Source organism: Bacillus rossius, chromosome 10 (assembly GCF_032445375.1).
Source record: "Bacillus rossius redtenbacheri isolate Brsri chromosome 10, Brsri_v3, whole genome shotgun sequence".
Taxonomy (NCBI): domain Eukaryota; kingdom Metazoa; phylum Arthropoda; class Insecta; order Phasmatodea; family Bacillidae; genus Bacillus; species Bacillus rossius.
In genome coordinates, this window is record NC_086337.1 from 2816250 (window position 1) to 3969682 (window position 1153433).

General features: G+C 40.7%; 7 protein-coding genes across 14 annotated transcripts in view; 5 read left to right on the forward strand and 2 right to left on the reverse strand.

The window, feature by feature from the left end:
• The first annotated feature begins 47347 nt into the window (after nucleotides 1-47347).
• LOC134535718 (uncharacterized) lies at nucleotides 47348-79915 on the forward strand. Its single transcript, XM_063374926.1, has 4 exons — nucleotides 47348-47655; nucleotides 64484-64668; nucleotides 70132-70313; nucleotides 78402-79915. The coding sequence occupies exons 2-4, from the start codon at nucleotides 64495-64497 to the stop codon at nucleotides 79423-79425; spliced, it is 1380 nt and encodes a 459-aa protein (XP_063230996.1). The 5' UTR covers nucleotides 47348-47655; nucleotides 64484-64494; the 3' UTR covers nucleotides 79426-79915.
• Nucleotides 79916-91517: 11602 nt separating this feature from the next.
• On the reverse strand, nucleotides 91518-93883 carry LOC134535719 (pseudouridylate synthase 7 homolog). The gene has a single exon (XM_063374927.1). It carries the CDS (start codon nucleotides 93806-93808, stop codon nucleotides 91922-91924), a length of 1887 nt encoding a protein of 628 aa, XP_063230997.1. The 5' UTR covers nucleotides 93809-93883; the 3' UTR covers nucleotides 91518-91921.
• An 86559-nt stretch (nucleotides 93884-180442) lies between these two features.
• Nucleotides 180443-182254, forward strand: LOC134535684 (uncharacterized). The gene has a single exon (XM_063374880.1). It carries the CDS (start codon nucleotides 180443-180445, stop codon nucleotides 182252-182254), a length of 1812 nt encoding a protein of 603 aa, XP_063230950.1.
• A 64-nt stretch (nucleotides 182255-182318) lies between these two features.
• Nucleotides 182319-197303, forward strand: LOC134535685 (uncharacterized). The gene is made up of 3 exons (XM_063374881.1): nucleotides 182319-183150; nucleotides 188431-188546; nucleotides 197160-197303. The coding sequence occupies exons 1-3, from the start codon at nucleotides 182319-182321 to the stop codon at nucleotides 197301-197303; spliced, it is 1092 nt and encodes a 363-aa protein (XP_063230951.1).
• A 1-nt stretch (nucleotide 197304) lies between these two features.
• Nucleotides 197305-788416, forward strand: LOC134535720 (T-box transcription factor TBX10-like). Its single transcript, XM_063374928.1, has 8 exons — nucleotides 197305-197397; nucleotides 342934-343141; nucleotides 404247-404363; nucleotides 472192-472348; nucleotides 541458-541610; nucleotides 562198-562265; nucleotides 683670-683818; nucleotides 786745-788416. The coding sequence occupies exons 1-8, from the start codon at nucleotides 197343-197345 to the stop codon at nucleotides 787047-787049; spliced, it is 1212 nt and encodes a 403-aa protein (XP_063230998.1). The 5' UTR covers nucleotides 197305-197342; the 3' UTR covers nucleotides 787050-788416.
• Nucleotides 788417-909915: 121499 nt separating this feature from the next.
• Nucleotides 909916-985757, reverse strand: LOC134535721 (zinc finger protein 316-like). Of its 5 annotated transcripts, none has more exons than XM_063374930.1 (4): nucleotides 985612-985757; nucleotides 969161-969265; nucleotides 924645-924785; nucleotides 909916-915268 (listed from the first exon to the last, which is right to left on the reverse strand). In XM_063374930.1, exons 1-4 carry the CDS (start codon nucleotides 985741-985743, stop codon nucleotides 914324-914326), a joined length of 1323 nt encoding a protein of 440 aa, XP_063231000.1. In that variant the 5' UTR covers nucleotides 985744-985757; the 3' UTR covers nucleotides 909916-914323. The 5 variants fall into 5 exon arrangements, with proteins under 5 accessions (XP_063231000.1, XP_063230999.1, XP_063231001.1 ...); XM_063374929.1 differs by having other exon boundaries at nucleotides 924627-924785; XM_063374931.1 differs by lacking the exon at nucleotides 969161-969265 and having other exon boundaries at nucleotides 924627-924785.
• Nucleotides 985758-1044082: 58325 nt separating this feature from the next.
• The window catches only part of LOC134535723 (breast carcinoma-amplified sequence 3 homolog), a 213312-nt gene continuing 103961 nt past the window's right edge, over nucleotides 1044083-1153433 (forward strand). Inside the window, exons 1-11 of one of the 4 annotated variants that reach the window (XM_063374937.1) lie at nucleotides 1044083-1044126; nucleotides 1046469-1046598; nucleotides 1046679-1046840; nucleotides 1053776-1053985; nucleotides 1055508-1055942; nucleotides 1061289-1061498; nucleotides 1070395-1070974; nucleotides 1081341-1081620; nucleotides 1085390-1085532; nucleotides 1107610-1107756; nucleotides 1139429-1143265. In XM_063374937.1, the coding sequence (XP_063231007.1) occupies nucleotides 1046476-1046598; nucleotides 1046679-1046840; nucleotides 1053776-1053985; nucleotides 1055508-1055942; nucleotides 1061289-1061498; nucleotides 1070395-1070974; nucleotides 1081341-1081620; nucleotides 1085390-1085532; nucleotides 1107610-1107756; nucleotides 1139429-1140513 (3375 nt within the window). In that variant the 5' untranslated portion in view covers nucleotides 1044083-1044126; nucleotides 1046469-1046475 and the 3' untranslated portion in view covers nucleotides 1140514-1143265. The other 3 variants (XM_063374936.1, XM_063374934.1, XM_063374938.1) reach the window with 3 other exon arrangements.

Genomic DNA, 1153433 nt, shown 5'->3' on the forward strand with positions numbered 1-1153433 from the left:
AGACGTGGCTTTGTACATTTGGTTTTGCCAATAATGTGATAAAGGCGTTCCGCTGTCGGGTGTAACAGTACAAGCGTTCGTGCTCAAACTCAACGAAGAATTAAAAGGTGACCCTGCTTTTACTGCCAGTGTGGGATGGTTATCTCGTTGGAAAGATCGACACGGTTTTTGTGAACTTAGTGTAAGTGGTGAAATGTTGTCAGGTGACAATATTGCAAATGAAGACTTTAAAGTAACATTTGGAAAGTTTGTAAAAGATGAAAACTTCGAGCCTTGCCAAGTCTTTAACGCTGACGAAACAGGATTATAATACAAAATGCTTCCAAAAAAACCATTAGAATTAAAATTGGATTCTGTAGCCAAAGGTCATAAGGTAAAAAAAGAAATAGTAACTTTGCTTCCTTGTAGTAATGCTTCTGGCAACTTGAAAATTCCACTTTTTGCTATAGGCAAATCGGCTAAGCCTAGGGCCCTTATCAATCTTAATAGAAATGCTCTTCCAGCCCAGTACACTTCACAAAAATTGGCATGGATGGACGGAAAAATTTTTAAAGCTTGGTTTTTTGAAACATTTGTTCCTAAAACAAAAAATGTTTTTGAGGGACAAAAACCGCCCAGAAAAAGCTGTGTTGTTAATTGATAATGCTTAATGCACCATGCTCACCGAGTGAAGAAGAATTGCGAGATGGTGAAATTTTTGTAAAATTTCTGCCACCAAACGTGACTGCTTTGATACAACCTATGGATCAAGGTGTGATTGAAGCAATAAAATAGCTATATAGGAAAAAATTGATCATGTCTTTTTTAGAGCAACAAGAAGTCTACCCATCAGCTAAAAAAGTAATAATGAAGACTCATTTATTTGGCTGCAGAAGCTTGGGAAGAAATTAAGCCGTCAACTCTTCAAAAAAGCTGGAAAAACTTGTGGCCAAGCATTTCACAGGAAAAATAGTGACAAGACGAAACTCAACCAACTTCAACTAGCTTTGATTTTGTACATGTTTTTCAACAGTTGGAGGGTTGTGCCAACATAGAGGAGAATGACATATCAGAATGGATTAACAGTGACAGCGGTATTGGTCATCAAATGTTAAGTGAAGATGAAATCCTGGAGGCATGTATTGCAAACACAGCAACTGAAATAGACAGTTCGGAAGATGACGATGGAGGTACGGAGGAATCAGCTGGCCCAACTCATGGCGAAGCAACTACATGCTGGAGGGGTTGCTGAGTTACTCTGAGAAGCAAAGCGACACATCGTCTGCTGAGCTACTGACCTTGAGGCGCCTACGAGATCGCACGGCAAAATGACGGCAATCTTCATTAAAACAAAATAATATTACAGACTTTTTTTGAGTAAATTGTAATTGTTTTTAACCTTTAATTGTTTTATACTTTTTAATTACATGTAGGTATGTACAAGACATATTATTGTTTTATATATAAGTTACATACGTATGTACATAGTTTCTTAAGTACTTTATAATAAAACACAGTTGATTTTTAAGCAAAACTTGTTTTTGATACATTTTATAGTTGATTATGTTAATCCGGACTTTCGGTGATCCGGACAGGGTCCAGTCCGGACAAGTCCGGATTAGCGAGACTCTACTGTATGTATTTTTTTATATTATGGAATGTTGTAAAAAGTTTATTCATGCATGAAATTATTCAGTAATACTTAATATTCTTGGTCATCAAAATTAACTGGATTTCACATCATATAAACTATGGACACTAGCATTAGCACTAGCTAATGATGTTGGAATACGATACCAAGCATAAATATGTTGGTAATTTTCTAGAAGGCTGCTCTTCAATAAAAATTAAAAAATTCCCAAAAAAATTATTATGATTGTTCAGAAAAACACAGGTCAGTATTTTAAAACACTAACATAATCAAACCAACTGTTTATGTACACATATTTGCAGGAATTTCTTGCTTTTTACTATGTGGCTACGTGATGGGCAGAGAAGTTCAAAAACAAACTTTTTCATGTGCTACACATACACTCTTCTTTCACTTGTGTAACCTAAATATCCCCTTAAAATAGCTTTGGTAGACTGGTGGATCTTTTAGTTTCAAAGGCAAACTAATAACCCAATTGATTACGTCTAAATATAAGTGCCTCTATGTTACTTTAACATCAGTCGATAAAACTTGGATTCCACAAACAGGTTAAAAAGTAATTTAAATTATATATACAAATTGACAAATATATTATAATTATAACATTCAATGAATTGGTTGACAAATATATTAAAATTTTATTATTTAACGAATGGGTTGGTGTGTGTGTATATATTGTTACGAACGTAAGCAGGGCTGCGGCGCGCAGGTACAGAGCTAGCTGGGCTGACATCACATGCCGCTGTAACATGAGATGAACCGTGTGCACCTGGGTCGCCGTTTCCCCCTCCCTCCAGCCCTCCGCTCTCCGCGCGGCGCTGTTAGCTTGACATCCGAAACCCGACAGCTGCGGAGTTACGCGAGCCGCCGAAACGTGTTTCGAGAGATTTCTGCCGTCGTGTAGGTGCGGAATGACGCGACTGGCCCCAGCCGCGCTCGTGAATTCTAGAAGTGGCGCCTGTGATATATAAGACAAGGATGCCGGTTTCAGAGTCAGTTCAGTGGATTCAGGAGTTTTCCCGCGGCGGATTTTCCGGGCGATAGAGCTGCGAAGTCCCTGGTCGAAGGTTCCAGGGCGGAGAATTCAGTTCCGGGCGATAGTGTCGCGGACGCGGTGGAGTGCGGCGACGGAGTCCCGCGGCGGAGGACCACGAGGGGTGTTGCAGCGGGAGTTGCGCCAGAGGTGCGGCCAAGCAAGGTGTGCGGTGTGTAAGAACCGAGTGACTGAGGAAGCAACATTTTTAAGTGTAATTGATTACATAGGTAGGTCTGCAAAATTTTTTTTAAACATTTTTTTGTTAAATGATTAATATTTGTTTTAATAGTTTTAAAAGTAATAGAAAAAGGTTTTCATATGATATATACCACGTCACATTTATCAGATTTAGATGATAAAGTATTTGAATAAGAAAAGAACAAAACAAAAATTTAATAAAATGAATGAGAATCATTTTAGAATATTTTATAAAGTATTATTGAGTCTATAGCTATTAAAATTCAACATTAAAGTATACATGAAGAAAACAATAATAAAGTTTACTTTTGAAGAAAGAAAAAAGCTGCGCTTTGTTGGTTTTCGTTTATGATTTTTTATTTCATCTCTGCGTATCATACAGAAATAGTCCGCCATCATATTAACGTCCCAACGGCCTTGATATCTTCTTTCCATCTGTTTTATGTCCTGATGAAACCGTTCACCTTGTTCTTTACTGTAGTCGCCTAGATTTTTTGGGAAACAATGTGAGACTTCAAAAAATGAATTTTCAGACTCATATTACAGCTTAAATTTTTATAGGCATTTAACATTTCCTGGACAATATTTTTGTACGCAGGATCTTTTGTGTTGCCTAGAAACTTGGATACAACATTTTTAAAGTCATGCCAGGCATTTGGTTCCAAGGTTGTCATCACTTTTTCAAATTCTGTATCCCTAATCGGTTTCCTGATATCAGGTCCCGTAAATATTCCCTCTTTCAACTTCGCATCAGATAAGCTAGGGAAACATGAACAAAGATACTTGAAAGAATTTCCATTTTGCAGTAATGCCTTTACGAACTGTTTGATCAAACCAAGTTTGATGTGAAGTGGTGGAAGCAATATTTTTTCGGGATCCATCAAGCTCTGATTGATGACATTTTTTACTCCAAATTTCAATTCCATTCTAATTTTCAAATCAGATTTTTTCCAATGTAAATTTCTTGTTCTACTGTCCCATTCATAAATATAACAGGGGAATTTTGTGTAGCCTTGCTGTTGACCAAGAAGCATGCATATAATTTTTAAGTCACCGCAAACTAACCATTTGTGTTCGGTGTATTTTATTTTCTCCATAACATTTTTCAAGTTTTCGTAAGTTTCTTTAAGATAAACTGAATGAGCTACAGGTATCGATGCAAATTTATTGCCGATATGCAAAAGGACAGCCTTTAAGCTTCTTTTTGAAGAATCTATAAAGAGTCGCCATTCTTGTTTATTGCATTCAATATTGTATTTTTGTATTAAACCGCCAATATCACAGCAAAATACTAAATTATCCTCTTTCTTATAATACTCCACAAATTCTTGTTATATGCTTCGGTACCAGTAAAATGTAGTTGCAGCATCTAATAAATTGTTTTCTTTTAGTCGAGAACCGAGAAGTTTTGCAGCGTCCTTAGGTATAATCCAAGATCCTGTACCAAATCATTCAGTTCTTGCTTTTTTAAAGGTCGAGGGTCATTTGTAGGGTGAAAAATTTCACCACTTGTTCTGAGTTTTGTGATAAAGGTGTTTCAAAGCTGTTAGTGTTAGTAGGAACTGGTATGGGTAACTCGGGTCCATTTGGAACTGGCTTTGTTACAGACGAAACATCAGGATACACAATTTTGGCGCAGTTTTTAGAATTATATCCTGTTACATTGGTCAAACAAAAATAACAATCATCTGTATGATTTTTTTGTTCCCGCCACAACATAGCAATACCGAATGACATTGATTTTGATTTACCGTAAGTCCACTGTCTTAACACTTCAACACATAGCCGGCATACTGTATGCGGAACCCACTGTTTCTCTTGGTAACATAACCTCATTCCGAAGTAAACATAAGCATTTTTTACAAAGTCTGTTATTTTTAATCTTTGATTAACTATTGTTTATTGTCCGCAAATAAAGCAAAATACATTTGGATTGTTTTTGCAACTCCGAGGAGCCATAGTTACAGATTTAATAAAACAATCTTTTATTACAATTTTTTTTTTTTTTGCAGTTTAAACCACTATGATTAGTCATAGTGTGAGAGTTGGCAATCCTGAGGACAAGTGAGTGAGAGAGGAAGTAGTGTGGAGGATGTGTTTGGAAGCATGGTAGAGAGTTGAGAGTAGAACTGAAGATGTTTGAATTGTAAACGTAGTTAATAAAGATTTTGGTGCTAAATGGGATATTATTATTTATAATATTAACAGGTTATGGGCCCAGATACGTAAATGTATTAGGTGAATACTGTTGTGTTGAGGAACCTAGCGCGTGCTCAAATTTATCAAAATGGCAGATAAGGTTGAGACGAGCAACATTCAGAAGTTGACGGGAATAATTTATCACAGTGGAAATTCCAAATCCTGTGTGCTAATAAGGCAAAAGGATTGTTTGATGTTGTGAATGGGATGTCTAAAAGGCCGGCAGATGAAGAAAAGCAGGAAACTTGGTTAAGAAGAGATGCAAATGCTATGTTTGTATTGACTTCTGCAATGGAGTTCAAGCAAATAGCTATCATTGAAAATTGCTCTACATAATTTGGAAATTATGGAAAAACTTAACTCTGTTTACCAACAAAAGTCAGTGTTTAGTAAAATGGCATTACTGGAGAAATTTCACCGTCTCAGGTTGGAGCCAGATGATTCTATAATTATGTACTTATATTTCTAAGGTAGAAACGTTAGCGAAGAAAATCAGAGAGGCTGGTGAGAGTATGTCAGAGACTGCCATTGTGACGAAAATATTAAGTACACTTCCGGAAAAATATAGAAATTTTCGTCAAGCCTGGCTGTCTACAGATGAAAGCAAACAAAACATACATAACCTTACCAGCAGGCTTCTTGATGAAGAAGCTAGCCTGACGGTATCAGACGAGAGGAGTTCGGAATCGGCTCTAGCAGTGGCAAGATTCAAGAATAGGAGAAGCATCACCTGTTATAACTATAGAGAACCTTCTCAATACAAGAACAAGTTTCATAATGCCAATAGATACAATGACAAGAGTGCCTTCTTTACAGTGGTGAATGAAGAAGAGGCCTGCATAGTGGATGAGAAAATTTACTGGATCATGGACAGTGGGGCTTCGTGTCACATGACATTTATTAGAGACATTTTGGAAAATTTGGTAGATGTAAATGATACTGTAAGCCTGGGAAACAGTGCAACGCTTGAAGTGAAAGGGATGGGAGATGTCAGGATTGAAAAATGGGTGAACAATGCTTGGATCAATGCAGTGGCGTAGCGTGCCATCTCGGCGCCTGGGGCGGGAGACCCATTTTCCCGCCCCCATTCTATAGGTGCTTAATTAAAATTAAATTTCACATGCAATGAGGTACCTTTTATTGAAGTTAAAATAGGATGAGCGGTTTTACAAGCGGATTCTACGGGCCTTATGAGCAGCGAAGTCAGAAATAACTTTGTCAAAATCAATATTAGCAGCCAATTCTTGTTCAATCGACAATATAGCCAATTTTGATAGTCTAGCGGAGCTCATAGTAGATCTGAAGTAATTTTTTATTAGCTTCAACTTCGAAAAACGTCTCTCACAACTTGCAACACAAATCGCCAAAGTCAAATATATACGAATCAAGATGACTATATTTGGAACCGAAATTCCGAGATTCAGTTTTTGAATGAACTGGAGGAGCTCCAGTGGTCCTTTACCACTTATATCTTCCTCTGATTCAGAACAAGCAACAACAACAAACTGCTGAAGACGCTTCCGCTCCATCTCAAACTCGTCCTTGTCGATGTCTTCTAATACATGGGAAAGATCACACTCGAACTTGCTGTCCAAAAGTTTCGCTGGCATCAAAAATCCGAACTTGTCCGATATTTCTTGAATTTGCTGGAATCGAGTCGTCATTTCTTGAATGATCTTGTCGAATGATGCGATAATCTCTCGACGGATTTCCTGTTCGTGAGACAAAGCTGCATCTTCAGAAGATTCATCGCCATGCATGCGTTTTTTCCCTGCGAATTCTTCTCGTTTTGAGTTTGATTCCGAGTTTTTCGCAGAGAGTCTTAGCAAAGTCAATTGCTTCTTGCACGAAACGGTCTCTACTTTCCACTAAGAGGGTTTTCAAAGCGCAGAGTTTCTGAGCACACTTATCCACACTAAGTCCTCGTTGCTGCAGGTAAATCAATATACTTCAGGTAGCACTGCAGCCCAAAAGCCAAGAAAAGTTAAGAAGTTAAATGACTGCATGGCTGTCAGGAGAATACTGGCTCCCGATCTTGTTTCGAAAGTTTGAGATGAATCTGTTAATTGTTCCAGTACCTCAAGAATTACCTCAAACTTATTTTTAAGCATCTTGACAGCTACATGTCTAGTGCTCCAGCGCGTTTCAGTGACTCGTTTTACTGCTTGACCTGTGACGGCAACCAAAGCGTTCCATCGAACAGTTGATGCGGAAAATAAGGCAAAAAGCTTCTCCAGAGTTCCAAAAAACGTCACGGAATCCACTGATTCAGAAGCAGCGTGTACCCCAGCCAAGTTTAGTGAGTGGTTTGTGCATGCAACGAATATAGCTTTCGGATTCAGTGCTTTAATCCGGGCTTGAACTCCATTGTGGATCCCTGACATTGTGGCAGCATTGTCATAAGCCTGTCCTCTCAGATTCTGTATGTCCAGTCCGTCTGATGTTATCTTCGCGATTATATCGTTACTGAGATCTTCTGCATTTTTTTCCATTTGGTTCGAAGAAGTCAATGAAAGATTCTACCATGGCGACTTTTTCTCCTTCGATACGTACGTATCGCAGAACTTGGCTCATTTGGTCATTGTGGGAGATGTCTGGTGTACTGTCGAAGATTACGCAATAATATTTAGCTTCTTGAATACGACGGATGATAGTGGATCGAACTTGCTGTCCCAGTAAGTTTATAAATTCATTCTGGGTTTCTGGAGATAGATACGAAACTGAGACTCTTGCTCCCAGCTTTATCTTTGTCAGGTGTTCCATTAGAAGAGGGTCGTATTTAGCTAGGAGGTGCACTAACTCCAGAAAGTTCCCGCGATTGCCACTATCATCTCCTTGAATGTCTTTTCGATGTCTTCTGAAGGCCAGATTCTGTTTGGCTAAGAACTGGATAATATTCAGCAACCTGTACAGTACATCCCTCCACTTTTTCTCCTCACTTTCGAAAACTTCTTGTTGTTTCTGATCGATGGTTGCTTTACAGTTCAGGCGAACTTCCAACTCCTTCCATTTCAAGAAGCTCTGTTCATGGCCCAGGCTATTTTCATGGTCTCCTATTATTGGATTTAGCTTCCACCATTTGTTGAATCCTTCTTCAGATGCGAAGTTAGAGCCGGAATTGCCAAACAGCTTGCAAGAAAAACAATACAAGGATTGCTTCAAAGGCGAGTACACCATCCATGTTCGGAGAACATTTTCGCCGTTAAATAATGGTTTGTAGAATCACTCTTTGGTTAGTTTTCGGGTACCGCCTTTCGTTGAAGTCCCTGAGCGAACAACATCGGCCAATTTGGAATCGATGTGCTGCACTGAGTCAGATCCGCGACGTACTAGAAGCATTCTTACTTCGTCGGTCATAGGAGAAAGCCAGCAACCTAGATCGTCGAGATTCACATCTTTGATTTCGGCAGGAGCAGAAGGCACGATTTCAATTATGTCTTCTTTGGCAACATTCACTTTTTCTGCAGGCTTATGACAAGATGCTTGAGGTACTTTCGATGAGTCGACTTCGTCTTGACCCTGCTCTGTGGTGGGACCAGAACTACTTCCAACTGCGACGGCAGGTACGTCTTCTTCTTGTACCTGTAAAATAAGTTATGTATTCCCATGAATATTGGCCGGAGGACACGTTTGAATTTCAAATAAGTATTTTATCTATCACAAAACAAAAGTGGTTTTGGTGACGGCGCGGTTTGCCGGGCTTATAGGAAAATTTACAAACAAAATTGATTTTGTATGGCAGCTACCTTTTTTAGAGTTTCCCGGTAAAAACTGACTGAGTAAGCCATGTTATAGATGTTATTAAAAGATAAAATGACGAGAAATTTGAGAAAAATCGTTGGCGCCATTTTTGAGCTAAATGAAAAATTATGTTTTCTTTGTATGACAGGTACCATAAATAATCAAGTTATCCAAAAACAAAAAACAAAAATATTCCTAGACTACTACTAGATTTACAAAACATCCCCTATTGAAGTTTTCAATTCAAGTAGCAGGACAAAATTCAGTCGTAAACTTAAAAAGATGTACTTTAACTCAATGTAATTTATGTTAATATACTCAATACTTTTTGAACAATAATCAATGTTCAAACAGCTATTAGAGCAATTTTAAGTGTATTATAAAATAAGATTTAATGAACGAGTGTGACTCCGTACTCGCAGACAAACCTAGGTGAATAGGTTTTGCGAGACTAATGTAAGAAATATTGTAACTTTTGTAAATAAATAAATAAATAATAATAATAATAAATAACTGGAGTAATTCTAGGCCATGCATGATTCTAGATGGAGGAATCATATACCTACTTACACTGGAATCACTTCCGCTGCTGCAGGATGCCACCGAAGACGTTAACGTGGCTTTCGAACCAGAACTGGAACTAAAATATTTCAGTAATGCACCTTGAGACTTCTTCGCAACTGCTTCTTTCTTAACCTTTTTTTTTGCGGAATTCCGCACCGCTTTCTTTGACTCTTTTCATTTTCAAAAACTAGTTCAAAGATTGGGTAAAGTTCTAAATGTTTAGTTTTAGAAGATTCAACAGTATTTAAAAGATCGAAACACAATCAAAATGACTCTCTCACTGTTCGCAACTTTATTAGTATTTTTTAAGCCTGCTATTAGTTTGGGTTTTAATATTTTTTTGGGTTTACCTGCGCTCGCGGTACGGGACAATATAGGAGTTTTACTGTGTCCCGGTTTGCGGAAGTTGTTTGGTTTGCCCTGTGTTAAGGTCAAACTTTACAGTACAATGCGTAGTACTAAATTCAATGAGTGCGAAAGAGAGGCATCGACACGGGCCTACGCGTGAAACAAAAGATCTTGTATGAGTAATGAACATAATAAGGAGTGCCGCTCAACTCGGCTCGCGCGCGCCGGGCGGCGCGGCGTGATGCGATGTTGCCGTTCGTATGAAAACAAACAAACGTTATAAAGAGCTCTGGCAGTGATTTCACAGTTTTTCTTTTAAATAAATATTAAAAAATAGTTGGTGTGCAAAATTTTAGATAAAAATGGAACATTATAGTGTGTCTGACACATGTAATGAATGAATCATAGATCAGATCTCAACCCGCTTCACCGGCGACCCGCCCCCGCGGGCTGCCGCCCGGGGCGGGCCGCCCCCTCCGCCCCACCCACGCTACGCCACTGGATCAATGGTACTATTACCAATGTACTGTATGTTCCAGAATTACGAAAAAACCTACTGTCAGAAGGGGTCATCACAAGTAAAGGTATGAGAATAGAAAAATCAGGCATGCATGTTCAAGTTTATAATCATAGTGAACTTTTAGGTGTTGGTGTAAGAGGAGAGAATAACCTCTATAAAATGAAATTTAAGACCTTGAAGCCAGTTAATAGGGAAATTAATGTCACTCAAAATGAGTTTCAACTTTGGCATGAACGGCTCTGACACATTAATGTTAAGTACTTGAGTGAAGTTCCTAAGGTTGTTGATGATGTGAGTTAAGGGCAAGCAGGATTTTGTTTGTGAAGGATGTATATATGGCAAGCAGCACAAACTGCCCTTCTCTCGAAACATGGTTAGGTCCTCACAGCCAGGGGAAGTGATTCACTGTGATTTATGTGGACCAATGCCTGTACCCTCAGTTCGTGGTTTCAAGTACTTTGCAATATTTAAGGATGACCATTCAGGCTTTGAGTTTGTAAGATTCTTAAGGCATAAAAATGATGTGCTATTCCAATTAAAGCAAGTGATTAGAATATGTGACACCAAGTTTGGACATAGTGTGCAGCGATTGAGAGTGGATAACGGTACAGAGTTCATCAACACTGAGTTTCAAGAGTATCTCTTAGAAAAGGGAATTGTGCTTGAAAGAACTGCCCTGTATACTCCTGAACAAAATGGCAGGATCGAAAGAGAGAACAGAACTGTAATGGAAAGTGCAAGATCTATGATGCACTTCAGGAATGTGGCTCAGTACCTATGGGCCGAGGCAGTAAACACAGCTGTTTATCTCCTGAATCGAACACCAACCTCGGGCTCCTCTGAAACACCATATGAGAAATGGACAGGGAAAAGGCCCTCACTAAAACATGCTCGAATTTTTGTAAGTGAGGCATACGTATTGGTACTATCACAATGTAGGGATAAATTGGCAGCAAAAAGCAAGAAAATGATCTTTGTTGGATATGATGGAGAATCAACCAATTACAGACTTTATGATCCTGTGACAAAAAAGATAACAGTGTCAAGAAATGTCATATGTGAAGAAAAATGTAGTGCTGGTAAGATTACAGTTGAGAGTGAGGACATGGCCACTAAACAAAAAATATCTCCAGAAATTGATGAACTACGATCTGAAGATGAGGATCCATTTATTGGCTTTGAAATACCTGCGGGAAACAAGGATGGGAATGAACAAGAGACCATAGATAGTGAACTGGTGACGGACATAAGATCTAAACAACAAACTCAAGTACCTAAGAAACTTATGGACTATGAACTCCATCAGATAGAAGCACTAACTGTTGGGCAATACCCCTCATCTTCAAACACCAAGACTTTTGAAGAAGCAAAGGAAAATGGGTGGGAGAAGGCAATAAAGGAAGAAATTGAAGCTCTAAATGAAAATAAAACTTGGGAACTTGTTCCTGTGCCAGAGGGGATGAATATTATAGACAGCAAGTGGGTCTTCACTGAGAAGACTGTAGATGGAAAAGTGGAGAAGAAAGCGCGATTAGTTGCCAGAGGATGTTTTCAAGAGGCTACTGAAGATCTTTATGCTCCTGTTGCTCGAATGTCCACCATACGAGTTCTATTGGCAGTTGCTGTGGAAAAGGACCTGATTATTAAACAATTGGATGTGAAGTCAGCATTCCTCAATGGGACATTGAAAGAACCAGTGTATATGCATGTTCCCAAAGGTGTTAGTAGTTTCGGTGTTTCAGGTGTATTAGTCAAAGGAAGAGCATGTAGTTGTATGTAAATTATCTAAGGCTTTGTATGGTTTGAGGGAAGCACCCAAATGCTGGAATGCAACATTAAATGATGCACTCTCATCTCTGGGGTTCAAACGTTCAAGTGTTGACTCATGTCTCTATTTGAGTGAGAGTGCATACTTACTGATCTATGTTGATGATATATTGATTGTGTATAAGGATGAAGAGGTTCTGTTTAACATTGTCTCAAAATTGAAGAGTAGGTTTAAGTTGAAGGAATTTCATGATAATAATCACATTGTTTTCTTGGGTATCCAGATTGACAGGATTAAAGGGGTTTTTGTCTTAAGCCAGGGCAGTCTGATTGAGAAAGTGCTTGACAGGTTTAATATGAAGGATTGTAAGCCATGTTCAGTTTCCATGGAGCCTAAGTTGAATCTTAGTCCATCAAGTGTAAGTCAGGTGTGTGAGGCCCCATGTAAAGAACTGTTAGGGTGCTTGATGTATATTATGTTGGGCACTAGACCAGATATTAGCTTTGCTGTTGTGTACTTTTCAAGGTTTCAAAACACATTTGATTATACTATTTGGAAGCACTTGAAAAACATACTGAGATACTTGTCTGGTACACGACATTTTGGGCTGGTATTCTTGAAGTCAGATGAGGTTAATGGTCAGATCAGTGCATATGTTGATTCAGATTATGGTAATGACATCTCTGATCGTAAAAGTGTTACTAAGTATACCGTTTTCTTCCACAAGTGCATAGTGTGGAGGTCAAAGAAGCAAGCTATTGTAAGTACAAGCAGTAGTGAGGCTGAGTATGTAGCAACACATGAGTGTAGTAAGGAGTGCAAGTACATTTTTCAGTTACTCCACGAAATAGTGACTGAAAGGTGTACCCCTGTTGTCTTATTTGATGATAGTCAATCTGCCATAAAGATGGCAAGTACATGTAAGACCAGAAGAAGTAGGCACATAGACATCAGGTACCATTTTATACGTGAGGAAGTTCAGAATGGTAACGTGAAGTTAATGTATGTAAAATCAGATGAACAGGTGGCAGATGTGTTGACAAAAAGTCTAATGAAACAGAAGTTTGTGAAATTCAGAAAAGAGCTAGGTGTCGTAGATGTGCAGGATTGGGAGAGGGTGTGAGAGTTGGCAATCCTGAGGACAGGTGAGTGAGAGAGGAAGTAGTGTGGAGGATGTGTTTGGAAGCATGGTAGAGAGTTGAGAGTAGAACTGAAGATGTTTTAATTGTAAACGTAGTAAATAAAGAGTTTGGTGCTAAATGGGATATCATTATTTTGACGTCGTTCCAAGTGCTCCCTTCGCTCGCACAGGTCGTTATGTTCCCTCGTCGCCTCACTAGGGGGGGGGGGGGGGGTATTTCGCGGCTTGAGGAGTCCTGCTGCGCTTGGGACGTTTTTGCGGGAAGCTGGCTCCGGGTGACGCGCAGCGATGCGGAATGCAGGCAGTCGAGCTTCAGACCTGGACCAGGCAAGTCGTGTGTCGCGCCTCGCAAGTGAACAGTTCCACCGGGAACTGAGCAGCTCCGCCCGCATCAGGCCACCACCTCTACCGATCCAGCTCCCTGCCAGCCACGTGGCGACGTCACGACCCCGAGGATCTCCGCTCTACCTGTGAACTGGCCCACAGGGTCTAAACTTAGGCTAGTTGGCGCCCTCAGCAACGGCAACATCATAGCAGGGACCGGTAGGGCGACAATTTATAATATTAACACATAGACTACATAAAACTTTTTTTTGATACTTTTTCTCACAAGGGAAAGGCAGGTTAGTATCAATTGCCGTCGGCCGGGGTCTCGGGTTCGAGTTCCGCGGCGAGTCTAAGTGGCTGGTGGTGCTTTATGGTGTGTTTTTCCGGGAGGGCGCCAGGTTAGCTCGTACGTCTAACCAATGGGGTGGGTCGATTGGCCCCAGCGTGATTCCCTAGACTTGGTGGCTGTATCTTAAGGATGGTATTAACTGCTAGTAGACAATGGTGACACTCCCTTTTCAGCATAATGTGGCTGGTGCCTAACTACAGATGTAATACACACACTGGAACTGAAAACGTGTGGTACACGTATTTATTAACGGACATATTTGGGTACACGATATTACACGACACTACTCTTGATTAATTATGATTGTCTCTCCCTAAGGCAGTCCATTAGAGGGGGGAGTTTGCTGGTAGTCCTGGAGTCTGCCAGATCTGTAAAGTGGCTGACCTTAAGGCGGCCCTGTGGCCCGTGGCCTTAAGGCAGGAATTACAACGGCCAGGTTAAGCCCTGCACCATAAAAGCCGACCCGGCGCCGCGTTGGGAATTGTCATTACAAAGGATTTGGTTATTGACTATATTTACCAGAGTGAGGAATCGGTGAGTTACTAAATTGAAGGTTCCTCACAGAACGAACGCACGAACACATCCAACCCGGGTCGCGAGCTGATCTGGACTGCCGGAGCAGGCTGTCGCGGGAGGGGGGGGGGGAACAGTTCCGCCGCGCGCCAAACCACGAGTTAAGAAAATAAATTACCGTTATTCGGTTTTTAATTGAAAACTTACTTGTTAATTGTACATGACCCTTGTTTGAATATTAATGCTGACATTAAATGTATTATGAAATATTGATTAGAGCTTTAGTTTAAGAAATTGAACAAATATTATTTAAAAAGATGAGTCAACTTAAAGACTACTGACTAGTTGGTAAAAACCACTGGTTATGTTTATGTTTTTGGGTTTGTTCTGGATATTGCTTCAGCACCTTGTTTCTTTCTTAAATTAAGGCTCTAGGCCACGATGAGAATTAAGCGTGTTCATTAAACACTGTGCCCGGAAGGGGCTAACACTCGTTCTCTACGACGCTCATTTCTTATCACGTGTTAATTAAAGGGTATGGCTTGATGAGCTTACTTTATGGATTATTATCGGTTGTTTGCATCAGGTGTAGTTCCATGACAAAATTTATACACTGGGAGTACTTGCGTATATACTCCGCATTTGACCCGGAGTTTGCGAGGGGTGCGTTCCACCAGCGGGAGCCAATACTGGTGGGACGAGGCCGGGCTTAATGGCCACCGGTCGGTACAGCCTTGCCCGCGATTAGGCTCCGTGGTGTGGTTGCACCCCTAGAATGCTGTCGATTCTGCGTCCAGGCACGGGTGGTGGCTGCGGATTATAGGGCCGGCGCTCTGGACCCGGTGCTGTGGTGACATGTTGGCCAGGGGCGCCGCCACACTGGAAGCGCTCTTGGTGGTCTTAGGTGATAAATCCCGCTTGTAATTGGTCGGTCTTCCTCTGTCGTTATTCCGGAGCCTTGGTTGACGCAGTGGGCTCTGTGGTCCTCCCGAAGTCGTAACCGGGCAGATATCCTGGGAGTTGTCTGTCGCTCACGGGTTTCGACGTCCCTAGTTTTGGTGGTTCGGGTGGTCTCTTGTCGTTCGTGTGGCGTCGGTGTTGTTGTCGTGGTCGATTGTCTGTTCCCCATTGGTGGTGTGTGTTGGGTGTTCATGTCGTGGCTGACAGGTGATCCATGCGAGTAGGGTTGTCTACTGCGTTCGGGGATACCTGGGGTCTCGTCCGTCTCGTCGTCAGGTTCCTCCATGATGGGCGTCATGCCATCTGGCTGGGGTCCCGTTTCCTCGTGAGACACGTCGATGATGCGCGGTCCGGGTTTGTAGAGTTGCATCCTCTGTTCGACGGTGCCCGATATCTCATCGGCCTCGTCATCAGGCTCTACTACGATGGCTTTCGTGTTGTCTGATTGGTTTTTCGTTTCGTCTTGAGAGACGTCGGTGATAGTTGGCTGTGGAGGGTCATTCATCTTGGTTGGTGGGATGTCGTGGCTTTGTGGTGTTCATCCTGTCGTGGGCATCTCGGTGACTCTTGGTCGCTGGTGTCCTCTTCTTTACTCTGAGGTCGGTTATCGTGGTTGGTTTAGGCTCCTCCATGACCAGGTGGTTATGGTCGGGTGTCTCGTCGTGGTCAGGGTCCTCTGGTAGTTGATCCCCGGGTATTGTGGCAAGGCGCAGGTCATCGCGGTGTATTTTCTTGACCTGCCAACCTCCAAGTCGGACCAGGTAAGAGGTTCGACCCAGGCGCCGTTGCACTCTATATGGGCCGCTCCAGCGCGGTGTTAGCCCTGCGCAGTAGTTCCAGGGCACCATGGACAGGGGATGGACACGAGCGTACATCTTGTCTCCTTGGACCGAGGGTGCTTCCTGCATGGTCGTGGGGGTGATTCCCTGGGTGTAGACCATCTGTTGTCATCGTGCGTCCTCGTGCATTGTGATCCTGTGTTGGTCGCATTCTCTCGCCCCTTCCCCGTTGTGTGCAGCTCCATACGTGGCCCATTAGCCTGGGAGGGGCAAGTTGCTCCCCTGCACCATCTCGGCGAGTGCGGCCGATCGCTGCATTCATGCGATGGCGGGTGCAAAACAGAGCATAGGCAATATGTTGTTCCCATTGTGTGTGGTCGTCGCCCAGTCTAAGTCGAAGCTGTAACTTCAGGTCCTGATTCCTGCGCTCGGTGGGGTTGGCTCTAGGGTGGTAAGCTGGGGTGGTGTGGTGGTGTATCATCATCTGAGTGCACCAGTTCTTTCACTGCTGCCGATAAACTGGCTGCTGTTGTGGTGTGTTGTGTCAAGGCCGATTGTGGGTAGCCCAACTGGGGCAGGAATTCTCGGGACATGGTAAGTGTGAACATTTGTAGTTACTTTCCCTGTTATTTTTAATTCATGTTTTTTTTCCCCCCAAATTTGTGTATGTGAATGTGAAAACGCAATTTTAAACCACTACTTAACAGTTGACATTTTCAGGTATAGATACTTTTCATGTTACCCTATTTTATTTGATCAGTTATCGTTTGCTCTTATGAACATGCTCACGCTGTGATTACTAATTCTTCAGACTCCTGACGTCATGAATCATTTCACGAACGAATCAGACCGGGCGCGTGGCCGGTTCTCTCATCTCGTTCTCTCCGCGTTTTCGTTCTTCCGAATCTTTCAAGGTACCGGCTCTCAAAGAGCCGGTTGGTTCTCTCGTTCTCTCCGCATTTTCGTTCTACCGAATCTTTCAAGGTACCGGCTCTCAAAGAGCCGGTTCTTTACATCGCGAACGAATCGCAAGATTTCGTTCTCTCAAAGATTCGTTCTTTTTGAACGAATCGTTAACGAACGACCCATCACTATTCTGTATCAGACGGTCCCAGGAGGCAACAAAGCTCCGCGTACGCAGACCGTGCGACCGGAAGGAGAATCTGATACATTATTTATCACGCCTGGTAATTCTCTACCTCTGTTACTCTCATGCCCGCCTGATACAGCCAGTATCAATCAGTTCAACATTCACTGCAGTTCGTCCTGGCCGTGTATCACCATGTACATTGTTGCGGGCTGTCATGCTTTGTAGTTAGTATATTTATAGTGAAATAAGGAATGGATAAGTGCACGAAAAAGACTTCATTTGTGTGGAATTTTTTCACGGAAAATAATGAGTTTGCTAATTGTAATTTGTGTAAACAAAAACTGAGTTATAAATCATCGACTAATCTGAAGAAACATTTGAAAAAACATTGATATAGTATGCTTACTAATGTACCTATCTGTTTTTTTATTTTTTATTTTTGATAAAATCGTGAATTTTTAATGTATAAAAACACTAGTTACTAATTGTTTTCGAAAAAAGAAAGTCCATATGTTGATTACATCTGTTATTAGTGTCAACTGAGAATTTATTTGCATTTTCATAGCTGTTAGGTGCACAAATATAAATATTATATCTTGTATTAATGTACTTTTTAATATTAAAATTTCATTAGTTTTATTATTGAACGAGACGGTGCACGCACTGCGCACTGAGCGTACTTTGAAGTAGGACAATAAACAAAACGACTTGTAACCAGGGCTGCCACTCTGATATTCATGAAAAACCTAGATAACCTACAAAAAAACCCAGACACATGGGTAAAAAACTCAGATGCGTCTAAAATGCTATCGTTGAAAATGTTTGCGTACTAATTCAAAAATATAAACATAACTGGTTATAATATAAAACAATTAATTACCTTACAAGACTGAAAACGGTTAAATACAACCAATACAAGAAAATTACACTGCAGCAAAATGGCTGTATAAGTAATTCTTGGACCAGTACATATCATAAAAAAACCTACAAATATATACATGACAAAACAAACACCATCACTGCATCCTTTAAACCGGTAATTGTTTTTATAAAACTGCATCATGTTTGTTAGTCTTTATTCAGAGTCTGATTCTACAAGATTGGTTTGAAGGTTAATTGTTGCATTGGTTTTGTGTTCTGCAAGCCTCTTTGAAGAATGTGTCTAATTTAATATTCGACTTAGCTTCTTGAAAACTAGTTTTGTGTTTATATGTATTTTTGTGTGTGAAACACATAGACTTGTTTGCATTTATCAAACAGATATTGCAACAGATACAGTAGCTACTACCTTTATTATTGTTTTAGGTATAAAAATAATTAAAATTATAAAAAACCTAGAATTGTTGGAATTCATTATTTAAAAACCCAGAAACCCAAACACCATTGGAAAAACCCAGATCTGGGTGGAAAAACCCATGAGTGGCAGCCCTGCTTGTAACAATATCGCTTTGCGCCTCTCCTTCAAGGCTTCAACGCCTTCCCCTGCGCTTCCTCCCCTACATTCTTTCCCTTCTTTATCCCTTATTCGTCGTTCCTGCTCCCTCCCCTTTCACAAGCTCCGCCCAAGTGACCATCATCTGCGATCGGGTACTGTATTCATTGGCCGTGGTGTTGTTCCAGCTGAATTCTGAACTGATACTAAAGTCTCTGATACTTTTCAAGTGTACTCGTTTGCCGTTCCTGATACAGGCGCGTATCAGTGCCAAAGTATCAGGTTGATACGTTTCGACCCACCTCTAATCAGACGGTCCCAGGAGGCAACAAAGTTCCGCGTATGCAGACCGTGCGACCGGAAGGAGAATCTGATACATTATTTATCACGCCTGGTAATTCTCTTCCTCTGATACTCTCATGCCCGCCTGATACAACCAGTATCAATCAGTTCAACATTCACTGCAGTTCGTCCTGGCCGTATATCACCATGTTGCGGGCTGTCATGCTTTATAGTTAGTATCTTTATAGTGAAATAAGGAATGGATAAGTGCACGAAAAAGACTTCATTTGTGTGGAATTATTTCACGGAAAATAATGAGTTTGCTAATTGTAATTTGTGTAAACAAAAACTGAGTTATAAATCATCGACTAATCTGAAGAAACATTTGAAAAAACATTGATATAGTATGCTCACTAATGTACCTATCTGTTTTTTTATTTTTTATTTTTGATAAAATCGTGAATTTTTAATGTATAAAAACACTAGTTACTAATTGTTTTCGAAAAAAGAAAGTCCATATGTTGATTACATCTGTTATTAGTGTCAACTGAGAATTTATTTGCATTTTCATAGCTGTTAGGTGCACAAATATAAATATTATATCTTGTATTAATGTACTTTTTAATATTAAAATTTCATTAGTTTTATTATTGAACGAGACGGTGCACGCACTGCGCACTGAGCGTACTTTGAAGTAGGACAATAAACAAAACGACTTGTAACCAGGGCTGCCACTCTGATATTCATGAAAAACCTAGATAACCTACAAAAAAAACCAGACACATGGGTAAAAAACTCAGATGCGTCTAAAATGCTATCGTTGAAAATGTTTGCGTACTAATTCAAAAATATAAACATAACTGGTTATAATATAAAACAATTAATTACCTTACAAGACTGAAAACGGTTAAATACAACCAATACAAGAAAATTACACTGCAGCAAAATGGCTGTATAAGTAATTCTTGGACCAGTACATATCATAAAAAAACCTACAAATATATACATGACAAAACAAACACCATCACTGCATCCTTTAAACCGGTAATTGTTTTTATAAAACTGCATCATGTTTGTTAGTCTTTATTCAGAGTCTGATTCTACAAGATTGGTTTGAAGGTTAATTGTTGCATTGGTTTTGTGTTCTGCAAGCCTCTTTGAAGAATGTGTCTAATTTAATATTCGACTTAGCTTCTTGAAAACTAGTTTTGTGTTTATATGTATTTTTGTGTGTGAAACACATAGACTTGTTTGCATTTATCAAACAGATATTGCAACAGATACAGTAGCTACTACCTTTATTATTGTTTTAGGTATAAAAATAATTAAAATTATAAAAAACCTAGAATTGTTGGAATTCATTATTTAAAACCCCAGAAACCCAAACACCATTGGAAAAACCCAGATCTGGGTGGAAAAACCCATGAGTGGCAGCCCTGCTTGTAACAATATCGCTTTGCGCCTCTCCTTCAAGGCTTCAACGCCTTCCCCTGCGCTTCCTCCCCTACATTCTTTCCCTTCTTTATCCCTTATTCGTCGTTCCTGCTCCCTCCCCTTTCACAAGCTCCGCCCAAGTGACCATCATCTGCGATCGGGTACTGCGCTCATTGGCCGTGGTGTTGTTCCAGGTGAATTCTGAACTGATACTAAAGTCTCTGATACTTTTCAAGTGTACTCGTTTGCCGTTCCTGATACAGGCGCGTATCAGTGCCAAAGTATCAGGTTGATACTTTTCGACCCACCTCTAGATGCAACATCGCTCTTAAAAACATCGATATCACGAACATCGATGTTCAAACGAAAAAGCATCGATGTCAAAAAACATCGTTCTGACAACAGATACATCGATGTTTTAACCGATGTTTTTAAATATCAGGATAAGCATGCCAAAATGATTTAAATAATAGTATGTAGCCAAAAACCATATGTACTATAGATTCCTGACCACAATATCCATAACCTATTTACAGTCGTGTCTCATGCAGAACAAAAACATGTATTAAAAGCAAATTCTGCTACCAAAAACTTAAAAATCCGCATGAACTACTTGACCAGCTCTCAGTAAACTTCAAAGAGTTATGGAAAAATTTAAATGACTACAACTTCACAACATTACCAGAAGTAAAGGTAAAATTTAAAAGGGCATGTCCGTAATTTAAATGTATGTAAAGCTGGCGGTCTGTTCGGGGTTTATGTGTGTCAGTGAGGCGGGATGATAAGCGCGACGCTAGCTGGTGTTTCTAGCTCGGTGTCTCCTCTGGACTGGCGCGCAGTCTTCTCGTCGTCACAGGACAACTGTGAGATCTGAGCGGTGACCGTAACATTATATGGCCGAGAAATGAAGATAAAGGTCTACTGCACTGCTCTTAAGTGGTTTCAAGATTCTGTATCGGTTGTTTTATGCCTAAAAATTACTCCGAAAACACGCCTTTTAGGGCCGGTTTCACCAAGCAGGTTTAATTTTGTTGCAAAATGAGATTTACAAAACTAGATGAAGAATAATCGTAAGTTTAATTCCGACGTGTGTTTCACCATCGTTACATAAGTTTAAATTAATCGAGATTTCCAAAACTCGATTTATAAATGCCTTCCACATAAAAACCCCCATTACCTAGCGAATATACCCTAATATCTGTCGGAGATACCCGAATATGTATTTTTTTTCCCTCTTGTAGATGCAGCTTTTGGTCGAGCGTAATTTATGGTGGCCGCATCAACTTAAAAAAAACTTGTTTTTATTTTTTTGAAAAATTAGTAATACCGTGGAAATTGTCATATCGCATATAAACATGATTGGCAATGGTGCAGTTTCAGCTGCAATTAAAGAAAAGCGACAAAGAAGTCGAAATCTTTCGCCACATGAGAAGACAGTTTTATTAGATCAGGTAACGGAACACTTCTCTGTGATTGAAAATCGTCGTACAGATGCTGTCACACAAAGCATAAGGCGATAGAATGGGAGATTATTGCAGCCGAATTCAATTCGATTTGCAATCAATACCACCGAATGCCAGACCAGCTGAAATCGACGAACTACGTTGGTGAAACCGGCCCTTAGTCATTTTCACTCTACTAAAACCACAGTTAAAAAACTTAATCCGAATTCAAAAGTACCTTTCGACATTCAGCGAACACTTAAATGCTTTTTATAAACAGACCCCACTTGGATATCTTGAGTAGTTTTCAAATCACGTTGGTTTTTCCTGAAGTTCTGCGCACCGTGTGTGTGCCCGTGCAGACTGCAGCCTTAAGACACACTTACTTAAAATAAAATTACCCTTGTTTTTTTATGTTTTTAGTTATCATTTCATGAATATATTGTAAATAGTACAGATCATGAGAGATCTATTTATCCAAAAACCATTGCGATACGACATTTAGTTTTCAAGAACCTGTTTATTTTTTAATTTTTGATACTTATAAAACTTACATTAAGTATAATAAAAAGTAGGTAAATACTAAACCATTTTGGTTGGTATCCTTATCATATTTTCCCCGTATTTTAAGATGTCCAAAATCATTTTAAAAATAACTATTTTTTTACACAATTTATTTTTAATTGAAAAAAAAATAGGGAAAAAGCATGAAGTGTATGTGCAGGTTTAAAATGTAACATTAATTTTCTCGATAGAGCTAGCGAGACCGTATCGGTACCAATCAATAGCTTGTATGTACAACAAGCTATGAAATTGTCCATATAGTCTCGCTGCTTTTTCCCTATATTTTTCAAATATTTAAAGAAAATTCTTATGTAAACAAATTTTTTTAACAGTATTTTTTTTTCCAAATGATTTTACAAATCTTAAAAGTACTGGAAAAAAAATATACTGAATTCAACCAAATAGTTCAGTATTTACAACATTTATGATACCTACCTACTTAAAAATGTAGGTTTTTATAGTAAGTATAGACAGTTAAAAAAAAAAGTATCTTAAAAATTAAATGTCGTATCGTAATGTTTTTTATATATTCAATCAATATTCATGAAATGATAGCCAAAATATTATAAAAAACTAGTGCAATTTTAATGATGAACGATGTCGATGTTTTTGGACTTTTTCGTCGATGCATCGGCGATGTATCGCTCTTCAAAACATCGATGCTAACATCGATGTTTCATGAACGATACATCGATGTTTTCAAAACATCGATGTATCGTTTGCATCCCTAACCACACCTCCCTCTAGATCTCCTCCCCTGGAGCGGCCCTTGGGTGCTCGCTCTAGGAACCCCACTTCCCCCCCCCCCCCTTGGAGCGGCCTTCGGGTGCTCGCTCTAAGGCACCAACTATCGTCCCTTCCTCGCACTGTACCTGACCCAACAAAATAGCAGGTTATTGCTAATATCTGTGAGTCAAGGAGCAGCTGCCAGCCTACCAGTGGGCCTTTCACCACTCCATCACCCGACGCTGTTGCTGGGACACGTCAAAGAGTTGATTTTAACTGTATTGGGGGAAACAGTAACTCTAGGTAAACTCGCTTGGCATCCACTTAAAATTTGCGAAAGACATTAGTCATACTTACTCTTAACTTAATAAAATACTCTCTACTTTAATGTATCTAGATTCTACACCCCATACAGGATGTCTAGAGAGAGATAATTGAATGGAGATATATAAAAATAAATCAACACTAATTCAAACCAACTTACATTTATTATCACATTTCAAAGGTTCAAAACCAGTATCTAGCAACATGTATTCGTTACAGGTAATGAGAAAAATTACAATTAAAATTCACAACAACAATTATCTTTCAGTAAAGACTCTTTAAAAAATGACTGAACGACCAAACAAGGGAGAGAGTGAGAGAGAGCTTCACCAAACTCTACCGTAATCCCCTTTTTGATGCATTAACTTAAGAATGTCTAATAACATAATTTATTATTACAACTAAGAAACGATAGTTTGGTACTCATGCTTCTATAGAAGCCGAACATTTCCTAATCTAACACATTAAATATTTAATTATGGCCTCTCCTGTTTATGAATATTGAATGAACTCTACGTGTTCTATCCTGAAATCTACTGACTTGTGGCCACAGGGGACATAGCATCCCCCTGAGTGAGCCTAAACTGACTACATTATGATCTAAGCTACTCGTTACCACTGATGTGAGGCATAATCTCTGCCGGAGTGAGCATTAACCTCTCTATAACTTGCGCTTAGTTCTCCGCGCACTGCCGCTCCTACCAGCACAATCCATGGTTATTGAAAACAAATGTACAAACAACTAACCAGTACAGCTGAGCAGGCTACCCCCTCCACCCAGACGTGCTGCCACACCACGCGGCCTGTTGCGACAGCGCACCGTGCCAGCCTTGTGCCCCAGTTACTTGGTTACGCCGCTTGCGCTGGCGAGTGAACAGAGCAGTCAGCCCAGAGTCCCAACAGTAAAGCCCCCAAAATTGATTTCAAAAATCCTGTAAATTTTCGAACCCCAAGAATAATATATTTATATAATTAAATATTAAATTTTGTTATAATTATTTTGTTCCAATCAGAGTTGTTTTAGCTGAAGTCTCTAAATCTTAATCTAATTATTTCTTCATATTTGACTTTTTGAGGTGTTGATCTGTTGGGTTTCTTGTCCAATCTAGATTTGGTCATTTCCCTCTAATAAATCCCTGTTGCAGCCTGTTAGACTGATCACCTTTCAGAGCATGGAAAACCCGATCCTACGTTAAGCTAATAAATGTATATTTTGGACCAACGTTTTTGCTTTGCTTTTTGAGAAAGCATTAAATTTTCATTTGATCTTCACAAGTTCCCAAAGATTCGGTCTAAGTCCCAATGCCTTTCTCTGTTATTTTTTTTTACATCTGGAAAGACCTTTGTACACGAGTACCATACCCAGATTTTTCACATACAGGGGTGTACATTTACCATATTTTACCGAGTTCTCAAGGACAAAGTTCCTTTCCTCCTTAGTGCTTTTTGGCCTCCCTCATTGTGCCCACGTTGCGAATCTACACAGGGTCCAACATCTGAGATAAACTTAATTTTACTTTCTCTTAATTATCTATAATACAGATTTTTTTTTTAAATTTAACCTTTTTAAAATTAATTATTTTTCTTGACCTGACACTATGCTCCGCATTTCAGTGGGGGAGTATGTGTCGCTAATAAATTACTTTTAAGGCACTACATATACCTTTGAATTAATGACAACTTAATGATGTTCCAGTAATGTGATCCCACATTTGTGTTTTAAATTTTTTTTAGTGGATTTCAGTATTTTTTAGGGTTTTTATCTACTACAGTGTTCTTTAGGCCCTAAAACTTCTCTTAGTTCCCTGCAACACATTCATTTCCTATAACACATGTGGTCAACCTTCCCTTCAGCAAGCCCATGCCAGTTATCGTCTGCTGCGCACAACCGTAGGGCCTGGTTGCACTGCCGTATCATCACGCGCCTTAGTCTACAATGCACTGCGTCTTTTGTACGTAGCATGCTCTGGTTCTTCCCAGCGTGTGTACAACACAGCACTGATAATTACACTGGGAAATGCCAAGGCAACCTCACTCCCATGCCGGATAGCATTCCTAACTACCCTCTCCCCTACTTACCAGTACTCGACAGCACCGCAGGACGGCCCACTCCTAGCCTCCACGAACTACTTCTTACTAAATCTGGCTTCCCCTCCCTTCTGGTCCTTATATCGCTAGAATGTACGATCCACCCTTAGACGCACTTTTGCCTTCCGTCGGAAAAATACAATTAAGCCACCACCTAGATAACGGGCTCTCGACCATCATTGTGTCTAGACGCGAGCTCCTTATTTCGACCGGATAATTTTTTGGTCAGAGTGTTAAGTGCTGACCTCTGCACTAGCATGCACTCGTTTCCCAAAGACTTTCTCCACATTAGTTAGTTTTCTGCTGTGATCTTTCACTCTTTTTTTCCATCTCATGCATGTGCCATGCATCTGGAGTATGGATTCTCCAGCACTCCAGCTCCTCCTCGTGATGTTCTTAGGACATTGTTTGTACCCACATAATTGTTTAATGGAATTTTAAGGTGTCCTATGGCCCCCATTTTTTTTGTAAGTATCTACCTTGCATTGCTTTTATTCCATCGAAATTTTAATGTTAATTAAACAGCATTATTTTGTGCAGTGGGTCCCAGTTTCCCCATAGTTCGACTCCATCTCCGGTCTATTGGCTTCCGATGATTTCCTGACCTTCCCATCATTGTTGCTGAGGATGGGTCTCCGTCACACAGTTTCCAGAACATCTACCCTGCTACTGGTTTGAAGTGACACATCTAAATTTCATTGTTAAAATTAACTGCACTGAATAATTCTGATCTGATATCTCTTTCAAAGTCGACAATCTAATCACGAAATTTCTTAAAATAAACAAATTATGTACAAGGTACTATTTTATATTTCACTGTCATTTTGGATAATGTTGTCTGATCCATATTTTTGGAAATATATATAAACAAAACTATATGTACAAGGTACTATTTTATATTTCACTGTCATTTTGGATAATGTTGTCTGATCCATGTTTTTGGAAATATATATAAACAAAACTAAAGAATGAGGAATTTCAATGTGAAAGAATAGTAAAGTATAGTTCATAAAACTTAAAGTCGAGTTTGTTATTATTTTTCCAGCTTTTATTCCTTGTCATTATAAACAGATCGATTCACTTAAATAAAATACATTTGTAACTTGTCCCTCAACCTCTGCCTTAGAACTCGGCATGCATCCAAGATACTTTTAACCCATTATCAATAACATATGTTATGTCACTTGGGCAAATGAGTGGGCTTAGCACAGACAAAGGAGACCAACGCCAGTATAAAATGAAAAAAAAAATGTATGGCCATAACCTTCAGTATGTTTCACCATAGATCCTGCAATGGTGGAAGACGGAGTCTGAATGTTGTAGAAGTATTAAGGAATGAGGAAAAAGGATATGTCAAGCACCAGCTGGTAGAGATGAGTTTTATGTGGCTGCATTTCCAGTGTTTGTGGATATGAAGCATATTGAGTCGACCACCAATACCCTCTCTGGTCGCACAGATCGCTATGCCTCGTCGATGCCCCACCAGGGCATGTGAAACGGACACACCAGTGCTTACAGTGTAATGTAGTATGACTAATGGTCCGCACCACCAACGGGTCGATAGCTGCCCACGCAGCTTTCGACTTCAATGTATGTATCACACCACCGGGTATGACAGTATTCTTTCTCCTGAATGTAATTGCTAATTGGGTTAAGAGACATGTAATAGTGTTTTTATAATGCTTTGAGAACAATTTAAGCATGTAATGTTTATTTACTGTGCAAACATGTGTAACTCTTGGCCTGATTCGTTTCCCACACTTTGTACACTTCGCACGCGAATGTGACTCCGGGTGACACGCGCCTCCCAGGGGATACAAGAGTCATTGTTCATCAGGCACCGAGGCCAGACACGTTCGCACACTGTGGAGCCTTCACTAATCTACCAACACTGATCAACAGCAATAGAGTAAGTTTCCAAATCCATTTGTATCTGCCTTGTGTCTGGCCTCCCTCAACTTGACTAGACACCGCCAGTCACTTAACTAATTATACTTCGCACCTTTGGGACACATTTTGTGATTTACGTAATTTTTCTTGTTTTATAGTGGGCCATGCATGTGGACCCACCATCATGTAATGGATTAGCTGCGAGGCTCTTTCTTGTTTCGTCCACACGGGACTGCCTCCGGGCTTCACGTGTCACCAGACTGTTCAATGCTTTATTAACTTTGCAGTGAGCTGCATAGCATCTCTGTGAGTCACGGGTCTACGGGGCCCTCTGCCCAGCTTAGTATGAGGAGATGGACTTTCCCTCATTTCCATCAACATCGCATAATCGTGAGCATTCTTTGTGTTTCATATTTAAATTGTTAGTAACTGTACCATGTTTGTATATACCGCACCTGTCGCGTTACTTAGTGAAATTAATTCCCGGCATCGTCCACCACAACTCAGAACTTAACATGTTAATTGTTAGTAACTTCGGTGTATTTTATGTACTTTGCCTGATGCATGACCGATATCGTCTATCATGTCTTAGTATTCCCTATGTTAGAATTGTTATCGGCAATAAAGATATTTTGTGTCGTAGGTATAGTTGTAGCTACCGAGTTGGTAGCACTGCTTTAGTTTAAAGAGTTAGGAAATGGAGGAAAAGGTGTGTGGGAGAAATGACTGTTATTATGTGAATAAAAGGATATGGTTAACAGCATCACGACGTGTCGCTTTTTTTGGTGAAAGACTTACAATAGGTTATGGGCCCAGGATGCTTATAACAGTCATGAGTGATCTTCGCACAAGCGATGTTTAAATTGTGTAGGCCGGCAACGTGTTTCTCTGCAGAGTGGTAATGGCGGCATGGGAAGCTTCTGTGGAGTAGCGGTACCGGGGTGTGGTACGCATTCAGTCGCTTTCGTCGTCAACAATTTATCGTCGGTGCTTGTTGACTCCGGAAAAATGTAGCAGCTAGGGATGAATACCGTGGGAGCAATTAAGTTGGAGGGGCAGAAGAACTGGAACGTGTGGAATTTCCAGGTGTCGGTGTTGTTGCGGGGAATGAATCTTTTTTCAGTTGTGGATGGAACAGACATTAAACCGGAAAAAGATCAAGGTGAGTGGCAAAAAAGAGATGCAAAAGCTCAGAGTATTTTTGTAATGCGTTTGAGTGAGACTGCAATGATGCACATACTTACTTGCACCACTGCAAGCGAGATGTGGAGGAAGCTTCTTAGTGTGTATGAGCAGCAGTCGAGTACAAGTGTACACTTACTGCAACAACTTTTTTTTTTCAGTTTCAGCACGAGCAGGGTTCTGACATGTCTACATATTTGTCAAAAATACAAGAATTGTGTCACTTGCTTAAACAGGCAGGAAAAGAAGTGTCGGAACAGTTCACGATTACAAAATTATTAATGTCACTGCCAGAAAGATTTGATCACTTTGTGACAGCATGGGAATCTGTAGAAACTAGTAAACAAAAACTTGATGACCTGGTGGCACGACTACTAGTGGAAGAAGAGAGGTTGTCTGAAAGCAAGGATGAGGATGTGGCTATGGTGGCAGGATCATATAAAGGGTGCCGTCGTCCGGGGTCTCGGGCTCGAGTCCCGGTGTGGCTCCTAGTGGGAAAAGGCGGTTCTTGATCTGTGTTGTCCGGGTGGGCGCCAGAGTAGCTCGTTTCTAGTCGTGAATTTGGGGTCGTGGATGTATGTGCCCCTGCGTGGCCCACTAGGGCCGGCGGCGGTGTTGCGTGAGATGATTTTAAATAAGAGACGTGGAGTTGAGGTGGTGGTGTCGTACCTTTTATTCATAGGAACGAGTCGTACACAATACAACACTCTACACAGGTCCCCGGGGGGGGGGGGGGGTTTACTCGTTATTCCGTGGCGCCGTATTGTTTGTGTTCCGCGTTACGTGGCCTCGGACGCTGTTACGTCTCAGACGTCTCACTGGGTACGCAGGTAACGTAATTTCGTAACACAAAGGCGGGACACAAAATACACTGAATTAAGGGGGCGCGCACAGGTTACGTGGCACTCGTTACTCGGGTAACGTAAGTTAGCAATACAAAGTACGGGACACAAAAATACACTGAATTAAGGGGGTGCGCACAAGTTACGTGGCACTCGTTACTCGGGTAACGTAAGTTAGCAATACAAAATACGGGATACAAAAATACACTGGATTAAGGGGGCGCGCACAAGTTACGTGGCACTCGTTACTCGGGTAACGTAAGTTAGCAATACAAAATACGGGATACAAAAAATACACTGAATTAAGGGGGCGGGCGATTGGAGACGGCCAATCCCGTATGCAAATGTCTCGGCGCGGGTGTTGTGCCCACTGTGGTGAAACACGCACCGCAATTAAGTTTGTCCAAGTTCCCTTGCGGGTTTGCGGTCAGCGCCGTGCGCGTGACCTTAAATAAAGTTCTGTAAGTTGCGGGAGGCGGCCCGTGCCGTGTACTGAAGAGCAGCCCCGCTGACCAAGTGTGGTGTGGGGTGTCTTTAAATTGATGCGGCCGGATTAGGTCCTGGACCGAAAAAGGGACCGGGTACTCACGGAGAGGTTAAGTAATAAAAGGGGTTCTGTTAATTAGTGACTATATTTACCGGACGTTACTTTCGATGTAGACAAAGGATGTTGCCTCTCCGTGGGACGTAGGTCCGCCCCGGTCCGTGAGCTGCGCTGAACTGCCGAACTGGCATGGCGTCCGAGGGAGGCTCGGCCTCTCTCGCGCCAGGCGTGACCTTATTACGCTAGACTCCAAACGGGTGTGTCTGGAAGAGATTTTATTGTCGCTAAAATCCTAATTTAATGTTTCAGGAGGAATGGGTACGGTTCTTCTCTTGTCTACTCAGGTTTCCGCGGTTTTGCCTCTAATTGCTGTTCGGCTCGCCTGACTCGGGTGGACCATGGCCAGGGGTGTGTTCCGTTAGCGGGAGCGTATACTGGCGGGTGCAGGTCGGGCTCTGGGGTGGTCGTCGGCCAGACGACGTCAAGGGAACACAGTCAAGAAGACAGGGGGATTAAAGTGTTTCAAGTGTGGATTCCTGGGACGTGTGGCAAACCAATGCAGAGAGGAAAAAGACTTACGAAAGTGTTTTGAATGTGGCAAGAAAGGACATCTGAAGTTTCAGTGCAAGCAAAGGTATAGACCTAAACATGAAAATGCCTTTGTTATGTCAAAAAGTGTATTGCATAGTGTAAGTGATTTGGAGGACCATAAAAGATCCACCTCTTGGATCATGGACAGTGGTGCAAGTGAACATATGACATTTGAACGTGGCCTCCTCATGAACTTTACACCAGTATCGAATAAATCTGTTCTCGTTGATGATGGACGTAGTCTTCAGGTGCAAGGTATCGGACAAGTAAATGTGAAAGTTGTCGACGTTAGGGCTGTTCCCGTGGTTCGGAGTTGCTGCCCAGCTGCTCCGGTAGAGAGGGTACATGCCATGTGGCAAGGTAACTACCCTAACTCGGGTGAAATAAAAGAGTTTATGACGTTCAGTTGTGTTTACTTCACACGTCACACACTGTACATGGGCTGTCACGGCTCCCATCTGTGACAGTCCATCAGGGCGAGGCCCGGCTCCACGCACTTTGAGCACAACACGACACTACCAGTGACCTGACTGGCGGTGACACGACAGTGACGTGACTGGCGGTGACACGACAGTGACGCGACTGGCGGTGACACGACAGTGATGCGACTGGCGGTGACACGACAGTGACGTGACTGGCAGTGGCGTGAATGACGGTGACATGATTGGCAGTGACGCGAATGACGATGACACGAAAGACTGTGACGTAACTGCCGACGCGAACGACGGTGATGTGCTTGACGGTGACGTGACTGACGGTGACGTGACTGACAGTGACGCAAATGATGATGAAACGAAAGACTGTGACGTAACTGCCGACGCGAACGATGGTGACATGACTGATGGTGACGTGAATGACGTTGACACGAAAGACTGTGATGTAACTGCCGACGCGAACGATGGTGACGTGACTGATGGTGATGTTACTGACAACGCGAATGACGGTGACGTGACAACGGTGACACGACTGACAGTGTCCGTTCGACTCTCACTCACAACTTCGTGACCGCACTCTCTCATCCCACTCCGGCAACTAACTCGATCCTTGCTCCGCGACGTCTCAGCAGCCTCCCCCCTTGCCGCGCGCACATGAATCCCCCCTCTTCCCTTCGTGTGCGAGTGCGTGGAGCTAACATGGTCACAGGCGGGGAGGCATGACTCAGTCACCCGGGAAACACATCTACAAGTACACAACACAAATAGATATTTACACACTCACATAATTACATAAATAGAACCCTCATGAAAGGCACATTACTGTTATGGTGGTGCCTCTGCACAGGCGCCGGTGCATACGCAAGCCTGAAGCAGCAACGGGCAATAATGGCCTCAGCGAGCTGGAGGAGCACTTGGGACGACGTCAAAGTCTACAATGGACAGAATTATGTGCAAAGTACCTTGAACCATGTATTGTGGGTCCCTGAGCTGAAAATGAACCTATTCTCAGTATCAAGTGCAATTGAAAAGGGTCATTCTGTTAAAATGGCTGGCGATCATTGCTATGTATATAAAGACCGCCAGATTCGTGCAGTGGCAAATGAGGGAAATTTGTATATTCTGGACGTAATCATGGAACAAGACTGCTTAGTGGCGGTACGCTCGTTGAGAGAGTGGCATGAAAGCTTATGTCATCAGAACCTGGACTATGTGAAAAGTTTCTTGAATCAAAAAAATATTAAGTACTCAGACAACAGTGAGTCATGTGAAGCATGTCTGGAGGGAAAAATGAATAAATTACTATTTGGTGAAAGAAAACAACATACTGATGCTCCATTGCAATTGGTAAATGCTGATGTGTGTGAACCAATGGAGGTAGCGTCTGTGGGAGGGTCTCGATACTTTCTGCTACTGAAAGATGACTTATCAAATTACCGACAAGTGTACTTTCTCAAGAGTAAATCTGAGGTGTCTCAGCAGCTGAAATACTACATAAATTTTTCTGAAAAAGCTACAGGTCTGCCTGTGAAAGTGCTTAGAAGTGATAATGGGGGAGAATTTGTGAATCAGGAAGTGAAAGTGCTGCTTGAGGACCATGGAATACAACACCAGACAACAATATTTTATACACCAGAACAAAATGGAAGAGCAGAACGGGACATTCGCACCTTATTGGAAGCTGCTAGGTCAATGCTCAGTGGGAAAGGGCTTAACAAACAGCTATAGGCAGAGACAGTAAATACAGGTGTGTATGTGTTAAATAGGACCTCAAAGGCTCGAGAAAATAATAAGACACCATATCAAGTCTGGGAAAGGAAAAATGTTGATTTGACAAAACTAATATACCGAAAGAAAAGAGACTGAAGTGGGACCCAAAAGGAGAGAAAGGTGTTTTTGTTGGTTACAAAGATTCCAAAGGGTATCGAATTTACTTCAAAAACCAGAAGAAAGTTGAAATAAAAAGGGACGTGGTGTTTGTGAGACTAAAGTGACATGAAACAAGGACTGAATCTGAAGTAGAAGAGATTGAAATGATTGGCCTAGACCTGACTCAAGAAGATGAATAAATAAAATCAAATTCCAGTACTGATGAGGAAGAAGTACAAAGTGAAGGAATGTCTTCTCCCTTTAAAGGGTTTGAGGATGTAGTGACTGAAGAAGACCAATGAAAGGGGAGACCAATTGAAGTGTCAAGCAGAGAAACCTCCAAAAATAAGCCACCTAAAACCGCAAGTGGATGGAGTGTAAGAAAGCCAGCGTGGTGCTCAGAGTACGATCTAGGACTCGTAGCAACTGATGCGGTACCGAAGAGTTACAAAGAGACAATGAATAGGGAGGACTCACAATGTTGGGCGGAGGCAATTAAGGCCGAGCTTCAGCAGTTGCATGAAAACAACACTTGGACGGCCTTACCACAGGTGCCAGAAGGAAAAGAAGTAGTTAGTTCAAAATGGGTGTTCACAAAAAAGGGGACTGAAACTGGGGAAACTAAATACAAGGAAAGACTAGTGGCAAGAGGTTTCGAGCAAGAATGTGAAGTGTATAACTTGTTTGCTCCTGTGGCAAAACTTAAAACTTTCAGATTGTTTATGAGTGTGGCCACCAAACTGAACTTAACAGTAAAACAAATTGATGTATGCAGTGCTTTCCTTAACAGTGAAATTGATGAGGATCTCTATTTGAAATTACCAGAGGGTGTAAATTCAGAGTATCCTGTTGGTAAACTAAATAAGTCTATTTATGGCCTTAAAAATGCTCCCAAAATAGTGTAAATCTAAATTTGATAAAATAATGTCATCACTGGGTTTTGTACGTTCCGACAAAGATGCCTGTGTTTATTTTAAATGTAAAGGCAACACCAAAATGTTTTTGTTGGTGTATGTTGATGATATTCTATATTTTGTAAATTGTAAAAATGAGCTCAGTTATCTTAGAGATGCACTATGTTACACTATTAAAATGAAAGAGCTGGGTTGTGTAAAAAGGTTTCTAGGTATTAATGTCGAGCAGGATTTAGCTAGTAATCGTACAACCGTAAGTCAGAAACAGTATCTATAGAACTTACTTAAGTTGTATGGTATGTCAGAATGCAAACCTTTGTCCTTGCCCATCGACAGAAACTTCAAGTATGAGTTATTGAAAAAGGAATGCTCAGAAAATGAGGAAATAGACTTAAAGTGTAGAAAAATAGTTGGATCCTTAATGTATGCTGCAATGGGATCACGACCTGATTTGTGTGCTGTTGTTACAATCTTAAGTAGATATCAAACTGTGCAAGCACTTGACGTCGACCCAAGTGTCTCCTCGGCTCCTTCAGGCCGTTATGCCTCGTCAACATCCTCCCTTGTTTCCCCTGTGAAGTGCGACGGCCAGGGACGCACCCGCATGCGCCCTAGCATGCCAGTGAGGTTTTCTCGGTGTAATTGTAATTCTGTGTGTATATATTTTCAAACGATCACGGGTCTTAAAAAAGTATGTAAATAACTTAATTTATTTATTAATTCTTGTGTAAATTCGCTGTTTGATTAATGTCTCGTTTAAGCTGTATAAATAATTTTGTAACTTTTCTGAAGGGTTTCGCCGTGTTAATATGTAGCCACAACCTGGCGCGCCGCGGGACGGGACCTCTCCCACGCCGGCCGATTTCCCCTCCCCGCGGCCCGCGGGCGGGCGGGGAGAGTCAGTCGTGTCCTGGTCTCGAGCGGAGACAGACGTGTACGCCGCTCCGTGAGGCGCGTACCTTGCGCTCGTGGCTAGTCGTTCGTTCAGTTCACAGACTGCCGCGGCAGCTGAGCTGCCTCCGCGAACCATCAACGTGCTTGATTTACGAGTTTTTCGGGAGACGTGTCCAGCTGAGAGTTTCTGGAGCGTGAACGTGTTATTACAGGTTTCTGAACCTTCGCCGCCTTAAGGGACATTACGTAACGGGCCGCGTACGTACAGCGCTTCGTCACCGTGTCATCTCTAACGGGGTCAGTTTTGCATTGAGAACTTTTCGATTCGTGTTGAAACGTATTCGCGAACAGTACGGTCTTCTGGGAGTCCGGGTCGCCCTGGGTAGGGCGCTTGTTCCGCGATGGTTCCACCAGGCTGCGGCAGGCTTTTAGACGTTAATAAAAATAGGCTCGTGAAATCGTCAATGCCGTGTTCTCCTTGCGACAGCCTACCAACATTCCTCTCCACCTCACTCTCCCTCCAGGTCCCGTATTTCCCGGTCCCGGCCACGTCGGCCTGGACCCACACCTCTCCGACGAGAGCAGTACGGGCATAACAGGACAATTACATGAACGGGAAATCAGGGGCCTAAAGCCGAGGGACGTCATTTGGCGCCCAACTAGTGTGGCCATATGCATACGCAAACACATGCAAACACACGCAAGCGCACGCAAGCGCACAGGTGCAGGACAGGACGGAAGCAGGTGCAGCCGCGCGGCGTGGGAGTGACGCGAACTCAAGCCGTCGCGCCGGCACGCCGGCGGGAGATAACGCGGCGTGAGAGCGACGCGAACTCGAGACGTCGGCGCGAGATTACGCGATGTGGGAGCGATGGAAACCCAAGACGTCGGCGAGAGTTATCAAGGCGCGGGAACGTCGCGAAACGGAGACGTTCGGCGTAAGATAACGTGACGTGGGAGCGGTGTGAACCGGAGACGGCGGGCGACGCGACAAGGATTGCTGGCGCTACAGATAATGCGTCGTGGGAGCGCCACGAACCTGAGATCGCGACGCAGCAGGGATCTTCGGTGCAAGATAACGCCGCGAGAGGAAGACACGGACTGAATTACCGATCAGCGAGACACTCCCGATAAGCATGGACGATTTCCAGGAAGCGTACGAGACATGGGCGGAAGCGGACTTTCCAGAGCCCGGCGAGTGCTGCGAGCACTTCGCAGATTACGAGTGCGGATTTTGCTTTGAATATCGGGCGTATGGTAGGACAATGTGCGGTGCGGAGTCATGCCCCGGCGGGACATCTGATGGGCGGATCTGCGGGACGTGCGGGAATCTGTGGCACAGGGAGTGTTCACAACTGGTCGCGCGAGAAGAGGAATGGATGTCCGGCTTTACGTGTGACCAGTGCCGACCGAACCTGTGTGTGGGTGTTGCCGCAAGTGTCTCGACCACGGAGATCGAGTGGTCACACTGGGCGGACGCCGACGCGCTGCAGGAGTCGGCGATACTCCCGATGCCACTGCAACCGACGCCGCCGCCGACACTGCCTCCGACGCCGCCGCCGACACTGCCTCCGATGCCGCCGCCGATGCTGCCCCCGACACCGCCCCCGACACCGCCTCCAACACAGCCCCCGCCCTATGGGGTGGAGACGCCGAGCAGGACATCACAGCAGACGGAGGAAGCCGCACCCGTCCAGCCCCTGTGGTACGACTGACATGCGACGTCCGGGTGGATACGGCAGGCCGACTCAGACACGCCGCCCCTGACGCCGCCGCCCCCAACTATCGTAGGGGCTCACGAGGGGCCTACGCGGTGCGAACCGGCCGTGCTGCCACAGCTGCTCAGCACGCACATCAAGGGTGTGCGACAACTGCACGATACCAAGGGCGTGCCACGACCGCCGCCACGCGGGCCACCTTGGACGCGACGCCACCGCCTGCTGTCGCGTGCGCCGCGAAAGGTGCCACGCCCCTTCGGTCTGAAACGCGGGCCACCTTGGACGCGACGCCGCCGCCTGCTGCCGCGCGCGCCGCGAAAGGTGCCATGCCCCTTCCACCTGTCATGAGGGCCACCTTGGACACGGCGCCGCCGCCGCCTGCTGCCGCGCGCGCCGCGAAAGGTACCACGCCCCTTCCATCTGTCACGAGGGCGCCGGACTCAGCAGGTCAGTGCTCCAGTGCCACGGCCCGGTGTATCATGTCCATTTGAGTAAATGAGAGGCGTTGACGGACATAACGACCTCGTTGGAGGGGGGGCATTTGACGTCGACCCAAGTGTCTCCTCGGCTCCTTCAGGCCGTTATGCCTCGTCAACGTCCTCCCTTGTTTCCCCTGTGAAGTGCGACGGCCAGGGACGCACCCGCGTGCGCCCTAGCATGCCAGTGAGGTTTTCTCTGTGTAATTGTAATTCTGTGTGTATATATTTTCAAACGATCATGGGTCTTAAAAAATTATGTAAATAACTTAATTTATTTATTAATTCTTGTGTAAATTTGCAGTTTGATTAATGTCTCGTTTAAGCTGTATAAATAATTTTGTAACTTTTCTGAAGGGTTTCGCCATGTTAATATGTAGCCACAGCCTGGCGCGCCGCGGGACGGGACCTCTCCCATGCCGGCCGATTTCCCCTCCCCTCCCCGCGGCCCGCGGGCGGGCGGGGAGAGTCAGTCGTGTCCTGGTCTCGAGCGGAGACAGACGTGTACACTGCTCCGCGAGGCGCGTACCTTGCGCTCGTGGCTAGTCGTTCGTTCAGTTCACAGACTGCCGCGGCAGCTGAGCTGCCTCCGCGAACCATCAACGTGCTTGATTTACGAGTTTTTCGGGAGACGTGTCCAGCTGAGAGTTTCTGGAGCGCGAACGTGTTATTACAGGTTTCTGAACCTTCGCCGCCTTAAGGGACATTACGTAACGGGCCGCGTACGTACAGCGCTTCGTCACCGTGTCATCTCTAACGGGGTCAGTTTTGCATTGAGAACTTTTCGATTCGTGTTGAAACGTATTCGCGAACAGTACGGTCTTCTGGGAGTCCGGGTCGCCCTGGGTAGGGCGCTTGTTCCGCGACGGTTCCGCCAGGCTGCGGCAGGCTTTAAGACGTTAATAAAAATAGTCTCGTGAAATCGTCAATGCCGTGTTCTCCTTGCGACAGCCTACCAACATTCTTCTCCACCTCACTCTCCCTCCAGGTCCCGCATTTTCCGGTCCCGGCCACGTCGGCCTGGACCCACACCTCTCCGACGAGACTAGTACGGGCATAACAGGACAATTACATGAACGGGAAATCAGGGGCCTAAAGCCGAGGGACGTCACACTTTACTTTACAAACTTCTGCAAAATGTTCTTAGATATATCAAGGGTACGTTAAATATGTGTTTAAATTACTATTGGAACAGGAACGATGATGTAGTAGGCTATGTGGACAGTGACTGGGGAGGTAGTGATGACTGTAAGTCTACAACTGATTGTTGCTTTAAGGTTTTGGCTGTACTATTATCTGGTTTTCAAAAAACGACATTCAGTGGCTCTGTCATCCACTGAAGCAGAATTTGTTGCTCTTAGTCAAGCGGCCAGTGAGGCTTGTTGGTTGAAAGACTTGTTGCATGATTTTAAAATAGAAGTTGCCCCATCACTCTGTTAGAAGATAATCAGTCTACTATAAAGCTCGCACATATGGCCACTGACAACTCTAGAGTCAAACATCTAAAGATTAAGAAGTGTTTTGTAAAAGAGAAACTGTTTGAAAACATCATTAGGTTGGACTAGGTTAATACCAGTGACCAACTAGGTGATATTTTTACTAAGCCTCTTGGTGGTGTACTGTTTGACAAATTTAGGAAAAGATTGTTTGTTTCTTAAAAATATTTTATCGAGGCGAGGTGTTATCGGCAATAAATATATTTTGTGTCGTAGGTATAGTTTTAGCTACCGAGTTGGTAGCACTGCTTTAGTTTAGAGAGTTAGGAAATGGAAGAAAAGATGTGTGGGAGAAATGACTGTTTTTATGTGAATAAAAGGATATGGTTAACAGCATTACGGCATGTCGTTTATTTATTTATTTATTTATTTTTTGTGAAAGACTGACAACAAGAATTAAGTGATATTTGCAGGGTTTGTTAAACTACACCAGCAGCATGGCCCAGTGAACTGTGTTCGCTCTAGAGACTTGTAACCTTCACACGATCCGAATTGCCGCGAGAGAGCGGAATCGCTGTGCATATAGACAAGACTACGACTCCCAAAGTGTACCAGGCTAGGCCAATGACAGGACTTTTTAAAGGATTATGTTACCAGTAAACACAGCATCTTAACTTCTGGAAGTTTGATTACATAAATTGAGGCATCCTGGACGACCATAACAATCCATGCAGCGTCACCACCGATGCGCCACTGTCTCCGGCCACATAGCTGACACTGACCCAGTAGCGGATCCAGAGGGGGGGCTAAGGGGCTCAAGCCCCCTCCAAAAGCATCTGGGTCCACTATTGTTTTAGTGTTTGCCTTAATAAAGCGTAGCCTCAGCTGGGTCAAGCCCCTCCCAAACCAAAATCCTGGATCCGCCACTGCACTGACCCCTCAGGACCTCCGTGCCCCACACCATAATCCCCCAGGGAGGCAGTAGGACCTGCGTCAATGTATTTGCAGGTGAGGTGAGTGTTGGTTCAGCTTGCCCGGTGCCAGCTCTGTATGGACTGTTCGGCCCATGTGTTCCATTGGAGATCACCTTTACACCGAGAAAAGTGGTGATGGATGACGAAAAGCACAACTAGCTGGTTCACATTTTTTTGGGCTTGTAAACATGCCCAAATACTTACGAGACACCAAACTCTTCCTTTATGATAATGGCTAGAAAGAGAAGAAATGTTAGTACAATATTTGCAGTTCAGTCATTGGAATTTTTGGTTTATTGTAGCAGGGTGCACACTCAGAAGTGTTCTTGAAAAGCATTCCAATAATAATACTGCAGAATTTTATACAAACATGGGAAACAATTCAATCTGGAAGACAGAAGTTGATACACAGATGTGGTCAATAAGTGATAAGGGTAATTTCTGGAGTTGGCTGGTACCTAATATAACTGCCTGGCTATGTGCCACATGGCATCAGCCTTGCAAGTATGTGGTGGGGATTATATCATCCTTGTAGAAATTTATGAGAATAAAGTTTCAAATAAGAAATTCAATGGCTGAAACTAAATAATCGGTAATAGCACAAATTTGATGGAGCTTGGTGGGACAGCAGTCACTGCCTTTGAAAATGTCCGAATATGGACTGAAGCTGTTGTTCCAAGTATACCTCTTTCGCACACATAACTGAAAGTGATGTTACACACAAATACCGAATTAAAAAAAAAATTGGTTGTCTGTAAAGTCGGTTTACGAACGATAGTTTAACGTGACAATGTCATAACAAAACATTGATGAAATAATTGCATACTTTTATGAATAAATTTGAATCATTTTTATTTTAATAATAATAGAATAAATACTTTGACGCCACCGTCAGTGCTCCCTCTGAGAGCACAGGCCGTTATGTGTCCTCAACACCTGATAAGTGCCGCGCCCCGAACGCGCCCGTACGTGCAACGTAGTGCAGTGCCCCGAACGGCGTGACGTCAGTCACGGCCTCCTACGTGTGCCAAGCGCCCGGCCGGGTGTGGCACTGCGCAAGGGTATTGTTTATTCATGCATTGGATAATATAAACAGAAACTAATAAATCTAAAACCATCAATAATCAATGTTAATGCAATAATCATTTTATAAAGGGTTATAATTCACAAAACTGGCCGAAGTCATCTTCCCGCGCTCCGCAGTTTTCCCGCGGAATTTCCCCCCTCCCTGGCCCCGGCGGCCAGGGAGGTTAGGCAGTCGCCATCCAGCACTCGGCCGGGGCTGGCAGCCCACGCACGGGGAGCCTTCAACTTTCGCGCCAACATTCTGTAACTGCAATAGGTAATTATAGCCCAATCGTTTTTATATCAGCTCCCCGGTCGGCCCAAATCGGCCGTTAGCGATCACGCCCGGTCTATTAATAAAGTGTGTAGTCCATCCATGGACCTTTTATTTCCTACGTAATTAATTAGGTGGCCCCTAGTGGCACCTGCGCCTCACGCTTTAACGTCCCACCTCGGGACATAGTTCATTGCCCACGCAGGGCAGCACTGCGCCAAACGCGACCACAAACAGTCGGACGAGTCATCAACTGGGACATGCCACGGCCACGTGTGTGATATCGTTCAAGATTCCACCGTGTCCGTACCCAGCTTAACGTGGCCCTCGCCACCACGCGGACTAGCCACCTGTGCATCCTCCTGTGCGGGACTTATCACAGTGATTTAGTGCGATGTGTTTTCATAAGTAAATTCGCGGGACCTACCGCCCTTATAGTGTAACGTGTTTTCATAAGTAAATTCGCGGGACCTACCGCCCTTATAGTGTAACGTGTTTTCATAAGTAAATTCGCGGGACCTACCGCCCTTATAGTGTAATGTGTTTTCATAAGTAATTGGCGGGACCTATCACTCACGCACTTCGCGTTACGTCCACGGACATTCGCATAAGCCAGAACAGGTTCATCGTGCGCGGAGCTTAGGTCGACGATGAGGCGGCCAGTTACGTGATCGTGTGACGTGTAGATTGTGCTACGCAATAAAACAACTACAAGTATGTGCGTGTTTCATTAATCAGGCGTCCTGGGAGGCCATAACAGCCCGGGGGGCCCTTTGTCGCCGCGTCCCTGCCTGCAGCCACGAGGCCAGGAACCCCACCCTTGAGATCCAAAAATAATCAAACAGTTAAAATCCACGTAGAATCAGACCAGGCAACGGGGACGGCGTCAACTTGACATTATACTAGTAATCAGATTTTTTAAATGCAAGAATAATTAACCTTTATTGCCGAAATTGTTGTTGTAATAAGCAATGAAAACCACATTAACTTTTCACTTCACTTTATAAACAGTCATCGAAACAGTTCACGTGTAGATGACTTGTAATTAATTTAAAAAACTGGCATTAGCTATAAAGTTTAAATATAATTATAAACAAGTTTTCATATAAATAAATTATAATCAAATATCTATCATCAATTATATGAATCGCCATAATTTTTTAGTCAATTGTAACATAAACTATTAGTTACTGCACTCGCCGGCAGATACTACTTTTTTTAATAATAAAATAATAAATTACTGAAATTATACTAGTAATCTGATTTTTAAAATGCAAGAATAATTAACCTTTATTGCCGAAATTGTTGTTGTAATAAGCAATGAAAAACACAGATTAAATTTCGTCGAGAATATTTTAAGTTTTTAGGTCTTCCAGTGCTCAAAATGATATGCAATTGTGGCCCCCGGGCACGAGATTTTATTTATAATGCATTAATAATAACGCTCCTCGCGATAAACAAAGGAAAATATGTATTAACGAGTGCCTGGTTCCCGCGACAGCTGATAGAGAGCACGATTCTTTCGGTTCGCGTCTATCACCATAGAAAGCAGCACCATAGGGGAATAAAATTATCTCATTTTTATAATACGAATTTATTACAAATACGCATCCCAAATACACCAAACTTATTTATAATGTGTTCCAATATTTTTTAAAAAAATTGTGCAAATGATCCCAGGTGTAATTTGAATTATTATGTGTAAATGTAAAACACCATTGTTCGTTAAAAACGTATTTGAAAATTCAACATTACTTTAAAATAACCGTACCGATTGTGCTGAAAATCGGTGGATGATCGTCAAATTATATAATATTAATAATTGAAATGACAAAAACATGATTGTAAAGTCAAATCGATTGTTGTTCCAATCGAGTGGAAGAGAGATATGGCGCATGCGTACAATGAGCATACTGGACACATCTGTAGTAGGACAATGTGCTGATGCCATCCCCGTTGCCTGTCCTGAAATTATTATAGTTAAATTACGTTAACTAGAATTTGGTCTCGAGGGCGAGGTTCTTTGCCTCGTGGCTGCAGGCAGGGACGTGTCTACAGAGGGCCCCCCGGGTTGTTCTGGCCACCCAGGACGCCGTACTATTGAAAAACACACGTAAACATAACTGGTTTTATTGCTGCGCCACACGTTACAATACTTCACCTGGTACAGTACATCTTCACGTGACTGGCCGTATCATCGTCTACCTTCTCATCTCCGCTCACACGGCCCTAGATTGGCGGTACTGGTTAGCGTCTGGCGGTATTCCGGGAGACTACCACATCGAGGGGCGCAGGCTATTCTGAGGGCGATGGCGACGACGATTAAGGCACGCGGCGAAGTTAGTGATTAGGACGTGTTAGTCCGGACGGTGCGTTCCGATGAGAGTTCACTAGTTACTGATTGAGAAATTACACAAAACACTAAAATTGACACTTACACATGGTTGATGGTGAACACTAATACTAACATTGAAATATAACATTAAAGTTTACTACAAGAATGTCCCGGAGCTCGGGATGATACTAGTCCCTCCGTGCAGGGAAATTACGTGACAAATGAGGGCTCGTCCTCGTGGTGGCGTGGGGCCATGTTAAGCTGGGTACGGGCGCGGTGGTACCTGATGTGGTAACTCACCCGCGACCGTGGCATGTCCCAAGATATGATGCATTATAAAGTCTAGTTTCGCGTTAGGCGTAATGCCGCCCCGCGTGGGCAATGTTCAAGTTCTCCGGATGGAGTGATAATGGCGTGAAGCACAGGCACCTCGGTGGGATGCCCTAAAACACTAAGATTTATGTAGCACACGAAAACGACTCGTAGTCGAGTCACACATTTTATTGACGGATCGTACGACACATCATACGGCCGAGGTAGGGACGACCGTGGAGCTGATGAAAGTAGATTTAGAAATATTACCTATTGAAGCTACATATGATTCTGGCGCGAAAAGTTGGATGCTCCACGTGCGCGGGGCTGCCGGACCTGGTGAGTGCTGGAAGGCTACTCACGATTCTCCCTGGCAACTCGGCCAGGGATGGGAGGAAAATCCGCGGGAAGCTACGGAGCGCGGGAAGATGATGCCGGCCAGTTTTGTGAACGAAAAGAGTTTACAACTTCATTAATTAATTATTAAGAAATATTTGACATATTAAAAGTTTTAGTTCGTGTTTGTTATTTAAATTGCATATGCACTGAATTCCCTTTTGCGCATTTCCACCCCCGGCAGGGCCCTTCGTATACACAGCCGGCCGTGACTTACGTCACGCCGTTCGAGGCACTGCTCCCCCCTGCACTATGCTACATGTGCGGGTGTTTTCATAGCACTGGCACTGATTCGGGTGTTGAGGACACATAACGGCCTGTGCGCTCAGAGGGAGCACCGACGGCGGCGTCAGTGCATTATGGGACACTTTTACGTGTGTGCAGCCGGTGTTCATCGATTTATTAGACATTGTCACGTCAAAAATTACCAGTTTGTATTTATGTGACTTCATAAAAAACATGAAACAGTTAGTACACACTGCTTCATCTATCTTTCCTTTTAAGTTATTGCTTGTGCACTGGAATATAAACACTAATTACTCTCTGCAGTGGTGTTGCCATTTTTGCTATCTGGCATGCTCCAATATTCCAGTGTACCGTGGACAAGTATCTAATCCTGACGTCGACCCAAGTGTCTCCCCTGCTCATAAAGACCATTATGCTGCGCCAACTACTGTTCCACCGCTGCCCGTGCAGTGTGACACTGTAATTTGAATATTAAGAACGTACGTTTATATTTAATTATGGGTCATGTATTATTTTTCTGTAATTTTTGTAATTATTATTATATGTTTTTCTAAATATTATGTGATATTTATGTTAACTGTTGCACCGGGCGATAAAGCCGAGGCCAACACCCGGAATCTCTCCGAGCGCTGCACGTGTCGCGGAGTGGGGGGAGGACGGGGGGAGAGACGCGACGCACGGCAGGAGAGGAGAGGCAGTCGGAGTCTGGCGGCCGGACGGGACAGACATGTCAAGGGACGAGTGTCGCAAGGCAACGACGTAGTTGGCATCTGGCGACGGGACGAGGCGGTCGCACGGTGAGACGCAGAGCCAAGAACACCGACGGGTGAGATCGTGTCAAGGGGAATTGAGGCTTCACGACCACGCGGGTTATGCGGCTTTTCATTTTTGTAAATAGTTCAATTGTATATAATGGTTTTTCTTGTCTCCGTGCAAATAGACATTGCACGTATCGGCGGACACGGGCGTACCACAACGAGACGTGCTCCACGTTTCCGGCGCTGGCATTCAAACTGACTTTGTTTTTTTCGCTATTATTCAGAAGGGGCATAAAAAGTTCTTCAAACATACATATCGCGAGACCACGGGGGCAGCCCGCACTTGGCGCCTGCCAACCGAAACACGTGCAACAGAGCTTCACTCCGCGGGGAGAACGGGTGTTGTGCCTCGAGCCGCCTATGTAAAGGGACTTTGTGAAAGGCTAAGTAAATCGTTGCATCCAAACTGACGAACTTTCATTGTAGTACGGATAGTGATAATTTTCCCCCTGCCACAAGGCCTGAACCCTACCCGAGAATAGGACATAACCAGCTTCATCACGGGGTGTGATATCCGTGACTACGACACTCCCATCCGAGATTTAATACTGCCTTTGGTAGAGAACGAGGAAATTGTTGTTATGTGAAGTGGGAACTTTCGATGTGGCGAAAGACTTTTGTGTAACAGACCTACACAAAAGGGCCTCAACCTTCATGTGAAAGTAACCATAAATGCCTGAAGTGATGTTTAATTAAGGAAGCCTGACCCTGAGGTGCCAGGGATGCCACTAATGAAAATATAAGCACTTATGTGTTGACAAATTTGAAGTGATCTTCAATGGAATCTCGTCGTTGCCTCTGAACTAAACTTAAAATATAATAACATAACACTAACCAGAGTACAAACAAAACTTTACTCGAACACTCATACTGTTTAGAGCTCCTATGCGACACACTAATCTTATCATCTTGCTGATCTCTCTAAGGCTTTTGATTGTGTAGATCATAAGTTGTTAATTACAAAATTAGAATCATATGGGGTAAGAGGAGTACCACTTAAAATATTTCAATCATATTTACATAACCGTTATCAAGTTACAGCACTTACTCATAGAAATAACAATGGAAGATTAATAGAATACATTTCGCAAAAAAATCCAGTAACCATTGGTGTACCTCAAGGCTCAATATTGGGGCCAATATTATTTATACTATTTATCAATGACCTTCCACAAACAGTAAGATTACTTAAAGGTGAAGCAACTATGTTTGCTGATGATACAAGTGTAATAATATCAGGAACTGAAAAAACAGATTTTATAAACATAACAAATACAGTGATAAGTGAACTCAATAAATGGTTCCAAAAAAATAAACTTGTCCTCAACATTTCTAAATCCACTATAATGAAATTTTCACGGTCAAAACATTTAATTCTGGAAGACGAAATTAAGCCTATTGGAAACAGAAAATTGGAAATTAAAAATGAAATAAAATTTCTTGGTTTAGTAATTGATAAGAATCTATCCTGGAATGTGCACATAAACACTATTTCTAAAAAATTAAGCACTATGTGTTATGCTATGCAAACCATTAAAAATATTTGTTCGACTCAAGCTGTCCGAGCTCTATATTTCTCAAACGTTCAATCTATCCTTGAGTATGGTATTATTTTTTGGGGAAACTCAAGTAAAGCAATTAAATTATTTCGCCTTCAAAAAAAAAATACTAAGAATAATAAAAGGTAAAAATAAAAAGTACCATTGCAAACCTCTCTTCAAGGAGCTAAACTTTCTTACACTCCCCTCCTTGTACATATATCATACCATATTGTTTGTAACTCAACATATAAATTTTAAACAAAATAGTGATATACATGAATATAATACCAGGGGTCAAAATAAGTTACAGATAGTAGGGCATAGAACCAATATATTTGCACAAGGCCCGTACTATTGTGGCATAAAATTAATTAACAAACTTCCAAGACAGATGATAAATACTAGAAATGATAAGAAATTTAAAAAGGAATTAAAAGAGTATTTAACTAATGAAGCGTTCTACTCTGTTAAAGAGTTTTTAGATGGGTGATTCATATTTTTTGAAAAGTGATTATATTAAATGCTCTGCAAATATAGTTATTGTATCTGTTTTGTATATTAAATGCCCTGTAAACATTGACTATTTATGACTTGTATCTGTCTTGTCTTGTCTTGTATCTATCTATATATGTATATAAGTCCCACTTTTGTTTTTATTTTTTAATATATGTTATATAATTTAATGTATCAAAACTGTATATTAATTGCTACTGTATATGATTTGCTGGTAGCACCATGACAAAATATCCGCTGTACTGAATTTGAGTTCTGTATGTGAGTGTCCTATGTGTTTTGTATTAACAACTCCCCTTCAGGCTGCCTGGAGAAATGGAGGCTTATAAATAAATAAATCATGCTGCCAACTTTGCTAACATGCATAAAATGTACAAGTGTGCTGAAATCCATACGACTAACTTTGGGCAACGATGCAACATAAACAAAGCAAAGGCACTATTAAATTTTAAATTACAAAACATTCCATACTCAATATCTACGAAACGCAAATTTAATACAACATTAAGACTGGGTAGTGCCATAGCAACTGCATGCTTCTCTTTACGAATCATTTCAATTCAGCGCTGTATTCATTTAAATGTTGGCTTTTTGGATTCTGAGCTCAAAAGAATCAAAGGGTAAAGTCCACGCGAACGCAATCTTAAATAAAAAAATCCCGTCAGTTGCCTCTACTGCTAGGATTAGAAGAAGGAACGTGGTCAACGTAAAAAATAATAAAAAAAAAAAAACAGTTCAGCTGATTGGTTTGCCATACTTTGGTGTTTGTTTATAAAATTTGACTTCTGCTGTTACATTTTGAAGGTTCAGCATTATGTATGGCTTCATGTCAGGCGAAAAGAATCGAGGATTGGAGTAACATTTTGTGTAGCAAAGTCGTTGAATGATGTGAAAGTTTTGATGCAGTTCTACATAAGAAATTAGCCAAGTGGATTTGTAAGTAAACTTTTACTGTGTTGTTACAAGATTCAGTGGTTAACAAAACTTAGTTTCATAGTACGGAATTAAGGCGTCTGTTAGATGTTAAGTTAAATATTTAAAACAGAAAATTCTAGAATCATGCAGTAATAAGTATTAATCAGGCCCCACAGCAAGTCATGGAATGCCATTTGCATATAATAAAATCAAAGACTTAAAGACCACAAATGCCACAACCAGCCAATCAGCGGTGATGAGCCACTACAAGGATCACAACAACTTACGGTAAAAGTTCCGTATCGCATATCCAAGTCTCTCCCTTGATCCTAATGGCATGATCCTGAATACATTAATTGTTTGGTACATGATGCTTGCTGTTTTAAAGAACATGAATTTAACAAAAATTGTGATTTAACAATAAATTATAATCATATTAAAAGATCAACTAAAAATCTGAAGGGATTATTTTTAAATCTAAACATTGTTTGTATTGCAATATTTTTATGTCCAGGATCTTTCAACGTACTATATTAAGACTGGTTTCTGAGAAATTACTGTATGCAGGTTACATTAGATACCTAGCCTTTGCAGTGAAGCGGCCATCATGTTGTACTTTAATGTGTGTTGCTGATACTGTGGTTTTCCATACTTAAGAACATGTATGTTTTTGATTTAAATATTGTGAGACAATGGAACGTAAATAATAATTAAAAAGAAAATTACTTGATTCGTTACTAATGCGTCCAAACACAAGCGTCAAACCTTGACAGGTATTTCTTTTAGCAGTGACCTTGTTATGTGCTATAGTACCTACGTAATCAGTCACTCAACCCGACCATTTTAAGTTTTTATGAAAATTACAGGAATCATTCTCCATAATTATACAAATAAGAAAATATTTTCAAAACTTTTTTATCTCATAGCATTTTTGTGTAATTAATGTTCAAAGTTTTGAAAAAATAAATATTTTGTGGCTCACCTATACATTTTCAATCTCAAATATCTCAAGTTGAATAAGACGTAGAGAGCTGTTAGACCCCTCAGTTTAAAGCAAACTTACAAGGTTTAATTTGATATGCTACTTGTCTATGTTCGGTGAAAACAGTTCTTTTTTAATATCAAAATAAAAATCTTTTTGAAGAAATCTTTGAGATAGTGTTTTTTAAATTTTTTTAGAAAATCTTATTTTTTCTGAGATACTATGTAAAATGAATCCTGAAGATTTTAGAGTGTGATCTCAGTTCAATCAGCAGTTACAGTAAACCTCAGAGGTTATGTTCAAGTAACACTGGATTGTAATTCTTGATTTGGTGTTTCTACATGTAAATAAGAGTAGGTTCTGTGTTGTGAATCCACTTAGGTATATAGATTATCAAAAATGTAAAAGAAGGAAAGATAACCCTTAATGTTTTACCTTTTAAATTAAAAAGCTTTTTTAGTAAGGATTTTTAAATATAGGCTATTTATTAAAAAATAATACTTTATTTTTTGTTTAATTTAATAAATAATTTCTTATTGGCCATGTTGGTTTCATCATGTCTTAATCAATACACTCTTCGTGTAGCTGTTGTAGGATCAACTGTTGCCAACACCTCCCTTGTATGAACAGTTAATGTATCTGGAAACTGGGGGTGTTTGAATGAAGAAGGGCCATGTGTCGCTAGCACGACCTTGCCACCACTTCTCTGAGTATCTGCGTGTAACATGCCAACAATGCCATTCAACTGTGTCCTCAGACTCAGACTACACTCGATTCTTCTGAGAGTGGTTTCTAACCAGGATCCTAGTTTCAACTTGTGGAATGTAACAGTGAAACTTTTGAGTGCCTCTTATTGTTTTTTCCTGTTTCAAGTCTGCTCTTCACGATTCTTTCTTCTGTCTCATGCTGTTCGTTAGTAGCATGCACAAACTTCATGTTTACTATGTTGCCATTGGCCCAGTCATACAGTTGTTCATTCGCAAACTGGCCAATGCAGCTAATCTTTCTTTACGGTTCCTCCAACACCGTCACACACATTTTTTCCATGTTACAATGCAAAGAAGTTTCATTCAGCCTTCATGCCAAAATATTTCTCACAATTACGTAGATTTAGAAAGTTTGATTTATTTTTGTACTGCGATGCTGCTCCATCTGAAAAATAAATTATCTTTTCTATTTTATTGAAAATTTTACATTTAAGAAAATCAATCATGAGCCTTTGAAATAAATGGACAACTGTATAATCCACCATACAGTCAGAAATAATAACTAAAGTCTTGTTTACCTCAGCGACATACCTAGTACATGACAAATGGATGAGTTGTTCCAGTGGAAGCCCTGGCAGCATCTTGTAGTACAGATTACTTAATAATTTTCTGCAAAATTGCAAAGAACAATTCATTGGTTTTAAGGAAGGGTTTCTTTCAAATGTCGTAAGTAGGAAGACTGTTGAAATGCATTGAAAGAGTGCCTTCAAAGTTTTGGCAAACTCTGGAAAAAATAATCTAAAAACTCTTCTGTGGATTTTGTAACAGTTTGCGGGACACATTTGCTATCAATGTGCATCCACAGTTTGAAAGTAACATTCTCTAAACTATTTAACTAAAAAGCTTATTTGAACTTGGTCTTCAAAACATCACTTTCTGGACAAGCAACACAATCTGAGGAATAACACATTTAGCAGTTGGGGATTTGAAAATTATATTGTTTGTTACATCTTTGTATGTTTTAATCAGGAGTGTGCCGTTTGCCAATTCAGGTAGTTTGCACTGGGTCATCATTTACACACACGGTGAACCCCGGAAGAACACAATGCTTTGGGCGAAGCTCACAACAGTTTGTGAATCAAAATTTTTGGTCAGGGAAATGCTGCTTAGATAGCACATAGTACACATAATTAAGAACTTCTGAACATGTATAAATTTTATTTTACGTTGACAGAAACGGAGTCTTTTTTACCAGGCATCTGCCGATGACATTACAGCTTTTACAGCCAGTAGCTTTTTTGCTTTTCTTGCTATAAAGTTTGAGACTCCAAATTCCACTTAAAATTTTTTTTAGAGTTTAATTTTTTTGGAAGTGTTGTTAAAATCTTCATTTTAACACTTTGACGTCGTCCAGGGTTACGCCCATCTAGGGATGGGTAAATGTCCAAAATTTTATCTATCGGAAATTTTCCTGGAAATTTTCGTGGAAACTTTCCAAAAACCGAAAAACATAGGAAATTTTAGGAAACTTTGATGTTGGTTTATAAATAACCATTTCAGAGAATTAGACATGTGACTGTCTCTACTGTATGAAATTTTCATATTGTAAAATACAATATTCATAGTTGCAGTATTAAGAGGACATTAAAATATCTTTCGTTAGCGATGTAGAATTTACTGTGGGTGCTGTTCTAAATTAATTTCAACATTAAGTCATATTGGGTCTTAGAAACCAATGAAATCATCATTGTCCTCATAACTGAAATCACGGGTTTTCTTCCTCTTCTGTTTCATTGTTAGAACAAGATGCACTGTCTTCTTTTAAAACACACTGTGGTAGTTTTTTCTTCTGCTGTACTTTCTCACATTTGTCTTCCACAATGACAGTAATAGAATCTTTCCTTTCCAATTTTTCAATGTCCTCCAGGATGTGGTGACACAATTTCCAGTTGTGGGCAATGAATGATATTTTACCTGCTCTTTCAGTGGTCAAGCGGTTTCTTAGTTTTGTTTGTGTACTGAAAGACCTCTCTGTAGCAGCAGAGGTTACTGGCATACCTAAGATTCTGTTTGCTACTTTTGACAGCTGTGTATGACCACACAGACCTTTCCACCAAGTACAGGGTTCAATTTTACCTTTTTCAAGCGCCATCCAAAGAAATTCTTTGGCCCACATACCTTCTCTACTTCGGTACTGAGCTAACTCTGTTAAAACTATACCTTCTTCAATGTGTTCCATATCGGTTGAAATTTTGCATATATACTCAACAGCACTCAACTGTTCATCAGGTTTAAGTGTATGGCCTTGTGAAGAGGCAGCCAGATGGATAGGTTTCAAAGCAAAATCTTTCCTGGTTTCCATTTTCATTAGTACAATTTTCTCGTCGCTCTTTGAAAGTGGGGATTCTGGAAGTGACACTTTTAAAGCATCTTCAATTTCAGCTAAAGCTCCATGTGTGTTATGAATATTGAGTTTATCTGATTCTAACCTTGAAATCCAGGAAACAACTGGCCGTAACAGGTTAGTCAATTTTTCAATTCTTACCCAAAACACATCATCATCCAAAATGTTGGTTTTAATGTCTTTTGAAATTGCATTACCAACTTTTTCGCTTACTGCTAAGGTCTGTAAACTTACTCTGTTATTCATCATACTGTCTAAGCAATGTAAGAAACTTCCCCAACGGGTTACAACAGGCAAGTGAAGGGTAGTTTTGTTACCTTTTGTCTCATTAATTTCAGAAAGTACTGAAGTTAAAATATGAGACTGTTTGATTGTTTTAATGATGTCAACTACTCTTTTGAAACAATTAGAAACTGACTCACACTTCACAATATCATTGCATAAAAGATGTAGTGTATGTGCTATACATCCAATGGACACAATATGTGGAAATTCATTTTCTACCAGTTCACCTGCTTTCTTCATGTTGGGAGCATTATCACCAATAACCACTAAGAACTTTCTTGGATCATATTTCATCAAAATTGTTTTCATTTCACCAGCGATGTATTCTCCAGTATGACGGTTGTCTTTGGTATTAATAGAGTCTACAAACACTGGCTGTGGTGTGTTGATGAAATTCAAAATGCTTTCATTCCTGAAAATAAATAAAATTGAATTAGTGTTAAAATTATTGTAATTCAAAAGCAGTTAATATTAAGGCAATATATTCCTCCTTAACACATTCACATTATTACAGTATGTCTGTTGTAATGTTCCCAGTTTTAGGCAGATTGTGTCAATATATAGCCACTATAAATAAGTGTTTTGCAGTTGACTGTCAAGACAAGCTAAAAAAAAAGCAGTAATCTTACTACAAATGTGTTAATTACTTTAAATACATCATTGATGGTGTATTGGCGTGCGGTGTAACTGCCAAAAACCTCAAACTTTACTCTAGACAGACAGCCATACAACCTGCATGAACAATAACAGCACGCTTTTCCTGCAAACTCACACCATTTTTTTTCGTTACCAAATACAATGTTAGATTTAAAAGAGTTTTGTGTTATTTGTGTAATAATTTTTTAATTATGTTATTTATAATATCATTAACCTCTCTATATTTTCATTTTCTTTAACATAATTTTTGTCCCTAATTCAATTTTTGCAAGAGGTTTTTTTTTTTACTATAAAACAGTTTTATTGTGAGGTTTGGTTATTTGTGGCATGGTTTGATACACTACTGCAACACCTTCTTATAAAATTCATAACATGCTACAATAATGTACTTTGTGTGTGGCATGGCACACTGATTTGGACATATTGTAAGAAGACTTATAAAAGTGAATATCTTATGTAACCAAAATTTTAAAATTCTCAATTTTGAATCTTTACTGCCTTAGACAAAAACAGAAAGTGCAGATTTATATAAACAAGTTGGTGCCTTTTATAAAACAAAGTTAAATGTGTTAATAGTTGGTTAAAAAATTGATTAAAGACTGAAAGTGACTATTAGCTTTGTAATATACACAGATTTCTCTGATTAAGTAGACATTGAGTCAAGGAAAATATGTTAATTCTCAAGATCATGGTTACATGAATTTTTCTTTAGATATGTTTTTTGGTTCTGTGAATTCTGCCTTACCTCAGATTGCTCCAGCCATCGCACTGCAGAGCAAGGTTTCTTGCATCAGCTATTATTCCTTTAATTCTATTTTGAGTTTTTGCAAACTCTGAATCAAGAAGGGTTGTTGAAACTGAATTATTGTTGGCAGACTGTACGCGGGGCGAATTAACTTAAAGAATTCTTGCCACAGTGGATGCTCAACCATTGATAAAGGTGCTTCACTAACATAGCTTTAGCCAGCAACTCATTGGCTTTGTCCTGCAAAACAAAAGATTCCATTACTTGAATTAGTTGTACTATTTAAAAAAATTTAAGGTTTATATGGAAGACATGTTACAGTTTCCTTTTCTTTTAAAGGAATTTTTCAGTCACTTATATACCTATCACTGATTTAATTTTTAATTTATATTTACAAAACATGTTATACCTAACTGGTTCACAAGCTAAAACAAACATAAAATACTAATTTTTTAAAATTAGTTCTGCATTACTAATGATGCATCTTAAACATATCAAGTTAAGATTATGTTAAAACATTAGTAAATTAAGCATAACGACTAGGCACAAGACAAGCCTGTATTAAAGTGACACTTACCTTAGCTGTTGGAGTCATATGGTCGAGAAAAGAAAACATTGTTGAATTTACTCTGTGTGAGTTAGACCATATTGGCCTAGTTGTATTAGTACTGGCACTAGTTCCTGCACATTCTGAAGCACTTGAGACTTCAAGTTGTAAAGATGATGGTGAATTTTGTGTTTCACTGTAAATCTGAGCCATATTTTCACTTAAGTTTACTGATGAACTTGGACCAGCAGTATTGCACACTTCAGGACATGTAGTTCCATTTGAAAGTTCTTTTTCTTGTTTTTCACTTCCCAGAAACTTGGATTTGATAGTCAATGGACATTTTGGACACTTTTTAATGTGCCTTACCATTCTTGTACTGTTTCTGAAGTATGACACATCACAAAATACACAGAACACTTTGATTTTTCCTTGAACTGATTTTTCGGAAAAATAACTCCAAATATCACCTTTAATCTTGCCCATTTTTCAATAACCAGATAACACTTATAAAATTCAGCCTCAAAACCAGCTATACTAGCACAATGCATCTCGTGTAGCAAGCACAACAGGACTGACTGTCTAGCAGTAATATGTACAAAATGGGTTAAATTGGGAGAAGACTAGAAGTGTGAGAACAGAAACAATATACCATATATGGCAAATGCTCAAAGCACTTTATCTTATCTTCCTGGAAGAAGAGTGGAAACATGAGAACTAGTGTGTGATTTGAAATTGATATAAAGTTTGAAGTACCCAAAAGTGAAATTCAATCCCACATTTGTCTCGCATAAAATTACAAGGTAAACACACAAGAAAATTTTAACAGAAATTTTACCAGCATGGTTTTCCATAATAAAAGCATTCAGGGAGAATATTATACTCTTTACTGATATGGTCGATATGGATAAATTAATATGCTAACTAAGCTCTTATTAAATCTGCAATGATTGCATAACAAATGTAAGAATATTGAATTACAGCTAAAAAAAATTCAATGTTTCCCAATGTTTCCACTTTTTTTCAAAGTTTCCATGAGGTCTGTAAATTTTCCATTTTTGAAAGTTTTCGGCAGGAAATTTCCGACTGGAAACTTTCCACTACCCATCACTACGCCCATCTGAGCCCGATGTACCACCACCTCCCTCCCCTCCTGTTAATCTTCCCGGCTGACGCGTTTTAAATAGCGCGCCGCCGCAAGAGGGCGCTGTAGAATCAGTGCTTCGCTCCCCAAGATATAATAATACTGTGCAATCTTTTGTTTTGTTCCCCAAGTGCCATATGTTTTTATATTAAAATTTATTGTAATTTTTATGCATTTCAATCACTAACCACGTCCGCGGCACGACGGGAGACAGGGTAACTGTTCAGGGCGCTTGGCGCCAAACACCCCCTCCCCCTCTTCACCACGCTACCTCTGCGGCCATTGCTCGCGCAGTCGCTTCCCGTCGCCAGCTGAAGAGAGACGCTCCGTTCCGGCTCTCCGAGGAAGGCGTTTTCATAGAGACATTGTGTTTGCGTGCTTCGAGTGTTGTTTGTCGGCGTGTGGGGCGCCCTGAGATCCCACTGCGTGGTTAAGGTAATTGCGAAAGGGGGAAACGAGTCACGCCTCCACACGGGCTACGTCACGCCTGAGACAGAGTCTTCTCGCCGGGTCCGTGCCCCCTAGACACGGTGGCGCCCACTAAAAGTACGTTATAAATACTACAGAATCCCCCGACCTTGTCAATTTCTGTCTATAGTAGCATTGAACTCTCTTTTAATTGTTCAATTATTTCAATGTCATAATCTTTTACAGAGTCAAGGCTACCATACGGTGGCGCCCAAGTTCACGACATTTGACGATTCACACCCTCTGGATTTACAACTCAGAACCTACTCTTATTTAAGTACATGTAGAAACACCAAATCAAGAATTACAATCCAGTATTACTTGAACATAACCTCTGAGGTTTTACTAAAACTCCTGATCTCAGAGATCACACTCTAAAATGTTCAGGATTCATTTTACATAATATCTCAGAAAACATACGATTTTCTCAAAATTTTTAAAAAACACTATCTCAAAAATTTCTTCAAAAAGATTTTTTGTTTATATTAAAAAAAAATTGTTTTTGAGATTGAAAATGTATAGACAAGCCACAAAATGATTTTTAAAATCTTTGGAAAGTAATAACACAATAATGCAATAAGATAAAAAAAATTTGAAAAAATTTTCTTGTTTGTATACTTTCTCAGGAACGCCTTTATATTAAAAAAAGTGTATTTAAAATTATATTATTTTATTATGGAAAAACAGCGATGTAAGAATATTACTTTTTTGTTTTCAATGGCTGTCACAGATTATTAAAAAAAATTATTAAACAGTTACACAACGATAAAATTTGTAATAGGTGGGGGCCTATTAGGGATTGAAGGAAGACCAGAGCCTGGCTAGGACTGCAGATTACGTGATTGGAGCAGTTGGGTAATCAAGGTGAAAGGTTTCAGGTACACAGACATTTTATTCAAATTCAATATTAATTCAAAATTAATATAACGTCAACATTTCTGACAACGTTGAATACAAAAAGCATGAACAACTTCAATATTAATTCATAATTACTATTACGTTAATATTCAGATACAGTTACGTTTAACCAATGCAAAGTTAAATACAAAAAGCAAGAACAAATTCAATATTAATACACAATAAATATTACGTTAACATTTCTGACAAAACGAGTTAGTTGACAATTATAATCTGCATGGGTAAGCCGGCTACACAGTGAACGATCCAATCAATGATCGTCAAAAAGGGACATAATTTCCTTGTCCGAAGTTATATTACAAAAAAAGTTACATTTACAAAACTACTGCAACGTGCAGGTACACGAAAGAAAGAAGTTACATTATTCTTTAAAAAGCATTAACAAACAAATACGTGCGACGACGTCTCAGGGGGAGACAGTTACAAACAGAAAAACGCAAGTTAAGTTAAATTAAATTTAAAGCAGAAATCCAAACAATTTTTGATGGTGGCAGCCGAAAAGGAATTTAGACAGAACAAATTTGAACATAACTGATTCTACATTAGGGTGAGGGCCACCGCCTCACTGACGACTCGATTCAACTTACATTTCTCCCCTGAGGTCGCACACGCACGAAGACTAAGTCGAAGCTCTCGGACTACATGCTAGTGAAATTAACAACTGGTCAGCTACTGCTGACAACCAAGCCTCACAAAGGCTACCAGTAGAAGAAGGCCCTCATCATGTCTGCAGCAGATTTTATAAACTCGTGCCGCAGCGTGCGCATGCGCATATTGAAAGGGTGGAGGAACGAGTACAAATTGAACAAACACTAGGAGGGGGGGGAAAGGAGGGAGAAGGATGAGGGGAGCGGAGTGCCGGAGGCCCGCGATGACGCGCGCATTTCAAATCTCTACAACTCCCCTGCCCTTAAACCACGGTACCCGCCGCCCTTTTCCATCTTCTCCATCTTCATAATGTTACTGTAATGTAATAATAATGTTTATTTTCATGACGAACACAATTTCAACTGTCAGTCTAAGTCTAAACATACAAAGTTTACACGCCGTATATAATGGCCAAAGATTCTTGAAGGATTACATAGGTCTAGTACAACGACCAAAGGGAGCATCTTCAGCACTGAAGACTTTTCTTGATCTTGAGGGACGTCCCAGGAAAGTTAATTTTTTTGTTACAATTTGTAGCAAGCTCGTACGTTGACAGACAGACCCAATTCCGTACGTAACCGAAGCAGGCGTCCCCGCAACAGCTGACGCCGATGGCGCCTGGCAGGGTCGACTCTTCACCTCGCTCCCCTGTCGAGCGGGTTGCATGCTGACAGGGGACGAGGGCTTCCAGGTGCCATTGCCATCGTACAGGCTCGCATGCGGCATGCATCACGGCTCCAGGCAGGCGGGACAAGTCTCACACCAACACGCCGGCACACCAGCACGGCAGAGCAGCCGGCCACTCGCTCACCGAGGAACAGCATCCATCAACCGCGGCGACTTCAGTAGGCGCCTCAGGGCGAGCCAGGGAAGAGCCGCACAGCAGCATGCTGATGCGGAACTCCGAATGACGGAGACGCATGGACGCATCCACGGACTCATACAGCGAAAGAGGCGGGCGGCCTCGTAGACGCAGCGCATAGCGGGCGGGCACCAGTGACCATGACAGAGCGGGCAGGCGGAGGAGCCTCAGGTCCGAAGCTGCGCAGATCCTCTTGGGGGCACGGCATCCGCAACGAGGAAGGAGGGGGGAGGAACGATAACCAAACCAAACTGAAAAAAAAAGAAACACAAAACCAGACGCGCACGCCAAAACAACAACAAACCCTCTACTTATGTATTAAATTTTTTAATCTGCCAGACATGGGCCTTTCTAAATTTTTTAGATCCAGAAGTACTATGCATCAAGACAGTATTCTCACTAAGGAACCTGTCTATGATAAACGGTCCCACATAAGGTGGGATTAATTTAACATTAATCTTTTCAGCTGAATTAGGTAGCACAAAATTCTTTACAAGGACCAACTGTCCAACAGAAAAGCCATGGGGCTTCCGGGAAGTGTTATATGAACTAGCCACTGCTGGACGAGCCTTCGTGAGATTGCAAGCCACACTATCCAGCACGGCCTCCAGTGACTCGTCATCCGAGGCAGCCTCCAGGGGCGGCAGTCCCCACTGGTTAAGGAGGGGGTGGGTAAGCTCCCTACCTAGAAACGGAATTGAAGGAGGGAATCGAGTAGCGGAATGCACAGCTGAATTAAGGCCTACGTTGATAAAATCAAGATCGCTGTCCCATAGCGACTGATCATCCCTGTAGAAAGCAGTGAGAATGCTCTTAAGCACTTTATTGACTCGCTCTGATTGGTTCCCCTGGGGACAGTAAGGACTACTGTAAATAGGCTTAATGGCCCATTGAAAACACATGTCTTTGAACAGTACAGAGCGGAAGTAACGTGCGTTATCACACGTGATCATGGCCGGAGCACCAAAAAATTTCCATACCTGATCTCGTAAGGCTTTAACAATACTGTTTGCTTTCATGTTCTTTAAGGGGATGAGCAACACAAATTTCGAAAAAATGTCCAGAATAACCAAAATACAATTGTTACCTTTTTTAGAACGTGTTAGGGGACCAAAAATGTCAATGTGAAGCACATGCCAGGGGGCAACTGGAGCATCAGCACAATACAAGCCGACTTTGGCACACTGCGGCGGTTTCGAGACTTGACAATCTCGACAAGTTCGCACATGTTTTTGAACATCAGCTCACAATTCAGGCCAAGCTAAATGTGCACTAATTCGACGGAACGTTTTGTCGATGCCCAAATGTGCACCCAATAAAGAATCGTGAAAATACTTTAGAACCATAGGGCGTAGGGATGCAGGAACAACAGCCTTCCTTTGTCTACCAGATGTCCCGGTATAGTAAACAACACCCTGTTCCTCAACATATGGCACGGCTTTACCGGCACTCAAATCCTTCCTGATTTGAACACACAAAGGATCCTCCTGTTGACACTGACGAATGCTAAGGAATGATTCCGGAAATATTTTGCAAACAGCTGCACAAATCGGCTGTGTTTCATCCGTGGACGAAACACGAGTCGCAAATTCATCGGGCGAAAACATTCGCGAAAGCGCATCTGCCACAACGTTGTCACTACCCTTAATATGATGCAGCTAGAATTTGAAGCGGGACAGTCTTAACACCCAGCGCCCTAGTTTACCGAGCTGATTCGGATGGTTAAACAGCCAACTGAGCGCTTGATTGTCCGTAAAAAGATCGAACTCGTGACAATCGAGATATGACGTGAATTTCTCGATGCCAAACAAACATGCTAAGACTTCCTTTTCATAGGTACCCAGACGTCGTTCCCCGTCGGTAAGTGTTCTACTGGCATAGGCGATAGGGCGCAACCTATGGTTTTCAATATGCCCCAATACAGCACCTACCGCGATGCTTGATACATCTACCTGGAGGGCGAACCTGCATTGAAAATCAGGTAGAAACAAGACAGGGGGAGAAGAGATTAAGGCCTTAAGACTGTCAAAGGCCTTCCGTTGAGCGTCGCCCCACTCAAAAACAACATTCTTTTTACGTAAATTATTAAGCGGGCCACATACTGCTGCGTAATCGGGGATGAAACGAGAATAATATCCCGTCATGCCGAGAAATCTCTGAACTCCTCTGACATTCCTAGGAGGAGGAAAGTTTACGATGGGGGAAACTTTATCGGGATCCATTATGAGTTTGCCTTGCGAAATAATGTAACCTAAAAATTTTACGTAATCTTTTCCCAGATGAATTTTGTCGGGATTAACTGTCAAGTTAGCGGCTCTGAGACGATCAAACACTTGACACAAATGTTGCTTGTGTTGTTCCAGGTTATCACTGTAGACGAAAATATCGTCGATGTAATTGAAGACTGATTTAAATTTTAAGTCCCTTAGAATGTGATCTAGCACTCGGCTCATAGCCTGGCTACCAAAAGACACACCCATAGGCACACGATTAAATTGAAATTGCCCCCACGGGGTAGAAAATGCAGTATATTTACGACAATCAGGATGCAACAAACATTGGTGAAAGCTAGCATTTAAATCAATGACGGAAAATATTGCGGCGTTCCCTAAATGTTGAAGGGCGCTCTCTACGGTCGGCAACTCGTAGCTGTCCTCCTTAATTTTGTCATTCAGTTCCTTGTAATTGTGTACCAGCCGGAATTCCCCCGCTTCCTTTTTAGGGACTAAAAAGGAAGGCGAACAGAAATCGGAAACAGACGGAGCAATAACTCCTGCTTCTAGGAGTCTATCGATAATGTTTTTCAACTTTTGCAATTTGGTCGGAGAAATTTTATGTCCTTTAGCCCTAACAGGAGTCGTGTCCTTTAAATAAAATTTATAGGGCATGACGTCACACATGCCTATCCGGTTGTTAATTACGTCAGAATACCTGTTCATGACGTCAGCAATGACCGCGTCCCTACTAATGACGTCAGACTTGTTGGCGCACGACATGACGATAGGAGCGGAGTCCTGATGAATAAGTTTAATTTTACGTGTAAGATGAAAACCAAAAACCAGTTCCTGGTTAGCGACGTCTAACAAACATCGCGTCTTTCCCAGAAAATCTAAACCTAGAATAAGCGGGTGACATAACCCGGGAACAACATTAAAGTGCCAGTTCCAAGAGAAACCCGCGATCTTAATGTGCATTTCAACTTCTATGTCTGACGTAACAATTACGCCGTTGGCTACACAAATTTTCACGTCAGAGCCGGTACAAACACGGCTTATTAAATACGGATGTTTGATGCAACATGCATCGAACAATTCGGAACTAATCAAGGAACGGGTAGCACCGGAATCAATTAAGGCTGGAATATTATTTCCAAACAGACGAACGTGTACAAAATTATTGTACGAGTAATGAGCGGCTTTCCTCAAGCGACGACCATGGCGACCACTCGCACGCCCGGTCAAGGCCCGTTTCCCGGACATTGATTTCTGTAATGCCCAGTGCGCTTACAACGAAAGCATTTTCGCTGCTCACGGCTCACAGCGGGCTGCGTGCACTCAGACACCGTGTGGCCGTAAGTACAGCAGTTGGCACACCTGGGATGGTTGGAGGACGGGCCGGGCGCATTAGCCGACTCATGACGTCTGCCGGCGGCAACACTCGCCCCGACAGAGGGATCACTTGCACTAGCCGCACACTCAATGGGCCGCGATGCGCGCACCGCGCGAGCGGGTACGGTGTTGACTTGAGACGTAAACTGAACATTAGGAGAATTGAATTTAGGAGAATTGAATTTAGAATTAGAATTAGAAACAGGAACAAAACTTCCTGGCGAGGCCTTTGAGTGAAAATCCTCGTGGTATTTTTTGACAGCCAACAATCTATTTTCCACTTCTGCGCTCCACTTACGGAGAGTACTCAGATTGGAGGGAGGGCTAAGCATGGCGCTATGCTGTAAGACCAGCGGAGACACGTTGCTAACATTAGTTTGCGTTAATTCCGCCTCAGGGAGGTTCAACTCCAGTACCTCAGCATAGGCCGCAACAGAATTAATGAATTGCAACAGGGGCTCCTCAGGCCTTTGAAACCTGAATACAAGTTCACGTTTACACGTTTCTAGCACACGAGGCGGACAGGCAAACTGTAGCACAGACGTCTTGAACTGTGCGAAGGTCTGATTCTGATTCATGACGTCAGTGAGCAGTGGCAAAAATGCTGGCCCACACAGGCTCAGGAGAGCTTTCAAAAACTCCGCCTCACTGACCAACTTTAAACCAGCTAAACGTGCGGTTCGCAACTATCAAGACGTGGGAGAAGTTTCAAATTAGAAAAAAATATCTTTTCATTAAACCTGGAATTATTCTGAACTGGATTAGCGGGGGTGGGGACTTGCCGAGACGGTACCTCGTCTGATGACTCCCAGGCGCCGCGCACGTGCCTGACGAGCAATCCACGAAGGGTCGCCACATTTACGTCCTCTTTGAAAGGAACGGCTTCCTCCGTCAAAACCTGGATGAGGTCGTCTCTCCGCTAACGGTAAATCCACCCGGTTGCCGGAGTCCCCATAGTGCATAAAAAAAAAGAACAGAAACAAGTTAGTACACACAGTCCTGCAGCAGAGTTGCGCAGTTGTAATAGGTGGGGGCCTATTAGGGATTGAAGGAAGACCAGAGCCTGGCTAGGACTGCAGATTACGTGATTGGAGCAGTTGGGTAATCAAGGTGAAAGGTTTCAGGTACACAGACATTTTATTCAAATTCAATATTGATTCCAAATTAATATAACGTCAACATTTCTGACAATGTTGAATACAAAAAGCATGAACAACTTCAATATTAATTCATAATTAATATTACATTAATATTCAGATACAGTTACGTTTAACCAATGCAAAGTTAAATACAAAAAGCAAGAACAAATTCAATATTAATACACAATAAATATTACGTTAACATTTCTGACAAAACGAGTTAGTTGACAATTATAATGTGCATGGGTAAGCCGGCTACACAGTGAACGATCCAATCAATGATCGTCAAAAAGGGACATAATTTCCTTGTCCGAAGTTATATTACAAAAAAAGTTACATTTACAAAACTACTGCAACGTGCAGGTACACGAAAGAAAGAAGTTACATTATTCTTTAAAAAGCATTAACAAACAAATACGTGCGACGACGTCTCAGGGGGAGACAGTTACAAACAGAAAAACGCAAGTTAAGTTAAATTAAATTTAAAGCAGAAATCCAAACAATTTTTGATGGTGGCGGCCGAAAAGGAATTTAGACAGAACAAATTTGAACATAACTGATTCTACATTAGGGTGAGGGCCACCGCCTCACTGACGACTGGAACCAACTTACATTTCTCCCCTGAGGTCGCACACGCACGAAGACTAAGTCGAAGCTCTCGGACTACATGCTAGTGAAATTAACAACTGGTCAGCTACTGCTGACAACCAAGCCTCACAAAGGCTACCAGTAGAAGAAGACCCTCAACATGTCTGCAGCAGATTTTATAAACTCGCGCCGCAGCGTGCGCATGCGCATATTGAAAGGGTGGGGGAAACGAGTACAAATTGAACAAACACTAGGAGGGGGGGAAAAGGAGGGAGAAGGATGAGGGGAGCGGAGTGCCGGAGGCCCGCGATGACGCCCGCATTTCAAATCGCTACATATTATACACAAGAAAAGGACTTGTTAGAAAGATGAGTCAAGCAAAAGACTCAAATTTTTCATTGATCATGAAACCTAAAATAAACTACTTACCATTCCATCTCTATAACTAAACCTCAAATACTCAAAAACATAATCACAAAGGATAGCATAGTAAATTTAAAATTTGAGAACTAAACTTGTTAATACAGGTAGAATGCAAGTGCCAAGTAGGTGTGTCTACCATTGTCCAACTCTCTATCAAACTCAAAAAGTATTCATTTAAAAGGCAACACTTGCCTACTCAAAAACCAGGCATTTAAGTTCAATACTATTCTTGACCTTAAAAGAAAACTGTGTCACAAATGTTCAGCTGCAGAATAATTACAGAAATTGCACACTGCGAAGAATAGCGTGTGGAAAGTGGTAACGTTACTGTCGTTCATGCTTTTTGTCGATCGCTAACGGCCTCCGTCAAGACGCTGCACGCATCTTCCTGAAGTGGGTACTCGCTCTGGTAGCAGCCGCCTACTTACAGATGCACTGGAGCATCCTTCGCTGGGTGACTCGCCTCTTGTGCAGGTCACGACGCCTTCTGTAGCAATCACAGACCCGTCCACCTCTTTTCGCTGCTTGCTGAGAAGTTGCGTTGCTTCAGCGAGCAGGACTGCTTGCTTGGGGAATGATGACTTGTCTAGCAAGCGACCACTCGCCCTCACTGTTGCTGCATTGCAGGTTTCCATATTTTTGACCACCGGAGTTGGTGGATAGTATTTGTAAGATGTAGTGTAATCTGTTTCCAGTGAACCCCGCGTGTGTGTGTGTGTGGCAGATCGGCGCAGGATGCACGGGGCGAAGCGCGTGGTGATGTTCTGCCTGCTCACGGCCGTGCTGCCCACCCTGCTGCTGGTGCTGCCACTCTACCTGCGCCACAGCGTGTTTGCCGACGTCACGTTCGCCGTGGCCGAGTCGGACGTCGTGGAGGTGGTGGACGGCATGTCCTCCGTGTTCTGCCAGGTGACTGCGTGCTCCGCATGCTCCACACGCTCCACAGCGGTAGCCGCTTCCGTCTCGCATGAGCATTAGTGAGGCATTTTGTAATTCAGGATGTTAGTAAAAATGTCTTTAATTAATAATGGTTTATTTGGTGTTAGTTGACAAGGTTTCCATTCGTTTCAACATAATTTTCAGTATCTAATTGCACTTGGATTTCAGTTGGTTTCATGAATGTTTTTATTGTAATACGTACGTTTGGTTGCCGGGGGGAATGTGCACGGTAGGCGCCGGTTAGCGTCACTCGGGACAGTGTGCGCCGGCCGGAGACGTGGCCGTGCGGGAGCCCTCGCGCCTCCGCACGGTGGTCGCTGAGACACCGGGGCCAGGGCGCAGCAGGCCCCGACGCTGCCCGCGGCCAGGGTGTCGCACAACTACACTACCATTAGGTCGCTTTGTAGTTACCTGATAACATCCCGTCCTCTTAAAAACCATGTGTTAATCCAACTGGAATTATTAGGTATTAACATACTTTAATTATTTAAACACTAGTTATTAAAATTCCAATGTGAATCTCTTGTGTGAGGGAAGTTGAGAGCTTGCCCGCGTAGGGCGCTGCTTCGTCCTTGCGTACTGATACCTGCAAACATAAACACTTTGGGGTTTATAAAAAAAAAGAACAAAGATGACAATTATATTTAAATCACACTAGATTAGGGGTCCGTAGTACAGACTCCAGTTGTGCCTGGGGGCGGATATCACACGTGCATGGTGGGAGGTAGAGGGAGCTGGTGGGGGGAGAGGGGGCGAGGGAGGGCGTAGCCGCGCTCGACATCAGCTTAGCAAACATTATTAATTATCTGGCATTTTATGAAACTGCAGTAACAAGGAAACATCTGCAGGTGTGCATGCGGCCGTAATATGTTATAAATCGGTAGCGGAACATTTGGCAGAATTATTTCTGTAGCCAATCAGACGTAGTAGCAAAAGAGCCTGTTAAAGAAAATCTGGGAAATTTCTATGTTATTTGACTAATTTAGTGATTGGCTGAGAGAGCTGTGTAGTGGTGTCGTGATTGGCTGCATGACCGCCTCTCCACCACTAGGGTGCTCGCCAGTCATGTTGGTAGGCCGTGTTGCTCTGCGACAAAGTGCAGTCGGTCCGAGCCAGGCTGTCTTGTTTGAAAACTATTTTTATCGCAGGTGTTGGCATTACGCTCAGACTGACTTTGTAGTTTCACTTGTAGAAATCGTTCTCCCGTATCCTAGAGCCTGGTCACACACAGTTTAAAATTAACTGTCAGTTTTCATTACAGATTATCTTCAAAATTGTTATTTTTTTCTGTTTTTTGATGTAATTGGACAGTGATTATTTTTGTCGGTTGATGAAATTATTGTTTGTGTTTCTGTAAAGATTTGTTCCTACTGTATATTGGTATGTATTTTGGCAAGTATTTTTAATCTATACTAATAATAAAACGTTGAGGTGAAAAGTCTGTACATTGAATAAAATTATGGAAATAAAGAAAAAAAACACTATTGGAAATGGCTATTGATATTATTTAGATCTGAAAAATATATTTTTTAAAATTTTTGCCTGTTTGTCTCCTTTTTTTTTTTTTGCTCATGGCTTTTTCGACATCAATCGAAAACCACTTGATTTTGATGAAACTTTTATATTAGTAAGGTCTTTGACAAACTTAAAAACTAGGCTATATATAATTTTAGAATTCTACCAATAATGGGATGAAAAAGGGGTAGCTATGGTTTTAAAATTGTTTATAACTCGAAAGCTAATAAACACAAGAAAATATAGTGGGGGTATATTAATAAACATACCAAACCTACCAAACCCTTTTCAAATTGTGCAAAATTCAACCCCTTAGGGCTGTAAAAGGAAAAAGTATGGATTTGAAAATTTTTCCAAAGTTGTATGAAACATACATGTAGAGTTACATATTCAATTTTTTTTGTTAGTAGTTATGGGGGGGGGGGGGGGGTTAGGAGGCTGTAAGTTATGATTTAATTAATAAAAACAAATTATAATACTAATAATTTTTGCTATTTTACTAAGGATGTAAAGTGTGTAAGTTTTGTATTAAACAAATAATATATGTGTCCAAATCTATTAGTCTGAACTAATAATGAACAACATGCATACAGAGTTACGAATTGTGTGTTTTTTTTTCCATATTACGAAATTGTACCTAAAGGGGGTGAAAAGGAAAAGTTTTGTTTTATCATTAAAAATCTGATCCAAGCAATTCAAGTGAGTGTTAAGAAACTCAATAAAAATAACATACATATACAGTGTGAACTCTTTATAACGTCACTCGATTTAACGACAAACTCCTTAAAACTTCGAAATTGCTTGACTTTGTTTGGTTTACCTTGTTTTCTATACAATAATACACTCTATATAGCATCACACTCACTCTATTTAACGACAACAATACAACATTATAAATCATTAAGCAGTACTTTCTAAGTTGCCGAAGTTGATCAGAACTGCAGCTGTGTAAATTTTGTCTTTTGTTTTTGTATGATGAACTTGCAAATGTTTACCTCGGTCACTAGACTTTTGTCAAGTTGTTACATGTTATCATTGTCGCAGTTGCTTACAGACTTTCGAACTGTAAACATGGTGAGTCAACGAAAATCTTTGTGTATTGACGAAAAAGTTTTATTAATACGCTCAATAGAGGCGGGAGAAAAGATCAGTGATGTTGGAAGATGCTTTGGATTCAGTCTCTCTACCGTGTCTACAATATGGAAAAACAAAAAAAAAATAACAGACTATACGCAATAAGTGTTGTTATTTGTATGAATATTAATGTTCGTGTGTAAAATGTATACTATATTAGTAAATACATATTATAGAATAGTACAATTATATCTTTTATTTCTTTCCATTTAACGACCACTCTCTAAAACGCCGAATAATGCTCAGTCCGTTAAGTGTTACATAGAGTTTTCAATGTATAATGAATTACCTTGCATATTTTAATATTTTCTCAAGATCCAACTACAAAGAGGTGAACAGGGAATAAGCAGTGATGTGGTGGGGTGAGGCGTCCCCGTGTTGTAAGGGGCGCGGGCCCGGCAGACACGTCGCCCGTGTGGGAGCGTGCCTCCACTACCTGCACTCCGTGTCGGACACGCTCTGCGCGCTAGTGAGGTGTACGAACACAGAGAAACACAAGCATTGCGGTACGTGCCACTGCGCCACATGCCTCTCGTGCAACGCCTAACGACACGACTGGTTTACTTATTGTCCAGACCCACTCGGTGTTTGGGCACAAGCTTCGTGTTGGTGACCGAACTCTGACTCACATGTTACTATTTAGCTCTGAGGATGAAAGAAACTATTTGAATTGTTGAAGAAGCCGGGATAACGAATATCAGAATATCAGTTCCCATACCAAGAAGAAGTCCTGGGAGTGCGGAAGCGTCTTACCTCGGGTGGCGATGCGAAGTGATTGGGGGAGCGGTGGCCACCGGACAGCGTGTCTGATGCCACGTTGAAAAGACAGTTGTGCCATTAACGTAATACAATCTAAACAGAATTACACTCCTAAAATTAACAATAGTTATTCCTGCTTCAATTTACATATTTATATTACATCTCATAAATAATTAAATACTGAGATGGCCTTCTGGAAGTTCATGACCATTGGTGCAGAGTTGTAACTTGTACATGCGGAATGTTTCCAGGATCCAGAATTAACAAGTACATTTGGGGATAAAGGAAGAAGGATTTACAATATGACTTAATATTTAATAAGTGAATGATTCACTGACTCTACTGCGCGCTGTGGTATTTATGGCGTGCTATTTGAAACGTCACACGCACGGCACTAGCGGGGCGTTCGAAGTGTTGTAAGGGGGGGGGGGGGGGGAATATCGGGATCTGTGGGGCAAAGGCCCGGACAATGTCAGTAAGTTTTTATAGTAAAAAATAATTTCTCCAAGAAAAATCAAGGCAGATGTTACCTTAATTATAAGTATAATTTAATATTGGTGGTGGTGTCTAGCCTGTAGGTGACAGTAACCATGTGAGAATTTGCAGGATTACACGGTTTCTGGCCCTTTGGAAGTGAGCTAGTGAGGCAAGTGACTGCTGATAAGGTCGCTGTGATCATGTGAGACTGCAGGATGTCACAGTGACTGGTGGTGTTGTCTGACCTCAAAGGGCCAATTTCACAACGAACCATTTAGATTTTCAAATGACCTTAAGAACCTATAAGTGAAGTTTAATAATGAATTGTAGTTCACTAACTAATTACCTGAGTTTGAGTTGAACATCCACAGTTTTACTTTAAATGCCCAATTTTGGGCATTTTACTTCTTATCTGAAGTAAAACAGTCAGCAAAATGGCCACACAATTGATATTTGAAAATGAAAACAATACATATAAATACCTCTAATTTTTAAGTAAGAAAATTGATATCAGTATGATTGAATTGATAAAGATTTTTGTGCAAATTTTAAATGAATGAAGAATGTGCTAAAGGAAAGTAGGTACTCTTCTCGCATAACTTATGTTTCCTTCAAACAAATTTCTCATATATTATTTTTACTATAAAATATTTTCTCACATGCTTTTATGTAATTGTATGTGACTAATTTCCAATAATTTATTATTTTTACAATGACCCTTTCTAAATATTCCACAAAGATTAATAATAACGGTTTGGACATTTTTCATAGTGTATTTCATAATATCTTAACATTTTTTAAATTACTGTGAATAAAGAACCTCATATTTAATTAAAAAACTGATTTTATAATTACATTTACAATAAGCAAAAAATCTATTAATTAATTTAAATTATAGAATTTTAGTTCACATATTACTCCATAAATTGCATCTAAATTTTCCAATGACTTTCAAACATATCACAGAGACATTTTAATAATTTTCTTAAGCAAGGATTGGGAATTCGTCCAGCACAAATAACCTAACCTAAAAATCACTATGTTTAATTAAAAATAAATATAGTTGCAATTTTCAGAACAAAATAATGAAGCCTTGGAATTTTTTTACTTTGGGAAATTAATCAAAAAAAATACCCTGTTATTGAGGTACTAGAATGTTTTTTCTAACATTCCTCATTTCGATAGTTAAAAATTATAACTTAATAAATTTAGAATATGTGTTAAAATTTAGTTTTTAAAAATATAAATATTTGCAAACAATATAATGAATGTTTTAAGAAATTTTTTTTTTGGTTTTGGTTTTTTGAGCTACATTTGTCTACCTGCACAACTATATTTTGATCCAGAATGAACAAAGTTAATAGCTACCACCTTGTTAATTTGTTTCAAACGAACATTAGTACAGTTTTAGGGAGGTGTACAGTGGCATACGAGAAGTGTGTGGTGAAATGAAAACAGTTAGCCAAGTTGAACCTAGGCGTGGTGTAGTGGGCTCCAAGTCACAGTGAACGTGTGACCTGGAGAGAGATGTGCCTGTGTTGTCGGCAGGCCCAGTCGCTGAGGATGAACTCGTCGTTCCACGCGTTCCAGCTGAGCAGCATGCCCGAGCGCAGTGACCGGCGCAAGCACGTCCACTTGAAGAAGAGCATGATCCTGCCCGACGACACGCTCGAGTACTGGGGCTTCTTCCTGCCGCGCGGCTCCTCCGTCGTGCTGTCGGCCTGCTCCAGGTCCGTGCCCCCTCCCCTCCCCTCTCGCACCCTCGTGTCGCGGCGGCAAGGTTTGGATGATGTCGCATGATGTTGATGCAGAGCGCTTTGTGTGGGTATTTTTTCCCTATAAAATGATGTATTTTAAAGTATAAATATAATATTTATTCAGAAATTACAGCGAACTCATTTAAAAAACGAAAAAACGAAGCTGTCTGAAGTCTAAATTTTCTTTTAAAAACTTTTTAAACGTTATAACCTTCATCTGTTCATCTGCGTCACTTACGAAAATGTGGCCAGCGCTCGTTGCAATCATTACTGTTTGGTTATGTTGCTTCCCGTATAGAGCGCGCACATGTAGTCAAAATTCGATATCTCGCCGATTGCATGCAACGTGCGCTCTCTACCCGGTACTGGTACCGAGTTAATTACATTTGACGGCCCGCGCACTCTCGTGGTGTTTACTACGGTAGTTACGCGTTCGTTCGGCTTGTATTTGGATTACAGATTTTGTTTTACTATTTAAATTTGAAGAAAGGTTTTTGTTGCATGACTTATTACATTAAATTGTTTGATGTGCTCTTTTATACTTCACTTTGTAAATAAACGTACTTTCCATGAATGGGTTTTGTTTTTATGAATACTTTATCTAAAAAAAAAATTTTTTTTTCCGCTTAATCGTTGCACCCCTACTTCTCAAACTTGATTTTAGAACAAAATGTGCGACGATTATGCGAGAAAACACGGTACTCTCTAACATGGTTATACAATCTGGTCTTGCATTTGTTTGAGCATACTGCCTACTTTGTTGCACTGGTTTTCTTTTGGAAAGTACACTTTGCTGGAGTGGCTCAGCAATAGGTGGACTGCTGATATCTGAAACTGACTGGATCTGAGTGAAGGCCGTACAGCACTTCAACTAACTTCAGTCCTGTCTCACGGCTATTGAACTCTCTGTCTCTCTCTAAATATTACGTAGTTGGAAAACTGTTGTATCTACTTACCTTCAAACAAAGAACCACTGCCAAAAATAATTACGTGAATTGCAATTACGAATAAAAATGTTAAAACACATAAAATGTAACTACACATAAACAAACCGGTTAAAAATAACATCTCGGGGCTTATTCACCACAGAGCAAGCAAATTGTCAGAATAACTTAACTGCCTGAATACCTCTCAAAAGAATAAACAATTGTTATTTACATAATGATAGAAAACCTAACCAAGTATTACTTCTGATTATAAAAAACATTTTAAATCTTTAATAAAGTCATTAACATAGTGGGAAGGGCAGTAACCTGGGTTACTACTGAGTATAATCTTTCAGACACGTATTCAGTATCTGTTTAGTCGCCACCACGTAGCCATTGCTGGTGGTACAGAGTGTGTAGAGGACATATCAATATTGACAGCTCACTGATTGCATTCAGCTGAGTAAACTATATTTCATAGTCTGCATTTTCGTGGTTAGTGTGTACAATAGTTATCAGTACGCTACCTTAGTTCTGCCTCTCATTTGGGTCACGGGTTTGGTTATCAGTTTTATTTTAAGTTGACAATATATATTTTTTCTCGTAATATTTATTTTCAATGTGAATGGGGTCAACTAAAATTGAGATTTAACGCAAAATTATACATTTGATGTGTAAATTCTCATTTGGAAAATTTTTAAACACTTTAATATTTTTTTACTTTTTATTCAACTTCATTATACAAGTCCCTGAAAAGTGTAACCCTTGTATTTGTTGATCAACAAACTGTTCTCTCCAGTTTTGTAAATGACACAATTATGGTAATCATATTCAAAACTTTGTAATATGTACTGTGTTTACTCGCATAATCGTCGCACATTTTATACTAAAATCCCGTTTGAAAAGTAGGGGTGCAACATTTATGAGGAAAAAAAATTTTTTGTTAGGTAAAGTTATTCATAAAAACAAAACCCATTCATGGAAAGTACGTTTATTTAAAAGTGGAGTATACAAGAGCATGCTGAACAATTTTAATTAATAAGTCTTGCAACTAAAACCTTTCTTCAACTTTAAATAGAAAAACCAAAACTGTGACGCCAGCATGAGTCAGAACGAATAACTATCGTCGTAGTACACACTTAACACAAAAGAGTGCGGGCCATCAAATGTAGTTAACTCAGCACTCGACAGAGAGCGCGCATTGCATGCAATCGGCTAGATATCAATATTCGACTGTGTGTGCGTGCTCTATACGGGAAGCAACTTAACCAAACATGAATGAAGCTAAGCTGGCGCTGGTTACATTATTATAAGCAGTACACCGCGGCGACACAGACGTACAGATTAAGGTTATGACGTTTAAAAACATTTTTAAAAGAAAATTTACACATCAGACAACTTCGTATTTTTGTTATTTAAATAAGTAAGCGGTATTGTCTGAATAAATATTAGATTTCTACTTTAAAATACATCGTTTTATATGGAAAAGATACCTACACAAAGTGCTCTGCATCTAATAGCGGGACCAAAAACATAATTTGACGTTGATGCGAGAAGTTTTTTTATCCCAATTTTGACGGCCTAAAATATGGGTGCGATAATTATGTGAGTGCGACGATTATGCGATAAAAGAGGGTATTTGTTGATAAACAAACTGTTCTCTCCTGTTTTGTAAATGACACAATTGTGGTAATCATATTCAAAACTTTGTAATATGTATTGAAAATCTGGGAAAATAATTAATTGTGTACATAATTCATCATCATCAACTGTTTCGAGCCAGTGGCCGGGTCAGTCAAGTAAACTGCCTCCATCGTCCTCTGTCCTTCCACCGTTCCTCATACTTCACTTTACTGCAGTCTTCTCCTCTCTCCTGCACTGCTTTAACTGTCTGCTCTTCCCACCTCCTCCTTGATCTTCCTTGGGGCCTTCTTCCTGTGTACTTCAACACCGTCGTTTTCCTAGGCAGCCTCTCTCTTCCTGTTCTCTGGGCGTGGCCACACCCTCTCATTCACGCCCTGTACTCCTGCTCTTTCCTGCACTATCTCACTCCTGATGCTGCCAACATGCTCCTCAGACTTCATTCCTACTGCTGTGATCCTCCCAGCCCACAATTGACATTGGCCGCAAAGTAGGAATTGTACAACACTCGTTTACACTTTAATGGCACCTCCCTCTTCCATGCCAAATCTCTCACACTCTGTAGAATGGATCTCCTTCTTGCACTCGCCTTACTGTTTCCTCCCTCCAATAAACTTCCTAGATGCTTGAAGGTTTCTACCTGTTTCAACTCAACATCAGTGCATCTGTTAACTTCATTTTTGTTCCTCATCATGACCATTACTTCACTCTTTTTAGTGCTGAATTGCATACCACATTTCTTTACTTCCTCACTCCATGCCTTTAACTGCCCTTGCACTGCATCTTCCTTTTCTCCCCAAAGCAACAAATCATCAGCAAATAGCATGGCCTTCATCTTTCCTTCTCCAATCTTATCTTCCACTTCCTTCATTATTCTTTTCATCACTATAATATATAACAATGGAGACAGTGCACTACCCTGCTGTACTCCGTTGGCTTGTTTTCATCCCTCTTCCAGTTCTCACACTGCTACTGTTTCCCTCATACGTACTCTTCACTCTACGTAACTCTTTCTTTATCCCAGCTTCTTCCGTAGCCTGCCAAACGCACTGTCGTTTCACACTGTTGTATGCCTTCTCCACTTCTCTGTTTTTTCCCAAATTTATATCTTCTTTCCATCAGCTGTCGTATGGCAATAATCAGATCCATGTCTTACCGTCCTCTAAACCCACGCTGCTCCTCATGCCATTTGCTTGCCATGCCCTTCCTTAACTTCTTGTCCAAGATCTTCTCTTACACCTTTACACAGGGGCACAGCAAAGTGATCCCCCTATAGTTACTGTCTCCCTTCTTAAACACAGGCACTGTTACCCCTTTCCTCCAGTCCTCTGGTATGCATTTTGCTTTCCAAGTACCCCTCATCACTCCATACAGCCAGAGAGTTCCTGCTCTCGTCATTTCTGCAGTCAGCTCATCTGTCCCTGGAGCTTTTCAGTGCTTCCTCTGCATCTTCCCGGGTGAGATCCTCATCATACAACTCTGAAAATACTTCCTTCTGCCTTCTCATTTCCCCTGGGTTCAGCAGCTCTTCTTCCTTCTTCATTTATCATTTTTAATGTCTGATCCTTTTCTTTCCTCCTACTCCGAGCTTGATTGTATAATAGTTTCTTACTTTCTTCCATACCCTTTTCTAATATCTCTGTCAATTTTTGCATCCATTTCTTTCTTTCCTTTTGAACCATCTTCTGAAGGCTTTGTTCTACTCCTTCACTGCTTCTCTTGCTCTCTCACTCCACCATGTTTATTGCTCGTTCTTCCACACACCTCCTCTGTAGCTCCAACCGGGCATTTCTTAAATCCCTCCCACTCTTCTCAACACCTTGCATCTCTTCTCTGGGCAGATTTCTGTCCCTCCTCTTCATTCTTTAGTCAGTCTCCACACCCTTATTCTCTTGTTGGGTTACTTCCTTCCTGCATGTCCAGTTCTTTAAGTCTGCTACTAACAACCTGTGGCCCCCCCCCCCTCCCCCAAGGGGCTAAACTTTGTATCACTTTAATATTTTTAGTTTGCTTTTTCATATATTTTCTCAGCAGGAAGTAGTCTATAACGGATTGATGTTCACCGTCCCAGCTGTACCTCGTTACCGTGTGTGTGTCTCATTTACCTGTACCAGCTGTACCTCGTTACCTTGTGTGTCTCATTTACCCGTACCAGCTGTACCTCGTTACCTTGTGTGTCTCATTTACCTGTACCAGCTGTACCTCGTTACCTTGTGTGTCTCATTTACCCGTACCAGCTGTACCTCGTTACCTTGTGTGTCTCATTTACCCGTACCAGCTGTACCTCGTTACCGTGTGTGTCTCATTTACCTGTACCAGCTGTACTTCGTTACCTTGTGTGTCTCATTTACCTGTACCAGCTGTACCCAACCTTCATTCCGCTTCTTGCGCATAGTTCCAGCAACTTCTTACCTTCATTGTTTTTACCCACCCTTTGCTTCCTAACACTTCCTCAAAACCTTTTCTGTCTTTGCCAACTTGTGCATTATTATCTGCCATTCTCTGCCCAATCTTCCTCAAACTTCTCATCCTCCTCAGCTACGCAATTTCTTTCCTTTGTCATACGTAGTAATATTATATTGAAATTTAGAAAGAAAACAAGTAGCATAGTAATTTGGATTGGATGGCTTGACATTAAATGATTTGGCATGTTCAGTCACATGACATTATTTTCTCTGTTCAGCGTTGATGTTGGTGCAGATACTAACTACCCTTGGGTTGTGTCATTGTGTACTGTTAGTAACCAACTCCATTATCACTACACAGCTACATGTATAGATCCATGAGGGATGTATGAGTATTCCCACCTGTGAACAAACCCATATTGTTCTCGTAAGCTCATGCAATTCTGAAGTCTAAAAAACTGTTTGTTTTGCCATTTTTTTTCTCTCCATAGATTGTAACTTTGAACCAGGACTTGCCTTGCATTACCAGGAATGTTTAGCTGTGTAAAAGAAAGATAATATTATGAGTAGGAAAAAAGGTTAGAAAAAGATTGTTCAATTAATTAAATACAATTTTTTATTACTAATATTTACACTATTAATTAAATTCCAGCACTTAAAATGTCAGTCCACAAATTAATAACTTCTTTATTCAGTTCACGTTCACGCTCCCCACTGGAGCTGGGCTCAACAGTAGCTCTCCGTACGCTTGTATCTGATCTCACGCCTCTACACCGCTGTCCCAACACACTGCCTCACTACTCACTCGTCCGTCGCACACAGCACAGTCCCCGCACAGGAAGCCTGACGCTTGTCGTCCAGTTATTACTCCCTCTCTTCGATTCACTGCACCAGAGGCAGGTGTCGCTGCTTTTATACCCCTCCGCCCCCTTCGGGAATGGTCGCACACCCCTTTGACGTGTGGCATCATCAGGGTCGACTTGATACCGGAAGCTTCAAGAACAAAGGCTTCCTAGTTATGCCACTCCACGCAGCGGCCTCCGGGAACCTGCGGAACCCTCCAGATACACGCCAAGATCTGTGACAAACACCACAGTATGGGGTACCAGGCCGGGCAGCTAATCCGAGAAGGTATGGCCTTGCGTCAGTAGTTGGCGCCCCACCCGGGAGCCCATGTACACATGACTGGTAATAGGCCCACTGGCTCGCATGATGGCAGTGCTCCTAGCATGCGTGTAACAATAACTGAAGTAAAGTCTTACATCAGCTATGATGAACACTATAATTATATAACCGTCACTTATATACATAATAAAATAAAATTTATATAATAGACGTTCTAAAACTGAAAAAAAAAAATTATTCCACATTAGTGGATGAACTTTAATAACATTTGAGACAATGGAAAACCATAAAAAAAAACACCCATGCTCATTCTTAATTTGAACAAAATGTAAAGTTTTGTACTAATAAAGTTGCCGTTGGTGCTGCTTTGTGAAATGTGTGTGAGTGTTGACACAGGACTGCGTGTGGTGTGTGTGAGTGTTGACAGAGGACTGCGTGTGGTGTGTGTGAGTGTTGACAGAGGACTGAGTGTGGTGTGTGTGAGTGTTGACAGAGGACTGTGTGGTGTGTGTGAGTGTTGACAGAGGACTGTGTGTGGTGTGTGTGAGTGTTGACAGAGGACTGTGTGTGGTGTGTGTGAGTGTTGACAGAGGACTGTGTGTGGTGTGTGTGAGTGTTGACAGAGGACTGTGTGTGGTGTGTGTGAGTGTTGACAGAGGACTGTGTGTGGTGTGTGTGAGTGTTGACAGAGGACTGCGTGTGGTGTGTGTGAGTGTTGACAGAGGACTGTGTGTGGTGTGTGTGAGTGTTGACAGAGGACTGTGTGTGGTGTGTGTGAGTGTTGACAGAGGACTGTGTGTGGTGTGTGTGAGTGTTGACAGAGGACTGTGTGTGGTGTGTGTGAGTGTTGACAGAGGACTGCGTGTGGTGTGTGTGAGTGTTGACAGAGGACTGCGTGTGGTGTGTGTGAGTGTTGACAGAGGACTGTGTGTGGTGTGTGTGAGTGTTGACAGAGGACTGCGTGTGGTGTGTGTGAGTGTTGACAGAGGACTGTGTGTGGTGTGTGTGAGTGTTGACAGAGGACTGTGTGTGGTGTGTGTGAGTGTTGACAGAGGACTGCGTGTGGTGTGTGTGAGTGTTGACAGAGGACTGCGTGTGGTGTGTGTGAGTGTTGACAGAGGACTGCGTGTGGTGTGTGTGAGTGTTGACAGAGGACTGTGTGTGGTGTGTGTGAGTGTTGACAGAGGACTGTGTGTGGTGTGTGTGAGTGTTGACAGAGGACTGTGTGTGGTGTGTGTGAGTGTTGACAGAGGACTGCATGTGGTGTGTGTGAGTGTTGACAGAGGACTGTGTGTGGTGTGTGTGAGTGTTGACAGAGGACTGTGTGTGGTGTGTGTGAGTGTTGACAGAGGACTGTGTGTGGTGTGTGTGAGTGTTGACAGAGGACTGCGTGTGGTGTGTGTGAGTGTTGACAGAGGACTGCGTGTGGTGTGTGTGAGTGTTGACAGAGGACTGTGTGTGGTGTGTGTGAGTGTTGACAGAGGACTGTGTGTGGTGTGTGTGAGTGTTGACAGAGGACTGCGTGTGGTGTGTGTGAGTGTTGACAGAGGACTGTGTGTGGTGTGTGTGAGTGTTGACAGAGGACTGCATGTGGTGTGTGTGAGTGTTGACAGAGGACTGTGTGTGGTGTGTGTGAGTGTTGACAGAGGACTGTGTGTGGTGTGTGTGAGTGTTGACAGAGGACTGTGTGTGGTGTGTGTGAGTGTTGACAGAGGACTGTGTGTGGTGTGTGTGAGTGTTGACAGAGGACTGTGTGTGGTGTGTGTGAGTGTTGACAGAGGACTGCGTGTGGTGTGTGTGAGTGTTGACAGAGGACTGCGTGTGGTGTGTGTGAGTGTTGACAGAGGACTGCGTGTGGTGTGTGTGAGTGTTGACAGAGGACTGCGTGTGGTGTGTGTGAGTGTTGACAGAGGACTGTGTGTGGTGTGTGTGAGTGTTGACAGAGGACTGTGTGGTGTGCGCAGGTACCCGGGCTCGCGCATCCTGGTGGTGAAGGGCGAGAAGAACCTGCAGACGTGTGGCCTGATGGACCACAGCGAGACGCAGGGCCCCATCCACCTGGCGGCCGACCCCGGCCAGGTGCGCATCACGCTGGAGACGCCGGCGGAGGTGATCCCTGACATCCCCGAGGACGACCGGGACCTCCCGGGGCTGGAGCAGCTGGCCGACCGCCACCTCGCGAGGCACCGTCTCCTGGGGAACCAGTCCGGGGCCGGCGCCAGGCACCGGCACGCAAAGAGGAGGGAGGGTAGTGGCCTGCTCAAGCATTCCAGGTCCGGTGTCCACCGTCCCAAAAACTCTTCCAGAGCTGAACTGAAGAAGTCTCTTGAGAAAATACTCAACACAGATTATGGGGAGAAACTGGAGCACCAGAAGAGGAAGAACTCGAGAAACAGACGTAATGTGAATCCGGGGCGTGTTCTGGATGCAGGCATCGGTCACGGGGGAAACGCGGGCTTGGCAGGCGTCGCGAGCGTCGCGAACGTCACCCACGTACCCCCGGAGCAGATGGAAGAGAGTGCCGCGTCGAGTTTCGAGAACGACCTGTTCGCGTGCTACGACGGCCAGATCCTCCTGGCGAACCCCTTCCCCTCGTCCAGCAACTGCACGGGGCAGCACGCGCTCGCCAGCCACCAGCGCACCATGAAGACTATCCACGACGTTCTCTCCGACGGCTACTACTACTACATCTTCTACAGCGATAACGACTTCGTGCAGAACGACATACATGCCACTTTCGACATACACAAACCCACCTACCAGTACGCCAACTTTACCAAAGGCTGCGTTAATCAAACAGAATGTGCTTTTCCCATTTCCTTCATGTCCAGCGAGATTGTCATTGTGGAGGTGCCGACACGCGATGGTATCGAACACGAGGAAGATGACATCACTCTACTGATTTCAAGCTGCGAGCCTCGAATGTCCGTGTATGTGATATTTCCGATTGCAGTTCTCTTCTTGATTCTTGGCTGTGCTTTCTTGTGAAACCTAGTGTTGTAGCTGAAGTTAATGAAGTTAAATTGCTGAAAGTTTTTGAACTGTGAACTGCAGCAGAAAACACAAGCAAATGTTGTTTGCACAAGCAAGGACAGAACCTTGGGAAAGGCCATAGCTAGCGTTACAAAATCATGTTTGTATCATATGGTGACTGCGTGTCCATGGTTTCTCAATGATATGCGAGAACTCCTATAATGGGAGACGTGAGGCCTCATCGAGGTTATACGCATGGGTCGTTACTTCTGTCTAGTGTCTTCCTCCTGGGACTAACAGTGTGCACATCACGCTGCTCTGGGACTTGGTGTGGCGTAGCATATCTGACACTGTGTTCACAACCCTTACTGCCAGAAGAGTAAGGTGACTGAATAAACTAAAATCATTGTTTTGTATGATATGTTGTGAATAGTGGTCAGTTTATAATATTTGTCTGGTTGTACAGCTACATTCTTTACATTAAGTAAAAATGGCCTGGGAAAAATTGTGGAAACTATTTTTTCTTTTATCTTTACTCCCTAATATTTTAATGTTAATTTTTTTTACTTTATTCAGCTGATTTAACTATAACCTGAAGTTGTTCACAAATTGACCAATTCAGTACAAATTAAATTCATGTGGTTGAGTGGTATAAGTATAAATATTGTATTTTTAACCACTTTTATTTCAAAATTTTCATAGTTTGGAACAATTTAATATCCCCACTATATCAGCAGAGCAAGAGAACATTTAGTGCTGGAGGTGTGGTGAGGTAGTCTGACCGCTCTGCCAGCAGAGTTTCACTAGGCAGATACTGGCAGTGTCTAGGGTGGAACTGACGGCTACGTAGCTGAGGTACAGTTGGCTACGTAGCTGAGGAACTTTAAGCTACGTAGCTGAGGAACAGTTGACTACATAGCTGAGGAACAGTTGTCTACATAGCTGAGGAACAGTTGTCTACGTAGCTGAGGAACTTTTGGCTACGTAGCTGAGGAACAATTGGCTACGTAGCTGAGGAACAGTTGGCTACGTAGCTGAGGAACAGTTGTCTACGTAGCTGAGGAACAGTTGGCTATGTAGCTAAGGTACAGTTGGCTATGTAGCTGAGGTACAGTTGGCTACGTATCTGAGGAACTGTTGGATACGTAGCTGAGGTACAGTTGTCTACGTACCTGAGGAACAGTTGGCTACTTAGCTGAGGAACAGTTGGCTACTTAGCTGAGGAACAGTTGGCTACGTAGCTGAGGAACAGTTGGCTACGTAGCTGAGGTACAGTTGTCTACATAGCTGAGGTACAGTTGTCTACGTAGCTGAGGATCAGTTGTCTACGTAGCTGAGGAACAGTTGGCTACGTAGCTGAGGAACAGTTGGCTACGTAGCTGAGGAACAGTTGTCTACGTAGCTGAGGAACAGTTGGCTACATAGCTGATGAACAGTTGGCTACGTAGCTGAGGATCAGTTGTCTACGTAGCTGAGGAACAGTTGGCTACGTAGCTGAGGATCATTTGGCTACTTATCTTAGGAACAGTTGGCTACTTACCTGAGGAACAGTTGGCTACTTAGCTGAGGAACAGTTGGCTACGTAGCTGATGAACAGTTGGCTACGTAGCTGAGGAACAGTTGGCTACTTAGCTGAGGAACAGTTGGCTACATAGCTGATGAACAGTTGGCTACGTAGCTGAGGAACAGTTGGCTACGTAGCTGAGGAACAGTTGGCTACGTATCTGAGGAACTGTTGGATACGTAGCTGAGGAACAGTTGGCTACGTAGCTGAGGTACAGTTGGCTACGTATCTGAGGAACAGTTGTCTATGTAGCTGATGAACAGTTGGCTACGTAGCTGAGGAACAGTTGGCTACTTAGCTGAGGAACAGTTGGCTACGTAGCTGAGGAACTTTTGGATACGTAGCTGAGGAACTTTTGGATACGTAGCTGAGGAACAGTTGGCTACGTAGCTGAGGAACAGTTGGCTACGTAGCTGAGGAACAGTTGGCTACGTAGCTGAGGAACAGTTGGCTACGTAGCTGAGGATCAGTTGGCTACGTAGCTGAGGATCAGTTGTCTACGTAGCTGAGGAACAGTTGGCTACGTAGCTGAGGAACAGTTGGCTACTTAGCTGAGGAACAGTTGGCTACTTAGCTGAGGAACAGTTGGCTACTTAGCTGAGGAACAGTTGGCTACTTAGCTGAGGAACAGTTGGCTACTTAGCTGAGGAACAGTTGGCTACTTAGCTGAGGAACAGTTGGCTACTTAGCTGATGAACAGTTGGCTACGTAGCTGAGGAACAGTTGGCTACGTAGCTGAGGAACTGTTGGATACGTAGCTGAGGTACAGTTGGCTATGTAGCTGAGGAACAGTTGGCTACGTAGCTGAGGAACAGTTGGCTACGTAGCTGAGGAACAGTTGGCTACGTAGCTGAGGAACAGTTGGCTACGTAGCTGAGGAACAGTTGGCTACGTAGCTGAGGATCAGTTGTCTACGTAGCTGAGGAACAGTTGGATACGTAGCTGAAGATCAGTTGTCTACGTAGCTGAAGATCAGTTGTCTACGTAGCTGAAGATCAGTTGTCTACGTAGCTGAGGATCATTTGGCTACGTAGCTGAGGATCATTTGGCTACGTAGCTGAGGATCAGTTGTCTACGTAGCTGAGGTACAGTTGGCTACGTAGCTGAGGATCAGTTGTCTACGTAGCTGAGGAACAGTTGGCTACGTAGCTGAGGATCAGTTGGCTACGTAGTTGAGGAACAGTTGGCTACTTAGCTGAGGGGCAGTTGGCTACGTAGCTGAGGAACTGTTGGCTACGTAGCTGAGGATCAGTTGGCTACGTAGCTGAGGTACAGTTGGCTACGTAGCTGAGGATCAGTTGGCTACGTAGTTGAGGAACAGTTGGCTACTTAGCTGAGGGGCAGTTGGCTACGTAGCTGAGGAACTGTTGGCTACGTAGCTGAGGATCAGTTGGCTATGTAGCTGAGGTACAGTTGGCTACGTAGCTGAGGATCAGTTGGCTACGTAGTTGAGGAACAGTTGGCTACTTAGCTGAGGGGCAGTTGGCAGCACTCTCTTTGTTCATCATCAGGGCTACAACCACAATATTTGAAACTTATCAGTCTTGAGATAGTCTTTTATTTTTGAAGTTATTTTATATAACTTGAATATTTTACCAATTACTATCAATTTTTTTTTTATGTATGTATAGACCTGGTGGAAAAAAAAAAAAACATTTATTTTATGATAGTCCAAAAGACAAACTACATTTTATATGTACATCAATGTAGAAGGTTATTTCTGGTGTGAACCTACACATATAGGCAATAAAAATAAATTTTTAAAGTGATTTTTAGTCTTGGTTGTAGCAGTGATCTGTCTGCATTTTTTTTAAATGAACAGCAAAATTTTTTTTAGTTTGCTTTATTTACTCTTTCTTCATATGTCATTGCATGCTGTTTAGGCCCTCATCTTTTTTGTCATCATGCATAGAACCTCTCTCTCTTTCCCTACCCCATCTGCAGCCAGTTTACTACTTCTATGTGATTCTCGAGGATGGCTGTACTTCTTCACTGATGACATTCCTGATAGCAGCAGCGACATTTCATCAGTTCATGGGCCACTTGCCTACATACACAGTTTTATCTCTCCTTGTTAAATCAATGATTCAACAAAAGTTTATGAATGCAAGCAAGACTGGTTTCTCCCCTTGCTCGCTACACTTGTACAGTAAATAACTAAACATGACTTTAGTAGTGGCTTCCACCCGCTGGGGTTGCTTTGTCTCGCGGGGATGAGGCATAGTCCAAGTAGCTCGACTGAGACGGCATCTTGAGTGCCCCAGAGCTCTAAGTTTCAAAACAGATCTTTATCCAGAGAACCTCAATATTATTGGATATTTTTATGCTATTTTAAGTGGCGAGGCGTGAGGTTTACATGAGGGGAAGCAACAACTCCGTTCACCCCTAAACATGACTCGGGTGGGGGGGGGTGGTGGTCTGGGGGCCCTCCCCCAGGAAAATATGGATTTCAAGGTACAAAAGGGTGCTATTTAAGTAGTTTTCTTAACTGAACATTGACTATTCCACAGGTAGAAAAATTGCAATTTTTTTTTTAATTATAAATTATTTTTTAAAAATAATAAATTTTGACTTACATTATTCTGATAATAAAATACCTACTCTACATTACTTATTACTAAGTGGGAGTGTAGTATCATCGATATCTGGTACAAAATATATAAACAGACAACACATGGCAAAGTAAGTACTTAAAATAAAGAGAAGAACCTCATAATAATGTACTAGAATAGTAAAAATTAAATCTTGGTATTTATCGTACCAACACAAAAGAAATTATCTTCATACGTGATCAGAAACTCTGTTAACTAGTAGGTGTACCAAGAAACTGGCACGTCAATCATTCCTGAAACGCCACCTCGCCACCTGCCGTGCCGAACTGTAGCGGATCATGTTTGCTTCAGTTCGGCAAGAAAGCGCTACCTTCGTAGCTTCTACCACGTGTTTTTGCAGCCAATCCCCTCCTCGAACCTTTGTACCATGCCACCCCCCCTTCCGAAAGGAAACTACTGCGGCAGCCTTCCTGCTGAAAGCGGTCCTACCAGCGCTTCTAAACCTAGCAACGCTTCTAAAACAGCATGTTTTGTGTGTCGACGAGTTCTTTTCTAATAGCGCACAGCGCACAGTAATTGGTTCCAAGAAGATAGTGTAAAACATACATACACCTAACTGCACGAGCCAAAGTAAAATACTATACTGAATAAAATATTTATTTAAAAAATACAATGTCTGGAAACTGCCTGGGCAAGCACTGCTTGCCTTGCTTGCCCTGAGACACCACTGGCTATTTTAAGACTGAAGAAGTGAGAGTGTGAACACAACTATATGGATTCAACTGATGGTACATGACTGATAAACTTTAGCTACACACACAGAGTATAAGTCCTCTATTAACAGACAGGTTATGTTCCCGGAAATTACCCGCAAAGCAAAATGTTAGTTATATAAATCACATTTCCCCATTAGGAACAATTACAATTTCCCAATAAGGAGCAATTGGGCTATGTTCGTAGATCTTCCAACTATGCTTAACATGAGATGTAAAAACTTTACGGCCGATTTGTGACTTGCCAAGGGGCGTGATAGGCTGACGTGCTGCAAAACAGCCAAAAAAATAGAAACCTGTCAGCTCGGATACAGCAAGCTTGAAGGTTGTAAACAGATTAGTCATCTTGCATGATGCTGTGATGTACATTGTGAGTATATTTTTTGCATTTTCAACTAATCAATGTGGGCATTAGATGGAAAATTTCTTATAACTTCCATGGTGCGCTGTGATTATTTCATAAGTATTTAGTAGTATTATGTTCGTAAATGTTTGTTAAAAGCAAGTGGAACACAAGGATATGCGCAGACAAATTAGACATTTTTAATCACTTTTTTTAAACCATTATTTCCAGAAAAAATTTAAAAACTTCAGGAAAGATGTGTTTGAATCTACAGGGTCAGATTATTAAATGTTACTCTTGAAGAAAGTGTTTGATATTTGGCATGGGAATTCTGCAGTTTAAAGAGGAACTTCTGTCAACCATTAGTGCCTTCTTGACAAAAAAATCAGGTCAGAAGAGTCAGTAGTTGCACAAAGGCTTGTTTGGGAAGGGATAAAAAATGCAAGAGGCATAAATATAAATTAAAGGAACGGAGAGTATGATACACTATACTCAGAATCCTCGGTCAAGATACCATGAAGCTCGGGAAAATGTAAGAAAATGAAAATGAAATCTTAAGTAAAGGAAAAAGACCAGCAGAAATGGTTCAGCCATTGTAAGTAAATAAACAAAAAAAAAATTGAAGAGGATCAAAAGGAAGCCCAACTATTAGACGATGAAATCTCTTCAATTGCCAAGCAAATAGCTTTAAAATGTTGCGAATGATGATTTTGTTTACCTACTTATCACAAGTTTTTATTTGTATTGTTTGGTCATGTGAATAGACTTACCAGAATTTTGAAATGTTAGAAATACTATGTTGCACAAACATTTTATATCTTTAACCATGTCATCTTCGCTATTTGAAACTTGCGATGAAACAGCTTTACTATTAATTCTTTGAAATTTGCAAGTACTTTTTAAATTTAATCTTTTTATTATCATGTGTTTGCTCAATTGTGGGCTTACATGTATGAGTATTAAAAATTCATTTTTTAGTACCTTTTTAACAGTTAGTTTATTTATTTGTTCTATTTGAATTATAATTGCATATAGTTAAACCACTAATTACCAAAAGCACTTAAGCTAACTAATACTAAGATATGAACTTTCTGAAAGGACATCTCTTACCCAAATGATCAAATAGTCCTGCAAATATGATGGATAAAAATTGCTGTTAACAAGTAAATTACAATATGCAACTGTCTGGAAAATTTTCCATATAGACTGGAATACATGGAAAGGTCAGGGAACTTCACATTAACAAATGTGTAGCAAGCCTGATGACCGTCTGCAGCAGCACGGACATGCGTCCTAGAAGAATACCTTCAGCCCCGTCACGGCACCGTCACGGCACCGGTGTGTGCACTGGCCTGTAGCGGCTACTGCATGCGCAATGTGTTGTGTTATCGTTGGCAGACAAAATAAAAATCCTTGAACAAGTGGATAAAGGAAATACTAGCAAGCAGTTAGCTGAGTTTGGCGTTGGAACATCAACAATTTCGGACATTAAATAAAAAAAACAAGTCTTCCAATTTTAAACCTTGAGAATGAAGATGGTAGTTCATCTAGAAAAGTGATGAAACCAGCAGAAAACAAAGTTCTAGAAGAGGTCATATTTGATATTTGAGTGGTTTTTGCAGCAACGAGCATTGGGCATACTCTTTCAGGGCAGATTATTTGTAAAAAAGCAAAACTTTTAGCCGGGAAAATAGACATCTTATCTTAATTTAAAGCGAGTAATGGGTGTCTACGGAAGTTTAAGCCAAGACATGGTATTCGAGAGTTAAATTGAAGCGGCGAGAAACTTTCAGCAGAACCTAAACCAGGATAAAAATTCATTGAAAGATTAAAAAATGAAGCAGGGTTATGACCCAGGGTTTGTGTATAATGCAAATGAGACTGGCCTTATTTGGAAGGCTTTGCCTGTATTAACACCAGCTTCTAAAAGGAAAAGCGCCTGGCCGTAAGGTTAGCAAAGACCATGTTACTGTGATGAATTGTGCCAACTCTACTGGAAATTACAAAATTCTTCTCCGGTTGAGGCAAATCAAAAGGCCCCCGGGCTTTGAAAAATATAAAATTACTTCCCATATTTTACAAAAATCAACCAAAAGCCTGGATAACTGCTGCTTTGTTAACTGAATGGTATGATTCAATTTTCATACCCGAAGTAAAATATATATCATAAGTCTATAGGTAAAGAAGGCAGTAAGTAAGGTTACGTTGATTCAGGATAATGCACCCACCCACCCCACAGAAAGCCTTCTTGACAGAGAAAACTGACGTCTTAAAACCCTTTTCCTGCCGCCAAACATTACCAGTTTGCTGCAGCCAATGGACCAAGCGGTTATTGAAACTATGAAGACTACTATTGAGGAAGCTTTTGATAGAAGATGAAAATGAAGGCATTGTGGCGTATTACCAAAGAATTGATTTAAAAGATTGTTCTTGTATGGTGGTGGGAGCATGAAATTTGGTAAAAAAACGCACGTTAAAAAGAGCTTGGACTAAGCTGAAGGCATTTCAACTGAGGAGAAAGAAGATAATAACAAATGGGAAACTGAAGATAAAGAAAGAGAAGTAGAAGAGCATGAGGATGACATGTCGCTTGAGAACATGAGACATTCTCTTAACAATTCCTGGTTGCTCCGAATGCAGTGCAGAAGACATAGGTGATTGGCTTGCTTGAGGTTAGACCCTGATGAGCTAATTCAAAGAGTAACTCAGATTGGAAGAAACTGATGACCATCTACTAGTGAGGCGGATATGGGACTTGGCCGCACGGAAACGATTTAAGACTTCTATACAGCTGACTCTTAAACAAAATTTTTAAGGAATCATAAGTATGTACTGTACTTTAGGAAATGTGAACATTTTTTTTTGTTATAAAAATAAATACAATACATAAATGATTACTTTACATATTCTGTACAATTAGGGTATTTTGCATTTCTGAAAAGATTAGTTCCTATTTTACAGTATCCAATTATCTGGATATTTGGATTAGGTGCAGTCCCAATTAATCTCAATAATTGGAGTTCTACTGTAATAAGATTTCACTGAATGCAAATACTGTAAGAAGGGTATTTATTTTGGCTAAACACACAGTGAACACACAGTGCCTGCACAGTGAAGGACTACAAGACTGTTTGGTCTTGAACGACATGTACATCACCGCCGGGCAGTTGGGTGAATGACTTGTACAGATTACAAAGTCATAACGGGCAGGGGGAAGGGCTGAGTTGGCCGAAGTTTATTTTGCCACAGGATTCGTAAATATTAGCGCTGCGTCTTTTTTTTTTTACAGGCACGCGAGAAAAGATAATGCAGACACTCTTTTCAAACAGTTGTCTTCCTTCAATAACCATTAGGCATTCATGCAAGAATAATTCAGCATGTAAGCTGTGCAGCGCTTGAATACGAGTGTAAATACAAGCTATACAAGCTATTCAAGACGTACCAACCCCCTGAATTCGTAAGTTGCGATGTCAAAATATTCGCAGTAACGAGATTGGCATCTGTTAACCAGGTTCAAGGCAACAAAATATGATTTTCATTATTGTGTCCATTAATCAAAAACTTACTGTACACATGTATGTACAGTAAGGTCACAAACATAGGGTGTGGGTTCAACACAACAAAATATGTTGAAAACATATGTAGGTAAAACTTATGGTTTATTGTGTTCCCAAGGCTGGAATAGGTTTTTGAATTTGGGTCCCAAACACAATTTTAGTGAAAAAAAAATAGAGAAAATATTTAAGCTGGAACATTGAGCATATGGATTATGTTTTACTGAAACACATTCTACAATTGTCAGGAATGTTGTCATTGTCGCAAAATACTGTTGCAGTTGCATGACAAGACAAGGTCAATAATTCCCTGTCACATCTGTACAGCCCCAGTCTTACACAAATGTAACTTGCTATAGTGTTGCAGTGGTTGGTTTTAATGTTTTGTACCTACTATCTTGGTTTGAAAATTAAATTATAGTCTCAGTACAAGTCTTACAATATGCTTGGTTCTAAACCTATGACATTATTTATGGGTCTTAAATGCATTTTTGCTTTAGTTTTTATGAATAAAATAAGTTTTAACTGGATCTTTCGGGTATTTTATTTAGGTTTTAGAATTACTTGTAAAATGGTTAATTTAATAAGCTCAAGCAATATAAAACAATATTATTTAATACACACTTGAACTGGAAAATAATTAAGGTGGAAAACAGTGTTACCCCATTTAACGTACTGACATTTAAAGGTTTGCCTTTTTGCAAACAGTCTCGGCTACGCTGTATTCCTACGTATCTGTGGAGAACCACAGGATCATGTAGCTAGTATCAAGTAAACAGTAGGACGAATATAACAATCAGGGCAATCTCTTGTGTAAAACAGCCTTAGCACAAATTAATAACTATATATAGATTACATGTAATATTTACAATAATTTTAAACCATCCTTAACCCAAAGATATTTTTCACATGTGGCTACCCTAAATTAACCTATAATTAAAATCATTATTACTGAAAAACAACTAGTTCAAATAAAACGTGCTTTTACACAATGATAAGAAAAAAAAGGAACTGAATAAAATAAAACGACCTTTCTTATGGTATGAAGGTACCATGACCTAACCACTCATTAAAACTGTTAACTACTTGGAGAATTATAATGCCCTCTTAGAAAATGATTTAAAAACATGTTAGGAAATGGAAAAAATCATTATGAATTTCTGATAATTTTTTTTTCATAAAGTGCCGTTCCTTCAGAATTATATCCTAACCTATAAAATCAAGTCTAAAAGTAAAATACACAACATCTACGGTATTCATTTGCCAGTTTCTTCTGTAATGTATTTGAAATAAATTTTCTGTTACTTTTGTGAAATAATTTCCTTAACTTCCTTTCAGTTGGATTGAAACGTCTCGCCACCACAAAGCTGGTACCATCACATTCTGTATGGCGCAGTTTCGTGTTATGACCACTTGGACAGTTCTCATAACATGAGCAGGCTTATGGAATAAGATTCCGGCAAGAGCTCTGAATAACTCCACAGGACGTTGTTACAAGGTCAGTTTGTAGTATAGCAACTTCTGCGGAAAAAAAAACCCAACAATCTTCAAAATATATACTTTTTTAAGTTTTATTTGTTCTGTGGTAGTTATTTTGAGAAAGGACACCAAGTTGTTACATCAAAATTAGGTGAATAACATTTATAGGTAACTGATGGATGTCGCAGATTTTTAGAACGAAAAGCAAAAGAAAATTGAAAAACACGGTTTTCACAACCTATAGTCCATAAATTTGCTTCGAAGGGATGATATTGTAATTCCTACTAGTTTGTGAAAAAAATTAAAATTTTATATCTTACATTACAATACCTGTGTTCTTACGCTGAAGCTACCATTCATTGTTTACCTGCGATAGATAGGAATATATGTTTTCCATATACTATTGATGTTCCTGAAAGGAAGGCTTATTCCTACTGGTTTGTGAAACAATAGAGTTTACAGCTTACATTACAATACCAGCGTATTCACGAATCACCAATATTTATTGTTTACTAGTGTGGGTTTTTAAAATTTCTTTTTGAGAACTTAAGTCAATGTAGGTGTTGTAATAATGAAATTAATTTAAATAACAACTGTATTGCAATCGTAAGGAATTTTTAATGCTTATATTTCATGTTTGTTGTTTAATTAGAATAAGTATGAAATTGTATTACGAAATGTTTATTTTTTAAATAACATTTAAAGTACGTACTGTTTTGAGTCACGTAGTAACGAATGAGTCTAATGGGAGACAAATATTTTAATTGAATTAAGTCGTTAATTTTCTGTGAGGAATATGTGCTGTGCACTGAAGTAGCTGACACATTGATTGTATTTTGCAGTCTTTCCAGGGAATTCTTTGATTACAGCCGTCGTATAACGGCTGGTGTTTCACGTATCGCAGTTTATCGCATGATCCTGTGGTACATGATGCTTGCTCTTTTAGTTCAGTACGTCAAAAGATCTTGCACATAAAAGAAATTCCGAAATAATAAAGAATTATGATTGTAGGTTAAAAAAATAATCCTTTTTATTTGACTTACGATCATAATTCATTATTAAATGACAATTTTTTTTAATGTACATAATCTTCCGACGTACTGAACCTAAACAGAAGCATCAGGATCCTGCTGAACAAAGAGATACACGATCATGGGTGAACAATGCCTGGTGGCGGCAGTGCGAAAACACAGGAATTGTAATCTTTAAACTCTAATTTGTCATGAAACGGTAGGAATTAAGAAACTATCCCTTCAAGGTAAATTTAGGGACGTGTGTAGTTTGTGAAAACCATGTTTTCCGATTTTTTTTCTTTCCATTTTAAAAAGCCGCGACATCCGAAATTACACATTTAAGTATGAAGTGTTGTATTAACATCAGTAAATACTTACCAAAATTTAAACTATGTGTAGGTATCTGTTCCGTTACTTCGTATGTCAATGTGATAATTTATTAATAGTGAAATTATTTTGTTTGTAACCTAACTAGTGTTTTGACAATTGCAACTATAGTCAGGTTAGTTTAGGTGGTCTGTGCAGTAACTTGGCCCCATCCTGATGGCATTGCAGACGCTGTTTCCACGAGCGAGAACTCTGCCTTTACTTCACACTGGCTGCAACCTGATCCTTAGGAAAATAATGCCCATTCACGTAGGTATTAACTTTTCCAAATAATTTAAATGTAATAAATTTTGTCTCCTGTCTCAAAATAACCACCACAAAAGTAAGTAGAACTTAAAAAAAAAAATTGATTTTGCAAATCCAAAACAGATACACATAAAAACACACAGTTAACATCATGGTTGTAATGATATACTCGCAGGAATACACACACACACATATATATAGGTATATATATAATGAATGCAATCACCTATAATCATATTTCTCAGAATACAATAAGAGATGCTCTTATCAGGGTATGTCTTAGTGTTGAAAGATGCCATTTGTGAAATTTTATTTTACTTTTTTACAAAAAGCCGCTACTCTAGAAATTGACCTGTTCCTAAGAACAGGCCTTACAAGTTGACTCGGGTAATCACAGAAAATTATCACTCGGAAGTAAAATATGCAGGAGGCAATTTTACATCAAAATATCCATGTAACATTACTAATGAGTCATCATAAAATATACCCTTAGAATTTATACAAGTTATCAACCTTAGACTTAAAAATTTGAACAAATAAAAAAACACACTTTACTTAGGTAATTTACAAGGTTACATATTCACAATCAATGGAAGTACATCACTCAGAATTGCTTGACTTAACTTTCTTTGCGAGCGACTGTTCAGAGTCACACTCTCTCTTGTCCTTCACTCTCGTGGCGTCACCATCAACACTCTCCTCCCGTGCGTCCCCTGCCCCCCGCCCTGCGTGCCGCGGAGACGTGTCCTGCCTCATGGCCTGCCTCAGCGCCATGGTCGCGTAGCACGACGACGGCAGCGCGAACTCCACGATGACCGCCGTGTGCTTGCCGTGCGCGGCGTCGCCGGGTGCTTCTGCCAGACGCAACTGCTCCAGGTCCGAGAGGATCAATGTGTCGTCTGGAGAGGAGTAGCGCAAAGTCTTCCACGACAGGTTTTCCGGATGTTTCACCAGGTGCCTGTAAGTGCCGGCGAGAGAATACGATTTTGCTTTTTGCCTCATGGTGGCAGATGTCAACCCATCTGCCTTCAAGAGTTCCTCGTACCACCGGGCGACCTCGTTTTCCGGGTACTTCACGCTGTACCCTGGTAGTGGAAGCACCACGTCGCTCATGCTAGCGTCTTTCACCGAGTCTTGCGTCAGCACGGAGACACGCAGTCCGTTCACTTCCGAGCATTCTTGCTCCACTTGCCCGGCTGGCTCACCGTCCGGTGCATCTGCACCGAGCTCCTGCTCCGAGTCCGCACATGTTCCATCTCCACGGTCCGCCAACACCAGGTCTCCCACTACTGGCTTCAAACCAAATTCTTTGATGCGCCGAGATACTATCTTATTCCAAACTAAACTCTGGTAGGAGTGTAGATAAAGCAACCTCAAGTTGCGTGGAATGAAGTTTAATGCACCCATTTTATCAGAACCATTTTTCATTAGACCTTGCAGCAGTTTTCCTTCTGGGGTGTTCTGCCCCTTTCCCAACTTCTCATACGCTGCTTCTGCATTTCTCGTCGCCTGCCAAGTTTTCCTTGCAGCTTTAACATCGAATCGAGTTTCATTCTCTCTCGGAGTTAATATTAAGTCGATGGCGTTGGCCCAATCTCCCAAAAGAAGAGCTCTGCCAATGAAATAAGTAGGAACCTCAAGTGTACTGCCAAAACGCTGCATCCCGTAGTAATTAATAAATCCATCTTGTTTCAATGAGTTTAAAGCCAATTCTAAGTCGTCTGCTGAACAGGAAACATTGCGAATAGCTATTCTGAAGTGGTTGCCTTTCAGATCACCTAGCCTCAGAGCTGACGTTCTAAATACGTAATTCCCCAGACTAATGCCATTCAAATATTTATTGATAGATGCCAGCCTGGCTGGCTCCACCTTTCTTACGCATAACATCTGTGATGTCTTAGCACGTCTGTCTTTCGTCCCAGCATAGGAAATGTTATTCGGTTTCATCTTCAGTTTGAAAGCAATTAAATTAACAACTTCCATTGTGTCTTTATTTTCTTTGTACATTACAAAATGGACAAAGTCACCTTTCCGCCGCGCGGGCCACACAGATCTCTTGTCGCTGTTGGGCTTGTTTGCTTTAGAAACAATCATAGTTTTCTTGCCCTCTTTCTCCTTAGTGTTACTCACTAGTTTAGACGGAAACTTTTTACGTATCATGTCGTGTATCTCTCTTCTTTCGTCTTTCGATTTATCAGTAACATCAATTGTTACGTCTGTGCCACCATGCATAGCAAGTTCAACAAGCTGCAATAAAACTTCTGGAGTAACAGCATCAATTTTGTACCCCACATCTGATGAATCCAGTATTTCATCTGGAATTGATTCGTCAGTTAACTTTATTATAGAGCCATCTAACCCAACTTCATTTACGTGGAAATCTGAAAAACGATGCTTAATTATACCTGAAAAACCTTTGTTGCAACCAATATACTGAGTAATTCCAACATCCGCTTCTAAAAGACATTTCTTGGGAGCATATGACATATTAATAACAGCAATGCTGTGAAAAAAAAAAACCTCAAAACAATAATAAACACACCATAAAAAAAATTCCTTGTCAAAGATTCCATGAAATAATTCAATACCAAACACTAGAAATCGCGCAAAGCACTATGCCTAGCGCTAATAGTGAGAGTTATTTAGTAACTACGTTTGATGACTTGTTACACTAGTGAATTTGAGTGTATATCGAGAAAATTATAGTACAATTAAATGGATTTTTATTTTTAACGCCTTGTTGACCAGTGAATTTATTTTTGAGTGCATAGTGACGTCGACCCAAGTGTCTCCCCGGCTCCTTCAGGCCGTTATGCCTCGCCAGCACCATCTCTTGCGTGTGTAGTGCGACGCAAGTGAAGGTGATGTGCAACGTTTTGTTTCCATACAGGATTCGACATATTATTTTATTGTAAAAATATTTTTGTTTTATGTTTTTTGTATATATTTTGCTCATTTTTTATTATAATTAATTTTGTATTGAAGGGTTATGTATTTGTGTAAGTTTTAATTGTTCACCGGGCGCCAAGGCCGTGGCTTCCGCCTGTGACTAATCAGCGTGTTCCGCGGGCTCACGGGGAGGGGAGAGACGCGGGCGCTCGGGCACGCCAGGTGAGTGGGAGGCAGTCGTGGACCCGGCACGAGAGACAACGGATGTGTTGGTGACGTCGCTCCGGGACGGTGAGGCTGAACGGGCGCGGTATTTGCAGGATCTCTAGACTTTTCTATGCTGAAGCGATTTCAGCTTTGCAGTCGAGTCTGTTACTTTGTCATTCAGTCGCGCGCTCTCATCTTGTCATTTTTGCTCAGGTGTGTTCTTCTCTTAATTTTCGCAAGTCGTGGTTTAATTTTGCAAACTGGACATTCGCCGTCGTGTTCTGTGCTTTTACATTTCTTCCCGGTCATTGTGGTGTACAGTCGGACAGACATCCTATTGTGCGCGGGTCTTAGAGAATTCTTTCCCTTACAGTGTGAGTAATACTCATCACGGGCGGGACGTCCCATATTTTCATTACCATATTAGTGCGCGGAACCGGGTTTCTCCCAATAAAGAAATTGTCACAGGCGGAAACGCAGCAGTCCCATGTAAAGTGTTCTTCTTCTTGAGGATAAAGAACCAGGAAACTTTATTCAAGTTGTTCTCATTTCAATTCTGGAGACTAAGTCCCTCGGCCACGCGGCCCGGACCTCCCTCTACCGAATCCTGAGTAGCCGGCAAGATGGAAGCATGTCAGGGACTAGTCGACCAGCCTACGACATAGTAAAGAAGCATTTATTATTTTGGTCTGTTTTGAACCTGCCTGTGTTCTTGTAGTGTATGTCACAATAAAAACCTGCAATAAAGTACCTTGGGATATCTTAAAATTTACAGAATGTACGGTAAAAGCTGACAAAAAATACGTAGAATGTGTGGCTCTTATAATTAACGAGTGCAAAAGTATGTACAATCGTTTTATTGGCCCATGAAAGTATGTGTTTGAAACCATTTTTCATTCAGTAATATTAACCTGTAAAATTATCAAACCTCAAAAAAATAATGAAGGCTATATATATTTTTACATAATCAATAGGCAAAACATAAACACCTCAAGGATAAATTGCCATCACCCGGCCTCTGTAGAAGGCCCAGGAAGTACCTGATGGGCGCTACAGACGTCGTGGTGCTGCTGTTGTCCAGGAGGGGGGGGGGGGGGCGCCAGGCTAGTGAGACACTAGGCCGTTGATGATGGGTTGCGGGTACTCTGTCCCCATGTGCTCCACCAGGTACGCCATTGGGAATCTACCCTGAAACTCCTTACTTGGCTATGAGGCAGCTCGGCCATGTGGAGGACGGAATGGTGCGGAATAACCGTAGACGACACAGTTTATATTAAATTGGCTTTTAATCCATGGACTTTTCCGTCTGGTATGCATGGGTACACTGTACTCCCTACACATACACTACGCGGTGGCAGAACTGCTACAAAAGCTGGGATAGTGCGCTATGTGGCGTCTGAGCCGTTGTATTATTTCACTAACACATGCTGATTACAAACCAAACACGACACTAACATAACACTGTGAAATTGCCGCGGCAGTCTCGCGGGGACGTGATAACTAGTTCGCTGGAGGCGGCCAGTGCCGAAAGTTAATTGTCTTAGGAGGGCTCAATGAGCGTGGTCCTAAATGCGATGCTACACTTACGTGAGGTTGTAGCCGGCAGGCATATGCGCAGCGATCTTAACGAAAACGAGTTGGTTGGAGTCAGCCAGTGCTGTAAATTGTGTGGTCCGCGACGCGGTGCGGAATCACCAAGGAAACGGTCGAGATAAGCCCGGGTCCGCGAAATACATGCCGAGTCTACATAAGCAGCAGTGAATTAAAAAGGTTTGGTTATTAAATCAAGTACAGAGTAAATGATCGGTGGAACAAAATTGAAGGCTGTTCACGGACACACGTCTTGACCTGGCGCGGAGTGGTTGGAGACTGCCGAACATGGCCGCCTTGCAAGGGAGGGAAACTTTCACCTCCTTTGTGAGTCGGCGCCAAAAACTTATATCAACTTAATTTGCTCTATTATAAGCTAAAAACACATTCCAGGTGTTCAATTAAAAGGTAGCACCTGGTAATTGGGTGCTTAAGGCTTGACGTCCCTCGGCCTGCGGTCCCTAAGTCTCTGTTGCGAATTGTCCTGAGACTCACCCTGATTTGCCCGCGTAGCTCCAGTCGGAGAGAAAGTGGAGTTCAGGCCAACGTGGCCGGGACCGTGAAACATGGGACCAGGAGGGAAATTTGTACAGGTAGAAGGAAATGTAGAAGTTTGCAAGGAGAAGATGTTGCTGTCCGTTTTCACGAGCTCCTTTATTCCGTTGAAAGCCCTATCGCAGACTGGCCGACGCGTTGCGGGACGAATGTCCTCCCTCGCCGCGACCCGGACTCTCGGAAATATACTGGAAACAACTGGAACACGACTCGATGTGACTGCGGAGGCAGTCCCGTGACGAAACGTATAGTTATGAAAGTTCAGACGTGCACAGCGTGCGTCTCGAGTGGAGCGAATTGCGAAGTGAAGAAGACGCGATCTTTTTAACGAGATTTATCACTGGAAATCCTGTCACAGCCTGGACGACCACGTCGGGAGACGGACGTTTCGTCCACGCTGCGACCCGGACTCCGTAGCGTGCTACTTCTCGCGGAGCGGAGCGAAGCAGGTCTGCTCCGTGCGGCAGCCTGATAGCAACTGACAACTCCGCCGCCAGCCCGCGCGGGCTGCGGAGGAGGGGAAGGGGAAACGGGCCGGCGTGGGAGGCTTGTGGTTCTACATGATAACATAGGCACTGAAAAATATATACAAAAATATTTAAATGCAAATTATTTAAGAAATTACGAAACATTATAAATTACTTTTAAAAGACGTAAACACAAGTTAAGAAAATTACAAAGTATTATAAAAATGTATTTTACAACAGGAAATACACTGACATGATAATTACAAGATAAAAGGAATTATTTACAAAACACGTATTCGTTTAAGGACGTTCCAGGGCGCACGCGGGTGCGTCCCTGATCGTAACCACCACACTACACTTCACTTAATGCAAGAGAGGACGCTGACGAGGCATAACGGCCTGAAGGAGCCGGGGAGACACTTGGGTCGACGTCACGCTTAACAACTGTTTTATAGTATTTAATTATTTGAATTGTGGCATCAAGTTGGCGACTGTAAATTTACTAAGTTATTGTCTCACTGTGAACTGTTTTAGTTGGATTTCTCCTAATCTGACTTAATCATTGTAATGGGCACTTTAATTAAGGCCAGTGGCCGCGGTGACTGGTAATGAGGTTCTTGTCTACTCCGTGCATGCGGTGCTCGCCCGGAGTAGCTACGACACACTTGTTTAATGCCTGTGAATTAATAATTGTGTCCTAATGTCTCTTTCCTTAATTGTTTTATGGGGTCGAGCCCCCGGGGTTTCATGCCCTGAAGTTTATTTGAGTCTAGTGGAGTCACGCCCGAGGCGCTTGCCTGACTCATTCCCGCTATGCTAGGGGTGCGCTCCAAAAATGGGATATGGTACTAGCAGTGTGGAGCACAGGCATCAAAATAACTGTTCATGACAAATATTAGGTATGTCTTGACGCTGACCGTCGGTGCTCCTGGTCACACAGGCCATTATGCCTCAGCCAGTGCGTGTGCGACGAACACGCCCGTGCGTATGGTTTAGTGAAATGAAGTGTGTTGGACGGCCCACACCACTGATGTGTTGATAGCCGCTCGCACGACTATCAACTTCAAAACCTGTTATCACTCGTCTGGGTATGGATGTATTCTTCTGTCTGAATGTAATGTTCACTTTGTGTAAAAGACATATGATAATGATTTTATATTCTGTAATTACAATTTAATAATGTAAGTTATGTTCATTGTGCGAACATGTCTAACTCTTGACCTGATTCATTTCGCGCCCTTTGTGCACTTCACATTCGAAAGTGACCCTGGGTGGTGCACGCCTCCTAGGAAACACAGCAGTCGCCCTCCGACCTGCGCACCACAGAGCCTTCACCTCCCCACCATAAGATCAACAGCATATTGTAAGTCTTTTCTAAAAAGTTTCATTTGCTCTGTTGCCAGCCTACTTCTAGTCGGCCAGACATCGCCAATCACTTCACTTATCACACTTGGATCATCCAGAACATGTTCTTGATTCATGTAATTTTATCCATTTCAAACAGCGCACTGGTGTTTCTCTATGGTGTCGATCGCGCCATGGAATCGGTGCATATTAGTAAGTTTACCTTGTGATTTGTATGTAATTAGCATTACCAGCCCACCAGGCATGTTTCTTCTTTTTTTAGTGCTTTATATGTTAATCTCTAGTAAACTTTACTGTATTTGTATTTAACCACCCATTGTGTGACTTGCGAACTTAACATCCAGCAACATCTTCCACGTCTCAGTGCGTCACATGTTAATCATTAGTAAACTTTTGTGTATTTGTTGGTTCCATGCATGTCGTGTGACTTCGTGGATTCAATATCCTGTAACATACACCATGTCTTAGCAATTCCGACATCAGAAATCATTTCTCTTCACAGTGATTTTTCGAACTACATTGGCAGTGTGGCCTTGTGAAGTGTGCTCGCCCTAGTTTGGGGACTTCACCTCTGGGAGTTTAATTCGGTAAATTAAGGCCCAGTCGCCAATGTGCCACTGCCTCCAGCCAGTTGGCCGATGCTGAACCATGATGACCCTTGTGCTCCACTCCACAACCACCCAGGAAGACAGTGGGACTGCATCAGTCTAAGAAGCTATGTGTATTACATAAAGTTTGGTCATCTGTTCCACACATACAAGATTTAACACTAATATTTCTCCGATATTATATAATTTTCTTATAGTCACAAAGAATTTTTTTCAGAAAATGTTGAAAACTTTGCAATGTAACTCACCTAATTATTTTGTTCATCTTGAAGAATCATTTGTATAGTTAAATAAAATATATAATTTTTACATTGACATATTGCACTGGGCAGAAAGCAAAACCCAGGTTCCAGTATTGTCTACTGCTGTCGGAAGGCATACCTTTGATGTCATGGATAGGCACCACCAGTTTGGTGTTTTTAAAGATAATAATATAAGTATACAATTGGAAATATGGATGGGACTATTAATTCAAGTGTAATTTACTTGTTTCTTTACAGTCATTACAAATACAGACCAGCAGCATTTCACATTTAAAATAGTATTCAGGTTGATGCCAATTTTTCTTCCGTGGTGCGAAAGGGGCATCCTCGGATTCCTTGCATCATATCTGCGCGACCCACCTGTGAGGTCAAACACATTCAGATGGAGTTCCCAATCATTACTTGTTTTAACAGGGAGTGTGAAAACTTGGCGGATGTCTCCCCGTAGTGTTGCTCGTAGGTATTGTTGCCTCTCTCGGGAAGAGCAACCTATCACAAGGTGGTGAGCGTAGACCATTCGGCCCATGTGGCTTACCACAAGATGTCACCCGCACTTGAGGACAATTGGTATGCATACGAGCCTGAACTAGTTGGCCCTCATGTCCTGCACCCTGGACCTGCCCCTCTCTAGACTAGGAATGCTCTCATGTGGACAATCAGTGGGACGGAATAACTAGAGGGAAAGTAGTACTCACATGCCTGGTAAAGATTATGACCTGTTTTATTACAGTACACAAATTCACTCAGAAACACAAACCTCCACACTCCTCAATATAACAGTAATTTAAATATGTTACAAGGCACTTGCACTTCCAAAATGTTGTGGCGGCATACATCCATGCCGAAGATTACATGTTAAAGACACACCAGAGTCGGCCAGTCCTGTAGGATGTTACCAGCTCGCATGCCTGACGAAGCGAGGTGGTTAACTGAGGAGGGGGTTAGGTCCCCGCTCAAAAAACACATGGCAAAATCCACATGAAGCCCCAAATAAAACAAAAGTAAATGTTTAAAGAAATATTTGGATGACTGGAGTTATATATCGGTTCAAACAAGTAATTGTTGGGGGACTCCATTATGCCTCAGCCAGTGCATGTGCGACGAACACGCCCGTGTGTATGGTTTAGTGAAGGCTCCCAAGTGCATAATTATTCTGTGAATAATCTTTGATTAGTTATGCAAGACAAACAATGATGACATTGTGATTAACAATTACAATTAAAGAAGTATAAAATAAAGTTTTAGTTCTATGTATAGTGGATGGATACACGTAGGCCAATGGTGGATGCACACATGAAAATGTGATAGCCATGCGGGCGGCCATCAACCCATAGACTTTGGGGTCGTTCTCCTCGCTGCACTTCCTACAACTGCTGTGATGTTCATGTCATGCACATGCTAAGGCAGGCATTGATGTAGCATAACAGCCTGTGCGACAGAGGAGCCACAATGGTTGGCTTCACAGTTGTGGATAGGAATTATACTGTTAAACTTAACATCAAATCTTTTTTTAAAATCTTATGTTATCAATTCTATTGAATAACAATAGATTTTCAGAGCTGATCATACACAAGAAACTCTTAGAATAAACCATAACTTCCTTAGAATGCTTATTTAAATTGAAAAATGGTGAATAGAGTTATAATTTATTTGTTTATAATTTATAAGTTATAATTTATTTAAATGATTAGTGAAATAATGTATTGAGGCACTGTGAAAATGGAAGATATTAAGTAAATGATAGGCATGCAATTTCAGATTGTTGATTATTCAAGTGTAAATTCTGTTGCTTGCATAAAAATACCCTATTATGATAGTATCTTGACTTAGATGACATAATTTTACAGTCAGTACACACACTAGTGGCCATCACAACCCACAGGACTCCACCACTACAACTCTTCTTTTGTAAGGTCCATTATGACACATTGTGCACGTGGCTATCAGTCTGTGTGGCAGAATTGTTTACAAACAATGGGGTACACATTGCTGCACCATCATGCAACCTGCCCATGCAGGTAATCCACATGCCAACCAGAACATAGCCTACATGATACGATGTTATCCGAATAAGTTGGATGGGAGGGGGAAGAAAAATGTGGTGTGATGTACTTCTAGGAGGGAGGAGATGGGGAAGTTTGATAGGCGCCATAGGGACGAGTAAGTTGGCAGTTGGAGGGTGAATGATGCCTGGTGATATGGGAATGAGGATTATGTGTGGCTCGGCACTTGATATGTTGTCATAGAGCGACGGGAAAGAAGTGGCGAGGAGTGATCACGAATATGACTATTAGGAAAGAAGATACAGGAAGTGAAACAGGTAGGTATGAGGTAGGAGGTGGCATACCATCGTAACATGACATATTACATTAGTAGCCTACAGGGGGGTAGCTTCACATGTACTGGCCGGCATACCCAAGCTGTTCAGCACTGCACACACGGTTCTCATGCCACATGTCTCCTCTTTTCCCTTAGAACACCGTGGTTCTCGTCCCACACCGGGTACCAAATGATGTGGGCCTGTCGCCGACGGAGTTTTGGAGATGTGGCAGATGTTGCTCGGTCACTTTGCTGATGATGGGATGGTTGTTTGCCTAGCACCAGTACAGTCTGAGGCAGGAGTGACTGTCTGGCCAAGTGAGGCTGATCGAAGAACTCTGCGTCGGCATACTTACAGAACTACTTGGGCCACATGTTGCAGGCCCGTGGACATGCGCCTCCGACAGCCAGCTCCATCACTCTAGTACTAAGAAATTAACAAAGTTCTTGCTTCCTGCTACATGACTAAAATAATACTGTAAAAAAATACTGGAAGTTAGATTTTAAATGTTAGAAAGACGAAAAAACAAAGAGAAATAAGATGGCCGAGCCCCTCATGTCCGCATCTGGATTTGGCAGTGGCTTGGATAGGACTGCATGCCAGGATACCGGGATGCCACTGCCTTGCGCACAGAGCAGAAGTGAAAAAACAAACAAGCTTAATTATAAAAACTCTAGTGGCCAGTCTGTTAAAATATTTGTAAATGCAAGGCTAGTGGCCAGTCTGTTTAAATATTTGTAAATGCAAGGCTGCCATTGACTGCAGCAGAATGGACAGGGTGATCTCCTGTGTTGTGGTGCACTGCAGTGCTCATGCTTTAATTAACACCAAAGAGGTACGATATCAAGCATGTAAAAGGAAGCAAAAATTCAGTATTGAATGCATTATCTAGTATGTATTATCCACAGAAGTTTAGAAAGGACAGTGAAATAAAAGTATGTGGAGAAGATGCCGAATAAAATGAAGTAGATGGGGAAGAACCAAGGGGGGGGGGGGGAAGAGAAGACAGAGAATGAAGGGATGGAAAATTGTGATGTTTTAGAGAGTTCCCAGAAGGGTTCGTAAGTATAAAAGAATAGTAGGAAAAAAATGATGAAATATTGTTATTTGAGCACCTAGGAGATTCCGGAAAAGAAGAGTATGAAATTGTAAAATGAGTGTTGCAGATAACTAAGGATATTATAAAACTTGTGCATCTTCCAAATATTTTGGAAGGGATGCTTTTAAAATAGCTTCATGATTATATTGTTGGGGCACATGGTGGGATAAATAAAACCTTATTAAAGTTTCTGAGGATTTTTTTGGCCTAATTCAAAAAAAGGATGTCGAAAGATATGTCAAAGAGAGTGAGTGACATCAGTAAACGAAGCGACCTCGAAATAGTACAATTGGTTTGTATTTGGTTAAAAAAAACTTCAAGACAACAGGAACAAGTATTCATTGATGTGTTTTGGTGGATGGATTTAGAAAAAATCTTTTGAATTTAATGCCCATGAGAATAATGAAAAGTATGCAGGTAATAAAAGCTTTAGTAGGTAAAGATTGGGTTTTATTTGGGGGCCCCGAGAAAATGGTTTCAGATATTGCTAGTTATTTTTTAAGTAATAGTCCACCTCCATTCTGCCCAGACCTGGTCATCTACCGCTGCTTGACATCCCGGTGCTGGTAGAGTGCGAGAGTGTGCCTACACATCGACGCGACACCTGTGGCCTGACTGCCCCTTACAGGCTTGCCTTCTGCCTGACAGGGATGCCCAGCTTTGCTGCCACGTCCCAGACGCTTGTGTGACTGCTCCACAATATCCTGGTTCAGAAGAGCTTGCCCCCTGCGAGCCTGGTGCCCAGGGAGTAACCACGACCCCTGGAGTGTGAATTTTCGTCTTCCCATTGGCTTGGGTTGGTGTCTGGACGATGGGTGTTTGTCATCTAAGAAATGTTCCGGCAGTCCTACCTCTGTTCCTGTATGCCGGCCAATTCACTGCTGTAACGAAGAAAGCATCTGCCACTCAGGAACTTTTCGTTTTATATATTCTCTTCTTTGGCACTGAAGATATTTCTCTGAATTTATATATTTTTATTCTGTATTGTCTGTTTAGTTTTTTCCTGTGCTTTATTGGTGTTCTATGATAACTTTTCGTCCAAAGATAAGGACAGAAAAGGATGAGGACATTTGAAGTGGATATTTCCGACCTAGAAGGTATCGGGCGCATGCTGGCCTCCCTCACCTTCCTAACCCTCCTTCCCTTCTGTCTTTGACATCAGGGCAAGAGGTGTGCAGGCGCGGGCCCTTCAGCCAGAAGCGAGGAAGGCAATCCTTCCTACCTGCCCACGCCTTGCCATCAACGTTCCAACCCGTCGCTCTTGCTGGATAGCTGCGAGGGACAAAAATGTCGAACACCATGCAGTTAGGCATTGAAATGCCCAGTTGTACAAAGTGCCCCTTGCTGCATGGGAGAGCAGGTCACCAGCTATCAGCTGGACAACGTGACCCCACCAGGGGGTAACAGCATGAGGCGCGAGGTGGTCTGAGAGGAAGCGAACTTCTGCGGTCAGCTAGGGAAGATAGCCACATGTCACGAGTGCGGAATGATTAAACACCACACATGCACTGACAGACCATAATTTCTACATTTTTACAATGGAATTTTAATGTGCAATGACTATAGCGACAGTTGATGCCACCCGAACATGAGAAATCAAGGCCAGTATGCCATGCCACAGATGGGCCAGTCTCGCTACTGGAATTTGCCAGACAAACCTATGAGTGCCTGCGAATGTTCATTTGGGTGTGCTGTGACTGTTTAGTACAGAACTATGTGCCGGCAGATCAGTTCACCGAGCACGTGAGCAGGCGCGTAGGAAGCAAATATTTAATTGGGGGGGGGGGGGGGGCAAAGGAGAGTATCATTATAAGTGGTGGATTTAACAAAGGGAGTGTCCGGGGGCTCTCCCCCAGTAGAAAATAATTGTATTCTAAGGAGCAAAATGGTGCTATTTAAGCATCTTTCGTACATAAAAATAGAATGTACTACTAGCAGAAATTTTAACTTTTTTATAACAAATTTACTTAAGGCTTGGCATCGCAAAACAGTGTTCACTTTTCAGTTTTGGCCTCGTAGAATTCATTTTAAAGGCAAATTGTTGAATTTTCCTACTGCACAGAGTACATAAATTCACCTTCAAATTTAGTCCCCAGATATCATCAAGTTATTTAGAGCTGTAGAAAAGGCAAAGATTAAAATTAAAGATGGAAAAAAGCTTTTCGCAATAACACTCATATCATTTTATTCAGGAAAGTCGAAATTTTATTTTGGTATTAAAAATTAAAAAAGTCAGTATTTTTTTTTTTTTTTTTTACTGTCAGACTCCCCTTAAGAATAAGTTTAAAATGCGAACCCCAAAGAATAGGCGAGTAAAGATGCTTAAATATAACTGCAAATTTGCTTGATAAATTCTTGTTCAATGATTTGTAGATTCAAAGAATTTTTTTTATTACTCGATGGAATAATCACGAGCGACGAGTGGAAAAAAATAATGTACCGACATACTAAACTTTAATGTTAAATAGGTATATTACATACGGTTTTCGGGATCATGTAAAAATTCGTCTCGGTCTAAACTGCTGAAAAGTAATAATACCTGAGTAATCCTGAGTAAGGAATCCAACTCTTCTTTAGGATATTTGTCTTCACAGGCATTACAGCCTAATGTGCACTGCTTTTTAAGCGGTGGTTGTGATGAACTGCAAGGCTGTGCAGAACGGTTGTTTAAGAAAAAGTTGATGCTTTTCTGAGTCATTGTACGCCGCAAAAATTAAAATACTGTTATAAAATTTCTCCTTACACCCTAAATGTTTTTCATCACTGCCATTCCGCACTACTCACTCACGATACTACAGATAAATAAGTTTATTTTAAACTGTTCTGTAGTACGGCCCACAAAGTTTCTTGGACTTAAAATCAAGACGTACAGCTGTTGAATGATGACTGATGTGGAAAGCTCTCTGCATGTCAGGTCGTTACCGTTAGATAGAAACGAGGCGGGGTGAATGCAAGGGTCTGAAGGTCAGGAAGACAAGGGTGGACAAAAACGGAGCGTAAGCTACTGCAACGAGCGGAAACATTTACTGGTCTTATATCCCACAATAATATTTCCGCTATCAGCACTGTGAAACGTGAATATTTAGAAGGAAACAAGAACAGTTGCTGTATTTATTGTGACTGTACACTTATCGAAAAGTCTTAATTTATTTTAAGAATAAAGTAGCGCACAGACAAGAAAATCCCACAAAACCACTTATCATTGCAATGAAGACAATGCCTCTTGTTCATCTGATGCAATGGCCGGGCAAAACCATCACTTTGCCCGGCCATGAAATGTTATGGCCGGGCAGTCGCCTGGGTCGCCCCCCCCCCCCTCCGGTTCCTACGCGCCTGCACGTGAGTGTACAGTTGCACAGTGCCGCATGGACCTGGTGGGCAGAGACGGGCGAGTATTACGCCATCTGGGATGAGTTTGCGATGAGACTGGAGGCGCGCTTCGATGGGCTGCTTGTACATGTATCTGGCCAGCATGAACTGTTTTGTCAAGCACTGGACAAGGGGGAGATTGTAGAGGCATTCATCCTCCAGAAGATTATACTACACCATCGCCTAGCGATGGGCAGAGAAGTGTGCGACAGCCTGCTAGTCATAATAAAACTGATAGTGCTCGAGATGCGACCGTTCCTCCTAGGCACGATAAAAGATGGAATAAGGGAGATCATCGCGATCGCAAGCGAGGTAGAACAGGACCTCTGGGAAGCCAGATCGGCGCAAACATCGTCTACCACATGACACATAGATGTGCCCAGTGCACTACCCAGACCGGAGGACACAATGGCAGCTGTACATCACCGCAGACAGCGACCCCATCAGCAAACCTGCAGCCCGGGAAGGAAGGCATCCAGCTGGCTACTGAGGGGAGTTTCGTGCTCACGACTGGGCACATTAACCATCATGATGAGTCTAGTCAGACCACCACCCTGGTGATACGGGGCCTTATCCTGTGTCTACCCTGGCGCATCCAGGAGGATGCAACCATCGAGGTTCGAGAGGGAAAGAATCATGTGGGCCATCAGGGCAGAGGACAATGTATGTCCTAGGTCAAGGGTCTACCCCATAACCCACACACACCATCATGTTGGCCGAGCTTCGGAATGATGGCAGCATGATTCAATGATGTCTTAGCTCAGCAGCTGTGGGTGTTTGCAGTAATGGAAATTCTGCATAGCACCACAGTGACCGAACACACCATTTCCACTCGACCACACGAATGCAAATTTGTAAAACCAGTAGGCTTTGGACCCATGGAAAGAGATGCCATACAGACTCAGATCGCAGAGATGCTGTGGGACAGTGTCATCGTGCCAAGCGAGTCACGGCACAACTTCTTAGAAGTAATTACGAAAAAGTATGAGTTGCTTAGATTTTATGTAAACTATAAACCGATCAATGCAGTCACAATTCCCGCACATCCACCACTCATTAACATCACCGATGCTCTGGCAGGGCTGGGTGACACCCACTACTGGCAAGTGCCCATCAGCCCCGAGGACAGGCCAATCACTGCTTTCACCAAACCCGATGGCCACAGATTCCAGTTCTGTGCTATGCTATTCGGAGTGATGGATTCCCCCGCGACCTTCCAGGCCATCACGATGGTCCATATATTAGATGGGTTTTAGGCAAGTTTGCCATGACCTACTTGGAATACGTGATAATCTGATCACGTACATGAAAGAACCATGTGCAATATCTCGCCATGGTCATCGAGGGGCTGGCCAGACACGAATTGACTTGTGCCCCCCACAAATGTCATACCGGTGGGGTGGAGCTGAAATTCCTGGGGAACATGGTCAGCATGGATGGATGCCGACTGCTTCTCGGCTTGACCTAATTGAGTCCATGTGCACTCCGCAGACACGAAAGTAGCTGGAGTGGATGCTAGGGCTACTGAATTGGCTACGGAACTTTATTCCAAATTTTGCCGATGTAGAGGCGCCCATGTTAGACTTGCTAGTCCCTAAATTTAAATTCAAATGGACAAGCGAGGCAGACGACACACTCCAGGAAGTGAAATGCCTGTTCAGAAAGTGCCACATACTAGTTCAGCTGAAACCCAAGGATCCCATCTACTTGCTGGTTACAGGCTTGTTCCTATATCAGCTAGGGTAAGGGGCATGTTGTGTCATAGTGTATGCTAGTGCAAAGTTGGAACCTGCCGAACGCATATATCATGTCAATAAACAGGAGTGCTTGGCAGCAGTGTGGGCACTTGGAGGTCCTGGCACCACCTTGGAGACAGGACATTCACCTTGTGAACTGACAGTGCCTTAAGTAGCTGGACTACATGCAATGGTGCAAGCCTCAGTTTACAAGATGGGCTCTCACACAACAAAACTTCCCTTTACACATAGAACATGTCTCTGGGCATAACATTCAACCAGGTCATGTCAAATACCAGGCATACAAGCCAAACTTCTCCAAACCACAAGCCTACTGTGCAGATATATTCAACATGCTTTATGCTTACAAAAATAACTCTTTGAAATGCATACGATAAAAGATTTGTACTGCCAGACTCACATTATGAGCTAAACCTAATGTACTTGATGATTACTACAAAATGTGTTGCAAGCATTTACTTCAAATATCTTCAAAAAAGAGAAAAAAAATGTGTGCATGTACTTAGGTATGCGCTGAGAAGTTTTACTTCTTTGGCATCATTAAAAAATAGTTTTTAATTGCATGCAAAAATAGTGCGTGGAGTCCCTCGGCGCGGAAGAACTGAAACTTCGTAATGTGGAAATGAAAATAGGAAGAGGTAGAAATTGATTTTTAGTGAAATCATATTGTATCAAATCAAACTAAAAAAATAAATCATGAAATCATTCAACGATAAAAGCTGTTTATTTAACTAAGCGGACGGGTTCGCCCCAAGGAGAAAATTGCGCGGCGAGACCTCGTGGACATAGAGAAATGACACACACTTACTATTTATGTGTCTATGAAACATGATATTTCTCTGCAATTTAAATTGTAATATACAAAAAGTGTATTGAAAATTGAAACAAATATGGCGACAGTACAAACTGTCAGGATCTTTATTTTTTTCATACTCTCTACTTAGTTCCTTACACTCGCTCTCTCTCTTTCTATGCCCCCTCCCCAGGAGCGTTAAATGTTTAACGCAACCTTGTTGGAAGTTGCATTAGAAGTATAACTTCAATTATCGTTACACCCCAATTGTATTCAAATGAAAGAGTTTTTATAGTGACCAAACTCAACATGACTAGTAGTATATAATAGTATGTCCTGGCACAGGGTTCAGGGTGTGGAGCTGGAGCCGGGTCAATGACCGATTGATCTGATGTCATGGCTGCCATTTTGGACTCAAATATTCCTTAAAATTTCTCAAAAATTACTCAAAATGACTTAAACATTACCGTTTTGAGGAAACATTTCTCGTTTTCTTCCTTAAAAATTCAAAAATTAGGATTTCGAAAAACCTCAAAAGTCTTTTTCCATAGAAAGAACACAAAATCCTAAAAGAGGCTTAAGCATCCATGTCTACAGCCTCTGATAAGCCTTTGACATCAACTAGGATTATGACCTCACCATTGCAATTTCCGTTACGGCCGCCATTTTGAAAATATTTGTTTATTATCAGATTTGATGAAATTTTTTTAAAAATTTATAAAAAAATTCAATTAATAAAATTTAACTTTCTAAAAAAAAACATACTTTTTCGACATGGAGCTCGGAGTCCTCGGTTCGAACCCTGTGAGGGCGAGAAAAAAAATAGTGACCAATTCATCCCTCATGATGGCTGCAGGCAGACTGACCCCACCAAGTTTTTACAAAGTATATACTTTGTCACCTAGTATGACGTCATGTCTGCCATCTGAAAATCGGTAGTTTTTATGTTAGAAAATCGGGAAAATTTTTAAAAATCATTAAAAAATTAATCAATAAAATTAAATAATAAAAACTTAATAAAATATTACTTAAAAACCACTGATGCACTTATCGTTATGGTCGTCATCTTGGATTTTATAAATGTTACATGTTTCGTTATGCACGCCATCTTGGTTGCAGTGGCGAGGCGTGAGGTTTACATGAGGGAAAGCAACAACTCCGTTAACCCCAAAACACGTTGGAGGGGGGGGGGGGGGGTCCGGCCCCGGGAAAATATGGATTTCATGGTACAAAAGGGCGCTATTTAAGTAGTTTTCTGAACTGAACATTGACTATTCCACAGGTAGAAAAATTGACATTTTTTTAAAATTATAAACTATTTTTGAAAAATAATAATGTTTGGCATTCATTATTCTGATAATAAAATACCTACTCTACATTATTTATATACTAAGTGGGAGTGTAGTATCATCGATATCTGGTACAAAATATATAAACAGACAACACATGGCAAAGTAAGTACCTACTTAAAATAAAGAGAAGAAGCTCATAAAAATGTACTAGAATAGTAAAAATTAAATGTTGGTATTTTTTGTACCAACACAAAAGAAACTATCTTCATACGTGATCAGAAACTCTGTTAACTGGTACGTGGTTATTCACAGTCACTCCAGCGAGATTGCAACTCTCGAGCTGGGATCCCGTATCCGCCACCCGCGGGACGCGGTCGGTAGCAGTTGGCACTGCTAGGCCGCCTCCCGTACGCCCACAAATACCCCACGCACTGCCAGCCTTTGGTTACCCAATAGGGCGCAGGGAACTCCCAGCCAACAGCCCGCGAGAGAGATGCGCGCGCCCCGAGAGACGACCGCCGACTGAAACGCGACCTCGCCACCTGCCCTGCCGAACTGTAGCGGACATAGCCGAAGCAGTCGGCGGAAGAATTCCACCATCTGCTTCGGCCATGTTCGCTTGAGGTAGGCAAGAAAGCGATACCTTCGTAGCTTCTACCACGTGTTTTTACAGCCAATCCCCTCCTCGAACCTTTGTACCATGCCACCCCCCTTCCGAAAGGAAACTACTGCGGCAGCCTTCCTGCTGAAAGCGGTCCTACCAGCGCTTATAAACCTAGCAACGCTTCTAAAACAGCATGTTTTGTGTGTCAACAAGTTCTTTTCTTATAGCGCACAGTGCACAGTACTGGGTCCCAAGAAGATAGTGTAAAAAATACATACACCTAACGGCACGAGCCAAAGTAAAATACTATTCTGAATAAAATATTTATTTAAAAAATTAAATGTCTGGAAACTGCCTGGGCAAGCACTGCTTGCCTTGCTTGCCCTGACGAGACGCCACTGCTTGGTTGAGTACGATGTCATCGTTAAACTTTACGTTTCGACCGCCATATTGGATCCTATTAATGTTGCATGTTTCGTTATGCTACCATTTTGAAAATCCGTAATTTCAATGCTAGAAATTCCGAAAAAATTCCAAAAACTATTTAAAAAATTGCCTACTTCAAATGTTTAGTTACTTAATTGTTTTCTGTCCTCGGTTCGATTTCCGGCGAGAGTAAATCAGTAATTTATTAATAAATTAAAAAAATCCTCAATAAAAAGTTATAAAAAAGTCTTACACCACACTCGACATTTTGAATTGTCACCACTGTATCAATTATCGTTACTACACCATCTTGAAAAGCTTTATTTATTACCCAATTTTAATAAAAAAAGTTCAAAATTCATCAAAAATTAACTTATCAGAATACAGATTGATTAGATCGATTCCCGTCCTTGGTTCGAAACCGGTAAGAGCCAAAAAATAAAAAAACAACAGACCCTTCTTCCATGGAAGCCACCAACAGACTGACCTGTCTCCACCAGTACCAAAGTATATATCATTAACTGGTATGGCGTCATGCCCACCATATTGTTTTCGTCTGCTGGAACCCACCATCTTGTTTTCAGCTACTGAGGCACCTGCTTTTTAAATTTGGACACCATCTTGAAATTGTGTAATTATTTAGCTAGAAATTCTGGGAAAAATCCAAAGTTCATCAAATAAATAGGCAATAAATATACTGATTGATTCGATCGATTCCCGTTCTTGGTTCGATCCCTGGACGATGCAAAACATCTTAATTATATGTAAAAATCTCAATTTCAATAAATAATTATCAAAGTCCTAAAAGAAGCATAGTTTCCAAATCAGCCATCATCCTATAAGCCATTACGACCACTATCTGGGATATTTGTATTTATTGACCTAGAAATTCGGGAAAGATTCTAAAATTCACCGAAAAAATCACACATAACTTACATATTAAATCGATACTTGGTTCTATCTATGGACGAAGCTAAAAATAAATTTAATTTAAATAACAGAAAAGTGTCAGATTCTAGAAATAAAACACCGCAAGTTCTTTTACAAAAATAATATTTATTATATAATTTCTATTCTACTACAGGATCACTTGCGAAAGCCAGCAATCTTATAAACATTTCGCCCTGCATAGGCGCGAAATGACTAATTCTTAGCTCCAATCGGTTTATACTAGACAGAGACAAACCAGAACCTTTGCTGACATAGTCCTCCTCTTCTTGACAGAGTTTCTGGATACCGTGTTTAACAGTTTGCTTCACATCGTCAGAACTGTAAATTACGGCAGCCGATGTCTTGAATGCACATTTATTCACTTTGTCATCGAACGGATATGGCTTTCCATATATACAGTAGTAGTATAGGAATGGGCATCCGGGGACAGGCTTCAGGCTGTGGTGTCTGTGGTGTTTTCCGCCATATTGGATTGTGACGTCACGGCGGTCATCTTGGATGAGCGTAACGGGACACAGCGTAACGGGACAAGTAGGACCTTGACCTTTGACCCTCAAAATTCGCCAAAATTGGGCAAAATTTGCCCAAAATTCCTCAAAATTCGCCAAAATTTACATTTCTGTGAAAAACAAATTCCGCCAAAAAATCTCAAAAAATTCCACAATTCAAAAATTCCCGTTTTCGAGAGAAAAATTCCCGTTTCGAGGGAAAATTTCCCGTTTTTAGTCCTTAAAAATCCCAGCGGCTAGAAATGTCCATATGTAGGCTTAAGCATCCATGTCTACAGCCTACGATAAGCCTCTGACGTCATCATGGATTATGACGTCACCGTTGCATTTTCCGTTACGGTCGCCATCTTTAACTTTTTTATTTATTATCCGATTTTAATGAAAATTTTTTTAAAAATTATAAAAAAATTCATTTAATAAAATTTTAATAAAATACTTATAAAAAATATACTTTTACGACACGTAGTTCGGAGTCCTCGGTTCGAACCCGGTGAGGGCAAACAAATAAAAATGGCGACCGATCCTTTTCCCTAGGTGGGTGCTAGCAGACTGACTCCCACCACTTTTTTTCAAAGCATATATATCGTCACCTAGTATGACGTCATGTCCGCCATCTTGTCTTCGATGCTGGAAGCCATCATCATTGTATCGTCGGCGAGAGTGCGCTGACGTCATGTTAGTTTCGTTCTTATCCGCTAGAGTACAGTAATAATTTATTACTATGACACCCGCCATCTTGAAATTCGGCAGCCATCTTGAAAATCCGTAATTATTTAGCTAGAAATTCGGGAAAAGTTCCAAAATTCATTAAATAAATCACTCATTAATTTACATATTGATTCGATCGATTCCTGTCCTCGGTTCGATACCCGATCGATGCAAATAATCTTAATTTTTATGTAAAAATACCTAAAAAATGACAGGTTCGAAAATATAAACACTGCAAGTTCTTTTACAAACATAATATTTATTACATAATTTCTATTTTACTACAGGATCACCTGCGAAGGTTAGCAATCTTACAAACATTTAGGTCCGCATAGGCGTGAAATGACTAATTCTTAGCTCCAATCGGTTTATACAATACAGAGTCCAACCAGATCCTTTACAGACATAGTCCTCCTCTTCTTGACAGAGTTTCTGGATACCTTGTTTAACAGTTTGCTTGACATCGTTAGAACTGTAAATTACCGCAGCCGATGTCTTGAATGCACACTTCTTCACTTTGTCATCGAACGGATAAGGCTTTCCATATATACAGTCCAACCACAAGTTATATTTCAAAGGTCCGTTTGTTGCTACGTCATCAGTAAGCTGATTGATTATGTCCTGTCTGATATCATCAAGAAAATTACAAATGTCCTTTGACTCACTTAACGTACTTGGATAATAGTAGTCTTTCAATGTTCCACGAAATGCAGACTGCGCCAAGTAGAAGCCATTATCGTTCACTTGTAATGCTCCGATCACAGTCTTATGTTTATTTTCATGTTCAGATGCCACAGCAATCGGTTGCTGCACATCAGTTTTTTTACTTGTACGCTCACGAGTCACCAATCTAAACTCAGGAGTCGTAATTGCTGCAGGTAGTTCAGCAGTAGGCGCACGGACTTCACCTTTACAGTTTATCGAATGTCGGCGCAAATTATCAATTCGAGTAAACCATTTATGACACTCGTCACAGCGAAACTTCATGCGAGAAGGATTCTTCGTACATTTACTCCTCTCATGTCTCCGTACATCATGTGCAAATGCAAACGTCATGTCGCAGTAGCCACAAGGATGCCTAGTTGAAGACAAACCCGAACCAGATGTCGCTGTTACTGCAACTGAATCATTTCCAGGCATACTCTTATGCACATCAATGCATCGTTGTTGTATAGAAACCTTTACTTTCTGCCGCACTGCAGGTCCTTTACATGTCTCCAAGTGATGCTTCAAATTAGCATTTCTTGTAAATTGCTTGCGACACTTAATACAACCAAACATTTTACGATAAGGGTTCTTGGCACATTCTCTCTTCTCGTGTCGACGAGCATTGCTGATGTTTGAGAAAATCTTGTCACAGTAACGACATCGATGTTCGTTAGTTGTTGACGATTCCCCATCCATTAAAGTCTCCATCGAGGGCGAAACAGCGTTCGTCGAGGTTTCCTGTACAGTCAGCACTACCGGCATTAAAGTCTCTTCTGCTGGTGGTATCACATCTGTTGAAATCTCCTCCAATGTTGACGTCATCGTTGCCAACGGGATCTGCTCCTTCTCCGTCGTAGCTGTCGTCAAGGTTCCCGTAGACGATGGTACAACCTCCGAGTTCAACGTTAAAGTCGGTAAAGATGCCATCGAGTTCGCAAGAACAGGTAATTACGCGATTTATGCACCAGATTAAACAAACTAGGTGATCCTTACACCACCGACGTCAGTAACAAAACTGAGCGTCCTGCTGTCTAGGACTCGCTTATATACATGCACCGTATGGAATAATACGCTAGTCAAATCAAGAACAATTTATTATAATACTAGAGTCAAAACAACATTAAAATTAGAAGCTCCATCAACAAAAAGGAAGCACATTCTGGAAGCACCGACAACGAAAAGGCAGCACATTTGGAAGCACCGACAACGAAAAGGCAGCACATTTGGAAGCACCGACAACGAAAAGGCAGCACATTTGGAAGCACCGACAACGAAAAGGCAACACATTTGGAAGCACCGACAACGAAAAGGCAACACATTTGGAAGCACCGACAACGAAAAGGCAGCACATTTGGAAGCACCGACAACGAAAAGGCAGCACATTTGGAAGCACCGACAACGAAAAGGCAGCACATTTGGAAGCACCGACAACGAAAAGGCAGCACATTTGGAAGCACCGACAACGAAAAGGCAGCACATTTGGAAGCACCGACAACGAAAAGGCAGCACATTTGGAAGCACCGACAACGAAAAGGCAGCACATTTGGAAGAACCGACAACGAAATGGCAGCACACTTGGAAGCACCATCGAATAAGGAATCACACTTGGAAGCTCCATCGAATAAGGAAGCACACTTGGAAGCTCCATCAACAAAAAAAAGGCAAAAAAAAGGAAGCACAAGTTGCGAGATCTAAGTCTTAGTTAGAAATCAGAATACAAGAAATAAAAACATTAAATTTTTATAATTTAAATTATTTATTTTATTTATTTACATTATACAAATGCAAGTAAAACAAGCCATTATTGTATGTAGCCAGCTTTCCTCAGTTCCTTGAGTATGAAGGATATTTCTTTGATGCACGAATAGTTTCCTGCACAAAGCGAACCATGTAGAAGTCTTAGCCGGTCAACCAATATGTTTGGATCTTTCCATGATGTGTAATCATTCTCTTCTACCACCATCTTCCTTGCACGTTTATAATAAATATTATGATCTCTGGAGTCTTCCGTTTTACCACCAACCGCAGGATAACTTTCATTTTTGAGACAGTGATCATCACAAGCTTGATCAGATTTATTTAATATATCACGTCGTTTCCATCGTTTCGGTCTCAGGACACCGCCACAATCTTCGATCTTGGCAGCTTTAGGTGCTTCATCATAGTCTATGTCTTTGTCAACAGCCTCAGAGTCACTGTAACAATCACCGTAGAAGGAATCGTCTTCACCCAATTTACCGTAATAATTCGATGTTGATGATGTTGAAGTGTCTTCATCGTCTTCGTGCTTTCTTTTTAGGAGTCCATCATTTTTACATAGTAGGAAAGATCTACTTGAATTCGGCTGGAATATATTCTCACTTTTCACGTTAAGGATTCTTCCATTGTCTTCATTCTTCCGTAAATCATCAACCTCCTTCAATTTAAGTTCTTTGTCGAGATCGGAAGAGCCAAGAAAATTATTGTCGTAATACAGATCACTCTTCCTTAGGCTAGTAGATTCATCGTTGTCCTCTAGCTTGTACGCAGGCTTGGCGCTACAAGTTCTGCCATGTCTTTTTAGGCTCTCTCTCCGCGTAAACGACTTGCTACATCGAACACAACTTATCATATTGCGCAGTGGATTTTTAACACAGTCATTCTTCTCGTGTTGTCTTTTATTCTTTCTCAAGATAAACTCTTTACTGCAAAACTTACACCTATGTTCTTTCGATACAGCGTCAGATCCCAAATCGGAATTCATATTAGTTACTGAGACTAATGCCAGATACCAATTGAGTGTTTTAAATTAGATCCAATACTTAAATAGAAATTTTTTCATATTTCATCAGCGAGAATTAATATACCTCATGCAAAAGTACTTTATGCATGTAGTTCGGCTTTTCAATAACAGATGTCGCCACATGTTGCTTGCAGGTAAATAATATTTAGTTCTTTTATGCGGGATGCGGGATGCTCACTAACGATCGCAAAAGAAGGATGGCTTCGCTAGACTCCAAGGAAAAGGAAGTTCGTCTTGCATGTTGGTGCTCCACAGATGTCTCATGGCGTAATATTAATTTGACTGAGTAATGATATTTATTAATTCCACCTGATAAAAATATTGCAAGTTTTGATTTAGTAGCAGAAATTATCGAATTAAATGTAACTCCAAATAAAATAACATGTCTCATTAGACAAAAAAAAATCCATGCAGAGAACGGTTTCTCAGAATAGTCAGAAACACTTGAAGAAACCACAGGAATGATTGCAAGAACACGGGAAAAACCATAAAAATATTGACAAGAATAATCAGGAGCACACGGAGAAAACCATCATAATATTGGCAAGAATGATCAGGAGCACATGGAGAAAACCATCATAATATTGACCAGATTAATCAGAAGTACTCGGAGAAAACCACCACATGTTTTCTTTGATTTCATAAAATTACAGGAAAAAAAATTTAAAAATAAAAATAAATTAATTAAAAAAATAATAAAAAAAATGCATAAATTTCTGGCTTGTACAATAACTATCTTTGCTCAACAATGATAAGTTTACAAGCTAGCAGAAACTGTTTATGCATTTTTTTAATTTTTTTTTTTAATTAATTTATTTTTATTTTTAAATTTTTTTTTCCTGTAATTTTATGAAATCAAAGAAAACATGTGGTGGTTTTCTGCGAGTACTTCTGATTAATCTGGTCAATATTATGATGGTTTTCTCCATGTGCTCCTGATCATTCTTGCCAATATTATGATGGTTTTCTCCGTGTGCTCCTGATTATTCTTGTCAATATTTTTATGGTTTTTCCCGTGTTCTTGCAATCATTCCTGTGGTTTCTTCAAGTGTTTCTGAATATTCTGAGAAACCGTTCTCTGCATGGATTTTTTTTTGTCTAATGAGACATGTTATTTTATTTGGAGTTACATTTAATTCGATAATTTCTGCTACTAAATCAAAACTTGCAATATTTTTATCAGGTGGAATTAATAAATATCATTACTCAGTCAAATTAATATTACGCCATGAGACATCTGTGGAGCACCAACATGCAAGACGAACTTCCTTTTCCTTGGAGTCTAGCGAAGCCATCCTTCTTTTGCGATCGTTAGTGAGCATCCCGCATCCCGCATAAAAGAACTAAATATTATTTACCTGCAAGCAACATGTGGCGACATCTGTTATTGAAAAGCCGAACTACATGCATAAAGTACTTTTGCATGAGGTATATTAATTCTCGCTGATGAAATATGAAAAAAATTCTATTTAAGTATTGGATCTAATTTAAAACACTCAATTGGTATCTGGCATTAGTCTCAGTAACTAATATGAATTCCGATTTGGGATCTGACGCTGTATCGAAAGAACATAGGTGTAAGTTTTGCAGTAAAGAGTTTATCTTGAGAAAGAATAAAAGACAACACGAGAAGAATGACTGTGTTAAAAATCCACTGCGCAATATGATAAGTTGTGTTCGATGTAGCAAGTCGTTTACGCGGAGAGAGAGCCTAAAAAGACATGGCAGAACTTGTAGCGCCAAGCCTGCGTACAAGCTAGAGGACAACGATGAATCTACTAGCCTAAGGAAGAGTGATCTGTATTACGACAATAATTTTCTTGGCTCTTCCGATCTCGACAAAGAACTTAAATTGAAGGAGGTTGATGATTTACGGAAGAATGAAGACAATGGAAGAATCCTTAACGTGAAAAGTGAGAATATATTCCAGCCGAATTCAAGTAGATCTTTCCTACTATGTAAAAATGATGGACTCCTAAAAAGAAAGCACGAAGACGATGAAGACACTTCAACATCATCAACATCGAATTATTACGGTAAATTGGGTGAAGACGATTCCTTCTACGGTGATTGTTACAGTGACTCTGAGGCTGTTGACAAAGACATAGACTATGATGAAGCACCTAAAGCTGCCAAGATCGAAGATTGTGGCGGTGTCCTGAGACCGAAACGATGGAAACGACGTGATATATTAAATAAATCTGATCAAGCTTGTGATGATCACCGTCTCAAAAATGAAAGTTATCCTGCGGTTGGTGGTAAAACGGAAGACTCCAGAGATCATAATATTTATTATAAACGTGCAAGGAAGATGGTGGTAGAAGAGAATGATTACACATCATGGAAAGATCCAAACATATTGGTTGACTGGCTAAGACTTCTACATGGTTCGCTTTGTGCAGGAAACTATTCGTGCATCAAAGAAATATCCTTCATACTCAAGGAACTGAGGAAAGCCGGCTACATACAATAATGGCTTGTTTTACTTGCATTTGTATAATGTAAAGAAATAAAATAAATAATTTAAATTATAAAAATTTAATGTTTTTATTTCTTGTATTCTGATTTCTAACTAAGACTTAGATCTCGCAACTTGTGCTTCCTTTTTTTTTGTTGATGGAGCTTCCAAGTGTGCTTTCTTATTCGATGGAGCTTCCAAGTGTGATTCCTTATTCGATGGTGCTTCCAAAATGTGCTTCATTATTCAATTGTGCTTCCAAGTGTGCTGCCTTTTCGTTGTCGGTGCTTCCAAATGTGCTGCCTTTTCGTTGTCGGTGCTTCCAAATGTGCTGCCTTTTCGTTGTCGGTGCTTCCAAATGTGCTGCCTTTTCGTTGTCGGTGCTTCCAAATGTGCTGCCTTTTCGTTGTCGGTGCTTCCAAATGTGCTGCCTTTTCGTTGTCGGTGCTTCCAAATGTGCTGCCTTTTCGTTGTCGGTGCTTCCAAATGTGCTGCCTTTTCGTTGTCGGTGCTTCCAAATGTGTTGCCTTTTCGTTGTCGGTGCTTCCAAATGTGTTGCCTTTTCGTTGTCGGTGCTTCCAAATGTGCTGCCTTTTCGTTGTCGGTGCTTCCAAATGTGCTGCCTTTTCTTTGTCGGTGCTTCCAAATGTGCTGCCTTTTCGTTGTCGGTGCTTCCAAATGTGCTGCCTTTTCGTTGTCGGTGCTTCCAGAATGTGCTTCCTTTTTGTTGATGGAGCTTCTAATTTTAATGTTGTTTTGACTCTAGTATTATAATAAATTGTTCTTGATTTGACTAGCGTATTATTCCATACGGTGCATGTATATAAGCGAGTCCTAGACAGCAGGACGCTCAGTTTTGTTACTGACGTCGGCGGTGTAAGGATCACCTAGTTTGTTTAATCTGGTGCATAAATCGCGTAATTACCTGTTCTTGCGAACTCGATGGCATCTTTACCGACTTTAACGTTGAACTCGGAGGTTGTACCATCGTCTACGGGAACCTTGACGACAGCTACGACGGAGAAGGAGCAGATCCCGTTGGCAACGATGACGTCAACATTGGAGGAGATTTCAACAGATGTGATACCACCAGCAGAAGAGACTTTAATGCCGGTAGTGCTGACTGTACAGGAAACCTCGACGAACGCTGTTTCGCCCTCGATGGAGACTTTAATGGATGGGGAATCGTCAACAACTAACGAACATCGATGTCGTTACTGTGACAAGATTTTCTCAAACATCAGCAATGCTCGTCGACACGAGAAGAGAGAATGTGCCAAGAACCCTTATCGTAAAATGTTTGGTTGTATTAAGTGTCGCAAGCAATTTACAAGAAATGCTAATTTGAAGCATCACTTGGAGACATGTAAAGGACCTGCAGTGCGGCAGAAAGTAAAGGTTTCTATACAACAACGATGCATTGATGTGCATAAGAGTATGCCTGGAAATGATTCAGTTGCAGTAACAGCGACATCTGGTTCGGGTTTGTCTTCAACTAGGCATCCTTGTGGCTACTGCGACATGACGTTTGCATTTGCACATGATGTACGGAGACATGAGAGGAGTAAATGTACGAAGAATCCTTCTCGCATGAAGTTTCGCTGTGACGAGTGTCATAAATGGTTTACTCGAATTGATAATTTGCGCCGACATTCGATAAACTGTAAAGGTGAAGTCCGTGCGCCTACTGCTGAACTACCTGCAGCAATTACGACTCCTGAGTTTAGATTGGTGACTCGTGAGCGTACAAGTAAAAAAACTGATGTGCAGCAACCGATTGCTGTGGCATCTGAACATGAAAATAAACATAAGACTGTGATCGGAGCATTACAAGTGAACGATAATGGCTTCTACTTGGCGCAGTCTGCATTTCGTGGAACATTGAAAGACTACTATTATCCAAGTACGTTAAGTGAGTCAAAGGACATTTGTAATTTTCTTGATGATATCAGACAGGACATAATCAATCAGCTTACTGATGACGTAGCAACAAACGGACCTTTGAAATATAACTTGTGGTTGGACTGTATATATGGAAAGCCTTATCCGTTCGATGACAAAGTGAAGAAGTGTGCATTCAAGACATCGGCTGCGGTAATTTACAGTTCTAACGATGTCAAGCAAACTGTTAAACAAGGTATCCAGAAACTCTGTCAAGAAGAGGAGGACTATGTCTGTAAAGGATCTGGTTGGACTCTGTATTGTATAAACCGATTGGAGCTAAGAATTAGTCATTTCACGCCTATGCGGACCTAAATGTTTGTAAGATTGCTAACCTTCGCAGGTGATCCTGTAGTAAAATAGAAATTATGTAATAAATATTATGTTTGTAAAAGAACTTGCAGTGTTTATATTTTCGAACCTGTCATTTTTTAGGTATTTTTACATAAAAATTAAGATTATTTGCATCGATCGGGTATCGAACCGAGGACAGGAATCGATCGAATCAATATGTAAATTAATGAGTGATTTATTTAATGAATTTTGGAACTTTTCCCGAATTTCTAGCTAAATAATTACGGATTTTCAAGATGGCGGCCGAATTTCAAGATGGCGGGTGTCATAGTAATAAATTATTACTGTACTCTAGCGGATAAGAACGAAACTAACATGACGTCAGCGCACTCTCGCCGACGATACAATGATGATGGCTTCCAGCATCGAAGACAAGATGGCGGACATGACGTCATACTAGGTGACGATATATATGCTTTGAAAAAAAGTGGTGGGAGTCAGTCTGCTAGCACCCACCTAGGGGGAAGGATCGGTCGCCATTTTTATTTGTTTGCCCTCACCGGGTTCGAACCGAGGACTCCGAACTACGTGTCGTAAAAGTATATTTTTTATAAGTATTTTATTAAAATTTTATTAAATGAATTTTTTTATAATTTTTTAAAAATTTTTCATTAAAATCGGATAATAAATAAAAAAGTTAAAGATGGCGACCGTAACGGAAAATGCAACGGTGACGTCATAATCCATGATGACGTCAGAGGCTTATCGTAGGCTGTAGACATGGATGCTTAAGCCTACATATGGACATTTCTAGCCGCTGGGATTTTTAAGGACTAAAAACGGGAAATTTTCCCTCGAAACGGGAATTTTTCTCTCGAAAACGGGAATTTTTGAATTGTGGAATTTTTTGAGATTTTTTGGCGGAATTTGTTTTTCACAGAAATGGAAATTTTGGCGAATTTTGAGGAATTTTGGGCAAATTTTGCCCAATTTTGGCGAATTTTGAGGGTCAAAGGTCAAGGTCCTACTTGTTCCGTTACGCTGTGTCCCGTTACGCTCGTCCAAGATGACCGCCGTGACATCACAATCCAATATGGCGGAAAACACCACAGACACCACAGCCTGAAGCCTGTCCCCGGATGCCCATTCCTATACTACTTACAGTCCAACCACAAGCTATATTTTAAATGTCCGTTTGTTGCTACATCATCAGTAAGCTGATTGATTATGTTCTGTCTGATATCGTCAAGAAAATTACAAATGTCTTTCGACTCACTAAGCATATTTAGATAATAGTAGTACTTCAATGTTCCACGAAATGCAGACTGCGCCAAGTAGAAGCCATTATCATTCACCTGTAGAACACCGATCTCAGTCTTAGGTTTAGTTCCATGTCCAGATGCCATAGCAATCGGTTGCTGCGCATGTGTTTTTTTGCTTGTACACTTTAGAGTCTCCAATCTAAAGCGAGGAGTCGAAATTTCTGCAGGTAGTTCAGCAGTAGGCGCACGGACTTCACCTTTACAGTTTTTCGCATGTCGTCGCAAATTATCAATTTGAGTAAACCATTCATGGCACTCATCACATCGAAACTTAATGCGAGAAGGATACTTCGTACATTTACTTCTCTCAATTCTCCGTACATCATGAGCAAATGCGAACGACATATCACAGTAGCTGCAAGGATACCGTGGTGATGAAGACGAGCCTTTCAGACCAGATCCAGATACTAACGTTGCCGCAGTTGCACCAATTCCAGGGATACTCTTATGAACATCAATGCATCGTTGTTGTATAGAAACCTTTACTTTCTGCCGAACAGCAGGACCTTTGCATGTCTTTATGTGCGTTCTCCTATTATCTTGTCTTGCAAATTGCTTGTGACATTTCTCACAGCCAAACATTTTGCGATAAAGGTTGACTTGTCCCGGCAATAGCGTCCAGTGCTGGAGTGGCTTGAAGTGGGGTGAAAACCCTTCTGGGGTGTGAGGTCCTCAGTCGTCACTGTCGAACAGCTCCTGTAGGCAGGCAGTCTGCCAGACAGAGCAGGGCTGCGGCCTTCCCTCTTGCTGGGCGACAAGGAAGAGGAGGGAGGGAATGGCCCTAGAGTGTAATCCTCGAAATGCCGCTCCAGGAGGAGGGTCCTAGAGCGTAATCCTCGAAAGGCCGCTCCAGGGGAAGAGGGATGCTAGAGCGTAATCCCAAAGGCCGCTCCAGCGAAGTATTCCAGAGCGTTATCCCGAAGGTCGCTCCGGAGGAAAGAGAGAGAGAAAGAATGAGAGGGGAGAAGGGGAGAGCAGAAAATAATACACCCAATTCTAGATTCCTGCTGTACTTCCCCAGATTTCTCTGGGGTAAGGATCTCTGACTGGTACAGTACAAGCCAAGCTTATGTACAAGTCGGTTACATTATCATTACAGTCAATATTTACAGATTTAGCCTTTGCAGCATATTCTATAAGATGTCACTGACTGTACTGATCATATGCTAATTTATAACTCTCGGGATGCTCCCAACACGAGCGGAAGCCCACTCCTTCCCTGAGTAATGACACAATGAATCCCACTTATCTACATTCTGCAGCAGGCGCCATATATTGGCGCCGGGTGCATCACCATCTTACAGGATAACTAGCTTAGGCATAGAGATTAGGTAAAAAATAACCTGCGGTGTCGGGGCAGCCATGTTTGTTTCAGGGATGAGCATGTAGCACTCGCACAAGGGGGCCGAGGCCAAATGCAGGACACGACAAGGTTCTAAGCACATTCCCTCTTCTCGTGTCTTCGAGCATTGCTGTGGTTTGAGAAAATGTTGTCACAGTAACAGCACCGATGTTCGTTAGTTGTTGACGAATCCCCACCCCTTGAAGTCTCCATCGATGGCGGAGCAGCATTCGCCGAGTTTTCCTGTGCAGCCAGCACTACTGGCATTAAAGTCTCTTCTGCTGGTGGTACCGCGACGGTTGAAGTCTCCTCCAATGTTGACGTCGTCGTTGCCAACGGGATCTGCTCCTTCTTCGTCGTCGCTGACATCAGGGTTCCCGTAGTCGATGGTACAACCTCCATGGAGTTCGACGTGAAAGACGGTAAAGATGCCATTGAGTTTACAAGAACAGGTAATTACGAGACTTATGCACCAATAGAAACAAACTAAGTGATCCTTACACCGTCGATGTCAGTAAAAATCTGAGCGACCTGCTGTCTAGCACTCGCTTATATACATGCAACCGATGGAATTATATGCTAGTCAAAACAATAACCATTTACTATAATACACAAGTCAAAACAACCAATTAAAAAAGAAGCACATTTGATCGAAAAAATTAGATGCAGAGTGATACGTTCTGGTCTCATTAATTCGCTCCAAGATTCCAAAGCTCCAACAACTCCAAATGCTCCTAAAGCTTCAATGCTCCATCAGCATGATGTTATAAGATTACAAGACTTCTTGGTTATGTAGCTACAAGTCTACGATGCTCCAAATGCTCCCAAGCTCCATAGCTCCAAATCTTCAAAAGCTCCAACAGCTCCAAAGGCTATAATGCTCCAATGCTACAAATGCTAAAATGCTATAAATGCTCCAACAGCTCCAAACGATCAAACAGTTCCAACCGCTCCAAATGCTCAAAAGCTCCATCAGCTCCAAATGCTACAAAAGCTTCAATGCTCGAACAGCTCGAACAGCTCCAAATGCTTCAAATGCTCCAAAAGCTTCAATGCTCCAACAGCTCCAAATGCTCCAAAGCTCCAAAGCTCCAACAGCTCCAAAGCTCCAAATTTGAATAAGCTACAAATGCACCAACTGTCTACAGCTCCAACAATCAATGATGTCAAAAGTATTTGACTCCAAATAGTCTTAGGCCTTGCGCTATTTGACTACAAGACCAAGAGGCTACGAAGTTACGATACTACAGAACTGTATGTATACATGAGTACTTGACTTCGAAGCTACACATCTACAAGGCTCCAATTGCCGCATCTGTCTTCGACGGAATTATGTCTTTTGCTCCAACTGCTCCAACAGCATATGTTATAAGACTACAAGGCTACTTGGTTACGTAGCTTCAAGTCTACGAGGCTCCAAGGCATCTTGACTACGTGACTACGAGCCATGAGGTTACGAGACTATGCAATTGCGAGTCTACAAGGTTACATGTTCGCGAGGCTATATGTCTACGAAGCTTCCAGAACACAAGGTTACGAGACTGTGAGGCTACACAGTACTACATAGCTAACAGGACACGAGGCTACTTGGCTCTAACTGACTACAATAGCACCATTCAGTGGTGAGAGTTAATTTATCTCATGCAAAATAACATATTCAAAGTAGTGTCGATTATTGTTAACAGATTAAACCGAATGTTGCTTACCGGTAAATATTATTTAGTTCTTTTATGTGGGACTCGGGACGCTCACTAACGATCGCAGAAGAAGGATGGCTTCGCTAGACACCAAGGAGAAGGAAGTTCGTCTTGCATGTTAGTGCTTCACAGATGTCTCATGGTATAATATTGGACTTAGTAATGGTTGTTTATTTTTTTAATTCCACCTGGTAAAAAGGTGCAAGTGCTGATTTACTAGCAGAAATTCACGAATTAAATGTAGCTCCAAATAAAATGTCATGACTTATTAGATAAAAAATCCTTCATGCAAAGAGCGGTTTCTCAGAATAGACAGAATCACTTGAAACCACAGTAATTGCAGGCTTGCGGGGAGGGGGGTTCCTCCCAACCGCAGCGTGGCACCTCGGCGCTTGTGTACAAAGATCTTGACCAAAACTCTAGCATTCCAAAGGTGATACAAAGAAAGTAGTTCTCCTTCAGATAGGATATCTGCAGGGCTAGTGTGGTGACAAGCAAGCAAAAACAACGCACTCTCAATAACGTTTTATTAAGAACAAGAATCCAGAAATAACAATCATGGGGAGAGAGGGCACGGCCCCAAACCCAAGTAAGGCACAAACCCGAAAACAACATTCCACTAACATGCCAATACTTAATATATTCATACAAATTAAAGCCTTAACCAGATTACTATAATTCATAGCCCATAACGCACGTGTAAACAGATGAATCACAAGTATCATGCCAGTTATTCGATAAAGCAAAATTGCCCGATTAAATTTAATGGCACAAGATACCATGAGTCAAACAGGGCTTTTCCAGACACGTACCCCTGAGAGCATTTTTAATGTCATTAAATTCATACCCATTTACATCGACCTCGGTTATCACTCGCCACATGGCCGAGATCCATTAGTCTATGGGTAAGGTGTGGCTGCCCCGAACACCGCCGAAAGTTCATACAACTTGTTTCAAAGGGTGGAGCGAGACAAGTCAAAACTATGGCAGGTTAAACTTGATTACATTTAAGTTTGACAATACTCCTTGAACATGAGCGAGTACATTCACACAAATATAGAACTTGCGAAGACAAAGCACATGACAAAAGCTATAAAAATACTGATCTGAAACCATCATGAAACAAGCAAGATTCACAAGAAAAACTTAAAGTTCGCCCGCGCAAGGGCATAAATAAGCACACGAAAATAAATTGAACATCTCTATATTAGCTAAGTTAATTAGTACAAGTTAATTTAATTCTCTCTATGAATACATTACATCCACACATTAAACCTAACCTAGAAGCATGATAAATACGATGCCTCGCTTCTCGTTCGGTCATGAATCACTAACCTGGCAATAAACCCAGCTACAAAGAAAAAACATTATAGGTCAAAATGGGCGAATAAAAACGGAGGGTCAAGGCACTGGAAAAGCAGACACTGGCATGGTTGGCGGAAACAAGATTAAAATCATTAACCATTAAAATCGTAGAATGCTAAAATGAATTTTGAGGGGAAAGGCCGAGAGGAAAATTCATCACAAAGGCCAGCAAGAAACGCTACGATACAGACGTGTTCAACTGACACACCTCCTACACTCCTTCGCAATCAGTTGTTATCAGTTGCCAACCCTACCTTTGTCCTGCCTCCGAACAAACACTCACGACCAAACCAGACAGAGAAGTGCCGTCAACCCCGCCGGACAGCTACAGCACTACACTGGAGGGGAGGCAAGAACGGGAAAGAGGGGAGGAGCAAGGAGGGGTGGAACAAAGGGGGGGTAAAGGAGGGGAAGGCCATCCAGCACGAACAGCGCTAGCTGTTCGCTGCAACCCCCGCCCCTTAACCACCGCACCGCGACCCCGCCAGAGAGAGAGGACGGATGATCAGCTTCTTGAGAAGATGCTCCCGCAGAAGGCCGCAGTCGAAGATCCAGAAGCAGCCGAAGACCTTTCATGTAGCCGGTAACACACGTGGCAGAACGAGCACGAAGGAAGCAATGTTCACTGCATAAGACGATCGGGGGAGGGTGATTGATATCCCTGATGGCAGCAACAGACGATACAGCCCGACGGCTTACGCCTCAAGAGACACGAAGAGAAGGTCGATGATCACCCTCCGCGAGCTGACTCAGCACCCAACATGGGGCGAGCCCGGCTCCAGCAGAGGGAGGGAGATCGGGTAGTCTCTCACGAGGCCCAATGCAGCAAGGCCCGACGAAGACTCGTCAGAGTAACGAATACAGGAGGTAGAGACTCGACCAGGGCAGGCCTTCCCTGGGAATCCCGGCGACCAAATCCGCCAATGGAGCGGCCATGCCTGACACAGGCGAAGAAGCAGTCTCTCTCGGGGGGCGCGGTGGTGTGGAGGTGGGGACACGACGAGGGCGGCGACGGAGACGGTGCAGCCCAGGCGGCTCTTGACGAGATGGCGTTCCAGGTGATGAGCGAGATCCGAGCACGGCCCAGGAGGGAACAAGCAGGAGCGAAGGTGCAACCGCGGGGAAGGAAGAACCCAGGCACAGCACATGAGACTAAGTCTCCTCGAACATACAAACAGCACTCCTAAAGAAAAAAAGACACCTGAGCTCAGGAATAGGAAAAACACCTAACAGATTACATTACAGGTCACCATTCTAACTTTAACATTATGGTAACCCTCCTAAACCTAAATCCAAAGGTCAACAGAACACACATTACAAAATTAACCGACATATTTCTTCAGTTGTGTGACGTGAGCCTTACGAAATTTAGCCTAAGCATCACATCCACGCAACAACATCGTATTGGCACCTAACAGTTTCACAATTTCGAAGGGACCCACAAATGGGGGTAATAATTTAACATTAATAGCATCCTTCAAGGAAGGTAAAATGAAAGACCTACAAAGCACCTTATCATGCAAGTTGAAATGATGTTCTTTCCTGGAGGCATCATAAGTGTCATGCACACTGTTGCGAGCTTTTGTTAAGTTGGTGGAGACGCTTTTCAAAATCTTATCCAACTCCGCTTCCTTAAATTTACTTTCCAGCGGAGGCAGTCCCCACTGGTTTAGGATAGTATGGGAAATTTCCCTTTCCAGAAACGGAACTGACGGAGGGAACCCAGTGGAGGAGTGGAAGGCAGAATTTAAACCTACATTAATGAATTCCAGGTCCTTGTCCCACAACGAATGATCATGATGGTAAAAGGCCGTTAATATCCCCTTGATGACCTTGTTCACCCTTTCGGATTGGTTTCCCTGCGGAAAGTACGGAGTGCTGTAAATGGGCTTAATGGCCCACTCAAAGCACATGTTCTTGTATGCGGAAGAACGAAAATAGGGGGCATTATCTGAAACTATGAATGCAGGCGGACCACAAATCTTCCACACCTGCTCTCCAAGAACCTTAACGATGGAGGACGCCTTCATATTCCGAAGGGGAATGAGGAAAAAGAAATTTAGTAAAGATTTCCAAAACGACCAACAGACAAACATTTCCCCGACGAGAACGTGTAAGGGGCCCGAAAATTTTGATGTGAACCACGTGCCAGGGGGCTACCAGGGCATCAGCACAATACAATCCCACCTTAGAGTTATGTGGAGGTTTAGAAATTTGGCACAGATGACAAGACCTCACGAATGTACACACTTCATCCTTGAGGGTGGGCCAGAAAAAGCGACTAGCAATCTTACGATATGTTTTGTCAATGCCCAAGTGTCCCCCAACCAGGGAGGAATGAAAGTACGACAGGAGCATGGATCTTAAGGCTGCAGGCACCACGACTTTCCAAGCACGACCAGACGTACCGACAAAGACCAACAGGCCCCGATCCACCAAAAAGGGGACGGGCTTACGACCTTTAAGATCCTTGATTATTTGGATGCAATACAATAGGGATCCACGGACTGGGCTTGCTGAATGTTTACATATGATTCGGGAAAAACCTTACATACTGCTCAAAATTCCTCGACCTGAGGAACAGCCAGGTCAGTGATCTCATACTCCTCGGGATTGAACATGCGGGAGAGAGTGTCTGCCACTACATTCTCTGAGCCCTTAACATGGTGGATAACAAATTTAAACCTGGACAGACGCAGTATCCAACGGCCAAGTTTGCCCAACTGGTGTGGATGATTGCACAACCAAGAAAGGGCCCGATTGTCCGTGAACAAATCGAACTCTTGAGTATCAAGGTAGCTCTCAAATTTCTCCATACCAAACAAACATGCCAGGGCCTCCTTTTAGTACACCCCCAGACGTCGTTCAGACTCCAGAAGGGTGCGGCTCGCAAAAGCGATGGGTCTTAATCTTCCATTTTCGAAATGGCCCAGAATGGCTCCCAGGGCGATGGAGGATGCGTCAACCTGAAGGGCAAAACGCTGCTCAAAATTCGGCAGAATAAGGACAGGAGGGCCAGCCATTCTACATTTCAATGTCAAAAAGGCCTCCTCTTGCTCCGGACCCCAAACAAACGGAGTGTTCTTCTTCCGTAATTTATTTAACGGGAGACTGACAGCTGCGAAATCAGGTACAAACCGAGCAAAGTACCCCATCATGCCTAGGAATTTCTGAACTCCCTTTAGATTTTTAGGCCTAGGGAAATTAACGATGGGCTCGATTTTCTCCGGGTCCATGATGAGACTACCCTCCGCGATGACAAACCCAAAAAACTTTACAAATGATTGGGCCAAGGAAATTTTATCTGGATTGGCCGTAAGGCCAGCTGACCACAAACGGAGAAACACTTCTCTCAGATGTGACAAATGCTCTTGAAAGGAATCACTATAAACAATGATGTCATCGATGAAGTTGAAAACAAATTTAAATTTCAAATCCGATAGAACATAATCCAGGACTCTACTGAGCGCTTGGCTCCCGAAATTTACACCCATAGGGATGCGGTTGAACTGGTAATGACCGAAAGGAGTGGAAAAGGCAGTATACTTTCTACACGCAGGATCCAGAAGGCACGGATGAAAACTATGGTTTAGATCGATAACTGAAATTTTTTTGGCTCTGCCCAAATGCTGCAAGGCGCTTTCCACCGTGGGTAACGGCCACACGTCCTCCACTATTTTGTCATTCAGGGGCTTAAAATTATGGACAAGGCGCCAACTGTTGCCATCCTTCTTCCGGACTAAGAAGGTAGGAGTACTGTAGGGCGAGGATGAAGGAGTGATGACTTTCTCCTCCAGCAATCTCTGAACAATATCTCGCAGGGCTTGGAGCTTAGGAGGTGAGACCTTTTGATATTTGCTGGAAACAGGGATTTCATCCTTCACACGAAACCGGTAGGGCCGGACCTCACATTTACCTAGTTTACGCGTTACCATGTCCGGAAATTGGTCGATGAGTTCCTGAATCGCTCTATCCCTCTCCCTATCTATGGCCACTCCCACGCATCCCAGAACGATAGGACCTGAGGACTCGAACTGTAGAGGAATTTTAACCTCAGGGGCGAAAGAAAAACACAAGTCTCTGGTGTGACAGTTTAAGATGCCTTGGGCATGACTCAAAAAGTCCAACCCTATAATGAGTCCCGGTGTCAGTCCTGGCACCACTACAAACCGCCAATTCCATGAAAAACGTTTTATTTTGAAATGAAGAATTACAGATCTGGAGGCTCGGACGATCTGACCATTGGCCACACCGAACGCGATCTGGGGCCCGTCAACCACACGGCGTGCCAAACCCGGGAGAGAATCCAGTAATGAATCCAGGAAATCCTCGCTGATGACTGAGCGGGATGCTCCAGTGTCCAGCAAGGCAGGGTGAAAGGCATGACCAAATTGGACAGGAACACGAAACAAGCCCATTCGCTGAGAGGATTTTCGAATAGTCCAACAGAAGCGACCCCTTTTACGCCCTGTCAGCGGTCGTTTCCCGGACACTCAGCACGCATGTGCCCCGGGCGACGGCATCGGAAGCACGTACGGTCACTGGGCTCCAGACGCGGCTGCGGGCATGCCCCCGATAGGTGTCCATAGGCAGTGCAGTTGGCGCACCTGCCTCCCTGCGTCGCTCCTCCGGCTAGTGATCGGGGATTTGCGAATCTCTCGCTCGAGCCCTGTCCATAAAAAGGAATCCCCACATCCCCTTCTCTGCGACCTGGACCTGAGGCCGAAGTAACCCGCAGGGGTGCTTCCTGCCCACGTTCCCAAGCCTCGCTCCATTGTTCATCACAGGGACGAGACGAGCCCATGCCAGCCCGACCCGGAGACTGAGACCCAACCCCCCGCGAGGACCGGGACCCAAGAGCCCCGATTTCCCGAGAGGTAGACTGGATCCCGACCCCCCCCCATCCGGCCGAACAAGAAAGACCCCCTCGCGCGGAGGAGTTCTGGGCTGACTCTGACCGTTCCTAGGCACCTGAGGAAACTCAGCTAGATACCTCTCATGAGCGATCCTGCGACTCTCCACCTCACCCCCCCAAACCCTTAGCCCCTCGAAGGAGGTGGGTGGGGTCAGCATGGCACAATGCTGGAGCAAAACAGGGGAAACGTTGCCCAAAATCAGCTGAACGAACTCGCTCTCGGGCAGTCCAAGGTCCATGGCCTCGGCGTAAGAGGTCACCGAGGTAACGAACTGAGTCACAAACTCCTCTGGTCGTTGAAACCGCAGGACCAAGTCCCTCTTACAAGAATCAAAAACCCGGGGCGGACAGACTGCTGAGACCAACGTCTTTATGAATCTGGGGAAGTCTAAGCCCTGCAAGACGGCCTCGGTGATCAGAGAAACGAAGGTACCAGTGGCCTTGGTAAGCAATGCCTTCATGAAGGCCTCCTGAGACACCATATTGAGTTTATTTAGCCTGTCAACCTCGATAACAAAGTCCAAAACAGATTTTGGATCACTTCCAACCAAAACAGGAAGGGTTTTTAATGATGAAAAAAAAAGTTTCTCATTAAAACTGGATGACATGGTTGGACTCACTACCGGTGGTGACTGCCGCAGCAGGTCTCCCGCGGACGGAACAGCCGAGTCCTGAAGAAACTGGACTAGGCAGGACCGCATTGACGCCACCGTCTCCCCCTCTGCCACCAGAAGGTCATTCTCCTCCAAGTATTGGGCCAGCTCCTTGCGGTGTAGCTGGTATACCCAGGATACTCCACCGGGTGTCGCCATAGCATGTAACAAAAGCTCACCACACTGTAAGCTCTGCACTAGCAGAGTAGCGCAGAATTTGCAGGCTTGCGGGGAGGGGGGTTCCTCCCAACCGCAGCATGGCACCTCGGCGCTTGTGTACAAAGATCCTGACCAAAACTCTAGCATTCCAAAGGTGATACAAGGAAAGTAGTTCTCCTTCAGATAGGATATCTGCAGGGCTAGTGTGGTGACAAGCAAGCAAAAACAACGCACTCTCAATAATGTTTTATTAAGAACAAGAATCCAGAAATAACAATCATGGGGAGAGAGGGCACGGCCCCAAACCCAAGTAAGGCACAAACCCGAAAACAACATTCCACTAACATGCCAATACTTAATATATTCATACAAATTAAAGCCTTAACCAGATTACTATAATTCATAGCCCATAACGCACATGTAAATAGATAAATCACAAGTATCATACCGGTTATTCGATAAAGCAAAATTGCCCGATTAAATTTAATGGCATAAGATACCATGAGTCAAACAGGGCTTTTCCAGACACGTACCCCTGAGAGCATTTTTAATGTCATTAAATTCATACCCATTTACATCGACCTCGGTTATCACTCGCCACATGGCCGAGATCCATTAGTCTATGGGTAAGGTGTGGCTGCCCCGAACACCGCCGAAAGTTCATACAACTTGTTTCAAAGGGTGGAGCGAGACAAGTCAAAACTATGGCAGATTAAACTTGATTACATTTAAGTTTGACAATACTCCTTAAACATGAGCGAGTACATTCACGCAAATATAGAACTTGCGAAGACAAAGCATATGAAAAAAGCTATAAAAATACTGATCTGAAACCATCATGAAACAAGCAAGATTCACAAGAAAAACTTAAAGTTCGCCTGCGCAAGGGCATAAATAAGCACACGAAAATAAATGGAACATCTCTATATTAGCCAAGTTAATTAGTACAAGTTAATTTAATTCTCTCTATGAATACATTACATCCACACATTAAACCTAACCTAGAAGCACGATAAATACGATGCCTCGCTTCGCGTTCGGTCGTGAATCACTAACCTGGCAATAAACCCAGCTACAAAGAAAATTAATTATAGGTCAAAATGGGCGAACAAAAACGGAAGGAACAAGGCACTGAAAAAGCAGACACTGGCATGGTTAGCGGAAACAAGATTAAAATTATTAACCATTATATCGTAGAATGCCAAAATGAGTTTTGAGGGGAAAGGCCGAGAGGGAATTTCATCACAAAGGCCAGCAAGAAACGCTACGATACAGACGTGTTTAACTGACACACCTCCTACACTCCATCGCAATCAGTTGTTATCAGTTGCCAACCCTACCTTTGTCCTGCCTCCGAACAAACACTCACGACCAAACCAGACAGAGAAGTGCCGTCAACCCCGCTGGACAGCTACAGCACTACTATGGAGGGGAGGCAAGAACGGGAAAGAGGGGAGAAGCAAGGAGGGGCGGAACAAAGGGGGGGGGGGGGTAAAGGAGGGGAAGGCCATCCAGCACGAACAGCGCTAGCTGTCCATATTACACAGCCACAATGAGTGCTAACTGGCAGCACGACGGGGAAACGGCATAAGCCGCCCCCAAAATACCAGAACTGACCAATGCAATGCGGACTAAAAGTCCAAGTGCCCCACCCCTTGCATAGTAACACTTCTACCACGCCCCACTCTTCTTCCAGGACCATCCTTCTATTCCTGTAAGGGAGCGTTCAAGTATTACGTAATGCAATTTTTTGATATTTTTGACCCCCCCTCCACCCCATGTAACGCGCCGTAACTTTTTTCTGTACCCTCCCTCCCCCCTAGTAAAAGTTACTTAACCCCAAGTGACCATTTTTACCTAAAAGTCACAATTATGTGGCGTAACGTACCGGAATAAGTCACTAAAGTACCTTTGTTATTGTTTTAATCGTGTTAATGTTATTTATTAACCTTTGAAATGTCTTGTTTTTAAAAGCAAGAGCTTTCTAATGTTTTTTTTTGTCCTAATAAATTATTACTACTCAATCATACATTTAATTACGTCGTTTTCCTGACTTGGCTCTGTCCTTACTCACTTTTTGCTTTATCCGCCATTGTTCTTCTCATTCATTCTCCTATTTTAGCGTTTTAATAATAAAGCTATTAAAATCAAATAACAAATTTTATTTCTAATAATTATTTTTACCTTTGGCAATGCAATTACAAACATAAAACTAACTGAAATAAAATATATTTGTCAAAATATAATAGTATTTAAGAATACGATCGAACGAAAACGAAAAACATTTAAAATAAAATTAGCCATAATTAAAATAGGTAGATTGTAAAAAAAAAACAATTAAATTTGAGTTTTACTTATCCTCTGTCCATGGGTTTGCCAGCCACTCATATTCTTTCATTACTGGCATCCGGAGAGCAGACGAAGAGGGTTCCGGAATTGTTAACCCGCTTGCAACAACTTCGTCTTCGTCCAGCCAATCGGCATCCTCAGACGATGTTTCACAGCGACGCACAATGCAGAGAAGCTCATTTGCCCTTCTTGCAGCAAGTCGCTGTGGCCGTACTCGACTTTCACGAAGGTCTTGGGCAGTCTTGCCATGCATGTAACGATTGTGCATTTGCACACTCTTGTGGGATGTAAAATAAATCCCACAGGTTGAACATACTCGGTTCTTTAGGTCGGATTGTACTGATGGGCCAAATAAATCGTAAGGCATCTGCTTAAACCCTTCTAGAGAAGGCGACAGTTCAACAGACAACCTCACAAGAAGTGGCGAAAACTTGCATGATCCTTTGTCTATGTGACTAGGTACCACGAGCTTGTTTGCTGTTTGAAGGATTGGGCAGGGTGGCGGCAGGAAAGTTTCTGGAAAGACAGATTTTAATGCACTCCTCAAGCGGGAACAGCAGGATTCATCCGCGCATTTAATAACTTGCGAGAAATATTGCGATTCACAACCAGAGCGCTATACCACGCCATATTAGGTTCTGCTGGATCCTGCAAGCTATCTTCAGGGTTTCTATATTCCGCCGAAACATCGTAGTTGTCAATTTTCATACAGTCGGTCGAGTGCTTGGAGCACATAAACTAAAAGGGTTGCCATCTTGGGAGAACAAAATACGAACAATTCAATCGGGAATCCCCTGTAAAAAATAAACGAAAAGGGTTGCCAATTTGGGAGATTTTAATTCACTAGTTTTTTTATTAACCTTTCAGATCAATCGTTATTCGTACCACAACATTACTGTTGTGATGAGAGAAAATGTCACACATAGAAAACAGTGTATTTTGAATATCAATACCTTTATAATTTCTAATATGGCGATTGGAGTCTACGTTGACAACCGAAGTATAACGAAGCCATCCGAATAGCGGTATTTTTTGTTTTAACTACTTTACTGAATTGACGAGAAAAACTATCACAGCTGTTGATATATATATATATATATATATATATATATATATATATAGGCTTTACGTTTGGAGTTAAAAAAACATTATTCACTAATCCTGTAAAGCAACAAGCAGAAGCAATTTTGTGAAGATAAAAAAAAATTAAGTTATCATTACATTTGAAATTTTGAGAAATTTTTTTTTAAAAAATGCGTGAAAGAATCTGTCTCTACGCGACCGTTCTGAAGGGGTTAAAAAAAAAAAAAAAAAAAGACGTAACGCGTAGGTCAAACCCCCCTCCCTCCCCTGTAACGCATCGTAACGTTTTACGAGACCCCCCCCCCCCCACAAATTCGTTACGTAATACTTGAACGCTCCCTAATCCACCTGCTTGTAATAACGCATGACCTCTGCATCCCGCATGCATGTGCCCAGGGTTTTCCCTCTGTCTATGGAGGTTTTACCTGGGCCCAACTTAGGGCCTATCTAGTTTTAGTCTAGATTTGAGAGTGAGGGGAGTTAGTCATGGCGAAAACGTCTGCCATGGCTGGCCAATCCCCTCCTAGCACATGATGCACGTGACCTTCTCTGCATGGTTAAAAACCCGCATGTTTAGAGCGTATAGGGCTTGCCCTGAGATGCACTTAGTCTTCCCTACCTAGACCCCTCCCTTACACAAATAGTTTTAACTTAGGTTAGGAAAAAAAAACGCTAGCTGTCCGCTGCAGAATAATCAGGAGCAAACGTATTGACAAGAATAATCTGGAGCACACGGAGAAAACCATTACACTTTTCTTTGTTATCATAATATAACAGAAAAAATATTTAATAAAAAGTAATTAATAAAAAATTTTAAATGAAATTTTTTTACAAAAAACAAACAGATTCTGCTAGCTTGAGAACTTCTCATTGTTAAGGAAAGATAGAGATCTAGTACAAGCCAGAATTTTATGTTTTTTTTTTGTAATGTGTGATGGTGTGATGGTTTTCTCGGTCTGAAAATAAAGGTACAGTTGCTGATTTTACTGCCTTTTCGGTGGAATATATTTCAAGTGGTGTTTACATTAGTTTGAGACAAATAAAAATAAATATTGTTTATTCAAACAAGATTTTTATTTTCAAAACAACTCAATTGCCATTTTTCCCTTTTATTTGAAGATACTTTCACTCTTGCGAAATCATCAGCAGCAGGGATAATGTGTATTTTGCAGAATTACTATGGCCGAAATACTGTTACCGACATTTGCACTTAATAACCGGCCATTGGCAGGATTTTCGGTGTTGGCAGAACTTTGAAATGGGAGGCCAATACCGCTCTAGTAGGCTATATAAACAATTTTTTTTTTTAAATTTTACCACTGCACTGAAAAAAAAAACTTTTTGTAAAATTAAATTTACTGAAGTTCAGTAAATCTACATTTTTTAAGTGTAATTTTTAAAAGCAAGTAGGCCCTGCCTTTTGTGGAATTTTCCACAAATACTTTATACAACCAAATAATGCTACGGGCTTCGGTAAAAATACGCAAATGAATAGTATATATAAGTTCCTCCAAGACCAGGCTCCGGGCTGTGGATTGTGCATTGTCGACGCCATCTTGGATTGTGACGTCATGGTGGCCATCTTGTATCCGCCATCTTGGATTCAGCAATTAATTTTTACCAACATTTTGTTTGTTAAAACTTTTTACTTCTGGCATACTGTAAATCCGTAATTATTATTATAAAAATTTGGAAAAAAATTAAAAATTTATAAAAAAAATTAAATAATCAAATATTAGTAAACTATTATTTAAATATTTCACTACGTCATGGAGCTCAGAATCTTCGTTTCGAACCAGGGGAGCTCATTCGATTAAAAATTGCAGCTGATTCTTCGTCCATGGAAGCCACTGACAGACTGACCTCCCACGACTTGTGCTACGGTGCATATAGTGTGACGTCACGTCCGTAATCTTGTTTTCGTCTGCTGGAGGCTGCCATTTATTTTTAGCCTGCTGGAGTAGGTACAATACCACCATGCTAGTTTAATTCTTATCTTCTAGAGTGCAGTAATATTTTTCCAGGCTGTCCACCATCTTGAAATTTGGCCGCCATTTTGGAAATCCATAGTTATTTAGCTATAAATTCGGAAAATTTTCCATAATTCATAAAAAAATCTGCAATTAGTGTACTGACTGATTTGATCGATTCCTGTCCTTTGTTCAATAATTGATCGATGCAAAAAAATAATTCTATTTAAAAAATAATAATTTCAATAAATATGGGGCAAAGTCATAAAATAAGCTTAAATTCCTCTACTACCAGCCACCAGTAAGCCGATGATGGCATATTGGTCGCCATATTGGAAATCCATAATATTTGGCTTATAAATTCGGAAAACATTAAAAAATAAACAAAAAATTGTCTATTAATGTAAGATTTACTCGATAAATTTCTCACCTTGTTTTGATTCTCGACCAGTTATAAGAGTAACTAAAGCTTAAAATAAATTTTAAATTCTATTTCTCATTATCTTTCATGGAGTTTATTAATCATTCACTTTACGAAAAACAACTTTATATAAGATACCTTTCTGACGAAATAAATACACTGTCGCTGTGCCTACCATTGAAGTCTAATTTTTTGATACTTGGAATAGGCGTATAGACTAAGCATGTCCGAACCGAGAGGTAATTTCGATGATACTCGAAAGACCTTTTTAAACAGGCAATGTCCAATGTGAGGTGTTTTGATCAGACATCACCGAACAATGAGACTAATAATGTCCTGAGTACAGACTTAACGATTCACAATAAAAAAAAGGCACACTTATAAGCACAATTAAAAAAAGAAGCACAATTGGAAGCACAATTAATGAAAAGATGTACAATCAACGAAAATGAAGCACAATCAACGAAATAAGCACAATTGGAAGTACAATCAATGAAAAGATGAAAAAAAAAAAAACAACGAAAAGGAAGAAGAGTAAAAAAAGAAAGCATATTGGGAAGCACAATCAATACAAGGAAGCTGTATTATGAGATCTCAGTCGTAGCTAGAAACAATAAATTTTTGAAATCTTAATAATTGATTTATTTTAAATATTATACACATGCAAGTTAAACAAGTGAATAATTTATGTAGCCAGCCTCCATCAGTTCTTTAAGTATGGAGGCTAATTCGTCGATATGCGAGTAGTTTCCTCTTTTAACCGAAGCCACAAACCGTCTCAGGCTTTCAAACAAAATGTAAGAATCTTCCCATGACATATCATCAATTTATTCTGCTACCGTAATCTTCCTGGAATGTCGGGTATTAATATTCTTAGATCACTAAGTCCCGGTGTTAAACGTAAGCTTGATCAGTATAATTTATTTTTTCACGCGGTTTCCAACATTTTGGTCTCGGGGCTTCATCACAGCTTTCAATCTTGCTAGCTTTATGTGCTTCATTATAATAATTGGTTATGTCGCCAGCCTCAGAGTCACTGTCGCCATCATCGTAGAAGTCATCGTCTTCACCCGGATTACTGTAAGAAATCGAAATCGTTGATGTCGAAGCTTCTTCATCGCCTTGATGCTTCATTTTTAGGAGTCCATCATTTTTAAAAGTACGGAGGATCTACCTGATTTTGGCTTGAATGTATTCTCACTTTTCATGTTGAGGATTCTTTCATTGCCTTCAGTCTTCAATAAATCATCAACGTCCTTCAATTTATGTTCTTTGTTGAGATCAGAAGAGACGTAAGTAAATATAATCTCTCCCAAGAATATTAAAATTATTGACATAATGCAGAACACTCTTCTATAGAAAAGTAGCTCCATCGTTGACCTCTAGCTTGTTCGCAGGCAAGTTCTATCATGTCTTTTTAAGCTCTCTCTTCGCGTAAACGACTTTTTACCAGTGGCGAGGCGTGAGGTTTACATGAGGGGAAGCAACAACTCCGTTCACATCAAAACATGATAAGGGGGGGGGGGAAGGGGACCCTCCCCCGGGAAAATATGGATTTCAAGGTACAAAATGGTGCTATTTAAGTAGTTTTCTTAACTGAACATTGACTATTCCACAAGTAGAAAAATTGACATTTTTTTTAAATAAATTATTTTTAAAAAATAATGTTTGACTTACATTATTATGATAGTAAAATACCTACTCCACATTACTTATATACTAAGTGGGAGTGTAGTATCATCGATATCTGGTACAAAATATATAAACAGACAACACATGGCAAAGTAAGTAGGGTAAAGTAAGGTTATTTTGCAGCACAGGAAATTTCGCAGCATTTTTTCACTAGGCCATTGCTAACTTCCCTTCCGTGCTAGAAGCTTGTCTTTCCCCCGACAGTTAGCATAGACTGTCCGCTGAGGAGCACACACCTGCTCGCTTCTTTCTAAACGGTAGTTCGCTCCACAGAAATCGTGAAAACGTACGGCGGCGTTTCATATTGTGATGGAAGACCATTTTATACATCTTTTAATAATATATTTTTTGTAATTACATGCATGTAAGTAACAATGACTATAATACATACAGTTATAAGTGCCAAAAACGTAGTTTTTTAACTTTTCATTTCCGAATTTTTTTTCCTTATTCTGTTGACGCTATGGCGTTAGCAATCAAGCCTTGTTTCTTAGCAATCTGAGCCAAATTTTGAAGTAATGGTAGAATGTGCGGAAACAACTATTATTTCCACTTTAATGAGCTATTTATGTTTGTTTAATTATTACATTTGCATGTAAGGAGGTCTTCTTTTTAATTTATTTTTACAGTTATTACGTTTAGGACTATTGCCAAATTACCTACCCATATTTGAAGTACCATGCGAACTTACCTGTCTATATTTACACAATTTTCATTTGCTTTGTTTTATGTAACCTGATTGATTGTAAGTAATATAGAACATATCATACACAGTTTTATGGTTTTACATTACCCATGTTCATTTACGAATTTAATAAAATACGATTCCTTTTTAGGTGCAGTTCTTTGTGTGATGTAGCCCTATGTGAAGTGGAGCGAAAAATGTATTCAATAAAGTCTAGTGATAAAAATTTGGCACACTACAGAAACTATGACATTTCTGAGTTTCTCAGTGCTGCAAAAAAAGTGAAACATGAAAACACAACTATCTACAAGGCTACTAAGATGTCTGGTGTACCATATAATACACTGAAAAAGTTCATTAAAGATAATGAAGACTTAGATCATCCTCGAGTGCTTAAACTGGGTAGGCTGTACGCACTACCTGCAGACATTGAACAGCGTGTGTTTTACTTCATTATTGGAATGCAAGAACTTTGATTTGGACTCACCGTGACACAAGTAAGAAAGCTCGCGTACGACCTCGCCGAGTCTGTGCATCGTCAACACTTGTTAAATCCTGCTAAAAAAATTGCCAGCAAAAGGTGGGGGTCAATATTCAAGGAACGTTATAATTTTTGCTTAAGGGTTCCTGAAAATCTGTCTGCATATCGTGCTTCAATGTCAAACCCTGTAATTATTGATGACTATTTCAGTAAGTTAGATGCCCTTTTGTGTAAATTAGAAATTAAAGATCAGCCTTCAAGAATCTGGAATGTGGATGAGACTGGACTTGATTATGTGGTCAAACCAAATAAGGTTGTCTGTCAAGTAGGGAAGAAATATGTTTACAAGAGAACTTATGGGGAACGAGGTCAGATCCATACACTAGTCGGCTGCGCTTGTCCTGATGGGATTTTTATTCCACCTATGATTATATTTAAGGGGGTGAGGTGGAATGATAGCTTGAAAAACAGACTTTCCCCAAAGGGTTGGATAAACTCAGAACAGTTTCTTGAGTGGTTCCGTTTTTTTATTAGTTCTATTTCTGATGCAAGACCAAATGTTCTGTTGATGGATTCCGACTGCTCATATCGGACCAGAGGTAATACAAGTGCTAAAGACAACCAAGTTTATCTTATGACATTTTCTCCTCACACGAGTCATTTGCTACAGCCGCTTGATGTGGGTGTTTACAAGCCTTTGAAGAGCAAATTGTCAAAAGAGCTCCATGAATTCATGCTAATGCATCCCAATGACAAGCCAGATCGTTCTAACTTTCATGAGATTCTAGGCCCAGCATTTGTTGAAAGTTTTTCTCCTTCAAATATTGTAAATTCTTTCAGGAAATCTAGAGCATGTCCTTTTAATGCTGACGCTGTTGCAGGTGAGGCTTTAGCTCCGAGTAGACTGACAGATAATTTCCTCACACACGCGCCTTCAGTGGGAAATTCTACTAATTGTCCACATAAGGAAATGGCTACAGATAGTCCAACAAAGTCACAAAGCAGTAGACGTTATGATTACCAAAGTAGGCCTAGGACTATTTCAGAGGAAGAAGAAATTAATCTATTACTGAAAGTGCCACATTTTCCAAAAATGAATAGGTCAGCAGAAGAAAGTCAATCTAAAAAAAGAAAAGAAAGACTGTAGCGAAACACCTTATCAAAGATAAGTCGGCTAAATGTCTCAACCCACCTGAGCCTCAGCCCGGATGTTTTGGACTTCAGAGTCGACCTAGCCATAATATCGAGAAGACACATCAGTTGATCACAGATGATTGGGAGTGTGGTGAGTGTTCTCAGTTCTTTTCAATGGACGTTTCGAAGAAGACTGGCGCAAAATGGATTCAGTGTTCTTTCTGCAGAGTACCATACCATGAAAATTGTCAGAAATGTCCTAACGACGACGTAGTCTACATGTGCGACATTTGTGGTGGAAAATATGACTTCGACGATTCTGATTAAACATCAGCATGTTCAAGTAATTTCAGTATGTGTGAACAATTTTATTGTTGCTAAATTACCTTACCTGTGTTGCGAAATTACCTCCCTTATTGCAAACTTACCTTCTGCACAAGTGTTGACTTTTTTCTTAATAATTAAAGAAATTGGGGTATTAAAGCCGTAATTTTGTTATATGAGGTTTATTATATATGTTTGTTGTATGAACAAGTGTTTTTGTATTTTTTCAAATTTATATTACAATTATAATTCATAATTTATTAGAATTACTGTAAAATTACCTTACTTTACCCTACTTAAAATAAAGAGAAGAACCTCATAAAAATGTACTAGAATAGTAAAAATTAAATCTTGGTATTTTTCGTACCAACACAAAAGAAATTATCTTCATACATGATCAGAAACTCTGTTAACTGGTACGTGTACCAAGAAACTGGCACGTCAATCATTCCTGAAATGCCACGATTTTTTTTCCTAGCCTAAGTTAATTCTAAGTGTGTAGGGGAGGGTCCAGGTTAGGGGAGGACCTAAGTGTGTCTCAGGCCGAAGCCTATACACTCTACCATGCGGGTTTTTAACCATGCAGGACAAGGGCGCGTGCAATCGTGTGCTTATTGGGGTTTACTGGCCAGCCATGGCTGCAATTGGCGCCATGACTGACGCCCCATTGGTCGCCTAGCTTAAAAGCTAGCTAATGTGACTCAGGTAAAACCTGCATAGACACAGGGAAAACCCTGGGCCGGGTCATGCGGGGATCAAATAAACATGCATTAAGCAAGCAGGTAACTACTGGACAAGAGGGAAGAAGGGTCCAGGTAAGAAGAGTTGGAGGGGCTGAAAAATCAACCATGCTGGAGTTGGGTGATTGGGCCTTGCGGCCCGCATTTAAATGTTGGGTACTCCTGGGTTATTATTAACCAGGGGCGCATGCGCCCCCAGGGGCGGGCGACTTCACTCGTCAGCCCAGCACAGCTGCCCAGGCAGCCACAGTTAAACCAGATGTGGGCAGACGAGCCAGTAAACCGGCTCAAACTGCGGGCGTACGGGGCGAAAGGCAGCCTGACATTGTGCCATCTTCATCTTCATTCTTCCAGTCAACAGCCAACAACCTTTCAAGCCAGGGTGGAGGTAAGACGTTCAGGCCAATTAAGTATCTTGCGAGTCGGACCCTCTTGTCCTCCAAAATCCCGGGTCGGTTGAAGGTCGCGCCGCCCAGGCTACCACTGGCTCCAACTTAAAGGCGCCGCCATCTCTTCCTTCAGAGTTACGATGCTGTTCACTTCCGTTGCGCGCGCGGCAGTCCACAGCTCCGCAAGTTCCAGCCCGCAGTTCGTCTACACTTCGCTACTATGGCACATCGAGCTCCCCTGCGGTGCCTTCGCCGACGAAGCTGCTTCCTGCCACGCGCCGAGCTGCATTCAGGCTACCTTTCTCCCCGACAGCCGTGATAACGACTCCACAGGCCGGCCATTGGTCCGCGGACTGCTATTGGTTATTCACAGCCACCCCAGCGAGATTGCAACTCTCGAGCTGGGATCCCGTATCCACCACCCGCGGGACGCGGTCGGTAGCAGTTGGTATTGCTAGGCCGCCTGCCGTACGCCCACAAACCCCCCACGCACTGCCAGCCAACAGCCCGCGGGAGAGATGCGCGCGCCCCGAGAGACGACCGCCGACTGAAACGCGACCTCGCCACCTGCCCTGCCGAATTGTAGCGGACATAGCCGAAGCAGTCGGCGGATGAATTCCACCATCTGCTTCGGCCATGTTCGCTTCAGTTCGGCAAGAAAGCGCTACCTTCGTAGCTTCTACCACGTGTTTTTACAGCCAATCCCCTCCCTGAACCTTTGTATCATGCCACCCCCCTTCCGAAAGGAAACTACTGCGGCAGCCTTCCTGCTGAAAGCGATCCTACCAGCGCTTCTAAACCTAGCAACGCTTCTAAAACAGCATGTTTTTGTGTCAACGAGTTCTTTTCTTATAGCGCACAGTGCACAGTAGAGTAAGATGGGGCAAAGCTCCGCACTTAAGGTTTAAATTGATATTCTGACTGTCCAAATAGCAGGAGGATGTTTTTCTCTTCATGTCCGGAATACACACACATTAATGCAATTCAGTTATATTCACAACTGTAGGAAAACAAGTTCATTATTTTATAAGTTACAAGTATCGATAGATGTGCAAATCCGGATCTTTGCCCCACTAGTGGGGCAAAGATCCGAATTGAGTGGGTCAAATACCCGCACCTTTCAACATCTAAACACACAGCGATCAACACTTATTATCTACAGGAAAACATTTTATTTATTATAATATGCTTATTGTAAAATATCACCACATTGGAAGTTGTAAACAGGAAATTACAAAATCACACAAAGAGCTCAAAAATCTAAATAGACAAAATAATTAATAAATTTTAAAATATTGCTTAAATATTTATAAAACATGGTTCAAATTTAAAAATTTAAAATAAAAAATTTAAAAATAAAATTCTAACTTTCTTAAAATATGTGTTTAAATAGAAAATTAAAAATATTCTAGCTCTACAAATTTGAAATTAAATAAACCAATGAAAAGTTAAAGAAACCCAATGGCAATAGACTAACGATAGTAGACATAGTAGAAAGTAGATAACTTCAACTTACACAATGTATGCAAAATATCATTTTTTTTAATTTATGCCTTGGCGTAAAATAAAATAAAAAATTGAACAGATGCAGTAACAGCATTGACATAGTGAAGGGACAAATACAACATTTATCTAGTAGTTTATAGACAGGTTCAATTCTGGAGCTTCATTGACACAAATCACACACAAAGTTAAGTGTGTCATATGCACTACAGTTTTCGTGCCACCATGCCTCACATGAAGTACACTGGATCCAGTCCTCGTTAGGTGGGTCTTCATACAATGCATCACAGCCTGGGCACTGAATTTTGTCTGACTGAATGGCTGATTTTACTTGTTTAACACCTTCTTTCTTCACTCCAAATCGTGTTTTCCTACGCTCGTCTTTATCAGCCATTTTTTTCTCCTTTTCTTTCAGATCTTCAAGTAATTTATTCTTGTATGGCGAACTGGATATTATTTCAGAATGTTTGCTTCTGCTCAGACCTCTTTGGCATTGGAAGGATTTCTTTTGGTGAAACTGGAGTTCTAGCTTTAGCGCCTGAGCAACTTGGCTTGTTTATGTCTAAGACTATTGATGGTTCACATGTGTAGGGAGGATTCACAGGATTAGGATCATCCACATTAGGAACTGACCTACGAATATCTTGAGTTGTTTGACACGTTGACTGTTCTGAGTCAACTTCTTTGTCCACTTGAGAAGATTCTGCTCTGTTATCTCCACGTTCTTCACTACAACGTTCACTATTTTGTGCGAAATCAGTGACACTAGAAGGAAGAAAGTCTTTGTCCGTGAGTACATCAGAATTGATAGGCCAGATCCCACATGCTCTAAAAGCATTTCCTGCTTTCTCTAATGTTGCACACCTTTCATAAGCTTTACCAAACAATTCACAAAACTGGTAGGGAGTTATGTTTCTTCCAGGATGTGTCACTAACCATTTGTTGCATTCATCAGCATAGAAAGCTTTCAGTGGTCTGAAAAAGCTTCTGTCAAGTGGTTGCATTTTGTGGCAACTGTGGGGTGGAAGTGTCAGCAAATGTATGCAATGACAATTTATATTGCCAAAACATTTTCCTCCAAGTGCCTAAACCCACAGCAAAATATTGAGCATTAGAGAGACTGAGACTTCAAATTAAAACATTACTTTAAACAATTTAATTTATGTTTAGTTAGACAAACACGGGCGAGGGGCAAATATCCGCATGAAACACGTAGTGCGGATCTTTACCCCGTCATTAGTTGCGGATGCTTGCCCCAGAGCGCAGTCTGGCCTGTGCGCGACTCCTGCTGCTACCTGTGTTTAACAATCTCTACTACTACCAATGCACAGTAACCATAAAGAAGCACACTTTCTTACTGTGGTTTCATAAATCCTTCCCGATCGTTGTTCTCGGCGACACACATTGTTTTGTATTGCTGCAAAATTACATCAGATTATAGTAAATTAGTTCTTACCTCATTATGTTCGCTAGGTGTTATACACTGGCACGACACACATGGCAATAAACGACCACAATGGCGACACTTTTCTTGACTGGGTAAATGTTGCCAAGAATTTTCATTAATACAAAATATTCCAAGATAGGACCTTTGCCCCACGCGGATTTTTGCCCCATCTTACTCTACTGGGTCCCAAGAAGATAGTGTAAAAAATACATACACCTAACGGCACGAGCCAAAGTAAAATACTATACTGAATAAAATATTTATTTAAAAAATTAAATGTCTGGAAACTGCCTGGGCAAGCACTGCTTGCCTTGCTTGCCCTGACGAGACGCCACTGCTTTTTACAACGACTGAAACTTATAATTGTGCGTCACAGTCATTCTTCTCGGGTTGTCTACCATTCTTTCTCAAGATATATTCCTTCCTGCAAAAATTTACACCTGTGTCCTTTTGATACAGCTGAAAACATTGAACAGGGATATTACCTAGTTACTGAGAATAATAGCAGATGTTTACTGAGAGTTTCAAATAATTGGAACCATTACATGAATACACACACATACTTATATTTTTTAATATTTCGTCAACGAGAGTTAATTTTTCTCATGCAAGAAACTTGTTGCAAATACCTAGTTCCTATTCCCACCAGCGTGTTGTTTTGAGGTAAATAATATATTTTTTTAATCCGGATGCAGGATGTTCACTCACGGTCGCAAGAGAAGGAAGACTTCGCAGTACATCAAGAGAAGGAAGTTTGTCTTGCATGTTAGTGCTTCTCAGCTGTCACAAAGCATAGGTATTATTAGACTCAGTAATAGTAGTATATAATAGTATTTCCTAGATCTGGGTTCTGGGTGTGGAGCCGAGAGCCGGCTCCGCCATCTTGGATTTGTGACGTCACGGCGGCAAAAATTCCTTAAAATTCCTCAAAAATGACTCAAAATGACTAAAAATTTCCCGTTTTAAGAAAAAAATTCCCGTTTTCGAGGGAAAAATTCCCGTTTCGAGGGAAAATTTCCCGTTTTAGTCCTTAAAAATCCTAGCGGCTAGAAATGTCCTGATAGAGGCTTAATCATCCTTAACTCAAGCCACAGTTAAGCCTCTATCAGGATGTGACCTTGACCTCTGACCTTGACCCCGACGGCCATCTTGGATCCACAATCTTGGATGACATCATTTCGTTTTCTCGAACATTCCGGCATTGTGTTATCCGCCATTTTTAATTATGACGTCACCGTTGCAATTTCCGTTACGGCCGCCATCTTTAAATTTATTATCCGATTTTAATGAAAAAAATTAAAAATTTATAAAAAAATTTAAATAAAATTTTTTTAATAAATTATTAATAAAAATCATACATTTACGACACGGAGCTCGGAGTCCTCGGTTCGAAACCGACGAGTGCAAAAAAAAAATAAAAATGACGACCGATCCTTCCCCCGCGGTGGCTGCAGGCATACACACTCCCTCCACTTTTTTTTTCAAAGCATATATATCGTCAGGTAGTATGACGTCATGTCCGCCATCTTGTCCTCGTCTGCTGGAAGCCATCATCAGTGTATCGTCGGCGAGAGTGCGCTGACGCCATGTTAGTTTAATTCTTATCCGCTAGAGTGCAGTAATCATTTATTATTGCTGTGACACCCAACATATTGTCATTTGGCCGCCATCTTGAAAATCCATAATTATTTAGCTAGAAATTAGGGAAAAATTCCAAAATTCATTAAATAAATTTGTAATCTATATACTGATCGATTAGGTCGACTAAGGTCCTTGGTACGATCTAGGACGATGCAAAAAAAATTAAATATAACATCAATTTAACATAATAGTAACAGGTTCGAGGAATTAAACACCACAAGTTCTTTTACAAACATAATATTTATTACATAATTTCTATTCTACTACATGATCATTTGCGAAAGCCAGAAATCTTATAATCATTTAGTTCCGCAGCGGTGTGAAATGACTAATTCATAGCTCCAATCGGTTTATACTAGACAGAGTCCAGCCAGAACCTTTACAGACATATTCCACCTCTTCTTGACAGAGTTTCTGGATACCGTTTTTAACAGTTTGCTTCACATCGTTAGAACTGTAAATTACTGCAGCCGATGTCTTGAATGCACACTTCTTCACTTTGTCATCGAACGGATATGGCTTTCCATATATACAGTCCAACCACAAGTTATATTTCAAAGGTCCGTTTGTTGCTACATCATCAGTAAGCTGATTGATTATGTACTCTCTGATATCATCAAGAAAATTACAAATGTCTTTCGACTCACCTAACGTATTTAAATAATAATAGTAGTCCTTCAATGTTCCACGAAATGCAGACTGCGCCAAGTAGAAGCCATTATCGTTCACTTGTAATGCGCTGAACACAATCTTAGGTTTATTTTCCTGTTCAGACGTCATACCAATCGGTTGCTGCACATCGGTTTTCTTGCTTGTACGCTCACGAGCCTTCAACCTAAACCGAGGAGTCGAAATTTCTGCAGGTAGTTCAGCAGTAGGCACACGGACTTCACCTTTACAGTTTTTTGCATGTCTTCGCAAATTATCAATTCGAGTAAACCATTCATGACACTCATCACATCGAAACTTCATGCGAGATGGATTCTTCGTGCATTTGCTCCGCTCATGTCTTCGTGCATCATGAGCAAATGCGAACGACGTATCACAGTAGCTGCAAGGATACCGTGGTAATGAAGACGAACCTTTCAGACCCGATCCAGATACTGACGTTGCCGCAGTTGCACCATCTCCAGGCATACTCTTATGAACATCAATGCATCGTTGTTGCGCCGAAACCTTTACTTTCTGCCGAACAGCAGGACCTTTGCATGCCTTCATGTGCGTTTTCATATTATCTTTTCTGGCAAACTGCTTATGACATTTCTCACAAACAAACATTTTACGATATAGGTTCTTGGCACATTCTCTATTCTCATGTCGTCGAGCATTGCTGTTGTTTGAGAAAATCTTGTCGCAGTAACAGCACCGATGTTCGTTAGTTGTTGTCGATTCAGCATCCATTGAAGTCTCCATTGATGGCGAACCAGCGTTCGCCGAGTTTCCCTGTGCAGCCAGCACTAGCGGCATTAAAGTCTCTTCTGCTGGCGGTACCACGTCTGTTGAAGTCTCCTCCAGTGTTGACATCGACGTTGCCAACAGGATCTGCTCCACCATCGTCGACGCTGACGTCATGGTTCCAGCAGTCGATGGTACAACCTCCATCGAGTTCGTCGTTAAAGTCGGTAAAGATGCCATCGAGTAGGCAAGAACAGGTAATTACGTGATTAATGCACCAGAAGAAACAAACTAGGTGATCCTTACACCGACGACGTCAGTAACAAACTAAGAATCCTGTTGTCTAGAGCTCGCTTATATATACATGCACCGTATGGAACAATACGCTAGTCAAATCAAGAACCATTTACAATAATACTAGAGTCAAAACAACATTAAAAATAGAAGGACCATCAACGAAAAGGCAGCACATTTGGAAGCACCGACAACGAAAAGGCAGCACATTTGGAAGCACCGGCAACGAAAAGGCAGCACATTTGGAAGCACCGACAACGAAAAGGCAGCACATTTGGAAGCACCGGCAACGAAAAGGCAGCACATTTGGAAGCACCGACAACGAAATGGCAGCACATTTGGAAGCACCGACTACGAAAAGGCAGCACATTTGGAAGCACCGTCATCGAAAAGGCAGCACATTTGGAAACACCGACAACATAAAGGCAGCACATTTGGAAGCACCGACAACGTAAAGGCAGCACATTTGGAAGCACCGACTACGAAAAGGCAGCACATTTGGAAGCACCGACAACGTAAAGGCAGCACATTTGGAAGCACCGACAACGTAAAGGCAGCACATTTGGAAGCACCGACAACGAAAAGGCAGCACATTTGGAAGCACCGACAACGAAAAGGCAGCACATTTGGAAGCACCGACAACGAAAAGGCAGCACATTTGGAAGCACCGACAACGAAAAGGCAGCACATTTGGAAGCACCGACAACGAAAAGGCAGCACATTTGGAAGCACCGACAACGTAAAGGCAGCACATTTGGAAGCACCGACTACGAAAAGGCAGCACATTTGGAAGCACCGTCATCGAAAAGGCAGCACATTTGGAAGCACCGACAACGTAAAGGCAGCACATTTGGAAGCACCGACAACGTAAAGGCAGCACATTTGGAAGCACCGACAACGAAAAGGCAGCACATTTGGAAGCACCGACAACGAAAAGGCAGCACATTTGGAAGCACCGACAACGAAATGGCAGCACATTTGGAAGCACCGACTACGAAAAGGCAGCACATTTGGAAGCACCGTCATCGAAAAGGCAGCACATTTGGAAACACCGACAACGTAAAGGCAGCACATTTGGAAGCACCGACAACGTAAAGGCAGCACATTTGGAAGCACCGACTACGAAAAGGCAGCACATTTGGAAGCACCGACAACGTAAAGGCAGCACATTTCGAAGCACCGACAACGTAAAGGCAGCACATTTGGAAGCACCGACAACGAAAAGGCAGCACATTTGGAAGCACCGACAACGAAAAGGCAGCACATTTGGAAGCACCGACAACGAAAAGGCAGCACATTTGGAAGCACCGACAACGAAAAGGCAGCACATTTGGAAGCACCGACAACGAAAAGGCAGCACATTTGGAAGCACCGACAACGAAAAGGCAGCACATTTGGAAGCACCGACAACGAAAAGGCAGCACATTTGGAAGCACCGACAACGAAAAGGCAGCACATTTGGAAGCACCGACAACGAAAAGGCAGCACATTTGGAAGCACCGACTACGAAAAGGCAGCACATTTGGAAGCACCGACTACGAAAAGGCAGCACATTTGGAAGCACCGTCATCGAAAAGGCAGCACATTTGGAAGCACCGACAACGTAAAGGCAGCACATTTGGAAGCACCGACAACGTAAAGGCAGCAAATTTGGAAGCACCGACAACGAAAAGGCAGCACATTTGGAAGCACCGCCAACGAAAAGGCAGCACATTTTGGATACATCATCGAATAAGGAAGCACATTTGGAAGCTCCATCAACTAAAAAAGGCAAAAAGGAAGCACAAGTTACGAGATCTAAGTCTTAGTAAGAAATCATAATACAAGAAATAAAAACATTACATTCTTATAATTTAAATTATTTATTTTATTGCTTTACATTATACAAATGCAAGTAAAACAAGTCAATATTGTATGTAGCCAGCATTCCTCAGTTCCTTGAGTATGAAGGATATTTCTTTGATGCACGAATAGTTTCCTGCACAAAGCGAACCATGTAGAAGTCTTAGCCGGTCAACCAATATGTTTGGATCTTTCCATGATGTGTAATCATTCTCTTCTACCACCATCTTCCTTGCACCTTTTTAATAAATATTATGATCTCTGGTGTCTTCCGTTTTACCACCAACCTCAGGGTAACTTTCATGTTTGAGACGGTGATCATCACAAGCTTGATCAGATTTATTTAATATATCAAGGTCGTTTCCATCGTTTCGGTCTCAGGACACCGCCACATTCTTCGATCTTGGCAGCTTTAGGTGCTTCATCATAGTCTATGTCTTTGTCAACAGCCTCAGAGTCACTGTAACAATCACCGTAGAAGGAATCGTCTTTACCCAATTTACCGTAATAATTCGATGTTGATGATGTTGAAGCGTCTTCATCGTCTTCATGCTTCCTTTTTAGGAGTCCATCATTTTTACAAAGTAGGAAAGATCTACTTGAATTCGGCTGGAATATATTCTCACTTTTCACGTTAAGGATTCTTCCATTGTCTTCATTCTTCCGTAAATCATCAACCTTCTTTAATTTAAGTTCTTTGTCGAGATCGGAAGAGCCAAGAAAATTATTGTCGTAATGCAGATCACTCTTCCTTAGGCTATTAGATTCATCGTTGTCCTCTAGCTTGTACGCAGGCTTGGCGCTACAAGTTCTGCCATGTCTTTTTAGGCTCTCTCTCCGCGTAAACGACTTGCTACATCGAACACAACTTATCATATTGCGCAGTGGATTTTTAACACCGTCATTCTTCTCGTGTTGTCTTTTATTCTTTCTCAAGATAAACTCTTTACTGCAAAACTTACACCTATGTTCTTTCGATACAGCGTCAGATCCCAAATCGGAATTCATATTAGTTACTGAGACTAATGTCAGATACCAATTGAGTGTTTTAAATTAGATTCAATACTTAAATAGAAATTTTTTCATATTTCATCAGCGAGAATTAATATATCTAATGCAAAAGTACTTTATGCATGTAGTTCTGCTTTTCAACAACAGATGTCGCCACATGTTGCTTGCAGGTAAATAATATTTAGTTATTTTATGCGGGATGCGGGATGCTCACTAACGATCGCAAAAGAAGGATGGCTTCGTTAGACTCCAAGGAAAAGGAAGTTCGTCTTGCATGTTGGTGCTCCACAGATGTCTCATGGCGTAATATTAATTTGACTGAGTAATGAATGATATTTGTTAATTCCACCTGATAAAAATATTGCAAGTTTTGATTTAGTAGCAGAAATTATTGAATTAAATGTAACTCCAAATAAAATGACATGTCTCATTAGAACAAAAAAAAATCCATGCAGAGGGCGGTTTCTCAGTATAGTCAGAAACACTTGAAGAAACCACAGGAATGATTGCAAGAACACGGGAAAAACCATCATAATATTGTCAAGAATAATCAGGAGCACACTGAGAAAACCACTATAATATTAACAATAATAATCGGAAGCACACGGAGAAAACCATCATAATATTGACCAGATTAATCGGAAGCACACAGAGAAAACCATCACATGTTTTCTTTGATATCATAAATTTACAAGAAAAATTATTTAAAAATAAAAATAAATTAATAAAAAATAAAAAAAAATAAAAAAATGCTTAAACAGTTTCTGCTAGCTTGTAAACTTATCATTGTTGAGCAAAGATAGAGTTCTTGTACAAACCAGAAATTTATGCATTTTTTTATTTTTTTAAATTTTTTATTAATATGAATTCCGATTTGGGATCTGACGCTGTATCGAAAGAACATAGGTGTAAGTTTTGCAGTAAAGAGTTTATCTTGAGAAAGAATAAAAGACAACACGAGAAGAATGACGGTGTTAAAAATCCACTGCGCAATATGATAAGTTGTGTTCGATGTAGCAAGTCGTTTACGCGGAGAGAGAGCCTAAAAAGACATGGCAGAACTTGTAGCGCCAAGCCTGCGTACAAGCTAGAGGACAACGATGAATCTAATAGCCTAAGGAAGAGTGATCTGCATTACGACAATAATTTTCTTGGCTCTTCCGATCTTGACAAAGAACTTAAATTAAAGAAGGTTGATGATTTACGGAAGAATGAAGACAATGGAAGAATCCTTAACGTGAAAAGTGAGAATATATTCCAGCCGAATTCAAGTAGATCTTTCCTACTTTGTAAAAATGATGGACTCCTAAAAAGGAAACATGAAGACGATGAAGACGCTTCAACATCATCAACATCGAATTATTACGGTAAATTGGGTAAAGACGATTCCTTCTACGGTGATTGTTACAGTGACTCTGAGGCTGTTGACAAAGACATAGACTATGATGAAGCACCTAAAGCTGCCAAGATCGAAGAATGTGGCGGTGTCCTGAGACCGAAACGATGGAAACGACCTTGATATATTAAATAAATCTGATCAAGCTTGTGATGATCACCGTCTCAAACATGAAAGTTACCCTGAGGTTGGTGGTAAAACGGAAGACACCAGAGATCATAATATTTATTATAAAGGTGCAAGGAAGATGGTGGTAGAAGAGAATGATTACACATCATGGAAAGATCCAAACATATTGGTTGACCGGCTAAGACTTCTACATGGTTCGCTTTGTGCAGGAAACTATTCGTGCATCAAAGAAATATCCTTCATACTCAAGGAACTGAGGAATGCTGGCTACATACAATATTGACTTGTTTTACTTGCATTTGTATAATGTAAAGCAATAAAATAAATAATTTAAATTATAAGAATGTAATGTTTTTATTTCTTGTATTATGATTTCTTACTAAGACTTAGATCTCGTAACTTGTGCTTCCTTTTTGCCTTTTTTAGTTGATGGAGCTTCCAAATGTGCTTCCTTATTCGATGATGTATCCAAAATGTGCTGCCTTTTCGTTGGCGGTGCTTCCAAATGTGCTGCCTTTTCGTTGTCGGTGCTTCCAAATGTGCTGCCTTTTCGTAGTCGGTGCTTCCAAATGTGCTGCCTTTTCGTTGTCGGTGCTTCCAAATGTGCTGCCTTTTCGTTGTCGGTGCTTCCAAATGTGCTGCCTTTTCGTTGTCGGTGCTTCCAAATGTGCTGCCTTTTCGTAGTCGGTGCTTCCAAATGTGCTGCCTTTTCGTTGTCGGTGCTTCCAAATGTGCTGCCTTTACGTTGTCGGTGCTTCCAAATGTGCTGCCTTTACGTTGTCGGTGCTTCCAAATGTGCTGCCTTTTCGATGACGGTGCTTCCAAATGTGCTGCCTTTTCGTAGTCGGTGCTTCCAAATGTGCTGCCTTTACGTTGTCGGTGCTTCCAAATATGCTGCCTTTACGTTGTCGGTGCTTCCAAATGTGCTGCCTTTTCGTTGTCGGTGCTTCCAAATATGCTGCCTTTACGTTGTCGGTGCTTCCAAATGTGCTGCCTTTTCGTTGTCGGTGCTTCCAAATGTGCTGCCTTTTCGTTGTCGGTGCTTCCAAATGTGCTGCCTTTTCGTTGTCGGTGCTTCCAAATGTGCTGCCTTTTCGTTGTCGGTGCTTCCAAATGTGCTGCCTTTTCGTTGTCGGTGCTTCCAAATGTGCTGCCTTTACGTTGTCGGTGCTTCCAAATGTGCTGCCTTTACGTTGTCGGTGCTTCCAAATGTGCTGCCTTTTCGTAGTCGGTGCTTCCAAATGTGCTGCCTTTACGTTGTCGGTGCTTCTAAATGTGCTGCCTTTACGTTGTCGGTGTTTCCAAATGTGCTGCCTTTTCGATGACGGTGCTTCCAAATGTGCTGCCTTTTCGTAGTCGGTGCTTCCAAAGGTGCTGCCATTTCGTTGTAGGTGCTTCCAAATGTGCTGCCTTTTCGTTGCCGGTGCTTCCAAATGTGCTGCCTTTTCGTTGTCGGTGCTTCCAAATGTGCTGCCTTTTCGTTGATGGTCCTTCTATTTTTAATGTTGTTTTGACTCTAGTATTATTGTAAATGGTTCTTGATTTGACTAGCGTATTGTTCCATACGGTGCATGTATATATAAGCGAGCTCTAGACAACAGGATTCTTAGTTTGTTACTGACGTCGTCGGTGTAAGGATCACCTAGTTTGTTTCTTCTGGTGCATTAATCACGTAATTACCTGTTCTTGCCTACTCGATGGCATCTTTACCGACTTTAACGACGAACTCGATGGAGGTTGTACCATCGACTGCTGGAACCATGACGTCAGCGTCGACGATGGTGGAGCAGATCCTGTTGGCAACGTCGATGTCAACACTGGAGGAGACTTCAACAGACGTGGTACCGCCAGCAGAAGAGACTTTAATGCCGCTAGTGCTGGCTGCACAGGGAAACTAGGCGAACGCTGGTTCGCCATCAATGGAGACTTCAATGGATGCTGAATCGACAACAACTAACGAACATCGGTGCTGTTACTGCGACAAGATTTTCTCAAACAACAGCAATGCTCGACGACATGAGAATAGAGAATGTGCCAAGAACCTATATCGTAAAATGTTTGTTTGTGAGAAATGTCATAAGCAGTTTGCCAGAAAAGATAATATGAAAACGCACATGAAGGCATGCAAAGGTCCTGCTGTTCGGCAGAAAGTAAAGGTTTCGGCGCAACAACGATGCATTGATGTTCATAAGAGTATGCCTGGAGATGGTGCAACTGCGGCAACGTCAGTATCTGGATCGGGTCTGAAAGGTTCGTCTTCATTACCACGGTATCCTTGCAGCTACTGTGATACGTCGTTCGCATTTGCTCATGATGCACGAAGACATGAGCGGAGCAAATGCACGAAGAATCCATCTCGCATGAAGTTTCGATGTGATGAGTGTCATGAATGGTTTACTCGAATTGATAATTTGCGAAGACATGCAAAAAACTGTAAAGGTGAAGTCCGTGTGCCTACTGCTGAACTACCTGCAGAAATTTCGACTCCTCGGTTTAGGTTGAAGGCTCGTGAGCGTACAAGCAAGAAAACCGATGTGCAGCAACCGATTGGTATGACGTCTGAACAGGAAAATAAACCTAAGATTGTGTTCAGCGCATTACAAGTGAACGATAATGGCTTCTACTTGGCGCAGTCTGCATTTCGTGGAACATTGAAGGACTACTATTATTATTTAAATACGTTAGGTGAGTCGAAAGACATTTGTAATTTTCTTGATGATATCAGAGAGTACATAATCAATCAGCTTACTGATGATGTAGCAACAAACGGACCTTTGAAATATAACTTGTGGTTGGACTGTATATATGGAAAGCCATATCCGTTCGATGACAAAGTGAAGAAGTGTGCATTCAAGACATCGGCTGCAGTAATTTACAGTTCTAACGATGTGAAGCAAACTGTTAAAAACGGTATCCAGAAACTCTGTCAAGAAGAGGTGGAATATGTCTGTAAAGGTTCTGGCTGGACTCTGTCTAGTATAAACCGATTGGAGCTATGAATTAGTCATTTCACACCGCTGCGGAACTAAATGATTATAAGATTTCTGGCTTTCGCAAATGATCATGTAGTAGAATAGAAATTATGTAATAAATATTATGTTTGTAAAAGAACTTGTGGTGTTTAATTCCTCGAACCTGTTACTATTATGTTAAATTGATGTTATATTTAATTTTTTTTGCATCGTCCTAGATCGTACCAAGGACCTTAGTCGACCTAATCGATCAGTATATAGATTACAAATTTATTTAATGAATTTTGGAATTTTTCCCTAATTTCTAGCTAAGTAATTATGGATTTTCAAGATGGCGGCCAAATGACAATATGTTGGGTGTCACAGCAATAATAAATGATTACTGCACTCTAGCGGATAAGAATTAAACTAACATGGCGTCAGCGCACTCTCGCCGACGATACACTGATGATGGCTTCCAGCAGACGAGGACAAGATGGCGGACATGACGTCATACTACCTGACGATATATATGCTTTGAAAAAAAAAGTGGAGGGAGTCAGTATGCCTGCAGCCACCGCGGGGGAAGGATCGGTCGTCATTTTTATTTTTTTTTGCACTCGTCGGGTTCGAACCGAGGACTCCGAGCTCCGTGTCGTAAATGTATGATTTTTATTAATAATTTATTAAAAAAATTTTATTTAAATTTTTTTATAAATTTTAAATTTTTTTCATTAAAATCGGATAATAAATTTAAAGATGGCGGCCGTAACGGAAATTGCAACGGTGACGTCATAATTAAAAATGGCGGATAACACAATGCCGGAATGTTCGAGAAAACGAAATGATGTCATCCAAGATTGTGGATCCAAGATGGCCGTCGGGGTCAAGGTCAGAGGTCAAGGTCACATCCTGATAGAGGCTTAACTGAGGCTTGAGTTAAGGATGATTAAGCCTCTATCAGGACATTTCTAGCCGCTGGGATTTTTAAGGACTAAAACGGGAAATTTTCCCTCGAAACGGGAATTTTTCCCTCGAAAACGGGAATTTTTTTCTTAAAACGGGAAATTTTTAGTCATTTTGAGTCATTTTTGAGGAATTTTAAGGAATTTTTGCCGCCGTGACGTCACAAATCCAAGATGGCGGAGCCGGCTCTCGGCTCCACACCCAGAACCCAGATCTAGGAAATACTATTATATACTACTAGTAATGTTTTTTTTGTTAGAATTCCATCTGATTTAAATATCGTAAGTGCTGATTTATGAAAAGGAATACAGCAATTTATAAGAAACTGAAAATTTCACATGGCTAATTAATTATTATTTTTGTCATGCAGAAATTGATTTCTCATAAATAACCAGATGTCGCAACAGGAATAATGAGCATAGGAGAAAACAAACGCATGTATTTCTTAATATCAGCAAATCATAGAAAAGTATTTGAATATCTAAAGAAATATTAAAAAAAATTACAAAATAAGAAAAAATAATAACGAAAATAATAAGAATAAAACAAAAATAAAATAACTTACAAAAAAAATTCTTTATTGTACTATACTTAACTCTATCCTTGCTCAACAAAGGAGAAGTTTACAAGCAGAGAAAAGCTGTTTTGTAGGCCTAAGTTTTTATTTTTATTATTATCAACATAAAGTTGCTGTTCCAATATGCGGTTCGATGGACAGTTTATCGTCAACGGAGAAGAACCTGATGGCATTGATGACAACCACTAAGAACTCCATGGAAAGTGTATCATAGCATATATATATATATATATATACCTAATGTACGACCACTGAAGGTACATCGGCGTCTTCCCAGCATCAATGCCGTTACTGTGACAAGATATTCTCGAACAGTAGATAATGCTCGTCGACACGAGAAGAGAGAATGCACTAATAATCTTTCTAGCAAAACCTTAGCTGTAAAAAGTGTCGCAAGCAATAAATTCGGTTTTCTGCAGTTTTTTTTTTTTTTTTTTTTTTTTTTTTTACTTATTTGGCAATTTCAGGTTCTCAGATAGATCGTATGCCAAGGTTAACAGTTCTTTTTTATTTACTGGTAAGATACCACTGTCCAAATGTTTTAGATGTTCAATGAGATCACTTTATGAACTTTACCTAAGTAAATGTGATTTGAAATCGACACGTTGAAGGTGAGACATTAACAGAATTAATTTATTTTATTGCACAGATGCGCTCCCTAAAATGCTTTTAGTTACAGAAAAATGCTTTAGCTGCTTCACAAATACAAAAAAGTCCCGCCAAATGACCATCAAAGATTTTTTAAATTTAATCTTCATCCCATATTCCTTTTTTGACTGCAGCCATAGAGTCCAAATATCTCTAAAAACAATCAATACATATAGTGGGGTTTTCTGCCCGGTTCTGGAAACAAGACCACTATCCGGTGGGGCCACGGCTTTGTTTACAAAACATTGACAACGACTAAAACCTGATCGAAATGATCTCAATGTAAACACCGCATTTTAATCTCTGAACATGTGGAATCTTAAGTAAAATTAAATAAACACACAAAGAAGGTTGAAAAATGGTTCAAAGATTAACTGGTGTTGCTTGAAAAACACGTAGGCCTACTCCACACTATCGAATTACAGTACAGGAAGGGAAACGATCAAGTAGCGCGATCTAAACTTTTGCTTTGTGAAACTACCTACCTGCAATCTTCAAATGCTGCTACCTAGCGGAGAAACTTGTAACCCTCTACTGTCCGGTACTGGACCCTGTCAAGTAAACAGAAGGAAGGAGAATTAAGTAATCAAAGTAAACATTGAAGTAGCATCAATACAGTTTACTAAGCCTACCTATATCCATTATTAAAACATTATAATATTATGTATTTTTTGCATAACAGGCCTATATGCGCCACACGGCCATAATTCCACACGTCATAGAAACAACAAGAGTTACGCATGGTCAGTTCCCTGAGAGATTAGTTTATTATGTAATATGTATTCCAGATGGATGCTGCCATGTAGGGGGAACCACATATAACTTGGTTGTGACAGCACCCCCCATGTAGGCATAGTCATTAGTCTATTGGTTCAAGCAGTATACCTACAGAAATATAAATTAATAATTGAATTTATGCGCGAATGCATTTACTCGTGAATATTCCAGGAGTCTATAAGTTTTCTATTTCGTACAAAATTTGAAATTGTAGGTATTATAACACCATATATATATATATATATATATATATATATATATATATATATAATATGTTAAACAGCAGCGAAATAAATAAAGCAGGCTCTATTTAATAATTGAAATTCGATTAATTTAAAATACTCTTATTTCATTACAAATGGGTTCTTTTGATGCTTTTTCATGTAATTTTACTTCATTTTATTTATTCAATTACATTTGGGTACAATCATTTCATTTGTATTGTATCAAGTGATTTTGTTTGTTATACTTATTAGGGTTAAGGTTAGTGATGTCATCACAAACATGGAAGATGAATATCACTGGTAAACTATATCGTACAGTAATGATGGCCACTACTGTGCGACTGCAGGGCTAGTGTCGCTAGGAGAGGTGTCGGTTAGAGCGTTGTTGCGCGCTGCTGCTGCACTCTGGGCGGAGCCGGCCGGCTATTGGCCGAGGGGCGGGGCCTCGCGCGGCACGCTGGTTGGCTACCAGTCGCTGGGGAGGCGGTGCCTCTGGCGGCAGTGACCAGTCACAGCCTCGCTGTGCCACGCCCACTAGCTCCAGCTGTAAGCTTGCCAGACTTGAGCTGTCGCAGTTCATTCATAGCTGTGTGCTGCGTGGGTTCAGCACGTGAACAAATAACAGATAGTGGAGATTTAAGTGTCAAACAAACAATAATGTAAATAAATTATTTATACAAAATAAAGTCGAAGAAAAATTATTTCAACTTGATCTTGCCTACCAGGCAACATTGCTCAGTTATTAAAGTTTAATTTTGTTATTTTTTAAAATTAAAATTTTGATCTAACACAATTGGTAGTTTACCTATAAAATCTCATAATTTTTGTTAAATGCGTTTATGATAGGCTTTAAATTGATAAGCAGTTGAGTGACTCAATTGTGCCTCATGTTTTCCTGGATATTGTGTCTTTGTACTGTTGAAGCTCTTTCGAGTTAGTTTTTTTTTGTCATGCATGCAAACACAGAATATTTTGCGTTTAAACATTTAGGCTCAAACAAACTCACAATTTAATACATTAAAACCCAAATTTTTACATACCTGCTGTGTGTTGGGATTCCCATGTCACAAAGAATCAGTAGGAGGTTTGAACAATTTGAATTCACAGCTGTGTGACGTATTTCTCTCATTCGTGGCCTTCAAATGGCGATATTTTTAAGTGGCCGAAATTATTCCACTAAAGCTTCGACATTTGGCTCAGTTTTCCACGTGTTGCTGTTAGTGTTCCGTGATGTCATATCTCAATATGTGTCTTTCTCATCTGCATGATTGAATAATGTTCCTTGGAAATTATAAGTATTGGAAATAAGTATGATAAATTTACGCTAGTTAATATTTTTAAAAGACATAGAACTATCAATGCAAGCCAATAGTTTAACAATGCCTAGTTTTAACTGATTTGCTGCAAATCTCATTAGGAGTGTTTGTGCAATAGGCCTATGATAAAGAAACGTTTTTATTGTTGGTTGGAAAAATTGCTCGTTTAACTACAAACTAACAAATTAATAACACTAAGTACTTCAGCAGCAATGTGGGCATGGCTTGATGCTTTCGTAAATCGTATTGTTGCCAATATTTTAGTGGAGCATGTTAGTCTACAGATAACAACAAAATCCAGTGATGTGTTTTTGTAGGTTACCTGCTGAATGTTAAAGTGAGTAGCTCGTTTTAGAGTTGTAATTTTAGTGTTTTATTTTACCTCTGAAAAAATTAACCATAGGCCTATGCGTTTTAATTAGGTACACATACAACCAGAAAATTGTAAAACAATACAAAAAATAGCCATTAAATTGATAATAACTTGTCAGAAGAAAACAGACCCTATCGTGTTTAGTTGTCTGTAGGTAATACAAGAATATCGTATTCGCGTTTCGTGGTACCACTGCAGGCAATAAAAGTTTTTCTAATTAGACCTGAATTAGGGATTAATTTTTTTAAAAGTTTCATGTGTAGAGATAAACCAATTACAGCCTGGTTATGGACTAGGACACACAGTGGACCTACCCAGCATATTACAAAATAAAACTATTTAGACCTAAGTAGATTTTCTTTCAATACAAAAAAATTAACAATGAGACATATTTTACATCCAGAACCATGAAAGAAAACTAATTAGCATCCAAATGTGTGTTCCAATTTACGCTCTAGAAGATGAATATTAATCCAAATGTGTTTCTTAGACAACGAATGTAGGCAATGGAAAATGAAATGAATTTTAATAAATAAGTATTTTAAAATAAATATTTTACCTACCATCGATAAAACCAAGGATGGTAATTGATTGAATGAATTAATGTATCAATAAATAATTCTTAAATATTTTCCATATTTTTAGGTGGAATTTTAAAGATTTTAAGTTGGCGACCAAGTTGTTTGACGAAATGGCGGACACTATGGTTGTTTAAGTATTTGTTCGCTCTGGCAGGAAGGGAACAAGGCAATATCGCGTTGATGCACTCTAGCGGAGGAACAGTTATAGCTGCAGTGATGTCATAATTGCGGGGAAAATACATATAGGTAGACCCTACCTTGGTATATTAATAGTGAGGAACAGTCGCCTGGTAAAAGTAGCGGATGAAGAATGTATTTAAAAAAAAGAAGACATGGCGTAATGGGGTTTGAAACGAAGACTACTAACTTGATGCCGTGGCCTAATGTTGATTAATGTTGAATAATTAAATAAAGAACCTTATTGAATTGAAATCAACTGGTTAGTACCTAGGCCTACTGGGGACTCTGACCTATGTCTTATAAAATTGTTTTAGCCTATATATTTTTATAGTTTTTGACGTGACGTCTAATAAATCGATGAACGCCGGCTGCACGCACGAAAAAGTGTCCCATTACGCACATTGTTCCGTTACGCTGTGTCCCGTTACGCTCATTGTACGCTTGCGCCGCATCTATCTCTCTTCCACTCGATTGGCCTATGCGTCCTTTAAGAAGAAAGACAGCGGCAGCACACAACTTACATCTACACGTGAACTGTTTCGTCGACTGTTTATAAAGTGAAGTGAAAAGTTAATGTGGTTTTCATTGCTTATTACAATATTAATTTCGACAATAAAGGTTAATTATTCTTGCATTTTAAAAATATGATTACTAGTATAATTTCAAGTACCTACCTACTTATTTATTCTTTTATTATTAAAATAAAATGATTCAATTTTATTCATAAAAGTATGCAATCATATCATCAATGTTTTGTTATGACGTCACGTTAAACTATCGTCCGTAAACAGACTTCACAGACAACCAATTTTTGATGTGCATCTCAGCTCTCGTGATGGAACGGAAGTGGCAAGGAAAGGAAACGTGTCACCACGGTGCTGCCATCTGTGCGGGTGAGACAGCAATAACGTGAACATGGCGGACCATGGTTCTTTCGTAAGCTATAAGTCTACCTATAGGTAAGTATAGTGTTTATGAGCATCGTAGAATTTACAACGCACATAGGTATTCAAAAATAAAACTTTGTAATAGTACAATACCCTAACATTTAATACTTTACGTGATAATTTATAGCCATAAAAATAAATAATGACAACTTAAATAAATATGTTAGAAAACTGACTTTCCAATTTGGATAATCCTTAGTTTACATTAAAATGTGGAGATAGCTCAAAGTGCATGATACCAAACAGACACAACAAATTGTAAGCATAGGTACAAATATTCGAGGCCATTAAAAATAAAATAATTAGTTCTACATAATGAGATATTTGCTGTTGAATCTTAAAGTTTAAGGTTTTCTTGTAGGACGTATTTAAAGGCTGATTTTTAGTCTTAAAGCAAAAACAAACTACATATACCTACCTACTTAGTGTTAAAATATGTGTTTTTAAATGTGTCAGGTTATTTTTAAAAAAAAGTTCCATAAAAGTAGCCTATATCTTCTAAAGTGTGTAACTTAGTACCTACACCCTCATTTATATTTGTTTTTTGAGAAATCAATAGTAGGGTAGAGTTGGGCAAAGTAGCCAAGCTAAGGTTCGCTGAATTTTGAAAAGACTCACAACCAATGTAAAGTCATCAAATTTAGTGCTTATTATACTTCAACTATTCTAGTATACTTATAATATAATTTTTCAATCACCGTAGAAATAAGTTAAGTAGCCTACCAGAAAAAATCCATTTTACAAAACTTACTCAAATGGCCACTTTGCACGGCATGGTCAGACAAAGTGGCCACTTAACTTAAAAGTTCAAAATAAGGCATAAAAATGGTTTACGGTTAGAAAATAATGTTAAGACTCGTATGTGCATCTTTTTTTTTTTTTTTTTTTTAACAAATGGAAAAAGCATGTTTTGTCTCTGGTGTTGTGCCGTTCGTTCGCGAGGTCTTATGTGGGCTGTGGTGTATGTTTCTTATGTTTCGGTTGCTTAATAACTTATTTTGATTATGTATGTATTTTATGGTTATTGGTATTTATTTGTGTTGTCATTTCTCGGGTCATGCCATTTGGTGTGTTGACTTGATAGTGTGGTAGTTTTATAATATTGTTCTCGTATATAGATTTTTTTTTTTTAAATTCTGGTTTTGGTTTATTGTGATTTACTTATGGGTTGTGTTTAGCCTAGTGGTATAATATTTTTAGGGTGGATATAGAGGTTTCCGTCCTTACCTGTCTGCGTTATTTATTTCCTCAATGTGTAACTGGCTTAGTATTTTTATTACCTTTTTTGCTTTTGCTGTCGATGGTTTTGCTTGTTTATTTTATTACGTCTTATGGTTATTTTCTCGCGGTTCCGCGTTTGTTTTATTTTTCCTATTTACGTATAGCGATTTTTACTCTTTGCATCATGCTGTCTCAATAAGCCAGTATTATTTCATGGGAGTTTTCGCTGCTGAGGTATTATTATCTGTGATTGGCGATTTTATCTGCATTCCGCTGTATTGTGTTCGTGTGTGTCTGCTATATCATTTTGATTGTTTTTGTTTAGTTTTAATTGTTTTTTTTTTTTTGTATTTACACTTATTTATGTTATTTCCTGTCACATGCATTCGGCGGTTCATGTATTACTGGGCTGTACGTTTTTAATTGTGTTCCACGCTTAGGCGTGTTCCGTGGCTCTACTGCAAAGTAGTATAGAAGAATGTAACGTGCCAGGGTCGAAAAACAACTTTCCCCTTCTCGCTATCGTCGCACGAGGACTTTGTCAACAGTTTCAGGAGTGGCTACACAGCGTGCAGACGTGCGCTCCCGCTTTGTAATATATTTTATAAATTTACTTATCATTAAACACTGTCGGTTGTGCGGGTTGCACTCTACACAGCTTACATAGCGTTCCTATTTTTAATGTATATTTTCGTCTGCGTTTTTATTTTTAATTACACGTCGCCAGGTTGGACTGGGTGCATTCCGGTGAGTTTTTCTTTTATGTATGCTTATTTGCTACGTGTCGCAGAGTGCTATTTGGATGGCTCGTACATTTTTATTTTAACTATGCCTATATGGTTTATGACTGGCGTTCGTGCCGCAGCTGAGCGGGTCGGTGTTCTTGTTTTGTTTTTTCCTGGGTCTTCGCCCACTCCGTGCGGTTTTTATTTTAAATATGTTTATTACTTAACGCTATGGCGCACGAGCGATCGTTCAACACTCTTTCCTACATGGGCGTTTGTTCAACATTTATTTAAATTTATTTGTAACACGTCGCCGGGGTGGGCAGTGTATTCCGGTGAGTTTTTTTTTATGTATGCTTATTGGTACATGTCGCTTCACACTATTTGATTTATTTCTGGCATTCGTGCAGCATATACATTTTATTTTTTTTATTACTTAACACTACGTGTTAACTATAGGGGTTTAATGTTTTTACTTTTAGCGCTTCGCACAAGTGCTACACCATAGGGTCCTAACTATGCTTATTCATGCTATCGCTATGGCATATTTTATCTCTCTCTGGTCCAGTACTATTAAACAGTGATCTACATTTTTTAAGTATGCTTATTTTTTTCTGTCTTTACAATATTATAAATTTTAACTATGCTTATACCACTAAAGAATATTCTTGAGTGGGCTTCTGTTCCCTACACAGTGTATTGGTAACATTTAAAGATATTATTATGCTTATAATATGATGTGGGAATTATAATTGCTCATTTAAAGCGTGACGCTCCAGCGGACAACATCTCGCTCTCTCTCTGCGCTGGAATTTTGAGGTTATGTTGCTCTCAGGTAAAGTCATAGCTAGTATGGCAGTGTTTGTTTTTAAGCATACTGGTGGTGGGAGTGGGGTAGACATAGCTAGTATGGCGCCTTATTGAGGTTATGTTGCTCCGGGTATTTGTATTTAGTCATAGCTAGTATGGCGGTGTTTGTTTTTTAAGCATACTGGTGGTGGTGGGGGAGTAGACATAGCTAGTATGGTGCCTTTTTTAAGTTATGTTGCTCCCAGGTATTTAGTCATAGCTAGTATGGCGGCATTATTTAAGCATAGCGGCAAATGCGTTTGTACAACGCTTATTTTACTCGACGTAAAGAAATAGTCTTTGTCCTAACTATGCTTAATACATAACTATGCTTAAAACATTTTTAACTATGCTTAATACATTTTTTTTCTGTCTTTACAATATTATAAATTTTAACTATGCTTGTACCACTAAAGCATTTCCACACACAGTGTTGGTAAAATTTTTATGTTTAAATATTTAAAGATAATATTATGCTTATAATATGATGTGGGGATTATAATTACGCATTGTGTGAGTGACGTTCCAGCGGACAACATATCGCTCTCTGTGCGCGGTTTTATGAGGTTATGTTGCTCTCAGGTAAAGTCATAGCTAGTATGGCGGGGCTTTTAAGCATAGCGGTTGGAAAATTTAAAATATGGCGGTGTTTGTTTTAAACATGGCAGTAATTTATTTCTTTTTTTGGAAATTTAAATATGGCGTTATTTTATTTATTTTCGAAATTTAAATATGGCGGTTCGAATTTAAGCATAGCGGTAAATGTATTAGGCATACTTGAGGGTGGGTGTTTTAAGCATACTAGGAGTGGGGGTTTAAGCATAGCGGCAAATGATTTAGGCATAGCTAGTATGGTGGGGGTTTCTTTTAGGCATACTTGTGGGTGGGTGTTTTAAGCATACAACATGGTGGTTTAAGCATTTTGGAAATTAAACATGGCGGTTATTTCTTTTCGAAATTTAAAAACATGGCAGCGATTGTGGAGTGGTGGGGATTTATAGACATATTATTTAAGCATAATTTTCTTTTTCGAAATTTAAACATGGTGGTTGTGGAGTGGTGGGGTTTATTGACATATTATTTAAGCATATTTTTTCGAAATTAAACATGGCGGTTGGAAATTAGCATCTTTTAAGCATTGCTTCTTTTAAGCATATATTCCTTATTTAATTCCCCATCCTTCAACTGGTCCCATGGTCTAGTAGTTAAGGTGTCTGCCTTGTAGCCTCGACGTTGCTGCGTCCCATGGATCGAATCCCCACACCGCCCAGGATTTTTTGTATACAATTCCCGCCTTCGGAGCGACGGTAGCGCGCTCCGGTAACTAAAGGCTGAACTAAGATGGCGGCCTCCAGCAGATGGAAAAAAGATGGTGGCCTCCAGTGGCGGCGACAGTGGCGCGCCCTAGTAACCAATGTCAACAACATTGGCGGCCCCCAGGGGGGTTTTGTGATCAGTGTTTACATAACAGTGTTTGCGTAATGTTGACATCTTTCCAAGGCATCAACATTGCGTGAGCAATGTTTACATTTCAATGTTTACATTGGTCACAAAAACCCCTTGCACCTCCTACTCACGGCAACCTTGCATTTAATAGTTTTAATTTTTGGTAAGTCATGTTAGCTCGTCACAGTAGGCTTATATTTTGTGCCTTGGTTAAGCGGTAGGTCAAGCTAGATTATAACGACATCCTGGCACTTAATGCATTGGGATTGTATGATGTGCCAACTCACCATGGCTGCCTGTCATTTAGTGCCTTGGTTATTTGTTAGGACATGCTAGCATGCCATGGCAGCCTTGAATTTAGTGCCTATTTTACCAGTAGGTGATTCTAGCTCTCCACGGCAGCCTGTCATTTAATGTATTTTTTAATGGTAGGACATGCTAGCTCGTCAAGGCAGCTTTAAATTTAATGCCTTGGTTTACTGGTAGGTCTTGTAGGCTCGCCACAGAAAACTGGTATTTTGTGCCTAAATTTACAAGTAGGTCAAGCTAGCTCACTTCGGCCGCCTTACATTTAATGACTTGGTTTATTGGTATGACATGTTTGCTGGCCACTGCAGCCTGGCATTTAGTGCCTTGGTTTATCGATAGGCGTATCTATTATGCAACATCACCCTTGCATTTGTGCGTTGGCTTACCGGTAGCTCACCGCGACAGGTGGCATTTATGCCTTGTTTTATTGGTAGGACATGCTAGCTCACCACTTCAGCTTTGCATTTAGAACCTTGGTTTACTGGTAGGTCATGCTAGATTTTTTATTCTGCTAATTTTTGTTAGACATAATCGCAAACTCACTACCCATCAGCTAGGAGCAGAAGAATCGTGAGTCAGCGAGTTGGCAGGCTGACATACTCCTCGTTGGATGTTGAGTTAGCCACGCCTTCCCAAGATCCGGGGGTGGGGTTGCAAAACAATAAATATAATATGAAATGTAAATACAACATTTTATCTTTATTTCCATTTTATATATATTATATAAATGCTGTTAACACATATTTATGCATATATTTAAAAATTATCCTTGCTGTTTTTATGAAAATGTTTCAAACTTAATTTTTTAAGTAACTTCTCTAACTGAAAGATAATAGCTAATTCAATAATTTGTCAGACTATGATAGTTTTCTGAACGATCTAACTATTGAACTGGACTAAACCAATATGGTCTTAGGTTGACTATCTGCCTCGAGAATTTTACACAATTACAGAATTATTTTATGATGCTTAGCTAAGGGAGTATAAATAAAGATTCTTGGATTTGAGGACCTCTGGACCTGTCCTTCGTTGATGCAGAATATCTGGAAAGAAGCTAGGAAAGTGTTTACCATTACGACATAAGTAAGAAGCTGTAGTCCGAACACTGTTGTTTTGCATTGGGTTGCCTGCAAATTCCTAAAATTTGATTGGTCTCACCCAGTGGCGGATCTAGGATTTTGGTTTGGGAGGGGCTTGACCCAGCTGAGGCTAGGTTTTATCAAGGCAAACACTAAAACAATAGTGGACCCAGATGCTTTTGGAGGGGGCTTGAGCCCCTTAGCCCCCCCCTCTGGATCCGCTACTGGTCTCACCAATGATGACTTCAGGAAACATCTCCGAGCAGTTGGTAATATTGAGAGCTCCGGATACTGCGTGTGGGTGTGGTGGTGCCCAGGTCCACCATCTTAGATTGTTATTTCACAGTGGCCAATTGGATGACTTGACCCCGACTGCCATCTTGGACCTACCATTTAGTTTACCATTTGAATTTCGCCATATTGGTTTCTAGAATAATTCACCATTTTGAATTCTAGAATTTTCCACTAACACCCTACTCTAAAATGTTGAAATTTTTGTTATGGACACCATCTTGAAAATCCGTAATTTTTCTCCAATTTCAATGGAAAATTTATAAAAAATTATCAATAAAAATATAATTTATAAACATTGAATATAGTGATCTTCTGACATTTTTATAATTGCCCTCCATCTTGAAAATCTTTATTTTCAATGCTAGAAACTCGTGAAAATTTTGAAATAAAAAAAAAATACTTAAGTAAATTTTGATGGTAAAGTTTATAAAAAGGCATGTGGTTCGAACCCGGCGAGGTGCATCGATTAAAAATGGTGACGGATACTTTCTCCGACTGACCTCCCACCACTAATAGCTACCAAGATAGATATTACATCAGCCAGTATAACATTATGGTAGCCATCATGTTTTCGTCTGCTGGAGGTTTCTGCTGACATACCTATTGTTTTCGTTTGCTAGAGGATGCTACCACCATGCTAGTTAAATTTTTACGAGCTAAAGAGCAATAGCCATTTACTACTGTGGCATCTGCCCTCCTGACATTTGGCTGCCATCTTTAAAATCTGTAATTGTTAACCTAGAAATTAAGGAAAAATTCCAAAAAACAACAAAAAATAGATTGTTAAAATAATGATTGATTCGATCACTTCAGTTCGATCATTAACTGATGCAAAAAAAATATTTAATTAAAATTACCATAAAAAGTGAAAAGGTTCGAGAAATAAAATACAACAAAATAAAAATAAAAATATACATTACATAATTTATACATGTACAAATATAAAACAAATTACTAGCATTTCTCGATGTCTGTTTGTATATTTACAACATTAATGGACTACCAAATAGTTAGTTCGTCGGTATATGGCACCACACAGTTTGCACAGTGAAGGACGTAACGATGTGTTCAGCGGACAGTACCAGTCATCTGGACATATAGAATGCTGTGCTAGCATAAAGGTTCTGCAACAGTATTTACAAACTGGTTCTTCTTCCTTCTGCTTAACTGACCCAGCGCAAATTTCATAACGTCCATTTAAGTTATCTTGGCAAAAAATTGTTTATTACATTTTTTACACTGAAAGAGTGTTATTTGCAGTATATTATCTGGACATCTGCTTCTTTCATGTTTGCGAGCATTTGATGGTTTAGAGAATAACGTACCTTGTATTTGCACTGCGTGATGAAAGTCCATCGTTCATTGAAGTCTCCGAGGTAGCTGGAGAAACTGGTCAATGGAACAACACAAGTGACCGATGATGTTGGGATCTGTAGAGCGGTCGGCATCGCTGCCATCGAGGTCTCTGCTGCCATCAGGGTCCCCGATGTGGACGGTGCACTGTCCATCCAGGTCATAAGTTATCAAGAATAGCAGACTTATGCCCCAGACTAGTCAAACAAGATGATCCACACTGCACTGTGGTCAGAGATGGACTGGGGGTCCTTTCATCTGGCCCTCACTTATATATCAATGACTGCTGGTATAATACATGAGACAAAATAATGACTATTTTATAAATTATTTTTAATAGGTTAAAATGCAGGTATCTTAAAACACTAGAAATATAAACACACAATGTTCAAATCATACAATTTTATTTTTAAAAAATTCACAAATACATATTGGGTTAAGTCATTAAGCATTTTCGTAAGGAAAGTTTTTAACACTGCACGGACTGGCTCGTCGAATCAGGTTCCAGCTGGTTCACTGGTCTCGGGGAACACAGGTTTCCAGCTGGTCATCTTCTTCGGCTTCGACTGCTTCCATGTGACATGGACGACGATGTCTGTGACTATGGCTTCACCCAGGCTTTGTCTCGGTGCTTGTTCAGACAAGTTCAATGACTGAACTATTACTAGATGCACATCAGTTGGATGTCTCTGTAGATGCATTGCAGGTTGCAACAGGTTGAAAAACATCCAAGTTTGGTGTTGCACGTGCAGATGAAGCGACTACTTCTTCGATGCTGGCTGGAAGGATCGTGTGTGGTCTCACGTGACAGACGACACAGTTTTCAGGTTCACAGAAATCATCTAGTAGCTGCTGAGTCGGTTCGTAGGACACAAGAAAGTGCGAAAACCGCCAGTGCTGAGCGCATCCATCACAAGGTTCTGTATATGTGTGCAGATACCCAGCATCCCAGTAGCTGTACTCGACATTGCTAAAGCTAGGTCTTACGCTCATTTACACTTTGCCATGATGAAACGAAAACATCTTCTTGAAGGTCGGATGACAACTGAAGGTACGAACCGTTGCACACCTTTTATACATGCAGGCTCTACTCACACTGCGGGTGCCATTTCCTCATTAGCTGCGAGTTTGTACAGGCACACACTTGTTCAAACTTGTCGTGTGGCTGCACACTAAGCTTGCACAGGGAAGGGCAGCTGTAGTTCGTCTGCAGGTCTACAATTTCCATCTCAAAATTTGCTCAGCCATTTCTTCCGCTCATGTCTGGCGACATAAATAATGCCCGAGAATTCTGCAGTAGCAAGTCATCTACAGTGTTTTTTACTTGGTGGAAGGAAATTTTAACTTTGTTGACTCCAGGCCTAGTTAATATTTGCATAGCCATTCATTCGAGCATTTAATTTTTTCATTCAGTAATTTTAGAAGCCGGAAGGTACGGCTTCGAGTCCTGCCATCATCCTCGTAGGTGATGGCAATTTGTTTGAGCACGAATCTATTTTGGCTCTGGAAACCTTGTAGGTTCTAGTACATCTTGACGGTAGCAATGCTCGGCCATAACTTAATTAATCTCGCAAAATATATAGTTATTTATTACAGAATTTTTACAAGTTTGTTGCAGCAACTGCATGATGCCAGTCGATTGTGAAGTATCAGACAAAAACCATAAGTGTTTGGTGGAATATTTCCGCTAGCCGATATGTCGATTCAACAGTCGATAATGTCTGAATTTATTCGTTCATCCTGTTTGGAAACGTCAAACACCATTAACGGAGCCTTGTCCTTGAAACTGTCGGGACTAAGTATTGGTGACTGTCCGTGACCATAATATGCTTGCTGAAACTTGGCATACATTTGATATGCGAGAAGAAATCTTCTATTTTAAAATTCCACGTTCATGTCGACATATGGGTAGCTTTCGCTATTTAAAAATACTTTTACGTTACATACTTGGCAGTCATCGAATAAGGAGCGGCTCACTCCTGCATTGAGCTATCTTCCGGTCTGAAGCCCAACGATGATGTATCTTAGTTTTCCCGAAGTGAAGCTGGACTTTACCATCCAGTTAATATGCTGACTTATGGCAAGCCAGCATACATTTCCAGCCTCCAAAATCAAAATGGTATGTCAATGTTCTTAACATTTTCTACATTCTTTCGCATCTTGACACATTCGAGCGTGCTCACTTGGATGTGAGGCAGCATCTGCTTGATAGACTGTAGTGTTATCGAGACATCCTGTGGGATTACTACAGCAGCAACAATTGCATTTATGTGCATGTTGGCTAGAAGCAGTACGAGCTCTTGTTTCGGATTAATGATTATATGCTTGAGGTCTACAGCGAATCCAAGAAGCATGGACAGGGGAAGGCAAGCTTAGAATTTTACTTCGGCATAAACAGCTAGCTTGTATTTATCTTAGAGGCACCAGGCAGCCATCTTTGAAGCTGACAGTTCGACATAAGCAAAGGGTAGTTTTTCATAGTGGATGTTATGCCTACATATCTCATTTGGTCTACCTCGACACCATTGAGTACACATGTAATGCACTCGATTAGGTAAAGAATACCATTTTTTGATATTGTCATCATCGGATGTATGCCATCTGCCTTTGTCAGTGTACCTCTTATATATAGAAATGACTATGAAGGTAAGGTACAAATAACTTGGTGCTGTACATCAATGTGTACTTCAGAAGGTAACACATATGGTCCGAGAAGGAAAGGCTGGTACTCGTTCAGTTCCATTTTCCTAATGTTGTCATAAAAAATTACCAGGTCTTCCATGTTGAGGATTTCATCTTCCATATTTATTCTGGACTTGCCCAATATTGAGAAGAAACTTTAAGCTATCAGGTGTTAATGCATCAACATCTGGTAGAGAACTGATCTTTTGCATGCCAATGCGATTTATTTTATAACTGCTCGGTGTCACAAAATTTTTGCCCATCACTTCAAGTGCAGACATAATAAGATTTATACATATTGAAAATTCACCAAGCATCCTTGCTGGTCAATTATTCACACAATGACTTCACGATGATTGGAAGGTAAATTATAATTTGCGGCACTTCAACCAGTTTATATCCTGGTGGGATCATTGGCTAGAACTCGTGTATCATGTTGTTTAGTCTTCCATTGAGATATGTTCCACTTGCCAAATTGCATTTTATTCGTATGACATTCACAGGCAATATTTTTACTGCCTGCGTTGATTTGTATGTGTTTCCTGCATCGCAAATCTTTGGTTCAAATCCGAGCTTCATGCTTATTGGTCCCAGGTTTTGTAAAGTCGACATTTTCACTGCATGTTAGTATTTTTTTTGGGTGTTTTTATTTCCATGCAGTTGATAGTCTACATTGTAGAGTAACGTTTCCTTGAAGTAATTTGCAATCTCATCAATTACGTAAGAACCAAAAGGTAACTGTATTTCTTGAGAAGTTCCATCATTTTTCAGAAAGTCGATCTTGTAGATATCTTCGTCGATATTCGGTATGGCATTATATGTTTGAAAATCTGCGAGTCCAATACTCCATTCACCTTCCAACTCCAGAGGCAGAAAATGGACCACCAGCAGTTCCGAACTATGACTTGTCAATGTAAGTGTTATCGACATTACTGACTTATTTTCATAACCGCTCAATTGTTTTATAAGCAAAAATTTAGTTAAAATAATTTTTTAGTTAAAAAGCGAAGGCAATGTGGTGCAGTTTATTTGGTTAGGCAACTGTTAGGTTTCATAATTGTAGCAAAGAATATGTCCCATGCAGGAACCGCCTAAGTTCTGGTAGAGGTCGCAAATTACCAAAACTGTGGTAGTAATAGGCCTTTTTTCCAGACTTTACGTATGCCACCCAGTATTTTCCATGGTCTGTCGACGCATTAAAATTAATAATGGCACACTCATGAGACTTTTGCTATGTAGGTAATGTGTCTTGCTTAAACATGCCTCGGAAATTACTTATTTTCAGTTTTCGAGCATACTTGACTAAATCTATATTGGTGAGCGGATGTTTCGACAGGGAACTTAGGATTTTTCCCTCGATTTTTCTTATACCTGGGCCTAATATGTGAGGTCGTAAGTTAAGTTCTGCACAATTTGTTTTGCCCATGGCAATGGCTTCTTTGCTGGTAGGTATTGTGTCTTCTTGCTTCCTCCAACTGCTTGCACACATTTTTGGAAGTGTTGACTGCCTGCATTATACTGCTTGTAGCTGCGACAATGCCGCCGAGGACACACGATGCAAGTAATAGTAGCGGTAGGAATGCTCCAATAACCTTTTAGTTGAGAGTCTGTCTCTTCTGATTGGCTTTCTGCACGCCTGCACCGGTCTTGCGCTTGGTCTTGCAGGGCCTGGCTTGGCCAATGAATTCTTTATACGCCCCATCTCCAAGTCCTGCATCGGGCGATTTACTCATATCTTCAGCTTCCTGCAGCTCGCGTCTTGATTCCAGATCCTTGCTGAGGGAATAGGCAATATCGTGCTGCTTGTAATTCTCGTCAAGAGAATTAATGCCCAAGTCGCCTCGAGCTAGTCGTTGGCTAATTCAGTTCCTGGACCTCAGAATCTGTAGCCTTTAATGTGTAGCTTGAGTTCACAAGTCCTGCATCAATGTGTTTTTTGTTCTTACCTCTTCGAGTCATTATGCACATCTGAGCCGAAAGTATGATTGTTTTGTTTTACTTTTATACAATTTCGTCAGTACAATGCATATCGTAAAGCAAGAAGTGTGTTGCCCGTGTTCATCATGCAAGACGACGAGGCCATTACGGCTCATAAGTGCCTCCTACCATACGATGTGTTATGGCGAGCCCATCCAACTGCAGCAAAACATAAGTTCTACTAAGTTTGTTGGAGAAACGTAATGGTCTTCGTTTCGAAAATTTGTACCTTTAATCCAAAATGTTTCAATAAGTAAAGTACCAGCACCTAGCGATAATTCTACGATCGGTGGAAAGCCTGGAGTATTTTCCTTTTACCGATAGATAATACAGATGTACTGCCTCCTGGTGAAGCAAGAGCCAATTCCGTGATATTTTTTGATGACATCGTGTGCGAGAAACAATGCATAATTCAAGAGTAGTTTTCCATGTTATGCTGCGTACAGTCGTATACCGAAACATTTGCTACAAGTCAACGAGAACATCATAGTACTTTATCTCATGGACGAACATAATTTATGTCATGCTTATAACGATCAGGTAAACACTGACACAACTTTTCAGGAATTCAAAGATGTGTGCTCCTTGCGTTGGAAAAAGAGCATGGATTTTTAGTTATAGTCCAGGACTAGCCCCTATATAAGGGCAGGTACAGTCAAGGTTTCGATTTATCATCAAACATGAGTCATAGCATTTCTAAATTCAGTCATAGCAGCCATGACTTACATGCTGTACCCGAGTCTCATGATGCCGATATCTAGAAGTACTGGCTCAGAAAGTAGAAAGTGTGAAAAATTATTACTAGAGTACCTGCTAGCCATCGACCAGTGTGTGGCAGCCTCGGATTCTTGAATTCGCGACATGATCAAAGTTTCTATTGCACAGAGATGCAATTATCTGAAAACTTTTCAAAATATTCTGAATGCATCATTAACTTGCTTGGCAACGAAAACATATATTGCTAACCACAGGGAAGTGGTTTCTGCAGACGAATAAAATATATAAAAGGATGTCTTGCAATATGTTTTCCGCCAGTACAATGTCGGACTTGGCCAATGACCTTCACCGTGCTATACAGTCTGGTCGTGAAAAAGTCTTCTTATAGAAGAGAGAGACTTACACATGAAATGGAAAATGAAGAGATATTTAAACCAGTCACTATTCATTTTGATTAACTTAAAAATAAGAAAGAACCAATCATCAATGCGAAGAAAGAAGTTAATGACTAGATGTCTACTGCAAAGAAGAGGAAAAATGAACCATCTCTAGAAGAAAGAATACTTACCGAGTATAGAGTCCATGCAAAAGAAAAAATTACAGAAACGCGGACACCAATTTAATGCAATAGTCCGGCCATACATGAGATCTTTCACGAGTCGAAATAAAGAGACAACCTACAGAGTATACAGAAAACATAATAGGTGTTTCCTCGGTGCTAAAGAATTATAATTTTTACACGCTTTATATTAGCTTCACCTCTATGTTTGTTTGTTTGTTTGTATGTTTGTATGTTTGTAACCGACTCCTTTGGGTGCGTTTTTGATCCATTTTAAACGGCCATATTTCATTCAAACTTTGTAGATTTATCGAGGACCGATGACAACACACTAATTTGATAAGATTATTCCATTATTCAATTTGAAAAATAATATTTTTGTCAATTTATACAATTTCACAATATTTAATAGGCTTTGTTTATATCGCGCCAAAGACAAACTGAAAGAAAAGAGTTCGCACATTGTAAAGAAACCCATTTCGCTAATGTACGAACTCTTTTCTTTCAGTATGTCTTTGGCGCGATATAAACAAAGCCTACTAAATATTGTGACATTAATTAAATGAAAAGTGAGAGTGGTTTATGATTAAGTATTGTGAACAATATACTTTCTTGAAGAGTATATTTATTACCTATATTTGTAAAAATATGAAGGGAAAAAACCTGACAGAAGGGCTTTAATTGTTGTTTCTTTCGTTAAATAGAGAAACACAATTACGTCTTTGTTTCATTTTACCAATTAACCAAGAGTGAAAGATTATTATAAAACAACATTTTATACAAATATTTCACGAAACATGGAAAAGTTGAGGTTTGATTTTGCTGTGAACCCAATAGCAGATGGGAAATCAAACACCATTTGCATAACCTCAATAGCTACACCTGAAGGGCAGATTTTTGAAATTCCACTCAAACACCAACCTGCAAATCTACACCAAGCAGTTACAAATATTCCAAAATATGCCAAGGCCAGTAAATCATTAAATAAAAGACATCAAACACGGAAAATATGGATAAGTTTGACAGATGATATATCAAAAACATATTTGGATAGAGAGCAAAACTTACAGTTTAAGGATTTTTACCTGGAAGAAATTGAGGAAAAAACAAAAAGTGCTGAATCTATACCTAGTGATCAAATAAAAAATTGGAAAAACTGTTAGAAAAATTTCTTGAAGAAAAAAAAAAACTACCTATATCTGAAACTCAAAATTTAGGGAAAATTTGCATAAGATTTCATGATTGAGAAATTCACGGGCAGAAACTCAAATGCTTACCAGTGGATTAAAGATTTCAACAAAGAATGTGAACGTTTCCTAATCAAAGAAGACATAAAGAAAATAGAAATGTTAAAACATTTCTTAGAATACTCCAGTGTAGTTTGGTACAACTGCATACAAATGAAACTTACAGTGGAATCGGACTGGAAGAAATGGGAGAAAATGTTTTGTGAGACATTTGCAAACAAAGGATGGTCACCCATCAGATATGCTGACTTAGAATAAACATCAATGACTTCCCGAATATATTGATTTTCATAGCAGGATATGGAAATTATTGAGTAGGCTACTGTAGTTCTTCAACACGCTATATTGGATATATATTTTAGAAGCAGCCAATATCTACTCATCAATTTAATAGTAAAGTCATGTATAAAATAAAAAATTGAGCCACATCTAGAGACACTTCTGATATAAAACAATATTTATCGATTTTATTTTGACTGAAGCCAATATCTATTCAAAAAATACTTTAATAGTAATTGATGTAATAACTATCAAGTTTTTTTACATTGTTATAAAATTTCTTTCATACGTCGATAAAGAAGTACCTATCAGTTTAAATTATAAATAACCAAATTAAAAAGTAGAAAATAAATAATAGTTTAAAAAAACTAAACAACACGCTTTTGTATAAAATTGAACTAAAAAATAGAAAATAAATTTTAATAAATTTGAATTAAAAATAGTGTATAATTAAAAAAAAGCGTGGGGTGTTTTTAAGATGATATCAAAAAGATAATCCTTCTAGAAACTCATATCTGTCAATAAAATAATTATAAATATTGACACCATGCACCCCACGCTTTTTTAAAATAAAATACATTTTTTATTATACACTATTTTCAATTCAAATTAATTAAAATTTATTTTATATTTTTTAGTTCAATTTTCTAAATAAGTGTGTTTTTTTTTTTTAGTTTTTTTAAACTATTATTTATTACCAGGAAATATTGCACGGAGCCTTAAGGGCACAATAGAAAAAAATAAACGACATAATCATAGAAGAAAAGGAGAGTGTGTGTGAGGCAGATAATCAAGCAGTGTCACCACTATCTGCGGGAAAAAATCAACATAACTCACAACCAAGAATCTGTGTAGATACTCGACCAAACACTTAAGTACTGAAAAAAAATATATTACTACGAGAGGTATTTAACATGTATTATTAAATCAATACCAGGAATCCTGTAGTTTCCCTACCATATGGAAGGTGCCGACGGTATGACTCAGTACTTATTCTAAGGACTTAAAGATTAGTTAAAAAAATAACTTTAAAAAAATTCCATAAAAATAAACATTTAATAAAAAAAAGCATTAAAAAACTCATACTTATGAACATTCAAAACCAGTACAGATGTTTCATTAAATAAAATAATCCTACAAGTTCTAAAATGAGATAACATGAACCTTACTTACATCCGGGAGGTAGCCTATTTATCTCGCAGGACCTTCAGAAACTTGTAGGAGACATTGCCGGATGTAGACTTAATCGAATTACGAACACAAAAGCTTAAATTACCTTTGTCTCAAGGACTATTATTGTTATGCTGTACCATGTTATTCTTCCATGTAGACAAGAGATTACTTACATTCGTAAGTCCCGCAGAGCAAGCCTCACCTCACACGTTGCCACCGACCCCCGCCGGAGCCAGCCTCGAGCGCTTCAAAACTCCCCCGGCTCCCTCCTACGTTCCAGAATGTTCCGGCCCCCTCCTACGTTCCAGAATGTTCTGGCCCCCTCCTACGTTCCAGAATGTTCCGGCCCCCTCCTACGTTCCACAATGTTCCGGCCCCCTCCTACGTTCCAGAATGTTCCGGCCCCCTCCTACGTTCCAGAATGTTCTGGCCCCCTCCTAGGTTCCAGAATGTTCCGGCCCCCTCCTACGTTCCAGAATGTCCCGGCCCCCTCCTACGTTCCAGAATGTTCCGGCCCCCTCCTACGTTCCAGAATGTTACGGCCCCCTCCTACATTCCAGAATGTTCCGCCCCCCTCCTACGTTCCAGAATGTTCCGGCCCCCTCCTACGTTCCAGAATGTTCCGGCCCCCTCCTACGTTCCAGAATGTTCCGGCCCCCTCCTACATTCCAGAATGTTCCGGCCCCCTCCTACGTTCCAGAATGTTCCAGCCCCCTCCTACGTTCCAGAATGTTCAGGCCCCCTCCTACGTTCCAGAATGTTCCGGCCCCCTCCTACGTTCCAGAATGTTCCGGCCCCCTCCTACGTTCCAGAATGTCCCGGCCCCCTCCTACGTTCCAGAATGTTCCGGCCCCCTCCTACGTTCCAGAATGTTACGGCCCCCTCCTACATTCCAGAATGTTCCGCCCCCCTCCTACGTTCCAGAATGTTCCGGCCCCCTCCTACGTTCCAGAATGTTCCGGCCCCCTCCTACGTTCCAGAATGTTCCGGCCCCCTCCTACATTCCAGAATGTTCCGGCCCCCTCCTACGTTCCAGAATGTTCTGGCCCCCTCCTACGTTCCAGAATGTTCCGGCCCCCTCCTACGTTCCACAATGTTCCGGCCCCCTCCTACGTTCCAGAATGTTCCGGCCCCCTCCTACGTTCCAGAATGTTCTGGCCCCCTCCTAGGTTCCAGAATGTTCCGGCCCCCTCCTACGTTCCAGAATGTCCCGGCCCCCTCCTACGTTCCAGAATGTTCCGGCACCCTCCTACGTTCCAGAATGTTCCGGCCCCCTCCTAAGTTCCAGAATGTTCCGGCCCCCTCCTACGTTCCAGAATGTTCCGGCCCCCTCCTACGTTCCAGAATGTTCCGGCCCCCTCCTACGTTCCAGAATGTTCCGGCCCCCTCCTACGTTCCAGAATGTTCCGGCCCCCTCCTACGTTCCAGAATGTTCCGGCCCCCTCCTACGTTCCAGAATGTTCCGGCCCCCTCCTACGTTCCAGAATGTTACGGCCCCCTCCTACATTCCAGAATGTTCCGCCCCCCTCCTACGTTCCAGAATGTTCCGGCCCCCTCCTACGTTCCAGAATGTTCCGGCCCCCTCCTACGTTACAGAATGTTCCGGCCCCCTCCTACATTCCAGAATGTTCCAGCCCCCTCCTACGTTCCAGAATGTTCAGGCCCCCTCCTACGTTCCAGAATGTTCCGGCCCCCTCCTACGTTCCAGAATGTTCCGGCCCCCTCCTACATTCCAGAATGTTCCGGCCCCCTCCTACGTTCCAGAATGTTCCGGCCCCCTCCTATGTTCCAGAATGTTCCGGCCCCCTCCTACGTTCCAGAATGTTCCGGCCCCCTCCTATGTTCCAGAATGTTCCGGCCCCCTCCTACGTTCCAGAATGTTCCGGCCCCCTCCTATGCTCCAGAATGTTCCGGCCCCCTCCTACATTCCAGAATGTTTCGGACCCCTCCTACGTTCCAGAATGTTCCGGCCCCCTCCTACATTCCAGAATGTTCCGGCCCCCTCCTACGTTCCAGAATGTTCCGGCCCCCTCCTACGTTCCAGAATGTTCCGGCCGCCTCCTACGTTCCAGAATGTTCCGGCCCCCTCCTACGTTCCAGAATGTTCCGGACCCCTCCTACGTTCCAGAATGTTCCGGCCCCCTCCTAGGTTCCAGAATGTTCCGGCCCCCTCCTAGGTTCCAGAATGTTTCGGCCCCCTCCTACGTTCCAGAATGTTCCGGCCCCCTCCCACGTTCCAGAATGTTCCGGCCCCCTCCTATGTTCCAGAATGTTCCGGCCCCCTCCTACATTCCAGAATGTTCCGGCCCCCTCCTACGTTCCAGAATGTTCCGGCCCCCTCCTACATTCCAGAATGTTCCGGTCCCCTCCTACGTTCCAGAATGTTCCGGCCCCCTCCTATGTTCCAGAATGTTCCGGCCCCCTCCTACGTTTTTAGAATGTTCAGGCCCCCTCCTACATTCCAGAATGTTCCGGCCCCCTCCTACGTTCCAGAATGTTCCGGCCCCCTCCTATGTTCCAGAATGTTCCGGCCCCCTCCTACATTCCAGAATGTTTCGGACCCCTCCTACGTTCCAGAATGTTCCGGCCCCCTCCTACGTTCCAGAATGTTCCGGCCCCCTCCTACGTTCCAGAATGTTCCGGCCCCCTCCTACGTTCCAGAATGTTCCGGCCCCCTCCTACGTTCCAGAATGTTCCGGCCCCCTCCTACATTCCAGAATGTTCCGGCCCCCTCCTACATTCCAGAATGTTCCGGCCCCCTCCTACATTCCAGAATGTTCCGGCCCCCTCCTACGTTCCAGAATGTTCCGGCCCCCTCCTACGTTCCAGAATGTTCCGGCCCCCTCCTACATTCCAGAATGTTCCGGCCCCCTCCTACGTTCCAGAATGTTCCGGCCCCCTCCTACGTTCCAGAATGTTCCGGCCCCCTCCTACGTTCCAGAATGTTCCGGCCCCCTCCTACGTTCCAGAATGTTCCGGCCCCCAGGGCGCCATGTCGCCACGCGCCGAGGGGCAAAGACCCCAGACACGTCAGCGACACTCGAGGTATGTGCGGCCTTGCACCCCCCTGTCCCCGCTACTGTAGCCGTGGCAACCCACACCTCCCTGGCCAGCTGCACCCAGCTGAGACACGACAATATCATAAGTGTACATTCAACTCCAGGTCTGTACCAACTGCTCTTCTGCAGGGAATCTAAACGCTACTCTCACAAAGACTTGCAAGAGTACAAGAAACTTCTAGAACTAACTCAGGGGAATGTTCGCGAAAACGATCCTGAAAGTGGCATAAGTATATAAAGATGATCATGAAAAAAATCGACATTCTCACCAATCTCTTCAGTGAACTAACAGTACATGGTGAAGGTTTAAAAAAGTTAGAAAGTGGTCAAAACTTAGATTATGTATTTTGAGGCAACCCAAATTGATCTGTAGGCTAAGAATTTTACATGCTTCGCTTAGTGCAAGGAACTATTCGCTCATCAAATGAAGTAGGTAGTCTCCATAGTAGAAGAACGGAGGGAAGCGGCTACATGCAATGAGTTGAACCGGAATAGCTCGCGAACTTCACACTCCTGCTAGACGAAAATACCTTCGTCACAAGGTTATAGTTCGTGGAATTGATGTTTTTCCAGGTGGACCTTGTTGCGATGATTCCATATTACCGAATGAATAAAGGTTTCAAGTACATATTGACTGTCATCGATATGTAGATATGTATAGAAAGTTCGCCTGGGCCGGACTCAGTGAAATATAAGAATGCAATTGATGTAAGCACGACCATGACAGACGTCCTGCGTGATGGGCGTGTACCGTTGCACCCGCAAACGGATCTCAGCAAAGAATTCTTCAATACGACCTTCAAGGCTTTGATTAAAATGTTTGGCATCAAACACTAGACTACATTTAGTAATGTAGCCTCTGTTGTTGAAAGGTTGTGCGCTCCAGGATGTGGCGACAGTTTACGGCTAATGGAAATTACAAGTGGCCGGATATCTTGCCGAAAATATTAAGCGAATATAATTCTACGGTGCATTCTAGCACGAAAATGAAGCCCAAAGACATAAATGATGATCACTTCCTTCGAGGTGTTCGAATCCCTAAGTAGAAAGGCATCTTCGAGAACGTTTTCACCCCGAATTGGAGTTCCTAACATTTCCATGTGACCCACGTTTGTAAATCGGCGCCTAGGACCTACTACCTCAAAGTTTTGAAACACAAGCCTATTAGTGGAGGCTTCTAGGCCAAAGAGATTCAGCCTACTATGTACCTATCCCGATACGTACATGGCGGAGAAGATTCCCAAATGAAGAAATGGCAGATCCCACATCAAATGGTGGGTCTTCCCACCTAGCTTTAATTCGTGGGTAGCAGATGCAGAGATCGAGAAATGATAGTAATTTCCTTGTATGTAGTACAGTATAATTTATGTAATAATACTTTAATTTAAAAAAAAGTGGTGTTCTACTTCTTGAACCTTCTAATTTTTTATGGTAATTTTAATCAAATAATTTTTTCCACCAGTCAAGGATCGAACTGAGGTGATAGAATTAATCATTCTTTAACAAGATTTTTTTTTATGATTTTTGGAATTTTTCCATAATCTATAGGTTAAAAATTACAGATTTCCAAGATGGTGGCCAAATTTCAAGAGGGTGGATGCCACAGTAATTAATGAATACTGCACTCTAGCTGGTAAAAATTAAAGTAGCACGGAGGTAGCACTCTCTGGCAAACAAAAACAATATGTCAGCAGTGGCTTTCAGTATACCAAAACAAGATGGCTGCATGATGTTATACTGGCTGATATAATATCTGTATTGGCTTTAGTTGTGGCAGGTCAGTCTGACTGTGGCTTCTGTGGAGGAAGGATCGGTCACCAATTTAAATCGATTAACCTCGCCGGGTTTGAACCCAGTGTATTTTTATAAATTTGACAATAAAAATTTAATTAAGTTAATTTTTTATGAATTTTAAAATTTTTCACGAGTTTCTAGCATAAAAATGTGGATTTTGAAGATTTGCAGACAATTTTCAAAATTGCAGATGATCTTTATATAAAAATTCTATTTAAATTGTTTATAAATCTTAATTTTTTTTCCTTTAAAAATTGATAGTAATAATTAATTTTCAAGATGGTGGCCGTAAATAAAATTGAGAGTTGGGTGCTAAATAGCAGAAAGTTCTTGAAATAAAAATGGCGGAATATTCTAGAAATCAATGTGGCATAATCCAAAATGGCAGTTAACAAAATTGCAGCCAAGGTCAAGGTCAAGGTAAAGGTCAAGATCATCCAAGATGGCCGATGTTACGACATACTCCAAGGTGGTGGACATTGGCACAAAGCACCACCCTGTTCGTGGAGACCCTTTTTAACCGACTTCAAAAAAAAGAGGAGGTTATCAATTCGACTGTATGTTTTTTTTTTATGTTTGTTACCTCAGTACGTTCGACTGGGTGAACCGATTTTGATGATTCTTTTTTTCATTTGAAAGCTGGTGCTTCCCGTGTGGTCCCATTTAAATTTGGTCCAGTTCTGACAATGGCATCCATGAGAAAACCATATAAGTCTTAAATTTTCATTAAATGTGTGCGTGACAAAAGGACGAATAACTCAATATCACGCCAACCGATTTCGATAATTTTTTTTTTATTGGAAAAGACGTACTTCAAGGGTATTTTAATGAGAGTTTGGTTAGGTTCTGATCATGGGATCCATGACAAAGTAACGGAACTCTTCAATTATTAGGAGCCTGCCATGGCGCTAATTAGCAATAGCAACATTTTTTTTTAAGTTTGTTATTTTAATTTCATTTAATTTGGTTAAACGTGACTTCAAGAGGTAGTTCTTCAAGACACAGATAAGACACGACTAACACGGGCCGATACTGGTACATGAATCTATAATGATCTGTATAATGAAGAAGCACATTAACATATATTATTATTAAAAAAAACACTTCATACCTGTATTTATATTTACGAACTTAAATTAAAAAGTATAAATAAATAATATTTTAATAAAATCTAAAACCTGACTTCAAAATAATATACTTAAATGAAAATGCAATAAAAAGTAAAAAAAAGTACTTTATTAATTTTAGGTTTGGTACCTCAGACCTTTAAACGGCGCTTTCTCATTTGATCAGCACGTTTAGTAGGTCTACCCATATTCAGACAAATTAGTTCGTGTACTTCAGAGTCCCTAAAAATGAAAAAAATAAACAAACATTTTAACAAAAAAAAACCGACTTCAAAATAAACAATTCCAACACAAAATAATATGCACTAAAAAGTAAAAAAATTATTGTGTATTCTTCTACAACTTAATAATCAAATTCTTAAAAGTCAATCAAATTATTACGATAATATAATGTACATACAATTATTGTTATTTTTGGAGTCGGTGTCAGCCAAGGAATGTACGAGAGATAGATGTGTCACAAGCCCTCTCTGTATATAGTTTGTTTAGCCCTCTCCCTTGCACGCTCGGACATTTCGGAACGTGGCACATTTTCGTGCGTGCAGCCGGCGTTCATCGATTTATAAGACGTTATCACATCAAAAAATATTTCTTAAAATATTGCAGCGGGGGGAGGGTTGATGGTTCCTACCTATCCCTAACTGCAATACAGAGTGTAACAAGAAGAAAAATAAAGGGTTCTATTACCCTTATTTAAGGCGCAGTAAGGTTTTGAAGTAAATCCAAAATTACCAAAAATAACATTTTATTATAGACGAAACAGGTATATATATATAAAAGTACAATTTTAGATAAAGGACATAAATATTAACAATACTGATGATAATAAGCTGCACACACTAGCTCAATAACCAATTGGGCTGTAGTAACAATTCCGTGCATAATAAATTATTCATGAGTCAATTTGGCACATGGCCACAAACATAGAATTCTTTGCATTATACATTTTTGTATATTTGTATATTTCAATCGCCTTAAATCTTTTACTTAAGTGTTTACAATATGATAACGTGGTTTTCGTGATTCATTTCCGATATTTTCATAGTCCAATAAAATTGCAATCAACTGCATTTACACGTGAAATCTTACTGCTAATAAAGAGGGTATGAGATACAAATAATTTACATAATACGCAGTTTAGATTACGAGCATAACATTCGTATAAAACATAAGATAATAATCTGCTGAAATAATAGTGCAGAAAAAATCAAATACACACAACTTTATCCAATAGGACGAACGTTACTTGCGCAAGACCTCTGAACTGTATTAAACAGATGGCTATTCATGACTAACATGATATAAGGTACAACGTATTCTTTCAGCTTACGTCAGTATATTCTTATACCTATCGTGATTTAGGAAATAACGACATAGCATATATATAAATATCGATTTCAGAGCAATACAACTTTAAATGGGCCAAACGCCCATTCTACAACTCTATCATTAAACCTACTACTGACTTGAGATATATAAGACGTCTGCACGGAAGTACGTCGGGCAGTGACGTGAATGAAGCTACAATCAAGGAAACACGAACTCTGGCGCAAATACTACCGACAAGAGTTTGATGTAAGTAAGCCTTACTGAGCGCGACGCGAGTGCCATAAAAGAGAGAAATTCAAACATCTAGTATTCAAGTTTGCACTAAATAACAACGAAGCGATACGGTAGGTAACCGTAACATAACTGAACCTACTACCATCTGACCGCATTCGGACATAATAACCTTCCGAAACGTAACGACGCGACGGCGAGCAAGACCCCATCGATATTACCACTAGCATAGATTCACCGTGTTTAAGCCTAACATCGCCTAATGCCCGACGGACTGTCGATCACTCCGAAGAGCAAGCAGACAGTGGCAAGACATGCAAAATCTGGAGTTTATATAGGCCTATGAAACTACGCCACTAGGCGCGCTAAAATCGCGGCGGGGATGGAGGGAGTAGATGGGAGTGGGGATGGAGGGAGGGAAGGAGACTATAGGGTGGAGGGGGAAAAGGGGAGGAAGACGATGGGAGCGCTACCTATACCGACCGACAGTGTAGCCAACTGCTACAATCCCCCCTCCCTGACTGACCTTTGCCTGGAGATCTGACAACGACCTTGCAAACACATCAATTGACGTAAGACGAATCTCAGTAGGACAATGTTTCAGTGCTCATAAACATGGTGACCTTTAGAATTCGATGAAATCCACAATGACCAGTAGCAAAAGTCTGACGAAGAAACTGATAGTTATAGCATGCACCCCTCCAGGGCTCGTAGTCATGACTGTCTTGGACAGCTCGACGACAGGATTCCAGCACGAACCACTTCCACGGAGCTGGCGTGAGCAGAGGCGGAGATGTCCGGTGGGCCACCATCACGCTACTGCATCAAACACTGGCACCCAGTAGAGCAGACGCAGCAGTATCCGACGGAGCTCCAGAAGACAGAAGCAAGATCTCAACAGGTAGGTCGCTGGTCAGGAGGGGCTGAAGATCCTTTGAACTTGAAGGGACGTCTCCCGAGAAGTCGCAGGCAGCAGACAGACGAGGCGAAGGTCGGTCTGACAGCGCTTAGGTTGAGGAAGATGGAATGACGCGTCATCTGAAAAGGGACAAGGGGAGCCGCAAACACCAGACACCCAAATAACACAACAACATACAACACTTGAAATAAACTCCTATAAACTAAACCTAACAAAACTCTAATCAGAAGCAAGGAAGAATTGCCCACAACAATATTCAAGTGACAAACAGCTTAACCTGGGATACATGGGCTTTGCAGAATTTCTTTTTAAACTTACAGCTTTTTAACAATAATGTATTTGCGCCCAGGTACCTATCCACACTATATGGCCCTTCGAAGGGTGCCAATAATTTAACATTTAGCTGGGAAGCTGCCTTGGGTAACTGATAATTTCGACATAACACTAAATCGCCGATTTCAAAACGAGGGGCGGTGCGATTTTGGTTATACACTTTAGCCAAACGAGCTCTAGCTTTACTCAAATTAAATGTAGCTGACTCTAAAGTCTGTTCAAGCTGGCGTTCATCCAAGACGGAATCGATGGGAGGCAGACCCCATAGATTCAACAGGCGATGCAGGAGTTCACGCCCTAGGAATAAGGTGCTGGGAGGATATCCGGTAGAGGAATGAAGGGCGGAGTTTAAACCAACATTAATGAAAGATAAATCAGAATCCCACAAACTCTGATCTCCCCGATAATATGAAATTAGAATACTCTTTAAAACTTTATTTATGCGTTCAACCTGATTACCCTGCGGAAAATAAGGGGAACTGTACACAGGCTTGACAGCCCACTCAAACAGGAAATTTTTGTAACAACCAGACTGGAAATAAGGGGCATTGTCTGAGACGACCACACATGGAGGACCAAATAATTTAAAGACTTGATCATTTAGGGCTTTAACAATTGTTTCTGCTTTCATGTTCTTAAGGGGTAGAAGGATTACAAATTTAGTAAAAATATCCATAATAACCAGAATGCAAATATTGCCCTTTTTTGAACGGGTAAGAGGACCAAAAATGTCTATGTGGATCACCTGCCATGGAGCAACTGGAGGGTCAGCTGCATATAATCCTATCTTAGAATTATGTGGGGGTTTAGAGATTTGGCAATCCTCACAGCAACGAACGAACTGACGCACTTCCTCCTGTAAATTTGGCCAGTATAAATGAGCGGCGATACGACGATACGTTTTGTCAATCCCTAGATGACAGCCAAACACTGAAGCATGGAAATATGATAGAACCATGGGCCTTAACAAATTTGGGACCACAGCTCGACGAGCTTTTCCGGATACACCAGTGAAATATATTAAACCCTGCTCCAATACAAATGGTATAACTTTCTTATCCTGAAGGTCTTTAAAAATCTGTTGGCATAAGGGATCTTGTTTTTGACATTCTTTAATATTAAAGTAGGATTCCGGCTGTAATTTATAGGCAAGTAACTGATCGCTATGGACCGGATTATCTGGGGTATCTGTAATTTGTTCAAACTCGCCTGGGCAAAACATCCGCGATAAGGAATCTGCAATAACATTTTCCTTTCCTTGAATATGATGAATTTGAAACCAAAACCTAGATAGCCTGAGGATCCACCTACCTAGTTTCCCTAACTGGTGAGGGTGGTTAAACAGCCAGGACAGTGCCCGGTTATCAGTGAAAAGATCAAATTCTGCTGAATCAAGATAACCTTCAAATTTTTCTAGGGCAAATAAGCATGCTAAGGCTTCCTTTTCGTAAATTCCTAGATTTTTTTCTGCGTCGGACAAGGAACGACTTGCGTATGCTATGGGCCTGATTTTATTTTCCTTCAAATGACCTATGACAGCTCCTAATGCTATCGAAGAAGCATCCACTTGTACGGCAAATCTTTTGTTAAAATCTGGTAAGATTAGAATGGGCGGAGTGGTTATACATTGTTTTAAGGTTTGAAATGAGTTTTCCTGATCTGATCCCCAGCAGAATTCTGCATTCTTTTTACGTAGTTGGTTTAGGGGTGCGCAAATTGCTGAATAATTTTCAATAAAGCGAGAAAAATATCCGATCATCCCTAAAAATATTTGTATACCTTTTACATTAGTCGGTCTGGGAAACTGTACAATAGAAGAAATTTTTGTCAGATCCATGATTAAATTACCCTGTGAAATAATAAACCCTAAAAATTTAACTGAGGTTTGACCAAACTCAACTTTATTAGGATTAACAGTGAGATGTGCTGCACGCAACCTTGTAAGAACTTCAGTGATGTGTTGTAAATGTTCCTCAAAAGAATTACTGTATATGATTATGTCATCGATGTAGTTGAACACAAATTTATATTTTACGTCTGCTAAAATGTGATCCAAAATTCTGCTCATTGCTTGGCTACCAAAGCTGACACCCATGGGAATGCGATTAAACTCATAGTGCCCGAAAGGAGTGGAGAAGGCGGTATATTTACGACAGCCCGGGTCTAAATAACACTGATGAAAACTATTGTTTAAGTCTATGACTGAGTAGAACTTTGCCTTTCCCAGATGTTGCAAGGCGCTCTCGATAGTTGGTAACGGGTAAACGTCCTCATAGGCAATTTTTTTGTTTAAAGGAATATAGTTGTGCGCCATGCGCCAACTGATGCCATCTTTCTTTCGGACTAAAAAGGTTGGAGTGCTAAAATTTGATGTAGACTTTGAAATGACACCGGCTGAAAGTAGCTTATTGATAATGTCACGCATTGCCTGTAACTTAGGTGGTGAACAACTATATCGCTTACTACGCACAGGATTTTCGTCTTTTAGGTAAAACCTATAAGGTAAAATGTCACAGTTACCTATCTTAGTCGTAATAACATCGGAAAACTTCTGAATGATAGACCTAATGGCAGACTGGTGGTCCGTGCTCTCAATATCACGACATTCCATGACAAAATTATTTGATGACTCAAACCTCAAGGGTACCTTAACGTTAGGGTTAAAGCCAAAATGCAGCTCATGTTGATCTAAATCCAAGATACACCTTGTTTTCCCCAAAAAATCTAAACCAATTATAAACTCTGGTGTGATGTTGGGTACAACAGAAAATTTCCAATCCCACGAAAAATGCTTTATTTTGAAATGTAATATCACAGCTTTGTCTGACTTTAAACATTGCCCATTTGCGACACAAATATTAATAGAGTCAGCAGTAAATTTATGTTGCGGAAATAAATGAGGAAAAAGGGTAATTAACCTTTGTAGAAAATTTTCACTTATAACTGAGCGTGAAGCCCCAGTGTCAACCAAGGCGGAAAAAAAATGATTATGTATCTGTACCGGTAGGTAATGTAAGTAACTACTAACAGAGGATTTTTTTAGAAAACGACAGAGTCTACCTCTTTTCCGACCTGTCACTGCCAGTTTAAAGGACAATTATTACGATAGTGTCCAATCGCCTTACAAGAAAAGCATTTGCGGTCATTCAAACTGACACGCACCTTGTCACAGGTTTCCACTGAATGCCCAAACTGACAACAATTGGCGCAACGAGTGTGGCAGAATTCATGCACATCCTGTACCTGGCGAGCTGGCTGGGCTGCGTTCGCACGACTATCGGCCACGCGCGCCGCGGGGTAACTTACACAGGGCGAACTGCCTCTGTCTGACGGAACGCGAGATTCACGACTACCACTTCCAGTCGCAAATAACCACTGATTTCTATCATGGTACTGGTTTGTTTTGTAATAGTTTACCCCTTTATGTTTATTAACATCCATAACCGGCTTACTGTAGGATTCTTTAGACAATGTGATCGAGCTGTGTCCTTTGTTCGTGTTAGATGTAACTTCTCCTTTGGCAGCATACTCAACGTCGTACTTGTTTGCGGAAGAAAGGCGTGCTTCCACCTCACTTGCCCACGAGCGCAAGGAGTCGAAAGTTGAAGGAGGCACGAGCATACTAGACAAACTTATAACTCGTGGCGCCACATTACCTAATATGAGTTGGACTAAATCTCCCTCATTATATTCTAGTTCAAACACGCCTGCATAGGCAAGTACGTTATCCACAAATTGCGGGACCGACTCATCAGGTTTTTTGAAACCTAAGTACTAGATCACGACGACATGCGTCCATGACGCGGGGAGGGCACACAGAGCGAATGACTTCAGATTTAAAAGTGTTGAAATCTTTTCCCTGTATTATAGCTTCAGTGATACGGCTAACATAAGTACCTGTACACTTAGTTAATAACCCTTTCATCAGAGATCCTACGGGTACCAAACTCAATTTACTTAATCTGTCAGCACTAAGGAAAAAGTCTAAAATACTTTTTACGTCAGAGCCCTCCAATGGCGGAAGGGATTTTAAAACACTGAAATACAATTTTAAGGAAAAGGGATCGGAAACGGGACTCACGCTAGGAGAAGTCTGCGTCCCAGGAGTCTCGGCTGTGATGTCACCACTCGGCTCGGCCAACTCGCGCATAAAGCGAATAAGTCGCGCACGAAGCGCGGCCACAGTATCGGAAGGCTCGGAAGGGAGTTGATTTTCTTCCAAGTACCGCACCAAATCTTCACGGTGGAGTCGGTAGACCCAACTCACACCGCTCGTCGCACCGCTCACGGCCATCATGAAAACAAAGAACAAAACCTTGGAGCTGCCTAAAAAGCAGAGTTGCGCAGTCCTTGCAGCGGGGGGAGGGTTGATGGTCCCTACCTATCCCTAACTGCAATACAGAGTGTAACAAGAAGAAAAATAAAGGGTTCTATTACCCTTATTTAAGGCGCAGTAAGGTTTTGAAGTAAATCCAAAATTACCAAAAATAACATTTTATTATAGACGAAACAGGTATATATATATATAAAAGTACAATTTTAGATAAAGGACATAAATAGTAACAATACTGATGATAATAAGCTGCACACACTAGCTCAATATACCAATTGGGCTGTAGTAACAATTCCGTGCATAATAAATTATTCATGAGTCAATTTGGCACATGGCCACAAACATAGAATTCTTTGCATTATACATTTTTGTATATTTGTATATTTCAATCGCCTTAAATCTTTTACTTAAGTGTTTACAATATGATAACGTGGTTTTCGTGATTCATTTCCGATATTTTCATAGTCCAATAAATTTGCAATCAACTGCATTTACACGTGAAATCTTACTGCTAATAAAGAGGGTATGAGATACAAATAATTTACATAATACGCAGTTTAGATTACGAGCATAACATTCGTATAAAACATAAGATAATAATCTGCTGAAATAATAGTGCAGAAAAAATCAAATACACACAACTTTATCCAATAGGACGAACGTTACTTGCGCAAGACCTCTGAACTGTATTAAACAGATGGCTATTCATGACTAACATGATATAAGGTACAACGTATTCTTTCAGCTTACGTCAGTATATTCTTATACCTATCGTGATTTAGGAAATAACGACATAGCATATATATAAATATCGATTTCAGAGCAATACAACTTTAAATGGGCCAAACGCCCATTCTACAACTCTATCATTAAACCTACTACTGACTTGAGATATATAAGACGTCTGCACGGAAGTACGTCGGGCAGTGACGTGAATGAAGCTACAATCAAGGAAACACGAACTCTGGCGCAAATACTACCGACAAGAGTTTGATGTAAGTAAGCCTTACTGAGCGCGACGCGAGTGCCATAAAAGAGAGAAATTCAAACATCTAGTATTCAAGTTTGCACTAAATAACAACGAAGCGATACGGTAGGTAACCGTAACATAACTGAACCTACTACCATCTGACCGCATTCGGACATAATAACCTTCCGAAACGTAACGACGCGACGGCAAGCAAGACCCCATCGATATTACCACTAGCATAGATTCACCGTGTTTAAGCCTAACATCGCCTAATGCCCGACGGACTGTCGATCACTCCGAAGAGCAAGCAGACAGTGGCAAGACATGCAAAATCTGGAGTTTATATAGGCCTATGAAACTACGCCACTAGGCGCGCTAAAATCGCGGCGGGGATGGAGGGAGTAGATGGGAGTGGGGATGGAAGGTGGGAAGGAGACTATAGGGTGGAGGGGGAAAAGGGGAGGAAGACGATGGGAGCGCTACCTATACCGACCGACAGTGTAGCCAACTGCTACAATATTATCTTATTGTTATTGTTAGGTATATTGTAGTGTTTCCTTGGCTGACACCAAGTGTGTGTATAACATTCAGATATAAATGAAATATTATATTTATTTCAACATTAGCAAGGCCTTTTATACTTTCCAACCCAATCTTATTATTAAAAAAATTTATATTTTAGGCCTCGTCAAACATTGCGTGGTATATAGGCCCTACTTATTTGTTTTAATTATATTACAAATAGATGCTTTGCAATCAAATTTGCAAATGCAATTTCATGGTATTAGATATTTCGCAAAGTAGTAGTTTATCTCAACTACTCTTTAATATTTAAGAAATGATATTCCAACTGTAGGTAATCGGAATTGATCAAGAAAAGATGCTGAAGAAAAAAATTGGTTGTCTGTAAAGTCGGTTTACGAACGATAGTTTAACGTGACGTCATAACAAAACATTGATGAAATGATTGCATACTTTTATGAATAAAATTGAATAATTTTTATTTTAATAATAAAAGAATAAATACTTGAAATTATACTAGTAATCATATTTTAAAAATGCAAGAATAATTAACCTTTATTGCCGAAATTGTTTTTGTAATAAGCAATGAAAACCACATTAACTGTTCACTTCATTTTATAAACAGTCGACGAAACAGTTCACGTGTAGATGACTTGTAATTAATTTTAAAAACTGGCGTTAGCTATAAAGTTTAAATATAATTATGAACAAGTTTTCATATAAATAAACTGTAATCAAATTTCTATCATCAATTATATGAATCACCATAATTTTTTAGTCAATTGTAGCCTAACATAAACTATTAGTAGGTACTGCACTCGCCAACAAATGCTACTTTTTTTAATAATAATAGAATAAATTACTTGAAATTATACTAGTAATCAGATTTTTAAAATGCAAGAATAATTAACCTTTATTGCCGAAATTGTTGTTGTAATAAGCAATGAAAACCACAGATTAAATTTCGTCGAGAATATTTTACGTTTTTATGTCTTCCAGAGCTCAAAATGATATGCAATTGTGGCCCCGGGCACGAAATTTTATTTATAATTCATTAATAATAACGCCCCTCGCGATAAACAAAGGAAAATATGTATTAACGAGTGCCTGGTTTCCGTGGAAGCATATAGATAGCGCGATTCGTTCGGTCGCGTCCGTCACCATAGATGACAGCACCGTAGGGGAATAATATTATTTCGTTTTCATAATACGATTTTATAACAAATACGCATCCCAAATACCTACACTAAACATATTTATAATGTGTTACAATATTTTTTAAAACATTGTGCAAAAGATCCCGGGTGTAATTTGAATTTTTATGTGTAACTGTAAAACACCATTGTTCGTACAAAAACGTATTTGATAATTCAACATTACTTTTAAATAACCGTCCCGATTGTGCTGAAAATCGGTGGACGATCGTTAAATTACATAATACTTATTAATAATTCAAACGACGAAAACATGATTGAAAAGTCAAATCGATGGATGATGGATAGATGCGGCGCAAGCGTACAATGAGCGTAACGGGACACAGCGAAACGGGACAATTTGCGTAACGGAACACATTTTCGTGCGTGCAGCCAGCATTCATCGATTTATTAGACGTCACATCAAAATCTCTTAACAGAAAATTGGTTGTCTGTAAAGTCGGTTTACGGACGATAGTTTGTGTCGTCATGACAAAACATTGGTGAAATGATTGCATACTTTTATGAATAAAATTGAATCATTTTTATTGAATTATCACTATTTTGTATGGATAAAAAGAAGGAGTGAAATTAAATCTACAATTTAATTGATAAATTTACTTTTATTTGCACTCATTAATTCAAATATGTTTATCACTTTAACGAAAAAATTTATTTTAACTATAACTTTTATACATGTTTGCTAATTAACTTCTTCCAATATGTGTTATTCTGTTATGGATAGGACGATGATAGGGAAAGTAGGAAACGAATGGGAGTGTTTCAAGTTTAATGTGCCTCGAAAAAGTCAAATTGATGGTTGTTCCAATCGAGTGGTAGAGAGATAGATGCGGCGCAAGCGTACAATGAGCGTAAAGGGACACACCGTAACGGGACAATGTGCGTAACGGGATACTTTTTCGTACGTGCAGCCGGCGTTCATCGATTTATTAGACGTCACGTCAAAAAGTGATAAAAACTATAAAATGACACTTAGTAAAAGTAAAAATTTACATCATTATGTGTTCTGCTAAACTCACAAAAATTAATTTCGCGAAATGTTTAATAAACGATAAAGGAGCAAATTGCTGGCTAAACAGTAGCATTTTAAAACGTTGCTGCAAGACAGGGAAGGGTCCCGGCAGGTAGCTAGCCAATGGGAGAGTAGGTATTGGCCAGGGGGTTCAGAGCAGCGCAGGGGGAGTGGTCGTAGAGCTGACCGTGCGCTGGTGGTGTGCTGGAAGGACGGTGGCGGTTGTGCGCTTGTCGCCCGGCGCGGTGGGCGGGGCGTGGGCGGGGCGTGGGCGGGGCCTCCTCGCGGGGGCGGGGAGGGGCGGGCCCCGCTGGAGCAGGGGGAGGGGGCAGGCAGCGACAAGACGTGTCAGTGAGCGCGTGTGTCTCGCGGCGGGAGTGTGACAGCAGCTGACATGCAGCAGCCGGACTACCCGTGGCTGGGAGCCACGCCCATGCAGCACATGGAAGGTGCGTGTCCTGCACCTGCAGTGTGTGTCGTGTGATTACAAGCTATTGCCTCGGTCCATCATGCAATACCAATACTAACACACTTATTACAAGTAGTTTTAAAATGTTTTTCCTTTGCCCTATAAGTCTACTGTTTGTTTCAAATAAATCAAAGCAAATATAATTATTTAAATGACAAGTTTTCTATATTTATTTTGAAACATAAATAGTATTAAAGCTATGGCATATGGCATTAACATACTTAAGTATTCTTAAAAAAATTGTTGGTAGGCCTAATAGTCTAGCCTAGCCTACTGTTTGTATTAATTCTAGCACAGTTAATATAATAAAAAGAAGTTATCACAAATTTGAGGCATGATTTGAAAAAAAAATCTTATTTTATCAACTACTGCTCTATTAAATTATGGAATAATAAAAAATAAAAAATAAGGTTTTATTTGTAACTAGCTAATAACACGCGGCTTTGCTTGTGTAATTTCAGAATATTGGTGAAATCTTACCATTGAATAAAAAGTATGAGATTAAATCCAAACATTTTTACTAATTAAAGAGAAAGAATAAATTGTCAAAATTTATTTTATAAAAAAGTTTAACTATGATATTTTTTCGTAGGCCGTTTTAAATTTTGGCATAGATTAAGTATCATATTTTATAACTCATATTTTAAAGTGTTCGAGGATTTATTTTACCTTCATAAAATCACACATAGTTATTTTTAATTTCATGAGGTACACAATTAAAAAATACGTAAAAATGCACAATTTCATCTTAACTAAGAATATCATCCTTAACACTAACACTCTCATTTACTGTGGTTAAAGCTATGCTCAGAATAAGTGAATAATTTCACATTAATACAAGTAGGCCTACCTCCCAATTTTTAAGGCCATTTAATACAGTTGAATGGTAAAATACAGATATCGAATTTATTATCCAACATAGATAGCCTATTAGTAAATTCTTAGTTTGCTCAAAATTGTTTTTTTTTTAAATACCCACTTTTTTTAAATTTTTCCTCTTTTCTCAAATGAATGCCAATGTAAAAATTCAGAACTAAGAAAATATGGCAGTATCCTACAAAAAAAACAACCAAAATAATACTTTTTTTCCTTTTAACCGCAAATGTGAACTTTAAAACAATTATAACAATCTTGTATTTAATTTAGTTAAAATATAAGTATCTTGCAATGCTGATTGAATGGATTTCAAATAGATTTATATTTAAAATAATAATATTAACCTTTGTTACAACTTGGAGGTAATACTTCGGAGAATGTTGAGTAAGAGAAGGTAGCTTAAGGTATATCTATCATTACCAATTACGTTAAATTAAGTTGGATTTAATTATAACATACTTTATTTGAATGTCAAAACCATATTTTAAAAGGTTCAATTTTTAAACAATAAAACTTCACCAAGTTGTAAATCTGAGTTAGTGGTTTTTTTGCATGTTTATAAATCACACCACATAAATAACTACATCAGGCTTGATTAGCTTCAGAGATTAGACTTTAATAATAAAAAATTCATCGCTTTTTCACCAGTTTTGCGGTCGAATATAGAAAAATTGGTAGATATGTATTGGAACAAGATAGAAAATCATAATTTTGTACGTTATTATTTCTCAGTTTCTTAACTTCATTATTTCCCCCTCGGATGTCTGATTTATTTAATAAAAATTTACTTGCTCCCGTTTATATGCTATGGGGTTGAATATCGAAAAATGGTAAAATTACTCTACGTAATAGCTTCATTTGCTATGTAACTTATGAATTTTTTTAGGATTAAACTAAACTTACTACCTACTTTTCATTTCCTTAAAAGACGAAATTTAGAAAACTGAAAAAAAAAGGTCGTACCTATCTATGGACTTATTTTTGTTGTTCATTAATGATCTCTCACCTTTAGACCTAGTAGATTCGAAATTATGGACTTTTAATTTAAACAAAACTTAAAACCCATTATATCCTTTAGGTGTGTAATTATGTAAATTATTAAATAATAATTTTTTAGTTTATAGTTTTTTATTTAATTTTCGTCTCAATTAGTTGCTGTGATACGGAGATATAATTCTTCTTCTTAAAACAATACCTACCTTTTTCACCTCTGATGGGTTGCATTTAGCACAATGTAAAAATTTTGGTTTATAGTTTTCCTATGTTGATTATTTTATTGGTAGCTACCCAATATAATTTATTATGCTTAATTAAATTCGGTGAAATAATTATTATTCGTTAAAACATTCATTCACTTTTTTCACCATTGCAAGTTGAATTTCGAAAAAAATATAAAATTTGTGGTTGGTAGTTTTCTTTTGTTTATTATTGGTAGGTACACCAAATCATTTAACACAACTAAACTCGGTGGTTTAATTATAATCTTAAAAACATACGGACACTTTTTACACTCCTTAGGAGTTGAATTTCGCAGAATTAAAACTTTGATTGGTAGTTTTCGTAGCTACGTCTAGTATTGGTACCAAAAACCATTTATTAAGCTAAATTAAATTCGGAGACTTAATTATTGATCTTTAAAACATACTAAGCCCCTTTTCACCCCTTAGGTATTGACTTCAGTGAAATTTAAAAATTTTGTTCGGTAGTTTTTGTATATTCACCCGATATTTTTTTCTATGTTTAATTAAATTCTTAGATAAAATTATAAATCTTTAAAACAAACTTACCCCATATACATTACTTAGGGGTTGAATTTCACAAATTATAAAAATTGTGAGGTTTTGATTTATATGTTTACCTATTATTGGTACCCAAGATCATTTATTTCACTTAATTAGATTCGGAGATCGTAAAAATAGATTAACATATCACTAATACACCTCTTAGGGGTTAAACTTCGCAGATAATAAAAATTTTGTTGGTAGTTTTCGTATTTTTTTAATTGTTACCCGATATCATTTATAACTCTTGATTAAATCTAGAGATATAATTATTATTTAAACATTTTTACCCTTTATTTTAAACTTTAGGCCTATAGGTTCAATTTCGCATACTTATCATAAAAATTGTTAGTAATTTTCGTATGTATAATATTAGTACCCAAAATAATTTATGACAATTAACTAAATTCTAAAATATAATTAAAAATATTAAAAACTGGCATACCACATTTCAATCCCTTTGTGGTTGAGTTTATTAAAATATAAAAATTCTGGTTTATTTTTCCCAAGTTAATTATTGCTATCAATAACCTTTTAATGCTTTCGTAGTTTTAGAGATATAGGCTACTTATTCAACTATCATAAACCCATATTTACCCTTTTTTCAGCCCATTAAGGGTGTATTTCTGTGTGTATATATACATATATAGCCTATTTTTCAACATAGTCAAATACCTTTCTAACAAACAAAATCCAAATACCTGTAGGTGTTTACGATTGTGCTCGAACAAACAAACAAACAGACAAAACTTTATAAACTATATTTTGAGTTCTGAACATGTAAATAGCTATTTGCAACAGTTCCAGTAAGTACATAGACTTTTGCCGCGAACAGTTTTATTATAAGTGTAAATAAATAGCACAGATGACTCATAAAAATAAAGTTTTAATTTCTTTACGTATTTAATTCGTCAAAATATGTGAATTATTAAAAATATGTTGGATTTCCTTCTCGGCAGGCATCCTATATCTAGCTACGCTCAACACACACTTAATGATCGCGTAACCCTGTACGGTATATAATTGTTATTGCTCTTTGCTAAGCTGTACCTCCTAGCATTGCTGCCGAGTCCAACGCTGTACGGTATATAATTGTTATTGCTCTTTGCTAAGCTGTACCTCCTAGCATTGCTGCCGAGTCCAACGCTGTACGCTATATAAATGTTATTGCTCTTTGCTAAGCTGTACCTCCTAGCATTGCTGCCGAGTCCAACGCTGTACGCTATATAATTGTTATTGCTCTTTGCTAAGCTGTACCTCCTAGCATTGCTGCCGAGTCCAACGCTGTACGCTATATAATTGTTATTGCTCTTTGCTAAGCTGTACCTCCTTGCATTGCTGCCGAGTCCAACGCTGTACGCTATATAATTGTTATTGCTATTTGCTAAGCTGTACCTCCTAGCATTGCTGCCGAGTCCAACGCTGTACGCTATATAATTGTTATTGCTCTTTGCTAAGATGTACCTCCTAGCATTGCTGCCGAGTCCAACACTGTACCCTATATAATTGTTATTGCTCTTTGCAAAGCTGTACCTCCTAGCATTGCTCCCAAGTCCAACGCTGTACGCTATATAATTGTTATTGCTCTTTGCTAAGCTGTACCTCCTAGCATTGTTGCCGAGTCCAACACTGTACCCTATATAATTGTTATTGCTCTTTGCAAAGCTGTACCTCCTAGCATTGCTCCCGAGTCCAACGCTGTACGCTATATAATTGTTATTGCTCTTTGCTAAGCTGTACCTCCTAGCATTGTTGCCGAGTCCAACACTGTACGCTATATACTTAATTGTTATTGCTCTTTGCTAAGCTGTACCTCCTAGCATTGCTCCCGAGTCCAACGCTGTACGCTATATAATTGTTATTGCTCTTTGCTAAGCTGTACCTCCTAGCATTGTTGCCGAGTCCAACGCTGTACGCTATATACTTAATTGTTATTGCTCTTTGCTAAGCTGTACCTCCTAGCATTGCTCCCGAGTCCAACGCTGTACGCTATATAATTGTTATTGCTCTTTGCTAAGCTGTACCTTCTAGCATTGCTCCCGAGTCCAACGCTGTACGCTATATAATTGTTATTGCTCTTTGCTAAGCTGTACCTCCTAGCATTGCTCCCGAGTCCAACGCTGTACGCTATATAATTGTTATTGCTCTTTGCTAAGCTGTACCTCCTAGCATTGCTCCCGAGTCCAACGCTGTACGCTATATAATTGTTATTGCTCTTTGCTAAGCTGTACCTCCTAGCATTGCTCCCGAGTCCAAAGCTGTACGCTATATAATTGTTATTGCTCTTTGCTAAGCTGTACCTCCTAGCATTGTTGCCGAGTCCAATGCTGTACGCTATATACTTAATTGTTATTGCTCTTTGCTAAGCTGTACCTCCTAGCATTGCTCCCGAGTCCAACGCTGTACGCTATATACTTAATTGTTATTGCTCTTTGCTAAGCTGTACCTCCTAGCATTGCTCCCGAGTCCAACGCTGTACGCTATATAATTGTTATTGCTCTTAGCTAAGCTGTACCTCGTAGCATTGCTCCCGAGTCCAACGCTGTACGCTATATAATTGTTATTGCTCTTTGCTAAGCTGTACCTCCTAGAATTGCTGCCGAGTCCAACGCTGTACGCTATATAATTGTTATTGCTCTTTGCTAAGCTGTACCTCCTAGCATTGCTCCCGAGTCGAACGCTGTACGTTATATAATTGTTATTGCTCTTAGCTAAGCTGTACCTCGTAGCATTGCTCCCGAGTCCAACGCTGTACGCTATATAATTGTTATTGCTCTTTGCTAAGCTGTACCTCCTAGAATTGCTGCCGAGTCCAACGCTGTACGCTATATAATTGTTATTGCTCTTTGCTAAGCTGTACCTCCTAGCATTGCTCCCGAGTCCAACGCTGTACGCTATATAATTGTTATTGCTCTTTGCTAAGCTGTACCTCCTAGCATTGTTGCCGAGTCCAACGCTGTACGCTATATACTTAATTGTTATTGCTCTTTGCTAAGCTGTACCTCCTAGCATTGTTGCCGAGTCCAACGCTGTACGCTATATAATTGTTATTGCTCTTTGCTATGCTGTACCTCCTGGCATTGCTCCCGAGTCCAACGCTGTACGCTATATAATTGTTATTGCTCTTTGCTAAGCTGTACCTCCTAGCATTGCTCCCGAGTCTAACGCTGTACGCTATATAATTGTTATTGCTCTTTGCTAAGCTGTACCTCCTAGCATTGCTCCCGAGTCCAACGCTGTACGCTATATATTTGTTATTGCTCTTTGCTAAGCTGTACCTCCTTGCATTGCTGCCGAGTCCAACGCTGTACGCTATATAATTGTTATTGCTCTTTGCTAAGCTGTACCTCCTAGCATTGCTCCCGAGTCCAACGCTGTACGCTATATAATTGTTATTGCTCTTAGCTAAGCTGTACCTCCTAGCATTGCTCCCGAGTCCAACGCTGTACGCTATATAATTGTTATTGCTCTTTGCTAAGCTGTACCTTCTAGCATTGCTCCCGAGTCCAACGCTGTACGCTATATAATTGTTATTGCTCTTTGCTAAGCTGTACCTCCTAGCATTGCTCCCGAGTCCAACGCTGTACGCTATATAATTGTTATTGCTCTTTGCTAAGCTGTACCTCCTAGCATTGCTCCCGAGTCCAAAGCTGTACGCTATATAATTGTTATTGCTCTTTGCTAAGCTGTACCTCCTAGCATTGTTGCCGAGTCCAACGCTGTACGCTATATACTTAATTGTTATTACTCTTTGCTAAGCTGTACCTCCTAGCATTGCTCCCGAGTCCAACGCTGTACGCTATATACTTAATTGTTATTGCTCTTTGCTAAGCTGTACCTCCTAGCATTGCTCCCGAGTCCAACGCTGTACGCTATATAATTGTTATTGCTCTTTGCTAAGCTGTACCTCCTAGCATTGTTGCCGAGTCCAACGCTGTACGCTATATACTTAATTGTTATTGTTCTTTGCTAAGCTGTACCTCCTAGCATTGCTCCCGAGTCCAACGCTGTAAGCTATATAATTGTTATTGCTCTTTGCTAAGCTGTACCTCCTAGCATTGCTCCCGAGTCGAACGCTGTACGTTATATAATTGTTATTGCTCTTAGCTAAGCTGTACCTCGTAGCATTGCTCCCGAGTCCAACGCTGTACGCTATATAATTGTTATTGCTCTTTGCTAAGCTGTACCTCCTAGAATTGCTGCCGAGTCCAACGCTGTACGCTATATAATTGTTATTGCTCTTTGCTAAGCTGTACCTCCTAGCATTGCTCCCGAGTCCAACGCTGTACGCTATATAATTGTTATTGCTCTTTGCTAAGCTGTACCTCCTAGCATTGTTGCCGAGTCCAACGCTGTACGCTATATACTTAATTGTTATTGCTCTTTGCTAAGCTGTACCTCCTAGCATTGTTGCCGAGTCCAACGCTGTACGCTATATAATTGTTATTGCTCTTTGCTATGCTGTACCTCCTGGCATTGCTCCCGAGTCCAACGCTGTACGCTATATAATTGTTATTGCTCTTTGCTAAGCTGTACCTCCTAGCATTGCTCCCGAGTCTAACGCTGTACGCTATATAATTGTTATTGCTCTTTGCTAAGCTGTACCTCCTAGCATTGCTCCCGAGTCCATCGCTGTACGCTATATATTTGTTATTGCTCTTTGCTAAGCTGTACCTCCTTGCATTGCTGCCGAGTCAAACACTGTACGCTATATAATTGTTATTGCTCTTTGCTAAGCTGTACCTCCTAGCATTGCTCCCGAGTCCAACGCTGTACGCTATATAATTGTTATTGCTCTTAGCTAAGCTGTACCTCGTAGCATTGCTCCCGAGTCCAACGCTGTACGCTATATAATTGTTATTGCTCTTTGCTAAGCTGTACCTCCAAGCATTGCTCCCGAGTCCAACGCTGTACGCTATATATTTGTTATTGCTCTTTGCTAAGCTGTACCTCCTTGCATTGCTGCCGAGTCCAACGCTGTACGCTATATAATTGTTATTGCTCTTTGCTAAGCTGTACCTCCTAGCATTGCTCCCGAGTCCAACGCTGTACGCTATATAATTGTTATTGCTCTTAGCTAAGCTGTACCTCCTAGCATTGCTCCCGAGTCCAACTCTGTACTCTATATAATTGTTATTGCTCTTTGCTAAGCTGTACTTCCTAGCATTGTTGCCGAGTCCAACGCTGTACGCTATATACTTAATTGTTATTGCTCTTTGCTAAGCTGTACCTCCTAGCATTGCTCCCGAGTCTAACCCTGTACGCTATATAATTGTTATTGTTCTTTGCTAAGCTGTACCTCCTAGCATTGCTCTGGAGTCCAACGCTGTACGCTATATAATTGTTATTGCTCTTTGCTAAGCTGTACCTCCTAGCATTGTTGCCGAGTCCAACGCTGTACGCTATATACTTAATTGTTATTGCTCTTTGCTAAGCTGTACCTCCTAGCATTGCTCCCGAGTCCAACGCTGTACGCTATATAATTGTTATTGCTCTTTGCTAAGCTGTACCTCCTAGCATTGCTCCCGAGTCCAACGCTGTACGCTATATATTTGTTATTTCTCTTTGCTAAGCTGTACTTCCTAGCATTGCTCCCGAGTCCAACGCTGTACGCTATATAATTGTTATTGCTCTTTGCTAAGCTGTACCTCCTAGCATTGCTCCCGAGTCCAACGCTGTACGCTATATAATTGTTATTGCTCTTTGCTAAGCTGTACCTCCTAGAATTGCTGCCGAGTCCAACGCTGTACGCTATATAATTGTTATTGCTCTTTGCTAAGCTGTACCTCCTAGCATTGCTCCCGAGTCCAACGCTGTACGCTATATAATTGTTATTGCTCTTTGCTAAGCTGTACCTCCTAGCATTGTTGCCGAGTCCAACGCTGTACGCTATATACTTAATTGTTATTGCTCTTTGCTAAGCTGTACCTCCTAGCATTGTTGCCGAGTCCAACGCTGTACGCTATATAATTGTTATTGCTCTTTGCTATGCTGTACCTCCTGGCATTGCTCCCGAGTCCAACGCTGTACGCTATATAATTGTTATTGCTCTTTGCTAAGCTGTACCTCCTAGCATTGCTCCCGAGTCTAACGCTGTACGCTATATAATTGTTATTGCTCTTTGCTAAGCTGTACCTCCTAGCATTGCTCCCGAGTCCAACGCTGTACGCTATATATTTGTTATTGCTCTTTGCTAAGCTGTACCTCCTTGCATTGCTGCCGAGTCCAACGCTGTACGCTATATAATTGTTATTGCTCTTTGCTAAGCTGTACCTCCTAGCATTGCTCCCGAGTCCAACGCTGTACGCTATATAATTGTTATTGCTCTTAGCTAAGCTGTACCTCGTAGCATTGCTCCCGAGTCCAACGCTGGACGCTATATAATTGTTATTGCTCTTTGCTAAGCTGTACCTCCAAGCATTACTCCCGAGTCCAATGCTGTACGCTATATAATTGTTATTGCTCTTTGCTAAGCTGTACCTCCTAGCATTGCTCCCGAGTCCAACACTGTACGCTATATAATTGTTATTGCTCTTTGCTAAGCTGTACCTCCTAGCATTGTTGCCGAGTCCAACGCTGTACGCTATATACTTAATTGTTATTGCTCTTTGCTAAGCTGTACCTCCTAGCATTGCTCCCGAGTCCAACTCTGTACTCTATATAATTGTTATTGCTCTTTGCTAAGCTGTACTTCCTAGCATTGTTGCCGAGTCTAACGCTGTACGCTATATACTTAATTGTTATTGCTCTTTGCTAAGCTGTACCTCCTAGCATTGCTCCCGAGTCTAACCCTGTACGCTATATAATTGTTATTGTTCTTTGCTAAGCTGTACCTCCTAGCATTGCTCTGGAGTCCAACGCTGTACGCTATATAATTGTTATTGCTCTTTGCTCAGCTGTACCTCCTAGCATTGTTGCCGAGTCCAACGCTGTACGCTATATACTTAATTGTTATTGCTCTTTGCTAAGCTGTACCTCCTAGCATTGCTCCCGAGTCCAACGCTGTACGCTATATAATTGTTATTGCACTTTGCTAAGCTGTACCTCCTAGCATTGCTCCCGAGTCCAACGCTGTACGCTATATAATTGTTATTGCTCTTTGCTAAGCTGTACCTCCTAGCATTGCTCCCGAGTCCAATGCTGTACGCTATATATTTGTTATTTCTCTTTGCTAAGCTGTACCTCCTAGCATTGCTCCCGAGTCCAACGCTGTACGCTATATATTTGTTATTTCTCTTTGCTAAGCTGTACCTCCTAGCATTGCTCCCGAGTCCAACGCTGTACGCTATATAATTGTTATTGCTCTTTGCTAAGCTGTACCTCCTAGCATTGCTCCCGAGTCCAACGCTGTACGCTATATAATTGTTATTGCTCTTTGCTAAGCTGTACCTCTTAGCATTGTTGCCGAGTCCAACGCTGTACGCTATATAATTGTTATTGCTCTTTGCTAAGCTGTACCTCCTAGCATTGCTCCCGAGTCCAACGCTGTACGCTATATAATTGTTATTGCTCTTTGCTAAGCTGTACCTCCTAGCATTGCTCCCGAGTCCAACGCTGTACGCTATATATTTGTTATTTCTCTTTGCTAAGCTGTACCTCCTAGCATTGCTCCCGAGTCCAACGCTGTACGCTATATATTTGTTATTTCTCTTTGCTAAGCTGTACCTCCTAGCATTGCTCCCGAGTCCAACGCTGTACGCTATATAATTGTTATTGCTCTTTGCTAAGCTGTACCTCCTAGCATTGCTCCCGAGTCTAACCCTGTACGCTATATAATTGTTATTGTTCTTTGCTAAGCTGTACCTCCTAGCATTGCTCTGGAGTCCAACGCTGTACGCTATATAATTGTTATTGCTCTTTGCTAAGCTGTACCTCCTAGCATTGTTGCCGAGTCCAACGCTGTACGCTATATACTTAATTGTTATTGCTCTTTGCTAAGCTGTACCTTCTAGCATTGCTCCCGAGTCCAACGCTGTACGCTATATATTTGTTATTTCTCTTTGCTAAGCTGTACCTCCTAGCATTGCTCCCGAGTCCAACGCTGTACGCTATATAATTGTTATTGCTCTTTGCTAAGCTGTACCTCCTAGCATTGCTCCCGAGTCCAACGCTGTACGCTATATAATTGTTATTGCTCTTTGCTAAGCTGTACCTCCTAGCATTGCTCCCGAGTCCAACGCTGTACGCTATATATTTGTTATTTCTCTTTGCTAAGCTGTACCTCCTAGCATTGCTCCCGAGTCCAACGCTGTACGCTATATAATTGTTATTGCTCTTTGCTAAGCTGTACCTCCTAGCATTTTTGCCGAGTCCAACGCTGTACACTATATACTTAATTGTTATTGCTCTTTGCTAAGCTGTACCTCCTAGCATTGCTCCCGAGTCCAACGCTGTACGCTATATAATTGTTATTGCTCTTAGCTAAGCTGTACCTTCTAGCATTGCTCCCGAGTCCAACGCTGTATGCTATATAATTGTTATTGCTCTTTGCTAAGCTGTACCTCCTAGCATTGTTGCCGAGTGCAACGCTGTACGCTATATAATTGTTATTGCTCTTTGCCAAGCTGTACCTCCTAGCATTGTTGCCGAGTCCAAGGCTGTACGCTATATACTTAATTGTTATTGCTCTTTGCTAAGCTGTACCTCCTAGCATTGCTCCCGAGTCCAACGCTGTACGCTATATAATTGTTATTGCTCTTTGCTAAGCTGTACCTCCTAGCATTGTTGCCGAGTCCAACGCTGTACGCTATATAATTGTTATTGCTCTTTGCTAAGCTGTACCTCCTAGCATTGCTCCCGAGTCCAACGCTGTACGCTATATAATTGTTATTGCTCTTTGCTAAGCTGTACCTCTTAGCATTGTTGCCGAGTCCAACGCTGTACGCTATATACTTAATTGTTATTGCTCTTTGCTAAGCTGTACCTCCTAGCATTGCTCCCGAGTCCAACGCTGTACGCTATATAATTGTTATTGCTCTTTGCTAAGCTGTACCTCTTAGCATTGTTGCCGAGTCCAACGCTGTACGCTATATAATTGTTATTGCTCTTTGCCAAGCTGTACCTCCTAGCATTGCTCCCGAGTCCAACGCTGGACGCTATATAATTGTTATTGCTCTTTGCTAAGCTGTACCTCTTAGCATTGTTGCCGAGTCCAACGCTGTACGCTATATAATTGTTATTGCTCTTTGCTAAGCTGTACCTCCTAGCATTGCTCCCGAGTCCAACGCTGGACGCTATATAATTGTTATTGCTCTTTGCTAAGCTGTACCTCCTAGCATTGTTGCCGAGTCCAACGCTGTACGCTATATACTTAATTGTTATTGCTCTTTGCTAAGCTGTACCTCCTAGCATTGCTCCCGAGTCCAACGCTGTACGCTATATAATTGTTATTGCTCTTTGCTAAGCTGTACCTCCTAGCATTGCTCCCGAGTCCAACGCTGTACGCTATATAATTGTTATTGCTCTTTGCTAAGCTGTACCTCTTAGCATTGTTGCCGAGTCCAACGCTGTACGCTATATACTTAATTGTTATTGCTCTTTGCTAAGCTGTACCTCCTAGCATTGCTCCCGAGTCCAACGCTGTACGCTATATAATTGTTATTGCTCTTTGCTAAGCTGTACCTCTTAGCATTGTTGCCGAGTCCAACGCTGTACGCTATATACTTAATTGTTATTGCTCTTTGCTAAGCTGTACCTCCTAGCATTGCTCCCGAGTCCAACGCTGTACGCTATATAATTGTTATTGCTCTTTGCTAAGCTGTACCTCTTAGCATTGTTGCCGAGTCCAACGCTGTACGCTATATACTTAATTGTTATTGCTCTTTGCTAAGCTGTACCTCCTAGCATTGCTCCCGAGTCCAACGCTGTACGCTATATAATTGTTATTGCTCTTTGCTAAGCTGTACCTCTTAGCATTGTTGCCGAGTCCAACGCTGTACGCTATATACTTAATTGTTATTGCTCTTTGCTAAGCTGTACCTCCTAGCATTGCTCCCGAGTCCAACGCTGTACGCTATATAATTGTTATTGCTCTTTGCTAAGCTGTACCTCTTAGCATTGTTGCCGAGTCCAACGCTGTACGCTATATACTTAATTGTTATTGCTCTTTGCTAAGCTGTACCTCCTAGCATTGCTCCCGAGTCCAACGCTGTACGCTATATAATTGTTATTGCTCTTTGCTAAGCTGTACCTCCTAGCATTGCTCCCGAGTCCAACGCTGTACGCTATATAATTGTTATTGCTCTTTGCTAAGCTGTACCTCCTAGCATTACTGCCAAGCTGACTACAACTTGCGGTTGGGTAGAGCCTAAGCCTTTTCCTGCACATCATCGGTAGTTAAGTCTCTTTAATGTATGATTCTGTGTGTTAGTTGATTTGTATAATTATAACGGGTGACTTAGGCACCTTACAGCTAACTACAGTTACGTAAGGATATCAATATTAAATTCAAATTTTGTAAAATTATTTTTGAAGTTATACTTCTTTGGGCGCGTTATGTAAAAATGACGAGAGTGAATTTTCACAATGCGCGCGCATCAAGCAACGAATAATTGATTAGATGAAGAGGCTACATACAAATAAAAAAAAAGTGCTTTTTAATTATGTACTTACGTTAGTAAATGATAATGAATACTGGTCCATATAATTAAAAAGAATTATTTATTGTAAATATCAGTGATAGAATTCGTGTTTATAAATATTTTCAAATGTATTTTCAAGTGTAGGTACCTATTCATATACTTAATGGTATTTATATGTTTCCGTAAGTATTATTTATTTGGATTACAAACTATAAATTATTACATTATTATTTAAATTCAGTGTTTTATTGATTTTTATTAATAATTAAAATTTATATATATTATTTAACTAAATTTAATAATTAATTTTATGCACGCGTTTATATTAATCCCACATATAGTTACAAACCTTTGTTATTTGATTGAAATATTTGCTATATATTTATTATTTTTCAACACCGCCTCAGGGGCCTTACAACAAAATATATTTTATTTCCAAAAAAAAAAAAAACTCTTATATCTAAGAGGGTTTAGGTCTTAAAGGACCACGGTAAATTTTTTCCTTTTTATTTGGAATTGTAAGTATGCTTCACTGGGAATATTTTGATAATTTTTATTTTGTACTTATGCCCTTTCGAAAATCTTTTCTCATAATTTAAATATGCTTGTTACTTTGAAGTAAGTGTATAGTTTTATAAAAAAATGGTTATTTTGTCTTTTATGTTTTTACTATATGTTTGTATGCCCGAAAGTTTTTTTTAGCAGATTTTCTTTTTTTGTAGTTATGCTCTTATGAATGTTTATATTATATATTTTTTTGTGGTCACTTATTTCTTGCTGCTAAAATTATTGGTTAATAGCAATGATTTAAGTGTTTGTGATATTCATCATTTTTTAACGGTGCTTTAGGCGCCTTACAATCAACTATGCTTATAATTACCAAAAAGGCTTAGGCTATATAGGCCTATAAGAAGATTTAGGTCTTAGCGAAAAACTGTGAAAATGTTTTCCCTTTTTGGGAATCTAAGTGTGGTCACTGGGAATCATTTTTTGATATTTTGAATTTTGTGCTTATGTCCTTTTGAAAATCTTTGTAGCTATTTATTTTTTAAATATGCTTATATTTTGAAGTTTATATTTTATTAAAAATTGCGAATTTTTTTACGTATAAAATATAAGTTTCTATGTCTTAGAGTATTTTTTCATAATATATATATATATTTTTGGTTAGCCTAGGTCCTTTTGAATTTTTATATTATTTTCTTCTTTTGTGACTGCTTAATTTCTTGCGGCTAAAATTATATGAATATAGTATTGATGCACATTATATATGTATAGGTACATATGTTTTTAAATGTTTTTTATAATTTCATATACATATATAAGTTATATGTATATATACTTACACATAATAACTTATTTTCATTTGCACAGCAGTAAAAGAAATCGAATTGTTGATAAAAACTTTGGTTATATTAAACTAAAGTGTTTGTTATATTCAACAATTTTCAACGGATGCCTTGAAACTTCCTAATATGTAGCCTATATATTTTTATATGCACTGTGATAGGAAACCTTTGTTAGCACGTGAAATACGTAATGTTTTACAAAGAAGAAACAATTTCGTTTTTTACGTCACAATTAAATCCAAGTGACGATTTAGGACTAAAAGTACGTATACTTGAGGTTCGTGAAACACGTTGAATGTTATTTCTGCTAGTTAGTAGGACAGTTTAAGTATACGTGATTTACTATTTCACCGTCTATAATTTGCCTCAAAATAGCTAGTATTTACCAAGTAAAATATTATACACTCCACCAATAGAAGAATTAGGATAGAGTAATAGAGTTTGCCAAATATTTTTTTGTATAGGCTACCATTTACAAAAAATACATGAGTTATAGTTATATGCCTTTGTTAGTTCACATAATATAATTTAAGTGAGCTATTTTCAAAATCTTGAATAATGCTTTATAGTGACTTGTGTTGTAATGATAGTATACTACTTACACAAGTGAGAAACACATGTTTCATAGAAGAACCTGGGCATTCTGGCAATCTTCCACCCGCCATTTAAATAAAGCATCTCATTTTAGAAGATCACATACGGCAGTGACTTCAGAACAGGAAGACTGACACTGCATTGTTTTTTACCTACGATGCATACTCAACATGGAATGAAGACTGACTCAAAAGTGCGGCGAGTACAATGGCCTGGCTCATGAATCATGTGCACGTGTCCTTTTAACGGACCTAATATCTGTGCTCTATGCAAACATTTGAACAGGTAAATAAACAATTGAAACAAATAATATTAATTGGTCCCAATTTATGAATCAGTCGGTATCATCTTAAGAAGCCCAGACCCTAAGTGGTAACAAGTGTAGAATTAAAAAAAATATTTCTTTGAATACTTTTTTTTTTTAATTTATACAGGTTGTATCAAAATTCATGTTACAACGCTTGAGGGTAGAAAGCTCTTATTATTTGCAACCATTTTTGCCAATAAACATGTTGCCGGAAACGCGTAGTTAAGCCCCTGTAGCCCCAGAAAGAGTCAGCGTAGGCAACCCGTTGTAGAGTGTTATGTTGTGGATGTGCGGGCATTCGAGTAGAGAAATAACCTTTTTAATCGTGGCACAGATTTTAATTTCACTCTGAAATCAATCACAGCTTCGGCTTTGTTTCACAACATTGAAATTGTTGCATACGTTTTAACAACGTGACAGCCTAAAGCAGCGGCTCAAAAACACGCACACCTTGAGCGACACAGAGGTGGCAACGGCGAATCATGCTTTTACGGATACGCTGGAGCATGTGTGGAGTCGACCTTATGATTTCGAACGCTTCAGTGATTCGCTGTGTAAGCTCTTCTACCGTTTCTACTGGTGTAGTATAGATAGGCCTAATCCCTTTTACGTAACCCCACAGAAAGAAATCTAACGGGGTTAGGTCCTGTGACCTTGGCGGCCATGCGACAGGGCCCGCTCGTCCAATCCATCGGTTTGGAAATGTTTGGTTTAAATACTCTCGCACTTGCAGGGGAAAATGAGGTGGTGCCCCGTCATGTTGGTACCACATCACACGTCGGACATGCAATGGAACCTCTTCAAGAAGACCTGGTAGTTCGTTCTGAAGGAAGTGGAGGTATCCGGCACCGGTAAGTCGTGGCGGAAGAAAAAATGGCCCCATGAGTACGCCGTCAACAATACCGGCCCGCACATTAACTGAAAAACGTTCCTGGCGAGCTGTAACACACGTTGCATGCGGATTGACATCATTCCAAACATGACTATTGTGCGAATTGAGAATAGCATCTTGAGTGAACTTGGCTTCATCGCTGAATAAAACCGCTAACTCGGGGTTCTTCAATACTCTTCGAATGTACCAACGAGAAAAGTTCATGCGAAGAGGATAGTCCGCCGGACCCATGTGTTGCACTTTTTGAAGGTGGTGCGGGTACAACAGTTGCTCATGAAGAACTCGCCAAACAGCCATTTTGTCAGCGTCCATATCGGAACCTTCTGCCCTTGTGCTTGTATCCGGACTCTCCTCAAATCTCTGAAGTACATCTTCTTCAAAACTGGGAGTACGAACCCTGCGCGGAACACCAGCATTTGGTCTTGTGACGGCACATGTACCAGTATCACGCATTCGCTGAGTAAGTCTTGCAAACATGGTGTGAGCTGGAATCCTACGACCCGGATATCGTTCTTCATACAGACGACGGGCGGCTCGTCCATTTTGTCTAGCTTCCCCGTAAACAAGCAGCATGTCCGTGTACTCAGTAAACGTGTACTCCATTGAGCTTCACTAAAACGTCGCCCTTTTCAGAACCACAGCGAAAGAAATGACACCACGAGTTTGCTTGTACGACAGAACAGTCAACGACAGAACACCAGTGATATCAAACACACTGCGACACTGCGATGTCACGCTGCGCAGAGCTATGGCACGGCATGAACGGAAGAAAAGAGGTGAGGGCGCCACCAACGGAAGTAAAAAGGGGCGGGGGTCAGCATTCGACATCGTACAGTCCTCTCGAGCGCTGCCCGGCGTCGTAAACACGTAATTCATCACAGCATCGTCTGTCTCGCACAAAGCCCAATGGGTTGTCTACGCTGACTCTTTCTGGGGCTACAGGGGCTTAACTACGCGTTTCCGGCAACATGTTTACTGGCAAAAATGGTTGCAAATAATAAGAGCTTTCTACCCTCAGGCGTTGTAACATGAATTTTGATACATTCTGTTTAATAGTTTTTGGTCCCAAAAATTTTTTAAAGAACTCTTGTTCGTAAACCCCATCTTATACAACCTTCCTATCTAGGTATAACTACAAATCATTTGAACTTTAGACTTCTACTAAGAATGAATGTTAATGACATGTAGGCCTACCCTCCACGAAGGGTAGATAAAAAGAATATATAATATACATATATTATATATTCATATATTATATACCTATATACATGCTCAAAACTTGAACATAATGTTCATGCAGAGCCGTCGAGAGATGTTAAGGCCCGAGGTGCCCTCACTACGACTACCTACTACTAAACAAAATTAAGGCGCCAAAACTTTGAGCCATGATAATGCTGCGTAAATATGAAAAATAAAACCAATTTTTAAAATTTATTTTATTATTTTTCAAATGTTTCTTCTCACGAGACATCCAGTGGATTGACTTTGAAGAGTAGCGGTCGGCTAGCCTGTTGGCGAATGGTCTCATGCTGTATAGACGCCAAGTTGGTAGTAGTACGGGAAGAATCCATGAAAGAGTGAATGTGCCACCGTTGAGGTATTCTCTAGGCCCAGGATTCTGATTGGCTAGGACTCGTACTTGGTGGTGGTGCTCCGATCGCTTGGAGCAGGCTCCAAGGGTTCCCTAGCCTGATGCGGAGTCGACGTGGTGAGCGACGACACAGCTCCGGTGCTAGCCCGGACAGCTAGGAGACGTTTCGATAGAACCTCCACTGGACCACGGATGCACTGGGTGGGGTACCAGTGTGAGGTGGGAGAATGGGGTAGGCGCCAGCAGTACTGATAATTTCTAAGAGCTTAGAACGCAGCCAATTGTCCGGTTAGCTGAGAGAGACAGGGGGTGAAGGTGGGTCTATACTGGGATGGATAGCCTCAGCATCTGGACATAGCTTGATCTCTAACATCTCTCCTGTTTCTAGTATATGGCTTATTCCGTATCCACGCCCGTGGGGGCCCCAGGTCGGTAGGGCCTAACAGCTAAGAGGGTTGGGTAAACATAACAAAAGGGGGAGGAATCCGTTATTCCATCTTACGAGAAGGTATTTTTATCACATGCTTTTTTTCTGAGAAATATAACAAAATTTAAACATGAACGCTGTTATAAACTAAACAATTAAAATATCACACATATGCAAATGAGGTCCTCTTAAAACTGCAAGTCCTACTGTCCTACTTCTTTATTTGTCAGTGTCGCGGGTGTAAGAAATACAAGGTAAAACTTGCCTGTCCCCTCCCCTTAAAAATAATCAAAACTACTTTACCATTTATCCACTTCAATCGTGTCTTTGTGATTCAGTGGTGGCATGTTCATAAAAGCCGTAGCCAACACGGCACAATGTTGGAGTTGAAAAAACAGCACAAAATAATTACTTAAAATAGTAACCTCCCCCAATGTAAACAAGAGTAGGAACCAAAGAGGTTTCATATACTAGCACGAGCGAAATCGAAAGTACTAGGGCACACACGTTTATTACATAAAGCAATATTTCCATAAATTTCAACAAGCTTCATAAAACAATTCATAGAAGGATTCATTACAGGGCCTTAACGCCTGTCGGGCCAATTCTGTAAACACACAATTTCACAACACTAGATACAGCCTTAATATTATTTTGGACAATACCCTTATTGTGTTTATGGGGGGGGGGGGGGGGAGAAGCTGACCGAACAATTAATACCCGTGCAAAAACGAACTAAGGTCATAAAAATATTTATAACAAAGCAAGGCATGATGGAAAAAAAATTTATGAGTTCTGGAACTTAAGTGTGATTGGAAAATATATTTTGTTAGTCCTGCAACGTAATGCTCGGTTCAAGCTCAGGGTTGAGATTCTGCCCCACTGGAGAGCGCTAGCAGTCTTGTGCTGGGGGAAGCAGGGACCTGATACGATATAGTCCGGTCAAAATAGACATAAATATAGTGATCAAATAACAAAATTTTTGACAGAGCTGAATTTTGGTAGAGACCTTGGGTACACCAAAATAAATAAATTGCCAAAAGTCACCGTAGATCCTATGTGTGCTAAAAACGTTATTCAAGGTCAAAGGTCAAAACGTTCGGTTTTTTGGATTCTTATCAAAAACGGTAAGTTTTATCAAAAATACAGCCCAGACAAAAATTGTAGATTACAATATTATCTACAAAAATGGTCCTGATACTTTTTTTTAAGAATCACTTTTCTTAAGATATCGCCATTCTAAAAGTTGAAGGAGTTAGATTCTACATTATATGCACACAAATGCCACGTAAATACGTAGTTAGGCACTTAATATAAGTAAAAATGTCTACTTGTGTCTCTTATATGTATAAAATATACAATTCTGAGAATATACACTCAATAGAAACTGTCCCTTAGCCAGTCCTTTCTACCAGCATGGCCTTGAGCAACAACTGCTTACTCTATTGTCCACGTGGCACGAGGTACCTATATAGGCCTATCCTGTATTATTATTTCAACGCATGAGTATTACTAAGACGTTCGAGGATTAAATTGAAAAAAATTTCGAGTATGAATTAACCCCTTACCCGTTATCACTCTTCGATGCACTTGCAATGCACAAAAACTAAAGTCAGCCATTTACGATTGCTTTCAATCAGTCAATGCTGAAGTTGATACTACAAACGCTACTTGCATTATCGATGGAGGGTGTCTGTTACATCACGTTGTGTGGGATCGAGAAGAAACTTTCAACGTCATTTTCGCAAAATACGTTCAGAATCTACGCAGACACTTTGGTCATTGAGTGACGGTAGTATTTGATGGCTATAGTGACTCGACAAAAAACATTAAAGCTGCAGAACAACTTCGTCGGACTACGAAAACATCTTCATGTTCCGACATTATCTTTGATCAATTTATGACAGTTCCACCAAACCTACAACAGTTTCTCGCTAACATTCATAATAAATCTCGTTTCATTTCCATGTTGAGTGACAAGCTGACGACTGACAATATTGCAGTTAAACAAGCTCAAAATGACGCTGATGTCCTCATAATTGAAACAGCAATTGAACAATTCAATGCAACAAATACAACTATTGTGGTTGGTGAAGATGTTGATTTTTTAATAAGTTTTACTGCACGGACTCCAATTGATAAAATTATTTACTTTTTAAAACCTGGAAGGTTCAACAGTTAACAGAAATATATTCTTCAAAACGTTTATCTGCTTATCCAAAATGCCAAAACCATGTTTTAGTTTTACATACGATAACCGGTTGCGATACTACATCAGAAATGTTAATAAGGGGTAAAACATCAATATTGATATTATTTGAGGAAAAGTATTTAATTGATTACGCTAAAGTATTTGAAGAAATCGACTCTCCTCCTCAAACGATAAACACAAAAGGAATTCGCTTTCTCCTTGCTGTTTATGGAGCTATAAAAATAATAATTGTATCGACAAGTATAGATATTTAACTGTTGTAAAAAATTCACGGAGGAAGAAACAAGTACAAAACTATCTTGTCTTCCTCCAACATCGGAGTCTGTTCATCAACACTTGTATCGAGTATACTATCGAGTTCAGAAATGGCTAGGCAATCAACTGAACTGCGAAGACTGGGGTTGGAAATTAACAGATAATACTTTGGAACCGATTCAAACTATACTCCCACCTGCTCCGGAAACACTCCTAAACACTATTTTTTGCTATTACTAAAAAGGCTGTACTGCTAAATGTGGCTGTAGAAGAGTAGGTTTGTTGTGTTCACCAGCGTGCCCTGATTGCCAAGGCCAGTCTTGCTCGAATGTTCAATTTAATCCAATAGACGAAGATTCGTGTGATATCGATTAAGAGACAGCTGATTCATCTTCATTTGAACAATTTCTGAACATCCAGCAAGAAGAAGAGGAAGAAGAAGAAATCTAAGAAGACATGACTGTTGAAGTTGAATTTGAAGAATATGAATCAGATTAGAATATTAACAGAAATCAGAACTACAATTTAAATCAATCACCTATATCAATATCAATATCAGTAATCATCATGCAGTAAATACAGTATTTTCCCATAAAACTCCGTCATAACAGATCGTGGAGTGGGCCTACAGCGGAAACCACGTTTAAAAAACGCGCCAAGTACACTACCTCACAGGTACTTAGCGTGGTAATGTGTGCATATAGTTTAGTATCTAACTCTTTCAACTTTTAGAATGGCGATATTTTACGAATGGTGATTCATAGGAAAATAAGTATTAGGACTATTTTTGTAGATAATTTTATAATCTACAATTTTTGTCTGGGCTATGTTTTTTATTGAGAAAAATCCAAAAAACAGAAAATGTTGATCTTTGACCTTGAATAACATTTTTAGCACACATGGGATCTATGGGGACATTTCGCACTTTATTCCTACTGGTGTACCCAAGTTCTCTACCAAAATCTAGCTCTGTCGGAATTTTTGTTATTTGAAATGTCTATTTTGACCGGACCAATACGCGGTGTTGCCAGGCATAATCTACTCGTGACGCTCGCAACAAGGTGTGCCTGGCGCCTGTGGCTACTGCAGGCCGCTCTGTCAGCTATCTGTGTCCACCGGGAGTATACTGAACAGCAGTCCATGGACCATCTGGCCGGCTGGCGGGTCTGGTATGATGAAGAAAGAAATTAATAACGTAATTAAATACCAAATTATATTCAAACAAAGAAAGTAGAACCCAAGGAAAATATCCAAAAATACAGTGATTCAATAATCTAAACATAATTTATTGTTATGAACGCGAGAGACAGGACCGCGATGCCAGGTCAGGAGCTGGCTGGCGGCCACGCACGCCACTGACGTCACGCGCCGTCCATTGACGTGAGACATACCACGCATGCCTGCCCGGATTACAAGGGTCATTTCACCCCCCTCCTCCTCCGCTCCCCGCGCGGCGCCCTGCCACGCGCGAGCTGCCGCTGCCCTTCTCGACGCTTCGGGCGTCGGCAGCCGCGCTCGTCACTTCTGGAAGGGCACCAGGGTCTATATAAGCCTGGACGCCGGTCTCTACGACAGTGACTCGGCGAGTTGGAGTGAGCTCCTCGGAGAAGGGAAGTGCGACGGAGGTCCACGAGGGGTGCTGCGGCGAGAGTTGCGCCAGAGGTGCGGCCCAGCGAGGTGTGCGGTGTGTAAGTACTTGAGATACTGAGTGCGAGTAATTGATTATTAGGTATTTTTAGAAGATTATTTGTTAGTGATGTAAATATTGGCAATAAATAAAACTGTGCAATAAAAAAATAATTGGGCAATCCTTATACGAAACAAGTTCTTCCCACTCACGATTGTTATTAAAATCATAACAATATTGTATAATCTCTACTGAGAGAATAGTCCATTTTAAATTATTTTAATAAAGGTTAAAACATTTTTTTTTTCAATAGTTTTGTTTATGGTAAGTATACAATTTTCTGATAACCTCAAACATATTTTTTTTTTTAAGTATTCTAGTAGGTATTACGATAATATCTTAGAATCTGCCTGACAATAAATATTTCATACATTCAGCAAAATACATGCCATTTGGTTGTAACAAGTGTTGCTGTATTTTTATGCATTTTAAATGGTTCTGTAATAAACTACCATGGATTGAAAGAAGATGTTAAGTTGTGTGACAAATTAAAAGATTTCAGTGCAATATATATGTATCCAGGTTAAATTTTTTCCACCAATAAAAATAAATCTCGTTGAGGCCTATTGACTCAAGGTTCATTTAGGCTTGAATACTAAGTTATCTACAGTTAGTTTATTTTTATGTCGAGGTTTAGGGTTACAAAGGCCCAACAATTTAATTCTAATTGCTTGCTTGACCTAATATTTTTCACCCAAGTGGTATGTGGCCAGCGATTGTATTGGGTTACTTGTACTTTTAAACCTCGTCTTATTACTGTTGGACGTAAAAATGTTTCCTTCATTGTTTTAGACATACTTCCCTATTTTTCTCTGTCATACGACTTCTGTTAATGTAGAGACTGCTTTTTGTCAGAATAATGTGATGTAATCAAGTAAGTAGCTATCGAAATAATTCTGATATGCCCAAGAGCACCTCCCTAACTTTGTACGAGGTGTTACCTCGTGACCTTGAGAGAGACGCTCGGGGTAGCACGGGTGCCAGTCGCATCGAAACAACACATAAGCACAAGTTTTATTCAGTTGCAATGATAGTTCTATATAAACTTAACCGCACACTGCTTTGATTTATTTTTATTATCTAACATATTTTTCTTCCTTTATTAAGAAAATTGATTTTATCCATCAAAAGAATGTGACTTAATTATATACAAACAATCAATAACACAAAAACAAAAATTTATAATGATTTTGTTATACTCGTTAAAGCTCAACCTTTATTTGATTCCCCAGATGAAGAGAGTAGGTATATATAGTTCATCCTGGGACAGGGGAGGGGGGAGGGGGATCGGGGATCCGATCCAGACACCTTAAGGCTTCGCTTCATCACCCATGTTGGATTATGTCACTTCCGCCGGCCATGCACTCACGAAAAAGTGTCCCGTTACGTTCATCAGCCATGTACGAACGAAAAAATGTCCCGTTACGTTCATCAGCCATGTACGCACGAAAAAATGTCCCGTTACGACGGACAGACCAGCTCGCCAGGACGTCTCGCTATGAAAAGTATTAGGCGGTAATAAACAACCAGGAGGTAACGAATATAAGCCTACTTCTACACGTGTTATGAACGCCGGATACATACGGCCAGGCAACCGTGTGTTTTGGCGCGCTCTACTTCCACGACGCGCAACGGCACCGGCAAGTTTTTATTACTACCTCCTCTCAAGTTCTGATCTCCTAATACTTCACAGCAGAGAAGCGCTGTTGGTCGGAGCCCGTAGGTACTTCCTTCGCACGCCTAACCTAACCTAACCTAACCTAAACTAACCTCACCTAACCTAATCCATATGCTAATCTATGCTAACCTAACCTAACCTAAACTAAACTAAACTAAACTAACCTGACCTAACCTAATCCATATGCTAATCTATGCTAACCTAACCTAACCTAACCTAACCTAACCTAAACTAACCTAACCTAACCTAAACTAACCTAACCTAACCTAACCTAATCCATATGCTAATCTATGCTAACCTAACCTAACCTAACCTAACCTAACCTAACCTAAACTAACCTAACCTAACCTAACCTAACCTAAACTAACCTAACCTAAACTAACCTAACCTAACCTAATCCATATGCTAATCTATGCTAACCTAACCCTAACCTAACCTAAACTAAACTAAACTAAAATAAACTAAACTAAACTAAACTAAACTAAACTAAACTAAACTAAACTTAACCTAACCTAACCTAACCTAACCTAACCTAACCTAACCTAATCCATATGCTAATCTATGCTAACCTAACCTAACCTAAACTAAACTAAACTAAACTAACCTAACCTAATCCATATGCTAATCTATGCAAACCTAACCTAACCTAACCTAAACTAAACTAACCTAACCTAACCTAACCTAATCCATATGCTAATCTATGCAAACCTAACCTAACCTAACCTAAACTAAACTAAACTAAACTAACCTAACCTAATCCATATGCTAATCTATGCTAACCTAACCTAATCCATGCCAATCTATGCTAATCCATGTCAATCTATGCCAATCCGTATGCCAATCTATGCTAATTCGTATACCAATCTATGCTAACCTGTATGCCAATCTATGCTAATCCGTATGTCAATGTATGCTAATCCATATGTTAATCCATGCTAATCCATTTGCCATTTTGTATTTCTAGTAATTTCCACCAACTTCGAATCATGTCGTCACCATTGCAATTTTCGTTACGGTCGCCATCTTGAAAATCCGCAATTTTTATGTTAGAAAATCGGGAAAAATTTTAAAAATCATTAAAAAAATTAAATAATCGAATTAAATAAAAATCTTAAAAACCACTGTTGCAGTTATTGTTACGGTCGACATCTTGGATTATATAAATGTTGCATATTTCGTTACACCCGCCATCTTGGTTGAGTACCATATCATTCTTACACTTTTCGTTAAGACCGCCATATTGGGTCCTATTAATGTTACAATTATCGTTATGGTCGCCATCTTTAAATTTAGACACCATCTTGAAAATCTTTATTTATTATACGATTTTAATGAAAAAAAAAGTTCAAAATTCATCAAAAAATTAACTTAATAGAATTCTGTTTATATCGATTCCCGTCCTTGATTCGAAACCGGCGAGGGCAAAAAATATAAAATCAACAGATCCTTCCTCCACAGAAGCCACCTTCAGACTGACCTACCTCCACCAATAACAAGGTATTTACCATCAGCTGGTATGACGTCACCACACCTTTGACCTTGACCTTGACCTTGACCTTTGACCTTGACCTTGAAATTTAACCTTAACCTTGAAATTTGACCTCGACATTGATCTTTGACTTTGACCTTGATGTCCATCACGGATCCGTCATTTTATGTTCAGTACATGCTAGCGGTCATTGCCACCATCATGTTTTCGTCTGCTGGAGGTCACCATATTGTGTGTACTTGTCTTACCATCATGCAAATTCTATTCTAACATGCTACAGTGCAGTAATAATTTATTATTGCTGAGGTGCCCACCATCTTGAAATTTGACCGCCATGTTGAAATCATGTAATTATTTAGTTAGAAATGCGGGAAAAATTCCAATAGTCTCCGAAAAAATCAATTATTAATTTACAAATTGAATCGATGGATCCATGTCCACGGTTAGATTCTTGACCAGTGACAGTTGTAACTAATTATTAAATAAATTTTAAATTCTTTCGCGGAGTTTATTAATCATAAGTCAATATACCTAACCAAAGAATTAATACAGTGACGATAAGCCTATCATGAAAGTCTAATTTTTGAATAATCTGAATAACCTATAAGCCGTTCATGTACAAAACCGCACATAAAGAACAATTGTCTTCAGTCCATGAGACCGAGTCATGTCATTATCAGACGTATAGGCTAGTCATTTCAGGACCACATGACCTTCGTCGTTAGCTAATTGTATTCAATTAATCCATCGTGACATTTTTATACATTCTAAAGGAGCAAGTAACCTTGAAAAATATTTTAGTAACACCAAGAGGTGATAAACTAGTAAATATTCAATCACTACATTTTGTACTACGCGCAATCAACAAAAAGGAAGCACCATCAACGAAAAGACAGCACCACCAACGAAAAGGCAGCACCGACTACGAAAAGGCAGCATATTTGGAAGCACCGACTACGAAAAGGCAGCACATTTGGCAGCACCGACAACGAAAAGGCAGCACATTTGGAAGCACCGACAACGAAAAGGCAGCACATTTGGAAGCACCATCATCGAAAAGGCAGCACATTTGGAAGCTCCATCAACAAAAAAAGGCAAAAAGGAAGCACAAGTTACGAGATCTAAGTCTTAGTTAGAAATCAGAATACAAGAAATAAAAACATTAAATTCTTATAATTTAAATTATTTATTTTATTGCTTTACATTATACAAATGCAAGTAAAACAAGCCATTATTGTATGTAGCCAGCATTCCTCAGTTCCTTGAGTATGAAGGATATTTCTTTGATGCACGAATAGTTTCCTGCACAAAGCGAACCATGTAAAAGTCTTAGCCGGTCAACCAATATGTTTGGATCTTTCCATGATGTGTAATCAATCTCTTCTACCACCATCTTCCTTGCACCTTTATAAATATTACGATCTCTGGTGTCTTCCGTTTTACCACCAACCTCAGGGTAACTTTCATGTTTGAGACGGTGATCATCACAAGCTTGATCAGATTTATTTAATATATCACGTCGTTTCCACCGTTTCGGTCTCAGGACACCGCCACATTCTTCGATCTTGGCAGCTTTAGGTGTTTCATCATAGTCTATGTCTTTGTCAACAGCCTCAGAGTCACTGTAACAATCACCGTAGAAGGAATCGTCTTCACCCAATTTACCGTAATAATTCGATGTTGATGATGTTGAAGTGTCTTCTTCGTCTTCATGCTTCCTTTTTAGGAGTCCATCATTTTTACAAAGTAGGAAAGATCTACTTGAATTCGGCTGGAATATATTCTCACTTTTCACGTTAAGGATTCTTTCATTGTCTTCATTCTTCCGTAAATCATCAACCTCCTTCAATTTAAGTTCTTTGTCGAGATCGGAAGAGCCAAGAAAATTATTGTCGTAATGCAGATCACTCTTCCTTAGGATGGTAGATTCATCGTTGTCCTCTAGCTTGTACGCAGGCTTGGCGCTACAAGTTCTGCCATGTCTTTTTAGGCTCTCTCCCCGCGTAAACGACTTGCTACATCGAACACAACTTATCATATTACGCAGTGGATTTTTAACACAGTCATTCTTCTCATGTTGTCTTTTATTCTTTCTCAAGATAAACTCTTTACCGCAAAACTTACACCTATGTTCTTTCGATACAGCGTCAGATCCCAAATCAGAATTCATATTAGTTACTGAGACTAATGCCAGATACCAATTGAGTGTTTTAAATTAGATCCAATACTTAAATAGAAATTTTTTCATATTTCATCAGCGAGAATTAATATATCTCATGCAAAAGTACTTTATGCATGTAGTTCTGCTTTTCAACAACAGATGTCGCCACATGTTGCTTGCAGGTAAATAATATTTAGTTCTTTTATGCAGGGTGCGGGATGCTCACTAACGATCGCAAAAGAAGGATGGCTTCGCTAGACTCCAAGGAAAAGGAAGTTCGTCTTGCATGTTGGTGCTCCACAGATGTCTCATGGCATAATATTAATTTGACTGAGTAATGATATGTGTTAATTCCACCTTATAAAAATATTGCAAGTTTTGATTTAGTAGCAGAAATTATCGAATTAAATGTAACTCCAAATAAAATGACATGTCTCATTAGACAAAAAAAATCCATGCAGAGAGCGGTTTCTCAGAATAGTCAGAAACACTTGAAGAAACCACAGGAATGATTACAGGAACACGGGAAAACCCATCAAAATATTGACAAGAATAATCAGGAGCACACGGAGAAAACCATCAAAATATTGACAAGAATATTCGGGAGCACACGGAGAAAACCACCATAATATTAACAATAATAATCGGAAGCACACGGAGAAAACCACAATAATATCGACAAGAATAATCGGAAGCACACAGAGAAAACCACCACAAGTTTTCTTTGATATCATAAAAATACAGAAAAAAAATATTTAAAAATAAAAATAAATTAATAAAAAAATTTATTTTTATTTTTAAATATTTTTTTTCTGTATTTTTATGATATCAAAGAAAACTTGTGGTGGTTTTCTCTGTGTGCTTCCGATTATTCTTGTCGATATTATTGTGGTTTTCTCCGTGTGCTTCCGATTATTATTGTTAATATTATGGTGGTTTTCTCCGTGTGCTCCCGAATATTCTTGTCAATATTTTGATGGTTTTCTCCGTGTGCTCCTGATTATTCTTGTCAATATTTTGATGGGTTTTCCCGTGTTCCTGTAATCATTCCTGTGGTTTCTTCAAGTGTTTCTGACTATTCTGAGAAACCGCTCTCTGCATGGATTTTTTTTGTCTAATGAGACATGTCATTTTATTTGGAGTTACATTTAATTCGATAATTTCTGCTACTAAATCAAAACTTGCAATATTTTTATAAGGTGGAATTAACACATATCATTACTCAGTCAAATTAATATTATGCCATGAGACATCTGTGGAGCACCAACATGCAAGACGAACTTCCTTTTCCTTGGAGTCTAGCGAAGCCATCCTTCTTTTGCGATCGTTAGTGAGCATCCCGCACCCTGCATAAAAGAACTAAATATTATTTACCTGCAAGCAACATGTGGCGACATCTGTTGTTGAAAAGCAGAACTACATGCATAAAGTACTTTTGCATGAGATATATTAATTCTCGCTGATGAAATATGAAAAAATTTCTATTTAAGTATTGGATCTAATTTAAAACACTCAATTGGTATCTGGCATTAGTCTCAGTAACTAATATGAATTCTGATTTGGGATCTGACGCTGTATCGAAAGAACATAGGTGTAAGTTTTGCGGTAAAGAGTTTATCTTGAGAAAGAATAAAAGACAACATGAGAAGAATGACTGTGTTAAAAATCCACTGCGTAATATGATAAGTTGTGTTCGATGTAGCAAGTCGTTTACGCGGGGAGAGAGCCTAAAAAGACATGGCAGAACTTGTAGCGCCAAGCCTGCGTACAAGCTAGAGGACAACGATGAATCTACCATCCTAAGGAAGAGTGATCTGCATTACGACAATAATTTTCTTGGCTCTTCCGATCTCGACAAAGAACTTAAATTGAAGGAGGTTGATGATTTACGGAAGAATGAAGACAATGAAAGAATCCTTAACGTGAAAAGTGAGAATATATTCCAGCCGAATTCAAGTAGATCTTTCCTACTTTGTAAAAATGATGGACTCCTAAAAAGGAAGCATGAAGACGAAGAAGACACTTCAACATCATCAACATCGAATTATTACGGTAAATTGGGTGAAGACGATTCCTTCTACGGTGATTGTTACAGTGACTCTGAGGCTGTTGACAAAGACATAGACTATGATGAAACACCTAAAGCTGCCAAGATCGAAGAATGTGGCGGTGTCCTGAGACCGAAACGGTGGAAACGACGTGATATATTAAATAAATCTGATCAAGCTTGTGATGATCACCGTCTCAAACATGAAAGTTACCCTGAGGTTGGTGGTAAAACGGAAGACACCAGAGATCGTAATATTTATAAAGGTGCAAGGAAGATGGTGGTAGAAGAGATTGATTACACATCATGGAAAGATCCAAACATATTGGTTGACCGGCTAAGACTTTTACATGGTTCGCTTTGTGCAGGAAACTATTCGTGCATCAAAGAAATATCCTTCATACTCAAGGAACTGAGGAATGCTGGCTACATACAATAATGGCTTGTTTTACTTGCATTTGTATAATGTAAAGCAATAAAATAAATAATTTAAATTATAAGAATTTAATGTTTTTATTTCTTGTATTCTGATTTCTAACTAAGACTTAGATCTCGTAACTTGTGCTTCCTTTTTGCCTTTTTTTGTTGATGGAGCTTCCAAATGTGCTGCCTTTTCGATGATGGTGCTTCCAAATGTGCTGCCTTTTCGTTGTCGGTGCTTCCAAATGTGCTGCCTTTTCGTTGTCGGTGCTGCCAAATGTGCTGCCTTTTCGTAGTCGGTGCTTCCAAATGTGCTGCCTTTTCGTAGTCGGTGCTGCCTTTTCGTTGGTGGTTTTGTCTTTTCGTTGATGGTGCTTCCTTTTTGTTGATTGCGCGTAGTACAAAATGTAGTGATTGAATATTTACTAGTTTATCACCTCTTGGTGTTACTAAAATATTTTTCAAGGTTACTTGCTCCTTTAGAATGTATAAAAATGTCACGATGGATTAATTGAATATAATTAGCTAACGACGAAGGTCATGTGGTCCTGAAATGACTAGCCTATACGTCTGATAATGACATGACTCGGTCTCATGGACTGAAGACAATTGTTCTTTATGTGCGGTTTTGTACATGAACGGCTTATAGGTTATTCAGATTATTCAAAAATTAGACTTTCATGATAGGCTTATCGTCACTGTATTAATTCTTTGGTTAGGTATATTGACTTATGATTAATAAACTCCGCGAAAGAATTTAAAATTTATTTAATAATTAGTTACAACTGTCACTGGTCAAGAATCTAACCGTGGACATGGATCCATCGATTCAATTTGTAAATTAATAATTGATTTTTTCGGAGACTATTGGAATTTTTCCCGCATTTCTAACTAAATAATTACATGATTTCAACATGGCGGTCAAATTTCAAGATGGTGGGCACCTCAGCAATAATAAATTATTACTGCACTGTAGCATGTTAGAATAGAATTTGCATGATGGTAAGACAAGTACACACAATATGGTGACCTCCAGCAGACGAAAACATGATGGTGGCAATGACCGCTAGCATGTACTGAACATAAAATGACGGATCCGTGATGGACATCAAGGTCAAAGTCAAAGATCAATGTCGAGGTCAAATTTCAAGGTTAAGGTTAAATTTCAAGGTCAAGGTCAAAGGTCAAGGTCAAGGTCAAGGTCAAAGGTGTGGTGACGTCATACCAGCTGATGGTAAATACCTTGTTATTGGTGGAGGTAGGTCAGTCTGAAGGTGGCTTCTGTGGAGGAAGGATCTGTTGATTTTATATTTTTTGCCCTCGCCGGTTTCGAATCAAGGACGGGAATCGATATAAACAGAATTCTATTAAGTTAATTTTTTGATGAATTTTGAACTTTTTTTTTCATTAAAATCGTATAATAAATAAAGATTTTCAAGATGGTGTCTAAATTTAAAGATGGCGACCATAACGATAATTGTAACATTAATAGGACCCAATATGGCGGTCTTAACGAAAAGTGTAAGAATGATATGGTACTCAACCAAGATGGCGGGTGTAACGAAATATGCAACATTTATATAATCCAAGATGTCGACCGTAACAATAACTGCAACAGTGGTTTTTAAGATTTTTATTTAATTCGATTATTTAATTTTTTTAATGATTTTTAAAAATTTTCCCGATTTTCTAACATAAAAATTGCGGATTTTCAAGATGGCGACCGTAACGAAAATTGCAATGGTGACGACATGATTCGAAGTTGGTGGAAATTACTAGAAATACAAAATGGCAAATGGATTAGCATGGATTAACATATGTATTAGCATACATTGACATACGGATTAGCATAGATTGGCATACAGGTTAGCATAGATTGGTATACGAATTAGCATAGATTGGCATACGGATTGGCATAGATTGACATGGATTAGCATAGATTGGCATGGATTAGGTTAGGTTAGCATAGATTAGCATATGGATTAGGTTAGGTTAGTTTAGTTTAGTTTAGTTTAGGTTAGGTTAGGTTTGCATAGATTAGCATATGGATTAGGTTAGGTTAGGTTAGGTTAGTTTAGTTTAGGTTAGGTTAGGTTAGGTTTGCATAGATTAGCATATGGATTAGGTTAGGTTAGTTTAGTTTAGTTTAGTTTAGGTTAGGTTAGGTTAGGTTAGCATAGATTAGCATATGGATTAGGTTAGGTTAGGTTAGGTTAGGTTAGGTTAGGTTAAGTTTAGTTTAGTTTAGTTTAGTTTAGTTTAGTTTAGTTTATTTTAGTTTAGTTTAGTTTAGGTTAGGTTAGGTTAGGTTAGGTTAGCATAGATTAGCATATGGATTAGGTTAGGTTAGGTTAGTTTAGGTTAGGTTAGTTTAGGTTAGGTTAGGTTAGGTTAGGTTAGTTTAGGTTAGGTTAGGTTAGGTTAGGTTAGGTTAGGTTAGCATAGATTAGCATATGGATTAGGTTAGGTTAGGTTAGGTTAGTTTAGGTTAGGTTAGGTTAGTTTAGGTTAGGTTAGGTTAGGTTAGGTTAGGTTAGCATAGATTAGCATATGGATTAGGTTAGGTGAGGTTAGTTTAGTTTAGTTTAGTTTAGGTTAGGTTAGGTTAGCATAGATTAGCATATGGATTAGGTTAGGTGAGGTTAGTTTAGGTTAGGTTAGGTTAGGTTAGGCGTGCGAAGGAAGTACCTACGGGCTCCGACCAACAGCGCTTCTCTGCTGTGAAGTATTAGGAGATCAGAACTTGAGAGGAGGTAGTAATAAAAACTTGCCGGTGCCGTTGCGCGTCGTGGAAGTAGAGCGCGCTAAAACACACGGTTGCCTGGCCGTATGTATCCGGCGTTCATAACACGTGTAGAAGTAGGCTTATATTCGTTACCTCCTGGTTGTTTATTACCGCCTAATACTTTTCATAGCGAGACGTCCTGGCGAGCTGGTCTGTCCGTCGTAACGGGACATTTTTTCGTGCATACATGGCTGATGAACGTAACGGGACATTTTTTCGTTCGTACATGGCTGATGAACGTAACGGGACACTTTTTCGTGAGTGCATGGCCGGCGGAAGTGACATAATCCAACATGGGTGATGAAGCGAAGCCTTAAGGTGTCTGGATCGGATCCCCGATCCCCCTCCCCCCTCCCCTGTCCCAGGATGAACTATATATACCTACTGAAGAGCATAGGTATTGAGTTGAAATTAATACAGTAAAAAAAAATTTTCTCATAATAAAATATTGGTTTGTGATTATTTGAACTATTGTGTACTCTTTATAAAAATATTCTCTGTTAATTTTTTAGTGTTGTCCTTAGCATTTTACTAAGTAAAAAATAAACATTAGAGTAAGATGGGGCAAAGCTCCACACTTAAGGTTTAAATTGATATTCTGACTGTCCAAATAGCAGGAGGATGTTCTTCTCTTCATTTCTGGAATACACACACATTAATGTTATTCAGTTATATTCACAACTGTAGGAAAACAAGTGCATTATTTCATAAGTTACAAGTATCGATAGATGTGCAAATCCGGATCTTTACCCCACTAGTGGGGCAAAGATCCGAATTGAGTGGGGCAAATACCCGCACCTTTCAACATCTAAACCCACAGAGATCAACACTTATTATCTACAGGAAAACATTATATTTATTATAATATGCTTATTGTAAAATATCACCACATTGGAAGTTGTAAACAGGAAATTACAAAATCACACAAAGAGTCCAAAATCTAAATAGACAAAATAATTCATAAATTTGAAAATTTTGCTTAAATATATATAAAACAATGTCAAATTAAAAATAAAAAACTAACTTTCTTAAAATATATATTTAAATAGAAAATTAAAAATATTCTAGCTCTACAAATTTGAAATTAAATAAACCAATGAAAAGTTAAAGAAACCCAATGACAATAGACTAACGATAGTAGACATAGTAGAAAGTAGATAACTTCAACTTACACAATGTATGCAAAATATCATTATGTTCTCATTTATGCCTTGGCATAAAATAAAATAAAAAATTGAACAGATGCAGTAACAGCATTGACATAGTGAAGGGACAAATACAAAATTTATCTAGTAGTTTACAGACAGGTTCAATTCTGGAGCTTCATTGACACAAATCACACACAAAGTTTAGTGTGTCCTCATATGCACTACAGTTTTCGTGCCACCATGCCTCACATGAAGTACACTGGATCCAGTCCTCGTTAGGTGGGTCTTCATACAATGCCTCACAGTCTGGGCACTGTATTTTGTCTGACTGAATGGCTGATTTTACTTGTTTAACACCTCCTTTCTTCACTCCAAATCGTTTTTTCTTTCGCTCGTCTTTATCAGCCATTTTTTCTCCTTTTCTTTCAGATCTTCAAGCAATTTATTCTTGTATGGCGAACTGGATATTATTTCAGAATGTTTGCTTCTTTTATTCCGTTTTGTTTGCTCAGACCTCTTTGGCATTGGAATGATTTCTTTGGGTGAAACTGGAGTTATAGCTTTAGCGCCTGAGCAACCTGGCTTGTTTATGTCTAGAGTCCCGGAAATTTCGCGGATTCATCTGGCCTCAGGATAGAATTCAAAGTTATAGGTGTGCTCGACCAATGTTTACTTTCCCATTGGTTGATTTCTTAGCGAGAACATTTTTATCCTTGTTATTTGACACTACCTGATTCGCTCACTTCTCTCCTAGCTGGACATCGTTGGCTCACGGTCGTAGAGGGGCGTGTCCAAATAACTGCGGTCCAATCATGAACACAGTGCGACAGTGTGGAGGTTTGCATTCTAGCATGTGACTAAATGAATGCGCGAAAATTCCGTGGCTATATTTATGTCTAAGACTATTGATGGTTCACATGTGTAGGGAGGAGTCACAGGATTAGGATCGTCCACATTAGGAACTGACCTACGAATATCTTGAGTTTTTTGACACGTTGACTGTTCTGAGTCAACTTCTTTGTCCACTTGAGAAGATTCTGCTCTGTTATCTCCACGTTATTCACTACAACGTTCACTATTTTGTGCGAAATCAGTGACACTAGAAGGAAGAAAGTCTTCGTCCGTGAATACATCAGATCTGAAAGGCCAGATCCCACATGGTCTAAAAGCATTTCCTGCTTTCTCTAATGTTGCACACATTTCATAAGCTTTACCGAACAATTCATAAAACTGGCAGGGAGTTATGTTTCTTCCAGGATGTGTCACTAACCATTTGTTGCATTCATCAGCATAGAAAGCTTTCAGTGGTCCGAAAAAGCTTGTGTCAAGTGGTTGCATTTTGTGGCTACTGTGGGGTGGAAGTTTCAGCAAATGTATGCTATGGTCACAGCAGAAGTTAATTGCTTCTAGCGACAAATGTGACTAATGATTATCCAGCAGAAGCAATACAGAATGATCAATGCCAGATCGCACCTTTTCCTGAAAGTGACGAAGCCATTGCATAAAAAGGCTACAATTTACATAACCCGAGTCAGAACGCATTGCAATAGTTTGTAAAGTTAAATATGTGGATATTGCAATGAAAAAGAAAGGAATGCAATGACCATTTACATTGCCAAAACATTTTACTCCAAGAGCCTAAACCCACAGCAAAATATTGAGCATTAGAGAGGCTGAGACTTCAAATTAAAACATTATTTTAAACAATTTAATTTATGTAGGCCTATGTTAGGCATACACGGGTGAGGGGCAAAGATCCGCATGAAACACGTAGTGCGGATCTTTACCCCGTCATTAGTTGCGGATGTTTGCCCCCGAGCGCAGTCTGGCCTGTGCGCGACTCCTGCTGCTACTTGTGTTTGACAATCTCTACTAATACTAATGCACAGTAACCATAAAGAAGCACACTTTCTTACTGTGGTTTCATAAATCCTTCCCGATCGTTATTCCCGGTGACATACATTGTTTTGTATTGCTGCAAAATTACATCAGATTATAGTAAATTAGTTCTTACCTCATTATGTTCGCTAGGTGTTATACACTGGCACGACACACATGGCAATAAACGACCACAATGGCGACACTTTTTTTGACTGTGTCAATGTTGCCAACAGTTTTCATTTATACGAAATATTCCAAGATAGGACCTTTGCCCCACGCGGATTTTTGCCCCATCTTACCTACAAGCACATAAATTCTTGTAAGTGTTCTAATGAAACACAATTTAATGTAGGTAAGTAAATAAACAAAATTACAGTGATAAAAGTTGGAAGTGTTAAAGCATCACATGCATTTGAACGATCACAAAACCTAAATTTAAATACGGAATTTGATATAGGAGTGTTATTTGATGGTCTCACTTTACAAGAAATCCAGTTATGGCGTCTTTAAAAATAAGTGTTGTATCAGTACGAAGTGTCCAAGCACTGTAAGAGGCCCTGATAGGCCAGCACAGAAATAGGTAGTGGTAAAGTTTCTTTATTGGGTTGCTACAATATTTTACGATTTTGAAATAAACTCACAACTAGAGAGTAAAGACAACAGTCATCACAGCCGCGGTCTTATTTGCGACACTGTACGTGTGCTCACGTAAACCCTGGCATTGCTTAGTGTTGCTCATCCAGCCACTTGCAGCCTCCTGAAGCGACGGGGTGTATACCATTTGTCCAAGTGTCCACTTCTCCAAGCGACCACTTCTCCAAGCTCCGTTTGTTCGAAGGACCATTTGTCCAAGTGACCACTTGTCCAACCGACCATCTCTCCAAGTTTTGAGGGGTGGATGTGTCTCCCACTTGCCTTCCCATGCACCGCCTTTTCCCCTCTCTTGGAGCCAATGAACACACGGAAGTCTAACAGCGAATCAGCGCTAGCAATTTTTTTTATTTTTACGGCGAGATAATCGAAAACAATACCGTGTCGCCTCCGTACATAAAGTAGCTAAGTGCTGATGTGTAAAAAAGGTTACCGCACTTTAAAAAACGAGAGCTGTGTTCAGGGTCTCGACGAGCGCCAATAATCGCGCTATCACAGACGTATCATTTTTCCGGGCGCAGTTTATGTCTGGTGTAGAGAAAGAGGGACACATATGTTACGCGGCGTTGCATTGCGTTATCCACATGTGACGCTCGCAGCTAGGATTACAGATCCATTACTCCACGTGGAGCTCCGATCTCGTGGGCCGGGTCGTGTCTGGCGTCCTGGGCTACCGAAGGCCGCGAGTTCCGCGGCTGCTTTCAGAGTTATCAGAGGGCAGCCAAGTAGTGCTCTGCAACCGAGCGCATCCTGCTGGGTTTTCCGTGAATATATTTAATAGAAGCTGTGTTGACCATCTGGTCGGCTGGTGTTTCTGGCAATAAATTCAGCAAAATTTCTAAAAATTGTTCCATCTCCGAGGGAAAACTTCCCGTTTTGAGAGAAAATTTCCCGTTTTAGTCCGCGAAAATACCAAAAGCCACAAATGTCCAGGAAAAGGCTTAAGCATCCATGAAGCTAGCCTCCCAAGCCTGTTACCAAATATGGACTTGACTTCGTCCGCTATCCTGGAATGTTGCACTTTTTGTTGCGCCTGCCATCTTGGATATTTTTATTTATTATCCGATTTTTATAGGAAAAAATAAAATTAATAACAAAATAAACAATAAATATTAAATTAAAATGTACCCAGACATCTTGAGGTATGACGTCATGGTCGTTGCTCTTTCCTTTATGCCCTCCGCCATCTTAGGTTTTTAATCAAAAAAATTATAAAAAATATTTAAATTAAGAAAATTTAATAAAATATTATTTGGTAAAATTTACTTAAATAAAAAACGGACTTACGTCAAAAGGTCCTCGGTTCGAACCCGGTGAGGTAAAATAAAGAGGGCGACAGATCCTTCCTCCACAGAAGCTTCCAGCATATTGACCTCCCACCACTAACGCCAACGTGTATATTACATCAGCCGGTATGACGTCATGGTAGCCATCTTTAATTTTTTCTGCTGGAGGCCACCATCTTGGTTTTTCATGTCGTACTGGTGGGAGCCATCTTGGATGACTTCTTGTTAGTTTATTTTTTCCCCTATAATACAATATTAATTAATTACCTGGGCGTCCGCACATTTTGTAACTGGACCGCCATCTTGTTACTTGGTCAAATTCTTGAAAATCCACAATTTTAGTGCTAGAGAGTCGGGAAAATTTTTAAAATAACAAAAAATACAATTATTAAAATACTAACATAAAATCGGTCCACAATCTAGAAGTTCTTCCACCCTTTAGGAAAATCTGTAAACATTAAGCTATAAATTCGGGAAAAGGTCCAAAGTTAAAAAAATTGTACATTTAAACAAAAAAATTAAAGTTCTAAAAATAAAACACCACAAATAAAAAAGGACACACCGTACACACAGCACACACAGACGACACAGTACTCACAAAACACACACCACACATTACACACAAACAGCACAGTACATACAGTCAACACAAATGACACACACAGAAAACACAAATTACACACACAGTTCAAACAAATGACACGCAGTACACACAGTACACATTGTTAACACAGTACAAACATTCCACACAAATGACACACAGTACCACTAATGGCACACAGTATACACCGTACATGCAAAGGGCAACACAGGCAGTACAAACAACATCACAGGTAGCCAGGTAGCAGCGAGATACTATACATCTCATAGTAGCGTAGCTTCGTGATCGTAAATCTCGTCACGGCGTTACGTGGAAATAAGCCTCGAAGTCGCGTATCTTCGTGGTGCTGTCTCGAAGTTGCATAATTTGGTAGTCAAATTATGTCGTAGCAGTTACAGCACTTGGGCAGTTGGAGTACTTGGGCAGTTAGACCTATTCAAGCTATTCGAGATTTTGAAGCTGCGTGTCCTTTGTGTGTCCTTTATGTGTACTTTGTGTGTACCTGTGCGTCCTTTGAGTGTACTTTGAGTGTTCCTGAGCATCCGTTGAGTGCACTTTGGGTGTTCCTGAGCATACTTTGAGTGTTCCTGAGCGTCATTAGAGTGTACCTGAACATCCTTTCAGTGTACTTTGAGTGTTCTTGAGCGTCCGTTGAGTGTGCTTGGAATGTACCTGAGCGTCCTTTGAGTGTGTTTGGAGTGTACCTGAGCATCTTTTAAGCATACTTTGAGCGATCCTGAGCACTCATTAAGTGTGCTTGGAGTGAACGTGAACGTCCTTTCAGCGTAATTTAAGTGTACCTGAGCGTCCTTTGAGTGTTTCTGAGCGTCGGTTTAGTGTACTTTGAGTGTACCTGAGCATTGTATGTACGTATTTTAAGTGTTCCTGAGCATACTTTGAGTGCTCCTGAGCGTCATTAGAGTGTACCTGAACATCCTTTCAGTGTACTTTGAGTGTTCTTGAGCGTCCGTTGAGTGTGCTTGGAATGTACCTGAGCGTCCTTTGAGCGTAATTGAGTGTTCCTGAGCAACCGTTGAGCGCACTTTGAGTGTACCTGAGCGTCCTTTCAGTGTACTTTGAGTGTTCCTGAACGTTAGTTGAGTGTACTTTGAGTGTACTTTGAGTGTTCCTGAGCATCCGTTGAGTTTGCCTGGAGTGTACCTGAGCGTTCTTTGTGCTGCCTCTGCTGCTGTTTGTGCTGACTGTGCTGCCATTTGTGCTGCCTGTGCTGCCGGTTGTGCTGTGTGTGCAGCTGTTTGTGCTGCTTGTGCTGCTTGTGCTGCCTGTGATGCAGTTTATTCTACCTGTGCTGCCTTTTGTGCTGCCTGTGCTATCTTTTATAATGTCTGTTCTGCCTGTGCTGGCTTTATACTGCCTGTGCTACCTTTTGCATGTACTGTGTGTACTGTGTGCAATTTGAGTGTACTGTGTGTCATTTGTATGTACTGTTTGTTCTATGTTAACAGTTTGTCCTGTGTGTTCTGTGTGTGTTTGTGTGGACTATTTGTAGTGAGCTGTCTGTGTGTAATGTGTGTTGTTGTGTGTACTGTGTGTTGTTGTGTGTACTGTGTGTCTGTTTTGTAATTGTGGTGTTTTATTTTTTCAAACCAGTCATTTTTTTTATTAAAATATACGAATTATTTGATTAATTTTGGGCCTTTTTCCGAATTTCTAGCTTAATATTTACAAATTTTCCAATATGATGTACGGACATCAGATGCCGGATTGATTTTATGCTAGTATTTTATTAATTTAAATATTTTTGTAATTTTAAAATTTTTGCCGGCTCTCTAGCACTAAAATTAAGGATTTTCAAGTATTTGACCAAGAAACAAGGTGGCGGCCAAGTTACAAAATGGCGGATAACCTGAATTCATCCAGGAAGGCGTCCTCTAGCCGAAAAATTGCAAGATGGCTACCATGATATCATACTGGCTAACGTAATATATAGGTACGTTAGCATTAGTGGTGGGAGGTCAGTCTGCTGGAAGCCTCCGTGGAGGAAGTTCCTGTCGCCATCTTTACTTTACCTCACCGGGTTCGAACAGAGGACTTTTGGTAGTAGGTCCGTTATTTATTTAGGCTAAGTATATTTTTAATAAAATTTTCTTAATAAATATTCTTAAATTAAATCATTTTTATTAAATTTTCTTACATTAAATAATATGTATTATTTTTTTGACTAAAAAACCTAAGTTGGTGGAGGGCGTTACGAAAAGTGCAACGGACGTGACGTCATACCTCAAGATAGCGGCTACATTTTAATTAAATATCAGTTTCAATAATTTTATTTTTTTCATAAAAATCGGATAATAAATAAAAGTATCCATGATGGCGGGCGTAACGAAAAGTGCAACATTTCGAAATGGCGGGCGAAGTCAAATTAATATTTGGTAACAGAGTATTGTGAGGCTAGCTTCATGGATAAGCCTCTTCCTGGACTTCAGTGGCTTCTGATATTTTTGTGGACTAAAACGGGAAATCTTCTCTCGAAACGGAATTTTTCCCTCGATAATGGAAAATTTTAGAAATTTTGCGGAAATTTTTGAGGAATTATAGCAACAGTTTAACAAGATGGCGGACGGTTAACGAGATGGTGGATGGTATGTGACTAATTAAATAAACTGCACTCTAGCGGTAAGATATTAAACTAACAAGGTGACGGTCTCCAGCAGACGAAAACAAATGACTGCTGTAAACAATATGGCCTCCTCCAGTGAAACATTAAAAAAACCAAGATGGCGGCGATGACGTCATGTCGGATGACGTAATATATGACTTGATCCTAGTGCAGGCCTTCCAGACCTCCTACTTTTCCTACTTTTCCTACTTTTTAGGAAAGTAGGAATAGTCCTACTTTTGCCAAATATGTCCTACTTTTCCTACTTTTTGCCATCATTTGCCATTTGAATTGTAGTCAAAGTATCCAAGTAGGTAAGTAAATTATTTTCATGTCAGCCCCAATGAAGATTAACTGAGGGGCACTTTTCTTGGTGCTCCAGCCCTATGCTGTTGAAGCACCATTCTAGAAATTTAATGTAGTAGTGGGTGGTGCAGATAATATTGTTTGAAATAATGCTTCTAACTTAAAACTTGTCTTTTCCTTACAACACCATTATCAAGGATTTGTTTGTTTTTTATTTATTTTGTATTGTAACATGCCCACCAACAGTTGTTAGACTTTGTTGGTGGGCACAACGAAACGACAACACAACATAGCAAGTGGATTTTAATGTGCTGATATAAAAAATATTGATTCTAAATTACCTATTTATGTTTGTTTCAGGTATATAATCTTGTGTAACCAGCCAAGATGCCTAGTCACAAAACTTTATTTTCAGAAGACTGGTTGAAGGTTAAAGACTCAAATTATGTTGTTCTGGAAGAATGGTGTGAAAAGACTAGTTCAAAATTTGAAGCTTTTTGCAAGTTCTGCAAGAAATCAGTGAGACGTGATAATAGGGGGTTGAGTCAGTTTATGAGTCATTCTGAAACAAAACTCCATTTATCTCAAACTCGAGATGTTTTTAGTGGAACACAAAAACATATACATAAGGTTGTTGTGCAAAGTGGTCCATCTGGTCCTACATCATCAATTTCATTATGGTTATGGTCACAAAAATACAGTGTCACTAAAGCCGAACTTATCTGGAGTTTAAAAACAGCGGCTTCAAACTTAAGTTAAACTTCTTCAAATTCTATTGGTGATACATTTAGGGAAATGTTTCTGGACAGTTCAATAGCTCGAAAATTTCAAATGAGTAAATCGAAAGTGTCTTACATAGTTTCCGAAGCCACTGGTCCATATTTACATTCTCTCCTAGTAAATGATCTAAATAGTTCCTGCTCACCATTTAATCTTTCATATGATGAACTGACAAATAAGCAGATCAAGAAGCAACTAGATATCAAGATAAGATATTGGTCTTAGGAAGACAACAAAGTGAATGTTAATCACTTAAGTACTCATATCATGGGGCAAGCAAAAGCTAAAGATATTACAGAGTGTATAATGAAGTCAATGAATGAAAACAACTTGATGCTCAAAGATCTTGTAACATTGGGTAGTGATGGCCCAAATGTTAATAAAGCAGTGTTTGCTGCTATTTGTGAATGTAAGAAAGCTCTAGATTTACCTTCTCTTTTAGATATAGGAACATGTCCTTTGCATTTGGTTCATAATGCTTTTAGGAAAGGTGTCAGAGAATTTGGGCAAAAGGTAGTTTATTTAATTATTGATGTACACATCTTCTCTGAGGAAAGAGGATATGAATGAGATTCAAGTTGATCTTGAACTAGATGAATTGTCTTTCCTAAAGCATGTTGCAACATGGTGGTTGACTTTGGTTCCAGCCGCACAGAGAGTCATAAGCCAGTGGTCAGCTCTGAAAAAGTATTTCATCAGAGATCTTCCAAAGCGAGATAAGACTTTGTCAAGCAATACACGATACACAAGAATTTTTAAATGTTTGAAAGACACTCCTCTGAAAACTCTTGTTCAGTTGCATTTCATTGTTTATGCTTCAAGACCTTTCGAAAAGTTTCTTGTTTTGATTCAGAGAGAAGAACCTCTAATACATGTGCTTTATGAAGATATGTGCGCACTTGTAAGAAGTTATTTAGGATGTTTTGTAAAAACTAACGAACTGGAAAAGAGATCATTTCAGGACGTTATATCATTGAAGTTTCCTTGTTCATAGATTGAATTCGACAGCACCGAACTAGAAGTTGGCTCTGAGACAAGGAAAGTTTAAGATAAGATGAAAGAAGAAACTCGGACAGTTCTTCTGTACTCGATGAGGAAATTCTACCATAAGGTTATGCAGCATGCCATCTCAAAACTACCATTGGGGAATCCAATAATACGAAATTCGTCTTGTCTCAATTTAAAGAACAGGCATGATCTTTTGTCTAGTTAAGCTATGAAAATTCTTGCAGAATCTGTACAGTTGGTTCCACGTGTGGATTTAGATGCTATTAGTGATGAATGGAAAATACTACAGTGTGAAAATATCCCAGAAGAGTGGCATGTTGAAGAGCAGAGTGGTGGAGAACATTCAAGTAAAAAGGAAGAATATTCTGAAAACATTAGAAGCACAAGAATAGATCACTGTTGTGGGAAAACTTTTTCTTTACCAAATTCACTTGGAGGAAAAAAATTTCCAGAATTAACAAGGCTGGTAAAATCAATACTCATTCTCCCCCATGGTAATGCTGATGTCGAGCGGGGATTTTCTGACACCAGTAATGTCCTCACTTCAAACAGATCGTGTCTGTCAGCTGCGGGTGTAAGTGGGCTTAAATCTACCAAAGATGGGCTGAGAAAATTAAAAAATCTTCCCCAAAAAGTTCCCATAACCAAGGATTTCATCAGAAAGGGCCAATTAGAATTGTGCCGGAAATTAGGCATTTCGTCACCTTTTTTAATTTTCCTATAATTAAAAAAAAATTTTGGAAATATTATTTTTTTCATTTATCTGGTTGATAAGGGGGTGATTTACTCTTTGTTAGGCCAGTGTTCGCCACATGTTTAAACTTTGTGCCACTGGACGAAGCCCTTTCTCAGCGGGCCAATCTGATATTTTGCTGTCTTACGTGGATGTGGGCAGCCCGGTTGATTTTCTCTCGCCTGCAGTCATGTCCCGAGTTTGTAATTTTATTTCTCTTCATGACCAAAATTGCATAGAGCAGCTTCTGGGCTGCAAGCTGATACTTCTGAGAGGCCTGCTGAGAATAGCAAGTCTCGTCACGAATGGGGCTCCAGTGGCCCGGTGTTCCCAGCGGAGTGGCGTTTTCTGTCCAACATCCCCTCCCCCCCTCCTTGTTAGTTCTGAGAAATCAAGCTAGGAGCAGTGACCTGACGGGAACTTAGCCAAGACGATGGCCTAATTCAAGGACATTCTCCCTGGTCTTACAGAGACGTCCCCAACATCTAGCGGCGAAAAAAGTAACCGTGGGCCTGGTCGCCAGCGTGCAGAGCTCACCCTCATGACACCTGGTGGCAAGTCAGCTCACCGCCTCAGTTAGTTCCCCTTTACGCCGCTAGAAAGCAGCGCCGCGGCGCCCTTAAGCCATATGCTTCCTTCTCGCGGCCTGTAGAAGTCGATTGTTTGTTGCCTTCCTGTTACCGCCGGTAGAGAGCGCGCATTTCGTGTTGCTGTCACGCCCGCCTCGGGCACCTCCGCATGTTTTCGGCCCTGAGCCGAACCTTGCCCCCTTTTTAATTAGGGCTGAGCGCCCTATTTAATTAGAAGCCTTCACCGCCATCGCCGGCACTTAGTTCTCCGACCTCGGCTACTGACCACGTCTTCCCGGCGTCCTCTGTACTAAGAGGCGTATTCGTGTGCACAATAATGTAGTCAGCTTGCTTTGGGATGCGATCCCAGTGGTACAGTAGCCAGTCAGATGTAGTATTTAGAAGAAGTCATGTTTAGTTAAATTTTATTATTTTTTTTACTTTCCTAAAAATTTTAGTTTCTTCCGCGCGTCCGCGAATTCTCGGTACGCGCCATCCTGATGTCGGCGCGAGACACCTCGCGAGCCCTGATTTCACACCCTGTTTGGTGAGTAATCCAGCATTTTTATTTTCTTCCCCAAATTCCCGTTTGTTGGCCTTTCGCGCCGACTGTGTATGACTGTCTGGACACAGGTCTAATTCGTTTTGAATTTGACATGTGTTTCAGACAGGGTCAAAGTTTCCGGGGAGAGAAATTGCTCCCCGCATGATCTTCGGGACCTCCAGCTGATTTCTCCCTTTAGAAGAGTTTTCCTCTTGGTCCGACGTCATCCTGGGAAGACCCGGGTGATATGAGCTATATATATATATATTCCACTTGCATAGAAGGAACTAAAATAATTAACAAGATACCAGCGAGCAGTGCTTTAAGAACGTAATCATCAGAACATGTAAAATCAAGGAAACTCATATATATGTAACCGTTGGGAGAATCAAATTTTGGTGCTATACTTGAAATTTTGTCAATGTAATCATTTGTTTGTTAAGGTGTAATGTGTATTGTTTTAAATAATCTAGGGGCGCCCCCTTATCTTTGTTAATTACTAAGATTTTTATTATCATGTCGAAATAATGCTAAAACAAAACCTCTTAAAAATAAACCAGGAAAACCTTTAGACCAAATTATTGATATAGTGTATTTATTTATCATCTACCTTCTTCTACATAACGATCCACGAACTCCCAAGTTACTAGTGTGCAGGGAGTGTAAATTTTATCTTGTTCACCGCCTCGTGTCCCCTCTGGTAATTAATTTTAATTTTCTTAATATTTTGCCCAGCTGTTTCCAAGGTGTTTTTCATAAATTTAAAATAATATAATTTTTGGGCACGAGGGGCGTTACAGCAGACAGGTCGTATCAAGAGAGAATTGCTCAGGAAACACTAATGAAAGCTGAAAAATTAAAGAAGAAAGCTGAAGAAAAAGGAAAACAGAGTAAAGAACTTAAAGAGAAACGAAAAAGAGAACATGAATGTGAAGAAAAAACAATAAAAGCCAAAGAGAGCATACAAAAAGGAAAAAAAAACCTACGGAAGAAACAGGAAGAAGTTTTGAGGACATAAAAAATTACACTAAAATAATGGAAGAAGCTAATACAAGGATAAGAAATGCCTTGCTTAATAATGATATGAAAGGAGCGAAGATAGGACAAACAATGCTAGAAGCAGCAATTAAGAAGGTGGAAGAAAGCAAGTCAAGCTTAAAAGGAATACGAGTTGAACAAAGAGAAGTGGAAAAGAACAAGCGAACATTACTGGAATATTTCTCAGTATCTTCCAAGGAAAAGAAGTTTAAAACAAGTTAAAATAAAATTAACTCGTGGCAAAACATTTTGTGGTTCAAATCTGGAAAGGGTCTTGCATTTTTTAGTAAGTAACTTGTTTTCATTGATATGTATATATTTTTTTAGATACAATGATAGTTTAATGAACATTGTATTGCAAAATTTACTTTTTGAATCTTCTTTTACAATGTTTTATTGTTTAATTCTGTCCCAGATTCGTAATATCTATTATTAAGTTTTCAGAAAAATATGTTTAAATATGGAACTTGTGTTAGGCTCATTATACTATAATGGTTTATATTTTACATCTAAATAACAGTTACATTAAACTATGGAAATTTTACTATAACAAATAAAGGCCATACCTCATCCAGGGTGAACTCAACTTCTTTGGAATGGTCTACAATAGGATAGGGTCTTAGGAGTATGGCTTTTATTGTTTTTGTGTTCTGGGTTTTGAGTCAAAGCTTTGTATGCCTTAGATTTTATTGCAGATTTAGGAACAGTAATTTTAACTTTTTTTTAAAATTGTGCAAGTCTAGGACTACTAATCAGTTTCCAATGATATTACTACCTACTAGATGTAATCTTCTAATCATAACAGGTTCAGAAGTTGAGTTCAGCTTAACCGGCCATTTGGTTGGGGTTATTTAAAAAGTAATAAGTAATAATATACTTTATTTCCTGTAAAATCATAAAGATTTGTATTATGGCATTGCTAGAACTATATGCCGTTGAAAAATGATGCGAAAATAGGTCTCCTACTTTTTCCTACTTTTTGATAAAATAGTCCTACTTTTCCTACTTTTTGGGTTGGAAAAGTTGCTGGAAGCCCTGCTAGTAGTGGGAGGTCAGTCAGCCGGTGACTTCCGTGGAGGAAGGATCTATCGCCATTTTTTATTTTGGTCTCGGGTTCGAACCCAGGACTATAAGACGCAAGTATGATTTTTTATTAAAATTTAATTAAAGAATTTTTATAATTTTTTAAGAATTTTATTACTTAATTTTTTTAAATTTATTTCATAAAAATCGGATAGTAAAAAAATACAATATGGTGGTCGTAACGAAAAGTGCAGCGCTATGGAGTGGGGCGTTTGATGTCAAGATGGCTGCCCTATTTGATTAAATTTACTAAATTATTTTTAATTTTAAATTTTTTCCGCGATTTTTCTAAGTTAAAAATTACGTAATTCCAAGATGGCGGCCGAAATTCAATATGGCGGAACGATTTTTTACTAAAATTTTATTAATTGATTTTTTTTATAATTTTTAAGACTTTTTCCGTTGAAATACGATACAAATTACAGATTTTAGAATTTTTGGGCGTAACGAAAAGTGCAACGGTAAATATCGAGGTCAAGGTCTAATTCCTGAAAGTGACTTACCAGTGGCTTGTCTTCAGGTCTCTTAGCCGCTTTTAGGAAGAGTCGAATTTTTGAATTTTTTTAAAATTAAATCGGGAAATTTTCTCTCGAAAATGGGAAATTGTCCCTCAAAAACGGGAATTTTCCCCTCAAAACGGGACCTTTTGAGGTTTTGAGGCTTTTTTGCGGAAATTTGACACCAAAATGACGTCAGAGCGGTCGGTCGGTGACCCCATCCTCAATCCTCGCCTCCACTCCTGCGCTCGGAGCCCCAGTTATATACTACTCATTTCTTTTATTTAATTGGTTTGTTTTACTGTGTTACCTTGTTCTCCCCCTTCCCGCAATCGATATGGTCATATGTTATCAAAATATTGTGTTTTCTGTGATTCTTTACGTGTACACAAAATTTCAAAACATTCTGATGGCAAAAATTAGATAACATTTGAATGGAAAGATTTTATTACGTTGTCCACACGTACATAACTAGTCCTATATAATTCAGATAAAGCTAATAAACTGCCATTTAAATAAAAATATATACACTTTACTGTAATTTTTGAATTTTAAGGGCATTACGCCCTAACATGGATTCAGTTTTAGGTATTTTATAATAGCAATTTAATTTATATATTTTGAATTATAATTGGGAAAAAAGATGAACCCCAGCCACATGTTCAACCATAACAGCACGACCTCAGAAACACTCTAAACCGGAAAGAATATATTTTTAAAATGTTCACAATATAGAGGCGTTACACTGCCTTCATTACCTGAGCAGATTTTCCACCTAAACCTTACCATTTGGATCAAAACATACAAGATATAAAAGTCACTATGTTTTAAAATTTTCAGAACTTTGTGTTTTTAACCCCACATCACAGTCGACCCTGGGGAAAATTCCCACCATGCTCCGGTCCTCATGAATAGAAAAAAAAAACTGGTAGATATGGTTGTCTGTAAAGTTGGTTTACGGACGATAATTAAAATTCATAACGTCGTAAGAAAACATTGATGAAGAAGAACAAATACATGAGATTATATCGCTAATCAAATGCTTAAAATGCAAGAATTAATTACTTTTTTCCGCAATTGTTGTTGTAATAAACAATGTAAACCACATTAACTTTTCACTTCACCTTATAAACAGTTGACAAAACAGTTCACGTGTAGGTTGTGTGCTGCCGCTGTCTCTCTTCTACTCGGACGCATCGGCCGATGGAGTGGAAGAGAGATAGATGCGTCACAAGCCGCGCTCTCACTTGCACTCTCAGCTCAGGTGGAACGTGACACTTTTTCGTGCGTGCAGCCGGAGTTCATAGATTTATAAGATGTTATCACGTCACAAACGGTTTATTACCTGTAACTTCAAAATGGTGTTTTTTTTCTTTCCCATAAACCCAACCCCTACTTCTTATTTCTAAGGTCTTAAGTCATGAAAATATTGAATTGTCAACGGTAGCTACTTAAAACTTGTGAAAATTTTAATTTCTGTCAGAGACATACAGTTAGCGAAATTTGTGGTGGATTATTCTATTACATTGATGCATACAGGTAAAGCCAATAAAAGTGTGTTAAGAAGAATACATTTACAAAAATTGTTATATTTAGAGGATTTTACCACCTGATCACCGTTCACATTTTCCACCATAACCTCAACTCGGAAATAGCCTAGGGGGAGGTAAGAAGGGTGGTCAGCAGTTAAAAACACAATTCACCGATTTTCACCATTGCGGTGTGAGATGGTGCGTTGTCCCGGTGAAAAAAAAATTTTTGCAGCAAATATTGTTGTTTTCTGCAATTTACACCTTCAGCTTAACAAGTTGTTTTGTCCAGTATGCTCCTTTCACGGTTTATATTTTTCCAATATAATCTATTAAATAGCTTTATATAGTCTATATCCTAGACAGTATTCACAGTCACTTTCCCACCCAAAAGAACAGCATTTGCCTTTTTTGGAGCTGATTCCCATTTGCAATCAACTATTTGGTGTCAATCAAGTTTGACCCCTTTACCGTAAAAAAAATAAATCCGAAACTTTTTTTATTTAGTGCTACAAACATTCCTCTATTTATAGTAAAAGGCGTACATAAGAAATTCCAACCAGTTTAGAAAAATTACCGTTGATATGAAAGTTTACAGTAGCTACCTGTTCTGTAAGGCGCCAGCGGACATTAATTGCTATTGTTTCTAAATCCGTGAGTGTGATTTTGAGTACTTTTCAATTAAGTATCTGACGTTTCATATTTTTTTACAACAACTTACATGAGTTGCAACATTTTTTTCTTCTCAAAATACGTAACGAATCTTAGACACTAACATCTGTGTATTTTCATAGGTATAGCATTTATTTTGCCATTTCTTTTTGTTGGAGAATTCAAACGTTGTACTATTTTGTAGTGTGGGAGGTAATCTTTCAAATGGATCCATACACTGTTAATTTTCATTGCTGAAAACTGTTGTTTACTTCTTGCATGAATTGTTTCAGTCGTTGAAGTCAATTCGTCGATCAATGCCGCGATAAATTGTGTCTTGAATATGGCTGGTTCTTCGAGGACTTTTGGTTGGAAACTATGCGACGAATTCCGCACGTCGTCGGGTACTTTGTGGAATGTATGTTCCGTCGGAGGTATCCCGATGAACGTGAACGATTTCGCGAAGAAACTGTACCCGCCTCCAACATAGGTGAGTTTAGAACGTTTAACATTTCATGTTGAATCCACTCCATTCATCCTAATGGCATGATATTGCACACCTGATCCTGTGGTACATGATACTTATTTATTTTTTAGCAGTGGTGAGGCGCATAACGCCAACGCTTTTTGCGTGATAGCGCGGAACCTGACGTAAAAATATAAAAATTACGTAATAATAATAAAAAATTACGTAGAAAATAATAAATTACGTAAAATATGAACTATAAAAAATATAAATTAGGTACAAAATAAATTACTTCCTACGTGCCTCCTCAAAGCAAAAAAAAAAATCATGTACCACAGGATCAAATGCACAGGATCAAGTGCACAGGACCATGTTATGAGCTTTAAAATTATAAAAAAAAAACCGGACAATGCGATACAAATAGACGTAAACAAATAACATTGCGGCTACAGCAACAATGTTCAGGCTTTATAGTGTAAACAATAAACGGTAATTTATATGAAATGAGTAGGAATTTCGTATGTCCGCCTGTTGCTTTAAATAGAGAAATATTTGAAGCACCAAGTAAAATTGTTTTGGGATTTTTATTTTAGTATTAATTTTTTTTTTAAGGAAGAGAGACCAAACTAGAAAAATTTCCACTGTTTTGAATGTGCTTTTGTTTCCGTATTGTAATGGTGAATTCAATTTTCATCCAAGGTGATTAATCTGCGCAAAAACTATGCTTTATTGTGCCTCAACTGTGCCAGGTTATTACCCATAGCTCTTAATAAATGGTTTTTAACCCTATGACCCCCTCCACCTTTTAATTTTAAGGTTTTTAGTTATCAAAATCTCATATTGTCGCCAGCCCTTGACAAGTGTGCAAATTTTAAGTTAATAAAATGCCTTTATTTTAAAGAAAATTACGTCGAAATTATCTTATCCGTTACATTGATAGATACATACAGGTGAAGCTAATAAAAGCATGTGTAGAGTAAGCTCAATGATCTCCGTAAGGTAGTTGAACGGCTCTTAGTGCGAAGGGTATAGGAGATCGAGACAAGGATAAGGTTCGAGTTTAAATTTGTATTTGTCTTATTTAGTCACAACTCTATCGTTAAACCAATCAAATTTCATGTTATAATTAAATTACAACTTTGTATATGTGTCATTAAACATTTAAACAATAAATATATATTTTTAAATCTCACTTCAAAATCATGTCTTGAAACAGGACTGAGTTTCTGATCTCTGGGCGTCTAGGGCCGTGTCTGCCTGACATAGTCGCTTTATGCACGTAATTGTAAGAGCGGTTTAAAGTTCAGTAGCTCCCTCGCAGTGTGAGAACTGACGTCGCCGATTGGCGGCTTATCTGCCGTGCTGGGATTAGGTGTCGCGAGGAGGCAGGGCGGAGCAAGATTGCGCGGGTGGGAGACGCCACCCGCCCCTCAAAACTTGGAGAGATGGTCGGTTGGACAAGTGGTCACTTGGACAAATGGTCCTTCGAACAATTGGAGCTTGGAGAAGTGGTTAGTTGGACAAGTGGACAGTTGGACAAATGGTGGGCCCCCTTTCTGTGAAGCTAAGTAGTAAATTCTCAATATCTATGTTTAACATGACAGTATTATCAGTTAAAAAAATAATATGAAATAAATGTTCTTAAGATGAACGTGTGATTAATTAATATATGAAAATGTAAAGTGATTATATAACCACAATACACATTTACAACTTTACAGGACACACAATAATAATTTCGGTAACAATTGATCACTAGTAATAAATTGCATCCTGAATTATTATGTAATCACTTATATATATTTATATAATTAATAATTGTTCCATAAAGAAGTTTTACGTGAGAATTACGCCAGCTAATACAAGTTACATCTTACGGTAATCAAAATTCAAATTCTGAAGACTATTGGTTGTGTTTAGACCTAAAAAAAATTATATAATTTACGTTTACATTGCAAGAAAAAAATATTTCTGAAAAATAATGAGGCTAAAATTATTAGAAAATATTTCAGAACGTACTATGTATGGTTCAAAAACCTTAGCTCTCAAAGTAAATGATTGGCCAAATCTATAATGACACAAACAATAAAAGACTCTATCGTGAATCTGAAGAGCTGGAAGAGTGAGTAGTAGGCCTACAGGACTGTGTGGACGGGCGCCGGTGTCGCTGCGTGGAAGTGGATGAGGCTATGACCGACCGCCCTGACGTCATGGCAGCCATCTTGGATGACCTTCACCTTTGACCTTCGTCTTGACCCCGACAGTCATTTTGAATTCTAGAACTTTCCGCCATCTTGGAGTCGAATAACCAACTCCCTAATGTTGCAATTTTCGTTATGGCTGCCTTCTTGAAAATACGTATTTTAATGCTAGAATATTGGGACAAATTATAAAATTAAATAATTAATTAATAAAATTTTAATAAAAACGTTACGCAATTTGGAATCAAATGTCCCACTCCCTAACGTTGCAATTTTCGTTACAACCACTCTCTTGAAAATTAAAAATTTTTTATGCTAGAAAATAGGCGAAATTTTAAACTAAAAAATTAATGAAATATTATTTTGAAAACACAATTACAACAAGTAGTAGTCGGTTCGAACCCAGCGACAGCAGTCGGATCCTTCCTCCACGGAAGCCACCGGCAGACTGACCTCCCACCACTAATGCCAAGGTATATATCAACAGCTAGTATGACGTCATGACAACCATCTTGTTTCCGTCTGCTGGTGGTTGTCATATTGTTTCGTCTGCTAAATGGCACTACCGCCATATTAGTTAGTTTTTTACCCACTAGAGTGCAGGAATCATTATTTTATTGCCAGACGCCCGCCATATTGAAATTTGGCCACCATCTTAAAAATAAAAATAAATCATGTATACATTTAGTGATTAATTCAGACACCTTAGTTCAATCTTGGACATATGAAAATAATTTAATTATAATTATTATTAAAGCGATAGGTTTAAGAAATAAAACAAAATTATAAATGAAAAAAAATAGGTCCCTGATGGTAATATGGCCATGTTGGTAATATGGCCATTTGGCTGCCATTGACGTAGTTCGCGCGGATACCGATAGAATGTGCTGGCATGTTCTTCGGAACACCATTGTCGAGAGCTCACAGATTTGCCGGGTCCGGGCAGCACGCACACCACCTGGGAGACGCCATTTTCATGGGTTTTTGCTGCGAGCAGAGAACTCTTCTTATTTTACTCCGGTAAGTTTATATTTTGTTTTAATAGTGTACTACTAGATATTGTCAGAAATTTGATGTCTCAGTGCGTACATTTCTATGCTTATTTAAATGTATTTTAAAAAGATTTATTACCTTCAACCATTTAAAAACTATAATAGACTTTTTGAAATGTCACCCAGGTTGTTGATATGGCCAACCATGTGGCCATATTAGCTGCAGTTGGCCATATTAGCAACCTTTTGTGAATGAAATGGTTTATACATACTGTATGGCCCCTCGTTGGTAAATTGTTATTAGTATATGTGATTTTATTATTTATTACGAGTTTATTTATTACTGTAATTAATATATACCTTTACAGAGACAAGTAATAAAAATTACAGAAAAAATGTGTACCTCACACAGGATACCTACCTAAAATGACAACTTAAAAAAAAACTCCTCAGATGCCATCACTGGGTATATTTAAATTGTTTTTGTCTGGTGCATTTTTGCCGGAAAATATTTATTGAAGTGCGCAATGGAAAATATATTTTTAAGAATAATATGTAAAAATGTAATGAAGTGAAAATATTATGAAACTTGTTTTGCAGGAAAATATTTATTGAAAGAGCACACTGGATATTATATTTTCAATAATTCTATATAAAAATTAATGAAATTACATAAAAAAAACACGATACATTAATTGTAGCGCCAAAAATAATAACTTATAATTAAATTGTAACTAATGTCAATTCTTTGTTTTTTGTTTCAGAAATGAATCCCTTCAATCCACAAAAGAAGCGGGTTAGTTGGACACAAGATGGACTCAGCAAGGCAGTAGATGCTGTAAGACTTGGAAACCTATCTGTTAATGCAGCAAGTAAAAGGTATGTCGTGCCTAGGCGAACCCTTCGCCGTTATCTTTCCAATAACCAAGATGTTAAATCAAAATTGGGTTGTAAGGCAACACTCAAAACTGAGGAAGAGAGGGAACTTAGCAGGAGAATAATTCGTCTAGCAGATGTTGGTTATCCACTTACATCAAAGATGCTCAAGTTAAATGTTTTTAAATACTGCCGTGAAAATGGAATAACTCACCGGTTCACTAAAGAAACTGCAGGTCGCTACTGGTTGAATGGCTTTTTGGCCAGAAATCCTGAAATTAGCAAACGAAAAGCTCAAAGGCTAAATCCTGCCCGAGCTCAAAAGCTTAACAAATTCATAGTTGGAGACCATTTTGAAAAATTGCAGAATGTCCTTGCTGAGAACAAGTTTTTAAACTTCCCTGAAAATATATTCAACATGGATGAGAAGGGTTGTAGGTTACAACTGCACAAAGATCCAGAGGTTTTGGCGAAAAAGGGGTCAAAGCGCGTCCATATTGTTGCAAAGGAACGTGGCGAGAGTGTTACTGTTGTAGCCTGTGGAAATGCTACTGGAAATGTCATTCCCCCAATGATCCTATTCCCTGGATTAAGAAAAAATCCAGCTTGGGAAAAAAATTTTCCTACAGGTTCAACAACAATAATGACTCGAAAAGGTAGCATGACAACCGAATCTTTTGTGTCCTTCCTGAATCACTTCTCTAGGTTCAAGCCAAGTGGGCCTTGTCTTCTGATTTTTGATGGGGCTAAGTCACATTTAGACTACAGCATATGTGAAGTTGCCGAACAGAATGAAATTATTTTGTACTGTCTTCCGTCAAACACGACTCATGAGTTACAGCCTTTAGACAAAGGTTGTTTCCGAAGTTTTGAGATTTTTTGGGATCAGCACACACTCCTTTATTTTAATATGCACAAAGAACAGCAAGACATTTCCAAATTGAACTTTGCTGATGTTTTTACACCAACATGGGAAAAGTCCATGACACAAGCAAACATGAAAAGTGGATTTAAGGCTACTGGCATTTTCCCCTTCAATCCGTTCGTGATTCCAGAAGAGGCCTTTGCACCCAGCATAGCTACTGAGCTTCCGCCACCTAACACAAAAATGGCAGACGAAACTGTAACCGCTTATGCGTTGCAGGAACAACATAATGCCAATGACGACCAATCATTGGCAGGTCCGTCTGGTCTACAGACAAATGTTAGCCAGCTTGGTTCTAGACACAGCACCAGTTCATCATCTGATTCAGATATCACAGGAGACTTGGCACAACCTTTAAGTTCTTCAGATTACTCTGATAGTTTGCATATTCCCGAAAGTACTGCAAATCTGTCCAGGCGTGGTTCCATTGGAGAAATGCTACCTACACCAAAGAAAAAACGGAAAACCACACGGGTTATGAAACCTGCTATAAACAACAGGGGTGTTGTACTGAATAAATCTTTATTTGAAGATAAAAAGGATGTAAAGTTAGATAGCAGCAAGAACAGTGGAAACAGCAAAAAAATATAATACAAAGTCTGTTCGCCAGATGACTGCGTCAAAGAAGTCTGAGAGTTGGTACTGTGCAATTTGTTGCAATGATGAAGTGAAGGATATGAGACTGTGCGGAGTTTGTGAAATATACGTCCATGAAGAATGTGTTGGCCTCACCAAAGATGACAAAGAGTTTTTTATTTGCCCGAAATGTTTATTATAGTGTGAATATTTTGAAAGAGACCAATATGTTCCTTGTTCATTTCATATTTTATCTACAATCTGAATTTCATTATCAAAAAATAATAAAACTGTATTTTATATGTTTTAAAAAATATATTTGCTGTTTATTCTTATGTATGTATAAGTAAATATTAGTTAATATTCATCAGAAATACAATTGATTTATGATTTGTGCTAATAAACCTTATTTTCAGCTTCCTATAAATCATTGGCCATATTAACATCACATGCTTTTAATATGGCCCAAATACATGTATTCATTATTTTGCAGTTATTTTATAATGACATGTATTAAAAAATGTTTTGTTAATGGTTTTTGACAAGAAAAACCCTAGATATTATGTCCATCAAACACTTTTGGGGATTTCCCGAAAACTAGATAAAATAAAATCAAACAAAGCTTAACATGGCCATATTACCATCAGTGACCTTATTTTAATTTTTACAATTACAAACAAGCAAATTACAAGCGTTTATAGATTCCTACAGTCTTCTTAGAAGGCGAAGCAAGTCCTTTATCAGGGCCAAGGCCAAGGTCACCGCATGGTGGTCGATTTCCGCCGCGTAAATCGGCAAATTGAAGTAGAGATGACGCCATTACCAGACCTAAATTCGGCATGTCACTGGTTCAGTAAAGCCAAATTTTTCAGCGTCTTTGACCTAAATTCGGCCTATCATCAAATACCACTAACACCAGAGTCAAAACACGTCACAAGTTTCTGCGTTCCGTGGAATCTGTATCAATACAAGGTAGTACCCTTTGGCCTAGCCACAGGCGCCCAAGTGTTAACACGCCTTCTAGACCAAATTTTCGGCGATCTGAAATTCAAATTTGTGTTTAATTATCTTGATGACGTTGTTGTTTATTCAGAATCCTTTGAAGAGCATATGGCTCATTTGCAAGAAGTTCTTAGCGCCTACGTAAATCCGGACTCACTGTTAATACAAAGAAGGTGAAATTTGCAGTGCAGGAAATTTCTTTCCTCGGACACCTGATTTCAAGTCGAGGAGTAACCATTGACCCTAATCGCACACAAGCGATAAAGGATTTCCAACCCCCTAAAGATGCTAAGGGCATTTCCAGGTTTATTGGCATGGCAAATTTTTACGCCAAATTCATACCCAATTTTGCTGAGCATGCAGCACCACTGAATGCTCTACGTAAAAAAAATTCCGTTTTCAATTGGGGTCCAGAACAGGACAAAGCTTTTGATTTTCTAAAACATGCAATAGCTAGCCCGCCAGTACTTAGAATGGCTGATTTCAGTAAACCTTTTATTTTGCAAACCGATGCATCCAGTGTGGCCATTGGGGCCGTGTTGTCACAAGAATTCGATGGCTGCAGGCAACCAACAGCTTTCGCCTCCCGCACCCTAACACACCAGGAGAGGAAAGCCTCCTCGGTATACGAACTTGAGTGCCTTGCCGTAGTTTTCGGCATAGATAAGTTCCGGCCCTATTTGGAACACAAAGAATTTCTGCTGGAAACCGATAATCAGGCCCTTGCTTGGCTTTTGGCTCACCCCAAGCAATTAGGCAAATTAGGACGCTGGATTGTCAAGATAGCTTCTCTGAAATTTCAAATCCAACATATTCGTGGTTCACAGAACATCGTGGCAGATACTCTTTCTCGAATGTTCGAGAATCCTTCCAACTCCGAGATTCAGGAAAACAATCCTATGTCCTGCCACGCATTGTTAACAGATTTTCCTCTAGCATTTTCCGACATACAATCAAATCAAAATTCTGACCCACAATTGTCCGACATAATTACCCAAATAAAATCAGGCTCACCTCCAAAATATTACAAACTTTCAAAAGGCATACTTTACCGAAGGACACAACAAGCAAAAAATTTCAGAATAGCCCTACCTCAGAATCTCAGGGACATGGTTTTTCAATATTACCACTCGTCACCTTTGGGCGCACACTTAGGAATTTTCAAAACAATTGAAAACATTCGCAGGAATTTTATCTGGGACGGAATGCACAAGGATATAACGCAAAGGGTGAAATTGTGCAAATTATGTGCATTGAGTAAGCCTGCGCAGCAGACCCAGTTCGGCTATTTAAGTTCTGACGTGGCCGAAAGGCCCATGCAAAAGCTTTTCATAGATTTTGTGGGACCCTTCCCAAGGTCAAAAGACGGAAATTCGATGCTTCTAGTATGCGTAGATGCATTCTCAAAATTTGTGTGGCTAATCCCTGTTAGAAGAGCCACGGCCGAAATCACCATTCGAGCCCTCCAAAATTATATTTTCAAAATATCCGGGGTACCTTCCATTATTGTTTCCGATAATGCCACAAACTTTAAATCGACTCAGTTCAAAAACATGTGTTTTTCACACGGCATTCAGCACGTGACCACGACTCCCTACTACCCCCAGCCTTCGCATGCGGAGCGTTTCAACCGAAACCTCCGGTCTGCCTTAATAGCATTCCATGCGAACTCGCAGGATAGGTGGGATTCCAATCTCGTGTGGTTGCAAATGGCTTTCAATTCCGCCAGACATGAGAGTCACAAAACAACACCGTTTGAACTCATGTTTACATACCAGCCCAACACCCCACTCTCTAATCAATGGACGTTAAAAGAGTTACTACCAGACGACCCCAGGAACATTAAGGAAGTCTGGAGTAGAGCTCGTAAAAACCTGAACTTGGCCCACGAGGCAAGCAGGCAAAAATATAACAAGAAACGCTATCCCAATCCCTACAGAGTAGGAGATTTAGTGTTGTGCAGAGCACACACACTCAGCAAGGCGATCGACAAGAGGTCAGCCAAGCTTTCATATCGTTGGAATGGCCCCTGGCAGATCCAGCGATACCTCACGCCAGTCACGGTCGCGTTAGCCGACCCCAGTTCCGGCGAATATCGCGCGCGCGCGCACATTTCTCAGTTGAAGAAAGTACACCCCAACCTAAAATGAGGGCATTCTTCACTGTGTTTCTTTCTACAAGGAACAGCGTTCCTACTACGGCATGCCATACTCAACCAACGTGTTGATATAACAAAAAACCTAGGTAATAATTATAGGTAATATAAAAAAATCCATGGTACTAGTTTATAAGAAATTTAGGTTAAGAAGTGTTACGTTAAGTTGTCTAGTTTATAGGGGCGCCCCTAATTCAATAAGTTATCTGTAAGTTTTAGCCTTAAGAATTGTTAGCCATTGTAAGTAGTTTACTACAGTAGATCCTGGTACAGGGTAAGTTTCTGGAACCCAGGTTTTTGGTGGCTCAAGTGGGCCACCCTGACTCCGTCTTTCAGGGGGGAAGTATGTGCCGTTAATTAGTAAATTCGACACGAGATATTTTAAATTTTTATTATGATTTTAAATTTTTGTGTGGAAATTTTATTAGCTCTACTATAGTGTAATTTTAATTTGTTAGTCCGGTGTACTCCTCTGAGTTAAACTTTGTCTCAGTGCTCTGGAGCCCCTTTCCCATCGGCGTATCGGATATTCTGCTGGCCTAATCACTGACTGGCAGACCGCTTACCATTTCCCCCGCCTTCAGTCACGCCTCGAGCCAGTTATATTATTTCCCTTCGTGACTCTAACTGCATAGGCAAGGCTGTAGCTTGCAGGCGACCAGTTCGCAGAGACGAGCTGAGATCCGCCTTTTTCATCACGTCGTAGTGTTATATTCGCCCCTCTGTAGCCACGACAGGGCGTAGTTTCCCACCAATGTTGCATTTTACCCCCACCTCCCCCCCTTCTCAGTTCCAAGTAAGACCAATGACCGGTCGTAACCCCCTGGGGACCGGTGACCGTTCTCTAGGTCTGCCACGCAAAAACGAAGGCGCCAAAATTGATCACTAGCGCTTCCTAGCAGCCAAGTCGCGAACTTCTCCGCTTGCCTGCCCGCTAGGGCGCCAGAGAGCAGCACCTGCTTTGCCTTGTGTTATATGGACACCGTGGTCGAGTCGATTGTTTTCAACTCAGACCACCTCCGACAGAGATCACTACGGTCGCCCAGTGTGGCCAACTTCAAGACTCCTGCTAGAGTTTTTTTTCCGCCCGCATTCGGGCAACTTCGGTATTTTTCGGCGGCCCAGACACCCCCCTCTTCCACCTGTTAGAGCCGGTGGGCATTTTTTAATTACGGGACGCAACTTCCAGCGAGACAGACCAACTCGCGTCGCGTCTGCAGACAGGCCTCCATCGAGTATCGGCGAATCGGCGAGACTTCATCCGACCGCTAACGACTATGTAGTCGCGTTGTATAAGGGATGCTATCCCTCAAGTTAATTCTAGTAGATTAGTCTGTCTGCATAGTTTAGTTATTTGCCTTAGAAATTTTTCTCTTTGAAATGTATTATTATGAAGAATTCATCCGCGTCCTGCCGCGCAATTCGCGAGCTCCCGAGCCTGGCTGACTCCACGACTGCAGCGTGCTGGGCAACTCCCCTGTTTTGGTGAGTGATGATTCGCGAACCCTCCTTTTTCCCTTTAAATGTTTTCCGGGCATTTTCTGCCCCATAGACTGCCTGTATACCAGTTCTAATCAGTTTTGATTTGTACTGTTGCAGACAGGGTTCGATGACCGGGAGAGATTGATACTCTCATCTCGTGGCCTCCCCCCTTCCCTGTTCCGTGGGAAGAAACATTAGAAGAAACTTTCTACCACCCGCCGTGATCGTTTGAAGACCCCGGGGGGTAATGTAAATTCAACATTTCCCCCTTACCTAGCTACGAACTATCTTAAGCGGACGACCAACTCACCAGCGACCAGTGTTTTTCTCAAGAAAATGTAAAACTAATAGAACTAATTATCAATGTAATAATCGAATCCATCCAACTTTGGGTGTGAAAGTCATAATGCAAATGTTTATATGTCAAACTACGAATGTAAACTGTTCTCAGTAAGCATAGGCCGGCCTATTTTCGTTTTCCTTTTGTTAATCTTTGAAAATTGTTAAAACCTTTTGTGTGTATGTTAAAATAATGGAAACATGATAATGAATCAGGGCAAATAAAACAGGGAAACTATAGATCAAGTTAATCGTGTAGTTTTTATTTTATTGATTATAACGATCCTACAACTTCCCCTTTGCTTGTTACTGGAAGTTCCTAAATTGTGTTTGTTCCCACCTCGTGTCGCCTCTGGTAAATAATTTCATTTAACGTATTTTTTTTTCCAGCTTGTTTCCAAGGCTCTTTTAATTAATTCCAAATAATTCTATTTTGAGGCACGAGGGGTGTTACAAAACAAAGCACATTCGTCAAAATTGAAGCACATTCGACAAAAAGGAAGCACATTCGACTGAAAGGAAGCACATTACAAAATGGAAAGCACATTTTGAAACATGTTCGACAAAAAAGGAAGCAGATTTGGAAGTACATTCAAAAAAGGAAGCACATTTGACAAAAAGAAAGCACATTTGGAAGCACATTTAAAATACGAAGCAGTTTTTGAAGCCATTTAAAAAAGGAAGCACTTTAGGAAGTATATTCAGAAAAACATATCACATTTGGAAGCACATAAAAAAGAAGCACATTTGGAAGCACTCTCTACATAAAGGAAGCACATTTGGAAGCACACTCCACAAAAAGGAAGTACATTTGGAAGCACATTCGACAAAAATAAAGGCACATTTGAAAGAACATTTAAAAACGGAAGAACATTAAACGAAAGAAAAACCCATTTGTACGCAAATTTAATTCGGTTGGATATGACCTCACCATAGGGATACCATCTGTCCAGTAGAATACGATCGGTCGCAAGATGCGGTATTGTTACTGCCCTTGTGTAGTTAAAGAGAGCTTTAATTTATTTTTTTAAATAAAAGCACTGGAATCAGCTTTGGGTAGGCTAATGACACTACAGTATACTCAGAGGTACACTAGGGAGAAACAATAAAAAACAAACGGAAACTTACTTCTCACAAGGGGCAGTAGAAAGCGGATCGTGTTTGAAGAAATGAATAAAGTGAAGATGTTTGCTTAAAGCTTACCCTTTTTATTGCTGATTATGGTTTTCATTATTTTCTTTTAATAGTTTCAAGAATTACAAGATTACTCAGATCAAAGTTACTGGGACCCCGGCCATCAAAGCTCATCGATTATAAATTGTACCTAAAATACAAATTTAACATTTTCCTTTGACAAAAAAAGTCATAATCAGGTTTTTACAACGAAACTAACATAAATAATTTAATTAGGAAAGTTTATGGTTAAACATTTGTTAGCCCAACCAGTGCGGGACTACATATAATTTAGGTAACTATTTTAGGTTTAACAATTGCCGATATCGTTGACTGTTGACTGGTGGTGACTAGATGCGAGGAGAAGAGGTGACTGCTCAAAGATCAGCCGGCTGAAGAGACGCGTAGAATTAATATCCATTCAAGAGGGAAGCAAGTAAATTTAGTGAAATTTGGCGATGGACTTGAGCCGGAGAAAACCAGAACTCTTGGACCATAGCTTGGACCCCACTGGAACCAAATGAAAAGGATATCCAGGATCAAGAATAGAAATTAAAGTTTCAAGCAAAAGGAATAGAGAAGTCAGGGCAAAAGTTAAGTAGGGAGCCAACTATAGGCAAAGAGGCGTAGAATTTCTGGGGGAGGAATTATGAAAACCACTCCCTCTGAAGATGCACTAGCTCTCGCAAGAACCACGTGCAAGTCGTGCTACAAGATTACCTGGTAGTCCGAACTAACACTACCAGCAATAAACTAGGGATCACTCCCGGCCTCCCTGGGATCACATCCCTCAAGCTAGTCACTGCGAGACTGCTTCACGTAATGGGTCGCGGGGAAGAAACGACCACGGTGACGACAGAAGGATGAATCAATCAACCCTTTGGGCTGCATCTAGTTAAAACATGTGCTAGGGGCCCGGAGGCCTAGGAAGTGGGAGAACTGGCCTCTGATTGGCTGGAGGTTGCAGTCAAGAGATCGCTACACCAACCAAAAGAAAAAATAACAAAGGTGGCAGGTAGCCTAACTTAAGGGGCATCGGAGGTCATTTGTTGCGCTCCGAAAGCAGCGTGGTCTGTCGGGGCGCAGGCGAAACCGACTCGGGGTTAGTTCACAAAAGTCCCGTAAGAGGGACTAGCATAAGCCTGGCACTTATAGGCCCAGCTGGTTCACGCTCCGTCTGGCTAAAAGGGAAATAGAGAGAGGTGTGGTGGCGGCCGCTAGAGGCCTCGCTATTCTCTGAACTAAAGTAAAGTAGTTGGCATCTTTGCTAAGAGATGGCGAAGGCAGGCGAGATTTCTTTGAGACAAGGTTAAAGGCCCGGTCAGTGCTCTGGGAGAAGTTCCTGGGAAAGATGGAGGGGGTATCTTCTAGCTCTTGAGAAATGTGATAGGGCGGTCGCTGATACATGCCTGACAGCCCTGGAACATTATAATGGGGCATGACTGGAGCTGCTAACCTAAGCTGAGCTCCGGGAAGAAGCTGCCCTGATAGGATGCTGAGAAAAGCTCTCTCAGTCACAAATCGGACACTGTTACTGGTCGTGTTCGTGGTCTGAGGTGGGGAACAAATGATGTGTTATACTTGGCAGGAGAAATCACACCAGGCTCTCGGCTGCAGAGCTGGGAAACGGAGCGGGACTCTTGTAGTGCAGCCTAGCTTGAATGTTAATTCGACCAAGCTACAAATTCACAAAGAAGAATAGGAATTCCCTTCCAAAGGGAATTCAGAGAGTGGAGGGTATTTCATTAAATTAGGGAAGTCCAAGCCCATAGAGCCATAATTTATTTTCAAACTTTCAAAACGGTAACATGGTGACATCAAAGCCAGTACAAATATTGCCAGTACCAAACACTGTGTTTACGGTGTGTTAATTCAATTTCCTGTATGTACTGTGTGTACTGTATGTTTAGTGTGTTCTTTTGTTTAATGTGTGACATTCGTTAAATGCGCGTATTAAAATCTGTAGTATCTCTGAATGTTTACTAGTCCAAAACCTCTTTGTCTTGATAAATCATTTTTCAGACATTCTGGGACTTCGTGTAAGTGTAAAACATGATACATTGGTTTAACTAAATATAATTTGCTGACATCGAAGAAAGTCGTGAGGTTCGGAAAAGACTGGTCTATATGTATGACATTGTTCATGACCCGGTCTCGCCGTACGAAGATGCTTGGTCTATATGTATGGATGGCTTTGTACCTGAAAATTTTAGAAGTTAATCTAAGTATCTATAAACTAGACTTACATGTTAGGCTTGACGACAACGTATTTAATTTGTCAGTCAGGTATATTGTCTTAGGTGGTTTTTCGTTGAGTGAATGATTAATCAAATCCGCAAAAGGTAATAGAAAACAGAATATAAAATTTATTAATTATTTAGTTTTACCACTGGTCAAGAATCAAACCGAGAACAGGAATCCATCAATTCAATATATAAATTAATGAGTGATTTTTTCGGTGCATTTGGGAATTTCACCCAAATTTCTCGGTCAACAAATAAAAATTCCAAGATGGCAGTCACAACAGCTTACTAGAGGTTGGTAGTATAGGATTTCAAGCCTCTTTTAGGATTTTGAACATGATTTATTGAAATTATTATTTATACAAAATTAATATTTTTTTGTGTCGCCCAGGAATCTAACCAAGGGCAGGAATCGTTCGTATCAATCATTACTTTAATGAGTAAATTTTTTGATGAATTTTGGAATTTTTCCCGAATCTCTAGCTAAATAATAACAAATTTCCAAGATGGTGCCCAAATGATAAGTGTGCGGGTGCCACAGTGACAACAAATAATTACTGCACTCTAATGGGTAAGAACTAAACTAATATAGTGGTATCATTCTCTAGTCAAAGAAAACAATATGGTGGCCTCCATGCAGACGTAAACAAGATGGCGGACCTGACGTCATACTAGCTGGCGATATATATACCTTGGAATTAGTGGTGGGAGGTCAGTCTGCCGGTGGCTTCCATGGAAGAAGGATCTATAGATTTTTTTAATTTTTGATCTTACCGGGTTCGAAACGAGGACTTCAAGACCTAAGTGCGTTTTTAAATAGTGTTTTATTAAAATGAGATTAATACAATTTTATTTAAATTTTTAAATTTTTTTCTAAATTTCTAGCATAAAAATTACAGTTTTCCAAGATGGCGGCCGTAACGAAAAGTGCAGCGGTCTAGAATCCAATATGGTGGGCGTAACGAAAAGTGTAACGATGACATCATACTCAACCAAAATGGTGGGCATAACGAAACATGCAAAATTTATACAATCCATGATGAGGGGTGTAACAATATGTGCAACGGTGTTTATAATTTTTTTTATTAAAATGTAATTTATATTTTTTTTATAAATATTAATTTTTTTCTCATTAAAATCACATAATAGTAGTTGGAAATGGGGGGTTCAAGCACAGGCGGAGGAGCCAGGAGCCCGCCATCTTGGATGATGTCATCGGCGGCCATCTTGGATGACGTCATCGGCGGCCATCTTGGATGACGTCATCGGCGGCCATCTTGGATGACGTCATCATGACCTTTGACCTTGACCTTTGACCTTGTCAATCTATGCTAATCTATGATAATCTATGCTAATCCATATGCCAATCTATGCTAATCTATGCCAATCTATGCTAATCTATGCCAATCTATGCTAATCCGTATGCTAATCTATGCTAATCTGTATGCTAATCCATGCTAATCTGTATGCCAATCCATGCTAATCCATCCGCCATTTTGTATTTCTAGAAATTTCCACCAACTTCGAATCGTGACGTCACCGTTGCACTTTGTGTCACGGACGCCATCTTGGATTTGAATTTTTTTTCGAACTTTGAAATTCGATGTAAACATCAACCGCCATCTTGTTTTCGTCTGCTGGTGGCCGCCATCTTGTTTTCGTCTGCTGGTGGCCGCCATCTTGTTTCGTCTGCTGGAGGCAGCCATCTTGCGACGTCATATAGTTCTGTTGGTCGCCACCAGATAGCAGCAGGGATTATTATATTTTTTTTCTTTAACTAAAATAATTTCAGTGCCGAGGCTGGGATTCGATCCATGGGGCGTGAAAACGTCCAGGATGTCGTGGTTACGAGGCGGACACCTTGACCACTAGACCACGAGACCAATTGGGATATGGTGGAATAAATAATCTATATATGCCACGTACTGACGTCAAGTTTTATGATAAAAGGGGGGAGGGTGTCTTTGCCTTCCCAAATGCATGAAATTCAAATTATTATTATACCATCGCCATCTTTAATTCCAGCACAGACTACCAGATGGCGCCAAATTCAAATATTAGTTAGGGAGTCGGCAGGCAGGTGTCGCATGCCGCCATCTTGGTTCTGAAGTTGGCTGGTAGATGTCGCTAGTATCGCGCGCCAAATTCAAAAATTATTTGCCAGAGGCGCCGCCATCTTGGTTCTCATGTTGGCTGGTAGATGTCGCTAGTATCGCGCGCCAAATTCAAAAATTAGTTGCCAGAGGAGCCGCCATCTTGGTTCTCAAGTTGGCTGGTAGATGGCACCACCGTCGCCATATTTTAGTTCATACAATCGTTACCAGATGACGCCACCATCGCCATCTTTAGTTCCTAGTGTTGCTACCAGAGTGTGCCACCGTCGCCATCTTTAATTCTTAAAGTTACCGCCGGAGCGCGCCACCATCGCCATCTTTAATTCATAAAGTCGCTACCGGATGGCACCACTGTCGGCCATCTTTAATTCAAGGTATTGTCGCCGGATGGTGCCAAGTTTGAATTTAAAAATCTACAAGTGTTATGCAATGTGTAACCAGTCGAGATAAGTTTGGAACCTGTAGCCATATTATTATTATTTATTAATGTATGTTTATTAAATATGATAGAGTATTTATAAAATATTGGTGTTGTGTAGAGTCTCTCTCTCTCTTCTCGTAGTGGCGGAAGACATCTCGAAGGTAGTGTTAGAATTTATGTATTAAAGCAATCACTCTAGCTGAGGAGACTAATAACTTATAGTTACAATTCAATAATAGCGGCAATTAAATGTTTTGAAATTAAAGCAAACAACGTAAATGTTAAACACATATTTATTTAAATCTTATTACAAACAGCAAGGGGTAAGAACAATCGATGATTTAAAAGAAGTAAATAACGAGTAATAAAATCACATAATATTCACACACTACACATCATAGTGACAAAGGCAACATTAACTCGAGGCCCAATTATACATAGTAGTATGGATGGTCGAATAGCCAGAATTTAAGTAGCTGAACATTACAATGGGCGTAATGGAATTTTCCAGGATGCTGAATGTCAGACTGGTTGTAACAACCTTTGGTGTCGTAGTACACACAAATTTATAATTCGTCTTCATCAGTATCCCCCAAGCCACTATCCGTTCCTTCATCCACATCTTCGTTCGCCTCTTGCGCTTCCTTTGCGGCCTCGATGCAGGTCATAACAGCCTGATATAAATAGGTAATAAATTCCTCTTCCTCAGGGAACTCAGCGAGAATGTTGAGGGTGGAGGATGTAAGGTGGTAATGTATATCATTAAAGTCCATACCTATGTAGCGACGTACTACCTCCATTACAAATTCCCGAACATCGTACATCGTAACACTGTTTAAATTACAATCGCAAACACTCTCCGCGTAAACACTGGTGGAAGCCATGTTGACTGGAGCTTGGTCAAAGCAGAATGAATTCTATACCTACCACGTTAGCATGGAGATGTCGTCAGAGTCCCCCACACCACTGGGTGGCAGTTACGGTGACTCCAGAACTCGCTCGAAATATCCTGCACAACACATTCCAAAAACATGACGTAGCCTATGGTTGACGGCACAAACACCCTGAGTGGCTCTGTGTGTTTCCTCCTGCCCGAACACGCGCTGCTGTGAAGGCCTCTTCCCAAGCACAGACGTCACTCCCGCAGCAGACAAAACAGGCGTATGCTACAGGAGCTAGAACAATTGAATAACCAAATATATTTAGACTACCCAACTACATAAATGACATGAGATATTTCCTGTGCGATAATTGTACTTTAAATGTTGTAATGTATGTATAAACATTAATCATTCCGAAGTACTTGAAAATAAAAAAAATGTAAGTGAGGTGTTATTCACCTTTAGCGCTTCTCGATTTCTGTATCTGCTACCCACGAATTAAATTGAGACGGGAAACCCCACCATTTCACAAAAGACCGGCCCTTTCTTCGTTTGAGAACTTTCTCCACCAAATATGTGTCCGGATACATCGTAGGCTGGATCTCTTCAGCATAGAAGCCACCACGAATAGGCTTGTGGTCCAAGTCTTCGAGGTAGTAGGTCCTGGGTTCCGATTCACGAACGTGTGTCACACGGAAAAGTTCAGAACTCCAATTCGCCGTGAAACCTTTCTCAAAGACACCTTTCTGCTTGGAAATTCTCACAATGTCACCAACATTAGCTTTATGCTTGCGTGTATCTTTCTTCTTCGTGTTGGTGAATACAGTCCCAAGTAGACGATCGTCCTTTACATCTTTAGGCTTCATTTTCGTGGTAGAATGCACTGTGGAATTATATTCACAAATGCCACCTGCTTATTGGCTACTTACTCGTGATACCTGTCAACTGGGACGCTTGCGATTCGATGCTTTTTTGGTTGAAGGTTTTTCATTGGCTCAAAGTCCTTCAGATAAACTGTGAACCAATCAGTCCAGTCACGTGTACCGTTGTTGTCCCCCCGCCTAGCTGGCGGCCTCCAACATTCGAACGAGGTGATCAACCATCCAAGCCCTAAGCATGTTCGCATTGTGTCGAATTAAATACAGTACCGCTATGCCTTACATGAAAGTCTAATTATTCGATAATCTGAATAACCTATAAATCGTTCATGTACAAAGCCACACATACAGGCCAATTGTCTATGGACCATGAGACCGAGTCATGACAATATCAGACGTATAGGTTAGAATTTTCAGAACCGCAGGACCTTCTTCGTCTTTAGATAATTACAGTCATTTAGACCATCATGAAATTTTAATACATACTAAAGGACCAAGCGACCTTGAAAAATATTTTAGTAACACCAAGAGGTTTTGAACTAGTAAATATTCAGTCACTACATATTTTACTATGCGCAATCAACAAAAAGGAAGCACCATCAACGAAAAGGCAACACATTTGTAAACACCATCAACAAAAAGGAAGCACAATCGGAAGCACATTCATAGAAAAGGAAGCACAATCGGAAGCACAATCACAAAAAGGAAGCACATTTGGAAGCGCAATCACAAAAAGGAAGCACATTTGGAAGCACAATCCACAAAAAGGAAGCACATTTGGAAGCACATTCAACGAAAAAGGAAGCACAATCTTAGAAACAACGCACAATCGGAAGCACAATCAACAAAAAGGAAGCACATTTGGAAGCACAATCACAAAAAGGAAGCACATTTGGAAGCACAATCCAAAAAAAGGAAGCACATTTGGAAGCACATTCAACGAAAAAGGAAGCACAATCATAGAAACAACGCACAATCGGAAGCACAATCAACCAAAAAAAAGCACATTTTGGAAGCACCATCAAAGAGGCAGTACATTTTGGAAGCACAATCAAAAAAGGCAGCACATTTGGAAGCACCATCAACAAAAGAAGGAAGCACATTTTGGAAGCACAATAAAAAAAGGCAGCACATTTGGAAGCACCATCAACAAAAAGAAGGAAGCACATTTTGGAAGCACCATCAAAAGGCAGCACATTTGGTAACACAAGTTACGAGAACTAAGTCTTAGTTAGAAATCAGAATGCAAGAAATAAAAACATTAAATTTTTACTTTTAATATTTAATTTATTTCTTAAGATTATACAAATAGAAGTAAAATAAGCCATTATTGTATGTAGCCAGCTTTCCTCAGTTCTTCGAGTATGAAGGATATTTCTTTTATGCACGAATAGTTTCCTGCACAAAGCGAGCCATGTAGAAGTCTTAGCCGGTCAACCAATAAGTTTGGATCTTTCCACGATGTGTAATCAATCTCTTCTACCACCATCTCACTTGCTTGTTTATTATAAATACTTTTAATATCACGATCGTCCCAGTGATCATAATAAGCGTTATCAGATTTATTTATTATAACACGTCGTTTCCATCGTTTCGGTCTCAGGACTCCGTTACATTCTTCGATCTTGTCAGCTTTAGGTGCTTCATCACAGTCAATGCTTTTGTCAACAACCTCAGAGTCACTGTAACAATCACTGTAGAAGACATCCTCTTCACCCAGATTACCATATGAATTCGATATCGATGATGTCGAAGTGCCATTATCGTCTTCATGCTTCCTTTTTAGGAGTCCATCATTTTTACAAAGTAAGAAAGATCTACTTGAATTCGGCTGGAATGTATTCTCACTTTTCACGTTAAGGATTCTTCCATTGTCTTCATTCTCCCATAAAACATCATCATCCTTCAATTTAAGTTCTTCGTCGAGATCGGAAGAGCCACGAACATAATCTCTCTCAAGACAAGGAAAATTATTGTCGTAATGCAGATCACTATTCCTTAGTCTAGTAGATCCATGGTTGTACTCTGGCTTGTACGCAGGCTTAATGTTACAAGTTCTGTCATGTCTTTTTAAGCTCTCTCCGCGTAAACGACTTGTTACATCGAACGCAACTTATCATATTGCGTAGTGGATTTTTAACACAGTCATTCTTCTGGTGTTGTCTTCCATTCTTTCTCAAGATAAATTCTTTGCTGCAAAACTTACACCTGTGTCCTTTCGATACAGCGACAGACACCGAATCAAGATTCATATTAGTTACTGTGACCAATGTTAGATACAAACAGACAGTTTTCCAATTGGAACCATTACTTAAATATATATTTTTTTAAATATTTCTTAAGCGAGAGTTAAGTTATCTCATGCAAAGGTACTTGTTGTAAGTAGTTCTGCTTTTCAACAAGAGATGACACCACGTATTGCTTGCAGGTAAATAATATTTCTTTCTTTCATGCGGGGATGCAGGATTCTCACTAACGATCGCAATAGAGGGATGGCATCGCTAGACTCCAAGGAGAAGATAGTTTGTTCTTCCAGTTAGTGTTTCTCAGATTTCTCAGGGTATATATTATTATTTGACTGAATAATGATTTTTTTGAATTCCACCTAATAAAAATAAAATAGAAGCACTCAGAGAAAACCATCAGGGATGATATCGTTTATAAACATCATAAATTACCAATTTTTTTTAAAAAGTCCAAATTTAATCCTGATTAAGCAAAGAGTTCACAAGCCCGCTTGTGCTAGAACTCTCATGTTGCTTAAGCAAAGAGTTTACAAGCCCGCTTGTGCTAGAACTCTCATGTTGCTTAAGCAATGAGTTCACAAGCCCGCTTGTGCTAGAACTCTCATGTTGCTTAAGCAAAGCGTTCACAAGCGGGCTTGTGCTAGAACTCTCATTTTGCTTAAGCAAAGAGTTCACAAGCCCGCTTGTGCTAGAACTGTCATGTTGCTTAAGCAAAGAGTTCACAAGCCCGCTTGTGCTAGAACTCTCATGTTGCTTAAGCAAAGAGTTCACAAGCCCGCTTGTGCTAGAACTCTCATGTTGCTTAAGCAAAGAGTTCACAAGCGGGCTTGTGCTAGAACTCTCATGTTGCTTAAGCAAAGAGTTCACAAGCGGGCTTGTGAACTCTTTGCTTAATCAGGATTAAATTTTGACTTTTAAAAAAAAAAAATTGGTAATTTATGATGTTTATAAACGACATCATCCCTGATGGTTTTCTCTGAGTGCTTCTATTTTATTTTTATTAGGTGGAATTCAAAAAAATCATTATTCAGTCAAATAATAATATATACCCTGAGAAATCTGAGAAACACTAACTGGAAGAACAAACTACCTTCTCCTTGGAGTCTAGCGATGCCATCCCTCTATTGCGATCGTTAGTGAGAATCCTGCATCCCCGCATGAAAGAAAGAAATATTATTTACCTGCAAGCAATACGTGGTGTCATCTCTTGTTGAAAAGCAGAACTACTTACAACAAGTACCTTTGCATCAGATAACTTAACTCTCGCTTAAGAAATATTTAAAAAAATATATATTTAAGTAATGGTTCCAATTGGAAAACTGTCTGTTTGTATCTAACATTGGTCACAGTAACTAATATGAATCTTGATTCGGTGTCTGTCGCTGTATCGAAAGGACACAGGTGTAAGTTTTGCAGCAAAGAATTTATCTTGAGAAAGAATGGAAGACAACACCAGAAGAATGACTGTGTTAAAAATCCACTACACAATATGATAAGTTGCGTTCGATGTAACAAGTCGTTTACGCGGAGAGAGCTTAAAAAGACATGACAGAACTTGTAACATTAAGCCTGCGTACAAGCCAGAGTACAACCATGGATCTACTAGACTAAGGAATAGTGATCTGCATTACGACAATAATTTTCCTTGTCTTGAGAGAGATTATGTTCGTGGCTCTTCCGTTCTCGACGAAGAACTTAAATTGAAGGATGATGATGTTTTATGGGAGAATGAAGACAATGGAAGAATCCTTAACGTGAAAAGTGAGAATACATTCCAGCCGAATTCAAGTAGATCTTTCTTACATGAAGACGATAATGGCACTTCGACATCATCGATATCGAATTCATATGGTAATCTGGGTGAAGAGGATGTCTTCTACAGTGATTGTTACAGTGACTCTGAGGTTGTTGACAAAAGCATTGACTGTGATGAAGTACCTAAAGCTGACAAGATCGAAGAATGTAACGGTGTCCTGAGACCGAAACGATGGAAACGACGTGTTATAATAAATAAATCTGATAACGCTTATTATGATCACTGGGACGATCGTGATATTAAAAGTATTTATAATAAACAAGCAAGTGAGATGGTGGTAGAAGAGATTGATTACACATCGTGGAAAGATCCAAACTTATTGGTTGACCGGCTAAGACTTCTACATGGCTCGCTTTGTGCAGGAAACTATTCGTGCATAAAAGAAATATCCTTTATACTCGAAGAACTGAGGAAAGCTGGCTACATACAATAATGGCTTATTTTACTTCTATTTGTATAATCTTAAGAAATAAATTAAATATTAAAAGTAAAAATTTAATGTTTTTATTTCTTGCATTCTGATTTCTAACTAAGACTTAGTTCTCGTAACTTGTGTTACCAAATGTGCTGCCTTTTGATGGTGCTTCCAAAATGTGCTTCCTTCTTTTTGTTGATGGTGCTTCCAAATGTGCTGCCTTTTTTTATTGTGCTTCCAAAATGTGCTTCCTTCTTTTGTTGATGGTGCTTCCAAATGTGCTGCCTTTTTTGATTGTGCTTCCAAAATGTACTGCCTCTTTGATGGTGCTTCCAAAATGTGCTTTTTTTTGGTTGATTGTGCTTCCGATTGTGCGTTGTTTCTATGATTGTGCTTCCTTTTTCGTTGAATGTGCTTCCAAATGTGCTTCCTTTTTGTGGATTGTGCTTCCAAATGTGCTTCCTTTTTGTGATTGTGCTTCCAAATGTGCTTCCTTTTTGTTGATTGTGCTTCCGATTGTGCGTTGTTTCTATGATTGTGCTTCCTTTTTCGTTGAATGTGCTTCCAAATGTGCTTCCTTTTTGTGGATTGTGCTTCCAAATGTGCTTCCTTTTTGTGATTGCGCTTCCAAATGTGCTTCCTTTTTGTGATTGTGCTTCCGATTGTGCTTCCTTTTCTATGAATGTGCTTCCGATTGTGCTTCCTTTTTGTTGATGGTGTTTACAAATGTGTTGCCTTTTCGTTGATGGTGCTTCCTTTTTGTTGATTGCGCATAGTAAAATATGTAGTGACTGAATATTTACTAGTTCAAAACATCTTGGTGTTACTAAAATATTTTTCAAGGTCGCTTGGTCCTTTAGTATGTATTAAAATTTCATGATGGTCTAAATGACTGTAATTATCTAAAGACGAAGAAGGTCCTGCGGTTCTGAAAATTCTAACCTATACGTCTGATATTGTCATGACTCGGTCTCATGGTCCATAGACAATTGGCCTGTATGTGTGGCTTTGTACATGAACGATTTATAGGTTATTCAGATTATCGAATAATTAGACTTTCATGTAAGGCATAGCGGTACTGTATTTAATTCGATGGTCAGGTATATTGTCTTGAGTTGTTTTTCGTAGAGTGAATGATTAATAAATTCCACGAAAGGTAATGGAAAATAAAATATAAAATATATTTAATATTTAGTTTCACCTGTTACTGGTCAAGCAGTGCGTTCATTACTTCTGGAACTATTAAGCAAAGTATAATGTTATTTATATCAATTTTCTCTTTATTATGTATTTCAGAGTATATTATACTCTATGTAACTTGGATGTCCAGGTCCGATCTCAAGACACAATGCGAACATGCTTAGGGCTTGGATGGTTGATCACCTCGTTCGAATGTTGGAGGCCGCCAGCTAGACGGGGGGACAACAACGGTACACGTGACTGGACTGATTGGTTCACAGTTTATCTGAAGGACTTTGAGCCAATGAAAAACCTTCAACCAAAAAAGCATCGAATCGCAAGCGTCCCCTTTGACAGGTATCACGAGTCAGTAGCCAATAAGCAGGTGGCATTTGTGAATATAATTCCACAGTGCATTCTACCACGAAAATGAAGCCTAAAGATGTAAAGGATGATCGTCTACTTGGGACTGTATTCACCAACACGAAGAAGAAAGATACACGCAAGCATAAAGCTAATGTTGGTGACATTGTTAGAATTTCCAAGCAGAAAGGTGTCTTTGAGAAAGGTTTCACGGCGAATTGGAGTTCTGAACTTTTCCGTGTGACACACGTTCGTGAATCGGAACCCAGGACCTACTACCTCGAAGACTTGGACCACAAGCCTATTCGTGGTGGCTTCTATGCTGAAGAGATCCAGCCTACGATGTATCCGGACACATATTTGGTGGAGAAAGTTCTCAAACGAAGAAATGGCCGGTCTTTTGTGAAATGGTGGGGTTTCCCGTCTCAATTTAATTCGTGGGTAGCAGATACAGAAATCGAGAAGCGCTAAAGGTGAATAACACCTCACTTACATTTTTTTTATTTTCAAGTACTTCGGAATGATTAATGTTTATACATACATTACAACATTTAAAGTACGATTATCGCACAGGAAATATCTCATGTCATTTATGTAGTTGGGTAGTCTAAATATATTTGGTTATTCAATTGTTCTAGCTCCTGTAGCATACGCCTGTTTTGTCTGCTGCGGGAGTGACGTCTGTGCTTGGGAAGAGGCTTTCACAGCAGCGCGTGTTCGGGCAGGAGGAAACACACAGAGCCACTCAGGGTGTTTGTGCCGTCAACCATAGGCTACGTCATGTTTTTGGAATGTGTTGTGCAGGATATTTCGAGCGAGTTCTGGAGTCACCGTAACTGCCACCCAGTGGTGTGGGGGGCTCTGACGACATCTCCATGCTAACGTGGTAGGTATAGAATTCATTCTGCTTTGACCAAGCTCCAGTCAACATGGCTTCCACCAGTGTTTACGCGGAGAGTGTTTGCGATTGTAATTTAAACAGTGTTACGATGGACGATGTTCGGGAATTTGTAATGGAGGTAGTACGTCGCTACATAGGTATGGACTTTAATGATATACATTACCACCTTACATCCTCCACCCTCAACATTCTCGCTGAGTTCCCTGAGGAAGAGGAATTTATTTCCTATTTATATCAGGCTGTTATGACCTGCATCGAGGCCGCAAAGGAAGCGCAAGAGGCGAACGAAGATGTGGATGAAGGAACGGATAGTGGCTTGGGGGATAGTGATGAAGACGAATTATAAATTTGTGTGTACTACGACACCAAAGGTTGTTACAACCAGTCTGACATTCAGCATCCTGGAAAATTCCATTGCGCCCATTGTAATGTTCAGCTACTTAAATTCTGGCTATTCGACCATCCATACTACTATGTATAATTGGGCCTCGATTTAATGTTGCCTTTGTCACTATGATGTGTAGTGTGTGAATATTATGTGATTTTATTACTCGTTATTTACTTCTTTAAATCATCGATTGTTCTTACCCCTTGCTGTTTGTAATAAGATTTAAATAAATATGTGTTTAACATTTACTTTGTTTGCTTTAATTTCAAAACATTTAATTGCCGCTATTATTGAATTGTAACTATAAGTTATTAGTCTCCTCAGCTAGAGTGATTGCTTTAATACATAAATTCTAACACTACCTTCGAGATGTCTTCCGCCACTACGAGAAGAGAGAGAGAGACTCTACACAACACCAATATTTTATAAATACTCTATCATATTTAATAAACATACATTAATAAATAATAATAATAATATGGCTACAGGTTCCAAACTTATCTCGACTGGTTACACATTGCATAACACTTGTAGATTTTTAAATTCAAACTTGGCACCATCCGGCGACAATACCTTGAATTAAAGATGGCCGACAGTGGTGCCATCCGGTAGCGACTTTATGAATTAAAGATGGCGATGGTGGCGCGCTCCGGCGGTAACTTTAAGAATTAAAGATGGCGACGGTGGCACACTCTGGTAGCAACACTAGGAACTAAAGATGGCGATGGTGGCGTCATCTGGTAACGATTGTATGAACTAAAATATGGCGACGGTGGCGCCATCTACCAGCCAACTTGAGAACCAAGATGGCGGCTCCTCTGGCAACTAATTTTTGAATTTGGCGCGCGATACTAGCGACATCTACCAGCCAACATGAGAACCAAGATGGCGGCGCCTCTGGCAACTAATTTTTGAATTTGGCGCGCGATACTAGCGACATCTACCAGCCAACTTGAGAACCAAGATGGCGGCATGCGACACCTGCCTGCCGACTCCCTAACTAATATTTGAATTTGACGCCATCTGGTAGTCTGTGCTGGAATTAAAGATGGCGATGGTATAATAATAATTTGAATTTCATGCATTTGGGAAGGCAAAGACAACCTTCCCCCCTTTTATCATAAAACATGACATCAGTACGTGGCATATATAGATTATTTATTCCACCATATCCCAATTGGTCTCGTGGTCTAGTGGTCAAGGTGTCCGCCTCGTAACCACGACATCCTGGACGTTTTCACATCCCATGGATCGAATCCCAGCCTCGGCACTGAAATTATTTTAGTTAAAGAAAAAAAATAAAATAATCCCTGCTGCTATCTGGTGGCGACCAACAGAACTATATGACGTCGCAAGATGGCTGCCTCCAGCAGACGAAACAAGATGGCGGCCACCAGCAGACGAAAACAAGATGGCGGCCACCAGCAGACGAAAACAAGATGGCGGTTGATGTTTACATCGAATTTCAAAGTTCGAAAAAAAAATTCAAATCCAAGATGGCGTCCGTGACACAAAGTGCAACGGTGACGTCACGATTCGAAGTTGGTGGAAATTTCTAGAAATACAAAATGGAGGATGGATTAGCATGGATTGGCATACAGATTAGCATGGATTAGCATACAGATTAGCATAGATTAGCATACGGATTAGCATAGATTGGCATAGATTAGCATAGATTGGCATAGATTAGCATAGATTGGCATACAGATTAGCATAGATTAGCATAGATTGACAAGGTCAAAGGTCAAGGTCAAAGGTCATGATGACGTCATCCAAGATGGCCGCCGATGACGTCATCCAAGATGGCCGCCGATGACGTCATCCAAGATGGCGGGCTCCTGGCTCCTCCGCCTGTGCTTGAAACCCCCATTTCCAACTACTCATAATATATAAAGATATTAAAGATGGCGGTCGTAACGGAAAATGCAACTGTGACATCATAATCCTAGAGGATGTCAGAGGCTTATTTATTTAAATTATTATTTTTACATTAAATTATTTTTTTTGCATCGCCCAGATCTCAGACTAAGTATGGGAATTGATCGAATCAATCAGTATATAGATTGCAAACTTTTTGAGTTTAGGAATTTTTCCTGAATTTCTAGGTTAGGCCTAATTATTACGAATTTCCAAGATGTTGGGTGCCACAGTAATATTAATTAATAATTGCTGCACTCTAGCGGGTAAGAATTAAACTAACATGGCGTAAGCGCACTCTAGCAGACGTAAACAAGATGGTGGCCTCCAGCGGACTAAAACAAGATGGCAGTCATGACGTCATACCAGCTGACGATATATACCTTGGTAATAGTGGTGGGAGGTCAGTCTGCAGGTGGCTTCCGTGGAGGAAGGATATATCGACATTTTTTATTAGTTTTGCTCTTACCAGATTCGAACCGAAGACTTCAAGGTAAAGATATGTGCATTTTTAAAATAGTATTTTATTATATTTTAATAAAAAAAATTTTAAAATTTTTTTAAATTTCTAGCATTAAAATTATGGTTTTTCAAGAGGGCGGCCATAACTATAAGTAAAACGATCTATAATTTAATATGGTGACCGCAACTATATGTGCAATCGTGTTTTTAAAATTTTTTATTTAAATTTAATGATTTAATTTTTTTTATAAATTATAAAAATTTTTAATTAAAATCAGAAAATAAATAAAGATTTTCAAGATGCCGGCCATTATGGAAATTGCAGCGGTGGTATTATAATCCATGATGACGTCAGAGGCTTATCGGAGGCGGTAGACATGTATGCTTAAATCTCAATATTGAATACGTGTTCTTTCTAAGGCAAAATGAGTTATTAGGTTTTTCGAAATCATAATTTTTGAATTAACAAATTTTTTGAGAATTTTTGGTGGGATTTGTTTTCCAGAAAACTGGTAATTTTGCTAATTTAGGCGAATTTTGGGCAAATTTTGAAGGTCAAAGGTCAAGATAAAGGTCATCCAAAATGGTCGCCGTGACATCAAAATCCAAGATGGCGGTCAGCTCCCGGCTCCACGCGCCAACGCCATGTCCGCGGAGCTCTTTTTCTATACTACTCACGTGCTATCCAATACCAGTTGTTTATGCTAAACACTATTCGGAAAATATAAAAAAATTGTGGTAGGTAGTTTTCGTATTGTTATTATTGGTGCCCAATATCATATTTTACGCTTAATTATATTCGGAGACATAATTATTAATATTGTTACGATTATTATTAAGATGAAATAATAATCGTCGTGGGAAAACTACTGGGTTCGTAATTGGATAGCCCAATTAAAGATTTTATAACACAGTTTTATTGATGGCCTTTATTTATGTCACTTACAAATAATCTTCTAAAATGCCAATTAATCAATTGCACTTAAAAAAAAAATGTTGCTTCCCCAGTCACTCGGTTCTTACACACCGCACACCTCGCTGGGCCGCAACTTTGGCGCAACTCTCGCCGCAGCACCCCTCGTGGACCTCCGTCGCTGCACTCCGCCTCCGCCGTCGCACTTCCCTTCGCCGAGGATTCACTCGACGCTTCGCTCGGGGCTCTCGCCGCACCCGCGGCACTATCGCCTGGACTATCGCACCAGAACTCAACTCAAATCAACTGAACTGGAGGCCGGCATCCCGGGCTTATATAGGCCCAGGCGCCACTTCTAGAAGTGACGAGCGCGGCTGGGGCCAGTCGCGTCATCCCGCGCCGACTCGATGCCAGATTTATCGATAAAGGCGTTGGGAGCTCGCGCGACTGCAGGCGGAACTCCCACAGCTGCCAGGTGTCAGGGTAACGGTGCCGAAGCAGAGCATCGCGCGGGGAGCGGGGGGAAGGAGGGGGGAAGTGGCGACCCTTGTAATCCCCCAGGCGCGCGCGGCACGTCTCAAGTTGCGGCGGACACGTGACGTCAGTGGCCGTGCAGGGCCACCAGCCAGCTCTGCACCTGCGCGCCGCGGCCCTGCTCACGTTCGTAACAATATTAAAAACAAACCTACCCATTTTCTCCCTTTAGGGATCGAATTTCGCAAAAAAAAAAACGTGGTTGTTTGTATTTATTTGTTTATTATTTGTACCAAATAATTTATTATAATTCAATAAATTTGGAAATATTATTCTTTATTTAAACATAATCACCCCTTTTTCACTCCAAGGTTTTATTTTCGCACAATTTAATTTTTCGGAATTTTTTTAATACTAATTATTGGTATTTTATAACTTTTCTTTAGCTTGTTTAATTTTAGGATATAATAAATTATCCTAAAACCATATTTACAACCTTTTAACCCTTTTGGGGTATAGGAATATATATATATATATATATATATATATATATATATATGTTGTTAAGTTAGTCAAAGACTTTTAAAATAAAAAAGGTCATCAAAATCCGTCAAATAGTTTTCGATTCATACAAACAGACAGAAACAGACACATAGAAAAATAAGCAGACAGAAATTTTTAAACTAAATTTTTGAGTTCTAAATAAAGTAAATGGCCATTCCCAATAGTTTTTTTTGTTCATTTCATCCAACGTACAGACTTTATCCTCGAACAATAATTGTATTACTAGTATAGACTAGCTAATAACCCGCGGCTTTGCTGATATTGTTCCGTTGAAAGAAAAGTATGCGATTAATTCCAAACCTTTTTACTAAGTAGGCTAAATAGAAACAATAATCTATTAATATTTATTTTATAAAAAAACAGTTTAACGATGATATTTTTTAAAGTAGCTATCCTAGGCCTTTCTAACTTTTGGCATAAATTAAGGTTCAGATTTTATAACTCATATTTTTAAGATTTCGAGGATATATTTTACCTTGATGAAATCACACATAATTCCTTTCAATTTCATGAGGTACATAATTAAAAAAAAGTTAAACACTCGTATCTTTCAATTTAACTAAGAATATGTCATCCCTTACACTAAAATTTTCATTTACTGTGGTTAAAGCTATACTTAAAATAATTAGAAAATTTCAACCTTCTAAAAATTCCTCTCATTATTTAAGGTTATTGTATACAATCACATCTTAATAAAATTGTAAAATACAGATATCAAGTTTCTTATCAAGTTATTAGTTTATTCTTAGTTTGCTTAAAATTACTTAAACAAATTCACCAAATTTTTTACCCCTCTCCTATTTTCCCACACTGATGCCAATGTAATAATTCTGAACTAAGTAAATATGGCAATATTTGTTAACCAAACAAAATCAAACTCTTCATTTTTTTTTACCGCAGATGTGAGCTCCAAAATTTTTATTAAACTTCAATTTATATTTAATTTAAATATGCCCTGACAATACTGATTTAATAAAATCCATAACACTTTTTATTTTTTGACGTGACAACGTCTAATAAATCGATGAACGCCGGCTGCACGCACGAAAAAGTGTCCCGTAACGCACATTATCCCACTACGGATGTCCCACTACGGATGTGGCTAGTTATGCTCATTGTACGCATGCGCGGAATGGCGGAATCTCTCTTCCACTCGATTGAAACAACCATCGATTTGACTTTTCAATCATGTTTTCGTCGTTTGATTTATTATTATGTAATTTAACGATCGTCCACAGATTTTCAGCACAATTGGTACGGTTATTTAAAAGTAATGTTGAATGTTCAAATACGTTTTTAACGAACAATAGTGTTTTAAAGTTACACATAATAATCCAAATTACACCCGGTATCTTTTGCACAATGTTTTAAAAAATTTTGTAAGACATTATAAATAAGTTTTGTGTATTTGGGATGCGTATTTGTTATAAAATCGTGTTATAAAAACGAAATAATATTATTTACCTATGGTGCTGCCATCTACGGTGACGGACGCGAACCGAACCAATCGTGCTATCTATCCGCTAAAGTGAAAAGTTAATGTGGTTTTCATTGCTTATTACAACAATTTCGGCAATAAAGGTTAATTATTCTTGCATTTTAAAAATCTGATTACTAGTATAATTTCAAGTATTTATTCTTTTATTATTAAAAAAAAGTAAAATCGGTCGGCGAGTGTAGCCTAATAATAGGTTATGTTAGATATTTGATTACAGTTTATTTACATATATGAAAACTTGTTCATAATTATATTCAAACGAAAAGTTAATGTGGTTTTCATTGCTTATTACAACAACAATTTCGGTAATAAAGGTTAATTATTTTTGCATTTTAAAAATCTGATTACTAGTATAATTTTAAGTATTTATTCTTTTATTATTAAAAAAAATTAGCATCTGTCGGCGAGTGCAGTAATAATAGGTTATGTTACAATTGACTAAATAATTATGTTGATTCATATAATTGATGAAAGATAGGCTATTTGATGACATTTTATTTATATGAAACCTTGTTCATAATTATATTTAAACTTTATAGCTAAACACCAGTTTTTAAAATTAATTACAAGTCATCTACACGTGAACTGTTTCGTCGACTGCTTATAAAGTGAAGTGAATATTTATAATATTTATATAATAGATATTTATAATTATGTTATCATACCTAGTTCATTAGACTTACAAATGATAATAGGTTCTATGTTACAAATAACAAATTGTTTGCTCTATTAACATGACAGATATTTGAGTCCAAATGTTAAGTGCGTCGTTTTGCCCCACTCTACTCAATATTGTAACACATTATAAATAAGTTTGGTGTAGCCTATTTGGGATGTGTATTTGTTATAAAATGGTATTATAAAAACGAAATAATATTATTCCCCTACGGTGTTGCTATCTACGGTGACGGATGCGACCGAACGAATCGCGCTATCTATGCGCTTCCACGGAAACCAGGCACTCGTTAATACATATTTTCCTTTGTTTATCGCGAGGGGCGTTATTATTAATGAATTATAAATAAAATTTCGTGCCCGGGGCCACAATTGCATATCATTTTGAGCACTGGAAGACATAAAAATGTAAAATATTCTCGACGAAATTTAATCTGTGGTTTTTATTGCTTATTTCAACAACAATTTAGGCAATAAAGATTAATTATTCTTGCATTTTAAAAATCTGATTACTAGTAGATATATTTTGAAGTATTTATTATTTTATTATTAAAATAAAAATGAATCAATTTTATTCATACCAGTATGCAATCAATTAATCAATGTTTTGTTATGACGTTGTCACGTTAAACTATCGTCCGTAAACCGATTTTACAGACAACCATTTTTTAAAAAAACATTTTAACCCTTGTTACAACTTAACAGGTGATATCTCGGAAAACGTTAAATAAGTGATAGTAGCTTAAGGTACGTTTATATATTATTTCTGACTTCTTAAATTAAGTTTAAAATAATCAGACAATATTATTTTTAATGTTAAAAGCATGTTTACAATATTTAACATTTCAAAAATTATAACTTCAGCGAGTAGTAAAAGAGACTTGGTATATTTTCCATGTTTATAAATCATACCACATAATTAACATCCTGCTTTATTACCTTCAGGTACACGAATTTTATAATAAAATAATTTAACTCCTTTTCACTCCTTTTGAAGTCAAATATAGAAATATTTTCAAAGATAAAGATTATATTAAATCATAATTTTGTACGTTATTTTTGTTCGCTTTCTTACCTTCAACTTAATAAATTTCGATATATGATAGTAGTATGTTTTGGGGGCGCCGAGCGCAGGTTCCAGGCGGTGGTGCCGAGTGCCGAGCATCATCTCTGACGTCACGGCGGCCATCTTGGATGAGTGTAAAGGGACACAGTGTAACGGGACACAGCATAACGGGACAAGTAGATAATGGCGGCCATCTTGGATCCGCCATTTTGGATGACGTCATTTTGTTTACTCGTACATTCCGGCGTTGTGTTTTCCGCCATGTTGAATTATGATGTCACCGTTGCAATTTCCGTTACGGTCGCCATCTTTAACTTTTTTATTTATAATCCGATTTTAATGATTTTTTTTAAATTTATAAAAAAAATTATTTAATAAAATTGTAACGAAAAATAATAAAAAAACAAACATTTACGACACGGAGCTCGGAGTCCTCGGTTCGAACCCGACGAGGGCAAAAAAATAAAAATGGCGACCAATCCTTCCCCCCGTGGTGGCTGCTGGCAGACTGACTCCCACCACTTATGTCAAAGTATATATATCTTCACATAGTATGACGTCATGTCCGCCATCTTGACAATCTGTAATTTAAATGCTAGAGATTCGGGAAAAAATTTTAAAATCATTAAAAAAAATTAATGAACCTAATTAAATAATAAAAAAATCCTTAAAACCACCGTTGTACTTTTTGTGATGGCCGCCATCTTGAAATCACCTGCTGGAGATCACCATCTTGTTTTCGTCTGCTAGAGTGTGCTGATACCATGTTAGTATAATTATCTGGTCACCACACCTTTGACTTTGACCTTGAAATTTGAACTTGACCTTGAAATTTGACCTTAACCTTGAAATTTGACCTTGACCTTGACCTTGAAGTTTGACCTTGACCTCGAAATTTGACCTTCACCTTGAAATTTGACTTTTTCCTTGTCGACCATCATGTATCCGAAATTTTATGTTCAGTACATGCTACCAGGAGCTACCACCTGCTGGAGTACGCCATCTTGTGTGTGTACTTGTATTATAGAGTACATTTCCATCTGGATAATTTTATTCTAACCCGCTACAGTGCAGTAATCATTTATTACGGAGGTGCCCCCGCCATTATGAAATTCGGCCGCCATCTTGAAATCATGTAATAATGTAGCTAGAAAAGCGGGAAAAAATCCAAAATTCAACAAAAAATCACTCATTAACTTACATATTGATTCGATCCGCTCCAGCCCTTGGTTCGATCCTCGATCGATGCAATTATGTTTAATTTTATAAAAAAAAATAAGAATTTCAATACACCATGTTCAAAATTCGTAAAGAGATATTAATCCTCTACTACCATCATCCTATCAGAAATCAAGACCACCATATTGGAAATTCGTAATTTTAATGCTAGAGATTCGGGAAAAAGCTCAAAATTCATTAAATAAATTTGTAATCTATATAATGATTGATTAGATCGACTAAGGTCCTTGGTTCGATCCCTGGCCGATAAAAACAACTTTAATATTTTTAAAAAATACCAGAAAAGTGTAAGGTTTGAGAAAATAAATACACCGCAAGTTCTTTTAAAAACTTTTATTACATACATTCTACACTACTACAGAATCACTTGCGAAAGCCAGCTATCTTATAAACATTTAGCCCTGCATAGACGTGCAACGACTACTTCTTAGCTCCAACAGCTCCAAATGCTCCAACTGCTTTTCATTTCAACAGCTCCAATGATATTGGGCTACAATGCAACGTGTCTAAGATACTACGAGGCTACAAAGTCACGAGTCTAAAAGGATCTAGTTGGTTCCGAGTTATACATGGCTGCGAGACTGCATGGCTAAAAGACCACATGGCTACGAAACTACATGTCTATCAAGCTACATGGATACAAGTCTACTCGGCTCCAACACGCAATGTTCACACAGTACACACAGGAAACTGAACGTACACACAGTACACACAGGAAACTGAACGTACACACAGTACACAACAGGAAATGGAATGTACACACAGTACACACAGGAAACTGAACGTACATACAGTACACACAGGAAACTGAACGTACACACAGGAAATGGAACGTACACTCAGGAAATGGAACGTACACACAGTACACAAAGGAAACTGAACGTACACACCGTACACACAGAAAATGGAACGTACACACAGTACACACAGGAAACTGAACATACACACAGTACACACAGGAAATGAAACATACACACAGTACACACAGGAAATGGAACGTACACACAGTACACACAGGAGACGGAATGTACACACAGTACACACAGGAGACGGAACGTACACACAGTACACACAGGAAACGGAACGTACACACAGTACACACACAGGAAACGGAACGTACACACAGTACACACAGGAAACAGAACGTACACAGAGAAAACGGAATGTACACACAGTACACACAGGAAACGGATCGTACTCTCATACAGTAGCGGAAACACACGCTTAGTTGGAAATCAGAATACAAGAAATAAAAACATTAAATTTTTTTACTTTAAATATTTAAATTATTTCTCATCATTACACAAATACAAGTAAAAGAAGCCATTATTGTATGTAGCCAGCTTTACTCGGTTCTTTGAGTATGACTGATATTTCATTGTTGCACGAATATTTTCCTGCACAAAGCGAGCCATGTAGAAGTCTTAGCCGGTCAACCAATATGTTTGGATCTTTCCATGATGTGTAATCAATCTCTTCTACCATCATCTTACTTGCTTGTTTATTATACATACTTTTAATATCACGATCGTCCCAGTGATCATAATAAGCATTATCAGATTTATTTATTATAACACGTCGTTTCCATCGTTTCGGTCTCAGGACACCTCCACATTCTTCGATCTTGTCAGCTTTAGGTGCTTCATCACAGTCTATGCCTTTGTCAACAGCCTCAGAGTCACTGGAACAATCATTGTAGAAGACATCCTCTTCACCCAGATTACCGTATGAATTCACTATCGACGATGTCGAAGTGTCTTCATCGTCTTCATGCTTCTTTTTTAGGAGTCTATCATTTTTACAAAGAATGGAGGATCTACTGAATATAGGTTTGAATGTATTCTCACTTTTCACGGTGTTGATACTTCCATTAGTTTCAGTCTTCCCGAAGCCATTAGCATCCATCAATTTATGTTCTTCCTCACGATTGGGTGAGCTAATACCAACTCGCTCAGGACAAGGAAAATTATTGTATAATCCAGAACACTCTTCTTTAGTCTAGTGGATCCATCGGTGTCCTCTATGCCGTAAGTAGTCTTGACTTTACATGTTCTACCATGTCTTTTTAAGCTGTCAAATCGTGTTAACAACCTGCTACAACGATTACAGCTTAACATGTGGCGTAGTGGGTTTCTAGCACAAGCATTCATTCTCATGACAAAATCCTTGCCACAGAATCTACAGCGGCTTCCTTCCGATTCAGCTGCAGATAACAAACCATGATCCATGGTAGCTTCTGTGACTAATGTTAGATACAAACTGTCAGTTTTCTCCAATTGGAACCATTTCTTAAATATAATTTTTGAAATATTTCATCAGCGAGAGTTAAGTTATCTAATGCAAAGCAAATTGATGCAAGTAGTTCTGGCTGTCATCAACAGATGTCGCCACGTGTTGCTTGCAGGTAAATAATATCTATTTCATTAATGCGGGATGCGGAATGCTCACTATCGATCGCAAAGGAAGGTTGGTTTCGCTAGACTCCAAGGAGAAGGAAGTTCGTCCTTCCTGTTAGTGCTTCTTAGATTTCTCAGAGACTATTATTCGACTTAGTAATGATTGTTTTTTTTAAATTTGCACCTGATAAAAATATTACAAATGATGATTAAGTAGCAGAAGTTCACTAATTAAATGCAACCTTGAATAAAAAATGACATGCCTCATTAAGTAAAAAAATCCTTCATGCAGAGATCAGTTCCTCATCAGTAACCAGAAGCACTCGGAGAAAACCATCAGATGTCTAGTCAGGAATAATCAGAAGCTCCCAGAGAAATCCATCAAAATATTGTCAAGAATAATTAGGAGCACACGGAGAAATCCACCATAATATTGTCAAGAATAAACGGGAGCACACGGAGAAAACCACCATAATATTGACAAGAATAATCGGAAACACACGGAGAAAACCACCACAAGTTTTCTTTGATATCATAAAAATACCAAAAAAAAAATTAATAAAAAATTAAAAATAAAAACGAAAAAAATACAGACATTCTGCTAGCTTGTGAACTTCTCTTTGATGTGCAAAGTTAGAGTTCTAGTACAAACCAGAATGTTTGTATTTATTTCGTTTTTATTTTTATTTTTTTATTAATTTTTTTTTTGTATTTCTATGATATCAAAGAAAACTTGTGGTGGTTTTCTCCGTGTGTTTCCGATTATTCTTGTCAATATTATGGTGGTTTTCTCCGTGTGCTCCCGTTTATTCTTGACAATATTATGTTGGATTTCTCCGTGTGCTCCTGAGTATTCTTGACAATATTTTGATGGATTTCTCTGGGTGCTTCTGATTATTCCTGTCTAGACATCTGATGGTTTTCTCCGAGTGCTTCTGGTTACTGATGAGGAATTGATCTCTGCATGAAGGATTTTTTTACTTAATGAGGCATGTCATTTTTTTATTCAAGGTTGCATTTAATTAGTGAACTTCTGCTACTTAATCATCATTTGTAATATTTTTATCAGGTGCAAATTAAAAAAAAAATCATTACTAAGTCGAATAATAGTCTCTGAGAAATCTAAGAAGCACTAACAGGAAGGACGAACTTCCTTCTCCTTGGAGTCTAGCGAAGCCAACCTTCCTTTGCGATCGATAGTGAGCATTCCGCATCCCGCATTAATGAAATAGATATTATTTACCTGCAAGCAACACGTGGCGACATCTGTTGATGACAGCCAGAACTACTTGCATCAATTTGCTTTGCATTAGATAACTTAACTCTCGCTGATGAAATATTTCAAAAATTCTATTTAAGAAATGGTTCCAATTGGAGAAAACTGACAGTTTGTATCTAACATTAGTCACAGAAGCTACCATGGATCATGGTTTGTTATCTGCAGCTGAATCGGAAGGAAGCCGCTGTAGATTCTGTGGCAAGGATTTTGTCATGAGAATGAATGCTTGTGCTAGAAACCCACTACGCCACATGTTAAGCTGTAATCGTTGTAGCAGGTTGTTAACACGATTTGACAGCTTAAAAAGACATGGTAGAACATGTAAAGTCAAGACTACTTACGGCATAGAGGACACCGATGGATCCACTAGACTAAAGAAGAGTGTTCTGGATTATACAATAATTTTCCTTGTCCTGAGCGAGTTGGTATTAGCTCACCCAATCGTGAGGAAGAACATAAATTGATGGATGCTAATGGCTTCGGGAAGACTGAAACTAATGGAAGTATCAACACCGTGAAAAGTGAGAATACATTCAAACCTATATTCAGTAGATCCTCCATTCTTTGTAAAAATGATGGACTCCTAAAAAGGAAGCATGAAGACGATGAAGACACTTCGACATCGTCGATAGCGAATTCATACGGTAATCTGGGTGAAGAGGATGTCTTCTACAATGATTGTTCCAGTGACTCTGAGGCTGTTAACAAAGGCATAGACTGTGATGAAGCACCTAAAGCTGACAAGATCGAAGAATGTGGAGGTGTCCTGAGACCTAAACGATGGAAACGACGTGTTATAATAAATAAAACTGATAATGCTTATTATGATCACTGGGACGATCGTGATATTAAAAGTATGTATAATAAACAAGCAAGTAAGATGATGGTAGAAGAGATTGATTACACATCATGGAAAGATCCAAACATATTGGTTGACCGGCTAAGACTTCTACATGGCTCGCTTTGTGCAGGAAAATATTCGTGCATCAATGAATTATCCGTTATACTCAAAGAACTGAGTAAAGCTGGCTACATACAATAATGGCTTCTTTTACTTGTATTTGTGTAATGATGAGAAATAAATTAAAAATTGAAAGTAAAAAAAATTAATGATTTTAATTTCTTGTATTCTGATTTCCAACTAAGCCTGTGTTTCCGCTACTGTATGAGAGTACGTTTCGTTTCCTGTGTGTACGTTCCGTTTCCTGTGTGTACTGTGTGTACATTCCGTTTCCTGTGTGTGTACTGTGTGTACGTTCCGTTTCCTGTGTGTTCTGTGTGTTTGTTCCGTCTCCTGTGTGTACTGTGTGTACGTTCCATTTCCTGTGTGTACTGTGTGTACGTTTCATTTCCTGTGTGTACTGTGTGTATGTTCAGTTTCCTGTGTGTACTGTGTGTACGTTCCATTTCCTGTGTGTACTGTGTGTACGTTCAGTTTCCTGTGTGTACTGTGTGTACGTTCCATTTCCTGTGTGTACGTTCCATTTCCTGTGTGTACGTTCAGTTTCCTGTGTGTACTGTGTGTACGTTCAGTTTCCTGTGTGTACTGTGTGTACATTCCATTTCCTGTATGTACTGTGTGTATGTTCAGTTTCCTGTGTGTACTGTGTGTACGTTCAGTTTCCTGTGTGTACTGTGTGAACATTGCGTGTTGGAGCCGAGTAGACTTGTATCCATGTAGCTTGATAGACATGTAGTTACGTAGCCATGCGGTCTTTTAGTCATGCAGTCTCGCAGCCATGTATAACTCGGAACTAGCTAGATCCTTTTAGACTCGTGACCTTGTAGCCTCGTAGTCTCTTAGACACGTAGCATTGTAGCCCAATATCATTGGAGCTGTTGAAAGAAAAGGCAGTTGGAGCATTTGGAGCTGTTGGAGCTGATGGAGCATTTGGAGCTGTTGGAGCTAAGAAGAAGTCGTTGCACGTCTATGCAGGGCTAAATGTTTATAAGATTGCTGGCTTTCGCAAGTGATTCTGTAGTAGTGTAGAATGTATGTAATAAAAGTTTTTTAATAGAACTTGCGGTGTTTTTATTTTCTCAAACCTTACACTTTTCTGGTATTTTTTAAAAATATTAAAGTTGTTTTTATCCGCCAGGGATCGAACCAAGGACCTTAGTCGATCTTATCAATCATTATATAGATTACAAATTTATTTAATGAATTTTGAGCTTTTTCCCGAATCTCTAGCATTAAAATTACGAATTTCCAATATGGTGGTCTTGATTTCTGATAGGATGATGGTAGTAGAGGATTAATATCTCTTTACGAATGTTGAACATGGTGTATTGAAATTCTTATTTTTTTTTATAAAATTAAACATAATTGCATCGATCGAGGATCGAACCAAGGGCTGGAGCGGATCGAATCAATATGTAAGTTAATGAGTGATTTTTTGTTGAATTTTGGATTTTTTCCCGCTTTTCTAGCTACATTTTTACATGATTTCAAGATGGCGGCCGAATTTCAAGATGGCGGGGGCACCTCCGTAATAAATGATTACTGCACTGTAGCGGGTTAGAATAAAATTATCCAGATGGAAATGTACTCTATAATACAAGTACACACACAAGATGGCGTACTCCAGCAGGTGGTAGCTCCTGGTAGCATGTACTGAACATAAAATTTCGGATCCATGATGGTCGACAAGGACAAAGTCAAATTTCAAGGTGAAGGTCAAAGGTTAAGGTCAAGGTCAAATTTCAAGGTCAAGGTTAAATTTCAAGGTCAAGGTCAAATTTCAAGGTCAAGGTCAAATTTCAAGGTCAAGGTCAAATTTCAAGGTCAAGGTCAAATTTCAAGGTCAAGGTTAAAGGTGTGGTGACCAGATAATTATACTAACATGGTATCAGCACACTCTAGCAGACGAAAACAAGATGGTGATCCCCAGCGGGTGATTTCAAGATGGCGGCCGTTACGAAAAGTGCAACGGTGGTTTTAAGGATTTTAATTATTAATTAGGTTGATTAATTTTTTTTAATGATTTTAAATTTTTTTCCCGAATCTCTAGCATTTAAATTACGGATTTTCAAGATGGCGGACATGACGTCATACTATGTGAAGATATATATACTTTGACATAAGTGGTGGGAGTCAGTCTGCCAGCAGCCACCACGGGGGGAAGGATCGGTCGCCATTTTTATTTTTTTTGCCCTCGTCGGGTTCGAACCGAGGACTCCAAGCTCTGTGTCGTAAATGTTTGTTTTTTTATTATTTTTTGTTAAAATTTTATTAAATGAATTTTTTTATAAATTTAAAAAAAATTTTCATTAAAATCGGATTATAAATAAAAAAGTTAAAGATGGCGACCGTAACGGAAATTGCAACGGTGACATCATCATTCAACATGGCGGAAAACACAACGCCGGAATGTTCGAGAAAACAAAATGACGTCATCCAAAATGGCGGATCTAAGATGGCCACCCGTTACGCTGTGTCCCGTTACACTTATCCAAGATGGTTGCCGTGACGTCAGAGATGTGGCTCGGCACTCGGCACCACCGCCTGGAATCTGCGCTCGGCGCCTCCAAAACATACTACTTATTATTTATTACTACAGAAAAACTGTCGTGCCCCCGTTTCTCTGTTTGGGGTCGAATATCGAGAAATTGTAAAAGTACTCAATGTAATTACGTTATTCATGCTAAGTATCTTACATCCAGATTCATTTGCTATGGAGATATGAATGCTTTTATGATAAAAAACAAAACTTACTCTCTTTTCAAACCCTTCAAAGGCACAATTCAGAAAAATGAAAAAAAAAAATATATATATATATATATATTTCCTTACTCTAAATGCTTGTTGTTCATTTTAATTTCTTACCATAGGATCAAGTAGATTTGGAATATGCGTTTTTTCCTTTAAACTAAACTTGAACCTTTTACTCTCCTTAGAGGCGGAATCTTGCAAATAGTTAAAAAATAATAATTTTTTATTCTTACCATTTGATTTACGTCTTACTTAATTAGCTTCGGAAATAATATTTTTAAACTAAATGGACACTTACCACATTTTAACGTCCTTCCCCCCTAAAAAGAAATTCTTTAATAAACACAAATAATAAGCTTCATATAAAACTAGAAGCAAGTTTTTTTAGATTCTTAATTCTACTTCTAATTTAATTGGTAGTGTAAGTTTATTGTTTCAATAATAACCTACCCCTTCTAATAACCTTGGAATTTAAATTTTTCAAAATAATAGAATTGTGGTTAGTAGTTTTCGTGTTTAAATTAGAAGACAAAATTATTTTTCTTAAAACCAGATTTATCCCTTTTTCACTCCTTAGAACTGGAATTTCACAAAATTGTAAAATTGTTGGTTGTTTTTGGGTAATTTTTATTGGTTTATAGTACCTTTTGTTATGATTTTTTAACTTCGGAAATATCATTATTATCATCAAAAAATATTTACCTCTTTTTGACACCTTAGGGGTAGAATTACACAAAAAGGTGAATTGGGTTTGGTAGTTTTCGTTGTTTGTTATTGGTACCCAAATAATTGAAACGCTTAATTTAATTCGGTGATATAATGATTAACCTTAAAACAATACTTAACATTTTAAACCCCGAACAGGTTCCATTTTATAAAATAAAAAAAAATCGTGTTTGGTAGTTAATGTAAGTTTAATTTTAGAACCCAAAATCATTTATTATGCTTTATTAAATTCGGGGATATAATAATTAGGCTTAAAAAACATACCTCTATTCTACACCTTAAGTTTTGTGCTTCGCAAAATATAAAAATTGTGGTTAATAGTGTTCATATGTTAATAATTGGTACCCAATATATTTTCTAATGCTTCATTAGTTTCAGAAATATAATTAACTATCTTAAAACCATATTAACTCCTGTTCTCCACCTTACGTGTAGATTCATATAATTATTTTAAGCCTGTGTTTTAAATTAGCATGGTTTTTAAATCACCTTTCTAATAAAAATAATCACCAAAATCAGACAAGTGGTTTTTATGGATGCTTGAACAGAGAGACACAGACAAAAATTTTAAAAACTGTATTTCCGAAAGGTTTTTTTTTCATCATTTCGCCTAATGTACAAACATTTAGCCTTGTACAGTTTTATTATTATTACCTATATATTTTATATTAGTTTTTAATTCCTTGAAAAAAAAAAACATTTTTAGAGTTTTAAGGTAAACAAATAGAGTTGAGGTGTCAAACCTTATTCAAGGAATAATTTTAAAATTAGACATAAATTTTAATTAGACATTTAAAACCAATCACTTTTTTGTGGATTAAAACGGATAATGTTACCTCGTAAAAGGGAATTATTTTACTTTTTGAGGTTTTTGAGTAATTTTAAGGACTTTTGGGGATATTTTGGCGTCCATGACGTGACAAAGCCAAGATGGAGGCTGATCACAGACACGCGCCACTCTGTGTCTTCCCACAGGGTGTCCTGGAACTCTGTGTACCGCAGTGCTGGTGCTCAGAAGCTAACACGAGTCTTGTATTACCACGACACACACACACACACACACACGTACACGAGACGGTGGCAGTGAAGATATATGGGTTGCATGGAAACTTAAGTTATGCAAAAGGTAAGGCTCATACTTGTAACGTAGAAATTTATATAGCGTCTACTTTCTAAAAAGTTGGGTTGAATAAGAAGTTTATTAGCACGAGGATTCCAGCTGCGTAGATAGATTGGTTAATGTAAATTTTCGTAGAAAGTATATTTTTCTATTAAAGGATTCAGCACATGTAGAGCTATAGGTAGGAAGGCGTAGGTATTCCACGGCTGTACAGTAGTGTGTGGGTAGTGTGTATGAGGGGGGGGGGGACCACGTGAGGAACACAGACGCTTCATTCACGCAGCAGCCAGACGCCAGACGCCAGCCAGTGCGCACGCGACAACCTGGTCCACACGGCACTATACTGGCGAGGCTGCGTCCAGCCTAGCGTTCATCACGTTCCACTTGTATTTCATTCAACGAGAGATGGTGTTTTGGGTTTGCTGAAAAAGAAATGTAGATGATGATGCGTTTGTTCGAAGAGCGAGATATACTTATAAATGGTACGAAATCCTTTATAACAATTGAGTAACATGCTCATGTAGTGTGTGCGTGAACCAGGGAACACAAGGCTGTCTCCGGTGCTAGCGACTGTGAGCAGACAGCCGCGCTCGCTTGCCGCGTGGAGTTCATCGTGCGTCATGCCACACTGTTCAGTAGGATGCAAAATAAAACATGTTTCTTGAACTTATTTATGCCTGATGGCGAAAAGAGCTTTAAGGGTGTTACAGAGGATACAACTTTTTTTAAATTATGCAGTTTTAAAATTATGTATATTAAGTAAATTATTATACTTATAAAAGTACTTTAAACTTAAAACTAAAATAAAAAATAATAAATTTTGTTTTATTAATTAATGTTTTACTATTGCAACTACATTTGGAAAATTGAGAGATTAATGTTAATTGTGGGCAATGCAAAAAATTAAATCGTATCAAAATATATTTAAGAATTTTTGGGAAACTTTTATAATCTTATACGCTTAAAAAAACTAGGGAAAACCAAATGTTAATAATGCAGGGTACATGTATGAAATCTAAGAAAGCTAATGTAAACGATGGAGGTTCGCAACTTCAGATATTAAAAATAATCGACACATCTGTTTAGCATTTTTTAATTTTGCCTAAATCAGGTGGATTGGCTGAAGTTCTGACAATTTTACACTGCACAGCCTACTAGTAGATAGTATATAAATATATTTCCTACGCCTCGAGTCGAAGTGTGGTGGGGTTGGTATCCGCCATCTTGGATTGTAAAGTAATGACTGTCTTCTTGGATGGAATTGACCTTGACGATTGACTTTGACCTTGACATTTGACCTTGAACATTGACTTCAACCTTGAACTTCGATATTGATATCTGACCTTGACCTTGGCCCTTGAAAAAAGCCACAATCTCTTATCCTACCATTATGGATTCTTCTCTCTTAAAATCAAATGCCCCACTAATTAATGTTGCACTGTTCGTTACAACCGCCATCTTGGAAGTTATTCTAAGTATGGAAAATTAGTCTTACATGTTAAGCTTGTCGAAAATCGTATTTAATTCGTCGAAAAGGTATATTGTCTTGAGTTGTTTTTCTTAGAGTTAATTATTAATAAACTCCGCAAATGGTTATGTGAAACAGAATATGAAATTTATTTAATATTTAGTACATTTGTCACTTTTCGAGAATTAATCCGAAGACTGGAATCAATCTAATAAATAAGTATATTAATCGCATATTTATATAATGAATTTTGGATTTCTTTCCCGAATCTCTAACTTAATAACTATAGATTTCAAAGATGGAGTACCAATTTCAAGATGGCGGACGCCTCAGTAATCTATACTAATATCTATTATAAAGCTGAAGAGTTTGTTTGTTTGTTTGAAAGCGTTAATCTCAGGAACCACAGGTCCGATTTAAAAAATTCTTTCAGTGTTGGATAGTGCATTTATCTAGGAAGGCTATAGGCTATATTATATTATCAATAACATTAGGGATCCTTACGAAAAGTACAATTTAGAATCAAATGCGTTGGAGGGGGTTAGATACAGCATGCAGTACACGTACAAAGTGTGTGTTGACAATGCCGCAGGCACTAGAAGTTTATTTCCTATTGCCTATTAACATTGTTGCCACGCACTATATGCCTTATCATTCTTAATTTTTCCATACAAGAAAAAAACACCCGTGTGATGTTAACAACGAAGCAATCAGTACCCTCATAAGAGTTCAATTAGTATTTAAATACTTTTTATCACTTTAAATCGCAAACCTAAACTATTGTTTTTTTCCTCTCTCTGTGTTTAATTTGTTTTTTTTATTGCCCTTTATTCAAGTATATATATTTTACATACTTGAAACTTCACAGTAATGTTCTTTATGTTACGCAGGATGACATTTTCCGAAAATTAGATCCCATGGGTGGTTAAAACTAGGCAACAATGGGTACTTTGTCTGCATGAGAACAGGATTTTGCATTGTTCATGCCTTCTGCGTCTCCATGGCAACGGGCATCGCGCGGCAGTGGCGTACCCACAAGGAGGGGCATGTATAATGAGCGGCGCAAGAGTGATCTGCCTGTAGATTGCCGTAGCGAAGTACGGGTACATCAGTTGTACGTTGCGTGCACGAGTCGGGAAACCATCGGTGCTATTCATTTTCTCTCCGGTACATTATACAGCATTGTAATAAATTTTCACTGAATTTTTTTATTTACCATTACTGTAAATGGAATATGTGGCTTAATTTTTTCCCATTAGTATAGCCGTGCGAAGCCGGGTCGGGCAGCTAGTAATAAATATTACTGCAATCTAGCGGGTAAAAATAAAACTAACATGGTGTCAGTTGACTCTAGCAGATGTAAACAAGTAGTCGGCCTACAGCAGATGAAAACGAAATGGTGGATGTAACATCATACCTTGACATTAGTGATGGGAGGCCAGTCTGCCGGTGGCTTCCGTGGAGGAAGGATCTATCGAGATTTTTTATTTTTCACCTCGCTGGGTTAGAATCGAGGACATAAGTGCGTTTTTAATATATTTTTTAAAATTTTTATTAATTTTTTTTATAATTTTAAAATTTCTCCCGAATTTTTAGCTAAATAACTACGGATTTTCAAGATGGCGGCCTTAACGAAAAGTGCGACGTTCTAGAATACAATATGGCGGACATAACGTAAAGTGTAAGGATGACGACATAGTCATCCAAAATTTCGGGCGTAAAGAAAAGTGCTACGGTGTTTTTAAGTAATATATTATTAAAATTTTATTAATACATTTATTAATAAATTTTTAATTTTTTTATTATGATTGGATAATAAATAAAGATTTTCAACATGGCAGCCATAGTGATAATTGCAACAGTTACGTCTTAATACGAGATGGTGGATCTGTCTCGAACAGGTGATGCTATTATTACTTCAAATTAAAAAAATTACAAGTCAGAATATGTTATATATATATATACCTTATTTAAATCTCAGTCTAGTATATGTCTCGATGGCCGTGCGGTTAAAGGCGTATGTTTTCCAACCTAGAGGTCAGAGCTGCGATTATTCGAATCAAATCCCGTCCAATGTACTTTGCATGAAAAATTAAATTTAATATGTCGGTAAGGACCATAACAGCTCTGCTAGGTAATGGAACATCGACCTTATGTAATGAGACAGAGCGATGCTGGCGCTCTCTAGGAACAAACAGCAAAAACTAAGTCGACGGTATCGAAGATGGCAGCCTCCTACGGAACCAAAAAAATCAATATGGTGGCCGTGACAAAAATTGCATCACGAGTGAGTGGGGCACTCAATTTAAAGATGGTGGATCCAAATGGCGGACCTGAAATGGCTGCCGGGTCAAAGGTCAAGGTCAAATATCAAGATCCCAGTCATCCAAGATGGCCGCCGTGGCGTCACAATCTAAGAGGTGGTTCGGCTCATTGCTGCGCACCCAGAACCCAGTGCCATATACTAATAAAATCTGAAAATGTATTAACGTTTTTTCTATTACCGTTGGGGGCAGTGTACGGTTAGAAATCTATAATAAAATATAATGAATATACACAAAGTGTTTTGTTTTACTCAATTTCCTGTACTTCTTCCATATCGAATAATTTATGTAAATATGCTTTAAATAGTCGTTTTATTTTTGTTGGTTGTGCAATTTATCGGTTGTTTCATACCATTTTCAGAGTTGACTGAAAATCTTACGTCGTCTACTTCTGACGTAAAGAAACGGAAAACCACTGAATAGCTAACTTCAGTAATGAGTGCACCGGTGTTATTCGGGGCAAGAAAGTATGGTTGCTCGGTTCAACGGACTTCATTTCAGACAGAACAATATTTAAGAAAAATTTATACACCAAGCAAATATTTTTTAATTTGAATTTTCTAACTCAAGAGGATTGATATTGCGACATGAATTGTTGTATAGTGCAGTAGTAGATTTACTTTCCTAAATTTATAATACTTCTAGCAGAACCCGGCAGTCGTTATCCTGCCATGATTTATTTACCTCTATATATCTGTAGTATATACTGGGGGCTCCAGGGCGAGGGGTGAGGTGGGGTCAATGACCGGGCGCCCTGACGTCACGGCTGCCATCTTGGTGTCAAATATCCTCAAAAATACTCAAAAATGAAACAAAATTCATCAAATTTACTAAAATATTTCTTATTTAGAGGAAAATTTTCCCATTTTGAGGGAAAATTCCCCGTTTTATTCCTCAAAAGAATTTTTCCCATGATAGTACCCAAATTCCTAAAAAATGGCTTAAGACTCCTGAAAGCACGCCGCCCTTAGCCACCGATCTAGCATAAAAATTACGGATTTTCAAGACGGCAGCCGTAGCATTAGGGAGTGGGTAGTTCGGTTCCAAGTTGCCGGTTTGTTCCAGAAAACAATAAGTATATTGGATTTAAAAATGGCGGAAAATTCGAGAAAACAAAATGTCATATTCAAGATGGCGGATCCAAGATGGCCGCAGGGTATAGGTAATCCAAGATGGCCGCCGTGACGTGAAAGATGGTCGTGTCGGCACGACGCACCAGTCAGAGGCCAGGCGCAGGATGCCCGTGTTCCTACTACTAGCGATATGGCCCCAGCTATGTGAGCTTGTGAGATGTCAGTAATAGTGGTTTTTGCAACTATTGGTTTCCACCGATCTTCAGACCTGAGGTTATTATTCTGTTAAGCAAACAATAAATCGTTTGCAGCAATGCAATATTTGTGATGTAGCCTATTTTATGGACTGAGTCGGTAGTATTTAACTTGTTTACAAGCTTACGACACTATTTATTTTCGGAATGTAACTTTGCTAAGTCGTAGAAAATATTTTGAAGGACGATGTTATTATCAATCTTTTCAGCCTACACTTTGGCTATTAGAAATTTTTTAATTTTTTTGGTACTTAAATTTGTCGAATGCCAAATCTTGTAGGTAGGGCCTACTCGGCTAAGAAAATAGGCCACAAAATTTTCCTTACCTTTAAAGTTGCATATTTCAATGTAATATTCTTGCATAAGCAAGCCCCATCTGGTTAACCTAATGGCGAATATTTTTCCCGTCTTCAAACACGTCAGTGCATGATGGTTGATCATCAAAATAGTGATATGTTCGCCGAGTAACAGACCTAGATATTAATTTCTGTAGAGTCCAAATAGTCGCTAAAGTTTCTCTATCGGTAACGGAGTACTTTTTTCTGAAATATTTAGGGGTTTACTGGCCATTTATACAGGATTTTCCTTATCCGCGTCATATAGTTGTGATAGCTTGTCAACTAAAGCATAGGCCGAAGTGTTTGTATATAATAGAAAATCTCTTCCCTGTACAATATGATATATAACACGGACTTCAGCTCTTCGAATGTGTTTTCTTCATCCTCGTCTCACTTACAAACCTATTCCTTTTTCAGCAAATTAAATAACGGCATTGCTATGTGTGCAACCCAATTGCTATAGTTTCGGCAAAATCCGTTGAATCTCAGAAACGTCCTAAGCTGTTTTATATTTTTCGGTCTCGGTAAGTTAGTAATAACCTGCAGTTTATCCGGAGAAGTTTTTATTCATGTAGAGGATTCAGTACGTGCCCAACTCTCGTCGACAGAACATGGATCTCTTGAGTTTAACCGTCATGCCTGGCTCTGTGAGCCTAGATGATACAATGTGGATGTGTTTGAGATGCCCTTTGTTATTATTTGAGGTCATTAGTACATAATCCACGTACACTCGTGCAAATCCTTTACTTTCTGGCCCCACGGTTTTGTCCAGACATCTCGGATCCGGCTACGGCATTGCAGAGGCCGAAAGGAATTACTTGGTAGACGTACTGATAGTTATTAAACAATTGCCCTGAATTTTCCTGCAAAGGAATCTGCCATTAACCAGCGGACAAATCTAACGTTGGGAGAAATTTGACACCCTGAAACAACTGGAGGATATCGCTAGTCACATGCGGACTCTCTTTTTCCGTGACGGTCATTTTATTTACATCGCATGCATCCAAACAAAGTCGTACGAACCCATCTTTTTTTCGAACACAAATAGAATTGGCATAAGGACTAGGGGCTCTCTTTATAACTTTCCAGTCAAGAATTAATTGTGGATAATCTTCGGCTTACTTCAAGTACTTGCCGGTATAGGGTAGGATTTCCTGTGAAAGTGTTCGCCGTTCGTAACTTTTATGCTAGCCTGGTACAAGTTATTTAATCCCGGTTTTTCAGAAAATGTTTCGCAGTGCCGTTGCAAGACCATCAGTAGTTTTTGTTTTGCTTCTGCTTTAATCATTATTGCCTATGAAACAGACTGACGTAATTTTCCTCAGTAGCGATCAAAATTGGTATATTAGTTTGACTAATAGTTTTGCTCGGGATATCCGTACGAATCATTGCCACAGATTTATCTCTAACTTACCAATGCTCGGCTGTTGTGGATGAACTTTTGTGTTCGTTGGTAGTTACCACATCAAGCTTCCGAAGTCCAACACTTATTTGAACTTCGTAAGGGAATCTGCACCGAATATGGTCGGTTTAGCCAATACTTTACTACAAGCACGGAAAGGTGTTTGGTATCACCTGGACCTTTAACTCCGAGGTAGCCCTCGGTGTTAGTTCCTGTGTTCTTATACCGGGCACTGGAAGTGTCTGCACTGCCACGCCGGTGCTTCAATCATCTCCACGCAGTCAGTTCTCATACAACACAACACAGGTACGCGAACTCCATTTATTACCAGGTTAATGTCCAGACACAAACTTTATATGTTGTTTACCACACTGTCATTTGTTTCGTCCATTAAATTCTCGATCACTATCTCCTTAAACAGAGTGTTTATGTGGGGTTATGAATTGACGTGAGGAGCCGATTACCGGTCACCCCAACTAGTCGACCTGTTCCTGAGACGCATGCTCTTCGCGAGGTGTCCATATTCTAGCTTGATTATGGCCATTCGCTGGAAAAAATTTGTTTCATTATTTCCCTGCGATATGTTGTCCCAAAAATTCTTACCTAAGTTTCGAATTCTAATCCAAAAACAGAGTTGTCATCACATAATCAAATTAAAGTGGTTTACTATTAAACTATGGAATGAAACAGCATTCCGCATTTACAAGTTTATGTGTTTTCGCTACCTGAATCGACGATATTCCCATGCTCTGTAGTTGGTTTTTGGGCACCACTAGATTTTTCCTGACTTATAACAGTGCTTTGGTTACTTGGAAACTCACTAATACCTTGCGTGTTATTCTCATAAAATCATTGTTGTTGATCTGAATAATTCCAATAGTTTATCCTACCTCTCTGATTACGATTAAACCAGTTCCTCCTGTTATAGTTTACTCTCACTACTTCGTTATACTGTCTGTTATTTGGCCAATTTTGATAAATCGTTAGGTTTTGGTTTTGATTTCTACGTCTGTTATCTTCCCTGTTACAGTTGGATCTGACTTTTTCAGACTATCACACGTAAGTAACTGTTCCTTGAATTCCACTTCATTCGCGAACGTTCTGCCGGTCATTTGTAACTGGTGTTTTATGGTAATTGCGAGAGTATTAGTGCAATAAACTTCTCGTCTTCCATTTTGCAATCTAAATACCGAGTCCGATGTACATTTTGCCTATATGCATTTCTAAACTTTTCGATCTCTTGCCATCAAACTTTTCAGAGTGGAGTTATATTCTTAAGTTACTCTGAACAAGAACATTCCAAAACTGAGCTACAAATAATTTTCTGAATGTTTCGTAGTCCGTAACTATGTCTTAGAAAAGCTCCCACCAAAAATATGCTGTATTTTTCTAGCAATTATTGATACACTTTATTTTTTGACCTCGGACAAATTAAATGTTTTAAAGTAATCAAGGAACTTATGCGAAAATCGCATCGTATTTTCCATGCTTTTTCCTGAATATGTACACGTACCGTACACGAACTCGTGGTTTTATCTGGTCCATGATTAGCTACATTAAGAGCTTTCTTGTTGAATATTACGTCGACTCAGCACTTCTACGGTATTCTGTATCATTCCTCTTTCCATCTCATCCATTCGCCCTTCTATGATGTTAAATCTAATTACGAACATTTCTCTAGTTTCTCTATGGATTTGATTGATTTTATGTAATTTTTCGTCAGTATACCTATTCAATATGCTAACATTGTCTTCTACTACACATTCAACAGTATTTTTACACTGGATTTCGTGATCCTTTGCTGTCTCATTGACCCATTCCTTTATTTTCGCTACTCAGTATTCTAATGTTTCTAATCTAACATTCACAACGGAAAATTTTTTGTTACATTTCCTGTTGTGTTTTATTTAACTCCCCGCGAATTTGTCCCATTATAGTCGCGCCATCTTTCATTGTGGTGTTTAAGATCGAAGTAATTTTTTTTCGAAATTCTTATCATTTTCGTTCTTTTCCTGCAAACGCCTTTCCTTAGCTTCGCGTTCTTTGCGTTCACATTCCTGTCTTTTCTGTTATTTTTCATGCCTTCGCTCTTCGGCTTCCTGTTGTATAAATCTAAACATCGCTTCTAAGTCGGGTGATTGCGTCTCTTCTACCGGTGCTACTGTCTCAGCAGTTAGCAGTGGTGTCGACACAGGATCCTGTTCTACATTAGACTGCCTCGTCCTGCCTGTCCTCAACTCACGTTTCGTTTGTTTCCCTGATTTCAGTTGGATCCTTCTGTGAAGAGGGCCTCGAACTATATCTATTTCCTCTTAGAAAATACCTTAGTCTGACCTACTTTGCCATAGCTAATCTTCCTAGTCTATAACTATTCAAAAATACCCTAGTCACAAACAGTCAAACACTTTCAAACGTACCCCATGTAAGGGTCCCAAAATCTATAACGTAGATTTTGTAACTGGTTTATGTACAAGGTCCACCAAATAGATGATATGCATTGTCGCTAGTATCCTGACAAATAACTTGTAAATCTTTTATCAAATGTGCGTAAGTAGTATAGTTTGGTTCCTCCTGCGCCAGGCTTCAGGCTGTGGATTCGGATGGGTTCAATGACCGATTGCTCTGACATCATGGAGGCCATATTGGATTACCTTGACTTTGACCTTTCGACCCCGGCAGCTATCTTTGATCCACCATTTTGAATTCCACCATTTTGTTTTCTAGAGTTTTACCTACATTATTTTGAATTCCGACATTTGGTTAAATATAACTATCCACCATATATCACCCCACTCCCTAATGTTGCAATTTTAGTCATGGCCACCATCATTAAATCTATATATTCTATGCTATAAAATTAGAAAAAAAAAATAAAATTAAAAATATTTAAGTAATTAAAATTGATTATTCAAAAACACAGTTGCAAATTTTGTTATAGCTGCAATTTTGTACATCCGTAATTATTATCAGATTTTAATGGGAAAAGTTTTAAAATCATAAAAAAAAATAAGTAATAAAATTTTAATGAAATTTATTAATAATGCATTTAGGTTCTTGGTTTTATTTCGGCGAGAGCAAAAATTAACAATGATGTGAGATCCTACGTCCATGAAAGACACAGGCAACCTGACCTCCCACCACTAATGACAAGGTACATTTATAGACAGTTAGTATGATGTCATGTCCGCCATCATGTTTTCGTCTGCTAGAGTGCACTGATGCCATAATAGTTTAATTTTTACCCTCTAGATTGCAAGAATAATTTATTATTACTGTGGTGCCCGCCATCTTGTCATTAGAGTGCCATCTTGGAATTTCTTAATTATTTAGCTAGAAATTCGGGAAAAATTACAAAATTCTAAAATTCATCAAATAAATCACTTATTAATTTACTAATGGTAGTGTATAATAGTCGGTACTAGCACTGGGTTCTGGGTGTGGAGCCGTAGAGCTGACCGCCATCTTGGATTGTGACATCATGGCGGCCATCTTGGATGACCATGACCTAGACCTTTGACCGGCAGCCATTTGAATCCACCATCTTGGATCTGCCATCTTTAAATCTAGTGCCCCACTCACTCATGATGCAATTTTCGTCACGGCCCACCATATTGATTTTTTTTCTGTTCCACTGGAGGCCAATATCTTGGATACCATCGACTTTGTTTCTATTGTTTGTTCCTAAGGACCGCTAGCGTCGCTCTGTCTCATCACATAAGGTCGTTGTTTCAATACCTACCAGAGCTATTTTGGTCCTTATCGAAATATTAAATTAAATTGGAGCAGTTGGACTCAAATGCAGTTGGAGCACTTGTAACTAGTTGAAGCAATTGGAGCTATTATAACCAGATGGAACCAGATATTATTGGATCCAACTGATCGTATCCTAACAATAGAATTCTATAGTATTCTGCCGATTTGAATGTTTTGTCGTAATGTCCTCAATCAGACTGACTCCCACTACTACTTTAAAAGCACATATTACATCTGCCAGTGTAACGTGATGAGGGGCTTTTAAAAACTGTCCCATACATCATTTCTTCCGGTTATCTTAGTTCTAAACTATTTTTGTTTGTTTCATGAATTGATTATCAAAATTATAATTTTTTGTTTAATGAGTTAATTTTCTTTGTTTTGCAATGATGCGCGGCAGTGGTGTACTAACGAAAAGGGGCATGTATAAGGAGCAGTGCAAGAGTGTTCTTCTCGAAGCACAACCGTGACACCTTGTTGTATGTAAACTTTTACTTTCCTTTTTTGCAGATGGTTAGGTTCTTTACTATAATATTAAAAAATATATATAATGTTATTTTTCCTTTGTAAGACACTTATAAAATAATAAAACAATTTACTTCCAATATTTGTTTTCTTAAATTTTTTCAATAATTAGCAGTATTAATAAGAATATTCTTCTAAATGAACTCGCCACTATTTTTACTTATGTACTTTTAAATACAACTTTTTGAGTTTCTTAAGAACGTCGATGAACACTCCACACGTCCAGAACAAAATAATACGAAAGTTGGCACCTTGGTTTTGCCGGTGGATGGCGATATGATGGACAATGTCTTCTGGCAAGTACAAAGATACAGAGCAGGCCAGGTATGCAGCAGTCCAGCCAACCCACTGTAGACGCCTCCTCTGTAAACAGGCGCCGGCAGACACGGGGCGAGCTAACAGACACAAACAGCGGGCAGAGAGACTGGGAAGTGATGACGAGTCTGAGCAGTCGGCGCTGAGTGAAGCACCTCTTCACTACCCCCACCACAGGCGGGACCACGCAGCGGCAGTGGCGGGCTAGCGACGGATAAGCCCGCAGTTCTAGTGTGGTAGGACTGGTGCCTGGGGCCGGTCCACCATCTTGTGTTCACCTTCACCTTTACCTTCAAAGCTGGACAAAATTCATCAAAATTTGTTCAAATTAACCCCAAATTCTTTAAAGTCCACTAAAATTTCCAGTTCTTAGAAAAATAATTCCACCAAAAAATCTAAATATAAAATGTCCCAATTTTGAGGGAAAATTTATGTTTTTTCCCCCTGTGATTAGCTGATATTTATTAAGGAAAACGTGCATTAGTTTTCTCCGAGTGCTCCTGATTATTCCAGCTAATATTTTGATGGTATTCTTCATGTGCTCCTTATAATACCTGACGAGACTTCTGCTGATATTCTCCGAGTGCTTCTGGTTACTTCTGAGATATATATCTCTAAACGAAATATTTTTTACTTAATGAGTCACGCAATTTATTCAGAGTTACATTTAATTTGTGCTTTCACTAAGAATATTTGTAGTGGATGGAATTCAAAACCAAAATACATTTATTACTCAGTTAGATAATATGTCATTAGACAGCTGAGAAGCACATTCAGGCAAGACGAACTTCCTCTTCATTGATGTCTAGCGAAGCCTTCCTTATCTTCCGACTGTTAGTGAGCATTCCGCATCCCACAGAAAATAAATGAATAATTTTTACCTCAACACAACATGTGGTGACATCTGTTGGCAATAATCGGGACTACTTACAAAAAGTTATTTTGCATGAGATAAATAAAATCTCGCAGCTGAACGCAGTCAAAGACAGTTATAGCCGTGTAGTATCGTAGCCTCTTAGACTTGTAGCCTAGTAGTCTTGTAGGGTAGTAGTCTTGTAGCCTCGTAGCCAGTTGAAGCCATGTAGTCTTATATTCCTGTAGTCTCGTAGCTTCGTAGTCTCTTAGTCTCGTAGCCACATAGCAGCTAGGCCTAAGACAGCTGGAGCCAAAGACTGGTGGAGTCAATGATTTTTGGAGCCAAAAGACATTTTGAGCCAACGACGTTTGGAGCCAAAGCCTGTTGAACCAAAGACTGTTGGAACCAAAGACTTCTGATGCATTATATCCTATTGTAAATCGTAAATTTTCGTGAAAAAAATATGTCCTTTTCGTTAAATGTACATAGTCAAGCCTGTATTATCGTATCCTACTGATTATATCGTATCACACCAAGTTGAATTTTCGTCCAAATGTGCTTTAGTTTAGTCAAATGCTTGTCCTATGTGTGTGTTTGTGTGTTCATTGCATGTCCAGTGCGTGAACTGTGTGTCCATCACGTGTATTTTGTGTATTGTGTGTCCTGTGTGTGTACTGTATGTCCATTGCATGTCCTGTGTGTGTCATTTGTGTGTTAATTGGTTGGAACATATTCCAAGCATTGAAAAATTATATCTTCATACTAGGCAAAGCGACAATAAATTAAATTATTCCGACATGTGTCTTGTATAGAGTCTTTTTCGTAGACAGAATGATTAATAACGTCACAAATATTAATGGGAAACAGAATTTACAACTTATTTTAAATTTAAGTTCTTCTTATAATCAGCCGAGAATAAAACAAGGACACGAATGGATAAAACAAATTATTTTAATCAGTAATTTTTGATGATTTTTAGAATATTTCCCAATTTTCTAGGTTAATTATTACGAATTTTTAATATGTCGGTCAATATGCCATCATCGGCTTGCCGGAAGCTGGTTGACTAGGAATCTAAGCTGCTTTTAGGATTTGTCACAGTATTTTATTGAATAAAAATATTTTACCTATAGTTAAATTTTTTTCATCGTCCAGGTTCAAACCAAGCATAGTAATCGATCGAATTTCTAGCTTAATTAATATACATTTCCAAGACGGTGGCCAAATGTCAAGATGGTGTGCGTCACAGTAATTAATGATTGCTGCACTCTATCGGGTGAAAATTAAACTAATATGTAGCAGCACATTCTAGCAGACGTATTAATATGGCGGCCATCAGCAAAAGAAAACAAGATGGTGGGCGTGACATCACACTAGCTGGCGATATATCTACCTTGGCATTGGTGGTGGGAAGACAGTCTATCGCTGGCTTCCATGGAAGAAGATTCCATCGCCATTTTTATTTTGTCCTCACCGAGTTCGAACCGAAGACTCCGTGTAGTAAGTGCGTAGGCCTATTAAAATTAAAATTTGAGTAATTACTTTTTTATAAATTTTAAAATATTTTCAAAATTTTCTAATCATGCTTACCGATTTTTAGATGGCGGCCGTAACGATAAATGCAACGGTTACATCATAATTCAAGTTGGCGGCAGTGATATCCTAATGGTCGAGTTAATGACCTCGGTGGTTTAGGACTCTTAAGCCACTGTTAGGAACTTTTAAGCTGTTGGCATTTTTGAGGACTAAACCGGGAAACTTTTCCACAAAACGGGAATTTTTCCATAGAAATAAAGATTTTTTTATCATTTTTCTAATTAATTGAGATTTTTGGCGGAATTTTTTTTCTTCAAAAAACTGGAAATCATGGCGGATGTTTGGCGTATTTTGGTCAAATTTTGGCAAAATTTGAAGGTAATGGTCAATATGAATGTTCTGTGCCAAGTTCATTCAAGATGGCCGCCGTGACTTCACAATCCAACATGGCGGACCGGCCCCAGGCACAGTCCCCGGACCGGATATCGCACACTACAACTTGTGTTGGCTTCTCAATGATAAGAGTTACTCTTACCTCAGCCTAAGTAGTTAGAATTGGTAGCTCCGAGCACAACATCTTGAGGCATTAGATCAGTATTTGTGATCCGTGACGTTCAACTTCACCAACGCCAAAATTAAATAGTCATCATGTGTCCTCTGGCATAAACACCACCATTGTGGATTATATCATCACCGATGATAGTTGAAATTACTGCCGCCATCTTGGATTACATAATAACCGTTGAACCATGATGTCACTGCCACCTGATTGAATTATATGATTACCTTTTTACCTTTGACATCATAAAAGCCATCTTGTCCTATAGGTATTATCTATCAATCACAGATGAAGTTGCTTGTGGCTTCAGTTTTCAGATTTTCTAATGCTCCAACATATCACCCGCACAACGGCCTTCTTTGATTTAATTTTCTAATGCTCTCCCTTTTCACTTTTACAACTGACATCTTGGATTTAACTTTTTCATGCCCTCTCATCTCACTTATGCAGCCACCATAATAGATTATTCATCGCAATATCCAGAAGCCAGATTAAGTATTTATTTCTCATACTCTCTGATTTCACTAACACCGCCATGTTGGGCTAACTCTCTTCAGGAGCCAGAAGCAAGATTTTTGATTTTCATATTCAAATTACACAACCACTAACTAGAATTTAAAAATTTTATTTTCACATTTAACTTTTGTAAAAATATGCCATGTCTTTGAATGTTATTATTAATCCTCAGCTTCATTCATTGTATCATAGAGTACACTAGCGGCACAGCATTCCATTAGCTTTTCTTTTAAGGAGACCCTTGTGTTTCTTGCCTGAGAGTATAAGATAAAATGTTTAGTTTTATAATTGTAAAAGCATCTCCCTCATCCATATATATATTTTTAATTAAAAAACAAAACAAATGTTTGTTTGAGAAACAGAGCGTCAACTCTGGGTTAAGATACAAAGCTGCTAACCACTTGGCTTAACAGAAATTACGAGAATATAAAGTTTACGAGAATATAAAGCAAAATGAAAAACCAAGTCGTAAATAATATCACAATAATTCCGCTTAAAGCCATCATGTTGTAAAACATTTAAGTAGTATATGAACTCCGGAAACTGGAGCTGGAGTGTGGATGTGGCTGGAACACCACCCACACGTATGTGATGTCACAGCGGCCATCTTGGATGACCTTCACCATGACCTTCGACATTAAGCTTAACCTTGACCCTGGACCTACGACCTTCGACCTTGACCTTTTACCTCAGTCGCCATCTTGAATTCAGCCATCTTGAAATCTTTTGGCCCACTCGACGAATGTTGCATTTTTCATTATGGCCGTCATATTGAATTCTAATGTAATGGCCACCATCTTAGATCTGAAATCACAACAATTTTTTTTTTCGTTATGACATCATGTCCGCCATCTTGTTTTATTCTGCTGGAGGCCGGCATCTTGGATAATGTCACGATCGCCAGCTTTTTTATTTTTTTAATTTTTGTTTCTGGCGGAGGCCGTCATCTTCGATACCCCCATCTTTATTTCTACTGTTTGTTCCTAGAGAGCGCTAGCATCGCTCTGTGTCATTCACGTAAGGTCGATGTTCTATTACTGGCCATGTTTTTGTGATATTTATCAACATATTAAATTTAATTTTTTTTATAAAAATACATTTGAACCACGGTAATTGGTACCATGACAGCTTAGACCTTACGGTTATAAAACAAACGCCTTTACCCGCACAGCCATTGTGAAATTTACCGGACCAAGAATTAAATAAGTTATATAAAAATTAACATATTTGGACATAATATTTTAAATTTGAAAGAATAATAGTATCTGCAATAGGGCATTGTCGCCATATTTAATGTTAAATACTAACTTCTAGGAGTACTAGTCAAGTCACATCGTCTGCTAGAGGGCGCTGCCAGAAATGCAGTGGTAGTTTGTATTTACAGACCGTCATACCATCGTGGCATCTGGCATCTGGTCGGTAGTCGTGGTCGCCATATTAAAAAAAAGGTATTTATTGAGTTAGAAGTTCGGAAAATTTTAAAATAAAAAAATTGAAATATTAAAATTTAAATAACAAAACCTAATAAAATCATTAAATCTTCGGTTGCAATTTGGTGAGGTCATTCGAATAAAAATGGCAATGGATCCTTTTCTCACGGAAGTCACCGGCAGACTGACCTCCCACCACTAAGGCCAAGGTAGATATTACATCAGTCAATATGATGTAAGGCAGTCATCTTGTTTTCGTCTGCCAGAGTGTGCTGCCATCATACTGGTGTTGTAACCTCTCGTGTCAGTGGTTCGAAGTTGCTCGGGCAGCGTGACGGCAGGCGGTGTAGCAGTCGCGGGCGGCAGCTCCCCGCTTCGGCTGTCGTCAATGAGCTGTCTCTCTCCCAGGGCCTTATATACTCTGGAATTAGATCGGAGATTGTTCTGGGCCTACATGACCGGAACACGCCGCACGGCCGATGTCCGGTACAAAGTCCGCCCAACGAGGTTCGCCGAGCATTTCCGAGCGGCTCCGATGCTTTCCGCTCAGCGCGTGACAACTGGTGTAGAACACGTTGCATCCAGCGCGCGGTTAGGCGCCGCGCTGGCGTCATCAATGTACGTATGCCGAGCATACGTAACAATGTAATTTTTAACTGCTAAAGTACCAATCCCCAGATTTCACAACGTCCGCCATATTGTCGGTCTTATTGGCCGCCATCTTAGAAAACCGTTTTTTATAGATTAAAATTTGTAACAAAATTCAAATTTCATAAATAATAATTACTCATTAAATAAATGATATATTATATAAATTACTTTCCTCGGTTCGATCGTTGCTCGATAAAAAAAAATAATTTCAGGTTTAAATTTTTTTATCTTTCATTAAATATGGGTGAATAATCCTAAAAGTGGTTTGAATTCCTAGTCTACCAGTTGCCAGCAAGCTATCCCCCATCTTCGCCATCATCTTGAAAGTCTGTAATTATTGACCTAGAAATTTGTAAAATATTTTAAAAATCACAAAAAATTGCCTTTAAAGTCATGACTGACTCAATAAATTGTTGTGCTTGTTTCGATTATCGGCCATTGATAAGAGTAACTAAAGTTAAAAATAGATTAAAAATTATGTTTCCATTACATTTCGTAGATTCAAGTAATCATTCTCTCTACGAAAAACGATTGTATACGAAATAGCTGTCGAACAAATACCATGGAAGTATATTTTTTCGATTCTTGGATTACCTTCCAACCAGGTCATGTACAATGTTAGGCGTATAGACCAAATTTCTTTGGACCAAGAGGCTTTTTTTGTCGAAACTTGTTATATATTGCAAACTAATATAACATATATTAAGCAGACAAGACTAAGTCACAGAATTGTTAGACATACAGTATCAATAAAATCAATTATCTTCAAATAGACCAACATATAAATTATATGCTTACTAAAAGACGAAGGATACCTGAACAATGTTTAATCGATCCAAGAGGTTTTGAACCAGTAAATATTAAGATCTGAATACAGAATTGACTACTGACATTTAACAAAACAACACAAGAATAGAACATGCTTTGTAGATGCAATGGACTCGATTTGCACACACTAGACACATTATGGACATGCGATATAACACACTGTACATGCAATGATCACACTGGGCATGGAATGGACACGTAATAGAAACACTGGATAAAACAATGCATACTTTTGACATACTATGCTGATGACACTGGACATCTAATGGACATTCAATGCACACACTGGACACACAAATTCCACACTGTGCACTCAATGGACATGTAATGTGCAACTGGAAACAAAATGGACACACAATGAACAAAATGGACACACCATGCACCATGCACACACTGCACATGCAATGGACATGCAAAGCAAACACTGGACATTCAATAGACATGCAATACACACACTAGACATGTAATGCACATACTGGACATTAGACTTGTGTAGTTCACGAACGAACTAGTTCGGAAGAGCGCTCCCACAGACGAACTACGCGAACTAGTTCCCAGATCCCTCGCTCCTCAGTTCATTAGTTCGTTCTATTTCCGATCTCCTTTTAGTTATGTGTACATGATCTGGCTCTTATCAAAAGTCGTCACTCGTTCTCCCTTTCGGGTATTAGTTACGGCTTTGTCGCTGGTCTTTTTTTTTGGCTGGCTATCGTTATCTGCTCGGGTCGGATAGCGGAAATTTCAGACGTCTAACGGATACTGACTTTACAAAAATATTGACTCTTGATCGCTGCAAATGTTTACTGCAATGATACATTTTCAAATATGATCGTTTTGTTGATGATTATAGCTTTATACTCGTGTCCGAGCACGGTTACCCCAGGGTAACTTCACGGTGAGGAAACCGTGGTGTATAGGTACTGAGAACAAGTCAGACATAATTAAATTAGGTAATTACTTATATCAGTGTTTACAAAATGATTTCAATATTCATAAAATAATTTTGACAGCTGATGACAACTTTAATATTAAAATTTTGACATATAAAACCATTGTTAAATAAACTTATTTTTGACGTGACAACGTCTAATAAATCGATGAACGCCGGCTGTACGCACGAAAAAAGTGTCCCGTAACGTACATTGTCCCGTCACGCGGTGTCCCGTTACGCTCATTGTACGCTTGCGCTGCATCTATCCCTCTTCCACTCGATTGGAACAACCATCGATTTGAATTTTTCGAGGCACATTAAACTTGAAACACTCCAATTCGTTTCCTACTTTTCCTATCATCGTCCTATTCTTAACAGAATAACACAGATTGGAAGAAGTTAAATAGGAAACATGTATAAAAGTTATAGTTAAAACAATCTCTTCGTTAAAGTAATAAACATTTTTGAATTAGGCCTAATGAGTGGAAATAAAAGTACATTTATCAATTAAATTGTAGATTTCATTTCACTCCTTCTTTGTATCCATACAAAATAGTGATAATTCAATAAAAATGATTCAATTTTATTCATAAAAGTATACAATCATTTTATCAATGTTTTATTATGACGTCACGTTAAACTATCGTCCGTAAAGCGACTTTACAGCAACCTATTTTTTGTTGATTATTTCTAAAACTTAAAAAAAATATTGTATTTTATAGGCCTAAAACGGTATTTTATTCACTAAAATAAACACATTTCATAAATAAAATTTCTTAAACTAGCTAATAAATAAATCCTTTTAGAAATTAAAATTTTTCGATTATAGTGTATGTTAAGTGATGATGAACTTGCTAATATTTAGTGAATTATATATACGTCCTAATGAACATACACATTCTTAAGCAATATTAGCATACAATCTTACTTAATAGTTTTTATTAGTTTTTCTATGTCTTATAAGGTAACAAATTAGAAGAGTAATGGGTCTTTTTTCTAAATAATTTACGTAATTTTGTGGCCTGTACATAATAACGCATTTTTTGTTTATTATCTCTAAAACTTAAAACAAATTAAAATTTGTATATTTATAAAACGGTATTTTATTTACTAAAATACACATTTCATAAATAATTATTTAACTAGCTATAAAATAAAACCTTTTATAAATTAAAATTTTCCGATTATAGTGTAGACTATGTTAAGTGAAGAATAAAAACAGAACTGTTATATACGTCATTTAACCCAATTATGTAAATTAGTGTTTTATTTACTCATTTGATGTATAATAACTCAAAAAAGGATAATCTAGGCGTTCACAACACTGATCATTATAAAAAATAACTACTAAAACAGAGGTGCCCACCCCCCCCCCCCCAAACACTATGACTCACCCCCCCCCCCCCGAATTTTTTTATGCCGTTTTCTCAATGATTTACTCATTTATTTTATAATATTATACTTTTTTAGTATTATATTTTGTCACACTTTGCATTAATTAAAACTGATTTTCTAATAATAATTTTGGTCATATCAGGTAATTTTACCATCCTGAACCGACAGATGCCAAACTGCTTTTGTTGAGGAAAGTGCGGGGTTGCCAATTTGATTTACAAGATCCCTTTCAATTATAAAAGCACCAGAAACGTATTTTCACATTAGAAGCTATAATTATGTAAATAATATATACATTTTTCTCGTCTTTTTACCCCCCCCCTGAATTTTTAATGACGCTGTCTGCGTCGTTACCCCCCCTTGTGGGCACCCCTGACTATAACATACAAAGAAGATCGCCTGCAGTAGCGGTAGCAAAGCGAACGAACTATCTGTGACCTGTCTTCTTTGAATTCGTGATGGGAGCGGACGAACTAAAAGAGCGACCTAGTTCGCCAAGGAGCTGCGAGCTAAAAGGAGCGCTCCCGGTCGCGAACTATTATGCGCAAGTCTACTGGACATGCATATGTTTGACAAATATGACACACAGTGGACAAAAGTCGAGAAAACTCAGTCGTAGTTATAAATCAGATTTTAAAAATTAAACAATAATTTTTGAGTAGTTAGATATAGTACCTCCGAGCGCAGAGGCTAGAGGCATAGGAGCTCCGAGCAGTGACCTTTGACCTTTGACGTCACTGTTATGACCTTTGACCGATGACATCATCACCGATTTCCTGGAAATTTCCCGATTTTCCGCAAATTTTCCTCAAAATTTCCCGTTTTTCCCTCAAATTTTCCTCAAAATTTCCCATTTTCCTACAAAATTTCCCTACAAAATTTCCCCATTCCCGAAATTTTCTAAGTATCCGCAAATCTCCGGATAGTGGCTTGGCAATTTTCTAAGAATCCCCCCATCTCCGGATAGCGGGTTGGTATCCCCCTTACCTACCCACCCATATCCGCATCTTGGATTACGTCATTTCCGGCCACCATTTTGAATTCTAGAACTTTCAACCATTTTGTTTTCCAGTATTTAATATTATGAAGTCATAGCCGCCATTTTAATCAAACCTGTTGCAATTTTCGTTACGATCGCCATCTTTGTTTATGACATCACAACAGTCATTTGTTTTCGTCTGCTGGAGGCCGCCATCTTGGATGTTGTTACTATCGCCATCTTGAATTTTTTTTCTTCTGTGCTGGGGCTCGCCATCTTGATTTTACATTATGTTCCGCCATCTTGGATTTCCCCATTTTTGTTTCTTCTGTTTGTTCCTAGAGAGCGCCAGCGTCGCTCTGTCTCGTCACATAAGGTCGATATTTCATTACATACCAATGTTATTATGATCCTTATCAATGTATTAAAATATGGTTTTTATACAAAATACATTCGGTACAGCTGAGATTCGAACCATCGTTCACACAGCTCTGACCTTTAGTTTAGAAAACATACGCCTTTAACCGCTCGGCTATCAAGACAATTACCGATCTAAGAATTAAATAAGGTATATATACAAAACATTAACACACATATTCGGACTTGTAATATTTTTATTGAAAGTAATAATAGCATCATCATTTCGAGAATTATACGACATATATTTTATTATTGTTTTAATACTCGCTACCAGGAGCACTAGTGTCTAGCAGAGTGCGGCCGCCATCTTGTTTTCTGTATTCGCTACCAGGAGCGCTAGTGTCTAGCAGAGTGTGCAGCGGCCATCTTGTTTTCAATATTCGCAGCCAGGAGCGCTAGTGTATAGCCAAGTGCAGCCGTCATCTTGTTTTCAATATTCACTACTAGGAGCGCTAGTATCACTTAGTACACACATAATTTGCCAGAGGGTGTTATATATTAGTTTAATTCTGCCCTGCTGGAGTGTAGGGCTGTCTTGACCTACAACATCTTAAGTATGTCCCTCACCTTGAACTTTCCGCTATCTTGGATAACATCATTTATGTTCGCCATCTTGTCGCCAACCCTATCTTAACCTTTGGCATCTTGTACATCACATTTCACATTACTGTCGACACCCTGAACTTCCCGCCATCTTGGACTATATCATCACATTTGACTTATAACACATCCACACCACCACCATCTTAGATTTTGTTATCACACACTTTAATCTTGACCACCAACATATTGTATTATCATCTCATGTATGCACCCACCATACTTGATTATATTAGCATACTAACTTTCATCCTCTGCTAGAGTATGTAGATTAATTATTCGTAATGAGCATCATGTGATCCTCCCAAATACTAAGATTTAAAAAAAAATGTATTGTCATTAAACTTATCACGAACCTTATACCAAAGTCATACTGCAGACTTGTGCACTGTAGCACTCTACTCAAACTGACTTACACAGCTTACATTTTCTTAACATGATTTCAATTGCGACTACAATTTCTTTGAGGGCTTTCATTGGCGCCTACAATTTCTTTGAGGGCTTTCATTTGCGCTTACAATTTCTTTGAGGGCTTTCATTGGCGCCTACAATTTCTTTGAGGGCTTTCATTGGCGCCTACAATTTCTTTGAGGGCTTTCATTGGCGCCTACAATTTCTTTGAGGGCTTTCATTTGCGACTACAATTTCTTTGAGGGCTTTCATTTGCGCTTACAATTTCTTTGAGGGCTTTCATTGGCGCCTACAATTTCTTTGAGGGCTTTCATTGGCGCCTACAATTTCTTTGAGGGCTTTCATTTGCGACTACAATTTCTTTGAGGGCTTTCATTTGCGCTTACATTTTCCTTGAGGGCTTTCATTGGCGCCTACAATTTCTTTGAGGGCTTTCATTGGCGCCTACAATTCCTTTGAGGGCTTTCATTTGCGCTTACAATTTCTTTGAGGGCTTTCATTGGCGCCTACAATTTCTTTGAGGGCTTTCATTGGCGCCTACAATTTCTTTGAGGGCTTTCATTTGCGCTTACAATTTCTTTGAGGGCTTTCATTGGCGCCTACAATTTCTTTGAGGGCTTTCATTGGCGCCTACAATTTCTTTGAGGGCTTTCATTTGCGCTTACAATTTCTTTGAGGGCTTTCATTTGCGCTTACAATTTCTTTGAGGGCTTTCATTTGCGCTTTAATTTCTTTGAGGGCTTTCATTTGCGCTTTCAATTTCTTTGAGGGCTTTCATGTGCGCTTACATTTTCCTTGAGGGCTTTCATTTGCGCTTACCATTTCTTTGAGGGCTTTCATTTGCGCTTACAATTTCTTTGAGGGCTTTCATTTGCGCTTTAATTTCTTTGAGGGCTTTCATTTGCGCTTTCAATTTCTTTGAGGGCTTTCATGTGCGCTTACATTTTCCTTGAGGGCTTTCATTTGCGCTTACAATTTCTTTGAGGGCTTTCATTTGCGCTTACAATTTCTTTGAGGGCTTTCATTGGCGCCTACAATTTCTTTGAGGGCTTTCATTTGCGCTTACAATTTCTTTGAGGGCTTTCATTGGCGCCTACAATTTCTTTGAGGGCTTTCATTGGCGCCTACAATTTCTTTGAGGGCTTTCATTTGCGCTTACAATTTCTTTGAGGGCTTTCATTGGCGCCTACATTTTCCTTGAGGGCTTTCATTGGCGCCTACAATTTCTTTGAGGGCTTTCATTTGCGCTTACAATTTCTTTGAGGGCTTTCATTGACGCCTACAATTTCTTTGAGGGCTTTCATTTGCGCTTACAATTTATTTGAGGGCTTTCATTGGCGCCTACAATTTCTTTGAGGGCTTTCATTTGCGCTTACAATTTCTTTGAGGGCTTTTTATTTGCGCTTACAATTTCTTTGAGGGCTTTCATTTGCGCTTTAATTTCTTTGAGGGCTTTCATTTGCGCTTTCAATTTCTTTGAGGGCTTTCATGTGCGCTTACATTTTCCTTGAGGGCTTTCATTTGCGCTTACAATTTTTTTGAGGGCTTTCATTTGCGCTTTCAATTTCTTTGAGGGCTTTCATTTGCGCTTACATTTTCTTTGCGTTCTTTCATTTGCGCTTACATTTTCTTAACATGCTTTCATTTGCGACTACAATTTCTTTGAGGGCTTTCATTGGCGCCTACAATTTCTTTGAGGACTTTCATTGGCGCCTACAATTTCTTTGAGGGCTTTCATTTGCGCTTACAATTTCTTTGAGGGCTTTCATTGGCACCTACAATTTCTTTGAGGGCTTTCATTTGCGCTTTCAATTTCTTTGAGGGCTTTCATTTGCGCTTACAATTTCTTTGAGGGCTTTCATTTGCGCTTACAATTTCTTTGAGGGCTTTCATTTGCGCTTTAATTTCTTTGAGGGCTTTCATTTGCGCTTTCAATTTCTTTGAGGGCTTTCATTTGTGCTTACATTTTCTTTGAGGGCTTTCATTTGCGCTTTAATTTCTTTGAGGGCTTTCATTTGCGCTTTCAATTTCTTTGAGGGCTTTCATGTGCGCTTACATTTTCCTTGAGGGCTTTCATTTGCGCTTACAATTTTTTTGAGGGCTTTCATTTGCGCTTTCAATTTCTTTGAGGGCTTTCATTTGCGCTTACATTTTCTTTGCGTTCTTTCATTTGCGCTTACATTTTCTTAACATGCTTTCATTTGCGACTACAATTTCTTTGAGGGCTTTCATTGGCGCCTACAATTTCTTTGAGGGCTTTCATTGGCGCCTACAATTTCTTTGAGGGCTTTCATTTGCGCTTACAATTTCTTTGAGGGCTTTCATTGGCGCCTACAATTTCTTTGAGGGCTTTCATTGGCGCCTACAATTTCTTTGAGGGCTTTCATTTGCGCTTACAATATCTTTGAGGGCTTTCATTGGCGCCTACAATTTCTTTGAGGGCTTTCATTGGCGCCTACAATTTCTTTGAGGGCTTTCATTTGCGCTTACAATTTCTTTGAGGGCTTTCATTGGCGCCTACAATTTCTTTGAGGGCTTTCTTTGGCGCCTACAATTTCTTTGAGGGCTTTCATTTGCGCTTACAATTTCTTTGAGGGCTTTCATTTGCGCTTACAATTTCTTTGAGGGCTTTCATTTGCACTTTAATTTCTTTGAGGGCTTTCATTTGCGCTTTCAATTTCTTTGAAGGCTTTCATGTGCGCTTACATTTTCCTTGAGGGCTTTCATTTGCGCTTACAATTTTTTTGAGGGCTTTCATTTGCGCTTTCAATTTCTTTGAGGGCTTTCATTTGCGCTTACATTTTCTTTGCGTTCTTTCATTTGCGCTTACATTTTCTTAACATGCTTTCATTTGCGACTACAATTTCTTTGAGGGCTTTCATTGGCGCCTACAATTTCTTTGACGGCTTTCATTGGCGCCTACAATTTCTTTGAGGGCTTTCATTTGCGCTTACAATTTCTTTGAGGGCTTTCTTTGGCGCCTACAATTTCTTTGAGGGCTTTCATTGGCGCCTACAATTTCTTTGAGGGCTTTCATTTGCGCTTACAATTTCTTTGAGGGCTTTCATTTGCGCTTACAATTTCTTTGAGGGCTTTCATTTGCGCTTTCAATTTCTTTGAGGGCTTTCATGTGCGCTTACATTTTCCTTGAGGGCTTTCATTTGCGCTTACAATTTCTTTGAGGGCTTTCATTTGCGCTTAAAATTTCTTTGAGGGCTTTCATTGGCGCCTACAATTTCTTTGAGGGCTTTCATTTGCGCTTACATTTTCCTTGAGGGCTTTCATTTGCGCTTACAATTTCTTTGAGGGCTTTCATTTGCGCTTACAATTTCTTTGAGGGCTTTCATTTGCGCTTTAATTTCTTTGAGGGCTTTCATTTGCGCTTTCAATTTCTTTGAGGGCTTTCATGTGCGCTTACATTTTCCTTGAGGGCTTTCATTTGCGCTTACAATTTCTTTGAGGGCTTTCATTTGCGCTTACAATTTCTTTGAGGGCTTTCATTGGCGCCTACAATTTCTTTGAGGGCTTTCATTTGCGCTTACAATTTCTTTGAGGGCTTTCATTGGCGCCTACAATTTCTTTGAGGGCTTTCATTGGCGCCTACAATTTCTTTGAGGGCTTTCATTTGCGCTTACAATTTCTTTGAGGGCCTTCATTGGCGCCTACAATTTCTTTGAGGGCTTTCATTGGCGCCTACAATTTCTTTGAGGGCTTTCATTTGCGCTTACAATTTCTTTGAGGGCTTTCATTGGCGCCTACAATTTCTTTGAGGGCTTTCATTGGCGCCTACAATTTCTTTGAGGGCTTTCATTTGCGCTTACAATTTCTTTGAGGGCTTTCATTTGCGCTTACAATTTCTTTGAGGGCTTTCATTTGCGCTTTAATTTCTTTGAGGGCTTTCATTTGCGCTTTCAATTTCTTTGAGGGCTTTCATGTGCGCTTACATTTTCCTTGAGGGCTTTCATTTGCGCTTACAATTTTTTTGAGGGCTTTCATTTGCGCTTTCAATTTCTTTGAGGGCTTTCATTTGCGCTTACATTTTCTTTGCGTTCTTTCATTTGCGCTTACATTTTCTTAACATGCTTTCATTTGCGACTACAATTTCTTTGAGGGCTTTCATTGGCGCCTACAATTTTTTGAGGGCTTTCATTGGCGCCTACAATTTCTTTGAGGGCTTTCATTTGCGCTTACAATTTCTTTGAGGGCTTTCATTGGCGCCTACAATTTCTTTGAGGGCTTTCATTTGCGCTTTCAATTTCTTTGAGGGCTTTCATTTGCGCTTACATTTTCCTTGAGGGCTTTCATTGGCGCCTACAATTTTTTTGAGGGCTTTCATTTGCGCTTACAATTTCTTTGAGGGCTTTCATTTGCGCTTACAATTTCTTTGAGGGCTTTCATTTGCGCTTACAATTTCTTTGAGGGCTTTCATTTGCGCTTTAATTTCTTTGAGGGCTTTCATTTGCGCTTTCAATTTCTTTGAGGGCTTTCATGTGCGCTTACATTTTCCTTGAGGGCTTTCATTTGCGCTTACAATTTTTTTGAGGGCTTTCATTTGCGCTTTCAATTTCTTTGAGGGCTTTCATTTGCGCTTACATTTTCTTTGCGTTCTTTCATTTGCGCTTACATTTTCTTAACATGCTTTCATTTGCGACTACAATTTCTTTGAGGGCTTTCATTGGCGCCTACAATTTCTTTGAGGGCTTTCATTGGCGCCTACAATTTCTTTGAGGGCTTTCATTTGCGCTTACAATTTCTTTGAGGGCTTTCATTGGCGCCTACAATTTCTTTGAGGGCTTTCATTGGCGCCTACAATTTCTTTGAGGGCTTTCATTTGCGCTTACAATTTCTTTGAGGGCTTTCATTGGCGCCTACAATTTCTTTGAGGGCTTTCATTGGCGCCTACAATTTCTTTGAGGGCTTTCATTTGCGCTTACAATTTCTTTGAGGGCTTTCGTTGGCGCCTACAATTTCTTTGAGGGCTTTCATTGGCGCCTACAATTTCTTTGAGGGCTTTCATTTGCGCTTACAATTTCTTTGAGGGCTTTCATTTGCGCTTACAATTTCTTTGAGGGCTTTCATTTGCGCTTTAATTTCTTTGAGGGCTTTCATTTGCGCTTTCAATTTCTTTGAGGGCTTTCATGTGCGCTTACATTTTCCTTGAGGGCTTTCATTTGCGCTTACAATTTTTTTGAGGGCTTTCATTTGCGCTTTCAATTTCTTTGAGGGCTTTCATTTGCGCTTACATTTTCTTTGCGTTCTTTCATTTGCGCTTACATTTTCTTAACATGCTTTCATTTGCGACTACAATTTCTTTGAGGGCTTTCATTGGCGCCTACAATTTCTTTGAGGGCTTTCATTGGCGCCTACAATTTCTTTGAGGGCTTTCATTTGCGCTTACAATTTCTTTGAGGGCTTTCATTGGCGCCTACAATTTCTTTGAGAGCTTTCATTTGCGCTTACAATTTCTTTGAGGGCTTTCATTGGCGCCTACAATTTCTTTGAGGGCTTTCATTGGCGCCTACAATTTCTTTGAGGGCTTTCATTTGCGCTTACAATTTCTTTGAGGGCTTTCATTGGCGCCTACAATTTCTTTGAGGGCTTTCATTTGCGCTTTCAATTTCTTTGAGGGCTTTCATTTGCGCTTTCAATTTCTTTGAGGGCTTTCATTTGCGCTTACATTTTCTTTGCGTTCTTTCATTTGCGCTTACATTTTCTTAACATGCTTTCATTTGCGACTACAATTTCTTTGAGGGCTTTCATTTGCGCTTACATTTTCTTTGCGTTCTTTCATTTGCGCTTACATTTTCTTAACATGCTTTCATTTGCGACTACAATTTCTTTGAGGGCTTTCCTTTACACGTATGTTTTCTTTGAGTGTTTTAAGGTTTGCTTATGTTTTCTTTACATGCATTCCTTTGCGATTACATTTTATTTATATTGTAACTCAGTATTTCATGTAAACAATATTTAAGTATCCATATAAATATCATTAATCGTAATAACATATTTATTGGAAATTATTTCATTATATTTATAATTTTTACCATAAATTAAGCAGGATAAATTAAGGGAAATTAAAAACATAGTAGACATGAAACATTTATTTTAATTACAAAGTTTATTATATACACAGTCTTTTACACAAAAATACAACATCTATTTATCTAGTGGGTCGAAATGACTAATTCTCAGCTCCAGACGGTTCACCGAATTCAGCGCCCAACCAGATCCTTTACCCATATATTCTTCTTTTTCCATGCAGAGCTCTTCTATACTCTGTTTAACTGACCGATCTACTTCGTCAGAATCGTAAATTTCAGCAGCCGATGTCTTGAAAGCACGCTTGCTCACTCGATTCTCATGCGGCGGCGGTTTACCATAGAGGCAATCCAACCATAAGTTATATTTTAAAGGCCCATGTGATGCTGTATCGTCCATAAGCTGTTGTATTATATTTTGCTCAATATCACTCAGAAAAGTGCAAATATCTTTGGCCTCACTAAAAGTATTTAGATAGTAATAGTCTTTCAGAACTCCTCCAAATGCAGATTGTGCCAAGTAAAATCCATTATCATTTGTCTGTAACAGACCAAGCAAAGTGTTAGATTTATGCCCAGATGCGGGTGGTTGTTGTTGTTGCTGATGATCTCCTTTAATGCTGGAGCCTGTACGCATGGGTACCTCTAGTTTAAATTGAGGAGTCGTGACGTTCACATACTGTTCCACAGGCAAGCGAACTGCACCTTTACAAATCTTCATATGTCTTTTCAAGTCATCGTTGCGAGTAAACTTCTTCTGGCATTCATTACAGAAAACAATAGTGCGAGATGGATTCTTCACACAATTACTCTTCTCATGACATCTCATGTTGGAGCTCGTTGAAAACATCATATTACAGTGCGGACACCGATGCTTCAATGGAGATTCTTGCTTCATACTGGATTTCGAAGAACTAGGGGTAGGATCCATACTCTCCCCAGATGTCTTTGTTGTTAAACAAGAAAGAGAGCTCCCAAGCGATGTTCACTCTTCGGAGTCAGGATGACAACTTAGCTACTAATTCCGTCCACATCCCTACATATAAAGCCAACCCCTACCCCCACTACGACACTCTTCACATCATCAACATGTTTACTTAGGATTCAGCTTACATAGGGTCTCTCTCTCTTCTACTCCAAATCATTCAACTATCCTAGAAGTCTTGAAACTATCCAGATGATGCAGATTCATAACCTGACCAATGTAATCACGAGATCATTCTTTGTATGGTAAACACAACTGAAATACATCTCCTCCAGCTGTCATGATCTATTATTAATAAAATGCCTCATATCCTCTTAAATATTAACATCTGTATAGGACTTTGCACGCCTCATTAAATTTCAAAACTCCCAGCCACTATATCTACGCGGAACCATAAATCATTAATACTATTCCAAATCACAGTCTTACACCAGCATGTTTGTGTAATATTATCCACTGTATTTTTTTTTTTCGTAAAGTTACCATTCCAACATAACCTACTAACATAATACTTAGATAATGTTATGTAGCATTCCATACCATTTTATCAGTCAGTCGTAATCATGCATAACTACCCTAGCCATTGAACCAAAGCAGCCAAATTTAATACTATCTGTTCATCATCATCATACTACTTAATATAATTCCATAAATATTTACCATAAACAAACATTAACTACACCATAGTAAATATACAACATAGGTCCACCCAACAATCCAAAATGAATATCGGTCAAAAGACAGTTTTAAATCTACGAGCCATAACATACATTCCTATTCCTCAGCCTGCAGTACCCAACATTCTTCAGCTTACAAACTCTTTAAATTAAACATTTAATTATGTATTTCCTTTCATTCTTTTAATGTTTCTTACAGTAAATAATTTTGAGTCAAATACCACTTACAGACAATACAATTCACCATCCTGCCATATAAAAAAAGAGATCATATCTCGACTTAACCATAGGATAAATCCATGCAGCATCTTAAAAATCAACTAAATAGATAATACTTAAGATATGAACAAAGTCCGATCTGACATTCTGGTCGAGTCATTGCATATAAATACAAATAGGAGGAGGGACCATAACATATGGATACAAATATGAGGAGGAGGAGGAGGGATCGTAGCTTATGGATACAAATATGAGGAGGGATCGTAGCATACATAAATTACACCCAACTTTACTCAAATACCAACTATATCAACCAGAAAGTAAATTATAAGAGGCATGTTTCCAATTTAAATTACTTTCCGATCGATCATTCAGAAACCCAGGCATAAAACACATAAATATCGTCGAAGATCAAAAGAACTGCAAAGTCAACATATAATATCACAGTCTAAGCCATAAGATCTATGTCCATCGCATTTATATCAACCATTTCCCTTATACACCTTAAGTGTATGAAATGCAAGGCCAGCAAAAAGAAATACCTGATACATATTGTCAATTTTAATTGTCCTTTTCACGATGTAAATACTTGTAATTATAATGCTGTAGAGATTCCGAATAAAATTTCTTACTTAAATAAAAACTACTATGCCACCAATTCATATTATAAGTACTGATAATAACTCTCCTTACCCACATAATATGAACGTAAAGACAAAAATTACTCAACATGTTAGTAGATCTACACAACAACAATATATAAAGTCATATGTATAAGCATTTACAAAACTTGCACGAATCAAGAAGTTAAACCATACAGGCTAAACATTACTTTAAACCTTAAATATGTAGATCATAAATATCTTATTTTCCGAAGGATTGAAACTGTATTTGGCATAAGCATTGCCGCTAAGCTACATACATACAAGTTAATGGCATTAGAACTCATACGATTATTGAGTAACAATTTTGAAGCAACATCTATAATATAATGTTAGAAAAAAGAAGTAAATGAAATGAGAAGGATCTAGAATTAACAACAAATGCTGGAATTTGACTCACAGCTTTATTTTACTATATATATCACTGATACAGCTAGGTAAATTATACCAGAACAAGTTCTTACACTTTCAATTACCTCCAACAATATTCGATGATTCTGGATTCAGCTGCGAAAAACATATCATGAAAGAAAATGTTTTTTATCAGGTTATTGTAGTCGGACATTACTTAACCTTTTACCTGCCATTGTTCCACTTATGGAACATGATTTTGAGAATTTTTTTTTCTACAGCAAAATTAAAATATTTCATGACATAATTTTTTCCTAGTTAAACAAAGTCCATTTTCAATTTACAGATTTTATTTAGTGACATATGATGCATTTCATAAAGGTAAGCAATTTCTCAAAATGGCAAAATCAGATGCGGTGCGCACTCTTTATTGTTTTTATTTTTATTTTGCTATAATAAAAATAAATTATCTATTTAGAAAGCTTAGGGTGCCTTAGGAAGTGTAAAAGAAATGATTCCACGTACGAGTATTCAATTATAACTTTTACTTATCTCACTGGTGTTCCATACGTTTAGATGTTCCAGAAGTGGAACATTGGCGGGTTCTGGTTATTGCGGACCACTTTACTTATATGCGTCACCGCACGCCTACTGCGCATGTTTCTACTTGCGCCTCGCAGCCACAAACCGTACACATCATCACATGCCATTCATGCCAGTTACTACCTGCAGTGGAACTCAGTCTGCTCTTACTTAGTTTTCTTTCAACTGTTGCTGTCATTGCAGTATTTTTAGGTTACCTCTGTACGTGTGAGGGCTTTTATGGCGAGTGAAACGGTGTTTCGTACAGTGAATGACGCACTTGACTACTTGAATTCTTTGAATGATTCTGACATCACTGACAATTCCGATGATGAATACGACTTGTGTCAGTTATCTCCAGAAGAAAATGAACGATTGACGGATAATGAAGACATTGATGACAACAATTTGGGAGAAGTGGAGCCGACTGACGTTTGTGGACAGGTAATTTTATTTATAAAATCATGTGCATCTGTGTCCAATGAAACGCAGCAAGAATAATTTCCTTCAACTAGTAAAAAGTTGCCTGCTCCTAAAAGAAATTGTAAAAGAAAAGCTAATCCAAAACCTGGAGTGAAAGGTAAACATATCCTGGAAAAACCAAACTGACAAAAAACTAAAAGCTTCAGTTATGTATGTACTTCCTTCTGAAAATCAAGCGAAACTCGGTGATAAATTTCCTAAATTGATATCCCTTGAGCCTATTGACCTGTTTTTTGAGTTCATGAACAAAAGACCAAGAGTTGCAATTGATCAACCTCATCTCCTGAGGCAATATAACTATGACATGGGTGGAGTTGATTTTATGGATATATTGTTGGGATCTTACCGGCCAAAATTGCGTTCAAAAAAAGTGATGGTGGAACTTGTGCCCCAATGCGCTCAACATGTCTGTTGTTGCTGCCTGGATTGTTCACAAAGAGCTTCACTCCAAACAATCGTGTTTACATCTGGACCATCTTTCTTTCGGCGACAGGTACGTTTAGTTTTTTCTATTTGTTTTTCTATTTTTTTTACTTAACATTTGCCTAATCAAAAAAATTTGTTGTTCAGATTACAATGGCCCTCCTGCGAATTTCTCCTCGAAAGGAGGGGCCTAGAGTTGGGCCAAAGCCTCGTATACCTTCTTCTCAACGAAAATCAAATGGGCATTACTTGATTTCGGCATCACACGGAAGATGTGATCATTGTATCTCCAATACGAAGTACCAATGCAATGACTGCAAGAAGAGGATCCATATTGAGTATTTTCCATATTTCCATGGACTGAAAGTGTAATAATAGACATTATTGATATGGCTTCACGTGTAAAAGAGATGTTGTTGCACTGTTGACACATCAAACTCAAAAGCAGCATTGATCTTGGGTGTTACCCCGTATTTCCATAAAAAAAAAGTTTCCAAGTTGATTTTTTATATTTTTCAAATTTTGGGAAATAGCTTTATTATATTGTTATTGATATACATTGTAATGGGTTTATATAGTAATACATATATTTTAAAAACCAATTGACGATTTTTTGTATAACCCCTTCCTGCCAATGTTCCACTACTGGAACATAGCAAAATAAATAGAAAAGTTTTTTTTCTTGCTATCTATCAATTTTCATTTCTTAATGAAACATTAAGTATACATAATTCGCAGGAAAATATATAATTTTTGGGGGGCATCTTGGGGTGGCGGGTAAAAGGTTAATGTGCCAAGTTAAATCTCTTTAGGTGAATATCTATTACACACCATTAATGAACAATCATTTCCAACTGCTTCACTTATAAATCACATCATCATCGTCTGGAAGCCGGCAAAATCTTGTAAACTGGAGGCCAGTCTCATAGAAGTTTGTGCTGGGCTGGATGCTTTCATAAGAATGAAATTATATGTTGCAACGTCTCATGTGCACATTCAAAATATCACTTCGTGAAAACAACTTTCCACATCTATCACACTGATGCGACTTGGAGGTAGGATTCACAAGACAATGATGTTCTTCATGTCGCCGAGCACTACTGCTGCTTGCAAACTTCTGCTTACAATATCTACACAAAATTTCGGATTTACACTTCACAATATGGAGGTTAAAATTTTCTCGTCGCATCAACAACTTTCCACATCTGTCACACAGAAGTATTATATCGGGGGAAGTCTTCATACATTCATATTTTCCAGCACGTGATGATTCTGGTGACACTATAGGTGATGTAGGCGTTGGTGATGACGGGTGCGATGACCTCGGCTGATTCATTTCTTGTGTAGTAGAATGATTCACTGCTAGTGATCTACCACTAAATGTTTGGCCCATTGAAGGAGAAAAAATAACCCGGGAAGGCTATCCCAATGAGTCTCCGCTATTTAAAGCCCAGAAACAAACTGATGGATTGCTATTTACATCGCGCCTTATATACTCTCGAAACCATGATCACATCATATTTACCAATCAAAAGAAGCCGAGTTCTCTTAAATACATAAATATGTATTCACATGGACATGCACTGCACTCACTGAATACACACAATGATCATACAATGAGACTAAAAACTAGCTCCAAATGGATCCAAATACCTTCAGTAGCTATAATAGCTCCAACTGCTACCATAGCTCCAACTATCTCCAATAGCCCAAATAAGTTCATTAGCTCCAACTATCTCCAATAGCCCAAATAAGTTCATTAGCTCCAACTAGCTCCAATAGTCCAACTAACTTCATTAACTCCAACTAGCTCCAATAGTCCAACTAACTTCATTAGCTCCACCTAGCCCCAATAGTCCAACTAGCTCCAATATCAACAACTGCTACATTATCCCCAACTAACTTCATTAGCTCCAACTAGCTCCAACAGCTCCAACTAGCTCCAATAGTTCCAACTAGCTCCAATAGTTCCAACTGCTATAATAGTCAAACTGATAAAATGACTCAAAATTAATCCAACTGCTAAAATAGCTCCAAACGGCTCCAACTATCCAAATAAATCCAATAGCTCCAACTAGCTCTAACTAGCTCTAATAGCGTTAACTAGCTTCAGTACTTACAATTAGCTCCAACCTCATCTGACTCTAGCGCCTCAATTGCCCCACAGACTCCAAAGCACCAACCGATTTCAGATATAAGATTACACGAAATAAAATAAAAAAAGTTTATATTCATATTAAAATTTATTTCACAATTTTATACACGTTTTGGTAAAACATTTTATTGTATGTAGCCTGCTCTCCTTAGTTAACGAAGTATAGTCAATGTTTCTTTGGTGATGGATACTTTTTCGGCATTTTGAAAAGCAACTAGAAGCCTTAACCTATCGACTAATATATTAGGATCAGCCCATGATGTGTAATCTATCTCGCTTATTGTTATTAATATTTTTAAGCTATCTGAAGTCTTCTGTTTTAACAACCGTCTCATTGTCTTCCACGCAGTGATCATCATAAGAATGACCAGGTTTATTTATTTTAACACGACGTTTCCATCGTTTAGGTCTCACCGCTTCAACATATTCTTTAATCTTTTTTATCTTCGGGTGCTTCATCAAAAGTCTTTGATGTTTTCAGTAACACAACACTTCCCTTGTTTAGATCTCACAACTTCATCACATTCTTCAATCTTGTCAGTTTCGGGCACTTCATCAAAATCTTCGATACCTACGGTTCCATCGTTTAGGTCTCAAAACTTCATCACAGTTCATAATCTTGTGAGCTTTAGGAGCCGCATTACAGTCTTCGATATTGCCAGCTTCGAGTGCTTCATCTAAATCTTTGAAGTTGCCAGCTTCAGCCTGTTCTATGTTGTTCATAATTTAGTGAAGGCAACTTGAATTTGGTGTAAATATTTTTTTTTTGTTTCCAATGAAGACACTACTTTTATCATTAGATTTCAATTCTATTTCATTAGTGATATCTAGGTTACAGATGGTAGAACCAGCATTTTCAACTTCTTCGAGTTCATAATAATTTTTTAATAATTTATCTTCTTTCCTCTTCTTTGCTGTTGTAGACCTGATCTCGATATCATTAGATAGCCTGGTTGCACAGATCTTGTGATGTTTATTCAACAAATATCTTCGACCAAAGTATTTCTGGCACAGATTGCAACTAAATGGCTTTTTGGTAAGGACTTAATGTACACTCTGCTCTCTAATGTCGCTTCGCATTTTTTTTCTAAAGGTGAACTCCTTGTCGCAATATACACACCTGTGTCCTTTCGATAACATTGCTGGCAGCGACTCAGAATACATATCAGCTTCTACGACTAATACCAGATGCATATTGGGAGTTTTAATTTGTAACAAATACTTAAATATTATTTTTTAAACATGCCATCAGCGGTAACTAATTTTCCTTTTAAATTATGTAAGTTGCAAGTAGTTTCGCTTCATGCTAACATATATCACCACATGCTGTGTCAAAGTAAAGTTTGTGTATAATTAGGTAGGATGCTCTCTCACAGTCACAAGAGATGGAGAGATTGGCTAGACCTCTAGGAGGGAAGAATTCTTTCTCAAGGAAAATATCAGGTAACATACTGGTACTGATGCTGGTAGCGATAAATAATCCATGTTAGCTTCTACAGCCAATACAACTTATGTGTTAATTTAATAGTATACTTACAAAATTCCAACACCAAGAATAAATGTTACTACTTAGATAAATAAAATCATAAATTGGAGAAGGAGATGTATCAATGTATTTGAATATTAGAATATGTCGTTGCGTATGAATGTGTGTTGACAGCTTTTAACAATTTTAATTTTTTATAACAACTGCCTGCAGTCAGCTAAAGAAATTCAAGCTATAATAAAATAAATTATCTCCCACGACGGCCAATTTCTTTTCTGATGTAGGTGGGCACCATATCTTTTATGCTTGCATATTTGTATTAGATATATTTAAAACATATGCTGAAGCATATATATATATGTTAACATATCTAAAAATAAAATTTATTTATGCTTAAGCATATTATATGCTTTAGCATAAGTTATATACTATATATAAATATATATATGGTGCCCACCTACATCAGAAAAGAAATTGGCCGTCGTGGGAGATAATTTATTTTATTATAGCTTGATTTTTCTTTAGCTGACTGCAGGCAGTTGTTAAAAAAAATTAAAATTGTTAAAAGCTGTCAACACACATTCATACGCAACGACATATTCTAATATTCAAATACATTGATACATCTCCTTCTCCAATTTATGATTTTATTTATCTAAGTAGTAACATTTATTCTTTGTGTTGGAATTTTGTAAGTCTACTATTAAATTAACACATAAGTTGTATTGGCTGTAGAAGCTAACATGGATTATTTATCGCTACCAGCATCAGTACCAGTATGTTACCTGATATTTTCCTTGAGAAAGAATTCTTCCCTCCTAGAGGTCTAGCCAATCTCTCCATCTCTTGTGACTGTGAGAGAGCATCCTACCTAATTATACACAAACTTTACTTTGACACAGCATGTGGTGATATATGTTAGCATGAAGCGAAACTACTTGCAACTTACATAATTTAAAAGGAAAATTAGTTACCGCTGATGGCATGTTTAAAAAATAATATTTAAGTATTTGTTACAAATTAAAACTCCCAATATGCATCTGGTATTAGTCGTAGAAGCTGATATGTATTCTGAGTCGCTGCCAGCAATGTTATCGAAAGGACACAGGTGTGTATATTGCGACAAGGAGTTCACCTTGAGAAAAAAAATGCGAAGCGACATTAGAGAGCAGAGTGTACATTAAGTCCTTACCAAAAAGCCATTTAGTTGCAATCTGTGCCAGAAATACTTTGGTCGAAGATATTTGTTGAATAAACATCACAAGATCTGTGCAACCAGGCTATCTAATGATATCGAGATCAGGTCTACAACAGCAAAGAAGAGGAAAGAAGATAAATTATTAAAAAATTATTATGAACTCGAAGAAGTTGAAAATGCTGGTTCTACCATCTGTAACCTAGATATCACTAATGAAATAGAATTGAAATCTAATGATAAAAGTAGTGTCTTCATTGGAAACAAAAAAAAAATATTTACACCAAATTCAAGTTGCCTTCACTAAATTATGAACAACATAGAACAGGCTGAAGCTGGCAACTTCAAAGATTTAGATGAAGCACTCGAAGCTGGCAATATCGAAGACTGTAATGCGGCTCCTAAAGCTCACAAGATTATGAACTGTGATGAAGTTTTGAGACCTAAACGATGGAACCGTAGGTATCGAAGATTTTGATGAAGTGCCCGAAACTGACAAGATTGAAGAATGTGATGAAGTTGTGAGATCTAAACAAGGGAAGTGTTGTGTTACTGAAAACATCAAAGACTTTTGATGAAGCACCCGAAGATAAAAAAGATTAAAGAATATGTTGAAGCGGTGAGACCTAAACGATGGAAACGTCGTGTTAAAATAAATAAACCTGGTCATTCTTATGATGATCACTGCGTGGAAGACAATGAGACGGTTGTTAAAACAGAAGACTTCAGATAGCTTAAAAATATTAATAACAATAAGCGAGATAGATTACACATCATGGGCTGATCCTAATATATTGGTCGATAGGTTAAGGCTTCTAGTTGGTTTTCAAAATGCCGAAAAAGTATCCATCACCAAAGAAACATTGACTATACTTCGTTAACTAAGGAGAGCAGGCTACATACAATAAAATGTTTTACCAAAACGTGTATAAAATTGTGAAATAAATTTTAATATGAATATAAACTTTTTTTATTTTATTTCGTGTAATCTTATATCTGAAATCGGTTGGTGCTTTGGAGTCTGTGGGGCAATTGAGGCGCTAGAGTCAGATGAGGTTGGAGCTAATTGTAAGTACTGAAGCTAGTTAACGCTATTAGAGCTAGTTAGAGCTAGTTGGAGCTATTGGATTTATTTGGATAGTTGGAGCCGTTTGGAGCTATTTTAGCAGTTGGATTAATTTTGAGTCATTTTATCAGTTTGACTATTATAGCAGTTGGAACTATTGGAGCTAGTTGGAACTATTGGAGCTAGTTGGAGCTGTTGGAGCTAGTTGGAGCTAATGAAGTTAGTTGGGGATAATGTAGCAGTTGTTGATATTGGAGCTAGTTGGACTATTGGGGCTAGGTGGAGCTAATGAAGTTAGTTGGACTATTGGAGCTAGTTGGAGTTAATGAAGTTAGTTGGACTATTGGAGCTAGTTGGAGCTAATGAACTTATTTGGGCTATTGGAGATAGTTGGAGCTAATGAACTTATTTGGGCTATTGGAGATAGTTGGAGCTATGGTAGCAGTTGGAGCTATTATAGCTACTGAAGGTATTTGGATCCATTTGGAGCTAGTGTTTAGTCTCATTGTATGATCATTGTGTGTATTCAGTGAGTGCAGTGCATGTCCATGTGAATACATATTTATGTATTTAAGAGAACTCGGCTTCTTTTGATTGGTAAATATGATGTGATCATGGTTTCGAGAGTATATAAGGCGCGATGTAAATAGCAATCCATCAGTTTGTTTCTGGGCTTTAAATAGCGGAGACTCATTGGGATAGCCTTCCCGGGTTATTTTTTCTCCTGCAATGGGCCAAACATTTAGTGGTAGATCACTAGCAGTGAATCATTCTACTACACAAGAAATGAATCAGCCGAGGTCATCGCACCCGTCATCACCAACGCCTACATCACCTATAGTGTCACCAGAATCATCACGTGCTGGAAAATATGAATGTATGAAGACTTCCCCCGATATAATACTTCTGTGTGACAGATGTGGAAAGTTGTTGATGCGACGAGAAAATTTTAACCTACATATTGTGAAGTGTAAATCCGAAATTTTGTGTAGATATTGTAAGCAGAAGTTTGCAAGCAGCAGTAGTGCTCGGCGACATGAAGAACATCATTGTCTTCTGAATCCTACCTCCAAGTCGCATCAGTGTGATAGATGTGGAAAGTTGTTTTCTCGAAGTGATATTTTGAATGTGCACATGAGTCGTTGCAACATATAATTTCATTCTTATGAAAGCATCCAGCCCAGCACAAACTACTATGAGACTGGCCTCCAGTTTACAAGATCTCGCTGGCTTCCAGATGATGATGATGTGATTTATAAGTGAAGCAGTTGGAAATGATTGTTCATTAATGGTGTGTAATAGATATTCACCTAAAGAGATTTAACTTGGCACATTAAGTAATGTCCGACTACAATAACCTGATAAAAAACATTTTCTTTCATGATATGTTTTTCGCAGCTGAATCCAGAATCATCGACTATTGTTGGAGGTAATTGAAAGTGTAAGAACTTGTTTCTGGTATAATTTACCTAGCTGTATCAGTGATATATATAGTAAAATAAAGCTGTGAGTCAAATTCCAGCATTTGTTGTTAATTCTAGATCCTTCTCATTTCATTTACTTCTTTTTTCTAACATTATATTATAGATGTTGCTTCAAAATTGTTACTCAATAATCGTATGAGTTCTAATGCCATTAACTTGTATGTATGTAGCTTAGCGGCAATGCTTATGCCAAATACAGTTTCAATCCTTCGGAAAATAAGATATTTATGATCTACATATTTAAGGTTTAAAGTAATGTTTAGCCTGTATGGTTTAACTTCTTGATTCGTGCAAGTTTTGTAAATGCTTATACATATGACTTTATATATTGTTGTTGTGTAGATCTACTAACATGTTGAGTAATTTTTGTCTTTACGTTCATATTATGTGGGTAAGGAGAGTTATTATCAGTACTTATAATATGAATTGGTGGCATAGTAGTTTTTATTTAAGTAAGAAATTTTATTCGGAATCTCTACAGCATTATAATTACAAGTATTTACATCGTGAAAAGGACAATTAAAATTGACAATATGTATCAGGTATTTCTTTTTGCTGGCCTTGCATTTCATACACTTAAGGTGTATAAGGGAAATGGTTGATATAAATGCGATGGACATAGATCTTATGGCTTAGACTGTGATATTATATGTTGACTTTGCAGTTCTTTTGATCTTCGACGATATTTATGTGTTTTATGCCTGGGTTTCTGAATGATCGATCGGAAAGTAATTTAAATTGGAAACATGCCTCTTATAATTTACTTTCTGGTTGATATAGTTGGTATTTGAGTAAAGTTGGGTGTAATTTATGTATGCTACGATCCCTCCTCATATTTGTATCCATAAGCTACGATCCCTCCTCCTCCTCCTCATATTTGTATCCATATGTTATGGTCCCTCCTCCTATTTGTATTTATATGCAATGACTCGACCAGAATGTCAGATCGGACTTTGTTCATATCTTAAGTATTATCTATTTAGTTGATTTTTAAGATGCTGCATGGATTTATCCTATGGTTAAGTCGAGATATGATCTCTTTTTTTATATGGCAGGATGGTGAATTGTATTGTCTGTAAGTGGTATTTGACTCAAAATTATTTACTGTAAGAAACATTAAAAGAATGAAAGGAAATACATAATTAAATGTTTAATTTAAAGAGTTTGTAAGCTGAAGAATGTTGGGTACTGCAGGCTGAGGAATAGGAATGTATGTTATGGCTCGTAGATTTAAAACTGTCTTTTGACCGATATTCATTTTGGATTGTTGGGTGGACCTATGTTGTATATTTACTATGGTGTAGTTAATGTTTGTTTATGGTAAATATTTATGGAATTATATTAAGTAGTATGATGATGATGAACAGATAGTATTAAATTTGGCTGCTTTGGATCAATGGCTAGGGTAGTTATGCATGATTACGACTGACTGATAAAATGGTATGGAATGCTACATAACATTATCTAAGTATTATGTTAGTAGGTTATGTTGGAATGGTAACTTTACGAAAAAAAAAAATACAGTGGATAATATTACACAAACATGCTGGTGTAAGACTGTGATTTGGAATAGTATTAATGATTTATGGTTCCGCGTAGATATAGTGGCTGGGAGTTTTGAAATTTAATGAGGCGTGCAAAGTCCTATACAGATGTTAATATTTAAGAGGATATGAGGCATTTTATTAATAATAGATCATGACAGCTGGAGGAGATGTATTTCAGTTGTGTTTACCATACAAAGAATGATCTCGTGATTACATTGGTCAGGTTATGAATCTGCATCATCTGGATAGTTTCAAGACTTCTAGGATAGTTGAATGATTTGGAGTAGAAGAGAGAGAGACCCTATGTAAGCTGAATCCTAAGTAAACATGTTGATGATGTGAAGAGTGTCGTAGTGGGGGTAGGGGTTGGCTTTATATGTAGGGATGTGGACGGAATTAGTAGCTAAGTTGTCATCCTGACTCCGAAGAGTGAACATCGCTTGGGAGCTCTCTTTCTTGTTTAACAACAAAGACATCTGGGGAGAGTATGGATCCTACCCCTAGTTCTTCGAAATCCAGTATGAAGCAAGAATCTCCATTGAAGCATCGGTGTCCGCACTGTAATATGATGTTTTCAACGAGCTCCAACATGAGATGTCATGAGAAGAGTAATTGTGTGAAGAATCCATCTCGCACTATTGTTTTCTGTAATGAATGCCAGAAGAAGTTTACTCGCAACGATGACTTGAAAAGACATATGAAGATTTGTAAAGGTGCAGTTCGCTTGCCTGTGGAACAGTATGTGAACGTCACGACTCCTCAATTTAAACTAGAGGTACCCATGCGTACAGGCTCCAGCATTAAAGGAGATCATCAGCAACAACAACAACCACCCGCATCTGGGCATAAATCTAACACTTTGCTTGGTCTGTTACAGACAAATGATAATGGATTTTACTTGGCACAATCTGCATTTGGAGGAGTTCTGAAAGACTATTACTATCTAAATACTTTTAGTGAGGCCAAAGATATTTGCACTTTTCTGAGTGATATTGAGCAAAATATAATACAACAGCTTATGGACGATACAGCATCACATGGGCCTTTAAAATATAACTTATGGTTGGATTGCCTCTATGGTAAACCGCCGCCGCATGAGAATCGAGTGAGCAAGCGTGCTTTCAAGACATCGGCTGCTGAAATTTACGATTCTGACGAAGTAGATCGGTCAGTTAAACAGAGTATAGAAGAGCTCTGCATGGAAAAAGAAGAATATATGGGTAAAGGATCTGGTTGGGCGCTGAATTCGGTGAACCGTCTGGAGCTGAGAATTAGTCATTTCGACCCACTAGATAAATAGATGTTGTATTTTTGTGTAAAAGACTGTGTATATAATAAACTTTGTAATTAAAATAAATGTTTCATGTCTACTATGTTTTTAATTTCCCTTAATTTATCCTGCTTAATTTATGGTAAAAATTATAAATATAATGAAATAATTTCCAATAAATATGTTATTACGATTAATGATATTTATATGGATACTTAAATATTGTTTACATGAAATACTGAGTTACAATATAAATAAAATGTAATCGCAAAGGAATCTATGTAAAGAAAACATAAGCAAACCTTAAAACACTCAAAGAAAACATACGTGTAAAGGAAAGCCCTCAAAGAAATTGTAGTCGCAAATGAAAGCATGTTAAGAAAATGTAAGCGCAAATGAAAGAACGCAAAGAAAATGTAAGCGCAAATGAAAGCCCTCAAAGAAATTGAAAGCGCAAATGAAAGCCCTCAAAGAAATTAAAGCGCAAATGAAAGCCCTCAAAGAAATTGTAAGCGCAAATGAAAGCCCTCAAAGAAATTGTAAGCGCAAATGAAAGCCCTCAAAGAAATTGTAAGCGCAAATGAAAGCCCTCAAAGAAATTGTAAGCGCAAATGAAAGCCCTCAAGGAAAATGTAAGCGCAAATGAAAGCCCTCAAAGAAATTGTAGGCGCCAATGAAAGCCCTCAAAGAAATTGTAAGCGCAAATGAAAGCCCTCAAAGAAATTGTAGGCGCCAATGAAAGCCCTCAAGGAAAATGTAAGCGCAAATGAAAGCCCTCAAAGAAATTGAAAGCGCAAATGAAAGCCCTCAAAGAAATTAAAGCGCAAATGAAAGCCCTCAAAGAAATTGTAAGCGCAAATGAGAGCCCTCAAAGAAATTGTAAGCGCAAATGAAAGCCCTCAAAGAAATTGTAAGCGCAAATGAAAGCCCTCAAAGAAATTGAAAGCGCAAATGAAAGCCCTCAAAGAAATTAAAGCGCAAATGAAAGCCCTCAAAGAAATTGTAAGCGCAAATGAAAGCCCTCAAAGAAATTGTAGGCGCCAATGAAAGCCCTCAAGGAAAATGTAAGCGCAAATGAAAGCCCTCAAAGAAATTGAAAGCGCAAATGAAAGCCCTCAAAGAAATTAAAGCGCAAATGAAAGCCCTCAAAGAAATTGTAAGCGCAAATGAAAGCCCTCAAAGAAATTGTAAGCGCAAATGAAAGCCCTCAAAGAAATTGTAAGCGCAAATGAAAGCCCTCAAAGAAATTGTAAGCGCAAATGAAAGCCCTCAAGGAAAATGTAAGCGCAAATGAAAGCCCTCAAAGAAATTGTAGGCGCCAATGAAAGCCCTCAAAGAAATTGTAAGCGCAAATGAAAGCCCTCAAAGAAATTGTAGGCGCCAATGAAAGCCCTCAAAGAAAATGTAAGCACAAATGAAAGCCCTCAAAGAAATTGTAGGCGCCAATGAAAGCCCTCAAAGAAATTAAAGCGCAAATGAAAGCCCTCAAATAAATTGAAAGCGCAAATGAAAGCCCTCAAAGAAATTGTAAGCGCAAATGAAAGCCCTCAAAGAAATTGTAGGCGCCAATGAAAGCCCTCAAGGAAAATGTAAGCGCAAATGAAAGCCCTCAAAGAAATTGAAAGCGCAAATGAAAGCCCTCAAAGAAATTAAAGCGCAAATGAAAGCCCTCAAAGAAATTGAAAGCGCAAATGAAAGCCCTCAAAGAAATTGTAAGCGCAAATGAAAGCCCTCAAAGAAATTGTAAGCGCAAATGAAAGCCCTCAAAGAAATTGTAGGCGCCAATGAAAGCCCTCAAGGAAAATGTAAGCGCAAATGAAAGCCCTCAAAGAAATTGAAAGCGCAAATGAAAGCCCTCAAAGAAATTAAAGCGCAAATGAAAGCCCTCAAATAAATTGAAAGCGCAAATGAAAGCCCTCAAAGAAATTGTAAGCGCAAATGAAAGCCCTCAAAGAAATTGTAAGCGCAAATGAAAACCCTCAAAGAAATTGTAGGCGCCAATGAAAGCCTTCAAGGAAAATGTAAGCGCAAATGAAAGCCCTCAAAGAAATTGAAAGCGCAAATGAAAGCCCTCAAAGAAATTAAAGCGCAAATGAAAGCCCTCAAATAAATTGAAAGCGCAAATGAAAGCCCTCAAAGAAATTGTAAGCGCAAATGAAAGCCCTCAAAGAAATTGAAAGCGCAAATGAAAGCCCTCAAAGAAATTAAAGCGCAAATGAAAGCCCTCAAAGAAATTGTAGGCGCCAATGAAAGCCCTCAAAGAAATTGTAAGCGCAAATGAAAGCCCTCAAAGAAATTGTAGGCGCCAATGAAAGCCCTCAAAGAAAATGTAAGCGCAAATGAAAGCCCTCAAAGAAATTGTAGGCGCCAATGAAAGCCCTCAAAGAAATTAAAGCGCAAATGAAAGCCCTCAAATAAATTGAAAGCGCAAATGAAAGCCCTCAAAGAAATTGTAAGCGCAAATGAAAGCCCTCAAAGAAATTGTAGGCGCCAATGAAAGCCCTCAAGGAAAATGTAAGCGCAAATGAAAGCCCTCAAAGAAATTGTAAGCGCAAATGAAAGCCCTCAAAGAAATTGAAAGCGCAAATGAAAGCCCTCTAAGAAATTAAAGCGCAAATGAAAGCCCTCAAAGAAATTGAAAGCGCAAATGAAAGCCCTCAAAGAAATTGTAAGCGCAAATGAAAGCCCTCAAAGAAATTGTAAGCGCAAATGAAAGCCCTCAAAGAAATTGTAGGCGCCAATGAAAGCCCTCAAGGAAAATGTAAGCGCAAATGAAAGCCCTCAAAGAAATTGAAAGCGCAAATAAAAACCCTCAAAGAAATTAAAGCGCAAATGAAAGCCCTCAAAGAAATTGAAAGCGCAAATGAAAGCCCTCAAAGAAATTGTAAGCGCAAATGAAAGCCCTCAAAGAAATTGTAAGCGCAAATGAAAGCCCTCAAAGAAATTGTAGGCGCCAATGAAAGCCCTCAAGGAAAATGTAAGCGCAAATGAAAGCCCTCAAATAAATTGAAAGCGCAAATGAAAGCCCTCAAAGAAATTGTAAGCGCAAATGAAAGCCCTCAAAGAAATTGAAAGCGCAAATGAAAGCCCTCAAAGAAATTAAAGCGCAAATGAAAGCCCTCAAAGAAATTGTAAGCGCAAATGAAAGCCCTCAAAGAAATTGTAAGCGCAAATGAAAGCCCTCAAAAAATTGTAAGCGCAAATGAAAGCCCTCAAAGAAATTGTAAGCGCAAATGAAAGCCCTCAAAGAAATTGAATTGCAAATGAAAGCCCTCAAAGAAATTAAAGCGCAAATGAAAGCCCTTAAAGAAATTGTAAGCGCAAATGAAAGCCCTCAAAGAAATTGTAGGCGCCAATGAAAGCCCTCAAGGAAAATGTAAGCGCAAATGAAAGCCCTCAAAGAAATTGAAAGCGCAAATGAAAGCCCTCAAAGAAATTAAAGCGCAAATGAAAGCCCTCAAAGAAATTGTAAGCGCAAATGAAAGCCCTCAAAGAAATTGTAAGCGCAAATGAAAGCCCTCAAAGAAATTGTAAGCGCAAATGAAAGCCCTCAAAGAAATTGTAGGCGCCAATGAAAGCCCTCAAAGAAATTGTAGTCGCAATTGAAATCATGTTAAGAAAATGTAAGCGCAAATGAAAGAACGCAAAGAAAATGTAAGCGCAAATGAAAGCCCTCAAAGAAATTGAAAGCGCAAATGAAAGCCCTCAAAGAAATTAAAGCGCAAATGAAAGCCCTCAAATAAATTGTAGGCGCCAATGAAAGCCCTCAAGGAAAATGTAAGCGCAAATGAAAGCCCTCAAAGAAATTTTAGGCGCCAATGAAAGCCCTCAAAGAAATTGTAGGCGTCAATGAAAGCCCTCAAAGAAATTGTAGGCGCCAATGAAAGCCCTCAAGGAAAATGTAAGCGCAAATGAAAGCCCTCAAAGAAATTGTAGGCGCAAATGAAAGCCCTCAAAGAAATTGTAAGCGCCAATGAAAGCCCTCAAAGAAATTGTAAGCGCAAATGAAAGCCCTCAAAGAAATTGTAGGCGCCAATGAAAGCCCTCAAAGAAATTGTAGGCGCCAATGAAAGCCCTCAAAGAAATTGTAAGCGCAAATGAAAGCCCTCAAAGGAATTGTAGGCGCCAATGAAAGCCCTCAAAGAAATTGTAGGCGCCAATGAAAGCCCTCAAAGAAATTGTAGGCGCCAATGAAAGCCCTCAAAGAAATTGTAGGCGCCAATGAAAGCCCTCAAAGAAATTGTAAGCGCAAATGAAAGCCCTCAAAGAAATTGTAGGCGCCAATGAAAGCCCTCAAAGAAATTGTAGGCACCATGGAAAGCCCTCAAAGAAATTGTAAGTGCAAATGAAAGCCCTCAAAGAAATTGTAGTCGCAAATGAAAGCCCTCAAAGAAATTGTAGGCGCCAATGAAAGCCCTCAAAGAAATTGTAGGCGCCAATGAAAGCCCTCAAAGAAATTGTAGGCGCCAATGAAAGCCCTCAAAGAAATTGTAAGCGCAAATGAAAGCCCTCAAAGAAATTGTAGGCGCCAATGAAAGCCCTCAAAGAAATTGTAGTCGCAATTGAAATCATGTTAAGAAAATGTAAGCTGTGTAAGTCAGTTTGAGTAGAGTGCTACAGTGCACAAGTCTGCAGTATGACTTTGGTATAAGGTTCGTGATAAGTTTAATGACAATACATTTTTTTTTTAAATCTTAGTATTTGGGAGGATCACATGATGCTCATTACGAATAATTAATCTACATACTCTAGCAGAGGATGAAAGTTAGTATGCTAATATAATCAAGTATGGTGGGTGCATACATGAGATGATAATACAATATGTTGGTGGTCAAGATTAAAGTGTGTGATAACAAAATCTAAGATGGTGGTGGTGTGGATGTGTTATAAGTCAAATGTGATGATATAGTCCAAGATGGCGGGAAGTTCAGGGTGTCGACAGTAATGTGAAATGTGATGTACAAGATGCCAAAGGTTAAGATAGGGTTGGCGACAAGATGGCGAACATAAATGATGTTATCCAAGATAGCGGAAAGTTCAAGGTGAGGGACATACTTAAGATGTTGTAGGTCAAGACAGCCCTACACTCCAGCAGGGCAGAATTAAACTAATATATAACACCCTCTGGCAAATTATGTGTGTACTAAGTGATACTAGCGCTCCTAGTAGTGAATATTGAAAACAAGATGACGGCTGCACTTGGCTATACACTAGCGCTCCTGGCTGCGAATATTGAAAACAAGATGGCCGCTGCACACTCTGCTAGACACTAGCGCTCCTGGTAGCGAATACAGAAAACAAGATGGCGGCCGCACTCTGCTAGACACTAGTGCTCCTGGTAGCGAGTATTAAAACAATAATAAAATATATGTCGTATAATTCTCGAAATGATGATGCTATTATTACTTTCAATAAAAATATTACAAGTCCGAATATGTGTGTTAATGTTTTGTATATATACCTTATTTAATTCTTAGATCGGTAATTGTCTTGATAGCCGAGCGGTTAAAGGCGTATGTTTTCTAAACTAAAGGTCAGAGCTGTGTGAACGATGGTTCGAATCTCAGCTGTACCGAATGTATTTTGTATAAAAACCATATTTTAATACATTGATAAGGATCATAATAACATTGGTATGTAATGAAATATCGACCTTATGTGACGAGACAGAGCGACGCTGGCGCTCTCTAGGAACAAACAGAAGAAACAAAAATGGGGAAATCCAAGATGGCGGAACATAATGTAAAATCAAGATGGCGAGCCCCAGCACAGAAGAAAAAAAATTCAAGATGGCGATAGTAACAACATCCAAGATGGCGGCCTCCAGCAGACGAAAACAAATGACTGTTGTGATGTCATAAACAAAGATGGCGATCGTAACGAAAATTGCAACAGGTTTGATTAAAATGGCGGCTATGACTTCATAATATTAAATACTGGAAAACAAAATGGTTGAAAGTTCTAGAATTCAAAATGGTGGCCGGAAATGACGTAATCCAAGATGCGGATATGGGTGGGTAGGTAAGGGGGATACCAACCCGCTATCCGGAGATGGGGGGATTCTTAGAAAATTGCCAAGCCACTATCCGGAGATTTGCGGATACTTAGAAAATTTCGGGAATGGGGAAATTTTGTAGGGAAATTTTGTAGGAAAATGGGAAATTTTGAGGAAATTTTGCGGAAAATCGGGAAATTTCCAGGAAATCGGTGATGATGTCATCGGTCAAAGGTCATAACAGTGACGTCAGAGGTCAAAGGTCACTGCTCGGAGCTCCTATGCCTCCAGCCTCTGCGCTCGGAGGTACTATATCTAACTACTTTTTTGATTTTCTAAATATAATATATTTTTTAATATTATTAACTTGCAGGAAAAACAAGCCATTCTTGTATGAAGCCATCTTATCGCAGTTGTTTGAGTTTGGGGTTTACTTCATTGGTGTATGAATAGTTTCTTTCCCTAATCGAAGCTAGCAACAGTCTCACAAGATCCACCAATATGTTAGGATCTTCCCATTACGTAATATTGCTGCTGCAGTCATTTTCCTGGAATGTTTGTTATTAATATTTTTAACTACGCCTGAGTTCTTTCGATACAGCTGCAGGAAACGAACTAGGATCCATTTTTGCTTCTGTGACTAATACCAGATGAAAACTGAAAGTTTTAATTTGTACAAAAAGACTTAAACAAGAGTTAATTTATATCATACAAGAAACGAAGGATGCTCACTCACGATAGTAAGAGAAGGAGTGCTTTTCTAGACATCAAGTAGAAAGGAGTTCGTCTTGCATAATATGGTTTCTCAGCTGTCTCAAGGCATTGTAATATACTCAGTAACGAATATTTCATTAAATTTATTGTGCATCACTGTCACTGGAAAATATAGAAACACTCTGTCCTGTAGCAATCTCTTATTACTTGCCCCCTCCCCCCACTATGAACATCTCTAGCTTACAACCCTTCTCATCCAGTTTCTCTCCCCTCTGTATCATTACCAAATTTTCCGTATTCAATCTGTTTGGAATCACCTGAGGTACACAACCCAAACAACATTTTTATTGCAACTATTATCCTATTTCATGTAAGATCGATTATGAGGCTATTCTTTTTTCAAACACGTATTGGTTTCATAAAATTTAATCATTAAAAAATCTTTTAATATTTTTGCAAAACAAAAATTAAATTTAATAATTTTATTGTTTGTTGGATGTGACGTAAATCTATTTATATTCTTCTTCTAAAAGAGGATGATTTTATAAGAAGTAATAGCAACATGCATGTGTGTTGCCTGGATTGTGCTCGATGATGGGCAGGGTGCAGATGTGCAGCGAGGGTGCCTTGTTGCAGCCTGCCTGCAGAACATGGGCAAGAGCGGCCAGGCCGGGGGTGCACCGGGCGCGGGGTAGGAGGCTGAAGACCGGGCCATCTCGCCCAGGCCAGACCCCACAGTGGAGAAGGCTGGTGCTGTGCTCGATGATGGGCAGGGTGCAGATGTGCAGCGAGGGTGTCTTGTTGCAGCCTGCCTGCAGAATACGGGCAAGAGCGGCCAGGCCGGGGGTGCGCCGGGCGCGGGGCAGGAGGCTGAAGACCGGGCCATCTCGCCCAGGCCAGACCCCACAGTGGAGAAGGCTGGTGCTGTGCTCGATGATGGGCAGGGTGCAGATGTGCAGCGAGGGTGTCTTGTTGCAGCCTGCCTGCAGAATACGGGCAAGAGCGGCCAGGCCGGGGGTGCGCCGGGCGCGGGGCAGGAGGCTGAAGACCGGGCCATCTCGCCCAGGCCAGACCCCACAGTGGAGAAGGCTGGTGCTGTGCTCGATGATGGGCAGGGTGCTGATGTGCAGCGAGGGTGTCTTGTTGCAGCCTGCCTGCAGAATACGGGCAAGAGCGGCCAGGCCGGGGGTGCGCCGGGCGCGGGGCAGGAGGCTGAAGACCGGGCCATCTCGCCCAGGCCAGACCCCACAGTGAAGAAGGCCAGTGCTGTGCTCGATGATGGGCAGGGTGCAGATGTGCAGCGAGGGTGCCTTGTTGCAGCCTGCCTGCAGAACGCGGGCAAGAGCGGCCAGGCCGGGGGTGCGCCGGGTGCGGGGCAGGAGGCTGAAGACAGGGCCATCTCGCCCAGGCCAGACCCCACAGTGGAGAAGGCCAGTGCTGTGCTCGATGATGGGCAGGGTGCATATGTGCAGCGAGGGTGCCTTGTTGCAGCCTGCCTGCAGAACGCGGGCAAGAGCGGCCAGGCCGGGGGTGCGCCGGGCGCAGGGCAGGAGGCTGAAGACCGGACCATCTCGCCCAGGCCAGACACGTTGCCCCCGCACCCCACGGTGGAGAAGGCTGGTGCTGTGCTTGAGATGAAGCCACTGTGGGATGAGTTCAACGAGCTGGGCACCGAGATGATAGTGACCAAGGCTGGCCGGTGAGTGCATGGTCTCAGTACTCTAATACTAACCAGATTCTCATCTTAGACTATCCTAGACCTTAGGCATGTTGTGGAGAAAGATTCGACATTGGTGTCAGTGAACATAACAGTAGTATACGAATGTATGTCCGACGGCAGGATTCAGGTTGCGGAGCTGTGTGTCCTTTCCGCCATCTTGGATTTTGACGTCACGGCAGCCATCTTGGATGAGCGTAACGTGACAATGTGCGTAACGTGACACTTTTTCGTGCGTGCAGCCGGCGTAACGGGACACAACGTAACGGGACACAGCGTAACGGGACATAACATAACGGGACAAGTAGATCACGGCGGCCATCTTGGATCCGCCATCTTGGATCCGCCATCTTGGATGATGTCATTTTGTTTTCTCGAACATTCCGACATTTTGTTTTCCGCCATATTGGATGATGACGTCACCGTTGCAATTTCCGTTATGGCCGCCATCTTTAACTTTTTTATTTATTATCCGATTTTAATGAAATTTTTTAAAAAATTATAAAAAAATTTAAATAACATAAATTTAATAAAATATTTATAAAAAACAAACATTATCAACACGGAGCTCGGAGTCCTCGGTTCGAACCCGACGGGTGCAAAAAAATTAAAAATGGCGACCGATCCTTCCCCCCACGGTGGGTGCTGGCATACTGACCCCCACCACTTATGTCAAAGTATACATATCTTCACCTAGTATGATGTCATGTCCGCCATCTTGAAATCTGGACGCCATCTTGAAAATCTTTATTTATTATCCGATTTTAATGAAAAAAATTCCAAAATTCATCAAAAAATTAATGTATTTGAATTCTGTATGATTATATCGATGTACGTCCTTGGTTCGATTCCCGACGAGAGTAAACGGTCGATCCTTCCTCCATGAAAGCTACCTAGACTGATCTACCACCACCATTACCAAGGTTTATATCATCAACTGGTATGACATCATGTCCGCCATCTTGTCTTCATACGCTGGAGCCAACCATCTTGTTTTCGTCTGCTAGAGTGTGCCGATACCATGTAGTATAATTATCTGGTCACCATACTTTTGTCCTCAACTGTTGACATTGATCATTGACCTTGGCCTTTGACCTTGAAATTTGACCTTGACCTTGAAATTTGACCTTGACCTTGAAATTTGACCTTGACATTGAAATTTGACTTTGTCCTCGAAATTTGACTTTGTCCTTGTCGACCATCATGGATCCGACATTTTATGTTCAGTAGATGCTACCAGGAGCTACCACCTGCTGGAGTATGCCATCTTGTGTGTGTGTACTCGTATTATAGAGTACATTTCCATCTGGATAATTTTATTCTAACCCGCTACAGTGCAGTAATCATTTATTACTGTGACACACGCCATCTTGAAATTTGGACGCCATCTTGAAAATCCGTAATTTTAATGCTAGAGATTCGGGAAAAAGTTCAAAATTCATTAAATAATTCACTCATTAAAGTAATGATTGATTAGATCGATTCCCGTCCTTGGTTCGACCCCTGACCGATACCAATCAACTTTAATTTTAAAAAATACCACAAAAGCGACAGGTTTGAGAAAATAAAAAACACCACAAGTTCTTTTAAAAACTTTTATTACATACATTCTAATCTACTACAAGTACATAATAAACACAGACAAAGTACTAAAGTCTTGTGGATTCCTCGATTCAAACAGTCTTCTTACTGTACGGACAAAGCCTTTTACATGACTTTAAATGTCTATCCGATCCGTTCATCACCGCAGCCAGAGACGGACTGAAGTTCATATCACCAGGGTCCCACTTATATATTCTCATTTGCTGGTACAACACACGAGTCAAAACAATAACCATGTTCATTATACTTCTCGGAGCATTTTTTATAATGAAGATGTAAGCTATCAAGACGTGAAATTAGTTTTTTGCACTTATTGCACTGAAATTGTATTCTTTTAACATTATTAGAACAACTGCTTCTTTCATGTCTGCGAGCATTTGAGGTAATAGTAAATGATGCGTCACAGTATTTGCACCGACGCAATGTATGCTTTTCATTAGTGGAAGAATCCATTGCTAACGATGAAACTTCGGATGATGGTGGTATCACATCTGTTGAAATCTCCTCCAATGTTGACGTCGTCGTTGCCAACGGGATCTGCACCTTCTCCATCGTAGCTGTCGTCAAGGTTCCCGTAGACGATGGTACAACCTCCGAGTTCGACGTTAAAGACGGTAAAGATGCCATCGAGGTCTCAAGAACAGCTAATTGACACGTCTTATGCACCAGAAGAAACAAACTAGGTGATCCTTACACCGCCGACGTCAGTAACTAACTGAGCGTCCTGCTGTCTAGGACTCGCTTATATACATGCACCGGATGGAATAATACGCTAGTCAAATCAAGAACCATTTACAATAATACTAGAGTCAAATCTACAAATTAAAAAAGAGGATCATTTGATCGAAAAAAAATTTCGATCTCTCCAATATACGCCAGGCTCCAAGAGCTACAATTCACGTCATCAGATCCATCTAAATTTTGCTCCTATGCTTCAATTGACCATTAGCTGCAAGTGCTCCAACAGATCCATCAGCTCCAACACGTAATGTACGCAATGTACGCACAATACATGCAATTTACATGCAATAAATGTAATGATCACTCAGTACACACAGGAAACGGAACGTACACACACAGTACACACAGGAAACGGAACGTACACACAATACACACAGGAAACGAAACGTACACACAGTACACACAGGAAACGAAACGTACACACAGTACACACAGGAAGCGGAACGTACACACAGTACACACAGGAAACGGAACGTACACACAGTACACACAGGAAACGGAACGTACACACAATACACACAGGAAACGGAACGTACACACAGTACACACAGGAAACGGAACGTACACACAGTACACACAGGAAACGAAACGTACACACAATACACACAGGAAACGAAACGTACACACAGTACACACAGGAAACTAAACGTATACACACAGTACACACAGGAAACGGAACGTACACACAGTACACACAGGAAAAGGGACGTACACACAGTACACACAGGAAACGGAACGTACACACAGTACACACAGGAAACGGATCGTATACACAGTACACACAGGAAACAGAACGTACACACAGGAAACGAAACGTACACACAGTACACACAGAAAACGGAACGTACACACAGTACACACAGAAAACGGAACGTACACACAGGAAACGAAACGTACACACAGTACACACAGGAAAGGAAACGTATACACACATTACACACATTAAACGGAATGATCACACATACATTAGCGGAAACACACAGGCTTAGTTGGAAATCAGAATACAAGAAACAAAAACATTAAATTTTTACTTTCAATATTTAATTACTTCTCAACATTACACAAATACAAGTAAAAGAAACCATTATTGTATGTAGCCAGCTTTCCTCAGTTCTTTGAGTATGAAGGATATTTCTTTGATGCACGAATAGTTTCCTGCACAAAGCGAGTCATGTAGAAGTCTTAGCCGGTCAACCAATATGTTTGGATCTTTCCATGATGTGTAACCAATCTCTTCTACCACCATCTTACTTGCTTGTTTATTATAAATACTGTTAATATCACAATCGTCCCAGTGATCATAATAAGCATTATCAGATTTATTTTTTATAACACGACGTTTCCATCGTTTCGGTCTCAGGACATCGCCACATTCTTCGATCTTGTCAGCTCTAGGTGCTTCATCACAGTCTATGCCTTTGTCAACAGCCTCAGAGTCACTGTAACAATCACTGTAGAAGACATCCTCTTCACCCATATTACCGTATGAATTCGCTATCGATGATGTCGAAGTGTCTTCATCGTCTTCATGCTTCCTTTTTAGGAGTCCATCATTTTTACAAAGAATGGAGGATCTACTGAATATAGGCTTGAATGTATTCTCACTTTTCACGGTGTTGATACTTCCATTAGTTTCAGTCTTCCCGAAGCCTTTAGCATCCTTCAATTTATGTTCTTCCTCACAATCGGGTGAGCTAATACCATCACGCTCAGGACAAGGAAAATTATTGTCGTAATGCAGATCACTCTTCTTTAGTCTAGTGGATCCATCGGTGACCTCTATGCCGTAAGTAGTCTTGACTTTACATGTTCTACCATGTCTTTTTAAGCTGTCAATTCGTGTTAACAACCTGCTACAACGATTACAGCTTAACATGTTGCGTAGTGGGTTTCTAGCACAATCATTCTTCTCATGACGTCTAGCATTCCTTCTCATGGCAAAATCCTTGCCACAGTATCTACAGCGGCTTCCTTCCGATTCAGCTGCAGATAACAAACCACGATCCATGGTAGCTTCTGTGACTAATGTTAGATACAAACTGTCAGTTTTCTCCAATTGGAACCATTTCTTAAATAGAGATTTGAAATGTTTCATCAGCGAGAGTTAAATTATCTAATGCAAAGAAAATTGATGCAAGTAGTTCTGGCTGTCGTCAACAGATGTCGCTACGTGTTGCTTGTAGGTAAATAATATCTATTTCATTAATGTGGGATGCGTAACGCTCACTATCGATCGCAAAGGGAGGTTAGCTTCGATAGTATCCAAGGAGAAAAAAAGTTCGTCCTTCCTGCTAGTGCTTCTCAGATTTCTCACGGTCCGCCATCTTGGATTGTGACGTCACGGTGGCCATCTTGGATGGGTGTGACCTTGACCTTTGACCGAAACCTCAGGAATGATCGCAAGCACACGGATTAACCATCAAAATATTGATAAGAATAATCAGGAGCACACGGAGAAAACCATCATAAAATTGGCAAGAATAATCAGGAGCACACGGAGAAAACCGACACAAGTTTTCTTTGATATCATAAAAATATATAAAAAAAATTAATAAAAAATTAAAAATAAAAACGAAAAAAAAAAATCAAACATTCTGCTAGCTTGTGAACTTCTCATTGTTGAGCAAAGATAGAGTTCTAGTACAAGCCAGAATGTTTGATTTTTTTTTTTCGTTTTTATTTTTAATTTTTTATTAATTTTTTTTATATATTTTTATGATATCAAAGAAAACTTGTGTCGGTTTTCTCCGTGTGCTCCTGATTATTCTTGCCAATTTTATGATGGTTTTCTCCGTGTGCTCCTGATTATTCTTATCAATATTTTGATGGTTAATCCGTGTGCTTGCGATCATTCCTGAGGTTTCGGTCAAAGGTCAAGGTCACACCCATCCAAGATGGCCACCGTGACGTCACAATCCAAGATGGCGGACCGTGAGAAATCTGAGAAGCACTAGCAGGAAGGACGAACTTTTTTTCTCCTTGGATACTATCGAAGCTAACCTCCCTTTGCGATCGATAGTGAGCGTTACGCATCCCACATTAATGAAATAGATATTATTTACCTACAAGCAACACGTAGCGACATCTGTTGACGACAGCCAGAACTACTTGCATCAATTTTCTTTGCATTAGATAACTTAACTCTCGCTGATGAAACATTTCAAATCTCTATTTAAGAAATGGTTCCAATTGGAGAAAACTGACAGTTTGTATCTAACATTATTCACAGAAGCTACCATGGATCGTGGTTTGTTATCTGCAGCTGAATCGGAAGGAAGCCGCTGTAGATACTGTGGCAAGGATTTTGCCATGAGAAGGAATGCTAGACGTCATGAGAAGAATGATTGTGCTAGAAACCCACTACGCAACATGTTAAGCTGTAATCGTTGTAGCAGGTTGTTAACACGAATTGACAGCTTAAAAAGACATGGTAGAACATGTAAAGTCAAGACTACTTACGGCATAGAGGTCACCGATGGATCCACTAGACTAAAGAAGAGTGATCTGCATTACGACAATAATTTTCCTTGTCCTGAGCGTGATGGTATTAGCTCACCCGATTGTGAGGAAGAACATAAATTGAAGGATGCTAATGGCTTCGGGAAGACTGAAACTAATGGAAGTATCAACACCGTGAAAAGTGAGAATACATTCAAGCCTATATTCAGTAGATCCTCCATTCTTTGTAAAAATGATGGACTCCTAAAAAGGAAGCATGAAGACGATGAAGACACTTCGACATCATCGATAGCGAATTCATACGGTAATATGGGTGAAGAGGATGTCTTCTACAGTGATTGTTACAGTGACTCTGAGGCTGTTGACAAAGGCATAGACTGTGATGAAGCACCTAGAGCTGACAAGATCGAAGAATGTGGCGATGTCCTGAGACCGAAACGATGGAAACGTCGTGTTATAAAAAATAAATCTGATAATGCTTATTATGATCACTGGGACGATTGTGATATTAACAGTATTTATAATAAACAAGCAAGTAAGATGGTGGTAGAAGAGATTGGTTACACATCATGGAAAGATCCAAACATATTGGTTGACCGGCTAAGACTTCTACATGACTCGCTTTGTGCAGGAAACTATTCGTGCATCAAAGAAATATCCTTCATACTCAAAGAACTGAGGAAAGCTGGCTACATACAATAATGGTTTCTTTTACTTGTATTTGTGTAATGTTGAGAAGTAATTAAATATTGAAAGTAAAAATTTAATGTTTTTGTTTCTTGTATTCTGATTTCCAACTAAGCCTGTGTGTTTCCGCTAATGTATGTGTGATCATTCCGTTTAATGTGTGTAATGTGTGTATACGTTTCCTTTCCTGTGTGTACTGTGTGTACGTTTCGTTTCCTGTGTGTACGTTCCGTTTTCTGTGTGTACTGTGTGTACGTTCCGTTTTCTGTGTGTACTGTGTGTACGTTTCGTTTCCTGTGTGTACGTTCTGTTTCCTGTGTGTACTGTGTATACGATCCGTTTCCTGTGTGTACTGTGTGTACGTTCCGTTTCCTGTGTGTACTGTGTGTACGTCCATTTTCCTGTGTGTACTGTGTGTACGTTCCGTTTCCTGTGTGTACTGTGTGTATACGTTTAGTTTCCTGTGTGTACTGTGTGTACGTTTCGTTTCCTGTGTGTATTGTGTGTACGTTTCGTTTCCTGTGTGTACTGTGTGTACGTTCCGTTTCCAGTGTGTACTGTGTGTACGTTCCGTTTCCTGTGTGTATTGTGTGTACGTTCCGTTTCCTGTGTGTACTGTGTGTACGTTCCGTTTCCTGTGTGTACTGTGTGTACGTTCCGCTTCCTGTGTGTACTGTGTGTACGTTTCGTTTCCTGTGTGTACTGTGTGTACGTTTCGTTTCCTGTGTGTATTGTGTGTACGTTCCGTTTCCTGTGTGTACTGTGTGTGTACGTTCCGTTTCCTGTGTGTACTGAGTGATCATTACATTTATTGCATGTAAATTGCATGTATTGTGCGTACATTGCGTACATTACGTGTTGGAGCTGATGGATCTGTTGGAGCACTTGCAGCTAATGGTCAATTGAAGCATAGGAGCAAAATTTAGATGGATCTGATGACGTGAATTGTAGCTCTTGGAGCCTGGCGTATATTGGAGAGATCGAAATTTTTTTTCGATCAAATGATCCTCTTTTTTAATTTGTAGATTTGACTCTAGTATTATTGTAAATGGTTCTTGATTTGACTAGCGTATTATTCCATCCGGTGCATGTATATAAGCGAGTCCTAGACAGCAGGACGCTCAGTTAGTTACTGACGTCGGCGGTGTAAGGATCACCTAGTTTGTTTCTTCTGGTGCATAAGACGTGTCAATTAGCTGTTCTTGAGACCTCGATGGCATCTTTACCGTCTTTAACGTCGAACTCGGAGGTTGTACCATCGTCTACGGGAACCTTGACGACAGCTACGATGGAGAAGGTGCAGATCCCGTTGGCAACGACGACGTCAACATTGGAGGAGATTTCAACAGATGTGATACCACCATCATCCGAAGTTTCATCGTCAGCAATGGATTCTTCCACTAATGAAAAGCATACATTGCGTCGGTGCAAATACTGTGACGCATCATTTACTATTACCTCAAATGCTCGCAGACATGAAAGAAGCAGTTGTTCTAATAATGTTAAAAGAATACAATTTCAGTGCAATAAGTGCAAAAAACTAATTTCACGTCTTGATAGCTTACATCTTCATTATAAAAAATGCTCCGAGAAGTATAATGAACATGGTTATTGTTTTGACTCGTGTGTTGTACCAGCAAATGAGAATATATAAGTGGGACCCTGGTGATATGAACTTCAGTCCGTCTCTGGCTGCGGTGATGAACGGATCGGATAGACATTTAAAGTCATGTAAAAGGCTTTGTCCGTACAGTAAGAAGACTGTTTGAATCGAGGAATCCACAAGACTTTAGTACTTTGTCTGTGTTTATTATGTACTTGTAGTAGATTAGAATGTATGTAATAAAAGTTTTTAAAAGAACTTGTGGTGTTTTTTATTTTCTCAAACCTGTCGCTTTTGTGGTATTTTTTAAAATTAAAGTTGATTGGTATCGGTCAGGGGTCGAACCAAGGACGGGAATCGATCTAATCAATCATTACTTTAATGAGTGAATTATTTAATGAATTTTGAACTTTTTCCCGAATCTCTAGCATTAAAATTACGGATTTTCAAGATGGCGTCCAAATTTCAAGATGGCGTGTGTCACAGTAATAAATGATTACTGCACTGTAGCGGGTTAGAATAAAATTATCCAGATGGAAATGTACTCTATAATACGAGTACACACACACAAGATGGCATACTCCAGCAGGTGGTAGCTCCTGGTAGCATCTACTGAACATAAAATGTCGGATCCATGATGGTCGACAAGGACAAAGTCAAATTTCGAGGACAAAGTCAAATTTCAATGTCAAGGTCAAATTTCAAGGTCAAGGTCAAATTTCAAGGTCAAGGTCAAATTTCAAGGTCAAAGGCCAAGGTCAATGATCAATGTCAACAGTTGAGGACAAAAGTATGGTGACCAGATAATTATACTACATGGTATCGGCACACTCTAGCAGACGAAAACAAGATGGTTGGCTCCAGCGTATGAAGACAAGATGGCGGACATGATGTCATACCAGTTGATGATATAAACCTTGGTAATGGTGGTGGTAGATCAGTCTAGGTAGCTTTCATGGAGGAAGGATCGACCGTTTACTCTCGTCGGGAATCGAACCAAGGACGTACATCGATATAATCATACAGAATTCAAATACATTAATTTTTTGATGAATTTTGGAATTTTTTTCATTAAAATCGGATAATAAATAAAGATTTTCAAGATGGCGTCCAGATTTCAAGATGGCGGACATGACATCATACTAGGTGAAGATATGTATACTTTGACATAAGTGGTGGGGGTCAGTATGCCAGCACCCACCGTGGGGGGAAGGATCGGTCGCCATTTTTAATTTTTTTGCACCCGTCGGGTTCGAACCGAGGACTCCGAGCTCCGTGTTGATAATGTTTGTTTTTTATAAATATTTTATTAAATTTATGTTATTTAAATTTTTTTATAATTTTTTAAAAAATTTCATTAAAATCGGATAATAAATAAAAAAGTTAAAGATGGCGGCCATAACGGAAATTGCAACGGTGACGTCATCATCCAATATGGCGGAAAACAAAATGTCGGAATGTTCGAGAAAACAAAATGACATCATCCAAGATGGCGGATCCAAGATGGCGGATCCAAGATGGCCGCCGTGATCTACTTGTCCCGTTATGTTATGTCCCGTTACGCTGTGTCCCGTTACGTTGTGTCCCGTTACGCCGGCTGCACACACGAAAAAGTGTCACGTTACGCACATTGTCACGTTACGCTCATCCAAGATGGCTGCCGTGACGTCAAAATCCAAGATGGCGGAAAGGACACACAGCTCCGCAACCTGAATCCTGCCGTCGGACATACATTCGTATACTACTCATAACTATACTTTGCCAGACATTAAACCTTTGGGTTTGGTAAATTTATATTTTATGTTGATGGACATTTAATGAAATCTTTTACTTAAAGCATGCTTTTGTAATAGTGTTTGCAGCAGTTTCCACAGATGTGCTGAAGATGGTATTGACCCTTGGGGTTAACTGAATATTAAAAACCAATATTCGGCCTTTCTGACAATGCTCTTGAAATAGTTTTTACGTAGGTTGAAATGTGCATATCTGTCCTGGCACATTATCTTAACCATCTGTGTCTCATTCGGTGCTCATTTATTGTAAGTGGACTCTCTGAAAATACCCAATGTTATGTACACCTTTGAAATAGAGTACAAATTAGGGGCAGTGTGCACAACATTCCTTGATCATAGTTTCTACAAACAGGGACCAGCCAGGTGATCATCTCTAATATATTGCCTTTTTGACACTTTTTGACTCAAGGCATATTGCCTACAAAGTGTCTATGTAGACAGCAGCATCTACAGTTATCTTGGTCCCTAACATAAACTCTCAGGGTGAAATGGGTGGCAATTTGCACATGTGTCTTTGTGCCTCGCTTCATCCTTCGGAGTACAGTTGTGTGCTTATCTCTGATATCATGCAGCCATGACAATTCCTGACACAAGTCTGGCTGCCAGAATCGTGTCTAAATTGCGCGACAGTGTGCACTATTGTCTTGGCTCATGGTCTCAACCTTGATGGACCAACTAGCAGCACAATTGTTCTGGTGAATAGTCCTGAGGATTGGCTTCCTGCTCATCTCTGAAATCTGTTCTCCAAGAAAAACCCTATCCAAAGCAATGCTGCATACGTAGTGTGCACATTGTCTACAGTGTGGACAAGTGTCCTGGTAGTGTTTGTTGATCCTTTCGGAAGACACGTTGTTCATCTCTGTTATCTGGCCTTTTAGAAAACCTCTGAATTATAGTCTAATGCTGTGAGTGTGTCGTCATAGGCAGCAATGTGCACTTCTATTCTGGTTCATATTATTGAGCCTCAGGAGCCTGATGTGGGATCATATAAAATATGTGGCTTCTTATTCAACCCCCGACCAATGTTTCAATCTGATATATGGTCCAAATAATCGGCATTGTGCACTCATGTCTTCTGCCTATTCTCGACATTTGGGGTTGACCGGTGCTCAGTTCTGATAACTGGCCTCATAGAAATTCCCTAATTCAAAGGTTGCTCCTGGTACAGTGTTTCTATAGACTGCAGTGTGCACTTCTATGATGACCATCCGGGGGCTCATCTCTGATATTTGGCCTCTCAGACAATCGCAAAACAAATTATTTTGCCAGAATACGGTCCAAATTGGTGTCAGAGTGCACTACTCTCTGACTACATGGTCTTGAACCCTTGGAGATAAGGAGTGTGCTTATCTATATTGTCTGATGTTTTAGACAATCCCTACTTCAAAGTGTTGTACCGAAATATTGACCTTTTATGTGTGAGTGTCACGATTGTCTTACTACTTGGGCGCGACAATCGGGGTCCAACTGTGATCACTGGTCATTCAGACGATTTTTAACTCAAATATGCTGCTGGGTTCTTATCTGGTAGCATATAAGACTGTCCTGATGCCTAGTATTTATCTTATGGGACCATTTGGGTGCACATGTCAGATATCTGGCCTCTAAGACAATCCATGAACCAAGGTATGCCCCGATAGTTGTAATACAGGCTTCAATTGGCATGACTATCGTGTTGCCTGGCCAGACCTCTGGGAACTGCTAATAACCAATATTTCATATCTGACCACTCAGAATATTTGAGAGTCTAGGTATGCTGGTATACAGTGCTCAAATGGATTGCAGTGGGCTGAATTGTCATTGCACTTTGTCTTGACCCTTCAATTCTGGCCAGATTGTCATTTATGATAGTAGTATGTGAAAGGGGCTCCGAGCACTGGGTTTTGGGTGTGGAGCTGTGTGTACGCCCGCCATCTTGGATTGTGACATCACGGTGGCCATTTTGGAATCAAAAATTCCTCAAAACACCTCAAAAATGACTCAAAATGACTCAAAAATTACCGTTTTGAGGAAACATTTCTCATTTTCTTCTTCAAAAATTCAAAAATTAGGATTTCGAAAAAACTCAAAATACGTTTGCCTTAGAAAAAACTCAAATTCATAAAAGAGGCTTAAGCATCCTTGTCTACAGCCTCCGATAAGCCTCTGACATCATCAAGGAGTATGACATCACCATTGCAATATCCATTATGGCCGCCATCTTGAAAATATTTATTATCCAATTCTAATGAAAAAAATTTAAAATACATAAAAAATTCAATTCATCAATTTTAATAAAAATATTTTTAAAAACATACATTTACGACATGGAACTCGGAGTCCTCGGTTCGAACCTGGTGAGGGCAAAAAATAATAAAAATGGTGACCGATCCTTCCCTCATGGTGGCTGCTGGCAGACTGACCCCCACCACTTTTTTCATAGCATATATTATCAGTTAGCATGTCATGTCCACCATCTTGAAAATCCGTAATTTTAAAGATATAAAATTAGGAGCAATTGAAAAACCATTAAAAATATGTATTAATTAAATTTTAATAAAAATCCTTAAAAACAATGTTGCACTTTTCTTTATGGTATTCATCTTGAAAATCCGTAATTTTTATGCTAGAAATAAAGAAAAAAAATTCAAAAATTATAAAACAATTTTTTGACACATTTTAATAAAATAATATTTAAAAACACACACCTTGATGTCCTCGGTTCTAAACCAGTAAGAGCAAAAATAAAAAAAAAATGTCGATATACCCTTCTTCCATGAAAGCCACCTGCCGACTGACCCACCAATACCAAGGTATATATAGCATCAGCTGGTATGATGTCATGTACGCCATCTTGCCTTCGTCTGCTGGAGGCTACCATTTTCCATTTTGTTTTCGGCTCCTAGAGTGCGCTGACGCCATGTTAGTGTAATTTTTACACGCGAGAGTGGAGTAATCATTTGTTATTACCATGGCAACCATTAACTTGAAATTTGGACGCCATCTGGGAATTGTGTAATTATTTAGCTAGAAATGCGGGAAAAATTCCAAAATTTATCAAAATAAAAACATTAATGTACATATTGAATCGATACTTGGACCGATCTAAGGACAGAGCTAAAAATAAATTTAATTTAAATACCAGAAAAGTTTCACATTCGAGGAATAAAACACCGAGGTTCTTTTACAAACATAATATTAATTACATAATTTCTATTCTACTACAGGATCACTTGCGAAAGCCAGCAATCTTATAAACACTTAGCCCTGCATAGGCGTGAAATGACTAATTCTTAGCTCCAATCGGTTTAAACTAGACAGAGACCAACCAGAATGTTTGCTGACATAGTCCTCCTCTTCTTGGCAGAGTTTCTGGATACTGTGTTTAACAGATTGCTTCACATCGTCATAACTGTAAATTGTAACCGTCGTTGTCTTCAGAGGACTTCTTCTCTAGGTCCTCGAACGGATACGACTTACCATATAAACAGTCCAGCCACAAGTTATAATTTAAAGGTCCGTACGTTGTTACGTTATCAGTAAGCTGATTGATTATGTTCTGTCTGATATCGTCAAGAAAATTACAAATGACTTTGGACTCACTAAGCGTATTTAGATAATAGTAGTCTTTCAATGTTCCACGAAATGCAGACTGTGCCAAGTAGAAGCCGTTATCATTCACCTGTAGAGCACCGACCACAGTGTTAGGTTTAGTTCCATTTCCAAATACCATAGCAATCGGTTGCTGCGCATCAGGTTTTTTGCTTGTACGCTTTCGAGTCTCCAATCTAAAGCGAGGAGCCGAAATTTCTGCACGTAGTTCAGCAGTAGGCGCACGGACTTCACCTTTACAGTTTTTCACATGTCGATGCAAATTATCAATTCGAGTAAACCATTCATGACACTTATCACAGCGAAACTTCATGCGAGAAGGATTCTTCGTACATTTACTCCTCTCATGTCTCCGTACATCATGAGCAAATGCGAACGACGTATCACAGTAGCTGCAAGGATACCGGGGTGATGAAGACGAGCCTTTCAGACCCGATCCAGATACTGACATTGACGCAGTTGTACCATCTCCAGGCATACTCTTATGAACATCAATGCATAGTTGTTTTATAGAAACCTTTACTTTCTGCCGAACAGCAGGACCTTTGCATATCTTCATGTGCGTTTTCATATTATCTTGTCTTGCAAATTGCTTGTGACATTTCTCACAGCCAAACATTTTGCGAGGAGGATTCTTAGCACATTCTCTCTTCTCGTGTCGACGAGCATTGCTGTTTTTTGAGAAATTCTTGTCGGAGTAACAGCACCGACGTTGGTTAGTTGTTGACGAATCACCACACATTGAAGTCTCCATCGATGGCGGACCAGCGTTCACTGAGTTTTCCTGTCCAGCCAGCACTACATGTATTAAAGTCACTTCTGCTGGCGGTACCACTTTCCTGTCCAGCCAACACTACAGGTATTAAAGTTCTTCTGCTGGCGGTACCACGACTGTTGAAGTCTCCTCCAATGTTGACGTTGCCAACGGGATCTGAACCATAACCATCGCCGCTGACGTCAGGGTTCCCATAAACGATGGTACAACCTCCATCGAGTTCGACGTTAAAGACGGTAAAGATACCACCGAGTTCACAATAACAGGTAATTACGCGACTTATGCACCAGAAGAAACAAACTAGTTGATCCTTACACCGTTGACGTCAGTAACAAACTGAGCAACCTGCTGTCTAGGACTCGATTGTATACATACCGGATGGAATAATGCTAGTCAAATCAAGAACCATTTACTATAGTACTAGAGTCAAAACAACATTATAAATAGAAGTCCATACAACAAAATAGGCAGCACATTTGGAAGCACAATTTAAAATGCAGCACATTTGAACGCGCAATCAACAAATAGGAAGCTCAATTTGGACGCACCGTCAATCAAAAGGAAGCACATTAAACAAAACGAAAGCTCATTTAACGAAAAGGAGATACATTCTCACGTACATTCAACGCGGTAGGATGCGATCGTCGAAGATAAGTTAGGATATAATGTTTCCATCAGTCTATGAATCCATTAGTTTTTAGTTCCATAAGTCATTGGCTCCAATAGCCATTGGCTCCATCAGTCATTGACTCCAACAGTCTTTTGGCTCCAATAGTAATTGGTTCCAACAGTCATTGGCTCCAACTGACTTTTGCTTCATCAGCTCCAATGATATTTGGCTAGAATGCTACAAGTCTAAGAGACTATGAGGCTACAAGGCTACGAGTCTAGAAGGATCTAGCTGGTAACGAGTTATACATGGCTGCGAGACTGCATGGCTAAAAGGCTGCGTGGCTATGAAACTACATGTCTATGAAGCTACAAGGATACAAGTCTACTCGGCTCCAAATGACTGCAAGGCTACATGGCTGCAAGGCCACTTGGCTACAAATCTTAAATTCTACTCTACAAGACTCCTCCAAATGCCTACGAGTCTACAAAGCTCCAACTACTCCAGCAGCATTATGTTATAAGATTACAAGACTACTTGATTACGTAGCTAAAGTCTACGAGGCTTCTTGGCTACGTATTTACCAGTCTACGAGGCTCCAAGACAACATGACAACTCGACTACGAGCCATGAGGTCTTCAAGTTTATGTATGTATGGGTGTAGTTGTGTCATAGTACACTAAGGTATAATTCTTTTGTTCATAGGCGTAGTCCTATAGAATTGTTTACTGCATGACCCTATTCACACTTTGTAGCTACTTATATTGTTGGGTGTTAATGTTAAAGGCAACGTAACGTTATTACCCTACTGGAATGTGTCAACATAAGGATACACTGTGAACGACATAGCAAAACAATCAAATGAACATTACGAAATACATGTAGTACTAAAGTTACTAACATGTCTCCATATGACATACCTTGGTGATATTTGTTGCCAAACCATTTTACATTTATCTTCTTCAAAGTCCTCTACTTGCTCTCTATTGTGGTATCACAATACCACACCACACTCAAATATGCTTTTTCTTCGAACATATGCTCTATTAAACTATTTAGTTACCATAATAAATTATGAAGTTTTATTGAGAAAATTTCAAAATAATATTTCGTTTGCATGTTAAACTAATATATATATTATTTACTATCAAATACAAGTATACCTATTGTAAATTTAATTGTTACTTGGTTAGCACTCACCGACACAAACACACATTATGTTTCAAGGACCCATGACACACTGTGATGTGTGCAGTATGTTGCCATCGAACTGAAACAGACGAGGTAGGTACATATCTACCCGTGTAAACCTGTGTGTATCGAAGTTACAAATTATGAAAAAACAAATGTAACCAAACTATACCGGGTACGAATAAAGATGCCAGAAAATGTAAAAAGATGTAAAAATGGGTAAATGGTTTTGAAATGTTTGTATCATGTAATTTAATATCAAGTTAACTACATAAATGATGTTATATAAGTTGATTATCATGAGATGATATATTGGTTTATTCTTAGTAGTTTACTTATGTTTTGTGAAAAAAAATAATTGTAATGTGGAAATTATGTATGTTATTATGTTAATTAATATGATTGTCCAATGAAAATGTTATATAATAAAGATTATAGGTAAATATTTGACTGAGTATTAATTTCAGTTAGAATTTGCTTTGTAAATGTTGGTATGGATTGTCATGTGTAATATATATGCGTTATCATGTGTAAATTAATTAAAAATGCATTTTGACCGTGTGTATTGGTCACGAAACCATTCGTGTTAATTTTATACAGTAAAAACATTTAAGGACACAACAGAAACATAACCTTACCTGTTTACCATGTGGAATTATCATCCTGTGACATCAACATATCATAGATAGGCTACTGCTGTGTGCTGTTTAAGACAGAACCCTTCAACCAAAATCACGAGGGTTCCTTCCAAAACAGCTTCAAACTCAGGGGGTACCAACCGAGATCTTAGCAAGAAGAATACAACCGAAAGACTCGCCTGTGTATCGATTGTTTGGACTACAGTGAAGAACCTTCTAGAACTTTCTGTAACTGTCCCAGACTTTATATTTGATCCTAGAGAGTTTGAGAGGTAATAGAAGGGAGAGAGGGAGGAATTAAGGGTAAAAATACTGGGAGTTTTAGGCAGTTCAGTATGGAACAGCCAGGACCATCAAGATGATGGCACCATGAATCAATGACATCAGAGAGAGCGAGAGAGAGAGAGAGAGAGAGAGAGAGAGAGGGAGAGAGAGTATGGAGGTTATTCGAGAGCTAAGTATAATTTTTGTGTTCGTCTTTCTTTCGTTAGTGGCCAGAAATTTTTCTAAGTTTGATATATGTTTGCTGTTCTACAAGGTTACATGTAAATTTCCCTAATGTTTTCTGACAATTTTTTTCCTTTTGTCTTTTGTGTGTGAAGTTCCTGGTAAAATAAAGTAAATGTTGGATTTGTTTGTGTTGCACTTTCTGCACCTTCTGTGTTGTTTACTTGGTGGCCATATTTGTTTCAGAGTAGTAAAAGTAACTTACTCTCCGGAGCCTTTAAATTATTTGTAATTGTATATTGTGTTATTTTTCATAGATTCAAGAACTTATCGCTCAAAAACATTTATTTTAAAGTAACTTGAGATACATATTTAACAGTTAAGAATATTTTTCAGAAAATGTGATTAAAACCAAATATATAATAAATTCATTTGTACGTGAAAAAAGTAGGTAATGAGAACAATTTGATTTTTTTTTGTTTTGTCAATGGAAAGTTTGTTTTTTTCCTATATTTGTGATGTCTACACTTTAATAAACTTAATAACATTTACTTGTTTTGTTTTCTAAAGTTTTCAGCATTTAGGTTATTTCAACTGATTTTCACTTAACATGCATGTTAGGCCCCATATGGCAAGCAAGTGTGTATCTTATGATTTGGTAAATGAGTAGTGACTGTTTGGGTCAGATGGGACAAGCCTGAACACATTCATCATAGTATGGTAATAATTTTGTACTGTTGCTTGAATAATGTACGAAAGGAAATTGTGAAAGATTGAGGCTATGAAATATGTAACATATCAAATATGGTTATGTACAGTATGTTATTTTTGGTAGTACACACTGTATTAATAATTGCTAGATCTACATGAATATGGCACCAAATGCATAAACTCATAGAATATTATTTGTTGATAATGGATTATTTCAACAATAAAAATTTATAAAAAATATTTTACATAATTCATACTGAAGTAAACGGATCATTTGATCGAATTTATGCCGGCCCTAAAACTACTTCGTGATACACTTGAGGTGTTTTACCTTTGTTATTTGGAATATGGTCACAGATTCCTACGGTAGGTTTTATGGTTATATGTATTAATTAATGTGTAATGTTACAGTGAATGAATATCATTGACATTAATAATTGTTTATTCTTATAAATTGAGTAACTACACTGGAGTATTAATATCAACTATAAACATGTGCTGTAGAATACTGCTTACACACATAGATGTGCATATAATTTCACGTGTGTTATACACATGAAGTAGTGATCTACTACAGGGCATTATTTTAGCCAGGGTACACGGAGTTGTACAGAGTAGTATCCAAAGTGGTTGTCTAACAGTATTATAGGAATGGGGCACTGAACCCAGGGTTCAGGGTGAGGTGCCTGTGGTGCCGACCGTCATCTTGGAATGTGACGTCATGGCGGCCATCTTGGATGGTTGTGACCTTGACCTTGACCTTGACCCCGGCGGCCATTTTCGATCCGCCATCTTGGACCCGCCATTTTGGATGATGTCATTATGTTTTCTCGAACATTCCTGCATTTTGTTTTCCACCATTTTGAATTATGACGTCACCGTTGCAATCATCGTTAGTCCCGCCATCTTTAACTCTTTTATTTATTACACGATTTTAATTAAAAATATTTTAAAAATTATAAAAAAATTAAATTATCAAATTTTAATAAAAACTATTTTAAAAACATAAATTTACGACACGGAGCGCGGAGTCCTCGGTTCGAACCCGACGAGTGAAAAAAATAAAAATGGCGACCGATCCTTCCCTCACAGTGGCTGCTGACAGATTGACCCCCACCACTTTGTTCATAGCATATATATCATCTGGTAGTATGACGTCATGTCCGCCATCTTGTCCTTGTCTGCTGGGAGCCACAATCATGTTATCATCTTCTAGAGTGTGCTGACACCATGTTAGTTTAATTATTACCCACTAGAGTGCAGTAATCATTTATTATTATTGCTGTGACACCCGCCATCGTGTAATTTGGACGCCATCTTGAAAATATTTATTTATTATCCGATTTTACTGAAAAAAATTCCAAAATTCATTAAATAAATTTTCAAAAATTTACATATTGAATCGATACTTGGTTAGATCCCTGGACGATACAAACAACTTTAATTTTAAAAAAATTACCACAAAAGTGACAGGTTTGAGAAAATAAAAACACCGCAAGTTCTTTTAAAAAACCCAAAAAAAAATTATTACATAAACTCTATACTACTACAAGTACAAAAAAACACAGACAAATTACTAAAGTTTTGTGGATTTCTCGATTCAAACAATCTTCTTGTTGTGCGGACTAAGTCCCTTACATGGCCGTAAATGTCTATTCAGTTTATCAGGTTGACATATTGGTACACCACAATTTTCACACAAAGACGAATTATCGACTTCATTAAAAGGACAGTGATATATTTCATGTCGTTTAGCACTTTGAATATTTGCTAATGTTTTGTTACAAAATATACAGCTTGTTTCTGATGAATGTACAGCCAGTCTATCACAATTCCCGAGGTGACGTTTTAATCTTTCATAGTGTATAAACTTGCTTAAACACCTGTTGCACTGATATTTAATGCGTTCAGAGTTATTATTACAATTGTGTATTGCATAATCTTGTAATTTCAAGTTTTTTATCTTCTCACCGTACGTACAGTTGGGTGATTGAACACTGTTGGATGCTCCTTCCTTCATCAATGGCACTGGCACTGTTGACAACTATTCTAACATTGCCGAAATGTTAACTTCTGAAGCCTTCGAGTTATGCTCTGCGGAAGATGTTGCACACGTCGAAATCTCCTGTTGTGCTGAGAGAATAGGTGTAGCTGTAAACGACGTTGTCACTGTTGATGGTAGACCTTCGATCCAGGTTGGTGTTGATAGTGGTAATGATGCCATCGAGTTCTCAAGAATAGCTAGATACTGGTCTATTATGTTATACAAGTCTAACTATCCTATCCGTTCATCACTGCAGCTGGAGACGGACTGAGGTTCATATCACCAGGGTCTCACTTATATATTCTCATTAGCTGGTACAACACATGAGTCAAAACAATAACCATGTTCATTATACTCGCACTTAACTTTCTCGGAGCATTTTTCATAATGACGATGTAAGCTATCGAGACGTGAAATTAGTTTATAACATTTTATACACTGAAACAGTATTCTTTGAGCATTATTCGGACAACCGCTTTTTTCATGTCTGCGCACATTTGAAGTGATAGTAAATGATGCACCACAATATTTGACCTGACGGAATAACACTTTTCATTAATTGAAGTCAGGAATGCAGATGATGAAACTTCAGCTGATGGTGGAACAGCACGTATCGTTGTCACCTCTGCAGCCGGTATCGGGATCACCGACTCCATCATCGATGCTGCCATCGAGGTCCCCGCTGCTGACGGTAAACAGTGTATCCCAGTTGACATTAGAGCAGTAACTAAATCTCACGAAACTTACTGACGAGAGCAAGTCCGTACTGCACTGCGGCTAGAGGTGAACTGAGGGTCCAGTCGTCTGAACCTCGCTTATATACCGGCGGTCTACTGGTACACTACATGAGAAAAAATATTGTCTGTATTTAAAATTATTTTTTATTAGTACCTAATAATTATAGAAATAAAAATAACACAAGTTCAAGTTTTACACATTTAGTTATAAAAATTACACAAATACACATTAGGTTAAGGAATTAAGTATTTTCGCAAGCAAAGTCTTTAATGCCGCACGCACTGCCTCGTCGACTCCGGTTCCAACTGGTTCGCAGGTCACGGGATCAGGAACACAGATTTACAGCTGGTCATCTTCTGCGACGTCGACAACTCCGACAAGACATGGTCGATGACGTCTGTGACCACGTCTGCGCCTGGGCTTTGGCTCAGTGCTAGTTGGGACAGATTCACTGCCTGAACTTTGACGACGAGACACACGCCGTTTGGGCGTCTGCCTAGAAGCATCACAGGTCGCAACAGGTTGAAACACGCTCATGTTTGGTGTTGCACGTGCAGATGAGGCGACTACCTCAGCGATGCTAGCTGGAAGGATTGTGTGTGGTCTCATGTGATAGACAGCACAGTTTCCAGGTTCGCAACAATCTAACAGCTGCTGAGTCGGTTGGTAGGATACAGGAAATTGCGCAAACCACCAATGCTGAGCGCCTCCATCACAGGTTTCTGTATATGTACGTAGATAACCGGAATCCCAGTAGCTGTACTCGACACTGCCGAAGCTAGGTCTTACGCTCACATACACGTTAGCAGGATGAAACGTAAACATCTTCTTGCAGGTCAAACGTAAACTGAAGGCACGTATGTAAGTACGCCATTTATATATGCAGGCTCCTACTAACACTGTGTGCCATTTCTGCATTAACTGTGAGTTTGTACAGGCACAGACACGTTCAAAATTGTCACGTGGCTGCACGTCGTATATTGTACTAAGCTTGTGCAGGGAAGGACAGCCGTAGTCGGTCTGTAGGTCTACAATTACAACTGACGCATCACACAACTTGCTCAATAATTTATTCTGTTCAGGTACAGAAACGTAGATTATTTCGTTTTGAACTAGTAAATCTTCAATAGTGTTTTTTACTTGGTGGTACGAAATTTTTCCTTCGTCCCACTCTAGTCCGTGGTAATTTTTGGTAAGCCATTCATTCGACCGTTTGCTTTTTTCGTCCAGTAGTTTCCAAGGATACGGAGGTCGGAAAGTGCGAGTTCGAGTCTTGTCTCTGGAGGTGATGCTAATTTCCTTGAGCACAAATCCATTTTGACTCTGGAAACCTTGCAGGTTGCAGTACATCTTGTCGCTAGCAATGCTGCGTCGTAACTTAATTATTATCGAAAACGAAACACTATTTATGTCAGAATTTTCACAAGTTTGTCTCGACAATTGTACGAAGCAAGCCGATCGTGAAATATCATACAAAAAGCACAGGTGTTTGGTGGAATATTTCCGCTAGTCGTTATCTCGATCCTGCAGTCGATGATGTTTGAATTTATTCGATCATCCTGTTTGGAAACGTCAAACATCATTAACAGAGCCTTGTTCTTGAAACTGTCGGGACTCAGTATCGGTGACTGTCTCCGCCCATAGTAAGCTTGCTGAAACTTGGCGTACATTTGATATGCGAGAAGAAATCTTCCACTTTCAAAGTCCATGTTCATGTCAACGTACGGATAACTTTCGCTGTTTGAAAATATTTTTACATTACGTATTTGACAGTTATCGAATAAGAAGCGACTTATTTCTGCATTGAGCTGTCTTCCGGTCTGAAGCCCGACGATGATTTAACTTGGTTTTTCCGTAGCGAAGCTGGACTTTTCTATCCAATTGATACGCTGACTATGAGGCAAGCCAGGATAAGTTTCCAGGCTCCAGGATCGGAATGGCACATCGAAGTTCTTGCCATTTTCTATGTTCTTCAACATCTTGACTCGTTCAACGGTGCTCACTTGGATGTGGGGTAGCATCCACTCGATAAACTGTAGTGTTAGCGAGACATCTTGAGGGTTTACTGCAGCGGCACCAATTGCATTAATGTGCGTGTTGGCTAGAAGCAGTCCGAGCTCTTGCTTCGAATTAATGATTATATGTTTGTAGTCCTCAACGAATCCAAGAAGCATGGACAGATGAACACAAACTTCTAACTTTCCTTCGGCATAAACCGGAAGCTTATATTCATCCTCGAGAGCCCAACCGCTCATCTTTGCAGCAGACAGTTCATTTGGCGTGAGCGAAAGGTTATTTTTTTATAGAAGATGTTATGCTAATATCTCTCGTCTGGTCTACCTCAATGCCATTGAGTACATATATAATGCGCTCTATTAGGTGAAGAATACCATTGCAGGATATTGACGTTGTCGGATGTGTACCATCCGCTTTTGTCAGCGTGCCTCTTATATGTAGAAATGACTGCGAAGGTAAAGTACAAATATCTTGGTGCTGTACAGCAATGCGTACTTCTGATGGTAGTGCGTACGGTCCGAGCAGTAAAGGCTGGTACTCGTGCAATTCCATTTTCGTAATGCTGTCATCAAACATGACCGGATCTTCCACGTTGAGGATTTCGTCTTCCATATTTATTCGGCACTTGTCCAATACTAAGAAGATACTTTATGCTGTCAGGTGTTAATGCACTGATGTCTGGTAGAGAACTGTTCTTATTCATGCAAATACGATTTCTTTTATAACTGTTCGGTGTTACGAACGTTATGCCCATCGCTTCAAGTGCAGACGTAATGTAATTTCTTCGTCTTGAAAAATCACCAATCGTCCTCGCTGGTCAACGATTCTGACGACGACTTCGTGTGCGCACTTCACGACGACTGGAACATAAATGATACTTTGCGGTACTTCGACCAGTTTATATCCTGGCGGGACCATCGGCGTAAAATCGTGCAGCATGGTGCTTAGTATTCCGTTGAGATATGTTCCACTTGCCCAATTACAGTTTATTCTTATGACATTCACAGGCAAAATGTTTACTGCGCGCGTAGATTCGTACGTTCTTCCTGTATCATACACCTTTGATTCGAATCCGAGCATCGTACCTATGGTCCCAGGTTTCGTAAAGTCGACATTTTCACTGCATGTTAGAATGCCTTTTTGAGTGTTTTGATTTCCAACCAGTTGAAAGTCTACATCCTGTGGTAACATATCCCTGATGTAATTTGCAATGTCGTCAATTTCGTAAGAGCCAACAGGTAACTGTATTTCATGAGCGGTCCCATCGCTTTTCAGGAAGCAGATTTTGCAATTTTCTTCGTCGATATTCGGTATGGCATTATACGTTTGAAAATCTACGAGTCCGATACACCATTCTCCGTCTAAATCCAGAGGCGGGAAATGAACCGCCTGCAGCTCAGATTCGTGACCTGTCAAGGTATGTGTTATCGACATGACTAAGAAATTATCATCACTGCACAACCTTTAAGTAGCAATTATTTTTTCAGCTAATTTTTGTTTGTTAAAAAGCGAAGACACAAGTGTCCGCAGTTTGTTTGAATAGGTGACTGTTCGGTTTTGTAATTGTAGAACAATGTAGTGGTCCGGCCCAGGTATCGCCTAAGTTCTGGCGGAGGATTTAAATTTCCAAAACTATAGTAGTACTCAGCCATTTTTCCAGTCTCAACATAAGCCACCCAGTGCGTGCCACGACCCGACGATGTATCTAAATTAATTATGGCGCACTCACATGTCTTTGGTTTCCTGGGCAAAGTTTCTTGCATAAACACGCCGCGGAAATTTGGTATTTTCAGTTTTCGAGCGTACCTGATCAAATCTATATAGGTGAGCGGACGTTTCGGCATAGAACTTAGGATTTTTTCATTCGTTTCTTTTTCATGCCTCGACCTGATTTGTGAGGTTGCAAGTAGAGTCCTGCGCCGATTTTTTTTACCCTTGGCAATGGCTTCCATGCTGGCATTGTGTCGTTGTGCTTCTTTTAACTGCTTGCGCTCATTCTTTGAAGTGTTGACTGCCCGCACTAACTATACCGTTCGTTGCACCAATGAGGCCGCCGAGAGCACCCAATGCAGGCAAAAGCAAAGGAAGAAATCCTCCTATAATCTTCTTGTGTAGTGTCTGTAATTTTTGCTTGGCTTTTTGCACGCCTGCACCAGTCTTGCGTTTGGTCTTGCGTGAGTTAGTCTTTGAATTGATGGCACTGGCTCGACGAGCACCCAGTCCTAATTTCGTATTTGCCTTCATGATTTTAGATACGCCCCACACTGCGATTTTTTCTCCAAGTTCCGCGTCCAGAGATTTGCATATTTCTTCAGCTTCCTGTGCCAATATGTGATCTGCTCTGTGCCTAGATACCAGATCCTTGCTTAATGAATATGCGATAACGTGCTGATTGCACTTTTCGTTGAGAGAATTAATGCCCACGTCACCGCGAGTTAACCTTTTCGCTAGTTTAGTGCCGGGGCCGCAGAATCTGTAGCCGGGAATGTGTAGCTCGAATGGTAGATTGTTTATCAGCGAGTTCACGAGTCCTGCACCGATGTGTTTTTTGTTCTTACCTCTTCGAGTCATTGCGCACAACTGACCAGAAAGTATAAATACGCTTCTTTTATACAATTTCGTCAGTAGCGATGCAAGTCGTCAAGCAAGAAATGTGTTTGCCCCTGCGCATTACGCAAGACGATGTATTTAGTGCGCGTGAATCACGACATGGCTTACTGTTGCCTTCTGCCGTTCGTTGCATCATGGCGGGTCCGTCCAACTGCGACAAAACATGCGTTCTACTGAGTTTATTAGAGGAGCCAAACGGTCTTAGGTTCAAAAATGTTTACCTCTATTCCAAATCTTTGCAACAGCCAAAATACCAGCGCCTAGCTACGGTTCTACAATCGGTGGATGGTCTGGAGTATTTTCCTTTTAATGATAATGCTGATGTGGTACCACCAAGCGAAACATAAGCCAATTCCGTGTTTGTTTTCGACGATGTAATGTGCGAGAAGCAAGGCATAATACAAGAGTACTTTTCCATGAGCAGACACGCCAAGGTAGACTGCGTTTACCTGTGTCAGACGTACAGTAGTATTCCAAAACATCTCCTACGAGACAACGCGAATGTCATAGTGGTTTTTCGTACGGACGAACTTAATTTACGTCACGCTTATGACGATCACGTAACACCGACATGACATTCCAGGAATTCAAAGTCATGAGCTCCTTGTGTTGGAAAGAAGAACACGTATTCCTAGTTATAGTCAAAGACTGGCCTCTATATAAGGGCAGGTACAGACGAGGTTTCGATCAGTTTATCGTCAAACATGAGTCATAGCATATCGAAATTCGGTCGTAGCAGTCGAGACGTGCTTACTGCTCTCAAGTCTCATGACGACGTTATCCGCAAATACATTTCGCTACTGGCTCAAAAAGTAGAAAGTGTGAAAAAATATTTACTAGAGTATCTTGTTGCCATCGACCAGAGCGTGGAAGCCTCGGATTCTCGCATTCGCGACATGATCGAAGTATCGAAAGCACAAAGACGTGACGATTTGAGGACTTTTCAAAATAGTCTGAAAGCATCACTAACTCACATGTCAATAAATTCAGATTTGGCCAAACACAAGAAAGAAGTTTCTGCGAACGAATAAAAAAGTATAAAAGGATGTCTTGCAATAAGTTTTCAGCCAGTACAATGTCGGACCTGGCCAGTGACCTTCATCGAGCTATACAGTCTGTCGTGAAAAATATCTACTTGATAGACGAACCAGACTTGCACGTGAGATGGAAAATGAGGAGATATTTAAACCAATCACTAGTCCCTTCGACTAACTTAAAAATAAGGAAGAACCAGCCATCAATGTAAAGACAGAAGTTGAAGATGAAATGCCAACTGTAAAGAAGAGAAAGTATGAACCAGATCGAGAAGAAGAGGACTTAACGAGTACAGAGTCCATGCACAAGAAAAAAATACCGAAAAAGGGACATCAAGTTAATGCAATGGTCCGACCATACCTGATATCGTTTTGCGAGTCGGAATAATGACACGACCTACGGAGTGTACAGAAAACATAACAAGTGGTTCCTCGGTGCTAAAGAAATAGACTTTCTACTAGGAAATATCGTGCGCGTAGAAGAGTTCAAAACGCGCGGGACTCCGGGTCTGTACGAATTGCTGTTTCGAAGGGAGCCTAAAGGATATTCTCACAAAGACTTACAAGAGTACAAAAAACTGCTAGAGTTAACCAATGCACATTTTCGCTATAGCGATCCAGATAGTGGTGTATATAAAGACGAAGATCATGAAAAAATCGACATTCTCGCTAATCTCTTCAAAGAACCAACAATACATGGTTAAGGTTTAAAAAAGCTAGAAAGTGATCAGATATTTGACTATGTATATTGGGACAACCCCAATGAATTAGTTGATCGTCTTAGAATTCTACATGCTTCGCTTAGTGTAGGAAACTATTCGCATATCAACGAAATAGTCTCCATACTTGAAGAACTGAGGGAAGCCGGCTACATACAATGAGTCGAACCGTAATCGCTCGCGAACTCCATGCTGCTAGACGGAAATACCTTCGTCGCAAAGTCATAGTTCGCGTAATTGATGATTTATTCCAGGCGGACCTTGTTGAGATGATACCGTATTCCCGATTGAATAAAGGTTTCAAGTACATGTTGACAGTCATCGATGTTTATAGCAAGTTCGCTTGGGCGAGACCTGTCAAATCAAAGACTGCAACTTACGTATCCAAAGCCATGAACAATATTTTGCGTGATGGACGTGTACCGTCGCACCTGCAAACGGACCTCGGGAAAGAATTTTACAATGCAACCTTCAAGGCTTTGATAAAGAAGTATGGCATCAAACACTACTCTACATTTAGAAACGTGAAAGCCTCCATTGTTGAAAGGTTTAACAGAACTTTGCGTTTCAAGATGTGGTGACAGTTCACGGCTAATGGAAATTACAAGTGGCTTGAAATTTTGCCGAAACTAATAAGCGAATATAATTCCACGGTGCATTCTACCACGAAAATGATGCCAAAGGACGTAACAGACAATCGCCTGCTTCAAACAGTGTTTTCCAACACGAAGAAGAAAGATCTCCGAAAGCTTATAGCTAACGTCGGTGACATTATGCGAATCTCCAAGCAGAAAGGTATCTTCGAGAAAGGTTTCACTGCGAACTGGAGTCCTGAACTTTTCCGTGTGACACATGTTCGTGAATCACAGCCTAGGACCTACTACCTCGAAGATTTGGACCACAAACCTATCTGTGGTAGCTTCTATGCCGAAGAGATTCAGCCTACGTTGTATCCCGATACGTACTTGGTGGAGAAGATTATAAAACGAAGAAATGGTTTCTCCTACGTCAAGTGGTGGAGCATTCCACCTCGCTTTAATTCGTGGGTGGCAGATGCAGAAATCGAGAAATCCACAAAACTTTAGTAATTTGTCTGTGTTTTTTTTGTACATATAGTAGTGTAGAGTTTATGTAATAATTTTTTTGGTTTTTTAAAAGAACTTGCGGTAGTAGTATGTAATAGGGCTACTGGCCCTGGCGTCTAGCGGTGGTGCCGGGTGCCGAGCCACCATCTCTGATTGTGACGTCACAACAGCGCAAGCGTACAATGAGCGTAATGGGACACAGCATAACAGGACCCATCGTAACGGGACACAGCATAACGAAACAAGTTGTACCATGACCTTGACCTTTGACATTGACCCCAGAGGCCATTTTGGATCTGCCATTTTGGATGACATCTTTTTTTTCTCGAACATTCCGGCCTTTTGGTTTTCACCCATTTTGAATTATGACATCACCGTTGCAATTTCCTTTAATGCCCGCCATCTTTAACTTTTTTATTTACTATCCGATTTTAATGAAAAAATTTAAAATTTATAAAAAAATTCAATTAATAAAATTTTAATAGAAAATATTTTAACATATATTTACAGTACGGAGCTATGAGTCCTCAGTTCGAACCGGTAAGGGCAAAAAAAAATTAGCGACCGATCCACCCTCACAGTGGCTGCAGGCAGACTGACCTCCACCACTTTTTACCAAGTATATATATATTCAGGTAGTATGATGTCATGTCCGCAATCTTGTCTTCGTCCGCTGGAGGCCACCATCATGTTTTCGACTGCTAAAGTGTGCTGGTAAAATTGTTAATCTAAATTCTGTTCACCATACCTGTAATCTCAACTGTTTAAATTGAACTTTGACCTTGAACTTTGACCTTAACCTTGAACTTTGACCTTGAACTTAAACCTTGACCATGAAATTTGACCTTGACCCTGAAATTTAACTTTGCCTTGATATTTGACTTTGACCTTGACGACCATCATTGATCCGACATTTTATGTTCAGTACATACTACCAGGAGCTACCGCCTGCTAGTGGTCATTGCCACCATCCTGTTTTCGTCTGCTGGAGGACACCATCTTGTGATAACTCGTCTTACCATCATGCTAGTTTTATTCTAACCTGCTACAGTGCAGTAATCATTTATTATTACTGAGGTGGCCGCCATCTTGAAATTTGGGCGCCATCTTGAAACCATGTAATTATTTAGCTAGAAATGCGGGAAAAATGTTAAAAGTCTCCGAAAAATAAATTATTAATATATAAATTGAATCGATGCATTCATGTCCTTGGTTCGATTCTTGGCCAGTGACAGTTGTAACTAAATATTAAACAAATTTTAGATTCTGTTTTCCATTACCTTTCGTGGAATTTATTAATCATTCACTCTAAGATAAACAACTCAAGACAATATACCTGACCATCGAATTAAATACAGTGTCGATTAACCTAACATGAAAGTCTAATTTTTTGATAATCTCAATAACCTTTAAGCCGTTCATGTACAAAGCCACACATACAGGCCAATTGTCTTCGAAACATTAAACCGAGTCATGTCAATATCAGACGTATAGGCTAGTCATTTCCGGACCGCATGACCTTCTTCGTCGTTAGCTAATTATATTCAATTAGACCATCATGGCATTTTTTATACATACTAAAAATCCAAGTGACCATGAAAAATATTTTTGTAACACCAAGAGGTTTGGAACTCGTAAATATTCAGTCACTACTTTTTGTACTACTCGCAATCAACAAAAAGCAAACACCGTCAACGAAAATAAAGCACCGCCAACAAAAAGGAAGCACATCTTGGAAGCATCATCAATGACAAGGAAGCACATTTGGAAGCACCCCCAACGAAAAGGCAGCACATTTGGAAGCACCGCCAACGAAAAGGCAGCACATTTGGAAGCACCGCCAACGAAAAGGCAGTTCCTTTGTAAGCACCGTCTGCGAAAAGGCAGCACCATCAACGAAAAGGCAGCACATTTGTCATTGGCTCCAATATTCATTGGCTCCAATATTCATTGGCTTCAATATTCATTGGCTCCAATATTCAATTGCTTCAATATTCATTTGATCTAATATTCATTGGCTCCAATATTCTTTGGCTCCATCAGTCTATTGATTCCAACAGTCTAGTGACTCAAACAGTCATTGGCTCCTACAGTCATTGGCTCCAACTGCCTTTTGTCTCATCTGCTCCAAATATATTTGGCTAGAATTCTACGAGTCTAAGAGACTATGAGGCCACAAGACTACGAGTCTAAAAGGATCTTGCTGGTTACGAGTTATACATGGCTGCAAGACTGCATGGCTTAAAGACAGTGTGGCTACGAAACTACATGTCTTTGAAGCTACAAGGATACAAGTCTACTCGGCTCTATAGAGTCAGCTAGTGTAAATATGGAAATTATTAAATGTAGTTAATAATTTCAGTTTCTCTAGCTTACCTCTCTCAGTTTTAAGAATTGTATCTAGAAGTTTGTGTCTGAAAGTCAAATTACAATGTGTCAAAAGTATGTTAAATACTAATCTCGTGACTAGACTTGTAATAACGTGTAAAAAATTCAAATGTAATATTTATATTTGCGGGTAAAGTTAGTGCAGATGGTGACAATACACTTAGACAGGCACTAATCACGCTTTATATAAATAAATTTAACTAAAATAATTTATGTTAAAATACAGATGGAATTTGTTATCACTCTCGACTTCAAAGCATCTAACAATTCTTTCATTTGAGTAAGTTATCTTTAAGATCAAATGTTAATTACTTGGATGTTATTTATTTTAACTAGCTTCAGTCCGGCAGAGCGTGGACTACTGGGTGCGTAACTTGCAGTACCCGTCAAACAAAATAGCAACATGTTCTTTCAATATCAAGTTCCATATATACTATCTAATATTATTTAGTTCGGGATCGCGATTCCGGAATTTGATATGGTAAATCTAAAGATGAACAAGTACACGGTTTTTCTGTACAAAGAATATGATCTATAATATAAAAGATTCTAGTTCTGTGAAAAATGTTCGTCTTGTTTAAATCGTCATTCGTTAGGGTACTTCTATAATCAGCGAGTCTTCGGGTGATGGGGTAAGGGACCAAACCTTGCTGCAGGATACCCACGAGACGTGTAGGTTCTCGGAGAATCCTTGGTTCGACTCAATCAGGACTGCAAACTCGGTGTTGCTCCTCCGGTCTCTAGCGGGCGGCAGGAATACGCGCCGTCACGACTCCATCCTTCATACTATGGGCTGCAACTGGGCTGGACTGCACGACGGTCATCCTTCTCGGGCTCGAACTGCGACTTTTCATTCTTCGACAGGATTCTTCATTCTTCAGGATGTTCAACGGCATTTATTCTTCATAGTTTCAAAACAAATTAAGTCATTGGACGATCTCTTGAATCTGGATATTCGTCGACTTCTCTTCTTAATAATTATTTAGAATTCTTGACGTCTGAATCTTATCTTCATTGATTAAATTTATTAGTTCCTTCGAAATCTCTGTCAATATTGGCAATAATAAACAGTTTCAATTCTTCTATAAATATTCAATTCTAAATTAATGTCGAAATCGTTGCGTTCTAGATGTTTCCTTAATGAAGTCTCAATTCGTTCTAAAAGAATATTTTCCCCGTCACTAATAAACGACTTTCTTAAGCTTGTTGATAAAACAAAACTAGTAAAATTACTACCCATTACTGACGTGTTCATCTTTAAATTAATAGTGGTTTCAAAAAATACTGCTATACTAGCTTTGACAATAATTTAAAATAAAAATTAACATAGAGTAATACATAGACAAAACGATAACCAAAGAAATTTACAGTCTGAAGTAACCATAGATTACAAATATAAACATACGGAATAAAATGTAATTAAACAAAATAAATATTAAAGGAAATTAAATATTTATTTTCTATAAAGGGTATACCTATATTGCCTTTATAGCTCCAAATGTCTGCAAGGCGACATGGCTACAAGACCACTTGGATACAAAGCTTCAATTCTAATTGTCTACAAGACTCGACCAACTACCTACGAGTGTATAAAGCTCCAACTACTCCAGCAGCATTATATTATAAGATTACATGACTACTTATTTACGTAGCTACAAGACTACGAGGCTACTTGGTTACGTAGCTACAATTATACGAGGTCCTAAGACATCATGACTACGCGACTACGAGCCATAAGGTTACGAGACTACGTGACTAGGAATCTTCAAGTTTACGAGACTGCGAGACTACTGAGCTACGAAGCTTCTAGAACACAAGTTTACGTGACTGCGAGGATACAGAATTACGGGTCTGCATGAGTACTTGACTATGAAGCTACTCGTTTACAAGGCTCCAATTGCCGCATCTGTCTTCGACGGAATTTTCTCTTTTGCTCCAACTACTCCAGCACCATTATGTTATACGATTACATGACAACTTGTTTACGTAGCTACAATTCTACGAGGTCCCAACACATGACTACGCGACAACAAGCTATGAGTTTACGAGACTACGTAACTACAAATCTTCAGGTTTATGTGATGCGAGGCTACAGTGCTACGAAGCTTCTAGAACACAAGTTTACGTGACTGCGAGGATACAGGACTACAAGTCTGCATGAGTATTTGACTACGAAGATACTCGTCTACAAGGATTCAATTGCCGCACCTGTCTTCGACGGAATTTTTTCTTTTGCTCCAACTGCACCATCAGCATTATGTTATAAGATTACAAGGCTACTTGCTTACGTAGCTTCAAGTCTACGAGGCTCAAATGCATCATGACTACGAGACTACGAGCCATGTGGTTACGAGACTATGCGATTGCGAGTCTTCAAGGTTACGTGATCGCGAGGCTATAGGACTACGAAGCTTCCAGAACGCATGGTTACGAGACTGCATGGCTAATTGACCGCGTGGCTACGATACTTTATGACTCTATCTGACTACAATAGCACCATTCAGTGGTGAGAGTTAATTTATCTCATGCAAAGGTACTTGTTGCAAGTAGTTCCGCTGCGACACGTGTTACTTGCAGGTAAATAATGTTTATTTATTTTATGCGGGATGCGGGATGCTCACTATCGATCGCAAAAGAAGGATGGCTTCGCTAGACTCCAAGGAGAAGGAAGTTCGTCCTTCCTGTTAGTGCTTCTCAGATTTCTCACGGGCAACCATCTTGGATTGTGACGTCACGGCGGCCATCTTGGATGGAGCACACGGAGAAAACCATCATAAAATTGACATGGATAATCGGGAGCACACAGAGAAAACCTCCACACATTTTCTTTTTTAACATAAAATTAAAAAAAATAAAAATTTAAAATAAAAATTTTACAAAAATAGATAAAAATCTGGCTTGAACTAGAACTCTATCTTTGCTCAACAATGAGAAGTTTACAAGACAGAATTTTATGTATTTTTTGTAATTTTTTATTTTAAATGCTCCTGATTATTCTTGCCAATATTATGATGGTTTTCTCCGTGTGCTTGCGATCATTCCTGTGGTTTCGGTCAAAGGTCAAGTTCACACCCATCCAAGATGGCCGCCGTGATGTCACAATCCAAGATGGTTGACCGTGAGAAATCTGAGAAGCACTAACAGGAAGGACGAACTTCCTTCTCCTTGGAGTCTAGCGAAGCCATCCTTCTTTTGCGATCGATAGTGAGCATCCCGCATCCCGCATAAAAGAAATAAACATTATTTACCTGCAAGTAACACGTGGCGTCATCTGTTGTTGAAAAGTGGAACTACTTGCAACAAGTACCTTTGCATGAGATAAATTAACACTCACCACTGAATGGTGCTATTGTAGTCAGTTAGAATAATGAAGTTTCATAGCCACGCGGTCAATTAGCCATGCAGTCTCATGGCTCGTAGTCTCGTAGTCCATGATGCATTGGAGCCTCGTATACTTGAAGCTACGTAAGCAAGTATAATTGTAATCTTATAACATAATGCTGATGGTGCAGTTGGAGCAAAAGAAAAAATTCCGTCCAAGACACATGCGGCAATTGGAGCCTTGTAGACGAGTATCTTTGTTGTCAAGTACTCATACAGACGTGTAGTCCTGTATCCTCGCAGTCACGTAAACTTGTGTTCTAGAAGCTTCGTAGCACTGTAGCCTCGCAGTCTCGTAAACCTGAAGATCTGTAGTCACGTAGTCTCGTAACCTCATGGCTCGTAGTAGCGTAGTCGTGATGACTTGGGACCTCGTAGATTATTAGTTACGTAGCCAAGTAGCCTGGGAGACTTGTAGCTATGTAAACAAGTAGTCATGTAATCTTATAACATAATGGTGCTGGAGTAGTTGGAGCAAAAGAGATAATTCCGTCGAAGACAGATGCGGCAATTGGAGCCTTGTAGACGAGTAGCTTCGTAGTCAAGTACTCATGCAGACTTGTAGTCCTGTATTCACGCAGTCACGTAAAATTGTGTTCTAAAAGCTTCGTAGCTCTGTAGCCTCGAATTCTCATAAACTTTAAGATTCGTAGTCACGTAGTGTCGTATCCTCATGGCTCATAGTCACGTAGTCATGATGTCTTGGGACCTCGTAGAATTGTAACTACGTAGCCAATTAGCCTCGTAGACTTGTTGCTACGTAAATAAGTAGTCATGTAATCTTATAAGATATTGCTGCTGGAGTAGTTGGAGCTTTATACACTCGAAAGTATTTGGTGGAGTCTTGTAGACAAGTAGAATTGAAGCTTTATATCCAAGTGGTCTTGTAGCCATGTCGCCTTGCAGACATTTGGAGCCGAGTAGACTTGTATCCTTGTAGCTTCAAAAACATGTAGTTTCGTAGCCACACTGTCTTTTAGCCATGCAGTCTCGCAGCCATGTATAACTCGTAACCAGCTAGATCCTTTAGTCTTGTAGCCTTGTGGCCTCATAGTCTCTTAGACTCGTAGAATTCTAGCCAAATATATTTGGAGCAGATGAGACAAAAGGCAGTTGAATCCAATATCTGTAGGAGCTAATGACTGTTGGAGTCACTAGACTGTTGGAATCAATAGACTGATGGAGCTAATGAATATTGGAGTCAATAAATATTGGAGGCAATGAATATTGGAGCAATTGAATATTAGAGCCAATGAATTTTGGAGCCAGTGACAAAAATGTGCTGCCTTTTCGTTCATGGTGCAGCCTTTTCGTTGATGGTGCTTCCAATAATTGTGCTTCCTTTTCGTTGACGGTGCTTCCAAAATGTGCTTCCTTTTTGTTTACGGTGCTTCCAGATCTGCTGCCTTTTCGTTGACGGTGCTTCCTTTTTGTGGACGTTTCTTCCAAATGTGCTGCCTTTTCGTTGGCGGTGCTTCCATATGTGCTTCCTTTTCGTTGACGGCGCTAACAAAATGTGCTTCATTTTTGTTGATGGTGCTTCCAAATGTGCTTCCTTTAGGTTGGCGGTGCTTCCAAATGTGCTGCCTTTTCGTTGGCGGTGCTTCCATATGTGCTTCATTTTTGTTGATGGTGCTTCCAAATGTGCTTCCTTTAGGTTGGCGGTGCTTCCAAATGTGCTTCCTTTTCGTTGGCGGTGCTTCTAAAATGTGCTTCCATTTTGTTGATGGTGCTTCCAAATGTGCTGCCTTTTCGTTGACAGTGCTTCCAATATGTGCTTCCTCTTTGTTAGCGGTGCTTTCTTTTCGTTGACGGTGTTTGCTTTAAGTTGATTGCGCGTAGTACAAAAAGTGGTGACTGAATATTTACGAGTTCCAAACCTCTTGGTGTTACTAAAATATTTTTCATGGTCACTTGGATTTTTAGTATGTATAAAAATGTCATGATGGTCTAATTGAATATAATTAGCTAACGATGAAGGTCATGCGGTCCGGAAATGACTAGCCTATACGTCTGATATTGACATGACTCGGTTTAATGTTTCGAAGACAATTGGCCTGTATGTGTGGCTTTGTACATGAACGGCTTAAAGGTTATTGAGATTATCAAAAAATTAGACTTTCATGTTAGGTTAATCGACACTGTATTTAATTCGATGGTCAGGTATATTGTCTTGAGTTGTTTATCTTAGAGTGAATGATTAATAAATTCCACGAAAGGTAATGGAAAACAGAATCTAAAATTTATTTAATAATTAGTTACAACTGTCACTGGCCAAGAATCGAACCAAGGACATGAATGCATCGATTCAATTTATATATTAATAATTTATTTTTCGGAGACTTTTAACATTTTTCCCGCATTTCTAGCTAAATAATTACATAGTTTCAAGATGGCGCCCAAATTTCAAGATGGCGGGCACCTCAGTAATAATAAATGATTACTGCACTGTATCAGGTTAGAATAAAACTAGCATGATGGTAAGACGAGTTAACACAATATGGTGTCCTCCAGCAGACGAAAACAGGATGGTGGCAATGACCACTAGCAGGCGGTAGCTCCTGGTAGTATGTACTGAACATAAAATGTCGGATCAATGATGGTCGTCAAGGTCAAAGTCAAGTATCAAAGGCAAAGTTAAATTTCAGGGTCAAGGTCAAATTTCAAGGTCAAGGACAAAGTTCAAGGTCAAAGTTCAAGGTCAAGATCAAAGTTCAATGTCAACAGTCGAGGTTACAGGTATGGTGAACAGACAATTATTTTAACATGTCACCAGCACACTCTAGCAGTCGAAAACATGATGGTGGCCTCTAGCGGACGAAGACAAGATGGCTGACATGACATCATACCAGTTGACATTATATATACCTTGGTATTGGTGGTGGTAGGTCAGTCTGTATGTGGCTTCTGTGGAGGAAGGATCTGTTGGTTTTTTATAATTTTGCTCTTACTGGTTTCTAACCAAGGACTGGTATCGATCTTATCAATCAGTATTCTAATAAGTTAATTTTTTGTTTAATTTTGAACTTTTTTCTCTAAAATTGTATAATAAATTAAAATTTTCAAGATGGCGTCCAAATTTCAAGATGGCGGACATGACGTCATACTACCTGATGAGATATATGCTTGGTAAATAGTGGCGGGGTCAGTCTGCCTGCAGCCACAGTGAGGGAAGATCGGTCGTCATTTATATATTTTTTGCCCTCACCGTGTTCGAACCATGGATTCAGAGCTCCGTGCCTTAAATGTATGTTTTTTTAATATTTTTTATTAAAATTTAATTAATTGAATTTTTTTATAAATTTTAAATTTTTTCATTAAAATCGTATAATAAATAAAAATGTTAAAGATGGCGGGCGTAAAGGAAATTGCAACGGTGATGTCATAATTCAAATTGACCGAAAACAAAATGCCGGAATGTTTTAGAAAAAATGACGTCATCCAAAATGGCGTATTCAAAATTGCCGCTGGGGTCAAGGTCAAAGGTCAAGGTCATGGTACAACTAGTCCATTTATACTGTGTCCCGTTACACTGTGTCCGTTATGCTGGGTCCCATTATGCTGGGTCCCATTTCACTGTGTCCCCTTACACTCATTGTACGCTTGTGCCGTCGTGACGTCACAATCAGAGATGGTGGCTCGGCACCCGGCACCACCGCCAGATGCCAGGGCCAGTAGCCCCTATTACATACTACTTGCGGTGTTTTTATTTTCTCATACCTGTCACTATTGTGGTAATTTTTAAAAATTAATTTTGTTTGTATTGTTTAGGGATCGAACCAAGTATAGATTCAATATGTAAATTGTTTGAAAATTTTATTTAATGATTTTTGGAATATTTTTCATTAAAATCGGATAATAAATAAAGATTTTAAAGATGGTGTCCAAATGACAAGATGCCAGGTGTCAAAGCAATAATAATAAATGATTACTGCGCTCTAATGGGTAAGAATTAAACTAACATGGTGTCAGCGCACTCTAGCAGACGATAACATGATTGTGGCTTCCAGCAGACAAGGACAAGATGGCGGACATTATGTCATGCTACCTTGGATATATAAGTATGCTATGAACAAAATGGTGGGGGTCAGTCTGCCAGCAGCCACTGTGAGGGAAGGATCGGTCGCCATTTTTATTTTTTTGCACTCGTCGGGTTCGAACAGAAGACTCCGCGCTCCATGTCTTTAATTTATGTTTTTTAAATAGTTTTTATTAAAATTTGATTATTTATTTATCTTTTTAATTTTTAAAAATTTATTTCATTAAAATCGGATAGTAAATAAAAAAGTTAAAGATGGCGAGCATAACCATAATTGCAACAGAGACATCATAATTCAAAATGGTGGGAAAAACAATCCAGGAATGTTCGAGAAAACAAAATGACATCATCCTAGATGGCGGATCGAAAATGGCTGCCGTGGTCAAGGTCAAGGTCAAAGGTCAAGGTCACAACCAACCAAGATGGCCGCCGTGACTTCACAATCCAAGATGGCGGTCGGCACTACAGGCACCACACCCTGAACCCTGGGCTCGGAGCCCCATTCCTATACTACTTGTAACCATTATAAAGAGGTGTCCCAAATGCAGTAGCAGCAGTAGTTGGCACTACAAAGTAGTACCAAAATAGTCTTATTTGATTTTTATTGACGTGACAACGTCTAATAAATCGATGAACGCCGGCTGCACGCACGAAAAAGTGTCCCGTAACGCACATTGTCCCACTACGGATGTGTCCCATTACGCTCATTGAACGCATGTGCCGTATCTTTCTCCACTCGATTGGAACAACAATCGATTTGACTTTTCAATCATGTTTTCGTCGTTTGAATGATTAATATTATATAATTTAACGATCGTCCACAGATTTTCAGCACAATCTGTACGGTTATTTAAAAGTAATGTTGAATTTTCAAATATGTTTTTAATGAACAATGGTGTATCACAGTTACACATAATAATTAAAATTACACCCGGGATATTTTGCACAATGTTTTAAAAAATATTGTAACTCTTTATAAATAAGTTTGGAGTATTTGGGATGCGTATGTTAATTATACTCCAGGATATCAGTCATCAAAGTTACGAATGGTTTTCCACCTAATTTAATACTGTCACACCGGGCACTTCTCAGTACAGACATTCTAACATTAAAAAAAAGAACATCAGCATTGGACCATAGATGACAAGAGAGCATAGATACATATACAATATTGATGTTACACTCAACACTCCTCCCCAATGATTATGTTTTTTTTTGTTTTTTTTTTTCTTTTTTTTTTTTTCGAATGTAACAGTATATACAAAAACAGAACTTACATTTTCCACTTGACATTTTCATGATACAATTCTTTTAAAATTAACCTTATACAATGTCATAACATATGACTAATACAATCCTAACTCCTTCAACAATACTCTAAATACCTCAGCAGTTAGTGGCTTAGTTAAAATGTCAGCTAGCTGGTCTTTTGTGTTAACATATTTAAGCACCACCTCTTTTCCTTCAACTTTGTGTTTTACAAAATTCATTTTTACGTCTATGTGTTTCAGACGTTTTTGATCCCACCTGCTCACTGCTTTTATGGTACTAATGTTGTCTTCATACACTATCATAGTATCACACTTAATATTTATTTCATTTAGTATCTTTTTAATCCAACACCCTTCCATCACAGATTCACATAGTGCTACAAACTCAGCTTCAGTAGTGCTCAAGGCAACTGTTGACTGTTTCCTTGAACGCCACACTACTGTATTATTATAAACCTTAAAAACATATCCTGAAATTGATTTTCTGTCTTGTTCCCTCGCAAAGTCAGCATCAGCATACCCTACTAAAGGGTAATTTTTTTCAGTTTTATTGTAACGCAATTTATAATGAAGTGTGCCCTTAAGGTACCTTAGCACCCGTTTCAGGCTGTTCCACAATAGTTCACTGGGTTTTGATTGAAAACGTCCTAGGTAAGACACTGCCGCTGTTATATCAGGTCTAGACCCAACTGAGGCAAACATCAGAGAACCAATACATGACCTGCACTTGGCTTCTTGCCTCATATCAATCATTTCAGATTCTGACAATTTACAATTAACCTCCATGGGTGTCTGCACCGACCTGCTTTCATACATTCCGAACAATTTTAATACATTCTTTAAATAGTCCCTCTGGTCAAGTACCAAACCATCTCTCTCTTTACAAATATTAATACCTAAATATCTCAAATTTTCACAACCCATGTCTTTCATTTTAAACTCTGAGCTCAAAATTTTCTTAACCCACGTTATTTTTTCCATCGTATTACTTAGAATTAATATGTCATCAACATACAAAAGAATGTAAACATCTACATTCACATATAAGCAATAGTCATTTTCAGAACGTTTAAACCCGTGATCTGTAACAAACTTTGAAAATCTCTCATACCAGCACTTGGGAGACCTCCTAAGACCATACATAGATTTCTTAAGTCTGAGAACACAATTCTGGTTTACTTCTATTCCTACCGGAGGTTCTAAATACACTTCCTCCTTTATTTCACCATACAAAAAGGCTGCTCTTACATCCATTTGATGTATGTGATAATCACGTTGAACTGCAATTGACAACAATATCCTCAGAGTTTGTAATTTCAACACTGGTGAATAACTATCCTCTAATAAGCCTTCTTGTTGGAACCCCCTTGCTACTAAACGAGCCTTGTACAGACATGAATCACCAAATATCTTTTTTGAAAAAATCCACTTAGTATCAATAGGTTTAATTCCCTCAGGTTTTTTGAACTACTTCCCAAGTCTGATTATCTTCTAATACACTGATTTCTTCTTTTATTGCATTATACCACTGATCACTATCCTCCATGTTACCTACATCCTCATACCTCAACGGTATGTTATCCTGATATGAAGTACACATAGCAAACAAAATTTCATCCTCACTGTCTGAAAAATATTCTACATAATTATCAAATCGTTTGGGTCTAACTACTGCCCTTTTTCCTAAACCTCTTGCATTCGATTTGTCCATACCTGTATGTTCCTCACTCTGTTGAACCTCTTTATTTACATCCATACCTACGCCGTTATCTACATGTGTCCAGTCCCTGTTAGGTAATTCATGAATTTCTGATTGTGTTTTTTTAGTCTCTGGTACTAAGTTAGGTAGGTATACTCTCATCAAATATCACATTCCTTCCAATTGTTATTTTCCTCTGCTCTTTATCCCACAGGCGGTAACCTCTTTGGCCATAGCCAACCATTACTAACTTCTGTGCTTTAGGGTCTAATTTTGATCGTGTTTCTTTTGGAATGTGATTAAATGCACTACTACCAAATACCCTGAGTTTACTTAAGTTAGGTTTTTTACCTTCCCACAATTCAAAAGGTGTTTTGCTATGAACTGAGGTTGGACTTCTATTTGTGGCATGAGCTGCAAAATAAATCGCTTCTCCCCACATATCTTTGGGCAAAGTAGATTCAACCAAGCAAGTTCTTGCTTTGTCAACTAAGGTTCTATTGAACCTCTCTGCCACTCCGTTTAATTGGGGATTGTAGGGTACAGTGAACACCATCCTAATACCCTTACTACTACAAAACCTTTTAAATTCTTGATTAGCATATTCTCCTCCATTGTCAGATATCAATTTCAAGATATCTGCACCAAAATGTTTGGTTGCATAATAGAAAAAATCTTTGAATTTTTCCAGTACCTCACTCTTATTTTTTATCAAGTAAATTACAACAAAATGTGTGTAATCATCAATGAATGTAACAAAGTAATTATATCCATCCCAAGATGTTGGGCTAATAGGACCACACACATCAGTATGGATTATTTCTAATGGTTTGACTGCCCTATCATATTTTCCTTTATAAGGTAGTTTAGACATTTTCCCTAAGATACAAGGTTCACACATTGCGTTGAATCTATCTACATTTGCTATATCATTTAAACCATCAACCAAATTATGTTTCCACAACAGTTTCAAATTTGAATATCCTAAGTGCCCAAGGCGTCTATGCCATAAATTAACCGATTCATTTTCATTGACATTCCCCTTTTGAGTACATGAATAGTTTGTCTCTGGACCATCCAATATCATCTCAACTGTATATAGTGAGCCTTGCTTACAACCAAACAAGATCAACTTGTTGTTCAAAAAAATCCTTACACAGCCCTTATCAAATAACACTTTCATACCTTTTCTTCCAATTTTGAAACTGACAGCAAGTTTTTTCTGACCTCAGGGACATGATACACATTTGTGATAGTACAATAAATTGGATCATTATTATAGTTGTAACCACATACCTTTACATTCCCAATACCAACAGCTTCCAATTCGACTCCATTTTTAGCAGCACATATTCGTCTTGGTGCACTTAGCTCTATGTAATCTGAAAAAAACCCTTTCTCTCCCACAATATGAACTGAACTTCCCGAATCAACACAAAAAACAATTTTACTACCTTCCTTTTTTTCACTTTCATTTCTAAACTCATCTGCCAAAAACACCACTCGACTTGAATCACTATCTTCTTCTGCGATGTATGATCTAGCTGGCCCACCTCTTCTTGCGACAGAGAACCTGCCTTTACTTGTTGCTCTTCCGAAGCTGTAGTTGCTGCTGTAATTTCTGCCTGTTGTTTGCTTCGCTCCTCGGGATGACCCCTCTGTCGGTTGTACTGCATCTGGACTTCTGTAACTTGATCCTCGTAACTTCACACGACACTGGTATTGTTTATGGCCCTTTTTTCCACATGAATAGCAGAAAAAGGCATAACCTCCAGTTTCATTCTCTTCACCTCCACTTTTCTTCCGTTTCTCCTCCTCCCCTAGGAGGCGATCCTTGACCAAGTTCATGGTTAGGTTTTCCATAACCTCTAATGCAGTGACTATACTTGTATAGGATTTAGGCATTGAGAGTAAAATATTGTTTACTTTTTCTTCTTCCGACAGTACACTACCAGCGTCTTTCAATTTGGAGTAAACTTCTTCCATTTGTACGAAATGTTCCATGAGCGAATTTCGTTCATTATATTTCATTGTATTCAATTGTCGGCGCAAGAAAAGTTTACTTCGCACTCCTTTTTTCTTGAAATTGTCCTCCAAGTTTTTAAACATGGCGAATGTGGAGTTTTCATTGCGTAAATATTCTAAGTGGCTATCCGCAACAGCTTCTATCAAAATAGCTTGTGCCCGAGCCTCGGCTGCTTGATTTTTGTCATCCGCTGCAAACCGATCATCTTCAATTGCCTTCGCCACGCCATTTCCTCTCAATATACTCTTGACCCTAAATTCCCAAGCAGAAAAATTTTCTCCTGCAAATGGAACTATACAGTATTTCTCTCGCGATAACATAATGCATTGAAGCCGCAGTAACCACGCTATGCAACCACTGTTAATTATACTCCAGGATATCAGTCATCAAAGTTACGAATGGTTTTCCACCTAATTTAATACTGTCACACCGGGCACTTCTCAGTACAGACATTCTAACATTAAAAAAAAAGAACATCAGCATTGGCCCATAGATGACAAGAGAGCATAGATACATATACAATATTGATGTTACACTCAACAGCGTATTTGTTATAAAACTGTATTATAAAAACGAAATAATATTATTTGCCTATGGTGCTGCCATCTACGGTGACGGACGCGAACCGAACGCATCGCTTATTCTATACATTTCCGCGGCAACCAGGCACTCGTTAATACATATCTTTCTTTGTTTATCGCGAGGGGCGTTATTATTAATGAATTAGAAATAAAATTTTGTGCCCGGGCCACAATTGCATATCATTTTGAGCACTGGAAGACATAGACGTAAAATATTCTCAAAGGATTTTAATCTGTGGTTTTCATTGCTTATTACAACAATTTCGACAATAAAGGTAAATTATTTTTCATTTTAAAAATCTGATTACTAGTATAATTTCAAGTATTTATTCTTTTATTATTAAAAAAAGTAGCATCTGTCAGCGAGTGCAGTAATAATAGGTTATGTTAGATATTTGACTACAGTTTATTTATATGAAAACTTTTTCATATTTATACTTAAACTTTATAGCTAAACACGAGTTTTTAAAATTAATTACAAGTCATCTACACGTGACTATTTCGTCGACTGTTTATAAAGTGAAGTGAAATGTTAATGTGGTTTTCATTGCTTATTACAACAACAATTTCGGCAATAAAGGTTAATTATTCTTGCATTTTCAAAATCTGATTACCAGTATAATTTCACGTATTTATTCTTTTATTATTAATATAAAAATGAATCAATTTTATTCATAAAAGTATGCAATCATTTCATCAATGTTTTGTTATGACTTTGTCACGTTAAACTATCGTCCGTAAACCGACTTTACAGGCAACCAATTTTTTTTCGAATATGTTTCATTTAAAAATCAGTTTTAAACAATATTATTATATAGGGTTATAGGTGATATGTATCAGTAGATTGTTTCTACTTGATTCAAACTTATAGCTAAGCTAGATAACAACTGATGTGTGATAGTTGTAATCTCATTATATTGTTTAGGATAACCAATCTAAATTTAGTCTTGTTTAATTTGAGCATATTTCCACTAATATGAGTTTGGATAAGTGCAGGCTAAGTCTGTTTTTGCACCCTGTTGGAATTCAAGTAATATCTATGGTTTTCTCATGATTGCTAAGAATTATGTGTTTATTAAAGGATGATATCGCTGTGGTTTTAGTAAATTTATAGAGCTACATCTGTGAATAATGATGTGCAAAATCTCAAATTTGGCATTAGATGTGCCCTTAAAAGTCGCGAAGACTCACGTATAACTCATCCCAATTAAAGTTAATGTAATGTTTGTACCAAGCATATGAAAAAGGTTAAACCACCTAATACAGCAGTATACAGTAAACAAAATGTATACAGATAGTTCTTCAGGAGTTGTGACATACACAATGAGAAGTAAACAAATTTTCCTCCAGGGACACGGAGTTGGAGTGAGGGTTGAAGATTGTGTCCGCCATCTTGGATTATGATGCCACGGCGGCCATCTTGGGTTACCTTGACCTTTGAACTTGACCCCGAAGGCATCTTTGAGCCGCCATCTGGCATTCCGCCATTTTGAACTACACATCTGCCATTGTTTTCTATAACTTTCGGCCATTTGAATTATGATGTCATAGTTATAATTATTGTTATGGCTGCCATCTTAAAAATCCGTAAACATTAATAGAAAAATTACGATAAAATTAAAAAAATATGAAAATGAGTAATCAGATTTTAATAAAATATGAATTAAAACGGACTTCAAAATGGTGTCCTCAGTTCGAACCCAGTAAAAGCAAAAAAAAAAAAAAAATGGTGACCAATCTTTCCTCCATGGAAGCCACTGGCAGTTTGTCCTTCCACCACTAATGCCAAGGTATATATACATCATGTCCGCCATCTTGTTTTCGTGCGATAGAGGCCGTCATCTTGTTTTCGTTTGCTATAGGATGCCACTACCATATTGGTTTAGTTTTTTATTTGCTAGAGTACAGTAATCATTTACTGCCCGGATGTATGCCATTTGGATGCCATCTTAAAATTCAGAAAATTTGAAGCTATAAATTATGAAAAAATTCGACAGTTAATTAATTTATTTATTCGAATCCATACTTACTTCGATTCTTGATCTATGCGAAACAATTTATTTTAGACGAAAATACTTATTTAATAAATTATATTCAAAATACTAAAAACAGCTAAGTTCATCATCTACTAGCCTCCAGTAAACCGATATGGCCACCATCTTGGAAATTTGTATTTATTGACCAAGAAATTTGGAAAAAAGTTCCAAAAATTCATAAATATATCTTTCATTAAAAAATTGATTGATTCAATCGATATCTAGCGTTGATTCGATACTTGGTCGACGCAATATATTTTAAGTTTATGAAAATAAATATCATTATTCAATAAATAGATATGATGTAAAGTCCTAAAAGGAACTTAAATTCCTCTACTACCAGCCTCTAGTAAGCCGATGATGGCATATTGGTCGCTATCTGTAAAATTCGTATTAATTAACCTAGAAATTTGGGAAAGATTTCCAAAATCATAAAAAAAAGTTCATTAATTAACTGATTGCATCGATGGATAGATATCTGTCCTAGACACCATATAGTGATTAGCCACGATTTTCAAGGTTGATCAACGAAATAATTAAAACATATCTTACACGCATAAATATTGTGCTGATGTTTTGTAACCTGAGTTCTCACAAGTCAGAAAAGGTTTTTGATGTGACATTAGTGTGCAACATTGCTTTCATTTTGTCACAAACAACAAATCGAAATATTATTTTTTCTTTGTGTTTAGTTACCCGAATCAGACAGTGTTATTTTTCTCAAAAAGATTTATCTGACTTAATGGTGGTTGATAGTACAGATAAATAAAGTCGTACTTATTCTCCAAACCATATTTGTTCTGCTCTATCCATCTCACTCGGTTAGGTTAACCTCGTGGGGTGGACACAACAGGGAAGCTCCAGGACTTTAGGCTCAATGGCACTGCTTTGATGTGCAGATGTATACAAGTAGAGAGAATATGCCGACTAGCTCATCACGTGGCTCTTACAACCAACAGAACACCACAAATATTTTTTTAATTAACTTACGAAAGGAACTGATTTTACATGAAATAATACATTTTTATTTCGGTTCAGACCATTTATTCTTATTTAAATGATTTAAATAATATCATGCACATACTTAACTTACAAAGATATGAGTATTCCGTTTCACAAAACATTAAATGATTAAACTTGCAAGCTTGGGGCCCCGTACTATTACAACACCTTAAAAGACAATAAGCACATGGCTGGTTACACCAGTGGCAATTACAAAACAGAAAATATTTTTGTGGTTAATAACTAAAATGTATACTTTATTCATTTAGCGAAACGACGGAAAGTTCCTTTCACTTGATTATTTTTCTATGCGATAGAGCCGATGATGCCGAAAGCAGATAAACTTCATGCCGAAACATGCTGGAAGCCGAAAGATAAAAAGTAAACTTTCCTTATTTAGTAGGCTGCATCCTGATGCCAATAGCGGGGGAGAAAAGGCTCACTCCCGTCCCGTACTTATTGGACTACCTCAAGCATGGCCCGGATGCCTCACGCCACGAACAAGAACCGCTAAAAGAATTAACAAAAATCACCAAAATTAAGACATCGGCCAAAAATAAATAAGAACATGAATCCGGGGGAATCAAGAAAGAAAACTCACCCAAAAGGCAGTCAATTCACCGCATAATCCAGCGGATTAAAACAGAATTTGAATAATGTGATTACATGATGGCTGACCGATTAGGAAGAAGGAGGAAAATAGATCATCTCTTTAAGAAGCTACACCTTAGATATTGACACAAGATGTCAAACTTGGTGAACAAAAATTAAAACAATACAGGTTTAGTTACAAAATTATCACTAATACATCTCAAGTAAATGAAAAAGATTAAGGTAATTAAATATCAATGTTTAAAACAATTACATACTTATTTTTTTATAAAGTCCTTTAAATTAATGTTTTTCCTTTTGTGGTATGAATATCTTGAAGCACTTCACTTTAGATTATAAATAGGTTTCACATTTCTCACAATTTATATTTAGATATGATTAAAATACAAAACTTACATAACAAAGTAATTATTTTCAAAACTCACAAAATTGAACCTGCATAATGTCCAGTTTGCAAGAAAAAACAAAAAAAAAAAAGCATGACAGCAGGTTGAGTACATACAACATTACGGAGTGCAACGGCACATAATACATCTTATAAACACGAGTTTGATGACTTCATTCGACAAATCTTGCCAAAATACTCTGATTAAAACAAAACTGATGATTCAAGTTTAGACAATGGACTACTGTTCTTTTGTTGACTATCGACTCAGGTAAAGCAATAAATGATGATACGTGATGGTATGGAAGCATAATAACACTTGTTTGTTCTCCTATGCACATTGTATGGTGACTACTCAGGCTGTTACAACGTGAATAAACCTTTACGCATTTTCCGCACTTATGTCTTCCGAGAGAATGTCAGAGACCCACTGCAGGTTATAAGATGGGTGCCTTTTGAAATTATCACGATGTCTAAATTGTTTATTACACTTGCTCTAAAACAGTTTTCTTTGTTCCTTATTTGGACCTCTGGTTCTTTCATGTGCGCACGCACTTGAAGTGGTAGTGAATGAAGTACCACAGTAAATGCACTGGAGCGATGAGAGTTCACCATTCATTGAAGTGTGCGAGGTCGATGGTGACATTTTAGCCACAGAAGTCTCCATTGTCTCCCCTGCAGTTGATGGCGCACACGACTCTTGCAGTGCTGGAACAGCAGTTGCTGCTGTTGTCAACAGGATATTCACTCCTGCCGGCATCGCTGTCATCGAGTCTCCCCTGCTGTCGATGTTATTGCCATAAGTCCCCCGATGTTAATGGTACACCACCCATCGGGACTGCTGATGTTGTGGGCTCTGCTGTCAATGAATTCTGCACTGTTGATGGAAGGCCTTCCATACATTAATGATACCATCGTGTTTACAGGAATATCCAGATACTGTACTATTATGTTAGACAAGTATAACCAGCCGATCCACACTTCACATGGTCTGAGCCTCACCTATTTACCCCCAGGGGCTGGTACAATACTTGAGTCAAAACAAAAACCATTTTCATTTTGCTTGCACATAACTTTCCCAGAGCAGACTTCGTAGTGTCGTTGCAAGCCATCTAGTGATGAAATTAGTTAGTTGCATTTGCTGCACTAATACAGCATTCTTTATGCATTATTAAGATTTATACTTCTTTAATCTCGATGGGCATTTGAAGTCGTGGTGAATAATGCATCACAGTATTTGCACAGATGCGAAGTTGCTGACGAAATTTTAAGCTATGGAACAGCACCTGCACAATTTCTCTCCGGCTGGTGAAACCACTTCTGTAACCTCTGCAGATGATGGTATAGATGATGTTGGGATGTACATGGCCATTGGCGATGCTGTCACCAGGCTATCAATGTCGATGGTAGACCATCCATGAAAGCCGACATTGAAACAGCAACTAAATCTCACGAAACTTACTAAAGAGTACCGAACCGCACTGCATCATGGTCAGAGGTGGACTAAAGGTCCTGTCATCTGGAACTCCTTATATAGCCACGGTTGCTGGTATACTACATGACATGGGATTCCGACTGGACACCTTCGGCAATGACTACTTCGGTGAGACATGGACGACGACGTCTGTGGTCATGGCTGCTAATTGGCTTTGCCTTGGTGCTTTTTGGGACAGGTTCACTGACTAAACTACAAGTAGCAAGTCGTTTGGGCATCTGTATAGATGCATCGTAGGTCGCAACATAATGCAACACGTTCATGTTTGGTGTTGCACGTGCAGACAAGGCGACTAACTCATCGATACTGGCTGGAAGGATTGGGTGTGGTCTCATGTGATGGACGGCACAGTTTCCAGGTTTTCAGCAATCTAGCAGCTGCTGAGTTCGTTCGTAACACAAGAAATTGCGAAAACCGGCAGTGCTGAACGCCTCCATCACAGGTTACCATATATCTATGCAGACAACCGTAATCCCAGTAGCTGTACTTGACACTACTGAAGCTAGGTATTACGCTCATGTACACGTTTTCAGGATGAAACATAAACATCTTCTTGCAGGTTGAACGACAACTGAAGGCACGAACCGATGCATGCCATTTATAGATGCAGGCTCCTACTAACACTGTGTGTGCCATTTCTGCATTAGCTGCGAGTTTGTGTAGGCACATACTCGTTCAAACTTGTCGCGTGGCTGCACATCATATATTACACTCAGCTTGTGCCGGGAAGGACAGCCGTAGTCGGTCTGTAGATCCGCAATTTCAACTGGTGAATCACACAACTTGCTCAGCCATTTTTTCTGCTCAGGTCCAGCAACATAAATTATTTCGTTTTGAAATAATAAATCTTCGAGAATGTTTTTTACTTCTTGGTCCGGAAATTTTCCTTTGTCTCACTTCAGACTATGGTAATATTTGCATAACCATTCATTTAAATGTTTACTTTTTTCATCTAGTAGTTTCCAAGTGTACGGAAACTGAAGGGTGGGATTTAGAGTCTTGTCACCGGAGGTGACGGCAATTTATTTGAGCACAAATCCGTTTTGACTCTGGAATATCTTGCAGGTTACACTACATCTTGCCACTAACAAAGCTCTGTCGTAGCTAAATTAATATAACAAATTAAACTGTATATGACAATTTTCACAAGATTGTCTCGGCAATTGTACAATGCAAAATGATCGTGAAGAATCAGACAAAAAGCAAAGGTGTTTGGTGGAATATTTCCACTCGTCAATATTTCGATCCTACAGTCGGTGATGTTTGAATTTATTCGATCATCCTGTTTGGAAACATCAAACACGATTAAAGAGTCTTTTTCTTAAACTGTCGGGACTCAGTATCGGTAACTGTCCGCGACCATAGCATGCTTGCTGTAACTTGGCATACATTTGATATGCGAGAAGAAATATTACATTTTCAAAGTCCATGTTCATATTATCATACAAGTAGATTACACTGTTTAAAAATATTTTTACATCACGTATTTGACAGTTGTCGAATACGGAGTGGCTCACTTCTGCATTTAACTGTCTTCCGGTCTGAAGCAAGAGGATCACGTATATTGGTTAAGCCATGGCGAAGTTGGAAATTACTATACAATTGATATGCTGACTATGAGGCAAGCCAGGATAAGCTTTAAGTCTCCAGGGTCGGAATAATACATCAATGTTCTTCAATTTTCTAAGTTCTTCAGCATCTTGATACGTTTGACCGTACTTACTTGGATGTAAGGCAGCATTCACTCGATAGAATGCAGTGTTAGCGAGACATTCTGTGTGTTTTCGCAGCAACGATAATTGCACATTAATAAGCATGTTGGATAGAAGCAGTACAAGCTCTTGTTTAGAATTAACGACTATATGCTTGTAGTCTTCATCCAATCCAAGAATAATGGACAGAGAATACAAACTTCAAACTTTCCTTCTGCATAAATGGTAAGCTTATATGGATCCTCGAGTGCTCAGCAGCAAACATTTCGTTTGGCATGAGCGAAAGGTAATTTTTCAGAGCAGATGTAATGCCTACATCTCTCGTCTGGTCTACCTCGATGCCATTGAGTACATATGTAATGCGCTCGATTAGATGAAGAATACCATTGCAGGATATTGTCGTTGTCGGTTGCGTGCCATCTGCTTTTGTCAATGTCACTCATACATAGAAATGACTGCGAAGGTAAAGTACAGATATCCAGCTGCTATGCAGCAATGCATACTTCTGAAGGCAGTGAGTATGGACAGAGGAGAAATGGCTGGTACTTGTGCAGTTTAATTTTCGTATTGCGGTAATCAAAAATGACCAGACCTTCCACATTGAGGATTTCGTCTTCCTGAATTATTCGGCACTTGTCCAATATTAAAAAAACTTTACACTGCCAGGTATTAATGTATCGATGTATGATAGAGAACTGATCTTTTTCATGCCAATGCGATTTCTTTTATAACTGTTCGGTGTCACAAACTTTATACCCTTCGTTTCAAATGCAAACGTAATGTACCTAATTTTTTCATCTCGAAAATTCACCAAGCGTCCTCACTGGTCAACGATTCTGACAACGACTTCCTGTGTGCATTTTACGATGACTGAACATAAATGATACTTTGCCATAATTGGACCTGATTATATCCTGGCAGGAATATTGGCAAACACTCGTGCAGCCAAGTTGCTTAGTCTTCCGTTGAGATACGTTCCACTTGCCAAATTACAGTTTATTCTTATGACAATCATGGGCAATATGTTTACTGCACGCGTGGATTCGTACGTTCTTCCCGCATCATACACATTTGGTTCGAATCCGAGCATCGTAATTATGGTCCCAGATTTCGTAAAGTTTACATTAACATTGCATGTTAAAATTCTTTTTAAAGTGTTTGGATTTCCATGGAGTTGAAAGTTTACATCCTCTGGTAACTTTTCCCTGATGTAATATGCAATGTCGTCAATTTCGTAAGAGCCAACACGTAACTGTATTTCTTGAGCAATCCCTACACTTTTCAGGAAGTATTTCTTGCAATTTTCTTCGTCGATATTTGGTATATCAGTTAATGTTTGAAAATATGTCAGTCCAATACAACATTCATCATCTAAAACCAGAGGAGGGAAATGGACAGCCGCAGCTCAGATATGTGACCTGTCAACATAAGTTTTATCAACATGACTCATTTGTTTTCATATCAGTATAGTTATTTTATAAGCAAAAAATTGATAGTTACACATATTTTAAGTTAAAACGCGAAGGCACAAGTGTCCGCAGTTTATTTGGTTAAGCACCTGTTCGGTTTCGTAATTATAAAAACAATGTAGTGGTCCTGCGCAGGTAATGTCTAAGTTCTGGCAGAGGACATTAATTTCCAAAATTGACATAGTACTCAAACATTCTTCCAGACTTTATGTATGCTACCCAGTGTGTGCCACGACCTGTAGACACGTCTAAATTAATAATGGCTCACTCACGAGACTTTGGTTTGATAGTTAAAGTGTCTCGCATAAACACTCCTCAGAAATTTGGTATTTTAAGTTTTCGAGCGTATTTATTTATATTTTTATTGGTGAGCGAACATTTTGGGAGAGAACTTATGAATTTTCACTCGTTTCTTTCTCGTACATCGAAATAATTTGTGAGGCTGCATGTAGAGTCCTGCGCCAATTCTTTACTCATAGCAATGGCTTCTATACTGGCATTGTGTCTTTGTGGTTCTTTTAACTGCTTGCGCTCATTCTTCGAAGTGTTGACTGCCCGCGTTATAGCTGTCGTAGCACCAATGAGGCCACCGAGAGCACCAAATGCAGTCAAAAGAGAAATAGGTAATCCTTCAATAATCTTTTTGTCGAAAATATGTATTTTTTGCTTGGGTTTTTGCATGCCTTATTCTTGGTTTTGCATGAATTATTCTTTGACTTGTAGGAGCTGGCTCGACGAGCATCCATTCATAATTTAGTTTTGGCCTTCATGAATTTGGATACGCCCACGCCGCGATATTTTCTCCTGGTCCTGCTTTTGGCGATTTACTTATATCTTCGGCTTCCTGTGCCAATATCTCGTCAGCTCGGTGACTTGATTCCAGATACTTGCTAAGGAAATAGGCAATATCGTGCGCTTGCACTTTTCATCAAGAAAATTGATGCCCACGTCACCCTGAGCTAGTAATTGGCTAGTTTCGTTCCTGGACTACAGAACCTGTACCGGGAATGTGTAGCTCGAAAGGCAGATTGTTTATCAGCGAGTTCACAAGTCCCGCACCGATGTGTTTTTTGTTCTTACCTCTTCGAGTCATTGCGCACAACTGACCAGAAAGTATAAATGTGTTTGCTTTTATACAAACTTGCCAGTGCAATGCAAGTGTCAAGCAAGAAGTGTGTGTGCCCGTGCACATTACGCAAGATGACGAAGCAAGTGCGAGCGAATCGTGACATGGCTTAATGTTGCTTCTACTGTATGATGCATAATGGCGGGTCCATCCAACTGCGGGAAAACGTGTGCTCTACTGAGTTTATTAGAGGAACCAAATGGTCTTAGGTTCGAAATTGTGTACCTCTATTCCAAGTCTCTGCAGCAGACAAAGCTATTGTTCTACAATCAGTGGATGGCCTGGAATATTCTCCATTTAGTGATAATGCTGATGTGTTGTCTCCAAGCGAAGCAGAAGCCAATTCCGTGTTTGTTTTAGACGATGTCATGTGCGAAAAGCATGAACTAATACAGGAGTACTTTTTCATGGGCGGACACGCCAAAGTAGACTGCATTTACCTGTGTCAGTCGTGGCTACATTCGTATTCCAAAACATCTCATATGGAACAACGCGAAAATCATTGTACTTTTTCGCATAGATGGACTTAATTTACATCATGCTTATGATGATCACGTAATTACTGACATGACTTTCCAGGAATTTAAAGACAACTGCATTTTCTGTTGGAAAAATGAGCACGGATTTCAAAATGAGTCAAAGATTTTCCTCTATATAAAGGCAGGTACATACAAGGTTTAGATCAGTTTATCATCAAAAATGAGTCATAGCATTTAGAAATTTGGCCATAGCAGTCGCACTACCGAAATTCATACTGTTTCCAAGTCTCACGATGGCGATATCAACAAATATATTTTACTACTGGCTAAAAAAGTAGAAATTATGAAAAACGAATTACTAGATTACCTTATATCCTTCAACCAGGATATGGAAGCCTCCGATTCTCGAATTCGTGACATGATCGATGTATCCAACGCACAAAGACCCAACTATTAGAGGACTTTCCAAAGTAGTCTGAATGCATCACTTACTCACTTGAACAAAACCAGATATTGCCTATTACAAGACAGACAATTCTGCGGACGAATAAAAAAGTATAAAAGGAAGTCCCGCAATATGTGTTTAGCCTGTGACCATCGAGCTATATAGACTGTTCGTAAAAATATCTAATTGCTAGAAAAGCCATAAATGCACATGCGAAGAAAAATGAAGATATATTTAAACCAAATACTAGTCGTCTCGACGACCTTAAAAATAAGAAAGAACCAGCCATCACTGTGAAGACGGAATAATTTAATGACTAAATTCCAACTGTAAAGAAGAGGAAATATGGGCCCGATCGAGAAGAAAAGGACTTTACGAGTTCAGAATCTATGCACAAGAAAATAGGACACCAAGTTAATACAATGGTCTGGCCACACATGAAATCATTCACGAGTCGGAATAATGACACGACCTACGGAGTGTACAGAAAACTTAATAAGTGGTTCCTTGGTGCTATAGAAATAGACTTTTTACCAGATGATATCGCATGTATAGAAGAGTTCCAAACACACGGACTCTGGGTCTGTACGAACTGCTGTTTCGCAGAGAGCCTAAAGGATATAGGGCTACTCACAAAGATTTACAAGGGTACAAAAATCTGCTAGAGCTAACCAATGCACATTTTCGCGATAGCGATCCGGAAAGTGGCGTATTTAAAGACGAACATCATGAAAAAATCGATATCCTCGCTAATCTCTTCAGTGAACTTGCCGTGCATGGCGAAAGTTTAAGAAAGTTAGAAAATGGATGGAACTATGACTTCGTGTATTGGGATGACCCAATGAATTAGTTGATCGTCTTAGACTTCTACATGCTTCTCTTAGTGCAGGAAACTATTCGCAAATCAACGAAATAGTCTCCATATTCGAAGAACTGAAGGAAGCTGGCTACATTCAATGGGTTGAACCAGAATCGCTCGCGAACTTCATACTCCTGCCAAACGAAAATACCTTCATTACAAAGTCATAGTTCACGGAATTGATGAGTTATTCCAGGCGGAACTTTGTTGAGATGATACCGTATTCACGATTGAATAAAGGTTTCAAGTACATGTTGACAGTCATAGATGTGAATAGTAAGATCGCTTGGGCCAGACCCTGTGAAAACGAAGACTGTAACTGACGTAGCTAAGGCCAGGACGATATTTTGCGTGATGGTTGTGTACCATCGCACCTGCAAACGTATCTCAGTAAATAATTCCACGATGCAACCTTCAAGGCTTTGATGAAGAAGTATGCCATCAAACAATAATCTACATTTAAAAATGTGAATGCCTCCGTAGTCGAAATGTTCACCAGAACTTTGCGCACCAAGATGTGGCGATATTTAACTGCTAACAGAAATTACAAGCGGCTTGATATATTGCCGAAACTACTAAGCAAATGCAATCTTAAAGGGCATTCTACCATGAAAATTAAGCCTAAAGCGTAAAGGATGATCACTTGCTTCGAACAGTGTTTTCCAACACAAAGAAGAAAGATCCACTAAAGCATAAAGCTAACGTCGGTGACATTGTGCTAATCTCCAAGCAGAAAGGTGTCTTCGAGAAAGGTTTCACTGCGAATTGTAGTCCCGAACTTTTCCGTGGAACACATTTTCTTAAATCGAGCCTAGGACTTACTTACTCGAAGATTTGGACAAGCCGATACGTGGTGGCTTTTATGCCGAAGTTATTCTTTCTGCAATGTATCCCAATTCTTACTTTTTGTAGAAGATTATCAAAAGAAGTAATTTTCGATCCTACATAAAGTGGTGGGGCTTCCCACCTCGTTTTAATTCGAGGGTAGCAGATTTATAAATCGAGAAATGCTAAAGATATTAGTAATTTTCTTGTTTTTTTTTTCTTCTTTTAATAGTGTAGAATTTCAGAAATGAAATTTTAGTTTGTAAAAGAACCATTGGTGTTTTATTTCTCGAAACTGTCACTTTTATGGTATTTTTAATTAAATAAGTTTTTTTTGCATTAACCAAAGATCAACGCAAGGACAGGAATCCATCTATTTAACCAGTAAATTAGTAAGTGATTTTTTGATGATTTTGGGAATTTTCCCTTTTTTTTATGTTAATTATCACAAATTTTAAATATGGTCGGCAATATTTCATCATCTGCTTACTAGAGGCTGGCAGTACAGTGTTTATTCCCTTGTGTAGTTAAAGAAAAAACATATATAAAAGTTCTGGAGGTTTCTTTATATGGGCTACACAGTAACAACTGAATAATCAGAGGACACAAGGGAGAAATATTTAAAATTTAATTAGTTCTCACAATAGAAACTAGGAAGGTGGATCATAATCGAAGTGAAAAAACATCTGGTTTGCTTATCTTCTACCTGTTTTATTGTTAATTAAGTTTTGTTATATTTTCTTTGGATATTCATTGAAATTACAATATTACCCTTGACATAATTAATTATAAGGAGTGCCCGGGAAGTTAGTAAATATCAATTAAAACTATCTGATACATTTTACAAATTTTAACAATCCTATTTTCACCAAAATTAAATTTAACATTAATAAATTTAATTGATTTAAGACATTTAATTTAATTTAGTTCTTCGGATCGGGGCTGGAGTATATATTGACAATATTCCATAGAGGACTGTTCATTGGCTGATGATATCTAGGAGATTCTTGCATTCTTCAATTTCTGAGGGACCAGCATGAATTTTGGTGATTACATTTTGAAAAATCTTGAAAGACTCTTGACCTGGTTCTTGCACCCCACTGGAATTAAAACAACGGTCCAGTGATCAATAATCCAATTTAAATAGAAAAGTAGGCGGAAAATATTAAATGAGGAGGCAAACATAGCCAAAAGGCTGTTGCCAGTCTGGTGATGGAGCGAAGTGAGTCACTTCCTCAGGAGAGGGGCGCGGGTGGTCGCGCTGAACCGTCATGAGACATCGCAGGCACTAGCTACTCGGCTGAACTAAAACGACTAGCCGACTAGATGAAAGGAAAAATGAGAGAAAACTCCCGAACTTAAGAGATCACATCTCTTAGTTTAGTTGCGGCCGGAAACGTTGAAGTCGCGGGCGATGCGCTCTGGCGCGAGATGTGGTCGCGGTGATTGCAGAAGGACGAATCTCTCCATCTCCCAGGTGACATGTGGTTAAGTTTGGGGCGAGAGGCTTGGAGTCTTAGGTAGTGGGAGAAATTGCCTCTGATTGGCTGGAAGAAGCCCGCGGAGTATTTGCTCCACCCACCAAGAAAGAAATACGAAAAGGGCTAATTGCCTAACTTAAAAGGGCCTCAGAGGTGCAAAGCAGAGTGCTCCGTCGGGGACAACAGGAACTGACTCGGTGCTGGTACGCCAGAGCCCTGCGAGGAGGGACTAGCGAAAGCTTGGTCCATATGGAGCCCACTGGTGCGAGCTCTGTCGGGGTGGAATGGACCTTAGAGTGTGTTGTGGTATCGGCCAGCAGAGGTCTGGCTCCGATGCCTAACTGAAGGTAAGTTAGTTCGCTCTGCCGCCCGGAGATGGCACAAGCTGTCTGTTCGCTGGCCAGTGGTCTGTTCTAGGAGCCAGAAGGTTGTTGATCTGGGTGGAAGTTCCTGGAATGGATGTATTTATGGGGAGGGGGGTGTTTGTTTGTGCCGGGCGCCGATACGTGCCTGACGTCACTGAACCATCAGGAAGAGGGCATGCCTGGCGTTGCCCATGTAAGCTGGGCTCTTGGAACTGGACTGCTGAGGGCAGCAGCTGAGAGAAGCGGCCCCTGTCAAGAAGTCGACACTGTGACTGGTCGTGTTCGTGTCTCGAGGCGGGGAGAGAAGTGAGGCGAGTTACTAGCACAGGCGAAATTACATCTGGGTGCAGGTTGAAGCATTGGGAAAGTGTCACGGGACTCTCATAGGAAAGATTTGACCAGTATGCACAATGAACTAACCAAGTTTATGTTAGAGAATTTAGGTCAAAAAATAAATTTGTGCCAAATACTTCAAATTTACATCAAAATAGGTATTTAAGCTTCTTTTAGGACATTCCACCATATTTATTGAATTTTTAATATAAAATTATTATTTCGCATCGATCAAAAATAGAAGCAATGATAGATATCAATTGAATTAATCTTTATTTTAATAAATTTTGGAATTTTTTCCCCAATTTCGAGGTTAATCAATACAAATTTCCAAGAAGCCGGCCAGTTTAACTTACTGGAGGCTGGTAGACTAGGAACTTAAGCTGCCTTTAGGATCTTGTACATGATTTATAAAATAAGTATATTTGGTCTAAAATTATTATTTTTGCATGGATCGAGTATCGAACCAATGATGAATCTCAATAAATAAATAAATTATTGCCGATTTTTTCCAGCCCAAAGTTTTATGATTTTTAAGATGGTGTCCAATATGTCAGACATCCTGGAAATTAATGATTACTGCACTCTAGCACATACAAATTAAACCTATATGGTGGCAGCATCCTCAAGCAGACGAAAATAAGATGGTGACTTATAGCTTTCGAAAACAAGATGGTGGTTGTAACTACATACTATCTGGCGATATATATACCTTGGCATTAAGGGTGGGAGGTCAGTGTACCTGTGGCTTTCATGGAAGAAGGATCGTTTGCCATTTTTATTTTTTCCCTTATTGGATTCGAATCAAGGACAAAATGATTTAAGTGCATTTGAATTAATATTTGATTAAAACTCAATAATTTTTTTTTTATAAATTTTAAAAAATGTCCTAATTTTCCTGATAATATTTATGGATTTTCAAGATAGTGGCCAAACGAAAATTGCAACGATTTGTCACAATTCAAAATGGCAGAAAGTTCTAGAAAACAAAATGGCAGAAGTGAAATTCAAAAAGGTGGAATAAATGATGGAAGATCAAAGATGTCTACTAGGGTCAAAATCAAAGTCAAAAGTCATGTTTAAGGTCAAAGTTCAAGCTCAAGGTCATCCAAATGGCCACCAAGACATCACAATCTCAGATGGTTTGACACACTCTTCAATCCTCTCTCCGACTTCTTGTTCCTGGAGGAACTTTTGTATATTACTACGATGCATTATGTATTGAGAGTTTAACATGTCATTAACATTATTAGAACTATGCAAGTTGGGCCTATTGATATCTTTCGTAGTTCCTTTTGAAAGGACTTGATTGCATTCATTGGTCTCAGGCACATGTAGAACAATTAATTGTCAGTGTTTTACCACCACTGGGTAGAGTCCTTGCCGAGACGGGGGTAGCTTGCAAAAATGTGTCCTCTTGGGAAGACAAATGATGAGTTTTCCAATACATTTGATCTCCGATTTCGAAGGGTGTGCTCCTGATTTCTCCTGGTGGCTTGACATGGATATGTTTTTCGTAAGAAGTCTGGTTGTCTGGGGCAGCGTGCTGTCTTTCCTCGGCTTCGGTTGCTGAGTCTCTCCTGGGCCTGCGCTCTTTGAGTGGCGATTAAGCAATCTGTAGTTCCCAGTCTCCAAGCACCTGTTAGTTGGTTCTAAGTTGTGATTCCCTGGGCTGAATCCAGAGCGAGAAAACTGTGGAAAGGATTTGGGTGTCCCATTTGTGGTGGCCATCCTGGAGCTGGAGACACAATCCTTTCTTGATCTCTTGATTCAACCTCTCCGTGTGATTCCCTCAGCTGTGGTACAGGTCAGTTATCCATTTTTTACTTGCCACCTTTAAAAAGTATTGTCCTACTGGGTCCCAGTGAAATGTTTCCTGTTATCAGCCAGTATTTATCTGGGGTGTACCCAATGAGGGAATTTTTAGAGGGTTCGAATCAATCTTGGAGCTTCGGAGCATCTCAGAGGAAACACATCTATACATCTGGAAAAGAGGCCAGTCGCTACTAGGAGGAAGAGGTTTCCTTTGGCATATTTTGGGTAGGTCCCGTGAGGTCGGCAGACACTGTCTCCCATGTCGAGGCTTGAGTTGGCCGGGTTCTGCTGAGTGGTGTGCCTCGACTGTGTTGTGCATAGACGTTACTTCCGACATACTCATTTACCTCATTCTTGATCACTTTCCCGGTATGTGTATATGTATTAGATACTGGTTTGTTCTCTGGGTTTCTGCCATACCTGGATGGTCCACGAAATCCATATCAAGGTATCCAACTATTACCCTTAAATGAAGGACTTTTTTATTAGCCATTGTGGGTTGTTGTCATTCCCTTGAAATCTCACCAGGCTACCTGAGGTTAGTTGATGCATTCGGGTAAAATGCTGGTCAGCTACTCTGATGTTAGAGATTGGTGTAAGTTTTTTAGGCAGCATACCAGGGCACAAATACTCGTCCTTTTGAATCGCCCTGCAGAAACTGTCTCCCGCGATTTAGATTTGTTGTAGGCGAATCTATCCTTGGTATGGCCTTTGAGGTTTATTATATATAGAGGACTATTCGGTCATACTTCTGGAATTTTTTCTTCAGTCTGGGACAGGTCGTGGCCCGGAAAAAGCAGTTCTCCTTGCCTGGGCAGTGCTCAATAGTGAAGACATACTCTAGCAGCAGTAGTAATGCCTAGCGAGGGGGCTTCTCTTTCATGTCCCTCATCGAGCAGAGCCTCATGATCGCTATGTGGTCAGTATGTAGTTATAATTACAGGTCATCCATATAGGACCTGAAACACATGATCACCAGATACTATTGAAACATTTTCGTGTAATTTCAGCTCTACTAGTACCTATCCTTAATCTTTTATGCATTCGTTATATTGTCTTTGGCCAAAAAGGTGTCCCAGGTATTTCAGCTAACTTTTTCTGAGTGACATTTGTTTGATTGGGAAGTGCTCACTTGAGACACATGGACTAGTGTTGTATGCTTGTTGCAGGAGAATGTTCCCCACTCTGAAGGCGCGAGTGTTTGGCCTAGACCCTACTGCGGACTACATGCTGGTGATGGACTTCGTACCATGCGATGACAAGAGGTACCGCTACGCCTTCCACAGGTGTGTACTTGCTGCATGCGTGTTTAGAGTTAGCGGGTGCGGTTATTAGTTATTTACTACACAATTTTATAAAGAATTTAAATACTAGGTCCTAATAAGCATTCAATATTTAGTTGAATCAATTTAAATAATTATTTTTAAAATTCCAGTGTTACTGAACACTAGTCATGTCTTATTAGGAGAACTGTGTACCTAGTTAATTTGTATTGCTGTATGAAAAAAAGTGTTATTATGTAAAACAGATTAAAGATTTGTAACATCGAAAGCACCTTCTTCCTGGTATGTGTGGTGTAATTTTTTACAAAAACATTAGGCAAATATGGCAGTACTAGCTGCAGTACCCTGCGTTGCCCGGGTTGAACACAGGGTGAAGGGGACCTTTTTCGAAATCAGATGTAGTTATTATCTTTGAAATATTTGTGCAATGGGAGTGCATAACTTGATGTAAGTTTGTCCAAAAAATTACATCAAGTCAGATGTAGTTAGTATTAGCTTCTTAATTTGAATGTCAAGTGTGCAAAATAATTTATATCACTTTCAGATCCCGACAGACGTTGTTCTGCCATTGTTATTTACCTGTATATATCAAAAAATTGGTGGTCTGTATGTAATCTAGACTTTATAAAGCACTATAGAAAAAAGCTGAAAAATAAGAGATTACTAATATTGAAATGATTCCATTATCTAGCTAATGCTCAGCATGCATTGCAATGCCTCATTCAGTTTTGTTTTGTAATATGTTTAAAGTAGTTACACATATACAAATCATCTATTCATCTCTCTAAATATACATTTATCTCTATTTACATCTATATATATGTATATCTCTGTCTCTATTTATCTCTTTATATCTACATATATACATATATACCTCCCACTATCTCTATCAATTCTATATATAAATCTCTTTATAGCGCTATGCATTTATATATATCTCTTTATCTAATCCATTTAATTCTCTACACCTCGATCTATCTCAACTTATCTCAGTAGTATATAATAGGGCATCCGGGGACAGGGTCCAGGGTGTGGTGTCTGTGGTGTTTTCCGCCATCTTGGATTGTGACGCCACGGCGGCCATCTTGGATGAGTGTAACCTTGACCTTAGACCTTGAACTTGACCCCGACGGCCATTTTGGATCCGCCATCTTGGATCCGCCATTTTGGATGATGTCATTGTGTTCTAGAAAATTCCGGCGATGTGTTTTCTGCCATTTTGAATTATGACGTCACCGTTGCAATTATAGTTACGGTCGCCATCTTTAACTTTTTTATTTATTATCCGATTTCAATGAAATTTTTTTTAAAAATTATAAAAAAAATTAAATATTAAAATTTTAATAAATTATTTATAAAAAAAACAAACATGTACGACACGGAGTTCGGAGTCCTCGGTTCGAACCCGGTGAGGGCAAAAAAAAATTAAAAATGGCGACCGATCCTTCCCCCGTGGTGGGTGCTAGCAGACTGACTCCCACCACTTTTTTTCAAAGCATATATATCGTCATCTAGTATGACGTCATGTCCGCCATCTTGTCTTTGATGCTGGAAGCCATCATCATTGTATCGTCGGCGAGAGTGCGCTGACGACATGTTAGTTTAGTTCTTATCCGCTAGAGTGCAGTAATCATTTATTACTGTGACACCCGCCATCTTGAAATTTGGCCGCCATCTTGAAAATCCGTAATTATTTAGCTAGAAATTCGGGAAAAGTTCCAAAATTCATTAAATAAATCACTCATTAATTTACATATTGATTCGATCCGCTCCTGTCCTTGGTTCGATACCCGATCGATGCAATAATGGTTAATTTTATGAAAAAAAAAATAATTTCAATATACCATGTTCAACATTCGTAAAGAGGCTCTAAATCCTCTACGACCATCATCCTATCAGACATCAAGACCACCATATTGGAAATTCGTAATTTTTATGCTAGAGATGGGGGAAAAAGTTCAAAATTCATTAAATAAATTGACAATAAATATACTGATTGAATAGATCGACTAAGGTTCTTGGTTCGATCCCTGGCCGATAAAAAAAAACAACTTTCCTATATTTTAAAAAAGTACCACAAAAGTGTCAGGTTTGAGAAAATAAAAACACCGCAAGTTCCTTTAAAAAAACTTTTATTACATACATACTACACTACTACAAGTACAAAAAAAATACACAGACAAATTACTAAAGTTTTGTGGATTTCTCGATTCAACAGTCTTCTTGTTGTATGGTACTACAAATGTGTATTACATAATCCCGTAATTTCAAGTTTTTGATCTTCTCACAGTACGTGCAGTCGGGTGATGGAACACCGCTGGATGCTCCTTCCTTCATCAATGCCACTGGAACTGTTGACAACCATTGTAACACTGCTGACATGTTAACTTCTGAAGCCTTTGAGGTCTGCTCTGCGGAAGATGTTGCACGCGTCGAAATCTCCTGCTGTGCTGAGAGAGTAGGTGTAGCTGTAGACGTCGTTGTCATCGTGCTCTGCACTGATGATGGTAGACCTTCGTTCCAGGTTGGTATATATAGTGGTAATGATGCCATCGAGTAATCAAGAATAGCTAGATACCGGTATATTATGTTATACAAGTATAACTATCCGATCCGTTCATTACCGCAGCCAGAGACGGACTGAAGTCCATATCACCAGGGTCTCACTTATATAGACTCATCAGTCGGTACAACACATGAGTCAAAACAAGAACCATGTTCATTATACTCACACTTAACTTTCTCGGAGCCTTTTTTATAATGAAGATGTAAGCTATCAAGACGTGAAATTAGTTTTTTGCACTTATTGCACTGAAACTGTATTCTTTTAACATTATTAGAACAACTGCTTCTTTCATGTCTGCGAGCATTTGAGGTGATAGTAAATGATGCGTCACAGTATTTGCACTGACGCAATGTATGCTCTTCATTAGAAAGAGAATCCATTGCTGACGATGAAACTTCGGATGATGGTGGTATCACATCTGTTGAAATCTCCTCCAATGTTGACACCGTCGTTGCCAACGGGATATGCTCCTTCTCCATCGTAGCTGTCGTCAAGGTTCCCGTAGACGATGGTACAACCTCCGAGTTCAACGTTAAAGACGGTAAAGATGCCATCGAGGTCTCAAGAACAGCTAATTGACACGACTTATGCACCAGAAGAAACAAACTAGGTGATCCTTACACCGCCGACGTCAGTAACAAAATGAGCGTCCTGCTGTCTAGGACTCGCTTATATACATGCACCGTATGGAATAATACGCTAATCAAATCAAGAACCATTTACAATAATACTAGAGTCAAATCTACAAATTAAAAAAGAGGATCATTTGATCGAAAAAAAAATTCGATCTCTCCAATATACGCCAGGCTCCAAGAGCTACAATTCACGTCATCAGATCCATCTACATTTTGCTCCTATGCTTCAATTGACCATTAGCTGCAAGTGATCCAACAGCTCCATCAGCTTCAACACGTAATGTACGCAATGTACGCGCAATACATGCAATTTACACGCAATAAATGTAATGATTACACAGTACACACAGGAAACGGAACGTACACACAGTACACACACACAGAAAACGGAACGTACACACAGTACACACAGGAAACGGAATGTACACACAGTACACACAGAAAACGGTACATACACAAAGTACACACAGGAAACTAAACGGACACACAGTACACACAGGAAACGGAACGTACACACAGTACACACAGGAAACTGAACGTACACACAGTACACACAGGAAACGGAACGTACACACAGTACACACAGGAAACTAAACGTACACACAGTACACACAGGAAACGGAATGTACACACAGTACACACAGGAAACGAAACATACACACAGTACACACAGGAAACGGAACGTACACACAGTACACACAGGAAACGGAACGTACACACAGTACACACAGGAAACTGAACGTACACACAGTACACACAGAAAACGGAACGTACACACAGTACACACAGGAAACGGAACGTACACACAGTACACACAGGAAACGGAACGTACACACAGTACACACAGGAAACGTAATGATCGCACACATACAGTAGCGGAAACACACACAGGCTTAGTTGGAAATCAGAATACAAGAAATAAAAACATTAAATTTTTACTTTCAATATTTTATTACTTCTCAACATTACACAAATACAAGTAAAAGAAGCCATTATTGTATGTAGCCAGCTTTCCTCAGTTCTTTGAGTATGAAGGATATTTCTTTGATGCACGGATAGTTTCCCGCACAAAGCGAGCCATGTAGAAGTCTTAGCCGGTCAACCAATATGTTTGGATCTTTCCATGATGTGTAATCAATCTCTTCTACCACCATCTTACTTGCTTGTTTATTATAAATACTTTTAATATCACAATCGTCCCAGTGATCATAATAAGCATTATCAGATTTATTTATTATAATACGTCGTTTCCATCGTTTCAGTCTCAGGACATCGCCACATTCTTCGATCTTGTCAGCTCTAGGTGCTTCATCACAGTCTATGCCTTTGTCAACAGCCTCAGAGTCACTGTAACAATCACTGTAGAAGACATCCTCTTCACCCAGATTACCGTATGAATTCGCTATCGATGATGTCGAAGTGTCTTTATAGTCTTCATGCTTCCTTTTTAGGAGTCCATCATTTTTACAAAGAATGGAGGATCTACTGAATATAGGCTTGAATGTATTCACACTTTTCACGGTGTTGATACTTCCATTAGTTTCAGTCTTCCCGAAGCCATTAGCATCCTTCAATTTATGTTCTTCCTCACGATCGGGTGAGCTAATACCATAACGCTCAGGACAAGGAAAATTATTGTCATAATGCAGATCACTCTTCTTTAGTCTAGTGGATCCATCGGTGTCCTCTATGCCGTAAGTAGTCTTGACTTTACATGAGTAGTATGTAAATGGGGCTACTAGATCTGGGTTCTGGGTGCGGATTGTGATTGTCGGTTCGCCATATTGGATTGTGACGTCACGGCGGCCATCTTGGATGGTTGTGACCTTGACCTTTGACCTTGACCTTGAATTTGATCTTCAAAAATCGCCAAAATCCTCCAAAATTGGGCAAAATTTGCCCAAAATTCCTCAAAAATCGCCAAAATTTCCATTTCTGTGGAAAAAAGTTCCGCCAAAAATTCGCAAAAAATTCCTCAATTCGAAAATCAGGATTTCGAAAATCCTCAAAAGTCGTTTTGCCCTAGAAAGAACCCTAATTCCTAAAACTGGATTAAAACTCCTAAGAGATAGCCGCTTATAAGCCATTTCTAGGAATAAGGATACCATGACCGTCATCTTGGATTATGTCGTCACCGATGCATTTTTCGTTACGGCCGCCATCTTTAACTTTTTTATTTATTATCCGATTTTAATAAAATATTTTTTAAAAATTATAAAAAAAATTAAATAATAAAATTTTAATAAAACATTTATAAAAAACAAACATTAACGACACGGAGTTCGGAGTCCTCGGTTCGAACCCGGTGAGGGCAAAAAAAATTAAAAATGGCGACAGGCTCCTTCCGTAATGGTGGCTGCAGGCAGACTGACTCCCACCACTTTTCTTAAAGCAGATATATCGTCACCTAGTATGACGTCATGTCCGCCATCTTGTCTTCGTTGCTGGAGACCACCATCTTGTTTTCGTCGGCGAGAGTGCGCTGACGCCATGTTAGTTTAGTTCTTATCTGCTAGAGTGCAGTAATCATTTATTACTAAGGTGCCCGCCATCTTGAAATTTGGACGCCATATTGAAAATCCGTAATTATTTAGCTAGAAATTTGGGAATATTTCCAAAATTCGTTAAATAAATCACTCATTAATTTACATATTGATTCGATCCGCTCCTGTCCTTGGTTCGATACTTGATCGATGCAATAATGTTTGTTTTTATGTAAAAAATAATAATTTCAATAAACCATGTTCAACATTCGTAAAGAGACTCTAAATCCTCTACGACCACCATCCTATCAGACATCAAGACCACCATATTGGAAATGCGTAATTTTAATGCTAGAGATCCGGGAAAAAGTTCAGAAATCATTAAATAAATTTCTGATCAATAAACTGATTAATTAGATCGACTAAGGTCCTAAGTACGATCCCAGGCCGATACAAAACAACTTTAATATTTTAAAAAAGCACCACTAAAGTGTAAGGTTCGAGGAATTAAACACCACAAGTTCTATTACAAACATAATATTTATTACATAATTTCTATTCTACTACAGGATCACTTACGAAAGCCAGCAATCTTATAATCATTTAGTTCCGCAGCGGTGTGAAATGACTAATTCTTAGCTCCAATCGGTTTATACTAGACAGAGTCCAGCCAGAACCTTTACAGACATAGTCCACCTCTTCTTGACAGAGTTTCTGGATACCGTTTTTAACAGTTTGCTTCACATCGTTAGAACTGTAAATTACTGCAGCCGATGTCTTGAATGCACACTTCTTCACTTTGTCATCGAACGGATATGGCTTTCCATATATACAGTCCAACCACAAGTTATATTTCAAAGGTCCGTTTGTTGCTACATCATCAGTAAGCTGATTGATTATCTTCTGTCTGATATCGTCAAGAAAATTACAAATGTCCTTCGACTCACCGAACGTATTTAGATAATAGTAGTCTTTCAAAGTTCCACGAAATGCAGACTGCGCCAAGTAGAAGCCATTATCGTTCACTTGTAATGCTCCGAACACAGTCTTAGGTTTAGTTCCATGTTCAGACGTCATAACAATCGGTTGCTGGGCATCTGTTTATTTGGTTGTACGCTTTCGTGTCTCCAATCTAAAGCGAGGAGCCGAAATGTCGGCAGGTAGTTCAGCAGTAGGAGCACAGACTCCACCTTTACATTTTTTCGCATGATGTCGCAAACTGTCAATTCGAGTAAACCATTTAAGGCACTCATCACATCGAAACTTCATGCGAGAAGGATTCTTCGTGCATTTGCTCCGCTCATGTCTTCGTGCATCATGGGAAAATGCGAACGACGTATCACAGTAGCTGCAAGGATACCGTGGTGATGAAGACGATCCTTTCAGACCCGATCCAGATACAGACGTTGCAACAGTAGTACCATTTCCAGGCATTCTCTTATGCACATCGATGCATCGTTGTTGCGCCGAAACCTTTACTTTCTGCCGCACAGCAGGACCTTTGCATGCCTTCATGTGCGTTTTCATATTATCTTTTCTGGCAAACTGCTTATGACATTTCTCACAAACAAACATTTTACGATATAGGTTCTTGGCACATTCGCTCCTCTCGTGTCGCCGGACATTGCTGTTGTTTGAGAAAATCTTGTCACAGTAACAGCACCGATGTTCGCTAGTTGTCAAATTAGCATCCATTGAAGTCTCCATCGAGGTCGTATCGTCGATCGTCGTGGTTTCCTGCACATCCAGCTCAGTAGTCATTAAGCTATCTTCTGCTGGTGGTATCACATCTGTTGAAATCTCCTCCAATGTCGATGTCGTCGTCGTTGCCAACGGGATCTGCTCCACCATTGTCGTCGCTGACGTCAAGGTTCCCGTAGACGATGGTACAACGTCCATCGAGTTCGGCGTTAAAGTCGGTAAAGATGCCATCGAGTTCTCAAGAACAGGTAATTACACGACTTATGCACCAGATGAAATAATCTAGGTGATCCTTACACCGTCGACGACAGTAACAAACTGTGCGACCTGCTGTTTGGACTCGCTTATATACATGCACCGGATGGAATAATACGCAAGTCAAATCAAGAACCATTTACTTTAATACTAGAGTCAAAACAACATTAAAAATAGAAGGACCATCAACGAAAAAGCAGCACATTTGGAAGCACCGACAACGAAAAGGCAGCACATTTGGAAGCACCGACTACGAAAAGGCAGCACATTTGGAAGCACCGACTACGAAAAGGCAGCACATTTGGAAGCACCGACTACGAAAAGGCAGCACATTTGGAAGCACCGACAACGAAAAGGCAGCACATTTGGAAGCACCGACAACGAAAAGGCAGCACATTTGGAAGCACCGACAACGAAAAGGCAGCTCATTTGGAAGCACCGACAACGAAAAGACAGCTCATTTGGAAGCTCCATCAACAAAAAAAAAAAAAAGGCAAAAAGGAAGCACAAGTTACGAGATCTATGTCTTAGTTAGAAATCAGGGACACAAGAAATAAAAACATTAAATTCTTATAATTTAAATTATTTATTTTATTGCTTTACACTATACAAATGCAAGTAAAACAAGCCATTATTGTATGTAGCCAGCATTCGTCAGTTCCTTGAGTATGAAGGATATTTCTTTGATGCACGAATAGTTTCCTGCACAAAGCGAACCATGTAGAAGTCTTAGCCGGTCAACCAATATGTTTGGATCTTTCCATGATGTGTAATCATTCTCTTCTACCACCATCTTCCTTGCACCTTTATAATTATTATGATCTCTGGTGTCTTCCGTTTTACCACCAACCGCAGGGTAACTTTCATGTTTGAGACGGTGATCATCACAAGCTTGATCAGATTTATTTAATATATCACGTCGTTTCCATCGTTTCGGTCTCAGGACACCGCCACATTCTTCAATCTTGGCAGCTTTAGGTGCTTCATCATAGTCTATGTCTTTGTAAACAGCCTCAGAGTCACTGTAACAATCACCGTAGAAGGAATCGTCTTCACCCAATTTACCATAATAATTCGATGTTGATGATGTTGAAGTGTCTTCATCGTCTTCATGCTTCCTTTTTAGGAGTCCATCATTTTTATAAAGTAGGAAAGATCTACTTGAATTCGGCTGGAATATATTCTCACTTTTCACGTTAAGGATTCTTCCATTGTCTTCATTCTTCCGTAAATCATCAACCTCCTTCAATTTAAGTTCGTTGTCGAGATCGGAAGAGCCAAGAAAATTATTGGCGTAATGCAGATCACTCTTCCTTAGGCTAGTAGATTCATCGTTGTCCTCTAGCCTGTACGCAGGCTTAGCGCTACAAGTTCTGCCATGTCTTTTTAGGCTCTCTCTCCGCGTAAACGACTTGCTACATCTAACACAACTTATCATATTGCGCAGTGGATTTTTAACACAGTCATTCTTCTCGTGTTGTCTTTTATTCTTTCTCAAGATAAACTCTTTACTGCAAAACTTACACCTATGTTCTTTCGATACAGCGTCAGATCCCAAATCGGAATTCATATTAGTTACTGAGACTAACGTCAGATACCAATTGAATGTTTTAAATTAGATCCAATACTTAAATAGAAATATTTTCATATTTCAACAGCGAGAATTAATATATCTCATGCAAAAGTACTTTATGCATGTAGTTCTGCTTTTCAACAACAGATGTCGCCACATGTTGCTTGCAGGTAAATAATATTTAGTTCTTTTATGCGGGATGCGGGATGCTCACTAACGATCGCAAAAGAAGGATGGCTTCGCTAGACTCCAAGGAAAAGGAAGTTCGTCTTGCATGTTGGTGCTCCACAGATGTCTCATGGCGTAATATTAATTTGACTGAGTAATGATATTTTTTAATTCCACCTGATAAAAATATTGCAAGTTTTGATTTAGTAGAAGAAATTATCGAATTAAATGTAACTCCAAATAAAATGACATGTCTCATTAGTCAAAAAAAAAAATCCATGCAGACAGCGGTTTCTCAGAATAGTCAGAAACACTTGAAGAAACCACAGGAATGATTGCAAGAACACGGGAAAAACCATCAAAATACTGACAAGAATAATCAGGAGCACACGGGAAAAACCATCAAAATACTGACAAGAATAATCAGGAGCACACGGAGAAAACCATCATAATATTAACAAGAATAATCAGGAGCACACGGAGAAAACCATCATAATATTGACCAGATTAATCAGAAGTACTCGGAGAAAACCACCACATGTTTTCTTTGATATCATAAAATTACAGGAAAAAATATTTAAAAATAAAAATAAATTAATAAAAAAAATACATAAATTTCTGGCTTGTACAAGAACTCTATCTTTGCTCAACAATGATAAGTTTACAAGCTAGAAGAAACTGTTTATGCATTTTTTTTATTAATTTATTTTTATTTTTAAATATTTTTTCCTGTAATTTTATGATATCAAAGAAAACATGTGGTGGTTTTCTCCGAGTACTTCTGATTAATCTGGTCAATATTTTGATGGTTTTCTCCGTGTGCTCCTGATTATTCTTGTTAATATTATGATGGTTTTCTCCGTGTGCTCCTGATTATTCTTGTCAGTATTTTGATGGTTTTTCCCGTGTGCTCCTGATTATTCTTGTCAGTATTTTGATGGTTTTTCCCGTGTGCTCCTGATTATTCTTGTCAGTATTTTGATGGTTTTTCCCGTGTTCTTGCAATCATTCCTGTGGTTTCTTTAAGTGTTTCTGACTATTCTGAGAAACCGCTGTCTGCATGGATTTTTTTTTTGACTAATGAGACATGTCATTTTATTTGGAGTTACATTTAATTCGATAATTTCTGCTACTAAATCAAAACTTGCAATATTTTTATCAGGTGGAATTAAAAAATATCATTACTCAGTCAAATTAATATTACGCCATAAGACATCTGTGGAGCACCAACATGCAAGACGAACTTCCTTTTCCTTGGAGTCTAGCGAAGCCATCCTTCTTTTGCGATCGTTAGTGAGCATCCCGCATCCCGCATAAAAGAACTAAATATTATTTACCTGCAAGCAACATGTGGCGACATCTGTTGTTGAAAAGCAGAACTACATGCATAAAGTACTTTTGCATGAGATATATTAATTCTCGCTGATGAAATATGAAAATATTTCTATTTAAGTATTGGATCTAATTTAAAACACTCAATTGGTATCTGACGTTAGTCTCAGTAACTAATATGAATTCCGATTTGGGATCTGACGCTGTATCGAAAGAACATAGGTGTAAGTTTTGCAGTAAAGAGTTTATCTTGAGAAAGAATAAAAGACAACACGAGAAGAATGACTGTGTTAAAAATCCACTGCGCAATATGATAAGTTGTGTTAGATGTAGCAAGTCGTTTACGCGGAGAGAGAGCCTAAAAATACATGGCAGAACTTGTAGCGCTAAGCCTGCGTACAGGCTAGAGGACAACGATGAATCTACTAGCCTAAGGAAGAGTGATCTGCATTACGCCAATAATTTTCTTGGCTCTTCCGATCTCGACAACGAACTTAAATTGAAGGAGGTTGATGATTTACGGAAGAATGAAGACAATGGAAGAATCCTTAACGTGAAAAGTGAGAATATATTCCAGCCGAATTCAAGTAGATCTTTCCTACTTTGTAAAAATGATGGACTCCTAAAAAAAAAGCATGAAGACGATGAAGACACTTCAACATCATCAACATCGAATTATTACGGTAAATTGGGTGAAGACGATTCCTTCTACGGTGATTGTTACAGTGACTCTGAGGCTGTTTACAAAGACATAGACTATGATGAAGCACCTAAAGCTGCCAAGATTGAAGAATGTGGCGGTGTCCTGAGACCGAAACGATGGAAACGACGTGATATATTAAATAAATCTGATCAAGCTTGTGATGATCACCGTCTCAAACATGAAAGTTACCCTGCGGTTGGTGGTAAAACGGAAGACACCAGAGATCATAATAATTATAAAGGTGCAAGGAAGATGGTGGTAGAAGAGAATGATTACACATCATGGAAAGATCCAAACATATTGGTTGACCGGCTAAGACTTCTACATGGTTCGCTTTGTGCAGGAAACTATTCGTGCATCAAAGAAATATCCTTCATACTCAAGGAACTGACGAATGCTGGCTACATACAATAATGGCTTGTTTTACTTGCATTTGTATAGTGTAAAGCAATAAAATAAATAATTTAAATTATAAGAATTTAATGTTTTTATTTCTTGTGTTCTGATTTCTAACTAAGACATAGATCTCGTAACTTGTGCTTCCTTTTTGCCTTTTTTTTTTTTTTTGTTGATGGAGCTTCTAAATGAGCTGTCTTTTCGTTGTCGGTGCTTCCAAATGAGCTGCCTTTTCGTTGTCGGTGCTTCCAAATGTGCTGCCTTTTCGTTGTCGGTGCTTCCAAATGTGCTGCCTTTTCGTTGTCGGTGCTTCCAAATGTGCTGCCTTTTCGTAGTCGGTGCTTCCAAATGTGCTGCCTTTTCGTAGTCGGTGCTTCCAAATGTGCTGCCTTTTCGTTGTCGGTGCTTCCAAATGTGCTGCTTTTTCGTTGATGGTCCTTCTATTTTTAATGTTGTTTTGACTCTAGTATTATAGTAAATGGTTCTTGATTTGACTTGCGTATTATTCCATCAGGTGCATGTATATAAGCGAGTCCTAGACAGCAGGTCGCTCAGTTTGTTACTGTCGTCGACGGTGTAAGGATCACCTAGATTATTTCATCTGGTGCATAAGTCGTGTAATTACCTGTTCTTGAGAACTCGATGGCATCTTTACCGACTTAAACGCCGAACTCGATGGACGTTGTACCATCGTCTACGGGAACCTTGACGTCAGCGACGACAATGGTGGAGCAGATCCCGTTGGCAACGACGACGACATCGACATTGGAGGAGATTTCAACAGATGTGATACCACCAGCAGAAGATAGCTTAATGACTACTGAGCTGGATGTGCAGGAAACCATGACGATCGACGATACGACCTCGATGGAGACTTCAATGGATGCTGATTTGACAACTAGCGAACATCGGTGCTGTTACTGTGACAAGATTTTCTCAAACAACAGCAATGCCCGGCGACACGAGAGGAGCGAATGTGCCAAGAACCTATATCGTAAAATGTTTGTTTGTGAGAAATGTCATAAGCAGTTTGCCAGAAAAGATAATATGAAAACGCACATGAAGGCATGCAAAGGTCCTGCTGTGCGGCAGAAAGTAAATGTTTCGGCGCAACAACGATGCATCGATGTGCATAAGAGAATGCCTGGAAATGGTACTACTGTTGCAACGTCTGTATCTGGATCGGGTCTGAAAGGATCGTCTTCATCACCACGGTATCCTTGCAGCTACTGTGATACGTCGTTCGCATTTTCCCATGATGCACGAAGACATGAGCGGAGCAAATGCACGAAGAATCCTTCTCGCATGAAGTTTCGATGTGATGAGTGCCTTAAATGGTTTACTCGAATTGACAGTTTGCGACATCATGCGAAAAAATGTAAAGGTGGAGTCTGTGCTCCTACTGCTGAACTACCTGCCGACATTTCGGCTCCTCGCTTTAGATTGGAGACACGAAAGCGTACAACCAAAAAAACAGATGACCAGCAACCGATTGTTATGACGTCTGAACATGGAACTAAACCTAAGACTATGTTCGGAGCATTACAAGTGAACGATAATGGCTTCTACTTGGCGCAGTCTGCATTTCGTGGAACTTTGAAAGACTACTATTATCTAAATACGTTCGGTGAGTCGAAGGACATTTGTAATTTTCTTGACGATATCAGACAGAAGATAATCAATCAGCTTACTGATGATGTAGCAACAAACGGACCTTTGAAATATAACTTGTGGTTGGACTGTATATATGGAAAGCCATATCCGTTCGATGACAAAGTGAAGAAGTGTGCATTCAAGACATCGGCTGCAGTAATTTACAGTTCTAACGATGTGAAGCAAACTGTTAAAAACGGTATCCAGAAACTCTGTCAAGAAGAGGTGGACTATGTCTGTAAAGGTTCTGGCTGGACTCTGTCTAGTATAAACCGATTGGAGCTAAGAATTAGTCATTTCACACCGCTGCGGAACTAAATGATTATAAGATTGCTGGCTTTCGTAAGTGATCCTGTAGTAGAATAGAAATTATGTAATAAATATTATGTTTGTAAAAGAACTTGCGGTGTTTAATTCCTCGAACCTTACACTTTAGTGGTGCTTTTTTAAAATATTAAAGCTGTTTTGTATCGGCCTGGGATCGTACTTAGGACCTTAGTCGATCTAATTAATCAGTTTATTGATCAGAAATTTATTTAATGATTTCTGAACTTTTTCCCGGATCTCTAGCATTAAAATTACGCATTTCCAATATGGTGGTCTTGATGTCTGATAGGATGGTGGTCGTAGAGGATTTAGAGTCTCTTTACGAATGTTGAACATGGTTTATTGAAATTATTATTTTTTACATAAAAACAAACATTATTGCATCGATCAAGTATCGAACCAAGGACAGGAGCGGATCGAATCAATATGTAAATTAATGAGTGATTTATTTAACGAATTTTGGAATTTTTCCCGAATTTCTAGCTAAATAATTACGGATTTTCAATATGGCGTCCAAATTTCAAGATGGCGGGTACCTTAGTAATAAATGATTGCTGCACTCTAGCGGATAAGAACTAAACTAACATGGCGTCAGCGCACTCTCGCCGACGAAAACAAGATGGTGGTCTCCAGCAACGAAGACAAGATGGCGGACATGACGTCATACTAGGTGACGATATATCTGCTTTAAGAAAAGTGGTGGGAGTCAGTCTGCCTGCAGCCACCATTAAGGAAGGAGCCTGTCGCCATTTTTATTTTTTTTTGCCCTCACCGGGTTAGAACCGAGGACTCCGAACTCCGTGTCGTTAATGTTTGTATTTTATAAATGTTTTATTAAAATTTTATTATTTAATTTTTTTTATAATTTTTAAAAAATATTTTATTAAAATCGGATAATAAATAAAAAAGTTAAAGATGGTGGCCGTAACGAAAAATGCATCGGTGACGACATAATCCAAGATGACGGTCATGGTATCCTTATTCCTAGAAATGGCTTATAAGCGGCTATCTCTTAGGAGTTTTAAGCCAGTTTTAGGAATTAGGGTTCTTTCTAGGGCAAAACGACTTTTGAGGATTTTCGAAATCCTGATTTTCGAATTGAGGAATTTTTCGCGAATTTTTGGCGGAACTTTTTTCCACAGAAATGGAAATTTTGGCGATTTTTGAGGAATTTTGGGCAAATTTTGCCCAATTTTGGAGGATTTTGGCGATTTTTGAGGATCAAATTCAAGGTCAAGGTCAAAGGTCAAGGTCACAACCATCCAAGATGGCCGCCGTGACGTCACAATCCAAGATGGCGGAGCCGGCTCTCGGCTCCACACCCAGAACCCAGATCTAGGACATACATTTACATACTACTTACATGTTTTACCATGTCTTTTTAAGCTGTCAATTCGTGTTAACAACCTGCTACAGTGAGAACAGCTTAACATGTTGCGTAGTGGGTTTCTAGCACAATCATTCTTCTCATGACGTCTAGCATTCCTTCTCATGACAAAATCCTTGCCACAGTATCTACAGCATTTTCCTTCCGATTCAGCTATAGATAACAAACCACGATCCATGGTAGCTTCTGGGACTAATGTTAGATACAAACTGTCAGTTTTCTCCAATTGGAACCATTTCTTAAATAGAGTTTTTGAAATATTTCATCAGCGAGAGTTAAGTTATCTAATGCAAAGCAAATTGATGCAAGTAGTTCTGGCTGTCGTCAACAGATGGCGCCACGTGTTGCTTACAGGTAAATAATATATATTTCATTAATGTGGGATGCGGAACGCTCACTATCGATCGCAAAGGGAGGTTGGCTTCGATAGTATCCAAGGAGAAAAAAGTTCGTCCTTCCTGCTAGTGCTTCTCAGATTTCTCACGGTCCGCCATCTTGGATTACGAAAAAAAATCCAAACATTCTGCTAGCTTGTGAACTTCTCATTGTTGAGCAAAGATAGAGTTCTAGTACAAGCCAGAATGTTTGGATTTTTTTTTCGTTTTTATTTTTAATTTTTTATTAATTTTTTTTTGTATTTTAATGATATCAAAGAAAACTTGTGGCGGTTTTCTCCGTGTGCTCCTGATTATTCTTGCCTATATTATGATGGTTTTCTCCGTGTGCTCCTGATTATTCTTGCCAATACTATGATGGTTTTCTCCGTGTGCTCCTGATTATTCTTATCAATATTTTGATGGTTAATCCGTGTGCTAGCGATCATTTATGCGGTTTCGGTCAAAGGTCAAGGTCACACCCATCCAAGAAGGCCGCCGTGACGTCGTAATCCAAGATGGCGGACCGTGAGAAATCTGAGAAGCACTAGTAGGAAGGCCGAACTTTTTTCTCCTTGGATACTATCGAAGCCAACCTCCCTTTGCGATCGATAGTGAGCGTTCCGCATCCCACATTAATGAAATATATATTATTTACCTGCAAGCAACACGTGGCGCCATCTGTTGACGACAGCCAGAACTACTTGCATCAATTTGCTTTGCATTAGATAACTTAACTCTCGCTGATGAAATATTTTAAAAACTCTATTTAAGAAATGGTTCCAATTGGAGAAAACTGACAGTTTGTATCTAACATTAGTCACAGAAGCTACCATGGATCGTGGTTTGTTATCTATAGCTGAATCGGAAGGAAGCTGCTGTAGATACTGTGGCAAGGATTTTGTCAAGAGAAGGAATGCTAGACGTCATGAGAAGAATGATTGTGCTAGAAACCCACTACGCAACATGTTAAGCTGTAATCACTGTAGCAGGTTGTTAACACGAATTGACAGCTTAAAAAGACATGGTAGAACATGTAAAGTCAAGACTACTTACGGCATAGAGGACACCGATGGATCCACTAGACTAAAGAAGAGTGATCTGCATTATGACAATAATTTTCCTTGTCCTGAGCGTGATGGTATTGTCTCACCCGATCGTGAGGAAGAACATAAATTGAAGGATGCTAATGGCTTCGGGAAGACTGAAACTAATGGAAGTATCAACACCGTGATAAGTGTGAATACATTCAAGCCTATATTCAGTAGATCCTCCATTCTTTGTAAAAATGATGGACTCCTAAAAAGGAAGCATGAAGACTATGAAGACACTTCGACATCATCGATAGCGAATTCATACGGTAATCTGGGTGAAGAGGATGTCTTCTACAGTGATTGTTACAGTGACTCTGAGGCTGTTGACAAAGGCATAGACTGTGATGAAGCACCTAGAGCTGACAAGATCGAAGAATGTGGCGATGTCCTGAGACCGAAACGATGGAAACGACGTGTTATAATAAATAAATCTGATAATGCTTATTATGATCACTGGGACGATTGTGATATTAAAAGTATTTATAATAAACAAGCAAGTAAGATGGTGGTAGAAGAGATTGATTACACATCATGGAAAGATCCAAACATATTGGTTGACCGGCTAAGACTTCTACATGGCTCGCTTTGTGCAGGAAACTATCCGTGCATCAAAGAAATATCCTTCATACTCAAAGAACTGAGGAAAGCTGGCTACATACAATAATGGCTTCTTTTACTTGTATTTGTGTAATGTTGAGAAGTAATAAAATATTGAAAGTAAAAATTTAATGTTTTTTTTTTTTGTATTCTGATTTCCAACTAAGCCTGTGTGTGTTTCCGCTACTGTATGTGTGCGATCATTACGTTTCCTGTGTGTACTGTGTGTACGTTCCGTTTCCTGTGTGTACTGTGTGTACGTTCCGTTTCCTGTGTGTACTGTGTGTACATTCCGTTTTCTGTGTGTACTGTGTGTACGTTCAGTATCCTGTGTGTACTGTGTGTACGTTCCGTTTCCTGTGTGTACTGTGTGTACGTTCCGTTTCCTGTGTGTACTGTGTGTATGTTCCGTTTCCTGTGTGTACTGTGTGTACATTCCGTTTCCTGTGTGTACTGTGTGTACGTTTAGTTTCCTGTGTGTACTGTGTGTACATTCCGTTTCATGTGTGTACTGTGTGTACATTCAGTTTTCTGTGTGTACTGTGTGTACGTTCCGTTTCCTGTGTGTACTGTGTGTCCGTTTAGTTTCCTGTGTGTACTGTGTGTATGTTCCGTTTTGTGTGTGTACTGTGTGTACATTTCGTTTCCTGTGTGTACTGTGTGTACGTTCCGTTTCCTGTGTGTGTGTACTGTGTGTACGTTCCGTTTCCTGTGTGTACTGTGTAATCATTACATTTATTGCGTGTAAATTGCATGTATTGCGCGTACATTGCGTACATTACGTGTTGAAGCTGATGGAGCTGTTGGATCACTTGCAGCTAATGGTAAATTGAAGCATAGGAGCAAAATGTAGATGGATCTGATGACGTGAATTGTAGCTCTTGGAGCCTGGCGTATATTGGAGAGATCAAATTTTTTTTTCGATCAAATGATCCTCTTTTTTAATTTGTAGATTTGACTCTAGTATTATTGTAAATGGTTCTTGATTTGATTAGCGTATTATTCCATACGGTGCATGTATATAAGCGAGTCCTAGACAGCAGGACGCTCATTTTGTTACTGACGTCGGCGGTGTAAGGATCACCTAGTTTGTTTCTTCTGGTGCATAAGTCGTGTCAATTAGCTGTTCTTGAGACCTCGATGGCATCTTTACCGTCTTTAACGTCGAACTCGGAGGTTGTACCATCGTCTACGGGAACCTTGACGACAGCTACGATGGAGAAGGAGCATATCCCGTTGGCAACGACGGTGTCAACATTGGAGGAGATTTCAACAGATGTGATACCACCATCATCCGAAGTTTCATCGTCAGCAATGGATTCTTCAACTAATGAGGAGCATACATTGCGTCAGTGCAAATACTGTGACGCATCATTTACTATCACCTCAAATGCTCGCAGACATGAAAGAAGCAGTTGTTCTAATAATGTTAAAAGAATACAGTTTCAGTGCAATAAGTGCAAAAATCTAATTTCACGTCTTGATAGCTTACATCTTCATTATAAAAAAGGCTCCGAGAAAGTTAAGTGTGAGTATAATGAACATGGTTCTTGTTTTGACTCATGTGTTGTACCGACTGATGAGTCTATATAAGTGAGACCCTGGTGATATGGACTTCAGTCCGTCTCTGGCTGCGGTAATGAACGGATCGGATAGTTAGACTTGTATAACATAATATACCGGTATCTAGCTATTCTTGAGAACTCGATGGCATCATTACCACTATATATACCAACCTGGATCGAAGGTCTACCATCATCAGTGCAGAGCACGATGACAACGACGTCTACAGCTACACCTACTCTCTCAGCACAGCAGGAGATTTCGACGCGTGCAACATCTTCCGCAGAGCAGACCTCAAAGGCTTCAGAAGTTAACATGTCAGCAGTGTTACAATGGTTGTCAACAGTTCCAGTGGCATTGATGAAGGAAGGAGCATCCAGCGGTGTTCCATCACCCGACTGCACGTACTGTGAGAAGATCAAAAACTTGAAATTACGGGATTATGTAATACACATTTGTAGTACCATACAACAAGAAGACTGTTGAATCGAGAAATCCACAAAACTTTAGTAATTTGTCTGTGTATTTTTTTTTGTACTTGTAGTAGTGTAGTATGTATGTAATAAAAGTTTTTTTAAAGGAACTTGCGGTGTTTTTATTTTCTCAAACCTGACACTTTTGTGGTACTTTTTTAAAATATTAAAGTTGTTTTTTTTATCGGCCAGGGATCGAACCAAGAATCTTAGTCGATCTATTCAATCAGTATATTTATTGTCAATTTATTTAATGAACTTTAAACTTTTTCCCGCATCTCTAGCATAAAAATTACGAATTTCCAATATGGTGGTCTTGATGTCTGATAGGATGATGGTCGTAGAGGATTTAGAGCCTCTTTACGAATGTTGAACATGGTATATTGAAATTATTATATTTTACATAAAATTAACCATTATTGCATCGATCGGGTATCGAACCAAGGGCAGGAGCAGATCGAATCAATATGTAAATTAATGAGTGATTTATTTAATGAATTTTGGAACTTTTCCGGAATTTCTAGCTAAATAATTACGGATTTTAAAGATGGCGGCCAAATTTCAAGATGGCGGGTGTCACAGTAATAAATGATTACTGCACTCTAGCGGATAAGAACTAAACTAACATGTCGTCAGCGCACTCTCGCAGACGATACAATGATAATGGCTTCCAGCATCAAAGACAAGATGGCGGACATGACGTCATACAAGATGACGATATATATGCTTTGAAAAAAAGTGGTGGGAGTCAGTCTGCTAGCACCCACCACGGGGGAAGGATCGGTCGCCATTTTTAATTTTTTTTTTGCCCTCACCGGGTTCGAACCGAGGACTCCGAACTCCGTGTCGTACATGTTTTTTTTTTTATAAATAATTTATTAAAATTTTATTATTTAATTTTTTTTATAATTTTTAAAAAAATTTCATTGAAATCGGATAATAAATAAAAAAGTTAAAGATGGCGACCGTAACGATAATTGCAACGGTGACGTCATAATTCAAAATGGCAGAAAACACATCGCCGGAATTTTCTAGAACACAATGACGTCATCCAAAATGGCGGATCCAAGATGGCGGATCCAAAATTGCCGTCGGGGTCAAGGTCAAGGTCAAAGGTCAAGGTCACACTCAATCAAGATGGCCGCCGTGGCGTCACAATCCAATATGGCGGAAAACACCACAGACACCACACCCTGGACCCTGTCCCCGGATGCCCTATTATATACTACTTATCTCTCTGTCTCTTTCAATCTCGCTCTGTATATATATTTCACTCTATCTCTGTCTCTCTTTTATATTTAAATAAATTGTCTCATGCGTGCGCACTTAGACAACAAAAACAGACGAAGTGCCGCCATATAATATGAAATAAAGACATTTTTTGAAACGATTCTTGCTCCAACTATTGCAAAATAGTGATACCGTCTCAAAAACCTTCACGGGCATCCGCATAACAACTCACCAATATTTAATCGCAATCGGATAAATGGTATAGGAACGCATACGGCACAAACAAACGAAAATTAAAGACATGACAAACGCATCGAACGAAGGTGCGTTTAAAATTCAAGGCAACTCTATATATTGACGAAGTTAAGAACCAAACTGTTATTAGCGCCTTTATTTTGCTAGCCGCTGCGAGCTCCAATAAGCGGGCTGGTCTCACCAAGGAGAAAAATATGAATTTGCTAGACCTTACTTATGTGTATGATCGTGTGGCAGACATAGAGAAATGACACTCACTCACTATTTGTATGTCTATGACCTATGATTTTTTCTGTTATAAAATGAAATTTTCACTTTTTCACTACCTTAAGGATGGAATTTCATATTAATATGTAGCCTATGTGTTATTCTGAAGTATAAGCTATATTATTGTAAAGTTTCATTAAAATAAATTCAGTAGTTTTTACGTGAAAAAGTAACAAACATCCATACTTACTAACTTTTCCGTTTATAATATCAGTAGGATAGTTTATCGATTGGTGACCTTGTTTATGTTTTATGTAATCTAAATCTTGTAGCTAATGATATGCCTTAGAGTCAACTTTTTCTATTTAAACATAAAGTTGGTATCGAAATGCTGCATGGTAATGTTGTTTTAATGATACTAGTCCATTATCAAAAATATATTGTGTTATACTAGTGAATACTGTGTATTTTGGATGACTAAACAATACTATTAATTTAAATGGTTTTCTGATTTAATGTATTTTATAATACATCACCATATTAGTGTGAAAATAAATGAAACCAGAATAAAATCATCAAAGAAAATAACCTAAGGATTGAAGCACACAAAACAACAACTGAAATATGAGAAAATATAAACTACATACTTACACATTTTTTATTGTGTGAGAATGTTTCAAAATCATGGGTGCCAATTTAAAGCCATATTAATAATAATGTTTATTGTAAAATATTTTTTTTCGTATAAAAAATACAAGTTGATCACTTGATACTGATGGCATAATTGTGTGTACATATTAAGCCTGACGTATATAATTTTTTCTTTTTAATTTAGGTTTTCGAAAGGTCCTGGCAAAAGAAAAACGCGGATATCGCAATAAAAAAATTATGTCAAGTCTTATGAATATTTTTTTCATAATTAACTTACAAACACGATTGAAAATTATATCACATGTTTTTGTTAAGTAAGTATGTAGTAAGTAAGTAAGTAAGTAAGTAAGTAAGTCTCTATGTACTAAATTAAAACAGCAGTGATATGGAACTTTTACCTCATGAATATTCGAAGAACCACACCCACATTACCTTTCCATCCACTCATTAGAAGTATGAAGCTCTGATGTGGTGGAGTGGAGCATCTGGTGCTGTCAGGACCGCAGAAGCAACCAAGCACTCTCGAATTAAATAAGACATGAGTTATGTGCACGAGGGTACAAACAATCCAAGGACAACGCAAGGGGATACTAGCAGAAAAGGGATAGGGGAGAGGAATGCCATTAGATTATAGGAATATGTCTAAGATGAAAGTGATTGAATATTAAACTGTCGATAATAAGGTATGAAGTATGCGAGTAGCATTCATCATGTTAATAACGATTATGTGATGTGTGGATAGGTCAGATGTAACTACGATGCACTGCTTCATAGAACATAGTTGAGAAACATATCGATTAAACGAACCTTCAAATAAAAATAATTATATCAATACGTCCGTTAAGGAGTTATGATCCCACGGACAGCTACACAGACACTCAGACAGACAAAGGCTTCAAATTTTTAACACTCCTTTTTTTGGCATTGAGGGATGAAAATAAAGTTTTCAAGGTGGGGGCTAGCGTCAGGCAAACAGAGGAGAAAAGGTTTATAAATAACAAAGGACCATCGTCATCCTTATTCGTCACGGGCCAGACACTAGCAACCCCCAATGCAAACAGAGGAGTGTAATAAGTCTGAAGTGTTTGTCTGCGTGTCTGTTCTTGGCATCACAGCTTCTAAGCGGATGGACTAATTTCATTCTGTTTTTTGACGTGACAACGTCTAATAAATCGATGAACGCCGGCTGCACGCACGAAAAAGAATGAATCATTGTCCCGTTACGCTTTGTCCCGTTACGCTCATTGTACGCATGCGCCGCATCTATCTCTCTTCCACTCGATTGGAAAAAACATCGATTTGACTTTTTCGAGGTACATTAAACTTGAAACACTCCCATTCGTTTCCTACTTTTCCTATCATCGTCCTATCCTTAACAGAATAACACAAATTGGAAGAAGTTAAATGAAAAACATGTATAAAAGTTAAAGTTAAAATAATCTCTTCGTTAAAGAAATAAACATATTTGAATTAATGAGTGCAAATAAAAGTAAATTTATCAATTAAATTTGAAGGGTACTTGTTGCAGATCAGCAAATAACCTCCAACCCACGCATGGATAAACTATAAAAAAGTACCCTCACAAAATATGTACCTGAAAACAAATGACAATGTCCTAAGCTGGATTAGGAATGGCTACTAGAGGTGTGTTATTGTAGGTATAAGCAAAGTTAAATTTTATCTTGACGTCATCTTTACTATCCTTTCAACTGCAAATAGGTACATTATAAACAGGTACAAAATAGTTTCTTTCACAAAATACATAGTTAAATAATTCTGATATAATACTGATAATACTGTATAATACTGATCCCTGTAACTATAACAACCATAACTTGCACAAATTTATAAGCATAACATTAAACTATAATAGTTTACAGTATAAAGTCCCGCAATCGGACTCTCGCAAACCAAAGCTAGCTAGCAGTGAATGTCAAAAAGAGAAAGAGTCAAATAGATACAGCACATTATGCCACAAACGGCCTAACTTGTTAACGTAGACCAGACTAATATAGAACTGGCACAGCATGATACAGTTACTACAAAAAAAAGAGAGAAAAGAATTGAAAAATTATTTAACTACAAAACCGTACGTACCACGAGACTACTCGACATGGTTACCCTACTGCAGAATGCCAAACGTAATTTCCAAGTGGCAAGCCGAAACAAATAATTGAGAAGAAATATCATTAAGCTACAAAACGATCACCTGACGTTAAGAACAGGGCCACAACCTGTTGGTGCCCAAGCACACAAACCCAAGTTCCGCGAAGAAGCTTACCATGTCGAGAGCTCGCAGCACCGTACCCCTAACTGACTTAAAGAGTTACAAAAGGAACTACATGCTGCTCAAATGCAAAGTGACCCGACACTGTCGGTGGCTACCGCTGAAAAGGCCACGAGCCCTAGCACCTAAAATCCTCGAAAGCAGCGCCCCAGAAGGAGAACCGCGCAAGCGCAGTAAACCAGAAGGGTGGGGGATCAATTACCAATTGGCAGGAGAAGGAATCGTGACGTATTTAAAGGGGAAAGGAGGGGGAATGGGTAGGAGGGGTGACAACTACGCCGCGCCGAAGTCGAAGTACATGACGTTGTCATTACAAATTGTAGATTTCATTTCACTCCTTTGTATCCATACAAAATAGTGATAATTCAATAAAAATGATTCCATTTTATTCATTAAACTATCCAATAATTTCATCAATGTTTTGTTATGACGTTGTCACGTTTAACTTAACTATCGTCCGTAAACCGACTTTACACACAACCAATTTTATTTGAAGTATTGTTTGATCGGGATGATTCTTTGTTATGTTTGATGAAAATCTGTTCCGTCACAAAAAATATCCTCAGCTTTTTCCTAGTTGGTGTAGGGATCTCAACCATATAGGCCTAATGAACTAGCTAAACCAGGCCACGCTTCGCTGGGGCTCAGTCTGGAATAAAAGGAACAGGAAAGAAAATCAAAGTATTCTAGTAAACATAGTTTCACCGAGGAATCACATCATTCAATTTAATACTCTGCTTTGCAATGCTGTGGCTTTGCTGTGAATGAAAGTGAAGAGAATTTTTTTCCACATAAATTATTTTTTTTATTTTGAAGCTAGTGGATAGACTGCACTTTTTGTTTGTCTTTTTTTTCTGCATAAACATGAAGATCATATGGTTTACCGACTCTTGAGCATGCGACGTATAAATGCCCTGAGAGAAACATTCGTTTTCTAAATTGAAATGGCACTCTTGCAAAGATTGACCTTGCGCTTAATTGATGTTCATAGCGAGCGCAGGCTTATTGGAAATTGAAGCCGTTTCAACTTTGACGCTATGTTCATTGAAATGAGTGGTATTCGTGGAAGTAATACCTGTATGTCTTCACCTTTGTGAGGTCCAATCGAAATAGTTTCTTCAATTAGATTGTACATAATTTTTTGAACTACTAATCGTGTGCCATTGCATATCTTTGGCTTAATGATATTTCGGAGTAATATAATTGGCTCTTCAATTTTCAAATTCAGAGAGTGTAATTGTAATCCAGTCAAATCAAGTTTATTAAGAAATTCTGTTGAAAATTTACTACTTCACTTTGGTCAATGGATTTGTATGTCACTGTTTTACCTTGCGATTCTGCTTGAAAGCTTGTCTTTCTATAATTGCTATCTAAACAAGGAGTGGTCAAATTAAATTATTCGGCAAAGACTAAGGTGTTTGTTTATTATAAAACAATGCATTCAACAGGGAGTACGAAGGTAGTTTCAAATAAGAGAATATTTAAATTAATATTTAATTAATTATTAGGCCAAAGGCCTAATTAAGGTACGCAATACACAATAGAACATTTCATACAAAGTACAAATATAATACTGACAGGTGAAATACCACTATCATGCTGACATGATTTGACAAATCCTAAAGCAATACACACGAATAATTACGCCTAATGTAGACGAGCATTACAAATCAAGGCCATGAACATTCTTCAACGCAAGTAACACCCGCATAACTGGAGTATGATCCCTGTACGGACCATCAAAAGGGCCGGTATGTCAACCAACACAATTACAAGGCTTACGCCACATAAACAGGATAATAAATACTTTAAACATATGGTAAGAATGCATGAACCAAAAAATTATTACACGCGATAAGGTTTACATACTAATAAATAACATCATTATAATCACTATCATTATCGACTTCTCGGGGGAGAACAGTTCTGAGTAACCAATTAATAGAAATTAAATCCAAACACAATAGTAGTATGTTTTGGCCGGTCTGGGGACTGGCTTCTGGTTGTGGAGCTGTATGTCCGGTCCGCCATCTTGGATTGTGACGTCACGGTGGCCATTTTTGACTCAAAAATTCCTCAAAATTCCTCAAAACTGACTCCAAATGACTCAAAAAGTCCCGTTTTGCGGAAAAATTTCCCGTTTTAGTCCTTAAAAATCCCAGCGGCTAGAAATGTCCGTATGTAGGCTTAAGCATCCATGTCTACAGCCTACGATAAGCCTCTGACGTCATCATGGATAATGACGTCACCGTTGAAATTATCGTTAGGGCCGCCATCTTTAAAATCTTTATTTATTATCCGATTTTAATGAATTTTTTTAAAATTTATAAAAAAATTGAATAATAAAATTTTAATGAAAAAATATTTAAAAAAACAAACATTTACGACACGAAGTTCGGAGTCCTCGGTTCGAACCCGGTGAGGGCAAAAAAAAATTACAAATGATGATCGATCCTTCCTTCGTGGTGGGTGCTGGCAGACTGACCCCCACCACTTATGTCAAAGTATATATATCGTCAGGTAGTATGATGTCATGTCCGCCATATTGTCTTCATTTGCTGGAAGCCATCATCATGTTATCATCTGCTAGAGTGCGCTGTGCCGTGTATTAAGTATTTAGGCACGTTTTATTAAAAATTTTGTAATCTTAAATATTTTTGGAAATATTATTTTTTTTTCTCTCATCTTATTTTCTTTACGGCCAGGCCCTCAGCCTCTGTTCTCAGAGGCGAGCTGATTTTCTTTCCCAGCCTCATGCTAGGCTAGCATTCTGGCTAATATTTCTCCCGCCTCCAGGCACGTCGGAGCCGGTAACGTTATTTCTTCGCGGGTCTCCTTTTGCTAAGAGCAGCTTGTGAAGCAGTGCTGAGCCCTGCTAACTCTGTCACGAATCGGTATAAGGTTCACTAGCAGCAAGACACGACAGGAGGATCCCGTGGGCCTTGTGTCCCACAGACCATGCGTTTTTTGAAGCCACCCCCCGCCTGCTCACCCACCCTCTCATCTCAGAAGTGGCTAGGAGCGACGACCGCTCGAGTGCGTTAACCGAATTCAAGGCCATCTCAGGCTTCACAGCCGCAGTTACGATTCTGCACCTTAACGACACCTAGCGACGGCTGTGGTAACTAATGCCACGGGTGAGGCGTCGGCAGCGCCGACACTACCGCGCTCGCGCGGAGGTAACGACAACCTCTCCCCTCCTTATGTCTCAGGCCGCTAGGTGGCACCACTGGTTACTCCATTAACCCCCTAGCTTGACACTCACGTCGGTCACTAGTCGATTTATTAGTACTTCCTCTCGCCACCAAAAGATAGCGCCTCAGTCGCGCAGTCACTCCAGTAAGATCTATTTTTTTTATGCCGGACACCTTCGGGTGGACTCGGTAATTTTCGGCTCAGAGCCTACCCCCCCTCCCATTCTCTAGAGACCCCGCGTTTATGATATCCTGGTGAGATCCCGCTCTGAACTTACTTCGGGGCGCGCCTCCTGACTGACTGGTACCGTTTGTATCTGCGATCTTCTGCGAATCATCGACATCGTATATTATGTAGTCTTCTCAGACTAAAGGGATGGAGTCCCTAGCTAAAATTATTAACCAGTCAGTAGTTTAGTTGAAAGTACCTAGAGAAACCTAGTATGTTTTTATATTTTTTTTAAATTTAATCATGATGACTTCCGTGGCTACCGCGAATCGTGGTTCGAGTTTGCGGAGACGAGACGCCCTCTCCTGAGCGCCAGGACCAACACCCTGTCTTGGTAAGTCTTGACGTCATTTCCCCCCCCCTTTTATTTCCCTCTATTGGCCTTTTGCGCCATTTAAGTATACTGTCTGGAAACAGGTCTAATTCTTTGGAATTTGGACTTTTGTTTCAGACAGGGTTCCAAGTTTGGGGCAACCAAAATCCTCTGCCAGAACCTCTGGAGTCGGTTCCTGCGCAGTATCCAACATCATTAGGCCTACTACCTTGATCACCGTCTACCTACAGCCCCGGGTGATACCCGCATAATTCTATCTTTTTATTCACGAACCCAAGATTAGTGTAACCCAGTTAAGACAGCGGACAGTAAAAGGCAGTTCGAGGAGAAGAAATTTATATTATGTTTTGGAAGGACTATATGTACAATCTTTAAAGTTACTAATGTTAATTTCATTCTTGTTTTTAAATATTTTAATTTTTGTTATACATTGAGGGCCGGCCCTATCGTAAATAACGTTAAGGAATATCATATAATAAGTGTAATTGTGAGTTATGTAAATAAGATCACTTATCAATGAAAAACAGTCTTTACTAAGGAAAATTTAATCTATCAAAAAAAAGAACAATGATTAATAAAATAAGGAAGTCTATAGACGTAACAGTTGTTTTTATTTATTTAATATATAATAACGATCCTTTTACTCCCAAGTATTTGTAGGGAGTCCCTAAATTTTCTTTGTTTACTTCTAGTGTCGCCTCTGTTGTTGACTTTTATAGTTATTAATTGAGGGCCTCAGTAATCAAAGCTTCCAAATCTTTTAACCTTATTATTTAATTATTCTTTAAGACACTTGGGGTATTACAAAATGGTAGCAGAGCATGGTTACGTCTATAGGCATACCTAATTTGAAAGGTCATACCTAAAATTAAAATTAAAAAAAAAATTGAATAAAAAAAATTTTTTTTATATTTTTTTTGTCACTTAGAATCTTGTGGTAGTAAGTAATTTGTGAACTGTCCGCTGATACACGTAGTAGCTAAATTGAACCTTGAATTTTAAAATTATCATAAGTTTTGCTGCACTTCAGTCTCTGTGTTTACATCTGGGCGCGAGCCGAGAGGCAGCTGGCTCCCCACCCACGCGACTCAGCCCGCGCGCGTGGCTTATCAACAGAGACGTGTCCGCTGGACAAGATACTCCCCCCCCCACACCCCTAGTTAAAGGCGCTGCGCGCCAAGGTCAGTCCTGCCGGCTGACGTGACGTTCCTTGTAGGTACCCGGTTGTGCAAGCTAACCTGACAGCTTGTTACCCCCGAGTACACTGTTCATTTCCCGACGCGCGTAGTAATTATAATAATAAATTATGAAGGCACATACTTCCCACGCAATAAAGCAATTGTTTTAATCATAAGCTAGATTTAAGTGTATACCTAAGTTTAAAGTTTAAAAGATAATTTTAAGAGGGTATTGTTTTGTTTTGTGTAATACTATGAATCCGGACAGGATGATTACTCCGGAGCTATTACTAGTAGATGAATTAAGTTACGAGTTGCAGTTGCGTAATTTACCAACTACTGGAAATGCGCAAGAGCTGCGAAAAAGGCTTCGAGCCGCAGTACGTGATAAGTTACCTACCTCAGTACATAATCTAAATTTAGAAATACTCGAGGAATTCAACATAGCTTGCTCCAAATTTTACGACATAGCTGCTTTCGTAAGTTATTCAGATGTGGAAGAGAATTTGCCCAATGTAAAGCGACACATTATGCGATTAGAGCATGTCACCAGACGACTGGAAAATCTTGTGGTACTTTCCGCAGATGTGCTCAATGGTGTTTATCGAACAGAGCTAAATCGTTGTCTGCAACAGACAAATGCCTTCCAAATTAAATTGAAAGCTAGGGCAGCCCAATTAGAAACTCAACAGGACCTCCGGGCCAACAATGCCCAGGCAGAAAACCTAGGAATGGAAACACTAGGAAATGTAGAGAGTGAAAATCCAGAATTTCACCAGGAAATAAGGCAACCCGACACACAAGTATCTTTGTGTCAAACAAGGCAGGTTCCACCCATTTCATCAACATCTCAATCATTCTTCGCAGTTTCAACCCCTCCCATCCCAGCAGCCACCACTCAAATTCCCTCAGGCATACATGCTTCTACAGCTCCCATCACCAGTGTCACATTTTCCGGTAACTTGCCTGCAAATCCACATCCTTTAACACAACAAAATTTGTTTTTCCCATTCGCCACAAACCAGCCATATTTTAATCCATATTCCCAGTTTCATTCTTTATTGACATCCGGGCAAGGAACTCCAATCCCTACCATCCCCACCGCGCAAATTGCACATCCTTCACCCCCACCTCCGCCATCAACGCAGAATCAACCAGAAACAACATTACCAGTTACGCCAAGGGCGGCTGAGTATAGCTGTTATGGGAAAATTGCCCATCCAGTCGAGAGATTACTTGTTGGTTTTCCCGAAACAAGTGGTCTTGACCCAGATAAATTAATCGAATTCATAAGGCACTTACTTAAAATCAGACAGAAAGGGGGCATTCCTGACAAACAGTTGTTGGAGATAGTTTTTCCCTACACCCAACCACCACTGAGTGAAAGAACGAGTCAAGCTATAGAAAATAGTTACTCTTTTGACAAATACCACGAAGAAATTTTGAATTTTTTTATACCTGCCAGACTTTTGACAAATTACCGTTTGGAATGGTACAACAGGCTACAGCGAAGTAATGAAGCATTGCCGCACTATGTAGCATCAATCAGAGAAGCCGCGGCGGTTCTCAGATTGGGCGTATCAGAGAGCGAAATAGTTAGTTGCATAGTATACGGACTAAATCAGGCAGAGCGCTCACGCGCTGTTTTCCAGGCTAGGCCACGGAGTTTTGTAGAACTAGATCAACTCTGTATACAGGCCATGAGTTACGAATATGCAGACACTCAGAGAAACAGGTCAGCGAAGTCCGTGGATAAGCATGATTCTCAGGCAGAAACTGCAAATAGTTTTCCATACACGAAACAACAAAATAGCCACCCACAACATAAAACGAACTACGACAGAGATAATAAGTATGGTTCAAACAAGAACATACAACAACAAACACCTTTCTGTAATTATTGCAAGCAAACAGGACATTACATTGAGCAATGTAACCACAAAAATTTCAAACCAAATTTCAACAAGGCAAAAAAACGCGTAAGGCGGTGGCCAGGCAAATTTCTACCTGGTCCACCTAAAACTTCATCCGAGAGGAATTTTTCAGTGCATAATGTGCATACTAACGAATCACAACAACAAAACAAAAATCAACAAAGGCATAACGCAGGAAAACAAAAACACAAGAAAAATAAACGAAAGAAATACACAGAAAAACACAGGAAACACAAGCAGAAGATTATAACACAGCAAATTAATCATAAAGGAAATTCTGAGAAATTCACAAGAATTTGCAAAACATGTGTTAGCCTGACTAACCAAGGAAAACGTAAGTGTCACAACATTTTCGGTCACGTCCGAACTGTATTACCATACACGAAAGCAATGTTTGGCAAAAATCAAATTATTGGTCTGATTGATACAGGAGCTACTCGTAGTTTTATTTCAGGCGATTTGTTTAGGGAATTACAGAAGAACAAGCAGGTTCTGAAAACAGAAGTCACGGATGTGCGCTGTTTTACTGCAGCGGACGAACCAATTAGTATATCCAAAGTGGCTATAGTGAAAATCAGGATAGAATTATTCACTTGGAATTTCCCTTTTCTTGTGGCAGAAAACTTAGCCACGCAGCTTATTCTAGGCTCCGACTTCATCGCTAAAACAGGTATTTTGATTGATCTACAAGCAGGAAGTTTTGTATTTAAATTTAATAGAAATCTTGTCATATCATTCGTGGAACCTGAAAATAAAAGGTCAGGACAAGTTACTAATGTTTCTACCAACACTGACGAGAGAAATTCTTTGTCCCTGGATCATCTCGAGCCCAGTAAACAAGTTGCTATTCGAGATTTGTGTAATGAATTTTCAGATGTGCTAACTAAGAAATTAGGTCGAACTAACCTAATTGAATATCAAATTGAATTGACTGATACCACGCCAGTCAAAAGTCACCCTTATCAACTTTTAGGTCCTAAAATGGAAATTATGAGAAAACACGTACAGAAAATGTTAGATAATAAGGTAATAGAACCTTCTAATTCTCCTTTCAGTTCACCTGCATTTCTAGTACCCAAGGGCACGGAACAACGTTTCGTCACTGATTATCGAAAACTGAACAAACAGATTAAAATACCGCAAACACCCCTCCCAGATTTGAACTCGGCCTTTCATTGGTTTAGTAAGGCCAGGTATTTCAGTGTGTTCGATCTCAATTCGGCGTACCATCAGATCCCACTCACGCAAGACTCAAAACCTATTACCGCATTTTGCGTACCTTGGAATCTTTACCAGTATAATGTGGTACCTTTTGGCTTGGACACAGGTGCTCAAGTACTCACACGACTTCTTGAACAAGTAGTAGGAGATTTTAAATTTAAATTTGTTTACAATTATTTAGATGATCTTGTAATTTATTCAGAAAGTTTTGAGGAACACATCCAGCATCTGACTCTTGTCCTTGAAAGACTGCGCAAGGCAGGCCTCACTGTAAATACAAAAAAGGTAAAATTTGCTGCTTCCGAAATATCTTTCCTTGGACATTTGGTATCACACAAAGGTGTTACAATTGATCCAGAACGAACACAGGCGATCAGGGAATTCAAACCACCTAAAGACACAAAGGGCATAGCTCGTTTTATTGGCATGGCTAATTTTTATGCCAAATACATACCAAATTTCGCCGAGCATGCGGCACCTTTGAATGCATTACGTAAGAAAAATACACAATATATTTGGGGTCCTGAACAAGACAAGGCATTTAATTTCTTGAAAGAAGCCATAGCGAATCCACCTGTTCTACGCATGGCAGATTTTAGTAAACCCTTTATTTTACAAACAGACGCCTCAAGTGTTGCTATAGGGGCGGTATTGTCTCAGGAAATAGATGGCGCCAGGCAACCCATTGCCTTCGCCTCACGTACATTAACTTTTCAGGAAAGGAAAGCATCTTCAGTGTATGAATTGGAATGTTTAGCAGTAGTTTTTGGTATTGATAAATTCCGACAGTTTCTGGAACATAGGGAATTTCTATTGGAAACTGATAATCAGGCACTCGCTTGGCTGTTAGCTCACCCTAAACAATTAGGAAAACTTGGAAGGTGGATCACCAAAATTTCTTCTCTCAAATTTAATATTCAACATATTCGCGGTACTCAAAACATTGTGGCTGACACACTTTCTCGAATGTTCGAGAACCCCTCCGAAACAATATCTCAGGAGGAACCTCAGATTTCGTGTCAGGCACTCCTAACCGATTTCCCCTTAGCTTTTCAGGACATACAAACACATCAACAAGCCGACCCATATTTGGCAAAAATAATTGAACAAGTTAAAGCGGGTACAGCTCCGAAATTTTATAAGTTAGCTAAAGGTCTCCTACAAAAACGTACACAACAGTCAAGGCACTTTAAAATTGTTCTTCCACAAAATCTGCGTGATATGATTTTCACATATTACCATAGTTCACCTCTCGGTGCCCATTTAGGTATTTATAAAACCATTCAAGGTATCCGACGCCATTTTATTTGGGAAGGAATGCACCGGGACATTACACAGCGAGTTAAGTTATGTAAGCTATGTGCACTAAGTAAACCTGCACAAAATACACAGTACGGTTTTCTTGCCTCAGAAGTAGCCGAAAGACCTATGCAAAAACTTTTTATTGATTTTGTAGGGCCATTTCCCCGATCCAAATCCGGACACTCTATGCTTCTTGTGGGCATAGATGCCTTTTCGAAATTTGTTTGGCTTATTCCACTCCGTAAGGCTACAGCTGACACCACTGTGCGTGCATTACAAAATCACATTTTTAAAACTTCAGGATTACCGAACATAATTGTATCTGACAACGGAACACAGTTTACATCCAGAACTTTCAAGAACATGTGTTCTCGCATGGTATACAGCATGTGACGACATCGCCATACTACCCTAAATCTTCGCACGCGGAGAGATTTAATAGAAATCTTCGTTCGGCGCTCATAGCGTTCCACGCGAATGCGCAGGAAAAATGGGACAGTAATTTGGTGTGGTTACAGATGGCATTTAATTATGCCCGACATGAAGGACACAAATCCACCCCATTTGAGATTATGTTTACTTATAAGCCCAACACACCCCTTTCCAATCTTTGGTCTCTCGAAGACCTACTGCCGGATGATCCCAAGGACATCGCGGAGATTTGGAGAAAGGCGCGTAGGAATTTAAATTTGGCTCACCAAACAAGTCAGAGAAGGTACAATAAGTACCGCTCCCCTAACCCCTACAGGGTAGGTGACACGGTAATGTGCAAAGCACACCCGCAGAGTAAGGCCATCGATAAGCGATCGGCCAAGTTATCGTATCGCTGGACTGGACCATTACAGATCCAACGGTTTCTAACCCCAGTGACTGTGAGTCTAGCCGACCCCAGTTCCGGAGAGTATGTGACACGAGCGCACATCTCCCACCTTAAGAAAGCGCATCCGAATTTAAAATAGGAGCGATTACTTTCTCTAAGCCTTGGCATACAGTTATATATATTTAAGACTCAATAAGGAGTTTAACTGAAGAATACAAAACCTAGGTAGTAACATTAAGTAACAATAAAAATCCATGGTACTAGTTTGTAAGAAAACTTAATATAAGGTGTTAGTTTAAGTGGCCACTTAAGTTAATAATTTTAATTAAGTTAATGAATTTAATCATGTTAGTCATTAAGAATGTGCACATTAGTTCATAAGAGTGTTTAATCTTTTTGTGTGTGTTAGCATGTAAGTAGTAGGATACAGGCGAACCTGGTAACTCGTCCTACTGAAGTTTTTGGTTTTTGTTTTTGCTTTCCCCTAAGCTCCGCTTTAACGCGGGGGAGTATGTGCCGTGTATTAAGTATTTAGGCACGTTTTATTAAAAATTTTGTAATCTTAAATATTTTTGGAAATATTATTTTTTTTTCTCTCATCTTATTTTCTTTACGGCCAGGCCCTCAGCCTCTGTTCTCAGAGGCGAGCTGATTTTCTTTCCCAGCCTCATGCTAGGCTAGCATTCTGGCTAATATTTCTCCCGCCTCCAGGCACGTCGGAGCCGGTAACGTTATTTCTTCGCGGGTCTCCTTTTGCTAAGAGCAGCTTGTGAAGCAGTGCTGAGCCCTGCTAACTCTGTCACGAATCGGTATAAGGTTCACTAGCAGCAAGACACGACAGGAGGATCCCGTGGGCCTTGTGTCCCACAGACCATGCGTTTTTTGAAGCCACCCCCCGCCTGCTCACCCACCCTCTCTTCTCAGAAGTGGCTAGGAGCGACGACCGCTCGAGTGCGTTAACCGAATTCAAGGCCATCTCAGGCTTCACAGCCGCAGTTACGATTCTGCACCTTAACGACACCTAGCGACGGCTGTGGTAACTAATGCCACGGGTGAGGCGTCGGCAGCGCCGACACTACCGCGCTCGCGCGGAGGTAACGACAACCTCTCCCCTCCTTATGTCTCAGGCCGCTAGGTGGCACCACTGGTTACTCCATTAACCCCCTAGCTTGACACTCTCGTCGGTCACTAGTCGATTTATTAGTACTTCCTCTCGCCACCAAAAGATAGCGCCTCAGTCGCGCAGTCACTCCAGTAAGATCTATTTTTTTTATGCCGGACACCTTCGGGTGGACTCGGTAATTTTCGGCTCAGAGCCTACCCCCCCTCCCATTCTCTAGAGACCCCGCGTTTATGATATCCTGGTGAGATCCCGCTCTGAACTTACTTCGGGGCGCGCCTCCTGACTGACTGGTACCGTTTGTATCTGCGATCTTCTGCGAATCATCGACATCGTATATTATGTAGTCTTCTCAGACTAAAGGGATGGAGTCCCTAGCTAAAATTATTAACCAGTCAGTAGTTTAGTTGAAAGTACCTAGAGAAACCTAGTATTTTTTTATATTTTTTTTAAATTTAATCATGATGACTTCCGTGGCTACCGCGAATCGTGGTTCGAGTTTGCGGAGACGAGACGCCCTCTCCTGAGCGCCAGGACCAACACCCTGTTTTGGTAAGTCTTGAAGTCATTCCCCCCCCCCCTTTTATTTCCCTCTATTGGCCTTTTGCGCCATTTAAGTATACTGTCTGGAAACAGGTCTAATTCTTTGGAATTTGGACTTTTGTTTCAGACAGGGTTCCAAGTTTGGGGCAACCAAAATCCTCTGCCAGAACCTCTGGAGTCGGTTCCTGCGCAGTATCCAACATCATTAGGCCTACTACCTTGATCACCGTCTACCTACAGCCCCGGGTGATACCCGCATAATTCTATCTTTTTATTCACGAACCCAAGATTAGTGTAACCCAGTTAAGACAGCGGACAGTAAAAGGCAGTTCGAGGAGAAGAAATTTATATTATGTTTTGGAAGGACTATATGTACAATCTTTAAAGTTACTAATGTTAATTTCATTCTTGTTTTTAAATATTTTAATTTTTGTTATACATTGAGGGCCGGCCCTATCGTAAATAACGTTAAGGAATATCATATAATAAGTGTAATTGTGAGTTATGTAAATAAGATCACTTATCAATGAAAAACAGTCTTTACTAAGGAAAATTTAATCTATCAAAAAAAAGAACAATGATTAATAAAATAAGGAAGTCTATAGACGTAACAGTTGTTTTTATTTATTTAATATATAATAACGATCCTTTTACTCCCAAGTATTTGTAGGGAGTCCCTAAATTTTCTTTGTTTACTTCTAGTGTCGCCTCTGTTGTTGACTTTTATAGTTATTAATTGAGGGCCTCAGTAATCAAAGCTTCCAAATCTTTTAACCTTATTATTTAATTATTCTTTAAGACACTTGGGGTATTACAGCGCTGATGCCACATTAGTTTAATTCGTACCCGGTAGAGTGCAGTAATCATTTATTATTACTGTGACACCCGCCATCTTGTAATTTGGACGCCATCTTGAAAATACGTAATTTTAAATCTAGAGATGCGGGAAAAAGTTCAAAATTCATTAAATAAATTGGCAATATTGATAAGATCGAATAAGGTCCTTGTTTCTAAACCAGTAAGAGCAAAAAAATATAAAACAACAGATCCTCCACAGAAGCCACCTACAGACTGATCAACCAAGGTACATACATCGTCAGCTGGTATGACGTCATGACCACCATCTTGTCTTCATCCGCTGGAGACCACCATCTTGTGTGTGCCGATACTATGTTAGTATAATTTTCTGGTCACCATACCCTTGTCCTCAACTGTTGGCATTGAACTTTGACCTTGACCTTGAACTTTGACCTTGACCTTAAAATTTGACCTTGACCTTGAACTTTGACCTTGACCTTGGACATTGACTTTGACCTTTATCTTTGACCTTGACCTTGAACTGTGACCTTTACCTTGAAATTTGACCTTGAACTTTGTCCTTGACCTTGAAATTTGACTTTGTCCTTGTCGACCATCATGGATCCAACATTTTATGTTCAGTACATGCTACCAGGATCTACCACCTGCTGGAGTACACCATCTTGTGTGTGTACTCGTCTTATAGAGTACATTTCCATCTGAATATTTTATTCTAACCCGCTAGAGTGCAGTTATCATTTATTACCGAGGTGCCCCCGCCATCTTGAAATTTGGGTGCCATCTTGAAATCGTGTAATTATTTAGCTAGAAATTCGGGGAAAAAAATCCAAAATTCATCAAAAAAATCACTCATTAATTTATATATTGAATCACCGGATTCCTGCCCTCGATTCGATACTTGAACAGTGACAAGTGTAACTAAATATTAAATAAATTTAATATTCTGTTTTTCCATTACCTTTCGCGGAGTTTATAAATCATTCTCTCTTAAAAAATAAAACACAAGTCAATGTACGACAAAGTTCGACTAATTAAATATTTTGCCTAACATGAAAGTCTAGTTATTCAATAATCTGAATAACCTCTAAACCGTTCATGTACAAAGCCATACATACATATAGGCCAAGCGTCTTCGGACCGAGAGACCGGGTCATAATCAATGTCAGACGTATAGACCAGTTATTTCCGAACCTCACGACCTTCCTCATCGTTAGCTAATTATATTCAATTGAACCAACGGATCATGTTTTTTACGCTTACAAGAGTACCAAGAATCCAATCAAAAAGATAGCACCATTAACAAAAAGGAAGCACATTTGGAAGCACCATAATCAAAAAGGCAGCACATTTGGTAGCACCATCAACAAAAAGGCAGCACATTTGGAAACACCATCAATAAAAAGGCATCACATTTGGAAGCACCATCAAAAAAGGAAGCACCATTGGAAGCACCATCAACAAAAAGGTAGCACATTTGGAAGCACCATCAACAAAAAGGCAGCACATTTGGAAGCACCATCAACAAAAAAGGCAGCACATTTGGAAGAACCATCAACAAACAGGCAGCACATTTGGAAGCACCATCAAAAAAAGAAGCACAATTGGAAGCACCATCAACAAAAAGGTAGCACATTTGGAAGCACCATCAAACAAAAAGGCAGCACATTTGGAAGCACGATCAAAAAAGGAAGCACATTTGGAAGCACCATCAAAAAAAGGAAGCACAATTGGAAGCACCATCAACAAAAAAAGGCAGCACATTTGGAAGCACCATCAAAAAAGGAAGCACATTTTGAAGCACCATCAACAAAAAGGCAGCACATTTGGAAGCACCATCAAAAAAGGAAGCACATTTGGAAGCACCATCAAAAAAAGGAAGCACAATTGGAAGCACCATCAACAAAAAAAGGCAGCACATTTGAAGCACCATCAAAAAAGGAAGCACATTTTGAAGCTCCATCAACAAAAAGGCAAAAAGGAAGGTCAAGTTACGAGATCTAAGTCTTAGTTAGAAATCAGAATACAAGAAATAAAAAAAAACATAACATTTTTATTATTTAAATTATTTATTTTATTTCTTTACATTATACAAATGCAAGTAAAACAAGCCATTATTGTATGTAGCCAGCTCTCCTCAGTTCTTTGAGTATGGAGGATATTTCTTTGATGCACGAATAATTTCCTGCACAAAGCGAGCCATGTAAAAGTCTTAGCCGGTCAACCATTATGTTTGGATCTTTCAATGATGTGTAATCATTCTCTTCTACAACAATCTTCCTTGCACGTTTATAATAAATATTATGATCTATGGCGTCTTCCGTTTTACCACCAACCTCAGGGTAACTTTCATTTTTGAGACAGTGATCATCACAAGCTTGATCAGATTTATTTAATATATCACGACGTTTCCATCGTTTCGGTCTCAGGACACCGCCACATTCTTCGATCTTGTCAGCTTTAGGTGCCTCATCACAGTCTATGTCTTTGTCAACAGCCTCAGAGTCACTGTAACAATCACCGTAGAAGGCATCGTCTTCACCCAGATTACCGTAAGAATTCGATGTTGATGGTGTCGAAGTGTCTTCATCATCTTCATGATTCATTTTTAGGAGTTCATCATTTTTACAATGTAGGAAAGATCTACTTGAATTCGGCTGGAATATATTCTCACTTTTCACATTAAAGATTCTTCCATTGTCTTCATTCTTCCATAAATCATCAACCTCCTTCAATTTAAGTTCTTTGTCGAAATCGGAAGAGCCAGGAAAATTATTGTCGTAATGCAGATCACTCTTCCTTAGTCTAGTAGATTCATCGTTGTCCTCTAGCTTGTACGCAGGCTTGGCGTTACAAGTTCTGCCATGTCTTTTTAAGCTCTCCGCGTAAACGACTTGCTACATCGAACACAACCTATCATATTGCGTAGTGGATTTTTAACACAGTCATTCTTCTCGTGTTGTCTTATTCTTTCTCAAGATAAACTCTTTGCTGCAAAACTTACACCTATGTTCTTACGATTCAGCGTCAGATCCCAAATCGGAATTCATATTAGTTACTGAGACTAATGCCAGATACCAATTGAGTGTTTTAAATTAGATCCATTAATTTTTATCATATTTCATCAGCGAGAATTAATATATCTCATGCATAGGTACTTTATGCATGTAGTTCTGCTTTTCAACAACAGATGTCGCCACATGTTGCTTGCAGGTAAATAATATTTAGTTCTTTTTTGCGGGATGCGGGATGCTCACTAACGATCGCAAAAGAAGGATGGCTTCGCTAGACTCCAAGGAGAAGGAAGTTCGTCCTTCCTGTTAGTGCTTCTTGACTGAGTAATGATATATATATTTTTTAATTTCCACATGTTAAAAATATTACAAGTGTTTATTAAGTAGCAGAAATTCACTAATTATATGCAACCTTGAATAAAATGACATGCATTATTAAATAAAAAAAATCCTTCATGCAGAGATCAATTTCTCATCTGTAACCAGAAGCACTCGGAGAAAACCATAAGATGTCTATTCAGGAATAATCAGAAGCACTCGGAGAAAACCAACAGATGTCTAGTCAGGAATAATCAGAAGCACTCGGAGAAAACCATCAGATGTCTAGTCAGGAATAATCAGAAGCACTCGGAGAAAACCATCAGATGTCTAGTCAGGAATAATCGGAAGCACACGGAGAAACCACCAAAAGTTTTCTTTAATTTCATAAAATCACAACAAAAATTTTTTTAAATAATAACAAAAAATACAAAAACAAATTGTGGCTTGTACTGGAACTCTAACTTTGCACTACAATGAGATGTTCACAAGCTAGCAGCCCCCAGGTGGGACGGCGAGGAGAAACAATACACAACACTAGGAGGGGGAAGGAGGGAGTGGGAAGGAGGGATGGAAGATGCGCGGTGAAGCGCGAAGTTTGAAGGCAGCGGACCTGACCGTGGCATATTTAGAATGATGTTGTTCAAATCGTATACATCAACATTTTTAGCCACTGGGTGACTTTTCTGCTAACCATGCGTGATTTCAAAAATTTGTTTCAATGCTTTGGAAAACTTCGGCTACTTATTCTTCTTCTGAATTCACAATATTGCAAAAATTAGATGGAAAGGTGACTTTTCCTGTTTCTGGATTTGTATGTACAGTTCCGTTACCAACCTTTTAAAAATAATTCAGCTGTTGAATCGGTTTCAAGCTAAACTCTCATATTGGTTGTTAAATGCATTTTTTTTCACTGTGCTCCAAAAAGTTGAATATTTCAAACAGGCATTATATTCATAAACTGATTTTGAGCGACGTATAACTTGAAGCATTTGCCCTAAGTCACAGTATGGTAACACCAATGCTACACCAAATTGAACCTAATTATTTTTCTAGTCTTAGAAAGCATCGTCTAATGCTTCCAATGACTTATTTTGAGCCAACTCATAGAAAACAGATTAGTAGAGCCAACTCGTTAAAAGCGTTCCATGGAAAGCTTAAACAAAAGACGGCAGTAAAGTTTTTTTTACATGCGCGTGCTTTCCAAGGAGAATATATTAATTATGTGAAGAGTCTAATCTCCTTTCTTGCTATACCTTCCACAGATAATGAGGTTAATAGTATACAAAAGTATTTCCGAGTCCTGAAGTCGGAGTGAGGATTGAGGATACGATCCGCCATAGTGGATTCTGACGCCACGGCGGCTATCTTGGATGACATTTACCTTTGAGAATGACCTTTACCTTCAAAATTGTCTAAAATTGTCCAAAAATGACATTATTTGCATAAATTGGCCACAAAATTCACCAAAATATGCTAAAATTTCCATTTTTTGAATATAATAATTATTACGCCTAAAAAATTGAAAAATAACTCATTTTCTTATTTAAAAAGGGAAAAATTCCCGTTTTGGAGGAAAAATTCCTGTTTTAAAGAAAAAGATTCCCGTTTTGGTCCTCAAAAATGCCGACAGATTGAAGATTCTCCGGTAGACATCACTCTGAGCCACCTAGGTCATGACGTCGACCATTAGGATATCACGGCCACCATTTTGAATTATCACATAACTGTTGCAAAAATAGCTTTGGCCGCCATCATGAAAATATGTATGTTTTAAGCTAGAAAATGGGGAAAAAATTTAAAATATATAAACCAAGTAAATTAATAAAAATTTTAAATAAAAAAGCCTTCCACTATATTGGAATGTGACATCAGGTCCACCATATTAAAAATATATATTTATAATTTTAAAAGTGGAAAAAATGTCATGAATCAAATTTTAATTAAAAAACGCTTTTACATCATGGAGCTCAGAATTATCGTTTCGAATCTTGTGAGGGCAAAATCAAAAAATATGACATCCTTCCTCCACAGAAGCCACTGACAGACTGGCCTCCCACCACCAATAACAAGATATGTATATATCGCCAGCTAGTATGATGACACTTCCGCCATGTTATTTTCGTCAGATGGAGAATGAAATCTTGTTTTCGTCTTCTGTAGGCAGCTATCTTGTTTACGTATGCTAGACAGCACTACCGCCATCTTGTTTTCGTCTGAAAGAGAGCATTATTGCTATATTATTTTAATTTTCATCCAATAAAGTGCAGTAATTATTTTTTTGCCAGAGCGTCCACCATTTGTTGGCCATCTTGGGCGCCATCTTGTAAATCAGTATTTATCAAGCTAGAAATTCGGAAAAAATTCCAACATTCATCAAAAATGTCGATTAATTAATTGATGTATTTGATCCTTGGTTCGATGCAAAAAAAAAATATTTTAGGTTAAGAATACTTTAATTTACTAAATCATGTTCTAAATACTAAAAGCAGCTTAGGTTCCTAGTTTACCAGCTTTCAGGTAGCCGATATGGCCGCTATCTTGAAAATCCATAATATGTGACCAAGAAATTCGGAAAACATTCAAAAAATCATTAAAAACTCAATTATTAATATTCTGATTGATTCAACGGATTCCTGTCCTTGGTTTGATCCTGGGTCAAGCCAAAAATATAAATTTAATAAAATATCATATCAATTAAAAAAAGTGATAGGTTCGAAAAAAACTACTTTTTTATAAATACAATATATTACTTAATTCCTACTCTACTACAGGGAAACATGCGAAAGTTAACACTCTAACAATTCCTAGTTCTGAATCGGCTTGAACTGACTAATTCTTAACTACAAACGGTTTACTGAAGACAGAGACCAGCCAGATTATTTTTCTACATAGTCCTGTTATTTCCGACACAGTTTCTCGATACTATTTTTAACAGACTGCTTCACATTGTTTGAATTGTGAATGGGAGTAATCACTATCTTAAATGCGCGCTTCTTGACTTTTTCCTTGAACCGAAATGGTTTGCCATATAGGCTACACAGTGCACCGCAAATTATAATTTTAATATCCGTACGTTGCTACTTCATCTGTAAGCTGATTGATTATGTTATACTTTATATCATAAAGAAAAGTACAAATGTCTCCTGACTAACTAAATGTATTTAGATAATAGTAGTCTTTCAACATTCCACGAAATGCAGATTTCGCCAAGTAGAATCCGTTATCATTTACCCATAATGCACCAAGCACAGTCTTAGTTTTGGATTCATTTCCAAGCGTCATTGCAATCGGTTGTTGATCTGTTTTTAGCTTGTACGCATACGAGACTCCAATCTAAAGAGAGGAGTCTAAATGTCTGCCGGTAGTTCAACAGTGAGCACACGGACTTCACCTTTACATGTTTTCGCATGCCGTCGCAAACTGTCAATACATGCAAACCAAACATGGCACTCATCACAGCGAAACTTCGTACGAGAAGGATTATTTACGCATTTGATCCTCTCATGTCCTTGTGCATCATGGGAAAATGCAAATGACATATCATAGTAGCTGCATGGATGCCTAGTTGAAGACATACCTTTAATGCTCGAACCAGATGTTGATGTAACTGATGTGGTACCAATTCCCGGCGTACTTTTAAGCACAAAAATCAATCTCTGTTGTAGTTAAACCTTTACTTTCTGCCACGCAGCAGGAAATTTGCATATTTTCCAGTGTCTTTTCAACTTATCATTTTCTGCAAATTGCTTGCGACATTGTTTACAGACAAAGTAGATTAATAAGAGACACCCTCTTATCGTGTCGTCGAGCATTGCTGTTGTTTGAGAATATCTTGTCGCAGTAACGACATCAATGCTCGCTAGTTGTTGTCGAATCACCAGACATTGAAGTCTCCATCGACGGCGAAACGTCATCCATCGAGGTCTCCTCTGCAGCCAGCCCTGCAGGCAGTAGTAAAGTCTCTTCTGCTGGTGGAACCACGCCAGTTGAAGTGTCCTCCAGTGTTGTTGCCGTGCCATCCATTTGTGCCAGCTCCCCTCCTGGCTAGGTTTGCCAGCTCCCCCTCCTGGCTAGGTTTGCCAGGAGGCAACAGTCTGTACCGTAGGCTCGACGGCACTCCAATCTTGACGTGCAGACAAAGTATCAGTGAAGAAAAACTGCACCGATTGGCTCGCCACGTTGCCCATACAATAGGTGCAGATAACACTTAATAACATAGGGGGAAATACTTTAAAAATAATCTTTATATCAAAACAATTGAAAGCAATTTACGCAAAACAAATTCGGATATTAACCTTTTGTTTATTTATTTTTGAACAAGATATCACACGTAAAAGAGAATTCATATTTAGTATTATTTGTTACAGTATAATTTTAACATACTTTCTATACATTATGGGATCCCCACAAACAAATTAAAATAGACAATTCAACTGCTTGAAACCATTTTCAGTGCTGTGTTAGTTACACAGTAGTTACATAATTTAGTTTTGTGAACATGTAAAACAAAACATTTTGTTGATTAATTTTTACTAAACTTTATTATGGTTTACGTTCATTATTTTCATTTGAATTTCATTGAAGAGATGGCCGGGTGGACTTCCAAAGAGGTGAACTCATGCGCCACGTGCTGCATGCGAAGATAAAAAAATTATTGAATAACTCTCCTGGGAATTCTTATTGATGGCATCCCGAAGCCGTTCGAGCAGATAAAAAACTCCCTCTTTGTTCCAGAGAAGTAGAATTTAGGGACACATAGCAGGGATGTCTCACACCAACTCTAGGACCACTAAAAGAAAAGAATATTTTTATATTAAAAAACTCATCAGCCAAAAATAAATAACCAAATTGGTTCCCGAGAACATACAGCAAAAAACCCCACCTATTTGGTGGTGCGGAAAAACTAAAAATTACATAAAACCAGTGCATTCAGGGCCGAAGCCAGGGGGGGGGGGTTTAGGGGTTCAAATCCCTCCCCCCCCTTAGCGCCAAATCTTTAATTAATTTCTTATTCATCACTCAAACAAATTTGTTATTTAAATTAAAAAATTTTTACCATTACAATATTTAAATTTAAAAACAGAAAACTTCTAAAATAGCACTATTTTACACCTTAAAATCCAAATTTTCCCGGGGGAGGACCCCCGGACCCCCACTTTAATACTGGGGGGCCATGCTTCTTAACACCCCCCATACACAAATCCTGGCTACGCCACTGAGTGCATTTAAATGCCAAAGACAAAATTAAGTTTTCACATTATGGCTGACCAAAAGATAAAATAGTGCGTCACCTCTTAACAACGAAGATGATCATAGATATCATCGCTAGATGTTAAAGCTGGTAACAAATAATTTGCACGTATTGGCCTTGTTACCTACTAAACCTTATTATTCATTATTTATTATAAGAAGTTTTTATGCATCTGTTTCAATATTTGTTTATAGTTCTTTTATATTAGAGTCCAGTCTTGAGTAACTTCACAGCAGTCTTATCAATTGAAAACTGGTTTAACTCATATAGAGCACACACAAAAAATTCACATTAGATATATAAAATAACAATATAATCAACAAAAATGATGCTCCTTACCTTAAATATATAAAATAAACATAGAGAAGTTACAAAAATAGAGCATACGTGATATCCAGTTTGCCAAAAAATGTTTATTATGCTGAGCATAAACCATACGTCAGGGTTTCCATAGACGATGCTAAAAATTCCATAGAGTAATGATGCCATATCGAGTTCAAAAGAACAGTTTATTACGAAACTTATGCACCAAATGAGGCCAACTAGAGGATTCTTACACCACCGCAGCCAGTAGTAAACTGAAATTCCCGTCGTCTGGGATTCGCATACTACCAGCGGCAACGCCCTCCCTCACGCAGAAACAAGTCACAGTCAATATTAACCATGACAATATTCTCACATCTAATACGGCGATTCACATTACAGTTTGATATGCTAAAGTCAATGCAAAGTGTAAAATTTAATTAGTAGTATTAAAGTGTATTCACATTTAAAATGTAGTTAAAATTTAAAAAGTTGTTATTTTTTTTTATAATATAAAGAAAATAAATAAAATTATATGAACGTATGATATTTTCTTTGAAAAAATGTTAGAAGCTCCATGTTAAGGCTGTGTGAGTGATGAACAGGTACTGTGTATAGTTATAGTTGGCTGTGTGAGTTATGAACAGGTACTGTGTGTAGTTCTAATAGCAGTGTGAGTGATTAACAGGTACTGTGTATAGTTCTAGTTGTGTATCTGAGTGATGAACAGGTGCTGTGTTCAGTACTAGTTAACTGTGTGAGTGATGAACAGGTACTGTGTGTAGTTCTATTTGGCTGTGTGAGTGATGAACAGGTACTGTGTAGTTCTATTTGGCTGTGTGAGTGATGAACAGGCAGTGTGTGTAGTTATAGTTTTTGCTGTGTTTGATGAAGTTGTGCCGGAAATTAGGTATTTCGGCACGTTTCTTAATTGTTATTATAATTTTAAATTATTTTTGGAAAATTTATTTTCCATATAAATTGGTTACAAAAGGGTGATTTACACTTTGTTAGGCTGGTGTACTCTACTTAGTTAAACTTTGTTGCAGTGGCCCGAGGCATCTTTTCACAAGGGCCAATCTGATATTTTCCAACGCTAAAGACGACGTTAGCAGCTCAGATGAAATTTCCCCCACTTGCAGTCACGCCTGGGGCCTGTAACATTAATTCCCTGCATGACTAAATTTGCACACAACAGCTCTGGACAAGTTGTTACCTCTTCTCAGAGCCCAGCTTAGAGCAGCTCTTCTTGTCACGCATACATCTTTGGTTCACTCATAGAAAGTCACGTTAGGCGCGCTTTCCCAGACGACATAGCAAGTTTTTACCATCCCCCTACCATCTTCTTCCCCCTGTGGCTTCTTGGAAACTTCTACCCGGCGAATCGACCTCCAGTGAACCAGCGCAGGGTACATGCTCTCTCCAAGGACATTCGCCCTTGTCCGACAGAGCCCTCAGCGAGCTCTAGCGGTGGCAAAACTCCCCAACCTAGCTCTGTCCGCTGGTTGCGAGTGCGCCCAGTGCACTCTAGTGGACGTTTCTGTGACCCTCCAGCCAGTTTCTCCTCTTGGCCACCAGAGCGCTCTACTCATCCCTCCCATAAGAGATAGCTTGTCATAATCGACTTTGGAAGGAGTCGCGGTGGGGATTGCGACCGTAGTCCGCCAGCGACTCTGGTGAGCGCGTGGCGAGCGCTTTTTCTTCCTGCTTAGCCCTTCAGGCATCTTAGGGTACCTTCGGCAGAGTAAGGAGTGTGTGACCTGGGGTGTGGTCAGCTGGTGTGAAATATGACTCGTGGGTGGCAGCGGGGTGGTTTGCCAGGAGGGCAAAACCATTATGATATGTTGGTATGGGTTGAAAGGTAGATGTGTGGTAGTGAAAGGCCAATACATACTGCTCAAACTGGGATGGACTGGGTAGTTGCTGACCTCTAAAAATGGCTGCGATAATGTCACACTGGTGGCAGGCTGAGTGGTTGTCGACTGGTTAGGGGCAACTGTGAATAGTGTCTGGGCTGCAGCCCGATGGGGAGGGGTTATGACCGTCGCTGTGTGGGTGTTCGTTGGAACGATGTAGGGAGCAGGATGCTCACTCCGTGGCTGGGAGTTGGGATAAACTGGTAATGAAATGTCCGGCAATACCCTGTCAGTCACCTCTGGGTACTGTACTTTAGTCGGGACAGGCTCAGGTGGTAAATCAGGGATTTCCCCTTTGGACTTGGCTCCGGGATCTATCGCGAGGGCTTGTGTTCGAGCAACCTGATATAAATCTTTCTGGGTATTGTCGAGAACCGTTGCTCTAGCTCTCAAATTAGCCAGAAGGATGGGTGCTTGTTGAAGACTTTTTTTCGATTTCACACTGGTAGATACCATTCAATTTTCCTTTGTTTTAAGGTACTTAGGTTATTGAACCTGCGTGTGACGTGAGGGAGTCTCTTTAGGTACCTAGAAATGTTGGCCTGACTTTGTTCAATTTCTATGTCTTGTGTGGCCTGGACAATTACTTGGAACTTTGAACAAGTGACATTGAACTCATTCAAACAATCGATATCAAGGTTTTGGGCAGACATTGGGATGGCATCTTGTATAGCCACCCTAAGATGACATCTAAGGGCTTGAGCACCCCCAGAGTCAGAAATGTTTCGAAGAATTATCTCGTATTGGACTTCGTCCTTAAGTAAAAGCTCGGGTGCGAACATTTTGCTACTTTAATGTATGTGGATAACCAACGAAATCACTTAGACACAAACTAATCCATTGTCACTTAAAATTAACGCACACAGACCCTCTTAAGACTAACTTCAAATTTAACACTTACACTATGTCTTACATTTAATTCGTTGTTTTGCCAAGACCTAGATACGGCGGGAGTATGTGCCTTTTGACTGAGAAAGCTCACAAACGTCTTTAACATAGCATTCAGCTAGAAAAAATATTTGTAGTGATCAAAATATCCCTGTATGTATTATTATTATTCTGTGAAAAGAATAAACGGACGCCTGTTGGCACCGGGTTAAGCTCGACGTACTTCTAATTGTGTGGTGTGAGCCAACAGGCTACACCACGGTGAAACACAGTGAGGGGGGAGATAAGATAGTCGCCCTCCACCCGAGACGAAAAGAGTCACGTGGGGACGACACTGGCCTTCCCAAACGTAAATAAAACAGCTGGGGGGTTACTGTTTGTACACTGAAGGGACTTCAGCGGTGAATGACCGCCCTTGAGGAACGGTCGAAGGGGACGGGGAGGCAGGGATCGCACGAGCGTGCAGGCACGTACTTCGTGATAAGCTCCGCTGTCAGCCGTGATGGTGGGAAGGTGCCCAGCTGGACTCAGGGCCACGCACTGAGTAATGGTCTCACTGGAAGGCCTCTAATACGGACTAAAATTTATCTTTATACTTCAAAGTAAAATATGTGCATCAGAGACAGCTTACAATTCTTCATACAATAAGATTATCGAAGACCAAAATTAATGACAATTTAAAATTTGATTATATAAATATTTTTATATTTTGAATAATGACCAAGATATGCCCATAGACATAACCACACTCTGCTACCACTTTGTAACACTCTCGTCCTACTAATAAAAATAAATGCCCAAGTGGCTGTAGAAGAAATGGAAGTGTGTGGGCAAAAGAGGAGCTAAGTAAATAACAATAATACAATCAGAGGGAGCAATGAGAGGCCAGACAAACTAATTTATATTTTCCCCTAAACAAGTGGGGGGAAAGAGGATCGTTATTTATTTTAAATAAATACTGCAAATATGTATATTGGGATACTTCATTTATTAAAAAAAGGAATCTTCTTTATTTATGACATTACTCTAAATGCATAGCATCGTGGTGGGAAATAAAAGTTCACATAGATAGGTTAAGTTGCACAGTTACATATAAAAACCATTACAATAATTAAGGTTAAACTACAGCTGGCTCGCAAATTACTATAACAATGAATAATACTAAGTTACAATAATAAAAATATAATAAATTTAACATTTCACAAAACAAAACTAATTTTGTTTTAAACTTTTGCTGTCTAATGCACTTCTATATTAATAAAAATATATACATTATTTCATTTGGTGTCCGAAATTGCCATGCTGTCCACCATGCAATTTTCCGATGCTTTTTAAAACACAGTAGATTCAGATGCTAAGGGGGGGGGGGTCTTGCCATGGGATAGGCCCGTGATGCCGGCTACTCGTACGCTGCTACTTGAAAACTGTTACGTAGATGGTGGTCCTTGGATCTTGGACTTGGATCAGTATCTTGGACTCTTGGACTCTTGGACCCTGCCTGCAACCGAGATCCATTCTTGCAAATAAGACCTGTTTGCAGACAGTCCCGAACATTGGCCCAAAAGACCTGAAAAGGTTTGTGGAGGGGGGGGGGGGCTAATCTAGCGCAGTAAAAATAAACACTCACCAATGCAGGGTGGTTGACGCTGTAACTCAAGGTGGTGACGCGCATTACAGTCCCGACCCACGCGACGCGATTTTTACAAAGAATTCCATCATTTAATATAATTTAAATAAAACCATAAAGAGAAAATTACTCTAACACTTCGACTATTAAAAACTCTACTGGCTGGCTTAACAATTCTATCTAGATTAGGGAGTTCATTCCTCGTAGTCTGTTGAATACATGGCACAAGTCACGACGTTCTTCTTGGCGGAGACAAGCGTCGACGATTACGGTAGTACCAGACAGAAAGGACCCGCGTGCCAAAGTGCCATGGCGCTCGGAAAGTGTCTTAATTAAAAACAGGGTTTAGCCCTGGAATAAAGGTTTGGGGGCGGGGATGTAACAAAAGTACCCGAAGACGCCCGAAAGGCTAAGCAGGAGGAAAAAGCACTCGCCACGCGCTCACCAGAGTCCAGGCGGACTAAGTTCTCAATCCCCACCGCGACTCCTACCAAAGTCGATTATGACAAGCTATCTCTTATGGGAGGCATGAGTAGAGCGCTCTGGTGGCCAAGAGGAGAAACTGGCTGGAGGGTCACAGAAACGTCCACTAGGGTGCACTGGGCGCACTCGCAACCAGCGGACAGAGCTAGGTTGGGGACTTTTGCCACCGCTAGAGCTCGCTGAGGGCTCTGTCGGACAAGGGCGAATGTCCTTGGAGAGAGCATGTACCCTGCGCTGGTTCACTGGAGGTCGATGCGCCGGGTAGAAGTTTCCAAGAAGCCACAGGGGGAAGAAGAGGGAAGGGGGATGGTAAAAACTTGCTATGTCGTCTGGGAAAGCGCGCCTAACGTGACTTTCTATGAGTGAACCAAAGACGTATGCGTGACAAGAAGAGCTGCTCTAAGCTGGGCTCTGAGATGAGGTAACAACTTGTCCAGAGCTGTTGTGTGCAAATTTAGTCATGCAGGGAATTAATGTTACAGGCCGCGGGCGTGACTGCAAGTGGGGGAAATTTCATCTGAGCTGCTAACGTCGTCTTTAGCGTTGGAAAATATCAGATTGGCCCATGTGAAAAGATGCCTCGGGCCACTGCAACAAAGTTTAACTAAGTAGAGTACACCAGCCTAACAAAGTGTAAATCACCCTTTTGTAACCAATTTATATGGAAAATAAATTTTCCAAAAATAATTCAAAATTATAATAACAATTAAGAAACGTGCCGAAAAACCTAAATTCCGGCACAAGTAGTGTTTTGTGTATTTATAGTTGGGTGTGTGAGTGATGAACAGGTGCTGCATGTAGTTATAGTTGGCTGTATGAGTGAACAGGCACTGTGTGTAGATCTAGTTAGCTGTGTGTGTGATGTACAGGCACTGTGTGTAGTTCTAGTTAGCCTTGTGAGTGATGAACAGGCAATGTGTGTAGATCTAGTTGGCTGTGTGAGTGATGAACAGGTGCTGCATGTAGTTCTAGTTGGCCTTGTGAGTGATGAACAGGCACTGTGTGTAGATCTAGTTGGCTGTGTGAGTAATGAACAGGCACATTGTGTAGTTCTATTTGGCTGTGTGAGTGATGAACAGGTGTGGCATGTAGTTCTAGTTGGCTGTGTGAGTGATGAACAGGTACTGTGTAGTTCTAGTTGGCTGTGTGAGTGATGAACAGGTGCTGCGTGTAGTTCTAGTTGGCTGTGTGAGTGATGAACAGGTACTGTGTAGTTCTAAATGGTAGTGTGAGTGATGAACAGGTGCTGCGTGTAGTTCTAGTTGGCTGTGTGAGTGATGAACAGGTACTGTGTAGTTCTAGTTGGCTGTGTGAGTGATGAACAGGCACTGTGTGTAGTTCTAGTTGGCTGTGTGAGTGATGAACAGGCACTGTGTGTAGTTCTATTTAGCTTTGTGAGTGATGAACAGGCACTGTGTGTAGTTCTAGTTGGCTGTGTGAGTGATGAACCGATACTGTGTGTAGCTATAGTTGGCTGTGTGAGTGATGAACAGGTACAGTGTGTAGTTCTAGGTGGCTGTATGAGTGATGAACAGGCACTGTGTGTAGTTCTAGTTGGCTGCTGTATGAGTGAACAAGTACTGTGTGTAGTTCTAGTTGGCTGTGTGATTGATGAACAGGTGCTGTGTGTAGTTCTAGTTGGCTGTGTGAGTGATGAACCTGTACTGTGTGTAGTTATAGTTGGCTGTGTGAGTGATGAACAGGTACTGTGTGTAGTTTTAGTTGGCTGTATGAGTGATGAGCAGGCACTGTGTGTAGTTCTAGTTGGCTGCTGTATGAGTGAACCGGTACTGTGTGTAGTTCTAGTTGGCTGTGTGATTGATGAACAGGTGCTCTGTGTAGTTCTATTTGGCTGTGTGATTGATGAGCAGATACTGTTTAGTTCTAGTTGGCTGTGTGAGTGATGAACAAGTGCTATGTGTAGTTCTAGTTGGCTGTGTGAGTGATGAACAGGCACTGTGTGTAGTTGTAGTTGGCTGTGTGAGTGATGAACAGGCACTGTGTGTAGTTCTATTTGGCTTTGTGAGTGATGAACAGGCACTGTGTGTAGTTCTAGTTGGCTGTGTGAATGATGAACCGGTACTGCGTGTAGTTATAGTTGGCTGTGTGAGTCATGAACAGGTACTGTGTGTAGTTCTAGTAGGCTGTATGAGTGATGAACAGGCAGTGTGTGTAGTTCTAGTTGGCTGCTGTATGAGTGAACAGGTACTGTGTGTAGTTCTAGTTGGCTTTGTGAGTGATGAACAGGCACTGTGTGTAGATCTATTTGGCTGTGTGAGTGATGAACAGGCACTGTGTGTAGTTCCATTTGGCTGTGTGAGTGATGAACAGGTGATGCGTGTAGTTCTAGTTGGCTGTGTGAGTGATGAACAGGTACTGTGTAGTTCTAAATGGTAGTGTGAGTGATGAACAGGTTCTGCGTGTAGTTCTAGTTGGCTGTGTGAGTGATGAACCGGTACTGTGTGTAGTTATAGTTGGATGTATGAGTGATGAACAGGTACTGTGTGTAGTTCTAGTTGGCTGTATGAGTGATGAACAGGCACTGTGTGTAGTTATAGTTGGCTGTGTGAGTGATGAATAGGTACTGTGTGCAGAGGCGCACCCAGGAATTTATTTTGGGGGGGGGGGATTTGAAGTTTTTTTTATGAAGGAACATCGGTTTCAAAAATAAAGAGGTCCTCCGGGAAAATTTGGATTTCTAGGTGAAAATTTGTGCTATTTAAGAAGTTTTTGTATCAAATTATTAAATATACTGCTGGTAGAAAAAAGAATAATTTTTAGTACGGTACTAAATTTTGTTTTAGACAAGAATGAAACAAAGATACCTTTATCAAACCCAGGGTCTCGTCCGCTCGAAATCAGTATTATTTTAATACCATGAGAATCATAGCATGCAATAAAGTCCACATTCTGTGCAACTTAAATCACTGACAATGATGGTTTGCTTTTTACTGCATTCACACACACAAATTAAGTTCACTCTACGAATAAAAACAAAGGGTACAAACTTCACAAATATAATGTCTAGTTAAAACTGCAGAAATACAGTGCAAAATTATGCAAAAATTGAGATAAACTTAGCGCACAAACAATTCTTAGTTTTTATATAGGTACTAACACAAACTAATTTGTAAAAAAAAATTAAAGTAATTCATGGTAGCAGACTACAAATGTAATACTACAATAACACTGATCAGCGATCACCAATCTTTACTACTGAAGGCCCGAAGCCAAAGGAAAGGAAAAATATATATCGAAATGAAGTAACTAAAATTGTTTACACTATGTGTTAATTTCGCGCATTACACACTTTAAAGGTAATATATTATTAATCTTTTACTGGTTATAGTAATTTTGGAAGTCTCTAATTTTCAGGAATACACTTTTTTTTTTCCGTCTAAATTAATCTAGTATAATACATACCAAAGTTCCGTCTGTCCTTCCAGGAAACAAAAGCCTCATATTTAACAATGCTGCATCAGTTCTGTCAAATACAGTTGATGATACATATTGCAGACATAATGAATGAAATGTTCGTGGTACACTATTAAAAAAAACACTACTAAAACTATTATTCACGACAAGGCAATATTATTATTTTAAACAAATATCCATTCTTCTTGATTTTTCCGCCATTTTGTCCAAAACTGTGTCAACTGATGGTGTCAAGTTCCTGTATATATGCAGGAGAGATAAACCATTTAACCTTGTTTCAGAAGTAGAACTTCTTAAATAACTTTTCAGTCTACGCAGAGTGTAAAAAGTCCTTTCATTTTCAGCAGTGGACACAGGTAGTACTGCTAATATATGCAACAAAATTCTAATGTTCGGTAGCATGTTTTCATCACAATGCTTCAGAGCACATAATGCATCCTTTGGCCTGTCGTCATTGTTCAGCCTAGCAATAGCTCTGTACCAAAACCTCAGCTCTATTTTTAGTTCGTCAGTTGTACCATGCAAGTCATTTTTGTAGAACATCACCAAAGACTGAAAGTCATTCAATGTTTCCTCAGAAAATTTGGTGGGATCTGTTGGCAACAATGTTTGGAATCCTGTCAATATTAACCTGTATTTTGTAAATCTCTCCTCCAAATTATTTATGAATGCATCTAAAAACGGGATGTATATTGAGACTCGATAATAGTCCTCTGAAGTATCAGTTTCCACATTGCATCTCAACGTTTGCTTGCCAACTGTCCTTGGTTTGTTCATTTGAAAATCAAAGTTTTCAGCCTTTGTTGCGACATTAGTAAATAACTTGGTGAACTCAGCGTCTGCATTTTCTCTGATATTTCTTATCTCCTGTAGTGTATCCTCTGCAAGATCACATGCCTTTTTCAAATCAACATTTCTTTGTTGTAGTAGCTTACATAAAATACTGCTGTAGGAAAATACCTGATTTATAACATGCAGAGCAACAACAAAATCAACATTTTTTACTGTACAATTTAACTGGTGTGCAGCATTAGCAGAATCTTTATCTGACCATTCAGAAATTAATCCTAGAGCCAAAACAATGCCATCATATAACTCGAGAATAATTACAACAGAGTTGTACCTTTCAACCAACCGCCTGGCGAGCGCTTTTTCTTCCTGCTTAGCCCTTCAGGCATCTTAGGGTACCTTCGGCAGAGTAAGGAGTGTGTGACCTGGGGTGTGGTCAGCTGGTGTGAAATATGACTCGTGGGTGGCAGCGGGGTGGTTTGCCAGGAGGGCAAAACCGTTATGATCTGTTGGTATGGGTTGAAAGGTAGATTTGTGGTAGTGAAAGGCCAATACATACTGCTCAAACTGGGATGGACTGGGTAGTAGCTGACCTCTAAAAATGGCTGCGATAATGTCACACTGGTGGCTGGCTGAGTGGTTGTCGACTGGTTAGGGGCAACTGTGAATAGTGTCTGGGCTGCAGCCCGATGGGGATGGGTTATGACCGTCGCTGTGTGGGTGTTCGTTGGAACGATGTAGGGAGCAGGATGCTCACTGCGTGGCTGGGAGTTGGGATAAACTGGTAATGAAATGTCCGGCAATACCCTGTCAGTCACCTCTGGGTACTGCACTTTAGTCGGGACAGGCTCAGGTGGTAAATCAGGGATTTCCCCTTTGGACTTGGCTCCGGGATCTATCGCGAGGGCTTGTGTTCGAGCAACCTGATATAAATCTTTCTGGGTATTGTCGAGAACCGTTGCTCTAGCTCTCAAATTAGCCAGAAGGATGGGTGCTTGTTGAAGACTTTTTTTCGATTTCACACTGGTAGATACCATTCAATTTTCCTTTGTATAAGGTACTTAGGTTATTGAACCTGCGTGTGACGTGAGGGAGTCTCTTTAGGTACCTAGAAATGTTGGCCTGACTTTGTTCAATTTCTATGTCTTGTGTGGCCTGGACAATTTCTTGGAACTTTGAACAAGTGACATTGAACTCATTCAAACAATCGATATCAAGGTTTTGGGCAGACATTGGGATGGCATCTTGTATAGCCACCCTAAGATGACATCTAAGGGCTTGAGCACCCCCAGAGTCAGAAATGTTTCGAAGAATTATCTCGTATTGGACTTCGTCCTTAAGTAAAAGCTCGGGTGCGAACATTTTGCTACTTTAATGTATGTGGATAACCAACGAAATCACTTAGACACAAACTAATCCATTGTCACTTAAAATTAACGCACACAGACCCTCTTAAGACTAACATCGCATTTAACACTTACACTATGTCTTACATTTAATTCGTTGTTTTGCCAAGACCTAGATACGGCGGGAGTATGTGCCTTTTGACTGAGAAAGCTCACAAATGTCTTTAACATAGCATTCAGCTAGAAAAAATATTTGTAGTGATCAAAATATCCCTGTATGTATTATTATTATTCTGTGAAAAGAATAAACGGACGCCTGTTGGCACCGGGTTAAGCTCGACGTACTTCTAATTGTGTGGTGTGAGCCAACAGGCTACACCACGGTGAAACACAGTGAGGGGGGAGATAAGATAGTCGCCCTCCACCCGAGACGAAACAAGAGTCACGTGGGGACGACAATGGCCTTCCCAAACGTAAATAAAACAGCTGGGGGGTTACTGTTTGTACACTGAAGGGACTTCAGCGGTGAATGACCGCCCTTGGGGAACGGTCGAAGGGGACGGGGAGGCAGGGATCGCACGAGCGTTAAGGCACGTACTTCGTGATAGCTCTGCTGTCAGCCGTGATGGTGGGAAGGCGCCCAGCTGGACTCAGGGCCACGCACTGAGTAATGGTCTCACTGGAAGGCCTCTAATATGGACTAAAATTTATCTTTATACTTCAAAGTAAAATATGTGCATCAGAGACAGCTTACAATTCTTCATACAATAAGATTACCGAAGACCAAAACTAATAACAATTTAAAACTTGATTATATAAATATTTTTATATTTTGAATAATGACCAAGATATGCCCATAGACGTAACCAAACTCTGCTACCACTTTGTAACACTCTCGTCCTACTAATAAAAATAAATGCCCAAGTGGCTGTAGAAGAAATGGAAGTGTGTGGGCAAAAGGGGAGCTAAGTAAATAACAATAATAACATCAGAGGGAGCAATGAGAGGCCAGACAAACTAATTTTAATTTCCCCTAAACAAGTGGGGGGAAAGAGGATCGTTATTTATTTTAAATAAATACTGCAAATATGTATATTGGGATACTTCATTTATTAGAAAAAGGAATCTTCTTTAGTTATGACATTACTCTAAATGCATAGCATCGTGGTGGGAAATAAAAGTTCACATAGATAGGTTAAGTTGCACAGTTACATATAAAAACCATTACAATAATTAAGGTTAAACTACGGCTGGCTCGCAAATTACTATAAAAATGAATAATACTAAGTAACAATAATAAAAATATAATAAATATAACATTTCACAAAACAAAACTAATTTTGTTTTAAACTTTTGCTGTCTAATGCACTTCTATATTAATAAAAATTTATACATTATTTCATTTGGTGTCCGAAATTGCCATGCTGTCCACCATGCAATTTTCCGATGCTTTTCAAAACACAGTAGATTCAGATGCTAAGGGGGGGGGGGGGGTCTTGCCATGGGAATAGGCTCGTGATGCCGGCTACTCGTACGCTGCTACTTGAAAACTGTTACGTAGATGGTGGTCCTTGGATCTTGGACTTGGATCAGTATCTTGGACTCTTGGACTCTTGGACCCTGCCTGCAACCGAGATCCATTCTTGCAAATAAGACCTGTTTGCAGACAGTCCCGAACATTGGCCCAAAAGACCTGAAAAGGTTTGGGGAGGGGGGGGGGGGGGGCTAATCTAGCGAAGTAAAATTAAACACTCAACAATGCAGGGTGGTTGATGCTGTAACTCAAGGTGGTGACGCGCATTACAGTCCCGACCCACGCGACGCGATTTTTACAAAGAATTCCATCATTTAATATAATTTAAATAAAACCATAAAGAGAAAATTACTCTAACACTTCGACTATTAAAAACTCTACTGGCTGGCTTAACAATTCTATCTAGATTAGGGAGTTCATTCCTCGTAGTCTGTTGAATACATGGCACAAGTCACGACGTTCTTCTTGGCGGAGACAAGCGTCGACGATTACGGTAGTACCAGACAGAAAGGACCCGCGTGCCAAAGTGCCATGGCGCTCGGAAAGTGTCTTAATTAAAAACAGGGTTTAGACCTGGAATAAAGGTTTGGGGGCGGGGATGTAACAAAAGTACCCGGAGACGCCCGAAAGGCTAAGCAGGAGGAAAAAGCGCTCGCCACGCGCTCACCAGAGTCACGGGCGGACTAATTTCGCAATCCCCACCGCGACTCCTACCAAAGTCGATTATGACAAGCTATCTCTTATGGGAGGCATGAGTAGAGCGCTCTGGTGGCCAAGAGGAAAAACTGGCTGGAGGGTCACAGAAACGTCCACTAGGGTGCACTGGGCGCACTCGCAACCAGCGGACAGAGCTAGGTTGGGGACTTTTGCCGCCGCTAGAGCTCGCTGAGGGCTCTGTCGGACAAGGGCGAATGTCCTTGGAGAGAGCATGTACCCTGCGCTGGTTCACTGGAGGTCGATGCGCCGGGTTGAAGTTTCCAAGAAGCCACAGGGGGAAGAAGAGGGAAGGGGGATGGTAAAAACTTGCTATGTCGTCTGGGAAAGCGCGCCTAACGTGACTTTCTATGAGTGAACCAAAGACGTATGCGTGACAAGAAGAGCTGCACTAAGCTGGGCTCTGAGAAGAGGTAACAACTTGTCCAGAGCTGTTGTGTGCAAATTTAGTCATGCAGGGAATTATTGTTACAGGCCCCGGGCGTGACTGCAAGTGGGGGAAATTACATCTGATCTGCTAACGTCGCCTTTAGCGTTGGAAAATATCAGATTGGCCCATGTGAAAAGATGCCTCGGGCCACTGCAACAAAGTTTAACTAAGTAGAGTACACCAGCCTAACAAAGTGTAAATCACCCTTTTGTAACCAATTTATATGGAAAATAAATTTTCCAAAAATAATTCAAAATTATAATAACAATTAAGAAACGTGCCGAAAAACCTAAATTCCGGCACAAGTAGTGTTTTGTGTATTTATAGTTGGGTGTGTGAGTGATGAACAGGTGCTGCATGTAGTTATAGTTGGCTGTATGAGTGAACAGGCACTGTGTGTAAATCTAGTTGGCTGTGTGAGTGATGTACAGGCACTGTGTGTAGTTCTAGTTGGCCTTGTGAGTGATGAACAGGCAATATATGTAGATCTAGTTGGCTGTGTGAGTGATGAACAGGTGCTGCATGTAGTTCTAGTTGGCCTTGTGAGTGATGAACAGGCACTGTGTGTAGATCTACTTGGCTGTGTGAGTAATGAACAGGCACTTTGTGTAGTTCTATTTGGCTGTGTGAGTGATGAACAGGTGTGGCGTGTAGTTCTAGTTGGCTGTGTGAGTGATGAACAGGTACTGTGTAGTACTAGTTGGCTGTGTGAGTGATGAACAGGTGCTGCGTGTAGTTCTAGTTGGCTGTGTGAGTGATGAACAGGTACTGTGTAGTTCTAAATGGTAGTGTGAGTGATGAACTGGTGCTGCGTGTAGTTCTAGTTGGCTGTGTGAGTGATGAACAGGTACTGTGTAGTTCTAGTTGGCTGTGTGAGTGATGAACAGGCACTGTGTGTAGTTGTAGTTGGCTGTGTGAGTGATGAACAGGCACTGTGTGTAGTTCTATTTGGCTTTGTGAGTGATGAACAGGCACTGTGTGTAGTTCTAGTTGGCTGTGTAAGTGATGAACCGGTACTGTGTGTAGTTATAGTTGGCTGTGTGAGTGATGAACAGGTACTGTGTGTAGTTCTAGGTGGCTGTATGAGTGATGAACAGGCACTGTGTGTAGTTCTAGTTGTCTGTGTGAGTGATGAACAGGCACTGTGTGTAGTTCTAGTTGGCTGCTGTATGAGTGAACCGGTACTGTGTGTAGTTCTAGTTGGCTGTGTGATTGATGAACAGGTGCTGTGTGTAGTTCTAGTTGGCTGTGTGATTGATGAGCAGATACTGTGTAGTTCTAGTTGGCTGTGTGAGTGATGAACAAGTGCTGTGTGTAGTTCTAGTTGGCTGTGTGAGTGATGAACAGGCACTGTGTGTAGTTGTAGTTGGCTGTGTGAGTGATGAACAGGCACTGTGTGTAGTTCTATTTGGCTTTGTGAGTGATGAACAGGCACTGTGTGTAGTTCTAGTTGGCTGTGTGAGTGATGAACCAGTACTGCGTGTAGTTATAGTTGGCTGTGTGAGTGATGAACAGGTACTGTGTGTAGTTCTAGTAGGCTGTATGAGTGATGAACAGGCAGTGTGTGTAGTTCTAGTTGGCTGCTGTATGAGTGAACAGGTACTGTGTAGTTCTAGTTGGCTTTGTGAGTGATGAACAGGCACTGTGTGTAGATCTATTTGGCTGTGTGAGTGATGAACAGGCACTGTGTGTAGTTCCATTTGGCTGTGTGAGTGATGAACAGGTGCTGCGTGTAGTTCTAGTTGGCTGTGTGAGTGATGAACAGGTACTGTGTAGTTCTAGTTGGCTGTGTGAGTGATGAACAGGTGCTGCGTTTAGTTCTAGTTGGCTGTGTGAGTGATGAACAGGTACTGTGTAGTTCTAAATGGTAGTGTGAGTGATGAACAGGTTCTGTGTGTAGTTCTAGTTGGCTGTGTGAGTGATGAACATGTACTGTGTAGTTCTAGTTGGCTGTGTGAGTGATGAACAGGCACTGTGTGTAGTTCTAGTTGGCTGTGTGAGTGATGAAAAGGTACTGTGTAGTTCTAGTTGGCTGTGTGAGTGATGAACAGGCACTGTGTGTAGTTCTAGTTGGCTGCTGTATGAGTGAACAGGTACTGTGTGTAGTTCTAGTTTGCTGTGTGATTGATGAACAGGTACTGTGTAGTTCTATTTGGCTTTGTGTGTGATGAACAGGCACTGTGTGTAGTTCTAGTTGGCTGTGTGAGTGATGAACCGGTACTGAGTGTAGTTATAGTTGGCTGTATGAGTGATGAACAGGTACTGTGTGTAGTTCTAGTTGGCTGTATGAGTGATTAACAGGCACTGTGTGTAGTTATAGTTGGCTGTGTGAGTGATGAATAGGTACTGTGTGCAGAGGCTCACCCAGGAATTTATTTTTTGGGGGGGGGGATTTGAAGTTTTTTTTATGAAGGAACATCGGTTTCAAAAATAAAGAGGTCCTCCGGGAAAATTTGGATTTCTAGGTGAAAATTTGTGCTATTTAAGAAGTTTTTGTATCAAATTATTAAATATACTGCTGGTAGAAAAAAGAATAATTTTTAGTACGGTACTAAATTTTGTTTTAGACAAGAATGAAACAAAGATACCTTTATCAAACCCAGGGTCTCGTCCGCTCGAAATCAGTATTATTTTAATACCATGAGAATCATAACATGCAATAAAGTCCACATTCTGTGCAACTTAAATCACTGACAATGATGGTTTGCTTTTTACTGCATTCACACACACAAATTAAGTTCACTCTACGAATAAAAACAAAGGGTACAAAATTCACAAATATAATGTCTAGTTAAAACTGCAGAAATACAGTGCAAAGTTATGCAAAAATTGAGATAAACTTAGCGCACAAACAATTCTTAGTTTTTATATAGGTACTATCACAAACTAATTTGTAAAAAAAAAAATTAAAGTAATTCACGGTAGCAGACTACAAATGTAATACTACAATAACACTGATCAGCGATCACCAATCTTTACTACTGAAGGCCCGAAGCCAAAGGAAAGGAAAAATATATATCTAAATGAAGTAACTACAATTGTTTACACTATGTGTTAATTTCGCGCATTACACACTTTAAAGGTAATATATTATTAATCTTTTACTGGTTATAGTAATTTTGGAAGTCTCTAATTTTCAGGAATACACTTTTTTTTCCGTCTAAATCTAATCTAGTATAATACATACCAAAGTTCCGTCTGTCCTTCCAGGAAACAAAAGCCTCATATTTAACAATGCTGCATCAGTTCTGTCAAATACAGTTGATGATACATATTGCAGACATAATGAATGAAATGTTCGTGGTACACTATTAAAAAAAAACACTACTAAAAACTATTATTCACGACAAGGCAATATTATTATTTTAAACAAATATCCATTCTTCTTGATTTTTCCGCCATTTTGTCCAAAACTGTGTCAACTGATGGTGTCAAGTTCCTGTATATATGCAGGAGAGATAAACCATTTAACCTTGTTTCAGAAGTAGAACTTCTTAAATAACTTTTCAGTCTACGCAGAGTGTAAAAAGTCCTTTCATTTTCAGCAGTGGACACAGGTAGTACTGCTTATATATGCAACAAAATTCTAATGTTCGGTAGCATGTTTTCATCACAATGCTTCAGAGCACATAATGCATCCTTTGGCCTGTCGTCATTGTTCAGCCTAGAAATAGCTCTGTACCAAAACCTCAGCTCTATTTTTAGTTCGTCAGTTGTACCATGCAAGTCATTTTTGTAGAACATCACCAAAGACTGAAAGTCATTCAATGTTTCCTCAGAAAATTTGGTGGGATCTGTTGGCAACAATGTTTGGAATCCTGTCAATATTAACCTGTATTTTGTAAATCTCTCCTCCAAATTATTTATGAATGCATCTAAAAACGGGATGTATATTGCGACTCGATAATAGTCCTCTGAAGTATCAGTTTCCACATTGCATCTCAACGTTTGCTTGCCAACTGTCCTTGGTTTGTTCATTTGAAAATCAAAGTTTTCAGCCTTTGTTGCGACATTAGTAAATAACTTGGTGAACTCAGCGTCTGCATTTTCTCTGATATTTCTTATCTCCTGTAGTGTATCCTCTGCAAGATCACATGCCTTTTTCAAATCAACATTTCTTTGTTGTTTTAGCTTACATAAAATGCTGCTGTAGGAAAATACCTGATTTATAACATGCAGAGCAACAACAAAATCAACATTTTTTACTGTACAATTTAACTGGTGTGCAGCATTAGCAGAATCTTTATCTGACCATTCAGAAATTATTCCTAGAGCCAAAACAATGCCATCATATAACTCTAGAATAATTACAACAGAGTTGTACCTTTAAACCCACCTAGTGGCACACATCTGTTTCAGTCTTTCATGGCTAGAACAAACTTCTGCTTTTTTCAAACATTCATCCAGTACACCCTGTCTTTTAGGGGTGTGAAAAAAGTCATGCAACTTACCAATTGTACCCAAACAATTTCTAATTGCTGCAATACCACAGGAATTAAATACAGCTAAGTTTAAGGAGTGTGCAGCACAATGAACATACAGTGCCTGTGGATACAAAGACTGAAAATGGGCCTGTACGCCATTGAATTTTCCACTCATTGCAGCTGCTCCATCATATCCTTGACCACGCACCTTGCTCAGATCTACTCCAAGAGCCTTAAGCTTATCAATCATTGCAAATGCAATCCCTTTGCCTGTGACATCTTCAAGAGGTATGAACTGCAAAAACAGTTCCTCAACATTAGATGTTGTAGAATCTAGACAACGAATGCAAAGGGACATTTGCATAGGCGTGCGCAGGACTTCAGTATTGGTGGTGCCAGATTACACAACAGCCCTGTCATTCACGGACCCCGAGCCTAAAGCGGGGGGTCCGGAAAAATTTGGATTTGAAAGCGCAAAATGGTGCTATTTAAGGTGTTTCCGAACAAAAACATTAAATACACAGATGTAAAAAATTTAACATTTTTTATGACAAATTATGACTTTGAACGTTATAATCACGAGGAAAACTACTAAACTATTTAGAGTTTTAAGCTTTGTTGAGCCATAAAGTAAATTGCACAAATTGTTTGCACGGAATTCATGCTGGTGGCTTTGAAAAACCGTACTTACATGTTTTCTGAAGACGCCAAATAAATGCTAGAAAAAACATTCTCAAATGTTAAGTTTTAAAATCAACAAATCAAGGGAGTTTTTGTAACATATCTTAAATATGTAAAATATTAAAATAATAAAAACACAAATAAGAGTGGGCAAAAGTTTTAACTTTTGGAATACAACAAAAATGTTTTGTCGGCAACTGCATATAAGTCATCGAGTAAGCCTATCCTTTTAACTAACTAAACTCTCTCTTTTTTTTTAAATAAACCCTGGCGGACGGCGGCTATTATTCCGTGCGCCTGCCGAGTGGAGTGAACAGTGGACACCGAGCGCGCATTCTATATAATTCGAGGAGAACTATGAGAATTATTTACATTTCAGAAGTTTCGTAGCCGCGGCTCGCGCGTACAACACAAGTAATTGCAACGGGCTTGTTTCCGTGTGTAAAGTTGGTTCGATTGATAATTGATATACTGATAGTGTTATGAGCACATATCTGGAACTGGACACGATTGGAAAATATATTTTTTTTTGTAAATAATACGTTTTTTTGTAAGTATGTATTATTTCTGCTTGTAAAAAACAAAATAACGTTATCCCTAATGGTGGTGCCAAGGCACCTGTGGCACCTACCGTGCGCACGCCTATGGACATTTGCTCAACACAAGAAATGTCTGTCGTTTCATCAAGCAGCACAGAAAAAAATGACAAATTAATCTTGGCTACCAATACATCAATAATAATGCTGTTGCTTATTTCAATAATTTCGTTTTGAATTTTCCAACTAGTGTACAATGCATTGTTTTTACTGTTAGATAATGACTTCTGGAGGCTGTCGTCGTATTTTGCCCTGTTTCTTAACAGCTCTCTGAAATTTCCTTCATTTACCTTAGTATCATCATCTCCAACTCTTCCAGTATCCCGATGACCTCTTAAACTCAAACCTTGTCTTCCACAGAAGAGCACTGACTCAATAATGGGTTTTAATTTACTTCTGTTCTGCAAAATTTGTTTCTTTTTTTCTTCATTTAGTTGCAAATCAACTGGATCTTGCTGTTTTGTCTCAATCATCATTATGATGCTGGCTGTCTCAACTTTTTCCTGGTGATACGAACTTAGTTGGTGTTGACTGAAACGTTCTTTTGCTTTTTTCCAGTTACAAAATTTTTCATAACACAACTGCCCTAGGTTTTGGTGACTTCCTTTACCAACACATTTTTTGTTGAACAGAACACAAAACTTGCAAAATGCTCCATCAACTTTTTTTGAGTAAGTTAACCACTTCCATTCAACCAACCACTTGTGCTGAAACTTTAAATTCCTGTTACCTGATGATGGGTATGTAAAGGTTTCTGACGGTGACCATAGTTTAATCAAGATGTCCTTCTTCTCACTATTTATTAGTTTATTGTCTACAAAATTAGCTATGTCGTATGGGTCCGACTGTTGAACACTAACTACGACATCTTCATCTTCTTCCACACTTCCCACAGTCTTCACTACAGTCTGTTCATTTACCTCAGCAATCAGTTTCTCTTCTTGAGAGTCTGAAATATAATTTCTCAATTACTAATTAACCAAAACATATCAAGAATGTGTGTCACATTTCTACTACGACTGGTTTAGCTATTTATAGAAGTTTAACTTATCATTTCTGTCATGTACTCCGGCCTCCTGACACACATTTTTTTTTGTCGAAAGAGTGAAAGACTTAAGATAAACAGATATAATTTACAGAACAGATAACTCAAACACAAATAATAACTTATAACTCATTCCATAATAAGAGTTATTACTTCCAGGAGCAGTGTTTTTGCAATTGTTATTATAACTTTTATTGGTTTCTCAATCTCCATCAATTTTTTGTCCCAGTAACACATACATAACACCATATGCCGTTGCCACTAAACTATAATGTAAGAGTCTGTATTACCACCTTCTCTGGGTAAAGTTATAGCATACACCAAATACGAATTATGACTGCCAATTAACTTTAATGATCAAGTCGTGTCGCTCGGGACTGATCGTACATCATGGGCAACAATGGAATGACGAACTTGGTCATTAAGGGAATTTACGGTGAGGTGACAGTGAACAAAGCTGTCCACAGAGGCGAAAATTTTGAATAATAACTTACCGCGTTAAATAAGTAACTGTTTCCGTGATAAAATGCTAAATTAATTATCAATCATAATTTATTAATTTTGTAATCGTCCAAAAATAATAGATGGTATTTTGAACAGAAACTTCTTCTGGTCATACATATTGCTGTAAAAGCACTCATATTTAATTGTTTTAAACATTTGTATATTTAAGAATGATAATCATTAACAACGATCGCACAATTACTTATACTGCGGTATGGGTCACTACAACAACAGTATGTAACGCCATTATTACTACAGTTATCTGGCACATCCACACATCCATTACCTATATGTACGACTTAGATAAGACTGTATGGCACATATATCGCAGGTTTAATACAGGCCGTAGGAAGTACACTCACTCTGTGACTGATGGGACACGATATCGGGCACGGGCAAGGGCCTTAGCCAAGGGGGGTAGGGAGGGCAGTTGCCTCCCTCTAGATATTAAAAAAAAAATGTAGCGAAAGCCAAATGCAAAGAAATCAAAGGTTTAAGTTCACTCACTTGATTGGTTTGAACGATCAAGCAAGTCTCGTACATCGAAACTCGAATGATTTCACTTATTCCATTCCAAGTATTCCGTCTGCGCTGCCATAATCTACTGTTAAACCATGGCTCCATATATCAACTCCCCCCCCCCCCCTCCAGGTTATCGGCTGGTGACGCTCTTGGGCACGGGTGAGTTGGGAACTGGGTTCTGTACTCACAGACCATTTCCTGGAAAATGTGCGAAGGGCAACAGTTGTTTACTCATCGCGAGATACTTGTGAAGACATGCACGCAATCATTGGGTCGTGCCTGCACTGTGGTAGGAATTATGCGTCTAGAAATGCGAATTAATGTTTTTGTATTGCACAGTAATGTATGCTCTCTGGTGACTAGAGCCACGTGATATCACAAGTGCCTCTGTCCAACCTGCATTCCTGCCACGGATCTATCCATCATCATGAACTGCAGATTTACTGTGTTTCATGTAAGTTGTCCGTGTTTTGACGATTCTCTTCCGAGAAAGACGTCTGCCCTCTCCATTGAAGTGGTAGTGGTGCTTAATCCTAATACTTACCGGCTTTTTGAAAGAAAAAAGAAAAAGAAAAAGAAAAAAAAAAAGAAAAAAAGGGCCCCTGTGCTCTACTGTTTGTGTTTACAGGCACTTTTCTCGGAAGAGCAACATAAAAAATGGACAATTACTTGAAATACAGTATAGTAGCTGACACACAAATGAGAAATCTATCAATTCCCTGCAAGCCGCTTACCTTCATGTTCAGCATCATAACTAGTTCCTGGCTTTGGTCGTTTGGAGAAGTAGTTCAGTAAATTAAAACCATGCTTACGTTTAGACATTCTGATACAGCACTCACTATCAACATCAGTTCTAAAACTCGCAAAGAAGAACACTGCCCACAATCTTCGGTAATCTTCCACGGTAGCCGAAAACAGACTGAGTAAGAGAAAATGAAAACGCATCGACTAACAGAGCGAGGGATAACGATTAGAGGAGGGGGTGCCGGGTAGAGATTACTAGGCGCTGCAGGGGTAAGCATAGTCGTCTGGCGACACCATAATGTATACACTGACGTGAAAACATCTCACAAAGTTTGGTAGATTGAGCGCTGCCCATAGACCATCGTACCTATTTTGCTGGGACTGGGAATGTTTTTACTTTTTCCATTCTAGATTTTTTCTTCACATTTTCGGGGGGGGGGGGCGGATTTAAACCCCCAAACCCCCCCCCCCCTGGGTGCGCCAATGACTGTGTGTAGTTCTAGTTGGCTGTATGAGTGATGAACAGGCACTGTGTGTAGTTCTAGTTGGCTGCTGTATGAGTGAACAGGTACTGTGTGTAGTTCTAGTTGGCTGTGTGATTGATGAACAGGTGCTGTGTGTAGTTCTAGTTGGCTGTGTGAGTGATGAGCAGGTACTGTGTAGTTCCAGCTGGGTGGTGGCAGGCAAGGCAGACCCCATCTCGCCACCCAGGATACACGTGCACCCTGACTCCCCGGCTAGCGGTGCACAGTGGATGAAGCAGGGCGTGTCCTTCGATCGCCTCAAGCTCACCAACAACCAGCTGGACGACAATGGCCACGTGAGTGTCGCCTGCACGTCCAGCGCAAGGCTCTCTCTGCTTCTACAATGCTCTGCAGATAACATCAACCAATAGCCTTCTTATTGTTTTGCTCCGAGGAAATGAACAGTAGCCTCTTTTTGAAACCAGCTTCTACGTGCATTGCGTGTTCATTGCATTTTCAGTTCGTGCATATTGTGTTCGGTGTGTGGATTGCATGTTCATTGCATGTTGAGTGTGTGTATTGCTTGTTAATTGCATATCGGTGTGCGCATTGCATGTTCATTGAATGTTGAGTGTGTATCGCTTGTTCATTACATGTGGTATTTGTGTATTTCTTATACATTGTGTATCGGTGTGTGCATAGTGTGTCCAGTTTATACATTGGGTGTTCAGTGTGTAGGCCTACATTGCGTGTTAACAACGAGTTCGGTGTGTGCATTATCTGTTCATTGCGTGTTCGGTATGTACACAATATGTTCATTACGTGTTTGGTATGAGCATTGCATGTTAATTGCGTTTTTAGTTTGTTTATTGTTTGTTGGTTGCATATAAGTGTGTGCATTACATGTTCATTTCATTTTCAGTGGGTGCATAGCATGTTCTGTGTGTGTGCATTGCTTTTACATTGCATGTTAACTGAATGCATTTTGTGTTAGTATGTGTATTTGGTCCATATGAGTGCATTGGCTCAAGTCTCGGGATTTAAGGATTCGTGTTGGCCATCTGGGTTTTTGTCACTTCCGGCAGCCATCTTGGATTCTGTCATTTTTTCTATAACAATCAGCCACTTTTGTTTTTTTATAACATTACGCTATTTTGATTCATGACATCACATCCACCATCTTTGAAAATTAATAATAATTAACCTATAAAATCGGGGGAAAAGAAAAACCTTTTTAAATAAAATTTTAATAAAAAAACCTCATACTTCATCCTCGCACACCTCATTCCTGCATGTTGCACTTGTCGTGATGTTCACCATTTTAAAAATATATTTGTTATCAAAATATATAAAAATAAAATCCTATGTGTCACTGTCTATGGGAGGCAAACATCTTGTTTAGCAGAGTCTGTAATTTTGATTGTATCTGATGGATTTCACCATAGAAAGTTGGATCCTAAAGTACCCCAATGAATGTAAGGTCAAGTTTCTTTTTCCTACCAGTGTTGTTATGAACCTTATAGACCAAAAATATCCACAAAATCCAGTAATTTTGTTTATGATGGTGGTTGTGATCACAGTTTTTTCATAAACACAATCATTTATGATAGTAATACCCATAGTCTTAGACATATGTTATTATATATCAAATTAATCGTCTTATCGTTGCGTATGCGAAAATTATAGTAATAATACTTAATAACGTTTTTCCAATCAAATTTAATTTATTAACTCTATCATTGTCATCACAGGACCAGAAATGTATCAGAGTCCTCACTCACAATATTAAGAATCTGTTTTTAGCATGATCGTGTTTACGTATATTCGTATTTAAAACTTACATGGAGGTAGATATATTTATGTTTGTATATATATTTACATTTCACACTTATAAGCAGAAACATGTTTGCATAGTTGTGTTTAAAAAGCTGCATAAAAGCAGATGTTTTAAATGTTTGTGTACATATACATTTCCCTAAAATTTTTATTGAAAGGAACAACTCATGCAGCATTAATCGTGCACGAGAATATTATGCTAAGAAAAAATTTGATTCTTCACATTTGTACAGTATTAGAAGTGCTCCTTCTTTACTAGAGTGTACAGAACCAACACATTACATTTTACATTTCAACTTGATGTCTCATCGCTATAGTGTATATGATGTAGTTACAACACTCACCTCAGCAATTACGGTCTCTGCGAGATGCACTTCATATCACATGAAAATAGTATGGTTTTAAAAGTCATGACAAGAATTCGAAGAAAATGAAATATAAAAATTATTTAAACTATTTAATAAAAAACAAACACGCTTCTAAACACAATCTTCTCCCCTCGCTAACACAATGCTATTCAAGAGGATGTTACCAAACCCCTTCACAATAGCCCGCTCCGCAGCACTTTCCATACTATCCAACAAATGCTCAATCAACACAACTATTCGCACACATAGCTCTAAAGTCGATAGCTCAGGATACGTGCTCACTGCAGCAGCAATATCCTCCACAGTCAGAGTGGAGGTGTTCACAGGTACATCCGCGATGTCTTCCCTGGACTCTTCATCTTCATCCATCGCAAGAGCTTCTTCCTGGCCACTAGGCTCCTGACAGCACCCATAGAACTCATCCTCAACAATCTTCTCATAGCTGGCACGACACATCTTACTAGCTCTGTTGATAACTACGAATGATACATCATAAGGGAGCTATGGTTCAACTGTCCCCACCCCTCTACCCTTTCTATGCAGTCCTGTTCATGCGTGCCAAGCACACACGTCACTGACGCACGGCCTTTGATGTCAGCAGACCTCCCCCCCTCCTCCTAAGACCCTTCACAGCCTAATTAGCTGCGTCATTTAGTCCTGTCACCACACGTCCCCAGCCATAATTCCATTTTAAGTACCTTCGACGAGCATTCTGGCCTCGTAACTAGTGAAAAGTTTCAAACAGTATAGGAAATTTTTTTTTTCATTTATTTAAGACATGCATTTACTAAAAAAAATCACAACAATAAAATACATTATAATTAATATATAACATCAGTAGCTTTTATACAAATGTTTTCAACCTATCGAATCATAACGACTACACAAACAAGAGATAATCTTTCCGATGTATCACTTTTTCTACTAAATTTCTACTAAAAAATAGCTATGGTACTTGGTACGCTGATTTTCTTCCCCATAGAATGCTCTACGTATCATAGAAGCTCATAAATCATCCAAATAATAACTCGTGCGGTAATTATGTATTTTGCTAACACGGAATATTTCTGTCGACAATTTATAAATACATACAAATTTTACCATTTTAACTACAAGTTTTCTTACGCCTAGCTTATTTTCATTAAAAAAAAAAGCATTTTTCAGGCGTCAGTTATCTTTTGTATTAACCGGCAACATGCCTATTTTTCAGTGTTTTCAGTAGCATGACAGTCCATTTATAACTGCCTTCTGTTGTGAGCTCCCTCCACATGGATTTCTTTAGTGTAAAATTTAATTATTCAATTACCCATCCTTTCATCTCGATGAACACAGAAGAATTATTTATTCCGCACATGACTACAAGATTAAGTGGCTACAAGAATACATTAACCATATAGAAAAAAAACTGTGTACAAAATACCAAATCAGCAAATTTAATGTTTGCTGCAGAGCTGCAACATCCCTGAAATATGTATTTTATGCTTACTACAAGACCAATGTGTTTTTGAACCATTAATATTCAGCCCCGCCTACAGACTTAACTACAAAAATTCACTGAGAAGAACACACATTTGGACAAAACATTCAACTCGTAAGGATGCATTAGCTAGGATACATTCACTAAAAAACTAAAGAAAACGATATGATCCAGCACAATCTAGATCAAATGGATTCATATGCATTTGTCTCCCAGTAGCTACAATGTATCCATCTACATTTTGGCTCCAAATGATTTGAGTTACAATGCTGCGCGAACTCGTAGCGATTACTGAAAAGGTGTTATTATTACTTTCCAGTTTGTTAGTCATAGATTACGATTTTTACCTCTGTATGTTATGAGTTGTACTACGAGACCTAAGTCTTAGCTAGAAATGAGATTACACAAAATAAAACTTTTTTTATCTAAAATGTAATTTATTTTTTACCTTTACGCACGTGCAGACAAAACAAGTCATTATTGAATGTAACGTGCATTTGTTTGGTTTTGGATACATTTTAGTCATTTTTGCCAGGCAAGTTGAAGTCTTAACCTATCCACAAATATGTAAGAAACTTTCTATGTAGTGTAATCAACATCTAAAAAACTCAATGAAAGATGTATGAATCAAATAAAACTGAAAGCATATTATATTACTTTTTTAAAAACTCAGAATCATAACCCTATGCGAATATTGATGTTGATTTTACTAATAGTCTCACTATATCCACACTGAATCCACACAAACCCACATATTTCAAACACAAAACCATATATTTCCACATAAATTCCCACAATCTACAAAAAAAAACCGCAAGTTTCAAGACCAATAACAGAAACTGAAGTTAGCCTATGTTCTTTCCTCTTCTGGAGCGACACGTGCCGGAACAATCATATGGTTTTCGTCGATGCTGTAGATGTTTATGTAGGAACCAAGATTCTGTTTCTCGAACAGAGGAATCTGGCAAAGTGGATTGGGAAACTCGATGTTAGTGATTTTAACTTCCCCTCTAAGTCATTGTAGCACTGACTAACATGCTCAGATGCTCACATGCTCACCCTCCTCAAACTTGACCATGATAGAATAATAAAAACGTATGTGCTCATCTAAGTTTTTACAGATTTATCACCGCATATATTTTTTTACGCAGTTAGGTATTTTGATGTAGGAGCTAGATCGAAGTGGATAAAGCGTGTTTATGTGTGGTTGTAATAGCTTAAGACCAGACAATGTCAATTTAGATACCTTTCACATGTAGTCTTCCTCTTCTTTACGTATCTTAGAGAATTATTAAATAATGGCATCCTCCACCTCATGAACTGAATAGAGTAGAACATTCGTGGTTTTTCAGTCCCTCTTGTCTTCACATATAAACTTTTTATTTTCATAATCGCACTCAAGCAAGATGTTGTACTTGAGCAAACCATTCTCTTTAATTTCCAGTTTAAGTTAGCTTATTAGTTTAACATTGATAGTGTCCATGAATGTACATATGTCCTGGGCAGAACTGGTTTAATTTTCTATCACACAAGTCTTCAAGTTGCCCCAGAATCCCACTTCTGCAATGATGAAGCCGTGGATGATGGCCAAAGCCCACCTCTTTCACCACATTTGTTCGGCTAGTGATCTTGTTAGGTGTATTGGCAGACTTAATCGTGGCCATTCTCTGCTTCTTGGTCGGTGGTGAAACAGGGCTTGTGCACACTTTGGTATGAGCTTTCGACTTCCCAACCCTGGCACACACTTCAGCACAGTACTCACATGGATACATTTTATGGCTAGGGTTGAGACCGCAAGATGTCTTCTCATGATGTCTGGCATGACTGGAGTTCTGGAAGGTCTTGTAGCAGAAGCTAAACCGGGTGTCTGAAGTCGCGAGGACAGCAAAAATACAAGTTGTAAGATGTTTCTGTATTTTATTGGTGCGAGCAACCATCTTGACACACAGGTGACACTGCTTGAGGTCACACTGCAGGTTGTAAGCACACATATGGTAACAGTTATTAGCTACCATAACGTCATTTCTGCATATTTGACGCCAACACAACTATTGGTAGTCTGCACTCAATGCACGGAACAAGCGATGGAAGCTCGACATAGGTGAACTATCTATATATATAAAAATGAAACCCGTTTTCCTTAGTCACAGCATCACGCGTGAACGGCTGGACCGATTTCACTAATTTTTTTTTTGTTGTGTTTGCTATGGTCAGGAGAAGGTTATTATGAAAGAAAAAATTAAGAAAATTGTGCGGAAAATTAGAAAATTTAAGAATAATTAATTCCTATTTCCCTTGGTCACGCCATCACGCGTAAATGACTGAACCGATTTCACTAATTCTTTTTTTGTTGTGTTTGTTATTGTCACGAGAAGGTTCTTATGAAAGAAAAAATTTAACGGAAAATTAGAAAATTTAAGAATACTGAACCACCATACATAAAATTATTTCCAAACTAACCCAACACTTTGTACAATATAAATATTTTTAAAGTAACCTTATGACATTCAGCTTTAAGCGTTTACAGTTTCCAGTGCGGCTTGCATTTGCAATGTCAATAAATAAATCGCAAGGGCAGTCGCTAAGTGTATGTGGCATCAACCGGGGGCCTACCAATTGTCCGAGTGTCCACTTCTCCGAATGACCACTTGTCCGAGCTCCTTTTGTCCGAAGGACCACTTGTCCGAGTGACCACTTGTCCGAGCGGCCAACTCTCCGAGCTTTGAGGGGCGGATGGCGTCTCCCACCCGCGCGACCTTGCTCCGCCCTGCCTCCTCCTTGACGCCCAATCGCAGCACGGCCGATAGGCCGCCAATCAGCAATAACAGTTATCACACTGGGAGGGGCTACCGAAACTAAAACTGCTTGTACAATTACGTACATAAAGCGACTAAGTCAGACAGGCACGGCCATAGTCACCCGGAGAGCAGACCCTCAGGCTTAGCACATTATCGACTGAAGCAGGGTCCCAAGACACGACTTAAAAAGAAATTTTAAATATTTTGAATGTTTAAACGTTTAATGATATCTTTAAAAGTTTTTAATTTTTTTTACATGGCAATTTCTTGATATTAAGATAAGAGATGGGACTAATTAAGAAAAATTCAAATTTACGCTCAGCCTTTACCCCTCTTACTAAAAGCTGGCTCACATTCAACTACGTTACGGAAATCGGCAAACTTATTTCTCAAGGCAGCGTCCTTATCGCCATGTTTCACAAAGAGTGACTAGGACAATCATTATAAACGTTGTGTTCTTTAGATCAGGTTTTTGAAGTGAAAATTTATTTTGGCGCACCGCACACACATTTTTTCGTAGGTAGTAAGTTAGGCTGATCCGTCACGCTCTGAGGGGAAGGGCTAGATCGGGTGAACTCGGGACCGCCGAGTGTACCCGAGCGAGAAAGATAGTCAGCTGTTCTTCGCTGTTGTGTCGCTGTGTTTAGTATATTCAATTAATACGTAATAATTGTCATTATTAATTTCATAATTATTATTAGTACGTAATAATAATTATTTTAACAATTATTTGGTTTACATTGATTGCTGTCATAAGCAAATATATGAGAAGAGAATGTGTAATACCCAGCCGATGCATTTACGAAATATGTTTAGGTTATGATCATAGGTTATGATAGGGAGTAAATTCATGTAAGTCGTCATCGACATGGTCACGTGACGTGTCAACGACAACACTATATCTGTTCTTATTAGTTTAACTTATTCCGCTTTTAAATCTTAAGTAAACGATTACTGTGCAGTAAATTGAGAGTTAAAAATATATTACCTAATATTCTCATATAGATATATAGTTTGAAAAGTCTTTGTAGCAATATAATCTACAAATTTAGAACATCATTATTTATTTTTTTAATACCTACAATTACTAAGCAATGCGTATTTTATAGTAATTTTGGAGTTATTTTACTGACGACATTAAACAAATTTGTTGTGATAATATGTTTTCGTAAAAATTGCGAAAACGTTTTCACTTCTGTCGGCAGTCCTCATGACTGCTTTTAATTTTTTTCTTACTACAGACTTCCAGCTTGACGATGCATTATACTCAAACTGTTGAAATGTGTCCGAAAGTAAATGTAAATATTTTAAATTTAAATATTGACGATCGGCGAAAGCACCATTCTTACCTTTGAAAAGTTGCATTCTATTTGTTACATTGAACATTAAAAGTAAATATGAGCTTTTTTTAAAGTGTTTTTATATTATTCCCGTAGTAAAAATATGAACTAATGAAAATTTTTATTCTAAAACAACATAAATTCCTATCGGCACAGCGTACAGGTAGAGTTAAATTTCGAAATACATTTTTCTTCTGGAATGTTCTCGAAAACACTTTAAAATTCTGTAATATTGTGAAAACAAAATTAATGCCTACATAACATATTTATGTTCTTCAATTTTCGAAATTGATCGATTATATATATTTTTAATATTCCATGCAGCGAAAATGTTTCGAATGTGTTTTTTTTTAATTCAATGCTTCCAACATCGAATTAACTGAAACCAACTTTATACAATACTTACTAAGGATGTTATAAATTTTTTCACCTTCAAACACCATATTTCATTACTGGACAAATGTTTTGGTATAAAAATAAGTTTTGGATCAAGGTTTAGGATAATGTTTAGATGGTTTGCAATACGTTTCAACCAATTTGATAGTGTTAGTAGGACGAAAGTTTTTGAAATTACTTTAGTAGATGTATATAGTTCATCCTGTGGCAAGGGAGGGGGGAGGGGGATCGGGGATCCGATCCAGCCACCTTAACGCTTCGCTTCATCAGCCATGTTGGATTATGTCACTTCCTTCGACCATACACACACGAAAAAGTGTCCCGTTATGTTCATCAGCCATGTACGCACGAAAAAGTGTCCCGTTACGTTCATCAGCCATGCACGCACGAAAAAGTATCCCGTTACGTTCATCACCCATGTTGGATTACGTCACTTCCGCCGGCCATACACGCACGAAAAAGTGTCCCGTTATGTTCATCAGCCATGTACGCACGAAAAAATGTCCCGTTACGTAACGAACGAACGGAGGAGGACGGACAGACCAGCTCGCCAGGACGTCTCGCTCTGAAAAGTATTAGGCGGTAATAAACAGCCAGGAGGTAACGAATATAAGCCTACTTCTACACGTGTTATGAACGCCGGATACATACGGCCAGGCAACCATGTCTTTTGGCGCGCTCTACTTCCACGACGCGCAACGGCACCGGCAAGTTTTTATTACTACCTCCTCTCAAGTTCTGATCTCCTAATACTTCACAGCAGAGAAGCGCTGTTGGTCGGAGCCTGTAGGTACTTCCTTCGCACACCTAACCTAACCTAACCTAACCTAACCTAACCTAAACTAACCTCACCTAACCTAATCCATATGCTAATCTATGCTAACCTAACCTAACCTAACCTAACCTAACCTAAACTAAACTAAACTAACCTCACCTAACCTAATCCATATGCTAATCTATGCTAACCTAGCCTAACCTAACCTAACCTAACCTAACCTAACCTAAACTAACCTAACCTAACCTAATCCATATGCTAATCTATGCTATGCTAACCTAACCTAACCTAACCTAACCTAACCTAAACTAAACTAAACTAAACTAAACTAAACTAAACTAAACCTAACCTAACCTAACCTAACCTAACCTAATCCATATGCTAATCTATGCTAACCTAACCTAACCTAAACTAAACTAAACTAAACTAAACTAACCTAACCCATATGCTAATCTATGCTAACCTAACCTAACCTAAACTAAACTAAACTAAACTAAACTAAACTAAACCTAACCTAACCTAACCTAACCTAACCTACCCAAACCTAACCTAACCTAACCTAACCTAACCTAATCCATATGCTAATCTATGCTAACCTAACCTAACCTAACCTAACCTAATCCATATGCTAATCTATGCTAACCTAACCTAACCTAACCTAATCCATATGCTAATCTATGCTAACCTAACCTAATCCATGCCAATCTATGCTAATCCATGTCAATCTATGCCAATCCGTATGCCAATCTATGCTAATTCGTATACCAATCTATGCTAACCTGTATGCCAATCTATGCTAATCCGTATGCCAATCTATGCTAATTTATATGTTAATCCATGCTAATCCATTTGCCATTTTGTATTTCTAGTAATTTCCACCAACTTCGAATCGTGACGTCACCGTTGCACTTTTCGTCACGGCCGCCATCTTGGATTCGAATTTTTTTTTCGAACTTCAACTTTTCGAAATTTGATGTAAACATCAGCCGCCATCTTTTGCCTTCCTTAATACATACCTAAGACGTCACATTTGAAATTAAAATTATTATACAGCCACCATCTTTAATTCCAGCACAGACTACCAGATGGCGCTAAATTCAAAAATTAGTTGCCATAGGCGAAGCCATCTTGATCCTCAAGTTGGTTGGTAGATGTCGCTAGTATCGCGCGCCAAATTCAAAAATTAGTTGCCAGAGGCGCCGCCATCTTTAATTCTTAAAGTTACTGCCGGAGCGCGCCACCGTCGCCATCTTTAATTCTTAAATTTACTGCCGGATGTCGCCAAGTCGGTAGCCTGTATTCACCAAGTTCTCTGTTGCCGCCATCTTTAATTCATAAAGTCGCTACCAGATGGCGCCACTGTCGGCCATCTTTAGTTCAAGGCATTGTCGCCGGATGATGACAAGTTTGAATTTAAAAAACCTACAAGTGTTATGCAATGTGTAACCAGTCGAGACAAGTCGAGATAAGTTTGGAACATGAAGCCATATTCTAAACTACGTTTAATATATATATGTATGCATTTATATGTTTAGGTTTGATGATAGAGTAATGCAAGGGAATGGCTTTTCATTTATATTTGCGACAAACAAACCATCCATCCGATTACATTATTCCAAGTAACCATATTGGATGATGACATCACCGTTGCAATTTCCGTTACGGCCGACATCTTTAAATATATTATCCGAGTTTAATGAAAAATTTTTTTTTAAATTTATAAAAAAAAAAACTTTTACGACACTGAGCTCGGAGTCCTCGGCTCGAATCTGGTGAGGGCAAAAAAAATGGCGACCGATCCTTCCCTCGTGGTGGCTGCAGGCAGACTGACCCCCACCACTTTTTTTTTCAAAGTATATATAATGTCATCTAGTATGATGCCATGTCCGCCATCTTGTCTTCGATGCTGGAAGCCATCATCATTGTATCGTCAGCGAGAGTACGCTGGTGCCATGTTAGTTTAGTTCTTATCCACTAGAGTGCAGTAATCATTTATTACTGTGACACCAGACATCTTGAAATTTGGCCGCCATCTAGAAAAACCGTAATTATTTAGTTAGGAATTCAGGAAAAAATCCAAAATTCATCAAAATAGTCACTCATTAACTTACATATTGATTCGATCCGCTCCAGTCCTTGGTTCGATACTATATCGATGCAATAAAGTTTAATTTTATGAAAAAAATAATAATAATTTCAAGAAACCATGTTCAACATTCTTAAAGAGAAATAAATCCTCTACTACCATCATCCTATCAGACATCAAGACCAACATCTTTGGAATATTCGTAATAATTAACCTAGAAATTCAGGAAAAAGTTAAAAATTCATTAAATAAATTTGCAAACAATATACTGATTAATTAGGTCGACTAAGGTCCTTGGCACGATCCTGGACGAAGCTAAAATATAATTTAATTTAAATACCAGAAAAGTGTAAGGTTCGAGAAATAAAACACCACAAAGTCTTTTACAAACATAATATTTATTACACAATTTCTATCCTACTACAGGATTACTTGCGAAAGCCAGCAATCTTATAAACATTTAGCCCTGCATAGACGTGCAACGACTACTTCTTAGCTCCAACAGCTCCAAATGCTCCAACAGCTCCAACAGCTCCAAATGATCCAACTGCCTTTTCTTTCAACAGCTCCAATGATATTGGGCTACAATGGTACGAGTCTAAGAGACTACGATGCTACAAGGCTACGAGTTTAAAAGGATCTAGCTGGTTCCGAGTTAAACATGACTGTGAGACTGCATGACTAAAAGACCGCATTGCTACGAAACTACATGTCTATGAAGCTACATGGATACAAGTCTACTCGGCTCCAACACGCAATATACACACAGTACACACAGGAAACGGAACGTACACACAGTACACACAGGAAACGGAACGTACACACAGTACACACAGGAAACGGAATGATCATACATACAGTAGCGGAAACACACAGGCTTAGTTGGAAATCGGAATACAAGAAATAAAAATATTAAATTTTTACTTTCAATATTTAATTACTTCTCAACATTACCCAAATACAAGTAAAAGAAGCCATTATTGTATGTAGCCAGCTCTCCTCAGTTCTTTGATTATGAAGGATATTTCTTTGATGCACGAATAGTTTCCTGCACAAAGCGAGCCATGTAGAAGTCTTAGCCGGTCAACCAATATGTTTGGATCTATCCATGACGTGTAATCAATCTCTTCTAGCACCATCTTACTTGCTTGTTTATTATAAATTCTTTTATAATCACAATCGTCCCAGTGATCATAATAAGCATTATCAGATTTATTTATTATAACACGACGTTTCCATCGTTTCGGTCTCAGGTCATCGCCACATTCTTCGATCTTGTCAGCTCTAGGTGCTTCATCACAGTCTATGCCTTTGTCAACAGCATCAGAGTCACTGTAACAATCACTGTAGAAGACATCCTCTTCACCCAGATTACCGTATGAATTCGCTATCGATGATGTCGAAGTGTCTTTATCGTCTTCATGCTTCCTTTCTAGGAGTCCATCATTTTTACAAAGAATGGAGGATCTACTGAATATAGGCTTGAATGTATTCTCACTTTTCACGGTGTTGATACTTACATTAGTTTCAGTCTTCCCGAAGCCATTAGCATCCTTCAATTTATGTTCTTCCTCACGATCGGGTGAGCTAATACCATCACGCTCAGGACAAGGAAAATTATTGTCGTAATGCAGATCACTCTTCTTTAGTCTAGTGGATTCATCGGTGTCCTCTATGCCGTAAGTAGTCTTGACTTTACATGTTCTACCATGTCTTTTTAAGCTGTCAATTCGTGTTAACAACCTGCTACAACGATTACAGCTTAACATGTTGCGTAGTGGGTTTCTAGCACAATCATTCTTCTCATGACGTCTAGCATTCCTTCTCATGACAAAATCCTTGCCACAGTATCTACAGTGGCTTCCTTCCGATTCAGCCGCAGATAACAAACCATGATCCATGGTAGCTTCTGTGACTAATGTTAGATACAAACTGTCAGTTTTCTCCAATTGGAACCATTTCTTAAATAGAATTTTTTAAATATTTCATCAGCGAGAGTTAAGTTATCTAATGCAAAGCAAATTGATGCAAGTAGTTCTGGCTGTCATCAAAAGATGTCGCCACGTGTTGCTTGCAGGTAAATAATATCTATTTCATTAATGCGGGATGCGCAATGCTCACTATCGATCGCAAAGGAAGGTTAGTTTCGCTAGACTCCAAGGAGAAGGAAGTTCGACCTTCCTGTTAGTGCTTCTTAGATTTCTCATAGATTATTATTATTCGACTGAGAAATGATTTTTTTAAATATCCACCTGATAAAAATATTACAAGTGATGATTCAGTGGCAGAAGTTCACTAATTAAATGCAACCTTGAATAAAAATTACATGCCTCATTAAGTAAAAAAATCCTTCATGCAGAGATCAATTCCTCATCAGTAACCAGAAGCACTCGGAGAAAACCATCAGATGTCTAGTCAGGAATAATCAAAAGCACCCCGAGAAAACCATCAAAATATTGTCAAGTATAATCAGGAGCACACGGAGAAAACCACAATAATATTGTCAAGAATAATCGGAAGCACACGGAGAAAACTATCAAAATATTGACAATAATAATCAGGAGCACACGAAGAAAACCACCATAATATTGACAAGAACGAACAGGAGCACCCGGAGAAAACTACCATAATATTGACAAGAATAATAAGGAGCACACGGAGAAATCCACCATAATATTGTGAAGAATAAACGGGAGCACACTGAGAAAACCACCATAATATTGACAAGGATAATCGGAAGCACACGGAGAAAACCGCCACAAGTTTTGTTTGATATCATAAAATTACAACAAAAAAAATATTAAAAAATTAAAAATATAAACGAATAAAATTCAAAATCTGATTCTGGCTTGTACTAGAACTCTAACTTTGCACATCAAAGAGAAGTTCACAAGCTAGCAGAATCAGATTTTGAATTTTATTCGTTTATATTTTTAATTTTTTAATATTTTTTTTGTTGTAATTTTATGATATCAAACAAAACTTGTGGCGGTTTTCTCCGTGTGCTTCCGATTATCCTTGTCAATATTATGGTGGTTTTCTCAGTGTGCTCCCGTTTATTCTTCACAATATTATGGTGGATTTCTCCGTGTGCTCCTTATTATTCTTGTCAATATTATGGTAGTTTTCTCCGGGTGCTCCTGTTCGTTCTTGTCAATATTATGGTGGTTTTCTTCGTGTGCTCCTGATTATTATTGTCAATATTTTGATAGTTTTCTCCGTGTGCTTCCGATTATTCTTGACAATATTATTGTGGTTTTCTCCGTGTGCTCCTGATTATACTTGACAATATTTTGATGGTTTTCTCGGGGTGCTTTTGATTATTCCTGACTAGACATCTGATGGTTTTCTCCGAGTGCTTCTGGTTACTGATGAGGAATTGATCTCTGCATGAAGGATTTTTTTACTTAATGAGGCATGTAATTTTTATTCAAGGTTGCATTTAATTAGTGAACTTCTGCCACTGAATCATCACTTGTAATATTTTTATCAGGTGGATATTTAAAAAAATCATTTCTCAGTCGAATAATAATAATCTATGAGAAATCTAAGAAGCACTAACAGGAAGGTCGAACTTCCTTCTCCTTGGAGTCTAGCGAAACTAACCTTCCTTTGCGATCGATAGTGAGCATTGCGCATCCCGCATTAATGAAATAGATATTATTTACCTGCAAGCAACACGTGGCGACATCTTTTGATGACAGCCAGAACTACTTGCATCAATTTGCTTTGCATTAGATAACTTAACTCTCGCTGATGAAATATTTAAAAAATTCTATTTAAGAAATGGTTCCAATTGGAGAAAACTGACAGTTTGTATCTAACATTAGTCACAGAAGCTACCATGGATCATGGTTTGTTATCTGCGGCTGAATCGGAAGGAAGCCACTGTAGATACTGTGGCAAGGATTTTGTCATGAGAAGGAATGCTAGACGTCATGAGAAGAATGATTGTGCTAGAAACCCACTACGCAACATGTTAAGCTGTAATCGTTGTAGCAGGTTGTTAACACGAATTGACAGCTTAAAAAGACATGGTAGAACATGTAAAGTCAAGACTACTTACGGCATAGAGGACACCGATGAATCCACTAGACTAAAGAAGAGTGATCTGCATTACGACAATAATTTTCCTTGTCCTGAGCGTGATGGTATTAGCTCACCCGATCGTGAGGAAGAACATAAATTGAAGGATGCTAATGGCTTCGGGAAGACTGAAACTAATGTAAGTATCAACACCGTGAAAAGTGAGAATACATTCAAGCCTATATTCAGTAGATCCTCCATTCTTTGTAAAAATGATGGACTCCTAGAAAGGAAGCATGAAGACGATAAAGACACTTCGACATCATCGATAGCGAATTCATACGGTAATCTGGGTGAAGAGGATGTCTTCTACAGTGATTGTTACAGTGACTCTGATGCTGTTGACAAAGGCATAGACTGTGATGAAGCACCTAGAGCTGACAAGATCGAAGAATGTGGCGATGTCCTGAAACCGAAACGATGGAAACGTCGTGTTATAATAAATAAATCTGATAATGCTTATTATGATCACTGGGACGATTGTGATTATAAAAGAATTTATAATAAACAAGCAAGTAAGATGGTGGTAGAAGAGATTGATTACACGTCATGGATAGATCCAAACATATTGGTTGACCGGCTAAGACTTCTACATGGCTCGCTTTGTGCAGGAAACTATTCGTGCATCAAAGAAATATCCTTCATAATCAAAGAACTGAGGAGAGCTGGCTACATACAATAATGGCTTCTTTTACTTGTATTTGGGTAATGTTGAGAAGTAATTAAATATTGAAAGTAAAAATTTAATATTTTTATTTCTTGTATTCCGATTTCCAACTAAGCCTGTGTGTTTCCGCTACTGTATGTATGTTCATTCCGTTTCCTGTGTGTACTGTGTGTACGTTCCGTTTCCTGTGTGTACTGTGTGTACGTTCCGTTTCCTGTGTGTACTGTGTGTACGTTCCGTTTCCTGTGTATAATGTATGTACGTTCCGTTTCCTGTGTGTACTGTGTGTACGTTCCGTTTCCTATGTGTACTGTGTGTACGTTCCGATTCCTGTGTATAATGTATGTACGTTCCGTTTCCTGTGTGTACTGTGTGTACGTTCCGTTTCCTATGTGTACTGTGTGTACGTTCCGTTTCCTGTTTGTACTGTGTGTACGTTCAGTTTCCTGTGTGTACTGTGTGTACGTTCTGTTTCCTGTGTGTACTTTGTGTACGTTCCGTTTCCTGTGTGAACTGTGTGTACGTTTTGTTTCCTGTGTGTACTTTGTGTACGTTCCGTTTCCTGTGTGTACTGTGTGTACGTTCCGTTTCCTATGTGTACTGTGTGTACGTTCCGATTCCTGTGTGTACTGTGTGTACGTTCCGTTTCCTGTGTGTACTGTGTGTACGTTCCGTTTCCTGTGTGTACTGTGTATACGTTCCATTTCCTGTGTGTACTGTGTGTACGTTCCGTTTCCTGTTTGTACTGTGTGTACGTTCAGTTTCCTGTGTGTACTGTGTGTACGTTCTGTTTCCTGTGTGTACTTTGTGTACGTTCCGTTTCCTGAGTGTACTGTGTGTACGTTTTGTTTCCTGTGTGTACTTTGTGTACGTTCCGTTTCCTGTGTGTACTGTGTGTACGTTCCGTTTCCTGTGTGTACTGTGTGTACGTTCAGTTTCCTGTGTGTACTGTGTGTACGTTCCGTTTCTTGTGTGTACTGTGTGTACGTTCAGTTTCCTGTGTGTACTGTGTGTAGATTGCGTGTTGGAGCCGAGTAGACTTGTATCCATGTAGCTTCATAGACATGTAGTTTCGTAGCAATGCGGTCTTTTAGTCATGCAGTCTCACAGTCATGTTTAACTCGGAACCAGCTAGATCCTTTTAAACTCGTAGCCTTGTAGCATCGTAGTCTCTTAGACTCGTACCATTGTAGCCCAATATCATTGGAGCTGTTGAAAGAAAAGGCAGTTGGATCATTTGGAGCTGTTGGAGCTGTTGGAGCATTTGGAGCTGTTGGAGCTAAGAAGTAGTCGTTGCACGTCTATGAAGGGCTAAATGTTTATAAGATTGCTGGCTTTCGCAAGTAATCCTGTAGTAGGATAGAAATTGTGTAATAAATATTATGTTTGTAAAAGACTTTGTGGTGTTTTATTTCTCGAACCTTACACTTTTCTGGTATTTAAATTAAATTATATTTTAGCTTCGTCCAGGATCGTGCCAAGGACCTTAGTCGACCTAATTAATCAGTATATTGTTTGCAAATTTATTTAATGAATTTTTAACGTTTTCCTGAATTTCTAGGTTAATTATTACGAATATTCCAAAGATGTTGGTCTTGATGTCTGATAGGATGATGGTAGTAGAGGATTTATTTCTCTTTAAGAATGTTGAACATGGTTTCTTGAAATTATTATTATTTTTTTCATAAAATTAAACTTTATTGCATCGATATAGTATCGAACCAAGGACTGGAGCGGATCGAATCAATATGTAAGTTAATGAGTGACTATTTTGATGAATTTTGGATTTTTTCCTGAATTCCTAACTAAATAATTACGGTTTTTCTAGATGGCGGCCAAATTTCAAGATGTCTGGTGTCACAGTAATAAATGATTACTGCACTCTAGTGGATAAGATCTAAACTAACATGGCACCAGCGTACTCTCGCTGACGATACAATGATGATGGCTTCCAGCATCGAAGACAAGATGGCGGACATGGCATCATACTAGATGACATTATATATACTTTGAAAAAAAAAGTGGTGGGGGTCAGTCTGCCTGCAGCCACCACGAGGGAAGGATCGGTCGCCATTTTTTTTGCCCTCACCAGATTCGAGCCGAGGACTCCGAGCTCAGTGTCGTAAAAGTTTTTTTTTTTATAAATTTAAAAAAAAATTTTTCATTAAACTCGGATAATATATTTAAAGATGTCGGCCGTAACGGAAATTGCAACGGTGATGTCATCATCCAATATGGTTACTTGGAATAATGTAATCGGATGGATGGTTTGTTTGTCGCAAATATAAATGAAAAGCCATTCCCTTGCATTACTCTATCATCAAACCTAAACATATAAATGCATACATATATATATTAAACGTAGTTTAGAATATGGCTTCATGTTCCAAACTTATCTCGACTTGTCTCGACTGGTTACACATTGCATAACACTTGTAGGTTTTTTAAATTCAAACTTGTCATCATCCGGCGACAATGCCTTGAACTAAAGATGGCCGACAGTGGCGCCATCTGGTAGCGACTTTATGAATTAAAGATGGCGGCAACAGAGAACTTGGTGAATACAGGCTACCGACTTGGCGACATCCGGCAGTAAATTTAAGAATTAAAGATGGCGACGGTGGCGCGCTCCGGCAGTAACTTTAAGAATTAAAGATGGCGGCGCCTCTGGCAACTAATTTTTGAATTTGGCGCGCGATACTAGCGACATCTACCAACCAACTTGAGGATCAAGATGGCTTCGCCTATGGCAACTAATTTTTGAATTTAGCGCCATCTGGTAGTCTGTGCTGGAATTAAAGATGGTGGCTGTATAATAATTTTAATTTCAAATGTGACGTCTTAGGTATGTATTAAGGAAGGCAAAAGATGGCGGCTGATGTTTACATCAAATTTCGAAAAGTTGAAGTTCGAAAAAAAAATTCGAATCCAAGATGGCGGCCGTGACGAAAAGTGCAACGGTGACGTCACGATTCGAAGTTGGTGGAAATTACTAGAAATACAAAATGGCAAATGGATTAGCATGGATTAACATATAAATTAGCATAGATTGGCATACGGATTAGCATAGATTGGCATACAGGTTAGCATAGATTGGTATACGAATTAGCATAGATTGGCATACGGATTGGCATAGATTGACATGGATTAGCATAGATTGGCATGGATTAGGTTAGGTTAGCATAGATTAGCATATGGATTAGGTTAGGTTAGGTTAGGTTAGCATAGATTAGCATATGGATTAGGTTAGGTTAGGTTAGGTTAGGTTAGCATAGATTAGCATATGGATTAGGTTAGGTTAGGTTAGGTTAGGTTAGGTTTGGGTAGGTTAGGTTAGGTTAGGTTAGGTTAGGTTTAGTTTAGTTTAGTTTAGTTTAGTTTAGTTTAGGTTAGGTTAGGTTAGCATAGATTAGCATATGGGTTAGGTTAGTTTAGTTTAGTTTAGTTTAGTTTAGGTTAGGTTAGGTTAGCATAGATTAGCATATGGATTAGGTTAGGTTAGGTTAGGTTAGGTTAGGTTTAGTTTAGTTTAGTTTAGTTTAGTTTAGTTTAGTTTAGGTTAGGTTAGGTTAGGTTAGGTTAGGTTAGCATAGCATAGATTAGCATATGGATTAGGTTAGGTTAGGTTAGTTTAGGTTAGGTTAGGTTAGGTTAGGTTAGGTTAGGCTAGGTTAGCATAGATTAGCATATGGATTAGGTTAGGTGAGGTTAGTTTAGTTTAGTTTAGGTTAGGTTAGGTTAGGTTAGGTTAGGTTAGCATAGATTAGCATATGGATTAGGTTAGGTGAGGTTAGTTTAGGTTAGGTTAGGTTAGGTTAGGTTAGGTTAGGTGTGCGAAGGAAGTACCTACAGGCTCCGACCAACAGCGCTTCTCTGCTGTGAAGTATTAGGAGATCAGAACTTGAGAGGAGGTAGTAATAAAAACTTGCCGGTGCCGTTGCGCGTCGTGGAAGTAGAGCGCGCCAAAAGACATGGTTGCCTGGCCGTATGTATCCGGCGTTCATAACACGTGTAGAAGTAGGCTTATATTCGTTACCTCCTGGCTGTTTATTACCGCCTAATACTTTTCAGAGCGAGACGTCCTGGCGAGCTGGTCTGTCCGTCCTCCTCCGTTCGTTCGTTACGTAACGGGACATTTTTTCGTGCGTACATGGCTGATGAACATAACGGGACACTTTTTCGTGCGTGTATGGCCGGCGGAAGTGACGTAATCCAACATGGGTGATGAACGTAACGGGATACTTTTTCGTGCGTGCATGGCTGATGAACGTAACGGGACACTTTTTCGTGCGTACATGGCTGATGAACATAACGGGACACTTTTTCGTGTGTGTATGGTCGAAGGAAGTGACATAATCCAACATGGCTGATGAAGCGAAGCGTTAAGGTGGCTGGATCGGATCCCCGATCCCCCTCCCCCCTCCCCTGCCCCTGGATGAACTATATACATCTACTTACTTTATTTAAAACCCTGTATTATTAACCCCTTGCAACAACTTTCAACGCCTTTTCAAAAGTTTTTTCAGCCAAATTTTTAAAATAATGTTTAGGAAATTTACAATCAATTTAAAAAGATTTGATAGTGTACATATTAAGGGAGTTATATACAGTGTTGTTAAAAGTACTCGGAAAAAGTAATTGGGCTCAATTACAATTACTGTGGTGATAATGTAACGAATTACAAGTAAAAATTACTTTACATAGAAGTAATCAGTATAATTACAATTACAATTACAATTACTTTCCGCTACCATTTTAAAACTGACCTACGATTCAATTTTTTTACACTGTTACATTAATAAACATACATACATATATGTTTTGTTAAAAAAATTATTTCATGTAATGATTAAATTTATTATCTTTAATTAAATGAATAATATATGAGGACAAACTAGTTTGAATAACATCAAAAGACTTCATACAAGTAGCTACCTGTAATAAAAATAATACTTCTTAAATTTTGGAATTGACCTCTTGGTGGCAAAAACATCTTTACCAACACTAAAAAGACGCTCAACGGCAGCGATGTGTTAAATTTTAAAAATGCAGATTTTAGGATAGGGTAATGTTGGAGACACTGCAAGTCACTTTGGCTCTTCATTTTTGATCATAGATGTTGTGCATACGATCGTAGCACTACAAGCGTAAAATTATAAACTTTACTAATACAAAAGTGTATGTATGATCTTCTTGTTCTTAATTGTATTCATTATACGTTCCGAGAATAAAAGTAACGGCAAGTAAATATAAAGTATCGATTACCTTAATGTATCGATTACAATTAATGTTATGTATTCCGATTACAAGTACGAATTACATTTTTTAAATGTAATTCGTTACAAGTATAAGTTACTTGAAAAGTAATCGTTACAAGTAATCCGATTACTTGTAATTTGTTACTTAACAACACTGGTTATATATTTATTTGTCCTTAAACCCATGTCTTTACAAACTAAACAACAATAGCTGTATAAAAATAGTTTCACACAGAAGTTTTAGATAGTATTTATGACATTTATAAACTGTTAGAACGGTTTTGATAGCATGTCTGTAACTTTATTCTTCAAGCATTGTTTTTTTTCTTCAGCTTGTTTTAATAGTTGTTCGTATAAAAATATTTCAGACAAAAAACATAGATATTAGTTAACAGTTAAAAAAATAATAATGGATTTAGTAGTAAACATGGTATGGTATTATTAAATTATATTTTGATTCAACACCTGTTTTTTTTACCCCTTGCAGCAATTGATCATTTCATCGAAAATTCATTCAGACAAAAGTTTTAGACAGTATTTATAGGGTTCACAAACAATTGTTACAGATTCTTTTGTCCTCTAGCACTTGTTTTTTCATCCCCTTAGAGTTATAGTTGGTCGTATCAAAATATATATTTTGACAAACATTTTAAGTTATTAGATATTCTACAATGAAATATAATATATGTATAATTTTACAATATTAATAATATTAAAGGAGCTATAGTAAATTTTCTGTTTTTCAAAAGAAAATGTTTCCAGTTTCCAGTTACCAGTAATGTGTAAATGGGGCTCCTGGCGCAGGGTTAAAGGAGAGGTGCTGAGGTGCCGACCTCCATCTTGGATTATGACGTCACGGCGGCCATCTTCGATTGCATTGACCTTTGTCCTTGACCTTCAAAATTTGCCAAAAATTTCCATAATTTGCCCAAAATTCGCCAAAATCCGCCAAATTTTCCTTTTTTTTAATTCCGTTTTTTTATCACATTACTCTATTTCGCCAGACAAATTGCCGTATCGAGAGAAAAATTTCCCGTTTTAGTGCTTAAAAATGCCAATGACTTCGAAATTCCTAAAAGGGCTTAAATTCCACATATAGGCTACAGCCTCCGATAAGCTGCACCTAGTATTATGACGTAACTGTTGCAATTTTCGTTACGGCCACCATCTTCAAAATCCATATTTATTATCAGATTTTAATCGTAAAAATATTAAAATTAAGTGTCCATCTTTATTCCAAAGTATGAAGGATCTACAGAATATGGGCTTCATTGTACTCATTTTTCACGGTGGTGATATTTCCATTAGTTCCAGTCTTCCTTCAATTTAAGTTATTCGTTGTGATCGGGAGAGCTAATAATATCAACCTTCCTTATTGTAGTATCTTTATCTATGTTCTCTATCCCGTAAGTGGGCTTGGCTTTACAAGTTCTATGAATCTTTTTAAGCTGTCAATTTTTGTTAACAACCTGCTACACCGATTACAGCATAACATTTTGCGTAGTGGGTTTTTAACATAATTATTCTTCTCGTGACGTCTAGCATCCCTTCTCAGGTCAAAAGCCTTGCTGCAGTATCTACAACGGCGTCCTTCCGATTCAGCCGCATACAGCAAACCAGAATTCATTGTAGTTACTGTGAGTAATGTTAGATGCAAATTGAGAGTTTTCAATTGGAACAATTACTTAAATAGGATTTTTTTTTTTAATTTTTCACCAATGAGAATTATTTATGTCATACAAGAAACTTGTCGCAAGTAGTTCAGCCTTTCAACAACAGATGACGTCACATGTTGCGTTGTCATTATTATATTTTTTATGTGGGTTGTGGGATGCCATTTCGCGATCGCATGAGTGCTTCGCTAGACATCAAGGAGAAGGAATTTCGTCCTGCATTAGAGTGTTTCTCATCCGTCTTATCACACATTATTAGACTGAGAAATGATATTTTTGTCTACATCCCAACGGATAAAAAAATGTAAGTGCTGATTTAGTAGCAGAAATTAACTAATTAAATGTAACTCTGAATTAAATGACTCCTTAAGTAAAAAAATATTTCATGCAGAGAACGATTTCACACAAATAACAAGATGCACTCGGAGATCATCAGCAGATATCTAGCAAGGAATAATCAGGATAACTCGGAGAAATTCAAAAATATCTTGGCAGAAAAAATCAGGAGTACACGGATAAAACTTTCGTAAGTTTTCCTTAATATCAGAAAAACACAGAAAATTATTAAAATAATAATAATAAAACAAAACAATTTCTCGTTCATAAAATATCATAAAATTACATTAAAAAATTTAAAAATAAAAATAAATAAAATGAAAAAATTACAAAAAAAAAGGAATGAAAAATTTCAAAAACAGTTTTTGGCAGCTAGTGAATTTCTCCTTTGTTGGGCAAGGATAGAATTCTTGTACAAGACAGAATTTTTTATAATTTTTCATTCATTTTATTTGTTTTTTGTTTTTTTTGTTATTATTATTTTTTTATTTTTTTCTGCAAGTTTATGATATTAAAGGAAATGAGGATCGTTTGATTTTTAAATTTTTATTTTTTATTTTTAAATTTATTTCTGTGACTTTTATGATATTAAGGAAAACTTACGATAGATTTCCCCATGTGCTCCATTTTTATCTGACAATATATATAAATATTGATGGTTTTCTCCAAGTGCTTCTGATTAAACGTGTCCTGACATCTATGGTGATCACCGAATGATTCTGGTTATTTGTGAGAAATCAATCTCAGCATGAAGGATTTTTTACCCAATGAGTCATACCATTTTATTCAGAGTTACAATTAATTAGTGAATTTCTACTACTAAAACAGCACTTACAATATTTTCATCAGATGGAATTTAAAAAATAACATTACTCAGTCCAATAATATGTAATAAGACGGATCAGAAACACTATCACGAAAGACAAACTTTCTTCTCCTTGTATAGCGAAGCCTTCCTTCTTTTGCGATCGATAGTGAGCATCCCGCATCCCACATAAAATAAATAAATCATATTTACTTGTAAACAACACATGGCATCATCTGTTGTTTAAAAGCAGAACTACTTACAATCAGTTGCTTTGCATGAGATAACTTTACTCTCGCTGATGAAATATTTAAAAAATACTTTTTAAGTGATGGTTTCAATTTAAAACTCTCAGTTTGCATCTGAAATTAGTCGCAGAAGCTAACATGTATCCTGATTCCTTGTCTGTATCTGTATCAAAACGACATCACTGTAGATACTGCAGCAAGGCGTTTACCTTGAGAAAAAATGCTAAACGACATGAGAGAGGCGAGTGTATTTTGTGTCCTTGTCAAAAACCTTTTAGTTGCAGTCAGTGTCAGAAATCCTTTGGTAGAAGATATTTCTTGAATAGACATTGCAAGACCTGTTCAACTAAGGTGAATAAAGATAACGAAGACTGGGCTACAACATCACGGAAGAGGAACGAAGGCGAAATATCAGGCGACAATAATGATTACGAAGAATGTAAAAAAAGCTAATGCTAAAAATACTGCTCTAGATCACGATAATAATTTAAAATTTAAAACAAACGAAGAAAGTAGCAACCTCATTAGAAATGAAAATATATTTTCACCAATATATAGTCGTCTCCATGAAAATGTGACTGACGGAGAAACACCTGAAGATGACCAGGATGAAGACTGTGATGAATCATTTGAAGCTGACATGATTGAAGATTGTGGTGACACATCTGAGGCTGACATGATCGAGGACTGTGCTGACACATCTAAGGCTGACATGATTGAGGGCTGTGTTAAAGCACCTAAAGCAGGCAACATATATGACTGTGATGGTGTCCTGAAACCAAAACGATGGAAACGTCGTTATAAAATATATTTTCCTGATCAAGCTTGTGATGATCACTGGCTCGATGACGAAAGTGACCTTGTGGTTGGTGTTAAAACGGAAGACACCAGAGATCATAATATTTATTATAAACATGCAAGAAAGATTAACGTAGCAGAAGAGATTGATTATACCTCATGGGAAGATCCTAACATATTGGTTGACCAGCTAAGACTTACATGCTTCGCTTTGTGCAGGATACCATTCGAGCATCAAAGAAATATCCTTCATACTCAAAGAACTGAGGGAAGCTGGCTACATACAATAATAGCTTAAATTAAATGCATATGTATAAACTTGAAGATAAAGTAATTTTTTATTTCAAAATGGGTTCTATCTTTCTCGAAATCTGATTTCGAAATAAAATTTTTAACTTAAAGGTGGAAAAATCATCACCATTCACACAAAATGTAGACAAAGTCATACAAGTAATCAGGACAGGTTCGATTAAAAAATTGAAATCAGTTTGATCGAAATGTAGGCAGAGCACTTCGAGAAATTGGAGTACTTGGAGCAATTGGAAGATTGGAGCTTTGGAGCTTTGGAGCATTTGGTGCTGTTGGAGCTCTGGAGGTGTTAGAACTTTGAAGCTGTTGGAGCTTTTGAGCTGTTGGAGCTTTGGAACTGTTGGAGCATTTCGGAGGATGTCTTGGCTGTAGGTATATCAACACTGCAGGTGCCATAAACTGTTGGCGAGAGATGTAAATAATTTCCTTTGGTCCTAGCTAGGGTTCGGATCAAATATTATAGTCATGTGCTGTAGCCATTTGAGTAGCTGAGCATAATTTATATTTGAGTAGTCTAAATTATGTTTGGAATTTGAAGGTACTAATGTTCAGAGACTCTTGGTCCTCTAGTAAGTTTAAATGAGCCCGGTATCTGCACTGTGCGATTAGATGTTTGAATATATAATTAGAACTTATTTTCCTTGATATTCCTAAAAAAATTTAAGTATTACCAATCGATGATGTTTTGACTAACATATTATTCCTGCATCCGCTGTTATTTAGGCGAGTCCTAGAAAGCAGGTCGCTCAGTCCACCTCGTTGACATCTGGACAGATCCCGACGGTCGCCGGCTCAGCGACTGCATAGATCTTGGTGGAAGGCCTAGCGTTGGCAGTGGGGACCCTGATGAAGGCGATAACGAAAACGTAGCAGATCCCGATGACATCGATGAGGACAGCTCCGGAGATTCCTATGGTAACGTGGCTACTATCTCCAGAGATCTCGATGTTGGCTGCATCTACTGACTCTTCACTGCAAGAGACTTCCATGTGTGCATTTTCGTCAGCAGAGAAGACCTCAATACCTGCAACTACACCGAATTTGGCAAATAAAACATTTCGTGAACAATTTCCAGCTTCTGCGTCAGTTGCGTCTACTTCAGCTTTTTTGTCAACCAGTATGGATGTTCTGTCAATGACTACTGGGAAATTTCCAGCTCATGCAACATTCGGGACTTCATTGTCTACAACAGCAGAGTGCGTGGAAGTATCATACTTTCCGAGCCTTTGATGACTCAAGAACTATCGACGAGACATATGTGTAGGTACTGTTACAAAAGTTTTAAATATCGACAACATGCAATAAGACATGAAAACCATGTCTGCAGAAGGAACGATAATCGTGTGACATTTCCATGTGACCCATGTGGTATACATTTCACGAACAAAACTTATTTGATAGGGCACTGTAAAAGCAAAGTAAATATGCAAGTTGTGTAGCGAGGAAGCGATGTTAATTGTGACGGTTAGCTATATCATTGTCGCTACTGTGGTAAACGATTTGTATGACGACGAAGTAAATTAACTCATGAAAATCATGGCTGCAAAAGCAATCCCAATAGTGTAATATTTATGTGTTTGAAGTGCGGTGTTCAGGTTACACGAAAACATTATAAAGTTTGTGAAGGTTGGTTTCTAACATCAAAATCTGTGGTCCACTAAGGTATAACAAACCTGAACATCTGTATCGCGATCTGTATGAATTAAATGTATTTTTTCACTCTTAAAACAAACTAAAATATTTTTTTTTCAGAGGAAATTTATGCATCATGGACTGAGAAATGTATACGATATACACGAGTGTCAGATTTTACTGTATGTTAACGTGTAATTTAAAACAAATAATAGCATTAAATAATTTTTTTTTTCTTGGCGTACTTCTCCATTTTTCTTAATTTAATAAACTATAGGTGGCAAGTAATTTTGTAATTGGGTCTGGTCTGTAATGTACATTTTGTCTCCATTAGGAGTTTTTTTTTCAAACAATAATGATGAAGGCAGTTTTTGCTAACATAATTTTTACCTGAGTATGGAATCCACATTCTTAAAAAATTTTATGGGAATTGGTTATGCGAACATATGCGGATTCGTATTTGTTTATGCATGAGTGTCAAGCATGTACTTTGTGTGAGTGTGTTTTGAAACTGGTAAAGTGATGGCACAGGTAATAACGAAGCATTAGAGAAAACCTGATAGGAACTTGTATTACTATTGTTACTATAAAATAATATATTACTCCTAGAAACAAATCTAATAGACCTCTGGGAATTTTATGACCTTAAAATCATAGACTGACTTATATCGAAGTACACTATGATGGTGATAATACAAATGAAATCGGTATACTAGCAGGTGGCTTGTTGTACTTTTTTTCTGCTTATAATGTTCAGAGTATTGTGTACGGTACTGGGTTCGACTTTGGTATATACACTACAAATTTTGGTTGTTGAAAGTTATACATTCGTATGCTGGTTTTCTGCTCTGGTTCAGTGTTGCATATTTTGAAGTGGTTCCAGCAAGTACTTTACATGTGCGGGATTATGATTTCACTGGAGTTTTACGTGTAATGAGATGGAAGTCAAGCGATACGATGTACATCTGGCTGTCGCAGCATTCTGCAAGCTTGTAACTCCCGCGCGATGGGGTCAATGTTCATTTGCAGATGACGGTAGGCGTGTCTCAATCGTGCAGTCTCTGCCTCTAGCCTTGAGAATTTTTTTATATTTTATTTGAGGTTAATGTGCTTGAATTTAGGTACTTTGACTAGTCGTACGTGAATAATTTTAAATTCGTATGCATTGGAAGATATTTTTCTACATGAGGCAAGAAAAATACATAGTTGCTACAATGTTTGAGATATCAAACACATTGTCCTATGAGTGATTAGCACTTGTCATTTGTTCTATCTCATCTAACCAGCTTTTACTTTGTGATATAGAAGTAACATGATTTTTTTCAGAGATAATGGTTAAAATGTCGTGGGAAAAGAGTCCTTTGTGGAAATTACTAGGTGTGGCAATTATTTTAGTCGAAGTGATATTTTAATAAAACGCGTAAAAATAACGTTAAGGTGTTTTTTCTAATGTGTAAACAAATCATTGATAGGATGGATTTGTATGTAGAACTGGTGGTAAGTACACCACATCTCTTGAAGAACACTGCATGGTATATAATGAGAGACTCTTGGGCTCAAGGAAGTATACTATAGGTGGAAAGGATGATGCGGTTCCTAAGATTTAATGAAAGGAATCTTTTTTTTTCTTCCTTATAATTCGATTATTTAATTGTGTTTGGGATGATGGGTTGAAGGATTAAATAATAATACTGGGCACACTAGATTTTAAAGATAATGAGAATGGAGCTAGCCATGTCTTGAAAACAATAGAGAATAATATGAAGCTAACAAGATCATATATTGTGGTAAATAACTGACAACTGAAATATGGAAACGATATCATAACATGAGTGTATTGATGAAGCTCATGTTAATAATATTGATAGCTACGATGATGATGTCTTTGAGACTGTGATAGTGACATGGGCTCGAAGATTTTAAGCATATTAATAAAACATATGTAAAGAAGATGGAATTAGTAACTCACGAGGCATATTGTACATCAAGAGACAATCCGAACACATGGCGAATGGGCTAAAACTTCTACTTGGTTCACAAAATGCTGAAAATTTTTACATCATCAAAGAAACATGTGCTAAGAAGTGTGAGGTTTATAGAATAAAAACTATTCTTTGATGTGATGTATATTGTTGGGAAGAAATATACAATTTAGTACGACTTTTATTTAATATCATTCTTACATATGTACTTTCAAGGTTTCTGTGCCTACAGTGTTCATGGAGTATAAAAGCCATTAGCAAACCCGGTTCTTCGATTTAACAAGTACTTATATTTTACATTTTAAAATTTGAATTTGTTAAATATCAATGATTGTAATGATGCGCGTTATAAACTATAAGTCCTTCCATAACTGATGTGATTTATAAGACTGTGAGATTTTGAGAATATTACGACCAATAGGATGTAAGTAAGTGACATTGGCTTGATAATTCGCTTTAATTAAATTTAAATGTTAACTTTGTGATAAAAGCTGCAAGTGCGTGTATTGCATGCACTTTTCATTAGTAGAATATGCTTCCAAATGTGTTACTTTATTTTAATGTGCTTCTTTTTAAATGATAAATTATATTAAATGGATCTTGATTTTACTAGCGTATTATTAAGTCGGTTGCTAGTGTATGAGCGAGTCCTTCGACGACGTGACTTTCAGTTTGTTACTGTCTTCGACGGTGTAAGGATCACAAAGTTTGTTGCATCTCGTGCTTAAGTCACGTAATTACCTGTTCTTGTGAACTCGATGGCATCTTTAACGACTTTAACGGCGAACTCGATGGAGGTTGAACCATCGACTACGGGAACGCTGACTTCAGTGACTACGATGATGGAGCAGATCCCGTTGGCAAAGATGACGTCAAAACTAGAGAAGACTTCAACAGACGTAATATTGCCAGCATAAGAGAGTTTTATGAATTTAATACTGGCTGCACAGGAAACCTCGATGAACGTTGTTTCGCCCTCGATGGAGACTTCAATGGCTAGTGATTCGACAACCACTAACGAGCATCGATGTCGTTACTGCGACAAAATATTCTCAAACAGAAAGAATGTGCTGAGAATCCCCCTCCCCTGTGAGAAATGCCATAAGCAGTTTGCCAGAAAAGATAATTGGAAAACACACATGAATACGTGTAAAGGTCGGCAAGGCAGAAGGTATGGGTTTCGCTGCAACAGCGATACAATGATGTTCATAAGAGTTTGTCGGGAATTGGCACAACTACAGCGTCAGTGTCTGGATCGGGTCTGAAAGGCTAGTCTTCATTACCGTGGTATCCTTGCAGCTACTACGATATATCGTTTTAATTCAATCATGATGTACGGAGACATGAACGGAATAAACGCAAGAAGAATCCTTCTCGTATATAGTTTCGCTACGGTGAGTGCTATGTTTGGTTTACATGCATTGACAGTTTCGACATCATGCGAAAATGTAAAGGTGAAGTCCGTGTGCTTACTGCTTAACTACATGCAGAAATTTCGACTCATCGCTTTAGATTGGAGACTCGTAATCGTACAAGCAAGAAAAAGGATGTGCAGCAACCGATTGCTATGGCATCTGGACATGGAACTAAACCCAAGACTGTGTTCGGTGCTCTACAGGTGAATGATAATGGCTTCTACTTGGCGCAGTCTGCATTTCGTGGAACATTGAAAGACTACTTTTATCTAAATACGTTAGGTGAGTCAATAAACCTTTTGTAATTTTCTTTACGATATCAGACAGAACATAATCAATCAGCTTACTGATCACGTAGCAAAAAATGGACCTTTGAAATATAACTTGTGGTTGGATTGTGTATATGGTTAACCGTATCCGTTCGAGGACAAAGTAATGAAGTGTGCTTTCAAAAAATCGGCTGCTGTAATTTATAGTTCTGACGATGTGAAACATACTGTTAAATATGATGTCCATAAATTCTGTCAAGAAGAGGAAGACTATGTCAGTAAGTATCTGGCTGTTTTCTGTCTAGTATAAACCGTTTTGAGCTGAGAATTAGTCATTTAACGTATATGCAGAACTAAATGTTTATTAAATTGTTAACTTTTTTAAGTGTATCTGTAGTATAATAGAAATTATGTAATATAATTATGTTTTTAAAATTGTGGTGTTTTATTTTTCAAACCTGTCAATGTTGCGGTATTTATGATTAAAGTTATTTTTTTTGCATCGTCCAGTGATTTAACCAAGGACAGGAACTAATCGAATTAATCAGTTTATTAATAACTTATTTTTTGATGAATTTTGAACTTTTTCCCGAATTTCTAGCTAAGTAATTACACAATTCCAAGATGGTGCCCAAATGTTAAGGGCGTTGTCTGGCAAGAGAGTAAACGCGTAACCGCGTACATAGCATGTCGTTCTTGCTCGGAGCTGAGTGGCGACATTCGAAACTACTCTTATCTCCTCCACACTGCCCCACCCCCCTATACCCACCCTCCTCCCCCGCCGACACTGCTGGCCAGATAAGAGCCGCCCTGCCGCCTCGCCATGTTAGTCCAGGAAATATGTATATGAAAAAAACATGGACAAATTGCAAGAAAAGTTTTTTTTACATCAAAATTCGCAGAAAAATTCATAGAATAACATATCCAAAATCCACCGAAATCCACTTTCTTTTGGTAACTTTTTTTCCGGGTTTTGTCCTGGAAAAACGCGAAAAAAAAAAATTATAACTCAAAACCCGGCATCTGACGACAAAATCTGTAGAGACAAAAATTAAAGAAAATTAACTTTTCCATAACATATCCAAAGTTCAATAACTTCTGCTTCGTTTCCGGGATTAGTCCCGGGAAAAATATTAAAAATGAAATAAATCGAAAATTGTGCACTTTACAGCATAATGGTTTAGGAAAAAGATAAAGTAAACAATGTTTTTCATAATATATCAGAATTTCATACAGATCAACATTTAATTGTTTTTTTTTGTTTTCCAGGAAATGTCCCGTAAAAAGTTATAAAAAGAAAAAAAACGGAAACCGTGCACCGTACTTCAAAATAAATCGTGAATTAAATTAAGGGCAAAAAAGTTGCATTATATTATTGAACTTTATCAAAATTTGCTTAAAATTTATGTACTATTGTCCTGGTATCTAGAGTTACTATTTATACGATTGAATTCCCATTCCCTTGTACTGAGTGAATGAAAACGCAACTGCGATTAAATATGTCATTGACGGAGGATATTTACTTCATCAGTTACCTTGGCCCCATACTGCAATTTACAACGAGATCGCTCAGCTGTACGTTTCATCTTGAAAAATTATGGATTAGCAACTACTGTATTTGATGGATATGGGAAAACTCACAGTACTAAAGACACAGCACATATGAGAAGAACAAGAGGTAATTGATCACCTGTAGTTGAATTCACAGGAGAAATGCAACTATCACTCCGTAAATATGTTTCTTTTGAACGAGCGAAATAAAGGACAATTTTTAAGGTTATTAGCAATACATTTACGCGAAGCAGAATGTACTGTTGTCGAAGCACCAGGTGATGCAGATATTTACATTGTCCAAGAAGCTCTAAAATGTGCAAAAGAACAGTTGACAACAGTTATAGGAACAGACACAGATATACTTGTACTTTTACTCTACTACTTTGATCCACAATCACATAACTTTTTGTGTTTAAAAAGTGAACAAGTGAAAAAGAAAACATGTCACATTAAGGAGCTAAAGCTGAAGCTCGGTGATGAAAATTCTTTTCTGCCATGCATTCATGGGATGTGACACAACATCACACATCTATGGTATAGGAAAGGGGAAAATATTGGATCTGTTCCAGAATGACAGTGCCTTCAGGCAACTTGCGAAAGTATTTTCAGTGTGTCAAAAGAAGACATTGTAAAATCGGGAGAACCGCTGCTAGTACGCCTGTACAATGGGTCGAGAAGTGACACACTCGACACTTTGCGTTTTAAAGTGTTTAGTGAGAAAGCAGCTACTAGTTTCAAATGTGTACAACCAGAACAGTTACCTCCAACTAGTGCTTCAGCTCGTTTCCATTTCTTAAGGGTTTTATATCAGATACAATAATGGAAGGGAATTAAGATGAATCCAGAAGAATGGGGATGGAGAAAATATGGCCACCTTCTCTTGCCAATTTCGACAGAAAAATCAACAGCTCCGGAATGCCTTTTGAAGGTAATCAGGTGCACTTGCAAGGAAGATGGTTGCGGTGCATCCAACTGCAGTTGTAGGAAACACGGCATCTCATGTTCTTCTGCTTGTGTAAACTGTCATGGATCAACCTGTAAAAACCGGCGTGAATTACCTCCCGAGGACTGCAGTTACTGTGACGGTTTTTAAAGTAGGGTGTTCCTACATATCCATGCATGTTTATTCAGTATTGTGTGTTGCAGAGTGCATCCCAATGTGTGTATATTTTTCTATTTCTTCTCGAAACAGGTCACTGGAAATCTTGTGTAAATTTAATTGTATGGTATGTTTTGTGAGAATGGACGTGTCGAATTTATCTTTCAAACGATAAGCAGTTGAAATGAGTCTGATTTTTTTTCTGAAAAATAATTAAAGTAGATTTCAAAAACGTTTTAACACATCACTAACTGAAAAAGAAATATAATTTAAGTGACTTTAAAATATATTATTGAGAATGAATATAGTTTGGATCGAACATAATTTGACATGGGATACAATTCTTTCTGTTATTTAGCCTACATATTCAATACTTTTTCCGTGGCCGATCACAAAATAAAATCTATTTACCAGATTTCAGTGAATTTAGGATTTAGTATAGGAAATCTTGTGTGCTTCTGTTTGTCCCACTAAAACTTTTACAATACGATGTTCCGTTTTCGTTTTATTGAATTTTTAAAGATTTTCCAGGGCGAGTCACAAAAAAAACTATATACATATGTGTGTGTATATATATATATATATATGAAGATTTTGGTGAATTGAAATTATATTTAATACAAAAAAAGTCTTTAATTTTAGTCACGACTTTCTTTGACGTACGATACAACGTTTTCGTTTAGTCTTTTTTTTTTTCCAGGAAATTTTCTGGAAAACCAAAAACCTATTTTGTGTTGATTTTTGTGTATTTGTAATATATTATGAAAATCGTTGTGTACTTTAACTTTGTCATGAAACATTTTGCTATAAAATGCGCCATTTCCAATTTATTTCAATATTTTAGGTTTTTCCGGGACGAATTCCAAAAAAACAAATAGTATTTATTAGTGGATTTTTGTACATTTTTGATATGTTATGGTAAATTTGGCTCTCTTTAATTTTAGTGTCTATACCTTTCTTCGTAGAACGCACCGTTTTCCAGTTATTAATTTATTTCGCATTTTTCCGGGACAAATCCCGGAAAAAACGTTACCAAAATAAAGTGGATTTCGATGGATTTTGGACATGATATTCTACGAATTTTTCTGCAAATTTTGATAAAATAAAACCTTTTCTTACAATTTGTCCATAAATCGACCCCTTTTTCTCATAAAATGCCTGGACTATGTGTCTGAATCTTTCTGCGTCCTTTAGTTTACCGTAGCCGGCGTGCCAATTGCATATATGTTTAGAGTGTAGCGATATAGCAAAATACTTATTTTAGTGGTTGATATTAACGTGTTAACAATAATTTATTGTGTATATGTCACACAGACAAATGTGACTGCATACGTAAAAAAATAATTGTCTGAATTACTGACTTAGAAATACATGTCTGGACACTACTTTACATTGATGGTTGATTACAATGTGATGTTTTCCCGGTTATTCGCAAAACTACTTGAAAACCTCTATGGTGCCAGCAGTACAGTCACGCTGTGAATGACCATTTTAATTTACATATATTTAATACCAAAAATGTTAAACTTTTGAACTTTTTTCTTAATTTTTATCTATATATTTATTTAAATTTTTATCGGTTACTAAATTAACAGCATTTCTGCACCAAGGGCGTGGGCAGTTTTATTCAGTCTCAAGGGTGCCATAAATACGTAGGCAAACAGGCAAATTTCCAGACTAAAATCAGTAGTAGCGATATTTTAAATACAAATAATTTAAAAGGCACACATTTTTACTAACGGCTGTTACATTTCGGGTTTTGATAATGGAATTTTTTTTTAAGTTTAAGAATGTTTGGTATAAAATAAAAAGTAGATAAGTTTTAAAAAAGTTTGATAACAAATGAAATGAATCTAAATCATCAAAGAAAAATATTTATTCAATAATATTAAATCTTCAAGTAACAAAATAAAAATATACCTTACAGCAAAAAAACATTTTCTTCAAGGCAGCTGCAAAATAAATTTTTGTCATTCATTTTTTTTCATAAGCACTGCACTACAGTTTTTCCAGTATGACAAATTGAGTAAACGAAATCCATCCCTCTCGGCACAGACTAGGTTTAGGTAGATTTCGAAGTACCTATCACTTCATGAAATGTTCAAAAAACTTATATAAACTTCTGAAACTTTTTAAGTATCCTGTACGTTCTACAATATTCAAAATTGATCGAATTAACACTGTCTTATTCCATGGCCCAAAACTATTTTAAAAGATTTAGTTCAATTCATCCAGGACTGAATAACATAGAACGCATTTCATATTACGCCTATGCATTTATTACCTTCTAACACTACTTTTCATACCTTGCACTAATAAGTGGTCACAAAAAAATATTGCTCTGGATCATTGTTTATGATAATATGAAGATAGTAAAAAATAAATTTCAACATATTTGATAGGAACTATAAAACTTTTTTCAACCTCTATTATAACTGTAAATAGTTCGTCGTAGCAACAATTGTTTCAGCCAAAGGTTTTGGATAATGTTTAGGAGTTTTGCATAAATTATTTCATTTTTGATAGTATATCAACTAAAAAGTTAATGTTTTTTTTGTCTTTTAACCATTTTTATTCCCACGGCTTGGAGTAATGGCTGGTTACATAATATTTTACTTCATATAAACGTTCTTGGCAATATATAGAAAGTAAAATAAAAATATGAATGACTTTTATAGTGTAGGTACATGGTACGGAAGTTTTGTTTAGTTCTTTTTATCTCCACATGAGTTTTTTTTCAACTTCTTGCGGTCTAATCAATAATTGTTTTGGACCAAAGTTTTAGATAAAAAATAAAAATATACATTTAACATTAATTGTTATATAATTAATTTTTAAGGGTTTTACCATAAATAATAACGTATTTAATATTGTACATGGTATGGAAATTTAGTTTTTTATATTTCTACCTTTGCTATTTACAACCCCTTGGGCAATCGTTTGGCTTATCAAAAATTGTTTCAGACAAAAAATTGTGTTAAAAATTATAACATTTACAAACAATACTAACAGATTTGATAATGTGTCTACTAAGGAAGTTACGAACTTTTCTGTCCTCAAACTCATGTTTTTTCCGACCCTTGCATTTATGGTTGGTCGTATCAAAAAAAAATGTATTCAAAGGTTTTTGGTATTACTGCTACGAGTTATAATACGTTCAAACGATGCAGTATTTGTCATACTATGGGATTCAAAGCGATTGTTAAGTTAATCAAAACCTTCCCCATTTTACCACTTTGGTGGGATTATTCCCATTAAAGAATTCGACCAAAATTTTATTACTATATTTTATTTACCAGTTTGGAAATGATTTGTGCACAATTAAGGCAGTATCGTGTCCATAAATTGTATATGTATATTCACACAAACGTTTGATTTCACGATGGCTTCGGTATCTATAGAACATTAAACGAAAAATTATCTTAAAATTTTCCTGCAGTCGCACTTTGGAAACGGCTTCAATAACAATAGGTAGTCTTTCTTCGAAATATACCTAAGAATCCACAAACCAAACAAAATAGAAGAAGAAAATAATGCTAGAGATAACCCACAATATAAAATTGTTTTTAAATATAGAACTGTGTTAAAGATTAATTAAATTTTTCAATGTATTTTCATACAATCCAAAAATAAACATTTTTTCCAACAATGTTCACACCTTTAAATACTTTCTTATTTATGCAAATACCAATTTTACATGTTCTGTTTGAAATCACCTTCTGCATTCAGTTTTCTCAAACTCACCACACACATATGCACGAGCACATTTAAACTGGTTTTCTTGTTAAACATAATTTCCCAATCAGAATGACACTTGGCATATTACCTGTATAAATACTAGTCCTATAAAAGTACATTGTAAAACCCAATATTAAAGTTGAAATAAAAACGCCGTGTTTTCTAAATATCTTCATTGAAGGACTACATCATGACACGTTAGTGTTACTGACAGTAATGAATTCATGTATAACTGTATAAGTTTTTCTTCCATTAAACTTTTACAGAAATGGTCATCTTTTGTGATTTTCTGAAAAATCATTCCTTTTGGAGTCCAAACGACAAAAAGGCATAATTAGCGACCTGTAACATGGAGTTGTCCCTGAATTTGTTACATGTACATATGACCGATCTTGAGATGCATTTTTCCATCCTTCAATTCACAAAAATTATTTTTTTTTTCTCCAGAATTACCGTTTCAGGAAGCATAGTCTTGGCAGTTGCAGGGCATTTGATTTCAATGATGCCATCACTACCAATGAGCCCATCAGGCGATGCTGCTAGAAATTGTATATTTTCGTCAATGAAAAGTCCTGAAGGAATTATGACTAAGCCCACCTCCTGTTCCAGCTGAGTGACTGCATGAGGTTCGTTCTCAATTCCATATTTAGTTGCTTTGTTTCCAGAGAAGGTTGAATATAAAATAGATTGAACTGTTTTAGAGCGCGGTGTTGTTTCTCTCATTTGACATATTTTTCCGAAATTTGAAGCCGTCAGACGCTTTGCTCTTTCACATTTCCACAAGATACAGTGCCTTTGTCCAGTGGTTGATGACTGGATATCCTGAATTTTTTTGCTGTCACACTGCAGTCCTCTCAAAAATTCTTTTTTCTTTTCGTATTCTTCAGGATTCATGTCTGGTATCTGAGAAACATTGCCATAATGCGAGTCTTCTGAAAAGTTAATTTTCTTGTTAGTATTCTTTGTGGGGTTTTCCAAGCGCCTCTTTTCTTCTTTTTCAGTAGAAATTATTTTGCTTTTAAATATTTTTTTGAATATTCACCAGGACTGTGATTTGTGAATTTTTTGTGAATTTCGGCTTGTTCGTTACCATCTGCATTGCACGAAATAACGGAAAGTTCACTTCTGGTAAGGTATCCACCACGGAGAGAAAAGTTGACTCTTACCACTAACAAACTTTGCAACTGTATTATTAAAAGACTCAGCTCTATTTGTTGTCATGTTTTTCAAGAAACTTTCTGCATGATGAACTACCACATTATTTTCTGACATTATTTCATCCCACATGCCCATACTTTTATTCTCTTCTGTGCTTCTAGAACCATCACAATAGTATTCTCGTTTACTGCACTTTGAATGGTCCCCGAATACATGAAATGGTCCATTGTAAATATCACTCCGTAATACCTTTACACGTTCTTGTTCAGTTATTCCTCCGACAGGGGGAAGAGGAGGAGAAGGGCCACTATCGCCCTGAGCAGTCAAGGCCTCCCCCCCCCCCCCTTTCTAGTCAAGGCGCCACGCCTCCGCGGCGGGAGAGATAGCAGCCGGCTGCCGGTACAGCTGCAGAGGGCGCCACGAGGTGGCTAGCAGTTTCGCCCGTGCATACGTTTATCTTTATTAGTGCCTCAGAAGATTTTCCGCGGTGACATGCCTGTTCAAATGCAGGAATCAATGCAAGAAGGTACAGGGCGCGTCTGACTGGTGAGTTCCTTAAATTCTGACGGTTTTTACTGCACAAAAAAATAGGTTGAAAAGAGCCATTTTCGCGATATTGGCGGGGTCGCAAAAGTGTTAAGGTGGGTATGTGACAACTTAAATCCACCAGACCGACGTCGAATGTTCTTTTTACTCCTTTCCTGCCCAAACAAAAATTGAAAATCTCAAGTACTTTCTAAAGGAGAGATATAGAGGTAAATGTCTGCAGTGGCTTCCTTCCATCGTCCAGACGGCGCCCTTAAGATGGTGAGTGCCACAGTAATATTAAATTATTTCTGCACTCTAATGAGTAAAAATTAAACTAACATGATGGTGGCATAGTAGTCGAAACAATATGGTGGCCTCCAGCAGAATAAAACAAGATGGCGGACGTGACGTCATACTAGCCGATGTGGAGGAAGGAAATGTCGTTTTTAATTTTTATGACCTCGCCGGAATCGAACCAAAGAAGTAAGTCCATGTTATGAATAATATTTGATTAATTTTTATCAATAAATTATTTATAATTTTTAACATTTTCCTCGAATTTCTAGCATAAAAATTACGGTTTAACAAGATGGCGGTCGTAACCAGTGGCGTAGCCAGGACTTGTGTATGGGGGGTGTTAAGAAGCATGGCCCCCCAGTATTAAAGTGGGGGTCCGGGGGTCCTCCCCCGGGAAAATTTGGATTTTAAGGTGTAAAATAGTGCTATTTTAGTTCTGTTCTTAAATTTAAATATTGTAGTGGTAATAATTTTATTAATTTTAATATGAAATTTGTTTGAGTGATGAATAAGAAATTATTTAAAGATTTGGTGCTAAGGGGGGGGGGGGGGGGGGTTTGAACCGCTAAAAAAAAACCCTGGCTACGCCCCTGGTCGTAACGAAAAGTGCAACGATCTAGAATCCAATATGGTGGGCATAACGAAAAATGTTAACGAACACATCATACTCAACCAATATGGTGTGCATTACGAAACATGCAACATTTATATTATCCAAGATGGTGACCGTAACATCATGTTAAACAGTATTTTGAAGAAAAAAAAATTATTAAAATTTAATTCATTAATTTTTTATGAATTTTAATTTTTTTCCCGAAATTATAGCATTGAAATTATTGATTTTCAAGATGGCGGACATGATGTCATACAAGTTAACGATAAATATACCATGACAAAAGTGGTGGGTGGTCAGCCTGCCAGCAGCTTCTGTAGAGGAAGAACTTAACGCCAAGTTATTTATTTTTGCCCTCGCTGGTTTTGAACAGAGGACTCAGAACTCCAAGTGGTAAATATTTATTATTAATATTTATTTAATAATTTTTATAAATTTTTTAATATTCTTCATTAAAATCGGATAGTAAATAAAGATTTTCAAGATGGCGGAAGTAACGGTAATTGCAACGGTGACGTCATAATCCAAGATGGCGGTCGTGACATCCTAATTCCTAGAAATGGCTTATCGGATGCTGTATACTTGGATGCTTAATCCGTTATTATGAATTTGTGTTCTTTCTAAGGCAAAAAGTATTTTGAGGTTTTCCGAAATCTTAATTTTTGAATTAACAAATTGTTTTTAGATGATTTAAAAGAATTTTAAAAAAAACCTGGAAATTTTGGCAGATTTCGGAAAATTTTTGGCAAATTTTGAAGGTCAAATGTCAAGTTCATTCAATATGGATATCGTGACGTCACAAATCCAAGATGGTGAGTAGTATACGAATGACGGTCCGAGATCAGGCTTCAGGCTGTGGTGCCGGTGCCGGTGTCCGCCATCTTGGATTCTGACGTCACGGCGGCCATCTTGGATGGTTGTGACCTTGACCTTTGACCTTGACCTTGAATTTGATCCTCAAAATCCGCCAAAATTGGGCAAAATTTGCCTAAAATTCCTCAAAAATCGCCAAAATTTCCATTTCTGTGGAAAAAAGTTCCGCCAAAAAATTTCAAAAAATTCCACAAATTAAAAATTTCTCTTTTCAAGGGAAAAATTTCCCGTTTCGAGGGAAAAATTCCCGTTTTTAGTCCTTAAAAATCCCAGCGGCTGAAAATTCCTAAAACTGGCTTAAGCATCCTTAACTCAAGCCTCAGTTAAGCCATTTCTAGGAATAAGGATACCATGACCGCCATCTTGGATTATGTCACCACCGTTGCAATTTTAGTTACGGTCGCCATCTTTAAAATCTTCATTTACTATCTGATTTTAATGAATTTTTTTTAAAAATTATAAAAAAATTCAAATAATAAAATTTTAATAAAAAATATTTAAAAAGCATACATTAACGACACGGAGCTCGGAGTCCGCGGTTCGAACCCGGTGGGTGCAAAAAAATTAAAAATGACGACAGATCCTTCCCCCTAGGTGGCTGCTGGCAGACTGACCCCCACCACTTTTACCAATGCACATATACCATCAGGTAGTATGACGTCATGTCCGCCATCTTGTCTTCGATGCTGGAAGCCAACATCATTGTATCGTCGGCTAGAGTGCGCTGACACCATGCTAGTTTAATTCTTACCCACTAGAGTGCAGTAATCATTTATTACTGTGACACCCGCCATCTTGTCATTTGGCCGCCATCTTGAAAATCCGTAATTATTTAGCTAGAAATTCGGGAAAAGTTCCAAAATTCATTAAATAAATCACTCATTAATTTACATATTGATTCGATCGATTCCCGTCCTCGGTTCGATACCCGATCGTTGCAATAATGTTTAATCTTATGTAAAAAAAATAATTTAAATAAACCATGTTCAACATTCGTAAAGAGACTCTAAATCCTCTACTACCACCATCCTATCAGACATCAAGACCACCATATTGGAAATGTGTAATTTTAATGCTAGAGATCCGGGAAAAAGTTCAGAAATCATTAAATAAATTTCCGATCAATATACTGATTAATTTGAGCGACTAATGTCCTTGGTACTATCTAGGATGATGCAAAAAAAATTAAATATAACATCAATTTAACATAAAAGTAACAGGTTCGAGGAATTAAACACCGCAAGTTCTTTTACAAACATAATATTTATTACATAATTTCTATTCTACTACAGGATCACTTACGAAAGCCAGCAATCTTATAATAATTTAGTTCCGCAGCGGTGTGAAATGACTAATTCTTAGCTCCAATCGGTTTATACTAGACAGAGTCCAGCCAGAACCTTTACAGACATAGTCCACCTCTTCTTGACAGAGTTTCTGGATACCGTTTTTAACAGTTTGCTTCACATCGTTAGAACTGTAAATTACTGCAGCCGATGTCTTGAATGCACACTTCTTCACTTTGTCATCGAACGGATATGGCTTTCCATTTATACAGTCCAACCACAAGTTATATTTCAAAGGTCCGTTTGTTGCTACATCATCAGTAAGCTGATTGATTATCTTGTGTCTGATATCGTCAAGAAAATTACAACTGTCCTTCGACTCACCGAACGTATTTAGATAATAGTAGTCTTTCAACGTTCCACGAAATGCAGACTGCGCCAAGTAGAAGCCATTTCGTTCACTTGTAATGCTCCGAACACAGTCTTAGGTTTAGTTCCATGTTCAGACGTCATAACAATCGGTTGCTGGGCATCTGTTTTTTTGGTTGTACACTTTCATGTCTCCAATCTAAAGCGAGGAGTCGAAATGTCGGCAGGTAGTTCAGCAGTAGGAGCACAGACTCCACCTTTACATTTTTTCGCATGATGTCGCAAACTATCGATTCGAGTAAACCATTCATGACAATCATCACATCGAAACTTTATACGAGAAGGATTCTTTTTGCATTTGCTCCGCTCATGTCTTCGTGCATCATGGAAAAATGCGAACGACGTATCACAGTAGCTGCAAGGATACCGTGCTGATGTAGACGAACCTTTCAGACCCGATCCAGATATGGACGTTGCAACAGTAGTACCATTTCCAGGCATACTCTTATGAACATCGATGCATCGCTGTTGCACCGAAACCTTTACTTTCTGCCGCACAGCAGGACCTTTACATGCCTTCATGTGCGTTTTCATATTATCTTTTCTGGCAAACTGCTTATGACATTTCTCACAAACAAACATTTTACGATATAGGTTCTTGACACATTCGCTCCTCTCGTGTCGCCGAGCATTGCTGTTGTTTGAGAAAATCTTGTCGCAGTAACAGCACCGATGTTCGCTAGTTGTCAAATCAGCATCCATTGAAGTCTCCATCGAGGTCGTATCGTCGATCGCCGTGGTTTCCTGCACATCCAGCTCAGTTGTTATTAAGCTATCTTCTGCTGGTGGTATCACATCTATTGAAATCTCCTCCAATGTTGACGTCGTCGTCGTTGCCAACGAGATCTGCTCCACCATTGTCGTCGCTGACGTCAAGGTTCCCGTAGACGATGGTACAACGTCCATCGAGTTCGACATTAAAGTCGGTAAAGATGCCATCGAGTTCTCAAGAACAGGTAATTACGCGACTTATGCACCAGATGAAATAATCTAGGTGATCCTTACACCGTCGACGACAGTAACAAACTGACCGACCTGCTGTCTAGGACTCGCTTATATACATGCACCGGATGGAATAATACGCTAGTCAAATCAAGAATCATTTACAATAATACTAGAGTCAAAACAACATTAAAAATAGAAGGACCATCAACGAAAAGGCAGCACATTTGGAAGCACCGACAACGAAAAGGCAGCACATTTGGAAGCACCGACAACGAAAAGGCAGCACATTTGGAAGCACCGACAACGAAAAGGCAGCACCGTCAACATAAAGGCAGCACATTTGGAAGCACCGACAACGAAAAGGCAGCACCGACAACGATAAGGAAGCACATTTGGAAGCACCGACAACGAAAAGGAAGCACCATCAACGAAAAGGCCGCACCGCCAACGAAAAGGAAGCACATTTGGAAGCACCGACAACGAAAAGGCAGCGCCGCCAACGAAAAGGAAGCACATTTGGAAGCACCGACAACGAAAAGGCAGCACCGTCAACGAAAAGGCAGCACATTTGGAAGCACCGACAACGAAAAGGCAGCACCGACAACGAAAAGGCAGCACCGACAACGAAAAGGCAGCACATTTGGAAGCACCGACAAAGAAAAGGCAGCACCGACAACGAAAAGGCAGCACATTTGGAAGCACCGACAACGAAAAGGCCGCACCGCCAACGAAAAGGAAGCACATTTGGAAGCACCGACAACGAAAAGGTCGCACCGCCAACGAAAAGGAAGCACATTTGGAAGCACCGACAACGAAAAGGAAGCACCATCAACGAAAAGGCCGCACCGCCAACGAAAAGGAAGCACATTTGGAAGCACCGACAACGAAAAGGCAGCGCCGCCAACGAAAAGGAAGCACATTTGGAAGCACCGACAAAGAAAAGGCAGCACCGCCAACGAAAAGGAAGCACATTTGGAAGCACCGACAACGAAAAGGCAGCACCATCGACGAAAAGGAAGCACATTAATTTGTCATTGACTCCAATATTCATTGGCTCCAATATTCATTAGCTCCAATATTCATTGGCTCCAATATTCATTGACTCCAATATCCATGAGCTCCAATATCAATTGGCTCGAATTGCTCCAAAAGGTTCCATCAGCCTTTTGGCTCCAACAGTTTTTTGGCTCCGATAGTCATTGGCTCCAATAGTCTTTGGCTACAATATTCATTGGCTCCAATAATCATTGACTGCAATATTCATTGGTTCCAATATTCATTGGCTCCAATATTCATTGGTTCCAATATTCAATGGCTCCAATATTCATTGACTCCAATATTCATTGGCTCCATCAGTCATTGACAACTACAGTCTTTTGGTCCCAAAAGTCTTTTGGCTCCAAATATATTAGGCTAGAATTCTTCGAGTCTAAGAGACTATGAGACCACATGGTTACAGAACTACGTGACTACGAATCTTCAAGTTTACAAGACTGCGAGGCTACAGAGCTACGAAGCCTCTAGTACACAGGTTTACGTGACTGCGAGGATACAGGACTACCAGTCTGCATGAGTACTTGACTACGAAGCTACTCGTCTACAAGGCTACAATTACAGCATCTGTTTTCGTCAGAATTTTCTCTTTTGCTCCAACTGCACCACCAGCATTTTGTTATAAGATTACAAGGCCGCTTGCTTACGTAGCTTCAAGTCTACGAGGATACTTGGATACGTAGCTTCAATTCTACGAGGTCCTAAGACTTCATGACTACGCGACTTCGAGCCATGAGGTTACGAGATTACGTGACTACGAATCTTCATGTTTACGAGACTGCGAGGCTACAGAGCTACGAAGCCTCTAGAAAACGAGTTTACGTGACTGCGTGGATACAGGAATACAAGTCTGCATGAGTTCTTGACAACGAAGCTACTCGTCTGCAAGGCTCCAATTGACACATCTGTCTTCGATGGAATTTTCTCTTTTGCTACATCTACACCATCAGCATTATGTTATAAGATTACAAAGCTACTTGCTTACGTAGCTTCAAGTCTACGAGGCTCCAATACATCATGACTACGAGACTACGAACCATGAGGTTACGAGACTATGCGATTGCAAGTCTTCAAGGTTACGTCATCACGAGGCTATAGGACTACGAAGCTTCCAGAACGCATGGTTACGAGAATGCATGACTAATTGACCGCATGGCTACGAAACTTTATGTCTCTAACTGACTACAATAGCACTATTCAGTGGTGAGAGTTAATTTATTTCATGCAAAGGTACTTGCTGCAAGCAGTTCCGCTTTTCAACATCAGATGACGTCATGTTTTGCTTGCAGGTAAAATAATATTTATTTATTTTATGCGGGATGCGGGTTGTTCACTATCGGTCGCATAAGAAGAATGGCATCGATAGTCTTCAAGGAGAAGGAAGTTCGTCCTTCCTGCTTCTCAGATTTCTCACGGTCCGCCATCTTGGATTGCGACGTCACGGCTGCCATCTTGGATGGGTGTGACTTTGACCTTTGACCGAAACCGCAGGAATGATCGCAAGCACACGGATTAACCATCATAATATTGATAAGACTAATCAGGAGCACACGGAGAAAAACGACACATGTTTTCTTTGATATCATAAAATTATAGGAAAAAAATATTTAAAAATAAAAATAAATTAATAAAAAAATTAAAATAAAAACAAAAAATACATAAACTGATTCTGCTAGCTTGTAAACTTATCATTGTTGAGCAAAGATAGAGTTCTAGTACAAGCCAGAATTTTATGTATTTTTTGTTTTTATTTTAATTTTTTTATTAATTTATTTTTATTTTTAAATATTTTTTTCCTGTAATTTTATGATATCAAAGAAAACATGTGTCGTTTTTCTCCGTGTGCTCCTGATTATTCTTATCAATATTATGATGGTTAATCCGTGTGCTTGCGATCATTCCTGCGGTTTCGGTCAAAGGTCAAAGTCACACCCATCCAAGATGGCAGCCGTGACGTCGCAATCCAAGATGGCGGACCGTGAGAAATCTGAGAAGCAGGAAGGACGAACTTCCTTCTCCTTGAAGACTATCGATGCCATTCTTCTTATGCGACCGATAGTGAACAACCCGCATCCCGCATAAAATAAATAAATATTATTTTACCTGCAAGCAAAACATGACGTCATCTGATGTTGAAAAGCGGAACTGCTTGCAGCAAGTACCTTTGCATGAAATAAATTAACTCTCACCACTGAATAGTGCTATTGTAGTCAGTTAGAGACATAAAGTTTCGTAGCCATGCGGTCAATTAGTCATGCATTCTCGTAACCATGCGTTCTGGAAGCTTCGTAGTCCTATAGCCTCGTGATGACGTAACCTTGAAGACTTGCAATCGCATAGTCTCGTAACCTCATGGTTCGTAGTCTCGTAGTCATGATGTATTGGAGCCTCGTAGACTTGAAGCTACGTAAGCAAGTAGCTTTGTAATCTTATAACATAATGCTGATGGTGTAGATGTAGCAAAAGAGAAAATTCCATCGAAGACAGATGTGTCAATTGGAGCCTTGCAGACGAGTAGCTTCGTAGTCAAGAACTCATGCAGACTTGTATTCCTGTATCCACGCAGTCACGTAAACTCGTTTTCTAGAGGCTTCGTAGCTCTGTAGCCTCGCAGTCTCGTAAACATGAAGATTCGTAGTCACGTAATCTCGTAACCTCATGGCTCGAAGTCGCGTAGTCATGAAGTCTTAGGACCTCGTAGAATTGAAGCTACGTATCCAAGTATCCTCGTAGACTTGAAGCTACGTAAGCAAGCGGCCTTGTAATCTTATAACATAATGCTGGTGGTGCAGTTGGAGCAAAAGAGAAAATTCTGACGAAAACAGATGCTGTAATTGTAGCCTTGTAGACGAGTAGCTTCGTAGTCAAGTACTCATGCAGACTGGTAGTCCTGTATCCTCGCAGTCACGTAAACCTGTGTACTAGAGGCTTCGTAGCTCTGTAGCCTCGCAGTCTCGTAAACTTGAAGATTCGTAGTCACGTAGTTCTGTAACCATGTGGTCTCATAGTCTCTTAGACTCGAAGAATTCTAGCCTAATATATTTGGAGCCAAAAGACTTTTGGGACCAAAAGACTGTAGTTGTCAATGACTGATGGAGCCAATGAATATTGGAGTCAATGAATATTGGAGCCATTGAATATTGGAACCAATGAATATTGGAGCCAATGAATATTGGAACCAATGAATATTGCAGGCAATGATTATTGGAGCCAATGAATATTGTAGCCAAAGACTATTGGAGCCAATGACTATCGGAGCCAAAAAACTGTTGGAGCCAAAAGGCTGATGGAACCTTTTGGAGCAATTCGAGCCAATTGATATTGGAGCTCATGGATATTGGAGTCAATGAATATTGGAGCCAATGAATATTGGAGCTAATGAATATTGGAGCCAATGAATATTGGAGTCAATGACAAATTAATGTGCTTTCTTTTCGTCGATGGTGCTGCCTTTTCGTTGTCGGTGCTTCCAAATGTGCTTCCTTTTCGTTGGCGGTGCTGCCTTTTCTTTGTCGGTGCTTCCAAATGTGCTTCCTTTTCGTTGGCGGCGCTGCCTTTTCGTTGTCGGTGCTTCCAAATGTGCTTCCTTTTCGTTGGCGGTGCGGCCTTTTCGTTGATGGTGCTTCCTTTTCGTTGTCGGTGCTTCCAAATGTGCTTCCTTTTCGTTGGCGGTGCGACCTTTTCGTTGTCGGTGCTTCCAAATGTGCTTCCTTTTCGTTGGCGGTGCGGCCTTTTCGTTGTCGGTGCTTCCAAATGTGCTGCCTTTTCGTTGTCGGTGCTGCCTTTTCTTTGTCGGTGCTTCCAAATGTGCTGCCTTTTCGTTGTCGGTGCTGCCTTTTCGTTGTCGGTGCTTCCAAATGTGCTGCCTTTTCGTTGTCGGTGCTGCCTTTTCGTTGTCGGTGCTTCCAAATGTGCTGCCTTTTCGTTGACGGTGCTGCCTTTTCGTTGTCGGTGCTTACAAATGTGCTTCCTTTTCGTTGGCGGCGCTGCCTTTTCGTTGTCGGTGCTTCCAAATGTGCTTCCTTTTCGTTGGCGGTGCGGCCTTTTCGTTGATGGTGCTTCCTTTTCGTTGTCGGTGCTTCCAAATGTGCTTCCTTTTCGTTGTCGGTGCTGCCTTTTCGTTGTCGGTGCTTCCAAATGTGCTGCCTTTTCGTTGACGGTGCTGCCTTTTCGTTGTCGGTGCTTCCAAATGTGCTGCCTTTTCGTTGTCGGTGCTTCCAAATGTGCTGCCTTTTCGTTGATGGTCCTTCTATTTTTAATGTTGTTTTGACTCTAGTATTATTGTAAATGATTCTTGATTTGACTAGCGTATTATTCCATCCGGTGCATGTATATAAGCGAGTCCTAGACAGCAGGTCGGTCAGTTTGTTACTGTCGTCGACGGTGTAAGGATCACCTAGATTATTTCATCTGGTGCATAAGTCGCGTAATTACCTGTTCTTGAGAACTCGATGGCATCTTTACCGACTTTAATGTCGAACTCGATGGACGTTGTACCATCGTCTACGGGAACCTTGACGTCAGCGACGACAATGGTGGAGCAGATCTCGTTGGCAACGACGACGACGTCAACATTGGAGGAGATTTCAATAGATGTGATACCACCAGCAGAAGATAGCTTAATAACAACTGAGCTGGATGTGCAGGAAACCACGGCGATCGACGATACGACCTCGATGGAGACTTCAATGGATGCTGATTTGACAACTAGCGAACATCGGTGCTGTTACTGCGACAAGATTTTCTCAAACAACAGCAATGCTCGGCGACACGAGAGGAGCGAATGTGTCAAGAACCTATATCGTAAAATGTTTGTTTGTGAGAAATGTCATAAGCAGTTTGCCAGAAAAGATAATATGAAAACGCACATGAAGGCATGTAAAGGTCCTGCTGTGCGGCAGAAAGTAAAGGTTTCGGTGCAACAGCGATGCATCGATGTTCATTAGAGTATGCCTGGAAATGGTACTACTGTTGCAACGTCCATATCTGGATCGGGTCTGAAAGGTTCGTCTACATCAGCACGGTATCCTTGCAGCTACTGTGATACGTCGTTCGCATTTTTCCATGATGCACGAAGACATGAGCGGAGCAAATGCAAAAAGAATCCTTCTCGTATAAAGTTTCGATGTGATGATTGTCATGAATGGTTTACTCGAATCGATAGTTTGCGACATCATGCGAAAAAATGTAAAGGTGGAGTCTGTGCTCCTACTGCTGAACTACCTGCCGACATTTCGACTCCTCGCTTTAGATTGGAGACATGAAAGTGTACAACCAAAAAAACAGATGCCCAGCAACCGATTGTTATGACGTCTGAACATGGAACTAAACCTAAGACTGTGTTCGGAGCATTACAAGTGAACGAAATGGCTTCTACTTGGCGCAGTCTGCATTTCGTGGAACGTTGAAAGACTACTATTATCTAAATACGTTCGGTGAGTCGAAGGACAGTTGTAATTTTCTTGACGATATCAGACAGAAGATAATCAATCAGCTTACTGATGATGTAGCAACAAACGGACCTTTGAAATATAACTTGTGGTTGGACTGTATATATGGAAAGCCATATCCGTTCGATGACAAAGTGAAGAAGTGTGCATTCAAGACATCGGCTGCAGTAATTTACAGTTCTAACGATGTGAAGCAAACTGTTAAAAACGGTATCCAGAAACTCTGTCAAGAAGAGGTGGACTATGTCTGTAAAGGTTCTGGCTGGACTCTGTCTAGTATAAACCGATTGGAGCTAAGAATTAGTCATTTCACATCGCTGCGGAACTAAATGATTATAAGATTGCTGGCTTTCGTAAGTGATCCTGTAGTAGAATAGAAATTATGTAATAAATATTATGTTTGTAAAAGAACTTGCGGTGTTTAATTCCTCGAACCTGTTACTTTTATGTTAAATTGATGTTATATTTAATTTTTTTTTGCATCATCCTAGATCGTACCAAGGACATTAGTCGCTCAAATTAATCAGTATATTGATCGGAAATTTATTTAATGATTTCTGAACTTTTTCCCGGATCTCTAGCATTAAAATTACACATTTCCAATATGGTGGTCTTGATGTCTGATAGGATGGTGGTCGTAGAGGATTTAGAGTCTCTTTACGAATGTTGAACATGGTTTATTTAAATTATTTTTTTTACATAAGATTAAACATTATTGCAACGATCGGGTATCGAACCGAGGACGGGAATCGATCGAATCAATATGTAAATTAATGAGTGATTTATTTAATGAATTTTGGAACTTTTCCCGAATTTCTAGCTAAATAATTACGGATTTTCAAGATGGCGGCCAAATGACAAGATGGCGGGTGTCACAGTAATAAATGATTACTGCACTCTAGTGGGTAAGAATTAAACTAGCATGGTGTCAGCGCACTCTAGCCGACGATACAATGATGTTGGCTTCCAGCATCGAAGAAAAGATGGCGGACATGACGTCATACTACCTGATGGTATATGTGCATTGGTAAAAGTGGCGGGGGTCAGTCTGCCAGCAGCCACCTAGGGGGAAGGATCTGTCGTCATTTTTAATTTTTTTTGCACCCACCGGGTTCGAACCGCGGACTCCGAGCTCCGTGTCGTTAATGTATGCTTTTTAAATATTTTTTATTAAAATTTTATTATTTGAATTTTTTTATAATTTTTAAAAAAAAATTCATTAAAATCAGATAGTAAATGAAGATTTTAAAGATGGCGACCGTAACTAAAATTGCAACGGTGGCGACATAATCCAAGATGGCGGTCATGGTATCCTTATTCCTAGAAATGGCTTAACTGAGGCTTGAGTTAAGGATGCTTAAGCCAGTTTTAGGAATTTTCAGCCGCTGGGATTTTTAAGGACTAAAAACGGGAATTTTTCCCTCGAAACGGGAAATTTTTCCCTCGAAAAGAGAAATTTTTAATTTGTGGAATTTTTTGAAATTTTTTGGCGGAACTTTTTTCCACAGAAATGGAAATTTTGGCGATTTTTGAGGAATTTTAGGCAAATTTTGCCCAATTTTGGCGGATTTTGAGGATCAAATTCAAGGTCAAGGTCAAAGGTCAAGGTCACAACCATCCAAGATGGCCGCCGTGACGTCAGAATCCAAGATGGCGGACACCGGCACCGGCACCACAGCCTGAAGCCTGATCTCGGACCGTCATTCGTATACTACTATGGTGGCCCGGCACCAACCCTTCGCGCCAGCGCTAGTGCCCGAACATACTGTCCTATACTATATATATGTGTATATATATGTGTGTAGTTTATATATATTCATACGTATATATACACACACACATATATATACACACATCTATATATCCGGATTTCAGGAACGTGAAACACTTGTTTACGACTTCGCTTCTTTCCTAACACTAGAAGCGTTTTTAAAAAGCTCCCTCCAAACATGAAAAAAATGACATGTCTGCGTTCTCTTCAGTGAACAATTTAGGAAAAGGGCGTTCTCACCAGCGCATTGCTGACGCAGCTATCCGATACTGCCTCATAGTATAAGGCGCGGCATGACAACCGGATTAGATTTGGCTGTGTACATTTCTTGTCTACCAAAATAATACATGACAAAAACTTCTCTGGGCTAGATATAGGTAAAATTTATCTGGAAATATACAACTCAGCTACCAGCTTATGCGTATATATAGCTCTAACGTATTCTTTCCCGCGGAGCATTTGAACGTCATGGCGTTCAATCACGTGCCCTTTCAGACAGTGGAGAGTCAGCCACATAAGCGCGAAATTCTAATTTGCACGCTATCGTACGCAGGGCCGTTTTATGAGAATGCGAGGCCTGGGGCAACAATATTCGGAGGCCCCCCCCCCCCCCTTTTGTTTTATTGTAGTCATAATTTTCAGATATGAAAAACTCATATTTGCATTGACATGTATGTATGTAATAACTAACATAAAAAAGGACAAGAAGTACCATAATGAAATGCAGCCTGTATACGCAGAAATATGAAACATATTTATGCAGGGAAAACAAAATAATATATAACAACAAATTTTCTATTTGAAATGGAGTAATATTTCATAGCCAACACCCATCCCTAATATTTCTCTGCTTCATTTACGAAAGTCTTAAATCGTGCTCAAATATTTACACTATTTTATGAGTTGCAGATCCCGACCAATCAAAATTACATATTTATTATTTATTAACTCACTTTGCAATAAACTTCTTTCTTGCCTTTTTAGCAGCAAACAAGTTAATGAGTCCATCAAATGAAATGCTGTTCACAAGATCATGTTCTGTAGAAATCACCGCTAACGAGTTTAATCTCTCTTGTGACATGGTAGATCGGAATTGATTCTTCAGAACTGACAGTTTTGAAAATGATCTTTCACTTTCACAGTTTGTGATTGGTAGTGTCAAATACAAGCGCAGTGCTATTGCTACATTTGGAAATACATCAATTATATCGCTGTTATATAAGTGCTGCAAAACCTTTTGTGGAGTGAATGATGTAACACTGTCTTCAACTTGTTGCTTATCTGAGAAATGATGATAAGTGTAATAATTCATTTGTAATAACAGGCTGCAGATCCTTTCTGTATTTTCTGACCAACTCGGTAGCACTAGATTTGAGTTCATCTTCACTTGCTGTAGTTAAGTTACAAAGAAACACAAATGTTGAGGCAATATCTTTGTAGGAAGCAGCTCTCTTCTCCAGTTCCATGCAGAGCTTATCAACAATGCATAGAAATGTGGAAATTCTGAAATTCTCACGGGATGTTACAACAGTTGAAAGTTCGTCTTTTCCATCCAAAAACTTTTTATTTTTGGAAGATCTAGTATCTACAAAAGTTTGTAACACATGGTTGCTTAGTTGTGTTGCTTTAACTTCAATTTCATCAAAATTATTTCGCAAATCGGAAACAAAATCTTTCAAAGAATTCATCAGTTGATGACCAGTTATGACATCGAGTCCAGGCTTCTGTAGATGCTTGGTTACTGCACCGAATCTTTCCATAATGTCGTACCAAAATATGGCCATAAAAGCAAATTCTAAATATTGCATTTTCTTCATGAGGGAGTTCGCTTCCATCCTTGTGACTTGCGTTTCATTTTTGTCGTTGAACATATCATTAAATGCACAGAAAATCTCATCATAATGAATGACGAGAGTTTTCAATGCATCTTCTCTGCATGACCACCTTGTTTACGACAAGCTCTTGACAGTGATGTTTGGCTTTCCGCTATTTCCTGTGCTTTCCGAAATAACTCCTTCAAGAACTGACCACCTGTGAGTGGAAGCAGTGAAAAATGAGTACATCTTTTCTAAAAACAGAAACAGTTTTGTTGCATGAATACATTCACCAACATTGTTTTTTCCTACTAAGTTTACTGAATGTGCTGCACATGGAACATACAGCACAGAGCTGTTTATTGATTTAATGTGCGCTTGTAGGCCCTCGTATTTTCCTGACATGTTAGCTGCATTATCATAGCTCTGACCTCGGCAATCCTGGATATCAATGGTGTTGTTTTTTAGAGTACAGGTTACAACTTCACTTAAATTTCTTCCTGTGTGGCTGCAAATTGGAATGAAACACAAAAACCTTTCCAAAATGTTACCGTTAAGGCAGTTTCTAAATACAAAAGATAACTGATCTGTATGGGAAACATCAGGTGTAGAATCAACTACAATAATATTTGGCCTGTCTAATCTCATTTAGCATGTGTTTCCGAACTTCGTTGCCCATTAGCTCAATGAATTCTTCACATACATCAGAAGAAAGATACGATACATGATATTTTCCTTTGTTCCCATGCATCCTTAAATGTTCCTGTAAAAAAGGATCAAACTGAGCAAGGAGTTCCAAAATTCCTAGGTAATTACCATTACGAGGTGATCCAAGCATCTGATTATCACCACGAAAAGGAAGACCACGACTGCACAAAAATTTTACAACTGCCACTACTCTAACAAGAACATTCTTCCAGTAATTTGTCTCAGTAGACACTTGTGCATCTAAATGTGATGAAATTGACATTTTCTTATTTTTTCTTGAAACCCATTTTAAAGAACATGCTTTGTGTTCAATACTGTTTTCATGCTCCCTCAATTTTTCTTCTGTTTTCTTCCAATTAGAAAAACCATTTACAATTTTTGATAGTTTACAATTACTGAAAAGTTTGCACGCAAAGCAAAACACATTTCCCGTACATTTAGAGTACAATAACCATTTTCTCTCCTGTCACTCTTTATTTTCAAGAACTCTCACAAATGCAGATGTTGTTAGTTTACGAGTACATTTTGGATATTGCCTAGCAGAAGCTGTGTAGTCTCCATCATTATTACTAAAAAAAGTCCGGCCCCTTATCAACACAATAACTAATCATTTCGTCAGTGATATTGCGAGGCCATGCCGCAGGATCTTGCTGGATTTCTTCTATTAACACTGCACTACCAAACTCTACACTTCTTTCAGTCCTAGTACAGTTTCTAGAAGTTATGGGAATTTCTGGAGTTGTATTAATGAGTTTACAATTATCTATTTTAGTTACTTCTGTTTTCTTTAACTTTATCAGAGCTTGAAAGTGGTAAAGTCAAAGGCAACTTACCATCACAATCACATGGTTCTAGTGTTTGAGGAGGTTCGTGGTTCTTTGTGAAGAAGGCTGTAAGTTTTGGAAGTTTGTTTATTTCTTCTTGTTCTCTTCTTTTTGCTTTACGTTTTGAAGCACCACTATCAAATTTACGTAGGTACACTCATTTTGTGACATTATTATAAAACACAACCAATTTGCAATTATTATCAAACTAAAACTCTGGTGTAGTATCAAGGTCTGTTTACATTATTCCCGCCTGATGGACATCTCTATTGTTGAACACAACTACCAACATGAACATCATAAACAAGTTCGTATGAATCATAAACCAACAAAATCATTGAACGAAATAAAATCATTACTGCAAAAACAAAATTAATAGCTTTAAAATCTCACTAAAAACATTTTTAGTTGCACAAATAGATTAAAACAGGGATATTGATTGTTGTTCGTCAATCTTACATTAAGAAGTTTTACGCCTACATTAATTACATGACATCTGTTGGAACTAAAATGAATCACACATCACATTAATCGACCTCTTGAATCGAACAATAGCACCCGTAGCGCCATAATCGCTGTAGTGGTATGTAATGAATCCGCTCGCTTTGTCCGCACCACAGTAGTTATCGGCGACCGGCGTCGATGTCGATGACTTACTCAGTAGTTATAAATAAAACCATACAAGTTACAGCACGGTGTGCTTTTATTGTGGAATGATGATTTACAAAACTAAATAAATAGGTATCTAAATTTAAAGACAAGTTATTACTACGCCAGATATAAAATGGGAATTAACTTTAATTAATGATATATTTTTTTAATAAAATTTGAGGCCCCCTAGAATGTGAGGCCCGGGGAAAATGCCCCTTTTGCCCCCTATTAGACGCGGCCCTGATCGTACGCACCTGGAACTTTGTGGGGTTGCGTTTCCGTAAATATGTTTATTCAATAACAATAATAGATTTTATTTTTGTTCCCTGCCATTCAACAAATTTATGTCCAGAAATTTCCGAACATCTTCCATACGTTCCCAATTTTCTCAAATATTTTACTGAGTAATTGAAAATCAAATTACTGTGCAATTTAATCGCTATCGTATTTACTGGAAAGGATGTACGTTAATAAGATAAGTTATTCAAAATTTTTAATAAAATATTTTATTCAAATGGATTTAAATAAATAGGTAATGTTTCATTTACAACAGCTTTCTTACACTCGTACATAACTGACCAGTAAGAGAGAAGAGCCAGAAGCTGCATAAATGACGTGAAGTAAAATATGTTTGAATGTATTTATTTACATTAGCCAAACATAAACAGGACAAAATATAAATTATATTAAGTTTTCATGATAAACGTAGTAGTTTGTTTTAAGTTGGTATTTACTTATTTGAAAAAAAAAATATTTATAATTCATTACATATTGTGGTAGCATTTATAAAAAAATATTAGACAATGGAGCAAAAGCGAAACGAAACAAAGGGATTATTAACCAACCCAGTCTTGACATTCACGACTGTTAACTATGTAACTCAGGTTTCAAAATACGTTACAGTCTCAAGAAAACCTTTTTTTAGAGTCGAATCTATAAGGGTCGTACACTGTAATCTTTTGAAGTAAACTTTTTTGCTGAGATAGTTACAATTTTCGAGCGTTACGAAAATTCTAATCGGACGAGGGGAATAGTTAGGTACATGGGGGGAGGGAGGGACCGGTAAAGGAGAGTGCGTCAGCGGCGACGCCACTCCATCGCATGCACAAACGGTCGAATAGGAAGAAGGTAAAAGGGGGAAGGTGGGTTACTTACGTAGCGTAGCTTGCTATATGCTAGTTCTAACTTGCACACTTGCGTTTTCGCACTCGCATACTCGCACACTTTTGCAGCCTTTTATTTTTTAACCGGGCATTTATGCTTTATGTTGTCCTACCTCCAATAGTTGAAGTTATTTGCAAACCGTTCCCTGAATAACTTTCCAGTATTAACAGCGCACTTAATAGACATGATAGAACAAAATAAAGTGTAATTGTTAAATATTCCATTATCTTTTCCATGGTTAAAAAATATGTTTCAAGTAAACATAAATTGAAATACCTATATAATTATGCACCAGTTATCGTAAAAGAATACACAGTATTTAATCGATAAACTTTAATCAGAATCGAATCAATGTTATATGAATGCACAGAGGACAAACATACAAACATTCATTTATTTAAATATTTATGATTTAATCATAATATCATTGGCTTCCTAAGAGTTCTCTAAAACGTCTCGGAAACATTAAACAAAGATTAATGTTTATAGCATATCAAAACAACTGCTGCACATGAAGGCGTGGTCCTTTATAATGCTGTATTTAAATCGTTAATATAGCCTATGTTTGAAGTGACACATATTAAAATATTAGTCTTCTTAACTGCATGGTGAGATGAACACTTGCATTATACCAACACTTTCATAATTCAAATAATTATTAGAACAATTTTTTTTGTGATATGGCTACAACCTCGATGTCCTTCAACCGCTTTTATAATGTGTTTTAGTAACTTAAATTTTAAGTAGCTCTTAAAATATTTTTCCTACAGTCAGAAACTAGCTAGATCGGGATCTAGCACATGAAAACACCTTTAAAACTGTTTCCGGGGATTCCAGCAAAAACATTTTCTGTTTAAAATTATAATATCATAAAACTACGAGGAACTATGGCTGTTTCGTGTCACAATTATGAATATTTCGAAGAAACACAATGAATTGTAGCCGTAAACATGGTGCGACTTCCGGAAAATATTAACTTAGTTTTTCTTTTCATGTTCCATACACCGAAAAACCATTGTCAGCTCAAAAGTATTTAAATACGTTTGTAAATACCTCAATCACAATTATGTACGCAATAGCTGCCGCAATTTTGCACAAATCGCTAATCAAATTAATGGAAAATCTAGGTCGAGTTCGTTATTGGGCATAATCCGACCAAAGTGAAACAGATAGGGAAAGTTTTTGAAAAACAGAAAAATCGTTATGACTTCTTTAATATTATAAATACCGTATTCCTATACTACCATTATATTTCGTTTAGAGATATGACAAATACGTTTCTTGAAACGAATTTTTGTTATGACTTCAAGGGGTGGAAATAGCAGGGTTTAGTGGACAAAAAAATTCAAAATTCTCTAACTAGGTACCTACATCATAAAATCCATTCAATTTGCACGTGTAACTCTATAAATACTATCGTAATTGTTTGTCTTAAACAACTGTTCAATAATATGAACCATTGCTGCAAGAGGTTTTAAAACAGCTGTTGAAGTAAAAAATAATAATTATTATTATTGTACAATGTATACAATCAATTCTATTATTTTTTATTTCAAAACTTGTACCTATTATCACTTTTTACTTAAATACTTTACATACGACCCACAATTACAGCATGTGGTGTAAAAAATTATTGTTTAAGGGCGAACAAATTCATAGCATCCTTAGAAGGCACACTATCAAAATCATTCTACTTGTCTCTTCTCCTCATTTATCTAAAACTTTTGTATGAAACAATTTTTAACGTAAACATTTATTGCTGTTATGGATGTAAAACTGAGGGTTAAAGGACGAATACCTTTATAAATTCCCTTAATATGTAAACAATTAAGGTATGTTTTATTTTTTTTGAATCGTAGATATTATTTAAAATATTTGATTAAACAATTTTTGATTAGGCATTTCAGATGATTCAATGGGGTTAAAAATACAGAGGTTGAAATAAAAATATATTTTAAAACTTTCTTTCTGTCTGTACTATCAAATCCATTGCAACTTACCTCAAACCATTTAAAAATTACCTAAAAACCTTTATCAAAAACAAATTTTTATATGACAAATACTTGTCCAAGGGAGGAAATATGGTATCTGAAGGTACAAATTATTCATGACTATCTACTAGTAGGCATAGCATGTATTTCGTTATAAGTTATTTCAATGCTAGATGCATTTATCTAAAAACTATTCATAACATTTACGATGTTTCGAATATGAAAAAATATATAATCGATCAATTTGGAATATTGGTGAACATAAAGAAGGATTTTATGTGCATTAAGTTTTCAAAATGTTCCGAAAGTTTAAAGAATCTTTCACAAAGTTCTAGAAGAAATAGTTCGAAATCTACCTGCGCCTGTAGACTTGGCGAATGCGATTATTTTGTGTTCACTTAGCATAAAATATGCAAATATTTTTATGTGTATAGAAAATTGATTTTTTTTTTACAAAATATGCATCACTTCACTACGGAATTAATATACCAAACTTTAAAAAAGCCTAGAATTTACTTTTAATGTGCAGTTTAAAAATAGTATGCGACTCTTAAAAGGTCAGAAAGGTTCTGATTGCAGATAGTCCGTATTTGTGAACATTCATTTACATTCGTATATATAGTTTATAAAAATCATCTTTATCGTTGTTTGTGACCCATGGAGATAAGAAACGCTGCCTTGAGAAAAAAGCTTGCTGATCTACGTGATGTAATTGAATGCATACCGGCTTTTATTGTGAGAAGTAGGGGTTAACGGATTCACGTCTAGGGTAAGGCATTAATGTAAATTTTCATTTGTCTTAATTAGTCACTACTCTGTCGTAAAATCAAAAAAATTATAACATAAAAATTTAATTGCAACATTAATACAAATGTCTTTAAATACATAAACATTCAAAATAATTTTTAAAAAGCGTGCGTTAAGACACGTTTTGAAATTGAAACGTGAATTTTTATCTTAAACGGTAACGTGTCCATAATGTGCTAAGCCCGAGGATTCGTTCTCGGGGCGACAAGGGCCGTGCCTGCTCGACTTAGCCGCTTTATGTACGTAATTGTACGAGAGGTTTTAGTTTCGGTAGCCCCTCCCAGTGTGATAACTGTTATTGCTGATTGGCGGCCTATCGGCCGTGCTGCGATTGGGCGTCAAGGAGGAGGCAGGGCGGAGCAAGGTCGCGCGGGTGGGAGACGCCATCCGCCCCTCAAAGCTCGGAGAGTTGGCCGCTCGGACAAGTGGCCACTCGGACAAGTGGTCCTTCGGACAAAAGGAGCTCGGACAAGTGGTCATTCGGAGAAGTGGACACTCGGACAAATGGTATACACCCGCATCAACCTAGAAAATCCATGTTTTTCACATGGCCAATTATATGTCGCCTGTTCCCGTGTCGGAAAACCATCAACATAATTTATTTACGCTCCAGAACATGAAACTAAAAATATAGTTTATCAAAAAGCATTAGAGTAGAGAGAAGCAGTGAGGGGTACAGAGACTATTAGTTGATTTATAGAGCGCGCGTGGTATTGAGCTCATTGTTTACTTAAAAATGCCAAGTTGTTCAATAGCAATTTGTAAAAACATTAGTGGAATTATTGAATCCTATGGAATAAACACTATTTTGACAATATATATTTTGTTTTTTATTTAATTAAATTAGTAAGGTCCTTTTCAGTTATAGTGATACCAGGGAATTATGGATTCATTTTTATATGGAGGATATTATAGATTCCAGTTCAAATTGAATAGGTACTCAAACCTAAGATAGGTCAGCTATACAAAATAAAGTAGTGCATCATTGCTACGCTAAGGCGGTACGAAGTTCGCCGGGTCAGCTAGTAATAAAATAATTAAGAAAACAATGTAGTTAGCTGTTACATGAAAAAAAAAGGTTAGCATAAATAACCTAAAATCTACAAATTACAGTTTCAACAAACTAATCCCTGTGTTAGAACTACCTTGATGGACTCTATATATGTAAAATCATATCTGTTCGAAGACAAAGTGAAGAAGTGTGCATTCAAGACATCGGCTGCAGTAATTTACAGTTCTGACGTCGTGAAGCAGACTGTTAAACATGGTGTCGAGAAACTCTGTCAAGAAGAGGAGGACTATGTCAGTAAAGGTTCTGGCTGGTCTCTGTCTAGTATAAACTGATTGGAGCTAAGAATTAGTCATTTCAAGCCTATGTAGACCTAAATGTTTATAAGATTGTTTACTTTTGCAGGGTGATCCTATAGTAGAATAGAAATTAAGTAGGTAATACATATTACGTTTGTAAAATAAATTGCAGTGTTTTATTTCTCGAACCTGTCTCTATTATGCTAAATTGGTGTTATAAAATTAATTTAATATCATGAAAGGATCGAACCAAGTTTCGAATCAATTATTACTTTAACCCTTTGTTTCGTAGTGGTATTTCTATGATACCACTTTATAAATATGTTACTATTCGCAATGTTTCAGTGTTATTGCCGAAATACCTCGCGTGAGTAAGCCTTGTGCTGCTACCTGGCGATCCTAACAAGAACAAGCAACATTGGCTGCTTTAATTTTTCCTTAAAAGTTACACAATAGATTATAATTTTGTTTTTATTATTTATTTATTTATTTCTAAATTATTTTATTCAAATTAAAGAATGAATTTTTTTATGAATTGTGGATTTTTTTTACCGAATCTCTAGCTAAATAATTACACTATTCCAAGATGGCACCCAAATTTCAAGATGGCGGGCACCTCAGTAATAATAAATTATTACTGCAGTCTAGAAGGTTAGAATAAAACTAGCATGATGGTAATGCACTCTATAAGACGAGTACACACAAGATGGTGTCCTCCAGCAGACGAAAACAAGATGGTGGCAATGTCCTCTAGCAGATGGTAGCTCCTGGTAGCATGTACTGAACACAAAATGTTGGATTCATGATGGTCGTCAAGGTCAAAGTCTAATTTCAAGTTCAAGGTATAAGTTCATTATCAAGGTCAAAGTAAAAGTTAAATGTCAAGGTAAAATTTCAAGGTCAAATTAAAATTTCGAGGTCAAGGTCAAAGTTAAATGTCAAGGTTAAAGTTAAAGGTAAAATTTAAAGATCAAGGTCAAATTTAAAACAAGGTCAAAGTTCAAGGTCAAATTTCAAGGTCACTGTCAAAGTTCAATGCCAACAGTCGAGGTCAAAGGTATGGTGAACAGAAAATTACACTAACATGGCATCAGCACACTCTGGCAGAAGAAAACTATATGGTGACCTCCAGTGGACGAAGACATGATGTCATACCAGCTGACGATATATACCTTGGTATTGGTGGTGGGAGGTCAGTCTGCCAGTGGCTTCCGTGGAGAAAGAACCTAACATAATTTTTTTTGACCTCGCCGGGTTCGAACCAAGGACTGCGATCTCCATGGTGTAAGTGTACATTTAGATTTTTTTAAATAATTTTTTATAAAATTTTAATATTAAATTCATTTATTTAATTTTTTTTTATATTTTATAAAATAAAAAGTTACGGATTTTTAAGATGGGTGCCGTAACGGAAATTAAAACGGTGATGTCATAAATCAAAATGGCTGTCATGGCATTCTAATTTCTATAAATGGCTTATCGGAGGCTTTGTATATGGATGCTTAAGCAGTTTTTAGGAATTTGTGATCTTTTTAAAGCAAATTTTTTTTTGGGGTTTTCGAAAACCTAATTTTAGAATTGTGGAATTATTTGAGAATTATTGGCGGAATTTTTTCTAAAAAAAATGGAAGTTTTGGCTAGTTTTGCCGATTTTTGAGCAAATTTTGGCAAATTTTGGCAACATTCAGACCAATTTTTGCGAATTTTGAAGGTCAAGGTGAAGGTCAACGTCAAAGGTCGTCATCCAAGATGGCCTCCGTGACGTCACAAATCCAAGATGTCGGTCGGCACCAGGCACTTCACGCCAGCGCAAGTGCCAGTATGCCATATTATACACTACTATAGCCTTCTAAGAAGACTGTAGACCTCGGGAAACGTTAGTAACTTACATTTTTTTTGTTTTTGTAGAATTGTTATAGTAATTTATTTTTTGTAATTTTGTTGTTTTTTATCAACATAAATCAATCGAATCAATCTTTTTTTTAACAAGTAATCTTATCAATGATTATTAAAAAAATTTCTCAAATTTATTACTTACAGATATTCAGTATTTTGGCCAAGATGGCGGGGTGTATTGGCAATAACTTATTACTGCACTCTAATGGGTAAAATTTAAACTAAAATGGCGGCCGCGCTCTCTAGAAGACGTAAACAATATGTCGGTAGCGGCCTCCTGTAGACGAAAACAAGATGGCTGCCCTAACGTCATACCGACTGATGTAATATCTTCCTTGGCGTAAGTGGTGGGAGGTCAGTCTGCCTGTGTCTTCCATGGAAGGATCTGTCGCCTTTTAAATCGATTACCCTTGCCGGGTTCGAACCACGGATTCCATGGTGAACGCTTAATCAAAATTTAATTTTTTAATTTTTTTTATGAATTTTATTTTTTCCGATATTCTAACATAAAAGGTATAGATAATCAAGATGACGGGCCGTTTTTTAAATGGTGTAAGGACTTTTTTATTATAATTTTATTACTTTAAAATTTTTCCAAATATTATAGCATGAAAAATATGAATTTTTAATATGGTGGCCATAACTAAAAGTGCAACTTTCTAGAATTTAAGTTGGCTTGTGTGACATAAGCAAGAATTTTTTTTTAGTTTTTAGTTATATTTTAATTTTTTTTTAAATATTGTTATTAAAATACGCGTTTACTCTCACCGGGAATTTAACCAAGAACTTAAATCGACTAAGTAACTAAATGTTTGAAGTAAATATTTTTTAGGTGTATTTATTCGAAAATTTTTGTTCAAAAATTAAAGAATTTCAAGTTTATGGTCTATGTCAAGGATCCCCTTCAGAGGCTTATTGAAGGCTTGTTGACGAGTAATTTAACCCTCAATGTGTATGTTTTATGGTTTTTCTAAGACAAACATCTTTTGAAGCATTTTAAAACTTCGAGTTTTTGAATTTATGTGGAATCAAACGGGAAATTTCCCCTCGAAATTGAAAATTTTTCCATGGAGAAGGACATTTTTAGGAATGTTGAGAATTCTGAAGTCATTTTTGAGTCATTTTTGAGGAATTATGAGGAAATTTAACAACACCAAAATGCAGTTGGAGCAAAGGAGAAAATTCCGACGAAGACAGATTCGGCAATTGGAGCCTTGTAGACGAGTAGCTTCGTAGTCAAGTACTCATGCAGACTTGTAGATCTCTATCCTCGCAGTCATGTAAACTCGTTTTCTAGAGACTTCGTAGCTCTGTAGCATCGCAGTCTCGTAAACTTGAAGATTCGTAGTCACGTAGTATCGTAACCTCATGGCTCGTAGTCGCGTAGACAAGATGTCTTGGGACCTCGTTGAATTGTAGCCTCGCAGTCTCGTAACCATGCGTTCTGGAAGCTTCGTAGTCATGATGCTTTGGAGTCTCGTAGACTTGAAGCTACGTAAGCAAGTAGCCTTGTAATCTTATAACATAATGCTGATGGTGCAGATGTAGCAAAAGAGAAAATTCCGACGAAGACAGATGTGACAATTAGCCTTGAAGACGAGTAGCTTCGTAGTCGAGAACTCATGCATACTTGTATTCCTGTATCCTCGCAGCCACGTAAACTCATGTACTAGAAGCTTCGTAGCTCTGTAGCCTCTCAAGGCATCTATAACTCGTAACCAGCTAGATCATTTTAGACTCGTAGCCACGTGGTCTCATAGTCTCTTAGACTCGAAGAATTCTAGCCAAATATATTTGGAGCCAAAAGACTTTTGGAACCAAAAGACTGTTGGTGTCAATGACTGATGGAGGCTTGAATATTGTAACCAATAAATATTGGAGCCAATGAATATTGGTGCCAATGAATATTGGAGCCTATGAATATTGGAGCCAATGAATATAGGAGCCAAAAGCCTGTTGGATCCAAAAGACTGATGGAGCCTTATGGAGTCTTTTGGAGCATTGGAGCCATTTGGAGCATTTGGAGCCATTTGGAGCCTTTGGAGCATTTGGAGCCTTTTGGAGCCTTTTGGAACATTTGGAGAAATTTGTAGCATTTGGAACATTTTGGAGCATTTGGAGCCATTTGGAGCATTTGGAGCATTTTGGAGCAATTGGTGCCTTTCGTAGCATTTGGAGCAATGGAGCCATTTGCAGAATTTGGAGCCTTTTGGAGCATTGGAGCCATTTGGAGCATTTGGAGCCTTTTGGAGCATTGGAGCCATTTGGAGCATTTGGAGCCAAAGAATATTGGAGCGAGCGAGCGAATTAATGGAGCCAATGAATATTGGCGCTAATGTATATTGGAGTCAATGAATATTGGTAGCCAAAATACTGATGGAGTCTTTTGGAGCAATTGGAGCCAATTGATATTGGAGCCCATGAATATTGGAGCCGATGAATATTGGAGCCAATGAATATTGGAGCGAGCGTATTAATGGAGCCAATGAATATTGGAGCCAATGATTATTGGAGTTAATGACAAATGTGTTGCCGTTTTGTTGACGGTGCTGCCTTTTCGTTGTCGGTGCTTCCAAATGTGCCGTCTTTTCGTTGTCGATGGTTCCTTTTTGTTGATTGCGCGTAGTACAAAATGTAGTGACTGAATATTTACTAGTTTAAACATCTTGGTGTTACTAAAATATTTTTCAAGGTCACTTGGTCCTTTAGTATGTATAAAAAATGTCACGATGAATTAATTGAATATAATTAGCTAACGACGAAGGTCATGCGGTCCTGAAATGACTAGCCTATACGTCTGATAATGACATGACTCGGTCTCATGGACTGAAGACAATTGATCTATATGTGTGGCTTTGTACATGAACAGCTTATAGGTTATTCAGATTATTGAAAAATTAGACTTTCATAATAGGCTAATTGGCACTGTATTAATTCGTTGGTCAGGTATATTAACTTGCGTTGTTTTTCGTAGAGTGAATTATTAATAAACTCCAAAGGTAATGGAAAACAGAATCTAAAATATATTTCATAATTAGTTACAACTGTCACTGGTCAAGAATCGAACCAAGGACAGGAATCCATCGATTTAACTTATATATTAATAATTTATTTTTTCCGAGACTTTTGGAATTTTTCCCGCATTTCTAGCTAAATAATTACATGATTTCAAGATAGCGCCCAAATTTCAAGATGGTGGGCACCTCAGTAATAATAAATGATTACTGCACTGTAGCATGTTAGAATAAAACTAGCATAATGGTAAGACAAGTACACACAATATGGTGTCCTCCAGCAGATGAAAACATGATGGTGGCAATGACCACTAGCAGGTGGTAGCTCCTGGTAGCATGTACTGAACATAAAATGACGGATCCATGATAGACATCAAGGTCAAAGTCAAAAATCAAGGCCAAGGTCAAATTTCAAGGTCAAGGTTAAATTTCAAGCTCAAATTTCAAGGTCAAGGTCAAAGTTCAAGGTCAAGGTCAAAGTTCAATGCCAACAGTAGAGGTTAAAGGTATTGTGAACAGAAAATTATACTAATATGTCGCTAGCACACTCTAGCAGACGAAAACAAGATGGCGGTCTCCAGTGGACGAAGACAAGACGCAGACATGACATCATACCAGCTGAGGATATAACCTTGATATTGGTGGTATGTCAGTCTGTAGGTGGCTTCTGTGAAGGAAGGATCTGATCGTTTTTATTTTTTGCCCTCACTGGTTTCGAACATAGGACGGGAATCGATATAATCAATCAGAATTCTATTAAGTTAATTTTTTGATGAATTGTGGAATTTTTCCCGAATCTCTATCATTAAAATTACGGATTTCCAAGATGGCATCTAAATTTTAAGATGGCGACCATAACGATAATTGCAACATTAAAAGGATCCAATATGACGGTCGTAATGTAAAGTGTAAGAATGACGTGGTACTCAACCAAGATGGCGGACGTAACGTAATATGCAACATTTATATAATCCAAGATGGCGAGCGTAACGATAACTACAACAGTGTTTTTTAAGATTTTTATTTAATTCGATTATTACATTTTTTAATGATTTTAAAAAATTTCCCGATTTTCTAACAAAAAAATTGCGGATTTTCAAGATGGCAGGCGTAACGAAAATTGAAATGGTGGTTTTAAAGATTTTTATTATTTAATTCTATTATTTAATTTTTTTTAATGATTTTTAAATTTTTTCCCGATTTTCTAACATAAAAATTATGGATTTTCAAGATGGCGGACATGATGTCATACTACCTGATGATATATAAACATGGTAAAAAGTGGTGGGGGTAAGTCAGTCTGCCTGCAGCCACCATTGAGGAAGGAGCCTGACGCCATTTTTAATTTTTTTGACCTTGTCGGGTTCGAACCAATGACTCCGAGCTCCGTGTCGTAAATGTATATTTTTTTTAATTTTTTTGTTAAAATTTTATTAATTGAATTTTTTCATAAATTTTAAATTTTTTTTCATTAAAATCGGATAATAAAAAAAAAGTTAAAGATGGCGGACATAATGGAAAATTCAACAGTGACGTCATAATTCAAAATGGTGGAAAACAAAATGGTGGAAAGTTCGAGAAAACAAAAGATGTCAACCAAGATGGTGGAACCAAGATGGCAGATCTAAAATGGCCTCCGGGGTCAAGGTCAAAGGTCAGGGTCAATGTATCCAAGATGGCCGCCGTTACGTCACTATCCAAGATGGCGGACAGACAATCACAATCCACATCCTGAATCCTGTTTCTGGACCGGCTATTATATACTACTTTTCTGAAATAAAAACAGAAATATTTTGTAAATAACAGGATTTTTCCCATCGAAATAGGAAAATTTGTAGGAATGTTCGGGAATTTTGAATCTTTTAAAAGGATTTTTGTGGAAATTAAACACCGGAATGGCCGCCGTGATGTAACAATCCAAGATGGCACCCCGACTCTTGGTTTACTACTTCTGACTTACATTGGGTGCTGAGGTCGAAACTAACAGGGGAAACATTCATTCACTTCTAGTCTAGAAATGTGTGCCACTTAAAAATATAGTGTAAACAAATAATCCTAAAATCAATGAACTGCTATCAGCCATGACTACATACAGTGATGGAACTGGAAGCGGTGGGTGATGAGGTGTGTGGTAGGTGTGCGCAGATTATCCTCAACTCGATGCACCGCTTTCAGCCACGGCTTCACGTGGTCTTCGTGGCCCCAGGAGGCGAGGCGGTGGGGTGATGAGGTGTGTGGCGGGTGTGCGCAGATAATCTTCAACTCGATGCACCGTTACAAGCTGCGGCTTCACGTGATCTTCGTGGCCCCAGGAGGCGAGGCGGTGGGGTGATGAGGTGTGTGGCGGGTGTGCGCAGATAATCTTCAACTCGATGCACCGTTACAAGCCGCGGCTTCACGTGGTCTTCGTGGCCCCAGGAGGCGAGGCGGTGGGGTGATGAGGTGTGTGGCGGGTGTGCGCAGATAATCTTCAACTCGATGCACCGCTACCAGCCGCGGCTTCACGTGGTCTTCGTGGCCCCAGGAGGCGAGGCGGTGGGGTGATGAGGTGTGTGGCGGGTGTGCGCAGATAATCTTCAACTCGATGCACCGTTACAAGCTGCGGCTTCACGTGATCTTCGTGGCCCCAGGAGGCGAGGCGGTGGGGTGATGAGGTGTGTGGCGGGTGTGCGCAGATAATCTTCAACTCGATGCACCGTTACAAGCTGCGGCTTCACGTGATCTTCGTGGCCCCAGGAGGCGAGGCGGTGGGGTAATGAGGTGTGTGGCGGGTGTGCGCAGATAATCTTCAACTCGATGCACCGTTACAAGCCGCGGCTTCACGTGATCTTCGTGGCCCCAGGAGGCGAGGTGGTGGGGTGATGAGGTGTGTGGCGGGTGTGCGCAGATAATCCTCAACTCGATGCACCGCTACCAGCCGTGGCTTCACATGGTCTTCGTGGCCCCAGGAGGCGAGGCGGTGGGGTGATGAGGTGTGTGGCGGGTGTGCGCAGATAATCCTCAACTAGATGCGCCGCTACCAGCCACGGCTTCACGTGGTGTACGTGGCCCCAGGAGGCGAGGCGGTGGGGTGATGAGGTGTGTGGTAGGTGTGCGCAGATAATCCTCAACTCGATGCACCGCTACCAGCCGCGGCTTCACGTGGTCTTCATGGCCCCAGGAGGCGAGGTGGTGGGGTGATGAGGTGTGTGGCGGGTGTGCGCAGATAATCCTCAAATCGATGCACCGCTATCAGCCACGGCTTCACGTGGTCTTTGTGGCCCCAAGAGGCGAGGCAGTGGGTGATGAGGTGTGGTGGGTGTGCGCAGATAATCCTCAACTCGATGCACCGCTACCAGCCGCGGCTTCACGTGGTCTTCGTGGCCCTAGGAGGCGAGGCGGTAGGGTGATGAGGTGTGGCGGGTGTGCGCAGATAATCCTCAACTCGATGCACCGCTACCAGCCGTGGCTTCACGTGGTCTTCGTGGCCCTAGGAGGCGAGGCGGTGGGGTGATGAGGTGTGTGGTGGGTGTGCGCAGATAATCGTCAACTCGATGCACCGCTACCAGCCACGGCTTCACGTGGTCTTCGTGGCCCCAGGAGGCGAGGCGGTGGGGTGATGAGGTGTGGCGTGTGTGCGCAGATAATCCTCAACTCGATGCACCGTTACCAGCCACGGCTTCACGTGGTGTTCGTGTTCCCAGGAGGCGAGGCGGTGGGGTGATGAGGTGTGTGGTTGGTCTGCGCAGATAATCCTCAAGTCGATGCACCGCTACCAGCCACGACTTCACGTGGTGTTCGTTGTCCCAGGAGGCGAGGCGGTGGGGTGATGAGGTGTGTGGCGGGTGTGCGCAGATAATCCTCAACTCGATGCACCGTTACCAGCCACGGCTTCACGTGGTGTTCGTGGCCTCAGGAGGCGAGGCGGTGGGGTGATGAGGTGTGTGGCGGGTGTGCGCAGATAATCCTCAACTCGATGCACCGCTACCAGCCACGGCTTCACGTGGTGTTCGTGGCCCCAGGAGGCGAGGCGGTGGTTGCTTGCGAGAACTTCAAGACCTTCATCTTCCCGGAGACGCGCTTCATCGCTGTCACTGCCTACCAGAACCACAGGGTGAGTGCATTATCGTTTTTGCTTGAGTAGCCAGAACAGTGTATCATGTTCATTTTCAAGTACGAAAGTTTCGCTTGTAGCTAGAAATCGTCTGACACCATCCATGGGATAGAATGTATCAAAGCTCTGTGGAAGCCTCCCTAGCATTAGGGGTGTAAGGACAATCATTCAAAGGTGGAAATTGGACTTTAAATTAATTTGCAGTTGGTATGGATTGTGTTTTGTGCTTTTTTGTGGCGTGAGTCTGATCATTACCTCAGAACTGACTGAAGATGGTAGATGAAAACAGATTTTATTTTTAAATAAAATCACAGAGTTATCAGTTCTGAGAGTGTAAATGCACGCCAGTCTCTAAATTATGAACTAAAGAAAAATCAGATAAACAGAAAGGTAATAATTTAATTTTTTCTCTTCAGCTTGAATAACTTTAAAAACATTGAATTACAAACTACATGATGTATTATAAAATTAAAAATTAAATATATTTTAATAGCAACGGCGTGTGCTTGAACCCTATCATTGCTTCAGTAAAGAGACGTTCAGAAACAGTAGTTTTATTGAATGTTTTTTATAAATTTTTATTTTTATTAAAAAATTAATAATACGTATAATTTCTAACTTCTTGTGCTATATCATTATCCTTGCTATATCAAGAAGGAGTCACAAGCTGTCATAAATTATTGTTATTATTAATTGTTTTATTATAATTCTCTATGTAAGGAAGAGGAGTACAACATGCCAAAGGGGCCTGGATGGACTTCGTCCGTCATTAAGCGACTATAACTACGCAATTAACAAGCTTGATCTACTTAGTGCTGGCTCCTACATCGAACTACCTGCCTGCATCGGGTTGAAACATGCAGTGGTTAATATGTACAAATTTAGTTTAGCACACTCGTTTTAAGTCTGCTATCCTGGTCAAGTTTAAGGAGGGAAAGCATCTGAGCATGTTAATCAACACTACCAAGACTTGGAGGGGAAGTTCAATTTCACCAACATCGAGTTTCCCAATCCACTTCGCCAGATCCCTCTGTTCGAGAAACAGAATTTTGGTTCCTACATAAAAATCTATAGCATCGACGAAAACCAGATGATTGTAACATCACGAGTCACTTCAGAAGTGGAAGAACATCACTTCAGCTTCTGCACTTGGTCTTAAAATATCATGTATTATTTCTGAAATACGTGGATGAGTGTTTGAAATATGAGGATTTTTAGGATTATGAAGATTTGTGTTTGCAATATGAGGATTTTGAGGATTAAGTGGATTTTTGTTTGGAATATGTGAATTAGTGTTTGAAATATTTGAATTAGTTTTTGAAATATGTGAATTAGTGTTTGAAATATGTGAATTAGTGTTTGATATATGTTAATTAGTGTTTTAAATATGTGTATTAGTGTTTGAGATGTGTGTGACCATTAGTAAAATCAACATAGATATTCGTATGGGGGTACTTTTTAGTTAAAAAAAATTAAATGTAAAGTGCTTCCAGTTATTCTTGAGTCATTAGTCCTCTTGGGTTTTTTTTTATATCGGACTTGTGATATATTGAGTGATATCTGTTTGTATTCTGAATTCCTGATACCAAACCAGATATTTAAACATTTTAATCAGATGGCACCCGAATAAATATATCCATTACTCATTTGATAACTATGTTAAGTACAGCTGAGAAAAACTTACTTAAAAGATAATTCTCCTCCCTCTTAAAGTCTATCAAAACCCTCTATTGTAAAACCAGGCTGATTAATGATAAGAATTTCGTGTCTATAACAGCTAGAAAGTGAAATGGTAGCAAAATATTAGACGACTATAATGATCACGAAAAATGTGAAAAAGCTGATTCTAACATTATTTTGTAATACCGAATTATGTCATGTTAATAAATGTAAGTATTCCAGTACAGGTGGAAACTGTTCACTAATAACGAGGCTGGGATGCTGGTGGAAGGTGCGAGGTGACTGGGGATGTGTGGACACAGCTACTAGGGTAGGGGTGGTCTGGGGAGGGGGTAGGTATGCAGTGATCAGTGATGCGTGCGCTTGTGACGCATGGGCAGGGGTAGGGGGGTGGAGAGGGTTGAACCATTGCACACTTGTTCATTGATAAGTGATAAGTGTGTGTGTGTCGGGCGGTGATGCTGACATCGGACCTATAATTCGTAGTTATCAACAGAGCTAGTAAGATGTGTCGGGCCACCTATGAGAAGATTGTTGAGGAGGAGTTCTATGGGTGCTGTCAGGAGGCTAGCGGCTAGGAAGAAGCTCTTGCGATGGATGAAGACGAATAGTCCCGGGAAGACATCACAGATGTACCTGTGAACACCTTCACTCTGAGAAGGATATTGCTGCTGTGGTGGTACGGATATTAGGCACGTATCCTGAAATATCGACTTTAGAGCTATGTGTGCGAATAGTTGTGTTGATTGAGCATTTGTTGGATAGTATGGAAAGTGCTGCGGAGCGGGCTATTGTGAAGGGGTTTGGTAACATCCTCTTGAATAGCATTGTGTTAGCGAGGGGAGAAGATGGTGTGTAGGTGTGTGTTTGTTTTTTATTAAATAGTTTAAATAATTTGTATATTTTATTTACTTCTAATTCCTGTCACGACTTTTAAAAATATACTATTGTCAAGGGATATTAAGTGCACCTCGCAGAGATGATAATGGCTGAGATGAATGTTGTAACTGCATCATTTATACATTATAGTAATTCGTTATCCAGTCGACACGTACAATGTTATGTGCTGGATATGATATTTCTCATGGAGAGTAAACACTTCTAATAATATAAAAATATGAACTGTCATATCTGTTTGTAAAATAATACTATTATGCATGATTAAGGATGCGTTTTTTATATTAAAAACTTTACGGAAATGGGTATATATGCAAATATTAAATAATTTTCTTTAATTTATTTAATATATGAGTGGCACTCTATCAGGTATGAAAGTCACCAGTGAGCCAACCATCCTCCACTTTTAATGTTGTATTGGTTTTGTAACCTCGAGTAGGTATGTAATTATGGTTGTTGTAGTAGTTGTTGGTAAGCGCCCAGACATTTCAGGTCAACACAACTTACATTAATGTCTCGCGCGGGATTCGAACTCAGAGTCCCCGCACAGTAACGCAGTGCATGGCCGACTGCACCATGTGGCTGATTGGTCCTCGTGGCCGAATGCAGTAGTCCACAAGTCACACACAGTCCAGTGCACTGCTTCGTGTTTACCAAACCACACAATGTTCATTCCACTGCACCGATTCCTCGCCAGACCAATTACAGTCCCGTCAACTTGATCGAGACCTGGCCGGACAGCACACAGTATCTTACCAGACCAACCACAACTAGTCCGAGCCGGACCACGCTCAGTCTAGTACACTAGTACACTGCACCGAGTCTTTCATGTTAAATTATTAATATTGAAATAATATAATACAGTTCCGTTTAATCAAATTAAAGAGTGAAACCAATAACTGTATTTTAACTGTCATTAAATTATATATGAAATTAACATTATTTGGTCATTTATATCTATAACAATATATTTGCGATAGCCAATTAAAAAGACAATAAGTTCTTTTAGTAACTAGGGGCGGGAAAAGTTAGCATTTTGCTATATATATTATTTTTTGCTACTTTACACTTAAGGTGCTAATTCTTACTAATAACCAGCATAAAAGTTGTTTTGGCTAATTTCTAAAAAAAAAAAAAAAAAAAAATTCATTTAATTTGGTTTGAAATTTATTCACTTGTACATATATCTTTTATAAAATTTGACATTACTGCTACATATTTTGATAGTTTTGAATATCGTTTTACAAAATGTATCTTCTTACACTTAAAAAGAAACAACCCTTGTGTAATCTTCTTTTTACCTGACTTATACTTAAACTAAATTTATACTTTCTGTATGAACATCCGTGCATGTATCTTTAATACTTTAATTATTTAAATTCATGTTTGCCACTTAACACTTATCTGCAGTTAATTTAATACAAAAAAAAATTTGACCATCTTTGCCGCAAATGTTCTTATCTGACAGATGCAGAATGTCGGAAAACTAATTAATAAATTATTTAAACCAGTCCGTTGGCTACAGACTGATGGCAAACTGATTACTGCATTATACAATCTGTACTTTAACTATATATGTATTATTAATATTTAATTGCGTATCCTATTGATATAAAAAAATCCAAGGAATAACTCGTTCTTTTAATTGGTTAATCTGTAGCCTTTATATCATACCTACTTATAATAAAACGAACACAAGAAACATTAAAAAATTAACTCTAAATTTAAAACCACTAATTAATTAATATCCACTAATTAACCACCAGTAATTAATATGCAGGATTTATAATTGGCTTAGCAAGGGATTATAGGAACTTAATTCCTTTTAATTAAAAAATCTTACTACTATTTAAATTATGAGTAGTATACACAAGGGGCTGCTGGGACAGGGTCCAGGGTGTGGTGCCTGTGGTGCCGACCGCCATCTTGGATTGTGACGTCACGGCGGCCATCTTGGACTCAAAAATTCCTCAAAATTCCTCAAAAATGACTCAAAATGAATGAAAAAGTTCCTGTTTTGAGGAAAAAATTCTCGTTTTATTCCACAAAAATTCGAAAATTAGGATTTCGAAAAACCTCAAAATACTTTTGCTTTAGAAAGAACTCAAAATCCTAAAAGAGGCTTAAGAGCGCGTGGGAGATAATATTTTCTCGCGCGCGGTCAGTTGAAGTGGATAATTTTTTCCTCGTAGGATAGCGCAGCGTTCGGTCACGGGCGTGTAGAGCGTATCCAAGTGGAGACCCCGCGAACTAGTAGGAAAACGGAATGTCACCCGGGAGAGTGGGGGGGGGGGAAGTGAGCCAAAGACGAATGTAGGACGGCTGATAGGGGTGGGATGAGTCAGTTGTAGCAGCCAACGCTACGGCTTTGTGATGTGCTGAGAAGCACAAGACGACACTGGACTATCACGCCCGTTTCATACATAACCAGACAGAGCGGATGGAACTTTTTTTTTTTTCGTTTAAAGGAACGCCGTTTTTATGCTTAACTGTTTCGGCGCCCGTGGATGTTACTGTGTGATACACCAATTCGTTTAAATAAAAACCGTACAACAGTTCCGGTACTTAAAATATTACAAAGTAAATTTATCACTCATGTTTATTTTACATTTTACTGCAAGTGAAACAAAAAAAAATACAACTTTAGATACAAGGTTACACTACGTACCTAATAGTTTAGTATTGTCATCTGCTTGACAACTTCAGAACGAAACTTCTTATTTATAACTTTTTTAATACACTTGACGTTTCTGACTCGTGTTTTGTAACAAATGTACCGTTGATTTGTAGAGAATAAAACACAACATAATTTGTTAATAGTTTGAGAAGATAACAGGATATTAAACTCTGAAAAATCGCCGATCTCGGCACTTTCCGCATTACAAAATATCGGCTTGACCTCAACTTTTTCTGCTCTTATCGCGCGAGGTTGCGTTAATACCAATGGCGCGTCCTGATAGGCTGAAACAGTTTTCCGCTCTGTCTGGTCAGCGTTGTCTGGCTGAACCGAATTACTAGGCACTGGCTCAGGCAACTGAAGCTGAACTACTCCAGGAAATATTATTCTAATCAGTTTGCTAGTGTACTATTTTCTACATGAACATTTGCTAATTGTTTCTCCAAATTTCGTTTTGATGTTAAAAAAAAACATGAAGTCCGTGTAGTCTACGTTTTTGATTGAAAAGTCAAACAAGAATTTGTCTTCCCCCCCCCCCCCCCCCCCCCCCGCAATGGACCTAGATACTAGTTTCTATATTTTCTCTAAATCCAAATGTCCATACTTTAATTTTAACTTTAATTTAACTTTTATAAATGTATGTTGTGTATAATTAAGATTACCTTTTTTTATCGATCAACATAATATTTGCTCCGTAACCAATTAAGTGAACTTAAAAGTGAATGTTACTGGCATTACAGTATATTATTACACATAAATTATTATTATTGCAATCACAACTGGTAATCATAATTTAAACAGAACTACTATAATCTATTTCACTGTCCGAATTTTGACGGTTAGCTTGTGAGAAAGGTCCCTGTAAACAGGATTGCAAAGATCTTATTTTACCAGAAAACTATTGGACTGCCAGAAACTTTCTAAAAAAGTGAACGTCAAAATTAGGACAACATGGACTTCATCTCAATGGAAGTTATATCGGTTTTTCGAAATTGAATGACAGTTCACTATATAATTATTGTGTTATGTTGAAATTCAGCCAACTTCTCGCTACAGAAATAAAACTTATGTCTCTTCTCATATAACGTAGTAACGTAGAACATGGTCGTGGTAACTACCCACCTATGTATATACTACCTCTGAAGGTTCAATTACTGAACTCGCATTCGCGTTGGCCTTAGTTTAAATCATTTTCCAGCGAGTCTTGCTATATTTTAAGTAGTGTATCTATATTGCGGCAAATTTTAGACTAAATTATATGTTAAGAGCGTCTATGGTGGAAGGCCGCGGCCTAAGGTATGGGAGAGCTTGCTGCCTGTCGCTCAGTGGCTATTCTGTAATTGAAGTTACGGTATATCTAAATATGATACAGAGACTATAACAGCTAATGAGCGACAGCCATTAACCCTAGCACACCGCGGCCTTCCAATAACGATGCCCACGAAAGAGCCCATCGAAAATTAATATTGAAACATGTAATTAATTTGAGAGGAAAATTATGTATTACATTAGATTTTTTTTTCGTTCATGTTACGTAGCGTTTTCTTTCCATAGGCTAGTCATAGGTTCAGCAACTTAACCAAAGTAAGTTTGCTCTTGGTTATTGAGCACTATATATATCTATATATAATTTTATATATTATAAATATAATTATATATATAATTATATATATAATATATATTATATATTATATAATTATATATATAAAAAATACACATAAATATAGAATACACATAAAGTTGACATATATACACGAGTATTTAAAACATACGTACAAATTTCGGCAGGCTGTTTCTGGAAAGAACACAAGACGAAAGCCTAATAACCACTTTACTCATAAATCGAGTTACGAACCTCCGAAAATGGAATTTTCTTTATCTTGAAATTAATATCATCAGTAAGTAAACTGTGGCATATGATTTTTTAGGAAGGAAACTTTACACCTTGCAAACGTGCTTTGTAATGCCTGCCCTGGTTTATTTTTTATTTTTTATTAGCTTTGCAGGTGATAAAATTTGCTAAAACAGAAATGCCGTTATATTCATTGAAGGATGTTCATTACAACCCACGTATCTCGTGGTGAACAATTTGCGTTCTTCAAAATCATCAGACGCAGTGCAAGTTATTTAAGAATAGGAAAATTTTATTTTTGGGGGTTTAAAACTCTGAATCCATTTACGAGAAAAGTATGGTACACAGGTTTTCGTCTTGTATTTTCGCCAGGAATATTCTGCCAGAATTTGTTAGTATGTTTTAGATACACGTTGTTCATATATAGAATGCATTAGAAATTTTACACACACACACAAACACACACATATATATACCTAAATAGAATACAGGAAAAAAAATGGTTGTCTGTAAAGTCGGTTTACGGACGATAGTTTAACGTGATAACGTCATAACAAAACATTGATGAAATGATTGCATACTTTTATGAATAAAATTGAATCATTTTTATTGAATTATCACTATTTTGTATGGATACAAAGGAATGAAATGAAATCTACAATTTAATTGATAAATTTACTTTTATTTGCAGTCATTAATTCAATTATGTTTATTACTTCAACGAAGAGATTATTTTAACTATAACTTTTATACATGTTTGCTATTTAACTTCTTCCAATCTGTGATATTCTGTTAAGGATATGACGATGATAGGAAAAGTAGGAAACTAATGGGAGTGTTTCAAGGATGATGTGAAGGAAAATGGCTTACCCAACACCAAGATGCAGTCAAAAATAATATATTTGCGCCACGGACTCTGCAGCAATGCTAGGAGGAACGGGTTAGCAAAGAGCAATGAAAATGTTACATTGAAATGCATGAAAACAGAATTACGCCACGGACTCGGTCGCAATGCTAGTAGGTTCAGGTTAGCAAAGAGCAATATAAAATGAGCGTAACGGGACACAAAGAAACGGGACAATGTGCGTAACGGGACACTTTTTCGTGCGTGCAGCCGGCGTTCATCGATTTATTAGACGTGATCACGTCAAAAATTTTACACATATAATATATAGAATACATTACTAACTTTAAAAAATGTATATAGAATACATTAGAAAGTTGACATTCCGTGTTCGGCCCTTGCAAGAATCGAAGTTTTACAAAAGCGTATCCACAAAATAATAAGTAATGTGTGCAGAAAAGATAAAAGATTATGGAGTATATATTAAGTTAACGATATGAAATGAATTTACAGTAGGATAGGTCTTACAGTAAAGCACACAAAAACACATTTACTATGTACTTCTTGCATCAGAAAATAGCTTTGGCGAAACCTTGTATTTATTCAAACCTTCTTTTGAAAGTTAGCCTATCTTGTGTACATGCATCGTAGTTAAAACAAATTTTTTTTTTCAATTTATACAGTTAAAAATAGTTAGGAACATATTCACATATTATAATTTAGGTAACTATTCTATATGTAAATTAATCATGAACACACCTTACAAAATGGCGGGTTTTAAAGCATGCTTACTTATAATAGGCCTACTTATACATTTTTATATTGAACCCTAGAATACCGCACATTACATATATTTTGGGTTAAAGTTACAAGAACAGTGAGATACTTAATTACTAACAATATGTAGGCTACACTGATACAATTATGATTACTACAATGAATATTTCAAACAACATAAAAGAAAACATCTGTTGTTTGAGTTAATATGCACACAACTGTCACTTGTCAAAGCTCAACTAACCAAAAAATGTTTTCATAAATCGTACGCATCTAAGTACATAAATACATAACAAAGTAGCCGTTTTATTACATTATTCTACTATAACTGGGAAGTTACTCCACCTGGCTCCACTTGCGTTCAAACATGCTAAATGTTACTAAGATTACTTTCTTGTGTAACTAGAGGATTTGACTTGAAATAAATTAATGTTGTAGATAAATTCAAACCTATAATGTTGGTTTTTAAATAAATTAAATGAAATTATACAGATGCTTTGAATAATAATAGACTATTAGCTTCATTTTGAATACAAATAGTGAACGAACGGTGCGCGATTGTTAAAGTCGCTAGTAGCTAAAGTATTGGCGGCTACGGAGCTGTATTTGATGTTCTGAAACATTGTTGGATAGTGTTATAAAGATAAATATTAGTAACGGTTGTTCTTAAATTTCATTAAAGATCTTCGGAATATCGAATTGCTTCGAAGCTGTAGGTTCCAACAAGTCTTTGAGCGATAAAATACATAAACTTTCAAGTTATTTTCCACCAATAAGTATTTAAATTTACTTTATAAAGTACGTCAAAATTTACTTTGAAATGAAGCATAATCTTAGTAGAAAACCACATATGATACCATAAATTAACGATAAATTGTTAAAGAAGCTGAAATAGTACTTTAGTAGTCATTGCAATTCGTTTTCTATTCATCTGTTCATGCGTATTTATGAAATTTTTAGACACGTGAGATTTTTTACAATGTTCTCCAGTATCAGTCGCGGTGAAAATTACGATTATTGTAATGTACTCGCACAAAACAGAACAAGGGTACAAAAAGGCTTCACCACCAAAAGTAGTACACATTAAATAATTGAAGCTATAGCATCTCGTAAGATTCGTTTCCGTGCCCAAAAGTTTGAAATACTCCTCACTTACAAATAAGTGTAACTATGTTACACTGCGTACTGATATAAACATTTCGGGACCAATAACATTTTACGATATAATTATAATATTCTATTAAACTGCACTCCTCCCCCGTGTATCCGGCATCCAGTTATCCGGAACTACAGTTATGAGGAAAAAATCTGCTGGCCCGTACAACCTCACAACACGATGCCCTCCTCAATTTCCTTTTTCCCCTCTGTCAAACCCATAACACCCATTCACTTGCCTTTTATGGTAGACGCGGTAGTTGCTTACAGCGCTACACCTTATCTTTCAGGTCGCACGTCGACCTCGGCCGGCCGCTAGTGCTAGATAGTGAATTGGCAATGCAGTTGTGCCGTATATATTTTGGACGTTTAGTATTTGTTTATACTGTGTTATGTGATGTCAGCAACAATTAACATTAATGTGTGTCCAGATGTAGCAATCCCAAATATGTAATGACCAAAAAGAGTCCTGGATAAATGTTTTAAATTCTTTAAACTAATGTTTTTAATAGACGCGATATATAATTGCTATGCTACACTTATTTGATAAGTTTCCATTCACGTGTGACATTTGAAGAGTAGTATTGCATAAGGCTGTACGAACGTTCGAAATTTCGAACTCGAACCGAACTTTAAAATAGTTCGGTTCAAGTTCGTGTCAACAAATTTGGGTTCAAGTTCGTTTTTTGTGACAACACTAGAACTTGTTAGTTTCCACATTTTAATAATACTAGAACCACGATTTTATGTATGCTCACGGCAAGGGCGCCCATATGGCAGTTTGTAAGGGGGGCCAGACTATAAAATAGTTTGTAAGGGGAGGGGGCAGACCTTCAAAAATTGACAAAAAGTGTCAAAAATTACAATTTGCCAAAAATCCTCAAAAACCCATACCTTTTTTCCTCTTCCTGAAAGCTGGGGGAGGCGGCCACAGCCCTACCCTGCCCTTGGCTCACGGTTCCAAGGATGGCATTCGTAAAATCGCTGCCTTTGTAAAATCGGGGCTGGCCCATTTGCCCCCCCCCCCCCCCCCCTTTTCACACCATTTTATTTCTTTAACTTTTCGAACTAAATATATTTGGTATTACTTGTACTTGTGTGTATTTTGTCGTTATAAACAACACATAATTAAATATTAACGACTATTACTGCAACGAGGGGGGGGAAAACCTCCGGCCGTAGCGTGTGAACTAGAGCAGTAGCAAACCGTATGTATTCGTTACTGAGTAACGGGTGCGCCGTCTATATACGAGTAACGAAACGTTACACACGGCTGCATTTCGTTACTCGCATTTTTCGTATGTTTCACGCATGCGCGCGCATATTCGATGAATTTACGTTACAAAAAACGATGTTTGTTTATTAAGTAAATTATAATTTGGAAATTCGTCGTCCATGTTTTTTACTGTTTATTAAAGGTATTGTGTGTGTAGACAAAGTTTGAGATTGGAACAGAAACAACGTAAGAAAGTCTTTTTTTACATATTAGAAATATGTATGTTTTTGTTTTTTATTATCGCGAATTTTCATGTTTTTTAAATTATCTTAAAAGCGATAATATAATAAAGCCGCTCTAATAAGATTTAATTGTTTCTTGTTAACAAAAACTGTTAATTATCAAATATTGTAAATTGTATATATTCTATTTATTATTATTTACGCGACGTCATACTGTACGCGTACGCAATACGACTTGATTCGTTGCATGTTATGCGGTATCAGAAGTAACGAGTAACGATACGATAGTAACGAGTACTGATTGTTATAGTAACGAATACATACGGGTACGCTTTTTTTCGTTACATTTACACCTCTAGTGTGAACGTGGAATGCGCACTGGCCCACCCCGCCAGCCCTTTCCCGCGCTATCTTCCCACGTTGCGACCGGTCTCGGATGCTACAGTCTCTGCGCTGCTGTTATTTGAAATATTCAGATACATGGAAAGTGTTATACAATCGTTTTAAAGATTTTGCAATCAAAAACAAACTAATATCATCAATTTAAAAATAAGTTACCTAACTTTTATTTTTCCGCCTTGCAGAAAGAAGCAGGTTTCCTTTGTCACTATTATTTTTAAAATGCGTCTTATTGCCACCAATTGCAGCGTTTCCCACCTATTTCAATTTAAAAATGTGGCTTCGTGGTAGCGCGATACAACAAAACAAGTAGTGACGACCTCCGACATGTGCAACATCTGTTATGTGTTACTGCAATGATCCTCTGTGTGTGGACGCGTGAACTACGATGTCTAAAATTCGTTCTTCATCTACCGATTACAAAGGTTACGGCGGAACAGATTTTTCAGCTGGTATTGCTTCTAAATGCATCCTGCTGTTTCTAACTCATGCACACATATGTGTTGTAAAATATTATTATTTTGTTTCCCATTTCCAATCAAATTATACTAGCATTCGTCTACTAAACTTCGCCGTTTTTAGGAATAATTAGATAATAAAATAAGACGCATACCGAAATTACGAGTAATAACATTTTTAAGATCCATCCTTACTCTGTAAATAATATTTTACCAAAATCCATTTTATGTCATGGCATTTACAGAATCTGCTCCGCCGCGAACGTCGATTTTGCTGCTCGGAACCACATGTATCGCGCACTCTTAAGCATCCTTTTCTACAGCCTCCGATAAGCCTCTTTTAGGATTTTGACGTCACCGTTGCAATTTCCGTTACGCCCGCAATCTTCAAAATCTTTATTTATTACCCGATTTTAATGAAAAAAATTTTAAAATTTACAAAAAAAAATTAATTAATAAAATTTTAATTAAAATATTTTTAAAAACTTATGTTTACGAGTCCTCGGTTCGAACCCGACGAGTGCAAAAAAATGGCTACAGACTCCTTCCTCCATGGTGGCTGCTGGCAGACTGACCCCCACCACTTATGTTAAAGTATATATATCGTCACCTAGTATGACGACATGTCCGCCATCTTGAAAATCCATAATTTGTATGTTAGAAAAATGGGAAAAATTTAAAAAAATTATTAAAAAAATAATTAATCGAATTGAATAATAAAAAAAGTAATAACATATTACTTAAAAACTACTGTTGCACTTGTCATTATGGTCGCCATCTTGGATTATATAAATGATGCATGTTTCGTTATGTCCGCCATCTTAGTTGAGTACGATGTCATCGTTACACTTTACATTACGACCGCCATAATGGATCCTATTAATGTTGCATGTATTGTTACGGTAGCCATCTTGAAAATCCGTAATTTCATTGCTAGAAATTCCAAAAAAAATCCAAAAAATATTGAAAAAAATTGCCTACTTAAAATGTTTAGTTACATAATTGTTTTCGGTCCTCGGTTCGATTCCCGGTGAGAGTAAAGCAGTAATTTATTAATAAATTTCAAATATTCCCAATAAAAAGTAATAAAAATGTCTTACAACGCACCCACCATTTTAATTGTCACCACTGTAACAATTATTGTTACAGACACCATCTTGAAAATCTTTATTTTTTACCCGATTTTTAACGAAAAAAAGTTCAAAATTCATCAAAAAATTCACTCATTAAAGTAATGATTGATTATAACGATTCCTTTACTTGGTTCAATCTCTGGTCGATGCAAAAAATTTAATTTTATGTAAAAAATAATAATTTCAATAAATCATCAACATAGTCCTAACAGAGACTTAAAATCATCTACTACCAGTCTCAAGTAAGCCGTTATGTCCACCATATTTAAAGTATTTATTTATTGAAGTAGAAGTTCAGGAAAAGTTCCAAAATTCACCGAAAAAACCACACAATACTTTACATATTGAATCGATACTTGGTTAGATTTCTGAACGTAGCTAAAAATGAATTTAATTAAAATACCATAAAAGTGTCAGGTTCGAGGAATTTAACACCGCAAGTTCTTTTACAAACGTATAATTTATTACATAATTTCTATTATACTACAGGATCACTTGCGAAAGTTATCAATCCTATAAACATTTAGCCCTGCATAGGCGTGAAATGACTAATTCTTAGCTCCAATCGGTTTATACTAGACAGAGACAAACCAGAACCTTTGCTGACATAGTCCTCCTCTTCTTGACAGAGTTTCTGGATACCGTGTTTAACAGTTTGCTTCACATCGTCAGAACTGTAAATAACGGCAGCCGATGTCTTGAATGCACATTTATTCACTTTGTCATGTAACGGATATGGCTTTCCATATATACAGTCTAACCACAATTTATATTTCAAATGTCTGTATGTTGCTACATCATCTGTAAGCTGATTGATTATGTTCTGTCTGATATCGTCAAGAAAATTACAAATGTCTTTCGACTCACTAAGCGTATTTAGATAATAGTAGTTTTTCAATGTTCCACGAAATGCAGACTGCGCCAAGTAGAAGCCATTATCATTCACCTGTAGAGCACCGACCACAGTATTAGGTTTAGTTTCATGTCCATATGCCATAGCAATCGGTTGCTGCGCATCTGTTTTTTGCTTGTACACTTTCGTGCCTCCAATCTAAAGCGAGGAGCCGAAATTTCTGCAGGTAGTTCAGCAGTAGGCGCACGGACTTCACCTTTACAGTTTTTCGCATGTCGACGCAAATTATCAATTCGAGTAAACCATTCATGACACTATCACAGCGAAACTTCATACGAGATGGGTTCTTCGTACATTTACTCCTCTCATGTCTCCGTAAACCATGAGCAAATGCGATCGTCATATCGCAGTAGCTGCAAGGATACCGGGGTGATGAAGACGAGCCTTTCAGACCCGATCCAGACACTGATGTTGCCGCAGCTGTACCATCTCCAGGCATAATCTTATGAACATCAATGCATCGTTGTTGTATAGAAACCTTTACTTTCTGCCGAACAGCAGGACCTTTGCATATCTTCATGTGCGTTTTCATATTATCTTGTCTTGCAAATTGCTTGTGACATTTCTCACAGCCAAACATTTTGCGATAAAGGTTCTTAGCACATTCTCTATTCTCATGTCGTCAAGCATTGCTGTTGTTTGAGAAAATCTTTTCGCAGTAACAGCACCGATGTTCGTTAGTTGATGACGAATCACAACCCATTGAAGTCTCCATCGATGGCGGACCAGCGTTCGCTGATTTTTCCTGTGCAGCCAGCACTACCGGGATTAAAGTCTCTTCTGCTGGCGGTACCTTGACTGTTGAAGTCTCCTCCAATGTTGACGTTGCCAACGGGATATGCTCTTTAACCATCGCCGCTGACGTCAGGGTTCCCGTAGACGATGGTACAACATCCATCGAGTGTGACGTTAAAGACGGTAAAGATGCCATCGAGTTCACAAGAACAGGTAATTACGCGACTTATGCACCAGAAGAAACAAACTAGGTGATCCTTACACTGTCGACGTCAGTAACAAACTGAACGACCTGCTGTCTAGGACTCGCAAATATACATAAACCGGATGGAATAATACGCTAGTCAAATCAAGAACCATTTACTATAATACTAGAGTCAAAACAACATTAAAAATAGAAGCCCATTCAACGAAAAAGGCAGCACATTTTGGAAGCACCATCAACAAAAGGCAGCACATTTCGGAAGCATAATCAAAAAGGCAGCACATTTTGGAAACACCATCAACAAAAAGTCAACACATTTTGAAGCACAATTAAAAATGCAGCACATTTGAAAGCACAATCAACAAAAAGTAAGCACATTTTGGAAGCACCATCAACAAAAAGATAGCACATTTTGGAAACACCATCAACAAAAAGGCAATACATTTTGAAGCACAATTAAAAATGCAGCACATTTGAAAGCACAATTAACAAAAAGGAAGCACATTTTGGACGCACCGTCAATCAAAAGGAAGCACATTCTACAAAACGAAAGCTCATTAAATGAAAAGGAGGTACATTCTCACATACATTCAACTCGGTAGGATGCGATCGTCAATGTTAAGTTAGGATATAATGTCTCCATCAGTCTATGAATCCACCAGTTTTTAGTTCCATAAGCATTGGCTCCAATAGTCATTGGCTCCATCAGTCATTGACTCCAACAGCTTCAACCGTTCCAAATGCTCAAAAGCTCCTACCGCTCTAAATGCTCCAACAGCTCCAAATGCTCCAAATGCTCCAAATGCTCCAACAGCTCCCAATTGTTCCAAAGCTCCAACAGCTCCAAATGCGCTTATACTTCAACAGCTCCAAATGCTCCAAAGCTACAAAAACTCCAAATGCTCCAAATGTTCCAAAATCTTCAATGCTCCAAAGTTCCATCAGCTACAAATGCTCCAACTGCCTACGGCTCCAACAATCAATAATGTCAAAAGTATTTGCACCATGATAGTCTTATACCTTGAGCTATATGACTACAAGACCAAGAGGCTACGAAGCTACGATACTACAGAACTGCATGTATACATGAGTACTTGACTACGAAGCCACACGTCTACAAGGCTCCAATTGCCGCATCTGTCTTCGACGGAATTTTCTCTTTTGCTCCAACTGCTCAAACAGCATTATGTTATAAGATTACAAGGCTACTTGGTTTCGTAACTAAAAGTCTACGAGACTCCAAGGAATCATGACTACGTGACTACGAATCATGTGGTTACGAGACAATGCGATTGCGAGTCTACATGGCTACGTGATCGCGAGGCTACAAGAGTACGAAGCTTCCAGAACACAAGGTTACGAGACTGCGAGGCTACAGGACTACGAAGCTTCCAGGACACGAGGCTACGTGGCTACGAGACTACATGACTCTAACTGACTACAATAGCTCCATTCAGTGGTGAGAGTTAATTTATCTCATGCAAAATAACCTGTTTAAAGTAGTGTCGATTATTGTCAACAGATGACACCACATGTTGCTTGCAGGTAAATATTATTTAGTTATTTTATGTGGGATGCGGGATACTCACTATGGACTCAAAAGAAGGATGGCTTCGCTAGACATCAGGGAGAAGGAAGTTCGTCTTGCATGTTAGTACTTCTCAGATGTCTCATAGTATATTATTTGACTGAGTAATGGATTTGAATCCCACATGGTAAAAAAAAAATGCATGTGCTGATTTAGTAGCAGAAATTCACGAATTAAATGTAATTCCAAATAAAATGTCATGTCTGATTAGGTAATCCTTCATGCAGAGAGCGGTTTCTCAGAATAGACAGAAGCACCACAGGAATAATCAGGAGCTCACGGAGAAAACCATCATCATATTGACAAGAATAATCAGGAGCAAACGTATTGACAAGAATAATCGGGAGCACACGGAGAAAACCATCACACTTTTCTTTGATATCATAAAAAAACATAATTTTTTATATAAAAATAAAAAATTAAAAAATAAAAAAAATTACAAAAAATACATAAACAGATTCTGCTAGCGTGTGAACTTCGCATTGTTGTGCATAGAGTTCTAGTACAAGCCAGAATTTTATGTGGCAGCCACGAACCCATGTGATATTTATTTATGCCCTAGAAATTCGTTATTTTTTGACACAAATTACAATTTTCTGAAATAAGTTCGTCTATTTTGGAATTTAATTTCAAAAAATATCGCATATACATGACGTTCATTTTTACATTAACGTTACATTTTTTAGTTTTGATAGCCACATACCCCCTGAAAGATAGTTTGTACCAATTTATATATCGATAATGTTAACACAGAAAAACGTAGGATACGAATTTGTCTATAATGTATAGAAATATAATATTAAATACAAATTTAATCGAAACAATAAACTTATTATAACCGTTTTCATGAACAAATATCAAAATAAAATGCTAATGCTAAATGCTATAATTCTTTCTTCTCTTCCAACATAGTAACTTCAATGTCCACTTTCACATATGTAGATATTACAGAAAGGATAGCAGAAATTTAAACATCATAAGAAACAGAAAAACGGCAGTTAAAATTGTTTTACTCTGAAATATTATACAATTAGTGAAAAACAAATAAGTATAAAAAAACATTTGTAAATAAAGTTTTATTGTTTATTATATACATGCTAATAATATTTTATTTAAATGAAGAAAGTTAATTCTGTTAATATTTGTTAATATTAAATTTGATATTTTTTTCAAATATTTTGGACATAGCAAAAGCTTATCGAATCTCCAAATAAAACTATGTTCCAATAACATACCAATAAACCAATCACCCCACATATCAAAATTCACATGGGTTTACTTTCCTATTTATAATTAATTTCCCAGCATCAGTCTCCTCGCCACCGTTGTAAACTTGCAATATTTACAATCGGCGTATGTAACCTATAGAATTTATCAATACTTTTTTATTTATTTAAAATTACTTTTCTTAAATATAACTTTATAAAATAACAAAACTTTGTCCCAAAGAATGGATTTTATTTATATAACATAAAAAGCCATTACTTAGGTGGTTTTCATACGTCACGATGTCGTTTTGACAAAATTCCCATTCTCTAGATACAAAGTAAGGGAGGGTATCGAGAAACGAAACCCGCTATATAACCCAAGTGACAGTAGCGTCTTAACGATTACCTACTTCGAAATCAGTTTTCTGTCGCCCGAGGCGCTGTCGATGAGACTCGGTGTTGGATGAGCTCGGTGTTGGATGAGCGCGGTGTTGGATGAGCTCGGTGTTGGATGAGCGCGGTGTTGGATGAGCGCGGTGTTGGATGACCGCGGTGTTGGATGACCGCGGTGTTGGATGAGCGCGGTGTTGGATGACCGCGGTGTTGGATGACCGCGGTGTTGGATGAGCTCGGTGTTGGATGTGCGCGGTGTTGGATGACCGCGGTGTTGGATGAGCGCGGTGTTGGATGACCGCGGTGTTGGATGAGCGCGGTGTTGGATGAGCGCGGTGTTGGATGAGCGCGGTGTTGGATGAGCGCGGTGTTGGATGAGCGCGGTGTTGGATGAGCGCGGTGTTGGATGAGCTCGGTGTTGGATGAGCGCGGTGTTGGATGAGCGCGGTGTTGGATGAGCGCGGTGTTGGATGACCGCGGTGTTGGATGACCGCGGTGTTGGATGAGCTCGGTGTTGGATGAGCGCGGTGTTGGATGAGCGCGGTGTTGGATGAGCTCGGTGTTGGATGAGCGCGGTGTTGGATGACCGCGGTGTTGGATGACCGCGGTGTTGGATGAGCGCGGTGTTGGATGAGCGCGGTGTTGGATGAGCGCGGTGTTGGATGAGCGCGGTGTTGGATGAGCGCGGTGTTGGATGAGCTCGGTGTTGGATGAGCGCGGTGTTGGATGAGCTCGGTGTTGGATGAGCTCGGTGTTGGATGAGCTCGGTGTTGGATGAGCTCGGTGTAGGATGAGCGCGGTGTTGGATGAGCGCGGTGTTGGATGAGCTCGGTGTTGGATGAGCGCGGTGTTGGATGAGCTCGGTGTTGGATGAGCTCGGTGTTGGATGAGCTCGGTGTTGGATGAGCTCGGTGTTGGATGAGCTCGGTGTTGGATGAGCGCGGTGTTGGATGAGCGCGGTGTTGGATGAGCGCGGTGTTGGATGAGCGCGGTGTTGGATGAGCGCGGTGTTGGATGAGCTCGGTGTTGGATGAGCTCGGTGTTGGATGAGCTCGGTGTTGGATGAGCTCGGTGTTGGATGAGCGCGGTGTTGGATGAGCTCGGTGTTGGATGAGCGCGGTGTTGGATGAGCTCGGTGTTGGATGAGCTCGGTGTTGGATGAGCGCGGTGTTTGATGAGCTCGGTGTTGGATGAGCTCGGTGTTGGATGAGCTCGGTGTTGGATGAGCTCGGTGTTGGATGAGCTCGGTGTTGGATGAGCGCGGTGTTGGATGTGCTCGGTGTTGGATGAGCGCGGTGTTGGATGAGCTCGGTGTTGGATGAGCTCGGTGTTGGATGAGCGCGGTGTTGGATGAGCGCGGTGTTGGATGAGCTCGGTGTTGGATGAGCTCGGTGTTGGATGAGCTCGGTGTTGGATGAGCGCGTTGTTGGATGAGGTCGGTGTTGGATGAGCGCGGTGTTGGATGAGCGCGGTGTTGGATGAGCGCGGTGTTGGATGAGCTCGGTGTTGGATGAGCGCGTTGTTGGATGAGGTCGGTGTTGGATGAGCGCGGTGTTGGATGAGCGCGGTGTTGGATGAGCGCGTTGTTGGATGAGGTCGGTGTTGGATGAGCGCGGTGTTGGATGAGCTCGGTGTTGGATGAGCGCGTTGTTGGATGAGGTCGGTGTTGGATGAGCGCGGTGTTGGATGAGCTCGGTGTTGGATGAGCGCGTTGTTGGATGAGGTCGGTGTTGGATGAGCGCGGTGTTGGATGAGCGCGGTGTTGGATGAGCGCGTTGTTGGATGAGGTCGGTGTTGGATGAGCGCGGTGTTGGATGAGCGCGGTGTTGGATGAGCGCGTTGTTGGATGAGGTCGGTGTTGGATGAGCGCGGTGTTGGATGAGCTCGGTGTTGGATGAGCGCGTTGTTGGATGAGGTCGGTGTTGGATGAGCGCGGTGTTGGATGAGCGCGGTGTTGGATGAGCGCGGTGTTGGATGAGCTCGGTGTTGGATGAGCGCGTTGTTGGATGAGGTCGGTGTTGGATGAGCGCGGTGTTGGATGAGCTCGGTGTTGGATGAGCGCGTTGTTGGATGAGCGCGGTGTTGGATGAGCGCGGTGTTTGATGAGCGCGGTGTTGGATGAGCGCGGTGTTGGATGAGCTCGGTGTTGGATGAGCGCGGAGTTGGATGAGCTCGGTGGTCGCCAGTGGAGCTGACGGCGCCTGTGTTGTTGCAGATCACGCAGTTGAAGATTGCGAGCAACCCCTTCGCCAAGGGCTTCCGGGACTGCGACCCCGACGACTGGTGAGTCTCCTGTGTGCTAGCGAGTGTGGTGCGGCCAGTTGCGTTTCATCTGCTCTGCACGCACTCCTGTTCTTACAGCATTCCGTGTACACAACACAGCCCTGTGAGTTATTGGTCGGGTCATAGTGGCGCATTTAGCTAACTACTTTGTAATTGGATATCATAAAGAAATTCTTATATTGTTTTATAGTAAAATTATAATAAAATAATGAATAGTCTCTATAACATAAATGTTTCAATAAAATTAAGGTAGAAATTTAACCATATACATATGGATATTTAAAATTGCTAATCTAATGTGCTATTAGCTGTCATTTGTATAGTGAAATAATGGATTTTTGTATTTTATCAGAGTTTATTTACGTTCATAAGTTTATTTAGGTAATCAAGCGAGCAACATTGCAATATATGCATATGTAAACATTTATTTAATTACTTATATTATAAGAGTTATATATGGTTTTTAATTATCTACGAAAATTGAGAGCAAAAAAAAATTCGACAACAAATAAAAAAATTTCCAAAATAATAAAAGGAAATTTTCGAAATAAAGGTGTACGCTGTATATTGTTTTACATACCATTTTTTATAAATAAATATTAATGCTGTTATCCAAAGAACGTTTTTAACTCCTGAGGGTATGAGTGCTGAGTAGTATGATTATGCCGATCCGGCGCCAGCCTGCGGACTGAGGAGCAGAGGAGCCGGCCATCAGCTTGGATGCCCTTGAAATATGTCCTTGACCCCAGTCACAATTCTGAATGACCTTGAACCCAGTGGCCATCTTGGATTCTGTAATCATAGAATGTGACATCATAGTTACCAACTTGAATTCTAGAATTTATAACCATTTTGGATTTTGACATCACGTCTGATGTATAGCAAGTCCGTAATCATTATCAAAAAATGGAAAAATATAAAAACACAAATATTTATAAATTTATAAATATATAAAATACACGTTACTTATTTTTTCACCGAGGCGTGTGACCAAAAGGGGTATTCACTCCTGGCAGCACCACGCCAGCTTCCCTCACACACACACAACATGGCTCGTGCTGTAATATGAAGTAGTAGCAGCTTGTAAGGCAACTAAGGCGCCCGTTGAAGAATGCTCAATATAACAAACACTTTAATTTACTACACGCAAAATGTAAAAAAAAAAACTTATTCCCGTATAAATCAAAATTGTTTCTGATATTTATTTATATATGAAATAATAAAAAAAAATTGACAAAAAATTATATATTTTAGTGCATCTGTGTTATTTAACAAAAATTATATCAGTAAGAAATTAAGTTACTACAAAAAAAGAAAAATGTTATAAAAATTTAAAAAAGGCGTAAAAACAAAAAGGCAAATTTGCCAAAAAAACATATCCTACTAATATTATAAAAGTTTGCAAGTATGGATGGATGTTTGTTACTCTTTCACGTAAAAACTACTGAATGGATTTGAATGAAATTTGGCCTACAGCTAGCTTATAACCTGGATTAACACATATACCCCATATTAATATGAAATTCCTTCCCTAAGGGAGTGAAAAAGTGATAATTTTATTTTATAACACAAAAAATCATAGGTCATAGACATACAAATAGTGAGTGAGTGTCATTTCTCTATGTGTGCCACACGATCATACACATAGTAAAGTCTGGCAAATTCATATTTTTCTCCTGTGAGAAGTCCGCTTAGTGGAGCTCGCAGCGGCTAGCAAAATAAAGGCGCTAATAACAGTTTTGTTCTTAACTTCGTCAATAGATAGAGTTGCCTTGAATTTTAAACGCACCATCGTTTGATGCGTTTGTCATGTCTTTAATTTTCGTTTGTTTGTGCCGTATGCGTTCCTATACCATTCATCCGATTGCGATGAAATTTTGGTGATATGTTATTTATGCGCATGCCCATGAAGTTTAATGAGACAATATAACTATTTTTCAATAGTTGGAGCACGAATCGTGTCAAAAAATGTGTTCATTTCATTTTATATAGCGGCACTTCGTCTGTTTTTGTTGTATAAGTGCGCACGCATGACACAATTTATTTAAATATAAAAGAGAGACAGAGATAGAATGATATATATCTATACTAATATTATAAGGCTGAAGAGTTTGTTTGGTTGTTTGTTTGTTTGTTTGTTTGAACGCGCTAATCTCAGGAACCACTGGTCCGATTTGAAAAATTATTTCAGTGTTTGATAGTACATTTATTGAGGAAGGCTATAGGCTATATTATATTATCAATAACATTAGGGATCCTTACTAAAAGTCCAATTTAGAATAAAATGCATTGGAGGGGGTTAGATACAACATGGAGTACACGTACGAAGTGTGTGGTGACAATGCCGCAGACGCTAGAAGATTATTTCCTATTGCCTATTAACATTGTTGCCACGCACTAGATGCCTTACCATTCTTAATTTTCCCATACATGTAAAAAACACCCGTGTGATATTAACAACGAAGCAATCAGTATCCTCATATAGAATACATAGAGATACTGTGAGGTATATATGTAGATATAAAGAGATAAATACAGATAGAAAGATACATAGATATACAGGACTATAGATGTAGATAGAGATAAATATATATTTAGAGACATGGATAGATTATTTGTATATGTGTAACTACATCAAACATGTTACAAAACAAAACTGAATGAGGCATTGCAATGCATGCCGAGCATTAGCTAGATAATGGAATCTTTTCAATATTAGTAATCCCTTATTTTTCAGTTTTTTTTTCTATATTGCTTTATAGAGTCTAGATTACATACAGACCAGGTAAATAACTATAAACTGGCAGAACAACATCTGTCGGGATCTGAAAGTGATATAAATTATTTTGCGCACTTGATATTCAAATAAAGAAGACAATTACTAACTACATCTGATCTCTAAATAGTTCCCCTTCAGCCTGTGTTCAGCCCGGGCAACGCTGGGTACTGCCGCTATATATATATATATATATATATATATATATATATATATATATATATATATATATATAGAGAGAGAGAGAGAGAGAGAGAGTGAGATAGAGACGGAGAGATAAGTTTAGATAGAGCGAGATATAGAGAATGAAATGGGTTAGATAAAGAGATATACCTATAGATGTATATACCTATATAGAGACTTATATAAAGAAGATATAGAGATAGTGGGAAGTATAAGTATATGTAGATATAGAGATAAATATATATAGAGATATACATAGATGTAAATAGAAATAAATATATATAGAGAGATAGATTATTTGTATATGTGGAACTACTTCAAACATATTACAAAACAAAACTGTATGAGGCATTGCAATGCAGGCCGAGCATTAGCTAGATAATGGAATCTTTTCGATATTAGTAATCTCTTATTTTTCAGCTTTTTTCTGTATTTCTTTATAAATTCTAAATTACATACAGACCAGGTAAATAACCATAAACTGGCAGAACAACGTCTGTCGGGATCTGAAAGTGATATAAATTAATTTTCATACTTGACATTCAAATTAAGAAGACAATTACTAACTACACCCTGTGTTCAGCCTGGGCAACGCCGGGTATTGCAGCTACTTATATATAAAAGAAAAACTTTTTTAATAAAATTATTAATTTTATAATATTAACACATTAAAAAAAATAAAAACTAAGATGATCGAAAGGGCATTAGTACAAAATTCGAAAATTTCTTTTACGCACAGACCATGCCGCACTTAAGTTGCTACTACAGTTCAGGAATCCAGAGGGACAACTGGCTAGGTGGATTGAACAGATACAGCAATATGACTGTCGGATAGAACACAGGAAAGGCCGAATTCACAGCAATGCCGATGCCCTCTCCCGAAGGCCTTGCAAGGTCGACTGTAACCATTGAAACAAGGCAGAGAATAATGAGGGGATCGAAGATGTTCGGCGAACAACGATAATTAACGGGGAAGAAAAATCGGATAGTGCCAGCTTGAAGGCAGTGCAGTGGCAAGATCCTGACCTGGCACCTATCATAAGCTGGCTAGAGAGTGGTACTGGACGCCCAACATGGCATGAAATCTCCAATGACCGATGGGCGGTGAAAGCTTACTGGGCACAGTGGGATTCCTTGAGAATTGTGGATGGGCTACTAATGAGGGCATGGGAGAGTCCGAATGGAAAAGTAGTTACCATGCAACTACTCCTTCCAAAGAGTCTAGTGGCAGAGGTGTTCAAGGAAATACATGATGGTACCTCTGGTGGTCATCTAGGGGTGAACACAACTCTAGCCAACCGCTTCCCCTCCCTTCAGCCCTAAACTCCCCGCGCGGCGCTGTTAGTTGGACATCCGAAACCTGACAGCTGCGGAGTTACGCGAGCCGCCGACACGTGTTTCGAGAGATTTCTGCCGTCGGGTCGGCGCGGAATGACGCGACTGGCACCAGCCGTGCTCGGGAGTTCTGGAAGGTGTCTGGGCTGATATAAAAGCCGGGGGATGCCGGCCTCAGGAGTTCAGAGTGAAGTCGGGAGATTTCCCGCGGCGGAGTTTCCGGGCGATAGAGCGACGAAGTCCCTGGACGAAGGTTCCAGGGCAAAGAGTTCAGTTCCGGGCGATAGTGTCACGGGCGCGGCAGAGTTCCGAGCGAGGCGTCGGGGAAGTGCGACGGCGGCGGCGGAGTGCGGTGACGGAGGTCCACGAGGGGTGCTGCGGCGAGAGTTGCGCCAGAGGTGCGGCCCAGCGAGGTGTGCGGTGTGTAAGAAACCAGTGACTGGGGAAGCAACATTTTTTTTAAGTACAATTGATTAATTGGCATTTTTATATTACTAACTAGTAATGTAAATAGTAGCATAAATAAAACTGTTTGTAATAAAAATCTTAAATTGGGCTATCCTTTACGAACCTGCAGTAAATCGTAACAATATTCTCAGGATCTGTTTCAGTCATCATATATAGAGATGTAATTATTATTACCATCTACTCTACCGACCGGATATATGGTTTAGCTGTCAGAATTGAGTAACTGCCTCAACTCGTCAAGCATCACTGACTCAGAGTCAGTAGTTGTAGTAGCATAGACTTGGAAAGTTCCTGGATCCAGCAGTAACCTGCAAGTGCCATGATGGCACAGTATGGTTTGACAACAAATGAAAAAACACACAAAAACAATTCATTCGAGATCTCATAGCTTTGCTAGTTCTGTTTGGAAAAGAAGGGACCTATTTCCCTGTTAGAGCTCCGTACTCACTTGCACCAGCAGAGTGGCACATTTTTGTTTACTATCTGCGAACAGGATATGGGATATGTGAGTGTGTGTATGTGTCATACCACAAAAGGTTCAGACAAAATATTTATTGACAAAACTACTCAATTATATGCTTTCATTAAACATATAGAATACTCCTGTGTTGTGAAATTGAAATACTAAATCACAACTTAAAATTATTGTACTTCACTGTTGATAAGCTGTGAACATAAAGAATAAGGGAATAAACAATATGCATAAAATATATACAACACCCACACGATAGAAAAAAAACTTATAACTGTGTGCTTAAAAATTTATTCGGGTAATTTATTCCAGTATGTGCATTAATACAATTTAGTTTTTTTAAGATTATGTTGCCATAGAAAATTAAAATATAACTTACAAGCATGCAATAAATATCTATTAATATGTATGAGCTTATTAACAAATGAAGTTCTTAAATTTTTTTTATATACCTAGCATTTAAATTACTAGCCACCATATTTGTTCTTTAAATCACATGTTATGGTAAACACCACCGAGAATTACCGCTTCTCGCCTTGATCTGTGGTCACATGCCAGCTCTCGGCAGTACGCATAGCTTCTCCACGCTGCTCGCCGCAGCTCAGGGCGATCTCCACATTTCATCTGCACCACAAGGAATGGGTGTCTTCCTCTCGACTGAATGGCCGCCACTAGTCGCAGTAGGACTCAAACCAGCCATGATATCAAACAACCTCTGCATCCCACTCGCTGTTCATGCTATAACACTTCATTGAAGCCAAAAGCACTCAAGGACTTTAGAGCCTCGTCTGCTTCCTCCTACTTGTTGGGTTGCTCGTACTCGCCGGGTGATTGTTTCTTACTCGTCCAGTGACTCGAACATGTCACCCAAGATGTCAGTTGTTTGTTATCCTGCTGGGTGCTACTCTTTCAACTACCGACACTTGCCGAGCGCATGTTGTTCGCTTGTCCGAGACTCAAACCAACAACATCATCCTCCTTCTATGCCCCTGCTGCCCCCTCACTCTATCGCTTTTTACTCATTTCTTCAATGTTTCTTACTCATTACTTACCGAGTGAGTATTCACTCATTGACTCAGGACTTGAACCCAGGACCCTGGATACTGGTGACAACATCGATTGTGTTTCCTAGTGACAAGGTCTTGGCCCGATTATGTCCTTTGGATAGCACAGAGGGCTGGCAGAGCTTCGCTGGGTCTTTTGTTGTGGTGGTTCAGTATCTTGGGAGCACCTGTGCTGGTCTCTTTCACCTCTGCAAAAACTGGAGTTATAAACCCCTCTTGTGGCAATGGTCATTATGAACCAGAATAATATTTATTATGATCTTTGAAACTCTGCCACATTGCAGTTAATTGGACGAGAAGCTTCTTATTTAGCTTCGCTCAAGCTTTGTGAGTCACCAAACTCAACAACGAGCTGCGTGACCCTCGCACTGGAAAGTGCAGAAGTTTGTATCCTTCCAGGGATGCGATGAAACACACCTATTACAGCGCAGTAAACAAGTGTAATGGATTGTAGGCGAATACCCGTTATAACATCTACATGGCATTACACCGGTCTGGAAGTTATGTACCCCATCTTCACAGATGCATTGTTTGTCGTGTCACCATGGCATGTGTGTTTGTGCACTCTGTTTACACCTTATGTTGGTGCGACTGGATGGCGTAAATTGGCAGGCATAGGTCGATGTGGTGTTCCAGAGAGTGTAGTCAGTTGTTGAAGAATAGCTTGTTGACTACTAAGCAATTCTAGACATCTTCAAACTTTTTGGCAATGGTTCTCTCACACAGTAAAATTAAGAGCTTGGTGCGATAGCCGACGAATTCTGCCATCGTCTTGCCCTCACATACATTCTTAAACTTACCCACTACTTTCTTGGGTGAGTTACATCGATGGCCGTTGGGGTAACTGCTTGTATCTATTTCTGCAAGAATTCAGAGTAATTTACCATGTCAAGTAAATATCCACTGTGCCTATTTCGTAGATGAAGCTGTTAATGGTTTTAGTTCAAGGTCAGTACCATTCTTTGGGAGCATCACATTGAAGTGGAAGTGGCACATCAACATATTTGACGAGTCCAAGTCTGTGAACCTGGTGAATATTAGTCGATCAAAGATCGTGGATTTGCGAGGCAGGTGGATCAAGACTAGATCTTCACTGTAGACTATGCGATCCAGAAACATAGGCTTGGCCACCAGCTTATGTGTCCATTTCTCACTAAAACTGAGGACAATCTTCTGGTGTTTGTGCTTGTTCTTGATAAGATTGCCTAAAGTGTAGTTTTCGGCAAGCTTGAAGATCCTTCTTGAAGTCATTCCTACCTGATTGATTTTTGGTGGTGTTGATATCAAACATCTTCACCTGGAGGGCACTCATTGATGGGCAATAAAGGCTTGTCACTTTGGCCTTTATGGAGTTCTTGTGGTTACTCCACATACACCTCCAGAATGTACCCCTCTGGTCCATCAGGCACCACCATGACATCGATGGTGGCATCTACCTATCTAAAATTGCGAACAGGCAGTGGCAGACACATCATGCAGCCCTTTAAGGTTGTTTCGTGTCGGTGTAATGCTGGTACATGAGCAGCTTGCTGGAATTGAAGGTCTCAGGCAAGTACTTGTGGTTGGATCTTGATGCATTGAGACACACCACTTCATAAGTCAATATCTATGAATATGTGCATGTTGTAGTCTGTGAAGAGCTTGATTCCCATGTTGGTTATACATAGCATGGAATCTGATGGTAATCCTGGAGAACTGATGTAATGGGTGCATTAATGATGGTATGAATCCAGACATGGGTTCCGGAAGTTTTGGTAGATTTGAACAACCAAAAGTACATACCTTCTCATGTAGATGTTGGAGTACTCAACCAAGTGTCCTGCATCCGAACTTGCTCTACACAGTCTGGGCATGAACTTAGTCCTTTGAAGCATACTGTTAGGTGATGACTCCTGTAGAGCCACAGTGGGTGAGTACAAATGATAGCTCATGAGGCTCTCTGCCAAAGAGACACAGTTAGGTAGGTGTACTCAGAGAACAGTCGGCAGCTCATCAGCAGCTCGAAAGAGGTTGGTAATTGATATCCATTGTAGAGCCACAGTGAGTGAGTACCGAGTGTGGCTCAAGAGGCTCTCTGCCAAAGAGGCACATTTGGTCGAGGGTACTAAGAGAGAAGTGGAAATATCACCAATGCCTCAAAGAAAGCTGTTCAGTAATATTAACTGTAGAGCTATAGTAAAGAATCACATAGGATAGCTCAAGAGACACAGTTGGGCGGCTGTACAAATAAAGCAGCGAGCGTGCTCACCAACAGCTTGAAGCAGGCTGTTAAGTGAGAGTCACAGTGGGCGAGAGATAGAGGGTGGTTCACGACGCTGTCTGTGAAGAAGCACACTTGCGTGAGGGTGCTCAGAGCCAGTAGCGTAGCCAGGATTTGTGTATGGGGGGAGGGGGTTAAGAAGCATGGTCCCCCACTATAAAAGCGGGGGGTGGGGGGTCCTCCCCCGGAAAAATTTGGATTTTAAGGTGTAAAATAGTGCTATTTGAGCAGTATTCGGTACCTATCTTTAAATATTGTAATGGTAAAAAAATATTATTAATTTTATAATAAAAAAATTGTTTCAGTGATGAAGTAAGAAATTAATTAAAGACATTTTAATCAATCCAAGTGCCTTGTTTACGTCCACTCAAAATCATAAAGCATGCTCGAAGCTCTACAATAAAAAAAAAGGAATAAAAATGGTTGGGTTTCGGCAGAACTGGCATATTCCTGGAAACAATGAGCTTTAGGTTGAATAATTACCCAGTCACCACCTGCTTATAATTACCTCGCTGGTTAAATACAATAGGTGTAAGATATTTAAAAGCTTGGGACCCGTCACGGCGTCACAACCTTATATCTTCTGCTCGCGACAGGGGTAGGGGAAGGGAAGGAGAATCGGTAGGGCTCGCTTACTCTTCTTCCCCTCCAGTGCAGTGGCCGGTGATAGCAGTAAGACACCCAGGCTTCTAGCTAACCTGCTTTCAGTTAAGAAAAAATAATTGGGGGGGGGGGGAGTTAGAACCCCTAAAATCCCCCCCCCCCTAGCTACGCCACAGCTCAGAGCGCAGTGAATGACTCAGACAACCTCTAAGCGGGCTGTTATATAATATTGCCTGTAGAACCACAGTGTGGAGGCACAGAGGTCGGCTCACGAAGCTCTCCACAGTTCAGTGGGTGTACACGGCTCACTATCAGCTCACAGCAGACTGCTAGATGATATCACGTGAAGAGCCCTGATAGGCAAGCATAGAGGCTGGCTCTCGAGAAGTGTATATTAGGGCATGCGGCGTCAGGCTTCGAGGTTTGGAGCCGGAGGAGCTACCGCCATCTTGGATTGTGACTTCTTAACTGCCGTCTTGGTCTCAAAAATTACTCAAAATGACTCAATGTCTAAAACAAATTCCCAATTTTGAGTAAAAAAAAAATCAAATTTTACGAGAAAATATCCTGTTTTATCCCTCGGAAATTCAATAATTCCAAATTCTAAAATCTTAAAAATATTTTTGCCTGATACAAATTCCTAAAATGGATTAAAACTCACAATATAAAGCCGCCCTTAACCCACCGAGGTCATGACCTTGACATTGACCATGACAGTAATACTAAAATTCTTATTTTTCAACAAAAATTACCCCAAAAAACAATATAATTGCTTACTTTAATTGTTTGGTAATTGTTTTGTTTGAGTCCTCGGTTCGATTCTTATTGAGAGTTCATATATAATTTATTAATTAAAAAATTGTAATTATTAATAAAATTTTTAAATAATATTAAAAAATTCCTATGTAACTCTCGCAATCTTGAATTTTTTCCTAACTGCTGCCATTAGCGTTACGGCCTCCATCCTGAAAATCCGTTTTATTTATGCTATTGTATAAAAAACTCAAAGTCATGAAAAAACTAACTAATCGAATTTTAATAATTTATAATTATTTAATATAATACACTCATGACTTAATTTATTTTAGTATTTTTAAGGATAGTGTTACACACAGTTGAAGGTTCACGTGAATGTACTTCACCTGTTGACACTTTCCTATGAAGCTCATGGAAGCCTTCACTAATGCAGGTAAAACAAGTCATTATAGTATGTAGCCTGCTTCCCTCAGTTCTTTGAGTACGAAGGCTACTTCTTTGATGTGCGAATAGTTTCCTGCACTAACAGAAGCATGTAGAAGTCTTAACCTGACAACTAATATGTTTGTATATTCCCATTATGTGTAAACAATCTCTTCTGCTACCAACTTCCTTATAAATACTTTTAATATCACTATCGTTCCAGTCATCATCATAAGTTTTATCAGAATAATTTATTTAAATCCAACGTTTCCAAGGTTTTGATATCGCGACTTCATCACAGTCTTCGATCTTGCCTGCTTTAGCTGCTTCAGCACAGTCTTCGTTCACGACACCAGCTTCAGAGTCACTGTAGCAATCACCGTAGAAATCAGCACATTCACAGGAATTACTGTAAGAACTCGAAATCGTAGATGTTGACGCTTATTTATCGTTTAAAATCTTCCTTTTTAAGTGTCCATCAATATTCCAAAGTATGGAGGATCTACTTGATATGAGCTTGAACTTTACGTCCGTTTGTGTACAGCATGTGTGCATTCAGTGCATTCTGTGCATTCAGTGTGTGTACTGTGCGTCGAGTGAGTGTACAGTATGATCGTTTCTTTTATTTGTTGTGTGTCGTTTCGTTAAATGCGTGTAGTCAAATCTGTAGTACCTCTGGATATTTACATTTTTTAAACCTCTTGGACTAGGTTAAAGATTTTTTTAGGGATTCTTGGTCCTTTATCATGCACTAGCTGCCCGACCCGGCTTCGCACGGCTGTACTAATGGGAAAAAAATTAAGCCACATCTCCCATTTACAGTAATGGTAAATAAAAAAAATTCAGTGAAAATTTATTACAATGCTGTATAATGTACCGGAGAGAAAATGAATAGCACCGATGGTTTCCCGACTCGTGCACGCAACGTACAACTGATGTACCCGTACTTCGCTACGGCAGTCTACAGGCAGATCACTCTTGCGCCGCTCATTATACATGCCCCTCCTTGTGGGTACGCCACTGCCGCGCGATGCCCGTTGCCATGGAGACGCAGAAGGCATGAAAAATGCAAAATCCTGTTCTCATGCAGACAAAGTACCCACTGTTGCCTGGTTTTAACCACCCATGGGATCTAATTTTCAGAAAATGTCATCCTGCGTAACATAAGGAACATTACTGTGAAGTTTCAAGTCTGTAAAATATATATACTTGAAAAAAAGGGTAATAAAAACAAATTAAACACAGAGAAAGGAAAAAAAAAACAATTGTTTAGGTTTGCGATTTAAAGTGATAAAAAGTATTTAAATACTAATTGAACTCTTATGAGGGTACTGATTGCTTCGTTGTTAATATCAAACGGGTGTTTTTTTTACTTGTATGGGAAAATTAAGAATGATAAGGCATATAGTGCGTGGCAACAATGTTAATAGGCAATAGGAAATAAACTTCTAGCGCCTGCGGCATTTTCAACACACACTTCGTTCGTGTACTGCATGTTGTATCTAACCCCCTCCAACGCATTTGATTCTAAATTGGACTTTTAGTAAGGTTCCCTAATGTTATTTATAATATAATATAGCCTATATCCTTCCTCGATAAATGTACTATCCAACCCTGAAAGAATTTTTCAAATCGGACCAGTGGTTCCTGAGATTAGCGCGTTCAAACAAGCAAACTCTTCAGCTTTATAATATTAGTATAGATATAACATATTCTGTTGGTCTAAATGATTGTAATTGATTTTATCGATACTTTAGACCTGACAGTTCGAAAACATTTTCTTGGTGCTTGAAATATTTAATATTAGCTATCGACGAAGAAGGTCTTGAGGATCGGACATTTCTGGACAATACGTCTGAAGTTGTTTACTACCTGGTCTCGTGGTGCGAAGACACTTGTTCTATATGTATAATATTGTACATTAACTGGTTGGAATGTATTTCATGCATCGAAAATAACAGACTTCCACGTTATGCAACGCGAAATCTGTTTAATTCGTTGGACAGGTTTCTTGACTAGTGTTGTTTTTCGTATATTGAATGATTAATAAACTCCACGATAGGTAATGGGAAACAGAAATTTAAAGTTAATTTAAGATTTTTTATTCTTAACATTGGTCGAGAATCAAAACAAAGACAGAAATCCTTCCGGTCAATCCTTATTTTAATAAGTGATTTTTTGATGAGTTGTGGAAGTTTTCCCGATTTTATAGCTAAATAATAACAAATTTACAATATGACTGTGATATCGACTTATTGGAGACTGGTATATGAGGAATTTGAGTTTCTTTAGGACCTTCCATAACGTTTATAGAAATTAATAATTTTTTACATTAAATTAATTTTTTGCATTGAACAAGTATCGAACCTAGGACAGGAATCGATGGAATCAATCAGTTTATTATAGAGTGAATTTTCAGATTAATTTTGGATTTTTTTTTACTTTGTAACTAAATAACTACTTATTTCCCAGATGGCATCTAATTTCAAGAGGACGTTTTCCACAGTAATAGTAGATGGTTACTGCACTCTTGCGGGTAAACATTAAATTTATATGGTGGCCGAAACTTTAACAAACGAAAACAAGATGGTAGCCTCCAGCAGACGAAAATATGATGGTGGACTAGATGTCATACTAGCTAGCGATATATATTCCTTGACATTAGTAGTGGGAGGTCGTCAAAGTTTATTTTATTTTTTCCGTCACTTAGGTTCAAACCAAAGTCATGAGTGTATTATATTAAATAATTATAAATTATTAAAATTCGATTAGTTAGTTTTTTCATGACTTTGAGTTTTTTATACAATAGCATAAATAAAACGGATTTTCAGGATGGAGGCCGTAACGCCAATGGCAGCAGTTAGGAAAAAATTCAAGATTGCGAGAGTTACATAGGAATTTTTTAATATTATTTAAAAATTTTATTAATAATTACAATTTTTTAATAAATAAATTATATATGAACTCTCAATAAGAATCGAACCGAGGACTCAAACAAAACAATTACCAAACAATTAAAGTAAGCAATTATATTTTTTTTGGGGTAATTTTTGTTGAAAAATAAGAATTTTAGTATTACTGTCATGGTCAATGTCAAGGTCATGACCTCGGTGGGTTAAGGGCGGCTTTATATTGTGAGTTTTAATCCATTTTAGGAATTTGTATCAGGCAAAAATATTTTTAAGATTTTAGAATTTGGAATTATTGAATTTCCGAGGGATAAAACAGGATATTTTCTCGTAAAATTTGATTTTTTTTTTACTCAAAATTGGGAATTTGTTTTAGACATTGAGTCATTTTGAGTAATTTTTGAGACCAAGACGGCAGTTAAGGAGTCACAATCCAAGATGGCGGTAGCTCCTCCGGCTCCAAACCTCGAAGCCTGACGCCGCATGCCCTAATATACACTTCTCGAGAGCCAGCCTCTATGCTTGCCTATCAGGGCTCTTCACGTGATATCATCTAGCAGTCTGCTGTGAGCTGATAGTGAGCCGTGTACACCCACTGAACTGTGGAGAGCTTCGTGAGCCGACCTCTGTGCCTCCACACTGTGGTTCTACAGGCAATATTATATAACAGCCCGCTTAGAGGTTGTCTGAGTCATTCACTGCGCTCTGAGCTGTGGCGTAGCTAGGGGGGGGGATTTTAGGGGTTCTAACTCCCCCCCCCCCCAATTATTTTTTCTTAACTAAAAGCAGGTTAGCTAGAAGCCTGGGTGTCTTACTGCTATCACCGGCCACTGCACTGGAGGGGAAGAAGAGTAAGCGAGCCCTACCGATTCTCCTTCCCTTCCCCTACCCCTGACGCGAGCAGAAGATATAAGGTTGTGACGCCGTGACGGGTCCCAAGCTTTTAAATATCTTACACCTATTGTATTTAACCAGCGAGGTAATTATAAGCAGGTGGTGACTGGGTAATTATTCAACCTAAAGCTCATTGTTTCCAGGAATATGCCAGTTCTGCCGAAACCCAACCATTTTTATTCCTTTTTTTTATTGTAGAGCTTCGAGCATGATTTATGATTTTGAGTGGACGTAAACAAGGCACTTGGATTGATTTAAATGTCTTTAATTAATTTCTTACTTCATCACTGAAACAATTTTTTTATTATAAAATTAATAATATTTTTTTACCATTAATATATTTAAAGATAGGTACCGAATACTGCTCAAATAGCACTATTTTACACCTTAAAATCCAAATTTTTCCGGGGGAGGACCCCCCACCCCCCGCTTTTATAGTGGGGGACCATGCTTCTTAACCCCCTCCCCCCATACACAAATCCTGGCTACGCTACTGGCTCTGAGCACCCTCACGCAAGTGTGCTTCTTCACAGACAGCGTCGTGAACCACCCTCTATCTCTCGCCCACTGTGACTCTCACTTAACAGCCTGCTTCAAGCTGTTGGTGAGCACGCTCGCTGCTTTATTTGTACAGCCGCCCAACTGTGTCTCTTGAGCTATCCTATGTGATTCTTTACTATAGCTCTACAGTTAATATTACTGAACAGCTTTCTTTGAGGCATTGGTGATATTTCCACTTCTCTCTTAGTACCCTCGACCAAATGTGCCTCTTTGGCAGAGAGCCTCTTGAGCCACACTCGGTACTCACTCACTGTGGCTCTACAATGGATATCAATTACCAACCTCTTTCGAGCTGCTGATAAGCTGCCGACTGTTCTCTGAGTACACCTACCTAACTGTGTCTCTTTGGCAGAGAGCCTCATGAGCTATCATTTGTACTCACCCACTGTGGCTCTACAGGAGTCATCACCTAACAGTATGCTTCAAAGGACTAAGTTCATGCTTAGACTGTGTAGAGCAAGTTCGGATGCAGGACACTTGGTTGAGTACTCCAACATCTACATGAGAAGGTATGTACTTTTGGTTGTTCAAATCTACCAAAACTTCCGGAACCCATGTCTGGATTCATACCATCTTTAATGCACCCATTACATCAGTTCTCCAGGATTACCATCAGATTCCATGCTATGTATAACCAACATGGGAATCAAGCTCTTCACAGACTACAACATGCACATATTCATAGATATTGACTTATGAAGTGGTGTGTCTCAATGCATCAAGATCCAACCACAAGTACTTGCCTGAGACCTTCAATTCCAGCAAGCTGCTCATGTACCAGCATTACACCGACACGAAACAACCTTAAAGGGCTGCATGATGTGTCTGCCACTGCCTGTTCGCAATTTTAGATAGGTAGATGCCACCATCGATGTCATGGTGGTGCCTGATGGACCAAAGGGGTACATTCTGGAGGTGTATGTGGAGTAACCACAAGAACTCCATAAAGGCCAAAGTGACAAGCCTTTATTACCCATCAATGAGTGCCCTCCAGGTGAAGATGTTTGATATCAACACCACCAAAAATCAATCAGGTAGGAATGACTTCAATAAGGATCTTCAAGCTTGCCGAAAACTACACTTTAGGCAATCTTATCAAGAACAAGCACAAACACCAGAAGATTGTCCTCAGTTTTAGTGAGAAATGGACACATAAGCTGGTGGCCAAGCCTATGTTTCTGGATCGCATAGTCTACAGTGAAGATCTAGTCTTGATCCACCTGCCTCGCAAATCCACGATCTTTGATCGACTAATATTCACCAGGTTCACAGACTTGGACTCGTCAAATATGTTGATGTGCCACTTCCACTTCAATGTGATGCTCCCAAAGAATGGTACTGACCTTGAACTAAAACCATTAACAGCTTCATCTACGAAATAGGCACAGTGGATATTTACTTGACATGGTAAATTACTCTGAATTCTTGCAGAAATAGATACAAGCAGTTACCCCAACGGCCATCGATGTAACTCACCCAAGAAAGTAGTGGGTAAGTTTAAGAATGTATGTGAGGGCAAGACGATGGCAGAATTCGTCGGCTATCGCACCAAGCTCTTAATTTTACTGTGTGAGAGAACCATTGCCAAAAAGTTTGAAGATGTCTAGAATTGCTTAGTAGTCAACAAGCTCTTCTTCAACAACTGACTACACTCTCTGGAACACCACATCGACCTATGCCTGCCAATTTACGCCATCCAGTCGCACCAACATAAGGTGTAAACAGAGTGCACAAACACACATGCCATGGTGACACGACAAACAATGCATCTGTGAAGATGGGGTACATAACTTCCAGACCGGTGTAATGCCATGTAGATGTTATAACGGGTATTCGCCTACAATCCATTACACTTGTTTACTGCGCTGTAATAGGTGTGTTTCATCGCATCCCTGGAAGGATACAAACTTCTGCACTTTCCAGTGCGAGGGTCACGCAGCTCGTTGTTGAGTTTGGTGACTCACAAAGCTTGAGCGAAGCTAAATAAGAAGCTTCTCGTCCAATTAACTGCAATGTGGCAGAGTTTCAAAGATCATAATAAATATTATTCTGGTTCATAATGACCATTGCCACAAGAGGGGTTTATAACTCCAGTTTTTGCAGAGGTGAAAGAGACCAGCACAGGTGCTCCCAAGATACTGAACCACCACAACAAAAGACCCAGCGAAGCTCTGCCAGCCCTCTGTGCTATCCAAAGGACATAATCGGGCCAAGACCTTGTCACTAGGAAACACAATCGATGTTGTCACCAGTATCCAGGGTCCTGGGTTCAAGTCCTGAGTCAATGAGTGAATACTCACTCGGTAAGTAATGAGTAAGAAACATTGAAGAAATGAGTAAAAAGCGATAGAGTGAGGGGGCAGCAGGGGCATAGAAGGAGGATGATGTTGTTGGTTTGAGTCTCGGACAAGCGAACAACATGCGCTCGGCAAGTGTCGGTAGTTGAAAGAGTAGCACCCAGCAGGATAACAAACAACTGACAACTTGGGTGACATGTTCGAGTCACTGGACGAGTAAGAAACAATCACCCGGCGAGTACGAGCAACCCAACAAGTAGGAGGAAGCAGACGAGGCTCTAAAGTCCTTGAGTGCTTTTGGCTTCAATGAAGTGTTATAGCATGAACAGCGAGTGGGATGCAGAGGTTGTTTGATATCATGGCTGGTTTGAGTCCTACTGCGACTAGTGGCGGCCATTCAGTCGAGAGGAAGACACCCATTCCTTGTGGTGCAGATGAAATGTGGAGATCGCCCTGAGCTGCGGCGAGCAGCGTGGAGAAGCTATGCGTACTGCCGAGAGCTGGCATGTGACCACAGATCAAGGCGAGAAGCGGTAATTCTCGGTGGTGTTTACCATAACATGTGATTTAAAGAACAAATATGGTGGCTAGTAATTTAAATGCTAGGTATATAAAAAAATTTAAGAACTTCATTTGTTAATAAGCTCATACATATTAATAGATATTTATTGCATGCTTGTAAGTTATATTTTAATTTTCTATGGCAACATAATCTTAAAAAAACTAAATTGTATTAATGTACATACTTGAATAAATTACCCGAATAAATTTTTAAGCACACAGTTATAAGTTTTTTTTCTATCGTGTGGGTGTTGTATATATTTTATGCATATTGTTTATTCCCTTATTCTTTATGTTCACAGCTTATCAACAGTGAAGTACAATAATTTTAAGTTGTGATTTAGTATTGCAATTTCACAACACAGGAGTATTCTATATGTTTAATGAAAGCATATAATTGAGTAGTTTTGTCAATAAATATTTTGTCTGAACCTTTTGTGGTTTGACGCTTACACACCCTCACATATCCCATATCCTGTTCGCAGATAGTAAACAAAAATGTGCCACTCTGCTGGTGCAAGTGAGTGCGGAGCTCTAACAGGGAAATAGGTCCCTTCTTTTCCAAACAGAACTAGCAAAGCTATGAGATCTCGAATGAATTGTTTTTTTGAGTGTTTTTTCATTTGTTGTCAAACCATACTGTGCCATCATGGCGCTTGCAGGTTACTGCTGGATCCAGGAACTTTCCAAGTCTATGCTACTACAACTACTGACTCTGAGTCAGTGATGCTTGACGAGTTGAGGCAGTTACTCAATTCTGACAGCTAAACCATATCTGGTCGGTAGAGTAGATGGTAATAATTATTTTAAGAAATGTTTAATTACATCTCTATATATGATGACTGAAACAGATCCTGAGAATATTTTTACGATTTACTGCGGGTTCGTAAAGGATAGCCCAATTAAAGATTTTTATCACAAACAGTTTTATTTATTGCCACTATTTACATTACTATCTAGTAATCAAAAAATGCCAATTAATCAATTGTACTTTTAAAAAATGTTGCTTCCTCCAGTCACTCGTTTCTCACACACCGCACACCACGCTGGGCCGCACCTCTGGCACAACTCTCACTGCAGCTTCCCTCGTGGACCTCCGTCGCCGCACTCCGCCGCCGCCGTCGCACTTCCCTTCGCCGAGGCTCCACTCGACGCCTCGCTCGGAACTTCGCTCGGAACTCTGCCGCGCCCGTGACACTATCGCCCGGAACTGAACTCTTTGCCCTGGAACCTTCGTCCAGGGACTTCGTCGCTCTATCGCCCGGAAACTCCGCCGCGGGAAATCTCCCGACTTCACTCTGAACTCCTGAGGCCGGCATCCCCCGGCTTTTATATCAGCCCAGACACCTTCCAGAACTCCCGAGCACGGCTGGTGCCAGTCGCGTCATTCCGCGCCGACCCGACGACAGAAATCTCTCGAAACATGTGTCGGCAGCTCGCGTAACTCCGCAGCTGTCAGGTTTCGGATGTCAAACTAACAGCGCCGCGCGGGGAGCTCAGGGTTGGAGGGAGGGGAAGCAGCGACCCAGGTGCGCGCGGAATGTCTCATGTTGCATGGCCACCTGTCAGCCAGCTAACGCTGCACCTGCGTGCCACAGCTCTGCTGACGTTCGTAACATTTCCCCCTCCTTAAACCTGTTCGTCCCGAACAGGTAACGAATATATTCCTGCATATTCCCTCAAGCTGTCCAAATGTACTAATTTCATACGTCCCCTCTTTCCTCTCTGGATCCTGTAAACCACATAATTTAGGCACTTTAAGACCTCATAGGGGCCTTCCCATGATGCTTAAAGATAAGGGCACCTCCCCTTTCTTCGTTGCGGGTTATAGACCACACTAAATCACCCTTCTGGAATCCGGAAGAATTGGCTTTCAGGTCATACCTAGTCTTCATTCGATTCGTCACTAATCGAAGATTCCTGCGGGCCTCCTCATGTACAAGTAACATTCGCTCCTCTAGATGATTTACATATTCAGTGGTGCTGGTCGGCTCTTTGCGCGGACGACCGAACTTGACATCACAGGGCAGGCTCCACTCCTGTCCAAACACAATACTCGCAGGGGTCTGCCCAGTGGAGTCATGGACGACAGACCTACATGCCATCAGGAACAACTGGATGTGTTGATCCCAATCCTGTTGATGCTCGGCCACAACTTTGCTTCAACATAGCGCCATGCTTAGTCCTCCCACAACTTTGAATGCTTTACGCAAGTGGAGCTCTGAAGTGGAGAATCGCTTGCTCGCAGTTAGAAAATATAAGGTGGAATTCCCCATAGTGGTTAAATAACCAGCTAAGTGCCTGATTGTCAGTGTACAGGTCAAATTTCTGACAGTCCAGGTACGAGGCGAACTTCTCAACGCCGAACAAGCATGCAAGCGCCTCCTTCTCATACACGCCGAGACGCCTTTCTCCGTCTGTCAACGATCGGCTAGCATAAGCTATGGGACGTAATCTATCATTTTCAAGGTGACCCAGGACGGCTCCTAGAGCAATACTAGACGCATCGACCTGAAGTGCGAACCTACGCTGAATAATCCGGAAGGATCAAAACGGGAGGAGAAGAGACAAGGGCCTTAAGATTATCAAAGGCTTTCTGTTGTGCGTCACCCCATTCAAAGGCTGTGTTTTTCTTGCGCAGCTTATTCAACGGACCACAGACCGCAGCATGGTCCGGTATAAAGCGTGCATAGTAACCTGTCATGCCTAGGAATCTCTGAATTCCCTTGACGTTTTTAGGGGGCGGAAAATTAACTATGGGTAAAACCTTGTCAGGGTCCATAATGAGCTTTCCCTTAGAAATAATGTAACCAAGGAACTTAACATGGTCCTGGGCCAAACGAAGTTTGTCAGGATTAACAGTTAACCCAGCTGCTCGAAGGCGGTCAAACACCTGAGTTAAATGTTGTTTGTGCTCTTCTAAGCTAGCGCTATAAACAATAATATCATCAATATAGTTAAAGACAAATTTATACTTTAAATCAGAAAGAATATGGTCCATCACGCGGCTCATGGCCTGACTAACAAATGGAGACACAGTTGGGCGGGTGTATCCAGAGAGCAGGGCTGCTCACCAACATCTCGGAGCAGGTTGTTGAGGTTATCTCCTGCAGAGCACAGAGGAGACACAGTTGGGCGGGTGTACCCAGAGAGCAGGGCTGCTCACCAACATTTCGGAGCACGTTGTTGAGGTTATCTCCTGCAGAGCACAGAGGAGACACAGTTGGGCGGGTGTACCCAGAGAGCAGGGCTGCTCACCAACATCTCGGAGCACGTTGTTGAGGTTATCTCCTGCAGAGCACAGAGGAGACACAGTTGGGCGGGTGTACCCAGAGAGCAGGGCTGCTCACCAACATCTCGGAGCAGGTTGTTGAGGTTTCTCCTGCAGAGCACAGAGGAGACACAGTTGGGTGGGTGTACCCAGAGAGCAGGGCTGCTCACCAACATCTCGGAGCACGTTGTTGAGGTTATCTCCTGCAGAGCACAGAGGAGACACAGTTGGGCGGGTGTATCCAGAGAGCAGGGCTGCTCACCAACATCTCGGAGCAGGTTGTTGAGGTTATCTCCTGCAGAGCACAGAGGAGACACAGTTGAAAGGGTGTATCCAGAGAGCAGGGCTGCTCACCAACATCTCGGAGCAGGTTGTTGAGGTTATCTCCTGCAGAGCCCAGAGGAGACACAGTTGGGCAGGTGTATCCAGAGAGCAGGGCTGCTCACCAACATCTCGGAGCAGGTTGTAGAGGTTATCTCCTGCAGAGCACAGAGGAGACACAGTTGGGCGGGTGTATCCAGAGGGCAGGGCGTCTCACCAACAGCTCGGAGCAGGCAGTTGAGGTTATCTCCTGCAGAGCACAGAGGAGACACAGTTGGGCGGGTGTATCCAGAGGGCAGGGCGTCTCACCAACAGCTCGGAGCAGGTTGTTGAGGTTATCTCCTGCAGAGCACAGAGGAGACACAGTTGGGCGGGTGTATCCAGAGAGCAGGGCTGCTCACCAACATCTCGGAGCAGGTTGTTGAGGTTATCTCCTGCAGAGCACAGAGGAGACACAGTTGGGCGGGTGTATCCAGAGATCAGGGCTGCTTACCAACATCTCGGAGCAGGTTGTTGAGTTTATCTCCTGCAGAGCACAGAGGAGACACAGTTGGGCGGGTGTATCCAGAGAGCAGGGCTGCTCACCAACATCTCGGAGCAGGTTGTTGAGGTTATCTCCTGCAGAGCCCAGAGGAGACACAGTTGGGCGGGTGTATCCAGAGAGCAGGGCTGCTCACCAACATCTCGGAGCAGGTTGTTGAGGTTATCTCCTGCAGAGCACAGAGGAGACACAGTTGGGCGGGTGTATCCAGAGGGCAGGGCGTCTCACCAACAGCTCGGAGCAGGCAGTTGAGGTTATCTCCTGCAGAGCACAGAGGAGACACAGTTGGGCGGGTGTACCCAGAGACCAGGGCTGCTCAGCAACAGCTCGGAGCGGGTTGTTGAGGTTATCTCCTGCAGAGCACAGAGGAGAAACAGTTGGGCGGGTGTATCCAGAGAGCAGGGCTGCTCACCAACATCTCGGAGCAGGTTGTTGAGGTTATCTCCTGCAGAGCACAGAGGAGACACAGTTGGGCGGGTGTATCCAGAGAGCAGGGCTGCTCACCAACAGCTCGGAGCAGGCAGTTGAGGTTATCTCCTGCAGAGCACAGAGGAGACACAGTTAGGCGGGTGTATCCAGAGGGCAGGGCGTCTCACCAACAGCTCGAAGCAGGCAGTTGAGGTTATCTCCTGCAGAGCACAGAGGAGACACAGTTGGGCGGGTGTACCCAGAGACCAGGGCTGCTCAGCAACAGCTCGGAGCGGGTTGTTGAGGTTATCTCCTGCAGAGCACAGAGGAGAAACAGTTGGGCGGGTGTATCCAGAGAGCAGGACTGCTCACCAACAGCTCGGAGCAGGCAGTTGAGGTTATCTCCTGCAGAGCACAGAGGAGACACAGTTAGGCGGGTGTATCCAGAGGGCAGGGCGTCTCACCAACATCTCGGAGCAGGTTGTTGAGGTTATCTCCTGCAGAGCACAGAGGAGACACAGTTTGGCGGGTGTATCCAGAGGGCAGGGTGTCTCACCAACAGCTCGGAGCAGGCAGTTGAGGTTATCTCCTGCAGAGCACAGAGGAGACACAGTTGGGCGGGTGTATCCAGAGGGCAGGGCGTCTCACCAACAGCTCGGAGCAGGTTGTTGAGGTTATCTCCTGCAGAGCCCAGAGGAGGCACAGTTTAGGGTGTGTGCCAGAGACCAGGGCTGCTCAGCAACAGCTCGGAGCGGGTTGTTGAGGTTATCTCCTGCAGAGCACAGAGGAGAAACAGTTGGGCGGGTGTATCCAGAGAGCAGGGCTGCTCACCAACAGCTCGGAGCGGGTTGTTGAGGTTATCTCCTGCAGAGCACAGAGGAGACACAGTTGGGCGGGTGTATCCAGAGAGCAGGGCTGCTCACCAACATCTCGGAGCAGGTTGTTGAGGTTATCTCCTGCAGAGCACAGAGGAGACACAGTTGGGCGGATGTATCCAGAGAGCAGGGCTGATCACCAACATCTCGGAGCAGGTTGTTGAGGTTATCTCCTGCAGAGCCCAGAGGAGACACAGTTGGGCGGGTGTATCCAGAGAGCAGGGCTGCTCACCAACATCTCGGAGCAGGTTGTTGAGGTTATCTCCTGCAGAGCCCAGAGGAGACACAGTTGGGCGGGTGTATCCAGAGAGCAGGGCTGCTCACCAACATCTCGGAGCAGGTTGTTGAGGTTATCTCCTGCAGAGCACAGAGGAGACACAGTTGGGCGGGTGTACCCAGAGACCAGGGCTGCTCAGCAACAGCTCGGAGCAGGATGTTGAGGTTATCTCCTGCAGAGCACAGAGGAGACACAGTTGGGCGGGTGTATCCAGAGGGCAGGGCGTCTCACCAACATCTCGGAGCAGGCAGTAGAGGTTATCTCCTGCAGAGCACAGAGGAGACACAGTTGGGCGGGTGTATCCAGAGAGCAGGGCTGCTCAGCAACAGCTCGGAGCAGGCAGTTGAGGTTATCTCCTGCAGAGCACAGAGGAGACACAGTTGGGCGGGTGTACCGAGAGACCAGGGCTGCTCAGCAACAGCTCGGAGCGGGCAGTTGAGGTTATCTCCTGCAGAGCACAGAGGAGACACATTTGGGCGGGTGTACCCAGAGACCAGGGCTGCTCAGCAACAGCTCGGAGCGGGTTGTTGAGGTTATCTCCTGCAGAGCACAGAGGAGACACAGTTGGGCGGGTGTACCCAGAGACCAGGGCTGCTCAGCAACAGCTCGGAGCGGGCAGTTGAGGTTATCTCCTGCAGAGCACAGAGGAGACACAGTTGGGCGGGTGTACCCAGAGACCAGGGCTGCTCAGCAACAGCTCGGAGCGGGCAGTTGAGGTTATCTCCTGCAGAGCACAGAGGAGACACAGTTGGGCGGGTGTACCCAGAGACCAGGGCTGCTCAGCAACAGCTCGGAGCAGGCAGTTGAGGTTATCTCCTGCAGAGCACAGAGGAGACACAGTTGGGCGGGTGTACCCAGAGACCAGGGCTGCTCAGCAACAGCTCGGAGCAGGCAGTTGAGGTTATCTCCTGCAGAGCACAGAGGAGACACAGTTGGGCGGGTGTACCCAGAGACCAGGGCTGCTCAGGAACAGCTCGGAGCAGGCAGTTGAGGTTATCTCCTGCAGAGCACAGAGGAGACACAGTTGGGCGGGTGTACCCAGAGACCAGGGCTGCTCAGCAACAGCTCGGAGCAGGCAGTTGAGGTTATCTCCTGCAGTGCACAGAGGAGACACAGTTGGGCGGGTGTACCCAGAGACCAGGGCTGCTCAGCAACAGCTCGGAGCGGGCAGTTGAGGTTATCTCCTGCAGAGCACAGAGGAGACACAGTTGGGCGGGTGTACCCAGAGACCAGGGCTGCTCAGCAACAGCTCGGAGCAGGCAGTTGAGGTTATCTCCTGCAGAGCACCGTGGAGACACAGTTGGGCGGGTGTACCCAGAGACCAGGGCTGCTCAGCAACAGCTCGGAGCGGGCAGTTGAGGTTATCTCCTGCAGAGCACAGAGGAGACACAGTTGGGCGGGTGTACCCAGAGACCAGGGCTGCTCAGCAACAGCTCGGAGCAGGCAGTTGAGGTTATCTCCTGCAGAGCACAGAGGAGACACAGTTGGGCGGGTGTACCCAGAGACCAGGGCTGCTCAGCAACAGCTCGGAGCGGGCAGTTTAAGGTTATCTCCTGCAGAGCACAGAGGAGACACAGTTGGGCGGGTGTACCCAGAGACCAGGGCTGCTCAGCAACAGCTCGGAGCAGGCAGTTGAGGTTATCTCCTGCAGAGCACAGAGGAGACACAGTTGGGCGGGTGTACCCAGAGACCAGGGCTGCTCAGCAACAGCTCGGAACGGGCAGTTGAGGTTATCTCCTGCAGAGCACAGAGGAGACACAGTTGGGCGGGTGTACCCAGAGACCAGGGCTGCTCAGCAACAGCTCGGAGCGGGCAGTTGAGGTTATCTCCTGCAGAGCACAGAGGAGACACAGTTGGGCGGGTGTACCCAGAGACCAGGGCTGCTCAGCAACAGCTCGGAGCAGGCAGTTGAGGTTATCTCCTGCAGAGCACAGAGGAGACACAGTTGGGCGGGTGTACCCAGAGACCAGGGCTGCTCAGCAACAGCTCGGAGCGGGCAGTTGAGGTTATCTCCTGCAGAGCACAGAGGAGACACAGTTGGGCGGGTGTACCCAGAGACCAGGGCTGCTCAGCAACAGCTCGGAGCAGGCAGTTGAGGTTATCTCCTGCAGAGCACAGAGGAGACACAGTTGGGCGGGTGTACCCAAAGACCAGGGCTGCTCAGCAATAGCTCGGAGCGGGCAGTTGAGGTTATCTCCTGCAGAGCACAGAGGAGACACAGTTGGGCGGGTGTACCCAGAGACCAGGGCTGCTCAGCAACAGCTCGGAGCGGGCAGTTGAGGTTATCTCCTGCAGAGCACAGAGGAGACACAGTTGGGCGGGTGTACCCAGAGACCAGGGCTGCTCAGCAACAGCTCGGAGCGGGCAGTTGAGGTTATCTCCTGCAGAGCACAGAGGAGACACAGTTGGGCGGGTGTACCCAGAGACAAGGGCTGCTCAGCAACAGCTCGGAGCGGGCTGTTGAGGTTATCGCCTGCAGAGCACAGAGGAGACACAGTTGGGCGGGTGTACCCAGAGACCAGGGCTGCTCAGCAACAGCTCGGAGCGGGCAGTTGAGGTTATCTCCTGCAGAGCACAGAGGAGACACAGTTGGGCGGGTGTACTGAGAGACCAGGGCTGCTCAGCAACAGCTCGGAGCAGGCAGTTGAGGTTATCTCCTGCAGAGCACAGAGGAGACACAGTTGGGCGGGTGTACCCAGAGACCAGGGCTGCTCAGCAACAGCTCGGAGCAGGCAGTTGAGGTTATCTCCTGCAGAGCACAGAGGAGACACAGTTAGGCGGGTGTACCCAGAGACCAGGGCTGCTCAGCAACAGCTCGGAGCGGGCAGTTGAGGTTATCTCCTGCAGAGCACAGAGGAGACACAGTTGGGCGGGTGTACCCAGAGACCAGGGCTGCTCAGCAACAGCTCGGAGCGGGCAGTTGAGGTTATCTCCTGCAGAGCACAGAGGAGACACAGTTGGGCGGGTGTACCCAGAGACCAGGGCTGCTCAGCAACAGCTCGGAGCGGGCAGTTGAGGTTATCTCCTGCAGAGCACAGAGGAGACACAGTTGGGCGGGTGTACCCAGAGACCAGGGCTGCTCAGCAACAGCTCGGAGCGGGTTGTTGAGGTTATCTCCTGCAGAGCCTAGAGGAGACACAGTTGGGCGGGTGTACCCAGAGACCAGGGCTGCTCAGCAACAGCTCATAGCGGGCAGTTGAGGTTATCTCCTGCAGAGCACAGAGGAGACACAGTTGGGCGGGTGTACCCAGAGACCAGGGCTGCTCAGCAACAGCTCGGAGCGGGCAGTTGAGGTTATCTCCTGCAGAGCACAGAGGAGACACATTTGGGCGGGTGTACCCAGAGACCAGGGCTGCTCAGCAACAGCTCGGAGCGGGCAGTTGAGGTTATCTCCTGCAGAGCACAGAGGAGACACAGTTGGGCGGGTGTACCCAGAGACCAGGGCTGCTCAGCAACAGCTCGGAGCGGGCAGTTGAGGTTATCTCCTGCAGAGCACAGAGGAGACACAGTTGGGCGGGTGTACCCAGAGACCAGGGCTGCTCAGCAACAGCTCGGAGCAGGCAGTTGAGGTTATCTCCTGCAGAGCACAGAGGAGACACAGTTGGGCGGGTGTACCCAGAGACCAGGGCTGTTCAGCAACAGCTCGGAGCGGGCAGTTGAGGTTATCTCCTGCAGAGCACAGAGGAGACACAGTTGGGCGGGTGTACCCAGAGACCAGGGCTGCTCAGCAACAGCTCGGAGCAGGCAGTTGAGGTTATCTCCTGCAGAGCACAGAGGAGACACAGTTGGGCGGGTGTACCCAGAGACCAGGGCTGCTCAGCAACAGCTCGGAGCGGGCAGTGGAGGTTATCTCCTGCCGAGCACAGAGGAGACACAGTTGGGCGGGTGTACCCAGAGACCAGGGCTGCTCAGCAACAGCTCGGAGCGGGCAGTGGAGGTTATCTCCTGCAGAGCACAGAGGAGACACAGTTGGGCGGGTGTACCCAGAGACCAGGGCTGCTCAGCAACAGCTCGGAGCGGGCAGTGGAGGTTATCTCCTGCAGAGCACAGAGGAGACACAGTTGGGCGGGTGTACCCAGAGACCAGGGCTGCTCAGCAACAGCTCGGAGCGGGCAGTGGAGGTTATCTCCTGCAGAGCACAGAGGAGACACAGTTGGGCGGGTGTACCCAGAGACCAGGGCTGCTCAGCAACAGCTCGGAGCGGGCAGTGGAGGTTATCTCCTGCAGAGCACAGAGGAGACACAGTTGGGCGGGTGTACCCAGAGACCAGGGCTGCTCAGCAACAGCTCGGAGCGGGCAGTGGAGGTTATCTCCTGCAGAGCACAGAGGAGACACAGTTGGGCGGGTGTACCCAGAGACCAGGGCTGCTCAGCAACAGCTCGGAGCGGGCAGTGGAGGTTATCTCCTGCAGAGCACAGAGGAGACACAGTTGGGCGGGTGTACCCAGAGACCAGGGCTGCTCAGCAACAGCTCGGAGCAGGCAGTTGAGGTTATCTCCTGCAGAGCACAGAGGAGACACAGTTGGGCGGGTGTACCCAGAGACCAGGGCTGCTCAGCAACAGCTCGGAGCGGGCAGTGGAGGTTATCTCCTGCAGAGCACAGAGGAGACACAGTTGGGCGGGTGTACCCAGAGACCAGGGCTGCTCAGCAACAGCTCGGAGCAGGCAGTTGAGGTTATCTCCTGCAGAGCACAGAGGAGACACAGTTGGGCGGGTGTACCCAGAGACCAGGGCTGCTAAGCAACAGCTCGGAGCAGGCAGTTGAGGTTATCTCCTGCAGAGCATAGAGGAGACACAGTTGGGCGGGTGTACCCAGAGACCAGGGCTGCTCAGCAACAGCTCGGAGCAGGCAGTTGAGGTTATCTCCTGCAGAGCACAGAGGAGACACAGTTGGGCGGGTGTACCCAGAGACCAGGGCTGCTCAGCAACAGCTCGGAGCAGGCAGTTGAGGTTATCTCCTGCAGAGCACAGAGGAGACACAGTTGGGCGGGTGTACCCAGAGACCAGGGCTGCTCAGCAACAGCTCGGAGCGGGCAGTGGAGGTTATCTCCTGCAGAGCACAGAGGAGACACAGTTGGGCGGGTGTACCCAGAGACCAGGGCTGCTCAGCAACAGCTCGGAGCGGGCAGTGGAGGTTATCTCCTGCAGAGCACAGAGGAGACACAGTTGGGCGGGTGTACCCAGAGACCAGGGCTGCTCAGCAACAGCTCGGAGCAGGCAGTTGAGGTTATCTCCTGCAGAGCACAGAGGAGACACAGTTGGGCGGGTGTACCCAGAGACCAGGGCTGCTCAGCAACAGCTCGGAGCAGGCAGTTGAGGTTATCTCCTGCAGAGCACAGAGGAGACACAGTTGGGCGGGTGTACCCAGAGACCAGGGCTGCTCAGCAACAGCTCGGAGCGGGCAGTGGAGGTTATCTCCTGCAGAGCACAGAGGAGACACAGTTGGGCGGGTGTACCCAGAGACCAGGGCTGCTCAGCAACAGCTCGGAGCGGGCAGTGGAGGTTATCTCCTGCAGAGCACAGAGGAGACACAGTTGGGCGGGTGTACCCAGAGACCAGGGCTGCTCAGCAACAGCTCGGAGCAGGCAGTTGAGGTTATCTCCTGCAGAGCACAGAGGAGACACAGTTGGGCGGGTGTACCCAGAGACCAGGGCTGCTCAGCAACAGCTCGGAGCGGGTAAGGCGAGGGAGACCGGAGTCTCGCTGGCGACCAGACGTCTGCGCGCGATGACAGGCATACGGGCGCGCTGGCAAGCTCTCTCACCGCTGGTTTATTGCTCCCTCTGCCGCAGCATGAACAAACATCCGCCGGGTAAATAATGCTGCGCCACTTCGGCGAACCCACCCTTCTTTTTATACCGCCGGAGCCCTTGTAGCCGCTACAGCCTCCGTAGCCACTTTAGCCGCCACCGCACAATCATTATGAGTTGTATTTTTAGAAACACCTTCGCTCTCCACGGAGAACCCCTTGCGAAATCTATAATGGTTTCTGTAGAAGCGACTGGCTATCTCTCGTTCCACTGAGCTAGGGCGTGTACAGTCATTCATGCAGGAAGCAATTAATGTTCTCTCACGTACCCTCGGTCTTATCTCAATGGGTGAACACTAGCGGCATGAGTTAACCGTTACATACTGTCTGGTTACCTGTAAGTGGTCCTCAGTCTGCCAACTATGTTCTGTCACTGGCGAACCTGCTTTAATTGTTATTGGGCCTTAAACTAAAAAGTAATTACTTTGATGACTTAAAAAAGCCAGATGAGTTTCCTGTTACCATGAAAACTGACGTCACTGGCAATTACGTGATCACACACGATAAACTCATATACTCTTATACGACATATACTCCTAGCTACACATTAAAACATCAATAGAACCATTCCGATATGGTTTATGCATACCACCAACACTATATATTTTACCGTCTTTGATCCTTGGAGTCGTCAGCTACAATTCTTATATTTTTAACTCTTCTATAGTAAGCGCCATTCCACCCAAATAGTCTCTAAAAGTCTCTTCACTGCAGAATCCTGTATCGGACTATTGCTTTCTTGTTCATCCCTACATCTACGAGCTTCACCAGCTACAGTTGCACATTTGATTTGCATTATGCTTTTATTTAGAAACTAATTATAAGTCCGACTTGCGAAAAGAAAAAAATAATTTTTTTAAGCCAAGCATACCCGAACGAGTCAGACAGTGAGTATATTCACATCTGCAACGGATCTATTTCAATGGCGGTATATTAAGCATTGCCGATACAAAATATAACTTCAGAACACAGATGCACATTTAGCTATATATTTGGCTACACTTCCCTACAAATAAGGTTACACATGGTTACACATCTGACCACTTGCTGCTACACATACAGGTTCTAGGCAACACACAGCTACATGCAGCTATACACCGCAGAGGTATACACATGTTCCCTCGAGGACTGACCACTTGCTGCTACACATACAGGTTCTAGGCAACACACAGCTACATGCAGCTATACACCGCAGAGGTATACACATGTTCCCTCGAGGACTGACCACTTGCTGCTACACATACAGGTTCTAGGCAACACACAGCTACATGCAGCTATACACCGCAGAGGTATACACATGTTCCCTCGAGGACTGACCACTTGCTGCTACACATACAGGTTCTAGGCAACACACAGCTACATGCAGCTATACACCGCAGAGGTATACACATGTTCCTTCGAGGACTGACCACTTGCTGCTACACATACAGGTTCTAGGCAACACACAGCTACATGCAGCTATACACCGCAGAGGTATACACATGTTCCCTCGAGGACTGACCACTTGCTGCTACACATACAGGTTCTAGGCAACACACAGCTACATGCAGCTATACACCGCAGAGGTATACACATGTTCCCTCAAGGACTGACCACTTGCTGCTACACATACAGGTTCTAGGCAACACACAGCTACATGCAGCTATACACCGCAGAGGTATACACATGTTCCCTCGAGGACTGACCACTTGCTGCTACACATACAGGTTCTAGGCAACACACAGCTACATGCAGCTATACACCGCAGAGGTATACACATGTTCCCTCGAGGACTGACCACTTGCTGCTACACATACAGGTTCTAGGCAACACACAGCTACATGCAGCTATACACCGCAGAGGTATACACATGTTCCCTCGAGGACTGACCACTTGCTGCTACACATACAGGTTCTAGGCAACACACAGCTACATGCAGCTATACACCGCAGAGGTATACACATGTTCCCTCGAGGACTGACCACTTGCTGCTACACATACAGGTTCTAGGCAACACACAGCTACATGCAGCTATACACCGCAGAGGTATACACATGTTCCCTCGAGGACTGACCACTTGCTGCTACACATACAGGTTCTAGGCAACACACAGCTACATGCAGCTATACACCGCAGAGGTATACACATGTTCCCTCGAGGACTGACCACTTGCTGCTACACATACAGGTTCTAGGCAACACACAGCTACATGCAGCTATACACCGCAGAGGTATACACATGTTCCCTCAAGGACTGACCACTTGCTGCTACACATACAGGTTCTAGGCAACACACAGCTACATGCAGCTATACACCGCAGAGGTATACACATGTTCCCTCGAGGACTGACCACTTGCTGCTACACATACAGGTTCTAGGCAACACACAGCTACATGCAGCTATACACCGCAGAGGTATACACATGTTCCCTCGAGGACTGACCACTTGCTGCTACACATACAGGTTCTAGGCAACACACAGCTACATGCAGCTATACACCGCAGAGGTATACACATGTTCCCTCGAGGACTGACCACTTGCTGCTACACATACAGGTTCTAGGCAACACACAGCTACATGCAGCTATACACCGCAGAGGTATACACATGTTCCCTCGAGGACTGACCACTTGCTGCTACACATACAGGTTCTAGGCAACACACAGCTACATGCAGCTATACACCGCAGAGGTATACACATGTTCCCTCGAGGACTGACCACTTGCTGCTACACATACAGGTTCTAGGCAACACACAGCTACATGCAGCTATACACCGCAGAGGTATACACATGTTCCCTCGAGGACTGACCACTTGCTGCTACACATACAGGTTCTAGGCAACACACAGCTACATGCAGCTATACACCGCAGAGGTATACACATGTTCCCTCAAGGACTGACCACTTGCTGCTACACATACAGGTTCTAGGCAACACACAGCTACATGCAGCTATACACCGCAGAGGTATACACATGTTCCCTCGAGGACTGACCACTTGCTGCTACACATACAGGTTCTAGGCAACACACAGCTACATGCAGCTATACACCGCAGAGGTATACACATGTTCCCTCAAGGACTGGCTTCAGGCTGCGGAGCGTGACGCCCGTCGCCATCTTGTTTTCAGACGTCATGGCGGTCATTTTTGCTGTTAAATTTTCTCAAAAATATCTCAATGACTCAAAATTCCCATTAATTTACATATATTGAGAGAAAAAAATCCCATTTTGAGGAAAAGATATATCCCATTTGAGGGAAAATTTCCTGTTTCATTCCTCAAAAATTCCAAAATTAGGAATTCGAAAAACATCAAAAGACTTTTTCCTTAGAAAGAACTAAATTTCCCCCCAAAAAAACTTGAATTCCACGACGGTTAGCCGCCCCCAAGACTCTGGTGGCTCTCTTGGATGACTTGACCTTGACCCCGGCGGCCATCTTGGATCCGCCATTTTGTCTACAATCTCCGCCATTTTGAATTATGATGGCACTATTGCAATTTTCTTTAGGGTCGCCACTTGAAAATCTGTAATTATTATCAGAAAAATTTCGAAAAATTTTTTTTGTTATAATATAAATAAATTAATAAAATTTTAATAAAATATTATTTAAAAACACACATCATGTAGCTCGGAGTCCTCTGTTCGAACCTTGTGAGTGCAAAATAAAAAGTTACGGAAGATCCTTCCTCCACAGAAGCCACCGACAGACTGACCTCCCACCACTAATGACCATATATATATATATATATATATATATATATATATATATCACAGCTAGTATGATGTCGGGTCCGCCATTTGGTTTTCGACTGCAGAATGTTACACTTTATTTTCGTCTGCTAGAGTGAACTGCTGCAATTATAGTTTAATTTTTATTCACTGGATTGCAGTAATAATTTATTATTACTGTGTTATCTTTAAAAGATTTGTGCAATGGGAGTGCATGACTTGATGTAAGTTTTTGGACATACGCCATTGCTAAGAACTTTTTCTGTTGAAGAAAAACTAATAAATAAAATAAATAAATAAAAATACTCAAAAAAAGACAAAAAACACACAAAACTAAGCAAACAATTGCTGTTGTCAACAAGGATATGAACACCACAAAATATTCCGAAACAGGAATATGGTCAGCAAACAAAGAAAAAACAAAGAAAAATGTACTAAGAGAACGAAAAAATCCCCACAAATGATGACAACACAAAAATATTGAAACCCAAAATAATTCAGCACAACAGTTGAAGCGAGACAAAAAACATGACAAAACGAAAAGACAAACAAATACAATAGTTTTACCTAAACAGAAACAAGCGACGTTTCGGGAACTGCTATCTGCTCCCGTCCTCAGGCAGAGACACACATGGTACGGAAACACAGGTGCGACTGAGAAGGGATTTTTTTTTTTTTTTTTCCTAACCTAACTAAAACTAAGTGTATTTGGGAGGGGTCCGGGTTAGGGAGGGACCTAAGTGCGTCTCAGGCCGAAGCCTATACGCCTTAGTCATGCTGGGATTAGCCATGCAGGGAGAGGGTCGTATGCATCGTGTGCTAGGAGGGGATTGGCCAGCCATGGCAGCGATTGGCGCCATGACTAACTCCCCTCACTCTTTACTCTAGACTAAACTACTAGATAAAAGAGTGAGGGGAGTTAGTCATGGCGCCAATCGCTGCCATGGCTGGCCAATCCTGGAAAATGAGGGTATTTATCAGAGAAAGGGCTACATCTTGCTCAGCCAATGACAGACGAGCTGTCTCCCCATTGGCTGTGCACCATGTAGTTAAAGCGGATTGGTTATGGTGGGTTGAGTATTGGCTATTGTTTTGTGCTGCAGGGATGTTTATCTCTTTATCAAAGGGATCCACATATTTTTTAATTCAATGCTCTGCTGGCTGAAAATATTTTTATTGCTAATAATGAAGGCTGATTCTTTGATTTGATTACTGTACTACCCACCATCTGGAAATTTGAACACCATCTCGGAAATTAGTAATAATTAACCTATAAATCTGAGAAATTATCCAAAATTCATTAAAAAATATCTGCATTTAATTTATTGAATGATTCGATCATTACCTGTCCTTGCTTCAATACTCTATAGATGTAAAAAAATAATTTTATTTCAAAAATATTAATTTCAATAAATATAGTTTAAAGTCCTAAAATAAGCTTTAATTCCTTTACTACCAGCCTTCAGTAAGTCGATGATGACATTTGGATTCCATTTTGGAAATTCGTAATTAATTATATAGAAATACGGGAAAAATTCCATAATTCATCGAAAAAAAACTCATTAATATAATGATTAATTCCATCGATATCCGTCTTTGGTTCGAAACTTAATAAAACTCGGATATGATATGATATTAATTAAGGATACATGCGTTAGTTTTCTTCGTGTGCTCCTGAATATTCCAGCCAATATTTTGATGGTATTCTTCATGTGCTCCTTATTCCTCCTGACGAGACTTCTGCTGATGTTCTCCGAGTGCTTCTGGTTACTTCTGAGAAATATATCTCTAAACGAAATATTTTTTACCTAATGATTTACGCAATTTTATTTTGTTTTATATTTAAATTGAGAATTTATGTTACCAAATTACCACTAAAATATATTTTTATCACGTGGAATTCAAACAAAATATATTTTATACCTTGAGATGGTATGGAAGCACTATCATAAAATACGGACTTCCTTCTCCTTGATGTCTAGCGAAGCCTTCCTTCTTTTGCGATCGTTAGTGAACATCCAGCATACCACAAAAGAATTAATAAATTTTTTACCTCAACACAAAATGTGGCGACATCTGTTGGCAAGAATCGGGAATACTGAATATTTACAAGTTCTTTTGCAATAGATTAATTAACTCTCGCAGCTAAATTGAGTCAAGGACAGTTAGAACCAAGTAGTCTGGTTGCCTCAAAGAATTGTAGACATGTAGCCTCGTGGACTTGAAGCCTAGAAGTCTTGTTGCCTAGTAGTCTCGTAGTCTCGTAGCCAGTTGAAGCATTGTAGTCATGTAGTATCGAAGGTTCGTTGCCTCATAATCTAGTAGCCAAATAGGAGTTAAACCTATGATGGCTGGAGCCAAATACTTTTGGAGTAAAATACTGTTGTAGCCAATGACTGTTGGAGCCAATTAATTTTTTATCCAAAAGACTGCTGGAGCCAAAAACTGTTGGAGCCAATGACAGTTAGAGCCAAAGACTGTCAAAAGACTAATGGAACCAGAGACTGTTGGAGCCAAAAGACTGTTGGAACAATGAACTTTGGAGACAAATCACTGTTGGAGCAACAGACTGTAGGAGGCATTATATTCTACTAGCTGCAATACCCGGCGTTGCCCGGGCTGAACACAGGGTGTAGTTAGTAATTGTCTTCTTAATTTGAAAAGCAAGTGTGAAAATTAATTTATATCACTTTCAGATCCCGACAGACGTTGTTCTGCCAGTTTATAGTTATTTGCCTGGTCTGTATGTAATTTAGACTTTATAAAGCAATAAAGAAAAAAGCTGAAAAATAAGAGATTACTAATATTGAAAAGATTCCATTATCTAGCTAATGCTCGGCCTGCATTGCAATGCCTCATTCAGTTTTGTTTTGTAATTTGTTTAAAGTAGTTCCACATATACAAATCATCTATCCATCTCTCTATATATTTATCTCTATTTACATCTATATACATCTATGTATCTCTTTATTTCTATTTATGTCTTTATATCTACCTATATACTTCCCACTATCTCTATATCTTATATATATAAGTCTCTATATAGCTCTATACATCTATAGGTATATCTCTTTATCTAACCCATTTCATTCTTTATACCTCGCTCTATCTCAACTTATCTCTCCATCTCTATCTCACTCTATATATATATTACTCTATCTTTGTCTCTCTTTTATATCTAAATAAATTGTGTCATGCGTGCGCACTTATACAACAAAAACAGACGAATTGCCGCTATATAAAATGAAATAAACACATTTTTTGACACGATTCATGCTCCAACTATTAAAAAATAGTTATAACGTCTCAGTAACCTTCATGGGCATGCGCATAACAAATAACCAAAATTTCATCGCAATCGGATGAATGGTATAGGAACGCATACGGCACAAACAAACGAAAATTAAAGACATGACAAACGCATCAAACGATGGTGCGTTTAAAATTCAAGGCAACTCTATCTATTGACGAAGTTAAAAACAAAACTGTTATTAGCGCCTTTATTTTGCAAGCCGCTGCGAGCTCCACTAAGCGGACTGGTCTCACCAAGGAGAAAAATATTAATTTGCCAGACCTTACTATGTGTATGATATTGTGGCAGACATAGATAAATGACACTCACTTACTATTTGTATGTCTATGACCTATAATTTTTTCTGTTATAAAATAAAATTATCACTTTTTCACTCCCTTAGGGAAGGAATTTCATATTAATATGGGGTCTATGTGTTAATCCAGGTTGTAAGCTAGCTGTAGGCCAAATTTCATTCAAATCCATTCAGTAGTTTTTACGTGAAAGAGTAACAAACATCCATCCATCCATACTTACAAACTTTAGCGTTTATAATATTAGTATGATTGTAAATTGACGATCGTATACTACTGATTTTAATGTTCGTGCACATGTACGTCCTAATCGGGGGGCACGGCAGTGCCCCCGCCAAGTCGAGCGCGAAGCAAACACTGCCGTACCATCCTTCACTGGAACCATTTCGCCGCGTTTTCAGGCCCCTATTTGAGAACCTCTGGATAATACCAGAACGCAGAAATTTTCGTCATCCAGTAAGCTATAAAATCACATACTTAAAATAAAAAATTTCAAGTCTGTAGGTCATTTAGTTCCGAAGTTAAGCGAAAGCAAAGTTTCGCATTTATGACACTCACTCACTCACTCACTCATGATCATCAGAATAGAACTAGTACTTCCCATAAACTCAGAGAGCTGAAATTTGGTACAGAGTTAGGGTTTAATGGCCACATAAAGGGAAAACTATAAAAACTAGGATAATCGAAGATCTGGAGTACCTGGTGACCCTTATTTGAAAACACAAGAGCCCAACCAAACTATTAAAGATCGACATACGGCCTTTACAAAAAATATTCAACTTTGTTTGCCTCTTCATTTGAAGTCAAAAATCGAAGGTCTGAAGTATCTGATGAAGAACCCTCAGCTTGTCTCAGCTGTATTAGAGATATGCTAATGCCCCCTTCTACTATTGGTACATAAAAAAATCGACTGTCATTGCAAAAATCCAGCGTAGTGGGACACATCTTCTAATTTAATCTAGCCTATTGCTTCCCACTGCTGGGCGAATGCCTCCCCTTCTGCTTTTAAAACGCATATAAATAAAATTAAAGGAAAACTCTGGATAAGACTAGACTGGCTTTTATACTTATCCGTACAAATTTACAAGAAGAAATAGTCGAACGATTAACTTAATTCTACTCGAACATTACACAAATTAAATAAACAAATTACACTAAAATATTAAATAATTTCGCTCAAAATTTGGTCAAAATATAAGTCATTGGACTAAGAGTGGCGGTGATGCCCGCACACGTCGCTAGATGGCGCTGACTATTTTAAAACGCGTTTACGTTTGTTTTTCCGATAACCTTATATTGCGAAGTGGCAACCGGCCGCGTTACAGTCGTTTACGACATTCTTATACTGCGCTTGAAAACGTTTTCTAGGGATTAGGAGGGATTATTTGCATTTCGTTGATTTCGCTTATTATTTCGTGAGGTTTGCTAAGGTTAATTAGCAGGTTGTTATTATAACAATTCGAAGATTTGAATAGGTTAGGAAATTTATGATTAGTGACGGATTACTGATTACTACTTAAATATTAGATTTAAAAGTACTTTTAATTGCATACTTTATTTAATTGTTAGTTATTTAGTACTCTTAGTTTTCTAGGTTTAATTTACAGTTAGGCAGTACTTCGAATCGCGTTCGTGTTTATAAGTAATTTTCTAGTATTCTAGGTTTAGTTTATTTAGGTAGATATTACTTTGTTTCGTTTAAAAATATTATTAACATAGCTGTATTTCAGTACTAGGTAGGTAATACCTTTGGTACAAAGTTCATTGATAATTAATTATATTGTCACTTGTCTAATAATTAAGAGTTAACGTTTTGTTTATAGTTTGTATATATTGAGTAGGCTGAGTAAAATATTATCTATGAGTTTTTTAATAAGACAAAAGAAGTCTAAAGATATAGGTTATTAGATATTGTTTTAGTCTAAATATTATCGGTATTTCTGATTTGTTGTCCATATACTAAAGGTCGTTGAGTTTATTTGTGTTTTATTTCGCAAGAAAAAGATTCCTTGAATTGTTCAAAATGTATGATAACGAAAGCCCGGGCGTGTTTACAAAAATATGAAGATGATGCGTCGATGACTGCTGGACTGGAAGAAACTATAATCATTAAAGAGGGAGCTAAAGTAATGCTTAGGAGAAACATTGATGTTAGTTTAGGTTTAGTGAATGGGTCGATAGGCGTTGTACAAAAACTGAGGTGGGACCCGGAAGACCAAACAAAGCCTAAACAATTGGTAGTAAAATTCGCTAATAATTTGATTCACGAATTATTTCCTATTAGGTCAAAATTTGAGATCATACCCCGGGCATACGTGTACAGAGAACAATTCCCAATCTGTGTGGCGTATGCCCTAACAATTCACAAGAGCCAAGGTCTAAGTTTAAAAAATGCCCTCATGGACATTGGCACCTCCATATTCTCTTGTGGCCAAGCCTACGTGGCGCTCTCACGAGTAACCAATCTTCATGGGGTGCACCTCATAAATGTTGACTTCAAGAGTATAAAAGCTTAAGCTTCAGCGATCACCGAATTAAACCGTCAAAACCGTCTAAAAGAATAAATAATGAACGCGAATCGGCAATACGAAAAACTGTTGCTACTGTACAAGAATCAGAACCGGAAAAAAAGAAAAGAAATATTTGTAATAATAAAAAAATTATCTTAAAAAGAGAAAAAAATGTGTCAAATAAGAAAAACTCATAAAATAAATCAATATGCCCACGTTTCTACAAAAAGAAGTGAAATCCCACCAAAAACATTCTGTAAAAAAATTAGCCAAGTCTCGATGGAGCTGCTTGTTTATCTCTAAAAAGTAATGAAATCTAGACAAAGTCGTGCCAAGTCTAAGGTTCCTTTATTGCGATTTCTTTATTATTATAGTTAATTTTTGTCTGTTTGTCTGGTTATTTGTATTTATGTTCTGGTACAACTGAAAAAGACTTGATGGATTTTAATTAAACATTGTTGATCATTAATGTTTCCGTCTAACTAAAATACGAGGCTCTACAAATATGTGTGTGTGTGTCTTTGTGTGTTATGAGTGGAGAAAATGGTTCGTAATGATAGCCCAATTAATTTTATATAGTTTTATTTGTTACTAATTGTTTACATTACTAACATTACCGCACTTAATGTCTGTTCACAAATCCCTAAGTATCTTTCTAGTCCACAGTTCGCCCTCCTCACTGGAGCTAGACTCAGCAGTGGTTCACCCCTAACCTCGCATCTGTCCACACACACAGACTCGCGCCACTCAGTTGCACACACATGCTCGCACGGTCCCTTCGCTCCGCGCCTGCACCGCTCGCCGAACCTGCCTGTTGAAACTCCCGTGGAGGCAGCTTTACCGGTTTTATACACGTTGGCCGACTTTCAGGAACCGACTGGAGTGTTTGGGACGTGTCGCGTCACCTCGGGCCAACATGAATCTCGAAGCATCCAGAACAGTGGTGCTTATTCACGACACTCCACGCGGTGGCACACTAAAAAATATATAAAAATGCTAAGAAAAGAGGTTGTGGGCAGGGGTGTTGCCAGGCTGGGCCGCTCTAATCCCTGAAGGCATGCGCGCATGACGTCAGTGGCCGTGCTAGAGTCCATCAGTTCACCCGGATACCTGGCGCGCGTCACCCCGTGCCACACAGGTGTTGTGCGGGAACCTTCTTAGTTGTTTAGGCCCCGCTAGGGTAGCCAATTAAATATGTAGAGCTACTTTCGTGCTGCTTAGTAGGCTCCACACACACACTTAAACGTTGGGCTGAATAAAACTGTGTAATAAATTAGATTTCTTAAATTGTGTGACTCTTCACTGGTAATGTTGACATAAGGTAAGTCACAGTTAGGTGTTATTTGATTGATATGGAACATACATAAATACACACTGGAGTAGGTGGACTTACAAATAACACAACACAACACTGTGAATATTAAATATAGAATTATTTTATTTCCAATGTAAAAACGATTTAAAAGATTTCAATCTTATTAATATATTTAATTATTATTCATATCCAAAACAACAACCTAACTTAACGGTGACATCATAGTAATTCAATAAAATTTCAATTACCAGGAGTTATGTTGCGCACATTTAAATATTTTCAAAAGTCTTAATTTGGGTTCGTTGACACTACACAGTTTTTAATTAATGTTTTTAGGGAACTTAAATCAATTTACCTCGGCTAGTTAGGTTCAAACAGTTCATCGGCAGAGCTCAGAGCCTCTCATCTATAGGACCACTGAGTCTGTTAATTAATGTGTAAATTCGTAAAATTTATCTCCAAGTATTATTTAAATCCTCTATAAAGTCAATTTAATTCATGAAATCAATGTTTATAATAAGTTTCGGCGACGATGTGACGTAAAAACGGGAGTTTCGTGATTCGTGCATAAGATTAGGGCACAAAAAATCTGGGCACTTTTATTACTCACGTTAATCACTCCTATGATATTTATCTTTTTAGATAAATCCTATTTAAATGTTCTGAACTCCCTAATGGTTCATAATTATCATCCACTATCCGGGATGCCTGATGCTAGATAGCTAATTTTCAGGATTTAAATTCGCCGACGTCACGAAGTTGCCGCTCATTCAGCTGGCCATTGCAGAACTCTCTTTCTTACTAGTTTCCTCAAAATAACCAGTAAGACTCACTTTTAAATGGTGGCCCGTGATTGGCCAAAAGGACCGTTTCAGTTACCTAATTTCTTACCGAAAACGTAAACTCCGAACGCAACAATTGCGCGGATAACAAAATTTCACTTAAAATTCAAATACATAAATATTAAAATTAATAATTTACATAATAAAATTACGGCGTTAATTTTACCGTTTACAGTTTTCAAGTCCATTAGTCCTTAGAGGGGTATCAACAATACCTCGTTCAAATAGTCCGGTAAAAATCCAAAGAATCACTTTTCCATAGACATACATAACCAAATATTGCCGTTTCTGAAAATAAATGATATTATACATAGAGCAAACAAAAATAAAATAAATCGTAAATAATAATAAATAATTAAACTGTCAAAACAAACATGTTGCAGTACAGATTTTGCCGCCCTTGTCAATTACATTGAACAGTGCTCTTTGACCTGTTCAAAACGGTGCAATGTGATTGGCACTTCTCTTTCTCCGTCGCACAATACACAACACTCTTCGTTGCCTAGCAACGCGCGCACCAAACGACAAACAAAAAAACAACTTGAGAGAGACTACCTCTCCTCGATTCGTTTTTTACCGTTGCGCGCCTGAAAATCGCGCCTTTTTAAACACTTTTTATCGGGTCGTCGCTGCTAACAGACCTGCGCGAAGAAGTTCACGGATTTTGCAGTGCAAAATCTTCGAAGGCTGGAACTGCTGCTGCTCTCCGACAGCTTCTGCCTTGAGCCGCTCCTGTTGAGAAGGACTCGGGAGGACTTACTTACTGTGAGTATGATTCACTAAAGGGATTCGAAGGGGTGCAATGTACACGTGAGTCAACAATAGGACGTTCTCCAGGTCACGTCATGGCAATGGGTCAACGTCCATCTGCGGTGATGACTGCATCCTTGCTGCGACTCCTCCTTCCTGCAGCGGACAGCGGCGTCGAGACGGCGCCTGTCCTCAAAACGACCAACAAACCTGGCCTGGTTCACCACGCGTCGACGGGGTCTGGCGTGGGGCGATAATGCTGTACCAGACAGCACGGCATCTGGCACTGCAGCTGACGTCATCAACTGCTGATGTGGCGGCGTCCAGCCGCCCTGCCTCACGACTACGCGCGAGACGGCGTCGTGGCGTCTGCGGTGCTGATTGCGTGGGGCGAGGTCACCACTTCCCACAAGGAAGCACTCGTCTATTCCCATCATTGTTAGGTACACAATCGTTGCGAACCGCACTACGTCTAGCTCACTCTGGTGTAACCTTCGCACCTGACTTAAGTATAGGTGTCCGGGTCTTAATCGATAACTTAATCACTATGTGCGTACTTGTACTCTTGCAAATACAAGTGTCTGCAGGCAATACAACTTGTGTACTTGTCGCGGAACACTATGACGTCAACGTTAAAACAAAAATATCTTAAATTAACCTTAAAATTCCTAGCTTAACATATAACATTCACATTATTAACATCATTGTTAGAGAAAAAAAATAAATAAATACCATTAATTATTAAATCTCAATTCTTGCATAACAATGCATGGTTATCAATAAACAATAAATTCAATATTAGTACTTTGCTTGCTACTAACATATCACATTGTTAGTTTGTACTCGATTAATATGCATCACAGTGCATTTGCTTGTTTGTGTTCTCATTTCATGAGATTTCATACATTTCACAAAAACATATCATTATAGCATATCATTATTGAATATTAAACATCACATGTTTTGCTTTTCATAATAACTTATTGATAGCTAACATAATTTATATTCATTACTCAATGTTTGTAACTTACATGTTTACATTTCATTATTAAAAATATTTGCATTTAACTATAGCATCTTTAGCTTGCTATTTACATTTGCATTTCATCACACTTGTTAACATTTCATCCAAGAATATATATCAGATCATGTACATACTGACAATTAATAGTTCATTGTTATGTTTACATAGTACATACTAGCAATTGATCATAAAATATAACATTTATATATAATTAGGTATATAATAACATTTACATAACATACCATTAACATTCCATTATGTTTACAGGTTGTACAATCAAAATTTCATAGTGTCTTTACACATTGTTTCCATTTTCTTCTCCTATACAGAGAAGTCGTTGGTTTATACAATTACCAACTTAGTAACTTTTCAATTTCAGTCTGCTGTGCTCAGCTCAACAGCTGTAGAGGCTTTATCTTCCTCTTCTCATCTTTCATTACTGTTGTTTTCATCCCGTAGCGGTCTCGCTGGGTTGAATAATGTTCACATTTCATTTCATCTTGGTTACTATCAGTAACATGAGTCTTGTAACCTACTGAGGCTCCTGGCTTCAGTGTAGCTAAGGTTCCTTTTACCAATCAGCTGTTTCACAAACATGCTGTATCAGGATAGCTTTCAACATATGGTATCACATGTTCAATATTTTTTTCATTTCTTTTTAAGAAAAACTTTCTTGCTTTTTTTTAATTTTAAAACTTCTGTTAGGCGAAGTTGCTTGTGGACACTTGTTTGCCGGAGTACATTCACTTCTCGCGACAAAGGGCTTAGATCCTGAGTTTTTCAGATCCACATGCTTCGCTATTCTTCACATCATTCGAAGAATACTACTCAACAACTATGACAGTGCTGCGAGTGAATAGTGTTGAGACGACGTAATTTTCTTGTATAGGGGCTTCTCCCAATAAATCCTTAAAAATCATCGATTCCAAATTTCAGTGTTTTCATTTCATAGAATATCAATGCCTTGACATCCAAAGTTTAATAAACTAAAAGTTTCAGCTAAATCTGATTGGATTTGTATGCGAAATGAGTGCATACTTTTCTAATCTGCATTCTGGTTAGAATGCAATCCTAAAGATCATTCTTTTCCCTAAATTCATCCCAGAAATGGTAAAAAAAATAGTGAAGTTTTAAAATCTTAGTGAGTTCTTCTATAAATATTAGAAAATTCAGTGATCTTCTATTTTTCATCATCAACATAACGACGCCTATTGGATTACTCAGCATCATCAATAAATCAAGGTAACCTGCATTATATTATTCTGCTTGTAGTTGCGAAGGGTTATGTGCTTTTAGAGATGCTTTGCATGCCAGTGTTTACTTATGTTTACACAGCAGGATGGGGTATCATACCACATAGTTACATCGACACTAAATAAGCTTAATTTCTTCTCGTTTGTTAGTACACAGTACATACAGCTTCACATAGGTATAGGCTAGTCTAGCGTTGTAATATATGTCTTAGTGACATTTGAGTTCATACTCATACGAGGAATTGTGCAAGCCAACTGATACATAAATACAATACACATTGTACACTGGTAGCTTCACAGGCTACAATAACATCTGTATGGGTGGCATTTCACTTCACCTCAAATACAGCAATATAGCGGGAATTACACTTCCGCATAACCACAGGGTAAATATCTGCATAGGTGGCATTTTACTTCACCTTTACACAGAAACAAGCGGGAATTACACCTCCGCTTAACATTACAAATTACAGTGGCTGCACTACGCCTCACATGGCGTACTAGATCACATAATCACAGTGACATACACTTACTCCTCTGCACAGTTCAGATCCCTGGTCTGAAACTTACACTTAGACTGCTCTCAGCTGTTTATGGTACTAAACCTTGTATCATCACGAGGCATTCACAGCTTAGGTCGGTACTGCTTACATAGTAGTAGGGCTCTTGTATTCCCTTAACTGCGTTATATTATAACGGCCTACTGGTCGACCTGTTGCTGGCTCTGCTAGTGCATAGCAATTCTCTTGTACTATGTCTGTGATGACATAAGGACCTTCAAATAACAAAAACAATTTCTTGGTTACATGTTCCCAGGCCTTGCTTACTGGAGTTGTTTTCTTCAGTACCTGGTCTCCAATTTTAAATTTTGCCAATTTTGATGCTGGTTTCCTCCTGCGTCTGATGTCAGCTTCTGCTGTCAACTTCCTCTTCACTAGAGCTTCTACCTCTTCTCCTGTAGGTAGTTTTTCTTCATTAGGGGTTTGTTCACATCGGGGTAAATACTTCGGGTTGATCGCCGCCGATCTATTCAGGCTCATGGCTTCTCCAGGGGTAACTCCAATAGACCCATGTACAGTATGGTTAATAATGCACTCTACATATGGCAACTTATCTCGCCATGATTGCTGCGAGTTATGGCATAGCGTACGTAACAGACTCCCTATTGACTTCATGAGTCTCTCCACAGGGTTACTTTGTGGATGTCGTACACTGATAGTTGTAGGTATTGCACCTAATTTCCTGACTCCTGTTTGCCACAAATCACTGGTAAACTGGGTACCTCTGTCTGACAATACCACTTTAGGTAAACCAATTTCTTCAACGAAAGTTTTTAATTTTTGCATAACTGCTTTTGCAGTTTGGTTCACAATTGCATATAATTTTGTGAATTTTGTGAAAACATCTTGCATCACAAAAACATACTTAACACCTCCCTTTGACTGTGGTAGGGGGCCAAATAAATCAACGGATAATAATTCCAATGGTGCTGTTGGAATGATTGGCTGCAATTCTCCATGCAGGTGTTGTCCAGGTGGTTTCACCTTCTGACATAGGTCACAGGCACTTGTGACCTTACTTATATAGCGTGACATGTTAGGCCAATACACTTGCCTCTTTAATGCTTCGATGAGCTTCTTGCTCCCTACATGTCCCAAGGCTACATGTAGTTCCCAGGTGATTGGTTGCCTCAAATCAGCTGGTATCACTGGTTTCCAGTGATCTTCGAAAATGCCTCTCTTCCTTGACTGGGCAAACAAAACATTTTCTGCTGACAAACAGAAATGCTGGTGAATTTTATTATCAACTGACTGCTTCTGCAGCTGGTTGATGGTGTTTTTGCAGTACTCATCTGCCTGTTGTTTACATTTTATATCCTTCGGGATATCTCGGAGTTTAGGGTTGGTTTTAAATATTTCTGTGGATATTGGTGCCACTAAAAATTCCTTCTGTCGTTTTGATGTAGATGGTGAACTTTCTTGTAGTTCATGCAGGCGACTTAGGTAATCTGCAGTGGTGTTGGCAGATCCCTTGATATGATGTATATGAATATCATATTCCTGCAGTAGCAAAAACCATCTCGTAAGGCGGCTACCAAATAACTTGCCTGCCTTAAGGCATGTTAACGCCTGGTGATCTGTTAACAATTTCACTGTTTCTCCAAGTAGCAGATCCCTGTACTTCTGGAGTGCCCATATAATGGCCAGAGCCTCTCGCTCTGTAACAGTGTAATTTCTCTCCGCTTTGTTGAGAGTACGACTAGCCATTGCTACAGTCTTTTCAACTCCATTTTCCTACTGTGCAAGCTTACATCCTAGGGCTGTGTCAGAGGCATCTGTGTATAACAGAAATTCCTTCCCTTGGGTTGGATGGTAGATGACGTGTTCAGTCAGGAACAAGTTTTTCAGGCTGAGGAAGGCTTGCTCGTGCTCTTCACTCCACATCCATGCCTGACCCTTCTTCAATAGGCTGAACAGCGGAACTGCACACTGTGCAACTTGGTTGGAGTATATCCTGTAAAAACCAATTACTCCAAGAAACGCTCTCAGCTGTTTCACGTTCCTCGGTGTAGGAAACTCCTGAATGTTCTGCAGCTTGTCTGGGGCTGTCTTAATGCCTTCAGGTGTGAGGATGTGTCCTAGAAAGGGTAATTCCTCCCTGCAGAATACAGATTTTCTAATTTTCACAGTCATGCCTGCCTCTTGCAGTTTGTGCAATACAGTGGCAACATGCTGCATGTGCTCTTCAAAATTTGATGATGTTATCAATATGTCATCGACATACGCCCTTGCAAATCCCTGACACTCGGGTCCTAAGGTTGCGTCTAGACATCTCGTAAAGTCAGCCACTGCGTTACACAGTCCAAATGGCATAACTGTAAATACATACTGTTGATTCCTGAACAGAAATGATGTATATTGGCAGGAATTAGGTTCTAATGGTATCTGCCAATAGCCTGACGACAGATCCATGGTTGTGAGATACTTCACACCTTGATACAATCTTAAAATTTCTGCCGTTTGTATGGGACTTTCCCTGTCCTTGACTGTAATTTTGTTGAGCTCCCTAGCATCGAGACACAGTCTTACTGTCCCGTCTCGTTTACTCACACAAACAATGGGGTTAGCATAGGGGCTTGCTTCTCTCCTGATTACATTCCAATCGATCATAAGTTGTAGGTAGGCTGTGGCTTCCTGAACGTACTTCACCGGAATGGGATAGCATTTGCGGTGGTACGGTGCCTCCTCATTTATCTTGATTTTAGCTTGGTAGAATCTGTTTCTGCCTGGCTTGTCAGAGAATACTGACTGAAAGTTGACCAGTACACCAAACAGTTGTTGCAGCTGACTGGGTGATACACTCTTCACCTCCTGTAGTGACTGTCTTATGTCTTCAAGTGATGCCTGAAGTTGCTCACTTGCTTGTGCATTGTATATGTGCCTGTGCATAGGTTCACTGTACAATATTCCCACGAAATTTTCTCTCACATGCCACTTGCCTGTGAGTATGACTGGAGTTTCACAGTCATTTGAATGAATTTCACATAGTTTAAAATCTATCACTACACCAAATTGTGATAGAAAGTCGGTGCCTATTATTAGCGGTTTTGCTAGGCCTTTCACAACTAGTGCAGTCATGTCTTTTGGTCTGCCTAGGCCATGTACTGTTATCAGTACCTGTCTGTTTACAATAGGGGTTGCCCTTGATGTCACTCCAATTATCTTGAGTGCTGGTACTGGTATCTTGGGTAGTATTATGCCCTGGTGTTCGAGGTAGTTCACCAACTCCTCACTGATACACGTGACTTCAGCGCCACTGTCAATTAATGCATCCACATTGCATTCTTCAATTTTTAATGTCACATGTGGACAAACTGTACAAACTTGATGAACCCTATTTTCATCATTTTCATTATATAGAAAGTCCCTTTCACTTTCTCTTAGCATAACAGTGCATATAAATTTATCGTAGCTGATGCAGCCGTAAATTGGAGTTTTGTCGTTTTGTACCCCTGAGCCTGAATAGTGGGTTTCTGTTCGGGGCGATCCAACTGAAACCCGTTCTAGTTTAACGTGCCCTGGTTGGCACGTCCACCTGGAACACGTTGTTGTTGTTCGTTGTGGTTCCAATTGCTTGGTCCTGCGACGCTGGACACTGCAGCCTTGAACTCGGCTGCTACCGGGTTCACTTCCCCTCTCTGGTAGTATGCAGCCTGATGTCCTGAATGCTGCGCCTGGAATGGTGGTGGAAACGTTGCGTTCTGGTAGCGTTTGTTTCCAGAGAATTGGCTATTATGGGCTTGGCCGCCATGATTCTCTGTCGTCTGGGGGGAATAATGGTGGGGTGGCATTCGGGTTTCTTCGTGCCGGCCCTGGTATCGAGGTTCCTCCGTCTTGCGGTACTTCCTCGCGTACTCTCTCTCGTCTTCAGACGAGGATCTTGGGCGTCGGTCACGGGACTCCCTGGGAGGCCGTACTTCAGGCGAGTAGGAGCGGCGGCGGTTGTCGTTGCGGTCATCCTTCCTCTTGCGCTGGTACATCTCTTCGTCGCTATGATAGTTCCTCGTATTTGACCACCAGGTCTTCCTCTTGTTGTAGGGGCCTTTGCGTTGGCTCATAGCGTACCGGCCATATGAGCTTTGCTCTCTGCCCTTGGGTTGCCACGTCATAGTGTGGACAGCTGCCTGACGGTTGTCCCTTGGCTTGTTGTCCCTGTTTTGCCAATAGTTATTCAGGGGTGGCTGGCGGTTCTGCTGGGGTACCCTCTCGTGGTCCTCCTTGGGTGCTGGCGTCCTGTCCATTTTCTCCAGCTTGTCGTAGTTCAGGAGCCTCTCTCTGAACTCTGTGACGTCTCGGTACGTCAGGCCGGACAACTGCTTTTGGTAGCGCAGCGGCAACTGAGTGAGTATTGCCGCTACGAACTCCTCGTCCGTCATGGGCAAGTCGAGGTATCTAGTTTTCTCAAACATTGTTGAGAGGTGGGCTTCCAGCGTTGTGCCCTTCCTGGGGTCATACCTCTCAGTATGGAGCTGGGCACGCAGATTGCTCTGACTGCGCAGACTCCAATACTGCTGGCGGAACATGGCCTGGAAGTGATTGTAGCTACTGGTGGTTGCACTCAGCATTTCCCACCAGTAGAAAGCCTGCCCTTTCAACGCACTGTTGAGGCATTTTAGTACCTCAGCCTCGCTGAGATTGAACGTGGCCGCATATTCCTCAAAGCGCTTCAAGAACCGTATAGGGTTCTCGGTAACCCTTCCTGAAAACGTGGGCATGGCCTCTGCCCAATGCTTGGCCGGGTGGTGGATCAGAGTAGCAGGGTCCATACTCGACGTGTTTACAAACGTCCTGCTACTTGGCCGATGAGTGATGGGGGTGACACGTGACGGTTCCTGGGGCAGGTGCTCAGTGTAGCACTCGGTGCCGCCCTGTTGCTTGCTTGTGGTGGGCAGTGTTGGAACAGTAGGTCCATGGCACTCGCTTGCCTGGGCCTGGCCTATACTACCAGCTGATGCAGCTGTAGGGCTCGGTTGGACAGATAGATTTTCAAACCTGTCCCTCAGCGTAGCTGTGGCCACCTCGATGTCACCAAGCCTACTCTCCAGGTGCTGGATGTGCTCACGCACCTCTTCCCTGGCGTTGGCCTGTCCTCGATGCTCGTTGGCCATCATGTTCCTCAGGGACGTGACGTGGGATTCCAACCCATCTACCCTGCTGTTGTATTGGGAGACCTGTTCGGCTATCTGCTGAATCTCCTCATGTTGTTGCAAGAGTCTAACCTCGATGCTGTGCTCGAGATTCCTTAGGCTGGCATTGTTCTGTTCCATGGCAGCATTGGTCTGTTCCAATCCAGCCCTCAACTCAGCCGTGAGATTGATGTTATTTTGCTCTAGTTTTTCAGTGAGAGCAGTGTTGTTTTGCTCTAGTTTTTCAGTGAGAACGGTGTTGTTTTTTTCCAATTTAGAGTCGTTCTGCTTCATCTGAGCATTTGTCTGCAGCAAGATCTGCATCAGTGACTCTAGTGTCACTGGTGGTGGAGTAGGAGTGCTATCCTGGGGTGCAATTGTGTGTAGGACAGTGTCATTTATGTTTTCCTGCTCCATGATTAGGGGAGATGTGAGCCGCCCTAACCTTTCCTCACAGGTGACTACAGGCGAATTCCCTGCAGATGATGAAGGATTCGACTCACTGCTTGAGGTTTGTGCAGTAGCATACTCCTCCCCTACACTTCGTGATCTTTCTCTAAGAAAGTATTTGTTTTGTTCGTCGGCCATAGTGGTGTGCAAGGAAGTAATTGAAAAAAATAATGCGTTACACAAATAGTGCACTTGCACACAGTACTCGGATGGTACAGAATTTACACAAAAAAATTGTTGAGGTGTCCCTTAACCTCAAAATCGGCCCCACCGTATGGGCTCCAAATAAATATGTGCGGGAACCTTCTTAGTTGTTTAGGCCCCGCTAGGGTAGCCAATTAAATATGTAGAGCTACTTTCGTGCTGCTTAGTAGGCTCCACACACACACTTAAACGTTGGGCTGAATAAAACTGTGTAATAAATTAGATTTCTTAAATTGTGTGACTCTTCACTGGTAATGTTGACATAAGGTAAGTCACAGTTAGGTGTTATTTGATTGATATGGAACATACATAAATACACACTGGAGTAGGTGGACTTACAAATAACACAACACAACACTGTGAATATTAAATATAGAATTATTTTATTTCCAATGTAAAAACGATTTAAAAGATTTCAATCTTATTAATATATTTAATTATTATTCATATCCAAAACAACAACCTAACTTAACGGTGACATCATAGTAATTCAATAAAATTTCAATTACCAGGAGTTATGTTGCGCACATTTAAATATTTTCAAAAGTCTTAATTTGGGTTCGTTGACACTACACAGTTTTTAATTAATGTTTTTAGGGAACTTAAATCAATTTACCTCGGCTAGTTAGGTTCAAACAGTTCATCGGCAGAGCTCAGAGCCTCTCATCTATAGGACCACTGAGTCTGTTAATTAATGTGTAAATTCGTAAAATTTATCTCCAAGTATTATTTAAATCCTCTATAAAGTCAATTTAATTCATGAAATCAATGTTTATAATAAGTTTCGGCGACGATGTGACGTAAAAACGGGAGTTTCGTGATTCGTGCATAAGATTAGGGCACAAAAAATCTGGGCACTTTTATTACTCACGTTAATCACTCCTATGATATTTATCTTTTTAGATAAATCCTATTTAAATGTTCTGAACTCCCTAATGGTTCATAATTATCATCCACTATCCGGGATGCCTGATGCTAGATAGCTAATTTTCAGGATTTAAATTCGCCGACGTCACGAAGTTGCCGCTCATTCAGCTGGCCATTGCAGAACTCTCTTTCTTACTAGTTTCCTCAAAATAACCAGTAAGACTCACTTTTAAATGGTGGCCCGTGATTGGCCAAAAGGACCGTTTCAGTTACCTAATTTCTTACCGAAAACGTAAACTCCGAACGCAACAATTGCGCGGATAACAAAATTTCACTTAAAATTAAAATACATAAATATTAAAATTAATAATTTACATAATAAAATTACGGCGTTAATTTTACCGTTTACAGTTTTCAAGTCCATTAGTCCTTAGAGGGGTATCAACAATACCTCGTTCAAATAGTCCGGTAAAAATCCAAAGAATCACTTTTCCATAGACATACATAACCAAATATTGCCGTTTCTGAAAATAAATGATATTATACATAGAGCAAACAAAAATAAAATAAATCGTAAATAATAATAAATAATTAAACTGTCAAAACAAACATGTTGCAGTACAGTGTCTTAACACTGCCCCTTCCTTAAAACTATTCGTCCCAACAGGTAACACATTTCTTCCACGATATTCTCTCAATCAGTCCCAATAATGCCAATTTCATTCGTCCCCTCTTTCCCCTCTGGATGCAGTAGACCACATTATTGATCCATATAACACTTTTATACGTGCCTTTCCATGCCACTTGAAGCCTAGGGCATCTGCCCTTCCTTCGCTGCGGGTTGTACAGCAGCACCAATTTGCCTTCCTGATAACCAGTCGAGTTAGCCTTCTTGTCATGCCTGGTCTTCATTCGGTTTGTCGCTAATCGAAGGTTCTTACGAGCTTGATTGAGCATGAGTGCTCTACGCTCCTCCAGACGATTGACGTAGTCAGTGGTGCTGGTCGACTCTTGGCAAGGACAGCCGAACTTGACTTCACAGGGCAGCCTCCACTCCTGTCCAAACACAATACTCGCAGGGGTCTGCCCAGTGGAGTCATGGACGGCAGACCAATATAGCATCAGGAACAACTGGATGTGTTGATCCCAATCCTGTCGATGCTCGGCCACAACCTTGGTAAGGTGTTCCTCGAGAGTTCTGTTGAATCTCCACCTGCCATTGGAGTGAGGATGTAGGGCTGTGGTCCTGGTTTTATTTATTCCCAGCAACCGACACACCTCCTGAAATATTGTAGACTCGAAATTTCAGCCTTGGTCTGAGTGGAGCTCCATTGGTACCCTGAATCTGCAAATAAAGTTTTGACTAATGCATCCGCAATGGATGTGGCTTCTTGGTTAGGAAGTGTATAAGCCTCTGGCCACTTACTGAAGTAATATATTGCTACCAAAATATACTGGTTACAATTTTTAGTCTTGGGGAATGGCCCAGTGATGTCGATAGTTATCAACTCAGAGGGGGATCCCACATTGTAGGTATTCATTTGCCATGACTCTGGTGTTGAAGCCCTTTTATAGCCAAGCACACCTTGAATTGTCTACACCAATCCTCCACATCCCGGCAATTATTCAACCAATAATAGTGTTGACGGGTCTTGGCTAGAGTTTTGTTTACCTCTAGGTGATCTCCAGAGGTACCATCATGGGTCTCCTTCAACATGTGTGCCACTAGACTCTTCGGAAGGAATAGTTGCATGGTAACTACTTTTCCATTTGGACTCTCCCATGCTCTCATTAGCATTACATTCTCCATCCTCCAGGAATCCCACTGTGCCCAGTAAGCTTTCACAGCCCTTCGGTCTCTGGAGATATCATGCCATAGTGGACGTCCAGTACCACTCTCTAGCCAGCTTATGATAGGTGCCAGGTCAGGATCTTTCCTCTGCGCTACTTTCAGGCTTACTTTATTCCATTTTTTTCCCCCATTAGTTATGTTAGTTCGCCGAATATATTCGATTTCCTCATTTTTCCCGCCCTTTTGCAATTGTTGCAGTCTATCTTTCAAGATCTTCGGGAGAGAGCATTGGCATTGCTGTAAATATGGCCTTTCCTGTCTTCTAACCGACAATTTTACTGCTGTATCTGTTAAATCCACCTAGGAAGTTGTCCCTCTGGATTTTTGAACTGCAACAGCCACTTAAGTGCGGCATGGTTAATGCTTAAAATAAATTTTCTCTCATATATATAATTTTGTGGAAATTTTGCTGGAATGTCACTACAGACAGGAGACAAAACTTTGCTTTAGTATGCTATTACTCGTTCATTTCCATCTTGAACCTGGGAAAGCACAGCGCCCAACCCAACTCCGCGTGTATCTGTGTCGAGGATATGCTTTCCATAGTGACGGGGATAGAGAAGTATGGGACTAGTATACAGGAATTTCTTCAGGTATTGAATGGCAGATTAACATGCTGAAGTCCATAGAAATGGTCTCTTGTCCTCTTCCAGTTAATGCAGTGGTTTTAAGACAGCTGATAACTCAGACACAACCTGCCTATAGTAGGCACAGAGTCCCAAGAAACTCCTTACTTCAAGCTTAATCTGGCGCAGGTTCCAGGCAGATGGTTGAGGATGGGGTCAGTGACCGACGCCCTGATGTCACGATTGCTAACTTGGATGACCATGACCTCGACCTCTAACCTTGTTCTTGAACTTTGATTTTGAACTTTAATCTTGAACACTGACCTTGACCATGAATTTAAACCTCGGTCGCCATCTTGAATTTAACCATCTTGGAATCGAGTGCTCAAATTCCCGAATGTCGCAATTGTTATGGCCGCCATATTAAAAAAAAACATAATTACTATCCAATTTAATGGTAAAATATTTTCAATTCTAAAAAAGTAATTGAAATTTGATAATAAAAATTTATAAAGAGGTACTGGGTTCCAACCTGGCGACGGCAATTGATAAAACATGGTGACAGATCCTTCCTCCACAGAAGCTACCGACAGACTGACCTCCCACCACTAATGCCAAAACACATACTATGTAGGCCAGTATGATGTAATGGCAGCTGTCTTCTTTTCGTGTTCTGGAGGCCGCTGCCACAATATTAGTTTAATTTTTACCCGTTAGAGTACAGGAATCATTTATTGTCAGGACACCCAACCCCTTGATATATGTCCGCTATCTTAAAATTTGTATTTATTAAGCTAGAAATTTGGGAAAATTTCTAACATTTATTGGGAAAAAAATCACTTGTTAAAATGATGATTGATTCGGTCAATTCATGGCCATTTTTTGATACCAGGCAGTACAGAGTTAATGAAATTGATTAATTATTTAATAAAAAGTCTGAGGTCTGGGATACAATAACAAAAATCCAATATTGTTTGGAACAGCAGGACAGAGGAGTTAGAATACATCAAGTGCCAGTCATGTGGTAAAAAAATCATATAATCGATACCCTCCCACCCACATTCTTTTTCCTTGCCTGATGTAGAAACGTTACTTCCAATACACGTGAAGTTAATATCATTTATGCACAACTAGTCAAAGTACCTAAATTCAAGCTCATTAAAACATTTTTTAATAATTCTCTATGCCAGAGATAGAGGCTGTCCGGACTATCGTGGCGTACCGAGCGCTATGAGAGATTTGTAAGATAGCAAAGTGTCGGTTGGCTAGCCACCTGGCCACTAGCTCGAGGCACACAACACAATGATACCAATGCAATATGTAAAAATTGGTAAAAATCAGTACCCGCTACATGTTAAGTACTTGTGGGAATTGGTTAAAAATACGAAAATTGGAACAAGAGTATAAAACAAATGGAATGTTTACTCAGGTATGTGTACATGTGTACTCCTCGCCAGGTGTCAAGCGAGCATAGCCGCGTATTCTTCGACAGGTGTCATGAGAGCATACCATTGTATTCCTCACCATGTGTCAGGTGACCATAGCCGTGTATTCCTTGCCAAATGTCAGGAGATCTTAGCCGTGTATTCTTCGACAGGTGTCAGGCTCGCATAACCATGCATACATCACAAGTTGTGAGGCGAGATTTGCCTAGTATTCCTCGCCAGGTGCCAGGCGAGTATTACATTGTATTCCTCACCAGGATGTCAGGTTAGCTAAGCCATGTATTACTCGCCAGGTGTCTTACGAGCATAGCTGTATTTACCTCGCCAAGTGTCAAGCGTATTAAGGGAGCATAGCCATTTGTTCTTCGCTCGATTTAAGTTGAGCATATCCGTGTATTCCTCGTCTGGAGTCGCTGAGCTTAATATTGTTTTCCTCGCCAGATATAAGGTTATCTTAGCCATGTATACCTTGCTAGGTGTGAGGAGAGTATACCTGTGAATTCTTCACCTGGCAACAGGTTAGCATTGGTGGGTGTTCCTCGCCATGTGTCATGTGAGCATACCTGTGTATTCTTTGCCTGTTGTCAGACGTGCATTACATTTTATTCTTCGCCATGGGTCGGGTGAGAATAGCTGTGTATTCCTCACCCAGTGTCAGGTGAAAATGGTTGTATATGCTTCTCCAGATGTCAGGCGAGCATAACTTTTGTATTCTTTACAAGGTGTCAGGTTACAATAGCCATGTATTGCTCACCAGGTATCAGATTTGTTAAACTATGTATTTCTCGGCAGGTGTCAGGTGAGTTACCTATGAATTCCTCGCCAGGTGTCAGATGGGAATAGCCGTGCATTCCTCACCAGGGTTCCGTTTAGCATAGCAGTAAATTTTCTCTTGGTTTCAGGCTAGCAAAGTAATATGTTTTTTGCCAGGATTCAGGCGAGTATAGACCGGTCTTAGGTTATCACATATGTGTATTTCCGCCAGGAGTCAGGGTTGCATAGCTGTGTATTTCTTGAAAGTGGTAGGTGTGCATAGCCTTGTTTTTCTCACCAGGTCTCAGGTGAAAATACTGTGGATTCCTCTCTATGTGTCAGGATAGAATAGACTTGCAGGTGTCATTATTTTAGCTGTGTATCGTCGCCACATGACAGGTTAGCATAGAAATATATTATTCGTCTAATATTAAGACATCATAGAGATGTATTTCTTGCCAGATGTCAGGTTATAACATTTTTTAATCGCCAGGTGTCAGGTGCGTATAGACATATACTTCTCGCCTGGTGTCAGACACGCATTATATTGTATTCCTCTCTATGTGTCAGATGACCATAACCTTGTTTTCCACGCCAGGTGTCAGGCGAGCATAGTGGTGTATTCCTCGCCAGGATTCAGGTGAGCATAGACATGCACTCTATGTCTAGAGTCAGGTAAACATCTCATTGTATTCCTCGCATAGTGACAGGTCAGCACAGCCGTTTATTTTTCATCATGTTTCAGTTGAGCAAAGCCATGTATTTCTTGCCATGTGTCAGGAGATCATAGCAATATATTCTTTATCAAGTTCAAGTTTAAGGTTATAATAGACGTGTTTTCATCGGCCTGTGTCATATGTGCATAACTGTGTTATCTTTAAAAGATTTGTGCAATGGGAGTGCATGACTTGATGTAAGTTTTTGGACATACGCCATTGCTAAGAACTTTTTCTGTTGAAGAAAAACTAATAAATAAAATAAATAAATAAAAATAAAAATACTCAAAAAAAGATACAAAAAACACACAAAATTAAGCAAACAATTGCTGTTGTCAACAAGGATATGAACACCACAAAATATTCCGAAACAGGAATATGGTCAGCAAACAAAGAAAAAACAAAGAAAAATGTACTAAGAGAATGAAAAAATCCCCACAAATGATGACAACACAAAAATATTGAAACCCAAAATAATTCAGCACAACAGTTGAAGCGAGACAAAAAACATGACAAAACGAAAAAACAAACAAATACAATAGTTTTACCTAAACAGAAACAAGCGACGTTTCGGGAACTGCTATCTGCTCCCGTCCTCAGGCAGAGACGCACATGGTACGGAAACACATGTGCGACTGAGAAGGGGCTGGAAAATGAGGGTATTTATCAGAGAAAGGGCTACATCTTGCTCAGCCAATGACAGACGAGCTGTCTCCCCATTCGCTGTGCACCATGTAGTTAAAGCGGATTGGTTATGGTGGGTTGAGTATTGGCTATTGTTTTGTGCTGCAGGGATGTTTCTCTCTTTATCAAAGGGATCCACATATTTTTTAATTCAATGCTCTGCTGGCTGAAAATATTTTTATTGCTAATAATGAAGGCTGATTCTTTGATTTTCCTTTTTATTTTATCGGATTCCTGTATGAGTGGTGTGGAGTCTTCCCAGAGAATTTTGTGGCTATTTTCCCATGTATGTTCAGCAAGTCTGGATTTTAGGGTTTCACCCTTCTTGCAGTTGTTTTTGTGTTCTTTGATTCGGGTGGATAGAGCTCTGCCAGTTTCACCTATGTACATGTGGCCACATTCTGTGTATTACTCGGCAGTTATCAGGCGTGCATAACATTGTAAACCCAGCCATGTGTCAGGCAAGATTAGCAGTGTTTTCCTCACCATGTGTTCGTTTCAATTAGCAATAATTTTCTCGCCAGATTTCAAGCTAGCATTGCCATGTATTTTTCGCTAGGAATCAGGTAATTATAGCCATCGTTTTCACGATAGTTTTCATGTTATCACAGATGTTATTCCTGCCAGGAGTCAGGTGTTAATAGCTTTGTATTTCTCACCAGGCGTCAGGTGAAAATTACATTGGATTTCTTGCTATGTGTCATGATAGCATAGCCGAGTATTCTTCATCAGGTGTCAGTTATAGCATAATAGTGTATCCTCGTCTAATGACAGTTTAACATAACCGTGTATTTGTTGTCAAATATTGAGAAAGCATAGACATATTTTCCTTGCCTGGTGTCAGGTTATCTTAGCAGTGTATGTTTTGTCATGCATCAGGTGTGCATATATTGTATTCCTTGCTATGTATCAGATGAGTATATGTGGCATTCTATACCAGGTGTATGGTGAGCATAGTTGTGTCATTCTTACCAGGTGTAAGGTGTGCATAGCATTTTATTCCTCGCCATGTGTAAGGCGAGCATAGCCTTGTATTCCTTGCCAGGAGTCAGGCGATAATAGCAGTCTATTGCTTGCCAGGTGTCAGATTTGCATAGCTGTGTATTCCTTGCAGGGTGTTAAAAAACCATAGCCGTGTATTAATCACCACTTGTCAGGTTAAGATTGCATAGTATTACTCGTCAGGTGTTAGTAGAGCATAGTTTTGAATTCTTCACCAGTTGTAAGGTTAGTATAGTCTTGTATACTTTGTCAGATGTCAGTCGAGCATAGCCTTGTATTCTTTGCCAGTGTTCAGGTTTATATAGCTGTTTTTTCCGCGCCATGTGTGAGGCGAGTATAGCCATGAATTTCTCGCCAGTGTCAGGCGAACATGGCGCTATTTTCCTCACCAGGTGTCATGTGAGCATAGCCATGTATTCCTTGCTTAGTCGCAGTCGTGTATAATCGTATATTTTATGCCAGGTGTCCGTGGCCATAATATTGATTTCCTCAACATGCGTCTGGCGAGCATAACATTGTATTCCTCACTGGATGTAAAGGTAGTATAGCCCTTATATTCTTCGCCAAAAATCAGGCTAACATAGCCGTGCTTTCCTCTTCAGTTGTTAGCCGAGCATAGCTAAGTATTTGCCAACAGGTGTTAATGCAACTATATGTATGTATTAATCGACAGATGTAGAGAAACGCAGCTGGTATTTATCACCAGGTGTCAGGTTAGCATTTGCATGTAATTCTCGCCAGGTGTCAGGCATGCATAGCTGTGTATTATTCGACAGCTGTAAGGCGATCTTGGCCTTGTGTTCTCAGCCAATTGTCAGGTTATCTTAGCTTTTTATAACTCGCAAGGTGTCAGGTGAGAACAGCAATATATTTCTTGGCAGGTATCAGGCGAGCATAGATTGATTTCCTTGCCAGGCGTCCGGTTATATTAGCTAAGAATTCCTCGCCAGGTATCAGGTTAGCAAAGCCTTGTTTTCATCATCATGTGTCTGGTTATCATAAGATTATACACTCAGCAGGTTTTGGGTGATCATAGCCATGTATTTCAGGTCAGGTGTAAGCCAAGCATACCCGTGTATTCCTCGTCAGGGAAATGCGAGCATAGCTGTGTATTTCACACCAATTGACCGAAGAGCATAACCGTGTATTTATTGACAGGTTTCATATTATCATAACTGTGCATTCCTCGCCAATTGTCAGGCCAGCATATCCATGTATACTTTGCCGGGTGTCAGTTGAGGAGATTATTCCTCGCCATGTGTCATCCAAGCATATTAATTTTTTCCTCGCCAGGCATCATGCGAGCATATATGTATATTCCTTGTCAGGTGTCATGCAGGTTCGTCTTCGCCAGGTTTCAGATTAGAAAAAGCCATGTATTACACATCAGACATCAGTTTAGCATAGCTATGAAATTGGCGTCAGGTGTCAGGTGAGCATAGATGCGTATTTATCGGCAAATATCTGGCAAACTTAGCTGTGTATTATTCTCCAGATATCAGGCAAGCGTGGCCATACAACCCTTGCAATTTTTAAGGTGTTACTCGTTTGTATACCTCAAAAGGTGTCAGGCAGTCACACACATATATATTCTTCGATAGATGTCAGGTGAGCATAACCTTGTATTCCTCGCCAGGTGTCATGTTAGCTTAGCCATGTATTTCTGGCAGGTTTTCCGGTTAGCGTATTCTTTTATTTCTCGCAAGATGTCAGTTTAGCATAAAATTGGATTCATTGCCAGTTGTCTGGATAACATAGACGTGTATTCCTCGCCAGGTGTAAGGCAAGTATAGCAGTGAATTCTTTGCCATGTGTAAATCGATCACAGACCTGTATTACTCTCCAGGTGTCATGTGACAATAGCAATGTATTGCTTGCTGGGTGTCAGATTTGCATAGTCGTGTATCCCTCACAGGGTTTTGAGCTAGCATAGCCATGTATTATTCTCCAGTTTCCAGGTTAACATTGCTGAGTATTACTCGTCAGGTGTTATGTGAGTATAGCAGCTAATTATTCGTCAAGTGTTAGGTTAGCATAGTCGTGAATTCTTGCCAGGTGTCAGTCAAGCATCGCTGTGTATTCTAAGCCAGGGTTCAGGTTAGCATAGCCGTTTATTCCTCGCCATGTGTGTCAAGCGATCACAGCTGTGAATTCTTCACCAGGTGTCAGGTAGGCATAGCCGTGAATTACACGCCCATGTCAGGCAAGAATAGATGTGTATTCTAAGCCAGGTTTCAGGTTACATAGCTGTTTATTCCTTGCCAAGTGTCAGGCGAACATGGTAGTGTAATCATCGTCAGATATCATGTGAGCTTAGCCAATCATTCCTCGTCATGTATAAACGAAGCATAGCTGTGTACTCCTCGCAATGGGTTTGGCGAGCATTGAAGTGTATTTCTCTTCAAGTGTCGGGCGAGCATAGATGTTTATTTCTAGAATTGTGTCAGGTTACAATAGCCAAGTATTCCTCGACAGGTGTCAGGTTAGAATTTTTTGTGCATTCCTCGCCAGGTGTCAGTTTAGCATAGGTGTATATTCCTCACGATGTGTCAGGTAAGTTTAATTGTGTATTCCTCACCAGTTTCCAGGCGAAAATAGCCTTTATTCCTGGCCTTTTGTCAGTCTAGCATAGACATCTATTCTTCACTAGGTGTAGGGCGTGGATAGCTATGTATTCGTAGCCAGGTGTTAGGTGATCATAAGCGTGTATTCTTATTCAGGTGTCAGTTCAGCATAGCCGTGTATTATGCATCAAGAATCATGCGAGAATTGTCTAGTATTCCTTGCATTTGTCATGCGAGAATAGTCTAGTATTCCGTGCAGGTGTCATGCGAACATTATGTGGTTTCCCCCCCCCCCCCCCCATGTATCAGTTTAGTATAGATGTTTATCTATTGTTATGTGTCAGGGTATTATTGCCAGTGATTTCTTGCGAGGTGTCAGGTTAGCATAGCCTTTTATTACTAGCTGGTTGTCAGGTGAGCATTGCCGTGATTTCCTCGCAAGTTGTCAGATGAGCATATCATTTTTCAGTTTAGTTTAGCCCTGTATTTATCGCCAGGAGTCAGGTGAGCATAGTCATTTATAGCTTGCCAGATGCCAGGTTAGCATCCCCATATATCCTCACCACATGTCCGCATTGCATAGCTGTGTATTCGTTGCCAGGTGTCAGGTTAGCTTAGCTGTATATTCCTCACCAGGTATCAGGCAAGCTTAGTTGTGTATTCCTCGCCAGTTTTTCAGGTAGGTATAGCCGCGAACTCCTAGTTAGGTGTCATGCGAAAATAGCTATTGATTCCATGCAAAGTGTTATATTAGCAAATCTGTATATTCCTCGTCAGGTGTTGAATTGTGCTTAGCCATGTCTCCATGGCCAAGTGTGTGGTTAGCATAGCTGTGTATATCCATCATTAGTTAGGTGAGCATAACCGCATATTCTTGTTAGGTGTCAGTCAAGCATAACTGTGTGCTCTTTGTCTGGTTTCATTTAGATCATAGATGTTTATTCCTCTCCAGGCATCAACATAGCATATCCATTTATTCCTAGTCAGGTATTATGTTATTTAAGATGTATATTCCACGACAGATGTCAAATTAGCATAGCTGTGTATTTCTAGCCAGGAGTTAGTGTAATATTTTCCATGTAATCCTCTCCAGGTTTTAGACGCGCAAAGCAGTATAATCATCTCAAGGTGTCAGTTTAACTTGGCTGTGTATTTCTCGCCATTTATCAGGTTTTCATAGCTGTGTTTTCTTTGCCAGGTGTCAGGCGAACATAACTGTGAATTCCTAGCATGGTGACAGTTGAGCTGAGCTGTGTATTCCTCCCAAGTGTTAGGTTAGTATACCTATATATTCCTTGACAGGTGTCAGATTAGCATAGCTGTGTATCCTTGCCATGTGTCAGAATAGCATAGCTGTGTGTTCTGCGACAGGTGTCAGGTTAAATTAGCTGTTTATTACCCGCTATGTATTAAGCGAGCTTACCAGTGTATTTTTCATAAGGTGTCACACGAGCATGGCTGTGAATAACTTGTCAGGTGACCCAATTTCAGGCGAGCATAGCTATATATGATTTGCCAGGTGTCAGACGGAATATTATTGTATTTCTCACCAGATGTTAAGTTACAATAGCTATATATTGCTCGCTATGAGTCAGGCGATCATTACATTGTATTCCTCGCCAGGAGTCACGCGATAATAGCCGTGTATTCCTCACCACGTGTCCGTTTATAATAGAAATATATTCCTCGCCTGAAATAAGGCTAGCATAGCCATGTATTTTTCGTTAGAAATCAGGTGAGTATAGATGTGTAATCCACAACAGGTTTAAGATTATCACAGATTTGTATTCCTGTAAGGAGTCAGGTTTGCAAAAATGTGTATTTCTTAAATTTGACCGGTGAGCAAAGCCTTTTATTTCCTTGTAGTTCTCACCAGGAAATAGGTGATAATTACCATGGATTCTTTGCTATGTGACATGATAGCATAGCTGAGTATTCTTCGTCAGGTGTCAGGTTAGCATAGCGGTGTATCTTCGCCACATGGCAGGTTAAGATAACCGTGTATTTGTCGTCAAATATTCAGAAAGCATAGATGTATATACCTTGCCAGTTATCATGTTTTTAGCCATTTTGTTATTGTCATGTGTCAGGTGTGCAAAGTCGTGAATTCTTCGCCTGGTGTCAGGCGAGCAATTTATTGTATTCCTCGCGATGTGTCAGATGAGTATGGATGTGTATTCCACGCCAGGTGTCAGGCAAGCATATCGGTGTATTTATGGCCAGGTGTAAGGCGTGCATAGAGGTATATTCCTTGCCATGTGTCATGTGAGCATAGGTGTGTATTCCTCGTCAGGTGTCAAGTTAGCATAACTTTATATTTCACATCAGGTGTCATGCGATAATAGCCGTGTACTACTCTCCTGATGTTTGCGAGCCTAGCCGTGATATACTCGCAAAGTGTTAGGCTGGGCATAGACGTGTATTCCTGCCCAGTTGTCAGGCAAGCATAACATTGTAATCCTCACCATGTGTTTTGTGAACATAACTGTTTATTCATGTCCAGGTGTCAGGCAAGTATAAATGTGTATTCCACGCTAGACAGCATGCCAGCATAACCGTATATTCCTTGTCAGGTGTCAAGAAATTAAAACATTATATTCTTCGCCAAGTGTCAGGTTAGCATAGCCATTAGCATATGCCAAAGATCAGGTTAGCTTATATATGTATTCCTCATCAGATGTCAGGTGAACATAGCTTAAATTCATCACCTCATGTTAGGTTAGCATTAATATTTTTTCTTTGCAATGTGTCATATGAGATCAGCAATGTATTCTTTGCCAAATATAATGCTTGAATAACTGTGATTTACTCGCCAATTGTTTGGCGATGCATGAATCATTCAACCCTAGGTGTCTGGCGAGGAAAGCCTTCTTTTCTTCACCAGGTGTCAGGGGTGCCAAGCCATTGTATTCCTTGCCAATTATCAGGGTATCTTGGCCGTGATTTCTTCGCCAGGTTTCAGGCAAACATAGCCGCGTATTATTCTACAGGTGTCAAGGGAGCGTAGCCATGTATTCCTCGCCAGCTTTCATACTAGCATAGAAGCGTATATCTCATCATGAGTCTGGCAAGCATAGCTGTGTATTAATAGATATTTGTCAGGTGAGAATTGTTTTGTATACATCGCAAGGTGTATTCCTCGCTAGATTTCAGGTTATCTTCTCCATTTATTCTCGCAAGGTGTTAGGTTAGTATATTCTTTATTTTCTCACAACATGTCAGGTTAGCATAGACTTGAATTTATCTCCCATTTTATGGGTGAAATAGATATGTATTCCTCGCAAGGTGTAATGTGAGCATTGCAATGTATTATTCGCCTTTTGTAAGGCAAACATAGCCGTGTATTCCTCTCCAGGTGTCGGCGAGAACAGCATTGTATTGCTTTCCAGGTGTCAGATTTACAGGGTGTGTGGCAAGCATAACCTTGTATAATTCGCCAGGTGTCAGTTAACATTTCAGATCATTCCTCGTCAGGTTTTAGTTGTACATAGCCATGAATTTTTCGCCAGATTTTAGGTTAGCATTGCCGTGTATTTTTTGGCCAGGTGTCAATCGAGCATAGCTGTGTATTTTTTGCCAGGTGTCAGTCAAAAATAGCTGTGTGTTCTAAGCCAGAATTCAGGTTAGCATAGCCCTTATTTCCTCGCTAAGTGTCATACAAGCATAGCCGTGTATACCTCGCCAAGTGTCAAGCGAGCATAGTCTTATATTTCTCGAAAGGTGTCAGACTAGTATAATATCCTAAACCTTGAAAGATTTAGGCGACCATAAAGGTGTATTTTCCACCAGGTGTTAAGCAAGCATAGCCGTTTATTCTGTGCCAGGTTTCATGTGAACATAGATGTATATTGCTTTCCTGAAAGCGTAAAGCCTAATATTGCATTCCTCGCCAGATGTCAAGTTAGCATAGCTATGTATTTCTTGCCAGGTGTCAGGCGAACATTGAAGTGTATTTCTTGCCAGGTTTCAGATATGCTTAGTCATGTATTCCTCGCACGGTGCTAGACAAGCATAGCCGTGTATTATTCGCCAGATGTCAGCTTAACATTGCAGGTGTTAGTTAAGCTTAGTTTTGATTTCTTCGCCATATGTTAGGTTTTTATAGCCATGTATACTTATCCAGGTGTCAGTCGAGCAAATTCTTGTATTCTAAGCCAGGGTTCAGGTTAGCATAGCTGAAAATTCCTCGCCAAGTGCCAGGTAGGCATGGTGTTAGGTTAGCATAGCTGTGAATTCCTCACCGGTGTCAGGCGAACATGGCCATGTATTCCTCGCCAGGTGTCATGCGAGCATAGCCATATATTTCTCACCAGGTGTCAACAAGCATAACAGTGTACTTCTGCCACTGTGTCTGACGAGCAAAGCAGGCTATTCCTCTTCAAGTGTCAGGTGAGCTTATATGTTTTTAATTCTCGAATGGTGTCAGGTTAGCATAGCCAAGTATTCTTCTCTAGCCATGTATTCCAAGTTCAGGCAAGCATAGCCGTGTATTCCTTGCCTTGTCTTAGTCGAGCATATCCGTGTATTCTGTGCCAGGTGTCACAGGTGAGCATAATTTTGAATCCCTCGATATGTGTCTGGTGTGAATAAGCATAATGGTGTATTTCTCACTAGTTGTCAGGGTAGCATAGTCGTGAATTTTTGCCAGGTTTCAATCGAGTATAGCCATGTATTTTGGCCAGGTGTCAGTCGAGCATAGGTGTGCGTTTTAAGCCAATATTCAGGTTATCATAGTAATTTATTCCTCACTCAGGTGTCACAAAATCATAGCCGTGAATTCCTCGATAGTTGTCAGGTAGGCATAGTTATGAATTCATCGCCATATGTTAGGTTAGCATAGCGGTTTACTCCTCCCGACGTGTCTTGCGGGTATAGCCATGTATTCCTATTCAAGTGTTAGGCGAGCATAATGGTTTTTTTTCTGGTATGGTTTCAGGTTAAAATAGCCAATTATTCATCACCAGGTGTCAGGCGAGCATAGTCGTGTATTTCAAGACTGGGTTCAGGTTAGTATATCTGTTTCTTCTTCGCCTTAAGTAATGTGAGCATAGCCATGTATTCCTCACCAGCTGGCATGCGAGTATAGATGTGTATGCCTCGCAATGTACCAGACGTGTATAATATTTTATTCCTCGCCAGTTGTCAGGCGAGCATAGACATGTACTCTTTGCCAGGTGTCTGGTGAGTATAGCCATGTATACCTTGCCTCGTCTCGGTCGTGTATTATCGTGTTTTTCATACCAGGTGTCAGGTCAGCATAATATTGAATTAATCAACATGTGTATTTCGAGCATAACCTTGTATTCGTCACTGGGTGAAAGGGTAGCATAGCCTGTATATTTGCCGCCTAAAATCAGACTAACATACCCGTGATTTCTTCGTCAGGTATCAGCCGAGCATAGCTGAGTATTTGAAATCAGGTGTCATGCGACCTTAGCTATGAATTATTTGACATGTGTCAGACGAGCATAGCTGGTATTTATCACAAGGTGTCAGGTTAAAATATATGTGTGATTCTTGCCAGGTGTCAGCTATGCTTAGCCAGATGTAAGACGAACATAGCCTTGTGTACTCAACCAATTGTCAGGTGAGCTTAGCTTTGTATAACTCGCAAGGTGTCAGGTGAGCATAGCTTGTATTCCTTGACATGTATCAGGTGATCATAGCCTTATGTTCCTGGCCTGGCTAAAGGTTATCTTAGCCTTGTATTCTTAACCAGATGTCAGTTTAACTTTTCCATGTATTCCTAGCAAGGTGTCAGGTTAGCATATCCTTTATTTCTTGCCAAATGTCAGGTAAGCATAGCCTTGTATTTCTTACTTTGTGTTAGTGCAATATAGCCGTACACTCCACGCCAGATTTCAGCTAAACATAACTTTGTATTCCTCTCCGGGTGTTAGGTTAGAATAGTCATGTATTCCTCGCCTGTTGTCAAGTATTCATAGCCATGTATTCCACGAGAGGTGTCAGCTAAGCATAGTTGTGTATTCCTCGCTAGATGTCAGTTGAGCAGAGCCATGTATTCCTCCCAACTGTCAGGTTACTATACCTATATATTACTTTAGGTGTCTGATTAGCATGGCCATGTATCCTCACCACATGCCTGGATTCCATAGCTGTATATTTGTCGCCAGGTGTCAGGCGAGTGTGGTAGTGTATTACTTGCAGGTGTAGGGCAAGCATTGCTGTGTATCCCTATCCATGTGTCAATTTGAAAAACCGTGTATTCATCGCCAAATATCAGTTTGGCATAGACGTGTATTACTCTTGATGTGTCTGGTGAGCATTCCTCGCCAGTTGTTAGGTAAGCATAGCTTGGTATTCCTCACCAGATTTCAGGTTTGTATAGCCTTCTATTCCTTGCTATGTGTAAGGTGAACATAGCCATTCATTTCTTGCAATTGTCAGTTTATAATAGCCATATATTTATTTTCAGGTTACAGGCAAGCTTAGCTGTGTATTACTCATAAGGTTTCAGATAAGTATATCCGTATATTCCTCGCTATGTGTCAGGTGAACATAGCCGTTGATTTTTTGTCATGTGTCAGGTTAGCATAGACATAAATTACTCGTCAGGTGTCAGGTAAGCTTTTCCATGTACCTAATCTTTGAAGTTGTCTGGTTATCATAGCTGTGTATTGATTGCCAGGTGTCACATGAGCTTAGCTATGTTTTTCTTGCCAGCTGTTACCTTAGCATAGCTGTGTATTTCTAGACAAGAACCAAAATAGCTTATTCATGATTTTATTACCAAGTGTAGGGCGAATTTATCTGTGTATTCCTCGCCAGATGTCAGTTTAGCAATTGTGTATATTCCTCACCAGGTGTCAGGCAAGTTTAGTTGTGTATTTCTCACCAGGCGTCGGTCGAAATGAGTTATGCATTCATGGCCAGGAGTCAGGTGAGCATCAATATGTGTACCTTGAAAGGTGTCAGGTTATTTAGCTGTATATTCCTTACAAGGTGTCATGTGAACATAGTAGTTGATTCCTTGCTAGTGTTACATTAGCATATCCTTGTTTTCCTAGTCGGGTATCAGGTGAGCTTCACAGTGTATATTTTGCCAGGTGTCAGGTAGTATAGTCGTGTAGTCCTCGGCAGGTGTCATGTGAGCTTAGCCAAGAAATCTTCGCCAGGTGTATTTCTTGACAGGCTTCTGTCGAGAATAACCTGTGTATTCTATTGTCAGGTGTCAGGTGAGCAAAACATTGTATTCCCCACATGGTGTCAGGTTATAATAGCCATATATTTCTCGGTAGATGTCGTGCGAGCATAAGTCTGTGTTCCTTTTCATGTGCCAGGTCAGCTTAGCCAATTTTCCTTGCCAGATTTTAGTTGAGCATAGCCATTTATTTTTTGCCGATTGTCAGGCTATCATACTCGATTATATGTCATTAGATTTCAGGTTATAATAGCTATGTATTTCATACCAGCTGTATTGAGAGCATAACTGTGTATTCCTTGCTAGGTGTAAAGCAAGCTTTTTTGTATTCTCCTCACCAGGTGTCAGGTGTCGGGTTAGTAGAGCAGTGCTTTCCTTGTCAGGATTCAGATAAGCATAGTCTTGTGCCCTCGTCACGTGTTAGGATAGCATATCCATATATTCCTTGCCAGTGGTCTGGAGTGTATCGTCATGTATTCCCCACCAGATGTCATATAAGTATAGCTGTGTATTACTCTTCTTGTCAGGTGAGCATAGCCATGTATTCTACATCAGATGTCAGGCAAGATTAACATTGTTTCCATAGCCATCTTTCAGGTGAATATAGCTACGTAATTCACACCAGATGTCAGGGAGCATAGCCATGTATTAAAATTTAGTGTCAGTCGAGTATAGCTGTGTATTATCTACTTGTCAGGTGTCAGGTTTGCATTACATTGTATTCCTCACCAGATGTAAAGTTAGCATATCGGTGTATACTATTCAAGGAAACAGGTTAGAATAACCGTGTATGAATCTTCATTTGTCAGTCCAGCTAAATAAGTATTCCTCATCAGGTGTTAGACGAGCATAATTTTCTATTCCTCGACAGGTTTCAGATGAAAATAGCCGTGTATGTATTCCTGTTAATGTTTCAGGTGAACATATATGTGTATTATTATTCAAGTATCAGGCTAAAATAGCTGTGCATTCCTCGCTAGGTTTCAGGTAAGAATAATATGGTATCCCTCGAAAGGTGTCGGTAGAACACAGTCGTATATTCTTCGTCATGTGACGGATCAAATTATTCGTGTTTTCCTCACCAGGTTATAATAGCTGTATATTCTTCGCCAGATGTCAGGGAAGCGCTGCCATTTATTTCTCGCCAGGTGACAATCAATCACAGTCTTGTATTTATCACCAGGTTTAAGGCATGTAAAACAATGTATCCCTCACCAGGTGTTTGGAGATATGTATACCTGACCATGCGTCTTTAGCATAGTCATGTATTCCCCGTCAGGTGTCATTTTAACATACCCATGTATCCTCTCCAGGTGTCAGGTTAACATAGCCATGTATTCCTCGCCAAGTGACAGGCGAGCATAGACATAAACGCCTCGCCTATTATTGTGAGAGCATAGCTGTGTTTTTCTGGCAAGGTGTCGACCATCATAGCCATGTATTTCTTGTCAAGTGTCAGGTATTCATAGCCATGTTTACTTTGCTAGGTGTCAGTCGAGCATAACATCGTTTTCCTCGCCTGGTGTCAGGTTAGCATATCCACATATTCGTCACCAGCTTTAAGGCGAGCATAGCTTTGTCAGGTTAGCATTACTGTGTATATAATGTCAATTTTTTGGTTCGTATAGTTGTGAGATCTTTGCCAGATGTTGCGTTAGCATAGATGTGTTTTCCTTGCAGTTTGTCAGGAAAGTATAACATCGTATTCTCGTCAGTTGTCAGGTTAACATAGCTGTGTATTCGCTGCGAGGTTTTCATGTTAGCTTAAATGTATATTTTTTGCAAGGTGTCAGTTTAGTATAACATTGTATTCCTCTTCAGGTGTCATGTCAGCTTAGCAGTGTATTTCTTGTAATGTGTCAGGCGAGCATATAAATGTATTCCTCGCTAGGTTTTAAGTTAAAATATCCGAATATTCCAGACGAGGTTTGATGTGATCATAGCAATATTTTCCTCGCCAGGTTTAGGTTAGCATAGCTTTTTATACCTCACTATGTGTCAGGTTGGCATAGCTGTGTTTTCCTCGCCAGGATTCAGTCAAGCATATTAATGTATTCTTTGCCAGGTGTCATGCGAGAATAGACGTGTAATCCTCGATATGTGTCAGACTAGCATAGCTGTTTATTCCTCGCTATGTTTCATGCGAGAATAGTCATTTATTCTTCGAAAGGTGTTAGGTGAGCATAGCCATGTTTTTCTCGCTAAGCATCAAATGAGTGGATCTGTTTATTCATCGCCTGGTGTCAGGCAAACATTATTGTGTATTTCTTGGCAGCTGTCAGGTAACCATAGCCATGTTTTACACGCCAGGTGTCAAGCGAACCTAGCTGTTTATACCTCCACAATTATCAGGCAAGGATAGCTGTGTATTATTACCCAAATGTCAGGCGTCGATAGATGTGTAACTCTCGCAAGATGTCATGCGATCATATCCTTGTATTCCTCATAGGTTTTAGGTGAGCATAGCTGTGAATTCCTCGCTAGATGTCAGTTTAGCATAGCGATGTATTTTTCGCCCGGTGTCAGGCGATCATACCTATGTATTAATCGCAAGGGGTTTTGCACGCCTAGGCATGTATTCCTCGCCATGTGTCATGTTAGCATATCCGTGTATTCTTTACCAGGAGTCAGGCGAGCATAACATTGTAATCCTCGCCATGTGTCAGGCAAGCCTATCTAGGTATTATTCACCAGGTGTCAGGCATGAATAAAATTATATTCTTAATCAGGTATTTTGCGAGTATAGTCATGTATTTCTCGCCAGGTGTCAGGTTAGCATAACCATGTATTCTTCGCCAGGTGTCAGGTTAGTTTAGCAGTGTATACCTCGCAAAGTGTTAGGTGACCATATCTTAATATATCTCGCCATGTCAGATTAGCATAGCCAAATATTCCCCGTCAGGTGTCCAGCGAGCATAGATGTTAAATCTTCCCCTGGTGTCAATCAAGCAAATCCGTGTATTTCTCGTCAGGTTTGAGGTGACCATAGCAGTGTAATTATTAGCTTGGTTTAGTTTAGTATAGCTGTGTATTTATTCGCTTGGTTTCAGGCAAGCATATCTGTGTCTTTTATGTTGTGTTGAAACCCTCCTCTTGTACGCTTGACCAAAGTAGGAACCAAAGACAAGCTAAGGGGAGGATATTCAATAAAAGAAAAATCTAGGGTGATGGCTAGTTTGTATTTAACGATCAAAATTACTTCCACAATTACAAATGCAATACAAGGCATCAGCCAAAAAGGAAATAATCAATGACAACAAACTCACTTATATAGTTAAATAACTCAAACTCTCAAGATATACAACGATTCTAAAAATTACAAGGGGAACAATAGATATTTCGCATTCAGGAGAGTGACAGGCTTTACCATCTGCAAGCGTCTCTGCCGAACAGGCCACATTTCCACAGCCCCGGACCAATGCCAGCTTTTATCAAAAAGCCTCCCTCCCCTGGTGCACACCGATAGATAAAAAGATTTTTAAAAAATCCTACATCCCCTTAAAATATTAACATACGGGAAATATAAAAACATACAAGGTTATTTAATATAGCAAAAACACTAACTAAAGTTCTCACAGCTTTAACAACCTTTATTAAAATTAAATTGGGCTCAGATACTTCCTTATCTAAAATTACTCATCTGGCAAATTGATTACATTAACTGTGAATACACATGCTATTTAACCTGGCACACCATGTACCATGTTACTTTAAAACACTCGGTATTATTCAAATTACAAAAGTTGTACATTATACTGATATAAATAAATCATTTTATACCATATTACAAGGAAATTTTTTTCTATGTCAAGTATAACTACGTATACAAAATTTCTGAAATTGCAGGCTTTATACTAAAAATGAACCTGCCACTAAATTGATGCAAGTAAACAAATCCCTTCTTAGGTGTGCTGGTTGTACTCTTAACTCTTAGCACTGACTACTATACTTTGTTTACTTACAAACTTCTTTACAGAATTTAACAATAGGGGAAAATATTCTACTAAAGTCCAATTGTACACATTATTCCAGTCCGTTGTTTGTTAATTACAAAATAAGCGTATCTAGCAAGGTTGTTATGATTACTTTTAACTTTGCAAAAGTACGAGAGCACCAACTCTGCCAGGAAGATTATTTAGTACAAAAATAGATACTTTAAACATTATCATGTAGGGTAGATGGGGGCACAATGAAACAATAAAGTTACAAAGCTGAAAAGAACAAAGTTTTATGCATGGATATTAACAGAAAAATTTTACACTACTTGTATATGAATAGGTTATCAAATTAAAACACAAAATTGAAGATAAGGCCACAAACAGTTTAGAAAAGTAATATTTTCTAACCCATTGCATTTGTTCCATTGTGCCCCATGATAGGGGCACAATGAAACACATTAAGGGGCACAATGAAACATTATTTCTGTGAATACAATAAAACAGTAGAAAAACATTTTGACACTACTACAAGATATGTACACATTACAACAAAATTAAATTAAATATTTGTCCTTAGAAGACCTCACTTTCAATTCACCTACATAATATTCAAATGTGAAAACTCAAAATCAAAAGAAAGACAACCCTTTAGTCTCTTTGTCTGCCCATAGCCTGTGGGTTGTGAGAAAACATATCGTATTTGAGAGATGTTGACTGCTGCTCTATCTTCGATTTGAGGTTTTATGAACTTATTGGCCATGTTGTTGCTTTTACGAAGAAAACAGACTTCATAATCATTCTCAGTATTTTTATCCTTCATCACTTCCCCTATGTAGAAACTACTTTTCTTTCCCGGAATATCATATTCGACGAGAACAAAATTTCCAATGATGGGTATACACTCAATGTCTTCAAAACTTTTAGGACACAACTCTTTTCTCAGATCATCAATATGTTCTTCATCATTTTCAGAGTCTGCGTAAGGAACCTCCATTGGACTATATTCGTCTGTGGACTCAGTAGGATATGCCTTGAACAGAGCTTTTCTACTTTTCTTTTTTTTTCACATTCCTTTTCTTTTCAAGCAGCTTCTTCTTTTCTATAAGTTTATTTTTCTCTGGAGTACTAGTGGCATTCATGCTTTGTTTTTTAAGTTGATTACATTTTCGTTTCCGGTTGCCAGCTTTCGGATAACCCTTGAACAACTCTGGGCTTTTGTAAGTTGTCCAATTGCCATTTTTGCTAGGTGTGATTCTTTGCTCAGAAGAATTACATGCAAGTTCCTCTTTTTCACCTTCAGAAACAACTGAATTATCTGCAGCTTTATTCACTGAAAGCTCAACCATTTCTGTAGACTGAAGGGATGCTGATGAGTCCATTACTGTAGAATGCAGAGAAGTTGTTCGTAGAGTTTGCTCATGTTGTTCCTGTTCAGGTGGTGCTCTGTCACTGACAAAACTGCAGAGGAAAACTTTGTCTGTGAAGATGTGTCGATCAAAAGGGTAAATTTTTGATTTTCAGAAACCTGACATAATGTTTCCTGGTGTCAAGCCTCTTTCGTGAGCGATTTTCACGATGCCAGCTATGTCATATAGTGTCAGTGTGTTACCAGGGTTTTGCATCATCCAGGTATCAACCGCTGCATTGTAGAACGACTTGAATGCTTTGTATACAGCAACATCAAGAGGTTGTAACCTGTGGGAACAATGGGGAGGGAAGGTTACAATTGTTACCCCATTGTCCCTGGCAATATTTATCACTTCAAGAGACAAGTGACTCTCATGATTATCAAATAAAATTAATGTAGGAGAATCTTTAGAGCTGTTCTTATGGCGAACGAAATGCTTCACGACTTCAATGAAAAGCTCTGAATTCATTCACCCTGAGGGTGTGGCAAGTCCTAATGTACCAGCTGGAGTATCTTTTATCATGTGTTGTTTAAAATGCACCCTGGAAAACACCATTACAGGAGGAACTGTGTTTCCACTAGCACTTACAATGCAACAAGTAGTAACAGTTGTGCCCCTTTCAGCACTCGTGCATTTTGCTACTTGCCGCGACCCTTTTTCAGCCAAGACTTTCTGCGGTTTTTGGGCTGTAGATGTAGCTGTTTCATCGAGGTTGAACACTCTAGTTCCATCAGCAAATTCAGAGTTTGCTTTGTACACTTTTTCAAGGTTGTCAAAAAACAAATTCACATTCATTTTGTTGAAAGAAGTAGCTCTTGACAAGCTGCATGTTTCTGGAGACCGAAGACTTATATCAGAATGCCTCTTCATAAAATTTGAAAACCAGTCCATGCCGGCCAAATGCTTCTCTTCCCAATTCTTTGGACAGGTTATTCCATTTACATTTGCCATTTCATAAGCTAAATGTCTGCAGTCTTTTGTTGTCAAGCCATAATACATCTTGGAACATTTTAACAAATATTTCGCTAAATCATCTTTTTGCTCTTTGGTAAAAACCTTTCTACAGTCATAATGTGGGCACATCCTAATGCTTACCTCTGGGCCAGCTAATTTTTTCTTCTTCACATACCGATAAAGTGTTGCATATTTTAGTCCTTTGGCAGTCGCAGCTTTGCGCAAGCTGAAACCATTTTGAACTAACGAAACAGCTTCACAAATGTTACCTTCGGAAAAGTTCCCCTTTTCCGTTTTTCTCACTCTGTTTCGACCATGATGTTATCTGAAACATACCAGGTTTGTTTCATTGCAATTTGTAAATATTTACCATATATTGATTAAAAAGTGATCTACACCCTTTCAGTAGGTGTATTTGGTTCATCCTGGGGCAGGGGAGGAGGGAGGGGGATCCGGGGATCCGCGGCAGCTACCTTAAGGCTTCGCTTCATCAGCCATGTTGGATTACGTCACTTCCACCGGCCATGCACTCACGAAAAAGTGTCCCGTTACGTTCATCAGCCATGTACGCACGAAAAAATGTCCCGTTACGTAACGAACGAACGGAGGAGGACGGACAGACCAGCTCGCCAGGACGTCTCGCTATGAAAAGTATTAGGCGGTAATAAACAGCCAGGAGGTAACGAATATAAGCCTACTTCTACACGTGTTATGAACGCCGGATACATACGGCCAGGCAACCGTGTGTTTTGGCGCGCTCTACTTCCACGACGCGCAACGGCACCGGCAAGTTTTTATTACTACCTCCTCTCAAGTTCTGATCTCCTAATACTTCACAGCAGAGAAGCGCTGTTGGTCGGAGCCCGTAGGTACTTCCTTCGCACGCCTAACCTAACCTAACCTAACCTAAACTAACCTCACCTAACCTAATCCATATGCTAATCTATGCTAACCTAACCTAACCTTAACTAAACCAAACTAAACTAACCACACCTAACCTAATCCATATGCTAATCTATGCTAACCTAACCTAACCTAACCTAACCTAACCTAACCTAAACTAACCTAACCTAATCCATATGCTAATATATGCTAACCTAACCTAACCTAAACTAAACTAAAATAAACTAAACTAAACTAAACTAAACCTAACCTAACCTAACCTAACCTAACCTAACCTAACCTAATCCATATGCTAATCTATGCTAACCTAACCTAACCTAACCTAACGTAATCCATATGCTAATCTATGCAAACCTAACCTAACCTAACCTAAACTAAACTAAACTAACCTAACCTAACCTAATCCATATGCTAATCTATGCAAACCTAACCTAACCTAACCTAAACTAAACTAAACTAAACTAACCTAACCTAACCTTATCCATATGCTAATCTATGCTAACCTAACCTAACCTAACCTAAACTAAACTAAACTAAACTAAACTAAACTAAACCTAACCTAACCTAACCTAACCTAACCTAACCTAACCTAACCTAACCTAACCTAAACTAAACTAAACTAACCTAACCTAACCTAATCCATATGCTAATCTATGCTAACCTAACCTAACCTAACCTAAACTAAACTAAACTAAACTAAACCTAATCTAACCTAACCTAACCTACCCTACCCAAACCTAACCTAACCTAACCTAACCTAATCCATATGCTAATCTATGCTAACCTAACCTAACCTAACCTAATCCTTATGCTAATCTATGCTAACCTAACCTAACCTAACCTAATCCATATGCTAATCTATGCTAACCTAACCTAATCCATGCCAATCTATGCTAATCCATATGTTAATCTATGCTAACCTAACCTAACCTAATCCATATGCTAATCTATGCTAACCTAACCTAATCCATGCCAATCTATGCTAATCCATGTCAATCTATGCCAATCCGTATGCCAATCTATGCTAATCCGTATACCAATCTATGCTAACCTGTATGCCAATCTATGCTAATCCATATGTTAATCCATGCTAATCCATTTGCCATTTTGTATTTCTAGTAATTTCCACCAACTTCGAATCGTGATGTCACCGTTGCAATTTTCGTTACAGTCGCCATCTTGAAAATCCGCAATTTTTTATGTTAGAAAATCGGGAAAATTTTTAAAAATCATTAAAAAAAATTAAATAATCGAATTAAATAAAAATCTTAAAAACCACTGTTGCAGTTATTGTTATGGTCGACATCTTGGATTATATAAATGTTGCATATTTCGTTACACCCGCCATCTTGGTTAAGTACCATATCATTCTTACACTTTTCGTTAAGACCGCCATATTGGGTCCTAATAATGTTACAATTATCGTTATGGTCGCCATCTTTAAATTTAGACGCCATCTTGAAAATCTTTATTTATTATCCGATTTTAATGAAAAAAAAGTTCAAAATTCATCAAAAAATTAACTTAATAGAATTCTGTTTATATCGATTCCCGTCCTTGATTCGAAACCGGCGAGGGCAAAAAATATAAAATCAACAGATCCTTCCTCCACAGAAGCCACCTTCAGACTGACCTACCTCCACCAATAACAAGGTATTTACCATCAGCTGGTATGACGTCACCACACCTTTGACCTTGACCTTTGACCTTAACCTTGAAATTTGACCTTGACCTTGAAATTTGACCTTGACCTTGAAATTTAACCTTAACCTTGAAGTTTGACCTCGACATTGATCTTTGACTTTGACCTTGATGTCCATCACGGATCAGTCATTTTATGTTCAGTACATGCTAGTGGTCATTGCCACCATCATGTTTTCGTCTGCTGGAGGTCACCATATTGTGTGTACTTGTCTTACCATCATGCAAATTCTATTCTAACATGCTACAGTGCAGTAATAATTTATTATTGCTGAGGTGCCCACCATCTTGAAATTTGACCGCCATGTTGAAATCATGTAATAATTTAGTTAGAAATGCGGGAAAAATTCCAATAGTCTCCGAAAAAATCAATTATTAATTTACAAATTGAATCGATGGATCCATGTCCACGGTTCGATTCTTGACCAGTGACAGTTGTAACTAATTATTAAATAAATTTTAAATTCTTTTTTCCGTTACCTTTCGCGGAGTTTATTAATCATAAGTCAATATACCTAACCAAAGAATTAATACAGTGACGATAAGCCTATCATGAAAGTCTAATTTTTGAATAATCTGAATAACCTATAAGCCGTTCATGTAAAAAACCGCACATAAAGAACAATTGTCTTCAGTCCATGAGACCGAGTCATGTCATTATCAGACGTATAGGCTAGTCATTTCAGGACCGCATGACCTTCGTCGTTAGCTAATTATATTCAATTAATCCATCGTGACATTTTTATACATTCTAAAGGAGCAAGTAACCTTGAAAAATATTTTAGTAACACCAAGAGGTGATAAACTAGTAAATATTCAATCACTACATTTTGTACTACGCGCAATCAACAAAAAGGAAGCACCATCAACGAAAAGACAGCACCACCAACGAAAAGGCAGCTCCGCCAACGAAAAGGCAGCACATTTGGAAGCAACGACAACGAAAAGGCAGCACAGCCAACGAAAATACAGCACATTTGGAAGCACCGACAACGAAAAGACAGCAGCGACAACAAAAAGACAGAACATTTGGAAGCACCGACAACGAAAAGGCACCACATTTTGGAAGCACCGACCACGAAAAGTCAGCACCGCCAACGAAAAGGCAGCTCATTTGGAAGCACCGCTTTCGAAAAGACAGCACATTTGGAAGCACCGTCAACGAAAAGGCACGGACCGCAACACCGGGCCATGAACAATGTCAGTCATATAGTCCATGAACACAGTACACACAGAAAAACGAAATGTACACCCAGTACACACAGGAAAACGTAATTTACACACAGGAAAACGGAATATACACACAGTACACACAGGAAAACGGAATGAACACACAGTACACACAGGAAAACGGAATGTACACACAGTAAACACAAGAAAACGGAATGTACACACAGTAAACACAAGAAAACGGAATGTACACACAGTACACACAGAAAACGGAACGTACACACAGTACACACAGGAAACGGTACGTACACACAGTACACACAAGAAACGGAACGTACACACAGTACACACAGGAAACGGAACGTATACACACAGTACACACAGGAAACGGAACGTACACACAGTACACACAGGAAACGGAACGTACACACAGTACACACAGGAAACGGAACGTATACACACAGTACACACAGGAAACGGAACGTACACACAGTACACACAGGAAACGGAGCGTACACACAGTACACACAGGAAACTAAACGTACACACAGTACACACAGGAACCGGAACGTATACACACAGTACACACAGGAAACGGAACGTACACACAGTACACACAGGAAACGGAACGTACACACAGTACACACAGGAAACTAAACGTACACACAGTACACACAGGAAACGAAACGTATACACAGTACACACAGGAAACGGAACGTACACACAGTACACACAGGAAACGAAACGTATACACAGTACACACAGGAAACGGAACGTACACACAGTACACACAGGAAACAGAACGTACACACAGTACACACAGGAAACGAAACGTACACACAGTACACACTGGAAACGTATACACACAGTACACAAAGGAAACGGAATGATCACACATACAGTAGCGGAAACACACAGGCTTAGTTGGAAATCAGAATACAAGAAATAAAAACATTAAATTTTTACTTTCAATATTTAATTACTTCTCAACATTACACAAATACAAGTAAAAGAAGCCATTATTGTATGTAGCCTGCTTTCCTCAGTTCTTTGAGTATGAAGGATATTTCTTTGATGCACGAATAGTTTCCTTCACAAAGCGAGCCATGTAGAAGTCTTAGCCGGTCAACCATTATGTTTGGATCTTTCCATGATGTGTAATCAATCTCTTCTACCACCATCTTACTTGCTTGTTTATTATAAATACTGTCAATATCACAATCATCCCAGTGATCATAATAAGCATTATCAGATTTATTTATTATAACACGACGTTTCCAACGTTTCGGTCTCAGGACATCGCCACATTCTTCGATCTTATCAGCTCTAGGTGCTTCATCACAGTCTATACCTTTGTCAACAGCCTCAGAGTCACTGTAACAATCACTGTAGAAGACATCCTCTTCACCCAGATTACCGTATGAATTCGCTATCGATGATGTCGAAGTGTCTTCATCGTCTTCATGCTTCCTTTTTAGGAGTCCATCATTTTTACAAAGAATGGAGGATCTACTGAATATAGGCTTGAATGTATTCTCACTTTTCACGGTGTTGATACTGCCATTAGTATCAGTCTTCCCGAAGCCATTAGCATCCTTCAATTTATGTTCTTTCTCACGATCGGGTGAGCTAATACCATCACGCTCAGGACAAGGAAAATTATTGTCGTAATGCAGATCACTCTTCTTTAGTCTAGTGGATCCATCAGTGTCCTCTATGCCGTAAGTAGTCTTGACTTTACATGTTCTACCATGTCTTTTTAAGCTGTCAATTCGTGTTAACAACCTGCTACAACGATTACAGCTTAACATGTTGCGTAGTGGGTTTCTAGCACAATCATTATTCCCATGACGTCTAGCATTCCTTCTCATGGCAAAATCCTTGCCACAGAAACTACAGCGGCTTCCTTCCGATTCAGCTGCAGATAACAAACCACGATCCATGGTAGCTTCTGTGACTAATGCCAGATGCAAACTAAGAGTTTTAAATTAGATCCAATACTTAAATAGAAATTTTTTCATATTTCATCAGCGAGAGTTAATTTATCTCATACAAAAGTACTTGCTGCAACTAGTTCTGCTTTTCAACAACTGATGACGTCACGTATTGCTTGCAGGTAAATAATATTTAGTTCTTTAATGCAGGATGCGGGATGCTCACTAACGATCGCAAAAGAAAGATGGCTTCGCTAGACTCCAAGGAAAAGGAAGTTCGTCTTGCATGTTGGTGCTCCACAGATGTCTCATGGAGTAATATTAATTTGACTGAGTAATGATATTTTTTAATTCCACCTGATAAAAATATTGCAAGTTTTGATTTAGTAGCAGAAATTATCGAATTAAATGTAACTCCAAATAAAATGACATGTCTCATTAAGAGTAAAACTCCTTCATGGAGAGATCGGTTTCTCAGAATAGTCAGATACACTTGAAGAAACCACAGGAATGATTGCAAGAACACGGGAAAAACCATCAAAATATTGATAAGAATAATCAGGAGCACACGGAGAAAAACCATCATAATATTGACAAGAATTATCGGGAGCACACGGAGAAAAACCATCATAATATTGACAAGAATTATCGGGAGCACACGGAGAAAACCGACATAATATTGACAAAAATTATCGGGAGCACACGGAGAAAACCACCACACATTTTCTTGGATATCATTAAATTTTAAAAAAAAATTAAAAATAAAAATAAATTAATAAAAAATTTAAAACAAAAAAAATCTACAAAAAAAATACACAAAATTCTGGCTTGTACTAAAACTCTATCTTTGCTCATCAATGATAGAGTTTTAGTACAAGCCAGAATTTTGTGTATTTTTTTTGTAGATTTTTTTTGTTTTAAATTTTTTATTAATTTATTTTTATTTTTAATTTTTTTTTTAAATTTAATGATATCCAAGAAAATGTGTGGTGGTTTTCTCCGTGTGCTCCCGATAATTTTTGTCAATATTATGTCGGTTTTCTCCGTGTGCTCCCGATAATTCTTGTCAATATTATGATGGTTTTTCTCCGTGTGCTCCCGATAATTCTTGTCAATATTATGATGGTTTTTCTCCGTGTGCTCCTGATTATTCTTATCAATATTTTGATGGTTTTTCCCGTGTTCTTGCAATCATTCCTGTGGTTTCTTCAAGTGTATCTGACTATTCTGAGAAACCGATCTCTCCATGAAGGAGTTTTACTCTTAATGAGACATGTCATTTTATTTGGAGTTACATTTAATTCGATAATTTCTGCTACTAAATCAAAACTTGCAATATTTTTATCAGGTGGAATTAAAAAATATCATTACTCAGTCAAATTAATATTACTCCATGAGACATCTGTGGAGCACCAACATGCAAGACGAACTTCCTTTTCCTTGGAGTCTAGCGAAGCCATCTTTCTTTTGCGATCGTTAGTGAGCATCCCGCATCCTGCATTAAAGAACTAAATATTATTTACCTGCAAGCAATACGTGACGTCATCAGTTGTTGAAAAGCAGAACTAGTTGCAGCAAGTACTTTTGTATGAGATAAATTAACTCTCGCTGATGAAATATGAAAAAATTTCTATTTAAGTATTGGATCTAATTTAAAACTCTTAGTTTGCATCTGGCATTAGTCACAGAAGCTACCATGGATCGTGGTTTGTTATCTGCAGCTGAATCGGAAGGAAGCCGCTGTAGTTTCTGTGGCAAGGATTTTGCCATGAGAAGGAATGCTAGACGTCATGGGAATAATGATTGTGCTAGAAACCCACTACGCAACATGTTAAGCTGTAATCGTTGTAGCAGGTTGTTAACACGAATTGACAGCTTAAAAAGACATGGTAGAACATGTAATGTCAAGACTACTTACGGCATAGAGGACACTGATGGATCCACTAGACTAAAGAAGAGTGATCTGCATTACGATAATAATTTTCCTTGTCCTGAGCGTGATGGTATTAGCTCACCCGATCGTGAGAAAGAACATAAATTGAAGGATGCTAATGGCTTCGGGAAGACTGAAACTAATGGCAGTATCAACACCGTGAAAAGTGAGAATACATTCAAGCCTATATTCAGTAGATCCTCCATTCTTTGTAAAAATGATGGACTCCTAAAAAGGAAGCATGAAGACGATGAAGACACTTCGACATCATCGATAGCGAATTCATACGGTAATCTGGGTGAAGAGGATGTCTTCTACAGTGATTGTTACAGTGACTCTGAGGCTGTTGACAAAGGTATAGACTGTGATGAAGCACCTAGAGCTGATAAGATCGAAGAATGTGGCGATGTCCTGAGACCGAAACGTTGGAAACGTCGTGTTATAATAAATAAATCTGATAATGCTTATTATGATCACTGGGATGATTGTGATATTGACAGTATTTATAATAAACAAGCAAGTAAGATGGTGGTAAAAGAGATTGATTACACATCATGGAAAGATCCAAACATAATGGTTGACCGGCTAAGACTTCTACATGGCTCGCTTTGTGAAGGAAACTATTCGTGCATCAAAGAAATATCCTTCATACTCAAAGAACTGAGGAAAGCAGGCTACATACAATAATGGCTTCTTTTACTTGTATTTGTGTAATGTTGAGAAGTAATTAAATATTGAAAGTAAAAATTTAATGTTTTTATTTCTTGTATTCTGATTTCCAACTAAGCCTGTGTGTTTCCGCTACTGTATGTGTGATCATTCCGTTTCCTGTGTGTACTGTGTGTATACGTTTCCAGTGTGTACTGTGTGTACGTTTCGTTTCCTGTGTGTACTGTGTGTACGTTCTGTTTCCTGTGTGTACTGTGTGTACGTTCCGTTTCCTGTGTGTACTGTGTATACGTTTCGTTTCCTGTGTGTACTGTGTGTACGTTCCGTTTCCTGTGTGTACTGTGTATACGTTTCGTTTCCTGTGTGTACTGTGTGTACGTTTAGTTTCCTGTGTGTACTGTGTGTACGTTCCGTTTCCTGTGTGTACTGTGTGTACGTTCCGTTTCCTGTGTGTACTGTGTGTATACGTTCCGTTTCCTGTGTGTACTGTGTGTACGTTCCGTTTCCTGTGTGTACTGTGTGTACGTTCCGTTTCCTGTGTGTACTGTGTGTATACGTTCCGTTTCCTGTGTGTACTGTGTGTACGTTCCGTTTCTTGTGTGTACTGTGTGTACGTACCGTTTCCTGTGTGTACTGTGTGTACGTTCCGTTTTCTGTGTGTACTGTGTGTACATTCCGTTTTCTTGTGTTTACTGTGTGTACATTCCGTTTTCTTGTGTTTACTGTGTGTACATTCCGTTTTCCTGTGTGTACTGTGTGTTCATTCCATTTTCCTGTGTGAACTGTGTGTATATTCCGTTTTCCTGTGTGTAAATTACGTTTTCCTGTGTGTACTGGGTGTACATTTCGTTTTTCTGTGTGTACTGTGTTCATGGACTATATGACTGACATTGTTCATGGCCCGGTGTTGCGGTCCGTGCCTTTTCGTTGACGGTGCTTCCAAATGTGCTGTCTTTTCGAAAGCGGTGCTTCCAAATGAGCTGCCTTTTCGTTGGCGGTGCTGACTTTTCGTGGTCGGTGCTTCCAAAATGTGGTGCCTTTTCGTTGTCGGTGCTTCCAAATGTTCTGTCTTTTTGTTGTCGCTGCTGTCTTTTCGTTGTCGGTGCTTCCAAATGTGCTGTATTTTCGTTGGCTGTGCTGCCTTTTCGTTGTCGTTGCTTCCAAATGTGCTGCCTTTTCGTTGGCGGAGCTGCCTTTTCGTTGGTGGTGCTGTCTTTTCGTTGATGGTGCTTCCTTTTTGTTGATTGCGCGTAGTACAAAATGTAGTGATTGAATATTTACTAGTTTATCACCTCTTGGTGTTACTAAAATATTTTTCAAGGTTACTTGCTCCTTTAGAATGTATAAAAATGTCACGATGGATTAATTGAATATAATTAGCTAACGACGAAGGTCATGTGGTCCTGAAATGACTAGCCTATACGTCTGATAATGACATGACTCGGTCTCATGGACTGAAGACAATTGTTCTTTATGTGCGGTTTTGTACATGAACGGCTTATAGGTTATTCAGATTATTCAAAAATTAGACTTTCATGATAGGCTTATCGTCACTGTATTAATTCTTTGGTTAGGTATATTGACTTATGATTAATAAACTCCGCGAAAGGTAACGGAAAAAAGAATTTAAAATTTATTTAATAATTAGTTACAACTGTCACTGGTCAAGAATCGAACCGTGGACATGGATCCATCGATTCAATTTGTAAATTAATAATTGATTTTTTCGGAGACTATTGGAATTTTTCCCGCATTTCTAACTAAATAATTACATGATTTCAACATGGCGGTCAAATTTCAAGATGGCGGGCACCTCAGCAATAATAAATTATTACTGCACTGTAGCATGTTAGAATAGAATTTGCATGATGGTAAGACAAGTACACACAATATGGTGACCTCCAGCAGACGAAAACATGATGGTGGCAATGACCACTAGCATGTACTGAACATAAAATGACTGATCCGTGATGGACATCAAGGTCAAAGTCAAAGATCAATGTCGAGGTCAAATTTCAAGGTTAAGGTTAAATTTCAAGGTCAAGGTCAAATTTCAAGGTCAAGGTCAAATTTCAAGGTTAAGGTCAAAGGTCAAGGTCAAAGGTGTGGTGACGTCATACCAGCTGATGGTAAATACCTTGTTATTGGTGGAGGTAGGTCAGTCTGAAGGTGGCTTCTGTGGAGGAAGGATCTGTTGATTTTATATTTTTTGCCCTCGCCGGTTTCGAATCAAGGACGGGAATCGATATAAACAGAATTCTATTAAGTTAATTTTTTGATGAATTTTGAACTTTTTTTTCATTAAAATCGGATAATAAATAAAGATTTTCAAGATGGCGTCTAAATTTAAAGATGGCGACCATAACGATAATTGTAACATTAATAGGACCCAATATGGCGGTCTTAACGAAAAGTGTAAGAATGATATGGTACTCAACCAAGATGGCGGGTGTAACGAAATATGCAACATTTATATAATCCAAGATGTCGACCGTAACAATAACTGCAACAGTGGTTTTTAAGATTTTTATTTAATTCGATTATTTAATTTTTTTTAATGATTTTTTAAAATTTTCCCGATTTTCTAACATAAAAAATTGCGGATTTTCAAGATGGCGACTGTAACGAAAATTGCAACGGTGACGTCACGATTCGAAGTTGGTGGAAATTACTAGAAATACAAAATGGCAAATGGATTAGCATGGATTAACATATGGATTAGCATAGATTGGCATACAGATTAGCATAGATTGGCATACAGGTTAGCATAGATTGGTATACGGATTAGCATAGATTGGCATACGGATTGGCATAGATTGACATGGATTAGCATAGATTGGCATGGATTAGGTTAGGTTAGCATAGATTAGCATATGGATTAGGTTAGGTTAGGTTAGCATAGATTAACATATGGATTAGCATAGATTGGCATGGATTAGGTTAGGTTAGCATAGATTAGCATATGGATTAGGTTAGGTTAGGTTAGGTTAGCATAGATTAGCATATGGATTAGGTTAGGTTAGGTTAGGTTAGGTTTGGGTAGGGTAGGTTAGGTTAGGTTAGGTTAGGTTTAGTTTAGTTTAGTTTAGGTTAGGTTAGGTTAGGTTAGCATAGATTAGCATATGGATTAGGTTAGGTTAGTTTAGTTTAGTTTAGGTTAGGTTAGGTTAGGTTAGGTTAGGTTAGGTTAGGTTAGGTTAGGTTAGGTTAGGTTTAGTTTAGTTTAGTTTAGTTTAGTTTAGTTTAGTTTAGGTTAGGTTAGGTTAGGTTAGCATAGATTAGCATATGGATAAGGTTAGGTTAGGTTAGTTTAGTTTAGTTTAGTTTAGGTTAGGTTAGGTTAGGTTTGCATAGATTAGCATATGGATTAGGTTAGGTTAGGTTAGTTTAGTTTAGTTTAGGTTAGGTTAGGTTAGGTTTGCATAGATTAGCATATGGATTACGTTAGGTTAGGTTAGGTTAGGTTAGCATAGATTAGCATATGGATTAGGTTAGGTTAGGTTAGGTTAGGTTAGGTTAGGTTTAGTTTAGTTTAGTTTAGTTTAGTTTAGTTTAGTTTAGGTTAGGTTAGGTTAGGTTAGCATATATTAGCATATGGATTAGGTTAGGTTAGTTTAGGTTAGGTTAGGTTAGGTTAGGTTAGGTTAGGTTAGCATAGATTAGCATATGGATTAGGTTAGGTGTGGTTAGTTTAGTTTGGTTTAGTTAAGGTTAGGTTAGGTTAGCATAGATTAGCATATGGATTAGGTTAGGTGAGGTTAGTTTAGGTTAGGTTAGGTTAGGTTAGGCGTGCGAAGGAAGTACCTACGGGCTCCGACCAACAGCGCTTCTCTGCTGTGAAGTATTAGGAGATCAGAACTTGAGAGGAGGTAGTAATAAAAACTTGCCGGTGCCGTTGCGCGTCGTGGAAGTAGAGCGCGCCAAAACACACGGTTGCCTGGCCGTATGTATCCGGCGTTCATAACACGTGTAGAAGTAGGCTTATATTCGTTACCTCCTGGCTGTTTATTACCGCCTAATACTTTTCATAGCGAGACGTCCTGGCGAGCTGGTCTGTCCGTCCTCCTCCGTTCGTTCGTTACGTAACGGGACATTTTTTCGTGCGTACATGGCTGATGAACGTAACGGGACACTTTTTCGTGAGTGCATGGCCGGTGGAAGTGACGTAATCCAACATGGCTGATGAAGCGAAGCCTTAAGGTAGCTGCCGCGGATCCCCGGATCCCCCTCCCTCCTCCCCTGCTCCAGGATGAACCAAATACACCTACTCCTTTCCAACAGTTTCTTCAACAAACACATGTTTTCAAAACAATATTTGTAAAATAAAATTAACATAAATACAAAATTTTTACTTTTGAGCTACCAAGACAACTAAACAGTGGCGAGGCGTGAGGTTTACATGAGGGGAAGCAATAACTCCGTTCACACCAAAACATGATGAGGTTGGGGGGGGGGGGGTCTGGGGGCCCTCCGCCGGGAAAATATGGATTTCAAGGTACAAAATGGTGCTATTTAAGTAGATTTCTTAACTGAACATTGACTATTCCACAGGTAGAAAAATTGACATTTTTTTTAAATACATTATTTTTGAAAAATAATGATTGACTTACATTATTCTGATAGTAAAATACCTACTCTACATTACTTATATACTAAGTGGGAGTGTAGTATCATCGTACGCCCACAAATCCCCCACGCACTGCCAGCCAACAGCCCGCGGGAGAGATGCGCGCGCCTTGAGAGACGACCGCCGACTGAAACGCGACATCGCCACCTGCCGTGCCGAACTGTACCGGACATAGCCGAAGCAGTCGGCGGAAAAATTCCACCGTCTGCTTCGGCCATGTTCGCTCCAGTTCGGCAAGAAAGCGTTACCTTCGTAGCTTCTACCGCGTATTTTTCCAGCCAATCCCCTCCCTGAACCTTTGTACCATGCCACCCCCCTTCCGAAAGGAAACTACTGCGGCAGCCTTCCTGCTGAAAGCGATCCTACCAGCGCTTCTAAACCTAGCAACGCTTCTAAAACAGCATGTTTTTGTGTCAACGAGTTCTTTTTTTATAGCGCACAGCGCACAGTATTGGGTCCCAAGAAGATAGTGTAAAAAATACATACACCTAACTGCACGAGCCAAAGTAAAATACTATTCTGAATAAAATATTTATTTAAAAAATACAATGTCTGGAAACTGCCTGGGCAAGCACTGCTTGCCTTGCTTGCCCTGACGAGACGCCACTGCAACTAAAGTCACATGCTATCCATAGAATACATGATAGCATCTTCTACTTGCTCCAATGTTCTATGTTGTAGTACTAATCCCAACCACCACTAGTGCCACTAGTCTGTTATTTCAAATATGGAGGAAACAACCACTGTTTCATTGTGCCCCCATCTACCCTACATGTGTCGTTTCTCAGAGCACCAACTCTACTGCCAATATTTATTCCCATAACCAAATTAGAAATGCCTGCAGGAATAAATTAAGTTTTATAAAACTAAACGTAGTATTAACATTACAATTAATATAGTTGTGAAACTTGTCGGCAATTTCTCAGGAATAATTATAACCATAAACGACTCCCAAAACAACATGCAAAATAGGGCGGGTCAAACTTACAGTTTATATGAAGTTACCAACTGCGCCGACACGGGAATAGATTGCATCCCGCAATCCATCGACCTCCACATGCGACCTCAGGCATATTCTAGCAGAAATGAAGGCTCACTAAAAACACCCACGCAGAATCTAAAGCTGTGACATCCGTCATATTGGGACGCTGCTTTGTAGACACTGCCGCGAAGCCAATTTGCCGCCGCCTTGTAGCTCATAAACAACTTCTGCTCGCACCTCGTAACTTCATTCTTCACTCACCTCCCGCCGATTTCTTCGTTAAAAACAAAAAAAAATTGGCATATGCACCGGAAATCTCGGTGCATTTTCCCGCTGGTCTGTAAACTCGTAGTCTCCGAGAAGGTAAACAGGGCTCACAGTTGCAGATAGTCAAACGCCGCGGCTCATTACAGGTCCACTAGCATTCCTAATTTCCACAGCTATAATTTACAACTGCAAAAAATAAGATAATTTACTCGTCACCACTATCCATGTAAATTCTCGTAGAAATGTAAACTCATAATCTTGACGAGGATTAACAGGGCTCGCGCAGGTAGACAGTCAAGGCCCGCAGCGCATAACAGCTCCATTCGCCATGCTATTTTTCACATCTCCAAGTTGCAGCTCGTAGGAACATTATTTTCTTGACACCGCAGTTCAAACTCTCGTAGTAAAAACTAAAATAACTTACAATGATTTCCGTAGCATTCATGTGGTCTAATAATCACGACCCAACACCTTGTTGCTTGTAGACGAAACTTCACTGCCAGTCGCTAAACTCTAGCCCATTTCGATATCCTATTGGCCTCGTTTCTCGTCGCGCTGATATTCTCGCGTCACGAACCCTACATGACTCTCCTCACTCGGCCACGAGCGACAAAATTCTTCCTTCAGCTCCGAGCGACGACTCTCCCACTTCTTTCAGCTCCGAAAACCCACAACACAAATCTTTCATTGTTCAGCTGTCTGCCGCGACACGTCACTAGGCTTGCAGTCTTGCCAACTTCTCCTAAATCACACGCTCCAGTAACGCTGCCGCGCCTGTTTCACACGGCGGCCGCGGCGCAGCGCCACCAATCAGACGGACAAGGACAGACAACTCAGCTATTCTGCCGCCGCACAACAAAGGCGCTCACGTATCCAAACAAGCGCGCGGCGACACAAAGACGCAGAAAAACAAACACCAGACAGGTGACATTGTCCAATGTCACAGTGTTTCATGTGATCATAGCTCCGTTTTCCTCACTGGGTGCAAGGCGAGATTTGCTGTGTATTTTTTAGCCAGTTGTCAGGCGAGCATAGCCATATATTTCTCGCCATTTATCAGGCGAGCATAGCCTTGTATTCTCGATTAGTTTCCGGCTAGCATATATGTGTATTCTTCGCCAGGTGTTAGGCGATCATAGCCGTGTATTCCTCGTCAGATCTCAAGCGAGTATAGACATGTACTCCTCGCCAGTTGTCGGGCGATCATAGCCGTGTATTCCTAGTCAGATCTCAAGCGAGTATAGACATGTACTCCTCGCCAGTTGTCGGGCGATCATAGCCGTGTATTCCTAGTCAGATCTCAAGCGAGTATAGACATGTACTCCTCGCCAGTTGTCGGGCGATCATAGCCGTGTATTCCTAGTCAGATCTCAAGCGAGTATAGACATGTACTCCTCGCCAGTTGTCGGGCGATCATAGCCGTGTATTCCTAGTCAGATCTCAAGCCAGTATAGACATGTACTCCTCGCCAGTTGTCGGGCGATCATAGCCGTGTATTCCTAGTCAGATCTCAAGCGAGTATAGACATGTACTCCTCGCCAGTTGTCGGGCGATCATAGCCGTGTATTCCTAGTCAGATCTCAAGCGAGTATAGACATGTACTCCTCGCCAGTTGTCGGGCGATCATAACCGTGTATTCCTAGTCAGATCTCAAGCGAGTATAGACATGTACTCCTCGCCAGTTGTCGGGCGATCATAGCCGTGTATTCCTAGTCAGATCTCAAGCGAGTATAGACATGTACTCCTCGCCAGTTGTCGGGCGATCATAGCCGTGTATTCCTAGTCAGATCTCAAGCGAGTATAGACATGTACTCCTCGCCAGTTGTCGGGCGATCATAGCCGTGTATTCCTAGTCAGATCTCAAGCGAGTATAGACATGTACTCCTCGCCAGTTGTCGGGCGATCATAGCCGTGTATTCCTAGTCAGATCTCAAGCGAGTATAGACATGTACTCCTCGCCAGTTGTCGGGCGATCATAGCCGTGAATTCTTCGCTAGGATTCAAGCGAGTTAATTATGTATTCCTCGCCAGGTGGCAGTTAAGCATATACGTGTATTACTTTCTATGTTTCAGGTGAGCATAACAGTGTATTCCTCCGCAAGTGTCAGGCTAGAATAGTTGTTAATTCCTCGAAAGTTGTTAGGTGAGTACAGCCATGTATTACAGACTCGTTATTGGAATACTTTTGCATGCTTTATTCCCATAAATGTAGTTTAATGTAGTCGCTGACCTTGGATCAAGTTACTTGGTTATTAGTATTGATGGATTATTACCCATAAGAAAGTTTCACGATGTTCCACAGCAAAGCATCTATGTTGTTTTTTTTCTTTATACACTCATTTTCATTAAGTCTTCCAGATAGTTGTTATGTTGATTTCGCTTCTTTGACTTTCAGTAGTCGTAATATTTCAGCTTTGTAATGAAGATTTGGATTGTCAAAACTAAGTATAAAAAACAAATTTAGCTTTTCGTAATTTCCCAATCCCTTAATTCATTTCACAAATATAACTGTTTTTGCTTGAAATAATTACTAAATTATATATATATATATATATATATATATATATATATATATATATATATATATATATATATATATATATATTAATATTCACCCAACAAACATGAGCTTCAGAGACAAATCAAATTACCATTGCAAAGACATCTACTTCCTATGAAGGTTCGAAGTGTACTGAAACACTCTTAACAAAATAGTTTGTATCCAACCCATTAAGAAAAACTGTTATGCCCAATCAGATTACATGTACAATTTCATAAAATAACATATAATTTAACCTTATAAATAAATGGCTCAAAAACGTAAAGATCACTTTAATATTTTAATTACAAAAAATATTTTAACATTATATGATTCAATATAGTACATTTATTAAAATATTGACAAAAAATATTTATGACTGCCTCAGAGAAAATAACAATCCTTAGAGCTTATTTCCATCACGAACTTATGGGTTCTAAGCACTAATGCTTTCTTTAGAACTAAGGCCCACTCACTAGAATGATCATGTTATGTAAATAGGTGTTATGTCTTCGGTGATAAGCATTCCATAATGTATTTGTTTGTTTAACGTGCTGTTTGAGGAGAAAATCAAAAAAATTAAAAACCAGGTTGGTCAAGAATTGTTTAATATTAGCATATTTGTGCCGTAGGCAACCAGTATTCCAAAAGGCAATGTAAAGAGATTAAACACCTCCTCAGAGTGTGCTGTGGCAACCTTTGTACTTCTGGATGTAATGGCATCCTGGTCCACCTCTCCCTGGCTTTCGGGAACTACAAGCTGGAGCGTGGAATTATTCCACTAAACATGTCTGCAACATCAGACTATGCTTGCCTGATACTTGACGAGGAATCAGCAAACATCACCCCCGAAAAAAGGGGCGCATGTGAAACATCACTTGCTGAAAGTACTGAAACGAACTTACTTCAACATCAGACTCTAGATACAAGTTTGGTCACTTCGACATCAAATAAAGAATATCGGTTTTGTCACATCGCTGGGTCTCTTTGTTGTCCACATCATCTGTTAAGTATCATCGCTGGTTTCGTCTGGCAATTGCTGTGTTATTTAAGGTATATTTAGTCATAATTTACTGTTATAGTCTCATCGCTGTCAGCACTATGTCCCTGTCTCTGCTATAATATTTTTCTGACCTTCTCCTTCCATGGAATATTCTGTGCCGTTTATGTTATTTTTAACTTTTCCCATAGGCTTATTTTAGCATGTTGTATACACGTTTGCATATTATTATTTTTTTCCTTCCTTATTGAGGGTTCTCGTGACATACAGTGTAATCAGCAATGGTGTGTTTCCACAAAAAAATCTGCGTGCATTAGCTCTGAAATTAATTTTTTTGGCAATTTAAAACAAAACATTTTTCCAAGAAAGTCTACTGGAAGCATTGTTGTTGTTGTTGTTGATGATGTACACTTTTCCCATTGTACAGTGTCCAAATGCTTGAATTCGCTTTTGAGCATGACATCAGTAGAATAAAAAAAGCATTTTCTCGCACAGGCTTCAAGGCTGAGGTACGAGGTGTCGACCGCCATCTTGGATTGTGACGTCACGGTGGCCATCTAGGACTCAAAAATCCTTAAAAATGATTCAAAATGACTCAAAATTCCTAGAATCGTCCCTATTTCGAAGGAAAAATTCCCATTTTGAGGGGAAAATTTTCCCTTTAGTTCCTAAAAAATTCGAAAAAACTCAAAGACTTTTTCCTTAGAAAGAAACAAATTCCTAAAAACGGCTTAGCAGTCCTAATAGCAAGCCACCCTACGCCATCGAGGTCACGATCTTGACTCTGACCGTAAAAATCAAATTATTTAATTTTTGACCAAAAAATTCCAAAAAAAAATATGAAAAATTTGACTACTTTAAATGTTCAGTTACTTAATCGATTTCGGGCCTTGGTACGATTTCCGTCGAGGGTAAACATGTAATTGATTAAAAAAAAAAAAAAAATTAAATACCTCACGTCAAACCCGCCATCTTGAATTTTAATGTCAACATGGCAATTTTCGTTATGGTCTCCATCTTGAAAATCCGTAATGTTTATGCTAAAAATTCGGAAAAAATTCAAAATTCATAAAACTTTTAATTAATTAAATTGTAATAAAAATATTTAAAACCACTGTTGCAATTATCGTTACAGCCACTATATTGAAAATCCGTAATTATTTACAGAAAAAGTTGAAAAAAAAATTATAAAAAATACATTAATTAAATTTTAATAAAATATTATCTTATAAACACACTTACGTAATGGACTCCTTGGTTTGAACCTCGTAAGGGAAAAATGAAAAAAATGACGACAGATCTTTCCTCCACGGAAGCCACCGACAGACTGACCCACCACTAATGCCAAGGTGTATATATCGCCAGCTAGTTGTCGTCATGTCCGTCACTCGTTTTCGTTTGCTGAAGGTAACTAGTGCTAGAGTGCGCTACAGCCATGTTAGTTTAATTTTAAACCACTAGAATATATCAATCATTTATTATTGTTGTGGCGCCCGCCATCTTGACACACAGTATGGTCGCTATCTTGGAAATTCGTTTTTACTTAGCTACAAATTCGGGAAAAATTATATAACTCATCAAAAAACTGCAATTAATATGCTGATTGATTCGATCGATTCCTATCCATTTTTAGATACTTTAACGATGCAAGAAATAATAATTTTAAGTCAAAAATAATAATTTAAATAAATATGGTGTAAATTTGTAATAGGAATAAAAATTCCACATTTACCAGCTTCCAGTAAGCAGATGATAACATATTGTCCACCATCTTGAAAACTCAAAATAATTAAACTAGAAAATCGGGAAAAATTCCAAAATTCATCAAAAAAACTCATTAATTTATTGATTGAATCGACGTATTCCCGTCATTGGTTCAATACTTGATTGATGCAAAAATAATACTTCAGACAAAAATACTTATTCAAAAAAACATGTTCAAATTCCTAAAAGACGCTTAAGTTCCTCGTATACCAGCCTGTAGGGACCCCAGAAAATGGTAAATAAAACTGGCTCATTTCGGTGTAAAAAAATGACAAAAGCGGTGCAAAAAATCGGTGTAAAAATAAGCAAGCGGTGCAAAAAATCGGTGTAAAAATAAGCAAGCAGTGCAAAAAATCGGTGTAAAAATAAACAATCGGTAGAGACCCCAAAAAATGGTGAAAAAATTATGCCATTGGCGGTGTAAAAAAAACTTCATAGCGGATAGGCACTACAAAGTAGCAGACTCTGCCTTACATCGGCCCACTTTGTCTGTCGTTTCATCACACAAGAATACAATCTGTTTGTCTTCTACAGCGTGCCTTACTGCTTCCTTATTTGCCTGGCCAATTTTTGGGACATAAGTTTCTCCAAGAGTGTTGGCTGATGGCAAATCCCCTGCACCTAAAATGTATACATAACTTACAATATACTTATAAATAGGTAGCCTTTATAAGGCTATCGCTGAAAATATTAATGGGCTAATTTACTCAAAACAATTCTAACCCAAACCTAACCTAACCTTTTCAAGATAACTGCTGGATTACAGAGTCAAACCATCAATCAATCAGTCAAAAATATATTGTGGTGTGCTCACCATTTCACAATGCAATCCATCCTATTTATGTGTTTGTTAATCTGAGGTACTTGCATATTTATTTGAAGTAAAGGTTAGTTGGGCCTAAAGGTAAGTTAATCGATAATATTGTAGGCCTACATATGCTTATGAACTTTTATTAGAGGGGGAAAACATTTCTAAATAAATAAGGCTAACCTTCTTTGTGTGTCCAATCAACCCGCACGTTGCAGAACTTGCACATCATAATTTTGTCCCGCTGATCAAAAATATTAAATCCATCCGATTTCATCTCTCTTTCGCGATCAAACATTGTCGAAGTTTTCGGCATCTTAGTCATAAATTCAATTGTATTACAAAACTGACAAAATGTGGACGGTAATTGTAAACAGTCGTAGATATGTCCACGCAAAAATGACTGCCATCTTAGCTCCATGCGATTACAGTAGGTTAGAAAAATCGACACCAGTGCGCCTTGCGGCAGAAACGACCATTATTCAAAACACTAAAACTGTGGACAGTCAATTTTGTTATGTTGGTAGTGCGCACATATCGATTGTTGACATTTGTTACATTTTGTTTTCATTTGCGATGTCAATATTTCCTGCTTGTAAACAGAGTAATAAAAATACGTGGATTTCAGTAACGTGTCAAAACGAAGATAATATCACGGCACTAGTCTTTCAAACCATGTTTATTTCACGCCTATGTTTATGATGGCGTAAATAAATAGAACTTGCGACATAAGGGCATTATTTTGTGCGAAAATGCGTGATTTAGCGCGAAAATGCGTGAATTTCGTGCGAAAATTCGTGAATTTCGCGACCATGTCAAAATCAAAGGAAAGTCGCAAAATTAGTTTAAAGTATCAAATTTTCGCGTTATTTCGTGAATTTCGCGCTTCACCATTTTTCGGGGTCTCTACGCAGCCTCCAATCAGCCGATATGACTGCCATCGTGGAAATCTCTAATCATTTACCTATAAATTAAAAACAAATTCAAAAAATCATCAACAAATAACTTATTAAAATAATAATTGATTCATTTGATATCCGTTCTTGTTTCTATTCTCAACCAGTGATACGAAAACAACAACTTAAAATGAAATAAAATTATATTTCCTCTAACATTTCCTGGAGGTCATTAGCCATTCTCTCCAAAAAAAATTCTTTGTTTATAATACCTGTTTAACGAAATAAATACGTTGTCACTTTGTATAGCATGAAAGTCTATTATTTTGTTGCATGAAATACATTCCAACCAGTTCATGTACGATGCTATACATATAGGCCAAGTGTCCTCGGACCACCAGACCGGGTCATGTACAATGAGGAAAACCTATAGGCCAGATGGATTCGAACCACAAAACCTTTGTCGATAGTTAATACAACATATTTCAAGCAGTTAAGAAAAAAGTCTTCGAACTGTCAGACCTAAAGTATTGATAAACTCAATTACAAGCAATTATACCAATGGAGCATGTTTCGCGCTTACTGAAGGATCAAGACTCCCGGAAAAATATTTTATCAAGACGAAGAAGTTTAGTACCAGTAAATATTCAGAGTTACTACAGAGCAGCCACGTTTGGATGTTTAAAATATAATTTATTTGTGATTGAACTGTGTATATGGCAAACCATTTCCTTTCGAGGACAAAGTGAAAGATTGGGCATTCAAGATAGTGAATACTCCCATCTACAGTTCCGTCCATGTGAAGCAGCGTGTAAAACACAGTGTCGAGAAACTGTCGGGAAGAAAAAGACTATGTAGGCAAAGGATCTGGCTGATCTCTGTCTTCAGTAAACTGTTCGGAGCTTAGAATTAGTTCAAGCCGATGCATAACTAAATGTTTATTGAATTGCTTATTTTAGCACGTGTTCCTATAGTAGAGTAGAAATTAAGTAATAAATATAATTTTTAATAAGTGTTTTTTTTCGAACCTGTCACTTTTATGATAAATTGATGTGATTTTTAATAAAATTACCTGTTTGCATTGACCAAGGATCGAACCAAGGAAGTATACCGATCGAATAAATAAGTACCTACATAAATGAGTGATTTTTTAAAATGATTTTTGGAATGTTTAACGAATTTCTAGGTCAAATATTATGAATGTCCGAGATGGCGGCCAATGTGTGCTTATCGACTAACTCCAGGCTGGTTGACTGGGAACATAAGCTGCTTTTAATACTTTCCATCATATTTTATTAAATAAGAGTATTTTTAAACTAAAATTAATAGTTTGTATCGATCAAGTACCGAACCAAGGACAGGAATCAATCGAATCATCATTATATTAATTGCCGATTTTTTTAATGAATTTTGGAAATTTTCCCGAATTTATAGCTAAATAATAACGAATTTCAAATAGGGCGACCAAATGTCAAAATGGAGGGCTTTATTACATTAAATAATTACTGCACTCTAGCGGGAAAAAATCAAAATAACATGACGGTAGCACCCTCTAGCAGACGAAAACAAGATGGTGGCCAATAGGAGAAGAAACAAGAAACGACCTAAAGCAGATGAAAACAAGATGGCGGGTATGTCGCCATAATAGTTGGCTATATCTTATATCTTTAAACGAGCAATTCATGTATATATATATATATATATATATATATATATACATATATTCTGAATCTCGGAAACGGCTCCAACGGTTTTCATGAAATTTAGTATGCAGGGGCAATAAATCGATCTAGCTAGGATTCATTTTTAGAAAATGTCCTTTAGCCGTGTTTTTAATAATCAACTTTATCCATAATCAACTTAAACATAAATGACTCTTCCTGACATAGGTATATTGGCGAGTAATAATACCTTTTATTTTTATTGGGAGCAACTGACTGCTTTAACGACACCACACTAAAGCTACTCCAGTAGATATCGTTGTTAAGCAACACTAAGCCAATGAGTGTTTGGTTTGAGGTTAGACGAAGAAAATAAATTGTTTACTTATATTATTTGTGTCTTTTAAACTCGTGTGTTCACTTAAAAATGCCTAAACGATTTTTGAAAAAAAAAAAACGCTTATAAACAATCTAACTTCACGAAGCCTCAACTCGTCTAAAGAACACCTTGAACAACATCGTCTGTGCAATCACATAATAAAGGCAAAAATTGTTACTGGTGAACAATCCGGCAAAGAAGAACATATACCAAGTATAACCCTTGTCTCATCAAAAGGACAACTGGGATGCACCATGCAGCGTCACCAATTTCCCGTTAAATCTGCATTTGCCATGACTGTCCACAAATCCCAAGGGCAAACTTTCGAATCTGTTGGGGTTGACTCAAAGTCAAGTCCAATCTTCATGCATGGCATGTTATATGTGGCATTTTATAGAGATAAGCGACCAACTACGTTACAAGTCCATCTTCCAAATGAAAATCCTCGACATACCCGCAATATAGTATGGAAGGAAGTATTAGATTAAGACCCGATTTCAAAATTAAAACAGTGATGACAAATATATATATATTTATGTACTTACGTAGTTGCTTGATAAACACTAAAAAATTAAGTATTTGTTTCCAATAAAATATTAAACTAATTGCACTCGTGATTTTTTATTTAAATAACCAGTTCATATTTTATTATTAATATGTAGGTAAGAACAAAAAAAATATTATTCATATTTCATCATTTCATCAGTATGTAATTCGTATTTAAATATAATTTCTAAAAAACACAATTTGCCAAATAAAAAAAATACGGAGCTAAGCTCGGTCATCCAGGTACTATAGTTAATATTACATTATAGTAAATAAATTCCAATGTTTTAACAATTAGGAAATCTGTATAAGGATAATGCTAAGGAAATGCATGTAAGGCTTATTTTACCTTTTAACCCAGGCAAACGGTGTCAAAATTGGCCTCTCGTTACAATTATCCAGTGGTCGGTTTAGTTATCATTCCCTGTTTTTTGGTGTACTGAATCAGAATCGGGTGTTATCCAAAAAAATTACTTGGTGCGTTTTGAAATATTCACAACAAACAGCGACGTTTTCGCCCTCTTTTTTTTTTTTGTTCTTCTAATTGCAATAGTATTATATGTGATAGCGAAGAACTTCATATTACCGTTTTTAAAGGATATCTTTATGTGCCATATTTTCAGCTTAACTGCAGCTCCTAATGTCATAGTTCTCGAGATACAGCATCTCAAATAGTTGTTTTTTCCCCACAAAAGTGAAATTTAAGTTTTTTTTTCTTATTTTGGGCCTGATATTGGGAAACATGATGATCCTACGAGGAAAATTGTCAGGAGTAAAGTCGTAGAAAATATTTTTAACTTTAATTCTAGCACAAAACAACGCATGCATACCATTAGTTGACTCATGATTTGCAAGAAATCAGAAAATTAGATAACCTTCCCTATCAGATGTCATAGTTTGAAGGGGGAGTGAGAAAGGGAACACAATCATGTCTGTACAAGTGTTTCAACTCTGTGCCCGACTACAGCAGCTGGGGAAACAGTACATGTGATTGCTGGAGGCTTACTGCTGCACCGCATGGTGTGGCAAAATGGTCAAACTTTCCCCAACATCAGTCACATGTACCTAAGTAGTATATATTAGTTCTTCGTGGCCTAAACTTCAGGCTGAGGATTGAGGATTGTCGCCGCAATCTTGGATTTTACGGAACAGCGACCATAATGGATGACCTTGACCTTTGACTTAGACCAATATTTGCCAAACATTCCTTTAAATTCACCAAAAACATCGAAAAATTCAATTTTTTTTTAGGGAAAAATCGCCAAAAAATTTTTAAATAAATGGATTTTTTTTTTTCCATTTTCGAGGGAAAAATTCTTGCTTTGAGGGAAAATTTACTGTTTAAGTTTTCAAATATTCCAAAGGCTTAAAAATTCTCTATAGAGGCTTAAATTTCCTGGTGACAAGCGTCACTAAGGTTATGACATCGACCATTAGCATGTCACGGCCACCATCTTGAATTATGACGTAACCATTGCCATTTAAGGTACAACCAATGTATTTAAAATTCGTAATTTTTATGCTAAAAACTCGAGGAAAAGTTTTAAAATTTATTAAAAATTAATTAATAAAAATTTTAATAAAAACATTCCGCTATCTTGGATAATGAAATCACGAGCGCCATATCGAAAATCCGTAATAATTAACTGATTTTAATAGGAATATTATAAAATATAAATATAAAGGACAAACAAATTTCATTAATCAAATTTTGATAAAATTGTAATAAAAACGCATTTACATCCTAGAGTCCTCGGTTCGAACCCGGCAAGGGCAAAAATAAAAATGGCGACGGATCCTTCCTAAACAGAAGCCACCAACAGACTGACATTTCACCACTAATGCCAAGGAATATATATATAGCCAGCTATTATGGCGACATATCCGCCATCTTGTTTTCATCTGCTGTAGGTCGTTATCTTGTTTCATCTCCTGGAGGCCGCAATCTTGTTTTCGTCTACTAGAAGGTGCTACCGTCATGTTATTTTGATTTTTTCCCGCTAGAGTGCAGTAATTATTTAATGCAAGAAAGCCCTCCATTTTGACATTTGGTCGCCATATTTGAAAATCGTAGTTATTTAGCTATAAATTCGGGAAATTTCCAAAATTGATTTTAAAAATCTGCAATTAATATAATGATGATTCGATTGATTCCTGTCCTTGGTTCGATACTTGATCGATACAAAATATTAATTTAGTTTTAAAATACTCTTATTTAATAAAAAATGATAAAAAGTACTAAAAGCAGCTTATATTCCTAGTAAACCAGCCTGGAGTTAGTCGATAAGCACACATTGGCCGCTATCTCGGACATTCATAATATTTGACCTAGAATTTCATCAAACATTCCAAAAATCATTTTAAAAAATCACTTATTTATGTACTTATTTATTCGATCGATGTCCTTTCTTGGTTCGATCCTTGGTTAATGCAAACAAGTATGTTTACTAAAAATCACATCAATTTAACATAAATGTGACCATGCGGTGCAGCAGTAAGCCTCCACCAATCACATGTACTGTTTCCCCAGCTGCTGTAGTCGGGCACAGAGTTGAAACACTTGTACAGACATGATTGTGTTCCCTTTCTCACTCCCCCTTCAAACTATGACATGTGATGGTGAAGGTTATCTAATTTTCTGATTTCTTGCAAATCATGAGTCAACTAATGGTATGCATGCATTGTTTTGTGCTAGAATTAAAGTTAATAATATTTTATACAACTTTACTCCTGACAATTTTCCTCGTAGGATCATCATGTTTCCCAATATGAGGCCCAAAATAAGAAAAAAAACTTAAATTTCAATTTTGTGGGAAAAAAACAACTATTTGAGATGCTGTATCTCGAGAACTATGAAATTCGGAGCTGCAGTTAAGCTGAAAATATGGCACATAAAGATATCCTTTAAAAACGGTAATATGAAGTTCTTCGCTATCACATATACTATTGCAATTAGAAGAACAAAAAGAAAGAGGGCGAAAACGTCGCTGTTTGTTGTGAATATTTCAAAACGCACCAAGTAATTTTTTTGGATAACACCCGATTCGCGTTTTTTTTTTTTTTTTTTTTCAAAAATCGTTTAGGCATTTTTAAGTTAACACACGAGTTTAAAAGACACAAATAATATAAGTAAACAATTTATTTTCTTCGTCTAACCTCAAACCAAACACTCATTGGCTTAGTGTTGCTTAGCAACGATATCTACTGGAGTAGCTTTAGTGGGGTGTCGTTAAAGCAGATATTTGCTCCCAATAAAAAAAAAAATTGTACTATTACTCGCCAATAGATGTCAAGAAGAGTCATTTATTTTTAAGTTTATTAACGATAAAGTTGATTATTAAAAACACGGCTAAAGGACATTTTCTAAAAATGAATCCTAGCTAGATCGATTTATTGCCCCTGCATACTAAATTTCATGAACACCGTTGGAGCCGTTTCCGAGAATCAGATTATATATATATTCATGAATTGCTCATTTAAAGATGTAAGATACCAGCGTCCCGTATTTACATAACATACATATTCTACTAGTATTGTATATAAAATATTGTAGTACAATTTAGAATCATTTAAGAATTCAAGTTCAACGAAATTTCGAAGTTTCACGTCAATTTTAGTAAATTTTAAAACCAACTTAAGATTAGTTTGTTTAAGGAATATTGATGTCTACACAAACCTGAACATTGCTTGTGTTTAGCTTTTGGCGACCAACGCGTGTGCTGCATATGCTGAAGATTTTGGCTCTGCAACATAGGGTTAGTTCTTACATGTTTTAAATTCCCATGCATGGTTCAAAACTCACTTAAAGTGTAAGCCGGGAGTGTAACTACCCATGTACCATGGTTTTGTCACACGCCACTCAATGTACCAGCAGGCTTGAAGAACTGCAATATTGACAGAGATGTGAACACGAGTGAGACAGTGATACCCGCACCCTTGTACCATTGCTTTGTCATAAACCAAAATGTTTTAGAAGAGTTATGTCAGGATTGTGGGCAAACATGCAGTACAATTTGATGGAATTGCAATATTGGCAGTTATGTTAAACTAAAGTAAACAGTTTCTTCCCCCCACGCATATACTATTCCTTTGTCCAGACTGTAATGTGGTAGCATAGTTTTTCGGGCTTTCATGCAAACATGCTGCTTCATCTAACTGCCTGTGCGATCTAGCACATGTATGAAACTGGGGCACAAACAACCCGACCCTGACCGTGACACACACTAGCATGTGCTGGCCAACATGCAGACACCATGCGTCTCCAGGATGCCCCACCACTGCTGGCAGAGGAGACAGCCCTTCCTTCACTACTGCCCCCTGGCCATGCATCACATCAGCATGTGCATGTGGAGATCCATCAGACGTGCTGTGACTCCAGGATGCCTCTGCGATGCTGGCAGAGGAGACAGCCCTTCCTTCACCACTGCCCCCTGGCCATGTATCACACCAGCATGTGCATGTGGAGATCCATCAGACGTGCTGTGACTGCAGGATGCCTCACCGCTGCTGGCAGAGGAGACAGCCCTTCCTTCACCACTGCCCCCTGGCCATGTATCACACCAGCATGTGCATGTGGAGATCCATCAGGCGTGCTGTGACTCCAGGATGCCTCACCGCTGCTGGCAGAGGAGACAGCCCTTCCTTCACCACTGCCCCCTGGCCATACGTCACACCAGCATGTGCATGTGGAGATCCATCAGGCGTGCTGTGACTCCAGGATGCCTCACCGCTGCTGGCAGAGGAGACAGCCCTTCCTTCACCACTGCCCCCTGGCCATGCATCACACCAGCATGTGCATGTGGAGATCCATCAGGCGTGCTGTGACTCCAGGATGCCTCTGCGATGCTGGCAGAGGAGACAGCCCTTCCTTCACCACTGCCCCCTGGCCATGTATCACACCAGCATGTGCATGTGGAGATCCATCAGGCGTGCTGTGACTCCAGGATGCCTCTGCGATGCTGGCAGAGGAGACAGCCCTTCCTTCACCACTGCCCCCTGGCCATGCATCACATCAGCATGTGCATGTGGAGATCCATCAGACGTGCTGTGACTCCAGGATGCCTCACCGCTGCTGGCAGAGGAGACAGCCCTTCCTTCACCACTGCCCCCTGGCCATGTATCACACCAGCATGTGCATGTGGAGATCCATCAAACGTGCTGTGACTCCAGGATGCCTCTGCGATGCTGGCAGAGGAGACAGCCCTTCCTTCACCACTGCCCCCTGGCCATACATCACACCAGCATGTGCATGTGGAGATCCATCAGGCGTGCTGTGACTCCAGGATGCCCCACCACTGCTGGCAGAGGAGACAGCCCTTCCTTCACCACTGCCCCCTGGCCATGTATCACACCAGCATGTGCATGTGGAGATCCATCAGGCGTGCTGTGACTCCAGGATGCCTCACCGCTGCTGGCAGAGGAGACAGCCCTTCCTTCACCACTGCCCCCTGGCCATGCATCACACCAGCATGTGCATGTGGAGATCCATCAGGCGTGCTGTGACTCCAGGATGCCTCTGCGATGCTGGCAGAGGAGACAGCCCTTCCTTCACCACTGCCCCCTGGCCATGTATCACACCAGCATGTGCATGTGGAGATCCATCAGGCGTGCTGTGACTCCAGGATGCCTCTGCGATGCTGGCAGAGGAGACAGCCCTTCCTTCACCACTGCCCCCTGGCCATGCATCACATCAGCATGTGCATGTGGAGATCCATCAGACGTGCTGTGACTCCAGGATGCCTCACCGCTGCTGGCAGAGGAGACAGCCCTTCCTTCACCACTGCCCCCTGGCCATGTATCACACCAGCATGTGCATGTGGAGATCCATCAGGCGTGCTGTGACTCCAGGATGCCTCTGCGATGCTGGCAGAGGAGACAGCCCTTCCTTCACCACTGCCCCCTGGCCATACATCACACCAGCATGTGCATGTGGAGATCCATCAGGCGTGCTGTGACTCCAGGATGCCTCTGCGATGCTGGCAGAGGAGACAGCCCTTCCTTCACCACTGCCCCCTGGCCATGTATCACACCAGCATGTGCATGTGGAGATCCATCAGGCGTGCTGTGACTCCAGGATGCCTCTGCGATGCTGGCAGAGGAGACAGCCCTTCCTTCACCACTGCCCCCTGGCCATACATCACACCAGCATGTGCATGTGGAGATCCATCAGGCGTGCTGTGACTCCAGGATGCCTCTGCGATGCTGGCAGAGGAGACAGCCCTTCCTTCACTACTGCCCCCTGGCCATGCATCACACCAGCATGTGCATGTGGAGATCCGTCAGGCGTGCTGTGACTCCAGGATGCCTCTGCGATGCTGGCAGAGGAGACAGCCCTTCCTTCACTACTGCCCCCTGGCCATGCATCACACCAGCATGTGCATGTGGAGATCCATCAGGCGTGCTGTGACTCCAGGATGCCTCTGCGATGCTGGCAGAGGAGACAGCCCTTCCTTCACTACTGCCCCCTGGCCATGCATCACACCAGCATGTGCATGTGGAGATCCATCAGGCGTGCTGTGACTCCAGGATGCCTCTGCGATGCTGGCAGAGGAGACAGCCCTTCCTTCACCACTGCCCCCTGGCCATACATCACACCAGCATGTGCATGTGGAGATCCATCAGGCGTGCTGTGACTCCAGGATGCCTCACAGCTGCTGGCAGAGGAGACAGCCCTTCCTTCACCACTGCCCCCTGGCCATGTATCACACCAGCATGTGCATGTGGAGATCCATCAGGCGTGCTGTGACTCCAGGATGCCTCACCGCTGCTGGCAAAGGAGACAGCCCTTCCTTTACCACTGCCCCCTGGCCATACATCACACCAGCATGTGCATGTGGAGATCCATCAGGCGTGCTGTGACTCCAGGATGCCTCACCGCTGCTGGCAGAGGAGACAGCCCTTCCTTCACCACTGCCCCCTGGCCATACATCACACCAGCATGTGCATGTGGAGATCCATCAGGCGTGCTGTGACTCCAGGATGCCTCACCGCTGCTGGCAGAGGAGACAGCCCTTCCTTCACCACTGCCCCCTGGCCATACATCACACCAGCATGTGCATGTGGAGATCCATCAGGCGTGCTGTGACTCCAGGATGCCTCACCGCTGCTGGCAAAGGAGACAGCCCTTCCTTCACCACTGCCCCCTGGCCATGCATCACACCAGCATGTGCATGTGGGGATCCATCAGGCGTGCTGTGACTCCAGGATGCCCCACCACTGCTGGCAGAGGAGACAGCCCTTCATTCACCACTGCCCCCTGGCCATGCATCACACAAGCATGTGCATGTGGAGATCCATCAGGCGTGCTGTGACTCCAGGATGCCTCACCGCTGCTGGCAAAGGAGACAGCCCTTCCTTCACCACTGCCCCCTGGCCATGTATCACACCAGCATGTGCATGTGGAGATCCATCAGGCGTGCTGTGACTCCAGGATGCCCCACCACTGCTGGCAGAGGAGACAGCCCTTCCTTCACCACTGCCCCCTGGCCATGTATCACACCAGCATGTGCATGTGGAGATCCATCAGGCGTGCTGTGACTCCAGGATGCCTCACCGCTGCTGGCAAAGGAGACAGCCCTTCCTTCACCACTGCCCCCTGGCCATGCATCACACCAGCATGTGCATGTGGAGATCCATCAGGCGTGCTGTGACTCCAGGATGCCTCTGCGATGCTGGCAGAGGAGACAGCCCTTCCTTCACCACTGCCCCCTGGCCATACATCACACCAGCATGTGCATGTGGAGATCCATCAGGCGTGCTGTGACTCCAGGATGCCTCACCGCTGCTGGCAGAGGAGACAGCCCTTCATTCACCACTGCCCCCTGGCCATGCATCACACCAGCATGTGCATGTGGAGATCCATCAGGCGTGCTGTGACTCCAGGATGCCTCACCGCTGCTGGCAGAGGAGACAGCCCTTCCTTCACCACTGCCCCCTGGCCATGCATCACACCAGCATGTGCATGTGGAGATCCATCAGGGGTGCTGTGACTCCAGGATGCCTCACCGCTGCTTGCAGAGGAGACAGCCCTTCCTTCACCACTGCCCCCTGGCCATGTATCACACCAGCATGTGCATGTGGAGATCCATCAGGCGTGCTGTGACTCCAGGATGCCTCACCGCTGCTGGCAGAGGAGACAGCCCTTCCTTCACCACTGCCCCCTGGCCATGCATCACACCAGCATGTGCATGTGGAGATCCATCAGGGGTGCTGTGACTCCAGGATGCCTCACCGCTGCTGGCAGAGGAGACAGCCCTTCCTTCACCACTGCCCCCTGGCCATGCATCACACCAGCATGTGCATGTGGAGATCCATCAGGGGTGCTGTGACTCCAGGATGCCTCACCGCTGCTGGCAGAGGAGACAGCCCTTCCTTCACCACTGCCCCCTGGCCATGCATCACACCAGCATGTGCATGTGGAGATCCATCAGGCGTGCTGTGACTCCAGGATGCCTCACCGCTGCTGGCAGAGGAGACAGCCCTTCCTTCACCACTGCCCCCTGGCCATGTATCACACCAGCATGTGCATGTGGGGATCCATCAGGCGTGCTGTGACTCCAGGATGCCTCACCGCTGCTGGCAGTGGAGACAGCCCTTCCTTCACCACTGCCCCCTGGCCATACATCACACCAGCATGTGCATGTGGAGATCCATCAGGCGTGCTGTGACTCCAGGATTCCTCTCCGCTGCTGGCAAAGGAGACAGCCCTTCCTTCACCACTGCCCCGTGGCCATGTATCACACCAGCATGTGCATGTGGAGATCCATCAGGCGTGCTGTGACTCCAGGATGCCTCACCGCTGCTGGCAGAGGAGACAGCCCTTCCTTCACCACTGCCCCCTGGCCATGAATCACACCAGCATGTGCATGTGGAGATCCATCAGGCGTGCTGTGACTCCAGGATGCCTCTGCGATGCTGGCAGAGGAGACAGCCCTTCCTTCACCACTGCCCCCTGGCCATGCATCACACCAGCATGTGCATGTGGAGATCCGTCAGGGGTGCTGTGACTCCAGGATGCCTCACCGCTGCTGGCAGAGGAGACAGCCCTTCCTTCACCACTGCCCCCTGGCCATGCATCACACTAGCATGTGCATGTGGAGATCCATCAGGCGTGCTGTGACTCCAGGATGCCCCACCACTGCTGGCAGAGGAGACAGCCCTTCCTTCACCACTGCCCCCTGGCCATGTATCACACCAGCATGTGCATGTGGAGATCCATCAGGCGTGCTGTGACTCCAGGATGCCTCTGCGATGCTGGCAGAAGTGTGAATCTGGACCGGAGACGGTTCTACCCCCACCGCTGAGTTCTGGCGGAGGCCGCAAATAGCAGAGGACGCTTGTTGTGGCAATAATTAGGCTGATGAATTTCACTTTAAAGACATCAGTTTGTTTTTCCTGCGGCGGAGAGTGTGTGTTGGCGCGCGGCCAGAGCGCCGCTTCACGTGTAGCGCTTCCTGTCGCCTCGCGCTTCATTAGCGCCCGGGCGGCACGCCTCGGTCCGCGACAGTCCTCGGGGCACAGGGTTGTGTGTGGGTTCAGTGACATGCTGCTCTCACGTCACGGCGGCCATCTTCACCTTCACCTTTCACTTCAACATTTGCCGAAATTGTTAAAAATTTGCCAAAAATTCTGTTTTCTTTTTAAATATTCCGCCAAAAATTTTCAAATTTGTTAATTCAAAAATTAGCATTTCGAAAACTTTAAATACTTTTTGCCTTAGAAATCACACAAATTCCTAAAAGATGCTCAATCATCCATGTCTACAGCCCCCGATAAGACTTTGACGTCATCTAGGATTATGGCGTCACTGTAGCGATTTCCGTTACGATGGCTATCTTGAAAATGTTCACTTATTATCTGATTTTAATGAAAAAATTTAAAATTTATAAAAACATTAAATAATCAAATTTTAACTAAAATATTTTAAAAATACTATTGCAATTGCCGTTACGGCCGCCATCTTGAAAGTTCGTAATTTTTATGTAAGAAAATCGGGATTTTTTTAAAATTCCCATAAAAATCGATTTAATTTAATAAAAAAAATTAACAAAAATAATTTTAAAACATTTTATAATAAAATTTAACACTTACGCCATGGAGCTAGCTCGGAGTCCTTGTTCGAACCTGGTAAAGACAAAATAAAAGTGAACGATCCTTCCTCCACGGAAGCCGCCAGCAGACTGACCTCCCACCACTTATGCCAAAGTATATATATATAAACAGCTATAATGATGTCATGTCCTACATCTTGAAAATCCGTATTTTCAATGCTAAAAAACAGGGAAATTTTTTTTAAATTTATAAAAAGAATTAAATAATTAATATTTAATAAAATATTACTTATAAACCACCGTTACACATATCGTTATGCCCACCATCCTAATTCTAGTAGTTTTGTATGTTTCGTTATGCCCACCATCTTGGATGACTATGACGTCTCGTTACACTTTACATTAAGTCCGCCATATTAGATTCTTGTATTTTTCACTTTTCGTTACGACCACCATCTTGAAAAATGGTAATTTTGTTCTAGAAAATCGGGAAAATTAAAAAGTTAATTAATTAAAATTTTATGAAATAATATTTAAAAAAAAAGGAATTATGCCTTGTAGTCCTTGGTTCTAACCTGGTAAGAGCGAAAATAAAAATTCATCGATAGATCTTTCCTCCACTTTAGCCGCTGGCAGACTGACCTCCCACCATTAATGCCAAGGTATATATATTCAGCTGGTATGTCGTCATGTCCGCCATATTGTTTTCGTCTGCTGGAGGCTTCCATCTTGTTTTTGTCTTCTAGAATGCACTGCCATCGTATTAGTTTAAGATTTACCCACTAGAGTGCAGCAATAGTTTATTATTACTGTGGCACCCGCCATCTTGACATTTGAGCACCATCTTGAAATTGTGTCATTATTTAGCTAGAAATTCAGGGAAAATTCCAAAATTCATTTTAAAAATTTGCAATCAATATACTGATTGATACGATCAGTTCCTGTTTTTGGTTCAATTTTTGATTGATGCCATAATTTTTAGTTTCATGTAAAAATATCAACTTCAATAAATAATGTGGTAAGTCATAAAAAATGCATAGTCACCAGGCCAACCATAATCCTATAAGCCATTATAACCGCCATCTTATAAATTTGTCATAATTAACCTAGAAATTCGGGAAACAGTTCAAACTTCATCACAAAAATCACTCATTAATTTACATACTGATTCGATACTTGATTCGATATCTGGACGATAAAAAAATTATTAAATATAACATCAATTTAGCATAATTGTGAAAGGTTCGAGAAATAAAACACTGCAATTTCATTTAAAAAAATTTATTACATAATTCATATTCTACTACAGGATCACTTGCGAAGATTAGTAGTCTTATAAAATTTAGGCCTGCATAGGCGTGAAATGACTAATTCTTAGCTCCAATCTGTTTATACTAGACAGAGACTAGTCAGAACCTTTACTGACATAGTCCTCTTCTTGACAGAGTTTCTGGACACCATGTTTAAGTTTAACAAATTTCTTCACATCGTAAGAACTGTAAATTACTGAAGCCGATGTCTTGAATGCACATTTTTTCACTTTATAATCGAACGGATATGGCTTTCCATATATAGGCCTACAGTCCAACAACAAGTTATATTTGAAAGGAACGTTTTTTGCTACGTCATCAGTAAGCTTATTGATTATGTTCTACCTGATACTGTCAAGAAAAGTACAAATGTAATTTGACTTACTAAATGTATTTAGATAATAGTAGTCTTTCAATGTTCCACGAAATGCAGACTGTGCCGTAGGCACACGGACTTCACCTTTACAGTTTTTCGCATGTCGACGCAAATTATCAATTCGAGTAAACCATTCATGATACTCATCACAGCGAAACTTCATGCGAGATGGATTCTTCGTACATTTACTCCTCTCATGTCTTCGTACATCCTGGAAAATGCGAACGACATATCACAGTAGCTGCAAGGATACCATGGTGATTCAGACCCGATTCAGATACTGACATTGCCATAGTTGTACCATTTCCAGGCATACTCTTATGAACATCAATGCATCGTTGTTGTATAGAAACCTTTATTTTCTGCCGCGCAGCATGACCTCTGCATGTCTTCATGGGTTTTTTCATACTTATCTTTTCTGGCAAACTGCTTATGACATTTCTCACAACCAAACATTTTGCGAGATGGATTCTTAGCACATTCTCTCTTCTCGTGTCGACGAGCATTGCTGATGTTTGAGAAAATCTTGTCACAGTAACAGCATCGATGTTCGTTAGTTGTTGACGAATCACCATCCATTGAAGTCTCCATCGAGGTCGAAACAGCGTTCGTCGAGGTTTCCTGTGCAGCCAACACTACCGGCATTAAAGTCTCTTCTGCTGGTGGTATCTCGACTGTTGAAGTCTCCTCTAGTGTTGACGTCGACGCCATCATCATCGACAATGACATCAGGGTTTCCATAGAGTATTGTGCTTAACCACTCCTTACACTTATTACAGTAAGACCACGTCATCAGTGATGTCGATGGAAGGCCGGCCCCACAAATTAAGTTTCTATGCCAGGAAGAGAATCGAGGGGGGAAATCCTGGAAAATATGAAGAGCTGAATTAAGTTCATATTTTATGAAATTCTATTTATCTCCTACAGAGTATGATATGTCTATAATAGAAGAAAGCCTACTCTTCAACACATTATTTATCTCAGCTAGTTTACTCTAGGATAAAAACCCTGGGATAACAGCTTGTCGAAACACATGTCTGTATAAATTTTGGACTAAAGTCATTAGGTGTTACCCGAAATAATTAGGGAGTGTTCCCCAAAGATATGACATGCCTATTTGCTAGGTACCTGCTTCAGTGATAGATGATGACTTCAGTAGTATATAATAGGGCATCCAGCACCTGGCTTCTGGCTGAGATTAGAGGGGCCGACCGACATCTGACGACATGGTGGCCATCTTGGATGACCTTAATCTTAACCTTTGACCTTGAACTTTGAACTTTAACTTTAACCTTGATCTTTATCCCGGCGAGCATGTTGGTTCAGCCATCTTGGATCCATCTTCTTGGATTCTGCCATTTTGTTTTCTATATATTTCCACCATTTTGAATACAGCAATTTTGTTTTTTATAACTTTCCACCACCTAGGAATCAAGTGCTCTAACTTCCTTATGTTGAAATTTTCGTTACAACCGCCATCTTGAAAATCCTTAATATTATGCTAGAAAATTGTGAATTTTTTTTAATTTATATAAAAATTAATTAAATCAAAATTTAATAAAAAACATTTTCTAAACAGTGTAGCAATTTTTGTTACGGCCACCATCTTAGCAATAATTAATTATTATGATATTAAATCGGGAAAATTTTTAAATAAAAAATTAATTAATCATATTTTAATATAATATTATTTAATAAACGAACTTACATCATGTAGCTCGAAGTCCTCATTTCAAACCCGGTTAGGGTAAAAATAAAGAATGGCGAACGATCCTTCCCCCAAGGAAGCTACCGGCAGATTGTCCTCCCATCACTAATGACAAGACATATATATATATCACCAGCTAGTATGATGTCATTTCCGCCATCTTATTTTCACATGCAGGAGGCTGACATCTTGTTTTTATCTGCTAGAGTGAACTGCAAAAATGTTAGTTTAATTTTTATCCACTAGAGTGCAGAAACCATTCGTTATTCTGGGGCACCCGCCATCTTTAAATTTGGACGCCATTTTGGAAATCCATTTTTATTTAGCTATAAATTCTGAAAAGTTCCAATATTCATCGAAAAATCTGCAATTAATATACTGATTGATTAAATAGACTCCTGTCCTTGGTTCGATCCCTGGGCAATACAAAAAAGTTTAATTTTAAGTCAAAAATAATAATTGAAATAATTATGGTGGAAATTTCTAAAATAAGCTTAAATTCCTCTACTACCAGCCTCTAGTAAGCTGATGATGACATATTGTTCGTCATATTTAAAATTCATAATAATTAACTTAGAAATTTGGAAAAAAACTTCATATCATCATCAAAAAAATCACTCATTAATTAATTGATTCAACCAATGGATTCCTCTCCTTACTTCGATACTTGATCCAAAAATTTAGCCTTGTAGCCATGTAGCCGCAGAGCCAGTTGGAGCCTTGTAAACTCGTAGCCTCGTAGCCTTGTAGCCTCGTAGACGTTTAGCTTCGTAGCCAATTAGCCTTGTAGCCTTGAAACCTTTCAGCCAGTTGGAACCTTGTAGGCTTGTAGTATTGTAGCTAAATTTCATTGTAGCAATTGGAGCCAAAGATAGTTGGAACCATATACAGTTGGAGCAGTTGGAGCCAAACATTTTTGGAGACATATCCTATTGTATTCGGCGACTGGTCGTATCCTCCTGAGTTTAATGTTCATTTTAACATAAGTCCTTTTTGTTAAATGCATGTAGTCAAGACAGTAGTATCGTATACTTCTGATGAGATCGTATCCTACAGAGTTAAATTTTCGTGTAAAAGTACATCATTTTCTTTATATAAGTATCCTCTTTTGATTGTTTTTCCAATTAAAAAAAAAATTTCATTGTTTAGTGTGATTGTCAATTATTGTCCTTTTCGTTATGTGTGTATGCAAGTCTGTACTCAGAACTTAATATGTATTGGATCACAAACTCTTGGTCCTGTGGTAGGTGTAAAACATTTTTCAGGGATTCTTGGCCTTATAGTAAATCTAAAAAGTGCTTAGTTTTGAGTCTATTTTCTTGTATTAGGTTATATCCATACTGTAGTTCTGAAGGTTCAGACCTCTTGTCTTGTCTGCTTAAACTAGGAAATGATTGTTTGAAAGAAATAACAGTTATCGACAAAGAAGAAATTGTGATTCGGAGATGCTTGGCCTGTGCGCCTGGAATTGTACAAGAACTGTTTGAAAGCTATTACAAGTAGCGAAAAAATACACCCCTTTGGTTCATAGATTTTTTGGCTTATACACCTAATATGTACATGACCTGTTTGAAAGGTATTCCAAGTTACGGACAATCAGACCTCTTGGCTACTGACTGTGTGTGCCTGGTCACCAAATAAACATGCCTGACCAACCTACTAGTTGTGCCCGGCCAAACTGAGAGATTTGTCTGTCCAACCTACCTGATGTGCCTGGTCAACAACTCGATGTGCTTGACCAACAACTGTATATGTCTGATCACCGACTGGATGCATCTGGGCATTAACTATATGTGCCCTGCCATCTACTGGACGTGTTAGCCTGACCAACTATCTGACGTGCCTGAAAACAAACAGCAGGTGTCGAGCCAACAACTACTGGCTGTGCCTGACCACTAACTGGTCGTGTTAACCTGACTACAGACTGGACATGTCTAGCCAACAACTGTATGTGTCTCGTCACTGACGGGACATGCCTGGTCACTGAATGGACATGCCTGGCCACCAACTGAATATGCATGACCAAAAATTTACTGTGTGTGGCCACTGATTAGATGTGCTTGGTTAATTGACTGTAATGTATAACTGCCCTGAAAACACATGTCAAGGCATGCTAAAATCTCTCTTCGCTTTATAAGAAGACTGCAGAAATCAAGAAACACATGTAAATTATTTGTTTTTTGTTGTACTTGTAGAATTTATGCGATAAAGTGATTATATGTAATTTTTTTGTTTTATTGCTTGAATCTGTGCCTTTTATGGTAATTTTATTAATTTTTTTTACCCAGTGTCTCATAAGGTAATGTGGGCGCGTAATAAATAAAGCACTTAATAGAACTTGTGGGGACTTGTCGAAGATCACTCCAGAACATGCCACATAGAACTAACTGTCCGAGTGAAAAGCAATCCTCTCTTAGGTCTATTCCTGCATCATTTTATCACTGGCCATGTTATTTATTTATGGCCATTGCAAAGAAGACATTAACAGGGGATTGCAGTTTCTTGAATTTGAAGACGTAGTCAGATGGTATAAGCTGTATTCGCGGTAGGAATACCGATACCGATAAACCCCCCCCCCCCCCCTCAACACACACAAGATGTGACATAAGTCTTTTTAACCCTTGCAAGTTAAATGAAAACTCAAGTAACAACTACTCATCTATGTCGTAAAAATATTTAAGTTATACTTCTTTATTTAAATCATATTATGAAATCATGCATAAATTTTAATAAGACATTTTACAAATCCAATGTATAAAACTTAAAATACAATAGAAAATTAATACTTAAGTAAAACCAACTATTTCACAATAAAATAATTTAAGCTCTACTACTAACTTATATTACAAGCAGATAAGATAGTAAATTTAAAAATGACATTTTAGAAATCCAATATATGAAACTGAAAATACAATACAAAATACAAAAAAATATAAAATAAATCAAATTTTACCCTTTCAGTAAGTCAAATTGTTCAATGTTGAAACCCAACACAAAATCTGCAACAAAATTAAGAATTATCAGAATAGGTACTAAAATGACAATAAAATTGGAAAGTAAGGACATGATGGCAATAAGACATAGAAACAAAAATTGCTCTAAATCATAGTTCGTCTGGATTAATTTCTATCAGATCAGTATCAATGCAAGAAGCATCAACTGATGTCTTTAATTTTAAGTAAAAGTCATGTAAAACAGAAGTTACAAGTGGAAGCAGGTCCAAGTCTTTTTTCTTTGCTGCAGAAATTGCAACATTGTCAGTGTATCTCTTCACAAGATGTGTGGTTTGGAGATTATTCTTACCCCTTCGAAGGAAGCTTAAATCTTTGAAAGTACCTTCTCGAAGAGAATCTCTATAATGCAGCACTCCATAGTCTTTTAGATATCGCAACCACTTTATACACTGTGCCACTTGAATTGCTTGCCTTCCCTGTTTACTTTCCTGACCACTAAGGGCCCTTTTAACAAACCTGCAAAATCGAAGAACTCTTCTTGCGTCATTACTTTGACAGAAAGTTGCTGCTTCTGTCCTGTAGATCTTACAAGTTGATACCAAACATGAGGGTGATTTATGGGAAAGGGAAGATTTTTCTTCTTCTTTTCGATCAGAGCATGATCTACATCGCACTCCATGTGAGTGTGTCCTGGAATGAGAAACTTATGATTGATGGCACAGATGTGAGGGAAATCAACCATGGATTTTGAAAACATTGCCGACACATGTGTGTTCTTAGTATGACCCCCACATGTGTCGGAGTAAAAAGTCACCTCCTTAGCATCTTTTGGTAAACAACTTAAATGGTGGTACAAGCACGATGCAATTTCATTAGCACCTCTCCCTGCAATAGCTTCGTGCCACATGTAATTCGTAGATTTGCCAGTTGCAGTATCATGCACGGTTAAATTATAAGTTCATAACTGGCGTTTGTAAAATGCAAAGGAAGACGAAACAAATGGCGTAGGCAAACACTGTTGCAGATCAATTGTAAAACACTTTTTGGTTGGATCAATTTTTGAGATGTCCTTGTCTGCTCTTTTTGACTCATATGCCAGATCTGCTACTTCTTGATTTTTTTAGCACGTCTTCTGCCTCAGATTTGGCAGCTTCATTTGAATTGTCCATGGCACATAATTGCATTTGAAGGCTATCACATTTGAGACAAGTGTCTACTTTTGGCTTTTTAAATGACAGCTTCATGTTAAGGAATTCATTCTCATAGAGTTTTCTAGAAACAGGCTTCTGAACCTTCTCACAGTACATGCCATACATGATTTTAAGGTTTAAATGTGAAGGCAGATATTGTTTGTCATTTCTCTGTCTTGTGTAGTGACTTTCATAAGCGGGGAAAGATTTTATGTGCGCTCTTACTTCTTCAAGCTCTTCAGTTTTTTTATTCGATGTTGGCTTCTTACCGCGTTGGTCAGGTGATGTAATGCCACTGGTACTTGGTGAAATATTGCCGAGGTGCAATTGATTGTGAGTCACACTACTTATCACAGAATTGCACTGAACATCTGAACAATAACCAATATCTTGCTGATTATAACAGAAAGAAGAAGAGCGCTGTATATTGGAAGAATTACCAAAATCAGAATTATTTCATCCAAAATAATTTGCACAGAATTGCACTGAACATCTGAAGAATTACCAACATCTTTTTGATTGTGGTATAAAGAGGAACACTGAATATTTGAAGAATGACCAAAATCTGATTGATATTCTTGCAAACTTGCTGGCACAGGACTGCACTGAACATCTTAAAAATTACCACATCTCGTTGATTGTGGTACAAGGAAGAGGAGCACTTAATATTTGAAGGATTGAAAATATCTGATTGCCTCAAATTTAAACGAACTGGTACAGAGATAGGTACACTCAATATTTGAGGACTTACAAAAGTCACTTTGGTTATCATAGTAAGTAACTGTCTTAGCCCACTTATCAAGATCTCAAATATCCTTCTTGACCTTATTAGTCTTTTCTGTATCTTGTGTAGTAAGTATCTTTTTTTTATTTTTGCAAACATGTCTAAAAAAAGGGGTTTTATTTTTAATCTTTTGAAGTTAAAGAAGCAAAATTTTACAAAGTTTATTACGTAATTAGGCCTACTCACTAAATCCAAAACTAAATGGGCTGGGTTTTACTGTATTGTAATATTACTAAACCCGCAATATTAAAATTACGACTTTAAAGGGTTTGAATGAATAATGTTTAATAAACGAAAAGTTCTTAAACGAAAAGCTAACAGACTTTAATTAAACCATACTGCACATGCTAACACATAACTAACTACAAGTCAAAGTTTACTACTTACTGACCTGTTGTTCCATTTCTAGAGTTTATATCTTGCAAAGCCATGCCTACAATTCTCTTGCTGCGTTCTCCCATATTTAATACACCGTATAAGAGAAAAAACACAGTTAAATCTTTATATGTACAGGACTAGCATCTTCAAATTTTACATCTCACAACACACCAACAATGTAAATAGTACTGCCACTTATAATAAACATGAAACAAATGAAAATAATGGCGCTAGTAACGAGGAGCAGGATTACCAACATTGGTTGCCGAAATGAGTGTGACCGCCGGATTTATCTTTTTCAGTTATTTAAAAATATACAGACATTAAAACTGCCAAGAAAATTATTCGTACATGCGAAAATAAGACTTAGGACCTTTATATCTCTCTAATCAAAATGGCATAGCATGACTTATGCCAAATAAATCACGCTGACAAAAATATGTTATACTGGTCTAAAGAGCACATGATGACATTACCCTTAGTACAGATTGATAAAAGGTAGTCAAAATGACATAACATGACTTATGCCATTTAGATCACGCACACAAAAGTATTTTATAATGGTCTAAAGGTCACATGTTGACATAAGTCCTTTTTACATATCTATAAAAAAACTCAAAATGGCATAACATGACTTATGCCATTAAGAACACATAAAACAAAAGTATTTTATAATGACCTAAAGGGCATATGTTGACAAAAGACCTTTATACAGATCGCACATTTGAATTTTTGACTTAAGTCAATTAAACCAACGCTTATAACGGCCGTTATTAATAATTTTAGACTCATGCCCTTTGTACCATTGGAAAGCTTGGATTTTTCTGAGCATGACAGTATAAATATCTAAAAATTCAACTTTTTTGACTTAAGCCCTTTATACCGCGCACGAAAGAATTAAACACTTGATTGTTGAGTAGATTATTGCAGGGTTCATACCAATTACTTCGTAAGCAAACATTTTAATTTATTCTGACACATAAAAAGGATAAATAATAATACACATAATACTGACAAGTGGCATTTTAGACATAAAAATTACAATCCTTAAGTGACGCCCGGCCGTAGCGATCACGTTACCTACAACACCAAGGCCTTGCCTTCGCATAAGTCTAAGTCCGTACTTGAAGAACGGTGGGGAGGGGGGGGGAGTCCACACCAAAGCTTGCACACCGTCCTAAACCAACTTCTTCTTCCACCAATAACAAATTAAAGTTTTACTTATAACTCTCGCCGTGTAGTAGACATTCACGAACACTGTAGCGCACGCGGCGCCTCCGGGTACCCGGGCTGTAGACTCGGCGTAGGTGACACACAGTGGTGGATCCAGGATTTTGGTTTGGGAGGGGCTTGACCCAGCTGAGGCTAGGCTTTATCAAAGCAAACACTAAAACAATAGTGGACCCAGATGCTTTTGGAGGGGGCTTGAGCCCCTTAGCCTCCCATCTGGATCCGCTACTGGTGACACATGTAGCGCAGTCAAATGGCAGCGGTCTTCGCACTTCGGGGCGAGGTCCATTAACACTCGCCACTCACGAGAAGTTTAAGATCCCTTACGGTAAATACGTTGCCGTTCCTTCCAAATTATAAAATAAAATAAACCTGCTGATGCAGGCCGCTGCAACGATGGCACCGCGTAGCACTCTCGTTTGGGTCGCGTCCCTACTCCCGTGCACGGAGCTACACCGACACCCCATGTTCATGGCTCTCCACTCCAGTTCAGGAACTACCAGCTGTTCCGTCGTCGGTCAGTGCCCGCATGCCGCTGTCTCCCCCCGAGTCCATACAGTCTCTCCCCTGCATATGTCACACACCCATGATGTCATCCACCTCCCTCCGCTAATTCCCCTCTTTCATACGTGGACAAGTCCATTCAACAGAGGTAAATGGCCGTACGGAAAACTAAAGTCTTTGATTTATGTTAACTGAGACTTTTTAAGACGTAAATAAAAATAAATATGAAAGCAGTAACTATAAAAAATACGTTAACAATAAAATTAAACATAATTTAACATTAAACATAATAACATGAGACACCATAATTGTTTCAATTAAACCTCACTTGAGTAAACAAAATATCTGCCGAGTTATATTCTACATATTTATGATAGATGTGTTTAAGTTCTTTAAATATAAACCCACTTATCCACCTTGTTGTGCATGTAAATACTATATAAATATAATGTTTCTAAATTATAAAAAGGGGTTGCCTGTAAAGTTGGTTTACGGACGATAATTTTACATTATAACGTCATAAGAAAACATTGATGAAAAATTGCATACTTTTTAGTTTTCAAATATTATTTACAGATTTTGCAAATTTAATTTAAATAATTTTTTTTAAATATAATCACGAACAAATAGTTTAAAAGCCCACCAAAACCTGTTTGATATTATAGAAGATTTTTTTCGCACGGTGGTTGGCCAGTTCTAGCACGCTCGGCTCAGGTGGAACGTAACAAACTTTCGTGCATGCTGCCGGCGTCAAAAAACTGATAAGACTGTGTACGCTGTAGTTGGGCTCGACAGTGGCTCTCTGTGCTGTTGTTCCCTCAGCACCCGCCTTGGACCAACCACCCACTCGTCCACTCGTCGCCCACTATCGCTCGCTTGGAGCGGGGGAGGGTAGCCTCTTCACCCCCCTGCTCAAGCATCTCTCTCTCTCGCCAGTGACGCCACATCACACGTCGGCCTCCGTTGTAAATACTGGTCAGCGCCTCGATTAAATGTCTCGTAGCCCTCCGGAATGTCGCATCCTTCAGATGCTCCGTCTTAAAAGTCGAATCTGCGATGACAATGGCGTTCTAGTTACACTACTTCTCTCGACAGTGCTCTCGATTGCACAGAATGTTCCAGACAGGAAGGCGCACAGGTTCCGCGTGACAGGAGTCTTATTGTCAGAAAGTGCCGATTAATAGAAGGTCCTTGTATGTTTCCTATGACCATGAGCACACGGGACCTGCACCGGACGCCCTCTGGCTTGTGCGCTCTGGCCGGCCTCGTCTCTGGTCGCCTCGTAACAGTTTAGTTTAGAATTTTCTGAATTTATTATTTATTAACTATTCATTTTCAATTTGGAGGCTAGCATGGCAAACAAGATGGCAGTACAACAACCAACAATCTGTTGATTGGCACTATTGCATTTTATCGGTGAACAAAAAAAAAATCAGCAGTATACATTGGCAGAAGAAAAGATAAACCAACAAGGCATCATCTAATATGACTGCAATGATATAGTGGTGAGAATTACACACACACACAAACACACACACATATATATGTATATATAGTAGTGGAAGTCAACTGCCTGGTAAAAAGTGTGGAGAAAATATATTCTATTTATTTACAATTTAATTCGCCAGAAATAGAACCGAATACTCCAAAATTTTTGTTAAATAATTTAAAATTACTTTTAAAAAATGCCCTTTATTTGATCAATCCCATTACACCGGACCAATTAGTTTATAAACTACATTTTATTATTTTTTTTAATTTTAGGTAAAAACTTAAAAGGGTGTCATATTCACTCTGAGTATCATATTTCAGCGGGGGTGCAAAATTGTGGTGTTAGAGTGTGACATGGTCGTAGGGTAAAGGTGAAAATCACCAGAAACCTAGTCATGGACCTGCCCCACTTGTTTTTATGTGCTATCACAACAAAGAGATAAATACTAAAACTAACAAAATTTTAAGTAAACCTTTTCTATATAAGTTATAAAAATTGTGAGTAAATGTTTGCTATATTGTTTTTTTTTTTTATAAATTCATGAAATAAAGTATATTATTGGTAGTAATTTCCAATTTTTCCCACTGTGATATTCATAGTCATTATATTATTTTTTAATTAATACTTACACACATAATATTTTTCTTACTAAAATCTTGGGAAATAAAAAAAAGTTTCACGGCACATTGTTTGAAAAATCTGACTTTGAACTAAGAGTTTAAAACATTCCAAATAAAGAATTAAGTAATTCCACCACGCCTCCCGCCCACTTCCCTCACAAGGCCTCTGCTGCTCGCAGTCTCGTCACCCGCGAGACAACTGACGTGTAGGCCTCACTTCTCACCAGCGACGGGCAGATACAGTCCCCACACGAGCTCTCGGCTAGCCAATCCCCTGTTTGGACACCATGTCATTCAAATGTAACCACGAATAAAATAGTTACCTCATTCTCATAGTATAAACCATATAAAAAATCTTAAAACTATATATATAACAATTCTGCTTAAATTTATTTAAAAATTTAATAAGAATATCAAATGCTAACAATAATAATGTAAAAACAGTTTTCTAAAATTTAAAACACGAAAGTAGTATTCGGTGATTATAATAAAAAAAACAGACAGCATAAAAGTTTCTTATAAAAAAACTTTAAGAGCACAAGAAATACCAAGTGATTTTAAATTGTATTAACTTAAACATATTAAAGGATAAACATTTTGTTTTTATTCCTATTATAAAGTAATGATAACTTAAAATAAAACTTGTGTATAACAAGCCAGAGGTTGTGACGGGGAGGGTGAGGGATCGTGTGTGGTGTGTCAGCAGCAGCGTGGACATGCTGAGTCACCTGAGCCGGCTGGGAGGCCACCAGCGCCTGCGCACTCCCACCCCCGGCAGTCGCACCGCAGACCACACGTCTCCCAGGAGCAGCTCCTACACGCCTGACTCCAGCTCTCCTGCAAGGGACCGCAAGGGTGAGTGATACAGCAAGAGCCTATTGAAACTCAGTGCTTGACTCCCCTAGCAGCACCACTGCACTCCTGAATCCAGCTCTCCTGCCAGGGACCGCAAGGGTGAGTGACTACAGCAAGAGCCTGTTGAAGCTCAGTGCTTGACTCCCCTAGCAGCACCACTGCACGCCTTACTCCAGCTCTCCTGCCAGGGACCGCAAGGGTGAGTGACTACAGCAAGAGCCTGTTGAAGCTCAGTGCTTGACTCCCCTAGCAGCACCACTGCACGCCTGACTCCAGCTCTCCTGCCAGGGACTACAAGGGTGAGTGACTACAGCAAGAGCCTGTTGAAGCTCAGTGCTTGACTCCCCTAGCAGCACCACTGCACGCCTGACTCCAGCTCTCCTGCCAGGGACCGCAAGGGTGAGTGACTACAACAAGAGCCTGTTGAAGCTTAGTGCTTGACTCCCCTAGCAGCACCACTGCACGCCTGACTCCAGCTCTCCTGCCAGGGACCGCAAGGGTGAGTGACTACAGCAAGAGCCTGTTGAAGCTCAGTGCTTGACTCCCCTAGCAGCACCACTGCACGCCTGACTCCAGCTCTCCTGCCAGGGACTACAAGGGTGAGTGACTACAGCAAGAGCCTGTTGAAGCTCTGTGCTTGACTCCCCTAGCAGCACCACTGCACGCCTGACTCCAGCTCTCCTGCCAGGGACCGCAAGGGTGAGTGACTACAGCAAGAGCCTGTTGAAGCTTAGTGCTTGACTCCCCTAGCAGCACCACTGCACGCCTGACTCCAGCTCTCCTGCCAGGGACCGCAAGGGTGAGTGACTACAGCAAGAGCCTGTTGAAGCTCAGTGCTTGACTCCCCTAGCAGCACCACTGCACGCCTGACTCCAGCTCTCCTGCCAGGGACCGCAAGGGTGAGTGACTACAGCAAGAGCCTGTTGAAGCTTAGTGCTTGACTCCCCTAGCAGCACCACTGCACTCCTGACTCCAGCTCTCCTGCCAGGGACCGCAAGGGTGAGTGACTACAGCAAGAGCCTGTTGAGGCTCAGTGCTTGACTCCCCTAGCAGCACCACTGCACACCTGACTCCAGCTCTCCTGCCAGGGACTTCAAGGGTGAGTGACTACAGCAAGAGCCTGTTGAAGCTCTGTGCTTGACTCCCCTAGCAGCACCACTGCACGCCTGACTCCAGCTCTCCTGCCAGGGACCGCAAAGGTGAGTGACTACAGCAAGAGCCTGTTGAAGCTTAGTGCTTGACTCCCCTAGCAGCACCACTGCACGCCTGACTCCAGCTCTCCTGCCAGGGACTTCAAGGGTGAGTGACTACAGCAAGAGCCTGTTGAGGCTCAGTGCTTGACTCCCCTAGCAGCACCACTGCACGCCTGACTCCAGCTCTCCTGCCAGGGACTTCAAGGGTGAGTGACTACAGCAAGAGCCTGTTGAAGCTCTGTGCTTGACTCCCCTAGCAGCACCACTGCACGCCTGACTCCAGCTCTCCTGCCAGGGACCGCAAGGGTGAGTGACTACAGCAAGAGCCTGTTGAAGCTCAGTGCTTGACTCCCCTAGCAGCACCACTGCACGCCTGACTCCAGCTCTCCTGCCAGGGACCGCAAGGGTGAGTGACTACAGTAAGAGCCTGTTGAAGCTTAGTGCTTGACTCCCCTAGCAGCACCACTGCACGCCTGACTCCAGCTCTCCTGCCAGGGACCGCAAGGGTGAGTGACTACAGCAAGAGCCTGTTAAAGCTCAGTGCTTGACTCCCCTAGCAGCACCACTGCACGCCTAACTCCAGCTCTCCTGCCAGGGACCGCAAGGGTGAGTGACTACAGCAAGAGCCTGTGGAAGCTCTGTGCTTGACTCCCCTAGCAGCACCACTGCACGCCTGACTCCAGCTCTCCTGCCAGGGACCGCAAGGGTGAGTGACTACAGCAAGAGCCTGTTGAGGCTCAGTGCTTGACTCCCCTAGCAGCACCACTCCACTCCTGACTCCAGCTCTCCTGCCAGGGACCGCAAGGGTGAGTGACTACAGCAAGAGCCTGTTGAAGCTTAGTGCTTGACACCCCTAGCAGCACCACTGCACGCCTGACTCCAGCTCTCCTGCAAGGGATTGCAAGGGTGAGTGACTACAGCAAGAGCCTGTTGAAGCTCATTGCTTGACTCCCCTAGCAGCACCACTGCACTCCTGACTCCAGCTCTCCTGCCAGGGATTACAAGGGTGAGTGACTACAGCAAGAGCCTGTTGAAGCTCTGTGCTTGACTCCCCTAGCAGCACCACTGCACTTCTGACTCCAGCTCTCCTGCCAGGGACCGCAAGGGTGAGTGACTACAGCAAGAGCCTGTTGAAGCTCAGTGCTTGACTCCCCTAGCAGCACCACTGCACGCCTGACTCCAGCTCTCCTGCCAGGGACCGCAAGGGTGAGTGACTACAGCAAGAGCCTGTTGAAGCTCAGTGCTTGACTCCCCTAGCAGCACCACTGCACTCCTGACTCCAGCTCTCCTGCCAGGGACCGCAAGGTTGAGTGACTACAGCAAGAGCCTGTTGAAGCTCTGTGCTTGACTCCCCTAGCAGCACCACTGTACTCCTGACTCCAGCTCTCCTGCCAGGGACCTCAAGGGTGAGTGACTACAGCAAGAGCCTGTTGAAGCTCAGTGCTTGACTCCCCTAGCAGCACCACTGCACTCCTGACTCCAGCTCTCCTGCCAGGGATTACAAGGGTGAGTGACTACAGCAAGAGCCTGTTGAAGCTCTGTGCTTGACTCCCCTAGCAGCACCACTGTACTCCTGACTCCAGCTCTCCTGCCAGGGACCGCAAGGGTGAGTGACTACAGCAAGAGCCTGTTGAAGCTCAGTGCTTGACTCCCCTAGCAGCACCACTGTACTCCTGACTCCAGCTCTCCTGCCAGGAACCGCAAGGGTGAGTGACTACAGTAAGAGCCTGTTGAAGCTTAGTGCTTGACTCCCCTAGCAGCACCACTGCACGCCTGACTCCAGCTCTCCTGCCAGGGACCGCAAGGGTGAGTGACTACAGCAAGAGCCTGTTAAAGCTCAGTGCTTGACTCCCCTAGCAGCACCACTGCACGCCTGACTCCAGCTCTCCTGCCAGGGACCGCAAGGGTGAGTGACTACAGCAAGAGCCTGTTGAAGCTCTGTGCTTGACTCCCCTAGCAGCACCACTGCACGCCTGACTCCAGCTCTCCTGCCAGGGACCGCAAGGGTGAGTGACTACAGCAAGAGCCTGTTGAGGCTCAGTGCTTGACTCCCTTAGCAGCACCACTACACTCCTGACTCCAGCTCTCCTGCCAGGGACCGCAAGGGTGAGTGACTACAGCAAGAGCCTGTTGAAGCTTAGTGCTTGACTCCCCTAGCAGCACCACTGCACGCCTGACTCCAGCTCTCCTGCCAGGGACCGCAAGGGTGAGTGACTACAGCAAGAGCCTGTTGAAGCTTAGTGCTTGACTCCCCTAGCAGCACCACTGCACGCCTGACTCCAGCTCTCCTGCCAGGGACCGCAAGGGTGAGTGACTACAGCAAGAGCCTGTTGAAGCTCTGTGCTTGACTCCCCTAGAAGCACCACTGCCCGCCTGACTCCAGCTCTCCTGCCAGGGACCGCAAGGGTGAGTGACTACAGCAAGAGCCTGTTGAAGCTCAGTGCTTGACTCCCCTAGCAGCACCACTGCACGCCTGACTCCAGCTCTCCTGCCAGGGACTACAAGGGTGAGTGACTACAGCAAGAGCCTGTTGAAGCTCTGTGCTTGACTCCCCTAGCAGCACCACTGCACGCCTGACTCCAGCTCTCCTGCCAGGGACCGCAAGGGTGAGTGACTACAGCAAGAGCCTGTTGAAGCTTAGTGCTTGACTCCCCTAGCAGCACCACTGCACGCCTGACTCCAGCTCTCCTGCCAGGGACCGCAAGGGTGAGTGACTACAGCAAGAGCCTGTTGAAGCTCAGTGCTTGACTCCCCTAGCAGCACCACTGCACGCCTGACTCCAGCTCTCCTGCCAGGGACCGCAAGGGTGAGTGACTACAGCAAGAGCCTGTTGAAGCTTAGTGCTTGACTCCCCTAGCAGCACCACTGCACTCCTGACTCCAGCTCTCCTGCCAGGGACCGCAAGGGTGAGTGACTACAGCAAGAGCCTGTTGAGGCTCAGTGCTTGACTCCCCTAGCAGCACCACTGCACACCTGACTCCAGCTCTCCTGCCAGGGACTTCAAGGGTGAGTGACTACAGCAAGAGCCTGTTGAAGCTCTGTGCTTGACTCCCCTAGCAGCACCACTGCACGCCTGACTCCAGCTCTCCTGCCAGGGACCGCAAAGGTGAGTGACTACAGCAAGAGCCTGTTGAAGCTTAGTGCTTGACTCCCCTAGCAGCACCACTGCACGCCTGACTCCAGCTCTCCTGCCAGGGACTTCAAGGGTGAGTGACTACAGCAAGAGCCTGTTGAGGCTCAGTGCTTGACTCCCCTAGCAGCACCACTGCACGCCTGACTCCAGCTCTCCTGCCAGGGACTTCAAGGGTGAGTGACTACAGCAAGAGCCTGTTGAAGCTCTGTGCTTGACTCCCCTAGCAGCACCACTGCACGCCTGACTCCAGCTCTCCTGCCAGGGACCGCAAGGGTGAGTGACTACAGCAAGAGCCTGTTGAAGCTCAGTGCTTGACTCCCCTAGCAGCACCACTGCACGCCTGACTCCAGCTCTCCTGCCAGGGACCGCAAGGGTGAGTGACTACAGTAAGAGCCTGTTGAAGCTTAGTGCTTGACTCCCCTAGCAGCACCACTGCACGCCTGACTCCAGCTCTCCTGCCAGGGACCGCAAGGGTGAGTGACTACAGCAAGAGCCTGTTAAAGCTCAGTGCTTGACTCCCCTAGCAGCACCACTGCACGCCTAACTCCAGCTCTCCTGCCAGGGACCGCAAGGGTGAGTGACTACAGCAAGAGCCTGTTGAAGCTCTGTGCTTGACTCCCCTAGCAGCACCACTGCACGCCTGACTCCAGCTCTCCTGCCAGGGACCGCAAGGGTGAGTGACTACAGCAAGAGCCTGTTGAGGCTCAGTGCTTGACTCCCCTAGCAGCACCACTCCACTCCTGACTCCAGCTCTCCTGCCAGGGACCGCAAGGGTGAGTGACTACAGCAAGAGCCTGTTGAAGCTTAGTGCTTGACACCCCTAGCAGCACCACTGCACGCCTGACTCCAGCTCTCCTGCAAGGGATTGCAAGGGTGAGTGACTACAGCAAGAGCCTGTTGAAGCTCATTGCTTGACTCCCCTAGCAGCACCACTGCACTCCTGACTCCAGCTCTCCTGCCAGGGATTACAAGGGTGAGTGACTACAGCAAGAGCCTGTTGAAGCTCTGTGCTTGACTCCCCTAGCAGCACCACTGCACTTCTGACTCCAGCTCTCCTGCCAGGGACCGCAAGGGTGAGTGACTACAGCAAGAGCCTGTTGAAGCTTAGTGCTTGACTCCCCTAGCAGCACCACTGCACGCCTGACTCCAGCTCTCCTGCCAGGGACTGCAAGGGTGAGTGACTACAGCAAGAGCCTGTTGAAGCTCTGTGATTGACTCCCCTAGCAGCACCACTGCACGCCTTACTCCAGCTCTCCTGCCAGGGACCGCAAGGGTGAGTGACTACAGCAAGAGCCTGTTGAGGCTCAGTGCTTGACTCCCCTAGCAGCACCACTGCACTCCTGACTCCAGCTCTCCTGCCAGGGACCGCAAGGGTGAGTGACTACAGCAAGAGCCTGTTGAAGCTCAGTGCTTGACTCCCCTAGCAGCACCACTGCACGCCTGACTCCAGCTCTCCTGCCAGGGACCGCAAGGGTGAGTGACTACAGCAAGAGCCTGTTGGAGCTCAGTGCCTGACTCCCCTAGCAGCACCACTGCACTCCTGACTCCAGCTCTCCTGCCAGGGACCGCAAGAGTGAGTGACTACAGCAAGAGCCTGTTGAAGCTCAGTGCTTGACTCCCCTAGCAGCACCACTGCACGCCTGACTCCAGCTCTCCTGCCAGGGACCGCAAGGGTGAGTGACTACAGCAAGAGCCTGTTGGAGCTCAGTGCCTGACTCCCCTAGCAGCACCACTGCACTCCTGACTCCAGCTCTCCTGCCAGGGACCGCAAGGGTGAGTGGCTACAGCAAGAGCCTGTTGGAGCTCAGTGCCTGACTCCCCTAGCAGCACCACTGCACGCCTGACTCCATCTCTCCTGCCAGGGACCGCAAGGGTGAGTGGCTACAGCAAGAGCCTGTTGGAGCTCAGTGCCTGACTCCCCTAGGAGCACCACTGCACTCCTGACTCCAGCTCTCCTGCCAGGGACAGCAAGGGTGAGTGACTACAGCAAGAGCCTGTTGGAGCTCAGTGCCTGACTCCCCTAGCAGCACCACTGCACTCCTGACTCCAGCTCTCCTGCCAGGGACCGCAAGGGTGAGTGACTACAGCAAGAGCCTGTTGAAGCTCAGTGCTTGACTCCCCTAGCAGCACCACTGCACGCCTGACTCCAGCTCTCCTGCCAGGGACCGCAAGGGTGAGTGACTACAGCAAGAGCCTGTTGGAGCTCAGTGCCTGACTCCCCTAGCAGCACCACTGCACTCCTGACTCCAGCTCTCCTGCCAGGGACCGCAAGGGTGAGTGACTACAGCAAGAGCCTGTTGAAGCTCAGTGCTTGACTCCCCTAGCAGCACCACTGCACGCCTGACTCCAGCTCTCCTGCCAGGGACCGCAAGGGTGAGTGACTACAGCAAGAGCCTGTTGGAGCTCAGTGCCTGACTCCCCTAGCAGCACCACTGCACTCCTGACTCCAGCTCTCCTGCCAGGGACCGCAAGGGTGAGTGGCTACAGCAAGAGCCTGTTGGAGCTCAGTGCCTGACTCCCCTAGCAGCACCACTGCACGCCTGACTCCATCTCTCCTGCCAGGGACCGCAAGGGTGAGTGGCTACAGCAAGAGCCTGTTGGAGCTCAGTGCCTGACTCCCCTAGCAGCACCACTGCACTCCTGACTCCAGCTCTCCTGCCAGGGACAGCAAGGGTGAGTGACTACAGCAAGAGCCTGTTGGAGCTCAGTGCCTGACTCCCCTAGCAGCACCACTGCACTCCTGACTCCAGCTTTCCTGCCAGGGACAGCAAGGGTGAGTGACTACAGCAAGAGCCTGTTGGAGCTCAGTGCCTGACTCCCCTAGCAGCACCACTGCACACCTGACTCCAGCTCTCCTGCCAGGGACAGCAAGGGTGAGTGACTACAGCAAGAGCCTGTTGGAGCTTAGTGCCTGACTCCCCTAGCAGCACCACTGCACTCCTGACTCCAGCTCTCCTGCCAGGGACCGCAAGGGTGAGTGACTACAGCAAGATCCTGTTGGAGCTCAGTGCCTGACTCCCCTAGCAGCACCACTGCACTCCTGACTCCAGCTCTCCTGCCAGGGACCGCAAGGGTGAGTGACTACAGCAAGAGCCTGTTGGAGCTCAGTGCCTGACTCCCCTAGCAGCACCACTGCACGCCTGACTCCAGCTCTCCTGCCAGGGACAGCAAGGGTGAGTGACTACAGCAAGAGCCTGTTGGAGCTCAGTGCCTGACTCCCCTAGCAGCACCACTGCACGCCTGACTCCAGCTCTCCTGCCAGGGACAGCAAGGGTGAGTGACTACAGCAAGAGCCTGTTGGAGCTCAGTGCCTGACTCCCCTAGCAGCACCACTGCACGCCTGACTCCAGCTCTCCTGCCAGGGACCGCAAGGGTGAGTGACTACAGCAAGAGCCTGTTGAAGCTCAGTGCTTGACTCCCCTAGCAGCACCACTGCACGCCTGACTCCAGCTCTCCTGCCAGGGACCGCAAGGGTGAGTGACTACAGCAAGAGCCTGTTGGAGCTTAGTGCCTGACTCCCCTAGCAGCACCACTGCACTCCTGACTCCAGCTCTCCTGCCAGGGACCGCAAGGGTGAGTGACTACAGCAAGAGCCTGTTGGAGCTCAGTGCCTGACTCCCCTAGCAGCACCACTGCACGCCTGACTCCAGCTTTTTGGCTCGTGCGGATCCCGAAGACAGCTTCTTGACCACATGTTCGTACCTGTTTGTTCGCTTCAGTCTGCACGGTATGTCATGGCGTGTATCCCTAGCAACTGATATAGGTTTGATGTGGACTGTGGAAGAATTCTTTCCTGTGTAATCCTACTGATGCTAAAAAATAAAAGAGCCGTAAAGTTATTTTAGAGTGCTGAATAGAGAGGCGTTTGGCCAGATAATGGCTTCATTTTGATGAAGCTTTCACTCGAAGGATGGCTCTTCCGCCTGTCACAATTCTCGAAGTGATGTTACACAGGTTAGCTTAAATTAAAAATTATTTATCTTGATTCAATTTACAATGAATTGAAATATTACCTTTGTCCCGTTCTTTACGCTTAGTTTTTTTTTTGTAATTTTTTGTTTAAAATGTTGAATCATACCACACGCCCGAAGGTAAATCAGAGGCCGCTGGCATATGGCGGTACTTCCTAGTGCGTGGATACTCCCAGGCAATACCGCCGCTTATTATACACCGAATATGTGTGCTCACAGTATTTATTATTAGAAATTTTATTTACATTTTCGCTAAATGTTTTATGCTCTTTTTTTCGCATTGCGATAAACACGCGCTCTAACACTCGGTTGTTTGTTTGTTGCTTAACATGGATATTTTAATAAGTCAATAGCTGGTTACTACAAATTCACGCACAATTGATTCATTTTAGTGCTTGCATAGTAATTGATGAAAACTGAATATATATACATGTGTGTGCGTGTGTGTGGGTGTGTGTGTGTTTAAAATTTATAACCTCCGAACTTTAACCTGCCTTTTATTTTCGTAAGGAAACAAAGTCATTAAGAAAGGTTGTCTGAAGAAATCTTGAGAACGTGCTTTTTTCTTTGGCTGGCGACCAACTTCTTACTTGGACCGCTCTGGTGGAACTAGTTAGGCTCAGAGAACTTCGTAACTTATGTTTATAGCTCGCAGCCGCGGGCCCACATTCAAAGACAGCTGCTACTATCTCACCTGGGCGGCAGGATATTATCATATTTATACGAGTTCATAGCAACTTTGTATTGCCTTAAATCATATTCTAAGATTGCCAGCTCGTGACTAAGTAAGCCCCATGTGACAGTCGCGTATGTCCAACCATCGTTGCAAGATATTACACAATTAACTGATTATTCCCTTGCGAAAAAAATCTTAACGCATTGGACATGGATTGGTGAAATTCTTAATTTTAAAAATTTACCCTTTATTGCCAAAAATCAATAATTACTTAAGCTTTACTTGTATGTATCTTGAAATCACACTACATGTAGGCCTACACTCTACACAAGAAAACTCTTGGAGAAGGCAAGTGCCGCTATTGCATAGCGAAGCGGGCTGGCCAATAAGAATGCAGCTGGCAGGCCATCAGAGCTGGAGGGGCTGCCATTGGCCACAAGCTCAAAAGCTATCTGTAACTTACGTTTTATTATAATGAAACAAATCTGTAAATTCGCAACTACAAACGTAAATTTGAGCAAAACGTTTACACTGTAGCAATTTTACAAATCTAAACGATTCTTAAATTGAGTTGAAAATTGCTGGATACGATATATTGAATACGTGTTTATAATATATTTTTTCTTTCGTTATCTGCTTTACATTGGCAGGCGCTGCTAATGGCATACATGATTATTTCTAAAAAAAGACTTAATGTTCAGATACTTCATTCACCGCTTCACTTAACAGCCATGCTTTATAAAAATTTATAAAACATTCTTTTTAGTTATTTTTTTACATGTAAGAATTTATGTATATAAATGGTAGGTAAATCCTCAAAACACATATAAATGTTTATGTTAAAAGATAGTATTTTTTAAATATTATGGATTTTTTTGTAAATTTGATAGTACATAGGCTAATGGTCTAAAACTTTATAGTGGTCACAAACTTTTTTGTATTTAAAAGGGTTAAAAATAAAATTTAAAAAATGAAGGACTTATAGCTCAGCGAGGGAATGAATTTTATTGTGATTTAAAATACACTTCATAATATACCAAGTGTTTTATTTATTGCATAACATGTACTTATCAATCAACTAAAATATAACCTGTTATTGTTACATACCAAAAGTATTTATTGAACACATTTATGTGTAACCTTTTATTAGTATTAGTTCTAGTAACTTAAATGACAACGTGTCAGTACTACTATTAATCTTAAATTCTGATTTCACTTTAATGATATTACTGACAAATAAATTCATGATTTATTATTCATGCCTTAAGAATAAAATAACAGAAAATAACAAACAGGTTATAAAGGAATCGGTATCTGCTATAATGTACGTCAGTTGTTTATGAATCAATCTTGTAGTTACATGTAGTTAGTCAAATCATGGAGATGATTCACAGTGATAATGGTAATCTTTTAAACATAATAGTTCAAAATGTGGCCGAGAAATTATTTTTATAAGTTCTTTGAGAAACTGTAAAAAACATATCTTTTATGATAACCGAGATGAAGAAACAAGCAGAATATCTGATAAGATATGATTCTAAGTCAAAGAAAACCATCTCATATTTTCATTTGCCAAGTGTGTTGTTCATATTATTGCTTTTTTATTTATAATTTATTTATGAACATTCATTTCTTAATAAAAATAGGGTTTTCAGGTGGAGATTCAATTATTTTTATTTAAGTTATTTGTGTTCAAATTATTTAATTATATCGTTAGTAAAAAAATTTAGACTATTGGGCTCAGCATAAAATAACGAGACCAATGGACTGAGCTATGAATTGAAGTTATCATAACAATTATTAGATAAACAAAGAAAAAACTATTTAAAATATTGCATTAATTAAAATTGTTTAATGTAGTCAGTAGCTTTTAAAAAACGTTTTAACAGGGAAGGGGTTTTAATCACATCAAAACTTTGGCTGAAACCACGGACTCTGGCACTTCCTCTCTGCACTTCTGTCACTGCTACAAGTCGTCTGTCTTATTGCGTATTTTAAATGTGTGGTTATTTCTTGCCTTTACGATACATGTTTACAAAAGGTATTGTAGCATAGTTCAACTAAAAAAAAAGTTTCATTAGGCACAACAATAGGTTTGGTTCGTCTCCTGACATCGATGAAAGAGAATATATACGTGTGTATAATATCACATGCGAGTCCTCACCACGACGAGTTCAGGTCGTGGCTACAAAAGAAAAATAGAACACGTTCAGTAGTATATACTGGCTGGTACTGGCGCAGGCTTCAGGCTGTGGTGGCGGTGTTATCTGCCATCTTGGATTGTGACGTCACGGCGGCCATCTTGGACTCAAAAATTGCTCAAAATTCTTCAAAATTGACTCACAAATTCCCGTTTTGAGGGTAAAATTCTCGTTTTCTTCCTCCAAAATTCAAAAATTAGGATTTCAAAAAACCTCAAAATACTTTAGCCTTAGAAAGAACACAAATTTCTAAAAATGGCTTAAGTATCCATGTCTACAGCTTCCGATAAGCCGTTTCTAGGAATTAGGATGCCATGACCACCATCTAGGAAAATGACGTCACAGCTGCAATTTCCGTTACGGCCGCCATCTTGAAAATATTTATTTATTATCTGATAATGGAAAATTTTCTAAAATTAATAAAAAATTAATTAAAGTTTAATAAAAATTCTTTGAAAAACACCGTCGCAAATATCGTTACGGCTGCCGTCGTGGATTCTATAAATGTTGCATGCTTCGTTACGCCCGCCATCTTAGTTGAGTAAGATGTCATCGTTACAGTTTTCGTTACGCCCACCATATTGGATTCTAAATCGTTGCACTTTTCGTTATGGCCGCCATCTTGGAAAACCATAAGTTTTATTGTAGAAATTCGGAAATAATTAAAAAATTATACAAATATTAATTTAAAAATATTTTATTAAAAACGCACCTACGTCATGGAGTCCACGGTTCGAACTTGAAGAGGTCATAAATAAAAAAGGCGATAGATCCTTCCTCCACCGAAGCCGCCGCCAGACTGACCTCTCACCACTAATTCCAAGTTATATATTATCAGCTGGTATGATCATGTCCGCCAATTTGGTTTACATCTGCTGGAGACCACCATCTTCTTTATGTCTACCAGAGTGTGCTACCATTATATGAGTTTAATTCTTACCTGCGAAAGTGCAGCAATAATTTTTTATTACTGTGGCACCCGCCAACTCTTCATTTGGATGTCATCATGGAAATTTGTAATTATTTAGCTAGAGATTCTACAAAAATTCCAATATTCATAAATATTGACTCATTAGAGTAATGATTGATTCGATCGATTCTTATCCTTGACTTCTTCCTTGGGCGATGCAATAATTTTTAATTTTATGTAATAATAATAATAACTTCAATAAATAATGTTCAAAATCCTAAAAGAAACATACTTTCCAAGTCAACCATCATCCTATAAGCCATTAGGACCACCATCTTGGAATTTTTTTTTATTAACCTAGTAATTCGGGTAAAACCCCAAAATTCATCAAAAAAATCACTCATTAAATTACATATTGAATCGATACTTGGTTCGATCCATAGGCGAAGCAAAAAATAAATTAATTAAAATGCCGCAAAAAGTTCAGGTTCGAAAATAAAACACAGCAAGTTCTTTTTCAAACATTATATTACATCATTTCTATTCTACTACACGATCACTTGTTAAAGTTAACAATATAAAAAACATTTAGTTCTGCATCTGCGTGAAATGACTAATTATCAGCACTAATCGATTTATACTAGACAGAGACCAGCCAGATCCTTTACTGACATAGTTCTCCTTCCCGTGACAGAGTTTCTGGACACAATGGTTAACAGTTTGCTTCACATCGTTAGAACTGTAAATTACTGAAGCCAACGTCTTGAATTCACAATTCTTCACTTTGTCATCGAAAATATATGGCTTTCCATATAAACAGTCCAACCACATGTTATATTTTAATGGTCTGTATGTTGCTACGTCATCAGTAAGCTGATTGAATATGTCCTGTCTAATATCAATAAGAAAAGTACAAATGTCCTTTGACTCACTAAACGTATTTAAATAATAGTAGTCTTTCAATGTTCCACGAAATGCACACTGCACGAAATAGAAACCATTATAATTCACCTGTAGAGCACCGAACACAATCTATGGTTTAGTTTCATGTCCAGACGTCATAGCAAATCTGTTGCTACACATCGGTTTTCTTGCTTGTACGCTCACAAGTCTCCAATCTTAAGTGAGGAGTCGAAATTTCTCCAGGTAGTTCAGCAGTAGGCACACGGACTTAACCTTTACATTTTTTTCGCATGATGTCGCAAACTGTCAATGCGTGTAAACCAAATTTGGTACTCATCGTAACGAAACTTCGTACGAGTAGGATTCTTCACACATTTCCTCCACTCATGTCTCCTTGCCTCATGGGAAAATGCGAATGACGTATCACAGTAGCTGCAAGGATACCGCAGTGATGAAGATGAACCCGAACCAGATGTGGATGTTACTGCAGTTGTACCATTTCCATACTCTTATGCACATCAATGATTCGCTGTTGCACCGAAACCTTTACTTTCTGCCTCACAGCAGGGCCTTTGCATGTCTTCATGTGCGTTTTCATATTATCTTTTGTGGCAAACTGCTTATTAGTACATTTCTCACAACAAAACATTTTGTGTGGTGGATTCTTAGCACATTCTCTCTTCTCATGTCGACGAGCATTGCTGTTATTAAAAAAATCTTGTCGCAGTAACAGTACCGATGTTCGTCAGTTCTTGTCGAATCACCAGCCATTGAAGTCTCCATCGAGGGTGAAACGACGTTCACCATGGTTTCCTGTACAGTCAGCACTGAAGTCATTAAGCTTCTTCTGCTGATGGTACCACGACTGTTGAAGTCTCCTCCAGTGTTGTCGACATCTTTGCCAACGGGATCCGCTCCATGTTTGATGTCGCTTTCTTAAGGGTTTCCATAGACGATGGTTCAACCTCCATCGAATTCGTCATTAAAGTCGGTAAAGATGCCATCGAGTTCACAAGAACAGGTAATTACGCGACTTATGCACCAGATGAAACAAACTAGGTGATCCTTACACCGTCGACGACAGTAACAAACTGAGCGACCTGCTGTCTAGGACTCGCTTACTATATACATGCACCCGATAGAAGAATACGCTAGTTAAATCATGAACCATTTACTATAATACCCAAGTTAAAACAACATTAAAAATATAAGCCCATGTGACCAAAAAAATTCGATTTGGTGTGATACGTTCTCGTCACAGGAATTTGATCTCACCAATATACGCTAGGCTCCAAGAGCTCCAATTCGCACCATCAGATCCATCTACATTTAGCTCCAACTGCTCCAACAGCATTATCTTGTAAGATTACAAACCTACTTGATTACGTAGCTACAAGTATACGAGGCTCCAAGGCATCATGACTATGCGACTACAAGCCATGAGGTTACGAGACTACGCGACTAAGAGTCTACAAGGTTACGAGAATGTGAGGCTACAGAGCTACGTAGTATCCAGGACACATGGCTAAGTGGCTGCGATGACTGCCAAGTTTGGTTTACATGCATTGACAGTTTGCGACATCATGCGAAAAAAATGTAAAGGTGAAGTCCTTGTGCCTACTGCATGAACTACCTGCAGAAATTTTGACTCCTCACATAAGATTGGAGACTCGTAAACCTACAAGCAAGAAAACCGATGTGCAGCAACAGATTTGCTATGGCATCTGGACATGAAACTAAACCCGAGACTGTGGTCGGTGCTCTACAGGTGAATGATAATGGCTTCTACTTGGCGCAGTCTGCATTTCGTGGAACGTTGAAAGACTACTATTATCTAAATACGTATAGTGAGTCGAAGGACATTTGTACTTTTCTTGGTGATATAAGACAAGACATAATCAATCAGCTTACTGATGACATAGCAACAAACGGTACATTAAAATATAACTTGTGGTTGGTCTGTATAATATAATATATTATATGGAAAGCCATATCCGTTCGATGACAAAGTGAAGAATTGTGCATTCAAGACATCGGCTGCAGTAATTTACAGTTCTAACGGTGTGAAGCAAACTGTTATCTAGCACCTAAACCAATATGTGGATACCTAGCACATAAAAAGCTTACACCTAACCCGATAGTATGCCAACAAGTACAGGGTATTTATTGTTTCTAAACAGATAAAGGTATATCTAGAACAGGTAAGTGCTTGCACTTAATATGGTATTGTGGTCTCAACACATTTTAGAGTTTGCTCCTAAAAAGATATGGGGCATTGAAACACATGGTAGGGATTTCTCCTAACCCGATATGGGGCCATCCAGTAGAGGTTAGGGTTTGCTCCTAAACCAATATGGGGCCACCAAGCACATAGTAAAGTAAGCATTTAACCCGATAAAGTTCCACTAAGCACAGGGTAATGCTTGTTCCTAAAATGTTTTGGGGCTACCTTTAACATGTTATGGCTTGCACCTAATATTATATGGGTACACTCAGCACAATGTAGGGCTAGCTCTTAACTGATATGGGTCTACCAAGCTAAGGGTAAGGCTTGCTCCTAACCCTAAATAGGTTCACTTAGCTCATAGTAAAGCATGCTCCTAACTTATTGGGGCCACATAGCTCATTGTAAAGTTTGTTTCTTAAACAATATAGGGCCACCCTGCTCATGGTAGGACTTGCTCCTAACCCTATATGGGGCCAACTTCTAATTGTATGGCTTGTTTCTTAAAGTAACCTACCCAGCACAGTTTAGGGTTTGGTCCTAATCTGTTATGGGGCCACCTAACAAATAGTAATTACTGCTCTTAAAACAATTTGGGGCCAATTAGAGCAGGGTAGATCTTTCTCCTAACCAGATATGGGGCCACCAGGCACAGGGTAAAGCTTATTTTTAACCATAATGGACCATCTAACATATAGTAAAGTATGCTCCTAAACCTATGTAGGTCCACATAGTAGAGAATGCTCCTTAAACAATATGGGGCCACTCAGTTCTTTGCAGGGTTTGCTGCTAACTTGATAAGGTGCCACCTATAAAAGTTAATATTGATCTTTAAACTATTTAAGGTACCCACAAAAGGGAATAGTGCTAACTCAATACAATATTTTGCCACCATACACAGGGTAGGGCTTGCTCCTAACCCCAAATTGGGCCACTTATAACATAGTAAATTAACTCCTAACCTGATATTGGGCCACCTAGCACATAGTACAACTTGATATAACCCAACATGGATAACCAAGCACAGGTAAGCACTTTTTCTTAACATGGAAGGTGCAGTCCAACACAGAGTAGGGCTTATTATTAACTCGAAATGGGGCCACCTATCACATAGTAAATCTTATTCATAATTCGATAATGGACAACCTAGCACATTGTGAAGCTTCTTCCTAAAATGAACTGGGCCACCCAACACAATGTAGGGTTTACTTCTTACCCAATTTGTGACCAACCAGAACAGGGTTAGGCTTGCTCTTAACCCGACATGGGACCTCCTAGAACCAAGTGAAGCCTTCCCTAAATCGATATTGGGCGCCTAAGTAGAGAATGAAACTTTATCATAACCTATATTAATCCCAACAGCACATAGTAGGGATAAATATTAATAAAAAAAACAGGCCATTTATTTCATAGTAAAGATGGCTCGTAAACCGAAATTGGGCCACTTAGCTCATAGTATTGCTTATATATAAAACGATATGTGGGCTCCTATAAAAATGTAGGTCGTACTCCTAACCTGAATTATTTTAGCTAAACAGCACAGGGTAGGGTTAGCTAATGACCCGATATGGGTATGCCCTGCAGAGAGTAGGGCTTGCACTACACCCAAAATGAGTTCACCTTGCACATAGTAAAGCTTGCTCCTAAAATGATATAGCACCTTCCAGCACAAGGGAAAGCCTTGTTCATATCGCGATATGGGACCTACACAGCTAAGTGAAGATTTTGCTCCAATCCATTATTGGGCCATTCGTCATAGGTTAGGGCTTTATCCTAACCCGATATTGGGCAAGCTAAGCACAGGCTGAGACCTGGCTCCTAACATAGTACGAGACTCGCCAAGCGAGGAGACTCTGGAATCCGACTCGCTGTTGTCTCAACTGAATGACCCCTCGAGCGAGTGCTCGGATGCTGGTGAGACCACCGGACCAGAGACCTGCCCCGCACGAACCAGCTGGGGAGCACCTGGTCTCTGGGCGAGGGGTGGCGCGACGGGCTGCGATGGCCGATGACTCCAGGCCACAGCGCCGAGTTGGGAGGCCACAGCGCCGAGTTGGGAGGCCACAGCGCCGAGTTGGGAGGCCACAGCGCCGAGTTGGGAGGCCACAGAGCCGAGTTGGGAGGCCACAGCGCCGAGTTGGGAGGCCACAGCGCCGAGTTGGGAGGCCACAGCGCCGAGTTGGGAGGCCACAGCGCCGAGTTGGGAGGCCACAGCGCCGAGTTGGGAGGCCACAGCGCCGAGTTGGGAGGCCACAGCGCCGAGTTGGGAGGCCACAGCGCCGAGTTGGGAGGCCACAGCGCCGAGTTGGGAGGCCACAGCGCCGAGTTGGGAGGCCACAGCGCCGAGTTGGGAGGCCACAGCGCCGAGTTGGGAGGCCACAGCGCCGAGTTGGGAGGCCACAGCGCCGAGTTGGGAGGCCACAGCGCCGAGTTGGGAGGCCACAGAGCCGAGTTGGGAGGCCACAGCGCCGAGTTGGGAGGCCACAGCGCCGAGTTGGGAGGCCACAGCGCCGAGTTGGGAGGCCACAGCGCCGAGTTGGGAGGCCACAGCGCCGAGTTGGGAGGCCACAGCGCCGAGTTGGGAGGCCACAGCGCCGAGTTGGGAGGCCACAGCGCCGAGTTGGGAGGCCACAGCGCCGAGTTGGGAGGCCACAGCGCCGAGTTGGGAGGCCACAGCGCCGAGTTGGGAGGCCACAGCGCCGAGTTGGGAGGCCACAGCGCCGAGTTGGGAGGCCACAGCGCCGAGTTGGGAGGCCACAGCGCCGAGTTGGGAGGCCACAGCGCCGAGTTGGGAGGCCACAGCGCCGAGTTGGGAGGCCACAGCGCCGAGTTGGGAGGCCACAGCGCCGAGTTGGGAGGCCACAGAGCCGAGTTGGGAGGCCACAGCGCCGAGTTGGGAGGCCACAGCGCCGAGTTGGGAGGCCACAGCGCCGAGTTGGGAGGCCACAGCGCCGAGTTGGGAGGCCACAGCGCCGAGTTGGGAGGCCACAGCGCCGAGTTGGGAGGCCACAGCGCCGAGTTGGGAGGCCACAGCGCCGAGTTGGGAGGCCACAGCGCCGAGTTGGGAGGCCACAGCGCCGAGTTGGGAGGCCACAGCGCCGAGTTGGGAGGCCACAGCGCCGAGTTGGGAGGCCACAGCGCCGAGTTGGGAGGCCACAGCGCCGAGTTGAGAGACCCCAGCGCACCTGGGTGAGCTGGACTGCCAGTAGAGGCTTTAGTAAAGGCAAGTGATATCTTTATCCACCAGTCACAGAATTTGTTGGCGAGTAAATTAAAGTTATAAAGTTATTTGTACACTCGCTTTGGGATCAACGAGTGCATTCGTTGGAGTTCAAGTATAACCTCTTGTTTTTTTTGTTTTTTTTTTCAATTTTTATTTTATATTAATAATATAAAAATGTTTAAGGATACTTTTAAATAGCCCAAGTAAACATAAATTAATGTTTAATGTTTGAGTAATTATTTTTCTGTTTGGTCATGACAGTCATTTAAAATTTATTCAGTACCAAATTATAACAATAGAGTATCTAGCATGTTGAGTTATGCTTAAAGTTTAATATTTTAGTGTGCTGGGTTTGAATCCGGGCGAAAACCGACCCAACAACCTCAGTAGTGTGTTTTGGTATGTCCGGGCAGAGGTGCCAGGCGGCGGTTGATGATTGTTTACATTGTTCCTCCGAGCGCAGATTCTCTGTCGTCACGGCCATCACTAACGATCGCAAAAGAAGGATGGATTCGCTAGACATCAAGGAGAAGGAAGTTCGTCTTGCATGTTAGTGTTTCTCAGGTGTCTCAGAGCTTATTATTATAGGTATATGACTGAGTAATGTTGTTGTTTTTTTAATCCACCTGGTAAAAATATTGCAAGTGCTGATTTAGTAGCAGGAATTCACTAATTAAATGTAACTCTGAATAAAATCTCTTGTCTCATTAAGTAAAAAATCCTTCATGTAGAGATCGGTTTTTCAGTAATAGCCAGAAGCATTTGAAGTAACCACAGGAATAATCAGGAGCACACAGAGAAAACCATCATAATATTGACAAGAATAACCAGGAGCACACGTAGAAAAACATCACACGTTTTTCTTAGTAACATTAAATCACAGAAAAATTTCAAATAAAAACAAAAAAGTATTAAAAAATTACAAAAAATTCTGGCTTGTACTATAAGTCTATCCTTTCTCGACAATAGAGAAATTCACAAGCTGGCAGAAGCTGTTTTTGTATGTTTCGACTCACATCCCTTCCAATGTATTTTGCATAAAAAATTAAATTTAATATGTCAATAAGGACCATAACAGCTCTGTTAGGTAAAGGAACATCGACCTTATGAGATGAAACAGCGACCTGTCGCTCTCTAGGAACAAACAGCTGAAACAAATTCGTCGGTATCCAAGTCGGAAACCTCCAGCGGAACAGAAAAAATCAATATGGCAGCCGTGAATAAAATTGTAGCATTAGTGAGTGGGGTGCTCGATTAAAAGATGGCGGATCCAATATGGCTACCGGGTCAAAGGTTAAGGTCAAAGGTCACGGTCACGGTCATCCAAGATGGCCGCCGTGACGTTAGAGAATCTGCGCTCGGAGAAACAATGTAAACAATCATTAATCCACCACATGGCGCCTGTGCCCGGACATACCAAACTATAATACTAACCTTCAACTTGCGCTGCAGGGCAAGGGGGGAGCAAGCGCAGTATTAAGTAAAGAAAATAATTATAAATAACCTCTGTTCCTTTACAGAGATCAAAGTTGTGTCCGATGCCACAAATTCAAGAATAAAATAATATTACTTACATCTGTTGTGGTAGCTACGCTTCCCACAACGAACTGGACTTTTCCCTTATTTCGGGTCACCAACATACATGGCAACCGATAACCCCACACACTTCGTGTCCCACGAAACATCCATCAAATATATGTAAATATATAAGATAATTAGGCATACACGCCCTTAGGCAAGTCGCAATATACGGTAAACAATGATATTACAAAATGATCCGAACATCTTCAAAGGTATAACTAGGTACTGGAAAAATTCGCGGTTTCAATGACCACTAGGATAGACTTCACGATTCTCTATGTACTCGGGCAACTATCACCTGGTCATTGGCTACCGACTCGGGACACCTGTTTACTGCTATTATTATGATTCTATACTTCTTTTGTTTGAGTGTTTGCCATTGGCTCAGAGTCCTTCAGGTAAACTGCGGTCCAATCACTGACGCAGCATTAAGCTAAACGAGTTTCGATTCCAGCCTGTCTCGAAAGGAATCCGCGAATTTTTCCGGTCTCTAGGTATACCATACATAAATGTGTTTATAAATATAGATATAAAGCATATATGTACTGCTTGCTATCACAAACGTATTACAAATGAAGCTAACATGATCGTCGACCATATAATAATTGGCAACACAAACCTCAAAATAGTGGTAAAGCAAAAAGACTCTACAATCACACAGCTTGCATTTAACTGATCGGGCTGACACCAATGTAAAGGTCCTATACAGAACACAAAAGTGAGGAACGCACGTACATGTTACAGACATTAATTCTGGATTAAACAAAGAACTATGCATTTACGAAAACAACTGACCATCGCAGTAGACATGCAAATAAACAAGAGCCAACTAGGATCAGACGCTAGCCCAAGCGACGCGGTACGACGGGACATGGTTACAACAAACTTCACGAACCATAAAAAGCACAGTATAACAGTTAAAGCCAAAGAGAATTTGAATTCCCACTATTTTGTATTATGCACATACTCATCATTGCTTATAAGGTGCTGCAGCAGGTATCACCTCATTATATGTCAGCCAGTATTAATTACCTACATAGTTACCATAGCCATGACACGCGATCCACACGCAACCCAATGCTATCTATCCCAGTGCACTCATCCAAATGTCTGTCGGGATCTTTTGCAACCGTGAGTAGCAGGCTCTGGAATAAATTAGACCAAGCGACAAGGCAAACAAAAAATCTAGCTTCCTTTAAGTACAGGCTGAAAAAACATCTTTGTAACAGCTGATTACCATGACCATTTCGCCGCTACCCTACTGCTTGATTCTGTGTGTGAATGTGCGAGTGACTGATTTTAATGTAGTAGCACCTATTTTTTTTCTTTCCGGTTTTTATACTATTTGCTGTATGTTTAATTACTTTTCTTTTTATGTATGTCTATGCTTAGTTTTTAATTACTTAAAATTAGTTATGGTTGAATCTTTTGTAATAGTTAATATTTGGACATTAAGTTAAAATTTTAATTGTTCTTTTAATATTTAGTCAACATCTGCTTATATCATTCTTAATTTTTAATATTCAACTCCTTGATGTAATTGCAGAAAAGTAGTTAAGTGTGAGAAAAGGCGTACCGCCTTAACTTCGCCACCAATAAAGACGATAAATAAATAAATAAAAATTCACAGATTCAAGTGTTAATGAAAACGACATGTCCTTCAGATGAAAATGATTTGTAGTAACAATAATATGTTTGTAAACAATTTGAGTTGTTCGATTTATTTTAATAATTCAAAAAAATCCGGTTGTATCATTGGTTCTGTATACCTGCGTCCTTAATTTTTTTATTATCTTACCGCAACATATCCTCTGCTCACTATACAATATTATTGTAGCAAGAGGGAGGGTCTAGCCATGCGCTGTAGTCACCACTGCCTCGCTGGGCAGTGGTCGAGATATTATACATCAACCTCTGCATTTCCATTATCAGATCATATACCTGCTGTTGTAATTTAAAATGCAAACTGCCCCAATTTTTGAGACTAAATATATATGTATATATATATATATTTTAGGTTATCTAAACTGCTAAATGATATATTGTAGTTCGCGTATATTATGTGAGAACTATATATTAATTTATTTATTCAGGTCATTTTTAAGCATTGTAAGGTCTGTATTGAATATGTTTAGATAATAATAACAAAAAAAATATTTCAGCCAAAGAATGGTTAACCTGTTGTGGTACGACGGTCAAACATGTAACGTAAGTGTTTATAAGGCTTATTATGGCATAACACAGATTGCCCAAGCCGCCGCGAGACCCCAGCAGACACGCCTGTGGTTCAGGGGACCACACCCCCCCCCCCCCCCCCCCAGGGGACATGACCCGCCCACTTGCAGCCCGACACCTCGGTGTTTGTTTTGCAGCGCCTGCCAGCGCGCCTCATCAATCACACCACTGTCTCTGCCGCGCCCGCTACAACCCGCCAACTGAGAAGGCTGCCCCGGGCAACACATCGTCCCCACGCATGTGAGCGCTTGTAGCCCTCTGCAATCATTTTAACCAACAACATCTAATCACTTATTGTTATGATACCAGATGAAAAGTAGTTACTAAAATAAAATAAACTATCAAAAAGAAAAAATAATAATTAGTGGTTGGATTTTAAAAGTAATAAGTATTGATACGATCGCGCTTGGCTGCAGTGCTTGGCATCGCCACGCTCGTTCGGCCTGTCTGCGCCCCCTTCCACCCGCATCCTCTCCCTGGTATCTTGTGTCATACTATCTCGCGAAATCCTGACCGTCGCAGCGCGCACCTGCCTCAGATCGAGTTACTTAAAAGAGGCCGCACTGTGGCATAAAAGGACTCAGACATGTTTATCGGCGCGTTTTGTGGGAACCCGATGCTTGTTGCGTTTATCGGCGTTCTTTGAGCAGCCGCCGCGTCCTTCGAGGACTCACGACGCGTTTCTGGGCATTTCGACGGCGAAGGTCGCGCGATATTTCGGAGACATGCCCGATTGTTCTGGACGGGAACCCAAGGGCTATATAAGGAGGTTGGGCCGACCTTCGAGAGGAGTTCAGTGGGGAATTCTCCCGCAGCGGAGTTTCCGGGCGATAGTGCCGCAGGTGCGGCAGAGTGGCGAAGTCCTTGGACGAAGGTTCCAGGGCAAGGAGTGAGAAAGTTCAGTGGAGTCGGGAGTTTTACCGCGGTGGAGTTTCCGGGTGATAGAGTCGCGGGCGCGGCGGAGTCCCGAGTGAAGTTGCGAGCGAGTCGTCGTGTGGGATCTCGGCGAAGGGTGTGACGGCGACGGAGTCCCGCGGCGGAGACCCACGAGGGGTGCTGCGGCGAGAGTTGCGCCAGAGGTGCGGCCCAGCGAGGTGTGTGGAACGAGTGACTGGGGAATAGACATTTCTTTAAGTGTAGTTAATTATTTGCAAATTTAGAAGATTATTTGTAAGTGACAAGTAGTGGTAATAAATAAAACTGTGTGTGTGAAATAAAATCTATTAATTGGGATATCCTTTACGAACCCGCGGTAAATCGTAACAGTATAATATAAATTTAAAACTTATATTTCACAGTGTTCCATTTTTACATAAGAGAACAGTTGGACATAATCCACACACCGGAGCAGCGAGCAGCACAACAGAGTCGCACCATGCGGCGGAACTTGTAAGTTTACAAGAGGACCGCATGTTCTCTCGACTTCCGCCGCGTCGGGAGCCAGTTACCAGACTGTAGGTCAATGAACGTGCCCCAGCATCAGTGAGCTGCATAAGAATTGTGAAGCCGAGCAGGCAATTCTCTGTCGACGAGGAGTCCCGAGGAACCGCTCACCAGACAGACACACCAGCCTGACACACCAGCCAGACACACCAGCCAGATACACCAGCCAGACAAACCAGCCAGACACAACATGCCGACACACCAGCCCGACACACCAGCCCGAACTCCAGCCCAACACACCAGCCCGATACACCAGCCTGACACAACATGCCGACACACCAGACCGACACTCCAGGCCGACACTCCAGGCCGACACTCCAGTCCGACCCTCCAGCCCAACACACCAGCCCGATACACCAGCCTGACACAACATGCCGACACACCAGGCCGACACTCCAGGCCGACACTCCAGGTCGACACTCCAGCCCGACACACCAGCCAAATACACCAGTCTGACACACCAGCCAAACACACCAGCCAGATACACCAGCCCGACTCTCCAGCCTGACACACCTGCGCAACACTCCACCCCGACACTCCAGCCCGACACACCAGCCCGACACACCAGCCAAATACACCAGCACGACACATCAGCGCGACAAACCAGCCCGACACACCAGCCCGGTACAGCACAGAATATTTGAATATAAAAAAGCTTTATACTGGATGGAATATATGTCATGTGGTATAAATTCTCCAGGGGATAAAATATTTGACAGTTGGAATAGCTCTCCACAAAAATTAGAAAAAAATAATTTTGATATCTTCTCCACAAGATTGAATTTTTTTGCGTGTGTAAAGCTATCAGCAGTATGTAAGATTTGTCATATTGTGTATCTCTTTGTACAATAGAATATTTCTTGGGTGGTATTTTTTCTGCAAGATATATTTGGCATATGGTATTGAATAGTTCTTTGAATGATAGAATATTTGTTCAGAGATCTCCATCTCGATGGGATGGAATATTTAATGGATGAGATAAAACACTGTGGTTTTTATTATTTATTTAATGGTAATCCATTGGAGATAAGGTATTTTGTTAATGTGATTTAATACTCTCATGAATACCATGGAATGAACATTTTGTGTGGTATAACTCACCATAGAATGGAATAGAATTTAGAGGTATAGCTCTCCACAAAAAAAAAATATTTTCAAAGTGATATTGCTTTCAATAGGATGGAATATGTGTTGTTCTGTAAAGCTCTTAGTATGCCTAATTTTCAGTTGCATGGTATATCTCTCCCTAGGGTGGAAAAAAATTTAGTATTGGTCACCCTAATACCTACTATATATTCGTGGTTTGGTATATTTCTCTGTTGTAGGAATATAATATAAGTATGTCGAGAGTTATTGTTCTCCACGAAATTGGAATTTATGTTTTGAGGTGTTGTTCACTGCAGAAACGAAAATTAATCATGCGATATAGCTTACCAATCTGAAATATTTTTGTTTGATATTGCTTTCCATGGCATGTAATCTTTGTCATGTGGTATAGTCCACTGAAAGATTAATCATTAGTTGTGAGGTATAGCAATCTGCGGAATGGAATATTTGTCATGTGGATTGGTTTCTGCTATATTGGATTATATGTAGTGTATCGTAGCTATCTGCAAGATAGAATGTTGGTGGTGTAGAATAGTTCTTCGGGAGATTGTAATGTATTTTATTTGGTAATTTTGCAAAAATATCTAATTTCAAACTAAATGTATTTTTTAATTAGAAATTACCAAACTAATCGAAGTATGTGTTGACTCTATAATATTTTTTAAAAACATAAACTGTGTTGAATAGTAAGTAGAATACAAAAGGGCATCCGGGGACAGGCTTCAGGCTGAGGAGCGAGGAGCTGACCGAGCTCTCACTTCATGTCGTGGCGGCCATATTGAATGTAATTGACCTTGAACTTGACCTTCAAATTTGCCAAAATTTGTACAAAATTCCTCTAAATTTGCCAAAATTTCTAATTTTTTTTTTTTTGGAAAAAAAATTCTGCCAAAGAATCTCAAAAAATTCCACAATTCAAAAATTAATATTTCTAAAAACCTCAAAATACTTTTTGCCTTAGAAATAACACAATGTCCTAAAAACGGCTAAAGCATCCGTGTCTAAAGCCTCCGATAAGCCATCTCTAGGAATAAGGATACCATGACCGCCATCTTGGATTATGACGTCACCGTTGCAATTTACGTTACGGCCACCGTATTTAAAAAGTCATATTTTGGTTAGAAATATTGGGAAAATTTTTAAAAAACATTAAAAAAATTAATCAATCAAATTAAATAATTAAAATTTAATAAAAAATTTAATAAAACATTTAATGTACACTTAAGCCATAGAGCTTGGAGTCCTCGGTTTGAACCCAACGAGATCAAAAAATTTAAAAAATGAAGTCAGGTCCTTCCTACACGGAAGCCGCCGGCAGACTGACCTCCCACCACTTATTTCAAGGTAGGTATATATATCGTCAGCAAGTATGACATCATGTCCGCCATCTTGAAAATCTACATTTATTATCCGATTTTAATGACAAAAGTTTCAAAATTTATAAAATAAATATAAATATAAATTTTCAATAAAAAATCTTTTAAACAACCGTTGCATGTTTCGTTACGACTGCCATATTGAAAATCCGTAATTTCCATGTTTGAAATTCTAAAAAAATGCCAAAAATTATTTTAAAAATTACTTACTTCAAATGTTCAGTTATTTAAACGATTTCGGTCCTCAGTTCGATTCCCGGCTAGAGTAAACAAGTAATTTATTAATATATTAAAAAATACACAATAAAAAGTAATAAAAATGTTTTACAGCATGCCCGACATTTTGAATTATGTCACCACTGTATCATTATCGTTATGGACGCCATCTTGAAAATCTTTATTCATTATCCGATTTTAATGGAAAAAAGTTCAAAATTCATCAAAAAATTAACTTATTAGAATATTGATTAATTAGATCGATTACCGTTTTTAAAACGAAACTGGTAAGAGCAAAAATAAAAAAAAAGACAGATCCTACCTCCACAGAAGCCACCTAGACTGACCTCTCACCATCAATACCAAGGTATATATCGTCAACTGGTATGAAGTCATGTCCGCCATCATGCCTTCGTCACTGGAGACCACCATCTTGTTTTCGTCTGCTACTGTGTGCTGATGCCATGTAAGTATGATTTTCTGTTCACCATACATTTGACCTCGACTGATGGCATAGATATTTGACCTTGACACTGAACTTTGACATTGACCTTGAAATATGACATTGACCTTGAAATTTGACCTGAAAATTAGACCTTTACCTTGAAATTTGACCTGAAAATTAGACCTTTACCTTGAAATTTGACCTTGAATTTGAAATTTGACTTTGACCTAGACGACCATCTTGGATCCGACATTTTGTGTTCAGTACATGCTACCAGTAGGTAACACCTGCTGGAGAGCATTGCCACCATCTTGTTATCGTCTGCTGGAGGACACCATCTTGTGTGTGTACTCATCTTATAGAGTGCATTACCATCATGCTAATTTTATTCTAACCCGCAGTAATAATTTATTATTACTGAGGTGTCCACCATCTGAATAATTAGGCGCCATCTTGGAATCGTGCAATTATTTAGCTAGAGATTTGGAAAAAATCCAAAATTCATCAAAAAAATCCCTCATTCAAGTAATGATTGATTCGAAACTTGGTTCGATCCCTAGACGATTAAAAATTAATGTAATATAAAATAAATTTAGCTTTATAGTGGCAGGTTCGAGAAAAAAAACACCACCAGTTCCTTTTCAAACATAAATTTTATTACATAAATTGTACACTACTTCAAGTACAAAAAACACATGTCTATTATTAAATTCTTGAGCAATTCTTGATTTAAACATTCTTCTTAGAGTACGAAGTAAGTCCTTGACATATCTTTAAATGTTTTTTTCAGTTTATCAGGTCGACTCATTGGTACACCACATTTTGCACACAGAGACGAATTATCGATTTCATTAAAAGGACAGTGATATATATCATGTTGATTTGCACTTGGAATATTTGCTAATTTTTTACCACAAAAGATACAGAATTATTCTTATAATTGTTCAACCCGTCCTTTGCAAAACCAAATGTGTCGTTTTAATCTTCCATTGTGTATAAACTGGCTACAACATATGTTACATGATATTTAATACATTCAGAGTTATTATTTTATAATTGTGTATTACATAATCTCGTAATTTCAAGTTTTTGATTTTCTCACAGTATGTACAGTTGGTGATGGAACACCGTTGGATGCTCCTTCCTTCATCAATGTCACGGGCACTGTTGACAACCATTGGCCCACAGCTGCAATCGGGAAACACTCTTCTCAGACGATAGTATTATACGCAGAATAACTTGTAATAACGTCAGTAGGTAACTCTACCCTGATGATGGTAGGCCTTCCATCCAGGTCGGTGTTAATAATGGTAGATAATGATGCCATCGAGATCTCAAGAATAGCTAGATACTGGTCTGTTATAGTAGTATACAAATGTATGTCCGAGATCTGGCGCCGGCGCGTGGTGCCGGTGCCAGTGTCCGCCATATTGGATTGTGTCGTCACGGCGGCCATCTTGGATGGTTGTGACCTTGACCTTTGACCTTGAACTTGTTCCCGACGGCCATATTGGACACGCCATCTTGGATCCGCCATTTTGGATGACGTCAACTTTGTTTCTGTTGTTTGTTCCTAGATAGCACCAGCGTCGCTCTTGATTTTTTTCTGTTCCACTGGAGGCCGCCATATTGGATACCGTCGACTTTGTTTCTGTTGTTTATTCCTAGATAGCACCAGCTTTAGATTGTGCTTCCTTTTGGTTGATTGTGTTTCCGAATGTGCTTCCTTTTAATTGTTATGCTTCCTTTCCGTTAAATGGTTCTTCCAAATGTGCTTCGTTTTCTATAAAATAATTGATTTAAATAAAGTCAATACTTTGACTCATGTAGTATACCAGTAGGCCTCTCGTATATAAGTGAGGTTCAGATGACTGGATCCTCAGTCCACCTCTGGCCGCGGTGTAGTACGGACTGGCTCTCTTCAGTTAGTTTTGCGAGTTTAGTAACTGTTGCAATGGCGACTTGGATGGAAGGCCTACCATCATCAGTGCAGAGCTCAATGACAGCTGTGTCGACAGCTGCGGAGATCCTGACAACATCGGTACCATCGAATGCAGAGAAGAGAACGACATGTGCTGTTCCGCCAGCATCATTGCAGACTTCAATGGATGACGAGCGTTCATTGCGTCAGTGCAAATACTTCACTAGAACTTCAAATGCTCGCAGACATGAAAGAAACGGTTGTTATAATAATGCTCAAAGAATACAAATTCAGTGCAAGACGTGCAATAAACTAATTTCACGTCTCGATAGCTTACAACGTCATTATAAAAAATGCTCCGAGAAAGTTAAGTGTAAGCATAATGATCATAGTTATTGTTTTGACAAATGTACTGAACCAGCCAATGTGAGGTTCTGACGACTCGACCCTCATTTAACCTCCGGCCGCGGTGTCGTGCGGATAGTATAGTTAGACTTGCATAACATAACAGACCAGTATCTAACTATTCTTGAGATCTCGATGGCATCATTATCTACCATTATTAACACCGACCTGGATGGAAGGCCTACCATCATCAGGGTAGAGTTACCTACTGACGTTATTACAAGTTATTCTGCGTATAATACTATCGTCTGAGAAGAGTGTTTCCCGATTGCAGCTGTGGGCCAATGGTTGTCAACAGTGCCCGTGACATTGATGAAGGAAGGAGCATCCAACGGTGTTCCATCACCAACTGTACATACTGTGAGAAAATCAAAAACTTGAAATTACGAGATTATGTAATACACAATTATAAAATAATAACTCTGAATGTATTAAATATCATGTAACATATGTTGTAGCCAGTTTATACACAATGGAAGATTAAAACGACACATTTGGTTTTGCAAAGGACGGGTTGAACAATTATAAGAATAATTCTGTATCTTTTGTGGTAAAAAATTAGCAAATATTCCAAGTGCAAATCAACATGATATATATCACTGTCCTTTTAATGAAATCGATAATTCGTCTCTGTGTGCAAAATGTGGTGTACCAATGAGTCGACCTGATAAACTGAAAAAAACATTTAAAGATATGTCAAGGACTTACTTCGTACTCTAAGAAGAATGTTTAAATCAAGAATTGCTCAAGAATTTAATAATAGACATGTGTTTTTTGTACTTGAAGTAGTGTACAATTTATGTAATAAAATTTATGTTTGAAAAGGAACTGGTGGTGTTTTTTTTCTCGAACCTGCCACTATAAAGCTAAATTTATTTTATATTACATTAATTTTTAATCGTCTAGGGATCGAACCAAGTTTCGAATCAATCATTACTTGAATGAGGGATTTTTTTGATGAATTTTGGATTTTTTCCAAATCTCTAGCTAAATAATTGCACGATTCCAAGATGGCGCCTAATTATTCAGATGGTGGACACCTCAGTAATAATAAATTATTACTGCGGGTTAGAATAAAATTAGCATGATGGTAATGCACTCTATAAGATGAGTACACACACAAGATGGTGTCCTCCAGCAGACGATAACAAGATGGTGGCAATGCTCTCCAGCAGGTGTTACCTACTGGTAGCATGTACTGAACACAAAATGTCGGATCCAAGATGGTCGTCTAGGTCAAAGTCAAATTTCAAATTCAAGGTCAAATTTCAAGGTAAAGGTCTAATTTTCAGGTCAAATTTCAAGGTAAAGGTCTAATTTTCAGGTCAAATTTCAAGGTCAATGTCATATTTCAAGGTCAATGTCAAAGTTCAGTGTCAAGGTCAAATATCTATGCCATCAGTCGAGGTCAAATGTATGGTGAACAGAAAATCATACTTACATGGCATAAGCACACAGTAGCAGACGAAAACAAGATGGTGGTCTCCAGTGACGAAGGCATGATGGCGGACATGACTTCATACCAGTTGACGATATATACCTTGGTATTGATGGTGAGAGGTCAGTCTAGGTGGCTTCTGTGGAGGTAGGATCTGTCTTTTTTTTTATTTTTGCTCTTACCAGTTTCGTTTTAAAAACGGTAATCGATCTAATTAATCAATATTCTAATAAGTTAATTTTTTGATGAATTTTGAACTTTTTTCCATTAAAATCGGATAATGAATAAAGATTTTCAATATGGCATCCATAACGATAATGATACAGTGGTGACATAATTCAAAATGTCGGGCGTGCTGTTTATATTTGTTTATTTCATAAATTTTGAAACTTTTTTCATTAAAATTGGATAATAAATCTAGATTTTCAAGATGGCGGACATGACATCATACTTGCTGACTATATATATCTTGGCATAATGGTGGGAGATCAGTCTGCCGGCGGCTTCCGTGGAAGAAGGACCAGAAGCAATTTTTTTTTTGACCTTGTCGGGTTCGAACCGAGGACTCCAAGCTCCATGGTGTAAGTGTACATTTATTTGGATGTTTTTGAGATTTTTTGGCGGAATTTTTTTCCAAGAAATAGAAATTTTGGAAAATATTGAGGAATTTTAGACAAATTTTGGTCAAATGTGAAGATTAAAGGTCAGAGTCAAATTTCAAGGTCAAGGTCATAAAGATGGCCGCCATGACGTCAGAGCTCGTTCAGCTCCTCGCTCCTCACCCTGCACCCTTGTCCCCGGATGCCCTTTTGTATTCTACTTTAGTATATATAAAACAACATTGTAAACAAATAAAGTGTTATGATTAAAGTGTGGGTGATATGGATAAGATTATATATAGTATATCAAAACCTCATGCGATCTATTTAAATTCATAATTATATATCCTAAAGTCAGAAGCTGCGAATATCGTACAACAAATGTATAATAATTGTAATGAACGTTTGAATTTTGTCACAAAACATCAGTACAATACACTCTCCGTATCTTACAATATTAGATTCTTTGTATGGATTGGGTTTTACGGACTATTATTCCAGTGGTGTAATATTCGCTTATTTAAACCATTACAATCATGAGTGTCTCAAGTAAATCTTAAACTAAACATATATATATATATATATATATATATATATATATATATATATATATATAGCATCTGATAATACAAGCGCAAAAAATAAGGTTTTTCCTGGGTTAAGTTATTGCTTCTCTGCTAGTGAAACTGGACTTCTGGTACATAACAATTTTCTATTAGGATAGAACGGCTAATCAAGTCGTAGATCCAATTGTAAAGTATTAAATTGAACTTGGCAACTACCAAATCCACACAAAGGTTTCCTAATAAAGGTAGTTTCAATTTATGGTGCTATCATTATTAGAAACCAGAATAACAGTTTTTTGTTGAAATGTGTGAACAGGGGAGCTTTAAATATAACAAAATTTCCAACTAATTCGAACTATTACTTTATACGATGAAAAAGGGATGTCCACGTACAAAAAGTCACTTAGGGACAACCAGCCTCGAAGCGAAGATCTAGTAGATGTCTATGTCCCCTGGTAGACCACACTCTTGGGGAGACTGTGCGATGGCCTGTGTTCTCGAGCCGGCAGCTGCTGGACTGCTCACTGGCTCTCCTCGGAGGTAGTCCTTGTCAGTTCCTCTGCTGGTGCATGCCGTATTTGAAATAGTCGAAACAAATTTTATTCTATAATAGTTTCAACGTGCAATTTAATATTAGACGTCGACGACGATTATCAGGGAACTTCGGATGAAATGGAATGGGCGGGTGGTATGGATAACCATGAAGTGAAGCAGCTAAGCGGGAGACGCATGAACTACTTCTCATCAGCGTGTATTGTTCGTCTGCTGCCAACGCTACGTCAGCAGCAGAAGAAATTTCTTTTTATGATATCACAAATATTTGTTAGGTAATTTTTAAATTTTTAAATTTTTAGATTATCAATCTTAAATCTATTTTATCCGTATTACGACAATTGTACTTACTATTAAAATTACGTTAGTCTTTTCGACACATCGCAGAAACACGTCTCTTCTATATCGTGTTAAGATTAAACTGCCAAATGTTCCAAACGAAAAACGAATCGTCCGTTGCTTATGTTAATTTATTTTAAATATAAAAATTGAAATTCGGGTGAATCGATACGCTGCAATTAAAGTGAATAGACCAATCACGGTTTGGACAAGTTCACAACCTTACATATTTTTGGTTTAAAATAATTAATACAATATATTTCAGATTACTTAAATAATGTGAATGCTTGCTACAGTTCTTTAGATACCGTTCATATCAACTGATAGTCCATTAAAATTGTAAAAGACATTAAAACTCACAAACTCGCAAAAACATTTCGTAAAATAAATGCTGATTGGTAGTTATAATATTATTGAATTTATAAACAAAAATATCATTCCAAATATAAAAACCATATAAAATATTTAAAAAAAAAGTAGGATTTAAGAAATCAATGTACTTAAACTACATACATGATGAATATTAAAATATTTTGGCCAAATTAGATGTTATTCTTGTTCTTTGCTAGGAAGGCTCAACATCTATCTTCATAAGATAAGATATTTCTCAGCATGTGGTTTTATTCTGAGGTTTGTTATATTTGTCATATGGAATAACTTGTTGATGTAGTAAATATTTATCATGATGTATAGATCTCCATGGGTTGGGATACTTGTTATGTGCTAGATATAGCTCTCCTAGGTATGGAAGTTTTTTGTGTGATAAAGCTTTCACTGCATAGAATAGTTGTCGTGTGGTATAGCTCACCACGGGGTGTAATATATAGTTTGTGGTATAGCTTTTCGCTATATGGAATACATATCATATGGTAAAGTTCTCTCCACGTGATGGAATAATTGTTGTATGGGTTATTCTAGGTTATAAGGTACTCACTTGTAAAGACCAATCTTGACCTTTGACCTTGACCTTATCTTCCAAATTTGCCCAAAATGACTAAACATTTCCCAACATTTGCCCGAAATTCCCCAAAATCCGCCAAAGTTTCCAGTGTTTTGAAAAAAATCCACCAAAAAATATAAAAAATTTAAAAATTAAAAATGTTCTATATTCGAGGGAAAAATTAACATATTGAGGGAAAATTTTCCATTTTATTCCTCAAAAATTCGAAAAGCCTTACAAAGAATCAAAAGTCCACAAAGTGGCTTAAGGTTCGCATATAATAAGCCTCTGGTGGGTACTTTGCCCTCGACTGTAAACTTGAAATTCTTTCATTTTTGTCCGAAAAATGACGAAAAAAATCAATAAATATTAAAAAAAAAATAGTAAAATTTAAATTTTTAGTTACTTGATCGATTTCGGTCGTATGTTCGATTCCCGGCGAGAGTAAACATGTAATTTATTAATAAAAAATTATAAAATATCGTCATTACAATTCAATTAAAATTGAAAAATCTTTGCATATGTAAAACATACCATTTTGAATTCTGAATTAATTCATTTTTCGTTACGGCGCACAGTGGTCCCGATTCAGCAATCATGGTGCAAAAATACAAAAATTGCAATGTTTTTTTTAATTCGATAATCTCATGTTTATATCTATAAGATGCCTACTACTCGTTGGTAAAATTGGTTTTTAATTTGAGTGATTCATTTGACCGCTGTGATGTTTCAAATATTGCAGTCTACAATTAAACGGTTCCGTTGTCCATGTGTACCACACATATACAAGTTATTTTCAGTGCGAAAAAATTTTTTTACTAAAATGATTTAACTACATAAAGATTATATAAAATTCTCTTTACAATGGTACCCTAAGGAATGCTGAATACTAATATCTAATGGAATGAGAGAGATTTAAAGATAAACAAAAATTTCATCAAAACTTTAAACTTTGAGAAGGTTTTAAAAATGATTAACGCCTATTCACGATAAGTTATTTGTGCCAGGCAGTAGTATATGTATGTAGGTAACAATCTGTGCCTTATTTGTCTGCAGCCACCCGCAGCCATAGAAATGACAGGGAAATCTGCGGAAATCACGCACCTGCTGGAGGATGTGGGCCTTGTCAACCTGGGCAGAGAGCCGTAGCCAGGATTTTGCGACGGAAATGGATGGGGTCCATATTTGTTGTATGTAACCTGGCTTTTTAAAATAAAATATAAAAAAGTAAAGTGTCACCTTAAAATTTAAGTGTATATTGGAATCAAATTAATTTAATATTAATTAATACACATTTACTTTGGATAAATAAATATATAATTTGACTAAATATTTATAAATTTTAAACAGCATATACTTGCATAGTGTTTTTTTAATGAAATCATAAGACAAGTAATAAGTACATGAGTACACATTACTGTCCTTAATTACATTAATCACACATGCAATTTGTATGAACATATTTGCAGTGACAGCCTAATATTTCATTTACGTGCCATAACACTTCACACATTGACTGCTTTCAACAGAACAGGATAACGTATAGACATCATTGATAAACCAGTTAATCTGTCTGACATATTCCTTAAGTAAGTTTTAATTTTTTTTGTGATGAAAACGATCTCTCAGCTTTGCTTGTAGAGACCGGCAAAGATAAACACAGAGTAATTATCGAAAAGTCGGATAAAAGTTCTTGTCGCATGCATCTAAAATGTACAAAAATACTTTAAAAAATTTGGCAGCATTCAGTTCAGTGGAGTAGAATGTCGCAAAGTATAAAACTTTTACTTTGTTGTTTTAATAGGTATAGCTATATCAAATTTACTTAGTTCACTACTCAGGTTATTAACATTTATTTTCATTTCATGTGTTAAACATGACAGCATACATTAGGGTAAGTGACCTTTTTGGTACCATCTGACGCCGACTGTTCATAAAATTTTAGCACATCGTCCATTGATTATAAGAAATACCGTTTTTCCTCTTGGAAAATTGTCTGAAGAGGCACAGGAAGCCAGGAACAAAGATATCAGGAATTATAGACGATTTTTCGCAAGAAAAACAAGTAGAAGATCAAATATTGAGGACTTATTTCGCAGGCTGTTGCTCTTTTCAGACCACGTTATCACATCCGCTCGACCACTTCCAAAGAAAAGCATTAGAAAATTAACTGAGGAGGTGAAAAATTACTTGAAATATTTAATAATTTCTTTCAAAAATAGGGAGGAGGATGATTCGAAAGAGGAATCAGAGAACAGTATTTGCCATGATACCACATCAGACGAATCCAGTTGATATGAACATATAAAACATTAATTTATTTTACTGATTGGTTGATAATATTAATGTGTTTCATTTAGGTCTCTTGATATGTATGTTTTAATTGTTATTTATTTTTGAAAGTTTAAGTTAGTTATTATACATTATAAAACTTAAACTGCATAAGAACGATTAGGGGCCTACTTGTAAATTTAGTATTTTGTTGATCTAAATATAATAAATTACGTGTGAAAAAAATTAACTGCTCCAGTGATGATAACTTCTTATTAGCCCAGATACTTAAAAAAAGAATCCAACTTAGGCATTTATTGTTTAAGCAAACGCTAATCATTCTGAGGAGCATACATAAAAAATATAATTAAAATATTTTTTATTTTATATAGCTAAAGAGCTATATTGTTTCTGCCATTTTATTTTTAAACAACATGCGTACTGGATTCGTAACTAGATTCTTTTAAAAAGTTTATGTACCAATTTTCGTTTAAAATTTTTGAATAATAAGCGCGCTAGGAATTTTTGCACCATGATTGCTGGATCGGGACCACTGTGCGGCGGCCATCTTGAAATATTGTAAATATTAAGCTATATATTTGGGGAGAATTCTAAAGTTTATAAAAATAATAAGTAATAAAAATTATAAATTAAAACATTCAGCCATCTTGGATTATGATGTCACAGCCACAAATTTTAATATTCGTATTTTTATGCTAGGAAAACAGGAAAATATTTTAAAATTAATGAATAAAATTATAATAAAAATATTATTTTAAAACGCACTTAGTGTTGGAGTCTTCAAATGAAACCCGGTGAGAGCAAAAATAAAAATGACGACAGATCCTTCCTCCACGGAAGCCATTGACAGACTGACCTCCCACCACTAATGTCAAGGTATATATTATCGCTAGCTAGTATGATGTCATGTATGCCATCGTATTTTCAGTTGCTGGAGGCTGCCATCTTGTTTTTGTTGCTGGAAGCAGCTATATTGTCTTCGTATGCTGGAGGCCACCATCTCTTTTTCGTCTGCTAGAGTAGGCTAACATCGTGTTAGTTTAGTTTTTACCTGCTACATTGCCTGGGTGTTCGCCATATTGCATGGCATCTTGGAAATTTGTAATTATTTAGCCATAAATAGGAGAAAAAATTCACAATTCATCAAAAAAGTCAGAAATAATTAATTGATTGATTGATCTATCACAGTTCTTTGTTCGATTCTTGCTCTATACAAAATAAAAACATAAAAAAAACATTAATTTTCAATAAATATACTAAAACGTCCTAAAAGAATATTAAATTCATCTACTAACAGTCTCCAGTAAGTCGATATGCTCACCATCTTAAAAATTCGTAATAATTAATCTAGAAAGACGGGAAAAATTTCAAAACTCATAAAAAATTTATCATTAAAATAACGACTGTCACGATCGATTCCCGTCCTGGATTAGATTCACAGTCAGTGATAAGAGTTACTAAAACTTAAAATAAATTTTAAATTCTAATTCACATTACCTTTTGCGGAGTTTATTAATCATTCTCTCTACGAAAAACAACTCTAAACAAGACTCCTGTCCGACGAAATAAATACGTTGTCACTATGCCTACCATGGAAGTCTAATTTTTTTGAAAATTGGTGAATTTTTGAAACGAAGAAATAGCATTACTTCTGCACTTGAAACAATGGGCATAAAGTTTGTGATCCTGGACATCGCATTAGCGTGCATAAGACCAGTTCTCTACAAGACATCGGTGCATTAACACCTGACTGAGTAAAGTTTCTTCTCAGTAAAAGACAATGTCGAATATCCGGTAATGGGTTCAATTTGCTGAGGACTATAAACATATAATAATTAATTTGAAACAAGAGCTCGTACTGCTTCTAGCCAACACTCACAATAATGCAATAGTCGCTGCTGTAAAAAATCCACAGGAGTTTCGTTAGCATTACAGTCTATCGTTAGGATGCTGCTTCATGTCTAAGCGAGCATAAATGAACGAGTCAAGATGCTGAAGAACGTAGAAAATGGCAAAAACATTCATGTACCATTCCGTTCCTGGAACTTGGCAATGTATCCTGGTTTACCTCAAAGCCATCGTATCAACTTGGTTGTAAAGTCCAGCATCGCTACAGAAAAACCAAGATACAACATGGTCGGTCTTCAGACCAGAAAACAGCTCATGCAAGTGTGAGCTGCTCCGTGTTCGATAACTACACAATATATAATGTAAATATATTTTTAAACAGTGAAATTCACCCGTACCTGGACATTAACGTGGAATTTGAAAAAAGAAGATTTCTTCTCGCATCTCAGTTGTATGCCAAGTTCAAGCAAATGTACAATGGTCGCGGACATTCGCCGATACTGAGTCCAGACAGTTTCAAGTTAAAGTCTATCTGAGTGAGGTTTGATGTTTCCAAACAGTTACGATATAATGACTCTAAACATCATCGACTGTAGGATCGAGATATAGGCAAGTGAAAACAAACATTCCACCAAAAAACGTATGCTTTTTGTCTAATACTTCATGATCGACTTGCATCGTCCAATTGTCGAGGCAAGCTTTTTGAAATTCTGCCATAAATATTATTGCATTTTCCAGTTTACTTTAGTTACGATTGACCTTTGCTAGCATCGAGATGTACTGCAACCTGCAATTTTTCCACTTGTACTCAAGGCAATCGGCTGTTACCTAGTCGTGCGTAACACGGCGTCACCTTCGATGGCAGAACTGAAGCCAGCACCTTACGGCCTCCTTCTTATTAGAAACTCCTCGATGAAAAAACAAGAGGACTAAGAATGGTTATTCATGTCAATATTTTGTTATTTTTCTCCGTGTGATCTTTGTTATTCCTGTCAAGACTGCTGCTAGTTTTCTCCTTGTTCTTCTGGTGAAAACAATTGCCGCATACATTTTTATTTTTCAAAACAAATGTGAGTTTCTAGTTTGATTTAATTGGTGAAACCCTGTTTCTAAATTAAAACGAATGATATTTTAATCGGGTGGAATTTGAACAAAAACTTTCTTTTCTCAATCGATTACTATGTCTCTAGACATCTGAGAAAAACTATTATGCAAAAAGATTATCCTTCATCTTGATGTCTAGCGGAGCCCTCTATCTCTTGCGATCGTGAGTGAGCATTCCTTATCTAACATTAAACAGTTACTGCCTGTACAATACAATATGAGTCGACAACTGTTGGCAAGAATCGGAACTATCTGAAACAAGTTTCATGCATCAGATAAATTGGCTCTCGCTGAAGAATGGAGCAATTGTAGCCAGGTGGAGCGGTTTAGACTTGCAGCCTCGTAGCCTTGTAGCCTAGTAGCCTTGTAGACTTGTAGCTTCGTAGCCCAGTTGCATTCTAGCCTCGTGTCCTTGAAGCCTCGTAGGCTTGTAAACTCGTAGCCAAATGTCATTGTAGCCATATGTAGTCTTGTAGTTTCGTAGCATTGTAGTTTTGTAGTATTTTAGCCTCATAGACATGTAGCCTCGTAGCCTTGTAGCCTTGTAGCCAAATAACACGTTAGCCTGTTGTAGCCAAAATGCGATTGGAGCAGTTGGAGCCAAAATATCGTTAGAGCAGTTCTATACAAAATATCGTTGAACAGTTGAATACAAAATGTCGTTGGAGCAGTTGTAGCCAAAGACAGTTGGAGCAGTAGAGCCACAGACAGTTGCAGGTATTGTATCCTACCGTATTCTGTGATACAATACCTGCAACTGTGATGAGGTTGTATCCTACTGATCAGAATGATTGTGAAAATGTATGTTCTGTTCGTTAAATGTGTTTCCTTTTTTAATATGCTTTCAAATACTTATACTTTTTAAATGTACTTTTAATCTTACTTTCTTTTTTGAGTATGCTTCCAATTGTTCTTCCAAATGTGCTTCCTTTTTTGAATGCCTTCACAAAAGTGGTTTTTTTAATGTGCGTCCAAATTGGATTTATTGTTTTGAGTGTGCTTCCGTTTTTTTAATGTACTTCCAAAATGTGTCTCTTTTGTAATGTCCTTTAAAAATACTATTTTAGAATTTACTTCCAAACCAGCTTCCTTTTTTTAATGTGCTTCCAAACATGCTTTCTTTTTTTAATGTGCTTCCATTTATTTCACGAATTTTTGTCCAAATATACATATTTTTTGTTAACTGCGTATCGAAAAATATGTCTCAATGCTCCAGAACTTCTTTGTCTCGGTAAAGAATGTGTCTCGGCATCTTAGTCATACAGTAGGTGAAGATTAGTTATTTGATCTATTTTCTTGTAATAGAGTCTATCAATAATGTATATCCGTCAGTTAGAAGACTTTTGAATCGTTGACTTGAATATTGTAATATTTGTTTTAAATATATAACAAGTTTCGACGAAAAATACCTCTTGGATTGGTGATGCTGGGTCTATACGCCTGACATTGGACATACTGGGACAACCTACTAGTTTGCCTGGTCTTCGACAAACTATTTCTGTCCAGCAACTGAATGTGCCTAACAACAACTGGATAACCTGGTCGCAAACTGGAAGTGTCTGGCCAACAAACAGAATGTTCCTGGCCACTGAATAGACTGCTAGGTGTAAATGCCCTTAAACACAAGTCAAGTCATGTAAATAACTCGCACTTCATAAAGACTTTATAAATCGGGAAACACTAGTAATTTGTTTGCTTGTTTTTTTAGAATTGGCATTAAAAAATTAATTTTCTTTAATTTGCAATTTTATGTTTTATACCTGTTATTTGATGGGAAATTAATAATACATATTTTTAACACCAAATTACGTTTATTTGCCTTGTCCAGGGAGCTAAACAAGGATAGGAAACAATTTACTCAATCAGTTAATTATTATGTGATTCTTTATGAATTTTAAACTTTGCCCGATTTTATAGCTAAATAATTACAGATATTTTTTTTGGTGTAGAATTCTTTACCTGTCGATTTATATCTTAGGATCTTCCTATAACTTTTAATTAATCTCATTTGATGCTGATTTCATCTTCCATGCATGTTTATTATTTATTATTATCTCTGAGTTCTTCCATATTAACACGAGCCTCAAGGTCACCATCGTTATCGTCCCAGTGACCTTGATAAGCTTGATCAGAATAATTTAGTTTAGCACCTCTTTTCCATCATTTTGGCCTCAGTGCATCATCATAATATTCTGTGACTTGCAGATGCCATATAAGTCATAGATATTAATCTTTCTAGTTTCGTCACACATCCGAGCAAAATGCATGTATTTATGTACACGTAAGAAACGTATAACAGTGGCTCTCAAATATAAAAATCCACAAGAAATCATAAAATTATATTAGCAGACGGATGGTTTGAATTATATTGTAAACATTTAGCTACAATTAAAGAACAACATAAATAAATAACAAAACTAAACATCTTGTTCCCGTTTCGCATTGATTCGCTCTTTACTTTCGTTTTTATGTACTACGTGTTTGGATTTACTATTAGCTTAAAATGTACATTAACTTTCTTTATGTTGGTCTTATTTTAGTTTAATAAGATACACTTTCCTGCAGCAGAAAAATATTATTTTACAAGGGTGGTTTTTGTGCTGTTTAATGCGTTGTTAGTACCCCCACTGACTACCAAAATTAAAAATTGAATATTCAAAATTTTCTCCTTGAAAATTAATATATTTCATAAAGAGAAATAAAATTTGTTTCATTTATCGTACTGCTCATGCTGAGTACTTTTAATTAGAACGAGAAAGACTAGGCAGACATATTTACTCCGGTAGCAATCATCCCCGATAAGATTTATGTATCTGACTAAACGTGTCTAAAATCGCATGAATTGTTTTGTTTATTAATGTGAGCAGATGGAAAATGGGTGTGATTTTATTACATAACACCAATATGCTAATAAAATGCAGGTGTATTTGTCTCACTGTAACAGAGGGTGAGCTTCCCTGTGTGAACCACTGCTGCCCAGAGATAGTGGCGACACAGCTGCAGTCATCCAGCTAACTAGTAGTAGAAGTTTAAGGGTTCTAGCGTTCTCGACCAATTACGAGAAATGTTAGGAATTTAAAAAAAAAAACGGAATTTTAATCAAATTTCTCGAATTTTCAATAAAATTTAAAATACTTCATCCACACTCATTGCAAGTCTTCTAAATTAATTTCTACTCAAATTTCATGTTTTTCATCTCACATTGGTCGATTTTCACTAAAAATGTTAAAAACAAATTACCACAAAATAGTTTACAAAAATTGTAAACTCAAAAGTGATGTTTAAGAATGTTATTAAAAGTGACTTAAATATCAAGAATCTCATTGAATTTGTCAAAGCTAGTTAAGAGTAAACGAATACATTAAATGTGTGCTAGTGGTTGAAAACAACTAAAAAGGTCAACAAACTTTAGTACAATTTTCAAAAAGTAAAATATCATTATGTCAAAATCTAAAAAAAAAAAAAAAATAGAGACAAATATGAATCATATACATTATTGATTTCATAATCCCAATAATCACAACAATCTAAGTCATAAACAACATCTTTAAATACAGAAAAAAATTGATATTAAATTATTTTATTAATATTTTAAAATAATTGTGACATAAATATATTTTCACAATTAATCTTATATTTATTAATACGAGCCTCTGATTTTATTTTTACATGTTCTGAGTGTCTAAATCCTAAAATCTCTAGAGAGATTTATTTTGAAATATTTAAAATATTTCATTAAGGACTCAAAAACAAAGCAAACAGCTGAAAGGTCACTGAAAAAGTAAGAAAATTAATATGCCAAATTAAAAACTCTAAGTGCTAAATTCCATATGATGATTGGTTTTGACATTTCTCATTTCTTTTAAACTTTTATATGTTATAAAAGTTGTGATTTATCAATTTTAAAGCATCTTTATAAATTTTATTTACATAACGATTTGGTAAAGTTATTTTAGACTTAACATTCAGAATACAAAAAATATTTTACCCAAGTTATATCAATTAGTTTCAAATTCTCTAGGAGAATATTTTATAATAATTTAGCGTTCTGGTAGTTAAATGAACTCATGTGAATTTTTTAAGTACCTGATATATGTTCTCATTTTATTATTTTATAATAATTTATAAGTAAATAAATGTTATGAAAGAAATAAAAAAAATCCCACAGTAAAATTCTTTTGAAGCTCTAACTAAAAACCAAAGTAAATGTTTAAAATGAATTAAAATGGGAAAAACAACTTCATATGGAACTAAGTGCTTATTTTTTTTTATTTACTAATTTTGTTCATTTTAATATCGAACATTTTCAATTTTATTTTTTGCTTTTTCTTCATTTTTCAATTAATTTTTTATATAAAATATATGTAGCAAACTCTGGAGCTCTAAGAAATCAAAAACATAGAAAATTAAATTTAGAATCAGAAATTCATATTGATAAACTAAGAAATAAGGTGAATATATTGTTAATTATACATATGTTTATAAAAATATTAATAATAATGATTTATGAATAGTATTTTTTTATTTTTAAGAAGTTGTCTATAATTCAGATTGATTTGATTGTTGGGATTATGAATTAAATAATGGATATCTTAATATTTTTCCTTATTTTTTTTTTTGTTTTAGGATTTTAATTGGTGTTTTATTTTTGTTAAATAATATTCCAGCTTATAAACTTTCTTATTGTTTTAAACTCTCTAGTGCAAATTTGATGCATTTGCTGACTTTTAAGTAGCTTTAACATTTTCATTGAAATTTTTGAATTATAGTAATTTTTGTACCATTCTTGGACAACATTTTTAAGTTTACCCTTTTTTTGTTAACTATACGGGTAAGAAAAGCGTGAAATTTTGAGTTAAAATCGACTAATGCAATGTGAAAAAAGTGAAATTTGATTGACATATTATGAAGAAAATCTGGTAATGGTTCTAAAAGGCCACTTCAAATTTATTGTATATTCAAGAAATTTGATTGAAAATTATGAAATTTCTTGTAATTTATCAATTGCGCTATAGCCCGCAAATCTTTACTATTTACTTAGGCACATAATAAACATTATTAATTTAATGTTCGACATTTTATTTATTTGTTTTCTTTATTATGATTTTCGGGTCTGAGATTAAAATAACATAATTAATAATATATTTTGTTTTCAATTAAAGCTTCTGTTTAAAATAATTTTAAAAAGTTGAGTATATTCACGTTCAATCTTTATTATGTTTAGTTCACCCTGCGTCGTAGATAGTTTCGGCTCGTGCAACTCAGTAGGCCTACATGTTACAGAAGTGACGCTTCTCTGGCAGTTCAAACCTCCACTCGCAAGACTGTCATTAGGAGAGAGAGAGAGAGAGAGAGAGAGAGAGAGAGAAGTGGGGGGAAGAGAAGACAGTTTCCTAAGCAAACTTATATTAACAAAATTGTTACTCATTTCAAAATAACTGCTCAGTGTTTCAATAATTATTGATCAATCAATAATGATTAAATAACAATAACTATTACCTACTCACTGTTGAAATACTCATGCCATAAAATAATATTTTTAAATTATCAGGACCACAACTATACAATAAAAAATTATAATTACAATTTATACTAGTCTTAAAAGTATATTAACTTCGATAAATCTTATACTCAACCACATTTATAACATTACTTAGCATTTCAGCAAAAAAACTGCATACAATTCAATAACAAAATAACACAGAGAAGGGTTTTTTTTGGCTGTCATTTATTCAAGTAATTGTTAGAAATTTGATTAAAATAAATTAATAAAAATGAATTAGCAAAATTGTTAAGCACTTCAAAATAAATGCTTAGGATATAAAGAATTGTTGATCAATCAATAATGATTAGTTAACATAATCACACCATAAAATTTTATATTAAGTTTTTCAGGACCCCAACTATAGCATGAAAACAATCCTAACTACAATTTATACACGTTTTAAAAAGTAAATCAACTTCGATAAATTTTATTCTCAACCACATTTAAATATAACTTACTTTTATTCAACAAAACCATTTATACAAATTAATAACAAGATAACACAACGTTTTTTTTTTTTTAGTTTTCATTTATTTTACAAGTTTTTAGTAATTCTAATTTTTTGTATTTATTATGAATTTGATTTAAAAAGAAATAAATTAATAAACATGAATTAACAAAATTATTACTCACTTCAAAATAACAGCTCAAGATATCAATAATTATTGAACAATCAATATTGATTAGTTAACAAGAAATATTACTCACAATTGAAATACTCACAATATAACGAAAATTTGTTTAGTAAATATCAAAGCTAGGATTGATTTTAATAAATTAGTTTTTAATTTAATTAGGATGTATGTGATCGAGTATTCTTCTAGACAGATTTTGTAATTCTGCAAATGTTACCTGGTCATTGAGTTATAATGCAACAGATAATGCCAATAGGCTACATATACAAACTACAATGCATTCATAGGCATTGATAATGTTCTGCCGTCCAATGAATGAACAAAACATGTCCGCCACTCCGCGACGCGATAACTAAATGGTTCCGACCAACCTCAAGGCAATTCTTCACATTATAACCTTATTGCCACAAAGTGAATATAAAACTAATTACTATTACACGCACGGGATTTATATATTTTTACTAAACCAGGAATTTCTTAGCTGTACTTAACAAATTTACACACTAGTGAGGTTATAATTATAATACTGAGTGTGATTTAGTCAATAATATTATAAAACGTGGCAAATAAAAGCGTGGAAAGGATTGTACCAACAAAAAAAATAGTTTCCCAGCTGAAACTATGCTCATATAACACTGTTTAACAATACTGATTTACACAAGTAATCAAAATAATGCGTACTTGAAAGAACACCATTTTCTCGGGAATATTGGCCGTGGCACGGTGCACAACAATAAGCACATACCCCGCCTGCCCAAACACTCCCACACTAGATGCCAGCAAGTCAATTTTTTTTATTTCCTAACCTAAATTAAAACTAAGTGTGTTGGGGAGGATTCCGGGTTAGGGAGGGAGACTAAGGGCGGTAATCCAAGACGTTTGAGTAAGGTAGCGAATATGCACTGCCTTGTTGGGCAACTGCAGTACCCTAACTCTCGGGTCATATTCCAAAACGTGTCCTAACTGAACCCCTGTAAGGTATCAGATCGGCAGCCGTTTTGATAAACGAAGACTTGTGCGAGTCTATAAACAGTACTACTTCGTGGAATCCATCGTAATTTTAGCTTATTTTTTAAAACTATTGAATTATAATGTGAAATAAAATATTTAATTTTGGTTGTACAAGAATAAACGATGAATTTTTGGCCGTATTTATGTTTGCTGTTTTTTTTTTAAGATATTAGGAGGGAAATTGTAATCGTAAAAGTTCCGTTAAAGTTCATTAAAAAGGAAAAAAATATATATACAGTAATGGATCAAATCGGCAACAGATAGGACACCAAAAATCAGTGCCCTAAAAATAAGGGACTGGCTGTGTCCTATCGTGCACTTGGAATATGGTTAGGGTACAGGTATTGCATATTCAACACCTAAACCCTTATTTTTGTGTCTTGGAATACGGCCCTAAGTGCGTCTCAGGCCGAAGCCTATACCCTCAAATCATGCAGGGTATTAGCCATGCATGAGGGGTAGCATGCATCGTGTGCTAGGAGGGGATTGGCCAGCCATGGCAGCGATTGGCGCCATGACTACTCCCTCACTGACTATACTAGACTAAAACTAGATAAGTTGGGCCCAGGTAAAACCTGCATAGACACAGGGAAAACCCTGGGCTCTGACATGCGGGATGCAAAATTTCATGCATTAATATCAAGCAGGAGGCTTACAGGAAAACAGAAGGATGGATCTGGAAGAAGAGTTGGACAGAGTAGAAAAGAGTCTACCATGCGGGGGGGTTGGGGGCTTGGACAATGCTGTCCGCATTGTTTTGGGTGGCACTGGTTGTTTCGGGGGCGACTTTAGTCGTTTCCCGCCAGGCTGCCAGCCAGCCCCCTTAAATTATGAAGAAGAAAATTATTCAGGTAAATATTGTAGCCGAAGCTACGCCTGAAGCATGGCGGGGTTCAACCTGAGCCGCACGCCGCCACGTGGAGCCAAGTTCTCTGCTCCGTCCGCAACCTATTAGCGTCAGACATCGTTTCACAACAATGATTCACATAAACGTTGTAATAAAATACGGCCGTTGAAATTTTCTCCCATCGCGCCCAAAATAGTTTACTTTAAAAGTTTTATTGGACGCTATAAAAATTTGTCACAGGAATTCACTGCACGTTCTCGGGGAAACAATTCATTGAGGAATGTTAGGATGAATTCCACCCCTAAACTAAGCAAACATCAGGCTGTAAGTTAAGGACATGAGAGTAACTCAGAGGATCTGGTCTGGATGACGGGAACGAGGGTGGCAGTGACGTGTGTGGCACAGGGCTGTCTGTTCCGCAGTCACCCTCCATTTCCTGAGGGCTGCGGCGGGCCCTCTGCCCTTGTCGCGGAGGTTATTAATGACTGGCGGGCATGTGTGGCGCCTGCTCCTCTCGCCAGTCATTTGTCGCTCGTGAGCGGCCCGCAGCTATGGTGCGTGCGTCCCCAGCCAGTCTCTCTCGGCACAGCTAGCAGTGGCTGGAGTGTAGAGCCTGGAGTGTGGTAGCTGTCAGGAGACTTGTAGGCACAGTGCGTGCACCCATAACTAGCTACCTGCTGTAAGCCAACATCACCTAGCTGTGCAGCTAGCAGTGGCTGGAGTGTAGAGCCTGGAGTGTGGTAGCTGTCAGCAGACTTGTAGGTACAGTGCGTCCGCCCGTAACTAGCTACCTGCTGTGAGCCAACATCACCTAGCTGTGCAGCTAGCAGTGGCTGGAGTGTAGAGCCTGGAGTGTGGTAGCTGTCAGGAGACTTGTAGGTACAGTGCGTGCACCCATAACTAGCTACCTGCTGTGAGCCAACATCACCTAGCTGTGCAGCTAGCAGTGGCTGGAGTGTAGAGCCTGGAGTGTGGTAGCTGTCAGGAGGCTTGTAGGCACAGTGCGTCCACCCATTACTAGCTACCTGCTGTGCAGCTAGCAGTGGCTGGAGTGTAGAGCCTGGAGTGTGGTAGCTGTCAGGAGACTTGTAGGCACAGTGCGTCCACCCATAACAAGCTACCTGCTGTGCAGCTAGCAGTGGCTGGAGTGTAGAGCCTGGAGTGTGGTCGCTGTCAGGAGACTTGTAGGCACAGTGCGTCCACCCATAACTAGCTACCTGCTGTGCAGCTAGCAGTGGCTGGAGTGTAGAGCCTGGAGTGTGGTAGCTGTCAGGAGACTAGTAGGTACAGTGCGTCCACCCATAACTAGCTACCTGCTGTGCAGCTAGCAGTGGCTGGAGTGTAGAGCCTGGAGTGTGGTCGCTGTCAAGAAGACTTGTAGGCACAGTGCGTCCACCCATAACTAGCTACCTGCTGTGAGCCAACATCACCTAGCTGTGCAGCTAGCAGCGGCTGGAGTGTAGAGCCTGGAGTGTGGTAGCTGTCAGGAGACTTGTAGGCACAGTGCGTCCACCCATAACAAGCTACCTGCTGTGCAGCTAGCAGTGGCTGGAGTGTAGAGCCTGGAGTGTGGTCGCTGTCAGGAGACTTGTAGGCACAGTGCGTCCACCCATAACTAGCTACCTGCTGTGCAGCTAGCAGTGGCTGGAGTGTAGAGCCTGGAGTGTGGTCGCTGTCAGGAGACTTGTAGGCACAGTGCGTTCACCCATAACTAGATACCTGCTGTGAGCCAACATCACCTAGCTGTGCAGCTAACAGTGACTGGAGTGTAGAGCCTGGAGTGTGGTAGCTGTCAGGAGACTTGTAGGCACAGTGCGTCCACCCATAACTAGCTAACTGCTGTGCAGCTAGCAGTGGCTGGAGTGTAGAGCCTGGAGTGTGGTCGCTGTCAGGAGACTTGTAGGCACAGTGCGTCCACCCATAACTAGCTACCTGCTGTGCAGCTAGCAGTGGCTGGAGTGTAGAGCCTGGAGTGTGGTCGCTGTCAGGAGACTTGTAGGCACAGTGCGTCCACCCATAACTAGCTACCTGCTGTGCAGCTAGCAGTGGCTGGAGTGTAGAGCCTTGAGTGTGGTAGCTGTCAGGAGACTTGTAGGCACAGTGCGTCCACCCATAACTAGCTACCTGCTGTGCAGCTAGCAGTGGCTGGAGTGTAGAGCCTGGAGTGTGGTCGCTGTCAGGAGACTTGTAGGCGCAGTGCGTCCACCCATAACTAGCTACCTGCTGTGCAGCTAGCAGTGGCTGGAGTGTGGAGCCTGGAGTGTGGTAGCTGTCAGGAGACTTGTAGGTATAGTGCATCCACCCATAACTAGCTACCTGCTGTGCAGCTAGCAGTGGCTGGAGTGTAAAGCCTGGAGTGTGGTAGCTGTCAGAAGACTTGCAGGCAAAGTGCGTCCACCCATAACTAGCTACCTGCTGTGCAGCTAGCAGTGGCTGGAGTGTAGAGCCTGGAGTGTGGTAGCTGTCATTAGACTTGTAGGCACAGTGCGTCCACCCATAACTAGCTACCTGCTGTGAGCCAACATCACCTAGCTGTGCAGCTAGCAGTGGCTGGAGTGTAGAGCCTGGAGTGTGGTAGCTGTCAGGAGACTTGTAGGTACAGTGCGTCCACCCATAACTAGCTACCTGCTGTGAGCCAACATCACCTAGCTGTGCAGCTAGCAGTGGCTGGAGTGTAGAGCCTGGAGTGTGGTAGCTGTCAGGAGACTTGTAGGTACAGTGCGTCCACCCATAACTAGCTACCTGCTGTGAGCCAACATCACCTAGCTGTGCAGCTAGCAGTGGCTGGAGTGTACAGCCTGGAGTGTGGTAGCTGTCAGGAGACTTGTAGGTACAGTGCGTCCACCCATAACTAGCTACCTGCTGTGAGCCAACATCACCTAGCTGTGCAGCTAGCAGTGGCTGGAGTGTAGAGCCTGGAGTGTGGTAGCTGTCAGGAGACTTGTAGGTACAGTGCGTCCACCAATAACTAGCTACCTGCTGTGAGCCAACATCACCTAGCTGTGCAGCTAGCAGTGGCTGGAGTGTAGAGCCTGGAGTGTGGTAGCCGTCAGGAGACTTGTAGGAACAGGGCTTCAACCCATAACTAGCTACCTGCTGTGCAGCTAGCAGTGGCTGGAGTGTAGAGCGTGGAGTGTGGTAGCTGTCAGGAGACTTGAAGGTACAGTGCGTCCACCCATAACTAGCTACCTGCTGTGAGCCAACATCACCTAGCTGTGCAGCTAGCAGTGGCTGGAGTGTAGAGCCTGGAGTGTGGTAGCTGTCAGGAGACTTGTAGGTACAGTGCGTCCACCCATAACTAGCTACCTGCTGTGAGCCAACATCACCTAGCTGTGCAGCTAGCAGTGGCTGGAGTGTAGAGCCTGGAGTGTGGTAGCTGTCAGGAGACTTAGATACAGTGCGTCCACCCATAACTAGCTACCTGCTGTGAGCCAACATCACCTAGCTGTGCAGCTAGCAGTGGCTGGAGTGTACAGCCTGGAGTGTAGTAGCTGTCAGGAGACTTGTAGGTACAGGAGCGTCCACCCATAACTAGCTACCTGCTTTGAGCCAACATCACCTAGCTGTGCAGCTAGCAGTGGCTGGAGTGTAGAGCCTGGAGTGTGGTAGCTGTCAGGAGACTTGTAGGCACAGTTAGTCCACCCATAACTAGCCACCTGCTGTGAGCCAACATCACCTAGCTGTGCAGCTAGCAGTGGCTTGAAAGTAGAGCCTGGATTGTGGTACCTGTCAGGAGACTTGTAGGCACAGTTAGTCCACCCATAACTAGCTACCTGCTGTGCAGCTAGCAGTGGCTGGAGTGTAGAGCCTGGGTTGTGGTACCTGTCAGGAGACTTGTAGGCACAGTGCGTCCACCCATAACTAGCAACCTGCTGTGCAGCTAGCAGTGGCTGGAGTGTACAGCCTGGAGTGTGGTAGCTGTCAGGAGACTTGTAGGTACAGTGCGTCCACCCATAACTAGCTACCTGTTGTGAGCCAACATCATCTAGCTGTGCAGCTAGCAGTGGCTGGAGTGTAGAGCCTGGAGTGTGGTAGCTGTCAGGAGACTTGTAGGCACAGTGCGTCCACCCATAACTAGCTACCTGCTGTGAGCCAACATCACCTAGCTGTGCAGCTAGCAGTGGCTAGAGTGTAGAGCCTGGAGTGTGGTAGCTGTCAGGAGACTTGAAGGTACAGTGTGTCCACCCATAACTAGCTACCTGCTGTGCAGCTAGCAGTGGCTGGAGTGTACAGCCTGGAGTGAGGTAGCTGTCAGGAGACTTGTAGGTACAGTGCGGCCACCAGTAACTAGCTACCTGCTGTGAGCCAACATCACCTAGCTGTGCAGCTAGCAGTGGCTGGAGTGTAGAGCCTGGAGTGTGGTAGCTGTCAGGAGACTTGTAGGTACAGTGCGTCCACCCATAACTAGCTACCTGCTGTGAGCCAACATCACCTAGCTGTGCAGCTAGCAGTGGCTGGAGTGTAGAGCCTGGAGTGTGGTAGCTGTCAGGAGACTTGTAGGTACAGTGCGTCCACCCATAACTAGCTACCTGCTGTGAGCCAACATCACCTAGCTGTGCAGCTAGCAGTGGCTGGAGTATACAGCCTGGAGTGTAGTAGCTGTCAGGAGACTTGTAGGTTCAGTGCGTCCACCCATAACTAGCTACCTGCTGTGAGCCGACATCACCTAGCTGTGCAGCTAGCAGTGGCTGGAGTGTACAGCCTGGAGTGTGGTAGCTGTCAAGAGACTTGTAGGCATAGTGCGTCCACCCATAACTAGCTACCTGCTGTGAGCCAACATCACCTAGCTGTGCAGCTAGCAGTGGCTGGAGTGTAGAGCCTGGAGTGTGGAAGCTGTCAGGAGACTTGTAGGTACAGTGCGTCCACCCATAACTAGCTACCTGCTGTGAGCCAACATCACCTAGCTGTGCAGCTAGCAGTGGCTGGAGTGTAAAGCCTGGAGTGTGGTAGCTGTCAGGAGACTTTTAGGTACAGTGCGTCCACCCATAACTAGTTACCTCCTGTGAGCCAACATCACATAGCTGTGCAGCTAGCAGTGGCTGGAGTGTAGAGCCTGGAGCGTGGTAGCTGTCAGGAGACTTGTAGGTACAGTGCGTCCACCCATAACTAGCTACCGGCTGTAAGCCAACATCACCTAGCCGTGCAGCTAGCAGTGGCTGGAGTGTAGAGCCTGGAGTGTGGTAGCTGTCAGGAGACTTTTAGGTACAGTGCGTCCACCCATAACTAGCTACCTCCTGTGAGCCAACATCACCTAGCTGTGCAGATAGCAGTGGCTGGAGTGTACAGCCTGGAGTGTGGTAGTTGTCAGGAGACTTGTAGGTACAGTGCGTCCACCCATAACTAGCTACCTGCTGTGAGCCAACATCACCTAGCTGTGCAGCTAGCAGTGGCTGGAGTGTAGAGCCTGGAGTGTGGTAGCTGTCAGGAGACTTGTAGGTACAGTGCATCCACCCATAACTAGATACCTCCTGTGAGCCAACATCACCTAGCTTTGCAGCTAGCAGTGGCTGGAGTGTAGAGCCTGGAGTGTGGTAGCTGTCAGGAGACTTGTAGGTACAGTGCGTCCACCCATAACTAGCTACCTGCTGTAAGCCAACATCACCTAGCTGTGCAGCTAGCAGTGGCTGAAGTGTAGAGCCTGGAGTGTGGTAGCTGTCATTAGACTTGTAGGCACAGTGCGTCCACTCATAACTAGCTACCTGCTGTGAGCAAACATCATCTAGCTGTGCAGCTAGCAGTGGCTGGAGTGTAGAGCCTGGAGTGTGGTAGCTGTCAGGAGACTTGTAGGCACAGTTAGTCCACCCATAACTAGCCACCTGCTGTGAGCCAACATCACCTAGCTGTGCAGCTAGCAGTGGCTGGAGTGTAGAGCCTGGATTGTGGTACCTGTCAGGAGACTTGTAGGCACAGTGCGTCCACCCATAACTAGCTACCTGCTGTGCAGCTAGCAGTGGCTGGAGTGTACAGCCTGGAGTGTGGTAGCTGTCAGGAGACTTGTAGGCACAGTGCGTCCACCCATAACTAGCTACCTGCTGTGAGCCAAAATCACCTAGCTGTGCAGCTAGCAGTGGCTGGAGTGTAGAGCCTGGAGTGTGGTAGCTGTCAGGAGACTTGTAGGTACAGTGCGTCCACCCATAACTAGCTACCTGCTGTGAGCCAACATCACCTAGCTGTGCAGCTAGCAGTGGCTGGAGTGTAGAGCCTGGAGTGTGGTAGCTGTCAGGAGACTTGTAGGTACAGTGCGTCCACCCATAACTAGCTACCTGCTGTGAGCCAACATCACCTAGCTGTGCAGCTAGCAGTGGCTGGAGTATACAGCCTGGAGTGTAGTAGCTGTCAGGAGACTTGTAGGTTCAGTGCGTCCACCCATAACTAGCTAACTGCTGTGAGCCGACATCACCTAGCTGTGCAGCTAGCAGTGGCTGGAGTGTACAGCCTGGAGTGTGGTAGCTGTCAGGAGACTTGTAGGCATAGTGCGTCCACCCATAACTAGCTACCTGCTGTGACCCAACATCACCTAGCTGTGCAGCTAGCAGTGGCTGGAGTGTAGAGCCTGGAGTGTGGAAGCTGTCAGGAGACTTGTAGGTACAGTGCGTCCACCCATAACTAGCTACCTGCTGTGAGCCAACATCACCTAGCTGTGCAGCTAGCAGTGGCTGGAGTGTAAAGCCTGGAGTGTGGTAGCTGTCAGGAGACTTTTAGGTACAGTGCGTCCACCCATAACTAGTTACCTCCTGTGAGCCAACATCACATAGCTGTGCAGCTAGCAGTGGCTGGAGTGTAGAGCCTGGAGCGTGGTAGCTGTCAGGAGACTTGTAGGTACAGTGCGTCCACCCATAACTAGCTACCGGCTGTAAGCCAACATCACCTAGCCGTGCAGCTAGCAGTGGCTGGAGTGTAGAGCCTGGGGTGTGGTAGCTGTCAGGAGACTTTTAGGTACAGTGCGTCCACCCATAACTAGCTACCTCCTGTGAGCCAACATCACCTAGCTGTGCAGCTAGCAGTGGCTGGAGTGTACAGCCTGGAGTGTGGTAGTTGTCAGGAGACTTGTAGGTACAGTGCGTCCACCCATAACTAGCTACCTGCTGTGAGCCAACATCACCTAGCTGTGCAGCTAGCAGTGGCTGGAGTGTAGAGCCTGGAGTGTGGTAGCTGTCAGGAGACTTGTAGGTACAGTGCATCCACCCATAACTAGATACCTCCTGTGAGCCAACATCACCTAGCTTTGCAGCTAGCAGTGGCTGGAGTGTAGAGCCTGGAGTGTGGTAGCTGTCAGGAGACTTGTAGGTACAGTGCGTCCACCCATAACTAGCTACCTGCTGTAAGCCAACATCACCTAGCTGTGCAGCTAGCAGTGGCTGAAGTGTAGAGCCTGGAGTGTGGTAGCTGTCATTAGACTTGTAGGCACAGTGCGTCCACTCATAACTAGCTACCTGCTGTGAGCAAACATCATCTAGCTGTGCAGCTAGCAGTGGCTGGAGTGTAGAGCCTGGAGTGTGGTAGCTGTCAGGAGACTTGTAGGCACAGTTAGTCCACCCATAACTAGCCACCTGCTGTGAGCCAACATCACCTAGCTGTGCAGCTAGCAGTGGCTGGAGTGTAGAGCCTGGATTGTGGTACCTGTCAGGAGACTTGTAGGCACAGTGCGTCCACCCATAACTAGCTACCTGCTGTGCAGCTAGCAGTGGCTGGAGTGTACAGCCTGGAGTGTGGTAGCTGTCAGGAGACTTGTAGGCACAGTGCGTCCACCCATAACTAGCTACCTGCTGTGAGCCAAAATCACCTAGCTGTGCAGCTAGCAGTGGCTGGAGTGTAGAGCCTGGAGTGTGGTAGCTGTCAGGAGACTTGAAGGTACAGTGCGTCCACCCATAACTAGCACCCTGCTGTGCAGCTAGCAGTGGCTGGAGTGTACAGCCTGGAGTGTGGTAGCTGTCAGGAGACTTGTAGGTACAGTGCGTCCACCTATAACTAGCTTCCTGCTGTGAGCAAACATCACCTAGCTGTGCAGCTAGCAGTGGCTGGAGTGTAGAGCCTGGAGTGTGGTAGCTGTCAGGAGACTTGTAGGTACAGTGCGTCCACCCATAACTAGCTACCTGCTGTGAGCCAACATCACCTAGCTGTGCAGCTAGCAGTGGCTGGAGTGTAGAGCCTGGAGTGTGGTAGCTGTCAGCAGACTTGTAGGTACAGTGCGTCCACCCATAACTAGCCACCTGCTGTGAGCCAACATCACCTAGCTGTGCAGCTAGCAGTGGCTGGAGTGTAGAGCCTGGAGTGTGGTAGCTGTCAGGAGACTTGTAGGCATAGTGCGTGCACCCATAACTAGCCACCTGCTGTAAGCCAACATCACCTAGCTGTGCAGCTAGCAGTGGCTGGAGTGTACAGCCTGGAGTGAAGTAGCTGTCAGGAGACTTGTAGGCATAGTGCGTGCACCCGTAACTAGCCACCTGCTGTGAGTCAACATCACCTAGCTGTGCAGCTAGCAGTGGCTAGAGTGTAGAGCCTGGAGTGTGGTAGCTGTCAGGAGACTTGTAGGCACAGTGCGTGCACCCATAACTAGCCACCTGCTGTGAGCCAACATCACCTAGCTGTGCAGCTAGCAGTGGCTGGAGTGTAGAGCCTGGAGTGTGGTAGCTGTCAGGAGACTTGTAGGCACAGTGCGTTCACCCTTATTAGCTACCTGCTGTGAGCCAACATCACCTAGCTGTGCAGCTAGCAGTGGCTGGAGTGTAGAGCCTGGAGTGTGGTAGCTGTCAGGAGACTTGTAGGTACAGTGCGTCCACCCATAACTAGCTACCTGCTGTGAGCCAACATCACCTAGCTGTGCAGCTAGCAGTGGCTGGATTGTAGAGCCTGGAGTGTGGTACCTGTCATTAGACTTGTAGGCAAAGTGCGTCCACCCATAACTAGCTACTTGCTGTGAGCCAACATCACCTAAATGTGCAGCTAGCAGTGGCTGGAGTGTAGAGCCTGGAGTGTGGTAGCTGTCAGGAGACTTGTAGGCACAGTGCGTCCACCAATAACTAGCTACCTGCTGTGAGCCAACATCACCTAGCTGTGCAGCTAGCAGTGGCTAGAGTGTAGAGCCTGGAGTGTGGTAGCTGTCAGGAGACTTGTAGGCACAGTGCGTGCACCCATAACTAGCAACCTGCTGTGAGCCAACATCACCTAGCTGTACAGCTAGCAGTGGCTGGAGTGTAGAGCCTGGAGTGTGGTAGCTGTCAGGAGACTTGTAGGCACAGTGTGTGCACCCATAACTAGCCACCTGCTGTGAGCCAACATCACCTAGCTGTGCAGCTAGCAGTGGCTGGAGTGTAGAGCCTGGAGTGTGGTAGCTGTCAGGAGACTTGTAGGCACAGTGCGTGCACCCATAACTAGCCACCTGCTGTGAGCCAACATCACCTAGCTGTGCAGCTAGCAGTGGCTGTAGTGTAGAGCCTGGAGTGTGGTAGCTGTCAGGAGACTTGTAGGGACAGTTCGTGCACCCATAACTAGCCACCTGCTGTGAGCCAACATCACCTAGCTGTGCAGCTAGCAGTGGCTGGAGTGTAGAGTCTGGAGTGTGGTAGCTGTCAGGAGACTTGTAGGCACAGTGCGTCCACCCATATATAGCTACCTGCTGTGCAGCTAGCAGTGGCTGGAGTGTAGAGCCTTGAGTGTGGTAGCTGTCAGGAGACTTGTAGGCACAGTGCGTCCACCCATAACTAGCTACCTGCTGTGAGCCAACATCACCTAGCTGTGCAGCTAGCAGTGGCTGGAGTGTAGAGCCTGGAGTGTGGTAGCTGTCAGGAGACTTGTAGGCACAGTGCGTGCACCCATAACTAGCTACCTGCTGTGAGCCAACATCACCTAGCTGTGCAGTTAGCAGTGGCTGGAGTGTAGAGCCTGGAGTGTGGTAGCTGTAAGGAGACTTGTAGGCACAGTGCGTGCACCCATAACTAGCCAACTGCTGTGAGCCAACATCACCTAGCTGTGCAGCTAGCAGTGGCTGGAGTGTAGAGCCTGGAGTATGGTAGCTGTCAGGAGACTTGTAGGCACAGTGCGTGCACCCATAACTAGCTACCTGCTGTGAGCCAACATCACCTAGCTGTGCAGCTAGCAGTGGCTGGAGTGTAGAGCCTGGAGTGTGGTAGCTGTCAGGAGACTTGTAGGCACAGTGCGTGCACCCATAACTAGCCACCTGCTGTGAGCCAACATCACCTAGCTGTGCAGCTAGCAGTGGCTGGAGTGTAGAGCCTGGAGTGTGGTAGCTGTCAGGAGACTTGTAGGCACAGTGCGTCCACCCATATATAGCTACCTGCTGTGCAGCTAGCAGTGGATGGAGTGTAGAGCCTGGAGTGTGGTAGCTGTCAGGAGACTTGTAGGCACAGTGCGTCCACTCATAACTAGCTACCTGCTGTGAGCAAACATCATCTAGCTGTGCAGCTAGCAGTGGCTGGAGTGTAGAGCCTGGAGTGTGGTAGCTGTCAGGAGACTTGTAGCCACAGTTAGTCCACCCATAACTAGCCACCTGCTGTGAGCCAACATCACCTAGCTGTGCAGCTAGCAGTGGCTGGAGTGTAGAGCCTGGATTGTGGTACCTGTCAGGAGACTTGTAGGCACAGTGCGTCCACCCATAACTAGCTACCTGCTGTGCAGCTATCAGTGGCTGGAGTGTACAGCCTGGAGTGTGGTAGCTGTCAGGAGACTTGTAGGCACAGTGCGTCCACCCATAACTAGCTACCTGCTGTGAGCCAAAATCACCTAGCTGTGCAGCTAGCAGTGGCTGGAGTGTAGAGCCTGGAGTGTGGTAGCTGTCAGGAGACTTGTAGGTACAGTGCGTCCACCCATAACTAGCTACCTGCTGTGAGCCAACATCACCTAGCTGTGCAGCTAGCAGTGGCTGGAGTGTAGAGCCTGGAGTGTGGTAGCTGTCAGGAGACTTGTAGGTACAGTGCGTCCACCCATAACTAGCTACCTGCTGTGAGCCAACATCACCTAGCTGTGCAGCTAGCAGTGGCTGGAGTATACAGCCAGGAGTGTAGTAGCTGTCAGGAGACTTGTAGGTTCAGTGCGTCCACCCATAACTAGCTACCTGCTGTGAGCCGACATCACCTAGCTGTGCAGCTAGCAGTGGCTGGAGTGTACAGCCTGGAGTGTGGTAGCTGTCAGGAGACTTGTAGGCATAGTGCGTCCACCCATAACTAGCTACCTGCTGTGACCCAACATCACCTAGCTGTGCAGCTAGCAGTGGCTGGAGTGTAGAGCCTGGAGTGTGGAAGCTGTCAGGAGACTTGTAGGTACAGTGCGTCCACCCATAACTAGCTACCTGCTGTGAGCCAACATCACCTAGCTGTGCAGCTAGCAGTGGCTGGAGTGTAAAGCCTGGAGTGTGGTAGCTGTCAGGAGACTTTTAGGTACAGTGCGTCCACCCATAACTAGTTACCTCCTGTGAGCCAACATCACATAGCTGTGCAGCTAGCAGTGGCTGGAGTGTAGAGCCTGGAGCGTGGTAGCTGTCAGGAGACTTGTAGGTACAGTGCGTCCACCCATAACTAGCTACCGGCTGTAAGCCAACATCACCTAGCCGTGCAGCTAGCAGTGGCTGGAGTGTAGAGCCTGGAGTGTGGTAGCTGTCAGGAGACTTTTAGGTACAGTGCGTCTACCCATAACTAGCTACCTCCTGTGAGCCAACATCACCTAGCTGTGCAGCTAGCAGTGGCTGGAGTGTACAGCCTGGAGTGTGGTAGTTGTCAGGAGACTTGTAGGTACAGTGCGTCCACCCATAACTAGCTACCTGCTGTGAGCCAACATCACCTAGCTGTGCAGCTAGCAGTGGCTGGAGTGTAGAGCCTGGAGTGTGGTAGCTGTCAGGAGACTTGTAGGTACAGTGCATCCACCCATAACTAGATACCTCCTGTGAGCCAACATCAACTAGCTTTGCAGCTAGCAGTGGCTGGAGTGTAGAGCCTGGAGTGTGGTAGCTGTCAGGAGACTTGTAGGTACAGTGCGTCCACCCATAACTAGCTACCTGCTGTAAGCCAACATCACCTAGCTGTGCAGCTAGCAGTGGCTGAAGTGTAGAGCCTGGAGTGTGGTAGCTGTCAGGAGACTTGTAGGCACAGTGCGTCCACTCATAACTAGCTACCTGCTGTGAGCAAACATCATCTAGCTGTGCAGCTAGCAGTGGCTGGAGTGTAGAGCCTGGAGTGTGGTAGCTGTCAGGAGACTTGTAGGCACAGTTAGTCCACCCATAACTAGCCACCTGCTGTGAGCCAACATCACCTAGCTGTGCAGCTAGCAGTGGCTGGAGTGTAGAGCCTGGATTGTGGTACCTGTCAGGAGACTTGTAGGCACAGTGCGTCCACCCATAACTAGCTACCTGCTGTGCAGCTAGCAGTGGCTGGAGTGTACAGCCTGGAGTGTGGTAGCTGTCAGGAGACTTGTAGGCACAGTGCGTCCACCCATAACTAGCTACCTGCTGTGAGCCAAAATCACCTAGCTGTGCAGCTAGCAGTGGCTGGAGTGTAGAGCCTGGATTGTGGTACCTGTCAGGAGACTTGTAGGCACAGTGCGTCCACCCATAACTAGCTACCTGCTGTGCATCTAGCAGTGGCTGGAGTGTACAGCCTGGAGTGTGGAAGCTGTCAGGAGACTTGTAGGCACAGTGCGTCCACCCATAACTAGCTACCTGCTGTGAGCCAACATCACCTAGCTGTGCAGCTAGCAGTGGCTGGAGTGTAGAGCCTGGAGTGTGGTAGCTGTCAGGAGACTTGAAGGTACAGTGCGTCCACCCATAACTAGCACCCTGCTGTGCAGCTAGCAGTGGCTGGAGTGTACAGCCTGGAGTGTGGTAGCTGTCAGGAGACTTGTAGGTACAGTGCGTCCACCTATAACTAGCTTCCTGCTGTGAGCAAACATCACCTAGCTGTGCAGCTAGCAGTGGCTGGAGTGTAGAGCCTGGAGTGTGGTAGCTGTCAGGAGACTTGTAGGTACAGTGCGTCCACCCATAACTAGCTACCTGCTGTGAGCCAACATCACCTAGCTGTGCAGCTAGCAGTGGCTGGAGTGTAGAGCCTGGAGTGTGGTAGCTGTCAGCAGACTTGTAGGTACAGTGCGTCCACCCATAACTAGCCACCTGCTGTGAGCCAACATCACCTAGCTGTGCAGCTAGCAGTGGCTGGAGTGTAGAGCCTGGAGTGTGGTAGCTGTCAGGAGACTTGTAGGCATAGTGCGTGCACCCATAACTAGCCACCTGCTGTAAGCCAACATCACCTAGCTGTGCAGCTAGCAGTGGCTGGAGTGTACAGCCTGGAGTGAAGTAGCTGTCAGGAGACTTGTAGGCATAGTGCGTGCACCCGTAACTAGCCACCTGCTGTGAGTCAACATCACCTAGCTGTGCAGCTAGCAGTGGCTAGAGTGTAGAGCCTGGAGTGTGGTAGCTGTCAGGAGACTTGTAGGCACAGTGCGTGCACCCATAACTAGCCACCTGCTGTGAGCCAACATCACCTAGCTGTGCAGCTAGCAGTGGCTGGAGTGTACAGCCTGGAGTGTGGTAGCTGTCAGGAGACTTGTAGGCACAGTGCGTTCACCCTTATTAGCTACCTGCTGTGAGCCAACATCACCTAGCTGTGCAGCTAGCAGTGGCTGGAGTGTAGAGCCTGGAGTGTGGTAGCTGTCAGGAGACTTGTAGGTACAGTGCGTCCACCCATAACTAGCTACCTGCTGTGAGCCAACATCACCTAGCTGTGCAGCTAGCAGTGGCTGGATTGTAGAGCCTGGAGTGTGGTACCTGTCATTAGACTTGTAGGCACAGTGCGTCCACCCATAACTAGCTACTTGCTGTGAGCCAACATTACCTAAATGTGCAGCTAGCAGTGGCTGGAGTGTAGAGCCTGGAGTGTGGTAGCTGTCAGGAGACTTGTAGGCACAGTGCGTCCACCCATAACTAGCTACCTGCTGTGAGCCAACATCACCTAGCTGTGCAGCTAGCAGTGGCTAGAGTGTAGAGCCTGGAGTGTGGTAGCTGTCAGGAGACTTGTAGGCACAGTGCGTGCACCCATAACTAGCAACCTGCTGTGAGCCAACATCACCTAGCTGTACAGCTAGCAGTGGCTGGAGTGTAGAGCCTGGAGTGTGGTAGCTGTCAGGAGACTTGTAGGCACAGTGTGTGCACCCATAACTAGCCACCTGCTGTGAGCCAACATCACCTAGCTGTGCAGCTAGCAGTGGCTGGAGTGTAGAGCCTGGAGTGTGGTAGCTGTCAGGAGACTTGTAGGCACAGTGCGTGCACCCATAACTAGCCACCTGCTGTGAGCCAACATCACCTAGCTGTGCAGCTAGCAGTGGCTGGAGTGTAGAGCCTGGAGTGTGGTAGCTGTCAGGAGACTTGTAGGCACAGTTCGTGCACCCATAACTAGCCACCTGCTGTGAGCCAACATCACCTAGCTGTGCAGCTAGCAGTGGCTGGAGTGTAGAGTCTGGAGTGTGGTAGCTGTCAGGAGACTTGTAGGCACAGTGCGTCCACCCATATATAGCTACCTGCTGTGCAGCTAGCAGTGGCTGGAGTGTAGAGCCTTGAGTGTGGTAGCTGTCAGGAGACTTGTAGGCACAGTGCGTCCACCCATAACTAGCTACCTGCTGTGAGCCAACATCACCTAGCTGTGCAGCTAGCAGTGGCTGGAGTGTAGAGCCTGGAGTGTGGTAGCTGTCAGGAGACTTGTAGGCACAGTGCGTGCACCCATAACTAGCTACCTACTGTGAGCCAACATCACCTAGCTGTGCAGCTAGCAGTGGCTGGAGTGTAGAGCCTGGAGTGTGGTAGCTGTAAGGAGACTTGTAGGCACAGTGCGTGCACCCATAACTAGCCACCTGCTGTGAGCCAACATCACCTAGCTGTGCAGCTAGCAGTGGCTGGAGTGTAGAGCCTGGAGTATGGTAGCTGTCAGGAGACTTGTAGGCACAGTGCGTGCACCCATAACTAGCTACCTGCTGTGAGCCAACATCACCTAGCTGTGCAGCTAGCAGTGGCTGGAGTGTAGAGCCTGGAGTGTGGTAGCTGTCAGGAGACTTGTAGGCACAGTGCGTGCACCCATAACTAGCCACCTGCTGTGAGCCAACATCACCTAGCTGTGCAGCTAGCAGTGGCTGGAGTGTAGAGCCTGGAGTGTGGTAGCTGTCAGGAGACTTGTAGGCACAGTGCGTCCACCCATATATAGCTACCTGCTGTGCAGCTAGCAGTGGATGGAGTGTAGAGCCTGGAGTGTGGTAGCTGTCAGGAGACTTGTAGGCACAGTGCGTGCACCCATATCTAGCTACCTGCTGTGCAGCTAGCAGTGGCTGGAGTGTACAGCCTGGAGTGTGGTAGCTGTCAGGAGACTTGTAGGCACAGTGCGTGCACCCATAACTAGCTACCTGCTGTGAGCCAACATCACCTAGCTGTGCAGCTAGCAGTGGCTGGATTGTAGAGCCTGGAGTGTGGTAGCTGTCAGGAGACTTGTAGGCACAGTGCGTCCACCCATATATAGCTACCTGCTGTGCAGCTAGCAGTGGCTGGAGTGTAGAGCCTGGAGTGTGGTAGCTGTCAGGAGTCTTGTAGGCACAGTGCGTCCACTCATAACTAGCTACCTGCTTTGCAGCTAGCAGTGGAAGGAGTGTACAGCCTGGAGTGTGGTAGCTGTCAGGAGACTTGTAGGCACAGTGCGTGCACCCATAACTAGCTACCTGCTGTGAGCCAACATCACCTAGCTGTGCAGCTAGCAGTGGCTGGAGTGTAGAGCCTGGAGTGTGGTAGCTGTCAGGAGACTTGTAGGCACAGTGCGTCCACCCATATATAGCTACCTGCTGTGCAGCTAGCAGTGGCTGGAGTGTAGAGCCTGGAGTGTGGTAGCTGTCAGGAGACTTGTAGGCACAGTGCGTCCACCCATATATAGCTACCTGCTGTGCAGCTAGCAGTGGCTGGAGTGTAGAGCCTGGAGTGTGGTAGCTGTCAGGAGACTTGTAGGCACAGTGCGTTCACCCATATATAGCTACCTGCTGTGCAGCTAGCAGTGGCTGGAGTGTAGTGCCTGGAGTGTGGTAGCTGTCAGGAGACTTGTAGGCACAGTGCGTCCACCCATATATTGCTACTTGCTGTGCAGCTAGCAGTGGCTGGAGTGTACAGCCTGGAGTGTGGTAGCTGTCAGGAGACTTGTAGGCACAGTGCGTGCACCCATAACTAGCTACCTGCTGTGAGCCAACATCACCTAGCTGTGCAGCTAGCAGTGGCTGGAGTGTAGAGCCTGGAGTGTGGTAGCTGCCAGGAGACTTGTAGGCACAGTGCGTCCACCCATATATAGCTACCTGCTGTGCAGCTAGCAGTGGCTGGAGTGTACAGCCTGGAGTGTGGTAGCTGTCAGGAGACTTGTAGGCACAGTGCGTCCACCCATATATAGCTACCTGCTGTGCAGCTAGCAGTGGCTGGAGTGTAGAGCCTGGAGTGTGGTAGCTGTCAGGAGACTTGTAGGCACAGTGCATTCACCCATATATAGCTACCTGCTGTGCAGCTAGCAGTGGCTGGAGTGTAGAGCCTGGAGTGTGGTAGCTGTCAGGAGACTTGTAGGCACAGTGCGTCCACCCATATATAGCTACTTGCTGTGCAGCTAGCAGTGGCTGGAGTGTACAGCCTGGAGTGTGGTAGCTGTCAGGAGACTTGTAGGCACAGTGCGTGCACCCATAACTAGCTACCTGCTGTGAGCTAACATCACCTAGCTGTGCAGCTAGCAGTGGCTGGAGTGTAGAGCCTGGAGAGTGGTAGCTGTCAGGAGACTTGTAGGCACAGTGCGTCCACCTATATATAGCTACCTGCTGTGCAGCTAGCAGTGGCTGGAGTGTACAGCCTGGAGTGTGGTAACTGTCAGGAGACTTGTAGGCACAGTGCGTCCACCCATAACTAGCCACCTGCTGTGCAGCTAGCAGTGTCTGGAGTGTAGAGCCTGGAGTGTGGTAGCTGTCAGGAGACTTGTAGGCACAGTGCGTCCACCCATATATAGCTACCTGCTGTGCAGCTAGCAGTGGCTGGAGTGTAGAGCCTGGAGTGTGGTAGCTGTCAGGAGACTTGTAGGCACAGTGCGTCCACCCATAACTAGCCACCTGCTGTGTAGCTAGCAGTGGCTGGAGTGTAGAGCCTGGAGTGTGGTAGCTGTCAGGAGACTTGTAGGCACAGTGCGTCCACCCATATCTAGCTAACTGCTTAGCAGCTAGCAGTGGCTGGAGTGTAGAGCCTGGAGTGTGCTTGCTGTCAGGAGACTTGTTGGCACAGTGCGTCCACCCATAACTAGCTACCTGCTGTGCAGCTAGCAGTGGCTGGAGTGTAGAGCCTGGAGTGTGGTAGCTGTCAGGAGACTTGTAGGCACAGTGCGTCCACCCATAACTAGCTACCTGCTGTGAGCTAACATCACCTAGCTGTGCAGCTAGCAGTGGCTGGAGTGTAGAGCCTGGAGTGTGGTAGCTGTCAGGAGACTTGTAGGCACAGTGCGTCCACCCATAACTAGCCACCTTCTGTGCAGCTAGCAGTGTCTGGAGTGTAGAGCCTGGAGTGTGGTAGCTGTCAGGAGACTTGTAGGCACAGTGCGTCCACCCATATATAGCTACCTGCTGTGCAGCTAGCAGTGGCTGGAGTGTAGAGCCTGGAGTGTGGTAGCTGTCAGGAGACTTGTAGGCACAGTGCGTCCACCCATAACTAGCCACCTGCTGTGTAGCTAGCAGTGGCTGGAGTGTAGAGCCTGGAGTTTGGTAGCTGTCAGGAGACTTGTAGGCACAGTGCGTCCACCCATATCTAGCTACCTGCTGTGCAGCTAGCAGTGGCTGGAGTGTAGAGCCTGGAGTGTGCTAGCTGTCAGGAGACTTGTAGGCACAGTGCGTCCACCCATAACTAGCTACCTTCTGTGCAGCTAGCAGTGGCTGGAGTGTAGAGCCTGGAGTGTGGTAGCTGTCAGGAGACTTGTAGGCACAGTGCGTCCACCCATATATATATACCTGCTGTGTAGCTAGCAGTGGCGGGAGTGTAGAGCCTGGAGTGTGGTAGCTGTCAGGAGACTTGTAGGCACAGTGCGTCCACCCATAACTAGCTACCTGCTGTGCAGCTAGCAGTGGCTGGAGTGTAGAGCCTGGAGTGTGGTAGCTGTCAGGAGACTTGTAGGCACAGTGCGTCCACCCATATATAGATACCTTCTGTGTAGCTAGCAGTGGCTGGAGTGTAGAGCCTGGAGTGTGGTAGCTGTCAGGAGACTTGTAGGCACAGTGCGTCCACCCATATATAGATACCTGCTGTGTAGCTAGCAGTGGCTGGAGTGTAGAGCCTGGAGTGTGGTAGCTGTCAGGAGACTTGTAGGCACAGTGCGTCCACCCATAACTAGCTACCTGCTATGAGTCAAGCCACGCTACTGTAGGGCCGCAACGTCTTGGCGTGTCGTTTTGCGGTGAACCGGGGAAGAGTAAATGAGAGGGGAAGCAGCTGCGCGCGCACATCAGCCGCTATGCCGTTCATAGCAAAAACATCAGGCGCCACGCTCTCAGTCTGAAGTGAACAATGGAGCCCGACGCAGGACGTTCAAGATACAATAAAGTAATACATAGTGGGGAGAGGGAAATTAGAAGTAGTGTAATCCAGTGTTGTGATGAAGAAGCTGCCAACATATGTCTGCTAGTACCTCTAACAAATGCAACCGAAAGAGCTGCGCGATATACAGGTATAAGCCAAAGATCAGTTTCGCGCATCCGAAAACACAACAGAGAGACGCCAAATAAAAAACAAACAACAACATTATAAGTTTTTAAACGCATTCCCCGTAATTTCACCCGCGGTTTGTTTGTTTTGCATTTGGCAATTTTCCAAACTTTCTGCACCGCTTGTTAGAATATTTTTTATCTACAAGTGTAGCCGATATTGCTACACCTTATATTGCATTATATTACATAATATTATATTACTTTATATACATTATATATTGCATTATATATTTTATGATATATATGATTTTATGATATATATTAATGTATATTATATTAATACATTATTTATTTACAATTATTATATTTATATTTACATATATATATATATATCACTCCTTTATTTGACCGTTAAACAGCCTCTCATGTTTAATTATTCATTTCAAGCCAAAAAAAAACTGGGAAACGTTTGTTGTCAGTTGATGACTTTGATAGAAGAGTGATCAGAGACACTAGCCACGAATTTTATGCAGTAAAAAAACGACAAGGAAACTACTGCCAGTTTTGAAAGAAAAAATTCGGATGGAGTTAGGGAAAGACATCGCTGCGTAAAATACTCAAAGAAATGGGTTTTGTGTGGAGAAGAAGCCAAAATAAGCGAATGCTTCTTCTCGAAAGATCTGACGTTGTTGCTTGGCGATAACGGTAGCTGACTCAGATGAAACAGTGCAGGGAGACTGGGAAGAATATATTTGACATGGATGAATCCTGGGTTGACACTAATTTAACCTTTCAGAAATGTTGGCAAAAGAAAGGTGACGTTGAAGGTGTAGGTAATGGCAACAGGAAATGCAGCGCACAGGCTGATAGTTTTAAGCGTTGGTTCTAGGCAGGGTTTCCTTCCTGGAGCCTCTCTTGTTTATAAAGCAAGCACAACAACAGGAGACTATAAAATACGCGAGGATGGTTTGTTATAAATATGGTTTTCGGACCCCTCGAAATTACTAAAATGGTTCTTTCAAAGTGCTGTTATGGAAAAAATACCAACCCGTGTGCATAAAAGTGGTAAGGTTCTTGAAGTGCGTGAAAGTGTCATGTCGATCGTCTTCACATTTCAGCCAAACCAAATGGAAAAGTAAGCATCAGCGAGGGAGTTACATGCAAGTCTTAATTAATTGTGTTTCCTACAGCAACCCACAATTACAAATTTAGTTCTTAACTTTAAAGAATTGTATAGCTATGTTTAACTATGTTTAACTAAGCTGCCCAGTCGAGCAAATGGTGCACTACCTTTAAATAATAAATTACCGTAAAGCATTATCGCATCTCTGTATCATTAAGATCTGCGCTGTGTTGCACCGTACGTGAGATTGTTCTCGACCAATGTTTTCGGAACGGCATGGAGACTTCCAGGCCGTTGCTATCTGCGGGGCAGACAAGGCGGGACGTGTCGATTACAAGGTCGCTGAGCTCTAGGGAGTCGACCCGCCAAGACGTCGCGGCCCTACTATACGTTGGGCTTGGATCACAACTGCACACAGCGAGCAGGCTGTAGTCGTGGTGTTCTCTATGCTGACAAGCCACAGTAGGCCAATCAATTAGAGTCATAGTAAGCAATTTTTACCAGCATACCTGAAAACTTGATATAAGTGTAATTCGAGTACGCTGAATAGAATGGATTTTTTTTATATAAATCGGTCTTGAAGTTTTTGGAGAAAAGGGTTAAAAATTTGTTTGACTCAGTTTTTCTCAGAATATAGGCATTTAAGCGAAAAATGTTTTTATGAAATGTTGTGGAGAAATAAAAATACATAAAAAAGGTTCCCAGGTCCATCTACGTATTTGCAAACATGAGCCAGAAATATTGGAGAGAAATTAGAAAAGCGTAATTGTAAAAGTGGGGCTAGTGTGCGGGCGATCGCACGTGTGAACTAAACACAAACGAAGGGTCTTCGGCTATTCTCGGGTCTCTCCGTCATGACTAGGGAGTGCGAGTGAGAGACGGAACCATTTGACCTCTCTTTTTATTATCTCACGCGTTAGCGTACATTTTTCGTCTTTGGCGTCTAGTCCAGGCATTTTATGAGATAAAGGGGTCGATTTATGGACAAATTGCAAGAAAATGTTTTATTATATCAAAATTTGCAGAAAAATTCATAGAATAACATATCCAAAATCCACCGAAATCCACTTTATTTTGGTATGCGGAATAAATTAATAACTGGAAAACGGTGCGTTCTACGAAGAAAGGTATAGACACTAAAATTAAAGAGAGCTAAAGTTACCATAACATATAAAAAAGGAAAAAAAATCCACTAATAACTACTATTTTGTTTTCTGGAATTCGTCCCGGAAAAACCTAAAATATTGAAATGAAATGAAAATGGCGCATTTTACAGCAACATGTTTCAGGAGAAAGTTAAAGTTACAAAGATTTTTATAATATATTACAAATTAACAAAAATCAACACAAAATAGATTTTTGGTTTTCCAGAAAATTTCCTAAAAAAAATACAAAACGAAAACGTTGTATCGTACGTCAAAGAAAGTCGTGTCTAAAATTAAAGACTTTTTTTGTATTAAATATAATTTTAATTCACCAAAATCTGCGATTATAATTATATAAATATATATTTACATATGTATATAATTTTTTTTGTGACTCGTCCTGGAAAATCTTTTAAAATTCAATAAAACGAAAACGGAACATCGTATTGAAAAAGTTTCGGTGGGACAAACAGAAGCACACAAGATTTCCTATACCAGATCCTAAATTCATTTTAATCTGGTAAATAGATTTTATTTTGTGATCGGCCACGGAAAAAGTATTGAATATGTAGGCTAAATAACAGAAAGCATTGTATCCCATGTCAAATTATGTCAGATCCGAACTATATTCATTTTCCATAATATATTTTAAAGTCACTTAAATTATATTCATATTTCAGTTAGTGATGTGTTAAAACGTTTCTGAAATCTACCACAATTATTTTCCAGAAAAAAAATCAGACTCATTTCATCTGCTTATCGTTTGAAATAAAAATTCGACACGTCCATTCTCACAAAACATATATCATACAACTAAATTTACACAAGATTTCCAGTGACCTGTTTCGAGAAGAAAGAGAAAAATATACACACATTGGGATGCACTCTGCAACACACAATACTGAATAAACATGCATGGATATGTTGGAACACCCTGCCTTAAGAGCCATCACAGTAATTGCAGTCCTCGGGAGGTAATTCACGCCGGTTTTTACAGGTTGATCCATGACAGTTTCCACAAGCCGAAGAACATGAGATGCCGTGTTTCCTACAACTGCAGTTGGATGCACCGCAACCATCTTCCTTGCAAGTGCACCTGATTACCTTCAAAAGGCATTCCGGAGCTGTTGATTTTTCTGTCGAAATTGGCAAGAGAAGGTGGCCATATTTTCTCCATCCCCATTCTTCTGGATTCATCTTAATTCCCTTCCATTATTGTATCTGATATAAAACCCTTAAGAAATGGAAACGAGCTGAAGCACTAGTTGGAGGTAACTGTTCTGGTTGTACACATTTGGAACTTAGTAGCTGCTTTCTCACTAAACACTCTAAAACGCAAAGTGTCGAGTGTGTCACTTCTCGACCCATTGTACAGGCGTACTAGCAGCTGTTCTCCCGATTTTACAATGTCTTCTTTTGACACACTGGGAATACTATCTGAAAATACTTTCGCAAGTTGCCTGAAGGCACTGTCATTCTTGATCAGATCCAATATTTTCCGAGAAGCCTAAGATGTCCATCAAGTTCTGTCCCTGCCCGAACTCGCCCGAATATTCACCTTCGGCCAACCTCGGGATTTGTTTTAATTTTGCGCAGGAAAAATGAATTCAAATATTAAAAGTGGTCGGTTAGGTTAGCTAAATTAAAACACTTTAAAACACAATGGACGGTTAGTTAGGTTAGTATAGCTACATTAAAATAAACAGAGAAATATAAATATATATAAATAAACCCGAGGTTGGCCGAAGGTGAATATTCGGGTGTGTTTGGGCAGGGACAGAACTTGATGTACATCTTAGGCTTCCCATATTTTCCCCTTTCCTATAGATGTGTGATGTTGTGTCACATCCCATGAATGCATGACAGAAAAGAATATTACTACAAATTTCATCACCAAGCTTCAGCTTTAGCTCCTTAATGTGATATGTTTTATTCTGCTTTTGTTCACTTTTTAAACACAAGCAGTTAGGTGATTGTGTGTCAAAGTAGTAGAGTAAAAGGACAAGTAACTCTGTGTCTGTTCCTATAACTGTCCTTTTATCGTTTGCAGAGATATAACACATGGATACTGTACATAAATTCACTCAGTACAAGGGAATGGGAATTCAATCTTTAAATAGTAACTATACCAGGACAATAGTACATAAATTTTAAGAAAATTTTGTTAAAGGTCAATTATATAATGCAATTTTTTTTTGCCCTTAATTTAATTCACAATTTATTTTGAAGTACAGTGCACGGTTTCCGTTTTTTTTTTTTTTGATAACATTTCCCGGGACTTTTCCTGGAAAACAAAAAAACAAAAAATGTTGATCTGTGTGAAATTCTAATATATTATGAAGAACAATGTTTACTTTATCGTTTTCCTAAACCATTATGTTGTAAAGTACACAATTTTCGATTTATTTCATTTTTAATATTTTTTTTCCGGGACTAATCCTGGAAAACGAAGCAGAAGTTATAAGCGGATTTTCTTGAACTTTGGATATGTTATGGAAAAGTTAATGTTCTTTATTTTTTGTCTCTACAGGTTTTGTCGTCAGATGCGCCGTTTTTGAGTTATTATTTTTTTCGCGTTTTTCCGGGACAAAACCCGGATAAAAAGATACCAAAAGAAAGTGGATTTCGGTGGATTTTGGATATGTTATTCTACAAATTTTTCTGCCAATTTTGATGTAAAAAAAAATCTTTTCTTGCAATTTGTCCATTTTTTTTTTTTTTTCATATCTTTACTGGACTAGTCGAGTGTCGAACGTTCCATATCCTTATCCTTACTAATATTATAAATGCGAATGAGTTTGTTTGTTTGTTTGTTACGCTTTCACGCAGAAACTACTCAATCGTTCATCATGAAATTTCGTGCGCATATTTTCAAGGGACTTAAGATGCTATATGTATATATATATTTTTTCAAGGGTATAGTAAAGGACTTAAGACACTATATATATAGTGTCTTATGTCCTTTACTATACCCTTGAAAATATGCGCACAAAAAAATATATGTATATAAAACTATTTTTTTTCTAAGGGCAAAAAAATTGATATTCGTATGTATGATCATCCGACTACGAGTTTGAGTAATTTTAATAAAATTTAACGCCATCTGGCGTTTCTTTAAGTAAATTAAATAATTTGCCCATTGAATAATATAATACCGGTGGTCAATTTATTGTTCAATTTTATTTTTCTGTCACCGCCAAGCAATACTTAAACTTTTTAAATTTTTGATGTTAGGTGCCTATTTTCTTTGGTGATTGTTGTAGCAAAATTTTAATAGTGATCGGTGATTGTACGCAAGAGCAATATTGACGCCAAAAAATTTATATCGTTAATAAAATCTACACTTATATGTTAAAAGAGGTGCAAGGGGAAATGAAGTGTTCATAGATACAATCATGGATACAGAACAAAGCACTTCATATCCTTCTGAGTTTTTAAATTCACTTGAACTTTCGGGTGTACTCTCACATAAACTTCAAATGAAACTAAATGTACAAGTTACGCTTATACGAAATCTTGATGCTCCTCGACTATGTAATTGAACGAGGCTTCGGATCACACATTTAAGCCAGAATATTAATTAATTTCTTTATTCTACGTTAATACTGTGAACTTTTTAAAATGTTAGGATTAATATATTTCATGTTAATGTATTAACATATTTCAATAAAGCATGTTTTCTTTTTTTAAGCTAAATTGGATGTTAGAATTTTTAAATACTGATGATTCCAGTCACGCAATCAAAAATAATTAGGTACCATATTATTTTATTTTATTTGCAATGATCTTTGATACTTAAGGACATAACGCGAGCGAAGCCGCGGGTAAAAGCTACTATCTATATATATCGGCGTATAAGCGCGCCGTTTTTAAATAGAATTGTGAAGCTTATGGCACGTCGTTTTCTTATTTATTTTCAAAAATTGTGAACCATAAATAAATAAAAATACAACAATATTTCATATTAATAGAAACTAATATTTTCCGAAACCATTATAATAATTGTTTAATAATTTATGATTATTGACGTTACAACGTCTAATAAATCGATGAACGCCGGCTGCACACACGAAAAAGTGTCCCACTACGGATGTCCCACTACGGATGTGTCCTTTTTGCTCATTGAACGCATGCGTGGCATCTCTCTTCCACTCGATTGGAACGACCATCGATTTGACTTTTCAATCATATTTTCGTCGTTTGAATTATTAATATTATGTAATTTAACGATCGTCCACCGATTTTCAGTACAATCGGTACGGTTATTTAAAAGTAATGTTGAATATTCAAATACGTTTTGAACCAACAATGGTGTTTTACAGTTACACATAATAATTCAAATTACACCTGGGATCTTTTGCACAATGTTTTAAAAAATATTGTAACACATTATAAATAAGTTTGGTGTATTTGGGATGCGTATTTGTTATAAAATCGAGTTATAAAAACGAAATAATATTATTCCCCTACCGTGAACATAATTTTTATAAATATTTATATAACATCTAAAACTATTATAATTCAAGTATGGCTTCGTGGCCGTTCGGTCAGGATCGCTAACTTGAATCCCGGCAAGCTGCGAATTTTTTTTTGTACTTGTAAAAATAAATACGGCGCACGCAACATTTCAAAAGTAATAAACATATTTAAATTAATGAATGCAAATAAAAGTAAATTTATTAATTAATTTGTACATTTCATTTCACTCCTTTGTATCCATACAAAATAGTGATAATTCAATAAAACTGATTCGATTTTATTCATAGAAGTATGCAGAGGTAGATTTTATCATACAAAAGATAGAAAAATTAAAAAAAAATTTCTTCCTCAAAGAATATAATATTTTTAATGCCTAACTGATTTGGTTACAAAAACCTATTACGGCTCAGTCTCAGGCCGAATATGATATTTCCTTTTCTTCTGGATCAATCATTTCATCAATGTTTTGTTATGACGTTGTCCAGGGGCTAAGCCAGGGGGGGGGGGTTACGGGTTCTAACCCCCCCTTAGCCTCAATTATTTTTTCTTAACTGAAAGCAGGTTAGCTAGAAGCCTGGGTGTCTTACTGCTATCACCGGCCACTGCACTGGAGGGGAAGAGTAAGCGAGCCCTACCGCTTCTCCTTCCCTTCCCTTACCCCTGTCGCGAGCAGAAGCTATAAGGTTGTGACGCCGTGACGGGTCCCAAGCTTTTAAATATCTTACACCTATTGTATTTAACCAGCGCGGTAATTATAAGTATAAGCAGGTGTTGACTGGGCTTCCAAAAGTGTAAGGATCGCTGTGTGTGTATAGAATTGAGACAATGATATGGTGTCATGTAACTCTTCAAGCTAAAGCTAATTGTTTCCAGGAATAGATCAGTTCTGCCGAAACCCAACCCTTTTTATTCCTTTTTTTTTTTTTTGTATTGTCGAGCTTCGAGCATGATTTATGATTTTGAGTGGACGTAAACAAGGCACTTGGATTGATAAAAATATCTTTTATTAATTTCTTACTTCATCACTCAAACAATTTTTTATTAAAAAATTAATAATATTTTTACCATTACAATATTTAAAGTTAAGTACCGAAAACTGCTAAAATAGCACTATTTTACACCTTAAAATCCAAATTTTTTCCCGGGGGTGGACCGGACCCCCGGCTTTATTAGGGGGGGGGGAACCATACTTCTTAACCCCCCCCCCCCCCCATACACAAATCCTGGCTACGCCACTGACGTTGTCACGTTAAACTATCGTCCGTAAACTGACTTTACAGACAACCAATTTTTTTATTAATAATTTTAAAAATCTTATTTTTTATTATTTGAAAATTTTAGTCAGTCATCAACTGTTACTAAAATTTTGTTAATTATAACTCATTAGAGTTCGTTTATAGTTATCTTAGCGTTCAAACAATATTAATGTTGTACTTCTATTTTTGTTGAAAGGGTTTACTAATTTTGGGAAAGTCTTTCCTTAATATATTTTTAATTATTATTATTAATGTGTTTTCTATTACTATTTACATAGAATAGAATTAAGACGTAATATTTTAAGAGTTTCAAACTATACTCGGTTAGATAAGCGCAACTGTATCTAAATGTCCGCTTAATAATTTTGCTTATACATTTAAAAATGATTTACCCAAACATTTCAACATATATTTAAAAGTTTTTTTTGTAAACTATAAGATTTCTAAAATAAAAGGAATAGGAATAATAAAATGTCTAGGCTAGAATATTGTAGACATAACGGAATATACAAAGGTCCCGCCTACAATATAAAACATGTGCGTACAGCAGTTGTTTAGAGAACCACGTGTCAACCAGGTGTAAAATAGAAGCGGAGCAAAATGTATCCATGTTTCCAAAATATTAACAAAACATAGCTCATAGAACGTTCAACTTCGCGCCAAATTTTAATGTAAAATACATTCCTTACAACCAAACATTTTAATATAATGTTTATAATTATAAGTATATTAAAATAATATTTTTTTAAACAATAATATATTGATCAATAATAAATTATTAACAATTATTAAATAATAATGTTTAGTACTTAAATTTAAAAAACTGACAAAAGATTATTAAACAATAATTATTAATCAATAGTTAATTGATTAAAAATTTTAAATGATAAAAAATTAATTTCTTGAATTTATTAACCAATCCTTATAAAGAAATACTAATTGAAACAGAATTTTTAATAAAGAATAATAATAAATTATCAAACAATAATTAATTAATCAATAACCGAAAATTTATAGAAAATCCAAGCGTATCTAATATATCCGAGTTCTTTCGATTACAATTATAATTGTAGAAAAAATATTGAATTTACTTTATAAAGTTTTTTAAAAGAAAAAAAGTTCGAAGTATGTAGATGCAGCATACAAAACTCACTCAGCACAAGACGTTTGCAAACCGAGATATATAACGTTGAAACAAATTTTCTGCTCCGAATCGTCCTACCGCTCAATACACAATTTTACAAAAAAGAAAAAAACATTGTAACAATTACAACAGTAATAACAATTTATACACGAAACGAACACAATACGATACACCAATCCGGAGCGCCCCGTTTTTATTCGGTCACCTTGTTCATAGGACTATCACGTTTTTTTTATTCATAATATTTTCAATAATTTTAATTCTCAAATTAAAATTATGAACATAACTGAATTGTAATGTGAGGATTAAAATTATGTATATAATTTTATTAGAATTAGAATTCTGTACATAATTTTAATTTCTGAACAGAATTTCGTGAGTTAAAAGAATCAATATAATTTGATTTTAAATATTTTAATTATGCACATAGTGAAAATTGGCAATGAAGATTTTGTGTGGGCCCAATACAAATTCCGTGCGATGCAAGATTTATTTCAATTAATTGAATGATTATAACTGTGGTATTTAATTTTAATTTGAAATAGCACGCAGTCGTAGTATAATTTTAATTCATCGATTTTAAATTCCAATTATTTTGTTGCCTATTAAATTTTTTTCCTGCATATTTAACGACTTTGAAGCTGAAAAAAATGCATTAATGCTTCTTATACAATAATAAAAATGAACTAAAATTATTTCTAGTCAAAAATTCTATTCCAGGTTTTTAGTATCCTTTACTGTATGTTTTGAATTAATTTTATGTATAGACATAAAATTCTTTTTTTTTTTTTCAAATATGTATTCAATTTGATAAACAAATAAATATTTTATTTGGCAAAAATCTATTATTAAAATTTTATAAAATGCATAATTTAATATAATTAATATTTAAATTTTTAATTTCTTCTTAAAAATAATAATCATTCAATTTGATGAACAAATAAATTTTTAGGAGGCATAAATTTATATCAATTAATTGTATCAATTAATTTTACGTCCAGGAACAAAATTAATTCATTATTTTTACTCTTGACTGAAATAAAATTATTTCGGAAACTATTAGTTTCTGTTAAAATAAAATATTGTATTTTTATTTATTTATGGTTCACTAATTTTGAAAATAAATAAGAATACGACGTGACATAAGCATCACGATTCGATTTAAAAAACGGCGCGCTGTTACGTTTATATATATATATATATATATATATATATATATATATATATATACATATATATATATTTATATATATGTGTGTATATGTATATGTATATATATACATATACATTTATATACATATAGAACGCTCGACACCTGACGGCCAAAGACGAAAAATACTCGCTAACGCGTGAGATAGTAAAAAAGAGAGTTTAGTTCACACGTGCGCTCGCCCGCACACTAGCCCCACTTTTACAATTACGCTTTACTACTTTCTCTCCAATATTTCTGGCTCATGTATGCAAATACGAAGATGGACCTTGCAACCTTTTTTTATGTATTTTTTGATTCTCCACAACTTTTGTTTAAAACGTTTTTCGCTTAAACGCCTAGATTCTGAGAAAAACGGAGTCAAACCAATTTTTAACCCTTTTCTCCAAAAACTTCACGTCCGATTTCAAAAAAATTAACACCATTCGTTTCACCATCCTCGAATTACCCTTATATCAAGTTTTCAGGTCTGTTGGTTAAAAGTGCTTACTTTGCCTCTTGTTGACTGGCCTCCAGGCGCTCATCCAGGCTGTCATCTAACAAGCTCCCCAGGTGCGAGGCTAGACTAGTTCATCCATGTGTCGAGTGATTGTAGCTTCGTGAAGAGGAGCTGGGAGATTGCGTGGGTGCATGCTATGTGTGCGCTTTGGCATTTATACTTTCTGGGCTCAGTAATTTAAAAAAATACTTTACTTTTGAATGCAAATAATTAGTAGTAGCTAATAAAAAATAAAGGTACTGGAGTGATATTATAAATACGGCTGGTAAAGTTTAAATTTAAACAAATTTAAAAAAAAAAAATAATATTTAAGTATTCAATATTAATACAAACATGTACAAATTTTTTTAAATTTATTAAAATATTCGAAACAAATTTATTTAATAATGAATATCAGTAAATATTGTATATATATTTTAATTTATTAATTTTCATTATTTATGAAATAATTATATAATAATTTAAAATTTAAAATCCAAATAAATTATAATACGAAACATAACCTCACAAACACTCCCATGAAAACGGCCAGGAATACTACACCCTCCACAGACACTCCCTGCCGGCGACAATGGAAGCTTACAAGCGACCTGACATCGTTTATAATAAAGGAACATAATGAACATAACCTCACTTACATAAATATACTTGAACAATTTTATAAACACAATTTATATCACCTATATTCACAATATTTTTTTTTAATTATATGGACCAGTATTCAATATGAATTAAGTACTAAATTATATTATTTAAAAGAACATGTAAAATTTTTATTTGTATGTACTATATTTTAGTGAAAATATTTCGGCACGCGCATCGTAAAAATTCGCTCTCATTTTTTTTTCTTAGTGCACCTATTGAATTATGACTATAAAAATTAACTAGGAAACATTTTAAACTGTTAACGTTAAATTAACACATTTATTGCTATTAATTATCTCTATGATGTGATAAATTTCATGTAATTTTATGGTAACATAAAAAAGTACCTTTAATCACACCTCAATTCCCTTTTTAATACTAGATTTACAAAATAGCCCAGTATATTAAAACAACATTATTGCATTTTTCTGCAAGATAAGAATAGAATATGTAATTTTAAATATCCATTCTCCAGATTACATAACATTTGAGTCCACTCCTGAAATGTTTGTGACTTTTCAGTATTTGGTTAAATTACAAAAATATGATTATTTATAATCACAGGTATATGCGTAGGCGGCGGGACTTTCAGTTTGTTACTGGATAACCTTATTGGTTTCACCTGGTGCATAAGTATCGTAATTACTTGTTCTTGTGTACTCGACCTCATCTTGACCGTCTTTACGGCAACTCGATGGAGGTTGTGCCATGGACTACAGGAACCCGTGGGCAGCGACGACAACACTGTGGCAGACCTGAACAGTCGTGGTACCACAGTGCTAGCTGCAGAGGAAACCTAGATGCATGTCCTTTCAGTGGTTGCTGATTCGACAACTACAATCAAGCATTCATGCCGTTACTGTGACCATGAATCCTCGGACAATGTTCATGCTGGACGACACGAGAAGAGATAATGTGCTAAGAATCCTCTCGCAAAATGTACGGCTGTGAGAAATGTCATCAACAGTTTGCCAGAAAAGATGCAACAATGATGCATAGAATTGCATAAGAGTACACCAGGAGTTGGTACAACTGAAGCTACATCATCATTTGGGTTGGGTCTGGAAGGTTCGTCTTCATCAACTAGGCATCCTTGCAGCTACTGTGATATGTCGTTCGCATTTTCCCATGACGCACGAAGACATGAGAGGAGCAAATGTGTAAATAATCCTTTTTTGTACGAAGTTTCACTGCGATGAGTGTCATGTTTGAGGACAAAGTGAAGAAGTGTGCATTCAAAACATTAAATAATCCCATTTATAATTCCAATGATGTGAAGTAGTCTGTTAAACACAGTATCGAGAAACTCTGTCGGCAAGAAAAAGACAATGTAGGCAAAGTATCTTGCTGGTCTCTGTCCTCAGTAAACCGATTGGAGCTAATAATTAGTCAGTTCAAGCCAATGCAGAACTAAATGTTTTTAAGATTAATAATTTTAGCAAGTGTTCCTGGAGTGGAATATAAATTATGTAATAATATGTGTTTGTAAAAAAAAGCATTGTTTTTTCGAGCCTATAACTGTTATGGTATTTTTAATATTTTTTTTTTTTGCATTGACCAAGGATCGAACCGAGGAAGTATATCGAACGAATAAATTAATAATTTGTGAGGGTTTTTTTTTTGTGATTTTTGGACGTTTCGTTATATTAGCTGGCGATATAAGTATATACCTTGACCTTAGTGGTGGCAGTTCTGTCAGCCGGCGGCTTCTGTGGAGGAATTTTTGCCCTCACCAGGTTCGAACCAAGGACTCCATGATTTAATTGTGGTTTTTAAATATTTATTTATTAAAATTTGATTAATCATCTATACTAATATTATAAAGCTGAAGAGTTTGTTTGTTTGTTTGAACGCGCTAATCTCAGGAACCACTGGTCCGATTTGAAAAATTCTTTCATTGTTGTATAATGTATCGAGGAAGGCTATAGGCTATATTATATTATCAATAACATTAGGGATCCTTACTAAAAGTACAATTTAGAATCAAATGTGTTAGAGGGGGTTAGATACAACATGCAGTACACGTACGAAGTTTGTGTTGACAATGCCGCAGGCGCTAGAAGTTTATTTCCTATTACCTATTAACATTGTTGCCACGCACTAGATGCCGTATCATTCTTAATTTTCCCATACAAGTAAAAAACACCCGTGTGATATTAACAACGAAGCAATCAGTACCCTCATAAAAGTTCAATTAGTATTTAAATACTTTTTGTCACTTTAAATCGCAAACCTAAACTATTGTTTTTTTTTCCTCTCTCTGTGTTTAATTTGTTTTTTATTGCCCTTTTTTTCAAGTATATATATTTTACAGACTTGAAACTTCACAGTAATGTTCCTTATGTTACGCAGGATGACATTTTCCGAAAATTAGATCCCATGGGTTGTTAAAACCAGGCAACAGTGGGTACTTCGTCTGCATGAGAACAGGATTTTGCATTGTTCATGCCTTCTGCGTCTCCATGGCAACGGGCATCTCGCGGCAGTGGCGTACCCACAAGGAGGGGCATGTGTAATGAGAGCGCAAGAGTGATCTGCCTGTAGACTGCCGTAGCGAAGTACGGGTACATCAGTTGTACGTTGCGTGCACGAGTCGGGAAACCATCGGTGCTATTCATTTTCTCTCCGGTACATTATACAGCATTGTAATAAAATTTCACTGAATTTTTTTTTATTTACCATTACTGTAAATGGGAGATGTGGCTTAATTTTTTTCCATTAGTATAGCCGTGCGAAGCCAGGTCGGGCAGCTAGTATTATTATAAAATTAAACTTTTTTCCCATTAATATCTGATAAGAATAATGAATTTTTCAAAATGTCGGTCTTGACACAGTAATCCAATATGGTGGCTTTAACTAAATGTGCAATGATGACGTTATATATATCCAAGATGGCGGGCATAATAAAACTTGCGTTTCCTAGAATACAATAAGGTGACAGTAACGAAATATGCAATAATGTTTTTAAATAATATTTATCTGTTACAATTTTATTAATTAAATTTGTTCATGAATTTAACATTATTTTCGAATTTATATAATAATAAACTCGGTTTTCAATATGTCGGTTGTAAATATAATTGCAGTGGTTAGATAAAAATTGAATATGGCGTGTTTGAAGTAAGAATTTAATTTATATTTTAATATTTATTAAGATGTTTTGTTTTTTTATTAATAAATTATGTTTATTCTCGTCGGAAATGGACCCGAGGACCTTAACAATTGAAATAAACAATTTTTTTTATATTTTAAAAAAAAATTAAATTTTTTTGAAATTTTTTGGTTGAAAATGAAAGAATTTGAAATGTATGGCGACGTTAAAGGTCAAGGTCCTGATATCAGAGTCATATAGCAGCTTACTTTTAGAAGCCTTAAGCTATTTTTAGTAATTTTGTTTCTTTTTTTAAGTCCTTGGACGTTTTTCGAATTCCGGATTTTTGATGAATAAAACGGACAATTTTCCCTCGAAACGGGAATTTTTCCCTCAAAATTGGGACATTTTGAGTTATTTTGAGTTATTTTTGTGGAATTTTGAGGAATTTTGACACCAAAAATGGCCACCGTACATCACAATCCAAGATGGCCCTCGGCACTAAAGCACCACAGCTTGAAACCTGTCCCAGCTAATACTTTGGTATACTACCATTGCAGAAATTAAACATAGTAACAGAGGAGCTTAATCACAACCGAAAGAAACTACTGTCGATATCATTTGCTAAAGTATTTAAATACCTACTCTTCATATGCAATATATTATTTATTTTTATTTTTATTAGTTTACTTTGTGTAATTAATTCTTGCATAAGTATGTGGTATTACATGCAAGAATTAAATGGTAAAATAAGAAAAATAATAAGATAAAACTCAAAATATTTTAATATGTAAGCTTTTATTTAAGCTTCAATGTTTTTAGAACCATGAAAGCATCGCTGCTGAAGTATCCATTGCAACACTTGATACGTAGATTTTGTACCATGTAAAGGGCTTTACTTGAATAAAACTTGTTGACACATAGTTTTCAAAAAAAAAAAAACTCACTTTTGACGCAGCAATAATTGTTTTACTTTCGCAAGCAAGTGAAAGGGCACCAAATCCCAAGCAAAAAAAATTAATATTTATATAAATTTAATGTTGTTCCTTAGTAATTATGTTTTTGTATAACTTTTGTGTGGAAATAAAGATGTTACTGTCAATTTAACCAAGTACTAAAAATACACTAAAACATGTATGACAATGATTCTAAAAGAATGTTACATACCACGGAATTTGATTTTTTTTATATTTTTATTCAACACTTCACTTACAAACAATAATAAGTACATCGTAAGTGTCGTCAGTTAAACAAAATCTGACCAACTCTCAAATAAATAATGTGAAGTTTTCCCTAAAGGGCTAATTTAAAAATGTAGTGACATTTTTATTTTATTTGTTTGGTTTCATGTGCCATCCAATAGCTGGAGACCATTAAGAGAATTACAATAATTAAACATACAAGACACACAACTACAGTACTCGCCAGTGTAACCTCGGTAGCAAGCGACTTCATGTGTTCTTACGTTGTTCATGTTTCAGTTAACTTTTCTACAAGGATATTTACTAAAATACTATTAAAATACAACAATCAGTTAGTATTTTAAAGTTTCCGCACAGGCTAGAAGTTATATTTCTGTGGCATTGCTAAAATATTAACCTGAAACATTTTAAAAACACATAAAACTAAGTAAATGTTTGTATTTTTGGTTTTGCTTGAAATACTGAAATCAGTCTGTAAATAGTTACTAAAGAGAAACCTTAACATTATTGAGCTTATTAAACCCCATTAGTAGTAGGATAATTGGGAGTCTGGCATAGGCTTCAGGTTGAAGTGTGAGGTGTATTCCAATGACCGGTGGCCATCTTGGATTGTGACATCAGGTGGCCATCTTGGATTACATTGACCATGACCTTTGATCTTTAACTTTGATCTTTACCCTGACCTTGATCTCGGCTGCCATCTTGGATTCTAACATCTTGAATTCCACTATTTTGAATTATAGAATATTCCATCGGTTTGTTTTCTAGAACATTCCGCAATCTTTTAATCTAATGCCCCACTCCCTAACGTTACATGTTTCATTATGGTTGCCAACATGAAAATAATAATTTTCATAAAAAATAGGGGGAAATTTTTTAAATTTATAAAACGACTTCAATACAATTTTTAAAAAAATTATTTAAAAACGCACTCACATCATGGAGTCTTTGGTTCGAACCCGGTGAGGACTAAAACAAATAAGGGTTGATCCTTCCTCCATGGAAGCCAGTGGCAGACTGACTAATGACAGATATTATATCACCCAGGGCGATGTCATGGAGGCCATCATGGATGCTCCATTTTCTTTTTGTGCTAGAGGGTGCTGCCACCATAAGAGTTTAATTGTTGCCTTCTAGAGTGCAGTATTATTTAATACCTTTACATCCACTATGTTTTCGGCCATCTTGGCTGCTATCTTGAAAACCTGTAATTATTAAGTTAAATATTCCGAAATTCATCACAATATTCAGTTTTTAATTTGCTGATAGACTTGAGATTTATTACAGTGCTTGGTTCGATCCTTGATCAATACGAATATGTTAATTCAATTAAAATATTTTTTGAATTTACCATAAAAGTGATAGGTTTAAGAAAAAACAATAAAATTACAAATAAAAAAATTGGTTGTCTGTGAAGTCGGTTTACGGATGATAGTTTAACGTGACAACGTCATAACAAAACATTGATGAAATGATTGCATACTTTTATGGATAAAATTGAATCATTTTTTTTTTAATAATAAAAGAATAAATAGGTACTTGAAATTATACTAGTAAAGAGATTTTTAAAATTAAAGAATAATTAACCTTTATTGTCGAAACTGTTGTTGTAATAAGCAATGAAAACCACATTAACTTTTCACTTCACTTTATAAACAGTCGACGAAACAGTTCACGTGTAGATGTAATTTGTGTGCTGCCGCTGTCTTTCTTCTCCTCGGACGCATAGGCCAATCGAGTGGAAGAGAGCTAGATGCGGCGCAAGCGTACAATGAGCGTAACGGGACACAGCGTAACGGAACAATGTGCGTAATGGGACACTTTTTCGTGCGTGCAGCCGGCGTTCATCGATTTATTAGACGTTGTCACGTGAAAAATGTCTTACATAATTTATACTCTACTACAAAAATAAAAACATCAAATAATTAGGTTTTTTTATTTCTGCATCTGCTACCCATGATTTGAAGTGAGATAGGAAGCCCCATCATTTGACATAGGATCGACCATTGGACAATAACTAAGAGAGATCTTAGTGTAGATACTGGGTTGTCTCTAGCTTCATGATCAATTATTTCAGGAAAATAATTGGTTTTAAAGAAAGTTTTGGTTCTGATATTCAGGCTGTTGGTATATTAAAAAAAACATTGGATATATTTATTGACGTCTTTTGTAACAACGTAATAGTACCGAAATGAATTTTGTTATTATGTAAAATTCATTGATATTTATTTCTTAATATAACTAGGAGCAACAGTAACTATGAGTGAACTGTGCGGAATAATTAGTTATGTAACCTTTTCTATGTGTTTGTTATGTTGGTATAAAGTAGTTACAAACTGTCACGCAAGTATAACGTTGCAACTTATTACTATTTTTATTTTACCCCACAAACGCCACTTGATATCTATTATAAGCTATAGTTGGTTGCTTCTCAAGCTGTTCGCTAAGCGGAGGTGCTGGTTGGACGAATTCATTTGTTTGCAACTTGTGAAAATTATATCACTCCAGCGCCACTATAGACGTGTGAAACTATCCACGATGATTTCATACAACAAAACTGAACCAACTATAAAACACATACCTAGTGTCCATGGACGTTCAAGGAATAGTAAATGTTCTTAATATAACAAACTCGCTAGTAACCTCTAACGTAAAGCTCTGCCCAATCAGATGTTAATTAACCAGATTTTTTTGACAAAAGAAACCAAAGAATTGCACATAAAATAGTATTATGTAAACACAGAAATAAAAATTGAGCTTAGAGAATGCACATTTAACAAGAATAACACAATTTGTATTGAAAAATTATAATTTTATGAACAATTAACGTTACCTACTTTAATCACATTTCTGTGAAAAATAAGTACAGGGAAATAGCTCCTTCAAATTTTCACATGTTGGATTGTAACAAAACTATGTGTACATTTCTGTTACCTTAAGTTAACAATTTTGACACATTTATCCTTTTTATTTATACTGTTTACACTTTGAAATCCAATGTTGGCGAAAATCAAACATGAATAGTAGTTAATTTAAACCTAAGACACATATATAAAATAATAACAAGCATTTATACACTACCCAATATATCGACATAGTTAATTAGGACAATTTTTTCTTGTTCAGTGCAACTTCCACCTGCTGAAATGATCTCTCAATTTTACTACCGAACAACCACAATAATGCATAATTAAGTTGATACGGCATCAAGTTACAACCTAGTTGGCGGTTAAAATTAAATTAAATCAAGTATCTTATATTAACTACTTGAAAATTTCAAAGATTATCATATTAGTTTAAATCAGATAGTTAATTATTCTTACCATGTCTTAAAATACAATTATGGTATTCTCTACTTCATTAATGTTTATCAAAACTAGCCTTATTAAAGAAAGGTCATTAATTAAAGGATTTTGTCCAAGCCAGTTAAAAAGGTATTTTGATATTCTACAACTAAGTTACATGTTCACCAGTGCTGTATACTGTATATTGTAGCGCATCTTCGGTACAGCTCTACACAAGGTGTGACTGCAACCTGGTATATAACGTAGAACCGCTTGTGAAAAGGGGGTGGCCGTATTTAATCTGAAAAAGAAACAATTTTACATTTCAAATTAGTATTGTAATATTGTAGTATTGGTAGAGCAAATGAGGGGCATTTTCACAAAACTGACTAAATACAAATTTTGGTCGATTTTGAGTTGTATAAGTGGTTCTATGTTTTGCCGAAATAAAATTTTCACAATTATTGTTACCGACTATAGAAATACTATTTAAAATTCAGAAGTTTCTACAAAACATTTTATATACTGTCGTTTAGGTTTTTCAAAACTTGACAAGCAAGCGAGTTGTAAGAAAACATATTTTCTGCACAAGATTGTATGGAAATCGCCCTCTACTAGATTATTCCGTATGCGAAGTATTCTTGCCTTTTTGTTTCACACACTGTCATGAAAAATCTTTTCAATTCGGTACTTTAATGCTTTGTTTAATTTAAGGGTTGCAGATTGTTTTTATTTCAAAATGAGTGAGTACATTTCGCCAGTACCTACAACTAGTTGAAAGGGGGAATAAAACTTCCTAGGATCACTGTAGAGAAAACAGTAACGAAGAGATCGAGGTATGATGTGGGTGGTATAGAGCCAAACATAATAATGTACACATGGGTTTGGAGACGAACTCGATAGAAAAAATATTGTATGGCTAAAATCTTATATATAAAATTCTCGTGTCACAGTTTTCGTTGCCATACTCCTCCGAAACGGCTTGACCGATTTTGATGAAATTTTTTGTGCTTATCCGGTATCTATGAGAATCGGCCAACATCTATTTTTCATCCCCCTAAATGTTAGGGGTAGTCCACCCCTAAATTTTATTTTTTTATTTTTTGGACAACGTTTTTTATTTTTATTTTTTTTATAATGTGCCATCAAAAATACATACAACCCTAGATTTTCACCCTTATATCACCAACCCCTAATTTTTAATAGAATTTTATATTTTTCAACCCCGGTCGATAGCTGATCAATTAACACTTGATCAACCTTCCCCGCCTACAGCGAGCTCATTACCTGGATTAACACATAGACCACATATTAATATGAAATTCCATCCCTAAGGGAGTGGAAAAGTGATAATTTCATTTTATAACAGAAAAAATCATAGGTCAAAGACATACAAATAGTGAATGAGTGTCATTTCTCTGTGTCTGCCACATGATCATACACATAGTAAGGTCTGGCAAATTCGTATTTTTCTCCTTGGTGAGACCAGTCCGCTTAGTGGAGCTCGCAGCGGCTAGCAAAATAAAGGCGCTAATAACAGTTTTGTTCTTAACTTCGTCAATAGATAGAGTTGCCTTGAATTTTAAACGCACCATCGTTTGATGCGTTTGTCATGTCTTTAATTTTCGTTTGTTTGTGCCGTATGCGTTCCTATACCATTCATCCGATTGCGATGAAATTTTGGTGAGTTGTTATGCGCATGCCCGTGAAGGTTTCTGAGACGGTATAACTATTTTGCAATAGTTGGAGCATGAATCGTTTCAAAAAATTAGTTTATTTCATATTATATAGCGGCACTTCGTCTGTTTTTGTTGTATAAGTGCGCACGTATGACACAATTGATTTAAATATAAAAGAGAGACAGAGATAGTGTGATATATAGAGAGTGAGATAAAGAGAGACAGAGAGATAAGTTGAGATAGAGCGAGGTATAGAGAATGAAATGGGTTAGATAAACAGATATACATGTATAGAGCTATATAGAGATTTATATATAGAAGATATAGAGATAGTGGGAGTTATATATATATATGTAGATATAAAGAGATAAATATAGATATATACATATATAGATGTATATAGAGATAAATACACATTTGGAGAGATTGATGTATGATTTTTATATGTGGAACTACTTCAAACATATTACAAAACAAAACTGAATGAGGCATTGCAATGCATGCCGAGCATTAGCTAGATAATGGAATCTTTTCAATATTAGTAATCTCTTATTTTTAAGCTTTTATTGTTATAGAGTCTAGACTACATACAGATCACCAATTTTTAGATATATACAGGTAAATAACTATACACTGGCAGAACAACGTCTGTCGGGAACTGAAAGTGATATAAATTATTTTGCACACTTGACATTCAAATTAAGAAGACAATTACTATCTACATCTGATTTCGAAAAATGTCATATTCACCCTGTGTTCAGCCCGGGCAACGCCGGGTACTGTAGCTAGAAATTCCCTAGAAATAATTTATATGGACTGAAAACAATTGATCTATATGTGTGGCTTTGTACATGAACGGCTTATATGTTATTCAGATTATTGAAAAATTAGACTTTCATAATAGGCTAATCGGTACTGTATTAATTCGTTGGTCCGGTATATTGACTTGAGTTGATTTTCGTAGAGTGAATGATTAATAAACTCCGCGAAAGGTAATGGAAAACAGAACCTAACAATTATTTAATAATTAGTTACAACTGTCTCTGGTCAAGAATCAAACCGTGGACAGGGATCCATCGATTCAATTTGTAAATTAATAATTGATTTTTTCGGAGACTATTGGAATTTTTCCCACATTTCTAGCTAAATAATTACATGATTTCAAAATGGCGGTCAAATTTCAAGATGGTGGGCACCTCAGTAATAATAAATGATTACTTCACTGACGAGTACACACAAAATGGTGTCCTCCAGCAGACGAAAACATGATGGAGGCAATGACCACTAGCATGTACTGAACATAAAATGACGGATCCGTGATGGACATCAAGTTCAAAGTCCCAGATCAATGTCAAGGTCAATTTTCAAGGTCAAGGTCAAGTTAAAATTTCAAGATCAAGGTCACATTTCAAGGTCAAGGTCACATTTCAAGGTCAATGGCAAATATCAAGATCAAGGGCAAATTTCAAGGTCAAGGTAAAATTTCAAGGTCAAGGTCAAAGTTCAAGATCAAGGTCAAAGTCTAATGCCAACAGTCGAGGTTAAAGCTAGATGGCGCTGACTGTATTTTAAAACGCGCTTACGTTTGTTTTTCCGATAACCTTATATGGCGAAGTGGCAACCGGCCGCGTTACAGTCGTTTACGACATCCTTCTATTGCGCTTGAAAACGTTTGCTAGGGATTAGGAGGGATTATTTGCATTTCGTTGATTTCGCTTATTATTTCGTGAGGTTTTTGCTAAGGTTAATTAGCAGGTTGTTATTATAACAATTCTAAGATTTGAATAGGTTAGGAAATTTATAATTAGTGACGAATTACTGATTATTACTTAATTATTAGATTTAAAAGTACTTTTAATTGAATACTTTATTTAATTGTTAGTTATTTAGTACTCTTAGTTTTCTAGGTTTAATTTACAGTTAGGCAGTACTTCGAATCGCGTTCGTGTTTATAAGTAAGTACTTTTCTAGTATTCTAGGTTTAGTTTATTTAGGTAGATATTACTTCGTTTCGTTTAAAAATATCATTAATATAGCTGTATCTCAGTACTAGGTAGGTAATACCTTTGGTACAAAGTTCATTGATAATTAATTATATTGACACTTGTCTAATATTTAAGAGTTAACGTTTTGTTTATAGTTAGTATAGATCAAAGATTATCCACCTACGGAAAGATGGGAAACTCAATGCTATTTATTATGCTACTAGTTCTACCCTAGCGCTCCAAGTTGTCACTCGCGGAACTAACAAAAAAAACACCCGGCGGCGGAAAATTTGAATGTGGACATATGTGTGGTCTATTTAAAATAATTTTTTTTATGGAAATATTTCAACTAACATATTTACTTTGACAGATTAATATCTTTTACAAAGGAAACTAAACAAGCAATTCTACAAGTAGAACTATTTGTATAGTTATTTATATGAATATTCAGCTGTAAAAGTAAAATTGTTAGTTTTATTTCCTCTAAAAGTTTTGCTTTGTAACATAGTGTGTGTGGAATATAAAAATACGTATACACACATACATTTAATTAAATTTCTAAATTTATAATATATACTCGAGGTATGATGTGGGTGGTATAGAGCCAAACATAATAATGTACACATGGGTTTGGAGACGAACTCGATAGAAAAAATATTGTATGGCTAAAATATATTATAAAAATAGGCCCAATAAATAAGTATTTTTTACGCGTACTATAGGACCAAGAATCATTGGGAAATGTTTTACGCTTAATACAAGAGCAAGAGGTTTTGATCAATTAAATATTCGTCCTGACTACAGACATGGCTAATTACTTTTAAGAAAAAGACGCATATTCACCAGAAAAAAATACTCAAACCGTTGGACACACTTTCGAAATCTAGGACAAAAATCTTGGACATAGATACTTTATTTAGGAAAATCATTGGACACACATTCTAATCTAATACACACATTCAAGTAATATTCGTCAACTAGGACACACAGTTAGGCACACTCTAGGACATACATTGGACACACAGTCAACGAAAAGGATGTACATTTGTACGAACATTTAATTCAGAAGGAAGCGATCCCATCAGTAGTATACGATCGGTCGCAGGATAGGATACGATGGCATGCGAGCAAATTAGTAGTATACGACCGGCAGGATACGTTATGATATGGAAGAATCTGGCTCCAACTGCATTTCGGTTGTCTGATGGCCGTTCTGTAAGATAAGATGTCAATATAAAGACAGGGCTAGTGCTACACTGTTCGTGTTTTAGGTTGAACTGACAGACTGTTCTAATAATGTAGAACTACGTCATGTACTCTCTCTGAAGTCACATTAATTACGGGACTAGTCGTACTCTGATTGTTCTACTCAGTCGGATGTTTTCCGGCTGAACAGCCAGGCTTACCTGGAGGTGTAGACTCGCGCCATGTACTCTGTCTACAGTCATGATAATGACATGGCTAGTAGTACACATGTCTCTCTACATGATCAGATGTTTGAACCACTTAGTCATGCTACAAACGTAGCCTGGTTCCTGGAAACAAATGTAGCTATGTAGCCCAGCTACATATGTAGTCGTGTAGCCTTGTAGCCTGGCTACAAATGTAGCTGTGTAGCCTTGTAGTTATGTAGCCCGGCTACAGATTTAGCAATGTAGACATGTAGACATGTAGCTTTATAGCCGTGTAGCCATCATTCAATTTTACCCGTGTGGACTTGTAGTCATGTAATCCAGCTAAAAATGTAGCTATGTAGACTTGTAGCTGTGTGGTGCTGCGACAAATGTAGCCAAGTAGACTTTTAGCTGTGTAGACTGCCTACAAATGTAACCATGTAGACCTGTAGCCGTGTAGCTTGGTTACAAATATATCCATATGGCCGTGCTGAAATTGTTTGATTCTTCGTGGGGTTAAACTCTGTGTTGACTCAGAGAGTTTTCATGCTTTTTAAAAATATATTCATATAAACATACCTAGAATAAATTACCTTGTTAAATAAATATTTAAATTCAACATTCGTTGTAAAAAGCATTCGCTTTTATATGTGGGATGCTCTCTCACCACCCTTTCGTCATCTAGGACACACATTTGAACACACTCTTGTCATCTAGGTCATACAGTTGGACACACTCTTGTCATCTAGGTCATACAGTTGGACACACTCTTGTCATCTAGGTCATACAGTTGGACACACTCTTGTCATCTAGGTCATACAGTTGGACACACTCTTGTCATCTAGGTCATACAGTTGGACACACTCTTGTCATCTAGGTCATACAGTTGGACACACTCTTGTCATCTAGGTCATACAGTTGGACACACTCTTGTCATCTAGGTCATACAGTTGGACACACTCTTGTCATCTAGGTCATACAGTTGGACACACTCTTGTCATCTAGGTCATACAGTTGGACACACTCTTGTCATCTAGGTCATACAGTTGGACACACTCTTGTCATCTAGGTCATACAGTTGGACACACTCTTGTCATCTAGGTCATACAGTTGGACACACTCTTGTCATCTAGGTCATACAGTTGGACACACTCTTGTCATCTAGGTCATACAGTTGGACACACTCTTGTCATCTAGGTCATACAGTTGGACACACTCTTGTCATCTAGGTCATACAGTTGGACACACTCTTGTCATCTAGGTCATACAGTTGGACACACTCTTGTCAACTAGGACACACATTTGAACACACACTTGTCATCTAGGTCATACAGTTGGACACAGATCACTAGAAGAACTCACACTTGGACACTCTTTCATCATCAGCATTTTCACATTCTTTGAGATCATACTATCCGTCTAATAATTTGCCTTCGTTCCACTTTCTTGGTGTTGTTACCATTAGTCAGCTACATTTAAAATATCGTATGATGCATTTCAAGATATATCGTCGACCAAAGGAGTCATAACATTGCAATAACAGGTATTCACCAACTAAACGAAACTTCGAAAACATATGAAAAAAAAATAATGTAGTAGCGATTGTTCTATCAGAAATAACAAGAGCACGCCGATAACAAAGAAAAGAGTCTCGCCAGATACAATCAGAGCACACGAAGTAAACCATCAGAAATCATGTTACAAATTCAGCTCAGTCTAATCATATAGACGTAGGCTTGTATATTTAATTTATTAATATGCTTAGCATAGTTTGTATGTTTTGTGCATATGCATGTTTCTAACATATATGTGCTAAGCATTTTATTCACTGTATTATATGTATTCTACAAGTATGTTAATTGTCTAAATGTATATTATCGGACTCACATAGCCAGAAGCTGTAACGCCACACAGCCGAGCAACAAGACTGTGGAGTTCGGGTCGCAGTAACGCCGAATGGGCGCCCCACACAGCGCGCAGCAGGAAGCTTGAACGCAGCAAAGCTGTGTGGCTCGGGCCGTGGTGCCGGCGCTCAGCTCATTAGCCCGGGCGGGACTAGGGGCGGGCACCAGAGACAGGCCGTGTGCGGTAATAAATCCTCCCCGCGTGACGGAAATAAACATGTTGGTGAACATCCTCACGCAAATGGCACTTTGCTCGGGAGCGCGGGGAGTGTTGGCACTTGTGTGGTGGTAGCCGTGGCTGACGTGTGGCCACTCCGCGGGCCTGTGGTCAGTGCGGTGTCCAGACAGGAGAGGAGTCTTGTCTTCCTACTGTAGGGCCGCGACGTCTTGGCGTGTCGTTTTGCGGTGAAGCGGGGAAGAGTAAATGAGAGGGGAAGCAGCTGCGCGCGCACATCAGCCGCTATGCGGTTCATAGCAAAAACATCAGGCGCCACGCTCTCAGTCTGAAGTGAACAATGGAGCCCGACGCAGGACGTTCAAGATACAATAAAGTAATACATAGTGGGGAGAGGGAAATTAGAAGTAGTGTAATCCAGTGTTGTGATGAAGAAGCTGCCAACATATGTCTGCTAGTACCTCTAACAAATGCAACCGAAAGAGCTGCGCGATATACAGGTATAAGCCAAAGATCAGTTTCGCGCATCCGAAAACACAACAGAGAGACGCCAAATAAAAAACAAACAACAACATTATAAGTTTTTAAACGCATTCCCCGTAATTTCACCCGCGGTTTGTTTGTTTTGCATTTGGCAATTTTCCAAACTTTCTGCACCGCTTGTTAGAATATTTTTTATCTACAAGTGTAGCCGATATTGCTACACATTATATTGCATTATATTACATAATATTATATTACATTATATACATTATATATTGCATTATATATTTTATGATATATATGATTTTATGATATATATTAATGTATATTATATTAATACATTATTTATTTACAATTTATATATTTATATTTACATATATATATATATATATATCACTCCTTTATTTGACCGTTAAACAGCCTCTCATGTTTAATTATTCATTTCAAGCCAAAAAAAAACTGGGAAACGTTTGTTGTCAGTTGATGACTTTGATAGAAGAGTGATCAGAGACACTAGCCACGAATTTTATGCAGTAAAAAAACGACAAGGAAACTACTGCCAGTTTTGAAAGAAAAAATTCGGATGGAGTTAGGGAAAGACATCGCTGCGTAAAATACTCAAAGAAATGGGTTTTGTGTGGAGAAGAAGCCAAAATAAGCGAATGCTTCTTCTCGAAAGATCTGACGTTGTTGCTTGGCGATAACGGTAGCTGACTCAGATGAAACAGTGCAGGGAGACTGGGAAGAATATATTTGACATGGATGAATCCTGGGTTGACACTAATTTAACCTTTCAGAAATGTTGGCAAAAGAAAGGTGACGTTGAAGGTGTAGGTAATGGCAACAGGAAATGCAGCGCACAGGCTGATAGTTTTAAGCGTTGGTTCTAGGCAGGGTTTCCTTCCTGGAGCCTCTCTTGTTTATAAAGCAAGCACAACAACAGGAGACTATAAAATACGCGAGGATGGTTTGTTATAAATATGGTTTTCGGACCCCTCGAAATTACTAAAATGGTTCTTTCAAAGTGCTGTTATGGAAAAAATACCAACCCGTGTGCATAAAAGTGGTAAGGTTCTTGAAGTGCGTGAAAGTGTCATGTCGATCGTCTTCACATTTCAGCCAAACCAAATGGAAAAGTAAGCATCAGCGAGGGAGTTACATGCAAGTCTTAATTAATTGTGTTTCCTACAGCAACCCACAATTACAAATTTAGTTCTTAACTTTAAAGAATTGTATAGCTATGTTTAACTATGTTTAACTAAGCTGCCCAGTCGAGCAAATGGTGCACTACCTTTAAATAATAAATTACCGTAAAGCATTATCGCATCTCTGTATCATTAAGATCTGCGCTGTGTTGCACCGTACGTGAGATTGTTCTCGACCAATGTTTTCGGAACGGCATGGAGACTTCCAGGCCGTTGCTATCTGCGGGGCAGACAAGGCGGGACGTGTCGATTACAAGGTCGCTGAGCTCTAGGGAGTCGACCCGCCAAGACGTCGCGGCCCTACTATAGTTACAGTGAGTCTGGTACACTGGCTTACACCAGTGTCACCAAACATCCCTCGAACTACTCCGTCTTCATTCAAGCCGCCTTTTGAAACACCTAAGTAAGTGATATCGGCTATTTATTTTCCCATCAACTATAAACAAAATTTTATTAAAAATGGGTTAATCATGACTTTAGGTAGGTGATATGAAACACTTTTGAGTTATTTCCACAGTTGTTTTCATATTAACAATAGTTAGTTCATCTACGTCTTTTGAAGTAGAACTATAGTGCCGTGAAATACCTACTTAGTACCTCTAATGATTTTTGTTATTTCAGCCAGCGGTTCTTCTAAATCTGAGGTTGGAACTTCGACTTCTGATCTTGAACAAACATTTGTCACATTTTCAAGAATGGAACGATAAGTTTTCATTTGTAATACGAACAAAGTATGTTGCGAAAGCAGCTCTTTACGCCAAGGAGAATTATGATTGCTATTTTCAGCATACTTTCATTGTACTTTGCTGAAATATAGTATGAAGGACAGTAAGTGATATTTGACAGCAGGACTAGCTAATGTTTTGAAACGGTAGTAAATGAATGCGCCCATGAAAGCTTGTTGACAGCAGGGTATGATCACGTGGAAATGGCGTGTGCGTGTGTTCCTGCTCGTGTTATACTCGCAGGTCTGCATGGCCGAGCGCCTTGTGCTTGTTTGGGCGGTGAAGCCAGGCGACAGCCCAGGCACGAGATGGGTTGGTCCGATTTATGGAATTAATAATGTATGATTTATATTTATGACGTCTCGCCGACATGAAGTCTTTAGAGAAGGTTGAAGGGTAACACAGCGAGTTTAACGGCGACTACATACATTAGTGCGGGAAACAGGACTACCAAATATACCAACAAAACCCCCCGGCCAACTGCAAACTACGAACCTTTACAATTACCTTCCTGCACGGCCTACAGGCGTGGGTAGTTTTACAAGCACCTGTTTGTCAACTGGAAATGTATTGGAAACATCTTTAAGCTCTTGGAACATTTTAAGATCTTTATGTACATAACAACCAATACATTCGCCAATATTCAAAAAATATCGATTGAACATTTTCTCATATTCCATTAACAGAAAATAGTTTGAATGTTTTTTAACTTAATGCATACGCCATACAATGTCTTAATGAATATAATATTATACCTACTAAGGTAGTTATGCAATTATTTTTGTCATCTAAACACTATTTTTCATCCCTTGCACTAATACATAGTTTTATTAGTTTTATTTTGACAAGGGTTTAAAGTAAATATTAAGACGGTTATTAATTAATTCTGACGAATTTGATACGAAGGAAGTTTTTTTTCGACCAATGTTTTTGAGATATTAGTTCGTTTCATAAACAATTGTTTAAGCCAAAAATTCATATCAAGCTTAGGAGTTTTTCAATACATTCTAATTAATTTTATAGTAGCTATATATATTCAAAATGTAATGACATTTTGTCTTTCTTCTTTGTTATTTCCACCCATTTCATTAATGTTTTGTAAGTAGTATACAAATGCATGACCGAAGACAGGGTTCTGGGTGAGGATTTAATATATTGTCCGCCATCTTGGATTATCACGTCACAGAGGCCTTCTTGGATGACTTTGACCTTCAGCCTTGACGTTGAACTTGTCCTTCAAAATGTGGCAAAATTGACTCAACTTTTGCCCAAAATTCGCTAAAATCCTTACAAATTCCAATTTTCATGAGAAAAAAATTCCACCAGAAAATATTTAAAAAAACTAAAATAAAAATGGTCCTTATTTTTAAGACAAAATTCCCGTTTTTAGGGAAAATTTTCCTGTTTTATCCCTCAAAAATTCTAAATTCTAAATTTAAATTCTAACTTGAAGATTTAAAAATCATCACCATGGACAGACAAAAGGGAGAATAATAATGGCCTATGTCTTACCAGCAATCAGGACAAGTTCGATCAAAAAATTCAATTGGATTCAGTTGGAGCCAAATGTAGATGGAGCAGTTGGAGCACTAGAGCAATTGTAACACTTGGAGCTGTTGGAGCTGTTGGAGCTGTTGGAGCAATTGGGTCACTTGGAGCACTTTGAACGTTGGAGCAATTGGAGCATTGAAGCATTGAATTTTGGAGCCAATGAATGTTGGAGAAAAAGACAGTTTGAACTCTTGGAATATTTGGAGCTGTTTGAGCCAAAGATGGATCCAAAAACTGTTGGTGGCAATGACTTTTGGAGCCAATGATTTTTGGAGCCACAGACTGTTGGAGCCAATGACTTTTGTAGCCAATGACTTTTGTAGCCAATGACATTAAAAGCCAAGGACTGTTGGAGCCAATGACTTTTGGAGCCAAAGACAGTTAGAGCTAAAGACTGTTGGAGCTAAAGACTGTTGGAGCCAAAGACAGTTGGAGCTAAAGACTGATAGAGCCAAAGACAGTTGGAGTTAAAGACAGTCGGAGCCAAAGACAGTTGGAGGCAAAGACATTTGTACTTTTCTTGACGATATAAAGCAGAACATTATAGATCAGCTTACTGATGAAGTAGTAACATACAGGCCTTTAAAATATAACTTGTGGCTGGACTGCATATATGGTAAACCGTATGTGTTGAAGGACGAAGTGAAGTAGTGTGCATTCAAGACAGTGAATACTCCCATCTACAATTCCGACGATGTGAGGCAGTCCTTTAAACATAGTATCGAGATACTCTGTCGGGAAGAACAGGACTATGTAGGAAAAGGATCTGGCTGGTCTCTGTCTTCGGTAAACCTTTTGGAGTTGAGAATTAGTCAAGTCAAGCCAATGCCGAACTAAATGTTTATTAGATTGTTAACTTTAGCAAGTGTTCCTGCAGTAGTGTAGGATTTATGTAATAATTTTTGTGTTTTTAATTTTGTTGATTTATTTCTTTAAAATGTAAATTTTTTTGCCATTTTAAATAAATAAACTTTTATCGTCAATCGAGGATTGAAACAAGAACAGGAATCCATCGATTCACTAGGTAAATTAATAAGTGATTTTTTTTGAAAATTTTTGGAATTTTTACGAATTTCTAGGTTAATTAATACGATTTTTCAAGATGGCAGTCAATATGCCATCAGAGACTTACTAGAGGCTGGTAGGAGAGGAATTTACGTCTCCTTTAGGACTTTCCACAATATTTATTAAAATTAATATTTTTTTACATGAAATTGCTTTTGCATCGATCAAGTATCAAAGGACAGGAATCGATTGACTCAATCAGTATATTAATTACAAATTTTATGATGTTTTTTTGGAATACATCCCGAATTTATTGGTAAATAATTTTAAATTTCCATGATGGCAACCCAACTGTAATATGGCGGGCTCCACAGCAATAATAAAGGATTACTGCACTCTAGTGGGTAAAAATTAAACTAACATGGCGGTAGTGCGCTCTAGCAGTCGCCAACAAGATGGCGGCCTCTAGGAGACGAAAACAAGATGTCGGTCATGACGTCCTACTACCTGGCGTGACATTAGTGATGGGAGATCAATCTGTCAGTGGCTTCCATGAAGGAGGCTACGAAGCTACGAGACTACAAGACTACAAGGCTTAAACTGGCTAAGAGGCTACAAGTGTACGAGTCTACAAGTCTACGAGGCTACAAGACTGCGAGAATACAGGACTACAAGACTGCAAGGCTTCAACTGACAATGAGGCTACAAGGCTACTAGGCTACAAGTCTACGAGACTCTACGAAGCTGTACAAGTCTACAAGTCTACGAAGCTCTAACTGTCTTTAACTCCGTTCAACTAGGTGATTTAATATATCTCATGCAAAAGAACTTGTTGCAAGCAGTCCCGATTATTGCCAAAAAAATGTTGCCAAATTTGGTGATGAAATAAAAAAAAATTTTTTACGTGGGTCGCAAGACAAGGAAGGTTTCGCTAGACATCAAAACCAAGAGGAGATAATGCCTTCAACAGCTCCAAAAACTGTAGTATATTTACTGGTTCAACCAGATAAAAATATTTTTAGTGATAATTGATAGCAGAAATTCACAAATTAAAGGTAACTATGAATAAAAATTGCATGATTCAGTAAGCAAAAAATAAATTTTGTGCGGAGAACGATTTATTAAAAATAACTAGAAGCACTCGGAGAACACCAGCAAAAGTCTCGACAAGAGTAATAAGAAACACACGAAGAATACCAACAAAATATTGGCTGGAATAACCAGGAGCACACGGAGAAAACTAACACTCGTTTTCTTGAATCAATATAAGCAAATCACAAAAAACATTAAAAAATATAAATTAAGAAAAGTTACAAAAAATGCTTCTGCCAGCTTGCGAACTTCTCCTTTGTTAAGCAAGGATAGAGTTCTATCACAAGCCAGAATTTTTTGTAGTTTTTCTACATTTTTTATTTTTTTTTTTATAATTGAGCCAAATACTTTTAGATCCATTGACTTTTTTGAAACTTAAGACTGTTGGAGCCCAAAACGTTCGTGATTGAAATACTGTTGGAGCCAAAGACTGTTGGAGCCAATGACTGTTGGAGCCAAAATACTTTTCGAGCCAATGACATTTTTTTGGTGCCAAAAACTGTTGCAGCCAAAGACTGTTGAAGGCATTATATTCTATCGAATGAACATAGTCAAATCTGTAGTATATTTACTGATTCAAAACCTCTTGGTCTTGATAAAACATTTTTCAGGGATTCTAGTCCCTTTAGTAAGCGTAAAACAACTTACATTGGTCTAAATGCGTGTAATTGATCTTATCAATACTTTATGCCTAACAGTTCTAAGACTTGATCTTGACTGCTTGAAATATTTTATATGAGCTATCGACGTAGAAGGGCTTGGTTTCGGAGACGTCTGGTCTATACGTCTGACATTGAACATGACCTGATCTCGTGGCCTCTACGTATAGCACGGTACAAGACATGATTGGAAGGTATTCCAAGTATCGAAAAAATAGACTTAAATGCTAGGCATAGCGACATCAGGTATCTTGTTTAGAATGGTTTTTCGTAGAGAGAATGATTAGTAAACTCCACAATAGGTAGTGGGAAACAGAATTTAAAAAATTATTTTAAGTTTTAGTTACTTTTATCACTGAATGTGAATCGAACAAAGAATTGGAATCGATCGAACCAATCAGTGTATTAATGCAGATTTGTTAATTAATTTTGAAATTTTTCTCGTTTTTGTGGGTTAATTATTACGAATTTTAAGATGGTGGTCAATATGTTATCATCGGCTTACTAGAGGCTGGTAGTAGAGTAATTTAAGCATCGTTTAGGACTTTCTACCATATTTATTGAAATTAATATAGGTATTTGACATAATATAAAAAAATTTGGCTTTTATCAGTATGGAACTAAGGAAGTATATCGATCGAATTAATAATTATTTAAATTAGTGATTTTTAATGATTCTTGGAATTTTCATAATGCAAGATAACGGAATGATTTTTATTAAAAAGTTTTTAATTACTTTTTTATTAAATTGAAAAATTTTCCCGATTTCCTAGCTTAATATTTATAGGTTTTCAAGTTGGTGGCCGTAAAGAAAATTGCAACATTGCAGAATCCATGAAGGCGGGTTGTGATGTTATCCAGGATATTTCTAATATCAAATGAATTGTAATTTCGATTTTATTTTGCTTACTGGAGGCTTTTAGATGTGACTTTAAGCCTCTAAGCGGAATTTGGGTTCTTTCTAAGGCAAAAGTCTTTCGAGGCATTTCGAATTTCGAATATCTAATTTTTGAGAAATAAAACGGGAATATTTCCCTCAAAACGGTATTTTTTTCCTCTAAATAGGGATTTTTTTTATTTTTCAAATAGTCAGATGTAAAGATGAAATGTCAGGGTAAAGATAGGTATTTAAGATGTCCGCCGTGACGTCACAATCCAAGATGGTGGACTAACAATCTCCATCCTCAGCCTGAACCATGTCCGAGGAGGAAAATTTACATACTACTCCCATTACATTTCAGTAAGAATGTCATGCGGTTACCTTCGTCAATATTCAGTATAGCATTAAACATGTGAAAATCTGTGCTTCCAATACAACATTCGCTATCTAAATCCAGAGGCGGAAATTGGACCACATGCAGCACCGAAGGATGAAATGTCTGGGTTCGTGCTATAGACATGACTATCTACTTTTAAATATTGGTTAGGAATTGTTATATTGTTTCAGATAAAAAGCGAAGGCACAAGTGACCACAGTAAAATTGGTTAGGCAACTGTCCGGTTTAGTATTTGTAGCACATATAGTCCCATGCAGGTACCATCGTAGTTCTGGTGAAGGTGTCTGATCACCGAAACTGTCATGGTACACAGCCTTTCTCCAGACTTTATGTATACTACCCCGTGTGTGCTATGACCTGTATTCATATAAATTATTAATGCCACACTCACGAGTCTTTGGTTTGCTAGGTACATTGTCTCGCACAAACACTCCTCGGAAATGTGGTATTTTCAGTTTGCAAGCATACTTAATTAAATCTTTATTGGAGAACGGACATTTTGGTAGAGAACTTAGGATATTTTTACTCGTTTATTTCCCATGCCTCAACTATTTAGGAGTTCGTAATGTGCCGCCAATTAGCATTTTTCGGCACAATTGTAAATTTAAATTTTTAAATTATTATTTAAGCAGTAATTTTGTAGCTAAAACTTAACTTCTTCCACTCACTGTACATTCCCACTTAATCTGTGTCAGGCTAGTTCCCCAATTCGTTCGCAGCGCCGCATCTGATTTTTTCCAACCCTCTGGGAGGGCAGCATTCAGGCTCGTCTTATCCTCGCTTCGGCGCTCGTCTCGTCACTAAAACACGGCCGGTCCCCGTGATCAGGACTGCTTGTGGCTGCATCTCCCCAGGGCAGCCAGATTCTCAGAGCTCTCCTGAGGTGAGCACTACAAGACATGCTCACGAGTCGTTTTATCAAACCCACAGTCACGTCTCCTGGCTCAGTAGAGCTCTTTCCCACTGTCACTGCTGTTTCCAACCTCCCCCCTCCTCTTTAGACTCCAGTACACTGACCAGCCACAAGTCTCCAAACACAATGCCCCTGGCCCCTTGTGGCGAGATTGTCAACTACTCCGAGTGGTTGCCCCCTGGCGACTCACGCAACAAACATCCTCCTGTCGTTCTTTCCCGAGCCACCAGAGCGCTCCACCAGTCTCCTCCATAAGCCCCATGCTTTAGAATCAGCCTCGTGCGATATGCGCGAGTCGATTTATTTTCTGTTTCGGCCAACTCCCAGTAGATAGCGCTGCCATCAGGTGCCAGAAGAAACGTCGAGATATCGAAGCAGGTATTTCTCGACCACTCACTCGGAAGTCTTCGGAACCTTTCGGACCTGAAGCCGAAGTATCCCCACTTTCTTTCCAGATCAAGTGCCTGTTTTTAATTAATTTTCACACAGACCTGACAGGGACTTCTTAGCGCGACGTCAGACTGATTACTTCGTTTCTCGGCCAGAGCTCAGCAAGATTCAACTTCGACACACCCACTAGGATGTAGTCGGCTCGTCAAGGGATGTTTTCCCTAGGTTTTTAGATAGTAATTCTTCAGTCTGTGTTTCAATGTAGAAACTTTTATATTTTACTAAATATTAATAAATCTAAATAATGAGTGCTTCCATGTCCACCGCGTTAGTTTCGGTCAGGATCTCTTGCGCATCCCGGCAGGACCCTCCTCAACGCAAGGGCAACACCCTGTTTGGTGAGTTTTCAACAGCCTCTTTCACTTCCCCGACGATCCCCTTTTTTTTTTGGACATTTTTGCCAGTTTGACGACTGGCTGAGAAGCAGGTTTAATTATTTTGGATTTGGCTTGTTCACAGACAGGGTCACAAAGCCAGCGCCGACATTGCAGCCAAATGCTCTTCCTCGTCTTCGGTAAATGGAAACTACCGAGGCGCCACCTGGCAGCCCGGCTACAGTAGGATGTATCACTCCCGACCAGCAAGTTCCAACAATACACCCCCAAATTCTTTGCGACTTTCACAGCGTGCCAGTGCTACGCAATTTCTAAGTGCCAGCTAATTGCACAATATATGTGGTCACTACAGTGAGATAATTTCAGGCCTTTAATTAATTATGCTATGTGCTAATAATTATAATTCTAGAATTGTTTATTTTTATTTTGAACTTTCTTTAACTACCTCTTAATAATTTCACATGGGCCAGCCCTAGAGTAAATTTTAACTTATTCATGTAGTAGCCCCATTGTAAAGCTTAACTTCTTAAAGTATAAACCCTACTATAAAATTTTAACTTATATAAGTATTAACCTATATTATAAATTGTAACTTCTAATGTAATAGTCCAATTATATATATTTAAGTAATTAACTCCTTTACCAAACCAACTTATTATTATCAAGATAATGTTTTGTTTACTTTTGTTTAAGTAACTATGATAGAAAAATAAATACAGGCACAGTTATAGACTTACCTGCATTTGTTGTTATTTAGTTCTTTTGAAACTAAAGATCCACAGTCTCCCAAAATGTTTCCAGGGAGACATTTACGTTTCACCAATGTAGAGAGAAATGTAACAGTAAGTAGAGTTCTGAGCGGTTTTGTTATCCATTGCAATGGCTTCCATGCTGGCATTTTGTTGTTATGCTTCATTTAACAGCTCGCGCTCGTTCTTGGAAGTGTTGACTGCCCGCAGTACACCGCTCGTAGCACCGATGCGGCCACACAGAGGACTCCCAATGCAGGCACAACCAAAGGTGGAAATCCACCAGTAATATTCTTGTCGAGAGTAGGTCTTTTTTTTTTCTTGGCATTTTGCACGCCTGCACCAGTATTGCGTGAATAAACCTTGGTCTTGAGGGTCCTGGCTTGGACAGTATACACCCGAGCTCTGAGTCCGCGCATGCGCAACTCTGCCCATGCGCATCTCTGCCCGCAAACACTCACAGAGGGAGAAACTACAGGGAAAGGCCAGAAATAGAAGATCCTGGGGAAAAAAGGAGGGAACATAGCAGTCCTTCAGGTGTGTCGATGTTGAATATGGAGTGGTATTCGAGGAAGAACCAACCAACTCAACTTCATAATTATATAAAGACCCATACCTTACATTGATGTGTACAGTGGGCTATATTTCTGTTAGTCTCGGAAAGGCCGTGACGTGGAGTGTGATCAGAGCTGATCGTGTTCCAGACACAGAGCCGCCAGAGGCGCCCGCCGAAGAGACAGCGCGCCGCACACACCTGGGTGTCACCGCGCCGGTAGCACTGCCACCACCGCCCCTGGGTCAGCCCTACCCTGCCGACCTGTGCAGCTATGGGCCCATCTACCACCACCACATCGCCTACCACAGCGGCGGCTACAGGCCAGGCCTGAGTGCAGGCAGCGAGTACCCCAGCCAGCAGCAGCTGTACCCCGCAGGTGCCTACCAGAGCCTGTACCCCGCGGGCAGGTCCACGCACCACCCCGCCAGCTGTCCTGACTTCGCACCCAGGTAGCCGCTGCTGTGCGCCGAGTGTAGCCACCTCACAGCCCGCTTGGCTGTGTAGCGCTTCCTCACGGCTGCCTCAGTGGCCTGCTACTGTGCCGGGAGTAGCAAGAGAACATGTTGAGAGACCAATTGTGCCAACTGCTTCTCACACACCCACTTGGTGTATAACGCTTCATCACAACTGCTCCAGTGGCCTTATACTGTGCGGGGAGTAGCAAGAAAACATGTTGAGAGACCAATTGTGCCAACTGCTTCTCACACACCCACTTGGTGTATAACACTTCATCACAACTGCTCCAGTGGCCTTATACTGTGCGGGGAGTACCAAGAAAATATGTTGAGCGACCAATTGTGCCAACTGCTTCTCACACACCCACTTGGTGTATAACGCTTCATCACAACTGCTCCAGTGGCCTTATACTGTGCGGGGAGTACCAAGAAAACATGTTGAGAGACCAATTGTGCCAACTGCTTCTCACACGCCCACTTGGTGTATAACGCTTCATCACAACTGCTCCAGTGGCCTTATACTGTGCGGGGAGTACCAAGAAAACATGTTGAGAGACCAATTGTGCCAACTGCTTCTCACACGCCCACTTGGTGTATAACGCTTCATCACAACTGCTCCAGTGGCCTTATACTGTGCGGGGAGTACCAAGAAAACATGTTGAGAGACCAATTGTGCCAACTGCTTCTCACACGCCCACTTGGTGTATAACGCTTCATCACAACTGCTCCAGTGGCCTTATACTGTGCGGGGAGTAGCAAGAAAACATGTTGAGAGACCAATTGTGCCAACTGCTTCTCACACGCCCACTTGGTGTATAACGCTTCATCACAACTGCTCCAGTGGCCTTATACTGTGCGGGGAGTAGCAAGAAAACATGTTGAGAGACCAATTGTGCCAACTGCTTCTCACACGCCCACTTGGTGTATAACGCTTCATCACAACTGCTCCAGTGGCCTTATACTGTACGAGGAGTACCAAGAAAACATTTTGAGAGACCAATTGTGACAACTGCTTCTCACACACCCACTTGGTGTAAAATGTTTCATCACAACTACTCCAGTGGCCTTATACTGTACGAGGAGTACCAAGAAAACATTTTGAGAGACCAATTGTGCCAACTGCTTCTCACACACCCACTTGGTGTATAACGCTTTATCACAACTGCCCCAGTGGCCTTATACTGTGCGAGGAGTAGCAAGATGGCAGTTAAGTTTAACTGTATTTGTGGAGCATTAATACTATACATTCACACTGTGTTGTTTTTTAAAAATACTTTTTTCTTGATGTCATTTGATTTGAGTAATAAATGTTTGTCACTCCATTGATGGACAAACTGAATAGTAATAAAAAAATTGTTTTACAAACTTAACACTCACATTTTTAAACGATTTGCAGTGATTTGTTTATAAGCAAAGTGGAAAATAATTTTTCACTTTAATTAAAGTAATAAAATGCATATTTATTTATTTTTCCATTCAATTAAATCTCAAAATATAAACATACACTTTACGAAATATTTGTGTTAAAAATGCTACCTGTTAAATATACTGGCTTTTCATAAGCATGGGTTTATTTATCTTTTGTAAACTGTGAAAAAGTGTAAAAACTGTACACTAGCAGATAAACTTCATTCCTATTCAATATAGATTTTTTAAATTAAAATATATTATAATGTAATATATGTTTAAATTGAGCATTTTAAAATATTTAATTGTGGGTTTTTTAATCTATAAAAATATTTACATGATATCTTTATTTAAATAATAGTTTTGGTCTTTAACTTTCAAATACAGTGCCGAATGGAACATGATTTTCTCTTTGATGTAACTAATGATGAACAGTTTTGGCTCACAACACTTGCAAATGTTTCATGGGCAGTAGGCCTAATAAAGCAAATGCAGTAAACCTACAGAATGCCGTCGCCCGGGTTCTCGTGTTCGAGATCCGGCGGGGTTCCTAGCGGGAAGGTTGTGTTATTACGTGAAATTGTCCGGGAGGGCGCCAGGCTAACTCTGTGGTTAACCACGAGATGGGTCGGTGGGTACGAATGCCCCTGCGTGGCCCACTAGGACCGGCGGCGGTGGTCGTGGTGTGAGGGATCCCTGGTTACTGATGCACTACTGGCCCTACTCAGCATAGCACGCTGATCCCTAACTGGGTTGGGGAGGTTCACAAATAACGTACACGAGTCTGGTTTGCACTGTCGTATACACGTCGCGCACAGAGTGTGCGGAGTGGACGTTTAATTAACGTTGGCAATTACACTTGTAGTTACAGTTACACTATTTTCCCTACACAAATTACACTATGTTTACAATGGGCGCTTTGACGCGCCGTCACTAAGATTAAGCCCTCACGCCAGTCGAGATCGAGGGGGAGAGTTCGTTTGGAGTCGGCCAATCCCGTAAATTGCGAACGGCGACGCTCGGGCCCACCTGTGTGGACCGCAGCTCGCTAAGAAAATTAGTTAAAAGTCTTTAACTAGATGTGGCCGGTGCCTGTGCACCCCGGCTATTAACCAAATGTCTGTTATGGCGGGAGTCGGCCCGTGCCGTATGCTGTACTGCCCCGCATAAAGCGTGGTGTGGGGAGTTTACGTTTAATCGGCTGGGATAGGCCCTACACCATAAAAGGACCGGGCGCACACAGGGAGTTAATTAAAAAAGGTTTTGGAGCGTGACTATAATTACCAGAATGAAATCAGTGTAGACAATGGTTGAAGGCTCCCCGTGGGACGCACGTCCGCCCCGGTCCGCGAGTCGCTCGGTACTGGCGTCTGGCCCTGGCGCGAGGGGAGGCCTCAGCATCCTCTCGCGCCAAGGTTTCTAAAGTTCTGTTATTCGTAAAATATTATATTAATAACAGAATGTAAGTGGCTCTAAATTCACACATTAAAAATTAACAATTAAACTAATGCATATAGACATTTTGGAAATTGGATTTAACAAGTTTACATGAAATAAGTTTGAATAATCTGGTCACACTGGAGAAGACTTTTCGTCGCTTGATGACTGCTCCAGTGACGAATGATACATGAAAATTTGGGGCGGTTTAAATTAAGTCACACACTACTTTATTTAAATTAGGCTGAAGGCCGCAAGGGGAGCACTCATAAATGTATTAATAAAAAACCACACATGAGTGACCAGGGCACTCCTATGTCGCACTTCCTTTGCATGGGGTTGTTAATTAAAAGTGATGTTATCATAAATGTGTGTTGAATTTACAATGTACTGGAATCGTGTTGTCTGGTCGATTAAGTCATGGGCTTTAATTCTACCTGTTGCTCCGGTGCTCGCCTGACTCGGGTGGCCCATGGCCAGGGGTGCGTTCCGTTAGCAGGGTCGGATACTGGCGGGTGCAGGTCGGGCTTTGGGGTGGCCTTCGGTCGGACGACGTCAAGACAATGGCCAGAAGGGTGCTTAGAATAATTGTTTTGAATTTTTTGCATCTCTCAATTTTAGTTTTTTTTTATATTTTTGTTAATATAGGCTATGTATTTGAAATGTCATCGTTGAGGCGAATTAACGGTCTGCTTGTTTTCACGCGTTAATCACTTGTTTAAAGACCTAGTTTTTCTTTTGTTTATATTCTATAATTTAGTTTTTATTTAAAATGTTTTTGGAAAATTATTTGTACGTGTACTTAACTCTGTTGTCAGTGGTTTATCTCACTCAGCACCATTGGTTTTATAATATCTCACTAATTTAAAAATATCCCAATTAAGTTTCATTTCATGTAAGACCAATGTGCCTTCTCAGCAATGTTGCTTTAAAACCATTCACAATTATCGCATAGTGTGTTGGTCCGACAAAGTTCCTTTAGAACATTTTACAACCATTCATTTATGTTGGGCGCAGTTCAGCTATAAATTTTGTTCGTTTTCTTTAAAACAAAAATTGTCTTAGAGTAAATATGTCAAAAAGAGTTAAAACAGTTTTACATAGGTATTTGAATATTTGTTGGGAGTTTCCTGTTTTTATGGCTTTTAAGAAAAAAATCTTTTGTAAAGCTAAAAAACTAATTTCGTGAGAACAAACGAAAGATTTAAGAACACTCTTATGATTTTCTATGTGACTGAAATAGTATGACTAACATGTGCCGTCATCCGGGTTCTCGTGTTCGAGATCCGGCGTGGTTCCTAGCGGGAAGGCAGATTTTTTAATGAAAGTGTATCCGGGAGGGTGCCAGGCTATCTCTGCGTCTAACCAAGAGTTAGGTCGTTGGGTGCGAATGCCCCTGCGTGGCCCACTAGGACCGTCGGCGGTGGTCGTGGTTGGAGGAATCCCTGGCTATTGACACGTTACAGGCCCTACACAGCATAACACACTGATTCCTGACTGGGTTAGGGAAGTTCACACAATAACATACACGGGTTCGGTTTTGCACTGTCGTATACATTTCGTGCACGGAGTGTGCGGAGTGGACATTTAATTAAATCGAACAGTTACACTTGCAGTTTACAGTTACACGATGCACATTGAATTTCCCTATAAAAATTACACTAAATTGACACTGGACACTCTGGTGCGCCGTCACTAATCCTAAATCCTCGCGCCAGTCGAGGTTGAGAGGGGAGTCGATTGGAGGCGGCCAACCCGAAAATTGCACAATGGCGATACCCGGCTCCACCTGTGTGGACCGCGGTTCGCTATTAAATTAATTACAAGTCTTTACGTCGCTGCCGGTGTCTGTGCACTCGGCGACTATCCAAAAGTCATTGGTGGCGGGAGTCGGTCCGTGCCGTATGCTACACTTCCCCGCGTAATGCTTTGTGTGTGGAGTTTATGTTTAAGCGGGGAGTTTAAGTATGAAAAGGATTCGAAGAATGACTATAATTACAAGTAGTGAATTTCAGTGTAGACAATGGTTGAAGGCTCCCCGTGGGACGCACGTCCGCCCCGCGAGTCGCTCGGTACTGGCGTCTGGCCCTGGCGCGAGGGGATGCCTCAGCATCGGTGCTAGAGCCGTGAAAAGGGTGGGGCCAAAAGAAGTTCGTAAGAAATTCGGTAGATGTCATGCGCAGTGTGGCATAGATGCATAGGAGCCTGACTTTAGTTGCCGAAGTGGCTGCGATATGGTGTACAGGGTGCTTAAGCAAGTAGAGAATGTATAGAGGTAGGGCCAAATAACTTACATTTGGCCAACAGAGAGCATGAGCATCCTCAGAGCAGCGCAATGTGGACTATCGATGGTATCTTCTTGGCAAGGTGGGGTAATCTCAGTATTTTGATCAACAGGTGTTGTGGTCATGGTACAGATAGGTGGGACACAGTCAAAGGGGTGCTTTGAAAATAGTGATGGGGTGTGACAATTTCTGCTACGACAGTTCGAGCAAGATCCAAAAATAAGGTTTATTTGGGGCTTGAAAAGGTCTGGCAAAGGGTTCCTCTACAATGCACTCAGCACATGGCCCATGTGAAAATGCAATGCCAGTGTCTTGCCGGACATGCCAAATCCCACTGGCGGAAGGCAAAGAGGCATATCCGAAGGCGCAGCTCCTGCATGTGGGCAGGCAGAGAAATTGTAAAGCCTTCTAACGCATTGCAGAATTAGGGACAGCATGGTGCATGGCTGCCCAGTACTGAAAATTTGCATTGTTCGAGCTGCCTGCGAAAGTCAAAGTTGATAAGGACCCCACTAAAAGCAATAATCAGAAAGTTTTAAATTATGAACCATGAAAAGCATACTTGATTGTGCCAAAAAAAAAAAACCAATTTAGGCTCATACTACCCTGCTCAAATCGGAGCTCAAGGGAACATACTTCAAAACAAACATGAGGTTAGGCTGATAACCTAGCTAACCTGGACAAAATTACAATTAACAACATATGCAGTAGAGCTGAGTAATGACTCATTATAGATCAACTTATTGTGTCACCCCTTAAATCTAACAACTTTAAATGATAGTATTTTTATAACTAATGGCAAATTAAAACTAGGACCTAGGGATTTTGGTTTGGTATGAACATCCTTTCGATATTTAGGCATGCTGATGTGTAGATAAACAAATCATGTAAGATAGGAGCAAGAGAAAAGCCCGACCTACTTAATATCAGGGTGCATTTTCTTTAAGTGGGAGATGTGAGTATGTATCATATACTCGGAAGAATTTCGGTTTGCTAAAGCCACTGTAATTGGCATAAAAAAAAGTGGGTCCTGTAAGGGGCCAATCGATCAGGTGATATGAGAGATGGGTGAATTTGTAAATGACATTATTCTGAAGATGTGCTGTGCACATCATGATGTAACCTACCCTGTAAGGGATAGAACAGTGCTTAAAATACATTTTCTTATTTTTATCATGAGCAAGTTTAAGATTTTTATCAGTTTTTTTTCTTCAGATCTCTCGGATGTCCTTTGGATCAATGGGCAAAATGTCTTGCAAAGACCAGATATTGGAAATAATGTTGTTGGGCTGATATGCAAAATATAGCTTGGAAACTGTTGGTTCTGTGTCCCTTATGGCGAGCATAATTAAATGATCTCTGCAGTTACACCAGATTGATGTCCAGTGTATCCTGAGGCTGTGCATGATACACTATGAGCACAGAACAGATGTTTATGTTGAAATGCTCTACATGCAATAGCTTTGGGTAATAAGTGTATATGGTGACATGCTGGAGGCCATGAGAGAAGCATTGTGTTCGACAAGCCAATATATGCTGGGTTTGCTGTTCTTGGCCTTTCCAAAACATTGATGTACATTGATGTATTTTTGGATTCTTTCGATGTAATTTGAGAACCTTTATCAGAGAAAATTATGGATGGCAGCCCAACAATATTGAAAATATGATTTGCAATTATAAAATAATGGTGGTTGCTGTAGCATTCCTTAGGGTAATCACAAAACAAGTTTGAAAAATGTAGCTACGCATACCAGTAGCATGGTGTGCCCAGTTTTGGAATGGGTAAATTGGTCTACCAGATCAATAAAAGGTTTTGCAGCCAAAGTGGGAGTTCTGGGTGAGTTTGCTGAGGGCACAGAGTTTACACTGCTTGATGCATTCAGAAACATTGTGGTGCATGCCATCCCAAATGAAACTATGACAGTAGTATATGTGCCAGTTTGACACCAAGCACCATAGCGTGGAGGCAATATGCTAATTATTAAAGTAAATAGGGCTGAGTTAGGGGTTCATCCAAAGCTAATTAATTCCAGCATTCCTGAACATTGCTCTTTCTGTGACTATCTTCGCCAACGTGCACGACATTCCCACACCGCCATCTTGCTTATAGATTTCCCTCCTCGTTCATCCTACCTACACCATAGACATATAGGAGCGAGGAGGAGAGGTATGTAAAGTGTATATTTTAATTAATCATTGTTGGGAAGGGGTTATGCTTCCTCATTCCACCTACATCATAAACATGTATAGTGGTGTCGAGTAGGCTATCAAAATGATTGTAGTGGAGAGCACAGTTTTGAATGATAATGTTGTTTGCTGAATTCACAAACATATGCCACCTACTTGAGTGTGCAGGGTTGCCAACCACCATCTTTGTGAGACATATGCTAGTGATATATACCAAGAGACAACCATCTTGGATTATCGTGCAGTCTCGACAGATTGTAGCAGGCATACCACATCATCACACTGCAAAAAAATTGGCTTTATATCTATATCCAATTTTCTATCTGGACTAGGAACTAGACAAGCTATGGTATCAGTAGACTAATACAAGAAAATGGCCTTTCTTTTGTTTGTTACAAAAATATTTTTTCTGATTACATTTTTTCAAACACCAAACCAGGCTGTTACCCCATGAGGCAGAAAAATAAAATAAATTCACATAATGAGCACATAAGGGGAGGGAAATTAAGTATAAACAAAAAAATTAAGGAGATATATACATACATCAATGTATGTTATTAATTACCACAAATACATTGAAAGATGACAGCAAAATAAATTATAACAGAAGGCCTAAATAAGTAACATAAGTAACACAATGCTCCAAACATACATAGTACCTAGCAATCCCATTACTCAGCATAGTCATGGAATAGTGAATGCATACCATTATACAGGATTATCCTCTTATATGTCCATGTCAGTGCTAGTTTGTTAGTGTACTTGGAATATGCATTGTGATGGTAGGAGCCAATTTATTTTACCTTTACTCACAGCAATGATTATTTTCATATAGTGCACAAGTAGTCCTCAAAAGTGATCTGCTTCCTAATCACTTACCTCTGCACACCTTTATATTATTGGTGACAGTTTTACCACACTTGAGGTCATGCTGATTTGTCCTCAAGCAAACATAATCCATCATGGATCAACCACACCACTAGTATTTAAATTTCCCTGTCATTTGCATTGGTTAAAGAGTGCAAAGTATGTTTGGTGGGGTGGTCACTCATGTCAAAGTGGTCTAGTAATGCATGGTCAATCTGTAAGTTAGAGTATTTAGGTATGATAATTCAAGCCTGTAATCATACTTTGTTTTATTTCAACATAATGTAAGTGGTACATCAATATCTTGGAGAGGTCAAGAACAGCAAACCTAGCATATATATGCTTGTTGAACACAATGTTCTCATTCCAAAGGTTACCACTGCCAGTATCTCATCATAGATAGTGAAATCCTTTCAGGTTGGGTGAACCACAAGTTTATGGAGGCAATTGTCACTGCAAGCCAGTTCGAGTGTTTACTTCTTTCTTTTTTTTTTCCATAAATTTTCCAAAAGTTACATTATTGGCAAAAATCAAAAACTCATTTTCAAAGTTATTCTGTGCGACATTCCATTTGCACGTATTTAAGGCCATATACTTATGCAACTATGCCAACTGAAGAATCTGTAGTATTCTCTGTATGTGAGTTGGGTGGGGACAATTGGATAGTGCTTGTTTCAAGTAAATGTATTGGACGATGTAATGGGATTTGTGGAGAGTGTTTTGGGAAGTTTAGGTTAGGTGGAATTGAGAAAGCACACATTCCTAGGAAGCAAGGGCAAATTTAGGTGGGAGGGGTAATTTTGTGCATGATACTCGACATCGCACTCTACAATGTAGCCATTACATTGTCGATGGACATGCTGGTGAGATCAATGTTAGTGCCATTGCCCCATTAAAATTCACTGTTTTATAAGGGGCGAGATATGGCCCACCTTAACAGATTATTAGCATCCAGCTAGACAAGAAATGATGAGAGCTTTGTAGAGTAATGTCTCAGGTATAGTGCTATTGTTCGCCACACAGTGCCTCTTCATGCACTGTACCCTCCACCTCGGATGCCAGACTCAACAAGTGAATGCATGGCAAAGTGTGAGAGTAGGCCCAACCGAACATGGGTGATCTTCAGCATAGCATCAAACATGAAGCCAGGCATACTGTCATAATGTGCACAATCCAGGCCATAGGTATCAAGGAAAATTGGGTGAAAGATTTCAACACATATCATATGATTAGACCATTAGACTTAAGGTATACATTTATATTCCCCTTATGTTGAGCAATGGAATTAAGTCCAAACAGCATGAGCGTTAACACAATTCTAATTGCTAATGCTATATTCGATGAGGATGTTGAAGAATACCTCCTTGGGCAGCATCTGCAATTCATCCAGATGCTCCATGGAATCAACATGATCATATGGGAATTCACCCTTCAGCATGATGAGCTGTAAACAGTTAGGATCAAAAAACTTCACGTTGTTGGTAAACTGAGTTAGTGGTACGTTATGTGCAAGTGAAGACAGGAGCATGGCATGAATCTAGAAGTGTCAATGAAGTGCAGAGAGAACTGTGCCGTTTCAGTGCCACTTTCAGGCACAAATGTACGAATTTAAATTTAATTTTTAATTTTTAAAGAAGAAAACCAAATAATAAATTTGTAATTTTTGATTTTATTAAATTTTGTTTCCATTACTGTACACTCCGACGTAATCTTGTGCAACCCAGTGCACCTGCGCTTGTTCGCAGGCTTCAAACAGATTCTGTTTGCTGACGAATTGCGATCACAGCATCCCCTCCGCGGTTCGCGTCACGCCTTCCCTATGTAACGGAACGACTTTCGCGTTAGCGAACGCTACCCCAACCCCACTGCTAGCATTTTCATTTCTCGGAGGCAAGCATACGTAAGGGTTTTGCAAGCACGCCTCTGGACCAAGTTACAGCCAGCGGCGACGCCTCGAGACAGTCCACATGACGCCTTTCCCAGGCGACTTAGCAAATTTAAACCACCCTCCCCTCAACACCCACCTGTGGCTTCACGAGAACTCAAACCCGGGGCAACGACCCCCAGTGAACTCCGGGCGGAGACCTGGTCTCCCCAAGGACATTCCCACTTCTCAAACAGAGCCCTCAGCGTAGTCTAGCGGCGGGAAAAATCCCTAACCTTGCTCTGAGCGCTGGTCGCGAGCGCGCCCACTGCACTCTAGCGGACGTTTCTGTGACCCTCCAGACAGGTTCTCGTCTTGGCCACCAGAGCGCAATACTCATCCCTCCCATAAGAGACAGCTTGTCACAATCGACCTTGGCAGCAGTCGCAGTGCGATTGCGATTTTAGTTCGCCTACGACTCGCGTGAGAGCGCAGCGAACAGGTTGCAGTCTGCTACGCCCCTTCGGGCATCTCCGGACACCTTCGGGCAATCACCACCACCCCCTTCTTTGGCTGGGGGCAGTTGCTTACTTTAATTAGGCGCCCCGACGCCATTTTTGACGATTCGGCAGGCAGCACTTGGTAAGGGCGGATCTCTCTTCGCAGCCCGAGACAACGCGCTTCTGAAAAGTCGTGAACGGCTTTCTCTAAAGCATGTAGTTGGTTATCGACAAGGCCATGTGCCTTAGCACTCAATTTTTAATTTTTCGCTGCCCGAAATAGTTTATTTTTTGAAATAGTTTTTTTGGTCTTACTTATTATTCTTCATGGCGACAGCCATCTTCCGCGTCGCGCATAACCTGGCCATCTCCAGGGACCGACCTGATCTACTCCACCCCGCAGCTTAGGTAAGTTATTTCGTCGCCCCACACACACTTTTCTTTTCCTGTTCTCGTGGGCTTAACTTCGCCCAACATCAGCCGCCTGTTAACCAACCTAATTTGATGGGAATACTGGTTGCAGGCGGGGATCAAGAACTAGGATGAGAGATTCCGCTCCAAATTCAACTCCCATGCAGTTCATGAGTTAGTTCACCGAAATTTCATCGCCCCCTGCAATCGGAGAATTTCTCAAGAGTGCCAGCTTTCGACATATTTTTCCCTAAGTGGAAAAAACCATAAAATAATTTATAATTCTGAACAACCAGTTTCAGGACACTTATATTTATTTAACGAGTAAATGTAATTTTTTTTATAATTTTTCTTATGAAGAGCCTGCGCGCTCAATATTCAATGGCCTGTAAAGTTAAGAAACCAAATGACCTTTAATTCAGTCAAATATAACCATTGTTACTTATTATAATATCTCGCCCCGGGGCCTCTTATTTGGTTTATTGTTTAACAAGCTTTAATGTATTAAGTATAGCAAATAAGGTCAACAATTTTCTTGGTATTTTGTTTCGGCTGTAACGCCATGGGTTATCTTCAGTGGAATAAGGTTTGTAAAGTAGAAATAACAGCAACAAAATCATTAAGTAAATGCCAATGTAAACCAAACCAGATCTTATTATTTTCTTATCCTTGATCACGATCCACATTAACCTTACCAAGTTTTAAGGAGGTTAATCATAAATTTTGTTGTGCGTGCGCTGTGCCCCTATGGGTAATGTGTTTAGTACTGTTTCTGCCTGGCGCTTCCACGGCCAATCTATATTTGTTCTTTAGACGAGATTTCATATTGATTGAGCGCAGCAGCACGTTACAAATTGGTAGCAGTTAGCATGGTTACGGTTACAATGTGGTAGCAGTTTTTGTGGGGTTTGGTTACTCTTAAATTGTTAACTGTATTTTAGTTTGATTTATGAGAATGCTTTAAATTTATTTGGTATAAATATATTTTTTTGATTGTCAGTAAGATTTTCGTTATATAGTATTATTGTAAGTCCTAAAACTGGCTTAACTTTTTACTAGTAAGTTTGTAAGTTAAAATTTCAGTTAACTTCCACCGACGTTTTTCTTACGAGGCCCGAGGTCGCCCGCGAGCGTCGGACCCCCAGCTGTGAGCTTATCTTGAGGACGTGTCCCAGCCACCCCTCCCCCGTCCCTGCGCGCCGCTTTATCTCTCACGGTGCATGTTCGTGGTTTCGAGTTCAGTTCACCGCCCTGTGCGTCCTGCACGACCTTCGCAGACCACTGTCCGCCCGCCGTGGCCTTGTTCTTTTCTTTTCTCGAGCAGCAGAAGTACCAAATTAATGTTGACTAAACTAATATATTTTTTCATTATTTTGGGCACATACTTCCCGACCTGCTGTGGTACTAATGATATTATTAAACTAAGCTAATTTAAGAGTGTCTTATGTATAGAGTTTAAGGTAATTTTAAACAGTAAGTTTAAGTTCTACGTGGGTTAGTTTTGAACAACTCACACCAAAAATTTAGTTTATATGTTTTGTATTTGTAAGATTGTACCAACTTCAAAGAAAAGTAATTGCAATCATTCCCACCCCGTAGTACCTCCTCCGTGACGAGCTAACATACGAACTCAAGTTTCGAGGCTTATCAGACCTCGGCGACGTGGCCACGCTCCGAAAAAGACTCCGAGCTGCTTGCGCCGAGGAAATACAACCACACATTACGCACCTCACAAATCTAGACCCGTTGAGTGAGTTTAATTGTGTTTGTAGCAAGTTCTATGACCTACACAGCTACATCAATTATGTCGGAGAGGAAACAAACCGAAACAACATTCTCCGTACGCTAACTCGCTTGACACATATCGGCACGAGGTTTACTAACCTCAAGATAGTAGCCGCAAATAAATTAGATGGAATCTACCAAACCGAGATTGACAAATGTAGGCAGCAGATCCCTGCCCTATGTTTCAAACTGCGGAGTAAGTTGGACACACTTGATCAAACATCCCTAGAACCTGTAACTGCAGCTGCAGGAGCAGAGTTTCACACTCAAGTACCGCAACCTCCAAAACAAATGGAAACCGGAGGTAGCCCAGTCCCTACACCCCCTCCTTTACCCTCCTCCCCTCCATCTCCACCAGTAACACCACGCCGTGAGACATTTCCTGTCATCACCGCAACAGCCATTAACGAGCAGTTTTCCTCCGCGAGTGTCATGGCGACTGGTGATCACCAGAGCACCAAGGTCACCTACACCCATCCCAGCCAATCGTTCGCAGCTCACCCTTTCCATCGCCCCAAACCCATATACCTCCCCTCCACCTCACCCGCCATTTTCAACCCCTATCGGCAATTCAGGTCCACCTTTTCATCCCTTCAAACCTCCCCGGAAACCCACCCCATCTCCTCAGCCATTGGAAGGTCAGCTTCGCCGCTGCTAAATTTCACTTCCGACCTGGCAGTAACTTTGCCACATACCTTATCCATGCCACCCGGTGACCGAGTAGAGTCACAACTGCCATACATCAGCCCCGCCACCTCATACCTGCCATTGGCCCCGCAGGTATATCAGACTCAAAATCATCCACAACCTCAACCAGCTCCACCTCCACCCCCTAATCCAGCACCGAACCCGGTACCTGTATTCTCTAACTCAAATCAAGCAGTTGGAGGTAGTTTGTATGCTAAGATTCCACATCCCGTGGAAAGGCTCTTAGCTAATTTTAAGGAAACCACAGGATTGGAACCCAGAAATCTAATCGAGTTTCTCAAACATTTATTTAGGGTCAAACAAAAGGCTAATCTTCCGGACACAGAACTGCTGGAAATCATTTTTCCCTTTACACAACCACCCTTGAGTGAGCAAGTTACGCTCGCGATTGAACAAAATTATTCATTTGATCAATTTCACGAAGATATACTAAATTATTTTATTCCAGCCCGTTTGATGACCAACATCAGGTTGGAATGGTACAACAGGCTACAACAAAGACATGAAGCCTTACCTAATTACATAGCAGACATCAAACTAGCCGCTCAAATTCTTCGGTTGCGAGTGTCTGAGAGTGAGATAGTCTCTAACATACTTGATGGAATTAACCCTCAAGAAAGATCGCGGGCAGTTTTTCAGGCCCGACCACAAAATTTTGCCGAGCTTGATCGCTTGTGCATCTCCAACACAAATGTAGAATACGCAGACCACCAGCGAAATCGAGAAGCTAATGTCTACGCCCACAACAATACCAGAATAACAGAAAATAAACAGCAGTATTATAACAAAAATTCGCAACAAAAAAACAGCAATGAACAAGTCGCTAAGCCTCAAAATAAAGATGAACGGATACCTGTCTGCAGGTACTGCAAAAAACCCGGGCACTACATTGAACAGTGTCGCGCAAAAAACTATCGCCCAAACTATCAAAATTCGCGAGACTCAAAAAACGTGTAAATCGCTGGCCAGAAAAAATTCTTTCTGAGCCAGCCGCCCAAACAACAGTTAGAAATTTTTCCCTTCACACCGGCCCTAATGCAAAATTCGACCAAAAACTTCAACAAAACACAGCTTCCCCACACAGAGAAAAAAATAAACTAAGAAAACAAAAACAAAGGCGAGCTAAGAAAAACAAAGCTCGTCAAGTCAATCAAATGGAACATTGCAACACTGTTAGGCCTATGTGCAAAAGATGTAATTGTCCGCGAACCACGGACAAAAGAACGTGTCATAATATTTTAGCTAATCTACCGACAGTTCTACCCTATGCCAACACAACCGTAGGAAAACAAGAAATCCCAGGACTAATTGACACGGGATCAGTGCGCTCGTTCGTGTCGGGCAAGTTCTTCAGAAAATTACAACAAGATAATATCATTCACAAAACACAGCCCATAGATATACAGTGTTTCACAGCGGCTGATAAGCCTTTGAAAGTAAAGTTTGCAGTTATTGTTAAAATTAAAATTGATTTGTTTTCGTGGACTTTTCCATTTTTGGTAGCTGATGATTTGGCCACTGATTTAATATTTGGTTCTGATTTTATTGCAAAAACGGGCATGATAATTGATTTACAAGCACGTAAATTTCATTTCAAATTTAATAAGCAAATTTTAATTTCCTTTGTATCCCCCGACACGCAGAGTCAGACTCATGTCAACACCCTCCAGTCAGTTTCGAACGGGGAAAACAACGTTTCACTTGCCCATCTCAGTGACGGACAAAGAAAAGAAATAGAAAATTGTGTCACAGTTTTCCAGACGTTTTAAGTGAGAAATTAGGACGCACTCACTTAACTCAATATGAAATAAAACTTTTGGACAAAACCCCAGTTCGGTGTCATCCGTACCCTCTGTTAGGACCAAAAATGCAGGTAATGCGTGAACACATACAAAAACTCTTAGAAAAAAACGTCATTGAGCCTTCAGCCTCAAATTTCGCTTCCCCAGCCTTCTTGGTACCTAAGGATCAAGGTCAAGGTCACCGCGTCGTTGTTGACTTTCGTAAGGTGAACCAACAAATTGAAGTAGAAATGACGCCATTACCAGATCTAAATTCAGCATGTCACTGGTTCAGTAAAGCCAAATTTTTCAGTGTGTTTGACCTTAATTCGGCTTACCACCAAATACCACTAACCCCAGAGTCAAAACACGTCACCGGATTCTGCGTGCCGTGGAATCTCTACCAATACAAAGTAGTACCCTTTGGTCTAGCCACTGGCGCACAAGTGTTAACACGGCTTCTAGATCAAATTTTCGGCGATCTAAAATTCAAGTCCGTTTTCAATTATTTGGACGACGTTGTCGTTTATTCAGAAACTTTTGAAGAGCACCTCGCTCATTTGCATGAAGTCCTTAAACGACTACGCCATGCCGGCCTAACGGTCAATACCAAAAAGGTAAACTTTGCGGTACAAGAAATTTCTTTCTTAGGACATCTAATATCTAATAGGGGAGTAACCATAGACCCAAGCCGAACACAGGCGATCAAGGATTTTCAGCCCCCTAAAGATGCTAAAGGCATCGCCAGATTTATCGGCATGACAAATTTTTATTCTAAATTCATACCTAATTTTGCTGAGCATGCAGCACCATTGAATGCTCTACGTAAGAAAAATTCAGTCTTCAATTGGGGTCCAGAACAAGACAAAGCATTTTCTTTCCTCAAACAAGCCATAATTAGCCCTCCAGTGCTCCGAATGGCAGATTTCAGTAAGCCGTTCATTCTTCAAACCGACGCCTCCAGCGTAGCCATAGGCGCAGTTCTCTCACAAGAGTTTGATGGTTGTAGGCAGCCTATAGCTTTCGCCTCCCGCACATTAACGCACCAAGAGAGAAAAGCCTCTTCGGTGTATGAACTCGAGTGCCTTGCTGTAGTTTTCGGCATAGACAAGTTCCGGCCATATTTGGAACATAAAGAATTTCTGCTGGAAACCGATAATCAGGCCCTTGCTTGGCTTTTGGCTCACCCCAAGCAATTAGGTAAATTAGGACGCTGGATTGTCAAGATTGCTTCTCTTAAATTTAAAATTCAACATATTAAAGGTTCACAAAACATAGTGGCAGACACCCTTTCTCGAATGTTCGAGTCACCTTCCAATTCCTATATTCAGGAAGAAATTCCCATTGCCTGCCACGCATTGCTCACAGATTTTTCGCTAGCCTTTTCGGATTTACGATCCCACCAAAATTCGGACCCGCAACTGTCTGACATAATTGCGCAAATAAACTCAGGTTCACCCCCAAAATACCACAAACTATCTAAGGGAATTCTTTATCGAAGAACTCAGCAATGTAAGAATTTTAAAATAGCCTTACCTCAAAATCTCAGGGACATGATTTTTCAATATTATCACTCATCACCTTTAGGCGCACATTTAGGCATTTTCAAAACTATTGAAAACATCCGCAAGCATTTCATCTGGGACGGAATGCATAAAGACATAACCCAGAGGGTCAAATTATGCAAGTTGTGCAATTTGAGCAAACCTGCCCAGAAAACACAATTCGGATTTTTGAGTTCCGATGTGGCCGAAAGGCCCATGCAAAAACTTTTCATTGATTTTGTGGGACCCTTCCCCAGGTCAAAAGACGGAAATTCGATGCTTCTAGTATGCGTAGATGCATTCTCAAAATTTGTGTGGCTAATCCCTGTTAGAAGAGCCACGGCCGAAATCACCATTCGAGCCCTCCAAAATTATATTTTCAAAATATCCGGGGTACCTTCCATCATTGTTTCCGATAACGCCACAAACTTCAAATCGACAATTTTCAAAAACATGTCCTTTTTACACGGGATTCAGCATGTGACCACGACTCCCTACTACCCCCAGCCTTCACATGCGGAGCGTTTCAACCGAAACTCCCGGTCTGCCTTAATAGCATTCCATGCGAACTCGCAGGATAGGTGGGATTCCAATCTCGTGTGGTTGCAAATGGCTTTCAATTCCGCCAGACATGAAAGTCACAAAACAACACCGTTTGAACTCATGTTTACATACCAGCCCAACACCCCACTCTCTAATCAATGGACGTTAAAAGAGTTACTACCAGACGACCCCAGGAACATTAAGGAAGTCTGGAGTAGAGCTCGTAAAAACCTGAACTTGGCCCACGAGGCAAGCAGGCAACAATATAACAAAAGACGTTATCCCAATCCCTACAGAGTAGGCGGTTTAGTGTTGTGCAGAGCACACACACTCAGCAAGGCGATCGACAAGAGATCAGCCAAGATTTCGTATCGTTGGAATGGCCCCTGGCAGATACAACGATACCTCACGCCAGTCACGGTCACTTTAGCCGACCCCACCTCCGGCGAATATCGCGCGCGCGCGCACATATCTCAGCTGAAGAAAGTGCACCCGAACCTAAAGTAAGGGCACTCTTCACTGTTTTCCTTCTGCAAGAAACAGCGCCAAATTCTTCGGCATGCCAAACACAACACACAGTGTTGTTATCAAAAATCCTAGGTCCTAATTATAAGTTAAATAAAACCATGGTACTAGTTCATAAGATATTTAAGTTAAGAAGTGTAATATTAAGATGTCTAGTTTTAAGTGGCGCCACTTATTCAATAAGTTATCCGTAAGTTTTAGCTCTATTTAAACGTGTAAGAATTCTTATAGGTTGTAAGTAGTTTACTGCAGTAGATCCTGGTACAGGGTAAGTCACTTAGGTTTTTGGTGGCTCAAGTTGGCCACCCTGACTCCGTCTTTCAGGGGGGAAGTATGTGCCGTTTCAGTGCCACTTTCAGGCACAAATGTACGAATTTAAATTTAATTTTTAAATTTTAAAGAAGAAAACCAAATAATAAATTTGTAATTTTTGATTTTATTAAATTTTGTTTCCATTACTGTACACTCCGACGTAATATTGTGCAACCCAGTGCACCTGCGCTTGTTCGCAGGCTTCAAACAGATTCTGTTTGCTGACGAATTGCGATCACAGCATCCCCTCCGCGGTTCGCGTCACGCCTTCCCTATGTAACGGAACGACTTTCGCGTTAGCGAACGCTACCCCAACCCCACTGCTAGCATTTTCATTTCTCGGAGGCAAGCATACGTAAGGGTTTTGCAAGCTTGCCTCTGGACCAAGTTACAGCCAGCGGCGACGCCTCGAGACAGTCCACATGACGCCTTTCCCAGGCGACTTAGCAAATTTAAACCACCCTCCCCTCAACACCCACCTGTGGCTTCACGAGAACTCAAACCCGGCGCAACGACCCCCAGTGAACTCCGGGCGGAGACCTGGTCTCCCCAAGGACATTCCCACTTCTCAAACAGAGCCCTCAGCGTAGTCTAGCGGCGGGAAAAATCCCTAACCTTGCTCTGAGCGCTGGTCGCGAGCGCGCCCACTGCACTCTAGCGGACGTTTCTGTGACCCTCCAGACAGGTTCTCGTCTTGGCCACCAGAGCGCAATACTCATCCCTCCCATAAGAGACAGCTTGTCACAATCGACCTTGGCAGCAGTCGCAGTGCGATTGCGATTTTAGTTCGTCTACGACTCGCGTGAGAGCGCAGCGAACAGGTTGCAGTCTGCTACGCCCCTTCGGGCATCTCCGGACACCTTCGGGCAATCACCACCACCCCCTTCTTTGGCTGGGGGCAGTTGCTTACTTTAATTAGGCGCCCCGACGCCATTTTTGACGATTCGGCAGGCAGCACGTGGTAAGGGCGGATCTCTCTTCGCAGCCCGAGACAACGCGCTTCTGAAAAGTCGTGAACGGCTTTCTCTAAAGCATGTAGTTGGTTATCGACAAGGCCATGTGCCTTAGCACTCAATTTTTAATTTTTCGCTGCCCGAAATAGTTTATTTTTTGAAAAAGTTTTTTTGGTCTTACTTATTATTCTTCATGGCGACAGCCATCTTCCGCGTCGCGCATCACCTGGCCATCTCCAGGGACCGACTTGATCTACTCCACCCCGCAGCTTAGGTAAGTTATTTCGTCGCCCCACACGCACTTTTCTTTTCCTGTTCTCGTGGGCTTAACTTCGCCCAACATCAGCCGCCTGTTAACCAACCTAATTTGATGGGAATACTGGTTGCAGGCGGGGATCAAGAACTAGGATGAGAGATTCCGCTCCAAATTCAACTCCCATGCAGTTCATGAGTTAGTTCACCGAAATTTCATCGCCCCCTGCAATCGGAGAATTTCTCAAGAGTGCCAGCTTTCGACATATTTTTCCCTAAGTGGAAAAAACCATAAAATAATTTATAATTCTGAACAACCAGTTTCAGGACACTTTTATTCATTTAACGAGTAAATGTAATTTTTTTTATAATTTTTCTTATGAAGAGCCTGCGCGCTCAATATTCAATGGCCTGTAAAGTTAAGAAACCAAATGACCTTTGATTCAGTCAAATATAACCATTGTTACTTATTATAATATCTCGCCCCGGGGCCTCTTATTTGGTTTATTGTTTAACAAGCTTTAATGTATTAAGTATAGCAAATAAGGTCAACAATTTTCTTGGTATTTTGTTTCGGCTGTAACGCCATGGGTTATCTTCAGTGGAATAAGGTTTGTAAAGTAGAAATAACAGCAACAAAATCATTAAGTAAATGCCAATGTAAACCAAACCAGATCTTATTATTTTCTTATCCTTGATCACGATCCACATTAACCTTACCAAGTTTTAAGGAGGTTAATCATAAATTTTGTTGTGCGTGCGCTGTGCCCCTATGGGTAATGTGTTTAGTACTGTTTCTGCCTGGCGCTTCCACGGCCAATCTATATTTGTTCTTTAGACGAGATTTCATATTGATTGAGCGCAGCAGCACGTTACAAATTGGTAGCAGTAGCATGGTTACGGTTACAATGTGGTAGCAGTTTTTGTGGGGTTTGGTTACTCTTAAATTGTTAACTGTATTTTAGTTTGATTTATGAGAATGCTTTAAATTTATTTGGTATAAATATTTTTTTTTGTTTGTCACTAAGATTTTCGTTATATAGTATTATTGTAAGTCCTAAAACTGGCTTAACTTTTTACTAGTAAGTTTGTAAGTTAAAATTTCAGTTAACTTCCACCGACGTTTTTCTTATGCGGCCCGAGGTCGCCCGCGAGTGTCGGACCCCCAGCTGTGAGCTTATCTTGAGGACGTGTCGCAGCCACCCCTCCCCCGTCCCTGTGCGCCGCTTATCTCTCACGGCGCATGTTCGTGGTTTCGAGTTCAGTTCACCACCCTGTGCGTCCTGCACGACCTTCGCAGACCACTGTCCGCCCGCCGTGGCCTTGTTCTTTTCTTTTCTCGAGCAGCAGAAGTACCAAATTAATGTTGACTAAACTAATATATTTTTCATTATTTTGGGCACATACTTCCCGACCTGCTGTGGAACTGATGATATTATTAAACTAAGCTAATTTAAGAGTGTCTTATGTATAGAGTTTAAGGTAATTTTAAACAATAAGTTTAAGTTCTACGTGGGTTAGTTTTGAACAACTCACACCAAAAATTTAGTTTATATGTTTTGTATTTGTAAGATTGTACCAACTTCAAAGAAAAGTAATTGCAATCATGCCCACCCCGGAGTACCTCCTCCGTGACGAGCTAACATACGAACTCAAGTTTCGAGGCTTACCAGACCTCGGCGACTTGGCCACGCTCCGAAAAAGACTCCGAGCTGCTTGCGCCGAGGAAATACAACCACACATTACGCACCTCACAAATCTAGACCTGTTGAGTGAGTTTAATTGTGTTTGTAGCAAGTTCTATGACCTACACAGCTACATCAATTATGTCGGAGAGGAAACAAACAGAAACAACATTCTCCGTACGCTAACTCGCTTGACACATATCGGCACGAGGTTTACTAACCTCAAGATAGTAGCCGCAAATAAATTAGATGGAATCTACCAAACCGAGATTGACAAATGTAGGCAGCAGATCCCTGCCCTATGTTTCAAACTGCGGAGTAAGTTGGACACACTTGATCAAACATCCCTAGAACCTGTAACTGCAGCTGCAGGAGCAGAGTTTCACACTCAAGTACCGCAACCTCCAAAACAAATGGAAACCGGAGGTAGCCCAGTCCCTACACCCCCTCCTTTACCCTCCTCCCCTCCATCTCCACCAGTAACACCACGCCGTGAGACATTTCCTGTCATCACCGCAACAGCCATTAACGAGCAGTTTTCCTCCGCGAGTGTCATGGCGACTGGTGATCACCAGAGCACCAAGGTCACCTACACCCATCCCAGCCAATCGTTCGCAGCTCACCCTTTCCATCGCCCCAAACCCATATACCTCCCCTCCACCTCACCCGCCATTTTCAACCCCTATCGGCAATTCAGGTCCACCTTTTCATCCCTTCAAACCTCCCCGGAAACCCACCCCATCTCCTCAGCCATTGGAAGGTCAGCTTCGCCGCTGCTAAATTTCACTTCCGACCTGGCAGTAACTTTGCCACATACCTTATCCGTGCCACCCGGTGACCGAGTAGAGTCACAACTGCCATACATCAGCCCCGCCACCTCATACCTGCCATTGGCCCCGCAGGTATATCAGACTCAAAATCATCCACAACCTCAACCAGCTCCACCTCCACCCCCTAATCCAGCACCGAACCCGGTACCTGTATTCTCTAACTCAAATCAAGCAGTTGGAGGTAGTTTGTATGCTAAGATTCCACATCCCGTGGAAAGGCTCTTAGCTAATTTTAAGGAAACCACAGGATTGGAACCCAGAAATCTAATCGAGTTTCTCAAACATTTATTTAGGGTCAAACAAAAGGCTAATCTTCCGGACACAGAACTGCTGGAAATCATTTTTCCCTTTACACAACCACCCTTGAGTGAGCAAGTTACGCTCGCGATTGAACAAAATTATTCATTTGATCAATTTCACGAAGATATACTAAATTATTTTATTCCAGCCCGTTTGATGACCAACATCAGGTTGGAATGGTACAACAGGCTACAACAAAGACATGAAGCCTTACCTAATTACATAGCAGACATCAAACTAGCCGCTCAAATTCTTCGGTTGCGAGTGTCTGAGAGTGAGATAGTCTCTAACATACTTGATGGAATTAACCCTCAAGAAAGATCGCGGGCAGTTTTTCAGGCCCGACCACAAAATTTTGCCGAGCTTGATCGCTTGTGCATCTCCAACACAAATGTAGAATACGCAGACCACCAGCGAAATCGAGAAGCTAATGTCTACGCCCACAACAATACCAGAATAACAGAAAATAAACAGCAGTATTATAACAAAAATTCGCAACAAAAAAACAGCAATGAACAAGTCGCTAAGCCTCAAAATAAAGATGAACGGATACCTGTCTGCAGGTACTGCAAAAAACCCGGGCACTACATTGAACAGTGTCGCGCAAAAAACTATCGCCCAAACTATCAAAATTCGCGAGACTCAAAAAACGTGTAAATCGCTGGCCAGAAAAAATTCTTTCTGAGCCAGCCGCCCAAACAACAGTTAGAAATTTTTCCCTTCACACCGGCCCTAATGCAAAATTCGACCAAAAATTTCAACAAAACACAGCTTCCCCACACAGAGAAAAAAATAAACTAAGAAAACAAAAACAAAGGCGAGCTAAGAAAAACAAAGCTCGTCAAGTCAATCAAATGGAACATTGCAACACTGTTAGGCCTATGTGCAAAAGATGTAATTGTCCGCGAACCACGGACAAAAGAACGTGTCATAATATTTTAGCTAATCTACCGACAGTTCTACCCTATGCCAACACAACCGTAGGAAAACAAGAAATCCCAGGACTAATTGACACGGGATCAGTGCACTCGTTCGTGTCGGGCAAGTTCTTCAGAAAATTACAACAAGATAATATCATTCACAAAACACAGCCCATAGATATACAGTGTTTCACAGCGGCTGATAAGCCTTTGAAAGTAAAGTTTGCAGTTATTGTTAAAATTAAAATTGATTTGTTTTCGTGGACTTTTCCATTTTTGGTAGCTGATGATTTGGCCACTGATTTAATATTTGGTTCTGATTTTATTGCAAAAACGGGCATGATAATTGATTTACAAGCACGTAAATTTCATTTCAAATTTAATAAGCAAATTTTAATTTCCTTTGTATCCCCCGACACGCAGAGTCAGACTCATGTCAACACCCTCCAGTCAGTTTCGAACGGGGAAAACAACGTTTCACTTGCCCATCTCAGTGACGGACAAAGAAAAGAAATAGAAAATTGTGTCACAGTTTTCCAGACGTTTTAAGTGAGAAATTAGGACGCACTCACTTAACTCAATATGAAATAAAACTTTTGGACAAAACCCCAGTTCGGTGTCATCCGTACCCTCTGTTAGGACCAAAAATGCAGGTAATGCGTGAACACATACAAAAACTCTTAGAAAAAAACGTCATTGAGCCTTCAGCCTCAAATTTCGCTTCCCCAGCCTTCTTGGTACCTAAGGATCAAGGTCAAGGTCACCGCGTCGTTGTTGACTTTCGTAAGGTGAACCAACAAATTGAAGTAGAAATGACGCCATTACCAGATCTAAATTCAGCATGTCACTGGTTCAGTAAAGCCAAATTTTTCAGTGTGTTTGACCTTAATTCGGCTTACCACCAAATACCACTAACCCCAGAGTCAAAACACGTCACCGGATTCTGCGTGCCGTGGAATCTCTACCAATACAAAGTAGTACCCTTTGGTCTAGCCACTGGCGCACAAGTGTTAACACGGCTTCTAGATCAAATTTTCGGCGATCTAAAATTCAAGTCCGTTTTCAATTATTTGGACGACGTTGTCGTTTATTCAGAAACTTTTGAAGAGCACCTCGCTCATTTGCATGAAGTCCTTAAACGACTACGCCATGCCGGCCTAACGGTCAATACCAAAAAGGTAAAATTTGCGGTACAAGAAATTTCTTTCTTAGGACATCTAATATCTAATAGGGGAGTAACCATAGACCCAAGCCGAACACAGGCGATCAAGGATTTTCAGCCCCCTAAAGATGCTAAAGGCATCGCCAGATTTATCGGCATGACAAATTTTTATTCTAAATTCATACCTAATTTTGCTGAGCATGCAGCACCATTGAATGCTCTACGTAAGAAAAATTCAGTCTTCAATTGGGGTCCAGAACAAGACAAAGCATTTTCTTTCCTCAAACAAGCCATAATTAGCCCTCCAGTGCTCCGAATGGCAGATTTCAGTAAGCCGTTCATTCTTCAAACCGACGCCTCCAGCGTAGCCATAGGCGCAGTTCTCTCACAAGAGTTTGATGGTTGTAGGCAGCCTATAGCTTTCGCCTCCCGCACATTAACGCACCAAGAGAGAAAAGCCTCTTCGGTGTATGAACTCGAGTGCCTTGCTGTAGTTTTCGGCATAGACAAGTTCCGGCCATATTTGGAACATAAAGAATTTCTGCTGGAAACCGATAATCAGGCCCTTGCTTGGCTTTTGGCTCACCCCAAGCAATTAGGTAAATTAGGACGCTGGATTGTCAAGATTGCTTCTCTTAAATTTAAAATTCAACATATTAAAGGTTCACAAAACATAGTGGCAGACACCCTTTCTCGAATGTTCAAGTCACCTTCCAATTCCTATATTCAGGAAGAAATTCCCATTGCCTGCCACGCATTGCTCACAGATTTTTCGCTAGCCTTTTCGGATTTACGATCCCACCAAAATTCGGACCCGCAACTGTCTGACATAATTGCGCAAATAAACTCAGGTTCACCCCCAAAATACCACAAACTATCTAAGGGAATTCTTTATCGAAGAACTCAGCAATGTAAGAATTTTAAAATAGCCTTACCTCAAAATCTCAGGGACATGATTTTTCAATATTATCACTCATCACCTTTAGGCGCACATTTAGGCATTTTCAAAACTATTGAAAACATCCGCAAGCATTTCATCTGGGACGGAATGCATAAAGACATAACCCAGAGGGTCAAATTATGCAAGTTGTGCAATTTGAGCAAACCTGCCCAGAAAACACAATTCGGATTTTTGAGTTCCGATGTGGCCGAAAGGCCCATGCAAAAACTTTTCATTGATTTTGTGGGACCCTTCCCCAGGTCAAAAGACGGAAATTCGATGCTTCTAGTATGCGTAGATGCATTCTCAAAATTTGTGTGGCTAATCCCTGTTAGAAGAGCCACGGCCGAAATCACCATTCGAGCCCTCCAAAATTATATTTTCAAAATATCCGGGGTACCTTCCATCATTGTTTCCGATAACGCCACAAACTTCAAATCGACAATTTTCAAAAACATGTCCTTTTTACACGGGATTCAGCATGTGACCACGACTCCCTACTACCCCCAGCCTTCACATGCGGAGCGTTTCAACCGAAACTCCCGGTCTGCCTTAATAGCATTCCATGCGAACTCGCAGGATAGGTGGGATTCCAATCTCGTGTGGTTGCAAATGGCTTTCAATTCCGCCAGACATGAAAGTCACAAAACAACACCGTTTGAACTCATGTTTACATACCAGCCCAACACCCCACTCTCTAATCAATGGACGTTAAAAGAGTTACTACCAGACGACCCCAGGAACATTAAGGAAGTCTGGAGTAGAGCTCGTAAAAACCTGAACTTGGCCCACGAGGCAAGCAGGCAACAATATAACAAAAGACGTTATCCCAATCCCTACAGAGTAGGCGGTTTAGTGTTGTGCAGAGCACACACACTCAGCAAGGCGATCGACAAGAGATCAGCCAAGATTTCGTATCGTTGGAATGGCCCCTGGCAGATACAACGATACCTCACGCCAGTCACGGTCACTTTAGCCGACCCCACCTCCGGCGAATATCGCGCGCGCGCGCACATATCTCAGCTGAAGAAAGTGCACCCGAACCTAAAGTAAGGGCACTCTTCACTGTTTTCCTTCTGCAAGAAACAGCGCCAAATTCTTCGGCATGCCAAACACAACACACAGTGTTGTTATCAAAAATCCTAGGTCCTAATTATAAGTTAAATAAAACCATGGTACTAGTTCATAAGATATTTAAGTTAAGAAGTGTAATATTAAGATGTCTAGTTTTAAGTGGCGCCACTTATTCAATAAGTTATCCGTAAGTTTTAGCTCTATTTAAACGTGTAAGAATTCTTATAGGTTGTAAGTAGTTTACTGCAGTAGATCCTGGTACAGGGTAAGTCACTTAGGTTTTTGGTGGCTCAAGTTGGCCACCCTGACTCCGTCTTTCAGGGGGGAAGTATGTGCCGTTTCAGTGCCACTTTCAGGCACAAATGTACGAATTTAAATTTAATTTTTAAATTTTAAAGAAGAAAACCAAATAATAAATTTGTAATTTTTGATTTTATTAAATTTTGTTTCCATTACTGTACACTCCGACGTAATATTGTGCAACCCAGTGCACCTGCGCTTGTTCGCAGGCTTCAAACAGATTCTGTTTGCTGACGAATTGCGATCACAGCATCCCCTCCGCGGTTCGCGTCACGCCTTCCCTATGTAACGGAACGACTTTCGCGTTAGCGAACGCTACCCCAACCCCACTGCTAGCATTTTCATTTCTCGGAGGCAAGCATACGTAAGGGTTTTGCAAGCACGCCTCTGGACCAAGTTACAGCCAGCGGCGACGCCTCGAGACAGTCCACATGACGCCTTTCCCAGGCGACTTAGCAAATTTAAACCACCCTCCCCTCAACACCCACCTGTGGCTTCACGAGAACTCAAACCCGGGGCAACGACCCCCAGTGAACTCCGGGCGGAGACCTGGTCTCCCCAAGGACATTCCCACTTCTCAAACAGAGCCCTCAGCGTAGTCTAGCGGCGGGAAAAATCCCTAACCTTGCTCTGAGCGCTGGTCGCGAGCGCGCCCACTGCACTCTAGCGGACGTTTCTGTGACCCTCCAGACAGGTTCTCGTCTTGGCCACCAGAGCGCAATACTCATCCCTCCCATAAGAGACAGCTTGTCACAATCGACCTTGGCAGCAGTCGCAGTGCGATTGCGATTTTAGTTCGCCTACGACTCGCGTGAGAGCGCAGCGAACAGGTTGCAGTCTGCTACGCCCCTTCGGGCATCTCCGGACACCTTCGGGCAATCACCACCACCCCCTTCTTTGGCTGGGGGCAGTTGCTTACTTTAATTAGGCGCCCCGACGCCATTTTTGACGATTCGGCAGGCAGCACGTGGTAAGGGCGGATCTCTCTTCGCAGCCCGAGACAACGCGCTTCTGAAAAGTCGTGAACGGCTTTCTCTAAAGCATGTAGTTGGTTATCGACAAGGCCATGTGCCTTAGCACTCAATTTTTAATTTTTCGCTGCCCGAAATAGTTTATTTTTTGAAAAAGTTTTTTTGGTCTTACTTATTATTCTTCATGGCGACAGCCATCTTCCGCGTCGCGCATCACCTGGCCATCTCCAGGGACCGACTTGATCTACTCCACCCCGCAGCTTAGGTAAGTTATTTCGTCGCCCCACACGCACTTTTCTTTTCCTGTTCTCGTGGGCTTAACTTCGCCCAACATCAGCCGCCTGTTAACCAACCTAATTTGATGGGAATACTGGTTGCAGGCGGGGATCAAGAACTAGGATGAGAGATTCCGCTCCAAATTCAACTCCCATGCAGTTCATGAGTTAGTTCACCGAAATTTCATCGCCCCCTGCAATCGGAGAATTTCTCAAGAGTGCCAGCTTTCGACATATTTTTCCCTAAGTGGAAAAAACCATAAAATAATTTATAATTCTGAACAACCAGTTTCAGGACACTTTTATTCATTTAACGAGTAAATGTAATTTTTTTTATAATTTTTCTTATGAAGAGCCTGCGCGCTCAATATTCAATGGCCTGTAAAGTTAAGAAACCAAATGACCTTTGATTCAGTCAAATATAACCATTGTTACTTATTATAATATCTCGCCCCGGGGCCTCTTATTTGGTTTATTGTTTAACAAGCTTTAATGTATTAAGTATAGCAAATAAGGTCAACAATTTTCTTGGTATTTTGTTTCGGCTGTAACGCCATGGGTTATCTTCAGTGGAATAAGGTTTGTAAAGTAGAAATAACAGCAACAAAATCATTAAGTAAATGCCAATGTAAACCAAACCAGATCTTATTATTTTCTTATCCTTGATCACGATCCACATTAACCTTACCAAGTTTTAAGGAGGTTAATCATAAATTTTGTTGTGCGTGCGCTGTGCCCCTATGGGTAATGTGTTTAGTACTGTTTCTGCCTGGCGCTTCCACGGCCAATCTATATTTGTTCTTTAGACGAGATTTCATATTGATTGAGCGCAGCAGCACGTTACAAATTGGTAGCAGTAGCATGGTTACGGTTACAATGTGGTAGCAGTTTTTGTGGGGTTTGGTTACTCTTAAATTGTTAACTGTATTTTAGTTTGATTTATGAGAATGCTTTAAATTTATTTGGTATAAATATTTTTTTTTGTTTGTCACTAAGATTTTCGTTATATAGTATTATTGTAAGTCCTAAAACTGGCTTAACTTTTTACTAGTAAGTTTGTAAGTTAAAATTTCAGTTAACTTCCACCGACGTTTTTCTTATGCGGCCCGAGGTCGCCCGCGAGTGTCGGACCCCCAGCTGTGAGCTTATCTTGAGGACGTGTCGCAGCCACCCCTCCCCCGTCCCTGTGCGCCGCTTATCTCTCACGGCGCATGTTCGTGGTTTCGAGTTCAGTTCACCACCCTGTGCGTCCTGCACGACCTTCGCAGACCACTGTCCGCCCGCCGTGGCCTTGTTCTTTTCTTTTCTCGAGCAGCAGAAGTACCAAATTAATGTTGACTAAACTAATATATTTTTCATTATTTTGGGCACATACTTCCCGACCTGCTGTGGAACTGATGATATTATTAAACTAAGCTAATTTAAGAGTGTCTTATGTATAGAGTTTAAGGTAATTTTAAACAATAAGTTTAAGTTCTACGTGGGTTAGTTTTGAACAACTCACACCAAAAATTTAGTTTATATGTTTTGTATTTGTAAGATTGTACCAACTTCAAAGAAAAGTAATTGCAATCATGCCCACCCCGGAGTACCTCCTCCGTGACGAGCTAACATACGAACTCAAGTTTCGAGGCTTACCAGACCTCGGCGACTTGGCCACGCTCCGAAAAAGACTCCGAGCTGCTTGCGCCGAGGAAATACAACCACACATTACGCACCTCACAAATCTAGACCCGTTGAGTGAGTTTAATTGTGTTTGTAGCAAGTTCTATGACCTACACAGCTACATCAATTATGTCGTAGAGGAAACAAACAGAAACAACATTCTCCGTACGCTAACTCGCTTGACACATATCGGCACGAGGTTTACTAACCTCAAGATAGTAGCCGCAAATAAATTAGATGGAATCTACCAAACCGAGATTGACAAATGTAGGCAGCAGATCCCTGCCCTATGTTTCAAACTGCGGAGTAAGTTGGACACACTTGATCAAACATCCCTAGAACCTGTAACTGCAGCTGCAGGAGCAGAGTTTCACACTCAAGTACCGCAACCTCCAAAACAAATGGAAACCGGAGGTAGCCCAGTCCCTACACCCCCTCCTTTACCCTCCTCCCCTCCATCTCCACCAGTAACACCACGCCGTGAGACATTTCCTGTCATCACCGCAACAGCCATTAACGAGCAGTTTTCCTCCGCGAGTGTCATGGCGACTGGTGATCACCAGAGCACCAAGGTCACCTACACCCATCCCAGCCAATCGTTCGCAGCTCACCCTTTCCATCGCCCCAAACCCATATACCTCCCCTCCACCTCACCCGCCATTTTCAACCCCTATCGGCAATTCAGGTCCACCTTTTCATCCCTTCAAACCTCCCCGGAAACCCACCCCATCTCCTCAGCCATTGGAAGGTCAGCTTCGCCGCTGCTAAATTTCACTTCCGACCTGGCAGTAACTTTGCCACATACCTTATCCGTGCCACCCGGTGACCGAGTAGAGTCACAACTGCCATACATCAACCCCGCCACCTCATACCTGCCATTGGCCCCGCAGGTATATCAGACTCAAAATCATCCACAACCTCAACCAGCTCCACCTCCACCCCCTAATCCAGCACCGAACCCGGTACCTGTATTCTCTAACTCAAATCAAGCAGTTGGAGGTAGTTTGTATGCTAAGATTCCACATCCCGTGGAAAGGCTCTTAGCTAATTTTAAGGAAACCACAGGATTGGAACCCAGAAATCTAATCGAGTTTCTCAAACATTTATTTAGGGTCAAACAAAAGGCTAATCTTCCGGACACAGAACTGCTGGAAATCATTTTTCCCTTTACACAACCACCCTTGAGTGAGCAAGTTACGCTCGCGATTGAACAAAATTATTCATTTGATCAATTTCACGAAGATATACTAAATTATTTTATTCCAGCCCGTTTGATGACCAACATCAGGTTGGAATGGTACAACAGGCTACAACAAAGACATGAAGCCTTACCTAATTACATAGCAGACATCAAACTAGCCGCTCAAATTCTTCGGTTGCGAGTGTCTGAGAGTGAGATAGTCTCTAACATACTTGATGGAATTAACCCTCAAGAAAGATCGCGGGCAGTTTTTCAGGCCCGACCACAAAATTTTGCCGAGCTTGATCGCTTGTGCATCTCCAACACAAATGTAGAATACGCAGACCACCAGCGAAATCGAGAAGCTAATGTCTACGCCCACAACAATACCAGAATAACAGAAAATAAACAGCAGTATTATAACAAAAATTCGCAACAAAAAAACAGCAATGAACAAGTCGCTAAGCCTCAAAATAAAGATGAACGGATACCTGTCTGCAGGTACTGCAAAAAACCCGGGCACTACATTGAACAGTGTCGCGCAAAAAACTATCGCCCAAACTATCAAAATTCGCGAGACTCAAAAAACGTGTAAATCGCTGGCCAGAAAAAATTCTTTCTGAGCCAGCCGCCCAAACAACAGTTAGAAATTTTTCCCTTCACACCGGCCCTAATGCAAAATTCGACCAAAAATTTCAACAAAACACAGCTTCCCCACACAGAGAAAAAAATAAACTAAGAAAACAAAAACAAAGGCGAGCTAAGAAAAACAAAGCTCGTCAAGTCAATCAAATGGAACATTGCAACACTGTTAGGCCTATGTGCAAAAGATGTAATTGTCCGCGAACCACGGACAAAAGAACGTGTCATAATATTTTAGCTAATCTACCGACAGTTCTACCCTATGCCAACACAACCGTAGGAAAACAAGAAATCCCAGGACTAATTGACACGGGATCAGTGCGCTCGTTCGTGTCGGGCAAGTTCTTCAGAAAATTACAACAAGATAATATCATTCACAAAACACAGCCCATAGATATACAGTGTTTCACAGCGGCTGATAAGCCTTTGAAAGTAAAGTTTGCAGTTATTGTTAAAATTAAAATTGATTTGTTTTCGTGGACTTTTCCATTTTTGGTAGCTGATGATTTGGCCACTGATTTAATATTTGGTTCTGATTTTATTGCAAAAACGGGCATGATAATTGATTTACAAGCACGTAAATTTCATTTCAAATTTAATAAGCAAATTTTAATTTCCTTTGTATCCCCCGACACGCAGAGTCAGACTCATGTCAACACCCTCCAGTCAGTTTCGAACGGGGAAAACAACGTTTCACTTGCCCATCTCAGTGACGGACAAAGAAAAGAAATAGAAAATTGTGTCACAGTTTTCCAGACGTTTTAAGTGAGAAATTAGGACGCACTCACTTAACTCAATATGAAATAAAACTTTTGGACAAAACCCCAGTTCGGTGTCATCCGTACCCTCTGTTAGGACCAAAAATGCAGGTAATGCGTGAACACATACAAAAACTCTTAGAAAAAAACGTCATTGAGCCTTCAGCCTCAAATTTCGCTTCCCCAGCCTTCTTGGTACCTAAGGATCAAGGTCAAGGTCACCGCGTCGTTGTTGACTTTCGTAAGGTGAACCAACAAATTGAAGTAGAAATGACGCCATTACCAGATCTAAATTCAGCATGTCACTGGTTCAGTAAAGCCAAATTTTTCAGTGTGTTTGACCTTAATTCGGCTTACCACCAAATACCACTAACCCCAGAGTCAAAACACGTCACCGGATTCTGCGTGCCGTGGAATCTCTACCAATACAAAGTAGTACCCTTTGGTCTAGCCACTGGCGCACAAGTGTTAACACGGCTTCTAGATCAAATTTTCGGCGATCTAAAATTCAAGTCCGTTTTCAATTATTTGGACGACGTTGTCGTTTATTCAGAAACTTTTGAAGAGCACCTCGCTCATTTGCATGAAGTCCTTAAACGACTACGCCATGCCGGCCTAACGGTCAATACCAAAAAGGTAAAATTTGCGGTACAAGAAATTTCTTTCTTAGGACATCTAATATCTAATAGGGGAGTAACCATAGACCCAAGCCGAACACAGGCGATCAAGGATTTTCAGCCCCCTAAAGATGCTAAAGGCATCGCCAGATTTATCGGCATGACAAATTTTTATTCTAAATTCATACCTAATTTTGCTGAGCATGCAGCACCATTGAATGCTCTACGTAAGAAAAATTCAGTCTTCAATTGGGGTCCAGAACAAGACAAAGCATTTTCTTTCCTCAAACAAGCCATAATTAGCCCTCCAGTGCTCCGAATGGCAGATTTCAGTAAGCCGTTCATTCTTCAAACCGACGCCTCCAGCGTAGCCATAGGCGCAGTTCTCTCACAAGAGTTTGATGGTTGTAGGCAGCCTATAGCTTTCGCCTCCCGCACATTAACGCACCAAGAGAGAAAAGCCTCTTCGGTGTATGAACTCGAGTGCCTTGCTGTAGTTTTCGGCATAGACAAGTTCCGGCCATATTTGGAACATAAAGAATTTCTGCTGGAAACCGATAATCAGGCCCTTGCTTGGCTTTTGGCTCACCCCAAGCAATTAGGTAAATTAGGACGCTGGATTGTCAAGATTGCTTCTCTTAAATTTAAAATTCAACATATTAAAGGTTCACAAAACATAGTGGCAGACACCCTTTCTCGAATGTTCGAGTCACCTTCCAATTCCTATATTCAGGAAGAAATTCCCATTGCCTGCCACGCATTGCTCACAGATTTTTCGCTAGCCTTTTCGGATTTACGATCCCACCAAAATTCGGACCCGCAACTGTCTGACATAATTGCGCAAATAAACTCAGGTTCACCCCCAAAATACCACAAACTATCTAAGGGAATTCTTTATCGAAGAACTCAGCAATGTAAGAATTTTAAAATAGCCTTACCTCAAAATCTCAGGGACATGATTTTTCAATATTATCACTCATCACCTTTAGGCGCACATTTAGGCATTTTCAAAACTATTGAAAACATCCGCAAGCATTTCATCTGGGACGGAATGCATAAAGACATAACCCAGAGGGTCAAATTATGCAAGTTGTGCAATTTGAGCAAACCTGCCCAGAAAACACAATTCGGATTTTTGAGTTCCGATGTGGCCGAAAGGCCCATGCAAAAACTTTTCATTGATTTTGTGGGACCCTTCCCCAGGTCAAAAGACGGAAATTCGATGCTTCTAGTATGCGTAGATGCATTCTCAAAATTTGTGTGGCTAATCCCTGTTAGAAGAGCCACGGCCGAAATCACCATTCGAGCCCTCCAAAATTATATTTTCAAAATATCCGGGGTACCTTCCATCATTGTTTCCGATAACGCCACAAACTTCAAATCGACAATTTTCAAAAACATGTCCTTTTTACACGGGATTCAGCATGTGACCACGACTCCCTACTACCCCCAGCCTTCACATGCGGAGCGTTTCAACCGAAACTCCCGGTCTGCCTTAATAGCATTCCATGCGAACTCGCAGGATAGGTGGGATTCCAATCTCGTGTGGTTGCAAATGGCTTTCAATTCCGCCAGACATGAAAGTCACAAAACAACACCGTTTGAACTCATGTTTACATACCAGCCCAACACCCCACTCTCTAATCAATGGACGTTAAAAGAGTTACTACCAGACGACCCCAGGAACATTAAGGAAGTCTGGAGTAGAGCTCGTAAAAACCTGAACTTGGCCCACGAGGCAAGCAGGCAACAATATAACAAAAGACGTTATCCCAATCCCTACAGAGTAGGCGGTTTAGTGTTGTGCAGAGCACACACACTCAGCAAGGCGATCGACAAGAGATCAGCCAAGATTTCGTATCGTTGGAATGGCCCCTGGCAGATACAACGATACCTCACGCCAGTCACGGTCACTTTAGCCGACCCCACCTCCGGCGAATATCGCGCGCGCGCGCACATATCTCAGCTGAAGAAAGTGCACCCGAACCTAAAGTAAGGGCACTCTTCACTGTTTTCCTTCTGCAAGAAACAGCGCCAAATTCTTCGGCATGCCAAACACAACACACAGTGTTGTTATCAAAAATCCTAGGTCCTAATTATAAGTTAAATAAAACCATGGTACTAGTTCATAAGATATTTAAGTTAAGAAGTGTAATATTAAGATGTCTAGTTTTAAGTGGCGCCACTTATTCAATAAGTTATCCGTAAGTTTTAGCTCTATTTAAACGTGTAAGAATTCTTATAGGTTGTAAGTAGTTTACTGCAGTAGATCCTGGTACAGGGTAAGTCACTTAGGTTTTTGGTGGCTCAAGTTGGCCACCCTGACTCCGTCTTTCAGGGGGGAAGTATGTGCCGTTTCAGTGCCACTTTCAGGCACAAATGTACGAATTTAAATTTAATTTTTAATTTTTAAAGAAGAAAACCAAATAATAAATTTGTAATTTTTGATTTTATTAAATTTTGTTTCCATTACTGTACACTCCGACGTAATCTTGTGCAACCCAGTGCACCTGCGCTTGTTCGCAGGCTTCAAACAGATTCTGTTTGCTGACGAATTGCGATCACAGCATCCCCTCCGCGGTTCGCGTCACGCCTTCCCTATGTAACGGAACGACTTTCGCGTTAGCGAACGCTACCCCAACCCCACTGCTAGCATTTTCATTTCTCGGAGGCAAGCATACGTAAGGGTTTTGCAAGCACGCCTCTGGACCAAGTTACAGCCAGCGGCGACGCCTCGAGACAGTCCACATGACGCCTTTCCCAGGCGACTTAGCAAATTTAAACCACCCTCCCCTCAACACCCACCTGTGGCTTCACGAGAACTCAAACCCGGGGCAACGACCCCCAGTGAACTCCGGGCGGAGACCTGGTCTCCCCAAGGACATTCCCACTTCTCAAACAGAGCCCTCAGCGTAGTCTAGCGGCGGGAAAAATCCCTAACCTTGCTCTGAGCGCTGGTCGCGAGCGCGCCCACTGCACTCTAGCGGACGTTTCTGTGACCCTCCAGACAGGTTCTCGTCTTGGCCACCAGAGCGCAATACTCATCCCTCCCATAAGAGACAGCTTGTCACAATCGACCTTGGCAGCAGTCGCAGTGCGATTGCGATTTTAGTTCGCCTACGACTCGCGTGAGAGCGCAGCGAACAGGTTGCAGTCTGCTACGCCCCTTCGGGCATCTCCGGACACCTTCGGGCAATCACCACCACCCCCTTCTTTGGCTGGGGGCAGTTGCTTACTTTAATTAGGCGCCCCGACGCCATTTTTGACGATTCGGCAGGCAGCACGTGGTAAGGGCGGATCTCTCTTCGCAGCCCGAGACAACGCGCTTCTGAAAAGTCGTGAACGGCTTTCTCTAAAGCATGTAGTTGGTTATCGACAAGGCCATGTGCCTTAGCACTCAATTTTTAATTTTTCGCTGCCCGAAATAGTTTATTTTTTGAAAAAGTTTTTTTGGTCTTACTTATTATTCTTCATGGCGACAGCCATCTTCCGCGTCGCGCATCACCTGGCCATCTCCAGGGACCGACTTGATCTACTCCACCCCGCAGCTTAGGTAAGTTATTTCGTCGCCCCACACGCACTTTTCTTTTCCTGTTCTCGTGGGCTTAACTTCGCCCAACATCAGCCGCCTGTTAACCAACCTAATTTGATGGGAATACTGGTTGCAGGCGGGGATCAAGAACTAGGATGAGAGATTCCGCTCCAAATTCAACTCCCATGCAGTTCATGAGTTAGTTCACCGAAATTTCATCGCCCCCTGCAATCGGAGAATTTCTCAAGAGTGCCAGCTTTCGACATATTTTTCCCTAAGTGGAAAAACCATAAAATAATTTATAATTCTGAACAACCAGTTTCAGGACACTTTTATTCATTTAACGAGTAAATGTAATTTTTTTTATAATTTGTCTTATGAAGAGCCTGCGCGCTCAATATTCAATGGCCTGTAAAGTTAAGAAACCAAATGACCTTTGATTCAGTCAAATATAACCATTGTTACTTATTATAATATCTCGCCCCGGGGCCTCTTATTTGGTTTATTGTTTAACAAGCTTTAATGTATTAAGTATAGCAAATAAGGTCAACAATTTTCTTGGTATTTTGTTTCGGCCGTAACGCCATGGTTTATCTTCAGTGGAATAAGGTTTGTAAAGTAGAAATAACAGCAACAAAATCATTAAGTAAATGCCAATGTAAACCAAACCAGATCTTATTATTTTCTTATCCTTGATCACGATCCACATTAACCTTACCAAGTTTTAAGGAGGTTAATCATAAATTTTGTTGTGCGTTTGCTGTGCCCCTATGGGTAATGTGTTTAGTACTGTTTCTGCCTGGCGCTTCCACGGCCAATCTATATTTGTTCTTTAGACGAGATTTCATATTGATTGAGCGCAGCAGCACGTTACAGAACCTATTACCTAGCTTCATAGATAATGTTATTAATTTCTTTGCTGTGTGCTATGATAAATATATTCTCGGTGTCATAAGCAAGTTACATAATAATGGAAGGTGAAAAGTTTCTTTTGTCTACAATGGAGCATGTTGCAGCTATTGTAGAAAGGCACAATATAATTGCCAGTGAAATTGTCATAGTCCTTTGCCTAGTAGTTGACCAATGTCGCAACAGCAACAATAGAACAAACATAGCATTGCAAATGGAATGTGGCATACTGTACTTGTGTCAGGGTTGCCATTGGGCTGGAGGTAGCATATATATTCTTCATTGTGTTTCAATACAAACTTAGCTGCAGCATCCACACCTTGAATTATAATCAGTTCCAGTGGCAATATAGCTGTAATGTGTACATAATATACTGGCATTGCTCACCTAGACATAGATGTCATAGGCATATGGCTCCTGGTTATGGTACTTCTATGTGTATACAGTATTAGGATCAGGCTGGCACAAGCCTAACTTGATCAGCATGGCTTCGAAGTCTCTATATAGAATTGGCAGCTTATGCACGTGGTGAAGTTAGAGAATTCTAGCTTGGGTGGTTTTCCATTCTTGTGAGTGGAATCTCCACACGCACTGATGCATGATGAACATAGTCCCCCCCCCCCCTCTTATGTTGCTCAAGGTACTGTGCCCAGTCATGCCAATCATGCGATAATATCATGAGAGGACTTGACACCTCTTTTGCAAATATATATTGCATGTACATGATCAGTTAACTGTGATATTACCAATCGCGAAATGTTATTTATGAGGCAATAATGCTTCAGATATTATTAGGTCAAAATGCTGTTAATTATCCTCATACGCAAGCCAGATCAGAGCCACCTTGTTTTGTTCATAAATGGTATAGACATTTACTGATAGAGCTAGGTTGTATCACTCAAATATATCAATCAACTAGGCAGTTGTAAAATACTGGAGAACTTCAAAGTCAAGTTTCATCTTCAAGCCTAGGTACCATTGATCCACTCTATAGACATTGTCGCCCTCGACAAACATGGAGAGAATGGCCCAATTGAAGCATTCATGATCATCCTCATTCTGTGGATTATTAATGAATGCCATACCTGGCTGCAATGGATGGTGGCAGAGGCAGGTAAGGCGATGTCCGCAGTGGGTCGAGCTTACTGACTCTAATTTGTATTTTCTTCACTGCTGTCAGCGACCAATCAGAGCCTTTACTCATATAATCTTCCTTCTCATTGCAGATATTCAGAATGTTATTTCGAATAGCTTCGACAACATCATCCGCATTGTATAGGGCGATGTTGGAAGTCTTGAAGAAGAATATGTCCATGTCCAGATCGAAGGAGATCATATGAGCCTTCCAACCAAACATTTAACTACATGGGCTTCAACATCTCTATTAGCAAGGTACGTTGTGCAGTAATGCACGACCCCATAGCTTCCAGGACTGTGCAGATAGACATGGCTCTGTCAAATCTACTTTCGGCAACAAATATACATAGGTTTTTCCTGAAAGTGCTCCCGATCTGCACGAACTTTCTAGTGGCATCACCTGATGCCGTGGGATGGGCAGCTCTAGGGGTAGAAACTTGGCTGTTACTCATCGTCCAGAATCATTGTGCATCAGGTCAGGAGGGTCGAAGATGGCACCACAGGTGCACAACATACAAGGCAGTGTGCTGCCAAATAGTCGTGGCACTTATTACACAGAACATGTCAGACCCAATCTTGATTTCCCACGCATATGCTGTCGGTAACAGTACAGACAATGCGAGTTGCATATGTGTCAGTACATGCTCATACATAACACTGCAACTAACCCTTGGGGTCAAACATATTGCTGCATTTCTCGCAAGTGTGAATCTCGCGATTCGGAGCAAGTGAGTACTGCCACTCATGACGCGAAGCATTGTCCCTCTCAGCAAATAGCTAATAGCACCCAATGCCCCTACCCTTGAACCAATGGAACTGCTGTGCGAATAAGAACCCATCTGTCTCTATTGGGGTCTACCTGGGAGGTGACTCTGGAACACTCCACCTCGGATCTGTGGATGAAAACCTCGATACAGCTCAATGAGGAAGGAGTTACCTATCAAAACAAAGGAATACTTGTCACTTCAAGTGTGTTGCTGGTTGTGAACCATAACAGTACCTTTAAAAAGCTTATAAATTGTGTATTCTACATGTCTAGCAAACTAACTCCCCCGTTTCCTGTTTTAAAAGTTAATTTAAAAAGTGTATGTCCTGAACTGTAATGCGCCAGCTAGGCCTCCAACTCTGGTGTGCAGCAACCAGCTACATGCACAGCATGCATGAAAATAAGTTCATAAAAACATATCAAGTCATATATGTTCTAAGTGAACTATTAGTTACACGACATAGTGTTGATTTTATTGGCAGTATATATAGTAAAAATAAAATATAGTAAAATATGTCATACAATGCAAATACAAATTGGTTCTGTAGAAATGAATGTATGTGTAAGGGTGACAAAGGGAATTATGACTTTTTAAAAGTGTTGCTTTAAAAGGCAGCATTAATAAAAAAATAACAGAATATGATTTACAAAGTACTCCAGTTACATGCACTGCAATAGTTGGATGTACTAGCCAAGAATCTAAACACAGGTGCATACAGTATTCCCAAGATAATTAAAAATGAAAAAAATATGTTTCTTGTAGTAAGTTTAAAAGTTGAAAAATCACAAGTATTAATTAGAGGTAACGAGCTATGAAAATGGTATGTGTTGTTATAGTGCATGACCAAGGTCGTCCTCCGATGAGTCAGTCACTCGTTGTATGGACAAACTCGGACACAGAGAACCTCCTGCTGTCTGCCCTCATGGAAGTGCAGACTAGCCTCGTCCAACTCGCTCTCCGATGCTAACCTCTCAGCGACTATCATCCCGGTGACGGAGGGGTCTCTATAGCATAACTCGCTCCACGAGTCGTGCAACGAGCTCGCTACAGCACGCCTAGCCGTCATTCTCGCTGAGCAAGTCACCACAAGTACTTGTTATGATCAGTCTTCCCTCAGCAGCTACTGGGCTGGCCTCTGCTGGCGTCCAGGTCCGCAGGGTGGCGGCAGGCGGTGGTGGTGCAGGTGGCTTGGTCAAGCTGCTCGTGTCTCTCCACTTCGAGGCTGGGGCAACTCCCTGTAGTGTTCTCTGGTCTTCGCAGGTCCTCTTGCTGATCATTGCTAGTGTCGGCTCCACAAGGGGTGCAGACACATCTTTGATGAGCGGGTGGAAGCAAACCCATTCCGCTTTGATTGACCAGCAGGTGTCGCGGTGCTGCGGAAAGGCTGGCTAGGGCCCGATCAAAAGGGGAACTTTAAAAAGTGTGATTGGGTGTGGCAATCCTACTATCACAGTTCAAGCAAGAGCCCTAAACAAGGTGTGATCGGGGGTTTGAAAAGGCTGACGAAGGGCTTGTATGCGGTGCGCTCGGCACATAGCCCTGTAGCAACACTGCACGAGGGCATATCTGAAGGCAGGGTCTGCCTGGGGCACTAGGGACCGTGCGTGCGGGCAGGCGGGCAACATAACAAGAGCAACTACCTCAAGGCGTGGCCCATGGCTGCCCCGAGCTGAACAACTGGCAGTGGTCGAGTCGCCTTCTGAAAGTTACCACGCCGAGTGCAACCCTGATCTCTTTCCACTTTCCACTTTGAGCGCTGAATTTAAGATTTAAAAATATAAATAATGGCGAAAGCGACAAGAAATTTGCAATAACAAAGTATTTTATTTAAATGAGGATTACACAAAGTTGTAAAGTATTGTTGAAATATTGTACATACAACAAATTTCGAATTATTTTTTTAATAATTAAATTAATATCACATATATATTCTTTCTTCCGGATTTATGTATGGGAGTTTTATCTTTCAATGGTTCTTGCGTTTAGAATATTGCTTATATACATCATTAAGCTTCTAAGTGCAACACTTGACATTCTGAGGGAAAATCATAATTATTTTTTTTTTTTTCAGCTTTTTCTCTCGAAGAAAGGCAAGCAAGAGTTTAATTTTTCGATCGCTATAAGTTTCCGAACTACCTGGAGGCCATAGATGGCAAGTATATCAAAGTATTTTAAGCGAAGCAGTCATGATAGCTTTATTATAATTACAAACATTTTTATATTTTCTTACTAGCAGTTGTTGATGTCAACTACAGGTTCGTAATTGTTATAATGAGATCACATGGGAAAGAAGGTGAGAGTGGAATATTGTAAAAGTTATATATCAGAAAAAATATTACGTTTGTAAATTTGCTCCCACGAACTCGAAAATGTCCACGCCGATTAATGTGCTACCAGAAATTACAGATAAAATCATCATTGCTGTGTGCTGTCTTCATAATCTCCTTCAAGGTGCTTATCTTGAATAAAAATATCAACCACATTTTCCTACGATCCTCAGGAACATCAGTCCGAATCAGCATTTCCTCATTTAGTGCTGTTAGTTGATTTGGAAACTATGAAGGTCTTCAGTTCCGAGATACCTTCATGCAATATTTCAACAGCAAAAATTTAAGTGTTTCGTGACCACCTCATGTTCGAGAAAGAGACAGAGTGAGACATAGCTTTGCTCTATATAAAATCCACAAGCGTATTTTAGAACTGCAATAGGTACTACCTGACTACAAAGATATTAAACAAATACGTAATTGCCTGCACTTATTTTTATGGCTTTTTAGAGCAATTCTTTTCTTTTTTTTAAGAAACACTGTTTCTCCGCCCTCTTCTTATCGAAATGCACACAATTTAAAATATAATGTCAAATCAAATACTTCTTTAAAAATGTCTCATCACAAAATGTCTTGTCGAATTGGCCACCTTGTGTCTAAATATTTTTTAAATGAATAAATTTGACTTCGTGATCTTGGTATACTAGCGAAATTGATGAAAAATAAGCCAGCTCTTCGATTAATAATTCGTCTACTTACGGGGAAAACTCGTTTACCATCGTGAGAATGAACAGTAATGCCACACAAGATTCACGTCCACTCGTTGACCGCGACCGGAGCTGTGGGCCTCACGTCCGAGGACGAAGAAGGCAGGCCTTCAGTCTACAGCTGGATACCACCCCCCCCCCCCCCCCACCGTGTGAGAGAGACCAGACACCCCAGTATATACCACTCCCTCTCTCGCCAGATGCACCACCCGTGCAGCAGACAGCCGGCGCGAAGGCGTAGTAACTCCTTCTGCCCTGGAGGGGCGTGACACAGTTAGGCCCCTCCCTCCTCCTACCACCACACCCCCATCCTGTACTTCCCACGGAGTCAGGGTGCCTCTGTCTCTCTGCAGGCTTCGACACGTGAAGTGGCATAACTGGAACGCCACTGTTCTTGTAGCTTCGAGTGTTACACTGGGGGGAGGTGTACGAGACCTTGCCAGGCGGGACCTGGCAGGTATGTGAGAAGATGTGGAAGAGGGGGCAGAGGCTGGTGACGACACTGGCGCGCTGCTGGAGTGCAGTGGAGAGGAAGACCTTGGCGAGCGACAGAAGGTGACGAGCAGGGGCCTCGTGTGCGGGCGGTGACATGATGCGGAGGCGATAAGAAGTGAGTAGTGACGTGTGAGAACCAAGGTGCGTGTAGTAGAGTGGGTCACTGGCCAACACTCATCCAGTACATTGTGTGATTATAAAAAAGTTAATCATTTAGATTGTTGTAAAATAAAAACGTGTTTAAAGTATTTTTTTAACAAATGTGTGTGTGGAGTCGACGCGCGACAGTAGAGAAACTTCTTGCTGGTTAGGTAGAGCTAGAGAGAAATTATTATTAAAATTTTATTGAAAAAGATAATAATTGAGAATAGTAAGAACACGAGTATGATCTCTCTCCGCGCCCTGTTCTCTCCCATCCGTTCACTGGCTCTGTTTGATGCCTCTTTTATCAGCTTATTCCCACATTGCCTTTAATAATTACTCTTATCTGCTTCTGCCTTTTTATTATTTTAGGCATTATGTTAGATCACGATCTCCAGTTGAATAAAATGAAAGACCAAAAAAACACTCCAATCATAAATTAGATTTATTGTGCATGCTCCACATTGCTGGCAGAATTTTTCTAAAGCGGCAAACGTTGGGTAAAACTTTTGTAGAGTATAGCATCAATTATATTTATATTTATATTTTTACTCCACGATGCAAATCAACAAACAACCGTAAAAACAACAAAAAAAATATTTGTGCTCAAATATTCTGAATTATGAAATTAAAACTAGCTACAATGGAAACAAATCTATTAATCATAGGTTTCTCCAAACAAAAAAAGTATTATTTAATTATTTAATAAGTTTCCATAACCACTCCAATAACATTTTAAAAAAAATTTAAATAGTAGCTTCCACATTGCCAATAAGATGCACACACATTAGTCAAAAGTTTTTATATAATTATTAAATTATGCGAAACTTTTGCAATACAAAATTAATTTTAACTCTCAGGGTAATTTTGCCAGCTCACTCAGTTGTTAGAGTTAGAAATTTCACAAATCGGGACTACTGATCTTGGTAGTTGTGTAGACGGAATTATTAAGATTTGCAACTTGAAACACACAAAAATCTTGATTAACCTTTAGTTCAGTAATAATTTTCAAATATGCACTATGTATTTGGCGGCAAAATATGTCTTTAATAGACAGAAAACAGAATAGCGTCACTTCAAACTTGGATGTAGCCGTACCTGAATAAAAGCCTTAGCCTTCGTGACGTCTGGCAAATATCGCGAATAACTTTGTAAAATATATTTCACGAATGAAACTATTACATCCAGACGTACGCCTACTCAGTCTCCGTCATCACACACGTTTCTACGAGACGTAGAAGGCCATAAAACGACAAAAATCACATTATTTTGCCGACCACAAATGCGTCTGGTGACGCCATCGGCGATAGGCCTTAACTCACTTTTTGTTCCTATCTCTGAATCTGCCAAACGCAGTCCAGAAAAACAGCGTCACTTCCATATTAGCCAATGAAATCATAACTTTCAAAATGCTACTTGTTGTATCTGGGCGTCCTAGCCGAGGCGACTGTTTATTTTCGTAGTTGCCACGGCAACGCATGAAAATAAACGCCGGCCAAGAGTACCAACATATACATGAACAAATACCGCACACGCAATTGAAGCGGTGTAAAACGTAAACAAATAAAAAAAACAATACTCTGTACTGTTGAATAAGTACATTATAAAGTTTATAAAACAATTCTTTAAATCTTTTTGACATTTAAAATCACACTATTTACATAAAAATGAGTGATACTTATAAAGTTAACTGCACAAGTCAATAACTCTTTTCCATACGAACAAATAAATTGTAGATACTTTAAATAAAATAAAACAAATACGGTTGCGTCAATCGTTAGGCGTTACGAAAACTGTCGAGTAGACAAACATAAGCAGCGTTACGAGAATTCCGTAGCATCACTACTGCCTCATTTCTATCTCTACCCTAACGTCCTCCCTTCCGGCCTTTTCAACTAGCATCTAGCATGCTACACTATGTATCTACCCCCTCCCCTTTCTTGCCGTCATCCCATTCGACCGCTAGTGCATGCTTTGGAGTGGGGGGGGGGGTCAGAAGGTCGCATGACAGTAGGAGGAGGGAGGGGCCTAACTGTGCCACGCCCCTCCAGGGTAGAAGGGGTTTTCCTCTAGGAATCCACCACGCCTGCTGATTGTACCTAGTCTCTTGCACCTCGCAACAACATGAAAGAAGATCACCATTATGAGCCCATTGCTAAGCTGAACTGTTGAAAAATAAAATTTTGTTTCCATGATAGCATTTTACACAATTTTCTTGATTTCATACTGTTGGAATCAAAAATTTTGGAATCTATTACTGAGAATGGTATCGAAAAGATTTTTTTTAAAATACAAGATAGCAGAATCTAAGTTAGCTTTTGAAAAACTAAAGGCAAAATCAGAGGGTATTAAAAATTTAAGTCGAGTAATCAATTAATATGGTAACCATGACAACACAAACCTATATGGCATTCAGCTTTATTGGTCCCTATCCTAAATTTTGTGCAAAAGTTTTGTTTTCTACTCATGCAATTAATTTATTCATTTTTACCTTAAATGAGAAAAATGGCAGATTTAATATTAATTATTTTAGTTTTAAATTTTAATGATTTTATAATGTTCCTTTTGACTGCATACCGAAGTATATTTTACAATTAAAAAATTTTCTATAAAAATTTTTATTTTAATAGCAAGTATAATTTGGCACAGTATAAGCATGACACTGAAAAAACATAATGTAAGCGGATACTGACTTTTTTTTTGCTTAGCAATATTCATTTAACATCATTTTTAGTGTTGACATTTGTCAACAGATCTAGAAGAGTTACTTTGGTAACCAATTAATTAGAAAAACCTACTGTATTTTTTTAACCTACACATAAATAGCTATAGATTTAAATAGATAGAAAATAAATCAATCTAAAAACACAACATGGTCAGAGAATATTCAAAAATTTCTCTTGCAAGCTGCTATGCTAACCAAGGAAGAGCGGGGCTAAACGCAGCCAGTCATCTGTTCACGTGATGTGTTGTTGTGGCTCTGGGCCCACTCCCCCTCTCCCCGCGCCTTGCCGCCTCGCCACGTGTGTTCTGCATGACGTGGCGTAACTAGGACGCCATGGTTCTGGGAGCTTCGTGCGTCAAGTCGACCCTGGTGGGGCGAAGACCCCTCCAGAAGGGGGCCGAGGGGTTGGGAAACAGCGAGGCAGAGGAGTGGAGGGGGGAGGGCGAGTGGGACCGGAGCACCGAGGTGTGCGACACGGGCAGTGTGCTGGACAGAGGCGCACCACTGTCGAGGCGAGCTCCTGTGGACTGAATTAAAGCATGATTCATTTGTGTACATGTGTTTTCAGTTTTGTAATATTATTAATAGTTTAAATACTTGTAATAAATAAAACTATTTAATTATGAGGCTATCTTTTTCTAGCGTGTTTGTTCACCCACTCATTAAAGTATGTTATCGTTCTCAACGAAGACATCTCATGAGGCTACAGTCACTTTTCAAGGGTGACTCTTTAATTGTAATATTGTTATACTTGTTAATACTACACAATATTTTTTGAAGTGAAAACTTATTTTGGCGCACCGTCGCAGGCAGTATCAGTCACGCTCTGAGGGGAAGGGCTAGATCGGGTGAACTCGGGACCGCCGAGTGTACCCGAGCGAGAAAGATAGTCAGCTGTTCTTCGCTGTTGTGTCGCTGTGTTTAGTATATTCCATTAATACGTAATAATTGTCATTATTAATTTCATAGTTATAATTGGTACGTAATAATAATTATTTTTACAATTATTTGGTTTACATTATGAGGTTAGTGTATGTAGTTAGTATATATTAGTTATATATTGAAAAAAAAACATTATAAACATTGATTGCGATTGCCAATTAAGTTTTCACTTCTGCCGTGTGGTCTTAAGCACACACACATTTTTTCTTATTAAAGAAGCATCTTACTTGAAAACGACACCCCTTTTAAAGGATTCATATGTAAAGCCTCTTGTTAAGAAGCAGTAAGTAGTATGCTATAGTTTGGTTGTGAAAGTGTTGAGGTCCGCGCGGATGCAAACAGGGAGGTTGTTTGAGCCCAGAGCCACTCGACCCCTGACAACCTGTCTAGTAGGGGGGGGGGGGGGGCACTCTGCTCCCAGCTGCAAGCAGTTGTACCACCCTCGCCGCTGTGTCCTGACGCGCCGTTTACTCTGGGCGTGATGGAGTGCCAACCTCACTCCCCCCCCCCCCCCCTACCCTCTGGCAGCCGGGGAGACGAGACCACACACCTCCTCCAGCTTTCACACAACCTCAAATATCTGCCGCAGTGCCTCCAGTCAACCAGTCAGCCGTCTACACAAACACTTTATTGTATCTCACTAATTGTTAACTGGAGTATAATGGCGCGAGGAAGTGTGGTGTGATTGCCAGCAAGGAAGAGGCGTGGCCTGGGATAGGACTGGCCAATAAGGAGGCCGGCGTGCTATATAGTGGAGTGTCGCGCAGTGTGCTAGCGCTCGGCGCTCATAAGCCATCATGGCGCTCCACTGCATTTCTACCCTCTTCGGTCACTCTTTACTCGCCTTTACCAAGTGTGCTGCGTTTCCTTTCGTCCTAAACAATCATTAAAACTGTGTTTTAGGAATTTTCAAAACTTTTTTTTGTTAGCAATTATACTGTCACTTAGGCCTGCGTAGTAAAAAAAAACGAATAAACATCAAAATGTGACATCTAATTAAAATCAAATACGAATAACACTTTATTCAACAAACAATCATTGTAACGAAATTTAAAAAAGGGGCATGTGTACCCAGTACATATGATAGAAGTGTAACTTCCTTGGCTATTCAACCCTCGACTCGTAAGTATATCGTAAGCTGGTAAAACGGCAGAGAGGGAAGAAAAGAAAGATGACAATTTTCTATATAAACATGAATTAACAAAATTATTACTCACTTCAAAATAATTGCATAGGATATCAATAATTGTTCATCAATCAGTAATGATTATTTAACAATAAATATTACCCACTGTAAAAATAATCAAACAATAAAATGTTATGTTCAGTTTTTCAGGACCACAACTATAGCATGAAAACAATTCTAACAACAATTTATACACGTTTTAATAAGTAAATAAACTTGGATGAATTTTATTCTTAACCACCTTAAAAATATTAATTACTATTACTCAACAAAACCATTTATTCAATTTAATAACAAAAAAACAACGTGTTTTTTGTTAATTTTTCGTTTATTTTTAAAGTACTTAAGAATCCTGATATTTTGTATTTATAATGAATTTGATTTCAATAGAAATAAATTAATAAACATGAATTAACAAATAATTAATATTTCATGAGAATTGTATCCTGACTTTTAGGTAAATAATAAATAATAAAAATAATTTGTCAACAATTTAAATAATAAAACTTAATATGAAATTGAATTTTGCATATAGAGGTCAGTACTATTTGTACAGACAAAAACATTCAACACTTTAAAGTCAATATTTACGTTATGTCTATCACAACAAAATGTTAGTATATCAACTTGGTTATTTACCGCCCAACAAGTAGGTTCACTGACTCACACAGTATTTACTCCGGTTAGTTATACCAGTGGCGAGGTTAAGTTCTAGCTCCAGGACCGCTGGTTCATAAAATGTCAGATTGCATATAATCGTAATTTTAGAGATAAAAGAATGATCTCGTTACAAAAACAATTACTGTTTCGTCCCAAGATAGCTTTCAAATTTATTATGAAGTTAAAATCACTTCAGTTCAATCGTTAGTTTTTGAATGAATTCATTAGCGTCCTGTAACTGTTCTCCATGATGTGTATTGATATGGCAGGGATAGGAACTTACGACGATGATCTGCACCTGTTTTCAGTATTGTTGTGTACACATAGTCACTCCCTAGGCATCATAATCCAGATAAATTCCTATGTCCAGATAAAACAACCGGATTATAGTAGTGCTTCAAAGAAGCTTCGTACAATCATGGTCTCTTGTACAAGAAGACCATTTTAATATTAAAACAGTTAAAATGCCATGATGTTCAAATGTTTCATGCCGCCAGACGCAGCACACACACAAACATATCAGCAATAAAGTTCAGATGATGAATCTGCATTTTTTTTTTTTCAAATTATAAACCACAGTATAGTTTTTGTTAATAACTAAACTTCATCACATATGTTCGTTATAAAATGCAATAATCCCTTGAGGGGTCACAGCAATTGAGTTTAAAACTGTCCAATAATTGACATAGAGTTGAGTTTGCGTAGAGTTACTGTTTATAGTTAACAGAACACACTATTAAATATGAATATAATATCAATAATATTCAACAGTAAACAAATGACGTAAATATGTCTGAGCTGACGTTTCGGCACACTATTGTTCTCAATTTATCATTTTCATGGTGGGACAACAGATTTTTTCTTCGGGCCGGATTTTGCCTGCTCTATATGTTGATAAAGTTTAAAAAAAAATTGGTTGTCTGTAAAGTCGGTTTACGAACGATAGTTTAACGTGACAACGTCATAACAAAACATTGATGAAATGTTTGCATACTTTTATGAATAAAATTGAATCATTTTTATTTTAATAATAAAACAAAAAATACTTGAGATTATACAGTAGTCAGATTTCTAAAATGCAAGAATAATTAACCTTTATTGCCGAAATTGTTGTTGTAATAAGCAATGAAAACCACATTAACTTTTCACTTCACTTTATAAACAGTCGACGAAACAGTTCACGTGTAGATGACTTGTAACTACATTGCTTATTACAACAACAATTTCGGCAATAAAGGTTAATTATTCTTGCATTTTAAAAGTCTGATTACTAGTATAATTTCAAGTATTTATTCTTTTATTATTAAAATAAAAATGATTCAATTTTATTCATAAAAGTATGCAATCATTTCATCAATGTTTTGTTATGACGTTGTCACGTTAAACTATCCTCCGTAAATCGACTTTACAGACAACCAATTTTTTTTTAATTTCTAGGACCAATTAAAGTTTTAACTTTATTCCGATTATTCTGTTATATTTGAAGACGCACAGTTATGCATTTTAAAATAAAATAAAGTTTACTGAAACTTTCTCTACAAAATAATGATTATTGCAAAATGATATAAAAATTAAAATTACGCAGTATTTGAAACTATAGTCTATATTAAACGAGAAATACTAAAGGAAAAACTGAAAATGATTGCCGTGCCGCGCCCTGGTCCTGCTGACCCCTCCTCACGTACACACCCCGACACCCGCTGCAACAGCAGCAATGACAGACATGCGTCACTAGCATTGCTATAAGCAGCAATTGTTCTTTTCTTTTTTTTCTCCGTGGCGCAGTTTTATCAATACAGTAGAAAAAGTACGTTCCATTGTTGCGGTCTTCTTCTAGTATTTCCTATATCATATGGTTGTTTTCTCTTATAGTTATCCTTATACTGTAATGTTTATTTGTGAGTCAGGAACGATGCATGCCACGATGTCCACACCTGGCTGTATGTCGTGTTAAATGACTATCATGTCACGGTTTGTTCTTATACGTGGCTTGAAACCAGGTATAAGTGCAGTGAGTAGTGTTCTCGTGTCGCTTCTGGCGCAGGGGGGCAATGACCGGCCGCCATCTTGCATTTTCAGAGCGAATTTTCCACAAAATTTCTCAAAAATGATTTTAAAATCCTTCAAAAGTCAAAAAATATCACTATTTCGAGAAACATTTTTTGGGGGGAAAATACCGCATATTATTCCATAAAATTTTTGGAGGCGTGTAAGTCCTAAAAAGTGCCTAACACTCCTTAAACATTCATGACCATAATCTTGACCTTTAAACACGTTCTTTAAATGTGACACTTGAGTGTAATTTAACACCACGAATCCAGTTTTACCTAAATACATAAAAAATTAGTTTAAGAATGTTATATTAAATATTAAAATAAAAAATATGTTACGTCATCTAGTCCAGAGTCAAGTGAGGTTAATTAAATTTTAAAAAAATATTCTTCTTCCGCAATATTTCTCGTGCAGTTTCCCCCACCACTGATGCCAATATTATTATGAAGTTATGACCTTCTTCTGTTACCCCTGAGAGAGGAACAAGAGGAAGGGTTGATTAGAGCGAACACTAAACCAGAGAAGCACACGAAATGCTTATTAAGAATGTTACAATCACGAACAAACAACACTCTTTAAAGCTTGAGGACATCTATAGCTGATTTTATCCTAATGAAAATGAATAATTATTATATGACAGTAGTAAGAAAATTATTATATTGCAAATCTATATACAAATTACCAATGACCACTGATGGTCTTACCAGAGGCTCGGTGTAACTAGCTCCGTAACAAAGTATGTTACTAATCACAATACTGACTCTCCAACAAACTTTATGAAACATTAAAAATCCTGCAACTCGTTTGCAGCTCCTGTCCAATATTTGCCAAACAACTGTATCGAACTTTATGGAACTGTTTAGCTAACTGTCCAATGAGGTGTGTCTGTACTCTAGTATTCAGGCGAGGACCTATGCCACACTCACCTCGGTGGTAGTCCTCTCCAGGCCTCAGTGGGTGAGGAGACTCGTGGTCTGCCACACTCGCAGAGCGGGATCACTAACAAGCCAAATGCTTCCTTGCTTAGTCGCACTTCAGTATCTCACACAGCCAAGTCCAATGTTGGTAGTTTGAAGTTGGGTTCAGTTGCTCTGCCTTTGTATGTCACCGGTGTCCCGTCACATACTATGTCCTCTATTAAGCCTCTGACCACACGTGCCCTTCTATCACTCGCCAGTTCAATCAAGACATAGATGAGGGGCGAGTATTCTAACACATTGGTGACAGTTTGCCCTTGCCCAAAAGTCGTAAATCAAAAATGTTAAGTTCAACTTACAGCTTTTTGGGACCAACTCCAGTCTACCAGTCGTCGCAGTGTCGGGCAGAGAGACGTCCTGGTGATGACGTGTAGACGGGCAGAGTGACGTTCTGGTTATGACGTGTACATGGGCAGAGTGACGTCCTGGTTATGACGTGTAGACGGGCAGAGAGACGTCCTGGTTATGACGTGTAGACGGGCAGAGAGACGTCCTGGTTATGACGTGTACATGGGCAGAGTGACGTTCTGGTTATGACGTGTACATGGGCAGAGTGACGTCCTGGTTATGACGTGTACATGGGCAGAGTGACGTCCTGGTTATGACGTGTACATGGGCAGAGTGACGTCATGGTTATGACGTGTACATGGGCAGAGTGACGTCCTGGTTATGACGTGTACATGGGCAGAGTGACGTCCTGGTGATGACGTGTAGACGGGCAGAGTGACGTTCTGGTTATGACGTGTACATGGGCAGAGTGACGTCCTGGTTATGACGTGTACATGGGCAGAGTACGTCCTGGTTATGATGTGTACATGGGCAGAGTGACGTCCTGGTTATGACGTGTACATGGGCAGAGTGACGTCCTGGTTATGACGTATACATGGGCAGAGTGACGTCCTCGTGATGACGTGTAGACGGGCAGAGTGACGTTCTGGTTATGACGTGTACATGGGCAGAGTGACGTCCTGGCGATGACGTGTAGACAGGCAGAGTGACGTTCTGGTTATGACGTGTACATGGGCAGAGTGACGTCCTGGTGATGACGTGTAGACGGGCAGAGTGACGTTCTGGTTATGACGTGTACATGGGCAGAGTGACGTCCTGGTGATGACGTGTAGACGGGCAGAGTGACGTCCTAGTTATGACGTGTACATGGGCAGAGTGACGTCCTGGTGATGACGTGTAGATGGGCAGAGTGACGTTCTGGTTATGACGTGTACATGGGCAGAGTGACGTCCTGGTGATGACGTGTAGACGGGCAGAGTGACGTTCTGGTTATGGCGTGTACATGGGCAGAGTGACGTCCTGGTTATGACGTGTACATGGGCAGAGTAACGTCCTGGTTATGACGTGTACATGGGCAGAGTGACGTCCTGGTTATGACGTGTACATGGGCAGAGTGACGTCCTGGTTATGACGTGTACATGGGCAGAGTGACGTCCTGGTGATGACGTGTAGACGGGCAGAGTGACGTTCTGGTTATGACGTGTACATGGGCAGAGTGACGTCCTGGTTATGACGTGTACATGGGCAGAGTACGTCCTGGTTATGACGTGTACATGGGCAGAGTGACGTCCTGTTTATGACGTGTACATGGGCAGAGAGACGTCCTGGTGATGACGTGTAGACGGACAGAGTGACGTTCTGGTTATGACGTGTACATGGGCAGAGTGACGTCCTGGTTATGACGTGTACATGGGCAGAGTACGTCCTGGTTATGACGTGTACATGGGCAGAGTGACGTCCTGGTTATGACGTGTAGACGGGCAGAGGGACGTCCTGGTTATGACGTGTACATGGGCAGAGAGACGTCCTGGTGATGACGTGTAGACGGGCAGAGTGACGTTCTGGTTATGATGTGTACATGGGCAGAGTGACGTCCTGGTTATGACGTGTACATGGGCAGAGTACGTCCTGGTTATGACGTGTACATGGGCAGAGTGACGTCCTGCTAATGACGTGTACATGGGCAGAGTGACGTCCTGGTTATGATGTGTACATGGGCAGAGTGACGTCCTGGTTATGACGTGTACATGGGCAGAGTACGTCCTGGTTATGACGTGTACATGGGCAGAGTGACGTCCTGCTAATGACGTGTAGATGGGCAGAGTGACGTCCTGGTTATGGCGTGTACATGGGCAAAGTGATGTCCTGGTTATGACGTGTACATGGGCAGAGTAACGTCCTGGTTATGACGTGTACATGGGCAGAGTGACGTCCTGGTTATGACGTGTACATGGGCAGAGTGACGTCCTGGTTATGACGTGTACATGGGCAGAGTGACGTCCTGGTTATGATGTGTACATGGGCAGAGTGACGTCCTGGTTATGACATGTACATGGGCAGAGTGACGTCCTGGTTATGACGTGTACATGGGCAGAGTGACGGCCTGGTTATGACATGTACATGGGCAGAGAGACGTCCTGGTTATGGCGTGTACATGGGCAGAGTGACGTCCTGGTTATGACGTGTACATGGGCAGAGTGACGTCCTGGTTATGACGTGTACATGGGCAGAGTGACGTCCTGGTTATGGCGTGTACATGGGCAGAGTGACGTCCTGGTTATGACGTGTACATGGGCAGAGTAACGTCCTGGTTATGACGTGTACATGGGCAGAGTGACGTCCTGGTTATGACGTGTACATGGGCAGAGTGACGGCCTGGTTATGACATGTACATGGGCAGAGTGACGTCCTGGTTATGGCGTGTACATGGGCAGAGTGACGTCCTGGTTATGACGTGTACATGGGCAGAGTAACGTCCTGGTTATGACGTGTACATGGGCAGAGTGACGTCCTGGTTATGACGTGTACATGGGCAGAGTGACGTCCTGGTTATGACGTGTACATGGGCAGAGTGACGTCCTGGTTATGATGTGTACATGGGCAGAGTGACGTCCTGGTTATGACGTGTACATGGGCAGTGACGTCCTGGTTATGACGTGTACATGGGCAGAGTGACGTCCTGGTTATGACGTGTACATGGGCAGAGTAACGTCCTGGTTATGACGTGTACATGGGCAGAGTGACGTCCTAGTTATGACGTGTACATGGGCAGAGTGACGTCCTGCTAATGACGTGTACATGGGCAGAGTGACGTCCTGGTGATGACGTGTAGACGGACAGAGTGACGTTCTGGTTATGACGTGTACATGGGCAGAGTGACGTCCTGGTTATGACGTGTACATGGGCAGAGTACGTCCTGGTTATGACGTGTACATGGGCAGAGTGACGTCCTGGTTATGACGTGTAGACGGGCAGAGTGACGTCCTGGTTATAACGTGTACATGGGCAGAGAGACGTCCTGGTGATGACGTGTAGACGGGCAGAGTGACGTTCTGGTTATGATGTGTACATGGGCAGAGTGACGTCCTGGTTATGACGTGTACATGGGCAGAGTACGTCCTGGTTATGACGTGTACATGGGCAGAGTGACGTTCTGGTTATGATGTGTACATGGGCAGAGTGACGTCCTGGTTATGATGTGTACATGGGCAGAGTGACGTCCTTGTTATGACGTGTACATGGGCAGAGTACGTCCTGGTTATGACGTGTACATGGGCAGAGTGACGTCCTGCTAATGACGTGTACATGGGCAGAGTGACGTCCTGGTTATGACGTGTACATGGGCAGAGTGACGTCCTGGTGATAACGTGTACATGGGCAGAGTACGTCCTGGTTATGACGTGTACATGGGCAGAGTGACGGCCTGGTTATGACATGTACATGGGCAGAGTGACGTCCTGGTTATGACGTGTACATGGGCAGAGTGACGTCCTGGTTATGACGTGTACATGGGCAGAGTGACGGCCTGGTTATGACATGTACATGGGCAGAGTAACGTCCTGGTTATGGCGTGTACATGGGCAGAGTGACGTCCTGGTGATGACGTGTACATGGGCAGAGTACGTCCTGGTTATGACGTGTACATGGGCAGAGTGACGTGATGGTTATGACGTGTACATGGGCAGAGTACGTCCTGGTTATGACGTGTACATGGGCAGAGTGACGTACTGGTTATGACGTGTACATGGGCAGAGTAACGTCCTGGTTATGACGTGTACATGGGCAGAGTGACGTCCTGGTTATGACGTGAACATGGGCAGAGTGACGGCCTGGTTATGACATGTACATGGGCAGAGTGACGTCCTGGTTATGGCGTGTACATGGGCAGAAAGACGTCCTGGTTATGATGTGTACATGGGCAGAGTGACGTCCTGGTTATGACGTGTACATGGGCAGAGTGACGGCCTGGTTATGACATGTACATGGGCAGAGTGACGTACTGGTTATGGCGTGTACATGGGCAGAGTGACGTCCTGGTTATGACGTGTACATGGGCAGAGTGACGTCCTGGTTATGACGTGTTAATGGGCAGAGTGACGTCCTGGTTATGACGTGTAGACGGGCAGAGAGACGTCCTGGTTATGACGTATACATGGGCAGAGAAACGTCCTGGTTATGACGTGTACATGGGCAGAGTGACGTCCTGGTTATGACATGTACATGGGCAGAATGACGTCATGGTTATGGCGTGTACATGGGCAGAGTGACGTCCTTGTTATGACGTGTACATGGGCAGAGTGACGTCCTGGTTATGACGTGTACATGGGCATAGTGACGTCCTGGTTATAGCGTGTACATGGGGAGAGTAACGTCCTGGTTATGACGTGTACATGGGCAGAGTAACGTCCTGGTTATGACGTGTACATGGGCAGAGTAACGTCCTGGTTATGACGTGTACATGGGCAGAGTGACGTACTGGTGATGACGTGTACATGGGCAGAGTGACAGCCTGGTTATGACATGAACATGGGCAGAGTGACGTCCTGGTTATGGCATGTACATGGGCAGAGTGACGTTCTGGTTATGACGTGTACATGGGCAGAGTGACGTCCTGGTGATAACGTGTAGACGGGCAGAGTGACGTTCTGGTTATGACGTGTACATGGGCAGAGTGACGTCCTGGTTATGACGTGTACATGGGCAGAGTGACGTCCTGGTTACGACGTGTACATGGGCAGAGTGACGTCCTGGTGATGATGTGTAGACGGGCAGAGTGACGTTCTGGTTATGACGTGTACATGGGCAGAGTGACGTCCTGGTTATGATGTGTACATGGGCAGAGTACGTCCTGGTTATGACGTGTAGACGGGCAGAGTGACGTCCTGGTTATGGTGTGTACATGGGCAGAGAGACGTCCTGGTTATGACGTGTAGACGGGCAGAGTGACGTTCTGGTTATGACGTGTTCATGGGCAGAGTGACGTCCTAGTTATGACGTGTACATGGGCAGAGTGACGTCCTGGTTATGACGTGTACATGGGCAGAGTACGTCCTGGTTATGACGTGTACATGGGCAGAGTGACGTCCTGCTAATGACGTGTACATGGGCAGAGTGACGTCCTGGTTATGACGTGTACATGGGCAGAGTGACGGCCTGGTTATGAAATGTACATGGGCAGAGTGACGTCCTGGTTATGGCGTGTACATGGGCAGAGTGACGTCCTGGTTATGACGTGTACATGGGCAGAGTGACGTCCTGGTTATGACGTGTACATGGGCAAAGTGACGTCCTGGTTATGACGTGTACATGGGCAGAGTACGTCCTGGTTATGACGTGTACATGGGCAGAGTGACGTCCTGGTTATGACGTGTAGACGGGCAGAGTGACGTCCTGGTTATGACGTGTACATGGGCAGAGAGAGGTCCTGGTGATGACGTGTAGATGGGCAGAGTGACGTTCTGGTTATGATGTGTACATGGGCAGAGTGACGTCCTGGTTATGACGTGTACATGGGCAGAGTGACGGCCTGGTTATGACGTGTACATGGGCAGAGTGACGTCCTGGTTATGACGTGTAGACGGGCAGAGAGACGTCCTGGTTATGATAAGTAGACGGGCAGAGAGACGTCCTGGTGATGACGTGTAGACGGGAAGAGTGACTTCCTGGTTATGACGTGTACATGGGCAGAGTGACGTCCTAGTTATGACGTGTACATGGGCAGAGTGACGTACTGGTTATGACGTGTACATGGGCAGAGTAACGTCCTGGTTATGACGTGTACATGGGCAGAGTAACGTCCTGGTTATGACGTGTACATGGGCAGAGTGACGTCCTGGTTATGATGTGTACATGGGCAGAGTGACGTCCTAGTTATGACGTGTACATGGGCAGAGTGACGTCCTAGTTATGACGTGTACATGGGCAGAGTGACGTACTGGTTATGACGTGTACATGGGCAGAGTGACGTCCTGGTTATGACGTGTACATGAGCAGAGTGACGTCCTAGTTATGACGTGTACATGGGCAGAGTGACGTACTGGTTATGACGTGTACATGGGCAGAGTGACGTCCTGGTTATGATGTGTACATGGGCAGAGTGACGTCCTAGTTATGACGTGTACATGGGCAGAGTGACGTACTGGTTATGACGTGTACATGGGCAGAGTGACGTCCTGGTTATGGCGTGTACATGGGCAGAGTGACGTCCTAGTTATGACGTGTACATGGGCAGAGTGACGTACTGGTTATGACGTGTACATGGGCAGAGTGACGTCCTGGTTATGACGTGTACATGGGCAGAGTGACGTCCTGGTTATAATGTGTACATGGGCAGAGTGACGTCCTAGTTATGACGTGTACATGGGCAGAGTGACGTACTGGTTATGACGTGTACATGGTCAGAGTAACGTCCTGGTTATGACGTGTACATGGGCAGAGTAACGTCCTGGTTATGACGTGTACATGGGCAGAGTGACGTCCTAGTTATGACGTGTACATGGGCAGAGTGACGTACTGGTTATGACGTGTACATGGGCAGAGTAACGTCCTGGTTATGACGTGTACATGGGCAGAGTGACGTACTGGTTATGATGTGTACATGGGCAGAGTGACGTCCTAGAAATGACGTGTACATGGGCAGAGTGACGTCCTGGTTATGACGTGTACATGGGCAGAGTGACGTCCTAGTTATGACGTGTACATGGGCAGAGTGACGTCCTGGTTATGACGTGTACATGGGCAGAGTGACGTCCTAGTTATGACGTGTACAAGGGCAGAGTGACGTACTGGTTATGACGTGTACATGGGCAGAGTAACGTCCTGGTTATGACGTGTACATGGGCAGAGTAACGTCCTGGTTATGACGTGTACATGGGCAGAGTTACGTCCTAGTTATGACGTGTACATGGGCAGAGTAACGTCCTGGTTATGACGTGTACATGGGCAGAGTGACGTACTGGTTATGACGTGTACATGGGCAGAGTAACGTCCTGGTTATGACGTGTACATGGGCAGAGTGACGTCCTGGTTATGATGTGTACATGGGCAGTGTGACGTCCTAGTTATGACGTGTACATGGGCAGAGTGACGTACTGGTTATGACGTGTACATGGGCAGAGTAACGTCCTGGTTATGTCGTGTACATGGGCAGAGTGACGTACTGGTTATGACGTGTACATGGGCAGAGTAACGTCCTGGTTATGACGTGTACATGGGCAGAGTGACGTCCTAGTTATGACGTGTACATGGGCAGAGTGACGTCCTGGTTATGACGTGTACATGGGCAGAGTGACGTCCTAGTTATGACGTGTACATGGGCAGAGTGACGTCCTGGTTATGACGTGTACATGGGCAGAGTGACGTCCTGGTTATGACGTGTACATGGGCAGAGTAACGTCCTGGTTATGACGTGTACATGGGCAGAGTGACGTCCTTATTATGATGTGTACATGGGCAGAGTGACGTCCTGGTTATGACGTGTACATGGGCAGAGTAACGTCCTGGTTATGACGTGTACATGGGCAGAGTGACATCCTGGTTATGACGTGTACATGGGCAGAGTGACGTCCTGGTTATGACGTGTACATGGGCAGAGTAACGTCCTGGTTATGACGTGTACATGGGCAGAGTGACGTCCTGGTTATGACATGTACATGGGCAGAGTGACGTCCTGGTTATGACGTGTACATGGGCAGAGTGACGTCCTGGTTATGTCGTGTACATGGGCAGAGTGACGTCCTGGTTATGACGTGTACATGGGCAGAGTGACGTCCTGGTTATGACGTGTACATGGGCAGAGTAACGTCCTGCTAATGACGTGTACATGGGCAGAGTGACGTCCTGGTTATGACGTGTACATGGGCAGAGTGACGTCCTAGTTATGACGTGTACATGGGCAGAGTGACGTCCTGGTTATTACGTGTACATGGGCAGAGTGACGTCCTGGTTATTACGTGTACATGGGCAGAGTGACGTCCTAGTTATGACGTGTACATGGGCAGAGTGACGTCCTGGTTATGACGTGTACATGGGCAGAGAAACGACCTGGTGATGACGTGTAGACGGGCAGAGTGACGTCTGGGTGTCGTATCAAGTGGGGCGAGCTACCTCGTTGCTCTCTGATGCTCCCTGCTTGTTCTCGGCCGAACCTGGCCCTAGCAGAGTCGCTCGCTGGGATCCAAGAACATGGAGTTATGCCCCTCTCTTCAGGGGAGGGGAGCTGAGGTCAGGAGACTTTTCACGTGGTTCTTCCACGACTGCTGGGCGCGCCAGTAGTGCTGAGATGAAGTAACTTGCCTTAGTGGTAGGCTACCCGAGAAGCCCGCTGCACTGCTGGTGGGGTCACATCCAGGGGCAAAGCACACAAAACATAGTCTACTCAAAAATATGTTACGTGCAGGAAACCGACCGCAACAAATCTTTGATTTTTTTATTGTCCGCTAGAGTGTGTTCACCATATCTGCCACTAAACTCTAAACCTGTAACCCCTCTTAGCCAAATAGCACTGCGCGGGTAATATTTTGATATTCATAAAAATATTTTTTTGTTCCTTTCCAGTTGCTATTCGCTCTGGTTACAAGCGAGTAATTCCTCCATTTGTATCGGAACTTCACATAAACATAGTATCTCCGCAACTAATGAATATCTACATCACCTGAAAGATGATTTAACACGGTTTGTTATAATTTATGGAAGGTATTTTATGACATTTGTCATAACATGATATATTTTGATCTTTTGTTTTGCTATAGAAATTTTTGTCAGAAAGACATAATTGTTATTTTCCTAGACAGCTAACTCATTAGATTTTACTGTAAACAACTAGTGGAGACATTTTGCCCAACATTGTATGTTATGTAATGCTAGGTGTTAAACTTCACTCTAACAGCGAGTTCCAGTTGTAATGAAGCTCACGTGTAAAAGGAAAGGCGACCCATGCAGATGCAAGGAACTAACCCGAGCAGCGACGCGCGGCGAAGCGGTGGAATGCGCGCCGCAGCCGACTATTTATACGAGGCGGGCGCCGGTGGTAAAGCTGTCGCCGCGACGCTGCAGTGCTGACGGCCCGATGGCCGGCACTTACACACTCTCTCTCTCTCTCTCTCTCTCTCTCTCTCTCTCTCTCTCTCTGTCTCGTGTTGTGGCCGTGCTCGTGATCTGCCGCACTTCAGCTGCTGGCTGCCGCAGTGCACTCTCCGACACCCGCGCCACGGTTACTGCCAGCTGAACAACCTTTTCCATGTAAGCCTCAGCTAGTGTTGTTGCCTGCTTAATAGAAACAACGTAACAGCACAGGAAATATATTTATGAAATACGATGGGCAATAGTAGATTTATGACTTTTTTCTATCTATACGAACAATAAAACTGTTCGAGGCAATAAGTCTGTATATTGGATGAAATTATAAAAAAAAAATATATTGGAAATACCTGTTTACGTTATTGAGAACTCAAAAAAAAAAATGTTTTTAATAGTTTTTTTTTTCTGTTTGTCTGTCTTGTAGCATCAATCAAAAACTACTTGCCGGATTTTTATTTACTCTTTTTATTAGAAAAGTCTTTGGCCAACTTAAATCCAGGCATTATAAAATTACAAAATTTCAAACCATGGGGGAAGTTAAGGAGTAAATATTTATATATATTAAACTAATAAAGCTAAGGAAATGATATTCAGTATGAATTGTTAGCAAACTGTTACGAGCGCAGACAGGACCGCGACACCGCCAGGCTCGACCCCGCACGGCCACTAGAGTCACGTGCCCTGCATTCACGTGAGCCATAAGTAGTATATGATAGTCGCTCCGAGCCCAGGCTTCATGCTGTGGTTCAGTGGGGGCAATAACCGACCGCTCTGATGTCGCGGCTGCCAAACTTGGATGACATTAACCTCCACATTTAACCTTGACCTTCACTTCGGCGGCCATCCTGGATCCACCAACTTGGATCCACAATTTTTGATTCCGCCATTTAGTTTTCTAGAACTTTCCCGCTTTTTTTATTTCCCGCAATTTTTTTTTCTAGAAATTTCTACCATTTTTAATTATTAAGTCACCATTGGAATTTTCGTTATGGCCACCATCTGAAAAACCCGTATTTTACATGCCAGAAATTCATAAAAAAATTTACCATTTATAAAGAATTAGTAAAATTTAGATAAATTCCGCCATCTTGGATTATGATATCACATCCACCATTTTGAAAATTTAAAATCAGATTTTAATGGGAAAAGATTTAAAATGTATAAAAAATTTAATTTAAAAACTTTAACAAATTATTATTTTAAAAAACTCACTTGCATCTTGGAGTCCTTGGTTTGAACCTAGTGAGGGAGAAATTTAAAAAAATAAAAAGGTGACCAATCCTTCCTCCACAGAAGCCTCCAGCTGACTGAACTTCCACCACGAATGCCACGGTATGTATATCGTCAGTTAGTATGACGTCATGTGTCCGCCATCTTGTTTTCGTCTGCTGGAAGTCGCTATCTTTTTTCGTATGCTATAATGCGCTACCGCCATGTTAGTTCAATTTTTACCTATTAGAGTGCAGTAATTATTTATTAATACTGTGGTACAAACCATATTGAAATTTGGGCGCCATCTTGGAAATTCGTAATTATAAAGCTATAAATTCTGGTAAAGATTCCACATTACATCATAAAATAAGCAATATACTTATTAAATCGATTAGTCCCTGACATTGGTTCAATCCCTGGGCAATACCAAAAATTTTAATTTTATGTAAAAAAATAATAATTTAAATAATTATGGTGGAAAGTCCTAAAATCAGCTTAGTTTCCTAGCCAACCAGCCAGTAGTAAGTAAATGAGCTCATATTGGCCACCGTCTTAGAAATCTCTAATTATTTACCTAGAAATCAGGAAAAATGCCATAATGCATTCAAAAAATCACTCATTACTATAATGATTGATTCGATCGATATACGATCTTGGTTCCATACTTGATCAAAAAAAATTATTTTAGACAAATATTGATTAATAAATCCTGTTCAAAATCCTAAAAGCAGGTAAAGTTTTTCATATACCAGCCTCCTATAAGCCAATATGTCCGCCATCTTGAAAAATTGTATTTATTGACCTGAAAATTCAGAAAAAAATTCAAAATTCATCAAAAATATTACTCATTTTAATAAAATGTATAAAAAATTATAAAAAATTTTGCCAGCTTGTGATCTTCTTCTTTATTGAGCAAGGAGAGGGTTCTAGTACAAGCTGGCAGAATTTTTTACAAATTTTATTCATTTTTTATTATTCTAATTTCTATATTTTATGTTTATTTTTTCTGCGATTTTCTGATATTAAGGAAATAAGGGGTGTTGGTATTATTCGTGTGCTCTAGATTATTCCTGCCAATATTTTGATGGTATTCTTCGTGTGCTCATTATTTCTGTCCAGACTTCTGCTGATATAATGCGAGTTCTTATGGTCAGTTCTGAGAAATAGATCTCTGCACGAAATAGAAAAAATATATACCTTAATGAGTCACGCAATTTTATTTTGAGTTACATTTCTGTAAACAAAGCAGCGACGCCGACCTCCGCGGGGTTCCGGACGAGGCGTGGGAGTCCCGCCTGCAGTCCACCGGCGCCAGTCCCTCTGGAAGTAGGTCCGTCATCCTCCAGTTCCTTCGTGGCTCTGAAACCCCTCCCAGTCCTAGGGGCAATGAACCTAAAGTGGTTTGAAATGTTTGTATCACCGCTGAGCGAGTCGCTAAATCTAACCCACTACCGCCCGAGGCATTCATGAAGGCTCTATTGAGCCTATGTTGACACGCTCACATAGGCTCACATTGTCGCGGTGTCCTCCATGTGTCTTGGACGCGTGTAAGCGCCTAACGAGACTGTGAACTCTGTCGCCGCGTGCGCTGACGTGCTTGAACTAAACATGCCGGAGCTGGGGTTTGTTCAGTTGCTCATAGGTAACTTCTCCCTCCGGGTGCTGCAACACTGCTACCTCTCTGAGTGAACTGCTGTCTGTCTGGGCGGCGAAGTTGACAGCCGCTTCTGTCGTGACTGAACACGAGGCTGACTTTCCTTCTGCGTCGCAGATATCAGACCAGGTTAGTTGTTGACAGTGATAGTGAGGATGACTATTTGAGAATTTCCAACGGAGTTTAATGCAGGTTTCGATGAAGTAATTTAATACTGCACACAAAATTCTTCTTTCAATTTATCGTAGTTTAGTTATAAATACTTGATGCGATAATGCAGGTAGGCTTATCGCTGACTCGTCAATTATATTTGTCTTTAATTAATTCCAAAGGAGTAGTATGTTTTGGGGGTTCCGGGTGTGGTGCTTTGGTGTCGACCGCCATCTTGGATTGTGACGTCACGGCGGCCATCTAGGATTATCTTGACCTTTGAACTTGACCTTGGCGGCCATATTGGATCCACCATATTGTATGACACCAATGCCGCCATTTTGTTTTCTCGAACATTTCGCCATTTTGTTTGCCACCATTTAGAATTATGACATCACCGTTGCAATTTATTTCCGTTACGGTCACCATCTTGAAAAATCTTTATTTATTATCCGATTTTAATGAAAAAAGTTAAAAATTCATTCATTATTATTTTTTACATAAAATTAAAATTTTTGGTATTGCCCAGGGATTGAACCAATGTCAGGGACTAATCGATTTAATAAGTATATTGCTTATTTTATGATGTAATGTGGAATCTTTACCAGAATTTATAGCTTTATAATTACGAATTTCCAAGATGGCGCCCAAATTTCAAGATGGTTTGTACCACAGTATTAATAAATAATTACTGCACTCTAATAGGTAAAAATTGAACTAACATGGCGGTAGCGCATTATAGCATACGAAAAAAGATAGCGACCTCCAGCAGACGAAAACAAGATGGCGGACACATGACGTCATACTAACTGACGATATACATACCGTGGCATTCGTGGTGGAAGTTCAGTCAGCCGGAGGCTTCTGTGGAGGAAGGATTGGTCACCTTTTTATTTATTTTTATTTTCTCCCTCACTAGGTTCAAACCAAGGACTCCAAGATGCAAGTGAGTTTTTTAAAATAATAATTTGTTAAAGTTTTTAAATTAAATTTTTTATACATTTTAAATATTTTCCCATTAAAATCTGATGATTTTAAATTTTCAAAATGTTGGATGTGATATCATAATCCAAGATGGCGGAATTTATCTAAATTTTACTAATTCTTTATAAATGGTAATTTTTTTTATGAATTTCTGGCATGTAAAATACGGTTTTTTCAGATGGTGGCCATAACGAAAATTTTGATTGAAATATTTAAAAAATACTGTTGCAATTACCGTTATGGCCACCATCTTTGAAAATTCGTAATTTTTATGTTAGAAAATCAGGAAAAATCATAAGAACATTAATCAATCGAATTGAATGATAAAAATTTAATAAAAAATTATTTTAAAAACGTATTTTTATGTCATGGAGATCGGAGTCCTCGGTTTGAACCCAACGAGATCAAAAATAAAAAAAAATTACGTTAGGACCATCCTCCATGGAAGCCACCCACAGACTGACCTCCCACCACTTATGCCAAGGTATATATATCGTAAGCTAGTATCATGTCATGTCCGCCATCTTGGAAATCTTTATTTATTATCCAATTTTAATAAAAAATTAAAATTTATAAAAAAAATAATTAATTTTTTATAAAAAATCTTTAAAAAACACCATTGCACATATTGTTACGACCACCATCTTGAAGATTCGTAATTTTTATGCTGGAAATTTGGAAAAAAATTCAAAAATTATAATAAAAATTTATTAATCAGATTTAAATAAAATAATATTTAAAAACGCACTTACTTGCAGTCCTCGGTTCGAACCTAGTAAGAGCAAAATAAAAAAAATCGTTGACAGATCCTTCCTCCACGGTAGCCGCAAGCAGACTAACCTTCCACTACCAATACCAAGGTATATATCGTCAGCTGTTGCGTTGTAATTTCCGCCATCTTGTCTTCGTCCACTGGAAGCCACTGTCTTGTTTTCATCTGTTAGAGAGCAGTGATATCATGTTAGTTTAATTCTTACCTGCTAGAGTGCAGTAATCTTTTATTATAACTGTGACACCCACCATCTTGAAATTTGGACACCATATTTAAATTTTGTAATTATTTAGCTAGAGATTCGGAAAAGAATCCAAAATTTATCAAAAAATTCACTCATTAAAGTAATGATTGATTCGATCAGTTCCTGTTCTTGGTTCAATACTTCATCGATACAATAAGGTTTTATTTTATGTAAAAATATCAATCTCAATAAATAAGGTGGTAAGTCATAAAATATGCATAGTTTCCAAGCCAACCACCATCCTATAAGCCATTATGACTGCCATCTTGGAAATTAGTCGTAATTAACCTATAAATTCGGGAAAAAGTTCAAAATTCATCAAAAAAATAACTCATTAATTTACATATTGAATCGATGGATTCCTGTCCTCGGTTCGATTCTTGACCTGTGACAGGTGTGACTAAATATTAAATTAATGTAATATTATGTTTTTCATTACCTTTCGTGGAGTTTATTAATCATTCACTCTACGAAAAACAACTTAATACCTGTCCGACGAATTAATTACATTGTCGCATTACCTATCATGTAAGTCTAGTTTATTGATACTTAGAATAACCTCTAAACCGTTCATGTACAAAGCCATCCATACATATAGACCAAGCGTGTTCGGACCGCGAGACCGGGTCATGAACAATGGCAGACATATAGACCAGTCTTAATCGAACCTCATGACCTTCCTCGATGTCAGCTAATTATTCAATTAAAAATGTAACATGTTTTACGCTTACAAGAAGACCTAGAATCCTTGGAAAATGATTTATCAAGACAAAGAGGTTTTGGACTAGTAAACATTCAGAGATACTACAGATTTGAATACGCACAATCAACAAAAAGGAAGCACAATCATAGAAAAGGACGCAGAATCCGAAGAACAAATATAGAAAAGCACAATCAACGAAAGGAAGCACAATCAGAAGCACAATCAATGAAAAGGAAGCACAATCGGAAGCACAACCAACGAAAAAGGAAGCACAATCATAGTAAAGGAAGCACATTTGGAAGCACAATCATCGAATAGGAAGCACAATCGGAAGCACATTTGACAAAGAGGAAGCACAATTGTAAACACAATATTCGAAGAGGTAGCAGTATTACGATATCTCAGTCTTAGTTAGAATACAAGAAATAAAACATACATTTTTTAAAATGTAAATAATTCATTTACTTTTCAATAGTACACACATGACAGTTAAAAAAGTAATTATTGTATGTAGCCAGCTTTCCGCAGTTCTTTAAGTACGGAGGCTACTTCGTCACTGCGCGAGTAGTTTCCTCTACGAACAGATGCCACCAACAGTCTCAGGCAATCAACTAATATGTTAGGATCTTCCCATGACATATAATCAATCTCTTCTGCTACATTCATCTTCGCTGAATGTTTATAATAAATATTATGATCTCTGATGTCTTCCGTTTTAACACCAACCTCAAGGTAACTTTCGTCATCGAGCCAGTGTTCATCAATAGCTTCATCAGGATAATTTATTGTATTACGACGTTTCCATCGTTTCGGTTTCAGGACATCGTCACAGTCTTCGATCTTGTCAGCTTTAGCTGCTTCATCATAGTCTTTGTCTTTGTCGCCAGCCTCAGAGTCACTGTCGCCATCACCGTAGAAGCCATCGTCTGCACCCATATTACTGTAAGAATTCGATATCGTTGATGTCGAAGCTTCTTCATCGTCTTCATGCTTCCTTTTTAGGAGTCCACCATTTTTACAAAGTAGGAAAGATCTACTTGAATTCGGCTTGAATGTATTCACACTTTTCACTTTAAGGATTCTTCCATTGTCTTCATTCTTCCATAAATCATCAACGTCCTTCAATTTAAGTTCTTTGTCTAGATCGGAAGAGCCATGAACATAATCTCTTCCAAGGCAAGGAAAATTATTGACGTAATGCAGATCACTCTTCTTTAGACTAGTAGATCATCGTTGTCCTCTAGCTTGTATGCTGACTTGGCGTTTCAAGTTCTGTCATGTCTTTTTAAGCTCTCTCTCCGCGTAAACGACTTGCTACATCGAGCACAACTTATCATATTGCGTAGTGGATTTTTAACACAATCATTCTTATCGTGTTGTCTTCCATTATTTCTCAAGATAAATTCTTTGCTGCAAAACTTACACCTGTGTCCTTTCGATACAGCGACAGACACCGAATCAGGATCCATATTAGTTACTGAGACTAATGCCAGATGTAAACTTACCGTTTTAAATTAGATACATTACTTAAATAGAATTTTTTCAATATTTCATCAGCGAGAGTTAAGTGATCTCATACAAAAGAACTAGTTGCGAGTAGTCCCGATTCTGGTCAGCAGATGACGTCACGTGTTGCTTGCAGGTAAATATCACCATGTATTTGCACGAGGCAGGGTCTACATGGATTATTAAGTAAACAACGACAGAAAAAAAAGCTCTGTAATATGAATCATTTTTTTCAATATAATTTTTGTGTGTATAGACTATTTTCCACTTGCTTTGTCTCAAATTAACCTATCATGACCTAACAAAAATCGTGCTATGAAATACGAGAATATCGCTTAAAATAAGAAAACGGACAAGGTTATGCAGTATGCAAAGAAATTTAGATGTCAAAGTAGTTATTTTGTTTAATTTTTATTATGTTTCCAGATATAGCTTACTACATATTTTTGTAGACATCATTATTACAGTTCATAATTTACAATATCACACAAAAACAATATTGAAACAGCTGACTATCACACTACAGGAGAGAGATGTCTTGCAACAGGAAAAAATATATATATAACCAAATTCTAGTTAATTTTATTACCAACACATGCAATATTACACCACGCGCTTCGTCAGGTCTCGGTTGGCCAACCTCCAGCTAAATACGGGTCGCTTTTCAACCGGAGGTTGGCTTAGGGCCGGTTTTATGACCCCCGGCTAAACCTCCGGCTAAAATTTAACCGCAGGCTAGCTCTTATTTCGGTTTTATGACTCCCAGTTAACGTCTACCTTCCAGTTAAAGTCCCGGCTAACCTAGCGGGTGGATGAACCGGCCGCTAGCTGCTTAACCGGAGGCTAAGCAACAGAAAATAAAATGGCGATGTATCAGGCGAGGTTAGTTAATGACAGTGATGATGACTATTTGATGAATTCTATTGAATATTTGCAGGGTGCGATGGAATAATTTATTACTAATTATAAAATGCTTCGCCGTATTCGTCAAAGTTTTATTAAAAATTACATGAAAGTGTATTCACGCTTTTCGATTCTCGTCGAGTCGTATATTATTATTTACTTTAATTGAACACGAAGTACATAAACATATGCAATGTATATAAACTTAAATGTTCCTGCTTAAGAATGTGTGTAAATTAGTGCATTTTAAAATTGCAAAACGAGGGTTATTATTACCTATAAAATGCGTGTTTTCGTGGAAGTTGTATCTGTGAATTTTTATTCGTAATACAGTGGACATATGCCGGGAATGAAATGCACTTCATACGACTTCAGACGTGGTTCTAATTCAATGAATACAATTGAATGTGAAAATAAATGTTACCCAGTTATCCCTTTCCTATCTTACAAACCTTTAGATACTTATTATCTACCTGCCACGCAAGTGCAAAACGAAAACAGCACTGGAATTATTCTGTTTCCCGTATCCAAGTTTATCCCTTGATCCTATCGGCATGATCCTTTATATGTTGGTCTTGTGTTACATTATACTTGCTGTTTTAATTTAGAATGTTGAAAAATCCTGTACATAACACAAAATACCTAACATATCAGGATGCAAACAAATTATGTCAGGTCTTGTAAAAATGTATTTCTTTCGTATACATTTTACAATCATAATTATTTCACCAGTGAATATGTCTAGGATCTCTCGACCTACTAAATTAAAACAGCAAGCATTCTATACCACAAACTAATTCCATCAGGAATGGATTAATTTGTATACGTGATACGAAACTATTAGTACAAAAATGAAACCTACACCAGTGAAATGAAAATCTACAAGTATTTTCCCGAAACAGGGTCTATATTATTTGATTATGAAATAAATTTATGAAAGAAATAAGTGTTCTCTAGCAAAAATGTCTTATCCATATTTATTTGTTTGTATAGAATTACTTCGTTAGTTTTGGGTAATATGTAACCTAACAAAATGATGAGTTTAAATACAAGAGTAAAGATGAAAACACACGGTTTTGAATCTTAAATTGTAATTTTATGGTTTCATTCAAAGCAAGTTTAACGTCGAAGTAGTTTTTGTTTAATTTAATTATATATATATATATGTTAAAAGATAAAGTTCATGGCATATTTCTTTTTTCTGCAGCTGTAAACATTACGATTCACAATACAAACAAACAGCTGACTAACATTCTACCAGAAAAAAAAAGTTACCAAATTCTGGTTTATTTCATCACCAACACACCCATTATTACACCACACGCTTCATCAGGTTCCGGTTAGCCAACCGCAGGCTAAGTATGGGTCATAATACACCTCTCGTTCGTTAACCGGAGGCTAGCCTAACTTGAGGGCTAGCTAACCTGAAGATTTAGCCGGGGGTCATAAAACTGGCCTTTAGTTGTTAGCTATCCTGCAGATGTAACGGGAGGTCGTAAACACGGCCCTAAGAAGATTCACTTGAAGAGAATGTTGCATACGTTCGGCAAAATTACAACTTAATAATTCCCAATTAAGTGAGTACACATTTCATTCGTCACAACTTTCTTGGCTAAATTGTTTGCTATATAATTTTGTGTACAATATATAAATATAAATTACTTTCGCAGGTACGTAATAGTTTAATATTATTACTGAAAATGTAAAAAACTAATTTCTGCTACTTTTAAGATTCACAGTTTTTAAATTGCATTTTCGCTGACTGATGTTTTACCATTGTGAATTGTTTGTACAGACAAATTAACGCCGAATTGCTACAGTGTAATACCAGAAATACATTAAATGTGAAACATTACGTTTGTAATTTACCAATAACCATGTGTACCGTTGATTCAAATTTTATTTTTAATAGTTTATCTAGCAATGCAATTATACTTGGTTTGTGCAAATGCACGAATTTTCATGTAGAATTAAATTAAAGGTGCCTGTAATGTAAAAAGCTAATTGTTAAAACGGCATTTTTTCAAGTAGTCTTTACATAATGTTGAGTGATTGCTTACAAAACACAGTTCTATGATAGGGAGGGCTAAGAAGATCCGGGAAATATATTGTCGTTATTTTTATTTTCACAAATATAAAAGTGAGATTTTACTTTTATAACCTTCACTTAGCTATAGATTTAAACGACCTAGGCCTAAAAATCAAGACATTTGCGCTTCGTAACTACTTTCTAAGCTCTGTTTGTAAACTTTAGGCTAAAATCTACTCAAAATTAAAACAAAATTATTTACTTACATATTGTAACAATCTTTTACATGTGGACATTTGCGTATAGTTTGGTGATTAAGATGTGAGACAAATGGTTAATGAAGATCACTAAATGTAGTATAGGCATACCTGTGAAGAACCTTTTATGAGGACGACTCGATTGTAAAAGTATCTGTTTTGTTTATAGAATTATATTTTAATACTGTTTTTTGTTTTGTTTTTTGTTCCCTTTTGTTTTACAGGTTTAAGCAAAGTGAATTGCATTAAATCAAATACATGTGCACATAATTTATATTTGAATGTTGTTCCCATTTGCCATAAATATTCTGTGTAAAAGGTAAAGTTATGAGATGGTGATTGGCAATAGGAACTGAGGTTATGGTTCGACATTGCACTGGCAGCATGCCTCCCCCCTCTTTATATTATGAGTGTTTCTCCTTATTCCTTGTCATAGTTTACCAAACTTTCTTAAGTGTTATTTTACTGCAGTTCATAGGTAACATGACGTTTGTGAATCACAAATAAAAAGTTTTAAATATCTCGATTCTAAATGTACTAAAATTGTATTAGAAAATTTAATTTGGCCCTCCTCTGATCTACACACTGTATACGCCTTTGCAACATTAATACTTTGCGGCTAAGAAATTTTTAATTTTGGAAACAAAATATGACATAGGGTTAGGATTGTTCGGTGTATAAAATTAAATAATATTTTTTATATCGTATGGTTAATACTCCCAGCAACGAACGAAGACAAAAAATTTCATGGTTGCCAACATTTACTTTTAGGTTGTTGGGTTGCCTCTGTGTCCCGCGCAGTTTCCGGATTTCCAAAGAAAATAAGAGCTTTAGTTTTAGCAATGAGTTGGCACTCTCTCTTCCTTTTGTTCGTAAAGTTTACTTTACATTTCGTATTATATATAAGTTCTTGATTATATAAAGAACAAAAAATTTTAAATATTAAGGTAATCTTTATTAATTGTACGAAAGTTACATTACCTAGTAATTGCCAATAATTTTTTTTTTAATTCAGCTACAGAAAACGAGGAGGAGATAAACCTCCCCCCCCCCCCCCCCCCCCCCTCTCTGCTTCAGGAGGGTCGGCAGATGTATTCCAGAGTAGCGCTACCTCCGGCAGGTGTCGCTAGGGGCGACACTGTGCTGGCACGCCCGCACTGGCCAGCCCTTACAGCCCCGTCACACACACGTGGGGGTGGGGGGGGGGGTGCTTTGGGAATCGACGGAAACAGTCAATTTTTCACCCGTCACAACCAGTTGATGCACGTGGAAAAATATGCCGAGCTGTTTGTGTTAGGTCTGGCCTTCGGCTGCCAAAACACAGCGCGCCTCTGAGAGTGTAAACACGGCCGCTCCCAGGGCACAGACCGGCACAGCGCGGCACAGGCTGTGCGGGCTGCGCCACAGACCGGCACAGGCTGTGCTGCTGCAGCGCTACACACGGCCGTGGTCTGAAGTAGCTTGGCCTGGGTTGCGGTCGTCTTCCAAGAGATCGCGCATCCTTCATCCGATTGAGTTGAAACTCTCTACAGTTGTCGGCACTTGCGCAAAGGTTTCTGACAACGTAACACGAGAATTAATGTTTGTGTTTTCGTCGTCATTTTCAATTTTGACGTGATAACGTCTTATAAATCGATGAACGCCGGCTGCACGCACGAAAAATTGTCACGATCCGCCTGAGCTGAGCGTGCAAGAACCGGCCAACCACCGTGCGAGAAAATCTTCTATAATATCAAACAGGTTATGGCGCACTTTTTAACTAATTGTTCGTGATTATATTTAAACAAATTATTTAAATTAAATTTGCAAAAACTGTAAATAATATTTAAGAATTAAAAAGTATGCAATTTTTCGTCAATGTTTTCTTATGAAGTTATCACGTAAAATTATCGCCCGTAAACCGACTTTACAGACCACCCTCTTTTTTTCAAATTTAATGTAAATATTTTTAAAGTAAATATTTTTCGCGAACAGACTGTATAGCTCGATGAAGGTCACTGGCCAGGTCCGACATTGTACTGGCTGAAAACTTATTGCAAGACCTCCTTTTATACTTTTTTATTCGTTCGCAGAAACTTCTTTCTTGTGTTTGGCCAAATCTGAATTTGTTGACGATTGAGATAGTGATGCTTTCAGACTACTTTGAAAAGTCCTCATATCGTCCCGTCTTTGTGCATTCGAAACTTCGATCATGTCGCGAATGCGAGAATCCGAAGCTTCCACGCGCTGGTCTATGGCTACGAGGTACTCAAGTAATTCCTTTTTCACCCCGTCTATTTTTTGAGCCAGTAGCGAAATGTATTTGCGGATAACGTCGTCATGAGACTTGAGAGCAGTACGTAAGTCTCGACTGCTACGACCGAATTTCGAAATGCTATGACTCATGTTTGGTGATAAACTGATCGAAACCTCGTCTGTACCTGCCCTTATATAGAGGCCAGTCTTTTACTATAACTAGGAATCCGTGTTCTTCTTTCCAACACAAGGAGCACATGTCTTTGAATTCCTGGAATGTCATGTCGGTGTTTACGTGATCATCATAAGCGTGGCGTAAATTAAGTTCGTCCATGCGAAACAAAACTATGACATTTGCGTTGTCTCGTAGGAGATGTTTTGGAATACGACTGTACGTCTGACACAGGTAAACGCAGTCTACCTTGGCGTGTCTGCCCATGGAAAAGTACTCTTGTATTATGCCTTGTTTCTCGCACATTACATCGTCGAAAACAAACACGGAATTGGCTTTTGCTTCGCTTGGAGGTACAACATCGGTATTATCGCTAAACGGAAAATACTCCAGACCATCCACAGATCGTAGAACAGTTGCTAGGCGCTGGTACTTTGGCTGTTGCAACGACTTGGAATACAAGTAAACGTTCTCGAACCGAAGACCATTTGGTTCCTCCAGTAAACTCAGTAAAACACACGTTTTACCGCAGTTGGACGGACCCGCCATTATGCAACGTACGGCAGAAGGCAATAGTAAGCCATGTCGTGATTCACGCGCACTAAATACATCGTCTTGCGTAATGCGCACGGGCAAACACACGTCTTGCTTGACGACCTGCATTGTACTAAAGTAATTGTATAAAATCAAACACATTTATACTTTCTGGTCAGTTGTGCGTAATGACTCGAAGAGGTAAGAACAAAAAACACATCGGCGCAGGACTCGTGAACTCTCTGATAAACAATCTACCATTCGAGCTACACATTCCCGGCTACAGATTTTGCGGCCCCGGCACGAAACTAGCGAAAAGGTTAGCTCGCGGTGACGTGGGCATTAATTCTCTCGACGAAAAGTGCAAGCAGCACGATATCGCATATTCATTAAGCAAGGATCTGGAATCCAGGCACCGGGCCGACGAGATATTGGCACAGGAAGCCGAAGATATAAGTAAATCGTCGAACGCGGGACTAGGAGAGAAAATCGCAGCGTGGGGCGTATCTAAGATCATGAAGGCAAAGACGAAATTAGGACTGGGTGCTCGTCGAACCAGCTACATCAAGTCAAAGACTAACTCACGCAAGACCAAGAAGCGCAAGATCGGTGCAGGCGTGCAAAAAGCCAAGCAAAAACTACAGACTCTCGACAAGAAGATTATAGGAGGATTTCTTCCTTTGCTTTTGCCTGCATTGGGTGCTCTCGGAGGCCTTATCGGTGCAACGAGCGGTATAGTGCGGGCAGTCAACACTTCGAAGAATGAGCGCAAGCAGTTAAAAGAAGCACAGCGACACAATGCCAGCATGGAAGCCATTGCCATCGGTAAAAAAAACGGCGCAGGACTGTACTTGCATCCTCACAAGACAGGACGAGGCATGAGAAAGAAACGTGTAAAGAGAAAATCCTAAGTTCCCTACCGAAACGACCGCTCACCAACGTAGATTTAATAAAGTACGCACGCAAACTGAAAATACCAAATTTCCGCGGCGTGTTTATGCGAGACACTTTGCCCAGCAAGCCAAAGACACGTGAGTGTGCCATAATTAATTTAGACACGTCGGCGGGTCGCGGCACGCACTGGGTGGCGTACATAAAGTCTGGAAAAAAAGCAACTTACTACGACAGTTTTGGAAATTTACGCCCTCCGCCCGAACTGCGACAGTACCTGGGCCGGTCCACTACGTTGTTTTACAATTACGAAACGGAACAGAAGCCTAATCAAACAAACTGCGGACACTTGTGTCTTCGCTTTTTAACAAACAAAAATTAGCTGACAAATAAAAATTGCTACTTAAAGGTTGTGCAGTGATGTTAATTTATTAGTCATGTCGATAACACTTACCCTGACAGGTCACGCATCTGAGCTGCGGGCGGTTCATTTCCCGCCTCTGGATTTAGACGGAGAATGGTGTATCGGACTCGTAGATTTTCAAACGTATAATGCCATACCTAATATCGACGAAGAAAATTGCAAGATCTGCTTCCTGAAAAGTGATGGGACCGCTCATGAAATACGGTTACCTGTTGGCTCTTACGAAATTGACGACATTGCAAATTACATCAGGGATATGTTACCACAGGATGTAGACTTTCAACTGCGTGGAAATCCAAACACTCAAAAAAGCATTCTAACATGCAGTGAAAATGTCGACTTTGCGAAACCTGGCACCATAGGTACGATGCTCGGATTCGAATCAAAGGTTTATGATACGGGAAGAACGTACGAATCTACACGCGCAGTAAACATTTTGCCTGTGAATGTCATAAGAATAAACTGTAATTTGGCAAGTGGAACGTATCTCAACGGAAGACTAAGCAACATGCTGCACGAGTTTTCGCCGATGGTCCCGCCAGGATATAAACTGGTCGAAGTACCGCAAAGTATCATTTACGTTCCAGTCGTCGTGAAGTGCGCACACGAAGTCGTCGTCCGAATCGTTGACCAGCGAGGACGATTGGTGAATTTTCAAGACGAAGAAATTACATTACGTCTGCACTTGAAGCAATGGGCATAAAGTTCGTAACACCGAACAGTTATAAAAGAAATCGTATTGGCGTGAACAAGAACAGTTCTCTACCAGACATCGGTGCATTAACACCTGACAACATAAAGTATCTTCTCAGTATTGGACAAGTGCCGAATAAATATGGAAGACGAAATCCTCAACGTGGAAGATCCGGTCATTTTTGATGACAGCATTACGAAAATGGAATTGCACGAGTACCAGCCTTTCCTGCTCGGACCGTACGCACTACCATCGGAAGTACGCATTGCAGTACAGCACCAAGATATTTGTACTTTACCTTCGCAGTCATTTCTACGTATAAGAGGCACGCTTACAAAAGCGGATGGTACGCATCCGACAACGACGTCAATATCCTGCAATGGTATTCTTCACCTAATCGAACGCATTACTTATGTACTCAATGGTGTCGAGGTAGACCAGACGAGAGATGTAGGCATAACATCTGCTATGAAAAATTACCTTTCGCTCACGCCAAATGAACTGTCTGCTGCAAAGATGAGCGGTTGGGCTCTCGAGGATGAATATAAGCTTCCGGTTTATGCCGAAGGGAAGTTCGAAGTTTGTGTCCCTCTGTCCATGCTTCTTGGATTCGCTGAGGACTACAAGCATATAATCATTAATTCGAAACAAGAGCTCGTACTGCTTCTAGCCAACACGCACATTAATGCAGAAAACCCTCAAGATGTCTCGCTAACACTACAGTCTATCGAGTGGATGCTGCCCCACATCCAAGTAAGCACCGTTGAACGAGTCAAGATGTTGAAGAACATAGAAAATGGCAAGAATTTCGATGTGCCATTCCGATCCTGGAGCCTGGAAACTTATCCTGGCTTGCCTCATAGTCAGCGTATCAATTGGATAGTAAAGTCCAGCTTCGCTACGGAAAAACCAAGATACATCATCGTCGGGCTTCAGACCGGAAGACAGCTCAATGCAGGAGTAAGTCGCTCCGTATTCGATAACTGTCAAATACGTAATGTAAAAATATTTTTAAACAGCGAAAGTTATCCGTACGTTGACATGAACATGGACTTTGAAAGTGGAAGATTCCTTCTAGCATATCAAATGTATGCCAAGTTTCAGCAAGCTTACTATGGGCGGAGTCAGTCATCGATACTGAGTCCCGACAGTTTCAAGAACAAGGCACCGTTAATGGTGTTTGACGTTTCCAAACAGGATGATCGAATAAATTCAAACATCATCGACTGTAGGATCGAGATAACGACTAGCGGAAATATTCCACCAAACACCTATGCTTTTTGTCTGATATTTCACGATCGGCTTGCATCGTACAATTGTCGAGACAAACTTGTGAAAATTCTGACATAAATACTGTTTCGTTTTCGATAATAATTTAGTTACGACCGAGCATTGCTAGCGACAAGATGTACTGCAACCTGCAAGGTTTCCAGAGTCAAAATGGATTCGTGCTCAAGGAAATTAGCGTCACCTCTGGAGACAAGACTCGAACCCGCAGCTTCCGACCTCCGTATCCGTGGAAACTACTAGACGAAAAAAGTAAACGGTCGAACGAATGGTTATGTAAATACTATCACGGACTAGAGTGGGACGAAGGAAAAATTCCGTACCACCAAGTGAAAAACACTATTGGAGATTTACTAGTTCAAAACGAAATAATCTACGTTGCCGGACCCGAACAGAAGAAATGGCTACGAGAACTGTGCGACGTTGGAGCAGCTGAAATCGTAGATATACAGACCGACTACGGCTGTCCTTCCCTGCGCAAGCTTAGTGCAATATACGACATGCAGCCATGTGACAAGTTTGAACGTGTCTCTGCCTGTACAAACTCGCAGCTAATGCAGAAATGGCACACACAATGTTAGTAGGAGCCTGCATATATAAATGGCGTACATACGTACGTGCCTTCAGTTGACGTTCGACCTGCAAGAAGATGTTTACGTTTCATCCTGCTAACGTGTACGTGAGCGCAAGACCTAGCTTCAGCAGTGTCGAGTACAGCTACTGGGATTCCGGATATCTACGTACATATACAGAAACCTGTGATGGAGGTGCTCAGCATTGGCGGTTTGCGCACTTTCCTGTGTCCTACGAACCGACTCAGAAGCTGGTTGCTTGTTGCGAACCTGGAAACTGTGCCGTCTATCACATGAGACCACACACAATCCTTCCTGCTAGCATCGTTGAGGTAGTCGCCTCGTCTGCATGTGCAACACCAAACATGAGCGTGTTGCAACCTGTTGCGACCTGTGATGCTTCTACGCAGACGCCCAAACGGTGTGTGTCTCGTCGTCGCAGTTCAGGCAGTGAATCTGTCCCAACTAGCACTGAGCCAAAGCCCAGGCGTAGACGTGGTCACAGACGTCATCGACCATGTCTTGTCGGAGTTGTCAACGTCACAGAAGATGACCAGCTGGAAACCTGTGTTCCTGATCCTGTGGCCTGCGAACCAGTTGGAACCGGAGTCAACGAACCAGTTGGAACCGGAGTCAACGTGTCAGTTCGTGCGGCATTAAAGACTGTGCTTGTAAAAATGCTTGATTCCTTAACCTAATATGTATTTGTGTACTTTTTATAAATAAATGTGTAAAACTGGAACTCGTGTGTTTTTTATTTCTACAATTTTTAGGTACCTAATAAAAAAATTTTTAATACAGACATTATTTTGACTCATGAGGTATACCAGTAGACCACGGGTATATAAGCGAGGTTCAGACGACTGGACCCGCAGTTCACCTCTGGTCGCGGTGCAGTACGGACGTGCTCTCTCCATTAAGTTTCGTGAGGTTTAGTTATGTCGACCGGAATAGAATGTTTACCGACAGCAGCGATGATGGAGTCGGAGATCCCGATACCATTTGCAGAGGAGACCACGGCAGCGGAGGGCTCAATGGCTGAGGTGTCGACAGCTGTGAAGATCCCGATACCTGCTGCAGAGGAGACAACGATACGTGCTGTTCCACCATCAGCTGAAGTTTCATCATCAGCAATGGATTCTTCAACTAATGAAGAGCGTACATCGCATCAATTCAAATATTGTGGTGCATCAATAACCTGCAGTGGGTCTCTGACAATCTCTCGAGAGACATATAAGTGCGACAAATGCGATAAGGTTTTTTCGCATTGTAACAGTCTGGACAGTCACAAGATTATGTGCATAGGAAACGAATCAAGTGATAGTATGCTTCCATACCATCAGACATCATCATTTATTGCCTTACCTGAGGCGATAGTCAACAAAAGAGCAGTAGTCAATTGCCAAAACTTCAAGGACCAGTTTTGTTTTAAATGGAGTATTTTGGCAAGATTTGTCGAGGGAAGTCATCAAAACCGTGTTGATAAGAGGTATTATGCTTTGGAGAATAAGTACAACTTCGATGGACTGTGCTATCCGCCACCGTTAAATCAGATAAAAGTTTTTGAGAAAAATAACCCTGAAGTCTCAGTTAATGTGTATGCGCTAAATGAGGATAATAAGGTGTGTCCGATTCGGGTAACCAAACAAGAAAGAAAAAATCATTTCGATTTGTTGCTTGTGACAAGTGAAGGCGGTTCTGCACACTACTGCTACATCAAAAACTTCTCCCGACTTGTGAGACCCCAGGTTACAAAACATCAACATAAGATTTATATGTGTAAGATGTGCTTTAAGTATTTTGCTAATCGACCTCGAAAATCAGGACTCACAGCTATACAGTGTCTTGAACAGCACAAGATTAAATGCGGAAATAAATCTTAACCAAGACTTTAGTAATTTGTCTGTGTATTATTTTTTGTACTTGTAGTAGATTAGAATGTATGTAATAAAAGTATTTTTTAAAAGAACTTGCTGTGTTTTTATTATCTCAAACCTGTCGCTTTTGTGGTATTTTTTAAAATTAAAGTTGTTTGGTATCGGTCAGGGGTCGAACCAAGGACGGGAATCGATCTAATCAATCATTACTTTAATGAGTGAATTATTTAATGAATTTTGAACTTTTTCCCGAATCTCTAGCATTAGAATTACGGATTTTCAAGATGGCGTCCAAATTTCAAGATGGCGTGTGTCACAGTAATAAATGATTACTGCACTCTAGCGGGTAAGAGTTAAACTAACATGGCGTCAGCGTACTCTAGCGGCCGAAAACAAGATGGTGGTCTCCAGCATCGAAGACAAGATGGCGGACATGACGTCATACTAGGTGACGATATATATGCTTTGAAAAAAAGTGGTGGGGGTAAGTCAGTCTACCAGCAGCCGTCATTGAGGAAGGAGCCTGTCGCCATTTTTAATTTTTTTTGACCTCGTCGGGTTCGAACCGAGGACTCCGAACTCCGTGTCTAAAAAGTACAATTTTTAAAAAAAATATATTAAAATTTTATTAATTGAATTTTTTTATAAATTTTAAAAAAATTTTCATTAAAATCGGATAATAAATAAAAAAGTTAAAGATGGCGGACGTAACGGAAATTGCAACGGTGACGTCATAATTCAAAATGGCGGAAATCAAAATGGTGGAAAGTTCGAGAAAACAAAATGACGTCATCCAAGATGGCGGATCCAAGATGGCGGATCCAAAATGGCCGCCGGGGTCAAGGTCAAGGTCAAAGGTCAAGTTAAAGGTCATCCAAGATGGCCGCCATGACGTCAGAGGTCGGTCGGTCGGTCATTGACCCCACCACACACCACAACCTGAATCCTGTGCCAGAAGCCCCATTCCTATACTACTATTTATGTTATGTATGACGTCCATAACTCAGACACCGTTTGACCGATCGCCATATAAGTTGGCACATCGAAGTGTTTTTTTTTATGGAGAAGGCTTTTACGTTGTTCATTTTTATATAACTCGCCACTAGATGGCGCTGCAGCCCATAAAATTCTGAACCTTTCAACCGATCGCCATGAGTAAACAAGATAATCATAGGTCATAGACATACGAACAGTAATTGTGTGTCACTTCTTCATATACACCACACACATTATAGCGCTATCACCCTGTGTTCAGCCCGGGCAATACCGTGTACTGCAACTAACTATTATTCTTTTATTTTTAGGCAAATCGCATTTGTATCACACGCAACTAAACTATATTTGGCGTCTTATCTGTCAATAGATATTATCTAATATTTTTGTACCACAAGAAACTAAACTATCTTTGGAAGTCTTATATGTGAACTAGCTGCCCGACCCGGCTTTGCACGGTTATACTAATGGAAAAAAATTAAGCCACATCTCCTATTTACAGTAATGGTAAAATAAAAAAATATTCAGTGAAAATTTATTACAATGCTGTATAATGTACCGGAGAGAAAATGGATAGCACCGATGGTTTCCCGACTCGTGCACGCAACGTACAACTGATGTACCAGTACTTCGCTACGGCAGTCTACAGGCAGATCACTCTTGCGCCGCTCATTATACATGCCCCTCCTTGTGGGTACGCCACTGCCGCGCGATGCCCGTTGCCATGGAGACGCAGAAGGCATGAACAATGCAAAATCCTGTTCTCATGCAGACAAAGTACCCACTGTTGCCTGGTTTTAACCACCCATGGGATCTAATTTTCGGAAAATGTCATCCTGCGTAACATAAGGAACATTACTGTGAAGTTTCAAGTCTGTAAAATATATATACTTGAAAAGAAGGGGGAAAAAAAACAAATTAAACACAGAGAGAGGAAAAAAACAATAGTTTAGGTTTGCGATTTAAAGTGATAAAAAGTATTTAAATACTAATTGAACTCTTATGAGGGTACTGATTGCTTCGTTGTTAATATCACACGGGTGTTTTTTACTTGTATGGGAAAATTAAGAATGATACGGCATCTAGTGCGTGGCAACAATGTTAATAGGTAATAGGAAATAAACTTCTAGCGCCTGCGGCATTGTCAACACAAACTTCGTACGTGTACTGCATGTTGTATCTAACCCCCTCCAACGCATTTGATTCTAAATTGGACTTTTAGTAAGGATCCCTAATGTTATTGATAATATAATATAGCCTATAGCCTTCCTCGATAAATTTACTATCCAACACTGAAAGAATTTTTCAAATCGGACCAGTGGTTCCTGAGATTAGCGCGTTCAAACAAACAGACAAACTCTTCAGCTTTATAATATTAGTATAGATTATTTATACAATATCTATTCTACTATAACTCAGGGAGCATATAGCAACAAATAATAACAAATACTGATTGTGACTGTGATAAGTAATTGATGAGTAAGTTTCATAAAAACAAATACTTAGTGATTGTGATTTTAGTTGTATATAGTAGCTCTACCGAGTCCAAGCTACAGGCTGAAGATTGGAGGATTGTCGACGCCATCTTGGATTGTGCCGCCGCGGTGGCCATATTGGATGACTTTGACCTGGACATTTGACCTTGATCTTGACCTTCCAAATTCGCCAAAAATGACCAAAAATTTGCCCAAATACGCCAAATATTTCCAGTTTAAAAAAAATTGGTTGTCTGTAAAGTCGGTTTACGGACGAAAGTTTAACGTGACAACGTCATAACAAAACATTGATGAAATGATTGCATACTTTTATGAATAAAGTTGAATCATTTTTATTGAATTATCACTAGTTTGTATGGATACAAAGGAGTGAAATTAAATCTACAATTTAATTGATAAATTTACTTTTATTTACACTCATTAATTCAAATATGTTTATTACTTTAACGAACAGATTATTTTAACTATAACTTTTATACATGTTTGCTATTTAACTTCAAGATTGTCGAGAATGTTTTACGCTTTTTCGCAACTACACATTTAACAACGAAGTTTGTTCGTCGTGAAATTTAACGTAGAATTTAATAAAAATGTCCTTGCAGTTAATAAAATAAGTATGAGTAAGTTTAAGAAAGAATTTCGGCTTTAATCTCCATCCCAGACGCTCGTGGTGCGCTGGGGCCGAGATTAAAAATTCGTCGAGAATAATTTACCTTTTTATGTCTTCCAGTGCTCAAAATGCGGATAGATAGCGCGATTAGTTCGGTTCGCGTCCGTCACCGTAGTGTCAGCACCGTAGGGGAATAATATTATTTCGTTTTTATAATACAATGTTGTAACAAATACGCATCCCAAATACACCAAACTTATTTATAATGTGTTACAATATTTTTTAAAAGATCACGGGTGTAATTTGAATTATTATGTGTAACTGTAACACACCATTGTTCGTACAAAAACGTATTTGAAATTCAACATACCTTTAAATAACCGTACCGATTGTGCTGAAAATCGGTGGACGGTCGTTAAATTATATTATATTAATAATTTTAAATTACATAAAATTAATAATTCAAACGACGAAAACTGATTGAAAAGTCAAATCGATGGTTGTTCCAATCGAGTGGAAGAAGATGCGGCGCAAGCGTACAATGAGCGTAACGGGACCTATCGTAGTGGGACAATGTGCGTTACGGGACACTTTTTCGTGCGTGCAGCCGGCGTTCATCGATTTATTAGACGTTGTCACGTCAAAAATTCCGCCAAAAATCCTCAAAAAATTTTTAAATTGAAATAAATTCTTTATTTCGAAGAAAAATTCCCGTTTGGAGGGAAATTTTCCGATTTTAGTCCTCAAAAATATTAACGCCTTAAAAATTACTCAAATAGGCTTAACATCCGCATCTACAAGCCTGCCTAAGCCTCCGACATCATGACTTTGACAATTAGCATTCCATGGCCACCATTCTGAATTATGACGTCAATGTTGCAATTTTCGTTACGACCACCATCATGAAAATTTGTATTTATATGCTAAAAATCTTTAAAAAAAATTTAAATTAATAAAAAAATCATTAAATTTTAAATAAAAAACACCCCTCCATCTTGGGTTAAGACTACACGGCCGCCATATTAAAAAACCTTAGTTATTATAAGATTTTAAAAGGAAAAGATTTTAAAATATTTAAAAATTCATTAATCAGATTTTAATAAAATTTTAATAAAAACAAACTTGCATCATGGATACCTCGGTTGGAACCTGGTAAGAGCAAAAATAAAAAGGACGACAGATACTTCTTCCATTAAAGTCAACAGCAGAATTATCTACCACCACTAATGTAAATGTGTATAATATACAAAAGCGGCCATATTCATTTAATAAACCGTCTTGAATGCCACATTATGGAATTGAGTAAACAGTTTTCCTCGATTTCTCGCAAAACTGTTCTGAGGGAGATGGCCAGTTTTGGACATACACGACTCATATAGCGCTCGATAGTATGGTACCATGACAACCATCTTGTTTTCGTCTGCTGGATGCCACTATTTTGTTTTTGTATGCTAGAGTTCACTGCCGCCGTGTTAGTTTAATTTTTACTCTCTAGAGTGCATTAATAATTATTTATGGAAATTTGACCACCATATTGAAAATTCGTAATAATATTGCTTTAAATTTAAGGAAAACTACAAAATTCATTTAAAACATCTGCAATTAATATACTGAACGATTCGATCGATTCATGTCTATGGTTCGATAATTGATAAATGCAAAAAAGGTAATTTTAGGTTAAAAATAATCTTATTTAATCAAATAAGGTGGCAAGAACTAAGAGCAACTCAGTTTCCTAGTCAACCAGCCTCCAGTAAGTCGTGGAGGAAATATTGGCTGCAATCTTGGACATCCATTATATTTGATCTAAAAATTCGGAAAACATTCCAAAACTCATAAAAAAATCACTCATTAATGGATTCATTTATTCGATTGATATCCTTCCACGGTACAACCCTTGGTCATTGAAAAAATAATTTTAAATAAAATCACATCAAATTAACATAAAAGTTATAATTTCGATAAAAACATCTTTACAAATATAATTTATTACATAATTTATACTCTAATACAGAAACCCTTTCGAAAGTTAGCAATCTATTAAAATTTAGTTCTGCATTGACATGAAATTACTAATTCTCAGCTACAAAACGTTTACTGAAGATAGAGTCCAGCCAGATCATTTTCTTACATAGTATTTATTCTTCCCTACAGAGTTTCTCGATACTGTGTTTAACAGACTTCACATCGTCGGAATTGTGAATGGGAGTATTCACTGTCTTGAATACCTACTTCATCAATTTTTTATTTCGAACGGAAATGGTTTTCCATATACACTGTCCTACCCGAATTAAAAAATTAAAGATACATACGTTCCTTCTTCGTCTGTAAAATGATTGATTATGTTATGCTATAAATCATCAAGAAAAGTACAAATGTCTTTTGACTTACTAAATGTAATTAGATAATAGTATTTCAATGTTCCACGAAATGCTGATTTTGCCAAGTGGAACCCATTATCATTTAACTGAAATGCACCAAACACAGTCTTAGGTTCGGATTCATGTCCAGGCACTATCGCATTTGGATCTGAACATTTGTTTATGTGTTAATGCGAGGAGTTGAAATGCCTGCCTATACTGTATAGTTCATCAGTAGGCACACGGACTTCACATTTACATTTAATCGCATTTTGTCTCAAATTGTCAACAACAGTTAACCAAACATGGCACTCAAACGAGATAAATTCTTCGTGCATTTACTCCACTCGTGTCTTCGTGTATCATGGACAAATGCAAACGACATATCGCACTAGCCGCCAGGATGTCTAGTCGACGAAGACGGTCCTTTCAGACCAGAACTGTATACTCATGTTGCGGCAGTTGTACCAATTCCCGGTGTACTCGCAAGAAAAGAAATAAATCGCTGTTGTAACAAAATCTTTACTTTCTGCCGTACGGCAGGAACTTTTGCATATCTTCAAGTGTCTTTTCAATGTATCATTTCTTGTAAATTGCTTGCGAAACCTTTTACATTTTAACATTATGTGTGAAATATTCTTAGCACATTATCTCTTCTCGTGTCGACGAGCATTACTGTTGTTCGAGAATATCTTGTCACAGTAACGACATCGTTGCTCGATAGTTGTTGACGAAACACCAGCCAATGAAGTCGCCATTGAGGGCAAAACGTCGTTCATCTAGGTTTCCTCTGCAGCCAGCCCTGCAGGCAGTAGTAAAGACTCTTCTGCTGGTGGAACCACGCCAGTTGAAGTGTCCTCTAGTGTTGTTGGTGAAGATGATAAACATTCCATCGGGATATGCATCTTTGCTGACGACATCTCTGCAGTCAATGGTACAGCTTCCATCGAGGTCTTCGTAGTTGTCGTCCTCAATGCCAACGGTAACGGCATCGCCGTCGTCGCCGCTGCCATCAGGTTCTGCTCCGTCGATGGTAAACTGTCCATCGAGCCCGACATTAGAACAGCAACTAAATTGTTGTGGTGGCTTCGCGTCGCACAACGAGATAAGAGACTTGCCCCTGAAGTGACTGTCACCATTGCTACGTACTTGTGTGGCGGGTGTCGAACCCCACAGGCGCACTACTACCCACCCAGAGCCGCGCAGTGACTCATCACATGACTTCCCTCCCCTCCAGCCGTCCAGACTGGGGTAGGAGTAGTAATGAGGTTCTAGATGGTCGGAGAGTAAAGGGGAAGGCGATACAAGGAGCAGACCACCAGCGGAAGCGCTGCTCCACAGCAAGAAGACCTGCCGTCGCCCTGCCTGGCCACCGAGAAGACCGTCAGTCTGTCCGGTGTGGGACTTGGCCTCTGCGAAGGGAAAGCTGTACTTCATTTTCCGTCATCAGTTGGACTTGGCTCAATCCGCGAGGAGCAACGCCGGAGCACTAAGAGATCGTCAACGACCAAGTGCCAAGGGTAACTAACAACGAGTATTGTCGACTATGTGGCGACCGAGAGACTCGTTATAGAAGTTATGAAGAGTAGTGTGTAAATGGGGCTCCAGGGACAGGCTTCAAGGATAGTTGCTGAGGTGCCGACCGCCATCTTGGATTTGTGACGTCATTACTGCCATTTTGGTCTCAAAAGGACTCAAAATTCCTCAAAAAATGACAAAAAAATGACTCAAATTACATTAAAAAAAATTATTTTAGCAGGAAAAATTTCCCTTTTTGTCCTTAAAAATGCCAGTGACTTCAATTGTCCACATTAAAGCTTAAGCATCCATATCTACAGCCTCCGGTAAACTTCTGACGAAATCATGGATTAAAATGCCACCATTGCATTTTCTGTTATAGCCGCCATCTTGAAAATCCTTATTTACTATTTTTTTAATGAAGAACAATTTAAAAATTATAAAGAAATTAAGTAATAAACTTTAATAAAAAATATTTTCAAAAACACATGTACGTCATGGAGTCCTCGGTTCAAACCCTATGAGGGCAAAAATAAAAATAAATTTCGAAAGATGCTTCCTCCACGGAAGCCGCCGGCAGACTGACCTCCCACCACTAATGTCAAGGTATATATCGACAGCTAGTATGATGTCATGTCATCCATTTGGAAAATCGGTACTTACTAACCGATTTTAAATAAACAATTCTAAAATTCATAAAAATTCAAACAATCAATGTTATTAAAAATATTTTTAAAAGATTGCACATTACGTTACGGTCACCATCTTGAATTCTAGAAATGTTGCACATTTCGTTACGTCCACCAGCATGGACGTGTACGACATAATCGTGGCGCCAGGGCCGCAACTAGTGTCTCTGGCACCCGGGGCATGAATGGATTCATGCGCCCCCCCCCCCCCCCCTCTTTTTTTGCACATACCGCACCAATAAAGCGGGGGGGGGGGGGGGTATCCGGGGCCCCTTCCACGGAAAAATTGTGTTATTTAAGCATTTTCCATACCTACATGTAACAGTTTCTGTGCTACTGTAACTTCCATGTATGAACCCACTACCAGTTGTAGTAGGAATAACAATGCAAGCCGGCGATTTCGGCGCCCCCACAGCTCTTTGCGCCCGGGGCGTTTGCCCCGCTTGCGCCCCCCTAGTTGCTGCCCTGCGTGGCGCGTTTTGTTACGGACATATCTTGTATTCTAGAACGTTGAACTTTTCGATACGACTACCATCTTGAAAATCCGTAGTTTTTATGGTAGAAATTTGAAAATTTGTTTAAAATTCCTAAAAAAAATTTAATTGAATAAAATTGTAGCCATATAATATGCACATATGTACATTAAAAATTTTAAAATTTAAAACAATTTATCATTTACGTATTGTAATGATCGTACTATACGTAGAGCAATGTCTATTTCTGTAACTATTTTACCTATGGGTAAATCTTGTAACTACTCGGTGCTCCGTCAGCTGCATGTGACGTTATGACATTGGTGTCTGTTGCATTCTTTGTAGACTAGGAAGACCAAAATAGCTTGGATTACCAATTTACAAACAGAACATAAATAACCTAAACGTGAGGCTTTCAGAATGAATCAATGTTTCCTCATAATTTAAGGATCCATATACTATCAAGTCTTTGCCAGACCTCTGAGATTTCCATCTCCAAATTCCATTAAATCTAAATGTTTCCTTCTTGAATGGACTTGAATTCCACGCGTCTCTCCAGCAGGCTAACCGTTCAGCCATCACCTCTTCTCCACGCATCTAGTCACCGCCAGTCAACAGTCAACGACATCAGAAATTGTTCAACATAAATTAGTTACCCAAATTATATACAGTCCCGCACTGGTTGGGCTAACAAATTGACACTGTTCCGGCTGCCTCCCCGTCAAAGCTATCAAGTTTTTGAGGAATGGGTCTCGGGGTTTGGGTTCGGCCAAGTGGCGGGAGGCAGGGACGTGTCCGTAGAGGTGATCCTTGGGCTGTTTAGGCCACCCAAGATGCCTTACACTACAAATGATACACTCCGCTACGTGAAGTGTTGTTTTTATTACACATCAACCTCTACATGGTGCTATCCATCCCCTGGCCGCGACTGTTCGGGGCTAGAGAGCTCTGCGCGTGTACGGCTGTTCGGCGATGACCCCACTTATAATGGAAAGAGGGGGAGTATTGAGAGAACAGTACGTGGCGGACGTTGCTACTAAGACCCGCGCGGTGATGCACGGCCAGTGGTGTTGTAACTCACGATCTAGATGCGGTTGCGGAATTGGCGCGAAGGTGGCCTCTCAACGTTGCGCGAAGACGACCAGCCTCTTCGAGCTCCCGGTGGTTACTGACTCGCTCGTGTAGCACAGCGCTACAGCAGGGCTGCCAATTGCGCGCCAGAAACACAGCGCGCGGGAAACAGACGCGGCCAAGTTTAGGACCTATTCGCACGTTGAACAATTGCATTAACAAATAAAAACATTTGATGAAATATACATTACATAGTTTATGTCTGTGAGAGAAAACATGTGCCCTTGAATGCTATAGTCCAGCGGAAGCACATTGCCACACCCGGCGGAGTGCTTCCGCCGAGGTGGCTGGTAGTGGTGCTAGCTGCGGGTCGTTCGGTACACTCACACTTGTTGCACCATGTTATCTTTAAAAGATTTGTGCAATGGGAGTGCATGACTTGATGTAAGTTTTTGGACATACGCCATTGCTAAGAACTTTTTCTGTTGAAGAAAAACTAATAAATAAAATAAATAAATAAAAATAAAAATACTCAAAAAAAAGATACAAAAAACACACAAAATTAAGCAAACAATTGCTGTTGTCAACAAGGATATGAACACCACAAAATATTCCGAAACAGGAATATGGTCAGCAAACAAAGAAAAAACAAAGAAAAATGTACTAAGAGAACGAAAAAATCCCCACAAATGATGACAACACAAAAATATTGAAACCCAAAATAATTCAGCACAACAGTTGAAGCGAGACAAAAAAACATGACAAAACGAAAAAACAAACAAATACAATAGTTTTACCTAAACAGAAACAAGCGACGTTTTTATTTATTTATTTTATTTATTAGTTTTTCTTCAACAGAAAAAGTTCTTAGCAATGGCGTATGTCCAAAAACTTACATCAAGTTGTTGCACCATGTTGCACGCACGGGCGTGTTCGTGGCACACGGCTTTGAGAGGCGTCGGAGAGGCATCGCGGCCTGTGCGACTAAGAGGCGCACTATCGGCTGGCGTCAAATGCTCCCCTCTATCTGAGGCCGCTATGTGCACCGACGCCTCACAATGATCGCACGGGAGTGATGCACTCGAAGCGCTGCACTGGGGTGGTGTACTATGCCTGGGGTGAGATTCTATGCCCTGAGCATCCCTCTTCAAACAAGAAAATGACTGTGTGCCTCCCTCACTATGCTCGTTCCCCCTCAGTAGGGGCAGTGATGTTTTGATGTGGATAAGCACCATTGAGTTGCACTGTGGTGGCACTGTAGGGTCCCTGGCCTGGCCCTGATGATTGGTCCATTCGTACTCAGCAAGGTGAACCGGAGCCCTGCGGGTCCTCTGTGGCCGCAGTGGAGAGGAGGGGGCTGCCGCTTGCTCGGGTGTGATGTTCGGCGGGAGGCACCCCTCCAGGGGCAAGAACTTGTCCGATGTATTGTCCTCAGTCTCGTCCAGGGGAGTGATATCCTCAATAATGTATCTCTCAGGCTCGGCCAGGGTGTAGGCCTGGCTAACCTGGTATTTCTCAGGCTCGTCCGGGGGGTGATATCCTCAATTATGTATGTCCCAGGTTCGGCCAGGGTGTAGGCATAGCTAACTTGGTCTCTCTCAGGCTCGTCCGGGGGGGGGGGGGGGTGACATCCTCAATTATGTATTTCCCGGGCTCGTCCAGGGGCGTGATATCCATGGACTCATGTTCGTCTAGACAGCACGTCTGGACTGGAGCCCGCCGCGTGCGTGATGGGTACCTTCCCCCAATGTCAGTTCCTTCCTCCCCCCCTTCTGACTCATCACCTGACTCATCGACAGACATCTGGGGGTTTGCATCTACCAAGCTCATGTTCAGCATCCATGATGGCTCATCCCATTCCTCTGTCTCCTCCTCGTCATTCTGTTGCCATATCGGGGAGTCCTGATGGGAGCCACCCACGGTGTCGATCGTAGGGCTCAGTGTACGGGCATTTGGAGTTTCCAGTTCGGGGGGGGGGGGCAATATGTATCGGCTCAAGTCCCGTGTTATCATCAGATGGTGTGGCGGTGCCCTTTGGCAGAACCTGCTGGTTCGTTACCTGCTGGCCCTCTGATTGAGGTACCCTCGAGTTGGGCCCTGGTGACACGCCTTCCATTACCCCGGGTGCTACCAACCGCAGGTCATCCCTGTGGACCTTGGCAGGCCGTCCCCAGGGGCTACGGACCGCGTATGATGTGGGTCCGGATTTCCAGAGCACTTCCCTTGGCTCCGACCACTTGGCGGCCAGCCCCGCACAGAAATTGCGAGCGACCGATGACAGATGGTGCTGCCTCACGTACACCCACTGTCCAGGTTGTAGGGGCGTTGGGGGGTGACTGGTCTGTGGTGTGTGCTCCGATAGGAATTGGTTTTGCTGTTGCCTGGCCTGTTCCCTCCCTTCCTCGATCTCCGGACGGATTAGAGTGTCCGTGATGGCTGCTGCCACCCGGCACTCCCCTGGTAGGGCGAGGTTCTGTCCATACAGCAGCTCGGCCGGGCTGTGGCCTGTGATGGCATTTGTACGGCATCTAAGACAATACAGTAACTTGGGTATATGTACATCCCACTTAGAATGGTCGTCCCCCAGGCGCAATCTTAACTGTGCTTTTACTTCTTGGTTCCGACGCTCGGTCGGATTGGCCTGGGGGTCATAGACAGGAGTGGTGTGGTGGTCTAGGCCCCACCGACGACAGTCAGCTCGCCAGCGCTTCCCAGTGAATTGACACCCATTGTCTATCAGTAGTACCCTCGCGAAAACCATAGCATGGGAAAATTACCTGGTCCAGTAGAGCTGCTATGGTCCCAGCTCGCACATTGGACACTGGGAAGGCCTCAACCCACCTTGTGAAGATGTCCGTGATGACCACTAAAAATCTTTTGCCCCGAGTGGTCCGGGGATATGGCCCCATGATGTCGAGTGCCAGTGTGTGGAACGGGTCACGGGATCGACGGGGGCGCTGTTGCTCCACTCCGTCCATCCGCCGCGCCTTCCGCTGTTGGCAGCGCTGACACTGTCACACATAACCCCTAACGTCGCGGGTGATGCCTGGCCAATGAAATGTTTTGTGGATGTCCGTCTGCGTCTGGTCTGCCCCGGGGTGGCCAGCCAAGTCATGGTCGTGGTGAAAATGTAGCACGCCAGCTCGTGCGCACCCGGGTACGTAGAGACGCCATGCCTCCATGTCGCCAGGCACCCGTGTCTGTAGCACTTTGTCTACTACCCGTTGGTAGGGGTGGACTGTTCCCTCACCCACCTGCACTTCGGTCTGAGTGGCCTCGTCCGTCTGCTGGGCATGCTGCACGGCCGCCACTAGGGCAGTGAGGGTCTCGAACACCTGGATTGGGGCAATGTCCGGGGGCGTGGTCACGGCGCACAACACCGCTGGTGCCTCCTCCCCGGCGGCGACAGGTAGGGTACCTGGTGGGGGTAGTAGCCCCTCCCAGCTGTGGTCATCCTGGAAAGTGGACCTAAGGTCAGGGTGACGTGACAGCTCGTCAGCGAGCTGGTTGTTCTGCCCCTTCACATGCTCGACCGCGAAGTCGAAGCTCTGGAGCAAGAGTGCCCACCGCGTGAACTTCGACTTGCGGCCTTGGGCGGAATCCAGCCAGCTTAGACACTGACTGTCTGTCCTCAACGTAAAACGCCGGCCCTCCAGGTGGTGTCGGTACCGCCGCATCGCCCAAACGACGGCCATGCACTCCTGTTCGTTCACATGGTACCGCCGCTCGGGCTGGCCGAACTTGGCGCTCGCGTACTCCACTACCCGGCGTTCCTCGTTTTCCCCTACCTGGTATAGGACGGCCCCCATCCCCTCTTGGCTTGCATCTGTCTGCAAGTATAGCGGGGAGTCGGGCCGCAAGCGGGCGAGTCGGTGGCACTCACGGAACTCGTGCTTGACAGTGGCCAGTGCATGATCTGCCTCCTCTGTCCACCGAAACCGGGTCTTCGGTGACAATAGGTCGGTCATAGGGGCAACTATACTGGCAAAGTGGGGTACAAAGGATCTTAGCCAGTTCAAGAGACCTAGGAGTTTTTGTAGCTGCTTACGGGTGCTGGGTGCAGGTTTGGATTCAATGAGGTTCAGGTGTTTGGGCAGCGGTCGACAGCCTTCGGCATCCACGAGGTGCCCCAGGTACTCAATCTCTCGCGCACCCACGTGGCGTTTGTGGGGGGCGCATGTGAGTCCATGTCTGGCCAGCCGCTCAAGGACCAGGCCTAGGTGGCGTGCGTGGTCCTCCCACGACCGCGACCAGATGATCACGTCATCTAAGTACGCTGCAGCAAACTCGCCGGCATAGCCATCCAAGACGCGGACCATCATGGCCTGGAATGTCGCAGGGGTGTCCATCAGCCCGAACGGCATGGCGCAGAACTGGAAATGCCTCTCATCAGGCGCAGTGAAAGCTGTTTTGTGCCGGTCCTCCGGGCGTACCGGCACCTGCCAATATCCTGATTTTAGGTCGAGCGAGGTAAAGATGCATGCATCGCCCAGCCCCGCCAAGTCATCCGTGATGTTGATGAGGGGAGGGGGGGCAGGTATGGTGACTGCGTTAATTGGCTTGAAGTTGACACAAAAGCGCATTGAGCCATCCTTCTTACTGGCCATCACAATCAAACAATTGTAACGGGACTCACTTGGCTCAATGACGCCATCGCGCAACATCTCAGCGATCTGCGTCTGGATGACCTCGTTCTCCTTAGGCCCGAACCCGAGCGGTTTGACGAACCAGGGTTCATGTGGCCTGGTCGGAATGGCGTGCTCAGCGACCATGGTGCGTCGTAGCATATCAGTAGCAGCAAACACTTGTGGTTGTTGTGCCAATACCCTGTTAATTAGGTCTATCTGCTCGGGTGGTACACCATTTTGCAATTCATCTAGGATGATGGGGTTCTCTCGCCGAGGTGGTAGCCGCCGACCCAGGCCGTATACGGTACGCCTCTCCTGCTTGCCGATGTGCACCCTCCCCGCCCGCACTTCTACTGTAGCATCCTCCTGGGATAACCATGGCAACCCTAAAATCAACTGGTCCCTGAGCCCATCAATCACGAGGGCGGTGGTTTGACTGGTGTGATCTCTAATGGCAAGGGTGATTTGGGTGCGGCCGACCGTAAGTGCCTTCGCCCCCTTGGTGGCTAATTGTACATTCTCATGCTCCGGGATCAGGTCCCCCTCGGGTATGAGTTGAGCTGACACGTAGGAATGACTGGCAGCCGTGTCCACTAATGCATGCACAGGTTGCCCATTCATGGCCACCAGTATCCTAAGTAGGTACCGAGCCTCAGGTCCCAACTGTCCCAGGTGGGGCGACTCACCCGACTGCTCCAAGGGCGCTGCCGACGTCGTCAGAGGCACGTGGTGGCTGGTGTAGCTCGCCGGCGACCTGGTGCGGGCCGCTGACAGGTGGCGCTGGTCATCCCCATCCGTCCTGACGGGTAACGCCGGTTCATCACGAGTCACCGCAGGTGCTGCTGGCGTCGCCGGGGGCACCCGGTGGCTGGTGTAGCTCGCCAGCGACCTGGTGAGGGCCGCTGACGGGTGGCGTTGGTCATCCCGGTCCGTCATGACGGGGTACGCCGGTGCATTAGGAGGCACCGCAGGTGCTGCCGTGGTCGCCGGGGGCACCCGGTGGCTGGTGTAGCTCGCCGGCGACCTGGTGTTGGCCGCTTTGGGTGGGGTTGTTCATCCCCGTCCGTCCTGACGGGTAACGCCGGTTCATCACGAGTCACCTCAGGTGCTGTCGGGGTCGCCGGGGACACCCGGTGGCTGGTGTAGCTCGCCGGTGACCTGGTGCGGGCCGCTGACGGGTGGCGTTTGTCATCCCCGTCCGTCCTGACGGGGTACGCCGGAGCATCACGAGGCACCGCCGGTGCTGTCGGGGTCGCCGGGGGCACCCGGTGGCTGGTGTAGCTCGCCGGCGACCTGGTGCGGGCCGCTGACGTGTGGCGCTGGTCATTCCGCTCCGTCCTGACGGGGCGCCTTGGTACCTCAATTGGGGCTGGACACGGGGTCCAGGGGCAGCAGCCAGCCAGTGCATCACCCCCTAGTTGACGTTTCCCGCCGTGGATTCCTCGGTCCTGCGAGTCTGCCATAATGCAGCCCTGGTAGGGCAGACGTCATGCCAGTGGTACTCTTCCGTCTGGCAGTACTTGCAGCGCGGTGCCCTGTCTCGTTGGCCTTCCGATCTCGCGCTACTGCGCTCGTCACGCTGGATCCGTTGGTTGCCCTGGTTCTGACTGCTCGGTGATGGGTTGCAGTGCTCCCCTCGCCCCTTCTGTTTGCCTGAGTGGGCGTTGTGACTGTGCCTGCGGTACATAGGAGACTACTGCAAGCGCGTCCTCAGGTGTCGTCAGTTCCGCGATGTACGTCCCTCGTCGCTGCGCCGGGGAGCTCCTCTGTCGGCGCAGGCTGCGCAGGTCATGATCCACCTCTTTTGCCAGTTGTACGAAGTCCTCTAACCCCCGTCCGGTGGCGCTCCGCAGGAACAGCCGTAACTCGGGGACCATTAACTCCACGACTACACCCAAAGCTGCGCCGATGTGGCCCCCTGGGACCAGACGCCTGTGCAACCGGACTTTGTTGCGTATAAACGTCTCCACGTCCTCATCGGCGGCCTGGGGATGGCAGAATAGCATGCGCTTGCACTGCGCGCGTGCGCGTGCGCCGTCGAAGCGCCCTTCGAATCGGACCACGAAGTCGTCCCACTCCATCTCAAATTCGCCAATCATTCCCCACCAGTCGAGAGCGCTCCCCCGCAACCGCTCGCTGACTCGTTCAGTCCACTCGTTGAGCGGCACTGCGAACCAGGTCAGACGATCGCGACAAGTCCGTGTGAACTTGCCGGGATCCTCGTGCGCTTGTCCTGCGAACTCCTGCAATGTCATGGTTCCGGTATTATTTGTGATGCTCACCGCCTGTACCTGCGGGGGTCTCGTTGCTATGTTCTCGCACGCAGAACACATGAACAGACCGTCTCTGAAGTTAAGAAATTCCCGTGCTTCTGTACATCTGCGGTGTTTCATTGCGCCGCAATGGTGACAATACGCAACTTCGTCCGGTTGCCTGTGGCATCTTTTCGCGCTGCATTTCTGTGCTCCCGTTGCGCCCCTCCCTTCGCCTGGTTCAGATTTTATGCCCGTGCCACACGTGTACATCGCGCACGCGCCCGCGTTTTTGACCGGTGTACGCGGTCGGGAGGATTTGTCACACAGATCCCCCATGTCAATGGATACGTCCCTGTTGGCTTGCATCGCGATCGCAGGTCGCGGCTGTCTGGCCCGTGTGCCGGGTTGAGGCGGTGATACGACCCGGTGGCCCCGCGCACGTGTTCCCTGGCGTTCACGTGGCCGCGTGCGGTGATGCTCGGCCGAAGCTGCTATTGGTCGTGCTTTTCTATATTGGAAGGGGAGGGGGGGTTCGGTGCGTGCTAGGCTGCTCGGATTGCTTTGCTGGAGGAGTGGAGGTGGCTTGACCTGGTTTAGCTGGCGCGTCCCGTTACCCTGCGCTAGCGCGTCCAGTGATGCGCGCCCTAAGTATCTTTTTTTAATTTGCGAGTTATGCCGTTCTCGCCCGCGTTTTCCCGCCGATTTGCGATGTGCGTCTCCCGCAGCTGAATTTTTGCTAGATTTTTCCCATTTCTAATGTTAATAATTTTGGAAAATTGGTCCGAACTTTGGTCGCCACACTAGTTGGGCGCCATTTTGACACAGTTCCGGCTGCCTCCCCGTCAAAGCTATCAAGTTTTAACGGAATGGGTCTCGGGGTTTGGGTTCGGCCAAGTGGCGGGAGGCAGGGATGTGTCCGTAGAGGTGATCCTTGGGCTGTTTAGGCCACCCAAGACGCCTTACACTACAAATGATACACTCCGCTACGTAAAGTGTGGTTTTTATTACACATCAACCTCTACATGGTGCTATCCATCCCCTGGCCGTGACTGTTCGGGGTTAGAGAGCTCTGCGCGTGTACGGCTGTTCGGCGATGACCCCGCTTACAGTGGAAAGGGGGGGAGTCTTAAGCGAACAGTACGTGGCGGTTGTTGCTGCTAAGACCTGTGCGGTGATGCACGGCCAGTGGTGTTGTAACTCACGATCTAGATGCGGTTGCGGAATTGGCGCGAAGGTGGCCTATCAACGTTGCGCGAAGACGACCAGCCTCTTCGAGCTCCAGGTGGTTACTGACTCGCTCGTGTAGCACAGCGCTACAGCAGGGCTGCCAATTGCGCGCCAGAAGCACAGCGCGCGGGAAACAGACGCGGCCAAGTTTAGGACCTATTCGCACGTTGAACAATTGCATTAACAAATAAAAACATTTGATGAAATATACATTACATAGTTTATGTCTGTGAGAGAAAACATGTGCCCTTGAATGCTATAGTCCGGCGGAAGCACATTGCCACACCTGGCGGAGTGATTCCGCCGAGGTGGCCGGTAGTGGTGCTAGCTGCGGGTCGTTCGGTGCAATCACACTCGTTGCACCATGTTGCACGCGCGGGCGTGTTCGTGGCTCACGGCTTTGAGAGGTGTCGGAGAGGCATTGCGGCCTGTGCGACTAAGAGGCGCACTATCGGCTGGCGTCAAAATGTTTAAACATAAACTTTCCTAGTTAAATAATTTATGTTAATTTCTTTATGAAAACTTGAATATGACATGTAAGAGCATTCCGTTAAATCTGCTTCCTTTATGTCGAATTTTCTTTTATATGTGCTCCCTATTTGTTAAATATGCTTCCTTTCTGTCGAATGTTCGTTCAAATGTACATTTTTTCTTAAATGTACTTCCTTTTTGTCGAATGTTCGTACAAATGTGCGTCCTTTTCGTTAAATGTGTATCCTGGGGTGTACATTGCGTGTTCATTGCGTGTTCGGTGTACATGGTGTGGTAATTGCGTGTTCCTTGCGTGTTCAGTGTGTATGTGTGTGTGCATTGCCTGTCATATGTGTGTATTGAGCATCCATTTCTTTTTACAATTTGCTAACTTTTTTAATTTTTTGAGTCATGTATTAACGTAAAGGTATTTTGACTTGCATATTATTCTGTCGGTCGCGGGTATATAAGCGAGCCAGTCCTCCTCTGACAGCTGTGCAGAGTGAATCGGCTCTCTCCTTAGTACGTTACCTCACATTTAGTTGCTATTCTAATGTCGAGCTCGATGGACAGTTTACCATACACGGAGCAGAACCTGATGGCAGCGGCGACGACGGCGATGCAGTTACCGTTGACACTGAGGACGACAACCACGAAGACCTTGATGGAAGCTGTACCATCGACTGCACAGATCTCGTCATCAAGGATACAGATCCCGATAGTATGTTTATCATCATCACTAACAATAGAGAAGACTTCAACAACTGCCGTGGTTCCACCAGCAGAAGAGACTTTACTGCTGTCTGCCGGGCTGGCTGCAGAGGAAACCACGATGAACGACGTTTCATCCTCGATGGTGACTTCATTGGCTGGTGTTTCGACAACAACTATCGAGCAACGATGTCGTTACTGTGACAAGATATTCTCGAACAACAGTAATGCTCGACGAAATGAGAAGAGAGTATGTGATAAGAATCTTTCACGCATAATGTTAAGATGTAAAAGGTTTCGCAAGCAATTTACAATAAATGATACAATGAAAAGACACTTAAAGATATGCAAAAGGCCTGCCGTACGGCAGAAAGTAAAGATTTTGTTACAGCGATTGATTTCTTTTCTTGAGAGTACACCGGGAATTGGTACAACTGCCGAACATCAGTATCCGGTTCTGGTCTGAAAGGACCGTCTTCGTCTACTAAACATCCTTGCGGCTACTGTGAAATGTCGTTTGCATTTGTCCATGATGCACGAAGACACGAGTGGAGTAAATGCACGAAGAATTTATCTCGTTTGAGTGCCATGTTTGGTTAACTGTTGTTGACAATTTGAGACGACATGCGATTAAATGTAAATGTGAAGTACATATGCATAATGATGAACTATACAGACTATGCAGACATTATGCACATAAACAAATGTTCAGATCCAAATGCGATAATGCCTGGACATGAATCCGAACCTAGGACTGTGTTTGGTGCATTTCAGTAAAATGTGCCGTCGTCCGGGGTCTCGGGCTCGAGTCCCGGTGCGGTTCCTAGCGGGAGTGGCTGCTGTGAATTGAATGTGTCCGGATGGGCGCCAGACTAGTTCTGGTGCTAGTCGGTAGTTGGGTCGTGGGGTCGATTGCCCTGCGTGGCCCACTAGGACCGTCGGCGATGTTGCGTGGGTTTAAGGAATTCCCTACTCGGCGGTGGTTGGGAATCGTAGGGTGAAATAATCATACGCTGAAATGAGGCAATAAATGACGTGCGTCATTTATTCAGGCGACTGTGGCCTGGGTGTAACGCCGTTGGTTACACGCCACGTCGTACAACAGGTGACGTCACAAAATACAAAAAACTACACAATTACACAACAATGAGTTTGAAAGTTACTCAATAAAAACGTGGCACAAGTTTACAAAAGAAATGTTACACGAGGGTGCGTTGCACAAGTTTATGAATGTTACGTGGAGTTGCGTTGCACAAGCTTACAAAAGAAATGTTGCACGAGGGTGCGTTACAAAGTCACTAAATATTCCGTATTAGCGTGGCACTAGGCGTTTCTGAGCCTGGTTACTCAACGAGGGGTGAGGGTGATTGGAGGCGGCCAATCCCGTAAATCTACGTATTGAGGCAGTGCTCGCGTCCACGGTCGTGGAGCGCGGACCGCGGCTAAATTCGCTCAAAGTTCCCTTACGGGGTGGTGTCAGTGCCGGAGCGACTGATTTTAAATTAATGTGATATTATAATTATGTTGTGCAATAACCAAGGAACGAACTGAGGATGTATATCGATCGAATAAATTAATACTGACGCCGACCGCCAATGCTCCTCTGTCGCATAGACCGCTATGCCTCATCAGCATCTCGCGAAAGCGTGTGCACCGAACGCGCCCGTGCACGCAGCAAAGGGTAGTGCGTGCGTCGAGGCGAACGCCGTGCAACGAGTGCTGCGCCGGCGGAAGGATCCGGCCGGGTGTGGCATATCCTTCCGCCGCACTACAACAGATTATTATAATTATGTTTTTCACAGGTTTTATTAAACATTATTTTTCATTAATTAATAATTCAGTCCTTGCAAAATCATGTTTCACTGTGCGATTTGTCCCGAACCTGGCCGGTTCAGTTTCCCGCGAAATTCACACGTTTCCGCGGGAGGGCTGGCAGGGGAGAGGGGTCGCGCGCGGCGACACCGGGAGTGTCCTTCTGGGAGCTCGAGAGGCCGGCAGCCTGCGCGCAACGCGGAACCATCAACCCTTGCTTTCACCGACATGTAGTTTTCAATAGTGTAATATTTTCTTAAACTTTTGCATACAGTTCCGTGGTCGGCCTCAATCTGCCATGGGGTATTTAACTTAATTAAATCAGTGCTCCGAGATGAGTGTTCTACGTTATACGTAAGTACTGTGGGAAGTTTGTGAGGATTTACGTCGGCGCTTCACGCCCCAACTTAGCCTACAGGCTACTTAGTTTTAGCCCGCACGGGGCAGCCAGCAGGCGACACGTGCCGTCGAACATAATACCGATTCAGTCCCTGGGACACATCTAGGAGTCACGTAGAGTCGCCGGAGACACGGGCCTACGTGCCACTAGCCCAGTTTGTTAAATGTTAGAGAGTAGTGATGTGTATTGTTCGTCAAGAGATTGTTTGTCATGTTAGTGTTTTCTGTAACTATCGCGTCACGTGTACAAGTTCGCATCTAGGTATCACGTAGAGTCACCGGAGACACGGGCCTACGTGTCCCTAGCCCAGTTTGTTAAATGTTAGAGAGTAGTGAAGTGTATAGTTCGTCAAGAGATCGTTCGTCATATTAATGGGTATTTTGTAACTATCGCGTCACGTGTACCAGTTCGCCCCTCACGCGCATTAAAATCGTGAGCCGCCACTGAGGAAGTGGGCTGCGCGTGTGACAAGTCGCGTCGGGCAAACCGTTATGGCCAGAATGGGCAGCACCATGTATTGGGCTGTGCTGTATTAAATTCACCAACTAAACTTTGTGTTATTCTTCAGGCGTCCCGAGTGGCCATAACAGCTCGGGGGGCCCTACTGCGTTAACCCTTAACCCCTACCTCTAGCCACAAGGCCGAACCTTCCCTGAGATCACGAACCCGAGCAAAAATCATGTCTAAATAGTCAGAGGTAGCGGGGACGGCGTCAATACATAATGAGTGATTTTATTTAGATTTTTGAAATGTTTTCCGAACTTTTAGATCAAATATAATGAATTTCCAAGATGGCAGCCAATATTTCTTCCACTACCTACTTACAGGAGGCTGGTTGACTAAGCTGCTTTTAGTTCTTGCCATCATACGAGGGGTTTTTTTTTTCAACCTCCGATCGGCTGTAATAAAAAAACGGGAATGAATAGGGAAATTATTTTAATGTCAAAAGAAACGTACATCTTTACTCTATTTTTCCACATAATCACCGTGCATATTGAGGCATTTGTCGTACCGATGCACCAGCTTTCCAATACCCTCTGCATAAAATGATGCCTCTTGCCTATTCAGCCACGTTTTAACAGTGCTCTGCAGTTCATCATTGGTGTTGAAGCATCGTCCTCCAAGCCACTTTTTCAACGTGGGGAAAAGGTGATAGTCACTCGGTGCCAAATCCGGACTGTAAGGAGGGTGATCAAACACTTCCCATCGAAATCTTGCAAGGAGTTGTTGTGTTACGGCGGCACTATGCAGTCGGGCGTTGTCATGAAGCAAGACAACACCAGATGTCAGCATTCCTCTCCGCGTGTTGCTTATCGACTGTCTTAGCCGTCGTAGTGTCGCGCAGTATGCAGCAGCATTGATGGTTGTCCCTGGCTCCATGAAATCAACCAGTAGCACACCTTGGTGATCCCAGAACACTGTAGCCATCTGTTTCTTGGTGCTGAATGTCCGTTTAAACTTTTTCGGCTTGTTTGGAGAATAGGTGTGCATCCACTGTTGTGATTGAAGTTTTGTTTCTTCATTATCGAAATGAATCCATGTTTCACCACCTGTCACAATTTGAGTCAAAAAGTGTTCACCATCGTCTGCGTAACGCAGCAAAAACGACAAGGCTGATACCATTCGCCGCTCCTTGTTGATGTCAGTCAACATCTTGGGTACCCATCGGGCACAGATTTTCCTGTATCCGAGCTTGTCTGTAACAATGGCGTATAGGGCTGACCTTGAAATGAGCGGAAATTGTTCAGACAGTTCTGAAATCGTGAATCGACGTCTCTCACGAACAACTGCATCAACTCTCTGAACTGTTTCATCTGTTGCTACTGGCTTCCTTCCTTGGCCACCTTCATCATGAACATCAATACGGCCATCGCGGAATTTCCGACACCACTCTCGCACAACGCCATCGCTCATAAAGTTTTCACCGTACACAACTCATTCGGCGATGGATTTCTGCTGCAGTGTGCCCTTCTGCCTGTAAGAAACGGATGACTCCACGCAGCTCGCATTTCGCCGTAGTTTATCGTTGCAGCCATGTTGACATTCCCAAAACCAAGCTTCAACTGAGGTGTGAGTTGGCCGCTCCACATGGTTGGTGGAAGGGGGTAAACACTACGAGACGTGTCTATTCGTGTACGAGCGATTAGGGTATCGATTAAAAGGCATGCCATGGAGAAATGAAACTGTAATCACACTGCAGGGCACTGTTAAAACGTGGCTGAATAGGCAAGAGGCATCATTTTATACAGAGGGTATTGGAAAGCTGGTGCATCGGTACGACAAATGCCTTAATCTGCACTGTGATTATGTGGAAAAATAGAGTAAAGATGTGTGTTTCTTTTGACATTAAAATAATTTCCCAATTCATTTCGGTTTTTTTATTACAGCTGAACGGAGGTTGAAAAAAAATAACCCTCGTACTTTATTAAATAAGAGTAGTTTAACCTAAAATTACCTTTTTTTGCATCAATATAGTATAGTAGATACCAATGACATGAATCGATGGAATCTATTATTATATTAATTTCAGATGTTTTTAAAGAATTTTGAATTTATTTCTTAGTTTATAACATAATTATTACATATTTCCAATATGGTGGTCAAATTTAAATGTAAATTATTATTACTGCACTCTAATGAGTAAAAATTAAACTAACTTGATGGCAGTGCACTTTAGTATACGAAAACAAAATGGCGGCCCCCAGCAGACGAAAACAAGATGGTTATTATGACATACTAGCTGACGATATATAATATATACCTTGGCATTAGTGGTGGGAGGTCACAGTCTGCCGATGGCTTCCGTGGAGCAAGGATCTATAATAATTTTTATTTTTGCTCTCACTGGGTTTTAACTGAGGACTCCATGATGCAAGTGCTTTTTTAGTAAATTTTTTATAAATTTTAATTCTTTTTCCATTAAAATCTCATAATTAAGAATTTTCAATATGGCTACCGTTAAATCATCCATGATGGAGGATTTTTTTGAAATTTTTTATCATTTAAAAAATACATTTCTTAACATAAAAATACGGATTTTCAAGATGGTGTCAAAAAAAAATTTTAACTGTTACATAATAATTTAAATGGCGATAATGGCATCCTAATTGTTTGGTTCATGACCTCGGAGGCTTAGGGAGGCTTGTAAATGCGGATGTTAAGCCTCTTTGCGTACTTTTCAAGCCGTTGACATTTTTGAGAACTAAAATCGGAAATTCTCTCTCAAAATGGGAATTTTTCCCTCAAAATAGACAATTTTTTTTATTTTTAAAATGTTTTGATATTTATTGATGGAATTATTTTCCAAAAAACTGGAAATTTTGGCATATTTTGGCAAATGTTGAATGTAGAGAATAAGGTCATGGTCATGCAAGACGACCACTGTGACGACACAATCCAAGATGGCGTCGACAATCCTATCTTCAGTGTGAAGCCTGGACTCGGAGGAACTATTTTATACTACTGATTTTGATTAGAAATAATTTGTAAACAAGTATAAATTTAAGTGCTATATTGACGCCGCCGTCGGTGCTCCCTCTGAGAGCACAAGCCGTTATGTGTCCTCAACACCTGATCAGTGCCAGTGCCAGTGCCAGTGCCAGTGCCAGTGCCAGTGCCAGTGCCAGTGCCAGTGCCAGTGCCAGTGCCAGTGCCAGTGCCAGTGCTACGAACACACCCGCGCGTGTGTCATAGTGCAGCGCCTTGAACGGCGTGACGTCAGTCACGGCCAGCTAAATACTCAAAGCGCCCGGCCGGGTGTGGCAATGCTAGAGGTGGGTCGAAAAGTATCAACCTGGTACTTTGTCACTGATACGCGCCTGTATCAGGATCAGCGAACGAGTACACTTGAAAAGTATCAAGTACTTTAGTATCAGTTCAGAATTCGCCTGGAACAACACCACGGCCAATGTGCGCAGAACCCGATCGCAGATGACGGTCACTTGGGCGGAGCTTGTGAAAGGGGAGGGAGCAGGAACGACGAATAAGGGATAAAGAAGGGAAATAATGTAGGGGAGGAAGCGCAGGGGAAGGCGTTGAAGGAGAGGCGCAAAGCGAAATTGTTACGAGTCGTTTGGTTATTGTCCCACATCAAAGTACGCTCAGTGCGCAGTGCGTGCACAGTCTCGTTCAATAATAAAACTAATGAAATTTTAATATTAAAAAGTACATTAATACAAGATATAATATTTATATTTGTGCACCTAACAGCTATGAAAATGCAAATAAACTCTCAGTTGACACTAATAACAGATGTAATCAACATATGCAGGGTGTCTACCAGATCTAGTAAATGAAATTCCCTGATTTGTCCAGGTTTTCCAGGTCTAAAACTGAATTTTTCCAGGTTTTCTTTAACAATTACGACATTCCACGAAACTGAAAAAACTGCATAACAATACATTGATGGGTTTCAAAGTATTTCAACTTACTTAAATTAGTACAAATATTACCTTCTTCTAGACGTGGCCAAAGTGACTCAATTGATGGCAAATAAAACATGCTGCTACAAATATTTCACACACAAAAAACATTAGTAAAAGGAAGCTCCCGTCAATTTCACAGTGACTCAACTTTTGCGTCTATAGCACTTGCTTCAGAACAAGCCAAATCCAACACTCGAGCCTTCTTAAACTGCAATGCCTTGATCTCCTCTTCAACTCTTCTTTTTTCTGCCTTCTTCTTGTCTGTAGCTTCCTTTTCTTTTTGTTTTGTTTGCAGGGCTTCCTTACGCCTACAACTAGCATATCTTACATATTGTAACGTGGACTTGATGATATCAACATGCTCTACACCTCCAGAACGTTGAACAAAGTCATACACTTGTCTTTGTGCAATCAGTGTTTCTTCCTGCAAGTTTTCAGTCAGCAGATTAGAATTCACTGAAAATCCTCTTTCCAATTATGCATTTCCATCATCATCCTCACAAACTTTAGAAGGCCTGTTTTGGCAGCTACTGTATGTGCCTTAAGAATGAGCATCCACAAGTGATCAAGGCGCCCATCTTCTCGAGAAAAAGACGAGAACAGTGCTTCAGAATCTTGCGAGGAACATACCAACTGATATGATCACTCAATGTTATCAGCTTCTTGTCCTGATAGCCACCTGTTTCGAAGACAACATTCTAAACTGTACTTCACACGCTGTTTCCTCACACCCAAATTTAAAGCCATAGATGGACATAAGCAGGAAATTCCTTTGGTAAGTTTGTACTTCAGGGGACTTTTGTCTTGAAGTTTTTTTACCATAACCTTTGGACAAGTCCTAACATCATTTATCAGTAACAGGACAGACTTTTCTGGTACTTTTTGTTTCTTGATGGCATGGCGTACTGCATAACCCAACTTGATATTGTTAGCAGTATATAGATTTTCCTGGTTATCTACATCCAATCGAGATACATTGTGTTTTTTTCCCTAAAGCTCTTCAGTACCTCTGGTTTCACAAACTTTCCTGCCAAAGCTAATAAAATGTCTACCAGTGAATCATACAGAAAAGGTGCCATGGGTGCTTCACTTTGGAACATTGTAAGAAACAATTCCAGCTCTGATGCCAAAGAGTGGAAGAATGTAAATTTTACTTCAAGAAGATTATCTTCAAGAGCACTTTTCACTACATTGAAAGACAGATGAAATAGAAACTTCACTAACAAATTTCTTTGGAACATTGTAAGAAACAATTGCAGCTCTGATGCCAAAGAGTGGAAAAATGTAAATTTTACTTCTAGAAGATTATCTTCAAGAGCACTTTCCACTACCTACATTGAAAGACAGATGAATAGAAACTTCACTAACAAATTTCTTTAGGTGGGGTAACGTTTTCATGGCACGCTCAGCAACTGCAGTATTTTCTAACCATCTTATTGCACAAAATTTCTTGGGAAAAAGCTCTGATCCAGTTATTCTAATGTAATCTGCCCTCCTTGCAGGTACATGCTTAAACAAAAAGTAACTATGCCTCAAAAAACTAACAACGTCCCATTGTGTAGCAGAAATTCCAGTTTTTAAAGCACCATGGACCGTATGAAGCCCATAGCTACCAATTTCTAGCAACGATGGCGAATCTTCACCAAAATAGTCTGTGATATGTATTTTCAAAGCTAACAAAAATGCCCAGTTTACGTTGGGGGCATCCATAATTACTTAAAATTAAATGCACCTGTCAGTGTAATCCAAGCGCGGGAAGCACATGCCGCAGCACGTCACGTCAGCAGGATAACAGACCAGCTTTAACCAGTTTGTATCACGTGATTTAACGCCACTTCCGAATCCGATGGTAAATAAAAGAAAATGGACGTGGGAACTGTTCGTTATTTGCCATTCAAAAATAAAAATGGGAGGGGATACACTTGATGCTACGTCAATGCAAGCTGATCAATAAACAAAAAAGTATTGCCAACTACAACCTACCAAAAAAAATTCCCTGATTTTTTCCTGATTACAATATTCCCTGATTTTTCCAGGTTTTCCAGGGTCAGTAGACACCCTGCATATGGACTTTTTTTTCCAAAAACAATTAGTAACTAGTGTTTTCATACATTAAAAGATTACGATTTTATCAAAAATTAAAAATAAAAAAAAAACAGATACTTACATTAGTGAGCATACTATATCAATGTTTATGTTTCAAATGTTTCTTCAGATTAGTCGATGATGATTTATAACTCAGTTTTTGTTTACACAAATTACACTTAGCAAACTCATTATTTTCCGTGAAAAAATTCCACACAAATGAAGTCTTTTTCCTGCACTTATCCATTCCTTATTTCACTATAAAGATACTAACTACAAAGCATGACAGCCCGCAACAATGTACATGGTGGTAATTAATACACGGCCAGAACGAACTGCAGTGAATGTTGAACTGATTGATACTGGCTGTATCAGGCGGGCATGAGAGTAACAGAGGTAGAGAATTACCGGGCGAGATAAATAATGTATCAGAGACACTGATACCTTTTTACGCTGGTGATGACGGCATGGAGGATGTGTACCCTGTAACTAGAATGCTGAAACCTTGTCGCTTCCTGGGACCGCTACTGCTCTGATACAAAAGTATCAGATACTTGTAACTAGATACATTACTGTATCAGTATCAGGTTGGAACAGATACCGAAAATTGCTGTAACAACCCACCTCTAGGCAATGCGCATCAGGTAGCCAGTGCACATTTAAATCAATTATCAAACAGAAACTAAAACTTTTAATAAGTATAATAATTGTTTTTAATTAATTAATGATTGTGTAAAATATTTCCGTTCACAAAACTGGCCGGCATCGCCTTCCCACGCTCCGTTGTTTTTCCCGCGGGTTTTCCTCCCTTCCCTGGCCCGGTTGCCAGGGAGAGTCGTCAGTAGCCATCCAGCACTCGCCAGGGCCGGCAGCCCCGCGCACGGGGAGCAACCAACTTTCGCGCCAATAACCACGTTTAGCATCAATAGGTAATTATTTCTGAATCATCTTTCTCCAGCTCCCCGGTCGGCCCTAACCGGCCATACGAAATGTCGTGCGGTCCTTAGTTAAAGTGTGCGACCCGACTACGGGTCTTTTAACGTACTATGTAATTGTTGTTTTTCAAGGCAGCCCGCCGCGGTGCCTGCACTTCACGCCATAAAATCTCCCGACGGAGAGTTAGTACTTTGCCCACGCAGGGCGGCATTGCGCCAAATGCGTAACTCAATTTACGAATGCATCAATCCCTAGGACGTGCAATGGACGCGGACGAGAGACCACGCTGGGTCCCGTGGCGCCCGTTCCCAGCTTAAACATGGCACACGCCACTGCGAGAACCAGTCTCGCGTCACGTAACCATCAGGAGTAAAGGAGCCGAATCCATTCCGAGCCCAGGATGCACTCATAATGACTTTAGTGTTAATTGCCGTGTTAAGATTAGTGTGTACCGTCATCATTACGCCTAAGTATAATCCAGTGTTATTTGTAAACTCGCACAGTCATTAGCATATTCCCGTATTAAGAGTTATAAAGGTTGAACTTGTCAACTTTATATAACAAGATGGAGGAACTAAATTAATGTATCATATTTTATAATTTCACTTCTGAGCACATTTCTTTATTTCTCTATGAACCATAAGTCAGTAATTTTGTATTTATATCTTATAATGTAAAACTTCTTTGCTCAAGTAATGAGATATTTTGTTTAACCAATAAGGAGGGTATTTTCAAAGTTCATGTTTAATATTATATGACTAAGAGTTTGTAAAACAATCTGGTATTGGTCGAAAAGGTATAACAAAAACTATTGCTGGAAAATAAAAGTTTGTTTGGAATTTTAAGTGAGAAAACGAAAAGGAGAATTGATATAGGAACCTTCGGATAAGCTAGACGTGACATTTTATTACTGAAGAAATTGGAATTATGACTGTTGGAATACTTTGAAGAATGGCAAGAAATAATAGTAGACTGATAATATTCATAATTTGGAAATATTTATTGAATTGAAGAAGAATTATTATTTGTACGAAGATTATAAGAAACATCGAGGCGTTCCCAGGATGAAGACTATGAATTACAACTACGAAGATTGGAAGTAACATCGAGGCGTTCCCAGGACGAAGAATGAAATATTCTGAATAATTGACTGTACGAGACCATCCGGAAACAGCGAAAGACGTTCCCAGGACGAAGACAAATAACAAGAGGCGTTCCCAGGACGAAGACGAATAACGAGAGGCATTTCCAGGACGAAGGCTTGGAATCGACGATAGGCGTTCCCAGGACGAAGACGAAGAATTGCTACGAGGCGTTCCCAGGACGAAGACTTGAAACAGCGGAGTGGCGTTTCAAGGATGAAGACGTGGAATATTCGTTGCTGAGTTCCCGTACAACGAAGACAGACATCGTAATGCATAGTTCGTTACTACTGAACTATACTAACAGGTCGGTCAGATATTTGTAAAGGAATTTTACAAAACTTACTAGCTTTGCAAAAACTAACACACCGGAATAGTTAACATCACGTGAAATCATTTTTAAATACTCTTTACACCAATACCATACTGTTTAAGTCTAGTGACAACTTGAGTTAAAGTTAAAAAGTTTGTATGTCAACTAATCTAATGAACTTACGAATTTTTCCACGAAATACCCAGCTCTACCTACTGAATGGTCAAGACAATAAATAAATTTGAATAAATTTTGTATAGTAAACATTCGCTGAGTGAAGACTTGCAATAAAACAGGTTCAAAGAGTTTGATACTATTTTACTGGTATTAAACAAATATGAATATCTGTTGATAATTATGGAATGTCACTGAAAACTGATAACGGTTATTTCCCGATCACGTTGCGAATATTGTGTCATTCATAATCAAGTCGACATATCTAAATACTTTTAATGTTTACTCAGTTTTACAACTTCTTAAAAGTTGTTGGCGCCCACAAATTAATATAAAATGATTAGTTCTTTTGCTTTTATTCTGTAAACACATTAGAACGAGTCTAATTACTTTCGAGTCATTCAAAGTATAATCGATTTATAATAATAAATAAACGTTTGATAGAGAAGGCCCGTTTAGATTGGCTACCACAACGAGGGGCTATAAATCAAAGGATAAACACAAAGTATATTGACTACAACAACATGGAAATTTTAACTCAAGTTTAGAGATCCCACATACATGATGTCAGAAGAAAACAGGAACACTTATTTCTTAAGGGGAAATAACTCAAGGGCTACATCAGAAACAGATCCATCTGAAAACACAGATCAAACTAAAATAGACGTGAACATCAGACAGGGCGATGTACCAACACCGCAAACAGACGAAGTAGATACGAGAATAAGGGAAACTAACATGTCAGAAATGGAACAAATATTTAGGTTAATGCGCGAAGCGGAGGAGAAACGTAGACAGGAAAAACGCGAAGATGTGGAGAAACGGGAACAAAAAGAACGCGAAGCAGAGGAGAAACGTAGACAGGAAAAACGCAAAGAGGAGGAGAAACGTAAACAGGAAAATCAGGAACTATTAGAAGACAGCAATGAGCAAAATGGTAACTGACACAGAAAGAAAATTTTCTATAGTATGTGATTGGTTAGAAGGAATAGAAGGGGATCTATCTAAAGTAGAAGAGAAAGTAGACGAAAAAAAGAAAGAATGTGAAAGTAGATGTCAAAATATAGCGGTAAATATAGTCGAGGAAAAGATAGACATGACCAACAGACGTAATGAAGTGAGATTTGAGGGAGTAGAAGGAAGAATCGGTGAAATAGAAAAGGAAATGCAGTTGCGAAATACCGTCAGAACTCATAGAGAAGTAGATGTAGTACATTCACAAACTACAATACCGGAAACTATTAATTTGACTAATTCCGCAGGAATTATTCGAGGTTCGGATATGAATAATATCATCGTCCAAACAGCTATAACAGATCCGATATTAGCTTTACATCATCCAGCTAAGAAATGGTTAGACAGTATACCAACTTACTCCGGGATTAGCACGGAAAACCCCATGCGATTTTTCAGAGCATTTGAAGAATATTGTAAAACTTTCGCACTACACGAAGCAGATAAGTTGAAATGTGTGAGTCATTGTTTAAATAATACAGCTTTCTTTTGGTGGGAAACGTTACAAGATACTGTTACTGAGTATGAAATATTTAGGAAATTATTCACACAACAATTTTGGAATACTAGGGTTCAGAGTAATCTAAGAATCCAGTTACATGCAGAAAAATTTGACAAGAAAAATAAAAGTTTAGAAGCACATGTTAGTGAAATGTACGAACAAACCAGGTATTTAGATTGCAGAATGGAGGATGCGGAGTTCGTTGCACTAATATTATCAGAACTACCTATTAAATATCAAATACAGTTTGCGGGTAGACAATTTTCAAATATTGTAGAATTCAAGGAACAACTATTAGTGTATGACAAACTTGAAAAGCTAGATAGAACGACGGCAAACAGGGAAACATACGAACGTAGGGAACCAAATGAAAATCGTAATAATATTAAACCGAATGGACCTCTGTATTCAAATTGGCACCAAAGAAAATTTGAAAATACAGAAGAACAGAGACCACCGCGAGTTAACACATTGGGATTCAATAATTATAAACGAAATTGGTATGACAGAAACCAATACAATAGGAGGAATTTTTGGAAATATGGTAACCAGAATTATAATAAGAATAATTATCAGGAATCAGATAGGAAATATAATTTTTCAAGACAACAAATGAAGGGAAATTGGAGAAGAAATGACGACAATTGTAAAAACACACAGAACGCAGGAGGGGCTGTGACACAGATGACACAAGATGTGCATACAGTTGAAAATACGCCACAGGAACAGACAAATACTAGATTTACGACACAAGGAAACAAATTAAGGGATCAATTCGCATGTAATGTAGGTAAAACACCAGAGTGGATACCAAACCCGAAACTTATGTTTGAAAATTCAACACATCAGAACGTACAAGGAGGAAGTAATGTAATGGGTTTTAACAACCGTGAGTTTAATTCAAACGCGACATGGCATTCACAAGAGGCTAACCAACATACACAACCGTTAAACTAAGTAGGGTTAGAGAGGATAGACTCCGAACGTCTAACCCAAAACTTGATAATGGAGTCAAAAATAACTGTAGCGGGAAAACGGTTAATATGTCAATGGGAAGGAATACTAAACAATTACACACTATAATGTTCAATAACGACCGGGAATTTTTAAGCGATGAAACGAGTGAAGAAACGGCGATTAACGACAAAGAAGCTTTATGTCCTGAAATCACTTTAATGATAAACGGAGTAAAAGTTCCGGTATTATTAGACAGCAGGGTTGAAATTTCTTGCATCAGTTCTGACTGCGTCGAAATGATTGAAAGTACAGGAGTACTATTCTGCCAGTACCGAACTTAAAAATCATAGGTGTGACGACTAAATTTAGCCCGATCATCAACAAACAGACATTACTAGAAGTGAATGGACTTGGAAAAACTAAGTTAGTACCAATACTAATTGTGAAAGGATTGGCGAAACCCATTATTCTAGGTACTGATTTTCTAACTAAATTCAAAATTATATTAGATTTTGGAGGATGGCTAGTTACTACTAATGACGACGGATCGTCATCAACCACTGCGGAAAATTGGCAATTTACTGATCATTATGCACATTAAAGAAGGAAAGAAGGGAAGCACAAATATGTTGTATTACCACTAATGATTTAATAGCTTCAGAAGCAGATTTGAAGAATGCTACAGTAGGTATCGCATTAGATGACGAAAAATTAAAAAGACGTTTATTTGAGGTTTTATTATTACATAGGGAAACTTTTTCTGACAAACCCGGATTAAATAAATTATATCAAGCTAAAATTGAAATTAAGGAGGGAGAGCCTTTTCACAAGAAATCATATCCCATTCCGGCCAAATATTTAGACGAAGCTGAGAAGTACTTACAGTTAATGTTAAATTGGAAAGTCATAAAAAGAGCAGCTAGCCCTTACGCAAACCCAATAATTTGTGTTAGAAAGAAGGACGGAACTGTTAGATTATGTTTAGATGCTAGAGAGGTTAATAAAATTACGTTACGAGATCGAGAGAGTCCACATGCTACGAGTGATATACTACGACTATATCAAGGCGTAAAATTTCTTATTACCTTAGATTTATCTGCGGGCTACTGGCAAATTCCACTTCAAGAAAATTCTCAAAAGTATACTTCTTTTCTATTCAAGAACTACCAATATGTTTCTCAAGTGATGCCATTCGGACTTTGTAATGCTGTTGCAGAATTCACTCGATGTTTAGATGAAACACTAGGTCCAGCATGTAGAAGTTTCGCACGAGCCTATGTGGACAATATACTGATTACATCTACCAGTTTTGAAGAACACCTGGAACACATCCACTTTGTTTTGTCTCGCTTGGAGGAAGCAGGCATGACTGTTAAACTATCTAAGTCCGTGTTTTGTAGGCAGGAGTTACCATTCTTAGGTCATATACTTACTCCAGATGGCATTAAAACCTCGTCAGATAAGCTACACACCATAACCAAGTTTCCTGTTCCGAAAAATGTAAATCAACTAAGAACGTTCCTAGGAGTTATCGGATTCTATCAAAACTATGATAACCGAATCGCACAGGTGGCGTTACCACTATTTAGCTTGTTGAAGAAGGATAGAGCGTGGAAATGGGAAACAACCGAACAGACAGCATTCGAAGATTTGAAATCCATTTTTCTTAAAGAAAAAGTTATATACCATCCAGTACAAGGAAGAGAATTCCTATTATATACAGATGCTTCTGATAATGCTTTGGGTACGAAATTAGCACAATTGGACGAAACCGGAGTAGAAAAGACGGTAGCTATGGCCAGTAGAACGTTAAACAGCGCTGAAAGAAACTACACTGTCACCGAAAAGGAGACTTTAGCCATCATTTGGTCGTTACAAAAATTTCGAGACTTACTCTTAGGCGAACGAATTAAATTACTAACCGATCACCAAGCACTGACATGTTTAAAAACTGGAAAAATTTTTGGCAGTCGATTAACTCAATGGAGTTTACTCAAGCAAGAATTCGACATACACATCCAACATATTAAAGGTAAGGAAAATTTGGTTGAAGATTACCTTAGCAGAATACCAGATTTATCTTCCGATGTACCGTCACACGAGAATCGCACGAAGGAATATATAGTAGCGAATATGCTAGCGGATAAATTTAAACAAAATAAATTGCTCACAAACATTGTCAGAAATTTAGTAACATTACAAGTTGAAGATGATTTTTGTAAATTAGTAACGAGTAAGCTACAAGATACCGAAATAACTCACAAAATACATTTGAAATATTGTATTTCGGAGGATGGTATTTTATTTTATAAAAATCACAACAAAAAGAAATTTGAAGATGAATGGAAACCCGTTATACCTAAGCAAGTAATATTACAATTAATTCGAGAAACTCATGAAATTTGGGGACACATCGGATCAAAAAAATTAGCAGAGTCATTGAGTAGACAAATATTTTGGCCAAACTTACAGAAAACTGTTGCCAAGGTCACATCTTCCTGTGATCTATGTCAGAGAACCAAGTGTTCACACAAGACAATGGTAGGCGAATTACAATCTATCATTCCCGAAGCGCCATTGAAGTTATTGTCCGTAGATTTGTTTGGACAACTACCGAGTTCTGCAGCCAAAGTAACATACATATTTGTCATGATGGATATATTTTCAAAATATACTAAGTTATATCCAATCGTTCACGCCACCGGTAAAATTGTATATTCAAAAGTCAAACAATTCATAAATGAAATTGGACAACCGAGTGCCGTTTTGTCAGACCGAGGAACACAATTTACAGGCAAAATTTGGCAGGAAGGATTGAGGAAATTAAATGTTATTCCTACCACATCTTCTATAAGACATCCTCAAGGAAACCCAGTAGAGCGCGTAATGAGAACATTAGGGAACATGCTGAGGTCGTTTTGCCACGAATCACATATTGGTTGGAGGAATAAAATTCCTTTCATTGAATGCGTGATCAACCATACTGTGCATAGTTCATCAGGTTTGACACCGCATGAAATACTTACTGGACAGAGATCTACTCTAATTCCTGAAGTGATATTGTCTAAACCTACTGCAGGACTACCTAATAACGAGAAAAAGGATCTGGAAGGAACACTGAAAGAAATTCAAGACATGGTAAAAGCTCGTTTAATAGCTGCCACCGACGCGCGCAGAAGAGGACTGAAATCTGCAAACAAAATTAATTTATCTTGCGGCAACTTAGTACTAAAGAGAACTAATTACAGTAGTCAATTTTGGGAATTGGTTACAAAGAAACTTTTCTTATTATATGAAGGTCCGTATCGCATAACTAAGGTTATAAGAGAAAATTGTTACGAATTAGCAGATATTGACACAGGGAAAATAATAGGTCATTACAATGTAACACAATTAAGAATTTATAAAGACCCTAACATGATAGAGAGTTAAATTTTCATCTTGATTTACAAACATACCATTAATTAAAGTTTAGAGGGGCAAAGTAATCGTTTATTTGAAAATTTGTTTTATTTACACACGCACTGATGATATGAATGCATAATATTTGTATAACGTGAAAGGTTAATGTATGTACTGAGTACAAAACAAAACAAAAATATGATACAATTGTTTAACTATATTTAAAATAGAAAACATGTACATATTAAATGGAGAATTGTTTTGTTGTTTTGTTATTTGAGTGTTAATTGTATGTAATTATTGTATATATTTAACTATGATATGTGTTAAAGTGTAATTTTGTCCATAATGTATTAGTGTTATTGGAAGAATACCTCCAGTGTATAGTGTCACCATACACAGTGTAGACATTCTTCGGAGGGGCATTCTATAAAGGTTGAACTTGTCAACTTTATATAACAAGATGGAGGAACTAAATTAATGTATCATATTTTATAATTTCACTTCTGAGCACATTTCTTTATTTCTCTATGAACCATAAGTCAGTAATTTTGTATTTATATCTTATAATGTAAAACTTCTTTGCTCAAGTAATGAGATATTTTGTTTAAATCAAGTCGACATATCTAAATACTTTTAATGTTTACTCAGTTTCACAACTTCTTAAAAGTTGTTGGCGCCCACAAATTAATATAAAATGATTAGTTCTTTTGCTTTTATTCTGTAAACACATTAGAACGAGTCTAATTACTTTCGAGTCATTCAAAGTAAAATTGATTTATAATAAGAAATAAACGTTTGATAGAGAAGGCCCGTTTAGTGTATTACGGACTATCACGTGCCAGGCACCAGTCTTGCCGCGTCACGACCCGCCGTCACCGTAACTCAGGTTAGCCTGCACCCCTCAGTGAGGTTGTCTTCGGAGTACCGTGAGACGTTAATCAGTGCAGCCATTCGAGGGCCGTGTGGGCGGAGTGAAGGTTGACGACGATACGGCCAGTCGCGTGAAAGTGCCTTGTGCGACTAATAGTTCTGTAACGTGTGTTGCCGTAATAAAATAATCAAAGTCACGTGTGTATTTTACTAATACGGTGTCCTGGGAGGCTATAACAGCCCGGGGGACCCTTTGTCGACACGTTCCTGCCTGCAGCCACGAGGCCAGGAACCCCGCCCTTGAGACCAAATTTCCTTTTTAACATTCTAATTAGCATAATTTCAGGACAGGCAGCGGGGACAGCGTCAATATGAATATTTTTTTTAGTAGGCAAGCGACATTTGTATCACATGCAATTAAACTACATACCTTTGGACATATCTGTCAATAAACATTAAATACTAACAATTATTTTAAAATAGAATAAATACACACAAGCAGGACATCTGCCGGGATTTGCTACTTTCATATAATTTAGCAGCAGTTCAAGTGTTTTCAGTGTATGAGTGCAAGCGCATGACAGAATTGATTTAAAGTAAATATAACAGAGAAATAGAGAAATAAGGTGATACGAGATAGAGCGATGTAAAGGTAGATTGTTGGCGAGAGATAAAAAGACATAGATATAAGCAAAGAGAATGAGATAGATAATGAGATATATAGATATGCGTGTATAGATTGTAACGTGTGTACCTACGTACACACAAAGAACCGACAGTGCCCCTAACATGTCTGTGGATGCCGCCCGCGCAACACTGAGCGCGGGGCTTTGAACGCTGAAGCTGGTGGTCGGGGTTCTTCGGAAGTGGTCGGGCGTCATCGGTTGCGCGCCGCTTCGCCGGAAAAGAAAGTCGGCCATCGTTCCCCCAAACCTACGAGACTATTCTGTTTTAGCCTGGGAAGGAGACCAGGGAGTATAAAAGGGCAATGCTTCAAGTCAACAGAGAGCAGATCAACTGGGACTTCTCCGAGGCAGGCCGCCGCGCTGCCCGGACATCGCTCGCCGCCTTCGTGAACGTCGTAGCATAGTTAGGGATCTTGTGCGTATAGCTGTAGTAGGGTGTCGCCGGGCGCAAAATCCAATCACCGTCCCCGTCGAACTCACGTCGTCTCCGCTAGGTGGCAGCATCGGCCGCGCGCCGTGCTGCCGCTAATCGTGCTGCTGTTCAACTACTTCACCCTTGCTGGCGTCCTGGACCGACTGCTGTTTTGCTGTTCCTATGCTGATCGTCTCTGCTTCTCGCTGTTTTCGCTGTTTGTCTGTGTGGTGTGCCAGTACTTTTGCTGTTTGCGATGTCACGTGCGCTTCGTCTTTTCGTTTTTGTTGTTTTTCCGCTTTGACTCCGATTTTTCGTCGTTGATGTTATTCTCCTCCTGCTGCTACTTATACATGCGGGTTTGTGTGTTATGTGTTACTGCCTAGGTGCTGTTAACTTTCGCCTCCCTTGTACAGTCCCTTGTTGCTTAGCACCGAATGGTTTCTTTTCTTTTGCTGTGTATTGTGCTGCCAGTGATTTTCTTACATTGAGAGTTTGTATATTTTTCTGAGCTGCAGTTCGCTGATTTTGTTTTGTGCTCCTGTTTTTGCTGTCTGTTCTGCGCTGGGTCCTGTTGTGGTCTCTTGATGTTTTTTGCCCTATTGTGTCTGTTGCTGATTGTGTTTTCTGTTGCCTGCTGTCTGTGCCACCTCTTGCTGTTCGGCTGTGTTTTGTGCTTCCACTATGGCTGATCGCCCATTCCGGAGGCAACCACATGCTGCTCGTCCGGCCGAGTCCATTCCGGACCCTGCGCCGTCCTTTTTGCTGCCCACAAGCAATCAATTTGCTGCGCTTGCTGACGATGCTGCCAGTCAAGGCTCCGATGCTGGGTCTGCGAAATCCGCCCCTGCGCACCGTGGGAGAGAACACAGGCGTCCTCAGGCACCCTCCACCTCCGACCAGTTTGCTGCGGCTGGCTGTGGCCGCATCCCCACTCGCCCGATGTCGCTGCAGCCGCCGTCGCGGTCTCAATCCAGCCGCACGTTGTGCAGCTCGCCCAAATTTTCCCGTGCAGCTTCCTCGTCGTCCCTGGATGAATCGGATGGTGCTGCCCTTTCCCAGGGGGTGAAGAGTGCTGCCCCTGGCCCGCATCATGTCTCCGTGTCGCCATCTTCTGCAGCGGGGGACCTGTCAGTGCCGGCCTCGTCGCCCACGACTACACTGACAACGAGCACTTACACGACCACTGTCTGCTCCACGCGCATGTCTGCTGCTGCATCTCTCAGCCGTCCACCAGGTCCTCTACTGTTTCCGATCAGTCTCCTTTCCTGTCGCAGACGTCTGTCTCGCTCTCGGTGACTGCTCCGCACTCTTCTGCCGAGTCGCACGGCCTCCCTGACCCGAGTCTCTCTTACCCATGCCAGTCGGCCGCCCCTTTCCTTTTGCCCTCGTCACCATTAGAGGATTTTGTCTCTGCCTTGCCTGCTGGTCTTGCTGTTCCGGCTTCTGCGCCGCTTGGTGTTGTGCTGCCCGGACCTGAGGCGGCTTCGACTATGCTGTCTTCGCTGCCTGCCCTCTCCTCTGCTGAGGCGCTCTCTCCATTGCCACTGCCACCTACACAACAGCGCTCTCTCCATTGCCACTGCCACCTACGCAACAGCGCTCTCTCCATTGCCACTGCCACCTACGCAATAGGCTGGTGCTGTTATGGGCCCACCCGAGCCACCTGCTTACCGATACACCAACTCGTTGGTCCAGCTGCCTCATCCTGAACACATGGATATGGCCGAAGGGCGACTTGGCAAGCGCCCTGGCCCAACAGCTTGGTGTGACGACTCCGACGACTGGACTGCCTCTCAACCCAAGCACCAACTTGCCAAGTCTTCCCACGCAGCTCGAGCGTCTGCTCATTCGTCTGCTGGGATGTTAAATTTACCAAAATCTGTGGTTCATGACATTTTGACGGAGCATTTGAACATGCGCAAGGTGTGCGCGAAGATGGTTCCAAAAGTGCTCACTGACGACCAGAAATTTCGGCAAGTGGAAATGTGCCAAGAAAATTTGAACATGTGTGAAAGTGACCCCCAATTGTTGAATAACGTAATAACAGGTGACGAGTCATGGATCTTTGAGTATGATCCCGAGACAAAGAAGCAATCTTCCGAGTGGCACATGCCGCCATCTCCTCGCCCAAAAAAGGGAAGAATGAGCAAATCCAAAGTGAAAACGATGCTCATTGTCTTTTTTGACATCAAAGGCATCGTCCACCATGAATTTGTTCCTCCTGGACAAACCGTCAACACCAAGTTTTACGAGGAAGTGCTCAAGAGACTCAAACGAAGGGTCAATCGGGTCCGACAAGACATCACAGCCGACTGGAAGTTGCACCACGACAACGCCCCGGCTCACACCGCCTTTCTTGTGAACAGCTACCTGACCAAGGCCGGCATCCCAACGCTTCCGCAGCCGGCCTACAGCCGAGATGTGGCCCCCCGGACTTGTTTTTGTTTCCTCACTTGAAAAGGCCGATGAAAGGCGAGCATTTTGAGACGACAGAGGGGATCCAAGCAGCTTGCACTGTGGCTCTCAAGGCTATTCCGGAGAATGCCTTCCGTGACGCCTTCAATGCTTGGAAATCGCGGTGGCAGCACTGCATCGAAAGTTTTTAAAGAATTGTAACGATTGGCTCAATAAATATTTTTTAATCGACTTTCCAAACAAACCCTGTATGTATCAACCATTTTCCATTCTGAGATACTTAGATTGTCATGTTTTCCTTCTGAGAGCAAGTCCCTTGAAATAGCTTCCTTAATGGTCAGTAACCGTTCAATCATCAGATATTCAGAATTCCAGCGTGTTTCGCAGTCCTGAATCACTTCAAGTTCTGGCAATCTCAATTGATTTTGAATTTTATGAAGCCTCTCCATGCCTGTAGTGCTATGCTTATAGTAACCAACTATAGATCTCCATGCTTTAACCAAATCTTGTATTTCTGCGGAACTCTTCTTTGCATCAGACAATAAAGCTGTAAAGTATGTGCAAAACATTGCAAGTGACTGAAGGGTTTTAATAATCAGACTGCAACCTTCATGTTCCTTTCATTGTCAGTCACTAGAAATACAGGCAATGTGTTGCATGTATCACTCAGATTCCATTTCTGTAAGCATTCTTTGAATTTCTCGCATATTGCATAAGCAGTGTGGTCACCAGAGAAATGAAATTAACCTAGACAATGAGACAAGACTGGAATCTTGATCCATGTAGTGCATAGTAACTGACAAGAATGCAAGATTACTTCTCGACGACCACAAATCTGTTGTGAACGCTAGAGATTACACAGTGGAAATGGCACTGCCTATTTTAGCATTCAAACTGTTGACAGTATCTTTGTACAACTCTGGAATTATTTTCCTGCTGTATGTTTTGCTCTATGGCAGACTGTACAGAGGCTGAGCCAATTTTAAAACATTTTTTAGGCTTCTTTCATCAACAATGCTGTATGGATGGCAACCATTTGCTAACCATTTACCTACCTACTTCTTTTGTCAAAGCCTTTTGCTTGGGGTGGTCAATACCCCAGGTGACAAAATTAGCTAGTTTGGGCTGATTTGTTGGTACATCTGATTTAACTGACATTTTCTTACTTTTGCTTGATAATTTGAAAGATGTGTATTTTTCCTGAAGAATGGCCAACTCATTTTTTGCCTTCGGATGTTGTGTTAAGTGTCTGTGCATACCTGTTGTGGAACCATATTCCGTTTTCAGGACAGAAGGGCACAAAGTACATTGCACCTTGTTATTTCGTAATTTCTTAAAGAAATTCCAAATAGGTGCAGAAGACACACCTGGTTCACTTTTGCTACTGCCTGGAATGCCAGGCTCCATAGTTCACACAAATTTATAAACTACCCTTTTTTATTAAATGAAATTTACTGGAAATAATTATCACGCGTACTTTAAAAATACCCCAATTGTTCACTTACATTCTTACATAATTATCAACTACTAAAACGTAAAACCCTCTGATGTTTATCAAAGACCTTTATAATGGCATAAACATGTGAAACCAAGATGGCTACAGCCAAGATTTTATGGTGTTATGAAAAAGGACTTTTCGTCATTAAGAATTGTGGATTTCGTCTTTATCGTCATAAAAAATTAAAACACATGTAATAACATGTACACACCTAGCAGAGCTGCCTTGATCAAATGCTTCAATAATTCGTGGTTAGACACTTAAAATATGCACATTAAACAATACTATGTTGAGAGTACATAAGAAATTAACAACTAAAATATCCAGTACCTATTCTTATGCAGGTAAGTACTGTTCCTGAGTTCAGGAGAGAGTCTAAATTAATTAAAATAGAAACTACAGTTAAACTTTTGTTCTATAAATGCAATATAATTAAGCTCAGGAAAAAGCCACCATTGTCAGCAGTTCAGCATTCTCTGGTTTTAGAGATCTTCTTCTGTAACAACTACAGAATACTTAGAAAAAGATCTTTCTGAGTCCACATTCGTTGCAGGTATACATATTAACTTTAAAGCAGCAGCTGCAAATTCAGGATAATCCACTTTCATTTTGTTTACTTTATGGGCCCAACATTGTATGTGGTACATGTGGTCACCAAATACACCTTCAAGGGTGCCAGCAGATTTTGTCATGTACCTGGCACTATCTGTAACATACGTAATTATGTTTTCTTCCTTGACTTCATATTTGGAGCATACATCAATCACTGCCCGAGAACAACAAACAGCATTTGCTGCATCAAGACACAAGAAGCCCCTAAGATAACATTTTGTTCAGCACCTGGTTTCAGAATTTTAAACAAGATGTTGAAAACACAATTATTACTCTTGACAGTGGTCTCATCTGCGAGTATGACCACATCTTGCCCCAAGAGCTGCTGCTTGATTTCCACTTCTTTTTTCTCTCTAAGTAGGGGAATGTACTTTTTCCTCATCCAATCCGCTGTTGGAAGATCACCAGCACCACTTACATGCTTCTGCATCCATGCAGTCAGCTTGCTGTTGTCAAGTTTCTCAAGAGGAATACCTGCAGCTACAAAGGCTTCAACAGTTTCGAGAACAAAATCTTCCTTTTTTTTTTTGCGCATATTTGAGCCACTCCTGCTTCTGGGATAGAAAGCTGTCGTTTCAAAGTGCATGGGGATCGTTTAGCTTTTACATGTTTGTCGCTAATTATGTGCTTCTTTACCGTGTCCTTACGTTCATGCTCCAAACGGCAATTACAATATTTACAGAAAAGTATTTTTCCGTCACTGACATATAATCCCTCATTCTTAAACTCGTCAGCACGTGATGCCGCAGTAGCTTTATTTTTCGGCATGATTAAGAAATTTAGCTTTCATTTATGCACGTCATTTGTAAACAAAGCCCGGAGGTACCAAAAACTAGTATTTACTGAAGTTTTAGCGAAAAAATTAGTGGTGCACCGATATTACTTTACCGATTACCGATTATGAGAGCAATAATCGGCAGATACCGATTCATTTACCGATTATAATGAAATTTTTTTAAGTGTAATAATGCACACAAAAATTTTTATTCCCATGTGAATTTAATAACAAGATTAGGTAAAATCGAGAATACAGTTATAATAACAGTATAAAAATATAGGTAAATATGTATTGTACGGATTAGCGCCAAAAAAAATCGTACAAATATGAAATAACTTTCATTATATGCTATCTTACGTCCTCTTTACAGAACCGCCTGCGGAGATAAAAAATTCCAATTAATTTAGGAGATATAGAATTTTTTAATCTTCTTTTTTGGCGATTTTTTTAAAAAAAAAATTAAAAATCCGAAAATACCTTTATTCTGTGCTCTTAAACTTCCTCTTTTCATTAAACCCGGCTGAGATAAGAAATTCCAAATACTTTTGGAGATATCGAATTTTTTAATTTTCATCCTGTGCACTCATGCGGCAATAACGGTTCCTTGTTTACAAGTATGATTTTTTTTTTTTTGCGATGTTCCCGAACGGATTAACCTAAGATGCACATAAAGTTCTGCCATTCCCGATTACACCCGAACAATTCACCTTCGGCCAACCTCGGGTTTATTTATTAATATTTATATTTCTCTGTTTATTTTAATGTAGCTATACTAACCTAACTAACCATCCAAAGGGTTTTAAAGTGTTTTAATGTAGCTAACCTATCCGACCACTTTTAATATTTCAATTCATTTTTCCTGCGCAAAAATAAATAAATCCCGAGGTTGGCCGAAGGTGAATATTCGGGTGTAATCGGGAATGGCAGAACTTTATGTGGATCTTAGGACTCTCACATGAACGAATACATCATGTAAAAAGAAACTTGTGTGAGTTTATTCTGTTCATCCTTTGTCCTGGTTTGATAGGTCAGGTCAGCTACGGTCAGCTACATTATAAATACTTTAAAACTAAACAACCAATAAAATTAATTTTATTATTTTTAATGTCCGTTCAGTTTCAAAGTATTTACAATGTAGCTGACCTGACCTAATCTACCTTTGTCCCATTTTGTTAGGTCAGGTCAGTTACATTATAAATACTTAAAACTATACAACATGTGAAATAAATTGATATTATTTTTAATTTCCGTTTATTTTGAAATATTTATAATGTAACTAACCTTACCTAATGGAAAATTTCTGTTATTTAGACATTCACGCGCACACGGCAAAATATAAAATGGCGACGGTCAAATTATTACACACATCTGGTATAGCAAAATAAGAACGACCATATCTCCAAAAGTATTTGGAATTTTTTATCTCCGCAGGCGGTTATGAAAAGAGGACGTTAAAGAGCATATAATGAAAGTTATTTCATATTTGTACGATTTTTTTTGGCGCTAATCCGTACACTACATATTTACCCTTGAACTACAGTCTAACAATTGTAATTTACAATGGGTAAGTTTTTGTTGCGGAAAACTAGCATTATTATTGACTATCACATAAGGTTACATCAAGAAATTACCGTTTAACAATGTAAACATGCTGCTTTATTTTGTTCACTTGAGTTTATAGAAAAATGTTTCCACAATTCACTTTTTTTCTCCCTAGTCGCCATCTCACTATAATTATATAAAAATGACTAAAAACCAATACTAGCACATGTGATTTTATTTATGTTGACTGAATATATAAAATTATAAATACTTTTTCACTTTTCACGTCATACAAATAACAAACGGATAATGTTACCAAAGACGCCCATAACGAGTTTGTAAAACGCAGTGATAAAAACTAGAAGGTATCGGGACCACGATTTTGAACCGCTACTACGACTCGAAAAGATCGATTGTCATAGAATCCACTGCAACTGTTTGTGGTATTTTGATTGTGTGCCATATATTTTACGTCTCTGGCTATAGGTAATGTACAAGGCCACGAAACAAAAGACTAAACGTAAATAAACGTGTAGTAAAAATGTCTTTTATTGTTCGAGGCAATAAGATTTATTAAACTTAACGAAATATCTGTAATTATGATATGACGGAGTTAGATGAATTTTGTAATATATACAAATATTACCGTATTTCATTCTAAAAATTGTGTAACAAAATATTACACGGTAAAAACCTACTTAATTACGCCGGGATGTAAATAATCGGCAAAGTAATCGTTAAGATAATTTCCAATTACGATTAATCGTTAAGAACCCATAATCGCCGATTACGATTCATCGGTATCCGCATCGGTGCACCACTAGAAAAAATAAACCGCGGGAAGCCTACTGTTTACAGGCGAGAGAGCCATATACTCAACCCGAAGTAAAAGGTTAGGTTATGTCAGGTCAGTGAAATAAATGTTTTTATTTATTTTCCGGGAGGGTTGGGTAGGTAAGCGTTATTTAAAATATTTAATGACCGTAAAATAAATAAATCCTTGCAATATGGTGCTTTTTCATTAGCGATCGGAAAACTTTGATTATGTTACGATTTTGGCACTCTCGCCTGTGAAGTGTGAAATGAAAATGAAGGCTTCACGGTAAACTGCTTATTCAACAAGCACACAAAATTGCGTTACAGTGAAATTTCATTAAATATTAAGTGATCATTAAATATCAATGTTCGCTTTTATTTTATTTTCATATGTATTTATTTAATGAATGCAGTTTTTTTTCACGTGTATTTTTCAAAGGATACAGCAAACAAGGCGCTGAGATTTTTCACGTTGTTGTGTTTGTTAACTTGATAATTTTAAGTTTACGATCGTCAGTTGTTAATATTGCGTGATCTCTAGTGGCTAGATGCGTTTAAAAACCCTAACCTAACTCCGATAACGATCTTTTTTTGTTCGTGAAATCGTCAATTTTTGTGATATCTTGTAATTTTTTAAGATGAATAATTAACGCATTAAATAACCACCACACTGCAGTTGGACGACGACCATTTCTTCTACAAACAGATACAGAATTTTTGTCAATCAACCAATAGTCGGTAGTTAACGATTTAAATCAATATTGAGGTGTTTATTTGTGGTTAGAAAACATTTCACATTTTTCGCGGTTTGGGATGAATTTCGCGTGAAAATTCGCGATTTCGCATAAAACCATATAATCTTGGCTCTAAAGATGGCGTCTTTCAGTTTATTAGCATTTCGAATATTACGCGTTTGGCAAACTGCTTATTGTTGCTCTTGTTAATTTTCAAGACAAATTAAAACCTAAAAATACGGCAAAGATCAAAGACTATATAAGAGAAAGATCCTAACAAAGATGTTAACATTCGCCAAACTTAAAAATAAATTCATTAAAAATAATATTCAACATTGAGTTCTTTATTTAGTCAGAGATTTGTTTTAAACCGTTTATGGACGAGTGTTGAATTTACATTAATGTTTATAATATGTATTTTATTTTTTTGATGTCTTTGTACTTTGTTCGTTTAATATGTAAACGAAGATGTTACAGGACGTATGTATACATAATGTATTTTTATAATATAAAAATTAGTACGACGAAGGTTTTTACTATTTAAAAAAAAAAATTTCCCGATGTATTATCCCGAGGAGAAAAATTATTTTCCCGAAGTTCGGGAATGGTTTTTTTCCCAACTTTTATCTTGAATTTCGGGATCCCGTCCACTCCTAATCATAAGTCATTAATCATTCTTGAACTCCATTGAGGTATTATATCTAACTTATTTCCTACCGCCTTCAACCTTATAGATGGCTATTTTGAAAGATGCAGTAAGTAAAATTCTTGATATTAAGTCTTATACTCATTGTTCGTCAAGGCCCCTTCACTGTGGGTATTGCCCAACGTACAATAATGCCACATTTTGAACTGTAAAAAACTCTCCCACAAAGGAAAGAAAAAATTGCTGGCGAATGTGACCTTCGGCATGATTGGAATGGAAATTCTTTCCTAGGAGTCATCTTCACTTCTGAAAATTTGTTTACTTCACCATCAGCATACCCGTCCCTATAAAAGAAGCGTCTGATATATTTTTGTCAGCCTCACCATAATTCAAATAAAGAAAAATGTTTCTGTTACATTGACACCAATTTACACTAAATATCCTTATTCTTAGACTATTCTTAGTCTTTATTTGCTGCAAATATTTCATCATCTGTTTCTTAATTACAATATAAATCCACAATAAAAGAATCCAAATCAGAACATGCACTTCTTTTACATTTTTTACTTATACATGAATCTACAGTTCTTGTATTCATTTCCATTATTGTTTCACATTTCAGTTTTTGGCTAGGAAAAGGTGTCTGGTGCACGCGCTCTTAAGATAGATGCATATTTACTGAGTTAACACCTCAAAATAATTACTTTGAAAATGAAAACAACATAAACATGTACAAAGTAGCTTGGCTTCTGGGTTGGAGCCGTGTCCTTGGCGAATAATCCACCGACGATTCGGTCGACATTGCAGTCGCCATCATCAGGGAGCCAAGGACGAAGCCAAGCTCCTTCAGACATGTATACTTGTGGAGTGGCAGGTGAACCTGGCCGCCGCTCAGTGGTGGGGCAGTGCTCCGGCCTGCAGACTGGAGAAGGTGGGCAGAGCGATGGTCTCCGAGTCGGGGCCGCCCGCCTCGTCCATGAACAGCAAGGCATCGTGGCCGAAGTGGGCGAACAGTTCCGAGTCCCCGCTCTTCGCCTTGTCGCTGCCGCCGGCCACCGAGAACTGCCCGGTCGCAGCGCCGAAGGGAGGCGGGGCGTACTGCCCGGGCCCGGGCTCGGGCGCGCGGAACGACGCGGCGTCCTCCTCCTCGTGCTTGCGGCGGTGCAGGTTGAGGTTGCCCGACTGCGAGAAGAGCTTCCCGCAGCGCGCGCAGGCGTAGGGCCGGTCGCCCGTGTGGCTGCGGTAGTGCCTGCGCAGCTTGTAGCGCGTCACGAACCTCTTGCCGCACTTGTCGCAGCGGTGCCGGGCGACCCCCTCCGCGCCGCCGTGCACGTTCAGCACGTGCGACTGCAGCGACACCTTCAGGCGGAAGCCCCGGCCGCAGCGGCCGCACTCGTGGGGGTTCAGCCGCGCGTGGCTCAGCACGTGCAGCTTCAGGCTGGACTTCTGGCCGAAGCCACAGCCGCACACCTCGCACAGGAAGGGCTTGGCCCCGCTGTGCGTGAGCTGGTGGCGACTCAGGTGGCCGCGCGTGCGGAAGCCCTTGGAGCACACGTCGCACGCGAAGGGCCCGGGCGCGGCCCGCCGGCAGTCCTCGCACCGCGCCACCGCCCGCTCGTCGCCGGCCCGCAGGAAGTGGGGCAGCTCGGCGCGCCGGCCGCACGCGCGGCACTGGCAGATCACCGTGCCGATGCCGTGGCCCACCATGTGCAGGGTGGTGTGCTCGGCCGCGTCGATGAGCGTGCCGCACAGCGTGCACTCCAGCCGGCTGCCCGGCCCCACCATCACCGTGGGCTCCCCGGGGCCTGGGCCCTCGGCGCCGGCGCCCCCGCCCGCCTGCAACAGTGTGGTCCTGGGCTCCACACCGAGGGAACAGAGAGATGCCCAGATACCCTCTTTTATCGCATAATCCTCACACTCGCATAATCCTCGCACATATATTTTAGGCCGTCAAAATGGGGATAAAAAACACTTCTTGCTTAAACGTAGAATGTTGTTTTTGTCCCGTAATTCGATGTCGAGCGCTTTGTGTGGGTATCTTTTTCATATAAAACTATGTATTTTAAAGTAGAAATCAAATATTTATTCGGACATTACTACTTATTTAATTAAAAGGAAATACATACGAAGTTGTCTAACGTGTAAATGTTCTTTTAAAGACATTTTAAACATTATTACCTTTATCTGTTCGTTTGCGTCGTCGCGATGTACCACTTTAATAATGTAGAAAGCGCTAGTTGGCATCATTCGTGTTTGGTTATGTTGCTTCCCGTATAGAGCGCGCACACGTAGTCAAATATCTATATCTCGCCGAGTCATGCAACACGCGCTCTCTGTCACCTACTGAGTTAACTACATTTGATGGCCTGCACTCTTTCATGGCAAGTGCGTATTACGACAATAGTTATGCATTAATTCACGTTCCTGTCACAGTTTTGGTTTATCTATTTAAAGTCAAGGTTTTTGTTGCATGACTTATTAATTTCAATTGTTTGGCGTACTCTTTTAAACTTCACTTTTTAAATAAACGTACTTTTCATGAATGGGTTTTGTTTTCATGAATAAGTTTATCTAACAATTTTTTTTTTCTCGCATAATCGTAGCACCCCTACGTTTAAAACTTGATTTTAGAATAAAATGTGCGACGATAATGCAAGAAAACACGGTACTTTCATTCTGAATCTATGTTGTTTTTGCAATATTTTTTTTACTTTAAATAAATTATTATTGAACCTAAATAATTTCAAATGAAAAAAAGGGGGTGCGGCGTTCGTCCTAAAATCGTTAGTCCTAAAGCGTTTATCCTAATTTCGTTTGTACTAAAAATTAGAAATTTCACAGATGAAGGATGAAATTCTGCAGGAGTTAGGGAATACAGAGGGTAAACTTGAGAAGGTACAAACCAATGTAAACAAAGAAATTCACACTTGTAAACAGAGGGTTGAGAGCTGTGAATCACAAGTGGAAAGGAAACCAACTAATGTAGAAATTTGTGAAAATGAATTAAGGGTGTCCAAAGAAAATGTTGAATTTATTGGTAATGATGTACATGAACATGTAAACATTGGAAACAATGAGTTTGTGTGAAATCACTGGATTTAATAGCAGTAATAAATAATCTTTCATTTGACATTTCAGTACCAGTTTAAAGTAAATTGTTTATTTGAAGCAACGAACCTTTTCTGTCTGTTCTGTCTACGATCTGAATCAGTTTTGTGGTTAGAGGATGGCTGCCTTTGTGGGAATGTGAATTTTCGGTAAATAATGTTAAAAATCAGTAAAATCTGTCATTGTTCTAGAGACATAATTTTCATAATCTTTCATTTACAGCAAACGGATTTACAAAATATGAACAGTATTTTCGATTCCAACAAATTCGAGTCTTTTTATGTATATGCAATTGAGAACAATTGTTCAGCTAGCTGGAAGGTGTGGGTTGGTACGTGTGGCACACTAGCACACTAGCACACTAGCACACTAGCACACTAGCACACTAGCACACTAGCGTGACACGGTTCACATTTCTGCACGTCTGGGAACTGAAATCTTCTAAATTGTCAAGTGAACTTTTCGGCAAAGTTGTCTAACTTCACTCTTGTGTACCGCCTATCTGCGCACGGTACTTTCGTCATTTGTTGTGCAATGGGCATCTGGAGAAGGAAGCTGTCAGGTGAGACGTCCGTGCATTAGGATATCGTCGGCAGCAAGACAGAGGTAAACAACATGTAAACAGCAACATGACTGTAAACATCGCCAGCTTCATGCTTCGAAATCATCACATCGCACAGAAACTGCAAGTTAAAATTGGTTTTATTTCGAACACATCAGATATTAAGGTTGTCCTTCATTTTAAATTACTGTAATATAATTGGTAAACAAGAATATTTTGTTTATCAGTGAGATTTGTACCTGGTAAAAAAATTAATTAAGTATTTTTTATAAATACAAATTTTAAAAAATGAATATATTGCTGCCATTAACCGTTGAGGTTATGTGAAGGTTTAAAGTATTTTATTTTTGCTATTGATGAAAGTGTGAATGATTTTGTGGTTAGCCGATGTCGACTAGCGACTCAAAGGGATTTTAGTGGAGCGTATATGCCTTTGGCAGCTCAGGATAGATAATTCGGAATTTTTATAATCAAGGTACCGTCAGTTGGGGTAACATTGGCCCTTTGAGGGTAACTTTGGCCCAAGACAAAAAACATGTTAAACTATGTTACAACTCTTCTAAATATTTATTAGATGTGATGATACATATGTTACATATGTATCATCACATCTAATATGTTACATATGTATCATCACATCTAATAAATATTTTAAAGAGTTGTAACATGGTTTAACATGTTTTTTGTCTTGGGCCAAAGTTACCCTCAAAGGGCCAATGTTACCCCAACTGACGGTAATAAATAAATTTTGGTTGATATATATAATTTAATATTTAATATAATGCTTATATTTAAATATTTAATTTGGCTTCTCAGCTATATTTGTGAATTTAAATAATTTTAAGTCCATAATGCAAATTAATAGGACATAATAATTTTTATTTTATTTTTGCTAGATGATAATTTGTTTATATTTGGAGACTAGTAACTTATATTGTGTGTTGCCTGATGGGGAAGGGAAGGGGGGTGCACACCAATGCCTTGTCTACAACCCAACTGACTTCAACAGTGAAATACTTACCAGTTAAATCATTTTACATTTCCAACTTCATTTTTTTTTTTTTAGTTTTGTGAATTTTATTCTGGATGAACTACATAAATGTTAGGCTATGATGTTTTTTTGTATTGAATCTAGTTGAGTTTAAAAGATATGAATATTTAGCAATAAATAAGATATGTGAATATAGGAGATGACATTTCCTTCCATGAGCTTGGAGGATAAGACAGTCCCTCTGCAGTGTTGCCACGGGCCCAACACGTCTCAAACAACAAACACAACTTCTCTGTTCTCTTGTAATTGTAACCACTTTCAAATGAAATACCTTTAACTCCTCATTCCTGTGAAGCAGCTTGGACCGCGGCTACGCCCTCCCAGCCCGATGTGCCTCAGCCCCCTCCCTCCGTCTCCCTCTCCTTCGAACCCCCGGCCAGCCCTGCAATCACCTCATTTCATTGTCATTTTTACTTCATATCTCTATCTGAGTCCCTTAAGCACAACTATGTTTGCAGGCAGCAAGTAAGGACGAAGCAGTGCCCAGAGCCAACTTCGGAATGCACCCTTAAGTGGGCAGCTTATTTTTGAACCTCAATGATTATTATTAACACATGTGAATGCTTGTAATGCTTAATAATTAGTTGTAATCCTTTACTAAGAACTTGGAGGGTTGTTCTCTCACGTGAAGTAACCGTCAAGTAACGGTACTGACACCCGGACTGCAGGACGCATCACCGTGCCTCCAGGACTTCACTGATAAGCTAACACCCGTCCTCTTCATTGTTACTTCCACCTTTAGTGTTCTGTCTGCAACTTTACAACGACACTGCCTTCTAGACCCCTGATCCACCGTCAGCCGATTATATTGCCCTTGGCATTTTTATTTGGTATTTGAAGAGGGAGAGAACTACATGTAGCAATACCATCTTGACTTCAGCCGTGAATGCTCTGTTGTGTGACCACGTGTTCCCGATGTACAGAGTCTTAAGGCATGTGGGACACATAAAGAGCCCACCGACAATGGCGACGTGCGTCATTCCGTGTGAGATTAACAAACTAAAATAAAAAAATTTACTTAACCACCTCAATATTTGATGAAATTTGGGTGAAGATTGTCCTCATAGAGACTAATAAAAATGCCAATTTTTTTTTTTTCAAATATATTAAACGGTTTCAAAATTACAGCTATATAAAGTTTCCCAAAATCTGTCAAAAAAAAACGTAACCAACATATTTTGAAATCACCATAACTTTTCTACTAATTGAGGTAGATGGATGGGAGTGGTGTCATTTTACTCAGTTTTAAATGCTCTTTCTTTTGATGTACAACACAACATACTTTATTTAAAAAAGTGATTTTGAGAAATCAAATTCAAAAATTTGATTTTGATTTTCTCAAAAAATTCATTATTGAAGAATTTTAAAATTCCTATTAATAGTTTAAACTTTTGATGATTCTCAAAATTTCAAAGTGAGAGGCTAATGGTTTCATAGATAAATAATAATTAAAAAAAAAGGGTACTACAGATTTCTTCACTATATTACATTAATCATGAACTTAAAATTAAATTTTAAACACTTACATCTTAGGCAAAAGTTATTCAGAACTCCATGATTTGTGAAGTTTTTATGGCTTCATCTTCTTCATTCTTCTCCAACACATATGCCAGCCACCACTATTGGTCATATACAGCGGTTATATATCCACTAACTTCTGTCATTTGTAGTTTTTCAGGGCATTTTTGGATGGTCACTGTTTCCTCTGTGTATCTTCAGAGTATAATTTACACATATCTTTGATACACTTGAATTACAGGTATATAAGCATGATGTTGATGTGTTCCCTTAATAGTTGCTGCTTGGCTAAAATGTTTACCTATTCAGAAATTTCTCAGACTCGACATACTCATCTTGTGTGGATGTGAAATTAATTCCAGATAAATTTTCAACTGCCCATTCATAAAGTGGGACAGGTGTTAAAACATGGATGCTGTAGGCGTGCTCTTGCAGCAAGTCTCTTCACTCAGCCCCAACTCCATCGCACGGTCCTTCCATGCCATTCTGCCCCTGCACCAAAGTCTTGCTTGTGACAACATAAGTTGATGAAGTTTTTCTTATTTTTATATTGTGCAGCGCATCCATCTGAGAAATAGAAAAAAAATTTTAGCACTGATTGAAACTTTGTCATCATGAATTCGCCAAGTTTGTTTCTGGAATGTATACACATAAACAGTGCTGTGCTCCAAACATGGTGACATGCTTAAGTTCATTATTCTCTCTGTAAGAAATCACAGACGGGTGTATTGTCACACGATCACTTGCCCAGTGGAAACTTTGAGCTTCGTCCTGAACGATAACATTATAGTTTTCAGAGAAATCTAGGTTTACTACAAACTAGACTCTTTAATAATTTTCTTTTTGTCAATAATCAATTATGAGTGCTGCTTTGCAATAAAATCATGCTTTTTTTAAATGGTCAGTTTGTCACAGAAAATATTTATAAAATCCTAATTAGATTTCTGTAAAGTTTCGAGACTGCAATGATAAGTGACATTTTCTATAAGATTTTATTCAAAAACCTCTTCAATGATTTTGCGAATTGGGGCAACACCTGGGCATTCTGTACATTCACTTGTATAGCAATTAATGTTTGGTGGATTACACAGAATTTTTGCCAAACTGTGTTTATAAGTATTTGGTTGTCAATTTGTCGAAGCTCGTAATTTCATATTTTCTATCATTTTCTTCAAGTTATGGTGGATTGTGCATACAGACTGAATGAGTACCACTTTGGCCTGCCAGTATGCAATGTCTTGGTCTCAGCTCAGCAAATTTTGAAAAACCTATTGTAATATCTGAGAATCTTTCCTTAAACAATAAGTAAGCTTTTGAAATAGCTTTTCCGGGCTTTGGGCTAAGGCTTTCTAAAATACCCTATTCTTTATATATTTTTTTTTTTTTTTTGCCTGTCTCACCAATTAATTTGGTGCATTAAATTCCCAAATTATTTTTATAATGCGCCATTTACCTGGGAGACATGTAAGAATCATTAACTTCTTAACTCTATTTGTTGATGTAGAAAAGTTATCTTCGAAGTTTTGTAAAACTGACTCATTTATATTCTCATAATCACTAGATGAATCTTCAACTGCTAAAAAGAGTTTACGCTTCAATGCCGAGTTTATATTTTTTTCTTTCTCTGTAGAATAATGCATAGGGTGAATTTTTTTAACATTAATAGGAGACTCTTCTAGTTCAGCTATTGAAGTATTCAATTGTTCAGTTACAATTTTTGGATGTAAAGAAAAGGATGTGTCATGTGATTGAGAACTGTATTTCTCACTAGTTTTGATTGGCCAGAGGGGTCAGGTTGATTAGTATTGTCTACCTTTAAATTTCCAATTTCTTTCCTACAATAATCACAAATTTTGGCTTCTTAAGGTATTTCAGGATATAAACTTAACATCCAAGATGTTACATTCCTCAGTCTCTTTATACCCCTAATTGTGTGATTAGTTTTGTTTAGCGGGTTAAAACAATTTAATTTAATGATTTGTTTTTGCTTACCATTGTCTGTTTTAAAACATTTTTTAAAATTTTAGAAAATGACCATTTCACTAACATAATATAGGCCTAGCTTATTGTATTTTCATTGTGTTTTTCAAGAGCTTTAATAAATGTTTATCATGTAGTACTTACAAAATAATATTCTTGTAAACACTCACTTAATATAATGTTACCGGTCCCGGTAACTTTCTTCAGTGTTTAGTTAGTCTTTATTTTTCTGTTTAATTAGAAAATATTCATTTTTATTGGTTTTGGCCATTTTTGTTAAGTAATGTCGTTAGGATGCTAAAATGAAACTGAAATTGTTTGCTAAATGGACGCCAAGTGTTGAGCGGGTACTGGGTGTGCCGAGCAATCCCGAGGACGGTCGAAGGCGCACGACGATGACGTGGCGGAGTGGCGCGCAGAGCGGTGGCGCGCGAGCCTGGGAGACGGGACTTGCGAGCCGGCGAGCCGGCGACGGCGACAGCAACATGGACCGCGAAAAGGAAAGTACTCTATACCTTATTAATATTAGTCGTCAGAAGTGTACATACGTAGAACTTCAAACAATCTATGGAAAAAAAGTTCTGATATTTTCCATTGTTCACGGACGTGTGTTTTAACCTCAATTTTGAGTGTGAGTTGTTTTGTAATATGACTGCGAAACGTAAACGCAACGACCTTACATTGCAAGTTAAAGTTAAAATTATCGAAGAAGTAGATAATGGAAAGAGAACGAAAACTGAAATTGAAGTTTGTATTATGATTTATTGTGTAAGTGTTGCATTGTGTTTGTTTTCTTCAGTGTTTACAAATTGTTATGCATGTAGAAGCCAGCTTATACTACCAACAGTGTAAATAATTTTCTTTATGGTTGTAAATATAGGCATTTAAAGTTCAATCAATTTTTTTTGTCATGATATTCCAATAGTTTGGTAAATACAAACCCTCGTTATTACAAAGTGCTAGAATTATGGTCCCTTCATGTTTGTAATAATGAGGTTTGACTGTACTTTTAAACACCTACATTATGTATTGACGTCCTACTCATACCAACTGCACATGCAGACAGAAGAGAGAACTCAACTTGACTGTGAGGCTCTCAGCTCATGACCTACCAGCTACCACTATTACACTATTAGTCACCTGTCATGTCACCACTTGAAGAGTCATCTAGAACAGCTGCTGGTCTCCTTACATTTTCATATAAAATGGATTATAAATTACGTATAAAAAATTATTTTCAACTTAACTAAAAAAATATATATTATTTTGTGAATAGCTAAATTGTTGTCTTAGAGGCAACACTCCTATGTACATAATTAATTATGGTAATAATCAGCATTGTAAATAACTTAAGTTATGGTACATAGTGTTAAACTGAAACAAAACCTTATAAAGCACCCTTTTTTAAAATTATTATTTAACTATGAACCCATTAGCCTCCCACTTGGAAATTTTTAGAATCACTTACCAAAAGTATAAACTTTTATAGGAATTTTTTAAAAAATTTCAATAATGCACTTTTTGAGTAAATCAAAATTATGAATTTGATTTCTCAAAAACACTTTTTATAACAAAGTATTTTGTGTTTTACATCAAAAGAAAGAGCATTTAAAACTCAGTAAAATGACACAACTCCCATCTCTCTAGATAAATTAGGATAAAAACAATGGTGATCTCAAAATATGTGGGTTAAGTTTTTTTTGGCGGATTTTGGGGAACTTTACATAGCCGTAATTTTGAAACCATTTGAGATATTTGAAAAAAAAATTGTAATTTTTCTTAATCTTCATGAGGACAAGCATCATACCAAGGTGGCCAGGTTCACACCCTGGTAACTGAGAGCGAGCGGACAGGGCAGACAGGGGCGCCCCTGAGGGACCACCTGCACCAATCACGTGCTGGCTCCCACGGCTAGCTTTCACATCCGTAAATTAACTGCGACAACATTTTAACTAGAGTGCTACATCACGTCATTTCAAACCAACTCCTACTTCACTTTAACATCTCAAATTAAAAGGTAAAATAATTTAAATTAAAATTCTCGTAACTAATGGCCTTAAAATTACCTAAAACTAAAATAAAATTATTTAAATTAAGCATAACAAACATGTATGTAAATTAAAAGTAAATAAAAACTAAACTAAACTAAAAATTAAACTTGTAACTATGTGATACTAACATAACTATATCTTATCTGTTACCATTATATTTCAAGCCAGCTTATCAAAAAGTAACTCCAAACAATTATCATCAATTATCAAAACAAAGGGCAAACATAAACTCCCAATTTTGCATCCACTCAGTAGAGAAAAACAGGCTGCAAGAGGTAACTTCTGCACCAACAGAATCTTAAGTTTCGTCATCCTTTACTGATCATTTTCTGAGGTAAATTCAACCAATTTAAAACTAAGAAATAAAAATTAATTAGAAATAACTTAACAGTACTTCAAAACCAAAGTAGGCTACGTTTATTTAAAAAGCCTAAAGTTTAAAAATCAGTCTTTTTAAATTGATAATCTTTACACATTACAGTTAAAGGTCTGAATCTAATTCATAATCATAAACATAAAGCATTGACTTATGTGATTATAAATACTAAACAACCACAAATGGAGAGAGCTTCACCAAACTCTGCCCTAATGCGTCCGACACTTTATGTAAGGTTATTTTCAAGCAATTAGATAAGACTATTCTGTACTCACATTTTTCAAGAAGACGAGCCTTTCTCAAGCCAAGACTTGAACACTTACACTCGAACCTGTCCTGCTTTTGGTGCTTGAACTGAACTTTACATTCCCGATTCTTGCAACTGAAAACTTGTAGCTTCCGAATCAAACTATCCAACATATCCTTGTCAGCTAAAAAAACCTTGTGTGCCTCGTTCCAAAGCATTCCGTAAGCGGGATTGAGGCGCGCCGCGTCTGTGCCCACGCCCACAGCTGTGGAAGCACAAGTGGAGCAAGGCACACACGTACCGAGCAGCGCGCACTCACACGGACGAAGCTGCGCTTCTCCCGCTCCAGCCGCCTCTGCACCGCCTGCACCATGGCGCAGAACTCGGAGAACTGGTGCACGGTCCCCTCGCAGTCGGCGCACACGAACTGGGGCAGGTCGTCCCCTTCCAGCACGCGCACCTGCAACAGGGCACAGCCACGGCCTGGTCTGTGTCGTCCGTGCGGCGCGCTCTCCTGACCGGACCCTCGTTCTGGCTTGCACGTCTCACAGCACTAACATCTAGACATGGCACTCGCTCATTTGCCGAGTCTCACGCCACTCAGCTCTCGTGCACATCAACACACACTTGCTTTTTTATTCAGTTTAATTTCAAAAGTGTTTCAGCTAGCATGAATGTAATTAATTATGCTGTATTTGAATTTACATCCCTTTGATATATTGGCATTTTGAATTAAGACAATGACCTAAAACACTTGTTTGAAACTACATATAATGGTGACAAATAACATTACTAAAATACTAATATAAATTTTTTAGACTTTTGTTTTTTGTTGTAAAAAATGGTCTGATTCAGAATATATATATATATATATATATATATATATATATATATATATATATATATATATATATATATATATATATATATATATATATATATATATATATATATATATATATATATGAAATTGGTAAACACCACCTTCAATCAAAATAGGTTGTTCATTTTATCCTTCCGGAGCACGTAACACCATCATCACATGATGGGATCCCAGTTATAAAGACAATGATTACGAGGATAATAACTGCCCCATACAGCTTGCTGTCCAGGTTGTAACAAGTCAGGAACAACTGGGAAGCAGAGAACACGGAAGAGGGGAGGGACCAGCAACAGAGACCACACACAATGAGCGTGGGCACCATGTCAGACACTGCACACAGCATCTATATGCACGGGTGGTAGCCAGACTTGTCTCAGAGAGCAAGCAGTACGGTACCACGAGGCCGGGCAGGCTCTGGAATCTGCACTTTGTGCCAGAGTTGGCAGTAGCCGGGGAGTTTCGCAGGAAAATGGCACAGCACATAACAGGACCAAAAGACAAAAGCATATGACACTAAAACATATCAATTCAAGTAGAGAAAACATCCAGATTAACACATATAATAAACACAGAATGCACTCTGGTGCATTTACCATTACATACATAAGCACCTACTTCGATACACCGTGACACCAGTCACTTGCTGTATAGTTGGTGAGGACCTTTAAGGGCTCGTAGATATGCTTCATGGTGATGATAGCAATAAAAATGATGATGGTTGTAGTGACTAAATTCTTTAAGTCTTGTACTTTGGGGCGTTAAGTTCCATTAGTCCACTGTGTAAACTGGGCCCTGATGGAATACCTAACTACTGTTTGAAAGGATTTCAACAATTACTTTTATCTCTGTTGCAACTCATGTTTAAATGAGCTATCATCACCTTCTTCACTTTGTAACATGGTAGCAAAATGTTATCTGGTGACGGTGGTGACTAGCTGATCCAAGCCTTGCACTGTGGCTGTTGTAGCAGCGCCACTGAGGCTTCGGGCATTAGACGGAGCATGCCACCTGATTGTCCTTGCACTCTCATGGGCGCTTGAGCCCATGTCAATGGAACAGTTGGCATTTTAAAATATATCAACTACTAGGGCTGGACTGCTGTATCCTGGTGAATCGGAAAGACAGAAAGAAATTCAGCAAAACTCTGAACCAAAACTGATGGCTGTAGACCAAGATGTAAAAACAGTAAAACCCTACAAAAATCTTCAATGCTACTGTAGTGTTGTTATCTCAAAGTTTAATTTGTGTAGAATTAAAGTTGTAGATACATTGATTACTGTTTTATACTCAAGCAAATCAAATATATAAATTTATGTGAAACTATGGTGTGTGTACCTAATAAAGTGATAAAATCAAGTTTAACAACCAGATCTGGAAATTAGTACTCGGAATGAGCACCATGAACTGTCTTAAATAAATCAAATGTGATTTTATTATTTACGTATCATTGGTACTATTATGTGAACGTGCCTTCCATTCAATGGGTCATCAACAAATTACCAATATAATTATAAACTAATTAACATTTCAACTGGATGGAGTTCACATTAGGATTCCAAATATACTGTTTCTCAATTCTATGAATACCAAACACCATCTCAATCAAATATAATTCAACTGATAATCTCAAATATGTACTTATTAAGAAACATTGATTAAATAGTACATATATGTGTATGCTCAAGCTTAATTCAATGCTTGAAGAGCGGGACCTCCGAGTTTAAAGAACTCAAGTTAAAGAATACAAATCAATTAAACAGTGTATGAATAGTCTTCTTCTTGTCTTTTCCATTAACCATGGTATTGAAATTAACTTGAGATATGTTTTGCATAATGACACACCAATTCACATTTTATAAGGGATTATTACAATTCATTAATTATTATGTTTACATTAATTACAGATTATTGTAAGCTTATTGAGTAAAGTTTCTTAGAATATACAGGATGTATCAAAATTCATGTTACAACGCTTGAGGGTAGAAAGCTCTTATTATTTGCAACCATTTTTGCCAATAAACATGTTGCCGGAAACGCGTAGTTAAGCCCCTGTAGCCCCAGAAAGAGTCAGCGTAGACAACCCATTGGGCTTTGTGCAAGACAGACGATGCTGTGATGAATTACGTGTTTACGACGCCGGGCAGCGCTCGAGAGGACTGTACGATGTCGAATGCTGACTCCCGCCCCTTTTTACTTCCGTTGGTGGCGCCCTCACCTCTTTTCTTCCGTTCATGCCGTGCCATAGCTCTGCGCAGCGTGACATCGCAGTGTCGCAGTGTGTTTTGATATCACTGGTGGTCTGTCGTTGACTGTTCTGTCGTACAAGCAAACTCGTGGTGTCATTTCTTTCGCTGTGGTTCTGAAAAGGGCGACGTTTTAGTGGAGCTCAATGGAGTACACGTTTAGTGAGTACACGGACATGCTGCTTGTTTACGGGGAAGCTAGACAAAATGGACGAGCCGCCCGTCATCTGTATGAAGAACGATATCCGGGTCGTAGGATTCCAGCTCACACCATTTGCAAGACTTACTCAGCGAATGCGTGACACTGGTACATGTGCCGTCACAAGACCAAATGCTGGTGCTCCACGCATGGTTCGTACTCCCAGTTTTGAAGATGTACTTCAGAGATTTGAGGAGAGTCCGGATACAAGCACAAGGGCAGAAGGTTCCGATATGGACGCTGACAAAATGGCTGTTTGGCGAGTTCTTCATGAGCAACTCTTGTACCCGTACCATCTTCAAAAAGTGCAACACATGGGTCCGGCGGTCTATCCTCTTCGCATGACCTTTTCTTGTTGGTACATTCGAAGAGTATTGAGGAACCCCGAGTTAGCGGTTTTATTCGGCGATGAAGCCAAGTTCACTCAAGACGCTATTCTCAATTCGCACAACAGTCATGTTTGGAATGATGTCAATCCGCATGCAACGTGTGTTACAGCTCACCAGGAATGTTTTTCAGTTAATGTGTGGGCCGGTATTGTTGACGGCGTACTCATCGGGCCTTTTTTTCTTCTGCCACGACTTACCGGTGCCGGATACCTCCACTTCCTTCAGAACGAACTACCAGGTCTTCTTGAAGAGGTTCCATTGCATGTCCGACGTGTGATGTGGTACCAACATGACGGGGCACCACCTCATTTTTCCCTGCAAGTGCGAGAGTATTTAAACCAAACATTTCCAAACAGATGGATTGGACGAGCAGGCCCTTTTGCATGGCCGCCAAGGTAACAGGACCTAACCCCGTTAGATTTCTTTCTGTGGGGTTACGTAAAAGGGCTTATCTACGCTACGCCAGTAGAAACGGTAGAAGAGCTTACACAGCAAATCATTGAAGCGTTCGAAATCATAAGGTCGACTCCACACATGCTCCAGCGTATCCGTGAAAACATGACTAGCCGTTGCCACCTCTGTGTCACTCAAGGTGGGCGTGTTTTTGAGCCGTTGCTTTAGGCTGTCACGTTGTTAAAACGTATGCAACAATTTCAGTGTTGTGACACAAAGCCGAAGCTGTGATTGATTTCAGAGTGAAATTAAAATCTGTGCCACGATTAAAAAGGTTATTTCTCTACTCGAACGCCCGCACATCCACAACATAACACTCTACAACGGGTTGCCTATGCTGACTCTTTCTGGGGCTACAGGGGCTTAACTACGCGTTTCCGGCAACATGTTTATTGGCAAAAATGGTTGCAAATAATAAGAGCTTTCTACCCTCAAGCATTGTAACATGAATTTTGATACACCCTTCTGTACGGTTACGTTGTATGGCGTACAGATATATAAACTATTTCTAAAGTATATTATTATTAATATTTATGTATTTATTTATTATTACTAATGCTATTATGGTATTTAATACTTTTATATAAGTTACATCCCAATTGAACTACTTGACCATCAAACTACGGAACTGCCATGCTACAGCCTAGCATATATAAACATTGGACTGCAAATAATACCTTCAAACCTAACCTGATTTCCTATTTCTGTGATTGTTGTAATTTCACTCCTGTTGTTTCTAATATTCTCTCACCGCAGATATTTTATGTATAATATTTTCACACTTTGTTTTTTCTGTGATTGTTAATCACCTTCATTATTTACCTGTTCTTAGCTGCAGTGATAACAACCGCAGGCTATATTTGATAACTGCATCAAGCCGATAGGCAGAAGTGCAGCCGTGTAATTAGTTATGCAAGGAGGAAGTAAGAAAAGGCGTCTCTTCGTTAGGTACTATCCCGATGCCAGCCTCAGCCAAATAATTTAATTTTATTATCTTTGAAAGATTTGTGCAATGGGAGTGCATGACTTGATGTAGGCTTTTGGACATACACCATTGCTAAGCACATGTATGTCTGCAGAAGAAAACTACAAAAAAACACAAATGACAAAAAACACAAATTAAGCAAAAATTGCTGTTGTCAGGATTTAACGCCACACAATATTCCACAACAGGAATATGGTCAACAAACAAGGAAAAAACAAAGAAAAATGGACTAACAGAACAAAAAAAAAACCACAAATGATGACAGCACAAAAATTCCGAACCCAAAAAAATTCAACACAACAGTTGAAACGAGACAAAAAATACAGCAAAACAAAAAGACGAAACAAACACAATAGTTTTCCAAAAAAACAAAAAACAAAAAGAGAAACGAAAAAACCCCCACAAATGATGACAGCACAAAAAATATTGAACCCAAAAAATTCAGCACAACATTCAAAACGAGACAAAAACACGACCAAACGAAAAGACGAAACAAACACAACAGTTTTCTAAAACAGAAACAAGCAGAATTATTTGGGTTCAATATTTTATGTGCTGTCATCATTTGTGGGGGTTTTTTCGTTTCTCTTTTTGTTTTTGTTTTTTTTGGAAAACTATTGTGTTTGTTTCGTCTTTTCGTTTTGCTGTGTTTTTTGTCTCGTTTCAACTGTTGTGTTGAATTTTAATGGGTTCGGAATTTTTGTGTTGTCATCATTTGTGGTTTTTTTTTTTCGTTCTGTTAGTCCATTTTTCTTTGTTTTTTCCTTGTTTGTTGACCATATTCCTGTTGTGGAATATTGTGTGGCGTCAAATCCTGACAACAGCAATTTTTGCTTAATTTGTGTTTTTTTGTAGTTTTCTTCTGCAGACATACATGTGCTAAGCAATGGCGTATGTCCAAAAGCCTACATCAAGTAAATTTAATTTTAATTAAGATTGTAAAAGTCAGTAATATCAGTGTCTGCAAAACAATCTATATTGTTGCAACCACGAGTGTGAGTGTTTAGAACGGGTTCCTGCTACGATGAGATAAGTTATCTTCAACTTATGTTTGAGGCTTATGCTATAAGCTAAAGTTAGCCATTTTAACATTGTAGCGTCCTCAAAACGGACTTTTATTGAAACGCCCTTGTGAACCTTTCGAACTATTCTAAAGCCATTATTATATCCTGTGTCCAGCCTGTGACCATTTTTTCATTATTAGCTGTGGCTATTGTTAACTTAATTGACTGCTTCTCATTACTCAGCATTTCCAGATTAACTGTCAAATGTGCCGAACAGCCTGAGTCAAGGAACCAGTCATTTTGATTCGCTAATGTTTGGGCTGAAAGAGCTGTGAACAAATTTCTTTCAATCTTGTCATGTGTCTTGTCAGGAGCTTGGTGTGTTGGCCTATAAGGGCTAGTGCTATAGCTGTTGGCAAAATGACCATAGCCGTTACAATTGTAGCAGCGAGGTCCCTTGTACCTTGCATCTCCAGAAGCATTCTTGTTGTGATACCGATCTCCACTACTAGAATTATAATTCACAAACTTGCGGCCTGAACTATTACGTGACCCTGAGCTATTGCTATTGTCATTGCTGTACATAGCTCCACTCTTGTGTTCTCGTTCCGTTTTCATTACCTTAACATCCTGGAGTTTTAGTCTTGATAGAATCAGCTGTGACCTTAATCCCTGAACTTTCAATCCCCATAATCATTGGTTGGTACTCGTCTGGCAGCCCTGCTAACAAGATAATTCCTACCCACTCATCACTAACAGACAGTCCAATGTTATTGAGTTTGAAGGCAGTGTTTATTACTTTATTTACAAATTCTTCTACTGTTTCACAGTCCTCGAGGCGTGTTGTTATAAGTGTTCTCAACAAACCCACACGTTTTGTCAGTCCAGTATCAGCAAAAGCCGATGCTAAGTTGTCCCATGCAGCTTAAGCTGTCTGTGCAGATTGCACATGAGCATAATTCACTGGTTCCATCAACAAAATTATTTTAGACTGTGCTTTTGTATCCTTCCTTTTGTCCGTACATTCACCAGTAACACACTCCCACAACTCAACATCTTCAAGATATGCCTGCACTGCAAACTTCCACGCATCGTAATTATCCCGCCCACTGAACTTGTCGATGGGCGGCAACTGATACAACATTTTTACGATGGCTTTGTTTATTTCTTTGTGTCACTAAATTATACACCTCCAAGAAAAATGCACGTCTCCTGGGCCCATAACCTGTTGTTCTTTACATGTTATCTGAACACAACGCCGTATGGAATACAACAATGGTGACGCCATAAAAACAAACATTTATTTACAACGTGTAATGATACCAAAATCAAAACTCCAAATTACTTTACAACACCTGCATGGGCCAGAGTAAGCCTTTGGCACAACTAAACCAATACAAACTTTCTGAATATGTATTAAGTATGAATATAATCCCAAAACGACTTGAAGAAGCATTAAGTACGTAGGGGCCACTATGGCTTAGTCCTGTGTAGTGACACAATTCTACATACCTACAAGTTGTTCAATAAATCTATATTTTTATTAGTACCAAACTTAATGTGTGTTCCTAAGAAAATGGTCAAATCAATTTCCACAATTAGCTCTGAAGACTATCACACTAAGTTTCAATTTTCTCAGAATGGGTGCCTTATATTTAAGAAACATGATAAATTATCTCAAGCGATTCAGATGCAACATTACTAATTACGTATATTTAGTGTTATTTCGGGAACAACGTATATTCCATTCAATGATTCACAAAGGTATTTGCAACAGAAAATAGAACGTATTAAGTTGTAAATAGACACAGCTTATGTCAGAAATACTAATGATTCCAAGTGTTGCACTATTCTGTCAGTACCAAAAGTACCATCACAAATAGACAATTCTTCAATTTTTAATTTCTTTAATTTCTTTAAGTTCTTTGCACGAACTGTTTTCTTTACAATAAAAAGATGAATATGTATAATTTTGCACCTCTTCCTTTTCAAAAATCATAAAGGCCTACTTAACTATCCAAGACACAACTAAACACATGAAAGTAAACAAACATTTAACACAATTGTGCCACCAATTATGATTTTTTGGCACAGTTATAGTTTTGAATTTTGAACTATCATGTTAACAGTAATTTTACAGCTTAAATTTAAACTTGTTCCGCTCACTGTACCCTGCCACTTAATCTTTGTCCTGCTGTTCCCTCGAGTCGTTCCCTTTGCGAGGCCAGCATCCAGCCTCAGTGTACGTCCGGCTCTTGAAGCTCTCCCGGTCATCGTGACCAGGGCTGCTTCTCTCTGCAGCTTCCCAGGCCAGCTCGTTTCTCAGAGCTCGTCTGAGGTGAGCACTTCCCGTCAGTTTACCTGACACCCCGGCGTGTCTCCAGGCTCAGTAGAGCTCATTCCCACCTCTCCCCTCCTCCCCTTTAGACACCAGGGCAATGACCGGCCCTTGACCTCGGTCTTTCTAAGGACTGGCCACTGGTTTTTGAATGTACCACCCCTGACCTCTGGTGGCGGAGTTGTCAACTACTTCCCCTGGGCATTCGAGTTCTTGCTATACGCTACTGCCCTATAGCGACACACACAACAAACATACACCTGTCTTTCTCTTCCGAGCCACCAGAGCGCTCCACCAGTCTTCTCCATAACACCTCTTGCTTTTGAAGTAAACTTGCATCTGCTTCGGCCACTTCACAGTAGATAGCGCTGCGATCGGGTGCCGACAGCAGTGTTGAGTTATCAAAGCCTGTATTTCTTGACCCCTCCCTCGGACGTCTTCGGAACCTTTCGGCCCTGAAGCCAAAGTATCCCCTACTTCTTTCAAGGAAAAGAGCCAGATTTAATTAAGCGCCACAGATGCCCCTGCCATACCAGGGAATTCTGGGCGCGACTTCCGAATGACAGCATTGTTCTCGGCCGTTTCCTTACTGGGAGACCAGAGCTCAGCGAGATTTGCCTCCGCTACTTAAATTAAGATGTAGTTTTTCATCAAGGGATGCTTTCCCAAATCTTGTATGAAGTTACTTTTGGGTCATTCCATGTCAGTTCATCCAACAAAAATTGAAAATGTAACCATTGTTTTTTTTAATTTTAATAAAAATTCGTTCATTTGTTTGGTGACATAAGGCCACTTAAAAACCAAAATTTTAGATTTTTATCTCAAATACTTCCTGAGAAATCAAAGGTTTCGTTGTAACCATTTTTGGCCTAAAACAGGTTGTAATGACAGCATAAATTGGTCAGTATCTGTGTTTCCTTGCTTTGTATTTCAATGTAATACCAATATTTCAGAATAAGAACAATTTTCCTTATGTAAAATTCTCTAGAGAATTCAAATTTTGCCACCAAATTGCTATATCTAGAATGGTTTTAAGTTATAACAGAATTATTAACATGACTGATGTTTCATGTATCATCTGCATCCTTTATTAAAAAATAGACTGTATCTCAAAAGGCAGACCTCACAAAAAAATGAGCTTGGTACTATGTGAAAGCAGAGGAAATTTCCTATAAGATACATTAAAAAAAAATAGTGGCTTTCTGCTGGCAACATGTAATGTACTCGATAATCGCTTACTAATGCTATATGAACACATAAAAAAATTCCCTACTATTGCCAATGAATTAGAATATACAGAGCCAATCCTCCAATTTTTGCAATTAATAAACTGCATTGCTTTTCTGATAAAGTGGCCATTCTATATCACACTTGCACAAGTCTTCTTTCTGCCAGAGCTGCTTGTTGATGGTGCCTGCAAAAGGAACCCAGCACACATCGTCTCGAGGTGAAGGCCAGTAAAAGGAAGCACTTGGACCGGCAGGGTGCATGAAGGTTACTTGAGCATCTTCTTCTGACCTATCAATGTTGTTTACAACACCAATGAACCATTTTTTGTCATACACACAAGACACATAGACACCAGTATACAGTTTTGATATTGTACCACCAGGGTCTTTGCTAGCTGCTGTAGCGAAATTGAAAACTAAGGAATATGCATTATCCTGACTTGTTTTCTTCATTCCTATTTCATACTGGGATATTGGTGAAGCATTGTGAAACCCTCTTGTGCCTGGGATTGTCTTTGCCATACTATACCGTTGTTGTAGAGTCGAACGAACGTCATCCACATCATTCTTGTCAATGTAATGAAAGATAATACCTGTTATGTGTTCATTGCAGTAGGTAAACATCTTAGACACTGATGTAATTTGGTCTTGGTATGGTCGTTGAAGACTAGCTTTTGATGTCAGTCGCTTAAAAGTTCCCCCAATTCCATCGCAAGATGATTTGCCATGGCTTGTGGCAAGAATGACCAAGAAGCTGTGAGCTGAAAATCTTGTGTGTGGTGGCACAAATTGAGGATATTCTTGCAGTTCTTGTACTGAGCAGCACAACCATCACTGAAATAATGTATGTGTTTTACATAAGGCAGGTGTCTTTTAACATATGTGACTATTTCTGACTGTGTTTTATACACCATGGAAAAATCATGATCCAAATAATTTGACAAAAAACAATGACTGCTTGTTTTCAAATTAGCATTGTCTGAATATTTGTAGTAAATGACTACTGGATGAACTGTACATTAACTATTGGTCCAATGGTATCCTTGTGCTTCATTTTGGATAACGAAGGAAAAATTTTCACTGAAATCTAATAAAGCTATAACTTCTCTTTCACTTATTTTCTCTTTCAGCTGCTTGAGGTAGTCCGATTGTTTCTTTGTGGTATAGGAATGGGGTACGAGGAGTTCTTTTTTTTTGTACTAAAATTTCCATACAGTCTTTTACACTTGAGGTAAGGGTTTGTAATTGTGTTCGGTCTGTACTGACCCACAGTTGATATTCAATCACATCATCTGGTTCACAGTCTAAAGTATGATATAGATGCTTCTTTAGAGTATCTGGAGAAGGACATTGCTCACATTGTCTTAGCATACAGGCAGGATTTAAAATGTCACATACAAGATACAAAATAAGTGAACTATACTTTTCACCTACACCAAGACAGTGAAGAAGTAATTCAACATTTTGGTGTATAGTGCACACACAGACGGAATGGGTTCCAGAAATTCCAGCTAAAACGCACCATTTAGGACGCAACATACAAAACTTTGAAAACCCTACCTTGAGAGATGGATATTTTGCCTTAAAAGAACAATACAGCTCATGCAAGTTGCATACCAAAAGTCTTTTCTGCTTGTAAACATTTTTGGATATATGTACTAACTTTATCTTTCATTCCTGGCATTTCCCTGGAAAACTCATCATCTTGATAGAAATCTTGAATGACCTGCACAGTTTCTTCAGGTAACTTCTTCCCACCTGTGGGATGAACTAATGCGCAGATTCCTTTTTCCAGTGTAAGTTGTCTTGCTTGTCTTACCATGTACTCAGAAACACCAAATTCTTGTGCTGCCTTCTGTCTGGACCATGATTGAGGGATAAGGGTAAGAATTTGTAATTTTCTTTGTCTATTCATTGTGGGCAGCTTTTGCTTTACTAAAGTTACCAAACGGTCCGAAATGGCAGCCTTTTGTTCCACTTCATGCCTCTGTAATTCTGTACTTTCACTAGTTGATGTGGCTGGAAGCTGTACATATAATACTTTAGATATTTTGTCTGCTACAGCTGATGATACCTCTTGTACTTTACGTTACCCATATTTTTCTTTTCCATGTTGTGGTACAGCATGCAGTTTTATTGGTGACTGTTGCAAATATTCCAAACTTTTGTCAAGTAAGCTACGGGTTTCTTCTTTTGATGCTTGAATCTCTAAACCCTCTGCAACATCACTTTCAGATAATTCTGAAGATACCTGTGCACCTACTTCTTGAATATTATACAACCTATTCTTACATGAGGAGCATAATTTTTTACCGGGAATTAAATTAAGTCCCTTGTCTGCTTCTTTTCTGTAGCACTGTAAAGAGATTGTGCGCAAAGAACGCTTAACTAGAACACTATGCACTTTCATAGGATCACAACATGATGTCTGAAACATTTCATACTTCTTAATATAATATCTCTCAACTGCCTCTGAGGAAGCAGAAAAAAAAACCAATGCCAAGGGGAACAGAGCAAGTATCAAAGAACCCCTCTCTTATAGCTAGCAAGCAGAATCCATGCAGAAATGACATATGTACAGTCACATGACATGTCTCTGCAGATAACACAGGGAGATAACACAGGGAAGGTAATTAGAGGCTTTGAAATTTGCACAAAATCCTTGTGTAATATGCGGAAAATATGGGACATACACAACCCTTACATTCGATCCTCTTTGCTTCCATCTTCTGGCTGCCTTTTGTTAGGGGCCCCATTTACATCACCAAGTCATTTTCATTTTGTTTTTCAACACTCCAGCAGAAAGCCACTATTTTTTTTAATGTATCTTATAGAAGCTTTTTTTTTTTTTGTGAGGTCTGCCTTTTTAGATACAGTCTATTTTGTAATAAAGGATGCAGATGATACATGAAACATCAGTCATGTTAATAATTCTGTTATACCTTACAAACCATTCTAGATATAGCAATTTGGTGGCAAAATTTGAATTCTCTAGAGAATTTTCAGGGTGTCTACCAGATCTAGTAAATTAAATTCCCTGATTTTTCCAGGTTTTCCAGGTCTAAAACTGAATTTTTCCAGGTTTTCTTTAACACAATTACGACATTCCAAGAAACTGAAAAAAATTGTTTAATATTACATTGACGGGTTTCAAAGTATTTCAACTTACTTAAATTAGTAAAAAAATTACCTTCTTCCGAACGTGACCAAAGTGACTCAATTGATGGCAAATAAAACATGCTGCTACAAATATTTCACACACTTCCTTTTGCAAAAAAAATTAGTAAAAGGAAGCTCGCAGTGACTCAACTTTTGCGTCTATTGCACTTACTTCAGAACGAGCCAAATCCAACATTCGAGCCTTCTTCAACTGCAATGACTTGATCTCCTCTTCAACTCTTCTTTTTTCTGCCTTCTTCTTGTCTGTAGCTTCCTTATCTTTTTTGTTTTGTTTGCAGGGCTTCCTTATGCCTACAACTAGCATTTCTTACATACTGCTCTACACCTCCAGAACGTTGAACAAAGTCATACATCTGTCTTTGTGCGATCAGTATTTCTTCCTGCAAGTTTTCAGTCAGCTGATTAGAATTCACTGAAAATCTTCTTTCCAATGATGCATTTCCATGGGAAAGTACCAACACCATCCTCACAAACTTTAGAAGGCCTGTTTTGGAAGCTACTGTATATGCCTTAAGAATGAGCATCCACAAGTGATCAAGGCGCCCGTCTTCTCGAGAAAAAGACGAGAACAGTGCTGCAGAATCTTGCAAGGAACATATCAACTGATATGATCACTCAATGTTATCAGCTTCTTGTCCTGATAGCCACCTGTTTTGAAGACAACATTCTAAACTGTACTTCACACGCTGTTTCCTCACACCCGAATCTAAAGCCACAGACGGACATAAGCAGGAAATTCCCTTGGTAAGATTGTACTTCAGGGGACTTTTGTCTAAGTTTTTTTACCATAACCTTTAGTCAAGTCCTATCATTTTTCTGTAACAGGACAGACATTTCTGGTACTTTCTCTTTCTTGATGGCATGGCGTACTGCATAACCCAACTTGATATTGTTAGCAGTCAATAGATTTTCCTGGTTATCTACATCCAATCGAGATACATTGCGTTTCTCCCTAAAGCTCTTCAGTACTTCTGGTTTCAAAATTTTCCTGCCAAAGCTAATAAAACCAGTGAATCATAGAGAAAGGGTGCTATGGGTGCTTCACTTTGGAACAATGTGAGAAACAATTCCAGCTCTGATGCCAAAAAATGGAAGAATGTCAATTTTACTTTTAGAAGATTATCTTCAAGAGCACATTTCACTACACTGAAAGAGAGAGATGAAATAGAAACTTCACTAACAAATTTCTTTAGGTGGGGTAACATTTTCATGGCACGCTCAGCAACTGCAGTATTCCATCTGATTGCACAAAATTTCTTGGAAAAAGCTCTGATCCAGTTATTCTAATGTAATGTGCCCTCCTTGCAGATATGTGCTTAAACAAATAGTAACTGTGCCTCAAAAAACTAAAAACGTCCCATTGTGTAACAGAAATTCCAGTTTTGAAAGCACCATGGACCGTATGAAGCCCACAACTACCAATTTCTAGCAACGATGGTGAATCTTCACCAAAAGTGTCTGTGATATGTATTTTCAACGCTAACAAAAATGTCCAGTTTACGTTGAGGGCATCCATAGATACTTAAAATTAAATGCACCTGTCGGTATAATCTGAACGTGGGAAGCACATGCTGCAGCACGTCACGTCAGCAGTATAACAGACCATCTTGAACCAGTTTGTATCACGTGAATTGATGCCACTTCATCCGATGGTAAATAAAAGAATTTGGACGTGGGAACTGTTCGTTATTTGCCATTCAAAAATAAAAATGGGAGGGGATACACATGATGCCACGTCAATGCAAGCTGATCAATAAACAAAAAACGTATTGCCAACTACAACCTACCAAACAAAAATTCCCTGATTTTTAAAAAAATTCCCTGATTTTTCCCTGATTATTCCCTGATTACAAAATTCCCTGATATTTCCAGGTTTTCCAGGTTTTCCAGGGTCAGTAGACACCCTGATTTTACATAAGGAAAATTGTTCTTATTCTGAAATATTGGTATTACAGTGAAATACAAAGCAAGGAAACACAGATACTGACCAATTTATGCTGTCATTACAACCTGTTTTAGGCCTAAAATGGTCACAAAGGAACCTTCGATTTCTCAGGAGTATTTGAGATAAAAATCTAAAATTTTGGATTTTAAGTGGCCTTTTGTCACCTAACAATTGAACCAATTTTTATTAAAATCAAAAAACATGGTTACATGCCCTGGATGAACTTACATGATATGACCCTTTTTTGTAATCAGTGTTTCTAACGTAGATAATTTCACAATTTGATAATTTTTTTTAAATTATAAGTGCTTCCACTTCCACTGCGCTAGTTTCGCTCCGAGTCTCGTGGACACCTCAGAGAGACACCTCCTGATTTCAAGGAGCAACACCATGCTTTGGTGAGTTGTCGATGCCCAGTCTCTTTCCCGATAGTTCCTTTTTTTTTTGGCAGGCATTTGTGCCTGTTTAACGGCTGGCTGTGAAGCAGGTATAATTTGTTTGGATTAGGCTTTTTCCCAGACAGGGCCCAAGAACTGGAGCTGAGATTGTGACCAAATGGTCTTCTTAGGCCTCGGTATCCGAAGGCTACTAAGGCGCCACCCCCCCCCCCCCCCCCCCCTGTATCTCGGCACAAGAAATAATTACTCCCGACCCACAAGCGACAGATATTCCACTTCCAAATTCTTCACGACGTCTCATCCTCTACACGATTTTAAGATGCCAACAAGCCTACCGAATATGTGAAATCAAAACTTGTATAATTAATTGTCTAAAGAAAAACCTGCAGTTACCAAACGGGCTTCAATTGCATCACATGTTAATAAATATAATTCTGGCACTGCCTCCACTCCACATCCACACCACCTAACTCTACCTTCACTCCACCGCCAATTCACATCCACTCCACTACACCCCACCACCACTCCACCTCCAATCAACCTCCACTCAACCTCCACTTCACTCCTCTCCACTGATCTCCACTCCTCTCCTATCCACTCCACCTCCACTCCACCTTCACTCCAACTCCACCTCCAGTATACCTGCATTCCAACTACACTCCACCATCACTCCACATTTACTCCACCACCACTCCACCTCCTGTCCTACTCCACTCCAAATACACCCCACATCCAACCTTTACAGCTCCACTCCCCATCACATCCACTCCACTACAGCACCAATCCACTCCACCTCCAATCCTTTCCACCTCCACTCCAACTGCACTCCACACGATCTCCACACCACCTCCACTCCACTCCTCTCCACATCCACTCCTCTCCACATCCACTCCTCTCCAAAATACTGTACTCCAGCCCCACTCCACTCCCCTATACTCACCTCCACTCACATCCAAATCCACTCCTCTCCACACCTCAACTCTCCACTCCAATCCACTTCACACCACTCTACTCCCATCCACTACACTCCACTACTATCCACTCCACTCCTATCCAATCTAGTCCTATCCTCTCCACTCGACTACTCTCAAACTCCACTCCTCTCCATACCACTCCTTTCCACTCCACCTGCACTCCAATCCACCTCCACACCATATCCACCTCCACTCCACCTCCAAGCCAATCCACCTCAGCTTCACTCCACCTCTACTCCAACTCCACTCAACTACAATCCTCTTCACTCCACCTTCACTCAAATTCCACTCCACCTCCAACCACTCCACCTCCATCTCCCCTCCATCTCCACTTCCCCTCCACTCAACCCCCACCTCCACTCCACTAACACTCAATCTTCTATCCACCTCCACACCACTCTCCTCACCCTTCACTCCACCACCACTCATATTCCAATCCACCTATACTAAACAACTCCACTCCACCACCTTCAATTTACCTCAACTCCACTCCACCTTCACTCCGCCTCCAATCAATTTCCACTCAACCTCCAATTAACCTCCACTCAACCTCGACTACTCCTTCTCCAATCCACTCCAAACATTCTACATACACTCTACTCCATTCCACCTCCACTCCAACTCCACTCCACATACACTCAACAACCACTTCTTTCCTCTCAAATCCACTCATGTCCACTCCTCTCCTATCCACTCCACTCACAACTACACCACCACCTCCATCCACATCACCTCCATCTACTCCACCCAATCCATATGCACCCACTCCATCTCCACCTACAATCCACCACACTTCCACCTCCACTCACACTCTCCTTCCAATCCACATCCACACAACTCCACCTCCACTCCACCCTACCTCCAATCCACCTCCACTCTACCCTACCTCCAATCCACCTCCACTTCACTCCTCTCCACTAATATCCTATCCACTCTCCCTCCACTCCACCTATTCACCATCTCCAAACCACCACCACTCCACCTCTACTCCACCTCACTCATTTCCACTCTACTCAACCTCCACTCCACTCCCCTCACCCTTCACTCATCCTCACTCATATTCCAATCCACCTCTACTCCACCTCAACTCCACTCCACCACCTTCAATTTATCTCAACTCCACTCCACCTCCACTACACCTCAAATCAACCTACAACTCGACTCAACTCCATTTCCAATCCACTCCACCAACACTCTACATCCATTCCACCTCCATTACAACTCCACGCCACCTCTACTCAACTCCAACTCCACTCCACTTCCAATCCACCTCCACTCCACTTCCAATCCACCTCCACTACACCCTACCTCCAATCCACTCCACTACTCTCCTCTCCACTCCACTCCTCAACTCTCCACTCCTATCCACTTCACTCCACAACTATCCACTACACTCCAATCCTACCATCCACTCCTATCCACTCCACTCCTGTCATCTCATATTCAATTATTTCAACTACTTTCCACTACACTCCCCTCCAATCCACATCCAATCCTTCTCCACTCCACCTCCACTCCTCTCCCCACAACTCCTCACCAATCCACTCCTCTCCACTCATCTGTCAACTCCACTACTCTCCACTATACTCTTCTCCACTTCACTCGAATCCTCCCCTTTCCACTTCTCTCCACTCCTCTCCAACTCCAATCCTCTCCACACAACCTGCACTCCAATGCACCTCCACAACCATGTCCGCTCCACTCCACCAACACTCAACTCCAATTCACTCTACCTTCACACCAATTTCACTCCACCTACATCCACTCCACCTACATCCACTCCACCTACATCCACTCCACCTACATCCACTCCACCTACATCCACTCCACCTACATCCACTCCAATCCACACCAAATTCACTCCACCTCCACTTCGCTCCACCCCAATCCACCTCCATCCACTCCACATCCATCCACATAACCTCCAACCACTCCCCCTCCACTCCACTTAACCTTCGATCAAACTGCACTCCACCTCAACTTCACCTCCACTCCACCCCACCTTACTCCACTCTACTCCACCTCCATCCACTGCACATCCATCCACATCCTCTTCACATCCACCTGCACTGCACTCAACCTCCACTCCACTACAGCAACACTCCACCTCCACTCCAAATCAACCTCAACTCCACCTCCAATTCCAATCAAAACTCCACTCCACAACCACTTCAATTCCAATCCACCTCCTTTCACTCCACTTCACCTCCACTTCACACCACCTCCACTCCTTTTCACTCACACTCCACTCCTCCAATCCAACTCCACACCACCTGCAATACACATCCACTCCACTTCTCCACCTCCACTCCATCTCCTTCCACCTCCACTCCACCTTCACTCCACACCACCTCCATTCCACTCTACTCCACCTCCACTCCTCTCCACTCCTCTGAACTCCAACCTCAATCCACTCCTCACCAACTCCACTCCACCTCCACTCCGCACCATAATCACATCCACAGCTCTCCACATCCACTCCACCTTCACTCACCTCCACTCAACTCCACCTCCACTAAACCTCCACTTCAGTCCACCTCCACTTCACATCCAACTTCACTCCACCACAAAACCACCACCGCCTCCATCAACTCCACTTCACATCCACTCCACTTCACCTCCAATTCCACTCCAATTTACTACTTCTCCACTCCATCTCCACTACACATTATCTCCACTCCACCACTACTCCACCTCCACTCTACCTCGTCTCCATTCCTCTCCAATCCACCTCTGCACCACCTCACCGCACCCCAACTCCACCTCTAATTCACTCCACCTCCATCCACTCCACATCAAATCAACTCCACATCAAATCCACTCAACCGCCACTCCACTACACAACCACTTCACTCCCACAAACAGACCAACTACACTCAATTTAAACCTCCAATCAACCTCAAGCTCCACTCAACCTCCTCTCCTATTCAACATCTACTCCACCTCCACTACACTCCTAATCCACTCCACCTCCGATCCACCTACACTCGAACTACACTCGCCCTCCACTCTACTTCCACTCCACCTCCAATCCACTCCAACTACACTCCAACTTCACTCCACATCCACACCACATCCACTTCTCTCCACCTCCACTCTACTCCACCTGCACTTCACTTCCACTCCACCTCCAATCAACCTCCACTCCACCTCCATCCACTTCACTTCGCCACTCCACTTAACTACACTCCACCTCCAATACACCTACACTATCTCCAATCCACTTTCACTCCACCTCCAATACACTTACACGCCACCTCCATTCCACCTCCACTTCCGCTCCACACCCACATCACATCCACTACTCTCCACCTCCACATCCAATGCTATCCACCTCTACTCCACATCCACATACACCTCCATCTCCACTACATCTTCACTCCACATACACTCCAACTCCATACAACCTCCACACCACCTCCAATGCACTCCACCTAAACTCCAACTCCACCACCACATTACCTCGACCTCCACTCATCCTCCATTCACTCCACCTCCATCCACTCCACCTCCATTCCACTCTACTCAACTCCACATCCACAACCAAACACCTCCACTAAACCTCAGACTAATCTACTCCACCTCCACACCACTGCACCTACACTCCACCTACACTCACCTCCACCTCCATCCACAACACCTCCACTCAACCTCCAACCACTCCAATCCACCATCGATCCAACTGCACTCCACCTCCACTCCACCTCGACACTACCTATTTCCACCTGGACTCCACCTCGACACCACCTCACCTCCACTCCATATCCAATCCACCTCCACATCACTCCATGTCATCTACACTCCTCTCCACACCTCTACTCCACTCCACCTCCACTCCAACTCCACCTCTACTTAACCTCCACTACTCTCTACTCCACATCCACCCCACTCCACTACACCTCCAATCCAACTCCACTCCATCACTCCAACTGCACTTCACCTCCACTCCACCTCGACACTACCTATTTCCACCTGGACTCCACCTCGCCCTCCACTCTACTTCCACTCCACCTCCTCTCCACTCCAACTCCACTCCAACTCCACTCAACTCCATACACCTCCACAACACATCAACAGTTCTCCACTTCCACTCCACCCACACACCACTTCTTTTCACTCACACTCCACTTCTCCAATCAACCCCTACTCCACCTTCAATCCACCCCTACTCCGACTACAATCCACCCCCACTCCAACTCCAATATTCCACTCCACCTCCACTCAACACTACTCCACATCCTTCCACCTCCACTCCACATCCACATAAAAGGTATCCACTCCACCGCCACTCCATCTCCACTACACTCCTCTGCACTCCACCCTCATTCCACTCCACATCCTTCCAACTCCACTCCACATAATCTCCACATCCATCCAATCCACCTCCACTCCTCGGCAACACCACTCCACCTCCACTCCAAATCACCACTCCACTTAACCTTCACTTCCACTCAACCTCCACACTATTTCATCTCCACTACACCACCACTCCACTCCATGTCCTCTCCACTCCTCCAATACACCTCCACTCCACCTATACTCCACTCCACCTCCAATCCATCAACTCCACTCCACCTATACTCCATCCACTCTACCAACACTCCATCCACTCCACCTCCAATCCAATTACACTTCTCTTCCACTCCAATCCATTACACTCCACCTCTACTTCACCCCACCTACACTACTTTTACATACTCCAATTCTCCAATCCACCTCCACTCTGCATCCAATCCACCTCACTCCACCTCCAATATTCAACTCCATCTCCTCTCCACTATATTCCACTCCACATACATCCTCCTCCACTCCACATACAATCCACCTCCATCTACTCCACCTCCAACCACTCCACATCCATTAACTCCACTTTACATCCACTCCACCTCCACAAAACTCCACCTATACATCACTCCACCTACACAACAATCCTACTCTCCACTACAACTCCACTCCACCTCCACTCCACTCCACCTAACCGCATCCACTACTCCAAATCTACCTGCACCTCTCTCCACCTCCACTCTACTCCACCTCCACCCCACTTTCACAACTTCACCCCACCTACAGTCCACCTCCACTCCACCTACACGCCACCTACACTCCACCTCAAATCCAATTCCAATCCACCCCACCTCAACTCCAATCCACCCCACCCCCACTCATCTGCACTCCACCCTCATTCCACTCCTCTCCACTTCTCAACTCCACTCAACCCTCATTCCACCTCCACACCATTCACCACAACTCCACCTTCACTACACCTCTACTCATCCTCCACTCCAGTCGTCCTCTACTACACTACACTCCACCTCCACTCCACTTAACCTCCACTCCACCACCACTCCACCACCACTCCACCACCACACCACTTCATATCCACTCCACCTCCACCCCACTCATCTCCACTCCACTTATCTCCAATAATCCACCACTCCACCTATACTCTACTCCATCTACACTTCCACTCAACCATTACTCCACCTCCACGTCCACTCCACCACCACTCCACCTTCACCTCCAATCCAACTCTACTCCACCTCACCTACACCTCCACTAGCCATCCACTACGCCTTCACTTTAAATCCACTCCACCTCCACTCCACCTCCACTCCACCCCTCTCCCCTACACTTTTACCTCCTCTTACTGCACCTCCACTTACTACACCTCCACTCTAACTCCACTCCACCCACACTCCACCTCCACATCACCTCCAATCTGAAGCAGTGCGGGCACTGCTTAGCATTACTTCCCCTCCTTTCCCCTTCCTCTCCGACCTCCCCTTTTTATTCCCCTTCTTCCCCCCTTCCGCGCCGCACCATCAGCGCACTCTGCCATGTATTGTTCCCGGCCTATATAACCTCGGCACCCAGACTATTTGCGGCAGTCGACTTTCTCACTTTCTACATTCTAGTCTGGTTCGAGGAGTCGTAGGAGCAAGACGAGCTGCGAAGACAGAAGAAGAAGAAGAGGGGGAAAATAAGAGTGTGAATTGGGAAAGAAGTGGAAGAAAGAAGACACACTGCAGAAAGGCACCTCCCTGCCATGCAGGGCGAGACAAAGGCATCCCAAAATGCCAAGTCGGCAATAAAAAGGAAAACTGAAGGCAACAATGCCTCCAACTACACAAAGGACACTGCACAGATAAATACAACAATGAAGATGTTAACAGAAAAGGAAATAACTGGAACAAACAAACAAGTCCAAATAACAAACAGTGGGCTACAGCAACAAAAGGAGCCAAGGCTAAATGTAGTATACAAAAGCAACATAAGAATATACAAAAAACGGACATCAAGCAACAAGCCAAGGAGGCGCAGCAGGAACCCAGACTGCAGCAAATGTCACAGCAGCAAATATCGCAGCAACAGTTCCCACAGAAACTACCAACAATGAAACAGATCCAGGAACCACAACCTCCAATGCAGCAGCAACAGGAGATCCAGCAGCAAGGCAGCAACAACCAATATACGCAACAATGTGAGAGAGTACAAGAACCGCAGCAGCAACAGGAAGAAATGCAGACAGAGATACAGCAGCAAGACGAAATCCAGCTTCCCATTCAACAGCAAGCGAGGCAGGTGCAGCAGGCACTGCAGCAAGGAGAACACCAACAAAAGGCTTGGCAACAACATACCTCCCAGCAGCAACAGCAAGTAGCGACGCAACAGCAGGCACTAAAACCACAGCAGAGCCTGCAGCAGTTGCAAGAACACCAACTGCATCCAATACTACAGCAGCATGCAGCTCAACTTCAATCATTCCAGCAGCAACAAGCATGCTGACTACAAGAAATCCAGCAGCAACAGAACCCAGCACAGCAACAAATACAGCAACAATGGCCAATGCAGCAACAACAGACATGGCAGCCAGCAGCAAGGGAGGAACAAGCAATATAGGCTCAAACACTGCAACAGCAGCAGCAGCAGGCACCACAACTGAATCAGAACTTGCAGCAACAAGAACTGCACATTCAAGCAAGACAGCAGCAAGCAGCTCAGCAGCATGCAGCTCTGCAGCAAGTAGCCCAGCAGCAACAAACAATACAGCAGGTACCTCACCAGCAGCAGATACTGACGCAGCAGCAGATGCTGCTGTTGCAGCAACAGCCATGGCAACATTCAGTGCAGCAGCAGCCGACCCTGCTGCAGCAGCAAATGACCCTGCTGCAGCAGCAACCAGTATGGCAGCAAACAGCACAACAGAGTCAACGCTCACTGCAGCAACAAGTACTGCAGCAACCAACAATGCAGCAACAGCCAGATCTGCAGCAGTCAGCACAACACCAACAGGAAACAGGCTGGCGGCAGCATCATGGAGCACATATACAACAGGCACCTCTACTAAATGAAGAGGAATGCCAACAATACAAGGAAAGGGACTACCACCCCAACACAAAAAATACCCCAATAAAGGCTTCAAACAAACCACAACCTCTGGGATACCTAATGGTGCCAACGAAGGAGGTATATACAACACCTGTGGATTCCAAGCCGGGGTCAGACCCCCTAGACATTGCCTCTGCGTGGTCAGTGGTTGGGAGAAACAGATCCGGGAGAGTAGGTGGTGCTCAGACAGCGGTAAACAAGGCTGTACTGGGTCACACTCCTGGTGATACGTCCTCTGAGGGATTAGCCCCTGTGCACGCCGAGGGCCCCAGGAGTGGAGCAGGCAAAGAGCAAAACAAAACTAACCAGGAAACCACAGACCTAAATACCAACACCACAGCGGACAATAAGAGAAAACACAGTCCAACAACTGGAACTAGTAAGAAACAGGACAGTAAAGCAACACCTCCAAAAATAATAACAATCACAGATCCCATAGTAGAAAAAGAGGAAAACTCGCACACAAGAGCACAGAGACCCCCGCCAATCATAGTGACATCACTACAACATTTCAAAAGGCATGCCAGGGCAATATCACTCCTTGACAAAGAGATGCAGCTGATATACACAAGAGAAGGAGGAAAAGTCTTATGTCCCAACACAGTGACTTACAACAGTTGCAAGAAAATACTCGATAATGATAAAACACCATACTATACTTTCAGGGCTAAACCGGACACATACACAGCATTCCTGAGGGGCCTACATTCATCAATACCAGCAAGCGAGGTACAAACAATGCTCGAAGAGGAGGTGGATCTCCAAGTAACAAGCATCACGCAACTAAGAAACCTATTTAACCAAACACCCTTCCCGCTATACAAAGTGGAAATCCCACTGCCACAAAAAAACTTGCTGCTGTCAATACACAGCCTTCAAGGGGTTAGAATTACAGTAGAGATGATCAAACCAAAACAAAAACTATTGCAATGCTTCAAGTGCCAACAATATGGCCACCACAGCAGCTGCTGCAACCAACAGGAAATCTGCGTCCGATGCGCGGGCAGCCATCACACCAAAGACTGTCAAGCGGACAAAGAAAACTACTCCTGCGCAAACTGCAAAGGAACGCATGCAGCCAATGCTTCAAAATGTCCAGTGCGTATAACCAAAGAACAGGAATTGCTCAAAAGAAAAATCATAACTCAAACTACAACTGAAGGAAATAAAGAAGGAACCACAATACAACCGCCAACAGTAAACCTAAACAATTTTCCAATGCTACCAACCAAGAACCAAACCGACAACACAGCTCTACACCACACCAAAAGGAATCAGGAACAAACACAACAAATCACAGCACAGAATACTCTCACGAACTAACAGGAAGATGAAAACACAGCTCTACAACAAAGCATTCCAGTACTGACACAAGTCAGGGAAGCCATAGAGTTTATACACACGCAGGACTTTCAACAGGCCATCCACCAGATACTACAAATAAAGGAAAAAGTAAGACACTGCCGTACAGGCATTCAGCGAAGAAATGCAATAACCATGGAGCTCTTGATGCTCCTACAGGATACAGACCAAGACCAGGGAACAACAGGAGCACAAGCAGCCATGATAACACAAATACCAGTGGCCAGCAACAACGACCCTCAAAATGCACAAATCACAACGATCATGTCACAGGATGAACCAGAAATAAACAATAGCCAACCATTCTGCTCAAGTACTAGCAACCAGGTGGCAACAAATGAAAACAGCAAGCCACCAAAACAGACAAAAGAAGGAGAAAAGCAAGAGATATTAACACAAAACAACACCAGAGAAACACCCTTACATGACAGAATACTGGTTCCATCAAGAAGGAAAAAACCAACAGCAGACCTTACATCAACATCATGGGTCATGTAACAACACCACAAACCACACAGACAGAACTTAAAGTATTAATTTGGAATGCAAACGGACTGAGAAACAAAGAATACGAATTCGCCCGTTTCATGTTACAAAAAGACATAGACATAGCCCTCCTACAAGAAACCAAATTACAAAGTAAACACAGATACTCACTTCAGGACTACATAGTCTATAGGACAGACAGACAAGACAATCAAGGGGGAGGAACTGCGATTATGATCAAAGATACAATCATGCACAGACAAATAGGGACAAAAGAGGACACAACCAGCATAATACTCCCAACCACCTATGGAGAGGTACATATCACATCATTATACAGTGCACCAAAGAACAAAAACCTGATAGAGACCATAGAGCACCTAATTCAACAGGCACCACTCATTATCATTGGAGGGGAATTCAACAGCAAATCTCCTGCCTGGGGAAATCAACAATATAATAAAAATGGAAGAGATCTGGAAAACATGATGGTAAGCCACGACTTTATAATTGAAGCGCCAGAGGAACCGACATACTATCCCAACTTCCTCAGGATAAACCCTGATATACTGGACTACGTTATTACAAACACTCAAATGGTAAATGAAATTGAAGTATTACACGAATTAACATCAGATCACCTACCACTCATAATGACCCTTAATATACCACAAGAAAAGCAGAAAACAAACCTCAAATCCACCTCCACCTCCAATCCAATCCAACTCCACCTCACCTACACCTCAACTAGCCCTCCACTACGCCTTCACTTTAAATCCACTCCACCTCCACTCCACCCCTCTCCACTACACTTTTAACTCCTCTTACTGCACCTCCACTTACTACACCTCCACTCCACCTCCACTCCATCTACACTCAACCTCTACTTAACCTCCACTCTACTCCATCTCCACTCCAAACAACCTCCTCCCACCTCCATCCACTCCACTCCACCTCCAAAACAATCTTCCTCCACTCCACCTCCAACTCAACTCCACTTCACCTCACTCCACCCTACATAACCTCCACTCCACCTCCACTCATCTTCACTCCCATTCCACTCCAACTCCACTACTTAAATCCTCTCCACCTCCACTCCTCCACCACCACTCCCACTCCACCTCTAATCCACCTCCACTCTCTCCACCTGTACTCCACCTCTACTGCACATCCACATCCACTCCACCTCCACTGCACTCCACCTCAACCTCCACTGCACCCCCATTCCACCTCGAATCTCTCCTCGACTCCACCTCAACTCCACTCCACCTTCACTCCAAATTCAACTACACACCACTCCAGCTCCAATTCCAATCAAACCCCCATCCACCTCCACTCCAATTCCAATCCACCTACACTCAGCATCCACACCACTCCACCTTCACTCCTACTCCATCTACCTCCACTCCACCTCCAAACCACCTCCACATCACCTCCATTCAACCTCCATCCACTCCACATCAATCTGCACCACCTACATCCACTCCACTCCATTCCAACTCCACTCCACCTGCACTCTACTCCACTCAACCTACACTACTTTTCACTCACACTCCACTCCTCCAATCCATTTCACACCACCACCACCACAAAATCACATCCACTCTTCCACTTCACTACCACTCCACTATACTCCACTCCACCTTCACTCCACCTTCACTCCACTCCTCTCCAATTCTATCCAACTCCGCTCAACCTCCACTCCATTCCACCTCCACTACATCTCCAATCCAGTCCACTACCACAACACTTCATATCCACTCCACCTCCACTCTACCTCCACTTCCACACCACTTCACCTCCACTTCCAATCCAATCCACCTCCAGATAAACCTCCACTCCACCTCCACACTACTTCATATCCACTCCACCTCTACTCCACTTCCACTGCACTCCACTCCACCTCTATCCACTACACCTCCACTCCACTCCATTCCACTCCACCACCACTCCATTCCAACTCCACACAACCTTAACTCCACATACACTCCATTCACAATCACTCCTCTCCACTCCTCTCCAACTCAAAAACCACATCCACTCAATTTTTACTCCAAATCCACCTCCACTACCACTCCATTTCACATCCACTACAATTACAATCCACCTCCACTCCAATTACAAACTAACTACACTCCACCTCCACTACATCTACACTCAATCTCCACTTTACCTCCACTACACTCTACTCCACCTCCTTCCAATCCACTCCACTACACCTCCACTCTACCTTCACTCCACCTCCACTTCCACTCCACCTCCCCTCCACCTCCACTCCTCTCTCCAATACCTCTACTCCAATCCACCTCCACCCCACTCCACCAATACCTCCACCACACTCCACCAATACCTCCAACCCACTCCACCTACACCCCACCTCTAATCCACACCAATTCCACTCTACCTCCACTCCACCTCCCCTCCACTCCACCTCCACTACACACCACATCCACTCCACCTCACTCTACACTACTTAACTTTCACTCCACCTCCAGTCCACACCCCTCACCTCCACCACTAATCCACCTCAACCACCACTCAACTACTCCACCTCCATTCCTCTCCACTCCACTCTAAGCTACCTCTACTCCACTCCACCTCCACCCCACTCCACCACCTCCACCTCACTCCACCTCCAATCCACACCACCTCCACTCCACATCCAATCCACCCCACTCCACTCCACCTTCACCTCCATTCCACTACACCTCCACTCCACTACACCTCCTCTCCAACTCCACTCCACCTACACTCCATTCCTACTCCAATCCACTCCACCTGCTCTTCACCTACACTCCACCTCCACTCCACATCCACTCCACTACACCACCACTCTACCTTCACTCCACCTCCACTTCCACTCCACCTCCCCTCCACCTCAATTCACTCAGCCTCCATCCACTCCACCTCCATTCACTCAGCCTCCATCCACTACACCTCCAATACACCTCCACTCCACCTCCACACCACTCCTCTCCACTCCACACCACTCCTATCCACACCACCTCCATTCTACACCACCTCACTCTACACTACTTAACTTCCACTCCACCTCATCTCCACCTCCAGTCCACTCCCCTCCCCCACCAATCCACTCCACCTCCCCTCAACCACTACTCCACCTCCACTCTTCTCCACTCCACTCTACACTACCTCTACTCAATCCACCTCCACCCCACTCCACCAATACCTCCACCCCACTCCACCTCCACCTACACCTACACCCCACCTCCAATCCACCCCAACTCCACTTTACCTCCATTCCACCTCTACTTTCACTCCACCTCCACTCCTCTCCACTCTACCTCTACTACACTCCACCTCCACCCCACCACAACCTCCACCCCACTCCACCTCCAATCCACACCACCTCCACTCCACCTCCAATCCATCCCACTCCACTCCACCTTCACCTCCATTCCACTACACCTCCACTCCACCTCCTCTCCACTACACCTCCTTTCCACTACACCTCCTCTCCAACTCCACTCCACCTCCATTCCACCTCCAAACCACTCCACCTGCTCTCCACCTCCACTCCACCTCCACTCCACTTCCTCTACACCACCACTCTACCTCCACTCCGACTCCACCTCCAATCCACCCCCACTTTACTCCCCTCCTCTCCACCTCCACTCCACCTCCAATCCACTTCCACTTAGACTCCACCTCCAATCCATCTCTACTCCAACTCCAATCCACTTCACCTCCACTCCATCTCAATCCACCTCCACTCCACCTCCTCTACACCTCCACTCCACCTCCACTCCTCTCCACTCCTCCTCCATTGTTGTTTAGTTAACCCTATTATAATTTTAACCTATTTGACGTCGACCGGGGCTACGCCCTCCCTAAGCCCGATGTGCCTCACGCCGTCGCCACCCCTCTCCTCCCACCACCACCCTCTATTTCAAACCTCCCGCCCCGTGTGCAGGTGTGTGTGTGTGCGTGTGAGGCGCCAACAAGAGGCGGGAGTAAAGTCTGTGCCACGACCCCTTTTATTTTATTATTCAATTTTTAGGTTTATCTAACTGTCTTTTCTTTAAATAATATTCCCTAAGTGTTTATGTTTTAAGTGCTAGTTGTAAGGATGGCGCAGCGCCCCACGCGGCAGGCAATGGAACTACCCGCAACTAGTTTGAACCATAATCATAATTAAAATAATCAATACTCAACTTAAATAATTAAGGAAACTTTGTTATAATTTTATTATAGAATTTTTAGTGTATTTGTTTTAGTTAAAATATGTATTAATAAATAACAGGAGAGGCTAACGGTAAATCCAGCGCTTTCCGGCCGCCATGCTGCCCTGGCCTCTTCAGTCGCTTCCGTTCGTCACCCGGGGTAAGATGCTTGGTGAGCACCGCGCAACTTCATCTTTTTCTTAATCAACTGATCTTTTAACATCCACCGGACTTTTTGTCATTCTTAAACCTTTTTTGTATCTGCGAGGCCTATTCCAGGTGGCCGACTCATTTTAATAAATATTTAAGTTCAATTCGAACATTTAATCACGAACCGCGTCCTAAACTAACGAGGCCAGGCCACGAGGTGACCTGGTCAGTCTGTAAACTGATTCTCTCCCGCCGTTGGCGTTTTAACAGTCTCATAGTGTATGTAGGTGTAGCGCGATTGGAGACGTATTGTAATGTTGCTGAAATAAAAGGAGTACGTCGAAAGTGTGATTTTTAGTCGAGTGACCACGTGTCCCTGCTCCTGAACCTCGAGGCGTGTGGGACGCCTGAAGAGCCCACTGGAGAGATATCGCGTGCTAAGGGAACCGGGCCTAGCCCTACACGGGTCACGTCACACCCTGAAGGGAGTCTCCGCCGGGTCCACGTGCCCACATCACGTGGTGGCGCCCACTCTGACAATTAATTTGTTCGTTCCCTTACATCCCTAGTCACGACATATTATTATTTGTTAACCCTACTATAAAGTTGAATTATTACTTATTAGTATTATTTAGTTAACCCTTTAATCAATTATTCAATTATCAATTCTACAATTTCCTTTTGTAACAATTCACAATGATGTATCATGTTTCTTTAAACTTTGTTAAAATTGTCAAAGTTTTAGATCTCAAAAGAAAAACCTATGAAGAAACATAAATCGAAGCACGCCTATTGACGAAACTGCATTTTCATTTAATAATTTAAAGTTATAGATCCACAGTCTCCACAGTGTTTTCAGGGAGGCATTACCTTTACTTTATTAGGTCTTTAGTGTCATCTCTGAGGTTCAATGTTTAATTAGTCTGTTTTGTTCCAAATGCCAGCTACTACCAAGGTAAATTATTTTCGGGTCATTATCAAATTTTGCGCAACATTGCTGTCCCTGTTATTCAAATATTTATTTGCCACATTAAAAAAATGTATATATGTAACTGAACAAATATTTTTGTATACAATTAATATTTTTCTTTAAACAAAAAAATACTTCATTTGCAAAATTTTATTTAATGAAAGTGAAAAAAGTCATTTAAAAACCAACCCTGCCTTTTTAACATGTCCTATCTGCAAAACTGGGTTTTAAACATCCATTTGATATGGTATTTAGCAACGTTAAAATATTATCACAGTTATTTCTAAACTGTTACAATAACTAAAACCATTTCCAATTGAAAAATTCGAACATTCTATAGTTTCTTATTATTGGTTAACAAAATTTACTCTGTCCCTATAATGTGTCAAGAGTGTTACTTCAGGAGTGTTACACCTTATTTTGTACAAATAAAGTAATGTTTTGGTGCTTCCAGTTGGTAGCTGTAGTAGTGTGGTGTTTTGTTTATAGCTGATTCGTTGTTACTCCATTTAACCTTGTTCTGAAGAAAAAAAGAAAACTTATTTATAATGGTAAGTTTTTTAATTTATTTTCAGGAGTGTTACCTAGATTTTCTACCTAAAATGTTAATTTAGTAATTAACAATTGTGATGAACAGTTTAATTAATAACGTATGTATGAAACCCCATAACCTCAACTGTTATAACAAAATAGTTTTTTTTACCAAGAAATATCCATAAAACTGGTCAGTAGTGTTATTTGTCATGAGTCTTACCTTAAGAAAGTAACACTTGTGACATAACCATAACACTCCTGACACCCTCAAATATTTCATTGATTTATGTAGGCTAACTTATATAGGTTACTCTTTTGAGAAAGTAATTCAGGAATTTTTTTTCTAGGCAAGGGTTAAAAGCCTAAAATGACAGCAGCTGAAAAACAAAGGCGCTACAGAGAAAAGAGGAATACGGATCCATCACGCGATGCTGCCTACAAAGATAAACATAAAGAAAGGTGAGGTATATATAAAAATACTCCTGAAGACTGTTACACACTGATCACATTTTTTAAGTACCTACACCAAAAGGTGAGCAAGATATTCAAAATTTTTTAGTACTGACAGAACTTTTGGTGGTAGAGTAATTTGTGCTGCAATAATTTAATAGTAGGTACACAATTGTTTTGCATTTTTTAGCATCTGCTCATTCCTAAATATTAATTTCTGTGACTCATTTACACATTATAAACAAAACTCACAACAGAAATAAAGACGGAGAAATGTTCTTTTTTTATGCAATCACACTTTTATAAGAAGGTGAAATAAAATAGAACCATTCCAAAAAAAATTTTGTTGATATGCAAGCACTTGCATTCAAGTTGGCCACTCACACATGCAAATTGTTGAACATTCTTGTTCCAGTAGGTAGGTGATCTAACAGTCGTAAGAATAGGGAAACCCTAAAAGTGTACACAAATGAATTTAAACAATGCCTAGAAGGTTTAAAGTAGGCCTACCAACTAAACACTACCACAAATTCTTTAGGTAGCTAAACATTTTTCGTAAAATGTAGCCTCAACAGTCTCTGTATGAAAACTCTTAATGTTATCTACCAACTGTATAATAAATGGGTTTTTTTGTTTAGTGTGCCCACTGCAAAGTAAATTTATGTTGTTAATATGTTCCAGAAACATGAAGCAGAAGAAGGTGGCAGAGATGTCCAACAGAGAACATCGAATTCAAAAAAGGAAGTGGAACCAGTGGGCCAGAAAAAGCAGAGAATGCAAGGAAAAAATAAATTCAAAATCAAACTTAGTGAAGAGACACATTACTTCGGCTGTATCATCACAGCTGATGCAGCGTTACAGACTCAGGTCAGCTGTTGCTCGTACACTGGGCAAGTCAGTTCCGCAAAGACTTGCAAAACAGCGACAAGTAAAAGAGAACACCAAAAGGTTCTCAATAGAGAGTTTCTTTTTGAGTGATGATGTCAGCCGTGCAACAGCTGGTACCAAAGAAACAGTCACAAGGAAGAAAACCAAAAAACAAAAGCAATATATTTTATCGTCGATGAAGTCACTTCACAAGAAATTTGTACGTTGTCAAGGCATGTCAGTTTCCTACTCTACGTTCACAAGATATAGGCCATTCTACGTGCTCAAACCGACGGATCTTACTAGAGATACCTGTTTATGTAAGCAGCACACAAATATTGCTCTTAAAACAGTTAAGCTTAAACAAATGAATTTAATTCCAGATAAAGATCCTCACAGAATGTACAAGCTAATTGGATTGAAATATTTGAGATTTGTGGCCCGAACTCATGTTCAAGTTTAGAGACAGATTTTTGGCAAAAGTTGTCAGCAAAATGCATGTATAATTCTTGTACACAATGTAAAGAAAAAGAAGTACCTATTTGAGACTGTGACATGGATGCATCTGCTAAGTGGGAAAAATGGGTCATAAAAAAAGAGACACGAGAAAAGAAAGTAGGTGAGGAAACTATTGACACACAAGTGCAAGTCTCTGCAAAGATTCTAATCACTGGAACTGTGAAGGACTTAGTGGAAGAATTCCAAAGAGAAATGAAACTATTTAAAAGGCATGTTTGTAACATAAGAGCTCAGAACATTGTCTATAAGATATAAAAGACAACTTGTCTGAAACAGAAGTTGTAATCCATGGTGATTTTTCAGAGAACTTTGCATGCAAGTTGGCTGAGGAAGTGCAAAGATATCATTTTGGTGCAAGCCGAAAGCATGTTTCACTCCATACAGGGATTTTATACGTATCGGGAGAAAAGCCGTTACCTTTTTCATCTGTTTCACCTTCTACAGATCACGGACCATCAGCTAATCACATCTGAAACCTATTCTTATGTATGTAAGGAAAAATTACCCCCAAGTATCGACTGTGCATTTCTTTTCTGATTGCCCATCCAGCCAGTATAAACAGAAAAATAACTTTTACCTATTTTCTATAGTTCTGTATCAGCTGGGGTTCACGAATGGTACTTCGTCATTTTTTTAATCATCCCACGGCAAAGGAGCACCATTTGGTGTTGGTGGTGCTCTGAAGCGACTAGGTAACCACTTAGTTGCACATGGTTGTGACATTCCAAATGCACAGACCTTTAACAGACTGCTGAAGGAACACAGCAGCATAAAGCTATTTTATGTAACTGAAGATGACATCCAAGAAATGACCAGAAATCTGCCAGATGCATCACTCACTACAATCAAAGGTACGAGAACAATACATCAAATTGCTACATCGAAACAAAGAAGCATTTTTTACAGAACCATATCATGTTTTTGCAAGTTAAATTATTGGTCACAAGGAGAGCTATGCAACTTGTTTCTTTCAAGCAAAATCTGTCACCTTTGGAAGCATAACACAACCGGAAGTGCAGGGCAAGAAACCTAAACAAAGCCATTATCATGAGATCTACTCATCCTCAGAATCTGACCCTGAGGATGTACGTTAAGACGCTTGCAAAAGAAGGCTGAAGAGAAACAACTAAGATGAAGTAGCTGGCATTAGCATGCTAGAAGACCCATGCAAGGACAACATTAAAGAGGGTTCTTTTGTATTGGTGGAAATATTGAATGGGAAACTAAAGGGGATTAAATATTACTACGCTACTGTATGTACGAAAGTTTGTAAAGCCGGAGAAGACAGAGATTTTGTTGTAATGTTTCTGAACAAACATGGCGACTAGGGAACATTTGTCACCCATTGATTTTAAGCAAGTGATGTTGTAAAGTAATTTAGAGTTTTGATATTGGTATCATCACCGTTGTAAATAAATGTTTGTTTTTTGGTGTCACCGTTGTGGTATTCCAGACGGCGTTGTGTTCAGATAACATGTAAAGAACAACAGGTTATGGGCCCAGGAGACGTTCATTTTCTCGGAGGTGTATAGGTTAGTGACACAAAGAAATAAACAAAGCCATCGTAAAAATGTTGTATCAGTGGCCGCCCCTCGACAAGTTGAGTGGGCGGGATAATTACGATGCGTGGAAGTTTGCAGTGCAGGCATATCTTGAAGATGTTGAGTTGTGGGGGTGTTTTACTGGTGAATGTACAGACAAAAGGAAGGATACAAAAGCACGGTCTAAAATAATTTTGTTGCTGGAACCAGTGAATTATGCTCATGTGCAATCTGCACAGACAGCTTAAGCTGCATGGGACAACTTAGCATCGGCTTTTGCTGATACTGGACTGACAAGACGTGTGGGTTTGTTGAGAACACTTATAACAACACGCCTCGAGAACTGTGAAACAGTAGAAGAATTTGTAAATAAAGTAATAAACACTGCCTTCAAACTCAATAACATTGGACTGTCTGTTAGTGATGAGTGGGTAGAAATATCTTGTTAGCAGGGCTGCCAGACGATTACCAACCAATGATTATGGGGAATGAAAGTTCAAGGATTAAGGTCACAGCTGATTCTATCAAGACTAAACTTCTCCAGCATGTTAAGGTAATGAAAACGGAACGAGAACACAAGAGTGCAGCTATGTACAGCCATGACAATAGCAATAGCTCAGGGTCACGTAATAGTTCAGGCCGCAAGTTTGTGAATTATAATTCTAGTAGTGGAGATCGGTATCACAACAAGAATGCTTCTGGAGATGCAAGGTACAAGGGACCTCGCTGCTACAATTGTAACGGCTATGGTCATTTTGCCAACAGCTATAGCACTAGCCCTTATAGGCCAACACACCAAGCTCCTGACGAGACACATGACAAGATTGAAAGAAATTTGTTCACAGCTCTTTCAGCCCAAACATTAGCGAATCAAAATGACTGGTTCCTTGACTCAGGCTGTTCGGCACATTTGACAGTTAATCTGGAAATGCTGAGTAATGAGAAGCAGTCAATGAAGTTAACAATAGCCACAGCTAATAATGAAAAAATGGTCACAGGCTGTGCAGGGGATGTTCATTTGCCAATTGCAGTGTTAGGCCACCCCTCTGTAGTTACTATAAGAAATGTGTATTATGTTCCAGAACTAAGGGTTAACTTACTGTCTGTGAGTCAGATTGTAAGTAAATGAAACACTGTGATTTTCGACTCTAATGGTGCACAAATACTGAATACAAAAAATGAAGTAATTGCATCAGATACCATGGAGAACAATCTTTTCAAGCTAAATGTGACCTCAGAAAATACTTATACAGCTATGTTATGCTCTGATACTGAGTACCTATGGCACAGAAGAATGGGACACATTAACTTTCCTAAACTGATTTGTGTGAAGAGCGGGTTAGTGGATGGCATTGATTTTGTGAATGACAAGAAATACTAGGGATTTGGTCTGTGAGGTCTGTGCAATCAGTAAAAGCCATAGGTTATCATTTGACAACAGCCAAACAAAATCGAGTAGTCTTCTAGAACTAGTTCATTCTGACTTGTGAGGACCTATGAACAGTTCACTTGCATGTTCCAAGTACATGCTGACGTTCCTAGATGATTACAGCCACAAATTGTTTTGCTACTTCTTGAAGACCAAATGCGAAGTGTTATCAGATTTCAAAGAATTTAAAAATTATGCAGAGAACACGACTAGCCAGAAGATCAAAGTGCTCCGAACAGACAATGGAGGAGAGAATTGTTCTAATGAATTTCAGAATCTTCTATGCGCTAGGGGAATCGAGCATCAAACTACAGTGCCCCACACCCCACAGCAAAATGGCAAGGCAGGGCGACTCAACAGGACCATTCTGGAGCGAACAAGATGCTTGCTCACAGAATCTGAACTATCCATGGTATTTTGGGCAGAAGCGGCCGGCACAGCAGTTTATTTGTTAAATAGGTCACCGACCAGATGCGTAGACAAAACTCCAGAGGAAGTTTGGTCAGCCACAAAACAGATTATCATACATGTTCGTGTGTTTGGGTGCAAAGCCTACGCGCATGTACTAGGCCAAAAATGCAAAAAACTGGATCCCAAGGCAAAACCATATATATTTGTGGGATACAGTCTCCAGTCAAAAGCATATTGACTGTATGACCCAGACAAAGGTGTTGTGATTGTTTCGATGGATGTGATCTTTGGTGAAAATGAAGAAGGTTCTTTGCTACTCAAGAAACCTGTGGATAAACATAGAATGGATTTGAATATATTGAATTTCTCTAGGCCGGAAGATGATATTTCCACCAATATAATGGACCACGATTCACAAGGCAATGAATCTGAGCAGTTGGAAGATTTTCACTGTTTTCCAGAAGAAATTATTCATACTTGTGGTGAAAAACAGGCGGATACAGATTGTTCACCTGATCAGTCAGCAGTTACCAGTCAGTCTATTGCCCTTCGAAGAGGAGACCGCATCAGAAAGCCACCCGAAGCTTTGCAAGACTTTGTCACATACTCTTCAGTTGTACAAAATCTAGCAGACCCGATGACCTTGGAAGAAGTCATGTAACGCCCAGACAAGAAACTCTGGATCGTTGCAATGCAGCACGAATATCAAGCTCAATTGGAAAATGGAACCTGGAAATTAGTGGACCTTCCACCAAAAAAAAAAACCTTTGAAGTGAAAATGGGTTTTTAGAACATAACGGGACAGTGAAAACAAGATTATTAAACATAAGGCTCAACTTGTGGTTAAAGGGTGTGCACAAGTGAAAGGGATTGACTTTGGAGAGACCTATTCACCAGTTATCCGCTTCAGCTCACTTAGATATCTTCTTGCTGTAGCAGCTGAGCATGACCTAGATGTTGACCAAATGGATGCTGTCATGCTTTCCTGCAGGGAGACCTTGAGGAAGAGATTTACATGCTGCAGCCAGAATTTTTCAACAAAAACAATCAATTCTGTTGTCAAAACAAGAGCCTCTATGGACTAAAACAGGCCAGTAGTGTGTGGAACACTACACTAGATACATGCTTAAAGAAGTACGATTTGAAACAATTTCAATTTGACTCGTGCATCTATTACAGAATTTCGGAAGAAAAGATTCTGATAGTGGTAATCTACTTTAATGATATCCTGATTTTGTCTAATGACAAGCAAATGAAGATTGATGTTAAGAGACACTTAACTAATTCTTTCAAGATGGTGGACTTGGGAGAAGCAAATTCCATATTGGGCTTTCAGATCACGCGTGACAGACAAAACAGAAAAATCAGGATGAGTCAGCAAGGATACATTAAAGATGTTTTAAAGAAGTTTAATATGTTGGACTGCAACCCAGTAAGTTCACCCATGTCCCCTGGAGAAAAACTTTCAAAGGTGCAGTGTCCACAAACCCCAGAAGATGTGGCAAATGTAGGAAACATTCCGTATCAAAAAGCTGTTGGTAGTCTCCTCTATGCTGCTCAGGTCTCCCGGCCTGATATAATCTTTGCAGTAAGCTATGTGAGCAGATTCAATCAAAATCCAGGTAAACCTCATTGGGCAGCGGTAAAACGCATTATGACATGGGATACCTCAAAGGAACTGCTAAATGGAAACTGGAATAATGTGGTGCAGAGGCAGATGTTGATGATCTGGTTGGTTATAGTGACTCCGACTGGGCGAGCGATCAGGATGGTCGACGGTCGGTCACGGGCTATGTTTTCCTGAGAAACGGTTCAGCTATTTCATGGGCAACTAAAAAACAGCCTACCATAGCTTTTTTCGACAACGGAGGCAGAATACATGAGCTTGTCTGCAGCAACTCAGGAGGCTCTGTGGCTTAGGGGACTAGCCACAGAATTGTTTCCAGTCATTGCGGAGAAGCCATCATTAAAGCCATTCCATGCTAAAATGATGCTAAAATGAACCTAAGTACTATTTTGTAAATTGGAACATTTTTTGTTATATACTACAGAACACAAGTCTTCAGTATTTGTATTTTACATACAAAAAATTGTAGCAGCATTGGTAATTTTGTATATGTTTATTTTCTTAAGGTAACTATCAGCTATATGTTGACCACCTGAATAAAAGTGGGCAAAAGTTGGCAGCCTTGCTTTTTCTATCCTTTTCTACAGTCTTGTGAAGGGGTTAATGCTTTGTAAAGAAAAAGTGTTGTTCCACATATTTGTGCTGAATGCTGAAAGCAAGTAATGTTATATCAATAATTAGAGCATTTTGAATTGTTATCATTTCCAATTGTCAGACACGTCCATTAAAGTAATCTGAAGTTTACTTTATTATGCAATATGAAATTTAACATATAGCGCAAGTTCTTTGTAGGTAAGGTTAGGTTGCTTATTAATTTGCCTGCAGGTAAGATAAATTTATTCAGTTTTTGAAATACAGAAATAATTGATAGAAAATTGTCACACCCGTCCTTTCAAATTGTTGCAGGTGCCACAAAAGATAATTATTCCATACAAAGAAGTTTTCAGTGTATAAATACAAATTTCATGTATTATGTACACTATTTATGAATTATTTAAAATAATGTGGATGGTTAGAAGGTTAAAATTAAATAATTTGTGTTTTATTAGTGCAGATATGAATAAAGAAACAGATAAGTGGAGAGTTTCAAAACAAAAATGGAGACAAAAATTAAATGAACATGCAGAACGAAAACAGGCACACTTATTACAGGGAAAGGGTGAGAGATAAGAAAAGGTGGGAAGTTAAGAATGTTTGTTTATCTCAAGACAAGAACAAATTGAAATTGAAGAGACTGAAGGATGCTGAAAGACAAAGAAGGCATAGGCAAAATAGACTGCAGAGTGTCAAAAACGTGTCTCGGCTTGGGCCTTACAAATGCGCCCAGTCACTCGGCAAGGCTGTTAAAAGAGTGAAAAAGGTGCTACCGACAAGCCCCAGTAAAAAACAAGCAGTTGTGAAAAAACTCATCACATAATTATCAAATGTTCAAAATGCTGTTTTCAAAGTGACACTGATCCCAAAAAACCCATGGAACAAAACATCAGATGAAACTAAAGAAAAGGTAGTCCAATTTTACAACAGAGATGACATCAGTTATCAGGCACCAGGAAAGAGAGACTGTAAATCCGTCAAGAACCCCAAGACAGGAATACGAGAACTAAAACAAAAATGTTACATGATCATGACGGTGAGAAAAGCCTACTCTCTATTTCAAGATGAATACCCACAAGTTCAACTTAAGGTGTCAAAGTTTTACGAACTCAGACCATCATATGTACTTACTTCCTCTGAAATGCCACATAACGTATGTGTGTGCAGATACCATGCAAACTTTACATATATTATAACAGCACTGCAATGAAATATTAACTGCTTTCCAGCAGATACAACAGAACTGCTCAACAAACTCTGTTGTGATGTAAATTGTGAGAAATGAATGACAGACTTTTGTAATAATTGTTATTATCTTTGAAAGATTTGTGCAATGGGAGTGCATGACTTGATGTAGGCTTCTGGACATACGCCATTGCTTAGCACATGTATGTCTGCAGAAGAAAACTACAAAAAAAAAAAAAAAATGACAAAAAACACAAATTAAGCAAAAATTGCTGTTGTCAGGATTTAACGCCACACAATATTCCACAACAGGAATATGGTCAACAAACAAGGAAAAAACCAAAGAAAAATGGACTAACAGAACGAAAAAAAACCCACAAATGATGACAGCACAAAAATTCCGAACCCAAAAAAATTCAACACAACAGTTGAAACGAGACAAAAAACACAGCAAAACGAAAAGACGAAACAAACACAATAGTTTTCCAAAAAAACAAAAAACAAACAGAGAAACGAAAAAACCCCTACAAATGATGACAGCTGAGATTATTTGTTTTGATGAGAAATCTATTGCGGTTGAACACAATCATATAAAAAAGGAACTCATAGCCAATGGTTACCCTGCTAACACCATCAAACAGCATATGAAATCCAACAAAACATTCAAATCCACAGAAACCGATAAACCGGCAGGAACTCTAGTCATTCCGTATGTTCAAGGGCTTTCAGAAAAAATAAGACGCCTGGGAAACAAATATGGACTCAAAACAGCTTTCCGTTCTAAATGTACTATTAAAAGCATTGTTACAAAGGTGAAACCAGCCACAGAAAAATTACAAACCCACAACTGTGTGTATCAGATACCCTGTGAATGTGGCCATGTGTACATAGGTGAAACTGGCAGAGCTCTATCCACCCGAATCAAAGAACACAAAAACAACTGCAAGAAGGGTGAAACCCTAAAATCCAGACTTGCTGAACATACATGGGAAAATAGCCACAAAATTCTCTGGGAAGACTCCACACCACTCATACAGGAACCCGATAAAATAAAAAGGAAAATCAAAGAATCAGCCTTCATTATTAGCAATAAAAATATTTCAGCCAGCAGAGCATTGAATTAAAAAATATGTGGATCCCTTTGATTAAGAGAGAAACATCCCTGCAGCACAAAACAATAGCCAATACTCAACCTACAATAACCAATCCGCTTTAACTCCATGGTGCACAGCCAATGAGGAGTCAGCTTGTCTGCCATTGGCTGAGCAAGATGTAGTCCATTTTCTGATAAATACCCTCATTTTTCCAGCCCCTTCTCAGTGACTGACTCACTGACTCACTGATTCGAGAGGAAGCAACAACTCGAAGAGAAAGCTCCTGAATTTTTGACATTGAGAGTAGGATTTGCAGAAAAGAAAAGCAGGAGATCTTCGAAATGAAGAGGGCGAAGGAGAAGGCGAAGGAGGGGGCTCTTTCGGGAGCAAATTCCCCTCCATCGCGGGAAGAACCAGCTCCAGCATCGCGCCCTGAGAGAGGGGCGGCACCACCAATCAGCTGCGAGGGAGAGGCAAGCTCTGATTGGCCGAGGCTCTCGGCAAATCAGGGGCGCCTCCCAGAGTATAAAAGGAGGATGCAAGGCGACGAGGGTGCAGTCGCGCAGAACCAACAGCAGGAGAAGCATCAGCAACAGAAGCATCAGCAACAGAAACAACAGCAGCAAAACCACAGCAGCAGCAACATTAGCAGCAGTACCAGCACCTTCAAGAAGAGACAGAACTTCAGCAGCTCCAGCAGCAGCAGCAGCAGTAACATGAGCAGTCATCAGAAGAGAACAGCATCAACCCAGCCCCCAGGAAACCTTGCGGTGTTAACAAAGGGGGCTGGAGATAATGTAAGCATCCCTGCTGGATCACTGCCGGGGACAGTCCCCCTCGGCCTAGCCTCCCAGAGGTCAGTGGCAGTGTCCAGTCAGGAACACGAAACAGGTCGTGCCCCGACAGTCGTCGATCAGACTGTCGAGGGCCTCACTCTGGGTGATACGCCCTATGAGGGAATAGCCCCTGTGAACCAGATGGGCCCCCAGAGTGACTCAGGCAAACAGAACAAGCAAACAGTTAAATCTCAAGCTACCTTAAAACCAATCACACACAAGGCATCTCAAATAAATAAGCAGGGAGAAATACACACAGCTAGCTACGAACCTACAATCACAGGACAGCAGGGTACACCCATTCACTGTGAAGCACTCAAAAGAAAGGCGAGCCCACATATTGATGCGACAAACAAGCAAACAAACAGCCAGCCCACACCAAACAAATCGGAAGAGGAAGACACAGTAGGGACTGAAACAGAGCAGCAGTACAAGAGACCACCACCGATTATAGTAACCTCACTCCAAGGATTTAGAAAAATTGCAAAAACTATTATAGCACAAACAAATGACGAAACTAAACTTAGTTTTACAAAGGAAGGGGGAAAAATCACATGCGACACCACAACAAACCACAGGAAATGCATGGAAATACTCCAATTAAACAACATTCCCAGCCACACCTTCAAAATCAAGGAAAACACAGTCACAGGAGTACTGCGAGGACTCCATGCCTCATTCAACACCCAGGAAGCTAGGGAAATGCTAGAAGAGGAAGGGTTTGAAATCACAAACATAGAACAAATGACAAGGTGGCAAGAAAGAGAAGGAGAAATGGTCCGAGTACCAATGCCTTTATATAAGGTGGAGCTCCCACCCACAGAAAGAGACAAATTCATTGCACTAACCAGACTAGGGGGATTCAAAGTCAGCACAGAACGGTTCATTAAGCAGAGAAAAATTCTCCAATGCTATAAATGCCAAAAGTTCGGGCACCACAGTAGCTGCTGCAATGAAAAAGACAAATGTCTAAAATGTGCAGGACAGCACAGATCTAAGGATTGTAGGGCAGATAAAGCTGAAGTAAAATGCACAAACTGCAAGGGAAATCACATTGCCAGCAGCAAGGAATGCCCAATAAGGAAAATGGAAGAACAAAAAAATCAAAGAAAAAAACGGACAAATGCTACCAAAATCAGGAGGAAAAGAAGTTATGGCAGCTACTTCAAAACACTGGAAAACTTACCAACACTCAAGCTAACCTGGGCCAATCAACCCACTCAAATAACCACAGCTAGAGAAGCAAAATCTCAACCCGAAGAAAACAAAATAGATATGCAGGCTCAAACAAATTCAATGAAGGTCATGCAAGAAGCTTTTAGTTTCATCCAAACACAGGAATTCCAAAACTCCATAAAAAATATACTCAAAATAAAAGAAAAAGTCAGCAAATGCAAAACAAAGAAGGAGAAAGAAAATGCAATAACATTTGAACTTATCATGATGTTGCAAACCCCACAAGAGGAAGAAACCAGCAAACAAGAAAAACACACTGTACAAGAAGCTACTGAACAAGAAAAAACCACACAACAAGTAGACCTCATAGAATGGGAAGAAATGGAACAAGCACAACAGGAGGAAGAGGAGCAAGACGACATAGATGTTGTTACAATACCAACTCCCAGCTACAAACAAGAAACTAAGAAGCAGCAGACTAAAGGAAAAACAACAAAAACAACATGGATGACACAATGATCCCACAAAACCCAAACATAAGTAAATTAAAAACCATGGTATGGAATGCAAATGGTATAAAATCAAAAGTTTACGAATTTGCCAGTTTTGTATTCAAAAATAACATCGATATAGCATTAATCACTGAAACAAAAATGAAGGAAACAGACAGACTACACATACCACACTACCACATATACAAAACATGCAGGCAAACAGCAGGAGGAGGTACAGCAGTGCTAATTAAAAAGGGAATAAACCACATGCCCATTGGTGAAAAAGATGAAAACACCACCATTATAATACCTAACAAAAACGGAGACCTAAGCATATCAGCTGTTTACAGCCCACCAAAGGCCAAAAACATGAGTGAAAACATACAAGAAATCATCAAATTAGCCCCACACTTCATCATGGGGGGAGACTTCAACAGCAGATCCCCAAGCTGGGGAAATCAATAGAAAGGGCAAAGAAATGGAAATCCTGGCAGAAGCATTCCAATTTAAAATCCTAGCACCAGAGCAACCAACATTCTATCCACACAACCACAGAAGTGCCCCAAATATACTGGACTTATTTATTACAAATACAGAACTCATATCAGAAATAGAAGTAATGAACGAATTAAGCTCTGACCACCTACCTATGGTAGCATACATAGGTATACCAACAAATAGGGTCAAAATAGAGAAAAGAATAGCCAAGACTGACTGGGACAAATTCAAGGAAAATATTCAAGAATACCCACAATCAAACCAGCAACCAATAGAAGACCTGGAAATAGAAGTGAAAATACTAACAAATACCATCCAAGAACACATCAAAAAAGCTACATCAATGACAGCACCAAGGAGAATAGCATATGAATATAATGAAGAACTGGACCAGTTAATAAAACAAAGAAACAAAATAAGAAGACAACACCAAGCATATAACAACCCAGAACTAAGAACAAAAATAAGAGAACTAAAAAATGAAATAAAACTAAGAGAAGCAGACCACAAAAACAAATGTTGGGAAAACATGATAAAGGAACAAATGAAAGATCGCAACAACATATGGAAAATAAACTGCAAATTAGCAGGAAGAAAAATCAAAACACACACCCCGGTAATTCATGGAGAAAATGGCCTATGCTACGAACCAAAGAAAAAAGCAGAAGCAATAGCATACACCCTTGAAAAACAGTTCGAGCCAAACTACCAACTGGTGGATGAAGAAAAACTAGAAAAAGCAAGACAAATAATAAGAACAGCAGAAACCAGAACAACAAATAAAAAAGCAAAGGAAATAACATTAAAGGAACTACTCACCATCATCAAAAAACTCCCAAGCAAAAAATCAGCTGGTCCAGATAAAATACCCAATGAGGCCATCAAAAGACTACCACTAGCAGCACTGGAACACCTACTGGCGATCTACAACAAAATACTGGAGATATCAGAATTCCCAATAAGTTGGAAGCAAGCTAGAATTATAACACTGCCCAAACCAAACAAGGACCCCAAGTTCCCACAAAACAGAAGACCAATAAGCCTCCTGAACACAACAGCAAAAATAATGGAAAAAATTCTGGTACAGAGATTAACAAAAATAGCAAAGAAAAACAAACTGCTACCAAACCAACAATTTGGCTTTCGAAAAAATCACTCCACCATACAAGCAATCACCAAGGTGGCAAAATACATGAGGCTAGGACTAAACCGAAGGAAGACAACAGTGGCTCTCTTCGTAGATATCGAAAAAGCATTTGATAAAGTGCATCATACCTTTCTAATACAAAAGCTAATAGAAGCAGACATACCTGAACCATATTGGAAGCTAATAAAAAACTCTTTAAATGATAGAACCTTTCAAGTAGTGCTAGAAGGGCAGAAATCAGCAAGTAGAAACATCCAGGCAGGGGTCCCACAAGGAGGAGCTCTTTCACCTTTCCTATATGCATTCTTCACTAGAGACATCCCGAAAGAAGAGGGCACCAACATCACCATATATGCTGATGACACGGTCATATATGCAAAAGATAAAAGCACCTTATTTGCAAGAATGCTGGTACAAAGACACATAAAGAAATTAGAAGAGTACTGGGAAAAGTGGGCTATCAAAGTGAACCCCACAAAAAGTGCTATCATATAATGCACAAGGCGAAAAGCCCCTAACACCAAACAAATTAAACTGTACAAAAAAACAGTTCCAATAGTAAAGGAAATAAAATACCTAGGAGTAGGTATACCTAGATTCAAAATTAAGATGGCAACACCACCTACAGACAGCAGCACTAGCAGCCAGAGGAAAAATGAGGAAGATATATCCACTGATAAAGTCAAGCAACATCAAACTGAAGACTAAATTACTACTATATACAGCCATCATAAGAACTGCTATGATGTATGGGTCAGAGGTATGGGGAAAGGCAGCAAAGTGCCACATTCAGCCTCTACAAGTAACCCAAAACAAATACCTCAGAGTCATACTTCAAAGCAAGAGAGGAACAACAAATCAAGAACTCCATCAAAAAGCTAAAATACAAACAATAAATGAAATGATAGAAGCAGGCAGAAAAAACTTCTACATGAAAACACAAGGTCATCCAAACCCTGCTGTCCGTAGATTGGGGGTATACAGCTATAGAGACAAGAACACACTAAACTAGACACACAACGCAGATCAAGGACGACCTGGGGGAAATAACCCAAGTAAGGGACTGCCTGGCAGGACCAGTGCCGGTGGTGAGTTTCACCCTCGAGCGCCATGCTAGCCGGAGGGGCCTGCCAGGAACCCAGAAAAAAGGTGACAACCTCCAGGTCAACAGGAAATATTAGAATAGGAAATCAATACACAAACCAAATCAAGGAGATTGAACAAACAACACCCCAGTAAGCCAAGAAAATCCTAGTAGGGTAATTACATAAGGAAGCAGCTGCCCCTCAATATATAGTGTGAACCCAGAGAAATTCAAAATGTATGTCATGACGCTGCCATTAAATTCCAGTAGGGAAGCCCCATCTAGGCGAATGATTACCTAGAGGGGGGTAGGCATAGGACAAGTTATTAAATCTATTAAGCATGTACTTTAAACCAAACAAGAAATAAGTTAGCATAGGACAGGGCAACTCACACCAAATTGGTGTAAAGTATATAGGGTAAAAAATAAAAATTAAAAAAATAAAAATAAATAAATAAAATCACAAAAAAAAAGTTAAATAAAGCAAAACTTTAATAAAAAGACTGGGTTAAATAAATAAGTGTATATGTATAGCGACTCGTGGCAGCCTCCATTCGAGAAGTGGAGTTCTGTCACGAGGAGTAAACCAACAAATGCAAGCTGGCAAATGCCATTGTTAGATTAATAAAGTATAAGTAATTAAATTCAACCCATAGGCAGGAGGTAAAAGTCCAGTGGACTAGGTACTCCATAGCAAAACTGCAAAGGATCTCTGGGCGGCACTCTTCACGAGTGAAGGCTCAGGGGTTCAAGCAAACAAGCCCCTTCTCAGTCGCTTGTTTCTGTTTTAGAAAACTGTTGTGTTTGTTTCGTCTTTTCGTTTGGTCGTGTTTTTGTCTCATTTTGACTGTTGTGCTGAATTTTTTGGGTTCAATATCTTTTGTGCTGTCATCATTTGTAGGGTTTTTTTCGTTTCTCTTTTTGTTTTTTGTTTTTTTGGAAAACTATTGTGTTTGTTTCGTCTTTTCGTTTTGCTGTGTTTTTTTGTCTCGTTTCAACTGTTGTGTTGAATTTTTTGGGTTCGGATTTTTTGTGCTATCATCATTTGTGGAGGTTTTTTCATTCTGTTAGTCCATTTTTCTTTGGTTTTTTCCTTGTTTGTTGACCATATTCCTGTTGTGGAATATTGTGTGGCGTTAAATCCTGTGTTTTTTTTTTTTTTTTTTTTTTTGGTAGTTTTCTTCTGCAGACATACATGTGCTAAGCAATGGCGTATGTCCAAAAGCCTACATCATGTAATAATTGTGTTGGTGAAATTCCGAGTTTTATGCCCAAAGACTGTGATTACGACAAACACATCACATGGACACAGTGGAAAGATGTAGATTGTCGGCCGAAACTTATAGAAATGGAAGGTTCTGTTGAAGATGCTATGATTGAGCTGCAGGGACAACTGAAAGTTTTCAAGACTCATTTTTTTTGTAAAGAGAGTGCAGGCCAAACATTTTGAGAAGAAAAAAAATGATGCCACAAAAGAAAATGCTGTTCTTCAAATAGATTTTGCAGAAAATTTTGCAGCAGTTACCCAGGATGAAATCCAGAGTGCGCACTGGAACCATCAGCAAGTCACCATTTTTACATGCTGCGCTTGGATTAAGAACACAGCCGGGGAGAAATGTTGCAGATTTTACGCCAACGTCAGTAATGACCTACTTCACAACAAATATGTAGTCTGGGTTTTCCTCAAGGAAATTATCAAAAATCTGAAAGGAGAGTTCACATCCTTGCAAGAAATTTCAATATTTTCTGATGGTTGTGCCGCACAATTTAAGAACAAATACAATATTTCAAATTTGTATTTTTTAAAGAATGATTTTCATGTAGATGGGATTAAAATTTTTTTGCAACTTCCCATGGAAAAGGAGCGGTAGATGGTGTATATGGGTTAGTAAAAAGGATTGTTTGGCTAGAAGTGAAGGCAAGACGTGTAGTGATAAATACAGCTGAAGATTTGTATCACTGTGCAACAAAGAATGCGAAAGGTGTAAAAGTTCTGTTCGTATCTAGTGAAATTATTTCTCAATACAAGAAATTTCTGGATGATAGATGGGAAACGGTACAACCAATTCAAGGTTTACAGTCAAAACATTTTTTCAGATCTTTGGATAAATCCACCATTGTAGTTGGTCGTACAGCTGACTGAGTATGATACGTATGTTATTTTCAGTTTGGCAACAAAACATAAGCTGCACTATAAAGATGTATACTCTGAATCAGATGAAGATCAGTACGCAACAGAACATGCAACACTTTTGTATGCAAATGCTGAAAATGTGAAGCAGGGAAGTTAGATACTTAATGAATCTGTGAGTGGAAGTGTAAACAAGGAGTTTAAATACAGATATGCTGCAATTTGTCAGGGTGAAACTGAAGAAGATGGTGAAGTGAAAGTAATGTGTTTGAGAGTGTGTGATAGAGTAAAGGCCCAGATTTTCAGAATGGATGAAAGTGATATATCTTATGTTCAATTTGAGCAAATCATTGGTATTCTTCCAGAACCAACCATTAAACTTACTGGAGATAAGTTGTATTATGAGTTTCCTATGAGTGTTGATGTCCGTGAAAAAATCTGAATGAACACAGAAATACATATTTTTTAAAAACTTTAATTTGTAGCATTTTTAGTAACATGCATGACTTGTTGGTTTGCTTCCTAGGTGACCCAAGAAAAATTTTCCTCCTTAAAAAAAATTCATCATGTAGATTTGTCAGTAAAATTCACAATGTCACACCCGTCTTTAGATGAAGTGTCACGCCCGTCCTATGGATTTGGCTTCAAAATATAACAAATCTTGAATTAAACAACTTCTTCTATTCGGATATATTATTAACGACTTGTCATTATTTAGTAAAAAAAATTTAATCCTCTAACTTTATCCAGTTCACAAATTTTTCTTGATATGAGCCTGTTTCTTAATTGCAAGTGCATGCTTTGTCACACCCGTCCTCAGACTTTAAATGTTTGATTACTATTGTAAATATTGAAATTGTGCAACTATACTAAAGGGAATTAAATATAATTTTGTGTTTTACACAGCCACAATATTATTAAGATTTTGACTAATATGTGAATACATATTTCGCATGAAACTGCCAAACAGCATCATCCAAATGTCACACCCGTCCGCTTGGAATGGCTGATTACTTCGCATTGACAACCAAGGTGCTCAGAACCTAGCGGAGAATGGTGTTTACCAAGCCCACACAAAACACATAGACGTGCGTCATCACTTCCTTTGAGAGAATCCACAGAGGTGAAATAAGACTGCAGCATGTGCCAACAAAGGAAATGATCGCAGACTGCCTCACGAAACCCCTGGACAAAGACAAGCTTCACTTCTGCTCAAGAAGACAAGACTCACTCCAAATAGGGAGGGTGTTGTAAAGTAATTTGGAGTTTTGATGTTGGTATCATCACCGTTGTAAATAAATGTTTGTTTTTATGGCGTCGCCGTTGTATTCGAGATGGCGTTGTGTTCAGATAACATGTAAAGAACAACATTAAATGTCAGAAGTTAAAACAGAACAACGGTTGATTTTTATTGGGGTACAGTAAAAATGTAAAAAAAAATAGTGTTCGGTATTCCTAAATCCATTGCACCTCATGACAGTCTATTAAAAATGCCTGTAATACAAGTGCAGAAATGTTAAATTTTATAATTATGAATATTTTTTCTTCTTTATTATTTGTATTATTCCATGTAACTAGTCTGAGTGTTTTTGTTTAGTCACGAGAGTTGCCCACTATGAGTGTTACTCACTGTAATGAGTGCTACTCACTGTAATGAGTGTTACTCACTGTAATGAGTGTTACTCACTGTAATGAGTGCTACTCACTGTAATGAGTGTTACCATAGAGAAAATTTGAGTAAAACAACGTAGTAATTGTAGGTGTTTAAAGATTATTATATGGCTACACAGACCAATTATTTTACTATGTACTTGGAAAAAATTTAATTAAGTATTATGATTGAATATTGTAATGAATATATTGAAAAATAAGTGTTCAATTAACAATGAAGTAACACTCATGACATTAAATCCTTATTATTTTTGTAAATTCTTGAAATATTTTTGAAAAACCAAAATTAAAAGAACAATAAATTTTACAGAATTGTTTTTGCCTTAAGTGGACAGTTATATCTTAATAGTGAGTATTTATTACAAACTGTATAGCTTCCAGGAACACTCATGACAAATTATTTTGCCTCACCTTCAATTACTTGTATAAAGTAGGTGAAAAAAAATTAAACTCGGAAAATTGTATTTGGGCTACATAATTTAAAGTTATTATTAGTATTTTTAGCTAAATTTGAACATTTTATTATATGTTAATAAAATTTTGTTCAAGTTATTGTTTCTTGCACTTGATTTGAAAATGACCCTTTCTTTACTAGGATATACTATAATGGACTCTAAAGGCCATTCCACAATTTTTCAATTATCATAGAGAAAACATGAATAAATAGATAATAATTATTACAAGAACATTAAACAGTTAAAATATTTAACACAAGCAGCTAAATTGTTCGCAGAAAGAAAATATGAATGTTCTTAGATTTTGAGGGCGTACCGGTGTTGAGGTGAGAATATCGGTGGAAATTAATGGGCACCACCACGTGAGTGGGCACGTGGACCCGGCTGAAAGACTCTACTCAGGGCGTTACGTGGCCCGTGTGCGGCGAGATGTTAGCCCTCCTGATGTTATACGCAGCTCCTGTCCCTAACTAGGCCCGCTCTCAGCGTCAGGCACGCTCCTAATTACCGCAGTGGGCTCTCAGGGCGTCCCACACGCCGCTGACCAGGTTAGGGACCCACGTGGCCCCCCGAACACAAAACACGTAACACAGTTAATTGGCTTTTATTCTACTCACGGTACACGCCCTTACACGATCCTCCGTTGATACAACTATAAAACGCTCGAGGCACAAATCAGATTAGGTGAGGAGGCGAACCACGCACGTGGCCGCCTCAAGCCGTTACTTAATACACCGATGAGATAAAAACTCCGGAGAGTGAATAATTATTACTTAAGCAGTCTCTCCGACCGAGAGAGGCCCCGAGGATGAAAAGAAAGCGATTTGGATAAATTAATTTACAGAACTACTACTCAGTGAACCAACGGTGATGTCCTCGGGTGTCTGCAGAGACGTCCGCTCTCGGCCGGCTGTAGAAGGTAGAGGTGGGTCGAAAAGTATCCACCTGATACTTTGTCACTGATACGCGCCTGTATCAGGAACGGCAAACGAGTACACTTGAAAAGTATCAGAGACTTTAGTATCAGTTCAGAATTCACCTGGAACAACACCACGGCCAATGAGCGCAGTACCCGATCGCAGATGACTGTCACTTGGGCGGAGCTTGTAAAAGGGGAGGGAGCAGGAACGACGAATAAGGGATAAAGAAGGGAAAGAATGTAGGGGAGGAAGCGCAGGGGAAGGCGTTGAAGCCTTGAAGGAGAGGCGCAAAGCGATATTGTTACAAGCAGGGCTGCCACTCATGGGTTTTACCACCCAGATCTGGGTTTTTCCAATGGTGTTTGGGTTTCTGGGTTTTTAAATAATGAATTCCAACAATTCTAGGTTTTTTATAATTTTAATTATTTTTATACCTAAAACAATAATAAAGGTAGTAGCTAATGTATCTGTTGCAATATCTGTTTGATAAATGCAAACAAGTCTATGTGTTTAACACACAAAAATACATATAAACACAAAACTAGTTTTCAAGAAGCTAAGTCGAATATTAAATTAGACACATTCTTCAAAGAGGCTTGCAGAACACAAAACCAATGCAACAATTAACCTTCAAACCAATCTTGTAGAATCAGACTCTGAATAAAGACTAACGTACATGATGCAGTTTTATAAAAACATTTACCGGTTTAAAGTATGCAGTGATGGTGTTTGTTTTGTCATGTATATATTTGTAGGTTTTTTTTATGATATGTGCTGGTCCAAGAATTACTTATACAGCCATTTTGCTGCAGTGTAATTTTCTTGTATTGGTTGTATTTAACCGTTTTCAGTCTTGTAAGGTAATTAATTGTTTTATATTAAAACCAGTTATGTTTATATTTTTGAATTAGTACGCAAACATTTTCAACGATAGCATTTTAGACGTATCTGGGTTTTTTACCCATGTGTCTGGGTTTTTTTTTAGGTTATCTAGGTTTTTCATGAATATCAGAGTGGCAGCCCTGGTTACAAGTCGTTTTGTTTATTGTCCTACTTTAGTACACTCAGTGCGCAGTGCGTGCACCGTCTCGTTCAATAATAAAACTAATGAAATTTTAATATTAAAAAGTACATTAATACAAGATATAATATTTATATTTGTGCACCTAACAGCTATGAAAATGCAAATAAATTCTCAGTTGACACTAATAACAGATGTAATCAACATATGGACTTTTTTTTTTTTCGATAACAATTAGTAACTAGTGTTTTTATACATTAAAAATTCACGATTTTATCAAAAATAAAAAAATAAAAAAACAGATAGGTACATTAGTAAGCATACTATATCAGTGTTTACGTTTCAAATGTTTCTTCAGATTAGTCGATGATTTATAACTCAGTTTTTGTTTACACAAATTACAATTAGCAAACTCATTATTTTCCGTGAAAAAATTCCAAACAAATGAAGTCTTTTTCGTGCACTTATCCATTCCTTATTTCACTATAAAAATACTAACTACAAAGCATGACAGCCCGCAACATGGTGATACACGGCCAGGACGAACTGCAGTGAATGTTGAATAGTGATGGGTCGTTCGTTAACGATTCGTTCAAAAAGAACGAATCTTTGAGAGAACGAAATCTTGCGATTCGTTCGCGATGTAAAGAACCGGCTCTTTGAGAGCCGGTACCTTGAAAGATTCGGTAGAACGAAAATGCGGAGAGAACGAGAGAACCAACCGGCTCTTTGAGAGCCGGTACCTTGAAAGATTCGGAAGAACGAAAACGCGGAGAGAACGAGAGAACGAGATGAGAGAACCGGCCACGCGCCCGGTCTGATTCGTTCGTGAAATGATTCATGACGTCAGGAGTCTGAAGAATTATTAATCACAGCGTGCGCATGTTTACAAGAGCAAACGATAACTGATCAAATAAAATAGGGTAACATGAAAAGTATCTATACCTGAAAATGTAGTGGTTTAAAATTGCTTTTTCACATTCACATACACAAATATGGAAATAAAAAACTAAAAAAACAGTATGAATTAAAAATAACAGGGAAAGTAACTACAAATGTTCACACTTACCATTTTTGGGTTAATTAATGTACTTCATTATCGTCTCTCTTCATACGGAAGGGCAGTAGAAGTATTAAATTGTTGTCATTTTTTCACTAAATGTGTTGGTCTACAGTAAACACTTTACTGTCACTAAAGTGTAAATAGCCTATATATTAATATTTGTAACTTAAAAAGTAATAAAATACAAATCTTGTTTCATATACGCAACTGTGATTCACTGGCTACGAAAAGCAATGTTCAAATACTAGCTATAGTGCGATTACAAATTAAAGTTAAGAAAAATCACTTTCGTAACATTTTTAGATTTAAGCCTGTTTCGCCTCTCAGATACTACTTGACCACTCTTGGAAAAAACTCTTTCACACGGAACGGACGTTGCCACGACGCACAGTCTTCTCTTCATAATTTCAAAAAGTCTGGGGTAGGAGTGCTTTTTATGCTTCCACCACTGAAGCGGATTTTCATGTCTTCGAATTAGCGGCTCTTGAAGATACCTGTCGAGTTCTATGATCCCAGCTGCTCTAGGAATTCTATTTTGTGTTAAATTTTCCACTTTAGAATCAAAGTCGTCCCACAACAAACTAGACGCAACTTTAGTTTCACTTAAGTCTTGCATTGTTGAAATTTCTTCCAACTGAGAGTTACTACATTCACTGGCTTTGGTGACAATTCTCTGATAGGCAGAATTGAAGGAATTATCATCTTGAAACCCCTGCTTTTTGAAACGTGGGTCAAGAAGAGTTGCTTCTGATAATATTATATTATCTTCTATGTTTGATGCCAGTCTCTTAAAAAGTTGCTCCTCTAACTTGATTACCATGTTCTTAATTTTGTCGGGTAAGTTTTTCCTTTTCATTTTTGCGACATGTCGCATCATTGCCTGTCGAAGAAGTATCACTTTGGAAACCGTCACTGCCTTCTCGCTACTCATTTCAACTGTAACTTCCTTAAATACTTTAAGTATTTCACAAGCATTCTGTAGAATATCCCACTCGTCTTGTGTCAGTTGCTGAATTTGAGAGTTTAACAGAGACAGTGTTGAAATTATTGCTTCTTTTAACTCGATAAAACGTGTAAACATATCGAACGTAGAGTTCCATCGTGTAACCACGTCTTGAATAAGCTTATGCTCCGGAAGTCCCATTTGTTTTTGTGAAACGAGAAGTTTCGCTGTGGCCTGTGGACTTCTCTTAAAAAATTCAACAATGGATTTTACTTTCATCTGCACATCGCGTATTTCTTGTATTCCAGCCTGAACAATCAGGTTAACTGAATGTGCAAAACATGGAATATGTCGCCATTTACACAAACGAATGGCTGCAGTCATGTTCGAAGCATTGTCTGTAATGACAGCACATACTTTGTTAAAAATATCCCACTCACTCACGACTCGTCTTAGTTCTCCTGCAATGTTTTCAGCCGTGTGCCTTTCTTCATACTCAAAGCAGTCTAACAGATATGACTTAAGTTCACACTGATCATTGATGAAATGAGCTGTCAGAGCTAAATAACTCTGATTCGTTATCGAAGTCCAGCTGTCTGTAGTAATTGCTACTGCTGAAGCATTACTTAAATCTTCTCTTACAACTTCTGCAGTTTTGTTGTAGAGTTGTGGTATCAAACTTGTAGACACAGTCTTCCTACTTGGGAGTGAATAACCTGGATTCAGAATGTTCACAAACTTCTTAAATTCTTCACTTTCAACAATACTAAACGGGTGATAGTCTTTCACAATCAATTTTACCAACTGTTCATCAAATGTCTTGCTTTTGTGAATAGGAATTGGTTTTTGAATATAGTTATGTAACTTTGTCTGTGATACCCTCTCTCCGCTTGGTATAATTCTTGTTGTTGATGGTTGCGAGATGTTCTCAGTAATCACCGATGGATGTGATACAGATGTTGATGGCTTGTTTGTGTTTAATACAGCTTGTGTTGATGTTGATTCTGTCTGTTTCACACACGCATGTATTTCAGACAAATCTTCAGTGCAAATCTTGGATCGTTTTTCAGTTGAATAATTAACACCCACGTGTTTTACTTTGAGATGCCTAGTTAAATTACCAGTTGATCCACCCTTATATGAAAAAAATCCCTTACATAGATCACATTTAGCTTGTCCAGGTGAAATCTCAGAAAAACAATTCCATATCTGACTACGTTTTCTGGATTCCATATTTTAACAATATAAATTTCAAAGTTTATAAACTAAAAAAAAAAAAAAAACCGTAACGAAAAAAATATCGGCATAATGTATGCCCTCGGTCGTAGTATTTGTAAAAAATCATAAAACACTTTCGAATAATATGTCACAATTGTTTTCCAAGTTCAGATTACCAGTAGCCAATACCACTATGTATTTAAACTTTTCTCTATCGAAAACCAAGACGAACTGACATTAGATGGCAATGCATGCGAGACAGAGCATTTGCCCCCTCTTCCCCCCCCCCCCCCCAGCTAAGCGCTGGCATTAAGAGCAAGACACGCATATGCCATTACTTAACACTCTTCCTCACTATTTTTTTCAGTTGGTTGTTGCAGTGCGTCAAAAGCTAAGAGAGAGAGAGAGAGAGAAAGAGAGAGAGAGGCGGAGATACTGTCCGCAGTCAAAAGTCTTCATCAGCTGAAAAAGATTGGTGCGGGTACATGGTTGGTTCAGGTCCTGGAAGGGAGGCTCCTTCCTGCCCACGCAACTTATAAGCGTTGCAAAAACATCGTTTTCTCTCACTTAGTTTACAATATGACATGCCATGGTCGCGCAACTATAAAGTGATTCACATTGTGGAGACAAGATAGTAAATACTGTTTTACAGTGCTGTATAAATGAAGTGAAAATAAATAAACCTGCAACATTATTTTTAAGAACCTGTAAGAGCCGCGATGTACACTAGTGTTAGTGAGATATCTATTCATATGATACGAACAAAACCTGAAGGACATGAACCGAATTACACTCAGACGAATGCAAGCTATTAAATTACATATATTTGAAACTATTCTCACATGTTCGTAAAATGTTTGTACAAAAAAAAAACAATGGTTTGCATGTTACGTACGATGAATGCAACGTCCTACATTTGTGCACTTGTTGAAGTAGTTGGTGGGTTTACCTGGGGTACTTGTGTTTACCCACATACATTCGTTGTCATTCCTTCATTATAATTTCCATCACCCCTCATCTTCAATATTGACCATTTCATTCGAAGCTCCATTAAGCTTCAACTTGTCGCATCATATCTAAATGCATAGTGTTTTGTTTAACACACTTACATTACTTGTAATGACTTTCTAGAGAGGTCCTGAAACCAAGTTGTTTAGTTGGGGCAAATATGTTTATTAAATGACAAATAATTATTATGTAAAGATAAATAAAATTTCAAAAAAAATTATTTGACCATGGTTTTTATTTAAGTAAAAATTATAATACTTAAATCGTTGTCATCAGCTGTCGAACTTATTATATTAACATAATTTTGCAAACACTCGCTAATATATGCCATTATCTAATGTCATCGTGAGTGACCTGTTAACTCAGTGTGTCGAGCTCCTGGTCGGATAAATTAAGGTTTAAATATTTATTTTAGGCCGAGTCAGAAATTTTTCACTTTAGTAAATTTTACCTCCTTGGTACAACACTGGATGTTGCGATTTCCTTTCACAGAAATGAACAGTAAACCATCGTACAATCAACCTGCAACCGCAACGTTATCTGGTGCAGCTATGTTCGGACACGATTATATAGGAATAATCATCAATACGATCATATTTGCAAATGCTCCCGTATTATCGAGAATCACTGCAGGAAGCATTTGCAGCGATCAACAGTCAATATTTTTGTAACAGTCAGTATACAACTAGACGTTTGAAATTTAATTTACCCGTGCAGAGTAGATAAAGATACCACCCACGCGATTCAGCCTCCTCTCGTTATCGGGTCACGCGATAACGAGGGGAGGCTGGAAGCAAACACGTAGCTAATACTCTAAAGGATGAACGAGTTACGACGCCTGATAAAAGAGCCAGATCCCATACACAGAAAAGAACGAATTGACCGAGAAGAACGAATCGTTCTGAACGAATCTTTCACGGTACTGATCCAAAAGAACCGATTCGGTCAAAAGATCCGTTCTGCCCATCACTAATGTTGAACTGATTGATACTGGTTGTATCAGGCGGGCATGAGAGTATCAGAGGTAGAGAATTACCGGGCGTGATAAATAATGTATCAGATTCTCCTTCCGGTCGCACGGTCTGCGTACGCGGAGCTTTATTTCCTCCTGGGAACGTCTGATACAGAAGTATCAGAGACTTGTACCTAGGTACATTACTGTATCAGTATCAGGTTGGGACTGATACCGAAAATTGCTGTCCCAACCCACCTCTAGTAGAAGGAGACTGGGCTGAGCTCATGGCTTGCGGGTGGCAACATGGCGCCCCTCGCGCCGAACACAACTACCGTTACAACTTTGCTGTATCGTGCCCCGGGTTACTATTAGAAATTACATAAATACTTTTACAATAATTATTAGATTACTTCCATGTCCAGACAGTCTGTAATAATTACTTATAAACATAAAACAGGGTTCAAATGAGTTTCATGCTAGTTCCTCCGTCGCCCGCTAGGGAGCATCCTTGTTCGTGCTTGGACTTATAAAATAACCAAAGATCATGAAGTTATTAATTAAAAGACACTCACATGCATAGCCATCGTTACACTGTTTTGGGGCGGAAAGAAAAAGGATTACCATATTAATTAACATATTTAGGGGTGTGGCGCACTGCAGCTAAGCGCCCTCTTGCTGTAGTTCGTGGCGCGCAGTTTGAATCGCACACGGCTACGTACGTCACGACACAAATGCCGGGTAGGAAAGGTGGTGGGAAAGGGAACGGAGGATGATGAGGCTCGTGGGGCGAAGCCCCGGCTGACGTCAATGTGTTGCTCTTTATCACAATCAAATCCGCACAAAGTTATTGTATGCTTTCTAAATACTATCCAAAACTTTTGTATGAAACAACTTTTTAAACAACCCATAATGAATGCAAAGTGGAATAAACAATGCAGCAATTCTGCAGAAGAGTAGCTTCTGAGAAAGAAGGTGTACAATAACTAGTGAAAGACTAGTTAGGTCTGGTCTGCTATAAATAATAAGAATTCAATATGAAATTAAATCCTAATACATAAATTATGTATTTATGCGAGTTACACAGAATTTCACGGTTTGGGTGTAATCAACCTTTTTAATCATTTGGAACTTTTAAAATAGAATTTTTTGAAAACAGTCGCAGGTATTACGCTCACAGCAAGGATTGAGGGAACTTAGACTCTGTCCAAGGACTGAGTCCTTCGACTTGAACCATGAGTAAATTGTGAATATTTGTGAAAGATTATTAAAAAAAAAAAAAAATTGGTTGTCTGTAAAGTCGGTTTACGGACGATAGTTTAACGTGACAATGTCATAACAAAACATTGATGAAATGATTGCATACTTTTATGAATAAAATTGAATCATTTTTATTGAATTATTACTATTTTGTATGGATACAAAATGAATTCAACAATTTAATTGATAAATTTACTTTTATTTGCACTCATTAATTCAAATATGTTTATTACTTTAATGAAGAGATTATTTTAATTTTAACTTTCATACATGTTTGCTATTTAACTTCTTCCAATCTGTGTTATTTTGTTAAGGATAGGACGATGATAGGAAAATTAGGAAACGAATGGGAGTGTTTCAAGTTTAATGTGCCTCGAAAAAGTCAAATCGATGGTTGTTCCAATCGAGTGGAAGAGAGATAGATGCGGCACAAGTGTACAATGAGCGTAATGGGACACAGTGTAACGGGACAATGTGCATTACGGGACACTTTTTCGTGCGTGCAGCCGGCGTTCATCGATTTATTAGACGTCACGTCAAAAAGTTAATATTAGTTTTTGTCTAAGAGACGTTATTCAAATAAACAAATGTTGACAGTAATATTTATTTTGGAACTTATGTTTTCATCACCCAATTAATTTCTACAAGTATTCATGAAACATGTATGTCTACTCAAGACTGAATATTTGAGCTAGCACGGGAGGTCTAGAGTACAAGAAGGATGGTGTACAATTATTCCAAATATTACTTCTAATGTAAATATAGTGTTGTAAATATCCATTGTGCTTTACTAGCATAACTGAGACTGATTTCCATTAAAGACATCCCTGATCCTGCCACCACCCTGCTGTTTACTTGATTCTCATTGGAACTTAAACCTGTTGTCCAGAGAGCCTTAGGAATATAGCATAGCTGAGGCTGTTTTCAAAGGGAAAGGGATTTTTAATGTCAGTAATTAACGGCCAGGGCCAATCTACCCTTTTGCTTTCCCTTTCAAGTGAAATGGAAAACTAAATAGTGTAGAAAACTGTCTTGGCCCCAGCCGTGACCTACTGAGGTAATTATTTTGTGTTACGTACAACGTACCCGAAGTTATCCCTTGTTCCTGATAGCATGATCCTGTGGTAAATGATGCTTGCTGTTTTAATTTCGTAAGTCTAAAATTCTTGGACATGACAAAAATTTGTTATAAAACAATTAATTATTATAATTATTATGTGTTGAATACAAAAGAAAAAAAATTGTGCAAGAGATAATTTGATTGTACTGAGATTTTTTGCTTTGGCCCCAATCTTTCACCGTACTAAATTAAAACAGCAAGCATCATGTACCACAGGATTAATGTAGGTATATACAAGATCATGCCACCAGGACGAAGCGATACAATGGATACGTGGTACAGAACATTTACCCCTACAGACATTAAAAATCCCTTTTTTAAGAAATCAGCTTCAACTAAACTATATTTCCAAGGATCTCTGGACAGCCACAGGATCATGGTTCAGCTAGTATTAAGGGTGGCAGCAACAGATCAGGGATACCTCATTATAAAAAGTCTTGGCAACACCATTAAAGCAAAACACAGTACTTACATATTAACGCCACCGCAGCTACAAATTTGGAATATTGTAATATCACATGAAGGGTTGGTTAGGTCAGGATAGATACATCTTAAATTCGTAATTCCTAAGCAACCATAAGATATATTTTATAGTTTTTTTATGATAGCTATAATAAACCAACCAACCGTCCACAATGTTATTTTTAGCGCAACTTCTGCTGTGATGGCGTTAATACGTACGTACCCAAAACACAAATTGAAGTCACTATATTTACATAAACGTAATATTTAAAATAATTTAATAACATAACTTTAACTCGAAAATAACATTTTTCACATATGGCTGGAATAGTAGTCTTCAATATTTACTTGGACTAAAACATGCCAGCGCCAAAGTTATAGCATAGGCGAATGTAAATTCGTTAGTTACACATAGTTCTTAAAAATATCAGAATGAGCCTAGACATAACTAAATATAATTAGGAACTGAATAAGTGCCACCCCTACAGTAGACAATTACCATTTGTTTTAAAGTATATTTTTTAAGTGAAAATAACTTTAAAATAATATTTATTTACGAAGCGATGCTAATATTGTTATTCCTAGTTGTTAGAATCAAAGCCATAAAAAAGGCTTTATATTTAAGTTTGCAACTGTTTACTTTGCAATTGAAAGTTTAGAAAATCTAAATGACGGGAAAACAACTTGATTGTTTACCTACCGGTTATGAGTGCGAATGAAGCATTCAATTCTGGATTGCTGCTATGTTTACATACTTTCGCGAATATAACCTCAAATGTCTGTTCAATCAATTAGGTACTATCAAAAAAAATTACCTCTCTGGAGAGACGTTTAGTAATTTTGGAGATTAATCCGCTTCGTTTAGCTGATTCACTGAAAATATTCACCCCTTTTGATTTAATATTGCCACACAAACGGCATTTATTTTCAGGAAATCTCTTCAGCATCTTCCGATGTAAAGTTCACAATATCATAGAAACTGAAAAGAGAAAAGATAGCTACATTTATATAAAACATAACATACGCTGTGTGTTTTTTTCTTCGCCTCATTATGTTAATTACACACAAATTAAAACACAGTTTAAAGATAAAAGTAAAATATACGTAATTATTATTATTCAGAATTAAGTATTTTATGTAATGAAGCTAAAACTAATAATAATAAAACATAAGTTATTTGTAGTTAGTATAATTCCGATGATAAATGCTAATGATCCAATTGAAATAAGCTATTAATTACAAGTAATTTAACTCATTTGACGTAGTACTGCCAGAGGCATTAAGCAAAGTCAGGCCCCAGTACTATCCATCGGGACGCACCAAGGCAAGAAAACCACTGCCAAGAGCAACACTCGCAATGTGCCATGTGTTAACTGCTTTTTTTTTTACCATAAGCCATTATGAGTTAATCATGTCAATTTTGTTAGCTATCCCATACAGACTAGTATTCATTGTATTAATATAGGGCTCAGATACTTTCAGCACTAAGTGAGCGGGAGTTTAGTCTAAAAAGCCATATAGCTGTAGAGCTCCAAACTTCACTGGGGACGGACGTGTCTCGTGGTGACGCTACTGTACTACCACTAAATTTATGCTAATTTTTTGGTTTATTCAGTAAGTCTTGAAATCTCATTTGTGTATTATACAGACGTGCGCCTGACATCACATGTGGTAATATTAATGTAGTGTACTTGCTAACACCAACGATGTACAAGAACATCAACATACATAATTAACTAATAATGTAGATATAAATAGTTACTCAAAGCATAGAATTTTATTGAGTAATACAGCTCAGATCTAGCAGCTGAAATTAAGCATAAATTGCGCAGTTTAAAATTGGCTATTATGTGATGCCGTCCCCGCTGTCTGTCCTAAAATTACGTTAATTAAAATGATAGAAAGGAAATTTGGTCTCAAGGGCGGGGTTCCTGGCCTCGTGGCTGCAGGCAGGGACGCATCGACAAAGGGCCCCCCGGGCTGTTAAGGCCTCCCAGGATGCCGTATTAGCGAAATACACACGTGACTTTGATTATTTTATTACAGCAGCACACGTTACAGAACGTCACACAAGGCACTGGCACGCAACTGGCCGTATCGTCGTCAACCTTCACTCCGCCTACACGGCCCTCGAATGGCGGCACAGATTACTTCTCACGGTGCTCCGAAGACTACCCCAACGAGGGGTGCAGGCTAACCTGAGTTACGGTGGCGGCGGCTCGTGGCGCGGCAAGTCTGGTGCCTAGCATGTGATAGTCCGTGATACGCTTACTACGTGAATCTGCTACTGTCTGTGCGGGTTTACAAATACTACTGACTTATACATGGAGGTGATGATGACGACACACACTAATCTTAACACGGCAATTAACACTAAATAATTATGAGTACGTCCCGGACTCGCGGTGGATTCGGCTCCTGGACTTCTAATGATCACGTGATGCGAGACTGGTTCTCGCAGTGGCGTGTGCCACGTTTAAACTGGGAACGGGCGCGACGGGACCCAGTGTGGTCTCTCGTTCACATCCGTTGCACGTCCCAGGGAATGAGGCGTTCATACAATGGTGGTATGCATTTGGCGCAATGCCGCCCTGCGCGGGCAAAGTCCTAACTCCCAGTGGGGAGATCTTAAAGCGTGAGGCGCAGGCACCACGGCAGGCTGCCTTGATACATGGTAAATACGTAGTACGTTAAAGACCCGTAGTCGGATCGCACACTTTAACTAAGGACTGCACGACATTTCGTACGGCCGAATTAGGGCCGACCTGGGAGCTGTAGAAAGACAATTCGGAGTTAATTACCTATTGATGCTAGACGTGGATATTGGCACAAAAGTAGGATGCTCCCCGTGCGCGGGGCTGCCGGCCCTGGCGAGTGCTGGATGGCTACTGACGACTCTCCCTGGCAACCAGGCCAGGGAGGGGAGGAAAACCGAGGAAAAAACGACGGAGCGCGGGAAGGCGATGCCGGCCAGTTTTGTGAGCGGAAATATTTGACACAACATTAATTAATTAAAGACAATTTTTATACTTATTAAAAGTTTTAGTTTCTGTTTGTTAAATGATTTACATGTGCACTAGATACCTGATGCGCATACCCACACCCGGCCGGGCGCTTTGAGCATTTAGATGGCCGTGACTGATGTCACGCTGTTCGAGGCGCTGCACTAAGCACACGCGCGGGCGTGTTCGTAGCACTAGCACTGGCTCAGGTGTTGAGGACACATAGCGGCCTGTGCTCTAAGGGGGAGCACCGATGGCGGCGTCATATGGTTTGGTTCTAGCACCTATAAAATAATAAATAAAATTATGTGCCACAACTTTGCACTGCACTTTAAGTGAATTTTAACATTTAAAACAATGTAAAGGTTTTTCTGTTATGTAGTTTCAGTAAAAACACACCTTTCAGAAATTTTAACAATTGTGACTTTCTTAAAATACAAATTAACCAAGGTATTCCAACTAGACATCCTTGCAAACATATGTCTAATAAGTGATTTGATTCGTTCGTTCGGTTCTTTGAGAAAATACGAGTCAGAAGAAAGAATTGGCGAAAGAACGAGAGATTACCGAACACGTGGCCTGTTAGATTCATTTCTTGATTTCGTTCGTGAAAAAATTCATGATGTTGTAATCAGTAATCGCTGTGTGAGCATGTGTATACACAAGAGCAAACGAAACTTGATAAAATAAAATAGAGTAATGACGACAGTCGTCGTACCCTCCCAGATGCAGAGGCCGTACCTGTCCATCGACGTGGATCTAAGGGAGATATGTTTCCCTCCCCCCCTCCCCAGTGAACCGACTGTGAAGTGCGGCGAACAGGGACGCACCCGCGTGCGCCCTGATACATCAGGAGTGTTGTAAATAATTTTGTTCTATTAATACATTTAAATAACCACGAGCCTCCGCCAATATATAACTTACGTCTGGATTAGTGTATATGAATGTCATGTAAATACTTCGTCTTTATTCTGTAATTTATAAACTGAGCCATTTGTGTTTGTATTTTATTACCTGACTATTTTATATCATTATAATATTTCTGTAATTCATTCCAGTGTTATGTTAGCCATGTAACTGCAGCCTGGCGCATCGCGAGGCGGGCCTCTCCCATGCCGGCCGATTTCCCCTCCCCTCCTCTGCGGCCCGCGGGCCTCGGCCTGCCAGCGGGCGGAGGAGGGCAGTGGTAAACCAGACGCGAGAGCGAGTGGACGTGCGCTCCGTTCCGCTCCACTCGAGAGACGCGTTTTCTTAGCTCAGAGTCAGTAGTCAGTGAAACGTCACGGGACTGTCTGCAGCCGAGCTGCTCTACTTTAGCATTCGTCATTCCCCTGGACTTTCTCAGCGTTACGTGTCTATCGGGACTTTTAACTGCAAATGTCGCAAGCCGTGTAAGTGCCTTTTCAAACCGCCGAAACTCTCAGTCAGTACAAGTAATTTCTGAACCCTGTCCGCTCACGTTGACGTCGGCCGACCGAAGGCCACCCCAAAGCCCGACCTGCAACCGCCAGTATATGTTCCCGCTAACGAAACGCACCCCTAGCCGCGGCCCACCCGAGTCAGGCGAGCCACCAACAGACAAGGTAGAATCCGGCCCCACAATAAACAGACCGACATTACAGTCGACCACTTTGATAAAACGCACACAGAATATAAACAACATTACGTATAAGTTAAACGTTCGCTTAATGAAAGTGCGACGTAGGAGTGCCCGGGCACTCACGTGTGAAAATGTGTCGATACGCATGTGAGTGTTTCCCTGGCGGCCTTCCGCCTAGATAAGTTAAGTATTTCATGTGACATAATTATTAACCCCGTGTGTTTCGTTATTACCCCCCACCGGAGCAGTCCGGCAAGAGACGCACAGTCTCTGGTGTGACGTATAGTTTAAAAAACATAATTCGTAAACATACTATTTCTAAATTGTAGAAGGGATGAGTAATGTTAAATTAGAATTAATAATAAATGTAGGAATTTAGCGCCCTTAAAATCTCTTGTTAACTTGTTAAATTGGAAAATAACGTAATAAGGTCAACCCTGGCGCGAGGAACTCCGAGCCTCGGCCGGAACCCATGACACAATGGCAGTACAGCGCGACTCGTGGACCGGGGCGGACGCACGTCCCACGAAGAGATATCATCCATTGTCTGCATTGAACTCACTTCTGGTAATTATAGTCACTTCCTCGAAACCTCTTTTTATTAATCTCTACGTGCATACCCGGTCCAAATTTTCGGTCCAGGACTTAATCCGGCCGCGTAAATTTTAAAAACCCCTGCACCACACTTGGTCTGCGGGTTAGTTTTCAGTATACGGCAAGGGCAGCCTCCCGAATCACAGAACTTGAATTAAAGTCAATCGCCCCGGCGCTGACACCACCCCGTAAAGGAACTTGGACGAATTTAGCTGCGGTCCGCGCTCCACTACAGTAGACACGAACACCGCCTCGAGGTGTAGGCATCGTGGAATAAGGATGAAAATTATGCATTTTTTGGGTGTAAACGTGCATAAGTAAGGCTCTATCTAAAAAGATAAAGACATTAGAATATACAAGAGTAAAGAATTGTAAGAGAATTAACGTGTCCCTGAGCAGAGACTGATGGCGATGGAGGTGGTGAGCTCAGGTGTCTCAGAAGTGCAACTGTAGTCGAGCGGCGAGTCGGGCCGAGTTGTGATGCAGCCGAGGATCTTGGCAAAAAGGAGGGGAAGGTGAATCAAAAGGAGCCTAGAGCATAATCCCCAGAGGAACGCTCCAGGGAGAAGAGGGAGCCTAGAGCGTAATCCCCGAGAGGCCCGCTCCAGGGAGAGGAGGGAGCCTAGAGCGTAATCCCCGGAGGGCCGCTCCAGGGAGAGGAGGGAGTCTAGAGCGTAATCCCCAGAGGACCGCTCCAGGTAGAGGAGGGAGTCTAGAGAGCCTAGAGCGTAATCCCCAGAGGGCCGCTCCAGGGAGAGGAGGGAGCCTACAGCATAATCCCCAGAGGGCCGCACCAGGGAGAGGAGGGAGCCTAGAGCGTAATCCCCAGAGGGCCGCTCCAGGGAGAGGAGGGAGCCTAGAGCGTAATCCCCAGAGGGCCGCACCAGGGAGAGGAGGGAGCCTAGAGCGTAATCCCCAGAGGGCCGCTCCAGGGAGAGGAGGGAGCCTACAGCGTAATCCCCAGAGGGCCGCACCAGGGAGAGGAGGGAGCCTAGAGCGTAATCCCCAGAGGGCCGCACCAGGGAGAGGAGGGAGCCTAGAGCGTAATCCCCGGAGGGCCGCACCAGGGAGAGGAGGGAGCCTAGAGCGTAATCCCCGGAGGGCCGCACCAGGGAGAGGAGGGAGCCTAGAGCGTAATCCCCGGAGGGCCGCTCCAGGGAGAGGAGGGAGTCTAGAGCGTAATCCCCAGAGGGCCGCTCCAGGGAGAGGAGGGAGTCTAGAGCGTAATCCCCAGAGGGCCACACCAGGGAGAGGAGGGAGTCTAGAGCGTAATCCCCAAGGGGCCGCTCCAGGGAGAGCAGGGAGCCTAGAGCGTAATCCCCAGAGGGCCGCTCCAGGGAGAGCAGGGAGCCTAGAGCGTAATCCCCAAGGGGCCGCTCCAGGGAGAGCAGGGAGCCTAGAGCGTAATCCCCAGAGGGCCGCTCCAGGGAGAGGAGGGAGCCTAGAGCGTAATCCCCAGAGGGCCACACCAGGGAGAGGAGGGAGTCTAGAGCGTAATCCCCAGAGGGCCGCACCAGGGAGAGGAGGGAGCCTAGAGCGTAATCCCCAGAGGGCCGCACCAGGGAGAGGAGGGAGCCTAGAGCGTAATCCCCAGAGGGCCGCTCCAGGGAGAGGAGGGAGTCTAGAGCGTAATCCCCAGAGGGCCGCACCAGGGAGAGGAGGGAGCCTAGAGCGTAATCCCCAGAGGGCCGCACCAGGGACCGGAGGGAGCCTAGAGCGTAATCCCCAGAGGGCCGCACCAGGGAGAGGAGGGAGCCTAGAGCGTAATCCCCAGAGGGCCGCTCCAGGGAGAGGAGGGAGCCTAGAGCGTAATCCCCAGAGGGCCGCACCAGGGAGAGGAGGGAGCCTAGAGCGTAATCCCCAGAGGGCCGCACCAGGGAGAGGAGGGAGCCTAGAGCGTAATCCCCAGAGGGCCGCACCAGGGAGAGGAGGGAGCCTAGAGCGTAATCCCCAGAGGGCCGCTCCAGGGAGAGGAGGGAGCCTAGAGCGTAATCCCCAGAGGGCCGCTCCAGGGAGAGGAGGGAGCCTAGAGCGTAATCCCCAGAGGGCCGCACCAGGGAGAGGAGGGAGCCTAGAGCGTAATCCCCAGAGGGCCGCTCCAGGGAGAGGAGGGAGTCTAGAGCGTAATCCCCAGAGGGCCGCACCAGGGAGAGGAGGGAGCCTAGAGCGTAATCCCCAGAGGGCCGCACCAGGGAGAGGAGGGAGCCTAGAGCGTAATCCCCAGAGGGCCGCACCAGGGAGAGGAGGGAGCCTAGAGCGTAATCCCCAGAGGGCCGCTCCAGGGAGAGGAGGGAGTCTAGAGCGTAATCCCCAGAGGGCCGCTCCAGGGAGAGGAGGGAGCCTAGAGCGTAATCCCCAGAGGGCCGCTCCAGGGAGAGGAGGGAGCCTAGAGCGTAATCCCCAGAGGGCCACTCCAGGGAGAGCAGGGAGTCTAGAGCGTAAACCCCAGAGGGCCGCTCCAGGGAGAGGAGGGAGTCTAGAGCGTAATCCCCAGAGGGCCACACCAGGGAGAGGAGGGAGTCTAGAGCGTAATCCCCAGAGGGCCACACCAGGGAGAGCAGGGAGTCTAGAGCGTAATCCCCAAGGGGCCACTCCAGGGAGAGGAGGGAGTCTAGAGCGTAATCCCCAGAGGGCCACACCAGGGAGAGGAGGGAGTCTAGAGCGTAATCCCCAGAGGGCCGCACCAGGGAGAGGAGGGAGTCTAGAGCGTAATCCCCAGAGGGCCGCTCCAGGGAGAGGAGGGAGCCTAGAGCGTAATCCCCAGAGGGCCGCTCCAGGGAGAGGAGGGAGCCTAGAGCGTAATCCCCAGAGGGCCACACCAGGGAGAGGAGGGAGCCTAGAGCGTAATCCCCAGAGGGCCACACCAGGGAGAGGAGGGAGCCTAGAGCGTAATCCCCAAGGGGCCACTCCAGGGAGAGGAGGGAGTCTAGAGCGTAATCCCCAGAGGGCCACTCCAGGGAGAGCAGGGAGTCTAGAGCGTAATCCCCAGAGGGCCGCTCCAGGGAGAGGAGGGAGTCTAGAGCGTAATCCCCAGAGGGCCACACCAGGGAGAGGAGGGAGTCTAGAGCGTAATCCCCAGAGGGCCACACCAGGGAGAGCAGGGAGTCTAGAGCGTAATCCCCAAGGGGCCACTCCAGGGAGAGGAGGGAGTCTAGAGCGTAATCCCCAGAGGGCCACACCAGGGAGAGGAGGGAGTCTAGAGCGTAATCCCCAAGGGGCCACTCCAGGGAGAGGAGGGAGTCTAGAACGTAATCCCCAGAGGGCCGCACCAGGGAGAGGAGGGAGTCTAGAGCGTAATCCCCAGAGGGCCACACCAGGGAGAGGAGGGAGTCTAGAGCGTAATCCCCAGAGGGCCACACCAGGGAGAGCAGGGAGTCTAGAGCGTAATCCCCAGAGGGCCACACCAGGGAGAGCAGGGAGTCTAGAGCGTAATCCCCAGAGGGCCACACCAGGGAGAGCAGGGAGTCTAGAGCGTAATCCCCAGAGGGCCACACCAGGGAGAGGAGGGAGTCTAGAGCGTAATCCCCAGAGGGCCACACCAGGGAGAGCAGGGAGTCTAGAGCGTAATACCCAAGAGGCCACTCCAGGGAGAGGAGGGAATCTAGAGCGTAATCCCCAGAGGGCCACACCAGGGAGAGCAGGGAGTCTAGAGCGTAATCCCCAAGGGGCCACTCCAGGGAGAGGAGGGAGTCTAGAGCGTAATCCCCAGAGGGCCGCACCAGGGAGAGGAGGGAGTCTAGAGCGTAATCCCCAGAGGGCCGCTCCAGGGAGAGGAGGGAGCCTAGAGCGTAATCCCCAGAGGGCCGCTCCAGGGAGAGGAGGGAGCCTAGAGCGTAATCCCCAGAGGGCCACACCAGGGAGAGGAGGGAGCCTAGAGCGTAATCCCCAAGGGGCCACTCCAGGGAGAGGAGGGAGTCTAGAGCGTAATCCCCAGAGGGCCACACCAGGGAGAGGAGGGAGTCTAGAGCGTAATCCCCAGAGGGCCGCACCAGGGAGAGGAGGGAGCCTAGAGCGTAATCCCCAGAGGGCCACACCAGGGAGAGGAGGGAGTCTAGAGTGTAATCCCCAAGGGGCCACTCCAGGAAGAGGAGGGAGTCTAGAGCGTAATCCCCAGAGGGCCACTCCAGGGAGAGGAGGGAGTCTAGAGCGTAATCCCCAAGGGGCCACTCCAGGGAGAGGAGGGAGTCTAGAGCGTAATCCCCAGAGGGCCACACCAGGGAGAGGAGGGAGCCTAGAGCGTAATCCCCAGAGGGCCACACTAGGGAGAGGAGGGAGTCTAGAGCGTAATCCCCAGAGGGCCACACCAGGGAGAGGAAGGAGTCTAGAGCGTAATCCCCAGAGAGCCACACCAGGGAGAGGAGGGAGTCTAGAGCGTAATCCCCAGAGGGCCACAACAGGGAGAGGAGGGAGCCTAGAGCGTAATCCCCAGAGGGCCACACCAGGGAGAGGAGGGAGCCTAGAGCGTAATCCCCAGAGGGCCGCACCAGGGAGAGGAGGGAGCCTAGAGCGTAATCCCCAGAGGGCTACACCAGGGAGAGGAGGGAGCCTAGAGCGTAATCCCCAGAGGGCCACACCAGGGAGAGGAGGGAGCCTAGAGCGTAATCCCCAGAGGGCCACACCAGGGAGAGGAGGGAGTCTAGAGCGTAATCCCCAGAGGGCCACACCAGGGAGAGGAGGGAGCCTAGAGCGTAATCCCCAGAGGGCCACACCAGGGAGAGGAGGGAGCCTAGAGCGTAATCCCCAGAGGGCCGCTCCAGGGAGAGGAGGGAGCCTAGAGCGTAATCCCCAGAGGGCCACACCAGGGAGAGGAGGGAGCCTAGAGCGTAATCCCCAGAGGGCCGCTCCAGGGAGAGGAGGGAGCCTAGAGCGTAATCCCCAGAGGGCCGCACCAGGGAGAGGAGGGAGCCTAGAGCGTAATCCCCAGAGGGCCACACCAGGGAGAGGAGGGAGCCTAGAGCGTAATCCCCAGAGGGCCACACCAGGGAGAGGAGGGAGCCTAGAGCGTAATCCCCAGAGGGCCACACCAGGGAGAGGAGGGAGCCTAGAGCGTAATCCCAAGAGGGCCGCTCCAGGGAGAGGAGGGAGCCTAGAGCGTAATCCCCAGAGGGCCGCTCCAGGGAGAGGAGGGAGCCTAGAGCGTAATCCCCAGAGGGCCGCACCAGGGAGAGGAGGGAGCCTAGAGCGTAATCCCCAGAGGGCCACACCAGGGAGAGGAGGGAGCCTAGAGCGTAATCCCCAGAGGGCCACACCAGGGAGAGGAGGGAGCCTAGAGCGTAATCCCCAGAGGGCCACACCAGGGAGAGGAGGGAGCCTAGAGCGTAATCCCCAGAGGGCCACACCAGGGAGAGGAGGGAGCCTAGAGCGTAATCCCCAGAGGGCCGCTCCAGGGAGAGGGGGGAGCCTAGAGCGTAATCCCCAGAGGGCCGCACCAGGGAGAGGAGGGAGCCTAGAGCGTAATCCCCAGAGGGCCACACCAGGGAGAGGAGGGAGTCTAGAGCGTAATCCCCAGAGGGCCACACCAGGGAGAGGAGGGAGTCTAGAGTGTAATCCCCAAGGGGCCACACCAGGGAGAGGAGGGAGCCTAGAGCGTAATCCCCAGAGGGCCACACCAGGGAGAGGAGGGAGTCTAGAGCGTAATCCCCAGAGGGCCACACCAGGGAGAGGAGGGAGTCTAGAGCGTAATCCCCAAGGGGCCACACCAGGGAGAGGAGGGAGCCTAGAGCGTAATCCCCAGAGGGCCACACCAGGGACAGGAGGGAGTCTAGAGCGTAATCCCCAGAGGGCCACACCAGGGAGAGGAGGGAGTCTAGAGCGTAATCCCCAGAGGGCCACACCAGGGAGAGGAGGGAGCCTAGAGCGTAATCCCCAGAGGGCCACACCAGGGAGAGGAGGGAGTCTAGAGTGTAATCCCCAGAGGGCCACACCAGGGAGAGGAGGGAGTCTAGAGTGTAATCCCCAGAGGGCCACACCAGGGAGAGGAGGGAGTCTAGAGCGTAATCCCCAGAGGGCCACACCAGGGAGAGGAGGGAGTCTAGAGCGTAATCCCCAGAGGGCCACACCAGGGAGAGGAGGGAGCCTAGAGCGTAATCCCCAGAGGGCCGCACCAGGGAGAGGAGGGAGCCTAGAGCGTAATCCCCAGAGGGCCGCACCAGGGAGAGGAGGGAGCCTAGAGCGTAATCCCCAGAGGGCCACACCAGGGAGAGGAGGGAGCCTAGAGCGTAATCCCCAGAGGGCCACACCAGGGAGAGGAGGGAGCCTAGAGCGTAATCCCCAGAGGGCCGCACCAGGGAGAGGAGGGAGCCTAGAGCGTAATCCCCAGAGGGCCACACCAGGGAGAGGAGGGAGCCTAGAGCGTAATCCCCAGAGGGCCGCACCAGGGAGAGGAGGGAGCCTAGAGCGTAATCCCCAAGGGGCCACTCCAGGGAGAGGAGGGAGTCTAGAGCGTAATCCCCAAGGGGCCACTCCAGGGAGAGGAGGGAATCTAGAGCGTAATCCCCAGAGGGCCGCTCCAGGGAGAGGAGGGAGTCTAGAGCGTAATCCCCAGAGGGCCACACCAGGGAGAGGAGGGAGTCTAGAGCGTAATCCCCAAGGGGCCACTCCAGGGAGAGGAGGGAGCCTAGAGCGTAATCCCCAGAGGGCCACACCAGGGAGAGGAGGGAGTCTAGAGCGTAATCCCCAGAGGGCCGCTCCAGGGAGAGGAGGGAGTCTAGAGCGTAATCCCCAGAGGGCCACACCAGGGAGAGGAGGGAGTCTAGAGCGTAATCCCCAAGGGGCCACTCCAGGGAGAGGAGGGAGTCTAGAGCGTAATCCCCAGGGGGCCGCTCCAGGGAGAGGAGGGAGTCTAGAGCGTAATCCCCAAGGGGCCACTCCAGGGAGAGGAGGGAGTCTAGAGCGTAATCCCCAGAGGGCCACACCAGGGAGAGGAGGGAGTCTAGAGCGTAATCCCCACAAGGCCACTCCAGGGAGAGGAGGGAGTCTAGAGCGTAATCCCCAGAGGGCTGCTCCAGGGAGAGGAGGGAGTCTAGAGCGTAATCCCCAGAGGGCCACACCAGGGAGAGGAGGGAGCCTAGAGCGTAATCCCCAAAGGGCCACACCAGGGAGAGGAGGGAGCCTAGAGCGTAATCCCCAGAGGGCCACACCAGGGAGAGGAGGGAGTCTAGAGCGTAATCCCCAGAGGGCCACACCAGGGAGAGGAGGGAGTCTAGAGCGTAATCCCCAGAGGGCCACACCAGGGAGAGGAGGGAGTCTAGAGCGTAATCCCCAGAGGGCCACACCAGGGAGAGGAGGGAGCCTAGAGCGTAATCCCCAGAGGGCCACACCAGGGAGAGGAGGGAGTCTAGAGTGTAATCCCCAGAGGGCCACACCAGGGAGAGGAGGGAGCCTAGAGCGTAATCCCCAGAGGGCCACACCAGGGAGAGGAGGGAGTCTAGAGTGTAATCCCCAAGGGGCCACTCCAGGGAGAGGAGGGAGTCTAGAGTGTAATCCCCAAGGGGCCACACCAGGGAGAGGAGGGAGCCTAGAGCGTAATCCCCAAGGGGCCACACCAGGGAGAGGAGGGAGCCTAGAGCGTAATCCCCAGAGGGCCACACCAGGGAGAGGAGGGAGTCTAGAGCGTAATCCCCAGAGGGCCACACCAGGGAGAGGAGGGAGCCTAGAGCGTAATCCCCAGAGGGCCACACCAGGGAGAGGAGGGAGTCTAGAGTGTAATCCCCAAGGGGCCACTCCAGGGAGAGGAGGGAGTCTAGAGTGTAATCCCCAAGGGGCCACACCAGGGAGAGGAGGGAGCCTAGAGCGTAATCCCCAGAGGGCCACACCAGGGAGAGGAGGGAGTCTAGAGCGTAATCCCCAGAGGGCCACACCAGGGAGAGGAGGGAGTCTAGAGCGTAATCCCCAGAGGGCCGCACCAGGGAGAGGAGGGAGTCTAGAGCGTAATCCCCAGAGGGCCACACCAGGGAGAGGAGGGAGTCTAGAGCGTAATCCCCAGAGGGCCACACCAGGGAGAGGAGGGAGTCTAGTGCGTAATCCCCAGAGGGCCACACCAGGGAGAGGAGGGAGTCTAGAGCGTAATCCCCAGAGGGCCACTCCAGGGAGAGGAGGGAGTCTAGAGCGTAATCCCCAGAGGGCCGCACCAGGGAGAGGAGGGAGTCTAGAGCGTAATCCCCAGAGGGCCACACCAGGGAGAGGAGGGAGTCTAGAGCGTAATCCCCAGAGGGCCACACCAGGGAGAGGAGGGAGTCTAGAGCGTAATCCCCAGAGGGCCGCACCAGGGAGAGGAGGGAGTCTAGAGCGTAATCCCCAGAGGGCCGCACCAGGGAGAGGAGGGAGTCTAGAGCGTAATCCCCAGAGGGCCTCTCCAGGGAGAGGTGGGAGTCTAGAGCGTAATCCCCAGAGGGCCACACCAGGGAGAGGAGGGAGTCTAGAGCGTAATCCCCAGAGGGCCACACCAGGGAGAGGAGGGAGTCTAGAGCGTAATCCCCAGAGGGCCACACCAGGGAGAGGAGGGAGCCTAGAGCGTAATCCCCAGAGGGCCACACCAGGGAGAGGAGGGAGTCTAGAGCGTAATCCCCAGAGGGCCACACCAGGGAGAGGAGGGAGCCTAGAGCGTAATCCCCAGAGGGCCACACCAGGGAGAGGAGGGAGTCTAGAGCGTAATCCCCAGAGGGCCACACCAGGGAGAGGAGGGAGCCTAGAGCGTAATCCCCAGAGGGCCACACCAGGGAGAGGAGGGAGTCTAGAGCGTAATCCCCAGAGGGCCACACCAGGGAGAGGAGGGAGTCTAGAGCGTAATCCCCAAGGGGCCACACCAGGGAGAGGAGGGAGCCTAGAGCGTAATCCCCAGAGGGCCACACCAGGGAGAGGAGGGAGTCTAGAGCGTAATCCCCAGAGGGCCACACCAGGGAGAGGAGGGAGTCTAGAGCGTAATCCCCAAGGGGCCACACCAGGGAGAGGAGGGAGCCTAGAGCGTAATCCCCAGAGGGCCACACCAGGGAGAGGAGGGAGTCTAGAGCGTAATCCCCAGAGGGCCACACCAGGGAGAGGAGGGAGTCTAGAGCGTAATCCCCAAGGGGCCACACAAGGGAGAGGAGGGAGCCTAGAGCGTAATCCCCAGAGGGCGACACCAGGGAGAGGAGGGAGTCTAGAGCTTAATCCCCAGAGGGCCACACCAGGGAGAGGAGGGAGTCTAGAGCGTAATCCCCAAGGGGCCACACCAGGGAGAGGAGGGAGCCTAGAGCGTAATCCCCAGAGGGCCACACCAGGGAGAGGAGGGAGTCTAGAGCGTAATCCCCAGAGGGCCACACCAGGGAGAGGAGGGAGTCTAGAGCGTAATCCCCAAGGGGCCACACCAGGGAGAGGAGGGAGCCTAGAATGTAATCCCCAGAGGGCCACACCAGGGAGAGGAGGGAGTCTAGAGTGTAATCCCCAGAGGGCCACACCAGGGAGAGGAGGGAGTCTAGAGCGTAATCCCCAGAGGGCCACACCAGGGAGAGGAGGGAGCCTAGAGCGTAATCCCCAGAGGGCCACACCAGGGAGAGGAGGGAGCCTAGAGCGTAATCCCCAGAGGGCCACACCAGGGAGAGGAGGGAGTCTAGAGCGTAATCCCCAGAGGGCCACACCAGGGAGAGGAGGGAGTCTAGAGCGTAATCCCCAAGGGGCCACACCAGGGAGAGGAGGGAGCCTAGAGTGTAATCCCCAAGGGGCCACACCAGGGAGAGGAGGGAGCCTAGAATGTAATCCCCAGAGGGCCACACCAGGGAGAGGAGGGAGTCTAGAGTGTAATCCCCAGAGGGCCACACCAGGGAGAGGAGGGAGTCTAGAGCGTAATCCCCAGAGGGCCACACCAGGGAGAGGAGGGAGCCTAGAGCGTAATCCCCAGAGGGCCACACCAGGGAGAGGAGGGAGTCTAGAGTGTAATCCCCAAGGGGCCACTCCAGGGAGAGGAGGGAGTCTAGAGTGTAATCCCCAAGGGGCCACACCAGGGAGAGGAGGGAGCCTAGAGCGTAATCCCCAGAGGGCCACACCAGGGAGAGGAGGGAGTCTAGAGTGTAATCCCCAAGGGGCCACTCCAGGGAGAGGAGGGAGTCTAGAGTGTAATCCCCAAGGGGCCACACCAGGGAGAGGAGGGAGCCTAGAGCGTAATCCCCAGAGGGCCACACCAGGGAGAGGAGGGAGTCTAGAGTGTAATCCCCAAGGGGCCACTCCAGGGAGAGGAGGGAGCCTAGAGTGTAATCCCCAAGGGGCCACACCAGGGAGAGGAGGGAGTCTAGAGTGTAATCCCCAAGGGGCCACTCCAGGGAGAGGAGGGAGTCTAGAGTGTAATCCCCAAGGGGCCACTCCAGGGAGAGGAGGGAGTCTAGAGTGTAATCCCCAAGGGGCCACACCAGGGAGAGGAGGGAGTCTAGAGCGTAATCCCCAAGGGGCCACACCAGGGAGAGGAGGGAGCCTAGAGCGTAATCCCCAGAGGGCCACACCAGGGAGAGGAGGGAGTCTAGAGCGTAATCCCCAGAGGGCCACACCAGGGAGAGGAGGGAGTCTAGAGCGTAATCCCTAGAGGGCCACACCAGGGAGAGGAGGGAGTCTAGAGCGTAATCCCCAGAGGGCCACACCAGGGAGAGGAGGGAGTCTAGAGCGTAATCCCCAGAGGGCCACACCAGAGAGAGGAGGGAGTCTAGAGCGTAATCCCCAAGGGGCCACACCAGGGAGAGGAGGGAGCCTAGAGCGTAATCCCCAGAGGGCCACACCAGGGAGAGGAGGGAGTCTAGAGTGTAATCCCCAGAGGGCCACACCAGGGAGAGGAGGGAGCCTAGAGCGTAATCCCCAGAGGGCCACACCAGGGAGAGGAGGGAGTCTAGAGCGTAATCCCCAGAGGGCCACACCAGGGAGAGGAGGGAGTCTAGAGCGTAATCCCCAGAGGGCCACACCAGGGAGAGGAGGGAGCCTACAGCGTAATCCCCAGAGGGCCACACCAGGGAGAGGAGGGAGTCTAGAGCGTAATCCCCAGAGGGCCACACCAGGGAGAGGAGGGAGCCTAGAGCGTAATCCCCAGAGGGCCACACCAGGGAGAGGAGGGAGTCTAGAGCGTAATCCCCAGAGGGCCACACCAGGGAGAGGAGGGAGTCTAGAGCGTAATCCCCAGAGGGCCACACCAGGGAGAGGAGGGAGTCTAGAGTGTAAACCCCAGAGGGCCACACCAGGGAGAGGAGGGAGCCTAGAGCGTAATCCCCAGAGGGCCACACCAGGGAGAGGAGGGAGTCTAGAGCGTAATCCCCAGAGGGCCACACCAGGGAGAGGAGGGAGCCTAGAGCGTAATCCCCAGAGGGCCACACCAGGGAGAGGAGGGAGTCTAGAGCGTAATCCCCAGAGGGCCACACCAGGGAGAGGAGGGAGCCTACAGCGTAATCCCCAGAGGGCCACACCATGGAGAGGAGGGAGTCTAGAGCGTAATCCCCAGAGGGCCACACCAGGGAGAGATGGGAGCCTACAGCGTAATCACCAGAGGGCCACACCAGGGAGAGGAGGGAGCCTACAGCGTAATCCCCAGAGGGCCACACCAGGGAGAGGAGGGAGCCTACAGCGTAATCCCCAGAGGGCCACACCAGGGAGAGGAGGGAGTCTAGAGTGTAATCCCCAGAGGGCCACACCAGGGAGAGGAGGGAGCCTACAGCGTAATCCCCAGAGGGCCACACCAGGGAGAGGAGGGAGCCTACAGCGTAATCCCCAGAGGGCCACACCAGGGAGAGGAGGGAGCCTACAGCGTAATCCCCAGAGGGCCACACCAGGGAGAGGAGGGAGTCTAGAGCGTAATCCCCAGAGGGCCACACCAGGGAGAGGAGGGAGCCTACAGCGTAATCCCCAGAGGGCCACACCAGGGAGAGGAGGGAGCCTAGAGCGTAATCCCCAGAGGGCCACACCAGGGAGAGGAGGGAGTCTAGAGCGTAATCCCCAGAGGGCCACACCAGGGAGAGGAGGGAGCCTACAGCGTAATCCCCAGAGGGCCAAACCAGGGAGAGGAGGGAGTCTAGAGCGTAATCCCCAGAGGGCCACACCAGGGAGAGGAGGGAGCCTACAGCGTAATCCCCAGAGGGCCACACCAGGGAGAGGAGGGAGCCTACAGCGTAATCCCCAGAGGGCCACACCAGGGAGAGGAGGGAGCCTACAGCGTAATCCCCAGAGGGCCACACCAGGGAGAGGAGGGAGTCTAGAGTGTAATCCCCAGAGGGCCACACCAGGGAGAGGAGGGAGCCTACAGCGTAATCCCCAGAGGGCCACACCAGGGAGAGGAGGGAGCCTAGAGTGTAATCCCCAGAGGGCCACACCAGGGAGAGGAGGGAGTCTAGAGCGTAATCCCCAGAGGGCCACACCAGGGAGAGGGCCGCTCCAGGGAGAGGAGGGAGCCTACAGCGTAATCCCCAGAGGGCCACACCAGGGAGAGGAGGGAGCCTAGAGCGTAATCCCCAGAGGGCCACACCAGGGAGAGGAGGGAGTCTAGAGCGTAATCCCCAGAGGGCCGCTCCAGGGAGAGGAGGGAGCCTACAGCGTAATCCCCAGAGAGCCACACCAGGGAGAGGAGGGAGCCTAGAGCGTAATCCCCAGAGGGCCACACCAGGGAGAGGAGGGAGTCTAGAGCGTAATCCCCAGAGGGCCACACCAGGGAGAGGAGGGAGCCTACAGCGTAATCCCCAGAGGGCCACACCAGGGAGAGGAGGGAGCCTAGAGCGTAATCCCCAGAGGGCCGCTCCAGGGAGAGGAGGGAGCCTACAGCGTAATCCCCAGAGGGCCACACCAGGGAGAGGAGGGAGCCTAGAGCGTAATCCCCAGAGGGCCACACCAGGGAGAGGAGGGAGCCTAGAGCGTAATCCCCAGAGGGCCGCTCCAGGGAGAGGAGGGAGCCTACAGCGTAATCCCCAGAGGGCCACACCAGGGAGAGGAGGGAGCCTAGAGCGTAATCCCCAGAGGGCCACACCAGGGAGAGGAGGGAGTCTAGAGCGTAATCCCCAGAGGGCCACACCAGGGAGAGGAGGGAGTCTAGAGCGTAATCCCCAGAGGGCCACACCAGGGAGAGGAGGGAGTCTAGAGCGTAATCCCCAGAGGGCCACACCAGGGAGAGGAGGGAGCCTACAGCGTAATCCCCAGAGGGCCACACCAGGGAGAGGAGGGAGCCTACAGCGTAATCCCCAGAGGGCCACACCAGGGAGAGGAGGGAGCCTAGAGCGTAATCCCCAGAGGGCCACACCAGGGAGAGGAGGGAGTCTAGAGCGTAATCCCCAGAGGGCCACACCAGGGAGAGGAGGGAGCCTAGAGCGTAATCCCCAGAGGGCCACACCAGGGAGAGGAGGGAGCCTAGAGCGTAATCCCCAGAGGGCCACACCAGGGAGAGGAGGGAGTCTAGAGCGTAATCCCCAGAGGGCCACACCAAGGAGAGGAGGGAGTCTAGAGCGTAATCCCCAGAGGGCCACACCAGGGAGAGGAGGGAGCCTACAGCGTAATCCCCAGAGGGCCACACCAGGGAGAGGAGGGAGCCTACAGCGTAATCCCCAGAGGGCCACACCAGGGAGAGGAGGGAGCCTACAGCGTAATCCCCAGAGGGCCACACCAGGGAGAGGAGGGAGCCTAGAGCGTAATCCCCAGAGGGCCACACCAGGGAGAGGAGGGAGTCTAGAGCGTAATCCCCAGAGGGCCACACCAGGGAGAGGAGGGAGTCTAGAGCGTAATCCCCAGAGGGCCACACCAGGGAGAGGAGGGAGCCTACAGCGTAATCCCCAGAGGGCCACACCAGGGAGAGGAGGGAGCCTACAGCGTAATCCCCAGAGGGCCACACCAGGGAGAGGAGGGAGCCTAGAGCGTAATCCCCAGAGGGCCACACCAGGGAGAGGAGGGAGTCTAGAGCGTAATCCCCAGAGGGCCACACCAGGGAGAGGAGGGAGCCTACAGCGTAATCCCCAGAGGGCCACACCAGGGAGAGGAGGGAGCCTACAGCGTAATCCCCAGAGGGCCACACCAGGGAGAGAAGGAAGCCTAGAGCGTAATCCCCAGAGGGCCACACCAGGGAGAGGAGGGAGTCTAGAGCGTAATCCCCAGAGGGCCACACCAGGGAGAGGAGGGAGTCTAGAGCGTAATCCCCAGAGGGCCACACCAGAGAGAGGAGGGAGTCTAGAGCGTAATCCCCAAGGGGCCACACCAGGGAGAGGAGGGAGCCTAGAGCGTAATCCCCAGAGGGCCACACCAGGGAGAGGAGGGAGCCTACAGCGTAATCCCCAGAGGGCCACACCAGGGAGAGGAGGGAGCCTACAGCGTAATCCCCAGAGGGCCACACCAGGGAGAGGAGGGAGCCTACAGCGTAATCCCCAGAGGGCCACACCAGGGAGAGGAGGGAGCCTAGAGCGTAATCCCCAGAGGGCCACACCAGGGAGAGGAGGGAGCCTAGAGCGTAATCCCCAGAGGGCCGCTCCAGGGAGAGGAGGGAGCCTACAGCGTAATCCCCAGAGGGCCACACCAGGGAGAGGAGGGAGCCTACAGCGTAATCCCCAGAGGGCCACACCAGGGAGAGGAGGGAACCTAGAGCGTAATCCCCAGAGGGCCACACCAGGGAGAGGAGGGAGTCTAGAGCGTAATCCCCAAAGGGCCACACCAGGGAGAGGAGGGAGCCTAGAGCGTAATCCCCAGAGGGCCACACCAGGGAGAGGAGGGAGTCTAGAGCGTAATCCCCAGAGGGCCACACCAGGGAGAGGAGGGAGCCAAGAGCGTAATCCCCAGAGGGCCACACCAGGGAGAGGAGGGAGTCTAGAGCGTAATCCCCAGAGGGCCACACCAGGGAGAGGAGGGAGTCTAGAGCGTAATCCCCAAGGGGCCACACCAGGGAGAGGAGGGAACCTAGAGTGTAATCCCCAAGGGGCCACACCAGGGAGAGGAGGGAGCCTAGAATGTAATCCCCAGAGGGCCACACCAGGGAGAGGAGGGAGTCTAGAGTGTAATACCCAGAGGGCCACACCAGGGAGAGGAGGGAGCCTAGAGCGTAATCCCCAGAGGGCCACACCAGGGAGAGGAGGGAGTCTAGAGTGTAATCACCAAGGGGCCACACCAGGGAGAGGAGGGAGCCTAGAGCGTAATCCCCAAGGGGCCACACCAGGGAGAGGAGGGAGCCTAGAGCGTAATCCCCAGAGGGCCACACCAGGGAGAGGAGGGAGTCTAGAACGTAATCCCCAGAGGGCCACACCAGGGAGAGGAGGGAGTCTAGAGTGTAATCCCCAGAGGGCCGCACCAGGGAGAGGAGGGAGTCTAGAGTGTAATCCCCAGAGGGCCGCACCAGGGAGAGGAGGGAGTCTAGAGTGTAATCCCCAGAGGGCCACACCAGGGAGAGGAAAGAGTCTAGAGCGTAATCCCCAGAGGGCCGCACCAGGGAGAGGAGGGAGTCTAGAGTGTAATCCCCAGAGGGCCACACCAGGGAGAGGAGGGAGTCTAGAGTGTAATCCCCAGAGGGCCACACCAGGGAGAGGAAAGAGTCTAGAGCGTAATCCCCAGAGGGCCGCACCAGGGAGAGGAGGGAGTCTAGAGTGTAATCCCCAGAGGGCCACACCAGGGAGAGGAGGGAGTCTAGAGTGTAATCCCCAAGGGGCCACTCCAGGGAGAGGAGGGAGTCTAGAGCGTAATCCCCAGAGGGCCACACCAGGGAGAGGAGGGAGTCTAGAGCGTAATCCCCAGAGGGCCACACCAGGGAGAGGAGGGAGTCTAGAGCGTAATCCCCAGAGGGCCACACCAGGGAGAGGAGGGAGTCTAGAGCGTAATCCCCAGAGGGCCGCTCCAGGGAGAGGAGGGAGTCTAGAGCGTAATCCCCAGAGGGCCACACCAGGGAGAGGAGGGAGTCTAGAGCGTAATCCCCAGAGGGCCACACCAGGGAGAGGAGGGAGTCTAGAGCGTAATCCCCAGAGGGCCACACCAGGGAGAGGAGGGAGTCTAGAGCGTAATCCCCAGAGGGCCACACCAGGGAGAGGAGGGAGTCTAGAGCGTAATCCCCAGAGGGCCACACCAGGGAGAGGAGGGAGTCTAGAGCGTAATCCCCAGAGGGCCGCTCCAGGGAGAGGAGGGAGTCTAGAGCGTAATCCCCAGAGGGCCGCACCAGGGAGAGGAGGGAGCCTAGAGCGTAATCCCCAGAGGGCCGCTCCAGGGAGAGGAGGGAGTCTAGAGCGTAATCCTCAGAGGGCCACACCAGGGAGAGGAGGGAGTCTAGAGCGTAATCCCCAGAGGGCCACACCAGGGAGAGGAGGGAGCCTAGAGCGTAATCCCCAGAGGGCCACACCAGGGAGAGGAGGGAGTCTAGAGCGTAATCCCCAGAGGGCCGCACCAGGGAGAGGAGGGAGCCTAGAGCGTAATCCCCAGAGGGCCACACCAGGGAGAGGAGGGAGTCTAGAGCGTAATCCCCAGAGGGCCGCACCAGGGAGAGGAGTGAGCCTAGAGCGTAATCCCCAGAGGGCCGCTCCAGGGAGAGGAGGGAGTCTAGAGCGTAATCCCCAGAGGGCCGCACCAGGGAGAGCAGGGAGCCTAGAGCGTAATCCCCAGAGGGCCGCTCCAGGGAGAGCAGGGAGTCTAGAGCGTAATCCCCGAGGGGCCCGCACCAGGGAGAGGAGGGAGCCTAGAGCGTAATCACCGAGAGGCCCGCTCCAGGGAGAGGAGGGAGCCTAGAGCGTAATCACCGAGGGGCCCGCACCAGGGAGAGGAGGGAGCCTAGAGCGTAATCCCCGAGGGGCCGCACCAGGGAGAGGAGGGAGCCTAGAGCGTAATCCCCGGAGGGCCGCTCCAGGGAGAGGAGGGAGTCTAGAGCGTAATCCCCAGAGGGAAGCTCCAGGGAGAGGAGGGAGCCTAGAGCGTAATCCCCGAGGGGCCCGCACCAGGGAGAGGAGGGAGCCTAGAGCGTAATCACCGAGAGGCCCGCTCCAGGGAGAGGAGGGAGCCTAGAGCGTAATCACCGAGGGGCCCGCACCAGGGAGAGGAGGGAGCCTAGAGCGTAATCCCCGAGGGGCCGCACCAGGGAGAGGAGGGAGCCTAGAGCGTAATCCCCGGAGGGCCGCTCCAGGGAGAGGAGGGAGTCTAGAGCGTAATCCCCAGAGGGCCGCTCCAGGGAGAGGAGGGAGTCTAGAGCGTAATCCCCAGAGGGCCGCTCCAGGGAGAGGAGGGAGTCTAGAGCGTAATCCCCGGAGGGCCGCTCCAGGTAGAGGAGGGAGCCTAGAGCGTAATCCCCAGAGGGCCGCTCCAGGGAGAGGAGGGAGCCTACAGCGTAATCCCCAGAGGGCCACACCAGGGAGAGGAGGGAGCCTAGAGCGTAATCACCGAGAGGCCCGCTCCAGGGAGAGGAGGGAGCCTAGAGCGTAATCACCGAGAGGCCCGCTCCAGGGAGAGGAGGGAGCCTAGAGCGTAATCCCCGAGGGGCCGCTCCAGGGAGAGGAGGGAGCCTAGAGCGTAATCACCGAGAGGCCCGCTCCAGGGAGAGGAGGGAGCCTAGAGAGTAATCACCGAGAGGCCCGCTCCAGGGAGAGAAGGGAGCCTAGAGCGTAAACACCGAGGGGCCCGCTCCAGGGAGAGGAGGGAGCCTAGAGCGTAATCACCGAGGGGCCGCTCCAGGGAGAGGAGGGAGCCTAGAGCGTAATCACCGAGAGGCCCGCTCCAGGGAGAGGAGGGAGCCTAGAGCGTAATCACCGAGAGGCCCGCTCCAGGGAGAGGAGGGAGCCTAGAGCGTAATCCCCGAGGGGCCGCTCCAGGGAGAGGAGGGAGCCTAGAGCGTAATCACCGAGAGGCCCGCTCCAGGGAGAGGAGGGAGCCTAGAGCGTAATCACCGAGGGGCCCGCTCCAGGGAGAGGAGGGAGCCTAGAGCGTAAACACCGAGAGGCCCGCTCCAGGGAGAGGAGGGAGCCTAGAGCGTAATCCCCGAGGGGCCGCTCCAGGGAGAGGAGGGAGCCTAGAGCGTAATCCCCGGAGGGCCGCTCCAGGGAGAGGAGGGAGCCTAGAGCGTAATCACCGAGGGGCCCGCTCCAGGGAGAGGAGGGAGCCTAGAGCGTAATCACCGAGAGGCCCGCTCCAGGGAGAGGAGGGAGCCTAGAGCGTAATCACCGAGGGGCCGCTCCAGGGAGAGGAGGGAGCCGAGAGTGTAATCACCGAGAGGCCCGCTCCAGGGAGAGGAGGGAGTCTAGAGCGTAATCCCCGAGAGGCCCGCACCAGGGAGAGGAGGGAGCCTAGAGCGTAATCACCGAGAGGCCCGCTCCAGGAAGAGGAGGGAGCCTAGAGCGTAATCCCCGAGGGGCCGCTCCAGGGAGAGGAGGGAGCCTAGAGCGTAATCCCCGGAGGGCCGCTCCAGGGAGAGGAGGGAGCCTAGAGCGTAATCACCGAGGGGCCGCTCCAGGGAGAGGAGGGAGCCGAGAGTGTAATCCCCGGAGGGCCGCTCCAGGGAGAGGAGGGAGCCTAGAGCGTAATCACCGAGGGGCCGCTCCAGGGAGAGGAGGGAGCCTAGAGCGTAATCCCCGGAGGGCCGCTCCAGGGAGAGGAGGGAGCCTAGAGCGTAATCACCGAGGGGCCCGCTCCAGGGAGAGGAGGGAGCCTAGAGCGTAATCCCCGAGGGGCCGCTCCAGGGAGAGGAGGGAGCCTAGAGCGTAATCCCTAGAGGGCCGCTCCAGGGAGAGGAGGGAGCCTAGAGCGTAATCACCGAGGGGCCCACTCCAGGGAGAGGAGGGAGCCTAGAGCGTAATCACCGAGGGGCCGCTCCAGGGAGAGGAGGGAGCCTAGAGCGTAATCCCCTAGAGGGCCGCTCCAGGGAGAGGAGGGAGCCTAGAGCGTAATCACCGAGGGGCCGCTCCAGGGAGAGGAGGGAGCCTAGAGCGTAATCCCTAGAGGGCCGCTCCAGGGAGAGGAGGGAGTCTAGAGCGTAATCCCCGAGGGGCCACTCCAGGGAGCGGAGGGAGCCTAGAGCGTAATCCCCGAGGGGCCGCTCCAGGGAGAGGAGGGAGTCTAGAGTGTAATCCCCAGAGGGCCGCTCCAGGAAGGAAAGGAAGCTAGAGCGAAATCCTCGAAAGGCTGCTCCAGCGTCACGGGAAGGGTGGAGAGAGAGAGAGCGAGAGAGGGAGAGGGAGAGATAGAGAGAAAAGAAACAGGGATATAAATAATAGTAAATTTAGAGCTCAGTTACCACTTGAAGTGTTTACTACCCAGATTACTCAAGGGTAAGTACTCCCTCTCCTTTCTTATTTTATGCTAGCAGGGTTGCCAGACTAGAGTTCCAAATAATAAAAAACTTGCTGTACAAATAGAATCGCATGGTCTCTGACCCACATACAGTGGTTAAGGCTTTGAAGACATTTACATAAAAAAAAACCATATAAAATATCTACATTGGATCTTATAAACTATAAACCTACTTGAAACATTTCATTCGTGTAATTTTGATCTAAATATTCCATACATATTATTTTATTCTCTATATGCACATACAAATGGTCCAGCCACTTGATTATTTAAAATTTACCTAAATTCACTTATTTTCTTATAAAAAAAAGGGCCAGCATTAACAATTTTCAACAATATGATGAAAGCCATCATCGAATTGTATTTCATTGGCAAAAGTTTTCGCATAATGCATGCTGTAACTGCTTCAATATAAATAGACTGACTTGTCCCAGGCAGAGGGGAGGAGCGGGAGCGGTCCCCAAGTAGAGGTCGCTGCCCAAGAGCAGGGAGTTATCGGGCAGTCGGTGGGGGGGGGGGGAAGGAGCCGGAGCGGTCCCCGAGCTGGGGTCGCTGCCCAAGAGCAGGGAGAGGTAGGAAGGAGGAGCAGGCCTCCAGAGAAGTCGCAGAAGAGTCTAGCGACAGCAATGCTACCTTCCTGCAACTGCCGCACCGCTTACGCTCGTTCCGGGGCCGGCTGCCGCACCGCTCAGGCTCGTTCCGGGGCCGGCGGCACGATCGTTTATTTCATCTGAAACTTCCAATTATCAAATATGGCCTCGTGGCTGAGCGCTCAGCGGTGCTATCATCTAAACGTAAGATTGACAGTTCGAATCCCGACAGGTACGAACCTTTTTTTGTACTTGTAAAAATAAAATATATTTGAATAATGAATGCAAATAAAAGTATATTTATTAATTAAATTGTAATTTTCAGGTAAGGACATGATATCTAATGGTCAATTAGGTTAGGTTAGCTACATTTTAAATACTTTAAAACTTTGTGGACGGTTGATTTCGTTAGGATAGCTACATTAAAGATACTGTGAAATCATGTAAACTGTTTCCTAGTGCTGGATAGCTACATATTAAAAAGTTATTTGCTAAGCAACCATAAAATGATTTTACAGTAAGTTTTATGTAGCTATACTTACCTAATATAACCAACCATCCACTAAACAGTCACCGTTTCCTAGCGCTGGATAGCTACATATTAAAAAGTTATTTGCTAAGCAACCATAAAATGATTTTACAGTAATTTTTATGTAGCTATACTTACCTAATATAACCAACCATCCACTAAACAGTCTATGTGGCATATTTATACTGGAGAGAAAAAAAGCGCGCTTAAAAATAAAAAACATCCAGGGGGTAGGCGCTCCCGATCGGCTAACTTCGGAAAGGATCGGCATATGCGGCCAGTTGCAGGAAGGTAGCATTGCTGTCGCTAGACTCTTGTCTCCCGATCGGCAATTGCGGCCAGTTGCAGGAAGATAGCATTGCTGTCGCTAGACTCTTGTGAGAAGTAGAGGTGGGTCGAAAAGTATCCACCTAAAACTTTGTCACTGATCCGCGCCTGTATCAGGAACGGCAAACGAGTACACTTGTAAAGTATCAGAGACTTTAGTATCAGTTCAGAATTCACCTGGAACAACACCACGGCCAATGAGCGCAGTACTCGATCGCAGATGACGGTCACTTGGGCGCAGCTTGTGAAAGGGGAGGGAGCAGGAACGACGAATAAGGGATAAAGAAGGGAAATAATGTAGGGGAGGAAGCGCAGGGGAAGGCGTTGAAGCCTTGAAGGAGAGGCGCAAAGCGATATTGTTACAAGCAGGGCTGCCACTCATAGGTTTTTCCACCTAGATCTGGGTTTTTCCAATGGTGTTTGGGTTACTGGGTTTTTAAATAATGAATTCCAACAATTCTAGGTTTTTATAATTTTAATTATTTTTATACCTAAAACAATAATAAAGGTAGTAGCTACTGTATCTGTTGCAATATCTGTTTGATAAATGCAAACAAGTCTATGTGTTTCACACACAAAAATACATATAAACACAAAACTAGTTTTCAAGAAGCTAAGTCGAATATTAAATTAGACACATTCTTCAAAGAGGCTTGCAGAACACAAAACCAATGCAACAATTAACCTTCAAACCAATCTTGTAGAATCAGACTCTGAATAAAGACTAACGTACATGATGCAGTTTTATAAAAACAATTACCGGTTTAAAGAATGCAGTGATAGTGTTTGTTTTGTCATGTATATATATTTGTAGGTTTTTTTATGATATGTGCTGGTCCAAGAATTACTTATACAGCCATTTTGCTGCAGTGTAATTTTCTTGTATTGGTTGTATTTAACCGTTTTCAGTCTTGTAAGGTAATTAATTGTTTTATATTAAAACCAGTTATGTTTATATTTTTGAATTAGTACGCAAACATTTTCAACGATAGCATTTTAGACGCATCTGGGTTTTTTACCCATGTGTCTGGGTTTTTTTGTAGGTTATCTAGGTTTTTCATGAATATCAGAGTGGCAGCCCTGGTTACAAGTCGTTTTGTTTATTGTCCTACTTCAAAGTACGCTCAGAGCGCAGTGCGTGCACCGTCTCGTTCAATAATAAAACTAATGAAATTTTAATATTAAAAAGTACATTAATACAAGATATAATATTTATATTTGTGCACCTAACAGCTATGAAAATGCAAATAAATTCTCAGTTGACACTAATAACAGATGTAATCAACATATGGACTTTCTTTTTTTCGAAAACAATTAGTAACTAGTGTTTTTATACATTAAAAATTCACGATTTTATCAAAAATAAAAAATAAAAAAACAGATAGGTACATTAGTGAGCATACTATATCAATGTTTTTTCAAATGTTTCTTCAGATTAGTCGATGATTTATAACTCAGTTTTTGTTAACACAAATTACAATTAGCAAACTCATTATTTTCCGTGAAAAAATTCCACACAAATGAAGTCTTTTTCGTGCACTTATCCATTCCTTATTTCACTATAAATATACTAACTATAAAGCATGACAGCCCGCAACATGGTGATACACGGCCAGGACGAACTGCAGTGAATGTTGAACTGATTGATACTGGTTGTATCAGGCGGGCATGAGAGTATCAGAGTTAGAGAATTACCAGGCGTGATAAATAATGTATCAGATTCTCCTTCCGGTCGCACGGTCTGCGTACGCGGAGCTTTGTTGCCTCCTGGTAGAGGTGGGTCGAAAAGTATCATCATGATACTTTACCACTGATACGCGCCTGTATCAGGAACGGCAAACGAGTACACTTGAAAAGTATCAAAGACATTAGTATCAGTTCAGAATTCACCTGGAACAACACCACGGCCAATGAGCGCAGTACCCGATCGCAGATGACGGTCACTTGGGCGGAGCTTGTGAAAGGGGAGGGAGCAGGAACGACGAATAAGGGATAAAGAAGGGAAAGAATGTAGGGGAGGAAGCGCAGGGGAAGGCGTTGAAGCCTTGAAGGAGAGGCGCAAAGCGATATTGTTACAAGCAGGGCTGCCACTCATTGGTTTTTCCACCCAGATCTGGGTTTTTCCAATGGTGTTTGGGTTTATGGGTTTTTAAATAATGAATTCCAACAATTCTAGGTTTTTTATAATTTTAATTATTTTTATACCTAAAACAATAATAAAGGTAGTAGCTACTGTATCTGTTGCAATATCTGTTTGATAAATGCAAACAAGTCTGTGTGTTTCACACACAAAAATACATATAAACACAAAACTAGTTTTCAAGAAGCTAAGTCGAATATTAAATTAGTCACATTCTTCAAAGAGGCTTGCAGAACACAAAACCAATGCAACAATTAACCTTCAAACCAATCTTGTAGAATCAGACTCTGAATAAAGACTAACGTACATGATGCAGTTTTATAAAAACAATTACCGGTTTAAAGAATGCAGTTGACGTCGTCTGGCCGACGACCACCCCAGAGCCCGACCTGCACCCGCCAGTATACGCTCCCGCTAACGGAACACACCCCTGGCCATGGTCCACCCGAGTCAGGCGAGCCGAACAGCAATTAGAGGCAAAACCGCGGAAACCTGAGTAGACAAGAGAAGAACCGTACCCATTCCTCCTGAAACATTAAATTAGGATTTTAGCGACAATAAAATCTCTTCCAGACACACCCGTTTGGAGTCTAGCGTAATGAGGTCACGCCTGGCGCGAGAGAGGCTCTGCCTCCCTCGGACGCCATGCCAGTTCGGCAGTTCAGCGCAGCTCACGGACCGGGGCGGACCTACGTCCCACGTAGAGGCAACATCCTTTGTCTTCATCGAAAGTAACGTCCGGTAAATATAGTCACTAATTAACAGAACCCCTTTTATTACTTAACCTCTCCGTGAGTACCCGGTCCCTTTTTTTCGGTCTAGGACCTAATCCGGCCGCATCAATTTAAAGACACCCCGCACCACACTTGGTCAGCGGGGCTGTTCTTCAGTATACGGCACGGGCCGTCTCCCGCAACTTACAGCACTTTATTTAAGGTCACGCGCACGGCGCTGACCACAAACCCGCAAGGGAACTTGGACAAACTTAATTGCGGTGCGTGTTTCACCACAGTGGGCACAACACCCGCGCCGAGACATTTGCATACGGGATTGGTCGTCTCCAATCGCCCGCCCCCTTAATTCAGTGTATTTTTGTATCCCGTACTTTGCATTGCTAACTTACGTTACCCGAGTAACGAGTGCCACGTAAATTGTGCGCGCACCCTTAATTCAGTGTATTTTTGTATCCCGTATTTTGTATTGCTAACTTACGTTACCCGAGTAACGAGTGCCACGTAACTTGCGCGCACCCCCTTAATTCAGTGTATTTTTGTATCCCGTACTTTGTATTGCTAACTTACGTTACCCGAGTAACGAGTGCCACGTAACCTGTGCGCGCCCCCTTAATTCAGTGTATTTTGTGTCCTGCCTTTGTGTTACGAAATAACATTACCTGCATACCCAGAGAGACGTCTGAGATGTAACAACGTCCGAGGCCACGTAACGCGGAACACAAACAATACGGCGCCACGGAATAACGAGTAAACCCCCCCCCCCCGGGGACCTCTGTAGAGTGTTGTATTGTGTATGAATCGTTCCTATGAATAAAAGGTACGACACCACCACCTCAACTCCACGCCTCTTATTTAAAATCATCTCACGCAACACCGCCGCCGGCCCTAGTGGGCCACGCAGGGGCACATACATCCACGACCCCAAATTCACGACTAGAAACGAGCTAGTCTGGCACCCACCTGGACAACACAGATCAAGAACCGCCTTTTCCCACTAGGAGCCACACCGGGACTCGAGCCCGAGACCCCGGACGACTGAATTTGGCGTCCGCTGCGTGGGGCAGAAAATAACGTGAAATTTTTTTTTTCCACCTCCTGGACATTTTCGAGATAAATTCACCAACAGGCGACAGCGGAGACACGAAACGGCCATTTTGGACACAGGAAGGGTCGAAAGCCAGACAGACCGGCGCGACGAGGCGAGCGGACAAAGGACACTCCAACCACCCCCACCCCCGCACGTCATCACGGCGAGGCGAGCAACGGAGCGACGTCACCACCCCCACCCTGCGCGGACCGTTTTCGCCTCCTCTTTGTGCGGCTGTCCGGGCGCCTGCCCCCACCTCGCCACCCCTCTTCACGCTCTCCGCTTCGGGCAACCATCCTGATACCCCCCCCCCCCCCGCGCGCGGACCGTTTTCGCCTCCTCTTTGTGCGGCTATCCGGGCACCTGCCTGCCGCCGATCTCAAACCCGCGCGCTACAACACGCGCTCAGACTACAAACAGCCCGTCGCAAACGGCGAACTTGAACATACAACATACAGCTCACCATGCAGGCACCACCTACGGACCTCGTGTGCACGCGTTGCCTATTACCAAGGGAAATAGACCTATTGACGGGATCACTGCCGTGGTATAGGACATGCCAATGCGCGAACACCCGGGACAATGTCACCGACCATACCTGGGGCAAGCCCTGGAGCGAGACGTTACTCGGCGAGCCGCACGCCCAATTACCGTGGTCATGGGCACCGCTCAAGACGGAGGCACCAGCTAACGTCACACTGGGAGGCATACTACCGACTATGGGCCTCACGAGTGCCCGGACCAATCTGGCACCCAAATACATCCCACCACCAAGCGCAATCACCGGACCAAACACGGGGATGCATACACGCAACCCGTGCTACACAGGGAAGTTAGCACTACCCGAGTTCAGCGGAATAGGGCACGAAGTACCCAGAGACTTCCTAACACACTGCGAGGTCAGACTGGCACGGTCCGGAATACCGACCGATGAATGGTCGGGGCGAGCGAGCGAACAGCTGAAGGGGATCGCCCGCCAATGGTGGAACATCTGGGGACGCTTCGGCATGCCCTGGGAGGAGTTTGCCACGTCATTCAACCGCCGATTTGACCCGGAACACGCACTGGTCCAATGCACTACGCAGTTCTATGGCAAACGCCAACGCGACGGCGAACCCGTCGAGCAGTTTCTGGCCAAGAAAATGCAGCTGTTCAACCGAGTAGCACCCGGCGCCGCACCAACCGCCGCGCTCGCAACCATTACCACCCTCCTACACAATGAACTGCAACCGTTCATGCAGTGTTACCGCGCAGAGGAAGTCGAGGACTACGTCCGACAAGCCATAGACACGGAACGTAACATCCGGGGACTGCGGCACTACGACCCCCCGAACACCGACCGGGACCTGGTCAGACGCCCAATGGGCCAGAGAATAGCCAGCGTCCCGAACCGGGAAGCAGGGGGCTACCCACCCGACCGCCCGCAACGAGCCATCGAGGACGCACCACCACCTGGTAGGCCCGATGGGACATCGACACAACAGGAACCCCCACTACCGCGATGCCAGTTGGGCTGCCCCGCAGGTACCCGCCAATGGCATGTCGACTGCCCACGCCGGCAAACACCACCCGTCACCAACACGTCGGGAAACGCCCACCCGGGGTCACGGCGGTAAAACCCGCGCCTCCGAGCAACCCGAGCCAACCTACACCCGCCGCGGAAACCGCCACACCGCAGCTACACCAGCTAGTCCGCCCACGCGACGGCCTACTCCGCATCCCAGTGGAAGTCAACGGACGACCCACGGCGGCCCTGGTAGACACGGGCGCGAGCCACGTGTTCGTGGCCCCCTACCTGGTACCCCCCGGCACGCTACAGCCCCACCAAGCCGAGTTGCGGTTAGCAACCAGCACACAACCGGGAAGGACAGTGGGGCAAGCCGAACTCGAGGTACGCATTCGGGACGATGTCACCACGGTAACCGCCCTGGTGGTAGAGGACTTACACGAAGGGATAGTACTAGGCCAACAAGATGCGGTGATCGAAATGAAACCCAGACGAGTTTACATTGGCACCCGCGAGCGACTCACGGTGTACGCCATAGGCACGATCCCCGAGAGTCAGGGGGATAAGGTAACCTTAGACCAGTTCCGCCACAACGTTCCCCACGAGTACCGAGCAGCAGTGGAACGCATGTTGGCAGAAAGACAGGACGTCTTCGCGGTAGCCGACCCACTGAAGCGCACCACCATCACCGAACACCACATCCCGACCACCCACGACAACCCAGTACACGAGGCCCCGAGAAGCTACAGGTTCCGGGAGCAGAGGGCCATCCGGGAGCAGGTGGCGGACATGCTTCGCGACGGGGTAGTCGAACCGTCCAACAGTCATTACAATGCTTGCGTCGTATTGGCCCCAAAGAAAGACGGTTCGCTACGCTTCTGCGTCGATTTTCGGCCACTAAACGCGATCACTATTAGCTCACCCCCACCTCAAATCAGCGTCGATGCCGCCGTAGCCGGACTCGGCCGCGCGAAAGTCTTCAGTACGCTCGACCTGAAGGCTGGGTATTGGCAAGTGCCCATACGAGCGGAAGACAGGGGAAAAACCACGTTCACGATACCAGACGGGCGGAAGTTTCAATTTCGCGCCATGCCCTTTGGGCTAAAGTGCGCACCGGCCACGTTCCAGGGAATGATGACCCGAGTGTTGGAGGGGTACCTGGGCCAGTTTGCGATCGCGTACCTCGACGACGTGATCGTCTTCTCCGAGACGTGGGAGGACCTCGCCAGACACCTGGCGCTGGTCCTAGAACGCTTGTCCACACACCATCTCACGGCCGCACACCACAAGTGTCATATAGGGACCCAGGAGGTCGAATTCCTGGGCCAACTAGTAAGCGCGGCTGGCAACCGACCCCAACCCGTTCACTTGCGCAAGATCGCTGAAGCGGCACCACCGCGGACGAGGAAGCAACTCCAACGGTTTATCGGCCTAGTGAACTGGCTCAGGGGGTACATTCCCGACTTCTCTTGTACCATCGCACCGCTGACCGACCTCCTGTCACCACGGGCACAGTACCATTGGGGCGAACCCGCGCAACGCGCCTTTGAAGAAATAAAAGCCGCCTTCACTCGCTGTCACACCCTCACACGAGTCGACCCCGGACGCCGCCTCTACCTCCAGACCGACGCCAGTGCACTCGGTGTGGGCGCGGTGCTTTTCCACACGGACCCGAACGGGGTCCGCGAGGTCATCGACTACGCTAGCGCGAAGCTCGGACCGGCCGAACGCCGGTATCACAGCAACGAGCAAGAGTGCCTAGCCGTATTCTGGGCCATGAAAAAGTACCGGCCCCACCTGGAGGGGAAGTGCTTCACACTGAGGACGGACAACAACTTCCTCTCCTGGCTGCGTACGATGCAGGGGCGGAAAGGCAAACTCATACGATGGGCGCTATTCCTCCAGTCGTTCGACTTCGACGTCGAGCACGTTCCCGGCACAGAGAACCAGCTCCCCGACTTACTGTCGCGGGAACCCGACGCCCGAACAGAGCTGATGGACGAGGACGACTGGGAGGAGATTCTACCCCCGGACACACCACACGGACACGCACCGCACGACTCGGCATGCGCGCGCATCACGGCCGACGCGGACGGGGACGAAGACCCACCCAACACCATGGCCGACGTCCAGGACCGGGTACGTCGAGCACAGGAAACGTCAATAGACGCGGCAAGACGCCGCCAGCAACCGACCGCCGGACATGAGGCGTGGCGAGTGCAAGACGGCTTGATTCAGACTCACACACCCGGACACCAGGAAGACTGGAGGACCTACGTCCCGACGGAAGCCCGAGAAGCGGTCCTTCGGTTCTTCCACGACCACGACCTCGCTGGACACCCAAGGACCGATCAGACACGACGAGAAGTCACCCGGCACTACCACTGGCCCCGCATCACGTACGACGTACGTACGTACGTGCGCGAATGCGAGATCTGTCAGGCGAGGAAAGCGAGGCGGCGTGACGGCGAGGAGCAACAACGACCCAGGGAACCCACCACCGCCTTCCAAACGATAGCCTTAGACGTAATGGGCCCCTACCCCCGCACGCCGCGCGGCAAACGCTTCCTCCTCGTCGTGACGGACCTCTTCACGCGGTGGACGGAGGCGTATCCATGCGGGAACGTGCGCACACCTACCATCATCAGCCTGCTGTCCAGGGAATTCCTGTCACGTTGGGGATACCCCCAGTCGGTGTTGACGGACAACGCCAGTCAGTTCCTGGGGCGACATTGGAAGGGCTGGTGCGACGAACACCAGATCGAGCACCACACGACGCCCGCCTACCATCCGAGAGCGAACCCGACAGAGCGCAGGAACCAGGAACTGAAGGCACAGCTCCGGATCCGGCTGGGGGCGGACCACACGCAGTGGGACCTACACGTGGCTGACGCCCTCTTCTGTGTACTGCGCCGCACCAACGCCGCAACCGGCCGCACACCGGACGAAATGATACAGGGCCACAACCTGCCCTTACCGGGAGAGTGGGCCACACACGGCACTCCACACCCTGATAAGACGACGGAGGAACGCGACCAACGACGGGTGACTCTGCATGACGAGGCAAGACATAGGCAGGAGAGGTACGCCAACCGGATCACCCCAACCACAGACCATCCTCCACCCGCTGTGCAGGTCGGCGATCAGGTGTTCGCGCGACTACACCCACTTTCAGCCGCACCCTGCAACTATTGTGCGGGACTGGCCCCGCGCTGGGGCGGGCCATACACGGTACGGCGACGACTAGGCAGGACGACGTACTTAGTCTGCACGGAGGGACGGCGCCTGAAGAAAGTACACAGGGACGACATCCGGCTCACTGCCCTACCTGGGGAGAGGAACCCAGACGGAGACGCAGGACCCCCCACTCCAGACGAAAACGGACGCCATACACCGGAGAGCGACGCCGTCCAGGAAGAGGACGACTTGCCAGAAGCGACCCCCACTAGAAGCCGACCCGAACCACGCCCATACCGCACCCTGGTGTTCACGAACACCACGTCCGACAGGCCCCGAGACGAACCCGCGGACACGCCCGGGACATTACCCGCAGAGGCCGCATCAGACGACGAGGCGAGGCTACGACCACGGCGGTGGCGGCGCCCGCCCACGTACCTCGACGATTACGCCCTTAGCACAGCCACGGGGGACACCGGGGGCGACCCCGCCCACGACGTGCCAGACGAACCAGCAGAGGTCCACGAGGATGCACCGAAGCACGACGCCGTCAAGGAAGAGGACGACTGGCCAGAAGCGACCCCCGCTAGAAGCCGAACCGAACCACGCCCATACCGCACCCTGGTGTTCACGAACACCACGTCCGACAGGCCACGAGACGAAACCGCGGACACGCCCGGGACATCACCCGCAGAGGCCGCGTCAGGCGACGAGGCGAGGCCACGACCACGGCGGTGGCGGCGCCCGCCCACGTGCCTCGACGATTACGCCCTTAGCACAGCCACGGGGGACACTGGGGGCGACCCCACCCACGACGTGCCAGACGAACCGGAAGAGGTCCACGAGGACGCACCGGAGACGGCAGTAGTACCCTGGGAAGGAAGCGGGGTGTACGAGAGCCCCCCACCGCAATACTACCCACGGGGCGATGAAGCAGAGGCCGTGGAGATCGCCGAGCTGTCACACAGCATAGGTCAATCCGACGTGGGCAACGACGACGGGCCAACGCCGATCGTCACACAACCCGGAGAGACCGACCCGGAGATCGCCGCCTCAGCCTATGCCGCCATACCGGAACGGGAACGGACTCCGTACCAGTCCACGAACTGTCAACCGCCGCCGAAGGAGGACCTCCGCGGACCGGGACATCGACCGGGGACAAGCGAACCCGCCAGCGAGCCCGCGGAACAACCCCGACGGGCCCACAGACCTCCAGCTCACCTAGCCGACTACGACCTGGGACCAGGGCGCAGAGCCCGTCAGCCGCAAGGCCATCTCGACGAGTCGACCCCCGGATGTTCGGCGTGGGACAACCCGGGACAGGTGCTCGGACCCTACCAACTGCGGCCACCGCGAGATCCACCCGGGTGGAGCTGTTGCCGGAGCTAGCAGGCGCCACGACGCTGCCCCCGGCACGCCTGCCGACGGCAACCGGGGCGGCGCGCACGCTGGCCCAGTCGGCCACGATCACCAGGTCCAGTGCGCTGGCCCTATCAGCCGCTGACCCCACACCGGCACCACGACGCCGCCCCCGGCACGCCTGCCACGACGGCAACCGGGGCGGCGCGCACGCTGGCCCAGTCGGCCACGATCACCAGGTCCAGTGCGCTGGCCCTACCAGCCGCTGACCCGCATAGGCACCACGACGCCGCCCCCAGCACGCCTGCCACGACGGCAACCGGGGCGGCGCACACGTTGGCCCAGTCGGCCACAATCACCAGGTCCAGTGCGCTGGCCCTACCAGCCGCTGACCCGCACAGGCGCCACGACGCCGCCCCCGGCACGCCTGCCACGACGGCAACCGGGGCGGCGCACACGCTGGCCCAGTCGGCCACGATCACCAGGTCCAGTGCGCTGGCCCTACCAGCCGCTGACCCCACACCGGCACCACGACGCCGCCCCCGGCACGCCTGCCACGACGGCAACCGGGGCGGTGCACACGCTGGCCCAGTCGGCCACAATCACCAGGTCCAGTGCGCTGGCCCTACCAGCAGCTGACCACCACAGGCGCCACGACGCCTCCCCCGGCACGCCTGCAACGACGGCAACCGGGGCGGCGCGCACGCTGGCCCAGTCGGCCACGATCACCAGGTCCAGAGCGCTGAACCTACCAGCCACTGACCCCGCACAGGCGCCACGACGCCGCCCCCGGCACGCCTGCCACGACGGCAACCGGGGCAGCGCGCACGCTGGCCCAGTCGGCCACGATCACCAGGTCCAGTGCGCTGGCCCTACCAGCTGCTGACCCCGCACAGGAGCCAACCAGCTGCTGAGCTGCGAACCACGCCGGGATGTAGCGGCCGGAGCTAGGGGTGGCCCCATGTTAGCGGGACCATAAGCGGCGCAAGGTCGGGCTTCGCAGGGGGGGGGTGCGTTTGACGTCGTCTGGCCGACGACCACCCCAGAGCCCGACCTGCACCCGCCAGTATACGCTCCCGCTAACGGAACACACCCCTGGCCATGGTCCACCCGAGTCAGGCGAGCCGAACAGCAATTAGAGGCAAAACCGCGGAAACCTGAGTAGACAAGAGAAGAACCGTACCCATTCCTCCTGAAACATTAAATTAGGATTTTAGCGACAATAAAATCTCTTCCAGACACACCCGTTTGGAGTCTAGCGTAATGAGGTCACGCCTGGCGCGAGAGAGGCCGAGCCTCCTTCGGACGCCATGCCAGTTCGGCAGTTCAGCGCAGCTCACGGACCGGGGCGGACCTACGTCCCACGGAGAGGCAACATCCTTTGTCTTCATCGAAAGTAACGTCCGGTAAATATAGTCACTAATTAACAGAACCCCTTTTATTACTTAACCTCTCCGTGAGTACCCGGTCCCTTTTTTCGGTCTAGGACCTAATCCGGCCGCATCAATTTAAAGACACCCCGCACCACACTTGGTCAGCGGGGCTGTTCTTCAGTATACGGCACGGGCCGTCTCCCGCAACTTACAGAACTTTATTTAAGGTCACGCGCACGGCGCTGACCACAAACCCGCAAGGGAAATTGGACAAACTTAATTGCGGTGCGTGTTTCACCACAGTGGGCACAACACCCGCGCCGAGACATTTGCATACGGGATTGGCCGTCTCCAATCGCCCGCCCCCTTAATTCAGTGTATTTTTGTATCCCGTACTTTGCATTGCTAACTTACGTTACCCGAGTAACGAGTGCCACGTAAATTGTGCGCGCACCCTTAATTCAGTGTATTTTTGTATCCCGTATTTTGTATTGCTAACTTACGTTACCCGAGTAACGAGTGCCACGTAACTTGCGCGCACCCCCTTAATTCCGTGCATTTTTGTATCCCGTACTTTGTATTGCTAACTTACGTTACCCGAGTAACGAGTGCCACGTAACCTGTGCGCGCCCCCTTAATTCAGTGTATTTTGTGTTCTGCCTTTGTGTTACGAAATAACGTTACCTGCATACCCAGCGAGACGTCTGAGACGTAACAACGTCCGAGGCCACGTAACGCGGAACACAAACAATACGGCGCCACGGAATAACGAGTAAACCCCCCCCCGGGGACCTCTGTAGAATGTTGTATTGTGTACGACTCGTTCCTATGAATAAAAGGTACGACACCACCACCTCAACTCCACGCCTCTTATTTAAAATCATCTCACGCAACACCGCCGCCGGCCCTAGTGGGCCACGCAGGGGCACATACATCCACGACCCCAAATTCACGACTAGAAACGAGCTAGTCTGGCGCCCACCAGGACAACACAGATCAAGAACCGCCTTTTCCCACTAGGAGCCACACCAGGACTCGAGCCCGAGACCCCGGACGACGGCACAGTGATGGTGTTTGTTTTGTCATGTATGTATTTGTAGGTTTTTTTATGATATGTGCTGGTCCAAGAATTACTTATACAGCCATTTTGCTGCAGTGTAATTTTCTTGTATTGGTTGTATTTAACCGTTTTCAGTCTTGTAAGGTAATTAATTGTTTTATATTAAAACCAGTTATGTTTATATTTTTGAATTAGTACGCAAACATTTTCAACGATAGCATTTTTGAAGCATCTGGGTTTTTTTACCCATGTGACTGGTTTTTTTTGTAGGTTATCTAGGTTTTTCATGAATATCAGAGTGGCAGCCCTGGTTACAAGTCGTTTTGTTTATTGTCCTACTTCAAAGTACGCTCAGTGCGCAGTGCGTGCACCGTCTCGTTCAATAATAAAACTAAAGAAATTTTAATATTAAAAAGTACATTAATACAAGATATAATATTTATATTTGTGCACCTAACAGCTATGAAAATGCAAATAAATTCTCAGTTGACACTAATAACAGATGTAATCAACATATGGACTTTCTCTTTTCGAAAACAATTAGTAACTAGTGTTTTTATACATTAAAAATTCACGATTTTATCAAAAATAAAAAATAAAAAAACAGATAGGTACATTAGTGAGCATACTATATCAATGTTTTTTCAAATGTTTCTTCAGATTAGTCGATGATTTATAACTCAGTTTTTGTTTACACAAATTACAATTAGCAAACTCATTATTTTCCGTGAAAAAATTCCACACAAATGAAGTCTTTTTCGTGCACTTATCCATTCCTTATTTCACTATAAAGATACTAACTATAAAGCATGACAGCCCGCAACAAGGTGATACACGGCCAGGACGAACTGCAGTGAATGTTGAACTGATTGATACTGGTTGTATCAGGCGGGCATGAGAGTATCAGAGTTAGAGAATTACCAGGCGTGATAAATAATGTATCAGATTCTCCTTCCGGTCGCACGGTCTGCGTACGCGGAGCTTTGTTGCCTCCTGGTAGAGGTGGGTCGAAAAGTATCATCCTGATACTTTACCACTGATACGCGCCTGTATCAGGAACGGCAACGAGTTCACTTGAAAAGTATCAGAGACTTTAGTATCAGTTCAGAATTCAACTGGAACAACACCACGGCCAATGAGCGCAGTACCCGATCGCAGATGACGGTCACTTGGGCGGAGCTTGTGAAAGGGGAGGGAGCAGGAACGTCGAATAAGGGATAAAGAAGGGAAAGAATGTAGGGGAGGAAGCGCAGGGGAAGGCGTTGAAGCCTTGAAGGTGAGGCGCAAAGCGATATTGTTACAAGCAGGGCTGCCACTCATGGGTTTTTCCACCCAGATCTGGGTTTTTCCAATGGTGTTTGGGTTTCTGGGTTTTTAAATAATGAATTCCAACAATTCTAGGTTTTTTATAATTTTAATTATTTTTATACCTAAAACAATAATAAAGGTAGTAGCTACTGTATCTGTTGCAATATCTGTTTGATAAATGCAAACAAGTCTATGTGTTTCACACACAAAAATACATGTAAACACAAAACTAGTTTTCAAGAAGCTAAGTCGAATATTAAATTAGACACATTCTTTAAAGAGGCTTGCAGAACACAAATCCAATGCAACAATTAACCTTCAAACCAATCTTGTAGAATCAGACTCTGAATAAAGACTAACGTACATGATGCAGTTTTATAAAAACAATTACCGGTTTAAAGAATGCAGTGATGGTGTTTGTTTTGTCATGTATATATTTGTAGGTTTTTTTATGATATGTGCTGGTCCAAGAATTACTTATACAGCCATTTTGCTGCAGTGTAATTTTCTTGTATTGGTTGTATTTAACCGTTTTCAGTCTTGTAAGGTAATTAATTGTTTTATATTAAAACCAGTTATGTTTATATTTTTGAATTAGTACGCAAACATTTTCAACGATAGCATTTTAGACGCATCTGGGTTTTTTTACCCATGTGACTGGTTTTTTTTGTAGGTTATCTAGGTTTTTCATGAATATCAGAGTGGCAGCCCTGGTTACAAGTCGTTTTGTTTATTGTCCTACTTCAAATTACGCTCAGTGCGCAGTGCGTGCACCGTCTCGTTCAATAATAAAACTAATGAAATATTAATATTAAAAAGTACATTAATACAAGATATAATATTTATATTTGTGCACCTAACAGCTATGAAAATGCAAATAAATTCTCAGTTGACACTAATAACAGATGTAATCAACATATATGACGCCGTCCCCGCTACCTCTGAGTATTTAGACGTGATTTTGTTCAGTTCGTGATCTCAGGGAAGGTTCGGCCTTGTGGCTAGAGGTAGGGGTCAACGCAGTAGGGCCCCCCGAGCTGTTTAGGCCACTCGGGACGCCTGAATAATAACACAAAACCTCTTCAGATAGTTGGTGAATTTAATACAGCACAGCCCAATACATGGTGCTGCCCGTTCTGGCCGTAACGGTTTGCCCGACGCGACTAGTCACACGCGCAGCTCACTTCCTCAGTGGCGGCTCACGATTCTTATGCGCGTGAGGGGCAGACTCGTATACGTGACGCGAAAGTTACAAAAGACACTCTGACATGGCACACGATATTTTGAAGCACAATACACTACACTAATACCTAGCTCTGGATAAACTGGGCTAGCAACACGTAGGCCCGTGTCTCCGGCGACTCTACGTGGTGACTAGGTGTGTCCCAGGGACTGAATCGTTATTAAGTTTGGTGGCGCACTGCCGTACGACGGTGATACATAAGCCCTGACATGACGAATTACACTTAGGCGAACAACTATTCCGCTAACACATTACACTTGATAAACTGGGCTAGCAACACGTAGGCCCGTGTCTCCGGCGACTCTACGTGGTGTCTAGGTGTGTCCCAGGGACTGAATCGTTATTAAGTTGGATGGCACGTGTCGCCTGCTGGCTGCCCCGTGCGGGCCAAAACTAAGTAGCCTGTAGGCTAGGTTGGGCGTGAAGCGCCGACGTAAAAACACATACTCTCCCCACAGTACTTACGTATGACGTAAACACTCATCTCGGAGCACTGATTGAATTAAGTTAAGTACCTCATGGTAAATTTAGGCCGACCGCGGAACTGTACAAAAGGTTGAAAAGAAATTACACTATGGAAAACTACATGTCGGTGAATGCAAAGGTTGAAGGTTCCGCGTTGCGCGCAGTCTGCCGGCCTGGTTGAGCTCTCAAAGGACACTAGCGGTGTCGCCGCGCGCGACCCCCCTCCCCCGCCAGCCCTCCCGCGGAAACGTGTGAATTTCGCGGGAAACTGAACCGGCCAGGTTCGGGACAAATCGCACATTGAAACATGATTTTGCAAAGACTTAATTATTAATTAATAAAAAATAATGTTTAATAAAATCCTGTGGAAAAACATAATTATAACAATTTGTTGTAGTGCGGCGGAAGGATATGCCACACCCGGCCGGATCCTTGCGCCGGTGTAGCACTCGTTGTATGGCGTTCGCCTCGTCGCACGAACTGCACTTTGCTGCGCGCACGGGCGCGTTCGGTGCACACGCTTTTGCGAGACGTTGATGAGGCATAGCGGTCTATGCGACAGAGGAGCATTGGCGGTCGGCGTCAATATGGACTTTCTTTTTTCGAAAACAATTAGTAACTAGTGTTTTTATACATTAAAAATTCACGATTTTATCAAAAATAAAAAATAAGAAAACAGATAGGTACACTAGTGAGCATACTATATCAATGTTTTTTCAAATGTTTCTTCAGATTAGTCGATGATTTATAACTCAGTTTTTGTTTACACAAATTACAATTAGCAAACTCATTATTTTCCGTGAAAAAATTCCACACAAATGAAGTCTTTTTCGTGCACTTATCCATTCCTTATTTCACTATAAAGATACTAACTATAAAGAAAGCATGACAGCCCGCAACATGGTGATACACGGCCAGGACGAACTGCAGTGAATGTTGAACTGATTGATACTGGTTGTATCAGGCGGGCATGAGAGTATCAGAGGTAGAGAATTGCCAGGCGTGATAAATAATGTATCAGATTCTCCTTCCGGTCGCACGGTCTGCGTACGCGGAGCTTTGTTGCCTCCTGGGACCGTCTGATACAGAAGTGTCAGAGAATTGTAACATGGTACATAGCTGTATCAGTTAGAGCTGTAGCAAACCGTATGTATTCGTTACTGAGTAACGGGTGCGGCATCTAGTAACGAGTAACGAAACGTTACACACGAATGCATTTCGTTACTCGCATCTTTCGTATGTTTCACGCATGCGCGCGCGTATTCGTTACAAAGAACGATGTTTGTTTATTAATAAAAGTATAATTTGGAAATTCGTCGTCCAAGTTTTTTACTGTTTATTAAAGGTATTGTGTGTGTAGACAAAGTTTTAGATTCGAACAGAAACAACGTAAGAAAGTATTTTTTACAAATTATAAATATGTATGTTTTTGTTTTTTATAATCGCGTATTTTCACGTTTTATGTTCTTATCTTAAAAGATATATTATAATAAAGCCGCTCTAATGAGAGTTAATTGTTTCTTGGTTAACAAAAGCTGTTAATTATCAAATATTTTTAATTGTTTATATTCGATTTATTTTTATTTACGCGACGTCATACTGTACGCGTACGAAATACGACTCGATTCGATGCTGTTACATAACATAGCATGTGCAATGTCATGCGGTATCAGAAGTAACGAGTAACGATACGAAAGTAACGAGTACTAATTGTTATAGTAACGAATACATACGGGTACTCATTTTTTCGTTACCTTTACACCTCTAGTATCAGCAAATACAGTAAATTTACTGTATTTGGTTTCAGTATCAGGTTGGAACTAGTGATGGGTCGTTCGTTAACGATTCGTTCAAAAAGAACGAATCTTTGAGAGAACGAAATCTTGCGATTCGTTCGCGATGTAAAGAACCGGCTCTTTGAGAGCCGGTACCTTGAAAGATTCGGTAGAACGTAAATGCGGAGAGAACGAGAGAACCAACCGGCTCTTTGAGAGCCGGTACCTTGAAAGATTCGGAAGAACGAAAACGCGGAGAGAACGAGAGAACGAGATGAGAGAACCGGCCACGCGCCCGGTCTGATTCGTTCGTGAAATGATTGATGACGTCAGGAGTCTGAAGAATTAGTAATCACAGCGTGAGCATGTTCATAAGAGCAAACGATAACTGATCAAATAAAATAGGGTAACATGAAAAGTATCTATACCTGAAAATGTCAACTGTTAAGTAGTGGTTTAAAATTGCGTTTTCACATTCACATACACAAATTTGGGGGAAAAAAAACATGAATTAAAAATAACAGGGAAAGTAACTACAAATGTTCACACTTACCATTTAGGTGTTAATTAATGTACCTACTTAATTTTTCTCTCTTCATACTGAATCGCAGTAGTAGTATTCAATTTTTGTCTTTTTTTCTCTAAATGTGTTGGTCTACATGTAAACACTTTACTCTCTCTAGAGTGTAAATAGCCTGTATATTAACATTTGTAACTTAAAAAGTAATACAATATAAATAATCTTGTTTCATATACGCAACTGTGATTCACTGGCTACGAAAAGCAATGTTCAAGTACTAGCTATAATAGTGCGATTACAAATTAAAGTTAAGAAAGATCACTTTCGTACCTAACATTCTTAGATTTAATGCTCCCGTATTATATAGAATCACTGCATGAAGCATTTGCAGCGATCAACAGTCAATAATTTTATAACAGTCAGTATACAACTAGACGTTTGAAATTTCATTTACCCATGCAGAGTAGATAAAGATAACCACCCACGCGATCCAGCCTCCTCTCGTTATCGGGTCACGCGATAACGAGGGGAGGCTGGAAGCAAACACGTAGCCAATACTCTAAAGGATGAACGAGTTACGACACCTGATAAAAGAGCCAGATCCTATTCACAGAATAGAACGAAATGACTGAGATGAACGAATCGTTCTGAACGAATCTTTCTCGGAACTGATCCGAAAGTACCGGTTCGGTCAAAAGAACCGTTCTGCCCATCACTAGTTGGAACAGATACCGAAAATTGCTGTAACAATCCACCTCTAGTTGGAACAGATACCGAAAATTGCTGTAACAACTAGAGCTGTAGCAAACCGTATGTATTCGTTACTGAGTAACGGGTGCGGCATCTAGTAACGAGTAGCGAAACGTTACACACGAATGCATTTCGTTACTCGCATCTTTCGTATGTTTCACGCATGCGCGCGCGTATTCGTTACAAAGAACGATGTTTGTTTATTAATAAAAGTATGATTTGGAAATTCGTCGTCCAAGTTTTTTACTGTTTATTAAAGGTATTGTGTGTGTAGACAAAGTTTTAGATTCGAACAGAAACAACGTAAGAAAGTATTTTTTACAAATTATAAATATGTATGTTTTTGTTTTTTATAATCGCGTATTTTCACGTTTTATGTTCTTATCTTAAAAGATATATTATAATAAAGCCGCTCTAATGAGAGTTAATTGTTTCTTGGTTAACAAAAGCTGTTAATTATAAAATATTTTTAATTGTTTATATTCTATTTATTTTTATTTACGCGACGTCATACTGTACGCGTACGAAATACGACTCGATTCGATGCTGTTACATAACATAGCATGTGCCATGTCATGCGGTATCAGAAGTAACGAGTAACGATACGAAAGTAACGAATACATACGGGTACACATTTATTCGTTACTTTTACACCTCTAGTAACAACCCACCGCTAAATACTGCTCAAGAATTTTGTTCCATTTATTAACCTAAAATTTACTGGGTAGTCTTCCAATTTTTTTTTTTTTTTTTTTCCTAACCTAACTAAAACTAAGTGTATTTTGTTTGGGAGGGGTCTGGGTTAGGGAAGACTCTAGGTGCGTCCCAGGCCGAAGCCCTTACGCCTAATCATGCTGGGTTTAAGCCATGCAGAAAGGGAGGCATGCATCGTGTGCTTGGTTCGGGGATTGGCCAACCATGGCAGCAATTGGCGCCATGGCTAACTCCCCTATCTTAATTCTAGACTAATTACTAGATAAGTTGGGCCCAGGTAAAACCTGCATAGACACAGGGAAAACCCTGGGCACTTTCATGCGGGATGCAAAATATCATGCATTATTAGCAGGCAGGTTGAGTACAGGAAAAGAAGGATGGTCCTGGAAGAAGAGTTGGGCAGATAGAAAAATTCTACTAAGCAATTTGGGAGCTTGGACCTTTTGTCCGCATTTGTTTTGGTGGGCACTGGTCTTTAGGGGCAACATGTTGTTGTTCCCACCAAGCTGCCAGTCAGCTCGCGTACCTAAAATAAAAGAAGAGTGATATGTTGTGTATGCACGGTGTTTTTCATTGCATTAATTAACCGCGAGTATTGGCACTGGGTCGTACTCCGGAACAGGCATAGCTTCAGGTCGCCTGTCGCCAAGATGGCAGTCGGTCAGTTAGAGAAATTACCTGATCCGTCATTGCAAGACCCTAGCCGCAACATCTACGCTATGAAGCTACGAGTAATTAATTTGTATTGTGTTACCCGCAAGTTGATGTGTCGGGACACACTCTGGAGAGGACATAGCTTCAGATCGCCTGTCGCCAGCAAAAGGCAGTCGGTCGGTTAGAGAAATTGCCCACTCCTTCATCGCGGATCCCTAACAACAACTCCTACGCTTTATTTCTAACGGTGTTGTACGGGCTGTGTGAGAGCTTGATGTAAGTGTTTGAGCTGCCAGCAGGCTCGTGTATTGTGCCCAGAGGCATGGCCACCCATTACAGTATAGCCACACTCGGCGCTGGACGGAATTCTCTGAACAGTCCGCAACCATTTGGTCGGGGTCCGGACTCTGGGCGCGCGCGCGCTGCGATTGGCTGGAGGGTCCGGCCAATCACAGCGCTCTACGGTGGTCGGTGCGCAAGTACCATTTTCGGTCGCTTAAATTTAATTATTTCATCTGGATCATATTGTCCTAGTGATGAAACAAGTGGATTTTCGTGTGTTGCACATTTGTCATAAAATGTCTGTGTGGTTCGGACGTAAAAATCATGTAATGTTTCTGTGTTCGTTTCCCGATGGAGAGCCTCGACTGGGCAGTATCGGGGAGCGTCTGTAGCGATGCGAATGCATCTGTTCTGTATTCGCTGTAGTTTTGCAAGGTGTGATTTAGCTGCTATAGCCCACACAGGGGCTGCATATGTAATTATTGGGCGGATGAGGGCGTTATAGAGCAGCAGTCCGTTTTTAACTGTGCCTCCGAGGCGCCTACTCATTGCTGGGTACAATGCACACATTCTGCCATGTGCCTGTCCCTTCTTCGAATCTATGTGAGTCCTGTATAGTAGTTTGCGATCCATTTGAACACCTAAGTATTTAGCAACGTCTTTATGGGGAATTTGGTCGCCGAACAGGTTTAATTCAGGCCTGCGATCGTGGGGTGGTAGATTTTTACGCGTGAAAATTACAGTTTCTGATTTTGTAGTGTTTATTTTTATGCGCCATTTTGTGCACCAATCTTGCATGGAGCTCAGTGCGGTTTGTAGCCTATTTGTGGCTAATTGTAGGTTATGCGATCGGCTGTAGAGGACTGTGTCGTCCGCATAACAGCCTAATTTTACAAGGCGGTGTGCAGGTTTTGGCATGTCGCTCACGTATATATTAAATAAAACTGGGCCTAAAATGCTGCCTTGTGGCACGCCTGCATTTATAGGTTTTATGTCTGATTTAGAGCCTTCTGTTGTGACTCTAAATGTCCTATTGGCTAAGTAAGATGTTATTAATTTAATGTAACAGTCAGGGAAGCCTGTTTCATACATTTTATAGATTAGACCTGCGTGAAAGACTCGATCAAAGGCTTTTTCTATGTCCAGGAATGTAGCTACTACATAATCCCGCACATTAAATGCGCTAGTTATTTCTTCCGTTAGGCGGACTAGCTGTTGTACAGTCGAGTGTGCACTACGAAAACCGAATTGCTCGTCAGGCAATATGTTATTTTCTCGTATGTGTGTTTTAAGTCTGTTCAATAATATTGTCACGTGCACCTAGCCGGTGCCACCGCCATTTCTGTCACGATCCACCTTCAGAGGGGGGGGCGAGAATCGTAGCTCTTTACATAGAAACAACTCGCTTGGCATCAACTAGTCTTAACTTCATAAAATACTTTACTGTACCTAGGATCATAGGTTCGTCATCCCGTACAGGATGTCTGGTGAGAGCTGAACTAAGGAGATTTTGCAAAATAACATAATACTTAATTAAAATTATTTTATTCTTAAAGTCAAATACTCAACATCATTTTAAAGAACATTTAAATAGCGGGATTACAATTTAAAACAATAATCTCTTTACTTCCTTAACGATTGAACGACCTTACAAGAGAGAGAATGAGAGAACTTCACTAAACACTTCCCTAGTCCTTCCGAATACCTCAAATCATAATTAATACTTAAAATTAAAACAAAGATAAGTCCATACTCACATTTTCCGAAAAGCCTTTCTTGATCGATTACTTAAAACTAACGTAGGGGCCTCTCCTGCCCTTAAAATCCGAACGAACATTACATTTTAAAAATTATAACTAAACGACTAGTGACGAAGGCCATTGCCTCCGCCCGAAAGCTTGACGACTACATTATGACCTAACTTAAATTAAACGACTCGTGGCCTCTGGCGTCGGCCATAGCTTCTGCCCGAAAGCTTGAATTCCTACATCACGAACGAACTAACAACTCGTGACCACAGGTGAGACGCATAGCCTCCGCCTGAGTGAGCCCCGAGTCACCACTCACTTGCGCTTAAATTCGCGCGCCCTGCCGCGCCTACCATAACAAAAGCTCGTTATTGAAGTCAAATTTACTAAACAACTAACTAGAACATCTGGGAAGACTACCCCCCCTCTACCCCGATGTGCAGGCCACACCGCGCGGCTTGTTACGACAGCGCGCCCCAGTAACTGCGGCCCGTGGCTGCGCCAGCGCGCGGCCAAACAAACAAACAAAATTCTGCAAGCCCGCAGCGCGCCGCGCCGGCCCCGTGCCCCAATTACATGGTCACGCCACTTGCGCTGACGAGTGAACAGAGCAGCCAGCCCAGAGTCCCGTCAGTAAAGTCCCTAAATTTGATTTCAACAACCCTGCAAAATTTCAACCCGCGACATAACCCTCCCCTCACAGAGCTCGAGCCCCATCGAGCTACCTCAAAATTACAAATTGTCTTTTTCCATTAAACCATAACTATAAATTCCTCATTTCACAAAAATAATAATTTTCTTAGTTCCTTGCTGTCTGAACATACATCTAGATTCTGCATAAGATTTATTTTAAAACAACAAGTATTCATAAAATTAAATGTAAAACTTTTATCTGGTTTGTTCTCACAGGAACCTTCAGAGGCTCGAGTTCTCAATTCAAAAAAAATTGTTCTGTTAGTGAAGCTCTCTTTACAAATTAAATTACTGTTCTTAGTTTCTCAGTATTCGTTAAACAATGTGCAAATTCTTGATAATTATTATTTTTTTTTCCAGTTTCCGTTTGTCACAATACTTCTTTTGTTCTTAAAAAAAATTAAGTGTCCTTACAAAATTATCAGTGTTTCAAATTAATTAAACTCTTATCTCGTGAAGGTTGGTGCAACTCCTCGAAGTCAGTGTTGTCAAGAAGAGTAGCTCCCTGGGCTGGCCATCAGCAAACACCACTCAACTCCAACAGCTACTGGACTGGCTTCCAGGGCAGCTCACAACTTCTCCCTACATCTGCTTCGGAGTTGTGCCATCCTCATCACGAACAGATTACAATTCTGAAACATCATCAACAGGCATTACCATCACGCCTGACAAATACAAAACTAACTACTAAACTGCAATCGATGGGCAAGGATGCAAACACACAAAAAAATAAAATTAATTAATTCAACTGCTAACATAAAGTATCCCACCCTTAGCATAATCTAATCAGGCAAATAATTTGATAGGAAAAACTTAAGGAAGGGAAACATGACCTCCAATGATTTTCCCTACCTCTTGAGTCTTGATCTTCTCTATACAGCAAATAGTCCCCACGAAGTAACTGGGTTGAAGGTCAGTTCACATGACCCACCCATAACCTCTTCTACTCTTCTTTTCTTCTGGGGGCAACCACAATGCCCACCAATCTCTCTCCATGGTGCCGAACCAGCTATCCCATGAGAGTAAACAACGTAGTCAATAGGAGCGCAGAGGGGAAACACCAATCTCTGGCTTGTCGAGTCATAAAACTGCTTTATCTTCTTCTTCTTCTTCTTCTGAGTAAAACATCTGATTAATCTTGCTACTATTCTTCCCAACAATAAAAAAAAAGTTCATCAGGTATCTTCATAAAAAAACATTCTAACTAATAATAAGTCTTCTTTTTCTTCTTTTTTTTTTCTGTTAGATGTAATAGAAGGCCATGTTAGGGAGGTTATAGGGAAAAAGAGTGGCCAATTCCCACCCCATCACCCACCTAGATCATGACTAATTAACTTTTAAACTTTCTATTTCAAACAAATTAAAAAAAAACCATTTTTTTTTATTCAAACTTTTAAACTATAATTACTTTTACTTCATAACCTCAAAAGCTAATCAATAATTCTAAATGAAATTGTGATTTACTGCATCCTTGTTCCATCCGATCTGTTTGTTTATAACCTTTCTTGTAAAGTATAAAATTTTCAAACATTACTAATTCAAAAAAAATTAAATTCTGGTGTCCTTTGAGTTACAATTAACTTTACTATTTCTTAGCTTGAAATAATTTAAGTTTTCAGAACTATTTCATTGTCTAATTCACAACACTTAAAAATCAACTCAAAACAACAAATCATCAAAATCAATAAGATCATCTGACCTACCTATCAGTACTGTGAACTTGAACTGTTCGTACACATTTATAATAAGCTATTGTATTTAAATTCCAACCTAAATAAGGTTTTAAAAAAAACTACTAATCCCTCTGTAAATTAAGAAAATTAACTTTAAAAATTAAACTTAAGGTATTAGTTCTTTTTGACAGCTACCACAACTCACTAGTTCCATTACATTACTATAACCTAAAAAGTTCTGTAAATAATGTTTATAACAAAAAAACTCCAGTTACTGTCTTCCATAAAAAAATAAAACTTTACATAACCTTATTAATCTCCACTTGTAAGTCCATGGCTGCCAGCTTTCTCTTCTCTTGAATCTTCAGTCTTGGCTCTTGTTTCAGTGATCTTGTATCTTGTCTCTCGAACTCTTGTCATCTTGTAAACTGGACTGCTGCTCAGCTCATCTTAAGGAATCTGTAACAGTTTCAAAAATACATGTTAATTTAAATTACATAATTCCTGTTCTTTGGTCCTAAAAAAAATTGTATTATTAGTACACATTACCCTGAAACAACATTATTATTCATTGTTTATTACTTAAAAAAAATGCTTTACCATAAAATCCTTTTTTGTTCTTTTCATTAGGCCTATTTATTTTCCTTCTTCTTAATTAAATTCTGCTTCAAATGTTAATCCTAACTTAAGACCTACCATCTATTTATTATTCATTACCTACATTATTTATGTTACCCTAAAATTCCCATAAGTTTCTAATACTTCCTATCAAAGACATTCTCTCTAAAAAAAATTTACTTGTGACTCTTAACTTAACAAACTTAAAAAAAACTTTTACACTAGACTTAACTTATTATTCATTCTTAGTTACTAAATTTCTATATGTAAACTTTAGTACTTACAAACAAAAACTGCCTATTTCTCTCTACCTCTTAATCTCTTTCAATTATTACAATAATAATGTTACCTTGCATCTTTAAACTTTCTTCTTTTCAATTAAATTAGACATCTCATAACAATAAAAATTCTGCCTATACTCTTCTTATGGGTGTACAAACCAACAACAAAATTTCAAATTCTCAAGTTTCCTTATATTTAAATTATGCAATGCACATAACCTCTGTGGTGCCTGTACCCTTTTAGGCCTACCACCTTCTCCTCTCACAGCATGACAACTCTTATTCCTCGGGGTCTGTATTCACTGTTCCAAATCAAATATCTCAAAAAAATTAAAAACAAATTTATTATTTTAAGAAAACAAAAATTTACATTGAATTTACTATGGAGCCTGGAAATCTTAATGTCTCACAGCAGCTAACATGACTAAATCCCATGGAACCCCAGGTTTACATAACCTGTGCCCAAAAATTTAAGCATACCAGGCTTTCTCTGCACTGGTTTTACAGCATCACACACTATTTAGGGCCCCTGATCTGCCATCAGTCCCAAGGAGTTTTCCCACAACCCCTCTCTACACAAGCGCCTACCGCATTCCTCTCAATTGGCTATCGGTTTTACGGCATTCTTTTGGGATCCGACCATCAAGTTAGGGCTAATCGAACACTAAACCTCCATACTTCCAAACTAATGTAAATCAATTAAATTTTCTCTGTAAATTCTAAAAATCAAAAAAAATTATTCCAACATGCCAAAGAAACTTCCAAAAAAAATTCATAATCTTATCTTCAAACCATTAAAATAAAAATAAATAGATTACTCTGTTTTCTCCTTAATAACTGTAAACTGTCAACAAATATCATGTCGTAAATTTTAACTATGCTTACTGACTCTTAATCAAAAAATCTCATTTGTCCTAATTAATAAACAACCGATTTCCTTAAAATCTCACTGTATCTCTCACACTCAAACTTCACTGGCTGAATATCTCAATAAATTCAAAAACAATTATCTAAACTCTTAAAGAAACTCCTCCCCAATTATTCAAATTACTTCACCTTATTTTATTTCATTACTTAAAACACCTTACTCAAAAAAAATTAATTAATTATCTAGCTATCTTCCATTATTATTTATTTACCGAACAAAACTTTCTCCTAAATTAATTTAGTAAAATTCAATTTCACATTAGGCAAGTACACTAACTCTCTACAGCAATGTTTCTCATTTCCCTCCTTCCTAACTGAATCCAATCTTACTTAACCTCCAGGGAATTTACCTCACAAAATAACCAAATTCACTGTAGTGCCTATCTGCTATAGGCCCACTACACAGGGGGCTCTAACCCCACCAACAAACTTCATTGAAATGGTACCCTATCCCATACAGGATAGCCACTTCGGTACTACCATGGGGAACTCCTGCCCCAAACTACTCACAACTCTCAGGATTCTCCTGACCCTTAATTCCGTAGTCAGCCCATCTCCTATGGTCTGCGCTACAATTCCCTTTCTTCCCAGGGACACAACGCCTCACCTTAGGGTCCCTCGCCCTAATGAAAACATTAATTTTGTCTCTCTGTTCTTTTGGAGTAAATTCCCTCTACACACAAAATCTAGCCTTCCCAGTTTTCTCAATGCTTATCGATTTTATAGTGTACCTCCTTAATAATGTTTACAAATCCCAAAAAAAATATTTTTAAAACCGAGGTAGAATTTAACTAACAAAAACATAAACAACTTACAACGAAACACTTCTAGCCTATACATCATACACTTCTTAAATTAAATTACTTACATACTGAAAGTTCCTCTTCTCCTAAAACACACTTAAATTTAAATTTATTTAACCAATAGTCTATTTTCTTATCGCTAAGTTACCGTACAGCTGATCAAAACAAGGTCACGGCCTGTCCACGTCTCCGTATGAGCCCGTGACGTCACCGAATTCCATCAGGTGCGCCAACCCTCGCTTGCGGTTCCTCCGTTCTCCGCTAGGTCTCAGCACCTCCCCGTCACGTGTTCACTCTGCCACGTCCACTGACGTGTCGTTCTGAAACAACTCTCAACATTTTTCTAATTAAAACAAAACATCACTATAAATTCTATAACTCTCTTTTACATAAACTCTCGTTTTCTCTTTAATTCCTTTCTAACGTTTATCCTTCCCTCGACTGATTTAATTCGTACGTCTCGTCTCCTACGCGCACGAAAACAAAACAAACTTCTCTTGAAAATAATTCCTATTTACGACAAAAAACTTTATTTTAAATTTTAACTCTCTTAACCTACAATCTTAAAATGAACTTCAATTAAATTAAACCACTTGCATTATCTCTAATAAGCATTTAACTTATAACGTATTCTCCTCACGTAATAATCCCCGATATAAATCTACAATAAATTCAACGACTTAAAACAACTTATCACTATAAACTTTATCCTTACAAGTATCCTCAAATAAACATCTGTTACGTCAAAAAAAAAATCTCAAAGACTTCCTCCACTATAGACTAAAATTCCGTAATCCTCTCCTCAAGTAAACTCTTAATAACCTGCTATCAGAAGCTGAAACTAACTTAATAATAAACATAAAAATCTACCTCTCTCTCTCTCCAGAAATAGAACCTATCCGGCGAACTCTACCATTTCTGTCACGTGCACCTAGCCGGTGCCACCGCCATTTCTGTCACGATCCACCTTCAGAGGGGGGGGCGAGAATCGTAGCTCTTTACATAGAAACAACTCGCTTGGCATCAACTAGTCTTAACTTCATAAAATACTTTACTGTACCTAGGATCATAGGTTCGTCATCCTGTACAGGATGTCTGGTGAGAGCTGAACTAAGGAGATTTTGCAAAATAACATAATACTTAATTAAAATTATTTTATTCTTAAAGTCAAATACTCAACATCATTTTAAAGAACATTTAAATAGCGGGATTACAATTTAAAACAATAATCTCTTTACTTCCTTAACGATTGAACGACCTTACAAGAGAGAGAATGAGAGAACTTCACTAAACACTTCCCTAGTCCTTCCGAATACCTCAAATCATAATTAATACTTAAAATTAAAACAAAGATAAGTCCATACTCACATTTTCCGAAAAGCCTTTCTTGATCGATTACTTAAAACTAACGTAGGGGCCTCTCCTGCCCTTAAAATCCGAACGAACATTACATTTTAAAAATTATAACTAAACGACTAGTGACGAAGGCCATTGCCTCCGCCCGAAAGCTTGACGACTACATTATGACCTAACTTAAATTAAACGACTCGTGGCCTCTGGCGTCGGCCATAGCTTCTGCCCGAAAGCTTGAATTCCTACATCACGAACGAACTAACAACTCGTGACCACAGGTGAGACGCATAGCCTCCGCCTGAGTGAGCCCCGAGTCACCACTCACTTGCGCTTAAATTCGCGCGCCCTGCCGCGCCTACCATAACAAAAGCTCGTTATTGAAGTCAAATTTACTAAACAACTAACTAGAACATCTGGGAAGACTACCCCCCCTCTACCCCGATGTGCAGGCCACACCGCGCGGCTTGTTACGACAGCGCGCCCCAGTAACTGCGGCCCGTGGCTGCGCCAGCGCGCGGCCAAACAAACAAACAAAATTCTGCAAGCCCGCAGCGCGCCGCGCCGGCCCCGTGCCCCAATTACATGGTCACGCCACTTGCGCTGACGAGTGAACAGAGCAGCCAGCCCAGAGTCCCGTCAGTAAAGTCCCTAAATTTGATTTCAACAACCCTGCAAAATTTCAACCCGCGACAATATACATTCTGCTACTTTAGAGAGTGTATTTAGTAGGCTAATTGGCCTATAGTTTTGCGGCAAGGATTTGTCTTTTCCTGGCTTATGAAATACTATAACATTAGCCTCTTTCCATTGTGTCGGAAAGTAGTGTAGTGTTAGCATAGCATTTATGCATGCTGCTAAGTATTCGAGTGTTTCATCTGGTAGTTGTTTTAGGACGATAGCCTGTATACTATCATTCCCCGGGGCTTTTCTAGGTCGCATGCGTTTAATAACACGTTTGACTTCTTGCGCTAGTGTAGGGACTGGTTCTGCAACTACAGGTTGTTGTAGTTTCATGCGCAATTCCCTGTATATTTGGGCAGTGAATTGTCTGTCGCACGGCTGATTGTGAGGCCGGAACGCAGCTTCAAGTGTATTCGCGAAGGCTTCTGCCTTATCGCGGGGTTGGAAGGCAATACCAGTGTCTGTTTGTAGTGGTGGTATTTTATCTGTTTTATTTAGGAGACGTCTGGTCATAGTCCAGGCACTATTGTCCTGGATTTTGAGCCTAGAAATTTTTGCGTCCCATGTGCTCGCTCGCCAAAGGGCAATTTCGTCTGATATTACTGTTCGTAATTCATTTATTCGGCGCTTGGTTTGGGCCATTCTACGTCGTGTGTATTCGCGGCGCAGTCGACTTTTTTGTGTGATTAATTGGCCTATGTGTGCTGGCAGCTCGTCATGCATTAACCTAATCTCCTTTTCTGGAATGCACCTGGTTACTCCGGTTTGAATTTTTGTTGTTAATTCAGTGATTGCTGCCTCTAGATTTTCACTGTCTGTTATGTTTATTTCGGCCGCGTCCGGTAGATTATTTCGGAGATAATTTTGAAAACCCCCCCAGTCGGCTTTTTTATAATCTTTGATTTTACGAGGCGTGTTTGACTCTGTTTTTGCATCATCAAATATAATGTGTACCGGAAAGTGATCGGAAGACATTTCATGCACAACTTCAAGTTCAAATCCGGAATTTACTCTTTTATTAAGTGCAATATCTAAAATGTCTGGTTGTGTGTTTTGTCTACCAAAATCATGCGTGGGCTCTGAGGGAGCATAGACATGATAGTTTCTATTTAATTGGTGCATGTAGAGTAGTCTACCATTCGCTGTTTGGTACCTACAGTTCCACTCTATATGTTTCGCGTTTATATCGCCGATTGCTAAAAACGAAGGGCCTACATCAAATAGTAAATCTAGGTCTGCTACTTCTAGTGATCTGCCTGGTCGCGCGTAAATAGAAATTAATTTAATTTGCTGCCTATTTATTACAAGATTAATTCCTACAGCTTCTAAATTTGGAAAGGGAGGGAGCTGGCATTCTGAGTGTTTTATACTCTTATGCACAGCTAAGGCCACGCCCCCTCCTCTATTATTTGGTCTATCGCATCTGTATGTGACGTAATTTAAAATTGTGAACCGATCGGATTGTTGCAAGTGTGTTTCATTTATTGCCGCAATATTTATTTTATATTTGTCGAGGTGATGAATAAATTCGTTCATTTTATTTTTTATTCCATTTGCATTCCAGAAAAGGATTTTGTGTAAGTTTGTGTGGTTGGTCGATTGTGTTATGTCGGGTCCCTGATTATTTGCTGCCATTATGGCGAGCAGTGATGACCTGGACAAAGCCCATTGTGGCTCTGATTTTTTCTTTAAGCTCCGTTGCGGGATTGCACCATATGGCCATGAGTTGGCACATAGGGAGGATGGTCGCGGCCAGAACTGGGTCAGCCTTAAAGGTCTCGGACTGTTCCAAGACCTGGAGGAACTGCGACATGTCTGGCGCAGGTGCGGGCTCACTGTGTGGCACAGCCTGTGGTTCGGTCGATGGGCCTGGGGCCGCGTCTACTGCCATTGTTTCGGCAGATGCTGGGGCGGGGGGAGCCTGGGTCTTGACCCGCGGAGTCGGTTTTGGTGAGGGGGTAGGTGCCGCGGGTGTGGCCGGCTGCCTGTCTCGCTCTGCGTGCTTCGCGTGGGAAGCACCACCGCCATTTTTGTGGCCACTATGGTGCTTCTTGAAGTGCGGCTTTGGTTGTCCCTGGTACTGCCGGCGTGGTCTGTAGTCATTCGCGATGGCCGGGTAATCTACCTCATTGTAGGTAGGCCCCTGCGTAAGTGGGGCATACCGGTTTTGCAGTGCCGGAGCCAGGTATTGGCCGAAGTACTGCGGCTCCGGGTACCTGGGCGGGCCCCATGGGTTGGGCCTCGGAGGCCCCTGTTGGCCTGACGGGCCTGGATGCTGGCCAGAGGGGCCTGGGTGTTGGGGCTGCGCCTGTGAGGCAGCCGCAGCTCGCCGGTTTTCCCGCATGGCCAGCTTGGACTGGCGTTCGCGTTCCTTCCTCTGCTGAGGGGGGAGGTGTCGGCGATTCTCGGCCTTGTACACCGAGCAGCCGCGGTAGTTGGCCGCGTGTGGCCCGCCGCAGTTCGCGCACCTCACGTGGTCGCGGTGTCCTCCGTGGGGGCAGTCGGGAGCGCGGTGGGGCCCGCTGCACCAGCGGCACACTGGTTTGGCGCTGCAGCCTCTGCCAACATGCGAGAACCGCTGGCAGGTGCTGCACTGTGAGGGACCCGCGGGGTGACGGTAGTCCTCAACGCGGATGATCATGCCCGCGAATTCTCTGATCGCGAGAATTGTGTTTGTGTCGCAGGTCTGAGGGACCTCGACAACCAGTTTGTCGCACTTCTGGCGCGTTTGGCGATTCTCCAGGAACCAGAAGGACTGGACTGGGAGCTGCATGTCGGTGAAGACTTCGGTCAGGAATTCGGCCGGGGTTTCGCGATGTACGCCGCGGAACACGAATTTCTTTGGAATTTCGTCCTTCTGGAGAAGGACGGAGTACTGGGCGCCGATCGCCTTTAAGGCCCTGATCGCGGTGTGGTACTCGGTGACTGATGCCGTTTGGACCTGGAGTTGGTCGCGGCCTCGGTTGTACACCGACCATTTCTCCTGAAGGGAGTTCTTCAGGGCGCTGAAGATGGTCGGGTAGTTGTGCCCTTTGTCCAGGAAGACAAAGAGCGGCTTGATCTGAGGTTTTTTTGTGCTAGCCTGTTGTGGCTGTGCGGGCGCTGCGGGCGCTGCGGGCGCACCAGGCGCTGAGGGCGCTGAGGGCGCTGAGGGCGCTGCGAAGGGCGCGGGGGGTGAGGGGCCCCCGGCCACGCCTACCATGTCATCGTGGTTGCGTTTCGGCCGCTTGCCCTGGACCGTTTGCCATGGGCAGTCACTCGTGGTTTCGCCGGAGGGCATGGGAGCCATCTCCGAGGTGTCCATCGTTGTGGTCTAGTCTCAGTCAGTCGTGCCTTTCACACAGAATCACCCACTGACCGCAAGCGGCTAGGCCAAGGGGGACTTAACCCCGGGTGTAGTCAGTGTTGCTTGGCTGTTGAGTCCAAGTCAGTCGTTAAACAGCAACAGCTTTAACCCTTCCCCCTGTGCGCACTGGACGCACAGGAATTTTTTTTTTCGGCGGGTGTGTAGCACTTGATAAGTGCTAGCACAACTTGTCGAATCTCTTCGCTCTTCACTTCAGGGCGGCTCCTTGAAGATCGGGATGGTCTGGCAGAGCAGCTCCGTCAGACGACCTCTTTCCTCGGCAGCGCAGCTCGGAATCCTCAATAAAAATCTCGGGTAGTTTTCCTAGCTCAGCCAGAGTAAATATACAATGTATGTACATATCCATCAGGGAGAGCACATCTGTACCGTTCCTGTGCATACATATTTAAATTATACAATACAATTTACATCAACTTGTATACTTTAAAGGCTTCCTGATACAACACTGGGTATTTACATATTTGTCCTGAATTAGGCTGGGCAGGTAGACAAAGTTTCCTTAATTTACATTCTCCTTTGTCTGTCATCTAGGGGCGGGTGGCGAACTAACTTTCCTCCCCATAGATTATGTAGGATGGGTGGCGCACTTGGGGCTTGTGCTATCATACCAACCGAGGCCAAACTGGTGGACATGACAAGACAAATAGTCACCACTTTACAAACAATATTTAATCTCAATTCCCAATGTCTATAGATAACTATAGACTTTGCTCAATTCCTGCAAAATAATTTTTCCTGGTACTTTACCACTTCATTCTGATTGATAAAATTTCTACATACGACGAAACCTTCCACAGAAATTCGAACACGCCAAATTACAAAAAGTACATGAAAACGGCCAGCGCTCTCCTAAATCATCCACACAACCATTCATTCCTGCTGCAATGGAAAAATCATCCAAGGAAACTTTTATTGTGTGATAGTGCCTTTATTTGTAAAACTAAATTTTATTGATCTGATAATTATATATATATATAATATTTATTAAAAACTTTATTGCTTGATGAAATAAATAAAGCATATAAATTTTTTAAGCTTTAACCATTTCAATCTGATTTTTCGGTTTATCTATCAAGAATGTTTTTTTTTTTTTTTTTTTAACCACCTAGGTCCCCTTTGTTTTGGAAATAATGGCGATGTTTACAAACGTACAGCTGCGCTGATCATGACCTTGGGTATGTGGCATTTATAATTATGTTGATATTCTTTTAGTAACGAAATTATGCTTTTATATTTAAAAAACCTGGCAGAAAACAGATTATATATTTATGATTTAATAAATGTCGCTAGTTAAAACTATATTTTACATTTGTAAACTATTAATTAGCTCTGCTCGAAGTGCAAAATACGTCTTAATTTATTACAATGCGTTACTTCGTAAGAAACTTTCCTGTGAGTTAATTTATGGTGTTTAATTGTTGTTTGGAACAACCCGAAAGCATTAAACTCTTGCAAAACTGTGTTGGTGCAGTATGTTCTACTCTTTGTGTACTAAGAATGTGGGCCATGTCATCGATAGTTGGTATTGTAGTAATCTTATTGTTATATTGAGTGGTTAGCGTACGTACGTGACATGACACTAGATATTTGTCTTCAGGGTAATACTGGTCGAGAGGGGCTTTTCCTTACATTAAAGAAAATAATTGTGAAATTTGATTTTTTTTTAGTTCATGAGTGTTTTCAAATGATTCTGTAAAAGGTCATAGTAATTATTTGAATAATTTTCTGCTAATTTATCTTTTTTACGTTGGTTAGGTGAAATTAGAATGGTTGGTTAGTTTAGGTTAGCTACATTAGAAATTCTGTAAAATAACTAGGATAGTAGATTAAGTCATTATTGATGTTTGGCTGGGTTAGGTACATTTAACACTATTTTACAGTATTTCAAATGTGGATAACCTGACCCAACCGAAAGTTGAAATGGGAAACTGCTGGTAATCAACTGGAAGTATCACAGTACCCTTGGTAAATATGTATTGTACGGATTAGCGCCAAAAAAAATCGTACAAATATGAAATAACTTTCATTATATGCTCTTTTACGTCCTCTTTTCAAAACCGCCTGCGGAGATTAAAAATTCCAATTACTTTTGGAGATATCGCCGTTCTTATTTTGCAATACAAGCCCTATGTAATCATTTAACAGACGCCATTTTATATTTTGCCGTGTGTGCGTGAATGCCTAAATAACAGAAATTTTCCATTAGGTAAGGTTAGTTACATGATAAATACTTCAAAATAAACGGAAATTAAAAATATCAATTAATTTTACTTGTATAGTTTTAAGTAGTTATATTGTAACTGACCTGACCTAACAAAACGGGACAAAGGTAGATTAGGTCAGGTCAGCTACAGTATAAATACTTTGAAACTGAACGGACATTAAAAATAATAAAAATTAATTTTAATGGTTGTTTAGTTTTAAAGTATTTATAATGTAGCTGACCTGACCTAACAAACCGGGAAAAAGGATGAACAGTAGGAACTCACGTAATTTTCTTTTTACGTGATGTAGTCGTTAAACTATGTCGCGAAAAAAAAAAAAAATCATACTTGTAAACAAGCAACAATGGTGAACGCGGGAAGCCTACTATTCACTCATCCTTCTGGACATACCCGAATACTCACGTTGGCAAGCCTTCTTTCAACAGACGAGAGGCAAACGCCCAATCGTGCATATTCAGTTTTTTTTTTTTTGTTTATTGTAAATAAATATGCGACTAATGAAAACTAATGGTCAATTAGGTTATGTTAGCTACATTATAAATACTTCAAAACATTGTGGATGGTTGATTTGGTTAGGATAGCTACATTAAAAATACTGTGAAATCATGAAAACGGTTTCCTAGCGCTGGATAGCTACATATCAAAAAGTTATTTGCTAAGCAACCATAAAATGATTTTACAGTTTTTTTAATGTAGCTATACTTACCTAATATAACCAACCATCCACAATGTTTTAAAGTATTTTTAATTACTTCTTGCGAATTTTAAAAAAAGAAGGCTTGCCAACGTGAGTATTCGGGTATGTCCAGAAGGATGTGTGAATCGTAGGCTTCCCGCCAAACGCAGCATCAGTGCACAGCATGAAAATTAAAAAATTCCATATCTCCTAAAGTATTTGGAATTTCTGATCTCCGCCGGGTTTAATGAAAAGAGGAAGTTAAAGAGCACAGAATAAAGGTATTTTCGGATTTTTAAATTTTTTTTTAAAAAAATCGCCAAAAAATGAATATTAAAAAATTCGATATCTCCAAAAGTAATTGGAATTTTTTATCTCCGCAGGCGGTTCTGAAAAGAGGACGTAAGATAGCATATAATGAAAGTTATTTCATATTTGTACGATTTTTTTTGGCGCTAATCCGTACAATACATATTTACCGTACCCTTTTACAAAACCAATAAAAAAATACAAGCACTAAAAAAAAACCAATTTGTTCCTTATTTTTGCAGAAAAGTTCCTCTCCTTGACTGTAACAGTTATAGTATAAACATTTATTTGGGAGTAATTTTTGCAGGTTAAGAATGTCCGCTGATTCACCCAACAAATCAAACCACCACCGGGGACACAGCGTCTCCCCGCAGCCCGTGAACGACCGCTCGATAATAGAGAATGTAGCAGGGTTTATAAACGAAGTCGTACCACAGGTAATGCATGCTGGCGATTATTAATGCTTGGTACTGATGCACTTGAGTCGTACCTAAGTATCGTGCTGTATCTGCTTCAGGGGTACTCTAGTGCTGCGCCCTCGGAAGGCAAAGAAGCAATCCAGTGGGCGAGGTTCGAGTGCGGGGACATAAACGATCCTGCCCTGTACCCGGAGTCCTCGGAAGACCACATTTCGGCTCCCCCTCTGCTACTGGTTCTGGGGTACAGCAATGGAGTGCAGGTGAGTTCGCTGCTTCGGGAGCTCCGTTGGGGCTGGGATAACATTGAGCTACGTAGTATAACAACAGTTGGGAAGATGTGGTGTAAGAAAACAATGGAACATATAGATATTATGTTATTTGATGTTATTAAGCTTGCAATTACAATTCCTCTTATAACATCACATAAAGTAAAATATTAACAATCACCAATTTATCACAGTTATATAAAACTAATGTTAAATCAACATTGCTTTAACATTAAAGCAAATAAATATACATATTTTTTGTTGGATGACTGTTCAACATCAATTTTATCAGCAATATTCTCAAATTTTTCTTTACTTCATTTTGTTTCACAAAAACAGGATTGTCAGATCATTCATAAGTTTACTATATGAACTACGAATGGACGACAAGTGTTTGGAGTAGAGAATGAGTGCATTCCTGTAATGTCAGAAGTTTGTAGTTAGTAGTGGTTGATCACGAAGTATGTGTATGTGGTCGCTTGTCAACACTGAATCCATGCAGTAATCTTACAGATCAGCTTGTGGTTTACATATTACCTACATACTACATATTGTTTGATTGTTACCATTACAGTGAAGTTAGTTGTATCCTAACATTTTGCCTAAACTTAAAAAATATATACTTCAACCTACTTATCATACTATAATAAATTGTACTGATGGTTAGCAGAAAAAAACATTCAAGGTAACCCTGTAGAAAAAAAAGAGCTTTCTGCTCGTATTGTATACTGTACATGAAAAATATGTGTAACCAGTACATAGCCTACTACGGGAAATTACATCTCATAGCTACCAAATCAACTTATATAAACACACATAGAGCTGAAACAACACAAATCATAGGTTAGGTGAACTCAAACCAATGTATATATTACTTATAATTACCATTTTTCCTCTCTAATTGCTGAGGCAAATACAGTAAACCCGCTTAAGACGTTCCCGCATAATAAGATTTCCTGCTTATCAAGTTCTCATAATTATTCCCTTGATCAATTCCATATATCCCTATGTTAATTTTCCCCATTCATAACGTTCGTGTTAATAGATGCATAAAATGTTCAGAATTTGTGGAAAAATTAAATAATAATTTTTATCTTTAAACTTTTAAATTCTATTTATTATCATTAATTTTTAAAAATTTTTGTTTTTCCAAACTATAACAAAATAATTTGTTCTGCACATGACTGTCGAAACCTTGCCGCACGGCACACGTTGCAATTGTTTTTTTCGACCAATCATCTGCTTGCATTCGTATAGAATGACAGGCTGTTCCATCTGCACACCATTTTTCCCAGTCGAGGCATAAAATCTGACGAATGATAAATGCACAAGACCGTTTAAAGCTCTACCACACACCCATGCTGGTACAAGTGAATTTTTCGACCAATCATCTGCTCTCATTCGTATAGACTGAGAGGCTGTTCCATTTTCCCTATTCGAGTTACATTACCATGTGACGAATATGCAGCAAACCAATTACCACCAGCCAATATTTATTGACCTTTTTTTTTTCTTTTTTTTTTTTTTTTGCAAGCAGTGTGCGCACACTTTGTATCGTGCTCAATAAACAATAATTGATAACTCGCAAATAAGGGGTCTTAGTTTGCGATCTTTTTAGGGGTGATTTCAAGTTATCAATCACAATAAACATTTAGTGTTGTCGTGTTGTGGAAAGCAGTTCATAATGTTAAAAACAATAAAACAAAGAACAGGACCGCGACAAAGGTAGATCTAAATTTAAAGGGAGCAAATTAAGGCTGATGGGAAACATAGACTGCTTGATGTTATGAAATGTCTTGTAGCTGCATCATTGAATAAAAATTGAAGTAAAAATTCCAAGCAAAGATGAAAACACCAAAATATTTCACTAGTGCACAACAAGATAAACAGTAAACAATGGAATGGGAAAGAAATGAATGGAGCTGCATTGGGACTGCATCGTATTGCAACACGGAGCGGAGGGTCGTGGCGGTGGGGGGCGACAAGGCGGGCAGGGGGCAGCAGGCAGGTCAGACTGCGGTCCGTGCTGTCCGTGCCCGGCCGCGCATGAGCAGTAGATGTGCAGCAGAGCGCCACGGCCGTGTGGAGGGAGGCCGATGCCCGGTGCGGCTGCCAGGGACCTGACTCCTGTTCAACACTAAAATGGGAAGGCTGAAACCGTATAAAAAACAAAAAAATTAATGTATAAAAATATAGCTTTCTTGAAAAACTTTACTAGCAATACCATTATTACAAAAATTAAAATTTTGCCCAAATTTAATTAATTACTTGGCAGAATGGCAATTTTTTTTTTACATGCTTTATATTAGCTTCACCTGTATGTTTGTCTGTCCGTCTGTAACTCTGTCTGTCCGTCTGTAACTCTTTCGACTAAGAGTGAGTGACTCATCACTGTAAAATGTCCCACCCATTTCATTACGTTCGTTAGCCGAGTGGTCTAAGGCGCGCGACTTCTGTGATGTCAGCTTTCGGATTCAAAGATCGTGGGTTCTACTCCCGGCCACGCCTAAAAAAAAATGTTTTTTTTTTTTTTTTTTTTACATGCTTTATATTAGCTTCACCTGTATGTTTGTCTGTCCGTCTGTAACTCTTTCGACTAAGTTTTCTTTTCTTGCAAAGCACATACTTTTACCAGTTTCAATTGTTCCTTCCTCTGTGCTAGCCTTTCAGCTTGCTTAACTATTTTTACATGTTACATGTTACATGCTTTATATTAGCTTCACCTGTATGTTGTTTGTCTGTCCGTCTGTAACTCTTTCGACTAAGAGTGAGTGGCCCATCACTGTAAAGTGTCCCACCAATTTCATTACGTTCGTTAGCCGAGTGGTCTAAGGCGCGCAATTTCTGTGGAGTCAGCTTTCGGATTCAGCGATCGTGGGTTCTACTCCCGGCCACGCCGAAAAAAAAAAGATTTTTTTTTTTTCGGTAAATTCTAAGATTATATCCATACATCTAACTGTAAATGTTTCGGAGAGACTTTACTATTTCTTTGTGACGTTGCAACTCCAAATAGTTATCTCAGATGGTAATAGGTAGTGTCGGTAACTCATTTCCCTATGATAATTATACATAAATATAGTTTAAAAAACTAAAAAAAAACATGCTTTTAAAGAATATCAAACTAAAAAGTTAAAAATAAATATAGTTTAAAAAACTAAAAAAACATGCTTTTAAAGAATATCAAACTAAAAAGTTAAAAATAAATATAGTTTAAAAAACTAAAGAAACATGCTTTTAAAGATTATCAAACTAAAAAGGAAAAAATAATTTTAAAATTTAATTTATGACAATAGTATATAAGCAATACTAGTATAAATGAGAAAAAAGCATGGTGCGCTTAATATACAAAAAATATGGCACAAAGCGCCTCAAGCTTTTTTCTCATTTATACTAGTATTGCTTATATACTATTGTCATAAATTAAATTTTAAAATTATGTTTTCCTTTTTAGTTTGATAATCTTTAAAAGCATGTTTCTTTAGTTTTTTAAACTATATTTATTCTCTTTTTCTTCATTGATGTCTTCGAGCTTTGTTTCAGTCGTTTTTAGTAGTTGCTTTTCATATAAAACTAACCTTACTCGGAATTTCCAATTCCCGAATCCACTGTTATCTGAGAGAATGGGCAGGACCGTTTGCTGTGTACCTGTAGCCATCTTGTGCGCCGTTGCTTCTGCTTTGCAGGCGATTTTACTACATATTATAAACACTTGCCACATTTAATGTGCCCCTTCATTATAATATGTGCGATTTACAGTGACTGGGCCCATAACCTGTTAAAGTTTGCCTTTAAAGGTGATCATAATTTAAGAAAAATTAGTCTTCACTTCTCTTCCTTTATTATACAACAACATACGGCCGCCATACTATTAACTACTGCCTTTTCTTGCGCCCAGTGCGCCACCACAGAATAAACAGTAACAGAAGCGACAAAGTGGGTTTACCCGCATACTCGCTCATCGTTTGTTTACTTTTCGGTCGCCCTCTTTTCGGGGCACGTTTAGCCAATGCTGGGATAGCAGTTTAGTCGGATTTGAATTAAGTACTGTATTAGTTAGTGATTGCGAGTGAATTCTGGCATTGTAAATGATTTAATTATGTAGGCTTCACATTTGCGTACATTAACATTATGCAAGGTTTTTTGTTTTGTATTGACGTCTTATATCTTTGTACAAACGTGTACACACAGAAGATCTGACAAGATGGACAAAATAAACTAAACAAAATGAAAATGATATGTTGTCCTCCCATTAAGAGCTAATATTTACAGACAAAAAAGTTTCTTCAGTTAGTGTCAATAAGAAAATGGTTAAGTAAACTTAAATGTTAAATTAATTTGTGTTATGAGATTCTACTTATTTAACAAGCCAAAAAAAGTAGGTAGCTATTTAGGCCTACATTATAACTACCTAGATATGATGTGCATTTACAAAGTTTATTATAAGTAGTATAAATACATATTTTATACGTGTTAACTACATACCTAATGTAGGGGCCAATTAAAAGCAACGACTTAAAGAAATTCACTCTCAACAATATTACATTAGGCCTACAGGAAAATAAATCACACGTATGTTAAGTGTGGCATTTGTAATATAAATGGCATATTAAAATATAGACAAAAATCACTCTACATTTTGATTACTGTAGTCTTAGGTGCATTGTGGCAAAAAAAAAATAAATAAAGGCATCGAGACACATTGCATGGCAGTAAGCACAGAGTGATACAAATATCACGCATTCTTTCCAGTAAACGAGATGGACAAGACGCTTCTGGCTTTCAATCATTATTTAATAACATGTCAACGAGTTACACCAAAAATTATGCATTCTTTCTGAAATAAATTTGTTCGGAATTTACTGCATAATTCCCTGAATCACGAAACACAAGGCTAGAATGCGCACGAACTAGCTTATTTATTCCAATACAAAAAATAATGTTGATTGGAATCACGCATGAATACTCTAAATACTATGAATTCAAACATATTTGTGAAATTACGACGAATTATTGTATTTACTACCACACAAACTGTTCATTAAATCATACGCCCATTACTTTCAATGGGAAAACATTGTTTATTTACATTCGTGTACGCCCCGAGAGCATCAGATTGCTGGTACGCACTAACCAAGGATAAAACCACATTTTGTCGCTTCTGTTACCAATTGTTTATTCTGTGGCGCCACAGTGATCAATCACATATAAACAAACAAAGATAAACATATACATTCAAATCCTAACAGAGTAAAAAAAGTAATTTACTAATATCTTAAAAAATTCTTAGGAAAGATTAAAAAATAAAAAAAATGCCTTACATCACACCCACCATCTTAAATTATTATGTTGCCATCGTCCGGGTTCTCGTGTTCGAGGTCCGGCGTGGTTCCTAGCGGGAAGACTGGTTTTTTAGTGAAATTGTATCCGGGAGTACACCAGGCTAGCTCTGTGGCTAACCAAGAGTTGGGTCGTTGGGTGCGAATGCCCCTGTGTGACCCGCTAGGACCGTCGGCGGTGGTCGTGGTTGGAGGGGGCCATTGCTTTTGTTACGTTACTGGGCCTACACAGCATAGCACGCTGATTCCTGGCTGGATTAGGGAGTTCACAAAATAACGTACACGGGTTCGGTTAGCACTGTCGTATACACGTCGCGCACTGAGTGTGCGGAGTGGACGTTTAATTGAAATCGACAGTTACACTCGCAGTTACAGTTACACTATGCACGCTAATTTTCCCTACACAAATTACACTAAGTTGACACTGGGTGCTCAAACGCACCGTCACTAATATTAAATCCTCACGCCAGTCATGGTAGAGGGGGGGGAGTTCGATTGGAGGTGGCCAATCCCGAAAATTGCAAATGGCGATGCCCGGGCCCACCTGTGTGGACCGCGGCTCGCTATGAAATTTATTAAAAGTCTTTACCTCGTTGTTGCCGGTGCCTGTGCACTCGGCGATTACCCAAAAGTCTTTGGTGGCGGGAGTCGGCCCGTGCCATATGCTGCACTGCCCCGCGTAATACTTTGTGCGGGGAGTTTACGTTTAAGCGGCTGGGATAGGCCCTACACCGTAAAAGGACCGGGTGCACACGGGGTGTTAATTACGAAAAAGGATTTGAAGCGTGACTATAATTACCAGTAGTGAATGAAGTGAAGACAAAAGTTGAGGATTCCCCGTGGGACGCACGTCCGCCCCAGTCCGCGAGTCGCTCGGTACTGGCGTTTGCCCTTGGCGTGAGGAGAGGCCTCAGCGTCCTGTCGCGCCAAAGTTTCTAAAGTCTTGTTATTCGGAAATTATTAAATTTATAAGAAATTGAAAGTGGCTCTAAATTCATACATTAAATAATAATAAATATAGTTTAAAAAACTAACGAAACATGCTTTTAAAGATTATCAAACTAAAAAGTAAAAAATAATTTTAAAATTAAATTTATGACAATAGTATATAAGCAATACTAGTATAAATGAGAAAAAAGCTTGAGGCGCTTTGTGCCATATTTTTTGAATATTAAGCGCCCCATGCTTTTTTCTCATTTATACTAGTATTGCTTATATACTATTGTCATAAATTTAATTTTAAAATTATTTTTTACTTTTTAGTTTGATAATCTTTAAAAGCATGTTTCTTTAGTTTTTTAAACTATATTTATTAATGTTACATAATGGATCTGCTGTTATCGTTGTAATGTAGTTTTCTCGGCTTGGAATGACTAGAATGCCATGTTTTCTCGTTCTTCCAGTATTACTGTATTTAACTTGACGTGTCTTTCACCAAAGTGGATGGGGTTGCTCAAAGATTTGGATTTCTTAGTGGAACATTAGGGGTTATATAGTAATATAGTAATTTGCCTTTTTTCTGTATGATGAAGAAACTGCAGAGTGTAGCTTGGTGAAGGCGTGAAGGGCGTGACAGCGAGGAGGGCCGTGCAGGTGTGGACGGTGCCGGCGAGCGGGGAGGCCAGCGAGGTGCTCTCCTCCAGGCAGGGCGTGGTGCGCACCCTGCGCGTGCTCCCCTCGCCCCGCGCCGCCGCGCCGGACGCCTTCTCGCTGAAGAGACCGCTGGTGGCGCTGTGCGACAGCGCGGGGCCCGGCCCCCAGTTCTGTTCCGTCAGCTTCGTGTCGCTGCGCAGCGGGGAGCAGGTGACTGCTGGTGACTTGTCTTTATAGTGTGTACTTTGAGACAACTTCTGGATTTTTACATCTAGTGAGGAATGAGATTTAGTGATACATGTACAAATTGTATTTCCCATGGTTTCTTACAGTAAAGTTGAATACTCTTTTATGGCTAAAAAAGTTTTTTTAGTAGATAGAAGTCTTAGAAACAAAATATCTCTGCGAATGAGCAGTAAACGACCTCTTCAGGCGTAAGACGTGAGAGTAACCGAGCTGTAGTCCGTGCTTGTGAGCAACTGAGTCACCTCTCTGTGGGAGTGGAGGGAGAGTTAGATAAGCCCGGTCGTGAGGGACTATTGTGCTGCGATGTGGCATAGACTTGCCCTGTGAGTAGGCGTTGTGTAGGCGTGAGCTACAGTAAAACTCCTGTTGTATTACTAACATTTAAAGCTAGCAGTAAATATGTTCAACCAAATTTCATGCTGTTTCTTCTATTTGTAATGTGTTTTGAAATTCCTGAGAACCCGAACTAGCTGAACGTGTGCGGATGAATGGCGCTGGACTGCAGAGTTGCCGAAGCAAGGCACGCCCAGTGGAAGAGCTTGTTCTGTGTGTTATTTAATGAAATGCCTGCAGTTAATAAAGAATGGCTGTTACAAATAGTTTGCCCTGTGAAGTAATTTATTTTTGGGAATGACTACAATTGTAATAATACTGTTAATAGACATATTGGTATAGTTTGGAAATCTAAAATCTTTTGTGTTATCTATGCTTTAATAAAGGTAAAAATTGCAATATTAAATGGTAAAAAATTGTTGTTGAAACCAACATTGCATCTCTCTGTTCTTGTCGATCCCCCTTAACGTAACGTAACGTAAGTTCTTCATTGTAGCTTCAATTGGCTTGGGAATTCGGAATACACCAGTAGATGTAATAATTCTTGCATTACTATATTGTGGGCGTACAAAGAAAACTCACTTATTCCAGGTAGGCAGATTTATTCGTTTGGCATTTTGAACATGTGTCTATAATTTTCTTTGTACATTCTTAGCAGTTTTATACATTACATTAAATAAGTGGTTTTACCATACATATCCTCATAACTATGTTTTATGGCCTTGGTGGGCTTTCTTTGTACGTCCATTGTATTTTATGGTGTATAAGACAATTATTTGATGCAAGTCTGAAGAGAATGTAGCTGCTACTTGACTTAGTGGCCAGATTATGGAAATCAAGTGTAAATTTTAAAGCAACAAAAAATTTTCAAAAAAGTCTTTCATTTGGGAGATTTTATGCATTTTGTTTTTTTTTCTACATATTTTCACTACCTCACCGCATAAAATTCCACTTAAAATATTCTTACATACTGAAGCTACAACAAAAATTTTTTCAACCATTCAAAATAATGTCTGATTTTTTGGCAGGCGATCTTGTTTTGAATCGTGTGAGTCGGTTGATAAATTGTCCATCATTGTTTGGAACTATTGAAAATAACGGCTAACCTGTAAGGTTCTCCCCTCCCCGCCCAGCAGCTGTGGTCCTGACGCAGGTGAGGTGCGTGAAGCTGAAGAGCGCGGTGAGCGACGTGCTGGCCAGCCGGCGCGTGGTGCTGCTGGCGCAGGCCGAGCGCATCTCCGTGCTGCACGCCGGCACGCTGGACGACTGCCTGACGGTGACCACGTGCTACCCGTGCCCCGGGCCGGGGCCCAGCCCGGTGGCCCTGGGCGAGCGCTGGCTGGCGTACGCCGAGCGCCGCCTGGTCTCCGCGCGCCGCTCCTCGGGCGGCAGCGAGGGGGACGGCGTGCAGTCCTACACGGCCGCCGTGCTGCACGCGGCCCGGTCCCTGGGGCGGGGGCTGCGCGAGCTGGGCGAGACGGTGGCGGGCAGCCTCACCGGCGCGGCCGCGCAGCGCGGCGCGGGGCCGTCCAGCACGCCCGGCACGGACGCCTCGCGGCCGGGGGTCGTCACCATCCTCGACACGCAGGTTCCGATCAGTGCACTTCCCTCTTCTACCCCTCACCATTCCTGAGGACAGGGTCGTTATTTAGTATTTGGATGTACAGAAGAACAGTAAATGTCAGGGAATTGAATATACAGCAAAACTCACTTTATGACTTTCGAGAATAATACGTTTTCCCGCTTATTAAGATCACAAAATTATTCCCTTGATCACTTCCATGTATCCCTATGTTAATTTTTCCCATTCATAACATTTGCGTTAATAGATGCTTCCTGCATGTAACGTTCAGCCATTTTTAGAAAAAAAAAAATAATAATAATGTTTATCTTTAAACCCTATTTATCGTTAATTTTTAAAAATTGACAACTCCAAACGATAACAAAATCATTTGTACTTACACAAGACTGTCGAAACCTTTGCCAAACGCAGCAAGCTGTTACAAGTGTATTTTTCGACCAATCGTCTGCTTGCATTTGTGTAGACTGTGAGCTATTCCATCTGCACAGTTTTTTTTCCTATTTGAGTTATAACGTGTGAGGAATATGCAGCAAACCATATTTACCACCAGCCATTGCTCGTTTTTTAGGTTTGCGATCTTTTTAGGTATGATTTTAAGGTTATCAAGCATAATAAATTTTTAGTGTTGTGGCGGACAGTGCATAATGGCATCTTCAAGTAGTGGAAAGGCGTTATCGTTTGAAGAAAAACTAAAAATAATATCAGAAATTGATGCGAATCCTTTGATACTAAGAGTGAGTATGGCACAGGAACTTGGGATGCCGCCGTCTACTTTGAACTAAATCATGATGAAACTAGACCAACTTTTGGCTACTAATGTTTCGTCAAAGTGTAAAAAAATGATGATTGGTAAATACAAAGAATATGAAATTTTACTCTTGGCATGGTTTAAAGAACAAAGGGTACTTGGAATTCCAACGAACTGCCCTATTTTAAGACAGAAAGCTTTACAAACAGCACATAACCTAGGTGTTGAATTTCATGCTTCAAATGGCTGGCTCAACAGATTTAAGAACAGAGTAGGAATTGTCTATGGAACTGTAAGTGGGGAATCTGAGGGTGTGTGTTATGATACTGTCCAGAGTTGGATAAACACAAAGTTGCCTGCAATGATAAGGGACTTTGAACCAAAAAATGTATTCATCGTCAATGAATGTGGTCTGTTTTTCAACATGCTTCCGGACAAAACCTTTGTTTTAAAAGGTGAAACATGCCATGGATGCAAACAAAGTAAGGAACGAGTGACAGTGTTTTTGGGTGCCAACATGGAGGCACTGAAAAGTTACCATTGCTGGTAATTGGGAAACAAAAAAAAAAAAACCACGGGTTTTTTAACAACATAAAGACATTACTCATTACTAGGGACAGGAACTTTTCAGTGAATAAAATTAGTGAAAAGCGGTGAGGAAAAATGCCAAAAGCGGTGAGGAAAAAAAGCGGCGAAATGTATCTAAGCATACCCTTTTTAAGAAAAAGTTAAATGAACTCAATTAAGATTGATAAAAATGTTTAAAACTAACATTTAAAAGTGAAAAACCCTTCAAACTCAAAAGCTTTAAAGACAAGGATATTAGCTACTCTTCCAGAATGTCAAAACTTTTGGGTTTAGAGGGAAGGCTTGTCAATAAAATATAATCCTAACTCAGGTGGTATGCTAGGCCAAAAAAGTTAGGTTTGTTTAGTTTTAGGTTTGGTTGGTTTAGGTAAGTGTTATCTTATATTTGGTAAGTTTAGCTTAGGTTAGTTTTAAAATGCCCATTTCCAACTAGCTTATATTGGGTTTGGTTTTGAGAGCTTCTAAATTTAAGCAACTCCATGATTACAGATATTTATGTAGGCATAAATAAAAACCTTCAACTTATTTCTTCATTCAGCTTAAAATAGTGGGGTCCTGAAATTTATGAAGTGGGATATTCGCTTTGAGGAACACCTCAGTGGTCTCCATAGCAAAACCAGCACTTCAGTTTTCCTTTTTTTGCTTGCTGCTCACAAAAACAAATAGTATGCTGCAGTGCTACAGTAGCAGTGGAAGAAAGGTGTGACTTTTTGTGCTTTTCGCTGCTTATGTGCTTAACAATTGAGTCTCTACGGTCCCAACTGACTCTGCAATTACAGTATTTACAAAATAAAACTGCCTTATCTGTCGAATAGAGACCATCAGAAGAAAATTCTTAGGCCCTATCTAGTGCGTTTATGTCATACTTCGTTCAGTTACCGCAACGAATAGCCACCGAACAATAATAAATGCATGCATGTGCAGTAACCTAACACAACCGAAGAAGAAAAAAAATTACATACATCCAACAATTTGTTTGTTGCATTTTAAAATTGCCTGAAGTATTTTATGGCTAAGTAAATTTTGAAGAAAAAACACACTTGTAATTTTCGTTGATATCAAAATTTACACATTCCGAACGCGGTATCGTTTTTATCTACCGAACACGATTGATAGTATGATTGAACAACAATCGATTGTTCGTAAACGTTCGTGTTCTTTCTCGCATTCTCGTACTGCTATGTTGGTAACATGTTTATTGAGTAACACATTTTGTTTTGATAACTTCATGGCACGAGAAACAAATGTTGAAGCTTGTAATGTTAAAATTAGAGATGGGATTTTCAAACCTTGGATTCGTCAAATATACAGAATCCTATGGATTCGGGGATTCTTAGGATTCGAGGAGGATTCGTAGGATTCGAGGTGGATTTTTAAGAGTTTTAGTAATTGAAAATTGAATACCTAAATTATATTATTACAGTAACGGAAATAGCACAAACATAAGCTAAACTACGCTGCATTTTGTCAATTAGCATAACTACTCGATCATTTCCAACCTTCAATAATATAACATTGCAGAAAAAAATTTAACTTTTTTTAAATGGTGTCTGTTATACAAACGTATTTTATTGAAAACATAGGAATGATTAATTTAACAGAGAATTAGACAGATGCAAACTTACGTGTGTGGTTTTTGAGGTTATTTGTCTCTATTTTATATCAGGTGTGTACACTATGCACTTTTTTTATTATTTCAAAATTTCAATATTTGTTTACAACAGCTTGTTTGTTTTCAATTTGTTGAACAGTAAACAGACGCCATTTCAGCTCAAGGAATATTTGTCGATCCATGACACAGTAAAAGTAATGACACAGAAGTTATTCTTATAACCTTACATCTAAAAATATATAAAATAAACTAAGTATGATATTTAAATATGCGAAAATAACAGGTGCTTCTAATCCTAACTTTTCTCTTTTGCTGTCGGTAAAACCAACCCAACTGCCAATCAGATCATTGCTGCTAGCACGCACTAATGAAAAGCGGCACTTCCGTCTTCATCACGTTTCCCCCAATGGTTGTTTTGTTGTTAACCATTTCCAGATGTAAAATGATGCTTTGATTAACTGTGAGAAATGACCGTAGTTAACTAATACTATTAAGCCATCACTGCATTGATTAGCAATCTACAGATTTTGCGCTTGAAAGTAAATAATTGCGCTGACACCAGAAAGTAAAGGGGCCCGCGCGGCGTGCTGTTAATGTTTCACAAGATGGCCACTATAATTGTGGGGGCACGGTATTCAGTTAGAACAGCGAGCAAATGATTGGTTGAACATAGAGGGAAGAGCCCAAGCTTAATGTTTACGTTCGTGCTGAATGCCATAAAAAAAGCCTTTAGTATTTTATTATAGACAAGTGATGTGATATTTCAGATTTTGGTTCATTTGAAAATACCATTGAAAATTGCACAATGTCAGATGTTTGACAGCATTTCCTTCTTGACAAAACTGACATGACGAAAGCAGTGTGTGTCTTGTGCGGTGTAAAAATATCACGAGGAAAAACTGGAACTACAAGTGCCATGAAAAAACACTTAAAAATCCACAGAGATTAAATATGTTCACCTTTTTAAACAAAAATTTGAACCTAATAAATACATCAGTAATTTGTTTTAAATAAATAATTTTATAAATACACATGTGATTTTTTTTAATACATAGGCCTATGTAATTTTTTAAAATAAATGTGTGATATTTTTTAATAACCTGTGGTGAAGTTTAGTGTAGGACTGGGATTCGAGATTCTATGACAAACACTGAGGATTCGAACAAGGATTCAGATTCAACCAAAATTTGGATTCGTCCCATCCCTAATTAAAATAAATTAGAATCTCAACTTAATTTCTTTAAATCTAAGAAAATTATTTATAGTTCATATGTCTGCAAAATTGCCATCTCAAAATTAAAACAATAAATCTGAGAAAATTATTAATGGTTTATGTGTCTGTTTTTGCTGGCATAAGTGCCCTGGCTTATTCCCGCTCTAAATAGTGCATTTAAACTAAAAGGCACTCGCCTTCTATGACGGCGTCACAGTCGTGGGTCCGCGCAGATAAGTCCTCGCTGCCTCGGTCTCGCTCGTCGCTGCAGCTCCCCAGACTCGTGCTGTGCCTCGATCGTGAGTGGAACTCGCTCTGCACAGTCTCCAACTAATCCGTGTACGTCATGTTCGTGTTCCGGAGGGCAGTGATCTTATCTCTCTGGATAGTGACTGTTCACTCGTCACTCGTCCGATGTCAATCTCGTGTAAAGAGTATATATACTCAAATATTTTAGCGACCCACACCTTGTGCCTGCCGACCTTATTTCAACAACTGCCATAAATTTCAGTGTTGAATATAACTTGAAAGAAACGTTTCTCGTTTCCAGCAGAGTCCTGTAGCAACAAACTTCGATACTCTTCATTTGCCAACAAACTCTGTCGCTGTTTCCTTGGCTTGCTCGCTACCAAGTTCCCAAAGAGTTGTTTTACGCTACTTTCCCTTGTAGACGTAGCTAGTACAACTCCGCATTTGCGTTACTCCTTGCCTCTTCTCTGCCGATGTGCCGATGTACTTATTCCTGGTTCTGCACTCGTCCTCTGCGAAGATGGGCTGAATCTGGAGGCGGGAATCAAACTCAGTGCAGGAGTGGGAACGTGACAAATCTAAAGGGATGGCAAGGGGAACAGAAGGGAGGGGACGCCTGCACTGCGGCAGAATCAAAGTGGCAACGCCGACGACGTTGCAATATCTCACCTTTAAACTTTGAACTTATGAAGTAAATGTAGCTAGAAATAAAATTAAATATAGTAGCTCTAGCTATACATTTATGTAGAAACTATGCTTGTGTTAGTTTGTGTTCCAGTAGAGGCTTATCTGTAAGAATTGACCGACAAACGAAATGATATTTGATTCATGAGCTCTTGAAGTACTCAGTGATGTTATAATTGGTTGTCCACCCACCGCTAGTGGTAGAGGGATCCCGAGTGGCACGGACAGAGTGTACGGAGGGAGCGTGCGCGGGCGCAGGTCCCGGGCGGCGAGGCGGTGGCCCACTTCACGGCGCACAGCGACGCGGTGGTGGCCCTGGCCTTCGACCCGTCGGGCCTGCTGCTGCTGACGGCGGACCGGCGCGGCCACTGCTTCCACCTGTTCCGCGTGCAGCCTCATCCGGCCGGCGCGGCCTCCGCCGCCGTGCACCACCTGTACATCCTGCACCGCGGCGACACCGGCGCCAAGGTAGCCCGTGCCCTCCATTACATTCCCAGCGCTCTGTGTGGGCATTTTTACAGTTCAAAACTATGTATTTTAAAATAGAAATCAAATATTTATTCGAACATTACCTCTTACTTATTTAATTAACGGAAATAATTACAGTAGAATCCCGTTATAGCGAGCACGGTAATAGCGAGAGCACGGCTACAACGAGTTCTTTTTGAGGAATTTACAGCGTGATCGCGTGAAGCGCGCCTTCGTTATTTGTCTGCTTTATCTTCACACCTCTCGCTCGCCACTAGACATCTTGCCGTTGAAACCTGTCACATTCTTCAGCCTTGCAGTCGCCACCTAAGTGCGTGGCTTTAAAAATAGAATCCCGTCCTTTCTTTCTTTTATCAAACTTCCGCTTGGCTTCAAGGCCAAGGTATGCTCGACTCGAATAAACCAAGCCTTTGAATATACATATACTTGTACTCATTTCTTATTATTTAGAAAATAGACAAAATATATTTTTTCCCGCCATTAAACATAACAATGCACATTTTTTTTAAAAATATAAATGCTCTTAATTAATTTGTTGGGACATTTTCATTAACGAATAATAACATTCTTTATAACTATGTTAGGCCAAAAACGTCAGAGCCGTCTTTATACTTGTTGCTAATTGATTGCCTTAATAATACACAAATATTTATAAACTTGTTTGGAATTATTTCAGTTGTGACACGTTTACAAACACGTCACGTTATTTATTTTACTAGCTGGTAAATAGTAGGCACTACTGTATTTATTTCCGAATCGCTAGGACAGTTTTCTTGTAACTTTTGTTTCGGTCAGTTGTTGGGGTATCTGTCCAGGAAGGGGGTGGTGATGGTTTGAGTTTAATTCCGAATTTATTTTCTAAAAACGTTTACAGGTTTTTTTAAATGAAAAATGTATTGTTTTCCAGTGACTATTTCGTTTGAGGCGTACGTGCGTTGCAGCACTCCTGCTTTTTTTTAAGGAATTAAATTGTCCCGTTACACTAGCGCCACCTGTTATCAACATCCCGAACCAACATGGCCACCAGCAGACAGCCCGCGTCGACAATAGATAGCAGGACAATGCTGCGTCGGCCTCAGGCCAAGCCGAGTAATCGATGGCGGGCTGAGATGCTATACTTAACGTGGCGTGGTAGGGTATTTTGGTTATTTTGACGCAATCGGTGATTAAGATTTCGTTAATATAACCTGTTATTTTCCAATTATACAGGTTTAAACACAATTTTTATGCTATTTTCGGTTAATTTTTATTTATGGGGGCCAAAATCTGTCCAATTCGGTTATAGCGAGGACACGGTTATAGCGAGGATCAAACCCGGAACCGTGACACCTCGCTATAACGGGTCTTTAGTGTAGTTGTCTGATACATAAATTTTCTTTTAAAAACATTTTGATTCATTATAACGTTAATCTTTTCGTCTGTGTCGCCGCTGTGTACCGCTTACAAAAATGTAGCCAACACTCGATGTAATCATTAATGTTTGTTTATGTTGCTTCCCGTATAGAGTGCGCACACATAGCAGAATATTGATATCTCGCCGAGTGCATTCAGCCGCGCTCTCTGTCGAGTGCCGAGTTAACTACATCTGATGGCCCGCTCTCTTTCGTGGAATGTGTACTTACTACGGCGATAGTTACGCGTTTGTTCGGCTTGCATTTGGATCACAGATTTTGTTTTTCTATTTAAAATTGAAAGGTTTCTGTTGCATGTGTTATTAGTTTAAATTGTTTGGCGTGCTCTTTTATACTTCACGTTTTAAATAAACGTACTTTCCATTAATTGGTTTTGTTTTTGTGAATAACTTTATCTAACAAAAAATTTTTTTTCCCGCATAATCGTCGCATCCCTACTTTTCATACTTTTTAGAATAAAAAGTGCGACGATTATGCGAGAAAACACAGTAATAATGTCACAGATCAAGAAACAATTTTTTTTTTTTAAATTTTATGATGACCCAAAAATAAACATAAATCTAATCAAACCATATTTACAATTTTTTACTCAAATCACTCATTTTCGTTATTTATGACTGCCATGTACATATCCACTTGGCAATCTTACAAACATATTTCCAACGATTTTCCACTCGATTCTGGTATTTTGACGTGAAAACGTCTAATAAATCGATGAACACCGGCTGCCCGCATGTAAAAGTGTCCCGTAACGCACATTGTCCCACTACGATGTGTCCCGTTACGCTCATTGTACACTTGCACCGCATCTCTCTTCCACTCGATTAGAACAACAATCGATTTGACTTTTCAATCATGTTTTCGTCATTTGAATTATTAATATTATGTAATTTAATGATTGTCCACCGATTTTCAGCACAATCGGTACGGTTATTTAAAAGTAATGTTGAATTTTCAAATACGTTTTTGTACGAACAATGATGTTTTACTGTTACACATAATAATTCTAATTACACCCGGGATCTTTTGCACAATGTTTTAAAAAATATTGTAACACATTATAAATAAGTTTGGTGTATTTGGGATGCGTATTTGTTATAAAATTGTATTATAAAAACAAAATAATATTATTCCCCTACGGTGCTGCCATCTACGGTGACAGACGTGAACCGAATGAATCGCGCTATCTAGCCTCTACCGTGGCAACCAGGCACTCGTTAATACATATTTTCCTTTGTTTATTGTGAGGGGCATTATTATTATGAATTATAATAAATTTTTGTGCCCGGGGCCACAATTGCATATCATTTTGAGCTCTGCAAGACATAAAAAACGTAAAATATTCTTGACTAATTTTAATCTGTGGTTTTCATTGCTTATTACAACAACAATTTCGGCAATAAAGTTTAATTATTCTTTCATTTTAAAAATCTGATTACTAGTGTTACAGCAACCACACACTACCATTTTGTTACAGCATAGCTCATAAATCAACACAAAGCAGATAGAAAGTTAATCACGCTAAATGCTACCATTTTTGTTACTTTGAGGTAGTGTAGGTAAATCAGATTAAGTACATAAATACTACCATAAATATTATACACTGCTGTAACGGTGGATCTTTTAGTTTCACAAGGACATGAGGAATGAACAGAAACAAGGTGTGATTCCTTCTGAATATAATTACTCCATATTTATTTAAGGACACTTATAACAGATATTAAAATATGTTAAAATACAATTTCAATTACATAATTAAAGAGCTCTTGGATATGTTAAAAAATATATGGGCCGGCCCTAAATTAGATTATTAAAGGTTTCCATTAAACATAAATAAAGAAATACAAAGAGTCTCAAACAATCCCACTGTAAACTCTTGAAGTCCAGAACGATATTTTTATTTAATTCTTATTTCTTCGAACGTAGTAATTTAAAGGTGGTTCCAAAAGGTTCAGAAATACTGTAGGACCGAAGGTCGGTGGCTCGCTGCCCGGAGTTCAGCAGTCAACATGGGGCCAGGGCGCCTGTTTGTTGAAAAGGAAAGGTGTGAAAATGCCAAGTCCGCATCCGGCTCTTGGACCCTGTCTGTGAACAGTCCGAATCAAACATGATCAGAACTGGTACACAGACAGTTAGCAAACTGGGCAGAAAATGCCCACAAAAAGATAAGGGGAGGTCGGGGAAAAAGCTGATAGTAACTCACCAGACAGGGAAGTGGGCTCCTAGGTTCTGAAGCGTAGCAAGTCCGGATCTGAAGATCACGGAAACGCGGGAGGCGCGGACGTTTCCATCATTTCAAAAAAAAAAATTATTTAAAGGAAGTAACTACTATGGTGAGTACTGTACTGACGGACTAAACTACTTAAAGAAATAATAGGGATAGCATCCCTTGTTTAATTGACTACATTGTCGGTTACGGCCGGACAGAAGTCTTGTAGTGCGTCTCGCCGATAATCCAACACAGTCCGTCTGGAATCGCGACGCAAATTGTCCGCGGAGGGACCGCGTCTGGTAATTAAAAGTGATAACTCAATCAAAAGGGGGGGGGGGGGGGGGGGGGGGAATTGGGCATCCGGACCGAAAGGTTCCGAAGTTCTCCGAGTGGGAATCACAAAAAACTCCGACTTCGATATCTCGAAGTTGGTAACACTGGACGATTTTTGTGCTACCTGTTGAGGGGTGTCTGAAACAAATAGGGATTGACTCGCTCGAGGCGTCTGCTCCAACCTGGGGCTAATGGCGCAGTCGGTGCTGCTGTCTGGCGGCCTACAGGGGAAAGAAGGAAGAAGGTTAGCAAAGTCGCCACCAGGTGTCGCGGGCGTTAGCTCCACTAGCTGGCGACAAGAGAAGAAGTTACTATTTCTGCCGCTAGATGTCGTGTGTGGTCCATATTTGCACATATTTTTTCTGTGGCAAATCGTCCTTGAAGTAGGCCACTCCTTGGCGAGTTCACGTCAGGGCAATGATCCTGGGCTAGATTCTGAGAACCCAAGGGTGGGGGACTGGGAGGTGAGGGTGGACAAAAAATCCAACGAGGCTGGGAAAGAGCGTCCTAACGTGACTTTCTATAAGCGAACCTATGATGTATGCGTGACAGGAACAGCTGGTCTAAGCTCGTCTCTGAGAAGTGGTAAAAAACTCGTCCAGAGCTGTTGTGTGCAAATTTAGTCATGGAGGGAAATAATATTACAAACCCGGGATGTGACAGCAAGCGGGAGAAATGTCATCCTGGCTTCTAACGACGTCTTTAGGCTTGCTAAAGGTCAGATTGGCCCCTGAGAAAAGGTGCCTCGGTCCACTGTCGCAAAGTTTAACTAAGTAGAGTACACCAGCCTAACAAAGTGTAAATCACCCAATTGTAACCAAATTATATAGAAAATAAAATTTCCAAAAATAATTTAAAATTATAATAACAATTTTAAAAAAAGTGCTGAAATACCCAATTTCCGGCACACTAGTATAATTTCAAGTATTTATTCTTTTATTATTAAAAAAAGTAGCATTTGTCGGCGAGTGCAGTAATAATAGGTTATGTTACAATTGACTAAAGAATTATGGTGATTCATATAATTGATGATAGATATTTGATTACAGTTTATTTATATGAAAACTTGTTCATAATTATATTTAAACTTTATAGCTAAACACCAGTTTTTAAAATTAATTACAAGTCATCTACACGTGAACTGTTTCGTCGACTGTTTATAAAGTGAAGTGAAAAGTTAATGTGGTTTTCATTGCTTATTACAACAACAATTTCGGCAATAAAGGTTAATTATTCTTGCATTTTAAAAATCGGATTACTAGTATAATTTCAAGTAGGCCTATTTATTCTTTTATTATTAAAATAAAAATGATTCAATTTTATTCATACAAGTATGCAATCATTTCATCAATGTTTTGTTATGATGTTGTCACATTAAACTATCGTCCGTAAACCGACTTTAGAGATAACCAAGTTTTTTTTATTTACTCTTAAATTTGTTTATGTTGCTTTCAAGGGGCAAGTCGCAGCGTCTATAGCTCATGGATCAATGCAGGTAGTAAGCTACTACTGCAAGAACATTGTGGTATCAATCGTAACTATCGATTTGAACATCGTGTCAACTACAGTGTTTAACATTTCAATCATAGCTCAAGTTTCTGTGTTTTTGTTGATGTACTCCATTGTCGAAGATAGTTTTTTTTTTAAATTTTGGTACATGATACAAAACAAATAAATGTTAATTACGGCAATTTTTTTTTTCCTAACCTAAATTAAAACTAAGTGTGTTTGGGAGGGGTCTGGATAAGGGACAGACTCTAAGTGCGTCTCAGGCCGAAGCCCATACGCTCTAATCATGCAGGGTTTAAGCCATGCAGGAGAGGTAGCATGCATCGTGTGCTAGGAGGGGGATTGGCCAGCCATGGTAGCAATTGGTGCCATGACCAACTCCCCTCACTGACTATTCTAGACTAAAAACTAACTTTAATATGTATAGAATTTATATTTTTAATACGCACATTCTGCTACCGTTTTGCAACAGTAGTGAAACAACTTTGATTATTTGGTGTATGTTTCAAATGCTGATTCAAGTTTTTGTTAACTTGTTTAGGAACATGTCCATAAATATGTAACTGTGAATATTTTTGTCACCATTTATAGATTGAATTTTACCTTGAAAATAGTTTTATTTGAACAAGTTTGGCACATGGACATGTATACTACCGAAATAAAATTGGGAAATGGGTAAAAGTAATTTCCCACTCAACATTTCAGGAAGTACTTGTTCCTGGTTTTTCGGGAAAAACTGTAATCCTGTTCAGCTCTACTTTTAATGAGTTGTTCCTAGTTGTAAGTGTAATTGACTCATTCAGCCCTAAATGTAAGGAACAATACTTGGCTATCCTGACATGCTGTACAGATGCCTGACTGTTCTCGCCCCTCTAGTGTAGTAACTGTGCTGGTAAGTGATAGTGCTGCCTGACCAACAAATGACAAGGGGGCAGTAACTGTGTTGCACCTTTACACTGTCCCCTCTACTCTTTGCCAGAGCTGAATGTGACAACTTGCGCACCTGGCCAGGATTTGTGTCTCATTTGCACAAAATAATAAATGCTTATTTTGATCTAAATTCCTAAAGTTGTGCAATTTTTCAGACGCATTTAAAGCCTTCACTAAGGGTGCAGGCTTAATTAGAAATTATAAACATTTGCGATTCGAAAGAAAAATAAATTAGTGTTAACAATAATAAAGGTGACTATTTCTTGTGGAAATTCATTGTAAATGTGTTTGTAATACACCTGCCTTCCAGTTAACGCTGTTTGATTTGCTCATTTTTAAAGTAACAATGCCTAAATTAATGCATGATTTGATGTAGCGCTATAACAGATTCAAGGTGGTGCTTTTCATTTTTCCATTTATGTGAATTTTTATTTCTGTGCACGCACAAGGCCAGTGGAACTTGTGAAGCATTAAATACAATGCAATGCATTAATAATGTGACAAATCCACAAACAATATTTGGTTCTATCCTTCCTTCATTGTGTGTTTACTTCAGCTCATTTAATATATTTGCGTGGTTTGTGCTGCGTACAGAGCAATATCGCAGACACCCGAGTGTTATGCCATCCCTCCCATCCCGCGTGTCAGCTGCGACTCAGGCTAGTTCACCTTGCACCCACCAGGGTGTGCTGGTGGCGAATCAAAGTGGGGACTTGTTAACAGATTAAATAATCCTTTTAAAGTAGAAAATGTTTAGTTAATGAATTTTTAAATCACAATAGTAGTGAAACATATCTTCTAAATTAATAACATGATTATTTCGTAACTCGGAAATGTTGTAAGCACCTACTTAGGTAATGCCCTGTTACGAAAATAATGAGGCTCAAAAAAATTTGTGTACTGTTATTTAAGTTTAGGTTGTTTCATCTCAAAATGTTATTCAAACGTTTATTTAAATATACTTCAAATGTATTGAGACATATATTAGTACTGGAAATTGATTTAATGGGAGTGGTGTCTCATTAGTTTGGCAAACACACTTTACCTGATTGGAAAATGAATTATTTTGATTAACATTCACTCTGATTGGAAAAAAGTATTAGGTAGCATTGTTTTATTAACGTTCTGTTTTCCTGGAACGAAATAGGGCATTACTCCAAGGGATGGTTTTATTGCCTATTGGGTACCTGGCCATCATAAGTAACTAAAACAAGTAGGGTTGTGCAAATATTCATAAGCATGAATAGTTGTGAATAGCAATTAATAAACTTTTCACATTCGGAGGTCCAATATTAAAAAAAATTGTGACTATTTATTATTTTGTAGTTCCAAGTGATTCGTTTTCACCAAATTTTAATGTGGTCATTTCTAATCTATGAATACATATATTCATTTGAACGTATACCATAAGGCATGTTTAAAATGTTTATTCTGAAAAATTTAAATTAACATTCGTAATTAATTCAACTTGTCCTGTTAGCTGAACGTTAGAAAATAAAAACACTACGTATTTCCAAATGAAACAGAACATTACCAGGAATACCAACACCTACTGTATTTTTAATGAATGTTTGCTATTATTTCTGAAACGTTGAAATAAATATTCCAAAAATTTGTTCAGTTACAGTAGAGCATCGTTTTTACGTATTTCAAGGGACCAGTGGGAAAAACGTAAAAAGGGGGAAATGTAAAAAAAAAAAATTATTTCTCACTATGATGGAAATGAAGAGAAGCAAATGTACACCACACTAAATAAAATTTCAGGGATGCGTATGTTTTTATACAATAACTAGGAACTTCCATTTCTCACATGGTAAATCCAATAAATCCATCCAGTCTATGATTTCTTGTTTTATATATATTTCTATTAGTTCTCAGCTGCTTCACCAACTGGTCAGTAAGAAGTCCGTAGGTGTGATGCTTTATGTTGACTCCCGTATCTTCGGACCCAACCCCGGCAGTTCCAAATGAAAACCTTCTTCATGGACGGGGGATAATATACAGAGTTATGGTGGCATGCACGGACGATAGCTCTTCCTTTTTAAATTACCAACATTGTGACACTAGCCCTCTCTGGTTACTATAACCCTCAACTATACCGTCCAAGATGGCGGTCAGCAGCCTGACCCTCCCACTCCCTTCCCACCCCTCATCCTGCTTTGTCCTGTGGCTAATTGGCCTGTGCTAAGATCAGCATTTTCAATCTACTAAAGTTGTGGAAAATGTGGTTTGGTTTTGCACTTTAGCAAATGAAACTGAGACAGTCACTTACCTGTTATCTAACGCTACCTCTGTCTGAAAAACCTACGAATGCAGATGCCACAGGCAAATTTGGCCGTAATAGGAGGCGGAGTCAACAATTCATCATTATTTTCTTCACACTGATTTTACATAAGAACATTAAATTTGTTAAAAAGTCTAAGATTGTTTCTTGATGTGATAAGATGAGGTTGCGAGTGGAGCTTGGTCGGTGTCGCAGGTGCAAGGCATGGCCTTCTCGGCGGACAGCCGCTGGGTGGCGGTCAGCACCATGCGCGGCACCACGCACGTGTTCCCCATCACGCCGTACGGCGGCGCGGTGGGCGTGCGCACGCACGGCTCCCCGCACGTCGTGAACCGCCTGTCCCGGTTCCACCGCAGCGCGGGGCTCACCACAGACGGGCGCAACAGCCCCGTGCCGCTGGCCGGAGCGGAGGCCCCCGCGCCGGGCCCGGCCGTGCCCCACCCCAACCCCCGCCTGCCCCCCTACCCGCACCCCACCGTCCTGACGCCCCTGGCCCAGCTGCGCCAGCCCTTCGCCCCCTCGTCGCCCGGCCCGGCCGGCCACCCCTCGGTGCGGGCGCTGGGCCGGGCGCAGTCCTGGGACGAGGGGCCGGCGGGCGGGGGCACGCCCCTCAGGGTGGCCGCCTGCTTCGCCCCGCCGCGCGCCTGGCTGGCCGCGTCCCCCACGGCCGCCCGGGAGCCGGCCAAGGCCTGCCGGAGGCTGGTGGACTCGCTGTTCGTGATGACGTGCCACGGCACGCTCATACAGTACGACCTGCGGCCCCGCCACGCCGCCGGTGAGTGCCTCTGCTCTCGCTCCCACCCCACAGCTGGGCATGTACACTACTGAAATAATGCTTTTATCTTTTTAAGAAATATTATCAGTTTTCTTTATTTGTAGTTGAATTTTTTTTAACAATTTATCTTTTTTATGATCTTGTTTGGCGACTATTAGTTACTCTGTGCAAGCCTACGCATCTCACACATGGGAATTGCATGCCTACGCATCTCACACGTGGGAATTGCATGATGGCTCGAATACGGTCTGGGTCTACCAGCATATTACCATTTTCCAAAATGAAACCAAGTACTCGCGCATGATCTTGCGCCCGGGTAACCTTTTCCGGGTTGACAGTCAGACCCGCCGCTCTAAATGCCTCCAAAACAGCCCTGACATGTTGCAGGTGTTCGGCTTCTGTTTGACTATAGATTATGACGTCATCTAAAATTTAGATAATAATTTACCACAAATTCTCCCACGTATGGTTTCAAAATGTTTTCCAAAGCGCGACATAACGCCTGGGCACCAAAACACACTCCAAACGGGATCTGCTCCCATTCATATAAACCTCATGGAGTTACAAATGCTAAAGCATGTTTAGTGTCTGGGTGCAATTTAATTTGGTGGTAGGACTGATTTAAGTCCAATCTATACTAATATTATAAAGCTGAAGAGTTTGTTTGTTTGTTTGTTTGTTTGTTTGTTTGTTTGTTTGTTTGAATGCGCTAATAGAAAAATTCTTTCAGTGTTGGATAGTACATTTATCGAGGAAGGCTATAGGCTATATTATATTATCATTAACATTAGGGATCCTTACTAAAAGTCCAATAAGGTAACCCAAAGTTTAAAAAAATGACCCGAAAAAATCCTTACACGGCGTGCGCTGCGAAACCTATTGATTATAGAACAAAACAATGTACTACCACTTTGCAGAACATATAATTGTCTTCAAATAATATTGCGTAACCATATGTCTAACTATTGTAGTTATCTCACAATTAGTGTTTTCTTTTATTTTTTTAAATAATTAAAATGCAGTCGCTTCAAAAACTCTTTATTGTGTACCTTGGTATTAATTCTTATCAAAATTAATTACTGCATATTCAAGACGAATTCAATACCTTTCTAGAACTTTTTGAATTATTCAATTCAGACGTTTCATTCAAAAGATATCGCGATATTTAAAATGTAAGTATTAGTGTTGTAGCCAAATAAGTATTAAGTATTGCACGCGCATGTATGACTAGCATTGAAGAGCTAATCTCTAAAGTGTACCCAGATGTAGTCCATATAGAAAACAAAGACTACCAGTGGATGTGTCAAAGGGCAATATTGGCAGTTTGAAACAGTAGCGTTGACATCAATAACATGATACTGGGTAAACTTTCAGGAGATAGAGTGAACTACAGGTCCATTGATAAAGTAATGGATGAAGAAGATGCGGTACAATATCCACAAGAATTTTTAAATTCTTTTAATCCGAGTGGCCTTCCCTCACATTCACTCAAATTAAAAACTGGCTGTCCAATTGTGCTGCTAAGGAATCTTAAACCACCAAATTTATGCAACGGAACCAGACTCCAAGTAAAATTCCTTCGCGATAACGTGATTGGTGCTACAGTATTGACTGGTCCAGCAGTAGGGCAAACAGTGCTGATACCTTGCATACCTATGATACCAACGGATTTGTCTTTTCACTTTAAGCGAATTCAATTTCCGGTGCAGGTATCGGTTGCGGTAACAATTAATAAGGCCCAGGGACAAACATTTAAGTACGTAGGAATAGATTTACGACAAGAGTGTTTTTCGCACGGGCAACTATTTGTTGCTCTGTCGAGATCTGGTTCGGGAGAAAATCAATTTATACTTCTGCCGGAAGACAAAACTAAAAATATAGTTTACGCAGAAGTACTTTAATATACCATTGGTTATGAGTGTTTTGAGAATAACCTAAAACTGTGCATCTACCATACCAATTCACAATACCCCCCAACAAAATCAACGCGGACAAAGTCGCGGGCACTGCTAGTATGGTCAATATTTTACCTTTTCCGAGGGTCTGGAAACTATCCTCGGTCCGACTAATAGGGAAAGAGTCTACTGGCATACGCTTTTGCAATTCACGGTAGTCCACTACGACCCTGTACCGCCTGGGTTTGTTCCGTTTTCCTACTAGGAAACACGAACTAGCATACATGTTTTTCGATGGGGTAATTATGCCCTCCGCCAGCAAGCGATCTATGTGTTGCTTAAAAACTTTGAGTTTCGGGGGTGCAACTTTATATGGTTTATGCCTTATCGGAACGTTATCCTGAAGGGGAAGAATGTATCCTTCCTCCTTACACAACCCCAGTTCCGGAGTTATGACATCACCGAACTCACGTTGTAGATTTTCAAGAGAAAGAGCATCTAGTTTTTAAATGCCTCTAAGTTTTACATCTCCTACAAGAGGAACAGTTGCGTCAGTGGAACCGAACTTTAGCTCACGGGAGTTCAGATCAACATAAGCCCTTGTGTGTTTCAAAAAATTGACATCAAGAATTACATTGAAAGCTAAATCCGGAATAATAGGAATTTAAATTTCCACCGAAAATCACCTATCTTAAAAGCCGTTTCGGCCTGCGCTTCACACTTTACAATGCCGCCATTGGCCAGGTTAAAAGGAATTGTCGAAACTCTCGCGATTATCATGGCTCCTTTCGGTGTATGACGTAACAAATAGTTACAACAAGACTGTTTTAGGAGTGTTGCAGTAGACCCTGTATCAACCAAACCTTGAAATGTAGTACCCCAAATGTTGATGGGAACACACGGGAGGTAGTCTGAACACATTTTACGTTTTACGTTTCTGACAAAATTTTCAGGCGGTTGATTTGTATCGTGCTTGCGCATGTGTTAACGTCCGTGGTGACTGCTTTGTTGAGTGCCGTCCGACGATAGGCACAGGGGGCCTGTAGAGGCACTTGGTAGATTGCCCCCATCGCATCCCATCTGAGAACCAATGGTTCCTACAGAATTACCTTGGGGCTTACTGGCACAACACACACGCATGTGTCCTAGCCTGCCGCATGGGACACACACCATGCCTGCCGGACGCCAGCCTGAGTAAACAGGGGTGTCACGGGTCGCGCCCACCTGACGGCCCTCCGTCTCCCTAGAGTTCCCGTAGCTAGGTGATTAGTCCTCCCACAAATAAAACACTTACGTATTCCTTGATCGCAGAACCCTTTAGATGTCACGCTGTGGGAAGTGCACCTTTTACCCTGTGTGTCGGATTTATCAGCCAACGTCTGCATTTCAACCTTAACGTGATTTCTTTTCACTACTTCACCCAATTCCTGCAAAGTCTTCAGGTTACTCATTAAACAATAGGATTTTAAATCATCCCTCATGTTATCAATCACTATTTCCACGAACTCTAGTTCCGGGAATGGCATACCTATAATGTCAACGTGTTTTTTGATATTGTTAAGGAATTGTACACTAGACTCACTTTGTCTTTAACGCCTACACAAAGACTTGCGTCCCAAAAATTCTTTACCTGCCGTCGGTCCCAAGCAAGTGTTCCAAGGTAAATTATTTGTACGGACCAAAATGAGAATTTCCCGTAATTCACTAGGCACGTACAATTGTAAAACTGAATACAACTCATTGTCTGTAATTAAATTAAGAGAAACCAATTCGTTGACAGCTACCAAAAACGTAATAAATTATCCTGGCGAGTATCCTGTAAAGTGGGAAACTTTTCAAACAACGGTGATAACAAATATTTATTAATTACGGGAAACTATTTGTGTTATCTGGTTATATTCTTCGCTGACGTGACCAGTATCTGTATCAGTTTTCTTGGCACTCTTACACACAATTTGTCGGAGCTGATCAATAGTAACGGTCTCTGCGTCAATATCACCCACGCCCAGGTCAGATAATACGCATAGTAACATAGCTTTAGGGAGGTTCTGGATCCAGGCTGTCCCTGTTAGCGACATGTCGGGAATACTTACACCGCCACGAGTCGGTAACCTTTGACAAGTCAAAACGTAAGCAATGAAAACTAACACCTGAAGGATAAAAAATGAAAAGGAAGTGGAATAGTTACTCAAACACCCACACATCTCTGCTAGCAGAGTGGCGCACTTGTTGTGGGGAGTTAGCCTGAGCTAAACGGCAACATTGAATTACGGAAAAAGGAGATGGCAGAGAGGCAGGTGATACTAAGTCACTTTCCAAAACGCTACATTTATTGCGGAAACGGGAGCAGGCACAAACACTTAACATATTAATTACTGACTCCTACAAGTTACAATTGAGTCTCTGTTACTTAACCTAATACGTCTCTTCATTGTCCCCATGAGGTATCACTACTTCGCAGTAATTCCCAGGACACGATTTATTAATGTCACTGTTTCCAGGGGGGCAGCGAACACCGTCCCAGTTCATTAAGCACGCGTATAGTTTTAGACGTCAAAACACAACGGTGGACATGGGCTGATCTGCCCCTCAGACTTTCCAGTACTTGCCTTTATAATCGCAGCCATCGGAGTCTGTGGTAAACAGGATACCACTCATGTGCTAGCTGTAGATACAGAAAATGGGCTCTACCACCAACAGCGGTGAAGTCCTGTAGCGACCGCTGGGCCGTTCAACATGGTAGAAGACTCAGGTGTGCAGTCCGGCTGTAAGCTCGCGAGCCGGCGCGTGCGCGGGCTAATACACCCGGCAGCCGAGTGATGTCACGTGTTACGTAACCGCGGTGGTCCACTGACGTACTGCGGTGCCACTTACACTAACGGAGGCCGCACGAGGCTCGGACGTCCCGGTCGTACACCCCGCAACAAAGTAATTTTGTTAATATTTAATATTTTCAAGGTTCTGTAATGGCTCACAATTACCGATAACGGCGATAACCTGACTACTACCATGTTATATCGCATAATCGTCGCACGCGAAAAATGTTGCACCAATATTTTAAGGCGTCAAAATTTGGATATTAAATCTCTCGTATAAACGTTGCATAATGTTTTTGGTCCCGCTATTAGATTCCGAGCGCCTTGTGTAGGTATTTTTTCCGTACATAACAATGTATTTTAAAGTAAAATCTATTATTTATTCCGACATTACCACTTACTTACAGTAGAACCCCGATTTTGCGAGCACGGATTTAACGAAAACAGCGATTTAACGTAAAGGTTTTCAGGAACCATCAAAAAACACAAATTTATTAAAATAATAATATAGATTTCCAAAAAATGAAAGTAAATTGTAATGGAATCTTATTAAAAAATACACACTGTGGTGTCAGTAATAGAATGGAGGTACTATATATTAATATGTGCCTTTGCATCATCTGTCCAAATATGAAAAAATTAAAAACAATTGTTCAAATTGCTTAAAAACTCCGGGCGCTGTAACTGAATTGCGTAGGTGCGTGCCATTGCGCGCGCCTGGATAGATAGACTGTCCGCGACACATGACGTCATGAAGGGTTTCTTTGTCCGCATCCCCCTTCCCTATTCTAACCCTGGCTTGACTCACCACGTTATCTTCCAAACACGCCCGTATAGTAACAGTGCTAGCCAATAAACACACGTTTCCAAATATTCCCTTTCCCATCCTCCAGGTTTTTTCAACTTGTGACCACGTCACACCAATACGCCATCATCATTATTCTCTAGATGTGTAAAAGTAACGAAAAAAAGCGTACCCGTATGTATTTGTTACTATAACAATTAGTACTCGTTACTATTGTATCACGTTACGTTACTCGTTATTTCTGATACCGCATAACATGCTATGTTATGTTGCAGCATCGAATCGAGTCGTATTGCATACGCGTACAGTATGATGTCGCGTAAATAATAATAAATAGAATATAAACAATTAACAATATTTGATAATTAACAGTTTTATTTAACCAAAAAACAATTAAATCTCATTAGAGCGGCTTTTTTATATTATCTCTTTTAAGATAAGAACCAAAAAACATGAAAATACGCTTTAATAAAAATCAAAAACAAATCATATTTCTAATTTGTAAACAATACTTTCTTACGTTGTTTCTGTCCAATCTCAAACTTTGTCTACACACACAATACCTTTAATAAACAATAAAAAACTTTGACGACGAATTTCCAAATTATACTTTACTTAATAAACAAACATCGTTCTTTTTAACGCAAATTTATCGAATATTCGCGCGCATGCGTAAAACATACGAAAAATGCGAGTAACGAGATGCAGCAGTGTGTAACGTTTCGTTACTCGTTTCTATAGCCCGTCCCACTCTTAGATTGCAGTACACGGCTTATGGCGCGCGCTGTTGCCAAATCTCTAACACATTACGAATTTCAGGAGATGTGTGTCTTTGTAATTCGGATCGAACAAGAAGCATTTTAAGAAATCATATCGTAATTTATAATATTTTATACTATTACACAAATAAATTTGTAATAATGCCGCTTTTATGTAAATTTCAAATAAAAACTACCTATTGTAGACAAAAATTTCTTATAGTTTTCTTTTATGTTCTAAAAATCCCATATATATATATCACATTTACATGGGCGCGATAAATGCCGTATTTTTGGACAAGTCATGTCCAAAATGATAAATAAAATAGGGTAATGGAAATTCTCGGTCGAGTAAGTTATGGGAAAAATCCGAACAATTGGGTTGAAATAGGGAAGATTTTTTGAAAAACAGAAAAATCGCAACAACTCCCATAATATGAATAATATCGCATCCGTTTTAACGAATGATAACTAGGAGTACCTAATGCCAAAAAATGTTTTTGAAATAAATTTTTGATACGACCAGCCATAACTGCATGGGTTCGAAAAATATTTTCACCGGACAAAAAAACGTAACTGCCTTGGTAGACACCTTATCAAATCTGTTTAAATTGTTTGTAAATATCATAATTATTTTCCAAAACTTTGTCTAAAACAATGTTTGATAAGATGCTTGGTGTTGAGAAGGATAGAAAAATAATTCAAAATTTTGTACCATCATCGCTATTAAATTCCTTCGTATTTATTTCATACATTTTACATATTATGTTCAAGATTCGATTAAAATATTTTTGTAACAACCATTACTGCAAGGGGAAGAAGAAAATATGGGTGTAAGTATATAAAAATCCCTTTTGTTCTAATGTAAAGAAATATAATCATCAAAATCTTCCTGCGCCTTTAGGCTGTGCCGATAAGGAATTTTTTTTTTAACTTTAACTTACAACAAGAATCTGTTCACACACATTTCATTCATGGGAATTTATACGATAAATGTAACGTTAATTTGATTAAGAAATTAATAACATCACATACCTTTTAATCACTATCGCTACCGCTGACCAATGTTGATACCCCTTCCATGAGAGTAGCACAGAGCTGACCAGAAGAATGGTAAGCTTCCTTAATTGCATTGCACACACTCATATTTTTTGAAAAATACTCAAATACATTCAACACAATCTTGCGCTCCCTCCCGCGTAGCCTACCGATATAATTTCTTTTCGGTGTTCTAACTTCCATATTTTATATGTACGTAATAAAAATAAATGTAGAAAATAAAATCACGTATGTTAATATATAATTTGTTTGTCAAAATTATACCTGTAACGAGTCACCGGACACAACGCGTTGCTTCGTTGCGAGACGCGATACTAACTGGCAGGCTGGATTTCAGAAATGCATGTCTAAGGAAATACATGGTTGACTATGGAAGCCATGTATTTGAAATTGCTTGCAGGACAGAACCCCACTTATCTAAACACACGACCCTGTTGCCTCTTACGACGGCAGCTTGTGAGAGAAACCTCTATTGCAGAGCGCTCTTGTACTGATAAGACACATCTTTAACAGCTATTTCCACGGAAACTGTAGAAGCTATTGAGATGGAGCTGCTTTTAAAAACTAATTCAATTCATTGTGAACATTTTTCACGCTTTCGTCCCCCATCTATCTTTAATAGAAAAAAAGTTTTCCGCTGGTCAACTTTTTGATGTGTCAGTTTGTGAGAAAATGCATTTCAATATATTAAAAAAAATATTTAAGTGATACCTGTACAGTTTTTGTCTTAACATGTTCGGTGGTGTCCTAAGGCATTAATTTATTATTAAAAAAAATCTGAATGAAATACACATGTAGGTTATTTTTTTTTATGTGAAACATCTTGGAATACTTCAAAACAGTTTGCAGTGAATAATTTATGTTTTTTAATTTTTTCGGACACTTAAAATATTGTTAAGTATTCAAAATAAGCATTGCCTGGTGCGTATTTCGATGCTATACAATATGAAAAAAAGCTTTGTCCAAAAATTAAAATTTTAGTTTCGTTTGATGTTTGGCAACAACGCACGAAGAAACAAAGACAGCGCTAACGGCAATCGGCGTGTGTTAGAGAGAGAGAGAATGCGCCCATTTACTTCCACCCTGCAATCTAAGAGTGGGATGCTCTATAGATGGCGCACCCGTTACTCAGTACCGAATACATATGGTTTTCTAGAGGTCTATTATTCTCAGTAAGAGCTTTGTGCGCGGTGTTTAGTTTTTGGAATACTTTTTTATAAGTGCTGTTCGGACTTCGATTTTTTTTCTTTTCTTCTTGGATTTTTAATACAGATTGCGATTGGAATTGACTACACTGCTTGTTGACGACCTGCTTAGCTTTTTTATTGGTACATGACTTTATTTACTAACCATTTCTTTCTGGGGATTGTAAATAATTAATCATTGGTATCAAGACATCAAGATGAACGCAAATTTGAACATGTCAAGGCAGCGAGAAAACTGGTGCGTGTACCAATAAACTGGTATTAGAACTGGACAAAACTGGAACACGGGCGGTGGAGCTTTTATTTTTTCCCGCTAAGCTCGCGTCTATTGGCTGGCTGCTGATGGAAGGTCATGTGCGCAGCTCAGCGAACAAAGAGAGTCAGCCGGCGGCTACGCCGCGCCGTAACAGCAGCTGACCGAGTACAATGACCTTTCTCCGCGTACGGCGCGCTATTGACGGTAAATTTCCATCAATTTGTGGCCATTTTTTTTAAATTTTTTACTGTTATGCAATATGTATGTAGCTCGTATTTGTTATAAACGCTGCAGATTGCGACTGTATTTTAATAAACTTTAACGTATTTCTTACACTTTTCATATTTTTAAACTTTTTTTTTATTTTATGCCTCATTTTTCACGGTTTCTGAAAATCTGTATGTACGACCGAGGTGTACGTACGAACCGGGGGCCGTACGAGCGAGATCAAAAACGTTGAAGATGGAAAGTTGACAAAGTCTGAGTTAGCAAAGCAGCGTCGACCCTGTCTACGATATAGAAACGTAGGAACGCGATTATGAGTGCGGGGGTCATTGAAAATCAGTAAATCGGATTTAACGAAACATTGATTTAGAGTAAATATTTTCTGTAACCATAGTACTTCTTTTAATCGGGGTTCTACTGTATTTAATTAACGGAAATACGTAGTTGTCTGATGTTTTAAACGTTATAACCTTTATCTGTTCGTTTGCATGGCCGCGGTGTACCACTTACAAGAATGTAGCCAGCGCTAGTTGGCCTCATTCATTTTTGGTTATGTTGCTTCCCGTATAGAGCGCGCACACATAGTCGAATATCGATATCTCACCTATTACATGCAACGTGCGTTCTCTGTCGAGTGCCGAGTGAACTACATTTGATGGCCCGCACTCTTTCGTGGTAAGTGTGTACTACAACGATAGTAGTTATGCGTTGGTTCAGGCTCACATTCGTGTCACAGATTATATTATTTTATTTAAAGTTGATGAAAGGTTTTTGTTGCATGACTTATTAAATAATTATTAAATAAACATACTTTTCATTAATTGGTGTTATTTTTATAAATAACTTAATCTAACAATTTTTTTTTCTCATAAAAATCGCACTCCTACTTTTCAAACTTGATTTTAGTATAAAATGTGCTACGATTATGCGATAAAACACTGTACTTTCAATCACTAACGAGATTAACATTTTCTGTGTGTTTAGCTGGTATCACTGTATATTAATTGGTAACATAGTTTGCTTACGCAGCTACTATTCAGTTGTAGGGTTTAAATGCACACTTTCGTGATAATATTTTTGTGACCTCAATGTAAAAACACTTGATAAAAATAGGTAATCAGGTTTATTTAACTCCATAGTGCTTTACGGTAAACCTATTACAGGTGTGAACAATTCCACTTGTACTTGCTGTTGAGATATTAGTCGTGTAGGAGATGTTTGTCCGGGAGATTGTTTTAGGACCCAGTGGAAGCCCAGGTGTTGTCCAGGGGCCGTGGTGTTATCGATGACTGCTCGTGTGCTGTGTAACGGGAGCGCACGGCGGGAACTGTGTGTCGTGCTGCGCAGGAGTGGCCAAGGAGAAGGTGTGCGACGACACGCCCCTGGACCTGGAGGTGGAGGCCAAGGCCCAGTGGCAGCTGCTGCGGTCCCGCCACTGGGCCGAGCTGCAGCCCCCGCTGCCCGCCTCCAGCCCCCTGGTGGCCGTCCCCGAGCGCCTGCCGCCCCCGAGCGACCCCGGCGAGGAGCGCTGGCTGTCCCAGGTGGAGATCGTGACGCACGCCGGGCCCCACCGCCGCCTCTGGATGGGCCCGCAGTTCTCCTTCAAGACCTACGCCAGCTCAACCAGGTACGCCACACCTGCATCTGGTGAGGATTGTTACACCACAATACTTATTTACTGTAACTACTGTCATAACATGGCTTATTTCAAAAACATAGAAGGTACTCGCAAGGCCGTTTGGGAGAGGACATGGGAAACTAAACAGATCACGAAAACCGAGTAACTTATAATGGTCCTGTTTTGTAAATGGTAGCGTAAATTATAAATGTAAATATGCTCAACTTGCGTACGCACAAAATTAATAACATTTATTACACACCAACTTGTTTCTTGTATTGGTCATAGTGATCAAGATGAATTAAAAATTTCTCTCATTATTCTCATTATATTCTTAAGCTTATATCCAAAACCTATAAATGTCTACAATCACAGTGGACTTATTATTGTGAGAGGGGGTGTTATTATTGTGAGAGGAGGTGTTATTATTGTGAGAGGGGGTGTTATTTCTGTGAGACAGGGATGTTATTTGTGTGAGAGTGGGTGTTATTTGTGTGAGAGAGCATGTTATTTCTGTGAGAGAGCATGTTATTACTGTGAGAGAGCATGTTATTACTGTGAGAGGGGGTGTTATTTCTGTGAGAGGGGGTGTTATTTCTGTGTGAGAGCATGTTATTACTGTGAGAGGGGGTGTTATTATTGTGAGAGGGGGTGTTATTATTGTGAGAGGGGGTGCTATTTGTGTGAGAGGGGGTGTTATTTGTGTGAGAGAGCATGTTATTTCTGTGAGAGAGCATGTTATTACTGTGAGAGGGGGTGTTATTTCTGTGAGAGGGGGTGTTATTTCTGTGAGAGAGCATGTTATTACTGTGAGAGGGGGTGTTATTATTGTGAGAGGGGGTGTTATTATTGTGAGAGGGGGTGTTATTATTGTGAGAGGGGATGTTATTATTGTGAGAGGGGGTGTTATTATTGTGAGAGGATGTGTTGTTACTGTGAGAGCATGTTATTACTGTGAGAGGGGGTGTTATTATTGTTAGAGGGGTGTTATTTGTGTGAGAGAGGGTGTTATTTGTGTGAGAGCATATTATTTCTGTGAGAGAGCATGTTATTACTGTGAGAGGGGGTGTTATTATTGCGAGAGGGGGTGTTATTTCTGTGAGAGAGCATGTTATTACTGTGAGAGTGGGTGTTATTATTGTGAGAGGGGGTGTTATTATTGTGAGAGGGGGTGTTATTACTGTGAGAGGGGATGTTATTACTGTGAGAGAGGGGTGTTATTTGTGTGAGAGGGGGTGTTATTATTGTGAGAGGGGGTGTTATTTCTGTTAGAGAGCATGTTATTACTGTGAGAGGGGGTGTTATTATTGTGAGAGGGGGTGTTATTTCTGTGAGAGAGCATGTTATTACTGTGAGAGGGGGTGTTATTATTGTGAGAGGGGGTGTTATTTCTGTGAGAGAGCATGTTATTACTGTGAGAGGGGGTGTTATTATTGTGAGAGGGGGTGTTATTACGTCGATGTGATTTGGCAGACCTGAGCCCGCTTGTCTCTCCCCCTCTCTACTCTGTGGCCTCTCATATTCCTGCACTTCCAAACAAAAAAATATAGGAAAGAATAATTACTTTTATACCAGTGTTTCCCTTTCTGGCTACTGACCTTCTATAAAAACTAGCATGCATGTTGCAGACAGCGAGAAACTTGTGCTGGGGCAGACTGTGCTGTTCACAGAGTTTATCATACACGGCTCAGATTTTTCAACAAAATAAATTATACTACTGCAACATAGACTAGGTAGTTATTCATATATTTAACTACACTGACCAATGTTAATATTTTTTTCTCAAGTAAAAAACTTGTATAAGGTTTGCACTGTATTTTTTAAACTAAAAATCTGCATAAAATGTGTGACCCTTCCACGGGTAAATACGTTATACATGTTATTTAGGTACATATTTAGTAACATCTTTTATTAATTTTTTTTTTAAAATATTAATTTGACAGTTGAGAGAGTAGAAACATGGAATGCAAACTCATTCATAAGCAGTGCCTGCCCAGTGATTGGTTTCAGTCAAAACGTGGCGAAATGAGGAAACTTGTATAGATTTAGTGAAAAAATTTGGGAACATATTTACAGCATTAGGACTCACCAACCTGACATGCTACAATAAATTTTTCTACAAACCGACTGTCCAGATGCTTTGCAATAGTGATGGTTCAGTTCCTGTTTTTTCCTGGTTCTCGGTTCGGTACTGGTTCCGAAAAATTGGTTCTCGGTTCTCGGTCCTCACTTAAAATATAATATAAGCATTATTAACACATTTTTATGTGGTGTTTCAAGTAATAAACTATTGATTGTTTCAGTTACAAAAAGAAAGCACTAAAAAGCCTGTATCCAAACTTACATTTTCAACAATTTACTGTTTATAACACTGAAAATAATAATTAGTTTGTATTATTCTGTCCTCAATGTTTTTATTGTATGCTTACAAAGAAGTACATTGACATTATTTTTCAGTCTTTAAAAAGGCTATCTAAGCAAATTAAAATGTTTAGTATAGTTTTCAAGCTACAGCAAGCAAACCATCCTACTACAAATGTAATATGTATTAGTTATAATTGTGAATAATATAGGGAACACTTAATAAAACTAAAATTTACTATAATAATCTAGCAATTACCTCAAGAAATTTACATACACCCTCCTTTAAAACATAAGAATACAAAAAAATATTACTATAATGGAAAAAAATAAAATGATAGTGAACGTTCAAAGAATTAAAATAAGAAATTGTCCTTCAGACTTATTGTCTACATCTAATTCTTGTGGCAAAAAACCAAAATCTTGACCCTTGAACTAATTTTGTCTGGTTTGCAGCAGATGACCAGAACTTTTACTGCTTGGAGACATACCTGGTGATACACCAATTTTGCTTGAATCACTAGCCTCGGAGCCCGAAAAATTACCGCTTTTAGGCTCACTGAATTTTATGGATATTATGAATCAATCGTGGACATTATATTTAGTAGCCATCCGTAACAAAGACTTGGCAATTCTGGATTAACTGCGAAAACAAATGCAACTCGACCCTAAGTGGTATATAACGTGCAACATTAGTAAGACAGGTCAGGAACAGGATCTGGGTCTTTTGATGAATGATGAAACAAAATGATAGTGTGGCACATGACACAATGAACAAAGAAATCAACACCAACATGTCAATGAACGAGTCTTTGTGATGACGAGTTCTTATTTTCCCTTACGTGCAATAGACTTGAAAGACATGATGCTGTAAAGTCATGCAACAATTAAATCCCTGTCAAAGCGTATTTACAGAACACCTTCAGATACCAGCTTAGTTCTATATTGTAGACTCTTGGGTTAACACATTGCGAAGCTATCAAAGTTATATGTTGATTCGTAGCTTGAAGTACTTACTCACGAGTTCAAGTCCTTCGTATCCAGACCTCACAACAATGACGACATGTCACCGTCGCACACCAACATTGACCAAGACAACACTTGTCACTGGTTCGTGCTCAGTTTGTGATAACACAGTTTGGGCTAATCTGGTTAATGAGTTAATTAATTTAAGTGGGGTGGTGTGTGAACCCTTTCATTAAACGTGGAAGTGATATTAAAAAAATTAAGTTAATTGTTAAACAAAACAGTAAGACAGTAAGTTATCGTAAAAATCGAGAAACCTTCAAGAAACAAAACTGTATTTGATTACTGTGTAACATATTGATAAGCGGACATGCATCAGACGTGCAAGTGAACTGTATGTTGGACGAGGCGAGGGTGTTGCGCAGTTGGCAGCGGTGCGGGCGTGTTGCAGCGCCGTGCCGCTGGAGTCTGACGCGCTGGACGTGGGTGTGGGCGGCGGCTCGCGCCCGGCGCGCTCCAACCCGGTCAACATGCCGGCGGGGAGCTCCGGGCCCCGCCCCGCTGTGCCGGTGCTCATCGAGTCTGGATCCGCGAGTGAGTGCAGTGCCGCTCCCACCCTGGTCGGGCATCACGCGTGCTACCAACAGCCACATGCACATGCAGTAGAACCTCCATGATACCTTCCCGTGTCATACGCCGGTTAATTAAAGTACTATATTTACAATGGTTTACTTTCCCGGAACATACACTTATAAAATCATTAATTTCCCGTTTCATACGTTTTTACGAAGCGGAAAAGTACTAAAATTCACAAATTGTTTTGTTTGTTATATTCCTCCTGATAAACTACGTTTTAATGCTTTTATTTTGAAAAACGTTCATTGTTTACCTTTGCGAGCGTAAGAAAATAACTTTATCGCACCATAGATATGGATGGTATCAGGAAGACTGTGCACTTCGCTAGTAGCATCTATGGCCAGCACCAAGCGAGACTAGTGGCGCAAACTAGCAATGACTATGAAAATGGTGCACGCGCTTTACCAAGGCACGGATCTCATATTTTGTGCATTCATTAATCTTTGAACTGAATATACCCGTTTGTTATTGTTTTCTTACGATCAGATTGTTTTGTATTTTACGTTTCTCAATTTAAAATTTTATTGAAAAATGTTATGTTGCATAAAGTTGATGTAAAATGAAACAAACAAGAAAAAATTTCTGATTTTTTTTACAATAGCCTATTTTTTTTAATTTCTAATTTAGGCTTGGTGACTTTTCCCCTTCTCCAAGAAAGGACTGCTTTACTTGATTATGGACTGTATTTTATATTTATGGTGGTTTTATTGTATGTATATATAATGATGAATTCATATCTTTCATTAATATAATGCAATTATTTACAAATTATGTATTTAAGTTTAATCTGACATTGTGCTGGTATGCTAGATTGAAAAAAAAAATTTATTATTGCCATTCCCTTTTCATACACTTTCCCGCATCATACACCATTTTTGTGCCCTCCGTTGAAAAGTGTATGACAGGGGTTCTACTGTACCTGTTAACCAACCCTATAGACTAATAGCCACTTTTAGAGGCTTACTTAGTATAAAAGTATCAAAGTACTAAATATATTTTTAATGAAATATACTACTATTAAAATATGGTGTAATGAACTTTAACTTTTTTAACCATCTGATTTACCACAGTTACAAAGTATATATTAGCTTCTCTCGAAAATAAAACACTTTTTTAAAATTGCTAGGGTGGGGTTCTGCTAAGTCAAGACTTAAACTTCAATTTAAAAAATTGGTATTGTTTATAATCCTTCTATAAGGTGAATTTTTTACATTCATGTGCAGGCAGCTAATGTCCTGTCAATATTTTCTCAAAATAATTTTAAGTAAGGAATTGTGCATGTCGGAACTAGTCTCACGTTAATCAATAAAAATGAGATACCTAACTTTGCAAAGACCATCGTAAAAAACAGTACTGTGTTAATTTTTTCCAGCACTATTTTTCCTACAGTAATAAATAATAACTAACCTGCTTGCTAGCACTTGTGCCTGGGGCAGATGTTTTACAAACTAATTTATGTCTGGGATTCAGCTTGAAAGTTAGAGAGTCCTAAATGCTACTTTTTTTTACTTGACGTGACATTTGAAAAAAGCCTAGGTATGCCATTTTTTCAAGTTAGAAATAGTGTTGTTAACTAGAAAAATAATACCAAGTTCATGTTTCTCCCAGTTGCTTATAATTTTAATTTCAATATTTTTATAGTTAATGCTGAATATTATAACACTTCCATGAAATGCCAATAATAAAATATAGTGTAGTTTATTGTAATGAGTTCTTGAATGGTTCTTGTAATGGTAAAGACAAATTTAAATGTTTCTTTGGACATACGCCATAACTGGTTACACTTCATGTCGTAAGTAACTTCAATAATGGACAAAAGAGATGAATATGCAACACACAGAAAACAGGCAAGATGTAGGTAATGTAAAGGTAAACTGCATGGACAGCACAGAGAATTACGTGGAAGGAATTAGTCAGAAAATTATTACAATACAGATGAACACCGAAGATAGACAGTGACGGGACAGTTGCATCAAGAACAGTAAATAAAGACAAAATATGAACTTGGACCACACACACAAACAAACAAACCCAATGTGATACTAAACAGATAATGTGGATAACATGACGACAACATAGAGACACACAGGCGAACCCAGCGATGTGACTAATAAGATATTCTGGCAACACAACAGACAAACACTGTGGGCTTACCCTGTTTTATCGCATGATCGTCGCACTTGCATGATCGTCGCACTTGCATGATCGTCGCACTTGCATGATCGTCGCACTTGCATGATCGTCACACTTGCATGATCGTCGCACTTGCATGATCGTCGCACTTGCATGATCGTCGCACTTGCATGATCGTCGCACTTGCATGATCGTCGCACTTGCATGATCGTCGCACTTGCATGATCGTCGCACTTGCATGATCGTCGCACTTGCATGATCGTCGCACTTGCATGATCGTCGCACTTGCATGATCGTCGCACTTGCATGATCGTCGCACTTGCATGATCGTCGCACTTGCATGATCGTCGCACTTGCATGATCGTCGCACTTGCATGATCGTCGCACTTGCATGATCGTCGCACTTGCATAATTGTCGCACCTATATTTTAGGTCGTCAAAATTTGGATAAAAAAACTTCTCGTGTAAACGTCGCATGATGTTTTCGGTCCCGCTAATAGATGCCGAGTGCTTTGTGTAGGTATCTTTTCCGTATAAAATGATGTATTTTAAAGTATAAATCTAATTTTTATTCAGATATTACAGCTGACTTATTTAATTAACAGAAATACGAAGTTGTCTGATGTGTAATTTTCTTTGAAAGATGTTTTTAAATGTTACAACCTTAATCTGTATGTCTGCGTCGCTGCAGTGTACTGATTATAAAAATGTAGCCAGCACTTTTTGGCATCATTTATGTTTGGTTCTGTTGTTTCATGTATATCGAATATCGATATCTCGCCGATTGCATGCAACGCACGCTCTCTGTCGAGTGCCGAGTTAACTACATTCGATGGCCCCACTCTTTCACGGTGTATACGGCGATAGTTTTGCATTCCGACTCATGTTCGCGCCACAGTTTTGGTTTTTCTATTTAAAGTTGAAGAAAGAATTTTGTTGCATGACTTATTAATTTAAATTGTTTGGCGTGCTCTTGTATACTCCACTTTTAAATAAACGTAGTTTCCATGAATGGGTTTTGTTTTATAAATAACTTTACCTAACAAAAAAAAAAAATTTTTTTTTCCGCATAATTGTTGCACCCCTACTTTTCAAACTTGATCTTAATGATTTTAATATAAAATGTGCAACCATTATGCGATAAAACGCGGTACTAAGACAAACAGTTGTGACACTTCGGGAACTGAGTTGTGTTCCTGTCATCAGGCACAAACGGACTGATAGAGGACTCGGGAAAACAGGTAATTTATTGAACAAACCTTAATAGGGGCTAAGGTTTTTATTCATAAAATCACTCACAAAACATAAGTTGGCCTGGTTTCGTGCACCAAGAAAATTCCAAGTAGACAAACGTAACAAAGAACAAAATAGGGTAAATATACTTTACAGTCCATAAGACAGCGTTAAAATAGAATTTCATATGTTGAGTTACCATGTGTCTTGATCACCTTTATTTAATTAATTGGAGTAAAATTAATATAGTATGTGCATATTTTTTTCTCTGTCAAGCGGTAGATAAATGTAAACAAATAAACAAAATATTAGGTTGCAGGATAACCAACCTACAAAAAAAATCATATGGTGACTGTATCAGTTTGTCTTCCATTGCTTATATCTGCCTACAAGTGTGGAAAAATAAACTAAAGTAACACGCCCTATGAATATTTATTTGAATTTTGGTGTGCTTGTTTAATTTTCAAATATTTTGCATCTTTAGTATAATGTTACGCTCAATTGTCTGGTAGACACATTAGGCAAAATGTAATTTTACATTTTAGTTTTTCGTAAAAGGTTGTGAAGAATCTCAGTTTATGCTTTGGGCGCCAAACTGTGGTAAAAATTTGCATTTTGTCATAAATGCACTTACCAACATGTTATCCCAGCTAGCACGCCACTGAATGTGTGAGAGGAAAGGGTGATTGTTACTATTGAATATAATATTATGCATATTGTGTGTTCCTGGTATCTCTGCATAAAAGTTACGTTTTAATTCAATACGGTTGAATCTGTACTTCAAGAATAAACAAATAATGATATTTTAATTTTATTTACAGTAGAACCCCTATCATACACTTTTCAACGGAGGGCACAAAAATGGTGTATGATGCGGGAAAGTGTATGAAAAGGGAATAGCAATAATATAATTTTTTTTTCAATCTAGCATACCAGCACAATGTCAGATTAAACTTAAATACATAATGTGTAAATAATTGCATTATATTAATGAAATATATGAATTCATCATTATATATACATATAATAAAACCACCAGAAATGTAAAATACAGTCCATAATCAAGTAAATCTGACATGAGAAACAGTGGCCTTACAAAATGTTATGAAGTCCTTTCATAGAGGAAGGGAGAAAAGTCACAAAGCCTAAATTAGAAATAAAACAAATTAGGCTATTGTAAAAAGAAAATCAGAAATTTTAGCTTGTTTGTTTCATCTTACAAACAACTTTATGCAACAGAACAATTTTCAATAAAATTTTAACATGAAAAACGTAAAATACAAAACAATCCGATCGTAAGAAAACAATAACAAACGGGTATATTAAGTTCAAAGATTAATGAATGCACAAAATATGAGATCCGTGTCTTGGTAAAGCGCGTACACCATTTTCATAATCATTGCTAGTTTGCGCCACTAGTCTCGCTTGGTGCTTGCCATAGATGCTACTAGCGAAGTGCACAGTCTTCCTGATACTCTCCATATCTATGGTGAGATAAAGTTATTTTCTTACGTTTGCAAAGGTAAACAATGAACGATTTTCAAAATAAAAGCATTAAAACGTAGTTTATCAGGAGGAATATAACAAAAAAATTTTGAATGTTAGGACTTTTCCGCTTCGTAAAAGCGTATGAAACGGGAAATTATTGATTTTATAAGTGTATGTTCCGGGAAAGAAAACCATTGTAAATATAGTACTTTCGGCGGGACCAAAATTAATCTGCGTATGACACGGGAAAATGTATGAAACGGGAACGTATCATCGAGGTTCTACTGTAAATATTAGTATTGACTGAAGGCTCTTAATGCAGCTAATGCAAAGATCATTACCATGCATATATTTGTTCTAGACTTGGATATGCTAGAGGACAACCGTAGTTCATAACTTTGTTAATCTGAGTAATGTGGGAGGACACACAATAAAATAATGCCGGAACTAGCTGCTGTAGTCGGGAGCAAATCTTCTTCTCTTCTCTCTGGACCTCTAGGTGGTATGCAGCAACACTGGAAATGGGAGGGCTTTACTGATACTGCGAACTACAGCAATTACAATGCAATCAGGAACAATCAGCATCCCTCTATCCTGTAAAGTTTGTAGTTAAATTTGGTTTCACCAAACGTCGTGAAAGTTCGTTGCAGGATGCTGCAAACTCCATCGTGAAGCACAAAATGTTCTAAAAGGAAAGACAATGAAGAGTCTCACTAAGACATCAAACTTATTATTTTCTGATGCGCAGTCAGAAAATACTATTCACAAACTTTCAGAAGATGAATCTATTCAATTAGATCGCGGACGACGCTCATCTTCTGTTCCTCGAGCGGCCAGCCCCAACTCGCGCAATGTCTTCCTTCTGCAGTGGCGACAGCGTCTCTCCTCTTTCTTCCTTCTAATTAACAACGCTGTTGAATTTGGTTGCTAACACCAACCAAAGAGCTGTAAATATTTCCCAGTCCTTCCTCAGTGGTGAGGTAGTTGAAAGAAAGTGAAATCTATAAAGAATAAAATCAATGTGTGTGTGCAAAGCTAAGGCAAGATTAATAAAATTCCAAGGAATAATAGTTCAGAAGACCCTGAAATTAAATATGTATTGATGTAGTGTTGTCTTATATAACGGTCAAAATTGGTTGTCCTCCTAACATACAAATCACAAACTGACACAAATTAGTTGAGAACAATAATAAATAATTAAACAAAAACTGTAAACAGTCTGACTGGTTACAGGGTACAATAAATTATATTTGTGATTGTGTTAAACAGCATGGTACATCTGCAGCTCACTTTCCAAAACGTACACTATGCCAAACAGACAAACAACTTTGCAGCAGCGTGCCAATATAGGTTATGAGAAAATAATGTGCGGTGTTGAGGGATGTAGTGGAATTAGTGGATTTATTGAAACAAGTTGGTTAAAGTGATTATAATGCCCTAAAGTGTATACAGTACTCTCGAACAGATGCAAAGCCAGACAACTCGCTTGCGCCCGTGTTCAGACCCCGCTGCACCGTCGTTGACCGCAAGTGTACTCGACCAAGAAGTGCACAATGCTGGACACAGAAATGCAGTGCGCTGGCTTAAACAATCCACACATCCGCCCAGCTGTCCTCGACACACGGGAGGGAACACCACTGCCGAACATGTCCGATGATAGCCGGAGCTACGATGCCAGCACCCACGTTGTAGCGCAGGTGCAACTTTCCCACTCTTGAATGTCAAGTTCCTTGAAAAGTTCTCATCGAATATATAGTACATTTAAGGAAAATCTACAGTCGTTGAATTCACAAAAATAACTAAACCAGTCATCAGCATTGAAGGTTCTAAGTTGGTTAAACATGGCAGCAGATGAACCACTGACAACAGTGACAGCAGGATGGCGAGTGTCCTCACCTCCACACGACAGAGCTCAGCAACGCCCGAGACTGACCCTGCTCTGTGGCGAAAGAAAGTTGGTGAGAATTATGTAAACAGGAACACACAAAACCCAAAGAATGGCAGTTTAGAATCTCGTAGGTAATGTCTTCGGCACCGAAGATTTATACACACAGTGGGAAGTTCAGACACCATCATCTCCACTGGTCGTAGCGATGCAACAGTTCAGGAACAGGAACACAGCAATCACCGCCAGCATGCGCTCCAAGACATCTGTGGTTTGCGGCCGAGGAAGGCCGTGGGCTCCAGCCACTTGCGAGCTCGTGCTCAGCACTGATGTGCGTGCGTGCCGGGCCACCGGGCTGGCGTGCCCCTGTCAGGCACGGACTTGCAGCGAGGTTCCCAGTCAGGGCAGTTAGACTGACGTCATCCTGCAGTCTGCAGCAACAGTTCTCCACAGCCTCCAGCGGACGATGTTCAGGTCTCATGGGTAGGTCAGCTGGACGGGGAGCAGAGACATGTTGAATCTCTTCATCCCAAACAACGGTGGACAACAGCAGACCTCTTGAAGCCAATCTTCTTGCCACCGGGCGCCATGCCAAAGGAAAAGGAGGGGGGGGGGTGGAAGGAAAGAGAGGCAGCAACTGTAACCTAGAACAACAAAATCAAATTTTTTCAGATGCTACAGGTGGGCCTTCCTTTACTTGCCTGTACTGTTCACTTTCTTCAACAACACAGTGTTGTTGCCCAGAAAACAAGCTAAAAGAAACTGCCCCTGATAGAGCGGCAATAACTTGACGTCATGCTTATCAGCCAATGAAGGCATCACAAAACAGTGGCAAAGTACAAGATTGCTGACGTGATAATTATGGTCTGAACGGTGAACATAACTACGGGCGACGCACTCGCGTGCTCTCTGCAGTTTACACTGTATGTGACAACTTGTAGTCTGAAGTCGAGTCGGAACACAGGCAGTCTCCACTCGTTCAGTAGATGGTTTGAGATCTCCCTCCCGAGGAAAGGCACAGACGCGAGTAGCCGGAAGCAGAGTGGATGGTAGCGTTGAGCCCTACATTGATGAAGTCAAGTATGGGTCCCACAGAGTCTGCTCCTTCCGGTAGAAGGAGGTAAGGACACTCTTTAAAACCTTATTTACCCGTTCTGACTGGTTTCCCTGTGGGAAATAGGTGCTACCGTACACCGGCTTTATTGCCCACTCAGAGCACATATCTTTATAGATAGCTAGGCTTCGAACAACTACCCACCATGGTCCTGGACGTGGACTTCATGTTACGTAATGGCAACAAAATGACAAATTAAAAATTTATATCTAATACAATTAGCAAGTAATTATTTCCTTTACGTGACCTCGTAAGCGGACCGAAAACGTCCATGTGTAACACTTGCCAAGGGCAACAGGCGGATCAGCATCGTACAAGTCTACCCTAGCATTGTGCGGGGGCTCAGAAATCTGACAATCGTGGCAGGATCGGACGTAATCACGAACATCCGCACGCATTTCCCGCCACGCCAGACGTGCGGCTGTACGGCGGAAAGTCTTATTAATGCCTGAATGCCCACTTACCAATGATGCATGGAAATATGCTAACATCATGGGATGAAGAGCAAGCAGAACAACGACTTAACGGACGCGGTCCGTTTTCCCTGTAAATAATACGAGGTTGTCGTCTTTGATGTACGGGATCACATTATTGACATGTAGATCTTTCCTAATGCCCACACGAAATGGAATCTTCACACTGATGCTCGCAAATGTTGCAATAGCTCTCAGGGAACAACTCACATACCGCCACCATCTCTGTCTCCGGCATGGGTGGGCTTTCGTTCACCTCGAACTCATCCGGCGAGAAAATGTGCGATAGTGAGTAAGATGTTTTATTTTAAACTGAACCCTTGAGAAACATAAAAACAATGTCCAAGCTTTCCCAGTTGGTGGGCGTGGTTAAATAACGAACTTATGGTTTGGTTATCTATGAATAGGGTGAACTCATGGCAATCAAGATAGGACGCAAATTTCTCAGCGCCGAACAGACAAGCAAGAGTCTCTTTCTGGTTCGTACCGAGGAGTCTGTCAGCCTGAAGCAGCATACAGCTGGCACACGACAGTCTTGGACATGTCCAGAGACAGCCCCCAGAGCCACTGATAAACCCTTTACCTGAAGGGCGAATAGCTTATTAACTGTGGCAGAATAAAGTTGGGTGGGGTATATAATGTCTTTTCTTGGGCCTCACCCCAGGCAAAACCCTTTTCTTTTTTTTATATAGGACACTTAAGGGCGCACTGGCTGCAGCAAAGTTAGGTATGAAACGTGCAAAGTAACCTAACATGCCTAAAGAAATGTTGAATCCTCTTCAAGTTTCTTGGGTGGGGAAAATGTACAATGGGCGCTATCTTATCCGAGTCCATAACGATTTTACCTCAGAATTTTGTGTGTGCTTTACTTAAATCAATTGTTAAGATTAACTGTGAGATTGGCAGCCAGCAAATGACTATGGTAGATATAATTGAATACGAATTTTAACTTAAGTTCACTAAAATGTGCTTTAAGATGAGACTCAATGCCCAACTGCCAAAACTAACACCCATGTGGATTCTGTCAAACTGAAAATGGCCCCATGGTGTCAAGAATGCAGTATTCGGCAACAATCCGGATGGAGTAGGCATTGGTGAAAACTTGCATTTAAGTCTATCACAGAGTACACTGTGGCCTATCCCAGGTGCTGGAGGGCACTTTCCACCGTAGGAAGAGGCCATACATCGTCATAAATCTTATTATTCGGTTATTTAAAATTATGAACTCTGAAGAATCCTTTTTAGGAACCAAAAACGTAGACTTACTGTAGTCGGATTCGGGGGATGTGATAACGCCGGCTTTCAACAACTTGTCAATAATATCACACATGATTTGTAGCTTGGGCGGTGACACCGTATGGTACTTTGACCTCATGGGAGTTTGGTCCTTCAGGTAAAAACTAGGGCAAGAGGTCACACTTACCTAGTCTCTTGGTAACAACATTAGGAAAAGAGCTGACGAGATCAGCAATAGCCTAACCCTATCTGACATCGTACTCACGCTCTTGCACGTCATGACAATGGGCGAAGCGTGCTCTTGTGTTAAAAAAGTTTTAACACCGAGAACAAACCCAAATCTTAGCTCGTGGCAAGCGATGTCAGGAACACATTGTGTTTTTCTCAGGAAATACAATCCCAGAATGAGGTTATGGGATAAATGGGGAACTATAATGAAAATCCAGTTCCATGAAAAACGTGCCAGTTTAATATGTGAAACGGCAGAGACATTAGAGTGTAACACTTTGCCATCAGCTACGCACATAGTGACCTCCGGACCAATGGTGGAATGACGGGATAAGTGAGGGTGCTTGCTTCAAAGGATCTTAAACAGCAGCTTACTCATGAGTGATTGCGTAGATCCAGAATCAATTAAGGCAGGGAAAATCTTATCACAAATCTGTACATGGGCATAGTTATTAAGGCCATAGGCGAGAGTGCACATTTCCGACTGTGAAGACCCCTCCTTTGTCCAGTCAGTGTCCGTTTCCCGGGCACTAGGTGGGGTAATGACCTGCTCACTTACAGTGAAAGCATGTCCACCCAAGAATTGTGCACTGAGTTGCCACATGCTAGGACACCCGCCCGACCCATTACACTGGCCATACTAAGCCCCAACTCCCTGACCGGTGCCTGCTCGCAGTTCTGAACTACTAGTGTTTCAATCTGCGAAGTGGGGGAGGGCGGGTGAAACCGCTGGCAGTGGATGATGGAAAGTGTGAATGATATTTCTGTATGACAAGCAATCTTTCTCCTTGAAGTATCGTGAAGGGGAAGGGGAAATCCACCTCACTTTACCTCAATGACGTTAACAATAAGAAACATTAAAAAAAACTATGGCCCTTGTAAAGGGACAGGCAGAGTGCCAGACGTGTTGTGTAACCCCTAAAGAAATAAGCGTAAATATCAGAAATACAAAAATACACAATTTTATTATTCTTTAAATCAAGCCCCATATGAATATAGAGGGGCAACATATAACAAGAATTATGAAAGAAAGAATTACGTAAACAGGTACTGATGAGCAATACAAATAGCCAATATACAAATGTTATGTGCTAACGTTATTTAAATCATGGTAATAGCAGGTAGAATGCTGTCTGTCCGGACGTGAGAGGTGCGGCGGAGAAAAACGACAAACGCCCCGACGGAAAATGGGTCGAAAGCAAAAAACAAATTCAAAGAAATGCACAAGGTGAAACACACTGGCAATGCAAACCAGGAAATTACGAAACTAATTCGGTGTCCAGCAAACATTACTTTAAGAGGCCAAAAAGGAGGCAAGCCAAACATGACGCAGAAGGCAAATTACATAATTATCAAAAAAAAAAAATGTAAGACACCGACCAGAGAACACCTCGTAGCCATGCGTAACACGGCGCGACGCCGAAGCACCCCTCACGGCGATCGCTCCCGGAACAGAACAGAACAAGCAAAATAATTACAGCCCTATATATAAAAAATCCAGATGGCGCTAGTGTCGCATTCAGTAGGCCTGGAAGGAGGCGCCTACGTCACGCGGACGTCACAAGGGAGTGCGGGAGGGGGCTATAAGGGGAACGAGGGAAGGGGAGGAGCCGGCTGGCGTCTGAATGCCGAAGCGCACGTTGCAAATTCCCGCCCCCTGGCGAAGCCTTCCGCAGGACGATGAAGCAGATGAATGCGACGATACGAGGAGCAACGAGTAGAGTATCTTGTATGTGGTTTCTTCGAAGTAGAGTGAAAACTCAGCGACGCCAGTAGGCAGCTGGAGTACAGATGGCTCACACGCACCAAGTCCAGTCCGCAGACGGGGGAATTTTCGAGCAGGACTGCAGCGCCCGGAGCACCCCAGCAGCGCGGGACGGCGATAAGCAGGAAGAAGTATCTAAAGCACAATCCATGAAGAAGCCGCCACACGACACACAGCGCAAGCGCCCGCCCCCAAAACACCACAAGGGCTGGTGGCAGGCGAACTAGAAGAGGTGGCGGCGGTAACGGAGAATAAGAGCAGGTACATATCACAGTTTCCGATCCAGCCCGAAACTGCAAGTCTCACAGGGCATCACCGCCGGGCGCAGCAGTGCACGGAGGGGAGGCGGCTCGCAGCGGCGCTCGAAGAGGGGCGCCAGCGTGCTGCCACATCACAAACACTCCGACGAAGCGCGCCACAGCAGGAATCACTGCTCGACGAATCTCTGGGCTAGGCAGGGGCTGCGTAAACAGTACACGGAAGTCTCTAACACTACGAGAGGGCCCACCTCGTAGGAGACAACCAGCAGGAGCGGCGGGCACACCGACGAGAAGAGATGGCGCAGTCACTGTCGAGGCTTATGTCCATAACACGTAGGAAGCAGGAGCCGCCGAAGAGCGTGACGCAGGCAGTGAAGAGTGGACGTCTCCTCTCTTCGCTGGGTGATGACTGAAGAAAGGCGGCGAAGACGGCTCGCCAGCAGCAGGATAATGGAGTGGCGGAGAGGAAATTACAAAGAAAAACATACAACACACTGCGCCACCCACAAATACTAAAAATATAGCTTCCCAATCACACAACTTACTTTCCAGTGCACTGGAAAGATTCACATAGTTTAGAAGGGAATAAATATACAATAAAACATAAAATACCTTGTAAAAAAAATAGCACCCCACTCAGCCAACAACCCTTTATAGAGATGGGCTGCCATACTAGTTGCGTACCATAAACACTTATTCAAAGATTATTAGGACATAAATAATAAATCATAATATGGCTATAACTGTTAAAATACAAGTCTTAAACTATCCCTAGAAAATAATTCCAAACTTACATGGGAAAATTTTAACAATAAGGCTAGGCCAGAGCAAGTAGCTCCAGATGAATATTCATTAATGACATGCAGGTAAAATCAATAAAAATACAACGGGAGAGAAAACCTGCTAATACTTACTAACAAAACAACTTACACGTTAAGACACATAAACTTTCAGCTGGCTTACATGGGACTTTTTATACCTGGATTTTTTCTTACAATCCTGGAGAAGTACAGTATTACTGCCCAAAAAACGCACAATAGTGAACGGGCCCTCATATGGGGGAAGCAACTTAACATTGATTTGTGCCGCTAAAGAAGGGAGAACATATGAACGCACCAGAACAATATCGCCAACCTTAAAACCATGGGGCTGCCTAGTTTTGTTGTACTGCGTCTCGACAATGTGGCGGGCCTTCTGGAGATTACAAGGAACAAGATCAAGAATTTTCTCGAGGTCAGCCTCAGTTAGGGCGGAGCTTAGAGACGGCAGTCCCCAGAGATTCAGGAGAGGGTGAGTGAGCTCGCGGCCCAAAAAGGGAATGGAAGGAGGAAAACCGGTGGCGGAGTGCACAGCAGAGTTAAGACCCATGTTAATGTAGTCCAGATCGGAATCCCAAAGTGTCTGATCTGAATGATAAAAGGAAGTGAGAACCCCCTTGAGCACCTTGTTGACACGCTCTGATTGGTTGCCCTGAGGGAAATATGCCGAACTATAGATAGGTTTAATTGCCCATTCAAAGCACATATCCTTGTAGATGTTAGACTGGAAGTATCTGGCATTATCAGACACGAGCATGGCAGGGGCTCCAAAGAGCTTCCACACTTGTTCCCGAAGGGCTTTGACAATCGAAACTGCTTTCATGTTTTTTAGAGGTAGAAGTATGACAAATTTAGTGAAAATATCGACCAAGACAAGCAAGCATATATTACCCTTACGCGAGCGCGTCAATGGTCCAAAGATATCTAGATGGACAACATGCCAGGGTGCCACCCTCGTGTTTTGGGGTGGCTTCGAAATCTGGCAATCATGACAGGATCTGACAAAGGCACGAACGTCGTTGCGAAGATCCGGCCAGTATAAATGCGCAGAAATGCGGCGGAAGGTTTTATCCATACCAAGATGGCCTCCGATCAGGGACGAATGGTAGTATTTAAGTACCATAGGCCTTAATATTAATGGCACAACTGCCTTACGAGCTCGACCCGAGCTGCCAGTAAAATAAATCAGACCCTGTTCCTCCACAAATGGGACCACTTTCTTGTCTCGCAAGTCCTTACGGATTTTCTGACAAACAACGTCGTCAAGCTGACACTCACGAACATTAAGGTAGGACTCCGGGAAAACCTTGCACACACATAGGAGTTCATCGGGACTAGGTGACTCGTTCTCTTCAACCAAAAACTCCTCGGGACAAAACATCCGCGAAAGCGTGTCGGCCACTACATTGTCGGCTCCTCGAACATGATGGATAACAAAGTTAAAACGAGAAAGACGAAGTATCCAACGTCCCAGCTTGCCCAGTTGTTGAGGATGGTTACAGAGCCAGCTCAAAGCCTGATTATCTGTAAAAAGATCGAATTCCCTACAGTCGAGATAACATTCGAACTTTTCCAAGCCGAACAGGCAGGCAAGAGCCTCCTTCTCGTAAGTACCTAACTTTCGTTCAGACTCCAGTAACGAGCGGCTGGCGAAGGCTATTGGCCGGAGTTTGCCCTCTTCCAGGTGGCCGAGAACTGCTCCTAGAGCAATGGACGAGGCATCAACAAACAGGGCAAAACGCTTGCTGAAATCAGGCAGGACCAGAACGGGAGGAGAGCCCAATTGAGACTTCAGGGTAGCGAACGCCTTTTCCTGTTCGGGGCCCCAAACAAAGGGAACGTCCTTTTTACGAAGGGCATTTAAGGGGGCACAAAGGGCAGCAAAATTCTTGATGAAGCGGGAATAATACCCAAGCATGCCCAAAAAACGTTGCACACCCTTGATATTCTTAGGTCTGGGGAAGGCGACAATGGGGGCAACCTTATCCGGGTCCATGAGCAAGGAGCCCTCGGAAATAACATAGCCCAGGAACTTCAAGAACTTTCGGCCAAGGGAAATTTTCTTAGGATTGACCGTAAGTTTGGCAGCACGAAGGCGAAGGAAAACCTCCCTTAGGTGGTCAAGGTGCTCCTCAAAAGAATTGCTATATACAATAATGTTGTCAATGTAGTTGAAAACAAAACAAAATTTGAAATCACTTAACACGTGATCAAGCACGCGGCTCAAGGCCTGGCTGCCAAAACTGACGCCCATAGGAATTCTATTAAACTGGTAATGACCGAAAGGGGTTGAAAAGGCAGTATATTTACGGCAACTTGGGTCCAACAGACATTGGTGGAAACTATGATTAAGGTCGATAACAGAAAATATACGAGCCTTGCCCAAGTGCTGTAGAGCACTCTCCACTGTAGGTAATGGCCATCTGTCATCAATAATCTTCTGATTCAATTCCTGGAAATTGTGAACTAATCGCCATTCCGTACTGTCCTTCTTGGGTACCAAGAAGGTTGGGGTACTGAAATCGGATGTAGATGGGGTAATAACATCGGCAGCCAACAATTTTTGAATAATTTCTCTCATGAACTGAAGTTTCGGGGGTGACACTTTTATATATCTGCTGCGAACGGGTACCTCATCCCTCACATAGAATCGATAAGGCAGTACATCACACCTGCCAATCTTGCGGGTTATCACATCTGGAAACTCGCTTACTAAGTCAGCGATAGCCTGGTCGGATTCGTGACTCGACAGTTCCTTACAGGACATGACAATGGGCACGCGTTTTTCGTGCCGCAGCTGAATTTTTATAGATGGCGCAAAACCAAAAGACAACTCGTGTCTATGCAAATCCAACACGCAACGCGTGTTACTAAGGAAATCGAGACCCAAAACAAAATTAGACGCAAGTCCAGAAACCACAATAAACTTCCAACTCCAAGAAAATCTGTGAACCTTAAAGTGTAAAATCACCGAGCGACGGGCGCGCACGATGTCGCCATTGGCCACGGAAATGATTACATCAGGCTCATTGACAACGAAACGCTTCAAATGACGATGCTGGCTAAGCAAACTGTCAAAACATGCCTCACTGATGCACGAACAAGTGGCTCCTGTATCGACGAGAGCGGGGTAAAAATTACCCAGTACAAGTAAGGGAAGAAAATGTAAAAACGCTTGAGGAAAGGATTTGCGCATAACACGACGACTACGACCCTTCCTGCGTGTCGTCAATGCCGGTTTCCCGGATATTGGACTCGGTAATGGCCCGCCTGACCGCAGCGGAAACACCGCCTTTCGCCAGCATTAACTCGAGAACTAGTGCACTCGGCCGTAACGTGTCCGAAAACACAACAATTAGCACATCGGCCACGGCCGCGAGTATCAATCCTAGCGGGGAGCGCAGCTGCGTTATTCACGGCCAAGTTCAAGGTCGCGGCAAGGGGCGGCTCGCTTACGCGAGCAAGCGCCGCGCCGCTCGACACACCGCGGGGGCTAGCAAGCGCGACAGGCGGCTCGCTTACACAAGCATGGATACCGCCGGTCGGGCGGCCACGCGGACGGGCCGGCCCGCCGGGAGACTCGTTCACATGAGCGCGCACCCCGGCGCGTGAGGCGACATGCGGAAGCAACTCTTCTAACGAATGACGTAACACGTCACTCACTGGGGCGCGTCTCTCGAAAACAGGCGCGGCGTCGCCGTAACATGCACTTCCGTCAGGTGGTCGCGCATAAGTAGCAGGCCGACAGTCAGTCATGCCGACATGCCTGGGGGGAAAATATTCTCTACTGAAAGGTGGCGACTTAGAGTCAGCGCCGCGCGTAGACACGGGAAATTCAGAGCGGTACTTGCTTGCCGCAGCGATACGGCTTTCTACCTCACCGCCCCACTCACGTAAGGCATTCAGGGTAGATGGAGGTGTCAACATAGCGCAGTTCTGAAGCACCACCGGCGCAAGATTACCTAGGATCAACTGCACAAATTCCCCTTCAGGAATTCCCAAACTCAAAGCATCGGCATAATCACTAACAGAATTTACAAACTGAGTGACAGATTCATCGGGCTTTTGAAAGCGAAAAACCAGCTCTCGTTTACACACGTCGAGAACACGGGGCGGACAAACAGTGTGAACCAACTGTTTTTTAAACGCCGCGAAATCGTCTCCATGTGAAATAGCCTGCGTAAGAAGTTGCACATAAGTGCCAGTGCACTTACTCAGTAGGGCTTTCATGAAAGCCTCAGCAGGAACCAAATTCAATTTAAACAATCGCTCCGCGGCGATCACAAAATCCAAAGCGGCACGCGGCTCGCTTCCGCCCAACACGGGGAGCGGCTTTAAGGCTACAAAGAAGAGCTTCTGATTAAAGGAAGCGCCCGTGGGCGGACTCACGTCAGGAGGGGACTGCCGTGTCCGGGGCTCAGGAATGGCTGCACACGAGTCACGCACGAACTGAGCGAGGCGCGCGCGAAGCACCGCCACGGTGTCCATCGCCGAAGCCTCTAATTGATTTTCTTCGCAATGTTGGATGAGTTCCTCCTTGTGCAGCTTATATAACCAGGCAACCCCCGGCGAAGACATGGCACTGAAACAGTAAACACAACAGCAAAAACACTCCGCAAGCAGAGTTGCGCAGAATTTGAAGTATCGTGAAGGGGAAGGGGAAATCCACCTCACTTTACCTCAATGACGTTAACAATAAGAAACATTAAAAAAAACTATGGCCCTTGTAAAGGGACAGGCAGAGTGCCAGACGTGTTGTGTAACCCCTAAAGAAATAAGCGTAAATATCAGAAATACAAAAATACACAATTTTATTATTCTTTAAATCAAGCCCCATATGAATATAGAGGGGCAACATATAACAAGAATTATGAAAGAAAGAATTACGTAAACAGGTACAGTAGAATACCGGTACAACGTACCTCATTATAAAGTATATTTCACTTTAACGTATTTTTTTTAAGTCCCCGCCAAAAATCGTATCTTCACCATGCAAAATGGTTTCAGTTTAAAGTATCATATTTTCACTATAACGTATAAATTCTACTCGTAGCGTGGCATTACTACACCAAAATTTACTTAAACTGGTAAATAAATTTCCAGCTAAATGATTAATGTTGTAGAACAAACATACACAAATACCACCACAACGTATTATCTAACCTCTAAACCCTGAAAACAAAGTTACAAACAGTTGCGCGCACTTCCATAGATTATACCATACGTAGTATGCGACGTGAGCAACACAACACCATTCGATACATCGAAACATGGAATTTTGAGAGTAGTATTAATTATTTAGACAATAGTGTTATGCTACGCTAATATACTGTTTGACGTCTGTGCCGGGATATTTTATTGTTATTGTTGAGTTTATTTTCAGGTTACGTTATTTAGACACCGCATTGTATTTGTGCTGCAAAATGAGATAAATGGAGATAAAAAGAAACGAAAGCAATTCACGCTTAAGGAAAAAGTGGAAATACTCAGAGAACTAGACAAAGGAAAAAAGCAAGTCGCAGTTGCGAAGACATAATATGAGATAGAACATTTAGTTCAACAGAGCATCATTCAAGCTCAAAAACAAACTGAAATAACACATTTTTTAAAAGTAACTAAACTTAAATTATACATACACACCAATGTTTAAACTGAAGTCAGATGTTGGCTAAAAAATAATGTATCTTACAATATCGCTATTTTTGTATTTTTTAATTTTTTTTTTTCTCTTTGTAAAGATGATATGTATGTATGTTTCAGTACTAAGTACTTTCAGTACTAAGTACAAAAACTTGAGGTCCCTGTAAGTACTTAGTACTGAGATTCCACTGTACTGATGAGCAATACAAATAGCCAATATACAAATGTTATGTGCTAACGTTATTTAAATCATGGTAATAGCAGGTAGAATGCTGTCTGTCCGGACGTGAGAGGTGCGGCGGAGAAAAACGACAAACGCCCCGACGGAAAATGGGTCGAAAGCAAAAAACAAATTCAAAGAAATGCACAAGGTGAAACACACTGGCAATGCAAACCAGGAAATTACGAAACTAATTCGGTGTCCAGCAAACATTACTTTAAGAGGCCAAAAAGAAGGCAAGCCAAACATGACGCAGAAGGCAAATTACATAATTATCAAAAAAAAAAAATGTAAGACACCGACCAGAGAACACCTCGTAGCCATGCGTAACACGGCGCGAAGCCGAAGCACCCCTCACGGCGATCGCTCCCGGAACAGAACAGAACAAGCAAAATAATTACAGCCCTATATATAAAAAATCCAGATGGCGCTAGTGTCGCATTCAGTAGGCCTGGAAGGAGGCGCCTACGTCACGCGGACGTCACAAGGGAGTGCGGGAGGGGGCTATAAGGGGAACGAGGGAAGGGGAGGAGCCGGCGGGCCTCTGAATGCCGAAGCGCACGTTTCATCCTCTTCGCCACTTCACTGACGCAGTGCGACGAGACTCGTGGGTGGCGGCAACATGGAACAATGTTGTGACACTAGGGGTGAAAGATTAGATAAAATTAACTGAAACAACTGGAGCTCCGAGATGGGCAACTTGAGGCCCCCAGATTGGCAACTGGCTCGTTGGGTTGCTGGAACCTGTATCAAGGTCTCTCTTACACGTTCCCAGAACTCTAGGTGGACACACAAGCTGAAAACTTGCCTCTTGAATTCCGCAAAAGTTTGCTTTCCCATGATAACTTCCTTCAGCAGCTGCATGAAAGTACTTCCGCACGTACTTACGAATGGTTCAAGAAGATCTGACTCTGAGACTTACTGCAGTCGGGCTATACGGTCTACCTCATTCAGAAACTCAAGAATCCCAGAAGGTACTGAAGCCTCCAACTGCAACAGATTTTTCAATTAACTGAAAAACAACTTATTATTTAATGAATTATTGGACATGGTGGGAGGTCTCGCACTCTAGGTTGTCTAGGCTGGAACTCAGCTGAAGCTTCCCACGTGTTACGAACATGACTGACCAGGTTATTTCTCATACCTGCCACTGTCACCCGGCCTGATGTGATCGCATTTCCGCAAGGTATTCCACGAGCTCAGCGCGCCGCAGTTGTGAATCCATGAGAGTGCGAGAGACACCATGCACCCTGAAACACAGCTCTGCACTGTAAAGTAGGGTCTGGAATGGTTACTGGTATAATTCAAAAACACACTTCGACGACAACTCAGGCGGGGCCGATTCTATTATTGGTAAACAGAGATGAACTTGTGAGTTACTACTAAATAAATAACAAATATAGATTTGTCTTTGTAAATAGCTCATTATGCTTTTTATTTTATTCTTTCATAGATTTTTTTTCCCTTCAAAAATCAACACAAGATTTTACGACAGTGAAATTAATGGTTCAGAGAAAATTATCTTGATATAAGAACTTAACAGGGAAGCAGTAGAATATATTTAAAGAACACAATAAATTAATTACTGACTTTTGATTGCATAGGTAACACTTGCCAAAACAGGATGAGTTAGGAACAATATTATAATTTAGAAACGTATCAAGCTTAACTCTTAAACCATAACACAAAAAATGTGCAGTGATGCAATGAAACTAACATGATGATGAATACAAAATATTTTATTCCAGACAATAAATAGAAAGTGGCAAGGTGAGAATATAATGTCACACACTTTAAACTTCAAGGCTGGAAGTTAAAGGTAAGGCCAGGAGCTCCAGAAAAAGCATTCACCGTACTTACGTCATGTGACGCCTGCATCTGGGACGTGTGTGCCAGGAACTGCATGAGAATATAAAACACCGTAGCAAGTCATTGGTCACAAGCGAGCAATCAAAGAGGTTGGAGTTATGCTAGCAGTTACATGGGCAGCATCGAACCTGCACAGAGTAGCAGGGGGGAGGAAACTGACACCCCTGACGTCACGACGTGAACAATTGAGCTTCAGGGTAGTGCTGTGTGTTAGGATGTGTTAGCAAACATGTTGGTAGAGTGTAACGAGTAGTGAGGGACGTGTTGTGGGAACGCCGGCAGTGGTCCCCCGCTGGCAGTGCCGTGTGTTGGTACATGTTGGTAGAGTGTAACGAGGAATGAGGGTCATGGTGTAGGAACGCCGGCAGTGGTCCCCCGCTGGAAGTGCCGTGTGTTGGTACATGTGGTAGAGTGTAACGAGTAGTGAGGGTCGTGGTGTAGGAACGCCGGCAGTGGTCCCCCGCTAAAAGTGCCGTGTGTTGGTACATGTTGGTAGAGTGTAACGAGGAATGAGGGTCGTGGTGTAGGAACGCCGGCAGTGGTCCCCCGCTGGCAGTGCCGTGTGTTGGTACATGTGGTAGAGTGTAACGAGTAGTGAGGGTCGTGGTGTAGGAACGCCGGTAGTGGTCCCCCGCTGGCAGTGCCGTGTGTTGGTACATGTGGTAGAGTGTAACGAGTAGTGAGGGTCGTGGTGTAGGAACGCCGGCAGTGGTCCCCCGCTGGAAGTGCCGTGTGTTGGTACATGTTGGTAGAGTGTAACGAGGAATGAGGGTCGTGGTGTAGGAACGCCGGCAGTGGTCCCCCGCTGGCAGTGCCGTGTGTTGGTACATGTGGTAGAGTGTAACGAGTAGTGAGGGTCGTGGTGTAGGAATGCCGGCAGTGGCCCTCCGCTGGAGGTGCCGTGTGTTGGTACATGTTGGTAGAGTGTAACGAGTAGTGAGGGTCGTGGTGTAGATACGCCGGTAGTGGTCCCCCGCTGGCAGTGCCGTGTGTTGGTACATGTTGGTAGAGTGTAACGAGTAGTGAGGGTCGTGGTGTAGGAACGCCGGCAGTGGTCCCCCGCTAGAAGTGCGTGTGTTGGTACATGTTGGTAGAGTGTAACGAGTAGTGAGGGTCGTGATGTAGGAACGCCGGCAGTGGTCCCCCGCTGGCAGTGCCGTGTGTTGGTACATGTTGGTAGAGTGTAACGAGTAGTGAGGGTCGTGGTGTGGGAACGCCGGTAGTGGTCCCCCGCTGGAAGTGCCGTGTGTTGGTACATGTTGGTAGAGTGTAACGAGTAGTGAGGGTCGTGGTGTAGGAGCGCCGGCAGTGGTCCCCCGCTGGAAGTGCCGTGTGTTGGTACACGTTGGTAGAGTGTAACGAGTAGTGAGGGTCGTGGTGTAGGAACGCCGGCAGTGGTCCCCCGCTGGAAGTGCCGTGTGTTGGTACATGTTGGTAGAGTGTAAAGAGGAATGAGGGTCGTGGTGTAGGAACGCCTGCAGTGGAAGTGCCGTGTGTTGGTACATGTTGGTAGAGTGTAACGAGGAATGTGTGTCGTGGTGTAGGAACGCCTGCAGTGGAAGTGCCGTGTGTTGGTACATGTGGGTAGAGTGTAACGAGTAGTGATGGTCGTGGTGTAGGAACGCCGGCAGTGGAAGTGCCGTGTGTGGAGTGCAGTGTCGCCGTGCTTGCAGGCAGCTACGAGCAGTCGCCCACGCTGCTGGAGGCGTTCGGGCCGGACGGGGACTCTGACGGCTCGCTGGGTCCCGGGGAGTCGCAGCTGAAGGAAGACCTGGCCGATGCGATGCTGGAGAGCCCGGGCTTGCAGTCCGGCGACGCAGGTAGGAACTGCTCTCTCCCGTCGCACTGGCCAGCTTTGCCTTCACATGCTTCCTAATATCAACTAAGAGTAGATTTTTGCCAAGATCCAAATTTAATCCAAATTTTTACGTGATAATGTCCTATAAATCGATGAACGTCGGCTGCACGCACGTAAAAGCATGACAATTGCCATGTTCCGCCTGAGCCGAGCGTGCAAGAACCGGCCAAGCACCATGCGAGAAAATCTTCTATAATATCAATAGGTTAAGGCGGGCTTTTTAAAAGCAGCAATTTAAAAAATTTGATATAACGTTATCACGTAAAATTATCGTCCGTAAACCGACTTTACAAACAAACAGCCCCCTCCCCCCCATGTTTTTTTTTAAAGAAATAACTTATGCCCGCAGATTTGGTTAAACTTGTTTTACCCTGTAGAGACCTAGTCAAGTAGTGAAGAGTAGTTTACCACCATCTGTACACTTGTCTGCGATACAGCACACAATGCCGGTGTGAAAGTTGGCAGTTTTGAGGTTTTTTGATTTAGGTTGTTGGTAAATATACCCTGTTGTTGTTAGTTCAATAAAATTTATTATTTTCTCTTTGGTTTATTCATCTTGGGGGTCGTCCATTAATCACGTGATGACTTTTCAGCAAATATTTAACCCCCCCTCCCCCCTTGTGATTTGTGGTGAGGTTTCAGACTACCTCCCCCCCCCCCCCCCCCCCCCTCCAATAAATCACGTGTATTTTTTTGGTACAAAATATTTTTAAAAATTTCAGAATATTATCTTTAAATATAGGTTTAATCTAATTTAATTCTGGAAAATTAAGCACAGTGATAAAAATGTCCAGACACACATTAAGGTTGCAGGTTTATTCTCACTGGCATAAAAATAATAAAGGAAAGGCTTATATGTGATTTACGCATGTATTCGGCACCAAAATCACAGTCTTACTGGCGACTGGCAAGCCGAGCCGGGCGGTTCATGTTGCGGCGGGCGGGGATATTGTTGCCTGGCTACGGCGAGTCTAGGTCACGCGTCGCTTTTTGGTTTAGTTAAAATCGCTGGAAAAAATAAATACATGTGATATCTCTCTACACCCCCCTCCCCCCTTGTGATATTTCGTGATTTTTCCTGACCCCCCCCCCCCCCCCCCCCCCTCCATTTTGAGCCTCACGTGATTAATGGACGATCCCTTGTGGGATAGTGGAAACAGAGCATGCAGAAGTTTTTGTAAGTAGCATGGGCTTGATGAGATTAATTTCATTTGAAACGTGGTGAGGGGAGGAAACTTGTGTAAATCTGGTGGGAAACATCAAGCCTCTAATATATGTACAGCATTAAGACTCGATAACCCATACATGCTGAAACACATTTTTCTAGTAGATAATTATCAGCATTTGCCAACTAGATGCCATCCCCCCTTGCCCCCGTGTATAAACTTCAGCCAGCTATGGTTATCTTTTATCACCTAGACAGTCAGTGCTTTTATCTCTCTCCACACTCTTAATAGTAATAAAATATATATATATTTTAATGCAAAATGGACAGACTGAATAACTATATTTCCTTGTGGAAATGTTAGGACTTTCCTCTGCCTGGCTGATGACTGTCCTGAATATCGGTTCTTGAGACAGACGAGGTTAGCTGACCAGCTACGGTGTGGAACACTCCTTCACGTCCTGAGCAACACTAGGCTTTTCCCCTGTATTCTCGGGCCAGCTGCATCTGCTCCACTAATTTAAAATTATGTATTTGCATGTGGAAGCTTCATTGGAAATTATGCAGCCTCTTCTTGGCCGAAATTTTTACTTTCTTTTCTCGAATAATCATTGTGACGTAAAAAAGCAGCATTTATGCATTTTATTTTGCAGTCTAAATAACTTTTCTATTGAAGATCACATCCGATACTCCACTTGCTGTTTGTATTGTTGTAAGTTATAAAAGCCACACTTCTACCACAATAGAGAAAATGAATCTCGGCTGGTATGGAATTTGTCTTGGTTTTTTACATTTAATAATTTGACAATATCTAATTTGGTTTTTAACTGCCATCCCAAGAAAGGTGCCACCATTGTTATCACCTTCATTGTGTGAATGACATTTTCAAGGTCCCCACACCTCTTGTCAATGTGATCAACGTTAAATGGCTGTTTGTTTATGAACAGAAATAAAAACATTCATATTTGCCAATTTGCCCCATCGTATGATACTAATACCGAGAAATTCCAAAGTTGGTGAAGAATTTCTGAAGAAGTTTTTTAGTACGTACTCGAATATGTTGTTACTGGGTATTTTGACTGTTTTTGGGAAACTGCCGTAAGCAAGTTAACAAAGATTTCGGGTGGCAGGTGGCGAATGGTAACAGCACTACAGTTATGCAATACATGTGGTTATTATTTCTCAGTGATATGAATACAACGAATATGTGACCTTATCTTTCATATAATACTGTGGGGCTTGGTATTATTCTGAAACACCAACTTGCTGGTTAGCCACAACTCCCTGACAAACATAGAAAGAACGACAGTTAGTTAGATCGGTGACGATCATAATATAATCGGAGAAAAACAATAAAATGTCTTGGGCTATAAACTGCATCTATATGCAAAAACTACAGAAAAACTCGCTTAAGACGTTCCCGCATAATGTGTTTTCACTTTTATAACGTTTAAATGATTATTCCCTTGTTCACTCCCATATATCCCTATGTTAATTTTTCCCATTCAAAACGTTTGCATTTATAGATGCCTCTCATATAACATTCATCATTTCAGGATTAAATAATGTAATAAAGTTTATCTTTACACTCTTAAACTTTATTTATAGTTAAACCTATCGACAATTTTTTCAAAACAATAACAAACATAACTGTCAAAACCTTTGCCGCACGCAGCACGCTGTTATGATGTATATTTTTTGACTTATCATCTGCTTGCATTCACATCCTTTGTGAGGCTGTTCCATCTGTGCACAATTTCCCTCATTCAAGACATAACGTCTGACGAATACACAACAAAAATAAACCACTACCCATTCGTTGTCCTGATTGTGTGGCACGTGACGTAACTGGTACAGCAATATGAGGAGCTAATTCAGTTTCATAGTCTGTTGAGCGATGTGGTAAAATTTTAGTTTACTCATCTTGCTATGATTTCCATTTTTGGCCGGACTTATACCGTATTTGCCCGTAAATTGTGCACAATTTTTCGTAAAATGTGTGTTGAAAAAACATGACACGAGACTTATTCAAAACTTGACAACGCCGCATGGCAACGCTTCATAGTTGCTAGGTTCGTTCAAGCTCTGAGGTTGGTGGACCTGCTACTGCTTAAACGAATGACGGACATCTTGCGTGTGGATTGTGCTTTGTGATTTTGTTTTTCTGTAAGATGTTGCAATGATTGCGAACGTTTGTGGTACCGCGATCATCTACGCTTGCTGAAAAAAAAAGCTCAGGATATGAAAACTCATGCCTTGGGTAGAAACAAATGTCTTGTAAAATTGTATACATGTTTGGAAGGGGGGGGAAATTGGTTTTGAGTGATGGTGTTATTGCAATAAAAAGTTTATTTAAAAGGTATGAATTTGTAGCATGAGCTACCTCAGGAATTTACAATATACTGTTACGATCGCGCTTGGCTGCAGTGCTTTGCGTCGCCGCGCTCGTTCGGCCTGTCTGCGCCCCCTTCCACCCGCATCCTCTCCCTGGTATCTCGTGTCATACTATCTCGCGACATCCTGACCGTCGCAGCGCGCACCTGCCTCAGATCGAGTTACTTAAAAGAGGCCGCACTGCGGAATAAAAGGACTCGGACATGTTTATCGGCGCGTTTTGTGGGAACCCGATGCTTGTTGCGTTTATCGGCGTTCTTTGAGCAGCCGCCGCGTCCTTCGACAGGACTCACGACGCGTTTCTGGACATTTCGACGGCGAAGGTCGCGCGATATCTCGGAGACATGCCCGATTGTTCTGGACGGGAACCCAAGTGCTATATAAGGAGGTGGGGCCGACCTTCGAGTCAGTCTGAGTGAGTTCGGAGTGTTCAGTCGGGAGTTCTCCCGCGGCGGAGATCCAGGCGATAGTGCCGCGGGTGTGGCAGAGTGGCGAAGTCCTTGGACGAAGGTTCCAGGGCAGGGAGTGAGTGAGTTCGGAGTGTTCAGTTGGGAGTTCTCCCACGGCGGAGTTTCCGGGCGATAGAGTCGCGGGCGCGGCGGAGTCCCGAGCGAAGTTCCGAGCGAGGCGTCGAGTGGGATCGTGGCGAAGGGGAAGTGTGTCTGCAGCGGTGGAGTGTGGCGGCGGAGTCCCGCGGCGGAGACCCACGAGGGGTGCTGCGGCGAGAGTTGCACCAGAGGTGCGGCCCAGCGAGGTGTGCGGAACGAGTGACTGGGGAATAGACCTTTCTTTAAGTGTAATTAATTATTTGCCATTTTAGAAGATTTTTGTAAGTGACATAAGTAGTGGCAATAAATAAAACTGTGTAGTGTAATAAAATCTTTAATTGGGCTATCCTTTACGAACCCACAGGTAAATCGTAACAAGATTTTGTTTATAACATTTCTAACATGGCATTGATTTTGGTCATCCGTGACCGAGTTTTTTATTGTGCTTCACTGTTCGAAACAAAACAGCTGCGATCGGTAGTCATTACATTGATGACTTTTTTTTCCGGTCCATCACAGTAAACAGTTATTATTCAGAGTTAATCCATAAATAAAATATTTATTACCTGGTATATTAAGATACACGTATTTATGACACTGAATTGTACTGAAAATAATATTTATAAAGAATGCTGCAAAAACATAACTGCAGAGGTTAGCTCTATCCGCTGGATCTATTTACCGCCCAGTGCGTCATTGTACAGAGAGCTTGGGACAACAGCCGACGCCATTCCACGCAACTAGGGCAAATTCTGTCGCTGTTTTTATTTTTTACATCAAAATGTCAATGATTTAAATAGACTGAAGGACCTTCCAACAGGTGTCTACTACCATTATAAAATAAACTTCAAGAGGCAACCACCGTATACGTAGCATCAGTCTCTCTGAGAGCCTCCAATGTGTGGTTTTCAAGGTATCTGTCACAAACATTTATTTTTCCCCACCCACTTTGGCCACTGGTAATGATAGAGCTACTGGTGTCTGCTACCATTAAACAGTAACATCAGAGAGGCAAGCACAGTACAGGCTGCACCAGGGCCTCTGAGGGTCTCTGTGTGGTTCTCATGGTAACTTAAAAGGTCATTCAATATTTTGAATATTTACTTAATTCCTTAATTTAATTTAAAAGTAATGCGAGGCTTTTAACCAACAACAATTATTTGTGGTAATGGAATCTCCATAAATGGACGAATTTTAAAAGAGAAAGTTAAACAAACTGCGCATAACTTAAGTATGTCATTTTAATGATTTTTTTTTATTTAGCAACTGGTATGTACTATTTCCCGTTTAAGAATTTTTCCCTATGAACAAGTGTTTATCATCCAGTCCCTGGAATAAGTCTTAACAGGGTTTTACTGCATGACAAATGAGCTAATGGCGAGTTATGCCCTCAGTACTAATTTAACAAAGTAGGAGTGAGTGAAACATCATTAGTGATCTGATCAACATATCACGGTATTAAATATTTACTTAAAACCAGGTTCGATCGAGCCCATTACAATAAACTATGGCTACTTGCTTTGAGGCTACTGAACAGTTCACAACCATTAAATGTCACTAAATTACAAGTATGTAAAATTCCCGGGTGTTGCTCCTACTGGGTCTCCTCATTACGGACCGGGTTGTCGGATCACAAACACCCCCGGGGCTCCGTGGCGACGCGGGGCAGCCACCTCGGGCTCCAGGGGACAGCGGGGCACGCCTGTGTTCCGGTCCCCCCGGACCACGGTCGGGCCAACTGCTCTGTTCCTAGAGGCTTCTCTAACGGCCGCGTGAGAGCCCACACTCGTGCACCTGACTGTGGCTCGGTGAACCACACTTTCACACTGTAGTGATGTTGATGAGGAGTTGGGTTTTTCCTTCTCTTTAACCCTTTTGAGTCTAAACTCTTAAATTTTGTCTGCAAACCGAAAATGCCCCAGAAAAAATGTAAAAACCTTCAGCATTCTCCGATTTATTGACTCCTTAACCGGGTTGGTTTGAGAGCCATCAGATAATTTGAGACGAAAAAAGTTTTAAACAGGAAACAAACTCACAAAGGGAAACTAGAGGTGATGCTGTATTCTCTACAGGAGCTGATAACATACTTCCATAATTGAAGTACATTAATAAACATTACAACTTTAAAATAAAGCATACTAAATTCATTCTGCAGGATGATTTATTACAACACATATGTTCTCATTACATAAATGTTAAATTCTTTTCTTTCAATTATTTTATTTTATTCAAACTTCAAAGGACACATCATTATAATATTGAAAATGTGAAAGGTCGTTCTTTACTCAGATTTTAAACAATTAAATAATTAATTCTCTATTATATAATTTTATTACGTTAATTATCAACCTGTTATTAAACTGAATACTAGTAAAACGTGTCTCCCACAACGCATCTTATCTGTACATTATAGTAGAGGGGTTGGAAATAGTTCCTCCAACAATACCGTGCTTGTATATCAAGGTAGAGAAGCTGGAACAAATGTCCCTCATGATTCTGCTCATCTGGATGTCATTCGCAGTTGGTATATTATGGTAGAGGGGCTGTAACAATATTCCCTTACAACTCTACTAATTTGTATGTCATGTCCTGATAATATATAAAGGTTTGGGGCTGAAAAATCACTGTGTAGTAAACATATTTTTGATATTTTATCCTTAATGCACATTAAATGTGCTTACAGGGTCATTCCATGTCAAATCAACACACCCATTTTAACTCACCATCTCAGGTTTTGATGAAATTTTTCTCAGATGTTACCTCCATACAGACTAACAAAAATATAAAATTTTAGAATGATATATCAATCCGTTTTGAAAATATTGCTTTGTAAATTTTCGAAAAAACACTCAAAATCGCACGACAGGCATATTTTAAAATTACCATAACTCTTTTCCAAATTAAGTTAGAAAGGTGAGACATGTGTCATTTTCCAGCATTTGGTGTGGCGTTTCATGTGATATGTAACACTGAAGGATGCTTCAACCTGCTAATCAATATAGGATAGGGGGGGGGGGGGGGGGGTTCTTCTAGTAGAACCTGTTGCAGCTAGTTTATAGGTGTACATAAAAGAGTATACAAATAGACGGGATCATAAGGAACATGAGACTAGTGTATTATTAAGTATCCTTATACACACAAATGTATATATATATATATATATATATATATATATATATATATACATATACATATATTCTTTGGAATAATAAGTGCAGGTTAAAGTGCACAAGTACAAAAAAAAAAGCAAGTTACTGATTATGAAGGTACATCGTGCGCCACAAGCGGTACTACTGAGCGAGTAGACGCGAGCATAAATGAACTAAGTTAAAGTGAGCACCTACGCTCGGACCAATTCCTCCTCTAGAATGGTGGAATCGGCATGGCATGGCCCAACGTAATATAAAACCGTCGGGGAAGGAAACGTACCCAGAAATTAAGCACGCTGCACGAAAACAAGAAAACCCGGGTTTTAAGCCGTGCACACAGACGTCTCGTACACTTGCGACAGAACCAGCAGAGTCTGCGATCGAAACCCCATACCGGGTATTCAAATAGGGGAAGAGGTGGCCAGCCAGGAGACTTATGAAAACCACACTTCCCAAAGGGCATGGGAAAAAAGGGCAGAAAGAATGGCAATGCAAAACCATCCTGCAGCACCCAGGTCGGCAAGCGACGTGTGTTTCCATGAAAGGAGCGAAAGACAATTTCAGAAGGTGACAGCCAAAAGATTGTTACAGTTAGATTATGGTAGGGATGGGCCGGTCGAATCCTCGAATCCTCGAATCCCACCGAATCTCTAGTATTCGAAAGATTCGAAATTCGAGGGAAAAGATTTGGGATTCGAGGAAAAATATTGATGTAAATGTAGTGCTTTAAAAACTTAAATGCTTACAATTTACTTGGTCTGTTTACATTTTCCTTGGAACACATTCTATTGAGGTACAGTAGAACCTCGTTAATACGTGGTAGGGACCGAGATAATCACGGATTACCGAATTTCACGGACTAGCGATTAAAAGCCCGGAAGGTCTTGTCAAGCTTCTCAGACACCGGCGTGCAGCTGGGTTAAGGCCGTTTACGGTAAGGGCCGGCCGTCTTCGAATTAGTGTCTCGGCTTAAAAATGCCTAGCCATTAGTTCACGGTCATTTACAACAGCCGAAGAGAGAAAGATAAGATCGTGCTGACCTTGCACCCTTCCCCCCCCCCCCCCCCTACAAATCTTCCAGCCGAATGCCAGCCAGACACGTCACTCGCCAGGCGCCTGCCGTGCGTTGGCGGGTGGAAACAAACAAAGGGAGACGGGAAGCAGAAGTCAGGACATCCCCCTCAAGTTTAAAGAGTGACAAATGTGACAGCTGAAAGGGGGGCGACACAAAGGGTCGGTACAAACAGCCTTGCAGAGTTTGGCGGCCCACGCGATGGCTTGTAGTGTTTGCCGGCCGCCGGCCCGCATGATGGTAATTTTAAGTGCTGACAATTTTTACTTCTCTTTTTTTTCTTCTCTTTTAAATCGTCCCGGATTATCCGATTCCCGAATTAGCGCATCACGGATTAACGAGGTTCTACTGTATTGTACTTTTAATTCGTTATTATATAAAAAAAAAAATTAAGAAGCATGTACTGATTTGGGAAACTTACTTTATATTCATGAACATGGATGCATTGTCGCTACATTGGCGTTAAATAAGGCATAAATCACATATGTATTCTCAGAATATGCAAAAAAATAAAATAAAGCACATTTAGGATCTAGACTAAATATGAATCTTGTTTTTTTTTAAATAACTTTACCGAGAAATCTGTTACTTAGTAATACAACAATAATGCCGACTTTCATCAGAAGTTATGGTCGCACATGTAGTAATAACAATGAAATAATGAATGACAAAAATTAATACATTATACAATTATTATTTTAATCGCAATTCAATTTTTAATATTCTAATACACATTCTATTTATGAATTTTTTTAGGGCCAAGTTTGGTTTGTGTAGACTACCAACGTTAAAATATGTATTATCTGATAATTCCATGATGGCCAACCAATGAATTTGTTAGCCAATCAGTTTGAGCAACATAAAAAATAACTAAGTTTAATATAAAAAAATTTAATGGGTAAACTAGAGAAAACACCCCGTCACTTTTAACTTCGGGCATATTAATCATTATGCTTTAGTGAGGCTTAATTTTAAAAGACGCACGACAATATTTCTTATGGCCTAAAACCATTGAAGCCAATATGGCGCCTTTTAGTTTCCATTAAATATTTCAGGAATGCGTTTACCTTCATTTGGGACTTTAAACAAATGTCAAGTTGGTAACTACAAAATATTGTTCCGTCGGATGTTGAATTTCGTTTTCCGATTTCCGTGGATACATGAATCACTGTACTCACAGATAATGCCTGAATGCCTTAAATCCACCAAGTTGGATCCTACAGCAATTAATGAAGTGACCAGATTCTTACGTGATCCTACAGTTAACCCAGAAATAAACATTCTCGAATACTGGAAAACTCAGTCTGCATGTTCACCCAGGCTACATAAACTGTCCAAAAATATTTGTGTTCACCACCTGCGACAGTGTTCTCTGAACGTTTGTTCAGCACTGCAGGAAACATATGTGACCAAAAACAGAATCATCTTGATCCAGACTGTGTCAAATCCTTGTTTTTTTAAATAAAAATTTAAAGGGTTAAATAATTCTGCATAATGTTAAATTTTTCTCTTAACTTATAAATTATTTTATAATTAACCCTTGAGAACTGGATTCGGATTCGAGGGGTGGATTCGAGGTACTGTTTGGGATTCGGATTCGAGATTCGGATTCTAGAAAAATGGGATTCGAACCATCACTAGATTATGGAAACACACGATTTACTTTACGCTAGTTCCACGGTCACCTCGCGGACAATCCAAGCACCCAAATACATTACCGACCAGACGAGAGAGTGGACGACCACCACCGAACACACAACCACCCCAACGAGAGCTAGAGGTGAAAAAGGCCCAGACGCGATGAGCCTCGGTCGCACCTCGACTTGTCACGAGGCGCCACCATCGCAGCTCGGGGAGTAAGGGAATAGAAACGCTGCGTCACAGCCCCAGGAGTGGAAAGAGGGGAGGGGGTAGGCGCGAGGCGTGACATTTAAGCCTAATAAACGAAGAGGTTCTCTGGGCCTCTTCAACACAATAATGTCTAGATTGGGATAGATTGGAAAGGTAATCACTATTTCAATATTGCTCGTGCACATGTCAGATCCAAGGCTCAGTGCCTACTTGATTTCATATCTAATTTGGATTTAATTCAGCACAACCTAATACAATCTTCCAATAACCTTCTAGATCTTTGTCTTTCTAATCTATCCCATTGTGTGGTTGAAAAAGCTGTTGAATCTCTGGTCAAAGAGCATATCTATCATCCTACCCTACTTATTAAACTACTTATTGAGTAGACCTCACACAATTTTACTCCAGATTCTACTTTCAGAAACTACAAAGCTGGTGATTACTTAAGCCTATATAACTCTCTAAAAACCCGCAATTGGGATGAATATTATAACACCTCTGATGTAGATGCTCTTGTAGATCAACTTACATCTTGTATCTGTGATAAAATCAATACTCACATTCCATTATCCACACGTAAGGCCTCTAAACATCCTTATTGGTTCTCTGGTGATTTAATTCATGCCTTAAAATCTAAAAAACACTTTCATAAACTCTATAAAAGAAACAATAATACTCAGTATTACCTTCTTTTCTCTAAATATAGAGCACTAGTTAAAAATCTTATTAAGCGTGATAAAACTAATTTGAATCGTAGTATCAATAATAAGGTTAAGAATAACCCTAAAAAATTCTGGAGATATGTCAATGTTATGAAAAATGGTTATAGTGAATCTCATTCTCTTAATGTCAATGGTGATATCTGTAATGATCCAGGTATTCTATCTAATGTCTTTGCTAAGTACTTTGCTAGTGTATATGTACCATCCACCAACCACCCTCGTATCATTGATCCCGATATTATTCACGATTCAATTCCTGTATCATTCTTATCAGAAAGCCAGGTCTTATGGGGAATTAAATTATTAAAACCAACTATGTCTACTGGTCCTGACGGTATACCAAATTTCATTATTAAAGGTTGCTCTTTTATTCGAATGCCTCTATTGTTGCATCTATTTAATACAAGTCTAAAATCACAAGTATTTCCCACTAAATGGAAAATAGCTAAGGTTATTCCCATACATAAAAAGGGTAGTAAACTCAGTGTATTTAATTATAGGCCTATATCATTATTAAATGGCTTTACTAAAATCTTTGAAAAAATAATATTTAAACATATTAACTTCCCAATAAACAACAGATTAGCTCCTAATCAGCATGGCTTTAGAAATAGTATGACAACTTCTACTAATCTTCTCTCATTTATTAATCCTATATACAATAAAGTTACAACAAGGGGGCAGGTTGATGCATGTTATTTTGATCTGGCTAAAGCCTTTGATACTGTCAATCACTCCATTTTACTAGCTAAACTTTCTAACTTCGGTCTCTGTAATAATTATATAACCTGGTTTACTAGTTACCTTAAAGATAGATGTTTCTTTGTTTCACTTAATAAAAACACTTCTACTTTATATCATGCTACTTCTGGTGTGCCTCAAGGGGGTACTTTATCTCCCTTATTATTCAATATTTATATCAATGATATTTTTAAAGTTCTTCATCATACTACTGGTTTTCTGTTTGCTGACGATCTTAAAATATCCAGAGAAATTTCCTCCTTAAATGACTGTCTGCTTCTTCAATCTGATATTACTGAAATTGATAATTGGTGTAAAATGAATTTAGTTTCACTTAACAAAGATAAAACAAAAATTATTTCTTTCACAAGGAAAAATCATCCAGTTAAATATGATTATTTTCTTGACAACTCAAAAATTTCCAAATCTCTTAGTATAAAAGATCTTGGTGTTATTCTTGACTACAAACTATTCTTTCATCAACATGTTAATTCTTTAGTATCCTTTTCCCGTAGAACCTTATATTTAATAAATTATATAACTTACTATGCATCTAATATTGAATCCATTCTTACTCTTTATTTGTCCTTAGTTAGAAGTAAACTCGAATATTGCTCAGTTATCTGGAACAGTATTAACACCACCGATAGTGACAAAATTGAATCCATACAAAATAAATTTTTCAAAATAATTAGTTCTAGACACCATCAATTACCCAAATTAGAATCTCTTTCAAATCGTCGCATCCATCTGGATGCCCTGTTTGTGTTTAAGTGCTATAGTTCAAAAATTAATTGCTTATACTTACTTGATAACTCTGGTATTCGAGTCCCGCAGTTCAAAAGCCGCCTTCGATCCCTATTATGTTCCTTACACAATAATAATGATTTAATTTACAGACTTATCTCAAATTTCAATAAATATGAAAATTTTATTAAAAACTTTAAATTTTAATTTTTTATGATTACCCTAATATCTTGAGTAATTTTATAATCCTGTTTATTCTTCCCATTCTAGATCATTTAGTTAAGATTACCTCAGTTGCTGTTTTGTTTTGTTTGTTATTGTGTCGTCTTTTATTATCCTGTGTATGTTGTATTTATTCGCTTGTATGTGTCGTCTTTTATTATCCTGTTTATGTTGTATTTATTCGCTTGTATGTGTCGTGTTTTTATTACTTGTTCTGTGCACACCTCCAAAGCTTCGGCTGTTGGTGTGCATGTCACAAATCTAATAAATAAATAAATAAATAAATAAATAAATAAATAAATAATAAATAAATAAATAATAAATAATAAAAAAAAATTACAAAATAATTTTTAAAATTTAAATTTGAAATTTTGGAAAAAGGCATTTTTAATTTTTTTCAAAAAATTCTATACAATTTTTTGTACAAATATTAAATTGTCTACAAAGTTTCAAAGTGGAGAGTTAATGAGTTCATAGTAAAATTAATTGAAAACAAAGGCCCTTTTTGTCAAACTCCAGGTTAAATGTTGCCAGCAAAGGAAAGCATAACAGAATACAGTAAAATCTGGTTGTAAAATACACAGAAAAAATCAGATAATTATATTCTGTACACTGAAAGTATCTTAAACTGAACAATTTTTTAGTAAAATTTTACAGGGAATTTAATTTAAAATGAGAAATACTTAATGCTGAAGTACAATATATGCAAGATTCCCCTGCACAATAATTTAAAATGAGAAATAAATTGAAGAAAGGAAATCAGCACTCACATGTTTGATTGCAATTTTCAATTACAGTACTTGAAAAATTCCTCATTGGTTTTTAAGTGTCATTTTCAGATAGTACATAAATTCTTCCAGTTGGTGTCACAGGATTTACTGTACTTAACACATCTAAGAGAGGAATCCATAATACATCTGGTTTCCCTGGATAAGAAAATTATGGTGATGGTCCAGCAGGGTGGAGAAATTTTACTTTCACTTCTTCAATTTCTTCGTTTTTCTCCATAACATAAGCTAGCCACCAGTTCTTGTCATACACAACTACAGTATAACTCTTTACGTCTCCTATTTGCGGTTTGTCTAGTGATCTTGTAACAGTTACTTGTGATGAATGTGTAGCTCCAGAAAATATTTTCACAGTAATTTTTATGTGCTTGAGTCAACAGGTTATTGCTGAGTTCCTTGGATGGTAATTGCCTGATTGAAACGATCTTTTAAAAATATTTCTGACTATGTAATCCTCTTGTGTAGTGAAAGTGAAATTAATACCAGAAATATTTTCATCTCCCTTTCATAAAACTGGAAAGGGGTCAAGATCTGGTTTTCATAGGGCCGTTGCAAGCTAGCTTTAGCTGCTCTTCTCTTAACCGTACCTCCAACTCCATCGCAAGGCCCTTTACCGTGAGCTGTGGCTGAAAAATGCCATTCAGCTGATATGTTGAAGTCTTGCTTGTGAAAACACAAATTGATAAAATTTTTCTTACTTTTATATTGGGCAGCAGACCCATCTGAAAAGTAAAAGAACTTATGAGGAACGTTTTTAAATTTTGTAATCAAAAAAGCAACCTAATTTCTTTGAAATGTGTAAAAAGCAACTATATTATGCTCTAGGCAGTCAGAAATTACAATGTAGTTCAATATGTTCAATTTTTTTTTCTCCTTCATAATATATCACAAACGGTGAACTGTGGCATGTCCCTTAGTCCAGTGGTAAGTCTGGGCTTCATCTTGTACAACCATACTGTAGTTTTCTGAAAAGTCGAGTGTGATGGCAAATTCAGATTATTTTAAATTTTCCTTTAAGTGATTCATGAAAGAGGTCTGTTGTTTTGCAATAAAGTCATGTCAGACTAAGAGTGACAGCTTGTCACAGAGTGATATCTGCTGATGATTTCTGCAGTGTCTCTAAATTGCAACGGTCAACTGAAATCCACTGCCGAAATGTGATCTTTCATATCAGGTGCTCTTCAAATGACTTCTCAAGGACGGTCCGTATTGCTGCAGTACCAGGACAATATGTACAATGTCCAATATTGCAATCTATTGTTGGTGGAGTGCATACCATTTTTGGTAGGCAATGTTTGTAGGTTTTGAATTCTCCATTTGTTAAATCACATAATCTTGCATTTTCAATCATCAATTTGACATTTGGATGGATTGTACACACACACACTGCATGTGTCCCACTAGAACCCGCTAAAATACAATGCTTTGGACGAAGCTCCGCAAATTTTGAAAAACCTATTTTAATATTTGGAAATTTCTCCTTGAATAAAGTGTATCCCTCTTTCTGATTGCACAAAATAAGTCTTTTTGATATTTTTGATTTATTTTTATTAGGTTCAGTGACTGTTATGCAGTCTTTAACACCAGGCATCGCTCTACTGACTTCATCATTTTCATAAAATAAATGGACAGCTTCAACTACATCTTCTGAGAGGTGTTTGCCTGGTTTGGGGTTAGGTCTTTCTAACATTCCTTTTTCAGCCAAGAGTTTTTTTGATTGTCGTACCATGTAGTTTGGCGCATCAAACCCTCACATTATTTTTGTAACTCCCCAATTTGGTGGTAAACAGGTTAATATCATTAACTTCTTGCTCCTACTAGTAGAACTCAAGAAATTGGCTTTGAGGTTTTGCAAAACTGATCCCTCTAAATCATCCTCAGAGAAATTATCTGGCAACTCAAAAAGTTTCCTTTTGCTCACTCCAGAAAAGCCACGCCACTCGGCACGGCCGCTCAGCGATAGATCACGGTGCTGAGGCAGGACAACCCCTGTAGTCCGGCCAGGCACGCCTCCCGTCAGTGGACCGCCTGTGACGCCAGCTCCGTCGCGGTCTGCTCTCTCGCGTTACTAACAATATATTGCATTTAAATAGCATTCAAATACCTACACTATATTATACATAATTTAAAACCAATGAACTTATAGGTGTGTGTTACACAAACTTTCATAGTGTAACAATTTTTCTTAATTTATTGTATGAGTGAAATAAATTGTGTTTGTGAACCAAAGAAGTACAGAGTTTCTCCTTCAAGATATAATAGTTAAAAGTTAAAAACATTTGAACTTAATAAACAGCCGCTCTATCACAGACAAAATTCACTAAGAAGTTACTTTCATGCAATGCGCTCTTAATGCTTATGTAAAGTCAGTTTATAAATCATTATACTAAATTGTACAATTATAAATTCAGATCACTTCAGAATATTAGGAAATGGGGTCAATTGTCATAAATCATGCCATATAATTTTGTTTAACATTATTTGAATAGAATTCCAAAGAGTCTTTTCTGATATTCACATCCATTGACTTAATAGTGTGGTAGAAGTACATGCACGGATTCTATGTAGTGAAATGTCTCACGTGGCTGTCCCTGTGCTCACATTGCTGAGAGTTGTCAGCTGTCAGGTGCTGCGGCTGACAGCTGGGACAGCTGGGACAGCTGGACACGTGTGGTACACATTTCATCAGTTTTACGCACTCTTGAAGATTAAATCGGAGTGATTGAATATGGGTGATGTTCATGAATATTTATAATGTTGGGGAAAATATTATTGTATTTAAATTATGCTTGTGTGAATATAGTTTTAAATTACTTAATAATGAACTGCACGCAGACGTCCGATGACAAACAACCCCTAGTTAGTGTGGTGCCATGCACCTCCAAGCATTCCATTCCACAAACTTGAAATGTTGGCCAAGACAGGTTTAGGACATCATGCTGGTTAAAAGATCCTATTACATTTGTGTTACGGCAGGTGAAAAGTCCTTTTGATTCATTAACCCCACATATACATATACTAAAAAATTTTATAGTTAATTATTAATATATATCTATTGTCTGCCAGTATTTTTAGTTTATATTCAGAGAATTGTAATGGTTAGGAAAATAATAATTTTGCAGTAATTTATAATAATGAGTAAATCCCCTCTAATTTATAATCATTACCTGTTATCTTATAACTATATAAATATCTTCACATTTTTAGATTCATTTGAATACATCTCTTTCTCCATTTATAATTATATTTTCAGATGAACATCATATCCGTACATAACTTCTCAACACAACAATAAGTATTATTACTTCCTTTAACACATGTACCTAATAAGCCATTCATTTTTGAGTGAAATTAAAAATACAAAAAAATTTACCTTCTTCTCTGAGACACATGCATTACATTGTGTGGTCGCAGCAAAGTAGGCAAGTTAGTTTTATGTAGGTAATAACTTGAAAATTCATCTGAAAAAAAAATTGAGTGAGTGTTTCAATCCTCGCCAGTAATGTGTTAACCTCGAAACTCAGTAATGAGCAGATTCATATGTTCTCATGTTGCAAATAAACTTGTAATACAAAACTCAGACACAAAGTTTGATGTAGAGTTCTCTAAAATAATGCAGAGCATGATAAATATACAAAAAGTATTCATTTTAGGGTTAAATTGTAAAACATTCTCCCTTATTAAAACCAAACTATTATTCTGTTTAAGATGGTAATAACCTAACTGAACTGAATCCAACCTACCCAGTCGGTGCACTTGGTGTGCAACACGTGGTTTCGGAACAGCCACAATGCTTTGGTGCACGTGGTGTGGGCACGTTGTGTAAGCAGAGTTAGCTTCATGCTGTTATTCCATGCCATGCGACACTACTCAAACATGTTCTACTGGTTGGCGAGAAAAAAAAATCATATAATTTTTATCTAGAAAAAATGATGAAAACACAGTATTTTGACATGACAACGTCTAATAAATCGATGAACGCTGGCTGCACGCACATAAAAGTGTCCCATAACGCACATTGTCCCACTACGATGTGTCCCGTTACGCTCATTGTACGCTTGTGCCGCATCTCTCTTCCACTCGATTGGAACAACCATCGATTTGACTTTTCAATCATGTTTTCATCGTTTGAATTATTAATATTATGTAATTTAACGATCGTCCACCGATTTTCAGCACAATTGGTACGGTTATTTAAAAGTAATGTTGAATATTCAAATACGTTTTGAACCAAAAATGGTGTTTTACAGTTACACATAATAATTCAAATTACACCCAGGATCTTTTGCACAATGTTTTAAAAAAATATTTTAACACATTTTAAATAAGTTAGGTGTATTTGGGATGCGTATTTGTTATAAAATCGTATTATAAAAACAAAATAATATTATTCCCCTACGGTGCTGCCATCTACGGTGACGGACGCAAACTGAACGAATCGCGCTATCTATATGCTTCCCCGGAAACCAGGCACTCGTTAATACATTGTCGCTGGGGGGGGGGGGGGGGGGTGGTAGATCGGTCAGCTTTACGGTGGATTGTTAGTGGGCGCCACCACGTGGTACGGCACGTGGACCCGGTGAGACTCCTAACTCAGGGCGTGACGTCGCCCATGTGAGACATGATATCCCCCCTTGAAAACATCTAGCACCAATTCCTGCCCGCTCTCAGCGTCGGGCACGCTTTTCCCTACGAAGTGGGCTCTCACGCGTCCCACACGCCGTCACTCTCCACGTGGTCACACAGATTGAAAATAAAAGAATAATACGTGAAATTCACACACCTGATTTATTCCGCTAATTCCGCTCACTCAAATACACGGTTGAAGCTATGCAAAACGCCCGCGGCACGAATCGGTTTATAGGTGATGAGCCACCACGTGGTCACATGTTGAATTACGTAGTACAAGATAAAAGACCGAGACTGGTCGTGAATTAATTAGTAAAGCAGTCCCCCTACCGAGAGCTGCTCCGAGGACTAAAAGAAAGCAATTGAAATGAAATTAAAGTTAACGGAATTACTTGGCAGAGAATACAAGCGGTGAGGTCCCCGGAGTGCTGATTAGTCTGCTCTCGGTCGTTGATGGCGGAAGACTGGGCTGAGATCATGGCTCGCTCGACTAACATGGCGTCCTACCGCCAAAACAATTGCCGTTAAAAGATATTAGCGAATTCGTGCCACGGGAAACTAAATTAACATGACAAGAAAGCATTGAAAATTATGTAACAATTTTTGAATGAATTGAAAAGATTGTACAAATTATAATAACTAAGATTTAAATTTAATTATTGTCTGGCTTCGGGTTTCCTCGGGAATGTCCGGAAACGCTATGATATTTTAATACATTAGTTAAAAAATAAAAGTACATAAAACCCTCCCGGCCGATCTGCCGTCACGTTGCACTTAGGGAAAATAAAAACAAACAACACAATTATATATACCGTCAAGCGGGGTGACTACGGTCACGGGGGTGACTATGGTCAAAGCAAAGATATATTTTAAGATTGCTCCTATCCTACAAAAAATTACACTACTAGCAATAACTATATTTTTTACAGAATATATGAACATATTGAAATATAACAGGAGAATGTTAACTTAAACTTCGCCAATATATATATATTTTTTGTTAAATTTTTTGTACCAGCAAATTTACCCCAAAATAAATGTTGGCTAAACTGTTTAACACAGCTGATCAGTGTCATGTGGTATAGCAAAAGGAGTACTTGTGTAACCTGCACCAAGATTTCAGGATTTTAGGTAAGTAAACATGTAAGCATTTATTTTAAAATTGCTGTATGCCATTAATAATTCTAATAAATAGTGTAAATACATAAATAATTTGGGGTTACTATGGTCATTTGTTAATTTTCATTATAACCTATGAAACATGCATATTTTTTAAAATATTAATGTCTACGATAGGTAACCTATTCAGAATTAACTAGCAATTAGGCCTTAAATGTATAAAAACAAGAATACAGATACTTATCACTGTGTTCTTTTTATATTTATTTGCAGGTGATCTTCATGGTGAGAACCTATCAACGATCCCCTGGGTCGCGATCCTACATGGATTACAGCCCAGAACAAATGGATTCAGCAATTACTGCTGTTAGAAAGGGAATGAGCATGACAGCTGCCGAAAGATACAAAGTAAAAATGGAAGTGTTGAGGAAAAGATGCAAGAACATGGACATGAAGAGACCACGGGGACAGACAATATTAACGGAAGCTGAAGAATCTTTGTTGTGTTCTTACACCACCCAGCTTGCTGAATGGGGCTTCCCAATAACCTCATTTGAGTTACGTTTGCTCGTGCGATCAAACTTAAAAAAGCAGGGTAAAACAATCACAAGGTTTTCTGATGGGTGTACCCCAGGAGTAGAGTGGGCTCGGTCGTTCATAAAACGCAACAGTGAAAAAATATGTTCCCGCATGGTCTCAAACATCAACCCCAAACGTTCTCAGTGAAATCCTGAAGATGTTAACAACTATTTTGACAATATGGCAGACATTAGTAACAGAATCTACAGACTTAGGACTTTTCTTAAAAAATCTCGAGGGGGTTTCTTTATTTGGTCAGACAAGCCAGATGTTTCTGTCATTGACAAAGCACAGGTAATCAGAGTTCTTCCTGCATCAGTTGAAGAGAGAAGAGGCAGGTTAATGTTTCATGTAACGTTTGATAGCTTTAATGTTGGTTAAACTTTTCAACCGAACGTGTGTTTTTTAGTGACGTTGTTGGAGAATTTACAAATTGGTTGGCAAAATGAACAATTATGGAACTGCATGTAACATAACTATGGGTACCATAGATATGATGCCCTATTTAGGACTATTTTATATATTTCACTCTTGTGTATTGCTATGTATTCATTATTTTGTGTGACCATGTTCACCCCTTTAAAAATTCACCATTTTCAGAATGTTTTGCATTGGTTTTGTGTTGTGACCATAGTGACCCCAATCGGTGAGGTGACTATGGTCACAATGTATTATTTTTTTACTTAAATATATAGGCTCAAAAAAATTCATGCTAATAGTATTTTGAAAGCCAGAATCAAGTACTGTGTTGTACAAATTTTTAATGAAATATATAATTAAATATAACAAATCTGGTATGAAAAAACCATTAAAAGTGACCATAGTCACCCCGCTTGACGGTACTTATGTTTTTAGGGGTGCGGCGCACTGCATCTAAGCGCCCTCTTGCCGGGCGAGCACACACGCATGCACACCTGCGCACGGGTAGGCGGGAGGTTTGAAATAGAGGGTGGTGGTGGGAGGAGAGGGGTGGCGATGGCGTGAGGCACATCGGGCTCAGGGAGGGCGTAGCCCCGGCCGACGTCAACATATTTTCCTTTGTTTATCGCGATGGGCGTTATTATTAATAAATTATAAATAAAATTTTGTGCCCGGGGCCACAATTGCATATAATTTTGAGCACTGGAAGACATAAAAACGTAAAATATTCTCGACAAATTTTAATCTCGGCCCCAGCGCACTACGAGCGTCTGGGTTGGAGATTAAAGCCGAAATTCTTTTTTTAACTTACTAATACTTATTTTATTAACTGCAAGGGCATTTTTATTAAATTCTTTGTTATATTTCACGACGAACAAACTTCGTCGTAAAATGTGTAATTGCGAAAAAGCGTAAAACATTCTCGACGATCTTGAAGTTAAATAGCAAACATGTATAAAATTTATAGTTAAAATAATCTCTTCGTTAAAGTGATAAACATATTTGAATTAATGAGTGCAAATAAAAGTAAATTTATTTATTTATTTATTTATTTATTAAATTTGTGACATGCACACCAACAGCCGAAGCTTTGGAGGTGTGCACAGAACAAGTAATAAAAACACGACACATACAAACGAATAAATACAACATAAACAGGATAATAAAAGACGACACATACAAGCGAATAAATACAACATACACAGGATAATAAAAGACGACACAATAACAAACAAAACAAAACAAAACAAAACAGCAACAGAGATAATCTTAACTAAATGATCTAGAATGGGAAGAATAAACAGGATTATAAAATTACTCAAAATATTAGGGTAATCATAAAAATTAAAATTTAAAGTTTTTAATAAAATTTTCATATTTATTGAAATTTGAGATAAGTCTGTAAATTAAATCATTATTATTGTGTAAGGAACATAATAGGGATCGAAGGCGGCTTTTGAACTGCGGGACTCGAATACCAGAGTTATCAAGTAAGTATAAGCAATTAATTTTTGAACTATAGCACTTAAACACAAACAGGGCATCCAGATGGATGCGACGATTTGAAAGAGATTCTAATTTGGGTAATTGATGGTGTCTAGAACTAATTATTTTGAAAAATTTATTTTGTATGGATTCAATTTTGTCACTATCGGTGGTGTTAATACTGTTCCAGATAACTGAGCAATATTCGAGTTTACTTCTGACTAAGGACAAATAAAGAGTAAGAATGGATTCAATATTAGATGCATAGTAAGTTATATAATTTATTAAATATAAGGTTCTACGGGAAAAGGATACTAAAGAATTAACATGTTGATGAAAGAATAGTTTGGAGTCAAGAATAACACCAAGATCTTTTATACTAAGAGATTTGGAAATTTTTGAGTTGTCAAGAAAATAATCATATTTAACTGGATGAATTTTCCTTGTGAAAGAAATAATTTTTGTTTTATCTTTGTTAAGTGAAACTAAATTCATTTTACACCAATTATCAATTTCAGTAATATCAGATTGAAGAAGCAGACAGTCATTTAAGGAGGAAATTTCTCTGGATATTTTAAGATCGTCAGCAAACAGAAAACCAGTAGTATGATGAAGAACTTTAAAAATATCATTGATATAAATATTGAATAGTAAGGGAGATAAAGTACCCCCTTGAGGCACACCAGAAGTAGCATGATATAAAGTAGAAGTTTTTTTATTAAGTGAAACAAAGAAACATCTATCTTTAAGGTAACTAGTAAACCAGGTTATATAATTATTACAGAGACCGAAGTTAGAAAGTTTAGCTAGTAAAATGGAGTGATTGACAGTATCAAAGGCTTTAGCCAGATCAAAATAACATGCATCAACCTGCCCCCTTGTTGTAACTTTATTGTATATAGGATTAATAAATGAGAGAAGATTAGTAGAAGTTGTCATACTATTTCTAAAGCCATGCTGATTAGGAGCTAATCTGTTGTTTATTGGGAAGTTAATATGTTTAAATATTATTTTTTCAAAGATTTTAGTAAAGCCATTTAATAATGATATAGGCCTATAATTAAATACACTGAGTTTACTACCCTTTTTATGTATGGGAATAACCTTAGCTATTTTCCATTTAGTGGGAAATACTTGTGATTTTAGACTTGTATTAAATAGATGCAACAATAGAGGCATTAGAATAAAAGAGCAGCCTTTAATAATGAAATTTGGTATACCGTCAGGACCAGTAGACATAGTTGGTTTTAATGATTTAATTCCCCATAAGACCTGGCTTTCTGATAAGAATGATACAGGAATTGAATCGTGAATAATATCGGGATCAATGATACGAGGGTGGTTGGTGGATGGTACATATACACTAGCAAAGTACTTAGCAAAGACATTAGAAAGAATACCTGGATCATTACAGATATCACCATTGACATTAAGAGAATGAGATTCACTATAACCATTTTTCATAACATTGACATATCTCCAGAATTTTTTAGGGTTAATCTTAACCTTATTATTGATACTACGATTCCAATTAGTTTTATCACGCTTAATAAGATTTTTAACTAGTGCTCTATATTTAGAGAAAAGAAGGTAATACTGAGTATTATTGTTTCTTTTATAGAGTTTATGAAAGTGTTTTTTAGATTTTAAGGCATGAATTAAATCACCAGAGAACCAATAAGGATGTTTAGAGGCCTTACGTGTGGATAATGGAATGTGAGTATTGATTTTATCACAGATACAAGATGTAAGTTGATCTACAAGAGCATCTACATCAGTGGTGTTATAATATTCATCCCAATTGTGGGTTTTTAGAGAGTTATATAGGCTTAAGTAATCACCAGCTTTGTAGTTTCTGAAAATAGAATCTGGAGTAAAATTGTGTGAGGTCGCCTCAATATGTAGTTTAATAAGTAGGGTAGGATGATAGATATCCTCTTTGACCAGAGATTCAACAGCTTTTTCAACCACACAATGGGATAGATTAGAAAGACAAAGATCTAGAAGATTATTGGAAGATTGTATTAGGTTGTGCTGAATTAAATCCAAATTAGATATGAAATCAAGTAGGCACTGAGCCTTGGATCTGACATGTGCACGGGCAATATTGAAATAGTGATTACCTTTCCAATCTATCCCAGGTACATTGAAGTCACCTATGATAATCACATTATCATGAGAATTAACGAGTTTTTGTTCAAGAGCTTCAAAATACAATGTGAATAGATTAGGTGATGTAGTTGGAGGAAGATAAATATTACCCAATGTTAAGTACTTATGAAAAGCAATTTTAATATTAATCCATACGGCTTCTACTCCATGATAGTCATATAATTGAATTAGCTGAACAGAAGGGAATTTATGTTTATTCACTGCGATCAACACTCCTCCACCACGTTCCATTGATGAGAGTAGCGGATCCCTATCAGTTCTAAAAATAGAATAATTATCGGTGAAATAATGAGCATTGATACATCTTTCGTTGAACCAAGTTTCTGTTAGACAGATTATATCATACTGAGTATTAATAAGATTATCAAAGAATTCAACTGATTTTGTTCTAAGTCCTCTAACATTCTGATATGCAATTTCCCATTCATTAAGATTGGGCATTCACTGGAAAGTGAGTAGGAAGCACTCCTCCAGGCCCTGGCATAGAAGTTGCTGGCGTAAAAGGTGACGATGTACTGCAGGAACTTGGAGGTAATTGGGTAGAATTGCCGAGAGCTTCAGGAGATGAATTAGTACTAACAATTTGGTCTTGATGCAGTTTTCCAAAGAAAGGACTGATTAAACAGCCACTGGGCCAAAAAACAATATTATTAATTCTACTAAAATCTTCTTCCAGAACAGATACATGGAAGGAGGCGTAAGAATTATGCTTTGTCCGGAGCTTGGCCACTTTGACTTGCTTGAGATTTAGTTCGTTGGAAATATAATCTACGACTTCTTGTTCCGTGACAGACGGCTCAAAACGCGTGACAAAGAGAGCTTTTGTTTTTTTGTAAATAGGTTTAGCAATTGTTCTTAATGTTGAAACATTCCTGATGCCAATTTGCAAGGGATTTTTTACGATCCGTGTTAGATGATTTTCTATCGGAGTTTTCATTATTCGTGGACTTGCGTGAATGTTGTACTACGGTAAAGCCGTCTTCGTCGACGGGCTGTTTACCGTTTTTCCTGATGACGTCGTTGGAGACACGCTGAGTTGTAAGTGGGTCACTGGTGCGCGCACTGTTGCCAGATACACCGGATGACTCGACACAAACAGGTTTCTTGTTTGAGGAGACTTTTTTTACTACTTGACTGTATGAGTTAACAGAATCAGTCTTAGAAGATAAGATCTGTTTGATCTGTTGCAGTTCATTTTTTATCTCTGCAGTTTCACTACGAGAGTCGATAAGAAGGGTTTTTAACACCATATTCTCGCTTTTTAACTCGTCAAATTTCATATTGAGGGATTTCACGGCCGAGATTAAGTCTTCTATGGTGGGATCCAGAAGTTTTACCGTCCAAGCTTCACTAGATGATTTTTGCTTCGATGAACTTTCACTTGCTTTTTCAGATATTCCCGGCGAATTAGAAATCACTTTTTTAGTAGGCGATCTGAACATTTTAGTAACCGTGTCAGGAACTAATTCAATGATCGTATCATTATTATCGGGTAATGAAAACCCATGAAAGTCGGAAAGATTAAGCAGCGATGAATCAATTATGAGTGGAACTCGAACTTAACAATTAAATTGTAGATTTCATTTCACTCCTTCTTTGTATCCATACAAAATAGTGATAATTCAATTAAAAATTGTTCAATTTTATTCATATTAGTATGCAATCATTTCATCAATGTTTTGTTATGACGTCACGTTAAACTATCGTCCGTAAACCGACTTTACAGACAACCAATTTTTTTACTAAAACAATTGACAGGTAAGTATGAAATTATATTTACAAAAATGAAAATTCATGCCAGAGTCAAAAAGAATAAATAAAATTGACTTGTGACACAAAAATAGAATAAAGGAAGGATATTTTTAATGCGGGGTAGGCTAGGCTTACTTGTAAATCTTGGTAAACACAAAAAACAGCATTTTTGGTAACAGCACACGAGCTAAAACTTCAAAACGCAATAATTATAAATATATTCCCGGATAGTTTCACTATCATAGAGTTTGATATGTACCCTGATATTCATGAAAGTGACTATATATGGGATTATGTTACTACCTGTGGGTCCGCCATCGACTTCCATTCCATTTTCACAAAATTACTTCTACCAAATTTCTTATACACAGAGCGAAAATGTTTTATACATCAATAATTGACTTCCAGCAAGATAAAAAAAAATATTTAAATCAGAAATCAAAATTAATAAATAGGTACTAATTTGAGCATATATAATAAATAAAATATGCAATATGAACTATAATATTTATCTCTCATTACATTGGGACAGTTCCTTGTATGAACACTTATCATCATAAAGAATGGTTTAAATTGTCAAGGCGTGACAAAGTACGATTGTTGCCTGTGTGATTGTTCAAGGCGTTCACATCAAATATTAGAATGTGAGTCAAAGTGGAAGATTCTCATTTTGCTGCTTGAAGCATTTGCTTACAACTCTAAATAACATGGCGTCTAATGACAGAAAACTATAACATAAGATTTTTGTCAGTGTTTTCTGTAAAATTGACATGAGCTCTCAGTTATAATAAACCTGCAAACAAAAGTATTCAATGATTAGAAAAAAATATTTTCTTGAGACTATAAAGTCAAAAAATATTTTCCAGCTATATTCTGAAATATTTTTAAACATAATTTTTTCATTAAATCAATCTTTACATACAGGTTTAGTTCTGTGATGGTCTTTAGTTCATAGTTTAAAGTTTGTAAAAGTTTGGAATGTGTGCTGAAAAGCTAGTACCATTTATATAAACTCATATGGGGAGAGACTGTTCACTATCCTACGTTATAAATGTATCTGAGTGATTTATAATGACCATATGTCACGGTAAAATAAAGAAAACAAATGATCTCTTAAACAATATCTTTAATTGGTTGTTCAAAATTATGTTATAATTACATTTACAGCTTCTTTGTAAAATGTTGCAGAACAATTTAAATATAATGAATGGAATGCAAGTAATTAATAAAAAAATAAAATAAAGGGGTCCGTGTACAGTGATTATTAAAGATATTAGCTTCATTCCATTTATTGTTTAGAAAGAGTCTCGAGCTGTGGTGATGTCTGGGAACACGGGTGGGCATCGCGTGGACCCGAGTGAAGCGAGTTGACCGATTGTCAGCACGGAACCGGAGACGCCCCCTGCATCAAAGTAATGCACTGTTACAAAAAAATATCAGCACACAAAATCCGACAGAAAGTAAAAAATATCAACACACAAAATCCGACAGAAAGTAAAAAATATCAACACACAAAATCCGACAGAGAGTCGTGACATTTAGGGAGGTAGAACTTGAGTTAAAGGCTGGATTTCACTTACCAATAATGTAGGTTTCTTTCATTGTCATCAGGACATGACGGCGAAGAAGTGAAACATTGTAGTAGTATGTTTGGTGTAGTAGCACAAAACCCACATAAAAAATGTAGGAAACTGAAAACAAATAACTATTTAACTATCACTACATGGTTTACGAGGGTTGTCTGAAAAGTTTCCGACCTCAACGTGAAGATGGCAGCACTGGTCAAGGAAAATTGGGGAATGCGTTTAGTCATGTTTTGGAATATACTTTCTGAAATTTCAGCCATTTTGGACGTGAATTGATTTTTTAACCATCGTTTTCATGAGTCAATGCGCATATTTTTGTGAAAAAGAAAAAAATGTGTATCGAAGTGTCATTAAATATTTGTTTTTGAAAGGCAACACGCCTGCGCTAATTGAAGACGAGTTGGACGGTGCACACGGCGACTCTGCGCCATCAGTTACCACAGGGAGATTTCGGGCAGCTCAATTCAAACATGGCCACACCAGCTCGGGTAACGATGAACGTCTGCGACACCAAAAACCGCGATGGGAGAATCAACTCCAAAAAATGCAAAGACTATTCCTTTGGCCGGAGAAAAAAAGAGATACTGTTTTCTAGGCTAGTCTTGGAATTGTCTTAATAAATTATTTTGGAAAAATAATAACATAACTACGCATCATTACTTGACAAGCTGAAGACAGAAATTGCAGAAAAATGTCATATTTGCAGAAACAAAAAATTTGTTTCACCAGAACAATGCGCCAGCTCACATCTCAGCGGTTGCCATGGTGCAAATCTGCGAACTGTGGTTTGAACTGCTTGACCACCCGCCTAACTCACCAGATCTAAACCCAATCGACATTTTTTTTGTTCCCTGGGTTAAAAGTTGCACTCAGAGGACAGACATTTTTGTCGAATGAGGAGGCCATCACATTCGTAAACAACTATTATGCAGAGACTCATGCAAACAATTGTTAAAAAACAACTGCTCGTCCAAAATGGCTGAAATTTCAGACAGTATATTCCAAAACATAACTAAACACATTCCCCAATTTTCATTGACGAGTGCTGCCATCTTCATGTTTAGGTCGGAAACTTTTCAGACAACCCTCGTATAGTAAAGTGGATTGAGGGAACGTCACCGCGGAGCACTGCGGAGCACGGTACGCAGGACTGTCGCTCCGCTGGCCGGGCAGTGTCCGGAGTGTGAGGGGACAGCCAGGCTCGCGCAGGCAGAACTCTGCAGGGGGCTGAACCGGCATGCGACCGACTTGCGGAGCTGCTAGGTACGGAGCCGCAGAAGGCAAGGGGTGGGGGAAAGAGGCGTGATGCATTTTGCAAGGGATACAGCATACTGGTGCGACTGTTGCCTAATGGCAGGATGCTGGTAGCTCACATGCTAGAAGGCTTAAATATACTAAAGAAATACACAAAAATTAAGATTCCCTTTAAAGAATTCTAAACTCTAGATTTAAAAATCCTTCAAAAATTAAAATTTAAGAACATGCTCTTTAATTCCCTAAAAGTGTCACATTTATGCTAAATTGTTCATTTAGCAAGTAGTTTTTTTTTTTAGCAAAACCGAGTAATGTTGTTTTGTTTCATTCCACTTTGGAAATTGTTTTTGCTGTAGTAACTGGCCTTATTTAAACTTTCGACTGCATAAAATAATATTTCTAGTATTTTGAGCTGAAGTGACGATTATGCAATGTTGACTTCCCTTCTCAGGGCCCTGCCAATACCGTAAACCTTGTCAATGGCCAGGTTTAGAGTGCAATCATGAACATAATTGTTTTAACACAAGGCAATACTGCCACTACACCCAATCCTTACTGTCTATGTTTTCACAAGGGACAGTAAATCGTAAATCAAAAGAAAAGGTAATGGCAATTGAGTGGTTGTATCAATAAATTAGTGTTTATCAAAAAAATATTAATTCTTACTTTGCTCAAAATTAACCTCAACACCACTTGTATTTTATACCAACCAAAAGTCACAACACTAACAATCTCACCTTCAAATCTACAATCCCACTTAACTTCAAAACCTGAATGATTTAATGCAAAGCTAAAAAAAAAAAAAAAAAAAAAAAAAAAAAAAAAAAAAAAAAAAAAAAAAAAAAAAAAATTACGTTTAATCCCTGTATTATAAAGAGGATTGGTTAACATTAACTCGTGTAGAAGCAGCTAAACAAAATCATAATTACAAAAAGTTACATCATATTTCTTGACCTAAGTAAATGTTTCTAACCTTTACTGATTTGTCGTAATTCATTTCACAAAAATAGCAAGCCGACCCAAATAAAAAATAACACACTGTCCTTCGCTGCTTGCTATAAAGAAAAATTATTTGGCTAAACTCAGAAACAGTTTCATCACCGGTGATTATTTTTCTCTAATTGACCGCGTGAAGTTGCACCCTAGTACCGAGGGAAAAGTTAGCATCATCACTCATAGCTGAATATTGCTATCACTCCAGCCAAGGCAACTAAGAGAGTGCTCCAAAAGGCAATGCAGCCGGAGACGTGCCCCATCTCTTCTCGCCAATCGTTCACACTTCAACCTCGAACTGCCACAAAGCCAAATAGCTCAGCACAGTTACAGCGACTTCATTTCTCTGGTGAAATTCCCCATCCCATGCAGGAATCGAGATCATCGTTTACCGCACACACTTTTCTGGTCATTGTGCAGAATGGTTAAGTTCGGTAAATTAATAATTCTCGTGTTTTTGCTGCCCACGCCAAACTGGATAAAAATAACTTGCTACTTGCCGCGCCGTGCGGTGCTGTGTCTCGTCCCAGCTGCGCCGCCGTGTCCTCACAGCGCTCCTAGCTGGCAACTCGTGTCACAGTGCTGGCAACTCGTGTCTGGGTGTACGAGTGCTCCTTGTGGTCATAGTGCAACTATTTTCATGTGATAACATTTTGATATAAAATCTGACGTGAAGCATGGTCTTGTTTTAATCTCATAGGTAGTTTTGAACTGAACGTAAAAAAAAGGGTAGATAGAAAGATTTTGGGAGTCATGAAAGAAGGCAAGTTCATGGGCTAAATCAAACAGCTGCTGATCATACTGGTTGTCGGGCAGTGTAGTAGCGAAGCCCGACAGACAACTCAGTCACTGAGGCAGAGCAGTCATGCGACAACAGTCCATGGGCTTTTCAATGCTGAGTGCCCTGTTGCATTGTAGGATGCGAAGATCTTTAGCATTGAAAATTTGCGCAAAAATACTGAAGCTCCACCATAACAAATTTTTAAGGGGCTGCATGGAATTAAACCAAATGACGTAAATATTTTTTTTCCCCCCGAATTGATTCAACTACCAGTTTCAAAGCTTTGTCATTTGTCAGTTTTCCACGTGTCCCTTCCACTGCACTGCGACAGTTTGGCACGGCACGGCACACACTGAGCCTCCTGCCGTGCAGCCCCGCGCACGTCACTGTCACACAAGGTCACACAAGGTCACACAGAAACTGTGCTCCGCACTGAGAAGATGTTGTCATCCAGCACCTTGAACAGAGGGTTGCAACCGTGGGCACGATAAGAAGACACGGCAGAACTAAAAATTACGTTCATATTGAAATGTACTTAACTGCCTAAAACTGTAAATTTTCTAAACATGTTAAGATGCATCATGTGAATATAAATTAAATTCTGTTTTTACAATGACAGTTTATAACCTCAGCAATCATCCCCAATGACTGTAGATCCCGGAGGTGTGCTATCATGACTAGATGGCAGGTGTGCTGAGTATACCTCAAGGGCGGGCTGGACGTTTTCAGTAGATGACAATATCGCAACCTCGGTGGCTCTCTATTTAGTGTGATTTGCCATTAAAGAGTCAAGTCTATTTACTTTGTTTAAGAATTATGGTATTCAATAGTTTATTCACAATTTTTATGAATGGGTTTAAGGATCTTTGCATAATTTGTTTCATTTTATCTGTACTTTGGTACTAACTTTTTCAATTTAACTTATAATTACTTGACCAGTTTTGTGTTGGTATAAAAGATATAACATCATGCTGCTGTTGGAATTTTGGTTTTTTTTATATTAACCTGTATTGCATGCTCTCCAGATGAGCTTTTCGTTGGCTTGCTACCTCAAATGGGATGGAAATTGTTTAGTGACAAATGCTTGTACCCTATTTTTGTGAAAGAGTTCGTGATGTTATCTTTTCCAAAATTATGTAAATATAAATTAGTATCAGTTGGTGGCTTAAATAACTTGGTAACACATTTTTGTCTTTTTTATTATTATATAACTGTAAAAAAATTGTATTTTTTCTGTGAACATTTGTTTTCAAAGATCTAGCCAGAGTCAGAGCATTGATCCTTTTGAATAACTGAAATCTCAGCATGAGATGATTTAAAAAAAAATGTATGCTTTGAAAATACTTAAGATTGTGTTTTCTGTGTTTGGTCTCTCCTGCATGGTCCTTTGATGAAATTACTAATAACTTAACACATATCAGTGGTTTGTTTAAAACTCCCTGCCTCTGGCTTTTTCTTTTTTAAGGACGGAGAGCGGTTTTCATATTGCGAGGGGACCAACCAACCAAGCAGAGTTGGAGTCCCGTAGAGAAGGTCGTGAACCCCGTCGGAACAGCCGTTACCGTGTCGTTGCACGCCGACAGTGGCGAAGAGCGCAGCGCCGCCGTGATCGGGGACTCCTCTCCGCACGGAGTGGTCCGTGCCGCTGCACGCCAGGGAGGGACCGCGCGGCCGAGAGCGAGCGTGTCTGCCGAGGCAGCGGCCGTGGCGGGTCGGGACGACGGGCAGCGGACCGGGAAGGACTCGGCACTACGGGAAGCAGTGTCGGGACAGACGTGCCGTGCATTTAGAGAACTCCAACAGGTCCGTGAGAACACCGATGAAACAGGCTCTCGCATGGCTGATACACCAGCTCTGCGTGAGGATGTCTCCAAGGAAGCTACAACTACCAATAAATCTAAGAAGAATAAAAGGGCAAATGAAAAAATCAAACCAAAAAAAATCTGCCCGGAGAAGCAGAGCGGAAACGATCTCGTCACGCTCAAGTATTTGGATGATTGTAGCAATGAATCCTGTGAGCAGGACGTGATAGGTAGTGAGAAGCGAGAAAGTGTTGAATCTCGGCAGACGGAGGACGTGGCCTTCGGCTGGAGGAAGACGTGGGACTGTAAGACAGGTGCAGGGCTGCCCGGAGGCAGTGACGTACCGCAGGCTGGGCACGCAGACTCGACTGTTGCTGCTGCTGGCAGCTCACCTGTCTGCTCGGGGTTTCTCCACATTCGTGAGGGTGGCTGTGAAGTGGCTGCAACAAGACTCCCTTCGGCAGGGATGTACCTCGGAGAACGCACAGAGACCCTTGGTGACGGAGAGACTGGGGAAGCTGTGGGCCCGGGCACCGACACTAACCACGGGAGCAGAAGTGCGTCCGGCCAGGTTCTGCAAAGTGTGCGCAATGTTGAGAGTAGAACTCCGGTCTCGTCTAAAGATGATCACAATACGACTCTTGCTACAGCTGCCAAAGAAAAAGATGAAGACATGTGTCTTTCAGGTGTACCTAACCCATCTAGTCAGTTTTCTAAAAAAATTCAAAAGTCAAAAAAGAAAAAATAAATACTTTTTGTTAGTCATATAGATATATACTAATTATAAATCAGTTAGATTTAATTTAAGTTATATGTTATACATACAAATGTATTCATATTTTAAATTTTAAGATATATTTATCTTGTTGCGAAATGTTTGTAAAGATGCCTTTTTTTCAATTATGTTCCATTATTGTGCATTATTACTTTGTTTAGTGAAACTATTTGCACATAATTTTTTTTAAAAAAACACAAGTAAAGTTGAGCAAAGGTGCGAACATTTGTATGGCAGAATGAGAAAAATAACTAGCAAACCCTAAGTGTTACCAGCCGTTGTCTAGGTATATTTGGTTACAGAGTTTGTCCCACGCCTCGCACCCAATCCAGTGGCAACTCGTAACTTTACAGATTGGTGGGCTGCTTGGACAATGCTCTTTTCCAATGTTGCCAGTAGATCTCGTTCTCGAAATCATGCAGGCTTCACCCATCCGCCACGAGTCCCTCCTCTGTTCTCCCACGACTGCTTGCCGCTCGCAGCCGCCGGCAGCACAGTCCAGGCCTGCCAACAGGCCGCGCACAGACCCGCGGGCTCGTTCCATATTGTTATACATCCTGAAGCAGTCACCACACAAGACTGTAGCATAATGAACGAAATTAACACTGAAATAAATTTCCAGAAAATATTAGATGAAATAAATTTAGTCATCATGATTCAAAGCAAGCATAAACAAATATCAAAATATTCCGAAGCAACTGATTACTAAACTTGAAAAAAAAATGTAGTAAAACTAAATTCTGGAGGGGAAAAAAAAAACCAGAATACTAAAAAAAAAAAATAATAAATGTTGTGGTGCATAGTACCGCAGACTAAGTTAATACATGTATTAATGTAGGTATTGCATTTTATTCCACCTTATTTGATTGCTTTTCAGTACTGTATATATTGTAATGTATTTCCATATCATGTAACTGGTTCTTGTAACTATAGTTAACGTGAGAACAGAAGGCAGGTGTGTCTACGGGAGTGGCTTCACACAGTGGAGTGGAAGATTTCACATGAGATGGTTTTGGCAGTCAGATGTGATAACTTATATAGTAATTGTAAGGAATTTGTTCCAGAGAACGGGGGAATATTTACTTATGGTAGCCAGTGCTGTGATTGGCTGAGAAATCTGTGTGTGTTGAGAGCATATTTGTAATTTTGGTTTGATATAGTCTCTGGTAGATGAAGGCTGCCATTGTGTCAGTGTGATGTTTGGTTGTTGTGCTGAAAGATTGTGTCGCACTGTTGTTCGCTAATTATTGAAGTTTATTGTAGGGAAGGACACTTTTACGTTCATTTCATTGGTCCGAGCCAGCCCACAAGTCACTGTTATTTAACATAAAATTGAAATTTCTTGGACTGCAGATGTCAGCATTTTGGCTCAGGATGATCGTGTATATTCGCATGAAGAAACCACCCCCGAGAAGTAGTTTTATTTCCAAATGTACCTTTTGTAAAGGAATTGTGAGAAATTTGTAATGACATCTTTTTTTTCTGTTCTATTTTTCAGTATTAACTTCCTTTTTTTAAAATGCTACGGGACAGTAATATTTAATTTTAAGTTACAGACTTTCTTTTTAATAATTATGTGAAGATGGTATGAAAATGGGTCTTGATAATTTATGGCGGCCATGGTGTTTTTAAAAAAGAATAAAAATTTTCCATAGTTTCCAAACTTTTTTTATTTAACAACTTTGTCTAAATTCAAAGTGTACACTCGTAAGGGATTCATGAACTGTGACAGGGTTAAGTACTGACTTAGCCCGGCCGATCTCACGTTTACCAACTCATCCAGTTTGTACGCAGTGTCAGTATTTCTAGTCTACACATTTTAATATGCTGAAAAAATTAAAATTTTGATGTCAAAAAGCTTCTCATGACATTTTCAGAAACAGAAATAGATCAATGAAATCCACTAGTTCCTGTAATCAGTTTACAACTATTAAACTCTTACTGTTGCTTTTTAATGACAGTCAGTTTGTTCACTTGTTTCATGAATGTAAGTTATTCTCTCGAAGCAGTCACAACAAAGCTGGTTCGTATTCTGATTTGTGCCCTGCATTTTGTCCTGACGGTCTCTTGGCCGAGTGGCACTATGTCCATCACTCACTTCTCCTCTGAATGTCCCTACCTGCTTCTTCCCTAACTCAGGGGAATATCCTTGCAGTGGTTAGTTTTACAATACTATCAGAAACATTCAATTCTTACATTATATTTTTGCAAGAGGTTAGGATTTTTACTTTTATCTTATTTTACATACAGTACAATTTTTTTTTAGCTTTCAAATATTAGTTAGGTAACAATAAGGACATAATGTTTTACCTGGAACAATTTTAACAGTTTAGCAAGAAATTTCCCTCCCTAAAAATATTACCCCCTAAAAAAAATGTTGAATGGGATGTGCACCATTGCAGCTGAGGAATGCTTTGGAAAAACAAACTAGATATGTTGAGGGTGTTAGTGAGAAGGTCAAAATCTTATTCCATGGTGTGCGTGTCTTGTTATGGTGCCTAAATAGAACAAAGGTAACACAATATATGCTGACCCGTCAAAACTCGATGATAGTTTGGAACGAGAAGTATTTGCTATCTCATCAGTGGACTACATTGTTACGTTGTATGTTTTTGCCCGGCTAAGCACACATAGAAACGTAACAAAACAAAACAAACAATGTTCCTGAGGAATTTTTCATTACTATGGTTCTGCGTTATTTGGAAATAAAGAGTTTGTTAAATTATCTTTGTTTATTTCTTTAAAAAAAATGTTTTTTCTCATTGTTACATGGCCTCAATACACAATTTTACAAATGAATTTAGTTAGAAAAACTTCGTTACTTGCACAGTTTTTGTCTTTTCGTATACGAATTTTAACGATGTCTTTGAATTTTGATAGGATGAGGTCCAAATACATACCACAGCACCATACATCTTGCCGTTGATGGTCGAGGAGTCTTGTCACTCGCCAAAGAAAAAAAAAAACTTAGTAATGTCCCTTGGTTAATTACCTAACTCAAGGTACCGTCGATCGCGGACCGTAATCTCACGAAGTCGGGCCGATGCCGACGCCTAGGGCCTAAATTTCTAGTTTCTAGTCCGAAAAACAATGAACTTAAGTTAAAAAATACGACCTGGCCCCAGCCCCTAGGCGTTAAATTGTCCCTTAGTAATTTTTCATTTGTCTTGCGACTTGCCGACGACGCGACCGAGTTCGGCGACGATCGAGCAACAAGTGACTTGGTCGACGAGATTACCTTCCCTTGTAAAGGTGAAAACAAGGGAGGCAACCCCATGGGCCAACTGACCAATCAGCGCACATAATTCCAAAACATGACCATATAAGGAAATTTGTACGGGCACATCACTTGACGCCAGGGCTTGCCCTGGTTGGCTGGCTAGTGGTAGCCTCCAGAGACCCTTCCAGGCGGTCGCTACAGCTGTGCGTTCATGTGACGCGTAAATCCCAAACACGCATTTACAAAGTGAAAAATAACTTTCTGGCGCCAGAGTGTCGCGCTTGTCCGTTCTTCCTTCTGTACCTTCCAGACTATTCTCCAGATATTACACTAGCAATATCCAATAGAATATAAAATTACCCAAAAAATTCAATGTTAAAAATTTAGTAAACAAAGTTGAAATTCATACCATATTAGAAACTTTTGTTTAAAAATGATGTCCTGTAAAATTATAATCTATACTGTTAGTAGTATAGGAAAGTATTTCCGAGGACTGGCGCCGGCGCGTGGTGTGTGGCCGGTGGTGTCGACCGCCATCTTGGATTGTGACGTCACGGCGGCCATCTTGGATGGTTGTGACCTTGACCTTGACCTTTGACCTTGACCTTGAATTTGATCCTCAAAATGTGTCAAAATCCGCCAAAATTGGGCAAAATTTGCCCAAAATTCCTCAAAAATCGCCAAAATTTCAATTTCTGTGAAAAAAAATTCCGCCAAAAATTCGCAAAAAATTCCTCAATTCGAAAATCAGGATTTCGAAAATCCTCAAAAGTCGTTTTGCCCTAGAAAGAACCCTAATTCCTAAAACTGGCTTAAAACTCCTAAGAGATAGCCGCTTATAAGCCATTTCTAGGAATAAGGATACCATGACCGCCATCTTGGATTATGTCGTCACCGATGCATTTTTCGTTACGGCCGCCATCTTTAACTTTTTTTTTTATTATCCGATTTTAATAAAATATTTTTTAAAAATTATAAAAAAAAATTAAATAATAAAATTTTAATAAAACATTTATAAAAAACAAACATTAACGGCACGGAGTTCGGAGTCCTCGGTTCGAACCCGGTGAGGGCAAAAAAAATTAAAAATGGCGACAGGCTCCTTCCTTAATGGTGGCTGCAGGCAGACTGACTCCCACCACTTTTCTTAAAGCAGATATATCGTCACCTAGTATGACGTCATGTCCGCCATCTTGTCTTCGTTGCTGGAGACCACCATCTTGTTTTCGTCGGCGAGAGTGCGCTGACGCCATGTTAGTTTAGTTCTTATCCGCTAGAGTGCAGTAATCATTTATTACTAAGGTGCCCGCCATCTTGAAATTTGGACGCCATATTGAAAATCCGTAATTATTTAGCTAGAAATTCGGGAAAAATTTCTAAATTCGTTAAATAAATCACTCATTAATTTACATATTGATTCGATCCGCTCCTGTCCTTGGTTCGATACTTGATCGATGCAATAATGTTTAATTTTATGTAAAAAATAATAATTTCAATAAACCATGTTCAACATTCGTAAAGAGACTCTAAATCCTCTACGACCACCATCCTATCAGACATCAAGACCACCATATTGGAAATGCGTAATTTTAATGCTAGAGATCCGGGAAAAAGTTCAGAACTCATTAAATAAATTTCCGATCAATAAACTGATTAATTAGATCGACTAAGGTCCTTGGTACGATCCCAGGCCGATACAAAACAACTTTAATATTTTAAAAAAGCACCACTAAAGTGTAAGGTTCGAGGAATTAAACACCGCAAGTTCTTTTACAAACATAATATTTATTACATAATTTCTATTCTACTACAGGATCACTTACGAAAGCCAGCAATCTTATAATCATTTAGTTCCGCAGCGGTGTGAAATGACTAATTCTTATCTCCAATCGGTTTATACTAGACAGAGTCCAGCCAGAACCTTTACAGACATAGTCCACCTCTTCTTGACAGAGTTTCTGGATACCGTTTTTAACAGTTTGCTTCACATCGTTAGAACTGTAAATTACTGCAGCCGATGTCTTGAATGCACACTTCTTCACTTTGTCATCGAACGGATATGGCTTTCCATATATACAGTCCAACCACAAGTTATATTTCAAAGGTCCGTTTGTTGCTACATCATCAGTAAGCTGATTGATTATCTTCTGTCTGATATCGTCAAGAAAATTACAAATGTCCTTCGACTCACCGAACGTATTTAGATAATAGTAGTCTTTCAAAGTTCCACGAAATGCAGACTGCGCCAAGTAGAAGCCATTATCGTTCACTTGTAATGCTCCGAACACAGTCTTAGGTTTAGTTCCATGTTCAGACGTCATAACAATCGGTTGCTGGGCATCTGTTTTTTTGGTTGTACGCTTTCGTGTCTCCAATCTAAAGCAAGGAGCCGAAATGTCGGCAGGTAGTTCAGCAGTAGGAGCACAGACTCCACCTTTACATTTTTTCGCATGATGTCGCAAACTGTCAATTCGAGTAAACCATTTAAGGCACTCATCACATCGAAACTTCATGCGAGAAGGATTCTTCGTGCATTTGCTCCGCTCATGTCTTCGTGCATCATGGGAAAATGCGAACGGCGTATCACAGTAGCTGCAAGGATACCGTGGTGATGAAGACGATCCTTTCAGACCCGATCCAGATACAGACGTTGCAACAGTAGTACCATTTCCAGGCATTCTCTTATGCACATCGATGCATCGTTGTTGCGCCGAAACCTTTACTTTCTGCCGCACAGCAGGACCTTTGCATGCCTTCATGTGCGTTTTCATATTATCTTTTCTGGCAAACTGCTTATGACATTTCTCACAAACAAACATTTTACGATATAGGTTCTTGGCACATTCGCTCCTCTCGTGTCGCCGGGCATTGCTGTTGTTTGAGAAAATCTTGTCGCAGTAACAGCACCGATGTTCGCTAGTTGTCAAATCAGCATCCATTGAAGTCTCCATCGAGGTCGTATCGTCGATCGTCGTGGTTTCCTGCACATCCAGCTCAGTAGTCATTAAGCTATCTTCTGCTGGTGGTATCACATCTGTTGAAATCTCCTCCAATGTCGACGTCGTCGTCGTTGCCAATGGGATCTGCTCCACCATTGTCGTCGCTGACGTCAAGGTTCCCGTAGACGATGGTACAACGTCCATCGAGTTCGGCGTTAAAGTCGGTAAAGATGCCATCGAGTTCTCAAGAACAGGTAATTACACGACTTATGCACCAGATGAAATAATCTAGGTGATCCTTACACCGTCGACGACAGTAACAAACTGAGCGACCTGCTGTCTAGGACTCGCTTATATACATGCACCGGATGGAATAATACGCAAGTCAAATCAAGAACCATTTACTATAATACTAGAGTCAAAACAACATTAAAAATATAAGGACCATCAACGAAAAGGCAGCACATTTGGAAGCACCGACAACGAAAAGGCAGCACATTTGGAAGCACCGACTACGAAAAGGCAGCACATTTGGAAGCACCGACTACGAAAAGGCAGCACATTTGGAAGCACCGACTACGAAAAGGCAGCACATTTGGAAGCACCGACTACGAAAAGGCAGCACATTTGGAAGCACCGACAACGAAAAGGCAGCACATTTGGAAGCACCGACAACGAAAAGGCAGCACATTTGGAAGCACCGACAACGAAAAGGCAGCACATTTGGAAGCACCGAAAACGAAAAGGCAGCACATTTGGAAGCACCGACAACGAAAAGGCAGCACATTTGGAAGCTCCATCAACAAAAAAAAAAAAGGCAAAAAGGAAGCACAAGTTACGAGATCTATGTCTTAGTTAGAAATCAGAATACAAGAAATAAAAACATTAAATTCTTATAATTTAAATTATTTATTTTATTGCTTTACACTATACAAATGCAAGTAAAACAAGCCATTATTGTATGTAGCCAGCATTCCTCAGTTCCTTGAGTATGAAGGATATTTCTTTGATGCAAGAATAGTTTCCTGCACAAAGCGAACCACGTAGAAGTCTTAGCCGGTCAACCAATATGTTTGGATCTTTCCATGATGTGTAATCATTCTCTTCTACCACCATCTTCCTTGCACCTTTATAATTATTATGATCTCTGGTGTCTTCCGTTTTACCACCAACCGCAGGGTAACTTTGATGTTTGAGACGGTGATCATCACAAGCTTGATCAGATTTATTTAATATATCACGTCGTTTCCATCGTTTCGGTCTCAGGACACCGCCACATTCTTCAATCTTGGCAGCTTTAGGTGCTTCATCATAGTCTATGTCTTTGTAAACAGCCTCAGAGTCACTGTAACAATCACCGTAGAAGGAATCGTCTTCACCCAATTTACCGTAATAATTCGATGTTGATGATGTTGAAGTGTCTTCATCGTCTTCATGCTTCCTTTTTAGGAGTCCATCATTTTTACAAAGTAGGAAAGATCTACTTGAATTCGGCTGGAATATATTCTCACTTTTCACGTTAAGGATTCTTCCATTGTCTTCATTCTTCCGTAAATCATCAACCTCCTTCAATTTAAGTTCTTTGTCGAGATCGGAAGAGCCAAGAAAATTATTGTCGTAATGCAGATCACTCTTCCTTAGGCTAGTAGATTCATCGTTGTCCTCTAGCTTGTACGCAGGCTTGGCGCTACAAGTTCTGCCATGTCTTTTTAGGCTCTCTCTCCGCGTAAACGACTTGCTACATCGAACACAACTTATCATATTGCGCAGTGGATTTTTAACACAGTCATTCTTCTCGTGTTGTCTTTTATTCTTTCTCAAGATAAACTCTTTACTGCAAAACTTACACCTATGTTCTTTCGATACAGCGTCAGATCCCGAATCGGAATTCATATTAGTTACTGAGACTAATGCCAGATACCAATTGAGTGTATTAAATTAGATCCAATACTTAAATAGAAATTTTTTCATATTTCATCAGCGAGAATTAATATATCTCATGCAAAAGTACTTTATGCATGTAGTTCTGCTTTTCAACAACAGATGTCGCCACATGTTGCTTGCAGGTAAATCATATTTAGTTTTTTTATGCGGGATGCGGGATGCTCACTAACGATCGCAAAAGAAGGATGGCTTCGCTAGACTCCAAGGAAAAGGAAGTATGTTGGTGCTCCACAGATGTCTCATGGCGTAATATTAATTTGACTGAGTAATGATATTTTTTAATTCCACCTGATGAAAATATTGCAAGTTTTGATTTAGTAGCAGAAATTATCGAATTAAATGTAACTCCAAATAAAATGACATGTCTCATTAGACAAAAAAAAATCCATGCGGAGAGCGGTTTCTCAGAATAGTCAGAAACACTTGAAGAAACCACAGGATTGATTGCAAGAACACGGGAAAAACCATCAAAATATTGACAGGAATAATCAGGAGCACACGGAGAAAACCATCATAATATTGGCAAGAATAATCAGGAGCACACGGAGAAAACCATCATAATATTGACCAGATTAATCAGAAGTACTCGGAGAAAACCACCACATGTTTTCTTTGATATCATAAAATTACAGGAATAAATATTAAATATAAAAATAAATTAATAAAAAAAATTTAAAAAAAAATTAAAAAAAATTTAAAAAAATTTAAAAAAATGCATAAACAGTTTCTGCTAGCTTGTAAACTTATCATTGTTGAGCAAAGATAGAGTTCTTGTACAAGCCAGAAATTTATGCATTTTTTTTAATTTTTTTAATTTTTTTTTAATTTTTTTTAAATTTTTTTTTATTAATTTATTTTTATATTTAATATTTATTCCTGTAATTTTATGATATCAAAGAAAACATGTGGTGGTTTTCTCCGAGTACTTCTGATTAATCTGGTCAATATTATGATGGTTTTCTCCGTGTGCTCCTGATTATTCTTGCCAATATTATGATGGTTTTCTCCGTGTGCTCCTGATTATTCCTGTCAATATTTTGTTGGTTTTTCCCGTGTTCTTGCAATCAATCCTGTGGTTTCTTCAAGTGTTTCTGACTATTCTGAGAAACCGCTCTCCGCATGGATTTTTTTTTGTCTAATGAGACATGTCATTTTATTTGGAGTTACATTTAATTCGATAATTTCTGCTACTAAATCAAAACTTGCAATATTTTCATCAGGTGGAATTAAAAAATATCATTACTCAGTCAAATTAATATTACGCCATGAGACATCTGTGGAGCACCAACATACTTCCTTTTCCTTGGAGTCTAGCGAAGCCATCCTTCTTTTGCGATCGTTAGTGAGCATCCCGCATCCCGCATAAAAAAACTAAATATGATTTACCTGCAAGCAACATGTGGCGACATCTGTTGTTGAAAAGCAGAACTACATGCATAAAGTACTTTTGCATGAGATATATTAATTCTCGCTGATGAAATATGAAAAAATTTCTATTTAAGTATTGGATCTAATTTAATACACTCAATTGGTATCTGGCATTAGTCTCAGTAACTAATATGAATTCCGATTCGGGATCTGACGCTGTATCGAAAGAACATAGGTGTAAGTTTTGCAGTAAAGAGTTTATCTTGAGAAAGAATAAAAGACAACACGAGAAGAATGACTGTGTTAAAAATCCACTGCGCAATATGATAAGTTGTGTTCGATGTAGCAAGTCGTTTACGCGGAGAGAGAGCCTAAAAAGACATGGCAGAACTTGTAGCGCCAAGCCTGCGTACAAGCTAGAGGACAACGATGAATCTACTAGCCTAAGGAAGAGTGATCTGCATTACGACAATAATTTTCTTGGCTCTTCCGATCTCGACAAAGAACTTAAATTGAAGGAGGTTGATGATTTACGGAAGAATGAAGACAATGGAAGAATCCTTAACGTGAAAAGTGAGAATATATTCCAGCCGAATTCAAGTAGATCTTTCCTACTTTGTAAAAATGATGGACTCCTAAAAAGGAAGCATGAAGACGATGAAGACACTTCAACATCATCAACATCGAATTATTACGGTAAATTGGGTGAAGACGATTCCTTCTACGGTGATTGTTACAGTGACTCTGAGGCTGTTTACAAAGACATAGACTATGATGAAGCACCTTAAGCTGCCAAGATTGAAGAATGTGGCGGTGTCCTGAGACCGAAACGATGGAAACGACGTGATATATTAAATAAATCTGATCAAGCTTGTAATGATCACCGTCTCAAACATGAAAGTTACCCTGCGGTTGGTGGTAAAATGGAAGACACCAGAGATCATAATAATTATAAAGGTGCAAGGAAGATGGTGGTAGAAGAGAATGATTACACGTCATGGAAAGATCCAAACATATTGGTTGACCGGCTAAGACTTCTACGTGGTTCGCTTTGTGCAGGAAACTATTCTTGCATCAAAGAAATATCCTTCATACTCAAGGAACTGAGGAATGCTGGCTACATACAATAATGGCTTGTTTTACTTGCATTTGTATAGTGTAAAGCAATAAAATAAATAATTTAAATTATAAGAATTTAATGTTTTTATTTCTTGTATTCTGATTTCTAACTAAGACATAGATCTCGTAACTTGTGCTTCCTTTTTGCCTTTTTTTTTTTTTGTTGATGGAGCTTCCAAATGTGCTGCCTTTTCGTTGTCGGTGCTTCCAAATGTGCTGCCTTTTCGTTTTCGGTGCTTCCAAATGTGCTGCCTTTTCGTTGTCGGTGCTTCCAAATGTGCTGCCTTTTCGTTGTCGGTGCTTCCAAATGTGCTGCCTTTTCGTTGTCGGTGCTTCCAAATGTGCTGCCTTTTCGTAGTCGGTGCTTCCAAATGTGCTGCCTTTTCGTAGTCGGTGCTTCCAAATGTGCTGCCTTTTCGTAGTCGGTGCTTCCAAATGTGCTGCCTTTTCGTAGTCGGTGCTTCCAAATGTGCTGCCTTTTCGTTGTCGGTGCTTCCAAATGTGCTGCCTTTTCGTTGATGGTCCTTATATTTTTAATGTTGTTTTGACTCTAGTATTATAGTAAATGGTTCTTGATTTGACTTGCGTATTATTCCATCCGGTGCATGTATATAAGCGAGTCCTAGACAGCAGGTCGCTCAGTTTGTTACTGTCGTCGACGGTGTAAGGATCACCTAGATTATTTCATCTGGTGCATAAGTCGTGTAATTACCTGTTCTTGAGAACTCGATGGCATCTTTACCGACTTTAACGCCGAACTCGATGGACGTTGTACCATCGTCTACGGGAACCTTGACGTCAGCGACGACAATGGTGGAGCAGATCCCGTTGGCAACGACGACGACGTCGACATTGGAGGAGATTTCAACAGATGTGATACCACCAGCAGAAGATAGCTTAATGACTACTGAGCTGGATGTGCAGGAAACCACGACGATCGACGATACGACCTCGATGGAGACTTCAATGGATGCTGATTTGACAACTAGCGAACATCGGTGCTGTTACTGCGACAAGATTTTCTCAAACAACAGCAATGCCCGGCGACACGAGAGGAGCGAATGTGCCAAGAACCTATATCGTAAAATGTTTGTTTGTTAGAAATGTCATAAGCAGTTTGCCAGAAAAGATAATATGAAAACGCACATGAAGGCATGCAAAGGTCCTGCTGTGCGGCAGAAAGTAAAGGTTTCGGCGCAACAACGATGCATCGATGTGCATAAGAGAATGCCTGGAAATGGTACTACTGTTGCAACGTCTGTATCTGGATCGGGTCTGAAAGGATCGTCTTCATCACCACGGTATCCTTGCAGCTACTGTGATACGCCGTTCGCATTTTCCCATGATGCACGAAGACATGAGCGGAGCAAATGCACGAAGAATCCTTCTCGCATGAAGTTTCGATGTGATGAGTGCCTTAAATGGTTTACTCGAATTGACAGTTTGCGACATCATGCGAAAAAATGTAAAGGTGGAGTCTGTGCTCCTACTGCTGAACTACCTGCCGACATTTCGGCTCCTTGCTTTAGATTGGAGACACGAAAGCGTACAACCAAAAAAACAGATGCCCAGCAACCGATTGTTATGACGTCTGAACATGGAACTAAACCTAAGACTGTGTTCGGAGCATTACAAGTGAACGATAATGGCTTCTACTTGGCGCAGTCTGCATTTCGTGGAACTTTGAAAGACTACTATTATCTAAATACGTTCGGTGAGTCGAAGGGCATTTGTAATTTTCTTGACGATATCAGACAGAAGATAATCAATCAGCTTACTGATGATGTAGCAACAAACGGACCTTTGAAATATAACTTGTGGTTGGACTGTATATATGGAAAGCCATATCCGTTCGATGACAAAGTGAAGAAGTGTGCATTCAAGACATCGGCTGCAGTAATTTACAGTTCTAACGATGTGAAGCAAACTGTTAAAAACGGTATCCAGAAACTCTGTCAAGAAGAGGTGGACTATGTCTATAAAGGTTCTGGCTGGACTCTGTCTAGTACAAACCGATTGGAGATAAGAATTAGTCATTTCACACCGCTGCGGAACTAAATGATTATAAGATTGCTGGCTTTCGTAAGTGATCCTGTAGTAGAATAGAAATTATGTAATAAATATTATGTTTGTAAAAGAACTTGCGGTGTTTAATTCCTCGAACCTTACACTTTAGTGGTGCTTTTTTAAAATATTAAAGTTGTTTTGTATCGGCCTGGGATCGTACCAAGGACCTTAGTCGATCTAATTAATCAGTTTATTGATCGGAAATTTATTTAATGAGTTCTGAACTTTTTCCCGGA

Bases quoted from the DNA above. Each gene is read 5' to 3' on its own strand.
- LOC134535719 (XM_063374927.1), bottom strand. From the start codon at position 93,808: ATGTCATATGCTCCCAAGAAATGTCTTTTAGAAGCGGATGTTGGAATT.
- LOC134535721 (XM_063374929.1), bottom strand. From the start codon at position 985,743: ATGCTGAAGAGATTTCCTGAAAATAAATGCCGTTTGTGTGGCAATATT. The intron at 969,266-985,611 runs GTAATTTTTTTT...ATTTTGTTGTAG, and splicing joins CTAAACGTCTCTCCAGAGAG to ATCGCCAGTAGGTGTTCCAG. The intron at 924,786-969,160 runs GTGAGTAGTTCC...GCCCTGTTGCAG, and splicing joins TTGGGAGTTTTTTGATGATG to GTGCGCGTGCTGGAAGGGGA.
- LOC134535685 (XM_063374881.1), top strand. From the start codon at position 182,319: ATGTTCCGGCCCCCTCCCACGTTCCAGAATGTTCCGGCCCCCTCCTAT. The intron at 183,151-188,430 runs GTATGTGCGGCC...TGGCGTGAGCAG, and splicing joins ACACGTCAGCGACACTCGAG to AGGCGGAGATGTCCGGTGGG. The intron at 188,547-197,159 runs GTAGGTCGCTGG...GTGTGCTGGAAG, and splicing joins CAGAAGCAAGATCTCAACAG to GACGGTGGCGGTTGTGCGCT.
- LOC134535720 (XM_063374928.1), top strand. From the start codon at position 197,343: ATGCAGCAGCCGGACTACCCGTGGCTGGGAGCCACGCCCATGCAGCAC. The intron at 197,398-342,933 runs GTGCGTGTCCTG...GCCTTGTTGCAG, and splicing joins GCCCATGCAGCACATGGAAG to CCTGCCTGCAGAACGCGGGC. The intron at 472,349-541,457 runs GTGAGTGTCGCC...GGGTGTGCGCAG, and splicing joins AGCTGGACGACAATGGCCAC to ATAATCCTCAACTCGATGCA.
- LOC134535718 (XM_063374926.1), top strand. From the start codon at position 64,495: ATGCACGGGGCGAAGCGCGTGGTGATGTTCTGCCTGCTCACGGCCGTG. The intron at 64,669-70,131 runs GTGACTGCGTGC...TGTTGTCGGCAG, and splicing joins TGTCCTCCGTGTTCTGCCAG to GCCCAGTCGCTGAGGATGAA. The intron at 70,314-78,401 runs GTCCGTGCCCCC...TGGTGTGCGCAG, and splicing joins GTGCTGTCGGCCTGCTCCAG to GTACCCGGGCTCGCGCATCC.
- LOC134535684 (XM_063374880.1), top strand. From the start codon at position 180,443: ATGTTCCGGCCCCCTCCTACGTTCCACAATGTTCCGGCCCCCTCCTAC.